The sequence below is a fragment of the Crocodylus siamensis genome, chromosome 11 (assembly GCF_052110815.1).
Source record: "Crocodylus siamensis isolate JL-2025a chromosome 11, ASM5211081v1, whole genome shotgun sequence".
Taxonomy (NCBI): Eukaryota; Metazoa; Chordata; order Crocodylia; family Crocodylidae; genus Crocodylus; species Crocodylus siamensis.
Genome location: NC_143405.1, coordinates 37,133,524 through 38,223,601, shown reverse-complemented (window position 1 = coordinate 38,223,601; position 1,090,078 = coordinate 37,133,524). Strand labels below are relative to the sequence as shown.

Below are 1,090,078 nucleotides of genomic sequence, written 5' to 3'. Positions count from 1 at the left end.
ACCGTGTTGTCCAGATACAACATTTATAGACCCAGTGTAGGCAGAGTATTTTGTCATTAAATTTTGTCCATCAAGTGTTAGAAGGCTGCCAGGGCTCTGTATAGACCAAAAGGTACAGAATCCTGAACTGATATAGTCCCCAGGGCATTGCAATGGCTATGATCTCATGGGTTGCTGAATCCAAAGGTACTTGCCAATACCCTCTGGTTAAGTCCAGGGTGGTTACATGCTTTGCATTGCCTATTCCCTCCACCATTTAATCTATTCTGGGCATAGGGTACATATAACTTCATAGATCGTTAGGGGCTGGAAGGGGCCTTGCAGATCATCAGATCCAGCCCCCCTGCTCTAGGCAGGAAGATGACTGTGATTAGGTGACCCCAGTGAGGTGACTGTCTAGTCTCCTCTTGAACATCTCCAGGATTAGGTGACTCCACCACCTCTGGAGGGAGTTTATTCTACAGTCTGGACACACTGACTGAAGGAGTTTTTCCTGTTGTTAAGCCTGAAGTGGCCTTCTGGGAGTTTGTACCCATTGGTCTGGGTCTTCCCCGGGGTGCCCAAACTTCTGATGCACTCTTCTGATGTAGCAGTAAGCCACTATCAGGTCCCCTCTCAACCTTCTCTTTAAGCCAAAGAGGCCCAGGTCCCTCAGACTTTCCTCGTATGGCTTGCCTTCCAAGTCCCTGACCGTATGGGTGGCCTACAGTAAAGTTTCTCTCACTTCACCCCTGCCCTCCCCCCCCCATAGCTTGACCTTGAGGGTTTCAAGCTGCTTATCTCTGGAGCCAATGTCAGCCTCCAGAGAGGTGTACTGGTCTCACATAGAGGGCTACCCCTCCACCTTTTCTCCCTACTCTGTCCCATCTCTGCAGGGTGTAGCCCTCTACAGTTACACTCCAGTCATGTGAGGAGTCCCGCCAGGTCTCTGTGATCTCTACCAGGTCATATTGCCCACTAGAGAGCAGGAGGGCTAGCTCCTCCTGCTTCTTCCCCATGCTCCTGGCATTAGTGTACAGGCAGCTGAGCCCCCCCACCCAGCTGACACCCTCGATTTCCTGAGATGCTGTGGGAGAATTGTTTGGTTAGCATTTTCAAAAACAGTTGTGCTAGTGTCCTCCACAAGGGAGCTTTCCTGTGTGCCAGTCGCCAGGCATGCTCCACTTGGAGTTTCCCCATCCCCCTCAAAGTCAGTTTAAAGCCCTGTGCAGTAGTTCAGGGCCTTACCTGTCCGAATGAGGTGAATGCTATCTCATCCTAGAAATCCTCTCTCTGAAGTGCATGCTGTTGTCAAAGAAATTGAACCCCTCATGGTAACACCACCATCTGGTAACCTCTTCCACGCAGCCTTCCCTCCTGTGTCCATGACCTGCAATAGGGAGCACAGAATACAAAACTACTTGAGCCCCTAGTCCCTTGAGCCCAGCCCCCAAAGCCCTATAGTCACTTATGACCTGGTCAGGGTTATTCCTGGCTGTGTCGTTCGTGCCCACATGGATGAGCATGGGGTAATAGTCGGAGGGATGGATGAGCCAGGGATCCTTTCCACAATGTCTTGGGTACGGGCCCCAGGGACACAGCAGACCTCTTGGGTTAAGGGGTCTGGATGGCAGATACCCCCTCTGTATCCCTCAGGAGAGAGCCCCCCAACACCAAATGGTGTCTCCTCCTAGGGGTGGGAATACTTACCTCCTCCTCCGATGTCTCTGTCAGAGTCTCCTCACGGCCTCACATGCACGCACACATGCATGCACACACGCACAGTCCTCAGGCCTCTACAAGCACCCCTGCACTCACCCACCTTCTCAGCCTGGCTCTTACCTCCAGGATCTTCACTGGGGGGGTCCGGTGAAACTCATGCTTTGAAACTGTGTTGACCTTGCAGAAGTCAATACAAAACCTGATGGTGTGATTGGGATTTAGTACCACTATAATGGGTCTGTTCTCACTGGCAGATTCATCTATTACCCCTAAGTCCAACATCTTAATCTTGTGTTTTACCATTTCCTTCAGCCATGCTGAAATTCTTGAGTATTCCTTCTGGATTGCACAGCCCAGCTGAGACTAATCCGATGTTCTATCAAGGTAGTCCTGCCTGGAGTCACTGTAAAATCACTTTAAATTCCTCCAGTCGGGTTTTTATTTCAGTCTGTTGAGTTGGGATCAAAGCCTCCCCTAACCAGCAATGCAACCAGGGGATTCTGAACCCCCAGGCCAGCTCTTGGCAAACATGTGGAGACCACGTAGGCCTCTTGGGGCCTCCAGGGTTTTACCAGATTTGATGTGGTATATCTGAGAAACCCACTGTTCCCCCACTAGGCAAACTTCATGGTCTACCTGATCTACCCTCTGCCAGACCTCAAAAAGGCCTTGCCACTTTGCCAGCAACTTGCTCTCAGAGGAAGGAAACAAGTGTAAGACCTGATCTCCTTACTGATAAAGCCAGAGCCTGGCATTCTTATTATATTGATGTTCCCGTAGCTCCTGAGCAGCCAGGACATTTTCCTTTGTGAGGGTCCTCATCAGGTCTTATCTTTCTTGTAACATCAGGAGGTAGTGGATGACATTCTGTGTTGCTGTTGCTTGGGCCTGTCAGGATTCTTGTAACAGGTCTAACACATCCCAGGGCTGCCTCCGATACAGTAATTGAAAGGGTAAAAAACCTGTGGCGCACTGTGGGACCTCTCAAGTGGATAACAACAAGTAGTGTAACAATTGGTCCCAATTTTAAGGCTTCTCCAAGACAAATCCTCAACTTCCTCTTGAGTGTCTAATTAAAACTTTCAACTCAATTCCCAATCTGTGGTATACATACAGCTAGTGGTATGCAGACAACCTGTCAGTGGTACGTGTTAACAAATTTATTATAATTACTTTATATGAAAAAAAATTGCTGGTGGTATTTAAGGTGGTATCATTTTAAACCGGTGGTGCACAATCTGTCAGAGTTTGGGAACCACTGAACTAGACAATCCATTGGTACAGTGAAATCTTTACACAACACATGAAAGGCATACCCTGGTCAGTTAAAACCCCTCTAGGAATGCTTACCCGGAACATTTAGTAGATTGGAGGCCACTATTTGTGCTGAAGCTAAACAGATCACCACAGCCTCAGGGTGGGTGGTATAGTCAATGATGATCAGGATGAACTTGGGCTCCAGTGCTCCCACCAAGTCTGCTCTGACCCACTCAAAAGGTTTGCCAACCACTGGAAACAGGTACCAGCAAGAGCTATGAGCATGCCAGAGAACGACCAGCTGGCACTCAAGGCAGGATGCATAATAGTCTGATTTCTCTATATACCTCTTGCCAGCACTCTATCCTGGGTCATTTCCACCCCTAGTGCTCCCTCCTCATGGTACATCATGAGACGCGTTCAAAACCTGGTTGCAATACAGCTTTGGGACCAATAGTTGTGACTGCCAGGCCCCTGTGGCCTTGTCTTTGGCCACCCTCATCTAATATTATAAAAGCCTTTGTCTGTCTGTCCATAATGCTTTATTCACACTCTTGACTGGCTGTCTCGTCAGCCAATCAGAGTGCTCAAAGAGTGTTCGGACTGCAGGTAGTGGCAGCGCCACAGCAGAGTGCTGCCATGACAGCAGGGACAAGGGGACTGGGTGGGGCAAAGTCAACACAGCTGACTTGTCCCTCCTCCCCCCACTCCATGGAGGAGGCAGAGGCAACGGCGTTAAGAGGGGTGGGGAACAGGTTGGGCCAGCAGTGGCGATGCAAGGGAAATGGGGAATGGGCCCGGCCATGCCGCAGCATGGGAGAAGAGCAGGCCTGGATGCTGCCATGAGGGCAGGGATGGGGTGAAGGAGCTGTGCTGGTCTTGAGCCCCCTCCCGCCCACCCTGCTCCCCGGAGGTGGTGGTGATGGAGCAGACATAACGGGGGGACAAAGCTGGCCTTACTCCCTGCCCCCTGCTCCCTGGATGTGGTGGCGGTGCTCTGCCTGCACCCCCTCCCCAATCATTTATGGGGAGGGAAGGCGAGGCGAGGCAGGCAGACACTAGCCAGGCAGCCAGGGGGGAAAGTGGTACCAGCCTCAAAACCATGGCAGACAGGGTGGAAGGGGCACACCAGGCCCAGCCTGGCTCCAAAATGGCAGTGGGTGGAGGTGCCAGGCCTGGCCCAGTTCCGCAACAGTGGCGGGGAGAGTAGGGGGGGCCCAGCTCTGAAATGGCAATGGGCTTGGCGGGGGGCATACTGGGCCCAGCCTGGCCCGAAAAGAGCAGGGGGGTGGGGCACTGTGGCAGAGGTGGGGGGAATGGGGAGTAGGCCTGACCCCAAAGGTGGGGAGAGGAGGGGGACCCAGATGCAGGCTCTGTCCCTGCCTGCATCACCCCCCGCCCCAGTGATTCTTGATGGGCACTTAGCTAGTATTCCAGAATTGTCCTTATTTTCCACAGCTATAATTTGGGTTTTCCAGCAAAATGTTATTTTCTTTCCAGTTAGAATGAGTCAAGGAGCCTTGATAGATATGTAGTTGCCATGTAATAAACACGTTAGAAATACTTCTAGATAGGTTTAATACCTCATTTAAAAAAAATCCATATGCATTCCCATCTACTCTGACACTTACTCCATTTCCTAGCCCCTCCCAACAGTTGTACGTAGTTGTACATAGTCTATATTGTACATAGTTAAGTGAATGGTTTTGAGAAATGAATGACTTGGATCAAGTCATTAGACACTATTTATTTGTAAATAAATATTTGTAAATAAATATTTCCTCATAGTGCTGGTAGTAGGGGACTAAAAAGGTGGGGTGGAAAATAAACCTCTTTAAAAGAGGCTTAGTTCTTAAAGTGACTTGCTGTAAGAGGAAAATATAGCTTTTACATTCAGAAGCTCTGCATAACTTATCAAACTTCAGGTAAAATAAAGGATTAGGAATAAATGTTCATCATTTAACTACTGCTGACACAAAGCTCAACCTTTTTTTAAAAGAACAATTGGATTCTTTATAAGGTTCTAATTTCATTTTTACTAAGACTCAGGCTTTTTGCAGTGTTACAGGGCACTAGGGTGCCCTGCTCCTTTAAAAGACTGAAATTGCCAGGGGAACAGCCCTAGCGGTGAGTTACCTGGACAGCCAGAACAGGCTAGCGGCCCACACCTGCCAGCAGTCAGCTGACCAGAAGGGGCAGGGCCTGACTCATACATATGTCCCAGGGCTGGGGCCAGGAAGGCAGTTCCTGCCAGCAGCTAATGGGGAAGGAGCTTTCCCAGAGCAAGCAAAGGGGAGAGGCCTGACTACATGAGCAGCTCCTGATACTGCTGTGGGACAGAGTATTCCCCAGTAGGGTTTGAATGACGTTATAGCCAGGTGGCTTGAATTTATGTTGCAGCTCAGGGACTAGTGTTTGGTTTATTGTTGTATAACATCGGTGGTTTGGGTGAAGCTATTAGGGGAAGGAGGAGGCTTCATAGGGGACCCATGGCAGTGTGGGGACCCCAGTGTCAGGGAGGGTGCAGCATTTAGGGTGCACCGACCCCAGCACCAGGGAGGGCACAACACTTTCCAGGGCTGCAGAGAGCCCAAGCGCCAGGGAGGCACAGAGCGAGATGGGGCTGCGGAGAGCCCAGGGAGGACAAGGGGGCCAAATTACAACTAGGCCCAGACCAAACAACGTTGCTACCATCTGCGAGGCTTGAGGTCTGGTAAAGGGGTGGTTGCAGCCATGCTTAGCCCATAAGGCTAGGGTGCTCCAAAACACCCATTGTGACATCCATCCTGGCATGGGACCCACCAGGGGTCCAGGGACCCACGGGGTCCTGACAATCAATCTCAGCTGTGTCCAAGAGGACTTAAAGACAGCCTCCCTATCATTCATACCATCAAAGACGTGGCGGGAGAGAATTGAGGGTGCCCATTGGACCAACTTGGCACGGTAAGGGGCCTTGGGAGATCACGGCCCTCCTTAAGGACTCCGTCCTGTGCCATGCATCTTATATTGAGGTTTTCTCACCTATTTATTGGAAATTAATGAAATTGCTGCTACTCTGAGTACTTTCCAGTCCAGGTACATGGAGAAATTGAACTTGTGCCTATAATATGACCAAATGTCAGTAGTGCACTTAGAGCTCATTTAGGTCCAACAAGAATCTTCCCATTGCTTTCAGTGGAATCAGAATTAGTGCTGGTTGCTTTTTTTTTCGAATTAACCAGCAAGTTTATTTCCAAAGTTGATTCTTGCAAAATAAAATCTTTGATAGACATAGACCTGAGTGAGTGAATACTAGAAAAAAGAAATCAGATCAATTTTTTTGGAACAAATTGCTTCAGCTCTGTTTTCAGCCTTGAGTCCAATTTCTCATATGTGTCTAACCAAATGAACTTACTGTAAATATGCTTCCTGGAGCAGTGAATGTAAACTTAATAGCATGAAATATGCTCATGAAGTAAAGTTCAGTCTGATAATTTTACTTATTTGTTCTATAAATCCAATTCTAAGGGTTCTATTCATGCAATTAGGAAACAGAAACAGAGGCCCAAAACACACATCCAGTCCAAGCAGCTCTCCCTGACAAGATCTAATCAACATTTAGAAGTTAAAGAATGGCAGTCATTCCTAAATATCTCCATGTGTGGACACACTTATTTTGGAATGCAAGTGCCTTGTTCTAATTTAGCTTATTTTTCAAAGAGAATGATGCACTGAGTTGGAGCAACAATTTGGGAATAATATGTTTATTTATTCCAGCATGAGGTTATGCAGAAGTATCTGTAGTACTACTCAGATATTTTTGAAGGGCTGTAGTGGAATAATTCTATATAAAGACAATTCCTTAAATTAGCCAACAAATAATTTATAATAAAAATCTCATTTTGTTTTCAAATACTTCACAACTCCCAAAAATGAGTTGTGAATATGTCCAATATGACAAGCTTTCTGTAGTAGTTAACAGCTGGAGTAGAGCAGGTATCTTTCTGTATATCTATTTGTTGTATATCACACATTTTCACACTACTTCTGTTATTAGGCCTCCTTGCACTCTTAAGGGTAACTCCCACATTAAATATATTCATAGGATCCCAAAATAAACCATTTCTCAATAAAATGTACATATGATAGCTTTTACAGGCCTTTTAGCCTTCTTAAAGAAAAGGTTGAGGTAACAACTAAAACTTCAGTCACTGAAGCCACTATTTTTTAAGCTCCTGATCCAAGTCACTTGCAAGATGAATGGCAGATTTTTCTAGCCTTAGTCTGAGGCCAGGTTTAGGCAGCTCCATCTGAAAAACCCACAATAAATTTATGACAATTGTGGGGATTCTCTCCCCCACCCTAATATATTTTATATGCTATTGTGTAAAAACAATCCTACCTATATATCAGTTTAAATGTCCTTGCAAATCTTAGTCATGAAGTTGAGTGAACAGCTCCTCTGTAAGACATACCTGTGTTCAGCACTTAGCAGAGATTAGAAAAAGTATTGGCAACCCTTGTCCTTAAGTTACCACAGAGTCCTCCTCAAGTTGTGGCATCTGCCAGTTGAAGGAGTTTTTCCTCAAGGGGAAGGAAATATTGTGCTAACAAAACAGATGATGTTTACTGAATTAGTGTTGGCAGCCTCATGAGCTCTTGGAAGAAGGGAACCATCAGTAAATGGTTGTCAAAGAAATAAAGTAGGGCTAACATAAGAGTAGAGTAGAAAAATTAAATTAACTTCCACTTATTAGAATGCATACAATGCTATTACACTTCTGAAATATTTTTGACTAGTTAAAGTTGGCTTTAGGTTTTCTGTGCCTCTCCCATATATGAAGACAGAACAAGTACATAGTCCTCTATTCTAATTCAGTGCAAAGGAGCTAAGAGCTTTCTTCAGAATTGCATAGCCAAACATAACTGGGAGACTACTTACTGAAGGCAGTAGTTGCAGACCTCATAAAATGTGGTCATCTGTACTTTCATGATGCATTATATATGTTTCCTTTTACAATATTTATGAAAGGGGAAAACATATCTGTGGTGTTATCAGAGAGCATGAATCAAGAAAGGGTTTAACTGAAGTAGTGTCTTTCAATTATGTGTGTGTAGTGCACAGAGGGCATATTAAACTGGTAATGCTATAAAGAGTCTTTTGTTCAAGTTCTGGATTAATGAATTATAACCAGACCATTCTCATTGCTATGGAGTGAAAGTTCTTGCCCACCAGTGGTTGTTTAATAGCCCATATGAAAAGAATGATTAATCCCTAGAGTGCCAACTTTCAGGCAGTCAACTTCTGGATATAATACCTCAACCCCCTACGTAGTGGTGGACATGCTTTTTGCAGTTTCATTTTCAAAGTATTGGATGAGCACTGAACAAACATCTCACAACAAGATGTGGTTCTTCTAGGTCAGGATTAGAAATTATGGTGTGAAAGCCTATACTATCAGCGTTGCTGCTGGTTTTCTTCTGATTAAAAAAAACTTAAGTCTCTTAGGCTTTCTTGAGCCCTACATTTACTTAAAGGTGAAGAAGCAGATCTTCTGTCTTGTTTGGCACCCATGAAATCACCATCTTCTAAATATCTCCTTAACAGAGAAAGTCACCATCAGGCCAGTACTGTCAGCCTGCAGTCTATGTTCACAGTCCATATTCTGTGTCCCCAGCAAAGAAGTGTAACTAGGGAGGATACTGGAACTAGCCATCTGCTGCCTTTCGCCTTTTCTCTGCTGACAGAGAGTCCTTTAGAAGACTATTGCAGCTAATCAAGTTACAGCTCTTAGGCTGTCCTAATCAGTAGTGGGTTAGAACCAGGAAGCTATAACCAGCTCCAGGATTGTCTCCTTGGTCTGCTGTGCTCAGCAAAGATGTAAGGTAGATAATAGACTGGGCCCTGAGAATCCTATGTAGAAAACATGGGAAAAATAATCCTTAGCAACAACAGCAGCACACCCTTGCTGTGTAGATGCATTGAGGAAGCTATAAAATAACCCAAGATGCTTCTTGCCTCCCCCATTAGTTATTCCACATGCTGGATACCATCCCTAGTCCTAACTGAGTTCTTACAGCCCGATTCTCAGGCCTGTCATACAAGCTGCACAGGTTTACTGGTCCTGCTGTGCTTTATTTTGACAGTGCTGTATTTTTACCCGGAATTTCTCTAGCTTCAGCTAGAGTAGGGTGTTTCATGGGCTTAAATTAGGGTTACTAATTTAGGGGTTAAATTGCTCTAATTCTTCTCTTCTATAGTTTCAAAATGAAAATGTTTCACATTGTTCATATGCATTGTCATTTCACTTGCCATTGTCAGCTGCTTGTTTCCTTTAACAAGCAAACAGCATTTTCCAGATTTTCTCCCATGCCATTTGGCCTTCGCATCTTTAAAGCTATTTTTATCGCAGGTACTGTGTTTACCACTGCAGGTGGCCTGCTCCAGAGCTTTTTATATTAATAAACTGTTTCCTGCAATTTATAATGTCTTAACAATTCACCACAGCATCTTGTTTTCCCTGTTCTGTGTGCTCCGTTGCTTGGCTTTCAAGGCTTCGGGGTCTTTTTGTTTTATAACAATTACAAAATAGTTTGCAGTATGCAGTTGCCCTTTTCTGTTAAGCAGATAGTATATTTTGGGGAATTCTCCCTCTTTAGCTGTTGTTTTATTTCTCCTGTTTCCTAAGGGTCTCTGAGGTTTCTCTGGCTCTTGCATCTTATTGATGTATTTAGCATAGGTAACTACATTTCCAGGCAGTAGTAGTTACCATTGTGTAAACAGTAGCATTATTTTTTATGCTTCCTGAATACTTTTACCTCATTACTTTTTCAAACAGGCAAGGCTCTTTCCTGAAGAAATAGCATGTGTTCAGTAACCTTGGATGTGTTGTGGTAATATGCTCTTTTATAGTCCTCCTCTGAGAAATGGGAGTTAAAACACATCACAACACTGACAAGTCTCAAACTCATGAGAATTCCCCCCCATCCCCCTTGAATTTAAGCTTATCTACATAATCATCAGACTCAGGCACCTAGAACTTAGTTAGTATCATAATTATCCTAGTAGCATGACTAATTCCTGCTCCTATTTTACCTCCAGTAGTAGTGGTATAAAGGTGGTATGTATTCAAATAGCTCTGCCTTTACTGAAAGGTACCTTAATACGAGAATAGCTGTGTCTACACTAGGATTTATACTTATGCCTTAACTGCTCTGGTAAAAGCACAGACCTGCTAATCCCACAGTCCCCAAACTGTGGATCGCAATCCCAAATGGTGTCACAACATCAGCAGACAGCGTCATAGGGGTGGAGGGTCATAGATTGGGAGTGAGGGGCCATGCTGAGGAAATGGGGTCATAAATGGAGTCATGCTGAGAAAAAGTTTGGGAAGCACTGTTCTAATCCGTATAGTTACCTACATACACATCTGTGTCAACCATGCCTTAATGACAAATCAATGAGACAGATCTGAGATCCTTCCACCTTTCCTCAGTCATTATTTCCAGCATGACTCTTAACTAACATCCAGGGCCCCTGCATATCCACAAGCATCTCTGAATCTTGTCCTAACATGTGTTAAACAAAGTCTTTGGGTGTTCAATGTATTTTTCTTTTGCAGTGTCCTTTACAATGGAGAAGAGACAAGACACAGGTATAGCAAATATAAAGGGTTTTTTTTCCTAAGGCTCCTGAGCTCACGCAGTCCCTGTAGCATCTATCTTGCTGACTTGGAAACACTCCGTGCTATACAGTGAAAACACGTAGGGCATATCTAAACTCCTGGCCTGGATTTTGCAAAGAAGGAATGGGTTGCTTATTATAATTTGAGCATTACTAGTGGTACTGTTTCTCTTCCCTAGAAAACACAGAGCATAAAAAGAATAAAGGGGAGTACAAGTTGAAGATAGATAATTGAAAAACAAAGAACACAAGGAATACAGTATGTAATTATAATAACTTCCATTGTTAAACCACAGCAATAACCTGAATTCTACGGAAGCAATGTCTGTTTAAATTACAGATGAATTTTGACCTGAAAGAGAAAGAAGAAAGAAGAAAATACATTAAAATCAACTGAAATGGACAGGACAGCAGTGAAAGGGAAATCAAAGCATAGGGAAGAACTGCAAAGAACAATGATGCTTAAGAAACAGCAGGTTTGATGGACTGGAATTAAAACAAAGAAGGATTTTAAGTGAAGCAAAAAGTGCTGTTCTGTTTGCACTGCAAGTGGCAGAGAATCTGAGAGCAGAAAGGGCCAGTGCAGACTCAAAAGCCAATGGACAAGTCTGAACTGCAGTGTTAAGAGGAAACAAGATGGAAGTTGAAAGTCCAATCTACAGTGAGGGTCAGCTTCAAGAACCTTCCACTTTCTTTTGTGAAGCCTCCAAATAGTGGTGTTCAGGGTCACTTAACAACCCCTCAGGAAAGAGTCACTCAGCAAAACTTCCTAGCATAGTTCCCCCTTCCTCAAAGGAAGCTCAGGGCTCTTAGACGGTTGTATCTCCCCAATTGCCTGCAAGACAGTGAAAGCTGCATAGGTTCCACTTTTCCGTTCTGTGACAGAAGAGTCAGAATCCTCCAGAAGCCAGAAACAAGCATCTAGATTTAAGGCTCTCCACTGTCATAGGGTCCATGTGCCCTATGATAAGTAAACCCTAGCTTGTCAGTATGGGGAGGTCCCCACAGATGATGTTCAAGCATTGGAGTCACCATCTAGAAGCATAGCTCCTTGTTCCAGGGGCACAACCACAGGGGAGATAGAGACCCTCCCCACAGGGGACCCCAGGACAGGGGATACACACCCCAGGAAAGACAACCCCCAAAACAAAAACCACTTACCGGCTCCAGGATGCCAGATGCAGGAAGAACAAAGAATGAAGCCCGCGCAGTTTATTAGCCACTTATATACAGCTGGTGCTGGTGGGTGATGTCAGGAGTGAGCACCAACTGGCAAAGAGAAAAAGGAATGCTGGCGGAGAAACGGGGAAAGCGGGAGAGGCAGCAGAGGCTGTGGAGGCTCTCCACACCGGTGGTGGGCAGCACCAGCAAGGAAATGGGGACCTCGATCAGGGAGAGGCAGCAGAGGCTACGAAGACTCCCCATACCAGCGGCAGACAGCCCCAGCGTGAGGAGGCAGATTCTGCTTGGGGAAAGGCATCCCAAGTGGCAGCGATTAAAATTCAACCCCACACTGGTCACAGGAAATACCAGCATCCAGGGGAAGACCTCACTCCTGAAGGAGCTGTAGGAGTCTCAGAGATGGCAGAGACTCCCTACTCTGAGTTCCCACAGGTACAAAGCTAAAGGGAAAAGCTAACCCAGAGGAGAACGGAAGATACCCTTGGCAAAAAGAGTGGATCCCCCTGGCTCAGGTTATAGGGCTGAGAGAGGGAGAGGGCAGCTGAGCCTGATCAATCCACCGCCCCTCCTTTTTCTTTAAGCCTGTTTTCTCTTTAGTTGCCGTTCGTCAGTATATAGTCTCTCTTGTTGTGTTTCTATGGCTTGTCTTCTTTGTTGGTTATTCAGTGGTTAGGTCTGCCTCAAAGGGATCTGACCAACACCCCTACACCAGGGGTGCTCATGAGGCTCGGCAAGCAGCCGGCAATAGCAGGAGAAATAGACAAGAGAGGCAAATCCAGCAGTCCTGTAGCCTGCCAAAAGAAACAAAGGTAACAATGAGTCCTGGAGAAGGCATGAAGACCGAAAATCATCTAGACCGGAGAGAAGGCCGCAATAAGATTAAGTGGCCCCCCATAGGTTGACATAAGGGAGGGGTGTAGGGGAGGTGGAGCCCCACGAATACCCACCAGGAGGAGCGAGCGACCCCAAGGGACCTTCAACAGACCGCTCCACTGAAAATACATTCAAAGTCATGGCAGGAGAGTTCAGGGGCCTTCTTTGGGGTGACTGAGGTCTCTCTCAGTGGTTGCATGAACCATCACCATGCCCACCACCAGGCACTTGCGTTAAGGCGGCTCATGAGGAGGTATTCAAAGCAAGGTGGTCACACTCCTTACTGGGGATGTAAGACAGACTGACGGGTCTTCTAGGCTACATCGACACTGCCAGCAGTGGTCAACCACATGGCCACCCTCCTCCTGCCCAAACCTGCTGAGCGGCTACACTGGAAAACTCTGACCTCAACCCTGGCTCACCTGACCCAGGAGACTCTGCAGAGCTTCCTTGTCTGAGCAGAAACCCTCACCCCAGCCTATCCTGAATCTCATAAGACTCTACCTGGCACTGTAGGCATTGAGCACAAGAAATCCTCCAACAACAACCCCACAACTCCCCATCTGACCACCAGCCCTTCTGCATTCCACATCTTGTCTCCATAGCCTGTTGTTTAAGCCATGTGCAGAAGGGGCAAAAGTGCTAGCTCAAGGGAAGCTCTGCCAAAGGGGGAGACACATTGTTTGAAGAAGGCTTCAGGGAAAACACCAATGCAGAGGGGCTGCTCACATGGCTACGGGTTGTCCTTACCCCTCAAGGCACTAAGTACACCCAGACCTGGTATGACAATTGTAGGGGAGTGAATCTTTAGCCACAGTATGTACCGCCTCCCCGTCTCAGGACCACCCACTGGAGGCGGAAGGAGTGACTCACCGCTGGGTGGGTGTTCATACGTGCCTGTCTCACCTGCCATGACTTCGATGATGACTCCGATAGGTTCAGTTGGTCCAGTGCGCACAGCCCAGAAATGAGACTCCTTCACTCTGGGGTCCCAGGTTGATGAGGGCTCCTCCACCCTACACCCTCACCCGATCCACTGGGTGCAACCATCCAACCGGATCGGTCATTCATTTGTGATGTTCCAAAAAAAGGAAAACAAGGTGCACCCAACGAAAAAAAAACCCCGGCCGAGGGCACATGGGGTGTGCCACCGGCTTCGATTCTTAACAGCCGACCCCGGTGCTTCCCCGTCTGCTGAAGGGTGGGGAACTCCCCCTTTTTACTCCGGGATGGGCTGCTCCGCCCGTATCACCCGAAGGGAAAAGAAGAAAAAACACATCTACCGGCGACTCCTGCGTCCCGGCGTCCACTCCGTTGCCGTCCCCTACGTCTCTGGCCCGTACAGGGTCCTGGCTGCTCCCCGCGGCCTTGAGTCTTCTTTGTCCTTGTTGGGCCCGAGGCCCTGGGTCTTGAGCCCCGCTGCAGTGCTCCGCTTACCCCAAAAAGTCTGGCCGCGCCTCCAAGCGGCTCAGATCCGCCGGAGAGCACTCCCGCCGGCGTCAACTCCTCCGCCTGCTCTTTCCGGATCCGCCACCTCCTGGGCCGGTTCTGGTGCCCCTTTTATCCTGCTCCGGGCCTCTCCAATGCTCCCTTCTGCTGTGCCCCTGCAAAGGGTAAGTTCCCACCACGATCTTTGAGCCCGGGTGCGTGGGGGATTCTCGGGGGCGTCTAGGTGGGTTTGCTCGGGGCCCGCCACCTTCTCTCCTCCCTTACAACAATGTGAGACAGTTTGGTGTGTTTGCCTCTCCCTGGGGGAAAACCAAAAGGGGAGATGACTGTTTTTTTTTCATTGGCAAATTGTTTCACGTAGAAATTGGATGCTAAGAGACTAAAGTACTGAGAAACTGCCCATAATAACAACCATTATAAACTGTCATGTTTTACTGAAAAGAAATAAGAGAGCTTGTTTTCTGAAGTGGAAGAGTCACTCATAATGGTTAGTGTGACTCACTGGTAAATGATGAGTCATTCAAAAAGAAGAGGTCTTAAGGAGCTGTTTTTTACAACCTAGCAGGGGGATAAGCTGCAGTTCATAAAATGTAGGTGGGAAGGAAGAAAGCTATCAGAGGGTCTAATAAGAAGTTAATTTGAAGTCCACCAGAGTGAGGCTCCAGGACTGTCCAGCACTCGCCTTTCAGTCTCTAGCCTATAAGAACTCTGGTAGGGTTATGTGAAGCTTCAGGTAGTGATTTGATTCAGAAGAGATTCGGCCTGATTTGGTGGCTGAATCTCTGAATCTGAATTGAATCAGGGGACCAATTAAAAGGTCCAAATTGATTCAAAGCTCTCCGAATCTTTGGAAAAGATTCGGAGAGCTTCAACCGTTCGGGCAGTCCCCGGCAGCTGCAGCAGGAAACTGAAGCTGGACTCAGAGCTGGTAAGTAGGGTGGGGGACGGGGGGACTAGAAGAGGGGAGATGGCACCATGGGGGAACCTCACCTGCTCCCCCAGCCTCCCCCCCATGGGTGCCCCACCAGCAACAGCTCCTGGTGCTTTAAAAAAAAAACCCAACTCACCGGGTGCTGCCTGGTGGGGAGGCAATCCCTGCTGCCCCCCACTGCCCCACACTGCATGGGGGAGCTCTGCACAAGCCCCCAAACCCTCCCCCATACTCCCCCAGCCGCCCCCCCCCCCCATGTCTGTCCTGCCTGCTGTGGCTCCAGCTCTTTACGAAAAAAAAAACCAAGAAAACCCCCAGGACTCCTGCAGCAGTCTTGGGGCTTTATGGGGCTTGTGGAAGAGCCCCCCCACATGGCATGGGGCTTCGAGAATTGCCCCCTGCCAGCAGGAGCAGGGGGATTACTCTCTCTTTTTTTCTCTTAAAGGGCCAGATCTGGGGTGGGCAGGGCAGCCATGGAGCAGAGCTGGGGGAGTGAGGGTGTTGTGGGGCTCATGGTAGATCCCCCCACACAGTATGGGGTAGTGGGGGCAGCAGAGATTGTCCCCCCACCTGGCAGCACCTGGTGAGTCGGGCTTATTTTTATCAAAGTGCTGGGAGCTGGGGTGGGCAGGGCAGCCATTGCTGGGCTGGGAGAGCAGGGGGGGATGGGCCTGGCCTGGGAGATTTGGAGATTCAGAGATTTGGCAACAGTCAAATCTCTGAATCAGATTCATCAGAATCAATTTGGGACAGTCATTCGAATCACAGAATCATAGTTTCATGGTTTCTAGGGTTGGAAGGGACCTGAGTAGATCATCGAGTCCAACCCCCTGCCATGGCAGGAAAAAGTACTGGGGTCAAATGACCCCAGCAAGGTGTACATCTAGCCTCCTCTTAAAGACCCTCAGGGTAGGAGCCAGCACCACTTCTCTTGGAAGTTGGTTCCAGACCCTAGCCACCCTGACAGTGAAGTAGCGCCTCCTGATATCTAGCCTAAATCTACCCTCTGCCAGCTTGTGACCGTTATTCCTGGTCACTCCTGGCAGTGCTGGGGGAACAGGGACTTCCCCAGTGCCTGCTGGTCCCCTCTGACTAGTTTGTAACAGGCCACTAGATCCCCCCTTCAGCCTTCTCTTCTGGAGGCTGAACAGGTTCAGGTCCCATAGTCTCTCCTCGTAGGGTCTGCCTTGCTGCCCCCGATCATGCGAGTGGCCCTCCTCTGGACCCTCTCCATGTTGTCCACATCTTCCTGAAGTGCGGGGCCCAGAACTGGATGCAGTACTCCAGCTGCAGCCTAACCAGTGCCGCATAGAGGGGTAGTATCACCTCCTTGGACCTGAGATGCATCTGTGGCCTTTGGCCGCATCCCTACACTTCTGGCCCATGTTCATCTTGGCATCAGTGATGACCTCAAGATCCTTTTCTGCCTCTGCACTGACAAGAAGGGAGTTCCCCAGCCTGTAGGTATGCTGCTGGTTCTTCCTCCCCAGGTGCAGTACCTTGCACTTGTCAGTGTTGAAACCCATCCTGTTCTCATCTGCCCACCCCTGTAACCTGTCTAGGTCCGATTGTAGCCTATTCCTCACTTCTAGTGTGCCCACATCCCCCCACATCTTAGTGTCATCAGCAAATTTGAACAGGGTGCTATTTACCCCCTAATCCAAGTCACTGATGAAGATGTTGAACAGTGCGGGCTCGAGGACCAAGCCCTGTGGAACCCCACTGCCCGCATCCCTCCAGGTCAAAAATGACCCATCCACCACCACACTCTGGGTGCGGCTCTCCAGCCAGTTGGCAACCCATTTGACTGTGTGGGTGTCAACACCACAGTCCCCCAGTGCCTTAATGAGAACGGGGTGAGAGACAGTGTCGAAGGCCTTCCGAAAGTTCAGGAAGACTATGTCCACTGCTATCCCTGCATCTAAGGATTTGGCGATCTGGTCACAGAAGGCCACCAGGTTGGTCTGACAGGACCCATCGGTAATGAACCCGTGTTGATTGCCCCTAAACATAATCTCCCTTGCTGGCCCCTCGTGGATGTGCACCAGAATAATTTTCTCAAAAAGCTTGCCCAGGATTGAGGTAAGACTAACTGGCCTATAGTTTCCCGGGTCCTTCTTTCTCCCGTTTTTGAAGATGGGAACCACATTGGCCCTCTTCCAGTCCTCTGGCACCACACCAGAGCACCACGAGTGCTTGTAAAGCCATGCCAGGGGTCCCACAATGACCTCAGCCAATTCCCTCAGTACTCTAGGGTGGAGATCGTCTGGACCAGCTGATTTGAATATATCCAGTCCTTCCAGAACTTCCCTAACTAGTTCCTCACTAACCCTTGGCCTAGGTGCACTTCCCCTGGGGCATAAGGGGAGTTCTGAGGGGGGTGACTGTTCCGATCCCTGCTCAGGAAAATGGAGGCAAAGAAATTGTTAAATATGTTGGCTTTGTCATCTGGTGTGACGACCAAATTTCCTAGCGTGCCCTGCAGGGGCCCCACATTACCCGGAATTTTCTTTTTGCCCCCTATGTATTTAAAAAAGGACTTCCTGTTGTCCTTGATCTGGGAAGCTAGTCCCAGTTCCATCTCCACCCTGGCCTTCCTGACTGCCCCCCTGCATCCCCGAGCAACCACAGTATAATCCTCCCTGGTGATGGCGTCTCCCTTTCATTGGGTGTATGCCTCCCTTTTAGCTAGGAGACGTTCCCGGATACCTTTGGTGAGCCACGGGGCCTTTTGCACCCTCCTGCCCCCTTTGAACTGAATTACTATCCCTCGAATTGGGTAAATCCGAATCCAAAGCAAATACTAGCCGCTTTGCACAAGCCTAAACTCTGGTAAGACTGACAATCATACAGACATAGGGCTAGAAGGGAATTTGGGAGGTCTTCTAGTCCAGCCTCATGCTTAAGTCAAAATCATCCCTTGCTAGACCATTCCAAGAAAACGTATGATTAGTCTGGTCTTAAAAACTTCCAAGGATGGAAATTTCATGTTCAAGTATATCATGTTTATATTTCTCTCTAATATTCAAGGTTTCTGATTATGGCTATTATCTCTCTTGAGTTCTCTTTCAAAAAACTGTGGAGATATTTATGTTTAAAATAAAAAACACAACATTGAAATATGAAGGTATTTATGTTTACCCTGCTCCATCAGCACTTATGTTGCTTCTTCTGAAGGGAATGACTGAGACATTTACTTTTGCAAGCAATTTTGCCATCCGCAAGTAATTGTATTACATGGAAATGAAAAACAATTGTAACTGAAGACAGGAAGAAGCAAAAGAAATGCAAAGAAAATAGGAAAAATAATGATAAAAGGAAGTGGGGGAAATGAATGTAAGGGGAAAAAATTAATTTCATAGTGTGACAATATACTTTAGGAGACAGACATTTCCTGTGTCCTAGAACTGGATTAGATACTATATCATAGAAATATTATGAAATTACAAATTACTAGCTGAATTGGAATTATTCTTGCAATGCATTTCTAAATAAACTGCAGTTCTTAATTGTGCAGAGTGAGTGATCTCTAAATTAATGGGAAAAATCTCTCGTTCATGAAAGACTGGTAAATGACATGGCAGGAATTGTTTTATGAGAATAGTGTAAGATGAGTGACAACACTGAAGTTTATCATGTGACACAGACATTTGTCTCTTAACAACGAAAAAGTAGTTTCTAATGTAACCAGTGTGGAGCATGATCCTACTTCCATTCTAGTCCATGGTCAGACTCTCATTGGCTTTAATAGAATCTGTACCGAACCCATACTTAGGAAAAAAGTAAGAATTCTTGACTTTCCAAACTACCATCTCACTCCCTCAGTCTCCTCATTTTACATTTTCCAAGGACAAAAATAATGTGAAAAATTCAGATATCTTCCTCACCTCACTGCCCTGAAGTGGAACCTTTATCTTGAGTGCCATTAGCTGAATGAGTAGAGCACCATAGATTTACAACTGTGTTTCTGGATTAAATCATTTTAATTAATTAATTCCACACTCTCTTGGAAGAGGTCCTTCAAAAGCCCTCCCTTTTAAAAACAAATGACAATGGCTTCCTTTTTCTTTCAGTTACACTGTGAATGCCTTCTTTAATTTTAGTTTGTGATAATGTGGTAGAAAAATTCCAGCATCTTAGAACATAAGCCTTTGGAAGACAATTAAGGGCTAAATCCCGTAAGGTGCTGAGTAGTATCTAGGCTTCTGTAAGCTTGAATACATCCTTAAGTTAAAGCATACAAATAGTCCTATTGAGAGTGCACAAAAAGAACAATTCAGTCCTCAGAACTTTCCTCTGTACTCACTAGCTGAAAAAGCTGCAATAATAGATGTAATTTAAAGGGGAAAATAACATTCCACAATCCAGTGCTTTCTGCAGCATTCATTTAACAGTAATCCCTATTTGTGCATCATAAAACACAAGACTGTACATTAACTCAGATGTTTTTACCAAGGATGTCCTTTAGTTCTGTTGCAGTAGCTAGCCATTACTCTTGGGAACAGTTCCACAACATAAGAACTAAGGTTCCTGTCCCTTTTTAAGTTTTCCAACATTTTTCATTGCCAGTTTTATTCATGTTAGGTGCAGTACTGGGAGTTCCATAGATTTAGGCTATATTCTGTATTCTGTTATTCTGTATCTGGCTCATTTACCAAAGGTCAGTGTAAGATGACAGCTTACTTTTTCTTCCTATCAATAACTTCTCAGTATTTAGCTTTAATGCTTTCTTTCCCTAAGAACAAAAAAGCGTTATTCTTCATGGTTGTGAACAGTTAGTCCTCATTATATTGTTTCCTGTGTAAGTACCAAAGGTTTCCAATAAAATGGACATTGTCACCAAGAGCAGTATAATTTAGATTCAGTGAAATTAAGTATAACTGATCTAATTTAAAATTAGATTTAGAATTTTTGTCAGGACAAATCAAATATAGTGACTGTAGATTCTGCCTTAGTCATGCAACCACTTACCTGTCATGGAGTTCATAGACATTACGGGCTGGAAGGTACCTTGTGAGATCAAGTCCAGCCCCGCTATCATAGGCAGGAAGTCACTGGGGTCAAATGATCCCAGTAAGATAAGCATCCAAACACTTTTTTAATGAGTCCAGAGTAGGTGCGTGGCAGGGACACCACCCAAACCAAGATCTACCTCTCAGCCAAGAGCGGAGAGAGACACGGAGACAGCAGGACATTACTGAAGATCAAAGGTGTGGTGGGAGAGAGGCTACCACAGGAAGACGAGCCATTTTGAGACCACAGGGAAGAGAGCAGAAGCGGCCACAGTGGGCTACAGGAGAGCCGGTGCATTCAGCCGCTCCAGCATAGGCACGCTTTATGGCTGCATGCCAATGCCGGTTGTCCCGGGACCCGAGGAAGCCGGGAAGACTTACCTGGAGAGCGGGACAAGAGGGACACCAAGATGGAGGGAGAGCTCACGCAGCTCGTTAGCCGCGTCTATGTACAGCTGTGGCCGGCAGCTGACAGTGACATCAGACGCCGGCCGGCGGAATTAAAAATGGTGGCCGCCGCTCCAGAGGCAGCGGAAGGGGGGGGGGGACAAACGGCTGTCAGAGCCGTCCCTGCCGTTAGCCCAGCGGGATGGACGCTGCAGAGCCGGAGTGCTGGAGAGTCCGGCGGCCCAGAGAAAAGGAGTGATGGCTGGCTCTCCTACGGGTAGAGCCCGAGGCACCAGATCGGGTGAGCAATGGAGAATTAAGACCACCCAGGAGGATTCAGAGCCCCATGAAGTAAGTGCCGAGGCAGTGGGTGCGGGAAGCGCCGAAGAGGGGTGTGAGGCTGAAGGATCACCTGGCGGGAGAGTAAGATTGGGGCAGGATCGCTGCCAAGAATAGAAGGCATCGATCAAAGAATAAGGGTACAGCGCTAAATATCCATCCAGGAGGCGTTACTCCTGGGCACTATCATAGGGTGCTGGTGGTAGGTCAGGGAGGTAGTCCATATAGAAGGATCATTTTGAGGAAGTACGCAGCTCATGGTGTGTAGGGTGATGGATCGGTGGTGGAAAATATCTATTGCAGTAGGGCTGGGACACCTATACAGGTGGGGTGGAAGGCCCTACGTCAGGGTAGGAGTGCCCCAAGGGTTTTGAGGAAAAACGAAGGCCATTATAAAAGTCTGCAGGAACATCACTGAGCAGGCGCAGGGAATTGGAGGCCACAGGTGGTGTGAGGCCAGGGTGTAGGGGTGGCAGGAGCCCCGTATGTAACTGGCAAGGCTGACCCGGGTCACCGAGGGACCTGTGAACTAGCCCCGCCCCACTGGGGTAACAACAAGTCGTGGCAGGCAAGAAGCGGGGTTGGCGAAGCGGGAATACAACCAAACCCAGTAACACCCATGCTCGGTGAAGAGGGAGGTCACCAAAACGGAGAGCCAGACTCCTAGTAGAGATCTGCGAAGTCCCATCAGGGACACTGGTTTTCCAGCCAGCCCTTGGAGGGAGGGATAAAAACCTCATTGGTCAGCATTTGGGTAGGACAGGAAGTGAGTCCTCCAGAAGACCCAAAGTGGCTGGGAGCAAACGACTGCCCCGACAAGGGCAAGTCATGGCAACCCCAGTATGGGGAATGTCCTGATGAAGCAGACTCAGCAGAGCATGAACCCTTACCTTTGACAAGACTGTGGATCCTGGATGCAGCTGGTGTAGACTGGGACAGTGGTGAACCTGGGAGGGGAGAAAGAGTCTGAAACTGTAAGCAGCCATTGGGAGGAAAAGGAGAGCTCCTGGAAGTAAGGCATCTTGGGCAAATAGGAAAGTGAGCAAGGCTGATGTGAGGCCTGAACCAGGACGGTACACTGTCCGAACAGAACTGTGACAAGATAAGGGCTAAGGCCCCTACCATGGTGGGCAGACTTTGTCTCAACCTTGGGCAAGGAGCAACATCTTTGGTTGACGTAAGGTGAGGTGTAGGGGAAGCGGAGCCCCGAAACAGAAGTCTGGGCAAGAGAGCCAAAGGAAGGAACCAGGAGAGGCAGTATTCAAAAACATCCTTCCAACAATAACCAGTAACAACAAGACGTGGCAGACAAGAATCCCTCAGGACCCTTCAAGGTATCTTACTGGAAGGCAAGCTGTTGACTCAAAAGGAGATAGCTGTTTCCAAACAGCCAGAAAGGGCAAAGCACTCAAGTGAATGTCACGAGCAGTTGCAAGGTGCTTGCACCACCTCTGGGGGGTCTGTTATGGACTCTGGACACTCGAATGGTAAAGAAGTTTTTCCTTATGTCCAGTCTAAATCAGCCTTCCAAAAGTTTCTGGCTGTCAGACCTTGTTATCCCTTGGGGAGCCCTGGTGAACAACTGTTCTCTCCTGGTGCACACCCTTTATATACTAATAGGGTCCCACCAAGTCCCCCTGAGCCTTCTCTTCTCCAGGCTAAACAGTCCCATGTCCCTCAGCTTCTCTTCATAAGGCTTGCTCTCTTGGCCTTTGATCATGCACGTGGCTCTCCTTTGGACTCTCTCAAGCTTACCCACAACCCTCCTGAAGTGGGGGGCCCAAAACTGGATGCAGTACTCCAGCTGCAGCCTCACTAAGGCCACATAAAGCGGGAGGATGACATCCCTAGTTTTGCTTGAGATGCATTGGTGAATGCATGCCAGAGTTTGGTTGGCTTTGCTAGCTACAGTATTGCATTGGTGGCTCAATCAAGACCCCCAAGTCTCTTTTGGTCATGTTGCTAGCAAGCGTAGCACTGCCAAGCCTACATGGATGATGCTGGTTTTTCCTCCAGGATCAAAGCAGGACATATAGAAGGGACAGAGGTACCGCAACTGCTGATACTTCAAGACTACAGGGAACCCCTCTTGAAACTCGCTTGTATGAATCCATTAGGAGGGCACATGGGAAGAACTAAAATGGAAACCAGGCTAACTAAGTAGTGTTTCTGGCCCAGACTGTATGAACAAGTTGAAGACTATTGCAGAGCCTGCTCAAGTTGCCAGAGGGTCAGCCTTCAAAAACCCCCGTGGGGTCCCTTACAATCCATGCCAGTGATAGGAGAGCCATTCTCCTGTATAGCCCTGGACATGGACTATTACCGAAAAGTGTGACAGGTTACCAATTTGTACTTGTTTTGATAGACTATGCCACTCGGTTTCCGGATGCCATCCCATTGAGAATAGTCACTGGGCCTCGAATAGCAGAGGAATTGCTTAAGTGGGTATCCTGCTTTGGTATTCCTAGGGAGATCATTACGGACCAAGGGATAAATTTTATGTCCCAGGTTATGCAGAATCTTTGCTAAGTATTAAAAATAAAACGCTTGCGAACCACAGTTTATCACCCCCAAATCAATGGGTTAGTGGAGAGATTAAATGGAACCCTTAAAAATATAATGCATAGATGTACACAAGAGGAGCCGTGGAAGTAAGACTTGGTCATACCCCCTCTGTTGTTAGTGGTACGGGAAGCCACACAATCATCCTTAGGGTTTTCCCCATTCGAGTTGGTTTATGGGCATTGACGCCAAAGCCTGATGGACATGGTCCGAGAGAGATGGGAAGAAAGAGGAACCCCAGGGATGAGGACATCTGAATATGTCAATGAATTGAGAGAACAGTTATGAAAGGCAGAAAATTTAGCCCAAGAACATCTCTGACAAGCCCAAGAGAAACAAAAAACTAGGTGTGACCAAAATACGAGTGAAAGAGACTTACAACTGGGACAAAAAGTGTTAGTCTTACTCTCAGATACTACGAGTAAATTTTTAACCTGTTGGCAAGGTCGATTAAAGATATCCAGGCGTGTTGGACCTGTATGAAATACCAGGTTCTTCGCCCTGGACAAAAAAAAGAAAAACAAATTTTTCACATTAATTTATTAAAACTGTGGAAAGAATGAGAAGGTTTAGAAGCTCCCTCTATGAGAGGACAAGCAGAAAATGAGGGTACAATGAATAGGGAACATCAAGACTGGCCAACAAGTCAAGAAGTCTGTCTAGGTACCCAGTTGACAGTACAACAAAGAGATCAATTAAAACCGCTTATACGAGAGTTTGGAGATGTGTTTAACAATAATCCCGGCTGTGCTATGAGGATTAGCCATAACATTGTTATACCAGAAGGAAGGGTAATAAGGGAAAGATGGCAAAGAATCCTGTATCATAGATACGAAGTAGTGAAGGCAGAGATAGACAGGATGTTAGAGTAAGGAATAATAACAGAATCCCGGAGCCCATGGCAAAACCCATTGGTAATTGTTCCAAAACAAGATAGGTCCCTCCGTTTATGCACTGACTTTCGTAAATTAAATGCAATTTCAAAATTCAACTCTATTCCCATGCCCCAAATCAGTGAATTACTGGAGAGAGTAGGACTAGCCAGATACAGATCTACATTAGATTTGACAAAGGGATATTGGCAGATACCTGTACGCAGAGAAGACCAAGCAAAAAATGCTTTCAGCACACCATGGGGTTTGTACGAATTCAAGTGAATACCGTTTGGCCTGCATGGGGTTGTAGCCACTTTCCAAAGATTCATTGATTGGGTCCTAGCACCACACCAACAATAAGCAGTAGCCTACATAGATGATAGTATAATTTATACAGATGAATGGGAACAACATTTAAAAGTGCTGTGTGCCGTTCTCCAAAAACTCAGCCAAACAGGCCTCATAGCCAACCCAGGGAAGTGTGCCCTAGGTAAGGCAAAAACTAGATATCTCGGTTTCCTAGTAGGACAAGGATGCATGCGCCCCTTGGTAGATAAGATCAAAATGCTACAGGATTATTTGTCTCCACAGACCAGAAAACAAATGCCAGCTATTACTGCAAATGGTTTAGCCAGCTATTACTGCAGGTTCATACCACATTTTGCCAAGATAACCACCCCCTTGACCAACTTATTAAAAGGACAAGGCAATGGGCCTATGAAATGGGAAGAAAAACATTTAGAAGCTTTTCGTAGGACTCAACAAGCTTTATGTAACAACGCAGTCCTTCATACACCCGATTTGACCTGTCCTTTCATTTTACAGACAGATGTATCAATTTATGCTGTGAGCGCTGTGTTGATGCAGGAAGTGGATGGGACAGAACACCCGACTGCCTATACTAGCTGGAAACTTAACCCACCAGAACAAAGGTATGCCACTATTGAATGTGAGTGCCTAGCAATAAAGTGGGGAGTAGAATATTTTTGGTATTATCTCCTGGGCTGTAAATTCACTTTGGTTACTGATCATGAAGTGGTTAAAGACAACCCAAACAGATAATAGATGAATCACCAGATGGGCACTCGCCTTACAACCGTTCTACTTTGATATTGAATACAGGCCGGGACATGCCAATGTGGTAACAGACTTCCTATCTTGATGTCATCCTGGTACCCAATCCCTAGAGGCCTCAAATACTCAGGAAGATCCGAACTCCCTCCGCATCAAGGATCAAGATAAACAACAAAAGGCGCCTAGCGGTGTCTTAAGGGGGAAGGTGTGTGAAAGAGTAAACAGCGACACGGCAAAAAGAGCCGGAGAGCGTTGCTTCTGGAGCTATTACCATATTAGGATAGAAGCTCTGGGAAAAGAAAAAAAAGGAGAGGGAAGTCTCAGAAAGGGAGAAAAAAAAAAGAGCTCTGAAGGAGAAAGTGAGGGAGAAAGAAGATCTCCAGATGATAAGACACTTACCTGAGGATTTTTCTTGTCGCTGGAGAGAGCAGAGCCCTGAGAAAGAGGGCCGGATCCCTAAAGAGGCACCGGAGATGTGGCTGGCAGCCGCGCTGAAAAGTAAACAAACAAACAAAAAAGAGAAGAGTGAATTGGCTCAATCCCACAAGCTTAGTGAAAACAACTGAGTGCTGACCACAAAGATTCAAGGCTTCAGGCACCCACCAGATGAAAAGTACACACTCAAGATAGCAAAAGTAAAGAGAGAGAAATAACAAGGCTTGAAGAGAAAAGCCTGCTCTAAAAAAAAGAAAAAAGGAAATAAACGGACAAACCAGAGTTAAAGGGACTTTGTTTACTAACACCAAGTTCAATCCAACCAAACTAGTAAAGGTTAAATAAGAACAGTATGTAGATAGATTTACAAAGTTGATATAATTGTTATAAAAAAAGAGGAAAAAAAGGACCACTCCTGTTTAAAGATTACAAAAGTTGGTATAGTTTTATAAAGATAAAGACTAGTGTTAATCTGCATCTGATTGTGAATATATATATCAGTGAGTGTGTGGGAATAACTGAGTGAAGTTTTCCTCTATAATACCCAGATTCCTAACAGAGATACCCAAAGAGCAAAATAAAACAACAAATGTATATATAACAACCCTCCCAACAAGTGACATCATAATGCAGAACATATTATAATAACTTCTAAGACGTGGCAGGAAGGAAAGTCTGATTATAAAAGGATACAGAGAGGCAAGGTCCACCATCACAGTGGAAGACCTACACAAAGTAATCATTTAGGAGACTGGCCTTTTCCTGAGCATCAGACGCCAGCTGCCCCATAGCAGGGGTTCAATGTTGCCTTTGTTCTTTCTCCAACTTCCCACATATCTGAAGGACTTTTTTTTGTTCTTGATTCCTGTGCTAGCCTGAGTTAGGTTTCTACCTTGGCTTTTCTGGTCCGCTCCCTACAGATGTGGGCTACGGCAGTGTAGTCCTCCTTGGCAATGACTCCCATTTTCCATCTGGTGTAGGCTTCTCTTTTTAGTTTCAGGAGGTCCGAAAGTTCCCTATTGAGCCAAGGGGGTACCCCAGCCCACTGACTGCATTTTCTGTGGGACAGAATAGACTTTCCTTGTGCTTTGAGGATTGTGCTCTTAAGGAACAACCATTCTTCATGGACTCCCCTTTCTAAGGGGCCAGTGCAAGAGTGGAAGGCCTAGTTTATTTTTAAAAGAAATAAAATGCCTTATGAGATAAAAGTATATTCTGACCGTGTCTGTGGAGCCTTGAAAATTCTCAATTTTCTCTACACCTAAATGTCTCACCAGCCATGTGGTTAGTTACTTGAAATTTCTAATGAATTGGGGGTTTTTTATGGTCCAAAATTTGACTTTTGTAGAAGAGAAAACCAAGACATTTTCATGAAAGAATTTTGCTAACATTCTCAGAGTTTTCCAACCAGCTCCTGAACTGTTACAAATTTTTGACATCAGAAATATTTTATTAAAATTCTGATGTATTTGAATCTTAAAAAGGCTAAAGTGGACCATTCAGCTTTCAGAAGCACATCAGTCACACTCTGTAGGGGCATAATTTAACCCATTACAATTACCTACAGCAAGTAGGATAATTCTGGCCAAAATGTTTGCACTTGCATCTGTAGCCAATTCAATTTAATTGAAAAATCAAGACCTTAATGATAAATCTCATCATACCATTTGCCACTTAGATTGAGACACCTGTGACAACTGTGCATACTACATTAATCTAAAGAGTTATCACAGGGATTCAGGTTCAGAGGCCTTTTCAGCTTTTAGTCCACCTGTTAGTTTAAAATAGCAGATAGTGTGGTTGAAGCCACCTATCACAGACTCTGATGTACTTTCCCAGTATTGAGGATGCTATACTTCTGCTGCCTTTCCTTGTTTAAATCCACAGGATTCATAGATTTCATAGACATTAGGGCTGGAAGGGACCTTGGGAGATCATCAAGTCCAGCCCCCTGCCCCAAGGGCAGGAAGTCAGCTGGGCTCAAAGGATCCCAGCAAGTTAAGCATCCAAATGCTTCTTAAAAGAGTCCAGAGTAGGCGCTTGCACCACCTCTGGAGGTAATCTATTCCAGGCCTTGGGGACTTGGACAGTAAATAAATTATCCCTTATGTCCAACCTAAAAAAGTCTTGGAGGAGTTTGTGATTGTTGGACCTTGTCATCCCTTGGGGTGCCCTGGTGAACAGGCATTTCCCCAGATCCTGATGCACACCCCAATGTATCTGCCACCAGGTCACTCCTGAGCCTGTGCTTTTCCAGGCTGAAGAGTCCTATGGCTCTCAGCCTCTTTTCATAAGGGCTATTCTTTTGTCCTCTGATTATGTGCGTGGATCTCCTCTGGACTCTCTCAAGCTTCTCCACATCCTTCTTGAATTGTGGAGCCCAGAATTGGATGCAGTACTCCAACTGCAGCCTCACCAAGGGCCGAGTACAACAGGAAGATGACTTCCTGAGATTTGCTTGAGAAGCATTTATGGATGCAAGCCAGAGTTTGGTTTTCTTTACCAGATACGACATCACATTGGTGGCTCATCTTCATCTTGTGGTCAGTCATGATCCCCAAGTCCCTTTCAGCCATGGTACTAACAAGTGTAGCACTGCCAAGCCTATAAGCGAGCTATGGGTATTTTCCCCCAAGGTGGAGTACCTTACATTTGTCAGTATTGAATGTCATCATGTTTGTATCTGCCCACTTTTTGAGCCGATCGAAATCAGCCTGGATCACCTGCCTATCCTCAGGTGTGGATGCTTTAGCCCAAAGTTTGGTATCATTGGCAAAGTTGGCTTAGTCCACTTATGACACCAGTATCCACATCATTGATAAAGATATTAAAGAGAACAGGTCCAAGGATAGAGCCTTGGGGGACACCACTGGGTATGGAGTGCCATGATGATTCACTTCCATTGACCACCACTCTCTGGGTCCGGCTTTGGAGCCAATTCCCGAGCCATTGGACTATGATGTAACTGAGGCCACAGTTGGCCGATTTTTCCAAGATGACGTCATGGGACACCAGATCAAAGGCTTTTTTAAAGTTCAGATATATGATGTTAATCTCTTCTCCCTTGTCCAGGTGATCTGTCACCTGGTCATGAAAGATGAGATTGGTCAGTCAAGACCTACCCACAACAAACCTGTGCTGGCTATCCCTCAGGATGTTGCCATCAGCAGCTGGTCAAGAATGGTCTCTTTGATAATTTTTTCCAGAATCTTTCCAGGGATTGACATCAAGCTGATTGGCCTGTAGTTGCCTGGATCTACTTGCCTTCCTTTCTTGAAGATGGGTACCACATTGGCCTTCTCCCAATCTTCAGGTACTTCACCTGAGCACCGGGAGTTTTCAAATATCTTTGCCAGTGGCTGGGCTATGACTCCTGCCAGCTCCTTAAGTACTCTGGGGTGCAATCTGTCAGGACCTGCTGACTTGAAGGTGTCCAGCCTCTCAAGGTGTTCCTTTACAAAGTTTACACCAATGCTTGGTATAAATTCACCCTCACTCTGGCCGTCCTGCATCATGCTAGACAGGGCAGTCCCTTTGGGCTGATGAAAAACCAATGCAAGGTATCCATTAAGCGGGTTGGCTTTTTCCTGGGTGTCGGTTGTCAGTTGTCCTATTTAGCAGGGGTCCAGTGTTACCCTTGCTTTCCTTCTGACTCCCTACATATCTGAAAAAGGACTTTTTATTGTCCTTGAGACGTGTTGCCAGGTGGAGTTCAGTTGCAGCCTTGGCTTTCCTGGTTCACTCCCTACAGGTACAGACCAGAGCAGAATACTCCTCCTTTGTGGTGATTCCTATCTTCTATCCTTTATAAGCCCCTCTTTTTTTGGTGTAGGAGGTCCACAAGTTCCCTATGAGCCAAGGGGGTTGCTGTGCCCTTTTGCTACCTTTCCTCCGAGATGGGATGGACATTCCTTGTGCTTTTAGGATTGCTCCCTTAAGGAGTGACCATTCCTCTTGGACTCCTCCCCCTGTTGAGTCATGGTCCCTTAGGGCCTCAACAACAAGCCTCCTGAGCTTATCAAAGTCAGCTTTCCTAAAGCTAAGGACCTCTGCATTGCTGACTGACTTGCCAGCTTTGCGATGGATAGTAAAAGTGATCAGTTTGTGGTCTCTGTCTCCCAGCTTTCCTTCAATTTTTAGGTTGCTGACTATATCATCCCCTTTAGCCAGCACCAGGTCCAGCAGTGCTTTACCTCTTGTTGGTCCATAGTCTTCTTGGGTCAGGTAGAGCTTGTCCACGCATGTGAGAAAGCTTTGTGACTGTTCAGATTTGGCCGAGTGCTCTTCCCATGAGATGTCCAGGTAGTTAAAGTCTACCAATGACAACCATGCACCAAGAGCATGTAGTCTCAGCCAGTTCCCTGGTGAATTCCTGATTGAGCTTTTGTTCCTGGTTAGGGGGTCTGTAGTAGACTCCTACCATTGTGTCCCCTGTGTACTCTACAAAATGTAGAATGGGGCACTTAACGAATGCATATTGCTCAGGGAAACAGATTATGGGACTACCGGTTAATGGTAAGAGAATAATTTAGGTTCCATGGCTCAGTTAGTGCTTGGCTGTTCAGTTGAGTGTTCCAGAAAATGATACTACTTATGTCAAATGTTAAATCCACAAGATGATTCATATATTACATGACTCAGTTTTGCAGAAAGTAATGTAGCACTTTAGCAGAACCAGCAGCCATAAATAGGCACATAAATGCCTACACAATGTAAAAGTTAGACACTCAGGAATGGCAGCTAGTACACCAAGTGACGAGCTGTCAAGCTAGCCAACAGGAATTGCCTGAGAAAGCAAACAGGAATGCATATGGCACTAGAGCTAAGTGGTTAGGGCACTCACCTGGGAGAGCTGAGACCTCTCCCTTTGCCAATGACAACAGAGTGGTATTCACTCTTTTCTTTCCCTCTTTATCCCAGTGAATTGTTAAATATTCCATGCCAAGAGGACACCACACAGGGTCATGGGTGCCCAGTTCTGGGAGTCACTCAGGATCTGGGGGGCGGGGGGGAGGGAGAACCAGGATAAAAAAGGAACACATAGAAGCTGAGTGTTGGGGAGCCAGAAGGTCAGTCTGAGGGGCTGAGTCAGAGAGGCAGAGAATCAGGCAGAGCACAGAGTCCAAAGGCAAGTCAGTCAGGTAGCCAGGAGATCAAGCCAGGAATGAGGCTGATTCCTAGGGGCTAGGTTAGGAAGTCGAAGAATCAAGCAGTGCACAGAGTGTGACAACAAGTTGGGTCAGGTACTTAAAGGATTAGACACTGAACCAGAAGAAATAGCAAGGCAAAGCAGCCCAAGCACAGAAATAACTCTTCCAGGTCAAGGATTTACTATATATTTGAAGAGTTGAAGGGTCAGCTGACCCAGGCCAATCACTCTGGTGGGAGGGAATGGGCAGGTGACTAGGCCCAGATGGAGGTTTCTGGCCACTTGTGACCAGCCTGTGTGTTCATCTGGGGACATGGCAGACTGGGATGCGTGGCTGGGCTAGGTAGGCTGAGGTGCCAGATTTGAGGCTGTGGCCTGATGGGAATAGCTTCCTCAGGAGTGGTAAAGAATATGGCCACCTCCAGAATACACTATAGCTTAATGGATGCTTCCCTGGGAGATGCAAGAGGTAGAGAAGAAAGTTGAAGCCAGATCTCCCATATCCTGGGAGAGATTAACCAGTGAGCTGGTAAATAGAAAGGCATCCCCTGTGGTTCAGTGGTAGAATCCTGGTATGCCATGCAGGAGACTTAGAGTTTGATTCCTGGTCGATGCTATGTACCTCTGATCAAAGGTTCAGATTTTTGCCCAATCAGCCATTTATGAAGCTGTCTGCAGCCATGCACTTGTGTTTAGTCACAGTTATGGACCACTTTCTGTGGCCACATGAGGCAAAAATTGTCACTTCTGTCTGTGCCCTGAAGCACTAAACATCTGGACTCAGTCTGGCCTTTGGGTTCTGTCTAAAGCGGGGACAGAAGGTCTGGGCAGCCTTTACTCCTACCTAGATATATGTATTAATGGTCTGGGTGATCATGATCCAGAAGGGTTGATGGTTGCCTACTATAAAAAGAGAGATTGGTAGTAGCATGACTTTCTCCAGGTGCTTTTGTTCAGGCCCCAATGAATAATTCTGGGTCCCTCAGATGATGTTGGAGGAACTACACCAACATTATGAAGTCTTTCAGGACTTAAAGCATGAGGTGAATGTGGGGCTGGCTAACAATGTCAAGACTGAGACAGGTCTGGTGATGCCCAGGCATAGAACCTTAGGTGTCTTGTGGTCTTTATGTTAAAACGTAGGCTACAGTGGAACTAAGTGCCTCCATTGTTGAGCAGCAGTTGAGGGAGAGTTGTTAAGCATTAACATTTTGAAATTAGGGTTTTGACTGAATTCTTCGGGGTATGCAGTGTACTGCTGGCTATGTGCCAACAAACGCACCAAGGACTGGAAACCCAGTGCTGCTGTAAGGCCAGCTACAATACACATTTTTCTAGATGCCGTGTAATCTGGGGCAGTGCCCATTTACATCTCAGTTCCCATCTGAAATATGTGTATAACAGAATTTCTCTGCCTGCCGTGGGGATGTTGTAATGAGTGTGAGATGCTCAGATGTGATGGTAATGGGGGTCAGATAATCTAGACCCACTAGCCATATCATAAAAGCCAGAAACAAAAGGTATTAATTTACATTGTTATTAACTTTGATCAAAACCAGGCTGATTCAAATTTTAACCTAATGATAGAAGGCGCTGTATATCCCTCTATTAGTCTCACACCATTTCATTGTGCCCTTCCTCAGCTGCTACTCTCCAGTTGTTTTTGAAATTTTTCTAAGCCCCTACTGTCTATTCCTAGGGAAGCCCAGTGAGTAACAGCGTTCTACATTATCTATATTAAAGGGCATTTATGATCTGAAAAATGACCAGAAAAATATCACCTACTTACCAAACTTATCTGCTCCTTGTGCATATCTGCTCAGTAAGGTACGAACAACATGTTTGCAGTTTAGGGTGGTTTTATCATGGCAAAACAGACATAGCTAAGACTGAGCGAGCTCCAGATTCTATTCCACCATGGGCATCACAAGCATTACTTACAAAGTTCCCTTCACTTACACCTGGCCAAGTAAGTGCATTAAAGGCAGTGCAAATTTTATAGATGTCACTAAGGCATATTTGGAAGACAATGGACATACATTACTATAACAGGGGACCTAAGATGGCTCACAAACCATTAATGGTGGTAGAAACACATTGACAAAAAGAACCCAATTTCACTCTAAGATGAGCTGCCAGGGTAAAAACCCCACCCTTTTCCTTGTCAGTTGAGCATATTGATTTCCCCATAGTCATCATGCATCTTGCACCCCATGAGCACACAGTCGCATTATGCCTTCCCCTGAGACAATCAAATGCAGCTGATCCTCATTAGGCCAGAACTGTTTTGGACGCTGGGAGAAAGAAACATGACTTGAAGCTAGAACATAGAGCTGCTTTGCTTTACAGTGTTTTCCTTGATGTTTCTTTTGGTGAGTTGTGCAAAAGAAGCATGGTAAGAGACCTTTATGGATACATAGAATTATTAAATTAATTAAAAGAGTAGGGAAAACAAAGTAGAGTAAGTCTGAAAGCCCGTGGGAGACTCCTGCTGAGCAACTCTTTACCTGTATGTCTCTAACTCAGCATATCTTTTGTCTGTTTCCTATTACTGATGATCCTGTCTTCCACAGGGCATTACAGAGTGCTTCTGAACACTACTCCTGTCAGCCTTTAGACTGACAAGAGTGGCAGAGTGAGGTCCCTGTGGAGTTTGGTTTTCCACATGCAAGTCCAATATGACTGACGGTATCTGTGGAGGAGCTGCTTCCACATCAGTGGAACAGTGGTGGGTGGATGAGATTTCATTTTCATACTACCACATAGAAACTTGATCCTTAATTACAGATCACTCACAACCTTAATGTTCCTTTAATTAGTTTTAGCATGTAAAGTTTATGTATCATGGAATGAAGACGTCTGTGATGTGTGAGATAACTAATGTACAGGCTCCACAAAATAGAAAGCTTTTGATTTTACAAGGCAGTGTGAGGCTGTATGTTTCCTAGTGATGAGACAGAGCAGACTCTATATCATTCAAAGATATTATGGATTAATTTGCCTACAGTCTGTGCACCCATAGCAGTTTAATCTTCAAGACCATATTAAAGAAAGAAGGGAAAATAAATTAAAATGGAATATTGCTCTGTAGGAGGCAATAAAAAAGTTTTCACTAAAACAGCAGCCCAGAAATGATACGGATCAAGAACCGAGCTTGACTATAAACATTTTAATAAAAGAAAGTCCTTGACCTGTATTGTTATCTTGCCAAATGTACAAGGTTATTTTCTTCTTCAAGAGGCCTAGGGCAGCACAAATACAGAGGAGGAGACCAGCACATAGCCAGAGAACCCAAAAGCTTATTTTTTTTATTTCTCCCTTTCTCCTGAAAGTGTTTGGGTGATGCCAGAGGGATGATTTACCTGGTTTGTGCAAACACTTTGAAATTTTGACTGCCAGAGCTTCTGTGAGATTTTCCACTTAATAAAGGAGCAGATGGCTCCATATTAGATTTAGTTTCTCCAAGTGTTCCTATGGACACATTCGTTATGAGGGCCTGTGCTACTGAAAAAATGCAACTGTGCACTGGTACAGCAGCACAGCCAGTGTCTTCAGCAAATGAAATAATCAGTAAAAGGAACACTGCTATTTTGGGGCAGAACTATGCACTTGTGCTTATATATGGGTGTAATGGGTCTGCCACTACTAAGCGGTAAGGGTCAACTTCAGTTTCTTTCTCCTCTATTTTGAAGTCTCTCCTCTCAGAGAGCCGCCCCTCCAGGGCTCTAGAGTTCTGCAGTCACTAGTTTTTGTCTTGAAAGAATCCTGTGATGCGTCATACAGCTTTCATAATGGAGGTGGACACATGATGAGTGAGGACAGGGCACACACCATAATTTAACTTCTAACTGTCTCTCTCTACAATTTCCTCAGTGTGAGTTACAACTCAGTTAAAAATAATTATCCTAGATAACTGGGTTGAGAATGGACCACTGGGTTCTGGGGGTTATGATTTGACCCCGTACATCAAACAGGGTAAGACCTTACAATAATCTTGTCAAAAATATCCTGTCACAAAATTCTCTAACCTAGTCTTAATTTTGAAGCAATTATTACTGTACAATCTCTGATTGATTCCAGTATGGGGGGCAGTGGAATGTCCACCTGTCGAGGTGTTGGATATAGCTCTGTTGGTCTATAGCAACATATCCTTTCTAAGCCTATGTAAGAAACACAACATTATTTCCAGAGGACTGAACATCTACAATCCTCTGACTACTACACACAACTCCAATTTTGTCCACACCTGTCACAGAGAAATGAATTCCTTGGTAATAAGATTAGGTGCCGCAGGACAGGTCACTTTCTGGAATTGCAGCCATTTATATTTAACCATCTTCAAATGTTTATACTTTGGTTATGGAAATTATTTTAAATATTCCTAATCACATAATTAACTCCTTTTTGTCTACTTCATTGTTCCAGTTACATAAAGATTACCCTAAACCACTTCTTACATGTGATAGCTATCTAGAGCAAAACGCTTGGTGTCCCATTTCTGCTAATGCCTAGACAAAGCTAAAATCATAATAAAATGATGTCTGTACAAATCAGTCACTGTCTCCCTTCAGACTAGTTAATTAATCCCCTCACATCTAAATTCAGTGCGCTAATGTGGCTTTTGTAGGTATTCCAGATCTCATCTTCTTAGTTCTGGGTAATGGTCATTGTTAATCACCACACAAAATGCTATACAGTCTTCAGTTCTCTCATGCTTTGACTTTAAAAACCCTAGGTTTTTACTATCTATCCTGAGCTAATACAACTCACCCACTGCCTGATTATTTGCTATCCCAAAAGGTTCCCAAGAAAACGAGCTTCTCCTGAAATCTTTTTAGTCTCTCTAGGTTACATTTCAAGGACAGTTCTCAATCTTTTTTGATTTAGTTCTGCACCATTGATCTATCAAACATCTGTACCAAGGGAGATGGAAGTATACAGACTCTGTCTTAAAGATGGCAGGGAATGGAGCTGTGGAACAGGGGGTAGGGGAGCAGATTTGTCTGCTCTGAAAGTGCAGAGATTTGTGAGGCAGTAAGGCTGAGCTTGTTACAGAAAATTAATTAATTTCTCAAAACATGCTTTGAAAGAGCTGTGTTATGATGAGACGCTGCTATTAATTTGACTGCATAAACTCTGGTGCTGAAGTTTATTGCTCCAAGGTGCCCTGTTTACATGTGCACACAGAACTGCAGCACACTGAGCTGAGTTGGCTGGCAAGAGGCCTGAGGGGTCAGCCTGCCAGCCTGGGGCTGCTCCAGCACAGCTCGGTGTTCTGCGGGGGGGAGCTGACTGGGGCACAAGGGTGCGTCAGTGGGACTAGCCAGCAGACAGCCCGCACACTGAAGCACCCTTGTTGCCCTGGCCAGCCCTGTCACGTGCGTTGCAGCAGAGTAAATAATGCCATTGCAGGATAGTACCTGCGTTGCCAAGAACTATCTGGCAGCATTTATTAGTTTACAAGTGTGGCCCTATTAGGCCGCAGTAGACACTGAGACTTTGCTGCAGAGATAATTAGGACCTCCGCAGTAAACAACTCATGTAGATGTGCCCACTGAATCCTGATCCCAGCAGTGAGTATCATAGAAGACAGACCTTTGAAAAGTGTCTGAACAAATTAGAACCAGTTATTTCTTCTAGCTTTTTATATACTAGCAAGGAAAATTTGTACTTTACTATGTCCTGGCTTTTGGGGTGTTGGCTTCATTTATAGCAAGATGTCATTTATAAGTCTGCTCTGGGACTTCAGCTACAGCAATTCTTGTGCTATTTATGTGTGTATTTAAAGAGTAGGATTTTTTTCTTATGTTACAATACATAATACCATCCCTGTAACTAAACTGCACTTAAAAGTGCAGCCAAATTCTATACTTGCCACAGTCATGGATAACTTGTTTCACTGAGTCAATCTCTTGATGTAGGTTAATGAGTGCGCTCTTCACTGCTCTTGTTGCAGGCATTTTTTTTTCTTCGAGTTAGCTAATGATGCAAACCTGCCTATTAATAGATATATCATATCTGACTCTCAGCCTTGACAACACACAACAGTTCTTTTTTATGGTTTTCTGGAAACAGTCCAGTTCAGGTAATCATTTAAAGATCCAAGTTCAGTGGCCTACATGCTACATCTACTCAAATGCTTTTTCAGTCATTTTTGACAACACTATCATTCAATAAACATGTTGGCTATTTAACATTTTGCTAAATGAAGCTTTTTATATTGATTCAAGTGTTGGTTCACCACTTATTTAATCTAGCACTAAAATGTGTATCCTCAGTATATAGCCTGGCCACATCAAAATAATTTCAATCTGTGCATAGTTTGATCAAATTTGTCAAATGGCACTTTAAACCTGTTAAATGTACCCTGCAACAAAGCAGTTGGAATTATAGTGCAACATAGCTTTTGCGAACAATAACTTAAGTATGTCAGAACTCATTCTAGCAACCGAATGCAGGTTTATCTTTGAATAGCATCTTGCTGTTCAATTAGTAATTGCTGTTGTCCATGAAAACTCAGCCTGGTTTGGAGGAAGCAGTTGTCAGATTTGTGCAGTGCCTACGAGGGTATATCAACAGTCAATGAGCTTCTAGAGCTAAATTTTAGACTAGAATGACAGGGACACCAGAGATATTGCCAGTAGTTAATAAGGATTTGGGGAATTTGAGGTGTCAAACTGGGTCGAAGGGACATGAGAAGTGATGCAAATCTACAGAAAGTGTTGCTAACATTACATTGCAGTAATGCATATGGATCCAGTCATAGAACAATAATTGTGTGTTTTTATAGCGTAAATTGTTCCAATTGTTTTATTAATTTATTTTTACCAAACAAGTCCAGTTCTTTGAACCTTTCCTTACAAGTCCTGTTTTCTGACCCTCTTAGCTTTCTTGTTTTAGTTTTCTGGAATTTCTCTAATTTGTCTACATTAGTCGTGAGGTGTACTGCACAAATGAGGATGCAACACTCCAGCAGAGGCCTTTCTTATTAGGATGGAGTAAGAACAATAATGTCATCCTGTATCTCACTGTCACAGAGCACTTGGGTGCTAGGAAGAACGGAAACTGCTAGGGAAAGAGCCCTAGCAGTGCGTGAGGAGCCCCAGCTGCTGGTTACCAGGGCAACCAGAGTGAGCTAGTGGCCCACACCTGCCAGTGGTCACCTGACCGGAAGGGGCAGGGCCTGGCTTACGTATAAACCCCAGGACTGAGGCCAGGATGGCAGTTCCTTGCCAGCAGCCAAGGGGGAAGGAGCTCTCCTGGAGCAAGCAAAGGGGAGAGGCCTGACTGCAGGTACAGCCTCTGATGCTGGTGAGGGACAGAGCACCCCAGATGTGGCTTGAATGATGTTATAGCTGGGCGGCTTGAATTTATGTTATAGCCCAGGGGCTTGTGTTTTGTTTGCTGTTTAAGACTGGTGGTTTGAGTGAGGCTATTAAGGCAAGGAGGAGGCCTCATAGGGGGCCCACAGCAGCGTGGGGACCCCAGTGCCAGAGAGGGCATGGCATTTGGGGGTGCACTGGCACCAGTGAAGGTGCAGCACGAGACAGGGCTGCGGAGAGCCCAAGGAGGACCAGGGGGCCAAACTGTAACAAGGCCCAGACCGAACAACGTCAGCTCCACACGAGGTTTGGGGCATGGTGGCTGGAGCCACACATAGCCCATAGGGCTAGAGTGCCCCGAAACACCCATTGCAGAACGAGACCCATCAGGCGTCCGGGAGTCCACAGGGTCAGAGTGTACAGCAAACTGTGTCCAAGAGGGTGTAAAGGCGGCCTCCCATATACATATATACACATATATATATTCCATCAAAGATGTAGTGGGCAAGAATTGAGGGTGCCCATTGGGCCAACTTGGCACGGTAAAGGGGCCTTGGGGAGGTCACGGCCATCCTGCAGGACCCCGCCATGACATTCACCTATGACACTTAACTGTTGGGGCTGTTTTACTTCTACTAGATGTAAGGGGTAAGTGTCACAGAAGTTGTAGTTCTTCTCTTAGTTCATCTTGGGGGATATTATACGTATGTGTTTAATGTTACAGATTGTTCCTAGAGTGCCGAATCTAAAATTTTGTGTTGCTTTATAAAATTCAATTCTGCTTCACTGACTGTAGTAGCTGCCCCCTAACTTTCTCTGTTTCTTCATGTAACTGGATTCCACTATGAGGCGTCATGGCCATCTAGGTGTGAATAGGGGAGATGCAGAACACATGTGTTGTTGTGTCGTGCGGCTTGTCAACACTTGTCAGTTGTTCTATTTCACATAAATAAATAAGTGTCTTCTGATGTGAAATGCAAAGTGGGTAACTGAGGAATAAAAAAAGACCACATAAAAACTGACACCACCACACAATGTAAAAGCAATTCTGTCTTGCCCTGAGATCTGATAATTTTTCTCTCACTGTTCTTCTGACACCCCTCTCTGCTGTAGTTGTGTGCGTCTCATGGCTCATGTGGCATATTTTAATATGTAGCATGCCTAGGATCCATTGTTCCAAAGAACACTGAGATCTTTATTAGGGGTGTGAGAAGTGGGCCCTATTCAGTTCAGATTCAGGCCAAATTGAGGACCATGATTTGATTTACTGATTCGGATCACTGTCCCTAATTTGATTCGGCCGAATCTGAATCTGAAGATTCAATGCTGATTCAAAGAATCAGCGATTTGGGATGCAGATGCAGCTTTTAAATATTTTTTCTACATACCTCGAGGTACCAGGTGAAGTTTGTGAATGCTGAGATGCTGGGGTGGATGGAGCATCTCACAGAAGTGAGTGGGTAGGGGGCCCTTCCACATGCTTGATGGTGAACCCGGAAGTGGACTGGAAGTACTTCCAGTTCACTTCTGGGTCTGCTGGGGAGCACCCCCCCGTGCACTCCCCTGCACCCCCCATGGCTCAGCAATTGGCTGGGGGGCCCCGAGTGCCCCCCAGATCCAGGAGGCACCAGTTGCCAAGCTGGGGGTGTGCATGGGGACCCCCCAGCGCGCTCCCCAGCTGACCCAGAAGTGGACCAGAAGTGATTTTGGTCCACTTCCAGGTCTGCTGCCAAGCGCACTGGGGAGCCCCCCACACTCCTTCTGTGGGATACTCCATGAGCCCCAGCATCGCAGCATTCACAAGCTGCCTGCTACCTTGAGGTATGTAAAAAAAACATTTAAAGCTGTGTCCATGTCCAAATCATTGAATCTTTCTAAATCTTTCCGAAATGACTCAGAGGGTTCTAATTCGATTTGGAGACATTAAAGGGCCCTCTGACTTAATTCAGGTTTGGAGATTTGGCCACTGAATCAGGCTAAATCTCTGCCAAATTGAATCAGGAACTGAAGCTTCGCACAGCCCTAATCTCTATTGTGTTTTCCCACACGTCATTGCAGGATTCCTGAACTGACTGCTTCTATGTTTTGGTAATGAAACAGAAAGAGCCCATAAATCATGTTATAGATTCAAAATGTATAATCTACTGTATATTAGATTAGTTTCTAGGGTCAGAAGGGACCTGAACAGATCATCAAGTCTGACCCCCCTGCCCTGGGCAGGAACAAGTGCTGGGGTCATAATGCCCCAATCAGATATCTATCCAACCTCCTCTTGAAGACCCTCAAGGTAGGGGAGAGCACCACCTCCCTTAGGGACCCATTTCAGAGCCTGGCAGCCCTAACCGTAAAGTAATGCCTCCTGATATCAAGCCTGAACCTGCTCTCAATCAATTTGTGGCTGTTATTCCTTGTTATCCCAGGTGGTGCCCGGGGAAACAGAGCCTCACCTAATTTCTGCTGGTCCCCCCCTCTCCCCAGTGAGTTTTTATATATTGCTTTTGATCACCACCTTTTCTCCAAGTGCTTAGAAATGGATTTCTTGAGGACCTGCAGGGTCTGATGTGAGGCTAACTGGTTTGTAGATCCCCAGACCCTCCTTCTTTGCTTTCTTAAAGATGGGCACTATATTTGCCTTTTTCCAATCATTTTGAACCTCCACCAATCACTGTAAGTTTACTCTGAGTGTGACTCTCTAACCCAAAGGAACTTCTCTGGCTAGAACATATCATCCTAACTGGGTCTAAACAGAAACCCCTAACTCTTATTGTGTGTCACTCAGTCCAGGCATTGACTAAGAACTTCTCTATAGCTTCCAGAGCCAGACTGACCACTCTGGCTCCAGCCCTGGATTTATATGGCTGGGAGCCATGCCCCTTTAGCTCATCTGACTCCCTGAGCTGCCATAAGTGATTCTGGATTTAGCTTTTCAGCTCAACCCCAGGGAAACTTACTGCTGCTGGCCTCTTCTGTAATAATGGCTAGTAGGTAAATCCCCAGGTACTTGTTCCCTGGCCATTCTAAATGGACTGCTCCTTCACCCTTAGGCTAAGTACAGACCATCAAAAAGCCCAAGGCTGAATTGAATCAGTCTTTGCATGTTAGCCTAAGCTGCAAAGATTGAACCAATAAGCAAATGAACAGACATTAACTTTTGATTCAGGAAATGCAGTCACATGCCTGCAGTGGCCCAAGCCAGAAGCCAGGGGGTGCTACAGCATGGCTCTCTGGCATGTAGCCAGCATGGGCTGTGTGTTTGCTTCCTCCTCTTGCTTCTCCCAAGGTCTCTGAGATTTGCAGGCACAATCACAGCAGCAGGTCTCTGCAGGGTTCTTATCACTTCCTCTTCCTTTTTCCAGGTGCCTCTGGGATTTGTAGTCCATAGTCACAGCCAGCTCTAAGTAAGCAGGGCAGGGCAGATCTGTACTTGGGGAAAGGGAAGTTTAACCCCTCTCCCTGTCCCCAGGCCCCAGCAGATGTTTGCTGGGGGCAGGGGGGGAGGGGCAGTGAGCTAGCCCTGACTGTTCCAGCTAAGGAGCAGAGGGACAAGGCCAGCCTTGTTCTCTGGAGCAGACAGCCCAGCCCAGGGCTGCAAAATGCTGGATGCTGGGAGACTCTGATTTACCTTGAGACAGGAAGGGGTCTAGGCCAGAAGTTTCATAAAGCGGTTTGACCTAAATCAGTTAAGTCTGATAGTACATTCAACCAGGTTTATCGTAAAAGTTTCAAAATGCCTGAAACTGGGTTTTGTTTTGTTTTTTTATACTGAGCTTCTGTTCTGTTACAGGTTTAAACTAGTTTCTGATGACTTAAACTGGTTTGTGCATAACTTCTGACCCTAGCCTTAAAGTAACAGGAGTCTCCAGCTCTCTGTTACACCCCATAACATGTATTCCTTTTGAAACCGAAATCATCCTTGCCTGGGAGGATAGGGCTGGAGTCACTCATCCACCAGATCACCTGGCAGACCTATCTGCATGGACATTATAGATATGAATTCCCTGTGACTTATTCAGCTTTTAAGATGGCTAGGTATTGTACCTGTAGGTGAGAACTTAACTTAATTACTACCACATTATTCAATCCTGACCACAGTATGAAATACATTATTTTAAAATACTGAAATTTATACAAACATCTAAATGATCAGTCTATATACATCTTATCTTTAGTTATCTGTAGAGACTACACACCATAACACAAATCTAGACCTAAACAGAGACACTTATATTAGTAAATGTGACTGATTAACTGATCTGTGTGTGATGTTCCATGAACCCCCAAAATATTGTGGGTCTATGACAGTATCTATCACTTCTAATACACGTATAGAAAGACCATGCAACTTACATATTTTCAGACCATGGACACCAAGCAGGGTTAAACCTAGATGAATTCATTAAGAATGTGGCAACACACTTGAATGATCATGTTGTGTTGGCATACATCAATTAACAGGATTATGAAGTCTATTGTAATCAATATGAAAATATTTCCTGTAGTCATATTTATGTCCTGTGTACCAAATAAAATGACCACCATGATAAAACAGAACTAAAATCCTAATGCTGAATATCAATATGGGTGCTTGTACATGTGGGGGGGGGGGTTAGTTCCCCTAAATTCAAATGGTGAGTTTTTAATTTTGTGGCTTTTTAATTGTGACCCACCATTTCAATTTAGGGATTTCCATCATGGTGATGGCCTGCCATCACCTTCCCCTCCCCTCTTCCCCCCTCCCCCCCCCCCCACTACAGGTAGGCTCCACCAGAAAAAAAACAAAAAGAGTGAGTGGCCCACTTTTTTTTTTTTTCCCTGACAGAGCCTGCCTGATTCTCCTGTGGCTGGGGAATGAGGTCCCAATGGGCTCTAAGCTGTGGGGGAACCCAGCCTTTCCCTCTGTGGTGGCAGCACTCCCCCCGCCAGGTGGTACCTGCCCACTATCAGCCCACCCAAGTGGTCCCAGGGGCCACTGCCACTAGGGAGGGAAGGACTGGTCCCACAACAGCTTAGGGCCTGCCAGCAGCTCATGCCCTGGCTGCAAGAGAGGTGAGCAGGCTCTGCCAGAAAAAAAGGGGGGGGGGCCTCATTGCCTTATTTCTCCCCTCTGCAGAGCCTGCCCATGCAAGCTGCTGCTAGATCATCCAGTCCCTGGGTGGTGCACGAGGCACTGGAAGCCCAGCAAGCCTGAGCTTCCATGAGCCTTCCCAGCTTCCAGCACCCCGTGCATCCTCCCCACTGCCTTCTCCAGCTGCCAGACGTGATGGACACATGCAAGATTTTTTTTATCCACAATGGGACAATTTTTCCCAACTAAAATAAAATGCAGCAGAGGTGATCTAAGTTGCCACGCACAAATACATTTTTACATGGGGAAAAAAAAAATCACACATATGTACATGGTGTTGCCATTATGCTAGACTAGTAGTCTCCAACCATTGTATGGTGAAGATCACTTTTTCAAACTAAAGGGCATCCCTGGATCTACTGTGCACCTGTCCCTCCCCATTTCCCCCCCACCCCATGCGCCCCTAGACCAAAACCCAGGACCCAAACCCACTTCTGTACCATGGCTGCATTGAGCTGTCCCTGCCTGGCAGTCAGAGAACTGTAGCATCGGGCCCCAGCTTGGCCAGGTCTGGAAGTCTCCGTGGTTCAGGGGTTCGATGGGGGCACTCCCACTGTAGGGCACAGCCTGGCAGAATCCCTAGGGCCCCCTGCCCCTGGGGACCTGTGCTACCCCACCTGTGCATCTAAATCTCCCTTTCTGCAAATTAAAGCACTTGCTAGGGGCATGCAAAATGAGCCCTATTCAATTCAGATTCAGCCCAAATCAAAGACAGTGATTCAATTCATTGATTCAGATCACTGTCCCTGATTCAATTAGGCCGAATCCAAATCTGAAGATTCAATGATGAATCAGAGAATCAGCAATTTGGCCATAGATACACCTTTAAATGTTTTTTCTACATACCTTGAGGTACTAGGTGCAGCTTGTGGAATGCTCTATCTGCCCCAGCATCACAGCATTCACAGGAGCATGGGGTGGGGGGGGTGCGTGCTCGACAGTGAACCCAAAAGCGGACTAGAAGTACATCTGGTCTATTTCTGGGTCTACCAGTGAGTGCACTGGGGGCTTCCCATGACCCCCTGGCTTGGTGATCAGCTGTGGGGGGACCGGGGTGCCCCCCCCAGACCCTGGAGGCACCAGTTACTGAGACAGAGGGCAGGGGTGGGCATGCGCACCCCAATGGACCCAGAAGTGCTTCAGGTCCACTCCTGGGTCTGCTCCCAAGCACACTGGGAAGCAGACCTAGGAGGCACCAGTTACCAAGCCAGGGGGCGTGGAAGGGCCTCCCTCATGCTCCACAGCAGACCTGGAAGTGGACTGGAAGTGCTTCTGGTCCACTTCTGGGTCTGCTGCTGAGTGCACTGTGGACCCTGCCACACTCCTGTGGGATGCTCCATCTGCCCCAGCATTGCAGCATTCATGAGCTGCCCGGTACCTTGAGGTATGTAGAAAAAACATTTAAAGCTGTGTCTATGTCTGAATCGCCAAATCTTTCCAAATCTCTCCAAATCAATTCAGAGGGTTCTGATTTGATTTGGAGAGATTAAAGGGTCTCCTGATTCGATTAGAGATTTAGCCACTGAATTGGGCCGAATCTGCTGAATCAAATCAAGGACTGAAGCTTCGCCCAGCCCTACTACAATGGACAGATTGTGGAAACTCTGGGTAGCTGCAGTGTAGATGTCCAGTATGGATCTATTAGACAGCATCTACCCCTCATTGCCATTAAGGGTTCCCGCAAAAGTCTTCTGGGGAGAAATTGGTTCTTAGCATTGGGAACCAGAATTCAAGGCATACACAGTCTCTGCACAGAAAGTCTGGAAAGGCTTGCAAGAAAGTTTCCCCAGGTATTCTCCAAGGAATTAGGAACTTACCCAGGTCTACCTGTGATGTTCCAAATGGATTCTGTGATAGCCCCTATGATTATGAAGGCTCGGAATGTACCTTTGACACTGCAGTCGAAAACTGATGCAGAATTAGATTGGCTTATTGTGCAAGGGGTCCTTGAGTCAATCATGCATACAAGCTGGGTCACACCAATTGTTCCCATTTTAAAGCCTAACAGCAGTGTTTGTATCTATGAGGATTACAAGTGCACTGTTAATAAAGCACTTAAACAGGACCTGCACCCAGTGCCTGTCATTAACCAATTACTATCTGTTCTTGCAGGAGAGAAGGTTTTTGCCAACTTGACCTCACTCAAGCCATCAGCAATTGATAGTGGATGACAAAGCAGCTGAGGCCCAAACAATAATTACACACTGGGGAGCGTTCCACGTCAAGCACCTCCAATTTGGAATTTCTGTGGCACCAGGAATTTCCCTGAGGCTTATGGAGAAAATGCTAGCAGGAATTCCTGGGGTTGTTCCATACTTTGATGTGTTGATCATGGGGCCATCCTGAAAGAAACTCACTGATAGACTCAGAGAAGTTTTACAGACATTCAATAAAGCAGGTATCAGAGTAAAAAGAGAGGAATCTTAACTGGGAGTTTCCAGTATCAACTTTCTTGGATATCAAATTGATGCTTCTGGCATTCACCCAGTTGAAGACAAGGTAAAAGCAGTGCATGATGCCCCTATACCAAAATGCAGACAGGATCTTCAAGCATTCTTAGGATTTCTCAATTTTTATCACTTCGTCTTGAAAGACAAAGCCACCATAGCAGAGCCCCTTCATCGCTTACTGAATAGAGGAGCTCAGTGAAAGTGGACTTGTCAGCACAACAAAGCCTTACAGGGTGTCATGAAGTTGTTGACATCAGACTCTGTCCTTGTTCACTATGATGAGCAGAAGCCACTGTCCATTACTTGTGATGTCTCGCCTTTTGGTGTTGGCACTGTCCTCATTGTGTGATGCTACAGATGCACCCATTGCTTTTTACTCGAGAACAATGACTTCAACCAAGACATACTATACACAGATTGATAAAGAAGCATTGGCAATCATTGCAGGAGTTAAAAAATATCACAATTACGTTTGTGCCCGCAAATTCAAAATCTGAACGGACCACAAAATTCTTCTTGGTATTTTTACTATGGACAGACCAACTCCTCCTATTTTGTTTCCCTGATGCAATGCTAGAGCATCATGGTAAATGCATATGGCTATAAACTCATGTAGAAACCTGGGAAAATGATTGCAAATGCTAATGCATTGAGCCGCCTACCACTACAAATACCTGATTGTGCTACTCCTTCACTAGTGGAAGTCCTCATGCTGGAATCCACACCAGAAGCTCCTCTTCAGGCTGATCAGATAGCAAGGATGACTGCAAAATACCCTATCCTTGCCCGTGTCCTCAACTGGGTGGCTTGAAGACAAATTGGCTGAGGAATTCAAGCCATTTTCATCACATCAACATGAGCTGTCTGCCCAGAAGGGTTGCCTCCTGTGGGAAAATTGTGTCATAATTCTGGAAGCAGGACACCAAATCATACTGACAACACTGCATGCAGCACACTCGGGCATTGTAAGCATGAAAATGCTGGCTAGGAGTTATGTATGGTGGCCAGGTATGGACATTGACACAGAAAGGGTTGTGAGGGTGTGCAGCATCTGACAAGCAACCCATCATAATCCACCGAAGCAACAGTATTCCCTTGGGAAATGACAAAGGAGCACTGCTCATGCATCCACAGATTTTGCCAGCCACAATCTCGTTCGGACTGTTGGAATTGCACCTTGCAGGCCACAGGCCAATGGGCAAGCTGAGTGAATGGTGCAGACTACAAAACATGCACTGAAAAGGATTGTTGTAGGAGACTGGCCTACAAAACTGGCCAGATTTCTCTTTGTTTAACATGTAATTCCTTGTCCTACAACAGGGCCCAGCCCATCAGAGCTTCTTATGGGCCATCGTCTCAAGACATGGCTTGACCATGTTAACCCAGGCTTTGTGAGAGACACGCAGTTTAGTAAAGAAAAGGAGTTGGACTCTGCATTAGCATCTGGTACCTTACGTCTTTTCATTCCACAAGAGACTGTTTGCTCAGAACTATGGTACAGACCCACAGTGGGTTCAATCTAAAATTGTAAGTGCCACAGGACCAATATCATATACAGTCCAGACTGATGATGGACAAGTTTGGAGATGTCATGTGGACCAGCTGCATGGGTGTTCTCCTACTGATAACCCTATGCCTGAGCAACCTCCAAGCACCAATCCACTACCAACAGATATGGATTCACTGGGGAAGTGCCTACCTGTTTCCACCAGCGCAAACCCTTTTCCATCACCTTCAGAAGGAAGTATTGCTGTTGAGTCTCCAGATAAGCTGACAGGGCCATCATCTGTTGAACCCCTCACTGAGTCAGGTTCTATGGGAAGACCACAGCAGAAGTAGAGTCCACCCAAATGGTTGACTGACTATTCAGCCTAGGGGGAAGACGTGTCGTGCCTTATTGTGTTTTCCTTGTACTGTCCCTTTAAGACCAAAGCCTTCATTTTCAGCACTGCAGGGTTCACTTTGCTTTGTGGCAGTTTTGCAGCACTGGGGACTCCCTTTTTCTGCCATGAGGACCCAAAGGCATTCTTGGTTCTTCTCACTCACCAGGACTGAGCTGGGTCAAGTCAGAGGCAGAGCAAGTATAAGTTCTGCATACATATACTGAGGGCAATTGTTAAAATCCACAGTGGATATGATTCCAGAGAATTATAATAATAAATAACTAGTTCAACACAGGAGTGTCCAGAGTGTTGTTGCTGACCTTACAACATATCACAGCCAGTATCAGGTGGTATCAGGGGTTGGTCCTGGGGCGAGTTTTGTTCAATGTTTCATCAATGACCTGGAAGATGGCATAGAGTGCACCCTCAGCAAAATAGCAGCTGACATGAAGCTGGAGGGAGAAGTAGATATGGTGGAAGGTAGGGCTAGGATTCAGAGTGACATAGACAAATTAGAGGATTGGGCCAAAAGGAATCTCATGAGGTTCAACAAGGACAAGTGCAAAGTCCCATGCACCAGTACAGGCTGTGGACAAATTGAACAATCCCATGCACCAGTACAGGCTGTGGACAAATTGGAGAGTCCAGCAGACAGCAACAAAAATGGTGAGAGGGCTGGGATACATGTCTTATGAGGAAAGACTGAGGGAATTGGGCTTATTTAGTCTACAGAAGAGAAAAAGTCTACAGAAGACTGAGAGGGAACTTAATAGCAGCCTTCAACTACCTCAACTGAAGTGGGGTTCAAAAGAGGATGGAGCAAACTGTTCTCAGTGGTGGCAGATGACAGTACAAGGAGCAAGTCTCAAGTTACAGCAAGGGAAGTTGAGGTTAGATATTAGGAAGAATTTTCTCACCAGAAGGGTAGTAAAACACTGGAACAGATTACCCAGAGAGGTGGGGGAAGCTACATCCTTGGGGGTTTTCAAAACCCAGCTAGACAAAGCTTTGGCTGGGATGATCTAGTTGGGGATGGTCATGCTTTGATCAAGAAGTTGAACTAGATGGCCTCTTGAGGTCCCTTCTAGTCTTAACTTTCTATTGATTCTATGAGTGTTTATTCTGGACATTTTTTTTCTTTATTCTGCCTTCCAGAAAGCAAGCTGTGAGTCTTATTTGGGGTATTATGGCATATAAGGACATATGGAAATGAAAGTCCTTCATTGCCAACCTGTCTTGTCCTTGTTGTTACAGGCCACTGCCATGGCTCTTAAATCACACTTCCTTTTTTATGTATGTTTCCAATACTTCACACACAACAACAGAGCTCCAAACTACCTTTCACTGAGTCCTAGAACTTGCACTAGATTAGTCTCCTGACTTGCCAGTTTCTTAAGTTCCCATTCTAAAACAGTTCCCATTCTAAACACAGCAAATCCACTTTTCTGTGGCACCTAATGTGATTCTCTGGAACAAGCAGATAACATAAATCCAATCAACTAACCAACAGTGGCATTTAGAACCCAGTTCAGGAAACTGTGTTCTGAGCCCAAGGAAGTCAAGGGACTTGCCATATGCTTTAAGTGAAGCATGCATTTTCCTGAACGGAAAAAGAGCTCAGTCTTTGTCCAAAAGAAATATCCAAAATCAGAAGCTGGAGAGTTTAGCCTGCATCTCTTGCCCCTTTATATATTCTCTCAATCCATTTATAATACTTTGCATTTGTTATCCACTAGCTTCGCTGTTTTACATGCCTATAATACACAACCAGCTGCTCAACATCCCTTTATGGCTCAACGGTCATACATTAAACATCCCCCACATTTCACCATCAAAAAATAATAGTGCTTCATTGAAGCTGCCTTGTTTTAGGAACACAGTGCACATTCAAGTTCAAAGTCTGATTAATAGCACTGAGAGAAAGAGTTTCCATGTGAAATATATTTAATTGTATTTGTGCAATTTTGTTTTGTAGGAGAAAGGATGTACAAATAATTCATAGTACATTTTTGCCTCTTTTTGAGTATAGTTCTAGGGAGAGCTTATTTTTTTTCTAATTATTTATGGAACTTTTTCATATAATTTCTCTTACTACTGCTTAGACAATAGGTTGCATACATCCTGTTGGCAATCATTATTTGCTGTTTAAAAATTCTTAATGTCAGGTTTCAAGTGTGGATATTTGAGTTTCTGGGCTCAAAATTTCCTCTTGCAGATTATTCTCCAGGGCAACCATAGCATATTACAGTTCCAGAAGAAGCAATACAAGCAGTTGAGAACTAAATTGTGGAAACTGCTTTGCCACATGTATCCATTAGACTTGCCTCTCCAACAAAAAGTGGATGTCTGTTAAGACTGAATCTTGCTCTTTTATAACACAAATTCTTACATTCAGATGTGCATGGAGCAAAGCATTAGTCAATACCAACGTGTCCTTTATTTATTGTGACTATGTGATGCTTCCACTTGGTGACTAAGGCTTATTATATGTCTTTTTGCATGTGCAAATCCAAGATTGTGTCTGACAGAAAGGTAGGTTTGATTGCTTGCAGCTGCCCAATTTGCATGTACATTGGCATTGAGTTGTGCCTGCCTGTGAAAATTCAGATCCATTTACTTAATGGTTGTAAAGTGCTTGTAATTTTTTGCAGACTTATGAGAGTATAAAATCATTAGAACTCATTTAACGAAGATGTCCTAAACTCAGCCCCCAGAGATAAAATAAAAAATACTTTAAACTTCCTACATAACTTGCTTGGTCTTTCAGGTTTGAAAAGTGGTGGTATTCCTTTCATTCAGTTTAACTGGTTTCCTAATAGAAAACCTCCAACTCTCTTAAAAAGGAAAAAAGAGAAAGATAATTAGTCAATCTAGTTAACAATTACTGGGGCTGTGCTGGGCTGTTCCTCTTGCTTGCGAATGTGTTGCATGTTACCCTTCATGCTTCTTAATTTCATGACTACTTCTTTCTAGTAGTTCTCCTCCCCTAATTTAAGTGCTTTGCATTTTTATGTCCTGTAAATTCAGTTGTATTTCCTTATGAAACATTTAATTCTATAAAACTAGTTTTAATTGAGGGTTGCGGGATCCTTTCCCTTTCTGAAGCCCACAGAAAAAGCAAGTTCATCTTGTCATGTCTATCAGTGACAGATCAAATGAACCTCGAATTCCCCAGGAAAGCCACTTGATTAAGCCCCAAAATATAAGTGTCTACTGCCAGGAAGTTCTTGTTCAAGCTCCAAAACAGGGGAATTAGTCTTATAGAATGGGGCTGAGAAGACAGAATGTATTTGGAACTGGTGGTGGGGACTCAGGAGAGAGTTAGGTGAATGGCATTTTTATTAGCCCTGTGCAAATAGGGAAGTATTCAATTTGGATTCAGATTTGGCTGATTTGGATGACAGTGATTTGATTCAGGTCACTGTCCTGAATCTATTTGGCCAAATCAGCTTCAGAAGATTTAGCACTGATTCAGAGAGATTCGGTGATTCAGATCAGCTGGGGAGAAGCAGGTGCAGGTTCTCCTGCAGATCCTCCAGCTGTGCCTGCCTCTCCCCCAGTGGGGGGAGCTGTGGGAGAAGCCCCATGGCTGACCTGGCTGCCCCCATCCGCCACTGGGAGGTAGGCTCAGAAGATCGGGGGCACAGGTGGTCTTTTCATCCATCCTACCGGTCAGCAGTCGAGGACAGCACCACAGCAATTGTGTTAGAGAGCTGGTGACAGTTGTGCCTCCCCGGGGCCGTCTATTTGTGGTCCCGCAACACCGATCAAGGCTCAACAGCCTGCCTTCTCGCCTGCCACACCATGTTGTTATTTGCTTGATTGGACGATCTTAATCAAACGGAAGGCTGCCTATTTTCTGTCTTGGAGTCTGAGGCACTATCTGCGGCTCCTTTCCTCCCCTTATACCACAGCCCAAGTCTCGCAGATGTATCTGGTGTTGTTCAGGTCTGTCCTAGTCTCTGCGCTGCGCAGACAATCTCTGGCTTATCCCTCAGCCTGCACCCTCACCGGCGCCCTCCAACTCGTCTCACAGCCCGCGGCCCTACCGGCGTCCTCTAGCCTGTCCGGAACTGCCCGTTTCAGGACTTCTTGCCCGTGCCACCTCTGGGCTCCTCACTGCCCCCTTTCAGTCGGGGCTGCCCATGCACCCCAAACAATGCTGTGCCCTCTCCAGCACCAGGAACCTCCACGCTACTGTGGAGTCCCTATGAGGCCTCCTCCAACCCCTAATAGCCTCACCCAGTCCTCCAGTCAAAACAATAAACACAAGAACACAAAGCCCCCAGGCTACAACATAAAAGGTAGACTGTTCTGGTCAAAAATAAGACTCTATCCCTACCAGAGAGAGAGAGAGAGAGAGAGAGCACATCAACCCCCAGCAGGAACCAGGGGATGTTCCCACCGTCAGAGTTCCCCCCTTTGTGCTGGCTGAGTTCCTCCTCCCTCAGCCGCCAGAGGGAAAATGCCCTCCTGGCCTTCTGCCTGGGCTTAAGAAGGGCTAAGCTGCGCCCCTTCCTGTCTCTAGGTTTCCCTGGTTGCTAGACCAACCAGCACCTGCGCAGTCCTGGTGACTGGCAGCTGAGCTTCCCCCTTCCAGCCTATAGGGGTCTCTCCGGAGCCGTTTCTGTTCTCAGTTGCAGGGCACCTGAGAGCTCTGTGACACACCTCCCCCCCTTCAACTCCAGACTCACCGACCCGATCTTCATCCTTGCAGGTGTTGTCTCCACCTGGGCTCCTCTCTGGGCCTGTCCTCTGGCACCCGACAACCCAGATACAGGAGGCGGAGGTTTTCAGGTGCCTCCTACTCGCCTTTTCCCCAAGGGCGCACCGTGTGGGATTTATTGGGAGCTACCCGCCCCAGGTAGTCCCCCCACATTAGCCAGCCTTGGTAGGGTGCACCTATGCCTGTAGGGCCCTAGCCTCGATGTGTTCTTCGGCCGGGACATTAGACGCTGTATTGTAGCTATGTGGGGGGTCTGTCTCTTTGAGGCCCCCTTCTTTTTTTATTCCTCTTCCCCTCCTTCACGAGGCGCTGACCTTTCTCCTCTTGTCTTCTGACAGGCCAGCCCTGCCTGGAAAGGCTGGTACTTAGAGGGATCATCCTGTCTCCCAGTAACAGGGTTAGATTTCCCTGCCACCCAAACCCTTTTCTTCTTTCTTGTCTGGGATCCTCCTGATTCCCCCAGGTCCCTCTTCCTCCTCATATTGCCTTGAGAAGAAGTCGGCATTTGTATTCAGGGTCCCCAGCTGATGTTTTATCTCAAAATGATATGGTTGTAGACTAAAGGCCCAACTCATCAGCCTAGCATTGTCCATTTTCATATTTTGTAGCCAGCGTAAGGGCACGTGATCAGTGATTAGTGTGAACCAACATCGTAATAGATAGTACCGGAACGTTTCAATAGCCCATTTAATCGCCAAACACTCCTTTTCTATTGTGGCGTAATTCCGTTCTGGTGGATGCAATTTCCTACTTATGTAGGCTATGGGGCGTTCTTCTTCTTCCTCTCTCTGCATCAACACTGCTCCAATAGCTACTTTTGAGGCATCGGTCTGTACTTGGAATGATTTATTAAAGTCCGGTGTATATAAAAGGGGTTGCAAGCACAGTGCATCCTCTACTGCTCAGAAAGCTTCTTCCACAGCCGGTGTCCATCTCACCTTGCTCGGAGCTTCCGCCTTTGTCATCTCGGTCAAAGGTTCCATCACCTCCACAAAATGAGGTACAAACCTCCTATAATAATTGGCTAACCCCAAAAAGGCTCTCACTTGCCTTTTAGTATGAGGAGCTTGATACCTCCGTAAGGCCTCCACCTTCTCAACAATGGTCTTAATCGTCCGCTTCCTACTAGGAATCCCAGATATTGGGTTTCCTCTTTCCCTATTGTGCATTTCTTCGGGTTGGCTGTCAACCCAGCCCTTCTCAAGTCCTGCACTACCGCTCTTAGTGCCGTGAGGTGTTCTGCCCAGCTTGCGGTGTAGATTACCATATCATCAATGTAAGCTGCCATGTAGCCCCCATGTGGAGCCAAGACTCTGTCCATTAGATGTTGAAATGTAGCTGCAGCTCCATGTAATTCAAACGGCATACATCGGAATTGGAAAAGACCCCAAGAAGTGGTGAACGCTGTCTTTTCTTGATCCTCAGGAGCTGCTGGGATCTGCCAGTACCCTTTTGTCAGGTCTAGGGTAGAGATATAGTGAGCTTGCCCAATGTTCTCTATCAGCTCAACTATTCTTGGCATTGGCTATGCATCGAACCTAACTACTGCATTCACCTTCCAGAAATCAATGCAGAGGCGAATTTTCCCATTGGGCTTAGGTACTGCCACAATAGGGCTCCACCAGTCGCTGTGTGATTTGCATATAATGCCTCTCTCCAGCATCGTTGTTATTTCCATTTTTATTTGGCTCTGCAGTCGTTGGGGAATCTGCCGCCAGTCCTCACGGACCACTTGGCCTGGAGGAGTTCTTATTCAATGCACCACACCCCAAGCTTCCCCAGGTGTTTCCCGGAATACATCTCCATACTCTTTGATTAGCTTGGTGGCCTGTCTTCTCTGAGCTTTTGATAATTGTGGGGCCAGTTCCATGTCCCCTAATCCACTCTCCTCAGTCAATGATGATTCCAATTCCTCGGGATGGAGGGATAGGTACATGCATTCCTGGTCCTCCCACTTCTTTAGCATGTTAATGTGATATACTTGCTTCTTCTTCTGTTTATCTATCTGGTACACCTCAGTCTACAGGCCCTACTTGGTGTACCACTTCGTAGGGTCCTTGCCACCATGCAAGCAGCTGACTTTCTCGGTCGGGCAATAGAACCAACACGCGATATCCCACCTCAAATTTTCTTGTCCATGTGCCTCGGTTATAATATCTCATCTGATGTTGCTGCGCCTCCTTGAGATTTCCTAGAACCACATTTCAGGCTGCTTCCAGATGTTCCCACAGATGTATTACATATTGAATTAAGTTCTGGTCCTTACTCTGCTGTTCCTCCCAGCTTTCCTTAATCAGATCCAAGATCCCTCTTGGTTGTCAGCCATATAATAATTCAAAGGGTGAAAACCCAGTTGAGGCTTGTGGTGCCTCCCTTACCGCAAACAACAATGCTGGTATCATTTTATCCCACTTCTGAGGTTTCTTGACCACGAACTTCTTTAACATCTGCTTCAGTGTCTGACTGAAATGTTCTACGAGCCTGTCTGTTTGGGGTGGTATACTGCCGTTCTCAGGTGTTTAATTCCTAAGGCTCTGCTCACTCCCTCAAACACCCGTGATATGAAATTTGTTCCCTGATCTGTCAGCAGTTCTTTAGGGAGTTTGACGTAGGAAAATATCTTCACCAGCTCATTTGCCACTTTTGGGGGCAGATATGGTCCACATCGGCACTGCTTCCGGATACTTTGTGGAATAACCTAGTAGCACCAATATATACTGGTTCCCAGTGCTACTTCGGGGGAGTGGCCCCATGATGTCCAGTGCCACCTGCTCAAAGGGAACCTCCACCAAAGGTATTGGAACTAAAGGAGCCTTTGGGGGTAGTCTTGGATTCACTTTTTGGCACACAGGACACAAAGCACAATACTTTGCCACTTCCCGCAACAGTCCTGGCCAAAAAATCTTGCCCGAATACGGGCTTCGGTCTTATCCCTGCCCAAATGTCCCCCCATAGGGAGCTCATGAGCCACCATCAACAAAGCTCGCCGATAGGCACCAGCAACTGTGCAACCTCCCCTCCTTCAGGCTTCCCCAACTCCGCTCGGTACAGGAGGTCATTTTTGATCTCGAACCTCCGTGTGGTGTTCATCAGCTCCAGCCGTACTATCTCTCCATTTTGTTGGGCCAGATGTTCTCGTAACACCAGCTGAAAATCTGGCTCCCAACTTTGCTCCAACTGGAAATGCTCATCTTCCCATAAGTGTGTGATGTCCACCTCTTGTTCACCCCTTTCTTCGGGAAGGCATGGTTCAGTTGTGCCTGCAAATACTTCTGCCATCTCCCCTAGCCTCACATTGACTATCTCCTCCAGCAATTCAGGCCAGTCGCAGCCCAACACCACTGGATAAGGCAAATGTTCAGCAACTCTGACCAGCATCTGACGGGTCTTCTTGCCTACTTGTAGGGTGGCCTTTACCCTGTTGATTTTGAGGGGGTCTCCACACCAACATTGCACTTTCACTCGATCGGCTACTCCCTTTTCTTTGGTTCGTACCATGTCCCCCCGCATCATAGTCTGTAATGAACCTGAATCTAACATAGCCTGTACCTTTTTCCCATTGACTATCATGTCCACTGTTAGTGCGGGAGGCTCATTTCTTGCCTCACTGTTGACTTGGGTCCCATAGCCACACATCCCTACCCAGATCGTTGGTCGCGGGTGGGCACCATCATTCATGTTGGCTAACAGTGCTTTTCGTCCTGTGGTATGATTCGGTAGGCTTAGTGTTGTTTGACAGAGCCGACCCTTGACTTGCCATTGTGGCTCTGGGTCTGGAGTTAGTATCTGCTCCCGTCACAGTCTCTTGATGGACCCAAGAGCTCATTTCCTCATACGGACAAACCAGCTTCTTAGGGTGTGAATGGCCGTATGAAAGCTTCCCAGCCAATGGACCATTGTGACAGTTGTGCCTCCCTGGGGCCGTCTATTTGTGGTCCCACAACACCGATCAAGGGCCAACTGCCCGCCTTCTCGCCTGCCACGCCTTGTTATTATTTGCTTGATTGGAAGATCCTAATCAAACAGGAGGCTGCCTATTTTCTGTTTCGGTGCCTGAGGCACTATCTGCAGCTCCTTTCCTCCCCTTATACCACAGCCCAAGCCTCACAGATGTATCTGGTGTTGTTCAGGTCTGTCCAACTTTCTGCACCATGCGGACGCTCTCTGACTTATTCCTCAGCCTGCACCCTCACCAGCGCCCTCCAGCTTGTCTCACAGCCCGCGCCCCTACCAGTGCCCTCTAGCCTGTCTGGCACTGCCCATTTCAGGACTTCTCACCCATGCCAACTCTGGGCTCCTCGTTGCCCCCTTCAGTTTGGGCTTCTCACTGCCCCCTTTCAGTTGAGGCTCCTCGCTGCCCCCTTCAGTTACGGCTGGGGCCCATGCACCCCAAACAATGCTGTGCCCTCTCCAGAGCCAGGAACCTCTACACTACTGTGGAGTCCCTATGAGGCCTCCTCCAACCCCTAAAAGCCTCACCCAGTCCTCCGGTCAAAACAATAAACACAAGAACACAAAGCCCCCAGGCTACAACATAAAAGGTAGACCGTTCTGGTCAAAAATAAGAATCCATCCCTACCAGAGAGAGAGAGAGTGCATCAACCCCCAGCAGGAACCAGGGGATGTTCCCACCGTCAGAGTTCTCCCCTTTGTGCTGGCTGAGTTCCTCCTCCCTCAGCCACCGAAGGAAAATTGCCCTCCTGGCCTTCTGCCTGGGCTTAAGAAGGGCTAAGCTGCGCCCCTTCCTGTCTCTAGGTTTCCCTGGTTGCTAGACCAACCAGCACCTGTGCAGTCCTGGTGACTGGCAGCTGAACTTCCCCCTTCCCCCCACTAGGGGTCTCTCCCAAGCCATTTCTGCTCTCAGTCGCAGGGCACCTGAGAGCTCTGTGACAGAGCTGCACCAGAGCAATTGTGTCAACTTGCAGCTTCGGAGCTGGTGCCATTGTGAGGGGTTTGGATTCCTTGACCACGACCTGCACTTCCAGGATAAGGCCTTGTTCAGATGAAATGGGCTACATCTCTCTCCAAGAGGCAAGAGTCTGTTCTCTTACAGGTTGGCCGATCTCCTACACTGGGCTTTAAACTAGGTTCATCAGGGGACGGGGATGTTGATGACAGGGAGAGACCAGGAACAACAAATCTCAAGCCAGGTGCTGGAACAGTCCAGGTAAGTACCAAGGGCCCCACTAAGCATCAGAATGGGGAAGTAGCACCTATTGGGTGACTTAAATGCCTCTATACTAATGCTAAGAGCATGGGGAACTTGCAGTCCTGCTTGCAAGTAAAGAATTCAACCTGGTTGGCCCAGCAGAAACTTGCTGGGATCCTATCCATAACTGGGCAGTGGACATTGAGTGCTAAAGGCTGTATAGACAGGACAGAGTGGGGAAAAAAGTAGGGGGAGGCATTGCTCTCTATGTTAAGGAGTAATATACATCTTCCATAATTAATTTGGGCCAGGAAGAAGGGCAAATTGAGGTACTATGGGTCAGGTTATAGGGGGGTTGGAGTGAAAGGGACTTAGTTGTGGGGGTCTACTGCAGACCCCCACACCAGGGGGACAAGGTAGGCCCAGGATTCTCAAGACAGCTCTCAGAGGTAGCACGCTCAAAGGACCTGGTCATCAAGGGTGACTTTAACTTCCCAGACAGACAACTGCTGAGAGAAACAGGCAGACAGGTCTTCCCATTCACAGAAGTTTCTAACCTCCTTATAGGACCTTCACCTATCACAGGAGGTATGTGTTCCCACTAAGGGAAATGCCTTACTAGACTTGGTACTGGCCACAGGGCATGATTTGGTGGGGGATCTGCAGGTGCAGGATAACCTAGAGGATAGCCACCTATTGATAGGTCTCACTATCTAGAGAAAAGTAGAGAACATAACTGGTAGGGCAGAAGTACTAGACTTCAACAAGCTCAGGAGATTAGTTAGGGAGGGACTGACTGGTAAAAGCCTTGGAGAGATGGGAGTCCAAGAAGGGTGGGCATTTCTCAAGCGATTAATCCTGCAGGCACAGAAAAGGACCATCCCAGTACACATAAAAGGGGGCAAAAAATCAAAGAAACCCTCTTTGTTGAGCAGGGAAATCCAGGAAAGCTTGAAGGGGAAAAAAAGAGGCCTACAGGCTGTGGAAGTAGGGGGCTGCAACCAAGGAGGAGTATACCTGCTTGGCTTGAGCTTGCAGGGAAACAGTGGGGAGAGCCAAAGTGGAAATGGAGCTTAGGCTTGCAGCAAAAGTTAAGGATAACAAAAAGTAGTCTTTAAGTACATAGAAAGGAAAAAGAAGGTTCAGAGTAACTTAGGGCACTTTCAGGATGAACTAGGGCAACTGGTAACGGATAGGACGGCCAAAGCAGAGCTTCAAAATGATTTCTTTGTATCCATGTTCCTGGACACTAATGCAAGTTTGTATCCCATGGGGACCTTTGGTATGCCCAGTATAGATACCAACCCACCAACTGTTTGTACTGACCAGGCCGCAGCTAGAGTACTGGGTCCAGTTTTGGGCACCACACTTCAGGAGGGATGTGGATGGCCTGGAGAGGGTTCAGAGGAAGGCCACTCATCTGGTTAAGGCCTACAGAAAAAAAACCAATGTGGACTAATTGGGAGACCTGCAAGAGGAGGCTGAGAGGTGATCTCATGGCCACCTACAAACTCATCAGTGGGGGGCCAGAAAGAAAAAGGGGATACAATGTTTTCCAGGGCACCTGTTGGGGTAACTAGAAATAATGGCCGCAAACTGGAAGGGAGAAAATTCAGATTGGGCATCAGGTAAAAATTCTTTACAGTGAGGGTTGCTGTGGAGAGACAGTGGGAATAAATAAAAGACTCCCAGCAGGAGAAGCATCCGGAAAAAAAAAAGGAGGAGCGGGACCAGGAGAAGAGTGGAGATTCCAGAGCAGCTGTTCTGTGATGCTTGGGCAAGCCACGGGAGAGAGGGGCAGGGCCGGCAAGAAGCAGAGGCAGCGAGAGAGAGGCGGATGTGAAGGGGAAAAAAAACAAAACTGGAGAGGGGAGAGGAAAAAGCCCCAAAAGGGGAGACCCAAAAAGAGGAAAGGTGGACACCCAGGACTAACTAAAGGGAGAAGCTCCAATGAAGGCAGATATAGAGGTAATCTATGAGAAGAAGAAAACAGACAGGGGAATCCTTTTCCCCTTTTGAGGATATTGAGACTGGGGTGGTTGTTATTGTTTATAGGGTGTCACTCTGCCGGTTAGGCAAGCTCGGAACATAAACAAAGGAAGAGAAAGGAAAAGGCGATTGAGGGAGAAGTCGCTACAATTCCCTGGGAAGAAGGATCATGCCCCGAAGGGAAACAAAGTAATAAAGAAATAGAACCCAGGGCAAAGAAGATAGGACCAATGCAAGAGCAATAGATAAGAAGTAACTCAGTTAAGTTGAATTGAGATCCAAGTGGGATTCTATTTAAGTTGAAATTCATAGTTAATTGATGTAAATAAGTAAGGATAGCCTTGCTCAGTGCAAGACGATAATGGATGTAAGTTTAAGTATTGATAAATAAAGGACATTGTAAACCCAAACTGAATGACATAAGGCTGTAATTTCAAATTAATGGTCGACAAGTTAGGCACCCTACAAAGAAGAGAAAAAGGGGAAGCAAAGGTACATCACAAAGGGATCCTCTTCCTCAATATAGACTGTGACCTATTATGACAGAAGATAATAATTGACACGTCCTGATTTATAACATCGTATATTAATCAAGACGTAGCAGGAGAGACCCAGTAAATACCATTATACTATCAAACGGTACAATCTAACATACAGGAAGAGGAGAGTGCACCAGGTTAGACTCTAACCCCGCACAGTTGCCAAAATATGGAATAAGCTTCCAAGGGAGGTGGTGCTGTCCCTTTCCCTCGAGGTATTTAAAAGGAGATTAGACAGACACCTGGCTGGGATAATTTGACCCCAGCACTCATTCCTGCCCAGGGCAGGGGGTGATGCCAGTCATGTAGGCGGAGGGAGCAGGTTTCATAGTTTCATAGTTTCTAGGATCAGAAGGGACCTGAGCAGATCATCGAGTCCGACCCCCTGCCACGGCAGGAAAGAGTACTGGGGTTAAACGACCCCAGCAAGGTGTACATCTAGCCTCCTCTTAAAGACCCTCAGGGTAGGAGCCAGCACCACTTCTCTTGGAAGTTGGTTCCAGACCCTAGCCGCCCTGACAGTGAAGTAGCGCCTCCTGATATCTAGCCTAAATCTACCCTCTGCCAGCTTGTGACCGCTATTCCTGGTCACTCCTGGCAGTGCTGGGGGGAACAGGGACTTCCCAAGTGCCTGCTGGTCCCCTCTGACTAGTTTGTAACAGGCCACTAGTTCCCCCCTCAGCCTTCTCTTGTGGAGGCTGAACAGGTTCAGGTCCCGTAGCCTCTCCTCATAAGGCCTGCACTGCTGTCCCCTGATCATAGAAGTGGCCCTCCTCTGGACCCTCTCCATGTTGTCCACATCACTCTTGAAGTGTGGCGCCCAGAACTGGATGCAGTACTCCAGCTGTGGCCTAACCAGTGCTTGGACCTGCTTGAGATGCATCTATGGATGCGTGACAAGCTACGGTTCACCCTCCTGACTGCATCCCCACACTGCCAGCCCATGTTCATCCTGGAATCAATGATGACTCCAAGATCCTTTTCTGCCTCCGTACTGATGAGAAGAGAGTTCCCCAACCTGTAGGTATGGTGCCAGTTGTTCCTCCCCAGGTGCATCACTTTGCACTTGTCTGTGTTGAATCCCATCCTATTCTTGTCCGCCCACCCTTGTAACCTGTCTAGGTCCGATTGTAGTCTGTTGCTTCCTTCTAGTGTGCCCACATCCCCCCACATCTTAGTGTTGTCAGCAAATTTGAACTGGGTGCTTTTTACCCCCTTGTCCACGTCACTGATGAAGATGTTGAACAGTGCGGGCCCAAGGACTGAGCCCTGGAAGACCCCACTGCCCACATCCCTCCAGGTCGAAAATGACCCATCCACCACCACTCTCTGGGTGCGGCCCTCCACCCAGTTGGTGACCCATTTGACTGTGTGGGTGTTGACACCACAGTCCCCCAGTTTCTTAATGAGAACAGGATGAGAGTCAGTGTCGACAGTCTTCCAAAAGTCCAGGAAGACTATGCTACCCCTGCATCTAAGGATTTGGTGATCTGGTCATAGAAGGCCACCAGGTTTCCCCCCTCCCTCAGGAATATAAACAACTCAGGGTTACCTAAATAGAAGGGATGTCTGCCCTCTGCAGGGACCACGTTAACCAAATTGTCACATAGCAGAGTTTTTGGAGAGAGACAGAGGTGACATTCTGCCACACCCCCCACACAGCCCCTGCTCCCCGATCTCCTCCTCTCCGCCCAGCCCCACCCCCAGTGGCTGTTGCACTGGGCCCCAGCATCCTGGCACTTTAAAAGAAGTGGGGGGAAGCCCCACAGTCATCGGCTCAGGCAGTGATTGGGGCCTCTGGAGGCTTCTGGCAGAGGCCCCCCCATGCAGTGCAGGGTAGTGGGGGGGCTGCAGGGATTGCTGCCCCTGCCTGGCACCCAAGTGGCAGCTGCCCCATGGCATGGGTGCAGTACAGCTCATCAGAGCACCACATGCTGTCTGGGAGCTGGGGCTGCTGGGGCTGAGTGCTGCCAGGCTTCAACTGACAGGTGGAGCCGCCCCAGCTCCCAGATAGTGCACAGCACCCTGCCGAGCCATGCTGCACCTGCACCATGGGACAGCTGCTGCATGGGTGCCAGGCAGGGGGGGCAATTCCCTCTGCCTCCCACTGCCCCATGCTGTGTGAGGGGGCTCTGCCACAAGCCTCCAGTCACCACTGCCAGATCCGGTGAGTGCAGGGCTTTTCTTTTTTTAAAGTACCAGGGGCTGGACTGGGTGAGGGGTGGGGGGTGGGGCTGGGCAGAGCAGCCATGAGGGCTTCTCCTGCAGATCCTTTGGCTGTGCCTGCTTCTGCTCCAGTGGGAGGGGAGCCATGGGGGTTCTGCCCTGCTGCCACTTGCCCAGGTAGTGCAGGGAGGGGTGTGATTCAGGTGTGGCTCCCCCGTTCCCCAGCCCCAACCAACTTACCAGCTAGAGGCAGCTGTCAGCTGCCTGTTTAGTCTATGGCCAAATCTCTGAATTGGCCAAATCTTTTCTGAAGCTTTTCCAAATTGATTTAGATGCTTCAAATTGATTTGGAGCTTGTACTTGGTCTCCCAGTTTGATTTTGATTCGAAGATTCGGTTCTCAAATTGGGCTGAATCTCCTCCAAATCAAATCAGCTACCAAAGCTTCTCACAGCCCTAATTTTTATTTTTGCCCTGAGGTGGTAAGGTCCTTACTCCTCAGCAGGGTTCCCTCTAAGGTGCGCTCGTGCGCTGCCGCACATGAATAAAAGTTTGGCTGTGCACAAACTTTTTCAGGCTGTACACCCTCTGGTATGGAGCTGGGCTATTGCGTGGGACACTTAGTAACTTAGTAAAGGAAAGCTCCTCCCATAGGCAGAGGTGGGGGCTGGTGCGGGCTCCGCCAGTTCTGGGGAACTGCTCTGTTCCCCTGCATCACTTAGGGGAGTGAGGATGCACATGGAGTCAGGGCTGGGGAGGGTAGCACTTCCCAGAGCTGGCAAAGCCTGCGGAGCAGTTCCCCAGAGCCAGAGGAGCCTCACTTGGGGCAGCCAGTGGCTCCTCCCTGAGGTGAGGCAAAGCAGGGATGGGGCTGGCATGGGCTCTGCTGGCCCCAGGGAACTGCTCTGCAGGCTCCGGGAAGTGCTCCACTCCCCAGCCCTGATGCCACATGCCTCCTTACTCCCCGAGGCAATGCAGGTGAGTGGAGCAGTTTCCCGGAGCCCGCACCAGCCCCCAGAGAAGCCTCCCTTGGAGCAGACAGGCTCCAGGCCCCACAGTTCAAGCCCTCTAGCCCCTGCCCCCCAGGCTCCAGCCCCCCAGGCTCCAGCATTGCATCAGATCAATCATTGTAAGTTGAAACTAGAATTGTAAAGTTGAAACAGGGTGTCAATTTATTAACATTGTAAGTGCAAAATGTTGTAACTTGAATTGTTGTAAGTCAGGGATTACCTGTATACTGTTTACCCTCCATTCAAAGCAACTTGTATATCACAATGTGGGACACAGGCAAATAAACTTGAGACATCTCAGGGATCAATCTCTGCTCTAGTGATGACCCCTGCCAAGAGCCCACAGCAACTACAAGTAGGGCATCCCCACCTAAACCAGTCCTATTAGGAAACTGCCTAGTTTCAGCTGGGATCACTTGCTGTGGAAAATTGTCCCAGGTAGGGGAAGATGGTTGCTATGATTAGGAGGATTGGGGCATAGGACAACTTACATGCGAAGAGACTGGAGTTGTTCAGGCTAACTAGAAGGAACTGGATAGGCAACAGGTATGTGCATTTGTGAGAGATGTAATAGTAAATAAAGGATATTACAAACAAAGTAGATCAGGAAGAATAGAAATTTGGTCCTTATAACACCAGAACAGGAAGATAGTCTGAAACATTTAAAGGTAACTTTCAGAATTGATTAAAATACTTTTTCACAAAATGGATAATTAGACTGTAGAACCCATTGCTAGAAAAAAGTCATGAGACTCACAAATCTAGCAGCATTAAAAAAGGGACTGGACAGTTAGATGACTAACAATATCTCACTCTGCTGACATGTCTCTTGAACTTGAACCTTTTGGTGTTGGCCACTGTCAGGGACCAGGATACTGGATTAAGATTCACCATGAATTTCATGTCCTGTTTTAGCCTACAAGAGCAAATTCTGAGATCCAGAAAACTCTGAGATGCTTTCTCCATCTATTAGTAGTATGTATTTTAACTTGATAATCATTTTGTATCCTGTTGTTGGAAGCTCCTTTTTGCAAAATTTGACTCTAAATCTGTGTATGTGCCAATTTTCCAACTTTAAAATGGGGACGGGACAATAATTGAAAAGATTTAGATACTGGCCTTATAGACATGATTGTAGTTATGAGGGCTGGACAAAACATTATTCCATACAAGCAGATGGTTGAATTTAAATATTTGTATAGCTTTTTGGAACTGTAAAGCATGCAGTTTAACAGCACATACAGTATACATTGCTTTTCATTTGTAGGTCTTCAAATGCTTTATGAATCAGTATCCTCATTTCGAAGGGAAGTTATTTGCTCAGGGTTATTCATCAGGCTGTAGTCTGGCAATTGCCAATCTGGTGTTTGATTCACTAGACCAGGGGCCAGCGATCTGCAACTTGTGGGGGACTCAGCCCACAGAGCCATTCTATCTGACCTGCAAAATTGGAACTTCTGCACTGGCCAGGTGGTAGGTGGCGTCCTTTGGATGGTGAGGAGAAGCAGGGATGGCTGGTTTGCAAGGACCAGTCCACTTCAGATTGAGCTGGCTAATTTTGGCCACTCATTCCTGAAATATTGCCAACCACTGCACTAGACCACAACACTGTGCAAAAATGCCACAATGGAAAGTGTTGCTACAAAGACAGTGATATAACCCAAGTGTCATGCAGTCCTTCCAAATTTCTGAGGTTACAACCTTTTAACTTTTTATATAAGAAGACTTGCTTACAATGCTAAAAGAATGAACCTATTAAATAAAGAAATCTGCTGTAGGTCAATGGCTGATATAAATAATGTTTTCCCAAACTCATTTTCAGTGAACACCACACTTGATAAAATAATCGGACTGACCCTGTTTTAGCACATTACTCAAAATTATATTGTGCTCTTCAGAATCAATCACATTTCCTCTCTTGATGATTAGTCATGCATGAGAAGGGTAACCTAAGGCTTTGAAATGGAGGAAATGTGCTGTTGGTTGATGACCTGCATTGGCAGGCAAACAAGCAGATCTCTGCTGAGAATCCTGCGGTTCAAGAATGTTTTGGCTGCAGTTCAGCCAAATTTACTTAAGAAGGTAATGCCTGTAAGATAAAGGCTTTGTATAATTGGAACTGATTTAACAGCCACAAATACCGTGTGGCTGTTAAAAGTAGAAGTCCAAAACTAGATATTTTCATTGACATGTGATTTGGAAATAACATGGTTTTCTATTAATAAAACTGAGCTGAGTTTTATATTTCAGGAATATGAGACTGATAGAACTGGGTACAACAGTTTCTTTATTACATCAGTGGTATTTTATCTTTTCAAGTGCAAATGTATTTCACCTCTGACCAGAGATTTGATAATCATGTTCAACTGTGCCCTGGTGCTTTTCTGTAATACGATCAAATAACTGCAAAGGACAAAGATGAGACTGCTAAACCAATATTCCTTGTAATCCATGTGAGGGGATAAAATACTAGTGCATTAATTTAACTACTCTTTCCTTCTTGAGATTTCTCAGCTCTTCAGTGTATAATAATTATACTGGGCCCTCACTTACAGAGCTACTTAAGTACATGCTAAAGTATGTGCTTAAAGCTATTCATTTACAAGTAATCTCACTTAAATTACACCTGGATTACCTGTAAACTCAAAACTACACAAGCACTTTGGTAATTGACCAGATCAGGGCCTTAAAAATGGAAAGAACAGAATCTTATGGACATGAATATAATTCCTAGTTGTAACACACACATCCTGTATTCTCAGCCTTCTAAAACTGGGACAGCATGACTTTCCTCAGGTTAACCTCTGCATGTGTCTATTGCCTTATTTTTACTACGAGTAGCAAGTAATTAGTAATATGGCATTGTAAATTACCTAAGGTGCTTGGCATGTTCCAGAGAAAGACAATATCATGGAAACAGTGTGCTTACTTAGAGGCCATTGGCTTCTACTTACATAGAAATGGAAATTTTAGTTTGAGCCTCAGCAGCAATGTCCCTCCATAAATAAAAATGTGCTTGCTCCATAATGTGTAAAGGAAGTGTGTGTGTGTGTGTGTGTGTGTGCACGTGCGCGCATGTGCGTGCACATGTATGTTAGAAATATCATTAAAAATGCATTATCAATAGCAGATTTAGGGAAAAAAAAAAAAACACAGCTGCTACCCCTCCTTGTCTCCTTAATGGGAGAGGGAAGGGGGGGGTTGGAAATTGATGGGAAAAACCACCAAAAGCCCTTTGTACTAAGGTATCACTCCCTCTCTGTCCTGCAAATTTACTATCTCTTTGTTACACTAAATCACACTTTCTTTCATGACCCCACATTCCTAGGCTAAGATAAGAGCAAATGCCATTTTTGCCTTCAGGTTGAACCTTGAGTAACCTTGGGTCCCATCTGCGCACGCGTGATAGCCTAATGCATATTAAGCCTACCCGCCCCGCATACTTAAGTAGTTAATTATAATGCACATGGGACGTATGAAGCGACATGTTTACATATATGTTTGTATGAACCGGAAATGAGTTGTAAAAATTCCTCCTTCTACACACGTGGTCAGGAGAGGGGGGATAAAAGCCTGCTAATGATTGTGCTCAGGGGCAGAGGGATTTGATCTTTTGTCTTCTCCCTCTGACCCTATTTGCAAATATATATCTTTTGTGTTGCTAATAAAGTGTGTCTGTAGCTGAAAGTTTTTTTCCACCTCCCGAGAAACGAACCACGATTTTTTAATTCAACATGTAGTTGCACATGTCATGACCTCCAGATGGAGATTTCTTCAGGCCACTATAGGGCCCAGAAAATCAAGAAGAATACTACAAGTTACATAATGTTTCTTTGACATAGCATTGTTTCATTGTTGCAGTGTTTTTTGTCTTTTTCATTTGACTTGATAGCAGTTACACCAAAGGATAACAACAGATCAGTGAAATTATTCCAGAAGTCAATAACAATACAGTGATTTAGATCAGCATTACATCTGCTGACTAGACTGGCTGATTAGAAAAACACATGAATTAAAGTGGACACAATTGATTAGCAGGCTTTTAAAATTCCATTATTAATCTGAAACATGTAATTGGAGTGTTTATCATCCCTTTTTGGTTATTAAAAATAGGTACAGGAAAACCATTAGTTTGCTCCATGCACTTACACATGAAGTAATACAGTTTGGAGGCTTACAGATAGAATTAAATGGCAACAGGGAGTTCTAAATAGTCCCTGATTGTTTATGGCCAAAAAGTGTGCATGTTGTTTACAGTGGATAGCTAATGCACATATGAAAGCTCATGGTGAAAAGGCATTGGAGCATGTGACAGGGAACCCTAGCCCTGTTACCAGAAGACAGGTTGGCCCCTTTAAGACCAGAACTTTCTGGGCACTGTGTGCTGGTAAGGTGGGGGTTAAAAGCTGAGCCTGGCCAGCTAGTCAGGTGACCAGAAGGGGGCAAGCCAGGACTATAAAAACCCTAGGCTGGGTGGCAGTAGAGGCAAGCAGCCAAAGGGGAAGGAGTGTGTCCCAGAGCTCCATGGAAAGGCTTGGTGAGCAGTCCAAAGGCTGGAGGAGGGGAAATATGAAGGACCCTGGAAAGACGGTAGCAGTCCCAGAAGAAGAACTGTAGCTGATGGTGGGCAGCAGAAGCACAAACCTCTGCATAAATGTAAGCTGGCATGCTGCCTTCTTTAATCACATTTTTCTTGGTGGTGGTTATTGCCCATGGACAAGACTGTTCATATTTTTTTGTTATTGAATAACACCGGTGGTTTGGGCAAAGCTATTCGAGAAGGAGGAGGACTCATTGGGACCCCACTGCAGTGCGGGGACCCAGTGCCGGTGTGAATGCAGGATTTGGGGTGCACTGACCCTGGCCCCAGAGAAGTCACACTAGTTGGGGTACATAGGCCCCAGCACCAGTGTGGGTACAGGATTTTAGGGTTTACAGACCCTGGCACCAGAGGGCACGATCCTAAAAGGCCAGGATGGTCTGGTGCAACTGAGGTGCAGTTTTTGGTTTTTTTGGACTGGGACAGTGTGAAATTTAGAGCCATTCCCCGGCCTTGAATTTGCAGCCCCCTGCCTGTGAGGCCGGTAGCTGGGCCTCTGGGCCAGGAAGGCTGAGCTCTAGATTGGAGCAGAAAGGAGGACCATGAGTCTCAAGACAAGAAAAAAGACTAGAACCTCAGCATTAAACCCTCTTTGGTGGGTTTAGACAGGGAGGCCTAGCTAGAGAGACAAGAGTTAAAGCCCATGGGGCAGAAGACCACAACATATGAAATTCAATAGGCAGTCTCCCACTGAAAAGAACATCAGTGTAATAATTTCCACCAAGACATGGCAGGAAAGTAGAGAGTGGGACACAAGAAACCTTAAAGGGGACTCCAATGGCACCCCACATAAGGCACAGATAACAAGGAAGATGGCGCTGGGGAGGACAACCTGTTACAGAGCATGGCTTTGTTTCTTTCATGTTTTGATATGATACCATCTGCTTCTCTCCTTTGCCAAGGTTGTATCTACCCAACTCTGTGTCTCCCTTCTCAAAGAGAAGTAAATCCACATTTGAAACATTTACCACTTGTCCTAGAAACTGGGTTTCAGATTTTCAGGGTGAAGTTTCATCATATGGAGATCACCCACAATCTCCAGAGCCCAAAATCAACCCTCAGCTTTTGCTCCAGCGTTGGCCAAAATGGTTTCTCTAGAGCAGAAGTTCCCAGACTTTTGCTTATTGCCTACCCCCTTCCAGTTTTACCACCTGTCCATGTACCCCTACCAAAGTGTTTTACATATAACCCCTTAAATGCCAGTTATTATTATACTTAAATCCACTGTTAAACAATTTCTCCCACGTACCCCCCAGATACCCTGGGGGTATGTGTACTACAGTTTAGGAACCCCTACATTTTCAAAAGTAGTTTGGAGGTATCTGAGACTACTCCATAAGCTGTTAAATGCTGCTCCAGAAGTGCATGAGGAAAGAAACCAACAGTTTGTAGGGTTGCTGTTTTAATATCTCTTACACCTTGAGTGGTCAAATCCAAATGGCCATACTATGGATAGTTTTGTTGATATGGTGGGCTGCTGCTTGGAGGCTAAGCATCTTCCTCTGACAGAAAACTATTTTCTCACTACCTAAATGTGCATAAACATGCACTCACCAGATGAAATCAATTTGAATCCATTGTAGTCGATAACAAAACTGCTGTTGAACTGCAATGGGGTCAGGATTTCACCAAAGGTTCTGATGGAATTTTGCTGAAGTAAAAAAGATCAAGAAAATATTAAACACCTAGTCTTATCAAGGGACAGTTAGTGGAATAGCATTGCAGAAGAGATGCTTCATCTTTGAGATACTAAAATAGCCCTATGTGCTTAATGCCCCATATTTTATCAGTCATTTGTAATATGAAAAAAGACCTGTGTGTTCTTAGGCCTAAGTCATTCCTATTGAATGAAGCAGCCACTAGGGCTGTGCAAAATTTTGATGGGTGTTTCATTTTGAAACTGTTTCAATGTGTTTTGAGCTCAAAACAGCAAAATTGACATGAAACAAAAGGCTTTGAAACAGCTTCAAAACGAAAGAAGGGCACTCAAAATGTTTCAAAAGTTTTGAAACATTTTGAGTTTCAAAGCTGGGCTTACTTGCAGCTAAACAGAAACTAAGGAGAGGGAGTGGGGAGAGGAGGGAACGACTGCTCTAATATTGACTATGTAGCTGGCCAGTGGCTGTGATCCTTCCCTGAGTCCCTTCCAATCCCAGCACTCTGGGGAAGGAACAGAAAAACAGCATAAAAAGCATTGTTTGACCTACAGCTTTCTCTGTGCCTTGGGGTCAGCTTACTGTGCTGTCTCTTCCAGCAGCTCAGCAGCATCAGAAAGGCTATCACTTCCTACTTGCTAGCCTGTTCCTAGCAAGTGGGATCCAGTATCTTTTCCTTTCCTAATAGCCTTTCTTATTATAATTATTCCTTTCAATTCATTCGTCCCCCAAAATCCTCTTTTTGTTTTTGTTAGTCTATTTTGACTTTTTTCCTCCAAAAAGGAATCTGTGCTTTCTCTCTCTGTGCATTCCATTCACTGTGCAGGGAAGCACAGCATATATTGCATATTATAATATATAATTTATACCCATATATACATTTATATATTTTATTACATACATACATACATACAATTATCTACATATATTACATTACAGAAAAACACACTGATTTTCCAGCACATCAAATACACTATGAAACATGCTATGAAGCATGCTGGAAAGGCCGCTGGCAAGCCTTCAGGGAGGGATGGAAGAGCAGGTAGAGGGAGAGCTGTAAGTTTCCCCCTCTCCCCAAACTGAGACACAGTGGCCTCTTTCCTACAACCAGCAGGCATGAGGCTTCTGGTTCTACTGGCAGCAAGGAGAGGGGAGCAGTGCCACTGCCTGAGTCTGCGTCTCCTCCAATAGCACCAGCCATAACTCTCTCACCACCGTGACAACAAGCAGCACCAGCATGACAGTCTTCTCCACCCCCATTTCACCTCCCAGCCTGAGCCTCTGGCCAGTGCCAGAGGAAGAGCTGGAGCTGGATCTGAGTACCATAGCGAAGGAAATTCTGGGGAAGGAGGGGTAATCATCTCAGTTTGTGCTCCACACTCCTCAAGTTTCCCCTAGAACCAGGTCTACTTCCCCAGAAGGCACTTTGGAGGAGGTTGAGGTAGAGGTTGTGGAGGCAAGTGGCCCAGCTGGGTCCACTCCTCCTGTTGCTGTGTCTCCATCTGCTGAGGAAAGGAGAAAAGGCAGCATCTGCACATGCACCCACACCCCAGAAGCAAGTGGATAGTGTGGTCTGGGATCATTTTGAGCTGGTAGATGATCCCACATATGCTATCTGCCTACACTGCTGAGCCAAAACCAGGCTGGGGAAAGGGAATGAAACACATGAGCACCATGGGGATGCTGATGCATCTCTCCAGGCACCATCCCCTTGCCCTTGCTCCTGCTCAGCCTGGCACCAGTGGTAGCATGCTGAAAAAAGAAATCCCCCTCTCACTCAAAAGTTCCCATCTCCTGAAGCACAGGTGAGCTGCCCTGGAACAGCAGGGGAAAGGCAGGCACACGGGGGTGCATTCCCAAGGTGAGCAATGTCACCCAGAGCATTGGGGAGATGCTTGCTCTGGATAGCCAGCCCTTCTTCTTTGAGTGGCCAGGGTTCAGGCAGATAATTGTACTCGTGGCACTGAGGATGTGGAGCCACTGCTGTGTAACCCTTTGGCCTACTGGGCAAGCCATAGCCAGATGTGGCTGGATCTGGCCATGGTTGCCCAGGAACACCTGTCCTGTCCACCAATCAGTGTTCCAAGCAAGAGGGTGTTGTTCAACATTGCTAGGGATGCTGTGACACCCTACCACACCTCCTTGGATCCTGGTTTGGTGGAGCAGCTGGTGTTCTTGAAGGTGAACCTGCCATTCCTGGGGTTCTCTGAGCTTCATGTGCAGATGGACTGAGTGCCAGCCTCTTCCCTCCTCACTCTGTCCCCACTTCCTTCTTTTTTTTTTTACCTTTGAATTTCACAACCGTTTAGTTTGCCACTCTCAGAGCTGGAGGGGGCACTTACTGTATAACCAGCCAGCAGGGGAAGAACATGTTCCTGCTGAGCTCCCATGCCAGAACTATCTTGGAGGCATGGACAGGGGCTATGGGGAAGGAGGAGGCCCTAGGTCCTGGGCATGACCACTAAAACTGCACCCTGCCAGGGTTTGGAGGCTTGGTGGGACTGCCAGTGGCATGGCAACCCCCAAGAAATGCCAGGACCTCCCTGGTGAAAGGTGGGTGGGAGGCATTTTATAACTTCCAGCCACCACATGCATACACATTCCTGACTGGGGAAAGCCCAGACCTGTCACATCTTTGACAGGCCTGAGGCTTGCTGGTTCCAGTGGAGTTGTGACACTCCAGGTGAGCTCAACTTAGCTGCCTGGGATGTCAGCTTTTGGATTGGAAAACCCTCTGTCAGGCAGAGGAAGCACCTACAGTTGGTGTATGTGCTGCTCCTGGATGGAAGAAATAGTAAAGACATGCAATGCAGGCAAAAAAGCCAGTTAGTAAAAATGGAAATGGAGGTGTCAGGGGATGAGGGACAGGCTGGGGTGGAGGCAAAGGTGGATGTAGCCCGTAAAAGTGGAGAGGTACCTGGGGAGTCAGATGTCCAGCAGGTTGTGGTGTGTCATAATTCCAATGTCTAGATTGAGTCCATGAGTTTCTGTACCTAGGAAGTTGATGAAATGCAGTTCATAAGCTCATCTGTGAAAAGTGGTTTGTAAATACCCTGTGAGAATCAGGCCTGAGAGATTGGGTAGTTGGGTGTTCTCATACTTGATAGATTTTCACTGTGCGCTCATTCTGGTGCACAGCTGTTGCTTGGTGTCTCCTATGTATTTTCCATCAGGGCATTTGGTGCCCTGATGGAGATGTGCATTGTGAAGATATTTCCATACTGGAGATAGTATTGGCAGGTTTTGCATGTCTTGTCATGGCATGGTCTGAATCCATTCAGTGGTTTGGGCTGTAGGAAGTTGGCTTCTGGTGATGAGGTTAGAGAGGTTCAGTGCTTGTTTAAATTTACAAACCACTTTTCACAGACAAGCCTATGAAACTGCACTTCATCAACCTCCTAGGTACAGAAACTCATGGACTCAATATAGACACTGGAATTATGACACACTACAACCTGTCGAACATCTGACTCCATAGGTAGCTCTTCACTTTTACCTGTCCCTTACCCCCTCATGCCTCAATTTACATTTTCACTGACTGGCTTTGTTACATGCATGCCAGCCTCTGACTTGTTTATTATTCCTTCCATCTAGGAAGAGCACACACACTAAATGCAGGTGCTTCCTCAGCCTGATAAAGGGTTTTCAACCCGAAAGCTTGCTAAGATATATTTCTCCAACTATTCAGTGGTCTACTAAAAGATATTTGACTGACCCAAAGAACTTTGTCTGACATGTCCTTAAACCAACACGCCTACAACCTACACCCCTAGCACCTATCCCCAGTCCCCTGACCTTAAGGAGGCAGGGCCCAGGGCCCTGGGCACCAGAAAGAGGCAGGGCTGGGGCTGGCAGAGAGAGTTCTCTGGCAGCTGGTGGAGAAGAAGCTCCTGCAGGAAAGGAAAGAAAGGCTCTATGACAGTTCAGCTGCCTGAGATGCTAGTGCTACTGTGCTGCTTACTTACCTGTTGTTATTTAAAGTGGTGGGCTGAGGCTGTAGGGGAGCAGGAGACCTTATTGGGGCATACTAACTTGTTGTGTAGAGGCCCCCAGTGCCAGTGAGGGTGCAACGACAGGGGCATAGAGAGCCCAATGACAATAGAAGGTAGAGTGAGCCCAAGCCCTCATTACAGGGATGATATGAATATACTATCTGTAAGGCATGGGGTGTGGTAAGGGGTGGTTGAAACCATGTATCTAGCCCATAAGTCTTAGGGTGTCCCTTTTTAGGCACCTACTTAGAGCGGGTCCCAGCAAGGGGTTCAAGAACCTATAGGGTTTAGTGGGGTCCATTAGGACCATGACTGAGCTGAAGCTTGAGGACTGCCTCCCTAGCTATTATCTTTTCCAATGCAATGTGATGGCAGATGAAAAGAGAAGGTGCCCACAGGGCGGAGCTGGCACAGTCACAGGGCCCAGGGTATCATGGCTATCTCTAGGGACCCCAGTCTGTGACAAAGTGAAGTTTCCCAGAAACCTCTGCACCTATCTCCTTGAAACTCGGCAGTCGTCATCGCCTCAGCAGGAGCTACCATGCCTGATGTTTTCATCCCACTCTGATTTTATCCCTTAAAACACAGAGAGTCACATGTCATGAGTTTTGCTTGTCAGCAGTTTGAGGTTCAGTTTCCCAGAAACCCCTATACCTATCTCCTTGAAAGTTGGCAGGCTTTGTGGCCTCAGCAGGGGATGCCATGCCTGCTGTTTTCACCCCCCTGTGCCTCCACACTTACAAGTGACATGAGTTTTGTTCTGAACAGTTTGAGGTGCAGTTTTTCAGAGACTCCTACATCTATCTCCTTGACATTTGATAGGCTTTGTGGCCTCAGCAGGGGCTACCATCCCTGCTGTTTTCGTTCAAATCAGGAAACAAATGACAAAGTTATAGGCATTTTTGTGATTTCCCATTATAGCCTATGGACGAAACATCAAAACAGCATTGCAACAGTTTCAACAAAACGGAATAGTGCTTCAAAACAGTGAAACAAAACATTGTTCCTTTGAAACAGTGAAACAGAAGTAGAAATTAAATGGTGCTGTTTCGCACAGCCCTAGCAGCCACTCTCAGATTAGTAAGAGAAAAATCTCTATCCCAAGTCCAGCACAGGTGGACTGCTCTGTGAAACTATTTTCTGTCTCAAACTATGCTATAAAGATCAGTGGAAGTTCTACTTCAGTCCTCTATACAGTGGTGCAGCTACTTCTCATTGGAAAGAAGGTTGTATTGGTGATTAACTTACTGTATTTGCAAGAGCCACTTGAATAATAGCAAGAGATGTATTTTCCTGACAGGGCTCAGGCTTTTGGCAACCTATGGAAAGATTTTTTTTTTTTTTCTCCCAGTCATTTAGGCTGGCAAGATAGCAAAGAAATTAATAGTTTGTAAATAATATTAGCTGCAGTGCTGTTGAACTACAATTTTACTTTCTGTTTTTTGCTATGCTGGCAAATATACAGGCCCTCTGGGGATAGTTTTTCTTAACTTTTTTTGGTAAGTTATATGTAAAGAGGTCATTTCCCTGTATGACACGTATGTAGATCATGACAATCAACAGTAGGAAGAAAGCATTCATTATTGCTATAATATGGGCCACACCAATAACATTTTTTGCTACTGTTAATCGGCCTCACATATCACCAAAGGAATATATTCCATCTCTTTTTCTGATTAGAGTTCAGGAATAAGGCATCCCAAGTACTTAAGGGGTGGAGACAGAGATTGATATTTGTTGTTTTTAGAATCTTAGAATTATTCTGATAGTCCGTGTCTGTATGCTTTACCATTGTAAGAGCCCAGTCTCCGTAGATATAGCCAGAATTCAAATATTTAACTTTCAGAGCACCAGCTGTGTTTAAGTGCATGGGTCTTACTGTAACAGTGAACAAGCCAATGTGACTGAACAATAGGTTTTGAGATGAAGAGCACTAAGGAAGAGCCAGGTGCTGTTTGCTACAGTTCAGACACAGAACAAGATTCAGGAGTATACTTTTTATACAATACATTTTTGCAATGCTTGAGGAAGGCTTTGGCCCTCTGCAGAATATTCAAAGCCAGGGTTCATATTCAGTGAGGCCCTGGTTCTCATGGAGGACTTCACTTACCCTGACATCTGCTGGGAGGGCAATACAGCAGTCCACAGGTAATCCAGGAAGGTCTTGGAGTGTATCGGGAAAACTTCCTGGTGCAAGTGTTGGAGAGTAGAACTGGGAGCCGTGCTCTTCTTGACCTGCTGCTCACAAACAGGGAAGCACTGGTGAGAAATTTAGAAGTGGATGGCAGCTTAGGCAGCAGCAACCACCGGATGACTGAGCTCAGGATCCTGAGGACAGAAAGGAAGAACAGCAGCAGAGTAAGGACCCCAGACTTCAGAAAAGCAATCTTTGATTCCCTCGGAGAAACTGATGGGCAGGATCCCATGGGAGGCCAGTCTGAGGGGGAAAGGAGAGCATTGACTGTATTTTAAAGAAACCTTATTGAGGACATAGGAGTGAACCATCATGATGATGTGCAGGAAGATTTAGCAAGTATGGCAGAAGACCAGCTTGGTTTATCAGGGAACTCTTCAGTGAACTAAAACACAAAAAGGAAGCTTACCAGTAGAACTTGGGCAAACAAATTGAGAGGATTATAAGAGTATTGCTTGGGCATGCAGGGATGAAATCAGGAAAGCTAAAGCATAATTGGATTTGCAGCTAGCAAGGGATGTGAAGCATAACAAGAAGGGTTTCTACAAGTATGTTGACAAGAAGGTGATGATCGGGGAAGTGTGGGTCTTCACTGAATGGGGGAGGCAACTTAGTGACAAATTATGGGAAAAAATGCTGAAGTATTCAATGCCTTTTTCACATCAGTCTTTACCTGCAAGGTCAGCTGTCAGTCTACTGCACCTGGCAGCACAGTTTGGGTGAGCAGCCAGCAGTGGCAAAAGAACAGGTTAGGGACTATTTTAAAAAATCTGGATATGTATAAATCCATGGGGCTGGACACGGTGCACCTGAAGATGCTGAGGGAGTTGATGGATGTGATTGCAGAGCCACTGGCCATTACCTTTGAAAACTTGTGGCAATTGGAAGAGGTCCCAGATGATTGGAAAAGGAAAAATATAGTGCCCATCTTTAAGAAAGGGAAGAAGGAGGATCCAGGCTGACTGGTCAACTTCACTTCATCCCTGAAAAATCATGGAGCAGGTCCTCAAGAAATCCAGTTCTAAGTACTTGGAGGAAAAGCAAGTGATCAGGAACAGTTGGCATGGATTCACCAAGGGCAAGTTATGCCTGACCAACATGATTGCCTTCTATTATGTGAGGACTGGCTCTGTGGAAGGAGTGAAGAGCAGTGGACATGATATAGCTTGACTTTAGCAAGGCTTTTGATATGGTCTCCCCCAACATTCTTGCAAGCAAGGTAAGGAAGTATGGGTTGGATGAATAGACTAAGATGGATAGAAAACTGACTAGATCATTGGGCTCAATGGGGAGCAATAATGGTTTGATGTCTAGTTGGCAGCTAGTATCAAGTGGAGTGCTCCAGGGGTTGGCCCTGTAGCCAATTTTGATCAATATTTTCAGCAACAACCTAGAAGATGGGGTGGAGTCACCCACAGCAAGTTTTGCAGATGACACTATGCTAGGGCTAGCATTCAGAGAAACCTAGACACATTGGGAGATTGTACCAAAAGAACTCTCATGAGGTTCAATAAGGTCAAGTGCAAAGTCCTGCCCTTAGGCTGAAGCAATCCCATGCACCACAGAAGCTGGGGATTGACTGGCTAAGCAGTAGCTCTGCAGAAAAGGACTTGCTGGTCACAGTGGACCATAAACTGTGGTCGTATAAGATATATAGTTACAGTGGACAATAAGCTGAATACAAGCCAACAGTGTGTCCTTGTTGCCAAGAAGGCTAACAGCATACTGGGCTGCAGATCAAGGGAAGTGATTATTCCCCTCTGTCCAGCACTGGTGAAGCCACATCTGGAGTACTGTGCCCACTTTTGGGCCCCCCACTACAGAAATAATGTGGATAAACTGGAGAGAGTCCAGCAGAGGGCAACAAAACTGTTTAGAGAGCTGGGGCACATGACTTATGAGGAGAGTTTGGGGGAGCTGGAGTTATTTAGTCTGGGGAAGAGAAGACCAAGTGGGGATTTAATAGCAGACTTCAACTATCTAAAGGGTGTTTCCAAAGAGGATGGAGCTACATTGTTCTCAGTGATGGCAGATGACAGAATAAGGAGCAATGGTTTCAAGTTGCAGCAAGGGAAGTTTTAGGTTCGATATCGGGACAAACTCTCTTGCTAGGAGGTTAGTAAAGCACTGGAACAGGTTACCCAGAGAGGTTGTGGAATCTCCATCCTTGGATGTTTTTAAGATGTGGCTAGACAAAGGCTTGGTGGGGATTGTTGGTGATGGTCCTGCTTTGAGCTGGGAGTTGGACTAGATGACCTGAGGTCCCTTCCAACCATAATTTTCTATGATTCTATATTCAGTCAGGAATCTCTGCTCCATGCTGCAGTACTACACCACAGTCTCACTTACAGCAAACTTCTCTCCCCACTACCATTATAGAACAAACTCCCTTCTGATTTATTCATCTGGATACTCCTTTTTCCATCCATTTCAGTGAGTCACAATTTTTGGTAAGGACTCCTGGAATCAAAGAAATTGGAGAGCTTAAAGGGGACTGAAGTGTTCATCTGAATCAACCCCATGCACAGAGGCATTATCAAATATATCTGGATGACTTCTAATAGATTGTCATTGGACCTGTTCATTAAAACCTCCAATGGAAAAGTTTCTATAACCTCTCAAGGTAGCCTGGGTCCAATTACTCGATCTCCTTTATAGTGGAAGGGATTTTTCCTAATATCAGATTTAAATCCTTTTTGCAACAAATAAAGCTGCTTTCTCCAGTGGAAGTGGAGAAACAATTGATCACCAGCCCCTTTATCACACATTCTTATATGTTGGAAGGTTGTTTTCATTTCTCTATTCTGGCTTGTCTAAACAAAATCCAGCTCCCTCAATCTTTCCTAATAGATCATGTTTTCTAAATCTCTTACTCTTGTTGCTGTCCTGGACTCTCTTCAAGTTGTGTACATCCTTCTTAAAGTGTCATACTTAAAACTGGATATAACACTTCAGCTAAGGTTTCCTATGTTATATATGACACCTTCCTAATATATCCTAGAATTAGATTTATTCCTCTTTAATGATGGTACTTAGCTGATGGAACAATGAACATACTAAATAGAACTGGGCTCAGGACAGATGTATCTTGCTCTCTATTCCTACCCCATCTTAAAAATTTGTTAAGCATCTGGTTACTATTGACGTTTTTGTGAGAATTAAAGCAAAGATGGCCTTGAATACTTCCCCTTCCTCTGATTCACCTATTATGCTCTTCTCTCTTGCTAGCTGTAACCCATTTTACACTTAGCTTCTCCCTATATGCTGATGCTCTTACATAATATACTCTTGATTCCACTTCTTGTACAATTCCATTTTTTTAATTTTCATTTCATGGTGGAGCTCATCATACTGACTATGATTTCTATCTTTCCTCTGTATCAGCTTGGCAGGCCATTGTGCTGGCTCAGGTCCCTTCTGACCCCCCCATAGTTGGTAGGGTCAGAAGGGACCTGAGCAGATCATCAAGTCTGACCCCCTGCCATGACAGGAAAGAGTACTGGGGTCAAACGACCCCAGCAAGGTGTACATCCAGCCTCCTCTTAAAGACCCCCCAGGATAGGAGCCAGCACCACTTTTCTTGGAAGTTGGTTCCAGATTCTAGCTGCCCTGACAGTGATGTAACGCCTCCTGATATCTAGCCTAAATCTACCCTCTGCCAGCTTGTGACCGTTATTCCTGGTCACTCCTGGTAGTCCACGAGGGAACAGCAACTTCCCCAGTGACTGCTGGTCCCCCCTGACTAGTTTGTAACAGGCCACTAGATCCCCCCTCAGCCTCCTCTTGTGGAGGATGAACAGGTTCAGGTCCCGTAGCCGCTCCTCATAAGGCCTGCCCTGCTGTCCCCTGATCATGCCAGTGGCCCTCCTCTGGGCCCTCTCCATGTTGTCCACATCCCTCCTGAAGTGCGGCACCCAGAACTGAATGTAGTACTCCAGCTGCGGCCTTACCAGTGCCACATAGAGGGGTAGTATCACTTCCTTGAACCTGCTTGAGATGCATCTGTGGATGCATGAGAAGGTGTGGTTGGCCTTCCTGACTGCATCCCCACACTGCCGGCCCATGTTCATCTTGGCATCAATGATGACTCCAAGATCCTTTTCTGCCTCTGCACTGACAAGAAGGGAGTTCCCCAGCCTGTAGGTATGGTGCCGGTTGTTCCTCCCCAGGTGCAGCACCTTGCACTTGTCAGTGTTGAAACCCATCCTGTTCTCATCCACCCACCCCTGTAACCTGTCTAGGTCCGATTGTAGCCTATTCCTCCTGTCTAGCATGCCCACTTCCCCCCACATATTAGTGTCATCAGCAAATTTGAACAGGATGCTATTTGTCAAAGATCAAAGTCTTTGATTTCAGATGCCAATGGCAAAAGGTCAGATGGCAAAAGATCAGAAGCCAACACAACAAACTCTGTAATTGTAGTCTCACACTATTATTCTTTAGTTTGTAACAGTGCTGCATGCACACACCCCTGTCTGTGCCTCATTTCAAATCACTTGATCTTCTCATATGAGAGAGAAACTAACCTTGACAGCACAGCACAAAAGAAAGTACCTATAGTAACGAGATTAACTAACTTTAATGAAACTGTAAGATCAGAATAATGTATCGTGCTTACCCTCTTGTGACCAAACAGGCTCAGTACCACCTAAACTAAAAGAAAGGCCCCCCCTTTCTTGAAAGATGGGCTGCCAGCATGAAACTTGAGCAAACAAAGAGAGCACAAGTGCCAACTCGTTAATTATTCATGCCTGGCGTGCAGTAATTGGCCACCCGACTAAGTATAATTTTGAAAGAACTGCCCAAAGTGGAGAACTCTCCATACACACACCCAGGAGACACAGCTTGTAAAGTGGCCTCTTACAAACATCTCCCCGCCTCCAATCTTTATCTTGGTGTAACTCTGTCCTTGCCGGCTCGATTATCTCCCTCGTTATCTTCCTTATCAAGAGCTCTCGGTAATCTGCAGACTGCAATGGCTTATATGAATCACTTGGAATCTGTAACAAGCAACTCTCTTACCCACCCTGTAAATGCTGGGTAACATGATATCTGCATGCTGTAACTGAATAAATCAATTCCTCTGCCTACACTGCATCACAGCAGTAGCTTAAGTAAAATAAATTTCTATGTAACCAATACGCTTTAAATCATCTGACTCCTGCTCGCCGTTGACACCCACCTGTCCAGTCATAAATCCCCCCTCGTGCCAAGCCAGTCATGCCGACCCAGGCTCGCAGGTCAAGGGTGCACCGGTCATCGGGGCGCAACACTATTTACCCCCTCGTCCAAGTCACTGATGAAGATGTTGAACAGTGCAGGCCTGAGGACCAAGCCCTGCAGAATCCCACTGCCCACATCCCTCCAGGGCAAAAATGACCCATCCACCACCACTGTCTGGGTGCAGCCCTCCAGCCAGTTGGCAACCCATTTGACTGTGTAGGTGTCAACACCACAGTCCCCCAGTTTCTTAATGAGAACAGGGTGAGAGACAGTGTCAAAGGCCTTCCAAAAGTCCAGGAACACTATGTCCACTGCTACCCCTGCATTTAAGGATTTGGCGATCTGGTCACAGAAGGCCACCAGGTTGGTCTGACAGGACCTGCTGCTAATGAACCCATGTTGATTGCCCCTAATCATAATCTCCCCTGCTGGGCCCTCGTGGATGTGTACCAGAATAATTTTCTCAAAAGCTTGCCCAGGATTGAGGTAAGGCTAACTGGCCTATAGTTTCCCGGGTCCTCCTTCTTCCCGTTTTTGAAGATGGGAACCACATTGGCCCTCTTCCAGTCCTCTGGCGCCACACCAGAGCACCACGAGTGCTCATAAAGCCGTGCCAGGGGTCCCGCAATGACCTCTAATTCCCTCAGTACTCTGGGGTGGAGATCATCAGGATCTGCTGATTTAAATATGTCCAGTCCCTCCAAAAGTTTCCTGACTAGATCCTTACTGACCCTTGGCCTGGGTGCGCCTCCTCGGGTCCTGAGGTGGGGGGGCTGATCCAGGCCCTGCTCAGGAAAATGGAGGCAATGAAGTCGTTAAATAGGTTAGCTTTGTCATCTGGTGTGACGACCAGATTTCCTAGCATGTCCTGAAGGGGCCCCACATTACCCGGTACCTTCCTTTTGCCCCCTATGTATTTAAAAAAGGACTTCTTGTTGTCCTTGATCTGGGTAGCTAGTTCCAGTTCCATCTCTGCCTTGGCCTTCCTGACCACCCTCCTGCAGCCCTGAGCAACCAAGGTATACTCCTCCCTGGTGATAGCCCCTCCCTTCCATTGGGTGTACACCTCCCTTTTAGCTAGGAGACATTCCCAGATGCTTTTGGTGAGCCATGGGGGCTTTTGCACCCTCTTGCCCCCTTTGATCCACATTGGGATTACCTTCCTTTGGACTCAGAGGATCGTCTCCTTAAGGAGCGACCACTCTTCTTGGACACCTGACACCCCTCCCCTCCGGGACCTCAGTGCCTCAATAGCTGCCAACTCTGTTGCACTCGATTTTCTTAGCCAATCTTCCCAGAGACCCAACCTATCAGTCCCCCAAGTTGAGGATGATGGGGAAGTAGGGCTGGAAGAGACCTCTTAATGTCATCTAGTAGTCACCTGTTCAAGGCAAGATTGTCACGAACTCCGCCAGGGATCAGCAACCCCTAGCACACATGCCAAAGCAGGGTACATAAAGCCATTTTGCTCAGCATGCCATAGCTGAGCCAGGTTCTTGGCATACCCCTGCCACCAACCACAGAGCCCAGGCTGCTCACAGAAGGTGGTGGGAAGGTTTCATACAGCTGTGCTGGGTTCCGTTGTGCCCCAGCCCAGCTTGTTGCTGGTGGCAGGTGCACTTGCACCTCAGGGTGAACATCAAGGAAGGGGCCAGGTCTGTGCTGCCACAACAAAGATCAGGCCCCTTCTTGCCCCCCCCCCCCCCCCCCCACAACCTCCACCCATGGCACACCAGCATCTTGCAAGTGGAGGTTGTGGGTTTTTTGGCACGCTAACCAAAATGTTACCAAGCCCTGGACTAAACCATCCCACTCAAGTGTCTGTCCAAATTGCTCTTGAAAATTTCCAAAAATGAAGATTCCACAACTTCTCTAGACAGCCTGTTTCAATGCTTGACCATCCTCCTGATCAGAAAGTTCCTCTGAATTTCCAAACTAAACTTCCCCTGCTGCAGCTTGAGGCCATGCTCCTGTCCCCTATCGCCACAGGGCATCTCCAGCCTCCTTATAATCAACTGTTATCAAATCCCACCTCAGTCTTCTCCTCTGAAAACTAAATAACCATGAACACCACATGCCCCCAGAAGCTGGGGCAGCACAGTGAGCTCCCTCAGACGGCAGCAGTGCTGGCAGCGGCAGTAAGTGGAGAGCTGCTGCAGGCAGCTCTGGCACCGTTGGCAGTAAGGGAGGGTGTGGCAAGAGTGGCGGTTGGTGATCACCTGTAAACACGGCCAGCAGTGGTGGCCAGAGGCGATCACAGACCACCCACTGGCGTCAACCACTGTTTAAACCTATCCACAGATCCTGCCACCATTTTATCATAAAAGGAAATCACATTGGTCAGGCACAATTTGCTCTTGGTAAATCCATACTGGCTGTTCTTGATAACCTTTTTATCCTCTAGTGCTTGACAACAGATTCCTTGAGGTCCTGCTGTATGATCTTTTGAGGTCAGGCGGACTGGGCTGTAACTCCCCGGATCCTCTTTTTTTTCCCCTTTCTTAAAAACTAGCACTTTTCCAATCATCTGGGACCTCACCTCACCTCCAGGAGTTCTCAAAGAGGATAACGAATGGCTCTGAAATTACCTCAGACAATTCCTGCAGTACCCTCTGGTGCATCCCATCCATCCCTGAAGACTTTGAAAGCATCTAGCTTTGCTAAGTAATCCCTAACCTGTTCTTCTACCACTCTAGACTATCTTGTTCCCTACCTTTGTACCAACTATAGTTTCTAGTTAATAGCTGCCCCTATTTGTGAAAACTGAAGTTAAATATCTATTAAATACTTCAGTCTTCTCTACATTATCTGTAACTAGATTGCCTTAAATTCTGTCATTTTGTGGTTACTATGACCCAAGTTATCCAGCAGCTTCACATTCTCAACAAATGCTTCCCTGTTTGCAAGCAGTAGGTAGAGAAGAACTTCTGCCCTAGTTGGCCTTTTTTTCACCTGTATGAAAAAATTACCCCCAGCACACTCCAAAAATTTGCTAGACTGTTTGTGCACTACTGTGCTTCTCTTCCAGCAAATGCCTCCTATGAGAATCAGGTCCCATAATTTGGAAGTTTCCGTCAGTTATTTTTAAAAAGGCCTCATCCCACATCTTACTTCTATGTCTTACTACACCTGAGACCATATGTGCATCACTTTTATGTACAGGGCAACACCTCCTCCTTTTTTCCCTGTCTATCCTTTCTGAACAAATTATCCCTTATGGTACACCAGTCATGTGGACTATCCCACCATGTCTCCATTATCCCAATTACATTATAATTCTATGATTGTACTAGGATCTCCATTTCTTCTTGTTTGTTTCCCATGCTTCTCACATTAGCAAATAAACATTTTGGATATCTATCTGATTATCCTGTCTTCTCCCTATGAACAGTCCTAAGGCTTGTGGTAGTGCTTCCCTTTACTAAGCTTGTAGAAGTCTTGTTTTGTGTGGGAGCGGGGGTTATCCTTATGGCCAACTTATCCTTATTCTGAATTCTCATTCTCAGTTTCTTCCTTTTCTTATAAGTCTGAACTTTGCTATTTCATCATCACTAGCATGCCATTTAGTTTTACCTCTAGGTGAATCATGCCTCCTTTTATCAGTTAAATAGAAAACTCTCTATTTTCTGAAATAGTTAAAAGGTCACAGCATCATCTGAGGTTGGATGTTTTGGAAGCTTGTAATGGCTTTTAGTACAAGGATGCTAAGGAGGAATAGTTTATTCCATTTATGCTTCCTTACTTATCCTAACAGCAAGTTACCTGCTTCCACTGCATCTTGCCCTAGTATTGTCAGTCTCTCAACAGCAGTGAAAGATGTGTGCTCCCTGCTTTAACATTTTTATAGCTCATTATTCAACTAGAAAAAACATAATGGTGCTGTGCAGTACACCTCCATGGGGCCCAGAAGCAGATGCAAGTGAGTGGTCCTGCTGTACATGAAAAGCTATTGTTTCAGTTCGTGGATAGACAGAGGGCAAGCAGTGCCATGGTGGTTTACTTTCTTACATCTGCAGCTGTAAGGGCTAATGTTACTTTCTAAAATATAAGTTTAGAATTTAGAAGGCAGTTCTAAAAGAATTTTAAAAAAACCTTTCCAATTAAGCAGAAGACGTCAGCGGAAGGACATTTCTTTAGTCACATAATTGTATTAAACATGAGACCCTAATTATAGGACACGGCAAATCTAAGAGCCAAACTTGACAGTTATTAATTGAAATGTAGCGTTCATGCTGTAATCCAGCATTTATTACCGCTACTACAGGAAGCTGATCTTACTTCCTAAAGTCTATAAAACTGTCCCTAGAATAGATCAGATTCCCTTCTAGGTTGGCTTCATGTATCTATCTTTTATGTAAGCCCACTTACACTGCCCTCTTACCACTTGGCCAAAATACATGAGCCTTTTGGCTATCCAAAAAAGGTTCACAGTCATGCTCTAAAGCGTTGGCAGAGCAAGGATTCTATTTCAGACAAGACATCACAAGTATGAGACAAGCCAAGTCAAAATAGGATGTCATTTTCCCAGTTTTGTTGTACTGGGCTGATTTATGGACCAATATAGTGGGACTCCACCATATTTCTCACATTGGTATAGGCTGAATGTCCATTCTGGGGGGAGGGGGGGGGTCTGCTAGTCAAACTATCACCTTTTAGCGTAACCTGTACTATTTTTCTGTAAATTTCATGTTTGTTACAGGGCCTAGACAGTGCATTGGGAGAGCATGGGGGACATGTGTCCCCCTCCCACCAAATTCCTTGCTGATGGTGGAATGTGGGGTGTGGAGCAGCCCAGCAACAGCGGGGGGCGGGTGGAGGGGGGCAGCGGCAATACAATTCCTGCACTGATGGCAGGGCACAGGACTGCAGCTTGGCTGGACCCAAGTACCCAGCAGCAGCAGGGGTGAAGGCAGGGGCAAGGGTGGCGGTGGCAGCAGCACAGAATTGTGCCCTACCATTGTTAACGCTTATGCATTGCCTATGCTATGTGTAATCTCCAAGTCATAGTTAAAAAAGAACTTGTTGTAAGAAAAAAGGAATCTAACATAACTCAATAAAAATATTTTGGAAAAAACGATAAAGATAAGTGTGACAGGGTGCTTGGAGCACCTGTCACTTTAAGAGAAGAGGCTACTTGAGATGCAGCCTGCAGGTGTGGCAGCCCTCCAGCCTGGGATCACAAACTCTGCCATAGGCACTGACTGTTTTTTTGCTGGTGGGTGTTTGCAAACGTAAAAAAAGCACCCAAAAAATGGTGCTTTACTTTTAACTCGGTACATTCCTGTGCCAAGCCCTGCACATGTACAGAAGAGGCAGTGCGTTACTTCAACCCGGCTCTACAGTACCTGTAAAGATCAAGCGCTTTAGTGGGACTTTTATTTAATAGCTGATTGAATCAGCTTTAGCTTAAAGTACCAAAAAGCCCTGCTGGAGTTCCCGATCTTTACAGCTGCTGCAGACAGTGACATTCCATGAGTTTCTGGTGCCTGGGGGCCAATGCTTGCATTCGCCTCCTCCCCTCCGCCCATCCTTCTCTTAGCAGTACTTAAAGTCATTTCATGTGATAAGAACTCTGAAGGCCCTGTCGGTGCACCCCCCACACAGGCCAGTGCCTGGGGGCCAGTGCCCCCCCCATCAGTCTGCTACTGGTTGCAGAGTTGGGTTGAAGTAACAGGCTGCTGCTTCTGGTAAAGCATGAGGGTGGGGGAGAGGTGCTAAGTACCCACTAATTTTTTTGGTGGGTGCTTGAGCCCCAAAGCACCCACAGAGTCAGCACCTCTGCACTCTGTCCCCTGTCTGGGCTCGTGGATCCTCTAGTCGAACTCTCAGCCCCTCTCTGGGCTCCTGGCCACTACCTGGGCCCCTAGGGATCTCCTCTTCCCCATAGTCCCTTCCCAAACATCCAGACTCTCTCTTCTGTGCTGGCACTCGGAAGCTGCAGCAATCCTATACGGAAGGTATTACTTCAACAGCCACGTGGAGGTTAGAGGTGTTACCACAATAGCCTCCAGGATCTTACTCAGGCTCAACTCAGGGTCTGGGCTTATATCTGATCTAAACCCAACTTTCCTCCAGGGTCATGGAAGAATAATGTAAAGTGACACTCTTGCTTTTTACTATAAAGAAAGTAACATAGTCATAAGATGCTACCTTTAGATTAGGTAGCCAAGAGGACACTTACCATGGTGGAGTTGCACTCTCATCTTGCTGTTCCTGTGAAAGTCCCCAGGATGAGCAAAGTGAGTGCAACTTACCCCTCATATCCTGGCTTTCTGCCTATGGAGTCAGGCAGGAAGAAACAGCATCCATTGCAAAGGCTCTTCAGCAGTCTTCTGAGGCTGGGGAGGAGCAGGTGACATCCTGGGTGTCTGATGCTGTAGATGCACAGAAGTCCTTTCTGGGTGATTGGAACCACTGGTGCCAATAGGACAGCCAAAGCCGTAGAGAGGGCAACTATTGCCATGGAAAATTCAGAAGCACCAAACACAGCCACAGTACCCCTGTGGCAAAAGAACTGGTTCACCTCCTGAGCAGTTTCTATTTGTGGGACTTCTGCAGAGCTTCATCCACAGTTTGGACATATTCCCTCACTTCCCTTCTACCAGTACTACAGGCAGAGGGTGTCAGCATGGGCACACACCACCAGTTATTGGAAAGAATGCATCCAAATCCCCATGATTCTTTCCAGTTGTCATGGCTCCCTTCTAGTCTGAAAGAAGGTGGCTGAGGGACATAGAGTATTGCACAAGAAGGACATGTGCCTCAGGTTACTTCAAGGAACATGGACTTAAAGAGGTGTCAGCTGGTGTGTACAGAGTGGAGCAAAGGGACACAACAGACATTAGTGTATATGACTTCATAATTATGCATGGACATTGTGCTATTTGGGTCTTTATCTCAGTTGGATGAAATGCAGTATGACTGCAAGGTACAATAAGGCTAGAGATTTCAGGCTGTGAAGTTAATTAAATGGCTAGAGGCTGTAAATAAACCCTGCTGTCAGGAAGAGACTTTCCTTTGTTTTATCCAAGTCTGAGCTAAAACGACCTGTTACTCTGACCAGTTGCACTGATCAACTTCTCACAGGCTAATTTTCCTCACTGTAGAGCTTTCCAAAGCAAGTAATGAGAGTCATATCTCCTTCAAGACTACTGTAATTCCTACAATGAGTGCATACCACAGGTAAGGTGGAATTGGCTGACTTCGACCCGGGAATGGGAGTTCTTGTTGCTTGCTAGCAGCCCATGCTCACCACAGTTTGACATCAGCAGTTTCACATAGTTCAACAGACCTACTTCTGATTTACCTCAGGGATAGGAGAGAATATTCAGTATTGGTCCTTTTATCTGTAAGTCAGTGAATTCATCTTAGCCCTTGTCTACATTTCAGATGATGCTAGCAAAACCCCTTGGAGTGGGTGCAGCTCTACTGGTTGGAGGAGGTTTCTGTCAGTAGAGCTTCTGCCCCTATGGCAGCAGAAAAACTCCTCCTGCTGTAGTTAAAGCAGCAGCAACCTTTTATATTTTAGATGGCCTGCTCTCTCTAATGAAAATGTGACCTTAAATAAAGAGTGCCTGGGCATGTAGTAAAAATCCACATGAGGGATTCCTACATACTTGTGGCCTCTCAGTGTCAGTTTCCCATATACAAGTACCAACGTTAGGAAGCTAAAAGTAGCACACCATCCAGCTTCTATATTCTGGCAAAGAAACCTTTCACCCAGCTCAAATTATTATTGTGTTACTTTATAAGACCACTAGCTGAACTAGCCCCTCTGTGGGCATGTCTACATAAAACATTTTGCCTAATTAGCTCCACAGTGAATGTCTCAGTGCCTACATATGTAGCCCTAGGTCACAGGAAACTAGTAAACTCCACAGCAGAGTTGTAAATACAAGGACTACTCTGCTGTAGAGTTTTTTTACTCTGCAGTAATGTATTTGAATATGCTGACGTGGCTGGCTGGGGCATGAGGGGGCTTCAGTGCAGGGGCCCTCCACAGCAGTCTGAGCCAGGCAGGAGCATCCCTGGGCTGGCAGGCTGATCCCCAGAGCTGCCTGCCAGCCAGGGCTGCTCCAGCCCAGCTCAGTGCACTGCAGTCCCCAGTACCCATTCAAACACTGTGCCCAGGAGCAATACATTCTGATATGGTATGTGCCAGAGTGTATTGCTACACCTTCATTGCATGTGTAGACATGCCCTGTAAGAGTCAATTTAAGCCTCCAACTTACATTTATATTTTTCTTCCTTTGATTTCCATTTCAGATGGGGCATTCAGTTATTTCAAGAGGGCAAGACTGGGTCCTTCCATAGCCAAAAAACCAAAAGGGTGTTCCATTTCCTGAGGACCTGCCAAGGGAATGAAAATGAACTTTGCAGTCTGGTTCTTCTTATGTCAGGTACCGATTGAGCTTCCTGGATCTCAAAATACCGTTTTCATGATCAAGGAGGCTGCTTACAATATGCCAGAAATAGCTTTATTTTAATCAAGAGACTTATACTCAGGAAAGATGCTTGTTTGGTGCTGATGCCCTACAGGCACAGATCTGTCATGCTGCAGATGGGGGCAATGTAAGCCCAAAAAAAAGGAGCCACAGGAAACAGAAGGTCAGTTTTGAATAACAAAATATGCCGGGTCAAATACATATCTGGCGTGGTGGCAGAGACAGTTGGTGGAATTACAGCAGGGCTGAACATAACCCTTTCTTTCGTTCTTATCTTTACCACATTAAACTTTATATTTTTTGAGTACAGCATGGTATAAAGATTAATGTGGTAAAGATAAGAACGAAAGAAGAGGTTATGTTCAGCCATTGCTACTTAAAATACCTAATTCTTTATATTTTTTTGAGTACAGCATGGTATAAAGAATTAGGTATTTTAAGTAGCAAGTTTTTCCACATCAAGATTGAAATTAATCTATTGGAAGCTTTCTTAGGATACTGGCTATGGGAGGCTACATGCTTATGGGAAAGAAGACTTCTATGGTGACATATAATCTGCTATACTTGTGCAAACTGTATGACAAGATAGAATACTTACATCACTACAATTCATTTCTTTAAAGCCTTTTGGTGGGGCCTTCTGGGATCTTTCTTTTTGGACTCAGGATTCCCTTAGCACTCAAGAAATCCTGTGGAGATTCCCAGCTGGGTGAGGTACCCATCAATGTTACTCTATGTATTGGCATGAAAACAGAAGTTACTCTTGAATGATGCTGAGGCTTCTTCCTTCTCAGTGCTCCTAGTTCCTGCCCAGTGGGCACATATACATGTTCATTAATGCACAGTAATTATAGCACATTAAATTAATACCTGTAATCAGTGCTACTGTGCATTAGTGCTTTTTGTGTGATGCTTAATGTGAATTGGACTAATCTACTGTGCATTAGCACAGTTTTTGCCAGTTGCGCTAATGCACAGTAGAATTAGTTCAATGGGCATTAAGTATTTTATGTAGATGCACCCAGTAAAACCAATGGACCCAAACTCAAATCTCTTATCTAACCAAACAGCAAGGTGTTACTAAAGTTCCAGGCTCTTCCTAGAGCGTTTCCCCACCTCCACCAAGAACAAATTATGTAGGATATTTTAGAAGGGGTAGTAGAAGAGAAGGGTAGAACACATGTTTATTCTAACAAAGTGTTTGCTCTCCTGGCTGGAGTAAATTCAGTGTCAGTTTGCTTGGTTCTCTCTTTAAGTGCTTAATAGGCTAAGGGTGATATGAAACATGTTGTGTTAGGCTGAGTGATATGTTAATAATAAGCTAAGTTTGTTGTGAAATGGTCTTGGGAAGGGTGGGTTTTCTCAGGGAAAGCCTTCTGAACAAGCCTGACTCGACTAATCCCTCAGTGCTGCATCACTCATTGCTGCATCATGATGTGCGGATTATAGTGCTGGACACCTGCTGGTCTATCTTGCTTGCCTGTTATGTTGGACTAATCCAGAGCCTGCTGATGTTGGTAGGAGCTTTAGCAAGCTTTGGACCAGACCTTAAGACAGTAAACTCTCTGGCTCCCAACTTGTTCTACATAGTACTAGGGAGGCAATCAGTGCTCATCAAATAAAAAATACAAGAGCTGGTGGTGTGAAAGAAGCAGATGGGTACAAAAACACATAGTGATTTCAGAAGCATGTAGCCAGTAAAAGCAACATCTCAGTAAAGGGCAAAGAGGAAAGTGCTCAGACTTGATAAATCCTTGATTTCTATCTAACCAGCAGTTTTGCTAGGTGTGGGAGGAGGGGTTCATTCAAAGATGATTAGCTGGCTACCCCTGAGAATTGTTTGTGTGCATCTGCCATTCCTAAAGGCACCCACGCACACTGGGCATAGGCCTTAGAGTTCAGTTTATTTCATTTCATTACTCTTTTCTTTTTCACAAAATTGGTTACTTAAATGGCAGCACATGCAGTAACCCAGAACAAATATCTGCTTTGATTAGAAAACAGACTGAAGGCTTTGTTTGAGAGTTGCTCCCAATCAGCTGCAGTTCTTGTTGCTATTGTGATGATGTGTCTTGATTACTTTAGAATGTCTCCTGCCCCCTTAGTGAAAAGAATAAAGCAAATATATTATTTTGCTGAGCTTTCATGTCATTCCCTATCTAACAATCTATTTTCCTTTCCTTTCTGTCTCCTTGTGCTTTCCCTCTCTTAGCATTTTAAACTGGCACAGAATGAAAACAAAGCTAATGAGTAGAAGCTGGAAAGGTTGCTCATAGTCATATTCTGCTGTTGCAGCAGCAGCCCATTTCACCACTGTGACCTGGAAGCCTGGGGTAATTTGCTATAACTCTGAAGTTACAGCTCTGAGAAACAAGATCTGAACCAAATCACTATTTTGTACTTGGTATTTGGAATATAGTTGAACACAAATTAAGGGAAAAGACTCCATGGCACAGAGAGAAAATCAATTTCTCGTGTAAGGAAAGAGATGGGGGAGGAAGGCAAAGTGAATTGGTGGGTGTCAGAGCTGCTGAATTAGTGCTATAGTTACCTCATTGTCCTTGGTTTTGTATTGCCTTATAACCTACTTGTGAACTGGGCTACAGCCCTGACCCCATCTCGTACTAGGAACATTGGCCTGGAAGACACCTCTTGCCAGTCAGTTGCTATCAGAAGTAACTACTTCATATACTGCATTTTGTAAGCTAAACTTCCCTTTTTGAGGCATATTGCTGAACAGGGTTTCCCTTGTTGTTCACTCTTAACAATTAGGACATTAGCACATTCATGAGAAAAATGTTGCTGCTTTACAGAAAATGTATATATTTCATATATGATGGGGGTGTCAAACTCACCTGGGCCCCCCCAAGACAGATGTGGACTGCAGGACTCTCTATAGGGTGAATGGTGGGGTAGGGGTTAACACAGCCATTATTCACCTTCTTCTCCCACTACCAACATGTATCCTCCATAGGACTCTGAGGCTGGGAATTCAGCAGTGGGCCCCGGCCTCTCTAGAAGCCCCATGGGTCAGGTGAAATGGCTCTGTGGGCCAGATCCTTGACTCCCCTAATTAATATATATAGATATGGATACCTACTACAAAGAGATTGTAACTCCTTTCAAATTTGAACTGTAAATATATATACCTCTTTGTAGTAGGCATCCATACCTTTTTCTTTTTAAAAGCAGTTTCACCATAGAGCTGTCCATTCACATCAGAGTAATTTTAGGAACACCAGTGTTTAAGACCCTTTAGCATCTTCTTTTTAATAATTAAATTATCTCCACAAACTAGTGTAGGGTTACAGCCAACACATTTTGTTTAAATTTAAAAATAACTACGGCAGAATGACATTATTGCTTTTCTGTTGCTACCATGCTTTGAAGAACCAAGTGAAGCAAAAGAGCCCAGTGACAGGAACCGATCAATTGGAGCTAGTGCCTCAGAGCCAGGTCCAACACAATGGGCCTCAGCTAGAAGGCCCAGCCAGATTAAAGGGGTGGAAGCCGAGTAGCTGAGGCCCCAACAGAGAAAATAACATTCATATAACACCCATGAGGCATGGGGTGTGGTAAAGGGGAGTTTTGGAGCCATGCAGTTAGCCCATAAGGCTTGAGGTGCCCCATGTAGCACAGTACTGAAGGGAGGTCCAACAAAAGGGTCAAGGACCAGTGAGTTCTGGTGAGGTTCACTGGACTAGGGTCATGTAAGCAAAAGCCCACAGGCAACCTCCCAATTTATTTTGCCAGAAAGACATGACAGGAGAGACGAAAGGGTACCCTCAGGACAGAGCTAGCACAGTCAGGGAGCCGCCAGGGGCATCACAGCCACCCCTGGGGATCCTGCCCCATGATACTCATGGATATTTAAATTCTTCCAGATCCCGAATGGAATGTGGAGTAAACTGTGTTATGAGCAGAGCAGGGAGAAGTCTGCTTCCTGAACTGCAGTTCTTAACTACTGAATGATTAACTGTTTCACAACTTCTCATTTGTTGGATTTTTATATCTTGTTCTCCTGTCATAGTTTTCCAGTTTCTACTGAAGTATTGTGCTTTTCTTCCTCTAACTTTTATCCTTTGGATAGTGTGCTGAAAAGTCCCTTCACATTATAATTTTATTGTAGTTAATAGCAACACATTGCTGACATTTTCTTAACAGCAAAGTCATGACTCGTCACATAGAAATGCAGTGGCTGCATTTGATGAAAATTCTGGATGCTGTGTTCTTTCAGGTACAATAAGCTTAATACTTGGTAATGCATAGACATCTCACATTAATTATTCAAGTGTGTTCATGTTTATCTTTCTGGTTAATTAAAATATATTGCTTAAAACGAGGAAAATTAAGTAACAGATTTGACACTTGGTATACTGATTATTAGTCAACTGTCCAATCTTTCTGAAATGCACATAAAATAGACCTATCTACTTTGTATCCAGCTCACATCTTCCCTCTCTCCCCCTTATGGATGTGATGAAGACTTGTTAAACACAGCTGCTTAACTAGCAGTTAAATGATGGGAAACTTTTTTTTTCTATGTTCTTTTTTTTAAAGGCTTCTGGAAGCTATATCAGCATCAGGAATATCCTAGGGAAATGAATGCTATTAAACATTAATATGAATGTCACATAAAGGAGAGAAGTTTAAACCTGCTCAAACAGTCTGAGAGGGAGAATGCTTCAGACTAAACTACAATAATCCTACATTAGGAAACCTCCTCAAGCTTTGATGTACAGTAGGTTAGCCCAACACCTTTAGGGCTTAGGCCTTATGATTTCCATAGCACAGTGCTAATAATTGAACTCTTCAAGTTACAGGTACCGTTCAACAAACTACAGTTTTAAAATTGAGTTGATGCTTAAGGAAAGTAGTGCTATTGAATAGTGGCTTAGTGTGTTGTGCCTCTTGCACAATTCTTTTAATGTCTGATATCTCTAGTTGGCCTCTGTTTTTAGCCTACTCTCCTTCACAAGCTACTGGTAGACCCAATCCAATTTCAGTGAATCTAAGTCCCTATGACTTCCCACTTCTAAACTGAACATAAAGAGTTTGTTGAATTGGGCACTCTTATTCCTCATAGACTTCATCAATGCAACTCTTAACAATACAGTTGTCTGGGCTCCTGGAACAAACTTCTCCAGTTTTGATTTTTGGATACAATCTGGTCTGTTTAGTTTCTGTTTTAGGCTTTGAGTCAGAATTGTACAAGGTTTCTCGATTCCCATCCAACTTGCCCTAGTGAGACCAACTTTATAAAAACTGTAATATAAATTAAGCACAAAGTAACATTTATAAAATCAGAATGGGACAGAAAAGAGGAGGATCGTGTCCATCTACAATTTTTATCCCAATATCCTTGTGATGGTTTCAATAAAACATTAGTCAGGCAAAATTATGGAATAATAGCCAGAAGAGTTAAGTAAAACTCTTAAATGCAGTAGAGACAAAAGGGAAAATAGTGACTGAGAGTATTTTGGCTGATAGCCAGATTATATTAAGTGTGCCCTAACACACTTGCTTTCCTGAGACGGTTAAGAGAGTGGGTATAAAAATCAGTTGGCTGGTTTTAACAAAATCAGCCTCACGCCAGCCTGAAAATAAAACAGTAAAATTTCACATGGCTTTTTATTTACCACCATTTATTTATGTCCATAACTCCAGCTTCCTTCAGGAGCAGAAGTAGGGAAATGCAGTAAATAGGGTTGTTTTCTGAGTGTTTCTGGCTGTTGAATCTCAACTGATCAACATCCATCTGGTGAAGAAAAATTTAAAAAGCTTTTGATAGAAACACTGCAAACACTTGGGTGCAAATTCTCAATTAGTGTAAACTGGCATTGTTTTACCAACTTCAGTGAAGCTACATGAATTTTATACTAAGAAACTGTCTCCTTAGATGTTTCCTTTCCCCTAAAGCAGCTTAACTCTTAACATCCTAACTGGCAAACTGAAATGGGGATCTACCAATGATATTTGTTTTGTAATCTTTCTAAAGCCAGCAAGCCTTAAAATGTAATCCTTATATGTACAGGAACATGGGGTAGAACATTTCAACAACAACTTAAGCTTTTAAGACACTGGCTCTTCCATCACTTAGAAAGTTTTAGCCATGAATGCTTTCCCCCCCCATATATAATTAGAGTAAAACAGAAGGCATCTGTGGCAAAATAAGGGGGATAACAGTGGGTATGAGGTAAGGTTATGCATCATGTTACAACCCATCATGTTAATATAGACACATTCAACATAACTGTTGAGAATGCTATTCCACGTCTCATTCACAACAGTACCCAACACAGTCAGCTCTTGAATGGCAGTCAGGCAGTGAACTGCCCCATCTGTAAAGTAGGAACATCATCAAGAACATTTCAACAGCTTTATTAATTCTTATCTTTGATTAGGCACTGGGGGAGGCTTAAGAGAGGAGCAAACTGAAGGGGAGGCTTTCTGCTGTGTAGGGGAATCCCTAGACAAGGCTATGTCAGAGGAAAGCTGGTGACAATGGGAAGAGGCCTACTAGAATGACCTTTTCTGTTGTCATTTATGAGTCAAGTTTTATATCCTCCTGTGAAATCTGAGTAAATATGATGTAGGCACAGGAGTATCAATTGGTAGTAACATCTGGTTTGATTTGCATCAAATAATTCTGATTTGTTTCCAGGGACATTTCCAAAGTGAAGCTGCTTGAAGACAATGTATTGATCAACTCATTTAGTTTTACACATTGGGTTTCTTTGGCAGTAGCTTCAGAAAGTAGGAAATAATGGCAGTCCGTCACTCCTGACTAAAAATACCCTGGCTGTATCCAGATGAGTGCGGCTGTGCAGAATTTGGTGCTGCAAACATGTATGCTGTGCCACATATAGCACTTTGGATGTTCTCCACACTGCAAGGGCATGCTGCCCATGCGTGCACTGCTCTGCTGCTGCTTCTTTCCCATAGGATTTTTATCCAGAGGTCAAAAAAACCCACAGAAAAGAAAAAGCAGAGCAGCGTATGCATGGGCAGTACTCGCCTCTCAAAAGTGGAGCTGGGCCACCTGGCACTGTACTGTGGCTGCTGGCCAGACTGCACAGCAGAACCACCACTGTTGCAGCCTCAGGAGGCCCCCAGGTCAGGCTGCTGGGACCAACCCAGTACTGGCCCCAGCCTTCCCTACCCAACCTGGGGTAACTTGCTGTGCACCAAAGCATGCATGGTGCAGGTGTTCCCTGGGGACAAGTAGCAGCCGTGCAAGGTGCACGGCTGTTACTTGCCCCTAGGGGAACCAAACATCCACGCTCATCTGGATACGCCCCTTGAATTTGGTGAGGGGGGAATTTAATTACAAAATTAGGACATGACTTTCAACAACCGTTGTCTCCAGGTTTTTGAATCATTCAGGGGTTGTTATACTTGGCTTGCAATATGAGGACTTTCTGGTGAAATAAGAAAGCCTGTCCCAACAAAGAGGAGTTCAGTGTTGTTCATATACTGTTATATGCTGAGAGAAACTGACGGCTGGCCCCACTACCTTCCTACTATAATGAGCCAAGATGTGAAAAGCTGATATTATGCCAGTTTCAGTTTTTCTTTCCATGCTCTTTCTTTGAAAGTAATATGCTAATCCCATTTTAAGCAGTCTTCTGTATCACATAGGATTGTTGAATCAAATCTTCAGTAGAATTGTTTTAGTTTCTGACTAAAATATGGCTGGTGTGTAATACATATCATTGGCAATCCCTCAATTTGAGGATTATCTTTACCATGCATCATTCATGGGTCTTGAGGTGATTTAAGAGTCCATTCATTGAGCCACAAATCCATTGGCAGAAGCTGCAGAGGAGAGTAAGCTGCAGGCCGGCATTCCTCTCCTTTTCTTTCCTTGGCGCTCTCTTCTCTGCTTTAAGGGTATAGCAGGCTGGGCTGGCAAAGGATTGCAGCAGACTGCACACCCCAGGCTGGAGGAGTCTGCAGGCTTACAGCCAACTGCAGGCAGTAAGGATATTTGTATGCATGTTTGCATTGCACCTCTGGGCTCTTTTAAAAGGGCCTGGTGCTGCGGTGCATAAAGTTGTATAGGTGTAAAAATGTGCATTAGCACTGAGAAAATGGTGGCAGCATGCTTTTAAACTAAAGGTGTTTTAGTTCAAAAGCACACCACCGCCATTTTCGTAGCACTGATGCGTGCAGTGGTGGTATTTGCGTGCAATGCAGTGCAGTGTATACCAGCTCAAGTGCAGAACAGACTAGATGGATTGAATCTGCTCTCATGTGCTGGATCTCTGGCACATCCCGGCACAAAAATGTATGTCCATAAATACCTGAAGGTAAATTTGTATGCCTTCTTGGAGGACTCAGCCAGCTGCAAAAGATAAGGGGCTGGCCAAAAGAAATTAAAAAGCCTCTAGGGAAAGGACTGAGTTAAAAGAGGGAGGGAGAGAGATTAGTTGAGACTGAAGAGAACTGGAAGTCAATAAGAGGGTTATTTGGCTATTGGCTGCAATACCAAGCCAGACACTCTTTGGGTCTGGGAAGAGACTCGGAGCTGCAAAGTTGGAGACAGCAGTACCACAGCAAGTTACTCACCCTGAGGAAGAAAAGGAGGACTGCAGTGCAGGAAGAAAGCAGTAGAGAGCTGGAGGGACCTTCTCCAGGTCTGTCAATTAACCCTTCAAGGACTGTGGGTGAACCCTGTATGAATTAAATTTAATCTTTGGGTACTGAGTGGGGTACATGCTGGTTCCTGAGAGACCAGTGTGGCCAGGAAGATAAAGAACTGGATAGTCAAAGCCAAGTGATTTCCCCCACAACCTGCTACAGAGGGTAAGACACTTTACTTCAAAATGGGCTGCCACTTGGTTGAGGTTGTGGCACCATTGGGCTAAGTACAGTCAAAAAGCCTGAGGCTGAATTGATTTCAATCTCTGCAAATAGTCTTAGCTGCATATACTGAACCAATAAGCAAGTGAACAGACATTCACTTTTGATTCCAGAAGTGTAGCCACATGACTGAAGTGGTCCAGGCCAGAAGCTGGGGAGGGGTGCTAGGGCATGCCTCCCTGCTCCACTGGAGCAGACCGCTTCGGCCAAGCCTAGGCTGTCCACCGTGGGAAATTTGCACAGCAGGTGCAAAACATCCTAGAATGCGGGGGGACTGAGTTAACTTGTATCTGGAGGGGATCTGGGACAGAAGTTCAATAAACTGATTTAACCTAAATCAGTTAAGTCTGATACTACATCCATCCACATCTATCTTAAACCAGTTTTGGCCATTTTGGAAGTGGTTTAAGTTCGTTGACCTTCTGTTGTGTTACAGATTTCAACCAGTTTCTGATCACTTATCCCAGTTGGTGCAATTTCTGTCCCTAGCCTTGGAGTCGGGTGACAGCCAGCTCCTCCGAACTCTTGATGTCTGCATCAGTTTCTTGAGGTGTCTTCAGTGTGTCTTTGTAGTGTTTTCTCTAGCCACCGTGAGATCTCAGGCTGTTACCAAGCTGGGAGTAGAGCATTTGTTTTGGGAGTCAAGAGTCGGGTATCCATACACAATGTCCAGTCCAGCAAAGTTGGTGCTTGAGGATCACCAACTTACTGCTCGTAGTGTTGGCTTCAGCAAGGATGCTGGCATTTGTGTGGTGATCTTCCCATTTGATGCAGAGGACTTTCTGGAACCATCCGTGATGCTTCTCCAGGCTCCTGAGAGTAATGATGATAGGTTACCTCCATTTCATATCCTTAGAGGAGGGTGGGGATGATGACTGCATTGTAGACCTGGATCTTGGTGTCTTTCTGGCGGTCACAATGAATAAAGCCACGCTGAAGCAATTTCCCAAAGGAGGCATTTGTTCACTGGACCTTGTGCTGGATCTCCTCATCAATGTTCACTCTGAGACACAAAGCTACCAAAGTAGAAAGTGTGCAACTTCCTGCTGATATTTTCCCCAATGGTAATTTGCGGTATGGGGGGAGGGGATAACATTCATGGGTAGGGGCAAGCTGATAGAGCCATGTAATTTCCTGATGTTGAGAGAAGTACAATGTGTAGTAGGCTTCTCCAAAAAGATGCAGCATAGTCTGGAAGGTTTCCTCAGTGTGTGCCAGGATGGTGCAGTCACCAGCATACTGAAGGGCAAAGATGGTTGTTTTGAGTACTTTGGTCTTTCAGTGAAAATGACCCAGATTGAAGAGCCCTCTACCTCTTCAGTATTCAGTGTCAATTCCAGAAGGAAGGTGGTCCTTAATGAGAACCAGAATGACTGACTATAAAATGAAAAAAAACAAAACAGAGTTGAGGCAATGATGCATTCTTGTCTGACCCCAGTTCATATGACAAATGGATCCATCTCTGATCTGCTACATAGAACAGTCAAAGTCATCTGGTTGTGGAGAAGCCTCAGGACCTTGGAGTACTTTTCAAGAAATCTAAATCTGGCCAGGACTTTCCAAAAGACTTCAAAACTGATGGAATCAAAGGCCTTTAATAAGGTCAGTGAAGGCCATATGCAGGTCCTAATCTTGTTCCCAACACTTTTCTTGCACCTGGTGGGCAACAAAGGTTATGTCAATCACACCCCATGGCATAGTCTGAAACCACAGTGAGATTCTGGCAGGACTTCCTCAGTGAGATAGAAGACAGTTCAGGAGGATGCATGCAGGATTTTTCCTGCTATGAAGAGGAAGGCAATACCTCGGTAGTTCCCACACTCATTTATTTATCATCTTTCTTGAAGATGATCATGATGTTGGCATTCCCCAGGGATCTCTTTTGTTGTTCCAAAGGCATAGAATAAATATGTGGCGTTTCAGTACAAGTTTCTCACCTTCAGCCTTGTAGATTTTGGGAGGTATGCCATCTGGTCCAGTAGCGTTGTTGTTGTTGTTTAATTTTCTTAATGGCATGCCAGACTTCTTCAGGAATAGGAGGGTTGACAAGGGATCCCCTTTCAGGGTGTTCAAGGATGGACTCGGTGGTGGTATTTGCCAAGCTAACTCATGGTTTAGGAGTGCTTCAAAGTGTTCTTTCCATCTAGCTTGGATAGATTCATTGTCTTTGAGGAGCATTGATACATCCTGTGATCACAGGAAAGTAGGACTGTGGGAAGTTGGACTACAGATGGCTTTTATTGCATGTCATGTTTATCAGCATAGAGCTCTCTTTGGCTTTAACTTGCCACCACTGACTTCTTTGATTTCCCAGATTGTCCTTTGAGCTTCAGCACTGGGGAGCTAATACATCTCCTTTATTGCCTTAATTTAGCTAAGGGGTGGGTTAAATGGAAATGAAATGACTGGTCAGACTATTCCAGTCTCAGATCCTAACTTACTGAACATGTAAGCAATACCAATATTCAAGCAAGGCTTTAAATGCAACACTTAACCCTTAAGCAAGCCCCAACGGTCAATACAGATATTCTTACGTAAGCCTTCTGATGGATATGGTGAATTCAGCTGGCCAGGCATTCGTCACTGCACTGTGGTTCAAGTGCCTATTGTTTTTTGTCCTGTGAATTGCTCTCCTCCATCCCCCAGCTATATGTTCTTTTATAGTTCTTATGTGGTGGTCCTGTTTACAACTCTAAGTAGTTCTGTATTCTCTGCGGTCTTTTGACTTCGGGTTGCAACTGCTCTGGTTACAATTTTGCTTCACCATTTACCTAATCAATCTTTACTGTTCATGCACTTTCATTGCACTTAATCGCATGTCTTTAAGCTGTTCTGTTTGAAGCACTTATGCTTAGCAAACTGTATTTCTTTTCATTGCTTATGCTACATGCCTTATGCAGAAGTATCCACCAATGATCTTTCAAATGACTGTTTATTTTCCTGTTGGGCCGCGGTCCACCACTGTCCTACCGTCTTGGACTATTAAACAACATCCTCTTAACTTTTTGCTGACATGGGTTACAAAATGGTATCAAGACACAGAATGACATTAGCAAAATGCTTAGCATAAGTAAAGCAGCTTTCAGGCCTACATCCTTCTGCTGAGATCAGTATCTTGCCTAGCAGAATGAATGCTTCTCTTCCAGTTGAGGAGAGCTTAGGTATTGGCATTGCTCTCGTAAAACTAGTTTTGGTGTTGACAGGTAGTATAGCCAGTGGATTCAGCACAGGCCATGTGGACAACAGTTTTAAAACCCTTCAAGAGTTGCTCTGTATTGCCTTCATTTGTGGCCAGGGCAGAGTTTTTCACAGAGATACTGTTAGACCCTTACAGACCTTCAGGTCTTGAAGCAATTTGGTGTTGAGCATCCTTAACGTTGCTTTTAGCTGCTTTTGGTGTTTTGGAGCAACTGTATGTTCATAGAGGATATGATAAGATGGTGATCTATCCAGTAGTCCTCAGTTCCTCACATAAGTTCCATGTTATGGACATGCATTCAATTATGGGCTCTAATAGTAACATAGTTGAGGAGGTACTGGTGCTTAGAGCAAGAGTATTTCCAGGTGGTCTTTGTATTCATCATTTTGTCTGAAGATAGTGTTCAAGCTGACAAGACTGCTACATGCATTTGCTCAGGAGAAGGAGGCTGATGGAGTTCACTTCCCTTACTCCTTCCTTCCTGTGTGAGCTCGATGCCGAATTATATAGGACTGAATTAAGCACAGGCTCAAACCTGTTCAATTTAAAACTTTTATTGTTTCACAAAGTCATAAACTAAAGGAGGTCTGTTGGTTCACGAGGTTCCCAAATCAAGCCCTTGCTCTCTAACCCGGAGGCTAGGTACAGCTGCCTGATTCAGTAGTCTCAGAACTGGTCAACAGCTCATTTAAAAGGAGTCCCTTATCTTTTTTTAGGCAAAAGATACAAAACTGTCCCCATGGTGGAAGTGAGGCATCTAACATAACTTTACTATTAGTTATATATGATAACACTTATACAGATGCATTTCTAATTCTTACTTCTATTGGTTATTTAGTTAACTTATCTATATTATAATATCAGGTGATACGCTTTGTATTATAATCATTACGCTTCTTATGTTAATTCTTAATGACCTTTATATTTCTTATGCTAATTTTCTATAACCTAAATACATTATTCATCTATATGTTTTGCTGGTTTTTGCAGGGTTAAAATGTCAAAACTGACATAATATGCGGTTGTTTTTTCGTCATTGCGGTTTAGCCATGCAGTTTCCTATTCTTAAACAATGTAAGCGGCATGTCTGCTATTTTTATCATTGTTTAAAGGTCAGAAGTTCAGTATTTTCATCTAAGGGTCAGAAAGTGATTACCAGAATGTCAATCGCTGACTCCTCAACCTCCTTGAAGCATTCTGGGAGTTTTAGTGCATTTTTTTTAATGCTAGGCCTTGCTTAGCATAAGCACTCTCTCACACTTCCCAATGGTGCCACTCCAGAATTCCAGGTCATGTCTGACTCTGGTGTTGAAGTCACCAAGCAGAACTGTCTTGTCCTCCTTGTGGGTGTTAGTCAGTACATGGTTGAGGTTAGAGTAGAATTGTTCTTTGACATCATCAGCATCAAGTGTCAGGGCATATGAATGGATGACAGCATGTTGTTTGCTAAACTTAAGACGGAGGGTCATAAAATGTTTGTTAATACCCACAAACTGCTCCATAAGTTTACTGAACTTATTCTTGATGACAAACTTATTCTTGAATCATCAACTTATTCTTGATGGCGAAGCTGACATTGAACACGTTTGTTCTGATCTGGTTTCTTCTTCCAGAAGACAGTACAGCCTCCACCTTCTTCCCTCAGCTGATGTCTCACTCTGAGAGGCATCATCATTGAAGCTCTTTAGTTCCCTGGAAATAATGGCAGATCATCTTTCCTTACATTCATTGTCTTGGTTGTTCATCAAAGTGTGAACTTTCCATGTTGTGAAAATCATTGTCTCTTTATGATGTTTCCAGTTGGAGAAAGAGTGATCAAATGTGTAATGCAGCTGATTTGTAGCAGTACACAGCAATGCTGCACTGTAGCTTAGAAGTGAGGGCCAACTTTTTTTGGCAGGCATGCCACAAATTAGCTTTATACTCTTCATGAGTGCCACTGTGATCTCCTTCTCCTTCCCCTCCTTTCTCTTTTGATGCCTGATCCTTCCCCAGTCTGCTGCATGCCACACAGAGGCTGCCAGTGCCACTTCGGTGACCTGTGTTGCAGGGTAGTCATCCCTGGTTTAAAACATGAAATGAGGTGTATGAAAACAATACAGGAGAACACACGGTGAGCAAAACGGACTATTCCTTCTATAACTTCCTTGAAAGGTACTGTTTGAGTTTGCATCAGTGCAGTGCTCCCAAAGTTCTTCATGCTGTGGCGTTGGTTCATATTTGGGGACACCGATGACACACTGGGTAGTAGTGGGCCCCTATGAAGAGGTTCTGTCAAGCAGGGCAGGCACTAAATGCTTGGGTTTTAAATCCTTACTGCAATTTTTCAGAGCTCTGACGCTTGCTAGGTGTCTGTACTGAGAAGTTTTAGAAGTGTTCTCACTTTTAAACTAGCACTTGCATAGCAGGTCCACCAGTGCTATTGATAGCAGAAAGGATAAAGCAGATTTTTTTGCCTTCTGTCATAACTTTTCAAATCTAGATTGTGCAGATGTTAGAAAATCTGTGCCTAGTCTAACAGGTGTCCAGGCTAATAGTGGTGATGTCATTTCCTGGGGAACTGCTAAACAGTTTTACAATGAAGAAAGGATATACAAAGGAACTTAAGCATTGTGATGCTGAGCACTGCAATGCCAAGATCTTAGGCATCTGGCCCTCAAAGGAGACTCAATAGCCCTGAGTTAGTGCCCAGACTCCCTATAATATACCTCAGGAGAATTAGGTGCTTCAGAATGGGGATTCACAGCAGCCAATGTGCTGATCAGAGGATTGCTATGCTAACCAGTAGGAAACGCCAAAAGCAGCCATTTCTCTAAACCTAGCTATGGATGTACTAATTTCCACTAGGGTGCAGAGCACTGCACTTCTGCTGGAGTAAGAATGCGAAGCCCCTTCTAGTCTTCTGAGGGATCGCTCATAACCACCAGGCCATAGGATATTCACCATCCCTCTTGTGAATCTGTGACTCTGCAGCAGAGAACTGGGCCAGGGAGAAAGTGTAGCTTGGTAATGACTCTCATCTAGGGAGGCCTAGGTTCAGGTCTTTCCTGCTAGGTTGCTCAGGCACAGGCCTAATTTTGTATCTGGGCAGGTCTTGGGGCAAAGAGCTGCTAAGCTGCTGAGCGGTATCAAGACTGATGCTTCTTGGTTAATGCAGAAGCTGAATTTTGGGTGCCCAGGGACCCTACTGGTGAGAATTAAGGAATGGCTTCCTCTGGGGCTAGGAAGGAGTTTTTGAGGATCATGCTCCTAGATCTAGGTGTCTAATTCTGCCTGACTCTGTTTGGGCACATCTGAAGCAACGCTCCTAAGCCCATGGTAGTTCAGAGGTCTCACTGCACAGGGGTCTGCTACGGATTGGGAGCAAGTAGGACTTGCACTAGAGGCCACAATGAAGAATTCCAGATACACAAAAGTTGACCTGTCTTCTAATGTTTTAAAGAGCCTGCAGGCTGCTAAGCTAAAGAGAATGTAGCTGGAGACTGCTGACTTGCATACAATCAGAAAGAGGAAAAAAGTAAATCTAAGACCTAGATGTCCTCCTACACCATAGGATTACATCCCTCCATAGACCTAATCCAAATTTTATTTTAACATAGACCCATAACAATGAAACCTATCTCTTGCTCTACAAACTATGTCACATTTCTTAAGAACAGAACTAGGAAATGGAACATTTCTGTAAACTTCCCATGCCCCTTCAGCTATTAATCAACATATCTACAGCAGCCTACAATAACCCAGAAGTGAAATACTTTTTACATTTTTAATAGAGCTTTAGAAGTCTATTGTCCCTGTGATTATATGAGCATATATTCTCTTATTTGCCATATAGGAAATGGAGCATATTAAATAACTTTAAAATTTAGTATGTAGCTAAATGCAGAAAATAAACTATTTAAAAGTGAGTGGAGAACTTTCCACTTTCTAACGTGGAAAAACAGAACTGTAAGGGAGATTTGCTTGTACACAGAATCACTCAGAAAATACTTTGTTGAGCTGGATTATGTTTAATTTTTTGTAGAAAGAAGGATCAAGAATGGTAAGAGAGAAATTAAGTTAACAGTATCCTGCTACCTGAGACTCTTAAATCCTAAAGTGAATAGTAGAAGAACTGAAGACCTTTCTCTTTTTATTTTAAATGTCCAATCTATTTTCCTGCCCTTCAGAGGGACACCATCATCCTGCCCAGGTCACTTTCATTTCTGTTTCTTGTCTTCCATTATATCAATGTGGGATAGTCCCCTTAAAAGCAATATAGTGTTTAGATGGATAAAGATTCAGGTTTGGGTTCTTAGTGATAACTGGCTGTTGATCTAATAATAGCATGTATGATTAGTAATAGTTACCATCATTACTACATATCAAAGCTTTAGGGAAAAAAAAAGAAAAAAAATAGAGGGTTCTGGACTTACTCTGACCATACTCTGGAAATACTGTGAGCATTTATTGTACTTTACTTTGTTAATGCATAGTAATAGTATAGTGATCCAACTTTGAGAGATTAGAATTTATTTCTACTGTTTTATGAAGACTTAACGTATTTCCTGATTTCAGTTCTGACCTGAGAAATCTTGCCACATCCTTTTGTACTTATGTGTAGTAATTATGAGGACTGTTTGTATAACACTGTGATCCACAAAATGTTCACTTCTTGCACTGTTACAGCCCTACTGTATATATCGAATTAGATTTCATGCCATGAACTGTTTCCTTTGACATTTTTTTTTGTTTGGTTTTTAAAAATGTAAGTATGTTTTAGGTGGCTACTGCATTGCTTTGCAGCAAATTTAACTAAAAGTAAATTCCTCCAAAATTATTGTATGAAGCTATGTGTAGTTTGCTTGCACCACAAACAGTCAGGAATCCGTATAACATAACAATACAACTGCTAGCAGCAGGTCATATATACAAGATTGTACAAACTTGTTGGTTATGGACATGATGAACTAACCTTGAGACTGAGAAGTTACTACTTGATCTTAAAAAGGATCCAGAGAAGTTAGTCTAGGAGTGAATAAAAGTACTCATCTGAACTTGCATATTGTATTAAATGAAAACTAGAGAAATTAAGCAATCCAAGAATAAAATAGACCCAGAACAACCTCCTCTTTCCCTTGTTTTATTGCAATTCATTGTTAAATATAAAGATCAAAATATGCTTGCCTTGTGTATAAAGTACACAGAACCTATAAACATTTAGTAATGGAAACCTAGGAGTACCTATTTCCTGCACAGTATTTTTCATCAGCAGCTCTCAAAACATTTATTAAAGAGGCTGGTATCATTGTCTCAGTTTTACAGACATGGAAACTGAGGCACAGAAGGGTAAAATATCTCAGAATTCTTTGTACTGAGAATATTTATAGATAAACTTTATAAATGCATAACAGACATTAAGAAGACATCACAGATGATTATAAGGAGGGGTCTACAGAAGTCAAGAAGGCAGCTGGCTGATTTCACAGATAGATCACATGGCCGGCCACCATATTTGCAGGCTGGGTGTGGTGCCTCTCCCCACACATGCGGAGCTCTGGCTGAGATGCCCCAACAGTCCCTCCTGTCCCCACAGATTGCCTCATGGCCCAAAACTAAGCCATTAATCCACATGTTTAGTGTGGATTAATGACTTCCACGGACTTCATCAGGGTAATTATGCCATGGTTTCAGGCCATCCCTGAGCTTCATGCTTTTGGTGGGCTTGCTGCAAAAAAAGACAAACTTACCAGCAAGGAGAAAAGCATGCAGGAAGCCCTACAGCTTTGGAGCATTGTGGGGGGGGAGGGAGGGAAGGAGGCATGAGGTGAAGACAGGGGGATGGGGGGGAGAAGCTGTTCCCTCCCCCCACTACCCACTTCATTCCATTCCCTGTCACTTTTTCCATAACTCTGCCTCACTTCTGTAGCCCAGATTCTTCATTTGCATAATCCCACCCTCCCACTCCTTTCTCTGCCTCTCATTCCATCCTTTGCATAACCCTGTCTGTGTTCTATCCCTCCCCACCCCCCTTTGGGAATTGCTTTGCTTCCCTCCCTCTTTATTCCATTATTTGCATAATTACCCAGTCAGAGGGGTTGCAAATTGGCTGGAGGGCTGCAGCCAGAGAGTGGTGCTGGATGGGTCACCTTCAGCCTGGAGGGATGTGGTCAGTGAGGTTCCCCAGGGCTCAGTCCTTGGGCCTGCACTGTTCAATATCTTCATCAGTGACTTGGACAAGGGGGTGAAAAGTACTTTGTTCAAGTTTGTAGATGACACCAAGATGGGTGGAGGAGTGAGCACACTAGAAGAGAGAGAGAGGCTACAACTAGATCTGGACTGGTTACAGAGATGGGCAGATGACAATAGGATAGGTTTCAGTATGGACAAGTGCAAAGTGTTGCACCTGGGGAGGAAGAACCAGCAGCATACATACAGGCTGGGGAACTCCCTTCTTGTCAGCACAGAGGCAGAAAACAATCTTGGAGTCATTATTGATGCCAAAATGAACATGGCCCACCAATGTGAGGATGCAGCTGGGAAGGCTAACTGCACCTTGTCATGCATCCATAGATGCATCATGAGCAGGTCCAGGGAAGTGATCCTCCCCCTCTATATGACATTGGTCAGGCTGCAGTTGGAGTACTGCACTTCAGGAGGGATGTGGATAGCATCAAGAGGGTCCAGAGGAGGGCCACTGACATGACCGGGGGCAGCAGGGTAGGCCCTATGAGGAAAGGGTATGGGACCTGAACCTGTTCAGCCTCCACAAGAGAAGGCTGAGGGGGGATCTGGTGGCCGCCTATAAACTTGCCAAGTGGGTTCAGCAGGCAATGGGAGAGTCCCTGTTCCCCCAAGCACTACCAGGAGTAACAAGGATCAACAGCCATAGGTTGACAGAGTAGATTCAGGCTAGACATCAGGAGGCACTACTTCACAGTCAGGGTGGGTAGGAGCTGGAACCAACTTCCAAGGGCAGTGGTGTTTGCGCCTACCCTGGGGATCTTCAAAAGGAGGCCAGACAACCACCTAGCCGGACTTGTTTGACCCCAGCATTCTTTCTTGCCCATCGCAGGAGGTTAGACTTGATGATCTGCTTAAGTCCCTTCCAACCCTACCAACTATGAAACTATAACCCCACTCTCTGTAGATGGCCCCTTCCCCTCCTCCTTCCTTCTCATGCTCCAAGACTGCGAGGCTTCCCATATGCTTTTCTCTTTGCTGGTGAGCTTATTTATTTACTTTTGCAGTGAGCCCACCAATAGCATGGAGCCTGCCCAAAAATTCAGTTTCTGTGAAAATCACAATTTTTGTGGGTGCCTAATTCTGAGCATGTTCCTAATAGTGTTTTGACCCATTGGGTTCAAACAATAAAAACACTCATTTAAACATCAGTTACTTAACTCTTTTTATAAATAATTCATAAAAAGCATGACTGAATTTTGACATGTCTGCTACTTTTCATATACACAATGAACTTCGTAAATACAAGAGTGAACTTTGCCAAGTAACATGCTGGATGGTCACAGATATTGTGGGCTGTTTTGAGGAGGGAATGCGTCTCCTGTTAATATTGTTTTAATTACCATATTTTTCGGACCATAAGACGCACTTTTTTCCCCCCAAAAGTGGGGGGAAAACGAGGGTGCGTCTTATGGTCCGAAGGTGTGTGTCCCGGGGAGACGGGGCGGAGCTTGCCCGCGGAGGCGGCGGAGCCCGAGCGGGACATCCGCCGCTTGTTTACACCGGAAGCCGGCGCCCGTGCCGGTGGCCGGGAGCCGGCAATAAAAATGGCCGGCCACCGGCACACATAGTCTCTCCTGCCATAAAAACTGGGTGCGTCTTATGGTCAGTTGCGTCTCATGGTCCGAAAAATACGGTAGTTTTGTTACATGTGGTGAATAGGGATTGAGAACACAAAGTGGGATTGTTAAGGTTTTTCTGCATATGAGATCGGCTGTCTATGTTTTCATATGCCTTTTTATATACAGAGCAGATAGTGGCAATTACAAAATACAGAAATATTAGGAACTGTGTCAAGATGATTGAAAAGGAATTGTAACAGTCTCCTCCTGACTGGAGCAGGGAACCCTTGGTGATTGTTGCTGTTTCATTCAGTAGGGATGAGCTGGGTATAATTACGACAATTTGCAGACTCTCTTAACCAATTGTTCTTCACTGAAGGTGGGGAAGCACTGGCTTTGATTTGAGATACTTTATCCAAGAGTTTGGGGAAAGCACTGTCATACTAGACTGCTCAGACAGTACCTTGCATAATGGGTGTGTGTCTAATGCCTAGGCTCTTTCTCTGTGACACAGAGCCCAGGCACTATAGCAATAGAAACAACAACTGGTTTTGTACTGAGTAAGGATGCATGCCATGGCTAGATTGCTGTCATTGCCCATACTACTTTGTTGTTTGTATCGAAGCAAAAGCACAACCTGTAACAACAGTTCCAGGTTGTGCTTGTACTTGGATATGAGCAGTGAAATGAGAGTCTAGTAAAGAGTTCTGCAGGACAAAACTCTTGGTAGATGGAATAGTTAGACAGGAAGGAGTATACCCAATTTTAATGTGAATCCATATCCTCTTGACAAAGTAAAGTATGTCATTTCATTGTAGATGGAGCCATGGAAAGTGAAAAAAAATGCACCACAAAATTCCTTTTGACTAATGGGTAATGTGAGAGATACTCACCCACTTTAGTAAATCCTCAGCATAATTTTTGCCATAAGTAGCAAATCTGCTCCCACATTCCTGCATATGCAGATGCCTTCCTAGGGTAAGCTTCCTCTGCTCTAGAGTAAATCCACCCCAAAGCACTTATACATGTAGATGAACCCCCTGTTGGTGAATGTAGCTTCATAAACAGGCAGGGAAGGAAGGAAAATGGAGTAAGGATGCATAACACTCACTAATATGTTCTCTACAGTAGATATGTCCTCCATAAGAGGTCTATATTGAGCAGATTCTTTTTGGTATTGGGTGGTGGAACCGGAGCGTGCTCCATCTACTCCATGCATTGACCTGGTATTGCAGTGCTTCCAGGACCGGTGCAAAAAAACAGAAAAAAAAAAAAAAAAGTACTCTGTCTCCTCAGGACTTTACACAAAGCCAACTTCCTTCAACTACAGCTAGAGATCTCCTGCATGATCAGCAAAAAGTCAATGAAAGGCAGCAGGCATGAACCCAGACAAGAATGAAAATTCAAGTGCATTGAATAAAAAAGATGAACATAAAACATTGTGCAAAATTGTCTTGAGGACCCCACAAAGGCAGGTTAAATGGACTGGGAACAAGGATTTACACACATGTTATGGGGTGGGTGGGGGTGCTTTAATTAAAGCAGCTCCAAGAGAGAGTCTTCATGGATGTCCTTAAGACAGGGGCAGGTAAAATACAGCCCATGGGCTGGATCCAGCCTTCCAGGCTGCTCTATCCAGCCCATGGGGCCCCTAAAAAAAATTTAGAAAATGTAAAATTAATATGCCCTGGCTGCCTGTCAAAGATAACAGGAGCAGTAGGACTCAGGGGAAGCCAAGGCAGGATCATGCAACAACAAGGCCCATCTGTCCCTGCCCAGCTGGAAGCCCCTGCCTAGCAGAGGCTTCTGGCCTGAGACTGTGGGGCTGTTTGTGCCTCCCTGTGCCAGAGTGGGAAATTGAGGTAAGAAGGGGAGGCAGGGGGACGCAGGGGAGTACTGCAGCCCTCATCCCAGTCCTCAGGGCCAGGTTGGCTGTTGCTGAATCCAGTGTCTGGCCACACAGCCAGAAACGATGTGGTGCAGAGCAGCTGGTGAATGGGCAGGAAAATAGGGATGAAGAGGTGTGTGGGGGAGAGTGGCAATAAGCGGGCACACAGGAGTATAGCAACAGCCAGGCAGAAGTGCAAGGCTGCACCCGTGTCCCAGGGCCAACACTAGTAGGGCCCAGAGCAGGGCGGCAGGAGTGGGAGGCATAGGCTGGCAGAGGTCTATGGAGCCAGGCCAGGCTGCACCAGCAGGGAGATGGGGGAGCTGGCCTGGCTCCATAGGGCCCTTCTGGTGCAGGCCTCACACTCCTGTCTAGCTGCTGCTGGCTCCCACACACCCACTTGCTCCCAGTCCCCACCACCCCCACTCTAGCCCCATGGTACAGGTGGAGATCAGAGAATGCAGCCCCAACTCTGCATGCTCCATGCTCTCCCATCTGGGTTAAGCAGTGGCAGTGCAGAGCAAACTGCTGCTTAGTGCGGGGGCAAAGTGGTTCCCCCCCCCCCCCCCGGCTGGTGCTTCCTGTTCCAGCTGCTAGGAACCCATGTGGGGCTGTCCTGTGTCTCCACCACATCACTGCTGCCTACAGGCTGTCCCATGGGGCAGCAGTAGCAGTGCAGAGCAGACATGGGGCAGCCTTGCAGGGGCTCGGAGCTGCTGCACCAGGAAGTGCTGGCAGTGAGACAGGGAGGGACTGCTTTTTACTTGCTCTGGGCAGTAGTTTGTCCCATGCTGCAGATAAGCCTGGGCCCTGTGCTAGCTTCAAGCTTGCCTGTCAGGGTTGAGCAGCAGCAGCAGCTGTGCAGAAACTGCTACTTGGCATGGAGAGGTGGAGGAGTCGCTTTCCTCCACTGGTGGGCAGATTTTGCAGAGACCGCCCAGAGCCTATGCTATGCTAGGCTGCAGTGCAGCTCCTTTGCCGCTTGTGAGCTGCCCTGAGGTGGCTCCACACCATCACTGCCACTGTGCTGGGAAGCCCATAGGTGGTGGTGAAGGAGCCACAAGGCATGCTGGTGTGGCATGGGCTCTGGGCTGTCAGAAAAAACTGCCTGGTGGTGGTGAGGGAGAGAAGCTGCTTTCCTCCATGCTGAGCACCAGTTTCTGCTCAGCTGCTGCTGCTCAACCCCAATGGCTGAGCCCAGAGCCAGTGCAGGGTATGCAGGGTCACAGCTCCATATGCTCATCCCACTGCTAATGCTGCATGCCCAGGGGTGGCAGGACACACCACAGCCAGGCGGTGCAGAGTGGACTTGGGGCATGCTGGGACTGTGTGCTGCTGGTGGTGTTGAGGAGGCGCCACAGGATGCTCGGACTCTGAGCTGTTGTGGGGTGGGGGCAGACTGGGTCGGGGGGGTGTGCATAGGAGGCTCCCATGCATACTCCACCATACCCACAAAACCTTCTTGCAAAGCCCACAGCCTCACACACCCCACAAATACTGTACCCAAACACACGCACACATCCCCACAAACTTTCCATACCCCTCACAACACAGCTGTATGATCAATTAAAGAAATTAGACATGTATAAATCAGCAGGACTGGATGAACTCCACCCAAGAGTGCTGCAAGAGTTGGCCACAATAATTGCAGAGCCCTTGGCAAGGGTCTTTCAAAAATCAATGGCCTCTGGAAAAATCCCAGAGGACTGGAAGAGGGCCAATGTTATGCCTATTTTCAAGAAGTGGAAGCATGAGGACCCGAGAAACTATAGGCCAATTAGCTTAACTTCTATTCCAGGGAAAATCCTGTAAATATTCATCAAAGATTCTATATGTGACAAACTTGCAGAAAGCATGATACTGAATGACAGCCAGCATAGCTTTGTGAGCAGGTCCTGTCTGACCAACCTCATTTCTTTCTATGATCAGGTGACTCATCACCTGGATGAGAGAAAAGTGGTTGACATCATATATCTGTACTTCCAGAAAGCCTTTAACCTGGTATCCCATGAGGTACTGATTAGAAAACCTGGAAAATATTGAGTTCAACTGTGAGACTGTCAAGTGGGTGCAAAACTGATTGGGGGTAGGATGCCGAGAGTCCAAATGAATGGATTGGTGTCATCCTGATGAGACGTGGGCAGCAGCATACCCCAGGGGTCAGTACTTGGCCCAGTGCTGTTCAACATCTTTATCAATGACCTGGATGAAGGGGTGAAAAGCCCATTGGCCAAGTTTGCAGATGACACCAAGATGTGGGGTTGCATGGACACACCTGCAAAAGGCTCCAGATACAAGGAGACATAGACAGGCTGGCATGTTGGGCAGAATGAAACCGAGTGAGGCTCAATGTAGAGAAATGCAAAGTGCTGCATCTGGGAAGGAAGAACACCCAGCACACTTACAGGCTGGGCATTGCTAACCTGACCAGCTCTACAAATGAAAGGGATCTGGGGGTAACAATAGACCCCAGCACAAATATGAGCGGGCAATGTGACACAGTAACCGCTAGGGCCAATAAAACTCTGGCATGCATCAATCAATGTATTTCCAGTAAAACCAAAAAGTGACTCTCTCCTGCTTTACTCAACATTGGTGCAGCCACAGCTGCTGCTGGATTGCTGTACTTCAGCAAAGACTTACTAAAGCTCGAGGGGGTCCAGAGAAGGGCCACCCATATGATCAGAGATTTGCATGCCAAGCCATACGAAGAGAGGCTGAAGGATCTTGGACTCTTCCGCCTAAAGAAGAGAGAGGCTGAGTGGGGACCTGATTGTGGCTTACTGCTATATCAGAGGTGTACATCAGGGGCTTCATGAACAACTGTTCACCAGGGCACCCTGGGGGAAAACTAGAAACAATGGCCACAACTTCCTGGAAGATAGTTTCAGCCTGAAACTTAGGAAACATTTCTTCACAACTAGGGTGTCCAGATTATGGAACAAGCTTCCCCCAGGGGTGGTGCAATCCTCTACCCTAGTGGTCTTCAACAAAAGACTGGACATTCACCTGGCTGGGGTCACCTGACCACAGATGTCTTTCCTGCTCATGCAGGCTCCCTGATGATCCTTCAAGGTCCCTTCCAGCCCTATGATTCTATGACACCCTTGCACACCCCACACACTATACAAGAGCAAGACTGCATGTTGAGCTATTATGCAGTCACTTCTACATATACAGCACAAACACAAGCATCAGGACAAATATACATTTTTAATTTAATTGAAATACACTAAAAATCAAACAGCCATAATAATATATGATTTGTTTGTTTGTCCATTCTAAGATGGCAAACCCTCTTCCCCAAAGGAGTACTTCCAGGGGCAAGGGGAGGGACTTCTGGTGGCAAAGGTCAGAGGTTAGTGGCAGGACTTCCAGCCCCAAGATGGTGACTGGGGGCAGGGCACCTGTGAAGGGGCAGGGCTCCCCATGTGGCCCTTGACAGCTTGCCAAAATTCAGTAAGCAGCCCTCCACCCAAAATAATTGCCTTTAAGATCTGCAAGCTTTGGGTCATCTCAGTGTAGTAGATAAGCTTTGTTTCCATCCCTTCATAAAGGAAAAATTTCTACAATCTAAAAAGAAAACTACCTTGAGCTCTGTCACCACTGAGCTGGACTATTAATAATTTAGCCACTTTTTGGCGTAATTTGTATTTGTAATATTTATTTTCATTGCCTTGGCTATACTTTTGCCCTCCTTTTTTCTTTCTTTCTTAATGCCTTAGACACAAAGCATTCCTTAGAAGACAGAATGTCGTTTTTATCTCTAGGCTTAAATTGTTTTCCTGTCTCTTGACTACAATGGAGAGTTATAATTTTAAACCAACAATGCAAGTCTGTCCTATCTTGAACCTCCCACTGCTCTATGCTAACAAAAGTGAAGTTGTTCTTGTCACAAAAAATCATTACGCAGTGCACCCAATAGTACACTATAGGCAATAAGCAGGCAATGGCTTCCTTTTAAGTGCTGTGCATAACAAGTCCATATTTTTCAGAGTTTGATTTTTATAAGGGAATTTTTTATATAAGGGATAGCTCTTAAATGGAATTTACTTGGAACAGAAAGGCATTTCCCTTTTGCTTGCTTTTCCAATTTTTTCATTGTGTTTGCTAACTTGTGAATATATTTGTCCTTAATAATACTTGTCCTGTATTTAGCATCTGTCATCAATCTTTCTTTTGTAAGAGTCCCAGCTTTTTGAGGGTAACATTTGAAAGGTGGGATAGGACATATTGACTCAAAGCACTTTATAGCCCTCAGCAAATGTTAATTAATCTTCATATCCACCATGGGTCTATCTATGGCTCAGAATTTTGGGACATAGAGATTCTGAGGTATATAAATACCTTGCAAGCCAGTAGCAGAGCTGGAAATAGGAGAGTCTGGACAGAAAATTGAGGAATATATTCTTCACAGTAAATGTCAATGAAAATGACATTTTCAGTGAGGAAAATAAATCAAATGCAAAAATATTTCAGTTCTGAAATGCTGCTGCAGAGCTTCATGGGAGTTATAGTCTAACTGCCTCATGCTTTCACTCTTCTCAGTAAGCCAGACTCCCTGGTCAAACTATGTCCTTTGGTGAGGGGAGACAATGCTTCACCTACCTTATTCCTTTGCTGGATATAATACCTTACTTAACCTCTTCAAATGAAGAGTTTGTTTCTATTTAATCTGGCTTCTCTCTTTAGTTTGAAGTCAAAATTGAGTGACATTGCTTCCATTTTCACATGAACCAGAGGTGATCTCATTTTCCCCAAATCATGATTATTTTATTATACATGTAGTGCTTTAATGAGAAAAAATACCTATTTTCTCAGATATAGTAAGTGTATGTGATTAACAAGAGGCCTTTTCTATGGCTTGCTTGAATATATTTAACTTTTTTAGCCTGATTGCATGTATTAAAATGAGCACAGTATTGCTGAGTCATAATTAGCCAGAGATCCATTTGTTTCTCTCATTGGGGGAATGCACAAGACACCTCTGGCATTGCTTTGACATTTGTGCCAAAAAATTAGATTGTTCTTTCACATTCTGGTACACGCATAAATGGGATAAATCCTGTCTACATAAAAGGAGAGATTGCCTGTAAGTTGTTTTAAGAATATTGCATTCAATTGGTATCATCTTAGCAGATGATAACCAGGAATAAGTTGTCCAGAGATATAACATGACATATCAGGGCTGTGTAGAACTCAGTAGCAAAACTCCAGCTGATTTCAGCAGGGCCACAATTTTTTTCCAAAGGAGAGGGTAAGATCATGCGGGGAGCAAACATGTCCAAGTACAAGATCAGTAGTGGAGAGAGAAGAGAATCCAAGTTCTCTTTAATTATTTTTTTTAATATAATCCTAAATTAAAGCCTGTTACTGAAATTATAGATGACATTTTTAGACTAATACCACTGGAATCATATGCCTCATACCTCAAGTAACCTCAGATATTGTAGTAATCATTTGTGCATGTAAATATTGTGCTAGCTTTAGGTACACTAATGCACCCCAAAATTTTTCAAGCAACTGCATCCATGTCTATCTGAAAATATGGGTTTCTGTGCTTTGGAATATATGTATATTTTCCATCCTAATCTTGACAAATGTGTATGCATCTAAGAAGATGGAAGATAGTAAATGTTTGCATGTGTGAGTGTAAATAACCCCACCAAAAATGTTCTATTATCCAAACAAAATGAATTTTGTGTTAGATTCTGAATATTTAGAAGTCTTACATATACAAGCTGCTAACCTTTGTAAGCTTAGATTAGGATATGTGGAACGCCCAAAAAATCCTAAATGGGCAGTAGACGCTACCCCTTTAACGGGAGCTGCAGTACATAAATCAGGCAGAAGTCATGTCGTTCACTTTTCCAAGAAATGCTTTCCTGTGGTCAAATTATTGCCTTAGCTACTGTGTGGCTCTATCAACCAAAGGCTGTACTAACAGACAGCATGTTTGTTGTTCATCAACGATGGAACACCTTATCTCTACCTCTGCAGAACATGGCCACCAAACCTTGCTCTGGTGAACATCTCTATTATGTTCCGAGCAAACAGAACCCTGCTGACTCGCCGTCACGTGGGTTACCCATTAATCCTTGGCCTTCATTCTGTTACCTTCCTCTGTTAGCAAAGCTGTGGGGGGATGGGGTAGGTCACCCGGTTGTGCGTCGCCCACAATCCCCGAATGGCCCCTGGAGAGGAGGGGGTACGCGTCGGGCCGCTTGTGCCCCGTCAATCTCGCCTGCCACGTCTTGATGAAAAAAAAGGGGTTCACCCAAAGTGGGGCGCTGACGGTCCAACGCAAGGGGGTACCCCGGCTCCAAAGTCCGGGGGTCCTGAGGGCTCCTCGCTCCCCTACACCCTCGCCCGAGCCTCCGATTCGGATTTTGTCCAACCCTCAAGGGCCGGTGTCCCTAGACCCGGGGGGGGCTACTAAGTCCGCCTCCCAGCCCACGGGTCTTCTTCCGTGGCCAGCTGGCCACCAGTCTTCGGAGAAAGTCCCCTCCGGTTGAGGCTCCCCTCCCGGGTTCTCCCGGTGGGACTGCCTCCGATCCCTTCGGTACCTGTGCCACGTCGGGAGGCCGCGCTGCTCCTGGTTCTACTGCAGGCAACTCAGCTCCGGCTGGCTTCCACCGCGTGGCTCCCGGCTCCGACGTGCTCGGCCCCGCTATCACTGGCCCTGTGGCTCTCGGCCTATCGCTTACCGGCTCTGCGCCTCCCGGTTGGGCCGCCGCCGGTGTCTGTGGCCCCGATCCCGGCACCGCCGTTACCGGTACTGCCGCTGCCGGAGATTCTGCCGCTGGCTCCCCACGCGCCGTTCCTGGCCCTGCCGCTTCCGGCGTTCGTTGCTTCGCGTCCGGCTCCGCTCGTTCCTGGTCCCACTTCGGCCGGAGCTTCCTCCCTTCACTAGCCAGGGTAGGGGTGCTGCTTTTATTACCCCGGGCCGGTCTCACCCCGGCCCGGTTCACGTTCCGGGACACTTTAACTCCCCGGCCAGACTTCCGGGTCTGATCCCGGAAGTTGGACGGCCCTCCGGGCTTTCTCGCTCGGGCCGGGTCCCCTGGGGTCCTGGCCCCCTCACAAAAGCCTTATACCCAAGGCACTACGTGCTCATTAAGTTTTACCTGCCTCTGTAGTGCTTGTCAGGTTAGTAAATTTTACATGGAATGAGGTGTTGTATCTTTAATGTACTACCTGTATGTGCATGCCTTTTGACTTTTGCTGTTATGGATCCTGTGGTCAAATTAACTTTGGAGTCAGTGCAGGAATTGCCCAATGATTTCTTTCCACCAGGTGAACATTTGTATAAGTTTGTAATTGATTCGATTGGCTCTTATATGGAAGATAGTAATGATCATGATGATATCATGTGTCTATGGCAAGGGAGATTTATGAAACTTTGTTATTTGCAGATTCTTGGCCGTTGTTCTTTTATTCAAATTATTGAGAAGTACAATTGATTTGGGATGGAATCCTATTAATAAATTATAAACAATCTGTTGAGAACCGAGTCAATTTGTCACTGCCTGATTTGCATTTTGAGTGGGGTGGAGACTCATTACAAACTCAATTGGAGAGACATATATCTAAGAGTACAGATATAACCCAAGAAAGAAACTGTAGGGAACAGGAGAATCAATTAGATTAGCAGGCCTTTCCTTAACGGCATACATTAGAGTGCAACAAAAGAAACTGTGGTGTCATACCAACTGCATAGTCTGGGGAGATACCACCATTTGGACTTATATTGCCAAATTACGATCTTGGTTTCTGATTCTGTCTCAATACCGGGGAGCAAATGCCTCCACTATTGAGCAGATTATTGAACCCATTAAGACAGCCCCAAACGTTCAACCAGGCAATACAACTGCTAGAAGAGTTGGCAGATCTACCTTCAGAAAAAGGGGAAAAAGAAAACTTATCGATACAGTCCGTAAGTTTTCCTCTCCTTCCCCAAAAGAAAGGTCATTTCCCAAGTGAGGGAGTACATCATCCGGGTTCCTTGAAGGGGCTTTATCAAAATGATACTTTGGAATTTAATCCAAAATGGAAACTGCCAGATTATCAAAGGAACTCATATTGATGAAAAAGTAATTTCCGACTATCCTTCGCAGACATGGAAATACATATTCCCTGCACGGTTTTGGCCTAAGCGGAGTATTTCCTTTAAGCCCAGAAGGTGCGGAATTACTAATAAGTACCCCATTAACCAGGAGGAACATATAAAATTGGTTGAGCGTTATTTATATAAACTATTTGAAGCTGGGATCCTGTACAAAAGAGAGTCAAGGCATGTACTCTCATTTAATGATACTCCTTATTTTTGGGAGTTACCTAATTTACTACCAGACAAACGTTCTGATTCAATCAGAGTCAGAGATGGAATGAAGGGGAGAAGGCCTGATGGAACTGAGCAATCAAATATTCAAGCCTATGCTAGAGACATTAAGGGGAAAAATCAAAACTCTTCCAAATCAACCTTCCCCAGAAGATGTCCAGGATTGGATACGAGAACCCCCATCGTTTTCATCAATGGTTGGCTTCATTACCGACGGAGAAGCAAATCCAAGTCATAAAGGAAAAATTGCAGAACGCCATGCTGGCAGGCTTTATGAGAGCCAACCCTGCACCAGAGATAAGAGTAGCAGAGCGACTATTTACTCTGGAAGAAGATCAACAGATAAGAAAGGACTTTCAATGTCATCAGCAAATTTCCCAGAGGCTCGCCAACAAAGGGGTTGGATCAACAGACATTTGTTGCTTAGCCCTCATGAGAAAACTGAACCTATCAGAAGGAGACGGGTTCGATCAATCAAATCCAACCCCTATATCAGCTCTTTCACTTCAAAAGCCTCTACCCACTATCAGCGGATTGCAAAGGAAGTTAAAGCTGAAGAAAAACCAAACCACAAGCCTGGGCGAGAGCGAGAGCCACAGTACCAAAGAAAAGATGGCTGTCAGTACCTTTATTCAAGTACTGTGGTGCCTTCTGGCATTTCTGGCAATGTTTTTCTTGTTAACAAGAATTCTACAGACACTGAGAGAGCTCGATTGGTGGTGGATTTCTCTCAGTTCTCCAGAGGGGAACACAAAATGCGTTTTCCCAAATATTACAGCCCTATTATAGATAGAGCTCATTAAAAGCACAAAAGAGAAGTTACAATAAAAAGTCTATGCAGCTGAATGCAATCTGTTCTCTTTCAACCACATAAAAAATATAATTCTCAGTACCCCATGCTTGCTTGCCTTCTTTGTGCTCAGAAAGGGGGCTGCAAGAAACTTAAATGTAATGACTTTGGCAGGCTCCAGTGTTATGCTGAGAACACTGTATTATATTGCAATTATGATAATATTTCTTTATTATTTTTTCACGCCAGGAGCAGGCTTTGGAAAATCCATCTATGACTTGGGTGTCCTACTTGACAAAGGAGCAAATCACATTTTTATTGAAAATAAATTATAGCCAGGGAGTGCAAATGTCACTGGTATGAAATTCAAGACTTGCTATATTCTGTCTTGGAATAAGCGTTTGTGTGAGTATCTTGCAAACTGGTGAAACTAGGAATGAATGCTATATACTGGGTCCACAGAAAACTGGAAAGTCTAATGGTATATAGCTTTCAACTTTTTTTAGTCTAAGTACCCCTGGCAGCCGGATGCTGGGTCTGAGGGGAAACGCATGGCTGGACATGGAGTGGGGATGGAGTGCCACCGCCTCTCGGGAGCAGGGACAGGGCAGGGAAGCTCACTGGGCTGGGGTGAAAGCAATGGTGCCCCACTGCAGGGCAGGGAAGCTCACCAGGCTGGTGTGTGGTGGTGGCAGCCACCATGTGTGAGCTTCCCTGCCACCCAGAGGGGTGCCACTACCCTCAGCCACCCCGGCCCTGCTCCCTAGAGACAGTGGCACTGTCCCACACGTACCCCCAGCATTGATGTATGTGTACTCCCTGAGTGTGGCAGTGCACCCCGTGCAAAAAGGCACTGCTGGCGGCACCTGTGGGCATGTGCCACTCGCCACCTCCCCCCTTGCCACTGACACCACCGGTGGCATCTATGGGTGGTCCACAATTGCTGCTGGCTGCTGCCAAAGCTTCCGGCAGTGCCTATGGGTAGTTGCCGACCACTGGTCAGCGCTCGCGGCCCCCTTCCCCCCCAACAGCACTGTGGCCACCTGTGGGAACTCACTGTGCCCTCCCAGCCTCCGGGGGCACACGGCGTTCATGCCCCCTAGGATCAGTCCAAGTATCCCCAGGGGTATGTGTACCCCTGGTTGACAACCCCTGGTGTATATAGCATTTAATTCACCAGGGCATGAGGAAAAAATCAAATCTCAAAATAATTCCGTTCTGATTACCATTGTTTTTCCTCCATTCCTCATTCTGATAATTTCTGACATTTATTTTAGTATAGGCTATAGCTTACCTGTATGTGACTTGACATTCTCCCCACCACGGTGAAATATGGAGATCCTGCTGCAGGCACAGAAAAATCAGGAAAAGTCCTCTGTCTAGGAATGAGTAGCTTTCCACCATCCTATTAGGACATTTTTCCTGATTTGCCTGTCCTACAGGAAGCAGATAATAGAGCAGGGAACTGAACAGAGGTCCCAGGAGTACTAGGCTAGTGCTTTAACCAATCAAGCCATCCTCCCATCACAAATAATTAAATATGTCCCTAAAGATACAGGGAGGAGATGCATGTTATCATCTCCATAAGAAAACACACACCATGGGTTTCACTGCATAGTATTTCTACAGTGAGTGCCTAATCCTGCTGAGTCTTATGTTATTTATTTTACTTTGCCTCCTCAAAAAGCTGACCTAAGAACATAGATAACAGATGAGTAAGTTGATTTTATGTTTTAACAAATAAGAGTACTTTCAATATTTCATGGGATGCTGATTAGTCTACAAAAGGAAAATATGTGCTTTGACAATCTGTATATAATTTATCTTAGTCTGGAACCTGACATGGGTTTCCAAAACACTTTTAGATTGTGATTACAGGATTTTTTAACTTCCTCCCATTGTTACAAAGAAAAAGGTCATCTGGCTAGAAGTTACACTACAGTAAAAGCTGTAAAAATGTATTTAGTTATGCATAGGTGGAAAAAATATTTTCCCAAATATTCAGGCCACATATTAACTGTGAATTAGTTTATTACCAAAATGTAGCCCTTTTTCACTATATGTGACATGATCTTGAGTGCTAGAAATGTATTACTTGTAAGAATTCCTTGGTTGTTGATTGCAATTTATGCAGTATGCACAAAATGATCACCTGAGCTATTCATAGTTTTATTTGCAAAGTTTGCTCACAAATTGTCCAGTTCTTTCTGCTGACTTCTTAAACAAAACAAAAAACCCCCCAAAACACAAACCCCCTTCCCCCCCAAAACCAAAAAATACTGAAGAATTAATGAGTTCTACTTGTAAGGGCATATTCATGTATTTTCAACAAGAAAACATTTGAATCTTCATCATTTTGGTTACCTTGGCAATGGTTATGATGACACAGAAGATCATGACTTCCAAGCATGAGTAAGATGTAGGTGTATTGTTAAGAAACAAACATCTAGTTTTTATGTTTCAATGAAGTGATAATTGCTTTTGAAATAAGAAAAAAGTTCCCTTAGAAAGCATTCTTCTTGTTTCTAACTAGAGTGGCTTGTTAGCCTTGCCTTGTGTGCAGCTGATTTTTAAAAGTTCTAGACAGTCCTATGTTGAAAAACTTTCCTCCACTTGCAACTATCCAAACTTTCCAGCTTTTTATATTTTATGACTGGTTGAAAACAAAACAATAAGGGAAAATAAAGTGGGCAAGCAGTCTGAAAGCCAGGCTTTATGGTAATAGATTAGGTATTCTTACTGACACTGATTACAAATATCAGTATGTGGCTGTGAGCAAAGAAAGGAAATTGGTCCTGGCAGCAACTATGTAAATAGGTGGAGTCTGATGATAGTCTACTCTTGAACAGGAAAAAACATACAGAATCAGTAAGTCCAATTGCACATTTCTGTTGCAAAGAAGATTTTAGCAATATTGCCATTCCAGCACTTGTAGTGAAATCACTGTAATAAGGAAACAAAAATCATGCTTAAGGTTAACAGATAAAAATAGCTGAGAAACTGTGGTATCTCTAACATGTAACTATGGGGGAGGGAAGAAATGTGCTGTTATTTAGTTCTTTCTCAGGCAAAATTCTCTTTGCAGCCATTGGCAGTAGTACTTGGTAATAATGCCAGGGCCAATACTGTTTGTTATATTATCTGCAGTATTAAATCCATGACAAATATTTAATGGAATTAAATCTGTCTTCTGCCCTAGATTTATATAGCACTGGTATGGCATAAACTTTATTAAATTTCTATGTAATAGATATCTGAATGCTGATTTAGAAAATTTCATTTTAAAACACATTAGTTTTATGTTCTCCATTTTCTTCTGATTTGAATTTGCCTTCAAAAGTACAGCCCTATCATTTTAATGTTTTCATTCTGTTCCTTTAGCTTCAGCTACTTTTACAGTAGTTCTTTCAGCAGCTCAGCACTTCTAGTCAGGTCACATACTTTTTACAGACTATTTGTATGACCTTGGTCCCAGTTTTGCAAGATGCTGAGCATCCTCAATATCCACTGAGATTATTCAGTACAGTAATTATCACAGAATGATTTGAATGAATTTGGGGAGGTGAGGGGGGGTAGGGCACGTGTGTGTTTGAGTAGGAGGTAACTCAAATTTTCATAAGCAGGGAAAACCTCTCTGTAATCCTTTAGCAAAATACTTGTCATGATGAAAGCTGAATGTATAAGTGCTTTGCCGAATCAGGACTGAAGTACTGATCCTTGCAGACAACAGCTATAATTTAAACAGGTTCTTTAATTCAAAAAGTAGTGGCAGGAATCTGAGGTAGGGTGCATGAAATGTTTGCCTTGTACCCTTGGCATTAATTCTCAAATATAGCTGGCATTAAGTAAGGTAAATTTAATATATTATTTATAGCTATGATTAATCACCTCCTACAAACTGTTAATAGTGGCAGAACTATTTTCACTTGTAACCCAAAAGTGGAGTTCTTTTTATTCAAAATTTTAAAAGTGTTAGGCAACTGTCACATAGCTCTTTGCCAAGTAGTCCCCTTCTTGATGTGATTTCACTGTGACATTTACATGTCTGTAATTTATTATTGGCATTCCTTTTAATAGCTGAAATATGCCTGCATCATAACAGTAAATATGAGCAAAGACCCTTGAGTAACAAAATAGAAATAATGATCCTACTGGGAAGGCAGCACAATATATCAGGACATCAGAGATGCATAACAGTGTTCTCTCTTCATATCTGTTCACATCAGGATTTGATATAGACATTTAAATACATCTCAGACGCTTGGGACTTGACCCTATGATGGGTCATCATGGAAAATAATTGGCATTTCCTAAACAAGAGAACCATATCACTGCCCAAAACAGAGAAGCTTTTATTTACAGAGTAGCTTAATAAGGTATAAGACAGTATTTATTTTGTAAAGAAAATGGTATAGTCAGTATACTTGGAAATTATGCACTATTTATAAAGTTTCCATTATAAGAAGAGATGCCAAATTGCATTAAAACAGCTAAGAACATGGAAGTACTTGGGTATCCACCAATACTAACATGTTCTCTTCTGCAACATATCGGATTTGAAAAGAGTTGATTTGCAAAAATGTAATCAATTGTTTAAAAATTAATACCCAACATTTGAAGTCTAGAAGAGCTGTTTTGGTGAAAAACACTTCTGTGGGGTTTTGGGTTTTTTTGGGGGGTGGCTTTTTGTGTGGTGTTTTTTAGTCAAACAAACCGTGTATAATGCAAACAATGCTGCTGCCGCACATTCCATTCAGGTGCATAAGTGGGCTGGATCCATTAGTCATAGAAAAAAGATTTTAATGAATTGCAGAAATCTTGCATTTTTTCCTATATAAAGCACATGAACTGCACTTTTTTTTCTCTCCATGACTCTTCCTGTTTGTTCTGTAGCAAACAAATCTTCTACCTTCTATAAAGTGTCCTGAAGTCACAAAATCGCTAATACTAATGATGTAAAGGTTAGAATTGAAGACTAATTTTAAAATACAGTCATTGCAGATGTTGCAGTGCACCCACGCAGCACAGACTGAGAAAAGTGGATCCAGGTCAGATTTTTAAATATTTTCAACTTTCCTAAGGAAATATACATTGGGCTACTAGAACAATCAGCCCTGTATGTTCTAAAGAGATAGTCAGGCAGGGGTGGCTATTAAGTACTTGATATCTGATTTGCTCAGTAGTTAAACTATTTCCAAGTTATCAGTTCAAACTAACACTGTAGCATCCCTCACACTGAAGAAGAGGTAAGTGGCACTGAATGCAAGGGATTTCTTTACTTAAGGTACTGGAAACGCACAGCTCCCATAACTCCTTCACAATGTAGTGTGCAGATTGAAGAACATATCCTATGTGGTAGTGTCACCATGCTACTGCAGAGAGACCTGGTGCAAAAGATTATGCAGTTTGCCATCTATTAATTTTTTTACTAGGTTTGAAAGTAGTTAGCTAACTTAATATTTAATTACTGGGTCTGCTGAGTCTGACTATATCCTGACCCATGTTCGACAGTCATGGAATGGATGCAAATGACTATACTTGGAAGAAATCTTCTGTGTACTCAGAATGACAAAGACCCCATAGGAATTATTGTTGATTTGCTGAATTGTTTAATGTATACAACCCAGGAAAGAGTTCTAGTTTCAGGATGTTTGGTGAGATACTAGGAACTTAAAAATGCAAGCTGAAACCAAGCTATTACCAAATGTTTAATCAACAAGGATCTTGCCTGTTCAGCAAATACTACAATTCTGTATACTTGCTGCATCACTTATTGCTAGTGAAACATAGTGGGTGTAGTTTCATAGCTTCATAGTAGCTAGGATCAGGAGGGACCTGAACAGATCATCTAGCCTGACCCCCTGCCACAGGCAGGAATGAATGCTGGGTTCACAAGACCCCAGACAGGTGATCATCCAACCTCCTCTTGAATTTGCCCAAGGTAGGGGCGAGGACCACTTCCCTGGGAAGTTGGTTCCAGATTCTGGCCACCCTAACTGTAAAATATTGCCTCCTGATCTCTAAGCTAAACCTATTCTCCATCAGCTTATTACCATTGTTCCTCGTTCTCTGGGGAGAATAGGGCTCTTCCTATTTGATGTTTGTCTTCCCTGATGAGTTTGTAGGCAGCCACCAGGTCCCCCCTCAGCCTCCTCTTGCTGAGGCTGAACAGGTTCAGGTCCCTCAGTCTCTCCTCATAGGGCCTGTCCTGCTGTCCTCTCACCAAATGGGTGGCCCTCCTCTGAACCCTCTCCAGGTTGGCCACATCCTTTTTAAAGTGCAGTGCCCAGTACTGGATGCTGTACTCCAAATGCGGCCATAACAAAGTCGCATAGAGAGGGAGCATCACCTCTCTGGACCGGCTTGAGATGCATCTTTGGATGCATGACAAGGTATGGCTGGCCTTGCTGGCTGCGGTCTGGCATTGGCAGCTCATGTTCATCTTGGAGTCCATAATGACTCCAAGATCCCTTTCCGCCTCTGTGCTTTCAAGAGGGGAACTCCCCAGCCTGTACGTATGCTGTGGGTTCCTTCTCCCAAGGTGCAGCACCCTGCATTTATCTACATTGAACCTCATCCTATTCTCATCTGCCCACTTTTGTAGTCTGTCTAAATCTAGTTGCAGCCTCTCTCTCCCTTCAAGTGTGTCCACCTCGCCCCACATCTTAGTGTGATCAGCAGACTTGGACAATGTGCTTTCAACCCCCTCATCCAAGTCGCTGATGAAGATGTTAAACAGTGCCGGCCTGAGGACTGAGCCCTGGGGGACCCCACTGCTCACATCTTGCCAAGTTGAGTACAACCCATCTACTACTACTCTCTGGGTGCGCCACATCAGCCAGTTTTTTACCCATCCAACTGTGTAGGCATCAATGGCACAGTCGTTTAATTTATTAATGAGAATGGGGTGAGAGAGAGTTAATGCATGTGCAGTTAATGCAACTGAATATATGAGTAAACTAATCCTAACATCACTATCTACATGTGTGTTTAAGCAAAGTAAAATTTATTGCGCTGCCAGATGCCACTTGTATCTGGGCCTATTCGGCAGCACAGTATATTAGCCTACTGCGCCCTAATTGCTGTGCATAGACAGTGATGCTTTGTTGCGCAGCAAATTAGTCTGCTGTGCAATAAAATGTCCTGTGTAGACACACTCAGTGGTTACTATTTGTCCTTAAGTATTACAAAATGCACTAACTAGTGGTATGAGTCTTGCCTCCTGCCCCACTGATCAGTAATTTAATATTTAATTAACTGCCTACTCTCAAACCCAGTAAAGAAATTTAACAGACTACAAACTGAATTGTCTTTTGCATCAGGCCTTTCATCAGAAACACCCTTAAAAATACCATTTTAAAGCAGCCACCTGTACAGAACACTGGAGTCATTCTGACTGAGAGCTGAAGTGAATGGAGGATCTCCAGAAATGCAAGGGGTAGACCCAAGGCCATGAACAGATGAGTCTAGCTTTAGCAAAGAGCTGGGTTTCTGGAGATGGAGACTGCTTCTTCCCCTGGGAATAAATCCCAAGTGGAAAAATTCAGAGGAAACTCGACAGGGATTACACTGAGAGCACGTTTCTTATCTCAGGCTTTCCTATGGATGGGGCAGTTTCTCCATCCTAACTACTATTTACCATTACCCTGAAATCAGAACAATACTTGGAATTAAAAAATAAAAATGTTTCTATCTACTGGCATTAGGATCACACATAATATTTTTCCAGTCCATTTGCACTGAAGCCCTGTGTCTTTCTGTGGCATAAAATATAGACCATCAGGGAAGACACTGCAATAGACATTGTAAGTGAGAGGGCAAGTTAGCAAATTATGGCCAGTAATCTACTTTTAAACTGAAAAACCAAAATTCTGGTAAAGGAGAAAGAAACAGATAAATGGATTTCCGTTCTAATTCTTTTTTGCTTTGTTAGTGTCTTATTCCCCATTTCTGGCTGGACTTTACAGTGTCTGGTAAATTTTACTGATGGTAGTTTGACATGTTTGATATTCTAAAGATTTTGCAATTATGCAATTAAAAGCTGTCTTTCTGTTTTCTGTTTCATAAGCCTAGTTTTCCCTTTGTAGACCAACATATATTGTTCTCTTAAGACCCTAAGTTGTAGAAAGATGTATGTCAGCTGCAATATGAGTTTAAAAAGCCTGTACACATTTCCTCATCCTACCAAATTAATTAATAGAACAGTGCTTTGCCACCTTTTTTAATGCTACCCATCACCTCTTCTCCCAGTCCCTACTGTGTAGCTCTTAAAGCATTTAATTCTGCAGCCCAGCAGGAAAAGCTCCATGCATCACTGGTGGCACACTGATCACATATTAAAAACCACTTCAGTAGACAGCTGGCTGGAGCTGTGTATGAGCCCCTTTTTAGTCTCCTCTTCCCTAAAACTCATACCACTGTGCAGCATTATACATGGCCAAGATGACTATTTGCTTGGCTACAGAGATTAAGGAAGGGCAATTTGAACTTATCCAGAGGGCTCTCACCATGGATGTGGCTTCTCATTTCAGCAAGCGTAAAGGTTAGAACGTTAAGGATCAGAAATGTACTTTCACCCTGACTAATCGGATCTAATCTTCACCAGTGTTACCATGGCCTCTTGCAGCCTGTTTTCTTGGCTCATTGCCTTCTGACAAATAATTTGGCCCATTTAACTAAATCAGAGGTGCCAAGTGACAATGAGGTGAAATGCGCAATCTGTCTAATTTTGCCAGTATCCTGTCTTGTAAGGGAAAACCCTCCTGGTGACAGCACTGCCATGTTGCCGCCACATGTCCTTTTTTGCTTTATAACACCTGTTGACACATATCTGCATGAATAATTTAACTAATTATGTTCTCTTGCCCTGTGTTTTTTCATTCTGCATTGCAGTTGGTCAGCTTGCATACGGAAATTACACAATGTTGTGATCCTTGTTCAAAAGGGTGATTCACGTAACTGCATAGAAGACAATTGTTGCTGGCATCTAGTGAAGAATGAGGCATGACTTCATCCCTCACTGCTGCTTAAGCAAGGGAGGAAAGCTTTATCTATGATTTCACCCCACATCAATTACTTAATTTTCTTCTCCTCTCTAATAAATGTCAAATAGGAAAATTACATGAAGGAATGTGCCTCTTCTTAAAATTGTTTTTAGGATGGAAGCAAAGATTCCTTCAATATCAGGCAGGTGAACACCTCTGCAACCTCATCTGTTGCTTTGATAGACCACATAGGCACCTCAAACACTGGAGGTCAGTCTCCTATTATTCTCTCAGGCTTCTTTAGACCAGATAAATCAGTGCATTGAAGTGTTGGCTATGCTCAATAGTCTAGAGGCTAAAAGTATTACCTAGGAACGAGGTCAGCCACACAGCTGAAAGAAACCAGTATACACCTGAACAGTTGCCTTAAGTAGGTAGCAACAAGAAAAAGTCAAATGATGCTGACAAATCTATGAGAGGGCATATGTTTCTTTCTAGTGGTGGGGGGGGAAAGGTGTGTGTTTGCACAGCTTTGGAAACACAGATGGTTGTAGAGGATGCCAGTGAAGACCAGCCAGTTGGCTTTCATCCATATTCCAGAGAGATAGAAATGATGCAAATAGATATATCTACGTGTGACCATCAGCAGCCAGTTCTCCTGTACAGAAAATCTGTGTTAATGTTGTATACTTCATCTAGCTGTATTTCAAACTAATCTTCATAGTTTTATCATGTTGTTTTGTTGTACATAGAACTATTTACAATCCAGTCTGGCAATAATCCATTTTAAATAGCAGGCACAGGCTAGTCTAGAAATAATTCCCAACTTCAGTGTGACATGATCAATTCTCTAATTTTTTTCTGCTCTATCAAATGATAGCAGATGCCCAGAACCTGACTGATTTCTTAGTGGAGGAAAAAAACAGTAACAAAGTTCAGATATATTTTAAGGGTTAATGTTTTAATTTGTGCACGCACATCATTCCTGGAAGAGAAGTAGACACAAGCATGCAGACAGTGCCTATATTCAAGAAATTAGAGCCAAACACAAACGCTTGAAACCTGGGGAGCAACTCTGCCTTGAACTGCCTCCCATCAGAAATCCAAACAGAAAGCAAACTCTTTTACTGCTCACATGGCTCTCTCCAAAGCAAGAAATGTTCATAACAAAACTAATGCTGTCACATAACATGTATCTTTCTAAAACTGAATCCATGCTAATGTGTTAATATACAGTAGGCCTAGTCTAATGGACATTAACATCACTAAAAAAAGCATTCATCTGTGCTAATGCGCAGTAGTGCCAATTACAGCACATTAAGTTAGTATCTGTCATTATAGGTACTAAAGGTAATGCGCCATAATTATAGTGCATTAATAAACATGCAGACACCCATTATCACATAAGATAATCCACAAGTATGTATTTATTATAAAGATAGTGGCATATCGCTGATGGCAATCTCCCATATAACAAGGAGTCTGTAACTAAATCTTATGAGGAGTCTGTAACTACATCTTCCCCATAAGAGATGTCTTGTATTTGTAAATACCATTGTGATAATGCTCAGACACAAGCAGACAGATTTCATTTTGCCTACTGGATATCTAAGAGGACTTGGATGCCTAAGTGCAGTTCTATTCCACCCTGCTCATGTCCCTGAAAAATAGGTAAAGATCTGTTTTTGTAATGCACCATCATCTTACCCTTAGGACTGAGTCATAAAAAAGCAAAAATGTAGCAAGTCTTCTTCCTGCTTGTTGCATTTAACTTTTTCAGGGATTCCAGCCAAAGCAGGCAGGAATAGTAGCACATGCAAGTGCACTTACACACCCAGCAGGTGGAACAGAATGTGGCCCAAAGTCTGTTCCAATTTTGACTTGAACACTAAAGCTAGTTTTGTTCTTAAAGTGAGTCACTTCTGTATGCCAAAAATAAGTGTGCATGAGTGTAAACGATGCTTGGCACTGAGGACTTAAATACCTTCTCTTTTCTAAGGCAGAGGAGATTTTTTCACCACTGCCCTTAGCAAGCAAGATTAATTCTTCATATTGAGGCTGTTTAATGCAGTCCAATAATGAAATCCATTAATGTGATCAATTGATGACTTGGATATACAGATAGTGAATGGAACAGGTTTCCTTTTTTCCTTGTAGGTAGAATTGGTCATTGCTACCCTGTGCGGATATAAAGACTACAGACCTAGGTTAAGGAGGGGAACTTGTCCAATTATTTTTAATTAGGTTGTGAAGCTAGTTGTGATAGTCTGGCAATACAAGATGTCTAAATCTTAGTTCTCTTGTACATGAGTTGGTGGTTATTTTCTGATTTCAACTGACCAGCTGCTAACAGGTTAATTTATTTTATGATATTTACTATCCGGGCACAACAGAGTGATTCAGGAACTGAGTATGCTTTACCTCTGAATAGTTTTGTATTTTTGGGAACTAATCGGACCCAGAGGGCTGCATGTTCCAGTGTGATACAGGCATGGGTAGATCTAAGATTTTGAAAAGAAGGGGGGCTATTGCACACTGCTCTTTGCTGACTGGAGGTGAGGCAACCTACTGAGGTGGGGAGGGGAGAGGGGGGACTGCTTACAACCAGGCCTGGGCCTCAGGCTAAGCTCCTGTGCTTCCCATAGGAGCGGGGTAATAGATGAAGGAATGGGGAGTAGCCCCATTCCCCACCTCATGTTGGGCTGCCAACACATGTGCCCTTCTCCCTCCCTTATTTCAGTGCCCACCTCCATGGTTGCAACACCTCCCCTTCTTCCTCTCCACCCCAATGAGAAACCAGGCCCATCCTACCTGTACCTGAAATAAGAATCAAGGGAGAAGTGTGACTGAACAACCCCAACCCCCCTGGATCTGCATATACAGAAAGATTTAGCTGCATAATTGATAATGGGAATCATAATTAAATTTCTCTGCACTGGGTGTGTCTACACACAATGCTTTACTGCACATTGGACTAGTCTACTATGCAGTAATTGTTGCACACTTATAGAAAGTGATGCTTTACTGCACACTAGATTAATCTAATGTGTCTTTTAGACACCCTACAGATACAGGTACTAGAAATCATCACATTTAAACTAATGTGCCAAAGCACATGTGTAGACACTGGCTAGGAGCAAATTGCTTCCAATTAGCCTAGACCACAGGAGGCAGGGAGAGCTGTCCTAGCTCAGCAGGCAGCTGCTAGGCCTGTGCGAGTAGGCAGTTATTTGATCCGGCTGCTTCGGATGCCAGGGATCTGATCTGCAGCTCCAGATCGGTTTGCCTCTTCAGTCCAGCTTCAGAGATCTGGCCATAGGGTATAATGGGGAATCAATCAAATATCTATAACGTTGTTTGTTTGTTTTTGTCTGACTTGGATGAAACTTGCAGAGGTGGTAGCCTCTGCTGAGAGCATGAAGCTTGCCAAGCTTCAAGAAGATCAGCGCAGAGGTTCAGGGGGAACTGCACCCCAAATTCTTGAAAGCAAAACTCATGTCATGTGTATGTGTTATGTCACAGGGGGGTCAAAACTGCAGGGGTGCTGGCCCCTGGTGAAGCCACAAAGCCTGCCACGTTTCAAGAAAATAGGTGCAAGGGGTTGGGAGGAACTGCACCTCAAGCTGCAGACAAGCAAAACTCGTGACATGGGTGACACTGTGTGTGTTAAGGCACAGCAGGGTGAAAGCTGCTGGCCTGCTAGCCCCTGCTGCAGCCACGAAGCCTGCCAGCTGTCAAGGAGATGGGTGCAGGGCTTCTGGATTCTGGATCCCTGCACCTCTAGCTGCTGACAGGCAAAACTCGTGACATGGGTGGGTGTGCAACTGACTGTTTCTGTCTTGGGGCAGTTGATTGTATTGATTCTTTCCTCTCCTTAGTCTGTGGTTTTGTAGGTGTTAATCGTTGCTAATTAACTCATTAACAGACAATCAACTTCCCCAAGACAGAGATCAGTTGCACAAGCACCTAAGTCACAAGTTTTGCCTGTCAGCAACTAGAGCTGCAGGGCCCCAGAACCCAGAAGCCCTGCACCCATCTCCTTGACAGCTGGCAGGCTTCGTGGCTGCAGCAAGTGCTAGCAGGCCAGCAGCTTTCACCCTGCTACGCCTTAACACACACAGTGTCACCCATGTCACGAGTTTTGCTTGTCTGCAGCTTGAGGTGCACTTCCTTCCAAACCCCTGCACCTATTGTCTTGAAACTTGGCAGGCTTTGTGGCCGCACCAGGGGCCACCACCCCTGTGCAGTTTTGACCTCCCGTGGTGTAACACATACATATGACATGAGTTTTGTTTTTAAGAATTGGGAGTGCAGTTCCCCCTGAACCCCTGTGCTGATCTTCTTGAGGCTTGGCAGGCTTCATGGTCTCAGCAGAGGCTACCACTCCTGCAAGTTTCATCCAATTCAGACAAAAAAATAACAAAGTTATAGATATTTGATTGATTGTCCATTATACCCTATGGCTGGATCTCCGAAGTGTTTGGAAGCTCCGAACCACTTTGGAAAGCCTAAAGAAGCCAGTGCTTCAATTTGGACATGGTGCTTTGGATGCTAAGGCATCCAAAGCTTCTCCAGATTTGAAGCACAGTCTGAAGCCTTGCACGGCCCTAGCAGCTGCCTCCCAGCCACGTGAGGCTGGGAGAGCTGTCATTGCTGTGAAGCTGCCTAGGCAACACAGGGCCACAGGAGAGGTGAGAGCTGTCCCGGCTTGGCGGGATGCTGCCTCCCAGCCATGCGGAGTTTGGGATCCATCTTGATCTCCACATGGCTGAGAGGCAGCTGCTTGGCAGCCAGGACAGCTCTCCCAGCTGCATGGAGATGAGGACCAGCCCCCATGCCACCTGCCAGCCCTGACGGGAATACATTCAGATGTGGGTGGGACTGCAGTTTTAATATGCCTCAACCTTGTGGGCAGACAATACAGGTGCATTAATTGCACATGTAGACACTCCCACTATGCTGGAAATTTATCTGATGTTACTTTTTAACATCCCTTTAATTTAATTTAATTCCACCACCAGGTGGCACTTGTAGTGGCTCTATGTTAAGAAATATAAGTACATTATCTGCAGCCCTCTTAAATCAATTAATTCAAATCAATTTAAAGGCAGAACATGTTTTACAAAGATGGATTTTATATCAGAAGGGACTGCTTTCCTTGCCACTCAGTTTTAGCAAGAACCAGGAGGTAGCCTGTTAATAACTAATGTCTTTCTGCATAGTAGCATATTGGCTTGTGGTCTTAGCCCGATTCACATTTTAGGCTGTAAACGGAAGTCATTGTAAACTTCCATTAAACAGAGCAAGGGAAGGGGAGCGAGTATCTGAGTCATAGTCTCGTTGACCTTGAGTCCACAGATGTGATGCTACAAGGGCTTGAAAGCACAATCCAGTTGATGATGACTTTTCTGGGACCAGCATCTTTCCTATACAAAATGAAAGTCCCTTGTCAGATTCCAGCTGTGGTTACAGCGTGCAGAAAAAGGACATTGTCTTCCCCGTGCAGTTAAAGCTGTAGACTATTAGTTACAGGAATAAATCTCTATTGCAGCAGGTATTCTCTGACACGAGAGAGAACAGCATGGCAAAGGCCTACACAAATCCATATGCTGCACTCCCTCTTGGGGTGGGAAACATTTTCTGTCCCTGGAATCCAACTTCAAGTGAGGAAAAAGAAGTGCAGAAGTGTGTGGGTTGTATGCTCAGCTTTCTAGAATGGATGTCAGAATATCTCAAAGTAATATTTAAGAAAAAGAGGTGACAAAGCAACTGTGTAATTGATAGTAGGACTAAGAGCACCCCAAATGATGCATATAGCACTGACATGAGACTAGACATGCACATTTTGTTGTTGAAGAACAAAGGATATTTAATAACTTAAGTTGTATTTGCACTGTGGGAAGTTGAGTGTTAAAAAGTGTCTCATGTGGGAGGAGGCAGAAAAGTGGAGATAAAAAAACACAAAGGGTAAGGACTCTCAAATCTTCACCAGGAAATAAGGAAAGCTACTCTTCTACTTTTAGCTTGAAACTGGGACATAGGCAGCAGCTTTACATGCTGTTTTTATGATGAATAAGGACACAGTAGGAAAACGCATTTTAGTGTATATATAAGGGATAGCTGGAATAAAAAGGAAATGAATGGAAGCAAAATTGAATATCCTTAGAAACTAAAATATATGGGTAACTTTTCTGCCCTGGTCACAGCAATTCAATCCTGATACCATTGACTAGACTTCAAGTGTGCTACTAAAAGTTAGAATTTATATCACTCTGTATTAAAAAAATTCCTTCAGGTTTATCTTAAACAGCAATTTCCTTCTAACATCAAAAGAGAAGTGACATGTCAGTGATCGTGACTTTAAAAAACCTGAGCTGGAATGCAAATTGGCTGGAAGAAGAGAGAGAGAGCCTGGAGGCCTCCCTAACAGGTCATACGTAAACAGAATTATATTACAAGAATCTTCAGGAGAGCTGAGGAATATGAATCCAGTTGAGCGAGAGCATTTATTTAAGCTGCATCAAGGATGGGAATGCAATTTTTTATGGATAAAGGTAGTCCCATGAAATTCACAATGTGTCTTTTCTGTACTCACCTGTAGGAAAGTGCACATTCCAAATTGCAGCATCTCTAATAAGCATCATAAGGACTTTTAAAATACACTGCTAATAATGCCAGATTTAACTTACTAGATTTTCCAAAGTACAGTTTGAGGAAAGCCGAATGAAATAGTTCTGGAGGTTGTATTGAAAACTGCTTCCTGTATACTTTCAAATTAAGTAACCCTTAAAAAGGGTAACCTGTTAAATCTGATGAACACCTTGTTGAAAAGTTCTCAGATGCTTCAAAACCTGCACTGCACTGACTGTGAAGGATGTGTTAAGTTTTAGAGAGTACATCAAAAGCAAAGGTGTGAGGGAGACTAGTTATGGTTTAACTTCTGCTGTACTTAAGGAATGCTCCACTGAAGTAGCAAATTCCTCTTCCTGGGTGTCTACACATGCTATTAATTCAAAGTAGGCTTACTGCACAGTATGCCTGCCAGGGGAGCAAGTCTAGATGAGCTCCATCCTGGGAGCAGATTTGCTCTCGCCCTGCTCTGTCCTCCTACAGCAGCCAGAGGGGAGCTCTTGGCTCCCCCTGAGTGCTAGCCCAGAGGCTGGCAGGGAGCCTTGGGAGAGGTCCTGATGTACACAGGGCAGGAAAGCTGCTGCTGCAGCGCTCTCCCACCCCATGCACATGGGAGGAAGCCACAAGCCAGAGGGATTTCCCTGCACAGCCCAAGGCTGGCTGTGACCTGTCCTGTTCTGGGACAGGCCCCAGCTAGCCCCAGGCTGGGCAGGGGACTCTCCTAATGCAGGGAGCTCCTGGCCGTGGCTCTGCACTTGGACTGGGAGACTGTCCAGCTGGGACAGGAAACAGTGTCCCCCTGCCCTGGCAGGAGGCAGCTCCCAGCCCAGCTGCTGGGATGGGCTCCAGGCTTGGATCCCAGGCCAGGACAATGTCTCCTTGTCTGAGCAGCTCCAATTGCAGAGCTGGGGCCAGGAGCTGCCTGCTGCCGGGGTAGGGGGATGGCCAAACTCTGAACTGAGAGCCTGCCCCAGCAGCAGGCAGTTTCTGGGGGCCAGGAGCAATCTCTCAGCCGCTGCACCAATCATGGAGCCAGGGATAAGAACTGCTTTTTGCCTGGTCAAAGGGACACTGTCCTGGGCTTTACACTCAGAACCTACCCTGGCAGCAGACAGCTCCTGGGGGAGGGGATTTTTATCATGCCCCCTGCTGTCTGGGCTGGTTGTCTACATGTGGGCTGGTGACTACGGATTTGCTGCCAGGCCATCATCTACATGTTGGCTATTGTGCAGTCACTACTATGTGGTAATCTGCTACTTGTAATTAGTTGACTAACTGACTGTACAGTAAGCATCTACATGTGTAGATGGTGATGCTTTACGATGCAGTCAGTTAGTCAACTGCACAGTAAAGCATCTCATGTAGACATGTCCACTACTTATAGAGTGTTTCACATAGATGTAAAAGAGAGCATTAGAGCATTTACAAGGCACTCAAGGGAGGCATTGAGAGTATAAGTCTTTGTAGTTCTATTGTTCTAGGAAACACCTGTCTCTATCAGGCTGCAGTCACCTAAATCAAGAATAGCTGAATCATTCGCTGCATATTTTTCTGTCCTGTCTGAGTTTTTGTTTCTGTGGTACACCCAGTCCTAGACTGGTAGTTCAGAAGTTTTACCCACTTACCTCCAAGAATCCCTAGCTGGAATACTAGATAGGACACGTTTTTGGTGTATGAGGGTGTATCTACACGTGCAATTAATGCAAAGCAGTAAACTCTGGTGTTTATTCCTCCTAGGTGCACCATCTGAACGTGCACCTGGGAATAAACTCTGTAGTTTATTGCCATTTGAATGTGTATCCAGAAACACAGCAAATTGGACTGGGTCAGATCAGCCCTGGCTGGCAGTAGGCCCAAGAGGATCATTCTGCCAGTCTTGGTCTGCTCCCCTGGCTCAACATGCTGCGGAGGGGCTGGCTAAAGGTGCTTCAGCATGGGGCTAGCCAGCAGGCATCCCCTGCACTGAAGTACTCATGTGCTCCAGCCAGCTGGGGCAGTGTCTACACATGCGCTGCTGTGGAGATTTTTACTCTGCAGCAAATAGTACTTGTAATACTTGTATTTACAAGTACTATCCTGCTGCACAGTAAATTTAATTTACTCCAGCCTAATAGTAGGCACTGAGATGCTTACTGTGCAAGTAATTAGTCAACAGTGGAGTAAATATCTCATGTAGATGCACCCAAATTTTTATCAATAAAAGAAATCCTGCAAGTAAAGCTGTGTTCAGTGTGATGTCAATGTGTATGCCTCTGAAAGTAAGGACAAGGCCATATCTTCACATTTTTTCTCAGTCACTGCTCATGCAAGGCTGGGTTTCCTTTGCAAGAGAAAGAAAAAAATTAAATAAGCACAACATATTTCTTTGCCGCCATGTGGCAATTATGATCTGGCAAACAAATATTTCTTTGCATTAGCTTTGACAGAAATAACTTTTATATCTTTAAACCTGCATAGAGTTCAATAGAGTTTAACTACATTGCTGTAGGGCTTCTCGATGCAGATGCAGCAGAAAAGTTCATAAAACAGAAAGAGGCTGACAAGTTACAAATACTAGTTTTAAGAACAAATGATGTAAAATACTTTTCAAGGCTCCTACATCCAAATGTTAAACAACATACAGTTGCTAAAATTATAATGAAAACCCATAGCAGACACCCTCTGTTCCTTCCTGTATGACTTTAACGATAAGAAGGGAGGGGGAAAAATGATTCTCTCTTATCTTACTATTTACTATTGCGGTTTTTTATTTTTTTTGTGAGCTGTCACCAAAGAAACCTACTTATATGTAGATTTGACCATTTATCTATATAGATTGAAACTGACTTATTTATATTGCTTTTTTTGTTTTGTTTTTTGGAGTGAGTATAACATTATACAACTTCTATATGTATTCTTAAATATCAGTAGTTGCTCCAAATCTTATTAATACAAAAAGAGCTTATCTTTTTCTCTTCTACAGAGAACATCCTCATTCAGTATAACACCCCAGTTAATTCCATGAACGCCATCAATCCAAGCACTGAATGAGACAGGGATAAAAAATTTCAGTCCAGCCTGTCAAAGCTTGGTAAAGTTGTAAACTACTGTATTCAGGGTCTGTATTGGAAAATACAGAAGAAATTTAGGTCTGGGCAGCATGTGTAGGGACACCAATAAGTTATAAATAAAATAAAATATTGGGTGTAACTTCAAGACAGTTAACAATTATTTTATATGAGAACAAATTATTTTGGATAGCTTTTTAAGAGAGGATTATTTTCAGAAATAGTATCTGTTCCGGTTTACTCCTTTTGAAATAAGTGCTTTTATGGTTCTCTGTATATTACACTTTAATTACTCTGTAATCTTGGCAATAAAATATGTCACCTTAGTCGTGCAATCATTTTAAGCTACAACAGTAAAAAGAAAAAAAAAGTAATACAAACATTAACATTTTTTTCCCTTTTTTGTTTGCTTTCAGTGATATTAAAAAAATTGCAATGTTAGGAGAGCTTTATTTAATCGTCCTTTTTGGCATCCTGATTGCTATAATTTTGATTTCTGCTTTTTCAAAGACTTTTCTATCTATCTTTATCTAACAAAGTATTATTTTCTGGCTCTTTACTCTGTTCTTAACATAAATTATTTGATAGGAAGACCTATATTTTTCCATCTCATTCATGATTTGTTCATATTCATGAATTAAAAGCTTGTATTTTAACAAAGGCATCCTTCTCAGTCCAATTCTGATTTGATTTGGAGACTAACCAAAGTCCCCCTACTAACAGACCTGTTTCTTCCCTAAAGCAACAGTAAAGTCAGAGAATACTCAACGCGCAGGTGAATGGCACGGGAGGTTACACCTACACTTGGTTTCAATCTAAAAGGCTAATTTTGGAAGGGAAAAAAATGAGTTAAATCTCCAATGCATTATGAAAGCATGAGAAAAGGAAACATTTCCTGCAAATATTCAGTCAGAATCTTTATGCTCCAATACCTTTTAAAAAATCGAATTTTAGTAACTTCAAATTTGCTTTATTTTATCATATCTCAGGAACTAGAATATTTTTCCATTGGATTTTTTTATGCAATTTTGGTATGCAACCCACATCTTATATCCATTGTGAGACTGTTTGGGATTTGAAATATTATATGTCTTAAGGACAGTAAGATTTTGGCAGTTCTAAAGTAACATTTATTTTTTGTAATCCAGAACAGCCAAAACACAGGAGACCGCCAAGTGTGACATCTAAAAACTCTTCCTAAAGTATGTATGCTAAATTTGAAATCAGATTTATAATTCAATCTAAGATATAATCACAGAAAATTTAGGATTGGAAGGCATGTCAGGAGCTCATCTAGTTCAACCCCCTGCTCAAAGCAGGACCATCACCAACTGTATCACCCCTAGCCCCAAATATATCTTCTCAGATGTTATCTGTCCCTATGAGATGCCACTCCAGGTGTTTCTAAGAAAGGCCGTACCTACACTTGTGAATATATTTCGTATAAATATGCCATTTGGTAATTTACTTATGGTGCTTAATACTGTATAAAACATGAAGGAAGACATGGTTTACCTAAGGAGTTTGTAGTTAGTGAATATGTGTTCAGGAAGCAGTTTCTCCTGAGAGTATAAGGTCATTTTTATGTACTCATATTCTAAGTAGGAGAATTAACAGAAATGGCCAATATATGAACGAATACAAAAATGTATAGTATCCACCACAGTGTTTAAAGATTTGGTAAATTATGCCTTGCCTCAGGAGGTGTCAAAATGATTAGCCTGACACCAAATTTTGCTCATGAAGCCAATAGAACGTCTGTACTACACAAGTTGGAAGAATGAAGATTTTTTTTTTAAGTTCACTTTACAAATAACTGCAATAAAATGAAAATTCTAGGCAGGCGCAGTAATCATTAAAAAGTTTGAGTATAGAAGCAACCAAAATCAAAAGGTACAAGATGAATACTCAATTCTGTACCTTTATGTATAACATTATATTTTAATATATATCTTCCTCTTTATCACATTTAGTTTCCCATGTCCTATCTAGCTTGTAAGCTCCTCAAGGTAGAACCACTCTCTAATTCTGCTACATGCTACAGCAAGTTGTAAAAATATTGTCCTATGCTACTGCTGTGTAATACAGAACAGGGATCTTAATCTATCAAATTTTAAAAATAAGGTGAACATTTTCCCTGGGGAATCCAAGAAACTTCAAGGGTGATTTTACAGCATTTTGTTAGTCTTCCCCTACAAGTGGGGGAAAGGAGGGCCATGAAGAAGGTGGCAGGTGAGCCTTGCTGGAAAACAACTCCCAGTCTTGCAGTGGAAACCTAAAGGCTGGAGCAGGAAAAGCAGAGAAGACCCAGCACATGTAAATGCTATATGAAACCAATTCATTTCTGATTGTGCTTTAAGGAAGAATTCCCCATGTTCAGGAAGGTACAAAACTGTCTGTTGTTCTTCCCTTCCAAAGCAAGGTGTGCCAAGGAGAGAAAACAATACCATTCAGCATGCCCTGTGCAACGTCCAAGACTCCCATATCTAAGAGTCTGCTGCTTGCACATGGGGGAGCTTCAATATTATTCACAAAATTGATTCTGTGCCTAAAAAAACATGTCTTGAGCAAAGACTAAATAATCTTGGTCTCTTTAGATTAAGATGGGATACTATACTGTTTTAAAACATACCTGGGAGAGGTAATCTTCAAAACTGAAATTAAGACAAATTCAGCCTGGAGGTAAGACACCATTTTTTATCAGTGGGAGTAAGTATTCATTGGAACAACTTACCCAGAAACAGAGTGGATTTTTCATTACCTGAAGTCTTTATGTCAAAATACCTTTCTAAAAGACATACATAGCTTAACAGACAGATCTTCAATAGAAGGTATAGGCCTGATGAAGAAATGATTGGTTAAGGTTTTTTTTAACTGCATTATAGGATCATAGGAAAGTATGACTTAAAGGGACCTCACAAAGTCCTGCTCAAATCAGAATCATGCCTGATTAAACCAACCAAGCCAAGTGTGTCTAACCTACTTTTGAAAGTTTGGAGATTCCACAACTTCTCTAGGTAGCCTGTTCCAATGCCTGACCATGCTCATAGGAAGTTCCTCTTAAGCTCCAGCCTAACCTTCCTGTGCTGAAGTTTGAGGCTGCTGCTCCTAGTCTTGTCCCTTACAGCCACAGAGAAAAGCTCATCTCCTGATGCTGTCATCTGCATGATGGTATTGAGATATTGTAGGTAAAGAAGAGCTTCCCCCTCTGCATCAGTTTCTCCATCATCTGAATCAGAAAGTTACCCCCAACACACTCCAGGAACTCGATTGCCTGTGCATTACTGTGTTTCCCTCCCAGCAGATGTTGTGATCATTAAAATCTCCCACAAGAACCAAACTCTGGGATTTGGAAGCTTTTGTCACTTATTTAAACCAAGTCTTGTCCACTTCCTCTTGGTTGGGAGGCCTGTAGCCTACAAACATCCCACCCCCCCACAGGAGGTCTGACAGATCAGTAGTCACCAACCAGTTGATCATGGAGCCTCTGATGGTTGATCTCAGTCTGAGGGGGCTGTGTGTGTGTGTGTGCGCACACATGCGCGTGCATGCATGCATGCACATATGCTTCCAAGTGCCCCCCCACCCCACCAGCAGGTCAGTCTGTGGGGTTGGGAAGAGGCAGGGGAGAGGCAGATCAAGGCCCCTGCAGTGAGGGAGGGAGTGGGGCATAGGCAGGGGCTGGGGTGAGTGAGGCCCCAGTCAGGCCAGGTTGTGGGACAATCAGAGCCCAGGTGGCTTGTCCAGGTGCATGGTGGGAGGGGGGGGCTCCCCGCACCCTGTGCACCCTGGTGGAGGCCCAGGGGGCACATACAGCCCCACCCCAATCTGTGCACAGGGTGGAGGCAGCTGCTTCTGCGCACTGGGCTTTGTGACCCAAGCCCCGCTGCAGCTGCCCTGGGAGCAGCAGAATACCACGTGCATCCTGCCCACTCGGTGGGATACACATGGTGTCACACTGCTCTCAGGGCACCTGCAGCGGGGCTCAGGGTGCAAAGCACAGTGTGCGGTGGCAGCCGCCTCTGCCTGCACACAGATTGGAAAGGCATGTGCCCCCTGGGCCTCCACTGGGGTGCATGCAGTGGTTGGAGCCCCCCTTTGCTCCTGGACAAGCCACCCAGGCTCCGATTGTCCCACCACATAGCCTAGCTGGGGCCCCACTCACCCCTGCCCCTGCCCCACTCCTTCCCTCACTGTGGGGGCCTTGATCACCCCACCTCTTCCCTCCCCCACAGACTGACCTGCTGGTTGGGAGAAGAGGGGGTGACAGGCACTTTAACTCAAAAAGTGACCTTTTGCTTAAAAGGTTGGAGACCACTGGACTAGATTATTAGAATCACAGAACAACAGGGTTGAAAGGGACCTCAAGAAGCCATCTAATCTAATCCCTTACTCAAGGCAGGATTACCCCTGTTCAAACCATTGCAATTAAGTGCTGGTCTAAGCTTCTCCTATAACCTTCTAAGGAAGAGGATTCCACAACCCCCTAACACAACACAATCTATTGCAGTGTTCAATACACTTAATTCTGAGAGAGCTCTTCCTCATATCCCACATAAATTTCCTCTATTGCAATTTAAGGCTATCATTTCTTGTCATCCTCTGCAGCTAAGGAAAATAGTCTATCACCAATCCTCTTTATAAACACTCTTCAGGTTATAAAATCTCCCCTCAGTCTTTTTCTCCAGACTAAACAATTCTAGTTCTTCCAACCTGTCCCTGTAAGCCATATTTTCTAGACCTTTAATAACTTTTTTGTTGTTCTCTGTTAGACTCTATTATTTGCCCACATCATTCCTGAAATCAGTGCCCAACACTGGATAAGATACTTCAGGTAAGCCCCATCAGTGGAGGAGGAATTCTCATCACACCGGGCAGGCGGAGTGGGTGGAAGGCAGCTGGGAGCTGGAGCTAGAACCCCACACACTGGGGCAGGAGCCACCTGGCTGCAGGTTTCCCCACCAACCTGGCTAGGTTTGTGATGCCCAGAACACATTCCCCGCACTACCTACTGCCTGGAACGGTGCATCGGGGGCACAAGGAGGAGCCACTGGAGGCAGGAGGAGTTGAGCAGTACCCAGGCAGCTGCAGCTGCACTGGGACCAGCCCTGTTAGGAAGCTGCACATGCTGGCTGGGACCAGGGTGGTGCTGTATGGTGGGTGCAGGTGGAAATGTGTGCAAGCTGCCCCAGGTAGGGCTTGAACCCATGCAGAACACTGCAGGGACTACCATGGGGTTGGGGGGATGGATTGCATCTGCACTGCACTGCACTGCATTGCCTGGGCAAGCTCTGCAGCATGTACCACCTGCCCTCCCTCTTCAGGCCAGCTCCCGGGACCTAGTGCACAGGCAGGTCCCCCTCCCCCCCCCAGTATACAACAGTAAAACTTTATTTTGAGCTATTATGCAATTGCCTCTATATACATACACACCTGAAGGGATAGGGAGGGACAAAGTGTGAGGAGACGAAGAGTTTGTTCCAGTAGGGACACCATTGCTCTGCGTGTGAGTGAAGCTGCTTTGGAGACAGCCCTCTCTGAAGTGGGAGGAGTGATGTAACCCTAGCAGGGGTTTTTAAATGAGAGGAAGGTTAGCAAAAGCCTGGGAAGAGTCATGGCTGGGGACTGGCTGAGAGGGCTTGTTTAAAAAAGGGGAGCAGTTTTTCCCAGGGAGAAGAACAACAAGGAAAGGGAGACAGGCTGGAGGCCAGGAAAAGGACCTCACCACTGTGAGGACACCGGCTGTCCCTCAGAGAGCCCCTGTCAGAGCCCTGCAGGGCCGGTGGGAGAAAGAAAAAAACAATGTACAGGCAGTTCTCCTACTTGACACCATTGATTCCTGAAAACTGTGCCTTAAATCAAAATGTAACTCGGAACCAATTTTCCCATAGGAAACAATGTTGTAAATGGGGGACTGGTTCCTGAACCCAGGCCTGATACCCTATTTTCACCAAAAATAACCCAGAATTTTGTATTTGATTAATTATAGATGAGTAACATAGCTACATTAATGTATTTATATTATAAATAGCAATCATATTGATTTGGAAGGACTTGTTTGAAGTGACTTTGCTGGACTTTTTGAAGGGTCATGCTAGAGTCTTCTCAGGACTCTTGGCTGGAGGTTTTTCTGGAGTCTCGTCCACTTTCTTAAAGAAAATGTCCAAGGAAGTTTGGACGGATGTTCTCCAGGGAGATGGGCAATGCAGCAAACTTGTTTGCTGGTGTGGCATCAGCTCAGGAGTTGTAAAGTCAAAACTGATGTCAGAAAGTTGAAACACGGTGTCAATTTATAAACATTGTAAGTGCAAAACGTTGTAACTCGAAATGGTGTAAGTTGAAGACTGCCTGTATCCTCTTCCTCTCTTCACCCTTGGAGCCCTACCAGGGCAGGCACCAAAGAGGACCTGCCTGTCAGGAAGCCCTGAGTCCGGGAAGACCCTGCTACAGGCCCCTGTGTGGCTGGATGAGGGATCGCCTAGGCAAGGGGTTGGACTCAATCTGTTGAGGTCTCTTCAGCCCCTAGCATCTGTGAATCTATGAGGGGGATGCAGGACGAGGGGGAGACTGCTTGAGACTGCCCTGGTTCTCTTCATGAGTGAGATGGCACTGGGGGCGGACAGGCTCGGGTGCCAGAGGGAGCACTGAGCTAGAGGGGACAAGGACTGCTTTAGCCCACCTTCTAGGGCAGGCAGGGCCCATGGAGGGGCTACATTTGCCAGGCGGTGTGAGGCCTGTGCTGGGCAGGGGGAACTGCTACAGCCTGCAGCCCAGACACCACTCCCTGCTGCGCCAGGGGATGTGGGTCTGAGCAGGAACAAGCTCTCTTGCAGGGATTTCAGGGGAGAAGCTACCACCTGCTGCACTGAGACCCCTGAAGATCGTGCGAGGGATGCCAGCAGCAGAGACCCACCCACGGCTCCTGGGCCAGGGACACACAGTCCTGCTCCCTGAGAAACCAAGCCAAGGGGCAGTGTACACAGGGTCCTCATAGCTACCCTGGAGCATACAAGGTAGAGACTGAGTGTGTGAATAAGTTTTTGATGGCTTATTAGTTGGTGTATTAATTTATTTATTGGTTCTTTATGTAGCATAGGTGATTCGTATGCCTTCCCCTGGTGTAAGGTGTATCCAAGAAGCATTAACCCTTAAGCCACCATTGCTGGGTTATGTTTTATTGTAGTAGTTAAATGTTATCTTGAAAATAATTAAATTCTGTAAATAGTTTTATAATGGTCTGCAAGCTTTTTCTGTCTGTAAGGGGAGGTTCTCCACTTGGGGACCCTGCAGCAGCTACCCAGGGAGCTGAGCAGGGCCACTGGCTATTGGGTACCACTGTTCTGGTGAGGGCACAGGTAGCATCGCACCCAGGGTTATATATACCACTGAAAAAAAACATTAACAAGAACAAAAATTATTTTTTGAAATAAAATTAAAATATGTTATAGTAGATGTTTGATTTTCAGTATGTGATTTGTTTGTTATCTATAATTTGTTAAAATGATATCGTCTGAAAGATTTTGTGTGCGGCCCTTGACAGCTCACCAAAACTCATTAAGTAGCCCTCCAGTTAAAATAACTGCCCACTCCTGATCTAGAGCCAACTTTCAAAACTGGTCAGGTAAAATGGATATGAACTTCTGTGTGTCACATGGAGGTGAGACTAAAACCTTGCATATGCCAGCCTTGATCCACAAAGGCAAATCAGAGTATTATTTGCATGTAACAATTTGGACATGTGCAAATTATAGAGCTGTTCAGAAATTTTCTGAAAGACCTTTTTTCCATTGGAAATGCTTGTTCATCAGAATTCAAAACATTTCAGGGGAACATGGTGATTTTGATTGAATTCTGACAGGATACTGGCAGTTTTCTGTTGGAACCCTGCCTAGTTCCCTGTCGCTCACCTGCCCAGCCCCTCCTCACCAGCCAGCCCAAGTTTTCAGGATTCTAGGCTCCCAGATGCAAGATAGCCTGGAACTACTGGCTAGCCAGCACTGCAAGTTTCCCAGAGAACTTGGAAAATTTTATTTTGAAAAAGTCAAAATGGCATTTCATTTTAAACTTTTCAAAGTGTTTTGGAAATTCCCTTCCTATGGGAAACTTCAAAATTTAATTTCTGTTTCATTTCAGGACAAATGATGTTATTTTAATGTCCCATGGAACAGTAATTCCAGGTATTAGGCAGCTTCAGCGAATTGCTATTATTATCAAAATGCAGGATTAGAGGAGGCCTCTTGGGCCAGTGAGTCCAGTCCTGCATGCTTGCAGGCGATCCAATCCAAAACATTCTCACAACTGCCGCATCAAGTCCACATCCAAAGAAATAAGGTATGATACCAGAAACACCAAGAACACCCTGCAACACCCATAGGTAAAAGCAGGAAAGACAAGGGCCCTGCCAGCACCCTGCCATTGTACATGGGAGAAGTAGCTGGTTAACATATTTTCAAAAACCCTTAGCACTCAGGATGACACTTAGAGGTATTTACTATTATCAGAAAACCATTGCGGTTGTTGGCACTCTCTGTTCCAAAGACCTACAGCCTATGTAGATAGCACCAGAGAAGAGAAATACTGCTTTTTATAGATAGGGGAACTGAGGCACAAATAATAATTGAAATAATTTGTTGAAGGTCCAGAATAGGGACTGGCAACCTATAGCCCACAGGCCAGATCCAGACCGTGAAGCCTCTTGATCTGGCCTGTGGACATGGGGCTCTAGCAGCAGTTACTTTCCCCATGCTGGCACAGGGAAAAGCAGAGGTGGCAGTGGCAGCTGGGTTCTAGTACCCACCTACCCAAGTGCCTCTGATCTGAACTGGATCTATCCAGCCCAGTTGCTGATCCCCTGTTCCTGACCATGAATTAAGTTTCATAGTTTCTAGGGTCAGAAGGGACCTGAGTAGATTATCTAGTCCAACCCCCTGCCATGGCAGGAAAGAGTACTGGGGTCAAATGAACTGAACTGAAATCACTTGGGCCCTGCCTATTGTCCAGTACACAATACCATCCTTGCTCCTATAATGCTAAACTGAGAACCAGATGTAGGAGAAATATGCAAGACAATAACATGATAAGTATCTTAACAGTGATATGCTCTTCCTGTCTTGACCCTCCTGTCATCCCTGGGCTTCAGTGAGAATTTGGCCTTGACAGAGAATGTCACTTGCCATTGGATAACCATAAGATGAATAATCACAAGAGGCCAGGATTTTGATATAGCTCTTAAAGAAATATAGTGAACTGTAATGGGATGCTTATTCATTACTGACTCAGCAGGAAGAGTCCACCTACTAATTGAATAATGTTTCTTAAGTTTTCCCTCCCACTTCCCAATCCAGACCCTGCTTAGCTTATGAGAACAAAGTAGACAGCCTGATGAAGGATGATTTCAGGTAACAGAATGCTGTTTCTGCATCTTTCATACTTAAACAGGTTAGGGTTGAATTCCCTTTATTCTTCCAATTGGGGAAATCTCTGTACAGTTGGATTTGTTTTTTTATGAGCAACTTGCATCTGGCTCATGTGCAGATAAAAGCTGAATGTGTCACTGATTCTATGAGTACGCTTATTTTCTGAGTTTACAAGTTTTGGTAATTTATTCCAGTGTGACAGGGCATGAAGACCCTTTGAGACTCACAGGAAGAATCCCATTATGATGAAACCACTCCGCCCAGTTTTCTAAACACTGCTGGAATAGAGACAGGACACCAGTTACTATCTAGGAAACCATTTGTTGCTCCTAGGGACTCGCTGGGGATTAGATGTACCCTCTAAAGCCAGTTTCTGGGGCTCTGGGAGTAGAATATCTAACATGTGCATGGGTTTAATTCTCCCTCCCCAGCATGGCTGAGGAAAAGCAGCTGGATTTCTGACTGACAAGCCATCTCATTAGCCTGTTAATGAACTCATGAGAGTCGATAAATTACTGGGATCTTCACAGAAACAGGAGAAAACCTGTAGGGACGCACAGCTGGGGCTTTTCACACTTAGATTCTCCTCCTGCTAGCATATCTTAATGGGGCAAAAGATAAGATGAAAGCAAGACATAACTATTTAATTTGAGAAATGAGAGCTTTTGTTTTTAATCTGTAAAAGGAGGGGAGGAAAAATCCTTTCAATCGAGTTTGGCTTCACTTATGCTGTTTCAGCAAAGCTCTCTCCATTCTGTGCACTCAGAAATTTCTACCTACCAAAGATGATCAGGATTGATAGTAAAGATGATATCTTTTATTAGACCAACACATTTTTGCAAAAAAAAATTCTTTAATTGCAAACTTTCAGTCACAAACACCCTTCATCAGGCATTGGAGAAAAGATTGTAAAAGTTCTCCTGGGTAGAAATGAAAGAACATATTTCATAGGATTTCACAGAGAAGTCAATAGACACAAAACTCCTCTGAGCAGTCAGTTCATAGCTGGTGTGAAGCCTCTCACCTCCTGTGAGGATCTGTGGTGATGCAAATTACCTTGAAACAAAGGCAGGAGCAGGATATCAGGTTTTGAGATGGCCACAGTTGCTTTCTGCTTGGGAAAATATGAAAATTTCATTTTAAAAAAATTGGCTAAAATTCAATATCTTCCATGTGTCAGGTATCCAGGTTGTAGCTGTATTGATCTAGAGGAAAAGGCAATCTGGACTCATAGTAGATATAATATCTATCGACTCCTCTGTGAAATCCTATGAAATATGAACTTTAATTTTTATCCAGGAGAATGTTTACAATCTTTTCTCCAATGCCTGATGAGGGGTGTTTGTGCTCAAAAGCTTGCAATTAAAGATTTTTTTTTTTGCAAAAATCTTGTTGGTCTAATAAAAGATATCATGTCTACTATGAGTCCTGATTGCCTTTTCTGCTAAACTAATAAAACTGCAACCGGGATACCTTAAAAGATGTCTTTTAAGGAGATATTAGTTGTACTAGTTGCTGCTGCTGTTCCACTTGAGTTTCATTATTGGGAAATGCTTAATAAGCCTTTAATGCATACTAACTAATGAGTTTGGGGTAATTTGCATTTTATTTTGCTTGTGGGTTTCTCCACATCCTTTGCTTCTAGATTTAAACCTCTGACCTGGCTATGTCAATTAATGACATGCAGGTTGCCCAACTAGGACATTGCAGTGAAGGGAGGATCTTGGTGTTTTACATCTTTTTTGCTATTAGTTAATTGCTCTCAGTTATAGACATGCTTATTTTCTTACTATGATAATGTTCTCCACCAATGTTTTTGTTTAAAGCAAAGCAAAACCAATTTGGAAAGATATTTTGACTTTCTACAGTTCTCCAACCAGGAAAGTTGATCAATTTGTGGAAGGGTTTACATTTAACCTTGTATCCTCACATACACATTAAATCTACATCCACAGTCTGTCCCAAACCTAGACAGATCTCAGGCTAGCTTGGTTAAGAAACATCAGTGCCTGTAGCCAGTAGCATTACACCTGTCCCCTTTGGCTCCCCAGTAGCCCAGCCCAACAGCAAGGTACCCACTTAGAGCTGGATCAACCAGCAGCAGCACTGACAAAAGTCTGGAGCTCGGCTCAAACACACACCTTGGGCTCTCTATGGAGATGCTTTAATTGGTCTGCCCCTGTGCCCTCATACATTAAATATGATACAACAGCAGTAACAGAGGTTAGGGAAGACTGTTCAGAGAGGAGTTTTTCTCCCTGTCTATTTCCAGCAATTCATTCACTTGTTCCAGGGTATGTTATTCTTCATGATTCGATTACTCCAGAAGGAGAAACAGTCCTTTACAGCAGGTAACTGCATCCATGGTGAAAAAATAGATCTGATGACAATTCACATACTTTCCCAGACAGAAGTTTAAGCATGCTCAAGGCAAACTGTCAGAGGAGCTGCATTTCCTTTCAAACTCTAAGCTTCCCTCCCCTTTTGTTTTCACCCTTCCCTGTTCGGCAGTTTACTAAAATTTGGCATCTGGGGGAAATCAATTTTTTGGAGTTGCCATCTCAGTTTTGGTATAATGTGTGGAAAGAGAAGTGATGTGCTTGTGAAAATGCCAGTGGCTTGTCCCTCAAAACATGGAGGGGTCAGATCCTGCTGTCTACAGAAGATCGCATCCTGCTGTCAATAGCCATAGCTGCCACTGGCCTTCTGATTCCCCATAGCTGCCACTGGCCTTCTGATTCCCCGCTATGCTGAATCAGCCGTGCTCCAGAAGCATGCATCCTGGCAAAAGCTCATGAGAGCTCCAGAAGAGCTGACTCTGCAGAAGAAGGGGCCAGTGAATTAGTGACAACAGGAACAACTGCAGCCGGAGAATCTGACTCGCTGAAAACTCGGAAAGTTTGGGAGTGAAGGGAGAGGAGGGACTGATCCTAGAAGAGAAAGGAGACAGAAATAATGGGGCAAAAGGAAGGAAGAAGCCAGGCGAGAGAGTTCCCTTCACGTCCCTCCTCCTGTCCTGCTGCAGCAGGATGTACTTTGTCCTGCTCCAGCACTGCTCCCAATCCCTCCGCGGGTCCCCCCGTTTTCCAGGCACCCCCGGCGTCCATCCCCTGCAACTCGGCCACGACGCCCGGGAACTTTCTCCAGCGCGGAGCAGTCCTGACAGGATGCGGCGCTTCCCCCCGCGCACACCTCGCGGCGTGGACGGGGCCGGGCCGGCCTCGGGCGCCCTGCAGGGGAGGCAGCGCGCCGGGGCTGTTCAAACACTACCCAGCCGTGCCTCAGCCCGGGCCGCAGGCAGCCGGAGTTTTCCAGCAGGTCTCACGGCAGGGCAGGGGCAGCTTGACCCGCCTTCCCGCGGGAGTGTCCGGCCTGGGCGACCTGGCCGGGGGGGCCGCGCGGGGCCGGTGGAGGCACGCGGCGGAGCCTCGGCAGTCACCGGCGGGGGGAGGCCTCGGCCGCCGCTGCGTGAGAGCCTGTCCCGCAGCCCGGCTCAGGCCAGCGGGGTCCGGGTCCGGGTCCGGGTCCGGGTCCGGGTCCCTGCCCCGCGCGCCCGGGCCCCCCCTCCCGCCTCGGGCACCCCCGCCCCCGGCCTCGCCCTGCGCAGGTGGCAGGGGCCGCCCCTCGCCCCCAGCCATGCCCCGCGCCGGGGAGTGAGCGCCCGGCCCAGCCCGGCAGCCAGGAGCTCCGCGGAGGCAGCTCCGGCTCCAGGGGCGCTGGGATGCGCGGCGCCCGCCTGGCCAGCCCCCGGCCACGTCCCTGCCCGCCGGCTCGGCGCGGGGATCCCGGGCACTTCGCAGCCAGCTCCCCGGCCCTCGGCGGCGGCGGCGGCAGCTGCTGCCACTTAGACAGGAGCAGAGCACATCCATGCGCGGCGGCGGCGACCGGGGGCACTGAGCCGCGGGCGGCCACCCGCCCTCCGGGCGCTGAGCAGCCGCCGCGCCTCGCTGCTGCCGCCGGCGGCTCCATGGGGGCGCGGGGGCCCGCGGGCTAGAGGCTCGCGGAGGAGGAGGAGGCGGAGGAGGCAGCGCCCGTGCGCCAGCGGCAGAGCGGCGGCCGGACTCCTCGCAGCAGCTGCAGCAGCTCCGGCAGCCGGCGCCGGCCCCTGGGCGGGAGGAAGCCGCGAGTACCAGCAATGGCGGCGCGGAGCCGGAGCGGGAGCCGCGGCCGGAGCAGCAGCCGCCGCGCGGGGCTGCCGCGCTCTGCCGGGCGCCCCTAGCCCTGGGGAGCGCGGCCCAGCCCGGCCCCGCGGCGGCGGCTTCCGGCCGCGGGCTGATTTCTCGGCGCCCCGCCCTGCCCCGGCGCCCTCGCCCTGTCCGGAGCCATGGAGAGCCCGGCGGAGAACCCGAGCAAGGCGGCCGAGTACCTCAAGGAGCTCAACAAGATCATCGAGACGCAGCAGGAGCTGCTGGAGAAGCAGAAGCGGCGCATCGACGAGCTGGAGCAGCAAGTGGCCAAGTTGTACCACGAGAACGCGCGGCTGCACGACGAGCACCGCCGGCACCTGGCCGCATGCCGCCTGCAGCCCGGCGCGCTCCCCGCGCCCCCGCCGGGGCCCGGCCCGGACGCCGCCCGGCACGACAGGTGAGCGCGGCGCGGCGCGGCCGTGCCCCCAGGGGTGCAGCCCCGGCCGCCGAGGCGCTCGCCCCGCCGGCGAAGGGGCGGCGCTCACGGCTCGGGGGAGCGGAGCCCGGGCCGGGCACGAACCTGTTGATCCGGGAGAGCGGCTTGGTCTCCCTGCGCCGCTTCCCTCGGCAGCGTCCGGCCCCCGGGGCGCCTCTGCCCGCGGCCGCTGGGCTGCTCCTGCCTCTGGCCGGGGCGCGGGGCCGCGTGTTGTCCGGGGCCGGGCTTGGCCTCTCCCCCAGACCGCTCCTGCGCTGCCCGCCGAGTGCCCGTGCCCGTGCCCTGCGGCGGGAGGTCAGCGCGGCGGCTGGGCGCGCCTCGGCGCTTCGTGCCGCTGCATCAGCGGGAGGCGGGTCGCGGCTCGGCCTGGGAGACGACCCGTGGCCTTTTGCCCCCTCTCTGCTTTGGATCTGCCAGGTGCAGGAGCAGGAGGTGTGAGAGCCCTGGCTGCCTTCGTTCTCAAGTAAATTGCTGCAGCTCGGGTGTAAAATCTCGCAGAGTTAACTGTTCCCCTCTCTTTAGTTTATCTACATTGCTGGAGAAAAAGTACTGGCCTAAATGGGGTGCGCACTCTTGCTATGCAGTAGGGTGGAGTGCTGCTTTGACTGTAGAGGCTTTTGCAACTAGCGGTCCTGCACAGGACCTGAGGGATTCAGCATACCCTGGGGTGATGGGAAGACATATTATAGACCTTTTTGGGTCCCTATCTCCTTTTAAGCCAGTGAGATGGCTGTGTGTACCTCCCTGTGCCTTATGGATGAGTTAACAGAGGGGCTTGAGGGTGTCAGTGGAACCTCCCCAAACCCGTACTGTGAGAGTTTCTTCTGTCTCCTTCTTGTTCTCTTGCATACTCATGTTAAAGTTTATCCTATTCTCCAGTAAGAGAAACTGACAGATGGAAGAATACAAACCTTAGGCTGAAGGCATTTACATGGAACCGAATAGCTTGGGCTTGCCTTCTGTCCCATAGTGTGGTGAGCGTGTCTGCGGGCATCTCTTGATGCTAAGTATTTAGGCTTAGGATGTGTACTCCGAACTTGTGAGGCTGCATTCGTGATTCACTCAGTGAGGGGTAAGGTCATGCAAGCTTTTCTGGAAAACATCCAGCTGCCTGGAGGGGCTAAATGAAATCCCATCTCATTCCATAAAGATCCCAGTCTTGGGTTTTGGGAGTAGTTACCAGGGATGTTTCTCCAGAACAGGAGCAGGCGAGCAGCAGCATCAATCCCTCCCTCACTTTCCCCAGCTCTTGCTTCACGGGCTGCTTCTGCATTGCTATCAGCTTGTTTTCTCTTGGTGCCACGCAGCAAAGTGGCATAGCCCTGCTGCCTGGATGCTGGAAGAAGAATGAGTACATCGTTGTTTTTAAAGTGATGCTGGGGTGACTCTTCCCAGGTTTTCTCCAAATAGAGAAGCCCTGGGGAAAGCTGAGAAAACAGCTCCTTCAATAAACAGCCTGGGGAGCATATGCTATTGCTGAGTGAGCAATGCATGTCTTAGGAGAGGGAAGGGCTCTGTTCAGGGAATTTAGAAGCAAGACCAGTCCTGTGACGTGAATCTGCCTCCAGGACTCGGGATGCCTCATGGCTTTGGCTCCCCCGCCCCTCCAGTGGTGGCAGCTGAATGAGATGACCAGGAACTCCCCACCCTCCTCACAAACCTTAGTAGAAATCACACAAATGCTTTGCCATGTTGGAGCAAACTGCTCTCTCTAGCCAGCCCGGGGCTCCTGGGTGCAGCCATCCATGGGCGGCAGCCTTGAGGACTCTCAGGCTTTTAAGTCACTTAAGTGGATTAGATGTTGGGTTCAGCAGTAATCGGGGATATTTATGGAATGGGCACAGGCACTTGGCGGAGGCCAGGCCATGCTGTGAGAGCTCGGAGTGGACAGGGTGCTGCTCCAGGCTGCCCTGGTGCAGCAGAGGAACGTGTATAAGGCGGGTGGGTAGGGGGGAAGCATGGGCAGCCTGCGTGGTGTCAGATTAGGGCTCCAGTCCTGCCAGTCACCCACTGTGACCATGTACATAAACAGGAGGGCACTACCCCTTCTGAGGGCTATGAATGCTCCTGTTTGCAGGGCCTCTCCCAGTTCTCGGTCTTAAAACAGACACTTCTGCCCCGTTTGTTTGTCGCTTCTGCAGTCTGGACACCTGATTTTCCCCCTGCCCCCCTTTACAAGTCAGGGAATTGAGACAGGATCCAGGTGGTGGTGGGAACAAGAGAGGGTAGCGCTAGGAGCTGTTGAGCATCTCAAAAGGGTGCACAATGCTTCAGGCTAGTGTACTAAGGCATATGTGCTGTGGAAAAGGTGGAGTGTGTCCTGTTGTGTTTTGGATTGACATAGAATAGCAAGCTGTCTCCTCTGCCCGGGCAGTAGAGCTACGACTACGGTACTGTCCAGAATTTTTGCCAGGTCAGTGTTGTTCCAGTGGGTTCTAGGCATGATGCAGCCCTTAAAGAACACTCTAAGCCTAAATACACCTCTGTGGAAGGATAGAAGCAGGTCTTGAAGGAGCTTGAGACCCTCCTGTTGGCAGTGTAGTGTAGTGTGATAGGTAGAGCTGTGGAGTGGAAGCCATTAACTTGCCCCTTGTTCTGTGGAGAATTATGTTCCCTCCCACCCTCTGTCTTATGTTTTGGATGGTATTATTGCCATGGCAGAGACTGGTTCTTATTCTGTGTATGAGTGATCCAGAGTGGGGACACAATCTTGGTTGTAACTGTTAGGATTCCCTGTAATACAAACAACAATTCTTTGGCAAAGCCAACAACAGAACAGCACAGTTTTCATTCTCAGTATTGCTGTCTCCATTCGCCTCCTGGTTTAAATACTCACTGGGGTGATTCCAGTAGTAAAACCAGACTAAAGCAATCCTGGTCCCTAAACACAAGCCAGCCTTGGTGCAACAGGGGCATATTTTAATGATGGGAAACTTGGGAGTACTGTAGTTCTGTGTCCAGTTGGGAGTGGCAGCAGACAGTGGTGTGCAATTCCTCTGGATTCCCTTCTCACTCCAGGTATCAAGGGCAGCTGTAAGGGTCAAGTTGTCTCTCACCCTAATGAACTTGTCTGCCTAGGAAATGCAATATTTATCTCACTGTTTAGTGTGCTTGCCTGCATAGAGTCTAGGTCTTGTGCTTTCTCTTCCCCTGTTAGAGCTTTAGTCCTCTTCTGGAACAGTATTTGAGCATGCCAGGCAGTGAGCTTTATCTGCCTGGCCCCATTTAGAATAATGGGGCAGGTCAGACCTAACAGAACTACTACTTCAAGTCTTCCTTTAATCTAGCTAGATATCACTAAGTTTACAGTTGGCTCATGTTTTCAAATTTCTCTTTAATATGCATCCTGGAAACTTAAATTTTCAAGGAAAGTTGAGATTTTTGTTATGATCAAATGACTTTTGGAATGGGGACATTGATACTGGCCTGTAGTAACTATGTCTTAATCCAGCTCCCTCCCTAATCCGGTCTAATCTAGCAGCTACAAGGAAGGAAGCTATAAAAAAAATTCTGAAGGAGATTTTAAAGTCTTGGCTAGACAAAGTATTGTAGAAGTATAGCTATGTTGGTTTAAGTTGGTGCTTGCATAGTTCTTCTCAGAAAACTGCCATAGCAAAAATCTGCAGCATACTGGTAATTCTGGTTCCTATTTCCCAAGAACAATTTTGCAGTTGGCCAGGTTTTCAGGAATGTTTTGAATCGAGCAATTCCAGTTCCCTCTAAGAAGCTAAATTTTCAAAAGAGTTTTAAGCTCAGGAATTTCTAATGTAGGTATAAATATACACATACTTTTATATTAAGTATATGATTTAAAGCAGGATGACACCTTGGAGACTAACTGGTTCAGAGTGGCATAAATTTTTCATAGACCTTTGCCTGCTTAGTCAGAAGACAGCTGTTGCCTATGAATGTTCATGTTAGTCTCCACTTGTAGACATGCTCAACATTTTCTAAACAGTGTTAACTGATTCACATCACATAGTTTGAATCAAATTTGGTTCAAGTTAAGGGTTAATATACGATCAAAGGGGTTTGCCCCCTTGTTCACAAACCAGTAGCCTGTGTGCCTGGGCAGGACTGGGGGTTTAGTCAGGATACTGATACTTAGTCTGAGTGAGGTGGTGTTGGGTCATTTGACTTTGTAAAAGTGTTACTTTGTGCCTGATAGCCAGGTTGTGAGTTCCCCTTGAAGAGACTGATATTTGCAGTGCTTATCTGCATTCCTAAGAACTGCTTATCTGGGTTCCTAAGGACTGCTTTTCCTAAAAGTCATACCATATATAAATGTTAATTAATACAGTTTAAATTGCCTAATTTGGACTGCCTTATCTTACATTAATTTTAATCCTCATTCAATGAAGATTAGTTCATTTAGACTGGAGCCAGTCTTAATTTGGACTACAGATGTTCACGTGTGTGTATATATATAGCGATGGCTGTAGTCTGGATTAAACCTAGAAAATCATAACATGCATAAACAGCTCAATGTGTTACCAGCCTTGCTTTTTTTCTGACTTCAGACTAACATAGCTTACCACCTCTCTATGTTTAATGTAGGTGTGCATACAACTTAAAACGCTTGAAAATTTGGCCTTTCGTGTAACAGTATGAAACATTCACTTCTTCAACATTGTGAACCATTACATAACATAGACTTTTAAATTGCACCTCCTCATTTTTGAGAGGGAATTCTGTTTGCTAATTATGTTAGTTGGAAATCTAAATCTCTACTAATCTTGCATCTAATCATACATATAGCTGGTTATTATGCTTCATAAGGAAAGATGTCCATGACATGCTCCTCTTCAAAACAAACACACTTTAAACTATTATACTCTTTACTAAGGCTAAGGGGCATATAGACAAAGTTTTAAAAAATATTGACATAGTTGTAGAAGCTGCTTATTTAGTTCACTTCCACTTTGTATCAATGATCCAAATGATAAATTCCTGGAAAATAGTTATACCTCATAAAAGATTAAAGCTATTGGAGCTCTGGTTCTTACGTGCATACAAAGACCAAATAGAATTTAACGGGTGCTAGTACTTTTAATTTTACTGGGATATTTTCTGACTCCCCCTGGGAAGACGATTTGCCAAACAACTTACTTCTGTTGCTGCTTCACTTAGTACAGAATCTGCAAATGACTATAAAATTAACCTTCGAATAAACAAGTAAGTTTACTAATAGACTAATTGATTGTAAGACTGTATATTGGGTGTAATGAAGCAGTATATTAACAATAACAGTGAGTACTCATCACGACAAGGAGCAGGAGTCTCATTTTTAGTTGATCCACTTCACTTAACATACAACTAGAAAACTGGAAAGGCTTCCAGAATTATAGCTCCAGCATAATTCTTCTTATGTAAAACATAACCTTGTGTAAGTGATCAGATTTAATATTGCCACCTTATTTATTGTGTGCATGTAGTAACAATCTCTTGGGGTCTTTTCAGGTGATTATATAAATCTAAATACAGAAACTAATTCAGCCTTCAGAACTAACGCTCAAATAACCATTTGGGGTGCAAAATTTACTCACCTGTTCTTTACTGAGTTGGATATTTAAGGTTCATGGGGAAAAGGAACTTGCATATATCCCCACTCCCCTTTCCTCATGTATCTGGGAGAGGAGTTGCTAGTTTGGGCAATTTTGGAAATTATATGTTATCATGGCACATCTTATCATGTTGCATTACATGGCTATCATCTGAAGGTTTTGTGCCTTATCTAAAATGGGTTTGCAGCTTCGTGCTAGTGTGGCCAGCAAGAGTACCACTTGAAAAACTTCAGTCTTAGCAGAGCAGTCCAAACCTGCGCTACAGTGAGGACTTTGATTTCTTTGCTTTTACAGATGGTCTTTACAAAGCAGGAATGCAGCAGGATATTGATGTCGGTTAGCATGTATTGCCACTGCCCATGTGTACTTCAAATGGATCTTTCTTTTTTAGCTGCATCAGTGTCTGCCACTATTGTATTTGTGGTATGGGGACAGAAGGAGGGTTCTTACTAAACTGGATTTTTCTCTGTCTGCTTTCCTGTAAACATAGGATTTAGGTCAGATTTACATTGGGGTGGCATGCTATGTCAGGTTAGATATGAAAAAGTCTGATCCTTGAGTGACAGGACTCTTTCACTGAAAGCCCTTAGTGAATTTACACGCACAGAATTGTGCCTTTACTGGTATGCATTTTGTTTGTGGGAGTGATTCTGACACTCCCAATACAAAGCACGGTTTACTGTTATAGCAGTATCCAAACTGACAATTGGCCTGTATAGTATACAAAATTCCTATGTTGGTATAGAGCTTTTAGCATGGCCATAGCCCCAGTAAGAATTAACCAGAATTATAAATTAACTATTTCAAATGACTGATTTAAAAGTGTGTTTTTGTTTGTTTGTTTTTGTTCACCTATGTATGTTGTATTTAATTAGAAAAGAGGTTGGAAAATGACTGCTGAGATGTGAAGATAGGAGCTTAACGCTCATGGGAATATTTTCCTTTTAATGTACAAAAAAAGTATTAATTTAATGCAGCTTACATGTGTGGCAAGAAAAGAGTGTTCTGACAGATGCTGTAGGTAACAGTGTAATATGAAGGTGTGAAAGTAAATAGAAATTTGTAAATGTAGAAGTTTAATTAAATTATTTTATTCCTTCTCAAAATAGTCTGGCAAACCTTTGCATTTATAGCTTATGTCTAATGCCAAGGAGAGCATATGTCATTTGACAAGCGCTTGATACCAGACATTGCTTCATAATACAACCACTATGGGTACGAACACAGCCCAAAAATGACAGGGCAGTGTCACAAATGGTCTTGGAAATCAATCGGAAAGACTGAATGTGCTCCAGGAAAGGAAGCTTAAAAAATGTGTGTCAAGGTCTAGGAAAATGAAGGTAGACAGCAAGCTACCAAATATTTCAGCATAATATTCAGAGTCTGAAACCAGTAACAAACCTGGAATAATTCAAAACCCCTAAGCTTAAGTCAAGTGTTTAAAGCACCCACAAATCCAGTTGACTTTGGGAGTGGGCGGTGCTTCATGGAGTGGGCTGTTAAAATCAGTATCTTTTTTTTTTTCTGAAAATTGTCATGTGGGCTGGGTTCATGATGCTGGAGGACACTTCTGGTTGGTATTGTAATACAACTGATAACTAAAAAAAACAATTATGAACATAAAAGAAGTACTCTGTATAGTAAGCGTCAAGAACAAGGAGAGGCAGGATAGAGCACAAGAACAAATGGAAACTAATGGTGTGTATACATGCAGATTTAACCAGTTTGTTTAAAGATGCAACTACTTCATTTGGCATGGGCAACTGGTGCCTGGCTCTGGGGGTGCACTAGGGGCTGATTGGTGACCGGGGGGGGGGGGGAGGTTCCCCTAGTGGCCGACTGGAAGTGGTGCCGGTAAAACCAGAAGTGCCACCAGCACTCTTCGGGGGCAGGGGACACCAGCCGGTGCTCCCCACTCCCTGGCCAGCAAGGGCCAATTTCAGGGATGGCACATGCCCGTTCCCTCCACATGTAGGTCTAGTTAAACTAATGTAAAAGGTTCTGTGGGCTCATCTGGTTTAAATGAAGCTTATATTTAGTCTTAATCAATTGGAGTAGTTTTTAAGTTTAAACTGAAATAGGGCCATAGGAGTTAACCTCATGCAAACTAAATCGGTATATCTTGTTCATCCACTACAAGATGTGTTCTGCTAGGAAGAAGCTACAGCTTGTCTTCTCAGAAACTTGAAGTGGGTGAGCAAAACACATTAGGGCTCTTTTAGATGTTGGGGGAGCCTGCTCCGATGCACTGGAAATCCAGGTGATTAATTGAATCTGCTGAAGCATGGAAATTGACATTCTCTGCAGCCTTCTGCATCATGTACACTGGTGTCCCCGTGCATCCCTGCACTGAAACAATGGTGGTGGGGCACTTTGAAATAAAACATGTTCAATGAGCTTTAGTTCAGAGCACCCCACTGCCATTTTTTTTCAGCATGGGGACATGTGATGCGTGGGCGCTTTTAATTAGTGCAGCTTGCTAATTAAAGCTCCCAGGACTGTCCCAGAGCAAATGTAAAGAAGGAATCTCTTCACTGGGAGAGCATTCCTTTAATGGCAGATGGTGGAAGCAATGTGGAGAGAGAGAGAGAGAATGAGGTATTTTTAAGAGTTTTCTGGCAGCAGACTGACAATGGAAGTAAATTATTAAATTTAAACATGATACGTTCTTGAATACTTTTTTTAAAAACCAACATCTCAAAGTTAGTTTTACTGGATGTGAAATGAAATTAGGAGGTCTTCATTTATGTAATGACAAGGAGACTTTAATGAATTGAATGGATTACCCTTAACTTAGGACAGAGATTCCCAATTTTTTTTCTTATTGTGTACCCCCTTCCAGATTTACCAGCTGCATGTGGATTCCTACCAGCATACATTTTATATTTTAACTCCTTAAATGCCAGTTATTATAATTAAAAATATATCTGCCATAACCCCTGCATACCCCCCCAGAGATGTCTTGCGTACCTCCGTGGGTACATGGGCCGCACTTTGGGAACCCCTGCTCTAAGATGTATGGTGTCCTTTGAGGCAGTTTGATTAAAACAGTGCAAGCTGCTCTCGCCCTCTGTAACTATACCATTGCTTGTCCTGGCCAGTGCCAGCCAGGCTCAATGGTTTCTGAGTATACTTCAATCTGAAATTTATAAATTTCTTCTAGAAATGGACCCCTCCCTCAGGGACCATTCCACAGGCTAGCAAATCTCCTAGAGTGTGTTCACACGAGCGCGCGCGTGCCTCTTGCCCCACCTCAAACCCCTTTGAGGGAGGGAGGGCAACAGGCACATGCGGAAACATCCAGGGGTCTTAAAAAAAGCAGGGCAGGCACCTGGAGGATGGGTCCTCCAAAGAGATGCTCTGGCAGCCGGAATGTCTCTTATGGTTGCCCCTCGCCCTGGTGCTGGTGACTAAGGGGTTGGAGGGCTGGAGGAGGGGGGAAGGGACTGTGGGGGGGGGACCCCCGATGGCCCCACCCACTCCCCCATCCCCCCTGACCCCTGCCGGTGACGGCCCTCCTCCCCCCCCCACCCCTCCCATACTTAAAAAACACAAAAAACCCCCAGGCACTTGCAGGCAGTTGAAGCTGCTCTGTCTGACTGGGGCCCCACCCACACAGTGCGGAGCAGGGTGACGGCCCCAGTCCAGGTCCTCCTGCCCCTCTGTTGTCCTGTACTGCCTTGGGGGCTCTGCCAGGAGGCCCCGGAGCCCCCCCACCCCTGCTTCTCAGGTAAGCAGAGGCTTTTTTTCCCATTTTTCTTTTTCTGTTCTTTTTCTGGGGGTTTTGTGATGGTGCCCAGGGTTGTGGGGGTAGCCTTGGGGGTCTGCGGGTGCAAGTTGGGGGGGGTGGGGCTGGGTGGGAAAGCCATTGGGGGTGTTGGGGCTGGGTGTGACGGCCGTTGTAGGGGCTGCAGCAGCTGGTGGGGGATGGGGCCAGGTAGGGCAGCAATCAGGGGGCTGGGATGGGGCATGTGGGCCTTGTGGGGGGGGGGTAGTGGCCCCTTCAGGGGCTATTTGGCCCATGTTGAGGGTCCGTACCCCTTGTGTGGGGGATGAACCCCCTGTTAGGGGGCTTTACCCCTTGTGAGAGTGCCAAACCCCCTGTGTGGGGGCTGGATCCCCCTGTTGGGAGGCTGTAGCCCTTGTGTGGGGGCCATTGCCCTGTGGGAGGGCAGCAAAATATGTATTCATGAATTCATGAAACCTGTATTTAGAGTTCCCTTTTATTATTATGATAAGAGACTTGCTTTAATACTGTAGATATATCAATAAAATGTTGAACAACTGATTGCTTTCTCTGTCTCTGTCTCTCTCTTTATAGTGGTCTTTTGTTTTACTTGTGGAGGAACCTGGATTTGGGGGTATTTTAGAGAGTGATTTTTGGGGATTTTTTTTTTTATCAGGGATTTTTCAGTTTTCCCATAGGGAACACCAGGATTCCTGCTAAGGAGGCCAGTGGCAGGACCCTGCCTGCTCAGAGCTGGCACCTTGGACCCATGTGGCTGTGGCTGACCTCCTGGCCAGATGGGGCCAGGAGGACATGCTTTGACAGTCCAAAGCAGGCCACCACACCTGGAACATCTTCTGGGTGATAGCTGCCCAGATGGCTGGGCAGGGGGCACACATGGCAGTAGTGCCACACAAAGGCCAACCCTGAAACCGCAGTCCACTGGCAGCTGGCCCAGAGGGGCGGATGCCTCTACTGGCTGTGCAGTCCCCATGCGAGTCTGGCAGGTGCACAGCAGGTCCTAGCCAGGCAACAACCCCCACTGCCAGACTGCTGCAGTGGGCAGAGGGTGCAGGGAACTCTCAGGGCTGCTTCAGCAGTTCAGCTGGCACAAGGGGTAGTGTCCCCAGGTACCAATTGACTGGGCCCCAGAAGTCCCCCAACAGGGGGTTCATCCCCCACACAAGGGATACGGACCCTCAACATGGGCCAAATAGCTCCTGAAGGGGCTACTACCCCCCCCCCCCGCAAGGCCCACATGCCCCATCCCAGCCCCCTGATTGCTGCCCTACCTGGCAGCCCTGAGCTACTTGCCAGGGCAGCTTTTGATACTGCTGGAGCCAGGACAGGGCACCTTTTTCTACTGCTTGGGACAGCACAGGTGCTGGCCCTGGGCTCTAGCTCCCCCTGGCTGAAGATCTGGGAGGAGCCAGGCAGGCTTATTTTGCCCCAACTGGCACAATTTGCTCCACAACAAAGTGCATGTCCGAGTACGTGCGCCGAGGCAAAAAGCTCTGGCTCAAATTTGCACCACTTCTATTTGAGCTGCTGCAAGCGCATATGCTTATATGTGTGGACGTGCCCCTAGGCAGGATATACATATCCAGAGCAAATTTTCACTGCCTCTGTTTGACTCTTTTCTCATTTAGGCCCTCTTTTATTATGCTAATTGATGACTCTGCTGTTTGCACTCTTCAGATTTTTGTAGACTGTTCATAATTACCACCATTTCAGCCTTTGACCTTTGCTTAGTTAAACTATAAATAATCAGGCAGCAAACTTTTATTCTTATTTGTACCTTTGCATCACTGTGCATGTCACTTCCTTTCTGAAGAGTTGATAAACTCAAACCAGCTGGATGATGCTCTTGTAAGATTATTCAACATGAGTTGAGATGTCAAATTAGTTGCAATCCGTGTAAATGTTTTTTTACATCTTAGCAGTTGTCAACATTGTGCATTGTTCCACAAGAGAGACCATGAGGGACTATTGTTTTCTATAATTTTGAAAGAAATAACAGTAAAACTTTCAGGTGGTGTACACAAGCATTATCATCATCATTAACGATAGAAGAGCTGTGACTGTCATTATACCCTTACTCATTTTATTCATCAGCAGGGATGAAGAATAGGTGTAGGAGTCAAAAGTTGCTTCTGCTCCTGGGTCTGTTGATGACTCTGTTTGACCCTAGTGACATGGGTGCCCAGTAATGATGACTGACATGTCCATCTATAAAATAGCAATGCTAATGTTTACAGTCACTTTTCTGATTAAATAGCTTAGGGAACTAAATTGAAGATGTTGTTATATAAGAGTTAAGTATTGTATACAAGTCTCTTTCTAGAGAGTACATTTTACTTTCAGTTTTAGGTCTTCTTCCTGGCTGCATTTTCTATTGATTTATTTTTAAATGGCTTTTCTATGCTTTTAGTGCGACTAAAATATACTTTATAATGTGTGGTTACAAAGAAGCAGTTATGAGTTGAAATGTTAAAAAGGTGGATGTTGTCTTACTTTAGTTTTTATTGTATTTGGATGAGGCAAGCCTTCATTTCTCCAAATATCTAGGGGCTTTTTCTTTAAACTGTCATTTAACTGGATTAAATTTTGGAAAAATCTATAGCAACTGCTATTAGTGAGTCATATAAAATAGTGACTTGTGCTCCCTCTGCTGGCTTATTAGCAATAATTCATTTTTCTTAAATAGTAGGATCTGTACCAATTTCATAGATTAAACCTTTTGATGATCTACCATTTTAAAATGGATTTTTAAAATTGTAATTAAGACTTTTTATATATCTTCCAGTTACTTTTTTCCCAATCTCTAAAATGGAACTGAATTAGTCAAGGATAAAATTCATGTATTGAGACTATTTCTAATTATATTAAAGTAGAAGAATTGGAGTAGTAGCATTACAATAATAAACCTGTCTTTTGCAGACCATCTAGGAAGAATGTAAGTACACACTTTGGAACACAAAGCTGTTTTAGCATGTGCCTTCTCTCTTAAAATAGTGATAATCAAACATATCGTGCTGTGACTTTTGTTGTGGCATTTTTGCTCATTCAGAAGATTCCCATTGACTTCAGTAATTATCACTTATCAGGAGATGTTATTTTCTTTCTTTACAGTATATAAGGGCTGAATCTAATGTCTGATATATCTACTGTCTCTTAAAACCTCTGCTCTAAATTGGGCTTTAGTTCGTGTAAATTCTTGTAACTAGTTTTACAGAAAGTTATTTAATTGGGACCTATTTTAAAGCATAAAAGATAGAAACTGTGAGTTGTGATTTTTTTTTTCTTTTTCTTGCAGATTTGGTTTATGTATTGGCTATATCCTAAAATTTAAACTCTGTTAGTTGCAAAAGTACTTTAGGCCAGATCATATTCTGAGATGTTTTTAACCAGGATTTCGTATTGGTTACTGGTATGATGTGTCTGAATCATTATCAGTTATCTTGTTGTGCTGAGTGTTGTTTCATTTAACTTCTCAGCTGTTGCTTAACTTTTTACCTCTGCGTTTAATAATTAAAAAAATGCCCTCTTTGCTTCCATACAGTATTGCCCCAGTAGAGACACACAGATGATGAGAAAGCTGTAGACATCTGTGTGGACTGAATGGGGTATTTTTCATAAATAATACAGCAATGAGTGTGTCTTCTATTACAGAGTAATTTTCTATAGCAGTTGATCAAAAATTGCTATTCATTATTTGCATTTCAATGGGGTTCTTGTAACCAAACTTTCGTGATGAACAGGAGTAAAGACAAACATTCATATTACACATCATGCAGGAAATCTGAGCTGCTATTGTTTGGTATTAAATATAAGAAAATATTTTCTCCTTTGGAATAATTGGGACAGATGCAGGGGGGAGGGAAGTAAGATTAATCTTACTTCATTTTATTTTTTTAATTGAAACATGGCAGGAAGTTATAATGTTTATCTTGGCTCCTGTGCTTTGAATGGATTTCTAGCAACTGGAAACATCTGCATATGCTGTAGAAACTTCACGAATGGGAGTTTGTATTTAATAACTCTATTTGTGGGATTGAGGCATGTTTATAAATCCAACTAGTTGGAAGTTATTTTATTAACAGGCTAGATTTGCCAAACTGTAAGCATTCTTTTGGATACTAGAAGTTGATGCCCACAGTTATCTACAGTCATGGGCAACAGCTCTGGTTCCCTTTTGAAAGGGTCTTAGCTGCTGAGGTGAATTGTCCCTGTTCAGTGGCGAATCCAGAAGGAGTGCAGTGACATGGACAATGACCCCCTTTCAGTTGACAGTGCTGGGGTACCAGCAGCTGGGGATTTATTTTTTTTTAAGTCCCTGAATCAGGAAGGGAGGCAGGGAATTACTACCCCTCTGTACCTCAGTAGCACCTTCCCTCTGTTGCCGTTTCTGGCTGCCTCAGCAGTGGGGGAGGCTCCAGAGCTGATTCTGCCTGCTCCAGCTGGGCTCTGCAGGGAGCTGGGTTTAGCAGTGGCAGGTGGTTTGCCCCTCCATGCCTGGTCCTCCCACACATTCCCTGCCAGGCATGGAATATAATCACTGCTGTCTCTGGCCAAGCCAGGCTCCACATACTCTCTCTCTCTAGAGCAGGACAAGAAAGTCTCTTGAGCCTCCCCCTGCCCCTGGCATAGCCAAAGACAGTGTCAGAGGTGGGTGGGGGAGAGGTGATTCTTACCTGACTGAGGGACTTAAATAAAGATCCCCTGTTGCTTCTGCAGTTTGGTCTGCCTTGTGCGGGGGGTTGGCAGGAGAGGCAGAGCTGGGAGCAGTGGTATAGCCATCCCTGCAGCATCAGTCACTACTGCTGCAGCCTTCTTTACAAAAATCCTGGATCCACCCCTGTGTCTGTAGGACTTGGTCTTGGATGTGACAACTTTTCCCATAGACCTATATCCCTGTCTCCCCTTGGGTATTTTCAAGGGGGGAAAGTTTTTATTTTACATTTTAAACTACAAATAGTGCTTGTGTGTTCCTCCACAATTTTCTTGAGAAACATTTAATCTATTTGTGGAGTCAATGCGATTTCCAGAGCTGTAACCTGACTTCTATGATCAGCCTGTGTCTAGCACTATAGTCTTGTCACTGACTGCCTACAAAGTGAAGGTGTAACTTTTTTTTTCTTTTTAAATGGGCATGACTTGTGTATGTACATGTGAGCTGTTAATATTATTGACCACAGCTACACTGGTGACTTACTCCCTGAACTTTCTGCTAAGGGCCTAGTAAATTCTCTTGTCTTTGGGAGATCTATGTTTAGAACTCATGTTATTTGGATGGGCCCTTGGACCCATTCCTGACGACTGTCTTGCACAGCTGTATACGGTGTTGGCCTGAGGATTTCTGAAAGAGTTACGTCTGCTGTGCATTTCTAGCTGACTTACATGTGAAAAATGGTATGTAAAAGCTCTTGCTTGTGCTCATATGCTGTTGCTGGAGCACAGCAGCTTGTTCCTTTTGACTTCAGTAATGAGATTACTTACTTCCATGTATACTTTACCTGAAAATGACTCCTCCCCTCCCCCCCGCAAAAAAAGTCAAAGTTCTCCTTTTATATTTCTAGTTACCCCAAATTGCTTAGTTTGCTTTTGCAAAGCTTAGGCCATCACTACCTAGTACATCAAACTTGAAACACACCTCCCTTAGGACTTGGCTGAACTCCCCTCCTGTTATTACTATTGTTTGTATTACAGTAATGCTTCGAGTCCTAAAAGAAGTCAAGATTCTTTGTACTAGGCAATATGCAAACTGGAAGAATGTCTTGCAATCCTTTCCCTGAAGAGATTACAATCTAAATAGATAAGAGGCAAAGGATGAAGGGGAACATCTGCATGGAGAGGTACAATGACTTGCCCAAGGTCACACAATAATTAAGCAGAAGAGCTAGAAAATGAGTCTGAGTCTCCTGACTCCCAATTTAGTTCCATTTCCTCTGGATTATTGCAACTCTCACTAAAATGGATGTAAGTTAGATCTGCTTCTGTCTCAGAGGCTTGAGGAAGGAAGGGTATAGTGATTTTTTTTTTTTTTTTGAAAGCTTGCCTATGTCTTGTCAGTGGTTCTCAACCTTGTTAGGGTCAGGGCACCCCACCAACTGCTTCTTGGAACGTGGTGGCATCCCTGCCTGAGAACCACTGTTGGTGCTGCCTTGGCTCGCCCGAGTGCTTCTCAGCCAGGTTCTACTTCCAGAAAGGCCTAGGAAACTGCCCCCACTGCACAGACAGCTGCAGAAGGGCTGTGCCACATGCACACACTTCTGCATTAGGGCTCTGATCAGCTAAAGCAGACAGCAGCTGCCTTGCACAGTGCAGCTCCTTCCTGTTTGGCATTCCCAGCACTCCTTCCAAAACTGAAACTGGATGGGACAGTTCCAACTGTGATGGTTTCTGGGAGGCTGGGGATAAACCAGAAAAAGCTGTAGGGCATGATGAAGCTTTGGTTTTAGGTTGATTGGCAGAGATCCTGGTTTTCTTTGATTTAAAAAAAAAATGTATATTCTCTGTTTGGTGTTGTTTGTTTGTTTTTTTTGTTTTTTGTTTTTGTTTTTTTTGAAACCTCCCATATCTGTGATTTAAAATGAAAGGCCACCCCACAGCCCCCTGGCCCTGCTCCTGCCCCTTGCATTCTTCCCACAGCCCCCTGGCTCAATTCCTGACCCTCATTCTCTCCTACAACCCCCCCACCCACAGCTCCTGCTCCTCCAGTCCTGCCATAGGGGGATCCCAGCTGCCAGGCCTATGGGCCAGGGACCAGAATCTGCTACCCCCTGCCCCTGGCAGAAGGTGGTGGCTGCTGCAGTGGAGTGGAGCTGCCCCTTGTGGGCTGGGGGTGGGGAAGGGGTTGCTCCCCGCCATGGCGTGCACTCCCTGAGGGAAGAGGAACCCAGGTCCCCTACATCTGTGCATAGGGAAGGGGATGCCCTGGTGGGCTTGGGCTCCCACCCTGCTGCTCTCCTTTAGATCCTCTGCAGCCTGGCATATGCAACCTGGCACTGCAGGGGGAACAGCGGAGCTGTGCAGGAAGCTGCCTATCGCTATGAGCTCGTGCAACTGTAGTGGGGCTGGCAGCGCTGAGTTGCGTGCAGGGGACACGGGCAGCACAGAGCTTGCAGTGTTGGGCAGCTTCCTGTGTGGCTCCCTACAATGCCAGGTTGCACGTGCTGGGCTGTGGAGGCCCTGGGCAGCAGGGCAGGAGCCCAGGCCTGAAGCAGGCACTGTGCAGCCCCCACCCTGTGCACAGATCTGGGGGGCACAGGTCTTCCCTGCCCCCTGGGAGTGCACACTGTGGTGGGGAATGATGAGCCACCCGTGATGGGGTGAGCCACCCGTGGCCCTGTCCTGCTCCCTGCTGAGTCCCTGTGCTGCACGTTGTAGCCCCAGCCCTAGCCCTGCTCAACTCACCCCCCAACTTATGTGTGGGAGCTGTTCTCCAGGCTGCCTAGGGCCATGTGCATGTACGAAATCTACGGGTATCTGGTAAAATGAGAAATCTGCATTTGCCTCTGGTAAGAGGAAAAATCCGTGGTTTACTTTATTTTTCCATGGGAAACGGAAAACCCAGATCCCTGCCGATTAGAGAGCTTTAATGCAGGTGGAGCTCACGTGGAATTTTTACCGGGATACTGCTGCTGTGGCACCCGTCAGGAGGCCCCCTTGGCATGTTAGGGTGCTGTGGCGCCCCAGTTGAGAACTGCTGGCTATGCCAGCCATATAGTTGGTCTAAGAAAAGATATTGCCTACAAGAATTCTTGTCTCTTGTGAATTAGATTGGGTACTTAAGTGGGGGAGGATTAGTCATCTTTTATTTACAGGTTTCTAAAAACTGTGGTTGTTCAGCTACAATTATCACCTCCTCATTTGATTACTTTTCCTATCCTTTTTTCTTTTCATTTGAAACTGTTAAGTAGAATGTTGTTCATTTTTTATGGGTTTCAAGAGGTGGCATTCATTATACTGCAAACTGTTAAACCCCTTCTGCTTCAGGAGAAGCAGACTGTTACTTCTCTTTTTGCCTTAACTTGCCATCGTTGAATTGTGGGTAGATGGATCTGAACCATTGCCTTGCACAGTATGTTGCTCAAACCATTCTGCAGCTTGACTGAAGGGAATGCCTACTAAAGAAGTGCCTTGTCTACATCTGTTTAAAAGGCACAACTTGAAGTGCTCTGTGCTGCTCAGTTTTCAGTAGAGAACTGTGGAGATCATTGTTGGGCCAAGATGTGCAGAAACTGCCTTGAAGCTCATTACAGATCATGTTTGGTTCTGTAATTGTTCAGTAGGTACAATGGTGAACTAGAGAGAACAGAACGGAGTTTATTGCTGCTGTTTAATGAGCTGGATGTTTGAATGACACAGGACGTCCCTTTCCCCAAGGGCTTTAGCTCTCCCCGCTCCTAAAAGGCCAGGGAATGAAGAGGGATATCTGTTACAGTAGATCATTGCTAATTCCTGGGGTCATTTGAACATATTCAATTTCCATCCCTATTGAAAACAACTGGGGAAAATTAAAAGAACTCACGCAACCTTCTTGAGTTTCAACAGCATAGATAAGACCTTAGCTGGTGAATCCAAAGAAATTGCAGGTTGGCTCTCCCTAAATTGCAAAGATGATGCTCAGAACATTTGGAACTTGGGTCTGTTCAGTGATGCTTTATTTATTTATTTTTAAACTGTCCCGGGGGGTAGTAGTATTCACAATGATCTGCCATGTTTAAATGATTCCATTTTAAATTAAGAGTTTGAATTATTTTTAAACAGTCACATCAGCACCTCAACTAAAAAACTCCACTAAAATCCCATTACTGTGTAATCTGTAACTAATAGGTATGCTCTTGAAAAGTGGGTCAGGGGAAAGTTGGCATACAAGGACGGATGAAGCAGAATTTCCAGTCTTTGTTAGATCCTGTTATAATTATACCATTTAACAGAACTTTGTTAAGGGTATAGGGTTCACATGCAGTCAATAGGAGCTGTACTACATAAAGTGTGACTTTAAGTCTGAGTATTGGGGCCAAATGCTGGTTTTGCAGAAGTCACTGGAAGTTTTGCCATAGCTTTAACACTTGAAGGTTTTGATGCACATAATGTGAAACTGATTGTTTGTTTGTTTGTCTGTCTATCTAATATTGTGTGTATATATACACATGTGTGTCCATGTTGCATTTTTCAAATGGAGGATATCTGGACAGGCAGAAGAGTAATACTATTTGGCAAAATCAAAACTTCATATTGGTCATGTACCATCCTTCCGTTTTCACTTGTCTGTTAACAATAGAATTAAATAAGCAGGGAGTCTCTATTGTTTGATGACAATAAAACAATTTTTATGTGAAACTTCTTTTTTTCTTTAAAAGATAATGAATTGTGACTTTGGAGAGTTGTTCCAGAGTTCATGTACTGAGATATCTAAAGGGAAAAGTCAGTGGTTCTCAACTGCTTTAGACTCGAGGCTCCACTCCATAATTTTGAATTTAGTTTCAAAAACTGATATTTCTTCACAGTGCATATCTTTTTGAACTGCACTAATTCATGGGATGAGCAGGGCATCACTGAGAGCACAGGCTGGGAGGGAGGTGCATGGTGTTTTGTGCTGGCAGGGATTGCTCAGTGGTGCAGATTGGGGAGCCTGGAGGAAGCAGCTGTTCCTGCAGGAGGATGAAGAAAAGAAAGTGTCTGCTGAAGGTGTAGAAGCTGGTGTCAGGTGAGAATAGTGGGGCCAGGATGCTACTGTGCTCTTTCTGCTGTCTGCCTTCTCCCTGCTCTTGGCCTGTATCAGGGGGGTGAGCACAACCCCTACTGCTATGGCTGTTCCTCTAGGGACTTGCATGCCGACTGCTAGAGCCACCTGCTCCCATGATCCCTTTGACAAGCTCCAGGAAGATGGAAAGAGCTGGGCTGAAGAACACTCTTCTGTGGCTCCGTGGCAGCGTGTACCACTTGCCTCACAGGGCAGTTGATGCAAAGCTACTGGGGTCTAGGGTGGTTGTGTGTGTGGTAGATTTTTTTTTTCTCCTTAATTGTTACCTGTCCTGTGCATGTCAATTTACACAGGTCAGGTTTATCTTACCCAGAAGTTTTAATTCATGTGATAAGTTGCTCTTCAGGTTAAGGGAGGCATTTAGTTCTAGTTTCTTTAAAGAACCTCTAGGTTTGCCTTTTCTTCACTTTGGTTTCTTTCTGACCTAACCAGTGTTTCATATTGATTTTGTGAAAAAAACTTCATAGTTGGTAGGGTGGGAAGGGACCTAAGCAGACCAAGTCCAACCCCCCTGCCATAAGCAGGAAATGATGCTGGGGTGAAGCAACCCCAGCTAGGTGATTGTCTAGCCTTCTTTTGAAGACCCTCAGGGTAGGGGCAAACACCACCTCCCTTGGAAGGTGGTTCCAGCTTCTAGCTGCCATGACAGTGAAGTAATGCCTCCTGATGTCCAGCCTGAATCCACTCTTTCAGCTTATGGCCGTTGTTCCTTGTTACTCCCAGTAGTGCTTGGGGGAGCAGGGACTCTCCCACTGCCTGCTGGTCCCCCTTGGCAAGTTTGTAGGTGGCCACCAGATCCCTTCTCGGCCTTCTCTTGTGGAGGCTGAACAGGTTCAGGTCCCGTAGCCTCTCCTCATAGGGTCTACCCTGTTGCCCCCTGATCATGTGAGTGGCCCTTCTCTGCACCCTTTTGATGCTATCCACATCCCTCCTGAAGTGCAGTGCCCAGACCAATGTTGCAGAGGGATCTATGGATGCGTGACAAGGTGTGGTTAGCCTTCCTGACCGTGTCCCCACATTGGCGGCCCGTGTCCATCTTGGAATCAGTAGCGACTCTGAGATCCTTTTCTGCCTCTGCACTGACCAGAAGGGAGTTCCCCAGCCTGTAGGTATGGTGCTGGTTCTTCCTCCCCAGGTGCAACACCTTGCACTTGTCCATATTGAAACCCATCCTATTATCATCCGCCTACCTCTGTAACCTGTCCATATCTAGTTGTAGCCTCTCTCTCTCTCTCTCTCTCTCTCTCTCTCTCTCCTAGCGTGCTCACTTCTCCCCACATCTTAACGTTATCTGCGAAGTTGACCAAGGTGCTTTTCACCCCCTCGTCCAAGTCGCCAGTGAAGATGCTGAACAGTACAGCGCCAAGGACCGAGCCCTGGGGGATCCCACTGTCCACGTCCCTCCAGGTTGAAAATGAGCCATCCAGCACCACTCTCTGGGTGCGGCCCTCCAGCCAATTAGCAACTCATCTGACTGTGTAGGCGTTGATACCACAATGGCCTAATTTTTTAAATGAGGATGGGGTGGGAGATGGTGTCAAAGGCCTTCCTAAAGTCTAGAAAGACTATGTCCACTGCGACGCCTGTGTCCAAGGCTTTCGTGACCTGGTCTTAGAAGGCCACTAGGTTGGTCTGACAGGACCTTCCTCTAATGAACCCATGTTGATTGCCCCTAAGCATTTAAAAAGCACAGCTTTGGTGCTGATAAGACATAAAAATAAAAGAGTATTTGACAATTGATATTAAAAGCACAGTACTTGAAAAATCCTTCATACTGTAAACACTCATTAAATATTCTTTTTAAAAATGAATTATTAAACCTAAACACTCTATTTTAATTTTGGAAAAAAAATAAAAAAGTAGGATTTCTAATGGCAGCCTTGCTCATGTGCCTGACCCCCAAACAGTCAAAATATACCTAATTACTTTATAAAAAGTTTAATAAGGTGGATATATTGGGACAAATCCTAAGGCTGATACTCCTTTTTTTATCTGAGGGAATTGAGCAGGAGGAAATGTCCATGAAGACACCCTCTTTGCTAATTGTAGGAAAAGTGATTGCGATAACTGCCGAACTTTGTGGACCTTCAGGAACTTTGTAGACCTGGCCCTTTTTTCTTTACCTCATTTTGACTCTTCGTTAGGGGCCAGGAACTACAGTGTGTGATTTTTTTTTTGTAAGTTGGGAGAGGGCCGCAGCAGCACAAAGGGCTCCTGTGCCTTATCAGTGAATGATCACCAGATTACCTTTCTTCTGCAATAAAACTTGTGGGAAGGGACAAAAGTGAGACTTTGGCTAAATTCACCATAACTATTCTCTCTGAATTGTTCCACTGAGGGACGCGATCTGCTCATTCTACCCTGTATTACAGGGCTGAACTTAAACCCAGAGGACCATACAGAATCTGTATGGATTCTGTGAGATCAGTAGGAGGCGTTATCATTTTGAAGGCATCTTGTGTCTTTACACTGTATCTTGATGATACAGCTTGATGAGTTATGTTTGTCTAAATATGTCATCCATAAAAATAATCAGGCTTGATTTGAAGACACTGTTTACTTTCAGAGTTTAGGGAGCCCCTAGCCATACTTGCATGGGATTTGCCTTGAAGAAAAGTCATCAGACATGGGCATCTGTGACCATGGGGGCCAGCATGAGATGAAGTGAATCTCCTCTTCTGCTCTATTTTGCTCAAGGCACAACTACCCAGTTATTTTCTGTGCAGTATGGTGAGTGGTTGCAGGGGGAAGGGGATGCTATGGAACATTTCCAACCTCTCTTCTCATTGGGCAGAAAGTAGGTCAGGGTAGCATCTTCAGCTAGGGATAGACTTTACACACAAAATTGGTTTAACTATTCTGTTACGGGTTTAAACCTGTAACAGAACAGAAGTTCAGTGCATATAAATGACTTCCAAAATGGCTGAAACTAGTTTAAGATAGAACTCAGTGGATGTAGTCGGGTCCCGTAGCCCCATCAGTGAAGCAAGGGGAGAAAAAGCCCTGGTGGAGGGGGGTTTTGCTCCCCTGGCAGCTCAGCAAGCCAGGCTGGGATAGGCTCAGGCCTATCCCCTCCCCAGCCCTCCACCTGATGGGGGAATGCACTCCCCCTCCCCCTTCCTCTTGTACCAGTCCCCTAGCCAGGGTCTGCCCAGCATGGATGTAAGCACCCACTGGGGAGAGGGGGGAGCTTTTCACTTCATCACAGCTAGAGCTGGGCTGGGATTATCCTAGCCCTGCCTCCTCCTCAGCCAGAGGTCTCTGATTGTAGGGGCAAGGGGTGGGAGCACCACAATGACCTGGCATCAGACCTCTACCTGTGGGGAAGTGTTGTAGAGGAATGCAGCACATTATAAAAGCAGATTCCCTTTTATGAAAACTTGGAAGTTGGTAAATGACTCTTACTATTCCAATTTATTATCATAAAACTAAAGTATTTTGGGGGAGGAAATTGTAATAGAATGTTAGACAGCTTAGATTTGATATCTTTATCTCTGAGCTGTGTTTTTGTTTTTGTTTTTAAATATCTAATGTGGTCTTGGCCCGCAAAACATTTAAGCATGTGACTATCTTTAGTTGTGTGATTTAGGGGTCTTTAGAATTGGGCTCTTGGTCAATGATATAGTTCTTCAGTCTGGTACGGGACCAGAGCCTCAAACTGGAGTTACTTGAGTAAAGGGCTCCTAATAAGTTCTCTCCAGATTCTCATTGTGTAGAGAATAAGTTGACTGGTGTAGTTAGAGGAGACCATCAGATTCAGGCTACTGGAAATATTACTCTGCAAGGCCCACTATCATGAAATCTTTATATTAGTCTCTCCAGGAAAAGAGACAAGATGTTGCTACTTCATCTAAGTAGTGTAAACTGTAAAGGATGGAAGAGAAGTGTGGTGATAGACGAAGCACAGGGGAGGAAAGGAATCAAGGTAAACTTTCAGGAATGGGAGCATTTGGCCTTCCCTGTCTGTCTTATATGTGTTAAATATTGCGAGTCCAAATCAGGTTACCTTTTTTTGTTTTTAGATGAATCCAAGCAATAATGGCTTGTAACTGGAATAGAGAAAGGAAAAAATGGTCATGCTGCTTTGATGTCTAGTGGAAAGAGCCAATAAAATTAGTATGGGCAGCCTTGATCAAAAAAAGTGGGTCCTGACATGGCTCCCTGGCTTCAGGTGAATCAGACTAATTGCTCCAAACTGCCAGGCACTTCTTGATGTTGAATTATGGGGAAAGCATTGCTAGGAAGGACAGGAAGGTATGAGAGAGAATGGTCAGCATATGTCCTAATTAAGATGGAACTGTGATACAACATAGGAACCCAGCTGAGATTCTCCAATCACAATTTTATCCTTTTGAAAACCAGTATGGAGTGGATCAGTTGCTAAAGCTTATTCATTTTTGCATCTGATTCAACATCACCTCACCATTATCTTATCAGTAAGAATCTTTCTATTGACATAACTAGAAAATGCATCCAATTATCTGAGATAATCCCATCCACAACCAGTTGTTTCATCTAAGAAATTTAAGCTCATAGAAATAGAGGAGAGCACAAGAAACCTTCAACAGCTTTAATGGAATCACATTAACACAATATAACACAAGTGCTTTTCACCAGGAAGTATAAAAATGTGATGGTAACGCATTTGGAAAAAGAGTCGATCGAAGGGGTAATTACTGAAACTAGTTTTCCTTCATGCTTTGAAAAATGACTGCAGTTCAAGTTGAAAGTTTATTTAGTTAGTGAAAGTCTATCACACTTTAAAGTTATTCTATTTGTCCTAGTTCTTAGTCTTTCAGAACTATATAAAAATAGGAAACGTTTGAGAAACTGTAGAACTGAGCCCATTTTTCCTTGAATATCACTTAGAATAATCCTTTTTACGTGTAATTCTTTCTCAGTAAGAAATGTAGTTTTAAGCTTTTTTTTTTTTTTAGTATAGCAATTACTTCTGAAAACATGCAAAAGGAAAACTTTTTTATAATAAGAAGATTTGAATAGCACATTACAGAAAACCATTAACTTAAACTAAAATTACTTTTTCCCTAAATTCAAATATTTTACAATTAACAAGATCAAAGGGTTTTTTTAAGTCTTTTATTTAAACATGTTTCTGAGAGCCTCCCCCTCCCCCCCCAAAAAAACAAACAAAAAAAACAACTGGCTCTTCTACAGTTTGGAAAGAAATGGGGAGGCCAGGTAGACTAGCTGTATTAAGCCCTATGACTTGCTTAAAAAATGCAAGAAAGAAAAAAACAAAATAAAAGGAGTTTATATTATAGTTCAAGGAAAATACAGTGGTTGGTTATAAAAAACTTAAATAGCAGCTCTGAATTTGGTACAACTTTCAAGTGAAATGTTTTTGGTTTTTTCTTGAACTTGCAATTTATGAGCTCATTTGCAAACTCTGTATTCCCACATTGAAAGACTGAGAAGGTCTGTGGAGTTGGTTTTGAAAATCAGAAAAAATCCTGAGGTTAGAAAGACCAGTGAGCTAAAATACTGACCTAACAGACAAAGCAGAAAGAAACCAAGTATTTTGCAAGTACTTGTATCTCAGTCCCTTCATACTTGAGGCATAATTTAAACTGAGGTAAATCAGTTACTATAATCTACAGGCTGTTTATTTCCTTGTCTCTTTTAAAATAAATAAATAAATAAGCTCGTGTTGGAACACGGGGCATAAAACAACTTGTTTGAACTAAGATTAAATGTTAATGGTTTCAAATGTGATACACTTTTCAGAGAAGGATCAAACATAATTGCTCAGTCCTGCGGTAGCCTTTTCAGCTCTTTTTCATATATATTACACACACTGTGACCTTTGTTATCACAATTACCTCTGAAGTCTGCAGTAATATGAGTATGGCTCAAATTTGTCAAGCTGTATAGAAAAAATGTGTTTTTACTGAGCTATTGAACAGCTTCATTTGGAATCCTAATACTAATGATGTCTTATTTGCAAATGGTGCTGGGTGAAATAGTCATTTCCAACCTTCTATTTTCTTGATGTGCTAGTTTCTTGACTTTGAGCTTGGAATAACTTTTTGCAACTTTCAGTTTTCACATAAAAAAAATTCCACTGTCTGCGTATTTTATGGAGAACATTTCAATACTTGTGAATGAAAGCAAAACTGCCAGGAATGAGAATATTATTGGCTACTTAGTACATAATACTCACTGGAACAGGTACCAGGCTTGGAGTCAGCAGGCCTGTTCTTCCCATGGCTTTATACATGAATGTCTAGGGACTCTAAACCTGTTAGAAGATAGTTAATGCCAAAATCTGCTTTTCAGTCTTATGCTTTTCAAGATCTTTATTCCTCCTGTCTTATGAATATTGTATTTATACATGTATGTATGTACATAAGATTGCATGAAGTACACAATGTAATGTTTCAGGCAAGTTCTATATTAGCTCAGAAGAGTGACATATGTACGTGAACTGTAAGATGGACTTTGTTAATAATGATGGGAAATATGGTCATGAGAATAAAATAATGTAGAAATGCTGCTTAAAGAAAAAAGTGACTTGATTTAGTAGAAATGCGTCTAGTTGCTGGAATTTTATGACATCTTGATACTGTCTGCATGACAGTGCTTCAACACAGCAATCAAAGTAAGATGTTTCTTAATCTGAAGAAATGTAGGAAGTTGTGCCAGAAGCAGACTTATGTAATGCTGCTTTGGGGAAGAAAGTGTTAGGGGGGAGGGAAGTGGCAAAATAGAAGATATGTGAAGTATGTATTGGCCAACTAAAGTTTTACCTCAAGCTATAATTTGTAGTGGGTGAGTTTTGAATGTTTCTGTGAATCTGTTTCTGGAGTATCTAGGGCTGATTTGCCATCTGTGACTTTTTTTTTTTCCTTATCTTTTGACTAGTTGATCCAGTCTAATAATTTAGCTGCCCTACTGCACAGCAGATGATATAATCCAGGCTGCAGTTTATGTCCAAATATCTCTCAGTTGTGTTTAGTCTTACTTCCCCCCTTGTTTATAAGAATAAAAAACTGGAAACACCGTCAGTTTTTTAAAATACCTTTCTCTAACTAAAGCTTTTATTACGAACAATGATCAATTACTTTAAAACCTATATACATTTCAATTCTGATTCTTCTTAGGTTTTATTTATACCTTTTGATATCAGGAATGGTAATGGCCAGTGCCTCACATTAGAAATGTTGGTGTATCCAAACAATGTTGAGCAGTTATAACCTAGATGGAAATCGTATGTTTGTTTTGGAATCCTTCTTAGAGCTCTTTTATAGCTCCTCATATTTTCTGTTAATCGTGGCACTGCTACCCCTTCCTGAAGATGACCTGTTTTTCCTGTCAATCAAATCCTGATTTCATGATGTTCTTTCAGTCACTGTATGAACTTTCTTTTGTACTCTTTGCCCCCACCAGTTCATGAGACCATGTAATTTCTTGGCTGTGGTAGTAATAATATTAGATTGTAGGGGTTGCAGTTAGTCACAACTGTCGAATGGAGCCGAAACTCTGACTCTTCTTACAATGTTTATTTGTAAATACACATCTCCTTGGACTTATAATTTCTACCTGCTTTCATTTTGCTACACAGTTGGGAAACTACTTTCCCTTCCAGTTTATGCTTTAAGAACTATATTCTGAAGCAGAGTTGAACCCACAGGCTGCATGCAGCTCTGGAGGGGTTAACATGCAGGCCCTGGCTCCCACCTGGCAACTGCTGTGCAAACCACTCTGATGGTTTAGGTGGCCAGAGAGAGTTTCCAGGCTCTCCTCCCTGCCCCAGCTTCTGCTTCCTGTCTCTGCTTCTGGAGGGAGGGCAGGTGGGGCTGGGCAGCAGGAAGGTGCTGTCCCTGTGGCAGGGGCATATCTGGATTGTGTGCACAGCCAAGATTGACTCTTAAGTGCTTGTGCCGTCTGCATGGTGGAGAGGAGCTGGGCTGTGCCTGTGCTGGAAGAAAGCTGGGTTGTGATGTTCAGAAGTTGGGTAGTCTTCCGCTAAAGTAGTAGTATCCTACTCATCTGGCTCTGTAGGTCTGGAAATTTGGCAGCCAGATAACTGGAAGCCACATTAGTACTGATGCTGCTTGTCCTTCCACCAAAGCCTTAGAATAATGAGGAGCCCCAGGGGCCAGATGACATGGCTCTGTGTACCAGAGCTGTGTCAATACAGTCTACCCTTCCTCACAAAAAATGGCATGTTGTGCTACTGAGAACTTCGTTAAACTACTTTCCCCGAGTCATCTTGACTGAACTGACACAAGTGCAAACCTTCTATGCTGGAGGAAGGCCATGATATTTAACTGAAATTATATTTTGATTGCAGTAATCTGTGCAATGACCAATGAAGCTCAAATACCTACATAAAGATAACTGATTTTTACCAAGGTTATTGGAACTTTTATAGTTTGTTTAGGTCTTTAATCTTGTCAGGCGCTGTGCATTTATGTAGTTGCTGTCTGTTTCTATATTGTGGATTAATGAATACAGTTATAGGAAACTAATAAATATCAGTCATTCTTACATACAGTAGTTCAAATATAAAAGCTGCAGGTATATCTACCTGCTTAATGCATTTTTGTACTAGGTGAAGTGAAACTAGTCTGTTTGAATAAGGAGATTGAAGAAGGAGCATCCAAGACTAGATATAGGCAGGGCACTTGTTTCCTGTCACAAATTTTAGAGTGAAATTAAGAAGAAAATAAATTAGTAAAGCATTGTGTTTCAACATTTGCAATTTTTAAGTAGATTTGCTTACTGAATAAAACCAGAATTTTAAAATGGGAAAACTAGAATTTTTTTATTTTTTAGGAAGCTTCAGAATTTTCAGGTTTTGAAAGTTTAAAAAGTTGAAGGAAAAAAATCACTCAATGTTTTGCAATAGACAGAAATACATTCCCAAAAATTCTCAACCAGCTGTATCCAGGACTACAGAAAAATGTGAATAAAGGTCAACCTCCTTTTAAAACCTAGTTGGAGCCAGCAACAGATAAAGCTCTTTGAAGAGAAATAAGCCATTATGAAAATTTATAAATTCAGATGTTATGTAACTCCATAAAATGAAGCACTTATTCAGTGTTTCAAATTTTATGTCAGCTGTTCAGCTGTTTCTTCCATGTATGTTCCTTTGAATACTTGTTGTTTCTATTGGTGGCAAGTGTGAAAGGTATTCTCCCAGTAATTAGACAAAGATTCTTATTCGGCAAGAACTGGTGACTAGTAGTGGTATCTTAACTATTATAGATCTGTTCCTTGTTCAGATAGTGGTTTCTGTGTCTCTTTGATATCCATCATATCCCATTATCTTCACCAATTAAAATTAAATATAATGCCCTACTACTTTCCCTTGCTAGAACAGAAACTAGATTAGTGTGTGTGCTACTTTAGGCTTTCCATCAGTTTATCAGCTAGCAATTTTAGCTAGATTTTGTTTGTCAGGAAGGATAAAAGTTTCATGACTTGAGCAGGTTGGTTCCATTTCAAAAGAATAATGAAAGTCTAGAGTATATATATGATGCCTAAACAGGCTGCAAAGCATACCCTTGTCTATGCTTCAGGGAGAGAGGAAAAGATGTTTGACTTGTAATCTTTGGAAGTCTTGTCTAGTCCATCTAAAATAAGAACAAGAAATAATGTCTGACACATTAATTTACATTGTAAGGGCTTGAGGATTTAGTAATTTGACTTCCAAAGCAGATGCTTTGCCCCCTTTTTTCTTTTTTCTTTTTTTTTTTTTTTGATTGACAAATGTAACTTAGAGGTGTAGGTCGTAGCCGTGTTGGTCTAAGGACATGGCAGACGAGGTTCTCTGGGTGAATCTGATATCTTTTATTAGATCAACTAAATAGTTGGAGAACAATTTTTAAGCAAGCTTTCAGGTTCAAAAACCCTTCGTCGGGCTAGGGAAGTCTCTGCAGTTGGTGTGTGCTCTTGCTGGACGGAATGAAAAGTACAGAAGCCAGAGGCTGGGCTGGTGTGCGTACAAGACAGGCAGTCAGTGAAAATGTAGATTGAGGAGTCAATGGGTGACAGACAGGCTGGGTCGGGGGAGAGAAGGGAGATGACTAGTGGAGAAGTACCTGGGAAGTCAGCTGTCAGGCAGGTTATAATGCGTCGTAAATCCAATGTCTATATTTAGTCCATGATTTTTAGTATCCAGGAGGTTGATGAAGTAGAGTTCATAGGCTTGTCTCCTGAGAAGTGTTTTGTAAGTTTTTCCTTTTGAGGATCAGGACTGAGAGATTGGAGAGAGAGTGGTTTTCTTGTGAGAAATGTGCCCCCACAGGTAATTGGGTATTCCCTGGGACTAGGTGCAGCAGTGGGGAACCAGTGGCTCCCCCCTGCTTCCTGGACAAGCCACCTGCAGCCCATCTCACTCCCTGCTCTGGTTGTGTGACTGCAATTTCTTGCCTCGGGCCCCAGCCTCACACACTGCCTCATCTGGGTGGCAGCCCCAGCCCTGCCCAGCTGCTTCCTTCCCTCCCTCCCCCATGGGGGCTTCAATCCCTCCCCCGCCCCACCAGACACTGCCTGTGGGAGCTGTTCTCCAGACTGCCTGGCAGCCATGTGCATGTGTACATGCACCCTCCCACTCCCTACAGCCCCTTGCAGGCTGGAACTGTGCCAGGCTGCAAGGCGAAACCCACAGTTTCATGTCTTTCTCCTCATAATGAGAATCGGGGCTCTACCACATTTTTCCATGGCGAACGGAAAACCCATATCCCTGAACATTAGTCCTCTCTAGTTTTACCTAATTCTCAAACCATACATGATGTGAGAAATGAAAAAGGTTTAGGTGGAACTGATAAAATGGAAGAAAGCGAAATAAGTAATACAATTCTCCTGGGCGATTTTAATTTACTTCAGTTAGAAAGTATTTCTTGTTTGTTTGTTTGTTTGTCCCAGTAGGGAGTGTCAAATGAGAAGCATTATCTGGGAGGTTTATTGCTCTGGTATGAAAACACAAATGAATAAATAGCTCTTGTTGACTTGTTTACACACACAAATTATATGGACTAATATCAGGCTTGCTTTAAATGCTTGTTTGTTCTTTTTCATGATGGTACTTCTGTACTAGCCAAGGGGAGCTAATCTACTGCTAAATAGAGACGTTACCTGAGAGGCTTCTGAAATTCCTGTTATGTTGCTTTGTAATTTCTTGAACTGGTCTAGCTTAGTTGCTTCCAGTGATGACTTGCTTAATTTGACTTCTTGTACCAGAAAAAGGGAAGTGCATCGAAAAAGAGAATACCATGAACCTAAATAAGTTTGTAGTTTAGGCCATCAGACATGCTCCTTCTGCTGTTACTAGTTTTTTGCTCCCAGTCAAATTCTTATGTTCACTCCTGCTTTCATGCTCATTCAGCTTTACCTCTACAGTAAGCAAACCTTTTTCTCATGTGCTAGTCTGCAGGCCTCAGAAGTTTGAACTGCACAATGCACTGTAGGTTTTTGTTTGGGTTTTTTTTTGCTCTTAGGCACGTGGTGTGGGAGTCTCCGCAGTAAGTAGATGTATGCCCATCTCTCTTCATAGAAAATTAGGGTGGGAAAGACCTCAGGAGGTCATCTCTAGTTCAACCCCCTCCTTAAAGTGGGACTGTCCCCAAATATATCATTCCACCTATCTCAACTGTATCTTCCCCATTCCTTATTTTTTCTGAAGTCCATGTCCTAGGCCATTTGCTGTATCTCAGGGCCGGGTAATTATTTTGGGTAGAGGGCTGCTTACTGAGTTCTGGCAAACTATTGAGGGCCACATGATGGGCAGCCAGGGGCAGATAAATATTAATTTTCTAAATCTTTTAGGGGCTCCATGAGCTGGATAAAATGGCCTGGAGGGCTGCATCCGGCCCACAGGCTGCATTTTGCCCACCCCTGCTGTATCTAGTTGGTTTTTGTGCTCTTTGCTGAGGCACTTTGGGTGCATCCACACACGATGCTACTGTGCTGTTGCATCTGTTGGTAAAAACCGTGACACTGCCACTACATTGCCTTAGCAATGCGCTCCCTCATTATAGCGTGTTGCTATAGTGATGTAGTGGCCACAAATAACTGTATGCGGCTGGCACAACACAGTACAGGACTGCTGTTGTGCTGTCTTTTAATGTTTACTGCGTGACGGCACAGTAACAAAGTTGCTGTATAGGCGTGTGTAAATGTGCCCTTTGTTTTGGGTAGCATTACTTTTTTTTTTTTTTTTTTTTTATCCACATTTCATGACAGTTTTTTCTTCTGTCAGTTTATGCTACTTTCTCACTCTTTTCCAGCTACAGTGCGAGTTGCTTCCTGTTTTGGGACATATCTGCACAGGAAATTACTGTGTTAAACTAGGGCGTGGATTTCAAGTGCATTAGTTACTACAGATTTATTGTATTCCTTGTGCACACTAGTCATATACACTAAACACTTTTCTGTACAGTGGCATTAGCAAGGTACTTCATTCCCATTTCACTTCTAGAGTATCTACATGCCCTAGCTATACAGATTGTAAAATGTAAAATACCCCAACTTAAAGTACATTAACACTCCAGTGTAGACCAGATTTTGGTTACAGATGGGCTGTAGAAAGAAGTGTTGATTAGCACTGTTTAGTTGGAAGGGGGAAGAACACACTGCATTTCCTTGGGTGTGAGGGTCTTACAAGTCAACTGGGTCTTCCATAAGGTTTAACATGCCTTCTGAATTGAATGCTTTTTGGAAGCTCTAGTATGTGTGTTGCCCTGTGGGGTCAGGCCAACTCTCAGGATCTCAATATTGTGCTGTTAGACAGGAGGGTGTAACACAATTACACATATACAAACACACAAATCAATCAGGTGCATACACATGCACACTACCAGCTCAGGCACATACACATCCAAACCAGACTAGGAACATGCATACCTATTACCAATTCAAGCACATACATTATATACCCCAGAAGTTAGACATCAATCACTAATTAATATATCATGCACACAATGCCATATATATAAAAGAGAGGGAGAGAGAAAGTCAGAAATGGTTGGGGAAGGAGAGTGAATGCAATAATAAAAAAAGAAAAACTCGGGGTTTTGCTACACATGTATCTTCTTCACTCTTGGCTTACTGAATGCTTTTGTCTAGAAATTTTGGATTGGTATGGCCTGTTTATGGGAAATTTTGGTAATTAAGGCAGTGGTGAGCCTTTGTTTTTTGGCTTTGGTAATGACTGCTTTTTGGGGGAGGGCTTATTTTTCTTGCGTTGCTTTGGTTTTGTTGGGTGTTTTTATTTCTGGATTTTTAGAAAAAGATGAGAGGTTTTAATATGTCAATTTGGGAATTGTAAATGAGCACTTAACTTCATGATGCTAAATAATCTGTGTTCTAAAAGTTAGGAACCTCCTCAAAAACATCTTTCTTGCTCTCATCTTAGTTTTTAGCTGAGCAGCCATTAAACTTTGTTTTCCTTTTTAGCTTAAAATCCTCTATATTCCTGTTGTTGGGTAGTAGCCCCATAATTCCTCTCCACTTCTCTTAATTTTGCTTCTGTTCTATTACTTGCAGCTCTGTATACCTGTCTGCTTCACTCATACCAAATTAGTTGCACAGATGCAAGTGGGAACAAAATGCAGTGAATTGTCTGTTTTCTAAGACATTTGTGTTTGGTGAAAACATCCTCTTATCTGCTGTTCCTCTAGTTTGTAATTCTATTAAACTTTAATTTGCTAACATTCAATTTTCTGATTCTGTGTGTACAGAACCATAGTAATTCTGTAGCTACGCTTACAACGGTGGGAAGGCATTTGCAAAAAAGCAAGTGAACTTCTCCACTAACACTGACCCTCTGTCATGCATACATGTAGTTCCTGGCATCTGTTTTGGTTTTTCTGTCTTGACAGAAGGAGTTGTTGTCACTACTGTTACTCAGGGGAACAAGCGGGGCATCAGCATTGAGTTCTAACATACAGGTACCAGAATGGATGGAGTCTACAGTGCTGGGCAGCATCAGCTGGGCACATGGACATCATGCTGCTGCTGCAGCAGCCAAGGACTGTTTGAGTTCCTAGAACATACAGTACTCCTGCCCCTTTTCCCATTCTCCCTCCTCACCTCCCCATTTTTCAGTTCCCCTTCCCCTCCAGCTCTCAGCAGCACCTGTGTCACCCTCCTCCTTCCCCCTGGTTCTCTCACAGGGTTTGCCTAGGATGCAAGCCCTGCTTGTTCTGCCTCTGGTTGTTGCACTCTCAAATCACAGCTTAGTATGTATTGAGGGACCTTTTGTAGCTGTAACCCATACTTCTGTGGTCAGGAGTATTGTTAACTTTCTTGTCATGTTCTGTGCGTGCACACATGATCATGAGGTAACATTTTACTCCAGATTGGTCTAGGGTAAGAAGGCAAAGTGTCAGATACATTTTCTCTCTTCCATACCTCCAGCATTCTGGCACAAAGAGTCAGAGTAATGTAGTAATTGTTTTGATATCCTGTCTGCTTTATCCCATGAAACATTTGAGGCTTTGGGCATTATCATATCAGCACCACAGCATACTAAAGCAAACTTGTGACATTTAGACCACTGTCTCTTAAAATCTTACCATAACCATTTTTCCCCCCTCTTCACAAAATTAAAAATTGCTGCTACTTTACGACTGTTTCTGCGTTTAGATTTTGCAAGCATACTATGTCATGACATTTTTCCTTTTATTCTTATTTGTCTGTGAATAAGCTTGTCCTGTAAACCATGTGTCAAAGATTATAGCCTATTTCCAGTAGGACCTAGAGAGGAGATTCTTACCTTCCAATGTGGTTGTAGCCTGAAGGCAGCTCTTCTGGAGCCATGGTACTGTGGGTCTGTGACTGACACCAGTCAAAGCCCTCCTGGATCTAATGCTTTGCACTTCCTTTATCCTCAGACTCTGTCTTGACCTTTTAAAGTTTTCAGTCAGTCTCTTCTCTTGGACTCCCAACATACTACATGTTTACCTCCCATCCAAATAGTAACCTGTTTTTTTGGGGGTTTTGTTTTTAAACTTGAAACCAGTCATCTGAAGTTTTCTGAATATTGTACTGTCCAGAAAGCTGTAGGTATATCCAGTAGAGCTTATTACAAAACCTAGTTCTTAACAAGTGCAACAATAGGAGCTGTTTTTTATTTTAATTTTTTCCTTATGATTCAGCAAACTGACTTAATCCTATTATAGAAAATTCTCATTCAATGAACTTTTTCTTCCATTCTCATGGGGGCTCATTTATAATTAAACTGGACTGTACTTTTATTTAGATATGTGCCATTAATCTACTGTCTGCTGTCAATACCTGGGGACTGGCATCTTAAAAACAAAGGAAAGGTGGCTACATAGCAGAAATGCAGTATCTGTAAATTTATATATTATTTTTGTGCTTTTGACTTTTAGCCACTGTTTGTAGGGTTCCGTCACAAAAGTTGCTATGAGATGTTCTCATGTAGTAGCTGCAGAATGAGGCCCTCTTATACTGTTAGTTTAGGAAAGGGAATTTAATATGATTATTGTGTTGCTACATTGCCGAGGTACACCTGAAGAACCCAGATTGGTCTGGATGCTACACAGGGTCAGAAAAATGACCCCTTATTTCTCCACATAATCAGAGGAACAGACTTTAAGACTATAAATGAGATTAAGGAGAATTATTTGTAAACTGCCCAGAGGTTTCCAGGATTCCAGTACCTATTATTTTTAAATATGTTTTGTGCTATACTGGTTACACAAATGTATCTCAACTTTCAAACAGTAAGTCAACCATTTTGAAGAAAATGGGTACTGATTTTTCTTTAGTAGTCTTCTTTTGGCTTTATCTGCTAAACTTCTGTACACATACATGAATAATTATTTGTTAATAGATATGAGAAAATTTAAGATGGCCAAGAGAACCTCATTTTCAGAAAGCATGGACTCTTTTAGAAGCTGTCAATCTGTAACAGATTCAGTGCACTTATCCTTAACAGAACGTAAATGATTCCAGTTTCTCAGCAAGAAACTCTTGTACATATGAAGGTTTGAAAAAGCAAACACTAATTCTGTGTTGTCGTGCTTTTTGCTGCCTTTTTGGAATGGGTTTAAAATGTATCCTTATTGTAATCCTTGTGTGACAGCTGGTAAATATATTTCCTCTTTTGTCTGTTTGCTTTTAAAATGTGGCTTGAGTTTTTGTCAGCAATTTTTGGCAGTAGCTAAATAAAACTGGGTTGAAGACTTGTGGCTTTTTTGTGTGTGGGGGGTGGGGTGCTTAGCAATATTTGTTCATTATTTAGGAACTTTAAAAGATCTTAGTGGTTTCTTTTATCTTAATGCAATGTCTACTTTGTAGACTATTTTAACTGTTTGTTATGCAAGTACTAGGTAATCTAATACTGTAATATTTTCTTCCTGGAGAAAAAGAAAGAAGGGGAAAACAAACAGGTATAGATCCTGGAGGAAGGACATTTCCAACTTGCTATGAGCGTTGTCTTCATTAAGATGAAAATGTCAATGTTTTCAATTAAACCTGGTTTTTACTTATGCTCTTAAAATGGGTACATAAAGCTGGCTTCCTAAACATAAGTTCTAAGCAACCCTTCTTGAAATCAAGTTCTTGAATACTTGGGTTTTCTTGTTTTGGGGTGGTTTGTTTTTTTTTTAACACTTCGCTCCAAGCCCTTAAAACATGGGTTTAGCCATCTAACTTTTAAGATGCCCGTTTAGAGGAAAATATCTTGGCCGGGACAATGAGTACAGAAATAAAAATCTTTTTCTCCCAAAGCAGGCAGGGGACCCATCTTCCATTTTGAATACTAACAGAACATGTATGACTAAATTTTCTGTCTGTCTTTGAAAATATCAAGATTTTATTGTTTTATTTTGTGTGTGTGGGGGGGGGGGGTTAAATTGCAAGTCTGAAGCTACATCATATTTGAATATTTGAATGGTGTTTAGCAGATACAAATATCAAGACCAGATGGTTCAATAATAGACCAGTATTGCTACTTACATATTTTTTCTTGACTTGAAGCAAACTCTTTCACCTCCTGTTTGTTTCAGTAAAAGCTGAGTGTGCCTATGGCTGCACAGAATTAGCCTAGTGACAGGAAGTGTGGGAAGCGAATATAGAGTTCTGAGTCTCGTGCTTGAAGCAGATAGAACATGCAAGTAAAATGAAGTGAAATTACACAAATGTATTTAATATTTTCAGAAATGCAACACATTGAGAGCAGCCTTCCTTTTTGTGTACCTAGAATTAAGGATGGCTATAGCTTGTTCATATCCTGGGCTTCTTCAAAAATAAGACTCCCAACTAATTTGAAAGGAATTTTGAGCAAGAACTATAGCACTGAGCCATCTGTAGTTTTACCTAAACAGCAATATGAGAATCAACAAATACCTTTTTAAAATTTTACTGTCATTATAAAAAATCAGCAATATAGAACATCATCTACCTGAGGTAGCAAGCATCCCAAAGAACTTTTGTTTGTTTTCCACTAAGGAAATCTTAAATCTAGCATACTGCATAACTGAAGAGGATAGAAATGAATACTTTATGACTTCAGTTGGAATGCATTTTAGTAGAAGCCATGAATTTAAAGACTGACTTTACATAAATGAGAGAATTTAAGGGGCCTTCTTCCAAATGAATAATAAGTAGTTAAAACAGTACCAGAAAAAATGCAGGTTAGAAAGGCCTTCCATCTTCATCTTGGAACTTAGTTATGCTATTCTTCCCCTTTCTCCCAATCTGGTTGATATTAATCAGGCTGGAATTGGGCAATGTAAGTGTTGCTTTATGTTGTGCTTGTTTTAGTTCTTGGTGGGCTTTCTCATGACAGGGTAAAATAAGCTTTATCCTGCACCCACCCTTAATTATATGGCATATATATAGCTGAAATAATTTGTTTAAAATAGGCGTTTAAAGCAGGGGTGTCAAACTCATCTACCTGGCCTTGGAGACCAGATGAATGGAGCAGGATCAGTCTATGGGCCAGATAAATGCTTGCTGCGTGTTGGTCCACTCCAGACCCAAGGGCTGTACCTGTGGCTCAATTTAATTGAGCTACACAGGCTAGATCTGGCTCACAGGCCATATTATTGAGACACCTGTTAAAAGTGTTTTTAAGATTTGAGTATCTTGATGAGAAACTTCTCAGCTGTCCATCATTACTGGTACTACTAGTCTACAGTATTATGCTAGGATCTGTGGAGGAGGAGAGGCTGTTTAAGTAAATGGCTGATATTTATCTAGTCAGTTGTTTTTCTCCAGTGTGTAGCTCTGCCTTTTCCTCCCTTCTATGCTGGCTCAGTGGAATTTGACTTCCCCTTCTATTGGGACTGGTAATATGATGGGGGCTAAAATCTATAGGATTTCTATTAACTTATGCCCTAGAACATACTTCAGGACTGCAAAAGGCAGCTTTGCCTGACAGTCTCTCCCTTCCTGTCCCTCCCTCATTTTTTTTTATCTGATGATTGAAAATGACTGTTTACAACAATCCTCTTCTGTGATTTTGATTTAATTTGTTCAGATACGCAAAGTTTTGCTAATAATTCTATGGAGGACAGGATAGGGAGTGGGGGGAAAGATGCATAAAGTATTATCATTACTGGGGGCTTGTTTTATTTGTTTGCTTTTGTTTGTTTTTTTCCCCCCTTCTTACCATGTCTTCTCAGACTTGTGGGTATCATCTTGTTATAAAAGAAATTTCTGAATGATACTGTATGTTATCAAACACTGAACTCGTCACAGATGCTTCTCTAATTCTGATTTGACTGGTAAGCTAAAAAAATCATCTGGAATTGCATTCTATTTATAGGAATCTTGGAGTTACTGGAGGAGTTTTCTCATAATTCTTCTCCTTCCTCCTATGTTGCAGCTTCTTTGTACAGTTCTTTTCATTTCTTTTCACAGATGTCTCCTTCATTAGTAAAGTTCATCTACAAGGCAGTTCCAAAGAGGATCATCTATTGCAATAGTGTATGCTGCCACTTCCTTCAGTATGAATCTCTTTAGGGTGCAGTGAAAACATCCTGATACTACTTATGCATTGTTTAAACGTAATGTAGAGGACGAATCAGCTAGGCTGCTTGTTTTCTTTTAACATTCTGTCTTTAAATTCTCTTTCAACAAAATAGTTGCAAGGCCTAGGGTAAAACAAATGATTTATTTATACACAATAGTGCTAAACTCTAGAATTTTTTTTATTTATTTTTTTTTTTAAACAAAGAAGAAGCAACTTGCGTAAGGAAAACCATTAGAATAGTCATGTCCTTGAAGCTGCAAAATGGTGAAAAAAATCTCAGTTATCACTCCTGTGGTTAAACAGCATTAAGTATGTTAAGCAGTTGCACAGATTAACTAAGTGTTACCATTTTAACAGATCTTGTATTAAGGCTTTTATTTCAGGAGAAGAGTTCTGCACTTTATTGGCTTGGAATAAATAGGACTGCCCTTTGTGCAGTCCCACCCCTTACTACTGGTTGGTGGTGAGGCCCCAGGGGGGAAGAGGGGAGAGGGGCAGCCACCATTTTGGTTGCTGGCTGCCCCCTGTGCTGTCCTGCCAGCCGGCACCTTGCCCCCCCAGGTGGGTGAAGGCAGCCAGGACCACTGGCTCCCACTGGGGAGCCAGCATTTTATTTTTAAAGTGATTTTGAGGACAGTTGCAGATTTCAGTTTCTGTGAAATTGCAAATTAAGTAGGATGGGTGTGGCCATACCGTCTTTGGCTGTATGCACCATTTGGTGGGTCAGTAGGGGGTGCTCCTACACCAAGTCACCTACCCCACTGTGTCCAACCACCTTCCAGGTTCAGAGTGCCTCCCTGGGGGGTGCCTCATGTCTGGGCCCCCCTCTTCAGGTCTCTAAAGCCTGTGTACCTCATGAGGCCCAGAGCTACTAACAGACCGAGACTCGTGAATGGTGGCAGCATTACCCAACCCCCTTCCTGGGGCACACCTGCAAGCCAGAGGATAACGATGCCACCACTCATGATTCTCAGTCTGTTAATGGCTCTGGGCCTCGTGAGGTATGCAGGTTTTTTAGACCTGAAGGATACTCGACCCACTGCAAGAACTTGGGGTGCTTCCCTTAGTTTGAAGCACAAATAGTGATCTCCCTTAGCCAGACCAAGGTGACCCCAAGGCATAATCTAGATCCTTTCCCAATAAGTCTTGCATGCTAGGTACAGAAGAGAATTTTTTTGATTACAGGGAGTAGATTTGGAATAGAGTAAAGGGTAGAGCAATATCAGAGAAATACCATGGAGCAAATGGTGGCATGGTAGCCTCTGATCGCACATCTGAGTTACTGCAGGCTATATATCTAGTTAGATCTCAAGTAGCTTACAAGTATCATCCAGAAACAGTTGGAGATTCTTTCTAGAGGCAAGCAGTTCATTGACCATGAGTTTCAAGAGACGGAGTGAGTTTCAGATGGCCAAGCTTCTCATGAGACTCCTCATTGTGGCTGCTGCCCCTCCTCCTGGGAAGTCTTTAACTTATAGACCCTATGACCTGATTTACCTTATCCAATGAAGGCCAGCAGTTGTTGGCTGCCAGCCAACCAATTTGAAATGCATCACTGGTTGCTAGGTAGACTGCCAGGGTTTCTGGTCCCCTCCCAGTCATTATGTCATTACTTAGAATGATAGGGAGTTTAAGCCCTGCCCACTCAGTTGTGTGAGGCCAGTCACATAGGCAGAGGGAGCAGGTTCTCCCACCCTCAGGAATGTATCCAACTCAGGTTACAACTTGGGGTTACCTGAAGCAGGTGGGTGTAGGGGTGTCTGCCCTCTGCAGTAACCATGGTAACCAAATTGTCAGATGGGTAATAAGCCTGATAGCAGAGTTGGGGAGACACTGAAATGGCATCTACCACACACCATACTGCTGAAGTGGGTGTGGCTGCACCCCACTCACTTCGATCCTGGATGTCAATGAGCTCTGAGCTCACCAGCATGTCAGTGTAATTTCTAGTGAAGGCACTGCATGTTCCACGGAGCTGATTAGCTGGTTGGTTTGGGCTCTCCTCAGTCTCTGCTTGCATACAGTTCTGGACCCCAGTGGGGAGCATTCCAGCTGCCCATTCTTCCCCTCCATCCTTTCCTCTAATACCCCCACAAATTCAGCAGCAGCAGGGAATAGGGGGAATGAGGGGTAACCCCAGGCTTCCAGAGCTTCACAAAAGCAGGGTCTGAGCACTGTCATTGGCCTCTCTTCTCTAATGAACTCGCGGAGCTGCAGCACATGTGGAGCTCCCAGTAGGAGCTGTGCTGGTGAGCTCAAAGCGCTCAATGCGCATGCAGTGAACAGCCAAAGGGGGTGGGAGGTGACCATGCTGCTGCAGCACTCTGCTTACAGCTTGCTTCATTTGATATTTAGTATAGTATTCTGTGTTGGATAACTGGCTCGATGTTAGTCAGTTACAGCAGACATTAAATAAGTTTTGATGAAAATACTTTTGTCATGTAGACTTCTTTTACTAAGTCATCTGTTCATGCTGTTTATGCCACTTCATAGTTTTAACTTAGTTGGTAGCTTTTTATCTCCCGCAACTTTTAGTGCCATACTGCCACACGAATCTTATAAACTCACAACTTCAGTATGCCTTGTGGGAAAGGTGGAACCAATGGTGATGGGCCACTAAGCTGAAAGAACTTGTATTATTAACACATTTTGAATACTCAAGGACTTCTTGCAAAATCTCTTATGGCTCCTTTTATGTTTAAAGATGCACTGAAATACCAATGCATTGCTGATATGGTAGGCTTTTCTATGTCAGAAGTCTCTTATTGTTCCCTACTGGTTTCAGATTGTTAATTCTGGTGACAGCAGCTTGCCACCATTTTTTTTTTTTTTTATTTAGCATTTTCAAAGTTTTTTTTCTCCTAAGCCTAATATTTAGATTTTAAAGTATTACCAGGTTACAGGCTTAAATTTCCTAGGCAGATCAACATGTTGAAAATAGCATAAAAATGGCAAATTAAGTTCATGAGCATAGTAAAAACAGTTCCAGTACTGCAGTGATGTGTGTTTTAGGCAATGAATTTTTTATTTCTATTTGCTTGGGGGTGGGGGGGGAGTTTATGAACAGTGTCTTGATTTACTGTAAAGAATAAAATATGCCTGCCATTTCTGCCAAGAATGGCAAATGAGGTATTAAAGAGAATTGTTTATTCAAAAATAAAAGCCTGCTGTGTGTTTAATATTTTAGCACACAGTTATCATGCTGCATTAGCACTATATTGTTCCTGAATTATACTTATGTAATACATTTGCTATAAAAGAATTTTCTTTGAGAATCAACATTCACTCATTGGAAAGTGGAAGTGAGTGTGCATGTGTGGGCACATATGTATGGAATTGCTGATTAAAATAATTCTCCAGAAAAGGCTCTTCACAGTGTTTTCTAGAAGTTGGAGATCCATCTGTTGTACTGTGGTCAACTTCAGTTAGGACAGGGTGGCCAACCTGGGGCACAAGTGGCATGGGGAGCCCGTTTGCGGGGTTCGCTCCCTGATCTGCTGGGTGCAGTTAGCACAGCAGCTTGCAGGGCAGAAAGGTGAGCAGCAAATTTGGGCAGAGGAAGGGTATAAGAGTGGCACTTGGGAAGAATATGGGACTAATTTGTGGCACACCTGCCAGAAGGTTTGGTCTCCACTGAGTTGAGAGGCAGCACATGAGTGGTTTATAGAGTTTACAATTGCTGACTTTGCAGAAAGCCTGGTCAACAGCCTACAAAGGTCAGTGTAGAGGCACTGACTTCACGTTTTCAGATTTGGATGCTGTGTGCTTCCACATTTTAATAAGCCTACCTGCGGTCAGCACATGTCCATTTTCTCAACCAAGTTCTCTTTAGTATCTGCTGAACTGGAAACTTCGTCCCACAGGGATGGGAACCCTAGGCAAATGTGTAGGTAACTTAGTTTATACCCTTATGAAAAGGCTCAGTGTTGTATGTGTCAACAGCATAAAAGTCACTTAAGATTTTTTTTCTGCATCCTTTAAGACCTTTTAAACCTCCCATTGATTCCAGTGAAACCAAGAAAGAATAAAAATTGTACAGTGAAATCTTAAGCATAGATTACTTTGTAGTGCTTCAGTGGCATGTTCTTTCAAACTAGTGATTCCTCTAGTCTTGCTGACTTCAGCTGGAGGGAGGGACACTCCAGATTCTGGTAAAACTGGGCTTAATCCTACAAAGCATGTGGGTGGTCTTGCTTGAAGTCACTGGGCCTTTTTATAGATGGGCATGTGCTGTAGGACTCTAATGGTTTATGGACACAGTTTATGCACGCTGGGATTATCAAATCAATATGATCTTTATAAAGATCATCTTTTGTACTTGAGACGATGTTTGCAGGCCTCTGTTGCAGTTTTTTTCTTCCAGGTACATGCATAGCATTCAGCATGCACAAAGCATACTGCTACTTATGAACTCTCTCACTCTGGGATTCAGAAATTGTAAAGAGGTTCAGATACCTCTCTTCAGTTGTACACAAATCTCTTTCCAGGCTCTGGCCAGAACTTTGTATGGAGAGGAACGAGAATGTGGCCTGGAGGGAAGCCGAAGCCAGCTGAAAAGAGTAGAGAGAACTGGCATTGTGGCAAGGTGTTTTAAATATTTGAATAGGAAACACTTGGTAGAACTTCCCATTGATATCACTAGCCATGCCTGTCATTTCTGAACATCCTTCTCTCAAACTAAAACATCTAGAGTAGAGTAGCATGTGTGTGAAGCCAGGGATTGTAACATTGTTAGTTTGTAAACAACTTAACCCCAGTCTTCATATCTTGCAGTGTGGTGGAAGGGAAGAAATGGCAGATGGTAAGTTTTTAATTCTGTGCTATCATCTGGAAGATGTAGTGTTGCCAGCTCTTGTGATAAGTTATGTTTTAAGTTCAAAGTGTCACCTACTGAAGTTGGGGGATTTGAGTCACTTTAAATAGGTTTTATTATGAAACTTGAAAAGATGACCTGGGTGTACCCTAAAAACTCAGACTAGAAAGTGCATTTAAACATACGTGTTTTTTTGTTTTTTATAGTTTTAAACTTGACCTGTGATTTTTAGAACATTTGAGGTTGGCAGTACAAGGGGATGTCAGAAGAATTACTTGGTAGGATGTTCTTAATTTTGAGAGGATATAAAAAAAATACACATTCAGAATATTTTACATTAGCTAGTTTATTTTTAAAAACTTACAAAGTTAACATGCAGGAATGGATATGTGTTTGTGTGTATGTAAAGGAAACACCCAGGTGTTTGGTAGTATTGATGTTTTGATGCACAAAGCATACATACAGGTCACCAAAAACACTCAAAATTAGTGGTTAAAGCACTAGCTTTCCTAAATAGAATGAATATTGATTGGTAACTTCTATAAACTGCATATTTCCAATGCCAGCTGATGGAGGTAGAATAGTCCTGCTGAATATTTCCAGGTCTTTCAGGGTAGACAGCTCTTCCAAGATGAGTGCAACCTTTAGTGCCATACTGCCACATGAATCCTATAAACACACAACTCCAACATGCCTTGTGGAAAAGGCAGAACCAATGGTGGTGGGTCACTGAGCTGAAGGAATTTGTATTATTAGCACATTTTTAATACTCAAGGATGTCTTGCATAATCTCTTATGGCTCCTTTTGTATGGACCTGGATTAAATTTTTTTTTGAGGTTAAACACAAAACTGAACTGATAACTGTATCCTGAATATGTGGATACAATGCATTGACAGTATAACCCATGTGTGTTGAGAAAAAACAGAATTGCAGCATGAGGTATTTCTTCTAATATGTACAGTTCTCAAGTTTTTTTCACAGTAGAAAAAGTAGTTCAAAAGTCACAGAGGCAACAGCATATAGCATTAGTACTGTTCTACTTATGGATCTTCTGTAGCTGAAGATGACTCACTCTTTACAAATACAGCCAGATAAACCTACAGTTTTCATGAAGTCTTTGCAACATTTGATGCTCAGCCCACTTGGAAGTTTAAAGAAAATTATCAGAAGCAAGGAAGCATTTTACTTTATCAACTTTTTTTTGTTATCTTCTTTTACATATTTGTTCCAAAAAAAATTAAAAATTTACAAATACAAAATATATATATTTACCTAAATAAATCACTGATGCATCATCAAGAGCTCATGCAAAAAGTTTCAATGCATTCTAGCTGCCAAGTTCAATGACATTCAGTTTCAAGCAAGTGTTTTGCTTTTACACCTCCTGATGCATCAGTTGGCCAGAAGTTCTTTAATTCAGTCATTCTTAGACAGCATCTAGGATTCTTTAGATAGCTTAGGCTTGTGTATAAATACTGGGTTGGACTGTGGCATATGCCATTGTCTTTGTTTTGTATAAAAGTCAGTGGGAGCTGTCTGTGTAAAGTGTTTAACTCCAATAACTTCCATAACACTTTAGATTTGGAGCCCAGATGGGCATCAGTGGATGAGTCTACTTGAGACATGTCATGTGCAGAAGACTAATTCTACTGCATGTTAACATGGCAGGAAAAACCCATGTTAATGCACTAATGTGCAGTAGATTTTAGTTTCACATTCCACTTGCATTTTGTTTGGAAGAATAAGGAGCTTGCAGTTAGCTACCCAGAAGGACCAACAGCCATTTAGCAGGGCTACTATAGCACTGTGCTAAAAAAAAAATGCTGAAGTTAATATTTGACAATGTATAGCTTAGAGCAGAGCCAGTATTCAATATTTCTTCTGTTTTATAATTTTAAGATTTATGGTAGGGGGGAGGATCTTTAAATCTTCAAATATAGTGTTATCCATCAGTCACTTCTTAAATTCAGCTTTGCATTATTTAATCAAAAATTTCTTAGACTATACTTTTGCTTATAATTTTGGAATATGGAATAATTTTATAATTGCATGCAAACATGTAAGTTTTTGCTTAAATTGTGTATTTATCATTCCAAAATCTGTGTCAAATCTTGTAGGAGGGAAGGGGCCACTTTTTTTTTTAAACTCTTCATTGATGCTAAAAAATGTTATATTCTTAACATAACCTTAGCCCAGCTAAGGGAGAAGTGGGAGAGAGAGACTCACACACACTGTGACTACATTCTTACTATATTTCACAATGTACAAGTCAAGGTTTGAAGCCAAATTATTGACCCTTGAATTTCCACCTTGACTTGCACACTGTGCTGGCATCTAGGGGCTTCCCTGGCCAGGCTCCTGCCTCCCTCTGCCCAAGACCTCAGAGCCAGGATGGGCACTTGCCAGGCAGGAAGTAAATGGGTGCAGAGCAGCAGCAGCAAGTGGCGCTTGCCGGGCAGGAAGCAAGCAGCAGCAGCAAGTGGGTGGGCACAGAGCAGCAGCAGTGAGTGGCACTTGCTGGCGCTTGCCACTCCCCATGCTGAGCTCTGCTGTTGCCTGCCTGGCAAGCACTGCTTGCTGTAGCTGCTCTGTCTGCCTACCTGCTTGCTGCTACCACTCTGCACCTGCCCACTCACTTCCTGCCTGGCAAGTGCTGCTCGCTGCTGCCATTCTGCGTCCACCCACTCACTTCTCACCCATCTGCCTGCCTCACTTATACACTGGATCTATGAAAAAAAATCTTACTTTTTAATGAAAAAAAAAAAAGGGGGGGGGTGACTTTATATACTGTGTCGACTTGTACGCTGTGAAATATGGTAATTCAGAAGAGAGTCGATATAGGTTGCAAAACTGAGTGATATATTTTCAGCATCCTGTAAAGTCGAGTAAATGGACTTGTACCCTATGTTATACAAGTAGGGCATGGTCTTCTAGTCTGTGGCCCATGGTACCCCACTTGGTTCTGTTGCTGGGGTGGGGCACTCTTATCTTGGGGCTAGGCAGCTTAACTTCTGCTCACTCTTACTCATAAGGCACACCTTCCAACTTGCCCACCACGCCTTGCTCTTTTAGGAGAAAAGGAAGATCTTTGGTTACTTATGTTTACTCTCATGAGTGTCTTGAGTTGCTGGTCCTTGGGGCTCCTCCTCTCCTTATACCCTGACCATGTGCCAACCAGATCTTACAGGATAGCCTGGCTGCTTGTTGCCTGGTGGAAGGATAATGCAGCTAGCAATTTGCTCAATTAGCTGTGTTTGTTCATGACTTGTAGTCTTGATTGGTTAAAGCAGTGGTTCTCAACCTTTCTTTTTTTTTTTTTGTACCAGGACCCATTTATAAATATCGATAGCCAGTCCCAACCCAGTGCCTCTCACTCCTCACCTACTGCCCACCCCACCTTGCCCTCTGTTAGCCTGCAAGGTAAAAACCGTGGTTTCCCAAGGTTTTTCTCCTTTAAAGTAGAATCCATTTTTTTAAGTTCATTGATCTATTTCAGTTCGCAACCCTTTCATATGCTCCTGTGACCCAGGGGCTGAGAAGTGCTGAGTTAGTTTCTTCCAGCTTTGGCTTAAGCCACCAACCAGGAGGCACATGGTTTTGTGCCAACCTTGGGTAACCACACTGCCAGTTGCCAGTTCCATTGACCTGCTGAGTGAGGCAATGTCTCTCTCTCAGGGGCTTTCCCATGTCGAGCTTCTCACTCTGTCCCCCGGGGGCTCAGACTCCTAGGCTCCTTTGAGCCTCCAGTTGGGTGATCAGGGTTCTGCTCTGCTCTGCTCACTTTACCCCTGCTGGGGCAGTTCTGCAACCTCTGCCATGGTCCCCGGACTTTCTCCCTCTGTGCCAGTATGGGGTGTGCTCCTATGATGTTTGCTGCAGCACACCAACCAATCTGCAGCCAGTACAAGCTTGTAAACCAAGGGCGGATGCAGCACCTAGGATTTTCCAGTCTGTGCCACTGCTGGCCCTGCAGGTAAGTAACAGGTCCCAGATGGCTTAATGGTGTCTGTACCCTGCCCCCCAGTCACTGGTGGGGTTGCCTCTAGGGGTCTCACCAGCCTGGTCTCACTTGTCAGGGTATTCCCTGCTGCAGCATGGTCAGTCTGACAGAAGTTGATTGATTTCTTTTCCCTTCCTGCCTCATTACTACAATGGACATTTTGAGAAACACTGAGGAATTAAAAATGTATTTCAGTGTGAGGTTAAAGAATATAAAAGTGCTGCAAAGTAGTTTACCTCTACCAGATGGTCTTCATTTAGGAGTCAGTTCCAGATGGACAGTGAAAAAATTGGAAGGTAGTGGTGTTTGTGTTGCTGGCAAGCGTGCAGTTGCTTAAAGCGACATTTTCCTAGCTTTTCTTGTAGCTTCAGTCAGACTGAGTAATCTGGGGGTGATCTTAGCAGAAGGCTTGAGGGGAATAGACAACTGTTCCTTCACTGTCTAACATGGGACAAATTTTAAAACCCGAAACAACGAAAGTTTTCCTAAAGCCTTTTTGTAATTCGGAGAAGAATAATTGGTGCACAAATCTTAAATATAATGGAGATCCATTACAACAAGTGCATTTGTTCTCTGTGGGTTCAGGGTAGTTGTCTGCTGTAGGAACGAGTGCTGTCTTAGGACAAGATAAGTGCTGAATCAGGAACTGATACAGATCCAGGATTCTGACAGTTAATAGGTGTCAAGGCTATTTTTATTAGCATCTTAATTAGCTTCCTCAGACACTTTCTTTTATCAATCCTGTAGAACTCCAGCTGAATCACTTATATGTTGCTCCTAGCCTTCTACAGGAACAGCAGCTCTGAGTTCTTGTCAACTTCTATTTCCAGCATAGAGATCTGCTTGCTTCCAACTGGAAGCACTTTCCTATCTCTTGTTAGCTTTAATTAAAATGCCAATCAGTTTTTTCCCCAAGTGCTGAAACATAGGGTATTTTTCACTGTTTTCTACTTTGATGCTCTGCTAGTTTAGGTTCTGATGCCACGGAATGAAATCCAACTCATAATTCAGAATAACCTTTTATTTTTCTTGCTTTAAAACTTTAATTCCTAGCTTTCTCTGCACTGCTAGGACAACTGTGTAACATAGATGTACTATATCTCTTCCTTACCTTTTTATTATCTTTAAAACCATGGGGATTAAGGCTCAACTAATTGCGTACAGAGGAAGGTGAACTTTCTAAGAGTATTGTCCAAAGGTTGATACCCTGCTGTGGTCAGTTGCTCCCAATAATGGAGAATAGTTGCAAAGCTTGATCAACATATTTTTATGCACTGCCTGAGTGGCTGGGGTGAAAATAATTTGCCTGTGCTTCACACAGCCGGGAAAAGGGAGGAGAAGCTGGGGGGACCAAGGATCAAGTGCATGTTTCCTTGTTTGAAAATGCTGTATGTGGGTATCTAACAGAGATGAGAATTGTCTTAAACTATTTGCCCTTTTTTGGAATTCCTTTTAACAGGAATTGGTGTCAATCTGCTCTAGTGCTAATTCACTTTGCAAAAGATCAGTGGCTATGTTTGAATTCTTCCATCTTGGTATTTTATTCTTCAAAAATTTGTCCCATCTGTGCAACATGTATAGCCTTTATGGTGTCACTAAAAATGGCCATAAATCCTGGTCTCCCCAGTGGGTGTCTTGTTAAAGGAGCCTAGTTTAGTATGTAAACTTCAGTGTTAAGTAGAAAGACTATGGAACTCCAGTGCAATATTCTTGTTACTGAAAATAAATTTCCTGCAAGAAAGGTGGCAATGGTAATATTGTGGATGCTGACTGATTGCACTGGCATCTATTTCCTAGGGAAAGCAATTTACTACTTGGCAAGTGGGCACCACACTCTATTAACACATGGCAGGGACTACAGGCAGTCAAGCAGTCATATTTGGTAAAGAAGTTTGAGTGTTATATAAATACCTAGATAATATTTAAAAAAAAATTATTATTTTTTTTTTTTGCAGCAGCAGGCTGACTAAAATGTCTGTGCCTAGGTTAAAGGGATATATTGTTGCTACAGCAGCTCTGAGCTGGATTAACTTGAAACGTCTAAAAATAGCTTGTACAGCCATGAAAAGCAGGAACATTTTTCCTCTGGTGAATCCAGCATTGAGGGGAGGGTATATGAGAATTAAGTCTTTACTGCCTCTCTTTCTCTGTGGAAAACTTGCACAGATATGGCTAAACAACAGGACATATATTTCTCCTGTACAGATTGAGAAAGTGAAAAACCAGCATCAGTGTTACAGACTACTATGTGACAATGATGTGTTTAAATTAATCGTCTTAAAATGAAATTTTTTATGATATTATCCTTCTCTGTTCCTGCTTTATTTTTCTTTCCCTCTAGGATGTTCACTCTTTGAATACTGGAATTTATAATCAGTTGTCTTGTCCCCATACATTTGTCACTTACTTACCTGAGTAATTCTTATTTAGCTATTTAATCATTCTAGCAGACTTTTTTTTTTATCATTTGTAATTATGGCAGTATAGCACTTATATTGATCATTTGTGTTGGTCGTTCAATTCCTTTCAGTTGCTTGATATCTTCTGGTAATGAACTTATTTCTGATAATACCTAAAAGAATATTTTACTTATAGCCTCACTATGAAGGTAGAAGGAAAGGACATTGCTTTCCCCTGCACAAAATAGCATGTAAAAAAGGCAGTGATTTTTTTTGTAGCCATATAAATGTGTCCAGTTTAACTTTTTTACTATTATCCCAAGTTAATTCAGCATTCTTTTCCCATCTGGTAATTTATCTGTAGAAAAACAAACTCAGCTTTCCAAAAACACAAGTTTGTACTTTTTCCCCAGATAAAATACAAAGGTACAAGACAAATTAGAAATGATCAATCTGAAATATTGTTGACATTTCTTCTCAGTGTAATGTAGCCAGCTAATTTTATGGCAGTTCATTTTTCCCATGTTAAGAATTAAACTGTTTTTGGTTGTGATGGTTCTTTTTTTGGTGAAAAACCACACAGGAAGATTTAGAGAAACTCACACTTTCCATTGTTAAATTAGTTCATGACTAGACTAAATAAAAGTTGAACTGAAGCTTCAGTGTCACTAAATTAATATTTTTATTCTAAGACTGAGGTAGTTGGTGAATGAGAGAAGAAAGGAGTAAAAGATGGGTGCCCTCTGTTAGGTGTCCACTTATGTCAGTTCAGCATTGCAGGGAGAGTTGAGCTGGTTTCTATCTTTAATGTATTGCAAAGTCTTGCTAGACCAAATCCTTTGGCCCCAATAAAAAAAAAAATTAGGGCACATGTTCTAAATTCAGTCTAATTGGAGGTGATAGAAACACTCGAGCATAGAAAGTAGATCTTTGTAGGCTGGTCACTTAACTTTGAAAGCTCCTTTTTTGGAGTAGTCCTGTGTGACTCTGCAATTTCTACTGAAGTCCATAGAAATGGCTCTTGTCTGTTTTTATTGGCAATTTTTGATCACATGACTATCTTCTAACTGGGGTCAGCAACCTATAGCCTGAAGATTCAGCCACACAGATTTTTATCTGGCTCATCAAGAACATTTGCATGAGAACATGTCGTCTAGCTGTCTGTCAACTGCTGCCTCTGTCAAGTGCCCTCTGTGGCCCAAGGAAGACAAAGCTATGTTAGTTTGGCCTGCTGTTAGTGGAAGGTTGACAACCCCTGATTTACATAAAAAGCAAGTTTTTTTTTTGCCATTAAAACCCCCCTTTGTTTCCTGACTTATAGAAATGCAGCATGCAGAAACCCAGCTTCAATACTTCGTAGTAGTGAATAACGATACGTTGGATCCTCACTTTATAGACTCAATAAAATAAACACACTGGTAAGTTATGAAGCTCTTGTTCTTGTTTCACTTAACTCCTGTAGTAGAGCAATTCTTGTTTCAGCGGTTATGGTATTCCTATTCTCTTATTCTTATTAAAAAATAAATTATTCCTCCCACATATACTTAGTGAGTTATGGCATCACTTCTGCCTCTTGGGACAGATGGGGCTAAATCTTGTTACACATCTTTGTGTTTCTCTGTAGCCATGTAGGTATGATTTGGCACTTATGCAGCTTTTTAGATTCTGTTTCTACTTGTGACACAACAGGATTGCTCAGGTAACTACTTGAAGTGAGTTGGCAGTGGAAGAAAGCATTCCCATTTTTAGCTCAAGAACCTAGTAGTTTGAACATTTACCTAGGGAGCAGAAGGCCCAGGTTTTAAGCCTTCCTCACACAGAAGGGGTTTGAATTTGAAATGGGGGTATCTTTCATTTCCCAGCAAAGTACTGTAATCTCCAGACCATGAGCTAGGCATTGCCCAGAACACTCTCTAGCTCTCTTCTTGAAGCTGGTCTACTGGGCAGCCAAGAGGGAAAGGCCAGGAGGAGAAGAGCAAGTCAGGAGAGAAGCTGTGCCTCAAATGGGACAAACTGTCCCACTGCTGTTTTATCCTTTTTATCTAGCAAATTAAATGCAAGATGCAGAAAAACCACTGGGGCCTAGAATTTCGATCCATTTCTCAAACCTACTCCTTGAGCAAGTGTACTTTCCCTTTATGCTCGCATTCCTGCTCTTTTGGGTGGCTCAGGAACCTGCTCATCCATCTCCACCAGCACTCCTCTTCCTCAGGAGCTCTATTTGCAGTTGTGTAGCTACCCTAGCCCTGTATTACCTTTCTGAGCATGCAATCCTGGTCCTTTCCAGAGCCCATGTGGCTATTGAGCAGACTTCTGAGCATGACTTGCAGGTAGCATTGACCCAGAGGTGAGGAAGACTGTTCGTTTGTAAAGCAGCTTGATTGTGTTTATAGTATAGTTAAACCTGATACCAGAAGATTTGTTGCGGCTGTAGGTTTGGAAGGAGGCCACAGAGGGGTGCCTTGTGGGGTGCACTGACAGGCCCCACCAAGGGCTGAAAATCCAGGGGGCTAAGAGCTGGTGCTGTGAGAGCATCCTGGTCTGGGATCAGGGACCAAGAGGGCTGAGGGCTGACCCAAGGTATGAGACTGGGTCAGGGGCCCAGAGCATGAGAGCCAAGGCCCAGGGCAGTAGACCTGGGCTGAGAGGCACAGCCACAATGAAAAGGCCAAGGTTGGGAAGGCTGAGGCCCAGACAAAGGTTCAAGGCCTGAGGGCCAAAAGTTGCACTGGGGCTAGGGGGCGCCCTCCAAATAGATATAAAGTAACATCTGCAATGCATGGGTTTGGCTACACAGGAGGACAGAGGTCACAAATATAGCCCATAAATAAGATGACCATATGTCCTGGTTTGCCTGGGATAGTTAAAATCCCAGAAGCATCCCAGAATTGCAGGGGCATGGGGTGCAGTCCACTGGGCATCATGGCACTGCTGACTTGGGGTGGAAGGGCAGTGTCCCAGAAGTCCTGTTTTTCCTTATAGTCTCTCTGCCCTAAGGCAACTGGTGCTCTGAGTTATTAATAGGGCAAGGAGGACCAGAACTTAATGCCTGAGGAGCAAGATGGGTCAGCTGTGTATGGGAAGTACCAGCTGGGTAAACTGATCTGGGGCTTGCTCTGGGAACCTGAGACAGACTCCTTGAACACCAGAAAGTTCCATTGAGGCACTGCAGGAGAGGTAAAAAGGGAGGGTACCCCAAGAAGCCAGAGTGGGGCAGGAGTTGCCTGGCTACCAGGGGATGTCATAGCTGTCCTGGGCCCTGGTTCTGCTACATGCATCTCCTTCAAGTTTTGGTCTGAAAATATGGAAATATCCCTAAAGCAACTGCTGGTGTTATGTCCAACTTGTTCATAATCGAAAAGGCGTAGGGGGAAGCCTTGTTACAGTCCTCACCATCCCCAACCAGACAAGGTTTAAGTAAGCGACATCTGTTTTTCTGTAACTACTCAAACTTGTGAAGTTTTCTTCAGTCCTAATTAAAATGCAGTGTGGAAGTTGGTTGACTTTATTTTTTGTTTTTTAAACAAATACTTTCTGAAGGGAAGTGACATATTTGGTGGTGCATTGCAGTGGCTGCAAAGAGATTTGTACTGTTTTTTGCCAACCTTTTTTCCCAGCGTCTTTACATTGCAGACCAATTGGCAGTCTTTGTGCTTAGTTCAGTATGATTTTTCAGACGAATGTTATGGAAGGGAACTTTATACATTATGGAGACTTAACTTATAATCATTGCTGGGATAACAAATTTATAGAGATGCTTATCTGAATATAGTATGTTGATAAAACTACCAGGCCTCCTGGTCTTCATTTAGGAAGATGATACTAGGACCATTGCAACTCTCTTGAATAGTAGACCTATTTCTGTAAGATGCTGATTGATTTGTGCTTACAGTTCCATTTTTCTTCAATCCTATAAAGCCTGTTTTATGTGCATTTTCAGTACTTGAGTTGTCATCAGCATGTCGTTATGCATATTTCCTTCCCTTTGTGCCATTTTATATATAAGTAAAAATTTGATTTTCTTTCTTTAAAACTCTTATCAAGTGTGTTTCAAAGCTGAAAGGAGGCTGGTTTGCAGGCAGATGCTGTGCTCCGTGTGGTCCTTATTTAAAATCAAAAGATGATGATGTAACTGTAGGCAGTGGTAAAATGTCAGGCAAGAGTTTGACTACATCTTCAGTTGATGGGGTGTATTCCTTTTATCTGTGCAAAGTGTGCAGTTTCTAAAGACAGATCACTTCAGTGTAGCAGACAAATCCTATACAAAAGTGGTATTTGTTCTGACATTTCAGTGTACTAGACTTTTTTTTAAAAGTAGCTATCTCTCTTGGTTAGAAGGAGAAGTGAGAAATTACTGAAAATGATTATAACTTTCAATGTATAGTTGATACATTTTAGGAAAGGGCATTTTAAACCTGCCACCTCTTTGAATTTTGATGTCTACAGTTGTGATTTCCAGACACCAGGCATTGTGTTCTTTGAGGAACAACATCTACGGAGCCTTTAATCCAGTGACCTCAAAGTGCTTCTGAGATTAAACCTTATCTGTCAGAAGAGATGCAGCATTATCCTTAGCCCAGAGATGGGTGCTAGAAGTACAAAAAAGTACAGAGAAATCCAGTGAATTGCCCAAGGTCCTACAGTAGAACACTTGGATCAGGAGCACAACTGGAATCCCATGCTGTCTTCTGTCCAAACACTATGCCCTTCCCACTTTGACACAGTGCTTTATATACGGACTCATTGATTCAATGTTTTTAAAGATTGCTTTTAATTCTTGTGAACTACTGCCTCTCCTTGTTACGCTACACAAGCCTTTAACCTGCTGCATGCGTTCTGCTGAGGCAGATTAATGACTCCCAGGAGAGCTGATGACAATGTTCAATTTGGGGGGGGTGGGAATCGATCTGCACAGCATGAAGCTTAGGTCAGAGATGAGTCATAGTTGTTAGGTTAGACCTGTCAGTATGATTAGTAGGACAACAACCATTTGGGGGGGGGGGAGGATGGTTTTGTGAGAAGGGCATATTTGCCTAGAATAAAATGCTTTTTAAAAGCTAGAATTGCTATATAATAAACCAGAAGGGAGAACATATTTTTTTGTTGTTTCACTGCTTAAGCAATGTGACTTGAAATGAGTATTTTAGTTGCATGTTATAGGTTGAGGTACCAGCAGCTAAAATTGTGTAGCCTTAATCTGTTTAAAAATAGTTTGGGGAAATTTTAAAAATTAAGAAAATACAGTTAAATACTGCCTTTTGTTTGGATGTATTTTTTTTGTTGTTTTCAAGCTCGTTTATGGAAAATCCTTAAGGCTGAGTTGGTGCATATTTAAACCAACAACAGTAGTTTTACTGTGTAATTTTTAATTAATACAACATAAGAATTTCTCCGGTGTGATTCTTGGGCTTTGTCCTTTGAAGGAAGAGAGTGGTGGCAGGGTGATAACGTGTGGGGAGTGACTGAACAATTAGCCATGTTTAATTTCTGAAATTCATATAAGCTTGACAAATTGCAGTTGCCCAAGTTAAATACTAACTTTGGGTAGCTCTAATGTATGTGGAGCATTGCTAAAGGATTACGCTTTTCTGTTTTATCAGTTTTGCATATTTCTTCAAACTTAGGCATTGAGTATGAACATCTTTTCTCCTGTATGGTATATAAATAAGTTTTTTGCTTTGAAATGGTTTTTCCTTGTAGATTGTAGTCTCCTGTCCTTGATTGCTTTTTAGATAGTGGAAAGAAAAAGAAAAAAAAAGATCTTTCTTCCTTTCCTATTCTGGTTGAAAGGGGGAAGGATGGAATTTATCCTTTCTCCTTTGCACTTTTTATTGGGTCATATTCTTCAAATAATTCATAATTCTCCATTTATAAAAAAGTGGACAGTTTTACCTTGCATGTCACTGGCATTAAAACAGATCTGTAACTTTGGAGAAGCACTATGCTCTGTAATTTCCTTTTTGCAAGTAATAGGTATCTGCACCTAGATAATAATATAATGTACGTCAGCACATAGGCATTTAAAATGAAGCTTCAAAATATGTGGCTCCAGGATGAATTAACTATTGCAGAAACTTTTGGTTCTCAACTGACTACTTACTCATATTTTTAAAGCCTATCATGTTGTCTGTAAACCAGAGTAGTCTATGTCAGGGAGACCTCATTTAGGCTGTGTGATTCATCAGCCTTAAATAGGGGAACTGCTGTATTTTCCAGAGTAAACATTCCGTTTGTGACTTCTAAAGAATAAAGAACCTGACACTAAGATGTCGACCAGGAATTTGCCAAGGAACTGGCTAAGGCTGCACGCTCCCAGTACATGGTTGTCATGGGAGACTTTAACTACCAAGCCATCTCATGGGAATAGCATTCAGCCAAATCCGAATGGTCGCAAAACTTCCTTGCATGCTTGGACGAGCTCTATCTGACCCAAGAAGTCTATGAACCAACAAGAGGCACAGTGCTGCTCAACCTGGTACTGGCAATGGGAAATGATCTAGTCAGTGACCTAATGATCAAAGGGAAGCTGGGAGATAGTGACCATGTGCTGATCACATTCACTATTCACCATAAAGCTGGCAAGTCAGTCAGCAATGCAGAAGTCCTCAACTTCAGGAAAGCCGACTTTGACAAGCTCAGGAGGCTTGCTGGTGACACCTTAAGGGACCACAACCCAAAGGGGAGGGAAGTTCAGGATGAGTGGTTGCACCTCAAGGGAGCAATCCTGAAAGCACAAGCAGTGTCTATCCCATCTTGGAGGAAAGGCAGTGAAAGGGCACAGCAGCCCCCTTGGGTCTGTAGGGAGCTAGCAGACCTCCAGCATCTAAAAAGAAAGACCTATTATAAAGAATGGAAGACTGGAATCGCCTCAAAGGGAATGAACAAGGAAAGCTAAGGCTGCAACTGAACTCCAACTTGCTACACATATCAAAAACAATAAAAAATCCTTTTTTACATGTGTAGGGAGCTGGAGGAAAAGCAAGAGTAACACTGGACTTTTGCTAAAGCAAATGGGACAACTGACAACCGATGCCCAGGAAAAAGCCAACCTGCTTAATGAGTATTTTGCGTTGGTTTTTCACTAGCCCAAGGGACAGTTCTGTTCAATATGGTACAGGGTGAAGGAGAATTGTATAAATGTAGAACACGTGAAGGAACACTTTGAGAGACTGGACACTTTCAAGTCAGCTGGCCCCAAGGTACTTAAGGAGCTGGCAAGCATCATAGCTCAGCATGGATCTTTGAGAACTCGTGGTGCTCAGGTGAAGTGCCCGAAGATTGGAAGAAGGCCAATGTGGTGCTTGCCTTCAAGAAAGGTAGGACAATAGATCCGGGGAACTATAGGCCTATCAGCGGCCCTCTATTCCAGGAAAGGTCTTGGAAAAAAATTATCAGAGAGACCATTCTTGACAAACTGGCTGATGGCAACTGAGGGATAGCCAGCATGGGTTTGTTGTGGGTAGGTCTTGCCTGACCAATCTCCTCTCCTTCTATGACTAGGTGACATCATGAGGACAAGGGAGAATAGATTGATGTCATATATCTTGATTTTTAAAAAAGCCTTCAATCTGGTGTCCAATGATCGCCTCATGGAAAAATTGGCCAACTGAGGCCTTGGCTATATCACAGTCTGATGGCTGAGGATTTGGCTCTGAGGTTGGACCCAGAGAGTGGTAATAGATGGAAGTAAATCATTGTGGTGCGCTGTGACCAGTGGGGTCCCCCAAGGTTCTGTCCTTGGGCCTATACTCTTTTTAACATCTTTATTAATGATGACATTGGTATCAGAAATGGACTGGCCAAACTTTGGGGGGTAGAGTGTCCACACCTGAGGATAGGATGGTGATCCATGCTGATGTAGACCTAGACAGGCTCAGAAAATGAGTGGATGAAAACCTGATGGTGTTCAACACCAAAAAATGCAAGGTACTCCACCTTGGGGGGGCGGCGAGGGGAGGGAACTGTGCAGCACGCTTATAGGCTTGGGAGCGCTACACTTGCTAGCACCACAGCTGAAAGGGACTTGGGAATCATGATTGACTACAGGATGAATGTGAGCCACCAATGTGATGTCGCAGCTGGTAAAGTGAGCAAAACTCTGGCTTGCATCCATAGATGCTTCTCAAGCAAATCCCAGGATGTCATCCTCCTGCTGTACTCAGCCTTGGTGAGGCCACAGCTAGCGTACTGCATCTAATTCTGGGCTCTACAACTTCAAAAGAATGTGGAAAAGCTTGAGAGAGCCCAGAGGAGAGCCACGTGCATGATCAGAGGGCAGGAGAACAAGTGCTATGATGAGAGGCTGAGCACCAGGGGATTCTTCAGCCTGGGAAAGTACAGGCTCGGGGGAGACCCGGTGGCTACCTATAAGTATATAAAGGGTGTGCATCAGGACCTGGGGGAGCGCCTGTTCACCAGAGCGCCCCAAGGGATGACAAGGTCAAACAGTCACAAACTCATCCGGGACCATTTCAGGCTGGACATAAGGAATAACTTCTTTACTGTCCGAGTCCCAGAGGCCTGCAACAGACTGCCTCCAGAGGTGGTGCAACTACTTTGAACACCTTCAAGAGAGATTTGGATGTTTCTTGCTGGGATCCTTTGACCCCAGCTGACTTCCTGGCCCTGGGGCAGGGGGCTGAACTCGATCTTCTGAGGTCCTTTCCGGCCCCAATGTCTATGAAATCTGTAGAAGATGCAGCCATAATATTTGATATGTAATTTGTATTGCGATTGTAAGACCAAATAAAAGGAGAAAGATTCAACATCTCATTGAAATCCATGATATGCACGGTTTTCTCAATGCCACCAAAGCTATCTAGAGTTTGAGCACTCAAGAACAACCCACTTCAGACCTAAGGATGGAGAAGACATGATCAAGGAAAGGGAAGCCATCAATGCCCACTGGAAAGAGCATTTTGAAGACCTTTTCAATTGAGGCTGTTGTTGACAAGAGTGTTCTCAACTGCATCCTGCAATACCCAGTCAGAGGTGATCTCAGGATTCTTCTAAGGTGAAGAAGGCCTTGATAAGGTGAGGAAAGCCATCGAGCGGATGAACAACAACATGGCTTATGGAGCTGATGGTATGTTGAAATATTAAAGTGGGGGAGAGAGGAGCTCACATCTTGGCTCCATGCCTTTATCTTAAGGATCTGGAATGAGGAAGAAATCCCAGATGACCTCAGGGATGCCATAACCATGACAATCTTTTAAGAAAGGAGATCAATCCTCCTTGCTTTCCAACACAGAAAGGATAATTGGAGAGCCCTTCTGAACAGTCTCCTTCCACTTCCTGAAGAGCTCCTCCCAGAATCTCAGTGTAGGTTTAGGGCATCAAGAGGTACAACTGACATGATCTTCATAGCTTGCCAGATGCAGGAAACATGTTGGGAATAAAATAAACCTCTCTACCTATACATATCTGCCTTTGACTGTCAACTGAGAAGCTCTGCGGAGGGTTCTTCTGAAGTATGATCGTTCTACCAAAATTTGTCACCATTCTTTGCCTGCTCCATGATGGTATGTGGGCAGCGATTCTCAGCAATAGAACTACGAGAGATCCCTTTGAGGTTAAGATGGGAATTAAGCAAAGCTTCCAGTTGGAGTGGAGGTAAACTACCACATGGATGGTAAACAGCTTACATGGATGGTAAACTGTTTAATTTCAGCTGACTCCAAGCCAAAACCAAGGCCATCCTGACCTCGATTGAGCTCCAACACACTGATGCTGTAGTGCCTGCTTATTCAGAAGCAAACCTTCAGGCAATTGTTAAAATCTTTACTGAGATATGCAAGAAAATGGGACTGACGCTTAATGTTCAGAAGACTAAGGTCCTCCATCAGTAAACTGTTTAATGAGTAGTCCCCAGCTCAAGTAATCTAGATTCGTGGTGAGACTCTGGAGAAAACTGAATACTTCCTGTACCTTGGAAGCAAGCTCTCTCACAGTTGTGCAATTGATGAAGAAATCCAACATGGCTTCACATGTGCAAGTGCAGCCTTCAGAAGCCTGAAGGAATGGGTGTTCAAAGATGGTGACATCAGGTTCATCAAGAAAACCAAGCTTGTGGTTTATTAAGCACTTGTGATCCACACCTTACTGTAGAGAGCTGAGACATGGACAGCATATAGAAAGTACCTCAAGTCACTGGAGAAGTAATATCAAAACTGCCTGCAGAAGATCCATCTGATCCAGTGGGAAGACAGGTGCACCAGCATTCTTAGCATCCTCTCACAAGCAAACGCCATAAGCATCAAAGCGATGATCATCCAACATTACCTGTGCTAGGCCAGCCATGTCAGCTGGATGCCCAACTCCAGACTCCCAAAGAAAGTTTTACTCTTCCCGCCATGGCCATCCCTAGGGGGTGGCGAATCAGGATGAAGGCCCCAGGCCCTGCACTTCAGGGGGGCCCTATGGAGCCAGCCGCAGGCCCTCCTGCAGAGCCCGCCTAGTGCTGGTGACACCACCACTGCTTCTCCTGCCACTGTCGGCTTCTTTGCATTTGAGACCCACACAAGCTGATTTGCCCCGGGCCCCACACGCTGCTAGGGTTGTGTCTGCTCCCAGCTCAGTTGAGGTGTGCTCAAGAGGAGGGCAGAGAAAGTGCTTCAAGGATATCCTCAAGGCTGACTTGAAAAAATGCAATGTCGACATCAACTCATGGGAGACTATTGCTCCAGATTGCCCCAAATGGAGGAAGAGTCTGCTGCAAGGATCTCAGTACTTTGAAACCTTATGATAACAGAAGATAGAAATGTGGGAGTGGCAGAAACAGTATGTTGCAAACCTGAATCAAGAATCTGGAGCCACTTACCCTGCAGGGAAACATGTGCCTGAGTTGCAACAGAGTCTGTTGGTTCTGGATTGGCTTCATCAGCCATTTTTGTATCCACAGATGAGGCAATAATAGAAGACATCATTCTAGACTGTGAGGGCTTGGCAGAGAAAATGATTTGGTCAGAACCCATATTAGGTTGTGATCTATTTTTCAAAAAAGAAGACTTTTTTTCTTTTTTCCAATATTTAAAAAGAGAGTTAATGTTGATAGGTACAATGTGTTGCAAAGGTTAAACACCAATGAAAATGTTTTGTGAAATAGAAATGAACAATTAAAGAAGGTCAGAAGTAAGCCAAATAGACACACCACCATATCCCAAAGGATAATCCTGCAAGCAATAATGACTACAGTGCAAAATGCAGAGAACTCCAAACCCTCCCTACCCTGCTTTTCCAGCCGTGTATGCTAGTTTCTTTGCAGTTTCTCTTAAACAGATGTGGTTTGGGAGGTTTGCGTAATGAAGCAGAGAGGCCTCACTCACACTTTATTGACTAGGGCTCTTTTTTACCATTTATGCAAGTCAAAGTAAGGACCAAGGAGGAAATAATTGAAGGAATGTCTGTCTGAACCATGTTACTTTCTAATATGTCAAGCAGCTTGTGAATACTGCATGTCAAGCAGCATGTGAATACTGTGGAGGGAATATACTTGTTGGGTTGGCAGCTTTTCCATCATTTGTGACAAGTGTAGGGTAGCCAGGTGAGGTAAGAAATGATGGCCTTTTTCTGCATATTTTTTCTCAGTCCAGTCTTGTGTTGGGGGATCCTTCCATTCTCCATCCTTGCATTCTCTTGTGCAGCAACTTGCAAACTGTCCAAGGGACAATAGCTGGTTGCCTTTTATTTGGTTTTGGCTAAAGCCCTTTTCAGAGGTGGTGTTTATAGCTGCTAGTAGTAATAGTATCTTGCATTCAGTATTCTTAGTTCTTTGTTAGTGCTGTATCCCTTGATGATGATAATTTGTTGGTGGAGAGGGAAATTGAAGTGTGAAATGGTTTTAACTTGCTGGTTAGATCATCATACCCAAGGAATAGTTATCAATGGTTCAATGTCTTGTTGGAAGGAGGTAGCAGGTAGGTTTTCCAAGGGATCTGTTTTGGATCTGATACTGTTTAAGATCTTCCTTTAAAGATTTGGATGATGGGATTGAGTATGCGCTCAGCAAATTTGTGGGTGACATCAAGTTGGGTGGAGTTGCAGGCACTCAGAAGAGTAGGCTAGATCCAGAATGACCTGAATGGACTGGAGCAATCTTGCATTTGGGATGGAATGTTTGCATGCCAAATACAGACTGGAAAATGACTGGCTGGGCTGTAGTACTGCAGGGAAGTACCTTGGCATTATTCTAGACCATAAGCTAAATTTGAACCAACTATGTGCTGTTTTTGCGCGCACAGAAAAAGAGCGAACAGCATACTGGATTGTATAAGAACTTTTTTTCTGTTCACTTTTTTGTTATTCAATTAATCCTTTTCAGTAGTAAATATTCAGGGGAGAAAAATCTCGAGCGGGACAAATATTGAACATGGACAAGGTTATTTTAACATGGATGTATCCAGGATATGCTGAATATACAAATTCATTGGAGGGTTAGGTAATATTTTTACCCAAGTTTTGTCAAAGAATGAGTAGAAAAAAACCTCTAAAATATTTTACTGTTTTGTTTTGTTTTGTTTTGTTTTTCCCCAAGAGCTATTCTTTGTTAGTGATGCATGATGTTTAGTTCTCTGGGCTTCGAGGAGGGTGAAGTATAAGCTGCTCTCTTTGATTTTTTGTGTTTAAAATGTCCAGATGGATAAATATGATGTATTTTATTGTTTCCTTTAATATTTGATGTTAAATCTGTTAACCTTGACAGAACAAATTGCAACAGTGTTAGAGAAATACTTTACATTAGGGGCAGACATGAGAGGCACTTGGAACTTGGTAGGTAGTCGGGTGCAGTGAGGTGGGTGGCTCAGCGTAGGAGTGCCCCCTACTGGTCCGCTACAGGTTGTTCACACTAAGGTGTAGCTTAGGATGGCTACACCTTACTGTAACATGCTGGGTAATGCACATCAGAGAGAACCCTGCCCTGAAATGGTGCAACTTTGAGCTGCATAACTAGTGCTAAAAATAGTTTGAGGCATTATTTTGTAGAACATCCAGGGGTTAAGAGCTGCAGGAGCTGCCCAAAATTACCCTGCAATAAGGCCCTTACTCTCCTTAGGTGCCTATACACAAGCTGGGAGACTGCTCCAATGCGCTGTAATTGCAGTGCTTCAGAGCACACTAGATAAATAAATTGATTCTGCTGGAACAAGGTAATTACTGTGCTCCAGCCAGCCTCCACATCTTGTATTTGCATCCCCACACTTTTTAAAATAGGGGTGGTGGTGTTTTAACTAATATAGCCACTCTGGGAGCATGTGTAAAAGCTCCCCTTGGAATGGCTAGGGAAGAAAGGTCTGTATTTTAATAAATCATCCATGGTTTTTAAATTGGGCTAATTCAGAGATTTTAATGTCAACATTGATATTTTCATACAAAATAGTATGATTGTGGAGGGAGGAAATTTACTTTCTGGGCATGCTAGGTCATATTCAGTTTATTTCCTCGTTGAAACTAGATTTTTCTCTATACTTGCACTCTTTCCCCCCCCCCCCCCCCCCATTACGGGATGGAGCTTCTGGCTTTTACTACTTAAACAGTCTGCTGGGAAACATATTTGGGGATTGTGGTGTTCAGACACCTGTCTGGCAATGTGAGGACTCTAATATAATTTAATAAACATATTCCATGCATCAGTAGCTCCTTATGCCCATGGTTCTCAAATTAACCTGTGTAAAACTCTGAGAGAGAGATTTTTGTTTATCTCAACTTTTTATAACAGAAATGGATATGGGAGTATGATAACTTGTCCAAGATGTCTTAAGCTGGTAGCTGATATGGGGTGGTACTCTGTTAAGCTGCCATCTTTCCCAACACTGCCCTGTCCAGTTTACCATGATATCCTTGAATTCCTAAAGACTACATGTGGAAAAATTTGATTCCTTTTTGGGTGGATAAGTACACGTGCTGGAAAAGACTTATGAATCTTTGTAAATTTTAATTCTATTAATTTTTCCATATCTATTTATACAACATTGACTCTCTTAACTACTCTTTCCTTCTGACCCTAGAGCAGACACACAAACCCTGTTGTATTTTAGAATTCTACTGTGCTATTACTTGAAATTATTTATCACCATTTAGGAATCATCGTGCTTCACAGGCGTAATCAAAGGGCTCTTAAATCATTTACAATCCAAACATGTTTCAAATTTTCGGATGGAAGTTGGGCATTCTTACTGATGACGTGCCACAATAAAATACCTACAAAATCATGTGTGCTCATTGATTTAACAAAGAGTTTGTCATACCTCTGAGTTTGGGCACATCTCTATGGTGGGGTTGTTTTGTGTGCGTGGCTAATTTCAGTCCTTAAAGCAGTTCTTCTAGTTGGTCATGTCATTTTGATATAGGTGGCAAACAGCATGGCTTTGGGAATAATTTTTATGTATTTTAGTATGTAGAATGTAGCAAATGAATTTGTGGCAAATGTAAATTTTTTTATTGAAAATGTTGCGGAAAAAATGCCATGCTTTTGCATTACTTGTATAGTACACTTTTATTCACATACGATCAGCCTAATCAATTGGATAAATTGCATTGCACTGATGAACTCTCTGCTTTATCTATGAAATAATATTCTGTGAAAGGCTTGTTTGTTTTTGTTTTGACAACATGGCATCAAGGCAAGTAACGATTTAAAATCAGTCATCTGGAAAAGCATTCTGGTTAGACTGATGTGTTTGTTAGTGTTACTTACGGAGATTTGGAACAATACAGATATTGTTCCATTTCATGGTTGTTAACTGCTGTGTACATCATGTTGGACTCTCTGCTAGCTTCAGTAGGCACAATAAAGTAAGTTGGGGCAGAGAGATTCTGGCTAGGATCTAGGCAATGGTGAAAGTAGATAATAGCATCTAGAATACCAGCACAACTGTACTGGATTAGACCAGTGGTCCATGTGTGCTAATATCATGCCGCCAAAAGTGGCCACTACTAGATGCTTTAGAAGGAAAGAGCAGTATAGCCATAATTCCAAAGACTGCCCAAAAAGAATGACTTCCCTACTGCCAGGTGGTACTTTAAACATCAAGCTGTTAACTATTAGGGGGAGACCTTTCTTGGCCTTCTCTGTTAGAGCTGTTCCAGATGAGTAAATAATCAGAAGCTCAGTAAAACAGAGACTTGAAGCACAATTTCCAGTATTAGAGGGGGAGGTATCATAATCATTAGACTACTGCGCCTGTCGTGTAATATTTAATTATTTATGCAAGCTGGAACACTTCTAGCAGCAGAGACTGAGGGGGGAAGAAACTGGTGCAATAGCCTGATGTGAAGCAGGTTTTTTTTTTTAATCTCTCACTTTTTTTCAGGAGGAAGAACAGGCATATCCTGCCCAGCTCTAGTTCTCTTTCCAAATAAAAAGGGTGTTATCTCTTTTTGTGTATCCTGATACTGAACATTTTTCCATGCCTCTGCCCACTTTCATCACTTCTTCTTTGAAGCCCTTCCCATTCAGCTGTATTTTTTTCAGGATTGTGACGAAAGCGAGAGCATAGAGGAAAATATGGATAACTTGTCAAACTGGGAGAAAACACTCAGCCCTAGTCATTCCAAGCATCTGCTTAGTGAATATGCAAAAAATGAAGCTAGTGGATATAAATTATGATGTCAAAGAAATGCATATAGCATTTTATATCTGCAGCTGAGATGGAAAGAAGGACAGAGGAAATATTTGCCATAAAATGAGGACGGAGGATACCTGGGGAGAGAAATATTATCCAAGCAACTCCTTCTTAGGTTCTAAAGTATTGCCTATTTGGTGATTGTTGTGTTCTTACTTTTTTTACCTGGGCTGCTAATGCACAGTCTGCAGATTCTGGGAATTGTACAGAAATTTGGGGCAGGCTAACAACAAATTGACTTGCACCTGGCTCCTAGGTTCCCCAAATGAGAGAGCTCTGATGGAATCAGCCAAAGTAGAGGCAGTCAAAAAATCCAAAGCTGAATCAATTCAGTCTTTGCAGGTTAGTTTAAACTGCACAGATTAAATTGAAACAAGTGAACAGACATTTACCTTTGATTCAGGAAATGCAGCCACATGCCTGCAGTGGCTCAGGCCAGAAGCTGGGGGGTGCCAGAGCACGGCACTCTGGCTGTGTGTTCACTTCCTCTTCCTGTTGCCCCTGAGGTCTGTGGAATTTGCAGTCCAGAATTATACCAACAGGACTCTGCAAGGTTGTTCATCACTTCCTGTTCTTTCTTCCAGGTGTCTGGGATTTGTAGTCCAGTCACAGCCAGCAGTAAGTTTGAGTGGGGCAAGGGGTCTTTAACCCCCCTCCCTAGTCCCAGACTCCAGCTGGGGTTTGCCTGGGTGGGGCAGTACCCCCCTGTAGCGTGTGGTGCATCCCCAGCCAGGCTTACCACCCCACTCAAAGAACTCAGAGAGCACAACTATGGGTTTCTATTTTAAATCTCCAGAGGTTTTTGTGAATCATGTTTTCAATCCTAACAATGCTAATATTATGTGGCACCCAACAGCACCTTTTTGAAATTTATCTCAAGGCACCCCTGGGTACCAGGTTGGCCTGCTTGAGATTTGTGCAACTGTATAAATAATCTCCCTAAACCTTATGATTATTGATTCCTGATGCACACACCACCCCCAATCTGAATCAACTGCTCAGTGAGCTACATAGTCTAGATACGGATTCTGAGCTGGAGCTGGTTTTTTTTGTTTGTTTGTTTTTCTGTTTAAAACTGGATTGCTGGAGTTCCCTGTGTATAGGACCATCTGACAAACAGACACCCTGCTTGGAGCTACTGCTGTTTAAGCAGGTACAGATACTAAATCCAGTATGGTTTGATTTAATATTGTCCTTTTTGTTCCAGCACTGCACTGGAGTGCTGTCATATTTCTTTGCTACTCTGACTGGCATGTCAAACCTCAAATGCAAAATCATCATTGTTTGGATGGACCACAAAGGATACAAACCCTGGAAAACCTTATGTCCTGTGACAATACTTTATGGTCTCTGCAGTAGAGCTCTATTTGGCCTTTTTGGTTTAAGCAACCCATTTCAGTTTTACACTGTATGTAGCTATCTTTGCTCCCATTAAATTTATTAAAGGTTTTATTGGTTTTGGTGTTTTTTGTTATGCACAATGTACTTGGATTCTCCACTGAGCAAATATTTATTCTTTCAGAAATACACGTGCAAATATATTTTTGTGGCAGGGGAGGTTGTGGGGTGTGGGTGGATTTGATTTGAGGGTTTTTTGGGGGGGGGGTTCTGGAGGGAGGAAGGATTGTTCTGGAATAACTAATGATTGAAGACTCCTCACACTGATGAATAACAGAGCTGGTAGGTACCATCTAGGACTTTTCTTGTCAGTAAACTGGGCATTTTTATGCTTCTAAACTTGATGTGAATCTGAGGGTTCCAATTCATTATGTCCAAATCAAATGATTATATTTTTAAAAAGCAGCACTTTAATTTTAGCTGTTTATAGTCTGATTTTAAACTTAATTAATGATCAGAACCAGCAGCAAGATGATCATTTTTTGGCAGTAGAAAACTTTAGGTATATGCCTCTTAGCTGGAGATATGCATAAAATGACTAAAACTTGCAGCAGGTGAAATAACATGAATGTTTTAGAACTCTGTGCTTGGGAATTGAGCTTACTTGTCTTCTACACTCAGTTTTCCTTAACAATGGGCAATATAAATTGAAATACAGTGATTTAAAATGTTCGCTAAAGAAAGCGGAAACTTATCAAATGGATATCTCAGAATTACCGAGAGGTATGATTGATCCATGTAATTCCATTTCATAGAGCATGTGCATAGAGTAGTGATGTAATAAACTGAATGACTTTGGAAACAGGAATAGAACTAATGAATGGAGTACAAAGAGTACAGTGTGGAGCATAAACATGGATATATGAGGGTGTTGCCTTGTAAAGTATGGCTGGGATTCTTAAAGGACTATCTGCGTGTCCCTCCCCCTCTCTTCCCCCCCCCCCCCCCAGCTACCACTGAAAATACCAGCCTAAATATAACTAAGAGCAGAGCAAAAGTGTAAGAGGTGGGCAACACTTTAGATATTAATCTGTGGCATAACTGTACTGCTTTTTTAGAACTGTTTCTATAAACATCGATTTGTTGAACCAAGATAGTACAACTGAATTTGTTTACATTAATAAGTTGTCTATCTGTACTTGTCTGTCTATATTTTAAACTGTGCAGTTTTCCATGGCAGGGGCTATGCAGCAGCCCTGTATATTTGTATAGCACCTACCTCAGTTGAATCTTGATCCTGATTCTGACTCTGACCTTAGTGCTGCTGTAATTCAAATAACAATTTGGTGGTGGCTGGTAGCAGTGGTTAGACTGTTGCCCTGTGGGGTCAGGCCAACTCTCAAGATCTCAATATTGCACTGTTAGACAGGAGGGTGTGACACAATTGCACATATACAAACACACAAATCAATTAGGTGCATACACATGCACACACTACCAACTCAGTCACATACACATTCAGACCAGCTGAGGTACATGCATACATATCATCAGTTCAAGCATATACACACTACACACCAAAAATTAGACAACAATCAGTTGTCAATACCCACATGCTCTGTACATATACATGGATCACTAATTTGTATGTCATGCACATGATGACATACATATTCACTAATTCACATACATAGCACCCACCTACACATACACACAGGTGAGGTCCTAACTTGGATGGTATGGTATGTATGTATGTGTGTGTTTGGGATACTTGGGATACCTGCGAGAAGGTTAAGGTGAGAGAGAAACTGTAAGGAGTGAAAGTTGCTGGAACCGGGATTAGAACTGGTAGACTAGAGAGAAGATGGGCTGAGGAACTGAGGTTTGGGGTTACTTAAGGTTAAGTGGCCCCAGGGTTACTCGAGGTCACTGGTGCAAGGGAAAAAGCCCAGTGGCAAGGAGGAGAGAGGCAGGAAAGAAACTGAGGCAGAAACCTGGGAGCTTTGAGCTTGAAACCTGAGGCTGAAAGCTGGGAGTTTGGGGGGGCAGATAAGTGGTGGCAAGGAGGAAAACCCAAATTGGGGTTTCAAAACAACAGGATTATTAAACAGACAACACACTACACAGCCCCATGAAGTTATTGGTACATACATATGCACTCGCAATGGCAGCAGGAGAAAGAGACTCGGTGGAAGGGTTGGAGTCCAGGTAGGGAAGAGAACAGAGTCCAAGTCCTTGGTTGAAGAGAGGGGGGTGGTGATAGCTACCTGTCCAGGCTGGGAAGGGGTCTTTGTCCATAGGGGGGGTCACTGACAGGGCCTCTGGGTGGATAGGTGGTGTGGCATGGTGCACGCCCAGATGGAGAGGGCGTCCCAAGGAGTCAGTCTTCAGTACCCCTTTTTATGGGGTAGACTATCTATGATCTCCTATGGGGAGGGCCTGTCCAGGCAATGTCAGTCCTGTTCCAGAGGGTTCCAGGTGTTCTTACTGAGTATGTGCAGCCTTGACACAATGGTGGGTTGCCTCATCTTTTGTTTCTTAAATGCCGAGGGTGGTTCCAATGGCTGGGTTGTTGGTTCTGGTATTGATATTGATGGTTTGGTCATTCAGAGGGAGCTATTTTTTAGACCTGCTGCCATTTGTCTCTCAAGCACCCTCATTCATCCCCATTCATTCAGGAACCAAGTTACATAGGTATGAGTCATATGTTACACAACAGGACATGGGGACAAGATAGAGACTTGACAAACAAAATGGAAACTTGACATGACTTATGCTAACTTGCATATGTAGGCCTAAATCATATAGTATCAGTAAAACAGTAATATAGAACAGTAAAAATCAATATAAACATAATAATTATACAATATAAAGAAGGAGAAAAAATAAACCAATTACAACTTGGTACCAAACTAAAATACTGAAGCTTATCCTATGCCTTAGCTTACTTATACTTATCTACAGGGAGTAAAGAGGGAGAGAAAAAGTCAAGAATGGTTGGGGAAGAGGGACTAAATTTTTACACACACACCCCCCCCCCCCCCAGGGGGTTTTGCTACAAGAGTTGAAACCTGGTCTAGTATCAGTTCTTTTTTGTGGACCATGTGGACTTGCCCCTTTGTCACATGCTGTGACAGTGTTCCAAGAGGTCACTACTAGCATTTTCATTTTAAAGGAGTGTCTAAAGCAGGAGCTACACAATCATTCCTTTTCATATTTTTTGTAGAAACTGATTATTTTTAGAATCAAACAAATTCCTTTTTGGTATAAAAATGTTAGTTCTGGCTGAGATGATTTTTTTTTTGATGAGCTGAAGAAGGCTGTTTGCATTTAAGTTCTGGAAATGTCTGCATAAATGCTCAGAAGATTTAGCTAGGGTGGGCCTGACTGATTTCAGCTCCCATTCAGGTTCTGTCTCTCCTCTACCTCCAAAGATTTATGTTAGCAGCTACAAAAGCAATAAGATAGAAGCTGCTTTTGCAGCACTGTGATTTATCAGTGGGAGGGCAGTGACTAAGGTGTAGGAAGTTGCTTACTATTTATAGCTATTTCTGTTTAACCCAGTATTTGCGCAGCACATGGCAGTGACTCTAGGTTTCCTACTTGTGTGTCGTGATTGATACTCCTCCTCATTAACTCTGCCATCTCATTCTCTGCTTCCTGAGAGAGCATGCCAGCTGTAGGTATCCATCTGGACTGGGCACCTGCTAATCTTTCTTTTTCTTTTTATTCTTGCTGTCTAAAATTTTAATTTAATGTCAGCGGCTTTGCAGCACATATAAGTTCTATACATTTAAATGCTGCAAAACTGTTAGATGGAAAAAATCACTGTAAGCAAAAGTGCTGACTGACTGGCAAAGTCTGCAGATCAAACTCTGTATCTGCAAAGTTGACATCCTTGCTTATGTTTCCAGGTTCATTAATCTGTTTTTCTTGGAAGCACCAGATGAAACCTCCTGATGGTACATCTTCTACGTTGTATTTATAATGGGGTCTGTGGACCATTTTTAGGCTTGTAGAGGGAGCACTTTGCAGTTAGAATCACTGTATCATAGGCTTATATATGTCTGTGTAAGAAGGAGGGGTGGCCAGTTGACTAAGGGCAGACATTCAAAAACCCTGAGCCTGAATGGATTCAATCTTTGTAGGTTAGTTTAACCTGGCTGTGCTAAATCAGTTTGTAACTGTGCAGACATCCCAGACATGCAGGCACATGCCTGCAGTGGCTCAGGCCTAAAGCTGGGAGGGTATTAGAGCAGTCTTCCTTTCCCTTTCACAGTAATGAGCTGAGGGGGGCATGGCCAGGCCTGGCAAGAAGCTCTGATTAGCCCAGCAGGGAATTGATAACAGTGTTTATCACCCTTAACTCAGTGTTTATCACCCCATTAAGAAAACAACAGAATGACATTACCAGACATTACCAGTTTGTTGGTCCTTTGTTCCATCTGCCACAGCATGGACCATAGCCAGCATGTGGTCTGCTAGCTAATACACAGATGCCTCTCAGCAAGGCAGAGGTGAGGGGGAAATTCCTGCTTAGCAAGGGGTGGTGAGGGCAAGGGGAAGAGCAGCCTGCAGTCTCTGCCAAGCTCCAGTTAGGCAGCAGATGGGAGGGGCCAGCCCTGCTGTGGAGCAGAGAGCCACCACCCTCCCCAGCCCAGAGAGCACACTGGGATGCTGGGGGTGTCCGGTTTTAAGTTGAACCAGCAAGGGGTATGGGACAGGCATTGCATAAACCAGGTTGACCCACAATAGGAAAGTCTGTATTTTAGAGATCTTATACAAAAAGACTCTGCAAGACTTAATGGAGATGTAGAGATCTATGGGTGCTAGTCTTGGCTTTCCACAGCAGAGCTTGAAGTAGCAATTGTAAACAAATAACACCTCTCCTGAATTGGGGAGAGCCCAAGGCCTGGGTGCATAAGCAAGCCAGCTTTCCTTACATTTTGTTTTCATAATAATTTTGTTGCATAATATCTTCAGACAGGTACTTGGGGAAAAAAACACCTTATACTGTGCTTAAATTTTGCTCTGTTTTGGGCAAGTTTAAACTAGAGGTAAAGAGGCAAGGGATTGGGGTGGGGGGTAGTTAATGTGTTCTTGATTTAGCCTTTTGCAGCCTGGCCTCTGACAGGAGATTGCTCACAGATGCTGGATTTTAAGATGTGATGATACAAGGTGCTGAAAATCCCAGCAGGAGACTGACAAATTGCATTAGACAATATCTTTTATTCTGAAGCTTCCCAAGAACTCCTAATTCTCTGTTGACCACCATCCTGCAATACTATTTCAATAAGCTGGATACTTACTGGGAACAAACAGCTATATCTGGCCAGTGCATATTTGGCAAGGAGTTTGCTTCGCTCCTTGACTACACTGATAAGAGCCATTTCTATTTAAATGGCAGCAGAGGTAGATTTCCCTGTGTCTCATCCTTCCTGTTGCATTCACACCACAACCCTGGTAAGGTAGATGTGGGTTAACAAGGCTGACTTTTGTTGGAGGCCCTTAGCTCATGTTAGTGTCATCATACCAGTATCATTGCTGTTGTCCTTTCTGATTCCTTAACGTCTCTAAGCCATGAAGCAAATGTCTAATACTGATGGGGAAGAAAAGCTGTTTTGCTTATTTCTTAGTCTAAGGCTTCTGTAGCGAAGTGGCCTAATGAATAGGTATGTCTGCTATATAACAAAAAAAAAAAAATCATCAGTATTGTTGGGGTGACAAGGGTTTGAAGCTGTTGGATATACTGTCAGTTGAATTGTGCCTTCTGTGTTTAGCATCCAGGCCATTTCAGTACCAAGTGTATAGCGCCTTCTTTCCCCCCTCGAGGATGTATTATGTAGTCTGCATGTTATTTTAGTGTTGTGTGTAGTATCTGTTTGCCATCTGTGCAAGTTAGCATTAATCTCAAGGTACTGTATAGTCGGTTCATCTCTCTAAGCTTTGTCTTTCACCCTGGGAATTAATTAAACAGATGGGCAACTAAAAGCTAAGTTTTAGCAGCTACTGTACATTTATACCAAGAGGTGCAGGTAGGGCATAATCTTTAGTGTTTTCATTAAGCATCTACAAACAGGAGCATTCAGTGATAACCCAATGGGACTGTGTAATTACAATGCAAATCAGAATAGTGTTGTGTAGAATTAAGCAGTAATCCTGTAAATAAAAGTTACCCTCTGTCTGCCGAATGTCTCTGTTGTATGAATTCTGCACAACAGAAAATAAATCTCATTTTTAAAGTAAACAGACTGATTAATAAATTGGTCACTTATCATGGGGAAGTGCTTGTCAAATCTCAGCTGTTGTAGAACAAAGCCATAATAAAATATGAGGAACTTGGGCAAGGCTCCTCCCCTTCCAACCCTCACTTGTGGTAGCTGTTTCCTGCGGTACCCAACACTGAACTGTGACGAAGGTATAAATCATGTTCATGTGGCTGGTACTAATGTATGGAGGCTTTGAATGTTTAATTGAGTAGAAGTGTTGATTACATTAATACTGTTGGGCAAATTGGTTAGATTTTAATTTTATGCATGTAACTTTTTTCAGTTTGGGTACTGTATAGGTATTTTTAGAAGTACATGTATTCTGATTCATGTATTCATGCCCACTTTAATAACTACGAAAATGCATGTATATATGTGCATAATATTAATGGTTCTTATGCCAGTGAGATCTAGTTTCCATTTTTTTTATCTGGTGCTGAAGTGTGCAGTGGGAAGAGGTAAAATGGTAAAATCATTTTAGCATTTCTTGGTTTTGGGCCTTCAGCCTGGTGGGGGTGGGGCGGAGGAGAGAATTAGAGCATGCCGAGGTGTCCTGTAAAATACCTTGCCCTGCATTGCCCCCCTACCCCCTCCCATCCCCTTGGGGCCTACTGCTAGATGAGTATAGCTGGAGCACAGCATGCTGTGGTCATGCTCCCTCTATCTCTACATAAGCATATACCATCAAGGAATCCCTTCACACTGGTATTCCCTAGTGAGGAAATCTGATTTACAGCTATTTTATGTGACTGGAACAGCATGAAGGACTGATTATGCAACCCAGATTCCAGCCAAAGATTTTTATCCCCCATGGACATTTAAAATTAAAATAATTTTTAAACTTTAATTTGAGCATACATTAAAGGTGGCATTTTATATGGAGATTTGTTGGAGACTTAGTGATAAATAATATTCATAAATGAGTTGGGTTTTTTTTATTGTGGCCATACTTGTGTTTATGATGTACAAATTTAAACTTATAAAGTCTGTCAAAAATCTGTCTTTTAAAACCTAAGCTAAGAACTTTAACATTCCCAGTTTTGTAAAATTTAAATGAGTAAATTTTATAGGTAAGACATAGGTTATGGGTGAAGACTTGTATACAAAGTTGCAGAAGCCATGGAAACGAATTGTGCACCCCATCCCCTAACTCAACAAGAAATTAGCCCCCAGGCACTCAGTATTTTTATTCTGCATCAAGCTACAGATAAGATTAGAAAGCAGAGCAGAAGGTGCAGTGCCTAGTTTTTGCCGATTTTGATTTTGATTTAGTTTCCACATGTGCTACAAAAGGATTTCTTTCGATTTCTCTTTGTGGGTGGGCAACAGGATTTAGAAGCTTGTCTTCTAATCTTTCCATAAGTAAAGTGGAAAGCTTCCTACTGAAATACGATTTGCTCCCCTGTTTCTACTTTTCTATTCCCTCTCTTTCCTTCTCCTGTTCTCATTGAATCAACATACAGGTCTGGGTGTGTCTGCCTCTATGGCAAGGGACAAAACTTGCATAAAAACTGGTTTAAGTGATCAGAAACTGGTTTAAACCTGTAACAAAATGTAAGTTCAGTGAATATAAACCAGTTTCAAAGTGGCTAAAACTGGTTCGAGATAAACCTGGTTGAATGTAGCATCAAATTTAACTGATTGAGCTCAAACCAGTTTATGCAACCCCCTCCTGGTTTAACTTTAAACCAGAGTCCCCCAACATCTTGGCTTGCTCTGCAGCCCTGGGCAGAGCTGTGCTCTGCTCCAGCGGAGCTGGGCTGGCCCCACCCCGCTGCTTCCTAGCTGGGGCAGGGGCATAGCCAGACACCAGCCCCCTCCCTCCCCACCAGCACAGACCCCAGCAAGGTCTAACAGGAAGGGGCACAGCAGCCCCTGCCAGGCATTTCTTCTCTTGCTGCTTCAGTGGTGGGGGCATGGCCAGCCCTGGCAGTAGCCTCAAGTTAGCTAGCTAGGGACAGGGTTTAATATCCCCCATCCCTGTCCCACTGGCACAAACCCGAGCCAGGGTCTGCCTGGCACTCCCCCCTCACTGCTGCAGCAGCTGCCAGCCCAGGGTCTACCAGTCCCAACCACCGCGTCTGCCACCCTGCCCCTCTGCTAGATGCCAGAAGGAGGGGGGAAATAACCCCCCTCCCTGCCCCCTCACTTAAGAGGGCCATGCTGGCTGGGCTCTGGCTATGCCCCTGCCACTGGAGCGGCAAGGGGCAGGGACTGATGGGGGCAGCGGCCCCCCTCGTAGCTTCCTGGGAAGTGCAGACCTCTTCCTGTTGGGGATCCTGTGCTGTGGGGCAGTCAGAGCTGCTGCAGATTGCATGGGGCAAGCAGCAGCATCCCTAGGGGAGGTTTGGGGGGTTGTGTTCACCCCTCTGAGGCCCAATACTGTTGCTTGCCCTGCACAGTCTGTAACAGCTCTGCCTGCCCTGCTTCGCTCCGCAGTGCATCCCCCCCTCCAGGAAAAGGATTGAGCTCCTGGGAAACGATGAGAGGGGCTGCGGCCCCATCAGGGTCACTCCCCATTTGCCACTCCAGGGGCAGCGGTGCAGCCAGAGGCCAGCCAGCATGGTCCCCTTAGGTGAGAGGGCAGGGTTATTTTAACCCCTCCTGGCATCTGGCAGAGGGGGCAGGGAAGGTGCTTATTCTTCCTGCATGGGGCAAGCAGTGCATGATTGGTGACAGCAGCAGTCAGGGCTGGCAGACTCTGGCTGCAGTTTCCTAGAGGTGGAGGGAGGGTTAGGGTTCCTCTGCCTCAACAGCTTATGCTGGTGAGCGTTTGGCTGCACTCCCCCACCCCTACCACTACAGCAGTGAGGGGGAAGCAACAGGTAGTCCCCAACTTGGGTCCATGCCGGTAGGACAGGGATGGGGAAATTAAATCCCTTGAGGGTACTACTGGGGCTGGCCACACCTCCCAAGCATAGTTTTCCTGAAGCTGAAGGCATGCTCCAGCACTCCCCCAGTTTCTGGCCTGAGCCACTGCAGGCATGTCCCTGCATTTCCTGAATGTCTTTTCACTCGCAAATTGGTTCAACCTAGCCAGGTTAGACTAACTTGCAAAGATTGAATCATTTTAGGTTCCAACTTTTTGAATGCCGTCATAACTTGCTAACTCTGTGCACTTTGATTACTAGAAAGTGGTGCAAGTTGCATCCTTTGTATCCATCCCTTCCTTTTGTCTAAGGATTTCTACCTCTGCAGTAATTTTAATTCCTGATGGTCAGTACAACTGAGTAAACAAAGCCCATGTTACATAACTGATTGTCTTATTTTTTTCAGCTCTTGTATTCTGTTACTTTTGTTTCTATAGTTTTCCCCCCGCTATGACTTAAATGTATGGTCTTTTATTTATTTTTAAAGTGCAGTTCCTTGGGCTAGTAGTCTAATACTGCATGAAATAGGGAAGTGAGTGCATTCACTTTAGTGGCAATGGAAACTGGATTAACCCTTTAACTGCTTACCAGTGTATTGGTCAAAAAAGCTATTTAGTTGGGTAGCATTAACTGATAAAAGAATTCTGCTGCCACAAAGGCAGAATAATTTCCTTAAGGTCAGAGTAATAGATCTCATCCATGATGCTTCTTTTAAAACAATAAATCATCTACTGGACCTGTACCAGGAGGCATGGTTTCTGATTAACTGGGACTGTCTTCTCTCACTGCAGAGGGTTTTCACATGCAAATGTGCCTGGATTCAATGCACTCACTCTGTAGCATCACTTAGAGGTTGTTTCAGGCATTTTCATAAGAGGACCTCCCTGATTCTCTTGGAGGCTGAGCAGGCCTCTCTCAGGGCAAGACCCTTGGCTGAAACTCAAGCCTGAGTCTCTTTATTTATTGAATAGCCAATTGACTGTCAAGCATGATGGGTGGGGAGGCTGGGGAGGCCTGTCTGCCCTCCCCACCTTTGGGGCTGGGCCTGCTTCCCCCACTGCTCCAGGTCCAGCCCGGCCCTCCTGTTCGCTCTGTCACGGGTGCCTGCAGGGCTGGGGGGGGCGTGGCCAGTGGTGCAAGCCTTGTCCCCCCACCCCATCTGCTCCATTTTTATGGTCTGCAGGGAGCAGGGGTGGAAGGGGCTGGTGCCCCCCCTTCCACCACCCTTCTGCCTGCCGGGGGGGGCTGGGCGGGGCACAGAGGCTCAGGGCCAGGTTCACTCCCCTCACCATAGCACCTGCCACTTTGGGACTGGGGCTGGAGCCACTCTCCCCCTGGGGGCGGTCCGGGGGACAGCCCAGCATCTGGTCCTGTGCTCCTCCTCTGCTTGCCTGATCCTGTTCCTCCCCTGGTGGTTTGGGTTCGGGCCCTGGGCTGTTCCCCTCACCCTGCTGCTGCCGCCTTCCCCCACTACTGTCAGGGCAGTGCCAATCAGAGTGTGAGTGGCATTGAGACAGCCAATCAGAGTGTGAATATAGTGTTACAGACAGACAGACTAAGGCTTTTATATACAGAGAATGTCTGAACATGCTGTGGCCAGGCGCTTGCTCAAATAATACTTTAAAGAAGAAAATAGGCTGACACTACGAATGCAAGCATGTTGCAGAAGCCTAAAGCTAAAGATATATTAGTTTTAAAAAGCTACAGCAATGTGGTGATTAAACAGAATCTCCAGAAAGATGATTGATATTGCCCAGTGCAGCATTTAGGTGCCAAGGTAATAAGCACCTTAGGAGCACACAGTTATTTAATGCTGAGTTGTAGAATCTAGAGGCGAGGTGAGACAGCTGTCTTCTCACCTGTCTCCTCTGAGGCAGAATGGCTCCCTACTGAACACTTTAGTGCTTGGCATATTTAAAACAAGGCTAAAAGGCTTTGATCACATTGGTCAGAGGAGAGAATTGCACATATGATGGTGAGTGTCTGACTTAATATTCTTTCATTGAGTTGAATTCCTTTACCCTTGGGATGTTGATTGGCTGTCTTGGCTGACACTAGGGACTGAACCTGAGATTTTCAGAGCTGAAAGCATAAATCTGTATGGCTTGGGCTAAAAAGTTGGGCTCTGAAATTGAGAGCTGTTGCAGATCATTAGCCTCTGGTGATTGGGTGCAGGTATCTTTAACATAGCATAATTGCATGCATTCACACTCTTCAAATATGGGAAGATTCACTCCATCTTTTCCAAAAATGGAGTCATCATTCAAGTTGTGTATTTGAGAAAGGGCTTTCAAGTGTGCTCAGTGTTGACTTAACTGAATGTTACTTGAATACAAATTTCTTGTTGACTTAATGGAAATAGTTTGACTGATTCTGAAAGCTATGGGGAAATTTCCCCCTCAAATTATTCAGCCTTCATGTATAAATCACTGCCAGTACCCTACAAATTGCTTGTTAGCTTGTCATTCGTGACATGTAATACTGATTTTTTTTTTTTTTTAATTAATTACTTTTTTTAAAACTAGACAAGCAAGATTTGCACTACAATCTGTGGACTGAGCAGTGCTGACTGGGTAACAATGGTAAATGCAGCTTGTTGTTTCTACCTGTAGAGCAATGCTTGACTAGCAAGTTTTAATCTCTGTTTTTGGCTAGTGTTGATGTGCATCCCAAGCATACAAAAAATCTGAAGCAACATCTCTAACAGGTGTTATTCATTTTAATGGTGTGTTGAATATGTAACCTAAAGAGGACATGTGTTCATTCTTCCGCTGCTGATCTCTTAATCAGGAACACAAAGTTAATATGCTTACCCTATAATCCCCAAATTACCTTTCAATCCTCTGTAGGTGTTATGCCTCAGTTAGTTATTCTGTACCCCACTACCAGAGTTCTTATAGCTTCACCCCTCCAGATTCCCCTACCACAGTTCTGAATTGCTAATACAAAATCACTTGGATATTTAAAATAGCAGTGTTTAGGGATAGCATAAAAGTGGAATTTATTACAAAAGAAAAAATATAGGGGCTTACTACAGTCGTTATTTGTCATCTGGATTTAACTAGAAACATTCCAACTGTATGGTTTGACTCAACCAGTCTTAAAAAGTCTTGTCCCTTGTACCAAAATTCTGTTGAATCTTAAAAAAAACAAACAAAAAACTTGTTGCTAAAATTATGTAGGGCCTTGATATTATTTCTAATATGTTCTATTCTATTTTGTTCATTAATACTGCAGCTTTCCTAACAAAGTCATCCTTGAGTTGAAGGAGGGCTGTTGGCTAGCATTTGTTTAAAAATCCACTCTTGCCTTGACAGGTGGATTGGGTTAATCTCCCTAATTCCAATATCAACACCATGGTGCTACACAGGCAGTCCAAAAGTTATGGCCCTTGCCAGCACAGGAGCTGTGTTCCAGGACAGCATCTACAAACAGTTATTTTGGGGTGGGTTTTGTGAAAAGCTTTGAAAGATCTGTTTTGTCTTTGTGTGCAATTAAACCAAATGCCTAGACTTCCTTTGTTCGCAAAATATGCCTTTATTGTTTTTATTTGTATTCATCAGCTCAAAAGAAAAGTAGGGGGGGCTATCCATACTATATAGTATACACCCACCTTTCCTAGGTACTCAAAATGACCACTTTGCTATTTAATATATTTTACCCCACTCTTCAGGACCACAGTTGGAACTCTTCTATCTAGTGTCACATTCAAAAATTAATAGTACTGCCCCCTTCCTTAGAGCTTTTCTGTACCCAGTTTTTGTACCAATGTAATTATACCAATTTAGAAATAGATGCAATGAAAGAGGAACAGAACTCTAGGGTGGATACATTTATACCAGTACAAATTTAGCATCATTGCCCATAGCAGTAGAAGTACCCTTATATCGTTCATGTTTGTTAGTATGTTCACTGATTCTTGGGTAACATTTTTAAACTAATCTAAATTAGTACCAAACTACATGTAGACCCTCCCTAGATGGTATTAAGTGTTTGGGTTTTTTTTAATTTGTAGGAGAGAAATGAAGGACGACTACATACAGTTGACTTAAGTGTCTGCGTTAGTCGATCACCCTTCAATAAAGCTATTGAATAGGATTTGGGTATATGCTTAAATCAGTTGGATTTAATTATGTGCCTAAATTCTTTGAATCAAGGTTTTTCTCTTTCTTCTCATGGCACACACAAACACTAGTCTATGGAGCTTATTGCAGTTCAAGTAGGAAAAAAAATTATGGGGACCGCTGCTAAAACATTGTAAAATATAGGTGCAGGGGGAAGATGGTGTCAAGTTTCTTGGCCAGCATGTTATGAAGCCCCACACCCCGATTTTAGAGTGCCATTCTGAGTCCTTTCCCTTGCCCGATCCATTGCTCTATATACTCTTTCCTCCCTGATTGTATTGTTTCATGATGTTTCCTGCCTTATGTGCACTGTTTGCCCTTCCATTTCTGCAGTGTGCCTTCTGGTGAGCATGTTTGACCACCTTTGTATTAGTGGTTGATCACTGCTTTTGGACTTTTCTAATCTCATCTGCTGAGATGATGACTACATAGTGAGCCTTTGTGGTCTCAGACGTTAGGCAAGGAAAAAAGATGCTCTAGTAAACGTGTAAATCTTTTCTTCTAGTTTCTCATTCCTGGCTGAAGTGCATTCTGTTTTCTTGAGTTTTCCAAAGGGAATATTACACATTTAGCATTCAATCAAACATCCTAATATGGATAGAGGTAACTTTGTGCTTATTGTTTAGGAAAGCATAAATTTCTTCTGGGGTGGACTGTCTAGGTTCTCCTGTTCCCTGATAAGCTTTTACTGGACACATTTTTGTGCACTGTAGTTCAGACTTGGACTTTCTGCTTTTTCTTTGATTTGCATCTGAACCAGCCATCTTGTTGACTCTTAGAGCTTCAAATACCCTTTTAAACTACACTCAGCTGGCAAACTCAATGAAGAGACAGTTGTGCTGTTCCTTCCCTGGGTCTACATATGCATAGCACTAGGAGCTGAAGCATTTTATGTTTTCTGAAAATTGTTCTAAACATCACATTATAGGAGAATATGTAACCATGAATGGGTCGTCTTAGCATTTCAAAAGATGCAGTATATCTAATTGTTGAATTTCTGAAGCAAGTTCTTGTTTTTCCCCTTAGGTAAGGTGTTTTTAAGGTCTTATAAGAAACCCAGAATTAATTGTATGGGTTGAATTAAAACAAAACAAAAAAACAACTTTTGGGCAAACTTCCGTGTGTGTGCATGTATGTGGACAATACCACGGAGAAAAAGCACTACATATGTGGGTTGCAGGTTGAAACAGGTTTTTTTCTTCAATAATATATTATTCCTGTTGTTTATATTTGAGATTTTCCGTAGATTTTAAAAGCTTTATTGAGAGTATTTTGTTCATGACTCTTGACCACCTCATACAGTGTGGCTTAATGAACAGAATACTGGGCTAAACAGGAAGCCTGTCTTCCATTCCTGCTTCAGTTAGTGGTCTGTGGCATGGACTTGTATACATCGTTTCACCTGGGCTTGTGTCCCAGTCTCTTGTGAAATGGAGATGATACTGATCGCTCCAAAATGCTTTGAGATTTACCAATGAAAAATATTAACAGCTCAGGCTAGGGATGCTCAAAAATGTTAATTATAAATGACTTCTAGAAATCAAACAGATTAAAAGATTACTGAAAAAAAAAAAACCTACCCTGGCTGTCTTTATATAAAATATTAAAACTTTCTAATCCCTTTAGTGAATAAGAATAATAGAAAATTAGGGTTGAAACGGACCTCAGAAGAGGTCATCTAGTCCAAACTGCCCTGCTCAAAGCAGGACCAACCCCAACTCTTATCCCAGCCAAGGCTTTGTGTACCCATCCATAGCTTCTGAGGATGGAGACTCCACAACTTCTCTGGGTAGTCTATTCCAGTGCTTTACTCTCTCTTCACAAGAGAGTGCTTTACTTCATGCAACGTAAACTCCCCTTGCTGCAACTTGACCCCATTGCTCCTTGTTCTGTCATCTGCCGCCACTGAGAACAGTTCAGCTCCCATCTTCTTTGGAACCGTCCTTCAGGTAGTTGAAGGCTGCTATTAAATCCCCTCTTCCCCCTATTAAACAAACCTAGGGTTACCATACATCTGGGCTTTCCCAGATATCCTCCTTTTTGGATCCCCCCCACCCTTTTTTTAATCCTTTTTGTTTTTTTAAATATGATCAAATGTCTGGGATTTTGAGCTCAGCTTTGAAGTTTTTACTGGATTGGCCTAGCAAGGAGCTGCTTGGGGCTGAGAGGAGCAGCCAGGCAGGATAGTAGCAGCTTGGGGCTGAGAGGGTGATTGGAGGCAGGGTGCATAGTCATCTGGCTGACATGCAGCCAGGCAGGGTAGTGGGAGCAGCCCTGGAAGCCGCATGCAGATAAGTCTGTGAGGGGTGGGGATTGGAGAGCCAGGGCTTGGGGACAGTCCTGTGGGGAGGGGGAGGGGGGAGGCAGGTGCCTGCTGGTACTGGGGGAAGTTGTCTGGGTTCCTGGGGCTGCAGCAGGTCAGGGGGAGGTAGGGAGGGTATGCCTGCCCCTCGAGAGGGGTGGGGGGACCCTTCAGGGGCAGCAGGGAGCTGTGTGGTTGAGCCAGTGGCACTGGGGCCAGTGCCCTCGCTTACAGGGGTGGGGCAGCTGGGAGGGGCTGGAGGGAGCAGGGAGCTGCAGGTTGTGAGTGAGGGGTGCCAGCATGGCTTGGGGACAGGGTACTGTGGATTGGGAGTGAGGGGCACTGGCAGGGCCAGCAGTCTGGGTCACGAGTGAGAAGCAGCAACAGGGTTGTGGGGGTGGGCCTGTGGCTTTGGTGTGAGGGGGAGCAGAATGGGTGGGGACAGGGCATTGGCATATCACTTCCCCCCACAATCCTATATCCTTCCCCCCCTCCCCCCGTGTGTGACAGGTGTCCTCTTTTGAAACTGTCCTTCAGTCTCTCCCTTATCATGTGCCCTAGTCCCCTAATCATTTTCTGTTGCCCTCCACTGGACTCTCTCCAATTTGTCCACATCCTTTCTGTAGTGGGGACCCAAACCCGGTCATGGTACTCCAGATGTGGCCTCAGTGGTGCCAAATAGAGGGGAATGATCCCTTCCCTTGAGCCGCTGGCAGTGCTCCTACTAATGCAGCCAAGTATGCTGTTAGCCACCTTCAGAACAGGGGCATGCTGTTGGCTTACATTAGTTCACAGAATTGATTCACTAACACCTATTGGTAGCCATTTTTCAAGTTTACAGTATTAGGGAGGGAGAAAAATATAATTTTTTTTCATGGCATGACTTGCCAAAGCTTGGGAAGCGAGAGAGAGAGAATTCCCACAAAATATTTTTAATGTAAGGATTGACTGTACATACAGTCTTTAGGACAGCTCTGGATAAATGACCCTCCAGATAGTGATCAAGTTCTCCTCCATCTTTCTTGTCTCTTCCACTTTCTGTGCAGTAAGTAGGCTGTGTTTGGAGCTCCCTGACTAAATGTAGCCAGCTATCATCTTTTTCCAATTCCACCCATCTCTTCCCCCTCCCCCCACGTACTCTTAGCCCTAGTCTCTTCCCCTTAAACTTCAGATCTCTAGTAAATAAAGTATATGTACAAGGTGCTTAAACACACCTCTAACAACAACACAATATTGCTGTAGTTCTCTTTCATCATTTTTATCTTCCTCACACTATTTACCAATCCTCAATATAGTGTGTCTATTTAAATTAGGTCTTCCCTCATCAAAAGCATGTATTTACCTGTTTGGGTCATAGGGCAGAAGCTGTTGTGGAGGAACACTTTTTTACTATATCTGTCATGTGACAATCACATTTTATGGTACTCCTACAAATGATAAGGATTTAGTTGTTTGAGCAACACAGTTCTTTTGATTAATCTGTTACCCCATTGATCACTTCAGAAACAGCTCTGCCAAATGATTAAAAGCTGTGGTCAAAGGCTCAAAGGTTGCAAAGACAAGTATTTGTATTACTTTTAAAAAGGACCTATTCATGTTAGGAGGCACTGTTGTCACTCACAGGTTCTCCTCCGTGTACATAAAGCTACCAGAATTGGCCCCTCAATGATTATTAAATTGCCATTCTTTTTTCCATGTCATTTCTTGTTCTCCATGCACCCATCTGCAGTTTATCCTGTGTAAAATGAATTCAGTTTCAAGTTGATGCAAAAAGACAGTTGTATACACAGAAAATGTTGTTGTGTAAATAGAAAAAAGCTTGGAAAGGGAAGCAGCAGCTGCAGCTGTTCATTAGCTGTTTTTAAACATAAATATATGCACTTATTGAAAACATCTTGTCTTCAATACTGCAAGACACCAGTACACGATGAAGAGTAATTATCTCTAAAAACACTTTTAAATAATATTTTGCATGGAATGTGGGACTAACACCCTGTAAACCACAAAAAACATGAGTTTAATGAATGTGTGCCCTTGGAAAATGTTAATAGGCCATAATAAATCCTGTTGAAATAGTCCATGCCTATAACTTAACTGTCTCGTGTGAGGAGACATCCTCAGTCCCTGCTTATGGATTGAGTCTCTTCTTTTAATTGGACTAAAGGCATCTTGGGACTGATATAACATGTGCCTAACTAAGCATCTGAGCAGTCTCAGTGAAGTCCTCTGAACTGTAGCCTTCATGTCCCTGTGGCTATGCTTCTGTTGAAACCAGAGAAACTGAAAGGTAAAGGACATTTCTTTATTGTCCTCACAAATAAATGCAAAATCACTGGGGGAAAAATGTTGGTATTACTGAGGTTAAATTAGCCTTGGAATTTGATTATTTTTCTTGATAATTCTTTGCTTTCCAGAGGCACAAAAGCTACAATTAAATACCATTGAAATAAATTATATAAATAGGTAGCAGTACAAGATGGAAAAAGTAGCATTGGCATAGTTTTAATTCATTGGAAGAACAGTCAAAATATTTCTTATACAACTATTTCATCAGGTTCTGTGGATCTGTCACTTAATCGCTGCTTAAATTTTTTTTTTTTTTTAAATATTGTAATCCTAAAATTTAACAAGCTATGCATTCTTTTGTATATCTAGATTCATGTGATTGATTGAAAGCATGCACATTAGAGAGAAATTAATCTCAAAGGGGAAATACAGTTTGTGAATAAAATCCTTACAAATTGTATTGTAAATAAATAGTTTGTAAAGGCTAAGGGTTCACTGATAGAGATTTTTTGGGCTGATACCAATGGCCAATTTTATTTTATTTTTTTTAAAGGAGCAATATCAGCTGATACAAGTCTGATTCCAATATGCAGCCAGGTTTGGAGACCAGCATTGGGCTAGTATGTCTGGTATGGGAAAGGGCGTGGGGGGGTGGTCAGATTGAGGCCTCCACGGTGAGGGAGAGAGTGGGGCAAGGGCATGTGCTACTCAGCTGGGTGGAGTGTGGGGCAGAGCTGGGAGTAGCTTGTCCAGGGTGTGTGGCAGGGGGAGGGGAGCGGCTCCTGCTCTGCACACACCCTGGGAGGGCATGGGGGGCATGTGCCCTTGGATCCATGCAGGGTGGGGTGAGATGCAACTGCAGGCTAGAGCTGTGCTGTGCTCTTCCTGGGGGTCTTGACAGTGGTGCTGGGAGTGGGGTCGGGGGGAGACTGCAGGCACCCCCAAAATTCACTATAGCCTGCCCAACGCCTCCTCCCAGCACCTCCATTGTGCACCCCAAGCACAGTATAGCCTGGCCCAGCCCCCACCGGGAAGAGCCTGGCACAGCCCCTGGCCTCAGCCTACAGTGGCATCCCACCCCTCCCCACATGCAGATCTGGGGCACATGCCCCCATGCCCTCTCGGGGTGTGCACAGTGCCAGGAGCCACATCCCCCAGATGAGCTGCTTGCACCCACGCTGGCCGAGCAGTGTTTGCCCTAGCCCCTTTTCCCTTACCCCATACCAGACTTAGCAGCCGGACGCTGGTCTCCAAGCTGCTGGGCTGTGCTCCTGGCTGCATGCATGCTGCAGCTGTGTGTATGCACAAGACGTTCATCAGCCACGTTATTGGCCACATCAGGCAAAAAAAGCTGACTTATTTATTTTTCCAATGCTATCAATGTTCCCTACAATTGGTGCAGATCCATTATCAAGCTGATTATATCGGCGCGCCTCTAGTAAAGGCATGTACGTTGTAGCTTTGCAAGTTGATATTCTGTGTAGGTATAACTTAGCAAGTATTATCAGTCACTTCGCTTCTTTTCTCGGATAGTTTTTAATATGTGAATTGCATGGTAATCAAAATTTGTCCTGACCAGTTCCTCTGAAATAATTGTGGTCATCTTCCTTTATTGTACATGGACTTTCATCTAGGATATTAAATACAGATCTTGTACAGTAAGGCTAAACATTTTTAAATGCTACTGAAGTACAGCATTATAAAGCACTTCCACTATTTGATGCAAAGTATTGTATTTTAGATGATATACGGTATTGCATTTATTTTCAGATGGGTTTTGTATACAAGCTGCAATTTGGGCATCAGTTGTCACAGCACTTATGGACCTGGATGACCTTAGTAATGTGGCATGGCTATTAATCTTATTGCCTTTTTAAGAGCAGTGTGTGTTTGCAAAATTGGGACTTTGGACTCTTTTGAGCAATTTAAATTTTTTCTTCTGTAGTGGGCCTTTTGCCTTGCTGAGATTAATCCATTTATTAAGGAAACATAAATTGGAGCATTCTCTGCTGATCAAGTGGAATCTTAAGGCTGCAGGATTGTATTAGGAAACCCAAAACAAAGGTGGTTCTTACTCTGTACTTCCAAAAGCAACATCCTTCAGTAAAACACTACTTTGGAATGTTTTGTATACCTTCAGGTGCGGACAGATGGTACTTACTTGTTTACATCCTTTCTATAGTGGGGGACCCAAAACTGGACATAGTACTCCAGATGTGGCCTCACCACTGTAGAATGCAAGAGAATCATTACTTCCCTCTGTCTGCTGGCAATGATCCTACCAATGCAGCCCAGTATGCTGTTAGTCTGCTTGGGAACAGGGGCACACTGCTGACTCATATATCCATGTTATTATCCACTGTAACCCCCAGGTCCTTTTCTGCAGAGCTACTGCTTAGCCAGTCAGTCTCAAGGCTGTAGTGGTGGATGTGATTTGTTCCATCCTAAGCTCAGGAGTTTGTACTTTTTTTCTTGTTGACCTCATGAGATTTCTTTTGTCCTAGTCCTACCATTTGTCAAGGCCTCTGAATCCTAGCACTACCCTCCAGTGCGTATCTACTACAGTCCCAACTTGGTGTCATTCTTGAACCAGCTGAGGGTGCAATCCATCCCATCTTCCAGATCATTAATGAAGACATTGAACAAAACCAGCCTCAGGACTGATGCCTTGGGCACTCTACTTGATACTGGCTTGGCTTGATTATTACCCATTGAGCCTGACAATCCAGCCAGCTTTCTCTGCGTACCTTACAGTCCATTCATCCAACCCATACTTCCTCAGCTGGCTTGTAAGAATGCTGTAGGAGATGGTATAAAAAATCTTGCCCATGTAAAAAGCCAAAGTATATTATGTCCACTGCTTTTGCTTCATCCACAGAGCCAGTTATCTCACAGAAGGCAATTTAGCTGGTCAGGCATGATTTGCCCTTTCTGAATCCATGCTTATTGTTCCTGGTCACCATCTTCTCCAAGTGTTTAGAAATGGATTCCTTGAAGATCTGCTCCATGATTTTTCCAGAGATGGAGGTGAGGTTGTAGCTCCTTGGATCCTTCTCTTTCTCTTCTTAAAGATGGGCACTATATTTGCCCTTTTTGAATTGTCCAGGACCTCCTCTGATTGCCATGAGTTTTCAAAGATAATGGCCAGGGGCTCTGCAATTATATCTGCCAGCTCCTGCAGCACACTCGGATGCATTGTGTTCAGCTCCATGAACTTGTACACATCCAGCTTTTATAAATATTCCCTAATCTGTTCTTTCACCACTGAGGGCTGCTTATCTTTTATGAAAATGGCGCTGCCTAGTGCAGTAGTCTGGGAGCTGAACTTGTCTGTGAAGATCAAGGTAAAAAAGACATTACTTCAGCTTTTTTCATAGTCTGTCAGTAGGTTGCCTCCCCTATTCAATAAGTGACCCATACTTTCCCTGAGCTTCTTCTTGTTGCTAATGTACTTATAGAAACCCTTCATGTCCCTTGCTAGCTACAACTCTAAGTGCACTTTGGCCTTCCTAACTTCATCCCCGATTAATCGAGTCTGCTCTACTGTGTTCTAATTGGAATGTGTCAGACGTGTAAAGGCGGAAGAATCCAGACATGGATAAGCATGCAGACATGCAGGCTATTTACGATGGGCTTAATCTTCCTGAAATGTTTCAAAAGCCCACCAAGAAAATCAAGTGCTATTTTGAGCTAGTCCTCCGTGAACTAGCTTAATGTTATACCGGGACACAGAGCATTCCATACCTAGTGTCTGGCCAGTCCTCTAGGCATCCCAAACTGTACCACTCCTCAGTCCTCCCCTCCTCCCAGACACTTGCAGGGCAAGCAGCTGCTCTGGAATACAGCTAGGACTCTGTTGTCCAAACCCTGCTTGGAGCTTCCCTTTGTCCTTAACTAGGGTGGGCAGAACATGGGAGCAGAACAGAAGACTTGTATTCCTCAAATCAAGTAAGAATTTTATGTGCCTATCAGCCCTTCTCCCTGTCTCCATCCTGTTTCTCCAGCCCTTCCTTTTCCCTGCATGCTCAGGAGCATATGACCTTCCCTTCTGCCCATCCTGCCATTGTCCCTGCTGTCCCCAGCTAATCCAGGGGTAGGGGTGTGCTCTAGAGCCACTGCAGACTTGCTCCAGCTGCAGTCCGTGGTAGCAGCAGTGACCAGCAGGTTCCTTGTCTCTTCCTGGTGTCTGGGATGTTCCGAGCCAGCCCAGGACAAAGTGTGGGAGGAGAAACCTACCTACTACGTCTGCTGACCCCGACTAGGCTCATCTGAAGCAGGCAGGAACAACTCTGGAGCCTCCCCCACCAAGGGGGTTGTGACAGTGCTCCCCGCTCTAGATCTGCCACTGCCAGGTGCTGGAGGGCTGTGTGGTCCGCTGCTTGTCGCTTCCATGGGGCTGCAAGCTCTGGTCCCCAAGGATCTCAACACCTGCCTTGAAAGGTAAGCTGTCCGTTTTACTTCTCTGCTAGAGACCTTGTGCTCTGGATTGCCAGGCTCATTTGAGGTGAAGGGAAGTAGTAGAGGAGAGGGGAAGCTTTGTAGTTTGTGCAATCCCTAAAATGTTAGGGTTCTACTTGGTACCCTTAGTGTACGTGTGGGCTGCTGTCCAGGGACAGTTGTGAACCAGTTCCCAATTGGTGATGCTCTTGGAACGATTCAAGTGTTATGTCTGTCCGCACCTTCCACTTGAATTTTTGGCTTTACAGCTTATCGCTGTCTTCCCACTAATCTCACAGAAATGGTTATCTGCAGTGGACTGGCAGAATTTGCAAAAGTTCAAGTATTTTTTGAAGGCTTTATGTCCAAGTCTTTTGTATACCAAATATTCCTTTGCTCTTCTCTATATCTCTCCCTCCTTTAAAGTAATAGAAGTGGAAGAATTTGCACTGGTCTCGTTTGGGAAGGTAAGTGTGTAACCTGTCTGATTATTGTCATCTTATTTATTTTATTTAATTTTAGTTTCCCTGGCTCTAGGTTCCTCTAGGATGAAGTTGTATGCTGCAAGTAGTAATCAATGCCAATGTGAAATGATGGGAACTGAGGAATTTAGCTAACAAACAAATATTTCAATAATCCTATTAGAAAAGTTGGCATGGGCAGAGTCTTTTTAAAGGGAACCTCAAAAACCTCTGTCTCTTTCTTTCCACTTACCACTACAAGTAGTCGGACAGTTAGTTCTATGCTGGCTTATTGCTTTACCCATAGTGGGCACCTGTGTTGTATTTCTATGGTTCTTCATTGCTGGTTGATAAGAATAAAGACTGGCTGCTCTATTGGGTGTTCAAGGGAAAGGGTACAAAGAGCTTCCATGTCTTCCTTTTCAGACTCCCACACAAGCTGGCCATAGTCAAGGTCCTTCTTAGAAGCAGCACTAGTTCCCTTTATTAGTCAAAGCTGTTTTTACTCGTGTGTTCCTGTATGCAAAACTGGCCAGCTACTGAAGGAGATCTGTATTGCAGAGCTGCCCTTGTGTCATCTGCCTCAGGAGGCAATGCCTTTCGCAGCTCATGCTGAAGCACTCTGGCTACCCATCACCCTGGCTGAAGCAATTTACATAGCATATATACTTAATTCTAATGGCAGTATAAATATTGTGGCACTATCTGGTGGAGCAGAGACAATGTACCTGTAGAATTAGCCATAATAATAGCATATCTAATGTGATATGGGAATAAAATCCTACGAGGCTTTCCTCTTAGTTACTCAGAAAAGACATCTGTAAACAGTAGACTGTATCCATGACAAGTTGCAACTAATTACTTGACTTTTCAGCATGTCCAAAGGTAATTACTTCTTACTTTGCCATTCTTATATGTTCATGGTTGGTTATAACAGTGCTGGGTTGGCCATTTTCTGCATGGTAATTACTGGCACATTATGACTATGGCTCAGGTCCTCAACTTTTCCAGCTGGTTATTTAATAGCCAGAAGGTCCTGGTTCATGAGGTCACTATTGCCTAATTAAAGTATTTAATTGTTCATAGATATTTGGTTTGGTAATATATTGATGGAAGGAAGTGCACAGCACTTTCTTTAATTTGATATTGCAACTAAAAATCCCATGCTTATTTGATCATCATTTGTAAATGTGTTTTATTTGCCTCAGAAAATAAGTCTTGCACAGAAAACCAAATTTTTATCATCTTGGTTACTGAAGCACCTTGGTCTATAGACTGGGCAGACCTACAGAGCGGTGCTAGCTGAAAAATGATACCTTGATTCAGCAGTTTCAGAGCCTTTGGACATATTTTCCCTGTATTGGTATCTGTTTCCAGGATTTGGAGGTTTATCATAAAGGAAGCAGATGTCCTTTTGCTCTTTCCCAAATGAGCAGTTGTAATGGGCAGATGTGATGAAAACAGTTCTGGCAGCTTGAGTGAAAAGGAAATTGAGGAGGAAAGCTGTGAAGACCTGGTGTCTGCACTTTGGGGGGAGGAAACAAAACAACAGGAACAAAGAAATGAGAAGTGATAAGCTTGTGTAATAGGAAGTTTCTGCAGTGCTTTTAATTTCTTTTGTCAGAAGGAATTTTAATGACCATTATTATATGACCATGATTGGCTAGTTTGGGGAAGCTGTTTACATGGATGTCTATCAGGAAAGCTTGCACTAGTATTCCTAACATGATGGACTCTTGGTTCTAGATTTGAATTTTATATAGTGCACATAAAATATTAACAGTATCAAAATGTTTTGTGTTGTACTTTGACCTTAATGCATTGTAAAGCACAAGTGGGAATTCTGAGACCTTGTGAAACAATGTGGGTAGCAAACTCTGTAATAACCCGCTTATGTGAAACAACAGCACTGACTTTCTATGTAAAGCCTTTTTATACAACCAGGCTCTCTTGTCTAGTGCTGTATAATCACTTGGTGCATCAGCCCTTTGTGACAAAACACGCTTCATGGTAGAATTTGCATCTAGCAAGTATTTTTGCTTATGAAGCTTTGGAAATGGGCAGTGCAAATTTACAATGTTTTGGCCCAGCCAGTGATTTAAGGCAACAGGTGTAGGTTCTTAATGTGACTTAAGCAAATTAGGGAGGGTCTAACCTCTTTCTAGTGGCGAAGGAGACTAGTCCTATTTCCAGGCAGAAGCCTTCTGATTTGTCAGCTTTTGTAAAATAATTTTATGTTGTAGTATTATTTATTGGTTAACCGCTGTCACACTCCTATTAGCCTTTAATAGACCCATATAGCACCTCTGCTTTCCTCTTTCACTCTCCACTCTAAGATGATAATGAGATGGCCAAAAGGGAGGTGGATGTTCCGCTAGTGGGTTGCACTATACAAGTTATCCAAGTACATTTCCAGGGCTCCTCCCCCACATCCTGGTCTTACATGCTTCCAATTTTGGTGTTTCTTTGGCCAACAGGATTAACCCCAAACTTTCTGCTTTACTTTTCTCTTGACATGTCGTTTTTGGGGGGTGCACCTGCCGGGCCTCGATTACTTGGTCCCTTGCCGCCTTGCCCAGGGGCCTGGTGGTAACCTTCCACTCCATCTCTTAAGGGAGTAGTCCTCGATCTTCCGCTTCAGGCAGTCTTCCCCTCCTTATCCCGCCTGCCACGACTTCGATGGTATTTCAGTGGTGGAGGGGTCTGGTTGCCTGACGCGGGCTATCTCCCAAGAGCTGAAGCACGATGTTCTTCGCGAGGCTCCACCCTCCCCTGCACCTCGCCGTAGACCCCGCCTCAGCAGTGTGCTATAGGGGTTGCCGCCGGCTGGCCCTCCGCTTGATGTAGGGTCCCTCTGGGTTCCAGCTAGGCTCACACCGGGGCCCAGGAAGCCCTGGTTCCTTCTCGGCCAGTCTAACCTTTAGAGACCTTGGCTCCCTCTAACTCAATAGACCTGAACAGTAATAATACAGAGAACAGTGCCAACAAAACAAGCCACACTAGTAGTGAAAAGAAAATGCTAAATTAACCTCAAGGCTGGAGGGACCACATCCCACAAAAAATAAGCTAAGCTCCCTATCGAGGGAATATTCTGCCAACGAATTTTGGTCAGGGTCCCGTATCCTAGACGTAGGGTCTCAGTCCCTCTTCCTGTAAGGATCCCGTCTTAACTCCTATGTCCGTCGTCCTCCACCTGCGTTGACGACGCCTTTAGCTTCGGCTCTCCTCGCGCCCCCAGGGTTACATACAGTCGAGACACCTGGGTCTTGTCAGGACCAACAGCAGCGTCTTCCCCTGGGCAGAATTCAGATTCCTCCTGTGAGATGGCAGCAACGTTCTCCAGCTCCTCCACCTTCCTGCTGCACTCTGGAGCTCTTCTCCCCATGCTCTCTTGCTGCCTCTCCTCCCCTTCTGCCCACTCACTCTCCCTTCTTATCTTCCCGCGCTGGTTCTCCTCCCCTGTTTCCCCAGCTGTTTCCCCTTTAAACAAACCACGCCTAATGAGCCGCGCGGGACCCGCCGCCGCTTTCCGCTCCGCCGTGATTCCTGCTGCTGCTTCCAGCCCCGCCGCGATTCCTGCCGCCGGTAAGTTGTTTTTGCTTATTCTTTCTTCCCCTTTCCTTTCCCTGTGGTGTGCTGCCCCCCAGGGTCCCCCTTGGACCCTTTGGGGTTCGTGCCTTCGCTGTGCCCCAGGACAGGGGGTCTTTCTCTTGTGTGGTAATTTTAGGCTTGAGCCAGTTGGGTTCCAGATTAGATTAATTTAAATTAATTGTCACCCGACTTGGTTATCCTACTTGAGTTTTCCCCCACCTTCACCCCCCGGAAGATATTGTCATCTAAGCATTCTGCTGGGTTTATCTTGGGTCCTTCTCAGTGCAATAGAATTCCCCTCATCAATCAGTTTTCTTATTTGATCAGTCCTTAATGCATTTCGACGCCTCGTATAACGCTGTCCAGGCACAAATCAATCAATTAACCTCCTTGATCATTCTTCAAGTGATTGCAACATCTTGCACAACACAATTCATATTATATTTAAACAGTTATTTTTCTTGATAAACCCTCAATTCCCTTACAATAACTCACATAACATAGTTCATTCTGTAGTTAGTAATTGATCTTTCTCAGTCAGTCCACAATTAATTTCAATGCCTCGCATAATATAGTCAGTGGTCTAATGAATCAGTTTCTTAATCAATCTTCAGTTAATTTCAACTCCTCACATAATATAATCTATTCTCCCCCTAATCAATCTGAGGCATGGCATATGGTCACCTACTGGGATTTCTTTTGTTCTTTGTTGGAAGAGGTTTTCTCACAATCCATTTGGGACATGTCCTTGAGATGGTGGCCTTGGCATCAGTCTCCTGCCGCCAGTTCTGTGGTCAATGTCCTTGTTCTCAGCTCTGTCTCATTCATGCTTCCCCGTGAACCATAAGGTATGTGTCTCCCTTCACTTTCCCCTTTTCAGGGTCTTCATAAGCTGCGCCGGTCCCTGTTTGAGGAGGACCAGAGCTCCCTCAATCCTATGGGAGGTAGTACCTGCTGTGCCTGCCTGTGGCATGGGTGGTTTACCCATTTGGTGTTGGGTCGAATTTTTTTTCCCTGGCTCCAGCTTCCTTGGCAGCCCTGTGTCCTGTCCAGGCTCTTCACAAGGAATGAGCATAGCAGGGTCCGGGCTCAGCCCCTGCTACAAGGAGCTATAAATATGTGCAACACTCCTTTCAAGATTAGGGTTTTGCTATTAAAGTTTCAGAATGTTTTGCGCAGTAGTGGCAGCTAACATTGATCTTTAATCCAATGGCTCTTGTGACACTTGGAAATCTGAAAGGTGAGTTTACAGAAATGTCAGTGGAATTATGATTATGTAACCAAGTCCATTTGCACAATCATTCTTAGCTTAGGTGAGTGTCCCATCTTGGCATATTTAAGAAACTATTGTGGAGGAATAGGCCTAATGGATTTTGAGAGAGCTAACACAAAGTAACATTTTTTTTTAATAAAGACCTGTACTACTTCAGATGCTGATTCCAAATGAACTTTGCAACACAAAATAAGTAAGGGAAGCATATATATTGGGATCACTCTTCCTTGGACTGTAAAGTAGTCTTTCTGCATTAACCATTAGCTTCTTTCCTAGAAGCCTGCCTTCCCTATATGTTGGGGGAAACTAAGTAAAGTTTTGTTCTGCTTTCTTATGGGCTTTTGAGCAAGTTCTTCCAGGTATTTTCTTTATGTTAAGGAAGTGGGGACATAAAGAAAGCATGACAATTGGGGTCCACTTTCCGAATCCTGATAGCTGTCCTATTCATTTTGCCCCCTCATTTTGTACTTTAATGCTTAGATTGTGGGGGAAGGTAGATATGTATTCTGCAGCATGTTCCTTTTTCTTGTCTGTTCAGTTTCCAATTCCTCATCTGTATTTTGCTGCCATGATTCCCACCCCCCCACTACCTTCACATGGTCATCTATGAATTATGATAGGCAGAGACAACTGCTTGTTTGGATGGGTATGTGAAGCACTACATTGTATACAAGGTTTCACTATAGCGCCTCACATTTTTTGTGAACCTATTGCTGTGGCATGCAGTATATGTTCCCTCTGGTAGATCAAGTACAAAACTGCCACTCTTGAAAATTTGGGAGCATATATTTAATGCCCTTTTCCCAGTCCTAATCTCTCTTCCCTGAAAGAACCAGAGGTCAAAGGTCCGAAATACAGGTTTGAAATTCTAGTACTTAAGCAGGTTGCTTCAGTACTACTCTAAATCCATTCTAATTACCTTAGCTGTAACAAGTCTCTATCCTATTTAAGCTGGCTCTCCCCCAAACATGATATTGAATGTATGTACTATACATTATTCATTAAGGTGTTAACCTCAGGATGACTAGCTGGGCAGTGATGAAAACAGTGAGACTCTTGGGCATTTGTACTACACCTTTATTTCCTTTACAAATCTATAGATACCTGAATGCATGGGGGGAAAATAGGGTTAAAAATAATCATCATGATCTACTGGTTATTTGGAGTGCTTGTTTCAATGTTTATTGCAAAATAGACCTGTTTCATTGAGTTTCTTATGGGAGTAGGGTTTTCCTTTTGTTTTTGATTGTTTTTTGTTTTTGTTTTGTTTTTTAATTCCTCATTCAGTTAAGTTAGAGTGAAAATTTTAAGTGTTTAGAGAGTCAGTCTGCCAGGACTCAGGCTTCTGCACCCAGTGTGTTGGTACTGGCACTATGCTGTAACACCAAACATCACTATAACAGTGGTTTACAGACATTCAAAGTAACATTTGGCTTTTATATGCATACTTTTTGGTCCTGCAGCGCGCTGGAGATTTGCTGCTTTAGAGCAGATGTGATTAATAGAGTCTGCTCTGCATGTGAGATGATGTGCACTGCGCTGTGTTGTGTGCAGTTCTGTAAGCAGTGAAATGTGTGTTAGTGCACAGAAAATGGCAGCAATGCACTTCTGAGCTAAACTGCCTTCTGTGTGTCTTAGTTCAAAAGGGCACTGTTAGTTCAAAAAGGCATTTTCTCAGTGCTTATGCACGTTTTGCTACTTATACAACTGCAAGTGTCACAGCACCGGGTGTTTCTGAAAGCACCCGGCACTTCGGCACTTGCATGTGTAAAAATGCCCGCTGTGACTAGTCGTATTTGCATCCTATGCAGCAGCAGCATGTTGAAAGTTCTGAGCATCAGTGATGATGCTGAGTGGATGCTATCAACATGCTCCTGCAAATCCTTTCAACATGCTCCTGCAAATGCCCCAAACCACTACCAAGTCTTCACCAAGTCACGTGTCCCAGCCCTCTAGCTAGTTTTGTTGCCCTCTGCTGCACTCTTTCCAATTTGTCCACATGGGGGCAGGGCAAAACTAGGCACACTGCTCTAGATGTGGCCTTACCAGTGCTGCCTAGAGGGCAAGAATCACTTCCCTTTATCTGCTGGCAACACTCCTACCAATACAGCCCAGTATGTTGTTAGCTCACATTCAGCTTATTGTCTACTATAACCCCTAGGTGCTTTTCTGCAGAGAGATTGCTTAGCCAGTCATCCCTCAACCTGTATTAGTGCTTGGGATTGGTCTCTCCTAAGTGTAAGACTTTAAACTTGTCCTTATTGAACATCATGAGATTTCTTTTGGTCCAATCTTCCAATTTGTCTAGGTTTCTCTGAATAGTAGGCCTGCCCTCCAGTGTATTTACTACTCCCCTCAGCTTGGCATCATCTGTGAACTTGCTGAGGGTATGCTCCAGGTCGCTGATGAAGGCATTGAACAAAACCAGTCCAAGGACTGACTGCTGCAACACTTCACTTGATACTAGCTGCCAGCTGGACATCAACCCATTGAACATTACCTTTTGAGCCCAGTGACCAAGCCATTTCTCTATACACCTTACAAATGATTCATCCAAGCCATACTTCCTTAGCTTGCTTGTGAGAATTTCCATACTCTTCTGATGAGATATTGAAGAATATATATGCAAAACCTTTTGAAATGTCTGTACTTTCTAATTGGGGCTGATTCTTAGAATGGGCTGATTCTTACAGATCAGTAGCAATGTCTAAAAAGTTTTATACTATCCTTATACCTTTTGTCTCTTTGGGTTTACAACTGCAACAACTACTTCCCTCAAATCTACTGTGGACTACAACTAAAAGAAAAGGGAACAAATATATTGGATGCAAGGGATATCCGTCTTCATTAAAGGTCTGATTTCTTCAGTGTATGTTAGAAATGAATGCCATCTTTCATTCCTTTTGTTCCTGCTACTACTGAAGCCTTGGAAAATTCTTTCCCACTATAGTTATATCACATTAGCACCCACAGCAATAGATTTGAACTAGATTCATCTTCTAGAAATTCACTAAACTTAAGTTAAAGTTACTATGATACATCTGAGGCAGCTTACCCAACTGTCTCCTTAGGTTTGTCATTACTCCTGGAAAGCAAATTATAATGATCGTTATCTGGAGCCTTTCTCTTAGTCTACTTCTTGTATTGGAGAGCAAGAAAAAGAGAAGCTATTTTAATTCCTGTCCTTAAACTATCCCATTGAACAAAAGAATATTTCTTTTCAACTTTGAACTTTCAGGAGCTTTTAAAAAAACTGTCAAGTATACTGCAAGGAGCTACTTGAAATATTAGGGTCAGAGTTGAAAGGCACCTCCAAAAGACATCTAATCAAACTCAGCACAGATGCTGGATTTGCTGTCCCTGAACCATCCCAGGCAGATGCTTATTCAGCCTTTTCTTGAAAGAGACTCCACAACTTCTCTAGACAGTGTTTGTTCCATTGTTGTATTGTTCTTATAGTTAAGAAATGCAAACCTGAGATATTATCTATTCTAAATCTACTTCGTTGTAGCTTTAAACCTGCATTGTATCCAGCCTTCTGTGGCAAGGGAGAGTAGTTTTTCTCTATCTTCTTCATGGCAACCTTTCAAAGTATGTAATAACTGCTATTGTATCCCTCCCCCCATATCGCTCAAAACGTCTTACCTTCAAACTGAACCCGCCTAGCTCCTTCAGCCTTTCATTTATATAGCTTGTATTTCAATCCCCTTATTTTCATCGCTTGCCTCTGGATCCTCTCCATTTTCTTTAACATCCTTCTTAAAATGTGTTACCGAAGACTGGACATCAATCCACACTAAGTAGAATGTCATTATCAGCTCATGTGCCTTGCATGCACAGCTTTTCTTCATGCAATATGCAATTAAAAGTTGCACTTGTTTTCTTGTTGTACTGTGACTCAAGTTGGATTTTTGATCCACCTTTAAACCAAGGTCCTTCTTGGTATTGTAACAACTAAGCCAGTTATTTTTCATTCTGTATTTGTGCTTTGGACTTTCTTTCCTATGTGTAAGAACTTATGTTTGTTTCTTGACTGTCATTATGTTGATGTAGCCCAATTCTCCAATTTTATCAAGAGCCTTCTGAATTTTAATCCTATCCAAAGTGTTTGTGACCCCTCATAGTTTTATCTGTATATTTGATTAGACACAGTCCCTATTTCTGCATCTCGGGTATTAATAAAAAGTTAAACAGAGGGCCCAGGTTGCACCTCTTTGGAGACTTGCTTGGAGCGGCCTGGCTCTGCTTTTCCGCAGCACCTCAAATTGCTTTAAGGCACCACAGACCAGACATGCGTGCTTGTTGGGACATGCCCATAGGATACAGATAAATGGTAGTATTTGTGTTGATGTAGCTGTGGTGGCTCAGGAAAGATGAGAGGTAAAGCCTTTCTGGGGTGGCATCATTTATTAGACCAACTGCATAGATTGAATAAAATTAGGAAAGCTTTTGAATGCAAGAAATTTTTCATCAGGTCTGAAGAGAGAAGCCAAGCACAGCAAACATTAAGAGGTGAAAGTATAGCTGGGGAATTGAAGGGGGAGTAACAATTATTGGAGGTCCTATCCAATTTCTAGGTCTGCTCTTGACATTCACTGCCTCTTTGCCATGAAGTTGTGGGGGAAGGTATTGGAGAACTATGGGATTCTGGAGCACCTCTGGGTCCTCTGTCTAGATGGAAGCATTAGAAAAACTGAAGCACTTCTGAAGAGTACTGCATTCCAAGAGGTACACTCTTTGGAGTGCTTCAGCCACATTTGGAAGACTTTTAAAAAGGCATGTACTTTTTCTACAGTTTGTCCTTTTGAAAGTGTTTTAAATGCCTTTGAAAAGTTCAGTCGTTACTTCTGTCTACACACTGAGCCATTTGTGAAAGAATGTCTGGTACATTTGCCCAACTATTCTAATGTAACTAGCCAATTGCCCATCAAGAATGACAGGGGCGAGGGGGCTGGGATTGTGTGGTAGCACTCTACGGCCCGTGCTGCTGCGCTTCTTCCTCTGTCAGGGAATGGGGTGGGGGAGCAGAGGCCAGCGCTGTCCAGTCCTTGGCATGGCTTTGGAATCATGGCAGTGCTCTCCCATGCTTTGAGCACTTGGTTTGGCTGTGTCCGTCAGCCAGACAGAGTGTGAATAAAGTGTTCCATACAGACAGACTTAGGCTTTTATAATATTAGAATAAAAGGCTTAGTGCTTCTGTCTGTGTGTCTGTCTGTCCATAATGCTGGGGCCAACTACGCATGTGCCCTGGAGAGGGCAGGCAGCAATTGGCTGCATGGGCCCCGCCCTCTCAGGCAGGGAGCCAGAGGCGAAGGAAGCCCTTAGGCTTTAAAACTGTATTGACTTGCCCCAGCTCCTGTCAAAGCTGATGGGAGTCAGGGACAATAGGACCCAAGAGGAGCCTCAGCAGGACTGAGCAGCCCAGCCCACCCCATCCCCCAGTAATTGCACTCCCTGCCTGTGGCACTGTCTATATCATGTGGCCTGACTGCATAGCCAGAATGGAGCTGCCAGTAGCGTGTGTGTGTGTGTGGGTGGGTGGGTGTCTGGTGTGGGTGTGTTGTTGGGGGGAGGCGGGGGGAAAGTTGTGTGTTCATCCAGGGTCCGAGTGGCTGGGGAGGCGTGTGTGTGGGGGAGGGGGGTGTGCAGCCAGGGGCAGAGTGCATGGGGGTCTGTATGTGCTCATAGAATGAGTTCCACATGCACACCCTACCATACACCCACACTCCCCTTGCACTGCCATAAATGCAGACCCCCACATCCATATCCCTTCACACAGCCCAGGAACCTTCCCCCCACACACAGGCCCCTACAAATCCCACACCTCGCATATCCACACCCCCCATGTGCTCCCTCACCCCACATACCCACACATCCACAGCCCCCGACAAACATATATGCACCCAGCCCCACAATATGCAGGAGTAAAACTGAATTTTAAGCTATTGTGCAATCATGTCTATGTATACTACAGAAACATGTAAGGATAATTTTAAAAAAAAAATCAAATTAATGAGGTTTCCTTTTTATAATATAATTTGGTATTTTTCTGGTTCCAAGATTGTAGCAATCCCTTGCTGAAAGGAGTACTTCTGGGGACAAGGGGATGGACTTCTGGTGACAAAGCTCAGGGGTTCAGGGGTGGCACTTCTGGTCACAAGATGGCAACAAGGGGATGGGGCCCCTACCAAGGGGCAGAGCTGTCCACATGGCCTTTGACAGCTTGCCAAAACTCGGTAAGTGGCCCTCTGCCCAAAATAATTGTCCGCCCCAGTTTACATGGCTGGCCCCCAAAGGGTGTGTGGTGGGGGGCATGCAAGTTCTCCCTGAAATGCTCTGTCATTCATGCTGGGCAATTGGCTAGTAAAAACAATAATTTTTGAGCAATCAGAGTAAGAAAAGCAAGAAATGTTATGCTGTGTTTGATGTGTGTGCGCATACACACTCATACACATATTTATATAAAATACATTGATATAATTCCTTGTTCAAGTTCAGGTTGATTCATAAATCTTATGCTTTAAACAAAGCTTCAGTTTTTTTTTTATTGCATACTAATATCAGAAAATGGATAGTTTAATGAATAAAGCTTGGCTTTTATTCTGATAATTTCATGGATTTCATAGACATTAGGGCTGGAAGGGACCTCAGAAGATCATCGAGTCCAGCCCCCTGCCCAAAGGCCAGGAAGTCAGCTGGGGCCAGGAAGTCAGCTGGGGTCAAGTGTCTATTCAATATATAGGACTTGTGTGTATGGAAAAACAAGATGCCTAAATATTTTCCTGTCTAGGGTAGCCAGTGTGGATTGAGGTGGTTACTGCACGTTATAGTCTAGAACAGTGGCTCTCAACCTTTGTCTTTGTTTTGTTTTTTGCCATGGCCCGGCAGGAGCAGGATGGGGCATGCGGAGCCAGCTGCCTCCCTCCCAGGGCTCCCCCACTGCCTGCCTTTAACCCTGGAAGCTCAGCTATGACCCACGAAGCTGCTTGCCTGGGTGGCCAGACAGGGCTCTGAGTGAGGGGCTTGAGCCAGGACCCTGTAACCAACCTGCCGTGGCCAAGTACCAGGCCACAGCCTGGTGGTTGGGAACCTCTGATCTAAAAGGTTCTTTTTCCCCTTTTCTTTAATGGGGTTTGTTAGACCCTGACTCCGTGTGGGTCCACGACTTCTAATGACTAAAAAGGTGACGGTCCAGTTGCCCATGGATCCTGTTGCTCATTAGCCAGAGCAGAGCAGGGCGCAAACGCCAGCGCACATTGCTTGCAACGGTGTTTTATTCAGAATGGAGACAGCTTTGGACTAGCTTCCACACTGATAGAATATGGGAAATCGCCACGAACAGTAGATTCTTCCTACACTTATACACTTTGGTTTATACTTACTAACATTCACTTCACCTCCGTCCCACCTTCTGTTCCAACCATTTCTCCTCCTATCCCAACCTCTGCCTCTGTTTACTGTTTTCATCATTAGCATGGAATCACCTATGCATTTCATTCATTTACATGTCTTTTTGCTATGAGCGCATGCCTAAGTCCATGAACTCAGGTACTCTTGGTCACTTGCTGGTTCTTTCTTGTTCTTTGCTGATTTCAGCACCATCTCCAAGGTATGACTTCTGTCTTAGCTCCTGATAATAGCTGGATAATAGCATCTTGTTCTTCTTACACAATGGGCTCTATCAGTACTTTGTTTAGAAAACTGCTTGCTGAAGCACTTGCAAAGTTAGTTACTTTTAATATATCATCCAGCCATGTGACCAGCAGCTTTTTGCTGAGACACAGGAAGAAGCCTTCATTTACCTGCACACTCAGCACCACCAGATTTCATATTGTTACTGTTGTTGGTAGGTGCTGTAAGGCCTTGGCCCCATTCTGGTCGGTGCCTTCTTCCCTAGCAACATCAGGGTGAGACCGCACCCTGAGGCCACCTAGATGGTTCCGAGCGCTGCCTCTACTCTCCTGCCACGACTTTGATATTGATTGATGGGGGAGGCAGTTTACTGTCGGTGGTCTCAGAGGGGTTGTGACCCTGGTCCTTCTTCATGGGGCTCCAAACCTCCCTTTTACCCCACCCTTACCACATCCACAGCCTGGGAGGACTCTGCTCCCTGTAATCTCCTCCAGGATGATATCTTCTCACCTGTGAGGCCCACCTCAACTGAGGTTGGGTCTATTTGGCCGTTAATCTCTCCCAAGTGGATCCCTTGTCTTCAGGCCAACCTTCAGGTAACTAAACATGCCCCAGCCTGGGGTGAACGGTAACTTAGAAGACACTTAACTCAAAGCGAAGATGTTCGGCGTCTGCCGATAGGGTACTGGGGGCTTAGACCTCTGGACCCCTCTGCCTCCCTGGGACGGGAGATGGACTTTTGTCTGTTTCTCCTGAATACTATTCCCAGGAACCAACAGATTAGGAGTCAGTTACTCCTGAACCCACCACCTGGTGGAACTTGCCCCTTTGCCACCAGGCTCTGGGCCAGTTGCTGCCTGTTCCTCCCTTTGCGCCAGGCTGCCTGCAGTGTTTTACTGTCACTTGTTGCTCTTCCTCGCCACAGGACCTGTACTCTCCGGAGCAGCTTGGTCTTCGCTCAGAACTGTGAGAATGATCTTCTCTCCACTGGGACCTTCCAGCGAACTTCGGCTCCCCGAGCCCAGACTTGTGGGCTTTCCAGCCAGACTTCTCTGGTCAGCACTGGGGCTTCTTACCCTGTGCCCTGCTTTGCCGTTCTTACCAGGCTCTGCTGCCCATGTCTCTCTGCCAGCGTTTCGCCTCTCACCGCTGGCATCCTGCTCCTTGTCACTCGGCTCCACCTTTTGCCTCCCTCTACCAGCATCCGGTCTCTCCCCACCAGCATTCTGTCTCCCTGGCCAGCTCTGCCATCAGCTGCTCCCTGTCGGTGTCCAGTCTTTCCTCTGCCGGGCAGCTGGGTCTGTGCCCAGCTGCCTTTTGATCAGCCTGTGCTGCCGCTGGGCCCTGCCCTTGGGGCTCGCCAATCCACAGGTTCAGGCAGCTGCGGAACTGCTGAGCCTGCATCAGCATTTCTCCGCAGCTGCCGCTCGTCCCAGCTCCTGCCGTGAGTACGGATGCTCATCAGGCAGGGTCCTGGGACATGTTGGGAGGGGGGCTTCTACATCCCCTCCCACAGTTACCCCAACATCTAAAATTCCTATCATTACCCTAACAGAGTTATCAGAACTAGGGCCACAATGTTGGTCCCAGAAAGGTAGAATAACCATTAAAATTGCATGGAGTAGATTCCAAAAATAATCAATGGTAACAGCTAGAATAATCGAGACAACTGTTGTTTCATTGACTGTAGATGAGAAGATATCTGCATTGTCCCCATGCTTGGAAAATTAGACCCATTAGTAGGAACAGAGGTTCATTTGACTCTTGTAGAAAATAAGATTATTTCAAGAGGCCATTTTAGTTCACTGGCACTTAACAAGCCAGTGATGATTATGGATTGAGAAGCAGAGCACATTTATGGATTAGAAGCTATTTACAAGACAGTATAGAAGTAAATGGATGACTTCAAAATAGCCAAGTAGGGCAGTTTTCTCACCAGATAAGCATACTGGACTTATGCTGCAGAATTTTATATATAAATATAGGACCTAAAAAGGGGTGAAAAGTGAAATGATAACACAAGTGATATAAAACCAGAGAAGATTTTTCATGATTTCAGAGGGCTCTAACCTACCTGAAAAGATATTTGATTGAGATTTAGTTGTTATACATACGGTGCTTCACATTCTTTTAAAAAAAAACCCAACTTAGCAACTTGGTTCAGTTTCAAAGTAACTGACTTGGGTATTGTTTTTATGCAAGTCAATGAAAATGAAAGCCCTAAAAATGCAATAGAAAATAGTGATGGTATTTAGATTTCATAGTTTCTAGGGTTGGAAGGGACCTGAGTAGATCATCTAGTCTGACCCCCTGCCATGGCAGGAAAGAATACTGGGGTCAAACAACCCCAGCAAGATGTTCATCCAACCTCCTCTTAAAACCCCCCAGGGTAGGAGCCATTATATAAAATAATGGGTACACCCTTACCTGTAATACAGCTCTGGTTACTTTGTCTGGAAATTAGATTTCTGATGTTGTTGAAGAATAGTAGTGTAAGAGTGGTGTCGTAGCTGCAATGGTGCCGAAATTGTAAGAGGCAAGGATTCTTAGGGTGATTATCTTTTATTGGACCAACTATGTAGTTGAGATGGTTAGATAAACTTTTGAATGCAAGGCATTCTTTGCGGATGAAAAAACATTAGTTTGAATTCTGCATGACCAGAAATCTTATGATGGAGGGAGGAAGTAGACCTGAAGGAGATGCAGTAACTAATTGTAAACAAAAGAGGAAATCCTATTTCCATTTTCATAATACAGGTTAAGGGAACATTGTCAAACTGAGAAGCAACAAATTGAAACAGATAAAAGGAAATTCTCTTACATAGTGCATCTCTGACCCATGGATTCCGTTGTCACAAATGGCACAGACAAAGAAATTAGCAGGTTTAAAATTTATTTTTATAGTAATGGGATCATCCCCAGTTAAATTAGGTAGATGAGATAAAGGGAGAGGATTTAAGAATATGCAGTGTTTCAAGAGCATAAGCCCTGACTGGGGTTGGAAAAACCTCTCGTGGCCAGGTTATTCCATTCAGGCACTGTACCTTATCTGAGATGCACTAGAAAACTAGGTAGAATACAAGTGTCCATTGTCACTACATTTTGTATATTTCTACAAGATTTCAGTAGCTTTATAGGTACATCTTACATCACCAAATAAGGTGCAAATTTTCCTCATTTTGAATGCATCTACAGAACTCTGATAGTAGCCATAATTTCTTCTCATAGACATAAATGCAGTCTGCAGATCAAGAACAATAAATGGAAGGATCATAGCCCGAGCAGTTAGCCCACTAATCACAGAGGAGTGACTATTCATGAAATCTGTACCCTGTCAAAGTTGTCCAAAATAGTTAAGTCTTATCTCCAGTACCAGTAGTAGTCATACTCAAATACAAGTAACAGTCGTTCAATGCCAAGATGCATTTTTTTTTTTGCAGCCATTTGAAGAAGCTGGAAATAATTTTGTCAAATGTCTCTCAAATGTTACCATCAACTTATGTACTTGTGCTGTAAAATTAATTGAAAATTAATTGCATTTATTTTCCAAGCACAGTAGATTGTAGGTGGACGTCGCATACCATGTCCAGTGAAAAGGTGTTCCAAATATTAATAGATATGCATTCATATCTCCTTCCTAAACCTTCTGGAGATGCAGGTACCAGTAGTCCTCAGGCTGGATCCTTAGCTTTTGGATTGACAGCTGTATCAAATTAAATGCAGTAGTGAAAATTTATAAGTTGCACCAAATTGAAGTTTTGACCTGTTGCTTGTGGATTGGTGTTCTCATTAGTGGAGGAAGCAAATTTGTCCATATTTGTAAATGGAGTTCTTGCTAATTAGATACACCAGGCTGGAGCCCTTCCATATGCTGTTTACCTTGATTAGTCATGGTTATGCAGTCTTTGGGCAATATCTGTAATTGTTAAGTAATTATCTGTTAGGGTTGTTTGTTTGTTTGTTTTTAATGGCTGTAGCAACTACAAAAAAGGTAGTTCACAGCAGAAAGTGTTGTCAAGCCTAAGTTAACAACTGGTCTCTCTGCCTTTTAAGTAACCTGAATGTGGGAACCTCTGCTATCTAGATTGACTCCTCCATATAGATAGAAAATGACTAGAGCTACATATGACTGGTCCTGGGATTCTCATATCAAGGTGCTTTCATTATGCGATACTAAACCTTGAACTATTCAAGGGCCTATAACTTGAGCTCTATTTCTATCCAATGGCTCGTTTCCCAAATTTATACCTTCTGTGTGCCCATTTTTTGTTATCAAGAGAAGCCCCATTACTGTACGGCCTTAGTTCATGTGAATTCCATTCACTCTGCAATATGCAGTTAAAACAGTTATACAGGTTTCCCTCGCTTTGTGCTGTACATGCATTCCTGGAAAAGGGCATGTTGTAGACGATGGATGAGGAGCACAGATCCACACGGAAAACTGTTTTAGTGAGTGTCACTCCTACAACACACCACACAAAGCAGCTGACTGGACTTCCACCACATCGATGGCATAGAAGTGAATTTCCCTCGCATATAATGAATTTTTGGTATAAAAAGGGTCGTTGCATCAGAGCAAATTGACAAAAACAGAACCTGCGTAAAGTGAAGGAAACCAGTACTAAACGGCTTCCAGGAACAACTGTAAAGCAGAAATCTGTTTTTAAAGCCACCTTTTTTGCATGATTTTGCTATAACTGCCGCTTAGCAGCCCCAGAGCTTGATTAATGCTAGTCTGGGGTGTATTTCCTAAGCTAGGGACAGGGATGAGGAAAACCACTTTGTCACAAAGAAATATCACTGTTGCATAAAGGTTGGGGAGGGGGAATGAATTTCATTTGTTGCATGATGTGAAAATCAGTGAATGGAGATAGAGGAAAGTTAACATCTCCGAAGACAAAACAAAGCCTGTATAACTTGAGGACTGACAACACGACACAGAGTCTTAATTTCTATTTCATTGATTCAAAGTTAATCTAATCCCATAGTGCTTGGATTCCTGAAAACAACAATTGTTTGTAAGGAAGCCAGAAGCAGTTTTGTGGCCTCTTGGGTCACATCCAGACAAGTGTGGTCCTGCTGTATATGACATCACAGACATGTCTGTAGAACCACACACTGCACATTCAGGTGTTTTCCATGCTGCAAGGGGGGGGAAGGGGTTGACCCCGGGAGATCCCATGGTTTAAAAAAAAAAGTGAGGGGGGAAAAAAACAAGTGGTGCAGGCAGGGGCAGCATGTGCTACCCAAAACCAGATCCTGGCTGACCAGAGCTACATTCCAGCTGCTGGCCAGGCTCCAAGTTGCTCCCGGCACCCCAAGTAAGTCTGCAGAGGCCAGCCCAGTGCTGGCCCCAGCCTCCCTTACCTCACCCAGAGTAACCTGCCGTGTGCCAGAGGGTGCATGGCACCGGCGTTCCACTGCTCAGGTGCTCCATGTCCACAAGGTGTGCCACTGCTTCTTGTCCCTATGGAACCAAACGTCCATGGTCGTGTGGACATGGCCTCAGTGGATAGTCTTTAGTCCGAGATACATATCACAACTAGCATCCTGCACTGTTTCAGCAGAGGAAATGAAATGCAATTTGTTGAGATGGTTGATCTCTAGAAGAAAACTGAAGGTGCGGTGTCAAACCACAGTGGGAAAGCTTGCCTGTGCTGTACCTGTTTTCTGGAGACACCCAAGATTAAGTTTGTTTATAAGTAGCAGTAGTTTAGACACTGTCTTGTAGATTAATTCTTTAACTCCTTCTATAGTGATCACCAAAGGTGTAAAATTAGATGCCAGTAATCCATATCAGTGAATGATAAGATGTGTTTAAATAATCCTAATAATTTTGCCAAAAAGTGGGCAAATACCAGGAAATAGAACAAAGCAAACACTTTCAAAAGGGAAATTGTTTGGAGATTCTGTCCTTACGATGCCTATCTCTGATGCCTTCTATTGATACCACTAGAAATTGAGGTTGCTCAGCACTTATGAGAGTGAGGCCCAAAGTAGGTCAAGGTGAATACCCTGAAATAGGTGATATCTAATAGATGTCTCCATTTGGAAAATGTTATCCTGACCCTCTTCTTGGTATTATTCAAAATACAACAGACCAAAATACATCATTATTTCAAACAAGGGCATAGTTTAGTTGCATGGGCCAGGGATAGACATTGCACACAAACTGATATAAGTGATCAGAAACCAGTTCAAATCTGTAATACAACAAAATGGCCCAAACTGGCTTAAGATAAACTTGGATGGATGTAGTATCAGACTTAACTGATTTAGGTTCAATCTGTTTATTGAACTTCTGTCCCAGATCCCCTCCAGATTCAAGTTAACTCAGTCTCCCAGCATCCCAGGATGCTTTGCGCCTCCCCTGCAAACCCCTCCTTGTAGTGTGGGTGGGCTAGCCTTGTCCCATGTCTGTTCCCGCTGAGCAGGAAGGCATACTTGAGTGTCCCCTGGCTTCTGGCCTGGGCTGCTGCAGGTATGTGGCTGCATTTCCGGTATCAAAAGTGAATGTCTGTTTACTTTCTTACCCGTTCAGTTTAAACTAGCCTGTGAAGACTGAATCAATTCAGCCTCAGGCTTTTTGACTTGTCTGTACTTAGCCTTTAAAAGTTACTTTACAACTTGTGCATCCGCTTGTACGCAAGCTGCTCCATCCTTATTAATTCCTTTAACTCCTAAATTGAACTTAATTGTTAAAAGTTAGTTCTGTAGTGATGACAAAAGCTGTAAAATTAGATACCAGTAATTCATATCAGTGAATAATAAGAGGCATGTTTAAGTATTCCTAAGAATTTTGCTAAAACAGTAGGCAAATACAGGTTAGCCAAATTGCCTTAACTTTGATTGTGAATGAAGCAGAGAAAAAATTAGTGACAGCAGGGGGCTCAGATGTGGACAACTTGTGGGCCAGATCCAATCCTCTTGAGGCATTCATGTCAGCTATCCCCTTCATGCTGCCCAATACAAAGTTGCCTACAGACCTGGTTGAACATAAACTCCTTTGCTTTCTTATGTAATGCCTCCTATTCCTTGTCTTTGGCATTCACTTCCCCTCTTGTTCAGTATAAAGTAAAACCTTTTTTGCAACTGTCTGTTGCCATTCTTATGGACTGGAAGCAAAGGAGCTGTAGTTACCATTGCATAATGGTATTATAGTAACACTGACTTTCTGGCTTACCTCGCCATTGACCAGTAAATGTTACACCAGATACTGAGCCATATGAGAAATAACCATTATATGATGAGGTAACACATTGTTTCTTTACTCCAATGAATTTGAGCATTTTGGGTGGTTGATAGAGATGATAGACCCAGAAAAGGGGGAACAGAAATATGTATTACAAGTTAACTTGACTAGTGGATGGGGGGCCTATCATTTTGTATGCTGTAAGGAAGCCAGAAGCAAACAGCTTTTCTCTGCAGTCTTTTGAACCATGCTACTCTTGTACCCTAATGTGCTCCCAGTAAATATTGATTTACAGTCAAAATAAGGCAAGTGACAAAATAAACCTATAATTTATGGATGGTTTTGTAGCAGGGAAGCTTTAAAGCAGAGTTATTAAAATGTCTGTAAACAAATCACCTCTACACAAAAATAGGAAGCCAGTAAATAAGGTGGTACAAACAATATCAGTGTGATTTTTAGGAGATTAAGTTTATGGGCAGATAAGTGGCTCAACTTTAATGAAGCAAAGTAGTGAATCTAAGGAACAAAAATAGTTGTAGCATGATTTTTCCTTTAGTATCTCAGAGGAGCATAGCTTTAAAATTTGAAAGCGTACCATGTGACAACATCAAAAACCCATCTACTACCGCTCCAGGGTAAATAATTGCATTGATAAAATATTTAGCAGTTCATTTAAGTACCAATTCACAAATACATCCATTGGGCAGCATTCATAAAACTTACGAAATAGATGGTATATTTGTCTTAATTAGAATGATTGATCAAAAGGGTATCTAGATTGTAAGAACAGAAGTCAGGGTACCAGTGAAAATGGATAGAGTAAATAAGAGAGAACCTGTTTTCCAGAGCAGTTAATTCAGTGCTTCAGTAAATAGGAAAAATTCGTATTGGAATGTCTAGAAATGGGGGAAAATGAGACTGCCTTCCAGATGTCTTTTGGACATTGTGATTTAGATCTTTACAATGGCATTTAAAATGCATATGCATAATTTGTTTGTGTATTCAATTTCTGCGCTTGTATGAAGTATCATAATGTATTATGTATGCCAGTAAACTCAACACACAATCAGAATGCATGTATACCTGATAAACTAAGTGCGTTGATCTGACCTTGTCTAAGAGTACTAGTCTTGTTTCCATTGAAGTTAACAGTATTTTTGCATTAAATTCAATGAACACAAAGACAGCATTTCATCCAATTAGAAAACATACCCATTCTGAAAGTACACAGAGCAGCAGTTGCATGTACCCATCCATGCATGTGTGCGTAAATGTGTGACATAAAGTAATGTGAAGATGATACCTATGCATTAAGCAGTAATGGTGTGTGAAATGGACCTATTCAATTCGAATTCAGCCAAAATCAGGGACAGTGATTGGATTTGTTGATTCAGATTACTGTCCCCAGTTTGATTTGGCCGAATCCAGATCTGAAGATTCGATGCCGATTTCAGAGAATCGGTGATTAGGCCATAGACACAGCTTTAAATGTCTTTTCTACATACCTTGAGGTAGCAAGTGCACAGGGAGGCTTCCCCCCCTCCTCCCCTGGCTCAGCAATTTGGCCATAGGGGGATCCTGGGTGCCCCAGGAGGCACCAGTTGCTGAGCTGGGCGGCAGTGGGGAGCCTGGGCTCTCCCCAGTGGACTTGGAAATGGACTGGAAGTGCTTCTGGTCCACTTTTGGGTCTCTTGCTGAGCATGCTGAGACCCCCCCACTGTGCTCCATTGGGATGTTCCATTCACTGCAGCATTCATAAGCTGCCTGGTACCTTGAGGTATGTAGAAAAACCATTTTAAAGCTGTGTCTACATTCAAGTCTCTGAATCTATTTGGAGGATTCCGGTTCGGTTCGATTCGGGGAGATTAAAAGGTCTCCTGATTCATATTCGGAGATCTGGCCACCGAATCAAGCCGAATCTCTGCCTAATAGAATCAGCGACCAAAGCGTTGCACAGCTTTACTAAGCAATGTGTCATTTTATATGCTGTGTAACTTGTTAACCAGTTCAGCAGTACTCTGTCCCCTAATCTGGCATCAAGATTTGTTCTAACTTCATAAATAATTTGCAGATTAAATTCACCACAATTTAAAAAGAAAGAAAAAAAAAATCCACCACAGAAATATTTCATCCTTTTCAGTCCCCATGCCATTTATCTGGGAAAATCTGCACTTCCCTGAGGCCCAGAATAGGCAGTAGCGACTCTCCTGGATATAAAAATGTCATGATTTTGAAGTCAGTCCTCTTGCATGCCTTGCGGAGCGACAAATGAGATTTATACCACTTTTTTAAAAGCTTGCTTACTTCTCAGCATGACACAGCAACTCCTTTTTAGTTCAGGAAAGATTGTGAGATAGCAAGCTTTAAAGTTGTAACATCTTTATGTGTAAAGAACTATTTTAGGCCACACTGAGAAGTTTTTATGTCTCCCTCTGAACACCGTAAGGTTGGAGTTGCACTGTGTGCACGTGAAATGCAGGGTTGTTAAAGTTAGTCAAATAAATGTTTCAAACTCCCTAAAATATTCCTTGAACACTTTTTCTCTAAGATGTGGCATATATAGAACAGTGCTGCAATGTTTAGAACATGGCATTTTAACCATTTATAGTAAATGTACCCCCAGCAGCCAGATGGGAGGTGGGGTGCGGCTGCATGTGGAGTGGTGGCAGCACAGGGTGGTGGGTGGCAGTGGACACAAGGAAGTTTCTTCCCTTCCACCCCGCATCTGGGTGGCACCTGTGTGGCCCACAGAAGGTGCCACTACCCACTGGCCCTGCTCCTAGGAGGTGGGGGCACAGGATGGTGGGTGGTGGCACTCCATCCCTGCCCTCCTGCGTGTACCCCCTAGGGCCTTTCCAAGTACCCCTGGGGGTGCAACAACCCCTGTTTTAGCATCATCTGTTGAACTCCAAGTGTAGCTTCATCACATGAGTAGGGCCGTGTGTATAAGTGTGTATGTGTGGAGCAGGAAATGAAGCAAAAAACATAAGAAAGTTTGTTTTCAGTCGAGGGTTCCTAACTTTCCAAACCACCTCCCTTTCCTCCCCCTAGAAGAACTGCAGAGGGTCAAAATACGTATCTATAATCCTGGCACTATTGTAGTCTGTGAAAAACTGACTTCTGTAGGAAGCTTCAAATCATTCTAATTCTCTCTATAATTTAGCTTTTCAGAAGTAGTTAAAAGTGGGATCGGAAAAGTTTTGTTAGAATGTGATATTCCGATTCCATTTATATTGTACACATATTTATGTATGCACATTGTATTGGAAATGTATCACCAAGTGGGTCATAGGTTTATCCAGCAGAAATCTGGGATGGCCAGATGATTACTAAGTGATAAAGTTGCATATCATCTCAAAGAAGTGCTTATAAAACTTATGTTTGCAACATTTTATACCATGTTACAGATATCATTCAGTAACTTTCACTTGAACAAGTGAATTTACAAACAAATAAGAATAAATTCCTGAATTTACTACCCTTTTTATTTATTCAAATAGCTTAATTTACAGAAACTGGTTATTTAAAAAAGTAGTATGGACTGTGTCCTCATTTCCTTGGTGCCGTGGTTTGTTAGTCATCATCTCTTTTTCAGGCCTTTTTCACCAAGCTTTTAGAATTCATTGCAGATTCCTCTCACCCTTTTATATGAAGCATGATGCCATTAATATTTTAGGAGATTGTTAGAAAAATTTAGAAGTTTTCAGATCTCTTTGGAGTTTTTAGCTGACATAAAGTGATGCTGTAGTATTTGGCATCTATTGATGACTTCTAGGGATATTTTATATCTTTTTTAATTTGAAATATTTGTTTGTAGTTCTCTTAAAATATGGTAGCTATTAACCACTGAAATTGAAATGTACCGGCAAATGACCAGTTGGATCCTTAACTACCGGTAATTAATATATAATATAATATAATATAATATAATATAATATAATTTGATGAGTAGTTGCATTCATGGTATAGTAAAATGTTTTGCATTTTTCTACCATATAGATATAGATATAATATGGTTTTACTATACCACGAATGCAGCTACTTATTTATGCATACATTTACCACAAGGCCTTACATAAACTAGGCTTGGATGTTCTTGTACAAGCACTATTAATAACTGATCCTTCACTTTAGAGATACTAATGTATAGAGGCAACCAATCATCAAAATTAATAGTACTTTAAATTTGAAATTGGTTCTACTGAGCCAATATGACAAATTATGACTAATGTAGGTCATTATTTCTTCTTGGTGTTCTCTGTATAGTTAGTTAAGCCCTAGAGTTAAGAAATGTTAGGGTTTAACAGCATTTTTAGTATATGTTGAAATTGTTATGCATATTTAATCAAGGCAGAAATGATCAGCAAGCATCAGAATTAATCAACTGTTTTAACCATATCAGGATTAACTAATGAAATTGTCTGTTGTTATTCACAGGCAAGTAAGTCAGTAAATATAAGATATATAGTCAATCATGTTTGTAAGGCTTTCCTGCAGTAGCATGCAGCCTCCATTTAATCTGTACCCCCTGCCAGTGGATGGGCTTCATTTTTTACATGAGTTAATTTTCTGGAAATGAAAATAAAAGGAGTTTTAGCGTTTTAAATGTCAGGGATAAAATAATCAAACTTAATAGTCCAGCAAGGATACAATATCACTGGAGTGTTTTTATGAAAGAGTACAAACAGTACAGATGAAACCATAACTTTAACTTTCAGTGGAAGAATGCCAAAAATATCCATCACTTTTTTTTTTTCTTTTGCTGTCCCTTTTTGCTTATGGGATCTATTACATATTCTCCACTGTAGTGTTTCTCTTTATGCTTGCAGCAGACATGAAACAAATCACTCAATAAGCTACAAAAATGTTACATTTTGACTTGCACAAGATTTCTATAAAGTCAACCTTTAAAAATGATAGAAAATAGGGGGAACATAGGAGAATAATGACTACACAGGCATTTAAAATGTATTGATTTTTAACAGGAGAAAATTAGGGAAACCTTAAAGCTAAGTATATTTTCATTAGACAAGCTGTTTTCATAATCACCCCACTTCAGAGTATTTTCATCTAGATTCTAGTGAATGCAGGGGGGAACCTGTTTTGCATTTGAGTAAACTAGAAAGTACTGATGGCCCTTCTCTGTCAGGAGAAGTCAGTTATGGGGTAGAAGATTTAAGTCTTACTCTCTTTCACTGCTTGATAGGCAGGCTATTTCCTACATTGTACTAATGAACAGTAAATTTATCTGACCGAGACTTCCCCACATTGTCCAATAATTGTTTTTAGTGCAGAAATGAAACTACGAAAGGAAAATAAATGCAGAGCTGTTAAGAGACTGTAGCTTTCAGCATGCAGTGCCCTAGGTTGGTCCTGATGGAATCTTCCATGTATTAAATACCTGGTGCCAAAGGAGTACGTTTGAACAGAATTTTCTGAAAACAGTTGGTGGAACCGTTCTGACTTCGTGCTGGCTTACAACCAGCTTGGAAAAGCCGACTTTGAATGTTCTCGGTGGTGTTGTTTGTTTTTATTTAGTTTGTTTTAACCTGAAAGTGTTGATTACTTTAATTTCCTTGAACAATTATTTAAGGTGATTATACATCTGATCAGAGATACATGTGACTTTTGCTTTATAGTTTCTTCCTGTAGGCACGTTTACGGTGCTGGATGTTGTTATTGCATTAGTGTGTTTGTTTTCAGTCTGGAGTGCTTGTTTCTGTCTCTGGGTTAAAGTTAATAGTCTGATACCTCTAATCGTGTGTATTGATCCATTGAATAACTGTTTTTATCTGTGTGATATTCATCAGCATTTTCTTCCTTTTACTTCTTAACTTGCCAGTAGAGACAGAATTAACATTTAGTATTTTTTGGTACAGCAAATCCTTATGTGACCCTTTAACCCAGCCCATGTACATTTCTCTTTACATCACCTCCCTGCTGAGCTAAAGTAATCTTTAATCACCTCTTGTCTGCTGTCAGAAGCATGTTTAATTGTCTTTTGAACCTGGATTATTGGTTTGTATGATCTCACTTGACATGTTACTCCATGTGTCCACTTGTTTTCTATAAGAAGTAGATTAAGCTAAATGACCTATTTCCACTATTTAGACTAATTTCTCTTTAAGATCTTTAAAAACTTGAACAGCTCCTATAGAACATTGACTAATACCTTCTGTGGCCACCATTGCCCTTCAGTCTTTTGAAAATGTGATTTAATCATTTCCTGTGTGATTGGGTATTGCTTTGTTTAGGCTATCCTACATCGTACAGGTACTAATTATACAATATACACCTCCAAATACTTTGGCTGACCTATAATAATGTAAATGTGAATTTCAAGGAACCTGAAGTAATGAAATATAAGAATCCCACTGAAATTAATTTGAACTTACTATTGAATTCATTCCTTTTATAGAGTGCTGTGTTAAACCTGTAAGTTCAGTAAATCCTTTTTGAAGCTGACAAAGTGTGTGCTTTGGGAAGTTGTTGCAAAGAAAACTCCTCCCCTTCTTTTCTGTATTAACACAATATGCCCTCAATCCCCAGTAAAACTCTCATGGGCTGAAAAGGAAAGCATTGTATGTAGTTCAGTACTGGGCATTTCTTAAGCCCCCAACCACGTTATACAAACCTATGGTGTATGACTGAGGAAGACTGTACAGTACAGTAGAATTGCAGTTGCGGTGTCATAGAAAAGTAGAATTTTAGGCTTGTGTTACTTTTTGAAACTGCTGTGACCTGATGCTGATGCTCTCCATTTCTGGAGGGTATAATTCTACTGACTAAAGATCTTGATAATATCTAGAGATTTTCTCAGAAAAAATGTGTAAAGTGAAAGCACATTTCTGCTTCCTAGCATGTTCTCCCTTTTTGTATCGTTCCAAATGCTAAGCCCACAGTGGACAATTAATTGGTCTCCATCTTCTTCATTAAGGATTATAGTGAACAAATTCATAAAAGTTCCTACCTTTTTTTTTTTAAGTTCTTGCCTATTAAGGAGCAAAGTGTTTCAGTAATTCCAGATTGGTATGGGGAATTTGGAAAACCACTGTAGAAGCAAGTAAAATTACTTTGGTGATTAACAAAAGACTTCTTCACAATAAAATATGCATGTATACAGCCAACAGCAGATATTGGGTTTTGTTCCATAAGTTACACTAAAAAAAAAAAAATGGCTAGAGTTCTATGCCATTATAACCTGCGCAAGTAACACAGAAACATAAGAAATGCAATACCAAGTCAGACCAAAGCAGGGAAGACAAGGGTCATCATTCTATAGCTTATGTGTGGTTAATACTACAGAATTAAGGTATTCCTTAAACACTTAGGGACATACCTTTAAAGGTATTTGGGTGCTTAACTATCATGTCTTTCACTGGGAAATTAGGCACCTATATATCTTTAAAAAATAAATAAATAATTTTGGGCCCTACCCCTAATTTTATAAAATTGGGGATAAAAGAGTTTACTTACTCCACCCCTTCCTTGCCCACAGCTGCCTTCTCTTTGGTTCTGACCACCTTCTGTTGTGTTGGCAGAGGCATAATATGGCCGTTAGTCATGGTTTTGATCGTGGATTCATGGTGATTTTTCCCTTCATGGATTTAACTGTTTCGTTTCCAGCACTGTAATATTAAACCAGAGCCAGTTCAATTTTAGATTATTTTGAATGCTAATGTGCTTTCTCTATCACTTACTGCTGTTTTTATTAGATGTTTTAATAACCAGCGATCTATATTGCTGCAAATAACTCCTTGACTTAGACTTTTTTTTTAGTATATTAAGTCTGAACAATTATTTGAAATGAAATAATTTCTTTTCAGTAGCAGAAGTCCATGGAAGGCAAAAACCTTTCACCTGGAACAGTTTATATATTAAATGACTATAATAAATTGAGCAACATACAGAGTAAAAATAATCCAGGTCAAGATTCACATCAGGAGTTTAATTACATCTATTCAAGTCTTAATTACATTTTCTAAGTTAAAATTTCATCACATTCTAATTCTGTGTGCTGCATCTAAGATTATGTCTACTATCTGGATTTTTTTTTTTGTGTATACAATAAAGCTTTAAGTGGTGACAAGAATTCAGTATTCAGCTTTTAATTTGGATGCTTATCAGAGCTCTTCAAGCTACTTATAAAATAAAGCTGAAAATTTCATGGAAGAAAGCATATTTCAGGAGAATACTTTAGTTGCCGATTCTGGTTAGGTGAAAACTACTTTGACAATGGCTTTTTTTTAATATTTAAAAAATCTTCTGTGTCCATTCTCAGTGTGGTGGCAGAGAAGTAAGTGTATAGAAGTAAGCACGAAAGCAAAATGCTGTGGATTGAAATATTAAAATAGGGTTCTACATTAGAAATTGATCTCCCCTTTTGAGACTACTTTTCTCCACAAGAAAATTTTTTATATAAAGTATTTGTTTTGAAACATTTAAAAGGCTTGTTTCAATAAGTCTCTTTGGCTGAGTACTGAGGTTCAAAATACCTGAGGCAAAATTGATTCAATCTTTGCAGTTTTTTTCTAACCTGCATAGACTGAATCAGTAACAAAATGAACCGATTAATTGGGGTTTGGGTGGCAAAGACAGCCAGAAACCTGCACTAGTGCAGGCTAGGAGTCTGGGGACACTCAAGTGCACCACCCCTCATAGTTAGGCTGCATAAGGCTGCTGAACCCAGCTCAGTATCAGCCCAGGACTGATTGGCAGCTGGGGTCTGCAGGATGCAGGAGGAAGTGTGAGAGGGGTGGAGAGGAGGAAATGCACCCACGTCTGCCCTGCTTTACGCCCTCTACCTTGCAGTTCGAGCCAGGCTGGGATCACCCCAGCCCTGCCCCTTTTTTAGTCCTTTCTTTCTGAGAGGGGTATGAGAGCGGGGGTAGGACACCTCCCACAGTGGCTCTCACCATCTGAGGGCTGCCTAGTGCAGAGGGGAAAGCATACACTGGGGGGGCTTTTCAAGCATGCACAGGGGGTAGGGCATTCCCACCCCCTGCTTCCCCCACCCCCCTTGGAAGTGACAGCTGGAGCAATCCCAGACAGGCTTGAGCTGTAGGGGGCTGGGTTCATCTTGGGCCTCCACCTGCCAGTGTCTCTGAGAGGGGTGGGGGGCACTGCTTCCTCCCCAGCTGGAGTCTGCCTGGCATGGGGGGAAAGCACCCCCTGTGGGTTATTAGTCTCTCCACAACTTGGAGCCAGGCTGGGATTGCCCCCAGTCTCAACCCCTCCTTGACCAGACTGCTGGGGAGGGGGCAGGGCTAGGACGATTTCAGCCCAGCTCCACACAGCAGGGAGACAAAAAGCCCCCAGGTGGGTGCTTTCCCCGCATGCCAGGCAGACCCTGGCTGGAGGGGTTGCATTTCCACCCCCCTCCCTTCCCCACCCCTCTCAGAGGTGACAGCTGAAGTGGGGGGGCCTAGGGTGATCCCAGCCTGATTACAGCTGCTGGGGAAGTGTGGGATAGCCCCGTTGTGGGTGCTTTCCCCTCCATGCTGGGCAGAACTCTGCTGGGGTGGGGGCTGGTGCGGGGCTAGTGGGGTACATTCCCACTCCCTTTCACTCTGCCTATCTTGAAGGCAACAGCTGGGGAAGAGGTAGAGCTGAGATATCCCAGCTGGGTTTGAGCTGAGGGGGCAAGGGGTGGGTGAAAAGCCCCTTGGAGGGTGCTTTTCCCTCTGTGCTGGGTAGACATTGGCTGGGAGGACTGCTGTGGTGGTGGTGGGGTTCTTCCCCACTACAGCCTCTCTCAGAGAGAGAGGGTTGGGGTGATCCCAGCCCAACTCAAGCTGCAGGGAGGGGTTACAAGAAGCCCCATGGTGAGTGCTTGTCCCCACAACACTGGGGAGACCTTGGCTAGGGTGGCATTCCCACCCTGCCCTCTACCCCCCCCCCCCCAAAGGTGGACAGCTAAGGAGGGGGCAGGTCTGAGCTGATCCCATCCTGGCTTGGAGCTGCAGGGGGACAGGCAAAAAGGTCTAGGGTGGGGGCTTCACCCCTCCCCCGGGAGACCCCAGGTCAGGAAGTGAGTGCCAGGTGGGATTGGGGAGGGGTATCTTCCTCCCTCTAGGAAGCAGAGGCTGGGGAGTGAGCAGAGCTGAGCTCACTGGGCTGCAAAGGGTGGGAAAGCAAAATGCTACCACCAGAGGGGCTTTTCCTATAACATGAGGCTGGGGGGGAGGGGTCTGGACGTCCATCCTTCTGCCCCCCATCCCACTAGGCTGACAGGTCCAGGCAGGAAGTAGGCTGCAGAGCTGAGGCTTTAGTGTCTCAGCTCTGTGACAGCTGTAGGTGGGGACAGCTTTGTTCCATTGGAGCAGACAGCACGGCTCAGGGCTGCAAAGTATTGTGGGATGCTGGGAAAACTAAGTTAACTTGATTTAGGAACAGATCTGGGACAGAAGTTCCATAAACCGGTTTAACCTAAATCATTTAAGTCTGATACTACATTCAGCAAGGTTTATTTTAAACCAATTTTAGCCATTTTGAAAGTGGCTTTGTGTGCTGAACTTCTGTTCCATTACAGGTTTTAAACGAGTTGCCAGTTGCTTCAAGTAGTTTGTGTAACTTTTGTCCCTAGCCTTGTTGAACTGTGTCCTGCAAACCTTATTCATGAAGTACAGTGCATTTCTATTTAACACCCTCCCCCCACCCTGTAAAAACCTGCTGACTGTGAATCCTACTGAAAGTACAATAACAAAGATTGCTAGCATAAGTGAATGCTGAATCTCAGAGCAAACTTGAAAATTCCACAAACTTGTTTGAAGACTATATTAACAAGTGCCTAGGTGCATTTAACTACTCAGCTTGCCCCTGTGAGTAATGGAGCCAAAAAGTAGAAGGCTGTTTTTATTTTTTTCATTGTCCACATCAAAAGCTATTTACCCTGCACCTAAAAAGAAATGAGACTTGGTGTCAAATGAACACAAAACATAGGTCATTGAAACCTATACAGAGCTTGGTGCAACAAAAAGTCCAACATAGTTGAAATTTCTTGTTTTTCCCAGCAGGATGACTTGATTGCAGTCTCACAGTGGCAACACAGCTCCCTCTACAAAGGAAAGGCTAGGTAGCAAGTGTTGCAGTGAAAATGCCTGTGTGGTTTTTACTTTGCCACACAGCATGCCTCAACTCTTGTTGAGGAAGAGGTTGTACAAAATCGGAGCCACCTTTCCAGTTTGAGGTATATCCACAGAAAATACTGGCTTGTAGCCTTGATACAATTGTCGCAACAAAGTCGATGTCAAATTCAACAAGCACTTGCTTTTTGAAAAAAAGGTTGTCACATGGATGTAAGATTGGGTGAGTGGGAAGCCACACCTGCAGGCAGACCCCAAACAAATGGGAAAGAAAAAAAGCTTACTTCTTGTGGGACTTCGAAGGAGCGAAGAAGCACACCAGGGAGAGTTGCCCACGTGGTTCATCAGCCGTGCTCATCTGCAGCTGAGCCCAGGTGACGTCAACAGGAGATGCTACCTGGTGAAGATAAAAGCTGCCCCAAGAGTGCATGAAGGGGCATGCCAGGAACAAAAAGTGCAGCGGGGAGCTGCAGCAGGGGAGCTGAAGACCTAGCGTGGGAAGGATCAGCTGCAGCAGCGGAGACTGCGAGCCCTCCCCACACCAGAGAGAGACCGCACCAGCCAGGAATAGAAGAGCCGGTGCAGACATGAGCAACCGTGGCAGCAGGAGCTGCAGCAATCACTGCCGGGAGTGACCAGCTCAGGAGCGAGCTGGAGGGACTGGCCGAGAGATCGGCAGCAGAGGCAGTTGGAGCCACCAAGCACAATGGTGACGGACAGCACAGAGACGCCAAGTTAAAGAGGGCTCCAGCAGGAGCTGAAGGAAACCCCGACTGGGGCGGGAGCTCAGGGGATGCGCCCACTTAAGGCACTGGGGAAGTGGAATTGGCAAGCCTATGGCTCTAGGGCTCCCCCCTGCTCCTCTTTCCATTCTGTCCCCTATTGTTTTTCCCTTCTTGGTCTTGTTTTCTCCTGGCTTAGGGGTCCTCACCACAGTGCTTGTTTTGTGTTGTTGGTGCAGTCTCTTTTGGTTTTCTTTTCTTCTTGTTCTGTGTTCTTTCCCTGCCCAGCGCAGGTTTACCCAGTGCTTTCCGCCAGGTTCTGGGAGACCAGAGACCCTGATGGAGGATCATGGCTGTGTTGTGAACATGGCAGTGATCAGCAGCATCCTCCTGGAATGTCTGGAGCAACAAGAGAAGGTCTCAGAAGATGGGACATCTCAAACCTCCCAGACCCAGGTGGAACCTCAGATGTTCTTCCGCAACAAAGGTACATAGATGCCGAGGCGATCATCGTCCAAGGGACAGCCGCAAAGAGATCCTGAGGCCCGTCTTGAAGGGTGGCACATGGCCGAGGTGTAGGGGAGGTTGGAGCCCCGCGGACATCTGCCAAGGGACATGACAATTTTGGAGGCACCCTCAAAGAAGACCCCCTTCACTGAAGATCCATCCAAAGTCGTGGCAGGTGAGTTTGGGGGCCACTCTGAAGGTGATCAAGAGACCCTCCAGGGCCTACACAAGACTACTTGGCACACAAGGCCAGCTGCTCTGTGCGAAGGTGGCGCAAGAACGGATCGTTGAGCGGAGACAGGCACAAGGGTGTTTGATCACACTCCCCGTTCCTCCTCCATATCCTATTTTCCTTAATAGTGTTTAAAGAAAATTTGCATCTGTTTAATAAAACTGCACCATGAAGACAGTGCATTTCTCTGTTGCTTCTTGGAAAGTTCAGATGTACCATGTGACATCCAAATATTCTGAAATACACTTTGTTCACCTTATTAGTTCTACAAAAATCAGTCACAGCTAACCAAACAGTTAGTAATCTTACAACAATCTGTTCAGGGCACATAATCTTCTAGAGACTGTCGCTTCTACTATGTCCATCTTCCTAATTGGTATTTCTATTCTAATTTTAATCTGTCTATTTTAGTAATAAGAGTAGTGACGATGCAACAGAAAATCCTGTCCAAATAAATATTCACTGTCCCTGGTGGATTTGTACTTTATTTAAACATGCATAAACAGTGTCTTTCAGACCAGTTATTTGTAATCAAGCTGGCTGAAATAAACTACTATAGAATGTCTACCCATGCTGTTGTAACCCTTCTGCTGAGCACCTGTCAGCAGCAACAAGGGAAACACTAAATTAATCACTAAGGTGTCCAGTAAAACCAACAAACCTTTCCTTGCAAGCAGTATAAACACAAAACCCACATTTATTACAAAAATAAACACTAACTATTATTTTAAAACGCTATGAACTCCATAACAAGGTCTATAGGTGGCACCTTCTTGGGGATGCGTTACCCATATCCAGGCAGTTTGGGACTTGGGGCTCCCCAACAGGTAGTTCTGGGGGCCTGAATCCCTATACTTGCCCTTTGATGTGGCCCTCCCTCTCCAGCCCATTGCTAGAGAGTCCTATGAGCTGCTCCATGGGTTCATGGTGCCACAGGGAACTGCTAGAAAGCGTAGGTCCTTCTGCATTGCAAGGGACCCCTCGTTGCTCCCTGTGAAACTGTAGTGCCAATCTCCACGTCCATGTAGTGGCTTTGAGGGCTTATCTGCAAGTTTCGTCAGCATATTGCACCCCAGCGTTTCTTCTTCTAATTCCAGCTCTGCTGGGGCAGGAGACTACAAGAGAACTTGTAGAAAAGTCAGCAAAACAGCCTGAACTGCAGCCGGTGCCAACCACACTGCCTGGTCAGGACAAAGAGCTACAAAAGCAACAACATGCACCAGGCCCAAACATGCAGCAAACTTACAGCAGGAATCAACAACACAGCTAGGCTGAGACAACAGCTGTAAAACCAATAAAAAGTGTGTGTGTGGGGGGGGGGGGGGGGGGGGGACTCGGGACTGTCCTGCACCAAGGCCTGAACATATAACAAACGAGTGCCAGGCCTATTTGACTGCAGGTGGGACATTTGGTTTCAGCTGCACTATTATGCTTAGACCTAAAAACTATGAAACAATGAAAAAGAGGCCAGGCCTATCTTGGCTTGGGCCTGAACTACAACTAATATCCAGCCAGACTGCTTGGGTGGGGTATAAACTGCAAAAGGGACAAAAGGAGGCCCAGGCCTATTTTGTTGGGCTGAGACCGGTTGGCAAAAAGCTGGCCAGGCCTATACTGCACTGAGGCCTGGATAAACAATAAGAAGTAACCAGGGCTTCATCCTGGCCCAAATCTGTCAGCCAAACATGTCTGGGGTTCAGCCTCACACAGGTGAGCTAAAATACAATAGCTGTGAAACAGCAAAAAGGCCCCAGGCTTACATCTGCAGCCTGGACATTCAGTCTCAGTTATACCACCATGCTGAATGTCCAACAGAGGGCGACAGTAACTACCCTGTTCCCGGTCAGTCTACAGTAGGGAATAATATGTTCATGCTATCGCCCCACTCAAGGCCTATCTGGCCACGCAGCTGGGGTTCAGCAACAGGGCTATGCTGAACTCAAAAGACAGTGCACACACCATTATCATCCCACTCAAAACCCAGGAAAAAAAAAAAAAAGGAAAGAAGAGCGAGAGAACTGGGGTTTCAAGCCCTAAGACAAACTTTCTCCCTGTACCCGAGGCTTTCCCATCACATAGCTTTTGCTTGCCTCTCCAGTGAAGAGGTGGGGAGCAGGTTTTCTGTCTCCCAATTCAGTGGTACAATTCTCAACAGCCCCAGGACAAAAGAGCCCCCAGCTCAGGTGGTCTGAATCTTAAATAACTATTTTGATATCATTACAGGGTCCCAATCAAGAAACAGCATAATTTGAACACTGCTAATGCAGACCTATCAATTCAAAGGTGGTCAGTGCTCTTGGCTTTGCTCCAGAGTCACTAAACTGGTCTAGATGCAATGAGGGTGGAGGGAAGGTGGTCCTTTCCAATCCCAAAAAGCCCCACAATACACAACAACCAAAAACTCGCACTTTACCACACATGGCCTCAAGTGTGTGTGGGTGTTGCATTGTCATCTCACCTTTCCCTGTTTTCAACTGTGGTCTCTGCATGGATGCAGAACCTAGATCCATTTCCTCCCCCATTGTTCTCCTCTCTTTATGTTTAAAAAAAGCAATTGCATCAGTACAAGCATGAGATGACAAGAGGTTTAACCTGCTGGTTACTTGATTAACAATTATAAAGCAGTTGAATACTTGGGAATATGCTAAAAGTATAGTATTTAAGCTCTGTTAGGTAAACTTTTAAAGTTGATATGGGATTTGACCTGCATGGACAAAATAAAATTTGTATGTTTGTAAGGCTGAAACCCTGAGCACTATGTATTTGGAAACTTTTTGGTGTTCCCAGCTATCTTTTAAATAAACATCCTTTCATTAACAGCATCTTGCCATATAAACACTTCCCTCTGTTTACCACAGACAAGTAATTATTCCATAGTGAATAGCAGCTTAATTACAAAGATCAACTTGCACAGGTTTTTAACCCAGCTAAAAGGTTGGTTTGGTGATTCTCTACCCCATGCTGTGAGAATGTTATGGGTAATTTACAATATTAGCACTGCTAGGTGTGCAAACACCCACACATGATTCACAAGATCAAACCCAGAGATTTCAAATGGGATTCTATAATGCCAAAAAGACTTGTTGTGGTCTGTCTTAGTTCTTTGCAACAGAAGAATTACTCTATCATTTTTATATAGTAAAAAAAAACACAATGAAAGTTGAGGCCTAGCATTTTTTCAAGGGGTGCCTTAAGTCTAAAATGTTGAGTTAGTTCACACCTTCCTGTGGAATCCTGCACACTGCACTGTATTTTCCAAGCCCTTTCATAAACTGAAGGTAATTTTGAAATGGGTTCAGTAAAGTTATGGTGAATGAAGGGAAGAGTTAGGTGCTTAAATACATTTTCAGGTATGTTTGTTTATAAAGAAAGCATTGAGGCAATAACATCTTTATAACGTAGAATACTGATCAAGTTGGCTCTCTAAGCTCTGTTATCTCTATATGAGAAGACTATAATTGCTTTGTAATATTTGAACACTCTGAAAATGGTACGTTATTGAATAAGTGCCTGAAAGAGAGCCCCATCTTTCAGCCTCCCTGTCCTGTACAGCTATTGCAAATACATTTTGTTAGGCAATGTATCTGATGGCATTATACATCTTGTAAATATATTTAGGTATGATCATCTAAAGGGCAAAGCTTGGCTAAGCAATCCATATATTGAGTGCAAAACAAATGCTATCATGGTTATTATCTTGAGACAGTGCCACTCATCGGGCACTGTTTTAAATTTTGATGTCAGTTCAAAGCATTGCTAAAAATAAAATGATCTGTTTATAGAGGCTTCTTGACAATAGCAAAATTAAAGCCATCTTATTTATTGGAAAAGAGGCACAAAGCCAAAAAAGTGCTGTAGTTGAGCTTGGCAGCTAGAATTTGCTGCAGTACCATTGGTGTATGCTCTGTTTTACACCTGTTTTGTTCTCCCCTTTCCTCCCTTCTCTCCATTCTCTCACCACAAGCTCTTTTTTATAGTAGTAATCTTTTACCTAAATACTTCATGTGTGCTTCCTGAGTAAGCAGGCAAGGGCTACATTTGGGTTGGCTGACACATGTTTCGGAAGAAACAATGTCCAAATTAAGCAGTGAGTGAATAGAGCGGTTGGAATGGCCTTCTGGGGTAAAACTAAGTGGACAATGTTGACCCCCAGGTAATATGCTGAGGATGAAAAAAGGTTTAAAGAGCTAGTCTTATCAAAATTAAACAGTCATAAACATAGGTTGGCGGATCTCCTCTGGCGGGCTTTAAACTAGGCTCATTGGGGGAAGGGGAAGACGAGGGCAGAGGAACCCTTGGACTGCCAAACAAAGCAACACCCACAAGTATAGCCCAGCCTAGACTGACGAGCAGAACATATACACAGGTAAGCAACAGGGGTCAGGGCAATGATGAGAGCAGGGGGCCAGTGCACACATCCTCATAGTATGGGGAACAAGCAAGAGGAACTTACCCTACTGCTAGCTGACACCAACTCAGACATAGTAGGGTCACTGAAACGTGGTGGGACCCAACAAGTGACTAGGCAGTGAATATCAAGGGCTATAGGCTGTACAGGAGGGACAGGGCAGGGAGGAAAGGTGGGGGTGTGGCGTTCTACAGTAAGGAGGAATACACATCCTCATCAATTAGCAAAGAGTCAGAGGAGGGGCACTCCGAAGTGCTCTGGGTTAGAATACAAGGCAATCAAGGGGAAAGAGACTTAACGGTGGGGGTCTACTACAGACCACCCAACCAAGGGGAAGAGATAAACCAGGAATTCCCAATTCACGGAGGTAGTTGGGTCAGAGGATGTGGTCATCATGGGTGACCTGAACTTTCCAGACATCTGGTGGGAAAAGCAGTCAACCAGGTCTGACTGCTCACGTAGGTTCCTAGCCCAAATGTAGGACCTCCATCTAACCCAGGAGGTGCACAGCCCCATCAGGGGAGACGCCTTGTTGGACCTGGTGCTGGCCACCGGTGACATCTGATGAGGGGGCTGCGGGTGCTTGACCACCTGGGTGACAGTGATCATCGCCTGCTGGAATTCACCATCCAGTGCAAGGTGGCAAAGGCCTGAAGCAAGGCAGCAGCCCTGGATTTCAGGAGGGTGGAAGCACTGAGGTCCCAAAGAAGGGGGGGGGGGGGGAGCCAGGTGTCCAAGAAGAGTGGTTGCTCCTTAAGGAGATGATCCTCCAAGCCCAAAGGGAGGTAATCCCAACACAGGTCAAAGGGGGCAAGAGGGCACAAAAGCCCCCATGGCTCACCAGAAGTATCCGGAATGTCTCCTAGCTAAAAGGGAGGTGCACACCCAAAGGAAGGGAGGGGCCATCACCAGGGAGGACTATACTGTGGTTGCTCGGGGTTGCATGGGGGCAGTCAGGAAGGCCAAGGTGGAGATGGAACTGGGACTAGCTTCCCAGATCAAGGACAACAAAAAGTCCTTTTTTAAATACATAGGGGGTAAAAAGAAGGTACCGGGTAACGTGGGGCTCCTACAAGACACGCTGGGAAATTTGGTCGTCACACCAGACAAGAAAGTAACCTATTTAACAACTTCTTTGCCTCCATTTTCCTGAGCAGGGACTGGTTTAGGCCCACCACTGCCCTGCCCCCCCCCCCCCCAGGCCCCAGTGGAGGCGCATCTAGGCCAAGGGTTAATGAGGAGCTAGTTAGGGAACTTCTGGAGGGACTGGATGTATTCAAATCAGCTGGTCTGGACAATCTCTACCCCAGAGTGCTAAGGGAATTAGCTGAAGTCATTGCGGGACCCCTGGCACAGCTTTACGAGCACTCATGGTGCTCTGGTATGGTGCCAGAGGACTGGAAGAGGGCCAATGTGGTTCCCATCTTCAAAAAGGGGAGGAAGGAGGATCCAGGAAACTATAGGCCAGTTAGTCTTACCTCAATCCTGGGCAAGCTTTTTGAGAGAATTATTCTGGCAAATGTCCACGAAGGGCCATCAGGGGAGATTATGCTTAGGGGCAACCAACACGGGTTCATTAGAGGCAGGTCCTGTCAGACCAACCTGGTGACCTTCTATGACCAGGTCACCAAATCCTTAGATGCAAGGGTAGTAGTGGACATGGTCTTTCTGGACTTTCAGAAGGCCTTTGACACTGTCTCTCACCCCGTTCTCATTAAAGAACTGGGGGACTGTGGTGTCAACACCTACAGAGTCAAATGGGTTGCCAACTGGCTGGAGGGCCACACCCAGAGAGTGGTGGTGGACGGGTCATTTTCGACCTGGAGGGATGTGGGCAGTGGGGTTCTGCAGGACTTGGTCTTCGAGCCTGCACTGTTCACCATCTTCATTGGTGACTTGGACGAGGGGGTAAAAAGTACCCTGTTCAAATTTGCTGATGACACTAAGATGTGGGGGGATGTGGGCACACTAGAAGGGAGGAATAGGCTACAATTGGACCTAGATGGTTACAGGGGTGGGTGGATGAGAATAGGATGGGATTCAACACTGACAAGTGCAAGGTGATGCACGTGGGGAGGAAGAACCAGCAGCATACCTACAGACTGGGGGAGTCCCTTCTCATCAGTGCAGAGGCAGAAAAGGATCTTGGAGTCATCGTTGATGCCAAGAGGAACATGGGTGGGCAATGTGGGGATGCAGTCAGGAAGGCCAAATGCACCTTGTCATGCATGCAACAGATGCGTCTCAAGCAGGTCCAAGGAGGTGATCCTCCCCCTCTATGTGGCACTGGTCAGGCCGCAGCTGGAGTACTGTGTCGAGTTCTGAGTGCCACACTTCAGGAGGGATGTGGACAACATGGAGAGGGTCCAGAGGAGGGCCACTCATATGATCAGGGGGCAGCAGGGCAGGCCAACCTGAACCTATTCAGCCTCCAGAAGAGAAGGCTGAGGGGGGATCTAGTGGCCTGTTACAAACTAGTCAGAGGGGACCAGCAGGCACTGGGGGAGTCCCTGTTCCCTTGTGCACTACCAGGAGTGACCAGGAATAACTGTCACAAGCTGGCAGAGGGCAGGTTTAGGCTAGATATCAGGAAGCGCTACTTCATGGTCAGGGCGACTAGGATCCTGGAACCAACTTCCAAGAGAAGTGGTGCTGACTCCTACCCTGAGGGTCTTTAAGAGGAGGCTAGATGTACACCTTGCTGGGGTCATTTGACCCCAGTACTCTTCCCTGCCATGGTAGGGGGTCGGACTTGATGGTAGGGGGTCCCTTCCGACCCTACCAAGTATGAAACTATAAAAGTAGATACATTTTAATAGCAAATCTAATAATGAAATATGGAAACATTATACATGACTAAATAGTACAGATAAGGCAAATCAGGCAAATGTTTAATCATTTATAAAGTGCATGTTCAAAGAAATAACCATCTTCTTAACATTTGAAAGAATTTGAAAATTAATTTGTCCAAGTGCTAAAGCCTTAAAGCCTCTCACAGGTGGCCAGCCTATTGGGGAAAAGGGCTTTTCACGTAAGTTTCAAATCAAGTTTTATAAAGGACCTCTTATCTTAGTTGATTTGCAGGTGAGCTAGTGAGCAAGAACTGTAGTTCAGTGTTGAAGAACAAAGATTCCAAGATGAACCCAGATTTTTCTACTTTGACTTGGCTAAAATATCAAAAAGTTTACTAAATAAGGTAAAAAAAGAAAAAGCATGGCTAACTGGTGTTACTCTAATTAATAATCATATGCCTATTCTTATCTCCATATATAAAGCTGTGTCTTGTCTAAAATTAGTCTAGTCTGTCCACTAAATGTACTTTAAGTAACCTTAGCGAGACCTCTTACCTGATTTGGGGGGAGGTCTGTCTGTCGATGCCATTTTTCTTGAATTTTCTGAAATGACTTTCACCTTGCCAGGTACTCTAGCCAGATCATTTCCTTTGCCTCTTCTTCTCTTAACCAGACTTTGGTTAAGGAAATGCAAGCAAATGCCATTGTGTTTTGTCCTTAAGCATCTTAAAGCATACTGTCATCGACAACAGAGGGCCTGGTTCACCTATTTTTATGTATAATTTGAACTGAGGCTGTGTCTGGTCTCTCTCTGCCTCTTCTCCCTTTTCCAAGCAGCAGAGCTCTAAAACTTGATTGAAGATGCCTGACTGATAACTTACATAGGCTTTAGAGAGAACTAACTTAACTAGATCTATTTCAGTTAAAGAAGCAGGGGCAAGAGAAGGAAAATTGGGGATGCTATAACTGCCTGTATTAGATTTTGCAGAGCAGAGTTCTAGTTTTCACTTCAAGGAACACAATTGCGGAGTTTATCATGCCTGTGTTTGGGGGGGCGGGGGGAGTGTTTTGTACCTTAGAATAGGGAATTTTTTATGTTTATATATGATATGTTTTATTTGTGAGTGTGTGTGCAAGAGAATCCTTACCTGCCTGTGCTACAGGTTTCCAACATGCTGTAGGAGACAGAGAGGTGGAAAAGTGGGGGGGAGGCAAAAATTATCCCAAAGTCTTGTAGCAAGCAACTAGTTTATCTAAACTATTAATAATGCTTACAGTGTAACCTGAATAAGGATTCGAATCCATATCCAATCTTGTTAAGAACTGTAGTCCAGATTTTCAGCAAGTATAAATTGCCTTACCCTCATCCTTGTTACACAACAACTTTTCAGAGAATACCTGATCCTCCATGATTTCCCTGGACTTCCAGAAGAAGTTTTATTGAACTATAGTTGCTGTACTGGGCAACAGATTTTAAGAATGATTTAAAGAGGGAGGAAAAAGAACTGTTGTTATAACTTGTCAGTAATAAAGATTAATGCCTGTTAGATGGGAGGTACTCTGCTTTTCAAGTGGCTGATTGCATGCCTTGTAGGGAAATATTCTCTGTGGGAAATGTTGCTGGTAAGCAGCTTTTTACTCTCATGAGCAGATCCAGGACTTTGTAAAAGGAGTGTGGGAGCAGTGACTAGCCCTTCAAGGGAAATACCACCCCACCTTCACATTGTCTCTGCCCAGCAGTACAGCTCCCCACCCCCCTTTCCCCCTGCAAGCCCATCACACAGGGGAGTCAACTCAGTCAAGGACAGTGGCAGGTGGGATTTCCCTTTCTGCAAGGTCTCCCTGCACATTTCTGGCCAGCCCACCAGAAGGGGCAGGGATGGAGAACCTAACTGCTGCTGCCGCTGTCCTCAGCTGAGCCTGGCTCCCTGCACTGCCTGGTTGTAGTGGCTTAGGGGACAGCACCAGCAGTGCATGGGGGAGAGGATGTCCTACTGAACCTGGAGGGTAAGGGAAAAAAGGAGGGAATTCTTACCTGCTTGAGGGACTTAAAAACATTTCTAGCTGATGCTCCCCTGGCATGGTCCAAAAGTGGGGTGTGACTGCAAAATTGCATCCCCTCTGAATCCACCCCTGTTGCTTTTTGTTAGCATTGCTCCAGGCAGGTGTCACCTATACCCTTGACAGTACTAGGCGCGCTTTCTAAATGGACAAAAGGGGACAAGTCCTGGCAAAAGGGTACAAAACATATAAAAGCTGTGCGAGTGGGTGCACACATAACTGTGTGCCTTAAAATGGAGTAAAAACCCATGTATCTTCATATACTTTGTTTATTAGTTGTCTATATTGTCACAGAAGGGGCTTTCTTTTAGGAGCCCTTGAGTGCAGTAAATGGAGTAGCTTTATAGGCTACCCCTGAAAAGATGTTTTATGCCAAGAGACTATCTTGAATTAGGACAAGTGACATGTGAGAAGCTGATGAATACAAAAATGTCAGTTATCACTAGAAAATCGGAGGGGGAGGCTCAAAATTTAAACAAGAATGGAGAACTAAATGGACTTTAAAAGCTGTGACCAGAAATTTAAATATTATGCATAATCAAGGGGATTGATTAATCTACAGAATGAAAAAATCTGAGTGGCAAAGAAAATAGGTAGATTATTATCAATGCTAAAGAGAGCAAAACAGTGATGGGGCCACTGAATACTGTGATCTGGTGGAGGGAAGAAATTTTCTGTGATAATCCATCCCAGGTACTGAGAGGGCTAAGTGTTTAGTCATGCTGCTTTGTAATACATTAAGTAGGAAGTTTGCCTTTTGGGCAACCAAAAAAGAAGGATAGTACAAGTCTTGGATCAGAAGGTAAGAATGCAGTGGTATAGCTACAAACTCTGCCAAAATCACTTCAGGAAATTGTGATTTCAAGATTAGGTGATAATTGGAATGGTCATTTGATTTCCTGATGGCTTATTCAATAACTACTGCTGTTTTTTAGGACAGATGGAACCAGACTAATAGCAAGAAAACCATTATCTTTAACTTTAGCTATTATCATTAGAATTGAAGCCTCCAGGCATCTAAAAAGAAGGCAGCATTCCTGACTAGGAGATGGTTTATGTTAGGGCAGAATATTTTATATGCAAAGCGCTAGTAGCTAAACCCTTAGAAACAGTTGCATCTCTCATCAATGAGTAGGTTATATTTTAATACAAATATGATATTAAAGCCTTAAACTCAGTGCGTTGACTGTATCTTCTGTTTTGTGATCTAGGGTATTTAAATAAGTACTTGTTTCTATGAAGACGCAATGTGGTTTTAAGCTAAAGTTTTGAATCAAGCCCAAATCAGAGCTATCATTTGTGTTTGACTACACCAAAATATTTAATGGTGTAATTCTACAATCATGCAACAGTAGGGCTGGAAGGAAGGACATCTAGTCCATGCCCCGGAATAAATGGTCCATAATCAATGAGATGATACAACAAGGTCAAGTGCAAAGCCCTTATGTTGGAATAGAATGACCAGATGCATAAATACAGACTGGAGAATGACTGTCTAGGCCGGGGGTGGGCAATTATTTTGGGCAGAGAGCTGCTTACTAAGTTTCAGAAAGCCATCAAGGGCTGCATGACAGGCAGCCCAGGGCAGATTAATATTAACTTTCTACACTTTTTAGGGGCCCCACAGGCTGGATAGAATGGCCTGGCGGGCCACATCCAGCCCCTGGGCTGCATTCTGCCCTGGTCTAGACAGTACTGCAGAGAAGGACCTGGAGGTGATGGTACACCATAAGCTGCATGAGTCAACAGTGTTCCCTTATTACAAGAAAGGCCACTGGCATCCTGAGTTGTATTAATAGGAGTGCCACTTACATATCTAGGGAGATGATTCTCCCTCTGTTAAGCCCTAGTGAGACCTTACCTGCAGTATCATGCCCAGTTTTGGGCTCCACCCTTCATGTGGACAGTTTAGAAAGAGTCTGGTGTAGGGCAACAAAAATAATTAGGGGACTTTGAAGCCTGGTTTATGAGGAAATGCTGAAAAAAGAGGGTTGTTTAGCCTGGACAAGGGAAGACTAAGAGGGTTTTGATAACAATCTTAAAATAACAGAAGGGCAATTCTAGAGGGGATGGAAATGAGCTTTTCTCTGTGGCTGTAGGGGACAGGAATATAAGCAATGGCCTCAAGTGGCAGCAGGGAAAATTCTGGTTGGAGATTAGAAGGAACTTTCTGACTAAAAATACGGTCAAACATTGGAACAGACTACCTAGAGAAGTTGTAGGATCTCTACTTAGGAAGTTTTCCAGAGTAGGCTGGACAGACACTTGAGTGGGATGGTTTAATCAAGGACTAAAAGACCTTCTTGGGGTCCTTTCCAGCACTACTTGCCTATGATCTAGTGCAGAAAGGGACCTAAACAAGGTGCACTGCCCTGCACCACATACAAGCACCTGCTCACTCTGTGTCTGGCCACCACTGCCCCTACCTGCCCCCCCCCCACCCCATCTGGCTGCCACCACCAGAAGGGTTACAACTTGTTTAAAAAAGGTTGAAAACCCCTGATCTAGTGCATCCCACTGCTCAAGCCAGGATCATCTTTTTTTTGAACGATGACACAGAAATATTTGCTAATCTTCACTTAAGCTTCCAGTTCCAGAGATTCTGCAATCTTATTAGGCCATTTATTCCAGTATTTAATCACTCTTATAGTTAGGAATTTCTTCTTAATATCCAGCCAAAATCTCCTCTTGTTGTAATGTAAGTCCATTATTTCTTGTCATTTGTGCATTCAAACATTAACTTCTCACACATTCTCCTTTTTTGTATTTGTAGACTGTTATGAAATCACCCCTCAGTAAGGCCCAGATGTTTAAAGATATGGGATATCTTACACATCTTTACCTATCTGGTCCTGTGAGGATGCAATATTTGTATGAACTTTTTTTGACCACACAGGGCTTGTCTGCCCTGCTTTCATGGCAAGTTGGAGACCACTGCCAAGAATTGGACACTGTCTATTTGCTCATACTCCACAGGCACAAAAGCTTGGGAATCAGGCAGTGCACCCAGTTCAACACAGCCCTGAGCACATTCCAAAAGGCATTCCAGAGACAGACATTCTTCTAGGCATATGATTAGGATAAATCGGCTATGCTATCTACTTTCTGGGCTTTTGTGTGTATGGGGAAGGAGCGTGCAAGTGCTATATACTTCACAGAGGTAATGCGGACATCGCACTGTCACATTGCAACCTGCCCAACAACTGATTTCACCTGGTACCTGCTTGAACTCACCATTAACCTTTCCCCCACCCTTTCTTTTTCTCCCCTCCTTTTCTCTGCTTTTTTCCAGCTATTTACTTTTTCACAGACTGCCTCTTTTCTACCTTGGATAACTCATTACTACAGCAGAATCTCTCTTGCTTACTTTTAGCATTCCTTCATCCATTTTCCCTCTCATTCTCTCCCTTCTCTACCCATTGTTTTCCTAATTTCTTCCAGTTTACATTTTCACTGGCCTCCTGTCACTTTCATTCCTTGGAGCTCTCAGAACAACAGCGGAATCACCCTGTGCCCTAAAGAAGGATGATTGTGCCTGAAAGCTTGCAAAGAACTTTTTTCTAACTACTCAGTTGGTCTAATAAAAGATATCACATCTACCCAAAGAACTTTTCCTGCCTATGTCCTTAGATCAACACGGCTATAACCAAAACCCTGGTATATATGAGGGCATTTGTCTGTCCTGAATAACTCGTGCAATCAGGGCGTGAGATTTGAGCCAAAAAATGGTGTGAAAAGCAAGTGTGTTATGAAGATTACGACAATCTTGCCAAAAAAACCCCCTGTATATAGATTTTTGGTTTTTTTACTTCATTGTACCAGACAGCAGATCTCTTCTGATGTTAGATACTACTGAGATGGGTTGAGTTTCCATGTCTTTGAGAGTCTCAACCTGAATCTTCCGTTTTTGATTTGAAATCAGTTCATCAGATGTCTTATCCTTTTGCCACTTTTGTTATTTCTTTAAAATTACCGTATTTTTCGGACCATAAGACGCACCTGACCATAAGACGCACCCAGTTTTTATGGCAGGAGAGACTATGTGTGCCGGTGGCCGGCCATTTTTATTGCCGGCGCCCGGCGTAAACAAGCGGCGGATGTCCCGCTCCGGCTCCGCCGCCTCCGCGGGCAAGCTCCGCCCCGTCTCCCCAGGACATCGCATAAACAAGCGGCGGGTGTCCCACTCGGGCTCCGCCGCCTCCGCGGGCAAGCTCCGCCCCGTCTCCCCGGGACACACACCTTAGGACCATAAGACGCACCCTCGTTTTCCCCCCACTTTTGGGGGGAAAAAAGTGCGTCTTATGGTCCGAAAAATACGGTACATTGATAAAATTCTCAAAATTTAGAGTATGGATCTTAAGAGTATAAGCCAAGAGTACAAGTTTTCAGTGAAGTTGATGTGAATTGCAAGTATGTGCTTAAATCAGTTTTGAAAATGGGACTTGGATTTTTTTGAAAACATTTCTCCATAAACTAGTGCATATTATTTAACTTTCTGTGGCAGCTTAAATTGTATTGGAAAGTTTTACAAGTGTATTTTGATTTCTTGCTGTTGGATCAATGATTTAAAATGAAACAAATTCCCAGGACAGTAGGTGAAATGAGCCTGACTCAGTAACTTCTAATGTTTGCTTCTCAATATAGAATAAGCTCTATTATGTTTTGTTTAAAATTGAACTTTATAGGTGCCCTGATACCTAGTGCTTCAGGATTAAAGCATACATACTTTGAAAACTCTTTGAATTGTGAAGTCTTTTTGACTGATTGCCTTTACTCTCAATCAATCCATTTGAATATTTTTTTGGACAATGACTAGAAATCTATATAGTTTTTATAATTTTTATTAAGCACACTATACAAATCATATACTTGAAATGGGTGAAAGATGAAGCTGGACTTCATCATTTTTAAAGTTTAAGGCTGCTGCTGCCATACCTATTCTGACGTTAAATTGATTTCAAACAGTGCTATGCTTCATACATCACTTAGCTACCATCAAAAGTATGGTAACCATGTTGAGAAGGAAGTATCTTAATTGATTCTAGTGCAATATTTAAGGAAGAATTTTCCCATTAAAAAAGAAAAGAAAAGTGATTCGGCATGTGTGTGTTCTTGTTAAGAAATTTTTGTAGATGAAAGTTAATTTTCTACCTGTATTACTCTAAATTAAATGGAATATCTATTCTGGGTCAGTTTAATGTCTGGACACTTTTCTGGTTTAGTTCAGATCACTTCCTTAATTTGCCCAGCAAAACTCCATTTTTCATTTTTCTTATGTTGGACTGAATACCTTAATCAGTGGATCCAGATGCAGCCTGCGGGTCACACTGAGTTTGAAACCCTGCGTTAAATACTGGTGGGCTTGAAAGCATGCTTAAGTAACTTGTGCCAGGGGCTGTCATAACTCTTTAAGGGGAAGTGAGGCCAGCTTACCTAGTGACTGATCAAATGATTTGAAAAGCTGATGAGGGTCTTAGAAACAGGGGAGGAAAAAAGGTCTCTGGTAGGGGTGTGCGAAGCAGGCAGCATTTGATTTTGGATTCGGCCTGATTCAGGGGACAGTGATTTGATTAGCTGATTCAGATTACTGTCCCAATTTGATTCGGCCCAATCTGAACCTGAAGATTCGATTCTGATTCAGAGAATTGGCAATTTGGCCATGGACACAGTTGTATATGCTGTTTCTACATACCTTGACATACCAGGTATGGCTCATGAACACTGAGATGGTGGGGCAGATGGAGCATCCCACAGGAGCTTGGGGGGGGGGGCGGGGGTCCCATGCACTCTGCGGTGGACCTAGAAGTGGACCAGAAGTAGTTCTAGTCTACTTCCAGGTCTGCCACCAAGAGTAGGGGGACTCCCCCGCCTTGCACTGCTCAGCTTGGTGATCGGCCATGGGGGCACTGGCACCCCAGACCCAGGAGGCACCAGTCACTGAGCCGGGGGCCCCCACTGCCTCTGTGGTAGACCTGGAAGTACTTCTGGTCCACTTTTGGGTCTACCACGGAGTATGCGGTGGACCCCCCTCCCGTGCTCCTGTGGAACGCTCCATCCACCCACCATCTTAATGTTCATGAACTATGCCGGGTACCTCGAGGTATGTAGAAAAAACATATAAAGCTGTGTCTATGGCCGAATCAATTTGGAGGCTTCCAATTCGGTTCAGAGAGATTTAATGGGTCTCCTGATCCGATTCAGGTTTGGAGATTCAGCTGTCAAATCTGGCAGAATCTCCTCTGAATCAAATCAGCAATTGAAGCTTCACACAGCCCTAGTCTCTGGGCCCTGAAGCTTGCCCTTAGTCAGGCAAAAATAGCATTATTTTGTGTATTTTTATGACTGAATAGGGCATATCTTGAGCATTACATTGGCATGATGATAGTTGTACCGGGCTTGGGAAGACAGGTCGGTGCCTACAGATTGTCAGCAGTGAAAAGTTTGAGTAATTTTTTGCAAAAGGAGGAAAAAAGAATTACATTAACCTTTTACCCATCAGAATCAGTTGCCATAACACAAGATGTGATTTTTATACTAAGAGCTAAAGCAGATGTACTTTCAATCTTCGTGATATCTGTGGGTATGTGAATAGAAATACTTGGGAGATTCAAATAATTGGATTTTAACCAATAAAAAATGTACCTTTTAATATTAGAATTTTTGGTGATTTTGCAGGTATTGTTAGTCAATAAGTTTACAGATATAATTCCATATTGATCTTAGGCTGAGAAGTGTTTGGGGGTGAGGAGGGGAATGCCAAACATCTATTTCTTCCCAATGCTTTTTGAGGTTCTCTCTCTTCTTTTCTTGTTTATTACTTTAAAGCCTTGTTTATGCATCTGATTTGTGCACAGACCTCACTGACTTCTTTTCAGGTCCTTTCCAGCTTGATAACAGTCAAGCTCTTTCTGCAAAGCATTAACTGGAATGACTTCAACCCTGGTTAGAGCCCTTTGTTATTTGTTAAATGAGGAATGCTAAACCTATCTAACTTTCCATAGATTTCACAGGTTTTTTGGGGCTGGAAGGGACCTTGCAGATTATCGGGTCCAGCCCTGCTGCTCTAGGCAGGAAGACAACTGGGGTTAGGTGACCCCAGTGTGGTGACTGTCCAGTCTCCTCTTGAAAACCACCAGGGTAGGTGACTGCCCCACCTCTGGAGGGAGTTTATTCTACACTCAGGACATCCTAACTGTAAAGGAGTTTTTCCTGGTATTAAGCCTGAAATGGCCTTCCAGGAGTTTGTATCCATTGGTCCTGGTCTTCCCCAGGGGTGCCCTAGTGAAGAGTTGTTCACCAAGCTCTTGATGCACTCCTCTGATATAGCGGTAAGCCACTATCAAGTCCCGTCTCAACCTTCTCTTCTTTAGGCTAAAGAGGCCCAGGTCCCTCAGCCTTTCCTTGAATGGCTTGCCTTGCAAGTCCCTGATCATATGGGTGGCTCTTTTCTGGACCCTCTCAAGTTCTTTCACATCCTTATTGAAGTGCGGCACCCAGAACTGGACGCGTTACTCCAACTGCGGTCTCACTGGTGCCGAGTACAGTGGTAGTATCACTTCCTTAGTTTTACATTAGATGCATTGGTTCATGAATGCCAGCGTGTTATTTGCCCTGCTGGCCGCCGCATTGCACTGATGGCTCATATTCATGCAGTGGTCAATCATTACCCCAGGTCCCTTTTGGTTGTGGTGCAAGTCACGCTGTTGCCACTGAGCCTGTATGTATGTTGAAAGGTTGTTTGCCTCCAGATGGTGCACCTTACACTTGGAAGTGTTAAACCTCCAACATAAATTCCAGTGTGCCCGACGCTCTAGCCTGTCCAGGTCCACCTGTATCCGCAGCCTATCTTCTGGTGTGATGACACTGCCCCGTAACTTGGTGTCATCCACAGATGTGGCCAGTGAGCTTTTCACTCCCCCATCCAAATCATTGATAAAGATGTTGAAAAGCACCGGTCCAAGCTTGGACTGCTGGGGGACAGCACTGGTCACTTTGTGCCAAGATGACACGGATTTGTTCATGAGAACTCTCTGGGTCCCAGCCAGTAGCCAGTTTCCCATCCACTGAACTGTTGAGCAGCTGAGCCCACAATCTTCCAGTTTTCCCACAAAGATATCATGGGATACTAGATCGAAAGCCTTTTGGAAGTCTAGTTTTGTCCTCTGTTGATGACTGTGTGTTGACACTGATAGCACCTCACTGCATTGCAGGTTCACTGGGTACCAACCTTTATATCAAGGATAAGATCTAGAGAGAATGTCTTCCTAGCTCTCCAGTCATTTACCATTGCATGCATTTTCCTGTGGCTGCTACAGCACATGGATGTATATAAATATAATATCTAGAACAGTGGTTCTCAACTAGGGTGCTGTGAAAGTGACACTAGATCCTCTCTGAAGGTTGCCATAAAGTGTGAGGAGATTAAGCAGTAAATGCAAACTCAGGTTTGTTCCTACTTGGCAGAACCCCCTTGCCTCTCCCCCTCCACTACTGGCCCCCTTTGCAAAGAGGCAAACACCGTAATATATAAACAAGCTTTTGAAATTGGGTGCCACTCAAGGCATGCCTTTATATAACTTGTGTGAATCAAGTAGAATGAGGGTGCCTCAAATTCATTGGGATTGAGAACCGCTGATCTAGAAAGGTGTAATCTAGAAAGGAGGTTTCTAAGACCTGGCTAGACAAAGCTTTAGCTGGGATGATATAGTTGGGGATGGTCCTGCTTTGAGCAGGGAGTTGGACTAGATGACCTCCTGATATCATTTAGTCCTCCTTCCAACCCTCATTTGCTATGATTCAGTGTTAGGCATTTTTTGTCTTGGCCCACCAGTAATCTACAGATAGGTAAGTATTGACTTAAAACAGTCATACCTATGTGGTACATTCTTGAATCGGTGATATTCTACTATCTGGACAGTTGTAGACTTCTACATAGAGAGCACAGCAGAGTTTCTCAGCTAATTCTAGAAGGGCCTCAAGATAAACACTACAGTACACCTTTTTCCTCCTGAGTGGCTCTTTGTTAAATATGCATATAATAGCATTTGTCACATCTTCAGGTGCTAAGGAGGCCATCCAGGTGGTGGGACGATGTAGCATCTGCCCAGTTATCGCTCTTCATTTGCATGCTGGGAAAAGAACTGTTTGTGCTCTTGCTGTGAGCAAGCAGATGGTATCTATAACCTTGATTTATATAAAGCACACAGCAGAAACTGAAGAGGGACTTGTGTATCATGGAAACACATGGGGCTCTGCAACTTCTCCACTGTTTCAAACCTGTTTCAGACACACCAGTGTCTGCTTTTGATTTTGTTTTTTCCCTTGGGGAAAAGGAAAATCTAGGTTACTAAAATGTGTCCTGGATGAACAAGGTGACTACAGAAAGCATAGGCTTGTACCAAAAAGCAGTTACCCTGAAGCCAGAGTAACAGATGCAATAGTGGGAGAGGGATAGTAGCAGGAATAATGAAACTGAACTGGGGTCTTTTCTGAACTTGTCATCAGTGATAAGAAAAATTCCTGGGAGTTGGAAATATGTAGCTCTAGTATAACAATAGTTTTTCAGTCTCCTGGAAACAAGAATGTGTAGCTCAGTGGTCAGGGACCATTTTGAATAGATTTGCTTCATTAACGCCAGTGGTTTCACTTATACACCACTTAGAATAGAGGCCTCTGGATGCTACTGCAATATATCTATTAATGGTGCTATACAACTTCTTCGGCGCTTGGAAGTATGTCTGCCTATGTCAAACTGCTAGAATACTAACAGGAACAAAGATGGTATTTAGTATATAAGCAAAGTACCTTTCAAGTTTTTAAACTGTTTATACTCTAATATGTACCTGAAACATGTATTCAGTAGAACAGAACCAATCAAAATTTGCCTCTACAGAGATCATTGATATCATGATACAGTATGTGTAAAGAAAAGAATTTGGGCAGCAGCAATGAGAAAATTAATGTATTAATTAAAGCTACAGTCAGGCTCTGGAAAGTCTGTTCTTTCATTAGGGACATATTTGTAATTAATGCCCATATCTATGAGTAGATGCCTTTGATTTGCATGCAAGGCACTTGGTTTTCCTAAAAAAAAAAAAAAAAGCAAAAAAAAAAAAAAAAGCATCTCTAAATAGTTGAGAGAGGTCCTAATTTTACTAGGATTTCAGAGTTTAAGCTAAATGCTTAATAAATGAACCAGATGCTTCAATTCTAATATAAATGGAGAAGTTATGCGTCAGCATTAGGAGAAGTTACTCTGTTTTTTCTTTATGAAATAATCATTAATTTTTTGGACTGACTTTATGGCCTAATCTGGGTACATATTTGCTAGCTTTCTTTAAAATGGTCAATGAAAGGGATCCATATTCAGTAAAAGCCTGCTCTCTTGCTTTGTTATAATACTTTGATAGACCAGTAGTCCTTTGCTATTGTGTTTCATAAGCACAATAACCCTTCTGCAAGTAAATTCACTCCTTTGCCATAGAGGAAGATGTTGAAAGACATGAATTGCAATTAGTCACTTCCATGCTATGATTTTCAATGGGAATTGGGTAACTGCTGTCACCTGTGCCTTTTGAAAATGGCCTCTTGAAGTGCTTTTGCATAAAAGTAACATTGTACCTTGCAATTGAAATGATTCATGTAGTATTTGTCACCTACAGTTATCAATTTTTTATGAGGCTGATGGGTGTGGGGAAGTGCAAATTTATGTAGTGTAAAATCTGTAACAAGCCTAAATATCAGTTCTTCTATAGGTCATATAGTTGTGATGTAGGTTCTTGTAGCTTCATAGTGAACAGCAGGCTTTAACAGAATTTTTTCTGACTGAAGTTGATGAAAAATCTACATACTCATCTTTCTTTCTCATTATAAAAAATTTTTTGGTGCATGATTAGGAAAAGAGTTGTTACTACCATGTTTTCTTGCTCGCAACATGCCCTGGATTCTAATACGCATCTTATTTTTTAAATGCAAAATGAAGATTTTTTTTCCAGAGTTATGGCTGCATAGGGCAGGGACAGAGCCTAATCTTCAGCTGACTCGCCCTCCCTTTCCTCCTTAATTAAAAGCTCAAACCCTAGCTGTTGATGAAGATTGGTTTCTGTCATGGATAGATCTATAATTATTGAAAAGAGCCAAAGAGTCTCCAGAGCTGTAAAATAGAAGGAGAAACCAGGAGTAGCTAGCAGCCAGCAAAACCGCCCTAAGAAAGATTAGCTTGATTAGTGGAACATGAAGACTATTAAAAAGGAGAAACCTGTTGTTAATATCTGTGAAATGAAAAACAATGAGCCATTAGACCCCCTGAGCTGCCTGAATGGTAATGCATGCAATAGCTGCTGCACTGTGGAGCAGGAATCAAATCAAGATGCTTTTGTCCTGGGCAGGAAATCATTTCTCCTGCTTAATATATGCCCCCTAATCTCAGGGGGCTGATTTGCAGGGGGAAGGGGCAAAGGAGTGTGTGGTATTTGTGAGAAAATATGGTGATTTTGTGTGGATATCTTTTTAGTTGTACCAAATGAGATTTTAATAAGAGGAGTTAGGCACAAAGGAAAAATGAGTTCTTACGTAAATTTGAATTAAGAGGGCTTCTGTATGGTCAATGGGTCTTAGAAATGCTTTTTGTAGATTTTTTTCATACATAAAGTGACCTTTTCTTAGCAGTTACATAAATGCAGCATATTTCAACTGTATAATTGAGGCACAGTAAACGTAGGTACAACATGTATACTCTATACTTATTTAATCAGGAAGCATAATGCAAATGTTGAAAAGGATATCATCCAATAAACTCAAAATGCAGCCAAACACAAAACCAGTATGAAGTTTAAAAAAGCACCCATGTCCTATGTTCAGAAGTGACTTAAGAACTTACATTTTATTTACTTTGACTTGGGTCTGATCCACACACATACTGCACTATATAACTACTTCACTGTGATTTTCACCCCTCCCCCCTCACTGTAAACAGTTTTAGCAAGGTATTACCTAGAGTGGATGCAGTTTCTTTATAGTGGTATTACAGTGCCTTAGACTATGTCTACTGTGTACCAGTTATACTAGCAAAACGCTTCTAGTGAGAAGCTGACAGTGAATCATGCATTGGTGTTTTGTATGCCTAATGGTGCCAATATTGCATCACATGCTTAAGAATCTTGTGCCATCCTGATTAAGAATTGTTGTCCTAGACTGGAGAGACTGTATCTCTGGTCTAACCAGGTTGTACCTGGTTATAGCCATGGGGGAAGGTGAGCAGAGATATTAGATTTCAGTCCTCCTTTATGTGCTTCTTTTCTTAGTCCTCAGGCTAACCGGGGGGCTGGTATAGTCTTCACAGCCATGGGTGGAACTAGGATTTTGAAAAGTGGGGTGCAGATGCTGTGGTGTGTAACGCAACACATTTTTCTCCAGTGGGGAAAAAAAGAAAATAGAAGCTTTACTAATATGTTAGGGTGGGGACAAAATACAGTCCGCCAACTGGCTGGTTCTGGTCTGTGGCTGCTCCGTCAATGCTCCATATGGGACTGAGTCTTACCTGCTCCCATTTGGGCAGCCTGTGCCTGTACTTTCACTCCTCCTCCCCTCTCCCCCCAGCCCAGCCCCTGGCTGCAGCCAGCGTGCAGCTTTTGCTGGGGCTATTCCCAGTGCAGCTGCAGCCAGCCAGATGTTCCTCCACTCCCTTCACCTCCAATGGGGGCAGCCAGGCTAAAGCTTCCCCCACCTCCCCTGCCCACCCACCCCTACTGGCACAGCAGGGGGCAAGACTGGGAGGAGGAGTAGCTGCTGGAGGTGAGGGGAGCATGGCAGTGCCTGGCTAGCTGCAGCTGCACCGGGAACAGCCCCACCAGAAGCTGTGCATTGGCTGGGGCCAGCAGGGCTTTTCTGCTCCCCTTGCCTCGAGCTGTGGCTCCTGCTCTTACTGTGCCAGTCTACATTGCTCTGGGCAGGGGGAAGCTTCAGCAGGAGGCTCCCATCCAGTACATAGAGATCCAGCTCCAGCTCCTGGCAACCTTCTACCTGCCCACAGGGGTTGATCATTGAGTTGAGCAGGGTACAGAGTGGGTAGTAGGTGGCCTGGAGCTGGATGTCTGTGCACTGGGCAGGACCCTCCCACTGAAGCTTCCCCCAGCCCACCTGCCTGCAATGGCACAGCGTGGCAGGAGCCATAGCTGGAGGCGAGGGGAGCAGAACAACTCTTCTGGCCCCAGCCAGGAAGTGGCTTCCAGTGGGACTGTTCCCAGTGCTGTTCAGGCAGCCAGTTGCTGCTGTGCTCCCCTTGCCTCCAGCAGCTGCTCCTTCCAATCCTGCCCCCTGCTGTGCCACTCTGAGTGGGCATGGGGGGCTGAAGCTTTAGCCTGGCTGTTCCTGCTGGAGGTGAGGGGAGCAGAAGAACATCTGGCCAGCTGTGGCTGCACTGGGAACAGCCCTGCCAGAAGCTGTGCGCTGGCTGGAACCAGAACTGCGGGGTGCAGGCTGCCCAGGTGGGAGCAGGTGAGGCTGAGCCCCATATGCATTGCAGGGGTAGCCGTGATCCAGCCAGTTTTTGCCCACTTCCTGTCCTAAAATATTAGTAAAGCTTCTATTTCCTTTTTTTTTTTTTTCCACTGGAGAAGAATGTGGTTTCTGGGGGGTTTTTTTTTTTTTTTTTTTTACACACCACAGCATCTGTATCTCCCCTTTTCAAAATCCTAGAACCACCCATGGGTATGAAGACTATACCAGCCCCCTGGTTAGCCTGAGAACTAAGGAAATGCGAGGTGGGGAAAGGAAGTAGAGCAAGTTCATTCTAGGGTTTCCCCAATCAGCCCTTCAGGAAGGGGTGGGTGAATTGGAGCTCCTCCACCTGGGGGGGGAGGGCTCCAATACACCTGCCCCACCCTCCAGTACTGGCTGAAAGACCCCAGACCAAACTCTCTCAGTTCGCTTTCCCTCCTTCTTCTGTTCTGAAAACAGCTTGAGGCTGGCAGGCAGCACAGACAGAAGTTACACAAGCTGCTCTGTTTTGAAATGTCTTCATCTGACATGAGGGGTCAGATTTTCACCTGATTGGCCATTTTTGAAGCTGTCTGTAGCTGTGAACTTGTTTGGTCATGGCTTATAAACTGCTTTCTGGGGCCAGATAGAGTGAATGTTGTCACTTCTGTCTGCGCCCTAAATGTATATCTCTTCAGGTACATAAAACAAAATCTAGCCTCTTGAGCATCTTGACAATGTATCCAGTACTTCACTGAAAGTTATTTCCAGACCTGAGTTAATGTTTACCCAAGTTAATGTTTCCACATCTGAATTAGTGTTTTTAGGTAGAGTGAAAAGCTGTCTGCAGGGCTGTGAAATAGGAGCTGTGACCAGGAACAGCTTAACAGAGCAAAATTGCAGAAGAAAGGGTAGCTTGAACATCAAGAAATTGAGAGGGTTATTAACACCTGTGGAATGAAGGGTTTAGAGAGACTCTGGTAGGTTACAATGAGCCATGAAGTCTATTGACTTTCTCACTGCTGCCTGAATAGAAATGCTGCTGTCATTGCCAGGTAGTTGAATTTAAACTTTGGGTGGGCCAGGAATGAAGGAGGAGAGGCATTTGCATCCCTCCATGGATCCGCCTCTGTCTTGTCTATAATACAGAGATCTGAGGTTGTTCTGACTTCTGTCTAGTTGTCAGCAGCTTCACAGTCACGGGTCTCTTGGGCTATACTGTTCTCCTATGCAAGTCCATTATGTTGAAAGACAGAAGATGCAGATATGAAGTTATTTGTATTTTTTTTTCTACCAAGGGGATTCCCTTTTACATGAAGAAATTATAACTAGCTCACTCAACAGCCAGCTGAGTTATCATTTCTGGCACCATGTGCCACTTGTGCAGAGCCACAGGTGCTGGGGAATCTGACTCTAGGTCTAGGCTGTTTTTTGTCACTAGCAGACCCTACTGTGTTTCCTACATTCACTATTTTATGTTAAAATATTAAAACTAATACTATCTGTTGAATTAACGTTTATGTGCACGTCATGATGGCCATAAATGTAAGAGTGCTGAGAGTGCATAAAGCACTGGTCATTTTATGGTCCTTGAGTTCTGTCCTATCCCCAAGGGAAAGCTGCCTGTGCAGTTTTCAGTTAGACTAGGATCCTCACCATTTTTCCATGCTGTCTTGAGCAGTGAGTTAACTTTAGTTTGGGTGCCTGTGCAGAATTTTCATAACTAATGTTTTCCTGGCCAAAACTTTGAGTTCATAGCCCTGGTGTGCAATTAAGTGATTCTGTGTTCTCTTTCTGACTTGAAAGGTGGAATTTTGAAGGACTTCTGAAGGTTCTCTATCTCATCTTTTATGAAATCTCTGCATGTGCACATATGCACACTACCCAAAATTGATGCTAAGTATTTGTGTTGAAAAGAGCTAAAACTAAGGAAGGTTCCTTAAGCTCAAAGCACTAAAAGGATTCTAATATTAAAGATTAAACACTGCAATACATGCCTTCATTCTTCACAGAAATGCCACAAAACATTCATTTTTGTGCCAGTTGTCTGATAGATGTGGTATAGTATTTTTTTTAGGATCTATTTGTTTTACTCTGTAGAAATGTTAGCCTTTAGAGTCCAGTCCAATAGGAGCCCCATTGAAGTATCACACAAGGCAGCTGCAAGACTGACCTTCAATTTGTATGTTGCTGGAAAGAACAGAGGGAAATGCTTTGGGCATTTTAAATATTCTGTTTTCATGTAGTAGAGTGGAAACAACTTTTCTTACTGTAAGAGAAACACCATTTAAATACAGAAATAGAAATCTGTGTTGGTAATAATTCATTGTATGATTTTATCCGTCCTTCATTCTTCTTGATAGTACTATTGCTGTGACACCTAAAAGCATGTTTTTATAGTGAAGGCTGTCCCTGTTTGCATTTCATACCATAACTCTTTTCAATAACGGGATATTGTTATATTTAGCATTGGGTTGTAACTTACATATTCTCAGCTAATAATAATTTATTTCTAATGATGCTGTAACATTTAAAAATGCACATCTTTCCTTAAATAAACTGAACAAAAAATGCTGTTGTAAAATCTACCCAGTGGGTAGAATTTATTAGGTACTTAAAGTACAGAAAAAGTGGAAGTCAATTTTACTCTCAATAGATGGGATATTTCTGTGCCTAACTTCAGATAGCTTGAATTGGTATTATGGCATTTGGCATAAATTGTATTGTGCTGATGCTAAATTAAACTAGGTATCCAAATATGTGTGTTGCAGTGGCACATACTTACTTTCATTGAGATCAATGAGATTTCTCAGTTTTACCATTTTTGAAGTCTCCTGTGCCTCCTAAAAAAACAAGTGGTCTTGCTTGTTGAGAGTCATTTAATAGATGCCAGAAGTGGCTAAGTTTTAAAGCACGTAACGGTTCTCTCAACTTAGGAATTTGTTTGTGTTGCTACTTAAAGGCAAATAATATGATTTCTTTTAATGTACTTTAGGATTTTGTTCTGAGTTATGTTTCTGACTGTTTTGCTGAAGGTTTATAAAGTCTTAGGTAAACTACTCATAAGGACTGAAGAAATTGTGAATGTTCTGCACAGGAGGTCTTCTGGCCACAGCAGAGAACTGCTTTTGTGCCATTAGTGTTCTAAATTTACTCATGCTTGCTAAACTGAATAGTGTTGAGCCTTTATTCATCTAATCAGTAGGATGTCTCTAAAGCCTATTTGAAAGAGAGAAAAATTGGTAGGATGGCTGCTTTTTATGTTTCCTCAAAAGCAGGAAAGAACAGTATGGAAAAATAAACACAAAACCTGTTGAGACTAGGCAAAATGGCTGGCCAATAAGATGTTTGTTATATTTTCGAAGACCTTGGTTGAAATTCTAGCCTTATTGATGTCAATAGGACTTTTTTCTGTTTGACTTCATAGGAGATAGGATGTTGTCATAGAGATGTAAACCTTGGTTAGTTGACATTCTGGCTATGTAAAATTCCCCTTACGCATTCAGAAGGAAATAATATTAAAGCATAATACTGTAGAATCAGCCAATGGGGTCTGCAGTTCTTATTATATTGTTAAAAGGTCCTTTTTCATTTTGAAGGCTCTTGAAAACAACCCATTTGTTGTTGTTCTGTGGTTTGGTATATTTTCAAGTGGTAGGAAATGCTGTGGAATTTCTGTTTTGCGTTTGGGTGATAATAGAAGATCTAAAATAGGCTTTCTTGGGTCTTGATTTTGTTCAGATTCTTGCATGCTATTTTAACTGTTATCATTCTGGTGAGGGTAAATCACATCTTGGATGATATGAAAGGTTGAAAAGAAAAAAAGATCTTCAAATCTGTTTGCCACATTGGGGAGAAAATCCCTCTCTGATTGTTTAATTTGGCTTAGTGAAGTTTACATTCTACTTTCTCCAGGTCTTTCTCCTTTCTCTTCGCTTTCCTGCAAGTAATGGAAGGGTTCAGTACATTCTGGACATATAACCAAAATGACCATATTTTAGCAAGTAGGTTCTTATATCATGTATTTGATATTACTGAAATTTTGCACTATAACTGCACTAGAAGACTTGCTAAAAAAAGTACAATAAAATAAATTGCTAAGTTTAAAGTTAATATAGTGGCATTTGCATATATAGCCATCAATATATAATTTATTCTAAGAGTTGTATAAGTTTTTTTCAAAATAAGGGTCATATTTTAAAGCTTGCCCTAACACTGATTTGTGGCATTAAAAGAAATTATATATAACACTGAATTTTCCAGCAAACTTATTTTTGATAGAAGATTCCAGTTTGTCAAAAATGATATTTTTATGGGTCCATATTAGTTTATAGTTTTAGTTAAAGTTAAGAGAAAAGAGACCCATCCACTAACGAAAAGCTAGGTTTGTAGAGGTTTTAATCAGAATCAGAGCAGAGCAGGGATCTCAACCCAGGTGAATGACTTAAATGCTGGAGTCCTGGTTGTCCCTGCATATCTCTTGAGCAAATTCTAAAGGTTCATCATGATAGAGAAATGTTTTCAATACATGAAAATTTTCATGGGATAGGAAACCTGTTTGCCACCCCAGTAACATAACGTGGGGTAGGCAAGCTGGGTTGTGCCCTGGGTGTCACATAAAGGAATGGACACCAGAAAGATTAGCAGGGGGTGCCTCAGCCTCTCTGCTCTGTTTGCACTTCCCAACAGTATATTGCAATGGCACAGGCAATGTGTATCATAGTGCAAAGTGGTTAGAACTACAGTTTTGCAGACTGAAGTTTGCTGTTGCTACTGAGGGGTAATTGACCCCTTTGTTGCTACTGAAATCTGCATGGATTTTTGGGGGTGTTTTGGTGGTGTTCTTTTTTTGCCCCCTTGACATGGACTTTGGCATTTAAAAAAAATACAGTGTGGTGAAAATCTTTCCCCTAACGTAAGCAGTGAACTCCACTGCCTCTCTAGAGACTAGTTTGCAAAATTACTTGAACTTGATGATGCAGGTGGCCTGTTCCTGTTGCTTGCTGCAGCTCCTATTCTTGTGTCATGGGTGAGGAGGGTGAGAGCTCTTTCCCAGGCACCTTTGTTTTCACGTGATCTCTGTCGTAACCAGTTCCAAGTGTTTAGATTGGTTTTTATTAATGTAGATTAGGGGGTTTTTTTGCTTATCACCATTACTTTTTCCAGGGCTGTGAATTCCAAGGATTTTAATTTTAAGATCTCTGATTTGCTAACTTACATGTAAACTATAGGCTCAAAGCAAAAAAGTAATGTGGATTTGTGACTGTGGTTTACATTACATTTCTTAATGTAAAAGGGAATCCCTTGGTTATGGTTTACATGTAAACTGTAGGCTCAAACTGGCTCACTCACATTTTCAGTGTTGACTTTTAATTTTGGTTACTTGCTTCCTATAACAGACTTTTAAGCATTGATATTTTGTTTGTTTGTTTGTTTCAAGGCTGTCACAGCTGGCCATGTTTGTTCTTCCTGGTCTGTACTTGAAGTGGCCTGATATTAAATCCTGCTAGAAGAAAAATGATAGTTTTGTCTCTGCTGGCTATTCTAATCTTAAAAGGATGTTTTAGATGCATTTCCTAAACAGAGAACAGTGGTCTGAAATAGGGAAAAAAACACAAAAGAGGGAAAAAACCCTTCATAATCACTTCAGTTATATATAAATACAAATCCAGTTCTGTTCATGAAGATGGAGAAGAAACTTTAGATTTCTGTGACTTAAACTTTTAAATCAATAAGACATACTTTAAATTTGCTAATATCCGCTTATCAGAGCAAATCAGTGTAAATTCATAAAGGGAGGAAACCGAAATTTCTTCACAAGTTAAATTGATTGTTGTGGAACCCAAATAAACATTCTTTAAATGTCTTATGAAATAGTCTAAAGAATTTTTAAATAAATAACTGATGTACTTATGCCTGTGATTCTCAACCTAAATTCAGTGAGATCCTTTTAAGGGTGCAAAGCAATATCAGGTGTACCCATGATTCACAAAATGAACCCAGAGGCCACGTCTAGATGAGCACAGACATTTGGTTCCCTGAGGACAACTAGCAGTGGCACACCTTGTGTTGCTGCTGGTTGTGCCCTGGGAACGCCCGTGACATGCACCCTCTTGTGCATGACGGGTTACTTCGGGTGGGGTAGGGGAGGGTGGGGCCAGCAACTGTGCTGGCCCAAGCATCCTCACCTGGGGGCTGGGGAAGCTGTAACCATGGTGCTCCTGTAGCTCGGAGCCTGGCTGGCAGCCAGAGCATGATTGCAACCAGCCAGCCTCCGCGTTTTGGCGGCCCATGCTGACTCCATGTGTGCTGCCCTACTCTTTTTCTGTGCAAATTTTTTGGACCCCATCTCTCAGGGTCAATACTCCCCTCCTCCACACTGCAAGGTGGCAGCGCAGGAAATGTCTGAACATACAGTGTGTGGCACTGTAGACGAGTCTGCAGAGCCACATACTGCACAGCCACGCTCATCTGGGCACTGCCAGAGATTTCAAATAGTATTTCATAGTGTCAAAAATATTCTGACCTGTTGTGGTTTTTCTGAGTTGTTTGCAGCAGTATTCTTTTTCTATAGTCAAGAAATGAGTGGAAGCTTAGAGGTGGCATTTTTCTAAGGGGTGCCTTGAGTCTAAGAAATACATGTTGGCTTAGTGTTTGCCAGGCTGTGGAAGCCCTTAAGGTCAAAAACTGTGGGATAGTGAGTTGAAATGTAGTGGAATTGTATATACTAATCCTTCAGAAGATTTGCATGATTTCAGAGATTTACATTTCTTGGTATTGTCCTATATTTTACTATTTAGACACCAAAATGTCTGGCACATTTCTGGGGGCATATACATCTTGTAACAAGTTAACTGGTAAAAATGCTGGTCAAAATTTGTTCAGTCAGAAAAAAAATCCTTTGAAAAAATGGTCTGTCAAAACAATTTTTCACAGAAGAATGTAATTTTGCTACACTGCCAACTCCTGAAGTCAGCTACAGATTAGCATCAAAACACCAAAAGTACTGTATTACATGTGTTTTCTGCTTCCTTAGTATCTTGCTTTAAATCAGCTGCTTATTAGCATTGATTCTAAAATTCTGCTCTTAACCAACAACAACAAAGCTTATTATATGCAATTACAGGCAAGTCTCCTAGGGGTGTGCATGCACACTGCATAGCTAGGTTGCTCTGCAATGGCTGGTAACTATACCCAGCATATGTAATCATAGCATCTACGTGTACTTTTAGTCTTTGCTATGTTTACTTTGCTGCCACATACTAGACTTTCTGAATATTAGAAACAAAAGTGCTCTGCCCAATGGAATTCTAATGAACAACAGATGCTAGCAAAGGGTGCTGACAGAAGTGATGCTGAAAGCATTATACAGCTGTCCTCTGACAGAAGTGCTTGGCTGCAGTGCACTTTAAAAGTGCTTGATCTCACGACAGGTAAACTGTCATCATAAAGGTTCAGATGAAGGCGCTCCAAAGCAGAGTGCCTTCATTAACTTCTGTCAGTGCATGCCAGGATCAACCTGCCCCCTCCCAGCTCCAGTGCTGTCTTCAGGATAGGAGATTGGAGGGAGAGGGGGAGGGTATGGAGCTCTGTCTGGGGTTTGTCCAGCCTGTGCTGGGGTGGGTGGGGGGGCAATATATTGGAGCTCGCCTGAAGTGTGGGGAGGTCTCCAATCCACCATCCAGCCCCAGTGCAGGCTAAGCAGACCCCAGACCAAGCTCCCTCCCAGCTCTGGTGCGATCTTCGGGATAGAAAGGTGGGGGGATGTGCTAGGAGGGTGAAGTGAGGGGAAGGAGGTGCTGAAGATGCACAGCCAGCGCCATAGTGCAGCTTGATCCCTTACTCCCCTAGACACAACTGAGAATGTTTTTTGGGTTGGGGGGATCTTTGTAACTTGTGGCACTTCCTGTGAAACATCATGAGTTACACCGAGGAGCTGCATATCTGTCAGCACATTTAGTTGACAAAAGCAACTGCAAAATGAAATTGAATTGATCTGTTTAATGTTTCAAATTGGCATTGCAAAGATGGAAATGTTTTTGAAAGGTACAGATGTGGACTGAGGAAAAAAGGAGGTATTAGACTAGGAATAGTATGGAAAGAGAGAAGTGGAAAGAGGGATAAAGCAAAATAAGCAAACTTCTGGACTTCAAAAACTGAAACAAAATTTTAATTTGAAACCTATGGAGAAGTTTTAATCTAACTAAAGTTTTTCTTTAAAGATAATTATAGTAAAAATGGAATGAGATGAGTGAATGGATAAGATGATGAGTAAGAAATTCTGTTAGATGAAATAGTCTTCTAAAAGTTACATAGGGTAAGAATGATGTAGCCATGATGGTCCAGAAATTGAGAGGGGATAGGATTTCATTGGGTGATATCTTTTATTGAACCAGCTATGTAGCTGCGAATAGAGTTTGAGAAGTATTCAAATGCAAGACATTCTTCATCAGGACGCTTGTCTTTGAATTAAAAACGTCTTGCATTAGAAAGCTTCTCTAACTATTCCCAACTACATAATTGGTTCCATAAAAGATATCACCATATGAAATCCTTGCAAGTTCTGTAAGAGGTCTATGCATTCATTCTGACACTCACCATCAGCATATTTAAGATGCATCAGGGGATGGCAATTTTTATTACTAGGTGATTAAAGAGGTGTAATAGAAAGTAAATTTCATATATTGATTTTTTTTTTTTTTAATTTTTTATTTATTTATTTTATTTTTAAGTCCAGGTGGACTTTTTCAGTGTCCGGTCTTTGACACTGATTCACTTTCACTTGTTTCAGCAATGACTGTGTTTTAGCGGTTTAACTGAATGGGTTGAAGGGTGTTTTCTTAACACAATTAAGTGCGTGATTCCATTTTGTTCCATAGCCATTTTCACATTGGCATAAAAAGCAGTTTCAGTATTGCCTTCAAAAGAATGTTTTATTAAGAGTCTGGAATGAGGAATGAACATCACTTGAGATATTTAGCTTAAGGCAAAACTTATTTTGTTGCTTCATTTGTAAACTAGTTGTCTTCTTTCTAAGCTATTTTACTTGTGCCTGGGATTTTACTTGTACCACCAACCCAGGCCAGTCTGGTGGCTCCCCCGTTGCCCCTAAGGGTTCCCAGGATCATCCTGCTACCCCCCCAGCACCATAGATCCCCACCCCACTTCTCATCCACCCAGCCTGATTGTGGATACTGGTGCTGTCCTGGGGAAATAGGCAGGGAAGGGGGATCCTGCTGGCCCAGCTGCTACCAGGCTGCCACTATTCTTGAGCCCAGCTGAGAGAGCGGGAGCGGTGGCCAGGCAAATGAGTTCCCCTTATGTGCTCCCCTGGGACAGCACTGCCAGCCATTAACCATGTGACATGGGGGGTGGTGAGCTGGGGTGCTGAATGGGCATGGGGGCAGCAGGCTTATCAGGGCTGGTGGAGGATTGTGGTGGAGGCCCACCACTGTGCCCTACCAGCCCAGTTAAGGCCACTACCCCTCATGCCCACCCAGGCTTTTGGTCATCAGGAGATGGCAGCCTGATCGGGGTGGAGGCAGTGAGCCCCATCTGGGCCAGCAGTGTGTGTTTGTGTGTGTGTAGAGGGTGGAGGGGTTACTTTAATGTGCAGTCTAGAGTAGCCACATGTTAGTGTAACATGAGCTGGGTAACACAGATCATGGATAAGCCCTGGATTGTCCAGCCACTATGGCTTTACAGAGGAGTTGTGAAATGTTGCTGCTTGCATTAATACATCAACATTCAAATCTGCTCAACTCATGTTGGATATACTGGATTTATTTCGGTGAGCTTCAAGAGGGTTATTTAGAGCTGAGTTGTATTTCCCCCATGAAGTATTTGCAATAGATAATTAATTTAAGGTACAGTAGTTGTTTTTTCTAAAGCAATTTGTTTACATACAAGTAATGCATTTTTATGAATATATTTTTTGCAATTTTTGTATAAGCCCTATAGATATGAATTTTGGGTTATAACTTGTTTTATTTTTCAATTTCTCATTGATGGCATAAGATACTAGGTCATCTGATTAGGGAAAAGAAATACGCGTACAGAATACTCATGTGACCCAGGCTTTCTTTGAATACTTGACACGTTTTCTCACCATAAATTTATTGATGAATGTGTGTAATTAATGTAGTAGGACTTGAGAAGAAAGCTTCTCAAATTGCCCCTGAGAGATTTCTCTAGAGCAAATTTTTGTGTTAATATGAACAGTTTTGCTTTCCATTAATAAAAATCTCATTCATATGATTATTTGTTTTCAAAAGAATGAATTTGTGATCATGAATATTTTTTAAAAATCAATTGGCAGAAGTTTTTTTGAAAACCTTTTCAGTGGTTGCTCACTGCTATAGTTGCATTCCTAGCAAGGTTTAATTGGAAATTAGGAAAACCCTGGTATGAAGATAGAAGAGTGCTTTTATTTTCCAAGATGATCAGTGGGTTTTTGGTATTCAGCTTGAAACATGTCAAAGGTGTTGTCAGGGAGTTGATGGGTAAAAACCATCTGACCAGGACTCAGAAGAATGTCATGATGATTTTAGAGATGGAGGGATGGGGGAGAGCTCAGCATCACAAACATTACGAAGTAGGGCCTGAGCTTCTTAGGAACAAAATTGATGACATTTGACTTGAGCAGATTTGGTAGACAGAGAATAGTAGATACCAGCCTGTGTATGAGGGGTATGACCATGCTACTTGTCAGCTTATCCAGTGTCAATAAATGCCAAGAGGGCCAGTGTCTAATAGTAAATGAGACATAGGATTTTGCTGATGCACCATGTGCATGTAAGAGAAACTTGAAGCCTTTTGAAGGGAGGTCCCCAACTTGATAACCATAACCCCCATTCACAAGGGTAGGCAAGATTCTGAAGTGGCCTGAGACCAACAGATTGGCCAAAGAAGGTCTCTTTTTTCAGACATGATCAGGGGTTCTGTTAGGATGTATAAAGGATTTGTCAGAGTAAGGGTCACTCTTTTGAGATGCACGTCACTGGGGTGTGTTTCCAAGTTGGGAGATAATGAAGTTTTAATGCAACCACGCACTATGTATTCTTTTAACTTAAATTCAAAAAACTGTATTTTCCCTCCACTTGCAAGTAAAAACCTGCTAAGATGCTGCCATTGTTAATGGGAACCAGTATGTGGTGTGACGCACTAAGGTATGCTTATGAAGGGTGACCAGATATCCAGGTTTGGCTGGGGCAGTCCTAGATTTCATAGGCTGTCCCAGTGTCCTGGCTGGTTGATGAAAATGGAAATAAAAATCCCAGATTGGTGCCACACTGCCTGCATTGACCAGCCTGGGTCCTCTTGAGCAGCTACGGGGGATGGGGTGAGCTGGGCACCTGCTCCTCCAGCCTGGGATGGGGATTTGCTGGGAGGGGTGGGGAGAGGTAAGCAGGGGCAGTGTTCCAGATTGCCTTTAAAATAAGATGGTCACCCTACAGTTTTATGCCTTCAGGGATGTCCTTCAGTCCCAAACCTCTGTCTCAACCCAACCGTCTGCTGCTTGGCCACTGAGAACAAGCTGAGATGTTCCGGACCAGGTCCTTGGCCCAGGGCACCACAGCTTGCGCCGTCTCACCAGCCTTGCCACCTCTTAGAGGAAACTTTTGTAATCTTAATGAATCGCACCTTTTATCCAGTTTCTGCTAGAAATTACAGATTCTCCTCTTCCTCTGCAGAAGAGGCCCACCTGTATAGTCAAACGCTCTGAAATCACTTGCCATAGACAGCAAGTTATAAGAAATAGCAGAGAGGTTTATTACATAAACAAGAGAAATAAAAAAAAAAAACCAGAGAGCATATGTTGAGATGGGCAAACAAACAATAAGAACTCTATTTTGATTTACCCCTTCATCTTATCGCTCAAAATTTAAGTTTCTCCTTTTGATCCTATGCTTGACGACAAGCCAGCCTGTCAGCCTGTAGTTCCCAGGTTTCCCAGCTGGGGAAATAAAGAAGTTAAGTCATCCAATGCTTCATGATTTCTTAGAACAAAAGCCTCTTGGTCTCCAGGTTGGGGGCTAAAAATGTACTATCATGGCAACCCATCCTTTCCCACTCATTCTCAGGGGGCATATACATACAACTTCCTCTTCCAGATGTATAGCCATTTGGCAGGTCAGGGTTCTTCTCTGTTCCAGTTATATTTTTAAGGACTTTGTTTCATGTTACACGTAGGACAAGTAAACTGCACTTCAAGTGCTAACATCACAAGAGCTCATGTGTGCTTTGTGGTACCTCAAGGGATTTGGAAGTGTCACAAAATGCACACAGCAAAAGGTTATCAGTGCTATATAGTTGCAGCACAGAACCAAAATTTAGATACCAGGGAATCCCGGTATCTTTAAAAAAACAAAACAAAAAAACAAACAAACCCTAAAAATTCAGGAGGCACCTTGTGGTGGCAGCATGCACCACCTGAAGCCAGAACCACATTCTAGTGGCTGGCCAGACTCTGTATGCCCAGATCGCTGCCACTGCAGTGCCAGGAGGCCCCCAGGACCCAGGTAAGGCTTCTGGGGTCAGCCCAGGTACTGGCCCCAGGTTCCCCTACCCCACCCTGGGGCAATTTGCCATGTGCCACAGCACACATGCAGGGGTATTCACCAGGGACAATAACAGTGGCACATCTGTGTGCTGTTGCTGTTTGTCCCTGGGGAAACGCATGTGAGCACTCGTCTGGACCTGCCCCCAGTGTTCAAGCAATAAAATGCATGTTACCTGTCATAATAGCAAAGCAAAATTAGGAACTTTTCTGGCAAAGGAGGATTACTGGCCAGATTGTATTATCAAACACAAGAAGAGCTAATGTCCCAATGCTCCACAGAGGTAATATGATCAGGAGACTCCAGTGCATTGTGGGGCCTGGGACCAACAAACAGCTGTATGTTGCTCCCAGCCCCCACAGCATAGTGTAGGGCACCAGAGTCTTCAAGACCTCTGATGCTTTGGCCCCCTCTACAGTTATTGTGCAGTTAACAGATACCAGCTGCATATGCAAAGCACTGATGCTGTTACAACTGCAACCAGCTATAAAGTTAGTACACATTTTTGAGGTCTTAACATTATAGCTGGTTGCTATCCAGCTTTAATTTGCACATGCAGCAAGGAATATGTTGTGTGATACCAATTTTCTGGTCCTTCAGCATCCCAGGATGCATTGCTCCATCTCCAGTGTAAACTTTTGGGGGAAAAAAGCAAGAAAGAAACTCCTGCCCTAGCATAGTTGTGAGCCCTAGGTTCATTCCCCCTTCCCAACAGCACCCAGGAGGAGAAATCCTCCCCCCCCCCCAATGCAGACACAGACCAGATGAACAGGGACACCCATGCCATGCTGGAGCATTCCAGGCAGCAGCAAGCATGGGGGGGGCTGGGGGTATCCCTCCACACTTCCTCCTACATGCACAGGGAGCCAGGGGGTTGCACTGTGGCCAAGCAGAGGCTCCCTGGCTTCCTGCATTTCTGTGGAGGAAAGAAAGTGGGAGGGAGGGCATTCCCCCCCCCACCCCACTTCCTGTTGTTTGGGTAACTCAAGCTCTACTTCAGCCAGGCAGGTTGTCCCCTGGCTTCTTGCATGCATGGGAGGAAATTCCAGGGCAGGGGATTCTTCCCCTGCCTCCCACAGCGTGTTGCTGCTGGGGAGACTTGGCTCCAGTCTGGCTCTATGCATGGGTGGGGTAACTGGTGGAGGATTTCTCTCCCCCTTCCTTCCCCACAGCTTGTTTTCCAGGGAAACCATGGGGGTACTGGGGGATGACTTTTTAGTCATCTAATTCTTTTAGTGGTGCTGCTGACCAATGAGCGCTCCCCCAGCTGGTCAGCAGCAGCATTGCAAGTTGTTATTGCTTTTTCCCCTGTTCTTGACATGTGATAGGATGTCTTCATGATGCAAGGAAAGCGCTACAATGACTCGAATAATGTCTAGAGCCACCACCCCGAGAGTGTGTTTAGTTTAGATCATAGCAAGGTTTGTAGTGTAACTGCTCAAAACACTTTTTTTGGACTAGGTAATGTTTACTATGATCTAGATAAAGCACGTCCAAAGTGTAACATGTAACAAACCTAGACACTTCAGATATGAATTTCCAGTACTTACCTTTCTCAGTCAGATATGCTTTGACTCCTTTTGGTGTGAACCTTATTGTTTCTAAGGTACTATTTAACTCGATCGTTACCATATTACCCAATCATATAAAAATATGAAATATACATTGCCCTCAAATACTGTCATCCATACAAATATAACAATGAGAAGCTTAAACACAGCTAAATGCAAAGCTTAACATTAGTTACAAACAGACTGTGTGCTATATAAGTAGCTTAATTCAAGAAACCATCTATGTATGATATTCCACGAATGCCCCCAAATACTCCTTACTTCTGGGGTTAGTTTGTGACATGTGGCATGAACTATTTTGATATTCACTTAATTGGCTACCATTAATGTGTAGATGCATAGGATAATGTCACTTTCCTTTCCTATCTATGAAAAAATTAACTTATCATGGTACATAGAAGAATTGATTTAGCACAAATCAAGCTGCATAAGAATATCGCTAACACTTAAAGCTGAGAATTTACACAGGTCGTCATTGTTCTTTACTGTCTTCTTACAGATGTTACATCAAATTTGACAGTAAACTGTGCTTTGTAATAGAAGAACCTTAAATGTAGCCTAGTTTCTAAATGGAAAATTATGATTAACAGAGGCATCTTCAGCATTCATTAAAATAGAGAGGTGATTGTAATGAAAAATTTCAAAACGTTTCAGAAGGGGGATTAAACCTGCTGATGCAAGTTTTGTGTTAATATTTTCATCTCTGAAGTGTTACATTACATATTGTATTAAATTTTTCCTTCTGGTGAAAGCATTGCTGATTTTGCTCAAAGTAGTAAGTGTTCTTCAGTGCACTTCTATTGTATTGAAATGGTCTCTCAGCTATTCCCTGACAATATCCTCAACCATTTGGGGATTTTTTTTTTTTTTAATGTCCTGATAGCTGGAAGTTTTGACCTCAAGTACAATCAGTGCACTACATACAGAATGCTCTTGTATCTTTATAATACAGGCTGTGGCAAATTATCTTCCATGATAAAGGACTACATAAAGACAGTGACATTTTCTTTTAAGTCCTAGCCTACTGTCCCTTTAAGCTAGGGGCAGAAAGTACATATAAAATGGTATAAGGGTTTGAAAACCCATTCAAATCTGTAACAAATCTGTTTGGTGCACAGAAAGTGCTTTCAAAATGGCCAGAAACAGTTTAAGATAAACCTGGTTTGATATAGTATCATACTTAACTGATTTAGGTTAAATTGGTTTTTGAACCTCTGTTCCAGATCCCTTCCATATTCAAGTTAACTTGCAGTCCCCTAGCTTCCCAGGATGCTTTGCACCTCCCCCCAACCCTTGCAGGGTGGTCTGGCTAGCCTTGGCCCAAAGTGTTTGCACCAGCTGAGCAGGGAGGCACCTCCAACTTCTGGCCTGGGCCACTTCAGGGCTGCATTTCCAGAATCAAAAGTAAATGAATGTCTGTTCACTGTTCTATGCGGTTTAGACTTAACCTGCAAAGATTGAATCGATTCACCCTCGGGCTTTTTAACTATCTGTATTTAGCCCTTAAAGAGAGCACTTGCATCCAGTTCAGTTTAGATAAAAATTGAAATAATGGGAAGGTAACAATAGACAAAAAAAGAAACAAAAACATCTCCACCACATGATGGTCCTGATAAAGATTCTGAAAATTAGGTGCTAATATTCACAGAATTTTGAATTCTACTTTCTTTCTAAATGTATAACAAATTTACTGGCTTTTTTATCAGCCAGTACTTTTGTGAAGCCTCAAACACAACATTAGATATCATCTCTGGAGAAATGAAGGCAGATTTTAGTTATTGCCATTTCTTCTTCGATCAAAAAGCTAGAAGGTATGAAATCTTTACTGTCATAATATATATTGGATTTTGATAAAGTTGCGCCAAAGTGTCTTTAAATAAACTAAGAAAATCTTTCTTCTGAATTCAGACTGACATCCAGCTTCTGTCATAAATTGGGATCAAACCATTCAATCCATGGACACAGACTGCTACCATTTCAACAAATGGAGTAACTAGTAGTACTTGGAGCTTGTTTTGCTGCTTTTTGAAGAGTAGGTGGTAGGGAAGATGAGATGCTCCCTTTGTTAGTGGCTCCCACAGCTATTTGCTAACAAGAAGTATATAGAAATGCAGAATTCCAGGGTTTTATACTAGAGGTGCACCAATATGTTAGTCCATATCAGATTGACACCAGTAAAAGGAAAATGAACATTATTGGCAGTTGGCTTTTTTTGGCCAGTGTAGCTGATAATGTCACAGATGAATGCCATGTGCTTATGTGAAGCTGCATCATGCATGTGGCCAAGAATGCAGCCCAGCAGTGTTGAGAATAGCGTCTGGCCAGTAAGGCTTGGAGGGAAGGGGCATGGGAGGGGCAAATCGAGGCCCACATGGTGAGGGAGGGAGTGGGTCAGGGATAGGCGCTGCCCAGCCAGGGTGGTGGCTGCAACTCCAGGAGTGGGGCAAAGCCACGGGTGGCTCATTCAGGGGGTATAAGAGGTATGGAGAAGGGTGCAGCTTCCCACCTCTGTGTGTACCCTGGGGGAGGCATGTGCCCCCTGGATTTGTGTGTGGGGTGAGGGCAGGCTGCCTGCTGTGGGCTTGGGGCCATGGGTTGTGCCAGCCTCTTCCTGATGGGGCGGGGCCAGTGCTGCGCTTGGGGCAGGTGGGAACAGTGGTGGTGCTGGGATGGAGAGGCTACAACCACCCCAGAATTCCCGAAAGCCCCACCCCCAAAGCCGCTTATTCCCTCCTCACTCCCACCCACCCTGAATGCAGCCCTGCCCAGCCCCTCACTGGAAAGAGGCTAGCGCAGCTGCTGGTCCTGAGCCCACAGCAGGCAGCCTGCCCTCCCCTCGCGTACAAATCTGGGCAGCACATGCCCTCCATGCCTCCCCCGCGGGTGCATGTAGTAGTGGGGAGGCGCCACCACTCACCACCCCCTGGCGCTCCTGGGGTTGCGTTCACCACCCTGGCTGGGCAGCACCTGCCCCAGCCTGTGCCCTACTCCCTCCCTCACTGTGGGGGCCTCGATCTAACCCTCTCCTCATGCCCCTTCTCCCCACAGACTTACTGGCAGCACATCGCTCTCCAAGCTGGTGGGCTGCATATTGGCTATCGGTTCGGTATTAGCTGATATGGTTGGTTAATTATTGGCCGTTGGTATCAGCCAAAAAATCCTTGTTGGTGCACCCCTATTTTGTACTAAATTCTAGTGGTCAGTCTAATTTAGTTATAGAACCTTTCACCTCTGCCTGCAGCATGACCCACATAATCTCTTCTCTATAGTCCTTCACCTCCTCACTTCTCCAGTGTTTACTCCTTTCCCTTTGTGTGCTTGCCAACCTTCCTGTAAACACCATTTCCTGCCTCCCTTGCTGCCTGCCCGCCCACACACCCTACAGCCCCAGGCTGGAGGATGCTCTCTGCAAATAGTTTGAGTTGCCACATTCCACAAGCCCCATAATTAGCTGCATCTGGAAACAGATGTCATAAGGTCTGTCCCTGACACTCTTGGATGATCCCATGGCAGAATTTCAAGCTCTGGCTCCAAAATATGGAAGCACTACAACTTCAGTTGTTACAAAAAATTTTTTGTTAAAAAAAAAAAAAAAAAAAAAAAGCTCTTAAATAGGCCAATGTTGTATGTATGTATGTATTTATTTATTTCCTCCTAATTATTTACAGAAACTATTGAATTGTTTTAGCTGAATCTTTCCCAAATAATTAATTCTGAGGAAGGTGCAGACTATAAAAAAACTTCAGACTTAACAGTGCCAAGTTTGGCAAAATTGTAACAAGCAATCAAAAATATACTTTTTTGTAGCAGGAGGAATCAGACCTAGCTATAAGCAGTGCTGTTACCTGCTTTTATAATCCTTTTGATTAGAATATATATGTAATTTGAATAGTTCTTACTTCATTTTTCTCAGTTCTTACTTCATGTGGGTTTAGGATCTACAGTTCAGATGATTTTATTATTCAGAGAGAGTTGTTTGCAATAATTTAAAATCCTTTCCATGTTTTCCAGTTAATTTTCTCATTTTAATGCTAAACAAAAATAGTATTATCTTATGCAAAACAGTTAATATGCATAGAGAAAAATGAAGTAGTGACAGAAGATTTCTGCAATCAATGACAGCTGTAGCTGTAAGCAAATACAAATTCAAATCACATTATATCCACCGTCTTAAGTTTGTAGAGGTTGATGGTTGCTGACATGTTTTTCCTTTTCATATATTTTATTTTGGCTCTGACAGAGGGTGTGGCATGCAATTGCATTTTATTAACCTTTTAGAAATAGAGGAAAAGAATTAGAGGTACATAAATCAAAGAAGTTTGTCATCTTTTACTTCCTGAGTCTATGTAAGCAGCTATTTTAGGACATCTACAGCAGAGATACTGGATTTATTTTTTGACACAATCAGGTGGTGATTTTATGTATTCTGCTCTGGATTTTGCTCTCATTCATGAAATATTAAAGCTATATCATGGTTCTGTTTTTCTTTATGGAAGGGAAGTTTGTCAGTTTGAATGATACTGTATTCAATTTTCAGATTTAAAAATAGAAAACAGAGAAAATTAGACTTTACCTCATTGTAGATTCACAACTTCAGTTCTTTTGGTAGGAAAAAAATCTTATATTAGCAGTTTAAATACATGAACAACAGTGTATTTTTCTTTCACGTCTCATAATTTGAAAATCATGCAAATCTGTTTTTGAATACAGTCTTCTTTTAAGTTAATTGTATTTGTAATCTGTAGTTCCTTGGGAACAGAACACTATTCAAAAAGTCTGGGGATTAGATTTCCAAGTGTATTTCCCTGCAACCTTTTACTGAAGATTGAAGAAAGGCTAAAGAATGTAAAAGCTAATCTGCTGTTTGTATGTTTTGTCAAAAGCTGACATTTTCAGTTTACAAATGTAGAACATAAATCTTTAATACTAAATGTTTACAAAAGGTCTTTATGAAAGTTCAAAAGTGTAACAGCATACATTTATGTTTCTTCACTGTTGACTATTAACCATCTCCTTTATTTTTTTGTTTCTCCTAACTAATTTCTTGTTACTTTAAGTAAAACATTTTTCCATTAATTGATGAAGAAGGTTTAAAAAGCACTAGAAATACCAAATGTCATATGTAGAACATAAATGGGGTCTGGTTTATGAATGTGAAATGTAAAAGTGGTAGCTTTCTAAATGCTTATTTTCTGTTGTTTTGCAGGTCTGAAGGCGAAAGTTCAAGAAGCATCAGGTATGTGTTCATATTGGCCTGTCTTCCTTCTGTCACATGGTCCCTGTGGAACTTAAGTTTTAATGAAACAATGTGCTTTGATTTATGGCTAATTAGAGCAAAATCACTGAAGCAAAACTTTGTATTTTTATTAAAAAGTCTTGACTTAAGCATGTTGCAGAAGAGAAAGTATAATTTTTTTACTTTGTTTTTGACTTAATTCATTCTATGCAAAAATATAAAAGAATGCCAAAGTGACTGTGCTTCAGCATGACCACCTGTAGACAAGTGCAATACTTGCAAATGTTATTTTCTAACTGCAATATATTACAAGTTTATTTCAAATTTTTTTCTTGAGGGTAATCTTTGGCTCAACCAAACCAAAACTGTGGGACAGCTGGAGAACATATTTTAATGTAGTTTCTAGTGTTCTTTCTACTATGCAGCATCTGGGCCATACTCTTAGCAAAGGAATGAGCCCACTTTTGATTGTGGGGTGTGAGAGAGAGGATGCACGGCTATTAAATGGCATGTCCTTACACAATGTGTATCTGCATTCTTGTTCAGTTTTCATAGTATGATCCAATTTCTCCTAAGTAAAAGAAGGAAAAGAACTTTAGATTTTCTGTAATGTATTTTGCTTACAGGAAGATCCTGATGCTATAGAGCTCCTACAATTCTGCAGTTTTTCAGGATTTTTATTTGTCTGGCTTTGTAAATTATTCATGCCAACAATGACACCACAAACGGCAACAAAAAGCAAAACAAAACAAAAACCCCCAAATCAAGCAACAACAAAGCAGTAAACTACCAGTATTCAAGGTATCTACAAAAATCACCTAACACTAAATTAATTGGTTCCATAATTGTATATCAGCCACTAATAGCTTCCTTCAGAAATAAGCAAAAGATACTCTCACAATCATATACTAGGCTCCTGTGCTTTTCAGCTAATTGTTCAATTAGGATACTTGTTAGGATAACTGTCACATCAATGTAGAATCACCCTGCATGTGGAGAGGGGTGCAAGAGAAGGTGAAAGCGTGCTTTGTACATATATTAGAAAAATTAGGCAGACTAATTGGTGTATACTGCGGACTATCATGAAGGAGAGATATCAGCAAAGGCAGAGGCAAAACTCACTTAAATTCAGAAGTGGCATAGCTTCCAATTTATTCTCAGCTTTATGTGTTCAGACAGTGTAAAAGTTATAGTCATGAAAATGATTTACTGTTTGTAAAGCATTTGAGAATGCAGCATTTTATTGGGAAAAATCCTGAGTTACTTTGTTTGAAATATGAACTAAAAATTGAAGAGAATTTTAGGACCCACTATTGGCCCATTATTATATATATTCATTTAAAATGCTGGGGGTGGGGGCTAGCAGCAAATAATAGCTTTTAAATCATGATCTTCCCTGGAGTTGATTTTAAATTCCCTTAATTGTCAGATTTTAGGCTGTATACACTGCCATATGTGTTGGGAAGACAGATTCTTAATGAACTGAGTTGGGTAACATTCATTGGTGTTCGACTGTTTTTGTGTTTGCCTGTTGCCCCTTATTATTTGCACTTGTTATCTATTTTAAATGGATGTTAAAACCCAACCCAACAGTAGTTAAAATAATGTTGACTATTATTTCTATCTCTCTTCACTGGTGATAGTGGAAGCATTTTTAATTGAAGGTGATGGTTACTCCACTTTTACAACTGTGTGAATGAGATCAAGTTCTGGCCAATTGTGTTTTCTCCTTTGACTGAAATCCTGGCAGGCATGTTGCATGTGATGACTGGGAAAGAATTGTACACTGCCTCATGTTACCACTGCTGGAGGCCGCCTCATCCTTCAAACAGGCATTTTTTAAAGGTGAAACTTTCTTCTTAGAGGTTTTCTGATTCCAAAGGACAATGTGCAGGGTGCAGCATTGTGGAGAGTCTTCTGTATTCGAAAGTTGGGTTTAGTGGGTTCAATCAAATATTTATCTACAAAATCATTTATCCATTCAGGGCCTTCCAAGCATCTGGTCCATAAACAAGAATTACAGTGGAAAGGAAAGAGCTATAAAGAAATCGCATATCCCAACTGACAGATAAATAAGTACCTACCAGCAATTTAAAATTAGGGTAATAAAAACCAACCCCTCACCCCTCAGCTCATGCTTTACAGCAAGTTTTGGAATACTAACAAATCCTTATTTTGGTAGACTTGGATAAGGAGCTGATTTTCAAAATTGAGGACTCAACATTGGGAATTCCCCGCTATTGGTACCCTGTATCTTGTAGCAAAGGTTTGTTCAAGTTGAACACCTCCAGACAGAATCCATTAACACAGCATAGGGACAGAGGCACTATCTCAGATAACCAGGTCTTTTGTGCTTTCTTTGTGAACATCAACACCTTGAACTCTCTCTGGAAACCTATTGGCAGTCAGCACAGGTCCCAGATCACTGATATATAATGTTTTTTCAGCCTGAAATTCTGCTCAATAAGTGGGCTGTGGAATTTGGCACTAGCATCAGCTGTAAAGTGGTCTCAAAATATAGCTTGAAATAGCACGTCTTCCATCAGTCTGGAAATAGGCAAGAGAAGGGGGTATATTTAGGAGTTAGGCCCCAGTTGATGGGAATTCAGTGACTAGGATACCTAGCACACATGGTAACAAAGGTGAATCATCTGCTATTTCAGTTCAGTTCCCTATTCCCTATTATACATGCTTTTTGCTGGTGGAGGTGCACAGATTTTAACCCAAATACACTTCTGTTCTCTTGGCCTCAAAAACATGTCCATGCTTTTGTATTCCTTCTGGTCTAGCTTGTAGTCTTTTGCTTTTTGCACATTCTTACTTATCTTTCTAGGTAATTTTTTGACCTTGTGGTTAAGTTGTTTTATATTGTTTTGCTTTCTTGTTACTTCTGCCACACTGCAAAGATAGGGTGACTATGTGGGACAGTGTGAAATCTGGGACACTGCCCTCCTACCCGCAGGCAGAGGTGGAGGAAGGGCAGCATGGTGCAGGTCTGGTATTACTATTCAGGCAGCTAAGGGAATTAATAACCTGTTAACAACCCATTGTTTCTTCACAGGTGTTATTCCCTTTTTATTGGTCATTCCACTAATCAAGCTAACCTATTTTAGTGCGGTTTTGCTGTCTGCTAGGCTTCCTATTTCAGAGCTCATGCCGCTCTGCCTTTCTTCTGGACTGTGCCCGACCCCTCCCCCCCCCCCCCGGCCCAGCTTCCCCCCGCCCATGATGCTCTTTTCCCCCCGCCCATGATGCTCTTTTTAATTTTCACTAGCCAACTGAGACCAGCCTCTGAAATCTGAGATTGTCCCAACCAAACTGGGACATATGGGCACCCAGTGCGTCGATGAAAATGTCATTTATTCATCTCAAATGAAGAGTTGAAGACAGAACTGGGATGCTTAATATGCTGACTGTAATATGTCAGTGTCTTCTGCCAAATTGTTCTCAGTAGAAGCTATGAAGTAGACTAATATGGCAAGAATCTGCTGTCTGGTCAAACCAGAAATAGAACGCATAGTCTCTGCATTGGTTAGAGCAGTGGTTACCAACCGGTAGATCTTGGAGCACCATGGAGTTGATCTGAGGCTGGGGTGGGGGACTGAGCGAGCACACATGCATGCACGCATGTGCCCCACCCCCATCCCAGGAGGTCAGTCTGTGGGGGAGGGAAGGAGCAGAGGCCAGATTGAGCCCCCCAGGGTCCGGGACAGTGCCACAGAGGAGGTGGGGAGTGTGTAGGTATTGCTGGGGTGTGGGCAAGTTGGGTGTGCATGTGGGGGAGCTTCCCCCCTGCCTGGTCTTCGACATGGCTGAGCCTAGCCCCTCTGCAGGTGCGGGGGAGGGGGATCAGCGCTGCCTGCCTGGCTTGCAGCACACTGCAAAGGGAAGGACAGCAGCTGCCACTGGCAGGCAGCAAGAAAAGCCCCTGGTGGTGGGGAGGGGGGGTGCGGCAGGGAACCAAGCCTGGTGCTGCTGGCTCTTTTGGCCTGTCCCACATCTGCCCAGTGGTGCTGCAGCTCAGCCTACACTGGCTCCTGTTACTGCTGCTGCTCCCATCCCATGGGTTTGCTGGGCATGACGGCACCAAGTGCACACTGGCTTCTGTTGCTGCTCTCGTCCCACTTGCTTGTCCCATGCCTGCCTGGCTGGGCTTTGTGAGCAGCTAAGCTCCTTCATGCCCCCACTCCATCCACACACTCCTCTGCCCAGCCGTGCATGAGGAGGACCAAAGTGAGCTGCAAGCAGAGCCCATCCCACTCCCCTCAGTGCTACAGCTTCCTCTCCTACCTGCTGCCTGGAGCACTGCAGCCGGGACAGGAGGAGGAGTTGCTGGAAGCTGGGGCAGCCCCGCAGTTTCCTGCGCAGCGGCAGCAGCAGCCCTGCCCAGAAGCTGTGTCTGCTGGCTGGGGCTGGTGCCCTCCAGCGGGGGAGGCTGGATGCACAGCAGGAGTTGCCCCAGGTGGGAGTGGGTGGGACTCAGCTCCATGCAGAGTGCAGCAAGGGCAGTCACCAGCGGGGCTGGATACAATTAATTGTTGGGTGCCTGCCTGTGGGCTGGATCCAGTCAGCTGGTGGGCTGTGTTTTGCCCACCCCGCCTGCAAATCAACATTTGTACAGCTTACAGCTTAAAGTGTAACAAGGCCCTAAGATTCTGAAAAGTGCTCTTTGAAAATTGGCCATGAATAGATACTTTGTACTGGCGTGCTGGTCTCACTTCACATTTTCACACATGCATGTGTTGCAGCGTCGGGCATTTTGAAAAGCCCTCGGTGCTGTGACGCATGCAGCTGTATAAGTGGCAAAATGTGCATCAGCACTGAGAAAATGGCAGCGGCACGCTTTTGAACTAAAACACCTCAGAGGCACCGCCGGCATTTTCTGTGCGCTGACATGCATTTCGCCACTTACAGAACTGCACCTGGAGCAGCGTAGTTTGCCTCATCTTGTGTGCAGAGCAGACTCAATTAATCAAGCCTGCTCCGAAGCAGCGAATCTATGGCTCGTCACTGAAAAAAAAAGTACGTGTATTAATGCCCATCTTTCCCATGCAGAAAGGAACATCATTTCAGATTTATATGTAGCTAGGGCTCTCTTGTTGAGTCACAAAAGGTGGTACCGTCTTAGATTAGTAGTTTGAAGGTCCTTATAGCCAACATAAAAGGATTTCTAGAAAGATGTCATGTGCTATTCCCTGAAGATCAGTAAGTCTTGGATCAGACAAGACACCAGATAGACCCAATTGCAAATCCACAGTCAGTTTGAATACCTGTTCCTCCAGGCCCCACACAATGACTGCATATCAGTGTGCCCCGTATTACCAAATAATTAAACGCAAGGAGAAGTCTGGCTCGCAGCCAATAAAAGTCTTTGAGTCATCAGGTCCCAGCCAATAAAAGTCTTTGTGTTCCATTGGTGTAATTTTAGTTTGTTCGTATGTTAAAATTGTTCAAAAGAATAAATAGGTCAGTGAGCATCTGCATTTTTTTTTAAAGCACTTATTTTATTCTAGTAAATAAAATAGTCCCTTGACATTGGTGGTTTCACTGCTTGCCTACATGTATTTTCATTTTGGAAAAAAGATTTCAGGAATTTTACCATTCCTTAGTAGAACAGTTCTGGAGCCTGAGTTTATTTAAAATACTTTCTTGTTATGCTGCACTGTAACTTTATTGTAGTAATCTGTTTCAGGTTGCTTGGATGCAACAGACTTTCCAACACTTTGTAAAAAGTCATTACATTACACTTGGCCTAGGTATTTAAACTAAAGCCATTAAAATAGATAAATTAGACTGAGCATTTACTTTCCCCAAATATAATAAACATGTTCATGGGGATCCATTAAAATGTGTCAGTTTGACAGTCCTTTTAATTAGGTAAAGCTTGTTCCTATGTTTTAAGCAGAAAATGCAATTTATTTTATGTGCATATTTAATACTTGATAGCACAATATGACTGTTAACGCTTAGCCTGTTTACTCTGGAAGTAGTGTGGTATAATTGTCACTTCAAAGTGTATAAGAATAGCATGTAGCAGCACCTCAGAATTAAAAAAAAAAAAAAAAAGTCTTTGTTACCTCTGGACTAGATATCTGAAACTTTGTTGTTTATTGACCTCATTAGAAATACCCCCCACCCCTCCCGACTCTGCACATGGCGTGGAATGAGGATCAAAAAAAGAGACTTCATACTTGTCATCTTAAATCGGTGTGAATCTTTCTGTCTAGCAAACTGGTGAAAGGGTCCGAAACAATACAATTTTCAGCACTGTTATCTAATGACATAAGATGTGTTCTTTTTGTGTGGCTACAGTGTCACAGAGGGTGTAAGACTTGATGAACCATCTCCAAGAAATTTTTCATCAGAGGCGGGCCACCTTTTGGGTAAAGTATTGCTCCATGCTAGCTCCTGATAATGAGACATCATCTAGAGAAGGGGACCCACCAAGAGCTTGTTAGGAATTCTAGATGAATTATTTTCCTTTGAAAATCCTGATTTGAATAAGAATGAAATCCTCTCGTATCCAGGATGGAATTTCTGGTCAAAATATGGTACAAAACAGTCTACACAGATGTTGGTCTGAAGTTAGTCAGAAGGCAGGGTAGAATGACATCTTCAGGCTGCCTATACATGTGCTCGGAGTGGGTGTGGGAGAGCATGTTTTAATTGGAGTACTTTCCAGAGAGGCTAACCCTTCCAGAGGCATGAGGTTTCATAGGCTACAACCTACTTTTGTAGGTGACAGTTTTTGTAGGCCATAGCCTGCAAAAGCCCATACCTGTAGCAGTGCTCCACCTCTGACCTATTGCCCAGATCCAGCCTGTGGAGCTACGTCATCCAGCTTGTGGGTCTCCCTAAGTTTTCAGAAATTTGGCACTCACGTCTGCCAAATTTTCAGATCCATCAGGAGCCCCACAAGCCAAATGATGTGGCTATACATGCTAGATGATGCTAGCATGCAGCCAGGTCCAAGAGATTTGGGTCACCCTGGCTGGATCCAACGTGAAGAATTACCCAGCTCCACTCAACCCCTAGGGCCAGTTACGTAGAGCATTGCTGGTCTATAAGGTGTCTTCCAGCCCTGTCTTGTAAATCAGAGTAAGGATTTGAATCTGAGTCTTAGTTACCTCAGGTGAGTGTTCTGTCCTTTAGCTTTTGTCTTCTCTACATATATCACTTCAGCATATGTGTTTATGCGCAAGAAATCTAGTTTTCTCTCTGACAGAGCATGGAAAACGTGAGTGCCTGAAGTTTCATCAAAACAGATTTCTTGTTTTCTGGCAAGCCCTAGACCTGAGCAGTGCTCTACTCCTACCTCCAAGTGCCAGAGTAGTTAGAGTCTTTGACCTTTCTGAGGCCCCAGGTTTAAATGTTATCCTCAGGATCCATTTAGATAGAAAGGAAGAGGAGATGATCTACACTCTCTTTCTCAGGAGGTTTATTTTGGTTGAGAGGGGATTTCTGTGATTTTTGTGTGAATGCTTCTAAACTTGAGAATAATAATAAAAAAAAGATAGAATAGCTGGCCAGGCTGAAATATATTAGAAAAGGATCTGGGGGTTATAGTGAGTCACTAATGGAAGATAATTCAACTGCATGAGGTGATGCAAACACATCTGAACTTCATATTGGAAGGTCATGTGTTTTAAATTTACTATTCAGCTCTGTTCAACGGTGATGAAGCCTCAGCTGGAGAACTGTAACCTGTTCGAGGTGGTAGTAGTACGCAACTAATGATGCTCTGGATCATGATGTACATGTAAGAGGTCTCATCAGATGCTTGATAAATCAGTTTGTCACTGACGAGCACAATTCAAGAGCGACACAGCTTGTTAAAAGTTTCACAGATCTATGTTGTCCGAGTTGGGGTCCAAGTTTACAGCATGCTTCTTTCTTCCTTCTGCTTTGCTTCTATCATCTGGATCAAACCAACTTCATGTTGAGCTGCACCCAAGGCCAAAAGTTCCCTCTAGATTGGACAGGATTTTTCATACTCCTCCCAGCTTTCTACATTGATGTTCAATGACTTCGTATCATTTTTGCACATGCAGTGGTACTACCATAGAGAGTGATCCTGCCATCGTTAATCTCTCTATACAAAATATTCTTGGGGATACAGTCTCCTCCCGTTCTGACATGACCAATCCATCACCTCTCCTTCTTGATAGTGGTTTCTAGGTGTGCCAGTCTTGTGTTCCAGCTTCACTACCTCTGTGTTTGGTATTCTGTCTTCCTACTCTATTTTCAGGATCTTATGCAGACATTGCATGTGGAAGCTGTTCAGTCTCTTGATGTGTGCCTAGCACGTGCAGGCCACATCTGATCCATAAAGCAGGGATGACAGCACACAAGTTTTGTAGATTCACATCTTCACCTTAGCTGATAGTTTGCTGTTATTCCATGCATATTTCTATAAAAGCCTGAAATTCTTAGCTGCTTTTCTGATTCTGTTAGTCAGTTCAGTCTGAAGGTCAAGATTCCTGCTGATCATTGAACCTAAGTAGTAAAAATGGTCAATGGCACCAAGAGATTTATCCTCTTGTGTGGTGTCGGGTATTGGTTCTTCCACCCTTTTGGTATGGGATCAGTCACCTTGATACTAATTGCCAGCCCAAAGATCTTGCATGACTCCGAAAATCTTCCCAAGAGATTTTGTAAGGAAGATTCACCGTGGGCAATAAGGCCATGTCATCTTCAAACAGGAAGTCTTTCAGTACCGGGTTTTTGCTCTAAAACTTTCTTTGTTGAATAGCCTCTATCTAGTCCTGTTAGAAGATAATGGCAGTCATTGCTGTCCTTGAACGCATGAAGAACCAGGAATTTAAAAGTAGATACCCCTGTCTCACTTATCATTGATGTCAGAGGTGTTTGAGTCTGTTTTCGTACATTACAATTGCCTTCATGCCTCAATGTAATGAGTAAATGATGTTCAACCATTTCGGGGGGACAACCCAGTTTCTTCAGAAGAGTTTAAAAAAAAAAGCTTATCTGTTGCCTGTATTCAAGGCTTTTGTCAGATCAGAGAAGGCTATGTACAGTGGTATTCCTTGTTCTCTATACTTTTCTTGCAGTCGCTTGATCAAAAATATCATATCAATGGTGGAGCAACATGAGTGAAAACCACATTGACTTTCAGATAGATTCTTTCACCTACAGACTGCAATTTGGGGAGCATGATGCGAGTGACCATTTTTCCGACAATGTTCAATAGGGAGATATCTCTATAGTTGTCAGAGTCACTTTTGTCCCCTTTGTTTTTGTATAATTGTACAAACTGAATGTCTTTGAAATCTTGCAGTACTACTTTCTCTTTCCAGCAGAGCAGCATAAGTTCTTGTAGCTTTCAGAGTAAATCATTGTTGGCACGTTTTTAGATTTCAGCAGGCAAACAGTCGTTGCCTACTGCCTTGTTCCCAGGAATTGATTTAACGGCTTTCTGTAAATCTTCTAATGTAGGTTTATTGTCCAAATCCATCATAATGTCAAACTGTGGTAGTCCTTTGTGTTTTGTGTTTGATTTCAATCTCACTGGAGTTTAGGCTTAGGCAAGTGCTGTGGCTCTGGCCCCACCCTGGGTTTGGGGCTACAGCTGGAGACTCAGATGCCACCTGCCCACCTCTACTGCCTCAGCAAGCCCTGCTATGCTTCCCTTGCAACCCCCAGTTTCCCTTCCCCATGCCACTTCTCCATCATTCTCCCCCTCCTGCACTCCTCATCTTTGCTCTATGCTGGCGGTCTCTGTCCCTGCTGCAGCTTGGGTCATGGAGCATGGCTGCAGTCCAGCCCTGTAGCAGCAGTGGCAGGGAGTCTGCTGCTGCTGCAGGGCCAGAATGGAACAGCAGTGTCATCTCAGCACCACTGCTGTGGGGCCAGACTTGAGCCCCATGCTGTGCAGGGGTGGAGCCTAATGGTCTGGTACAGATAGAACCTACTGGTACAAAGCAAAGGTAAGGGGGGCTGCAGGGGCAGCTGGGTGGGCATAAACTTTTGCAGGGTGAGAAGACTAGAGGAAGAGGGGTTCAGGGACATGAGGCTGCAAGTGGCAGAAGTGGCCTGGAGGGGGGAACAGGGGAAGGGGCATTCAAGGCAGCCTGATGCTGTTGGGGGAGTGGGGGACAGACATAATGGAGGAGTAAATGAGGGGGACAGGTAGCAGGGGGCAAACTGTTTGCCTCTTCCACTGCCTGGCCCTGAGCACCTGCCACCACCACCTGCCCCATTACTGCCTTTCTTACTACTTCTCTTCCCACCACCTGCAGCAGTAGAGAGGGATGAATTTCAAAATGATTCTCCAATAAATAGAGTCCATAAATGGAAAATTATAATGCAGGTATAAATGTTTTGTATGTAGAATCCAATTATTAGTGGGCTGCCTTACATTTGGGGTCATCTTGTATTTGGGTAAATAAGGTAATATTAAGTAAAACTGAGCTAAGTGGATAATTTCCATGCCTGAAAGATCAGGTTAGACAAACTTTTGTGAGGGATTGCCTAGGCATATTTGATTCTGCTTCAGAGCAAGGGGATAGAGCAGATGAACTCTTGAGATCCTCTGCAACTCTGTGTTACATTGAAAATGGGGCTGTTTTCTACGGGAACCTGGGCATGTACAGAAGTGCTCTGTGCATGTTTTACAGTGCTGTAATTTAGAACACTTTTTATAGCACTGTAAAGTTACGGATCTTTTAAACATGACAGAAGTGCAGTGTTTGGGAGGGTGCTGGGGGTGGAGTGGAGGGTCTCTGAGCCTCCCTGCACTTTCCAGGCTAGGAGGCAAGGGGTGTTCCACAACCTCCAGAGACTTCTCCACTGGTCGGAAATTTGAGTAGTGTGCAGAAATAATTTAAAGTGCTGTAGGTTGCTAAAGTGCTATAAAATACAGCACTTCAAATTCAATCTCATTTAAGAAGGGTTAATTTAAACTGCTGTACCCATTTTTAAAGGGCTGTAAAATTATGCACTTCTGTTAAGCCCCGGAATAAAATGCTTTAAATGGTGAACCCCCTTCCCCCCCACACACGCACACAACTTCTGTACATACCCCTGTTTCTGAATCTTTATTTTCTATTGTCTGTGTCCTAATTCAGAGGACTGAAGTCAATAGGCATGCACTTTACCCAAGTAAACTTGAAGGGCCAAAGAAACAAGTTGGAAGGAGTGTGGGACCTGCTAAATCAGCCAGAATTCCTCAGGGTTGCAGTACCTACCAGATAGGCTTTGCAGCAAGCCAAAGAGGTCCTGGCTGTGTGGAGAATGAGAATGGGAAGGAAAGCCCCATTTTATCTTATTCCTCTTGCTCCTTTTAAGGTATCTGATGCCCTTATGCATCTAGGAAGCAGCAGGGAATCTTCCAAAACTCGTGGTGTCCAGAGAGATCCCTGAGGATTGGAAGAGGGCCAATGCTGTGCCTGTCTTCAAGAAGGGGAGGAGAGAGGACCCGGGCAACTATAGGTCAATTATAGTCTAACTTCGATCCCAGGGAAAATCCTGGAAAAATTCATTAACGAGTCTATATGCGATAGACTTGCAGAAAGTTGGATTCTGAATGACAGCCAGCATGGTTTCGTTGCAGGCAGGTCTGGTCTTACCAACCTCATCTCCTTTTATGATCAGGTAACTCACTCACTTTGTATACCATGACTTCCAAAAATCTTTTTATCTGGTATCCCATGATATTCTGGTGACAAAATTGGAGGATTGTGGGCTCAACTGCGAGACAGGTGAGTACGAAACTGACTGTGGTTAGGACCCAGAGGGTCCTAATGAATGGATCTGTGTCGTCTTGGTGAGAAGAGGCCAGTGTTGTCCTTCAGGGGTCAGTGCTTGGTCTAGTGCTATTCAACATCATCTTCATCAGTGATTTGGATGTGGGGGTAAAGAGCTCAATGGCCAAGTTTGCAGACAACACCAAGTTATGGGGAAGCGTGATTATGCTTGAAGATAGGCTGCAGATACAGGTGGACCTAGACAGGCCGACAAGTTGGGCGGTTTGGAATCAGAAATTCAACATCAAGAAATGTAAAGTGCTCCACCTGGGGACGAACAATGCCCTACACACCTACAGGCTTGGCAATGCCAATCTGACCAGCACTATGAATGAAAGGGAGCTGGGGGATAATAATGGACCATAGTATGAACATGAGCTGGCAGTGCGACATTGTAGCCAACTGGGCAAATAATACTCTGGCATGTATCAATCAATGCATGTCTACCAGCACCAAGGAAGTGATTCTTCCACTTTCCTCATCTTTGGTGAGACTGCAGGGGGAGTACTGCGTCCAATTCTGGGTGCCACACTTTAACAAGGATGTGGTAAAGCTTGAGAGAGTTCAGAGAAGTGCCACCCAAATGATCAGAGACTTGCATGGCAAGCCATACGAGGGAAGGCTGAGGAACCTGGGACTCTTCAGCCTGAAAAAGAGAAGGCTGAGAAGAGACTTGGTAGCAGCTTACTGCTACATCATGGGTGTACATCAATGGCCTCCCTTCACAACTGTTCACCAGAGCACTCTTGGGGAAAACAGGAGTAATGGTCACAAACTCCTAGAAGACTGTTTCAGGCTCAACAGTAGGAAAAACTTCTTCACAACTAGGGTATCTCCAGACTGTTGAATAAGCTCCCTCTAGAGGTGGTGCAATCACCTACCCTGGAAATCTTCAAGAGGAGGCTGGACAGTCACCTTGCTGGGGTTACCTGACTCCAGCTGTCATTCCTGCTTGGTGGGGGGGACTGTACTCAATCTTCCAAGGTCCTTCCAACCTTACAATCTAGCGATCAATCTGTGAAAATAATTCCCATCAGAATCTGAGCCTGGTCTTGTGAAGAGGCTTATCTTAGTTTGATAGCTGTGTGAATTTTTAGAATCATAAAACTGAGGTCAAAGTCTAGACTCCTATAAATAAAAGGTGCAAACAAAAGTAACAATTTTGCCTGATCTGGCCGCAGAAAGCAGCTTATAGCTGTGACGAAACAGAAATTCACAGCTGCTGACAGCTTAAAAAATGGCTGATTCAGTGAAAATCTGACCCCTCATTGCATGAAGTGTCAAATAAAGACATTTCAAAATGTAGCATTTTTTGTAATTTGTGTCTGCTGAGCTCTAGGGCTGTGCCAAGCTTCAGTCACTGATTCAATTTGGTGAAGATTCGGCCTGATTCGGCAGCCGAATCTCCGAATCTGAATCAAAATCAGGAAATCCTTTAATCTCTCCAAGTTGATTTGGATCCCTCCAAATTGATTCAGAGAGATTTGATGATTCAGACATAGACACAGCTTTAAATGTTTTTTTCTGTATATCTCAAGGTACCAGGTACGGCTTGTGAACACTGAGATGCTGGGGCAGGTGGAGTATCCCACAGGAGCATGGGGGGGGCCCAGTATGCTTGGTGGTAGACCTGGAAGCAGACCAGAAGCACTTCTGGTCCACTTGTGGAGTGCATGGGGTATCCTCCCCCGCCCCCTGGCTCAGCAGCTGGTGCCTCCTGGGTTTGGGGGGGGCACCCAGGGTCCCCCCCCGCCCCGCAGTCAATTGGTGAGCCAGGAGGTGTGCTGGTGGGTGGTACTTCCAGGGGAGTACTTCTCGATCTGCTGACAAGCATGAGGAGAGCCCCTCTGTGCTCCTGTAGGACACTCCATCTGCCCCACCATTGCAACATTCACAAGCTGCCTGGTACCTCGAGGTATGTAGAAAAAACATTTAAAGCTGTGTCAGTGGCTGAATTGCTGATTCTCTGAATTGGTGTCAAATCTTCAGATTTGAATTTGGCTGAATCAAATTGGGACAGTGATCCAAATCAACAAAACAAATCACTGTCCCCCAAGTCCGGCCGAATCCGAATCCAGTACGCTTCATACGCTCTTGCTGAGCTCAACCTGTTGCTGTTTTCAGAATGGGAGGAGAGAAAGGGAGCAGAGGGAGTTCAGTCCTGGGATTTTTCAGTGCCCCCCGCCTTGGAGGGTGGATGGGGTGTACTGCCTCTCAGCTTTTAATAAAACTTTTTACCTTTGTAAAGGAGATCATATGTGTGTCTGTAATCACATATTTTGAGTTTGATAATGTTTAGATATAATGGCGTGTGCCTGTTTTTGGCTTTAAGTATGTGTAATTAGATCTACAAGTACTGAAGAATGAAGATGCAAACATTATTAGCTAGTAAGCATTCTTAAAAAGTGAATAAGCGTCTTTCTGTGAATCTCTTGATTAGGCCTCTGGCACACATTCAGGTAAAGGTGCCATGGGATCTGATATCTGATTCCAACAACTCTGCTTCCTGCCATGCCACATGTGAATGGCAGGAGGCATGATCGTGGGATCAGTGATCAGATCCAAATCATACCCTTTCTATGTGGCAGTACACTGGAACTGGGGCAGATGATCAACTGAATGGCTTTACCTCATGAAAGACCCTGATTCTCTAAGTCCGACCAGAGCTGGCACACGGGTTGGAGACTGCCGCTGTCCAGAGTTAATTCCAACAAGAAGCTGATTATAGGGCATCGGTCCCAGAGATGCCCTTATCTGCCCTGACTACTAAAACAGTGTCCATAATCTAAAGTCAAATTTAGTGTCATGTGAATTGTTTTATGCTGTTGCAGATAGAATTTATACTTTTTTCAGATATTCTATTAATGGTACATTTACAAATAATTTATGAAGGTTTCATAAATGATTAACAGAAGTTTTAATACCCAGGTTAGAGAAACCCAAGAAGTCAATGGATTCATTGTAGTTCTGTGTAATACCCTCTATAATACCTTATAGAAGTGTGATGTCAGTAACCTCTAACACATCACTTATGCTTACAACATTTCAACATTTTTAGTTCTTTTTGACTATAACTTTTCCCTTCATAACATGTGGTGCTTTTATCTTTGTTGGCAGATGCAAGCTTACCAAAGAATAATCTTGTACAAGTCCCTGTTTCATCTCCTCTAAAAAATATCAGCTAGTGAAATCATCCACAGAATCATTGTTAGGAAAAAAATATTTATCATAATCTTCTAAAATGTTCTGTTTGAACAAGAAAGGAATTGTGCACTCATACACTGTGCACACTTCTCTTTAAAGCTGTTTGTAAAGAAATATTTTAAAAATATATTTAGTACATGATGTGAAGAACAGGGTAACTCAGTATGAGACATGAGTCCCTCTACAACTCAGTTAAAAAGAAGATATCTCATGTTAAAGGCTGAGCCCTGCAAATCACAGGTGACTGCCAACTTCCCTCAGCCTTCTGACAAAGCCAAAGGTATTGCCTTTAGAGACTCCTGATAGATATAAGATCTAAAAAGTGCCTGGGAAATAGCTGAGTCTTGAGTTAGGACCAAGAAAAGGTAATCTAATATCTGGTTGTATCAAATCTACTAGTTAAAAACTGTTTAACTAGTGTTAAACTAGTATAACAAAAAGCACAGATTGACCCACAGGCCATTATTTATTATTCCACTTGGTGTTCTTAATTACCCATGGACACGCTCCACACTTATGCCAGCACTACAGAGAGTAGAACTATCCACTTGTGCATGCTGGGACATGGAAGTCAGGATTGGAGCTTTGTAAATTTGATATGTTCTACACTCTTTATCCTGTTCATGGGAGTTTATTTCCTTTATTGTAATCTCAGCTTTTAAAAAAAGAAAGTTCCTCAAAACTTCAAGCAGACAAGGTTCTTTGGGTAAATCCAATATCTTTCATTAGACCAAATGATATAGTTGGAAAATTTTTCTTCGCAAGCTTTTGGGTACTAAAACCCTTAGTCAGGCTGAGGAAGTGTCTGCAGTTGGTCTGTGCAATTTTCTGTAGTGTAGGTGGGCTCAAAATAACATTCCTTTGCAGTGCTTAAAACCAAAACACAGAAGTAGTAGTAGTGTGGTACTGTGCTTAAGAAGCAGAAAGGAAAATTAATTAAACAGACACAAGATTTTCAAGAATAACTTGTCATGTTGAGTTCCTTCCTTTTTGGGTGTCTAGCTAGAGACATTTGAAGGAGCCTGGTGGTCAGAAAGTATTGAGTACCCATCTTCTGGTAATCCAAGACTATTCCAAAACTCTCTTGTTGCATCTCCAAAACTTACATCAAGCCAAAAAACCTGATCTATTTTAAAAGTGCTTGTTTACTGTAACCATTCAACCTGGGTGAAGTTTAACAGTACATAGGGCAAGAAGTTTAAAAAGTTTTCATATTGACATACAGTTAATAATAGAGGGGAGGAGGAGGAGCTTAGAGTTTATTTTTAAATTAAGCTTGTTCCATTTGTTTTATATAATTCTGAAGTAGGGAAATTAAGAAACAAAATATGTTATTGGGTTAAATCATCTAAACACAATACTGAGAGAACAGATGCTGTTGAGAAACAAGCCTGTAGGCCTGATTCTGCATTAGCTGACTCATGCTACAGGCTTCAGTATCATAGCTCATGGCTGCATTGTAATGTTGGCTAGAAGAAAAGAGAGATAAGGAAAATCACTTCTTAATTCTGCTCCTAAACTCCAAAGTCAGTACATGACCCTGAACAGTGTTATGTACTTTCCAGTACGGCTTTCCACATACTGAAGTATTGTTCTGGATATTAAAATGTTTCATAATTGGAATAAAATCTGCAGGTGGTGTCAATGAACCTAAAATAACTACAGCTATATCATCAATTATGTTTTGGTGACAAATCTCCTCTTGCATGAAGTAAGCTAACTCTTCTCTTATTTTCCCCATCTTAATGCTTCATTAGGCTCAATTTGTCAAAGAAATACCACAACAGCAAGGGGTTGAAGCTTACACCTAGCAAAAATGTATTTCAAATTGAAAGTGTTTTTTATCATCTGGTAGTAGCTATACAAACAGCTAGAAGCGCACTGATATTTTAATGAAAATGTTGCCTCAAGTAATGCACATTATAATAATATTGTAATGTACAAAATATTTGCACTGAAAAATAGAATTAAGTCTTGCTAATAGCAAGCAACATCCAGGTGGATAAATTGGCATAAGTAAGCACTTTGTCTGGAATTCTCTTTCCACTGAAATACAGGCAGCTATAATTTATGGAAGCCTCTGAATGCTGATTGTGCTCAATGAATTCTCCTGACAAACCAATAGTTGTCCAATTTGCAGTCCTACAGAAAAGACAAAGCTTGATAAGTAGCCTCATATGACTCCATTGCAAATAACTTTATGCTCTGTTCTTATTCAGGAGTAGTCCCATTGGCTGCAATGTTGGATGAGACCCTTTTACTAAAGAACACGTGCATAAATTAATTAAATCAAGCATACTGTAATACCATAGAATTTATTTTCTTTGTAGATCAAGTAACTGAATTTTTTTTCACATGATTTCATTATTCCAAGGTGACTGACTGGCATTCATGCTTCTTACTCTGAAATTCATGAGAGGCATTTGGCTAAAACTGAAGAGATGGAATGTAAATATAGATGTAGAAGAAAGTTTTAAGAGGGTTAGTTTGTATACACCTTTTCTGCACACTTCCTAATGGCTCCTGGGGCCTTTAGTTGAAGTATGTTTACAGCATCTGTAGAAGTGGTAATAATTACTTGAGACAAAATGCTGGGGTGATGAAGGAGAGAGAGGATGTGCCTTGGCAGAACCATATACTGTGGACTGTATCATATTAAAGATGTTTCTTAGGGAATTTTGAGCATTAGCTTGTAAAGTAAGCAATTAGATGCACAAAGCAATTAGCTATTTGCATATGCAGTAATGGACACTGGGCATCCTTTGCACACGGCCAGTAGAAAAGTGAACAAGCTTCTTCAATAGAACTCTACAGTGCATCTCTTACTTGTGCCATCCTACGCTTCATAGTTTTATTCTTGTCATCATGAGAAGTTTTTTCTAACCTCGTCAGAATAATATCTTAATGGACCATGTTCCAGGTGTATGAATTTCTTTATGGTCTTTGTTTTATTTGAATTTGTATTCCAGGCATTTCTGTGGCCAACGGTTGACTTTTCAAGAATGATCCTGGGATGAATACTTTAAATATGATTTAGATACTTGGTTCATTTTCTGAGCTGTTCTAATGATGTTTTTGGAAGGACTCCAATAAAAGTGCAATAGGAAGCAAATTAAGGGTGTATTTGGTAAACTGGCATCTGGGATTGCTGTGAATAACATAACATTTTAATAAGTGTTTTCCCTTGCTGTTTAGGTTTGGATTTTGAAAGCATAAAACTTTTATACCTATTAATAGGTATTTTAATGTACTCCTTAAATTATGCATCAGTGTACCTATGATTCTCTGTACTAACTTATGTTGCTGATAGCAGTATCATCTCTTTTTACAGTAGGTCTTGTCTAAAGCATTTGGAGTGCCTGCCAATAAATGATTTAGCCACTTCTTAATCTCAGTCCATGAAATGCAAGTCATTTTTTCTCTTTTCACAGAGGCTTGGGATGTATGTAGCAGCACAAGAGCTATAGTGCTTCTGCCTGGGGAACTGGCAAGTGAGGAAAGGGTGTGGTATCTCAGTGTGTGCCTTGTGCCCTATAATTATGTGTCCTTCTGGAGAGAATTTTAGTGGCTTTATCTACATCTCACGTTTTGCCCACATAGCTAAATTAATCTGAAGTGTGTGTAGGAAGTGAGGGACATATCAAAACCCTTCTCATTTGATTCTGACAGCTGTTTTATGAATTATTCTTGTGGGTATGAGGTGCATGTCCACTACAGGAGGTTCATGTTAGATCTATCTTGGCAAATGCCTTTAAGTGCTGACAAGCCCTGGATGGTCCTGTGAGTTTGCATTCTATCTGTAAGAACAAGGAACCAAGTAGCTAAGATGCCCTTAGTGGGAAACCTGTTCTCTTCCCCTTATCTCCTTATGGTGGATAGATCTTGGACCTGGTTTCTTTCCCCCATAGTCTAACTGAAAGAAGAAAATCAGTAGTTGGGACCTGTTTTGGATGGTGGTTGTTCATGGAGGGGGGTAGAGGGGAAAATGCAGGCTGTTCTAACAGCTTCTAGCTACAAGTAGTCACAGTTCATGTTGTGGAAATCTCTCTCCCACACTGTTGGCCTGTTTTTGAATTATTTATAGAGCATCCTTACAATAATTTGACTCAAAAATACTTCATGGTAAATAGGACACACGTGCATGTAAATCATGTGGTATGACTGGAATGTTGTAGCTGTGATGGTCCTGGAAATATCCAAAAGGCAATCATTTTCTGTGATATCTTTTATTGGACCAATTGTATAGTTAGGAGAGCTGTTGGATAAGATTTTCGGCATCAAGTACCCCTTCCTCAGAGAGGCAGGCACAGGTTTGGCTAAATATTAGAGAAAAGACTCCATGTAAATGCAAACAGTCCGCTTGGAGGAATGGAGGAGGATTGCGAACTATGAGTGAAGAGGTGTTTATTGGGAGCCCTTCTAAGATGAAAGCTACAGGAGAATAGTTTCGTAGTTTCATAGTTTCTAGGGTCAGAAGGGACCTGAACAGATCATTAAGTCCAACCCCCTGCCATGGCAGGAAGGAGTACTGGGGTCAAACAACCCCAGCAAGGTGTTCGTCTAGCCTCCTCTTAAAGACCCCCAGGGTAGGAGCCAGCACCACTTCTCTTGGAAGTTGGTTCCAGATCCTAGCCGCCCTGACAGTAAAGTAGCGCCTCCTGATGTCTAGCCTGAATCTACCCTCTGCCAGCTTCTGACCGTTATTCCTGGTCACTCCTGGCAGTGCTCAGGGGAACAGGGACTTCCCCAGTGCCTGCTGGTCCCCTCTGACTAGTTTGTAACAAGCCACTAGATCCCCCCCTCGGCCTTCTCTTTTGGAGGCTGAACAGGTTCAGGTCCCGTAGCCTCTCCGCGTAGGGCCTGCCCTGCTGCCCCCTGACCATACGAGTGGCCCTCCTCTGGACCTTCTCCATGTTGTCCACATCCCTCCTGAAGTGCGGCGCCCAGAACTGGACGCAGTACTCCAACTGCGGCCTGACCAGCGTCACATAGAGGGGGAGGATCACTTCCTTGGACCTGCTTGAGATGCATCTGTGGATGCTTGACAAGGTGCAGTTGGCCTTCCTGACTGCCTCCCCACACTGCCGGCCCATGTTCATCTTGGCATCGATGATGACTCCAAAATCCTTTTCTGCCTCTGTACTGATGAGAAGGGAGTTACCCAACCTGTAAGTATGGTGCCGGTTGTTCCTCCCCAGACTGCATAAGCAGTCTAGTTTGTGGCAAGACGAGACCATTCAAGGAAGTGGCAGCTATTCCAAGGTGCAGGGAGATTAGTGGCTTGTAAGACTGTAACAAGCCAAAAAGCCACTGTCTGTATTAAGTCCAGATTTTTTACTGTCTGGTAGAGTTATCAATTTCTGATCCCAGGCTTGTCTTTTGAAGGTGTTTTTGTAAATTTCCTTTGAGTACAACACTTTTGAGGATGGAGAGGGAGAAATTCTGTGAAAAACATACTCCCAGCAATGTTCATGTATCTCTCTTTCCTGTGAGTTCATTCTAATGCAGGGGTGGGCAATTATGTCTGGCAGCTTACTGAGTTGTGGCAAGCTGTTGCCATGTTGTGATCAGCAGTCCTGCCCCCCTAACCTTTGCTACTCGAAGTCCCTTCCCTTGTCCCCCAGAAGTACTCCTTTCAGCAAGGGGCTTTGCCATCTGGGAACCAGAAAAATACCAAATTATATTCTAAGAAGCAAACTTGTACAACATTCATTAATTTGATTTTAAAAAATATTTTTGTCCTGATTTACATGTATTTGTGTAGTGTACATAGAGGTGATTGCACAATAGCTTAAAATGAAGTCTTACTTGTGTATTGTGGGGGGTGCATATAGGTTTGGGGGAGGGGTTGTGGGGTGTGGGTAGGTATGGGGTTTGTGGAGAGTATATGTGGGGGGAGGGTGGCTGGCGTGTGTGAGGGGGGTGTAGGGGTTTGCGTGGGTGCATGTATATGGTGGGGTGTGCATGTGGGACTCACTCTATAAACACACACTCTGTCTGTTTCTGTCTGCCCTGCCTACATACACACATACTGGCATGGCCCCTTGCGCTGCCCTCCAGCAATTCAGCCACGCACCACTTGGTGCTGGAGAAGGGTGAGAGCAGGAAGAGAGTGAACTGGCTGGGAGTGGGGTGGGGCTGGTCTGCTCAGTTCCACTGAGGGCTCCCCCTGGCTCCTACTCTCCCTGGCTCCTGTCAGCTTTGACAGGCAGGCAGGAGCAAATAAATTTTAATTTACTACTTTTTAGGGGTCCTGCAGGCTAGATAGACTGGCCTGGTGGGCTGGATCCAGCTTGCAGGCTATATTTGGCCCGCCCCTGTTCTAATGTTTAGTTCCCGTCTGGTTTCACCCACATAGTTTTCATGAGAGGGCATATGGTACACTGGATGAGATGCACCATGTTCTGTGATGTACATGGGTAGTATCCATGGATTGTGATGGTTTTATCGTGAGGGGTGTTTGCTGCTGTAACATTGGAGATGTGTTGACAGGCTTTGCATTTATTTTTGAGACGGGATTGGAGTCTGATCAGAGTGGGGTTTGCTTCTGATGATGAGCAAAAGCGGACTTGGGTCTGGCCCATTTTTCCTTTACAGCAGATGTCAGAGCAAACTATTGGGCAATACAGCAAGCATGTGTTCATTATATATAGCTATCAGTGCCTTTTATATGGAGGGATCCATTGGCCTGTAGCCATCCTTGTGTGAAATAGAAAACTGGAAGTATTTTTTCCCCCAATAATTTAAAGCCAGCAAATCTGATACTGAGAAGAGCTTGTTCCTTTGTTGTTCCACATCGGTTATATTCATTCACATAATCACTGCATATGGCTTCTTGCTAAAACCAACAATGCTAATACTTTATGAGGAAGTACCTTACCTTAGCATGATGGCTGGAATGGTTGTAGGAAGTCTTATCAGAGTGTTTTAATTACTTCTAGTGCCTATTTTATGTGATGAATGCATCCAGACTATAATTTCAACATGCCTAGTATTATAATTCCCCCTAAAAATAGTTTTAAGGATGGTCTTTAAGAAATCCAAGATTTATTGGGCCCTATTTGTACAAAGTCTAGGAAATTATTATGGCAGTTTGGGAAAGGTGGAAAAGGTGACTGTAAGAATGACGGTGACAACGACAACAAAAAGATTGGACAGCACATTGACAAGAAATTATACTTTTCTATGGAGGCAGCTATGATGTCAATCGGGAAGCATAGTTGTTGGGTGCTTTTCTGGTAAGGGGATGAGGCAGTGTTTTAGGGGAATGGAGAAAACACGCACAGAAAACAAGAGTTCTTTTTGCAAAGAAACTTTTTAAAAGAATCTGTATTTCAAAAGGAACTGCAGTTTTAAAAATACTCCAACAACATTATTATGTATCCACTGAATGTCCAAATAAACCTTGCACGTTTTCAGCTGAGCAGCTTTTTGTTTAGTACATTCACCACCACACAAATAGCACAAAGTAGTTTGCATCCTGCTACACTGAGACTGCTTGACATACTTTGGTGACTCAATTTCTCTTAGCCTTGGCATGGGAGTCTGCCTAGAGAGTAAACACAACCTTCTGGTTTTCCTTCCAATAATTTTGCAGCTTTCTGCAGATTTTCATTATTTTTATTTTATGTTTCATCAGCTGTGAGAGAAGAAAATCAGAACCCCACCATTACAGATAATTTCTGATAGCAACCTCACAAGCATGAGCTTAGGGTAAGCATCGGGGCAGCCTGTGATCTTATGGCTGATCAGATACTGCAGGCATGATCATCTCGGGGAGTGAGGAGCTGAGTACCTGCAAAAGAGGTAAAAATGAATGGCCTTCCAGCTGTAGGAGCCATGTGCAGCCAGGACTGAGAGGCCCCACAACTGATGGGGTTCTTAGCCCTGGCATGTGTGAGACGGGGGCAAGATCCTTGCATGAACTGAGGGTCTCAGGCACCTCTGAGACTTGGGGATCATGGCAGCCATGATCCCCAGGGCTTGGGAGTTTCCCTCTGGATACGGTGTACCTCTGCTACTAGGAGCCCTGTGAAATGATGGAGGTCCCAGTCAAAAGGGACAGCCTGCTACACATGCAAATTATAGCTTGATAGCAACCAGCTTTACAGTTAGTACACATTTTTTGAGGTCTAACTTTAGACAGTTGAATGGTGGTTTGGGGTTTTTTTTAATGGCTTTGTGTCGTATTTAAATGATCTGAGTTTGTTTTTTCCCCTTTCTCCCCTTGCATATGTTTGAAGTCAAGATCACAAGAAATGAGTTTCTTTTTAAGCAGGTTAACTGGATTATAAATAGCACTGTTAGAACAGTGGGAGCTTAGAAATAAGATGTAAAATTATCTTAACATTTAAAGCATCTCATTTTGTCCTTTTTCTCTTGAATTAAATGTGTGTCTGTGTGTGTGTGGGGGGGGGGGGTTGGGTTTTTTTTGTTTTGGTTTCTTTGTAGTTTTTTGACCGTTTCTGAACTTCAAGCTGCTTTATTTGTTGCACACTAATTCTGTGTGTAAGGTTGTATGCTACGAAAAGGCTCTCCCATTCCTGAATTTTGTTTTCCTTGTGTCTCTAAATGACTTGAAGATCATAACACACACCTGGTACTTTACAATATTTTATGTGATATTAGTTCTAAATTGGCAAAGGGGCTTTGTTTGTCATCACTTTTTCTTCCTAACTTTTGGCCTTCAGAAAACTTTTCCTAGGAGGTTTCAAGGTTATTTCATCAGACCTTTGGAATAAATCATTTAACTTATTTCAGTTTTAGTTTTATACTGTCAGTAATTTGTTCATTCCTTATAATAGAAATAATGTGTACCAGTGGTGCTGGATGTGCAAATCTAACTGAATCAGAAATATAATGTATTTGATGTCCTGAAAGGAGTGTTTATAAGCTATTTTTTTTTAAGTCTCACATAACCCAAAAACTAGTTCATATGAAGATCTAATTAACATAATGAGTCAGCTTGAATACTTCTAAGCATTCTGGCCATCTTTCTTTAGACAACCTATGCCACTTGAATGGAAAAACAACTTAAAGATTGTGGGTGATGCTTATGGGGAGATAACAGAGATGCCATGTTTGCTTACAATTTATTTTGATGAATACAGGTTTTAGAGTGAAGTTATGAAATCTGATTGTGTTTCAGCAGTATTTCTCTTACTCATTGAGCTATTGCCAGCCCAAAGGTATAATAAAAAGAAATGAGCACAAATGCTGAGGTCATCTGAAAAATATCCCAATTACTGTATATACATTTCACTGTAAAGGGCAAAAAGGGCAAAATGTTTCCAGACTAAAGTAAAGCAATATATATATGCAACTCTTGTCTTGTCACATAACAAAAATTAAAGACCATAGTTATTTTAAAAATACTATTTGCCATTTAATTCAGGCTGCACTGAACAGCTTATATGCATCAGTAGAAATTAAATTAATGTAACTTTACTATCATAACTCCATACTGCATATGAAAATATATCTCATTATCTTCAAATAATTAACCTTTTTGGAGGGGAAAAGGAATGGCCAAATGGGGCAAAGGGATTTTAATATAGAGGCTGTCAGGACCAGTCCTGCCTAACTTTTACTTGATTGCTGTTACAAGTAGCTGGGTTGGCCAGGACCCAACCCCATGCAGTTCATCTTTGTCCGTGGTTTATTGTGAGTGTACTTATGGAGCTTAAAGGCTGAAGGGCCAATCATTTGGCTGATTTAGATTGGATGTCAGAAGGGAATTGTGTAGGGGGTTACATGTCTAATGTGTGATAGAACAGTTGCATCTTTTATACCTTTGTTATACATTGAATAATTACAGAAACCAATCAGATTTTAATGATTGCATAAGAAAACCAGCCCCCAGTTACCATATAGATACCCATGCAGCTGTATTTTATTTCACTACTTCAGTATGTGCATCAGTTGCCTTACTATTGAATCTTCCTTCAAGTCTCCTTGTCTTCCTGTAGGATGTCACCTAATGAGCAGAGCCTGCCTCCCCCCCTGCTGCCTGCCTGCTGCAGGCTCAGGTGGGGCTGGGGCTGGCTCCTGCTGCACTCTGGGGTGGGGGGGAGAGGAAACCTGTGCCCCACAGAACTATGTGCAGGGGGGGGATGGCGTGGGCTGCTCACTGGGGGAGGGCAGCAGGGTGCGCTTCCACAGCCAGGCGAGTGTGACTTGGCATGGCAGGGAACAGTAGAGCCATGCAGAAAGCTGCTTGTTGCTGTAAGCTCTGTGCTGACCTGGTGATGTCCCCTACATGAGCGACACCAGTAAGGGGCACAACCCTATGCCACCACCCCCACTGCTGCTGCATATAGGGGACATATCACCAAGGCAGTGTGGAGCTCACAGCAGCAAGCAGCTTTTCTGTGTGGCTCAGTGGTTCCCAGTTACACTGGGTCACACCTGCCAGGTTGCAGTGGCCAGCAGGGTAGGGAGCCCGAGCCCACAGCAGGCAGCCTGCCCCCACCCCCGGCCCACGCACAGATCTGGGGGGCATGGGTCTACTCCCCCGCCCCACGGACAAGCTGCCCATGACCCCATCCCACTCCCCACCGGGGCCCTGCAGCCATGCATTGTAGCCCTGAGTCCCAAGCCCCAGGTACTGCCAGGCTGGCCCCAGCCCTGCCCAACTCCCTCCCTATGAGGGCCTCAATTCTTCCCCCACCACCACTTACCTGTGGGAGCTGCTCTCCAGACTACCTGGGCCCACGTGCATATGCATGCACGTGGCACCTGCTGCCTGAGCCCTCCTCCCACTCCCTCACAGCCTCCAGAGAAATCTTTGCAAAAGTGCAAAATCAGTGGGTTTCTCTGCTAAAATGAGAAATCTACATTTTGCTCCGTGTTTTTCTCTGTTTTCCTGTGGGAAATGGAAAACCCAGATTCTTGCTAATGAGCCACAACCTTGTTACACTAAGGAGAAAGGGGAAGTTAAGGGGTAGAGAGGCCTGCTGGAAGCTGAGGACTTATTGAGCCAAGGTGGTTTTGACAAAGCCTTAAAAAGAGAGCATCGGGGCACCTGGCCTATGGCCTATTCACCAATTGTAATTGTGATAAGTGTCAAGATCAGACTGAAAACTGATCAGTCAAGAGCTGGTTTGCAAATAGAGGGACAATTTGGGGTCCTTTAAATTGAGGTACAGATAGACTTGAGACCTTAGGTCTCTATTTTTCCTTCGCAGTAATTGGGGATTTTTTTTAAGTTGATAGGTATTATTTCTATCTGGTGGGTAGGATCCATTCCTGAGAACTGTACCCAGGTAGAGACATCCTCCAGGGTCATACCTCAGCATGAATATTGGAGTGGAATGTTCCTTGTGACTGATACAATAATGCTATTTTAATATACCTTTAATATAGTTTTTACCTATTTCTTTTATTTATGTAGTTGAAGATTTTACTTTCCTTTTTTACATTGGGTGGAGGAAATGGAGGAGCTAAGGAACCTTTCATGTATGCATTTGAAATTTAGATTTTCTAGGTTTCTGTGATTTCCCTTAGTAAAATGATTTGCTATAAGTTTTAACCTTTTGTACTTGGTTTGCTTCGGTCTGTTGTTAACTATCCTCTGGGTTTAAACAAGGAAGTAGATGACTTTGACAACTCCATAATGAATGCCCTCATTTGCTGAAATCAAGTATTGATTTGTGCAATCTTATCTTCTTCTGAATATATCATCTGTAAATAACTGTCAGCTAGACTTGACTAATTCCTGCCATCAATTTGACATCATTAACTTCTGGTTGATTAAATCAAATACATTACTTAGGGTACTTCTGTAATTAATTTATAACAGTTAACAACTTTATCAGGGGAATAATCTTCTTCAAGAATGCTTCTTGCTAAAAGAGGCAAAAACTATGTGAATTTCTGCCAGGGGGGATGGGAGCCAATTTTAGCTGGTCTACACCAAATGTTGTGTAGGTCTACTACAGCACATGTGCAGAATACTTGCATTTATATTGTTTAACTTTCTTTAGTTTTCATCCATTTCAGTGCTTGTCTCTAAACATGGAATTTGACTCACCATTTCACATCATACTAAAGAATTTACAAAACAAATGTTTTTGGATAGATTTCATTTTTGAGGAGCTTCTCTGTTTTGTTTCTTCAACAATATATTAACTGTATAGTATTCTCAAAGTGGGGATGACTATACCCGATACCTCATTCAAATGAACCTTAGACTTATTCAAATTATTTTCCTTTTAGGAAGTAATTTGTCTGGCTAAGCATGAATGTAACTTATTTAAGGGGAAAATAGAGTACAAATATTTAGTTTTGAGGAGAAATATCTGCCTTGCATTCACTTAAATCCAAAATCTGCAGCAAATTTTGATTGACAAATTGGCCTTCCACCCAAATCCTCTCAACATGTCTAAATCTGGGGGTATTTTTGCTCTTTTAAAATAAAGTTTGTATATCAGATTGAGCTGTGCTTCCATTTGATGCTTAAAGCGGTTCGTTTCTCTGGAGGCCACCAAAATCACAGACGCACAATCATTAGATGGCACAAAAGGTGTATTTGCAAATAGGGTCAGAGCAGAGTCAAAAACTCAGATTACTCTGAACCCCCCAAGGAATTTTGCAGGCTGTATTTATCTTTTCCCTCCTGGGGACGTGTGCGGAAACAGGAACTCTTACAGCTCACTTCCATTTCATACAAGCATACATGTGGTTACATCACTACATACATCGCATGTATAGTATAATTAACTACTTAAGTATGCAGGGTGGAGAGGTAAATATGCATCAGCTAATTAAGCATGCTCAGAGACTACTATAGGTCACCAAGAGTTCAACCCCCCCCCCCTTCAAGGACACAGTCAGTTGAATTCCAGCTTCTGTAATCTGTATGAGAAAGGCTAGGGAGAAGCTGGGGGAGAGTCTCTGCAATTTAGTATAAGAAAAGCTGTGGCAAGGCTAGGAAAAGAACAAAGTCCTTGGCAGTGTTTCTTTCTTATCGGGTGGAAGATGCAAGCTGTGCATTTCTAGCAATACTCCATTTCTAACAATATTCCCCCCTCAAGATGCTTTCTGCTCCCCATTTTCATTTAGGCAGATCAAGATAATTACGAGGAATTTTTCTGAGTACCATGACTTTTGCTACAGTCTGTGCTTTGAGGGGGACTGCTGCAACTTGCATCCCTTCAACTGTGGTGGTTATCAATCTAGTGAGACAGTACTCTCCTAATGCCACTTGGGAAAGATCCCAGCTGCGGTTCTCATCCCATTCTTGACCAGTACTCTTAACATCTGCCTTATCACTTACCAACCATTTTGGGGCCAAAGGAAAAGCCCTCCAAGGCCACTGTTCTCCGGCCTCTCGGAGTCCCCCACAGGCCCAGCAGTTGGTGAGATTGAAGGTACCTGCAATTCTTTCCATCATGTCAACATACAAATTTGTCCCTGGGGGAGCAATTGGGGGAAGCGGGGATATAGGCTGGCGGCTAGGGCTGCTCAATCCTGCTTCTCTTACTACATAGATAACAACAAGGCATATTAAGATTCCCACCATATTCTCCCTTTCTTGAGATCAAATACAGCCTAAACTTTTTCTTTTTACTTTCTTGTCTAATTTTCTGAACTTTGATTAAGCCGTCTCAGGCGCACTTGGAGATCACCAGTAGGTTCACAGCTCTACTTGCTGGCTTCTTGTTCTGAGGACGACTCAGCTTCCGGAGTGAGTTCGTCCTGGGAGTTGGTGTCCTCTGACACTCGTGGATGTCGTTTCACACGGGTATGGTGTATCCAACGGTCATGGCCAGGAATCTTTACAGCGGTGTGGGTTGTTAGAAGTACCTGGAAAGGGCCACTCCACCTCTCAGTCAAAGGTTCCTTTTTCCACCGCTGCACCAAGACCCAGTCTCCCAGGCAGAAGTCATGTACCGGTACGTCTAAAGGCAGACGCTGAAAGGAGGCTGCATACCTGTGAAGAGAAGACAAGACAGACTGCAAAGCAATAACATACATATGAAGCTCGCTATTACTTCATTCAAAAGTTACATTTTCTCGCATCCCAGGGGGTAAGACTCGAGGGGGCTTGCCAAACACAATTTCATATGGGGTTAATTTAATGCCCCGTCGGGGAGTGTTTCGAATGCAAGTAAGAGCTAGCAGCAATGCTTGAGGCCACTTAAGGCGTGCTTCAATACAGATTTTGGTGAGTAGAGTCTTTAAGGTCCTATTCATGCGTTCCACTTGTCCTGAACTCTAGTGTAGTTTCTAAGTGATCTTGAGAGCTTGTGCGACTTCTTGAACTACCTTTCCCACAAAGTGTTGTCCTCGATCCGACTCGATGGATTCAGGCAGAGAATACCGGGGAATGATCTCCTGCAACAAATACTTCACTACTGTAGCCGCAGTGGCAGCCCTGGTGGGCCATGCATCGACCCAACCAGAGAGCTGGTCTACCATGACAAGTAAAAACCCATGATGTCCGGACCGTGGGAGCTCGGCAAAATCAATCTGCCATGCTTGTCCAGGGTACGCTGCCCGGGGTCTACCTCCCATTGGCACAGGGTGTTTCCTTCGAGGGTTTACTTTCTCACATGTGATGCACCTGGTAGCAATACGCTGAGCTTCTACATATAGCCCTGGGGCTACTGCTTGGCGGATCACTAGATCACCCATAGCCAAGCCTCCTATATGGGTTCTTGCATGAAGCTGATGCAGCACTTCCCGAAGCAATGGCCTGAGTATCATGACCTTTCCTCCTGGTACTATCCACCACCCCTGGGAGTTCTTTTCTGCACAACCCTTCTGTGCAAATTTATCTTCTTCAGGGGAATACTGCGGGACTAAATCCCGGACGTATGGCCATATGGCATGGGACAAGGCCTGCCTGGATACTTCCTCCGCTTCTCCACCAATAAATGAGGCTTCCTTTGTTGCCGCATCAGCCTTTGCGTTTCCAAGCTTCTGCTTTTCCTCAGCAGCCTTCCCATGGGCCTGCACATGAATGACTGCTACCTCTTTAGGCTGGTGGAGTGCCTCTAGTAGCTTGATAATCTGAGGGCCGTTAGCAATTTTATTCCCAGAAGCCGTAATGAAACCCCTTTTCTTTCCACAATAGTCCATGCGCATGGACTATGAAAGCATAGCGAGAATCAGTGTATACATTAACCTGCTGGCCTGTCCCCAGCTGTAATGCTCGGGTGAGTGCAGTGAGTTCCGCGGCCTGTGCCGACCATGAGCTCGGCAATGACTCCCTCCATACTACCTCATCCAAGGTTACCACTGCACATCCTGTTTGTCTTTTTCCATCGATGACAGAGCTGGAGCCATCTACGAAGTATTCAGCATCTGGGTCTTCAATTGCGTCCTCAGCAAGATCAGGCTGCACCTGTGTGGTTTGATTCAGGACTTCAAGGCAGTCATGCGTCGGCTTCCCTGGCTCCGGCAGCAAGGTTGCAGGGTTCAAGGCTGTAGTATGTTTGAAAGTAAGTCCTAGATTAGAGAGCAAAAATATTTCATACTGTGATTGTCTGGAGGGGTTGAGAAACTTTCCTCCCTCAGTCCCTAGAATCTGGGGAACTCCATGTGGGGTGTGTATTTCCATATCTGCACCCATGACTATCTTCTGGGCTTCTTCAACAACCACTGCTGTGGCTGCCACAGCCCGAAGACAGGCTGGCCACCCGAGTGCAACCGGATCTAGAACCTTTGAGTAATTATCCCACGGGTCTCCAGGTTGGGCCTGATGGCTGTGTCAGCACCCCTGATGCGACCCCTCGAGTCTCATGAACATACAGTCGATATGGCTTTTTACTATTTGGGATGGCCAGGGCAGGGGGCTGGGTTAATGCTGCCTTAAGCAGATCAAAGGCATGCTGCATTTCTTTATTCCATTTCCATTCAGTGAGACCCTCCTTAGTCAGTGAATCATACAGTGGTCTAGCCTTCCCACCATAATCTGGTATCCATAGTCGACAGAACCCAGTTAGCCCTAGGAATGCCCGCAGCTCCTTGGGTGACTTAAGTGAGGTTAGACCTTGGATTGCCTGTATGCGATCTGCACTCAGGGCTCTGACTCCTTTTGAGAGCTTATATCCCAAAAATGTAACTTGAGGCTGACATATTTGGGCTTTCTCTCTAGAGACTTTATATCCTTTTTCCCCTAGAGTGTTTAGCAGTGACCTGGTGGCTTCCTCGCAGAGTTGCAAGTTTGGGCTTGCAACTAGCAGGTCATCCACATACTGGAGGAGAGTCACTGCAGGGTGTGATCCCTTCCACTCCTCCAAGTCCTTCTGAAGGGCAAGTCTGAAAATATGGGGGGCTGCTATGAATCCTTGTGGAAGAACTGTCCACATGAGCTGGGCTTTATGGAAAGTATCTGGATCCTCCCATTCAAAAGCAAACAATTTTTGACTCTCTCAGTGAAGGGGAATGGAGAAGAAAGTATCTTTCAAATCTAGCACTGAAAATATTTCAGCTTCCCCCGGTACTTGTGTCAAAATCGTGTGTGGGTTCGGGACTACAGGATGGTCTGAAAGGACCTTCTTATTTACTGCTCGCAGGTCTTGGACCAGTCTGTATGAGACCCCATCTGCCTTCGGCACTCCAAGAATGGGGGTATTATATGGTGAGGACCCTTCCACTAGCCATCCGCACTTCTTGTATTTCTCTATTAATGGCTTGAGTCCAGCTCTGGCCGCTCGGCTGAGTGCATACTACTTTACCCAAACGGGCCCTTCCCCATCCTTGAGTATGATCTTTACCGGGGAGACCGACTTAGCTCGCGCAGGGGTCCCATCAACCCATACCGAAGGGTCTACTCCAGTCATGTGATCTTCCGAACTTACTACAGGGCGTCGGTCCTCCAGGAGAGCCATCTGATAGTTCAAGCTCTGCTTGACAGGTAGCTGGACCACCATCTGGTCGTCTCTGAAAAATATCTCAGCTTGCAATTTTGTGAGTAGGTCCCGCCCAAGTAGTGCAACTGGGCAACTTGGAGAATATACAAAGGAGTGCTCAAGCAAATGGTCCCCCACTTTGGTGAGAAGTGGCTTACAAACAGGGAGTCGGGATTTCGTTCCCTCAATCCCTTCCACTAGAACATGCTGTTCACTAGTTCCTGCGCAGGGGGTTTTTTCTGGAATCATTGAAAATGTAGCCCCAGTATCCACCAAGGCTTCAAAGTTTTTGCCACCAACCCTAATGGTTACCATGGGATCTTCTCAGGCTCCAACCCAAAGGGTAGTGGTCTTAGATCCCTGTCCCCTTCATTTTGTGTCCTCACCCTTTTCCTCTGCCCGCATGAGGTGACCTCTTGGTTCACCCTCTCTCTTCTCCTTTCCCTTTCTGCATCCCAGCCTTTCCAGGGTTACCTCCAGTTATAGCAGCTGCCAGCGCTGCCATCTGTCGCTGAGCCTTTTTATCCTCCTTGTGCTCCTGCATATGCTCACGATTCCCTTATACCTTATATGCAATTTCCACCAGCTCTGAAATCGGTTTCCTAGCACCTCCTTCAGTTTTCTGTAACTTCTTACGAATATCAGCAGCGGATTGACCAATAAATATAAGATTTACCATGCGTTGATTATCTGGGGCTTCTGGGTCTAGGTCCGAAAACCTGCGGAACGCCTCATACAGCCTCCCGAGGAAAGCTGAGGGATCCTCTTCTCTTCCCTGTCTCGCTTCATACAATTTAGACAGATTAGTAACCCGAGGCACTGCCTTCCCCATTGCTTCCACTATAATCCCCAGATACCGTGCACTCAGCTCTCTTCCTTCTGCAGTATGATTATCCCATCTTGGTTCCTCAACAGGGCAGGTATCACGCAAGGTACAACCAGCAGCTCCCTCCGCTTCTACCCTGGCTGCTGCAATGCGCTCTGCCATCTCCAACACTAATCTTTTCTCCTCCAGGGTCAGGAGGGTTTGGAGCATTATCTGGACATCAGCCCAAGTGGGTCGATGGGTTTGTCCAATAGATTGAAACAGGTCCCTCATCTTTTCAGGGTCTTCACGAAAAGAGGGGCTCTGATTCTTTCAGTTAAATAAATCTGAAGTACTAAATGGGGTGTAGACAAAAGTTGCATTGCCCCCCTCTCCGATAACCTCTCGCATCGGGCAGTTCAGCACCGGCTGTGATTCTACAGTCTTGTGCAAATAATAGCCCTTATTCCCTGATTCAGATGGGGCACTTGGCTGAGGCTCACGCTCTGAATCATTAGGTATGCTTTGATATGCTGGTGGTGGTTTCCCTGAGGGAGGGAGTGGTGGTGCAGAGGGACTGGATCCCGAGGAGGTGTCTGATTCATCCTCGCTACCTGACAGAGTGACCAGAGAGCGGGTCCGATACTCAGCCAATTCAGAATTTCCCCCCCTCATTAGACTCAGGGAGTACAGGCGGTCCTCCTCGAGTCTTTCCTTTAACAACCATCACATGAGACTTTACTAAGCATTTCTTAATCCAAGGTGGCTGATTTTGAACCACCCACAACCAACAATCGATATAAGGAAATTGATTCTAATATCCGTTCTGCATAACTATTTCATGGATAGCTATCACTTCTTTTACTACAAAGGATCCTTTCGGGGTCCAGTGGACCCCAAATGTTGGCCACTCGAGTTGACAAAACTTAATTAAATCACCCTTTTTCATCTTCACTCCATAATCTGCCTGCTTTGCAAATTTACTGAAGTTTTATATTATATAACTTAAAGGCATATCTGAGTTTTCTACACGGGAGCGACCCGCACCCATATGCCCACAAAAGTGCATCCAACGCACACCAAATACCAAAAGATCCTAGTTACAGACAGTTCGCATATACCAGGGCGAAAATTTCCCAGTATTAAACCAAATCGAACGCGTCTTTGTTCCCGGATCCAGACCAAATTGGGCAAGGGAATTCATATACTCACTCAGATACCCCAGAGATCTCGATCAGAATGCTGGAATGTGTGTCTGGCGTCCTCAGAAACCAAAAATTTTGCACAGGAGCCTTTAATCTCTCGGGTACCCCGACTCACGTCTCAAACCCCCTGGGCAAGCCCAAAAAGGTGGCTCGGTGCGCACTCCCCGTGGTGGCAGAGACGATCTTGTCACTGAGCCCCGAGGTGATCCAGAGACGTCCCATCTGGGGTGCCAGATTGATGCTTAAAGTGGTTCGTTTCTCTGGAGGCCACCAAAATCACAGATACACACTCATTAGATGGCACAAAAGGTGTATTTGCAAATAGGGTCAGAGGGTCAAAAACTCAGATTACTCTGAACCCCCCAAGGAATTTTGCAGGCTGTATTTATCTTTTCCCTCCTGGGGACGTGTGCAGAAACAGGAACTCTTACAGCTCACTTCCGTTTCATACAAGCATACATGTGGTTACATCACTACATACATCGCATCTATAGTATAATTAACTACTTAAGTATGCAGGGCGGAGAGGTAAATATGCATCAGCTAATTAAGCATGCTCAGAGACTACTATAGGTCACCAAGAGTTCAACCCTCCCCCCCCTTTCAAGGACACAGTCAGTTGAATTCCAGCTTCTGTAATCTGTATGAGAGGCTAGGGAGAAGCTGGGGGAGAGTCTCTGCAATTTAGTATAAGAAAAGCTGTGGCAAGGCTAGGAAAAGAACAAAGTCCTTGGCAGCGTTTCTTTCTTATCGGGTGCAAGGTGCAAGCTGTGCATTTCTAACAATATTCCATTTCTAACACATTTATGTGCTCAGATAAGCTACCACTTTTTCTAATGATACATACCCCAAGCTACCACTTTTTCTAATGATGCATACGCCACTCCTTAATTTTAATCTCGGTTCTCTCTACCTTTCTTTGTTGATTGGAATGATCAGGTGCCAGCCTGTCTGAGTACAGGCTGACTACACATCACCTCATTAGCCATGAAATCCATCTGACAACACTCCTTTCAAATGTGTAACTATTATTGGAGGATTAAAAATAGCAAGATTAGTACTTGTTATCACAATGTTGAATGTGTGGGTCAAAACAATAGCTGGTATAAATTTAACTTTGCTTCAGTGATTTTCCCCTCTCCCCCTTCCCTCCCTGCCCCCCAGTAGGATCCACTCCTGAGATCTGCCCCCAGGTAGGTAATATTCCTAATCTGAATTTAATACAGGCGGGATTTTTGGCTTGTTACAACCTTGCAAATACTGCCACTAATCTGTCCTGCATTAATTGGATAGTACTGCCACCTAAAATCTGGTCCTGTATTAATTATTTTATTTCTGTATTCAGTCTGGCAGTACCCAAAATTTGCTACTCTGTGTGGAAATTGGCATTACTGCCCTATATACAAAGACCAAAAAAATATACATCCAGGCAGAATGCTTTGGCACAGCAACCTCAGCGAATGGTTGTGCAGGAATTTTAAGCAGTCTGATAGGAACACACCGAGAAATCCATCATTAACTGACTTATACCTTGATTCTGCACAGCATTTGAATCCATGTTAAAGTTCATGTAGGTTAACTGTCCTGTTGAAGTGAATGGGGTGAAATTTATTCTTGTATCTGAAGTTACCAGTGTGGCCCCACATGTGCACGCAGGGGGGCTTTTGCTTTTCTAATATGGTACCTAGTAACAAGCACTAGAGCATTGCATTGAAATACAAAGCAATTGATTTCATTGTCTGTAGACTGGAGGAGTCAATAAATTACCATAATTGATAGTAATCGCATCTTTGCCAGGACAATGCATTACTATTTTGCACTGACTGACTAGAAGTTTCTGAAAGGAAAAAAATTGATATTCATGAGAACTTACTTCCATTCCCTACAGTTCCATCCATCGGTCTTTTACCTTGTACCATTTTACTTTAATTTAGTAGCCATTCACGCAAGAAAAGTCTGTATAGAATGTGGAAAGTTGAAACTTGCTGCCTTGATGCCACTTGATTCTTGGATGCCAAGATGTGACTGGGACTGGTAACAAAATTGACAGGAGGATGTGCATAGCATAGTGTGGACTGTCAGAAATTTCAGAGTTTTAGAGAAAGCAAAGCTGAATCTGCCATCATAATTCAGAGTACATGTTGTTAGGGGAGATTTAGGCTCCACGGAATTTCTCTTACAGCAGACTTCCTGTAACCATTTTTTTCCCCCCGGGATAATTCAGCTCATCTTATGAAGTGCACTCTATGATCAAAGTAAGTGTAAACTATAAGGTCTCAGTCCAAGAGGATATTACTATATCCAGTTGGAGACCAGTTCATTTAGATATCATGTAGGTGATGAAATGAAGGAATCAGAAATAACTACTGTGACTTTGAAATGGCCTTTTGCAGTCCTGTTTGTGAAAAAATGGCATGAAATTTTGAAGATCATTACTTCGCCATACCAGTGGATGAATTTGGGTTTGAGCAAAAAATGCATTCACAATGGCCATTCAGGCACTAGCTTAGCAGTCTTGTAGCAGCAGGTCACTGTACCATACAGATGGATGCGAACTGGCTTGACTCCCTTGGAGTCGGCAGGGGATAGAAGTGTTACAGGAGCTGACGAGAAAAGAAACAACATGGATATCCAAGTAATTTTTTGCTCACCTGTACAACTTAGATTGCAGAGGTTTTTTTTCAGTGACACTGCGCTCTCCTTTGCTCACTTGTTAATCAGTGAATTAAAGCCTCAATCTTGCCAATACTTTATAGCATGTGCTTCATTGGAAGCATAATGGTTTCACTGGGGTCTTTTTGAACAGTCTTATGTGTTAGATGTTGGAACTGTTTGTTGCAATGGACTTCCCCCCCACAATGGCGGAAAAAAAAAAAAGTGCCTCACAGGTAGCAGACATGTAAAACTGAAATGTTATCAGCTTTGTCTTACCATTCTCCTGGGACTGGTTGCATACTTAGTGTTTTCAGGATCAGACTTAAGTCCCTTAGCCCTTTTTATTTATAAAAAGATTCTAAATCCCTACAGTATTTATCTAATTGTTTAGAAGTCTAGGAGGCAATACAGCCTGTCAACACAAATATTACAAATTCTGGGATCAAGGTGCTTATTAAAGATCCTGATATATGTACTAACTTGCATAATGATCCAGTAGGACTTGTAATGAACAGTCATAAACAGTGAAATGAAAACACTTAGGTAGTCAAATATCTATTTAATATGGCCCTCTAGAATCTTTGCTGAAAGGGGTGTCAGTACATTCTGTAAAACTAAACTCCAGTTGAGTCGTTTTAGTCTATTGTGCCAATAAAATGCATGCTGAAATATCTTTACAAATGTTTATAGAAGTCTTCAAGGACAAATTACATCATAAGTCTTAATGACTCTGAAACAAGTGATATGTTAGTCTCCTGTGTCAAATACTCCAGGATCAGTATGTTGTTTTACTGTAGCGGCATAGGCTAAAACATAATACAATAGTTAGTTTATTAGATTTTTGTCTTTTTTTTTCCCCTTTCACCCCTCACAAAATCAACTTTGTTGTGCTTATATTGCACAGAGAAGCTGCCAGAGGCAGTTTTGTGTATTCTACAATACAGATGTGCCCTGAAATGTAGGGTACAGTTGGTGCAACCTTATTTTCTGAACTGTCTTTCTTTTGGGCTTCAGTCAGAGCCTTTAATGTAAACAGTTTTTATTTTTTGTGGTTTATCTTTAAGCGTTAATATGCTTTGAATATTACAGTCTCAAACTACACTAAATAATTGTTTGACTTCTCTTGCTGCAAGTGATTCCAGTTGCACAATAGCTTAGATAAATTAAAGCATAGCATTAAAGATGAGAGATTATGTAAAGTTATAAATGGAAACATATGAATTTATGTGGTTTTGAAATGCAAATTTTTTTCCATTTCTATCTATCATACTGAGACTAATAGCCATTGGCTTTCGCTTTTCCATCAGATAGTTAATGCATCTTTCACTCATTGTTTGTCTCACCAAAGGGATTTCCAGCCTGAGATTTTTACCAAGGGCATTTAATAAATGTTTAGTTCAGTAATGAGCAACTTAATTATCACTTCAAGGGCAAAGATCCTGCTGTTGTTCCTGTGCCAAGACAGGACAATACAAGAGGCTTGATTACCAAAGAATGATGTAGACTGTTTTACTGGGTGCTTGGCTTGTGGCTAAATTGATATGAATTCTGCTAAAGGAAGCAGAAAACTAATGGGCCTCAACCAATGAAGAACTCAGAATAGGAGAGTGATAAAAAGTGCAATAAGATGTTGATATGAACAAGAGAATCAATAGATTTTTTTTTTTTTATTTAGAAAGGAGGATGTGGGATTCACAACTCCAATGTGCATTTTCTCTGCGGCTGCCACGGGTGAAAAACGTTAGCTAATAAAAATGATCCCAAGTGAAATAAACTATGAGAGCCCTTAAAAACACCTCTGCTGCAGACTTGGTTAACTTTTAGCTGTGATATCCATGGGCAAAACCCAGGCTACAGCACTATTCTCTGTTCTTTATTCTAGCAGTGCAAGTGTTTATAAGAAACCATATAAGTAGGAAACATCCCTGCTGTGTTAGGAGTAAAATGAGTAAGTTACTCATTATAACACAGGATCAGGATTTCAAAATTTGCTTATGGTCCTATTCACAAGCATGTCTGATGCCCAAAATCTGATGTGCTTGCACAATTTAAGCACCAGTGTGTGCACAACGGCTTCTTAGGCACTACTTTGACCATAGTAGCTACAGGAATTTGGAGGGCTTCAAGGTCCTAAATTCCTCATGCTACAATTCCATGACAAACTCCACAGCCTCTCTCAAATGCAAAAGAAAAGTGATAGCCCGTACCAAAGACTGGTCTCGGAGTCGCTCAGTCTTGGTGGGGAGGGGAAAAATCATCCATCCTGATGGAGTCCCTTCTGCCTCAGACTCCAGAGGGTGATAAGTGAACATTACCTGAAGAAAATAGGGTGATTTGGCACTCAAAGCACCCCTTCGTATTTCAGTCTTTGCTTCCTTGTACTTAAGCATTTTGAAAAAATGTGGAAGCTCAAAAGCACCTACCAAGAAAGGAGCTAGATTATATTCTCTTAAAGAACAAATTTGTGCATATCCTCCTGCCTGATATTCAGTGAAACTCTTCATATGGATGATGATGATATGATTCACATGGCTAAGACTGTGGATGGGTGACTTAAGATTATTCAGGTAGTCTGGATGTTGGGGTATCATTTCAGGGAGATCTCCCCTTTTGGAGTTGGTTTGGACCACGTGTTGAGAGACATGGCTAATCTCAGGATGCCATTTCTTTTAAACAAGCTCAAAAAACCAGGGACCTCCATAAAATAAACCTGTAGAGACAGGCTGTATTTTCTTGCATCCCTATTTTAATATTTTCCTAGGTTCCAGATGCCCAAATACAGCGAGGGGAAACCCAACAGGTTTGTATAATTCATTCACTTTTGTGCAGTGGTATAGACTTTCCTCTCTTCCCACAGATTCCTCTAGTGCAGTGGTGCTCTATCCTTTGGCCCTGCAGGCCAGATGAATGTGTGGGACTGGTCCATGGGCCAGATTGCTCACTAATCTCCAGGATTGGACCCCAAACCTCCTCTGCCTGCCCTTGCACTGCAGGATCAGATTCTGCACCTCCTGCAGCATGCAGGGCCGCATTATCTAGCCTTCAGGGCTCCCTATGGGCCCAAAAATTTGGCGACGGGAGTGGAAGTTGCTGCCACCTCTCCTCACCACCAAATTTTTGGACCCACAGGGAACCCTGCAGGCCAGACAATATAGCTCTGCAAGCCAGAGGTTCAACACCTCTGCTCTAGTGCTTTAGATCTTTGTACCACTAGGTAGGAGGAGAAAATAGATCTTTTCTTATGTGATTTCTACCATTTAATCATCATCTTCCAACTCCTTCTCTACTTTCTTCCTCATGAAAAAGAGGAATGCCAGTATACCCCTGGTGTTGGTTTGGCATCTCCCTGCTTGTCCAATTCTCCAAAAAGAAGGTCTATTCTCTCTCCCTCTAGTCATCAAAGGTCAGGAGCAAATTTTCCTACTTTTTTCTTCTAATGTGATTACATTTTTTTTTCAAGGCATTCTTTTTTATCCACTGTTGTTGTTGCTGCTGAGCTGAGCAAATGTCTCATGTTGGTAGAGCTACAAATGATCTATAATCACACATTTAAAATAGAAGTCCAGTGATGGTGTTTTCTTGTTATATATTCTATCTTGCCTTGTAAGCAAAGATTTTCACAAAAACCTTAGCAGTGATCAAAAAAATAAATAAAAAAGAAAAACAAAATCCAGATGATTGTGTACTTGGGCAGCTCACTGGTCATAAATGTTATCTTTTTCCTTTTTGGACCTTGATATTTTCCTCTGCCAGGCCAGAAATCAGGAAGGTTCACAGAAATTGGTTGTTGTACTACTTAGATTGTTTAATAATAGTCTATAGTTTCATTACAGAAATATGTTTTATAGAGAAGGATAATCTCCTTGTAGTGTGGCATTTTTGAACACCACTAGCACTTATTCAGGTATTTGTTTAATTGTTTTGTCAGTGCTAGTCTAGTAAGGACTAATTGATAGGGGTTGCACATGTAAAACATCTCTTAGGAAGTCATGTAAAAATCAAGAAGCTGTAAATATTCCTTAAGCTAAAATGTAGGCCTGTCATTTGTTCATTCTTAGAATTTTAAAATGTATGCAACAGATGGAGCTTTTGCTGGTGCACACTGATGTCCTTGTCTAAAACTCAGTATATGCTTAATTAATCCTAAATGTGATGTTTTGAAACCCATAATGTAATGTGAATTCACTTTCTGGAACACCTGGTAATAGCAACAAGCATATTTTGGGTTAAAACTTTTTTCTAATGAGACAGATGTTAGGTTTATAAGCTTTCCCACAAGTAGAGTATTTCAGATTCCTTGTTATATAACACTTAATTTCCTAACCTTCAATGCATGCATGTCTGTCACTGTGGCCTTTTTCTTGGTCTAACCACATTTTGTGGATTTCCCTTTTCATCTAATTATGGCTGCCTTGTATGCACATGATGAAGAAATCTGAGTGCATTTATTTGGAGGGAGGCTCCAAGCACTAAAGCTGCTTCAGATTCTGCACTTAAAATTCCAAATTCATTCATAAAATTCATAAAGCAGGATTCTGGGTTAAACATCACACTCGATCATAAAGAATAAACAGAATATTTGGAATGCTTTCATATTGACATTTGATCCTGGGAGAGAACAGGTCCACAGATTGCTGCACTGCATTCTTTGTTTAAAAACCATTACCATGGTCCCAAAGGCACTTGGCGTAAGTGGTGATCCATGTCGCTTTTAATTCCAAACTCATAAAGCATTTTAACAAGAAACTATACATATATTGCTTTAAAAGGTATTTGTGCACATTGGTTTATTAGAATTGTTCTGACTTAAAGCCCTGTGCCATTCATTGGGTCTTGCTGAATTGGGGCCCTAGCACAAAATTCCCTCATGCTGAAAAGCTGAGAGTACTAGGTTCATTTTGTCTTGTGTATGCACAACTTAAAATTTGAACATACAACTGAATTATTGTGTCTAGTACCCCATTGTGTAAAATAATAGCTTCTTGTGTGTTAAAATAGAGAACAGAAAAGAAGTAGCATGCAAAATAATGCAAGCTCTTCTTAGTGACAAGTTAGAGCATCTACATGGGATCAATATGATAGAAAACGATAACTATAGCACTAACAGATTAAGATCTTGGTTGACAAAATTGTATTAGATATGCTGCACACAAGCGTACTGATTGCTGTGAATGTATAAAATATTTATCTGAAAGGCTCTTCTAAAAGTCTTATAGATTATCAGCCTGGGGGAAGCGTAAGCCCAGGGTGGGCCCAGTATGGCCCATGGGCTGGATTCGGCCCACCAAGGGATTTTGTCCAGCCTGCAGTGGGTCTCAGTCCCACCCAGCCCAGACGTAAGGGGATGGGTAGGTGGGATGGGGCTGTGGGCTGGTGAGGAGCATTGTCCAGGAGAGACAGGTGGGTGGGGCTGAGGAGACTGGGATGTTGAGGCAGGGACAACGCAGGGCCGGGGCCAGGGCCATGATCTGCTGCTTGCACACTTCTGCCCACAGAACTGGTGCCCACTGCAGGGCCGTGCAGGCAGTGGATCATGACTCTGCCTTGGGCCCCAACCCTGTGTTGTCACCACCCTGTGACCCTGCCCTGTGATCCTTGCATCCCACTTCTGAACATTGCTCTCCACCTGCCTGCAGCCCAATCCCATCTAGGAAGTCTTGGTGAGGTGTCGGGGAGAGGGTTGCTGACCCAGCCCATGACAAGCTCAGCAAAAAGCCCTATGTAGCCCACAGGCCCAAATAATTGCCCACCCCTGGATTAGCTGCTTCTCCCTTCACGGACTAAGGACATCCCTCCATGGGAACACTTGAGAAAGATTGTCTGAATTAATTATGCGCATCAGTTTAAAGTGGATAGTTAACATTGGGTTAAACCCCTGTACAGATTCTCCTAAACTGAGGTCCTTGTTGCACATTAATTTTAGGCAGCTCCTGGAGCTCTTCTCACCCTTGGGTGAAACTCCATGCAAACACCCTGCAGAGTACATGTCAACTAGCCAGGTCACAGGGCACAGATGGGTCCAGGTTTGAGGTCAAGGAAAGTAGTCGTTGGGGCGGGGGAGACAGACAAGGTAGAGCCCTGGATCGGATCCTTGTAAGCTGGGGCTTCCTTCTTGGGGCAGTAGGTCCCCCACAAGAGCCTATCGTTACCCCTTCTACCCCAGGAAGCATGACTAGATCACCCCACACCCCAATCCCAAATCCCAGTTCATTAAAACATGGGACCTTCTTTAAAAAGAAACCAGGAGGAAGTAAATTAACTTCTTTTTTTCCCCACACCTTTTTATTTGATCCATCAGTGGCTGACTTCCTTCCATAAGCAATGTTATCCCCCCTGGAGGCTGGCGGGGCATGGCAACTGCCTGCGGGCAGCGGCGGTGTTGGCAGTGGGGGCATGGTGCTGGTGACTGGGGAGCTCCTGCAGTTGGCCGCAGCGGTGTCCATGGTGGTGAGTGTTGTCCGGTGGTCGGCGGCCAGCCATGGATGCTGCCAGCAGCAGCAGCCAGCAGTGATTGGTGACCGCCCACAGATGCTGCCAGTGATGTTGGCGGCAGTGGAGGAGGGTAGTGAGAGGCGGCCACCTGCAAGCACCACCGGCAGGAGTCAATCATAGGGGGTGCTCCACCAATCTCAGGGAGTGTATGTGCACCCACATGCACCCCCTATGTGTTGCCAATGCTTCCTTCATTTCACCACCCTTCCCCCACCTCCTGTCCACCTCTGATTTTCATTACCCCCTCCCATTCCATTAACTCTTCACCTCTAAAATGCATGTTCCCACCCCTCCCAGCCCATCTGTCACACCCATCCACCTGGAGCTGGGATAGAAGCCTGTCCTGGCTCACCAGCCCTGTAGTAGTAACTCACAGCTGTAGCTTCTAGTCAGACCCCTGCTTGCCAGCCCTCTAGTCACAGCAGTATAGGTTGGGGACAGTCGGAAGGTTTTTAGTCTTAAGGTGTGACTGCTCCAAACTCAAGCTAGCACTAAGGTGGGTCAGCATTTGAGCATCTCAAAGTATAATGTGTAACAAGGCCCTGAATTAAGGCCACCTTAATTCTGATTCAGAATGTTTACAGAGAAGCTTAATATGATTTAATTCTTTTAAAATTCACATTTATCACTTTATTTAGAAAGCTCTTTGTGAAGACAAACCTAAAGAGCATCAAATAATTTTCAGTGCTTGTCTCTTGTTTTCAATATCTTTTTCACTGTTGTGATTCAGTTTTGGTAACACTTTTCTATAATTTAGAAATTCCTTTTATGCTACAGGTGTAAGTAAACCTGGAAGCGTCCTATTCAATAACCAATTTAGCTGTTAGCCAGTTTAGCTCAGGCTGTCATGTTGAAGGAACTCATCCCTGTTTGTTTTTGTTTGTTTGTTTTTTCTTCCTGGTTCATCAACACCAGCTATGTTTTAATGGATGCCCTGAAAAAAATATGTATTTAGGTACTCAGTATTTGTAATGGACTTTGAACTCTGCCAGAGAGCTGAGGGAATTCATAAAGTTAGTGCTAGATCCCTGATGTAAATCATAAACTTTTTTTGGAAGAGGTGGTCAGAGATGGACTTGTGTCCAACACATGCAGTCTACAGAGCAGAGCATGTTATGGCATCTTCCAAGTGCTGGTGGTTCACTTAATTAGTTCAGACCTTGAGCATATCTTTCTGACTCTAACTCAGTTTTGTATTTTACACTGAAGTATAGTCCTGTGCAGATTATATGTAGGACAAAGATTTCTTAATTATATGTACACACTAATATGTATTACTGAATTTTTGAGCAGATAAACATGATGAAGCACACATTTTAAGGTTAAATATTTGCCAAAAGTATACTTCAAATTGTATTTTCATTTAAAAGGAATTTCCTTCCATGTACATTAGTTATGCAGACTATCACAGCAAGAAACAAAAACAGTGTGATATGATTTCAATATCCAAATATTGAGAAAACCATGTTTACAAGTTTATGTATATAATGGGAGACAAAATCCAATAGCCAGGTACCTTAAAATACATTATGATCTAATTGTAACTGTTGGTGAATCGAGGCAAACTTGATGATTCTCTATTCAACTCAGTTCTTAAGAACTTTTTCCCCCCAGTAAGATGACTGATAATAAGATGGGTGGATACTTTTCATTAAACATCCCTTCTATCTCTGATGTTAATCTGTGTCCTCAGAGGAAACCTACACAATAACTTCAGAAGATGGGCCAGGGAAAAGTAGTTCATGATTTACTGGACACCAAAAACAATAGATTTAGTGAAGACATTGGCTTATGGTTCATTTATAACTTAACTCTTACTCCTCTCTCTCTCAGTTTTTCTTTACTACACAGGTAATAACTGCCCATTTCCTTTGAAGTGGTTCAATTCATTAATATAATTAAGTTAAACTTATGCTCTAATTTGTGCTTAATTTAGACTACAATTGTTTCTTCCTCAGATGAAAGGTAGTTGAAGTTCAAAGGCTTGTATCTTAGCTTCCAAATGTACTAGCTGGTCCAATAAAAGATATTACTTCTCCTCATAAACATCACCATAGCTAAAAGTAGTGTTAAGTGGCTCCATAAATAATCTGAAAGAATATTTTTTTTAGCTGTCCTAAATACTGTATTTCATTTTATTTCAATTTGTAAATAGGTAGCTAGTTGTCTGTGATTTGACAGGGCCATAGAAGTACCTAAAATACACACCTTTAACTACAGTATTCTAATAATGTTGTTTTAGAAATGTCTAATCTTATATAGATTCTAAATTAAGGTACAAGTAATATCTTAAACTCAGTTCCTGCGTCCCTGTCTCTGCTGAACTCACAATCCCAGAAATTTCTCCATGTTACTTTAAGGACCTTCTTAAAGTGGAACTTAGACCTTCACATCTCCTGTGTTGTTCCCCTCCTCACTCCTGCTCAGGATTATACTGGCACTACCTTCATTGAAATTCTTGTCTTGTTGATGATTACATGAGATGACAAATTGGCACAGGTACTATATTATGATAAAGTTCATCTATAGTTTGTGTCTCCACACCCCCACTCGGAGTGTGCGGTAAGCTGTCACCCAGTTCACGTCTCTGTGGTCCCTGTGGAAGATCTGCTCCCAGATGGCCTGGCAGTTGTCATAGGGGAGCAGCTCTATGGTCTGTACCTGGCTCTGACTGCCTTTGTATGGTTGAATATAGTCACCGGACTTTCATTTTGTAGCCTGTACTTGCTCCAGAACTCATTCAGGACCTTGTAGAACCAGGGAAGTTCCATGATCTACGGTCTCCCGTTAGTTGGTTCGTATACTGTCTCAGGAGGTGAACTGCAAAATACCTGACAGAACAGGCTGTTTTGGTCTCTGCGCCAGTTGCCAACTTGCAGATCTGGCTCGTGTACCTTGCCACAGAAACAGAAGGATGTCTGGCATCCCATGGCTCCCAGTCCATTTCTTCTTGTACAGGGTCTTCCTTGCCACTTTCTCCCCTTTGGATCCCTAGAAGAAGACACGCATGGCTTTCTGAATTCTGTGGGTGACATGCTTTGGAGGGGGGCAGACCAGTGCAGTATACAGAAGCACTGGTGGCAACACCACCTTCATAAGTGCCACATGCCCCCCTGTAGAGAGGTGGTGCGCATGCCACCAACCCAACTTCTGCTTCATCTTGGCCTCCTTCTCCCAGGCCATCCTTCTGCTCAGCTCGGGGTCAAATTCCACCACAAGGATCTTGATCCCTTGTGGGGAAATGAGATCCCGCCCCCCGGACTCCAGATCCTTGAGTTTGCCCAAGGCCAGGCAGGTGGTCTTGCTCACATTGAGCTTAGCCGTCACTGCTGCTGCTTAGACCTGTGTGCCACAGGGCTCTTTCTGCTGAACAATTATTCTGGCACAGGATGTTCAGGCCCTCCATCTAGGTGAGGACCCTGGTATTTTTCTGCTTCTGTGGATCTGGACTTGGCACATTACAGGGTCTTGCCTGATGTCCTGGGCCAGTCTTAGAAGGAATGGTGGTGTACACGAAAGAGATACAAGATGTGGGTTTTAGCGACCATTGAGTGCTATGGGTAGAGATGGGAATGGGGAGATGGAACAGGAAGGGGAAAGGCCTCTGGAAATCAAACACTGCTTCATGATGAAGAAGTGCATAAGGAGTTTATGGAAGAGTATGTGGAAAGGAAAACCTTAAAGAAGTGTTCTAAAAACAGTGGTATATATTTAAGAGAAGAACAAGCACATTTTTCATGAACGCTGGGAACAAAAGGGTGATGGACAAGATGAGGGAGCTAAAAGAGGCAGGAGAAGGTGCAGTACATGATTGTAGAAGCAGAAAGGGGAAAGATGAAGGATAAACTGGAAAAGGCATAGTTGAAGGTGGAGGAATGGTTTAAAGAAAAAGCCTCTGAAAAGAAATTTCTAGCAAAAGCACCTTGGGTGGTAGAAAAGGAAGAATGGAACTCATGCTGTGCCACAAGAGTAAGGAAAGCAAAGGGAGAGGTGGAAAGAGTGAAAAAGGAGAGTGGAGACTGTGTGGAAGGCCAGGAGAAGGTACTGAACACTGGCAAATTTCTATGATGATTTGTACAGAAAGTGGAAAATTGATAGCAAGAGGAAGATGTGGGTTTTGGCAGACATCAAGGAGAAGGTGCAGAATGAAAGGAAGGAAGAGATAAGGGGGGGGAAAAGGATAACAGAGGTAGAAAAATGTTTGAGAGCTTTTAAAGGAAACAAGTTGCCAGGAAAGGATGGACTCCCAGCCAAATTTTACTTGAAATTCTGGCCGTGGGTGGGAAGAGATTTGGTGGAAGTCTTCAGAGAGATGATAGAAGAAAGATAGATTGGGGAGGGTTTTGCAGATGGAGCAGTGGTGCTACCATATAAGAAGGGAGATTGAGAGTGCCTCAAAAACTGGAGACTTGATCACATTATTGAATACTGATCATAAAAATCCTGGTAAAAGTTATAGCTATATGAATGGAATGTCTTCTGGATCAGGTCATACAAGAGGACCAAATGTTTGCAGTGGAAAGGAGAAGAATTCCACAAGTATGCTGGGTGTTGAGATGCATGCTGGCATATGTGAAGGATAGAAAATGGAATATGGTGCTAGCAAATTTTTATCTCAAGAAAGCATATGACAGGGTATGAGTTTGTATTGAGGTGCTGTTGAAAATAGGATTCCTGGAAAAGCTGGTGAAATTGTTGTACAGCACACAGAGTCAGGTCCTGGTAAAGGGACACTTGAGTTGGGCCTTTCAGATCCAAACAGGGGTAAGGCAAGGGTGCCCCTCATCACCCAGGATCTTTATATGCACCATGGAACCTCTGCACAGAGGATAAGGGGGGCACAAAATAATCAATGGAGTTAATATTCGGGGGGGGGAACTGAAATACTCACTGTATATGGACAACACTAACATGATGGTGTGAGATATAGCTTCATTGGAGAGAATCCTGAAACATATGGAAGATTATGGGAAAACTTCAAGGACAAAAGTAAACAAGGCTAAGAGCAAGGTGTTGGGGGTTGGCAATTGGGGAGATCTAGGGACGTTTGGTATGAGGGTGGCTAATAATTGGATAAAAATCTTCTTGATATAGAAGGGAAAGGCACAAACCCATGGGAAGAGATACGGTCACAGGTTAAGAAAATTTTAGGGTTTTGAAGCCCAAGGGGCTTATCATATGTAGGAAAGGAGAAGCTGGTGAAACAGGTTTCACCCCTTGTGTTGCTACCCATTGTGTTGTTTGTGGATATAGTATATCCTGGGCTGGGTCAGGGCCGTGCTTGGGCGGGTGGAGTCAGGGCAGGGTGGGCAGTGGCGGCTATGGGTAGCAGAGGAGCAGTTAGGGGGTAGGCAACAGCTACACCCAGAATTCACCATAGCCCCCCTTCCAGTGCTGCTGCCACCTGCTTGCCCCCTCCTGCCCCAAGTGTGAAAAACAAGAGAACCACTCTCTTCAATCTCTCAGTTTTAATCCTCAAAGGGAATTTATAAAACACCTTTCACTGACGAGCCTCTGAACTTCACTTCATCAACCTCCTTCATACAAAAAATCATGGACTAAATATAGACGTCGGATTTATAACACATTACAACCTGCCTAACATCTAACTCCCTAGGTACCTCTCCACTATTTACCAGATACATTCATCCCCCTGCTGCCCCTAACCTCTCTCTCTCCCACTGACTCCTCAATTTATATCTTCACTGACTGGCTTTCTTGCATGCATACCAGCCTCTGGCTTCTTTACTATTCATTCCATCCAGGAAGTGCACATGCCAATTACAGATGCTTCCTCGGCATGACAAAGGGTATTTATACCCGAAAGCTGTCAAAGAATAATTTTTCCAACTATTTGAGCTGGTTTAATAAAAGATATCAAATTTACCCAAATAACCTTGTCTGCCTGTGTCCTTAGACTATCAGGGCTACAACCTATATCCCTGTACCTGCCCATGCTGAGAGTCCCTGCAGTTTATTGATTTGTTATAAATTATATCACTCCAGAAAAAAAACAAAACATTGAATTTCATGACTATTTATACAAGTTAGGGAAAGGAAGAAGGGAAAGTTGGAACAGGAAAAGATGCAAGTACAGGCAATACTTGACTTGGGACTTTTCAAGTTACGGTGGGTTTTGACTTTACAATGCTTGATACAGCTGCATCCAGCTGGTAAATCTGTTGTAGTGGAAGGGGAGGGATGTGAGGGGTGCAGGTCAACACCCCTCTGGTGAGGGAGGGAGTAAGGCTGGGACAGGGGCTGGGGTAAGCACTGCCCACCCAGGGTGAGTGTGGGACAGAGCCACAGTTCATCTCAGGGTGCTGCAGCCAGCCAAAAAATCACTGTAGCCCCCCTATAAACCCCACCACCCACCTGGAGCACAGCTGGTGCAGCCCTGCCCCACTCTGTGCAGATTCAGGGGAACATGCCTTCCCAGGCGAGCAGTGGGAGCAGCCAGATGAGCCACTAGACTAGTAGCTCCCAGACCAGTGGTGCACAGTGGTGGGAGCTGCCCCACTCCTTCCCCTCACCCCCTGGACAAGCCACTGCATCCTGTTCCCACCCTGCCTGGGATGGGCAGTGCTTGCCCCAGCCCTTGTCCTAGCCCCAGCCTCACTCCCTCCTTCACTGCAGGGGTGTTGATCTGCTCCCCACGTGCCCCTTCCCTCCCCTCTCCCCTTCCACCACAACAGATTACCAGCTGGATGCAGCTGTATTGAACATCATAAAGGAACCAGTCCCCCATTTATAACATAGTTTTTATGGGACAACTGGTTCTGAGTTATGGCATTTTGACTTAATGCTCAGTTTTCAAGAACCAATTGTGTCGTAAGTCTGAGGACTACCTGTAGAAAAAAGATTGAGATTACAAGGGAGATGAACAATGTAAAAATAAACCTTACCCAAGTTGGGAGAGAACCAGAAGACTATAGTGACAGTGGTTTTAAGGAGAAGGAAAAAATAAGCCATTCAGGGGAGACTGGTTTGAGAGAACCAGATATATAAAAGATATAGCTACCTATAAGGAAAAAATCTTTCTCTCTTCCTAGAAGCTTTGAAATGGAGAGACAGTGTGTATGCATACAGTGAGGGTTGGTAGGAAGCAGTATTGCAAATTGTTCTAGCCCCCTGCTTCACAGAAGGAATGACTGAATGGCACTCATTTCTCTATATACAAATGAAAAGAATGCATTTTAACTTATTTATATAAAAGTTATGAAATGCTAATGGAAAATCATAGTCTGAGGAGCTAAATAGTATCATATAACTTTGGGGTATCTTTATGCAAGTGTTCTTTACAAAGTGAAAAACACCCACATCATGCTATGCTACCTTTGAAAATGTTCTTGAAGAGAGGCCATTCAAACTGTAGAAAGGAAACCTGATTCTCATGTCACTTCTATTGATGTGGGAGCATCTTTATTTCAGGGTCTTGGCACACATTCACCTGAAACAGTTGCAAATCATTAAAATGTTCTGACTATTGAAGTTATTCTGTTACGGTGATGTCACACTTTCATTTGCAACAGTTGCAAATGATTGGGCTGTAGTAACTTATTAAAGTTAGTACCAGTTAGAATTGTAGAATCATAGAAAATTCGGATTTGAAGGGATCTCAGGAGGTCATCTAGTCCAACCCTTGCCTCAAAGCAGGACCATCCCCAAGTAGATTATCCCAGGCAAGGCTGTCTAGCTGGGTCTTAAAAACTTCCAAGGATGGAGATTGCACAACCTCTCTAGGTAACCTGTTTCGGTGCTTTACTACCCTGCGCATGAGAGAGCATTCCCTAATATCCAACTTAAACTTCCCTTCAGGTTGCAACTTGAGCCCATTGCTCCTTGTTCACCACTGAGAACAGTCTAGCTCTATCCTCCTTGGAACCACCCTTTAGGAAGTTGAAGGTTGCTATTAATTCCCTCCCCTCTCACCATCTTCTCCTCTCTAGACTAAATAAGTCCAGTTCCCTCAGCCTCTCTTCATGAGTCATGTGCCTCAGCCCCCGCACCATTTTTGTCCTCTTCTCCGGACTGTCTCCAGTTTGTTCACATCCTGCACTTCCCTCAATCTGCTGGCAACGCTCCTACTAATCCAGCCCAGTATGTTGTTAGCCTTCTTGGCAACAAGCATGGGTGACTGGTGCCTCCTGAGTCAGGGGGGGCACTTGTTCCCCCAGCAGGCAGTCAGTGACTGGGGGGTCCCTCCCATGGCCAATCCTGTTGTGGAGCACGCCGCTGGCACTTCCAGGTGAGCATGATCGGCCATGGGAGGACTGCTTCTGGCACCCCCACTCCCTGGCCAGCACTCTTGGGGGAGCACCAGCACTGTCATCTGCCTGGGAACGCTGGCTTAGGGGGTGCAGCAGTGCTCTCGGTGCATGCAAGTGCACCCCTGTGTACCCCCTATGCATTGTCACTGGCATCAAGGGCACACTGGCTCATATTCAGCTTATGGTCCACTGTAACCCCCAGGTCCTTTTCCGCAGAGCTGCTGTTTATCAAGTTGGACCTCAGCCTGTACCAGTGCATGGGATTGTTCCATCTTAAGTGCAGGATTTTGCACTTATCCTTATTGGACCTCATGAGATTTCTTTTGGTCCAGTCCTCCAATTTCTCTAGGGCTCTAGAACTGTAGCCCTTCCCTTCAGCATATCTAGTACTCACCCCATTTTGGTGTCATCTGCAAACTTGCTGAGGGTGCAGGCTGTGCCATCTTCCAGGTCATTAATAAAGATATTGAATAAAACCAGCCCCAGGATGGACCCCTGGGGTATTCCAATTGATACTGGCTGCCAGCTAGACATCAAGCCATCAATTACTACCTTTTGAGCTTGACAATCCAGCCAGTTTTCTATCTACCTTACAGTCCCATTCATCCAACCTGTACTTCCTTAGCTTGCTTTCAAGAATGTTGTGGTGGACTGTATTAAAAGCCTCACTTAAGTCAAGGTATATCACATCCACTGGTCTCCCTGAATCTCATCATAGAAGGCAATCAAGTTGATAAGGCATGACTTTCCATTGGTGAATCCATACTAACTGTTCCTAGTCACCTTCTCCTCCAAGTGCTTAGAAATGGATTCCTTGGGGACCAATTGGGAGATAACTCTCTCCTGAAAGGAAACAAGTTTGCAATGCCAAAAGGGCATTAACCCTTAAGCATTAACATGCTTAAACACGCATTTGGTTTTCTTTTACCTGAACTTAGTAAGTGTTAAGTTGAATGTATGCCACCAGCCTCAGTGGAATTGATCATAATTTATGCTGATCATAAAGGAGAAGTGATATCATGGGAGCTGTATCAGTGAAATGAGATAAATTAGAAATACTTGGGGGGCGGGGAACAACCCCCCCCACTATATTATGATAAATTCTTCTATATAAGTTGTTTACTATTTAAAACCCCAAGTGAGCACTGCAGTTCAAAGTTGTTCCTTTCATGTCATCTTGCAGAAGGAAATGATTTAACTAGGGAAAATCAATCATTTTTGCCAGTGCAGGGAACTTGTGTAGAGAGCTGGACCAAAATACCATTAATTTCATTGTGAAAAGAGAAGTGGAGTGGAACCAGTATGCTTCATTAAATGCATTTTATGATTTGAAGTGAAGTGTGAGAGACAAGCTGCTGAATCAGCAAGTAGGTAACTGTAGGAAAAACATAAGGGCTTCAAATAAAGCTAGTTTTGTAAGGAAATACAGTCACTTACTATTAGCTTACCATCTTAGACCTATTGGGCACTTTTACACATGCTCTAAGGGTAGGGACGCTTTAATTAGAGCAGCTCTGAGAGCTTCTGAAATTTAAGTGCCACAACATCTCATGTAGCTACGTCCGTGTACTTAAGAATGGTCATGGGGGTGCTTGAACTAAAGCTCAGTCAATTAATCTTGTCTGTTAAAACACACTGTAATTACAGCATGTTGGAGCAGACCCTGTGCTTGTGTACAGGCACCTGTTGTTGAGATTCAAGGACAGAGCACGTGAGATGTGAACTGCACTCAAGAACATCTGCAAGCACACCTAAGGAAGAAGTGTGTACAAAAACAGTTTATGAGCCCTTCCCCGTCCTTTTAATCCACCAATTCTGAGACTAGTCCACCTCTGCTGGACTCCTTAGAACTGAGGAAAGAAGACTGATCACTTGCGTTTATGCATTGCCAACAGCTCTCAAAGGCAGTTCAAGCAGCAAGGGATTGCCGGTATTTAGGGGCTTCGTTCTTACCACAGAATTCTCCCCAACTGGTGGACCAGTTGGGGTAGTAAATGCTTTGCACTTCTGTAATACAAGTCCAAGAACCAAGGCCAGCAACATGAAAAAGGACCCATCAATTTACAAAGAGATGACAGTGATTTTAAATAGCTTTCTAAATTTAATTTCACCTATAAAACAGTACGCCTGTGCGAGTCGGCAGCAATCTGATCTGGCTTTGGATCTAGTGGCTTCAGATGGCCGTGATCTGATTTGGAGCTTTGGAGCCACCTCAGAGATCCGGCCATAGGGTATAATAGGGAATCAATGAAATATCTATACCTTGTTTCTTTTTGTCCAATTTGGATTAAACTTGCCGAGATGGTAGCCATTGCTGAGAGCATTAAGCCTGCCAAGCTTCAAGAAGATCGGTGCAGAGGTTTGAAGGGAACTGCGCCCCAAATCCTTGAAAGCCAAACTCACGTCACAGCTATGTGTTACAACACGGGGGTCAAAACTGCAGGGGTAGCTCTTACTGAGGCCACAAAGCCTGCCAGGTTTCAAGGAGGTAGGCCCAGGGGTTTGGGGGGAACTGCAGTTCAAGCTGTGGACAAGCAAAACTCATGCCATGGGTGACACTGAACATGTTAAGGTGTGTTAAGGTGCAGCGCGGTGACAGCTGCAGGGATGGTAGCCCCTGCTGTGATGCCTCCCAGCTGTTGAGGAGATCGGTGCAGTGGGGTTCTGGGGCCCTTCACCCCTATATGTTGACAGGCAAAACTCCTGCCAAGACTGTCCATCTTGAGGCAGTTGATTGTCTGTATTGATTCTTTCCTCTCCTTAGCCTGGTTTTGTAGGTGCTAATTGATGCTCATTAAGTCATTATATGGTAGCTAGGTCCTGTGTACTGAGCTGGTCCCTGAGTCCCTGGTCCCTGAGTGAATCATGATTGATTGGTAACTGGTAACACAGCAGCCAGGCCTGCAGTAGTGTCTCCCCTCCCCACACCAGTCAGTCAGTCCCACAAGCACCCATGGCACCAGTTTTGCTTGTCTGCAGCTTAGGGGGCAATTGTCCTCAAGACCCTGCACCGATCTTCTTGAAACTTGGCAGGCTTTGTGGCCTCAGTAAGAGCTACCACTGCTGCCGCTTTCACCCTGCTATGTCGTAACACTTAGACGTGACATGAGTTTTGCTTTCAAGAATTTGGGGTGCTGTTCCCCCCAAACCCCTGCCCTGATCATCTTAAAACTTGGCAGGCTTCATTCTCTCTGCAGAGTCTACCATCCCTGAAAATTTCATCCAAATCGGACAAAAAACAACTAAGTTATAGATATCTTATAGTTGCCCCATTGTACCCTATGGCCGGATCTCCCAGGCGTCTCTGAAGCGCTTTGGGAAGCCGAATGAGGCAGTGTTTCGACCTGGACGTGCTGCTTCAGACCTCAAAGCGTCCGAAGCTTCTCCGGATCCAGAGCTCTGTCTGACGCCTCGCACAGCCCTACAAAACAGCATGTCAAAGACCTGGAAATAAGGGAGGGTTTAGAGCATTTTAATATCTTTATAATGAATAATCTTCTTTGATGTTGACACAAGCTGATGTGATGTGGAAGCTGAAAATATGTTGCTGCTATTAGTAGCCGTTTTCTTGAAAAGACCCCCTCCCCCTCCCAAGTCTAGACCAAACACCGTCTGCTTGGAGAATAATAGACTATGTCATGAATTTATGCAGTTGGGTGTTTAGCATCCAGCAATCTGGCTACATAATAAAAACAAGTTTGTCTCCAAATGTTTACTAAATTTAAATCTCCTCACTTGTTTTCACATATCTAGCATTCTACTGCCTTGTACTTCATCAAATACTAAAATATAACATTTAATGAGAAACTCTTTATATAAGATTATATAAATGAAATAATATATTTAATATTGGCAAAACTCTGTTTCTGTTGACACTTTAGCCTTTGATGATACTAAATGTGTATTTTGATATGACAATTGAAGAGCACAGTATGCTTTGCCCACGTCTTTTCTGTTTCACAGGAGCTATACTATAACTTTGACAATGTGCTTAATTATTTATATGCAGGACAGAGTCCTATTGCTTGCAAGCATTCTGTTTACTGTGACTTATTCTTAACATATAGAACAGATTACACATAAAATACACAAAATATGGCAGACATGGCTCAATCTGGTTGTATGGTGATATGTTGAGAAAAAAATCAGCTTGTTTGTTTTTATGATATAGATTTCAGAATCAGATTCAGGCCTTCTCATGCACTTTCTCCCATTCCTATGCTATGCTAGATGCTTCAGGTATAGTTAGCTCCTAATACCCTCTGGTGCTGCTACTGCTGTCAACACTACTGAAGTAGAAGAGGTATAGGGGAAGGAATGAGAATGTCTGTTAAGGACCCTGGAACACCTGTAGACTCTGCATGAAACTCTATTTCTGGAAACTGTCTGCTCATCACCATCACTATAATTTGTTATCCAAGCTGAAGGAGACTCAACACAAATGTACAGAGGTAGATCAGATGTCTAAAATTGCAGTTGTATCATTTCAAAACTACATAGTCTGTCTTATGCTACTTACTATATGTCATGGAGGTGCAATATGAATCCAACGTAATTCTTTCTTGTTTTTTTTTTCCCCCCAACTTATCTACCTACCTATTCCTGTTCTCATGACTGATTGCAAGTTATTATCTAGGTATGCTGAATACTGCTCAGTAACGAATATTATCTGGTCAGCAAGAATGCTACTGTGAACAAGTTTACCTTTTCTCTTTATTTTTCTGAATTCTTTGGTTGTAGCACTTTTGAGTAAATCTAGTAAGAGTGTTGCTTTGTTTTGTTTTGGTTTTTTGCATGTGAGATCACTTTCAATGAGCTGCTTTTTGCTATTTCCTTAGCTGCTTCTTAACCTCCACCATATTTTTAAATAATTCTTTAATATGGTTCTCAGTAAACATTCACAGTTACAGTTTGTTTGGGATTTGTTTTGTAATCTTACTCATTTTAGGAAGTAATATTTATGAGGTATGATGGTTAAAAATTTGAATTAAAAAAAAGGTAGTGTGGGCAGGTTTCCCCTAATGTTAATGCTTTTTGTTTGAGCTCATTGCTTTTCAACATGGGTATCTTGTACAGTAACTCAGTACTTAGCAATATTAACTAAGTGATGGTTAAATCATAAGTCTGCTAGAATACATTAGGAGGCTTATCCCTGAATACGGTAGAGATGTCATGTTAACAAAAAAAAACCTTTGGGGACATGTATTTATTAAAGCTGACATTGACCAGAAGAGAACATATACCTATAAAGAGGTTTAATTCTGATAAGTACTCTCTCGGTATTGTTTGTCAGATAGGAAACAGTGTAGGAGCAGACCTTGTATTTGGCCTGGGACAAGTTGTGCCTGAGTTTGTCCCAGAACAGAAATGTTCCAGGCTTCGTGTGTGCATATCTCACTCACTCTTCCAGCCAAGATTTAATTTAGTGAGTGGCTGAATGAATTATTGTTTTTTTTGCCATTGATTGAATGATGCAATCCTGAGATGACCATTCAGATGTACTTTGTGATATTCCAGGACAAAATAGTACTTAGCCTTTGACCTTTGCATGATATTGGTCTGAAGTGAAAAGGCTTGTGATTAGTTCATTGGGCTGGCCCACAGAGCCAACAGCATTTCAAACCATGGTGACCCCACTGATCTAGCACTACACAGTATGTATTTTTCCATTCTCTTAACATAGGAATATTTCCCATCAGAATTCATAAGGTTGCCGCATTAACTTAAAAAATGCTACTTTAAAACCTACATTTGTCATTATGCCTACCAAACACACTCATCTGGCATGGAATAAGCAAATAGAAAGTGGTACTTCTCCTTTTTTTCTCTTTAGCTTTCTATCTTGACCTCCCCCATATACTTATCTTATCTGTCTTGTCCATGTTTTGGAGGATGGATGAAGGTGGAGAAGAGGGGACAAAAGGTAGGAAAGAGATGTGGTAGGGTCAGCAGTTTTGGAGGAGACTTTATTGAAAAAAGCAGTGAGGGAAAAGTCTGTTTAGCAGGAAGAATCGAAGGAGAGGAACTCAGGAGGGAGAAATGAGGAATGAAACAGTGATTTGAAGGGGAGGTAACTAGTGGGAGCAACAAGCCAGACCCACAAAGAGAAAAGAGGCAGGAAGTAAGAGACAGTGGTAGGTAATCTGTGTTTGAGAATAAGAATAGTAGTAACAGGGGAAGGAGAATAGAGAAGTCAGACGATGAATAGATGCGAATTTATAGAAAAAATATTGTTTCAGGTTTTGAAGCTTTGGATGTTAAAGTGGAACATTTGAATAGCCTTGTTGTCTTTCCTAACCAGGACTCTTGGAAAATTTCATACTGGAGCTGAGAAGGTTATGAGGATTTTTGGAAGACGTTATGTGGTAGTACATGAAAGAGAAGACCTGAAGGGGATAACTTTTATTGTGGGGGAAAAAAGAGAAGAGAAAGGACAATCAGTATTCAAATGGATATGCTTGAGATGGGGGAAATAGAAAAATGCTTGGAGAATTATGTACAAAAAGTTTTGTATGTTGAGAAGTTACACAATAAATATGGTATATGACCAGGATTGTAGAGAGCTCAAGTGGTAATGAGAGCAGATGAGAGGAGTCGTGCTGGGATAATGCACTTATGGTCAGTAATCCAAGTAGGGCCACACTAAGGGTTTACAATGGATTTCAGACAGCCAAGTCTCTGTGGCAAGTGTGGGCAGGAAGGACACCTGGTCACATATTGCTGGTTTACAGTATGTTGCAGATGTGAAGGGAAGGGGCACCTTGTGATGAAGTGCCAAGAAGAACTGATGTGTGTTGTTTGTGGGCAAGAGGGACACTTACAGTGGCAATGCCTGTGATCCTTTTCTGATAATGCTAGAGATGCAGAGGAGCAGGAGAGACAGGAAGAGAAAAGTAGGGAAGATCATATTGAGTCAGAGTGCATGACAGTGGAAGAGCCAACACAAGAAGGAAGAGTCAGGGAGGAAGAGAGTTAAATTTTAGTAGTCGAAGCTGCAAAGCTGGCAACAGAGAAAGGAAAAGAAGGAAAGGTAAGTGGAACAAGTGACTCAGAGACGGGACAGAGAAGGGAAAGAGGAGAAAACAATACAGGAAGGAGGAGGAATGAGGGGAGAGCAGGAGAAAAAAGAGGAGAACCAAACTGGGAAAAGAAAGAAATCACACAGCAAGAAGGTTAGAAAGAAGAAGGCAGACAGAGAGGGTGATGGAGATGGGATGATGAAAAGCTTATCAGAACTAATATAGGGAAAGGTGGGGAAGTGGAAAGGTGGGTGAGGGGGGAAAAGGGAGCCTTACTTGAATAAAACAACTAGCAAAGAATACAGGGATGCAAAAATGGGGACAATCAGAGCTGACTGCATCAAGCAGCAGCACAAAAGACATGTGAAGTGGTTGAGATATCTAATTTAAATGGACAAGCATGACTTTGTGTATTTCAGCTATACATGTCAGAAGTATGTTACAGGGGAAGAGGTGAGATAAGATTGTGTTTTGTAAAGAGATGGGGATGGGGACCATTGTGGTGGGTGAAGTTGTATGTAAACAAAGCAGCTCGAGCTGTGATTTTGCTCAGGAGTGAGGAAGTGGAAGAGTGAGGAAATGGAAGTATAACACATGCAGTCTCTCTTCCACAGTCACTTGCCACAGATGGTGGAGGAGTTTGAAAAGGAAGTGTTAGGTTTTTTTAATATATACCTACCGACTGAAGGAGAAAGAAAGTTCACCTGTTTATGAAATTAGAGGTGAGCGTAGCTGGAGGTAGGCAGCAAATTCTGGTGGGAGAGTTCAGTTGCTAGGGCTGTGTGAAGCTTCGGTAGCTGATTCAATTCAGAGGAGATTTGGCCCGACTTTGGGGACCAAATCTCCAAATCCAACTTGAATCAGGTGACCAATTAAAAACTCTGAATCAATTTGAAGCATCTGAATCAATTCAGAAAAGCTTTGGAAAAGATTTGTCCACTTTGGAGTTTCAGCCATGGACTAAACAGGCAGCTGACACAGCTACCTTCAGCTGGTAAGTCTGTTGGGGAGGGAGGGATTGGGGCTGGAAGAAGCTGCCCAGTCCAGGGTGGGGCAGGTGCGGGACTTGAGGTGAGGGGCTTGGGGTATGGGACATGGGCGTGGCAGCACTAGGAGCAAAGGTGTTGGATGCAGCAGCAGAGTTTTATAAAGAGCTGTATAGAAGAAGAGGAGTAGATGGAAGAAAAAATAAGTGTTCCTTGAGGGGATAAAAGAAGAAATAAAGGATGGAAAGAAACATTGGAGGAGAAGTTAAGTATGAGAGAAGTGAAGGACTACTTAAAAGCTTGCAAGGCAGGGAATGGTGGAATTCTGTGAAAAATTTTGGTGATGGCTGGGGCCGGATGTAATAGAGACATACAAGGAAACAATGGAGTGTGTGGAAATAGCAAAAGTATTTGCCAAAAGAATGCATGGGGCTATTTAGCAGATGCGATACAAGAAGAATAAATGTGTGCCATTCCTGAGAGAAGGATATCCCAGACCCTATGATTAATGAGAGATCTTATATTGGATTGTGCAAGAGAGGAAAAGAAATATAGTAATAATGAATCTATGATAGGGTTGAATACTTATGATAGGATTGAATATTATTTCATGTGTGAAGTATTGCACAGGATGTGGTTTCCAGCAAAGATGATTGGATAGGTCTAAGTGCTATACAGTAAAGCAGGAAGTCGAGTACTGGTAAATGGTTACTTGAACAAAGTGTTCCCCCCACAAACAGGTATAAGACAGGGATGCCCACATCCCCCCTATCTTTTTGTGTGTGCAGTGGAGTCATTGGCACAGAGATTTCGTGATAAGTTGATAAATGAGTAAAGATACCAGGAGGAGGAGAAATTAAATGTACTTTATATATGGATGATGTAAATATACTGGCTCAGGACAACATATCAATTGAGAGAGTATTGAAGCATACTGAAGACTACAGTGAAACGTCATGGAAAGAATTAAACGAGTTGAAATGTATGGTGATGGGTGTGGGGAATTGGGAAAATTTACAGAGGTTCAGACTGCAGGTTGTAGAGAACGTAACCAGGATCTTGGGAATCCCAGTGGACGCTGAAGGGAAAGGAACAAAGGTGTGGGAGAAGTTAGAGGTAAGAGTGGGGCAGATCGTGGAGTGCTAGAATGTTATCTTCCAGGGGTCAAGTGGCTATGGTGAACAGTACTCTTGCTGATCATCTTTTATATGGGAGTGATGCATCTACTGTCATGGCAATAAATAAGGAGGGTACAAAAGCAGACTGTTATTTTTGCAGGGGAAACAAAACAGAGGATAGCCAGAATGGAGCTGTACAAAGATGGGGAATTGGGAAACTGGGGAATGCCAGATTTGGAAAACTTTGTTTATATTCACTGTCATAAATATGTAAAGAGACCAAAGAGGGGGTAGGGAATGCTTTTTGCAAGGTTCTGCTGTTATTTGGCAGAAAGAACATTAAGAAGATAGGGCATGTTTGGGGGAGATTGGAAAAAGCCACTGGTGTGGCAGCCACTGGCCTGCTCTGTAAAGATGGAGAGCTTCTCCAGTGTAGATAAATGTGAGGAAGTGGAGATTAGACTGCTTGAAAGACCATAAGGTTATTTATATGATAAAAAAGAAAGATAAGATAGCAATAGGTAGAGAGGTCTGATGGAAAGACAGATGGCAAATGTGTGGAAAGGTGTGATAGGTAATAGATTAAAATGAGAACATACAGATGTCATATGGATAAAGATATAGAATATTCCTCCTGTGAGAGGCATTTAGCATTAGTGGGGTTTGGTAATATCAGCAGCATGCCTGAGAGAGGGGTGTGGAATTGAAACATTTGTACTGTATTTATTTTGGGACTGCCCTTTTGTGCAAGAAATATGGGAGGGGGCATGTTGATTTTTTTTAAGGCAATAGATATGAACTATGACTTAACATATAAAATGGTGCTCTATGCATTAATGCCCAAAGGGCTGGAGACAGAAACTGAGGACCATACTACTTTGTGCAATAGCAGTGATATGGGAGGTGAGAAACCTACTGTTGTCCATGGACTGGCTTTCACCAGAAGAGGGAATGTTTGGAGTTGGCAGTATACGAACTGAAATAGTACATGGGTCGAGATGTGGACAGGATGGGGAAGGAGAAGGCAGAGAAGAGATGGAGGAAGCATGACATCACTTCTTTCAAAAACACAAAGGGACTGAATGAAAGATATTACCCTTGCTTGGTTGGGGAGCTTCAGGAGAGGTTAGTGTGTTAATGGTGAAAAGGGGGTGTAATAAGAACAAAGTATTTTTGTAGGTGGAATTTGGTAAGTTTTGTGTTAATGTAGTTTTAGTAGTTTTGTTAGTAGTAATGATTAAAAGGGTCCCATCAGTGTGCTTGCATAATGTGCCATGTGTTCTGGTCATGCTTAGTGTTGCCTGCATTTAATCAGCTTTTTAATTGATTTCCATTACTAAGCACATGGTATTTTCAGCAGCAGTTTAATGACAGTAACACACTAACTTCTCCTGAAGCTCCCCAACCAAGGAAGGGTAATCTCTTTCATTCAGTCCCTTTGTGTTTTTGAGGGAAGCAATGCCATGCTTCCTCCATCTCTTCTCTGCCTTCTCCTTCCCCATCCTGTCCACATCTTGACCCATGTACTATTTCAGTTCATATGAGGTTTCCTTTTGGGTGAATGTAGACAAGGGTTTGTGTTTTTTCCCCAATACTGAATTGGAGGTGGGGGGGATGGGACGGGACAGGATTGCATAGGATGGGACTTTGTCTTATATTCACATAAATGCAGTACTTGACACAAATATCTCTTTCCCTACTTCCGGCTAACAGGTTCTGCAGTCTGAAAGATTTTGAGCATTATGTTAATTATGGACATGTTTATGATGCGGGATGATAGAGTTGTGGCTTGCACTGAAATTGGTAGATGCAAAATAGAAAAATGAAATCAAGCTCTGAATAAATAGAACTGGAAATATTTTTGAAACATATGTTGCTGAAAAACCCTGATCCGAAAGCATAAAATATGGGCTGTCAACACCTGACAAAAGACTGTCCATAGCACGAAGAGAACAAGAAGCACTGGCTTTTATTCTACCACTTGAATCAGTGTTGTTTTTGTATAAATGTTTTATTTTGTACAATAACTACTAATGAATGTAACTGTAAATGGTTGAGCTTACCATCATAGGGTTTCTGGGAACTGGAGCATTTGTTAACCATTTAAGGTCAAAATGTGCGTTATTCATTAATAAGCTATTTTCAGAAATACAGAGCTGCATTTATAATGTTTAAAATGATTCTACCTGGAAGAAACAGCTCCAGATCTTGGAAACGATTACAGTACATTTTAAAACTTGATAAATAGCAGAAAGACCCTTATATAGAAGTACAAGTTAATGGATAGCATGTGGTATAATCCAACATAAAGGTAATTTCTTTTTGAAGAAAGCTCACTTACTAGCTAGCTATGGACTAGGTTGTGATCAGTTCTGCAAATTTTCTCTCCATCTCAAAACCTGAAGAATTCTGGATATTGTTGGCAAGAGAAAGTTTTATAGTCTGTATCCTTTCATGCAATTGGTATGAGGCAGGGGGGGCAATTATATCTTTCTCTAGGTATTTTATAGTGCATCATGAAACATGGTGTGTGTGAAAGCCATTGCCAGAGAAAATACCTAGATAGGATGCAGTCTTGTAAAAATGTATTTGAGAACTGTCAAAACAGATTCCCTCATGCCATAAAGTGCTCAGTAGATTGATTTATTTTCAGCCTGAATCTCTTAGCAAAATGGTGGAAAGTACTGGTACTCAAATAGAAATTTATTAGATAGGTTCTTGAGGTGTCATGTTGTGTTAATGTGCAGTAAAGGCTGTTACCTATAACATTATGTGTGTTCCATTTTCTGAAAACTAAAATGAATTGCCCCTGTAGTGAAGAGAGAAAAGCTACATAAACCGAAGGCACACGATAATAGGGTGTCAGTACAAGTGATACAGAGGTGACTACATTTAGAAATAAACATATAGCTTCCTTTATCTTCCAGAAGAATGAGGAAGACCTAGTGACTTGAGTGCTTGAAGCAAAAATTAAACTATTAGTGGAATAAACAGCGGAGTAGCCAAGTAAGAGATGATTTTAAGTTCCCAATGAAAGAGAAAAAACATAGAAGGCAAAAATATAAATTACTTCTATCCATTTCATAAAAGATGAAAATGAAGGGCACATTAATTACCTTATTGGTTATAGTCTACTTTCAGTTAACTTAATTGAAATGTGATACACAAAAGTGTCATGCTTTGTTGTAAAGCTAAATTACCAGTAACTTTAAATCTAGATTAAACAACATATAATTCAGCTTAAATGATAGCTGTTTGAAATTTACAGAAATGCTATTAATGGCCTTTTTTCCAATTGTTTTCATATTAGTACCTTTCACACAGTTAAGAACCGTCTTGTTTACTTTTTGAAGATTACAAAAGAGAACTCTAACAAATGCTCCCAGTGATACCCTCCAGCACTATACGTACTGTGCATTTCAAGTTATGTACAGTGTCACAATAAGTAAGGGCTTCTAAACCTTAGACAGCCATCTGTCATTCCTAGGTGTTACCACAGAATCTGAATTGTATTCTGTCCAATTCTGACCATACCTTACGTGTATACCATAGCGAATTCAGCAAACACAAAGCAGTGGCTTTGTCTTCGGTTTTACTTGTATTTGCAGATTTGTTTATAAATAGATTTTGTTATATCTAGCTGGAAATGGTTGCATTCCAGCAGAGGCATCAGAGGCACCTATACATGTGATGGAACTCTGCTCCGTGTGCTAATTAGCATGTTGAAGCAGACTTGATTAATTGAGCCTGCTGCAAATCTGCATCCTCTGCATCATGTGTATTCAGCATCCACACATTTCAAAATGGCAAACGAGCTTTAGTTAAAGTGTCCCTGCTGTCATTTTGAAGCATGGTATGCGGAATACACATGATGCTGTGGGTGCTTTACTTAGAGCGGCTCCCAGAGTCACTCTAATTAAAGTGCCTCCTCCACCCCACAACATGTATAGTGCCCTTAGTGCCTGGGCCAGGTTGGGGCTGCTGCTGGCAGTGCCTTCAGCTCCCCAAGGGCTGCTCCTGGTGCCCTCTTCACCCCTATTCCTCCCCCCAAGTGCAGGGCTGTGCCTGCTGTGAAAAAGCCTTCCACGGGGAGGGCGAGCTTATTGTTCCGCCCTCCTCCCACCACAGATACATTACCGGGCCTGAGATTGTGCCTGCTTGGCTCTGACAGGCAGGCAGTGCAGGTCTGCCCCTGCCATGTCAAATCTGCCTGCAAGGAGGAAGACATACTGTTGCACTCTATGGGAACTTTTACATGTGCTTGAAGGGAGTGGGGACAGCATTTTAATTTGAGTGCCTCTGAGAGAATGGATCTCAGCCACTTGAATTAAAGCACCACGGTATCTCATATATCAGTGTCCCTGTGCTTAAAAATGGCAGTGGGAGCTCTTGAACTAAAGCTCACCGAATGTTGAACTAAAGCTCATCCCCAGTTTTAAGTGTGGGGATGCTGATACACAAGACAAAGGAGACTGTTGGAGCACAGTAATTGCCACGCTCGAGCAGATTCAATTAATTGAGTTGGCTCTGGCACTGCAATTACAGCGCATTGGAGCAGCCTCCCTGCTTATGTACAGGCACCGTAAGTTGGCACCTGGGGCAGGTTCCCTGATTGCCCACCTCTGGTTATGCTAGTGTATTCCATACTTGGATCAGGTGACTATGCTAATTGACTGAGAGCAGAGCAGGCAGTGAACAGCTTGATGGAAGCTGCAGGCACAGCCAATAGGCCAGTTCCTGAGGCTGCAGTGTTGGTGGTTTATCTGGAAATCTGTTCACAAAGTGATGAAACAGATGTAAAATATGAATGATGAACAGCTGCTCAGGTGATGGGTAAGAGGAGAGTCTGAGTCTGAGTTTCCTTGGTAGTCCTTTGTTTAAGGAGCACATACATTTCCCTCCATACACGTTTCTGGACTGAAAATAATTCCTAGAAAATCGCAGTACTGGAATGGCAGTGATCCAGACGTTTTTCTATGACAGGCATCTAACAAACACCGATAAAATTTATACAGATATTGTATCATTATTTTAAAATATTGCTTACAGAAAGAGATTGATCAGTGACGCCTATATAGGCCTGTGCAAAGCTGCCAGTGTTCGATTTGGATTCGGCTAATTTGGGAGACGACGATTTGATTCGGTGATTCAGATCACTGTCCCAAGTCATTTGGCCTGCCTGTTTGGCTTTGATTATGTAGTCTCAAAGAACTGGCAAGAAAGTTTTAAGTGTGTTATGATCCTAGTAATTATGAAAGAACCCTAAGTCACTACTCTAATTTGATTGGGTATGGGAACATAGATAATAAATGTGAAATTTCTATTCGTAAGTAAACATTGACTGTCTAATTTGCAATTCAGCACAGCCATCTGGAATGTCCCACAGTTAATTTTCCTTCTACTACAGAATGGGTAAGTTAGTTTTTACATATTATTTTAAACTAGATGTACACCTTGGCTAGATGTACACCTTGCTGGGGTCGTTTGACCCCAGTATTCTTTCCTGCCATGGCAGGGGGTCGGACTCGATGATCTGCTCAGGTCCCTTCCGACCCTAGAAACTATGAAACTTTTTGTGGACTTTTTTCATTAATCAAACTTAAAACAATCAAAGGCCTCAAAGTTTGAAAGAGAGCTTGTTGGTTGCCCCCACAAAGGAGCAAATAGGGAGAAGAAACATTTGGAAGTGTCAACTGCTTCAGACATCAGAGAGATACAAGCAATGTCTAAAAATCTTCTTTGGTGCTGATAAGGTCACCTGGTACAGTGGGGTGTGAAAACTGGAACCTGTCAGTTCAGAAATGTTCTGAAGATGTAGAAATAAGTTTGCCTGTCTGTACTCCCAACCTTTTGATTGTACTAATTAAAATGTGATTTTTTTTCACCAGTGCATTTAATATGAATTTGCTTTTAAAAATATCAGACAAACAGTAGTCGTGGTTAATACATTATAAAGTAGCATTTTATGCATAGTCTTGTACTTAAATAGAGAAAGAGATGCTTCTGTATATAGCAAAACGACTTGTAGACAGATACTCCATTCAGTTGCAGTCTGGCGAACAGGCAGAAGTGAGGATTTCTTAAATTTCATTACTGGCAATGAATATAGTTAATAGATTGCATAGAATGAGACCTCAGTGCCTGCATGTCATAAACACTGATCAAGCTTTTTAATTGCTATGAGGCAAAGAGCAGTATAGTGCTACTAATTCGGGGCACAGCAATGTATAAAGCAGTATATGCTCTTGAATCTATAAAGGTAATTAAGAAAATATAAACCTTAATTTGGGAAATATCACATCTTACAGTGACATTTGTTATAGCACTACTGAGTGTTTACACAATAAGAAATGATCGTGTAGCGAAATGCAGAAACATTTTAAACTGAGAACGAAATATAGGGCATAACTTTGCAAAAACTGAAATTAGGCCAGGCATCTCTTGCTAGTACTGTATGTTAGAGGACATCTGTTAGATCAGTTATCTGGTAAAGAAGAAGCAAAACCAAAACGTTAAATCATAATTGATTGTTTTTCAGGGGGTTTTTTAATTTTGCTAATTTGAAAAATAAATTGAAAGTCAGAGAATTAATGGGTAGATTGGGCTCTGACCCATCGTGTTTTCGTACAGGGACTACTCCACGTGCAGAATAGAGGTTGCCAGTGCTTGATAATAGTAGATCCCTTCTTGGAAATATGTTTAAATAGGAAAGTACCTGAAAGATTCTCTAGAGTCTAGAACAAAATAGCAGTGACTCATTGTCTAAGAATAAAAACTTACAGAAATGGTTTGTTTTCCTCCTGTGATTGTCAGAAAGATGTTATCTTTAGAAATAATCATCAAAACTGACACCTTTGAGGGAAGACCAGTCAACTGGAGAAGCATCTTTAAATCTGTTCTCAAAAAAAAGCTGAGATATAAAAATGAGCAATTCTAGAATAGCAAATGAAAAATCAGAAAATTAAGAAAAAATCAAAAATACATCTATTGCAGACTATAGCATCTGAAAAAAAAAATCCTTAACCTTGTTTAATTTATACAACTTTTTTTGCTAAACAAATTTCTAGGTGCTGTCACCCCTTCTCCCCACTCCCAGCCACATGCACATTCTCATGTATCCAAGTATATATTTAAAGGGTCCCAATGTGTAAATTTAAATTTGCAGTAGAGGAACCATTTTTGCAATGCTTTCAGGTGCAAGGCGTTTCTGGTATATGCAAGATTAGGATTTCTACACTATGCTAGTCTGACTGGAAAGTTGTTTGTAACTTAGTGGATGACAAACTGAAGGACTTTCAAGGTAGCTAGCCTGACTGGGGGGGCAAAGCGGTTTTTCTTCTGTTCAGAAAAGTTCACTGACACTTGACAGAGGTGATCAGGTTTTTATCTACTTCCCTGTGCTTGTGGCTGCATTGGGTGCGCAGCTGCTTTAAAGGATTATTCAGACCTAATGTGCTGGCAGATGGGGGCACCCAGTTACTTCTAAAGGATATGTGACATTTCTTGCAAAAAGGAAGAACTCTTCCGCGTAAGCGCACATAAATGTTTCTCTGCTTTTCTCCCAAGTCATAAATGCAGAACTTGGTATAAGCCACAGAATCATGACTTCTGCTTTGTCATGTTTGATTCACTTCCACCTTTCAAATAATAAAAAAGACTAAATAGAAGGATTTGTTGAACTCCTTGAAACATGAGTGGTATTGACAAAGTTGTGGTAACTTTTATGGGAAACTTCATATGCTTTGAGCCACAACTATTAATGGTACATTAGTAAATATACTGTTTTGTTTTATACAGCATCTGGCTTAAAATTTTAAAAGGCATTGCTCATGCCTTTTGAAATGTCAAGGAAAAATGTTTGAAATCCACATCTAAGATGTACTTCTAGGAACCAAAGTGAGTAGGCCAAAGTTGAAATTAAGCTACATTATGATCTCTTGAAAATTTATATGCAAACCCCATTTTGATTTTTGTCCTGTCATGAAGTAGAAAATTAATACATGCACACAGGGTTGCTTGGGGGAAGGGGAGATGGAGAGAGAGACAGATAGAAAAAGAGACGGAGAGAATATTTTGACATTTTTTCAGCCATCGTTTACGTTCTTTGTTTGCACCAAAGACTAGACCTATCCAATTCTGACTGGGAGAGAGGCAAACCTACCCATCAGTAGCCTGCAGTATGACCAACAGTTTTAAGTCCCTTTTCCCAACCAGGTTTTCTATGTCCCACAAAAGTACTTTATCACTGGGTGCTAATGAATGTGAATAATGGCTATTTCTTGGCTTTGTAGCCAATTCAAAAGGAAAAAATGGTTTTTTGGTTGCTTTCTTGTTCCCTCACCTCCCATACCCCCAGCAAAACTTAAACAAAAAATGACATGCTAAATCAATCCAAAATGTTCCATTACGCCAGAATGAAAGCTTTTTTATTTCCTTTTTGGTTAGTTGAATCATTTTCAACACTTTTCTTGCCTTTTTTTTTTTTTTTTTTAAATGATAGGCCATTTTCAAAATGAAAATGTCCTTTGAAACCAAAGCAAAATACTCCATTTCCGTTTTTTTCTAATTTTTCTCCCCATTTTTTATGAGCAAATATGCACCCAGTTCTACCTGGATTTGTGGACAATATCTGTCCTCCAAAACCTGCTTTTTTTGATTGATATTGTTTTCTTTAATGGAAAAAATGTATTCTTTAATTGAAAAACTGTATTGCCCAGTTCTAATTCTGTAGTGCATCTTGAGCATTCCCTGACAATCCTCCCTCCCCCCAAAATGCACTTTTCTTTAAAAAAACAAAACAAAAAACCAAAAAACCCTCCTGAAAATTAGAGTATGCCTTATGTGAGAAAATATGGTAACTATTTTTTCTGCCTAAACTTCAGCCTAGTGAAAATATTGTGTACCTGCTCAGCTCCCTAGCTGCTGCCACTGAATTAATTACTTTTTTACAAGGAAAGGGTTTTTTTCTTTGTTTGCTGTTCAAAAACAAGCTTTATATCTTATTCTGGGGTGTGTTGTATGCAGGGAAATATAGTAATTATAGATGTAGTGCTAATCATGGTGTTACAGATATGTAGATTTACTTGTGTTAAAGGTTTTTTATTTTTATTTCTATTAATAGCATGTAGCTTTAATCTTACTACTCCTTTCTCATTGTCTCAAGTTCATACTGTTTAGAGGGCAAGCATAAGATCTATGAACAAGTTTTTTAGTTACACACTTAATCATTTCCATTTGCACTGTAGTGAGGACTGAATAGAAGCTAGATCAGATACTTAAATTGTGCAGAGCACATTTTCACCTCATGCAGAATGTTTGCTTAGAAATGGGTAAGCACATTTGGACTATATTTTTGCAATACATGTAGTCTGAGACCCAGATTGTTCTTCCTTCTTTTATGTGGTTTCTTTAATATATTAAAATTCAGTATGCAAAAAATGTACTGATTTATCAATTTGCAAAGACAAAGTTAAATTGGTATGAACCAGTCAGTGCCATAGCTGCAATAGTGATGCTTTCTGATACAATCTTAATAAATATATATGTAGAAGAAAAAAGTATGGTCCTGTTTTTTCTATTGTTTAGTGATTAGAAGTAGGATAGGCAACAATATTTCTACATGAATTAATGAGAAAAATGGACCAAGCAAAAATAAAAGATGCATCAAACAATATAACAATAACTGCTATTATAATTCTATTGAATTTACCAACTTGGTTCAGAATCATGTGGAGTTGCTTTTTATCTAGAAGAGCTGTATGATTGCTCAAAGGTACAGTGTGAAACGGGAGACAGGCCTGGTAAAAATCTTTGGATTAGGGTCAGAGGAGATGGCAACAAGGGTGATGTCTATGACCCAGCAGACAAAGAGAATGATGTGGATGAGGTTTTTTCCAAAGTTAGCAAAAGTTTCCAGATCACAGGCCCTAGTTCTCACTGGGGATTTCAAATCACCTTGTCATCTGCTAGGAGGACAATACAGCAGTGCACAGACAATCCAGGCAGTTTTTGGAGAGTGTTAGGGACTGCCTTCTGGTGCAAATGTTGGAGAGGCCAACTAGGGGCTCTTCTCTGCTTGATCTGCTGCTCACAAACAGGGAAGAACTGGTGGGGGATGTAGAAGTGTGTAGAAATATGGTCAGCAGCGACCACAAGATGATTGAATTCAGGATCCTGAGGATAGGAGAGCAGCAAAGTAAGGACCCTGGACTTCAGAGGAGCAGACTTTGACTCCCTTGGGGAACTGATGAGCAGGATCCTCTGGGTGGCCAGTCTGAGGAGGAAAGGAGCCCAGGAGAGCTGGTTGTACTTCAAAGAAACCTTACTGAGTCTGCAGGAGCGAACCATCCTAATACACATGTAAACTACCAAGTATGGCAGAAAAGCACTTGGCTTAGTAGGGAACTCCTTCAGTAAGCTAAAACACAAAACAGCAGTTTACAAGAAGCGGAAATGTGGATAAACAACTCTGGAGAGTATGAGAGTATTGCTCAGACAAGCAGGGATGAAATCAAAGGGCCAAAGTGCAATTGGAGTTGCAGCTAACAAGGGACGTGAAGGGTTACAAGAAGGGTTTCTACAAGTATGTCAGGGACAAGGGGAAGATCAGGGAAAGTGTAGATCCTTTACTAAATGTGGGAGGCAACCTAATCACAGAGTATGCAGAAAAGGCTGAAGTACTTGATGCCTTCTTCACCTCAGCCTTCACAGCCAGGTCAGCTCCCAGACTAGAGCACCTGGTAGCACAGTTTGGGGAGGAGGTGAGCAAAAGAATAGATCTGGGCCTATTTAAGAAAGCTGGATGTGTACAAGTCCATGGAGCTGGATATGCTACACCCAAGGGTGCTGAGGGAGTTGGCTGATGTGATTGCACAGCCATTGGTCACTATCTTCGAAAACTCAGGGTGATTAGGAGAGGTCTCAGACAATTGGAAAAGGGCAAAAATAGTGCCCATCTTTAAGAAAGGGGAGAAAGAAGATCTAGAGAACTACAGACCAGTCAGCCTCACCTCAGTCCATGGAAAATCATGGAGAAGATGCTTAAGGTATCCATTGGTAAGCACTTGCAGGAGAAGATGGTGATTGGGAGCAGTCAGCGTAGATTCACCAAGGGAAGTCATGTCTAACCAACCTGATTGCCCTCTATGATAAGTTGACTGACTCAGTGGATACAGGGAGACCAATGAATATGATATACCTTGATTTTAGCCAGGCTTTTGATACAGTCTCCCACAACATTCTTGCCAGCAAGATAAGGAAGTATGGGTTGGATGAATGGATTGCAAGATGGATAGAAAACTGGCTGGATTGTTGGGCTCAAAGGGCCCAATGCCTCAATGTTTGGTTGGCAGTTGGTATCAAGTGAAGTGCCCCAGGGTTCAGCCCTGGGGCCAGTTTTGTTGAATGTCTTCATCAGTGACCTGGAAGATGGCACAGACTGCACCTTAAGCGAGTTTGCAGATGATGCCAAGATGAGGGGAGTTGTAGATAATGCTGTAAGGTAGGGCTAAGATTCAGAGAGACCTAGACAAATTGGAGGCTGGACCAGAAGAAATCTCATGATGTTCAATAAGGACAAGTGCAGTCCTGCACTTAGGATGGAACAACTCCATGCACCACTACAAGCATGGGATTCTTGTTCAGCAGCAGGTCTGCAGAAATGGAGCTGGGGGTTATAGTGGACAATAAGCTGAATAAGAACCAGCAGCGTGCCCTTGTTGCCAAAAAGCCATATTGGGCTCCACCAATAGGAGTGGTGCCAGCAGATCAAGGGAAGTGACTGTTCCCTTCTCTTCAGCAGGCCCCCTACTACAGAAAGGATGCAAACAAATTGGAGAGAGTCCAATGGAAAGCAATGACAATGGTTAGAGGGCTGGGACACATGATTTCTGAAGAGAAGCTGGGGGAACTGGGCTTCTTTAGCCTGGAGAAGAGATGGCTGAGTGGGGATTTAATAGCAACCTTCAACTGTTTAGAAAGAGGTTGGAGCTACACTGTTCTCAGTGGTGGCAGATGACAGAACAAGGAGCAATGGTCTCAAGGTGCAACAGGGGAAGCTTAAGTTAAATATTAGGAGAAACATTATCAAAAGGAGGGTAGTAAAGCACTGAAACAGGTTACACAGATAGATTGTGGAACATCTATTCTTGGAGGTTTTTAAGGCCTGGGTATTCAAAGCCTGGGCTAGGATGCTATAGTTGGGGATGGTCTTGCTTTGAGCAGGGCGTTGAACTAGACCTTCTGAGGTCCCTTCCAACCTTAATTTTCTATGATTCTGTGAACTTTCTGTGATGTTTTCCATTGATTGTGACCAAGCCTTTTGTCAGACTTTTTTGACCAACACTATATTTATACTGCAAGGGTTATGATTCTTTAAATATGGTAGCAGTACTACAGCACCAGGGCCCCCTAATGTGGGCTAACCCCTGCTGGCAGAAGGGAATGAATATCTGCTTCAATTGTTACACCCATTCTCCCAAATGATAGGAGCTTTGTTTACAGCAGTGATTCTCATCAGAGTGCCACAGCACCCTAGGGTGCCTTGAGATCCTTTCAAGGGTACCATGGGTTGTCATGTCATTTTAGCACTGTTCAGCATGCAAACATGATTCACAAGCTAAACCCATAGATTTTGATTTGTAATATAAAGTGTTAAATGGATTACGGAGTTCTTTGCACAAAGCCAAAAAAGAGTGAAAACTAAGAGCTGGCATTTTCCAAGGGGTACCCTGAGTTTAATGAGGGCTATTTTGGGTCCATCAAGGAGTGCCTTGAGTCTAGAAAGGTTGAGAATCTTTCTGTGGTCTATAGGAGCTGCCTTGTGGTGTCATAGCTGCAGGTTGGTAGTTTTGTGTATCAGCTAGGACAGTGGGGGCCAAGCTTTTTGGGAGATGTGGCACTAATTAGCTTTGCACCCTACCCAAGTGCTATTTCAGTCCCCTTCCCCTACCAAATATGCTGCTTTGCATTCTGTTCTCTGCCTGACCTGCTGCTCTGCTTTTTGATTTCTTCCCTGTGCTCCCTGCCCATTCTGCTACTTTGCTCTCTGATCCCTGCTCTGTGATCTCTACTGCCAGCCACATACCCACATTGTCTGTGCCACTTGCAGAACTGTGGCGTGCATACGCCAACGCTGAGCTAGAGGTTGTGACTTTCATTCACCATAGTGAATATTGGTGATGCCAGCTTCATGAGCCCAGAAATAATGAATCAGACCTCATAAAATCATGAGATTTGTCCCTCCAAAACATGCAACTGTGGGAGATGAGTTGTGGGCAACAAGGATAGTGGTCTGCAGACCTTAGTAATGAGGGTAGGAAATGGAAGAGATTAAGTAAAAACTTCATAACTTGAGGAAAAGGAGGAAACAATATTACTAACTGGTAATTGTGGTTGCCAGTCTCTTAATTCCCCCCCCCCCCCCATTTTTCTCTCAGTGTTCGCGTAAGGTTGAAAAATCAGCCTTTAATGCATGCCTCTCTCTGGCTGCTCAAAAGGGAATAGAGGACGTGGTTTCCTGTAAAAGCAGGGGAATGAACTAGATAACCCAGGAGACTGCTTCCAGTGTAAAACTGTGGCTCCATTTACTCTTTGTTCTCCCAAGAAGAGGTGAACTGCTGTACATTTCCTGTTATTGTCCTCTAATCCTACTTCCCTGCTGGTTCCTGTGCCACATCTATAAAATGCAGCTATGTATCAAGTTTCCCAATTAGTTTTCATTAAAGATTTATGTGAGCTGCAAAGTTCTTTATTGTAAGAATGTCTTTACAGCAGCAATCACCTGGCAAACTGCTGAAAGAACTCTAACTCAGGCATAGCTTTCTATAAATTACTGCAGCAATTAATTTTAGAGGCCTTAAATGTTGTTTAAATAATCCGCTGTCAAATGTTCAAACCATTTTAAAAATAATTTAAACTCATTCTTTTTTCTTTATTTATTATCCATAAACTACAGAAATATACACATTATTTAATAGTTACAATAAATGTATCTTTTAAGAAACATAATTACAATTTATTGTTTAAATAGCAAAAATAATTATTTTTATTATCTTTCCTCTTGCTGCCCTGGTACTTGTGGAACTCAGTAGCACTTCCGCTCTTATTTCCTGCCGTCCTAAAACCTTTCTCCTTTCCACAGATACAAGGCAGAAGGGAAGTCCTAGTACACTTGGCAGCTGGGATATTTTGCTACTTGGAGAAGGACAGAGCTCTCTGAGACCCGTGCTGTATGCCAAGCACTAGAAGTTGTAGGATGTTACGAATTACTCTCTTAAAGCCATGTGCAGTTCGCTCTAGGCTGGGGCAATGATCACGCAGAGCAGGTATCCAAAGTCAGATGCAGAATCTTTATTCGCTCGAGCGAGGTGCCTCTGCAGAGGGACCTCGCCTACCAGAAATAATACTATTTTATACTTTGTTAGTACATCAGCGTTAGTTCATGATTAGCTCATGCTCGTAAAAATACCCAATCATCCATTAACTAAATCACTATCCTATCCAATCAAGTGGCACTGTGAGCGTGAACACCGAAGTATAACTCTCATGACTACATGCCCCATACTTTTTTTGCCCAGATGTATCTTATCTTATAAAAACAATCCTTGTAGCCACCTTCAAGGTTTCTCCGTTGATGAGACTCCTCTGTTGACTGGATTCAGCTAGTTTCATATCTTATCAGTAACCCTTACGCAGTACCCCTCTTCTCTCCCAGCTGTCTTGTAAGTGCTGTGTCCACTTTTATGAAATGGAGGCAAAAGGACAAAGAAATGGCCTCACTTTTAGCATTACAAAGCCTTGCTTTAACCCTACAAGATTCATATACAAAAAGGAATAGAGAAATTTTGTGACGTTACTGTGAAAGCTGCTTCTCTTAGCAAAACCCTGTGACTCATCCGAGAGTCAGAAATACTCCCTTACCGTTATCGCCCTTTCCTCAAGTTATGAAGCTTTCACTTAATCTCTCACATTTTCTACTCTCATCACTAACCTCTGCAGACCTCTATCCCTGTGTCCCACAGCCTTGGGCTCCCTGGGTGCCCTTCTCTCCTCATACCTTCTTTAACAGCTACTCCTTCTGATACTCCTTTTAGGACATGTGCTAATTATTACACACAGTACAGGATAGTGCACAGAGCCCTTGCTGTCCTGGGAAATAGTATACTGTCTAGCCTCTTGCTAACAAATTAACCTTGGTGTAGGTTGTATTTCAACCTAACCCTGGTCCAGTTGTATTTCAGTATGAGAGGCTACTTAATAGGGGTGTAAGAAGCAGGACATATTTGATTTGGATTCAGCCCAATTTGGGGAACAGTGATTCAATTAGTTGATTCAGATCACTGTCCTGATTTGATTCGACCAAATCTGAATCTGAAGGCTTGATGCTGATTCAGAGAATCAGCGATTTGGCCATAGATACAACTTTAAATGTTTTTTTTACATACCTTGAGGTACCAGGCATGGCTTGTGAATGCTGCTGTGATGGTGGGGCAGATGAAGCGTCCCACAGGTGTGCGGGGCAAGGGGGGCACCCCGCATGCTTGGCAGTGGACCAGAAGCACTTCCACTCCACTTCCAGGTCTGCTGCCGTGCAAGCTGGGGACCACCCTGTGCTCCTGTGGGACACTCAACCTGCCCCAGCATCTCAGCGTTCACCAGTTGCCTAGTACCTTGAAGTACGCATCAGCAGATGCATGACAAATAGATCCAAGGAGGTGATACTTCCCCTCTAAGCAGCATTGGTCAGACCGCAGTTGGGGTTCTGCGTCCAGTTTTGGGCGCTGTACTTCAAGAAGGATGTTGATACATTTGAAAGGGTCCAGAGGAGGGCCACTTGTATAGTTAGGGACTTACAAGACAAGCCCTATGAGGAGAGACTGAGGGACCTGGAACTCTTCAGCCTCCGCAAGATGAGGCTGAGAGGTGATCTTGTGGCTACCTACAAATTCATTAAAGGGATGCAGCAAGGGATTGGAGATGCTCATTCACCAGGGCGCCTCTTGGGGTAACAAGGAACAATGGTCACAAACTGACAGAGAGCAGATTCTGGCCAAATATCAAGAAAAACTTCTTCACAGTAAGGCCAAAATTTGGAATGGGCTTCCAAGGAAGGTGGTGCTCTCCCCTATCTTGGAGGTCTTTAAGAGAAGGCTGGATAAGCATCTGGTTGGGGTCATCTGACCCCAGCACTGTTCCCTGCCTAGGCAGGGTGTCGGACTCTATGATCTGTTGAGGCCCCTTCCAACCCTAACATCTATGAATCTATGATGTGGTTTAAATGTTATAGTCAAATTCAAAACTTTACGTGGAAAGAAATTATTTTTATTGGAATACTTATAAAAATGCAGACAATACACAATACCATGTACTTCCCTTACATTGTTTGTTTAAATTTAAGGAAAAAAATGAAGGTACTTAAAACTGTTGACACTAGTTTTAGCACAAAGAGCTGTGCACGATATGCTGTGGTTGTCCAGTCATCTACTTCAACAGAGTCTAACTCTTTTCCGCTGAGGTTGCTGCGGCACCTCCAGTTTCATGGTCACTAGCTGCAGAATCGCTTGCGCTACTTATTAGTTCCATTTCAGAATCTGATTGAGGAAAAACTGATTCAAAACTACTTGAACCACATTCTTTCATTGAAGGATGGTTTTACCAATGAGTCTATGGGCAAAGGCAACTTATCATCACACTGCATCTTGATCATTAATTGTGCTTCTGACTGATTCTCCAGAACCAAAACATTTTAAGAAATAGAAACAAGCTTAGCAGTGCATTTATTTGTTAGTGTATTCCTCTTTTTTGTCTTGATTGATCTGAAAGCCTTCCAGTTCTGTTCACAAGAAGCTGCTGTTGGTGGAACGTTTAAGATCCTTAGAGCAATCTTAGACAACAGTCGGGTGTTACCGTATCCCATTCACCATGTGGGAGGAGACGCATTCTCTGCTGCCTGGCAAATGTTGTCTTTGCTCCAAAGTATCCTTTGCCAGAAGATTCAACCCATGAGCAAGACGGCTAAATACTATTAAATGAGGATACTTTGCCTTTAATATTTGCCATGTAGCTTTCATGTTACTTGCATTATCAGTTACAAGGGCTTGTACCCTGGAGGGACCTGCACTTTCAATCTCCTCACTCAGTAATTTGGCTATGTATTCACCTGTATGACAAGAAGATTTGGTAGCAGTTGCTTTCAGGAATATTGGTTCAGGTGTTTCTAATATAATGTTCAATAAAGGATTTCTGTCTTTGCTCTGAAGTTTTTCTTTTGCATGGTAGTCGGCAATGTCTGTCATCACGGCTATTTCATTGATGTTGGGGACATTCTTAGGAACTTCCATAATTGTATTGAGAGCAGTAGATAATTCATTTTCTGATATATGTTGTTGTCTGTCTTGAGGATCCAAAAGGTTTGCTGCCAGATGAACTGGATGAGAGCAAAACTCAGATCTCTTAGTAAACATTTTACTACATGTTTGGATAGAGGTGAAGAAGGCAAAAGCTCAATTAGATTTTCATTGAGTTGTCTGAATATCTCTGGAATATTTGAAGGCTTGATTAATCTCCTTCAAGTTTCTTGATAGCCACTGAAACTGGTAGTAGCAAATTGAATGCTCCTTTAATTGAAACCCAGAACACATCATTGTTGAGAATCTGCTTCTGAATGTTCACAGGAATAATTTGGGATACTGTCATCTATTGAAGCACACTACAAACAGTTCTTTGTGCGCAGCAAACTATGTGAACATTTTGTAGCCAAGCCCCATCTAGTTTCTCCTGGCAATAAAAGTGGACTTCTTTTCCCCTGCTTCTTTTTTTGTAATTTCTTCAAAGTCTGATTAGCAACAATAATGATTGTTGAATACCTTCACAATTGCTTTGCAGTTTTCCAATATTGTCTCCATTGTATTCACACTTAGTATAACTTATATGATGGGCGAATTAGTTTGTATTGTTCCTTCCAGTATTGATTTTCAGTTATGGAAAAAGGTGTACCACGTGCAAATACAGCTCGAGCTAATGTCTCATTTGCTTTTTCTTCATTTTCTTTTGACATTTTGTCCACAAAGCTTGATAAAAAGCTTGACTGTCTTGAACAGCTACTCATAGTGGACCATATATCTGGTGACAGTGATCTTGAAAAAGAGGATCCTGCTTCCCCCTAGACCTGGCAGCTCAACATTTTCGTTTTCCATTTTTTGCAAATCTGCTATTTCACTTCAGCTACAAAGTCCCTGCCAGAAAAGGGGGAAAAGAGGTTTATTTTAGCCTTTTCTAGTCTGGCCTCATCCATCAGAAGGAGAAGGAAAAGAGGCAGGGAACTTGCTTCCCCCTCACTGCCAGAAAGAACATTCTGTTGCTGAACTTGCTGCTCAGTTGCCCTGGGACTACAAAGCTAAAGGGAAATATAGTCTGGCCTCTGCCATCGGCCAAAGGACTAAGCTCACTCTGCTGGCTTGAAATAGTTAACTATTTATAGTTTCATAGTTGGTAGGGTCAGAAGGGACTTGAGCAGATCATCAAGTCCAACCCCCGCCATGGGCAGGAAAGACTGCTGGGGTCAAATGACCCTAGCTAGGTGATTGTCTAGCCTCCTTTTGAAGACCCTCAGGGTAGGAGCCAGCACCACTTCCCTTGGAAGTTGGTTCCAGATCTTAACCTCCCTGACTGTGAAGTAGTGCCTCCTGATGTCCAGCCTGAATCTACTCAGTCAGTTTATGGCTGTTATTCCTTGTTACTCCCGGTAGTGCTCAGGGGAACAGGGACTCTTCCATAGCCTGCTGGTCCCACTTGGCAAGTTTGTAGGTGGCCACCAGATCCCCTCTCAGCCTTCTCTTGTGGAGGCTAAACAGGTTCAGATCCCATAGCTTCTCCTCATAGGGCCTGCCTTGCTGCCCCCGATCATGCATGTGGCCCTCCTCTGGACCCTCTCCATGTTGCCCACATCCCTCCTGAAGTACAGCACCCAGAACTGGATGCAGTATTCCAACTGTGGCCTGACCAGTGCCGCATAGAGGGGGAGGATCACCTCCTTGGACCTGCTTAAGATGCATCTGTGGATGCATGACAAGGTACGGTTGGCCTTCCTGATCATGTCCTCAAATTGGCGGCCCATGTTCATGTTGGAATCAATAATGACTCCAAGATCCTTTTCTGCCTCTGCACTGATGAGAAGGGAGTTCCGCAGCCTGTAGGTATGCTGCTGGTTCTTCCTCCCCAGGTGCAATGCCCTGCACTTGTCAGTATCGAAACCCATCCTGTTCTCATCTGCCCACCCCTGTAACCTGACCACATCTAGTTGTAGCCTGTCCCTCCCTTCTAGCATGCCCACTTCTCTCCACATCTTGGTGTCATTCGCGAATTTGAACAAGGTGCTTTTCACCCCCTTGTCCAAGTCGCCGATGAAGATGTTGAACAGTGCGGGCCCGAGGACCGACCCCTGGGGTACCCCACTGCCCACATCCCTCCAGGTCAAAAATGACCTGTCCACCACCACTCTGGATGTGGCCCTCCAGCCCATTTGCCACCCATCTGTACGCATCGACACCACAGTCACCTAATTTTTTAATGAGAATGGTGTGAGAGACAGTGTCAAAGGCCTTCCTAAAGTCCAGAAAGACTGCGTCCACCACGACACCTGTGTCCAAGGATTTTGTGACCTGGTCATAGAAGGCAACCAGGTTAGTCTGACAAGACCTGCCTCTAATGAACCGATGATGATTGACCCTAAGCATAATTTCCCATGCTGGTCCCTCGCAGATGTGCTCCTACATAATTTTCTCAAAAAGCTTTGGACTAACAGGCCTATAGTTTCCTGGGTCCTTCTTCTTCCTCCCTTTTTTGAAAAAGGGGACCACATTGGCCCTTCTCCAGTCCTCTGGCACCTCGCCAGAGCACCACGAGTGCCCGTAAAGCTGAGCCAGGGGTAGCACATATAATAAAATTATATAAGGGAATTAGGGTGGCATATATAATAAAATTATATAAGGGAATTGTATATATTGTAAAGCCAAAGTCACTTTGTGCTTTGTGCAAGCAGAAAAGCAGGAAACAAATATTTTAAATAAATAAATAATAGTCTAGAGCATCATTAACAACAATAATGTTTTAAAACAATTATAATGATAGTCTGTACTGTAAGTAGGTCCTCTACTGTGTATTGTTTAACATATTAATTTGTTAATTACATAGGAATCCTGAGGTAGACTTTTCTCACAAGATGTTGTTCCACGACTTCCTGTACATGGGTTGTACTTTTTCAGGACAGGTTCTACATGTTATTAAATGTTTCTTCATTATTCTTCCATTGTTTGCATACTCCTGCCCGCAATATTTACATCTACCAACTTTCTTTCTTCCTTCAGTGGCCTGAACTTCACTATAATGATGCCACACCACTAGTTTTTTTTCTGATTAGGCATTATTATGACTACTTGAAACCAAAAGCACTAAAAAACTACCAATCTTATGCAAACACTTCTAACTTCCCCAGCTCAGAAAAAGAAATGAGACACTGCTCTGTGTGTTTGCTGAACTGAAAGTGAAACAAAAATTAATCACAGTTTTGGCTTTGCTATCACTTGCAGCCTGAGATGAAATAAGAACAAATAAGCTTTGGTTTTGATTTGACCTGCACAGCCAATTAGGAGAATTCATAACTTGATTTTTGGTTTGGATTATTATGCGAGTATATTTACCCTCCTGTTTACAAATCAATAAAACATATATGTACTGTCTGTCGCACTTCCTAGGAATAATCACCTGAAAAACATTAATTGCAACTTTGAAACTGCCAAGCTTGCCTAATATTGTATTGGCATCCATTCATTGTTACTAATGAATTTTATGAAACAATTAATTCTTAGAAGTGGAAAATTTTCCATGGATTAATAAAGCACTGGAAAATTTTCCACCACACATCTCTGATCTGGCAGCACAGTTTGGGGAAGAAGTGAGCAGCCAAAAGTGGCGAAAGAGCGGGTTAGGGACTATTTGGAAAGCTGAATGTGCTTTGATGAGCTTTAGACATGCTAGCACCGCCACTGCCATTTTGAAGCACAAGGATGCCAAATAGACATGACACAGAGGCTTCTGGAACATGTTAATTAACATGTTCCAGCAGACTTGATTAATCCCACATCAGTCTTTGAGTCCGCTCTGATGTGTGGTAATTAGTACAAGTAGATGTCCGGCATGTGTATAGGTGCCCCCTGAGTCCAGTGGAGGGCAATGAAAATGGTTAGAGGGCTGAGGCACATGATTTCTGAAGAGAGGCTGAGGAAACTGGGCTTATTTTGTCTGGAGAAGAGAAAACTAAAGGGGGATTTTAATAGCAGCCTTCAACTACCTGAAAGGGAGGTGGGGAGGGGTCCAAAGAGGATGGAGCTAGACCATTCTCAGTGGTGGCAGATGACAGAACAAGGAGCAATGGTCCCAAGTTGCAGCAAGGGAAGTTTAGGTTCCATAATAGGAAATTTTTTCACCAGGAGGATACTAAAGCATTGGAACAGGTTACCTAGCAAGGTTGTGGAATCTCCTTCCTTAGAGGTTTTTAAGACCTGGCTAGACAAAGCCTTAGCTGGGGTGATCTGGTTGGATGGTCCTGCTTTGAGCAGGGGGTTGGACTTGCTAGATGATTTCTGACGTCCCTTCCAATCCAAATTTTCTATGATTCTAAGACGAGACATTGTCTTAGGGGTGTTTTTTTGTTCTTGACTTATTCTATTAATGACTAAAAATAAAAGTATGATTTAAGTTCTAAGTGGGAAAGTTAGCAATAGCACTGCATGACAAAACTAGTCTGATTTTACATATTCTAAAGAAATGTGGGTCTAGGATGTAGAAAAATGTTGGAGTACCACAGAGGCTGAACAGTTTTAAAATCTTTAGGAAACTGTACTGCAAAGACTTACTTTCTTTGAGTTGGCTTGAATAATGTGCCATTTTTGTGACAGTTGTGCATATTGCCCATTATATGTTACATGATAGTTGCTAAGTTATATAAGTAGCTATAAATTCTTTTCTTGGGGAATATACTATTCACTGACTCGCTCCTTGGTTGAGCTACCTTTTGTAGTGAAGTGGCTCTTTCTTGAACAAGTCTACTGTAGTCGTTCAAATTAAGTCTGTAATGAAGATGTACCATCAGTCTGTTCTCAAATGGTTCTCAAACAGTAAGATTAATCATATTCCGTTGAGTGCAGTTATCCAAACTAAATGTAACGGAAGCTGCATTCATAAGGTCAAATTGTTTAGTTAATGAAGCATATTAAATGAATGTACTTGAATGCCATGCTCTAAGGCAGGTTTGGTAACAGATTCACCTTCAGCTTGCTAACTATTTCAGGTACTTTTCAAATATTAAAATACATCTTTCTGTGAGTTTCCATTGCTCTTGCTTTTAGTGTATGGTATGTATATTCTATGTTCAGATAACTGGACGGTTTAGAGAAATGGTGTTCAGATAATTGTATCCAGTTAGTTCCAGATAAATGTATCCAGTTAGTTCCAGTGCAAAGACATGAAATAGCCAGATTGCATGAGGTTATCTGCTTTGTTTAAATTACACTATTAGTAATTTGATGTGTGAGGGAAGCACTTCAAAGTTACAACAAAAGAACTCTTGAACCATCTGCCATATTTAGGTACTGTAGCAGTGCATGGAGACTAACTAATAATTAGGATTTTACCAGTTTCTTAATCGTCTATGCATGCTAACTACCTCTGTGCTGAACTTTTTTTGCAAGGAGAACTTGTCATATTAATGCATGTAGTTGTATAAAATTAGAAAATATTTCTTCAGTGAGTTGGATGTGTTGGTAGAGACATTTGTGACTTTGCAGACTGACTGAAGTGAACTTCCGAGCATGTCAGTTTAACTTAGATTCATAAAATTTGTATGTATATAAATATAAAATAAGTCTGGTCAAATAAGACTTGTTTTTTCAAAGTAATGAGTAATGCATGATGTTTTTACATGTACGTGGTCATTATATTTCTGCTTCTCATCTTTCAGAGTGAGTGTTTTGTATTGCAAAGATCTTTGAGGATATAGTATGCTAACTGTTTTATAGTGAGGAAAGTAAATTTAAATAATAATATTTTCAGAAAATCTGTTCTTGATTAAAATTCTTGTAGCATTTGCTTACACCTCGGTATTTTTTGCACTGAAATCTGAACTTTATCTCTGGTATAAGAACATTTTTAGAAACTTTAATTCTAAATCTGACAGCTGCAAAGAGCATTAAAGTTGTCTTGTCTGGGTTTGTAGCTTCATTCTGCTTTCCCCAGGGTTTTGAATTAAAGAGACACTACTTTAGCAAGTCTAAAAAAGAGTAATTTATGCTGGTCTATGCAGGGGCTTTCAGAATGGAAAATCTTTTGAATGCAGTTCTTGAGAGAGAGAGAGAACCCCTTTAAATAATGATGTTACAGCAGCAGTACTCAACCTTCCAGCCCCAAAGGCTGAATGACTGTCACAGGGTCAGATCCGACAAGCGGAAGCAGTCCACTGGCCTGATTCAGCATGGGGTTGGCACACCAGATCTAGTTACTGCCCAATCTGGCACGCTGGATCCAGCCTGGGGCTCCCCACAGGTCTCGAAATTTGGTGGCGGGAGAACAGTGGCAGCGTTAATTGCTTCCAGAGGTGCATCAGTTCACACTGATGCTGCTTCCTTGCTGCCAAATTTGCAGACCTGTGGGGAGCCTCATGGGCCAGATAAAGTTGAGCACTTCTGTATTAAAGTAGTGATTCTCAAGCAGGGTGACATGAAATCCTTTTAAAGGTGCCACACAGTATTCCCACTGTTATGTGTGAACACCTGCACATAATTCACATTAAACCCAGAGATGTCAAATAGGAATCCATAGCATCAAAAGCATCTGATCTGTTGCAGTCTTTCTGAGTTCTTTGCAACAGAAGAATTGCTTTTATTTGTCCATAGCCCAAAAATGAGTGGACGGTTAAGAGCTGACATTTTCTGATGGGTGACTTCAGTTTAACAAGGTGTGCTTTGAGTTTAAAAAGGTCAAGAAACGTGTGTTGGAGGATTTGGGGATTTTTTACATGCCTGCTCCCCTGCTTTGCTTTTGGTAAAAATTCTAAATTGTCTTTACATTTTGGTGTCTTTACATGGTGCTTGTCCATGGGGCTGACATAAAAGCCAGATTGGGCCTGATACCGGGATCAGACCCCATCCAGCCTGGCCTGTCTGCCATGATTGGGCCTGGTTCTACTATTACTCAGCACCATGAACTGGGATTGGGCCCCGTACCACCCTTCACACCTGATCCAGTGTGCAGGGTCACGCTATACGGCCTGCAGGGCTCCCCACGTCTGGAAATTTGATGGTAGGAGAGCAGTGGCACCACTCCCCAGATTTTTATAAGTGTGGGAAGCCCAACAAAGCTCCAGGTCTGGATCTGGCCCACAGGCCTGAGGTTTAATACACACATTGTATGCTAGTGCAGTCCTTTTTTTTAGTCTCTTTATTTTATAAAATACAAAACTGTACCCATAATTTAAATTTCTTCTGTATTTTTATAATAGACCTTCATTTGTACTATATATGCTCAAGTTTATTCTCTAGTTGTATTTCTTTTTTTCTCTTTCTAAAAAGAATGAGAACTTTTGTGAAAGAGACAATCATTTGAGGATGTCTGTGAAAATGGTGCAGTTAAAATGCCGAGTTCTAATACGAGCTCCGTTTCAGCCAATCACTTGACTTCTGTGTCAGTTTCCTTCCTATAAATGGGTAATGTGTAGCTACCTGCCTCTCTCTTAGAGCTGCTGTGAAGATTAATTTATTTATGTTTTTAAAACGTTTTGAAGATAAAAGCTGTCTTAAGGGCTAAGTATTACTGTTTAATTATCTAAATCAAACACTGATATGCACACTCAGTATGCTTTAGTTAAAAAGGTATGATTAAGATTATTTTATGCATATAGATAAATTCCCATGTTGCTTGTCAAACAAAAATATATCTGCTTACTCAAGTTTAATTATTTCACAAGTCCTGTGTGGTTGCACGGTCCTGAAAACCTCTCTGATACCTAATTCTCTGTTGCTTTTCTCCCTTCAGCCTTCTTTGTTCTGGTTTATATACAGTGTGACTGAAAAGGTTTGTTAAAAAAAAAAAACAGTTAAATTATCAGACCATAAAATTCCCTCCTGGAAAACTCCCATCTCTGGTGAGATCTCAAATCCTACCATATATAGGAGGCCAGGGAAAATCAGCCTTTAAGTTTGTGCCATATTCTGGATCTTCTAGCATGTTCTTCTTGTGTGTTTAGATTGTAATTCCGTTAAAGCAGGCCCTAAGGCTTCTCTTGTGTTCTCAATGAGCCTAGCATTGGCCCTTAACAAATTACAACTGTTGTATTCAACAATTCAGTTTTCTTCCCCTCATAGGGAACGGTTGTGCTATATTATTTCCATTTTCTGTTTCATACCTGCCAGAGAAGCAGAGCCAGAGGTGAAAAAAATGAAAAGTTAGTGATATAGCAGTCTGTTTTAATAGATCATTTAAAAACATTCTGAGAAATAGCTGAAGAGCTCCTGGAATTCCGTGTTTACAATAAGATATAGTATAATGGTAACAGAGATCACTCTTCATTAATTTCTAGCCTTCACCATGAAAGGAACAAGATGTAGGAAAGTCATTAGGCTATAAACATGTATCCATGAGATATTTAATGGACTGACAAAACACAGAAAGAATGGAGTTCTTGAAAACAAAAAGGGCCTAGAAGAAGCTTAACTCTTCTCTGTGGTTTTGTCTAGGACAGTCACTGTCTACCTAATTACCAGGGGTGTCAGTCATTCTCTTCCAATCAACCCTGTAGCTAGTCCCAAGAGACTCTGTTTTACTGCAGGTATAGTATCTTTCTCATGTGTCATACTTTTAGCATGATTTCAGTGCTCAAGGTAAATAGACGTTTTATTGAATTTTGCTTTAATCATGTGCTGTTAGCAGTTCTTTCTTGTATGGCAAATGTATGTGTTCGTTCATCTATTTTATGTGTATAAAACGCCACAAAAGGGTCTGTTAGCTTGCAAGTCAGTTTAAGAGCACCAGACTATGCTTCTCACTATTACTAGATTCTACTGTCATCATTATCATCAATCATCGTCAATATTTAGACAGTTAATTATCTAGTTGCTGCCAGTTTGGCATTAAATTGCACTATAAAGGTAGTCTTGCAGCGAAAGGGTAGGACTGGCTATGAAGAGCCCCGAGTTCTATTCTCACTTCTGCCATAGATGTCCTGCATATCCAAAATGCTTAACCTTTTTGTGTTTTGTTTTTACCGTATATAAAATATGGAGGCTCATACTAGCAACAATTCTGTTAAGATTCCAGGAAGATTCCGGTTTGTCCTTTATAATGTGTGACAGGCCTCATTTATTTGCTTACCTGGGAATTTCTTTGAAATGTGTTCTGTGAATTGGACATTTTGCAGGTATGGTCAGTAGCCAAGGAATCGTTCTGTGGTGTGATCTGAGGAGTGGCATGTAAGCCATATCAGAAGTAGGGCACAGGGACAAACAGACTCTTAAAAGCTTAGAAACCAGAACTTCAGCTCATGTAACTCATGGATTGCTGTTGGCTTCATAAGCATTATGCTGATTTCCACACAGGGAGTGAGGTACAGTGGTGCATTTGCACCCGTTTCTTTGATTTCTGCCCCATCCAGAATTTAAACCTGACAGCCTGGGGAGGGCAGTGGCTTTTCTATTCAGGCAGTGATGAGAGAGTCTATTGACTTCATGGCTTGTTAGCTCCCTGATTCCTGCTAATCTCTCTCCACACCACAGGTGCTAATGGCCTTCTGTCCTTTTCAGTCGTCTTGATAGCCTACTATTCGAATTGTCTTTTTTTCTGTAAAGTTCCTGTCTGTTGACCATTCCTAGTAATGTCTCTTCTGTCTCACAGCCCTGCAGACTGTTTATAATTCTAGTTCAAAAACTTAAGTCAGATGTGGTAATATTAACTTAGGTATAGAAATGACTGACAGTGAAGGGACTCTCAGGATGCTCAAGAAGGCTAGATTCTGTTTTATGAATCTGAATAAGAGACATCCATCTAACTATAACGACTATAGGACTAATGAAACAATATGTTTTGAGTATTTTGACTATTGTTTGCCTAGTTTATGTTTTGAAAAAAAATTATATATAATATAGAGAACTGGAGGAAAGTGTGGTGTGTATTATGTGATGATATGTGACCATCTGTAGCCCCCATTCTAAAGCCCAAATCACCCATGTTTTCACATCTTAGGAACTATAGTTTCATACTTTCATAGTTGATCGGGTCAGAAGGGACCTGAGCAGATCATGAGTCCGACTCCCTGCCATGGCAGGAAAGAGTACTGGGGTCAAACGACCCCAGCAAGGTGTTCATCCAGCCTCCTTTTAAAGACCCCCAGGGTAGGAGCCAGCACCACTTCTCTTGGAAGTTGGTTCCAGATCCTAGCCGCCCTGACAGTGAAGTAGCGCCTCCTGATGTCTAGCCTAAATCTACACTCTGCCAGTTTGTGACCATTATTTCTTGTCACTCCTGGTAGCGCTCAGGGGAACAGGGACTTCCCCAATGCCTGGTCCCCCCAACTAGTTTGTAAATGGCCACTAGATCCCCCCTCCGTCTTCTCTTGTGGAGGCTGAACAGGTTCTGGTCCCTTAGCCTCTCCTCGTAGGGCCTGCCCTGCTGCCCCCGATCATGCGAGTGGCCTCCTCTGGACCCTCTCCATGCTGTCCACATCCTTCCTGAAATGTAGCACCTAGAACTGGATGCCGTACTCCAACTGCGGTCTGACCAGTGTTGCATAGAGGGGGAGGATCACCTCCTTGGACCTGCTTGAGATGCATCTGTGGATGCATGATGAAGTGCGGTTGGCCTTCCTGACCACGTCCCCACACTATTGGCCAATGTTCATTTTGACATCAACGATGACTTCAGGATCCTTTTCTGCCTCTGCACTGACGAGAAGGGAGTTCCCCAGCCTGTAGGTATGCTGCTGGTTCTTCCTTCCCAGGTGCAGCACCTTGCACTTGTCAGTGTTGAAACCCATCCTGTTCTCATCCGCCCACCCCTGTAACCTGTCCAATTGCAGCCTATTCCTCCCTTCTAGCGTGCCCAGTTCCCCCCACATCTTAGTGTCGTCTGTGAATTTAAACAGACCCCCTTGTCCAAGTCGCTGATGAAGATGTTGAACATTGCAGGCCCGAGGACCGAGCCCTGTGGAACCCCACTGCCCACATCCCTCCAGGTCGAAAATGACCTGTCCACCACCACTCTCTAGGTGCAGCCCCCCAGCCAGTTAGTGACCCACTTGACTGTGTAGGTGTCGATGCCACAGTCCCCCAGTTTTTTAATGAGAATGGGGTGAGAAATGGTGTTGAAGGGCTTCCTAAAGTCCTGAAAGACTACATCCACTGCTACCCCTGCATCTAAGGACTATATACCTAATTCTTTTTTGTCATTTTGTATCTTAATGTTGGTATGGCCTAAAAACTTCCAATGTGTTAATTTCAAAGCCCTTGATGTGATTAGTGTACAAGTTGATTTTTGAACAGTTGGCTTGTCTATTTTTACTTACTTGCCTTGGAAAGAAGAATATATGAATGATCAGTCAAATCCTGACACTGTTCAAGGATTCTTCAGCAGTGAATGCATTGCCAGCAACACAAAATAAGGGGTACCTACAGCCATTATATTTAGATTGACCTAACTAGGTTGATCTGAATGTCCATTTGTACAGGCATTCAGAGGGGTTAAATCAGGCAAAAAATGGCAATCCCAACCTAAATTGGTTCACCTGAGGTGGTTAACAAACTTAGAATGGTAACAGGTTAACTTGATCCATCAAATGCCTGTACAATTATGAAGTGCAGTCCAGGGCCTGCTTCCCACAGTCCTGGGTAACATGTTCTTCCTACCATCCTCATCCTCCACCTGCAGCCCTGACTAGGCTATTTTTAGATCCCTGTCTCTCCCATTGAGTTGCATGCAGTAGGTTGGTTCCTGGCACCAGCTAACTGCTGTACATGCTACTCAGTCTACATAAACCAGGTGAAATGAAACTTGTTGCGACAAATGGCCGTACTCACCCAAGAAGAACTTCCTTAACTTTCTGCCACTATGTTGATGCCCTTCCACTAGTGTTCCATCAGTAATAACTTTCACCATCACTGCTTTTGCTTTTCTACCTAGTTGTATGTGTTTATATGTGTAATATTACCCCTTTGCGAGGTGATGGAGTTTTGAGGGGCTTGAAAATGGATCATTTCACAGTTGGAAAGAGCCTTATATATTTATAATGTGTTCACAGGTCCTGCTCAAACACAGATGGTCAAAGTAGTGACAAAAATTCAGGGCAATTCAATTTGTAGCTAGAACAGCTTATTTTCATCCAAGTACTCTGTTCTCCAAACCCAGTATTTGTCCCCATGTCCTGTTTGTGTCCAAATGATATGGCCATTATTTGTTTTTTGATCTAAGCATTGGTTAATTCAATAGAGCACAGGGCATTATATTTCCTCTGTATGCCTATTCTGTTACAAAAAACAGTTTCGTAGGTAGGTTAAACTAAAATCGGTTTTACCTGATCCAGTATTTTTTTGTTTTTTTAATCCCCATCCACATTCAATTTATTGCTTATGTCAACAGAGAAGCTGATGAAGTCTACCTTCCCTTCTGCAATAGAAGAAGCAAAGCCATACTCCACACAGGCTTTTTAAACCATAAATCTTTCAAAACCCAGGTCACCTCCATGCAGTTCAGAACACAGCATCTCACACTAAGAAATTGTACTGGCCTATCACAGAGAAGGTCACCTTTATTCAGTATTACCTTAGAGTAGTGATTCTACATCGGGGTCTGCATCACCTTGGGGTGCCTTTGAGATCCTTTCAAGGGTGCTGTACAATGCTACTAATGTTAGGTGTACAAATATGATTCACATGATATATTGAACTCATTCAAATGTAAGTAAGTGTTGCACTACCTCCAGGGAGCTGGGTTTTGTCTGTGCCTCTATTCCTGGTTTGTACTTCCCTGTTTCACAGGAGTGTTAAATGATTAAATCTAGTAAAGATCTAGTAAAGGAAAGCACCGAGATTCTGCCAGCATGAAGGACTGTAGAAGTAGCTAAGATAATGCTTCTGTATGACTTTATATCTTAATGCGGAAGATTTTAAAGATGCTGATCAGGAAATCCGGCTCAAGTACTGTGGCAGTTTTACTTTTTATGCAAACAATGGACTGTTCAGAATTAGCCTTGTGTCTTTTGAAAATGGATTCGCCTGCATTCTTAGGGCTTACTATATTTACAAATGAAATTTTCCATTGGATTTATGGGAACTGCAGTCTCAGTTCTCTAAAGAATATCAAATTAATTAAAAATGTAAAATGAAGACCTGTGCAATGCTACAAGCACCAGAACAGCGTTTAAAGAGATTACATATTCCCTAATTAAAACTTCTGTTAAATTACAGATGTTTCATTTCTGATTATACTTTTGGTATAGAAACATTCCTGCTGAACTTTGTGTTTTGGAACAGTGTCTGAAAGAAATAACATACTTTGAATAATATTTTCCTTGTGCTGAAAAAGTGTGTGTGTGTGTGTGTATATCTCTATGTGTTTGTATGCATGTAGAGGCTAGGGACAGTAATTGCACATAAACCAGGATAAGTGATTGGTAACCATTCAAATCTATGACACAACAGAATCTCAGTGCATATAGACCACTTTCAAAATGGCTGAAACTGGTTTAAATTTAGAGGTGCACCAATATACTGTTTGCATATTGGATCGGCACCAATAAAAGGAAAATTATTGGCTGGTGTAGTCAATAATGTAACCGATAAATAAAATATGCCTTCCGGCTGGGGCCCCTAGATGTCACGTGCATGCACACAGGAACGTAGAAAGGCAGTGTGGAGAGCAGTGCCCTGCAGGTAAGTTGGTGGAGGGACAGGAGCATAGGGGAGGGAAAGGGCATGGAGGGGTAGATCAAGGCCCTGATGGTGGGCCTGGGGCTGTTTCCTGGCCAGGGCAGTGAACTGAGAGCCAGGGCAGGGAGCAGGACATCTCATCCAGGGAGAGTGGGCGGGGACGGGGGAAAGGGAGGGATGTGGGTTGTTCCGCACCACTGTGCCCCCCCCCCCACAGAGAAGCTATGGAGTGGCCTGTGCCCCCCCAGATTTGTGTGCAAGGCAGATGCAGGCTGTGGGCTTAGGGCTCTCCCACCCAGGAGCAGTGGGCGTGGCAACTTGTGTTTCCCACTGCCAGGTGGGCAGGGCGCATGCAGCCAGCATGGGGCTTCTGAAGGAAAGGCAACAGAGCCAAGAGCCCTGAGCCCACAGCAGGCAGCATACATCTGTCCTTGCCACATTTGGCTCCACTCCAGTTAAGTGTCCCTGTGTTTGAAAATGATGGTGGCAGGACTTGAACTAAAGCTCATTTGTTGAGCTTTAGCTCGAGCACTGCCACCACCATTTTTAAGTACCAGGATGCTGGTCTCCTGGATGAGCCCCCCCATGGCTCTGTCCCACATGCAGCCACAGCCCCCATTTAATGCCCTCACTGAGCAGCACCCCCAGCCCCTGCCCTACATCCTCCCTCACTGTGGGGACGTTGATCTACCACACCCACACTCCTCCCCTCCCCTGTGTCCCTTCCACTCAACAGACTTACGTGCAGGGACCTGTTCTCCACACTGCCTGGTTTCATTCCTGTAAATCAGTTATCAAATCAGTATTGGCCGATATGGCTGGCTTATAATCAGCTATTGGTATTAGCCAAGAAAATCTTCATCAGTGCACCCCTATTTAAAATAAACCTGGATGGATGTAGGTTTAGGTTACATAGGTTTATTGAACTTGTGTCCCAGAACCCCTCCAGATTCAAGTTAACCCAGTCTCCCAGCATCCTAGGATGATTTGCACCTCCCCTGCAAACCCCCTTCTCACAGGGTGGGCAGGCAAGCCTTAGCCTAAGCTGTCTGCTCCAGTGCAGCAGGTAGGTGTGCTTTAGCCCCGCCTGGCTTTCAGCCTGGGCCACTGCAGACATATGGCTGCAGTTCCAGAATCAAAAGTGAATGTCTGTTCACTTGTTTATCAGTTCAATCTATGCAGCTTAGACTAACCTGCAAAGATTGAATCGATTCAGCTTGGCCTTTTTGATTGTCTGTACTTGGCCAGAAATATTACGTATCCTGCTCCATACCAAGTGGTTGGCTGAGATTTTTGTCCTGTCTTAATATTAAAAATCAAACTTTAAAGGGGAAACAGACAGGGAGAGGAGATTGGTTATGGTAGCTTTTTCTGTTTTGGGAAACAGCAGTGTGGATATAACTTAATATAGGAAGCAGTGGGAAGAAATGCAAACAAATGTCATTTAATGTTTCAACAGAAAGTAACAAGTGAATCTGCATCCCTGCTTATACTTTTTTAACCTTTTTATAGACTTTATTAATCATCAAAATAGTCTTTTTCTATATTCTGTAGCAGTCCTGTTATTCAAAAATCAGCCCTAGAATATTCTTTTCAACTAGAGAAGTAATTATTTGTGCTGAGAGACTATTATTTGGCATGTGATTATTATCTTGAAGAAACTTAATTTTCTCCATCTGTGATATGGTGCACTGCATCAGACCTCAGCTTGCTTTTGATGCCCCTGCATCAGATATTTGTACAGTGGCAACTTGGAATTCAACTCACACCTTCACTAAGCAGAACACTATTTTGGAGCACTTCCTCCCTCAGATGATACTACTGCTTTTGGTAGGGCAATTCTTCAATCTGTCCTTGCTTGAGGAAACTCCAGGTCTCATCTCCTAGTGGTGTTGGCACTGCTTTGGCACTGCCCATATGTGAAAGAATGTGGGGGGCAACTACTTTGAAGAAAAAAAGAAAGTTACTGTCTATGGACAGCACATCTCATAAGAACATGGGAAATGCCAATTACTGGGTCAGTGCAATGGTTCATCTAGCCCAGTGGCAGGAGCAGAGTCTTTAGAGCAAGGGTACCAAACTTGTCAGGCCCCATAGACTGGAAGAGTAGTGTGGGGGTAGTTTGTAGGCTGGATTAGCTCTACAGACAGGCCCTGCATGCTGCACTGCATTCAGTGCATGGTCTGGACTGGACCTCCCACAGCATGCACTGTAGGTTCTATGCAAAATTTTAGCAGCTGTTTTGTTTTGGAGGTGTTTTGGCTCATTTCAGTGCCTGAAATACTAAATCTAAAGTGAAACAGAAGGCTCTGAAACATCTCCGAAATGAAACGAAACCATCCAAAACTTTTTTGAAATGTTTCAGAGCCGGGCTTGCAGGGAAACAGGAGCTAAGGAGAGAAAGGGGGAAGAGAGGTGGAAAGACTGCTCTGATATTGATGTCTGTAGCTGGCCAGTGTCTGCAAGCTGTTCCTGAGGTCCTTTCCAATTCCAGTTCTCTGGGGGAGGGACAGCAGCCTGCTGTCATCCTGTGCACAGATCCGGGAGTCTGCACCCCCTGGGAGGAGTCTGGAACAGCTCTGCAGCCCTCCTGGAGGGCATGGGCCCCCAGATCTGTGTGAGATGACAACATGCTGCCGCTGCCAGGTGGGGCTAGTGCCAGCAGCTGAGTCTGCTCAGCGCAGCCCATGTTGAACACAGCTGAGAGACCCACAGGAGAAGCTCCCATGGCTGCCCTGCCTGGCCCCATCCCCTGCCCAGCCCAGCCTCCTGGCACCTAAAAACAAAAACAAAAAAGCCCTGCACTCACCAGTTGCAGGAGTGGCAATCTGGGGACTCTGAGCACTCATGGCCAATTCCTCTCCCCGCCCATCCCATGCAGCACAGGGCCCCTGCGTGGGACCTGAGTGGCAACTGTCACATTCCATGGGTACAGCATGGCTCAGCTGAGCGCCACGCGGTTTCTGGGAGCTCAGGTGGTTCCAGCAGTCACCCAGAGCCTGGTAGCACTCAGCCCAAGGGGTCCCAGCTCCCAGACAGCATGTTGCACCCTACTGAGCTACTCTGCACCTGTGCCATGAGGCAGCTGCTGCTCGGGTGATGGGGGGGTGATCCCCACTGCACAGGGGTGGTTCTGCCACGAGCCCTCAGAGGCCCTGATTGCTGCTCTTGCAGCTGGTAAGTGCAAGACTTTTTTTTTTTTTTTTTTAAGTGCTGGGAGGCTGGTGTTGGGCAGGGCAGCCATGGGAGCTTCTCCCGTGGCTCCTCCCACCTGGGGAGAGGCAGGCACAGCTGGAGGAGCTGCGGAAGAACCTGCAGCCGTCCAGCTGTGTCTGCCTCTCCCTGGCTGATCTGAATCTCCGAAACAGCATCGAAACTCCACAACAGATTTGGCCAAGTCGAAATGGAGCAGTGACCTGAAACACTGAAGTTAATCCCTGTCCTCTGTAAAGGCTGAATCTGAAATTGAAACAAGACAGTCGTTTTGCACAGCCCTAATGCACTGGCCCCATGGATCACATGCAGTGTGCAGTTGGCCCTGGCCTCACACACTGTATTTAGTACATGTACCGAACTAAAGTCCTGGCATTTTTAATCTCTTGTTGTATGGCAGTTGCTTAATAGCCCTGATCATCTTGGTTGTTCTTCTATGAACCTTTTGAAATTTGACTACATTCTTTCTGAGATGCAGAGATCAGAATGGTATGCAGTATTTGATATGCAGCTGCACCATGGATTTGTATAGTGACATGAGGATATTTTCAGTTTTGTTTCCTATTTCCTTGTTAATGATGCCCAAAATGTATTGGCTTGTTCGGCTACTAATGCACATTAAACTGACGATTTTTAGAAAACTCTACAGTTACACCAAAATCCCTCTTCTGAGTAGTAATATCTAGTTCAGAACACAGCATTGTGTACTTATAGCAGTTTATTTTTCCCCGCACGCATCAGCCTTGTATGTATTAACAGTAAAGTTTATTTGCCATTTTTCTTGCCTACTCTTGCTTTTCTTGGTGAGATCTTTCTGCATCTCCTATCCGATAGTCTGGGATTTAGCTACCCAGAATAATTTAATATCCTCTGCAAACTTACAGATTTCATTCTGAACTCCCCACCATTTTCAGGTCATTCAAATGTTGACCAAAGCCAGGCCTATTTAAGGTCCCTAAGGGACCCTACTTTTGACTTTCCTCCTTCCTGAAAAGTGACCACTTAGTTCTACCCTTTGCTTTCTGTTTTTTAACCTGCTCTCAGTCCACAGTGAAACCTTGCCTCTAATTCCACGGCAACTCAGTTTCAATAAAAGCCTTTAGTACGGAATTTTTTTTTAAAGAAATCTTTTTTTTACCTTGAATGGACTCCTTAACTCTGCTATCAAACCATGCAGGGATTTAACTGATCTGTTTGGTACCTTTTATTTGCGATGTATGCTTTTTCTGAGCATCTAATATGGTATTTGTAAGCATTTTCCATGCTGCTCTGGGGCCTATTATGTTTTTGACTGCTTCTTGTTTCTAACTTCCTCTTTTATGTGTAATTTAATTTCCTAAAGTTATTTCATAGTTTCATAGTTGTTAGGGACTGGAAGGGTTCTTATAGATCATCAGGTCCAGCCCCCCTGTATTTGGGCAAGAAAGAAGGCTGGGATCAGACAACCCCAGCAAGATGGGTGTCAAGACAACTCTTGAAGATTGCCCGGGTGGGTGACTGTATATTGGCATGGTGGATTTTTTGTGCCTTACTCTCTCCCACTAGGATGTTGGTTGTGGTTATGATCACTATTATAGAATGGCTCATCTATACAACTGGAATTAGGTCCTTTATGTTACTCGAGATTAGTCCAGAATTACTTTTCTTCTAGTGGGTTCTAAAACAAGTCATTATAGAAAGCAGTTGTTTATTACATCCAGAATTTTTATCTCTCACATCTTTTCATGAGGAGGAAAATTAGGCAGCAAAAACTTTCACTCTACTAGGAAGGAAATACTCCCTGACTCCTGCTACAGTAGAGTTACCTGTTGTCCAACTTGAATAGCTTAGCAGAAAAATTGTAGTGAGTTGTAACTTGTTTCTTTAACACCTGGGATCTGAAACAGAATAAGAGAATAAGGACAATTAAGAATATTTTCTATTTTTGAAAAACATTAAATCCTGCCTCTGCACTAAATCTTTCCCAGTAATCTTATGGTAGTTAGGTGACCAACTGGCAAATATGAAATTGCAATGTATGCATCTTAGAACCTTACACTGGAAAAATTGCTATTTTTCTTACTGTAGGACTTAGAAAGTCAAGTCATGGTCCAGAACCTCACTGTGCCAGTCCCATGACTTCCAGTAAAAAACAAAAAGTCAGTCTCCGTACTAAAAATATTCTAAGGTAAGTACTGGAGAAGAGACAAAACATGACTATAGACAAGATAGATGGTAGATTACAAGGAGAAAAATTAGGTAATTTAAGTGGTCATGATAAGGAACTGAGCACATGTGGCCTAAAAATTAGAAGGTTTTTGTACCTATCAAAACAGATAAATAGACAAAAACAACCCAGTTTTAAGGCAAGATATTAGAGAAGATAATGAGAGAGTTTTGCAGATATGTATACAAAGCTCCTTGCAACGATGAGGTACAGCATGTGAAGAAAGTACAACATTGAAAATACTAATACGTGAATAATGGTACCTGATATCATCTCAATAAGAAGGACATGAGAAATAATAGGCTATGAAGGACCTCATGTGGGTGAAAAGCTGTACCTTGGAAATAACTTATGCAGGGAAGATTTAGACACAGATTGGCTATGAGGTCATGAGAGAAGTAGGAATTGAAGATAACGTCCAGATTATAGGCTTGTAGAACAGGTAGGATAGTGTTGTCTGAAGTAATTGAGAAAGGGAAGTGAAGGAAAAGGTCTTGAAGAAAGAAAGATTAGAGTTCTGTCTTAGTTATGTTGAGTTTGAGTTGTGACAGCTGGACACCTGTGAAGAGATGGCTCAAAATCTGAATTTGATCAGGAGACAGCTGTAGAGAAAAGTGGAGTCATCCAGATAAAGATATGATTTGTATTTGTATTTACACATGAGGATATCCAGAAATAAGTGATACACGGATAGAGCATTGGACACTCCTCAGAGAAAGTTGAGAGAGGATTAGTATTCTTTGAAAGATAACCTAAAGCAATAATTAGAGAAGCAGGAATTGAGTTGAGAAGTCTGTCAGAAGCCAAGGGAGAACATGATTTCAAGAGCAGCATGGTTGACTTTCAAAGCCAGGAGCAAATCAGAGGGAGTCTCCCAAATCAAAGAAAATTGACTCAGAGTTAACTAAGAAGAGGTAGTTGGAGACTCCAGCCAAATCCAGGGCTGTTCCAGGGTGGGGAGGATGAATTGGGGTAACCACCCTGAGCCCTGTGCTTTGGGGACCCTGTGGAGTTGGATGGAGCAGCTGTGACAACTCTGCATCACTGCCCCTTGCTTCGAGTCCAGCCGCTCACTGCTCCCCTCCCCACCCGCTGCTGCCACTGCAGATAGGTGCAGCAGCTTCTTTGGGTCCAGGCCGCGGGATCAGAGTGGAGGCAGGGCCCTGCATGGGCTGATTTTTCCCCTGGGCCCCACACCCTCCTCAGGTTGGCTGTGGTCAGAGCAGTGTCAATATAGTGCAAGGGATGAAAGATGGGTTCAGGGATGGTCTAGGATGGAACTGGAGGAGAGGAGTAGCAAATCGGAATTCTAAGTGGGTGTTCAGTGATCTTAGAGTTTGAAATGAGATGGGATAGTAGTTAGAGATGAGCAAGGTCAAGAATGGTCAAAAATGGTCAGTTTTGCAGCTGTTGTTCAGTGGCAACAGCTGAAAAAAACCATGGCAATCTGAGGTACTTTCCCCAGCTTCTAGGGTTTGTGCTTCTAAGGGACCTCTGGACTTGTAGGTTCATAGGCCAAGTGACTCCTTCCCTGTCCTCCAGACTGTTGGCTCTTTAACTGGCCTAGACATTTGGACATTTTTTCGGATTTCATAGACATTAGGGGTGGAAGGGACCTCAGGAGATCATTGGGTCCAGCCCTCTGCCCAAGGGGCAGGAAGTCAGCTGGGGTTAGATCACCCCAGCAACGTAGGCATCTAGGTGTTTCTTAAAGGTATCCAGAGTAGGTGCTTGCACCACTTCTGGGAGTAGTCTATTCCAGAGGCTAGAGACGCTAACAGTATAGAAGTTTTTCCTTATGTCCAGTCTAAAACAGTCTTTCAGCAGTTTGTGACCATTGGAGCGTGTCTTCTCTTGGGGTGCTCTGGTGAACAGATGTTCTCCCGGTTCCTGATCCACACCTCTTATATCCTTGTAAGTTGCCACCAGATCCCCCCCGAACCTCTGCTTTTCTAGGCTGAAGCGCCTCGCAGCCTCTCCTCAAAAGGCCTGTTCTCTAGTGAGTGTAGCACTGCTGAGCCTATAAGTATGATATGGATTTTCTCCTGAGGTAGAGCACCTCGCATTTCTCAGTGTTGAATGTCATCAGGTTTTTATCCACTCACCTTGCGAGCCTGTCTGGGTCAGCCTGAATTGCCAGCCTGTCCTCTAGCGTGACCACACTTCCCTCTAATTTGGTGTCATCTGTGATCTTAGTCCACTTCTGACACCCCCATCCAGATCATTTATGAATATATTAAAGAGTAGTGGTCCTAGTATTGTGCTGTGGGAGATGCCACTGGTCACCATGCACCATCTTGACTTGGTTCCATTGACTGTCACTCTCTGGGTCCAACCATGGAGTCAGTTTCCCAGCCATTGGACTGTAAGGGTGTCAAGGCTTCAGTTCCCCAATTTTACCATAAGGACATCATGGGAGACCAAGTCAAAGGCTTTTTTGAAACCTAAACATATGACATCAACCTCTTCTCCTTTCTCCGGTTGTGCATCACGTGGTCATAGAAGGAAATGAGGTTGGTAAGGCAAGACCTACCCGCAATAAAGCCATGTTGGATATCTCTCAGAACATTGCCTTCCATGAGTTCGTTGTTGATGGGGTTTTTTTGATTTTCTCTCCAAGATCTTTCCCAGGATTGAGGTCAAACTGATTTATCTGTAGTTCCCTGGATCTTCCTTCTTTCCTTTCTTGAAGACAGGCACCACATTGGCCCTCTTCCAGTCTTCAGGAACCTCTCCCAAGCACCATGAGTTCTCAAATATCTTCGCCATTGGCCATGCTATGATGTCAGCCAACTCTTTTAGCACTCTTGGGTGCATTCCATGTGGGCCAGCTGACTTGTGGATGTTCAGCCTTTCAAGCTCTTTGCCAATTATAGGCATATCAGGCAGGGTGATCCCCCTGGGTGTGTGGAAAGCTGATGCAAAGTTGTTCCTTTTTCCCATGGCAGCTCATGTGGTGGGGCTGTCTTAAAGCTGTGGATGTTGGAAGCTTTGAGATCCCATGAGAAATCTGTCTGTAGTTTGTTTGAAAGTTCAGGAAACTCGATATGCTTTCACACAGCACTTCATGCTTGGTGAATAGGCATTTTCTACAGGTAAGTTTCATGTTCACATATTAAAACTGCAAAATAAAACTGATCGTTTGTAGTTAACCAGTTAGTAACTTATATTGAATCATTGCATGGAAATCTTTTAATTAAATTGGTGCAGTGGAGGGGTGGGAGGAAAAACGCAAATACTTCTGAATAATTAATAAATATGAGAAAAGTTATAAATCTATTCATGAACCCTTCACTGGAAAGAGGCCCATTATCTACTTAGCTCTGCTCTTTTTACAGAAGCAAAAGTCCAACATTTTCCCCTCATCTCATCTTTAATGTTAAATGAGAAATAGAAGTAAAGGACTGATCCTTTTATTAGTCAGCTTTTATTTTACCTCTTTCTTGCATGGCTTACATTTCCTCTTCCCAGGCTCTGTGGCAGAGGTTCATTGTGATTTTTAGGTAAACATTCCTACAAGTTTTCTCATACACTACCAGAGAGATTACATTTTCTGGCAGCTTATGGTCATTTGACATGCATGATGAGAAAAGTTCAACTCATCACCTTAAAAAGAAGAATCCCTTTACAGCTTCTCATATTTCGGGCATGATTGGCTACCCAAAGAACTTTGAATCAAGTATTTGCCATCAGCCAACAGGGTGTCGTCATAATGAACATTTATTATGGAAGATGTTCAATTATAGCTGGTTTTGTCATTTAACATTGAAACAATGTTGGTGATTCAGTCACGGTGGACCGTTATACCTAGGTACATCATAGGTGTTTTATCCAAGCCACAAAAAAGACATATGGGAGGACTGGAGGGCAAATAATGTAGCACTCAGTGACATGGGCAGATACAGAGGCTAATGTCAGCACTAAAAAATAGTTTGTTTCCAAATTGAAAGTGGTGCTTCTCATTCAGCAACATTTTAGCTTTCTTACTGTAATTTATTCCAGTTCAGAACAATCACACTTGTCAAAATATCAGAATTTTCTGTGGGACACAAATTACAGTGCTACTTCTGGGATGGTTCTAAATTGAAAGGCTTCTTGTCTGATGTTAAAAAATAAATGCAAGAAAATTTTGGAAATATCGTCCCTAAATTCTCCTTTTGATGATGAAGAAATACTCTAATGTAGCTAAAATTGAGGCAAATAAATATGCAATTCAAGATCAAATGCGTGCTGTGGAAATAGTATTGACAAAAGAAAATCAGAAAAATGGAATGTTTGCTGTTGCTGCTGGTTTAGATTAACAATGGAGCTATTGGCAAAAACATGGATGAAGTAAAAAAACCTGATTACAAACTAAATCACTGGTATTGCAATACACTGAGTGGAACAGGAGAAAGAAGGCTGCATTTTGTATAACTTTTTAATCATGGCATTTATACTGATTGCTACTTATCAATTCTATTCCCATCTTCCCATTTTTGTGAGGTCTTTTTGTTGCTGTTTTTTTACTACCTGGGTGAAAATAATTGTCAGGTTTTTTTCTGTGAGCTTGATTTTCATTTACACACTGGCCTGTACACTGCTGTGGTTATTTTAGTATAAAGGAGTAATCTTATAAATAAGAATTGGGCTCTTTATTTTTCATATCAAAGGGAAAAACTCACATTCATTTCAGTGAAGTTTGAGTTTTACCCAAACTATCTGAAAGTGCCCTTGAAAGTACAAAACATATGGACAGATATCTGAATAAAAGCATGTTAGAAAATATTATGGAATTTGATTCACATAAAGTGTATTTGTGCCAGAGTAAAGTTGTCTCTCTTCCCTAGCTTTGTATACTGTGCATGACCATCCTCCTTTGACCCAGTAAATAACCAAAGGACAAAGATGTATATTTCAAGTTTCTTTTTTCCTCACAGCTTAGTCCTTGACAATTTCCAAGGAATTTTTGGAATCGTTATCTTTTCTCACTTGATTAGCTTGCTGTGAAGCTTTCTAGAGTGCCTATTCCTCTGCTTCTCAAATCCATTTGAAAAGCAACTTCTTACTGTACACTTTGTAGGATCTTAATGAATGCCAGAATGAATGGAATGGAGTAACTGATTATAGGTTGATAAAGTCTAGCAGATACAGTTTAAAATATGGTGTGCAGAGGTGAACTTTAAAGGAACAGTGGGGAATAGCCTTACCTCAGTATACATGAAAACAGATTACTGTATTTCATAGTGTATAGGTTGACATGGTATATAAGTTGACCCCATTTTTCTGATCCAGAAAGTTAGAAATATTGTAGATCCAGTGTGTGAGTTGACCTAACTTTTTGTCTCAGAAATATGGGGTTGACTGATACTGGCCCCTGCGCCAGGGGGTGGTGTGTGCATGTGCTGCAGCACCACTTGCAGGGGACAGGGCTTGGCACTTGGCTGGCAATGCCCCATCCTCTGCAAGCGGCACTGCCTGGGCCATACCAGCTGACCACCAAAACCAGTCCCATATGCTGTGAGCAGTGCTGCCAAGCACTGAGCCTGGCCATGTCAACCAAGTGCTGAGCCTGGCACTGCTCACAGCAGATGGGGCCAGGATTGGTGTTCAGCTGGCACAGGTCAGGCAGCACCATTCACAGGGGATGCGAGTCCAGCCCCATCCTCTGTGAATGGCACTGATCTCTGTGCTCAGTTGGCATGGCTGGGCTTGGCACTCAGCAGTACCACTCGCAGCAGACAGGGTTGGGCGTGACGTAACTGGTGCAGCCCAGGCAGTGCGTCGCAGGGGATGGGGCCATGCCAGCTGAGCACTGAGCCCATCCCCCTCCCCTTCCCCTGCAAGCAGTGCCAGGCTCGGAGCTCACCTGGTGTGCCGCCATCCCCTACGAGCAGTGCTGCTTGGGCTACGCAAGCTGAGCACCAAGCCTGGCGCTGCTCACAGGGGATGGGACAGAGCTCAGTGCTTGGCTGGTGCAGCCCCATTCTCTGCAAGTAGCAGTGCCTTGGCAGCACTGTTCTCAGGGGATGGTGATATGGTGTATAAGTGGAGGTTGAATTTTAAGAGTTAAAAGTTGGGCTTCAAAACTTGTCTTGTACACCGTGAAATATGGTACTTACAGGAAGAGCTGGTAGCAATTTCTGTATTTAGATTATAGTACACGTCATTACAAAAGATTCCTGTTGGGTTGTTTCATTGAGAAGTTATTCTACTTATATTTTTTTGAAGTTCAGGAAAGGAAACAGCTTCTCTTGTTCATGTTTCACAAGAAAATGTTGGTAGCCTGCCAAAATAATAAAAGAACAGGTGAACATTTTAACAGTTGCTTCATGGCACCAATGCACCTTGCTGAAGAGACAAACTAGGCTTCCTTCTAAGTACCCCATCTTGGACCCAATGCTTAGTCCTAGCAACCTTTTCCCTTCTTCAGCTTTCCTGCTGACAGAGCCTGAGGCTGGAATCTCTTTGCCCTGGAAAGGAGAGAAAAGGAGAAAGAGAAAATAAGGGGAAAAAGAGGAGAGGGAGAGAGAGCATCGAGCCAGGGTGATTTAACAGCGTTCTAAAAGCGTACCCGTATTCTGCACCACACACTCAAATCACCTTCTGTCTCATATTCAGTAAGAAAACTACTTTGGAAATATTTTAGAGAGTTGTATGGCTGTTGGGATGAATAGTTTTATGTTTCTGTTTGTAAAGTATGTGTCTTGGCAGATTTCAAAAGAAAAAAAATGTCAAGCTAATAGATTTTTAGAAAGCATGTAAAGCAGCTTTGAACACCAATGCCTTGGTGGGGAGATTGCTGAGGCCATGGCTGTTGCTGGCAGCCTGTAAGCTAGACATACTGGGGCTGGCTCTTTGAGACAACACAGTTTGTTCAGCCCAGCACTGGTAGATGTTATGTGTTGTGAGTAACAGCTTGAAGAATAAGTGGTAATGTATGTGTTGTGCCTCCCTACAAGAAGCCGGCCCTTCTAGGAGGCATTGTCTCTTAAGAAAATAACTGATTAAGTTTTCCTTAGATAGGGAAGTGTTCCTGCTCAATTTACACATGATATGTTTAGCCATTAAAATGTGAATTCTGACCCTGCTTTGCTTCTCTTTTAATAAACCAACTTTTCCATGCCTTTATCCTTTTGTCTTGCGTTTCAGTACATTGTTGATTCTTTATTTCCCTAGGCTCTTGCTGTATTCATTTGATGTATTTTCTTGAAAGGAAAATATTGTGGATGTTACCTCTTTTTCCCTCAGTTCAGATATGATCATTTGTCTCCTGCTGCTGGATAGACTTTGTTTCTTTTGTAACCTGCAGTTCTGTTTATATTTATGATTCTGTTGTGTACTCATGTTGGTGTGATCAGTGAATGTTATGGAACAAATTATCTGGATGGGAAAATTCAGTATGGCTAAATGGGTAACAGGCACAGGGTCTGTTTATATAATGATTTACATGGGGCAGAGTATTGTTAATTCCCCAATAGAGTTAGATAAAACTGGAACGCAGAAATGCTGCTATTGTCCTTTTGGTCCATTTTCAGACAACAGAACCCTTCAAATCCTGACCCCAGTTTTACATAGTCTTTTTTGCTGCTAGAAAGTACTTGCATTAAAATTCATAGTCTCTTAGTAAATCTGGATAAAAGCAATAAATGCACGGAACAACTATTGGCATAGTAGGATTCAATGGGACAGATGCAGTTTAAAAAAGCCAACCTGTAACTTATGAATTAAATAAGACCTATCATAACTTATCTGCTTGCACTTCCCATTTACAAATGTGCACATCATTATTTAGGTAATAGAATGTTTAGGCAAAAGTAGCAGCACCCTGTGAATCAGCATCCTTCTACTTGCATCACTTCAATTGCTTTAACAAGGGCCTCAGTAGATCTAAGCAATTGCATTTCTATAATTAAAAAATAGGCTTCAGTCTGAAAAAAAATAAAAAACAAAAAACCACACACACAGTTCAGCAAAGTAATTTTTCAAAGACAGATGTCCTACCAGCATGTCTAAATCCAACATTTGGATAGCCAGGTTCACAGTTAAACATTTAAATTCCCATCTCTGTAATAAAGAAGAGCCAATTCTGGCAACTGGATGAAGCACGTAATGAAGATTTTCCTAATTTAAGTGATTTCAATAAAATGCCACGTTTTCTTCAAGAATTCATAGATTCATAGATGCTAGGGTCAGAAGGGACCTCAATAGATCATCGAGTCCGACCCCCTGCATAAGTAGGAAAGAGTGCTGGGCCTACATTACCCCAGCTAGATACACATCTAGCCTTCGCTTGAAGACCCCCAGGGTAGGGGAGAGCACCACCTCCCTTGGGAGCCCGTTCCAGATCTTGGCCACTCGAACTGTGAAGAAGTTCCTCCTAATATCCAATCTAAATCTGCTCTCTTCTAGCTTGTGGCCATTATTTCTTGTAACCCCCGGGGGGGCCTTGGTGAATAAATACTCACCAATTCCCTTCTGTGCCCCCCTGATGAACTTATAGACAGCCACCAGGTCGCCTCTCAACCTTCTCTTGCGGAGGCTGAAAAGGTCCAGTTTCTCTAGTCTCTCCTCGTAGGGCTTGGCCTGCAGGCCCTTAACCATACGAGTGGCCCTTCTCTGGACCCTCTCCAGATTATCCGCATCCTTCGTGAAGTGCGGCGCCCAGAATTGCACGCAGTACTCCAGCTGCGGTCTGACCAGCGCCCAATAGAGGGGAAGTATCACCTCCTTGGACCTATTTGTCATGCATCTGCTGATGCACGATAAAGTGCCATTGGCTTTTCTGATGGTTTTGTCACACTGCCGACTCATGTTCATCTTGGAGTCCACTAGGACTCCAAGATCCCTTTCCACTTCCGTGCCACCCAGCAGGTCATTTCCTAGGCTGTAGGTGTGCTGGACATTTTTCCTCCCTAGATGCAGCACTTTGCATTTCTCCTTGTTGAACTGCATTCTGTTGTTTTCTGCCCACTTGTCTAACCTGTCCAGGTCTGCTTGCAGCTGCTCCCTGCCCTCCGGCGTGTCCACTTCGCCCCATAGCTTAGTGTCATCTGCAAACTTGGACAGAGTACATTTCACCCCCTCATCCAAGTCGCTGATGAAGACATTAAAGAGTATCGGTCCAAGGACCGAGCCCTGCGGGACCCCACTGCCCACACCCTTCCAGGTCGAAACCGACCCATCCACCATGACTCTCTGGGTGCGACCCTCCAGCCAATTCTCCACCCACCGGACTGTGCAGTCATCCAAGTCACAGCCCCTTAACTTGTTCACCAGTATGGGGTGGGATACCGTGTCAAAGGCCTTCCTGAAGTCCAAGTATACGACATCCACCCTTCCTCCTGCGTCGAGGCGTTTTGTAACCTGGTCATAAAAAGAGACTAGATTGGTCAGGCATGATCTGCCTGCCACGAACCCATGCTGGTTTCCCCTCAGCATAACTTGCCCTGCCAGGCTCTCACAAATGTGAGCCTTGATAATTTTTTCAAAGACTTTGCCAAGGATGGAGGTGAGACTAACTGGCCTATAGTTGCCCGGGTCCTCCTTCCTCCCCTTCTTGAAAATGGGAACCACATTGGCCCTTTTCCAGTCCTCCGGGACTTGACCCGTGCGCCACGAGCGTTCAAATATTCCCGCCAGTGGCTCTGCAATGATGTCGGCCAGTGCCTTCAGTACCCTCGGATGGAGCTCATCCGGGCCTGCCGACTTAAAGGCATCCAGTTCTTCCAAGTGACCCTGCACCACCTCAGGGTCCACGCATGGAAGTCTGGTGCCTTGCTGCTGCCTCCCTACACTCCCAGTGAGAGACTTGTCATGCCTCTCGCTTAGGAACACTGAGGCGAAGAACTCGTTGAGGAGTTCAGCCTTGTCCCCTCTGTCCATCACCAATTGTTTCTGCCCATTTAGCAGGGGTCCTATTCCTCCCTGGGCCTTCCTTTTACTTCCTATATATCTAAAAAACAATTTCTTATTGTCTTTTACTTGGGTTGCCATCCTCAGCTCCATGGTAGCTTTGGCCTGTCTAACTGCCTCCCTACAAGCACGAGCAGAAGAGGTATATTCCTCTTTGGTGATCTCTCCCTGTTTCCACTTTTTATGTGCTCCCCTTTTGGCCCTTAGTCTGCCCTGGATTTCTCTGGTCAGCCAGGGAAGCCTCCTGGCCCCTTTCCCTTTTTTACCTCTCACGGGGATCGTCTTGCTTTGTGCTCGAAGGATAGTTTCCTTAAGGCACAGCCACCCTTCTTGGGCTCCCATCATTTCAAAACTACTACTCAGGTGATTAGTGAAGGACGCACTACAGAGTTCACTGAAATCAGCTTTCCTAAAGTCCAGCACGTTCACCCTACTAGTTACCTTACCCACTCGACGCCTTATGTTGAATTGTATTTTTAGGTGATCACTGTCCCCCAGATGGCTACCGATCTGTAGGTCCCCTACTATGTCATCCCCCGTTGCCAATACCAGATCCAGTAAGGCATTCCCCCTAGTGGGACCATGTACCTCCTGCGTCAGGTGGAGGTCCTGTACACAGGTTAGAAACCTGCGTGAGCGGTGGGACTTTGCTGTCTGTGTCTCCCAACAGATGTCCGGGTAGTTTAGGTCCCCCATGACCACCACCTCTTTAGCTTTTATGGTCTCTGAGAGTTGCCTCAGGAGCCCCAAATCTATTTCTTCCCCTTGATGTGGGGGTCTGTAGCAGACCCCTCCACCAAATCCTTTTCTCCTTGGCCCCCATTTAGCCTAACCCACAGTCCTTCTACTTCCTCATCCTTTGATTCTGTCTGGATGAGGGTTGATGTATATTGCTCCTTAACATAGAGCGCAACCCCTCCCCCCTTTTTCCCCACCCTGTCCTTTCTGTACAATCTATAGCCCTCAATATGTACCGCCCAGTCATGGGATGAATCCCACCAGGTTTCCGTCAGCCCCACTAAGTCATAGGCGTTTAGTGCAACCAGGAGTGCTAGTTCATCCTGCTTGTTCCCCATGCTCCTAGCATTAGTATATAGGCACTTGAGCCCTGCGACTGGTGCCTTTGCTGCCCCCCCGCTCCAAGTCCCAAAGGGCTCTTTGTCTCTTACCTTCTCGTTCCTTACCTGTGCCGTATTGCTGTCCACCCCCTGTCTTTCATGTTCTCAAAGCTCTCTTTCTTCAGGCTGGGCTGTCCTTGTTGGTGCCACCTGGTTTGGTGGTCCACAGCTTCCCCCGCCCTCATCTTCCCCTCCCCCCGACGAGCCTAGTTTAAAGCCCGCCGGAGGAGATCCGCCAACCTGTAGGAAAACACACGCTTACCTTCGGGGGACAGGTGAAGCCCATCCCAGCTGAGCATGTCCCTCGTTGTAATGTGTGGGTCATTGTCCAGGAAGCCGAAGCCTGCCTCGAGACACCACTGCCGAAGCCGCCAGTTGGTCTCTCGGATGCAGTTCTCATGCCGTCTGCCGCGTCCGTTCACTGGTAGGATGGAAGAGAATACCACCTGTGCACCGAATTCCCTCAGCACGCCGCCCAGAGCCTGGTAGTCCGCCATCAGGTGATCGGGGGTTCTCCTGGCCGCATCATTAGTACCCACATGGACAAGGACCATGGGGTAGTAATCGGTGGGCTTGATCCTGGCCTGGATTACCTCCGTCACATCCCAAATCTTAGCTCCAGGCAGGCAGTAGACCTCTCGTGCTGAAGGGTCCTGGCGACAAATGGGCCCTTCCGCACCTCTCAGGATGGAATCGCCTATGACGAGCAGGCGTCTCCTCCTCTTCTGGGTCCTCTCGGATCTCTTGATCTGTTTGGATCAATATAATAATAATAATAATAATAATATAATAACTGCTGAATTGTTATTCAGCAGTAAATTTGTCTCATCATGCTTTATTTGAAGCTCCTGAGCTGGCATTAAATGCAGAATTAATAAGTTTCTGGAGACTTCACTTGACCGTAAAGCATTCTAGGTAATGTTCCTAATGTGGAGGTTGTCATGAAAGAGGGGAGAACTTCACTGAGACTTATTGGTGATGGTAGGACATCTGATTTTGCTACACTGAAAAAGGAAGCCTTCTCTCCCTCCACTACTTCACGTGCAGAGTAGGTTAAGCACACTAGTGGTCACAAAGCAGTTAAAAATCAAAGGTAATTAACAAGGACAGTGTTCAGTACAGAACTGAAAGAAAAATCTTTGTGATCAGTCAGGGGAAAGTACAGATGATGTAAATTAGACAGACACTAGGCCTGTGCAAACAGGGAAGTATTCGATTTGGATTCAGCCAGTTTGGAGGACAGTGATTCAATTCAAAGATTCGGATCATTGTCCCAAATTGTTTCAGCCAAATTGGCTTCAGAAGATTTGGCACTGATTTGGAGAGATTCAGAGATTTGGCCATAGACTATAATGGGGAATCACTGAGATACCTATAACTTTGTCATTCATTGCGTGATTTGGGTGCAAACTGCGGGCATGCTAGCCCCTGCTGAGGGCATGAAGCTTGCCAGGTTTCAAGGAGATAAGTGCAAGGGTTTCTGGGAAACTGCACATCAGGCCTCTGACAAGCAAAACTCATGACGTGACTGTGTCTGTAAGGTGTGCCCTCACTGGCACTGGGGCGTCTACGTCACATGGTAGTGTGCCCAATGAGGTCGTCTTCTCCACTACAGCTTCAGTCTGGTCCACCAATTTAAATAACAACTGGTAAGTAAGTAGCATGGTAGCCCTAGCATCTCAGGCAGCTGAACTGTCACAGTCTTTCTTTCCTTTCCTGTAGGAGCTTCTTCTCCAGCAGCTGCTGGAAGACTCTCCCTGACAGCCCCAGCCTTGGGGCTTAGATGTACCCAGAGCTCTGCTTCCTTCCGGTCAGCTGACCGGGGGCAGGTGCTAGAGGTGTTGGTCTAAGAACACAGCACTGGCAGACAAGGTTCTATGGGTCAGTCTGGTATCTTTTAGTAGACCAACTTCATCAGGCTGAGGAAACACCTGCAGTTGGTGTGTTTGTGATTCTGTTCCTGGGTGGAAGAAATAGTAAGGAAGCCAGAGGCTGGCATGCAATGCAGGCAAGAAAGCCACTCAGTGAAAATGGAAATGGAGGCGTCATGGGGTGAGGGACAGGCTGGGGTGGGAGGGACGGGGATGTAGCAGGTAAAAGTGGAGAGGTACCTGGGGAGTCAGATGTCTGGATGTCACTATATCCCCAGCAATGCTGAACACCCTCTTGCTTGCAACACTGGTCAGAGGACAGGTGTTGCAGGCAAGACCCCAACATTGAAGCCATGCCCTTGGCCCACATTGGCAGCAGCTGTCATGGAGGGGATTGCGTGGTGCTGGGAGTGCTGGCTTGGGAAAGTGGATCCCCCTCTTCCACATCCCCTTGCCTCTGCCATTCTGCCTCCCTGAGTCTGTTCACCAGCACCTCCATCCAATGATCGAGGGTTTTGGTGCTGCCAGTGTACATGCTCCCCTTCACCTTTGGGATGCACATGCCCACCAACATGTGGACTGTACTGGACCACAACTGATCCAGCCGTTTGCTGATGCCTTCCTTCAGCTGCCTCACCAGTGCCCGCACATCTGGTGATAGCAGCTTGTCCTGGCCAGGAACATTGATCCCCTGGACCTTTTCCATTTGGTTCTGAAGTTCCCTCACTGCAGGGATCACCTAGCTAAGGAGGGCATCACTAGTGCTGAGGCTCTTAGTGGCCTCTAGGAATGGCTTGAGGACCACCAAGATCTGGGAGATGGTATCCCACTCCACTTTAAGGAGGCCGCTGATCCCAATCTCTCTGAGCATCTCACTCTCTGTTGCTCTACCAGCCTTACATATCTGATGCTCGAAGAGTTCCACTGAGTATCCACATCCTGCATGATTTTATGCTGTGGGATGCTGAGCTCTGCTTGTTTCTCCCACAACATGTTGCCCTCGATGCTGTGGAGGAAGTAGCCTGCCACTTTCCTGCATTTTGAAATCAGCTGGGTGGTAGTGACGGTGCTCTCACCAGCAGCCCTGTCCCCCTCCGAGACATCCCTTTCTAGAGGTACAGCTTGTGTGCCACACAGTGGATGCCAACAAATTGGCATCATTGACCACCTTGACCATATTGGCCTCACTGTTGGTGACCATGAACCTGTGGGTGAGCTTGCCCTGCCCAACAAGCCACCCCTGCACCAGGCAGTTCCTGGGCACTGTGATCTCCCTTGCCATGTGGGACTCAGTCATCACCTTGACTTGAAGGAGAGCCCACCAACAGCCTGATTGATTGCACCAGTGCCCTGTGAGGGAGAGGTAGTATCTATCTCCACCCCAGCTGCTCCAGATGCCCAAGTTGAAGTGCAAGGCCACCTGCAGCCCTGCCTTGTGCAGTTCCTCCCTCAAGCACTCCCTGCATGACTCATACAGGGAGGGCACCACCATCCTGCTAATGGTGGTGTGTGCAGGCACTTGGTAGGATGAGACCATGAGCAACCCAAAGCCTGGACACTCAACTAAGGAGAAGGGCTGGCCATCCAGAACAAGCATCTCCCCAGTGCTCTGGGTGAACTCGCTCACATTTGGAATGCCCCCCCCCTTTGTCTGTGGCTTTCCCCCACCATTCCCAGGGTGGCTTTCCTCTGTTTTATGGGGTTGGGGGCTTTGGAGTGAGGGGGGGGACTTCCCTTTGGGCACACTCCTACTGGTGCCAGGCTGAGGAGGAGCAAGGGTAAGGAGTGCTGACTCCTGAGATGCAGCAGCATCACCATGGTAGCTAAGTGTTTCATGTCCTTGTCCTGGTTGATCTTCCTTCAGAAGTGCTGGCAGATGGCATACTTGCCAGCTCAAAATGATCCCATACTACACTACATCCTCACTTCTGGGTTGAGGGTAGGGATCCTGCCTTTATCCCCCTCCTCAGCAGGCAGAGGCACAACAACAGGGCAAGCTAAGCCATCTGGCTCCACAGCTGCCTCTGAGAAGCCTTCCCAAGAAGGAGACCTGGGTCTAGGGGAACTTTTGAGGGGTGTGAAGCACAAGCTCAGATTCCCCCTTGGTCCCCAGAATTTCTTTAGCTATGGTGCTCTGGTCCCCTGGTTCCAGTTCCAGCACCTCCTCTGGCACTGGGAAGCTCATGCTGGGAGATGAAATTGGGGTGGAGGAGACTGTCATTCTGCTGCTGGTGGCTATTTCTGGTGTTAAGGGAGGTGGTGTAGGGACAGGTACTGCTCCCACCTCCTTGCTCCCACCGGCAGCAGAAGACTCATGGCTTCCAGGAAAGGGATGCATCTATGTTTGTGGGGGGGACAGGACTTGCAGCTGTAGCTCTCCCTCTACCCACTCTCTCCCTCCCCTGCCAGAAGACCTGGCACCTGCCTTTCCAGCACACTTCATATTAATCTTTCCTGTGCTGGAATATGTGTTTGTGTGTGTGTGTGCAGCTGTAATATCTCTTCTTCTCTGATGTATGACTCTCTGAGTTCTTCTGTGTTATGTTTAATAATCTAATATAAAAGCCTAAATCTGTCTGTCCGTAATGCTTTATTCACGCCCTGATTGGCTGACAGACAGCCAACCAGAGTGTGAAGAAGTGTTCTGACAGAAGACAACCCACTGTCATGATGGTGGGGAGACAGGGGATGGAACGGGGGGGTGGGGGTAAGGCCAGCACAGCTTTGCCCCTCCCACCCTGCTCCCTGGAAGTGGCAGCAACAGAGTGGACAGAAGTGGGGAGTCAAGGCCTGCAGGTAACTTGATGGGGAGGGAAGCAGGCCCACGCCCGGTGTGGGAGGTGCAGGCCTGAGCAGGGGAAAAGCTGGCCCGCCACAGCAGGGGAGGGAGGGAACAGTGGGCCTGGCCCAACGTGGCCATGGCTGCAGCTGGGGGAGGGAAGGAGCAGGCTTCCTCTTCTCCTCAGGCCCAGGCTCACTCCTCCCCAATCCCCCTCCCCTGTGTCAGCCCTGAGCCTGCTCCTCCTGTCCCTGAGCAGGCCTGATGCGGTGGGGGGGGTGGAGTGGGCATGCCATGGCATCAGTGGTGATGGAGAGGCCAGGGGAGGACTAGGTCTAAGCCAGACATGGGGAGGGGGGAGTGAACCCAAGCCAGGGGCCTGCCACAGCAGTCCTCCCCTGCATCAGGCCTGCGCTGGTCCTCCCTTCCTCCCTCTTCTGTGGCAGGGGTGGGAGAGCAGGCCTGGACCCAAAGCAGCAGGAGGGAAGAGGGAGTGGACCCAGACAGTGTCCCCGCCTGCTCCCCTCTCCTTTTTTTCTTGACGAGCAATTGGCTAATAACTATATATAATCTCCTCTTCTTCTGTGATGTCTGACTACTTCTGTGTTGTGTGTAATAATATCTGACTTCTATGATGTGTGTGTGATGTATGTGATCACAATCCCAGGGAAAACACAGCTCTCTTCTTAAACTGTGTGTGTGTGTGCGTGCGCGCGTGCGTGTGTGTGTGGCAGGGGGAGGTATTAAGAACAAATCAGAGGTTTTGGAGGGAAGAATAAGTTGAATGAAATGGATTGGATAGGGTTATGTAGAGGGATTCTAGTTAGCAATGTTTCTTTAAATTCCAATTGCCAAATCAAGAGTGAGACCTTAGAAAGGGGAATAAAGCAAAATGCCACATTTATTGATTACGTGAATTAGACACAGGTTCAGACGTACCACCCGTATAGATGCACACAAACACAATACAACAGACACAAACACAAAACAACCATTCCATTAGGACATTGTAAGTACCAGCAGCAGTTGTTCAATAATGCAACTGGGTGGGTGGCACCTGGCCTTATTGAGAGAGAAAAAGATTCTGTAGATAGCAGCTTTGGAGCGGGGTGAAACAGATGCGTCTGTGCTGCAGCAAAACAGCAGTTGAGAGAGACACTTATCCAGCTTGCCATTTTTGAAGTCATCTTTTATAGGGATTGGTATCCTTTGTTTCAGCACTTCGGGGGTTTTCCATACCCAGCTTCTGTTTTTGCGGTTCTTCATGTCTTCAGCTCATCTCAGCCCGAGGTCAGTTTGGTTGTCAAAGTTTGTATCTCAGCCTTGGAGTGTTCTTGCTGCCCATTTGGCAGGATGCGTACATTCTTCCTCCCTGTTATCTCTTTTGTGCTTGGCCTCAAAGGGATTCTTCAGCCATTCGTTAATTAGTTTACTGACTGGTAACTTACATTTGGTGCCTTGTTGCTTACATAAACACTTAAATCTTCTCTCATCTTTATGCCATTCTCTTATGATTCACCCTTTTACATACACTCATATATAAAGGCTATGTAGAGTTCATTCATGTATGTCAAGCAGGATACAAAATGGAGTTTTCAGGTTGCTTATAGGACAAGACTAACATGGTTACATTTCACTATTATTACACTCTATGTTAACATCAGCTACATTAGTTCAGTTCCTGCTACAGTAAGCTGTATCCAATCCTTTCCAAGAACAGAAGCTACCTAGGTAGGAAGCCAAGCCAGTCCAGTACCTTTCAGATGATGTTGCTCAGGCAGAAACAGGTCACAAAAGGCACAGTAAGCCTGCAGACAGAGGCTTATATGCTTTTTCTATGTCCTTCCCTCAGAGCACTGCAATTGGAAGGGGCTTCAGGGAAAGATCACAGTCACTGGCCAGCTAGAGATGTCAGTCATCCCCCCCTGTTCTCCCTCCCTCTTAGTTTCTGTTCCCCTGAAAGATTGCCTTCTGAATCTTTTTCCGAATCGATTTGGAGTCTCCAAATTGATTGGGGGGGGGCGGTCTCCTGATTCAATTCAGATTTGGTGATTCGGTCTCCAAACTGGGCCAAATCTTCTCCAGATCAAATCATCAACAGAAGCTTAGCACACCCCTAATGAATACTTTTTTAGACCATAAAGCAAGTCAGCGGTGAAAATGTCACTTTTAAAACAATTTACAATTGCCAAGTGACACATTAATTATTTTTCATATCACAAAATGGAAAAGTTAAAAGCAAGGAATGGAATAATTAAGGAACCAGTAAACGGTTCCTCTGCCCACATGATAAACAGTGAGAACTGTTGATACTCAATATCTCTGGAAAATCAGGTCATTTTTATTTAGAAACTTAAAACTGGATTTTGGAGCTTGACTATATAATCTATTTCTAGAACCATGGCCTTTATTTTTTCTTTCCTAGTAGCACATATCCTGATGGAAGCAAGTTTCCATTCTACCTCTAGTGTTACCTCAGCTCTAGTCATTTTATGCTTTATCCTGATTATGGGCCTGTGATTTTTTAAATAATAAGACAAGAGGATCCCTCTATTCTGTGTGTTCCAGCACCACTTCAAAGTACTCTTCTCCAAAAGAGAAACAAATAGGGTTAAGAACTCACTGAATAGTCTCTCCCCTGGCTTTCAATCTCAGGAGTTTCCTTCCTTGCAACAGAAAGAGCAATTTGACAAGGACCAGGAGGAAATACCTGTATTAACAAGGGCCTTAATAGATTTAGGCAATTTAATTTCTATAATTAAAAGTTAAGCTTCAGTCTTGAAAAAACAATAGAAGTTCAGCAAAATGATTTTACAAAGAAAAATGTCCTACCAGCATGTCTAAATCCAATATTTGAATAGCCAAGTTCACAGTTGAACAAGTAAATTCCCATTTCTGTAACAAAAAAAAACTTGACACAGAATTCCTTTCAAATTCCGAAATTCTTTGCATTTCATGTTCCTAATGTGAAAATTATCTTTTAAGAAGTGTCAATATGCTGTTCTCACTATATACCATAATCTATACCATGGAATTTTGCCTGTGAAGAACATTACTATATGTTGACATTTATAATAGTTGCTCTTTAGCATACAGTGCAGTTTTTATTAGGATGGCTCTAAAAAGTTCATATTCATTAATTTTTTCCCTTATGTACAAATGTAAGTATTAACATCTGAAAACTCATTTTTGCCTTGAGCTCTAGATGATCCGGCATTTTCAGTTTACTCTTGGGGTATGGAAAAAAGATTGCACTCTATACAAATAACAGAAATCGTAATAAGATTCCCATTTGTACTGCAAAGAATCACAACCAAGCTAATGAAACTAAATCAATAGCTATAATACAAAAGGCTGTAGAGCCAAGTATCAGTTTTGTTCTTTGATATTCACTTTCTTGTTATTTGTACATTTTGACTGTTCATGCTATAATTTTTAATTATATTTTCAGTCTTTCTGACCTTGAAAATTGAACTTACAACTAAAATTTATAAGTGAGCAAGTTAGCTGTTTTGATTAGTGCATTAAAAGAAATTAATAAAATATCTCAGTTAAATAGACATTGGCTTAAGCCACAGGTTCTGGAGAGTCGGTGGCTTTTAGCTGTAGAGTTTTGGTTACAGAAAATGCAGAACTATATGTAGGTTCTGGATTTGAACAATTTATTTTCCAAATTCAGAGCTTTAAGTGAAGCCTTCTCAAATATAAATAAAATACCAGTTAATCTCTGATGATGAAATACTAAGTCAAATTTTGTTCTTTTGCAACTGAGCAAGCCCTTGGTACTATTTCACATTAGGAAATTACCAGTGGCATTTTAAAGGTTAAAGTCATTGTTTTATTTGTTTATTTTTTTATACCCTACATTCTTTTCCAAGACTTGACTTTCTCAGGCCAGCATTAGTGCTGGGAGATCATATCCAGAGTGGTCACTGTTATTCCCCCCAAGATATCAGTCTTCTAACCCCAACCGGCCAGAGACTGAAGTTATAACTAAGTTCTCCTGTTTTCCTTTACTCCTGAATATCTACCAAGCCATCAGACTGGCTAAGATGAGCAACAGATAGTGTTGGTGGTGAGAATGGGATGGGAAGCACCAGGTCTTCAGATGAGAAGAGGGAGATAGGTGATAGGCTATTAAAACAAGTCCTATGCTATCAGGAGAATTGAGACCCAAAAGTTATGTAATGTGTCAGTCTTCACATGGTCATACTGCATAACTCATTTTGATGTGAATGAAAGTTCTATTCATGTAATGCAGGGAAGAAAATCTTACTGTACAACTTGACTGATAGCTTCCTAGTCATCAGCAAGGCAAAAATGATGATGATTTTCTTCTGCATGTTGCTTGCATATTGATATAGGTACAAAATCCATGCACCTATGTCACTAATTATTTGAATTACGGGAGGCAGGTTTAATGAGGACATCAGAATACTACATTCCAAAATAGTAACATAGACCACATCAGATCAGTACCAACTAGGGGCAGTAGAAGCCAGGCTCAGTTTGGAAGGCACATTTCGGAGTCCTCTGGCCTAGGGACAGAAATTACACGCAAACCAGTATAAATGATCAGAAACAAGGTCAAGTCTGTAACACAGCAGAAGCTCAGTATACATAAACTGCTTTCAAAATGGCTGAAACCAGTTTAAGACAAACCTGGAAGGATGGTAGTTAACTGATTTAGTTTAAATGGGTTTATTGAACTCCTATCCCAGATCCCCTCCAGATTCAAGTTAGCTCACAGCCCCTCAGCATGCTGAGATGCTTTGTACCTCCCCGCACCCCTTCCCCTCTCCTTGCAGAGTGGGCTGGCTAACCTTGGCCCAAGCTGTCTGCTCCAGCCAAGCAATGGGGCATATTCTAGTAGGCCACTGCAAGCATGTGGCTACATTTCCAGAACCAAAAGTGAATGTCTGTTCACTTGCTAATCAGTTCAATCTAAGCAGTTTAAGTTAACCTGAAAAGATTGAATCAATGCAGCCTCAAGCTTTTTGGCTGTCTGTACTTATTTCTCATGTATGCAGGAGGAGCAAATTTAATTCTTAAAGAAGTAAGCTATAAAGATTAGCTACTGCCAAAGATTTCTCTTTGAATATTTCAGAGAGAAATATCCAAACACTCTGGAATTATACATGAGCAACAGAACATCTTCATATGTGAGACGACTGTTTATTTTATGGTATATCTGTGGGGACTAAGTGTGGGTAATTGGTGCCATCTTTTGGTGGACACGATACAAATAAGGCATTTTTAAAACTTGGTTAAAAACAGAATATGGATTTCAAAATGCAGTAATGAAGGCATGAATGCCTGGTGAGTATATGTCATTGACAGTAAGTAATAGCATTACTCTTAATGTCATCATTGTAGTGTGTGTATATATAGTTATAATAGTAATGCTGGACATTTCAAAATACTCATCCTATAAACAGTGCATATAGGTAGGGTTTACCAATTTCAACAGGTAAGTGAGACAGTGGCCACAGAAAGAGCCCCATAATCATCATAGATCTATAATTCATTTATATTTTGAAACAAACACCCCTAGAAAAAAATGTATTCAATAATGTGAAAAATAAAAATCTGATAGAATGATGGACAACAGAGCATTTTATTTTAACTTCTAACTGTTCAAACAAAACTTCTTGGCCAGGGAGAAAATATTTATCGATTTTTATTTTTTTTTTTTTCCCTCCTTTCTTTAAGGCTGCTGTCATCAGTAATTTTGTTTTGAGGTGTAGCTTATGTCCAAGAAAAGTGCAGTAAGGTAGAAATGTTCAGTGTTAGAAATTCAGTGTTAGAAATGTCTGAAGTCTTGCAATGTCTGTTGTTGTGCATAACCTGACAGAAAACAAACTTAGAAATGTTACAAACCAAAATGACTAGCTGAATTATGGTTGTTATTGTTGTTATTACTACTACTAATAATATTCTATAACCACATGCCAGTCTATTAGACTGTTTGCAGTCTTGCTTAGTGCTATGGTGATTGTGCAGTTATTAGAGTAGGTTGGCTTCCTGCAGCTGAGTATGAGCAAAGCAAAATGCTGATCATAAAGCAAGTACCTTGTACATAGTATAAAGTTGGGAACAATTTGGGAGTAATTGCATTTAGCCATCACCCACTTGAAAAAAATATTTGCATAAGGAAGATGTTTCTGACTACTGTAGTTTATTCTCCACTTGAGCAGCAGAAATACAGCTTAAACCCCTCCTTCCTCAGTAAGTAGCATGAAATCTATACCAGTAGGTATGGCTGTGTGAAATGCCTGCATTTCATTTCGGTTTCAGATTTACTATTTTGGAGGGACAGTAATTCATTTCAGTGTTTCGAATCACTGTCTCATTTCCTTTTGGCCTAAACTGTTTTGGAATTTCAATGGTGTCTGTGTTTTGTCCATACGCTATAATGGGGAATGACAAAATTGCCTGTAACTTTGTCATTTCTTGCCTGGTTCAGATGAAACTTGCAGGGATGCTAGCCCCTTCTGAGGCCATGAAGCTAGCCAAGTTGCAGGAAGATGGGTGTAGGGGTTTCTGGGAAACTGCACCTCAAACTGTTCAAAACAAAACTAGTATCACTTGCCAGCAGCGGCAGCATGCTGTCATCCCGTACACAGAACTGGAGGTTTGCTTCACCCAGGAGGAGTCAGGCACAGCCCTGCAGCCCTCCCAGGGGGAGGTGCGGGCCCCTGGATCTGTGTGCAGGATGACATCAGGCCAGCTGGGGCCAGCACCAGCACTGGGTTCTTCCTGGCACATGGCACAGGCTGCACCGGGCAGACTGGGGTGCTGATGCTGGCCCAAGCCAGCAGCAGCAGCCTGCTGTCATCCTCATGGTCTGCAGTCAGTGAGTGCAGAGCTTTAAAAAAAAAAAAAAAAAAAAAAAAAAAAGCCCTGCACTCATTGGGTCTGACAGCAGTGACTGGGGCCTCTGAGGGCTTGTGGCAGAGCCCCCACAGTGCAGCATGGGGTAGTGGGGATTGCCCCTCCCGCCTGGCACCTGCACCATGGCACAGATGCAGTGTAGCTTGGCAGGGCACCACACACTGCCTGGGAGCTGGGGCAGATCCACCTGTCAGCCAGAGCTCCTGGTCCAATTTCCCAGCTCTCTGATCATTCCCCCAGCTCTTCCCAGAGACACAATCTGCGCACGGGATTTCAGCAGGATGCTGCTGCTGGCTGGGGAAATAGCTCAGAGCCACCACCATCACCAGCTGGCAGTGACAGCCTGCTGTCATCTCGCATCATCCCAGGGCCCACGCCCCCCCAGTTAGAGCTGGGGGAAGCAATCAGAGACCTGGGGGAAAGATCAGGGAGCTGCAGAATTGAACTGGGAACTGGGGGAATGCTCAGGGACCTGAACATTCCCCCAGCTTTCGGTTTGATTCCCAACCCCGGGATTGGAAGGAACCTCAGGGACAGATTGTTGTCACTGGCCATCAGCTACAGATGTCAATATCAGAGCAGTTCTTCCCCATCCCTCCTCCCCCTCCCTCTTTCTCTGCAAAAGCTGTTTCGGAGCCCTGAATTTCATTTAGTATTCAGTATTTCGACTGTTGAAACATCTGAATTCAAAACAAAATGAAACAGCCATCAAAATTTCTGAAAACCCTACCAGCTACCACCAGCCTGTTGCCTACTGGGGAGGGAACATCCCCATAAGATTATATTTGAATGTTCCAAGGTGGCTGCTTAATCTTGTAGCAGGCATTCTACAGAAAGATTTAGCTTCCTTTAAAAAATATCAAGTGCTTCCCTAGATAAAGTGATTTTTCTACCTTTTTAACTGGTTTTAATTTAAATATATTTTGTCTTGAGTCATGGTTTCACTACTAAAAATGGTAAATGCTTGGGCCTTGTTACATGCAATTTTAGGTGGCTCCTGGAGTTCTTAGCTCCTGAATTTTCCACACATTAACATCTGAAACCAATTTTAAGCAAACTTTAGGTGGCTTAGTTGCACCACTCCAAGGCAGGTTTATCTTTTATCTGTGTTACCCAGCTTGTGCTGCATTAATGCATGGTCACTCCCCACAGATGAGAGGCCCAAATTGCAGTCCTCCAGCATCCAAGAATGTAGTGTTCCCTCCCTGACTTTCCTGTTCTTTCCACCCCCTGAACTCTACTGCCCAGGGAGTAGTTTTGGTCCCAAGCCAGCTACCCCTTCTTACGCTGGGGGTGTGACCTTTCCACCCCTATGCATGCAAAGCTCGTAATTAAAGAATTTTTTTTGCAAAAATCTAGTTGGTCTAATAAAATATCACCGCTACAATGAGTTCAGGTATGTGCTTGAACACTTCTGATCTGCCTTCAGTCTGGCCTGTTGTTTTATGCCAGGCACGAGCAGGGCCAAGGGGGTGTGGGTTGGGACAAGCCATCAATCTTTGCAAATGGGTCCCAGTACAAAAAAGGTTGAGAACCACGGTTCTATGAGATTTGATTTCTCTTTGCCATCTACAGGGCTCCCTATACAGGTATCTTGATGGTACTTCCTTGTTCCCATTCTTTTTCTTTCCCACCAAGTACTCTATTGGCTTTTTTTCCTCTTGTGCTTCTCTTCTCTGTGTTTCTGTCTTCATACTCCATCTATTTTCTCTACTTGCAAAGTTTTGTGAGAAAGAAGCCTGACCTCTGCTCCCCTCTATATTATCATCCTGTCCCATTTGTGTACTGGGTTCTGCCTTATATTACCTCTTTACCTTCACTGCGGTTGCACAAGATGCTAAAGAAGACTTCAGCTCTCCTAGTTAGTTGTGGTTTTATGATGCATGTAGATTAACTGCTCAGCTCAGCAAATAAGTAATGCCACATGAGGTCGTCATTAATTTATGTGCTTCTGCCTTCCACATTTCCCAAGAGGAGTGAACTTTAAGTTGCACTCCTTTTTGCACTTTTCTACTCCAGGTGATAGTTGTGAGCACTCAGTTGCATGTTTCAAAACTTCCTTAGTATTTTTGTATATGGATGAAGGTGATAGAATTTTGCATACAAACCACCCAACCGAGCCCGCCGGGTTGAATCCTCTGGGCAGACTGCGCGGACCCCACCTGTTTACCTCTTAACAGTTTCACACCCTCTTGAACTCTCTCTTCAAAGTTCTTTTCAACTTTCCCTTACCCTGTACCCCTGGAGCACACCCCTCCTTTCAAACAATGGGCAGGCTGTGCATGCCCATAATACCATTGCTCACTGGCCCTGCCATGAGTTTTGGGGCTCTCCTCTTCCCCCTCTACCGCTGCTGGCAGGCAGTACCTGTTTTCACCACTGCCACTTCTCAGAGCCAGCAACCCTCTTTCATTCCAGCACCCCAACTTTTCTTGCATGCCCTGCTTTGCTGCCCCCCAAAGGGGTGGTTGACCCCACACCACTGGAGTGCACCCCTGTTTTCACACCATGGCCGGCCAGGCATGCCCATAGTATTTCTTCCGCTCACTTAGAGCAAGCACACAAATCTTGTATTGTACAGAGCAAAACATTTTAATAAAATAATTTAACTTAAGAACTGTAAATGAAGACTTCAAGCAATGAAAATGACAAAAAGACAAACGGACAGAGAGGCATGGACAACCACGCTTATCCGCCAGTAAAGAGCAGTGCCCCCTGGAATTGGACAACGATCTCATTTTAACTCCTGTCAAAAGACAAATTTGAAATCTTTACAATGTGTCGTCAGTATTATTCTTTGGGTAGTAAATGTGACCGAGAGAGAGAATCCAAGTACTTGGGCTTTCTTCTCACCTGACATAATTTCATAACTTCTATTTTTAGAAGTCTTTTGTTTCCATACATACCTAATTAATCAATCAGTATCCTCATTGATACCATTGCTTCTCTGCCTGGGTCACGGCATCCCTTGTGTCAGGGTGAGGAACAGCTGTCAGCGGAGATGACAAAGATTTTTAGTTGAATTTTTGAATGGGTTAACTGCTCAATGTCTTTTTCCAAAATACTCCACTATAGGAAAACTTACCACTGTCCTGCACTCTCCTTGTTGCTGTTGGTCCCCGAAGCACAGGTGGTGTCTGCAGCATTCCGAGTGGTGCCGTGCTGGCAAGGCGGTGATGCAGGACTGTATACGCAGTCGGGTGTATCAGAAGGATGGGGGGCTGGGCTTATCCATAGCACCTGTGGAGTGGGTACAGTAGGAACATGAGTGGGTGCCCATGTGTGATGAGGTGGCAAACATACTCTATTCCCAGTAGGGTTTCCATAGCACTGTGGGCAGTTGAAAGGCATCTTGCAGATTTCTAGGTTCCTGCTGTGTCAGTTTGCTTATCTTGTCCAAATTATGCTACATTATATAGGATGTTTTCTAATGCCTTTGTAAATGGGTAATGGCTGGTCATCATTAGGTGATAAGTGCCCTCAGCCACAAGACACTAGCCTTGGTCATGCAGGCCCAAGCTGGCTGTCACCAGCCTTGTGATTCATATTATGGGGTGCCTCCCTGAATCATGCCACCCAGCCTCACAACATACTTTTACCAAGGCTCTTTCCTCCTCCCTTGGTCTTCAGTGGCTCTCTTGGTCTTCAGTAAAGTTACTTCAGCTTATTGAAGTCAGGGTAGTCAAAACAGCTTAGTGAAAACAGTTTATTGTAACAAGTTGTTCATTGCACCCAAGCCAGATTGTGCACCCCATGGTATGAAAATTATTTCATACCATGGCCAACCCTGTCATGGTGCAGCCCTTGTGCTGCCTACTCATGTCATCCGAGATTTGGGGAATTGTTGGGGTTATCTGGGTGGCCAGGGTGGGAGAGCACAGGAATTTCTGGTGTTAGAGAATGGAGATTGGATTGCTACTGCAGTTTTGGTATTCTTTGGAGTCCAAGACGCTTTCCAAAGTCCTTTGGGGAACTTTATTTCTCTCTCTGTTTAAAAAAAAAAAAAAAAAGCAGTTAACCAAAAAAACAGATAGAGAGTGAACCCCTAATCTGGTTCACACCCCCTTCACCCCCGCCTTTTAATGTTAAAGAGAAATGCTAGATAGAAGTACAATCATCTATGAGAAAATTGGGGTGACAGCAGATGAGGGAGCATTGCCTAAGAAGCACACTGCCACAGAGGGTAATAGAGTATCCTATCACCCCTCTTGTGACATAAAAGTCTACCCAACTGAAATCAGGGAAAAATATACATGAATTCAGGTAGAGTTTGATCACTGAGGACTGTCTGTTGACTGGGAATTCTGTTAGGACATCACTCATCTTTGTGTACACTCATGCTTTAGTCACGGGAACCTCCTGCCCCACAAGAGCCACCCCGGGACTGCTCAGTATCCTCCTGCCCTTCATCCCTGAACTGTCTTGGGGCTCTCCTCTTGCAGGTAGAGGAGATGTGGCTCTCTTTTGGAGGAGAATGAACAGTTGGTTGGGGTGTCCTATATTGTCAGTGGTGCTCTCAGTGCTGTTTCAATTGTGAAACTCTGTTAGAAACTCCTGTCTAAAACTTTGTTCTGACCACAAACTACGATCAGCCTTCTTATTGAATTCCTTAAAACACACTAACATTTCATCAGTCCTGCTTTCGATAAGATTGAAATTGGCTTCCTCTCTCCTCATTAGCCTATTGAAGATATCCTGAATTTTGGATGTCATTCTGTCAGTGGCCATAGATATGCTTTGGGACACTTCTGCCAGTAGCTGAAGAATATTTTCCTTAGTTGCTCTTTTATTTGTTCTATAATTGTGTTGACGTTGAGCATTAACAGCTGCTCTTGATGATCTAGAAACCGCAGCTGTGGTAGTAGGGGTTGCTGTGTACAAGAGAAAAAGAAAGCTCTCATGAGGTGTTCGGCTACTTTTAAACATTTTTTTTTTAAGAACAGTCAGTCATTATTTAAATATTTTAACACAATAATTACCAATAAAAGCCCACTAGCACCCAACCCTGTTATTAAGTCTGCATCCCAAAAATATTCTGACCAGTCTCAAGGAATCCAGTCCCTCATCTGCCTGTACCTGGTGCCCCTCTGCTTGGAAAAACACGTGCTATCATCCACCCAGCAAGCAGTAGGTTAGATTTGTTTAAGGGGACTAGTCTCCCCAACCCCAGAAGACTAAGGATGCACCCTGCAGTAATATTTTAGGCCCATGGCTAATACCACTGCTATAACTGACAAGTCACTGTTCGTGAGGCTTGTGGGGTTTCCGGCACAGGACTTGCTTCAGAATCTGAAGACTCCTGTGATATAATATTGGTTGAGTCATCATCCTCATCATGAATAGAAGAGTTTTTCTGGTCCCCTGCTGCTGATCATCCTGGGTGTCTGCTACCGAAATGCATGGGTTAACCAGAGTAGAGAGCAAGCTCATTTCAAGCTGCGTGCTGTAGAGGTCTCTTCAGCAGTCCCAGCTGAGGTGGTTCATCTGTGACTGAGTCTGTGATTGAAGAGGATGATTGTGTGGAGCTTATGAAGTGGCTGCCAATGTACTGTGGCGCCAGGCAGTTTCTGGTTCCTCATTCACCAAACCTATTGTCCCAAACTAATTCACACAAGCCTCTGAAGCATCTCTTTTAAGGATTGCTGACAGCTTGCCATAGAATGGACTCATTCTATGTGAGGTACCCAAGGGACTTGATCTTACCGCAACACTGTTCCCAGTCCTGAAAGATGCCATGTTCTTCTAATGGTTGCACAATAGCCACGTACACGGGTTTATTTCTTCCATTTTCCAGTTGTCAACACCTTCCTTTCGCCCCAAATATCAATCAGTGCCTCAACTTCTGCACAAGTCCAGTTTGGTCCCTGGCCTTGCAAAGTATCCGCAATGTCTTTCAAATTTTGCCTCTTCTTGCTTCCCTCCATTGCCAACAAAATGTATAGCAGAGTAGATGTGACTGTGATGTTTGCAGTACAGCCTGCTAGGACCTGTTCTGGTGAACTTTTTATGAAGAGAGGCATAACACAAGTGTGATTTGTGCAATCTCCAGACATCAAATGTGAAATGCAGGAAGCTAAGGAAGGATTGGGGATTTAGGAGGAAGTCTGCTAACAATGAAAGCTCTTTTCAACCGGAACTGGAAAGATGCAGAGAGGATTTGGAAGAGCACATGGTTTGTGTAGTTATTGACGTGTAAAAGGCGCGAGTAGTTTCATGCTAACATAAGACTGACTGTTGCAGGCTTTGAGCAACAGGGAACACAGGCAGAAATCAATGCGTGACCTGCTTGCTTGCTACAGAAAATGGCTTCCTCAAATCCTGATGGACTAAGCAGAATGTACAGGTTAATCTCGAAGGTCATTGAACATTCACGTTGCAGAAGTATGGTTCTAAAAGAGGATGTTATGAACTTGATGCACCTGTGCTGGTAAAACTCCTGAATAGACAACTTTGGATGTCTGCCTTGAAAAAAGGTTCTGCAATGAACTGTATGAGCTTTTCTCACATTGCAACAATCATAAAGCATGGGTTCATAAGACTACTGTAGCTTGCTGGCCATGCATTAAAGGCAAGCTTCATCAGATATGAGCATATGAAAGCATCTTGGACTGGTGGGAAAGAATCATCATGTCCACATGAAATGATGACCAGTGACTGGAAACATTAAGAATGAGCAAAAAGACATTCTTCCATATTGTTAGCTTGCTTGCTTGCACTGCACATCCAGCACGAGACAACTGTCATGCAGAAGCCCATCAGCCCAAAAAAGCATATTGCCATGGCCATGATGAAACTGGCCACTCCAACAAGGCTGCTCCACATTGCAAATCAATTCGGTGTGGCTTCCTGCACTTCTGGGATGGTGATCAGTGAGGTATGCCACTTGCTGCAGGAGCTGGCAGCAAACATTCATATGCCTAAGTAAGGTGGTGGAAGGAAGGGCAATGGGCTTCCCGAACTGCATGGGAGCACTTGACAGCATGCACAAACCATCCCAGGACAACTGTTCATTCATAAACAGAAAGGGTTTTCCTTTTGTCATTCTCCAAGCGGTGGTGGATCACCGAGGAAGATTTAGAAACATGGTTGAGTTACATTTTTAGAAACCCAAGCATTCAAAGTGGCAGGCAGCCCACCCTGCAGGAGATTCAGCAGACAGAGAAACCCAACACCATTTGGACAACAGCAGTACCCCATAGTTTGGGGAAAGCACTCCCGCAGGGCAAATAACACAACTTAACACAAACAGAAGACTGATGATCTGGTGTGGGGGGAGGAGGGTTTCTTCCCCCTCCCATTGTCCTGCAAATCTTTCTAATGATTATGAGCCATTGACAATGAGCAGGCATGGGACCCCATGAACTTTGTTGTAGTGTCATTTCCATAATTTAATGGCATATAGTGAATAACAGAACATGGTGTATAGTGTTTATAGTGTAAAAAATACTAATACTAAATACAGATTAGAGTCAGTGTCATTGGATTGCTAAATATGAATTTAAATCAATCAATGAATTTTAATGAATCTGAAAAATTCTCTTCAGAATGTATGAAGAGCAAGGGGGAGGGGAGGGCCTTTGCCCAAGTACCACATAGTGTGCTAAAATCAGCAGCCAGGGCATAAGAGGGAGGGAGGGCCTTTGCCCGAGCACCTTCCGGTGTGCTAAAAGCAGCAGCCTGGGGAGAAGAGGGAGGGAGGGCCTTTGTCTGAGCACCACCACGGGTGCTAAGACTGACCCGTCAGCACCATCAGTGGGGAAGATTTTGAGAGAGGCAGTCCAGGCTGCAATGACAGCCTAAAAGTTGCAGCAGCATATGGATCTGCATTTAAAGTGAGCATATCTTACAGTGTGGTGGGCTTGTTCATTTGCTGAGACATGACCAGTACACAGGAAGGAGGGCCTTTGCCCACCACCCTGAGCACTAAGACAGACCAGGGAACAGGGAAGGCCTTGGGGGCTAAGATCTGAGAGGGGGAAGAGTGAGTGTGTATGAATGGATTATGTATGAGGGATTAGAGTGAGTGTATGAATGTATGTGTGTGCACTCAATACTAAAATGACACAGTGGCTAGAGTATTGTTAGTATCATTTATGATTGTTAGTAGTATAATTATTAATTTAATCATTATCTTAGACAATTACTTGGGATCGTTATCCTCACAGGGTACAAAAGAGTACAATCATTAGGAAATAGGCACCTGGTCCAGTCTGGGGTCCAGAACTTTGGATCCTTGGAGATGCATCAGAGGAAGGCAGACAGCAAGGGAGGTAGGCTGACAAAGGCAGACACATAAGGCATTATTATTATTATCGTTAAGAAAATACAGTACCCTAATACCAAAACTTCATTAGAAATCTTTGGCTTTCCCGGTTGGACAGAGTGAACCGACTGCCCAAAAGTCAGCCATTTCTCGCCCAGCACCAATAAATGACTGTGGTCCTTTGTATCGGGAGAGTAAACCGAACCCAAGTAGCAAAATACATTGAAGTAAAAATGTTTGGGTATATAAACACACACAAAAAAGGAACACTGCATCCATCATCTTTAAAAAGAGTTAATGAAGCGTATTTCAGTAAGTAGCTGCTTGGACTACCTGAACATTTGTAATTTTTCAGCATTTTTAAATCTTGCACGTTAGGCCGTTCAGCTGAGCTGCAGGCAAGCCTGGAAGTAAGGCACACAAACACAGCATAGACTGTTCTTACCCTGAGCAGCGACAAAAAAAATTGTAATCATTGGTAAATACCGGCATGTTCATATATTAAACTGAAATGTTTATTTTTCAATTTTAGAATAATTATATCAAGTGCATGTTTAGTTCCTGCTGTTTCACACAATATGATCCCTTTGTCTCTGTTTAGAAACTGTGTATATCGTGGTGGAGAGAGGCATTTTTATACATGCGCTGCTAATGGTGAAGTAATTAACATGCTCATTCTCAATTGCTTTTTCAGTATTATGAATCTGAAGATACTATGAGTAGCAAATAGGCACCTGGCAGTGACATTGCCAGCATTGCCACTTGAGACTGTGTAGAAGGAAGTGGCATTAGGCATCTGTAGCAGGGCACTAAGACGTGCCTGTTCCTTAAGGCTGAAGAAGCCTGGCCAGGGAGCTCAGCAGGCTAAGTAGAGCTGCCCAGCTGCAGGCTGCCAGGGTAACAGCCTAAGGGAGTGATGGGCCACACCTGCAGACATCACTGGACTGGCAGGAGGCAGGGTTCTGGGATATATCAGCCCAGGCTGTAGCTAGCAGAAGCATGCTCTCTCCCTGGCAACTAATAGGGAAGGAGCTCCTGCCTGCTGAAGCTGCTGGAGACCTGGTGCTGCCTGCCTAGCTGTCCCAGTACTTCATGCTCTGCTGTCTAGGTGCTGCATGCCTACAGGCACCTAGATAGGGGCATGTTACTCTGAGTGGAAGTTTGTTCCCTTTATAGCCTAGGGGCTTGTGTTTGTGTTCATATTTACCCCCTGTCACAGCGTCCCTCTCAGGCTTCATAAGCATGTTCTTCTCTTGTGTCCATTGTGACCAGTGTGAGCAACATGAATCACAGCAATCAGAAGCTGAAAATAGGAGGGAGGGAAGGAATGCTGGGTCCTTCATCTAGGTAAGAAGAACCCTCACCATATCTATACAATGGGTGGTGGTCCACTGCGTGGCTCTGCATCCGAAAGGGACCTGAAGGTGTCAGTTGACCAGAGGAGGAATATGAGCCACCAGTGTGGTGAAGTTGCCAACAGAGTAAATAGGACTTTGGCTTGCATCAGCAGGTGTGTCACCAACTGATCCAGAGAAGTGCTTCTCCTCTCTATTCAGCATTGGTGAGGCCACAGCTGGAGTACTGTGTCCAATTCTGGGCACCACACTTCAAGAAGGATGTGGACATGCTCGAAAGAGTGCAGAGAAGGGCCACCCACATGATCAAGGGCCTAGGCTACAGGTCATATGAGGAGAAACTTTGGGATCTGGGTATGTTCAGCCTGAGCAAAAGAAGGCTGAGAGGTGACTTGAGAGCTGCCTACAAATATGTAAAGGGAGAACACTAGGTTCTAAGACAACAACTTTTCAGAAAAGCCCCCCCCCCCTTCCAGGAAGACACGGGCCAATGGACACAAGCTAGCTGAGGAATAGTTTCAGTCTTTTCTCTGTAGGTAACTAGAATCTGGAACACATTTCCAGCACATGTGGTGCAGTCACCATCTCTAGTGATCTTTAAGAGGAGGCAGACCAAGTACCTTACTGAGTTTGTTTGAGCCCAATTATCTCCTGCCCATGGCAGGGGACCAGACTTGATGATCGTACAGGTCCCTTCTGGTCCTTCTTTCTATGATTCAATAAATGCGGAGGTGGGGGTGGAGTTTAAGAGCATAAAAATTTGTATTGGAAAACCACCATGCGGTGCCTCCTGCCCTCCTGCATGGGGAGGGGAGGGGAGGGAGCACAGGAAGGTGAAAAAAGGTGACCGGTGGCTGAGGAAGTGGGGGGCAGGGCATTTCCCCACCTCCCCAAAACTTGCACTGTGACTGTAGGGCTTCACGCTGTGCAATACCTTGCACCTTCCTTCACCACAGTTAAATTCACCACCCACCTTATTTATATCAAAGTAGAAGTAAACAGTGCACCCCCCCTCAGGGCAAAGCCAAGTGTCAGGTGTTACTTACCAATGCATAAATCAGTGTAGTCTTTCAAGTACCACCTCACAAAGCAGTTTTCATTCTGCACTCAAATGTTGCACTGCACTCGACTTCGAGCACTGTATTAGCATTCCTGTGCCACCCACGGGCAACTCTCCCCACTGGGCTGAGTCACTCTGCCTCTGCTGTGCTGCTGTCCTTCATCCACCTCAAAACTCTCTCATCGATACGGCATACGCGGACCCCGGCCACTGCTCCCACAATTTACAGGCCTTCAGCAGGGCAGGAACCATCCCCCCCACCCCACCCCCAAAAGGACTGAAGAGAATAAACCAACCAAAAAATGAAATACTATCTTAAAATGCCCCCTGATGGAAATCAGTACTGGGGAGGTCGAAGGTAAAATTGTTTTGAGATGCCCCCTAGCAATTTTTACTAGTAACAGCATATTAAGCCGTAACGTGCTAAATAATGTACATGTTAGGTCATTAGTCATGGTACATTACGACAGTGAAAAAAACCCCAGGCACATCTTTAGCCAGAAAAAGCTGATGCTGTGGACAACTACCCATGATCACCTTAAACATGCAAGTGAAGATTGTGGGAACTAGTGCTTTATTTTTCCCCAAAAGCATTTAAAAGGTTGTTGAGAGATCAGTTTATGGAAACAAAAAAATTGCAAACTAGTGGAAGCTATTGATCTCCTTAATGGGAAGCCAATAGTGCCAGTGAAAGCAGACAGCTTGGGCATTATTGTGGAGGCAGGTAATAAATGTAGACGTTCTTCACTAGGATGAATGGAAAAAGATTTATGTTTAGAAAAAGCATTTTGCTATAACACTGAAGGACAGTTCATTAAATTTAGGATAGATACAAAGTTGATTGAATAACCTCCATTCTTGGTCACAACAAAAATCCTTATTGCGTTTTGATTTATGTAAAGCAGAGAATTGGCTACTGAGATGGTTATTCATCTTGTAAAGTGGAGAATTGGCTACTGAGATGGTAAGGCTCTGGTGGAGTCCACTTAATGGAATTTGTCTAATTTACTATTTGTTTTTAAAATATATAATAACATTTTCTAAAGTTGTTACATTGTAAATAAATTAGTCTGATTAATTTATGTGTAAAGGTGGGGCTAGACTGCATAATTTGGAGGCAGTCGCAGCATCATTTAAGTTTGACTGTGGTTGTAACAGTTTGTAGTTGTTTGCATCAAACTTATTCTTAATTCATGCTCTTAAACTACTCCATATTATTGAGTGACTGAAATATATCGTCATGTTTAGAGGAATTTATCATGCTGTATTGTCTGTTTTGTTTCTTGTCACTGGGAGGTGAGCACCTCTCCTTATTCCTTACCCATGTCTCAGACCAGGGCCCCCAGTCTGGGAGGGGATGGGAGGACTGCCTAACTTGGTGGATGCGCTAGGGGCTTTGCTTCACTGCTCCCTCTGTTCCACTCTACTAGAAATTAATGCCTGTTTGTGGCCATAATCTTGCTTTAATGTGAGAGTGCTAGATTATACAGAATTCTGGAACTTAAAGACCATCCATTTCATTAGCCTGCACATTTCCTCACCTTTTATTTCTTCTCTCACCAACTGACAGTTCCTTTTACTACTTACAGTGGAGTGCCATTAACTGTTTGTCACATGCTGTTGTCTTGCCCTTTTCCCTAAAATGCCATCTTGCCCAATCTGTACTTAGATATGTACACAAATTCTAGTTCTAGCCCTTACAGTTCTTTAGGCTCAGTTTATATACAGTATAACCTCATAAATCCAGATATCAAAAATCCAGAATTCTCAAAAATCCAGCACTTTTTAAGCTTCGCCTTCTGCTGCCCCCGGCACGCCATCTATCACCCCGTGCTGCCACCCTGTGTACTGCTGCTCCAGGACTGGCTACTGCTCCTTGCCCCCACCCGTTCCCCCCCCATATGCAGAGGGGAGAAGTTTACACACAGCGGGTGCCACTGCCATCCACCACCTCGCTCCACATGCAGCTGCTGCTCCGAGACTGGCCACCATTATCCTCCCTCCCCCTTCCTCCCCACTCTGCAACCGGCCAACACTCCAGTTTAAAGAAACCGGAATTTTCAAATTTCTGGCACTTGCTCAGTCCTGGGCAGGCTGGATTTATGAGGTTATACTGTAGTATTTTAGTACAGCTACTTCAAAGCACGTATGTGCTACTTACACTTTCATGTTTCAGAGGTGTAGGTTGTAACCTTGTTGGTCTAAGGACATAGGCAGACAAGGTTCTTTGGGTAAATCTAATCTTTTATTAGACCAACTCAAATAGTTGGAAACATTCTTCTTAGCAAGCTTTCATGGTAACCACTTGATCCAGGAAGAACATAGACCATCTGCAGTTGCTTCCTCAGCCTGATGAAGGGTTTTTGTGCCCAAAAGATTGCTAAGAAGAATTTTTCCAACTATTTGAGTTGGTTTAATAAAAGATATTGGATTTACCCAAAGACCTTGTCTACTTACACTTTCCAGACTTTTACTTTGGCCCATTAAGTCATTCAGACAGTCTCTGGCATTGGAACAAGGCTAAACATTAAAACCATTTTGAAGAACTCATGTTTGTGTGCTACAGAAGTACATACAAATTTGACACTTGCACAAATGCCAAGAAAAAATATTTGGGAGGGGAAGAGGGGTGACTAGTATTGAAAACACTGTTTTAAGGGCTAACATTTTTTTTATTAGTCATGTGTAATACTGCTGGAATCGGTGTTAGACAATTTGTAAACACAGCTGTCATTCTTTTACATTACTAGCAACATTTTAGGTTTTGTTAAATGGTTTTTATCTACATGATACAATTTTTTGCATCTGTGTAGTAACATGTCCTATATTTTTACACTAGCATATTTTCACAGAATAATTTTGAAACTATATAATCATTAAGTCCACAAACCTTATCTTTTTTCTTTACACGACAGTACACTTTTTCCATTCTGTGCTTTGGTTTGAAGTCTAATTTTGTTGTGATGGACAATGACAGTAAGCTAACACAGCTTTCATTAATTTAAAAAAAATAATTTTAAGTTGGAAGCTTTTGGGCACAAACACCCTTCATCAGGCATCAGAGAAAAGATTGGAGAAAAAATCTTTATTCCAATGCCTGATGAAGGGTGTTTGTGCCCAAAAGCTTCCAATTAAATAATTTTTTTTGCAAAAATCTTGTTGGTCTAATAAAAGTTATCACCTCTACCACGAGCCCTGATTGCTTTTTCCTCTAGACCAATATGGCTACTACAACCTAGATACTTGATGCATAGATATTAGGACTCTGTGAAGCTTAGGGTGCCAATTCAATTCAGTGGAAATTTGGCCCGATTCAGCAGCTGAATCTCCAAATCCAGATCGAATCAGGAGACCCATGAAAAGGTCCAAATTGATTCAAAGTTCTCCAAATTGATTCGTAGAGGTTTGGTGATTCTGGCAGTCCCTGCTTGCTGCCTAGGGAGCTGGACCCAGACTCTGTGCTGGTAACTAGGGAGTGGGAGGGGCCCCTGCCAGGCCCCATCCCCTGCCTGCTGCCTCAGCCCCACTGAGTGCTCTCCCAGCTCCCCACCATGGCTGCCCAACCTGGCCCCAGCTCCTTAAAAAAAAAAGAAAGAAAAAAAAAAAAAGCTCCCACTCACTGGCTGCTGCCAGGCCGGGGGGGGGGGCACTCCTCACTTCCCTGTGCTGCATGGAGGGCTCTGCCACAAGCTCCCCAACCCCTGACTGCTCTCCCAGCCATCGGCAGCTGGTGCTACCTTAGTTAGGGTGGGCATATGCCTTCCCCAGCAGCCAGTCAGCAACTGGGTGGGGGGGGGTTCCAATCTTGCCAGAAGTGGCTGAAGTGGCCACAGTGCTTCATTCAGGCATTCCCACTCTTTGGCCAGCGCTCACAGGTGGGATACTGGCACTCCCACCTGCCCTATCGCTTAAGTGGGGAGCACAACTTTTCAGTGGGAGTACCAGCACTCTCAGGGGGTGCATGTGCACTCCCTACACATCGCCACTGCTCCCAGCACCCCCCATGGCTGCCATGCCCAGCCCCAATGCAAAAAAACAAAACAAAACAAAAAAAATGGACTCAGCAGCTGGCAGGAGCTGGTGAGCACAGGGGCTCTTTTTTTTTCCAAAGAGCAGGAAGCTGGGGCTGGCCAGGGCAGGGCAGCCATTGACAGAACTGGGAGAGCAGGTGGGGCCTGTCTGATTTGGAGGTTTGGCCAATTCGGCAGCGGCTGAATCTCTGAATCAGGTTCAGATTAATCAATTTGGGACAGTGATTTGAATCGCCAGAGCAAATCACTGTCCCCTGAATTGGCTGAATCTGAATCCGAATCCAAAGCAAATAGTAGCCGCTTCACACTAATAGGCCTAATAGATATGCTAGGGAAACTCTATAAGGGAGAAGTGGGTACTATAAACTATTTAAGAAATGATGATTTCAGAGTGCTGGATATTGATGAAGGAAATGTACCTGAAAACAAGTAAGTTGTTACCCATAGGTAAGACTCAAATCTCCACGTTTATATACACTGAGCTTCTGTTGTTACAGGTTTAAACCAGTTTCTGATTACTTAAACTGGTTTGTGTATAACTTCTGTCCCTAGCCCAAATGCATTTTACATCTCCTTTAGATTATACGTTTTACAAAATACCATTTAACATCCAACACTTCAGAAATGAAACTTAACTGCTCTTTGCAAATGGTTTGCACCTTTTTGTTGACTTCTCCTACTGCTGTGTTTTCTTTTTCTGAAGCATAGTTGTTCAATTTAAATACCTTTTCAGGGTATTTTAGCCATATTGGTATACTACTTCCCTTCTGACTTCCTTTACTTGGGGTCATCTCATCTTTAATTAGCCTCCATGTCATATTGAAGCTTTTAGTTTCTTTTGTCACATAGACATGTCTGACTAGCTGCTTCATGTTGATTTTTAATCACTTCAAGTTTAGGGTTAGTCTGTTAGTTTTGAGGAGCTTTCCTTTTTTTGACAATGCTAAAATCCATTTATTTGGGGGCAGAAATGTATAGTGGTTTATCTTGAAGCAGTTCCTGCATATTGAAAAGGTGAGGGCACAAAACTTGAAATAACAGATAACAAGCAGCTCAAAGTGGAATTCACAGGAGAGCTCATAAAGTTAGACATGGAAAAGGAGGAATGTCTTTAGCAGCTGTCTTCTGTACGGGTTGGAGAGGATGATATATTTATCATGGAGGGTAGAAAGGAGAAGCTTGAAGTAATCTGTACAGATGATAAGGGCCTTAACAATGATTTACTATTGTGGACAGAAAGTAAAGCCTGAACTTTTAAAATATTTTGGAGGTAGGTCTGAGAAGACATGAATATAATCTGGAGATGTGGGGTAAATGAAATGTGGAATAAATGAAGAGGGACATGTCAGAGATGTCTCCAAGGGGATGGATCTGACTTAGAGGGAGAGTGGTAGTGATGCTAACAACTTCATTTGAAGAGGTATCTCCTTTCCCAGTGACCATTGTGAAGTTTTCTCCCGTGAAAGCCTGTCTGTCCCTTTCAGCTTTGCAAACATGCACTAGGTGCATGACCCATCACGCCAGCGAAGGGAAGGGCACATGGGAGCTTTATTTACATTGGTGACTGAAAACACAGGCCCAGGGTGCTACAGTCACAGCCTGCAGCAGTAGCACAGTGTCCATGCACTCGGTTGCTGCCATAAGAACAATACTGTGGGGCTGCTTCTCTTGCCAGGGCATAGACTTTGCAAGGGTGGGAGTGATTCTGGTGGCCCTGCTGAGTTCATGTCTGGGGCTGGTGCCCTACTCTCACGTACCCCAAGTTTTGCTGCTACAGCCCAGTTACAATGTAAACCATCTAGGGTTGGAGGAGCAGGTGCAAGGAGGAGTATGGTAGAGGAGCAGGTGGAGGAGTATGTGCTTGGTATCCAGGTTGTAGTTGTATTTGTCTAGAGGCAAAAGGAATCAGAACTTGTTGTAGGGGTGGAAGAAGGGTGCTTGTGCCCAAAAGCGTACAATTAAAGAATTTTGTTTGCAGAAATCTACTTGGTTTAATAAAAGAATATCACCTCTCCCACGAGTTCAGGTATGTGTTTGAACGCTTCTGATCTGCCTTCTGGCATAAAACAGTTTGGCCTGTTTTATGCCAGAAAAAAAAGTGCAACTGGATCTTAGGGTCAGAGACATGACAGCTCTACCCTGCCTTTGCCTATGGTATAGATATTAAATTGAAAGATCATGGTGAGACCCTGCGTATATAACATAAAGAGGTAGATCTTTCCATTGTCTCGTATGATAAAATCCATGATTCTTTCTCAGTTGAAGAAATTGTGGTATTTACATTGAACTACTAAAGGCCACATGCAGGTGGTTAATTTCTGTGGGGAGAATGATTGGCTCTCCCAGTAGACATTACAAGTGTACAAGCCTTCACTCAATTTCTCCTGGGGAAAAAATGACCTTTCTGGTAGAGAATATTCCTGGTTTCAACCTGGAAGATCTGCCTTGAGAGAAACACTTTTGAGTGAACGCTTGCACACTGCTTGCCACGGACCCCTGCCTCTTTCTCAAACCAGATTCTCCCTGCTTTGCCCCCCTGTTCCCTTTGTGCTGCTCCTGGAGGCTGCAGGTGCAGGTTTTGAAGGTGCTGCTTAGGGGGACCACCCTGCCTTGCCGTCTCCGGTGTGGCATCTTCAAAGCCTGCACTTGCAGTACCTTGCCAGGGTCTCTGTCCTAAGGAGCAGGGAGGTTTTGCCCCACTACTCCAGTCCTCTGGGACGAGAGGGAATGGAGCAGCCGCTGCTCTCCACACCTCCAGACCAGGCACTAGTCTGAGGAGGACGTGGAGAGCAGAGGAGAAGTGGGCTACAGGCTGAATGCCTATGCTGCTCTCTCCCAAAATTATTTCTAGTGCTGGAAATTTTTAAAAAATGTCTGCCACTGAAAAATAGATGCCTGTTCAAAGCCAAAGTCATTGTTAATCCTTATAAAATACTCATTGTAAAAATTGAGAAGGGAAAATGTGCAGATTATAGTGAATTATATCAATTGGAAAGAGCAGCAGCATTATATTTCTTCTGTATTTTCTGAAAATGTGTCTTTTTAAATGGCAGTAGCACAGCTGGAACAGATGTGCTGAAAAATCTGTAATTCCCAAGCGATGAAACAGAATGCATGCTTTTAGGATTATAACAATAAATTAGGATAATTCCCAAAATAATGTGAAATATACTTATGTGCCTCTCCATCTCGGTGCACAGTGGTGTGTTGGGAAGGAAGGTTTTACAGCTGGAAAGCTTTTTGGAGACAGAAAATGTGATTTCAGTTAAGTGGCTGCCCTGCCAAATGTCAGAGCCTTGATTCTCTTAGAAGCTGTGTATCCCTACCTTCTGGTTTCAGTGGGAGTTGAGGATGATATGCAACACCTTGCAGGCTACTAGCATTGATAGTCAGTCTCTCTCTATCTCCATCTCTCTTTTCTTTCTCTTTCAGTGGAGCTTTGTTCATATGGTAAAATAATCCTGAAATACACTAACTACATACAATTAATTGTCCATTCACATTTTGTATGGTCACACCCCAAATATATTTTTATGAAGTAAAATCAGATGTGGTTCTGAAACTGATTTAGAGTAGTAATAGTGTTCTCTTTTATTTATAGTGCCCTTAAAGATTTTTGCAATATCTGAATGCATCAGCTGAGTATATTAACATAAAAGTGTTTCAGAATTGCTACATTTTGCAAATAAAATTACTTTATAGGTCTAAAAATCCATCATATTTATTCTATAAAGTAAATGAAAGTACAGTTGTGTCCTGTATACATTCATATGCTTATAGCATATAGCCTGTGGTCTTGTGCTGTGCAAATCCAGGCAACCTTCTCTATAAATTTCCAGCCTGTAATTTTTTGAAGTCAGTTCTTTTAAGCAAATCAAATTTTCTCCTAATATTAAAATGAAATAAAATCTCAGGTTTTAGAACAGTGAACTAAATCCTTCCCTTGGTCTACTCCACAGGGACAGCTTCTCAAAGATATCAGAATGTTTTATCCTTTTTCCAGGGTGATGGTATATTTCATCTGCTGCTTATACATCATATCAAAATGTAATTTTGGTGCAAGGTCGATGCATCTCATCATCTGAATTTGGCATTAGTCAACAACAAGCACTGTTTTTCACTTCTCTTTCCCTGTTATAAACCCCTTGTATGCTGTGCCTCTTAATCCAAGTAGCTCAGAAAAGGAAATATAGTTAGTTTACAACTTTAATGAAATGCAGGGTAGGGGGTAAGAGAGAGAGCAGTTTAATAGAACTTATAATTTAAATACCAATGTGAATTGGTAAGCAGACTCATTGTACCCTGTTCCCAGCATTAGGACTCTTATCTTTTTCTGCATCAGTACTGCTTTCTGATTTGATTTTTCTCATAATCTCCAGATTAATCTAGGATAATGCCCTTGCCTTCACACTCTCTAACTCCAGACTTCTGTGTCTTGACACTTTAAAGCTCTGGGTGAGAGTTTTCATGAGGTTTAGAAGTGAGAGCCCTCCTGTGGAATTGTATTAACACCTTCTTTGCTCTCTCACCTAAATCTGTTGGGCCTTGATTTCCAACCCCCTTTTTTAGAGATGTGGAGAGTATGATCTAGCACTCAGATTTTTACCTGTCACCAAACATTTATGGCAAATATGTGAGCTAAACCTTTCTGACATATTCCCCTTAGATCTGCATTTTATCAGAGGCCCATAAATGTTCATCTGTATATAAGAGAAGGAAAAGGCAAAATTGAAGTTGACATTATAGATATTTTCATTGCTGCTTTAGTAAGCCAAATATCGTTTAGTGAAACTACCTTACAAAGCTCTGCAGAAGGGAGTAAGAACATTCTGCAGTTAGAATTTCTGAACATTTGTGAGAAGCTGGAGGAAAATGTTATCTCTGTTGGGGAAAATAAAATGTCTCTTAAAGTTTCATATATATGCTGAACAATAAGAAATCAGAATTTGTCTAAATATCTCACTTCACACTTTCTAAAAGAAACATCCTGTTTTGATTTGAAAATACTTTTTTGTTTTCAGAATTAATTTATGTACTTTTTAAAATTAAAAAGTCAATCCAGACAGTGTCCTGAAATTACCGGAAGGAAAGGTTTTGATTACCACAGATCATATGCTTTTTCTCCTGAGCATCAGTTTGCTGAATATTCTGAAATTTTACTTTGTCCCAATTCATGACAGGAAATTTTATTGAAATCTCAAATTCTTCCTCTAATTGAGAAAATAGTTTCCAAGAGAGCCCAGAAACTGGGTAAGTAGAAAGATGGCTAAGAGCCATTGCCTCTTGCCCACCTTAAAGAGAAATGAACACAACAAATTACAAAGTTCAAGACTTAAGTTCTACATCTTATTCTTAGAACGCCTGTTTTAACTGTAGACTACTTTCTATCATGTAATATCATACTGAGTCATTGATTCAGTATTGACTCATGAAGAGCTCCTGCTATTGAATCATAAGCACCACAGCCTGTCATTTTTTTAAGACATTGAAAGCTTGACCATGCCTGACTCTCAGCTCTTAGTTAACTATTTGGGACTGTATGAGAGAGAGAGGAAGGAGTCATATTAATAAGAAATGTTATCCTAGGACATGTTTCAGCATTACAATGAGTTTGGCCAACTTCACAACACAATAGGACATGTTTCCACATGCTTTTGTGTCCATTTAAGTATTGTTGGCTTATAAACAACAGACACTGATATAAGCAGGTTGATATCACTGTAGCTAAATTTATAATGCAGTCTGCACCAAGTTAACCATATTGGCAGAGGTGTATCTGGACAAGACTGTGCCTGGGGCAGCAGTGTGATGCCCAGGATGGTGCCAGCTGCTGTGGTGCCAATTGTAATGGCATAAACAGATACCACTGTGGTTGTGGCTATTGTTATGACCCCTCCTCAAAGACAGTGCTTGGGACTGCTGCCCCGGTTGCCCTCTTTGCCCCGCTTCCCTACCCTCCATAGTTTCGTTACAGATATTTGGTTCCTAGACCAAATACAGCAATACCCAGTGCAACAAAATTGATGCCATTATTGTGCATAGACCATCCCTAACTCTCCCACCATTAGCTATGTTGAAAATCATCACTTGTAGCATTATTGCTGGAAACCTATGCCTCTAATCGCATATCTGTGAAGAAAAAGATGGTGGTTGTGTCAATCAGTCAATTTGCTTAGATGGCTGAATTTTTGGATTTATTTGGTACAACCACTGACCTTTTCATGTGAAATTCTTTAATTGACAGTATCTGATAAGAGCTTCATTTATTTTTTTTTCCTATTTCATTACAGTAAATATTGGCTTAGTTCCAATAGATTTTATTTAAAATGTTATCTGCAGAGAACTGTGATAGAAGAGTAAAGCATAGAAATGAGGACTTTGATTTGAGTTTGTGAGTTTTGTAACTAATAAAATGGGCTTGGGTGTTGCTAAATAGAATTAGTTTTGTGTGCCCTGTTTAAAATATCAGGTGCTGAAAATTTGAATTATGGAATGACTGGCTTGACAGAAAAAAATGTTCTATGCAAAAGCTGTAGTGTAGAGAGATTATGCAGCATAATAAGAGACAAGGTATGGCTTGTCTACAATTATAAAGAATTAAAATGAAAGGAGTGTCAATTTTATAGTTGAAGTCTAAATGCCAAATCCAGGAGTTTTTTATTTAGGAAGAAAATGGGAATATTGCTTTAGAATTGACTGAAGATGGTCTTGGATGCTTCTCTGTTGGAGAGGTGATAGCAAACTGTCCCAGTTATAGAAGATTAGCACCAGACAAGATCAAAACCTTAAGCTCATTTTAAAAATTGAGCCTACAGATGATAAATACAAATGGAATTTGTTTATAATTTATAATGTTATAACTTTTGTGAAGCAAATGTACATCCTTGATATTATCCTTAGAGAGATGAAGGTCATTAATCACATTGTATAATATAAGACGTTCTTTCTGAACAAAAATGGACAGTGCTTGAAACATTAACTCATTAATAATACCAATTTTAACTTATTTTATTTCTGCAGTGTAAACAATTTATTGTGTGGTTAGTCAATTAAAATCATTCAACAGTAGAATTGTTCCTGTCCATAGCAATGGAATTTTTTTCAAATTATACTCTGGAAACCAAAGCCTCTATTGCTCTTGCAAATGGATTTGGACAAAGGTATTTGCCCAGATAATGCTGTTTTTGTAGCACAGGAATCTGACACCTCAAGCTTAGTGGCCACTAAGACTATTGAAAATTAGGTAGAAAAGAAAGCCTAAGAATAACCAATCTACTCCATATAGAGGGTATAAGTGTTTGGTGCTGTGGCTCTGGGAAGGCCTGGTCTCCTCCCTCGCTGTTCCTTGCAGCAGTTCCAGCTGCAGCACAAGGTGCTGGAGAAGTAAATAGCTTTTCTGCTCCTGGGGAAGATGTGCTGAGTAACCAAAAAGCAGCTGGTTTTCAGCAGCAGAAAAGGTGGTGTGTCCCTAAGGGGCAGAAAACTTCTGTTTGGAACTGCATTTCCCAGGATGCCCTTCTTCACTGAAGCCACACACACAAACGCATCCCTGCTGCTGTTTTGCCTGTGGGAGGAACAGAAGGGTACAGTACCTCCCTGTTCCCCCCTTCCGGTGCCCTTTCCCTCCATGCCGTCTTCCCCTTTGAGGCAGCATTTGGGGTTTGTGCCCCACTCACTCTCATCCATCTTTATGCTACTGATGCCATACCCAACCATGTCTGCCAAAAGGCTGCTCCCATCTCTCACACTCTAGAGCAGAATTAAAAGTCTTAAAAATTCCCCTAATGCTTAGGAAGGTCCTGATAAATAAATGGGGTATTTCAGGCCAATGCTCTCAGCCTGTTAGAAATCTGCCTCCGGATAATTGAGTTGTAACAGATTTTTGTCACAATGTAGCATATCCCTGTGTCACTTGAGACCAGACAAGACATGAAAAGAAGTAGCAGAAACAGGCTGTTGCTGAAGTAGAATAAGAATAATAGGCACTTGCACCTTTACGTTTATATAGCAGGAAACTATAATATGATAAAGCTGTGTGTATAATATAGGTTACCTAGAGGAAAGCCACATAAGAAATGAATTGAAAGCAAGATGCTGCTGTTAAAGCATATGCTTAACTTTACTCATGGATGTAGCCTCAGTGACTTCAAATGGAGTGCACAGATCAATAAGTGCATGAAAATGGTTGTAGAAATAGGGACAAAGAATGAATTTGAAAAGAAGGGTTACTTCCTCTCCTAAATATTATCCAGACCATTGTGATCCTGATAGAAATGAGTACATTTTTTTGTATAAATAGTATGACAAAAGTATGACAAAAGATGGATGAGGAGGCTTTGTCCTTGAGGAGAAACCATCTCTAGAAAGTGTATAGTATGTTCAGGGTAAAGAAGCTTGACAATGGAAATGGACATATGCTGCCATGGTAGTGTCAAAAATGGTTGCTTTGACTGCAGAATGTTAAAGCTAGGTTCCAGGGGCAGGGCAGAAGCAATCCTGCCCCTGGAGCAAAAGCCCAAAGGAAGGAGGGGCTATAGCAGAGGTCTGGTCATAAACAACTGGTACCTCCTGAGACTGGAGGGGCACCATTTACAGGGGCGGGGGGTGGCGAGTGGCAGGCGGGGACTGCCTGCAGAACCAGCAGTGGCCAATCTCAGGGTGGGGCACATCCCCCCCCCCACATGTTGCCTTTGCTATAAATCCCAGCAGTAAGAAGATGCTTAGTTTGAGGAAGGAACAAGGGAAGCATTTCAGTATTTTCAACTTTCCCTCAAAAAAAAAAAAAAAAAAAAAGACTTTTATAAATTGATAAATAAATCTGTTTTTCTTTTCCCTTTGTGTATGCACATGCAGTCTTTTAAGACTCCATGGGCCTAGTGCATCATACCTTTGCATTTGTATGAAGGCAGTGCAAAGATATCTACCATTTGGATTTGTGGCAAGTATAAGCATTACTCCAGTTCTATATAAGTAGGTTTGGCATTATCTGATTTTTATTTTTAATAATTTCAACAGCTAAAATTGATGCTTAGTTTTAAGCATCTACTTAAATTTTTATTTATTTAAATTTTCAGGATGAAATTAGGAATGTGGAAGCGCGCACACAGATGGTAGGCCTGTGTGAATAGGGAAGTATTTGATTTAATTCAGAGATTCAGATCACTGTCCTGGATTGATTTTGGTTGAACTGGCTTTGGAAGATTTGCCACTGATTGAGAGAAATTCAGTGATTCAGATTGGCCGGGCTCCACATGTCAGCTGGAACCTGACACCACTCGGCCCCAGCTCCCAGACAGAGCACATGACACCCTGCTGAGCCACACTGCACCTGTGCCATGGGGCAGGTGCTGCACAAGTGCCAAGTGGGGGGGCAATCCCTACTGCCCCACGTTGCGTGGGGGGCTCTCTGCCACAAGCCCTGGGAGGCCCCAATTGTAGCTGCCAGAGCCGGTGAGTGCAGGGCTTTTTTGAAGTGCTGGGAGGGGGATGGAGCTGGGCAGGGCAGCCATGGGGGGCTTCTCCTGCTGAGCCTGCCTCTACCCTGGCAGGGGCTATGCCCTGCTGCCACTTGCCCAGCTGGTGCTGGGGGGCAGTGGGGGAGGGGTGCAATGCAGGCATGGCTTGCTCTGGGAGGCAGCAGGGCAGAGCCCTCACTCCCAACACTGCCACGCCTACATCAGTGCTGGGAGTGGAGGCTCTGCCCTGCTGCCACTCACCAGCTGGCATTCAGATGTGACAGTGCTGGAAGCGGGGGCTATGCCCTGCTGCCACTTGTCTCTTTCCTACTGGAGTGAGCCATGCCTGCATCCTGCCCTCCCTCCCCGCTCTCCGTATTGGCTGGGCAAACAGCAACAGGGCAAGAGCCCCCATTCCCAGAGCTCCCGCACCCGCATCCCGCAACCTCCCCTCCCCGAGTAACGCACCCCCCCAGCCCCAATCCCTCCTACCCCCACACCCCTTCTCTTCCCCTCCCTCAACCCCAACAGACTTACCAGCTGGACTGCGTCAGCTGGTTGTTTAGTCTATGGCCAAATCTCTGAAGTGGCCAAATCTTTTCCAAAGCTTTTCCAAATTGATTCGGATGCTTTGAATCAATTCAGCGCTTTTAATTGGTCTCCTGATTTGATTTGGATTCAGAGATTCGGTCCCCAAATCAGGCCAGATTCCCTCAGAATTGAATCAGCTACTGAAGCTTCATGCAGCCCTAACAGGCACACGCAGGCACACGCTGACCAGCTTCCTCCTCCAGCCCAGCACACAGCAGGTGTGGGGGAAGTTGCCATGCTGCTAGGCTGTCAGCCTGCCTCCCCCTTCCCCCCCCCCTGAACCCTACACACAGTGCTGCCAAGCTCAGCATCCACTTTTCTTTGTCCCACAGTGGTCACTGTCCCCTGGCTCCCCAGCGAGAAACCTCCAGCTGCTGCAGCAGCACCTGTCCCCTGCATGCAACCGGAGGCTTCCTGTGCCTATTGGCTCCTGCCCACGTTTGCAAGGCTGACTGGCACCCTGCAGGCATTGAGCTGGTGAGGCAGGGGCAGGGACAGATGCACATAGACAGACACACAGTGCAAAATCTGTCCCCACCTCCAGCCACTGTTCAGCAGGAGCCCCCCCAGCAGCAGCCTATTCATACATCCCCTTTCTATGCATTTTACTTGATAGTTATAGCATTATTTTTCTTCTGTCTGAGTATGAGGTGAAATCACTGTTTAGTGATCTTGACCAATAAAAATGGAATCCTGCCAAGCCAATAAATAATTGAGTATGCGTTCAATGTAAATTGAAATATTTTGAAAGAGGAAGGAGCTATGGAAGGAGCTGGTTTGTCAAACAGCTCCCTGTGTTGCCCATGGGAATGCATCTTCAGGCTTTTTGATTGTGTGTCTAGAAATTACTATAAGGCCCTTGGACTGAATGACTAATAATGCCTTTGGCTTTAATGGTGTGGATGTACCAGTACCACAGCGATTGGTGACTGTATAAAGCCCTAAGATGAAACAAACCTATATGGGTGCATATAGTCATTTATTTAAACCACGTGAAAGTAGACCAAGAACAGCACATTAACCATTCACTGCTCCCAGGAGCTGCTTGGGGAAACCAGTGCAAGTAGCTCAAGCTGAGGAGAGGGGCGAGAGGGATTGGAGTGGGCAAAATATGGCCTGTGAGCTGAATCTGGCCCACCAACTGACTGGATCCAGCCCCTGGCTGCCCCTGCGGTCCTCCGCATGGGGCTGAGGCCCACACGCTCCCATCAGGGCAATCTGTGCCTGCTGGTCCAGGCCCCAACCAGTGTGCACAGCCTCCAGTGGGGCAGTTCTCCTCACCTCCAGTGGGAGTCACCCAGCTGAAGCTTCTCCCTGCCCAGAGCAGCATAGCAGGGGCAGGAGTGGGAGGAGGAGCCACCACCGGAGGCAGGGAGAGCAGAGCAGCACCTGACGGGCTGCAGCCACACTGAGAACAGCCCCGCCAGAAGCTGTATGGCTGGTTGCGACCCACGCCAGTGGGGCTGTTCTGCGCCCCTCAGCACCAGCAGCAGCTCCTCCTCCTGCTCCCGCCCCTGCTGCACCACTCCGAGCAGAGAGGGCACTTCAACCAGGCAGCTCCTCAAGGCTCTGGCTCTAGCTCCAGCTCTTGGCTGCCTTCCACCTGCTCTACCTGCCCAGTGTGATGAGCAGCCACCTGTAGGTGGGCAGAGCTGGTGGAAGGGCCCTTGTACAGAGGAAATTGCCCCTTTTAACTACTCAATTGCATAAAAATTTCCCTCCATGGCAACGGCACCCCCCAAGGCAGCACCTAGCCATTGACATCCCACCTGGGCAGTCCCAGGGGGTGCTGCTGCGGAGGAGGAAAGCATTGGGGTCCCTTGCAGCTCAGGGGCTGCAGATCTGCTGGCAGCTCTCTCCCTGGCTGTGGGAGTACACAGGCAGACACCAGGAGAAAAAAATCAGGTCCCAAGACACCTTTTTTCTTTATTTTTCTCAGCAGAGCCTGCCCGCATGAGCTTCCACCAGTCATGCAGCCCCTGAGCTGTGTGGGGGCCCAGTGCTTCCCTCCATGACGGCAGTATGGGACTGCCTGGGTAGGGTGCCAGCAGGTGGGTGCCACCACCACAGAGAGAAGTACCAAGGCCCCTCAGCTCAGGGCCTGCTGGCAGCTCACCCCCTGGCTGTGGCAGAGGCAGGCGGGCTCGGGGCAGGGGGGTGGATGGATCAGGCTCCTCGCCACTTCTTTGTTTTCCCCCTTTGGCAGAGCCTGTCCACTCTGTGATGGAGGGGGTGGGAGGTGTGAGCTGACAGGGCCATCACTCCTGTCACAGTGATGAAAGTCCCTAAATTGAAAAGGTGGGTTTTAATCAACACAGTTAAAAACCCACTGTTTTAATTTTGGGAGACCTAAACCCCCTACATTTTGCGATTCTGGCAGATGACAAGAATGAGCAACAGCCTCAAGTTCCAGCAAGGAGAGTTTAGGTTAGATATTGGGAGGGTAGGAGGGTAGTAAAACACTGGAACCAGGTTACCCAGAGAGGCTGTGGAATTTCCATCCTTGCAAGTTTTTAACACCTGGTTTGACAAAGCTTTGACTGGGATGATCTACTTGGGGATGTTCCTGCTTTGAGCAGGGGGGTGAACTTGATGACCTCCTGAGGTCCTTTCCAACCCTAATTTTCTATGATTCTATGATTTTGAAAAGCAGGGGGTGCAAGGTGCTGCATCATTGGATATATCACAACATACATTTTTCACCAGTTAAAAATAAGTTAGAAGCTTTACTTAATACACTTGGGGCCTAGGACCATATTAATCAGTCGAAGATTGAAGAAAATACAAATACATCTCTATTGAAATGTGCATTATTTTGCTATATCATATGTCATGTATAAAAACACAGCAAACTAAGGAAAAGCATCAAAACTTGTTGTTGCATTAGTCATTACAATTAAATATTTGTCTCCTTTCCAATTCATAAAACAAAATTAACATTTTTGAGCATCTTGACAGTGCATCCAACACTTCACTGAAAGCAATTTCCACACCTGAGTTAACATTCACTTGAGCTAACATTTCCATATCTGAGTTAATGTTTTTAGCTAGAGTTTCACAGCCCTACAGACAGTTTTTAATAGGAGCCACATTACTGGGAGCACCTAACAGACAGCAGAATTGCAAAAGAAAGGGTAGCTAAGAGTAGTTTAAAAATATCAAAAAGGAGAGAAGGCAATTAAAACCTGCCAAATAAAGGATTTAGAGCATGTCTGGGAAAAAATACAGCCTGTAGGCCAGATTCAGGCCGCCAGGTGACTGGATCCAGCCTGCGGCTACCCTGCAGCACTCCACATGGGGCCATGCCCTGCCTGCTCACCCTGGAGTAACCTGTGCCTGTCTCCCACCAACCTGGCCCCAGCCAACATGCACTTTCTGGTGGGGGGCTGTTCCTGGTGTGGCTGCAGCTGGGTGCTGCTCTGTCGTCCCCTCCCCACCCCATGTCCAGTAATGGTTTCTGCTTCTTCTCTTGCCCCTGCACGGTGCACCATGCCACTCCACGCAAGCAGTTTCAGCTATGTGGCTCCTACCCCAGTGGATGGTACTGCTGCTTCAGCTCCCAGCCACCTTCCAGTGAAGCCAGAGTAGTGCAGCACAATGTGGGAGGAGGAGCTCCTGCTGCTGGAGGCACGGGTGCGCAGGGGAGGGAACATGGAGCAACACCTGGCCGACTGCAGCTGCTCTGGGAACAGCCCACTGGAAGCTGCCCCGGCCCCTTCTGTGTTGCGCTGCACCACGCCACGCATTCCAGGTGGGCAGGCGAGCAGCTTCAGCCATGCAGCTCCTGCCCTGGCACTGGGGCTCTGGCATCAGCTCCCAGCAGCCTTCCCTGGAGCTGGAGCCAGAGCCCTGTGAACTCAGGCAGAAGCCCAGCTAAAGGTGCTCTCCTGGAATAGTGCAGCATGACACAGCACTGCAGGGGCAAGAGCAGGCGCAGAAGCTGCCACTGGAGGCAGGGGACACAGAGCAGCACCCGGCTGGGCCACAGACACCAGTGAAAGCATGGCATGGACTGCTCCAGTATGAGCAGGTGGGGCTCGGTCCCATGTGGAGCACTGCGGAGCAGCATGAACCACACCACGCAGGCTAGCTCTGCTGCATGTGCCCCCGCCCCCTCTTCCCTTCCCTCATCCACAGCAGGTTCCCGGGATCTGGCACCCAGGCAGCACCCCCTCCAAAGTTACACATGCACACACTTCTCCCCACACATACCCCACACTGCAGTGGGTAGGGGCCTATGATCCAGCCTCTCCTGCCCCTCTGACTCCTCACCATTGCTCCCCACCTGCCCACCCATAGCCCCATTGGGAGTTTTGGTGATTTTTGGCAGTGGAGGGAGAGTGGGAGGAGAGTGCTAAGTCAGACCATGACAGCCCATCAAAATTCTTGATGTGGTCCTTTGATCCAAATAATTGCCTGCCCCTGGTTTAGAGGAATGAAGTATATTATAATGATCTATGAAGTCAGTTGACTCCTTCACTGCTGCCTGAATAGAAAGGCTGCTGTCACTGCCAGGTAGTTGGTTTTAAACTTTGGGTGGCCCAGGAATCAAAGTGAGGTGTGACTGCACCTCCCTGGACCTTTCCCTGTGATTGTTAGTTTGCTAGCTGAATGCATGTTGCAAGTGACTTAACTTCAGTAACATAAGCACATCAGTATTTTTAAAGAGAATGTAGTTTTGAGCAAATAATGTAGACCTTAGTGAAGTCACTGTGGGGAAGCTACAAATATTTTGAAGACTTCCCTTTCCTTATGAGTTGGGTTGCAGCTGGGTGTAACGTAAGAGGCAGGAGAATGGGAATTGAAGCTGCTATTTTGGAAGAGAAGGTGCATGTGGCCAATTTTAAAGAGAAACTGGAATTGTTCTGCCCTGGCTCTGATTATACTCTTTTAAGTTGTTTAGCTTTTATGACTGGTTTCCTCATTCCTTCAGACTACACAATCGTACTACCAATATGTATTTTTTTTATGCATGAAGTGTCTCAACTTTGGTATGAATTCAAAACCTGTAGTTAAGCACAGTCTCACTGCCTTCCATAATAGCATGCTGGAGTGTATTGTGGCCATATGAATTGGATTACGGGAAGCAGCTCTTTAAAGTGTGAAATGATGTTGGGTAAAAATATTTTTTTGTCAGCTTATGATTTTATGGTTTGGTTTTCCAATGCTTCTGGGCTTTGCTGGGTGCCACATGGGGCCAAGAAGGAACCTTTTCTCTTCTTACAGCTACTGGTTCCCCCCTTACAGCTACTGAAACCCACGGTTTATTTTTATCTTCTTCAGAAGCTTTGGGAATTGGCTGCAGCCAAGACAAAGAAATTTGACTTGGATATGCTGATGTTCCTGCTGGGACCTTAACCCAGATGGTCCTAGCTAGAGGGTCTTGCCTCTTCACTCATCAGGCCGATTGCCACACTGGGGATCAGGAAGGAATTTTTGCCCACAGTCAGATTGGTATGGACTGTGGGGGGAGAGGCAGGAGTTGCCTTCCTCTGTAGCAGGAAGAGTAGTCCTCTTTGGATCTCATGTATTTTGAAAAGCCACTTCCTGTTTTTGCAGTGACCGGACATTGACTGTACCCTTGCTATACCTCTGCCAGTTAGGGTGATCTTGATATTTGTGAGCACTGGATCTCAGAGTTGCGTGCGAGGTTTGTTTGTGCGATTTTGTTTGAAATTATCTGAGTGTGATGTTCTGAGAATTTGGAGGATGGCAAAATCGAGACACAGGTTCTTTCACATTTAATCTGTGAACACTACATACTAGTTAGGAAACGCTTTGAATTTTTCTCTCATCATCACTTTACATACACATTTTGAAAAAACATTGCTTGCCTAGATCAAAGGTTGGGCATATTTGGGTACTAAAAGTTATGGAGTCTAATTTTCCCATGCCTTGTGTTGTCATTCACACTAGACCAAATTTGTAAGCAGCTATTCTTCTGTTCTGGTAATTTTTTTCACCTAACTTGCACTGATGTAAATACCTGGACAAAGTTGCAGCCAACAGATTTGGGCTCATTTAACTATTAATACAGAGTAAATTGTGAAACAGTGTTTTCAGTGGAGTTATCACCCAAAACCAAGAGACTAAATAAAGTGCCTATAATTCTCCAGAATAACAGACCGTAAAATGTCTGCAAATCAAGCCATGGAATCTACTTGCTTTCTTCACTGCCCTATGGTCCTTCATTTTTAGTGCCTCTTTGTCTAAATAGAACCCTCTTCATTTATGCAAAATATTAATATATAATACATTTCTAGGACATTGTTTTTTACTGATCAGTTGCCATGATCTAATAGAATTATTTATAGTTAATTTTCTGTGATCAACAAATAATGGGTGGTTAACTTTTAGGATAGACTTTCTACCCTGAGCTTAGACCCTAACACACATCATTAATTTCAATCCTCAGTCCCATTGACTTAGCTGAGAGTACTCGCATAAGTAAAGGTACATGTGTGTGTTTGTGTTTCTAGGATAGGAGCCTAGAAATATAGTCCCAGCAGGCAATAAAGGAGTTTAGCAAAAGCAAGACAAGGAAGTAGAGTACTGTTGAGTGGCATAAAACTCGTGAGAGTAGTAGAAAGTGATACTTATTGCTTAAACAAAATCGGAACTTACATTCATATAATCAGAACACCACTCACATACACTACATACTTTTCCCCAAAAGACCAGTTCCCCAAAATTGGGGTGGATATATTAAATAGGAAAGATTATCTTATTCCCAAAATAGAAGCACCCCACTTTAATCACTGCTCCACAGAGCAGCAGCTGTTTGCATTGCTATTTCAGTAGCTAAGGGAGTTAATTAAGGTAAGGACTCATTGTTCTTTGTTCCAGAGGTGTTAAAGATTCTCTCCTTTTTCAATTGCCTTGATGTTCTATTAATCAAGCTAATCTTTCTTAGCAGTTTTGCTGTCTGCTGCTTCTGGTCTCTCTTCTCCTAATCCACAGCCTTGCAGACTGTTTTTAGCTCTTTTCAAATTCATAGCTTCACCCATGGAGACTAGATTTCAGCAGCAGCTAAGGTTTGAACTTTAGTTAATCAGGAAAGGGAGGGTGAGTGAGCTGAATATTAGGTTCCATCCCTGTTCTATGCAGCCATAACTCTGGACAAATCTTTGTTTTTTCTCGGTTTTTTTCTGCCTTCCAAAAACAAATTGTGAATTATATTTTGACGCATGTTATATATGAGAGAAGTGTTGTAATCTTACAAAAAGCTAAACATTATTTTGAGCATTTATCAACTCTTCTTTGCTTAGAATGATGGAGGGATATCCTATGAGGAGTAGCTTCATTTCCTTTCTTGCCTTGCATGTATATTAAAAATGAAGAGACTATCAGTTTGGGTTCTATGAACAACTTTATGCACTATACTGTTGAGATTTGTTATGCTAGCAGTGTTATATATCCTATCTATACCATCTGAAAAAGAATTAAAGCAGATCTGTTTTATATTTAATTAAATGTGGAATACAGCATGTATGTGCAGTTAGAAGGTGAGCTGTGCAGGCACTCAAACCTTTTCAGTGATCTTATTTACATTTCTGCAGTGATTTTCAACCCTTAATTGGGTCTGAAAACTTGCAAACTGCTTTCATACTGCCATTTATGGTTTTATTTTGACCAGGAAGAAGAGAATAAATGGAACAGGCTGTCTTTTAAAATTCAATAAACAGTGCTTCAGAAAAAGTGCCAGGAACCTGCCATGTAGTACATTTTTTCTTCACACTGATAAAATGTGCTATTAAAGCCTTTTTAAAATAGTGATTTTTTTTTTAAATCATTTTTAGAAGACCTAATTTCTTATTTCTCTCCTGTACACATCCATCTCTCCCTCCCCTCCCATCTTTTCTTTTTTGATGTATTTTTTCAGTTTTGCTTGTTCAACATTTTCAGTTTTAAACCTAAATGGCTCTCCCTTGGTTTTTTTGGGAGTTTTTCTAAAGCTTTTCTTTATGCATCTTTAGACATTGTGATGTGGCAAACATAGCAGCTGATTGCACATTTTTCCATGTAATCAACTGTTTATTGTACTTCCACTTCTGTAATTTTTATGCAAAATGCCTCTGTAAAAAGATGCAATCTAGACTTCTAGACATAAAAGTTACAGATACAAAACCAGGCTGATTCCTAGAAGGCATGTCATTTCTTAACTATTATAGTTTCTACTGTGAACACATTCCTGAAGTTGCAAATGTAGCACATGTAGAGTAAAATGTAAATAATAAGTTAATGTAAAGTATTAGTGTGGTTTATTTTACTTCTAGATAGTGTGCACTTGTTACGTATTTCAATGCGAAAATAAAATTCCTAACTACCGTTTGGTTACTAGAAAATGTTTGGTCTGCCATTATATGTAATATGGAGGTAGTGGACTCATAGTCTCAAGGAACTGGCTAGAGATGAAACAGAATAAAATATCTTCTCTTCTATATTTTAATTTTTTAAGGGAGTCTTCAAATGTACAGACTGTAATTTGACAAAGCATGAAAAAATAAAAATTTGTAATGTGGTCCACTTTCTTTTCAAACTGCCTCACATTGTCTGATGCAGTAATAATATGAAGCTAAACAGATAGCTCTGGAATCATTTGGAAACTTGTAAAGCTAAGTCTTATCTTTACAGATATATTTAATAATGTTCATTTTTACTGAAAACTTCATATGCTCTTTCAAGGCTTTATTAGAAATTGAGCACTTCAGTTTGCCTAAACACTCTAGAATTCCCTGAATCAACCTGAAGGGCTAAGTTCAGGCCTACTGTGAGTGAGTGCAAACCTGTAGTTACTAAACTAAAGAGTTGTCAGTGGTCTGGAAAGCAAATTATTCTCTCCTGTAGTGTAGAATGTGTGTGGCACTGATTATTTTAAAAATAAAATTTAGTCCATCTCCTTCATTCTGGGTGCCTATACGCACTTTACTGCTGAGTAGACTGATTTACTGTGCAGTAAAATGTTGCTGTCTACACACACAGTGGTATTAGGCTTCAGTAAACTAATTAACTCCACTGTAAGATAGTACTGTCAGGGACAGTACAGTCTTACGGTGGAGTACATAACTGTGCTAAGTGCTTATATAGATAGTGACTATGAGCATAAATTGCACCTTGCCAACCCAGGCGTCTGCCTGCGTGGCTTTGCATTTGAGGTACCTTCATCCCCAGCCAGCCACTCCACCTTCCAATGCTGCCACCTGGAGCCTAGGGCTGACCCCTCGTTCCCTCTGTCAGCCCAGACCTGCTCTGCCTCGGTTCAAATTGCTGCTGTCCAAGGCACACATGTAGACTCTGCACCTGGCAGCAGTTTACTCCAGCTGTAACTGCTTTGCAGTTTATTGCTTTGTATATCATATTGCAACCCCTTTCATCATCAAGGATCTTAATTAAAATGGCATTTGAATTAAGTCAGGTATTCCATTATCCTTTGATGAATGTATTCCACTATTATGGAAGAAAAACCCCCCCATATAGTTATATCCATTGGAATTTCTTGCTGTTGTAAATGCTGATTTCAAGGTATTCATTAAAGGCATTTGCATTTGCTCATATACCAAAAGTGTTTGTTATCTCAATACTTAATTTACTGATTTTTTTTTTTCCCCCTTTCTTTGCCTTAATGTTCTGGCTCCCAATTGTAAAAGTATGGTTATTGCACTAATGGTATTCAGATTGAAGGCAGGGCCTGATGGCACTACAAATTAACTTATTCAGAAGAGCATGAGCTTGCTTGGGTTACAGCCCATTTGGTCAGATGCTAAGCATGAGCTTGCAGGGGGGAAGGGTACCGAATGGAAAGAAATACAGTAGTTTAAATACAAAGGAGCGGGAAAGGTGGAGGCAAAGAGGTGGTGCTGCTGAGAGAGGTGGTGAGCTGAAGAGATCAAACGGGATAAACAAAGCTTTTAATCTATTGAGGGGAGACAAAGATTATAAAAGCTATGACGTTTGTTTTTCTGAAGTCTGTAAATAAATTGCAATCTGTTATCTTCTAGTAACAGGAAAATATGTATAGCTTCTGTAGTCTCATAAAAATGGGGTTCAAAAGGAAGTACTTTTGGAAGTAGTATTATGTGAGAAACATCTGAAGAACTTTAAACATACTGCATAGCAAAATTTTGTAGTCTTCATGATGTAAATCTCCCTAAATCCTGTTTATTCCTATTGACATCATCTATTTCCAGTAACCTAGAAATGAAGAGCGACAGCCCATACCTTTTTTCTGGAATTAATGATCTTGACTTCAAAGCTTGCATGATAGTACAAGACTCCTGCATTTGCAGGACATTTTGTGGTAGCCTGAGCAGCTCACCCCAGATGAAATTCAACAATTGACAAAGGCTCAGCACAAGGCCTATTAACCTGTTACATCCCCATATGAATCCTTTGAGAAGTTAATGGTCTATAAATGGTACATCACCTGTGTACAACCCCTTTGCAGTGAGGTTGATTTCATGTTGCCTGGTTACATCTGCCCCATGAGAATCAAATGAAGAGCATAGAATAAGAGATGGAAAGGATACACAAGGGCACATCTTTTTCATCCAGTAGCACTTGGCAGCATAATAGTTCTATCAAGTTTCAATTCTATTATTGGTTGGGCCCTGAAAATCCCAAGGCTGACACTGGTACTTCATTTGAGTTTGACATTTTAATCTTGTGCATTGCACTTATTTCACACTGCTAAAAATTGAAACCTGTAGATGTGTTTACTATCATGTTCTGTTCAAGGGCATTAATTAAATGAGAGAGAACATTAAGAAATCTTAAATTTTAAATTGTATCACAACTCTTGTCTTCAAGTTCCAAGTTTCTAATATTCTTAACTTTCTCACATTATTGTGTGGAGATGGAGTAGTCATCAGAATGCAATGCTGATTGCTTATGAGGTTTTGAATGGAAAATAATTTTATAAATAACTTGTTTAAAAAATGTCACTGTTTTTCCTGTTTTCCTAATCTAATACTAATTATATGTTAAAAAAAAATGGTTTTCAACCTGTGGTCTGTGGACCCCTGGGAGTCCACGGTCTATCTTGAGGGTCTGTGAAAGATGACTATGATCAACAAAAAGTATGTGAATACCCACACTTACAGTTTAGAGGGGTCTGTACCTCTGGTTAAAATTTCCAAAGGGGCCCACACCTCCACTTGAAATGTTTTAGGGGGTCTAAAAATGATAAAAAAGTTGAAAACCACTAAATTAAAACATCCAGATTTGATACATACACAGAACACAATGAAGAATGTCCATTTTTCAAGACTACAAAAAAATATTGAAAAATCTGAAAATGAAAGTAGCATTTTGCAGATATGTAATAATTCTGTATTCCTTTCCATGGCACTATAGATAGTAGATAACTGAAAGTCTAAGTGAAATTCTAAACTCTCCATTAAAAAAAAAAAAACCCTTCTGGTCTCGGCAAATATGTCGACACAAATTCAGACCAGAGAAACTTTAAATATGAACACTGTCTGTATTAATCACATTCGTATGTGTATTTATTTGATTTACTATGGATGTCTTTGTGTGAAAATATACATCAAACATTTGATTGTGTCCACAAGCATATTAGCATGTATTTTTTTAGAAAGGACATTAAATAAGAAGTAATTACATTGGTGCCACATTGTAATCTGGGTTTTAAACAGATTCAGGAATTCAGTGTTATGATTTCTTTAATTTTCCTTAGCTACTGTGTTTTAGTTGTACTTTTAAGTCTTTAATTTAACAAAACACTTAAGCATGCATGTTAAGTTCCACCATAGTTGATTGAAAATATATGCTATTTATTTTTAATATAAAAACTGCTTTTGTGCAATATTAGGGTTGCAGAGCTAAGCTTGCTAAAAGTCAGCAAAAGCAAAATTTCAGGCACAGTATGTTTTATACAAAGCTTCATATTTAGTTAGAAAAATAGTACTAAAAATAACTGTGCTTGCATTAAACATAAGAGTATTATAATGCAGCTGTTGGAACTTTTACCTTTTGATGCTGGATTTTCTATGACTTCAACTGAGCTACTGTAATGACCTATTACTGAAGAGTTTTTCCATTTGATGCCCTTGTCTTTCATCCCCTTCCCAGACTTCCCAAAATAAACACTGTAAAAATCATGATAATATTAGCACTAATTTTAATTTGGATTGAATTTACATCTCAGTCAAGGCACATGAGGGCTGAATTTCCATCTTTGTAACAGCTAATGGTAGATTTGGATTGATTTTTCTCTAAAGTAAGCCTGATACGGCTATCCATTTAAATTATGATGGCTAGCTCCTGATAATTGAAAAGTGAATACCATATTTACTTGAATCCAAGATCAGTTCCCACCCCCATCATGTGACATGGGGAGGAAAAAAGCCCCTTATCTTGAATTTGAGTACAAGGAGATGGGGGTTGGATGGGAGGGGGAGGGGAGATAGACAGGCAGTTGCTATGCCTGAGGCTACGTGGCTTGGGCCCTGACCCAGGGCGTGGGCCAGAGCCACAGCTGCTGCCTGCCTCGAGCAGCCTCTGCCATCCCATCTCTCCCCCACCCCCTAACCTTGGCACCAGCTGTTGGAGTGGTGGCAGCTCTGGCTGGGATCCAGAGCCTTGAACGGAGCTGCCTGTATCACCACTGCTACCAAGCAGGGATGGGGCTGGAGCAACAGCATGCGCTGTGCCCTGTGCTAGAGGCAGAGCAAGAATTGGAGGGTGAGTGATGTGGGGGAGGGGAGCAGCTGAGGCACCGGGGGGGCAGACACTCAGGAGAGGGCAGGTGCCAAGGGTGCAGCTATGGGGGGGAGGGGCAGGGGCAGGCATAGTAGAAAGACAGGAAGAAGGGGGCAAGCTGTGGGAGAGACAAGGGGCAGGGACTTGACACTCTCTACTGCCTGCCCTTCTCTGGGGCCCCAGTTGCCTGCCCTACCACCTGCCCCTGCCTTGCCTCCCTCACTGCCCCTTCCCCTTCTGCCACTACTTTTCCACAGTAGCAGTGGTGGAGAGAAATTTAAGATGACCACCAAATAATTTGATTCTGTTCATTGAACATTACAAGAAATTTAAAATGTATTAATAAATGTATATAATCTAATTATTGCAAATGTATATAATCTAATTATTGCAAGGTCATCTTAATTTCAAAGTTGTCTTGGATAAGGGTAACTATGGTAAGTGGTGAGCAGAATCTGAAGAATATTTTGAGATGCAATAAGAATACCTGTTTTGTAAGCTGTACTATTTTGGTCGCTTGTCCATTTTCTACTTTTCTTGACTGGTAATGGTAGGGAGGAGTTTATTCTGCTCTGTACCCGTTCTTACACCTGTCTTAATCACCTTCCAGTAGTTCATTGACAGGATTACTCTGTCATGTGTTGTTTGAGTTTGTCATCCTCTTTCCAGCAAGGTCTCCAAAGGGGCTTGTTTTTCAAATGAAGGCCCTGGCAAGTGGGGTTTTCCAGGGGACCAGCTACTACTTTCCTTAAATTTTAAATTTTACACATACCCTTATCCTCTATTTTATTTGTCCTTATCATTTCTCTTCCCCTCCCCCATAGTTATTGCTTCTTTTCTTTTCTCCCATTTATTTTATTTTCTGAATAGTTTTGAGTATTGAAGTCTGTATGTTTCATAGAAAGGAAAGACTCCTCCCAACAGCTGAAATGAAAGCCCCATATACAGGAAGAGATTGTGAATTTTGTAAAATAAAATATGGATTCAGATTTTGTGGCTTGGGTCCATTACAGCTAAGAACGAAAATCCACTACCTTCACCACGTTTATGCTCTATGACCTGACCCCCAGAGGCACCTGAGTGGGTGGTCACCAGATGGAAGTGAAATTAATTCAGTTCCTATTAAGACTGATCTACCAGACATCACAGTGATATAACTTGTTAGAAGTAGTGACTTTACTGGACATCAGACTGGGACCTATGAGAACTAGGAAAGAATAGAATGCTGCTTATGTTCAAGGTGAGGCTACCTAAATCAAAGCACAATGTTGATCTTAAAAGTTTTGCTAGTCCTTGGAATACAAGCAGGCAATAGATTACAAAAGAAGTTCAAATCCAAAGTATGACTATATGAACTTTAATGAACACTTTGCTAACCTTAAGCACCTATTATAGCAGCATCTTAGAAAGGCTTTCTTGACATGCAGTTTTATTATGGTCAGGTCCAGTTCTGGCCCTTCAGTAAGACGCAGTATATATTACCCAGTTTCAGATAGGCATTCTTCAGCAATGCTTTTCAATCAAATTCAGCATCTGCTTTCAGTTTTTCCACTTGCATTTAATTATCTAATTTAATACCTAACAAAATTCAAATGGGGATTTTTGGGGACTTTAATATTGATTTGTCTTATGTAGAGGGAGAATCACAGGAGAAATTAGGTTTCTTACTTTCAGTGAAGTATTAGATATGATTCTGCTTGGCAAATAAAAAGGTTGAATTAATGTAGAAAAATTACTCTGCCATCTCATTGTGATTTTTGTATTTGCCTTCTTATATATGCAGGATTTTTGAACAGCCGAAGATAAAATCAGATTTAGTACTGTTTGAACAGGAGTATAATTTGTAATGGATATTACACTTGGGGATGATTTTAGCAGCCTAATGGTGTTGCTAGATATGTATTTGCAGAATATTGTGATCCAGCAAATGAATTAATAGAAAGGCAGTATTTCTTAGTAGTTAAAGCTTGGGACAGAGTTGAGAAATCTGATCACTAATTATGGTTCTGCCACAGATCTGTTTTGAAGTAACCTGTTCAAATTCACTCTCACTTTTTGCTTCTGCTTCTTTCTCTGAAAAGAGAAATGCTAATACTTGCCTATCTCACAGGGATAAAGTGTTGTAACTGTGATAGTCCAGGAAATACTCAGGGAGGAAGAGTTTTGGGGGGCTAATTATCTTTTAATGGACCAACTGTATAGTTGGGAGAGATGTTAGAAAAGCTTTTGGGCACAAAGTACCCTTTCTCAGGGATCTTGTAGGGACATAGAGAAATTGAATACATTAAATGGTTGTATATAGCTTATAGATCTCTGAATGGAAGGAGCTGCAAAAGAACAAGTAGCAGGTTCTTAAATGTTTGGAAAAAAATATGTGTGTTGTTTCTGATTCTTCAATACAAAGTAACTATCTCTGGCTAACATTTTTCTGATAACTGTCCTGAGAATAATTGAAGGAAACAATGAAAATACTTTGACTAGTGCTGATTTCTAGAAAAAAGTAAAAATGATGAAGGTAATTCTCAAAAAGTAGAGGAGTCTGACATAATGGAGATTTTTCTTAATAATGAATCTCTATATTGTAATATTTATTTCAGATAATGCAGTATTAATTGTGGAAGGTTTCTTACTAGCTATAGGTACATCAAATCTCATTTTCTGTGGTTAGTAGGTACAAATCCACCCATTGAAGAACGTATTTTAAAATGTTATTTAACTCTGGGAGAGCTTTTTTTCAAGCTAAATTTCTCATAGAAAAACATTTTTGGACATGTGATTATTTTCTTTCAGTTGGGAAGGAGGCAATTTAAGAATGAATGGTTTATGGTATTTTGTAATGGAGTACAAAAACTTTTAACCTTTCAGCCACCAATTCTGGATTGCAAAACATATCCAGAGTGAATGACCTCTTGCTGAATTTAGCATGTTTCTAATGTTGCATAAGGGCATCTTCATCAATTTCTGTACAGAAATCCAAATAAAAAAGTAACACTGCACCATAAAAGCAAAAAACTGGATGCAATGCATTTACTCAGAAAAACGGGAAGTTAACACAGATAACAGTTTTGAAGCAGCTGAAGGAATATCGAATGCAGATACCCCTTGAGAAAAAATTAACTGGACATATATGAAACAAACTAGTTGACAAATTCTAGTTTTAGAGGGTTAATTTCTCTCAGCCCTGCCTTTTACACCGTCTTTCACTGAAGTCCTGTTGCTGTGGCCTTCTGTGGCTGTGCCAGAATGTTTTACTGAGGAAAACTGCAGAATTAATACCTTTCCCATTTATATAAAAGTCCCTACCTCACTGCATGTTTAGATGGCATGAAATTGAACCCTTGCTGCATCCGTAGGTGTCATCTGATGCAACTCAACACTGGAGACTGTCAGCTATCACTCTGCAACACAGCATTTCTTCAAGGAGGTTGAATCATGTTAGTAGGGCACAGTGGAGAAGCTTGTATTGTTGCCTGGGATTTGACAGCCCTGTGGGTATTGGAAATAGGTCTCTGCAGCTGTCAATATGATACTTTTCATTGGCACTTAATTTACATCAAAATATTTTGGAAGTGTGTATAAACGAACATGCAAATGAACCAACCCTAAATAAAATGAGCAAGGGAAAGTAGTCAAATCTCTTCTAAGCTTTATAATTTCAGCACAACCACAGTATAGATTTCTAACATTTTGTTTCTTAAGTTATATAAATTTTGCACAAAAACAAAAGCCTCATCCAAGTTGTGGTTCTCAGTAAGCGTCAGATCTGCCATTCTCTACATCTTTTCAATTAATTTACATATTGGTAGACTGGTCACATTTTTTGTGCATGTGATGGGGAACTGTGGTGCCTGCCAGCTTGCCTGGGTAGTACATTTATCTTGCAGCTTTGTATTTTGAAGCCTGAACAGAGAAGCTGTACACACTTCACTGAAGCCAAAATCTCTGAGATATGATCAGATTTCCCTAGAGCTCAAAATCACTTGCAGTCAGTGGAGCAATTACAAGAAGGTTTTTATGGAAGAGAAGCTAACAATGTGAGGATGTCACAAACAGGTTAGCAGAGGGTGTAGTAATGGAAAAGCCAGCATTGATCTATAGGAAACCACGAGTCACTAACATGCAGGATAGGATAGTAAAAGCATGTTTCCTTGGAGATGTGCATGCATTATGACATACTTGATGGAAATTTCCTTAAAAATACCCCATGCTGAACTTATGAAAATTGAATTTCATATAAAATATTTCTGAGTAAAAGTGTACCAGAAAGCCTGAGGGAACTCCTAAGCTTAAGTGATGGATGAATTTAAATAGGGGTAATGGAGTAAATATTTTTATCTACATAATTTGTTTAGTCCTGAACTGCAGGAGACTGAAGTTATCCTAATTTAGATTAACCTTTAGACAGTCTGGATTTGATACAGGCTTAAGAGTTGTTTTCTGGTGAAATAAAGGAGGTAGCACCTTACCTAAAGATCAGATACTGTGTCTCAACTGAATGAACACAGGAACATAGGGTACAGACCTGAAAGGGGCTTCCTTGGGTTACTGATTCAGTTCCTTGTTATTGTAAGGAACCATGTTGTGTAACTCCTGTCATAAACACCCCTAACTCCATTTTGAAACCAGTTTGGTTTCTTGCCCCACTACACCTAATGAAAAGCTATTTCAGAAATTTACCTCCTATGGTTCGAAACCTTTTAATTTCCTTCATAACGTTTTCCATGGCTAGCTCATCAAGTCTTGTGACATTATCTTTCAGATTAAATTTCTGAAAGATATCCTTGGTGCTTATTTCCCTTGACGCATTTTATAGAAAGCAATTATGTCCATTTTCTGCCTTCATTTTCAAGTTTTTTCTGAGCAAATAAGCTTCATTTAAGAACAATGCGTTATGAATCCCTTTAGATGGCACTACTTCAGCTTTGGAACAAGATGGAATCACTATGTGCTCTGTTTATTAAAGCATGATGAATAGTATCCTGTCCATATTGTGGAGTAAGAAGAACCAAACTGGCACAAGGTTTCCAACACACTAACTATATCTGTCATGGCTAATATGAGGCAAATGCTGAACTGACCAAATAAAAAAGAACTGGATTTCTTAAACTGAGAAATCTTCACACTTCCAGTATTTTGTTACAGAACTCGATTCAAAACACACTCAGTTCAGTGAAAGTTATCCCGTCATCTTGAATCTGGTCCAAAGAGTTCAGTCCCATTGATCTCTCTCTGTCAAAATTGCATTTGTGTCAGTTATTCTGCCAAAGTAAAGTCTTTCTCAACTGTATCCTGTAAAGGATGTTTCTTTAATAGAGATCAGATTTCCACCCTTTGTCTTACTGGGAGAAGTTTTGCAACAATATCAAAAGCTGATAATTTTCAAGATTGTATTCACATTTTTCTATGAAGAAATTGGAAGAAAACCTTGCACAAAATGCCAAATATCTTAATTCTTAAAATAAAGGAAACTGTTTTTATTGAAATACTTTCCTATAATAATCCAGGTTGAAGTTTTTAAAAGGTGCTAGGAGCCTGACTGTTAATTATGGGCACCTAACTCCCTTAGGCTTGCTTGAAGATCCCAACCAAGTTGAATATTTTGTGTCTTCCAGCTGTTAAATGATGTTTAAAACAAACACAGTCAATGACTTTATATACATGTCATAGAGGCCACTCAGTGGGCTATGGCCTGAGTAGGGAGAGGAGGATTGAGGTAGTAAACCAAAGACTGCAGTGCTGGTGTCATCAGGAAGGCTTTGGCTTCCATAACCACAGTCTGCTCTTTGGAGAAAGAGGCAGCGAGCTGCTGGGAAGAGATGGCTTCCACCTCTCTCCACTGGGGAGGAGGCTTTTCTCAGCCAGACTGGCTGACGTGCTCTACCAGGCTTTAAACTAAACCCGCCAGGGGACAGGGGGACTACCACCACTGCTGGCCCGCTGAGCAACCCTTGCAAAGCCAGCAGGTCAAGGCACTTAAGGGAGCCCACCCCTGTCCCAGCCCTGGAATGAGCTGGGGGCAAGGCAAGGACCATTAAAGGGACACTTGCCTGTCTGTACACAAATACCAGGAGCTTGGGGAATAAACAGGAGGAACTTATCCTCCTGCTTAACACAAATAACTAAGAAGTGATAGGGATAATGGAGACCTGGTGGGACTCCACCCATGACTGGACCACAGGCATAGATGGCTATACCCTATACAGGAGAGAATGAGTGGACAAAATGGGCAGGGGTGTAGCTCTCTATGTCAGGGAAAGCTATGCATCTCTGCAAGCCGACATTGCTGCCCAGGGTGGATGATTGGAGACCCTCTGGGTTAAAATCCACGGGGAACATGGCACAGGGGACACAATGGGGGGAGTCTACTACAGACCCCCTACCCAGGATCAAGAGCTTGACCAGGAGTTCACCAGGGAATTGGCTGAGGCCACATGCTCTCAGTGCATGGTTGTCATGGGAGACTTCAACTACCCTGACATCTGTGGGAAGAGTGCTTGACCAAATCTGAGCAGTCGCAAAGCTTTCTCTCATGCGTGGATGAGCTCTACCTGATGCAAAAAGTCAATGGGCCAATGAGAGGTAAAGCACTGCTTGACCTGGTACTGGCTATGGGGGATGACCTAATTGGCGACCTAACGATTGAAGGGAAGCTGGGTGACAGTGACCGTGAGCTGATCACCTTCACCATCCACCATAAAGCTGGCAAGTCGGTCAGCAATACAGAAGTCCTCGACTTCTGGAAAGCTGACTTTGACAAGCTTAGGAGGCTTGTCAGTGAGGGGACCATGACCAAATGGGAAGGGAGTTCAGGAAGAGTGGTTGCTCCTCAAGGGAGCGATCCTGGATGCACAAGCTAAGTCTGTTCTGTCTCGGAGGAAAGGCAGCAAAAGGGCACAGCAGCCCCCTTGGCTCTGAAGGGATCTAGCAGACCTCTTGCGTCTCAAAAGAAAGACCTACAAGGGATGGAGGACTGGATCCGTTGCTCCAAGAAGAAATACTCTGCACTGGTCCGGACCTGAAGGGAGTGAACCAGGAAAGCCAAGGCTGCAACTGAACTCCAACTAGCTACAAGTATCAAGGACAATAAAAAGTCCTTTTTTAGATATGTGGGGAGCCACAGGAAAAGCAAGGGCAACATCAGACCCCTGCTAAACCACATGGAACAACTGACAACTGATACCCAGGAAAAAGCCAACTTGCTAAATGGATACTTTGCATCAGTTTTTCACCAGTCCCATGGGGCGCCCCTGCCCATTACAAGACAGGAAAACCTCGGTGAGGGAAATTCCTTACCCTCCATCAATGCTGACTTTGTGAAGGAACACCTTGAGAGGCTGGATGCCTTCAAGTCAGCTGGCCCTGACAGTTTATACCCCACGGTACACGTCATAACCCAGCCCCTGGCATGGATCTTTGAGAATTCTTGGCGCTCTGGTGAAGTGCCCAAAGATTGGAAGAAGGCCTATCTTCAAGAAAGGGAGGAAAGTGAATCTGGCAAACTACAGGCCCATCAGCCTGACCTCTAATCTGGAGAAGGTCTTAGAAAAGATTATCAATGAGGCCATTCTTAACAGACTGGTCCATGGCAGCTTCCTGAGGGATAGGCAGCACTGGTTTGTCATGGGTAGGTCCTGCTTGATCAATCTTATTTCCTTTTATGACCAAGCTAGCTACAGATATCAGGGACAATAAAAAGTCCTTTTTTAAATAGGTGGGGAGTTGGAGGAAAAGCAGAGCCAACATTGGAATCCATTTCTACCATACCAGGACCTTTTAAGAATGTTGGGCGTTGATTGATACTTGATTTCTCCATCTTCAAGATGGAACATGCTGATATTCAAATGACTTATGCTGTGAAGATTTTCCCTGCCTGCCCCATCCAACTGAAAAGACCTTCAGTAGGATTTGAATATTAGCGTTACCTCATTTATATATCTAGGGTTAGTAGGGGGATGGAAGTTCCCCGTATCTCTTCTTCCTAGCCATCAGTGAGAAAAAACAGTGGACCTACAGGCACCTTGAAGGACATGATGGTATCAGGTGGAGTTTTGCCCTTGCATGTTCTGGAGCAGTGTCTGGGATCTGTGCTGCATGGATAAGCTAATATTTGAAGGTCAGAATATCTCGTAATTAGCAGAACCTCTGAGTACAGTGTAATCAGACTATGAACACTAGTACATGTGCATCCTTACTTGAATATATTCTTTTCTTAAATTATATTCTTTATATTAGTAGGGAGAAAAAGCAGTTATTCTGGCTATCTATAGTGCTGATTGGAAACCAACAAAATACAATGGAACTGAAGCATGCTCTGCTCACTTCCTCTCATTCAGAACACTTGCTGTGTAATTTTGCTAACAGCAGTGCTATTTATGCTTGCTTGCATCCCACTTTTTTCTGTATATAAGGAAAGTAGATTCACCCTTCAGTGTTTTCCACAGCAAGACATTGCCCTCTCCTGGGCACTGTGTACAGTGCATCTGAAAGAAATAAAGCCTGAAATGAACACATTGTTTCTGTATATAAAGGAAATCACTCCTCTTTTGAAATCTAATTCTAATTTAATGAGCTGAAATGACGTTATCATTTTGGATATTTTACCTTTTATGAAGATGTAGTGGAGCAGATATGGCAGGGGAATACTGTTTCAGGTTACTTCAAAACTTTCTTCCCAAAGTATTTGACTTACCAAAACCTTTTCAAATGTAATGCATAAGCTGATTGTTGTTTCAGGAAAAGTGTTAGTTAGAATGTGATTGTGCCTTATTTAACAGACATTCATCTGCATTCATTTGACAGGTGGAGATTTAGAACTAGAAAAATACTCAGGGTTTAAAAGTTTGAGAGGTTCTTTTATTTTAATCTTTTGAAAAAGGTAATGTACATATTTATAACAGTCAGATTATTCAGTTAAATGAATTTCTGCTTACTTGAAAAAAAGTTTCTGATGACTGTCGTGTTTTCTTTGTTGCTAATGGAATCTAATTTTTGAAGTTACAGCAATGGTGAAGAGAAGCATTATTTTTGTAGTGAATCATAAATGCTTTGCTAACAAGAATAGTTTTAAGGGTAAAGGGAATGTTGTTCTTGAAGTGTCTATATAGTTATTGAAGGAATTATGCTTTGACTTAAACCAAGCAATTTAACTCCTGAAGTACACTGACATGAATGTAAATCTGAGTAGCTCTCAATATACTGTTGAAGTTACTAAATTCCTTTATACGATCAATCTGCAGTATCTCTTTGTTATTGTCAGAGAAGCAAAGGCAATAAAGACCTTCCGTATTTGCCACTGCTCTCAGAATTTCTTGACAAAGCTACATCTGAATGCGTCGTCTTTAGTACCAATTCCAGAAGTCTCTCAGTCTTTTTCTCTGCTATTGAGTATTGTTATTTATTTCCCATAATCTGTAGTGACTTCTGAAAGAACAGGTCCATCAGCTCCTATAAAACTAAGTAATAGTAACAATAGGAATAAAATAAATAAAATGTTTCCAAACTTATAAAGGGAGCCTACACTTGAGGGAGAAAGAAAAAACAAGAAGAAATGAAAAAGAGAGGAAACAAAATGTAGGAATGATTTTTTTTACCATTTAAAAAAATTTTTTGCTCATCTTTGAGCTTAGTGGTTCTAGTCAGGATCGGAACTGGAAGTACTAAAATACCACAGAGTAGTTTCTCTTCTGGTCCAGTCCTGCTACTGGACATAAAGAACACTATAAAAATGTTGAAGAGGCAAGGCCTTTTCCTTAAGACCTGTTCATGTAGTTTTGCAAAACTGTGAGGATTCAGTTGAGCCTCCAGACTTCCAGATGCTTGTTCTCATGGTAACATGTTCAGATTTTCCAAGCTGAATGTGGTCAGTATATGAACAGGGGAGGTTGTCAGAAGTGACACATAGCAATCCAGTAGGTAACTCTTTCCTATATGAATCTGTGAGTGGAAGAGACTGAAGATATTTATGCAGACAAAACATGCCAGCACAAACCAAAACCTGCATGACTTTGTTTTCCCTTTAAGTAACTACTCTTGTACAAGTTTTCACAATCCCTTTCTCTCAGAAATAGTACCTACAGAGGCTGTCCTCTATAAAAGGTGCTCCTGGTAATGATGTAGGCTAGGGACAGACATTCCATATAAACCAGTTCAAGTGATCAGAAACCGGTTTAAACCCGTAACAGCAGATGTTCAATGCACATAAACCAATCTGAAAATGTCTGAAACCTGTTTGAGATAAACCTGGTTGAATGCAGCATCAGGCTTAACTGATTGGGATAAAACTGGTTTATGCAATGTCTGTCCAAGACCGCTTCCTGGTTTAAATTAAATCAGAGCTCCCCAGCATCCCAGATGCCTTGCAGCCCTGGGTGGGGCGCTCTCTTCCACAGCAGGGCTGGCCCCTCCCCTCTGTTCCCTAGCTGGAGCTCTATAGTGAGGTGTGCCTGGCTTTCTCCTGCCCCCCCCCCCCACACACACTCCCTCCTCAAGCAGGGATTACCCCTCACCCACTGCACATAGCCAGCATGTGGTCTGTTAGCTAATGTTGAGAGGTGTCTGTGTAATGCCAACAGGACAGTATCTGTTTAGGGCTTTTTGGAGCTAATCAACAGGTAGTAAGTAATATCTCCCCCCTGCTTCCTTCCTTGGAAAAATCTGTTTAAGAAGAGCTTGAACTAATGACAGAGGTGTTTGTTTTGTTTTGATGGGGTGCTAAATGTTGTGTTACTCCCAGTGTAACTCCCAGCTGTGTAAATAAATGCTCTGCAACTCCCTTCTGGCTCCATCTCTGGTGAGGAGCAGTTGGGGGTGGGGTAGAAACCCCTCTCTAGTCAGAGCATCCTGCTGGGGCCTGGCCACTCCCCCTCTCAGCTCAGCATGATGGAAGGGAAGGGAGGGCTGCTGTAGCACCCCTTGGCTTCTAGCCTGGGCCACTGTAGGCATGTGCCTGCATTTCTTCAGTTCAGAGGAGATGTCTGTATGGTTATCAGTTCAGCCTGGCCAGGTTGAACTAACCTGCAAAGACTGAATCAATTCAGGCTTTTTGAATGTCTTCCCCTAACCCAAAAAGTTAACTCATGTTCCTTACTAAGCACGGTGTATTAAAACAACCCCTATAAATCTAAAATTATATTCATTTATATTCACACCCCTCCCCCCATGGATCCCATGAGTCCCCCTGATCCTGCCAGGCCCTCCTGGACTCCTGCCTGCACACCCACTCCCCTGTGGATGCTGCCTGCCCCCCTGATATCACCCCCATCCTACCCTTATCCCTTCTGGACCCCCCAGCCTGCTTGCCCTTGCATCCTTCCAACCCTCCCCTGCTAGCATCCCCATCCCAACCTACCTTGGATTGTGTGGCCATTTTGAACCTGATCTAACTTTCCCCTAACTCCCCTGAATGTCTGCCTTTAGCTCAGCTTCCATAGCTGCCATGACTGCACCAGCCCATGTGTGATGAGCTTGCTGTGAACAGCAGCAGCTCATGCCACTGTCACAATTGCAGCTGCCTGTTGTGTGAGGAGGTAAGTGCTTGCCTTCCTTCCCGCATGCCACCCAAGGTACCAACATTTCAAGTTATGCCTCTGAATCATCACCATCACATGCCCTGAATATCCTTACTTTTTTCCCCTTCTTTTTAAATTAACTTCAGGAAAATGTGTCTGCGACATTACCATGTTATTCACCACCTAAGAGCTATTTTACTCTGAAAAGTTACTGCGTAAATAGTATAATGATACCATATTTGTTGTCATTTAAGGAATTTTTTCTGAGTGGAAAAGTTTTTTGTTTTGTTTTTGTCCTGTCACTCTTATATCCAGGAATCTGAAGGTCACACTTTGCTTTTCTGGCTAGACCATCATTACCCATAAGAAACCAAAACAAAAGAAATACCCCATTTTCATGTACTCCTGTAGAAAATTAATTGTATTCTGTTTAATTCAGTGAAAGCTTAAGCATTGGCTTTTATATAATTTAGAGAATAAAGTTCTAATTCTTTAGTATTATAATTGCTTTTTAGCTCTTTCAACTTTGTCACATTCAGGCAGCAGCTAAATGGAAACCCTAGAGGTTCTCTTAATTACTGATCTATAAATTATCTGCAATAAAAAAAATCACATTAGGTTTTTTTCCTACAAGTTCGACAGCTTATGTGATTCTGAATACCCACCAGCAGAGGCTCTGGTTGAGTAAGAAGATGCCATGCTTGTAAAGCTGCTGTTCAAAATGTCATTTAGAACTACATTTTAAAAAGTAAAAATAAAAAGTTCTGAATGACAAGCAGCATCATAATTATGTGTGTATGTATTTAGTCAGGCTCTTCAAAGTGTCCTTGTTTGGGGGGAAAATGCATTCAGCTCAGGGTAGAATGATTTGTGCACTGACTTTTCGGCTAATTTTTCATTTCAGAAAAGCAGCGTTGTTAGTTAGTGATTCAGACCTCTATAAATATGTCCTAAATAAAAGCAGACTGGTGCCATTTTATATCTGTGTCTGAATAAAGACACCAAGTGAGAATTATTGAGTCATCTTAATGACTCAACTCATATTAATAAAAAAACAAAACAAAACAAATCTACTTACTGTCTACCTTGTACAGAATCAAAGATGATCAGGAATCTACCTATAATTATTACCTAGAAGACATGATGTACATGCTGCACTAATCAGGGAGACTGAAGACATTTGATTTCATACAGTGAAGATCTGTTTCAAAGTTCACTATTTCTTTAACAGGTGAATAGCCTACACAGCCATCTGGCCTTCCTCAGGGCAAACAACTTAGAGCCTTCATTTGCTAAGTAAAAAATAACTTTAAAATTGATCTTCACAACATTGGGAATTGGAGCGCTTTACTTGCTCCAACTACCATAACATACATAATGCCACAGTGTGCCTGATAGAATGCTATACACCCAGAACCTATTTATTTAAAGGGCCACTAGCAGTAGTCATCCTCACCTAGGAAGTTTGTTATGCTTTAATGACAAATTGCCTCGATAATTGATGTTATAAGAATCTAGGCCAGGGGCGGGCAATAATTTCAGCTGAAGGGCCACTTCATGAGTTTTGGTGACCTGTTGAGGGCTGCAAGGATAGCCCCACCCCTTGACAGGTGCCTCACCCCATGGTCACCATCTTGGGACCAGATGTCCTGCCTCTAACCACTGACCTTTGCCACAAGAAGTCCCTCCCTTTGCTCTGGAAGTACTCATTTTGGGAGGCAAGTGTGGTGCCATTTCGAAACTGGAAAAAAAACCCAAATCATATACTGAAAAATAACACATCTACTAGAACTTATTTTTGTCTTGATTTATATGTGTTTGCATTGCGTATCTAGAAGAAATTGCTTAATAGCTCAAAATACAGTCCTACCCTTATATACTGTGTGTGAGAGGTGTGGTTAGGGAGTGTGTGTGTGTGTGGTGAGGTGAGGTGAGGTAGGGTGTGGGTATGGTGAGTGGGGTGTGCTGGGGAGTATTGGAGGCAGATAATTAATTTTCTAAGAGCTCCATGGGCTAGATAGAATAGCCTGGAGGGCCGGATTTTGCCTGCCCCGATCTAGACTGTTTCTGTTTTATGAAATGTTGGGTTCTTTTGCAGTTCTGTGTCAACATACTTATTCAACATCACGTATAGATTCATAGACCCTAGGGCTGGAAGGGACCTTGGAAGATCATTGAGTCCAGCCCCCTGCCCCTGGGGCAGGAAGTCAGCAGGGGTCATAGGATCCCAGCAAGATAAACATCCACATTTCTCTTGAAGGTGTTCAAAGTAGGTGATTGAACTACCTCCGGGGGCAGTCTGTTCCAGACCTTGGGGACTTGGACTGTAAAGAAGTTCCTGCTTATGTCCAGCCTGAAACAGTCATGGAGGAGTTTGTGAACATTCAACTTTGTCATCCCTTTGGGCACTCTGGTGAACAAATGTTCCCTTGGATTCTGGTGAGCACTCCTGATAAACTTATAGGTAGCCACCAGATCACCCCTGAGCCTGCTCTTTTCCAGGCTGAAGAGCCCCATGGCTCTCAGCCTCTCATCATAAGGTCTGTTTTCCTGACCTCTGATCATGCATGTGGCTCTTCTCTACACTCTCTCAAGCTTCTCCACATTCTTATTGAATATTGTGGAGCCCAAAACTGGATGCAGTACTCCAGCTGCGGCCTTACCAAGGCTGAGTACATTGGGAAAATGACATCCTGGGATATGCTTGAGAAGAATCTGTGGATGCAGGCCAGCGTTTTGCATCGCTTTACTAGCCACAGCATCACATTGAAGGCTTATGTTCATCTTGTGATCAATCATGACCCCCAAGTCCCTTTCATCCATAGTGCTAGCCAGCATAGCACCGCCGAACCTAAAAGCATGCTGCAGGTTTTTCCTTCCAAGGTGGAGAACCTTGCATTTTTTGGTGTTAAACACCATCGGGATCTCATCCACCCATTTTCTGAGCCTGTCAAGGTCAGCCTGGATCACCCTCCTATCCTCAGGTGTGGATGCTTTACCCCAGAGTTTGGTGTCATTGGCAAACTTGGCCAGTCCATTTCTGATACCATTGTCTATGTCATTATTGAAGATCTTAAATAGTATAGGTCCTAGGACAGAGCCTTGAGGGACCCCACTTGTCACAAGGTGCCATGATGATTGATTTCCATCAACCACCACTGTCTCGGTCCTACCACAAAGCCAATCCCCAGCCAGTGGATCATGGTGAGGCCGCAGTTAGCCAGTTGTGCCAAGAGCTGATCGTGGGATACCAGATCAAAGGCTTTTTTAACATCAAAATATATGATATCAATCTCTTCTCACTTGTCCAGGTGAAAGGAAATGAGATTGGTCAAGCAAGACCTACCCACAACAAACCTGTGCTGGCTATCCCTCAGGATGTTGCCGTCAGCCAGTCTTTTAAGGATGGCCTCTTTGGTCATCTTTTCCAAGTCCTTCCCTGGGATAGAGGTTAGGCTGATGGGCCTGTAGTTTATTGTATCCACTTTCCTCCCTTTCTTGAAGGTAGGCACCACATTGGCCTTCTTCCACTCTTCGGGCAATTCACCATAGCACCAGAATTCTCGAAGATTCATGCCAGGGGCTGGACTATGATGCTAGCCAGCTCCTCGAGTACCCTGGGGTGTAGACTATGAAGGCCAGCTGACTTGAAGGTATCCAGCCTCTCAAGATGTTCCTTCATGAGGTCAGCATTGATGGAGCGTAAGGAATCTCCCTTACCTGGGCCTCCCTGTCCCACAGTGGGCAGGGACGCCCCTTAGGGCTGGTGAAAAACTGATGCAAAGTACCCATTTAGCAAGTTGGCTTTTTCCTGGGCATCAGTTGTCTCATCTGGTTCAGCAGGGGTCCAATGTTGGCCCTGCTTTTTCTCCAGCTCCCCACCTATCTAAAAAAGGACTTTTTATTGTCCCTGATATTTGTAGTTAGCTGGAGTTCTGTCACATGCTTGATGTTCCTGGTTTGCTCCCTGCAGGTCTGGACCAGTGCAGAGTATTTCTCCTTGGAGATGGATCCAGTCCTCCATCCTTTGTAGGTCTTTGTTTTGAGATGTAGGAGATCCACTAGTTCCCTGGAGAGCCAATGGGGCTGCTGTGCCCTTTTGCTGCCTTTCCTCCGAGACAGAATAGACTTAGCTTGTGCATCCAGGAGCAACCACTCATCCTGATCTCCCCTCCGCTTTGGGTTGCGGCCCTCTAGGTCTTCACTGACAAGTCTCCTTGGCTTGTCGAAGTCAACTTTCCTAAAGTCAAGGACTTCTGTATTGCTGACTGACTTGCCAGCTTTACAGTGGATGGTGAAGGTGATCAGCTCACGGTCACTGTCACCCATTTTCCCTTCAATCGTTAGGTCACTGATTAGGGTGTCCCCAGTTGCCAGTACCAGGTCAAGCAGTGCTTTACCTCTCATTGGCCCATAGACTTCCTGCGTCAGATAGAGCTCATCCACGCATGAGAGAAAGCTTTGCAACTGCTCAGATTTGGTCAAGCACTCTTCCCACATATGTCAGGGTAGTGAAAGTCTCCCATGACAGCCATGCACCAGGAGCATGCGGCCTCAGCTAATTTCCTGGTGAACTCCTGGTCAAGCTCTTGATCCTGGGTAGGGGGTCCGTAGTAGGCTCCCCCCATAGTTTCCCCTGTGCCATGTTCCCCATGGATTTGAACCCAGAGTGTCTCTAGTCATCCACCCTGGGCGCCAATGTCAGTTTGCAGGAACACATAGCTTTCCTTGACATGGAGAGCTACATCCCCACCCCTTTTGTCTACTTGATCTCTCCTGTACAGGTTATAGCCATCTATACCCATGGTCCAGTCATGGGTGGAGTTGCACCAGGTCTCCGTTATCCCGATGACATCGTAATTTTTGTGTTAAGCAGGAGGATAAGTTCCTCCTGTTTATTCCCCAAGTTCCTGGCATTTGTGTATAGGCATGCGAGAGTCCCTTTGGGACCCCTTCCTTCCTTACAGTTCATTCTAGGGCTGGGGCAGGGGTTGGCTCCCTTAAGTGCCTTAACCTGCTGGCTTTGCAAGGGTTGCTCAGTGGGACAGCAGTGGCAGTAGTCCCTGCACATCCCCCTGCAGGCTTAGTTTAAAGCCCAGTGGAGCAGGTCAGCCAGTCTGGCTGAGAAGAGCCTCCTCCCCAGGGGAGAGAGGTGGAGGCCATCTCTTCTCAGCAGCTCACTGTCTCTCTCACCAAAGAGTGGACTGTGGTCATGGAAGTCGAAGTCTTCCCAATGACACCAGTGCCACAGTCTTTGGTTTACTACTCTGGTTCTCCTCTCCCTCCTCAGCCCATAGCCCGAGACTGGGAGGATCATTGAGAACACCACCTGCGCCCCCAGCTCCTTAAGCCCCACTCCCAAATCCCTGTAGCACTTCATGACCTGGCTGGGAGCACTCCAAGCCATGTCATTTGTGCCCACGTGGATAAGGAGCATGTATTTTGAACCTATTTTGTATATATTAAAACATGCTAGTTAGGGAAAGAGATGGCCCAGAATGAGAACACCTGTGTTTTGTTTTTTTCACTTTTGTTTTCGTATATTGTTGCAGAAAATTAATAACACTTTAGTGAATTTCATGGTATTTCACATAAGTGTGGGTATTGGCATCATTTAAAGAATAAATTCCAATCAGTACCTATAATAATTTCTCATGTTTTTTTCTTTCTAGTGCTTTTAAAAAGCCTTCTGTTATATTCCTTGACTAGCTAATTACAAGCCCTAGAAATTCTTTATTACAGAACTTTCTGATTATCTGCCATGTATTCAGAAAATTGAAATTGTTTCAAATCTTTGACAGCTATTGATATGTTTGTATGTATATACATTTCTTGTTCTGCTAGAAGTCATTTTTACCATTTAATTTTTGTTATAAAACATTCTTTTCTTGACTGAATTATGTGAAACATTTTCTTAGCTGAATGAAATGTATCCATTTTGTTTGGCATATTCTAATGGGTTTTTGATCCCAGATGAATCTAATTAATAAAGAATAATATTTTCATCCTAAAAACAAACCTATAGAGCACGGGCACAGTCAAAAAATAATAAAGTAAAAATACTTAGGCTTTGAGGAACTACATTTTAAAAGCCTAGTGTAAAATGTTTCCAATCTGAAAAGTTTCATACAATAACTGGTCTTTTATTAAAAAAATGATGTGTTTATGTGTATTCAGAGTTATAACTGCAACCTTATATCTAAAAGAGGATTTTTTTTTAAATTTTATTTCATTATTTTTTCAATAGACTTGCTAGGAAAGGGTTAGATATGCCTTTGCTGGAGGCCTCAGAAAAGGTCAGAGTATAGTGGGCTTGCCAAAAGGGCGTTAAAAAGAACATATTGTGACTGCACCTCATTGAAATTTGGAAATGTTTTTCCTCACTTTGTGCCTGAAAGCTTGTCAAACATCCCTCAACTATGCAGCTCATCCAGTAAAAGCACTTGTGTCTCGTACATTTCTTGGACTATCACAACTATGACAATGCTCTGATCTCTCTTACTTTGTCTTAAATGTATAGTTTCACCGCTTATATCATCCATAAAGACTGCTAGCTTTTAGCTGAACTTCTTAAAGTACCATAGGAGGGGATAGATCCTGAATGTTGGGAGTAGTTAAGGTTGGCATCAGACCTAAACTGAGAATTTAAGGATATTTGAGAACGTTTTTTTTTAACAGTAGTGTTTCCACTGCCATTTTTGAGATTTGGGATTTATAGAGAAACATGTGCCCTAAGTTTTCAGTGTAAGCTTTTGACTTAAACATTTTTTCAAATAAACCTTTGTTAAATAGAATCATGGAGTCATAAAGAAGTAGGGCTGTGAGGGACTTCCAGAGGTCATCTAGTCCAACGCTCTACCTGAGGCAGGATCATCCCTATCCAAACCATCCCATACAACCACAGCGTAAACCAGGGGTGGGCAACATGCAGCCTGCAGGCTGGATGCATCCTGCCAGGCTATTCTATCCAGCCTGTGGGGTCCCTAAAAAATTTAGGAAATTAATATTTATCTGCCCCTGGCTGCCTGTTAGGCGGCCTTCTATGACTTGCCAAAACTCAGTAAGTGGCCCTCCGCCTGAAATAATTGCCCGCCCCTGACCTAACACCCTAACCTGCCACAGGTAAAGCAGGGGAACCACAGCAGCCAATGTCCTGCTTCTATAAAATGTTGTCAATATATGCTCAAGAGGTCCCATGTAGAGGGAAGTAGTGGAACAGACTGCCTAAGGGAGTTGTGAACTGTATCACTGGAGTTGTTCAAGGAGAGGTTGGACAGCCACTGGTCAGGGATAATGTAGGTGTAACTATGCCTATTTTCTACCATGGGCATTTGTCATGCTTCTGGCCTCTGCTGATTCCTGTGTCGCCCCCACACCACATAGTCCTCATGTAGAGGACCATGCCCCCCACTACAGAGGAAAGTAAAACCTCCCACAGTCTGTAATCCAATCTGACCATGGGATAAAACTCCTTCCTGACCCCAAATATGGCAGTCAGTCTCACTGAGTGGAGGGGCAAGACCCTATAGCTAGGAACCTCTGGCTTTTCTTCTGGCAGGAGAATCAGCACACCCCAGTTGAAGTCCCCAGCTTTAGCTGTAGCCAATACCTAATGCCTCTGGGGAGGATTAAAAAACAACCTGACAGAGCAGAAAAAGTGTTTGTGGTGTGGGGGCGACACAGGAATCAGCAGAGGCCAGAACCATGACAAATGCCCATGGTAGAAAATAGGCATAGCTACACCTACATTATCCCTGACCAGTGGCTGTCCAACCTCTCCTTGAACAACTCCAGTGATACAGTTCACAACTCCCTTAGGCAGTCTGTTCCACTACTTCCCTCTTCTCACAGTGAAGTTTTTTCAGATATCCAATCTAAATTTACTTCCCTGTAGCTTCAAGCCTTTGATCTGCATTGTCCGCTCTTTAGCAAGAGAGAAAAACTGCTTTCTCTCTTCTTTGCCTTCAAGTATTTTAAGACTGCTATCGTGTCTCCCCTTAAGCACCTTTTCCTCAAGCTTAACATACCTAGTTCCTTCAGCCTCTCCTCATAGGACTAGCCTTCCAAGCCATGGATCATCTTTGTTGCCTACTTTTGGACCCTATCTAATTTCATCTCCTTTTTAAAAATATGGAGCCTAGAACTGCACACAGTACTCCAGATGAGGTCTGACCAGTGCTGAGTAGAGAGGTATTATCACCTCCTGTGTCTTACACTTACTGCTTCTGTTGATGCAGCTCAAAACTGCATTTTCCTTTTGAGCAGCTGGATCACACTGCAGACTCGTATTGAGTCTGTGGTCTACCAAGACTCCCAAATTCTTTTCCATAGAGTTGCCATCCAGCCAGGTGTCCCCCATTTTGTATTTTGGTTTTTAATTATTCTTCCTACGGTGTAGCATCTTGCATTTGTCAGCATTGAACTTCATCCTGTGGGACTCCACTTGAAACCTCTTGTTATTCTGACATGGACCCGTTAATAATTACCCCTTGCTTGTAGCTATTGAGCCAGTTATCTATCCACCTTGTAGTAGTTTTATCCAGTCCACATTTCTCTAATTTGTTTGAGACGGTTATGTTGGACCTTGTCAAAAGCCTTGCTGAAGTCCAGATGCACTGTATCCCCAGCATTCCTTTCATTCACTTTGTCAACAAAAGATCGAGTTTGTTTGACATGATTTTGTTTTTCTTAAGTCCATGCTGGCTGCTTGCAATCAGCCTTTCCTTCTACAGATGCTTGCAAATGGCCTTCCTAAAAATATGCTCCAGTAACTTCCCAGGTATTGAGGTGAGGCTAACTATTCTGTAGTTTCCTAGATCCTCCTTCCGGCCGTCTTTAAAGAGGGGACTACCTTGGCCCTTTTCCAGTCTCCTGGTACTTAACACATCTCCCATGACCTCATGAAGATCATTACCAAGGGCTCCAAGATCTCCTCTGCCAGTTTCTTCAGGACTCTAGGATGAAGCTCATCTGGTCCTACTGCCTTGAATTCAGTCAGACACAAAAAAGTTCTTGGTCTCGTATTTTCTCCCTCAGCTGGCAGCTTAATTTTTTGGTGAAGACTGAAGCAAAGTAGCTGTTGAGTAGCTCCACCTTCTTTGCATCTTTGGTGAGCAAAGTTGAGTTGGTTCCCTCTGGCTTCTTAACAGAGGACCCACAGCCTCCTTGGTCCTTCTTTTCTAGACAACATATACTTATAGAACCGCTTGTTCTTAACCTCCTTTGAAAGGTGCAACTCCTTCTGTATCTTTGCCTTTCTAATTTTTGTCCCCGTAGGTACTTGCTATTTCCTGGTATGCGTCCTTGGTGACCTGCCCAGTTTTCTATTGGTTGTATGCTTTCCTTTTGTATTTGCAGATTTTTAGAAGTTTCTCGTGCAGCCACATTGGTCTCTTGCCATTCATCTTGTGTTTCCATCATGTTGGGACAGTTTCTTGTTGGGCTTCCAGTTCACCTATTTTAATGAAAGTATCATGAATTCCTAGGCCACTGACAGGCATTTGTTTGAAGGCACAATGGGTTCTAATCCATGATCCTAACCATCATGCCTCTTGTCATGTCACAGTTGCATGGCAGGAGGTGTGATTTTAGGATTAGGCATCAGATCCCAGTTGCACTATACTTAACAGTGTAGGGGGAGCCTGGATTATTCTCAGGCTCCTCTTGTTGGCTTCAGGGACTGGTTCTAGCTGATGATCAGCTAATGACTAGCCAGTCAGGAGCAGTCCAGGGCATGAGCTGCAGAGCACTTCTGATCTCTTCCTCATCAGCTGATAGTTGGCAGATAGGGAGCTGTCTGTGTCTCAAGCACCATGGCTAGCCAGTATTGTCCTGATAATGTGGAGTTAATTGTCCATTGATGGGAACTTCACCACCCACAGTTTACTTTAAGGTGCTAAGGCAGCTAGTCACAAAGTTGTTGCACACACATTTTGTGTGATAACTTTGTGGCTCATTTCCTGCTTTTTTGCACCATTAATTGCTAAATTTGTGGCTGGTATACACTATAAATCACAATGACCTGGTTATGTACATCTTGAATGTAATGTCTGCAATGGGCCCTACTCAACACCACTCAAATAATTAAGTAAACTTTTGTATAATGGTACATGTAGAATTGGGTAGGGGGAATCCTCTCACAGGATTTTGAAAGAAGATGAAACATTCTGCTTGAGGGCATAAACTAGCTTGTAATTCAACAGCTTGAAGAGGAAAGTGGGGGAAACCTATGCAGGTTAGTCCTGATTTGGGCAAATCAGAGTTACTGTACTTTCCACAGAACCATCTGGTATGGATAACTGTTGCAATTAGTATGATGGACAAAGGGGCTGCTGGTCTCTTCCTCTTCCTCCTTTTTTCTTCAGATAGTTGGCAAACGGGGGTCTTGTGATGACTAAATACAATTATAAAGAGGTTTTAAATACAATTATAAAGAGGTTTTAAATACAATTATAAAGAGGTTTTATATAGTAATGTATACAATCAATATTTTTTTCTATAAGAAATTGAATTGTCTGGGCTTTAATGTAAAAATTAGGTTTTCATTTCATTCCAAAAAAATGGCTCAATTTATTCTAAAAATCAATCCAAGCATTTCTTTGATGTCAACAGAGAGAAAATATTTTCGGGTTGCCAAGTATGTTGTCTTTCATAATACCTGTTAGCAATTGAGATTTGTAAATATTTTTCTATGCCTGAGCTAGGAAAAATCAATAATAGGACATTAGACATGTATGTGCACATGCACACACAGACACAACACCTATTTATTAAACCAAGTAGATACAAGCCCTAGAAATTTTTGACTGTTTTAGTTTAGTGGATTGGGTGGGGCACATACAGAGAACAAAATATCTCTGAGTTACATTAACAATGATGGAAACGGTTTTTCCATTGACATTAGTTACAATATTTTTTTTCTGAAGACATGGCCTGTCAAAGGTCAGTTCTTGTTCTTTTTTCCTTGCTTCATCATATTCTGCAGAGAAGCTTATTAGCAGCTATTTGTTGTTTTGTACAACTTTAATTACCTTTTAACAGAAAAACAAATGGCTCTGGATAATGCACACAAAATATTGTTTACCCCATCTCCCATGTATGTAAATCTGATTAATTTTTCAGCATGCTTTTATGATCATGAATGTTTATTTCCATCACTGGCATACAAGTTAATTCAGACAACACTCACTCTTGAGAAAAACACTTCACTATGCATTTATATCCATTAAAGTGTATGCTTAAGTGTTCTGCTTCTTGGCCTTAATCTCTAATTTTGTTTATATAATTGATATTGTATTTTGGTCATCAATTTGAAACAGACTGTAAACCAAGATATTTCTTTCTGTGGCTCATTATTAAGCACTCTCCCTAGCAGAAATTATACTCAGCTTCCTGACTATAGAGAGTCCCAAAACTCTCCTAAACTAGATGCAGCAGTTATCAGTGAGATATTGGTCTACAAACTTTTATTTTATTCTATATATGTTTCTAAGTTGAGTCCAAAAATCTCATGTTGTCTATGCCATTCTCTAGCTACTTTTTACCACTCTGCAAATATAGAGGGGATCTAAATCTAGCATAGCTTATCTTTGGAGTATGGCTTCTGTGTATAGGAACCCTCACATTACACGGAGTGGGAACAATGGCTCCAGAGCCAACTCTTTTGTACTGTCTAATGGGTGGCCTTTAGATTCGGCTGCTGTCAGCATGCACATGCTGTAGTAACCTGAAGAGAAAGTGAAATGGGCACCTTTAAAATTGTCATCCTCAACCAATTGTTACTTGGCTGCTGCTGCTGTTCTGGATTTGCCCCATTTTCTTTAAAACACTTAGATTTAAACACTTATTCTCTAACCAATATTCAATTCTGGCCTTAAAATTTTTGATGGATTTGAGAAGTGAGAAGGTTATGACTGGGGTGTTATTGGTAAATTAATTTTAGTCTTGACTCTGAAGAGCCCAGTACTTCTTCAGAGATCTTCACATATATTGTATTATGCATAAAGCTTTAATAAAATTCTGGTATAGGACCTGGTAGTGTTGAAGTAGATGTTATAGCTATGATGGTCTATGAAATGTGAAAGAGAAGAATTCTAGCTTAGGAACTGAGATGTGATCTATTGGGCTACAGATAAACAGCCCAAAAGGTTTCCTTTATTTATATGCAGGAAAATATTGGCTTAATTTAAAGATTCATTGAGATTCAGCATTTTGTAGAAAACTCTACCTCTGGCCATCGTGATCTTAGAAACTACAAACTGTAAGCTGTGTTGACAGGGTTATAATAAGATATAGAGGCATTTGCATGAAATGCCTTTCCAGTACAAACAACAGAAGCCTTGTGGGAGAATTTTATCATATTCCTCTGCCCCGCACCTCTTGAGGAGCGAGATCAGGGAAGGCTGATTCCTCTTATGTGTGAGAGGTATATTTATGGGTCTACCGAACTCGAGGTGGCTGCCAGCCAATTTCGCATACAGATCACACAGCCATCAGCCATTTTTGTGGACTGAGCATGGCAGGCTGCCCCACACCTCTGGCCAAGGGGTGCAGTGACCATGTCCCTTACCTCTGACTGGCTGTGAAAGCTGTCTATCATGCAGCCCCACCCTCACCGCTGGTTGGTGGAGATGGTGCCGGGCCATATGTCAGACAGCCTTCACAGCCAATCAGTGCTGGGGGGTGGGGAAACAGCCATCTTGCCAGAGCAGCAGCAGCTCCCCTCTCCTTGTTCCCCCCAGGTGTGCAGCTGTAGCAATCAAGGTGAACTCCCGCCTTCCCCCTCCCAGGGAACCCGTCAAAAGTGGGCTGCTTGCACTTTTTTTGTGGAGCCTGCCCAAAATCACTATTTCCCCCAAAATTGCAAAATTGTGATTTTTGGTAGGTCCCTAGTTATGTTTATTACAGGCTCCCGTATAAGCCGAAGAACTAGATAACCCATTTACGTGTAGATGTTAATGAAGTCTCAAATTCTTTGCTTTTTGTTCAAAAGGCTGAGGCTTTTGTTCCACTTACCCTGTGGCCTGAACACACAAAATTCAAACCTATCAAACAGATTTTTAAGCCCATCTGCTTGTTCTGTTCATGGAATCCTTTTTCAACTGTATTAGCAAGCACTGGTTTGCATATGATCTTTATATCTTTTTTAAGAACCAATAGTTTAAAGTCTATGCATAAGCCATTTTAGACTCTTTGTTCAAGCTCCTATAGACTGAAATATGGCCATCCACTGTTTCTATCTTCAGGTATGCAACAAAATAAGCTTCCATAAAAAAAAAGTATTTGTGACATAAGGTTCCACATTCCTTTTAAGTGTAGCCACTGCTTATCAGGAACCCTCTAACATGTTAAATGAATGTTTAAGCAGCCCCAACTCATGTATAAAAACTATCTGCCAAATGTGTAGGTATGCAGAACTGCGTAATTTGGAATCGTAATGAATTTCCCTCTTGCAAGCAATTATTGCTAAGTTTTAAACAACTTCCCCTGAGAATCAGAGATGTAAAAAATACTTGAAGATTTATTTCTTGCTTCCATCAGGAATTTTCAACTTCTGTTGGTGTCACCAGAGCCACAGTAAGGGGAGAGAGATGTATCCTTATGAAACATACCTAGAGGCAAGGAATAATTAAAATACGTTTGGATTGCCAAGCTTCTCTTTTCTTATATTCCACTACAGTAATAATTTAAAATAACTTCAAATTCCTGTTCTGTTCTTTACTGTTTTGGAAATTACTGCAAGTGTTGTTTCCAGATCATGAACTATGAACTGGAACCTCTTTTAACCCCAATAATCATCAGTAGGGATGGTCAAACAAGTGAATATAAAGAGGAACAATCTGAACCATCATTAAACTTGAATCATAGACTCAATGAGTTGGAAGGGACCTAGACAGATCATCTAGTCCAACCCCCTGCCATGGGCAGGAAGGAGCACTGGGGGTGGCAGGGGTCATAAGACCCCAGCCAGGTGCCTATCCAGTCTCCTCTTGAAGATTTCCAGGGAAGATGAGAGCACCACCTCTCTGGGAAGTCTATTTCAGGCTCTGGCCACCCTTACCGTGAAGTAGTTCTTCCTAATATCTAACCTAAACCTATCCTCCCTCAGCTTGTGGCCATTGTTCCTGGTGACTCCAAGGAGGACCCTGAGGAACAGACTTTCCCTGAGTCCCTGCTGCTGGCCCCTGATAAAGTTGTAGGCAGCCACAAGATCCCCCCTCAGTCTTCTCTTGCGGAGACTGAAGAGATTCAGGTTCCTCAACCTCTCCTCATAGGGCTGGCCAGAGAGGCCCCCAACCATATGAGTGGCCTCCTCTGGACCCTCTCTAGGTTCTCCACGTCCCTCTTTAAGTGCGGCGCCCAGAACTAGACACAGGACTCCAGCTGCGGCCTGACCAGCACCGCATAGAGGGGGAGCAAGACCTGTCTGGACCTGTTAGTGATGCCCCTGTTGATGTATGACAGGGTGCGGTTGGCTCTGCCTATTGCTTCATCGCATTGGCGACTCATTCATCCTGGAGTCAATCCTGACTCCAAGATCCCTGTCTGCCTTTGTGCTGCTGAGAGGGTCAGTCCCTAACCTATAACCATAATGCTGGTTCCCTCTCCCCAGGTGCAGCACCCTGCACTTGTCCTTGTTGAACCGCATCCTGTTCAGATCCGCCCACTTCTCCAACCTATCCAGGTCTGCCTGGATGCGGTCCCTGCTGCCGGTGTATTCACTTTACCCCACAGCTTGGTGTCATCAGTGAACTTGAACAGGGTGCTCTCCATACCCTCATCCAGGTCGCTGATGAAGATGTTGAACAGCACCGGCCCTAGGACTGATCCCTGGGGGATTCCGCTGCCTACACCCTCCCAGGTCGACATCGACCCATCCATCACCACCCTCTGGGTTCGCCCTTGGAGCCAGTTTGCCACTCATGTGACCGTGCATTCATCAGTACTGCAACCCCTTAGCTTGCCCACCAGAATTGGGTGGGACACTGTGTCGAAGCCTTCTGGAAGTCCAAGATGACGTTGACTTCCTCCTTCCCATCTAAGCTCTTTGTTACCTGGTCATAGAAAGAGACCAGGTTAGTCAGGCAGGATCGGCCTGGCATGAACCCCCGTGCTGGTTACCCCTCAACGTCACTTCCCCTGCAGGGCTCTCACTAATGTGGCCCTTGATAATTTTTTCAAAGACTTTCCCCAGGATAGAAGTGAGGCTGACTGGCCTGTAGTTGCCAGGCTCTTCCTTCCTCCCCTCCTTGAAAATAGGGACCACATTGGCCCTTTTCCAGTCCTCAGGGACTTGGCCCGAGCACCAGGAGTCCTTGAACAGCCATGCCAATGGCTCCACAATGACACCAGCCAATTCCCTCAGCACCCGCGGATGAAGGTCATCCGGGCCCCCTGACTTGGACACATCTAAGCCCTGCAGGTAATCCTTAACTAGGTCTGAACTAACAGTCAGGGGACTCGCACTCTTCCCGGGCCTCTCTACGCTGTCACCCGAGATCACCCCATTGTCAGCAGACAGGAACACGGAGGCAAAGAACTTGTTGAAGAGTTCTGCCTTCTCTTGCGCATCCGTCACCAACTGCCCTGCCTTGCCTTGTAGGGGTCCAATGTTACCCCGAGACTTCTTCTTGCTACCTATATACTTGAAAAAGGACTTTTTGTTATCCTTAATCCCAGAAGCTAATCTAAGCTCCAGTGCTGTTTTAGCCTTCCTCACCAAATCCCTACAAGCTCGGGTCAGGGAGGTGTACTCCTCCTTTGTCCCTGCCCCCTGTTTCCCCCGCCAGTACACTTTTTTCTTTGCCCTCAGGCCAGCCTGGATATCTACGCTCAGCCATGAAGTTTTCTTGGACCCTTTTCCCGCCTTCCTGCGCAGAGGAATTGCAACTTGCTGCGCCCCCAGGATAGCCTCCTTGCGGAGGAACCACCTTTCCTGGACCCCCGTACTAGCTACCCCCTGGGCTCCGAGTGCCTCCCTGCCTACTGCCCTGAGCACATCGAGGTTGGCTTTCCTAAAGTCAAGCATTTGCACTGTGAAATGAGAAAATAAATTAGTAAATGTTGATATAGCTCCCCCGCTCCCTTTGTTGGGTTTTTCATTTCTTTGTATTCATATTCTCATCCCAAGGGGATGCTTGGGAAAGTACTTCAATACCACAGTAAATCAAATCCCAACTGCATTTGAAGCTACCCAGTAATATTAGAAATGTTACTAGAAAAGGAAAAAAGGAAAAATGTGTGGGGGGAAGGGGAGGAAGAGGGGAAAAGAGACCCTGTTTTTATGAATTATCCAGTCAAACTTTGCAGACCCATGGCGTTTGTGCAAGCAAGGGGTTGTGCAAGCAAGTTAGGTTAATTTAAGTTCTAATTTTAACTTGGGTTAATTACTACCTTGAAATTATATTAACTTGAAACAAAGGTTTAATGCAGTGCTCAGAATAGCATTTGCAAGGTATTAGTTAACTAACTTCAGGAAGTTTAAAACTTAACTTGGCTCTGAGGAAAAGCAAGTAAGCTAGTTGTAACCAAAAGGTCCTGAGGATTCAAAACATCATTTCAACATCTTATGCTATTGCAGTGGCAAGGTTACTTCAAGATCCCTTTGGGGTGATGCAGAACAGGCAGTTTCACTTGGTGGTACCTGTTTCTCAGGCAGCTGTGCCACTACCTCCAGGTGGAACTCCCCCATTTGTCTTTTTCTGGGAGAAGGCTGCAGAAAAAGGGCAGAAAGTTTTGTGGCAAGAGTGCCCACTCCTGGCTGCATCAAGTTTATCAGATAACTCTAATGTGAGCAGGGGCCCTTTTTCTTGCTGCAGCTTTCCCTGGTCTGGCTCTTGAAGAGGTGCATGAGGCAGTTCTACTGGGTGTGGCAACACCGGCAACACCCTGATTCCACAGCACTCTTCTCTTTCTGCCACTCTCCTTCCAATCTTTTTTACCAGAATGGAGTTCTGAACAAGATAAACGTTATTATTATTTTATGCATGTGAAAGCATTGTGGATATCACAACTGTAAGTTGTAAGAAGATATCACGTTTCTCCTGGGAGAAAGCTCTCTGTTCTGGGACTCTACCAGCATACCAGTCTACTGCCCCTCTTTAAGTACCTGTGAAGTATGAGGGAGAAAATGTGCTAACACCTTTTATCTTTGGACAGTGCTGTGTATAGCATCTCATTTAAACTAATTGCCAGTCATTCCAGGGACAAGCCAGTCGGGCTTTGTGCTCTTCCAGGCCACTGAGCAGCAATGCAGTTTGGAAATGCAGCTACATTTGCAAAGCAGCTACATTTGTAAAGGGCTGTGGTGCTTGTCTCTTATCCCAGGATTTGACTCAATTAATCAGGACCCCTTCAGATAAGATGTGCATTTATTAAAATGCCCAGGCAGCAGGATTGTTTCCAGTGTAGAGTTTTACCTGAGCAGCAATGGCCCCGGTTCTATAAATGTGAAGATGGCCTTAAGAGTAATGCTCCCCCTGTGGCAGAGCTGAGAGAAGAACACAGAACTCCTGGCTTCTAGCTAAAGCCGAATGAGCTGAACGTAAAAGGAGATTAATCTTTCAAATATGTTCTTTTTTTTCTATCTTACTCCAGTGAATGAGACTACAAGAAGGAATTTTGCAGAAACATTGTCAATATTCAAAAAAAGTATATTCAGTAAAAGTTCATATTGAAAGTCCAGTTGTAGGGATTTGTGTGGTAAACCTAATAGTGAAAATGGTTCATGTCAGAATCGGGGTGGGGAAGGGGGGGAAGCAAGGTGAAACAAATTGTTGATGGACTTTTAAATGTATACTATGGGCCAAACCCATAAAACTAGAGCATAGCCCAGTTCCAGGAACACTTAGCACTGACATCATAACTTGTATGTATCCCTAGCTACTACCATGTATGAGTGGCACTATTCTTCCTCCAGCATAGGATTTGGGAACTGGAGATTTCAGCTGTGTGAGCACACATCAGCTGTGTTTAATGAGCTGGCTGCCCCTCCTATATAGAGCCACCACAGAGACCTCATCACAGTGGTAAAGGTTGTGCTATGAACTAACTGCCTGTCATTGCAGAGTTTACTCCCTGAGGAGTTTCTCATCTCAGGTAGGCAGGGTGGATAAAAATGAACGATTTAAAAAAATTAATTGTTTTTTTTTTTTGCATCAGATTTTGTATTTATTTGGGGTTTCTTGGTTAAGATGCTTTTAAAAAATAAACCTATATAAAGATGGTTTTAATTTAAGATGTTAAAGCTCAAAGATATCGTAATGGAATAGAGATTATAACTTCTAATTATACATTACTTGAGACAGTACCTTCATGTAACCTTTTTAGAAAAGTTTTATAAATAGGTTGCAACATGCCGTGGCCTATATTAGGGGCCCAGTCTTATGGGGTTCCCAGAGGGCCCCTCTGTAGATTAGTAAAGATTAAAGAAAACCACTCTACCCAATGGGACCCCATACCCAGTCTGGAACAGGGGTCAGCAATCCCCAGCACATGTGCCGAGCATGACACGCAAGGCCATTTTGCTTGACACACCACACCAGCCTGGGCTCTAAGCAGCTATTGCCAGCCACAGAGCCCAGGCTGCTTCCAGCAGGTGGCTGGGAGGCTGCAAGCCCTGCTGCAAGCAGATTGGACTCCGTGGGCCGGCTGCAACTGGGAGGCAGCAAACAGCTGCTCTAGGCTCCGGCGTGTTGGCACTCTGGCACCTTCCAAGGTAGACATTGTGGTTTTTTCGGCACTCCAGCCAAAAAAACATTGCCTACCCCTGGTCTAGAAGATCCCATTAAGCTTCTCTGTGATGCTTAGTTTCAGTTCTCAGACTGTGGATTTGTATCTCTGGAGGTAACTTCCTGATTAGCAGCAGTATATGGAGATGAGAGAGAACAGAGCTGATTACATATCCATCACCCCTATTGTGTCTCTGCAAGTATTTTACGTTTCTCCTGTTGACCTGGCCAAAATATTCCATTTAATTTTTGTTAAAAACACATTTCACATTTATAACTAAAATAGTTAAAAATTCAAAAATAAATATATTTGTTTTGTTAAAATAATTATACACGTTTGTTTTTGAAGAAAAATATTCAAAAAATGTGATTGTTTTAGTTAAATAAAACAATGTAAATGTTTTGGTGATGATTGTGGTTGTTCTCCTAATACAACATGGCAAAATATCCCGCAAATATCCGCGATTAATCTAGTGAATTGGAAATAGCTCACCTTCTAATGACTTTACAAGTATCTGTTTCAATTAGCTTTGGTAAGTAAAATAACCAAATCATAATGCAGTTTTCTGATGTAGGTGCAAAATTAAAATGAAAAAATCTCAAAATAAATCACTACTTTAAAATGTATAGTGTGTACCTTCTAAAAATGAAACCTACATCTGTCTCTGAATTGTGAATAATATGAATTAAGGTTAGATCAAGCAAAAATGCACTTTAATTTTTGTAAAAAAAACAAAAAACTGAGGTTTGCTGACCAGTGACTTAAAATACACCCTGCAAGTATGTGAAAAATCAATTACAAGTTCAGCCCAGCATTACTCGTTATCAGTTGTATGGCGGAGGAGGTTTTTTTCCATTTAAGAATTTATATTCAAGAGTGGACTACTGGTGCTCCTGTAATGTATATATTTAAATCAGTATTAGTCATATTACTATTTTCTCACTTAACTATCTTAATTCACTTCCTATATCACTGTAGATATTGGATATATGAAGGGTGCAGAGGCCTGAATTGGGCCACATCCAATTTTTAAAAGTCTCTTTTTTCATAATGCAAAAGACCTCCCTTCTCTGTTGCAACCTGTAAGTTTCAGTGGAAAGCAAAAACCCGATTTCTTTTTTAGTTTCTGTTTTGCTTTAATCCGGTCAGATAACTAATGAGCATGCTTGTAATGAATAAGAAAACTAGTTGTTTGGATGTATAACAATTTGTTGTTAAGAGACTGAAGATATAGTGCTCTATTTTCAGAGGCGGGGTTTCTGGAAAGTCAATCTAATGGAGTTGGGGAAACAAGTTTTATATTAAAGAAGGTTAAAATGAGGCAAAATTATTTGTAATTATTTGTAATCTGCATACCTGCAGATATATTTTTTTCTAATGCTATGGAAGAGTTTGTTGCATATGAGAATCTGTTCTGAAGTGTGTTAATCTTTAGCATGCTGATAAGTGGAACAAATAACTCTACACAAACTTAAATTTTCCAAAATGCTACATAATAATTCAGTGCACGTTAACTGATCAGATTTGTTCTTTGTTCAGATATGGAAGTTAGGAAAATAAGGGGCAGTTATATTGTTAGTTGCACCCCAAGAAGCTGAGCATGGCCGCTGGCCCAGCTATGCGAGTACTCATGCCCAACAGTTAGGCAGCAGAGAAGCCAAGTACAGACAGTCAAAAAACCTGAGGCAGAATCAGTTCAATTTAGGCAGCTTCCTCTAAGCTGTGAAGATTGAACTGATAACCAATTGAACTGTTCAGTTTTCAGTTGGGAAAGGCAGGGGAAGGCCTGCACTTACCCAGGCCAGTAGGAAGCAGGTGCTAGAGTGTGTCTCCCAGCCTGCTGGCCATTGCCAGCCCAGCCAAGTATCCCTGATTGTCTCCCTAGTACATGCTCCCAGCCCCCTGCTGTCCCCACCCCACAGGGGGGTGAGGAGTCCTCTGTCCAGTTCCTGGCCTGCCTCAAGGGAGCCTCCTCCTCAAGAAGTTTCCCCCAGCCTGGGTTCCCCAGCCCTGGGGAGCTGAGAGGAATTCCTCCTCTCTCCCTTCCCAGATGCTGATTGCTTCAGCCACTGCCCCAGGAGGGAGGGAGATGGAGTCCTCCAAGCTGGGTGCCTGCCCATACAGCCCAGCATGGGGGCACTTCCTCCCACCCCAGCCCAGCCCAGGATTCCCCAGGGAGTTGAGGGGAATTCTTCCCCTTTTGAACCCCAGAGCTGCTTGCCTTAGCTGCTGCGAGTCTCAGAGACAGCCCGGGGCAACCCCAGGAAGAGGAGGGAAATTATTCCACTCCATTGCAAAAAGTTGTGCCTCAGACTCGCAGCAACTCGGGCATAACCAACTGCGGAGGAACAGGAGAATTTCCCTCCGCTCCCTAAGGCTGCCCTGGGCTATCCCTAAGAGACTTGCAGCGGCTAAGGCAAGCAGCTCTGGGGTTCGGGAGGGCAAGAATTTCCCCTCAGCTCCCCGGGGGACCCTGGGCTGAGGTTGGGGGAAGCCCCTTAAGGTAGGGGCTCCCTGGTGCCCCCATGCTGGACTTCATGGGCAGGCACCCATCCCAGAAGACTCCTTCTCCTTCCCTTCTGTGGTAGCAACTGAAGCAATCGGCAACTGGGAATGGGGGAGGGCAGCTGAGGGCAGAAAAGCCCCCACCACAGGGGCTTTCCCTCCCTCCACGTGCTGTATAGACCCTCACTAGGAAGTCTGGGGGTCTGCTTCCCTGCCCCCCACAATCCCTGATGGGCAAAGGCAGTCCCCGCTCCACTGGAGCAGATAGCATAGCCCAGGGCTGCAGAGCATTCTGGGATGTTGGGAGACTGAGTTAGCTTGAACCAGGAAGGGATCTGGGACAGAAGTTTCATGAACTGGTTTGATCTAAATCAGTTAAGTCTGATACTACATCCAGCCAGGTTTATCTTTAACTGGTTTTGGCCATTTTGAAAGTGGATTATGTACACTGAACTTCTGTTCTGGTATGGGTTTAAGCCAGTTTGATCACTTAAACCAGTTTGTGTAACTTTTGTCCCTAGCCAGAGAATTTAGAGGGATCATGAGCTCTTCCAGGCCAGAGCCTGAAAGTAGCAAACCTAGGACCCTTGGTTAGCTGGTTGCTTGGATTGGGCATGTGGAACAAGTAAATGGGGCTTGGTCTCTTGATGGTGGTTCTAGGCTTAGCAAGGAGGCACTAATCGATATGGCCTGAGTGATTTAATGTATCTTTTGTACGGGCAGATTCAGAAATAAATTAACATAGACATTTTACATCATAAATGTCATCCACTAATACTTACTTCCAGATCAGTAATTGTCACTTTTCAGAAAAGTGCAGTGAAAATTCAGCTGTATTGAAGGAGGGTATATCCATTGACTTAAGTATCATCTGTTTATGTACTAGGGTTGATTTTTGGCCTGAGTTTAGCCAAATGCTTGGTAATATAACATTGATGGTTGCTGGTAAGTTGTCTTAGGCAAATACCATTTAGGATTATAGATGGATTTGTATTAATGATTTACCCTGTTTTCCTTGTTATTTAGAGTCGAGTTCATTTTAGTAGCATTTCTTGGTGGACGGCATAGATTAAGCTGTCTCTGGCACAGGACAACCTTGGGGAAAATGTCAAAGGTACACATCCACAGGCCTAACTCTCTTCAGAATGTTTTATTAAAGAACAGAAATTGCAAAGCTGTTGCAAAGTAGGGCTGTGTCAAATGGCAGCGTTCCACTTCAACCAGTGTTTCGATGGAACAGCATTTCATTTTGAATTTTGTTTCGGTTTGAAACAGCTGTTCTGTTCTGTTCTGTTCCGTCCAAACAGGGTTGAAGCGGTGAAACTGTTTTGACGTTTCACCCATAGGCTATAATGGGGAAGGACAAAACAGCCTATACCTTTATCATTTCTGGCTTGATTTGGATGAAACATGCGGAATGGTAGTCCCTTCTGAGAGCATGAAGTCTGCCAAGTATCAAGAAGATAGGCGCAGGGTGTTCAGGGAAACTGCATCCCAAAATTGTGAGAGCAAAACTCCTGTCATGTGTATGTATTAAGCCACAGCAAGGTCAAAACTGCAGGTATGCTAGCCCATGTTGTAGGCCACAACGCCTGCCAAGTTCAAGGAGATAGGTGCAGGAGTTTGGGGGAAACTACCTCAAGCTGCAGACAAGCCAAACTCATGACATAGGTGACACTGTGTGTGTTAAGGGGCAGCAGGGTGAAAGCTGCAGACCTGCCAGCCCCTGCTGAGGCCACGAAGCCTGCTAGCTTTCAAGAAGATGGGTGCAGGGCTTCTGGGTTCTGGAGCCCTGCACCTCTAGCTGCTGACAGGCAAAATTCATGTCATGGGTGCTTGTGCAACTGTGTCTGACTTAGAGCATGGCGGAGGGGGAACTACTGCACCTTGCTGCTAGGCCCTGCTGTAGCCACAAAGCCTGCCATCTGGGGCCCTGCATCCCTAGCTGCTGACAGGCAAAACTCGTGACATGGGTGCTTGTGCTAGCTAGCTACTGTGTTATGCAATCAGTCATGATTCACTCAGGGACCAGCTCAATACACAGTAGCTAGGGAGGATAATGAGTTAATGAGCAAGGATTAACACCTACAAAACCAGGAGAAGAATCAGTATAGAGCCAGGAACTGCTTCTGCCCCAAGACAGAAACAGTCAGTTGCACAAGCACCCATGTCACGAGTTTTGCCTGTCAGCAGCTAGAGGTGCAGGGCCCCAGAACCCCCCATCCACCCATCTCCTTAACAGCTAGCAGGCCACAGCAGGGCCTGCCCACCAAGCTTGCAGTAGTCATGTCTCCTGCACTGTGCCCCAAGATGGACACAGTTGCACAAGCACCCATGACGTGAGTTTTGCCTGTCAGCTGCTAGAGGTGCTAGAGCTAGAGCATCTCTTTGAAAGCTGTCAGGCTTTGTGGCCTCAGCAGGGGCTAGCAAGCCTGCAGCTTTCACCCTGCTACACCTTAACATGCACAGTGTCACCCATGTCATGAGTTTTGCTCATCCGCAGCTTGAGATGCAGTTCCTCCAAACCCCTGTACATATCTCCTTGAAACTTGGCAGGCTTTGTGGCCTCCAGAAGGCGCTACCATTCCTGCAAGTTTCATCCAAATCAGGCCAGAAATGACAGTTATAGGCTGTTTTGTCCTTCCCCATTATAGCCTATGGGTGAAACGTTTTGACTTGCCTCATTCTGTTTCGAGGCTGTTTCAACTATATCTGTTCCGTTTTGATTCTGCTGTTTTGAAGTGGGTGCCTTGAAACAGGACAAAACAGTGTGAAACAAAACTGGCAGCGAAATTTCACACAGCCCTATTGCAAAGTCTGTAACGGTGATTTACACAGACCCATATAGTGGAGCATTCCTACTGCTCTTCCAAGTGAATCCTGACAAGGTTAGTTTCTCTCTGTTAAACATACAAAAATGTCTTTGGAAACGCATGCATTGTTTGAGTGACATGGTACATTTCCCATCTGGTCAGTAAAGATAAAGACCTCTTCTTTAGGAAGGCAAATAATTTCATGTACTTGTTTTGCACATTTTCTTGCTTTGATCAAAACTCCCTTTTGTTGGTGAATTTGTATAGTCACAGAAAATAATACTTTTATGAATAAAAACATTTTGTTTCTTTACACAATAACAACCACAGTACTATTTCATACTATTTTAGATAAATCTATTCTATGGAACTACTTTAGTCATTTCCAAGCTTATCTATACCAGCGTTTCCCAACTCTGACAGATTGCTCACCATCAATTTAAAATGATACAACCTTAAGTACCACTAGCAAATTTTTGTCATATAAAGTAATTATAATAAATCTGTTAACACCTACCACTGACAGGTTGTCTGTGTACCACTGGTGTACCACAGATTGGGAACTGCTGATCTATACAAACTGCTTTACCCAAAATGACTTTTTGGCCTCTGGCAAGCTTTCAGTTAGTTACAATAAGATCACAATCCCAGGCTCCCCGTGCAATGGTGAGCAGGTGTCTAGTGCCTCCAGGGCTCCTACCTGTGGATGTGCCTGGAGCCCTTGAAGCTGGCCATGCATTCAGTTTATAATGTAATGGCATCCAGTCACAAAGTTATTACCTTTTTTGTGTAATAACTTTGTGACTTACTCCCTGTTTTATGGTGCCATTAATTGAATGAGTATATGGATGGGTTACTACTTTAAGCTGTGATTAACTGGTTAATCACATCTTAAGTGTAATGCTTGCTAGGGACCTTTGGACCTTGCTAGGGACACATTTTTAAAGTGGTACAGGGGGCATGCTCCCATCATTATTGATGGAAATTACTTGACCATCCACTTAACTTTAGTCCTCAGTGTGAGAATTTCTGAGCTAAAAAATCCAGCCTGGATGTTTGAAATGAGATCCTTAATTCTTCATCATAAACATAGAAACATGCAGAGTATTTGGTATTTTAAATGAAGCCATGGCCAAAAGTTTTGAAATGTCATGAAAGGACAAAAATTACAGAGCAGCTGTTCAGTATTTTCCCCCCACATTCCATGTTTAGCTTATGTCTCATATGCTGCACTATCTAACTTCTTTACCATATTTACTTGAATAGGGTTGACCCTGAATATAAGATGACCCCCCCTATAATTAGATTCTGTATGTGAAAATTTATAAATTTGTTATAGTTTTCCAGGTATAGAATCCAATTATTGGAGGTTTGTCTTGAATTTGTCCCCTTCCCACTGCTACAGCATGGAAAATAGATCTGGTGGGGTCCACTAGCTCTCTTGCCCTCCGGACTCACAATTTCTCCCCCCCTGCAGCCCCTTCCCCTCCTCCTTACTGTCAGACCCTGCTCTCCCTGAGCACATGAAAGTAGGATCAAATTTGAAAACACTGACCTTGAAATAAACATACCTGTAGCAATTTGCATATAGTACCCGTTGACTTAGTTCATCCAGAATTGCAGCAGTTTCAGAAAAAGTAAAATGCATCAGGTTTTAGTACAAAACATCCATAACCACACTTTTTTAAGCAGCACTTTTGTATGTACCTACTTATATATTGTACAATTTTTTTTTAAAGGAAAATGTTTTGCATCCCAAGTCAAATCAGCCAGATCTATTCCAAATCCATGTGAGTCATTCAAGAATCATATGTGGTCATGCTACCAGCAAGCATTGTTCACTGCCTCCTGGGCCTTCAGATACTTCCAAATTCTTTGTTGGGCCTTTGAGAGGCTAACTATGCGTTACCTTGTATCCCCTGACACGTTTGTGGTTTTCCTCTGCTAGTAGGAAAACCACTTTGCTGGTCATGGTATTTCCCCACTTACGTATTGTACAATTTTTTTTTTTGCAAAAGTGTGTGTGTGTGTGTGTGTGTGTACACACACACACACACACACACACAATGTATGTATATGTCTGTATATAACTCCACCTCCAACACTCTGCCAAGTGGCCCTTGTGCTTCACTTGGCAGCTCAAAGCACACTAAAAAAACTGTTACACAGTTCTCACCATGCAACTGCACACCTATCCCTATACCTGTACCCCCACCCACTGCCCTCCTCAGAGGGGCTAATCCTGAAAAATCCTATGCCAGACCCCCTCCACCAGATAAGGACTGCCATTTCTTTCCCATTTTCCTCTTCTGTCTTTCTGTAGTACCAGTACTTAGTCCCAATATGGGCCATGTGTTCTGTAATCATGCTGAGTGTTGGCTGCCTTTAGTCAGCTTCGTAGTTGATTTCCATTACTGAGCACATGGTACTTATTATAGAAGTTTAATGATAGATCAGGGGTTAGCAACATTTGTGGGTAGAGGGCCCAAAACACCCACAACCTCAACTTATAAGATGTTGGCATGTCATGGGTGAACAGCAGAGGAGCCACAAGGGACTCAATTCTTGTTGGGTCAGTGCAGCCCGAGCCCCTTCTCGGCCATCTACCTGGGCACATGTGCACCCACCACTGGCAACAACCTGGGTCAGGGCTCCACAGACCCTGGTGCAGCCACTTGCAGCCTCCTAGCTGCCTGCCTCTGCCACCCACCATGGAAACCAGGCTGCTCACAGCAGATGGCAGAGAGGCTGCAAGCAGGTGCATTGAGTTGGTGACAGGTGAACATGCAACTTGAGGCAAATGCTGGTGAAGGAGCCATGGCTGCACTACTGCAACAAGGATTGGGGCCCTCACAGCTCTCCCAAGGCACACATGCTAAGTAAAATGGCTTTGTGCACTATGCTCTGGCATGTGTGCCAGGGGTTGCTAACCCCTGTGATTGTCTTTAATGAGGTTTCTTTGTATGCAAATGTAAGATGAGGGGCTTCTATGCCCATGCTGACTGGGAGAAAAAAAATTTGCAGACACCTAAAAAAAAGTTTTGAATGGAGGTGGAGACCCCTGTGGAAATTTCAAATAGAGGTGCAGATCCCTTTGAATTGTAAATGTAAATTCACATAATTTTGATTGAGGATAGTCATCTTTCACAGACTCCCTAAACATATCTTGCAGACCCCCAGAGGTCCAATATGCTATATTTCATCCAGAAACATATGCCAAAGTTATAATCATATTAAAAATGATCCATTTGTGTTGTTTTAACTATAGACATTGGTAAGGACTCTCCCTACCATTCATTTGTATAGATTGTGTGAAATAGGTCACTAATTCCCTAAATATTTGTTTTTGATGTTGTGAAAAGTAGCATTAGTGTAGGGGGGAAAGCTGATAAAGAGGTTAAGGACTATTTGACAAATTAAGTACATAGAGATTTTATGTAAGATTCTTAAATATAATTTTATTTACCTTTTTCATTTTCTTTTTGTAACAAAGCTAGATTTTGGGATTAGTTTTCAAAGGTCCCAAAGATCTGATGCTGACGCTGTCTACCAGGCAGCTTTGATAGTGGCTAGCTGCCCAAAGTCTCTCAGAAGAGGCTCTAGCCAGCTTCTGCAGCCTACACTGCTCTGGAAAGCAGCTGTCTTACCAGCCTGATGTCTTGCTGCATGAAGCAGTGCTGGCAAATTCTGCTGTTTCTCTTGCCAGAATGAAAAGCTGGGAAATGGTCCTCTTGAGAAGTGTTTTTGTGTGTGCAACAGCACACATTTTAAGCAATGTTGATAAAATGACTTGACTGCCTGCATTTTTCCACCCAGAAATCTTTATTTTCTGAAGTCTCTATGTATAGAAAAGCTTTTTAAAGCTTTTGTAAAAGTGTTTTCTGGACTGGAGACTTAAATTATTTTCTTTTTAAATTCCCAAAGTATAATGAAGCAAAGTGACTGTCTCTAGAGCAAAACAAAGCCTAAAACTATGGAAGAGTTCCTTAGAGTGTTGTTGTATGGCTATGCTGTTCATTTTTATCTAGTTGGGGTTCATACTCTTCTAGGTCCTAGGTTTTCACTGGCAAATCTTGACTCTGAACCATCATATATTGAGGCTTCTTGATTCTGAACTATCGTATTTTAAGGCTTCTCCAGTATGTCAGTTTGAAAGTCTTTGGTCAAAGTAAGTATCGCAAGGTGCTGACAAAAGTGATGTTTTGTCTCACGATCAGTCAGTGGAAGTGATTTACAGGCATACACTGACAGAAGTGCATGGCTACAGAGTGCTTTAAAAAGTGCCCAACTGTTTGACAAATAAACCCTCATTGCGTGAGGGTTTAGATAAGGGCACTTCAAAGTGGAGCACCTTCATTGACTTCTGTCAGCACATGCTGGGAGCAGGGCTGGGCTGAAGTAGCCCATCCCATCCCTGGTTCTGTCTTCAGGATGGCTTGTAGGGGTAAGAGAGGGGAAGGAACTCAATCTGGGTTTTGCCAAGCCTGTGCTGGAGGCTGGGGTGGGTATATTGGAACCCCTCTCCCCCACCTCAGGGGGGCTGCAATCCACCCCTCTTTCCCCACTCTAGCAGAGGTTGGGCAAACCCCAGAATGGACCTCCCTCCCTTGTCTTTGCCTCCTCCCATCCTGAGACACCACCAGAGCTGGGAGGGGGGGAGGGGCAGGGCTAGGGAAAGAGGCTATAGATATATGGCCTGTCTTGGTGGATCAGCTCTGAATTGGAGCTCAGTCCTCCACCCTCCTGACCCAACAGCAGATGTCTGTTTGGTTTGGAAGGTTAGTTTAACTCAGCTGTGTTCAGGGGCTGGGGCGGCTTCAAAGCACATTCTTTTCATAGATTTCTTCTTCTATTAGCTTTCTGTTTAAAGCATACTTTAGGTCTTCCAAAGTAGTGTGTGTGGTCAAAGTGATATTTTGGTGTCATTTTACAAGCTGAGGGGTAAAGATTTCTACTTTGCAAATGATTAATGCTAACTAATGGCATTTCAGTTGGTTCAATCGGTAGGATATTTTTTCAGCTTTGTTGATAAGAAAAAGAAGAATACTTAAAGTAAATAACATGCATCATAATCTACATTCTCAAAACAAAGCTTTGGGGTCCACAATAGGCCAAGAAAAAAGGCATGAGACCTATCTTCCTAGAACCTTACCTCTAAAAGAATCTATAGTAGTAGTGGGATAGAAGAGTATGAACATAAAACCTATTTTGGATGTATCCTACCTGTTTTTGGTAGGACTCAATCTGAAGCAGCTGTTACCAACAAAGTAGCTGTCACCCGCAAATTATGAAGAATTCAGGTACTGGCTCTTGTTTTCAGTCTCTTTAGTCTTTGGAAGGTGATTTGTTGAACTTTTCATGTCCAAGAAACCCCAGAAAAATCCTAAATGACATACCTATGGGAAGACTTCATAGGACATATAAGACATGGTAGGATGAATAGGAAAGAGACTTGTAGTGATAGGTGGTTGAATATGAGTCTTCAGAGCTGCATTTCCAGGAAGTTTTTACTACCCACAAGTTTCCACCTGTGACTTCAGTGCCAAAAAAACTGAACATTCAGGGTGTTCTTTTGAAAGTCAGGCAATTTATATTGCCCCTTTTGCCCATTTGGACATCCAAGGGCAAAGGACTAGTCTTCCAAACCTCCCAAACAACTTGCTTGGAAAAATTCTAGTAAGTGGGAACTGAAACCATTTTATCTAGTAGCTAAAATATGTTTTTATAAAAATACTATTCCTCTATGGCCTTCATCTTTAAAACCATGCAGAACTCTTGTAACTCCTACTGACCTCACTGGGAGATGCAGTGTTCAGCCTAATTCAGGATCAGCTTTCAAGTAATAATATAAAGTACAGTACCATAGATTTCTGTGAATTATTTTTTTAATTTAGTGAATTTCATTGCAAAGTGAAATAGTTTGGTCAAACAAGGCTGCTTGAAATGCATAAATACCGGTGGGTATGGTTACATAGGTTTGTGGTGATGGGGAGGGAAGGAAGGGACTGTAGGGATGATTAGAGAATCTCATGAAAGTTCCGGTCAAGTATTCCTTTATTTCATTGAATTTCTGAACAATTAAAGTTACCAGTAGAGAAATCTCTATAATGAAGCAAAATAGTAATATAGCCTCAATAAATTGACCACAGATGGCTTGGAACAGCCCAAGTCTCGAGAAATCCACTTTATACCAAATTTATATAGGAAATAAATATTTTTATGTATGGTGGCAGAAATAACAGCAAGAACTGCCTTTGAACACAACATGTGTAGCACCATACCCTTCATCAGTACAAAATAGCTTTCTCTAAAGATGCATTAAATTGGAATATGGAAACCAACTTTCTAATTGTCAAATGATGGTGATGAATTACAGTGATATAGTACAGTAGTATTTCTGCTGATTTAACTAATGAATCTTTTTTGGAGCAAGGTGTGATTTTTAAAAGTACAATTTCTTTTGAAATAAGCACAGCCCTGTAGTTATAACAACATCATAGTAGTATGTGACAAGCAGACAGATGCAGGACAGATGCTGTTACCCACAGGACTCCTGAAATACTTCACAGTTTTCCTAGCAGAATAACTGTTTTCAAATTCCAGCCCTTCTCTTGCTCCCTGACAGATACTATTCTAGATCACAAAAGACCTTGAGCCAGAAGTATGTACCACCTTGTAAATTCCCACATGAAAAAAATCTGAGCTTACTTGATTTGTAAAAATCCTGTCTTTGTCAAGCTGGGAAAGGGAAATAGGTATGCTACTTATACTGCAGGACAGAGTTCCTCATAGCAGGCCCTTTTGGGATAAAAAATGAAGTTCTTATTCAGCTAAAGCAGGTGTTTTTAACACATACAACTCAAGGAGAGGGTGGCTGGGGGATGGGTAGATAATCCCCAAATTGTGAAAACTGGCACATGAAATTCCAAAGGTGTTTAAAGAGTCAAGGCAGACATATATGGTGGAATATGACTGGAGAATAGCAAAAGTAGGACATATTTTTAAGGTGAAGAAAGGACTGGATGGCTATGAACTCCATGGTCTAACTTCAGCTTATACTAAAGGACACTCACTCCAAGAAAAATGGTGAACTGGGGTTGGAAATTAGAAGAAGGTTTCAAGTTATCATTGGAGTGAAGTTCTGGAATAGCTTTCTAATAGGAATGGTGGGAACAAAAAGCTTAACTGGTTTCAAAATGAAGCTGTGTAAGTTTCTGAAAGGGTTTCTTTCTTTGACTCTGGTCTGTAATAGCAGAGGTCTGGGCTTGCTGGCCCAGGACTGGTCTCTTTCAGTTTTATTTCCTAGTGCTCCAGTTGCCCCTTTCTACAAGTCTCAGGAATCCAGCATTGAAGCAAGTTAATGTTTTCTGGAGGAGCTACTTTTATTCCGAGGAAGACAGAAAATTAGTTTTAATTTTTTGGTATTGTATCCCTGACTTTGTACTAAAGCCACATAATATCTGCATTATAGCCATGGGGTTTTTTTAGTTACTTTGAGAGGAGAGTAGATATAGGAGAGTTTTATATGTTGGCCTAAGCATCTCATTGTATTTTGCCTATAATTAAAATCTTGATTTTTTTTTTTTTTTTTTTTTTGGTGATAAATTTCTGGTGGTATAAAGCGTATGATTTTCAGGCAGCACTGTGACTATCTAGCCTTTTTAAAGTATTCATGCTGGACAATTAAAATTGCTAACCATTTTTTGAATGCTAGGCTTTTTGAGTGTGCTTCTGTGCATGACATAATTGAAGAAAATGCTGTGTCATTTCAGTGCTATAGAATATGCTGTACACATGTCCTGTACAAAGCTACTTAAGTAATCCTCCTAAGAGTTATGCAAAGGCAATAATAAAAAATACTGCTTCCCTTTTTTAAATTCATAGCTTTGAGCCTGAAAGAGTTAGCTGCTTTTATTTCTTCTAGGATGATATAGAAACAGGTGCTTAAAACCTTTATAAGTCACTTTAATAATAGTAAAATGGAAGGAGTGTAGTAGGAAATGGGTTTAATAAAAATAAAAAAAACATAAAAACAGGTTTAATAAAAATAATTATTTAGGGGATTGCACTGTCAGTCTGTAAACAATCAGTCAGTAACGCTGTTAATAATTTTCAAGTATGTAATGGTTCATAGTGTTTGTCCTAATGGGTAATAGCATGCAAGTAAAGTGATCAGTTACTTGCATTGCACTAGTAATGACATTCTGTGAATCGGAGAGAATAGAATAATTTGTTAAACTGACAAATTGTGGTTTTGAGTCTTCTCTCAGCTGGGGTGTTTCAACCCTCTATTTTATTATTTATAAGGATATTGACATTTACAAAATATGTTTAGACAGAACAAGAACACAGGACTTTGTCTTGAACAAATTATGCTTGTAGTCCATAATTATTTCTCTGGTGATGTAGTAGAAATATTTATCTCCAGAGTATATTATTTGAAGAACTTGCTTGATGTGCAAAATTATTAATTGGCACTTGAAATTGTAAACAAATATTTTGGGCAGTGAAAAATGAGGTCAAGTAGTAAATTATATCCCAGGCTGTTTCATCCTTTGAAAGGTAAATTTTCAAAAAGAGAATTAAAAATAGGGAAATTATGGAACTACAATTCAGAGTACTAAAATCTGTCCTAGCATGGTGTTCTGTTAGGTATCACAGTACTGCAGGTAAGTTTTACTGAAATACTTAAAATTATTCCTACTTGACTGCAGTGCAAATCGGATGAAAATCTGTCCTGAAGATCTTACTCTTTGGATTTGTAGCTGCTCAGTAATGTGCAGTTAGATTTCTGTAGGATTACCTCTGGCATGATATGTGGCTCTCTTAAAGTCATGGAAAGTTTTTCAATTCATTTCAGAATTTCACTCATATTTGTTGTCTTTAAATTTCAAGTTCATTGAGAACGGCACTGACATCAACTAGGAAAGGTCATCGTTTATACCTAGACTTGTTCCAACACATTTTAGGAAATGCTGCCATGTAGATAATGGCAATGCTGAGCAAAACTTGAAAGCTATAAGGAAATCCTCCAGATTCCTTCCTACAACCCATTTGGCACATGGAAAAGAGAAGCTATTTGGACTAACTGTATTGATAATGACATCCTTTTGGGTATGTCTTTATGGAGAATTTATTTTAAAATATTTTAATTAATTGAGGTTAAAAATAGATGAAGACAGAGAGGCAGTTTAAGCAATCCAGACTTTTACTCTGGTTTGAAATGGAATGATCTTTTTCCAGTATTTGGGTGTATGTATAAGTTATCACTCCTTGGCTGCTGCATTGCAAATAAGTGTCTTACAACTGGTGACTGCAAACATTGGTAACTAGAATCTTATACAAATTTATATTCCAAATCCGAGTGGTATCAGAGTAAGGATGGGTGGATGGAGTGCTACTTCACATGTAGAGACCTTGTTGAAGATGGACTTAGTGTTACTTTAACTACTTGGCATGCTTTGGATTAGAATTCTTCAAGCAAGCTGCAAGAAAGTGGAGTTGACAAGTAATGAATACCAGAATGATCCAATGTGCTTATGGAGTTTCAGACCCAGGATTTAGGGTCCTGGTCCTGTTTAACAAGTTGTTCAACCTCATAGATTTCATGTATAATCATATTCTTTAATGGCTAACCCTATTCTTTGTTGCATAAAATGGCATCAGTTCCAGGGGCACCTTTACACATGTAACTGTCCTAAAAGAGACTTAAATTAAGTATTTATGAATTTATATACAGATGCAACAATGTTATCAATATCACAACACGTTATTATAAGTTGTTATGATTAACATGTTGCCTCTTCATGATTCTGTAGGAGTGTGTTGCAAAACTGCTTCCGTGTTAACTCCACTTCATTCACGATTAAAATGTAGGGTGATTTATACCTGAAGAAGAGTGTTTTATGCCCAAAAGCTTGCCAAGAACAGTTTTTCGAACTATTTAGTTTGTCTAATAAAAGATGATTACATTTACACAGAGAACCTTGTCTGCCTAGACTGTTTACCACACTTGTATCACTATGGAATCATGGTTATATAACAAGTTGCAACAGTGGCTGCATGCTCCCAAGAGGTAGCTGCCCATTCCTTTTGGTTAAAAGGTATGCTTGTCCATACTCTTACTGTAGCATATAAACACACGACAAAGTTTACAAATAACTTTTGGAAGTCTTTGTTGCTTTCACAGCAATAGAAGATAGCCGTGAGGTACACGAAACAAAAAAAATGTGTCCTTTAAGCAAGACTGTAACCTGAATGTTCAGCTCTAAGAGAAACTTACTGGAGCACTGAAAATAACTTCATGCAACTCCTCAGCTTTTATATATATATTTTATATCTATATCTATATATCTGAATTACAACGATAACCCCTCTCCTACAATCTGTGGCACTTGGATTTCTGCTCATCACAAACTGACTTGAACAGTTTCTTTTGAAAGAAATTCATGCTTCAACAATTTTTCCTGTCCAAAAAACTGTGACATACCAGCAGCCATAAACCCTCAAGCATCTCCTTCGCCTGGAAACTCAACAGGTAATGTAATATAGTGATAAAGCAACATTTGGCTGATCACTTGCTCCCCCTTTTATCCTGTAATACTTCCAAGTTATAGAACAGTCTTGAATTGATCACTTGATAACATCACATGAGCAGGCCTCATGAAATGGGTCTGGTATAATATTTAACTTAATAATGTGAACAGATGGTCATTATAGTGATTCATGAAGAGAGAGAGCAAGATTAGCTGTCTTTATTATTTGACAAATGAGTGTCTAGCTATAATATTTGGAGCGGGATTGTCATCTGGAGATACCACAGACAGGGAGAAAATCAGGGTGACTAATCAAGACTCTAGATCAAGGCCATTGCTTTGGGGAACAGGCAGTATCAGTTTTGTATGTACAGTGCATTTACAGCATCACATCTGTTTACTATCTGCATGGGTAGAGGTGTGACAGAAAAATATGGGAGTGATGGTATTTTGCTCACTTTCTGGGCTACCAGTATTAGTGACAGCAAGTGCTGGGAGGGGATGCAGGGTGGGAGGCTTCAGAGAAAGTCATATTTAAATCAGTCCTCTGCAACATCTGCATAAAAGAGTTTTGTTTAACTGTCATATATCCCTTAAGAACATTATAATGGCTTGCAGTAGGTAACTGAAAAGTAACCAAGCTTCCTAACTACAAAAACCAAAATACGTGCCTTTAATGAGCATTGATGGTTGAAGTTCATGTATTTCCAAATAATGTTTGATAAAAGGAACAATTTGAGTATTATTTCTTCATTCTGAAGAAATATTCTTTTTTCAACCAAAATTTAAAGCTCTACTTGTATTTATGTTTCTGGTTCCCCTAGTTATTAATCAGCATTCCTCTTATCATTTCATATCATAATATATGACTATAAATTCGCGTTGTAGAGAAGACAGAATACAATTTGCCTGTACAGATGCTGCTGTTACCATGGAGATAAAAGGACCAATGGCCTTTTTTTCTGGTTTGGACTGTACTACAGTGTTCATAGAGATGGTGAATTCTCAATCTCTATCATTTGCACCTTAAAGATCCAGATGAATATCAAACCAGGAAACATTTTTGGTTTATTTTAGTGCTGTAGAGTAATAATAAAAGGTTTTCTTTGGAAGCCGAAAGCAAACCAAACAAGAATATTAAAACAGCACTACTGGTTTAAACATTTGCTAATCCTGCTCTGTGGGAAAACCTTTCGGCTTTGTAAAATATAACCCCTCAGAGCTTTGGTTCATCTGATGCAGTGTTTGATGCTGGTTACATCACAAGCTTACTTATCAGTGGTGTTTTTATGCCTGAGCTTGAATGAGCATGCAAAGGCTGTGAATGTGATTTTTTTTTTTTTTGTGTGTGCTGTTTATACACATCCTGTTCTACCTCAGATTGCTTGAAACGGGGGGGAACCACATCATATTCAAGAATGGCTTGCAGAAGGTGTTATTTGTGAGTACCTTTTTCTTCTACATCTATCATCAGGTCTCTGATATCTGTGTTGAAGAATTCAGCACTGTTTGAGATAGAAATAAGAATAGACATCAATTTATTGTTTGGTAGGTGTCTCTCTTTGAACCATTTTGGGGTGTTACCTTTTCAGCAGATTAATATGTATTTTAGAATTGTAGAGGCAATTGTTGTTGCTTTTAGAGTCGTCAAATTTAAAATGATTTACCATGTTTAAAAACAAAATAAACCTGTAGAAATGGAAGAAAAATAAAGATTCAGTGGGAATGAAATCTGAATAGAAACAGTCCACAATTCTAAGAATAGATGCGTCAGGAATTTAACTATATCTTCCATTTTGTTTTATTGCTTTGTTCCATTAAAACATACTGTCATTTAAAAGCATTTCTCATTCTAAGAAATGGTGTACAGTCAGACCATATGTACTTTGAGGTATAAAATTATCTGTTTGTGCTTCATGATTTTTGTGTACACATTTTCTCAAATTCTAAAGATACATGAAATGCTTGAGAAACAGTTCACATACATTATATAAGTATTACAGTCAACACAACAGGAATGTAATATTTCATTCATTTTAATGCAGTGCAGCAGCTCTTCTTATGAGTTGTCACATTTGGTTGAAGAGCTAAGGGCTTGTATGCTTGTAGCCAGAGGTAAAAGAATGCTGAAGTTTGCATAGGGTTTGCGACATCATGAAATCAAAGTATATATGGAAACCATATTGGGCAATTTTATTCAACTGAATTCTGAAGATTCAAATAGACTTTGACTCTTGAGCTTGCTACAACTACATCATAGCACCAACCTATCATTCTACTGCAGCCAAAAAGCAAAACAAAAAAGAGGCAAGTGTGTGATGCCCATTCTCCATTTTTATGTGCTGTAAATACCTGCAGGTACCATTTGTGCCCCACAATAATTAGTAATGACTGTACCTACTACTTGCATTCTCATATCCATTTATAGATCCTCTGAGATTTAATTTTTATTAAAGCATTCTGCATTATGTGAATGGGAATGCCAGAATAACCATTTTTGTCAGTAAGCAGTGTCAGTAACAGCCTGTAAAGGTTCATTCGAATGCTGATGCCTTTACTCGAGCTCAATAGCATGTTTCATAAGTTGTCCTAATAAAATCAACAACTTCTGAATCAGATGCTACTTCCATGAGTAAGAGCATCTCAGCCTGACCCACAATTTAGTTCATTTGTGTGTGGCAGGAAGGGCATGGGACTAGATGAGTCTATTTAAACTTTGTAAAATTAGGATGAAATTAAATATGATGTATTTAATTAAATGCAAGAAAGTACAGGTAAGAACCTGAGAATACAATGTAGTTTTCAGCACGTAAGTGGATTAGTTTGGAAATGTTGCTGTGCGTAATGGATAAAAGGGGAGAGGCGATCTGTACGCTGGATTCTATTTGTGTATTCATTCTGAGGTTTCTGTTTTACATTACTCTCAACAGACTATGTTGTAGTGTGCAGCTTATGTAGACCAGAATGCATACTCAGGGATAGCTCCTGTATGCACATTTTGGCAATGTAGTACAGTTCTATTTTAAATTCATGCTGTGGTTTAAGATGATTTAGTACTCAGCTTCTCGGTATTTTTTTATGAATATATAGTAATTATGTAGATTTAGCAATTTTTATTCCTAATCTTGTCATGATTACTAGCACAACAGATTTGCAGTAGATTTCTCTCGTGCTATAAAGATTTTTGTAAAGAATGTTTAGTAAGATAGTACTCAGGAATTAATTCTAGATGTCAGTGGCATTGCTTTCTTATTTTTAGAAAAAAAATACTGATGTATCTCTCTCCATTGCTGCTTGCAAGTCTGGCATCTTTTTGCAGCACATAGCGTAGGAAGCAAGGTTTTACCTGTCACTTCTGTAATTCTACCTTTAACTTGGTTAAAAGATTAGATGCTAAGAGATGTATAAAAAGTAAAATTGTAAGCCTAGCTATTTATAATATTTTTCTGAAATGTTGTATATTGAAAGCTGTGTGTGTCATCATTTAACCGATGAGCTGTTTCTTGTGGTAGGTACCTAATGCATCTAATATAAGGATAAGTTAAATCTTACTTACGTGAAAAAGTGTTGGTTTAACTACATTATATTTCAGCCTTCTTTGAAACCTTAAAAAATATGTTCAAATTCTAATGAGGGGCACAGAGCCATTCATAAATACTGCAATGTCCCTTCTGAATTTTGTTTGTAAATATCAAATTGCTTAAGCTCCCTCTTTTTGGATCAGAGGAAAAAGCAGAACATACGGTCTAGTTAGCAGGAGTGATATATTATTATTTTTTTTTTTTTTATTGGTACTGCACTGAAAGGAGCATGTGTCATTCTACAATGGTATAGGGTAGTAAGCTTTACCTAGGCTGTAAATTTATTCTCTTCAAACTCTCACTCTTTCTACATTGCTGTTTTTCCTTCCTTGATATCTTAGACTTAAACCTCATTAGTTTTATTGCTGCACACAGTTTCCATATTTTCACTATATATTGTATGTACAATGTAAAATGCCAATTGTGTTATAAACAATTGTGCATAACAAAAGTTTTAGTATCTTAAAAAATTCGAGTATATTAGGTCACTGAAGTCAGAAAAATAGAAAAGACTATTCTTCCTTTTCTCCATCAGTTTTCTGATCTTACCAAATAACATTTTGTCTCTTTTTCCAAAACTGTTTAATTTGTATCTTTTTGTTCTTGAGAGTTTTATTTTAGCTTGGAAATCCATTATTTAACTCTCTACAAATAGCAGCAGGATACAGTTCTGTGTATAAAAAATATACATAATGTGTACATCGTTTGTAATAAAAATGACTTCAATAGCCAGAACTTTCACTAGATCTTCTTAATCAACATGTTAAGGTAATTAAATGCTCCAAAGTTCAGGTAGGTATGTGTTACTAATTTTAATTAAAATCATCCTAATTAATATGCAGACAGTACTGGCTACTACATATAACCCATATTATGGCTTTATGTATTCATACATAACATCTTGTGGTATATAAAAATCTTGTGATTATATAAAGCAGTGTTTTGTTTATTTATTGTAAATGAAGGAAAAGTGGTTTGGAAGAACAGCTCTTCAAAACTGTAATAAATAAATAATGTAAGTTAATATTATGCATGCTAGGATGGGGGAAAGCAAAATTCAAATTTTCTGTTGTTTACTGTGCTAGAAGAGGTTTAAATACGATGTAAAAGCAGTGGCCTGTTCTAGAAAGATTATTTTATCAAGATTATTTATGAAAGACTATTTTATAGCCCCATTTTTTGGAGTAGAGCAGCAGTAGAAGATTCCTTATTTATTCTGAATGAGTCTCCATTTGCAGATACTTGGATAGAAAATACCCTGTCCATCTGTTTTTCTGTTAGTAAATAGTCCATTATCTTGCATATATATATTTAAATGCACACAAAATTTTGGGGTTCAATCATGCCAAGAATAGCACTTAGTTCTAGGTTAGGTATTTTGGGCAAGATTGCCATAAAGCTCAAGAAGAGGGCAGCAGGCAAAGGCAGTATAAAGATTGTAGGATTTACCGCACATTCATGATATTAGCTTTCTACCTTTCATCTTTATTTAAATACTTACTAACTCTATATGCTTTTAATTCTACTTATTGTTATGTGCCCAAGTACCATACCAAAACATAAGGCAGTGCTTCTATGTGATGCTTTAATTTTTTTAAAATAAAAAATGCCATGTTCCAGGAGTTGGAGAACCTCGATCTGTGTCATTAATGTGAAACTGGAGATGGTCAGTTCATGATTCATTGCTCACAGTAAACAGGGAGCAATGTATGGATAGTTACTCTTGTTGACACCTTGCCACCAGATATTTTATTGTCTTTCTGTTAGTATATGCCTTGAGAGATGTGTACGGAAAGTTATCTTGTTATAATGAGAAAATGAGAGGAATGTAATACTCCTAAGATGCGTGTTTATCGTTTCATTGGATATCTATTAAATGCACATTAATTTGGAGTGTTTACACATAGGGGTAATTTTCTTTAGAAGTAGCCTAATTTTTCCCAAAGTATTAGTGACATGTGATATAAGGCCAGTTTAAAAATATTGCAAGAAGACACAAAAACATCATAAAATATACATTGATGCATACATAAAGGTAAGAGGGATGAACAGAAATATTTATTTTCTGAGCTAACTGATAACTAGCTCTTCAATTATTTCCTGACATATTAACTTTAAATGGAAAAATATCATCTTCTGATGGCTTCCATTTTTCAGCAATATTTCATGAAAACTTAATTTGCTGCTTTTAAGCTCTCTGTGATAATGTGATACCACAGGTGTGAACTTCTGCCAATAGCAAATGAGTTCTAGGACGTTCCCCTATATGAAACTGAAGAGGCATAACCATTCTTTGCCTTTATATAGTTGTTATTATCCAATTACACTTTTTAATTAGACTGATTGCATTATAAATAATAGAAACTAACTAGCCAAGTATATTCTGTATGCTTCAGTAGCACATGTCTGGCACATTTGGCCCCTGATTGCTGGACATAACATAGATCAAGTAACAAAAAGCTGAATTAATAAGAGGTTTCCAGTGTATATGTAACATCAAAAGCTGAATCAGACTGTCAAATATATTTTAGAAAAAGAGCCAACATAGTGGAAGGGAGAAAGCCTTGCTGCCAAAACAGTAGCAGTGAAAAGTAGAATTTTCATTTAGTTAAATAAAGTGATCTTGCATCAAGAGTAAATTGTGAGAAACAGAATAATTCATTGGATTAGCACATAGATGCTAGGTTACAGCAGTCCACCAGATTATCATGTAAACGTGATATATACCATTTACTGTTTTTGCCTATAGCAAGTTAGTTTACAATTAGATTAGCCTTTTGTCTCAATGCAGGTTGTCAATACCTTCAAGGCTGAAGCCAAATATATGAGGTTGTATGACATCACGTGAGGAAATTTTAACGTAAGTCTTAGTTAGTATCACACCTCATATTATAGTATGTGCAATGTCGCATAGTACTGGGAGAATGGATAGGTAGATACAAAGAGGCTAATAAGTGAATGGTAGTTGTTGTATGAAAAAAAGCGATCTAAAGCAATTTAGGAAAAAATACATCTAGAAATATCACCATCTACTTGGCCAAGCCCACCTGAACAACCCAAATTCAGCAAAATGAACCTTCTTGTAGAGTCCTCTGAACAACTGCAAACTTCATTTGCAATAAAGAACAACTTTATCACCCAGACTTGGATCCTAACAAGTGCTAAAGTTGTTGTAGGCAAGATTTTGAGGTAATAACTAGGGGTGTGCCATATTTGATTCGGAATCAGTCTGATTCAGGGGACAGTGATTCGATCCATTGATTCGGATCACTGTCCCTGATTCGATTTGGCCAAATCCAAATCTGAATATTCGATGCTGATTCAGAGAATCAGCGATTCAGCCATAAACACAGCTTTAAATGTTTTCTCTACATACCTTAAGGTACCAGGCATGCCTTGTGACTGCTGAGATGGTGGTGCACATGGAGTATCCCACAGGAGCATAGGGGAGGCCCCCTGCATGCTTAGTGGTGGACTTTTCCAGGTCCACCACTGAGTGCGCGGGGGACCCCCCTTGCACCACCTGCCTTGGCGATTGGCTGTGGGGGGAGCCCCCGAGTATGCTGGGGACCTCACTGCGCTTCCATGGGATGTTCCATCCATCTCAAAATCTCAGTGTTCACAAGCCACCTGGTACCTCAAGGTATGTAGAAAAACCATTTAAAGCTATGTCTATGTCCAAATCATTGAATCTCTCCGAACTGATTCAGAGGGTTCCGATTTGATTAGGAGAGATTAAAGGGTCTCCTGATTCGATTCAGATTTGGAGATTTGGCCACCAAATCTGTGCCGAATCACACTGGTGACTGAAGCTTCACACAGCCCTAGTAATAACCTGGATTTGCCCCTAATTTGTTTTGAAGGCAGGACTTGAGGTTTGTTGACTAAATGTAGGAGGTTTTGAGTAAAGATTTGGAGTAGCTGCAGAAAAAAGCCTAAGGTCATTGAAAATCTTAACTTTTTGTGTTATATAAGCAAGATTTTTACACTGGAATAAAAAGTAATGGTAAGAATAGGTAAATCTGGTTAATGTCACAACAAGTATTCCATTGTCTGGAATGATCTAGTTGGGAATGGTCCTTTTTTGAGCAGGGAGTTGAGCTAGATGACCTCTTGAGGTCCCTTCGAACCCTAACTTTCTATGGTTCTATGAAACTGTTCTAAAGCTGTGTTCCTCTACAATCACCATATTGGGAATTAATGCAGATGAGCTGAACCAAAATGCCCATTTTAAATCTCTTCAAAATGTAGCTAAATTGGATCTTTATCCAATTTTTTACCATAACAGAGATTGGTTTCTTGGAAGTGGTAATACTCTCAGGGGCAATGTATTTCATGTTTGGGAGGTTTGTTAATGGCAAAGTTCTGTAAAAGCATACATGTTTTAGGTGACAAATGAAGCTCACCTGTTTGTATGCATGCAAGGCTGGGTAGATGTCTACATCTATCTTGCATTCTGAGTGAAATCAACTAACTACCTCTCATATCACAGCCAACTACCTCTCTTATGTATCTTGATCAGAATAAAATTCATGCTTGAAAAAAAGTTGCACTGCTGGCTGCCACTTTTGTCAGAAATTGAAATTGTCAGAATGTGTCCATCAATCTTGAGGTGTTATCTTGAGTCAGTGCTGACATCCATGTTTTACTTAGCTCTCCAATCATATCCCTAATTAGTGCTTCAAGGACCATACATTGGAGTTTAATAAGGCAAACTATTAAGTTTTATAAGCATTATAGCCACTGCAGACAAGATGGGGAAGGTGGTTACAAGTTAAAATTATTGAGGTGTGTTCCTCCTTGATGTTATTTTAGGCATTACTTAGAAACTGTATCACAGAATTGAGTTCAAATACAAATATATTCTAAAATCTTTAAAAATGGTTGAACTCAGAGTTGATATCCACACATCCTGACACCTTGGGAGAGATGAAATCTAAATATGAATATGAACAATGAAGCTTGTTAATATTTTTAATTAGGATTTAGCGATGCCATGAAGTGTTTGATTTGCAACTCAGCAGTTTGTTGTGATTTTATGCCTGTATAGTTATTGGGTGCTTTCATAATATCACCTCCCATTCAGGGGTTAAGTAACTACTGCCTCTGGTTTTACATAATGCCATTATTACACGACAAACAGGAAGAATAAATAACTTATTATCTAAATAACATTTCTGTGCATTTATGTGGTTACTTTCATAAGAAAATCTCAAAGCGTTAAAATACTTATCCCTGCAAGTGCTAAAATATTTATCCCCAGCTATCTTTATGAATAGGTAAGTATTATTATAAATCCTACTTGCAGATGGGGAGACTGGAAAGGAAAGGAAAATGGTCTGTACAGCTGGGAAAAACGGAGCTGAGACAGCCCAAGAAGTATGTTGCTTCTTAGTAGAAGTCCCAGGAGAAGCTATTTGAGGCACAGATCAGAGTAAGCACCATGCTAAATCCACTGAGCTGAGAAGAGCCAAGTCCAAGCAAAGTCCCTTACGTGCCTATCCCTTACTCTCAAAAGTAAAAATATTGGTTGGGCTGAGAATGGATGAGTCTGAAAAGACATGGAGTTAAACAACTGCCTCATGCTAAGGTTTCACCTTTACTTCTAGATGGTAAGAATTTGGTGATTTCCTCAACACAGGATCGGTCCTCCAACTTCATTGTTATCTTTTCACTTGCAGCCAGTTAGCCCACCTCAGTAATGTGAAGAAGCATGGAAAATGTTTCCGATAGTAACCCTGTTTATTTTACTTGTTGAAGTCTAAAGTATTTTTTCCTTTCTTTTTGCTATGTTTAATACTTTTCCTGGGAGTAGTCTCCATCCTCTTAGTCCTTCCTTCTATCAGTTGTTTGAAGGTTCAGATTAACATTTCAGTTGCCATTGTGAAGCATCCTCCAGCAATTTTTCGTTATTCTTCAGTTGCATGCACATTGTGGTTGTTTTGATTGATGTGTCTCTCGGTTGCCCAAGGGGTCGAGTACTTTTAAGAGTGACCATCAATTGTTGCCTTTAAATGGAAAAACTCACTCATCTTGGCCTTCCAATTGCTGATACGACTATTGGCAACAGGAATCAGAGCAAGCTGACCTTCATTTTTAACGGATTAGTACCTGACTCCTATCTGAAGAAAGACTGGCATTTTTTGTGTTTAACTGCTGCTTTTGATCTTATAAGAGGATGACCTCATAGGACTCTCTTTAAACACAGGGAGCTTTAAAAAAATCCTTTTGAAATGCTTGGAAGAACACTGTGAGCAAAATAAATTAAGACCAGAATGATCTATATTTTAACTAGCCATGGATAATTTTTATGTTTAAGTAAACTGGTGAAGAATATGATTTTAGTAGGCACATCTCAATGTAGATGCGGCAAGAGTTATGAAAGACTGGCTTGGCTTTTCATTATTTTTTTTTGGTAGTTTTAAACTGTTTAATGCTATCTTGATATAAAAAAAAATATAGCAATGCTCTGCCTTGCATCATTATAAATTGTTTCTTTGGCTGTAGCATCTTGTGTTGTCCTCCATCTCTCTTTTTGTTGGTATTTTATGTGGTATTAGTTATGGATAGTCTGAGCAGTAAAAACATCTGAAATGCAGCATCCATTTTCTGTTGAATTGTAAAAAAAATTTCTACCTTTTTTCTTTTAGTTTCTACCCTAAATAAAGTCAGGTGTCACCTATGTGCAGTAAATTACAAGACTTTTAGACTTACCAAAGCAGAATGATAGCTTGTTTATAATGGCTGGGCCTAGAGATAGAGAGGTTATTTGCACATACATCCCATTTTCCTCCTCTTGCTTGTAAGCACTATATGTAGTGCAATTAGCAAGAGAAACAACATGACTGGTGCAGAGTAACTTGCAAAATTTTCACTTTATTCTGCAGGAATTTAAACCCTTAACTTTTATTAACTTTGCTTCTATTGTACCATGTGACAAGGCAAAGACAAAGTCAGAAATTGGCATCTTTATTTTATTTAATTTTTTGCAACTAAATTTTTTATCTTCATTGGAGTAGTTCATCAGCCTCATTCTTGATTTGTATCTCTAAAGCATGGGACTATTCCCCTTGATTTTCTGGGAATCAGAGTTGATAGTTGTACTATTACAAATTTATTTCAAACTTATGACAAGTTTCACATATACTTAGTAATCTCTATCTTTCCCTAAAAAGCCCCTTTCTAAACACTTGGTGTTTTGACTTTGTGTTTTTCCTTGTGTCGTAGGTCTATAAATACTCTGCACCAGTTTTGCTGTCCAGCTCCATTGTACCATACCCAGCTAACTGTCCCTGCCACACACTCAGAGTACAGGTAAGAGTAGATATGGTCCACCCACTTCTTATTTTTTAAAGATAGGCCTTGTTTTATAAATTAATATAACAAAATGCTAATCAGTTAATGTAAAAATAAAAGTCGCACAACATTAGAAGAAAATTATATTTAAGAAACTTTACATCCAGTAGGATGGGTTTGTCTCTTTGTTCTCTCTTAGGGAGCAAGTCTCCTTAGAATCCTTGAAAGAAGGAAGAACAAACAATGCTGGATATTGTTCACAGAGTAAACGTTAAGGCATTTCATTCTGTTCATATGATATAGGGTAGTGCTATTCAGAGAGGCATTAACCTCCCTATCTCTGAATGCTGTGTTGTTTAATGTAAAATAATCCACAAATACATGGCTGTTCAGAGTTTAAGAGCCTGGATTGCATAATACACTGTACAGTTAGTATAAATGAATTTATTGAATGCTTTGCAATTTTGTTTAATGAAATATGGACAGTATATAATATACACCCCAAGTAGGAAATTGTACAAGCAGTGAGTTATTATAATGGCCTTTTATAAAAATAAATAAATAAATAAATAAAAATACTACAAATCACCTAAATAATTAGGCACAGGAATTATTAAGAAACGGTGCATGCCTTGGGCAGTATGTCTTTATTTTATTTCACTTTTACTTTCAAAATAGTTTCAGTGACAATTGCCAGCTCATGAATAACATATTTGCCAAAATATTGTAAGTGTGGTGCTGTAAAGTCCTCAACTTGCCTTATATGGTGTTAAGGAAAGAAGAACACCAGCAATGAATCCTAAATCTGTAAATGCACAAACATATTCTTCTTCTTGCTGTATTTCATGCTCATGTTGTCCCTGACCATGCATATGTTGGACTCTTCATCTTTTCAGCATCCATCCATCTTTTCCTTGTGTTGGCTTCTTTACATCAGGATTCTTGAGCAAACTGTTTGGCAGTGGTGACTTTAATCCAGCTGTAAATGTCCATTAGTGGACTCACCCAGTGCTGAGTAGGGCTTGAGTAGAGCATTTCTGCTTAAGTTTTAATTATCATTTGCTCTAAATTGATTTCCTCCAGAGAGGAAGCCCTTCTAAAAGGGAGGAGATAGGTAAACCACATATACTTTAGTTCTGGCTTGCTTGAATGTCTTGAACCAAGGTCAAATTATTAGTAGAATTAATACTATTGATGATTTTACCTTGGCTTTTCTATTCTGATAAATAGGTATCGAAATGTCATGTTTTTTTTCAATCCCTTAGATATTTTGCTTAACCTAATTTAAAGTTTTTGTATAATAAAGCATATAGTATAACAGACTTTATCATGTATTTTTCTACTACTTTTTGATCCTGCATACTAAAGACTAAAGGTCACTGAGAAGATTTCAATGAACTGTTTTCAATTTCAGTCACTGTAAATGAGCAGCAAGAAAAACATATAAAATCAAATTTAATGTATTAATAGGATGATACTTAACATGTAAAATTGATAGAGCTCAAAACAGTCTTTTAAAAGATACTGTGGTGCATACAAAAGTACTTAGCATTGGCTTGATCCCACTTCCATTTAAGCTTTTGTAGGAACAGATCCTCAATTTTATAATTTGTTATCACTTAATTGGAGTCAGTGGAGCTAGAGGGTTTACACCAGTTGCTGATTTAGGCCAAGGAATTTATTCCCACTGTGTGAATGGGACTAGAGTTAGGCCAGCTCTGAGTGTCTTTGATTGCTCTTACTGTGCTTGTCTACTTTTTTTTGAAGTTTCCTGTATAGTGGGTTACAGTTCTAAGCCTGGCAGGAGTACAAGTACATGCTTTGCAGCACAGCAGTGCCTTTCCTGTATTCGTATCTCACTGTTTGGAAATAGGGAAAGGCTGGACATTAGTTAGAGCCTTGTCCCATCCCCCAGCATACGAGCCAGCTAAACTGAATGGGTGAGGATCGTGTTGTCTCTCAAAAGGTGGTAGCAAGCTGGAGGCCAAGGGGTTGTCTGAGAGCCAATGCCTTTCCATGGCTCCTCAGTGGGAAATAGAATCCATGCTTAGTTGTACCAGAACACCTCACTCTATTCCAGAGTTGGATTAAGGACTAGAATCTGATCCCTTGACACACATCAATGAGTACAGCTATGTGAGTGGTCCCATATTGATCCTCATAAATTGGGATATTATAGTCTAACCTTAAGTAATTAATTGCTGTAGATGTTGCTTCTGAGCATACTAAATTATAAGGCCATACACACATATAAACAACCAGTTTATTCAGTAAATAGAGTGCAAACTACAGGCCTGATCATTAAAGTGCTCTGCATGTGAAACCCTCCCTGAAGGTCTTGTTATACATTACCCTGTGAGCAGTGCACAGTTTCACAGTTCAGGGCTGGAAGGGACCCTACGAGTTCATCAGATCTAGCCCCCCTGCTCTGCGCAGCAAAGACTGCTGGGGTCAAATAACCCCAGCAAGGTGTGCGTCCAGTCTTCTTTTGAAGATCTCCAAGATAGGTGCCTGCACCACCCATGCTGGGAGTCAATTCCAAGTCTAGTCACATGAACTGTGAAAAAGTTTTTCCTTATATTCAGTCTGAAACCTCCTTTTAGGAGTTTATGACCTTTGCTCCTCATTTTCCCCTGGGGTGCTTTGGTGAATAGTTGTTTGCCTAGCACCTGATGCTCTCCAACAAGTGTTGATAAGTGTTAGTGCTAGCTTTGGAGCAGTTGCATGTTCAAGCCAGCAGCAGCCTGGAGGACTGAGAAGTAAGAATCCCCAGCTTTCCATTCTGGGCTCCCCACCCCTACCCCAGGCTGCTCCTTGTTGCTGTTTGGCTGCTGCTTTTCTCCAGGGTGAGCCTGGTCCAGAGAGCAGCAGCAGTGGGGGCTGGGCAGGCAGGTTAACACTCCCTGCCTGCTCCTCTGAGACGGACAGTATGGGCAGCCACAAGTAAGTGGCAGAAGGGATGGAGGAGCTGCGAATGGGAAATTGGACTGCTGGGTGTCATTGACCCTGAGATCCAGGCCAGTGGGGAGGGAAGGGGCAGGTGAGGTGTTCACAGTAAGGTGTAGCATAGAGTGGAGATGCACTGCACCTTCGGGTAAGTTGTGGTGGGTTGGCAATGTGTACTGGGTGCATGTGCACACCCTGAGATCAGCCGTACACCCCCTGGAAGCGTCAGGCACAAAACCGGAAGTGCCAGCAGAAGTGCACTTCCAGTTTTGCTGCTGGTTTCCCCTAGTTGGTGATCAGCTGCTCCCCCGGTTGGTAGTCAGCAGCTGGAGGACTCCCCCCACCCCTGTTGGCAATCTGGCACCTCCCCCCCGACTCAGGAGGCACCAGTTGCCCATGGCTTGGTAACAAGCATCAGAGAGAACGCTACTTCGGAGTGGTGTGACTTTGAGCCACATAATGAGTACTTAAAACTAGTTCCAGGTGCTAGTGGGTGGACAGTCTAGATGTTAAGTGCTCCAGGAGCCACCCAAAATTACAACATGACAAGACCCTGACATTAATGGAAGTTCAGTTTCTGGAGCATTTACAACAGGGCCCCGGCACACACACAGCACCCAACAGCCAGCTCAGGCTCTGGGCAGCCATGAAGCCTGAGCTGCTCACAGCTCAAGAGCCCTGACTGGGCTCCATGGTAGTGGCAGTGGCATGCATGCCACAGGGCACACAGCTGGAAAGGGGCCCAGGGCAGCGCAACTGTAGTGCCTTGCACACTGTGCACCCTGTGGCACTCATGCAGTCCTGCCAGTGCTGGGATTCTGGACTGCAGTGCAGCTATTTGCAGCCTGCCCCCCACCTGCTGCAGCTGCCTAGAGCCCAAGTTAGCTGTAGCTGGCAGCCAGGATGCTGTAAACAGCTGCACCAGGTTTCAGCGGGACTCCATGGTAGCAGTGGCTGGACACATGCCTTGGTGTGGATGGCAGGGGAAAGGCCAGGGTTGCGTTGCCCCAGGCCCCTTCCCAGCCATGCACCCTGAGGCATGCATGCAGCCACCGCTACTATGGAACCTGGCACAGCCATCTCCAGTCTCCCGGCAGGCTGCCACAACTGGCTCAGGCTCTGGGCAGCTGCAGCGAGCGGCAGGCAGGCTGCAAACAACTACACCAAGTCTGGAGCTCCAGCATTGGCTCTGTGGTGGAAGTGGCTGTACCTGCACAGTGGGCAAGGCGCTGAGGCAGTGCAACCCTGGCCACCCCTTGCCATCTGCACAGAGGCATGTGTGCACCACCACCAGCAATGAGGATCGGGCCCTTCACAGCTCCCCTCTATGTGCCTCGGGTGCACTAAATTGAGGCCTGGGTTGAGGCTGAGTTGTTTTTAGCACTCCAGCCCAAATATTACTGACCTCTAATTTATAACATTGAGCCGACCATTTGTAATTTAATATAGCTGTAAATCTTTCCATTTGTTTGTTATTAATGGAAATGATTGGAAATGGAAGAGTCTCAGAATGGTTGCTTAATTCTAATTTTAGGTTTTCAGCTTTATTTAGAAAATATGCAAAGGAATTAATTTTGTAGCCCAGAATATAAAGTGAAATTTGCTTTGAAAGAGAAACAATTAATGAGTGTACTACAGTGAAAACTGGAGCATTTCTGATCTGCTTTTAGCTAATTGCTCACTCCAGCAGTTTTATTTCTAGCAGAGATGATCCTTGGCATCTGTTTTGAATTGTTAATAAGGAAATAATGCATTTTTAATAACTGGAGCTATTGCAGTAATTTCTTGCTTGCTCATTTTACACTGTTCAGCAGACATTGTGATAATACAAGATGCTATTCTTAATTTTTTTAATATATAAAAGAGAAATTATAGTAAACTGATACATCATGTCAGCTCCACCTAGCTGCTTGTCTCTCATGTTTAGTTTATATTCCTCAGGCCCTTGTTCTTTCTAAGAAATAGATTTAAGTATTAGGTGTAACAATTCACTGCACAGCAACTGCGCCAATATTTCAGTTTTCCAGAAATGGCACAAAGGAAGGCCCTGCCCCACTTTCATCAGTGATAATCCGAGTGCAAATTGTATGTCATATGGAAGTGGCTGGGTATAACAAGTGGTGGTATTTGAAGTTATCATCAGCTGAGTGGGCAAAAAGAGTGCAGTGTTCACACTAAGAAGGTAAAAGGGAAGAATGTCAATAAAATTAAATAAAGTGAAATTTGCTTTGAAAGAGAAACAATTAATGAGTGTACTACAGTGAAAACTGGAGCAATGTCAATAAAATTAAATAAAAAGGATCCAAGCTAACATAGTCTATCCCTTGCTTTAGGGAAAGCATGCTGTTCCCAAAATTTCCAGTGTCAAATTTAGCCCCACTGTAAGCAGGTTAAACTGGCTTAACTTGGGAGTTCAGTCTGCTATTACCAGAGCTAAACACCTAATAGTTATAATTTATACTCACTTTAACTATTAGCTAGCAGCTAAATTGGAGCATATAGCTATGCCTCTCAGTTTACATGACTTTCTGCCATTGCTGAACTTGATCCTGAAATGTGCAGCCTAACAAGTTGAGGACAAATTAACCAATCTGTCCTGGTAAAAGGAAGGATTCTCTAGTCTGTAGGATGTAATTATTTAATTTTCATATCACAGCTGTCAGTGCTTGTGCTTCTGTACATGTAATCAATATTTCAACTGCAGTGGCTGGTAGTGAATAGAGAGGAAGTGTGGGAAAAAGTGTGGGGGAAATATTCATGGATATACACATCTACATTGTCTGCATAATATGAGTGTGTGTGTGTGTGTGTGTGTATGTGTATGCATGTACAGTATATATGTATATGTGTTTATATAAGTGTGTGTATATGTCTGTCTGTATGTATATGTGTATATATAGAAAAATATATCATGTAGCCATCACTAAAACTAGGGGAGAGATTTGGTTATTGATCATATTTGAAGACTTTTAAAAAGTAACTATTTGCAAGACTAAATTCCATTTTGCTCTAGTGTTTCTTCATATGTGTGTGACTGACTTGTTTTATTGTACATGAAATGACAGTTCCCACCCACACTGCTCCTTTCCACCTACCCATCCACCCATGTCAGCTTTCATCACTGACATTTTCAAATCAGATGCCCTTGTCATGTCCAAAGATCATTTCTAAAATCTTGAAACTGGAGATTTTTCTTTTTTCTTTTTTTTCCCAGTGATGCCTGTGAAAACAAAAAGATATTGCAAAGGATGTTATAGTACCAAAGAAACCCCATCATTTTCTTGCAGTCTACTTGCATAATGTTTAAGCAACACCTCTATGAGGTAAAAATATTATTCTGAAAATACTGTATTTATTTTGAAATTTAATGCAGAAACTTTACTTTTTAACAACCAATGTTGACTAGTGGCTTTAAAAACACTGTATAAAAGACAGTGTAGTACTATATCAAAAATAGCAGGATTGATTCTGTTTATCCTGTTTCCCTGTGTCAGTGGTAACCGATTTAGCCAAGTATCTGGTTAATGTGCAGATTCACCATTTAACAGTAAATCAAATAGCAATCCATTTGCTCTGTCTGTGTAGACAGAAGGTTTCTCTCTACCCATGAGTTTTACCAAGAGCCTTATGAAAGTTGGCACAATCAAGGAAAATCTGTGTTTCTTAGGGTTTTAAAGGTGAAGAATGCTCATTTTTGCAGGTGAAAATGACTTTTCCAGCCCTAGGGTCATTTACTTTATTCTACAGAAAAGTGGTGTGTCCTAGGCTTGGTTAACATTCAAAAAATTCTTCTTATACATTTCATAAAAACATTTTTTGGTCCTAGTGTCCTGTCTTTTGGAGACCACCCTCTACCCCCTCCCAACTCTGTGGCATACTAGTGAAAGACCCTTTGGTGGTTTTCTAGCCAAAGGTACAGCTGTAATCAGATGACTTAAGTGTCTGAGAGTTTGTTGAATGATTATGATCGTTTACTGACATTTCACAGAACAGCAGCAGTTGTTGGGAGGTATTTGAAGTCCAGGTAAACAGGAACTGACTTGTTAGCTCTCATTTTTAAATGTTCATTTTAAATACCTCACCATATTTTTCCAAAATGAACATTATGACAAAAAATGATGTGGCTCTCATGAACTAGAATAGATTTTCATGTTTTTCATGGCTTCCAAGATGAATATGGCAGTTTCAGACAGAACCAAAGAGTCAGCCAAACTGCATACTGTCATAAGAGTTTTCAAAGGCAGTAGATTTTCATAAGTACCATGATACAGTCTCAATTCATGTTAACTCACAGAGGAAGTTAAAATAACATGATACTTACAGTTTCTCTTCTCGACATCTACAGGATCCTAGAGGTGGAAAAACTGTAATGTAACCTTTTACAAGCAAAATGATAGAATATCACGAGAGCTACTATTTGTCTTAGATTCTGTTGTTTTTCCTTCCTTCATTTTATTCCTTTCCATCCTTCTTCTTTAGCGTGCTATTTAGTTAAAGGAAATGGCCACTGGTGTTACTGGTAACGAAGTGACATCGTGCAAGCTTCCTGCTAAGCCGGCATCCCTTCCTCTACTTCCTCCCACCATAGAGTACAATATAGCATTACAGATGTAGGTATTCCAAATTGCTTTTTAATATAATAATTATATATATATCCTCTGGTCTGCAGGACTATTCATGATGCTGGCAACTCTGGAGACAGAGTTCAATCTAGCTTTAAAGAAAAGACAGTGCAGCTGTATCTGTAAGCAATATTACTGCATGTAAGTCACTGTCAAGATCATGCATCTAGTCCTTTTATTGTTAGGGAAATGTATAATGGAAGCCCTCATGGTCTTTGATTTATTTAACCTGAGGACTGTATGAATAAAGTATGTTTGGTTTGAACTGAGCAATGGTTTGAATCATAAACTCTTAAGATCTGAAGTATTTTTTCCTAAGAGAGAAGATGTAATCAAAGGCAAGACTTCCCAGGTTAATGCTTATAGTTACAGAATTTTCTCATGGTTAAAAGTAGACATTTTCCTTCTAAAAAGTACCTAGATATGACTTTTCATCTCAGATATAGTAACCCTGAACCTTAACATGGGTCAGTCTTTGATTGCATTATCTTCTTTATTTGCATTGTATAACATTTCTTGAAATGAGGCCCAGCACTTGCAACCATGTACTTAGTTTCAGAGATTTTGTGGGTGGAAGGGGTAGGGGAGGGTGAACAGAGGTATCAACAGTTGCTTACAAATGGGCTACACTATTGTTAAATACTGTCACTTAATTCTCCTAATATTGTTCCCTGTGATTCTGTTCCTCTATCTTTCTCTCTTTCCCCTCCTTTTTTGCCCTTCTTGGCAGGGAAGATAATGTTCTCCACCAGTTCTGTTGTCCACCTTCTGGGTCTAGTAGTCCATCTTCAAGATAACAGAGAAGCTCTGGGTCGCTAAGTGTGCAGAGTGCTACACCTGTATTTTTCATCTTTCTCCTCCTCTTTCTCTCACTGGTGTGTATGAGACTTACACGGTTATGGAAACACCTGAGATTCTGGTTTACATAAAGTTTAAAAATAATCAGGATGGCACAGCCATAATTTTTTTGCTAGGAATGTCTGGTTATTTTCCTTCTGCTCTTTCTCCTCCAAGTTTTCATTTCTCCTAGCGGTGTGTCCAGCATTTAAATTTCATAGGAAGTGTAAACAATATGTAAAATGCATAATATATTTTGAATTAAAATAAACAGTGCCATAAACCTTGCAGTGTGCTGTACTTTTTCTTGTTATGGGCAATGATCAGGATTTCGTATAGACTGTGCTAACTAATGTGAATTGTGTTTTTCCTATAATGGTACCAATGTAGCCTTCTAAAAGTGTTGGTGAATGCATATCTTGGAGTTGAACTCTTGGTGCAAAGTTAAGATCTGGCTCTGAACATCATTGGTGTTTGGAAATGTAGGGCTCTGCCTAAGGCTTTGTATCTTCTGACTCTGCTGATGATGCATATTTACATAATTTGCTGCACAACAATATTTGATTTGTTTTGAGCAGCTGTATTTTTCAACATTCATAATGTCTGTAAACCCACTAATTTTATATGCAACTCTGTGAAATAGTCATATTCTGTATTAGGCACTGACAAACATACAGAACAGTTTAAAGGAACAATAATTTCTTTACTATTGGCACTTAATTGGATATGGTACATTTTTTTGCAAGCTATGTTCAGCATCATGTCAAGATTCAGATTTGTCCTTGGATGGTTACATAATTCCACTGAAGTAAATATGAACTGCCCACATGCATCTAAAGATAGATTCCCAACATGGATTTGGTAGCTAGAAATAGAACTGATGCAACCAGCCATTATCTGTCCCAAAACAATGGTATGGGGGCTGTAGAGTTCTGGTTCTAGCATACTTGAAGGCAAGCCCCAGAAAAGCATGCTGGGAAATAAGGTTCTTATGAAAGGGCAGTTCACAGAGCAGAGTTAGAAGTGGGACAGACAGTGGCTGAACAAAGGTCCCTAGAGAAATGTCTGCTATGGTGTTGGCCCTGGCACTGCTGTATCTGATACTAAAATGTTATTGTAAGGCTTACAAGCATCTACCTTGATAAATGGATTTAGAAGGAGTGGGGGGCAGATGCAAGTCTTGCCAAAAGTTAACATATGTTAATTAAATGTGGCTGCGAGAGCAGGGGTGGAAAATACGGGATTAATAGGAAAAGGGAAGGAAAAATGATGAGGCAAAGCAGAATAAGATTCAGGTTTTCCTGTCATACTGCATATGTTGAGTTACAGTCCTCAGTGAGTTCATTTGGCATCTGAATCTGTCTTCCATAAACAGACTATTAGTAATTTGCTCTTTAGGGATATTTCATCTGCTTCTGTCTCAGCTGTCTTCCTTGTTAACCCATAAAATGCCTCTACTTTATAACCAGGGATCCTAGAAATCAATTTGCCGTGAAAAACGTGGTATTTGCATTCTTACAGAGACTCTTCAGAATGGCCAGGGGAAAAAAACTTACTGAAAATGAAATGCTGGCTCCCCAGTGGGAGAGCCACCTTCAGTGCTTCCTTCAGCCACTGCAGTAGCCCACTAGGGGGAGAAGCTGTCGGCATGCAAGAAAGCCCACTCCTCCCTTCGCTGCTGATTGGCTGAGAGGGCTGCCTGTCATGTGGCCCCACATCTCTCTGCTGATTCATGCCAAGGGGCAAGGGCACCTAAAGGACAGTCCTCTTGGCCAATAGGTGGTGAGGTGCAGGGGCAGCCGCCAGGACCCCTCAGACGATCAGCATTGAGGGGGGAGCTTGCTATGGAAAAACACAGATTTTTGTTTTGGGGTTTTTTTAATCACAGAAGACTAGGATCCTTGCTTATAACAAGGCATCATCTGTGTCCCATACCTAGGGAAGAATTTGGTCTTAATGTTAATCCTGCTGTTTTTGTGCTTTTGTAACTGGTCAAGTACTGCCGTTTAATCTCAGTATGCAGACTAAATATAGCGCATGGCCTGTGTCTATATTTCAAGATCAAATGCATCTCGATTTTGTGCATGTCCTAAGCTTGCAGTATGGCAATAGATTTAATGGAGATTCTTTCTCTGTGCAGCATGTTGCAGATGCTACATGCATTTGTGTTGCAGATCGTTGCATTTTTAGAGGAGTTCTTGCTTTTGATGCCATTGTATGAGTGTTCTCATGTTTACCTTATTAGGCAAAGTAGAGTATTAAAATGTCTGGATGTTGCCGACATCTTCTTAGCCTTTTCTCTTTTCCATTAATTGGATAAGAATTTCTTGTTGAGTTGCTACACACAGATAGAAACAGTGGGGATTTGTGTTATTTTGACTTGCTTATCTACATCACAAATATAAACAATAATTACCTCTCTCTATTCTGCGTATTGAACTGAAGCACTGTAATTATTCTCTTCCGCAGGCTGGGATTTGTGGAATCTTTTAATCTGTATTTTATTTTAAATGTATTTATTTGTGTAAAGAAAACTAAAGAAGGAAAGACCGGTGTTATTCATGAATATCGTAAATGTCAAAGGCATCTATTCTGGGTGCCAGGCCTTTTGCAGTGAAGAGAAAGCAGTTGACTATCCTGACTATGGTCAGAGTTAATATCTTTCATGAGAAAATACAGTCACAAGCAGATCTCTCTTATTGACCTGGTTTTCTGGGTTTTGGTTTTTGGTTTTTTTATAATCCTTCTACAGTAGCTTCCCAATTAAAGGAAACATTTGTGTCCTTGTAAATTATGGCATATGAGGGTCTTTCAGTTGAATACTATAGTATCTTCAAATCATGGTATTGTTCTGCACTGGAAAAGCCTGACCTTCACTGACTCAGTGAAAGTCAGATATGCAGAAGTTCCTGTTTTCCTTTTTAAATAAACTGTGGGTGGCTAAATAAAATATACTGTATATTTCAGGATTTGGCACTGGAACCTGTTATAATTCTTTTAATTTAACTCATCTGTGTTTTAAAGCCAACAACTTAATCACTGCACTTTGTCATAAAATGGGAGGGAAGGACTGCACTGAAAAGAACCCTCTTGCTTTTCTCCTGGTTTATGGACATTACCAGTAAATATTTTTACTTGGAAAAGTGAATGTTTTGACTTCTGGTTGCACAAGAATGGATCATTGAGAAATTGATTTTTGATATGGAAACCTGATTTACCTCATGTTTTCACATTCTGTTCACGTTAAGATCTGGCTCCTTTTTACTTTTCTACTCTCAATGCAGTCTGTTTTTGTGATCATATTAAATTTCTGGTCATGTCTCTTTGTCACATAGTTGCAAAAGTTGTGATATTTTTATGTTCTGCAGATGTATATAGTTTATTTCCAGGAGTTTGGACTGCAAGAGGTTACAAAATAGCTAAGAATAATTTGTATTTACTCTTTGGTATGGACTGCTAGATGGAACAGAGAGCAATTCAAAGTATGACCGGTTAAAGTCCTTCTGCTCTCAAAGTAAACTGCATCTAAAACTCATTTTCATTAGGGCTGGAGAAGTCCAAATGTTTTATCATTTAAGAATAGAGTCGTTTACTCTACAAACAGTTAATTGCCAGTCTTAACAGAAATTTAAATCAAGGTTTAAAAATTTCCTTATGAAATTATAAGCAAATTGGCCAAAATATTAATTAATACAATTTTCACAAACTGTATGGGTTTCAGTTTCATTATAACTGAAAAAAAGCAGAGGCCTTAAAGTGATTTGTAATTAGAATGCAGCGTGCCAATTTAAATGTAAATGCAGTTAGCAATTATAGTGTTGAGGCTGTTCCTAGAAGCACGAATGAGAGAAAGGGGTTTGTTTGTTTTTTCTTAATTTAGTACACACATTCCAGGAAGGAGGAGGAGGGGAAAAAATCCTTTGAAATATGTGGAAACATAGTTGAAAGCTGTGGAGTAAACTGAAAGCATGTGATGGTGGCAGACTGATCCCAGGATGGACAGAATTTAAACAGATATCTGTTTGGTTCAGTTGTTCATTGGTTTGAAAATTGCTATGAGATATCTCAAATTCACTTTGCATTAAAATCCTCTCTTTGATGAGTCATTATTTAACCTTTAATCATGCTGTTAACCTTTTTATTACAAAATGCTTTAAACTGTTCAGAAAATTCAAGTCTGAAAAATGTGAAAACATGAGAATATGAACATTTCTGTGAATCATTGGACACAGTTTTAATCAATGTGTACACCTTATTGTCATTGGGTTTGTTAACAGTATAAGAAGTCGTCTAATAGATGAGATTTTACATTGCACAAAAATTACTCAAAATGATCTCTAGAGGGAGCGCTGATGCAATATATTTCAAAGCTTTCCAGTATGTTTTCATGAAGACCAAGAGTTTCTGGTGAACATGAACTTCAGATAAAAATGAAAAAGGAAGTAACTTGCATTGGCTTGCACTTTTAAGCACTCTGCTATGTATTACTTATGCAGGAGACAGCAATTTGACCGCATCAAATGACAAAGCATGCTTGTGTGTCTGTGTGCTCTCCTGTGAGCACTGTTCTCCCTAAACTTTTCTTTCTAACATTTTTACAGTGTAAGAATATTACTATTTTTGGGGAGCTATGATGTAATTGGATGTCTGCTGAGTTGATGTTGCCTCCCTCTTCCTCCCCCCATTAAACAAATATTGATTTATCCTTAGAAAAGTGACTGATTGGCAGTAATGTAACTAAGGGTGGTGGGTAAGAGGCACATCCACCCCAGGTGCCAAGTTAGGAGGGGTGCCAAATTCCCCTCCACCTCTACAGAATCTACACCTCAGCAGCATACCCATGCTGGGAAGTCAAAGCAGCCCACTGCGGTGGCTCCTGCTGCTGCTTTAAGAATAACAGCTGGGTAAGGCAGAGCATGCAACTGCAGTAGCAGCAGTACAGCCTGGGGCTGTTTATGAGTTCTTGGCATGGGTAAGACTACTGTGCTCCCTGGTCCCTGTTCTTGGAACCTGTGCACCCCTGTGCCACTTGCCCTCAGAATTGGCCACCCTCCCTCTCCCACTCGGAATGGCATCCCTTTCCTGCTCCCACAGGATTTGACTAGGGTGCCAATTCTGTTTGTTGTACCACCTTTGTTTGGGCATGACTTCGATAAAAATGCAATATACATGTGTGTAATCTTGTCTTAAAATTATACTGGAGAGATGTTTCTAGGATGGGATCTGGATATGGGTTTACCACCTTAATTCCATTTCAACCACCAAAGGTATTTTTCATGCATATTAGAATTAATAGAAGGAAAACCAGGCCATTCTTTACAGGTGATATGTCCATGTTAACTTTTTGTCTTACAGGCAGTTCTAAGAAAATCTAGCAGCTATATGTGGTTTCCACATGCTCCTAAATTTACAAAATATGCATAACAATCAGTAAATATTACTGGTAGGGTGAGGAGTCCATAAGTAGACACAGCTGTAAAGAAAGTTTGTATGATCCAACTAGTATAAGCTAGTAAATAAAATTTATAAAACTAGTATAAGCTAGTCGCATTAAAATTTTGCCATTGTTGGTGGCTGGAAGGATATATATACTGCCTCCTTTCTGCAATAAAGCTGTAGTGAGGTATGCATTGTCAGGAAAGTTCCTGAGACCTTTTCTCTGTAATAGTTGATTCAAATCTATACTAGGCAAATATCAGAGGAGGCAGCATGTCCTGAAGAGTAGAGTAGAGTAGCATTGTAGACCAGAGTGGACTACAAGGCATAATAATAATGTTGTGCTCAGACATAAGTAAGTCCAGCTGCTAATGAAGTTGATAGTTGTGCCTCCTTGTTCGCGATGAATTTAGTCCTCCCATTCTGATATCAGGTAGCTCTAGGTAAATCACTTAATTGTTCTACTATACAGTTTTCTTCTCTGTAATATAGAGACCTATAATATTTATTAGTCTTGGACAGAGATTTGTAATTCTTGCATGAAAAGCTCTATAGGTGCGTGTCCACACATGCAAGCACGTGCGCTTGCAGCAGCTCAAATAGAAGTGGTGCAAATTTGAGCCAGGGCTTTTTGCCTCAGTGCACTTAGTTGAGGAGCAAATTGTGCCACTTGGGGCAAAATAACCCTGCCTGGCTCCTCCCAGAACTGCAGCCAGGGGGAGCTAGAGCCTAGGGCTAGCATCTGTGCTGTCCTCAGCAGTACAAAAAGCTGCCCTGGCAAGTAGCTCTGGCCTACTGGCTCTCAGGAGCTTCTGAGGCCCAGCCAGTTGGTACCTGGGGACACAACCCCTTGTGCCAGCTGGACTGCTGAAGCAGCCCTGAGAGTTCCCTGCACCCTCTGCCCACTGCAGCAGTCTGGCAGTGGGAGCTGCTCCCTGGCTGTGACCTGCTGTGCACCTGCCAGGCGTGGATGGGGACTGCACAGCCAGTAGAGGCATCTGCCCCTCTGGGCCAGCTGCCAGTGGGCTGGGTCTGCAGCGCTGGCCTCTGTGTGGCACTGTTGCCATGTGTGCCCCTGCCGGACTGTCTGGGCAGCTATTGCCCAGCAGATGTTGCGAGTGTAGTGGCCTGGTTTGAACTGTCAAAGCATGTCCTCCTGGCCCCATTTGGCCAGAAGGTCAGCCACAGCCAGCTGAGAGCTGAGTCCAAGGTGCCAGCTCTGAGCAGGCAGGGTCCTTCCACTGGCCTCCCTAGCAGGAAGTCTGGTGTTCACTATTGGAAAACTGAAAAATCCCTGATTTGAAGAAAAAAAAAAAAAATCCCACAGTCAGTCTGTAAAATACTCCCAAATCTATGTTCCTCCACAAGTAAAACAAAAGACCACTATAAAGAGAGAGAGTGAGACAGAGATGGTGATCAGTTGTGCAATGTTTTATTGCTATATCTGCAGTATTAAAGCAATGTGGAAGCCTACCAGTGTCTTTATCATAATAATAAAGTGAACTCTAAATGCATGTTTTATGAATTCATGAAACATGAATATATATTTTGCTGCCCTCCCACAGGGGTTATGGCCCCCACACAGGGACTACTGCCAGCACAGGGGCTACCCCCCCCCCCGCAAGGCCCACATGCCCCACCCCAGCACCCTGATTGCTGCCTCACCTGGCCCCATCCCCCACCAGCTGCTTTAGCCCTCCCAATGGCTGCCCCACCCCCGACTCCCCCAGACCCCCCCCAATGGTTGCCCTGCCAGGCCCCATCCTCCACTTTCACCCCCAGGCCCCATGGCTGCCGCTCCAACCCCAAGCACCGGCACTTCGAAAACAAACAAACACAAAAACCTCAGAAAGAAAGCCTCTACTTACCCTAGAAGCAGGGGCTGGGGGGACTCTGGGGCTTCCTGGCAGAGCGCCCCCCCCCCCAGCAGCATAGGGCAGGGGCGGGCAGGAGGGCCCAGGCTGGGGCCACTGGGGCTGTCCCTCTGCCCTGTGCTGTGTGGGCAGGGCTCCAATGATAGAGACAGCAGCTACAACTGCCGGTAAGTGCCAGGGGGGTTGGGTTTTTTTGGTATGGGGATGCAGAGATGGGGGAGCTTGTGGGGCAGGCAGGGGGTGGGGCTGGGCAGAGAAGTGATCGGGGGGACTTGGGGGACTGGGGAGGGTTGGGACTGAGCAGAGCAGGAGGGAAGTGATTGGGGGGGCTGGGCAGAGCAGGGGCTGGGGGCCTCGGGGGGGCGGGGCTGGGGGAGCAGGCGGGGCTGGTAGGAGTCCCCCCATAGTCTCCTTCTCCAGCCCCCCGACCCCTTATTTACAGCACTGGAGCCTTGGTGCTGCACTGCCTGACAGGCCGCGTGTTCAGTACCAGGGCAAGGGGCCAACCATAGAGATGCCCTGGCAGCCAGAGTGTCTCTGTGGAGGACCAAGACTCCAGTTGACTCAGAGCACAGTCTGGGACCATGCCCTGTCTTGCTTTTTTAAACTTCAGCTTTTTTAGACCCCTAGATATTCAGGGGTCTAATTTTCTCCCCGTGCCGCAATCTTGCACTCTCTTCTGGACATACCCTAGGAGTCCACATGGGATGATCTAGCTGGGGGATGGTCCTGCTTTGATCAGGGGGTAGGTCTGGATGACCTCCTGAAGTCTCTTTCAACTCTAACTTTCTATGATTATTATATGTTAATGCCTGAAACAGTAGGGAGGTATAGTGGTTAGAGGAAAATAATCAATGTATGATTACATCTTTGCCTGCACCTTTTCCATGCAAGTCAAAGAGGGAAATTAATAAATAGATGTACCTTAATGTCTCTATTAAACAAAAGCATTAATAATTATACAAAAAAATTTAAAGAGCTGATCTAATGCTCAGTACAGTATCCCTGTCATTTATCTTTGGTACGTACATGGCTCTTGTTACCATAGCATCTGAACACCACAAATCTTTTTCCTTACAACTTCTTTATGAGATAGGCAAATGTTATTTTTCTCAGTTTGCAGATGAGGATTTAGGGCACACAGAGCTTAAGGGTACAATTATATGAGAGAATTACTATGAGTTAAGGGATTGGGTGAGTTGCATCTCATACACGACAGGGTTGGAATGTGCAGGGTTTGAAGTCACAGTGGTGTCACTGGTGCATTGTAAGCTCACATGCTAATTTTCCTTATGGTAACTTGTTCATATACTTGTATGATAAGTGACTTAAGCAATCTCACAGAAGAAATCAGTAGCAGAGACGATTGAACCTAGGTCTTTCATATGTCAAGCTAGCATCCTAACCAGTAGGCCATCACTTCTGTTTAGGAGGTCCAATAGGAATCTTTCTGTAGACCTTAATGAGCATTAATCAGGATGCTAAATGATGTTGCGGAATATTTGAGAATGTGTCCTTATCCACATTACTGATGATTTTGTATATACAGTTATGTTCATTTGTCTTAAAAATCTTGGATGCATCTGCAACACCAGGTGATGCTATTGGTCATCTTTGTTACAAAGTTTAAATTAGAGAAAACAAAGTAATAAAATCTGATAACTGAAAGGTGGAGGAGAAAAAACAAACACAATATAGAAATACAGTAATAGAGCATCTTATTTGCTTTTATGACCTCATGCTAGAATGCTTAAAACCAAATTGTCAGCATTTGTAAATTGTTCTATTGTAACTGTCTTCACAATCACTTGTGCTTACAAAAATTAAAGATCAGGTGTGTAAACAGTTTGGCATCCACATACCCAACATACATTTGCAGACACCATTTTTTCCCATCAGTGTTTTGTTTTTTCATTATTTTAGGTTAAAACAATTTGTGCACATAATAATGACAGGTTGGACAATGAAGAATGTTGTCCATATTTTACTTCTAATATTATTATTATATTTGATTTATAATATTCATAACCACATTTGAGAGGTTTCCATACCCATTATGGTCTTTTATTTTTAGTTCTGTCACTGTATTTTCCATATTCATTTTGTGACTTTCAAAATGTTTTTTTTCAGTGGGGCCAACCTTTTTAGCAGATGGTGCCACAAATCAGTTCCTCACGCTCACTGAGTGGCACATAGATCCCCTTCTCTTCTTTATCTCCTGCTTTGCTTTCTATTCCTTGCTCTGTGCTCCCTGCCTGATCTACTTCTGTTTTTGCTTGTTGCTGTATCAGCTGCTGCACTGCCTGTTCCCTCCCTGATCTCTGATGTGCCACACAGACACGTGTACTGCAAGTTGGCTACCCATTTTAGGTGATGTGTGTGGAACAGAACGAATACAAATTAACACAATCACTGAAGCTTTGTATAGAGCTCAGAATTTTCAATGAAATTAGTTATTCATCCCTATCCCCCTGTCCAGGTTAATCCCCAAGAAGTTACTTGGTAGCCCTTCCCTTGAACATCTGCACACATGAAAACTAAATTGGAATTGCTACCTTTGTTTTTGTCACCAATGAAGTGTCTCTTTAAATGTAGTTTGACAATACCCAGTAACTTTCCCTTCATAAGATCCTGGCAGGTGATGCTATAGCACAGGAAGTTACTCTTGTGCTAGAAAGGTCGCTTTTAAATTTATTCATATTATCCTACAACCTCTTCTTTTTAATCGGGTGCCATGCATTTGAGAGAATGGCTAACTAGCCCTACTGTATATTCTCTTAGATGTAGCAGATGTTTCTGACAAACAAGTTTTCTTGCTTGCCAGCTATGATGTGTGTCTGATTAAAGCAATTTCCCTCAGCTTTGTTCTTTGTTAATCTGTGAGCTGTCAGCTGAGACCTGTCGATATCAGCTGGCCGTGAAATTGACAAGATTGCTACTCTGGCCTCCAGAACTCTCCATTAAAACAACATGCTCCGCAAATGTCTATAATTCAAGGAAGGCACGTCTTGCTTTTAATCAGACCGCCCTCAAAAAATAATAAAAAGTCCACCTTTGGTAACATTTCAGTGCAGAAGATCAATAAAACAATGAATAATCTAGTGTTGCAAATAAACGTCATGTTTCAAATAAAAATTGAACAGCATAGTGGATCGCAGTCATGCCTTTTTCTTTCCTTTTAATTGGTGCATTACATTTGTATCAGTTTAATGTTTTGGGGCATAAAATAGCTTATGTTTTAAAAATAATAAAAGAATCACGTAATGTGCTTTGGTCAATTCATTTAACATTTTCATCACAAAATCAAGAAAAAAAAAAAGAAAAGAAAAGAAAGAAAAACGCAAGCGAAGGGGTAGAGATCCTGATACTGTAAATAAAACCAGTCTCCCTGAATTCCGTGCTTTAGTTTCAGATTCCATTAGTCATTTTTCTTTCAGAACCCCTAAAATTATTTCATCATCTAAAAGTGCTGCATTAACGTCTTGGTTGGGCTAATGGCAAGACAGATGCTTTTATTTTAAATAGTCTACATTTAAACAAAATACCTTATCTATAAGCTTTTGAACTGGAAATCATATCCTTACAAACAGTTTGGAGTAGCTGTGACTAGAAGTGAAGATGAAAGTTGTGGCTGCTCTAACCAAATGCTGTCTTGCGAGTTTAAAATTGCTGATCTGTCTCATCTATATTATGGTAGTTCACTTTCAAAAGCCAAAGAATTAGAGCCTGGATAAGAAATGTGAAATTAAAGGGAGGGATACATGTATCTAAATCTGTCTGGGGTGAGAGGCTTTAGGCTTTTTTGTCCACTTACTTTTTCTTCCCAAACACAAAGAAACAGTTTTTCCAAACAGTTTCACAGCTTAACTGAAATGATCTTTTCTTATTGTTTTGATCTAAAAACAGCAGAAGAGTATGTGTTTTTAATATGCATGTGTCCAGACTCTGTTTGGCTTCCTTTATTTGGCAGCAGGGAGCCATTGGCCCTCTGTGCTAGACAATAGTGTCACGTGTGCTTCTAGCTTCCTTTGTCTACAAATTCACTGTAAAGGTTTTAGTTTCTGTCGATAAGATAGATACCTTCTACAGATACTTTAAAAATGTCTTTAGGAATGCCTGACATTTTAACAGGTTTTTGTGACTTCTGCTGACTCCGTTACTATGGAACCTTAGTTGTAGCTGTAGTTATTGCTACCATGTACACTTCTTGAAGGGCCAATATTTGCAGAGGTGCCTAGGGGATTTGAACACCCAGTTACAGTTAAGAGGGAGTGGATACCCAAATGTATTAAGCAGCTTTGAAAATCTGTTTTGCAGTATAAAATCATTCACAACCATGGGTAGATTCAGGATTAAGTAAAGGGGAATGCCCCTACCACTCCTCAGACTGGAGTGGAGAATGGGGGTGAGGCACTGATGATGGAGCCTCTGGGCTGGGAAGAAGGGCGGAGCCAAACAGGGAGCAGGGGACAGCGAAGAGGAACCTGCCCACTGTCATCAACACTGTCCCCTCCAGATCCCAGCACCTGAGCAGCTACTCCCTGCACCCCCAGGGAGCAGGGTAGGAGCAGCCTGGAGGTTCCCTATGTAGCCAGGCCTCTTTCCTGCTTCTCTTCCCTGCCCAATTCCATTGGGTGTTCCTCACTGGCCCAGGAGCTCCAGTTGTGAGGAGCAGTTGCTCAGACTGCTAGGCTCAGCAGGGACAACAGTAGTGGTGGGCAACTGCAGTTCCTATGCCTGCTCCCTGCCCCAATCTGTGCACCACAGTCACTGCTACTCCCAGCTTTCTGTACAGCTTTTTCCTGCATCCTGTGGCCTGAGCAGGGTAGGAACAGATCTGGGGCTTCTGCACACTTGGGTCAGCCAGGGATAGTGAGCAAGAGCAAGGTATGCACCCTCGGCAAACCCTGAGGTGCAAAGCCAAAGGGCCTACCCTGATGACTCCCTGATGGCTCCATGCCTTGGTTCTGCACCCCCCACCCCCATTCCCCTTCTCAGAGTCTGCCATAGTTCCTGCCTGGACTCTTCAGGGGATCCAGGTATCCAGGGTGATGGAGCCAACCAGCACGCCTTCCAGAGAGGTGGCTCCAGCACCCAGTGCAAGCAAAGTGTCTGCACCATAACACCCTGCCTCCCCCACCTCCCCTTTGGACCCACCCCTGCTTATGACCCCAACATAATATAAAGAGCAAACATGGGGCTTTTTCAGACAGCTGGCCTTATATAAGTTCTTTATTTCCCTGGCTGAAGGATGACCCGTTGGCAACAATGTCACATTTCATCTTCTCTGCTTTCAGCATGAACTGTACTAACCCCTCTCTTTATTATTTTACAGCAGACATGCTGATGTAGGTCCAGTTGTGTCTGTTTTCAGATTCTGTAACAATTTGCTGCTTGCATGTTGTTTGATTTACCATTTGTAATCCTCTTCTCCCAGAAAACAATACTGCTTTTGGAACTCTAACCCTGTTGTCCATCCAGCAGGTTTCTAGCCAAGCAGAGAAAGGGAGTTATCAAAACATTCATGCTATGTGGGGTGTTCACAAATTTCTGAATCCACTGTTTAAGAAAATGTTAATTTTATGACTGATAAAGCAGCACAGAGGTTCATTCAACAACTTTGACTAGATTGTTTCCTGCTCCATAGGTCTCTTTATTGACTCTCTTGAGTAAATATAATGGATGAAATCTTATTTACTGCAATAAGAAATAGTCTATCGATCATAGTATGGAGTATATCATTTTTAAACCTGCGTAATTTATATATGTGTAAGTGTCTTCCTGGGAAATGAAAGGCTTGCACAGATTAATCTAGGGTATATTTGCTTTCAGTAGCCTGCTTCTTAATGGCAAATATTCATTAAATTAGATTTTTTTTAAATTGTTGTACAACCATATAGCAGTTTACTTGACTGCTACCGCTGAATCTAGTGAAAGAGATTTGTAATCTCTGAATAGGTGGCTTGGGTTACTGTTGTTCCTGTGGGTCCAAGAAACAGTGGTAATGTGGTAGATGAAATATACTAAGGTTCAGTCTGTGGTTTATGCTGCTAGTTTACATGTTTGTACTGGACAGGAACATGAAGTAGAAAAAGATCTCATTTCCCCAAGCCTCCATGAAATATCTCTTGAAGTTAAGTTCAGGAATATATGGGGAAGTGGGTGTGAATTGTTAACTACGCTTCATGTCCTGTCTCAGGCAAGAACGCAGTGAAGGGAGGTGTGTGGGAAGTAGGCAGAACTTCAGTTTCTCGCTGCTGTAACAAACAGGCCAGTGTTGCAGAGCTGAAGAACAGGTAGTAATCCTCTTAAGTACGTGCTAGTAGCAGATTACTATGCACCACTCCATATCAAAGTTACTTTTTTCTTTTCTGTTATCTATAGTCATAATGTTTGCTAAGAAAGATCCATAGGTTTTTTGGCAGAGTTCTGCACATTTTAAAAGATACGTTTTTAAAGGAGAGATTCAGATGGCAGCTGTACCCTCTTTTCATGATATAACGTACTGGAACCTCAGCTGTTCTCTCAGAGTTCTTTCTCATCTTCAGTTTATAGTTTTGTTTCTGTTACCTTGTTCATTGTGAAGTGTGTTCTGCTACTTGTATACAGAAGCAATAATGGCATGATTTGCACTGGGAAATGCTACTAAGAAACTTTCAACATGTTTTGTTTAGAGCCACAAATCCACTTCAGCATCAGTAATTATTTTATTAGTCGCATAAGCCCAGGATCAGCAAAGTATGGCCCACATGTCGGACCAATCCATAAAAAGGTCTGATTTGGCCTGTGAAGTTCCAATGCAGCATGGGAGATCAGTGGTCAGGAGTTGTGCCTCTCTGCCCATCTCCTCCCCAGTGCTCACCTCTGCTGCAGAACCTGCCGCTCCACTGCATCTCTGTTTACTCTCGCTGCATAGGGGACAAGGATCAACAGCAAGGGTAAGTACAGGTAGCTGGATGCTTTGGGTGCCCGGGGGGTGGGGGTGGAGTTCTGGAGACTTGTGGCCTTAAGCAGGGGACTGCATGGGAAATGGTGGCCTGCACTGGCAAAAGGTTGCCAACCCCTGACCTATGTGATTTTGTGTGTGTGTGTTTGGGCACATGCACACAGTAGTGTAACAAAGAGGAGACAACTGAGGCAGCAGCCCTAGGTGCCAACTTGGGAAAGGGGGTGGGCACAAAAGTAAGAGCTACCACCAGTGCACCATGTACTGATGGTGCCCTGGGCACAGAGCTGCCCTGTTATACTGATGCATGCATTCAAGAATATTTGAAGAAAACAGAAGTTTTCTGTTAATATGTATGTAGATATTTGTCTGCAAGGTGATCATATGGCTATCTTAAAATCTCTGATTTTTTTTCTCTGCTGTTAAATGGAAGCAAATACCATATAATTTAGATGATCAGTCAGACAGCAAAAATAGGGCCTAGTAAAAATCATGTTCCTTTCAAGTGTATACAGTTCATCCAAAGACTCAGAGAGATGGCCTTTATATACTGTCAAATAATGAACAAATTTATAGGCATGAGTTTGTACAGGTAACTCATAAATAGAAAAAAAAATTGTTCAAACTCAATATTCCCTGAACAGTTTTTCCAGTTCTGATTGTACTGAATGACCATAAGAATTTTTAAGGAAAGGGAGACAATTTCAGACTTGGTACAAAAAACAAGAGCCAGCCATTAATTTCTTTCTAGTTAAAAAACAAACAAACAAAAAAACACATTATTTCACGTTTCTTTTCCTATGACACCCTATTCACATTTAAATTTGCTCTTCTAAAATATTGTCACATTCTTAGCATGGTCTAATGGTTACAACAGTAATGCTTTATATGTGGTTGCTAAAGCTTAGTCCAATCATAGCTAACATAAAAGCTCTGAGTAAATCAAGCACTTTTTACATTCTGATGGCATATGTTCATAGTATCATAGTTGGTAGGGTTGGAAGAGACCCAAACAGATCATCAAGTCCAGCCCCTTGCCTTGGGCAGGAATGGATGTTGGGGTCATATGACCCAAGTCAGGTGTCTATCCAGCCTCCTCTTAAAGACCCCCAAAGTAGGAGTGAGCGCTACTTCCTTTGGAAGTTGGTTCCAGGTCCTAGTTGCCCTAACCGTAAAGTAATGCCTCCTGATGTGTAGCTTGAACCTGCCCTCTATCAATTTGTGGCCATTATTCCTAGTTTCCCCATGTGGTGCCTGGGAGAACAGGGCATCTCCTATGCCCTGCTGATCCCCCCACTGGTGAATTTGTAGATGGCAACCAGATCCCCCCCTCAGCCTTCTTTTGTGGAGGCTGAATAGGTTCAGGCCCTTTAGTTTCTCCTCGTACAGCCTGCCCTGCTGCCTCCTGATCACATGAATGGCCCTCCTCTGGACCGTCTCAATGCTAGCCACATCTTTTTTGAAGTGCGGCGCCGAAAACTGGACACAGTACTTCAACTGCGGCCTGACCAATGCTGCATAGAGGGGGAGGATTGCCTTGCTGGACCTGCTTGTGATGCATTTGTGGATGCATCACAAGATGCAGTTAGCCTTATTTGTTAATTCTTTTTATTTTTAATCATGCAGCTATGTAACTATCTTAGAATGCCTATTGCAAGCATACAGTTCAGATAATAGTGAAATTTAATTCAGAATGAAAATCTGCTCCCTTGCATCATACATCTTGCAAATAGCCAACCCACAGCAGCACTAAGAAATATCCAGCCATATTGTTAAACAAGACATTTTCAAACATTTCAATTCTCAGATTACATTAGTGTCCTCAACAGTTGCCTCATGAAAGATAAACACAGATCTGGAAATTTTTAATGTCTGTAAATTACATTATATACAATTGGATGCTGTATATCAGCAATGAATTTTTTCTTCCTTCTTTGGAAACAAGATTCCCTTGGTGCAATATGTGTGTAGGTTGTGCTTTATGGTTCCTAATTTGAGAAATCAGGAGAGCTACAACTAGCAAAAGGAGTTGGCAACAAGTAGCTGATCTGTATGTAGTTCTGGGGTAATAGAAATGCTTTTTAAGGAGAGAGTTTTACTGTGATAGTATTGTAATATGAACAGGCTTGTTCCTGTGGCAGATTACCATCGTGAACGGGACGCATGTAGTTAGTTATTGAATAAAGACTGGATTTTCAGAAGATTTTGCCAATTTTAGATGCTTCCATTTTTGGTGTTTCTTTCAATATATATTTGAGAGAGAGTGAGAGTGTGTGTGTGTGTGTGTGTGTGTGTGTATGTATATGTGTGTGTGTGTGTGTGTGTGTGTGTATGTATGTATGTATATATATATATATATATATATATATATATATATATATATATATATATGTGTGTGTATATAGATACAGGTATAGATTTGTTTGATTCTCAGTGGTACAAAGGACCAGAAGCCCATTTCTGAAAATTAGGTGCAAGGTGTCTCGCATTAGGTACCCAAATAATGAGGCACATAAGAATGGTGAAAATGTTTGCTAGCCCTTTATGGAGGTGAAAAGTCTTGGTTGGCAAAGTTATTAATGTTTGGAAACTGTGTGTCAGGGAGTGGTCACTTAAGAACAAATCCTTTTATTTTCCATTAGCTTTTCTAGCAGAATCCTTTGCAGGCTATCTTTCCCTTGTTATCCCAGGATTAATAAAAAGCTGACTTCAGGACAAAGGTCACTGCCTTATTTGTAATTAATACAGTTCAATCAAAGTTATGTAATATTGCCCATTACATGCATGCTACATACAAACAATTAAAAAGCTCGAAGCTGAATTGGTTCAGTCTTCACAGGTTAGTCTAAGATGCGTAGATTGAACCGGTAAGTAAGTGAATAGACATTCACTTTTGATTCAGGAAATGTAGCCATATGCCTCCAGTGGCCCCGGACAGAAGCCAGGGGGCATGCCTCCCTGCTCAGCTGGAGAAGACAGCTTGGACCAAGCCTAGGTTGCCCACCCTGCAAAGAGGGGTTTGTGGGGAGGTACTAAGTGTCCTGGGATGCTGGGGGACTATGAGTTAACTTGCATCTGGAGGGAATCTCGGACAGAAGTTCAATTTAGGATTTAACCTGAGTCAGTTAAGTCTGATACTATATCCATCCAGGTTTATCTTCAATTGGTTTCAGCCATTTTTAAATGGTTTATGTGTACTGAACTTCTGTTGTGTTACAGATTTGAACCAGTTTCTTTACACACGAACCCAGATAAGTGATATTTCTGTCCCTAGCCCTAGAAACTCACAAATTTATCAATGCGAACTGTTTAATCGTGAAGAAAAAAACAATCTGCCTGCTTTACTGGGTGTTTGAGTACAATAGTATTTCTTAATCCAAGTCTTTCTTAACTCTTCCAGTCTCACCAGAATTATTTGGTTTCTCACCTTATTGCTTTTTCCTATAAATCTGAAATGTAAGCCAGGTACCATGATTGTAAGTTTCAGTCTAGAGGGTATAACAGAAGGAAGTATGTTGGAGTACACTTGTATAATCATGTCACATCTTGGCCAGTTCAGCACTGTCAGAAAACCTTGTGATATGCAAAGCTAAGTCCTGAAGAGGAAGAAAAGAAAGGAAAGGCTAGATTAAAGCTTGTATGCAGCCCAACATAAATTACGTAAGTTTCCGGCGTGTGAAATAAGTGCGTTTCAAGTGTTTCTAGATCTTTGTTTTCCTTTGATTTGTTCCTTCCTCTCTGAGACAAATCTTCCTCAGGTCACTTGGTCATTTGTTACATGGAAGAGATCCAAGAAAATCTTCTTGCAAATCAGTTTTTTCCTTACAATCAGCCGAGGTACTGAGGCTTTGACCAATCTGTATGCTTGAAAAAGTGAATCAGGATTTAAGGGCTGCAGTTCATGATGTGGTTTCCCACTGGAAGCTCTGAAAAACCTGGCTTACACTCTCCCCCATATGCAGAGAATCAGAAGAATTCATGTTTGTGTATTAAGCCCCAGTTCAGGAAAGCTGTCCCATTCAAGATAGCAGTTAAGCATGCACTTAAGTTCCCTCCTGAAATGCAACATGCATCTCTAAAATATATTATTCTGGACTGTGTGAGAGAGAAAGGAGAGATCATTTTTAATGGGAAGTATTTACATTCAGTAATACTGTCTTGTCTTGCATATAACACACCACCAAATATATTATATACCTTATTTTTGAAATGTAAGATGAAGAAAAAAGTGGGGTTTTGGGTGGGGGGTTGGTTTTTGTTTTTGTTTTAAGAGTTTTAGCTGCATAGAGTAGGAGTAGAACCCAATCTTCAGCTTGCTCATCCTCCCTTTCATCCATAACTAAAGTTGACTCCCTAGCTGCTGGTGAAGACTGGTCTCCTTCAGTAATTTTTGAAAAGAGCTAAACAGGTTGTGAAATAGACTAGGAGCATCTAGTAGGCAGCACAATTGCCCTAAGAAGGTTAGCTTGATTGATGGAACATCAAGGTTATCAAAAGGATTACTTAGTTAAAGTTAGCCTTTAACTACCTGAAGGATGGTTCCAAAGAGGATGGAGCCGGACTGTTCTCAGTGGTGACAGATGACAGAACAAGGAGCAATGGTCTCAAGTTACAGCAAGGGAGGTTTAGATTGGATAATAGGAAAAAAATTCTCTGTAGGAGAGTGGTGAAGCACTGGAACAGGCTGCCAAGAGAAGTGGTGGACTCTCCATCTTTGGAGGTTCTTAAGGCCTGGCTTGACAAAGCCCTGGCTTAAATGATCCAGTTGTGGGTGGTCCTGCTTTGAGAAGGGAGTTGGACTAGATAACCTCCTGAGCTCCCTTCCAACCCTCATTTTCTATGATTCTATGAACAAGGAGCAACTGTTGTTAACCCCTGTAGAGTGAAGAACAATGAGCCATCAAGTCAGTTGACTCCCTCAGCTGCCTGAACAGTAATAACACAACTGCTGCACTGTGGAGCAGGAATGTAATCGGGGTGCTTCTAATCCTGGGCAGAAAATCAGCTTCCACACTTAATATAGGCATCTCAATTTTGCAGAGCTAACTTTTGGGGGAAAGGTGCATGTCCCATGTGAGAAAATACGGTATTTGTATCTCGTGACCTTTTCATTCTACCTGGTAGATAACACCATTGTAGCAAAAAGCAATTCCATTTACATAAATGTAGGGTTACATTCTTAGCTGGTGTATATTGATAAAGTTCTAATGACTTCTGCAGTTTGCACAACTCCATATTATTAGGTCCACGTGTTTTTGTTTTAATTTGCTTGTTCTTTCCTATTTACATTTCTCTCCAATTACTGTTGATGCAGTCAAGGTTGCTGTTTTGGTTATAATGTTCTCTTCTTGGTGATGGGTAATGATCACATACAATGATTGTTCTTAAAGGTCTACCTTCAGTACAGCTGTTGGTGAGAGTTTGACATGTCTGTGATTTTTTAATGCAGGTTGTTGTAGTTGAGGAGCCTTGTTGTTTTGCTTCTGAGAAATCCTGGAGTGTAGTATGTAATTCATACTCTGCCATAAGGACTCGTATAAGTTGGTGCCACAGTTATCCCCTGCTCTGATTTCTTGAAAGGTTTAGTGAGAAGCTATAAGATCTGATGCTCTCCCCCTTCTGCCCTCACCCCCACTCTTTCCCCCCCCCCACCCCCCCACCCCGTGCTGCCTTTGGGTGTGTAGGCTGGCAGCTGGTGTAAGCTGCAGATGGTGCTGGGACATGTCTGCTTGGCATAACAGAACAGCTGAAGCTACTGGCACCCCATGGGCCAGATCCTATGACTGTGGCTGCTGACCCACAGGCCAGATACAATCAGTTGGTGGGCTGTATTTTGCCCATCCCTGCTCTAAATGTTTTAGCTACCTCGTAGACTATTTTAATCTCTATGTTATGCTACTGCAGGTATTATCTCTGAATAAACCTCAGCACACCAGTTCTCTGGTTTAAAATAAAACTGGCTCAAAGCAGTTAATTTTGGACAGGCACTTGACCTGGGGACCTGTTGACTCAGTTGGTTTGGCAAAACTGCAGGGAAAATTAAGGTCCCCTAATAATCCTAAGCATTGGACGGTGGGATGTGGAAGATTTATATTTTGGAACTTGGAGGCTGATTGTGTGTGCAAGTGTTACCTGTTTTTTATTCTTAGTTTTGAATATTTTAAGGAATTGTACAAGTCCTTTCAGGATACAGGCTTCAGTAAATATTTGAAGAAATAAATAAATAGAAATATATAGAAGACAGAACACAGCCCATTATATCTTTGTTTTAAAGAAAAGTCAGAGTATTTTAATACTGTGTTTTTCTTCCCCTCTGTGGTTAGGAAGTTGCTTAAAAAATACACAGTTCATCTCATTCAGTGGGTGGCAAGCCAGACATTTTGGCTGGCTATTAATGCTTACAATAGTTGCCCAGGGGAAGACCCTAAAAAGTCTGTGAAATGCTTTTCAAAATACTGCAGTGCAACTTATTACGGCCCTAGCCTTGTGACCTCTAGTAATGCTAGTAAGTTTTACTCATCTGTGTATTCCTATAGACTTCATTAGGGCAATTAGGATGGACAAGGCAAGTTGCAATAGCTAAGCCACATAACATAACATTTATTCAATATTTATTCAAAATAAGAACAAGCATGGAAAGGCTGATTCCATATTTGAGCCACATTGTATGAGTCAAGATACCCAGCTTCTGTTCCAAGTTTTGCTCTGCCACTACTTTTTTGAACTCCAGCTAGTTTGGTGCCTGTATATCCACTCCACCTTCTGATCATGACCCTACACCAGATGTGGGCAAAATATGGCCCACCACCTGATTGGATCCAGCCAGTGGCTGCCCTCATGGCACTCTGCATAGAGCCGAGCCCCAGCCAAGGCATCCAGCACTGCACTCCTGCCCATGCCTGCTGGCTCTGGCCAGCATGCACAGCTCTCAGCGGGGTTTCTCCTAACACAACCTCAGCTACCCAGGTGCTACCTGCCTCCTCACCTCCAGTGGTGGCTCCTCCTCCTGCTCCTGTTCCTGCTGTGTTGCTCCAGGCTGGGAGGAAGCTGCAGCCATGTGCTTCCTGCCCCAGCACATGGGGCTCTGGCTCCAGTTCCCAGTCACCTTCCACCCACTCCATTTGCCCAAAGCAATAAGGAGCCCCCTGCAAGCAGCCAAGCAGGTGGAAGGCAGCCAGGACCTGGATCCCTGTGCACTGGAGTATGAGCCACCCAACTGAAGCTTCCTCCCTGCCAGGAGTGACACAACAGGGGCAGGCCCAGGAGAAGGGGGAGCCACTGGAGGCAGGGGAACCTGAGCAGCACCTGGGATGCTGCAGCTGCACCTGGAACAGCCCTGCTGATAACCCAAAGCCAGACCAGTGGATGCAGACAGGAGCACAGTGCAGGCTGCCCAAGGCAGGAGCAGGTACGGCTTGACCCCATGAGAAGCACCACAGGGGCAGCTGTGAACTGCACTGCCCAGGTGAGCTCTGCTGCATGCACTCTCTGGCTCCCCTTTCCTCACCCCCAGCCAGCTCCTGAGACCTAGCCCCCAGGCAGCCCCCTCCCCCGCAAATTCACATTTATACACCTCCCTGTCCCTGTCCCCCCACCCCCTCCACACACAGCCTGCCTCACAGGCAGGGAGCAGACTGTGGTTCTGCCCTGAGTCCTGGCCCTGCAAGTCCCAGCCTGCAGAACTGGCTCTCTGGGCTCTCTGCCCTGGCCCTGCCTCTAGCCCTTTCTGTCACCATCCTGCAATCCCAGGATCTCCATGGACACTGACTGGGAGCCACATGAGCAGGGAGCAGCATCCAGGGCCAAAGCTGGGATCTTGGGGCAGTGACAGCATGAGGTTATGGCCTGGGGCAGAACTTCAGTCTGCTCCCTGCACCCCCCTGCACACCATTGCAGGGGTGTGTGGGCAGCAGATCACAGTTTTGTCCTGGAGCCCGACCCCATGTTGTCACTGCTCTGTGATTCTGGTCTCGCCTGCCCATCCCACTCCTGAACACCACTCCCCACCTGTCCCAGCCCTATCCCACATAAGGAGTTGTGATGAGTTGCACTTGGGGAGGATGGAGGGGGGTGCTGATGCGGCCCACAACAGCTCATCAAAACTCCCTATGTGGCCTGTGGACCCAAATAATTGCGCACCCCTGCCCTATGCCCACTACAAACTTTCCGGAGTTTTACAGGATTAGGCCTTCTGTTCCTTAGATATGGGGATAACAATACCTGGCTGCTAAGGTTAAATTCCTCTGTTCTGGTGAATGCTTGGAGATCCTTATCAGAAAGTTGCTATCAAAGGGTGAATGTTACAATTGTGACTTTAAAATAAAATTGAATAATCTGGGACACTTTGTTATACCTTAAAATCCACTCTGTGTAATACCTCAGTGTGATGGATCACTGTGAGCAAGCTCTATTTTTTTTTTTTTTTACATTATGTGCTCTTTATTCATATCTGCACTGAAGAGATCATGTAGCAACAAACATAACTGTTCATTAGGCAAGATCTTGTATAATGTTCTAAATATTTAATGTTAGGTGTGTTAGACTGTGACATCTAGAGTTCTGGCAGCTGATGCTGAGACTGCTCCCCCACCACAAAATTTTGGGACCTGCAGGCTGGATGATGTGGTCCCATGGGCCAAATTGAGCCTACAGGCCAGAGATTGAACACCACTGCTCTACCCTATAGGCTACAGTGAAGCTTAAACAAGCTGTTACTTAATAGTAGTTGTTAAAGTCACTGTCCCAAATCACGAAGAGTAATAAATAACTCAAGTAACTGTTAAATAGAATAAAAAGGAAGACCTCAGTTTAAATGATGGCAGCTAGTTTTTTTCAACCCTACCTAACATAGTCACATGAGGTCATCTCAAAAGGGAACCTAGTATGCTTGCTTACAGGTGAAGTTAGCCACGTGTCAGAGATCTGCACAAGACTCTGAACTCCACAGGAGGTCTGCATGGGTGACAACCACAAAGGTCTGACCCCAACAGAGTGCTCCCTGTATTATGAGGAGCACATGGGCCAGGAGCAGCTATTAAGGGGCTGAGAAATTCCCTTTTCTGTCAGGAATACTGAGCTCCACACACTAAAGCTCGTTAACCTGTGCTAAGTGGCTTCTGAACATCTCAAAGTTACTTCAGACAAGGGTTAAGTCCAGGCTGCCTAACTCATGGTAGGATAACTTCAGTCTGCTCCATGGAAATCAAACATGCAATTTGTAGTCCTCCAGCATCCTAGCATGCACTACTCCCAGACCCCCACCCCTAGAACAGGGATAGCGCTCGGGTGTCGTGGCTTCTAGCCACACCCTGGCTCATCAGCCCTCTAGTGGCAAGTCAGAATTGCGGGCGAGAAACGGTGTTTACACAGCATGCAAGTGCTCACAGCGCATTCCAGCTTTAACACCACTTAATATTCCACATATTTAGTATGGTCTAAGTGTAACATAAGTTCACTCTAACCTGCTATCTTAAGGCATCTTTAAGTTCTTTTTTCACTGCTTGACCATTACAAAGATTACTTATGAGGGGCTAAGGATCCAGCCAGATATCTAGAAACTATGGTTAATGCACTTAAAAATGTCTACCTCTCTAGCCAAAGTAGGGTTTTGATAAGGCATGATGACCTATATTTTAGCAGTTGAGGCAGATGATCTTAACATTTCTGCAGTATGTGCTGCTCATGTTCTTAGCATGCATATACATAACTTTTGTCATCGCTGTCTCAGGCAAAACGGACCATTGGGGTGGTTGGGTGAGGGGGCAATGATGGATATGGACTTCCTTCCCATCTCCGCTATTCTGTTGGGCATTAAGAGGGATTTAGGGTGCTGATTGGTAGGCTTGTGCGAATAGGGAAGTATTCAATTTGGAGTCAGCCAATTCAGAGGACAGTGATTCAATTTCGATTGCTGTCCTGACTCAATTAGGCCAAATCGGCTTTGGAGGATTTGGCACTGATTTGGAGAGATTCAGTGATTTGGATCGGCCAGGGAGAGGTAGGCACAGCTGGGTGGCTGCACCTTCTCCTGTGGCTCTTTCGGCTGTGCCTGCCTCTCCTTGGGTGGGAGGGCCATGGGAGAAGCCCCCATGGCTGCCCTGCCCAGCCCCATCATCCACCTGGCCCCAGCCTAGTCTCAGCACTTTAAAAAACAAACAAACAAACAAAACAAACGAACAAACAAAAAAAACAAAGCAAAGAAAAGCCGTGCACTCACCGGCTGCAGCAGCAGTGATTGAGGCCTCTGGGTGCTAGTGGTAGAGCCCTCCCATGCAGCACAAGGCAGCGGGGGACAGTGGGGATTGCCTCCCTTGGCACCCACGCAGCAGCTGTCACATGGCAGGTGCAGCATGGCTTAGCAAGGCACTGCACGCTGTCTGGGAGCTAGGGCTGCTGGGACTCAGCGGAGCTGGGCTCCGCCTGACAGGTGGTGCCACTCCAGTTTCTAGACAGTGTGTGGCATCCTGCTGGATCTTGCTGCACCTGTGCCATGGGGCAGCTGCCAGGTGGGAGGGTGATCCCCACTGCCCTCTACTGCAACACATTGCCACGAGCTCACAGAGGCCCTGATCACTGCTGCCAAAGCTGATGAGTGCAAGGCTTTAAAAAAAAAAAAAAAGTGCTGAGATGCTGAGCCAGGTGGGGGATGGGGCCAGGCAGGGCAGCCATGGGGTCTTCTCCCGTGGCTCCTCTGGCTGTGCCTGTCTCCGCCCCAGCAAGGGGAGCCACAGGAACTCTGTCCTGTTGCCACTTGCCCAGCAGGTGCGGGGCAGGGTGTGATGTAGGCACAGCTCCCTCCAGGCAGCATTAAGGCAGAGCCCTTGCTCCCAGTGCAGCCGCATGCACATCAGTGCTGAGAGCGGGGGCACTGCCCTGCCACCACTTGCCAGCTGACATGCAGGTGTGGTAGTGCTAGGAGTAGGGCCTCTGCCCTGCTGCCACTTCCACTTGGAGCGAGCTGCGCCCACATTCTGCCCCCCACCCGCCCTGGCTGAGCAAGAGGCAGCAGGGCAGAACTCTGCCACGCCTGCATCCCGCACCCTCCCCCCCCCCCCCCAGCTAGACAGCTTGCCCCTGGCTGACCCCAATTACCCCCTCCTCTCCACCCCTTCCCTCCCTTCTGCCCCAACCCCAACAATCTTACCAGCTGGAGGCAGCTGTCAGCTGCCTGTTTAGTCTATGGCCGAATCTTTTCCAAAGCTTTTCTGAATTGATACAAATACTTTGAATCCATTTGGAGCTTTTAATTGGTCTTCTGACTCAATTTGGATTTGGAGATTCAGTCCCCAAACTGGGCTGAGTCTCTTATGACTCTTATCAGCTAATGAAGCTTTGCACAGCCCTACTGATTGGCTCCATGGCATTGTGAGGTATGTGAGCCCATAGTCTTCCCATGCTTTGGAGATCTAAGTTCAGCACCCAAAATTTTGGTTCCACCATTCCTTCCTTTGGCCCACCCTTAGATCGGGGGTTGGCAACCTACAGCAGGACTGAATCCAGCCTGTGAAGAGACTGGTTCTGGCCCATGACAGCTCAGTTATCAGCAGTACAGCAGCCACGGGCATCCCCAGGGTCCTATCACCGGCTGTGTTTAGTTTAGTTTAGTTTCTCTGCTGCAGAAGAGGTGGCATCCCCAGGATCCTAGTGCCTGCCTTTTCCCATCTATTCACTTTGCAACATCTGCTGATCTCTGGGGAGGTGTGGGGATGTGGCCTATGACAGAGGTAGGGTGACAAGGAGAAGCCTGCAGTGGCTAAAGCTTGTGAACCTCTCATTAGACAGATCTATGGGATCTTGTAGATTCAGGGTGCTGTTAGTTGTCCTTCTTGAGACCTGTTTTTCTATACACCACTCTCAGAGGGTTCTTCACCTGTTATCCAGGTGGTCTGCTTTGGGGACAGCCACTGTTGTTGTCACTTGTTTGGGTTGCCAGAATATATTTCAGGTTACTGTATGTCAGTTGTGATCCCTTGTTCTTAAAGGAACTGCAAAATTCTGTCTTTTAGGGAAGGGAGGAGGCACTCCCTCATCTTGTTCTCGTAATCCCTCTTCTCATTTGGATCTGGTCTCCTTAGCTGATGGGCAACAGTGGTAAATGGGAACAGCTTTCCTCCTCTTTTAATTCCGTTAATATTACTGACTTTTACCATCACATTTAAATCTATGTGAAAATGATCATGGTAAGCAGAGGCTGAATGCTATCATCCCAAATTTAAAGAACAATTAAATAAAAGTGAGGCCTTGGTATTTTCATAGTTTCATAGTTTGTAGGGTCGGAAGGGACCTGAGCAGATCATCTAGTCCGACCCCCTGCCATGGCAGGAAAGAGTACTGGGGTCAAATGACCCCAGCAAGATGTTCATCTAACCTCCTCTTAAAGACCCCCAGGGTAGGAGCCTGCACCACTTCTCTTGGAAGCTGGTTCCAGACCCTAGCCGCCCTGACTGTGAAGTAGCGCCTCCTGATATCTAACCTAAACCTACCCTCTGCCAGTTTGTGACTGTTATTCCTGGTCACTCCTGGCAGTGCTCGGGGAAACAGTGACTTCCCCAATGCCTGCTGATCCCCCCTGACTAGTTTATAACAGGCCACAAGATCCCCCCTCAGCCTTCTCTTGTGGAGGCTGAACAGGTTCTGGTCCCACAGCCTGTCCTCATAGGGCCTGCCCTGCTGTCCCCTGATCATACGAATGGCCCTCCTCTGGACCCTCTCCATGCTGACCACATCCCTCTTGAAGTGTGGCGCCCAGAACTGGACGCAATACTCCAACTGCGGCCTGACTAGTGCTGCATAGAGGGGGAGGATCACCTCCTTGGACCTGCTCAAGATGCATCTGTGGATGCATGCCAAGGTGCGGTAGGCCTTCCTGACTGCCTCCCCACACTGCCAGCCCATGTTCATCTTGGTGTCAGTGATGACCCCCAGATCCCTTTCCGCCTCCATGCTGATAAGAGGGGAGTTCCCTAACCTGTAGGTATGGTGCCGGTTGTTCCTCCCGAGGTGCATCACCTTGCACTTGTCTGTGTTGAAACCCATCCTATTCTCGTCCGCCCACCCTTGTAACCTGTTGAGGTCTGATTGTAGCCTGTTGCATCCTTCCAATGTACCCACGTCCCCCCACATCTTAGTGTCATCAGCAAATTTGAACAGGGTGCTTTTTAACCCCTCATCCAAATCACTGATGAAGATGTTGAACAGTGCGGGCCTGAGGACCGAGCCCTGCGGAACCCCACTGCCCACGTCCTTTTAACTGTCTGTTCACTGACAGATCACTAATGATGTTTAGAGTATCCCTTGTATGTCACTGAAGATAAAGACCAATATAGATTGAAAACTCTCTAGCATTTGTGCTTGTACTAGGTCCAATTTGATCTGGGACCTTTGAATGCTGCTTTAATGTAAATGATTTAATACTGGTAATAAAATTTAAGCCATTGTTTAATTTTGCTAGAAAGCTAGTTTTCTGGCCAGGATTATTTGTCATCTGAAAATTTCCATAGACCATAATTCAAATGTATATTTTTTTTATTTAACAAAACCTTTGGAAATGTATATTTTAAACTATATTTATTGAATGTCAGAAACTCAGCTACATATTCAGATATGTTTATTACATAACTGTTTAAGTAATGTATATACTGTTTAGTAGCAGGTGTTACAGTGTGGCCACACACTATGCTTTGGGGCAGAATCCTCAAGCTGGCATTTTATTTACCTGCTGAGTCTTTGAAACTGGATAACACACAGGATAAAGGCAGCACCAGTATCTGAGTGTCTTGTCTGAATATTAGACAGACTGACTGGTGCAGTATCCGGTTTGATAATAGGACTGAGTACCATTTCTGCCTGTACAAGGAAATGATATAATGGAGGCTTATTAGAATATTTTCACTTTGCTCTTGTAAAAGTGCAAAGTTTTATACTGTAATTAAGGGTTATCTAAATGAATCTTTTTATGATTCTTTTAGCCTCAGAAATGGCTCCGTAACTACTTGTTGCACCTACCACTCAGCTCCTTATTGAACAGGTTAGGTCAGAAAAACCAAATTGGACACACTCCTTTGTGCCAGCCTTAAAACTGCAGTCCATACAGTGATCCAGTTTGAATCTGCACATACAACATAACATCTTCCAGTGACTCAATTTTAAAACCAGTTTAGACTTCTCTGACTCCTGACTTAAAAGGCCCTTGCATCCTGGACAGAAATATAGAAACTGGAGAAAGCCTAACAGGTCTTTTTCTATCTTGTTCTTTTCCTGAAAAGTGCAGGAATATCTTAAAATATGTTTTCTACTGTTCAATGCAATTTCAGGGCTTAATAGAGCAGCGTTATCACACTGGTACCACACTCGGGAGCTTATTGTACAGCCTAATAATAGCTTTCATGGTGAGAAATGTATTTAGTTTTTCCGTATGCAAGAAATATTTCCCACTATTCTTTAGCCTATCTAACACCTTTATTGTAATGGCTTTTATCCTGGGAAATGCATGAACTTGTCTTCTTTCTGATCTACAGATATACTGGACCAAATGCATTACTCTGGAATTGGCAAATAGTATTATTAAGTTCTTTTAGCTGGTTCCTCTTCATTAGAGTTGTGGAAATGTTTTTCCAGTGTTCATTTGGACATAACTTGAAATGGTCTGTCGTCCTCCCCACCCAGATGAAACCCATCCACCAAAACAATTTTTTTCCAGATGTTTTGTTTGACTCAATGCAAAATATGCTTCAAGTTCAGCATAAAGTGACAAATAATAAGCTTTAAACCAATAAAATATTTAACCAGAATTTTTCGCCCCACTCTGCCTTGTTTTCTGTCTGCTCTTGCTACTCTTTCGGCTAGTCTAGTTGCCATATCATTCAGTTTGCTTATTGCTCCTTAGTAATACACCTATTTGTGATTCTCAGATATCTGTGGGCTTAGTTTCTGATATAGCCTTCTCTTTTTGTTGTCTCCATTTTGATTTCTTCTACTTAATCCAGTGATTTTATAATTACTGCTGAAGTCTCTGTAGCCTTTTTTGCAAGTTGGTCCTGCTGGTCTTTTTATATAGCAAAAGAAATAATGCCCAACTTCCCCACAGGATTTCATTCTGTAGCCATTCACTATATTGCTGCAAGGATATTTCTTTAGAGAAGTTTCTTCTTGTGTCGGGACTTACCATCCAGCACTCCACCCTCTCCCACCTCAAGTTTTTTTGTTTGATTCCCCCTCTCCCCCCCCCCCCCCGAAGTTGCACTGTTTGGTGCTGACTGTTTGGTGTCAGGGGAGTCACAGGGGAGTTTACCAGTTTTGACTCTGTCCTGTCATTATTTTCAATGTCTGTCTGTATAAGCCTCTAGCGGCTTATCCAGCTCCACCAAAACCTGCTAAAAGCAAAATTTTCTAAATATTTTTCACTGCTACTAACACACTTTCAACACTTCTGGCATTGGCAGTGCCAGCAGCCTCTTTATATCTTGGCTGCCAGCTACTGCAGCTGTCTTAGCTACCAAATTGATTAGATCTTCTTTGAGAAGCCTTGGATAACTTGGTGTCCAAAGCAGTTACCAAGTCCTTCCAACATTGTTACTACTGGTGGAGCTGAAGTGATGTTAGCAGCTATGTTTCTAGAAAATTAAACCCAGTACAAAAAGATCCTTTCAACCAACTTGCCATACAGTAGAAAGAGTTTATAAATCTTTGATAATGCTGTGCCTTAAGTGCATCTTCCTCCTGAGTCTCAGGTTCTTAATTATGTGGAGAGCCTACCTTTTCTGTGGCTACATTTATGAAAAAAAGTGCTATTTTTAATGAATCTGTACTCTTGTTGTTTGTGATTGCATACTGAGCCCCCGAGGTCACAACGTGCTCAATGTCATTCTGTACAATCAAGGTTCTACTGGGGCCGCAGGCTAATCAGTGTGGCTTGGTGTCTCATTACCATCTCTTTATTCACAACATATTGTCACTGCACAAAGAGGCCGAGAGTCTGTTAAATATTGATTTATAGTAAGTAGGGCCCAAACTGTTAATACAAATTCTAAAATATTCTGATAAAAATAAGACCATCATATTGACAGAGCAGGCTAATGCTTCTACATGAAGACTGTGTTAAGTAGTAAACTTAATTACAAGTAAATTCAGTTCACCCTTTTAATTGTCAAACTAACAAAGAACCACCAGGCAGACATATGTAAGCCACCTCCTCAAAATTCATTACTGTTCACAATCCTGGACTGTGCTGAAAGCAAACAAATTATGGGGTGGAAAAAGCTCTTAAAAAGCCATTTTAATACCATGTATGTTATGTAGTTAAAAGCCACTTGGACAATATGGTTTGCTCCTCGCAGAGCTGAATTTCATATTCATTCTGCTGCTATGTTTTTCCTTCCTTTCCCCAAAAAGTCCTTATTGTTACTATTAACATATTAACAGACTCAGGTTTGAAATTGAGAAAGGGCAATCGCTTTATAGCAAACCCGTGTAAATACGATGTAATTAATGCAATTTGAATTATGCTTTTATAAATCTTACTTGTACAACCAAAAGTTTATCTTGGGCAGCTTGACTGTTTATAAATTACTGGCATATAAATGGATAAGAATAAATTAAACAAGTTAAACACAATTTTAAAATACATGAAGCAGTTGTTATGATTGTTGGGATAATGTTTTATAACAACCTGTAAAGATTTGCATCCTGTTTTCTCTGCCCACCATCACCAAATTACGTTTTAAAATGAACTAAATGCAATCTCCTTGCTCATCAGGAGTGCACACAAATAATTAATACTTCAGCGTTATCCATAAAATGTGCTAACTGAAATTTGGATAATTAGCTAAGATTACCTTCGTACTTGCAGTAACCTACCTCTAAACCTTACACCTTACTTATAGGGAAGAGCTAGAAGACTATCAACGCTGAGGTAAAGCTATTTGGTTACCTAAGGCAATTGGCAAGTGTTGACTGTTCCAATAAACATAATAACAAAAGTTTGATGCAAAGTTTGAAAAGCCAGCAAATACATAATTAGGGCGGCCTTTGGGGCAAAATGCCCTCCTTTTATCTGTAGTAGCAATCCGCAGAGGAAAGCAGAATGTCTGAGTGGAATGTAGTAAAAAAGATTTAGCATGTGCTCTTGTTTTCTGTAGCTGTGATATCTTTGCACAGTGGACATGTTGAGAATGAAAGGAGCTATTCCCCTGTCAGCACACACAAGCAAACAGTATGACCCAGTTCTACTTCTTTATTAATATAATTAGTTAATTCACATTGTGACCCCTTCTTTATCTGCTCTTTTCTAAGTTCCCTCATGTACCACTGGGACTTCCGCACACAGGCAATTCTAAAACTGAGAGAATAGGAATAAAATCTGTGCATAGACTAAAACAGACTTAATTTTGCTGTTTGCTGGTAGGATGTTTTAAGTTCAGTAAAAACTTTTACACCCAAACATTTAATTTAACAGGGTAATTCGGATATGTAGTACAGAGAATGTTGTGACCTTGGAGAAGAACATATGTTTTGATTCATCTTTATGCAGTTTTTGAAGCTGACAAAGGTTTAACCACTTAGGCTAAATTAGAAATGATGTTGTATATGTGTCCATTAGTGTCTTCTCTTCTAAGTATCTAAGCTATTATTACTGGTGCATGTATGAGCTCTAACTTTCACTGCTAATAGCTCAGCAATAGTCCAAAAAGTAGAGGGTAGTCTTTTGAAATGCTTGTTCTAGTAAAAATTTATGGATAGCTGGAGGGCATAAAACAATAGTATGCTATGTATTAAAGACAATTGGGTAATAAAGGTTCCTCCGTCTCTAACATAGTTGGCAGAAAAAGTAGAGCTGATTGAAATGTTCATCAAAAATAATTTTAATGAAAATATTTTTCACTGAAATCAGTAGTTGCAAAAAATTTAGTTTACCTCACCCTATTTTTAATGAAAACCTAGAGACCAAGTTTTGTTGTTGCTTAACATTTTGATGTATGGTTAAAAATGTTCTTAGTTTTCAGAAATGAAAATACTTTGAAAACTTTTTTGCAAATACCAAAGCACTGTTTTGGTTTCCATGTCAATATCTCCTCTAAAAACTTGTTTTTTTGTGGGAAATGTTGACAAAAACAAAAGTTTTAAAAGGTTGCTTCCAACCAGTGTATTTTCAGCCAGTTGTAGTGAAATGGAAATTTATGTGCATATATGAATTTCAAGTGCTTATACTGTATATTTCACAAGCCTTCTAGCTGTGCTTTTATGTTACTGAAATATCAATACAATAAACTAGTATAACAATATAATAAAAAATTCTACCTATCTTTATACGTTTCTTCAGTGTATGCCATTGTATGTCAGAATTAGCTCTTAATTATTTTCCTATATAAATCCATAATTTCTTTTTTTAAGTATATAGTTATAAATGCCACAAAAATATCAACCAAAGCCAAAGGAAAAAACCAAGAGTTTTCAAACATTTTCTAATTTATGTTTTTTAACATTTTGTCAAATCATAGTTTTAATATTTTGTAACTTTATTCTTTTGCTACTATCTCAGGACTTCGTTGGAAACAAGAAGCAGCATCTCTACTGATCCACTCAGGTACTGTAACATACTATATATATTAACCAGTCCTCAGTTGTATTCAAAATTCAAACTATGCATAATATTACCTTATTATACATTACAAGGAAGAGCTTAATTTAAGGATTTGTCACATAGTATCAAAGAGAGGACGACTTTCCCCTTCTCAAAATGCAAGTTGTTTGATAGTCTCTAGTATTAAACACATTGCATTCATGTTCTTTCTGTTTCACACTCCCACATGTGCGTGTCGATTTGTACATATAGATGTGTCCAGATACATATGTGAAAATACTAATTCCTGTGAAGTCCCAACCTATTTCAAAAGGATATTTGTCCTTTCATGCTGGTTATGAACTGCTTTTTAATGAATGGTGGTGGTGATTGCAGCTAAGTTCCTGCGGTTTTCCCCTGGCTCAGCATTCTAACAGGAGCACATGCATAAATATCAAAAGGTGCTTTTGTGTAATCTTTGCAGCACTAGAAATTTTACTTTGATCACTCTGTTTAGTTTGGAAAAGTACATTAAGATTAGATATTAAAGGAACACCCTTTATGTTCTCCCATCATTAAAGAATGCATCAAAGACGCATTTTTTCATTGATTTAAGCTGGGAAAAAATCACTTCCTCTTAAAGGAGGAAAAAAAAAAAGGTGATGTTTTGTTTTGGAAAGAGCCTGCCTTTTTTGGAGGTCTGTTTTGAGACCTCCAAAATATTGTTTCCTGCTGGTACTATGATTACCCTCGCTTGAAGAAGAAACTAATCAAAAGCTGTCCCTTTTGTTAGCAAAGTGATGTGAATGACTACAGTTTCATAAAATGCAAAATCCCAATAAAATTACCCTATCCCCTCTCTGTCCTTTAGCATGGCATAATAGCACTTGGGTAATGGTCGGTCCCGACTAGTTCCATTCACATCATGATGGGTAGATTGGCGCACAGTTTTCCAGACTGAATTATCACTTATAGGTACAGTCTCTGACTGTCTTTTCCCTACTTTTCTGCAATCTTGCTTTAGCACAGCCAATCCCTGTGGTTGCTTGAAATGTGTCTTTCTCTAGGAGGGAATTACCAGAAAGTCATTGCAGCAAACTTTACTCCAAAATATGTACATCTTTGGAAGTGTGGCAGATTTAATGTAAGATTTAGTTCTTCTTGTGCCAGAAAAAGGAACAGAGAATCCTCTTATGAAGAGAGTCAGTCCCACTTATAATAGATCTCTCTCTTTTGACATTTGCCATAATAAATTAATGATTAGACAATGTGGCACTGGGAGTATCAGAAGTGCCATGAGCAGAAAGACATATGGTCATATTTTCTTACCATTTTTTAATAAACAAATTCCCCAATTCTTTAAAATTAGACCAGTTTATTCATTTATGTCCATTGACTTTTAAAGTCACAATACACATGCCAAATAACAGATGGGGTTGGCATTGTTCTGTTGTATTGTTTTACAAGATTTATGTTTAATTTCAGGTTTGTTTGTTGAACCTCCCCACAGAAAGATGCTGTCAGCTAGAGATTCCCTGATGTACCTCCTTGAATTTCAAATAATAGTCATACAATTATCTGACAGTGTTACAGCATCTTCATCACCAGATGCTTCAATGCAGGGGACTGGACTCAATGGCCCAGGAGGTCCCTTCCAACCCTCTGTTGCTAGAAATCTATAGTTATTTTTGGAGACATTAGGGCTTGTCCCTCTTCTGGCCACTACAGTTTACCCAAACTCTATGTCCAGGCATTCACATTGTTCAAGGGTAAATGCTGTATTTCAACAAAGCTGTCACTGGTGCAAGTTAAGATTTGTAAAGAACATGGGGAATCATACTGAGCTTCAGAGATCAGGGTAAAATGGTATCTGGACTGAGACCCTGCTAAGGTTTTAGTTTTGCAGATGTAACCTTGCCACTAAAGTTTTTTCAATCCCATTCCTCCTTCTATGATTCCTGAACAAAGTGCAGCATGGAACAGGGAGAATAAAAGATGCATTCTATTTCTTTAACCAATAAAGGTTAATTTTGTAGTTTACTATGTGTTTAAACATAGGAATACAGTATTGGATTTTGTCTGTTTTTCCAAAGCTAGCTAAGACAAAGTATACCTCATTTTTCAAGATTGTACTGTTCTTTTTCTTTTTTTTTAAACCTAATGCAAAACAAAAACAAGCTGTTCTGAAATATTAACTAACTACATTTTGTTCTTTTTTCAGAATTCCATGTGTATTAATTAATCAAAAATGTGTTAGAAAAATGACAATATGAGAGACAAAGCTAGTAGTAAGATAGTAAATCTTTGTTTCAGGTTTAAATGATATTGGAGATATAACTAGCAAAAACTAGTGTATTTTAGTAAGAGACATAAACCTGACTTGGGAGCCTTGAAGCCAGTTCTCTAAGCTTTAGTTTTCAAAATTTGAGTACCAGCAACATAAATATTTTTATTATTAAATATAAAACGAGCATAAGCTTGCCCAAGTAAATATGCCAGTGGCTGACCAATCAAATAAGGCACTTTATTTCTTTAAGACAACTAATTGCCCCATCAGACAAACTTTTGGGAGAGCTGTACTCTCTTCATTTCCATTCAGGGACTACACCTCCTCTGGTATCATATTCTTGCTGTACAACCAGGAAAAAACAGATCTGTCCTTCAAGAAGATATGAACAGCTCTGAATACGTGCCACTGTGCATCTGTAAGATCATGACTCGTGTGTATGTGTATGTATGTATGTATGAACACAGGCGGCCAGATGCTTATCTTAATTGCATTTAAGGACTGTAGGCCCAGATTATTACTTCGATTCAATTTTAGCTATAAACATATTCCATGGCAAAGATTCCCTGTAGCTACATTGGATTAATTACGTTGACTTCATAAAAGCTTCTCTCGTGTTACCTGATTATACCTAAAATCAGAATTGAGTCCATTATCGCTGAAGATTCACTACTACCTTTAAAATTTTTTTCATGTTCCTTGTGAAGGCCCCTTGGTATATATTACGATAGGATCATGGGAAAGTAGGACTGGAAGGGACCTCATCAGGTCATCTAGTCCAGCCCCCTGCTCAAGGCAGGTTCATCCCTGACTAAACCAGCTCAGCCAGGGGTCTGTCCAATGTGCTCTTGCAAATTTCCAGAGGTATAGATTCTACAGTTTCTTGAGGTGGCTTGTTCCAATGCACAACAACCCTCATAGTTAACCAGAATTAGTCCTGCTGCAACTTGAAGCTATTGCTCATAGTCCTATCCCATGTGGTCCCAGAGAAAAGCCAATTTCCATCCTTTCTTTCTAGAATTGCCCTTCACATATTTGGAGACTTTTATCAAATCCCCCCTCAGTCTTCTCTTCTCCAGACTAAACAACCCTAGTTTACAGAAGATTCACAGAAGTTTAGGGCTGGAAGGGACCTTGTGAGATCATCAGGTTCAGCCACCATGCTCTGGGCAGGAAAGACTGTTGGGGTCAAATAACCCCAGAAAGGTGTATGTTCAGTCTCCTTTTGAAGATCTCCAGGGTAGGTGTCTGCACCATCCCAGCTGGAAGTCTATTTCAGAGTCTGGTCACACAAACCATGAAGTTTTTCCTTATATCCAATAGGAAAAACTTCTTCTAGGTGTTTATGACCATTGCTCCTGGTTTTCCCCCTGGGGCACTCTGGTGAACAATTGTTCACCAAGCTCCTGATGCTCTCCCTCGATATATTTGTAATCTGCCACCAAATCCCCTTGAAGTCTTCTCTTTTGTAGGCTGAACAGTCCCATATCCATCAGCCTTTCCTTGTATGGCTTGCTCTTCAGGCCTCTAATCATACAATTGACACTTCTCTGGGCTTTCTCAAGCCTCTCTCAGTCTTTCCTCAAAGTCTTGTTTCTCAGGCCCATAATCATTTTCATTGTTCTGTGCAAACTGTCAACATCCCTCCTGAAGCCTAGGGCCCAAAACTGGACACAATACTCGAGGTGAGACTTCACCAGCAGTGTTCCCTCTAAGCTGTATGGCATGTGCAGCTGTGCTCATGCCATGCTGCCAGACATGCCTGCACGGCTGCGGATGCCACACAGTTTAAAGGAAACATTGCTCACCACTACCGATAAGAATGGAAGATTCACTTCCCTTGACTTGCAAGTGATACTTCTGTTAATACAACTCGGTATGTGGTTAGCTTTTTTAACAAGAGCACACTGTTGGCTCATATTCAGTTTGTGCCTTACTGTAATTCCCAAGTTACAGGGCCCGCCAATCTGGATTAATGCAATTATTCTGTCCCAAATGCAGGTCTTTGCACTTTTCCATGTTGAATCTCATTTGACGGATTGTGGGCCATTTCTTCAATCTATACAGGTCATTCTGGATCTTAACCAAACGCCCTCTGGAGTGTCTAAAACTCCATTCAACTTTGCTAGGTGTGTACTTAGTCCTAATTAATAAATTAAATGATACTAGTCCTGGGGACAGACCCCCTTGTCTATCAGTATTATATTTTAGGGTATTTTAGGGGTTATGTGTGTGTGTGTGTGTGTGTGTGTGTGTATGTTTTTTAGGGTATATACATGCTGTCAGTATTATTTTGCATACATTATCCTCTATTATATGCTTCAGAATAACTTACCTAAACCTCCAGGCATCTTGCAATCATTATGTGATAGACTGTGTTTTCCTAATATTGTGTCTTAGGTCTGCACATCTGAACCCTGGGGCTAGGGACAGGCATTCAAAACACCTGAGCCTGAATTGATTCAATCTTTGTAGGCTAGTCTAACCTGGCTAGGCTAAACTGGTTTGTAACTGTACAGACATCCCCTCTGGACTGAAGAAATGCTGGGACATGCCTGCTGTAGCTCAGGCTAGAAGCTGGGGAACACTAGCACAGCCCTCTTTTCTATTCGACAGAGCTGAGCAGAGCGGGGGCATGGCCAGGCCCCAGCATGATGCCCTCCTCCTCTTGATAACAGAGCATTGAGTTGCACAGGGCGTTGTTAGCATTTATCACCCCATCAGCAAAACAACAGCCTCTCTCATTGGCTCAAGCTCTTCCTAAACAACTTTTTCCAAGGAAGGATGGGAGGGGCACATGTAAATTTAGCCATGAGCTTTCATGCAGGTTCTGGCCGGAGCTCCTGCTCTCATGCAGCTCCAAAGCCCAGATAGTGAGTGCTGCCACTTCCACTTTTCCCCTCCTGTCCCCTACTGCTGAATTCAGTGAGAAAGGGGAGAGCAAACAGCAGCAGCGTTAACCTCCTTGGGCTCTGGAGCTGTGCATGGCCAGAGCCATTGCCCCAATCAGCTGGTGAACTCTCTGGTAAGAGCAGTGCCACTAGGCAGTTAGCTCAGAGCTCATGGCACATGTGCAGCGCAGCACAGTCAAAGTGTATGAGGTGCATCCTCCTTGCCCCATTCCTGGATCCACTACAGAGAGAAGATCTGTGCAAAACACAATCATTACAATGAATTTCCTACTGTTTTACCTCACACAGTTTTGGTGGTTTACTAAATAGGGATGAAAGATAGTATCAAGCTAAATTTACATGTGCATGAGATAAAATAAAACCCATACTGGAAATGTTTGGAAAAAAATATATATGCATTTTGAGATGCAGTGTTTCCTATTAAATGCTAAATTAAAAAGGCAAACTTGATGTTTCTTCCTTAATTAACATACTTGTCTATAATGTTCATCACCAGACCCCTTGCCACCCCACAAGCCTTGTGATATCCCTATGAGGTAGGAAAGCATTATTTATTTTAGAACAGGAATAGAAATATTTTAACAGGAAAAACACCTTTCCTTCTATGCTTTCTACAAGCTACTTCAAAAATCTTCCTGTAGACTGCCCGAAGAAACGGCCTGAATTCTGAGAGGGTACTCTTTTCCATATATAGTAAGTGTAAATTATTTATGACTGCTGTGTAATGGCGCTGGGCACATGTGACCCCATCACAGGATATGTTCAGCTACCCGGGGCTTTGCCCTTCCAGCAGCCTACATATATAGGCTCGGCCTGCCATCCAGAGTGCTATCCTCACTTTCCCATGTTCAGCCTCACTCAGAGTTGATAAATACAGTCTGTGACACTAAGTGACCCCCAAGAAACATTTTCCTTCTTCAGCTTTAAAACAAGACTACTAGCACTATTCTTGCAGCTGTTGAGAGTAAATATTTGTTTTTGGAAAGCAAGGATTTAGGTAAAATAGAGATCTCTTTTTGAAGGTTTGCAAAACTATACCCTGTCACTTAACCTGGCAGGGGCATTTACTTTTGTTGGGTTAGAAAATATCACTGGATTTTAGGCACAACCGTTTCTTTAATAGAAACAAAATAATTTGTCATGTATTTTCTTTCTGTCAAGTGCTACACAGATTTGGTAGCTGGGCTTGTTAATTTTCATGAGTCTTTCAAGACTGAGATATCAGTATGCTAGCAAGTACAGCTGGCTCTAAGCTTATGCTGTATTTATTCTACACTGCGATCTCTGATTGGCAGTATGTTTTAGTACAGCTTCACTGCTCTGTGGATTGTCAAGACAACTGTCCCTAAAGGAGGATTTTGTACTGTGCATTTTCACTTTGCCATTTTTAATGGCTGCCCTAGAACAGCCTGTTGAAGTACTCAGCACTTGCTTCCTGAGCTGCCTCTGTTCAGTGAAACCATAAGTAAATACAAAGATCCTTGAAGTATACTGCACTTAGCGTTACAATGCTGAAGCTTCACTACGTCCCCAAATTACTTTGTGGTTAGGCCTAAGACAAAGAAGGTAGCAGTAAAATCTCTTTCAAAGAACCAGTTTTATGGTCAGGATGAGCGTGAGTTGAAGCTTAATGTTTTTAGTTGCTTCTTTCCCGGGGGTTAGGGGGAAGAAAAGGAAAGATGAAGAGCACATTGAGAACATAGCGGTTTTCATTTACAACGTCCTAATTAGCATTTTCTTTGCATACATTACAATATAATCAGCATTAGTTGCTGTCAGGAAATTCACAAACAGAAATTCTAACAGAAATTACTCTCAGAAATTCCAGGATTTAAAAATAAATAATCAAGGTGATAAATATAGTAATTTCTTCTCAAAGTTATTGCTATGTGAGCAAAAAAAATGGAAATATATTCTGAAAGCCCTGTCATTTCAGGAGGTGGTCTCCTGCCAGCTCAGAAGTCTCTGTGGCATTCCCTCCCCTCCACCCCCCACCTTCCTTTTTTTTTTTTTGGTCAGGCAAGGTTGTTTTGTATAGTGCTGTCAAGCTTTACCAAAAAAAAAGTTAAAATTCTGATGAGCACCAAAGATAAATGTTAATGATTTTTTTTTTTGGTGGGAGGGGGAGGTAAGGGGAGGAGTGGGAGGGTTGTTTGTTTGATTTTGCAAATTTGTTTTAGTTGAATAACATTTACAATCATTTCCTTCAGTGCTTTCGTTCTTATAGCAATATAAGGCCAAATGCTGTTCCTTTTACATCACCACTCCTTGCTGTGTTCCAGTTCAACTGAAGTCTGTGAACTAACAGCTGGGAATAGTTTGGCTACTGCAATAAGGAGCTCAAATATTGTTGTAGTTTAGCTGTGTCCTTCCTCAGGCAAAATTCCCATGCAACATGAGAGCCAATTTTGCTAACTGAATTTTGAAAATCTGGTATAGAAAAGTTCCCTATAGAAAGTTAAGCCTTAATTTTCTCTAACGTTGACTACCTAACAATCTGCTTTGGAGAAAGTTGAATAAACTGAGCTGGAACTTGATTTCAGTAAGAATCCCAGGATTTGGTTTCTCTAATATTGCTAGAGAGTCTGCTTTCAAATCTAACCATGCTGTTTCAAAAGTAATTTCAGAGGTACCATGCATATTGTTGCCGTCAAACAAACTCTAATGAATAAACACTGGGAGGGAGGGAAATTCTAGGATTCCTTTAAAAGAAACTTAACTGGAACGCGCATCCTGTTCATACCGTCCTCTGAAATCTGTGCTCTGCTGTCTTCTGTTTATGCTTCCCGTGCCTGCTTCCTGGTTGCACATCTCTCGTGAAGAGTTGCCGGCTGTAAATGACAACACAAACCTGCTCATAGAAGCTTTCATTAAAACAATTTTTTTATTATTTGTGCTTTTCATTGTTAATTAAACAGCATATTATTACTCATTTATACACAGTGACTTTCAAAATAAACTTACACAAACTGTTTTCCAGACAATGTTGTGTTACTAATTTAGCCCCATAGAAATGAAGAACATGAATAAAATCAGAAACCAAAACCGAATCTTTAAATATACTTGATTATCCAGGCGTGTGGTCAGTTGGATGTACTTCATGGAGGCATGACTTAATTTTAGAGCTCCAAACCTTTTTTGAACCATGTTAAATAAAAGGTCACGGGAAATATTTTCTGTACCTCCAAAGATCCATTTTCAAAAAAGATTTAGTAAAAGTTTAATTCACTTTTATTACATTAAAAATATTATAAACCTACATCGCTGATGACTTTCAAACAGCTTTACAAAGCAAGAAGTCTACAACATGCCTGTTTCTCCTAACAACAAAACCAAAGTTATTAGAAGAATAAATAACAGCAGTCTGGATGTAAGAAGTAAGGTCACATTCAGGGTCTTTTCAACAAAACATTTGTTTTCCTTAGTAATGAATGTCATGACCGAGGTTTCTGCAAGGCCCCCCCGCTTCCTGCTCTCACCCCCAAGAACTATGTGCCCCATTTGTGCCATCATCATTCCTGCTGAAATGTCTTTCTTAATGGAAATCAGTGTAACTGTTTGTGAGTACACTAGTACTCAGTGTGAAAAAGGGTAACAGAATATTGGGCCCTATATTGACTCTTAAAAGATAAGAGTTCAAATTACTTGATGTTTCAAAAAGGCAGAAAATGTAAGCTGCTTTTATCATGTCTGTTCAAGCCAGAGGATTTAAATAGAAAATGCCACTAATATTTAGATTTCTTTTCTTTAAGCAGCTCTCAGCTAATTGCTTCTGTGCTCTATTCAGAATGAAAATGGTTTGGGATTTACACGGTGACTAAAAGACGATGAGTAGCTGTTATTTTGTACTGTTGTTCATTAGTCTGGCCCCAAATTCACTCTCAGCTGATGAAGTTGCTATGAGTGCCTGTGCAATGCTTGTTACAGAGACATTATTTCCCTGCAAGCCAATGAAAAACTGTCATCAAGGTTCCATTTTAGATTTTATCAATGTGTTCCTGTTGCCCTAGCAACTAGAATCAGCCTATCTCAGCGAGGCTTTATCTTGTGGCTTTTATAGCTGAGAGCTTGCTCCACTGTGCACCATGTGGTTCAGATGATTAGTTTTTCTTCACACAGACCTAACTGGCAAAGTGTGTTGGGAATAAGATAAGCATAATTTATTTTGTGAGTGGGGAGGGTCCACACTTTTGCTTGTCATTTTTTTTCTTGTCATAAGGAAGCCCACATTTTTCATAGGTGCTGGCAGACAATGGAGCAGATGTGATTCACACCAGAGGAGCTAACTAAAAGAGTTATTCGCTGCTTGCTTAGGAGACGGAGGAGTTGCCATGTGATGAGATCTTAGTAGTACTGTGATTATAGGGTGGTTATACTCTGATCTGACTGAGATAATTGCTTGCAGTTTCCTAAAGGTTGTGAGTTTCAAGGATGGTTTCCAAGGGCCATTCACAAATTCTAACTGGAATACGTGTTAGTTGTTTGTACAGAGGGCTTTCAGAATGGCCTAAAATAGAAAAGAGAAGTGGGATTTCTGTGTAATAACAGCTATCTTGTTATTTTAGAGACTTTTGGAAAGATAAGCTGAAAACAGGATCAAAGAGCAGTGTCGACGAATTTCTACACTTTGTGCCGCTGGCTCTTTGTATTGAAGTAGTGTACTGTAACTGTGCAGGTGCAGTATCATGTGGATGGGTAGCTGCATATAGAGGTAGCAATCAGAAGCACTTATGCTGCAGCAATAAGGAGAGGAACATATTGGGCTGGATTTGAGTTGGTCAAATCGCAATAAAAAGAAGTACAGTATTGCACTGCAGACTACAGTTGCTGCAGCAGAACAGTTTGAAAATGCTGAAATTAAAGGCTTTCTGCTTGGATTATTGGCAGTTTTTATGTCTTCAGCCTCTTCACGGTTTTTACAAAAGGTAAGAAAACATTTATTCTGCATCCCAGAACTGAATGATTGCACATCGTGTCACCAGTGCATTTACTTGCTATTTTGTTCAGTTGTTGGAAGGTAAGAATGTGGTCAGGAGAGAAAGGGAGCATTAGGAAAATGAATGCAAACTTGTGTTGAATGTTATAAAGCTCCTTTGTATGACATAGCAATCAGCCACTTTTGTCTTGTGTCTGCAAATGTGGAAAGTGGTGGTGGTGTTTGTTGTTAACATTTGTGTTAAGTCAAATCAACTCAGAAGTAATAAATGAGTTTCCGTTATCTATATTATTTTTCTCCTCAAGCATAAAAGCTGCTGCTGTTTGGATTATAGAGCATAAATAGTGTTAGGAGAGTAATTGGAATGTCATGGAAATGTATTTAATGCAGATAAGACTTTTTCTTGCAGCAATATTCAATAATACCACAGTTCATCTTTCTTTTGTGATCCAGAATAAAGTACACATCACAGTCATTCAAAGCAGTGGCACTTCACCGAGGCAGGTCTGACAGAGAGCTTAAGTGATTGATGGTGGGTTGTGATCATAAAGAATAGCACTGGGTGTCAGATGCATTGAGCTTGTCTGTTAATGGAACAGCAAAATAAGCAATTCCATTTAACATGTACCCTGAACTTATCCTCATGCTTTTCATCTAAACTTCAGTTTTCTCACTGTACAGAATAAGTTACTAACTGGAAAAAATAAAAACATGAAATATATGCAGCTGAATTTTCTTCTTGGGTATCATCCAAAGTAAAAAAAATTAGAATGCTCCTTATTTGATTCTTTAAAAAAATGGTATAATTAAAAAAAAAATAGCATTCTGTCCTTATTCTGTACACTGTATTGTGTCTATTGTCAGCCCACAAAGTGCTTTGTAGTAAATGCTAATTGCAGCTGAATTTTTCACACAGTGATTAAAGGCTGGGGAAGGAAACTATTCTGATCTTTTCCAACGAATTAGGGTCCCTCCGTCCCCCATTTAACATTCTGTGAGATGGGATCAAATTCAGGATTGGCATCCTGCAAATATTTGGGAAGATAGCTTTATATTCCCCTTTTGTTGGTTTTGTTGTTGTTCTGGTTTCTTTTTGTTTTTGCTTTTTTACAAGTTTTGTATCTAAGCAGAAAGCTTCCAAAATTAGTCATATGCTTCAGGAGATTTTGTCATGCACAAATGAAATAGGACTTATTATATCTCTATCCTCTTGCATCTGCCAACTAAACCTGGTACTGTTTTCCCAGCCTATTGTGATGTCTTCCTTTTGTGCTAGGAAACAATGATGTGTTAGAAATGCAGCCTGACAGTAAGGTAGACAGTAATATATATCTAAATATAACTTTGTCTTGGGTGGGTTCTTGGCTAATTTTCAGTTTTCAAGCAAGCTACCCTAGAGTTGCCTTGTGTCCCTTGGTAGCTGAGAGTCCTGGATTCACTTCTATACAGGTCATATATTTGTGCATTTAGGCTCCAAACCTAGAAGGTTCACCAAGACAGGCTCAGTTGCAGGACAGGGTCCATAGGCATTCAAAATAGAGAAAAAAAAAATTAAGGAAACTCTCAGCTTTCTCACATTTTTGTCAGAAAATAGAAGAGCTTAATGAGGAATTAAGCTTTGCTTTTTAAACCAGGGTGAAAAAAGTGTGTGAAAAGCAAGTTGCCCAGAATGAATAATGAAGGTAAACGCATGCCTCATTTTCTTGAGACTTTTAATTATTCTTCATTAGTGATTTAAAATATATGTAAAATGTTCTTGGACTGCAGCCAAAGACTGGGGAATTGGGTGGGGAGGGGGAGGCATAGGTCTTTAATTTAAATTAAGTTACCCAAAATGGAATTTTGATTAACATTTCCATTATATGGTGCTCAACACAAAGATATTTGGCAGAAACATTATGGGTGCCACTAGGTAGCATATGTAAAAGAGGAGGATTCAGGCCTACACATAATGCTCCCTTGAGATTTAGGTGTGGGGCCTGGCTAGCAAGCCCAGTGATGATCGACTTAGGGAAGCAAGGTGAAATCCTCATCCCCCCCTCTCCATGTGGAAGTAGTACTATCAGTAGCATATTTAGACTCTTGGTGGCCCTGGGTGAACTTTTAGTATTGGGCCCCACTTCGCCAGAGATAATGATAATAATAATAATCCAACAATTGGGGGGGGGGGCATTTTTGAGCTCCCTTTCTGTCTGGACCCTAGGCAGCCTCCCAGTTTGGCATTGCCTGTGTCCAGCTCTGAGTGCTATTAGCATCAGATCTTGTTTAAAACAGGAGTTACAAACATTGCAGAACATATTGTTCTTTTCCTCATGTTAGCCATGCTGTCCTATTTTGGCAGAAGGCTCTAAGACATGCTATTCAGCCACGAGTACTCTGCTTGGTGCGCACACACCCTTGTGCACCTGACTCTCAGGAGTACAGCTGAGCAAGCAGTGTGGTACAGGCTACATTACTAACCTCTTTCCACTGTGGAACATTTGGCCATAGTATAATGCGATTTTCAGATTTGTATTACTCAGCAGTATTACGCTATGTTTTTTGTCAGGTTAATAACACACTGGCTTGCTGTTTCAAATTCAGTAATCAAGTTGTGCAGCTTAGTGGCTGTTAGTCAGTCAAAATTTACATGGTCACAGTACTGCATAAGAATTCACTAACACACACCTTTTGTCAACATGGAAGCTTGGGGCCTTCTTACACATTACACTTAGCACATGTTACATTTAGGCCATAGTAAGCATTAATAGAGCTGAGAAGGTTCTGAGCAGTTGCACATTAATGCTTACTACAATTTAATTATAGATTGTAGAACTGCACAGGAGTCTTGACTTGAAGTTCAGCTGGTCTCAGCCCTAAGACTGTACAGGAACCAATTCAAATTCTGATGCAGCAAGCGCCTGGGAGTGACACTGGCACAGCATGGGAGTTGGTTCTAGCCTTCGCACTGCATGGAAGTCTTGAACTGGTTCCCGTGCCATTTGGAGACTGGATACCAGTGTTGCTTTTAGCCCCCGCACTGCACTGGAGCCTTGAAGCTACAAGGCTCTGAGCCATTGGGGTTGGGGGGGAGAGGGGCTGGGAGCCCAACAGTTGTTTATCAAGCTCTTAGCCTCCATACTGTAGCAGAGCCTTGAACGACACCCCTCTGCTATGGAGCTTTGCCCCGGAATTTCACTGGAGTCTATTCAAGACTCCAGTACCATCCCAGGGGGGGTAATCAGGCTCGCCGCTTTTCTTGGGCAGAGCCTCCCTTCCCAGGCTGCTGCAGGGCTTCCTGCAGAGCCCCTGAGCTGCACAGAAACCAGTGCTTTGCTCCGTGGCTATAGGGGCAGCAAACTAAAACTCCTTCTTGGAGTTTTAGTTTTGCTGTGCTCAAGTCATTTAAGGAGCATTATGCTGCCGAATTAATGCGCTATATGCTGCCAAGGTGTGCAAATACTGACACCATTAAAGTGGTGCAAAAGCATTTAGCCCACTTTAAAGTATCATGCACACATGCCCCTCATTTCATCTATACACGACCCAAGACTCCAGTGCCAGCCTGGGGCTGTGACCAAAAAACAGCTGATTTTTAGTCTCAGCCTGGGAACCTACCACAGCTGGTTGGAGACTCCTGTGCAGTCCTGGGGTAGGACCCCCAATCAGTGGATTGTGGTTCCCAGCCCCAGGACCACAATTGATTTTTATTATCTCTCTGGAGTAGTCACAACTGAATGTAACAAGTTTTAATATAATAGGAAGATTATCTTTGTTTCAAAAGATGTAACTGTATAATATGAGAGCATTTAGCACAGGGGTCAGCAGCCCCCACTGCAAGTGTCAAAGTGGTACGTGAAAGCTTTTTGCTTGGCATACATGCCTCGGGGCAGATGGCATGGAAGGGGCCAGGCATAGGCAGACGGAGAAAAAAAAACTGGGGATGCTGAGTGTGCACGTGTCGCCCCAGCAGGTAAGTCTGCAGAGGAAGGGCTGTGGGGTGGGGAGGAGTGGGGCTGGGGCTGGGGCAGGTGCTGCCCAGCTGGGGTGGGCATGGGATGGAGCCATGGCTTGTCTGGGGAGCAGGGGTGGTGGCTCCCGTTGCTGCATGTGCCCTGGGAGGTCATGGGAGAATGTGCTTCTGGATCTGCATGGGCCAGAGCAGGCTGCCACTGTGGGATGGGGCTAGGGCTGTCCTGGGCTCATCCGGGGGGGGTTGGGCCCATGTCCTCAGGGTGGGTGGCAGTGGTGCTGGGAGTGGGGGGAGATTGGGGGACTATGGTGAATTTTGGGGTGGCTGCTGCCCCTCCCCAGAGTTCCTCTCCCAGCGCCACTGTTAACCACCCTGAGTGCAGCTCAGCCCAGAATCTCCCCCTCCTGAGAAGAGCCCGGCACAGTCCTGGCCCCAGCCTACAGTGAAAGTCTGCCCTGCCCCGCCCTGCACAGGCCACCCTCCCCGCCTTGCAGTCTTGCACCCCACCCTGGCTGTGCAGCTCTGGTCCATCCCCCAGCCCCACTCCCCTTTTCACCACTGCACATGTGCCTCTCTCTACCACTGCTGCAGCCACTGGAAGCCTGCAGGTGGGCTACCTTGTGGCCCTACCACTGCTCTTGGTATGACAGTTTAAGCACTCGTGGTGCTCAGGTGAGGTCCCAGAGGACTGGAAAAGGGCCAGTATGGTCCCTATTTTCAAGAAGGGGAGGAAGGAGGATCCGGGTAACTATAAATCAGTTAGTTTCACCTCTATCCTTGGGAAAACCCTTGAAAAAATTATCAAGAATCACATTTTTAGGAGTCCAGCAGGTAATATAATGCTGCAGGGCATCCAGCATGGGTTCATAGCAGGTAGATTTCTGCCTGAGTAACCTTGTTTCTTTCTATGACCAGGTCACTAAATGCTTAGATGCAGAAGTCGAGGTAGATGCCATCTACTTGGACTTTAAGGAGTCCTTTGACGTGGTATCCCATTTTATTCTTATAAACAAATTGAACGGCTGTGCCATAGAAGATTACACAGTCGTGTGTGGCAAATTGGCTTAAGGGTCATACCTGAGAGTGGTGGTGGATGGGTGGGTGTTGACCTTGAAAGATGTGGGCAGTGGGGTCCCCTAAGGCTCAGTCCTTGGGCTGGTACTGTTCAATATCTTCATCAGTGACTTGGATGAGGGCATGGAAAGCACTCGGGCTTCCAAGGGAGGTGGTGCTGTCCCCTACCTTGGGGGTCTTCAAGAGGAGACTGGACAAGCACCTGGCTGGGGTCACATGATCCCAGCACTTTTTCCTGCCACTGGCAGGGGTAGTGACAATGTGTAGAGGGTGCATGTGTAACCCCTGGGAATGCCAGTACACCTCCTGATGGCTGTGGTCATTTAGGTGATGGGCAGGGGGGCAGGCAGGAACCCCGGTGCCCTCCCTGCAAGCACCAGCCAATTGTTGCACTCGCTGCAGCCGCTTTTGAGAGTGGCTTGCTCCCAGAAGCAGCAGCAGCCACTCCTGGAAGCGGCTGCAGTGAGTGTAGTGATTGGCAGCAATGATCAGCTGTCGTGGGATCCCCTGGGGGGACACCCCCACACACACACCACAAGATTTCCTGCAGGGGACCCTCCCAGTTAGCAGGATTGCCTGTGGGGGACCCCCCCACCCCAGTCGGTGGGACAGGTTGCAAGGGGGGTATGTGCCCTCCCTGAGTAAGGCTGCACCAGTCGCCCATGGGCAGGGGGTCAGACTTGAAGATCCATTGAGGTCTCTTCCAACCCTAGCATCTATGAATATTATGTTCTGAGTCTGCACTGTAAGCTTGCCCAATAGCTTTTGGATTGATAGAAACATTTTTTTACACCTGCCCAAAAATAATGTGTAAAATCCTGGTTAGAAATGTTATTCCATGGGCTCTGTGTCTTTACATACAAATTTTTTGTTCTCTTGTTTCAAGGATATAAAAAATAAGCCCTTGTTTTTGAGTAATGACATTAATCCCAAAATAACTGTCTGTACATAGGCATTTTTTTCAGAAAATGGAAGGATTTAGTGAAGAATTAAGCAAGGAATTTTGGAAAAATGAACAACTCACCCCTGATTTTCATGGGTATTTGAGGATGAATGTGTCATGTTTAATCAGAGGATTATGATGATGAATTGTAGAACCATATGACTTCAGATTTAGAATGTGAAAATAAAGGTTCTCTTTACTTTTAGCCAATTCAGTGGTACATCCTAAGGTGCTTCTACCAGCTGATATGTGATAGTTCTAGTGTGAAATGTTACCATTAGCGCTGTATTAAAGATACAGCATAAGATGATAAAATCTGTCGTTGGTGGTGACAAGGGTTAGCTCCCCAACTTTTTTCAGGTTGTTCTTGGTAGCAGATTCTTATATAATATACGTAATACCAGCTAGAGAAACTTCAGAGCACTACAACTTAATCCGGTTGCTTGACCAAAACTTAGATTTATATTTTTCAGTTCATGTTTAATTTTTAAGTAGCAATAGACCGACAAAACGTCTGGCCACTAAATCTAAACAAGCAGAAATCCCCATTTTAGAACGCTCAGAGTCCTTTTAAACAATGTTTGTTTTTAGCTTTGACAGGAGGTGGGATGGGTGAGACTCAAGTTTTACTCCTCATAAAATTCCGGAAAGCAGGCATTAATTAAAATTATATTTCTGACCATCTCCAGCTAGGACTGGTAATTCTGACTTTCTTTTAGGTCCTGATTCAGAATAGACCAAAGCATAAGCTTAAATCCAGTCCCAATTCAAGACATTTTGAAGAGCATGCCTGTATTTCAGGATTTTTCTTATTTTCAAATATTTTCCTAAATTGGTGCGTTAAGTATAGGTGGCATATAACTAACTAAACAAATGTTTAGCAACGTAAGTCACTGAAAGAGTAGCCACTAAAAATAGCTACCCTTAATATCTTACAGAACTCGGCACCTTTAGCTCTTTGCTGTTTTCCTACTCAGGCTCTGCTAACACTAAATTTATAGGACATGAAGCCATTAAAGGAGTAATTAGCTTTAATTTAGATGCAGTTTGAAAGGAAGGCACAGATGCTCTAGATGATTCTAGATGGTGGTTGTTCTCTGGATTTTTTCTTTGTTTAAAAACATGCTTCGTTGGCTATTATGGAGCTACAGTCCTTATTGGCGGTACCTAAACAGTGGTACTAATAGTTTAAGACAATGTTATGTAGGCTCATACATGCATGACAACTTGGCTATTATATAAAGAAATAAGACTGTGTAAGCAAACAGCAGCATGAAAACATGGATAATGACCCCACCATTGCCTGCTATTCTACAACACTGCAAAAGGAATGCAGCATTTGCATTCTATTTCCATTATAAAAGAAAGTGGTATGGTCAAGAAAAAATACCTAGATAAGTTATGTGCTATATGATAATGCACACCCATGAAACAATAACCATGAACTAACCTAAAAGACAAATCACAGTCACAATGAGTCTCCAAAGGAAAAGATTACTCAGTCTGCATATTTTATTTACACTATATGTAGTCCAGAAGACTAGAGAACGTCCTTTGCTTTTAGAGATTAATGTCATTCATATTATTATCTTTCTGCTTACTTTAAATAATGAGTTCCTTTTACTATCTGTTTTGAACACAGCAATGGAAACTAGATGGAAAAGTAACTAAAGTTTTGTCTTGAAATTGTGTCTACAATTTACCATATATGTTGCTAGGAACAAATAGTATGCTTTCACTTGACAGTGACTTCATCCAGAACAAGGCTGTGAGTCATAACGTCTGCAGCAAAGCTCCCTTGGGAGGTTAATATTTGGCAAAGTTGATGTAACTGAAGAACAGCTGAGAGGATAAAAACTCTCCCCCACCCTCCACACCTTTTACCATCTCTCAATATGTATCAATACTTACAGTACATTTTGAAGAATTCTCCTTATTTTGGCAGGGAAAATGATGTGATGATACCCACAAATAAAATATCTTAAGGACCAAAATATTATAAAACAGCAAAAATACTTTTAAAGTGAGCAAATTCTTCTTTACACTCCAGAAATTTAAGGTGAATCAATGGCAAGTATGAAGGCAATTCACTTGACATAAGTCATGTTAAATACCTGTGTGGACATGGGTGTCCTCTTGTAAATGAGGCTAACAATGCTACTAGCCTTCTAGATGCATTTTTTTGTTGCTCTTGTCCTTTGTGGCTTAGTATTGGAACTTAAAGTGTGAAGGTGAGAGAGAGATTATTTCCCTCTTTTTAGTAATAAAATAGACTATAATGTACAGGTAATGACGAGGAGTAGGTGAACTTAAATCTTGGATATTTTGTAAAAGTAGAACGAAAACTAGGGGTGCACTGATAAAGATTTTCTTGGCAGATACCGATAGCCAGTTATTAACCAACTATATTGGCTGAGCCGATAACCAATTTATTTTAAAATGCAAAGCATTTGAAGTACTGACATTAAATAAACCTTTTCTTTTATGTGCTCCAGCAGCCTCCTGCATCACATGTATCAGCACCTTGGTGCTTAAAAACGATGGTGGAGGTGCTTGAACTAAAGCTCATTAAATGAGATTTAGTTTAAGTGCTGCTGCCACCATTTTTAAGCACAGGGATACTTTTAAGCAGAGGGTGGATGCAGGCTGCTCACTGTGGGCTCAGGACTCTCCACAACGTGTGCCCCACAACTTGCTGCCCCCCCACTGCTGCCAGGTGGGCAGAGGGTATGCAGCCAGTGTGGGACTCCCAAGGGAAAGGCAGCAGAGTGGAGAGCCCTGAGCCCACAGCGAGCCGCCTGCATCTGTCCTGCGCACAAATTTAGGCATGCTTCCCCGGGGGGGTGTGCAGTGGTGGGGAGCTGGCCCCCCACAGCCCTTGGACGAGCCGCCCATGACTGCATCCCACCGCAGGTCCCATGCACTATCCTGGCTGGGCAGTGCCCCCCAGCCCCTACCCCGCTGCCTACCTTACCATAGGGGCCTTGATTTACACCCCACATACACCTTCCCTTCCATAGACTTACCTGCAGGGAGCTGCTTTCCATGCTGCCTAGCTGTGTTCCTGGCAACATGTGTGCTGTGCACATACACACAGCGCCCTTTGTCTCACTCCCAGCGGCTCCAAGCAGGACCCCTTGCAGGCTGAAATGCTGTCCACATGCAAGGGGAAATATGCCATTTTCCAAGGGAGCTCAGGCATCCAGGGGACTAGCCCTGTGGGGGAGAGGGAACTCAGGTGTCCAGAGCCCCAGCCAGAAGGTATAATTATGGGTAAACATTATCAGCTACAACAGCCAAAAAAGGCCACTAGCCAATAATGTCATTTGCCCTTTTATCAGTGCCAATCTGAGGCAACAGATATATTGGTACATCTCTAAAGAAAACTATATAACTGTTTTTGTTGTCGTGGTCCCTTCTGTGCACCTTTTAAGTTGCATATTTTGAAGGAGGAAACAAGTAATGACTGTTGGCAATGCATCTTCACAGCAAGGTTACCCTGGGTGATCTATCCTTTAGACAGGGTTGTTCAACTGGTGGCCTGCGGAGCTATGCTGTCCAGCCTTCAGAGCTTCCCACAGGTCCAAAACTTTGGTGGCAGGGGAGCAGTGGCAGCTCACTGCTACTTCCTGCTGTCGTATTTCCAGACTCTGTGGGAGGGCAGGGTGAGTCCCACTGGCCAGATAGTATGACCCTGTGTGCTAGATTTAACACACTGGGCCAATCAGGAGAGCGAGGGGTCGTGCCAAGTTGACCAGAGCTGATCAGAGCAGCATGGGACAGTGCAGGGCCAGCTACTGTGAGTCAGGGAGGGGCAGTGCAGGGCTGAGCAAGGTGACACAGAGCAGCACAAGTGGGACAGGCAGAGGCAGCACTGAGTCCAATCCCGATATGCAGAGCCCAATCTAGCCTGCAGAGTGGACCCATATCACTTTGGCATGTAGGACCAAAAGACTGAGCCCCACTGCTTCAGATACCTACTTCACTGGGTTACTCAGACTCCAGAATAAGACTCGAATTGCTTCACTGCCCTGTGTCTACCTTGGCATACTGCCACTTGCTGTGTGGCAGAAAGATTTCAGTATTTCTTAATTGTAGCCAAGCCTGTACATTATTCTCTTACTTTGGAGAGGCTGAGGGACCTTGCTATGCTTTAGTCTTGTCATCCTTGGCAAAATGATTAAACATCCCCCACAAAAATCTGGGAGGTTTTATATTTGTGAAGCAGTTTGGTAATTTTTCACAAATGATGCTGAATAAATGTAAGGCACTATTGATAACTACAAGGCAGTTGATTCTCCTTATCCTAAAGAGAAGTGATGGCAAGTCTAGTTTCAGATGAGCAACCAAAGCTCTGAGTTTATTTTTGTATTTTTCTTCTCCAAATATTCAGTGCTGTTCCATCACTCTCACTTTCACTATAGTATCTAAAAAGCCAGCCAGACTGTTCTGTTTCCAAAGTATTTTCTTCCCCTGCTGTCTCAAAATAGAAGATGGATCCCATCATCAATACAACTTCTGTCTTCCATTCTCCCAGCCTGCACTCCACTTTTATTTTTTTTCCAAAGCAAAAGACTTTATCCCAGGATTCATTGAAGATGTCTATGCTGAGACTCACGGATTTGGAATTTAAGCTACCTGCCCTTTAGCTATCCCCAGAGCATGTCACTTGTAAGGTGGTTCTTTCACTATCATGGTGCCTACTGCACTCATAAATGCAACCAATAGGCTTTTAAATTTTAATTGTATATTTGGCTGTGAACCCAACAGAGGAATTGATGGCTTTCTGGTTTTCCTCTGATAACTTTCCAAGGTAAAGTGAGTGGTGGAGTGGAAAGAGTCAAGTAAAAGACTCATGAGAGAGACTGTCAGAAGTTGCAAGTGCTATAGAGGGTCTATTGGAAGTAGCACAATTTGCCTAGTTTAGATTGTTAAAGGGTGAGGAGAGATGCCCCTTACCCAGACTTCAAAAACAGTCTGGTTTTCATAATAGAAATGGGGTTTGGATGAGTTGTTACAGCTTAACCATCCATTAGACACCACAGACCAAATGTTCTAGTAAATCATTGAAAAAATGAAAGAAGAAAGTGTGAAAATGCTCTGCAAACGCCTTGTTTTCTAGAAAGTTAATAAAAGGCTAAAGTCAGAGACTGAAGGTAATATAACAAAAATTCAATTTTAATTGTACAGTTTTTAAAAATTCTTCAAATTGGAAGAATTACACAATAAAAAGTACAAAGGAACAAGTTTAAATAAAATGTGCTAAATGTGACCACTCATTACAAATAACAGTTTTAAAGATACTGTAGACCTCCATCTAACCCAGGAGGTGCACAGCCCCACCAGGGGAGATGCCTTGTTGGACCTGGTGCTGGCCACGAGTGATGACCTGGTGAGGGGACTGCGGGTGTTTGACCACCTGGGCAACAGTGATCGTCGCCTGCTGGAATTCACCATCCAGCACAAGGTGGCAAAGGCCTACAGCAAGACAGCAGCCCTAGATTTCAGGAGGGCAAACTTCAATGAGATGAGGAGAATAGTTGGGGAAGCACTGAGGTCCCAGAGGGGAAGGAAGCCAGATGTCCAAGAAGAGTGGTCGCTTCTTAAGGAGACGATCCTCCAAGCCCAAAAGGAGGTAATCTCAACATGGATCAAATGATGGAGGGCGCAAAAGCCCCCATGGCTTACCAAAAGTATCCAGGAATGTCTTCTAGCTAAAAGGGAGGCACACACCCAATGGAAGGGAGGGGCCATCACCAGGGAGGATTATACTGCGGTTGCTGGGGGTTGCACGGGGGGCAGTCAGGAAAGCCAAGGTGGAGATGGAACTGGGACTAGCTTCCCAGATCAAGGACAACAAGAAGTCCTTTTTTAAATACCTAGGGGGCAAAAAGAAGGTACCGGCTAACGTGGGGCCTCTGCAAGACACACTGGGAAATTTGGTCATCACACCAGACGAGAAAGCTAACCTATTTAGTGACTTCTTTGCTTCCATTTTCCTGAGCAGGGACTGGATCAGCCCCCCCCACTGGGTGCCCCTAGGGGCTGGGGGAGGCGCACCTAGGCCAAGGGTCAGTGAGGATCTAGTCAGAGAACTTCTGGAGGGACTGGATGTATTTAAATCAGCTGGTCCGGATGATCTCCACCCCAGAGTGCTGAGGGAATTAGCTGAGGTCACTGTGGGACCCTTGGCACGGCTTTATGAGCGCTCATGGTGTTCTGGTGTGGTGCCAGAGGACTGGAAGAGGGCCAATGTGGTTCCCATCTTCAAAAAAGGGAGGAAGGAGGACCCAGGAAACTGTAGGCCAGTTAGTCTTATCTCAATCCTGGGTAAGATTTTTGAGAGAATTATTCTGGCGCATGTCCACGAGGGGCCAGCAGGAGAGATTATGCTTAGAGGCAACCAACACGGGTTCATTAGAGGCAGGTCCTGTCAGACCAGCCTGGTGGCCTTCTACAACCAGGTCACCAAATCCTTAGATGCAGGGGTAGCAGTGGACATAGTCTTCCTGGAGTTTCAGAAGGCCTTCAACACCATCTCTCACCCTATTCTCATTAAAAATCTGGGGAACTGTGGTGTCAACACCTGCACAATCAAATGAGTTGCCAACTGGCTGGCGGGCCGCACCCAGAGTGTGGTGGCGGATGGGTCATTTTCGACCTGGAGAGATGTAGGCAGTGGAGTCCTGCAGGGCTCAGTCCTTGGGCCTGCACTGTTCAACAACTTCATCAGTGACTTGGACAAGGGGGTAAAAAGCACCCTGTTCAAATTTGCTGATGGCACTAAGATGTGGGGGGAAGTGGGCACTCCAGAAGGAAGGAATAGGCTGCAATCAGACCTAGACAGGTTACAGGGGTGGGTGGACGAGAATAGGATGGGATTCAAAACTGACAAGTGCAAGGTGATGCATGTGGGGAGGAAGAACCAGCAGCATACCTACAGGCTGGGGAAGTCCCTTCTCATCAGTGCAGAGGCAGAAAAGGATCTTGGAGTCATCATTGATGCTAAGATGAACATGGGCCGGCAGTGTGGGGATGCAGTCAGGAAGGCCAACCGTACCTTGTCATGCATCCACAGATGCACCTCAGGCAGGTCCAAGGAGGTGATCCTCCCCCTCTGTGTGGCACTGGTCAGGCCACAGCTGAAGTACTGCATCCAGTTCTGGGCGCCGCACTTCAAGAGGGATGTGGACAACATGGAGAGGGTCCAGAGGAGGTCCACTCACATGACCAGGGGTCAGCAGGGCAGGCCCTACGAGGAGAGGCTATGGGACCTGAACCTGTTCAGCCTCCACAAGAGAAGGCTGAGGGGGGATCTAGTGGTCAATTACAAACTAGTCAGAGGGGACCAGCACACATTGGGGGAGACCCTGTTCCCTCGTGCACTACCAGGAGTGACCAGGAATAATGGTCACAAGCTGGCAGAGGGTAGATTCAGGCTAGACATCAGGAGGCGCTACTTCACGGTCAGGGCGCCTAGGATCTGGAACCAACTTCCAAGAGTAGTGGTGCTGGCTCCTACCCTGGAGGTCTTTAAGATAAGGCTAGACAATCGCCCTGCTGGGGTCATTTGACCCCAGTACTCTTTCCTGCCATGGCAGGGGCTCAGACTCGATGATCTGTTTAGGTCCCATCTTACCCTACTAATGATGAAACTATGTAAATTGCTTAAATAGCCAGATTGGCTTTTAATCTAAAATTTTAAAACAATCTATTTGCTAGTTGCCTTTCCATCCTTAATTGGTAATAACATTCCCTTTATACAGCCACTTGCCTAGCTAAAAATAGGTCTAGAACTGTCCTGACAGCCAGAAGTGTGTTTGATTAGCTTCTGTCTTCAACACTCACTCACCCCTCTCAACTAACTGCCCTACAAATAACATCTATCAACTTCACTTCATAATAAAATGGCATTGAAATCATGATGCTTGATTGTATGTTGCTAAGAGAAACAATTGAAAAGTAAACTTAATTGTGGTCTGCCGGATGTCTGTATCTTTTTTTTCATGTAATTGTACATTTAGAGAAATACAGTATAATTGCAGAGATGCAGTGCAGGTTAAGCAGCAATATTACCTTAGTTTAGAATGTGTACTGTGTAAAGTGATGCATGTGTCCAGAACATGACTTTATCAGAAAAGCAAATCAAATAGGATGTCCTGAATGCTTCAGTGTCACCCTGGAAACACTTCATAGTGACTTCCATAACAGAGCTTGACAGTGTCAGTCTTTCTCCTTTAGTGCACCAACAGAACACTCTGCTTATCAAGTTAGCTTTAGGTAAAATATGAATGATTCTCAGGAGGGCCTGGGATAATACAACTTGATCCTCTGACTTGTGTTACATTTCTGTTAATATCACATAAAAGTAGCGACCTGCTGACAGTGTCTGAAAGAATCACAACTCCAGAATTTTAAAACACAGAGAAATGATTAATGTCCCCTATAACATTTTTTGAGAGATACAGCCTCAGATTCCAATGTAAGAAACAGGAGATAACATAAAATACGATGTGGTGGCCTTTCTTCGTCCACCCAAAGCTACCAAATACCAGCTTTCTTTAAAAATGTATGCAGTCTCTTGCCTGAGAATATTTTTTTAAGGGGCCTTCCCTGTTGCATCACAGCTTTATAAACAACCTTGGACTTTCCATGTCAGGACAGCATCTAAGATCTAGAGTTGCTAGGACCAAGCCCATCATCTCTAGGGCAGATGAGTGTCTGTTGTAAACCCACAGAAATAAATGTTCCCAGACAACAACTTTAGAAAGCTGCTCTCATAATCAGCATACTTGGACTGTGTGATGCTTCAGTCCCTGATTCAGTTTGGTGGAGATTTGGCCCAGTTCGGTGGATGAGTCTCCAAATCTGAATCGAATCAGTGGACCCTTTAATCTCTCCGAGTCGAATCAGATCCCTCCAAATTTTGTTCAGAGAGATTTGGAAAGATTTGGCAATTCAGACATAGACACAGCTTTAAATGTTTTTTCTACATACCTCTAGGTATCGGGGGCTTGTGAACGCTGCGATGCTGGAGCACATGGAGCGTGGGGGGCTCCCCAGTGTGCTCAGTAGCAGACCCGGAAGTGGACCAGAAGCATTTCCAGTCCACTTCTGGGTTTGCCGGGGAGTGGGCAGGGGGGCCCTCCTGCATCCCCCCAGCTTGGCGAGTGGTGCCTCCTGGATCGGGGGGGGCACCTGGGGTCCCCCCGCAGCTGACTGCTGAGCCTGGGGCTTGGGGAGCTCCAGCATAGTTCCTGGCAGACCTGGAAGTGGACCAGAAGTACTTCTGATCCACTTCTGGGTTCACTGGGGACCCCCTGCGCTCTTGTGGGACGCTCCATCCACTCCAGCATTGCAGAGATCACGAGCTGTGTCTATTTCTGAATCGCTGATTCTCTGAATCAGCATTGAATCTTCAGATTCGGATTTGGCCAAATCAAATCGGGGACAGTGATCTGAATCAATTAATCGAATCACTGTCCCTGATTTGGGCCAATTCTGAATTGAATAGGGCTCACTTTGCACACCTGTAGTACTTACCGTTGCTGCTGTTGGCCAGAATTGCTTGGCTTTAATGTGTGAGCATGGGAGAAGATTGTCATTTATTGCAGTTGTTACAACAGATTACGATTGGCAAATCCATTCTAAGATAAATGTGGTGCCAAAAGGAACCATCCGTAGAGCTGTGGCTACCGCTGACTGATGTCACACAGAATAAGCCTTCAAACAAGTTAAATTACATGACATGCTAATCAGCATCTTGTTTCTATCATGTTTAATGTCCTTGAAAGCAAAGGTAAGAGACTGTACATAATGAAGACAAAAAGCAATCAACTACTACTGCCAAAACTTTCTCGTATTTTCCTAAATCTAATTATGGTTAAAAATAACCCCCAAAAACAAAATTAAAAAAGGATTCAGTTAATTCAAAGTAAAATGCCGTATTTGGGTGATTGGTCAGTGGTCCCTTTGATGTCCGTTCTGTCTTTTGTCCCCATAATTCCATTTCCAGAGAAGAAACTGCAGAACAAGGCAGACAGGTGGTTTGACCACATAGTGTGTTAATTACCAGTTTGCGAGAAGAGTCCCCTATATGGACAGCAATCACCTGGGCATTGGTAACCTGACTGCACTGATTGGCTAGCTGGGACTGTCGGGACAGTGATTTAAACTGTCAGCACACTTGCACCCATTCAATGAAGTCTTACCTAGCAGTTGTTAGTGCGTAGTAACATAACCATGGGTGGTGAGTAGGACATGAGTCCTGGATGCTACCTAAGGAGGGGTGGCACTGGAATGGAGCCAGGGGTTGCAGCATCCTCTCATCTTGCCCCACTGTTTGCACCTGCATCTTCTCTGCAGCAGTTCTGACAGCAGGGAGGGCAGAGCATAGGAACTGTAGCATGGAAACTGCAGCCAGTGAATCACTGCTGCTGGGGGAGATGTTTACCTAATTTTTTTATGCCAAAAGCCAGTATTTAAATGACTGCTCTATACACATCAGCAACAAAAAAGGAGGTACTATCTCACCCAGAAGCAGTGAGCTGCCAGTCGCTGCTCCTGCCCAGATATAACCAGTCAGTATAACCATACCCCTGTTAAGTAAGCTTAAGTATGCATTTCAAGCATCCTTATTTCAAAAGACATTCAAAGTAATCCATCTTCTGCACAGATCTGTTCTCCTCCCCTACACACCCCACATTTAAATGTTGAATTGTATTTGCATCAGAAATTAACATAAATACATCATAAGACTGAGGTAGGAAAAAAATTATTAGGCCCAGAGGAATGAATTCCTCAGCATTTTAAGTTTCCTGCATGTGTAAAGTTTTCGTTTCCCTTTCTTTATTTGTTACAGTGACTTCCACATTACTCCAGGGTTAGGGACAGAAGTTGCACATAAACCAGTTTCAGTGATCAGAAACTGGTTTAAAACTGTAACGGAATAGAAGTTCAGTGCACGTAAAGCAATTTCAAAATGACTGAAACCGATTTAAAATAAACCTGGTTGAATGTCGTGTCAGACTTATAGATTCATAGATGTTAGGGTCAGAAGGGACCTCTGTAGATCATGGAGTCTGACCCCCTGCATAGGCAGGAAAGAGTGCTGGGTTCAGATGACCCCAGCCACATGCCCATCCATTTTCTTCTTGAAGACCCCCAGGGTAGGGGAGAACACCACCTCCCTTGGGAGCCCATCCAGATTTTGGCCACTCTAACTGTGAAGAAGTTCCTCCTAATGTCCAGTCTAAATCTGCTCTCTGCTAGCTTATGGCCATTGTTTCTTGTGGCCCCCCACAGGGTCACCTTGGTGAGTAGGGCCTCACCAATTCCCTTCTGTGCCCCCATGATGGATTTATAGGCAGCCACAAGGTCACCTCTCAACCTTCTCTTGCGGAGGCTGAAGAGGTCCAGGTGCCCTAGTCTCTCCTCGTAGGGCTTGGCCTGTAAGTCCTTAACCATATGAGTGGCCCTTCTCTGGACCCTCTCCAGGTTATCCACATCCCTCTTGAAGTGCGGTGCCCAAAACTGCATGCAGTATTCCAACTGCAGTCTGACCAGCATCTAATAGAGGGGAAGTATCACCTCCTTGGTTCTGTTTGTCATGCATCTGCTGATGCATAATAAAGTGCAGTTAGCTTTTCTGATGACTTCATCACACTGACAACTCATGTTCATCTTGGAGTCCCCTAGGACTCCAAGATCCCTTTCCATTTCCGTGCTACCGAGCAGGTCATTTCCTAGGCAGTAAATGTGCTGGACATTTCTCCTCCCTAGGTGCAGCACTTTGCATTTCTCCTTGTTAAATTGTATTCTATTGTTTTCTGCCCATTTGTCCAGCCTGTCCAGGTCTGCCTGTAGTTGTTCCCTGCCCTCCAGTGTGTCCACTTCTCCCCGGAGTTTTGTATCATCCGCAAACTTGGACAGAGTACATTTCACTCTGTTATCATCCAAGTCACAGCCTCTTAACTTGTTCACCTTTATGGGGTGGGATACCGTACTGAAGGCCTTCCTGAAGTCTAAGTAAACTATGTCAACCCCTACTCCTGTGTCCAGGTGTTTTGTAATCTGGTCATAAAAAGAGACAAGATTAGTCAGGCATGATCTACCTACTACGAACCCATGCTGGTTTTCCCTCAGTGTAATTTTTCCTGCTGGGGTCTCACATAAATGAGCCTTAATCTTTTCAAAGACTTTGCCAAGGATGGAGGTGAGACTGACTGGCCTGTAGTTGCCTGGATCCTCCTTCCTCCCCTTCTTGAAAATAGGGACCATGTTGGCCCTTTTCCAGTCCTCCAGGACCTGGCCTGTGCGCCACGAGTGCTCAAATATTCTTGCCAGTGGCTGTGCCAGTGTCTTCAGTACCCTTGGATGGAGCTTATCCGGGCCTGCTGACTTAAACACATCCATTTCTTCCAAGTGACTTTGCAACATCTCAGGGGCAATGCTTGGTAGTCTGGCACCCAGCTGCTGCCTCTCTACAATCTCATTGTGACGCTTGTCTTGCCCCTCATTTAGGAACACTGAGGCAAAGAAGTCATTGAGGAGTTCAGCCTCGTCTTCTAGCCTGGAACCTCCAGATTTTCAGTCCCAGTAGGAGTATCAGCATACATCATTCAAAAGTCCCAGTAGGAATATGGGCATACATCATTCACAATTCCCAGTCTTAACTGATTTAGGTCAAACTGTTTTATGAAACTTCTAGCCCAGAACCTCTCCTGGTTCAAGTTAAAATAGTCCCCCAGCATCCCAACATTTTGCTGGGCTGGGCTGGGCTGGGCTGGGCTGGGCTGGGCTGTCTGTTCCAGGGAGCAGGGTTGGCCTAGATGGGACAGTGAGGGCTGGCTTACTGGCTAGCTCACCGGTCCTCCCAGGCAAACCCTTGCTGGGGTCTGGGGCCAGGGAGAGGGATTAAATTTCCCTTCCTCCCTCCTGCCTGTCCCCCCAAGTACAGAGGTGGCTGTGACTGTGGGCTACAAATCCCAGAAGTACCTGGAAGCAGAAAGAGGAAGTGATGAGCGACCCTGTACAGTCCTGCTTCTGTGATTGTAGACTGCAAATCCCAGAGACATTGGAAGCAACAGGAAGAGAAAGCAAACATACAGCCCATGCTGGCTATGTACCAGAGCGCCATGCTCTAGCACCCTCTAGTTTCTGGACTGAGCCACTGCAGGCATGTGGCTGCATTTCCTAAATCAAAAGTGAGTGTCTGTTCATTTGCTTATTGGTTCAACTTTTGCAGCTTAGTTTAACCTGCAAAGACTGAATCATTCCAGCCTTGAGCTTTTTTGAACGTCTGGACTTATCTCAGAAGTGGTTTTAGGTAGGTTGAGCGAGATGAGAATTCCACTTCCTGCAAAATGCGTATTACCTGGGCAGTCAATTCCTTTCATTTACCCAAAGTTTTATTGTGATTAATGACAGGCATGAGAATGGAACGAAGGTGTCCTAATACCAATCCCTAAGGCCACAGTCACCTGTGATGTACATTATTGTATCAAAGAGTAGTAAAGGCAAGAATTGGAATCTAAAATTTATGTATGAGAATATTACTTGCTGTACTGCTAATATACAGTGTATATTTCCCTGGTATAGCTGTGGTGAGCCACAACATTGCATACATTTCACCCAGAATCCCTCTGTTGCACCCTCTCTCAGCCTAGTGCGTCTGATTAGTGTGACCCCACAATTAAGCATTGCTCAATATGTATGTATACTCCAGATACCCATCCTGCATGGATCCAGGTGCTAATTAACCCCTACCCATGACGACCCAGGCATTTTTGTCACAAGTCCTGGAATGCTCCAAAAATGTATGTGCAGATGAGACGCAAGGCAGTGTGGTCCAGCTTCCCTTCATAGAGGGCAGGGCCACACCAATCATATGTGCCAGGCTAAGAGAGGGAGCTACAGAGGGATTCTAGGTATGCAGTGTCATGGCTCACCATGACTTGAAAAAGACTTGGCAGCAAGGGGGACTTAATGGGCACTACCATATGTCTAACTCAGGTGGGTTGCACCAACCAATCCTTGTGGTAGGTTCCCTTCAGCATATCTGCCCAATGTAGGCCATGTGTTTTATAGTCACGCTTTAGTGTTGGCTGCATTTAATCAGCTTCATAGCTGGTTTCTGTTACTGAGTGTGTGATGCTTTTGGCAGCAATGTAATGATAGTGTATTGAGTGAGGTTTTCTGGTATATGATTATTACATAAGAGACTAGTTTGAGCTTTTTATTGTTTTATGAGCTATGAATGTCTTGGTTCCAGGGACACTGAAACAGGATATTGTTCAGGATACTAGTTGCTACTTGATGCGACTACCAAGAATTATTAGGCAGATTGGTTTGATTGTGCATCTGTTGTGCCTTATGTAATAAAAAAATTGCACCCTAAAATATATATTACTCTAAGAAATAGAGGAAGAACTAAATTAAGGCTAAGTTTATAATGATGCAGACCTACACACATGCCAACACCTGTTCTGACACATGCTAATTAGCACATGTTGGAGCAGACTTGATTAATCAGGACTTGATTAATCAAGTCTGCTGGAACATGCTAACTAGCACACTCCACCAGCCTCAGCATCATGTGTATTCAGTGTCCCCGCATTTCACAATGGTGGTGGGGCACTTTTTAACTAAAGCTCATTGAATGAGCTTTGAAGCACCCCTGTCACTGCTTTGAAATGCGAGATGCTGAATACACATGATACTGCAGGCGCTTTAATTAGAGTGGTTCCTGAGCCCTTGTTTAGTGTCTTTAATACAGAAGAATCTCAAAGCACTTTGCTCTTGAACACTCTGCATAGAGATGATGTGGCCTAGTGGCTGAATATGAAGCTTGGAAACAGGAAAATTTTTGCTTTAGCCCCACTTCTAACAGTGACTTGGGTGGCCTGTGGAGGAAACAGGAACAATATGGGACTTGCCCATCAGTGAAAGAAAAATAATACTTACCTACAATACCTTCCTCAAAGGATGTGGTAAAAGTTTAATTTCTACAAAACTCTCCACATTTTTTGTGGTGCTAAAAACAACAGTAGAACACAGCAAGGAAAACCCTTAAACTTGTTGTTAAAATGCATCAATAATACTATTTAATTCTGCTGCTAAAACCTCCGAGTAGTCAGAAATTGTTAGCCCTTGAATTAGGCCTGCTGTGTTTAGATTTGCAGCTATGCAAAATAAAACCAAATTGGCCTTTCCCAGTTCAAGAGTTTATAGCAGTGTAAGAGAATTCTGTGCACACAGAGAGTTTTTTTTTTTCCTTTTTGACAGACATTACTGTTCCATTTTTGTAAATATAACTTGCAGTATAGCCTCATGTTTTCTCTGTGTGTTCACATACAGCTTTGGAAAATGACTCACTACTTCTTTTGGCACTAAAAAGTTTATTACAGTAGACAAGTAAGGAATTTTGCAGACAGCTGGGAGTTTATTCAGTCTCAACCATATGATTTAGGGTGTATTTGGTAAGAACTAGTAAGCGATATTCTGGGGCCCTGCAGTCAGACTGTTTTTAAAGTGGAATAAACTAGGCTGATTTTTCCTAGGTACTATGTAGGTAGGTTTTCCTTCCTTCCTTAACGTTCTGTGATGATGGCAAGCTAATCTCTAAACAGCCTTTAGTAATCTTCTCTGATTTGCGAATACTATAAACAACAATTCTTGTAAATCATGAAAAAAAAAGTAACTTGAGACCTCAGATGAAAAGGCTGGCTTCTCTTTGCAAATTACAGTTTGTTTAGTGAGTGGAGGTTGGAGGATTCGTTTAGCCATCATGAATCAGTGCCTGGTTGCTGCGTGAACCTTGGACTATATTTTGTTGTATGCCTGCTAAACTTATTTATACTTTGAGTTACTCGGAATCTCTCTGATTTCACAAACGCTTCAGAGAGGGTCATGAAGGGAGATGGCAGTGCAATGTGGAATCTGATGTGGAAATACTGTATTTCTGTCAGGACAATCAGGTATAGTAAAAACTTTTTATTAAGTTATTTTGTGATCAGTCTTTTAAGGTTGCATGTGTCGTACAAATAGGTCTCTCTCAACAGCTGTGCTACTTTACACTGTACAGTTAACTTTGAGCTAAGCAAGATTATTATTAGTTTTGACTCCTACCTGCGTTTTTAACCAAAGCTTTGAATTAGTATAACAGTAACAATATAAGGTTACAATAACAAAGCTGCAAGGAAAAGTGGCATTGTCCTGTTTTGGTGCCTTGGGAATCTCTCTCTCTCTCTAGCGATTTATTTTACATGCTGTTCAGGGTTGGAACACAGACGAAAATTTGTTTTTGTGAACATTTGCCCCTTTTCTTGGAGCTTACTTAAATCCTGCATGCATGTTTGGCATACCACAAGGATCAATTTGCTTAAGAAAAAGAAATAGGGCTGCAGAATAAAAAGCTGAAATGATAAACATGCCACCCTAATACAAAACTCAAATCTTACCTGTGTGCTATGTGAAAAGGCAGCTTGTTTAAATATGACGACAGGCTGCGGCTGCTGTGTATCAATGCTCACATTCTTTGGGTGGTTCATATTTGACATACTGCGTTTTCCTTGCCAAGCTCAGTTGCTGTAGATTCCAGCGGAGTTCATTCCCGGAATGGAGCAATTAAGACACTCGGTGATTGTGTCTCCTCTTAGTGATTTAAAAAAAACGTACATTTAAAAAGAGCTAGTTGCTTACTACTTTCATGCTGTAATTTCTTTGTGCAGTAGGGCTGTATATTTTGAATGCTGTGTTTTGTGGTGCAAGTTTCCACAAGGAATCACATAATCTAAATAATTACTGCATTTCACACTATAATTATTCATAGTGCCAAAGAAACAGTTCAGAGCCTAGATTCCTACATGAACTTTCATAACAACTGAAAAAGCAACTTGAAAATTTTTTTTCCTTGGGGATACTGATTGCCAGCAAATCCCCTAGGTCCACAAAATATGGTCTACATTTTAAGGAAATTGGGATTGATCCTCAACAGAGGTTTCAAAGGAGATAAAATCATTTGTAAAGAGCCTCTGAGTCAGGACTGAAGGCAGTGAAGAAGTGACTGCCTGAAATTAATCTGATTAGTGTTTAAGTGTAGAGCCGTAGTTTTCATAGTACAACATTCACCCTGACCTCAGTAATACTGAAGGGAAAGTGCTTTTCAACATTTCAACATGAAAAATCATAAGCACATGCTCTTATAATAAAGAAACTGAAAAATAAGAACCTTTGGGCATGGTGAGTATGGTTGTTGGTCCTTTATTCTTTACTTAAAATGCAGCTTTCAAGTCATGCTCATCACTATATAGCCAGGTTTGTTTTGTTTTGCTTTGCTTCACCACATTTATTATTATTTAGAATATTTCAGTTGAACATTAGGTTAATTGCTTACAGCAGTCTTTATTTATATAGCAGCTCACTGTGGCTGCCACAGCTAGTGCAGTGCAAAATAAAGTTCCTCTTTGCATAGTCCTAGGAGCATTACTTATGAAGTTGTTAGTTGTTTTAGTAGCTAGTTAGAACATCTTTTCCATGTATGTAGCACTGGTGACCCCCTGAGAGGGTAAGGAAAAGGGAATATTCCGTTTGAAAAATCTCATAGGCTTTTATTTTTTTTCAAAGGGGGGAAAAGTGGTGCATTCATAATTTACTGTTTTGCTGTTCTTAAGCAGTCCTCCTGCCCTGGTCCCATTTTTAGAACGTTAAAAAGCTAAAATACCCTGTTTGTCTCATGTTTATCTCCATCAAGTAGCAGCATCTCTTTCCTTCTGTCCAGAGACTAGCTGCTTAAGGAAATGAGGCATGTTCACATATAAGAAATATAAGGTATCACCTCAGATGTTTAATCCAGTTTTGTGATAGATTTTTCTGATATATATATATTTAAAGCAACATAGCTAAATGATTGCAACACCTATTGTGGCTGTAGTTAATCAGCATAAAAATGTCTGTCTTCAATATAACAGATATTTCTTCTGGAATAGGAATTAAACTTTAATGGTATAAACACCTTTCTACTCCTGTAACTGTGTCCACACTAAGGAAGGTTATAATGCTTTAAGTCTACTGAAAAGCTATCAAGCAATATAATTTTTATGTATAGACAAGGTTAATGTCTTTCTCTGTAAAGGAAAATGACTGTTTTTCAAATTAACGAATTAGGGCCAAATCCAGTTAAAGACATTCAAAAAGCCTGAGCCTGAATTGATTCAATCTTTGCAGGTTAGTCTAACCTGGCTAAGCTAAATCAGTTTTGTAACCAGACAGGCATCCCTGAAATGCAGGCACCTACCTGTAATGGCTTAGGCTAGAAGCTGGGGGGGCGCTAGTACAGCCCTCCCTTCCCTTGCACAGAGCTGAGCTGAGGGGGGCATGGCCAGGCCCCAGCAGGACATTGTGATTAGGAAGGGGGTCCCCTCCCTCCGCCTCCTTGATAACAGATCATTTATCAGCTCTGTTATCAGCATTGAATGCCCCATCAGAAAATAAAGCCTCACTCATTACAAGCTCTTAAACAGCTTTTTCCAAAGGAAAATGCATATCAGCCTCTGGCTTCTTTACTATTTATTCTATCCAAGAAGAGCACACACCAATTGCAGATGTCTCCTCAACCTGGTGAAGGGATTTTAAACTCAAAAGCTTGCTAAGAAAATTTTTTTCAACTATTTAGTAGGTCTAATAAAAGATATCAGATTTACCCAAGGAACCTTGTTTGCCTTTTCCAAAGGAAGGAATGCAGGGACATTACCATCTGAGCTGTTGATTACCTCCAAAAAGCCCAAAGTGGACACTATCCTATCTGCCTTACACAGTGTTAGCTAACATACCACATGCTGGCTACAGTCTGTGCTGTGGGAGAGAGGAGGAAGGAATCCCTGCTTAAGCAGCAAGCAGTGAAAGGAGGAGAGGGGGCACAGGGAAGCCAGCAGACCCTGCTGTGCCTACAGGTCTGTGCTGGAGCTCCAGCCAAGGAGCAGAGGAGAATGGCCAGCCCTGCTGTGGAGCAGAGAGCCCCACCTAGCCCAGAAAGCATGCCAGGATGCTGGGTGTGTCTGGTTTAGCTTAAACCAGCAAAGGGTCTGGGATGGACATTGCATCAAATGGTTTAACCCAAATCAGTTAAGTCTGATACTACATTTAACCAGGATCATCTCGAACTGGCTTCAGCCATTTTCCAACTGGTTTATGTGCAGTGAACATCTGCTCTGTTACAGGTTTAAACCAGTTTCTGATCACTTAAACCAGTTTGTGTAATGTCTGTCCCTAGCACCATTAACTTTAATGCAAGTTAGTTAGGGTTATTATACACCAACCTTTGAATTATTATCACTTCTTGGAAGACATCATGCTGACCTATATTTTAACTTTGCTGCCTGGAGTAGTCCCATTGAAATAAATGGGACCTCTGAGAGTAGCAGAATTAAGGGCCTGTCATAAGCATCATTAGGACTAGGCTTAAGCACAATGGCATAGCATAATGGATGCCCAGTCCTGCTTGGTAACTTTGGGTCATACTATAGTTAGAAAATAACAAAACCTGTCATACTGCTTGTTTAAAATATACTGTACCATGAAACTTACATATTCTTCTCAGTTACAGTGAAACGAACTCTCTAGCAATATCAATTCAAGTGAAAATCTACCAATAGCAAAGTGAAAGGAAAGTCCTAAATTACTGAAATCTCTAAACACTCTGCTTAACATGAAACTTAAAAAAAAAATGGAATTCAGGGAATACCCATAACACTCAACTATTTCATGATCCCATTAACAAACAGAAGGAAATGAGCATAGACAAAATCCATCTTCAGAATACCTTATCCAGTCAATTCTAAGATGAGGCTTTTCCTCCCCATTTTAACATGGTTGTGAGGGAGCAGGCAGCAGCTGTAACTTGAGGTCTGGTTGAGGTTGTGCAGGGGTAGCACCAGCTCTTCCCAGTGCGGGGCCTGAGGTGGACTAGACAGAAAATTGTGGGGGTGGGCTGTGCTATACATCCTCTGGCCAAACATACTTATTCTTTTTTTTAACAATACCCACTTAAGGACTTAAGGCATTGCACTTCTGTGGGTGGGAGCGGGGTGAATTCAGCTATGTGGGGTGGGTGGCAGCAGGCTGGGGAGGAGGCAGGGAGCTTGGACAGGGGTAGCACTGGGAGGAGTGTCTATGGGGAGGTTAAGCTGAATTCTGGTGTGGCTATAGCCTTCCCCCCCCAAGTCCGCCCCTAGCACTGCCCCTGAGGTTGGGGGGCTGGGGCTGGAAACACAGCTGCCTCTTTCCCCCACCCCCACCGCCTCTCCTAGTGTCTGCTTCCCTACTGCTTGTCCCCCACTGCTGCCTTCCATCTTGTTGATAATGCAAGATCCACTTTCCCTTCCAAGCCCCAATGTTTCTGTCATGCCACCTGTGACTATGCCATTGTGGAGCCATGAATAGGTAAAATTTCCCTCTGTGTAATGCCACACCATTAAACTGTGGCTCTAATGTATAAATCCCTAAGAATAGCTCCAGAAATCATCTGTGAAGTAGGTGTTAAATGCATCAACCTCAAAAGATACATTTCCTCTTTTCCTTTGCTGTTCCTGAGAAAAGAATTCTATTTACCACTGTGCTGTTGAGTAAAAAGCAAGGAGAAATTTTTGGCTGTGTTATTGTAAAGAGTGACACTGAGAAGTAGAAATACTGGAAGAAGAACTGGTTCTTTCTCACTCCTCAATGAAAATACTGCCATCCTCTGCACAGGGAGCCTCTCCCACCACTTCTGATTAAATAGGAAGTGATTAGACAAATAAGACAGCTTTTTCCCTGAGGGGCTGCATCAACACTGCTGGTTGGATGAATCTTAGGGCAACCCTCAAGCCCAAACTTGCGTGGCCAGTGGTACTGAAAACTGCTCAGATTGGCCCCTGTCCAACCTTACCTCAGAGACTCTGTTGAACTTCCTGATCTGAATGAGAGCTGCTGTCATGCCCTGCCCTGCCCTGTCCCATCCCATCCCATCCCATCCCACAGCATGTGTGGAACTCACCAGAGCTATAGGCACCTTCTTCACCAATCCCATAACTCCCTGTTCCTGACCTCTGGCCTTTCTGCATCCCACTTCCTGTCTACGGCCTTATACTTACAGCACAGAAGAGCACTCTACAGACTGATTCCAAGTAAGTCTCGGTGTAACAGAGTAGGAATACCATGTGCAGTGGCCTTTGTCATTGGCCTTAAGATAAAATACACAAAGGTTGAGTGGCTCATAAAATAGGAGATTGCTAAATGTTGGTATAGATGTTCACCATGAATTTCTAGCAGCAGTTGTGTTTCCTGCCAGTTACGTTTCCTTTCCTATAGGAAGAGGATTCAATTGTACACTTTCACCCCCCAGAATATTAAACTGACCTTTCAAGTTAAGGTACAGTGTTCATAAAATCCAGTACTACCTATTACATCGGTACCTATAGGTTGGGTGCCCAAAATAGGCAAATAGAAAATAATCCATTAAAATATTTGTGTCAATTGTTGTATTTTCAGACTCATGCCAGTATTAAAACACAGCAGTATGCGCTATAGCAAGACTGGAATAAAATCAATTACCTTTTGAATTACTAGTTTTCTCAGTAATGTGCCACATGCTCACCCACTCTTAAGGATGGGGTTAGTGGTTAGGAGAGCAGACTGGAGCCATCTGAATCAGCAGATCCACAGCCCACAGAGAATAAATTGAAGGGTGTATAATAAAGTAACGCATAGTTTTCAGCTTGCATCTTAAAGTTCCATTTGCAAGTAATAGAGGAAAATAGTGAATAGTTTGTTCTTTGGGCTGTACACATCTGGAAAAAGTAAAACTGTGTTCTTCAGTATGTGAGTTGTCATGGTGCTGCTGCTTTTTTTTCTCTCATAAACATTTCCATCTCGATTCAGTCATCTTTATTTTTAACTATTCTTTATTGGTCAAAATAGTGACAGGCAAAAGGGTTTTTTCCCCCCTTTAACGTCTTTGTAATCAAGAAAGAACAGTTTTCAAAGACAACAATTAAACGGTTTTTACTTGCCTTTACTTGCATTTCTGATATTTGTGGGTTCTGGTAACTTTATGTCTAGAAGAAAAATGATTTTCAAGGAGGTGTTCAAGAAGAGATTGGATAGGCAGCTGGCTGGGGTTACTTAACCCCAGCGCTCTTTCCTCCCTGGACCAGGGGTCAGACCTGATGATCTGCCCCGTGTGCCACGGGGGGGGTGGCACACACAGTCTTGCAAGGCCTTAAATGCCTATATACCAATGCCTATATACCAATGCTCGCAGTATGGGGAATAAACAGGAGGAACTCACCCTCAGAATAGCTAGTTCAAACCCAGATGTCATAGGGCTAACAGAAACGTGGTGGGATTCATCCCATGACTGGGCAGTTAGCATTAGGGGCTATAGGCTTTACAGGTGGGATAGAGAAGGAAGGAAAGGTGGGGGTGTGGCGCTCTATGTCAAGGAGCACTACGCATCCTCTGCCAGCAGAATGGGGTCAGACGAAGGGCAGGCTGAAGTGCTCTGGGTCAAGATTCAAGGGGGCCGTGGGCAGAGCGATTTGACAGTGGGCGTCTACTACAGACCCCCCGACCAAGGGGAGGAGCTGGACCGGGATTTTTCGGGCCAGCTTGCAGAGGCTCTTAAGGCAAGGGATGTAGTTGTCATGGGTGATTTTAATTACCTGGACATCTGCTGGGAGGAACAGTCAGCCAGGACAGACCGTTCCAGGAGGTTCCTGGCTGAGATACAGGAGCTCCACTTAATTCAGGAGGTGCACGGTCAAGTTAATGCCTTGAGGAAATGCCCTGTTGGACCTGGTCCTGGCCACAGGTGCACGGTCAAGTTAATGCCAAGAGGAAATGCCCTGTTGGACCTGGTCCTGGCCACAGGTGATGACCTGGTAAGGGGCCTCCAGGTTCTCGACCACCTGGGCAATAGCGACCATCGCTTGCTGGAATTCACCATCCAGCACAGGGTGTTAAGGGCCTGCAGCAAGATGGTAGCCCTAGACTTTAGGAGGGCCAACTTCAACAAGTTGAGGAGACTAGTGGGTGAGATGTTGGGGTCCTTGAGGGCAGGGGATCTCAGTGTCCAGGACAATGAATGAAGAAGGCACCAGATAATGTGGGGCCCCTGCAAAGTACACTGGGCAATCTGGTGGTTGCGCCAAAGGAGAAAGTGGAACTCTTTAACTAATTCTTCACCTCCATTTTCTTGTGCAGGGACCGGGACTCCCCCGCTGTGATGTCAGACGGACTCGAGGGGAACGCCTCCAGACCTCAGGTTGGGGAGGATTGGGTTAGAGAGCTTCTGGAGGGGCTGGACGTGCTCAGGTCAGCGGGTCCAGATGCTCTCCACCCCAGGTGTCGAGGGAGCTAGCTGGGGTTATTGCAGGGCCCTTGGCACGGCTTTACGAGCGCTCGTGGTGCTCGGGCCAGCTGCCAGATGACTGGAAGATAGCTAACGTAGTCCCCATCTTCAAAAAAGGGAAGAGAGAGGACCCGGGCAACTATAGGCCTGTCAGTCTTACCTCAATCCTAGGGAAACTCTTTGAGAAGATCCTCAAGGAGCACATCTGTGATGGGCCAGCTTCAGGGATGATGCTCAACAGCAACCAGCACAGTTTTATTAGGGGCAGGTCTTGTCAGACCAACCTGATTGCCTTTTATGATCAGGTCACAAAGGCAATGGATGCAGGTGTTGCCGTGGATGTCGTCTTTCTAGACTTCAGCAAGGCCTTTGACACCGTCTCCCACCCCATCCTCATTAAAAAAACTAGGCGACTGTGGCATTGATGCCTACACAGTCAGATGGATTGCAGATTGGCTAAAGGGTCGTACTCAGAGGGTGGTGGTGGACGGGTCATATTCAACCTAGGGGGAAGTGGGCAGCGGAGTCCCCCCAGGGCTCGGTCCTGGGGCCTGCGCTGTTCAATTTCTTCATCAGCGATTTGGACGATGGGGTGAAATGCAACCTGTTTAAATTCGCAGATGATACCAAAATTTGGGGTGAGGTGAGCACACTAGTAGGGAGGGAAAGATTGCAGCAAGATCTGGATAGGTTATAGGAGTGGGCTAACAAAAACAGGATGTGTTTCAATACTGACAAGTGCAGGGTGCTGCACTTAGGCAGTAGAAACCAGCAGCACACTTACAGAATGGGAAACTCCCTTCTTGAGAGCATGGAGGCAGAAAGGGATCTTGGAGTCATTATTGATCCAAGATGAACATGAGCCGACAATGCGAGGTCACGGTTGGCAGGGCTAACCGGACCTTGTCATGCATCCACAGGTGCATCTCAAGTAGAGCCAGGGAGGTGATCCTCCCCCTCTATGTGACGCTGGTCAGGTCACAGCTGGAGTACTGCGTCCAGTTCTGTGCACCCCATTTCAGGAGGGATGTGGACAACATTGAGAGGGTCTAGAGGAGGGCCACCTGCGTGATCCGGGGACAACAGGGCAGACCCTACATTGAAAGACTGCGGGACCTAAACCTGTTCCGCCTTCAAAAGACAAGGCTGAGGGGGGACCTGGTGACTGTCTATAAACTCACTAGGGGGGGACCAGAAGGGTTTGGGGGAGACACTGTTTCCCCTAGCACTCCCTGGCATGACAAGGAATAATGGACACAAATTATTGGAGAGTAGGTTTAGATTAGACATCCGCAAGAACTGCTTCACAGTTAGGGCGGCTAGGAGCTGGAACCAACTTGGTAGGGAAGTGGTGCTGGCTCCTACCCTGGGGATCTTTATGAAGAGGCTTGATGCCTACCTGGCTGGACTCATTTGAATCCAGTTTTCCTCCTGTCCAGGCAGGGAGTCGGACTTGAAGATCTACAAGGTCCTTTCTGACCCTACTTCTATGATTCTATGATCTGCCAGGTCCCTTTCCAACCCTAGAAATCTATGAAATCTATGATGGCCTAGATGGGAGGGAAGCATATCTTTTTCTTGTAACTGTATCTTGTACAAAGTAAGAATCTATTTCTGAAGGATTATACTAAGGCTTCACAGTGTCCTATAAAGTAAAAAGTATTTTGCAGGGTGCAACCAAAAACAATTGCAAAGAATATTAGGAAATCAAATGTTTTAGCATGGGGCAGAAATACACAGGCTTTGAAAAGTATTGTCTAATTTTGGAAGCGAGAGCAAAGAACTTGAGTTATAACTCGGACTCAGACGGTGGTTCCCCTTTGTGGATTTGGGTAACTAATTCGGAGTCTAATATTGTAATTTCTTTTCAGCTCCTCCACGTAGTCAGTGGGCAAGGATTACATAATCAGAGCTGTAATTTATGAGTCAGTTTCCTTTGCTGCAAATTGTTACAAAAATACCAACCTCACATGGCTGTTAGGAGGAATGATACTTTTTTTATGAAGTGTTTTGAAGATAGAGTAATATATATTTTCTGAATACACCTTTGGCAGTACCAAGGTTAAGACCGCCTGGTATTATGTTAGAGATTTGCCTTTAGTTACTCTTTGGATAACGGTTTTAAATACCAGTAGATATTCTAGAAATTTATATGGATTGGTACAGACAATATAATTCATTCAAGCAAGTCTTTCCTTTCATCATATTTTAAATATCCACAGTGTATTTATGGTACTTGCTACTTCATTAACTTGCATGTAGTTCTTAAAATTATAACCCTTGTCTGTAGTGTGTTTAAATTTAGAAAGTTTGTTAGGCAAAAATCAATGAATCATTCATAGTATTCTGAATACTTCTATCTTTTTGTTACTTTACCTGTGTGCGTGGCTCACCTTATAGGCATTCTTCTTGTGTTTTAATGGAGTACAGACTTATTAATTATATTACTACAAACTAACTTAGGGCTAAATTATCTCTTTCTAAAGACAGCGCCGATAACTATGCACTTAGTGAATCTTTGAAAAGCCTCTGAATAACACAAAAATGATATTGGAAAGTTAGCCTGAAGTAAATGATGGCATTTAAAATGCCATTCTATGTTAGGCATGATCAGCAAATGTGAGACCTGTATTTAAAAAAAAATGTGTAAAATGAACTGTTTTTGATATTATCTCTATTCTGTGTATTGGATTCTAGAAAGAAAATTGCAGTGTGTTGGCTAGTCTGTGCTCTCAATTGGTCCCTCTGTTACAGGTTGCTCAGAAGTACAAATCATAGCTGTCCTTATTTTAACTCTTTTTAATTTCTTTGACCTCAGCTAGGAAACTGTCCCATCAGAACTTGATAATCTGAATTCTCTTCTTCTTTGAAAAACTTAATTTGTGGGTGACATATGGTGAGCTTTACAAGGAAAGCCATGAAGGGCTGAGTGGTTACAAATCTGTTAAAGCATTTAATGGTTAGAATAGGGAAGTGAGAGGTAGAACTGCTTGGTTCAGGGGTGTCAAGCATTGGCCTGCAGAGCCATTTCCTCTGGCCTGTGGGGCTTCCTGTGGGCCTGGGGATTCAAGGGCGGGGTGAGCAGAAGGCAGGGTCTGGTGCAGAATTAGAACTATGAGGTCCTGTTGTTAACAGCCTTTGGTAGTAAGGAAACGAGCAATGGTTGGGCCAACGCTGCACTGCTCATGCCACTGCTGCTTGCCCTCCCATGATATGCTGCCACCACTCATCCTACCACTAGGAGCCCAGCAGTCTTTATCTAGGCTAGGAGGACAGGATGAATTTGACACCCCTGCCTTTCTTTAATTTTAAGGTTTGCTCTGAATGCATTACTTGACACCTGGTGACATTTACCTAATGTTTTCCCTGCCTTATTTTATCCGTGTATAAGATGGATATATCTAGCAAAGAGAAGTGAGAGTCAGTTCATGTTTTCAAAGTGCTTTGAAAATAATCATTATTATTTATACCCTAATGCACTTGATTTACTGTTAGTATCAGGAAAAGTTAAAGATCTATACCAAGGTGGTCTTCAACTAATCCTATTGGATTTTCACATGTAGCAAAACCACCACTTGACTTATTTCTAAACAATTAGCAGCTTTCATTCAAGACTAAAGATTTGCAGATGAATACAGAGTTCCTTGGAAGAGGTGTGTAAAAACATATAGAGAGAGCTTTTGTACAGTGACTTTAGTCAGTGATACTCATTGTTTTTTACACCATAAAAGTAGTTTCTGCCATCACATGCATTTCAAATTTGAACTAGTTTAATTCCAAAACACCAATTGAGTTTTGTATCAGCTAGCAAGAAAATGCAAATTGGTTAAAGCTCAGTAAAGGATTTAGTATCAGGCTTATCCACAAATCTGCATGCATTTTAGTATAACAGAATCTATAATAGATTCCAAATTATTCCAAAAATGATTTAGATTATTAGTCTGGAATATAAAGAGCTTAAGTCTTTGAGCTGGGCACATAAAAAGTGGTTTTTGCTCATTCAGGTTTTTAGCATCTCATTCTCTGTTGCAACACATTTAGCTGAAAATTGACATTGGTTTTAATTTATACCTTGCATTGTTTTGATGAAAGTTTGTGCATAAACCAGCCATAAGTCTTAAATGATGCCAAAGTTCTGTCCTTTCACGAAACAGAGCACTAATGATAGTCAGTGAAACCCTAGAAGTCAGAAATCCGACCCAAGCAGCCTAGAGAAGTTAACAAGAACAATTTGATTATTTATTTACTTTAAGCCTTTCCTAGGAGCTTGTTGATGTGGAACCAGTAGTGTACAAGACTGGTAAAACTGTTTACTTAGACATGGGGGAATTAAATTGTGTTTAGGGTACTTTGTATTTTAATGCTTGCTTAAGCTGGTGTGTGCAGCAAAAAGATCTATTTCCTGTTTCCTGAAACAAGTCTGGGGCACCCTGCAAGTGGCAGTACTGAGAACAGAAGTGAAGTCTGGTGCTTAACATACTGTTGTTATTGCTGATTTCATTGCTTGACAGCTCACCAAACTATCTAGACATTATCTTTTAGAATTGCTATTAACTATATTTCATTGCTACCTGTCTTAACTAGTTTATCTTTACTTTACCTTTAACTTGCACAATTGTTTCCTTCATGAGGTTTTCATTTATAATGTTTTATGAAATGTTATGGATAAATATTTCTTCTTCTATTTTTTGTAAATTTAATTAGTTTTAGCATATAATATGTAAGACCCTTTCCTGCACTAAATGCCAAAAGAGACTGTAAGACAATGACACTTAAATCTTTAGTAGTTTAATTAGAATTATTTTCCCAACTAAACCAAACTGTAGGGGGGAGGTTTTTTGTTGTTTTTTAGCTTTTATAGTTTTAGCAGAATTGTATATTCTCCCTGAAGGAACCAGATGGATTTTTAGAATTGGTGAGTACTGATAATTTACTAATTGAATGAGGATATTGGTACAAAAAGATATTGGTACAATATCTGATCCTACTTTATGAAATGCGTTTGAAAAACCTTTCATAAGCAGATGTTAATAAATTTTCAAAAATAGCTAGTGTTTGGGAAAAGTTTGGTTAATTCTTTTCTTTTTTTTTTCTAAGAGAGGTTTATGTTCCAGAGTGTAGTCTGTTTTGTTCTTCATATCTGAGTTTTTGCATGCTATATGTAAGGAGCTTTTTTGCTATTCTGTCCAAAAAGTGTCTGCATATCAATAATTTCCCTTGACAACTAATATAAAGACAACAAGACTTTGTGCGGTAAGCAAGGAGTCTTGCTATCTGTCTTCAGTTAAGAATGAATTCATTGTCTCTTGCTATAATTAACTGCCTGACAGTTACAGAATGATTGAAATGTTTGAAATGTGGATCTTTATCACTAGATGACTAAGAATAAAAAAGTAATTGAGATGTTTATTTGACTTGTTCAATGGGCAGACGGTCTAATGATGATAATGTTCCACAAAGATTATTTTAAATCTCATTTGGTCATTCACTTCATTACTTTAAACCCTTAAATTTCCTTACTTAAAAAAATTTGTGCAGACCTTGGAACAGCCAGCTCTATGATTGCTGGACTTGGCACAGTCATATGGAATGTTTCCATGATAAAGGCGTACTGAAGTCTGAACATTCATGCCACAAAGTGATCAATTAAAATTTAAATATGTTCTCAAGTTTGTCACACCTGTGAATATATTTTCTGTCTATATGGCATGCATGGTATTTTGCCTTTAATGGTTTCCATTATATTGTTATAGCATGGTAATGAATAGTATTCTTTCATACCATCAGGGGGCCACTTTCATGATCTAATGAGGCCCATTTTGCATTGGGAGTTGTAACAGGTCGGTAAATTATGCAGGAGGAATTGTTTCCTTGACATGATGCAGCCTGGCTCAGCTTTCATGAAGCCCAGCATTCACAGGGACTTTGTTTTTATAATATTGATGCGTCTGTTGATTATGGTATTTGCCATATCATGGGAGGGGCAGATGAATTCACAATCAGAGCTGTGTCATTCATTTGCTTTCCTGAGTGTCATAAAATCCTATCCCTTCATGTTAATTGTGAATTAGGATATGTTCTTTTAATGGAAATCACCATTGGTTGGGAAGAAAAAGTCTGAAGTTGATGTTTGTTAATTCAAATGAAATGAGCCATGGTGAGCATATGTAGTACTGTGCTGAGTGCTCTGTATTGGTACCAGTTAGTTGGTAGTGATCAACTACAAAAACTGGTGTGAGGACCAGTTACTTGAAAAACTGTCGTTCCCCCCGTTAGAATCAGTTAGGTACTTCTTCTCTCAGCTCCTTGGAAGCGTCTAGGAATGGCCATTTGCATCTTATAAGAGTAGAGTAAAATAATTCTGTCAAATGGGGATGAGATGTTTATCTTTAATGAAAAACAGTAAAAAAAAATCTTCCCTCATTCCCCAAATGTCTTGTATATGACCATCTCTAACCCTTGACCCTTGTTATGACCATTTGGAGTTTTTAGTGCATCTTGTAATGCCTGTAAATAAACCAGATTAAGTTCTATTTGCACATGGAAAGCTTTGCTATGGAAGTGATGAGCTGTGCTGTGACTGGGACTGCTGCAGAGAAGCTCACCCTGATCACTTTATCCTACCATTGTGCACCGTAACCTGACTTTGCTTCATGCTAAGTAAGAGCAGCTGGGCAGAACACACTTCTCAGTTGTGCTCCAGGGCTTGGTATGGAGTCCAGGTCCACAGATCTTAAATATGAGTGATCTAACTAACCAGCTATGTGCCTCTGCCTCCACAAGCCCTGGCTGCATCCCTTTTTTGGCCTGCTTTCTGTAGGAGCCTCCTCTACCTTTCTAATACCTGCTTGGAGGGGGAGGGGAGAGCTTTTGGTCACCTTGGTCCACATCGGTAAACCATTTTCTCATCATCTGCCTTTTGTGGAGCAGATGGAGAGTAAGGTCAGGAGACATACTAGTCTGATAGCCACCAGTCATGAACCCTTGCATGGCATTAAGGCCACTTCAGGGAAACTGTATGGGGTTGAGTGCTGAAGACTTTATCAGCATCAGGAGTGGCTCTTGTATTTCCTGTAGTAGGTGAAAAGGGCTGCCTCCAAGGTGGGTTAGCTGAGCTTAGTGTTTACACATGTGCATCCCTCCAAGGAGTTGAAGAGAAGATCAGGGCCACTGAAATTCTTCAAACCAGCAGAGGGGTGTTTTAGTAAGCCAAAAGTAGAGGAAGGCCTAGGTAATAGAAAATAATTGGTAGTGCCAATATTTTCAGCTTGAATCGACACATTTAAAATTCAAATAGGCCAGTATTTCTTACATTCTGGATTTTTCCTTCCTCAAGCTTGTATGCTTTTACTAAAGCACATGTCCCAGATGTGGTAGTACACAAAATATTAGTGTTAATTTCTACTAATGAAAGCCAGTGGACTAAATAATAGGGGTCATTTGATATTATAGTGGTCATAAAATAAATTAGTCTGTCCTGTGTAAAGTGCCATTCATTTAAATTACGTAGTTTTAACTAATTAGGTATCCAGCTTATAGGTGATCAAGAATGTTCAAGTAGGGTGCAACAGGCTCATGTGCTGCTAACCCTATATTTTGCACAGGCAGACATGGATTGCTATTGGCAACACATTTGTACTGAATTGCTTTAAAAAGATTCCTTCTCAGCTTCACGTGAAAGGTGAGTTATGCCACTGGGAGATAGGAAACTTGAGATTTTTCAAAAGATCTCTGGGTAAGTAATTTTTCTGATGACTAACAATGAATGAAGACTGCACAGCTTAATAAGTGCACTTCTTTTTTTAATCAGTTATTTTGGAACAGCTTCATCTGAAGTGCTGTAGGCATGTGGATTTAAATATGTTTCCATGAATGAAAGATTCTCAGAAAGCAGTACTTGAATTTTGCCCTCCAGTGTGCTCAGTTATGTAACTTTCCAGACTTGTATAGAGAGCTGAAGATAGAATTTCTCCCCATGGGAAATCTCCCCTATGTTTTCAAGTTAATTCAACAAAGAGTTGCAAATTGCAGAAAGTTAGCAAAGACAGGGACAAACACTTGGATTGCTGCCAAGTAGTCCTGATACATTTTTTTAAAACTTGCAGTTTTAACACAGAATAGTTCTGTGGCAACTGTCTCGAGTCAGCAACTTTCCATCCAAATCCAGCACCTGAAATCCCAGCATTCTGCATGGTAACCCACCTGTTAAACCTCAGCATTTGCTTAGGTCTGTATTATTCCAGTACCTATGACTTCTTTCAGGTTAGTGAGGGCATGGACAGATGTCACATTTGAAGCATTTTGATTGCCTTTAAAGACTTCAAAGGGTGAGTTGTACAGATGCAGAATACGGCTGTGTGAAACTTCAGGTGTGGATTCGATTTTGGAGGAGATTCAGCTGAATCTCCAAATCTGAAGTGAATCAGGGGACCAATAAAAAGGCCTGAATCGATTCGAAGCTCTCTGAATCTTCAGAAAAGATTTGGAGAGCTTTGATGAGCTTTGATGGCAGTCCCCACCAGGTGCAACAGGGAGCTGCAGCCGGACTCGGAGCTGGTAAGTAGGGAGCAGGGGGGCCGTGGGGGTCCCCGCCAGGCCCAATCCCCTACCTGCTCCCCCAGCCCCCCCAGGTCTGCCACACCCGCTTCAGCTCCTGGTGGTTTAAAAAAAAGCCCCACTCACCATGTGCTGCTGGGCAGGGGGGGTGATTCCTACTGCTCCCCACTGCCCCACACTGCATGAGGGGGCTCTGCAGAAGCCCCCTGACCCACTCCCCCAGGGCTGCCCACCCACCCCAGCTCTGGCCCTTTAAGAAAAGAAAAACAACCCCCCCGAGACTCGCCAGCTCCTGCAGCGGCCACGGGGCTTCAGAGGGCTCATGTAGAGCCCTCCACATGGCATGGGACAGTGGAGGGCAGTAGGGATTGCCCCCTGCTGGATAGGAACCAGGAAGCCCGGGGTTTGGGGGGTTTGGGGTTTTTTTTTAAAGAGCTGGAGCTGGAGTGGGGAGGGCAGGGGGCTCATACAGAGCTCCCCCATGCACCGTGGGATGGTGGGGGGCACTGGGGTTTGCTCCCCCTGCCTGGCAGCACCTGGTGAGTTCGGGCTATTTTTTTTTTTCAAAGTGCCAGGAGCTGGGGCAAGTGGGGCAGCCATTGCCAGGGCTGGGAGAGTGGGTGGGGCCTGGATGATTCGGAGATTTAGCAGCAGCCAAATCTCTGAATTGGATTCTGCTGAATCAATTCGGGACAGTGATTCGAATCACTGAATCGAATCACTGTCCCCTGAATCACTGAAGATGGGGGATGGGGACGTCGAAGTCAGGATGATACCAGGAAAGACAGACCACAAACCACATGCTGGAATTGACCAGGTAAGTACTAAGGGGCCCACTAAGAATCAGGATAGGGGAGTACTAAGGCCACCTGTTGGTGTTGCACCCAATTTTTACAAGCAAACCGAGTAGCTGTGATGTGGATTTTTTCACAGTAAAGTAGGTGCAAAACTGACTTATAGGATGCACCCAGTGAGGGGTGGTCAATGTGGCAGTTTCTCCCTGGAGAGATGTGGGCAGTGGTGTCCCCCAGGTCTCTGTCCTTGGACCAGTGCTGTTCAATATCTTCATCAGTGATTTGGATGAGGGGGTTGAAAGCACTCTGTCCAAATTTGCAGATGACATCAAACTATGGGGTACAGTTAACACACTGGAGGGCAGGGAGCAAATCCAGGGAGATTTGAACAGACTGGGGAAGTGGGCGGATCAGAATAGCAGGTTTAAACTAAACCATGCACTTATCCTTGTCAATTTAACAAGGATAAGTGCAAGGTGCTGCACTGGGGGGAGAGAATTTCCAATACACCTATAGAGTGGGAAGTACCATTCTGAGTACCACAGCAGTGGAAAGGGATGTCAGAGTCTTAGGTGACACAGAAATGAACATGAGTTGCCAATGTGATAAGGTAATAAGTAAGGCTAACCACACTCTTTCTTGCATTAGTAGGTGCATCACAAGCAGGTCTAGGGAGGTAATACTTCCCCTTTATGCGGCATTGGTGAGGCTGCATTTGAAGTATTGCATCTAGTTTTGGGCACTGCACTTCAAGAGGGATGTGGATAACCTTGAGAGGGTTCAGAGAAGGGCTACTTATATGGTTGAGGGCCTGTGGATAAGATCCTATGAAGACAGACTGAGGGACCTGAATCTCTTGTGGAGGCTGAAGAGAAGGCCAAGAGGTGATCTTGTGGCTGTCTACAAATTCATTGGGGGTGGTTAGCAGGGATTAGGGGATACTCTGTTTACCAGGGCACCCCTTGGGGTTACTGGAAATAATGGCCACAAACTAAAGGAGAGTAGATTTAGATTGGATATCAGAAAGAAAGTCTTTACAGTGAGAGTTGCCGAAATATGGAATGGGCTCCAATGGAGGTGGTTCTTTCTTCTGCCTTGGAGGTGTTCAAGAAGAGATTAGGCAGGCACCTAGCTGGGATTATTAACTTGTTAACTTGTTAACTAGCTTGTTAACCCTGGTGCTCTTTCCTGCCTAGAGCAGGGCGTTGGACTCGATGATCTACAAGGTCCCTTCTGACCCTAGAAATCTATGAAGTGAATACTAGCTGCTTCACACTGGCCTCATGCACATGCCCTTTAAAGTGGCTGAAGAACCCCAAAATGTACCTGTTTGAATAAGGTCCTGTTTATTGGCTAGAGGGAACAACACTGCATGGAACTGTAGCAATTTTCAAGCTGTCCAGCTGGGGGTGGGGAGGGGGGTATGACAGGGGCTATCTAAATGTCTGGTGATTAAAACGCTACTTTTTTTAAATATTTCCAAACCCATTGTAGTTGGAAACATTTCAAATGTTATACTTCTTCCAGCCCTGAGAGTCCCATGACAGTTCAGACCTATATCTGAATCTATCCCTTTTCTACAATGATGTTGCACTCATGCCTAATTTACAGGGAGGATCCTATTCTCTGTGGAAATATGCAAGTTGTTCTGAAGAGAGTTTAGCTCATTGACAGTAATCTTGTGAAACAGCAGGTTTTAACTAAACCATGCTAGGTTGCATTTTTTTCTCTTGTATCCAACAGTTCCTTTCAGAGACATGTCTGTCATTTGCAAGTCCTGCAAAATAAAGATGGCCTGTTTTGCAGATAATTCAGACAGAGTGACAGAACCTTATGGTAATGATGATGAAACCAGCTCTGTTAGATAGGATACCATGAACATGCATCACCAGCGGGGCACATGGCTGGCCAGTATGACTGTTGGAGTTAGCATCACTGCCTCCTTAGAAGGTATGAAATAAGCTGAGCAAAAGAGAGGGTGTCAGTAGGAGGCCTCCAGATATATGAAGTTAGCATACAAATTATTTTTTTAAAGACTATAATTTTCTATCTTTAGCTTAAGTCTATGTTCTAAACATCTGCTACCTTGGTTTCCGTAGAGCTCCGAGTCTCAGTATCAGATCAGTTTTGCTTTTAAATGAGTATAATGTGCCTACAGCTCATGATAAGCACATTTAAAAAGCTAATTATTACTCTCTTTATGCAGCGACCTGCAGATGATGAAAATACTGGATTTATATTTTATATGTAGATAAGGATTCGAAAGGTCATCTATTTGGTTTCTAAATAAAGAATATGCCAGGCTTTGTCATTCTGTTTTGTTGAAGATCACATTGCGAAGATCTTGAGATGTCCATTAGGAACTCTAATCTTGAAGTCTTAGAATTTCGAAGCTGTATGGAAATTTTGTATTCACTTGCTTGTGATTGTAAACAGCCCGAAGACAATCAGGTCCTTCCCTTCTTGTATGGTATGGTATCTATGGTGCCACACAATCCTCCTAATTCTCCAGTTGTTTATAGAATAACTTAAGAAGGAAAAAAATGACAAATAAATGTCAAATAAATAAAATATATAAAATAAACAAAATATAGAAAGAGAGAGCCTTTCAGGTATTCTTTATACAGTATAAAGAATGAAGAAAGGTCATGAACACATTTTTTGTCTTTGAAGATAATCATTGAAGTGACATTTCCTATGAAATGGTGCCCTCCCGTATTTCAGTACCTTTTAAAAAATATTAGCAGGCTGGACATTTTTTTTCTTTCATTTTAAATGCAACTGGGTCAGTCTTGAGGCCTTTACCTTGTCTATGACAATCAGTAATGAACCTAATAAAAAGAACTGGGTACCTAATCACCAAATAAATTGAAAAATATATGCCTGGGTGTCCTTAGGGTCCTCCTATACTATACTATACATGTCTAAGACAAATTAGATGGTGGTAAAAAACAAGAGACCCGTGACAGCAGTCTAAGCTATTTCCATAGTTATTCCTAATATTTCTTGTCCCTCAGAGGAGAAAAGATGGACTTCACTGTGCCTAAATCTGCTGAGGGGGGAGGGAAAGAAGCTTTCTGTCAAACAGCTAGAGTTCAATAAAAAAAGATTGTAACTTCTGTGTGCTTAAAAAAACATCCATAATCTGAGATGTCTGCTTTTCATTTTTCCTTTCTGGTTTTTTGTTTAAAAAAAGAAAAGAAAAGCCTACTAAGTTAAGAAAAATGTAAAAAATTTAAGGTTGTCAAATGTTTTGCATAACTTGGAATGTGTGTTGTGGCTGTAATGATTTTAGGTTCGTAGACTCAAATGTCTAAAAATTAATGATTGTGCTATCATGTCCATCTAGACATTTAAAACCTGTTTCTTTAGGGGAAGCCTGTGGACCACATTGACAGTGTGTCTGAATGCATTAATGAAAAATGCATTACATGTTTAAAGATAACACCTTTTCAGGAGTGAACATGTTATTGTCTCATAAAATGGCATACCAGTTTTACATCATGGGGACTAGTGATTCCTAGATCTCAGCTATGCTGATGATTTTCCTAATCAAGTTACACATTACCTAGAATTCTTTCCTTGGCATTAAAATACTCAGACATTTGACAAAGTGATTGAGGGAGTTGGGGGAATCTGGCAGCGAGGATTTTTTGAACCTGTGTCACAAGATAGTTGCTCAGAAGGTTAACTATCAATCCAAAAAAAAAAGAAGCACATGGCTGTTAAAAAAAAAAAAAAAAAAAAAAAAAGATTCAAGCTAGGTTATACAGGTTTTTTGGCACATGTTTACAAGTTTCTCCCCCTCTTCCAAACATGGATCTTTATAATTAAATGACTAAAACAACAAACACCACCCATCTTATAGGTCAGGTAGAAAGTTCAAATCCCAGATGGCCAGTATCTATGTGTTGACCCATCTACCAGATGGGTCCCCATCATGTTCTGCTAATTTTTCTTTTTCAGTGTTAAGGCAATTTGTTATTGTCCTAATCAAATATTTATATACCTAATGACTTTTGCTAGGAAGAATCCAGCTAGTCCTTGGTTGAAAGGTTTGCTGATGGGAAGGAAATACTGGAGGTAAAGTAGTTCACAGAAAAGAGTGGGATCTTATTAATGAAATAGTGAAAGAGATGCTGAAAGTATAAAACTAAAAGGATTGGGTTCGGTTTAATTGCATCTGTGGAAACAGAGAAGGATTGGCTAATGTTTGTGTGTCTGTTACTGTACTGTCCATCAGCATAAGAATATTTGACATTTTTAATAATCCTCACCAATAAAGCCAGGGTTAGATGTGAAAGCCTGCTGACAAGGATAGCTAAAGAAAGAAAAGATGCTTTGTATTATGATTGTTAATATTACTACGGAGTAATATCCATAATAATATCCATTAAACATGGCACAGTAGCTGAAATGACTGTGTTGATTTAAATACAAGTTTTTAAACTAGGTTTTAAGTAATATAGACCCATTTTCTCTTGAATTTGAAAGATTCCATCTTAGACTTCTTGTGTTTCTAGATTGTGTTTGTTTTGCTCTGTTGTACAGTACTTGCAGAATTACAGGTTTTTTCAGTCTAACTTCAAACAGACTGGATACTTTGTTTCCCTAAAGCAGTTCTAAATTGTTTGAGTAAAACTGAGCCAAGTCCTGCTAGTCCAGCTCCCACCAGTAGTAGTGTTGAAGTCAATTTAATAAAACAAGGAGTGCCTAACAAGTTTTTTACCTAGGTTTAATTTATCTTTGGTTATGTTTAACTAGATTGTTAGATACAAATTATTCATTTCCCTAGAATGGGCAGTAATTTCAAACTATGATATGATTTCAACGATTCCACAAAACTGAACAATCTGATAGATTAGGACAAACTGTTCCAGAGTATGTTCCTGTTTTGGAGCCAGTTAATTTTTAAGTGTGTGTTGTTCCTATTTATTGTGTAGTACTGTGCAATTTCTTAATTATTAAATCTTTAGGGCCAGATTTTCAAGATGCTTTTTATAAATCTAAGAGCTGATCATGAGATTGTGCTTAATCAGTATATTTGCACAAAAAAGGTGAATTAAAACTTTATCAGCACCTTCTGGCTCCACTGAGTTGTTGGAAAAACTCTCATCATTCAGTAGGGTCAAGACTTCACTTTTACCATGTAATTATCATGAACATTATTAAAAGTGTAGTTAGTATTTATACAGGGTTCAAGGCCTGCCACTAGCAAATGAAAATATAGATTAAGATGTAGGTAATGAAACTTTCATAAGCATTCTTCATCTGTTGGTATCCCTTCCAAAATTCCCCTCACTTCACCTAACCATCCTCTATGATACCTGATAGCCTGTATTCAACTCTTTTTTAATGTTACGGTTTTAATGGACAAGCCATAATTTAGAACTGTTGCTAAAACATAAATGCATATTTAAGAAATACAAGCACAGCCTTATGTTCTAGTTCAAACTACACAAGTCAAGTGAAGCAATAAGAAAGAAAAAGGCACTTAAACTCCAAGAAAGACTGGATTTGTGGGTATGACACACAGAAGTTGCCAGAGCCCAGATTCTCATTTCTTCTCTCGAGTGAGCTATTTGTATTTGCAACTGGCCGTATTCTTTTTCTCTTATTGCCAATCTGACTATGCCTAGTTTAGACTGGTTGTCTTAGGAAAGGCTCTACATAAACGCTTGTAGAAAATGGTGCAGCATTTCAACTCAGTTTATGTAATATCCTCAACTCGGTTTATGTAGTATCCTCATCACTATCCCAAAAGAGCTCACCTTCAGAAATCAATAACATTTACAAGGGAAGAAAAATGACAGCTGCTGCCCCATCTGGTCTTCAGCTGAAGCCCATGCAAACAAATCTTGCTGACTCTATTGCTCAAAGATTGTAATATAGTCATTGCAACAAACATGATCTCAAGCAAAACTACTCATGCCTCAACATAAATATCAGCACATCACATTAAAGGTTTCCTGAATTCTACAACAAAACACTGAAGTGGAAGAGTTTAGTGTATACACAACCCTCACATCTGTCAATATTGCTTGGTTACTCTTAAACAGATATAGGAACTCAAAATAGATCGCATTACTAAAGGTAGTTAGAATATCAGCCACTAAAACTATGCTATTAACATAGCCCCGCAGACTATACTATAAGCATATGACTTAAAGGTGCATCTTAACGTACCAGAAAGTGAGTGGATTTATAAGGCGTAATAATGTATACTTGAAGTAATAAAGGCATTATGCAGGCAAAACCAATACAAGAGTACATTCTGTTAAGTCCAACCAAACACTATCTAGAGGTTTATTCAGTAAATAGGTATGTTTGCCACAGTGGTATCTGAACATGGTAAATAGTCTGTGGATATAAACACTATTCTCTAGAAAAGCATAAATATTCTGAGTTTCATTCTCCACATTATAGTAGAGGCATAATGCGGAGAATAAGACCCTCTGCATGTTTCTGAACACTGGTATTCAAATTTGATAGTTGTGTGACTTTTTTTATATACAGATGATATGCCTATACAATAAATATGTTAATTCACCTGCATCTTTTCTAAACTAACTATTGCCATGACTAATTACATTGTTACAGGAATTAAACACAGATTCTTAAAAGCTATTTTAATTATATTTAACACATTTAATTTAAAAATTAATGAGAGAGCTGATTGGCAGTTCCAAAGAGATTTCCGAACTCTCATTGAAGTTCTTCTTCAGTTGTGCAGCCTTTAGCTTACTAGCTCTCATCCACAAATAGGTTGAGGATGAGGAGAGTGTTAGGAAGGAGGGGAGAAAAGAAACTGCTGATCCACCACGGTATTTGATTTTTATTCCCCTCTTATTGGATGAACTTTTGTTGTCTTAAAACAACAAAAAATCTAAAAATAAAGCCAAACAGCTCTGTTTTGAACATTGCCATGACTTAATTAGTTGCTTTTACATTGATCAATCCTGTTAGTAGGTGAAGTGATTATCAGCTTGTTTGCTCAGTTAATATCATTTCTAAATTAGTATCATACTAGATTTGATCAGCTGGCTGTTTTACAGATGATGCCTCTTGTGTTTTTTACCTTGGCTGTAAAAACAGAAACCCAGCCATGCATGTGTTTAACTTTCTGATTGCTCACTGTAGTACCAGAGGGGACTGTCAAGCTGGCTGGGCAGCTGGCAGACCCATTTCTTGATTTTAATATAGGCTAAATCCTGCTCCCAGTCAGTGGTCCCCACACAGCAATCTGTCTTCCAGGACTAAATTAAAAGCAGTTTTAGCATGTGATTAGCTGCATAATAAGACAGCACAAGGGGTGTGGAGAACAAAGAGTGTAGGAAGGCAAAGGGATATGAATCCTATCATTTTGTGTTCCATGATTCAGAGAGGAACAATTGCTTTTTCCAAAAAATTTGCTGCATATATTAGAGGCATATTGTAAACTGAGACAGTAATTTCTGAGGAGCAACAAAAGATACTAAAAAATGTTTTTTGATTTTTAGGACACTGATTAAATTTTTCACAATGTAGTTATTCTGTCCAGTTCTGTATGTGTCTGTACTAATTGTATTTTTATAAATATTAAGGTTGCATATACAGCCTTAGGAAGCATATTATCTGCACCTAATTCCTAGTGCATTGTGTTACAGTTCTGTCACACAAGTTTTTTTGAGTGTTGTAATGGAGGAAAAACCCATACTTCTGTGTGTGGACAGCTGAATGTGTGAAACCATGGAAATGTTGGAAGAACATAAGAGCCTACACTTTAACTTCTGATTTTCAGCTATAGACATCCAATAGAGCCAGTTTAAACCATAAACACAATAGGACTCAGCACTTGGAGTCATGTGATTATATCTTCTGTAAATTTCCTTTCTTTTTAAAAATTAAATGAAGTGTTTAGTCATGAAGGTTTCCAAAGAAAGCTAGAAATTTGCAACCTGAATATGTTAGATGGAGAAATGTCTGAGTGTAAAGCATAGCTCTAAGAGGGATGACCTTCCCCTTGATCTCAGTCAAATTTCAACTTCCTCCAGCTCTGAGAGTTGACACTGTTTATCAGAGGCAGTGGCGTAACAAGCAGAGTTGCCACCCAGGGCAGATCTGGGGGGGGTGGGAAGGAAGGAAGGGGACGGGGGGAAAGGGTGGCTTATGGGTTTTCAGGGGAGGAGAGGGAGGAACAGGAACAGGAGGGAAGGGGCTGCACACAGGTTCCGAGTGGGGGACAGCACTCTTACCCACACCGGGGGCTTCACAATCCTGGCTGAGCTGCTGCTGCCAGCATGCATGCTCTGTCTGCCCCAGCTGCTGTTCTTAAAGTGGTGGTGTTGGCAGTAACGGCTGCAGCCAGGACGTATTTTGAAGTTCCTGGCATGGCAGTGCTGCTGGGGCATGGACTGGGCAGTTTTGGGGAACTTCTAGCACTCTCTTAACTTAGCACTTGTGGTGCCACCTCTATTTATGTACTGATAGTTAGACTCTAGGCACAGGAGAAAAGTGAAGTGGTTCCAGCCCACCTTGTAAGCAGGTGTTTTCCGCCAGTAGTTGTAAGTGTGGTGGACCTCTTGCCCCAAGTGGAAGAACGCCACTACTGCTACAGCCGGCATGGATGTGAACCAGTATATAGAGCCATACAGGTAAAAAGTTCTTTTTCTTAATTCGTGTTTACACTTCAAGAATTAATTTGATCAAACAACTTGGAATAATGTTGGTATAATCCAAACACTTCTGATATATACAGGAGAGGTTCTTTATTTTTTTTTTAAGGTAGTGCTGAAATTAAAGTAGCTATGAAGAAACTGAATATTGAATGCTATATATAAACCTTTGAAGTTTTACCTGTATATCAAAGGTAGATATGTGGTTTCTCTCCTCTTAGTATTTTGACATCATATTTGTTTGTCATGAGCTCTTCAAAAGTGAAGAAAAGAACTTCATTTCAAATCAAATTAACAAAATATATTTAGAAAGGGTGATTATAGAATCTCTTGTGAAGTTAACGTGTAGAACTCATAAATTTGCAATTTTTTGTGCAAGTTTGGTGTGTGATTATGAATAAGTCCATTTATATGGGTCAGTCTTGCCATCTGTAAAAAATGGTTAATATTTAATATGTAATAAGATTTAAAATAATTCTTTGTGAACTCCTTTGAACCTGTATTTAAATATTAGGCATTATAATTATATAATATAGAATCTGTAAATTAATAATTTTTGTTTAATGTGCCTGAAATTATCTATTACGTTTTCACTTTTACTCCTGATTAATACAAATTATGTATGCCAGAGCCTTCATCTGATAGACAGGATTGTGAAACTGTGTTTTTAGCATATCTAATGAGTAGCATGCAAATAAGTCTAGCTAACTAGGGGAGCAGTTTGGGGGGTTATAATTTCCCTGGGGGCAAATTTAGGGCTGGGTTACCTTGTGCTGAGTTATAATTGTCTTGCACGGGCCAATACATCAACAGCCATCACAAGAGTACAGCATCTTCCTTCTACCAATATACCCCCAAGGGGAATCCTTAGCTCTCCCTTACCAAAAATGTTTAAGTCTTTGAACAGTCTGAGCAAGACAGAGAGAACAGGATTTGAACAAATTATTCTTCAAAAAAGGAAGGTACTAATTAGAGATGGGTCTGAACCAAAACCACAGTCTAAACATCATATTTTGGAAAAGATAGGAGTCCATGTTGTGACTTGTGCCAGCATTCTTTCCAGTGTTATTCATTCCTGAAAGTTGAGGACTACAGACGTAACAAGAAGAAACAGTAGTCTTTGGGAGCGTTGACACAAGCTCAAAACAGGACTCTAGCCAACAGGTGAAAAGAGCAAGAGAAAAAGCATCTTCAAAGAATGCTTGAAAAATCTTAGTTGGTAGAAGGAATAGAAGAAATGAACCATCATAGTCTCTTCCAGCGTCCACTTCCCAAAACCTTAGCTGCTGTAATTGAAAATGCTCTTGCATCCAGACCTGTCTTCTCTCAGGAACTAATCATTTCAGTATACTATACTGCACTGCACTTGGATTCAAGCAGGCGTGATCAACTCGATATTCCAGATTTGCCAAATTTTCCTTTTGGTGAGCTGAAATTAAAATACTCAGGATTGAAATGCTAAAACTATTGCATAATAAACAATAGAAGCCAAAAAGATTTAAAATATTTTATTCAGGAGAAGTTAAAGTTAATTATAGACATTTAATCAGTTATATATTTGGTCTAGTAGAATTCATTGCAAAAATGCAAAGAAGCGTGAAGGCCTGAAAGATGTTTATAGAGTCATATAGAACTTATAATGCCACAACTTGTCTGTCCTAATTCAAGGAGAACAAAATGTATACAAAAATCTGTTTTCAAATAAAGCTTTGCAATTTCAGTGTGAGATAAATATTGTGTTTAAATGAACCTGATCATATAAAGGGTTAATGAAATGCAAAGCCTTGGTGTTATGCCAGCATACACATGGGTGATTATCTGATAATATCCTCTTGGATGGCAAAGGCTTAAATCCTTCACACATAAAGTAGGATCTTTTTAAAAATGAGCCCAACTCACACAGTTGGCACTTGGATGTGAGCTTTTGCAAGCTTTGGAACAGCAGCAGCAGTGTAGGAACGCAGCTGAGCATCCAAGGCATGGGGCAGCAGCAACTTCCGACTGCCACCCTGATCATGATTGTGATCATGCAGCTGCTGGCAGCAGCTGCTTTTTCTCACTCTAATCTTCCCCCTCAAGTTGATACCTGGAATGGTTCCATTGTTCACTCTGCCCTACATAAGCCGCTGCTTTGGAGGCTATGGTCTTGGTCCAGGCTCATCTTAAATGTCAATATCATAAAAATGGAGGGGCCTGGGGTGACACGAGTGCTAAGGCACATGGTTGACAGCTCAGAGCATGGGCAACTGGTGCTGCCTTAGTCAGGGAGGGCACGTGCCCCCCCTGCAACCAGTCCTGCCAACCCAGGGGGAGGGGTCCCCCTGCAGCCAATCCTGCTGACCGGGGGGACGGGGGTCCCCCACAGCCAATCTCACTGCCTGGGTCGGACCCCCGCAGCTGATCCCACAACAGCTGATTGCTGCGGCTGATCACAGCAGTCGCTTCCAGGAGTGGCTGCAGCTGCTTGTGGGAGCAGCTGCAGCAATTGGCCGACGCTTACAGGAGGGGCACCAGTATTCCTGCCTGCCCCCCCTGCCCATCACCTAAGTGGCAAGCATGGCTGGTCAGGGGGTCCACCTGTGCTCTCAGGGGGTGCACGTCCACCCCCTACACGTCTCCAGTGGCCCAGAGCTTGCAAGTTCAAGGCCATAGGAGAAGTGTTTATAAAGGGGCCATGTCAGATTCCAACAAATCTGCAAATTCTGTTAAATACCTTATCACAAGGACCTGAGATGGAAGGAAGGATGTAAATGAAGAATCTTGAGAGTTCCTTTAGGAAGATGCTGAAGAGCAAAAGGTTAAAATCTCCTGTTCAGCAAAACACTTAACCATGTGAGCATCACCTACTGTAAATGGGACCTCTCCTTTTTTAAAAAAAAATAATTTGCATTAAACTACCTTGCTGGAGTGATGCTAAAATCCTAATGTGCTTCCTCAGTTCCATTACTTTTGCCTACATGAGAAATTCCCAACTTATACCAGTAGGACAATGTTTGACTTCTAAAATAATACACATTTCAGTTAACAAAAATATGGATTTAAGTTAAAATAGAAATTAAAACCATTATCTAAATCTCAAGAGTAACCTCAGGTGTTTATTACATAGAAATAAAGTTTAAATAATATATGTAGCCTGGATATTTGTGGTTATCTTATAATTTTTGTGCATGTAAGAATATTAAAATACATATATCTTTAATTATCTTAATGATGCAGTAATGTTCCTACAGTTTCTTGATAGGTATCTTTAATTTTACATAAAATAATTATATTATAATAAAATAAATTACACTGTGGGCAAAACAGCTCTGTCTAGTAAAGATTGTATTAGATTAGAACAGTTTCTATAGCTCTGAAGAATCTCCCTTGCATAGTAGTCCAAAGGCTTGTTGGAAAACTGAAGGTGGAGCTCTTTATCCAATAACATCTGAACTTCCTAGCTTAGCAAGAGGCATTTGATTATTCAGTCAATTAATTTTTAACTGGTGACATTTTTGTGGAACAGGGGTGTGCATACATGACAATAAACATAATCAACTATTTAGCATTTGTATTAGGAAAACCATCTTTACAGGGGTCTCTTTTCAACATTGGGTTAAGATGGATAGGCAGGCCCAAAAGGCCGTGTTTCACTTAACCTCAATAAGTGGCCAGATTTTTAGAGGTGATAAGTAAGGATCTAGAGCTTCATGTGAAATCAATAAGAAGAGTGTTCAGCACTTTTGGAAACCTAATTTGTCACTTATTCAGGAAGTGCATAGGCACATACATGTTTAAGTTCACATGCTCAGTTAAGATATTAAACTAAAAACTAAGAATGATAATTGGATACTTATTTTACTGTATGATTAAAAAGTTATAATCAAGAAAAGGTCATACTAGATGTTTTTTCACAAAAAATAAAGCAAAAACAGGGAGGGAAGTAGTTTAAAAAAACATATATAGCAAATGGAAAAAGAGGAAATTTATGATGATGTAAATTAGAAGCCAAGGACCATAGAAGTTGACAGGGGAAGCAAAAGAATATAAGTGAAATCTGTGGCCAGTAGGGTTAAGAACAATAACCAATAATTTAAGTATGTTAGAAACAAAAATGTCTATTACCAAATGCAAATGTTGTCAATAAGGCAAAAAAAAAGCAGAAGAGTTCAAGATATCTGTAATCATTTTGAGAAAAAGTTAGACCATGTATTTATATCGATATGATCAGCCAATACAGAAAATGTGTACCCAGAAGTTTTTTAGAAGCCAGAGAACACTCTTCACCTTTAATGTTGGTAATCATTAAGTCTTGGAAGATTGAGGAAGTTGCAGATGACTGGAAGAAAGCTAATCTTGTATCAATATTTAAGAGGCAACTGGGACGATGGGGTAATTATAGACTTGTTAGTCTGACATTGATCCTGGACAAAATAATGGAACATCTGATAGGGGCTTGATTATATTACTTTCCTTACTATTTAACTTGATATGCTTTTTGGTGAGAGAGCAAGCCTGGGTGATAAAGGTTCTATTGTTTTCATAATCCCCTTTATCTCCTTTGGTATCCGCAAAATATCTAACTTGGCAGTGCGTAAAATTTGGATTATGAAACTAAACTGATAAAAAAAATCAGTACTGTACACCTTCAGTAGTTTAAGGACTGACATAAGTCTCAGGATGAAATTGTGAATGGGAAATTGCCAGTGAGCTGTTGAGGTCCTGGTGGAGTCCAACAGGGATTGGTTCTAAACATTTATACTATTTAATATTTTTATCAAAGACCTGAAAGAAATAATACCGAAGTTTGTAGATGACACAAAGGTGGGTAAACAGTAAATAATGAAGTGAACAGGTTACTGAATCTGGGACATGTGGTGATTTGGGCAAGCGATGTGAATTTAAGGACAACCAATTCTAAAAACCTGTGTCCAAGAATGAGGATTGTGGGTCCATGCTTACAGGATGGAGGACTTTATCCTGGCAAATGATGGCTCTGAAAATTACTTGGTTTTTGGTGGATTGTCAAGTGAATGCAAACTCCCAGTGTGACACTATGACCAAAAGAGCCTATATGATGCTTGCATGTATAAACAGAGTATGTGTAAAGTTTTATAACTTCTGTATTTGGCAGTATTGTGACCACTTCTGAAATACTTACTTCAGTTTTGGAAATTATCCCGAGAAGAGTCATGAGAATTATTTAAGTGTTGGTAAATGTGTATTGCAGTGAAAGACTCTAAGGCTGTGTCCACACAAGTGCGCAACTAGCAGCGAGACGCCGTGTACTGCAGCTAGTTGTCTCCAGGGAATGCCTGTGCCATGCACACTCTGGCATGCAGCAGGTTACCTCAGGTGGGGTAAGGGAGGCTGGGGCCAGTACTGGGCTGGCCCCAGCAGTCTTACCTAGGGTCCTGGGGGCCCCCTGGGGCTGCAGCAGTGGTGATGCTGCTGCTCAGAACCTGCCTGGAAGTTGGGGTGTGGCTCCAATTTGGAGCGGTGCATGCTGCCCCCAACATGTGCTGCTCCACTTTTTATTTCCCCGTTTTTTGACCCCTAAATATCCAGGGTAAAAAAAAATAACCCACGTTGCTCCCTTGCACTGTGGAGAACAGCTGAATGTGTGGTACATGGTGCTGCAGATGCGTCTGCACTCATCTGGATGTGGCCACACTCATCTGGGCATGGCATAAGAGTTCAGTCTCTTAGTTTAAAAGAAATGACTAAGGAGCAATGTTACCACAGTGTGTAAGTAACTCCATGGAGGAAATAAATTTAATAATGGAAGGAGGTTTGGTCTCGACGACAAAATATAACAGGATTTATTAGCTAGAAGTTAAAACCGAATAGGTGTGGAGAAGAAATACAGCCCGTTTTTTTGATGAATACATTACAAACAGTTGTGGTAGAGTCTACATTACTTGCAATTTTTAAATCAACTTTGGATATGCTCTTGTTCTGGCTTGGTTTGTTTGTTTTATATATACTCTAGTTCAAGAAGGAACTAATCCGGGGAAGTCCATGACCTATGTTATACTGGCTGTCCCACTTAGATAATCATAATCTCAGTCTGGACTTTGTAATACAGAGAAATATTTTGCTTAACCAGAGCCCGGTATTCCGTATTCAAATATTTTGCCTGCTTCAAACCTTCAGTGTGAAATTCTTGATCCCTATGAGTGGAAGGGCCACAGGTTTGTATTCATAATTCCTTAACATAATTATTTGTAAAATACTGCACTTATTTTGCCTTATTATTTGATAACTAATAGCTATGTTTATAGAAAAAGTTTGCCAAAGTTATGTGTAGTCTTCATTGCCTATTGTTAGGGACCTACTTAAATTGTGGCGAGACTAAACAATTATCATGGGTTGGTTGCAGCATAAAGAGCAGATTTCCCAGATAGTTCTTATATTTGCTCTGCCGGCCCTGCCCTTCAGTGCTGATTCATGGAGAGACCCCAGCAGATGAGGAGGGACAAGTTGCCACCTTTCTGCTGGCTTCCTTCCATGCAGCCCAGCCCCTTGGTGCTGATCCATGGAGAGGCTCCAGTGGGGTGAGGTGGACAAGGGGGTGGATGCCATTTTGTCTGCTACCCCTCATGCAGCCCACCAGCTAGCGCCTTCACCACCAGCACAGGCAGGCTGCAGGTCATGCTGTGTTAGTGAGGACCACTGGGGACCCAACTTTTTTTTTATAAAGTTTTTTATGTTGTTTTTTATGTTTATTTTTATGTTGTTTTTATAATAAGCCTGGATTTCCCAGTTTCTGCAAACTTGCATATTGAGTAGACCCCCTACCTATTGTTAATGAAGTAGCAGGAAGCTTTACCTATAGATTCTTCCTCCTTCACCATATTTCTGTACCAATGAAATGCTGTTCACCGTGCTGAAATGTTCAAGAGTCAATGTGGAACTGAAACAGAATACAAACTCAGAAGAGAAAATGTATTCTGATATGCAGTCTGATCCTTAAGAGAGAAACGCATATCTATAGATTTTTTGCATTTGTCATGCTATATATGTTACTTCTCTGAAGTTTCAAAGTTAATGTTGTTGTTACATACATGACAGATAAATTTGCCTTGCTACAGGGACTACCACTTTTCTTGCTTTATGGATCTAATTGTGAATCCAGGTATTACCATCTAGGTAAGGTATCTGTTACTGAATTTAATGCACTTCTACTAGATGCTATTTTTTTTTCTTTATTTTGTTACCCAATATTAATGATTTACTTCAAGGTGAAATGTCTTTGCTTGATCTCAAAAAAAAGTAACACTGCCTATTACAATAGTCTAAAAAAGAGACCATTTTATACATTTATCTACCTCTGAGAAGTGCAAAGAAAAGTAAAAGTACTGAAAATATGAGTGTACAGAATATAGTAAATTAGCAGATTCATTTTACAGGTGTTTAATTCTGTTATTACATTTGTATTTTTTCTTTTTTTTAAATGTAAAATAGAGAAATAGGTTGTGGAACACATACAGAATAGTTTCGTCACTGCAGTTTTAATACCTTCTTTAGCCACTACATAGGAGCTGCAATACTTGCTAAGTGTTTGAGTACACGTGACTCAATGTGGTAAGATGGCTTTGAAGGATCTGTTACACTGCAGCAGACCAAGAATCTGCAGACTTAAAATTCTCCAGAAACTATAGTTCTTGACCTCTCACTGAGCCATGAACTAATCATATAGTTAATATCTCACAGCAGCATCTTTTACACTGTATTATGCAAAGGATCTTTATTTTAACATCTCCTCAATTGTGCAGTCATTCTTATATGCATATGATGCATTTTAAGATGTTTATTTTTATGCTGTTTTTATAGTAAGCCTGGATTTCTCAGTTTCTGCAAACTTGCATATTGAGTAGACCCCCTACCTATTGTTAATGAAGTAGCAGGAAGCTTTACCTATAGATTCTTCCTCCTTCACCATATCACAAAAGATTTATGTACCAAACAGCTTTTAAATGTTTTGTAACTAATGAAAAAGGCTTCTGTGTTAGAACTCTTTCTTTAAAAAAAAATACTGGTATTGAAATATATTTGTTATCTGGCGTACATCGTTTAAATGAAATCTCTCTCTGTTATTTGAACAAAACCTACTGCTCATCATTACCCCTGTTCCACTAGGTAGATGGGGTTCTGTTATAATGACAGAAATATAAAATATTCAGGTCTAGGATTTGGGGCCTGCTTCAGTTCTTGCCCTGGGGGGAGGAAGATGACTCCTTTGAATTCAATGGAGCAGCATGAAAATCAATCAATTAAAATGAGGAAGTCAAGCCTCATCTTCTAAAATACTGGAGAAAACTCAAAGAGATTTAACGATGAGATCATTCAGCCTTATTCTACTGGATTATGTACACAAGAAAAAGAGAACTAGTTTAAAAATCTGTCAGGTGCTTTTGTGCCACCTTTTCAACACCGTGATTGTTCCTGAGGGTACCTAGATGCCAATTCTGATTCAATTTAGCAAGAGTTTTGTGTTGTCTTGTAGCTCCTTTAACTTTTGCTAGTTAAAATGGCCATGGATTTCCAGGTGGCTGTGGGCACGTCTACACATTCATTAATGCACCGTAATTATGGCGCATTAAGTTGACTACTTGTAATGACAGGTACTAAATGTGCCGCACTGTACACTGCTGTACATTAGCACAGGTGACTAGCTTTTTTTGTGATGCTATTGCACATTAGCGCATTAGTACGGGCTTTGCTTGCCACACTAATGCACAGTAGAATTAGTCTGCTGTACATTAGGCGTCTCATGTAGACACACCCAGTAGGTACTCCCATAATACCCTATGACCTTGTGTTTGCATTAGTAATGTTTGAATGTTCTTGTTTACATAGAACAATGTATTTTACTTATTCTTTTCTTTTTAACAATTATAGTATCTTTAGAAACACAAGTAAATTAAAATGATGCCAGGCACATGATTTTTAACATCTTTTTTCCTGAAGCTGGCCTTTCTAAACTTGGTTAAAGATGATGCTGTTCTTTTCCGAGTGGTTTTGCACTCTGATTTTATGAGGTGAAAAGTGAGGGAGACATTCTGAACTGATTTGCTCTGATTATTTGTGCTGTCTGAATGGCTGGAATAATTCCGATAACAGAGGTCCAAGATAAATGTTAGGCAGCACATGTTTGCCAACATCAGGAATAAAACTGTCTGTAACTTTCCTTTTTGTTTGTATCTGGATGGTTTTATTAATAATTTCCTGCAAGTATGGTGAAATCTTCCAGAGGAAACTACCGATATGACAAAATGCATGAGGTTCTTAGAGTGCCGTATCATCAATCACTTCTTTAAACAAATGACAGCATTGCCTGGTGGTTCTCTCAGAAATGAAACATATATAACAATAAACACAGATTAAGGGTTTGGAACTGATTTTTTTTTTTTAATATATCTTCTCAATGGCACAAGCTTAGGCAAAAGCATGATTCCTGCTAAAGATCAGGTTTTTCTAACTTATAAATGTAATAATTTTGTCTTGATAATGAGAATAAATGCAGCATTTAGAACTTTAATGATGATATGTGTGAACCTCCAGTATTCTGAGTTAATCATTTAACCATTGTGGGCTATGCTGTGTCATATTAGTGCTGTTTTCACTAGGGGGCAGTGAAAATCCACTCCCTAATATTCTCTTGGAATTAACATATCTCCATTTTCTGGCTTGAGCCCATCACTGCATAGGATTTACCTACTGGAACATAATTTATCTACGTTAGAAGGACGTTGTGCTGACTAGACTCTGCTGGAATTTGATTTCAGAGCATCCAGGTGAGAGGTTAATTCATCCTCCATGCCCAGTAAGCTCTAGGCCAGTGACTAAAGCAAACTGCCATTTGTTTTACAGGTATCTGTCTTCTAGAAATTCATTGCTTTTACTTTGCCTTTTGTCTTCTATATCTTTTGTTGTTTGTCTATTCAAAGCAGATAAGAGAATTTGTAGTGTATCTGCTTTGCAGAGAAGTCTATCCTCTGCTAGAAAAAGAGGATGGTCCACTTGGTGTAGATACCAGGACTCTGGAAACCTGGTGTTTACTTCCATACTCCACTGCCAACTTGCTTGGAAAAGTTATTTGATTAAATTAATGCCCAACTTGGTTGTAAAGAAAGAAGAAAATTCAGGAAACCCAGGAGAAATCTGTGCAGTACCTAGAATTAGATCATGAAATCAAGATGCATTGCTCCTAAATTAGAAAACAGTTAATGAGGCATAAGGCAAGCCACATGAGCCTATGTCCTTAACTATCAGTAGTGACACGGCTACCAAGAAAAAGTTGATATAATGTATGCACTGTAAGGGCTGGAGGACCGTGCACCACTGCCATAAAAGTGTAACACATGCATAAGAGATGCTGAATATTTCACTGAAGCAAGGATATTTCCAGGTGTACTACAGGTTTCAAGAGCCCAACAAGGAGACACTGACAACATCTACACAAAAGGCAGATTGAGCAGTTTTAACTGTGCAGTAATTTAGTTCTTGCATAATCAAGAACTAAATGACTGCAGTAACCAGCATTACTATCCCTGCAAACATTTTTTCAGATGCACCTGCACAGTAGCTTGTTAATATTGTGCAGTAGCAGCACATCACTGTTATTGCCTGCCAATGCTACTGCACAGTAGCAACGAGCTGCTGCATAGTATCATCTTGTGTAGACACGCCCACTGAAAACAGGCATAAAGGCATTGAAATAAAACCTCTGTGCAGTTCAGTAATGTGTTGTACTAAGCTTGGGAAGCCCTCCAGAACTGCATTTTTTTTATACAGGGAAGTCTCTTAAGTCAGGTTTTTTCAAACTTTGTTGCCTGCAATTTGGCAGCTCAGGAACTCTGAAAGTCATTCCACTTTTATTTAGGGCTGGAACTTTCAAAGGAGCTTAAAGGAATTAGGACAATCAATAGGAAAGTTATGTTTAGCTTTCTTAGGTACCTTTGAACATCACTTAAACTGACAAGTTTAGTTTTGGCACCCAGTTTTGAAAATGTTGGCCCTTTACCTTTGTTTGCCTGTCATCATAAGCAAGCAATACTGTCCACCTCTGAGGGCTATTGATAAAAAGCTACATGTTCTTAATATTAGTTTTAGCAACCCTCTGTTTCACATACCACAACTGTTTCTGCTGTACTGTGCAGTGTTACTTCTGTCTTCGGCTGCTAAAAATGGGTGGGGGGTGCTAAAAGGGGGCCTAAACTTTGTTCGTTATCTGTAATAAATTTCTTTTATAAAATAGTGAACACTTGAGCAATGAAGATATTGGCAACATTTCTGGCTTTGATTGATAAAGCAGGGAAAAGGCACTCCTGAATTCAGCTATCTAAACTGCGTGAAGGGAAGGTTATTGCTGTGCTCGCTGCAGATACAGGAAACGCTGTCGTTCTTTGCACTATTTTAAATAATTTCTGTTGACTTGCTATTTTGTTTCTTTTTTAGGAATCTTGTTTGTCAGATATCATTCTGCACGCTGCCCATTCACACTTTTGATACCTTGTACAGCAGTCTTGTACAAATGCACATGCTAGAGGGTTAACCAAGGGTTCTGAAAAGTCTGGCACTATTTTCCGTTTCAATCTTAAGGCCTGTTTTCTCTTCTTAATGTCATTTAACTCATCTCCCTATGAGGGCTTTGGTTGGCTGTTTCTCACCCTTTGTATTAAACATAGTTGTAGCCATGTGTAATGACCTCACTTGAAGAGGTAACATCTAATCAATGGCTTTTTTCATTAACCTATTTTCATTTTATGAAGCCTATACAAATATAACTGTAATTTTAGTTCAGCCTTGACTTGGGAGAAGAGCTCGTTTAACACTATTTATAAACAGTGTATTTAGGCCTGAACTGACATCCACTGAAAACAAAGGAAAGTTTCCCTATGGACTTCAATGAACAATGGGTCTCCGGTACTGATGCCCCAATTTAGCAAGTTTTCCTTTCTACAGCAAAACACTTAACCTTGCTTTTAATGGAGCTTAAATGCCTTTAATGGAGCTAAGTTGTTTTTTAAATGAGAAAGGAATTAAGTGTTTGTAGCTTCAGTAGCTTACTAAATCTGAGTCTTAAAAGTTTACCACAGAGACCACCTACAGGCTTTATGTTTCTACCAGGAGATTCGCTGCTCTCACAGTGGAAATTGCTAGTCTACAGACCTCCATTCGTTTTTCTCCTGGAGGAAACATGCCCTCAGGAGAGAGATTTTCCCAGTTGACCCATGTATTATGAGTACTTGTACAGTTCTGCTAGACTTCTCCATAATTGGGAGGAGTCGAGTAGCAGCTTCCCTTCTGCCTTCTCCAAACTGGGGACGTTTCCCTGGAGCTCCCAATCATGGAGGAGTTGAGCTGCTTCTGCTGTCCCCACAGCCTTCTCAAAACCAGGGTGACTCCAGTCTGTAGGACAGGTAGGAGGGGTGCATTGCTCTGCAGCTTCTTCCAGGAATGAAGCAAAGGAGCAGCTGCCCACTCTCCCCCCCCCCCGGGTTACCCAAACCAGAGTGTCCTTGGTCTGGGGAACAGGCTTAGGGGGGAGGGAGGGCACTGGCCCTCTGGTCTTCTCCCAGAGATCAGAAAGGGAGGAAGAAGCAGTGCAGTGCTCCTCACACTTTCCCAGACTGAGGTGACTCTTCTTTTCACTCTATTTTCCCCAGGGACCACAAAGAGTCAAACAGCTGTGGCTCCCATGCCTTCCCCAGACTGAGATCACTCCAGCCTGGGGAAGGCACAGGGAACAGGGGAGAATAAGCAGCTGTTGGCTGAGTACTTGTACTGCTCCCTTTCCCAGGAAGATTTCTGGCAGTGCAAATTTATTAGAAATTTTTACTGCTGGAATGAGCATCTGTTCATACCTAAAATCTGCAAACAACCATTCCAGAAGCAAAACCTCAAAATGATAACGCACTTGTTTAATACGACAATAATAGTCCTCTTAATAGTCTGCCATCTAAATTGATTAATATACCATTAGCTCTGTACCTACATATGAGTATATGTGTGAGGTTGAAGAATGCCCATCTAGCCGGAAACGAAAGACCTGATGCTCTACTCCCTCCTCCAGCTTTCATATATATTTAATAAGATCCCTCAAGACAGGCAAATGTGATGTTCTAAAACTGCATTTGTTTTGTTAGTTATTATTAGCATCTTGTTATGTTTTTAATTGTCTCGAAGTCCAGATGGGGTGCCTAGCTCCACTTATTTTATAATAATCACATACTATTATGTAGTTTTCTCTGTGGAAGACAGCTCCCTCTGTGGAATGTCTTCATAAATCTTCTTAAATCAGCTTCATAAATAAAAGGGTCTGTTTTCATTTAGTCAGTTTGAAACAGCTTAAGCTGGAACATTCAACATGCTTTTGGTAAAACTACTTCTGAATCTAAGAGGTGCAAAAATACTGGTACAGTATTGTAACAATACCCCGTCATTTCCTCTCTTCATGGGTGCATTTTGGAAGCATGGCCAAAGTGCAGCCCTGGCTGTCACAGTGAGGATGTTCAGAATGGCTTTCTATAAAGAACTGTGCATCTTACGTGCCATAATGACTCCTGACTGTCAAAGCACCTAAGGGTAGGAATTCATACTGCTACTCTGAAAAGAATCAGCAAACATATATGCCAGTCCATTCCATTGATCACGCCACCTACAAGTTGTGGTGTGTGATCTGGTATATCACTACATGCATTTTTGGGTGCTTTAGAGAAGAATTTTCCCCAAATTCTCTCTGGGATTTGAACAGGCATTGAGCTTTTGAAGTAACCTTTTAGTTTTTGCTCACTATGCTTAATGATTGTCTTGCTGTTCTTCTGCAAGACTTATGGACCAAGGATTCCCAAATTTTATGGATTAATCCAGCACTGTCAAATCCCAAAATCTCATGGACTGTCATGCAACAACGTGCAAATTGTTTTTCAAAAACATGTAAATTGAAAACCCTATCAAGGGTTTAATCCAGTTACTCTAAAGACCACTTACCATGGACTTCACAGACCACAGTTTTGAAATCATTAGTTTGGACAGTGCTAATTTGTCAGCCAGGCAACCAGTAAGTACAGTCATTTATCTAGTGGTAAAAGGCAGAAGACTAAGGAAGCCAATGTAAAGTTAGCTGACAGTAAATAATGCCTGCTATTAGTAATTCCAGAGAGTTTAGATACTGAATGCCCTCAAATGAGTAGTTATTGTCATTAACATGGGAGCACTTTTAAAGTAACATAAAATTGTGCATTATAAAATTAAATATTTCTACAGCTGAACCAAGAATAAGCAGGGCATTCCAACTTGAACATTAGATACCTTCCAGAAGACTTCAGAGACCAGAATTTTCTAGGAACCAGGAGTTCCTAAATTCTGATATCAGCTCCGGCACAAACTTTTCTTTGTGTTCTTGGTTAAACTGTTTACACTTTGGTAGGTACCCAGTTGGTGAAAAGTGCTGTAGTTTCATTAATGTCAATGGAGCTATGACAACTAATAGCAAGGGTGAAGAATGAAGTAAGAAATCATAAATTTCACAATTTCCTAAAAATCTTAAGTGTATACTGTTTTGGGAAAATAATTTATGATGAAGCTTTCTCAATACTCCAGATGTAGGGAAGGGTGTGTGAGAGAGCTCCATAACCCTAAGTAAAGGTCCAAAACTGTAAGAAGAACCTTACTTCAGTGTCTGACCTACCTCTAAATATTGATGGAATGGGAGTAATGCCTCACTGAGATGCAAGGCATGCCTTTGGTTCGGAATGCAGGAGAATGCATGAAGTCAGAGTTAAGTTTTAAGAAATAATCGGTAACCAAAAATGCCACTTATATCTTAATAACTAAATATCTGCAGGAAGCAGTCCTAGGAACATGAGACAGGAAGGAACTCCCCGAGTCAAGTCCAATCCCCTGCTATCACAGGCAACCATATCGTATAATCCCTTTCATATATTGATCAAGCTTCAGAGCCTCAGTACTCTGATTTAGAAGCCTCCTTTTAATTTCCAGCTTTAGTTTATTCATTGCAAGGTTATACTCGTTTGTTCTTGTGCCAACAATGTCTTTTAGCTAAGAGATTCCATCCTCCTTCATCCCATGTTTATCTTTTTGATATATTCATAGAGTTTACTCACTCCCCATCCCTTAATTTTGCTGGGCTAAAGAAAATCAAGTTCTTTAAGGGTATGTACAGGTGTTACATTTAGGTCCACCTAACCAGGCACGAAGAGGGCTTAAATTGCGGGGGTGGAGGGTGGTAAATGGGCCATATACAATTCAGACTTGTTCTGAATTGGGGACAGTGATCCAGACCAACAAAGTAAATCACTGTCCCAGATTCAATTTGGCTGAACCTGAAGATTCAATGCTGATTTGGAGAATCAGTGATTCATCCATAGACAGAGTTTTAAATATTTTTTCTACATGCCTCGAGGTACCAGGTGCAGCTCATGAATACTGTGATGCTGGGGTGGATGGAGTGTCCCACAGGAGTGCGCAGGGGGCTCGCGTGCTTGCTGGTGAAACTGGAAGTACTTCCAGTCCACTTCTGGGTCCACCAGTAAGTGTGCAGCAGCCCTCTGCATTCCCCCTGGCTCAGTGATTGGCCTCAGGGGGACCCCAGATGCCCCGCTCAAACCCAGGAGGCACCAGTCACTGAGCCAGGAGGGGTGTATGGGAGGGGGCCCTGTGTACTCCCTGGTGGACCCAGAAGTGGGACAGAAATGCTTCTGGTCCATTTCTGGGTCTGCTGCCAAGTGCGCTGGGGAGCCCCCCAAGTTCCTGTGGGATGCTCCATCTGCCACACCCTTGCAGTATTCATGAGCCACCTGGTACCTTAAGGTATGTAGAAAAAACATTTAAAGCAATGTCCATAGCTGAATCACCAAACCTTTCTGAATCAATTTGGAGATATTAAAGGGTCCTCTGGTTTGATTCGGAGATATTAAAGGGTCCTCTGGTTTGATTCAGAGATTTGGCCACCGAATCAAGCCAAATCTCTGCTGAATTGAATCAGGGACCAAAGCTCTGTGAAGTCCTAGCTTAAATCTCCCCCGAAATGGTGCAGCCAATCTAAGTTAAGTGCTCTTACTCGGCTGAACAACTTAGATTGAGACTGGATTGAGCTGATCCGTGAGAAGGTTAACCCAATCTCATGAATGCCTGTTTGTGATTGCAGCGCAGCCCCAGGGCTGGGAAAGCCCAGCCACTTGCACCGGCCCTGGGGCTGTGCTATTCCCCACCCCACCCTGCCAAACCTGACTGAGCTATTTCTGCTGCCCCCCCTCCCCCACACACACACACAGGCTGCCAACCCCTCCCTCCCCCTATACCTCCAACTGAGGCTAACCTGATTCTCTTTTGCCAGATTGTCTACTGAGAGGCTGGAGCAAATCTTTAAAATCCTTTAATTTCTGATCATCTAAAAAATTTTCCTACGTGCCTAGTCTATAGTTTGCATTTCTAGATTGAAAAAATTAATTGGCTTTTGGTGCATAATATTTATAACTGCATAACTGTTACCACTGCAAAGTACTATAGCAAAGTCATAGAACTTAAATCTTTACAGCAAGATTATTTTGCCATCTTTGTTCTCCTTTTTTAGAGTTATGGGATATCGGCTTGAGAAGTACCATAAAATGTAAGAGCAGGGGAAATGTAGGCAATTTATTAATCAAGAAGCTTTGTGTTTTCTCCATTGCTTCCCCAGTGTGGTATAATTATCTATAACACATTCGTCTTCCAAAGAGAATGGAAATTTCAAGTTTTGGCTGCAATATTGCTTTCTCCAAGGATGATTTATGATGGTTTCTGTATTACCAGCATAAAAACCTATACAACCTTCTCACATTGCATTATTTACAAGCGAAAACTGGAACAAACCTATGCAGGAAATGTGCACACATGCCACAAGCTAAATCTATTAAAAAAGGACCTTGAAAATTAATGGGAAACTTGGCATCATAGATAATAAGCCATACTCAGAAATGCAAGACATGCAAGACAAGACATGGTCTTGTGCAACCGGGGTGGGTAACAAATGTATTTCTGGGTGGTGTGTGGATTCAAATAGTAGCCCATTATTTTTGGACATCTTGTTCATGTACCCCTTCCCCATGTATATGTGAGTAATCTCTGCTTAGCTGGAAGTAGATTTTTGCATCACAAAATTATTCATTTAGCCACAGACCACCCAGGTCATGTAGTTTCCTGGTAAGAATTGAGATGATTAAAATATTTATGCATTTTATCTTTAGATTTGTAATGTACTGATCACACTTTCTCAGGTTTAACTATCAGAATGGAAGTGCAAGTTGAGAAATATCCTGTCTCCCAGAATGCAAGTGATAGTTTAATTTGCCAACCAACCAAGCCAAAGTAGGCTTCTTGATCAGATGAAGTATAACCTGGTTATTTGCTGCTACAAAACACAATTTAATTTATTTCATGTGAAGATGGTTTCTTTCTGAATTGCTGAATTGTTCTGCAGTTACAAGCTTTACATCATGCTAAAGCCAGACAGCTGAATTTGCAAACCAGCCCTTTAGTTTATACATTTATAATGGTAAAAAACTTGGTTAATTTTATATATAATAATATATTTGTAATTCAAAATTAAAACAAACTATTATTTTATGTTTTTGGAGTTAAAAAAAAAATCTTGAGCCCTATAAATATAAAGTAATATTGGTATAAAGAGGCATCATCTTTGGAGCATGGTCAGCTAGGATGTTTCCTGGCAGAGATGATCTTCTTCATTGGCATTTACAGGCATTGCCTATGGTTATCCTGGGGGGTTAGGACCCTGACACACCTGGGGCCCAGTCCTGTGAAACAGGTGCCCTGGGTACTGCACCCCGACCTGGAGCATGGCAGAGAGATGCAGGTGCCATGAGAAGCCCTTGGAGAGTATTCATGCACACACATGTGCAAGCAAGGGAACTCCCGTAGGAAGTTCCCCCACTTTCAAACAGTGTCCCCTGTGCAGCCTCATGTGTGTGCCCTGGGAATCCCCTGCAGGGGAGTTCCCAGGATATGCACTAAACAAGCAGATGTCTGCCCCTGTAAGGCATCACAAACTGTGACTATCTTTGGTCATAGAAACATTTCGGGACGCTTGGAGCATAACAAGGGCTAGGATGTCTGTTTGCTCACAAGCTGTGCTGCCATAAAAATGTTTATGGTGGTACAAGGGTGACATCTGTTTGCACCATATGTGGCACAGAAGACTACTAGTAAATATACAAGATTACATATAAATTCCAGTGTCTGATATTAATTGAAAGCCAAATGTACATCCATTTCATTTAAAAAATGTGAGTTGCTTCTAGTTTGCAGAAAGTGTGAGAAGTTTTCTAAGTAAAGGTCTAACAGGAGGACTGGCTTTATAATTTATTCCCTATAAGTATGCAATTGCTTTAATGTTCATATGAAGTGTGTAGAAGGAGAAAATGTCACGTTGTCTACAAGAATCTTTGATTAGATTAAATTACTCCATAATATGCAAGGCAAGGGGATTTAGGAGTTTTTCATCTTATTTTTGTTTTTGTTTTTCCTGCTTTCATAATTGCTAAACTTTTTTTTCTGATTTTGAAATACTCTACAATTCATGAGCCTAAATTGGCTTCAGTCTTGGATCAAACAAGTTTCACTCCTAGAGTAAAAACTTTATAGGACATTGACAAAATTCATTAGGAAATTGTCTACAAAATTCATACACAAAGCTGAGTTTAATGTTTTGATTGCTGGGGAAGTCAGTTCAAATGAGAATTGGTTACTCTGATTTTTTGATGGCACAGAAATGTAAGTGAGTATTTCAAGTTTAGGAAAGATACTCGTGCTGGTAAAGTGCACAACTAGAACAGCCAGTCTTGAGTTGGTGATTTTTGCTCAGTGAAGAATTTTTCTGTCTTAAAAAGTTTGAATGCTAGTTGGAATGCATATTAGTATTTTGACAGACAAGGTTCTTTGGGTGAATCTGATCTCTTTTATTAGATCAGCTTAAATAGTTGGAAAAAAAATTAAGCAAGCTTTCAGGTTCAAAAACCCTTCATCAGGCTAGGGAAGTCTCTGCAGTTGGTGTGTGCTCTTCCTGGATGGAATGAATAGTAAAGAAGCCAGAGGCTGGGCTGGTATGCGTACAAGACAGGCAGTCAGTGAAGGTGTAAACTGAAAGTTTCCTTTGAGGATCAGAACTGAGAGATTGGACAGAGTGGTTTTCTTGTGAGAAATGTGCCCCCACAGGTAATTGGGTATTCCTGTCTTTGATAGATTTCCGGTGTGTGTTCATTCTGGTGTGCAGGTGTTGTTTGGTCTCTCCTACAGACGTTCTGACAAGAAAACCACTCTCTCTCCAGTCTCTCAGTCCTGATCCTCGGACGAGCTTATGAACTCCACTTCATCAACCTCCTGGATACTAGAAATCATGGACTAAATATAGATTTATGACACATTATAACCTGCCTGACATCTGACTCCCTGGGTACCTCTCCACTATTCATCCCCCTTCTCTCCTCCCAACCCAGCCTGTCTCTCACACACTGATTCCTCAGTTTACAGCTTCACTGACTGCCTATCTTGTATGCATACCAGCCCAGCTTCTGGCTTCTTTACTCTTCAGTCCATCCAGGAAGAGCACACACCAACTGCAGAAAATTCCTCAACCTGACAAAGGGTTTTTGAACCGGAAAACTTCCTTACAATGTTTTTCCAGCTATTTACATTGGTGTAATAAAAGATATCAGATTCACCCAAAGAACCTTGTGTGCCCATGTCCTTAGACCAACACTGCTACAACCTACACCTCTTTATACTTTATCATTTGAGTCACAGAAACACAACTTCAGGTTCTTGCTTGTGCTTTGAAGATTAAGTCTGCTATTTTTCAGGCACTAACTGTATATACTAACCAAAGCACTGTAAGATATGATCAGAATTAATCACCTGGCCATCACTGCTTTGCCACTCTTTGTCAGGGTACATCATCCACTTTTAAGAAAAAGCAAGACAGAATCTTTTAAGAGTTGTCTTTAATAGATTTAATCATCTTTTTCACTGAGTTTTTTTCAAGGAGTAAAACTCTTGTTTTTTGAGGCTTGGTGAAAGTTAGGATCATGCTAGAACTCCCAGAATTGTAAGCCAATCCTGATCTTACATCCCAAAATTGTGCATAAAAATGGTAAATTTGAAGGACTAAACATTTCTGGGTCCTTGAAGTCAAAGCTGAAGACTCTTCAGAACTATGTGTTAGAACAAGGGTGGGCAAAATATGGCACGTGGCCTGGATCTGGCCCACGAACTGATTGTATCTGGTCTGTGGGCAGGCTTCTGCGAACTAATGAGATCTGGCCCAGTGGGTCCAGCTCCAGCTGCTGTGTGGTGCTGGGTGGGCAGGGTTATTTTCACTGTAGTGGGCAGGGAGGACTGCTTCCACCCAGTGCTGACTCAGCAGCATCAGCTGTAGACCCACATGGAGGTCTGTAGACCACCTGGCTGAGGGGGGACCTGGGGACAGTCTATAAACTCACTAAGGGGGACCAGAAGGGTTTGGGAGAGACCTTGTTTCCCCGAGCGCCCCCTGGCATAACAAGGAATAATGGCCACAAATTGTTGGAGAGTAGGTTTAGATTATACATCTGTAAGAACTACTTCACAGTCAGGGCAGCTAGGATCTGGAACCAACTTCCAAGGGAAATGGTGCTGGCTCCTACCCTGGGGGTCTTTAAGAGGAGGCTTGATGCCTACCTAGCTGGGATCATTTGAGCCCAGTTTTTTCTCCTGCCCTGGCAGGGGGTTGGACTTGAAGATCTATAAGGTCCCTTCTGACCCTACTTCTATGATTCTATGATGGATGCCCCAGTCACCACCCAGAACCTGCTAGCTGCACCTGTAGCTGATGCTGGCGCTTGCCCAGGTCTGTTTCTGCCACGCCAGGTGGGTGCTGGCATAAGCTGCAGATGTGACGGGCAGGTTCTGGGCAGGGTGGGGATGGGGGGTAGGGAGTGGGAGAAAGAGAGAGAAATGTGGCCCTCGAGAGGACCCAAAACTCATTAAGTGGCCAAAATAATTGCCCCCCCCCGCACTGTGTTAGAGACTGCCACTGAATAGATAGTGTCATCATCCTGCAGTAAACATCACTGACACAATTGTAACAATCTAATGATGGAAAGAACCTATTATGGTGTCTGGCTAACCAATTTACACAGTGAGAAGAAAAAGGAAATTGTTTTATAGAAACAGCTGATTTTATAGTTGTACTTAAAAATAACAAGATTGTGCAAATAGAGACAGTTCAGGGCTTCTAGCTACCTGGCTATTTACCTTAAAAGATATTTTGCCTCTGGTGGAAACACTATCTCTCTTTATTAGTACAATGCACCAGTAGAATACATGTTTCCTAGAATTTCTGATGTGTTCTTGGCCATTTGACATTATATTCCTGAAATGAGGGAGTAACCTGTAATATACAGAGTGGTTTTAACACAGGATCAGGAAACAAGGATCCAAATTCAAATTCCAGCTCTGAGGTTGACTATCTTGTGGTTTTTGAGCAATTGTCTTTCTTGGGTTCCATATCATCAGGCATCTGAAGACACTGAGGGAATAATACTGATTTGTTTTTAATAAAACACTTATTTACCTCTAGAACTAATGGGCATTTATACACATACCTTTTCATCTGTAATGTTCCAGAGATCCAGTGAGTCAGAGCAGACTTGATTAATTGAGCCTGCTCGTGAGCCAATGTGCACTACATTGTGTTGCGTGCAGTTGTATAAGCAGTGAAATGTGTATCAGCACACACAAAATAATGACGGGGCACTTTTGAACTAAAACACCTTCGAGGTGCTTTAGTTGAAAAGTGCACCGCTGCCATTTTCTCAGCGCTGACACACATATGGCCACTTACACAACTGTATGCGCTGCAGTTGTATAAAATCTCCCGGTGCTGTGGCACAAGCATGTGTACAAATGCCCAATGTTAAGCTGTTACAAACTGTAACCACCGCCCCCCCCCCCCAAAAAAAACCCCCCAAAAACCAAAAAAACCCTAGTCTAAACTAAGCCAGATAGGATTATTGAGTGATGGGTGCACAATTGAATCACATGTGTTAACCCACAGATGGAATAATTTTATGTCTTCATCACTTTACTTGGTAGCAAAGGAATTAATTTAAAAGAAATTTGTAATACAACAAAACTTCCTTATTTTAAAATGAGTATATTAGCTTAAGTTACAAGACAATGCAGTAGGCCAGTGTTACATAGCAAATTCTTCCGGTGTGCTTACTAGGCCTATTTCTTTCTAATTCTACATAAATAATTTTGTTGAAGTGTCTTTATTCCCTGCCTGTCTTCTGTGTTCTTGTTTACCCCTTTCATTATATAATTTTAATTAGCCAATAAAAAGTTTTTGTTACCATCAGACAGCTATCTCCAGGAAGTATTAACAGCTGTCCTCTCCTACAAATTAACGCTGGCATTTGTTTTAAAAAAAAAATCAAATTTCTCTGCGACTGCTGAATTTTTTGTTTAAAGATGGTTTTAAAGTGGGTAGTATTTTTGAGCCTTCCTTGATCAATGTGGTATACCTCTTAATCCAGTTAATTTAAAAAGCAGGAGGGTGGGGAGGATCTTATATGATTAAATATAGGAAACTTCTTTAAAAAAATCATGATTTTCTCTGAGTAAAAGCAGTGAGTTATCTTTTCACAAAGTGGGTCTTATACAGTAAGCCTTGTTATGGGCCTCATTCATTATAATGTGTTTATCTTGTACAGTCACAGTTGAGTATTCACATTTTAAATCAACCATGACTTCATATGCTTTAAGTCACTTGATATCAGTTCTGCAGATTTGCTTTGCATTGGCTTTTAGACTGGTCTTAGAGAGATAAAAATGAACAGCGTAAGCTAGAAATCTTTTTGACAGAGTGGTTGCACAGCAAGGGTATTGAAAATATATCTAGTTTTTTCTGTTGTGGGACGTGAGGTACAAAAAAATTAACAGAGTGAGGTCAGTGGAAACTACAAATAGGGACCAAATCCTGTTCACTTAAATGAATAGCCTCATTGATTGTTCCTTTGAGAAAAGCAGATAGAATATCTTTGGCTGAAAAACTCAAGGAGTAGAAAGATAACCAAGGTCAGAAATATATGGCAAATTGTTCCTCTTTTTCTTCACTTATGTCTAAACCAAACATACATAACTATAATAGCTAAGTACAAACAGTCAAAAAGCCCAAGGGTTAATCAATACAATCTTTTCAGGTTAGTTTAAGATGCCTGGATTGAATCAATAAGAAAGTAAACAGATATTCACTTTTGATTCTGGAAATGCAGCCATATGCCTGCAGTGGCCCAGGCTAGAAGCTGGGGGACCCTAGAGCACACCTGTCTGTTTGGCTGGAGCAGACAGTCTGGGCCAACCTGCAGGGGTGGCTTTGCAGGGGGAGATGTAAAACAAGTACACTGGTGACCTGAGGGCCAAACCCGACCAGGGCAAGGTCTTCGACGTCACCTCGAAGTGGGATGCTAACAACCACTTCATGCCCAGCGGGATCTTCACGCGCTTCATGGACTGGCGCTTCCTCCACCGCGCCCGCCTCAACTGCCTGCCTCTGAACGGGGCCGTGCGCTTCGGCCACCGGGACAAGAGGTGCCGACAGTGCGGCTACACGGCAGAGACCCTTCCCCACGTGCTGTGCAGCTGCACACCAGAGCCTGGCAGCTCTGCCACAGCGCTGTCCAGGACCGCCTGGTGAGGGCCATCCCGGCTGCGGCGGGAGAGATCTCCGTGAACCGCACTGTCCCAGGCTGCAAGAGCCAGATGCGACCCGATATGGTCATCACCAACGAAGAGGCCAAGAAGGTTGTGATCATGGATGTCACCATCCCCTTTGAGAACCAGCACCAAGCCTTCACCAATGCCCAGGCCAGCAAGTGGGAGAAGTATGCCCCTCTGGCAGACACCCTGAGGGGCCGAGGCTACGACGTGATGGTTGACGCGCTCATCGTGGGAACACTTAGAGCCTGGAACCCCAGCAATGAGAGCGTCCTGTGTGCCTGCTGCGTCTCCTGCGGCTACACCAAGCTGATGCACTGCCTCATGGTGTCTGACACCATCCATTGGTCCCACGACATCTACGTGGAACATATCACGGGTCACTGCCAGTACTCCGACCCCACCAGACGAACCACCACTGGACCAGACCCAGAGGGGACCACCTGAACCACCCCCTCTCTGCACCAGATGGACCTTCACTTTTGAGAGGATTCTTCAACAACGGATGACCCCGCTCCACCTGAAGAGGACCTCCGCGATAAGACTCTATATGGACTGAGACACTTCCTTCGAACCACTTCCTTCACCATTGCGGACCATTGTAATAGGTTTGTGTGCATCTATCTCCTTTCTCCCTCAGCGTCACGAACCCCCTCCCTCCCCTTCCCCCCATGCCCCACCCCTGGGCTTAGATGGCTAACATTGTATCTCCTATAACCTAGTTACATTCCCCTCCTCATCCCCATCTCTCTATTGTTAGTCCCTCGCTCGGGTGATCTGTATTTCCCTACCAGCTTTGTCATCTTTTTTGGATTCCCAATCCTAAGCATTTACTAATAAAAGTCAATCTGTTGCTAGCCAATAAGGTGGCCAGTCCAAGTAAAAGAAATAATCAACAATAAAATGGCTCAAACAAAAATTTCTTAATTTTGCTTACGTTTCATAAAAAATTCTTATTTCCTTAATTTAGACTTCCTTAATCTTTTGGCGCTACTTAAAGAAATACCATAGCTGTTAGAAACTGTAATGAGAACAACCCATAAGTGAATGAAATGTGACAAGGAGGCATTTTCTGAACAGAAGGGACTGGCAAGAATTGAAAAGGCAAGAGCACAAAGTGACAGTAAGATGTCTCCTGGGATTGTTGTGTAAATGAGATCTGTGCCAGAATAAGTTAAATGATTCAATAATGTGTGTATATGATCAGCAAATGCTAAGAGAAGAATTCCAGCGTATAATACAGCTGATGTTTTAGTAGTATGGAAGAACGGGATTCTAGCACACCTTCCAAGGGAGCTTGTGAACTATATGGAATGGAAGAGATCTAGCTGATTATAATGTATTGGTCATTATTCTGCTTGCAACAAGAAAAAGAAAATAACTAAATAGAGGAATAGATGAATGAGATGAAGAGAAAGAAGCAGCACTGGGCTAAACATGCAAAAAAATGGAAAAAATTAGTTTTCTTGTGTGTTTGGAGTAAAGTTTTAGCAGCTGGGAAAACAGGATGGTTTTGGAAAAGCAGAGCAAACAATGCTACAAGCTTTGATTAGGAGGAGGTTAAACAAGGAATGAAGGACCTGACCCTAATGAGTTAGACTTGTCGTTTTTAAACTTGTAAAATGATGAACCCTGTAACCCTAACCCAGCAAAGCACATGAAGCATGAGAAAGCTTGCTGAAATGGCAGGGACTAAACACAACATTTTGGATAAGTATGTGCTATGCTGAAGTAAGGGCAGACCACTCAGCATATTCCAGTAACAAGGCTTTGTAGAGACCCACTGAAGACAGAATTGGACCTTAACTGAATATCGAGAACTTTTTTTTGTCAATGAGCTCCAATAAACTTTGGAATAATCTTCCACTGCAGTGGTGGTGATATGATTTGAGTCGTGTAAAACAAGAACAGGCAAAGTACAGTCTGGCAAGTCTTGTATTGCTGGAAAAAATAGACTAGATTACCTGATTAAATTATTTTGTCTCTAATTTCTGGTTCTATAACCTCTGATGTCATCACTTGCTAGATCCATGGTATGCTGGAGCAACACAACATTAAAAAACATACATATTTAATAAATGATAACTGACAGCCACTTATATATAACAAAATTGTTATGTTAGCCTCTGATCTAATGCCAATCAGTAAATTAATTAACAATCACTTTCATGTTTTTCCCCATGAAAGCAGGTGCCCTTTTTTTGGTTTCATTTAAAAGCTACTGGCACAATTAATCATTTTGTGGTTAACCCATTGTAGAAACCTCCCAACAAAGGCAACTATGCCTCAAAAATGCATATTTTCATAGGATGTACTGTTGTTTGAATCAGTTTTCTACAAAGCTGTAGCACACTTAATAACAAAGAGTTAAACCTTTTTCTTTGTAAACAGGACATATGGAAATTGATTTTACATATTTTAACTTAAATATGTAAATTTATATGACATATACCACCAGACAACCACTTCTGAAGTATGCTTCCCTGGTGAGATCCATTGAAAATAGATTAATTCATCATGAATGCTGTGTGTTTCATTTTTTATGTTTCAATCTGGCTAGACAGTGAAAATAGACTAGTCAGTTATGCATTGGTTTATAATCATTTTGTTGCCATTTCTCCTGTCTGGTACACCTGCATTATCACAGTATTTTAGTTTCAGGCACATCAAAGATGTTTATAGTTAGAAAACAAGTAAAATATCAGAAGTAATCAAGTGATTTAGGAGCCCTGGTACATTTTTCAAATTAGTACCTAATTAAGGTTTTAGTAACTTAAAACATCCTGGGATGCTGCGGGACTGTTGATCTGGAGGAGATCTGGGACAGAAGTTAAATAAACCAATTCAACCTAAGTCAGTTAAGCCTGATGCTACATCCATCCAGGTTTATCTTAAACCTGTTTTGACCATTTTGAAAGCAGTTGATAAGTATTGAACTTTTGGTGTGTTACAGATTTGAACCAGTTTGTGTGCAACTGTATCTGCAACTGCCTACCCAATTTGGGTGTTGTAGCAAGCAATTGGATAATGTTTATATAGTGCTTTTGACTATGTCAATTGTTATATAATTAAAGTTACTGTAATACTGTAATGGTCCTCCTATATATACAGCCCGGGAAATTAGGCAACTATCCACCTGCATAATTTTGCACATAAAACGAATAACCACACATAATTGCATAATATTGCATAACTTAACCTGGGCGGGCTCTGTGCTTCCACTTACATGGGACTCCCAGCTGGGAGCACCATGTGGAGGGACCGAGTGTGGTGGTGTGCGACTGGACATATGGTGAGTAGGGAAGGGAGTCCTGCCTGCAGAAGCAGGGAATGGGTGTGGGGTTCATGGGTGGACATGAGGGGATGTGTGACTGGGGGTGGGGTTTATAGGTGGGAGTAGAGTCCCCCGCCAAAGACCCCCTCCCATGATGAACAGCCCCTGCTGGCAAGGGCAGCAGCACCGCAGTAGGCAGCAGACCCTTGGGGCATTCATGGCCACAGCAGGCAAAGCCACATAGCAGGGTGTGCCTCCAGCTGAGTCCCAGGGGCTGCATGTGGCGGCACAGAGCTGGTTCAACCCTCTGGTGTAAGCCTTCAAAACACATTGGGCTGGCTCCGTGGCAGCACATGGGGCTCCAGCACTGCAGACAGAGCCATGTGCCATTGGGCCAGACTGGCCCAGCTCTGTGGAGCTTCTAGCGCTCCAGCAGGGAGCTGCACATGGAGGCATGGAGCATGCCTGACCCAATTATGCCTGGACCAGGAGCCACGCCTGGAGCCAGCTCTTGCCTGTAGTGCTGCAAGCCCCATGTGCTGGCATGGAGCCAGCTTAGTCTGGCCCAAAAGGTGCACACCAGCAGGCCAGGCCAAGCCAGCTCTGTACCACCACATGCAGCTCCAGGACTCAGCCAGAGCCGCATGCTTCTGGGGGATCTACATGCCATGGCCATGAGCATCTTGAGGGCCCACTGCTGTTTCTGCTGCCAGTGGCAGGGGCTACACTTGGAGGTGGGAGGGGGCCCACACCCACCCACAAACACCACGCACTCCCATTAGGGCTGTGCGAAGCTTTGGGTAGTGATTCGATTTGGAGGAGATTCAGCCCAATTCGGTGGCCAAATCTCTGAATCCAAATTGAATCAAGGGACCAATTAAAAGGTCTGAATTGATTTGAAGCTCACCAAATCTGGGGGAGGGGACCATGAGGGGACCCCTGCCTGCTCCCCCAGCCCCCCCTCACCCACTCCCCTAGCCTCCCCATGGCTGCCCTGCCCGCCCCAGCTTCTGGCACATTTAAAAAAAAGCCCCACTCACCAGGTGATGCTGGGCGGGGGGGCGGGGGGTGATCCCCACGCTGCATGGGAGGGGCTCTGCATGAGTCCTCTGACCTCCCCCTCTCAAGTTTAAAAATCACACCTGCTGGGTCACATTTTAATTTTGTTGTTCATAGAATGGTAAAGTACTAAAGATTCTGTGATAAAATGTATTATATATTTGTATAAATACAAAGTACCTCCATATATTTCTAAAGAAGGTTCAAATAATGTTATATTTAGTTTAATTTGTTTTTAAAAAAGTAATGACTTTTGCATAGCCTCTTCTCTTTCTTCCTATTTCACAGCCCTGGAGACTGTTTAGGTCTTTTCAAAACATAAGTCCACCCATGGAGGCCAGTCTGCAGACACAGCCAGGGTTTGAGCTCCAGTTAAGTGGGAAAGGGAGTGTGAGTTGAATATTAGGATCTGTCCCTGTTCTGTGTAGCTATAACTATGAAATAATCTTTTTATTTCATCCTGCTTTTCAAAAACAAAGCGAGTATTATTCACTTACATATTAAAGCATATATATTAGAGTTTCTGTCCTCTAATTGTTATAATTAGTTCTGGTTATTACATATAATAGATTTTAAATTGCACATAGTGAAAAAAGTGCACTGACTAGTATGTTTCAAATGCTGGGTATTTAGAATAAGCCGCAAGCACACAGGTCCTCTCAGAGGTTCAGAGAGGCCCGGGCTACTTCCATTTTTTGAGGCTCCCGGTATATTAAAAAAATATTAGTTCATAGTGCACTACAGGTGGTGTGGCCCAGTAGTGGCACACAAGTTTAAAGTTGTATGATGAACATCTTCTTCTTTCAATCCTGTCAGTGTATCTCTGTGTCTGTATGTACAACCTCATTTGGAGATAACGTCAAAAGTCTAAATTCGAGGCCCTCCGTGAATGAGAGGCCTGGGTCAAAATGCCCCCCCCGATAGGCCCTGCAAGCACAGCAATTGAGGTAATTGTGAACTGGAGAGGCACTAAAGGTTATTAGTAAGTACATTAAACTGAATAGTTTGTCTTCGTATTCTTGAATTTGCTTTTGCATAGGTCTGTTTTCATTAAAAATACTTTTGTATACAGTTGTTTCTTGGCAGTCTGGTGGTGTCTGAGCTAAGAAATCAGTCAAAGTTTTGGCTATCATCATGTCAGGTGTGATGTCCAAGTCTTCCCATGAGGACTGAGGGTACTTTTTCAGTCATATTTAATGTCAGCCATTTAAGGTGCACCACTTACAGAAAACTGCACAACAGTCTGAGCCAAATGAGCTTTCCCTCTTGGCCAGTATCTTTCTTTGTTGCTGTTTCTCAAGTGGGATCCTTCTAGGAATTAGTCTGCTAACTACTAGGTTTTTTCCTACTGTATTTGACCTGGACTGTACTTGGTAGTAGAGACAGGAAATGGAATACACAAGGGCTGGAAGAAAGGACGTTATGCAACTGCTCTGGGCGTTCCCTGTGTTGGTGGTATACATCTCCTGGGAATATGTCTAAGGGCTGAGCAGCCACAGCTTGATCTCAGGCCTTGAGGCCTTGGATGCAGTTTCTAGGCTCATCTTGGTCTGCTGCTGAGGGTCAGGCTTAGGGTTTTCAATATAGCTGGTTAGTGGGTGTTGGCTTGAAGGAGGTTTTATCCTAACTAGTAGTGTAGTCATAGTCAAAGTTAGGGGTGTGAAACATGTGGCCCACAGAGCCCTATTATCCAGCCTGTGGTACTGCCTGTGGGCCTCAGACCAACCCTGCATGCCATGTGCAACACATGCCAACCCCAGCCCTGCATACTACATGTGGTACATGGAGCTGGTCTGGCATGAAACACTTCACTGGGTGCATGCTGTGTGGGGGGGCTGGTCCAGGGTGCCAGGCAGTCTGGGACATATGCTGAATGTGGCACCCATGCCCAACCAACTCTGCATGCTGTATCCATGGCCAGTCTAGATCAAGACTACTGACCAGCCCCATGCACTGGATCCAGCACGCAGGGCCAGAGTACACCCCAGATTGGCCCCGGGTGACTCATGCATCACATGCCCCAGACTGGCTCTGTGACCCATATGCAGCACATGAGGCTGGGGCTGGCATGTGTACTGCACACAGCATGCAGGGCCAGTCTGGGGCACATGCTGGCTCCAACATAGGGCTAGTCTGTAGTCCCTATCCAGCCCACAGACTGGCCCTTTGTCCCTTATTCAGCCAGCAGGGTGGGATGAGTTTGATACCCCTAGCCTAAGTAAACTAGGGTGGACTCTAGGAATTGTAATTCCACCCCCTCTGCCATTGTGATGCACCAGTAGGGCCACTTTTAAAATACATTATCTGCAACAGGCTTCATACTGCTACATCTCCACCCCTTTTCACTAGGGATTTTAAAACCTGGGGCACAACTATTTCTAGCTGTGTTTTATTATGTATATCTTTACTTCATGACTGCTTAGTCATGTTAATTACCACACATTAAAACAATTAAGCCGCGTGTGTATATGTGTTTATGCTTGCATGAAATCCTGGGACAATTCAGAAAAGGTCTGTATGTGATCTTTGTTCAGTAGCTCAACAGTATTCAGATTCTGTGACTGTCCATCTGGTGCCTTTCACAAACTGTGAAGTGAGATGCTTACAAAATGTAAACCAGACAAAATTAAGCATACAAGTCAAAAGGAAAGATGGGCCAACTTATTAACACTTATGGGTAAAAAGTTCTCTGACCTGTAAATTGCAAACTCTACCCAACCTAGGCAAAACTTGATCTAGCTGCAGGAACTCTGTACTGGAGTTGGGAGAGTGAGAGCTTGTTCTTGCTTATATCTATTACACCAAGCTACATGAAAGTAAAATCAAGGCCATATTACCTAGTGTTTTTTCTTGTTTACATTCTAATGATTTACATGGGAGACTATTACATAGTTAATTAATCCAAGGTAGGTTAACAGTAAAAAGAAATGAAAGCAAAAGGAAAAACCTCACAGCACTGCTCATACAATTTTAATCAAGGTTGTCTCAGTATTTCCATTAAAACTCCTTTTCCAAGATCATTAAGTCATTGGCTTCCTTATGTCTACACTGATTTTCTCATGCATGTGTATGTGCTTAATCTTCAGTGTCTGTGTGCCACAGTATGACAAGTAGTCAAATTCTTTTACCTGGTTAAAATCCTTTTTGTGACATCACAAGCAATTGAATTAAACTTCAGGTGAGAAGAAAGCAGCAGAAGCAATGAACTCTTATGAAATAAAGATGCTATTAGTGCACAAATAACTAGTAATAAATGAAAGAGGAAAAGAATCTAGGAAATCTTTAATATGTAAACAGCTGTTTCCAGAATGTAGATTTAGTGATATTGTAACAGAGCTGTAATCTAGCCTGATTATCCTGCTTGAGAAAGTGGTCACTGATGAATGTTTCAAGGGCAAGCAAGCCTCTATACCATCTAATGCATATACCCCTGAGCTGTTCAGACAATGTTCTCTCCCATAGAAAAGTTGCTTCCCAACTTGAGCTCGTGATCAGCTTATGTCCAGAATCAGGAGGACTGATAGCCCTCCTAACTTTTATAGTTAGCTCAAGGGGAGTTGTTGTCCACACAAATGTCTATCATAAGAATACTTTGCACTTGTTTTTTATTTGAGAATCTCAGAAATGCTTGATTAAATGTACAAACATGTAGATGTTTATTCTTTTAGCTATATATATAGATATAGATATAGTAAGGCTGTGCAAAGCTTTGGTCGCTGATTCGACCCAGCGGAGATTTAGCCCGATTCAGCAGCCGAATATGAATGAAATTGGGAGACCCTTTAATCTTTCCAAATAGAATTTGAACCCTTTGAATCAATTTGAAGAGATTCGGAAAGATTTGACAATTTGGACATAGAAAAAACATTTAAAGCTGTGTCTACCTAAAGGTACCAGGAGGCTTATGAATGCTGAGATGCTGGGGTGGATGGAGCATCCCACAGGAGTTTGTGGGGGGGTGGGGTCCCCAGCATGCTCAGCAGCAGCCTTGGAAGTGGACAAGAAGCACTTCTGGTCCACTTTCAGGTCTACTGGTGAATGTGTGGGGGACCTCCCCTCTCCTGCCCCCCTGCTAAGCAGCTGGTGCCTCCTGAATCTGGGGGGAGCACCCAGGGTCCCCCATGGCTGATCACTGAGCTGGGGGACAGTGTGGGGGTGTCCCCCATGCACTCCCTGGTGGACCCGGAAGTGAACCACAAGTACTTCCGGTCCACTTTTGTGTTTGCTGCCGAGCATGTAGAGGACCCCCCCCGCTCCTGTGGGATGCTCTATCCACCCCAGCATCGCAGCATTTATGAGCCACACCTGGTACCTTGAGGTATATAGAAAAAACATTTAAAGCTGTGTCTATGGCTGAATCACTGATTCTCTGGATCAGCATCGACTCTTCAGATTTGGATTCAGCTGAATCAAATTGGGACAGTGACCTGAATCAATTAATCAAATCACTGTCCCCGATTTGGGCCAAATCTGAATTGAATACAGCCTATTTCACACACCCCTGTTATATATATAAAATCATTTAAAGAATGACCAAAGGAAGTTTCAAGCATGTAGGTCTGGTGAGTTAACTCAAACCTGGGGAATGTCCACCTAAATCTGTGTGCTGTCCATTTTCAAATGCCTTGCCTGTGAATGACAGGCAGAAAAGGAGAAATTGGAATATCTACCTTTCTTTTCATGTACTGTTCTTCCTCATGTTATATTTCTTCTTGGATATATTTTCCAAAGGTAGTAATTCTTTAAAATATTTCTCATAAGCACCCATACTCTAATTTTTCCCTTTCTCCATTAACATTTGCTAATTTATATCTAACTAGAATGTCTTTCACATTTGTAAATCAGATACCACTAACTCAGTAAACTGAAGAAATTAAGGAAACAATATAATTTTATGATACTATATCATCAGTGGTAATTAAACGGAGATGTGGGACTTTGTAGACCTGGATTCTATTTCTTGATCTACTGTTGATGTCTTCCATGACCTCTGGCAAGTGATTTAATTTTTAAAGGTATTTAAGCTTTTAGCATATTGAAATCACTGAGCCTCAGTTCCATCACTGTAAAATGGGGATAAGAGTACTTTTATACTTTATAAGGATAAATACATTAAAGACTGTGGAATCTCCATTCTTGAAACTTTAAAGAGAGGATTAGACAGATACTTGGCTGGGATGGTTTAGTCAGGGATGATCGTGCCTTGAGCAGGAGGCTGGACTAGATGAATTTGTGAGGTCTCTTCCAGCCCTACTTTTCTATGCTCCTGTGACTGTAAGGTGCTCAGGTACAATGGTAGAATGGGCTGTGTAAGTACCTGAGAGGGGAAAATGAGACAGGATATGGAATACAATGTTATACAGTCACAGAAAAGAGGGTTGGAAGGGAACTCAGGAGGTCATCTAGTCTAACCCCTTGCTCAAAGAAGTCCCACCCCCAATTAGATCATCCCAGCCAAGGCTTTGTTTAGCCAAATCTTAAAAACCTCCAAGGATGGAGATTCAACAACCATTCGCTAACCTGTTCCAGTGCTTCACTACCCTACTAGTCGGAACATTTTTCCTAATATCTAACCTAAATAACCTTTGGTGTAACTTGAGACCATTGCTCCTAGTTCTGTAATCTGCTACCACTGAGACCAGTCTAGATCCATCCTCTTTGGAACCACCCTTCACTTCAGGCAGTTGAAGACTGCTATTAAATCCCCTCTTGGTCTTCTCTTCTCCAGCCTAAATAAGCCCAGTTAGGGGTCATTTGCCCCAGACCCCTAACCATTTTTGTTGCCTTTTGGTGGACTCTCTCCAATTTGTCCGCATTCTTTCCATAGTGGAGGACACAAAACTGGACACAGTACTCCAGATATGGCCACGCCAGTGAATAATTACTTCCCCAGTCTGCTGGCAATGCTCCTATTAATGAGGCCAGAATGTTGTTAGGTTTCTTTGCAACAAGGGCTTACTGTCAGCTCATATTCAGCTTATTGAAAGTTCTAACCCCTGGGTCCTTTTCTGCAGAGCTGCTGTTTAGCCAGTCAGTCCCCAGCCTGTACCAGTGCATGGGATTCTTTCATCATAAGTGGAAGACTTTGTACTTGTCCTTATTGAACCTCATGAGATTTGTTTTGGTTCAATCCTCCAATTTCTCTAGGTCTTTCTGAATCATAGTCCTGCCTTCCAGTGAATCTACTACACTCCCTAGCTTTGTCATCTGGAAACTTGCTGAGGATGCATTCCATCTCATCTACCAGGTTATTGATGAAGATATTGAACAAAACCACACCCAGAACTGACCCCTGGAGCACTCCATTTGATACCAGCTGCCAGCTAGACACTGAGCCATTGATTGCTACCATTTGAGGTTGACAATCCAGCCAATTTCGAATTCACCTTATAGTCCATTCATGCAACCCGTACTTCTTTAGCTTGTTTGCAAGAATGTTGTGGGAGACCACATCAAAAGCCTTGCTAATGTCAAGGCCTACTTGTCTCTTCACATCCACAGTGCCAATCATCTCTTCATAGAAGGCAACAGGTTGATCAGGCATGACTGACCCTTGGTGAATCCTTGCTGACTGTTCCTAATGTATCTTCTCCTCAAAGTGCTTAGAAGTGAATTCCTTAAGGACCTACTCCGTGATTTTTCCAGGGACTGAAGTGGATTTTCCTCCTTCTCTTTCTTAAAGATAAGCACTATGTTTGCCCTTTTTCAATTCTCCAGGACCTATCCTAATTGCCACTAATTTTCAAAGATAATGGCTAGCAGCTCTGTGGTCACATCTACCAACTCCTTCAGCACCCTTGGGTGCATCATAACATCTGGCTCCATGGACTTGTATACATCCAGCTTTTCTGAACAGTCTCTAACCTGTTCTTTTGCCACTGTTGGCTGCTCACCTCCTCCCCAAACTGTGCTGCCTGGTGCAGTATTCTGGGAGCTGACCTTGCCTGTGAAGACTGAGGTGAAAAAGGCATTGAGTACTTCAGCCTCTCCTCCTAATCTGCCACTAGGTTGCTTCCCCCCATTCAGTAAGGGATGCACACTGTCCCTGATCATCTTCTTGTTGCTGTCATACTTGTAGAAACCCTTGTTACCCTTCACATCCCTTGCTAGCTGCAATACCAATTGTGCTTTGGGCATCCACAGATGAAATCTGGGAGGCTAAGTAATTCTCTTACATTCCTCCCCAGTAGTTTGTCTGAGTTTCCACTTCTTGTAAGCTTTTTTTTGTGGGGGGGTTTTTTGTGTGTGTTTTAGCTCACTAACCCAAGGTGTCCTTATGCCATACTTGCTAGTCCTTATGCCATACTTGCTAGTCTTTCTATGCATCATGATGGTTCGTTCCTGCACCCTCGTTCAATTACAACCAACTCTCCTGGGCTCCTTTCCCCCTCAGGCAGACATCCCAGGGGATCCTGCACATTCATTTCCTGAGTGAATTGAAATCTGCTCTTCTGATTCAAGGGTTCTTACTCTGCTGATCTTCTTCCTTTCTTTCCTCAAGATCCTGAACTCAATCATCTTGTAGGTGCTGCTGCCCAAGCTTTGATCCACTTCTACATTCCCCACCAATTCCTCACTGGGTATGAACAGCAGGTCAAGAAGAGCATGGTTCCTAGTTGGTCACTGTAACAGAGACCCCTAGCCCTGTTACTAGGAGTCAGGGTGGCCCCTTTAAAACCAGAGTCTTTAGGAACACCAAGTACAAGGAGGGCAGGGTTTAAAAGCCCAACCACACAAGACAGTCCGCTGACTGGAAGAAGATGGGATTCTGGGCACATATAAGCCCCAGGGCCAAGGCTGGCAGGAGCTAGTTCTCTGGCAAGCTGCCAGGGGAAGGAGCTCCCGCAGGGAAGAACTACCCAGGAACACTGTGGATACCAGATAGACTGTTTACATGGCTAATGAGGCTCCAGGAGTCTACACAGTACCCAGGGCTGGGAGGCACTCAGTACTCAAGGAACAGATTGGGGTTTTAAAGAGGCGGAGCTGGACTCATATTTATGTTGTTGTTTTAATGGGTGGACCAGACTAAGGCTATTGGGGAGCCCTAGTGCTAGAGAGGGTGTGGAGACAGGGCTGTGGAGAGCCCAGCACCAGAGAGGGTGTGGAGACAGGGCTGCGGTGAGCCCAAGGCTGCTCAAGGCCAAATCAGAATTAAAAGTGCTAGTCATTACATACAATCTGCGAGGCATGGACCACCATGTAGGGGAAGTTTGAACCAGTGGATAGAGACCCCTGGTGTCGGGGCAGTAAATGGGCAGCCTCCTGCTTGAGTAACATCGTAATTATTGTTCCATCAAAGTGTGGCAAATGAGAAAGGTGAGTGGTTAGCCCAGAAACAGAGAGTCGAGCCAACATTGGACAGGCCCAGGGATGATTCCCTGTCACAGTCACTCTAGCACTTACACCACCCATTGCTTCTTGGTGGCAGTGGTCTTTAACCTTCCAGCCTTGGAGATGCCTGGTTTTTCTTCTTTTACCAAGGGAACATGCTTCTACTTCTCTGTTGCTATGGCTCCAGACCCCTAACCATTTATAATATAAATGTATTTCTATATAATAGAATATAATCTGTTCTCTAGGCAATCCACTGCAGGTGGAGATGAAGTCTTCTGCTTGCTGCCAGAGTTCAGAAACTTATAGCTTCCACACTCCTGGGAGTCCACATCCTCTTTCTTCTCTGGTGCTACCTCTGGCAGTCCTTCATTTGCAGTCCCAGAGGTCTCCTTCAGCATCAAATCAATGAAGTCCTTGCGGCAAATGATGCTTTGGAGCCCTACCGCCTCCTCCTTTAGCTCTCTTGCCTGCTTCCTGAAGGACACCACCAGGAGGCGCTGCTCACATTGCGGGCATTCCTCACTTGGTTGTCACTGGAAGGAACCTGCAAGCTGCAGTCTCCACAGCATGAAACCAGGACTTGGCTGGAAGTGGGTTGCAAGGGTAGCCATACCCATTGACAGGTGCCCCACCCCTTGATTGCCATCTTGAGACCACAAGTCCCAGTCTTAACTGCTGACCTTTGCCAACAGAAATCCCTCCCCTTCCCCCAAGAAGTACTTCTTTTTCGGGGGGGGGAGGAGGGGGAGAGGTTGCCATTTTGGAGCTGGAAAAACAAAAACAAATCATATGCTAAAAATCAAACATCTACAATAGCATAATTTTATTTCATAAAATATTTTGTCCTGATTTACATGTGTTTGCATAGTGAATATGGAGCCTCAAAAATAAAGTCTTACTCTTGTATAGTGTGTGCGGGGTATATGTAGGGGAGTGGGTGTGTAAGTGGTGGATATGGGGTATGTGCATGTTGGGGTGGAGGGTTTGGGGAGGTTTGTGGAGGGTTGTGGCTGTGTGGTGGGGGGTGTGGGCATGTTGTGGGGCATGATTCAGTTGTAGGTGTGTGGGGTGGTGTGAGAGAGGGTGTAGGCAAGGGAGGGTGTGCCTCCCTGTGGCGCATAGTCCCCAGCAGCAGCAGCAGCCAATGGCAGACCCTCAGGGCACTTGTGGCCTGTGCAGATGGAGCCCCCTGGGGGTGCACAGCTGTATCTACTTCCCAGAGCTGCACGTGGTGGCGAGGAGTGGGAATAGGCCACCCTGTTTCCATTGTGCGGGGCTCCCTACATCTTACATGCAGCCCCCAGGACCAGCCAGAGCCACATGCCATGAAGGGGAGCCCTGTACAATGGAGCCAGTGGCCTTGCCCTGCTCCCTGCTGCCACATGCAGCTCCTGGGACTCTGGTGGGAAGCAGATAGTGGGGCCAAGCCAGTCTGGTTCCATTACATGGGGCTCCCTGCCACTTCTGTCCAGAATCCTAGGAGCTGTAAATGGTGGCAGGGAGCAGGAAAGGCTGCTGGCTGTATCACGTGGGGCTTTCCCCCAGTGGTGTGCAAGTCCTGGGAGCTGCATGTGAGCTTTGAGGAGCCCTGCATGATGGAACCAGGTTAATCCAGGCTCTGCACTTCCACTACCCCTTGGAGCTTTCCTACATGCTGCCTGAAACAGTAGCTGGGTGGGAGCACAGAGCCCAGGTAGGCTTGGTTCCATCATTTGAGGCTCCCCATGGCTCACATGCCACTCATGGGACTTGCGTGTCACCAGGGAGAAGCCCCATGCAATAGAGCCAGCAGCTTTTGCTGCTCCCTGCCACCACTTGCAGCTCCAAGGACTCCACCAGAAGTGGTGAGGAGGAGCAGGAGAAACCAAGCAGTTACTCTGGCAGCAGCAACCCTGCTCAGTAAGCTCTGGGGCTCTCCACACCACGAGAATGGGAGTGCAGTGCACTTCCCTGAAGGGAGTGGGTGGGGCTCAGGCCTCATGAGAGAGCTGCAAGGGCAGCTTCCAGCTGGGGAGGGGAGATACAATTAATTGGAGGGTGCCTTCCCATGAGCCCGCAGGCTATTTTTTGACCCTCCCTGTTTTATACTCTTCTGGCTTGAACTGGCTCCTCCCCCTTGTTAAGGTTTTTGTCAGATACAGGCAACAAACACCCAGCAATGACTTAGGTAACAACACGCTTAGCTGCTCAAATGCACAGCCCAGCACACAAACACTCAGCAAGCCCAACATGCAGGCAGCCCAGACTTGTTCACCTTTCCCGGAGCAGAATCTGGTGCCTGTCTCCTCTTCCTCTTCCACTTCCTCCTCTTGCTCCCAGCAAACTTCCCTGTTTGCTGTCCCTAGTCACTCACGTATATTATTTATTTATATGTTATTCCTGTTGTTTATCAATATTACATTTTGTACTTTAACACTGTATTATGTGTTCAAATGTATAGATAATTTGTCAGACTTTTGGCTGAGAAAGTATGGCTTTTCAAAAGTTATCAAAGCCTCTCTCTGTCCTACAGAGCAATTTTAGTAGACATAAAATTAATATATCTGATTAGTCTTCTTTATTGTCCTTCTGCAATTTGAAGCTGTATGAAACTTGGACTTGGCTTGGCAGTACCTGTACCCCTGAGACTTGTTCAGAGGTTAAATCAAGCTTAGCCCTAACCTTAGTGTTTCTCCTAACTTTGGGAGAGGCAGTACATGCCTGCTTGTATTTGGCATGATTTCATTTAAAAACACTAAATTCAAGTTGCTTGAAGCCAAGCCTAAAATATCAATGAATCTAGTCTACATTTTTGTTTCAAATCTTATGAGAATGCTGTAGTAATACCAGATGCAGAACATGTATACTAACCTTAAAAAGGAATGTTTGCCTTAGAGGAGAAGATGAGATGACTTCTCTTTACCTAAAATTTGAGCAAGCCTGAAGGAATAAGATTTTGACTATGACAGTTGTTGAACATCCGCAAGTCCTAGTCAAGTCAGAGACAGCACCAGGTATTTGGCATCTCCCAATTGCATAGAAAAGTTTGATTGTGGAGATGGGTACTGTTCAGGGAATTACTTTGATGCTCTGACGGGTTACGTATCTGTCCAACCTGATGAGATGGTATTAGACAAAGTAGTCCAGAAAAATACAGAGCAGATATTTATTCACAATTATTTAACCAGCTGTTTTCTTGTGTTCAGCCACTGAGTTTTACATTAAAGTCTGGAGTAATATTGAGATGTAAAGCATGAGTCACACACATTAATTGTTGGGCTGAAAACCATAAAAAATAAATCTTGCCTGTGAATTATTACTAAACTAGGATATGGTTTAATTCTAGGAGCACACGTGTACAATCTTTTTTTTTCTTCATATAGTTCAGCATCTGCCACTTAAGCTCTCTGCTTTGTCTAGTAAGGCTGAAAGGGCCACTGACCTTGCAATGAGATTGCTTAAGAGCCAGAATCGCCATAGAGATTTGGTATTACTCGGGTTACTCCAGCTATGAAAGCTGCTGAACAGAAGCTATGAGGTCCGGCCCATCACACAACGTTAGGTAAATTTGCTGATCAGTACAGTATATCAGTCAGCTAAGAACCCTGCACTCTGTGCTCCATAACGAGGCACTGACCCAGCTTTATCCTCCTGTAGGACCAGCTAGCATTTTTTTTGTATTATTACTGCACATCCACTGCAAAGGGAAACTGTGACAGCACTACCTGGATGGTTGATTTTATTTATTCATGGCCTGTGGAACAATGAAGTCAGAGGTAGGTGAATGATGCAGTGCAGGAAGTTACTGCAGCACTAGCTTCTGCTGGTGAGATGATGATTTAATGTACCAGTCTAACGGCAGAGGAAAATGTTAATAAAATGTGTTTGTTGTGCATGCATTGAACAGGAGTAAGATAGTGATTCCAAGGCAGAGCTTTCTAGGTGCAGTACTGTATGTACATTTTCTCATTATGCTGCTTTCTGTTATGTTTAAAGTAGTGCCATAGAGAAAAGGTTTTAATTTCCTTAAAATTGTGAACGAGTGGTATTTTCAAGGGAACTGGTTAGAATTAATAGCATATTACAGTTTGTTTTTGTGAACTAAAATGAGCTCCTAGCAAGAAATAAACATGCCTATTATCGCATCTGATGCACTGTGTTATGTAGATTGTTAGCATTGATTCTAGACTATAGGTTCAGGCTTCTTATTTGCACTTAGTCAATTAAAGGTATGCCCACCCTGAATTACTTCTGGTGAGTTTCTATTGATTTATTGTATTGCTTGAGGTTTGTTTATTTTTTCAGCTTATCAGTTTTAAAAGAAACCATCGGCATAAAACAACAGCTCTTCTGTATGTCAGCAGAGGCAGCAGCAAATTAAAGCAAGGAAGCAAAATAATTGTATTTTATAAAACCACACAAAATCTGGCCAATTGCTAAAATGAACTGTATAATCTAGACTGTGAACATGTTGTTATGAGGGCATTCTCTTCATCCATGCACATTAGTCATGTGGGTTCAGCAGATGAAACTGTAAATAGATGGTTAACATAGTTTGTAAACCACATTTCAGATACTGGGTTATGTCTATAGGTACTTTGTTATATAATAACAAGAATATGTACTTAAAGTGAGTGTAAGTTAGATATTGTATTAAACTAATGTAGTTTTTTAAACCTTGATCATAGTCATTCATGTTTGTTTTTTATTGTGCTTATTGAAGGATTGCCCCGTTCAATTGTTACCCATGTCATTGGGTTTGGTAGGTTTTTAAAAAAGTGCCAAATGTATTTATTTATGTATTTATTTATTTTTACGTACAGCTGTTACTTTAAATGGTTTTGAACTTGGTTTGACTGCGCTGTCAGAATTGATATATGCTTGGAACAAATGAACTAGAAATCTGACACACCACTGTCAGCTGGCATGAGGAAAAACACAATATTTGATGCAGCAACTTGCTAGACAAAAGGGGAAAAAAATGAGGGGTGCACCAGCAAAGATTTTTTAGCTGATACTGGTGGCCAATTTATTAACCAGCCATATTGGTTGATATTGCTCCAATAGCTGATATGCAGCTTGAAGAGCATCACCCAGACAGTGAGTCTATGGAGGGGAAGGAGTGTGAAGTGGGGAGATCAGGGCCTCCACAGTATGGGAAGGAATGGGGCTAGGGCAGGTGCTACCCAGCCAGGATGGGGTGGGGAATGGGATTGAGCCACGGGTGGCTCATCCACAGGGCAAGGAGGGGGGCAGATCCCCACTGCTGCACACACCCCCAGGGCAGGCATGGGGGGTATGTACCTGCCTCCTCCCAGATTTGTGTACAGGGTGGGGGCAGGCTGACTACCTCAGGCTTGGGGCCAAGAGCTGTGCCAGCCTCTTCCTGGCAAGAAGTAGTGTAGGCTACGGGCTGGGCTGGGACTGCACTTGGAGAAGAACAGGCAGTGGTGCTGAGAGGGGGTGCTATAGGTGCAGCTATTGTGAATTTTGGGATGGCTGTAGCCCACCCTGTAGCTCCCAGTACTGCTGCTTGCTCCAAGCACAGCCCTGGCCCCAAGCCCAAAGCAGGCAGCCCACCCCCACCCCACAGACAAATCCGGGGGGCACATGCCCCCATGTCTCCTCCAGGAGTGCATGCAGTGGCAGGAGCCCACCCCCTTTACATTCCCTGGACAAGCTGCCCACAGCTCTATCCCACAGCCCAGCCTGCCACAGCTGGGCAGTGCCTGCCCCAGCCCTACTCCCTCCCTCACCATGGGTGCCTCAATCTACCCCCCACATGCCCCTTCCCCTCCACAGACTTATTGGCCAGACGCTGCTCTACATGCTGCTGGGCTGCATTCCTGGCCAAGTTCATGCTGCCACTGTGTGCATACACACAGCATTTATCACTGAAATTATTGGCTATACTGTCCAAAAACAGCTGATTACCAAAAATATCAATTTTCCTTTTATTGGTGCCAATATGATACAAACCAATATATTGGTACACCTCTAAAAATAATAATAATAAAATCATAAATAAAATTTGTCAAGAAGATAGTATTCAGGTACAGACATTACACTTTTATCGATATGAGTAATTGGAAACGGGTCTGTACCCATAACAGAAGTTCAGCACACAGACTGGTTTAAAACTGGTAGAACCCAGTCTAAGCTTTGCACCCCCTCATCCCCCTTCAAAGGTCTGTTCTGTTCACTACTGATCTAAACTATACTGCTTACAGAAAACTGCATAACTTAAATCAATTCCGCCTTGGGCTGTTTGAATGTTTGTACCTAGCCCGTGTACTTAATAGATACTGGGTTGATATTTACCTTGTGTTTTATAGGTGCTTTAATGTGTACAACTATAATGGCTTTGTTACATCAAAGTCCTGACACAGATTTAGTTGCAAATCATAGGCAGATTAATGTTTTATGAGAAATGAGTAAACAGAATAGAAATACACTGAATTTTCACATGCTTACTACTATAAATGTAAAAAATGTTTATGCATTATAGAATTGAGAGATGAAGTCAAGCCAAACCATTTTAGTCCAGGTTTTGAACAGTTTTACAATTCAGTTGTACTGAGATTTCATGTTGTGTGTTCATCTCTGAATATGGAATTTCTTAAGTAGAGAAATGCCAGTACTGTTACATCACCTGATTAAAGGGTATTTGGGGTGAAAGGACATGTAATTATGAGATGGTCACACACCCAGAAGCTCAGTTCAGTTTCCTTGATAAATAAAACAGCTGTCTCTTCTCCTGCTTTATCATTTTGTGGCCTACAGTGCAGTGCAGCATGAAGATAAATGTTTGCTTGCATTTCTTTTCACCATTTAGATCAGAAAAATGGGAAGTGGCTGTTTTGGGAAGTGGCTGTCAATGTCCCAGTTGAGATTGTGAATAATTTAATGGTGATCTTACAGCAAGTTCATGTTTGACATCCATAGACCCAGAAAACAAATTTAGCAACTCTGTTAAAGTGTATTATGGAACATAAACTATAAGAAAGTAATTACTAGGAATTACATTTTTTCTTTCACCAAATTATCAATATGAATTAAACTCAGATATTGGACATATATATATATATATATTAGCAGAATCTGTACTGGTAGCAATTTTATGTGACTAATTTGGGATTTCTTTGGAAATGTTACTGTAGAGTATATCCATTCCCATTGTTGGGGTAACCTTTTTCCTGTAGTTTAAAAATTGATTTAGACCTTACTCCTGCAGAAATGCATATTGACATTAAAAGGACAGCTAAGTTCTAAAGATGTACATGCTTACATCTGAAGAACTAAAGCCTTTGACAATGTACATATGTATTGTAGTATAGATCTATAGAAAATGAAATTATAACTTTATTGCATCTTTGCAGGAGAGCTCAGAGTGAACCTGAAAGTTTCTCTTCTTTAATAGTCAAATCAAGAAGAGCTAAACATTATCAGTTCTGCATGATAAAAGCATTATTTTAGATGGGATAGAGGGATAAGATGTTCCTTATATTATTACTATTCAAGTCACATTCTTTATGCAAAGGAACTCCAGTAAAAAATGAATGTCTCCCATGCTGAAAAGCAGCTAACTAATAAAAACCTTAATTTCCATATGCACAGTTCTGTGTTTGGGACTATATTGGTGAAGGACAAATATACTACATCAGCAATCTGAGTGAAATTCAGGTGCCAAGCAAAAAATTAGAATTTGTAGGCGTACTCGCTACTTATGCCAGTGGTTCGCAACATTTTTAGGTTCAAGGCACCCCTTGTTAGACTTGAGGCACCCCTCAGAAAATGCCAGCTCTTAGTTTTCACTCATTTTTTAACTACAGAAAACTAATAGAGAAAATCTTCTTTTGCAAAGAACTTGGAAATACCACAACAGTTCAGAATGTTTTTAACACCATGGATTTCTATTTGAAATCACTGGGTTTATCTTGTGAAATATGTTTGCACATTTAAGTGCAATCATTGTGTGACACTGATAGCCTTGAAAGGATCTCAAGGTACCCCAATGTGCTGCAACACCCTGATTGAGAATCACTGGCTTTATTTATTGTCAGTCCAGGGATACTACAGTTAATGATCACATCCCTGATTTGTAAGCTAAAGAAGCTAATCTCATTTTGCTGTTTGGGACTCTTTTAACTCAGCTTTATTGAGAAAGAAGTTCTTCTTTATGTCCAGCCTGAATTGGTTGCAGTGGAGTTTGTGACCATTCAATCTTGTCATCCCTTGGGGCGCTCTGGTGAACAATCGTTCCCCCAGATCCTGGTGGTCACCCCTGATAAACTTACAGGTGGCCATCAGATCATCCCTGAGCCTGCGCTTTTCCAAGCTGAAGAGTCCAAGCTCAGCCTGTCATCATAAGGTCTGTTTTCCTGATCTCTGATCATGCGCGTTGCTCTCCTCTGGACTCTCTCAAGCTTCTCCACATCCTTTTTGAATTGTGGAGCCCAAAACTGGATGCACTACTCCATCTTCACCAAGGCCGAACTTCTTTACTGCCCAAGCCCCCAAGGTTTGGAATAGACTACCACCAGAGGTGGTTCAAGCACCCACTTTGAACACCTTCAAGACATGTTTGGATGCTTATCTTGCTGGGATCCTATGATCTCTGCTGCCTTCCTGCCCCTGGGGCAGGGGGCTGGACTGGATGATCCTCTGGGGTCCCTTCCAGCCTGAATGAATGTCTATGTCTATTTCTCCAAACAGCTTCTGTACAACCAGTGAAGAAGGCAGTAGTGTCATGGTTGCACCCATAATATAGTTCTGGTAATCACATTTATGGTATCTATAGTGTAGCCCTGGCTCAAGGGTGTTTTCCATCATGCCAGTCAGTCCCCAGTGGTGAATTACAAGTGTAAAGTTAGGGTGGATAAACTTTAAACACTTCTCTTAATGTCACTACTTGCAAACATGAAAATTCTCAAATAACCACCTGAAGTAAACTCCTTCAATTCATTCAAGGCAAAGAGAAACTGAGGGAATGGGGGAGCCTAGCATATTAAATAAATAAGCTATGCAACAGTGAGGTTGCATGCTTCTGTCTTCCAATTTGATGTCATCAGCAACACAAGCACTTCCAGACTGGTGTATTATTTATTTACTTTTTTGATTTATGTGCTACCCTTCCTCCCCTTCCCCCCCCAAAAAATGCTCACTGTGGCATACAATAAAGGGCAAAAACATTATAGAAACAAAATCATATAAAGTTTGAAGATTATTCTTTTCAATAACCATCAGCCAATTAATTTCAATCATTTTCTATAGCTTTACATCACATACAGATATTTATATATAGTGTTTTATGTATTTGTAATACAAGGGTGTTTCAGAAATTAATGGCAAGTTTGAAATAAAACTGATTTGTATACAGTTATCATATAGTGGGTCACATTACTTCTCTGTGTCGTAAATGATAGGTGTGTTCAACACTGCTGCTATTGTGTTCCCCGCTGCTATGTATTTTTCCCACTTCGTTGCAGTTATACATTGCAGGCAGCCATATTGCCAGTTTTTTCTGAAATACCACTGTATATTAGAAATATGTAAAGACATGCATTTTTAAGCCTTGCTGTGTAAAATAAAATGAAAAATAAATGACACCATGTAAATACAATAGCAAACAGTGCGATTCTCTAGAGCAGTGGTCTCCAAACTTTTTGATTGCTCACCCCTATCAGTAAAAAAATGTTTGAGCATGCACCCCCAATATATTTATTTATTTAGAAATTATATACATGTACTACTGTACTAATATATTATGTACATTATAAAACATACACAAAAAGTAGAAATTAAAAAAGGATGAGATAAAAAATTAATATAAATAGAAGTTCTAATATTTTTTCCCACACCCCAGTAGATCGTCTTGTACACCCCCTGGGGTGCGCACACTCCACTTTGGAGACCACTGCTCTAAAGCATTTACAGCTGTCAGAAATTGATCTGTATGTATCCCAGGTGAAAACTATTAAAAATACAAGTAATGTACGCGCCTTCAGTTCAGATGTAGAATTTGGAGAAAGCATGATGCTCCCATCAGTGGAGAAGTTTCTGGTCCGTCCAGATGAGAATGTTCTGGGTTCATTACTCATTTATAAACTGGAGTGTGACAGCATGGGGACAATTTGCAAGCTAGCCAAGGAGAAACCATGGTGATGTCAGCCACTTTCTTAGTGTACGGGATAGAAACAAGGTGCAGGAATCCATTAAAGTATGAAGAAGGAGATGAAAACAACAGTAGCAAGCCCATCTTTTAACACCCATCTTCAAATGTAACAGAATAATAAATATATAATACTAGCAGCTAACAGTAAAAAAAAAAAAAATACAGTAATAGTCTTTCAAAACAGGTTTCTGGCCAAACCAAAAGATATCTGTAAATATCAAAGGTACCTAAGGTCCCCAAATCCCATTGAAATTCAAATGGATTTCAGCTCCTGATGCCCACGTATTACATGCAGAGAATGAATGGCATGCATTTTAGGAAAACTTGTAAGCTGATTGCTGATAAAATGGCATGTATTTTAGGAAAATATGTAAAGGCTAATTTTAGGGTTTTTTTTAAAGCAGAACATTTCTAGTGATCTACAACGCATGATGTTAGCAATTGTTTTGTAAGGGGACAATTTTAAACCTAGCCCATAATAATGTTCCAGTAACAGTTGCTACAAATTTTGGATTTTATAACATTTATGTGATAGGGTTAATATTGGTATTTATCAAGTCCCTGCAGTGCCAGCTCTGGTCCTGTGAGTACTTCCCCAATCTCTGAGTCGTGCTTCCCACACTCATCTGCCATTTCTTGATGGAAATTTACTTCAAGGAGAATTTCAGTGGTGTTGTCACAAGCTCGGTGATGGTAGTACTCACGTTACCGGCATGGCTGATCCTGGGGCCTCCCCTACACCCCAATCCACTTGCCAACCATACAGGTCAGGGTACTGCAGCCCACAGCTGCTGCCTCAGGCCTCCTGACAAGCTTCCTCGTCAGGGCCCAATACAGTGGGAGGCTCAGACTTAAGGCTCCAGTCTGCCTCCCTCAGTTGTAGCTGCCTCAGCTTCAGTCCTCCAAAGAGCAAGAAGTGACCATGCAAAAAGAAGGAAGCAAGAAAAGAAAGAAGGTGGCAAAAAAATCCCACAAAACCAACAAAGCTTTGGCTTGGGGTTGCTCCTGCCGTGGGGCTCTCTTGGCTTCTTTGCGCCACCCCACTTCGACTTCCATGGGCTCAGCACACTGGGGTACATCCTGCAGCCAGGGCATTCCAAGGCTACCCTGAGCTTGGTCCCCAGTCGCCCTCCCCCTTGCCCTGCATTAGCCTGGGTTTTTAAACGTCCCGTCATCAACCAGGCACTGCCAATCTTGACTGACCATGGTTCAAAAGCCAGTGCAGCATTGGCATGCGCCACTCCTTCTGTGGCTTCTGACTACACCCCAATCTGCCCTGGGGTCCTGTGCCCATATTCGGGAGTGCTGGCTCTTGTGAGCGCCTCCAGCCGCCACAGTAGTTCACTCAGGCTTTGATGGGGATTGAAATGTTAGTTTTATTTTATTATCCTCCCATCATCTGATGGATATTTATTTGTGTCAAGGTGAGAAGAACATGGCATATTTATGACATGGACACACAAAGTCTGATCCAAAGCCACTGAAGTTTAATTAAATGGGCTTTGAGTCAGGACCCTAAGAAAGTTTTTTTTATATGAAAATGTAAATATAAACAAATATGTAAAATTATAGAACTCTTTGTCCTCAAAAGATTCTTTAGGCATTTGCTGATTTATGTTCTCAACATATCCTTCTGAGAGAAGAAAACAAGTATTTTTCAGTTTTACAGAGTGAGAGACTGAAGCAAAAGAGTGACTTGTGTAGATTAAAAAAAAAAAAAATCAGTTAATATCTATGCAATGCACTTGTATAATAATAATAGTAATAGTAATAATACCCTCTACCCCTAGTAATTTTTCTTAGCAATGTGTTATAGATGGTGAAACATTCAAGCTCATAGTTGAAAGTATAATACTGATGATGCGGATTCTAACTGTATTCTGCTAAGATTTAAGCCCTGAAAAGAATCAATTGATACAGTCCTCAAGGCAGCAATCAACAGAAAAAAAACGCAAGGATCAAAGAGTATGGTTTGAGAAGGAGGCCATCATGCCACTGTGTATTTCTGATGTTATTTGGAGTATGTAATAGAAGGAGTTTCTTCGGCTGCATGCCCCATCCACTTAGTTTCATCCAAAGAATATTACTGGGTGTTGTTACAAAAGGGAAAAATAACACTCTTTTTCAGACACTAGTCTCTCTTTTTGCCTGTTCGATAGCTGCTGCCAAATTGTGCTGGCTTCAGAGGTGTTTTTTTTCCAGTACAGGACACTGAAAACATTTCCTGTTAGCAAGACTATACTGGTTGGATACTATCAATTATGGTCTGGGGAGGTATTAATGTAATTGGGATAGATTGCAAGACAGTTCTATATTTCCTGTTTAGGATAATGAAGAAGCTAATGGAAAAAATGAAATTCCACTTTTTTATCAGCCAGAACTGATGTAATGGAGAAAAAATCTACCTGTACTAAACCATTCAGAACTCATTTGATACCACAGGTTATCCATGTCTTTACATTTTTAAATCAGTGAGTTTCAAAAACATTGCTTAAGGTTGGAATCACAGAGCATGTCTACACATTCAATTAATGTGACTGAATATACTCTGGCTCAACTTGAGCTGGGGTAAACTAATCCTGACATCACTATTTACATGTGCATTTATGCTCAGTAATTTATTGTGCTGCTGTATACCACCTGTATTTGACAGGCCTATCCGGCGTCATAGTGAATTAATTTACTGAGCCCTATGTGCCATGCACATGTAGACAGTGATAGTTTACTGTGCAACAAATTAGTCTGCTGAGCAGTAAAGCATCTTGTGTAGATGTGCCTACACACACAAATTCATATATGCACACACAAACAAAGGCACATACTCAGAAAGCATAAAAGGTTGAGTTCAAGGAAACAGGCCAATGAAAATAATTACATGGCTGAATTTTCACTCGGCTACCCTTGCTTCCTTCCCTCCCTGTTTATGTGTTTGTTTGAGCTCTGTTGTTATGGGACTAATCTGTAATACCATTTGTTTTGTCATTTCATCCCACCCCAGGCCCCGCTCAGCTGAACTTTATAGCTTTCCAATACTGCTTGCTTGGCTGCTTCGTTAATCTCTCCACACCATACCATGCTTCAGAAACTCCTATTCTTTTCACTAGGCAAAAACATACAGCTACAACTCGATATGCAAGTCCTACTATCCAAATAATGAGATTGTTTGTTTTCATTCAGTCCCCAGTAACTCCCTCACTCAAACCTTAGCAGCAACTGTCAGCTTTGTTGATAACCTTAGCAGAAGGTGCCGGGACTGAATATGTAATGCATGTTGGAGACTGAGCTACCCTTCGAACCCAGAAACGAGGGTAAGGAACACTTATGTAGTAGACTGAGGAATTTCTGAGTCTAACTACAGTAACAGAATATATAGATACTTGAGGTCACTTTTAAACAACCTAGCTTCCACAGCAGTAGCAGAAAGCTCAGCAAGGAATACTTTAGCCTGCTGCTTGGTGTGACTGTGCTATACTTGCTCTGTCAATCCATCAACTCTTTTGAGTACAGAATTTTAATCTATAGCATTTAAGGTAGAAAGAAGGGAGTGCATACAGAGGATCACTTTCCTCAGCAAGGTTTGATTAGAGAGAGAGTTAGACATGTTGGTCTGAAGTCAAGCAGAAAACAGGATAGATGTATACCACAGTCTTTAAGGTGCCCATCTACCCTGCCAAGATGTTGATTCTTATGTTTGCCAAAATAAATGACCTCCAAAAGGCAGTGCTTTTCAGGAAGGATTTTTCTGCACATTTTCTTCCAGCTGAAAGTATACTTTCGAAGGCCTGGTGCAGTGACTACTTACCTTTTCCTGGTAGAAGAGCACTTAACAGGAGTACCTTTAGAGCTTATCTGTACTGCCCATTAATTGAATAGGGCAGTTGCTGTTGACCAGTGGAGTTCCTTGTTCATAGAAGCTGCCTGTGATACCTCTACAACAGAGGTGGCCAACTTACAGCTGTGGAGTGGCTCTTCAGAAGTTAATATGCATCTCCTTGAATCTTTGCACAAGCACACCATTGGGAAGATGGTCACTGTGTGCTTGTTAACTTCTGAAGCGCTGCATGTGGCTCTGGAGCCACAGGTTGGCCACCCCTGCTCTACAACACTCCCAGCCTCTCAGGGTCAAGACTAAGGGACTCAAACCTTTATCTCCCACCATCAGAAACTGTACTAATTTCTTCTGCTGGTCCTAAATTAAGGATTTCAGTTTGCTCATCTTCATTAAACAAGGTTGGTAGTGTTAGGCTTTCTAAAGGGTCCTTTCAGCCTTCTTGCTAGAAGTGAACCCAATCCTGCTTCTAGTAACTGCTAGGGGACTTTGAGTGTGGTGTGCCAATGTTCCTGTTGGGATTTAAACCTGGAAGATCCTAGCTAGCGGATCTTGCCTCTTCGCTCAGGGTCAGGCCACATATGGTATGGGGTCAGGAAGGACTTTTACCCCATTGTCAGATTGGTATGGACTCTGAGGGGTTTTGCCGCCTCCTGTAGCAGGGTGCATGGCCCTCTTCCTGGGATCTCTTGAGCATATTTTAACAACTTTTGCAGCAGTAGGATGGTCACCAGCTGTACCTATGGCTGATTAGGGTGTTATGTTTTGTGTTGCATCTGGGTGGACTGTGTAGTTTTGCTAGGAGGTTGGATAATAGATTTACATAGGATGGTTTGGATAGGGATGATCCTGCCTCTGTGAGATGGTTGGACTGGATAATCTGTGAAGATCCCTTTCCAGCTCTGCTTCTTTATGATTCTCTGGCCGCCTCTACATTTGCAGGTAAAGGCGCAAGGTGATCTAATGCATAATTCACACAATTGTGCCTTGTGCCATGCCACATGTGCATGGCAGGAGCCATGATTGTGGGATCACACATTAGATCCCGTTTTGGCTTATTGCCAGTGCCTGGAGAGCCTGGGATCAGGTTCCCCCCTGCACCAAGAAGAAGCAAGCTCTTATGTCTAGGAGCCCCCACAGCTGAGGGGTTCTCAGCCACAAGGGCACCCCACATACTGCTACAGTGATCTCCCTGCCCCTGGCTTTCATGACCCCCTGGAGGGGAGATTGTAGCCACACCCTGCAGCTGTTGGGATACAGCTGTTGCATGTGAAAATTAAAGTTCAAGAACGACCAGCTATAAAGTTAGCACACATTTTCGAGGTCTGCCTTTTTCACTGGTTGGAGCTTTTTATTGTATGATAAGTACTTTGCACGTGTAGCTGGTCTCAAGGTAATTGTGCGATACCTGTAACATGTAAAGAAACCTCTGATGCTTTGTCTGCAGTAAGCTGCACCAAAAACCCAGAAACAAAATGTTCCTTAATTTTTAATTTGGGCCCCATTCTACCTCTAGTTTTATCCACCCCTTTTTAAAGGATAGTGACCAATTGCGTAGAATAGACCTGAGCACAGCTACAATATCTTTTGTTTCATTCCCAGAGCTCAGAAGCCAGCAGTCATTATGAAATAGCTGTCAGCTGCAAAATGATGCTGGATATTAGTATGCAAGAAAGCATGGAGCAAGCAGCCCACTTTGCAAGTGAGGTTCCTGCATCCAGGACAAGCTGTTTGTTGGGATAGTGTCAGATCTAGGAGGGTCTGAGGCAAATAAGCTGCCTGGTATGCATTTTTGCATATCAATGCTAGAATGGTTTTCTAGCTCACAGCTGCCTGATAACAGGACTGGTTCATGAGCTTTGTAAACATGTTACATTTTTGGATGCATGTGAATATGCTGGGAGTTTCATGGTTGCTCTGTTAGCTGTATTGCAGAAAGCTTTCCCCATTTCAGCTCCCATTCACTAGTTTGTAGTCATACCTTATGCAAAACTTCACACTACCAAGTCAGGTTGCTGCACTGTCCCAGTGGATCTTCACAAGAGGATACAGATCTACTCTGAAGTAGCTAGTGCAGATGACTTGTTTGTTGCAAAAGCTTTCCTTTTTTTGGATTTTTTTGGGGGGAGTGGGGGAGGAGGGGGTATCATGATCCTGCAAAGGTTTGCATATGGGCTTGATTTTAAACATGTGAGTAGTTCCCTTCAATTGAAAAAGTAGATTTACAAATGCCTAATTGAGGGACTGAATGACTCAGTAGATGGCATGTTTCATCTTTGTATTATTTTGTCAAAGCCATTTCTTAAAACCTGAGTGTAGCTACTCTGATATATTTTATTCAATGGTATATATGCAAAAAAGTAGTGATCTCAGTTTGTACTGCACTACAGTTCATATTTCAGAAACCATTAGGACTGAATTAATTGCCGGTGTGGCTGGTTGTATGAAAACAGTGTGCAAAAAGTATAAACCACCACTCCAATCCAGGAAGGAAAATCTGAAAGTACAGCCAAAGTATATTGGTAGGCAAACTGTGTGAAATGCTGACAGCTAAGTTGTATTCTTTCTTGTGAAGACCGAGCAGAGAGACAAAAGACAAGGGTTATTTAGAATGAGATTGAAAAAATGTTGAAATATGAAAACCTACTGTAAGCTTTTGAAAGATTTGAACTTAATATTTGTTAAGTGCAAAACAAATCAAGATGAACAGGGTTGAGAACATCATGCATTCACTTAACCGGTATAGGAAAGCAATGCCACTATTGGTTTAAGTGCTTTATTTATAGCTGGATTTCCTGGTTATTTATGTCTGCAGCTCAAGAAAGGAATTTTCCAAACCATTTAGAAACTTTAGCTAACACAGATCTCGGTGAATAAGGTGAGATGTTGCATTCTTTGACCTAGAATTGGGCTGAATAGTGTGTTAGCTAAATAATATAAATCATAGATGGTTCCATTTTGATCAAATAACCTATCATGCTATATTTACTTGAATACAAGACTATCTGAATTTAAAACCACCCCCAGTAATTAGATTTCATACACAGAAAGCATATACGTTTATTATAATTTTCCATTATGGAATCTAATTATTGGAGGAGGATCATCTTAAATTCATCCCCCCCATCAGGTGCAGGGGAGAAGAGATGAGGTGGGGAGTAGTAATGGGGCAGGCAGTGGGGGAACAGACAGTAGGGGAGGCAATATGGGGGGCAGGTGGTGGGAGGGTGGGAGACAGCAGTAGGGGGCACATCGTAGAGCAGATGATTTGGAGCTGTAAGGAGGCTGGTGGTAGTTAAGCAAGTGGTGGGGCCAGGAAGTGTGCAGATAGTAGGGCAGGCAGCTTGCCCCCAACTGCCTGTCTCCCCCACTCCCCCCCATTGTATCTGTCCACCTTCCAGCCTGAGGCTGCTCCAGTCCCCCTTCTCCTGCCCTTCTTTCTCCTTCTACACCACTTCTGCCCACCATGGGCTCAGGTCCCCTCCCACCCCTTCTTTCAATCTCCCCCCAACTTGTCCCTCCACATCCCCCACCCCCCACGCTTTGCTCCATGTTGGCAGGCTCTGCCTTTGCTACAGCCTAGGGCACAGAGCATGGCTTCAGTCATACTTTAAAAGTATTTGAATGTCTCTAAATCTGAATTATTCTACGATGGCATTCCATATTCTTTTAATGATTTCCAGATCCCAAATATTTTTGTGTACAATAAAGTATTTCCTGAGATTACAGGCATACCTTGGAGATATTGCGGGTTCGGTTCCAGACCACTGCAATAAAGCGAATATCACAATAAAGCGAGTCACACGAATTTTTTGGTTTCCCAGTGCATGTAAAAGTTATGTTTACACTATACTGTAGTCTATTAAGTGTGCAATAGCATTATGTCTAAAAAAGCAATGTACATACCTTAATTAAAAAATACTTTATTGCTAAAAAATGCAAAGCGAGCAAATGCTGTTGGAAAAATGGCACTGATAGACTTGCTTGACGCAGGGTTGCCACAAACCTTGAATTTGTAAAAAAAAACACAATATCTGCGAAGCGCAATGAAGCGAAACGCAATAAAACGAGGTATGCCTATAATCTTAATTTATGTGCCTGAAAAATTCATATGTAAATCCTCATTAAATTTCTGACGTATTCTGCTTGCAAAGTATACCCTTCTACATAACATAACTTAGTTGCTTGAGGTACTTAGCAAGTAGCAAAGAAATAAAATACTAAGTGAAATATGGGAAATCTATCTGACAATGCTATCTTAAATCATTGCGGAATTAATTAAGTATATGCCCACAACTAATTTCACTCTAAGTGTAATTTTCCATTTATTATTTAATATGTAGTAAGCTCTTAGAGGGGAGAAAGAGAGACAGGGGTTGTTTTCCTTCATTAAATAGACTTTGTTATAAGGATAAAAAAAAATATTTGGCATACCAAAAAAAAAAAAAAAGAGAGAGAATTTGTGACACAATATCCCAAAGCAAAAATATCTCAATTCAAAAATTGTGTATAAGTTCATTCAATAAAACTAACTGGTAGGTAGATGTGTCTGAGTTACTGAGTCAGCTGTGCATCTCACCTGCTTAAGAGACTCATTGTCAGGGCCAGACCTCTACTTGGGATTTTGTCCTCAGAAAGGTGATCATCATCTTTCTGTTCTAGGTTGCAGACTCCTGAAACACACTGCAGTCATCTCAGCAGGTGCATCCTGAGTTCAGCACCTGTGATTCTGTGCCCCCAGGGACAAGGCTTTACCAGTGACCAACCACTTTTCATAAACTTTAGTACCATTTGTTCAGAATGAAAGCATTTTAGATCATGCATCTGAGAAACAATAATGAAACAACAATAAATACACAAATTTAGCTTACTAGATAGATTCCTCTGTCACACATGGAGAACCTGGTAGATGGGTCATAGTCCCACCCTGTCAAGACTTGGTTTGGAAATTATTTTCTTTCTCCTTTTTCTCTCCTCAGGTCTGAGCTGTCAGTCTATATTAACTTCAAGTGCTTTTTCATCTTGGCCTTTTTGATTACTCATACTATTTTGTTTTCTCATGAAGAGGGATCTGAGGCCCTGGCCCTGTAGCCCTGGCAGCTCAGGACGCCCTTCAGCAGGTCTGGGTAGGGCAGGGGACTGCCGGTCATGAGTGAGAGGTGCCAGTAGGACTGGGGGTTGGGGGGCTGTGGGTCAAGAGTGACAGGCACCAGCAGGGCCAGGGGCTGTGGGTGGGGAGCGAGGGGCACTGGCAAGGTCAGAGGGTAGGAAGTGAGGGACTCTGTCAGGGCTCAGGGGGCTATGGGTGGGGAGTGAGGGGCACCGGCATATCAGGGCTGCTCAATGTCACAAAGTGAAGCGGGGGGGCAGCTGCAGTTGGACCCAGATTCTGATGAGCAAAGGGGGCAAGGGGAGCTCTGATTTTCTGTGGTAAAAACCTCAAAATCAAACCTCAAAGTATACAGGTATTTAGAATGTATTTTATTGTAATTATTGAAGCACTGGTAGACATCCAAATCGCTTTAAGATTGTAAATATATCAATAAAACACTGTGTTTACCTCTCTCTCTTGTGTGTGGGGAGAGAGAGAGAGGCATTTCATTTAATCCTATTAACTCACCACCTCCTTGCTTCATGTTCCTGCTCTCACAGCCCTGTAGTGGCAAGTCATAACTGTGCAGGGAACAGTCAGAGCCTTAAGGTGCAAACGCTCCAAACCTGAGCTAGCACTGACACTGATCAATATATAAGTGCAAGGTGTAACAAGGGCCTTACAGAAGTGTCAATGTTTGGGATTTCAAAAAGCACTTAACTTGTGCCTTACTGTGTCCCGACTGAAATTAGTAGGAGTGTAACCAGTGACTATAGTAGGAGCAGTTAGAGAACCCTTCTGAAAATCTTAACCAAGGTCACACTGAGTTTTCTCAGATTTATAAGAGCTTATTCACAAGAACCCAGCTTAACTCAGAATTACAGTTCTGAAGTAAACCACCTTCTTCACTAGGTAGAGACCGCATCAGTTCCTGGTTTTGTTATTGAAGTAGCAGCAAGCTACCACACTTGGTATGAGCATCATGATATTACTACTCCACTACCAATCCTCTGAAAGTTCAGAAGTCACTCTTCCTAAGAGAGCCATGTCTCACCCCAGCTCTTAGCACTGAAGAAGAAAACCTATCCTCCAAGAGAGCAGCTACCCCTGCTGCTTCATCCCCACTCCAGCCTTGTGTGCTGATAAGTTTTCTCCTACTTGTTTAGTACACCAGAGCTATTTCTTAAGCAGGATGGGCAGTAAGAGTGGAGGAGGGAGAGAAGAGAGCAGATAAAGATTCCAGCTACAATATCTGAGTCGTCTTCCAAAAAAATTCTTAAAAAATACAGACTGGCCTGAAATGGAGCATACATTGCTGTAACAAATATGCGTGCACTGAGCAAATCACATCTGTTAGTATTAGTCATGTCCCTCCTGCTGAGTTAACAAAAGGATAGGCATAAAAAGAGAGTCAGATGTTTATGCAGAAGACCCTGCTACCTCTGTTGCTGAGTACAAATATCACTAGGTTCTATGCATCTGGGGCCTGAGGCAGCACCCACTGAGATCAGTGGAAATCTCCATTGGCTGCTTTGTAGTTTGGATTGGACTTAGTCAGTTGTCATTTTTTTTTGCCTCTGTTGCAAGCTGGATTTGAAATGACACCAAAGGTGACGCTGGTACCTGCACCATCTCCGCAGTTACAGATACCAAACACATAAACAGAGTATAAATCATCCAAGATTAGCAATATTGGGAATGCTTATGAAAGTGCATGAAGATACAATTGGATTTCCTTTTATAATTTTTGTTAAACAGGCAGCCTAAGACCCTGACTTGGCACATTGTACAAAGAGTTGATCAGTACAGTCTAACAATGTTGACTTTCACTGAATTTCTCTACGTTACAAGGACATTACTGTACACCAGATAAACTTGTCGAGAGTACAATGCGTTTCTCTATTTATCAGTTGAATGGGGGCACGTATACCATATTTCCAGCATCATAATGGCAGAGGCATTAAAAGAACAAAAACATATAAGAAATCCTAACAATATAAGCTGTCCTGTACATGCTGAAAAACTGATGTGTACGGGTTGTCAGGAAAGAGAAAACTTAAGGTTTTTACAGCATGGCAAACACAGATATGCTGTACATCATCCAGGTATGTTTATGGTGTATATTTTATACCCAGGAGTTTTCAACCTTTTTTAGTCTAAGTACTCCCAACGCCCTGATGCCAAGCAGGGACAGGGAGGGTAGTGCACAGCCAGATACAGAACAGGGAGGCAGGGGCAGAGTGCCGCCACCTCCCAGGATCAGAGGCAGGGCAGGGAAGCTCACTGGGCTGGATGAAGGCAGCAGCTACCCTCTGCAGGGAGGAGAAACTCACCAGACTGGTGTGTGTGGCAGCGGTGACCACCGTGCAAGCTTACCTGCCCTGCAGAGGGGTGCCTCTGCCCTTGCCTCACCCCAGCTCTACTCCTGGGAGGCGGTGGCAGTCTGTCTTTGCCCACCCACATGTACCCCCAGGAGTACACATACTCCCAGTTGACAATCCCTGACATAACCATGAACAGTTATATTAAGCGTTATATTTATCCAGAAATAAACACATGAGAAATGCTGTTGAGTTAATGTGGTTGGAAATCTGCTGTTACATTTTCTGTAAAAGTGCTTTTAACTGTGCTGTGCTGACTTAATATGATTAACTATTAAGATTTATGCATCTCAGTTAATTTTTATATTTGTTTTGTCCTAGCATTTAAAATGACCCAATTAGATTTGGAAGTTTATTACGAGTCATATCACCTCGCTCATACTGTTTGTCCAAGCCCTGTTTAGTTAGCAGTGGACAAAGTGAGCAGCTAAATTGTGACCTTTGTGTTTTGACACTGTAGAAAGGAAGACCTATTATTACTGGTAACTGAGTCTCTCCTTCTCTTCCCTCCCCACACCTCCTTCCCACAAATATAAGTTTATACTGATATTGCACATATAACAGTTTTAATAAAGAAAAAGGAAGAAAGGACAATATTCCAGCTGTTCTCAAGGACTGTATTGCCTTTGGCTTGGTATAGATTGGGATGGGCAACTGTTTGGGCCCGTGGGCCATGTAGGCCATTCTGGGGAGCTGTCACGGGCTAGTGAGCACCTCCCCAACCCCCAGCGCACCTCATGGCTCCTCCTCTCCACGACCAACAGCACACGGCCCTAGCCCCAGTCCCAGCCCTGGCCCACCTCATGCCTGCTTCAGACTTGCCATGGCTGGAGCAGACCAGCTGGAACTCACTCGCACAGCCCTGACCCCAGCCCGCCTTGTGCCTGCTCCAGACTGCTTCTGCATACTAAGCAGTGGTGGTGGTCAGGCAGAAGCTGCTTCTCTATGTGGGAGAAAAGCAGCTCCTCCCCCACACTGCTGCCAGGCCCTAATTGCTGCAGCCACCTGGAGCCCACGCCTGGGCTGCCCTGTGGCTCCTCTGCCACTGTCACTGCTGCTTCTGAGCTGCCCATCAGGCCACTGGTGGCAGTGCAGAAGAGGTACAGGGCAGCCAGGACATGGGCTCTGGGTGGCTGCAGCAAGAAGAGCCCAGCAGTACCAAAGAGGAGGGGCTGCTTTTCCCCTGAGCCAAGCAACAGCTTCTGCCTGGTGGCTGCTGCTGCTACTGCTGTTCAGTGTGGGCAGATGATTCTGGAGCAGGTGCATGGCAGGCTGGGCTTGGGGCTGTGGGTGCAAGTTCTGGCTGGTCCAGAAATGCTCCACTCTACCAGGCTGAGTCCAGAGTGGGCACAGGGCAGGCCATGATAGGGGCTGTTCACATAGGTCTCCTCCAGTACCACAGGGCTGGGGCCAGTGTAAGTGGCAGCTGGAAAGAGCCGCAACTACCTGGGCTACCTAGAAAAGCAGTCCAGTTGTGGAGCTGTCCTAGACCCACTTGCATGCATAGGGGGTGGCAGGATGCGCAGTGCCTGGGCCAGGTGGGACTGAGGGACCCACTTTGGGCTGGACAAAGTCCCTTCAGAAGCTGTCTTCTGCCCACCCCTGGCATTTTTGATCTGCAAGTATTTCAGAGACTAGATCTAATAGTAATGAAATATCTCTGAAGTCTGCTGCACTGTAGATTTATTAAGGAGAAAAAATTAGCTTTTGCAAAAGGTCCTGTCCCCCCAAACAGCTATAGACAAAGGAATAATGGAACAGATCTTGGGAAACTTCTGATGCATATAAATGATGTCTTTGTGTTGTCTGTTTTGAATGGTTGTCTTGTGTCTACTGAGGTCTTACAATCCTATGGTTTAATAACTGGTGCGCAACTTTGAAAGAATATGCTGCTTAGTAGGGCTATGCCAAGCTTCAGGTGCTGGTTCCATTTGGAGGAGATTTGGCCCAATTCAGTGGGCGAATCTCCAGATCTGAATCGAATCAGGGGACCAATAAAAAGGTCCAAATCAATTTGAAGCTCTCCAGAAGATTCGGAGAGCTTTCATAATTTGGGCAGTCCCTGCCCACTGCAGCAGGGAGCTGGAGCTGGGTTCCTTGCCAGTAAGTGGGGGGGGGGAGGGCTGAAGGAGGAAGTGGGAATCATGGGGGGGGACCCCTCCCAGGCCCCATCCCCTGCCTGCTCCCCCAGCTCCCCTGAGAGCCCCCTGACCCCCACCCACTCCCGCAGCCCCCCCCCCAGCTCCAGGTGCTTTAAAAAAAAAGCCTCCACTAACCAGGTGCTGCCAGGCAGGGGGCAATCCCTGCTGCCCCCCACTGTCCCATGCTGCATGGGGGGGCTCTTTCATGAGCCCCCCAACCTGCTTCCCCCAACGGCTGCCCCACCTGCTGCAGCTCTGGCCCTTTAATAAAAAAAAAAAACCTCCAAAAACCCCTGGACTCACCAGCTCCTGCAGTGGCCTCGAGGCTTCAGGGAGCTCATGCAGAGCACCCCATGTGGTGGGGGGCAGCGGGGATTGCCCCCTGCCAGGCAGGAACCAGTGAGTTCAGGGTTTTGTTTTGTTTAGTTTTTCCTTCAAGGGCCAGAGCTGGGGAGGGTGGGGCAGCCTTGGGGAGGGCTGGGACAGCGGGGGTCTCCCGAATCATCAGTGTCCCCCAAATCATCCGAATCCAAAGTGAATACTAGCCACTTTGCACAGGCCTACTGCTTAGGAGCTGAGTAATATTAGAAAAAAATGTTCCTCTGTTGATGGAGGACCTTTCTGATCCAGAAATACTGAAAGGAGAGGTACGTTTTTACCTAAATATCAGAATGGGACAGGGCAAACTGCATGCAAGCAACTTTTAAATAAGGATCCATCTCCATGGTTGTATAAGCAGAAGACCAGGCAGAGTCTTCATGGATTAGTGACTGCCTTCTGTCAAAGAGGGGCTTTAATTGTACTAATATGCAATGTCTTTCAAAATTAAATACTTCAGTGCTCTTTTATAAAGCACAGTTGTTATCGCACTAAACCAGGCTAATACTCATGGAGGGAAACAGAATGAGTAGTGGGAGTTCAACAAACTGAAGTGGGGACTACAAGGAAAAAGGAACTGCTAATATTCAGATAGCAAGGAATGATATATTGTTTTACATGAGTGCAAGCTGTCAATATGATTTCATCTCAGAGCTGGCTCAATGCTCAGCAATTCATCTTAAACAAAGGTTGCCCGAAAAAAGAAAATGAGATAGTAATGCTGCCCACTCTGGAAGGGTGGAACACTTGACTTTTCCGTAAAATGTAAATTTTCAGCTGTTGGCCTCTCGTTTGTTAGGCACCCTTGCTTTCCTCATTTCAGCAAAGTCCCTGACCCAGGAAAGCAGTTAAAATATTACAAAATTTAAGAATGACGTCGTAAAAATTAAAGAATGAACAGATCATGCCATCTAGCTGTCTGGGCACTGAATATTACTTCTGAATAGATTCTCCCATTCTTAGAGGGAACTTTTTAATAAAAGACTTATTTGTGGTCATTTTCTCATTGGGGTCTCCTGCAGAATGCCTTCAGAGAGGCAGATTTGGACCCCCATAGGCAGTACCCAAGCTTTGCAAGTCCTCAAAGGGATCTGGTACATGTTGTTCTCATTCTTTATTTCCTGTTTTTATGTTTGTAGAAAGGAGGGGAAAACAGCAAACAGCAAGAAATGTAAATTGTCAAGATCTGTAATATGCTTCGATTAAACTGAATACTCAGAGCCATGCTTGCCAGAACAGGGTGGAGGGAGTCTTATACTATAGCTTAGATCATTGTCACCTACACCTCTAATGGTGACCCCTTGACATGAGGTGTTATCCAATGGTATGATCTCATGTCCATTTTTTTTCAGTCCATAAATATCAGACACAAGCCTCAAAATAATGTTTCTCCACAGTGCCTACCAGTCAGTTTTCCCTGATTAAAAGTGTATGAAAGCATCCACAGTTCATAAATTTTTATTTCCATCAGGTCTTCAAGACTTTGTGACTAGCTGGATTTCTAGACTTCTGAACTTTTTTCCAAGTGCATTGTAATCATTCCTGTGATTAATACAAATTACTTCATGTACTTAGTTAACTTTTTCTTTGCAGTATTGCATAGAAACAAAAAAGGACTACATTTTAAAGGGACTGTGATCATTCTCTGATCTTAGGGTTTATATATGGAGCATGTTCAAGTATTTTAAATCTGACATATGATCCTTCACATCTTGAGATGTTTTTTCAAGTTCCATGACAATTGAACACAAAATGTTTTGCTTGATGCACTTACCCTTAACAGAACAGAGGAGCTGACGATTTCCAGCCTCTGAGGAAATGAGGTGGTCAGAAAGTTTATGTATTTGGTTGACTTTTGGCAGCAGATTTTTCTTGTCAGCAAATCTGAGGAATGCCTTTAGCACACACTTTCTTGGCAAGATTTAAGCACAAAATGTCCAACAAAACAAGACTAATCTTCAAGACCAAACTGAATGAACTATTTGTAGCCCTGTTGCATAACTAGTTCATAGAAGACTGGCTGGCTCTAAGGATTCCTTTCAAATTACTTTCCAAAAGTTGCTCTTCTAATAGATTGCTTAGGCTATTGGCCTGTCTTTTTAGTAAGGTTATATAAAATGACTCAAGAAAGACGTGTGTTCAGTTTGAAGGTGCTGCAGTGGATTTAACATGTTTGGTTTTGCTTTAGAAACAACGCCAGGTGTTCTCAATTGCTACTGATTCGTATTAGCCTAACTATTTAGATCATTATTCCTTCAATGCAGCGTGAATTCAACTTTCTGTTCCTAATTCTTAAAATTATTGCAAGCTCTGTGGAACAGAAATAAGCTTCTCTGGCTACTCTTATTGCAGACGAGCTACAAGCTATACAGGTCCGACACAGCACTTAAATATTACAAGGGGGGAGTATTTCCTCCTGAATGGTAGGCTGGTAATGCTGATTTAGAAATTATGAATCTGCCCATATCTACTTCTCAAAGGAGATATTCCAGATCAGTGGTTCTCAACCTTTTTAGACTCAAGGTCCCCCTCAGAAAATGCCATCTTTCAGCTTTCACTCATTTTTGACTACAGAAAAATAACAGCAATCTTTTTGTTGTGAGGATCTTGGGAAGATCACAACAGGTCATAATGTTTTTTTATGCTGTGGATTCCTATTTGAAATCTCTGGATTTATCTAGTGAATAATGTGCAAGTGTTTGCACACCTAACAGTGCTAATACTGCACCCTTATAAGGATCTCACAGTACCCCAGGGTCACTGCTGTAGATACTCTGGTTCACGACAGAAAGCTGGAAGCTTTCCTATTCTTCTCATGGTGTAGACAAAAAGCAAGAACCACAAAACTGACCTGTTGAGGACAATGGTGTGAGTAATTGGGGAGATAGAATTGGTGTAGTTGAACACCAACATGCTCTGATTATAGGAAGGGTAATAAATGTGCTGTGTATATGTACACAGGTATAGTAGAACAGACTATGATCACCTAGGTGCCTGGTAAGAATACCCCATAGACCTTCCTCGAGTGTGACTTGAAGGGGAAGGCATGTAGAATAAATTAGAATTCGTGGCAGGTAGTTATTTTTAGAATTATTTGCATCTATCCCATGTTTTTTCTTATTATAACAGTTTTCACACTGTAAATGAGCCATGTACTTGCTCTGGAGTTTTGGGCATGTACTGAAATGAAAATTCAAGAGTAAATAAGATTTTTCCTTTGGAATTTATTAAACAAAAGTTTTTCAGTTTTTATAAGCTATATCAGATTTTAATATGCCACTTAATGACTGTAATATGACTATCACAGATCAATGGAACCACGATGTACTGATTTACAGATGATGAACAGCACTTACAAACAAATACCACACCATGGGGTTCTGCAGGGCTCGGTCCTCAGGCCTGCACTATTCAACATCTTCATCAGTGATTTGGAGGCAGGGGTAAAAAGCACCCTGTTCAAATTTGCTGATGACACTAAGATGTGGGGGGATGTGGGCACACTGGAAGGAAGCACCAGGCTATAATCAGACCTAGACAGGTTACCAGGGTGGGCAGATGTGAATAGGATGGGATTCAACACAGACAAGTGCAAGGTGATGCACCTCGGGAGGAACAACCGGCACCATACCTACAGGTTGGGGAACTCCCCTCTTGTCAGCATGGAGGCGGAAAAGAATCTTGGAGTCATAATTGACTCCAAGATGAACATGGGCCAGCAGTGTGGGGAGGCAGTCAGGAAGGCCAACTGCACCTTGTCATGCATCCACAGATGCATCTCGAGCAGGTCCAAAGAGGTGATCCTCCCGCTCTATGCGGCACTGGTCAGGCCGCAGTTGGAGTACTGCGTCCAGTTCTGGGCGCCACACTTCAAGAGGGATGTGGACAGCATGGAGAGGGTCCAGAGGAGGGCCACTCGCATGATCAGGGGACAGCAGGGCAGGCCCTTTGAGGAGAGGCTATGGGACCTGAACCTGTTCAGCCTCCAAAAGAGAAGGCTGAGGGGGGATCTAGTGGCCTGTTATAAACTAGTCAGGGGGGGCCAGCAGGCATTGGGGGAGTCCCTGTTCCCCTAAGCACTGCCAGGAGTGACCAGGAATGACGGTCACAAGCTGGCAGAGGGTAGATTTAGGCTGGATATCAGGAGGTGCTACTTCACGGTCAGGGCAGCTAGGATCTGGAACCAACTTCCAAGAGAGGTGGTGCAGGGCCCTACCCTGGGGGTGTTTAAGAGGAGGCTAGATGTACACCTTGCTGGGGTCGTTTGACCCCAGTACTCTTTCCTGCCATGGCAGGGGGTCACACTAGATGATCTACTCAGGTCCCTTCCGACCCTAGAAACTATGAAACTATAAAGGGTCCCAAGTACACTTTATTTTAACATAGTCAAAACAGGAGTCCCTGCTCTGCTTGAGGGTGCAAGCATGGTGGGATATGGCTTTGTCAACAAGAAAACTTTAACCTCAGCTACAATATATCCCTCAGTCATAGAACTTTCATGCAAGGAGATTTTTTTTTTCTTATAGTTCCTGGTCTCCACTGCCTCAGCAGTATTCAAATCCTTTCATATTTTGGACTGAAAATAATGGAGCTCACATAATCCAGCCTCAGAACAAGTCACCAAAAATAACTGAATTCAGAGCTCCAGAGTTGTAACTTAATTTTGGCACCTTCCATGACAGAAAAGGCAGGGCAGGGAACAAGCATTTACCTCTTTGTGCAGAGGCTGCTGCTGCAGTTTTGCCAGCAGCACAGGCTCCCTGCAGTTGCCATTCTGGTGTCACCTCAGAATTGGGGCCGAGGCCTGGTGCTCTGCTCAGCCCCCAGGTGATGCTATTAACTGAATCTCTGTACAGGGTTCAGGGTCTGACATCAAATAGGTTCATTGCAAGGTCTCTTAATTCCTGTGCAGCATCCTGCAAATTGCAGTAATGCTTTTTAATAAGGTGACAATTTTTGGGGCTGTACATTCATAATTTCAGTAAAAGTCAACAGGAGCTTTAAATACACCTTATGCTTGTTCCTGTGTAGAACTGCCCCTTTAAGAGCTTCTGGTATGAACCAATTGGAGCTGGTTGTTAAATTATACAGAGACATATTTATGTAATATGGATTAATTAGATCAGAAACAGTGAAGGTCAATCTCGATCAGATTCTCATCCTTATTTAGTACTCTTAAATTACAAAACTGAACCATCAAACCTGGGTTTTCACCTGCTGATATTATTTCAAAAGGAAACTGAAAATAAGAATGCTTGCAGGAGTAGAAATTGACGTCAGTCATTTGCAGATATTTGTGGGTTTTTTCTATCAGTTTCTTAATAAAACTGAATATGATTTGGATGCCGGAAACTGTTGCTGTTTCATGAAAAATGGTGCTGAGCATATTTACAATGGGAAACAATGCTCACAAACAGCTGAGTCAGTGATGTCACAGGAGGTTGTCCCACAGTGTTGAGGTAATGATTTCAATTGGACACAGACTACATACTTAGAGGGGTCACCTTCAAATCCCAAAAGAAAAGAAAATATGGGATGTGGAATCAGCCATTTGACTAAGGAGGTATCAGACAGTCAACAACCACAATAGGCTGAGACAGCCAATCATGAAAGCATGGCATAATCAGAATCGATGCCCATGCTGCTACCTGACCAGGGGGATTTATAGATTAAAATTAAGTATTTGAAGTTCCATGTGTTAATATTTGTTGTTAATGGTCACTATTTTTGGCTGAGAAGGGAGGATGTGGGGAACACTCTTTTTGAGCAGTTGGCATGCACTTATCAGAAGATGTTATATTATGCAGAGGCAACATTAGCAAGTTAAAATTCAGTCTCTGAATCAGAAAGATCTGTCAGGTGTCTCGGCTCTGAAACTGTAAATAGACATCTCATTTGTGGTGAGCCTGATTGTCCCAGGGTCTGACCCAGATCAAAACAGATGTAACTCAGTCATTTATATATGTGACACTTGCAACTTGCATTGCTCCTCTGTCAGTAGGCAATGACAGAGTACACAGTTTGGCCCTGGCCCAAAAATAGGCTTCAGTATTCATACAGATGCCCTGGAAAACACAGCACATTTTATACCACATAGTTCAGAGGGCCCTAAAGTGGGACAATGGACTTGTACATCTATAGGATTCCAGGACAGAAGGCTTTCTCCCAGTCCACATGCAACATTTGTTTACTGCCTGACTAGTTGCTAAACAACACAGGCCCATGCAAAGTGGATTGTTAGGTTCTTATTATGTTGTAGCCAGCTAGGATTCAGCTGGTCCAGGAGGGGAGAAAAAGGTTGGAGGAAATGGAAAAACCCAAGTACAAATTGTGTCTGATTCTAAGAACAGTCTAAGGCAAGGGTAGGCAACCCTATTCCCTGTGGGCCAGATCCAGTCTGTGGAGCCACTGCATCCAGCCCACGGAGCTGGGGTACTTTGACAACATCTGACATCAGGGGCTTTGTCCACAGCCCACCACTCCATGCCTGGGAGCTGGGAACTTTACCCATGCAGTGCCATGGCAGGGCAGTAGGGAGAAGTAGTAGCATTCAGGCCCTAGTGCAGGCCTGCGTCAAATCTGAGCTGGGTCATTTTAGCCACCATGAGAAAACATCTCTGACTGCTAGTCTAAGGGCACATGCACAAAACTAGTTACCATAAGGTAAAAGTGATTAAGAATTTATACTGCATCTGCTATGCCACATTAGCTGTTTGTGTGTACCCTCTTATCTTGTGGCAGGCAAAATCTAACCTTTAATAGCTTAGACCTGAATGAGAGACAAAACAGGATTGTATCAAAGAAATAACTTTTTTCCCAGGTAGACACAATCTGTAGGACCCCAAATTTTGATGAACTGCTTGACTCGGAACTAACAGGATTATGGATGAAACACAGGCTCTAGGGAACTTCTCCTTGGCTTCACTGTCACCAGGAGTACCTATACATGTGCTCAAAGCCCGCTCCAATGCATGCTAATTAGTTAACTAATTAGCTAACTCAGTTAATTGAGTCTTATGGAGTATTCAGCATCCCCATGCTTCAAAATGGCAGTGGGGGTGCTTTAACTAAAGCTTGTCAAACAAGTACGTGTAAAGAAGCCCCAGGACTTTACTTTGTGTGCATGTAAAGTTGTATATATTTATAAGCGTGGGTATTATAACGTGTGCATTTATATGCACACACCTACACATCTTATGTCAACATACTCCTTAATGTAGTAACAAAAATATTAGGACTGTTCAACTGATAAAGGGTTACCTAGTGTATGAAACTTTCAGCTTAATGCCACTGGCAATTCAGGTCAGTAAGACTCAGCATGACACTCGGGCATCCACAGTTTTGCATTGTGTTGCAGACCCCAGGGTGAACACTGGTATTTTGTGTTATAACAAAATGGCTAAATGCAAAGCACTCAGTTGGATTATGAAGGATGAATAATACATTGTCTACTATATATAGTCTTAAACTGCATATTGTAAAAATATCTGTCCTGTCCATATAAGCCATGTTCATTTCATTTCTCCTATTTATTAAAATAAATAAATAAAACAGAAGAAATGCTAACATGCCCTTTTTAAAATGAGTGGGACCTGTAAGGCAACATTTATATTATTGTGTTATTTTGGTGGCACATTAACCTTAAGTGAGAAGCAGAAGGGACAGGGACTCGTCTCTAGAGTTTTTGGCTTGCAGTAAACATAATACTGACATTTCAGTTGAGGTTCCCTTGCTAAACTAGTTTCTTCAGGTTCCTGTTCATGTCAGGAAGCTAGTGTCCAGCTGGATTCCAGTTTGAGGGAAGAAAAATATTGTATTTACTCAAATATAAGATGACCCCCAAATAATTAGATTCTATAAATGGAAAAATTATGAATTTGTTATAATTCTCCAGATATTGGGGGTTTACCCTGAATTCATCCCCCTTCCCACTGTTACATCAAGGAAAATAAATCTGGGGGTTTGCCCCTTGCCCTCTGCCTCCCCCTCTTTTTTCCCCCTGAATCCTTTTCCCCTTTTCCATACTGTCAGATCCTGCTCTCCCTGAGCATGTGGAAGCAAGGGGCAACTTTGAAAATGCTGTCCTTGAAATAACATATAGGGAAATTGATATGGGTACCCATAGACTTAGTTCATCCAGAATTAATGCATTTTACCCTTTTTGAAACTGCTACAACTTTTAGCACAGGTACTTCATAAACAATAAAACTTGCAAATATGACAAAGGGCTTTTCAACCCCATGCTGATTGGGGGAAGGGCGGGGGACACCTCATCTTAGTATTTGAGTAAATATGGTAGGCTTTTAGAGTAAAGGCTGTGTTAACTGGCATGAATGGGGAACACAGCGTGCCAGTTATATAAAAATCCCGGTTACCTGAGGAAGGGGTTTTCAGCCGGATGCGGAGCTGGGGAGAGTGGGAAGGGAGGGTGTGCCGGCAGCGGCTGGTGCATGCAAGTTGTTTCCCAATCATGGCCGGCCAGACGGCTGGCTGGAAATTCCAGTTAATAGAAATGCCGGTTACTAAAATGCTGGTTAACACAGTTTTTACTGTATTTAGGATCTAAACCAGGATAGTTCTAAATAATTTGGGGACTGTAATGGATATCAAGAACCAGTTTAGAAGAAGTGAGGAGGTCTTTACATAAGAATAAGGATGCCGTTTTCTCCTGGTTAATATAGTTTCAGTGGTTTTTGTAGATATGAAAATTACTGTACAGCCCCACTGAATTAATAACATATAGCTCTCAATAGTTTTTTTTATGCTGTAAAGTTTCCTTTCTTTCTCTCTTAATTGTGTTTGTGACATTCTTACAGTGGTCAATTGTATACAGTGGTCAATTGAATTTGTATAGGTAACATTACATATTTTATCTATGCTGATTATTTAATGTCCTTGAATAAATATGATTCTTATAATGAATATAAAAACCTAAATTAATGGTGGTGCATCACATTTTACTACACATATTAAAAGAACTAAAATAATATAAAATCAACATGTGGTTTGTTTGCTAGCCTATGTAAATTAACTGATTTCAATTACTCATTTTGATTAGCTCAGTAGAAATGAGTAAATAATATAATAATATAGTCCTTCTTTATTGCATGTACTCAATCATCTCAAAATATAAAGGGTCAGATTCTCAGTTGGTATTAATCAGCACAACCTTTTTGGCTTTGATTGAATTATTGAATATACCAATGTATGCCAAAATTCTGTTTTGAACCAAAATAGCTGAAAATATTTAATTCTTCTATATACCAGTGTTTCTCTCCTTTCTGTCTTTCTCAAACTTCACATATCCGCTTCAGTCAGTGAGTGGCCTGATCATTTTTCATTATTTGAATGTAAATTGGGATTTATATTAGTGTAAAAAATACCCAAATAATTTCCATAATGTTTAGATATTCAAAGACCTGCTATTCTTATACCAAATATTAATACTGTTTACTCTGTTTATCTGCCCAGAAGATTTTGCATTAGAACCTACAGTTCAAGGGATATTATTAGCTAAAGAGCTACAGCAATATTTCAGCAAGCCAATTTTAATAAATTTTCCCTAAAAAGTTGCTTTACTGTTTATAGGTTTGACACGTTTTTAATTTTGGCCTTTGTAAAATGTCATTAAGCAACCATTAAGCACCATTGCGAGGACCTTAGCACTGTGATTGGCATTACTAAGATTATCAGTACATGAAAGAGAAAGAAAAACTTCTTCTAGAACTAAATTTTGCCTGTTGAAGATTTACGTATACTTCATTTTAATGTTGCATCTCATATGAGCTTAAATACTCTCACATGTGAAAAATGACATATTAATCAAAGGACAAGCAGAAAAATAAATAATTAAAGACAAAATGCTAACACAAGGAAGGCTCTGACTTTTGATGCAAACTGACTTATATGCTCAGTAACAGTGTCAGATAAATCAAATAGGCTGGATATGATTTTAAGGATTTTGATCTTTAAATAAAATGTCAGTTTTATGTGAAGAGGAAGAAGCAAAGATACATATTGTGCAGGCAAATTTACTTTTGATTTCATTAAACAAAGCTTGTTTAACAGTGGCATTATCACTGGTGGAATACTTTGATAAGAGCTGTATATAAATACTTAGCTATCTCAATAGAGATTTTTTAGTACCCATCTCTTTTTCTCAAAGGTTATTCTGCTCTTAGCATTATTATTATGACATTAGCAATACACATCCAGATAATTGTTTGGTTTTTATTTTTTCTGTTAATATGACAGGCCAAATGCTGGGCAAGGGGGGGTGGTACCAATTATGACTATGCCTGCAAGATCCAAGTGTGTTTCTTAGTGTATTCATTATTAAATGTGTATATGATACAGAGATGATGCTATTTTTGTGCTTGTTTTGAAGTTAAATCTAAAATATACCTACCAATGTTTTAGATATTTGAAGATCTAGAGGCATCTCTCAGATATAAGTTATTGAATCTATCTAAGCATAATTTATTAAAAAATTGTTTATGGGTGATTTATTAAGTGTGTAAATACAGCTTGGTCAATAACCAGAAGGAACATCCCCTAATGCTATTAGATAGTTTCCTAGATAACCTATACTTTTTAAAAGCTGTAAACGTAAAGCTATAAGAAATCAGCAAGATTTCTTCATGGATTCAAGTGTGACAGCAGCCTGTGTAGACACACCTGGACAAGGGACAGAAGTTACACATAAACTGGTTTAAGTGATGCAAAACTAGTTTAAGCCTGTAACAGAACAGAAATTCAGTGCAAAGTGCACATAAATCCGTAAGTGACACATAGGGGGTAGCGGGGGGGGGCACATCCCCCCCCAAGATTGCCTGCTACTGATGCTACTGCCGGCATCTGCAGGTGGTCACTGCTTGCCACCCCCTCGCTGCTGACACTGCTGCAGCCACCCGTGGGCAGTCCCTGCTCAGCCCATCCTTGCCACCGATGTCACAGGCCGCCTGTGGGTGGTCCCCACTTGGCCCGCTCTCGCCACCCACGTCACTGCGGCTGCCTGTGGGTGGTCCCTGCTCACCGCCATCATGCCCCCACTGCTGCTGCCTGCAAGTGCTTGCCGTGCCCCCCCCCAGCCTCAGGAGGCATGAGTAGTTCATGCAATTGCTTTCAAAATGGCCAAAATTGGTTTAAAATAAACCTGGAGATTGTGTGGTATCAGACTTAACGGATTTAGGTTAAACCAGTTTATGGAACTTTTGTCCCACTTTCCTTCCCAATTCAAATTAATTTGCAGCCCCCCAGCATCCCAGAATGCTGTGCTGTTTGCTCCAGCGCACAGGGCTGGCTTCTCCCCCCAGCTGTCACAGATCTGAGGCACTAAAGCCTCTGCTCCCTGCCAGCACCTGTCAGCCTACTGGGATGGATGGGGAGGGAAGGGAACAGACCCTCTAGCCCTCATCTTTACAGGAGAAGGAGAAAGAAAGCCCCAGCAGTGGGGACTTTTTGCTCCTGAGTCCCTCCTCCCCCCAGCTTGTAAGGGGGTCGGGGGTGGAATGGAGGGAATGCACAGGCTTGGCCCTGATGCCTCCCCAGCCAGGGTCTGCCCAGCACAGAGAGGCCCCACCAGGAGCTTTTTGATCCCCCCACAGCCCAGTGAGACGGGCTGGGATTGGTTCAGATCTGCCCCCTCCCCAGCCCCCCTCCTGTGTGAGAGGAGGGTAAGAGAAGTGGGGAGGCACATAGGCCCAGCCTGGTACCAGGTTCCCACAGCCAGTATCTGCCAGGCATAGTGGGGAGAGGGGAATCACACCTGGGGCTTTTAGCTCCCCTGAAGCCTGGCTCACTAAGTTGGGATCAGCTCAGCCCCACCCCCTCCCAGCACCCCATTTCCAAGAGGGGTGAACACACCAGTTGGGCACTGCCCCCCCCAGCCAGAGTATGCCTGGTGCAGGGGTGGAGAAAGGCCCCACTGGGGGCTTTTCACTCCCCTGCAGCCTGGCTTGCTAGGCTGGGATCTGCTCAGTCTTGGCCCCTCTCCAGGAGGGAACTGAACTGATCCCCACCTGGCTTACCAGGCTGTGGGGTTACAGAAAACTCCCAGTGGGAGCTTTTACTGCCCTGTGCTAGGTAGTCCCTGGTTGGGGGAGAGTAGTGTTTTCTCCTCCCCAGCCCTCCACCTCTCACAGGTAGGGTGCTGGAGATGGGTGGGGCTGAACCCATGCCAGTCAGGCGAATTGGGCTGTAGGGCAACAAAAAGCCTCCAATGGGGACTTTCCCACCCCTGCAACACCATGCAGACACCAGCCTGCCAGTGTCTGGCTGGGTCGGGGCATTGCTGCCCCAGCTCTCCAGCTCTCCAAGATTGGGGCTGGGGAGAGGATGGGGCTGACCTGATCCCAGCCTGGCAAGTTGGGCTGCAGGAGAGTGAAAAACCTCCAGTGGGGTCTTTCCCCAACTCCAGGCAAACCCTTGCAGGGGGCGGGGGGCAGTGTTGGGCCAGTTGTGTGTGTTCCCCCCTCCCCACAGGTGTGGGGCTGGGGGGAGGGGGCAGGGCTGAGCCAATTGGAGCCCTGCTGGTCATGCTGCAGAAATGGGGTAAAAAGCTCCAGGCAGACCCTAGCTGGGGGGCCAGGGCCAAGTGGTACATTCCCCCTCTCCACCCCCCATCAGAGGTGGCAGCTCTTCCAGCTGACACTGGTAGGGGGAAGGGGGTGACCTGTGGCCAGCAGCCAAACAGGCTAGGGCTGCCACTGAGCTGGCCATGAGCGGTGGTGCGCATGAGTTGCCCCAGGTTCCTGGCCTGGGCCACTGCAGGCTTCTGCCTGTCTTGGCCACCCAAACACTGAACATCAGTTTATTTTATTATTGGTTCAAGCTACAAAGCTTAGACTAATCTGCAGAGATTGAACTGATTCTGCCTCTGGCTTTTTGAGCCTCTGTACTTAAACCTAGGTCAGTTAGCAGTAGTAGTCTAGTCATGGCAACATGGAGCAAAATATTCCAGTACTTATTTTCTAGGGAGGTTTTTGCAGTCTATACTTAACCTTATACTACTGTGGTTATGTTGTTACTAGCATGCAAACTAACTAGTTCAAAGCTAGCTGCAGTATGTTTACATGAGATACAGTTATTACAGTGTAGGCATACTTTTTCTCTGTAATCCAGAAATACTGCTAGACACTGATATTACCACCACTATACACAAGTGGTTCTAAGAGCCTCAGTGATATTAGTGATGTGACTACAGTTTGGACTCTTGAAATTTCAGTATTATTCCTAAACTAAATCAGGAGCATGGAGATCTGTTTACAGCTCAGGTGAATTTAACCTGTTTTTCTAACATGAAGAAAATGAAATCATTGGATTCCTCAACAGCAAGCCTTGGGTTATTTGAGTAGTTGCACAGAAGTGGGGCTGAGATGGGAGCAAGAGAACCATGCAGTGAGCCCAGAAGCAGTTGGATCATAGCTGCACAAGTGAGATCTTACTAATAATAATAATATCATATGTATTAAAGCTTTTGGAAGCATATCACATGTTGCCATACAGGGAAGAAGCAGCGAAAGCATGAACTTCTGTGTCACACTCAGAATATGTGCAGACATTATACTTAGATCAACATAACTAAGATTAAGTCAATCTACATGCCGAACTGTGCATACATTCAGGGAGTTAAGTTTGGGCACAAAAAATGGCCAGCTTAACGTAACTTAATTGACTTAAGGAAGTGCACAACATAGACTAACTATGGTATTTTTAGCCCTGTGATGCTCCCCCACCCCCTGATAGACAACTCTCCCATCATAGTTTCATAGTTGGTAGGGTCAGAAGGGATCTGCACAGATCATCAAGTCCGACCACATGCCATGGCAGGAAAGAGTACTGGAGTCAAACGACCCCAGCAAGGTGTACATCTAGCCTCCTCTTAAAGACCCCCAGGGTAGGAGCCAGCACCACTTCTCTTGGAAGTTGGTTCCAGATCTTAGCCACCCTGACAGTGAAGTACCACCTCCTGATGTCTAGTCTGAATTTACCCTCTGCCAGCTTGTAACCATTATTTCTAGTCATTCCTGGTAGCACTCAAGGGAACAGGGACTCCCCCAGTGCCTGCTGGTCCCCCCTGAGTAGTTTGTAAATGGCCTCTAGATTCCCCCCCCTCAGCCTTCTCTTGTGGAGGCGGAACAGGTTCAGGTCCCGTAGCCTGTCCTCATAGGGCCTGTGCTGCTGCCCCTGATCATGCGAGGGGCCCTCCTCTGGACCCTCTCCATGTTGTCCACATCCCTCTTGAAGTGCGGCACCCAGAACTGGATGCAGTACTCCAACTGCAGCCTGACCAGTGTCGCATAGAGAGGGAGGATCACCTCCTTGGACCTGCTCAAGATGCATCTGTGGATGCATGACAAGGTGCGGTTGGCCTTCCTGACCGCGTCCCCACAGTATTGGACCATGTTCATTTTGGCATCAATAATGACTCCAAGATCCTTTTCTGCCTCTGCACTGACAAGAAGGGAGTTCCCCAGCCTGTAGGTATGCTGCTGGTTCTTCCTCCCCAGGTGCATCACCTTGCACTTGTTGGTGTTGAATCCTGTCCTGTTCTCATCTGCCCACCCCTGTAACCTGTCTAGGTCCGATTCTAGCCTATTCCTCCCTTCTAGCATGCACACATCCCCCCACATCTTAGTGTCATCTGCGAATTTGAACAGGGTGCTTTTCACCCCCTCGTCCAAGTCACTGATGAAGAAGTTGAACAGCGCGGGCCCAAGGACTGAGCCCTGCGGGACGCCACTGCCCACATCCCTCCAGGTCAAATAAGACCCATCCACCACCACTTTCCTGGTGCGGTCCTCCAGCCAGTTAGCGACCCATTTGACTGTGTAGGTGTCAACACCACAGTCCCCCAGTTTTTTAATGAGAATGGGGTGAGAGACAGTGTTGAAGGCCTTCCCAAAGTCCAGAAAGACTACGTCCGCTGCTACCCCTGCGTCTAAGGATTTGGTGACCTGGTCATAGAAGGCCACCAGGTTGGTCTGACAGGACCTGCCTCTAATGAACCCCTTAAACATAATTTCCCCTGCTGCTCCCTCACACACGTGTGCCAGGATAATTCTCTCAAAAAGCTTACTCAGGATCGAGGCAAGACTAACTGGCCTATAGCTTCCTAGGTCCTCCTTCCTCCCTTTTTTTGAAAATGAGAACCACATTGGCCCTTTTCCAGTCCTCTGGCACCACACCAGAACACCATGAGCGCTCATAAAGCCGTGCCAGGCATCCCACAATGATCTCTGCTAATTCTCTCAGCCATCTGGGGTGGAGATCGTCAGGACCAGCTGATTTAAATGTGTCCAGTCCCTCCAGAAGTTCCCTGATTCCACTAAACCCCCCCTGGACTCACCAACCCCCTGCCTTCCCCTTGGACCTAGTAGCCCCCCCCCCCCCAAATCCTACCATGTCCCCCTACACTGACTTACTTAGATTGCATTCCCAAAACATCTCTCAGCACCAGATAATATGTGCACAAGAGAGGACCCAGTCTATGATGACACAACTTAAAACAAGCTATGTGATCATAGATTGGATACTGCGGACATGCATGTGTCCTTGGCCTTTGTTTAGATCCTTATTAAAGTGCAAGCTGGCTCACTATTTATAGAAGGTAGTCAGGATTAGATGCTTTTGTACCTTTTCCCCTCCCTTCTGGGAACGTTGTGCTACTTCAGTGAGTTGATTAATCCCTGATTTTGGATGATACAGTCTTTGAACAATCAGTTCAAAGACTGATGTTTCTTACAGTAGAAGCTAAACTGATTCAGGTGCTGGCCTCCATCTTGGGATTTAGCTAAACTCCCTCATTATGGCAGCACTATATGAGACAGTATCTATGATTGTTTCATCCTTCTGCACATATGGTTTTACTAGGCATCCAGAAAGCCTTACAGACTGGACTCTGTCTGGATACCTACACATCTTGCTTTCTCAGGATAAAAAAGTGTAAACCTTATTTTTTGTTTTATGTGGCACATGCGTAACTTTATAACAGTGTAATATAGAAATACTTCTCCATAGGTAACAGTGCATATATGCACCTGTCTATTTTCGCTACATTTCAGAATGCATAAATAGAGATATTTGGTCAACAATATTGGTCAACATTGTTTTAAGAAGTATAGATTCCCAAATTTCATATTGATCATTTTGCCACGTATTGTCTAGTTTTTCTCTCTTTCTCCCAACACCCACAATACTGAGCTGTGTGTTCTAAGAAAAAAAAGTAGACTATGAGTATAAAAATTCAGACTTAAAATTAGAATTTGCATGACCAAGTGATGCAGTTTTTATGCAGTAATTTACTGCATAAAATCCTTACAGAACTAGATGATACAATGAAAGCCATTGTGCCAAAATACCTTTTGAAACGTGGCTCCTGTAATATTTCTGACAAGCCCAGAGACAAGTGGCAATTGCGTTCAATACTGGTTTCCATAGGGTTGCAGTGGGGATCAATGACCGTACAACAGTATACCAGTGTTGTTAAATGACATGCAGGTCTGAGCTATGCCGGATGCAAATGACACAGAGACAGGCTTATTTGTATTTTATACATTACACGTTTGTGTGTGTATGTGAGAAGAACAGCACCTCTAGACTGGAAGCAAGGCCCAAGACTGGAATCAGGCCATATTACTTGATGAGGTTTCTGCAGATTTATTGTTGGACTTTGGGCAAGTTCTAGCATGTTGGCTGGCCAGTGAGGGGAAGCTTGTGGTACCATTGTGTGTTCTGTTGCTAAATAAGTTCTTTTGTTTCTGTTTGCTATTAGCTCTGCTCTTTTTCATTAGCATTTGATGAATTAAACATCTGATATAAATAGTATGTACAGTTAACAATAACTTGCTTTGATATGACACCATTTAAACGGTTTATCTGTTTCATCTTCCTTCTTGAATGCAGATTAATATGTGAGGCAAAAACCAGGAGCTTTTACCAAACCTGGCAGTGCAGGAGAAAACCCATAACCATAAGGGCTGCAAGGGACGCCCAACACAGGAAGCAGTAGAATTTCATCCATCTCTGTCAATGAGTTTACAATAGTCTATTGCTGCAGTATGTGAATGCCTGCGTAGAAATAGCTTTCCTCAGCCACTCTGCATGCTTCATAAGATTCCTAGAGGCTAGTATTCATCTGGGTGATGTTCATATTGGAAGGGTAAATTCAGGACTTGGATGGATCCAGAAGGAAGGCCTGGAGTGGGCAATTGCACTCCCTTCAGCTGTGCATGCATGTGCAGTGAGCTTTCCAAACACAACATCTTGTCTGTGTGGCTCTGGAACTCAGAGGATGCTTGCTGCTGCCCCTCACCCCCTATCCTCTGGCCTGCCACTGAATTTGGCAGCTGGTGAAAACAGGTGGCAGTGATTTCTAACTGTTCACCCTGTGGGTTCTGGAGCCTGCCGGTGCAGCAGTTCCAGTAGGCAAATGGCAGGCCTGTGAACTCAGAGAGCTCACTGGGCATGCACTGCACAGCTGAAGGGGAGAGGGTGCAGCTGCATCCCCCTGTCCCCTCCTGGACTGTCCCCTGGTTGTAGATGGTCCCCCTGTAACCTCCATGTTGACAAGGCAAGTTCAAACTCCAAAACTTAAAGGCTAAGTGTAGACAGTCAAAAATCCTGAGGCTGAATCAATTCAAATTAGGCAGCTTCCTCTAAGCTGTGGAGGTTAAACCAAAAACCAACTGAACTGACATTTGGTTTTTAATTGGAAAGGCAGGGGGAGGTCTGCAGTGACCCAGGTTCAGGAGCCCCCTGTCTGGGTGCTGGCCCAACTTGGGAGAGCCTCCTTCTCAGTAGGTTCTCAGTAGTCCCCCCTCCACCCCTTCACAACTGCTGATTGCTTCAGCTGCTGTTGCAGGAGTCAGGGAGAAGGAGTCCTTCTGGCCAGGTGCCTGCCCTGCAGCCCAGTATGGGGGCACCAGGGAGTTCCCCCACCCCAGACCAGGATCCCCCAGCTCTGGGTATCCCCAGGAACTGAAAGAAATTCTTCTTAACCCAGACATTTGCCTTGGGTGCTAGAGTCTCAGAGAGCCCAGGGAGCAGAGGGAAATTCCTCTGCTCCCCTGCATTAGTTTCGCCTCAGTCTCGCAGCAGCTAAGGCAAAATGGGCTGTGGAGGAGCAAGCGAATTTCCCTCTGCTCCCTCAAGCTGCCTGAGACTCACAAGGACTGAGGCAAAGTTCTTAGGAGAGGAAGATTCCCCTCAGTGCCTGGGGCTGCAGGACCCTGGACTAGGGTGGGGAGAAGCCTCCCAAGGCAGGGAGGGGTTCCCTGCTACCCCCATGCTCCGCTGCAGGGGCAGGCATCCAGCTGGGAGGACTTCTCCTCCCTCCATCCTGTAGTAGCAGCTGAAGCAATCAGCGGCTGGGAAGAGGGAGGAGGGAGGACTGCCAGGGTCTGAAAAGCCCCTACCACAGGGGTTTCCCTCCCCCCATGTGCTGTGTAGACCCTGGCTGGGGGAGTGGGGGGTCTGTTCCCCTGCCCCTCCCCTCCATCCCTCTGGGCTGACAGATGCAGGCAGGAAGCAGGCTAAGGAGCAGAGGGGAGCAGGCAGCATAGCCCAGGGCTGCAAAGAATCCTGGGATGCTGGGGGGCTGAGTTAACATGAACCAGGAAGGGATCTGGGACAGAAGTTCCATAAACCACTTTGACTCAAATTTGTTAAGTCTGATACTACATCCAGCCAAGTTTATCTTAAACTGATTTGGTCATTTTGAAAGTGGTTTATGTGCACTGAACTTCTGTTCTGTTACAGATTTAAACCAGTTTCCAATCACTTAAACCAGTCTATGTGTAACATCTGTCCCTAGCCATAGGGACCAAAAGAGGCAGTGAGATGCTCACTTTCAATGGGAGCTATGATTTGGGCACCTGGTTCAACAGCAGTGGTTGAATCATACAATGATAGATTTGAAAGGGACCTAAAGGGTCATCTGGTCCAGCCACTTGCATAAATGCAGGAATGATACAATAATATCTATAGTACATTCTGGGTGCTAAAAATATTCCCTGGCACTTGAGAGCTACTATTTCTGAATACAGCCTTATTTTAATAATGCTTTTCATATGTAAAGCAGCCTATAAAAAAACGTTGTAACTGAATTTCAGGGAGTCAAGGGCTCTGTTGTCTCCATAAATCAGGTTGCTATAAGTTTTTAGTTAAAGATCTGGAATATATTGTGAGAGAAGAATTGTTGTGTAATGGATAACAAAAGACATGGACTACTGTATGTATGACATAAGAAAATTATTGATAGTGTTGTGCAAGAAAAAGTGGTGAATTCTAAGTAGATTACAGAAAATATTTTGCTGGGATTTATTTGTATGTATTATAGGGACATTGAAAGATTTTGCTGGCAACAGTGAGATTATACCTCCTATGGAGGAGTCAGTATAGAGAGTTGCAAAATAGTTATCAATAATTTTATCTCTGATACATGAGCAAAAAGAAAAAGTAAATCTGATAAGGACAGTTGATGCAGTAAAATCTGGGAAAAGCTGCTGTATTAATTCTTTCTAAACTGTTGCTGAATTATCCTTGATTGTTAATTACTTGCAATTCAAAATTTAAACGAGAGGTGGCATAATAGTCACACTGGTGACCCAACAAAATAAACTAGAAGAGTTCTAAATATTGTTTTGGAGGTTAGTTGTAGCTATCTTCTCTATTCCTCTCTCTTGTTTGGGTAACCATTTTTTTTGCCTGTTTTGTCACCCTTTAATGGAGGTCCAAGCTGATCTTCAATTTTAGATGTAGGCATATGTTTCATTATGGATCAAGAATGTCTCTGCTTTTGTCTCCCGAAGGATACAGAAAAAATTATAACACTGGCTCTATAGAATATTTATATGGTACTCAGCTTGCAAGCAGTCATCTACTTATGGTTCCAAAAGACAGGCTAGCTTTATAGTAATACATTTTTATAAATATGTAAGTTTCACAGAAAACTCTGCAGTGCATCATGGACAGGGAAGGGAGCTAAAGCATCAATGGGCAGTGAGATTCGCTCGTCCATTGATCACAGCAGACCAAATTCCTCTCTTAAATTCAATAATACCTTTGGAAATACCTGGGATATATTAATTAACTTTAGCAGATTTCATCTTGGACTTTGAGAATATAGTTTGGCCTGCTATGTTTGTAAAAGAGGAGAAAAATGTGCTGATGAACATTGACATTATTTTTGTCACTAAATGTATGAGATAAGTTGTGCCGCAACAATTTTCCTTTCAGTAGAAACTGCCTTGACAATCAGCTATGATATGTCAGATATCTGCTTGATTTGTATTGTGAGTATGTGCGGTGGTACTGTGGCTTAACTATATCTTCCTAAATATAATAGTAGGTAGTAGCAGATCATCTGGGTTTTCAAGTTCCCAGACACATACCATGTTCATCAGATAGAAGCACTATGTCCAGCCACTTTGATGTGCAAATTGGGATTTTCCCCAAGTTCACTGAAGATATTGTTATTTGTAACCTCAGCATTACACTTCTGATATGTATCAACAACAAGTGGTACCATGTTACAGTTAATTGGCCATATTCTGCCCTCAGTTACTACTGTGCAACCCAGCTGATTAAATAAAAGGCCCTTGCAGAAGAATTAATGTAGTTTTCTAGGTTATAGACGAATGGAGCATCCTGAGATAAATTCAGCCCTAGAGGATGAGGAAGGATCTCTATTGTGTTAACTGTTGAAGGATACAAATCAGTAAAATTGCCAGGGTTCTTTACATTGTTTTAAAACAAGAATTTGCACACCCCCATTAGGTCCATAATATCTATCTCCCATTTTAATGAAGGTAGATTATGCCAATATAACCAGTTTACCTGAAGTTATTAAGAGTGCCAAATCTATTATTACTTGTTGGATTACCAGGGTTTGTATCCAGACTTCAAGTGGATTAGAGAACCAAGAAAAGGAAAACATGTTGTTCTCCTTGTAGTAAACTGAGTGGTGTGACATGTTTGCTTGGAATGGTTGCAAATCGTTGAAATGGAGCAACCTAATAAAGTAAGTATGTTTTAGCAGAAAACTCTCGCCTGAAAGGAAACAAGTTTGTCAAGAAGGCATGTAACATGCTAAACTGTTTGAATATGCATATGCTTGTGTTTTAACTGCACTTCGTAATTTTTAAGTTAAATATGTGATACCACCCTAACAAATTTAATTTACTTTGCTGGTTACTTCATATTTCAATCTCCAAGTCACTGATGAGCATTTTGTCACTGAACCTGGAAGTTTTTATCAAATAAGCTAACTTCCTGCATTTAAAAGGCACCTACTATTAAGTATACCAAGTAGCTAATTAGCATAATAGGTTTCCATTTTATTTTTATCTCAGGTTTCCACAGGTTGTGATTCAATGACTATATTCAGAGATAGAACAAGAAGTTAATTGAATGCTAAAAGTTTCTCCCACACAGATTGTGTGTCAAAGTGGTCCTTTCCTTCTGCGAGCCAAAAGTTATTTATATTACCTTGTTTCCAAGCTGAAAACAGTGCACGTTTGTGCATATTGTAGTTCCCTCTCTTTTCCTGTATACATGTGAACGAAATGGAGCTGTCCCAAAGAAGGACCTCTGTTGTGTGGGCAAAAGTGTAATCAAAGGAAAGATTTATTACACGCAAACTCTTCAATTACAGACTAAGCAATAATGCTCACTGGTTGGAGTTCGTTCATTTATTTTTTACAGAGGAAAATCCAGTAATTTTAACAGTTTGATCAGTTATTAACACCAGAAACCATTTATTATTTCTTTATTCTGATCAGTGTAGTGCTGCACCCAAATATAATCCATGTACAGTAAATTAAATAGTTAGTCCTGGCCTCTAAAAAGAAGTGAGCAAATAAAATATATTTAATTATTTAATTAATTATGTAATTACTAAAGAGGCACACTCTTGTGTGATACATATATGAAATATCTGTGATTAAACAGATATTTCATAGATTAAAATATATGCATCATTCCACCATCCTTTTTCAAGTACTTCTGAATCTTTTATTACTGTATTTACTTGAATGAAAGATAAATATTTCTCCCATTCAACCTGCGGAGAAAAGCCTCTTGTCTTGGATTTTTGTACTGGGGGGACAGGCAGTTGCTGTGACCCTGGCCCTTGCCCGAGTTGTAGTCACAGGCACTGCCCTGTCTGCCCCCTGTCACCCCTGAGCCTTGGCCCTGCACTGCCTCTGCCCCGCACCATCTCTGTTCCCTCACCTGCCCTCACTTTTTCTACCTCCCTGCTGCCTGTGTCCTGCACTGCCCTGTCACTCCACCTACCCTGCACCATATCTGCCCCATATTGCTTATGCCCCTGCCACCTGCTTCCCTTTCCCTCTCCCCTCACCCCTTGCTGCTGCTTACTCTGAGTCTTGTGACTCCAGGTCTAGCCCTGCTCCTGCCCCAAACCCCACGCAGACCTGTGGTTGTGGTGGTGGCAGTGGCAGCTCTGGCCTCATCTCCGGCTCCAACTGAGTATATACAATGTATAAAATGTGTAGAGTCTAATTATTATGGGGTTGTCTTAAATTTGAAGTCATCTTTGATTTTGGTAAAAATAGTCTAGTGTAGGCCTATTTAAAGGCCGTGTTCTATTCTGTATGCAGATGTAGAGCAGGGCTCCTGCTTTTAGTGTATCTGATTGAATGGAAAGGATGCAGACATGTACCCTGGCCTTCCAAAAGAATAATGGCAAATATAGTTGTTTAGCTATGTGCAGTTTGGGAGCAGGATATTCACTTCATAGCAGTTTGTATTCAAGAGCTGGAGAGATATTGTGTTGGTCACCTTTGCACCTGCAAGACATGGTGTCATTCAGAACTAGAACTACTTTTAAGGTTTTATTTTCTGGTGGCATTATTTTACTACATAGCCTACTACTAGGTGAGTAAATACAGTTCAGTGATGACATTGGAGTGCAATGGCCATTAATTAGCTTAATGCATTTTTATCCTTTTATCATTTTTATTACAGTAACTCATTCTGATACAAGCATTGTATTCTGTGCCATTGTTCTCAGATTGATGGGCAGATGTGAGTATTACAGGGTGTTTGTAAACAGATATGATGTAACGCAGTATTAAAATCTCTTTATGTGTTAGTTAATTGTTATTCATTAGTTCTGTATACCCCAGTTGCTACATCCCAATGCATTGGAGAAAAGCTTCATATAATTTCATTTGATATCTCCTTGTTATCTTGCTTTTTCATTGGTTTAATAATGTTTAACATATGATTGGATATTTTCCCACACTCTTGCATATTTTCTCCTATGAAATAGCATGTTTGGAGTCCTATTTGTAAGGTAACTAGCCCTTTAAGAGACTTGTATGAATGTAATTGTGTGGGTTGTATTGAATTGGCCAAGAGCAGTTGGTTAGAAGTAAGGACTCTTAGCAGTGGTATGTTAGAGTTGCCTCTTGGTAATATCCCTCCCCTTTAGCTTATTTATAAATAAATTTCACCTGTTCCTGAAAGTTGACCGGAGCTCCACTGCTAAACCCACAAACAAAACACTGTTCCCTCGTTATGGCTGTGCAAAACAGCTATGTTTCATTTCCGTTTCGGTTTCAGCCATTTTGGAGGACAGTGATTCATTTCAGTGTTTTGGCTCACTGTTCCGTTTTGATTTGGCCGAATCTGTTTTGGAGTTTCGACGCTGTTTCGGTGATTCAGCCATTTGCTATAATGGGGAATCACTGAAATGCCTGTCATTTTGTCATTTCTTGCCTAATTTGGATGCAGATTGTAGGGGTGGTAGCCCCTTCCGAGGGCATGAAGTCTGTCAAGTTTCAAGGAGATAGGTGTAGGGCTTTCTGTGAAACTGTACCTCAAACTATTGAAAGCAAAACTTGTGATGTGTGACTTCTTGTGTGTGTGTTAAGGCACAGAGGGATGAAACCAGCAGGGATGGTAGCCTGTAACAGGGGGCCTTCCTGGTGCTGGTTAGATATCCTCCCACCCACCTGTTCCTGAGCCAACCACCTGCCCCTCTTTTTCCTGCTGCGCCTTGATGGAAAATTGATTCAGATGTTTCCCAGGTGGGAGGCTGCCCATTTAGGTGTCTTTGGGTGACATCTGTTCCGCAGCTCCGTATCTCCTCTAACACTGTGACCCATGCCTTGCACATTGCATCTTTCACCCCCTCCAGCTGTGGTCCCCTCTCTGGGACCTTTGGCTCCCCCTTAGGCCCTGGCCCCAACTTCAGGCCAGTTGGAATCCTGAGCCTCTTGCTCTGGGCATTTATTGCGGTGGGCCCCTGGCCCTCTGACCCCATTTGGGTCCTGGCCCCAGCACAGACCAGTCGAAAGTACTTCTGACATCTTTTATTAGACCAACTGAATAGTTGGAGAAATATATCTTAGCAAGCTTTTGGGTTTAAATACCCTTTGTCAGGTTGAGGAAGCATCTAGTTGGTGCGTGTGTGTGCTCTTTCTGGATGGAATGAATAGCGATGAAGGCAAAGACTGGCATGCAATGCAGGCAAGAAAGCCAGGCAGTCAAAATGTAAATTGAGGTGTCGGAGGTTAGGGACAGGCTGGGAAAGCGGGGGAAGGGGGGCGTGGAATGCAGGAGGTAAAAGTGGAGAGGTACCTGGAGAGTCAGATATCAGGCAGGTTATAGTGTGTCATAAATCCAATGTCTATATTGAGTCCATGAGTTCTTGTATCCAGGTGGTTGATGAAGTGAAGTTCATAGGCTCATCTGTGAAAAGTGGTTTGTAAATTCAAACAAGCACTGAACCTCGCTAACCTAATCACCAGAGGCAAACTTCCTACGGCCCCAAATGTACTGAATGGATCCAGACCATGCCATGACAAGAAATGCAAAACCTGCCAACATACTAATCCAGTCTATTACAGACAAGAATACCCAGCTACCTGTGGGGGCACATTTCTCACAAGAAAGCCATTCTGTCTCCAGTCTCTCCTGATCCTCAAAGGGAATATACAAACCACTTCTCACAGACAAGCCTATGAATGTCTCTTCATCACCCTCCTAGATTCAGAAACTCATGGACTCAATATAGACATTGGATTTATGACTGCCTGACATCTGACTCCTCAGGTACCTCTCCACTTCTAACTTGCTACATTGCCCTTCCCTCCCCCCCCAGCCTGTCCCTCACCCCCTTACACCTCAATATCCATTTTCACTGACTGGCTTTCTTGCCTGCATTGCATGCCAGCCTCTAGTTTCTTCACTATTCATTCCATCCAGGAAGAGCAGGGGGCCTTCCCAGTGTGGGTAAGATCTTGGCCTGCCCACCTGTTTCTGAGCCAACTGCCCACTCCTCTTTCTCTTGCCATGCCTTGATGGAAAACTAATTCAGATGTTTCCCAGGTGGGAGGCTGCCTATTTAGACTCCTGATGTCCAGGGGTGACATCCACGCCGTAGCTCCATACCTTCCCTAACACTGTGGCCCATGCCTTGCTAATAACATCCCAGGCAGCTAAGGCTCACAACTCCACTGTAACCAGAAAGCCTCAGGCCTCCTAAAGATCTTACAGGTCTGGACTTTCCCCAGCCAGAACTGTGTATGCATGTGGTGGCTGGTCATAAGGTGCCTCCTACCTACCTTTCACCAGGGAGGTTTGCGGTCCTGGTGTTTCTTGGGGGCTGCCACAACACTGGCAGTCCCACCAAGCTTCCTGACCTGGCAGGTGCAGTTTTAGGTCATACCCAGGACCTGGGGCCTCCTCCTTCCCCATAGCCCCAGCCTATACCTCCAAGTTTGTCCTGGCATGGGAGCTCAGCGAGGAAGATGTTCTTCCCCTGCTGGCTGGTGATATAGTGAGTACTGCCTCCAGCTCTGAGAGTGGGGCATTAAATGGTTTTAAAAAAAATAAATAAAAAGGAAATAGGTGTGGATGGAGTGAGGAGGGCACTCACGCCATCTGCATGTGGAGCTTGGGGGACCCCAGCAGTGGGAGGTTCACCTTGAGGAACACCAGCTGCTCCACCAAACCAGGATCCAAAGAGGTGTGGTGTGTGTCAACATCCCCAGCAATGCTGAACACCTGCTCACTCAGAACACTGGTTGATGGACAGGACAACTGTTCCCAGGCAACCATGGCCAGATCCTTCCACATCTGGCTATGGCTTGCCCAGTAGGACAGGGGGTTGCACAGCAGTGGCTTCACCTCCTTGATGAGATAAGTAGGCACCAAGACTTCGGCACTACCTGCCCAATGCTGGGGTCTGGTGCCTCTGGACCCCACCATGGAAGCCATGGCCCACACTGGCAGCACCTGTGGTGGAGGAGGAGACTGCCTAGTGGATGGCATGCTGGCATGGGACAGTGGATCCCCTTCTTCCATGTCCTCCCGCCTCTGCCCTTCTGCCTCCCTGACCCTGTCCACCAGCATCTCCAATCAGTGATGCAGGGTTTTGCTGGCAAACATGCTCCCCTTCACCCTTGGGTTGCACATGCCCGCCAGCACATGGGCCGTACTGGACCACAATTGATCCAGCCATTTCTTGATGCCCTCCTTCAGCTGCTTCACCAGTGACTGCACCTCTGGTGACAGCAGCTTGTCCTAGCCAGGAACATTGATCCCCTGGAACTTCTCCATTTGGTTCTGAAGCTCTGTCACTATGGAGATCACCTGGCTAAAGAGGGCATTGCCAGTGCTGAGGCTCTTGGTGGCCTTGAGGAATGGCTTGAGGACCACCAAGGTCTGGGAGATAGTATCCCACTCTGTTTTGGTAAGAGGGCCCTGTTTTGTTAAGAGGGCCGCTGATCCCAGTCTCCTCGACCAAGACCATCTCATGTATGGCCTTCTGTTGCTCAGTCAGCCTTTCAAGTATCAGTTATATAGAGTTCAACCCAGTCTCCACGTGATTTTTTGCTGCGGTATGCTTAGCTCTGTCTTTTTGTCCCACAACATCTTGCTCCCCTTTATGCTCCGGTGGAAGTATCTCGCCACCTTCCTGCATTTTGAAATGAGCTGGCTGGTTGTGACGGTGCCCTCACCAGCAGCCTTGTGCCCCTCCAAGGTGTCTCTGACTATGAGGTGGAACTTGTGTGCCACACACTGGATGCCAACAAAGTTGACTTCATGGATCACCTTGGCCATATTGGCCCCATTGTCAGTGACCATGAACCTGTGGGTGAGCTTGCCCTGCCCTACCTTACCCTGCCCATCTCTGTACCATGCGGTTCATTGCCCCCGTGATCCCTGTTTCCATGTGGGACTCATCCATCACCTCCTCTTGAAGGAGAACCCACCGATGGCCTGACTGATCACATCAGTGCTCTGTGAGGGAGAGGTAGGCATGATCTTCACCCCGGCTGCTCCCGTTGTCTGAGATGAAGTTTAAGGCCACCTGCAGACCTGCCTTGTGTATCTCCCCCACCAAGTACTCCTGGCATGCTTCATACAGGGAGGGCACCACTGTCCTGCTGAAGGTGCTGCATGTGGGCACGCAGTATAATGGAGCCACAAGCACCATGAGCAACCTGAACCCTGGCTGCTCAACTAAGGAGAAGAGCTGGCCATCCAGAGCAAGCATCTCCTCAGTGCTCTGGGTGATCTTGCTTGCCTTGCCCTGCTTTGCTTTGTGTCTGCCTTTCCCCTACTGGTCCAGGGTGGCCTGCCTCTGCTTCTGGGGGTGGGGGCTTTGGAGTGAGAGGGGGACTTCCCTTTGGGCACAGTCCCACTGGTGCCAGGCTGAGGAGAAGCAAGGGCAAGGGGTGGTGACTCCTAATATGCATCAGCATCCCTGTGGTGCTGAGATGTTTCTCATCCTTGACCCAGCTAGTCTTGTATCAGCAGTGCAGGCAGATAGCATACTTGGGATCATCTGCCACCTCAAAATGATCCCACACTACACTACCCCATCGCTTCTGGGGTGTGGAGCCTGCCTTATCCTCCTCCTCAGCAGCCAGAGGCACAACAGCCCCTTAGCCACCTGCCCCTACAACCTCCTTCACAGTGCCTTCTGGAGAAGGAAACTTGGCTCTAAGGGAACTTTGAGTGCTGTGGAGCAGAAATGCATATTCCCCCTCCTTTCCCAGAATTTCCCTGGCTATGGCACTGAGTTCCCCTGGTTCCAGACCCAGCTTCTCCTCTGGCACTGGGAACTGAAATTGGGGTGCTGGAGACTGCCATGTTGGTGCTTGTCATGTTGGTGGTGCTGGGGGTTATGATTACTGCTGGTGTTAGTGGAGGTAGGACAGGTGCAGACACTGCTCCTACCTCCTTGCTGCCACTAGCAGCAGAAGCCTCATGCCTGCCTGGGAGGAGGGTGCATCTAAATCTGGCGGGGGGAGGAGGAACTTACAGTTCTCCCTCTGCCCCCTCTCCCTCCCATAACTCTTAGGCACAGCAGACAAGATGGGAAGCAAGACATTCTTATCCTAGCCTAGATTATACTTTTTTCTTTGGTTACCTAGGGTCACCATGTATCTGGGTTAACTCCCTCCCTGCCAGAAGACCTGGCACCTGCCTTTCCAGCATGCTTCATAATGTTTTCTGTACTGGAGTGTGTGTGTGTGTGTGTGTGTGTGTGTGTAATATATCTTGTATGTTTTTAATGGGTGTGTGTAATATATCTTCTATCTGTAATATACTGGAAAGCAGTATATCCAATCCTTTCCAAAAAGAGAGACTAGCAAGAAACTGACTAGGAAGCCAGTCACTGCAGCCAGCCAGTATCTTTCACATGCTGTTGCTTCCAGACAGACAGCTCAGAAAAGGGACAGAAAGGTTTCACACAGGGCCTTATATGCTGTTTCTCAATCCGTCCCCCAGAGCACTGAGACTGGAAGGGATCTCAGGGACAGATCACAGACACTGGCCAGCTACAGATGTCAGTATCAGAGCAGCCCTCCCCTGCTTCCCGTCCCTCTTCTGAGTTTCTGTTTCCCCACAAGCCTGCCTCCAAAACATTCCAAAACATCTGAAATGTTTCAGCTCGTTCCGTTTAGTTTTGGAGCTGTTTCAGAGCTTTCTGTTTCATTTCAGATTTGGTGTTTCGGGCGCCAGCATGGGCCAAAACACCTCAGAAATGAAACAGCTGCCAAAATTTCTCACGACTCTAGTTAGCATCACACCAAACTACTTAGAGTAAGCACTAAGTGCTGCTTAAGCATGCTCCACCGTTTCAGGGTGAGTCCATAACATAACAGTTGCTAGAAATTACCTAATAAAAATACACCTTTTTTCCAGCTGTTTAAGGCAGAAGACAGGCCAGGGTGCACCTTAAAGGACTAACTCATTTAGAAAGGCATAAGCTTTCATAGGCTATTGCCCACCTTGTCAGGTGTTATGGATGGACTTGCCAATGGCCAGGGTACTAAATAGAGTGAAGTGAAGTAAGGTGTCCTCCTGCCCTGTATTCCACCTGGCTTCAGTCAAACTATGCTAACCACTTCTCTCTCTCCTAGTCAGACCTACTCTGTGGTTGTGTGGGACAGTTCTATTCTGAGCTGTGTATTTAATCTTGTGTATCTGCTTTTTTTTTTTTACATGCGTTTGAAAAGAAAATAACTTTGAAAATATCTAGCTAGATGTAGAAATGACCTAGGGTTACTATATTTTCAGTTCCAAAAACCAGGACACCTGTTGGGGGAGACACCTCACTCCCAACCCATAGCCCCCCATCTCTGCTGGTGCCCCTCACTCCTGAGACGCAGATCCCTATCCCTGATGGTGCCCCTCACTCCTGACCCACAGTCACCCACCTCCCCAAGCCATTCTGGTGCACCCTCAGCACCCTGTCCCTGCTGATGCCCCTCACTCCTGACCCACATCCCCTTGCTCCCCCCAGCCCTGCTGGAGGGGGCCCACAGCTGCCCCTGTCCTGACTGGGCTGGAGTAAGGTAGCTCTGTTTCATATGGGTGGTGGCGAAGCAAGTCCAACCACAGTGCAGGTGGGGAAGAAGAGGAGGGGAGGCCTGTGGGATCCCCTGCCTTGGGCTGGGGCTCCTGTGCTGCACTAGGTGGTCTGGCTACAGCTCCCCTTCCCTGGGCAGCATCTCTTGGCCGCCCTGCCCATGAGAATGGGCACTGGCCCCAGTGCCTCCAGCCTGGCTCCTACCACCCCCAAAGGGCCCCCCTTTCCTCACTGGAGGGGCGGGCACTGCCTCTCTGCTCCTCCTGCCCTGCTGCAGCCCCAGAGCCACCCCCAGTTCCCAGGCAGCTTCCACCAGTGCCACCAGGCATTGCCCCCCCACACACACACCCTGCTCCACACACACCGGACAGTTCCAAAGCCCTGGCCCTGCAACCCTGCTCCCCGTAGTCTTACCTGCATCCAAGGCTGTTTCCACCCCTCTAGCTGCATGCCAGCCATCTGCGTGTGCATGAGGTGCCCCCTGCCTCCAATTGCCTTCAGCTTGCTCCTACCAGCAGAGCAGAATCCTGGACATTGGTTCAGATTTCAAAACACCACCCCAGATGAAGACTGGAGGATACAAAAAGGGGACATATGTGGGAAAACCCAGATATATGGTAACCCTAAGTAACCAAGGAAAAAAGTGTAATCCAGGCTAGGATAAGAATGTCTTGCTTCTCATCTTGTCTGCTGTGCCTAAGAGTTTTATGAATTACTGAATGCAACTAAAGGACTTTATCAATTAGTAGAGGCTTATCCTTTGCTGCCATATTCTACCTCAGCTGTTTGCCAGGCTTAAATGTGGAAAAATACAAATACAGTCACTCAGATTCTGCTGTGTGGTCACTGCTACAACTGTTACACTTTTACATGGCTGGTATTAGTCACAATTGGTGTAAAACAAGTCAAACGCCTGCAATCTTCTCTGCTTGTGTGAAATTTTTGGTCTATACAGTGTAGCTTGCACCCTCAGGACCCTGCTAAAAACTATACCGTCTTCCTCCAAATGCATGTATTGTGTGTGTGTGGAGGGTTATGTATATGTATAATACATATATTATATGAATTCCATCAAATTAGTGAGTCTTTAATACAGTATTTCTCCATATTGATGCATTCAGCAAGTGCATCAGGCTTTAGATTGTTATTTTCTTCATTAATGAATGCAGAAACTATTCAAATATGTTAGTTTAAAAAAATTCTAAGTATCATTTCATTGTGACAATAACCTTAAGAAATTATTAACATTTTATTGCGTTAACGTGAACAAAAAAGTGAGCTTTGATTCGTTTACATTACTACTATAACTTTAAAAAAAGTTTTATTTATATAGGCATTTCAGTGATGCTCATCATTTTAGTATTATGATTAGTACAGTGATTACTGTCAAAATAAAAACTGCACTGCAACATAAGCTTTTAATAGAAGAATTACAGTATTCAGAATGTATACTGCAGTGAGGTGTGTTATAGAAAATATTTATGTGTCAAATGCATACTATTCACATGACTCCTCATAATACCACATTATATATAGTCCAAGATGGATCACAGAAAAGCTAATATAAGGGATGTTTCCATAAGTCTCATGCTATGTGGAAGTTATTTTAAAATCCATCAGTAATTCATTTTAAAAGCTGCCAGGAACAGCCCTATTAGGATTTCTGTTTTGTGATTGAGAAAATTATGTAAAAGAATGCAGTTACAAATTTTGCAAAGTATGAAGAAAGTAATAAAGCCATGTTGCTAAAAGCATTCATATATTCATGCACGGTATGTCTGGAGGCCACATGCAACATAAACAATGAACATATATGCACGTGTATTTAATTCCCAATAATTTGGACTATATTAAACTGAGGGGGAAAAAATTAAAGTGTAAAATAAGCCAATAGCAACTGAGATACAGGACTTCTCTCGGGATATATAACTACTTAGGTGCAGTTGGTGACATGAAGTAAAGCAACGGACCATTAATTTAACCTGACCATTAACCCCAAGCAAATCATTTGCATTGAAAGGCCATTATTACTGCCATAAGATGAAAATGGAAAAAAAAAAGCAATAGGTGTATAATTTTTTTATGGGTGATGAAGTGCAATTCATATATACATCTCAAAAAATTAATACCCTGAACAGTAGTCAATCAGAATGTATGAATCATCCCAACATCCTATTCCTCTTCCATCCCAATTAAGATATATTTAGTAAAAGTACTGCTTATTTTTTAACAAATTGTAGTATAGAAGAACCCTTATTTCTCCCTTTCTGTGGATTAATTGTGGCTGTTCAGTGTTTGTCCGTAGTAATTCTGGAAGTCAAGAATAATAATATAAAACTCTTATTATCTGTTAAACTCTTGGTTCTGGAGGTACTACCTCAAAGCAGAAAATCTGTTTGAAATGTTTTTCTTGTATGCCATGAGTACATATACTATATGTCTTATCAACAGTAGTTGGTATTAAAAGTTTAACTTGGACATAAATATCTAATTTCACGATACTATTATGGCAGTGTGTCCTTCCAAATTGAACTCCAACCTGTTTTGACTGGCTCTAAACACCAAAATCTTTTCTCTTCTAGTACTCCAGTGGCTGGATATTAATTGGTCTCTGATTCTTGCTCTGGATTTCTCAGGCACCTTTCCTCTTGCAAACCCTGATGTCTGCCATCCTTCTTGGACACTGAGGCTCTGTAATCCAGCCGCAGTGACTTCAGAACCACCCATGTCAAGGCCCTCCAGATTTTGGATACGTTTTCCTGGGCATTCACCTGTCCATGGAAGTTCTGAATTTTTCAGAGAAACATGGCCAAGAAATGAGAAAGAACAGGAATTTTAGATGTACATACTGTACTTTTAAAAATCACAAGAGTATTGTTCTTTTTAGGTCTACAGCTAACTTCTAAACATAATCCTATCCCTCAGCAATCTTAGCAGCCTTACTGGGGGTCCACAGGGCCTCTGGGGGCTGCAGCCATGGCAGTTCAGCAGCAGGGAGCCTGGGCGGCAATTGGAGTGTGTTTCCATGAGGTGTGTGCATGCTGCCATCACATGTGCCTCCCTGTTTTTTTTTAAGGCATGGGGTTTTTTGAGACCAGGATCTCCCCATGTCAAGAAAAACAAACAAACAAACCCTGTGCTGCAAATTAGCCGCATGGGGAATGCCTGTTTGTGGGGCATGTGTGGCATGTGGCACTGCAGATGGATCTGCAGCACCTCCTACTGCATGTCCATGCTCATCTGGATGCACCCCTAAGTTTCTCCTTGCATGCCCATGCAATACTCTTATATCCTTCCCTAACACTATGACCAAGTTTCCACTTTTTATTGGATTCCCTTTTGAGTTTCTTCTCCTTGAATAAATTGCTGTCTAGCCAGACTGATCTTCTGTTGCACTTCCCAGTCTTCTATGTCATCAGGATAGCTTGCTCCTTTGGCCTTAAAAGGACCTCCTTAAAGTACAGACATCTCTCCTGGACTCCTTTTTGCCTCAGACTTGACTTCCAAGTGATCCTGCCCACAAGGTCCCCTGAGTTGGTTAAAATCTACTTTTCTGAAGTCTGTCCTTACTCTGCTGCTGTCCTTCCTTCCTCCCCTTTAGATCTTGAATTCTATTATTTCATGGTCATAGCCACCCAAGTTACCTTCCACCTTTATGTTATCAACAAGCTCCTCCCAGTTTGTGAGCTGTAAGTCTGGAAGAGCTTTACCCCACTCCCAGTTGGCTTCTTTACCAGCTGTGTCACTCCAGGAGTTTTCTGGGCTACTTCTGCATTACTGTATTTTCCTTGCAGCAGATGTCCCAATAATTAAAATCCCCTATGAGAACCAAGTCCTGTAATTTGGATGTTTCTGTCTGTTGTTTTAAGATCTTATCCTTCTCCTGGTCTGGAGGCCTATAGCAATCATTCACCACAATATCCCCCATGCTGCTGTCTCTTCTGACCTTTACCCAGAGGCCTTCTACCTCGTACTGCACCTCTGAACATGTGCACATTGCTTTTATATATAGGGAATGGTATTCTTAACCTGACATAGATATATTTCCTTTTTTTTTTTTTTTTTTTTTTGCAGTTGCATTCTAGGAGAAAATCTTTTCTGCCTTACTAGTATTATTGCAGCTTTGTCTTAGTATTATTGCAATGAGATACAGCTTTCCTTTCTAATTATAAACAATTACAGTGGAACTTCAAATGTGTTTTAGCTGGAATTTGCACCATCAGCTACCCTTAAAAAGATGAGCCATGGTGAGAGAGGAGGCAAAGTTAAAATCATAAACAGCATGACAGTTTTAGTTATTTGAAACTTCAGTGAGAAGATCATAGGACAATAGTTCTTGGAGTGAAAGCTGTCCTTACTTTTACTGCAAACTCTTATTAATGAGCAGAATTTTCAATCACTGAAGTACCCCCAAAAATGTCAATCAGAAAAGTTCCCCAGGTAAGAGTTCCAAATGCAAGCAAAGGTTTGTAGGGTCAGTTGTTTACTCTGGAAGGAAAAAAATTGGATAGAGAATTTCTGAATGGAGACTCCTACATTTTATTTCTGGCTTTGCTACTGTCTTAAGGAATAACTGAGAACAACTTATTTAACCTCTCTGTGCCACCTTCTCCTTCTGTCAAGCTGCTTGCTTATCTCATGGCAGTTTTTGCAACCCTTTTTCACTTCCTATGGCTATTGTCTGGTTTACATGCTTCTAGCTTGGGGGAATGAAATCCAGGACAACCAGTAGATATCTTAAACATTTCTGAGCATCTTCACACACTCACCTCATGCCTGAGAAAACTTTCACTTTACTTCAAAATAAGATTCACTTATCTCCAAATCTCTTCCTGGTGGAAAGGCTAGAGGGGAGGGGAAGGAGGGTTCTTTGCTTCTGCTCTCAAAAGGATGACAGATTCCTATTCAAGGTTACAGGCCGATCATTTTTTCTCCTCTGTCTCTCCCCAAATAAATTAATGTCCTGTTTTATAGGAGGCAGTGTGGTTCTGGTAATGAGGAAGCTTAGGTTCTAAGCCTGGTTCTGACACTGATCTCCAGAAATGTTCACTTCAGACACCCTCTCTTTGGGTGGGATTAGTGCTACTTTCCTTCTGCCATAAAGTACTATGACATATGGAGATGAAAAGTGCTGTAGGACCCTGTTCCATTGATATCAGTACTTTTGGATCAGCCCTTTCAAGAGCAGAGTGTATACAATGTCTACAGGGATCCAGTGTTATGTAGACCCACATAGCAACAGGCCTGTCTTTAATACATAACTAAAGGAATTTAGGCTTTTATTCAAGCCTCTGATATTTTTGCTGGATCTGTTGGCTGCGTCCAGACCATAATTTCAGTTGTTCTCTGTGGTGCAAAGGAACACTGCAGAGCTATCCAGGGGTCAAAAAAACCCATGGAAAAAAAAGTGGAGCAGTGCACACAGAGACAGTGTGTGTCAACCAGAGCCAGAGCCAGGCTCCTGCATGGCAGGATCACTGCTGTTGCAGTCAGTGGAGGCTCCCAGGATCCCAGGTAAGGCTGCTGGGACCAGCCCAGTGCTCCCCAACCCCACCCAGGGTAACTTGCTGCGCACCAGAGTGGCACAGGAGTTCCCCGGGGATAACTAGTGGCGGCAGAAGGTACACCGCTGCTAGTTGTCCCCAGGGAACCAAACTTCCACACATGTCTGGACATGGCCATTGAGTGCATTCTAACAATCCATGTAGCAGCAGGACACTAACAGCTTTTGTCCCTCTGTTTTACCTGTGGCAGGTTAGGGTGCTGTTATATCTTTGGGCAACATGCATTGTAGTTGTGTGACAGTGTTGATTGTGTTGGTTTAGGAACAGGTTAGAAAAAGACTTGTATGGGATTGCTTGAATAGGGATTATCCAACCTTGAATAGGAGGTTGGACTAGTAGGTCATCACCTTTGAGGTCATTCTCTTTTTGGGAAGACAAAAGTACAGTAGACATTGTAAACATTAATTCATAAGGAACAGCCTTGGTTTGGATTTGAAAATCTATATTGAGCATTTAATCCTATATGAAAGCTTATTGTTGCATGTTGCGTTCTCTTACAGGTAAAGAATCAAGCAATGTTTGTTGATAATCTGTCTTACCAAATTACAGTCTTCAAGAGATGCTATCCCATGTGTAATTCATAGCGAAAGGGCCAGAGTTAGTTTCCTATTCCCTAGTAATAAATATAAATTGATGTGGAGTATTCTTTATCTTCATTACAGTCTCCCTTTTTTGAGTATGCCTGACCCAAATACAAGTCATTGCAGGTATAATGAATAATCTGTACTTCTTGGTGGCACTTGTTCAATAACATTCAATACTCTATTTCACTTAATTTTTCATCTGAGCATGACCAAAATATAGCTATGACAAGAAACACATAACCAATACTCCATCTCTGTTACTACACCATGTCTGACACTATATTGACAGCAAGTGTCATGATTAGACTATTCAGTCTTTCTGACTAATGCTAAAATGGACCCAATTTTGTTCCTACTATGGAAGTATAATTAAACCTTCATTTAAAGCACACACACTGAAATTTTGGTTTATCCAGCAATTTGCATAAATTACTGTAATTTAATGCGTTAATAGCTAAGATAGCAAGGTTTATAAACCCCCAGAGTGCCACAAATGTAATTTGTAATTACAAACACTCAGCAATTTGTATAACTTGTCACCTAAATCTACTGTAATTACTACCCTGGTTAAGAGTAATTCCAAACTTAATTACACTTAATACAGTATTATTCCTAGAGACCTAAAAGTCAGAAATGAGTAGGATTTTTCAAAATGGACTTTGAGTGAGATTTGTGCTCCTAAGTCACTTCAGCAATTTTACAAATTCCACTGTACTGTCAGTAGCTTTGAAGCCCATGTTTCCTATGTTCTTCATGCACCTGTCAGCAATAGTGGTAGAATGTCTACCAGTGTTACCTGGGGATATATGACTACTTTTCTTCCCATACTGTGGACTGTGCTTCAGCCAAACCCAGCTGTCTCTATCTGAGAGGTGAAGCATGTATTCCCTCCAATGATTAAAATACAACATGAGTTTTGAATATGGTTAGGTAGTACTCAAGGGTAGTGGTAGTATTCGTAGTAAAAAACAGTATTAGGTTCTCTTGGCTTACATGCTATATAGCCATCTACACAGTGCAATCAAAATTTGTTTTTTAATATTTAATTTCCCCCTAAGACATGTAACACATGAGAGAAATCATATCATAAATACCTGGAGGATTTTGATATTTGATCTCTGTTTTGGATTTCAATGGAAGGAATTACATTTTAAAACCTTTTAAAAGTGATTTACTGGTACTCGTAGAAGAATGGGGTATAATGCTGAATTGAGATTTTGGGGTGCTTTAAATTGTGGGGATAGGGAAAAGTAGCTGAGGCAATTGTTCAGATTATTTCTGTTTCAACAAAATCCTCACTTGTGTATTCTTCAATTTTTTTATGTAAGTGAATGAGTTTTTCACATTTGTGCCTCAAATATATCTACTTAAAAAATTCAAGAAAACATCCTACTTTAGGAAGCATCGAGGTATGTGCTTATTTCCTAGCAAAGTCTAGTTAAGCACATGATTAAATGCTTAAACGCTTTCCTGAATCAGTACCTTACTCTTTTGCCTCAGTGTAAATTGCTCAGTCTGTAGGACTGTAAGCCCCATCTTCCTGGGATCTTGCAAGTCTGTGGCATGAGGGGTAGATTCAGGAGCACCACGGTTCCTACCTCAGATAGTCTTCCCTCACCTGGAACTCAAATTTTCAATGAGAGCTGGAGTTGGTGGCTTGGCAACAATCTTGAAAAAACCCATCAGGAAGTTTTCTTATGGGGATCCTCTGCTCCTTAATACCCCACCCTCACCCTACCACATCCAACAAGCTGGTACAGATTCCTGGCTTTTTAGGCCCACACTGCCATCTTCTTTTCTCATTTGGGTATTTTAGGATGTTGCTGAAATGGTTACACCAAAGACGGTTGCTATATTGACAAAGTCTCTACGCCACTGTCAGGCATCAGTTTTTCTGCACAGAGTTCAGTCGCTAATGCATATGGCCACACTTTTGGGTCATTGTCTATAATTAACTCAATTCTATGCTAAAGGATTCAGCTGGGACTCTTCCTTGAAATCCACCAACAATTTCCCAGCTCCTTGCAGCTCTGGAGCAAAATAGAGAGTCTGAGCCAGGTTTTCTGGCTCTCTGTGCCACTGGCCCCTTTAAAGCTATGCAAGTCTACTCTGGGCCAGGGCACAACTCGAGTCCATGTAAAGGTAGCATTACGATCCCAGAGCAGAAAATCAAAAGAAAAAATCACTGCCTCTTTCTCCTGGTGTCTCTGGACTCACCCATCCCTGTGCCACACCACTCCTCAGTCTGTCCAGGTCAGGTTAGTTCCTTGATGGTCAGGTCTTGCTTCTTCTTGGTTGCCCAGAGAGCCTTCAGGTCCAAAACAAGGCTGCTTCTTCTCTCTGGAATGGTGGCCCTCACTCTGCGGGGCTCTTCCCCTCCTGCTGACTGGAGGACATGTCCTTCCAGCTTCCACAAAGCCCAGAAGTAGTTTTTGCACTCTGCCCACTGAACTGCCCCTTTCCAAGGCTTGAGGTAGCCAAGCCTGAGCTGCTCCCTCCAATCTGGAGGGAGAGCTGGCTTTTAAAATACCGCACTTATATGAAGAACGGCTTGTAATTCCCTGGACCATGGTGTAAGTGGCTGCTGTCTCATGGTTTCCTGCCCATCCTGCCAACTCCCCTTGGCTCCTTCACACTCAACTAAATAATCGCCCATATAAAAGAAAACTATTATCTAATACAGTTCTATATTCCAATAATGGTCTGGTAGCAGTTTCTGGTAGATTTTGAAAATAAATTGGGTCAAAACTCTTAATTAGTGCTGGTCAGAAACTCTCATTTTTGTTTCTTGAAATTTCTACTTGTTTCCATAATGTTGAAGAGTTTCATTTTAATAATGTCAAAACAATGTACAATATGAAATATATTGTTATAAATGCAAAAGTATAAATAATGCATTAAAATGAATAGTCAAGGAGTAAAGAACTTAAATGTATGAAGTAAACTGGAACATTTTAACTTTATTGAAACAAAACCCTTCACTAGCTAGATGAAATTAATGATTTACTTTCATTATATTGTTTTGACTTTTTCCTATTGAAAAATTCCTTAAAATCAATATGTTCCTGAAGAGGGTTTTGATTTTGATGAAACTGCATTTTTCAATAGAAAACTTTGGACATTTTTAAAACCACTGTACTCTGTGTCACATTCTCAGTTGTGAATTTTTCCCCACCAAAATTCCATGTAAACATGTATTATTTTCAAGCATCTAGAGAGTATACGGTTAAAAGCTGCTTTGACTTTTTACTAGTAGGAAAGATCATATCAGCTCTAGCTATATTTATCATTATATGTATAAGGAATGTTGTAGCTGCTCAAACCAGTCATGCCATATCCATTTGTAAAAATGAAAAAGAAATGCATTTTATGGGTGAAACAGTATATATGACATTTTACATTTGTTTTATTTGAATGACAATTTCAGTCTGTGACTAAATCTCTGAGTTTATCAAAGCCACACTCATCAACCAGTATTTTTTCCATGTTTATGTATTCATTCTCAAAAAGAAGGAAAAATAAAATCACTCAGCTTCTCATTAATGTAGTCCAAATGACTTGTGAATAAGGCATTTTGTAATAAGCTTTAAAAAAATCAAGAATGTTTCCTACATTTCTAAAAGTAGCATCCAGTTCTTCAGAACTGGCAACTTATCGTAAATGAGGAATGGCTATGCTTAAGCAATTCTATTACAGAGACTTGATGCTTATTCTGAGGAAATTATTGTTATTTGGAGAGGAAACTATTGACACTCCTTTGGAATATTTTCATAGGCAGCTTATAAAATCACCATTTTCTGGTATTATTACAGAACTTTAATTATCTTGTGATTTTTTTTTTTTTTAATTCAATGCACCATGACTTGATTGTACCTGTAGGCTGTTCCAGTTGTCAGGTGGTTTTATGGTGGAGCTTATGGTGGAGAGTTTTTTTCTTCTTTTTTTCCCAACCCATAGGCCAGGTACAGACATTACATATAAACAAGTATAAGTGATCAGAAACTGGGCTAAACCTGTAACAGAACAGAAGTTCAGTGCACATAGACTAGTTTAAAAGTGATGGAATGCCATCTAAGATAGACTTGGATGGATATAGTATCAGACTTAATTCATTTAGGTTAGACCAGTCCATTGAACTTCTGTACATATCCTTCCAAGTCAAGGTAGGTTGCAGTCCATTGGTATCCCAGGATGCTTTGCAGAGCTCCCTGCTCCCCACCCTCGCATGGAGGTTTGCTGGAACTTGGCTGCTCCTAGATGTCAACCTTGGGGGGGCAGGAGGAAGCGTCTGTAGCTCTGTATTTTTCTCTCTTTTCGCAGTATCCCTAGGCAGGGGTGGGGCTCTGCAGAAAGATGGATTGGGCCCCTTGGAGCTCCAGCCAACAGCAGGCACCTGGTGTCAGGGCAAGGAAGGCGGAATGAGTAAGCGGTGGTTGTGCCTTGTGTGCACGGGGCCATGGCATGGCAGAGTGGGGAGTGGACTGCAGCTGCTGGCCGTTACTGCTGCTGGTGCTCAGTGGGGGGCGGGGGGGGGGTTGTGCGCACGCGCGCGCTATGGAGCAGGGTTTCCTGGCAGGGTGTGGTGATCGCTGCTAGTGCTGCTCTGCGGGGAGAGTAATGTGCCGGACTCCTTCCCTGACTGCTGGCATTACAGACTCTGCAGAGTGCAGGTCACCCCGGAAAAGGGCTGGTGTTGAAGCCCATCACTTGTCTCATTGCCCTGGGGAACCATGGTGCCTCCGTTTTGGGGCCAGCAAGGTGGGAAGGAGCAGGTTAGGGAGGGTGGAGCAGCAGCTTTGTCCCCTTCTGCATCTGATCCCAGATCCCAGGTGGTGGATCCCAGGCCCTGGCTTCCCTCTGCATTTAAGGCTTAGTGCAGCCTTTGTGGAACAGCAGCAGGAGGGCTACCCTGCTCCCAGCTGGGGCTCCCAGCTGCCTTCCCTTCGGGAGCCCCAGGGGTTTGAGCCAGAGCTAAGGGCAGTCTCATGTAGAGTTTAGAGCAGCAGTTCCCAAACTCTGAGGTGCAACCCCAAGTGGAGTTGCAACATCAGCAGATGGGGTTGTGGGGGTGGGGGCTGTGGGTTGGGAGTGAAGGGCCGTGCTGAGAAAATGGGGCCGTAAGTTGGGTTATGCTGAGAAAAAGGTTGGGAGGCACTGGTTTAGAGTCTGAGTTTGTATGGGATGGTTTGGATAGGGCTGAACCTGCCTCAATGACTCAGTGTCCTCTGGAGGTCCCCTCCAGCCGTGCTTCTCTGTGATTCCTGTCAGAGCAGGGGAGGGGAGTGGAGGAGGGGGAAGTCTGTCCATTCGGCTGTGCTTACTGGCAGCCCAGGGAGCCAGTGGGGCACACCAGGAGGCATGTAAGAGTATACCTGACCTGATGGACTCAGCCAACGCAGGCAGCCTCCCTGCCCTCCCAAAGGGCAAATGTGTGTTCTGTTCCCTCCCGAACTAACCTAGGGTGCTTGAAGTACAAAACTCTTGCTTCTGCCTCAGGCTTTTTGAATGTCTGAATCTAGCCATGATATTACAGATATTTTGGGACTAGTCCCTCTGTCCAAGAGGAAGCCTTTCTCTTCAAGTAATAAATAATACTACGTATGATTTTGATCAGTAAAAGACCACATGCGCTGTTTAAATAGGAATGGGTGCCTGACAGGATGATCACCCATTAGTCATCAACTCTGTAATGGTGGAAATCGGGGCTTAGCTCATACAGTTCTGTGTTATAGTTGAGGAAGTAGGTCACCTGATGACCCATGTGTGAAGTTATGCGCCCACTTTGACATGATCCTCCTCAACCCCCACCTTCCCTAAGACGGCGAGTGCAGAGAAGTGCTGTGAGCAGAGCTCTGCACTGCCGTGGGCAGAAGCCCTTTAAGAGACCCTGGGAGGGCAGAGCTCAGTGAGTGTGAGGCACGTGTCTGAAGCATGAGGGTGTGACTGGAGCGGTTTTGAGGGAAAGAGAGAAACTGAGAGAGGTTGTGCATGTCTGTGAGAGACTGGGGGACAGAGTAAACTGGACTGAAGTGTCTGAGGACAGAATGCCTAGAGAGCGCGAAAGGGGAGAGAAGACAACTCAGGAGTGACTGGGGCCAGAGCGTGAAGTGCAGGACGCCTGTGGCCTGAGGGACACCCGGCCAGGGAACAGATTGCCCCAAAACTCTCCTGGCCTCAACTTGGAACAGGCAGGAGTCCCTCAGGTGTGCTGCAGCACTTTTGCAGCAGCTCCCCTGTTTCTTTGTAAGTATTCCCTCTAACCAAAAGCAGGGTGTTGTGGGATACTTACCTATTGCCTCCACAGAAGAGATCTGTGAAAGATCATCTCTGGACGAGTCAAATAAAGCTCTCCTCTCTTATTAATACTGTTTCTCCTTAGACCTTTTTGGGATTTTAGGACTGTTTAGGATTTTTATGTGGTCATTGTGGGTGTTCATGGCTTGTTTGGTGTTGTTTCATTAAGTATTTAATTATTCCACTTGTTATTAATAATTAGAGTGTTTTAAGTGTTTAGTGTGCACTTCATAAACTAGTTGTTTGTCTGAGGACAGTTCTTAGTTACTTATTTAATACGTGCAGTAATTAGATATGCTTTGGGCAAAAAAGCACCCCACCTTTTGGAGGGTTAATCAACAAAGAGCTGCAGTATGGGTGGGCTTGAATAATTAGAGAGTAAATTGATAATTAACCCCCAACAACTCTACAATTGGTCCTTCAGATATTTGATTTATTAACCCTGCAGATATGTTGTAGAATTTATCTCTTATGAATAGCTGGGAAAGAAATCTTAGAAAAAACACAGCTGAAGCATGATATGTAGTTGTTATATAATAGGATCATGATTATTATAAAAGGTAAAATGTATTATGAGTGGACATTATTGCTTTGTTTTAATGTCTGTCTTTTTGAAGATGTGTATACTTACTAAAAAAATGTGTACTTGAAATAATGCAATTAATGAATGAACTTCCTGCAAAGCTGAGAGATGTGGTTTCTTTTATGGGTTACAGCACGCTTTCTTTGATTCAGATGTGTTGTTATATATTTAATTTATTATACTATAAATTTGGTTCCAGATACTTTGTAAGAATCTTGTACTACAAAGGTATCTGATGAAGTTAGGTGTACAGAGTGGGGCTGGATAAATGGAGGTTCACATTCTTTATATGCTGTAGAAAGGTTGTTGCATGTTCTTCAATTGGTTGTTGCATGAAAGGTTGCTGCATGTTCTTCAGTGCTTCATTGACTGATCAGCATCAGATGGAGAAATTGGATTGTGAGCTTCCACTTCTGAGGCTAGCGCCTAGATGCTTTCCAGCTCTGAGAACATTTTTAATGGCCCATTATTATTACTGTTTTCTGTAATGGAAATACTTGGCCTCGTAACTGAACCACAGTTTAAGGGGTTTCATACCAGTTTCGTTCCATTGTAAAAATATGCTTGTAGGCTGAAAAGTTTTGATATTCTTATAGAAAAAGGGTATAGTTATTTTTAAATAGAGGGCCCAGGACTATTTTTAATCAAAAGTGACTGATGTGGAGAGCGTGAATGGAATGTAGACTAGTCAGTGCAGGGACTTGGAGTGAGTCGCCATCAGGAATCTATTCCCAGCTCTGCAAGTGATTGCTGATGTTACTTGGAAGACTCAATTAATCTCCTTCTGATTCAATTTATTAATCTGTGAAACTGGGATAATATTTATTATTTCCATCATCAGCATTAGCTTTATCAAAATATCCAATGGGTTTTGAAGTGATGGGGGAGTGCTGTTTTCTTCCTTTTCCTAACCACAAATGCTGAAACCTGTGGAGGGGCTTTTACACGGCATGCTGTGAGGCTGTTAAGTAACATTATAGAATATATGCTCCTTCCTGGCCTGGATTCAGTAGTGGAAAAAGGAGAATGTATCCCTAAAACAGTATTTGTGATCATTAGTAGCTTAAACTACAGCTTTCTATTAGTAAATCAGCAACTGAGGGGGATCTGTGGTGTTGCATTCCTTCTTATGTATTGCAATATGCAGATCATCACTCTACCAGGAATGCATCCTCCTTCCTTTTCCCTCATTGCCTTTTTTATACTAAAAAAGAAAATTTGAAGATTTGTGCAAAATGAAATAATTGCATATTAGTAGGAGATGCATTATATATAGAAAATAATCAATGTTTGAATCAGTGTTCCTGTAATTATATATTGCAGTAATGTTCAGAACCAAAAAAGGGAAATTAGACTTAATTTTGAATGGCCACAAGATTACTCATAATTCCCTAGTCACTTATCTGGAATAAGTGGAATTTTTGTGTCACCAGTCCTTTATACTATGGCTGTCACTATTTTATGTTGTAAGAAAGCAGCTGATTTTTTTCCCTGTTCTTATTCTAGTGCATTTAAAATATTTTTAGCCTTGCTATTTCAAGTCATTCTGTACTGGGACCATTTCATGGAAGTGTATATGTAGCTGGTTGGAAACTCCCAAAACATCCAACCCCACCCTTTATCTTGATCAGAAGAAGCCTGTTCTCGTCTTAAAAGCTGCATTTGTTTAAGTGCTTTTTTAAAAGAGAGATTCAAAAGAGTTTAAAAGATAATTGAAGATGCTTTTTTTAAAGTAAGTGTATGGGGAGCAGGGCATGGAAGTCTAGGGGACTATCTTGAGGGCTGGGGCAAGGGGTCAGGTGGGTGTGTGCATGCACACTGGGGATGGTGGCCAGAGGTGGCACTGGAGCAGGGCAGGAGTAGTGCGGGGAGAAGGTGCCTGGTTCTCGAGCAGGGGAAGGAGGTGTGGGAGGTTCTTTGTAGTGGGGAAATGTTTGCCTGTGCCATTGGTCCTGGACTGGTGCCCATACATGCAGGGACCTGCCCTTGCTGCTTGGGGGATGGGATGGGGCAGCATTTGCTGCTTGGGCCCAAGTAGGACGGAGTGGCTGGGGGCCCTCTCTGGCAGGGCTGCGGGCTGTGGCTTGGGTTGAAGGGCACCAGAAGGGCGGGGGGTGGAAGGGGAGAGGGTGCAGAGGACTGTGGGTCAGGCACTGGCAGGACCAGGGGGATGTGGGTCTGGGCAAGCCATCTGTCTTAGTAAATGGGTCATACAAAAAAGGTTGGGAACCACTGATTCTAGTTCAACCCTCTGGTCAAAGCAGGACCATTCCCAATTAGATCATCTCATCCGTGGCTTTGTCTAGATGGGTCTTAAAAACCTCCAAGGATGGAGAGTCCACCACCTCTCTGAATAACCTGTTCTGGTGCTTTATTCCCCTCCTAGTGAGAGAGTTTTTCCTGGTATCCAGTTTAAACTTCCCTTGCTGCAGCTTGACCCCATTGTTCCTTGTTCTGTCCTCTGCCGCCACTGAGAACAGTCAAGCTCCAGCTCCAGCTCCTTTTGAACCAGCCCTCAGGTAGTTAAAGGCTGCTATTAAATCCCCTCTTGTCTTCTCTTCTCCAGACTAAAGCAGCCAGCCAGCTGCCTCAGCCTTTCCTCATCAGAGGCCTGGGGACCTCACTCACATTTTCATTGCCCTCCGCTGGACTCCCTCTGGTCCAGGTCTCTGGCTTGGGTCTCATGCGAGCCTCTTTTTTAGGATTCATTTAAGCTAAAAGCCTATTGTCATTTGACCCAGGTGGAGTTTTTGAGGCGCAGGTGAGGGAGCGCCCACCTTCGCATAATGTTCCTGCTGTAATGACACGTGGAAACGTTTCCGCGCGGGGCGAGGCGCGCGGCGGGGGGTGACCGAGGCTCCGGGCAGCCCCGAGCGCCGCGGGAGAGCATGGGGCGGCCTTTCCCGGCCGCCACGCAGCTATGAATAGAGCTTCCAGAGCCTCTGCTCCTGCATCCCGGGAGGCTGGAGACGGGGAGGAGGCACCGAGCAGGCTGCTGCTGCCGCCGCTTCCTCCCCCTCCCCCCCCGTCACTGCTGCGTGCCCGGGGCTCGCCCGGCTCCGGCTCCGGCTCCGGCTCCGGTTCCGGCTCTTTCTGTGGCGGCGGCTGCCTCTTCCCCTGCCCTCCCCGCGAGCCCGGCTGCTTTGTCGTCCGCACGCGCCGGGCGCTGCGGGCCGGGAGGCGCGGAGCTCCCCGCCGGCGGGGTGGTGCCCCCGCCCCTGCGCGGGCCTGGGCGAGCCCGGGGCAGGCTATGCTAGCGGCGCGGACGGCCCCCTCGTCCGCCACTTCGCCCCGGCCATGTGGTGCCTGCACTGCAACTCGGAGAGGACTCAGTCCCTGCTGGAGCTGGAGCTTGACAGCTGGTAAGACATGGGGCGCCGCCCGGGGCTCGGGGCAGAGGCGGGCTCCGGAGCATCCCTGCCCGGGGCTGTGCTCCCCGAGCCGCCTAGTCCCGCGCCTCGCGGGCTTTTGTCTCCGTAACTCCCCGCCTCTTTCCAAGGAGCTTTCCCTGCGGCAAACAAAAGGCGTGTTCTGCTGCCGTTGCCGGCGGGCGCGGCTGTGGATGTTACCAGAGGCCCCCTCCCCTGTAAAGACAAACTTCCGATCTCGAGCATTGCTGGAGCCTGCCGGGCAGGGAGGCTTGCCCTGCTCCAGCGCACGCGTGTACAGTAGTCACCTCTGCTCGCAGCCAGAGCCGGGGCAGGTCGCGGCTGAGCGCTTCTCAAGTTTGAACCGACTGCCAGCGCCTGACACTTGCTACCAACTGTAGCTTTGTTTGTAGTCGCCCCAGCATTGCTCGGATCCTTCCCTGGGGCTTGGACTTGGTTCTAGGAGAAGCAAAAATAAACCCCTATAATTGCAATGCAGTCTGTCTCTTCACAGACGCACGCCCAAATGAATAGCACAGCCCTTAAATGTGGGATCCAAAGTTGTTGGCTTTCAACTGCAGTGTTGTTTGCTAGTGACAAATGAGGCATAAAACCACCAGAAGCCCCTTGTAAGGGGTGCTGAAAGCAGGATACCATTTGTCCCAGGTTTGTGCATTGTTACAGCAGTTTTACACACACGTGTACACATGCTTTCTCACGCTCACACACGCACCCCTCCCACCCCCGTGTTCTAGTCAGTTTACTGTATGCTCCAAGAGGCATGTGACTTGTATCCAGTGAACCACGAGCTCTACTTCAAAGCCATTTTTATGTACTGTTCTTTGTGTTTGTGTCAAGAAACCCTCCAGGGGAACCAACCCAAGTTAATGTTGTTATTGTCAATACATTTAATGTAAATGTGCTGAAGTTAATGATGTTTCCTAGAAAAAATTGTGATCCATGACTTGCAACCTTAGGAAAAAAAAATCAGTCGCTGTTCAAAGGCTTTGATATTACATACACTGTCAAGCAACTAATTTAGGAGAAACAATACTGCCAAAATTTGTCATTTTAATATATACATAGAAATCTTTGCCTTACTGATAACCATATCATGTTTAATAGTTTAAACATTAATTGAGGTTGCCACTTGTGGAGTGCAGATATCTGTAAGTGTTAACCACTGACTGTAATGGTAGTCAGTTGTACAAACTATTATACCAAGCAGTCATTTTGCTCTTAGGTATGGTTGAGAGACAAGACAATAGGTGCTTTCTCATCTGTAGAAGGCACGGTTCAAAATACATCCACTGTAAAAGTTGTAATCGGAATGCTTTTTGAATTAATTTGAAATAGTGATTGATGTTTTAAAAGCTTAATTATGCCAAAACATGCAATATATGAAAATGGCACATTAAAAATACAAGAGGGTCTATGTATGGTTACAATATGTAGATGTTTTCAGTAAAAGAGAAATGGCTTCCTGAGTGAAGGGGAAGGGTTTTAAATATAAATTACTACAGTACTTAAGCACAAATATTATGAACCTGAAGCCTGTTGTCCCTCCTCAGAAATTAATTTGAGTTGGAAAGGTTCTTACATGACCATTTGAAAAAATGTTCACGTTGCTTTGAAAATTATGGACTTTATGGATGGAAATGTGGCACTTTGCCACAATTGTACACAGTAATAAATGATATTACAATTACATAATGCATAATGTGTTGCATTAATGGTAGACTGCTTACGTTTTGCCACTGGGTCATTGTTGCAGTCCTGTTGTCCATGTGCACATTGTCATGCTCTACCTTTCAGGAAAGCTTGATTACTGCCTGATATAAGTAGTAGTGCAAAGCAGTTAGTTTACAACAGATGCGTTTAATTGTATATACCTATGCTTATAGGGTAATACCACTTGTAACAACTTATTGTATATTGCTCATTAGAAAAATTGGCTGTTTGACTTTTCACTTCCCAAGCCTGTTTTTGTGGCTGCTGTCTCCCTTTCTAATCCTTGAAATTGCTGATGTTCATGATACTGTCATACAGTCGCCAGCAGTTTTCATTCTCTTTATTAAATAGGTGGCTTAATCAGCCCTGAAATTGTGCCTGTGAAGTAGGCTACAGTCCATTTTTTGATCATCTTTGTGCCATTGTTTATAAGGTTAAAGCATTTTATTTTTCACCAGATACCCAAAGCCTGAATTCTAGTAAGGCAATAATACTAACTGATGAAATGCTGAGGTTGTATTTACCTGCAGCGATGACTTTCTGTTTTCCGAGTCTGTCTCAGAATGCTGATTTAGTTAATAAATAAAACTAAGAGCTGGGCAATTTTATGAAATCATCTGCACATTTCAGGTGGGGAACCTGAAACAATAAGTGCAGTTCTTGCCCAAGAACTGCAAGTATCCAGCAAACTCTTGTGTTCTCTGTTAGCAAATGTAGCTGTGTAGATTTGAAATTGTTGGTTAATGAGTTGCACTGGGTAGGCATCTCCATCAGTCCTTTTTTGCTGGAAAATATTCACATTCAATTAAACTTGGCAGTTTGTTCTGCAACCTGCTTTGCAAATTCCAAGGGTGCGGGACAGCTGTACCTTACTTGATTTCTTAAGCCTCTATGACAGATGCAGCTTCTACAAAGTGAAAACTTTACTTGAAAAGAAATTAAATCCTATCCATTGTAGGTTCAGAAGAAAACAAGTGCCTATAACCTCAAAGGTATTTAAATGCCTAAGATTCAACTGACTTAGGCAGGCTGAAACAACAACTTAAAAATGTGGGCTCCTTCATTCATCTTGGTGGTGTCAGTTCTGAAGTATAACGATGACACTTCAAAGATCAGATTTTCAAATGAGAGAGACTGCATGGTTTATAGCTATTTTTTTCTCATAATTATTGTGGTTAGGCTTGCAGATTCTCTAGATATATGTGACCAGGAGACAAAATATAGAAATAGTTTTGATTCTAAAAGTAGACCTAGAAGTAGCCACTCAGACTTGCACAGAGTGCCAAGAGTAACTAGAAGCTTAGACCAACATTTTATTGGCCTCAGATTTAAATTGCCTCAGATACCCCAGCTGAAGGTAACTTGGACATCACAAAGTGCTTACCCCCTGAAGTTCTCATTGACTTCATTTAAAGTTATTGGTGTTCAGCACCTCTGAAACCGAGGCTCAAGATATCTTAAACTGAGCATCTGGGAACAGAAGTGCTAATTGTCAGAGAACGCTTGAAATATATGGCCTCATTTATGACATTTCTGTTAATTAAAAATGTAATTTAGCCCTTGCCTCAGGGCTGTTGGTGATGGTCCTAAAGCTATACGGTCAAGCCTGTGCCAGGTCTGCACAGAGCCACTTTAAAACTACTGGAAGTCCCAGTTTCCTTGCTTCATTAACTCACATCTACCAGTTTTCCCTAATTGCCCTTACTTTTCCAAACCATCTCCTCTATATGTTCCTGACTGGTTCAGAGGAATAGGTCCCCACCTTACTTGCCATGTGCACCACTCTTCCCAGTGCATGCAGGAGAGCAAGGGAACCCACCTTGAGGAAAATAATATTCTCACTAAGAAGTGTTATGCAGAATGTGAGAACCCAGAATATTTTCCAGCAAAGGAAGACTGATCTGATTATGGAGATGCCTGCCCAGCGCAACTCGTTAGCCAACTGTTTCAAATCTACACAGCCACATTTGGCTAGAAGGCTCTGCCTTCTAGAAAAAGAATTCAAATCCACATTTGGCTGGAAAGCTCTGTTTGTCTAGAAAAAGAATTCATCCCCACTTATAAGAAAACTTAGCCCAGAATAATGAATTCGCTGCACAATAAAGACAGCCATTAGGGATAGTTTTCAGTCTTGCAACTTTGGTCCAACTCTGCTCCCATTCAAATCAATGAGAGTTTTACCATTGATTTCAGTTAGAACAAACATAACATAAGCCTTAGTGATAAATGGTACCATTTTTTAAAGTTTCTACACACACATTTTTGTTACTTTAATTCAACATTTAGATGGCTGTTGATCTCAAAAGCTGTAATTAAGATGTGGCCCCAATTGTCCTCTTTATGCTAAATGTATCTATTCCCCTCCCCCAAAAAGCATAGTTTCCATAGAATGGTAAAATCACAGACAAAGTAATCATATAAAAAAAGAGGGGGATGGAATTCAACTCTGTTATTATGACAAAACTCTGTTTTTCAATGTTCTTACCATATTAAAATAGATCATGGGCAAAGGGCCAAGTTGCATTCTCAGCAGAATACATGCTTTTGTGTTGCTTGAGGCGGTTGTATGATCTGTAGTGTCCCACATTTTTGGTTTTTATTTTCAAAAAAAATTTTTGGGAATTTATCTTCCAAACATAAAAACCAAGTTGAAATCGGGATAAAAGGAAGAAAAGAAAAAAATGATTTAAATCAGGGAAAATAATACATTTTGGGGGTGGGTGGTGAGTGCGCGCGCACACTCCAGGGTGGGAAAGTCTGCAGGAGGGAGGGGTTGGGGGGCAACCCGCCGGCTCACAGCCCAGCACTGACCCCAGCCCCACACTGCCCAGGGGGCCTGGAGTGGAGGGGCCAGGGCAGGGCCAGCCTCCGTTGCGCCACTGAGCCAGAAGGGATGGAGCCCCTGGTACCCCTGCGCCCAGCCGGGGCAGAGCAGGGTGCAGGACAGAGCTGCAGTTCGTCCAGGGAGTGGCTCCTGCCACAACACAGGTCCCAGCAGGCATAGGGGGGCACGTAAAAAATGGGTGTAAATCAGTAAAAGCTGAATAACTTCAATTTAAAAAATCAGGTAATTTGTCATTGAAATTTGGTAAAAACCAAAAATGCAGAACACTAGTGGTGTAAGAGCAGATTCTGGTCCAGAATTTGAACATTCATTTTCAACACCCTGGATATGGTCATCTCATGTCAAAACTTATTTAAATAGAGATTTTTGTGTTTAATGTATACACCCTTGCTTACACTCTCAAGCTTTTAGTGACATTTATTAATAGAAAATATTTTAATAATGTACCTGTAACATTATTTATGTCTTGCCAGATTATATAATAATTTTGTGAAATGGACAGTTGTAATTAAGGTTTAGATAGAGACTACAAATGTGTTTTGCTATGATGTGATTTGATTTCAGATGAAGGGACTTGCAGAAAGCAGTGTTTCTCTTCTATTTAGAATCCCTGCTTTCTGCAAGTCTGTTCAGTACCATATGATGAAGTAGGTTGTTGTCTATGAAAACTTATTACCTCTCTGAACTAGTTAGAAACTAAGGTGCTATTCTACCCTGCTAAGCAGATCTTTACTTCTAGTTGTTTGACATGGTGGTGGTGCTGTAGGTGTGATGGTCCAGGCATATGAGAGAAGTAAGATTTGTGAAGTGAGGTAATGTTTTTATAGGAACCAAGTTATATAGTTGGGGGAGACGAGAGCCAAGTTTTCTATCTGGAAAGATTTTGGGTTCAATTAGTATTAATAAAAGCTGATTTAAAAAAAAAACAAATACCAAGCCACTGTTGTCATGCACTATACATTGTTACTTGGGCAATGCAGTGACTGTATTAAATAGTACTGTTCTGATGTGGCATCATTGTACAATCATTTTGCCTGTGTATATATGTCTGAGCAATAAGAAAAACATTTTGGCTACCCCCCTTTCTATCTAGATACTTGGGTTTAATTTTCTTGGTATTCTCATATTAGAATACAGTTAATCCATTAGTCCATATAATCTTTCAGGAGAAACAACATAGACAAGCCACTTATGTAATATGGTGGGAGAAGAAAAAAGAAAATAGAAACCACAGACCTCCCCCTAAAACCTTTCAAACTATAAACCTAGTACATTGTCTTTTCCTAGGTACACTTCAAAGTAATGAAGTGCTTATACCAAGCCCACAGGTCTAAAAACCCTCAACTGTGGGAAAGTTCAAATTTGGATCCAGAGCCAAATTGCACACTTGGGTCCCAGTTACGTAATTAGCCAACCCCCCCCCCCCGTCTAAACCAATCTAATGCTTAGGAATCAAAATACACACTGCTTGGGCTCATCTGTTGGTTTGTGTATACTTTACTTGGTATAATACAATGCTTCTCAACTGGAGTGCTGTAATACCTCTTAGGGGTGCTGCTGCCATGGTAGTACCAAGGTGAAAATACTATGTGCACTGGGAAGGGCTGAGGTTGCATGCACTTTTTTGCCTCATTACTTACTCTTTCTTAAGCCTTAAAGTATGCAAGAGGGCAGATTTGTGTTGCAGTCTCTCCTAGCCTTCCCCACCCCCATGCTTCTACCAAAAATAGAGGCTCACAGTTTGACCTGCCCCACATGCCTCTGTTTCTGGGATACACTGTACAGGGTCAGACCGGGAAGAGCTGCAGCATGAACCGCCTCTCCTGCCTGCTTTAGGCTTATCAGAGAACCATAATGAGGCAGGAAAGCACATGTGCCGCAGTCCTTTCTGCTTTGGCTGTGCAGCAGGTGTGCAGGACACTCGCACCTGTTAATGCCCCATTCAGAATGGGTGAGGTAATTTGAGGCAGCACCAACAGTGGTTGTCAACTGGGGGTGCCAAATTCAAATATGTGGGGGGGCAGGGGGGTGACCCGATATAAAAGGTTGTGAACCATTGTTCTAGCATCTACTTTAAAGCATAGCCTGCAGCCATAATGAGTAGCTTAGTGATCCTGCTGGTACTTACCTGCTAAGCAGGGTCAGGTTCAGTGGAGACTTGCTAGGATAACTCCAGGAGAAATGACTGCAGGAAGCATAGAAAATGGGTCAGTAGCACTTAATTTCTTTGAGTTATTATGAAATCACTGACCCAGCATCATATCTGAGGTTGTTGCCATGGTGAAGAGATGCACAAATAAGATGCTTGGCAGAGTTTCTAATCGGATCCAGTAGATCTTTCTTTAAGATGTGTTCTGTTCTGCTCTGGCTTTCAGGTGACATTGAATTACTTTTCTGCGCGCCTAAATTTCCTCTGCACTTTACTTTTGTTTCTTATGCTTTTGTGTGGTATTGCAGTGTGCTGTTAACCAGCTGCTGTATTCCGCTGCATTGATCATAGATCTCTCACTTCTAACACAGTTTTTCAGAAGGGCATCGCTAGTTTTGAGGACTGGTTTTTATTTCCGTATTCCCCTTTCTTTTGAGGGTGCCAGAATATTTACAAATTACTGTTATTTATATACCCTTGCTACACTGAATTTCTTTACAGGAGACATTGCTCTTTACTGGATTGGTAAAGTTGCTAGTTTCATGTTAACTGAAGACTATTTGTGGTAAAACCAAAGTTTTTGGACAGTGCACCTGATTTTTTTTAAAAACGTTTGTGGGAAAGGTTCTCTCTTCTAGCTGTTGAGGTCTCACTGCGGCCTCAGATCTTGTCCTTACTATTAGACTCTGATAAGAAAATATTTGAGAAGAGCAATCACAGTGAAATGTATTTCAGCCTTTTCCACCATGTTGGTACATGTGATATAACAGGCTAGGCTGATCTTGACCAGTATTTTCAGTGATAAGTCTTCATCTTACATTTGGGTTCAGTTTTGGTCTTTCAGCTCTTCATAAGTATTTCTGAGCATATCAAAAAGTGTGCTTTGGTATGATATTCTAAACATTACTTTTTTTGAGCTGATATACTTTTGTGACACCAGCTAATCTGGGCCAGATTCTCTGCTCTGCTAAATTAGCGTAAGAAGCATGTAACAGACTGCAAACCATCCAGATATTACTGCTAGAGAATTTGTCTTGTATAAAACAATGTTGGTGAGTGTAAAAATGGCAAAATGGCAAAAAATTTCCTGTGCCAGCTGCCCTCAGTGTATGGAGAGTACCTGAACACTCTGCAAAGTGGGCAGCATAGTGCTGTTTATACTTAACCAGTCTCCTTTTTGTTGCAAGATCCATCACTGGAGTTAAGGCAGGCCTGTACTGTATTCTAACTTTAGTTGAGGCTGAGTGGCCAGGATTCTGGCTCTCAATGGCTGTCACTCTTCACTGTCTGACATAACTTGAACATGCTGGAGAAGCAGGATCTTCACATTTTAATCCGGACATTAGAATTTAACTACAGCAGGTGAGTGAGGATCCTTAGAAAGCTCTTGGCAGAGAGCACACTGTATTGCATCCCACCGCAGACCACATCTATCTTGGCTGCAGTTGCTTATTCTATCTTTTAATGTAACCAGTGAGAGGCAAGGCTAGGAGGAAAGTCTCTGTCTCCATCACAATGAGGCCTGCATTTAGTCTGCTCCAATAGAGATTAGACTAGTAAAATGGTGATTAGAATTCTGATGGATATACAAATCCCGTTTGGAAGAAACAAGCTGGAAAAAGGGAGGTGAGGCAGGAAAGGCTGAGACTGATGATAAAGCTGTTGCCAGTTCCTGCACTGACCCGAACCCCTATGGCTAGGGACAGAAATTACACATAAACTGGTGTAAGTGATCATAAAGCAATTCAAATCTATAATGCAACAGAAGTTCAGTGAACATAAACTACTTTCAAAATGTCCAAAATGGGTTTAAGGGGGATGGATGTAGTATCAGACTTAACTGATTTAGGTTAAGTCAGTTTATTGAGCTTCTGTCTCAGATCCCCTCTAGATTCAAGTTAAATAACAGACCCCATCTATCCCAGAATACTTTGCACCTCCCCTGAAAAACCCCTCTCCCCCTTGCAGGGTAGGCAGGCTAGACTTGGCCCAAGCTGTCTGCTCCAGCCAAGCAGGGAGGCATACTCTAGTATCACCCGGCTTCTGACCTGAACCACTGCAGGCATGTGGCTGGATTTCCTGAATCAAAAGTGAATGTCTGTTCACTTGCTTATTAGTTCATTCTACGCGGTTTAGACTAACCTGCGAATATTGAATCCATTCAGCCTCAGGCTTTTTGACGGTCTGTACTTAGCCTATGTGGTCTGCTGATATCTTGTTCCAGGAGGTAAGTCTATACACAACAGTAAGACTGTGTAGATATAGCTTGTCGGAGCCTTCAGGTGCCGCCTTTGTTTGGTTAACTTTTTGTATGGTGTATGAATGCATTGCCCTGAAGACAGGCAGTGTCTGATATCTTCTCTTTTTTCCACCAGATTCCCCAAATTAAAGACTCCTTCACCCTTTCTAAATTGTTTTGCTAAAAATTCTGCATAGAGCACTTCTGTAAAAAGCCAGGGTATGTTGCAGAGGATAAATATTCGCTTTTATGAGGATGTCTGTGATTAAAGGCCATTCAGCCTTGACTTCATTCCAGTGAATTACAGCATAAAGATCTCATTCAGAACATGTACCGCACTCTGGGCCAATTCCTCAGCTCACTGTAGTCACTGGCAAACCTCCCATTGACTTCACTGGAAGTAAGAGCAGGCTCTGTATAGTAACTGGAATACGTCTATTATCCTGTTTCTTTACTCTGTCTTATCTGATCTCTGATGTATTACTGTGTGCACTAATACATCCTGAAATTATATTTTTGATGTAAAATATTGTCAATTTGATGCCAAATCCTTTCCAAGCTTAAGCAGCGTTAAGGAGTTGCACTGGCATACATATGTAACTCTAACAGAAAATAAGCAAGGTTAAACTTACTTCTGTGTGCTGACACTTGCAGTTTATCTTACTTTTGAAGCTGGCTTTCTACTTTTCCTAAGTCTCTGGCTTGTGTAACATCACAGTTATTGATTAGTTTTGGTGGAAAATAAACAGTCCCTTTCCTTCTGATTTAAATTCAGACCTTTTCTTGGATCCAAGCAGAAGGAGTGAAGCATTCAGAGGTTCTGGCTAATTCTATAACCTTCTGTATTCATCAGTCAGATTGGCCTGGAGTTATGCCTGCTTTAGTAGTTAATTTAGGATTGTGAGGAGAAAACGAAACTAAATCCTGTTTATTGTTTAAAATTGTTCGTGTCATTGATCACTCCCTAGAACATTTTCTTACTACCCAAGTGAAAACTTGAGTTTTTAAAAATCAGGTTGTGAAGCGTTATGGGACTTTATGCAAAATAAAACAGAACAGCAGTTGTTTTTGTTGTCCTTGTTGCATGAGGCCCTCTGTATGTTCTTCAGTTCCTGATTAGTTCCTTAACTTCCTCCTGCCCACAAACACTGAGGTACTTGAAGGGGAAGGCTGGCCTGCTCAAAAATTGTTCCCAGCTGTGTATACTGTACCTTATTAGTAGTCATTTCAAATAGCAAAGGAGAAAAACCCTGAAACTGGTCAAGTGGTAGAATTCATCAAGGGTATTTGACTGAGGATTGCCTGCATGGAATCTCAGTGCATGAAGTATTTTTCTGACTTGGTGAATGACATTTTGTTAAGTGTGTTTAAATTAACTTTTGTCTGTTTAAAATATAATAAATATAGTGGCTAGGGGAGGAAAAAAAAATATTGTCTGTAAGGACCTGAAAGGAAGCAGGAAGCTAATGCTTAATTTCCCACAGAACCTAAATGCCAGTAAACTGAATTTTCTGGGCAACAATGTCATTCAATGTCACCTCTCTCTCTGATTGGGTTGACACAACAGCTGAAGCCACAACAGAAGTGGAAAGAAAGGATGGCTGGTATGAGCACAAGGATTACTGTACTGTAGCAAATGCCGCTTCAGCTGTGCACATAGATCAGTTCTTCTCCAGCTGCAGAAACTAAATCTATCCTTCTTTTAAACTTAGAGTTTTGTAAAATGCAACACATCATGATAGCATGGTATTTATACATTTTCTGTAGCTACCTTAACTTCCTGAGATGAGATTGTGCATCTAAGTAGAAATCTTCATTTGAAATAAATAAATAAATATAGAGTGTTATGTCTAATTCTACCCTTAGTACTTGCATTGAAAAGCTTCACAGACTTTGGTGGAATTACTTAATGAAGGTTCTACATAGCTTGAATAGGCAAAGCACAATCAGGGCCTATAATAATAGAACTAATAGATCAAAAGGATTCAAAGGCTTAAGTTAAAAATATATATATTGCTAGCACATAATTGTTGGAAATCACTAGTCAGAAAAATGCCTTGTTCTGTAAAATGATATAATATTTGGATTTACTTTTATATGAGGTCTAATTATCCTCAATGCACATGCAGCTCTAATATAATAAAGGGCTTAGTCTGTCTGTCTGTGTCTGTCTGTCCGTAATGCTTTTGGCTGACTGTGCCTGCACCACCGCTTTTGGCTGTGTGTGCTTTAGCTATGTGGGCCCAAATTTGAGTCACTGCCAGGGAAGCTTGTGGCGGTGGCAAACATGCCCTGCCGAGCAGAGGGGCTTCCCTCACGCCTCCCTGCCTGAGCATGAAAAGCGGGGACATGGAGGCGGCACCCCCCCAGCTGCCCAACACCCCCCAGAACAGCTGTCGGGGAGGGGGAGGTGGCAGGCAGGGAGGGAGGCAGGGGAGTGGGGTGGGGGGAGGCAAAAAATTGGTCACAGTGGCAGCTGTTGTCGGGGCCAGGCAACACAGAGGGAGGGAGGGAGGGAGGGGAGCAGGAAGGGGGCCCTGACAGCAGCTGGCAGGGAGAGGGAGGTGGCATGGAGGAAGTGAGGGAAGCTGCGTAGGCCAGCATGGGGTGGGGAGAGATGAAGCGGGGGTCATGGTGGCAGCTGTTGTTGGGGCCAGGCAGCAGGGAAGGAAGGAAGGGAGAGGAGAGAGTGGTCATGGTGGTGACGCCCCCCCCATGCCGCTTGGTCCCAACAACAGCCGGCAGGGAGGGAGGGAAGGGAACGGGTAAGGGAGGGGAGGCGGGGGGGAGCCCTGGTGGAAGGCGGAGGCAGGTTGGGGGAGGGGCCTCACGCACTGGAGGCTGGAGGAGGAGGTGGTGGCGGAGAGAGTCTTTACATGGTTGGCCCTGAAGGATGAGTTGGGAGGGGTGAAGGTGGGGGCCATGTAAACACTCCCTGAAAATCCATCATTCTTGATGGGCAGTTAGCTAGTATGTGTTATAATTAATATGTTTTTACCCATGTGTTCATATACAGAAAAGAAGCAGGCCTTAGTCATATGACATTAGTGTTGCTACAGAAATAGAGGCTATAAATTCAAGAACTCCTTTCTCAGCTACTAATATAAACATATAGATTCTTTTTAATAATGCATTTTTTTTAAGTGAATGAAAGAATTACTTGGTAGTCAAACTTTATAGAGAGTGTTGAATAAAATAACTGACAGTTAAATTACACCTTGTCTGATTTTTGCCATGGGTAAAAAGTACTTGTTAAGGTGTGCAAGTTCTTTTGGTGATAGCATCACAACTATTTTGAAATATGTTTATGAAATAACTGCTAAAATACCAGGTATGCTATCAGCAACAGTATGGTTGATCAGTTTTGCAAATCAGTAAATAACCATTCTTGGGTATTCTTGTAGTTGTTTTGAGGTACTCTGAGTTGTCAGAGTGTTTTGTCCCTTTGAACCAGACAAAGATGCAGTATAGATTATTTAACTATTACCATTTAACTCAGAAGCAGAGCATAATTTCAATGAAATTTGTTTCAAATGGGTAGTCTGAATTCTAAAATCCCATGTGTTGTTTTGTTTTCTGTCTGTCTTATGTTCACGTCTTCACAAAAAAGTAATTATGGGTTTTATATTTTTTACTATATCCTGGATTGGAAACACAAGATATTTTGTGCCATTAAAAGGAGTGAAGAAATGTGTCCTGTTGCCTTGTATGGGGACATTTACTTATTCAGTGAGAGCTGAATAAGTAAATATCCCAATATTGAAAAAGTTGGGGGTGTTCAACTCTGGCTTGAGTCCAAATTTTGGTCATAAGAGCAAAATGTTTCTGTGCATTCAGCATATTAACATTTAGGTACAGTGTCTTGTTTCACTGCCCTGGAATATCCATATTGTGACCTGCCATAGACCCTATTGGCAAATTTTCCCCTAAAACATCATTCACCGTATGTTTTCCATTATTTTTCATTTCTGAGAAACACACAACTTTGTCCTCAAATTTTTCCTGTAGTAATATTTGTTTAATAAAATGAACTAATCAATTACAATTGCTTTCCTGTGGTCTTGAAGACTCTGTATTTGGTAGAAACAGGTTAATTTATGAAAGAGCCTAATAACTATAATAAAAAAAAAACCCAACTATGGCCACTATTTTTCCCCTGATCGAAACCTTTGTCGGTGCCCAGAAAGGATGTTGTCAGGATGTTAAACTTTGTGGCTTCACAAATGTAAAGGTAGACTAGCAAAGCAGTTGGTTCATATTATTGCTGCTTTTGAAGTTGAAAAATAAATGGATATAACCCATTTTTAATACAACTGCCTGTGTCATTTATGAGCAGACTATGAAACAGAAATGGGATTGAGAACTAGATTCTGGTCTAGTAAATGGTACTAATAACATATTTCAGCTCAGACATTCTCTCTCCATTTGACAATATTGTAATATGCAAAGAAGTAGGTATTAAAGTAGTTGCCAACATGAAATGCTAACACACAGAGGTTTACATTACGTTTCTTTTAAAATTGATCATATAAAATAATTTGAGATTTATCCAACCTGAGCATCACAGCACTAATTAAATAGACCTCCTCTTTCTCAGTAGAAAGCACCACATGTATGGAAATGGGGAGCATGCTTGCATCAAATGAATACTTACATTCAGATTAAGTTATGCAAACTGTGACACTTGGTTAACTTTCAACCTCTTGTGAGTGTGTGCTTACATGCTTAAGCATTTGGTATAATTGTGGCTTGTGATTTCTGATTCAAATAATGAGTGAGCACTGATTTTCTTCGGAGTTATTTCCTGTGTGGAATGTCTAAACTTTGACCTAAATGTTTTTTGCCACTTCAGTCCTACTTAGTCAGTTCAACTGATGGCTACTGTATTCATGTTCCTTTTCTGAACTGCCTGAAAGAATCTGAATCCATTTTGAGCTAACATCTGTAACTCATAGGAGTTACAGAGGGAGTTGATGTAATGTTTGGAAAGACCCAGAGCATGAAGAGAGGAATTTGATTCAATACTGATAGGTAGATATGCTTTCCTTCCTTGGTAATATTTATTTTTGAGAATTAGAACAAAAATCTTGCTGTGGATTGTTCTTGTGAAGCTGTATTCTCATCCAAAAGCTTTATTGTTCTGTTTGCATTGGCAAATTCCTCAAGTGTCTAGATACTCCAGATCTAGATACTTGGGTAAAGCTTATAGCTATTAGCATAGTTGTGAAGGAACAATGAAAGTAAGCTGGCAAAAAAGATTTTTCCTTCTGCATGGCTTTTAAAACGGTATGTTTGTGCACATTTTTCCTAGAGACAGGTGATTAACATCAATTTGGGGGGGAATAGGAAAGATGAGGGCCAAAGGAGGGGCTAATTTGAATTAATAATTTTATGGAAGTGATCTGGCCTCAGTGGAAATAGTTTGAAGTATGTAGGGACATAGCAGGGTGATAGTTTGTCATCCCTAAGTATTTATAGAATCACAGTGCACTTAATAGTCAGTGGACTGAAGGCAATTTATCTACTGGCCATAGCAAGAATCATTAATTCTGTTTCTAGCTCTGGCACTGACTTGCTTTATAACATTGATGAAGTCACATAACTTTACTTATCAGAGATTTATACTTTGAGATCTTTGTAAGAAACGCACATGTGAGAATAATGAATTATTGTTACTGCAGTACAGAATACAGGGAAACCTGTACCATTAGGTTAATGGTCTGAATTCAGCCCAAGTAGCAATTCAAATCATAATATGATGGCTGAACAGTGAAATATCTGAAAGGAGTATAGTCTCCATCCAGTTTTCAGTGGGTTACAATCCAAATGAAAAAACAAAACAAAACAAAATGGTTCAGATTGGAGAATTTAGTAGACAGAATAAGAACAGAATAGTCATGGGTGATGAACTACTTCTCTTGTTTCTGGAAATGGTCCTTCCAAACCAGAATTGAAGCTTAGAGAAGTTCCTTACATCCCCATTGCTCTTGCTATATTGCTCTGACTCTAGGGATTGTAACCAAGCAGTAAAATCATATACTATAAAAGGTGTTTCTTGAGCAACACCTGTATTCTAATTGCTGAAGCATAGTTCAGAAGGAGATTTTTTTTACTAACAGAAACTGTCTTGTGTATTCTTTTGCACTGAATCCTGGGAAAAATAAAATCAGTCTACCTCAGTTTGGCATGGGGGTTGAACATTGAGGATCCTGAATTAATTCTCAGCTCTGGAAAGATGTAGGATGAATATGCATCCAGCAACTGAAGGAAAAATAGAGGCATTGCTAACTGATTGTCTTTTCTATCAAGTCACCAGTCAGCAGACACAACAGGGAGATTGTAATTCCTCACAGAATATTTTCTCAAGCTAGAATTAGTGATCATTTCCTTACAAAAGTTTTTATCTAGTGTAAATTGGCTAATGGTCTGATCACATTTAACTCATGTAATTGGTTTATGATCACAGCAGAAAGGAGCATCATTTAAAAAAAGTGAGAATGCACACATAAATATTTCTTTTCTTTTTTTTTTTTTTGGTAATTCAGATTGTGCAGGCTGCTTGGAGTCTTGACTGCCATTTCTGGCAAATGATATTTAATCACAGCCATGCTTTAGAAATTGTCTGCTTCCTATGGAGCAGAAGGAGAGTACTGTCATGGACAAGTTGACTGATGGTTTTACTATCTTATGTCAACTGGGCAGGTAAGAAATTGGCTGTTTTTCACTCTCTAGTCATAATACTTTTTGTTCGTGCCTTTCACAGCATGGAAATGAAAGAATTTCCTGTACATTCTTAGAATTCTTGTTTTCTTTTTCTTCCCAGTTATAAACCACTGTGGCAAAATATCTAAGGCCAAAAATCTTACAAGTGAATGGGCCAGACATGCTCTGAAGAGGAAGCTCAAGCTGTTGTATGCCCATATTTTTTTCTATTCCAAACAGATCTTTTCAACATGAATATAAATAAATGCTGAAAACACTGATGCATATTGTACCATGGAAGTTTTAGTGCCTGTTTCCGTTTTCATCTCTTTGTACTACATAGTCATAAACCCATTTTAAATAAATCCCTCCAGTGGAAAAATACAGTGAATTCAAAGAGTGTAAATAAAACAACAACTAACAAATAATAAAATCCCCTCTCCCAAATTCATACTGCATTTTTATCAAAAAGACAACCTTTCTTTTATGTTTTCTATTCATATCTTGCATGTGGTCTAGATCTGCTTTTGCACTGTTCAGAAGCATGTTGGATCTTTCTACTACTTAATTCAGAAAAAAATTTACAACATGCTGGATTTTGACAGTTAGGCGGTTACTATAGCATATAGTATATACAAATGCATATAGGCATTCCATTTATTTGGGAATATTTTATAATTTTATGCATACACTTAAATGCTTTACCACCTGAATAGCTTCTGGTTTTCAGAGCATTTCAAATGCTGAAAGCTTTTCTTGCATCTGAGTTGTTTTTTAAACATATTTTGTCTTTTTATAAAGTTTTTGCAAGGGAGATTATTATTATTATTATTATTGATAAACCAGTGAGGCCTTCATTAAATATTATTTTCTATACAGATTTATGTTGCACACATTTCTCATACTTTGGCTGGTTATAAATAAATAATTAAACATACCTGCTTGTATTATTTTATAGTTTATTTTTTGTGTTATATAGTATAAAGCTAAATGTAGGTAAGATTTGGAAGGAAAGGAAAGTCTGTGGATATTAGCGAGGCCAGTATGAACAATATTAAATACGTAGAACCTTTATTAAGATTCTGATTTATTTTTAAACATCCATTAATTAAAATCATATAACTCCTTTGTGATTACATCCATTAATTAAAATCATATAACTCCTTTGTGATTATATTCCTTACCTGATATAATCCCCAGCCCTCAGAGGCCAGAGCCAGTTTGATTCCCCAGCCCCCGGTTCGATTCACTTGGGAGCTGAGGCGGCTCTACATGTCACCCAGGGCCCAGCAGCCACACTGGCCCCAGCTCCCAGACAGCACGTGGCACCTGAGCTGCACTGCACCTGCGCCATGGGGCAGCTGCCATGTGGGTGCCAGGCAGGGGGTGATCCCTGCTGCCCCGCGCTCAGAGGCCCCAGTTGCTGCTGCACGAGCCAGTGAGTGCAGGGATTTTTTGTTTTTTTGTTTGTTTTTTTAAGTGCCAGGAGGCTTGGGCCAGGCAGGGCAGCCACGTGGGCTTCTCCTGCAGCTCTTCCCAGCCCATCCGAATCACCAAATCTCTCCAAATCAGTGCCAAATTTTCCAAAGCTGGTTCAGCCGAGTCAATTCAGGATAGCGATCCGAATCTCTGAATCGAAGCACTGTCCTCCATATCGGCCAAATCCAAATGGAAAACCTCCCTGTTTGCACAGGCCTACTTTATATGGAGCTACAGTTTTGGGGGCTTATTTTATTTAATAAATAATCCCAGTGATTCTCCTGTCATTAAAATGGTAGGAGATGATTTTATAGACAGAATAATGTTCTGCCTAGTTTATAATCTCCATTTTACTCATTGTCAGTTTGGATGCATTGTACATTGTATATGACTTTAGTCCAAAGGATACAGTAGTTCAGCTTTGACATCTAGACGAATTAGTTAGAAAATCAGCTTTTGGCAGCTGCTGTCTACACGTTGGTGTCATTCTTTGATTCAAACAGAGCAGTCAGCTTTGATTCTGTAGCTGTTAGAACTCACTGTGCATCATGGGTAATACAGTGTTAGCTGCACTGCAGGCACAACCCTTATCTTACTGCCCTGGTGATGATAAACAGATCCTGCACATGCCCATATATAATTTCAACTGATGTATTTTAATTTAAAAAAAAAGAATCATTATATACATTGTTAGATGCTTAGAAGCTATTTCAAGAAACCCAGGTTTGCACATGTTTGGGAGGGAGGAAACCTCTGAACCCATGTGTATTTGATCTTTCCACACTAGCTTTTATTCTTCAGAGAAAGGCAGGTTGTTATGAAGTATTGATTTTAATCTGAAATATCTTTGAGGAAGGTTTTGAAAAACAATTGTAAAATATACCATCTAATGTGTTTCCAGATCCCTTCAGGCCTTTCCCTCCTCATCTTCCACTCCCTTTTTCTCCCACTTCTTTTGCATTGGTGCTAGTAACATTTACTAGAGTTAGTGAGGTCTCTGTGGGCTACTTTGTAACAGAACCTTGCCAGTGTCAACTATTGATGAAATACTGAAGCACCAAAGACTTTTTCCTTTCTGCACTTTAAAATGGTTCAGAGGTGCAAATAGATCCTTACAAAGGATTTCTCAGCTTTAGTGAAAAGACTTGTTCATAATAAATAATGTTAACATCATGAATTATTCCAAAGACTTACTTTCCATTCTCTAAATTTATCCACCCCATTCACTCTTCTGAGCAGTGCTGGCAGCAACCTTTCACTCCTCCTGACTTGGCTTAAATCTACAATCCATCCTTTTGAAGCAGGAATGAAATAGAGTTAAAAACGTATAGTCTTTCTCTAGTTACTTTACTCTCCTACTGTTTTATGATTACAATGCTGAACGTATTGCAGTTTTATTCCTTCCAACTGAATATTTGTGAGAGAAACCAATCCATTAAATTCAGCCTCTGCAAAAGAGAATGGTTCTTAGAAGTGTATCTCATAAATTGGGGGTATGGGCAAGTATCAGTAATAACACTTATCCAGTTCAGTTGGACAGAGCTAGGAGATGGTGTAAGTCCCAAACTGGTTACATTCCATAGCCCAACTAGAGACACCCCATCAGAGTTCAGATGGGATGAGGTATGACTTGGGGCCTGATGTGCTTGGTTTTTATTATGCAGTTATCTGCAAAACTTGCTATGGTTTAAAAGCACTAATATAATTAATCTCACACATTCTACAAGGCCCTCTACCTTCTTTTTAGAAAATGGGAATCTGAGATATAGCATTAGGCCTAAATTTCCAAAAGGGACCACTCCTTTGGGGACCTCAGTTCATGGATAATCTCCTTGAACTGAGATTCTGATTTTCAGAGATGTTGAACTCCTGTAGTTTTGATTCACTTTAATTGGACTTCTTGGGGGCTCTGTGGTTCTGAAAATAAAGGTCCGGAGTATCTTGTGTTGGACAACCAATTAAAGTTCAAAATTAAGCCTAAATCATTTGAAGGCTTCTTAGTGACAGAGCCAGAAATAGAAGCAAGGGCGTCTGACTTCCATTCATCAACCTTTATCACATGTCCAGTCTTTTTCCCTTCCAATTCTGGCTTGCATCATTTTGCCATATCTCACAGCAATGGAGAATAAAGCATCATTGGAAAGCTCAAACCGTAGAACGTGGCAAACTATTACAAGGCAATATATGGAGGAGAAGAGAAAACAGAGGAACAAATTTGTGGACCTAGTTTGTGTGTGTACTCAACTCCTAGCTGGAGGCTTCAGAAGGAAGCTCTGGAGACAATAAGTTAGCACTGCAGTGAAAGAACCATCTGAGAAGTGGCTGTTTTACTACCCCAGACAGAAGGTGATTTCCATCATTGTAACTGTTACACAAGGATGGAGCAGGATCTTCAGAGATGATGATTCATCTGTGTGATTCATCAGTAGTGGGTGGGGGAAAAGCTGGTGAGGGTTTCCTCCCTGTTAATACTGCAAGACAAACACCTTACATCAGTTTGCAAGGGAATGAACACTCTTAGCATAAATCTTGTCAGGTATAATAGTAGAGGTGCACCAATATATCGGTTGCCTATTTGCTCAGCACAAAAAAAAAATGGGAAACTTGTATTATCAGCTACCAACTTTTTGGGGGCATTGTGGCTGATAATGTTCTCCAATAATTAATTGTGCCTTCTGGCCAAGGCCTCCCGCAAGCTGGGGTGACCCTGGATACAACACCATCCCCTCACTGGTGGCTGGGCTGGAGTGGAACAGCTGCTGTAGTGTCCTGGGTGCTGGCATGGTGCAGACTGTGGGATGGGGCCAGAGCAGGTGCTGTAAAAGGTGCCAAATGCTGCAGACTTGACTGTGGCAGGAAGGGTAGAGTGGGGCGTGGCCTGGCCCAGCCCAGCCCAGCATGATTCAACCCACAATGCCTGGGGGTCTCTGCCCTAGGGGCTGGGGTACAGCCTGGCAGGGTCTGGGCAGACACTCTCTCTGCTGTGTTGCAGGACCCTTTCCCCTTGGGCAGCCTCAAGCTCAGGCAGCTGCCCTCAGGTTGGGTTTGAAGGGCAAGGGCTGCATCTGGAATGGGGCACTTTTACATGTGCTCCGAGATTGGGGGGGCAGCACTTCAATTACAACAGCTCTGACAGCTGCTGTAATTAAAGTGCCACCTTGTCTCCTGTATCAGTATTCCCACACTTAGAAATGGTGGTGGGGTTGCTTGGACTAAAGCTTGTTCAGTGAGCTTTATTGCTAAATATCAGTCTCAGTCAATATGGCTGGTTAATAATTGGCTATCAGTATCATCCAAGAAAACCTTTGTTGGTGCACCCCTATTTGACAGGGGTGGGGGGAGAGGGGTTGCCATTTTTATCGGTCCATTGCTGTTGCAAAAAACCCCAGCTATTCACCAAAGTGCCCCAGGGGAAAACCAGAAGCAATAGTCATAAACTCCTGGAAAAGAGGTTTCAGATTGGATACAAGGAAAAACTTCTTCATGGTTCATGTGACCAGACTCTAGAATAGACTCCTGCGGGGATGATGCAGGCACCTATGCTAGAGTTGTTCAAACAGAGACTGGATGCACACCTTACTGGGGTTATTTTACCCCACAGCCTGTCCTGAGCAGAGCAGAGGGGCTGGATCTGATGGTCTCACAAGGTCCTTTCCAGCATTAAACTGTGAATCTATGTAAAGACCTATTCTCCTAACTTGCAGAGTAGTACTAAATTCACAGTATGATAGAGCAACATATGCAGCCCAATAACAGTTTGGAGGAAATTACTTTTACTTTTCTTAATAGTCTATGCAAATCATTTATTAAAACATTAATATTTGTGTTAAAATGACACAAATGTGTCAGTTAAAATGTAAAGTACTAATAAGGAGGACACTTTTTTGTCAACTGGGTTTTACTTTTATTAATCTAATCACAAAAAATCTCACCCTTTAAATTAATGGACTAGCAAGGAGGTGTGGGGAAGAAGGCTTTCAAATATGCAATGCAAAATGTACTTGCTGGCTTTATGGGTTTGTCCTGCCTTGTGCAGGAGGCTGCATGTTGTAAAAGATAATTATTTTCCTGCTTCAAAGGTCAGACGTGATAGTAGGGAGCAGGTTTACAAGTAAAATGAAATCAGTTATTCAGGGGTTGTAGGCATTACTGGAAAAAAAATAAAGTAAAATAAAAGGAGGGAAACAGCATGCCTTTCATAAAATCAATATATTCAGCAGAACCCCTCACCAAATGTTTATGACCAGTGGTGCAACTTTTGTTAATGGCATTGAAGTCATTAAGAATCCATGAACTGCAGGTATCATTATTAAAATGTCAGTGTGTTAATCTTTACAGTAAAAGGACTATTAAATAATTTACAATTTAAGAGGGAGGAAGGCAGAAAATATGTCACCAGACCCAAGACATGAAATATTAAAACCTTGTTCTATTCTGGCATCACTTGTCACAACTGTGCTTATGGACAAATTTTTAATTGGGAACCTGCAAGGTACAAAATAATACAGCCTAACAACTCATCAGTCCCATGGGACGCCCATGCCTGCTATGGGACAGGGAGATCCGGGTGATGGGGATCCCCTACCCTCCATAAATGCTGACCTCGTGAAGGAACACCTTGAGAAGCTGGATACCTTCAAGTCAGCCGGCCCTGACAATCTGCACCCCAGGGTACTCAAGGAGATGGCGAGCGTCATAGCCCAGCCCCTGGCACAGATCTTTGAAAACTCCTGGCGCTCTGGTGTAGTGCCCGAAGACTGGAAGAAGGCCAATGTAGTGCCTATCTTCAGGAAAGGGAGGAGAGTGGATCCGGCTAACTACAGGCTAACTACAGGCCCATTAGCCTGACTTCTATCCTGGGAAAGATCCTAGAAAAGTTTATTAAAGAGGCCATCCTTGATGGACTGGCCCAGGCTAACATTCTAAGGGACAGCCAGCACGGGTTTGTTGCGGGTAGGTCTTGTTTGACCAATCTCATTTCCTTCTATGACCAGGTGACCTATCACCTGGACAAGGGAGAAGAGATTGATGTCATATATCTTGACTTCAAAAAAGCCTTTGATCTGGTATCCCACGATCACCTCTTGGCCAAACTGGCCAGTTGTGGCCTTGGCTCCACCACGATCCGCTGGCTGGGAAACTGGCTCCGTGGTCAGACCCAGAGGGTTGTAATTGATGGCAGTCACTCATCGTGGTGCCCTGTGACCAGTGGGGTCCCTCAAGGCTCTGTCCTGGGACCCATACTGTTCAACATCTTCATTAATGATGTGGACATTGGAGTCAGGAGTGGACTGGCCAAGTTTGCCGATGACACCAAACTTTGGGGCAAAGCATCCATGCCAGAAGATAGGCGGGTGATCCAGGCTGACCTGGACAAGCTCAGCAAATGGGCAGACGAGAACCTGATGGTGTTTAAAACTGAAAAATTCAAGGTTCTCCACCTTGGGAGGAAAAACCTGCAGCATCCTTATAGGCTCAGCAGTGCTACGTTGGTTAGCACTACAGAAGAAAGAGACTTGGGGGTCATCATTGACCACAAGATGAACATGAGCCACCAATGCAATGCTGCGGCTAGTAAAGCGACCAAAACGCTGGCTTGCATCCATAGATGCTTCTCAAGCAAATCCCGGGACGTCATTCTCCCCTTGTACTTGGCCTTGGTGAGGCCGCAGCTGGAGTACTGCATCCAGTTTTGGGCTCCACAATTCAAAAAGGATGTGGAGAAGCTTGAGAGAGTCCAGAGGAGAGCCACGCGCATGATCAGAGGTCAGGAAAACAGATCTTACGATGACAGGCTGAGAGCCATGGGACTCTTTAGTCTGGAAAAGCGTAGGCTCAGGGGTGATCTGATGGCCACCTATAAGTTTATCAAGGGTGACCACCAGGATCTGGGGGAACGTTTGTTCACCAGAGCGCCCCAAGGGATGATGAGGTCGAACAGTCACAAACTCCTGCAAGACCGTTTCATGCTGGACATAAGGAAGAATTTCTTTACTGTCTGAGCCCCCAAGGTCTGGAACAGTCTGCCAGCGGAGGTGGTTCAAGCACCTACATTGAACACCTTCAAGAGTAAATTGGATGCTCATCTTGCTGGGATCCTATGACCCCAGCTGACTTCCTGCCCTTTGGGCAGGGGGCTGGACTCGATGATCTCCCGAGGTCCCTTCCAGCCCTAATGTCTATGAAATCTATTAAATCATTTACAAAGCCAGAAACACTTTTTTAAAATATGAAACAATTGAATTAAATGGAATTTTTAGGCTAGATTTTTTTTTAATGTACATATTTTCAGTGTTATTTGCAAAAGTTTGGCAGATTAATTAATCACTAAGTTGAAACCCAGCTGTATCTTTAAGGGAAATGATTTAGTTTCCTGTCAGCTTCCGTTCTGGAAAATGTGATTTGTGTATAAACTGAAATCTTTCCAGTTTGGGTAAAACGTGTTTGAAAACACCTTTTTTGGGAGAGTTATATTTTGATGGGCAAGAAAAGAGAGTAGTTTTCAGTTTTAAATATTTACAGAAATATTTTGAGAAATCCAAAAGCTTTTTTTTCACTTAGACGAGTACACACTGTTCAGACAAGAGAGTTTTGACAGTGTTAACCTTGATCTGTTCTGGCACTGCAATCCGCTGGAGAATGTTCTTTCAGAAATCACTGTACTTTGAACTGCTGATGGGACTGCTGCGGTGTATGTCTAAACAGGGACCATGGCATTTTGTTTCTAAGAGACGACAATAGGGTTTTTTATGTTTCTGTATATGTGAGCTGTATGAAAGCTATATACAAAATGTAAGCCAGAGTTGAGGACACACAAAATTGTATTCCTTGAGGTTCCTGATGTCCTTTTTAAAAAAAACAAAAGGTAGGCAATGTGTGTGTATAAGGCTTTGTATCTGTGCCTGGGTGTTGTGGGAACGGGAGTTTGCTGATTCTTTTGAATGACAGCGTAAATAAGAATTTATTTCTTATCAGTGTTCTGTGTAAGCAGGATACATGGAATGTTTGAATTTAACTTTATGGAAAAGAAGCATAGCAGCTTGCATTGTTAGAGTTTTCTTACATAAATGAAAAAATGCAAATTATTATTAAAAGAATAAATGATACACCAGGGTCAACTTCTTAAACAAATTCCATTTATAAACAATTATCATCATGTTCCACTACTTCATTTTTATTTTTCTTCTTTAGCATTGGTAACATTTATATGAAAATTGAAAATTTGTTTATTAGAGGTCCCAAGTTTCTCATATGTATTACTTGGGAAGTTATGTTCCTTTCATTAGCTAGAAACCCCACCTCTTGGGATATTTTAAAACCAGATTGGACAAAGCATTACAGAAATATCCTGTGGAAACAATCCTGCACTGGCAAAGTAATAGATTAGATTACCACAGTAGGTTTTTTCCTCTATCTTTAATTCACTGAATTTAATTTCACAGAATCTTTAATCTCACTGAATCCATTGTTGCACCCAGAACCACTTAAATCCCACATTTCTGTGGAAAAGAAGTAATTTGCTAATGTTGAATTACAACCTAAGTTATAACATCAAGACTTGTAATTTGTTCTATAATACAAAAAGCTACAAATACGCGTACATCTGTTTTTTGTATTAGTTTCAGTAGTCAATGCATGTGAATATCTTGATTTCTATTTCCTTTTATAGAAAGAGTCAAGTGAGTTATTCATGATATTATTAAAAGTTTTACATAAACTTAAATAATGGTGGAAATTTCATTTCTTCTGCTGACTCATACTCTAAAGACCTCTGCCACAAAATAGAAATCTGCTTAAGTAATTCCTAAATGTATGGTATTTAGCAAGACATCTATATGACCCTACAACATAAATAACTTCATTTGGATTTTATAAAATAATGAATTACATTGGGATAATCTGAAATTAGAGTCCTTAGTAAACTGCTGAGATCTTTGGTGTGTAATGCCTAATGGAGACTTTTTTCCCTTTCTTTGTCTAGTGTTGAGGGTGAAGCTCCAAGTAGTGAAACTGGCACATCTTTGGATAGCCCATCTACCTACCATCAAGGACCTATAACACACAGTTCAGCTATAAGCCCAGACCATTACGACCACTCTACTTACGGGCTGTATTCTGTCTCCCCTGGGCAACAAAGATCCCGGAGACCTAAGCTTCAGCATTCAACATCCATACTGCGAAAACAAGCAGAGGAAGAAGCTATTAAAAGATCAAGATCGCTTTCTGAAAGCTATGAACTATCTTCAGACCTACAGGATAAGCAGGTATTTCATCTATTGTGCTGTTTATGAATATGACATAAGCATTTATTTATATGGAAGCAAAAAATGCATTAGATGAGCTCAGGTGTGCTGCTGAAGTGACAGATTTTTATTTTCTGAGTCCAAGTTAGTTCATAACTGGCATAGTTAAACGTTATTGAAGTTCCAGTTTCCTCCACTCCGCTTTTCCTTGGCTCACTGAACTACAGTTGAAAGTCATGGTAATAAATAAGGAATTTTCTTCAAAGAAAGAACTTAATTCTCTAGGAGAAGTGATTTCATGCATTTGGCATATATTGTTTACAGAATAAAACAATGTAAGCTGTTTTTCAAGGAAATTAATCATTTTAAACTGTTGTTTTTGAAAGAAAAACAATTGCCACTGTGCTTTCACACTAAATTTTTAAAGGCCAAACTAGAAGTCTTGACTTAGTGTTTATTTAGTTGTGCAAAAATCTCATTAGGTTCACTAAGAAGTGACTATAACTCATAAAGACGTGAGGATGCATCCCTGCAAAGGCTTTCTCAGAATTATGAAACTTCAGATGCATGTTTTTAAACTCTACCTTGAGAAGAGTCTTATTTCGAAATTAACTTCTACATTATTTTTGTGTGTATCAGTGCTTTCACCATTTAGAGCAGGGCTGTCCAATGCACTGCCCCAGAAGGTTTAACTGCTGGCCATTGGGCCCCTGGTTAGGGCACTGCTCCTCCCTTGTACTGCTGCTGCTGCCAGCTGACCAGCTGGTTGTCCCGCTCACCATCCATCCTCCAGCTTCTGTTTCCTGTTCCCGCCACAGAGAGACAGGGTGGTGCACCTCACGGGATGGACGCAGTTTGTGGCCAGGGGGTTGAGGGGACATGGGGGGACCCATGCAGCATGTGACTGGGGGGCGTGTGGCCCACTCGTAAGTTGGACTGCCCTAGTTTAGAGTAACAGTATTTTTAACTGGCAAGTGAACAATAAGCTTTCATTCCAGAGACCCTACTTGGATACACTGTCTTATTTACTGTGGACTATGACACATGTCATTTTGTTTTTGCTTTAATTTTTGCTGTGATAATTATGGTCAACTGGGAAAGCAAAATGCATGGACAGTATCCGAAAGGTAATGGATTCTAGATGGTACTAGTATTAAGCCTTCTGCCTATTGTTACTTATAACAAGTCTTGCAAAACAGATGCAGTTCAAAAATGTACTTCTACATGGTATATAAGTTAGTGCAATAGAGATCGGTATTTCATTAATACTAGGAACTAAAACACTTTTAAAATTTAATGATGGTAAAGAAAAAATGATGGTAATGATGATAACAAGCTCATTTATAACATTGTAGTAGGCATGTAAGGGAATAGTTTCAAAACATTGGCATATTCTATAACTACAAAATTGTTTGGACAGTGAAACAGTAATTCATTGAGCTGTTTATCCAAGAGTGTAAGGTCCTGCAGGGAGGGATTGAGCTGTTCCAAGTGTTTCCCTACATACTGATAGTAGGCCACAAAAATGAAAAGTCTCTTTCATTTTGAATGTATTTAAATATCCTGTAAAGGATTTTAGTTGCTATACAGTGCTATTACACTGAGGTGTGGAAGACCAGATTCTGAGCTTTGTTGAGGCGATGCAGCCCAAGGATGGCAAAGGTAATTTTAAGGTATCATTTTTATTTCTCAACATACGTACTTTCCTGAGGGTATGTCATTCTGCTTAGACACCAGGGCACCTCCTGGTCCTTGGAGCAAACCTTAATAAAGCCAGTTTTATCAAGTCTCTTTGCCAACCCTGAATAACAAACCCTTCCCTCTGCGGCATCTACCCTAGAACCTGAACCAAGGCGCTGTCACAAAGCTCTTGGTTAGCTTGATGATACACTGCAGATTCCCTACAGAATTCCATCCACCGCTTTTCTGTTATCTTAAGAGAGAATCAGGGCTGCAGGTGTGAGTTTGAAATGCATGTTTGGATTGATGGACGTACGTACCAAAAGGTGGTTAAAAAAAAAAAAAGGATGATCACTGCTCTCGAAAACAGTAGTAGAAATCACAAAAAATCAATTAAAAGGTATTAGAGAAATATATATAAGGCTTTCAGAGATGGCAAGATAATATTAGAAAGGTATTAAAATATAGCCACAGGACCCAGTGAATGATTTTAAGTGACTTTCCGTCAAAGTGCTGCCACTCACCCACCCCCCCAAAAAATATATGTTGATAATCTTCTGGATATTGCTTAAGATCAAGAACGTTTAGATCAACCGCCTTCAAAAATTTTATGGAAAAAAAACCCAATTATCTCTGGGGGGAAAATATTTTATGGAAAAATCAGCTTTTATTTTCCTGTTCCTTACCAATTCTTCTGTTCCTTTTGAACTAATTTAACCTTTTTGAAGTATAAGTGAAAATCACACACTGTTTGGGATTGATGCAACTCAGTGGTTCTCAACCTTTTGATAGTCAAGATACCTCTCAGCAAATGCCACCTCTTAGTTTCATTTGTTTTTTTGACTAGGGAAAAATAGTAGAACAATTTTTTGCTACAGAGAACTCAGAAAAGCATCTATAGGTCAGAATGTTTTTGACATTGTGGAGTCCATTTTAAATTTCGCAGCGCTAATATTGTGTTGCACCCTTAAAAATTGTGTGGCACCTCATGACATCCTGGGGCACTGCAGCACTCTGAGAATTACTGATTATAATCAGAAGACATGAATTCCATCCATGTTAATTAGTCAGTTGGTCTAATAGTAAGTACATTTGGATGGGAAGTAACAATACTTAGTAAAGTACTAATTATTAATAATCTTTAGAACATCTTAGAAATATTGTATAACATTCTGGTGAAGGAGACAACATCAAGTATTATCACCAAATTGCAGTAGAGAATCTAAAGCCATGGACAGACATGCAGCTGAAGTGCTCTGAATCCCAGATCACTTCAAAGTCATTGAAGCACTTCAGAATGGTGGCAGAAGCATGCAGTGGCACACTTCTCCAGCCAAGGGACTAGAGAGCATGATTCCCTGCATGCTTCAGTCTGTTATCAGAGAGTTCCCGAAGACGACCAAGTGAACAGGAGAGCATTCATTGATTGTCCATCTGCCTCCCCTTCTCGCATGGGGTGGGCAGCAGGGCACTGTGGAATGCTGAAGGATTGCTTGAGCACAAAATAGCCCAGTGTGGGGAGGGTGTAAAAAGGACAGCCCCAGGGCTGGGGCCAGTGGCTGAGCACAGCCCCAGCATTGCATAGGGAAAGTCTACAGAAGTTCAATGTACCAGTTTGACCAAAATCAAATAAGTTTCATACTGCATAGATCCAGGTTTATCTTAAACTGGGTTTTGCAGTTTTTTGACTGGTTTGTGTACATGGAACTTCTGTACAGTTACAGGTTTAGACTGATTACCAATCACTGAGACTGGGTCTGTAAATATAAGGTTGACACCAGGATGGGCTAAGTTTAAATCGGGTAGCCATTTTGAACCTGATTTAACTTTCCCAAATGTCTGTAATTAGCTCATGCAAGATTGTTCCCTATAGTATATGGTTTCCAGTGCTTTGCCTACTGTAGTTTAAATAGGCATACTAATACTGTATGTTTCACTTCTCTGGAATGATCATTTCATAGTCTAAAACATTAATAATAATTGACATTTTGTTTTAAAAATTAGTCATTTTTCTTTGAAAGTTTTATGAGGAATAAGTCTGAAAAAGGCTAGGAATAGGACTCCAAAAGCATGGTATGTCATTTGTCACTAAGTTAAATTGATTACATCTGTTACATTTGTAATTGGAAACACTGGCAAGCAGTTGTCTCGTGTGACTCTGCAACAGTAAAAATAAAGGGTGTAATAAGTTTAAAATTATGTTTATGAATGCTGAACGGTCTTTATGATTGAAGTAAATCAATCTTGTAGGTAGATAATGTAAGATAAGATAAGAGCTATCTCTCTCAAACTACATGGGTTTGGATGTTCAGATCTTTGCAAGGCCAGACAGTATACCTGGTAAAACTTTGCAGCCTTGATTTTCCTTAAGTGGAAAGATTCTTGTAGTAGCGCACAATCAGAATGATTGCATTAAGTTTATAAAGAATTGCATCTTTGCAACAACCATCTCTAAAAGAGAGACGGGGAAAATTTTTTTTTTTTTTTTTTAAGAGACAAATGCAAATTTATCAAAATTCAGATGGAAAATTTAAAACTTTTTGTCAGCTAATTATTTCTATATGACAGATATATATACATGTTAGAGGTTTTTTAAAGGAAATTTCAAATCCTTAGCTATGCAGTTCTGTATAGATAGTGAAGCCTTTTGAGCTGTTTTTTTTATTTATTAAATATTTTATTGTTTTCATAAGTTTAGATGTAATATACTGAAAATAAATAATTTTATCGATATTTTTAAGACGTTTATCACTGTGGTGTCTAGGCATAAGTGGCACCTAATAATTTTAGAGTTTGTGCTTGATGAAGTATTTATATTTCTTTCCCTTGTAGGTGGAAATGCTAGAACGGAAATATGGGGGCCGTCTCATAACTAGACATGCTGCTCGTACTATACAAACAGCTTTTCGCCAGTATCAAATGAATAAAAACTTTGAGCGACTTAGAAGTTCTATGTCTGAAAATCGTATGTCAAGGCGCATTGTACTGTCCAATATGAGAATGCAGTTTTCCTTTGAAGGACCTGAGAAAGTCCATAGCTCCTACTTTGAAGGGAAGCAAGTTTCTGTTACAAATGATGGGTCAAAATTAGGAGCCCTTGTCCAAGCTGAATGTGGTGACCTTGGGGAATCAGCTACAATGAAATCTCCAGCAGCTTCCACTGACTTTGCTGATGCTATAACAGAACTGGAGGATGCTTTTTCAAGACAGGTCAAATCTCTTGCAGAATCGATTGATGATGCACTAAACTGCCGAAGCCTACATTCTGATGAAGTCCAGACACCTGATCAAGTCAGAAGTCGTGAAATAGAGAGAGAGAGTTGTACTCAAGCTAAGCCAGCAATCCATAATGTGGATCATAGGAAACTTGATGAGATGACTGCATCATATAGTGATGTCACATTATATATTGATGAGGAAGAGCTCTCTCCACCCCTACCTCTTTCCCAGTCAGTGGACAGACCGTCTAGCACAGAATCTGACTTGAGGCTTCGGTCTGTGAATTCTTCTCAGGAGTACTGGTCCATGACCCACAAGGATGATAAGATAGACACTGATACAAGCTGCAGAAGCACCCCTTCATTGGAATGCCAGGAGCAAAGGATACGAATGGATCATCTTCCATTGCTAACAATAGAACCACCTAGTGACAGCTCAGTGGACTTAAGTGATCGGTCAGAGAGAGGCTCATTAAAGAGGCAAAATGCATATGACCGAGGAGTCTCTAGTCAACAAGGAAGCCCAAAACATATCCCACATGTTATTGCTACCAAGATTATAACTAGAGAAGAACAGGAGGCTAGACACAGGCCAAGGCCTATTGATAGTCATTTAGCTATCAATGGCACAGCAAACAGGCAGAGCAAATCGGAGTCTGATTATTCTGATGGAGACAATGACAGCATCAATAGCACTTCCAATTCCAATGATACAATAAATTGCAGCTCAGAGTCTTCTTCTAGAGACAGCCTAAGGGAACAGACCTTGAGCAAACAGACCTACCACAAGGAAACACGAAACAGTTGGGATTCACCTGCCTTCAGTAATGATGTTATCAGGAAACGCCATTATAGGATTGGACTGAATCTTTTTAATAAGTAAGTACAATGCTGTTCTGTTTTCCTTCCATAATTATTATTTCTCTACCGGTCCCTTGAATGAAGAAATATATAACTCAAATCATGAAAAAAGATTTGGTAATGTAATGCTGGTTTTGCCATCAAAAATAACCACCTTACTCTCATTAGAGGAGTGTATATAAAAAGCAAAAAACGCAGTGTGTGTTTTATAGGAATCAGAGTAGCTAGACATGGAAATGAACTGATCATACAGTTGTTCTTTGTATAAATGCGTAATTGTTCTGTGTGGCAAGTTACAGGTCATCATGAATAAAACTGGCATCTTTGTAGTTAGCAGTCAGTTTCAGAAGAAAAAAAATTGCACTGTTGCTAAAGATTGCAGACAACATGGCAAAATGAACCAGTTGCCTCTGGAAATATGTCTGTTCCACCCTGTCCAGGTTTTGGCAGTTGTAGGTATAAGAGAATCAGCTTTTCTGCCCATTTATTCAAAAGTGGATGTTTTAAAGTTGGTTGCTAAGGCACTGTTAATGTCTGTGGGAGTTTTGCCTTTGTTAGGATTTCATTCAGTCAACTTTTCAAAACGGGCATGAATTTCATTGAGAAATATTTGGCAAAAACAGTATTCAGAGTTTGTTTATTGTAAGTGCAATAACCGTATTCATATTATGCCCATTTGTTTTCCTACCTAACAATTTCTAAGAAATGTCATGAAAATAATCATTGGCCTCTCAAAACTATTGATGCTTTATTAAAATAACAATACATTCTTATTTAAGAATATTGTATGGCTATTAAAGCTATACATATGGTGCATGGTAGCAAATACTACTGTTTAAAAATTCTATGTATTCCAGTTGCTAGAGTTATGTAGTCAGATCCAATTACAGATAACATTATCTGGTGGTTAGAGCAGAAATGGAGTAGTAACATTCCTGAATTCTTTTGCTGTGATTGACTTGTTGAATGTTAAGTCATTTTACTTGTATGCCTCAATTTCCCCATCTGTAAAATGCATATACAATATGAATTTACAAACATTCAGGGTTTACATCATTTTTATAACGTTCCTCAAAATATTTAGATGGAAGGGGCTTTCTAAGGACCAAGATTTTGCTTTTAAAACTATAGGCAGTCTATAATGCTTTTTCTAAGAGTGTTTGAATCTGTCTGCAGGGTTTTGCAGGATCTCTTTGTTTGGATTTTGAAGCTTCTAGTGAGCTACCTAGACATTTCATAGTGTGCTTTGTAACAATTTCATACGAGTCAAATCTGTTTACTCCTTCTTTTTGCTGAGAGTGCTGTAATTTTTTCATTTGAAGTAATTAGTCAGCAGTTCAACTGCTGTTAACTCTAATGTAGCAAATCATTTTATTCTTTAGATGCTTTCATAGGAGGCTATGTAATGCAGTGCTAAATATGGGATCAGCCAAGTCTGACTGAAAAAACCCCATGGGATAACGTATGCAAGAGAAGTTAATTAGTGTCTTGTCAGTGGGTTAAAGGTTCCTGTAATCTTGTGAAGCAAAGGTTTTTTGCATGCTTTTCCTTCTTAGCAAGTGAACTGAGGGAGAAAGATATTTACATTTTCTACACTTAGAATGTAGTAAATCATTCACATTTCTTGAAGAAGGAAAGAGTTCTTAAACTGTATGGATGACTTTTAAGGGGCCTACTCTTGTTCAGTAATTGCATAGTCATTGGTCCCAAGCTTTCCTTGGTTATTGACCTGTGGACCTAAGAGATAGTATTTTTGGTGGGTTAGAGAGACCAGACTTAAGAAAAGGGGGAAAATACTCTTGTGCAGATAAGCAATACTATCGGGGCTGAAAGATGCTTCTTAATTCACATGCTTCCATGCCACTATGAGGCTGACAGTGAAAAACAAACCTCAGACACTGAGTGCCAAAAATACTGTTCCTCAAAGAACATTGCAGCATTTGCTATATTGCTGGTTTGGATGGCTTGGAGAAGATAAAGGATGCTACTGAATTTGCCACTGAGTTGGTAAGATGATTTCTGTAGCATTTCAGTAGCAAGCTCTCAGACAAACAGCATTATGCAGCAATCCAGGTTATGTCCTTGAGTTTATTGGGATTTTTTGTTCTGCACATTTATTTGATGTTCATATTTCAGCTCCTGGATTGTTACGTATATGTCAGCTCTTACAGACTTGTACCATCACCCAGTTTGCATAGGTGGGACCTTCGCTAGACAGTGTCCAATTCATGTGCACCTTGCTTATCTGTAAACCCAGAAGAAACCCTGTTTCTTCTGCTTTCAAATACAGCACAATCTAATACAGCATAAATCTTTTAACAATTAAACTAAGATAGTAAGGAAAAAGACTAGTGAAATTCATTATTCAAAGTTATAGTAAGATAGAAAGAGATTAGCTGAGGGACAGAAATTGCTTTGGAATACCACTGGGGTCCTCTTAGTGGTTTTCAAGTGACGTCCCTTCACTGTAAAGAACCCTCCCCCGCTTTTAGTTATATTACCAGGATGTACTATATAGAGTGTCAGCTTAAATTAACTTCCAATTTATCTTCAAATAACGTCTTGAGTCTGTTGTCAGCATGTAAAGTACAGCATCATATACATGTCCAACGGTAACTTAAAAAAATGGCTGCATCCTCTCTGTATTTGTTTTACTGGATACATTTTACACCTGAGTATATCTGGAGAGGTTTAGAGAATTCCAAGGACTATACATTACATTAAAACCAACTAATTAAGGAAGCTAAGATTACCCCAGATCTGTATGTTGCAGAAGGACCTGCAAGCATATTGTTTATAGCTACTGTCATTTGATCTCATCTTGCAACTGTTCTCAGAATTAGAAAACTAAAATATACGAATAAACATCGCAGTCTTCTCGTATTTTGAGTTGGGGGAAGGTATTTTTTTCTTCCAGAAATGTAGTAAGGGGAAAATCTCTTCCTTTAATAGGAGGGGGTATACCTTTTGTTTCCTAATTCAGTCTGTGATTTTAGTTTTGAAAAAGCAGGACTTTAAAAAAAAAAAAGAAAGAAAGAAAAAAAAAGAGGAAAAATGCTGTCTATTACAACAATGGAAATTCCAGCACATCATTTATAAATATGGTTCTGCTTGCTTCCGCATCTAGGCAATTGTTTTCCAAAGCCAAGTGCAGTTTTTTTATCCTAAAGATCATTTTTCTAGGGAGCCAGCTTTTTCACTAGATTGACACTTTTAAACTAGAGTAACATAGAAGAACTGTAGAATGGCTCCAGGTTGCTCAGGTCAGACAACGTCCAAAAAAAGAAGTGTTGGGCAGTAAAAAGTCACAGATGCAATGGACTGCCTTTTTAAATTTGCGTTCTAAGCTGGCATCAGAATAGGAGCATTTGTTTTTCTGTTGTAAAAACTTGTACATTTTAAAAGAAGTGTTGTAGCATCTGTTACTTTTGAAACTGTTAACCATAAATTACATTATTTTTGCAAAATGGATTCTAAGTTCTGAACATACAAGTTTCGAATTGTAGCAGCAAATACATCCTGTCAGTGTGTTGATAAAAAGATGTTACCGCTTGCTCCCTGTGTAGAGGAAAGACCACAGCTGTTGCCTTATGTGTGTGACTGTTAGAGAATCCCAGGGAGCCGTGTTATGTCTTTATTTAATATGCAAGTTCTGCCCTGATACGGTGGGTAATGCATGTTGCTAGAGGCCCACAGATAAAAGAAGGGGTCGTTTTAAAATGTGCTATGACCGAGTCTGTGGTCATGTCAAATAGGTTGTTTGGGTAGGTTAGTTGGAGTTAGTCTTAGGAACTGCTTCACATTGTCTAGTGCGGGGTAGGCAACTCCCAGCATGCATGCCAGAGAGTGGCACGCAAAGGCTTTTTGCTTGGAACGTGCACCTCAGGGCGGACAGCAGGAAAACAGCCAGAGCCGAGCTGCCACAACAAGGATCAGGCCTCCTGTAGCTTCTCCGCTGTCTGCCCTGGTACAGCAATATCTTACAAAATGAGGTTTGCAGGTGCTTTAGTGTTCTGTCTAAAAACGTTGCTGAACCCTGGTCTACCGGCTCCTTTGAGACACTGGGGAATCTGAGGCTGTTGCTGATGTCTTCTCATCTCTGCCTGGGTTTTGAATATATTACTTGTTTAGGACTCCAGCTTCTTTCTGTCTCAACCAGTTTTATTGTTTACTGCTACTGTAAATCATGAACATTATCAATAGAGGACTGAGGAATTGGGTTCTGAGTTTCACATTACCTCCAGCTTTCTCATTTCTGTTCTGCATCCTTGCCTTGTCTGTGTTTCTCACCTTTTTTGGTTATCTATTTTAAAGGCCAGTGTTGCATAGGTGTCTTGGATAGATGTCAGTTTATGAGTGCTATATCTCACTAGGACAGAGGTTAGAACCTGTAAATGTTTGACAATTGTCCTGGGGATACAAGCATGGGGGAGCAAGGAACCCCGCCCACCAGGGAACACGGGACAAGGGGAGCCCAATCCCAAAAGAGAAACTCAGAAAAGAGAAAAACTTAACCCTTCTAGGATGCTGACAATCTGAGAGAACAAAAAAAAACCCCATGCAGTTCATTAGCCACACTTATTTGCAGCTGGAGCCAGGTGATGTCAGCGGGAGACACCGCCTGGTGGATTCAAAAGGCAGTTCTGAGAGGGAGCGAGCAGAAACGCTGGGAGCAGGAGAAGCTGCAGGGATCCCCCACGCTGGGTGCATCCAGCACGGGCAGAAGCAAGATCTGATGCGGAGGCTGGCATCAGCGCCGACAGAGTTTGAAGGAATGTCCCGCACCAGCCATGGACGGCACGGGAGCACAGGACCAGGGGCGGCTCAGTGAAGAGCCAAGGAAGACCCCAGCTGGGGCAAGGACATAGATCCGAGTCAAGGAGATGCACTGGGTTAAGGCTAGGGCTTGGTGGAGGAAAGAGGGCTGGCCAGCCTGATATCCCTCTTCTTTTAGTTTTCAGTTTTTCTTTATTTGACTTCATCTATAGTTGGTTAGGGTAGTTCCTTTCCTGTTTTTTTTTTGGTTCGTTGGTGTTCTTTTCTTCCTCTTTTACTTCAATGCAGACTCTTGCTGATTACATTGTTGTAGATAGGTCTTAAGGCAACAGTAATGGAATTCTGGTGAAGGAAAAGAGCAGCAGTATCATACAGCTCCAGATGGAACCATGAGGCTATTGAGACACATCTCTGCGGGCAGTACATCTAGAGGCCTCTGGGTCAAGATGAAACAAAGGTTGGACCAACAAAAGCGCAGGGAGCATGAAGATCCAGAGTTGACATCACCGGAAGGGCAAGCCACACTAAGATCTTGAAGCTTATCTTGAGGGTTGGCATATGGATGGGGTGTAGGGGAGGTGGAGCCTCACGTACACCCACCAGGGGGTGCAACAACTCCGGAGGTCCCCTCAACAGGAGTCCCCATCATTGAAGATCTATCCAAAGTCGTGGTAGGTGAGCTTTGGGGTTCTCCCCAAAGTGACTGAGGGTCTCTTCCAGAATTGTACAAAGTCCCATCACGTCCAAAACTAGGCACACGTGCTAAAGCTGCACAGGAGGGGATAATCGAACTGAGACGGGCACAACAATAAAATGACACACTTAAATTTTCCAGATCTCTCTCTCTCTTTCTCTCTCTCTCTTTTTTATGTTTGCTCTCATTTTTTAGGAAGTGAAGACAAATCTGGAAAGCTACTATTGCTATGTCTGAAATCATCTGTGTTCTTTCCCATTTTAAAAACACTTGCCAATATATGTTAGTATTCCTGCTTGTTGCAAATTCTCCAGTGCATTTCTCAGTGTTGCCAGGAAATGTGAAAACAATTTTCATATTTATACAGTGTTGAGTCTCTCTCTGATCCAAGGGTTACAAAAGCCCTATCTGCTCCATTCATAATTTCATTAAATTTAAAGCCTTCATCAATTCAACACATCAAGGGATATATTCTTGAACATCCCTATGACTATGATTAAAGGTATTTTTCATTACACACGTGCTCCAAAAATTATTTAATACATCTTCATAGACCCTGAATGGGTCCAGAAGCAAAATAAAAAAATTAATACTTTTCTTTAACTGTTCCACTTATGAAGGTGGAACTGTTCTATGTCAAATGAAGGGATTGTTCCTTTAGGAGAATTTTGTAAAATGATATTCGTCTTTCATAGGACATTTACTAAGTTTGCTACAGGCTTTTGAAATAAAATTCTTGAAATTTATAGATCAGTAGGGGGTTTTAGGGTGGTTTGTCACAAATTTTCCCCAAGTGTCACTCCAGTCCACTTTCCCTGCCCAATCTGCTGCTCTTCTTTCTCCTTTCAACCCTGTGTTCCCTGCCTAATCTCCTGCTCTGTTTTCTGCTTCCTTCCTTGTGCTCCCGGACCAATTTGCTGCTTTTCTTTCTGCTTCCTGTTGAATCTGGCACCAAGTGGAGGATGTCAGGGCTGGCTCTGACCCTGCTGGTGCTGGCCTAGTATTGCAGTACCTCCAGGCCTGGTGCCAGTTCCCTGCAGAGGGAACACCTGCCTGCTTGCTTGTTTTTTTAAAGGGCCACACACAAAAAAGATTCCCATCAGCATATTTGCCTAATGTGGACCATATATTTTATAGTCATGCTCCGTTTTGGCTGCATTTAGCTTCATAGTTGATTTCTATTACTGAGCACATGCTGCTTTTGGCATCAGTTTAATGATAGACCACATATTTAGTGAGATTTCTTTGTCTGCGATTATAAGACGAAGGGCTTTTTTCCCCATGCCAATTGGGGGGAAGAGGGAAACTCATCTTAGACTCAAGTAAATATGGTAGTATCTTCTGGGGAGAAGTTTAGATTATATCTAATTTCTAGAAAAAGAAGGATAAGAGCTGGTCTTACTCTTTTTGCTTCACTTTGGGTGCGTCTACATGTTCATTAATGCACCGTGGTTACTGCGCATTAAGTTTAGTACTTGGATAACCAAGTACTAAATCAATGCGCAGTAACTTGTTCCACTACACAGTAGCACCAGCACATGGGTCTTTTCAGACATTAACTGTGTGATAGCCTTATACTGCTGCTCAGTAGTGTATTAGTACTGGTTTTGCCTGGCATGCTATTGCTCAGCGTTATTATGTGCTACTGTGCAGTTAGCATCTCATGTAGATGCGCCCTTTATGAAGTAAGGGGAGCTCACTGAGTGGAGGTCTCTTTGAAGAAGCCTCAAGTACTTTGATAAGAAAAAATATTTTTGAGGGGGTAGAGGGAGCTTCTTTTGCTAGTGCCTGTTGCTGTCTCAGTTGCATACTGAGTGCCACAATTATGATGTATGATTTTGTTTTGTCAAACCTAGACTGCCTGATTTCCTTTCAAAATGGGCCTATGTAATGGTATTTTATTAACTCTGGGGACCGTAATATTGAGAATTAGAACTCTTTTAATACCTTATGTAGGGACTTGTGTTGCAAATCTTTGAAATAAAAATTTAACCTCAAGGGAAGAAATATTTTCTTCTGTAGTTCTAATAATTCAGATTATTAAGTTGTTCTTTTCTGTTAAATCTTGTCTCTTCTATAGAATTTTCATCCAATTTTTTTAAGTTTGATTTTTTTACACTCCTGCAAACCTTCTCACAATTCTTTGGTAAGCAATGAATTGGAAATCTTTAAAAATTGTTGTCAAGATTTATAAATTGATATCTGCACCTGTCTGCCTCACCCACATCCTGTGCCTTCCAGTGCTGTGAAGCTGTTAGAACTTTAATAATCTTTTCAGGTTATACTGATGGCTAATTTTTCAAATTTCAGTCTGATGCTGAAAATAATTCCCCTGTCGTTTTGTCATTTACTGTTATGCATCAGTGCAGTGTTGTAATGTCTGAGCTGAAATTTTTTTTGTTTTGTTTCACGACTGCCTCTGTCTCCATAAAAACTTTAAAACCTTAGTAGAAACCTGGAAATACTTCTGCTACTCTTTGGCTTTATTACATGTATTTTCAGGAGGGAGGGTTTCTTTACCCTTCTTCATATTTTATTTAGCTTTGTGGCTGTTAGTCCTTAATATCTTGGTAAATTGTATTTGTTCTTCAAAGTGTATTTGGTTCTGCAGAAATGAGAGAATTAGTGGAGGACTGGGGAGAGGAATGGTTGCTCAAGACTTCACATCACAGAGGAATTTGTCAACTTACAATATATATGGAGAGCCTAAAAGAGATTTTAGTGTTGTTGCTGCAACATCTGGATTGCAGGCTATTCAGTAACAAACTGTTCCAGAAAATATGAAAATAAAAGCATTGTATGCATTTTGTCCTTTAACATGCAGAGTAAATGTGTAAGAAAGAAAACGTTCAGAATCTGACTTTCATTAGCTCTGAAAAGATTTACCCCATAGGTTAGAATACCCAGGGAAGAAGCCTGTGTTTTCAATCTGGGTTTTTGTATTATGCATACTAGTATTCTCCCTGTCCCTCCCCCTCAGCCCAAGGATTTTTTTTCCAAAAATGTAGGCAACTCAGTTCCTGAATGTAATGTTCTACCCAAAGCACATCTGAATTGCAGAGCCATATGACTTCAGCCCATGGTGTATTTACATGCTGGTTTCAAATAAAGGAATGGGGATTTCCCTTATTGCCATTAAAAGGGAATTTAAACCTGACCAAATGTTGAAAATGAGATCTAGCCTTTGAAAGACTGCAGTGTACCCAGCATTAACTGTGTGTAAATGGCCTCAGAAACTGTGAGAAAAGCATTACCTCACCTTCAGCCAATCAGATCAGTCTGCTTTGAAACATTCTAAGCACACGTTTCCCTGTCACTGCTACGTGCTAGGAATAGGTAAGTGCTCTGTTTTAACAAAGCCTGGATGGGCATTCAGGATATAATCTCTAATTAGAAAATGACCATTATAAAAGGAAGAATTTGGTTGACTGCCCACAGTTGCACTCAAGTATTTGAAATCATTATGCAGATCAAGATTTATTATCCAGTTTTATTTTTTCTTCACATTTCAGATGATTAGATTCATAAAATAAAAAGTGGGGACAACTGCTTTTGCAAGCTTACAGGTTAGGAAAAGAATTTACACAAAGATCAGTATAACTGATTAGAAGCCAGTGAAAATTTGTAACACAGCAGAAGTGCAGTGCACATAAACCACTTTCAAAAGGGCTGAAACCAGTTTAAGATAAACCTGGGTGGATGTAGTATCAAACTTAACTGATTTAGGTTAAATCAGTTTATAGTACTTCTGTCCCAGATCCCTTCCAGATTCAAGTTAACTCACAGTCCCCCAGAATACCAGAAAGCTTTACACCTCCCCCACAAATCCCCTATTGCAGGGTAGGCAGGGAAGCCTTGGCCCAAACTGCTGCAATTGAGCAGGAAGGTGTGCTCTAGTGCACCCTGGCTTCTGGCCTGAGCCACTGCAGGCATGTGGCTGCATTTCTAGAATCAAAAATGAATGTCTGTTCACCTGCTTATCAGTTCAATCAGTACAGACTGTCTGTACATAGCCACATTGGTCAGCCTCTATGTGGAAGGTTTACACAGGAAAATAGTCATAAAAAACAGTAATTCTCTAACCTCTTTAACAATCTATAAATAACAGCTTGCCCTGATGCAAAGCTTGAATGTTGCATTTGAGACCCACTTATCTAAACTGGAGCACTTCAAGGATACTTCCCTTTCTCTTTCCCCACCAACCTGTGTATGTGACTGCATGTGGGAGAAAGAAGGCCATTGTAAGGACTCATTCAGGGTTTGGGGGCAGGTATGTCTTAAGGTGGTCTTTGCTGTCTTTGTGGGATTGTCCTTTTTCCTCCCACTACATTTTTTTTTTAAGTTCCCCATTTATTCTGTGTTACAATAATGTAGACCGGGGTAGGCAAAATGGTAGATCCAGCCAATGGCTGGACTCCATTTCCCAGTAGCCCCTGTCCATGTGGCTGGGGCCATTTTCCATGGAGACCCCAGCAGCTGCCATACTCTGATAATGTGAGGCTGGGGTTTCAGTGGAGACTGACCCCAGCAGCACTGCCAGGGCACAGAGCTGGTCCAGCTGGCATCTTGTGGCTGTGACAGCGTGGTCCAGAGCTAAGGCAAAGCCGCAATCTGCGGCCTGCATGCCCCGGGCAGGGACTCTGCCTTGGCTCTGGATCACAGTTCTGGCCTGGGTTCTGGCAGCAGTGACAGTGTGGTTTTGAGCTGAGGCAGACCCACAGTCTGGTGCCTGCACCTCCCCCTACCCAGAGCGTGCAGGCTGCAGATCATGGCTCTGCCTTGGTTCTGAACCATGTTGTTACCACTGCAAGATCCCAGCCAGGCTCTGGAGCACCTGCGCACCCTGCCATGCACCCTGCCAGCAGGGGTGGCAATAAGGGGAGCTTGGTGGGGTTATAGCCACCCCAAAATTCCCTATAGATACCCTTCCCAGCAGTGCTGCCACTGCCCACCCTGCACAGGCAGAGGCAGTTAAGCCTGCTCCACTTCCGCCTGCAGCACGGCTCCTCCTCAGCCCCTCACCAGGAAGCGGCTGAACCACTGCTGCCTGCCAGAGCTTCTGGGGCCAGTTTCTATGGAAACTCTAGCCCTGTGCTATCACAGCACAGCTGATGCTGGGGTCCCCATGGAAACCAGCCCCAGCCACGTGGGCAAGGGCTGCTGGGAAATGGAGTCCACTGCCAGCAGGATCTGGCCCACAAGCTGAACTTTGCCCACCCCTGATGTAGACTTTAGAAGCCAAAAGAATCCTAAAGCCAGTTCCTGTTCATTTAAACTGAAGTTAGTAGGAGAACTTGTATGAATGAGGTGAACAGGATTTGGCTCCTAACATCATGTTTTTGTTTGCCAAACAGCATTTACAAGCTTAGCCTGGCAACACAGTGAAAAATCACTCAGAGGTCTAGCAGTTTGATTGCAGACTGCTATTAGTTTCAATCAAGTAGGATAGCCAAGAGGTGGAGAAGAGGAGGAGGAATGAACTCTGTTTCAGGTGATAATTTTCAGACCAGCCAGAATCTTATGCAGTAGCTGTCATAATGTGGAATATGTAATTTCCCAGCACATTGGCACCTGTGGATAACATAAAGGAACAGCTTTATCTCATAGAAAATGATGTTGGCGTTGTTTGTCTAAGTTCTTTATCCAGTGCTCTAAAAAAAAGAGACATTTGTAGAGTTCTTGGTTTTTTTCCCCACCACTGAACCAAATAAAACAGGATGCAGAGATCACTTCTTTATTGCTACATTTTACTTTTAGTTACACTTGTTCAAGTAAAAAGTAACTCTGTTGCCTGGAATGTCATCAATCTGGATTAACATGGGTATCACTGGGGCTGCAGACAGATGTTAGGGCCCTTCTCTAAATCATGGCACTTTCCATAAAGCACCATGAGTTAAAGCCCCCCTCCCAATCAAACGTATACTCACCTTTTGGGTTGAGGAGGCAGCTGGAGGCAGAACTGTTCCCTTTCCCTGCCTTCCCCTCCCCCTAGCTCCAGGGCTGTCAGCAAGAGAGAGAGTGAGGGGGAAGGGGAGGGAGCTCCCAGCTACTGATTGTCCAGAGCTGAGGGGGAAGTGTGGGGGGGGATGGAGCCCCCTCACCTCATGGGCCCAACTGAGCTCCCCCATACCTGAGCTGGAGTAGCCGGTGTGGGGCCCACAAGACACAGGAGCTCTTCCCCTTCACCTTTGGATATTCAGCAGCTAGGAGCTCCCTCCTCTTCCCTCTCTTTCCTCCTTGACAGCCCAGGGGTCAGGGTTAGCCCCTCCCCCATCCCACCCCTAAAAATTTACTCTAGAGGCAACACAGGTTCCCTAAGGTATTCTGCTTTAGAGCTCCTTCATGTAATACCTTATTTGACCAGGGTTAATTTTTCACACAATTGACCATTTTAAAAGCATTTTGCAGCTGTGAATAAGTGTTATGACCAGGGATCCAGGTTTTCCGTTTCGCATGGAAAAATGGAGCAAAATGAAGATTTTCATCTTTACTGAAGGAAAACGCTGATTTCTCATTTTACTGGAGAAACCTGTGGATTTTGCAGTTTTGTAAAGTTCCAGCCTGCAAGGGGTTGGAAGGGAGTGGGAGGAGGGTGGTCAGACAGGGGGGCACCATGTGCATGTGCATGTATATGCACATGGCTGCCAGGAAGCCTGGAGAGCATAAATTGCAGGTAAGTAGTGGGGGAGCAGGGGGATTGAGGTCCCCATAGGGAGGGAGTTGTGCAGGACTGGGGCTGCCGCCCAGGTGGGGGTTGCATTGAGCTTGGGGCCCAGGGCCACAATGTGCAGCTGCAGGGCACCCATGAAGAGTGGGACAGGCCCACAGGCAGCTCATCCAGGGGGCTGGGGGTGGGGCCAGGTCCCCACCACTGTGCACACTGCTGGGAGGGAAGGGAGGATCCATGCTCCCAGGTCTGTGCGCAGGGCAGGGGTTGGGGTGGGCTGCCTGCTGCAAGCTCAGGCTTTCACTCTGGTCTCCCCCCTCCAGGGCCTCTGGTCTCCCCCCTGCAGTGCCAGGTCACACCTGCTGGGTTGCAGAGGCCCTGGGGGAGGGCAGCAGGGCAGGAGTCTGAGCCTGCAGAGGAAAGGCAACCCCCACCCCATGCACAGATCTGGGGGGCACAGTTCTCCCATGTCCCCTGGAAGTGCACAAAGCAGCTTGAAGCTGTCCTCACTCCCACCAGAGCCCTCAGCAGGCAGGCAGCAGGTGGAGGGGAACCAGGCTCCATGCTGTGCTGCACTGCAGCAGCTGCTGCCTCCTGCCTGGGGCAGGGGTCTGTGGACCATAGCCCTGGTAGCTGGTGGCCTCCTCTGGCAGGGTTGGGGGGGGGCAGGTGGCTGTGGGTGGGTGGTGAGGGACACCAGCAGGGCTGGGGTGGGCTTTGTGGGGGGGGAGTGAGGGGCTGAAGCAGGACCAGGGGGCTGTGGGAGGCAGTGAGGGGCCTTTTGTTTTAATCACAGATTTGGGGGTTTTATCAGAGAATATGCAATTTCTTCATCAGGGAAAACCAAGATCCCTGGTTATGGCCAAGCTGTAGAGTGCTTTCAGAGCGCTTGAAAATGTCACCTCTTTCTGTGCTCTAAGAGAAGAAGCTGGTCTGAGCACCTGCACAAGACACTGAGTAAATTTGTATGAGACTGGGTGAAGGACTGTTTTCCCCTACAACTACAGGTGATACGTTGGGAGGGCACAGGGGGCATGTGCCCCCCCCGAGATTGGCTGTCCACTGACACTGTTGGTGGTGTCTGTGGGTACTCGCTACTCACCACCACCCCTTCCCCCCGCCGGCTGTTGACACCGCTGTGGCTGTCTACAGGTGGTCCCTGCTCAGCCTGCCCTCACTGCTGGCATCACCATGGCCACCTGCGGGTGGCCACCATGCCTCCCCAGCTTCAGGAGGCACAGGTCATTCATGCCCACAACCATAGATCTCGTGGTGGTGATCGGAGATTCTTAAGACCTTTACTTTACCCCCATCACAAGAGGAAGAATGGAACCAACAGTAGAGCAATGGATGCTGTGCCTTCCTCCTCCTGCTCATGGCTGCAAAGGAAGGGACTTATATTTCCTCCTTAGTCTCCATAAGCGATATCAAGCTGTTACAGTGCATTTTGATCCATAGATCACACAACACTTTAAAGAAGGGGACAGTACTGTATTTACTTGATTCCAAGAAGAGTTTCCCCCCACCCCCTATTTAACATAAGGGGGAAATTCCCTCATCTTGAAATCAAGTATGGAGGGGAGGAGGAGAGAAAACTGCTTCCTTCCCCCTCCTACCTTTGCCCCTTTAGCCTTGGGTCCCCTGCCCCAGCAGTGATTAAGCTAGGCTGAGGCCATGCTCTGTGGCCCAGGCTAAAGCAGGGACAGAGCCTGCTAATGCAGGACCAAGATTAAGTTGGGGGGTGGGGGCAGAGATGGCAGGAAGAGGCAACAGAGAGGACTTCATATTTAAGGGGGGGAGCAAGAACAAGGAGGGTAAGCAGCAGAGGGGGCAAGTGATGAGAGAGACAGGCAACAGAAGACAAGGTGTGGCGGGGCAAGAGGTAGGGGTTAAATTGGTTCACCCCCTACCATTTGCCCCCCCCCACTCTCCCACTGCCTGTCCCCTGCAGCCTGCCCCTCTATTGCCTCCCCACTATCTGCCCTTTGCCATTGCTTTCCCTACTGCAGCTGTGGGGAGGGGCACAATTTTAAGACAATCCTCCTATAATTAGATTCTTTAATTCATGGTCATTCTGGTTGTGGGTTTTTACAGTATGCTCATCCCCAATAACAGATGGGGAAACTGAGGCCCAAGGAGATATGTGGTTTGTGCAAGGTCACCCAACAGGAAATGTTGGACTTGGTAGTTGACCCCATTTCCTGAGTGCTCTTTTGTTCTAGACAACTGTCTCCTCCACATTTACTATAAAGTAGGGGTGCACTAATAGAGATTTTTGCAGCTGATACAGATAGCCAGTTTTTAAGGAGGAATATTGGCCAATACCAATCTGATTTCTGATAGCAGTCTGGCAGCTTGGAGAGCTGCCTCCAGCTGGTAAATCTGGTGAAGGCAGAGAGGGAAGGGAAGGGGCACGTGGTGGTAGATCAAGGCCCCCGCAGGGAGGGAGAAGCGGGGCTGGAACTGTGGCAGGGGATGGGACAGGGACAAGCGCTGCCCAGCTGGGCTGAAGCAAGCTCGTGATAGAACCGCGGCTTGTCCAGAGGATGCAGGGAGAAGGGGTTTGGCTCCTGTTGCCACGCACCACTCAGCTGGGAGCTGATGGCTCCCACCTCAGCTCCCACTGCTCGTCCCAGAGCTGGCTGGGCTGGGCTGGGCTGGGCTGGGCTGGGCTGGGGCTGTGCCAAGCTGTTCCTGGCAGGGCGGGATTGCACTGGGCCAGGCAGCTGCAGTGCTGGGAGTAAGGCTATGGCAAATTTGTGGCTGCAGTACCCCCCTGTAGCCCCTTCCCAGCGCAGCCCTGCCCCACCAGGAAGAGCTTGGTGGAGTCCTGGCCCCAGCCCACCCTGCCGCACACAGATCTGGGGGTAAACAGCCCCCTCCCAACCAAGCAGCACACAGCAGTGAGAGCCAACTCCATCTCCCTGCACCTCCTGGATGAGCCACAGCTCCATCCCGCGCTTGCCCCTGCCCCAGCTCCAGCCCCCCTCCTCCCTCCCCACATTGGCATTGATCTGCCCCCACATGTCCCTTCCCTTCCCCGTCCCACCTCCCCCCAATATCAGACTTACTGGCTGGTGGCAGCTCTCCATGCTGCTGGGCTGTGCTCCTCTTACCAGTGCTACGCTGTGGCTGCATGCATACACAGGCCATTTATCAGCCAACTTGATACGGCCTGATATGGCCCATTTCCAATATATTAAATTTTCTTTATATTGGTGCTGATTCAATATTCGACCGATATATCGGTACACCTCTACTACAAATTGGTACCTTTTTAGACTTTGAGTCTTAAACCCCATGCTCCTTGATTCCAGGAAGAAGCATAGAAACTGGAACAATTTTATGAAAGCTGTAAAGTTTATTGAAGGTGCCAGGGAAAATAATTCATAACAGATTAAAAGAAAGGTGTGTCACTGGGTTAAACCACATCTAAGAGGGGATGCATTCCCTCACAAAAGTTTAAAGAGTGCAAATATCAATGTAAGAAATGAATCAATCAATGGGTAATTAGGATGGTGAGTGTAAGGAACAATAAAACAATGAAGTAAAGCAAGAATATTTGGTTTAAGAGGAATTAAAATTTGCTGACAGGGTGATATCCTGTGGAATAGTCTCTGAAGGGTGAAGTGTTGTTGGCTTAAGAACCTGAGTAACTGTTTTTCATCTCTTGAATTCTCTGGCAGTTATTTTCTGTGAGTCCCACTGTTTTACTAAACATAAACACATTTGTTCATTCCTTTACTTCTGTCCGTGTGATCTTGCATAACATCTCACTTGTACGACTGCTAATGGACACTTCTTATGACTGATCAGTTTTTCTTCTGCTTTTCATATGAAGGGGTCCAGAGGCTAGCACAAATAGAGCTGGGCGAGTTAGGCAAAAGCACGTACAGTCCATTGTGGTCTACTCTTCTTCTGCTTCAAAGTTTGTCTGTGGTCTCCTAAGGGTGTATAAATTGACAAGTCAGGAAAATTTGTGTTGGGATCATTGCTCTCCAAGGCATCATTACCTCTCCTTCCAAAGCTGCAGGTACTTTTCAACATAAGGTCCTAGTGAGTCTGCATCATTTTATATTTTCCCCTCTTTCATGTACTGGAGAGCATTTGGGACAGGTTTATTATGGAGGTTGTTGCAGCTGAATTCTTGGAAGCCGATGGGAGAAAGGAAAGGATTCAGGGGAATTACTTAGATACTGGGGACTTCTTTATGTATCCCAAAGTTTGCAAGATTTCCTTAGGATTCTCAGAGCCTGTGGACTCAAAGAGTTGCACCCCTTACCCGTTCCACTAGAGACTAACCCTGCATCCCTCACTCCCCAGTCTCTAACCCCAAACATGCACAGCAAATGGCATAAGCTTGAGGGAAATAGCAAGTTTCAGCTTTGTGGGATTTTCTTGATCCAGGGTTCATCTCTTTTAATTACCAGAAGAAAAGAGTTTACATGGAATTCTTCTTTCTGTCCCTAGACTGGAAGGTCCCTTAGCATCAGGAAGATGCACAACAGAAACTGCAGTCCTTGTGTCTACTTTTATTTCTTTCATTCTCTCGGTTGTTTTGCCATATTGTTGAAAGAACTTCTGATGGTGGTGCCTGGGCTCTGGTTTTTGTAACATCATATGGCTAGTTTTTTCCCTTTCTTTCCCAGCGGCTTAAAATAAGTTTAGCGATTTCTTTTAAGTAGTTGCATTTTGCAGCGGTAAGAAACTCGATGCAAAAGAAGAAAAATAAAACTGAAAGTAAAATTTAGCTGCCTGCTAGGAGCATGTCTAACCAGCCTAAACAGTTGCCAGCTATTTAAAAAGCATTTTTATGTCTGAACCCAGACTGAGAGAGGTATTGGGTTCCTTGCATTAAAAATTAGTCTTCCTTGGAATGTAGTTGGTGCTTTTCCTATTATAGTTCTGTGTGCTCTGTCTGTAACTATTCTCATATTGAGATCTCTTATAGCGGGGTCAGGCATATACAGCCTGCTTCCTGGATTCAGCCTGCAGTGCCACTTCAGCCTCCTGGGCTACTGGTTACCCCTGGAATTTGGGGTTGTGACCTGCCACTGAATCTGAGTCCCTTGGGCCCCTATGGATATGGGCGTCAGCAGCAGGAAGGTGAACAAGGGCTGATACAGGCCCAGTCACCTTCTGATTACTTCCCCTGTCACCACGGTCACAGAACCATTCCTTAATGGTATGGTATGGAGCTTGTGTCAGGAGCTGGAAATGCACCGTATGCCAGAGCTAGAGCTGCCACTGCATGTATGGAGGCAGAGCTGCAGCCACCACATGTCCTGAGTTGGATCCAACCTGCAAGAAACCCCACAATTTGGATCTGGCCTGGGCCACAAGGTGAGTTTGACACTTTGACACCCATGTTTCATGACAAAGCCTACAAAGACTTGCTTGAGGGCTGGTGCTGTGGGTGGGTTGATTCCACACCCCTTTCCCTGCCAGGAAATAGTTCCTCAGCTTCAGGATATTATGATTCCTGTAACAGAGCCTTTAAACTGTTTCACATTTATTGCCCTGATTTGCATAATAAACTGACCCAGTTCAAAGCTTATTTACTATAGTGTGCATGCCTGGATGTAGGGGAGAAACTGAAAGACTTGGATTCTGGCACACTCACAAGCCAGAATGCTGGAGGGATTTTTTTTTGTTTAATCAAGGTGTGCCTGCTTTCAGTTCCATTAACCAAGATAGCTATTAGGTCTGTGCAGAGTGGCCAGTATTCGAGTCAGATTCGGCCAATTTGGGGGACAGTGATTCGATTTGGTGATTCGGATCACTGTCCTGAATTGATTTGGCCAAATCGGATTTGAAAGATTTGGTGCTAATTTGGTGTGATTCGGTGATTTGACCATGGACTATAATGGGGAATCATTAAAATATCTATAACTTTGTCATTTTTTTGCAGAATTGGCTGAAAACAGCAGGAATGGTAGCCCCTTCTGAGGGCATGAAGCCTGCCAAGTTTCAAGGAGATAGGTGCAGGGGTTTCTGTAAAATGGCACCTCAAACTGTTGAAAGCAAAACTTGTGTCACTTGTGTATGTGTGGCAAAGCAGGATGAAGACAGCAGGGATGGTAGCCTGTAACGGGGCCTTCCTGGTGCCAGTTAGATTTTGGCCCACCGACCTGTTTCTGGGCCAACTGTCTGCCCCTCTTTACCTGCCATGCCTTGATGGAAAACTGATTCAGATGTTACCCAGGAAGTAGGCTGCCCATTTAGGCCCCTGACATCTAGGGGTGACATCCATCCTGAAGCTCCGTACCTTCCCTAGACTGAAGCCCATGCCTTGCAGATGGCATCCCAGGCAGGGACAGGTACTACTCCCACTTCCTTGCTGCCACTGGCAAAAGAAGACTCATCGCTGCCAGGAAAGAGGGTGCATCTATGTTTTGGGGGAGGGGACTTGCAGCTCTCCCCCTATCTTCTCTAGCCCATCTCCTTCCCCTGCCAGAAGACCTGGCACATGCCTTCCCAGCATGCTTCAAAATGTTTGCTGTCCTGGAAAGTGTGTGTGTGTGTGTATGTATGTAATATATCTTCTATCTGTTTAACATATATGTATGTGTCTGTAATATATGTGCTTTCCTGTACAGTGATGGATGACACACTGTCAGGGAAAACAGAAGTTTCTTTTTAAAAAGTGTGGCATGGAAAATACAAACTAATAAGAGGATTTTGGGGGAAGAATAAGTTGAATGGATTGGATAGAGATAACTAGAGGGATTCTAGGCAAGAGTAATTAGTAAGGTGCATCCAATTCCCTTCCAAGAAGAAAGACGAGCAAGAGACTGACCAGGAAGCCAGTACCTTTGACACACTGTTGCTTCCAGACAGACAGCTCACAAAAGGAAGAGAGAGATTTCACACAGAGCCTTATATGCTGTTTCTACGTCCCTCCCCCAGAGCACAGTGATTGGAAGAGAACTCAGGGAAAGATCACAGTCACTGGCCAGCTAGAGATATCAATATTAGAGCAGTCTTTTTCCCCCTCCCTCTTCTCAGTTTCTGTTTCCCCACAAGACCGCCTTCCAAATTGCCAAATCTTTTCCAAATCTTTCCCAATTGATTCAGATGCTTCAAATCAATTTGGAGCTTTTAACGGGTCTCCTGATTCAATTTGAAGTTGATGATTCAGCCATCAAACCAGGCCAAATCTTCTCCAAATCAAATCAGTGACCAAAGCTTCCCACATGCCTAGTAGCTGCCCTATGCTTTAAGCCAGGAGCATCAAACTTGTTGCCCAGGGAACTATTTGGTCCAGCTCATCAGGCTACTGATGGGCCACTGGTAGTTGGGGATGTGGCTAGGGGCATGGGCAGCTGCAGAATCCGTTGGGTCTTGGAGCACATGGCAATTGGCAGCCCTACTTGCTCTCCAGCCACTTTGCCCACCACCATTGCTGCAGCCCCATTGCCATGCCATGCTGGAGCTGCTACCACCATGTGCCCTGTGCTAGAGCTAGAACTAGAGCTGCTGCCAGACCATGGGGTGCACAATAGCAGCAGAAACTTCAGCTTTGTCATGGGGTGCACATCAAAAGTTGGTGCTGCACTGTATGCCCTGTGCCAGAGCTGGAGCTACTGGAACCACTGCTCTAACTTAAAAGCTATTCTTGGCATTAATGTCAACAGGAAGTCTAGAGAAAAATGAGCTTGTGGATATATTAATTTATTATTTCTTTTCTACCTGTTTTGTTGCTGTTGTATAATCCCTGAGAACAAACAAAAAAGTTGGCTGTGGTTTAAGATGCTTTGATTTTGCACATTTTATAAATCAGAACTTTTGTAAGAGTTTTATCCATGTTTAGGTTCAGTATTTTTATTGGTATGTTTATCCTGCATCAAGAACAGTTAACGAAAGGTACCAACAGATGAGTCAGTAACAGTAAGCCATTGATTTAAGTGAAGCTTTGCACAGATGTAAGACCTGGCCTGTATGAGGTAGCTTTGCAGGACTGACTTTTAAGTGTCTGAACTCAGAAACAGGAGATCCTTAAGAATATGTTTATCAGCAACATCAAGCTGAAAATAATTTCTTAGGCCAGGTACAGACATTACACTTTTACTGGCATAAATGATTGGAAACCAGTCTGTATCCATAACAGAACAGGTATTCAGCACATGTGAACTAATTTAAAAAAGGTGGAACCCCATTTAAGATTTTTGCCTCCCCTCCTCCACCAAAGGGTGAATGTGTGTTCTGTTTGCTACTGATCTAAACTACACGGTTTACAGAAAACCACGTCATTTAGATCCATTCCAGCTTGGGCTTTTTGAATGTCTGTAACCAGGTGCAGGGTGCTAGGAGGGAGAATCACAGCATTATTATTTTTGGTTTAATATATTTACTGTAATATTTAACATCATACCAAACTAATAAAGAAGTGGAAAGAATAATGTAATCAGATTGACTATGTCCACACTTTTGCATCAGATCTTTCTTAAAACCATCTTGTTTTACAAACTCTTTCAAGTCCATCTTAATATTAGCATCCACTATTCAAAAACTCTGGATTTGAAAATAGCCAGTCTACAGTTTGAAAAATGAGATTTCAGGCGTTCAGATAGTGTACAGCATCTGTTGTAACTATGACAGTTCTTAAGAGAGCAGTTACTAAAATCAGGACAGAATTCAGGTACAAGGAAAGGCAAAGATAGTAACTGGATTTATGAAAGTTTTAAAATCCAATATTTCATAGAGTTAAATGGAAAAATCCTGTTAATCTTTGGCAGGACAATATTTTCAGCTACTCTCTGATTATCAACACTGGTGATTATTTTTTGTTTATGAGATGTTGGCCCAATTCCCATCTGGTGTAAATCAGTACAATTCCATGTACCTTAAAATTGTTATCAGTCTTTCATGCAAGGGAAAAGCATAAACAATTTGAGCTAGATCAGGTTACTTGTGGCAGTACAGATATTCTGGGCCACTGGCTGTTGGTCACACTCTTCTCAATTAAATAATTGAGAAGATAATAAAAATAATTTGAAAAATATCTGCTATATAGGGATAATACATGACATTTACAAGACATTTTACACTCAGTACAGCAAATAAATGAATGTCTTTTTTCCTTTTATGTTTGCATGAGTTAGGGAATGACTTCTCTTAAGGATGCTCAAGAGTAAACAAAACATAAAGTGCATCGTCCTCCATAGGGGCAAAGTACATTTGTTCTAAACACAAGGATTTCAGCTTTGGAAGAGGCGAGTATATAAAATTACATTGGCTCCCTAAACCTTTCTGATGTTTTTCAAGATTTTCTTTGTCTAACTGTTAAAGCAGTAGTTCTGATAGGTAATGAATTTTGCTTCACATGCTGTAAATGCCGTCTCTGATCAACAGAATTCTTCTATTCAGGGGAACTACACAAATGTCAACATGTTACATGAACTTCTTCTGAATTTACTGTTTCAAAGAAATCTTCTTGGGTAAACAGCTTTCATCTGACATTTTAAAAATACAGCTAAAGAACTTCTGAGTTTGCTGAGTGTACTGGTTGGAAAGCAAACAACTTTCAGGGCCAAAAGTAACAGTAATAGTATGCATGGCTTTGCTGTCTTATTTTTAAGTGAACTCTGATTTAATTATTTTCTTCAGCAAAATTCCAGTTATTTTATACATTAACTCTTGGTGTGTGTTTCGCTTGAAGGTTCTGGTTTCCTTACATTCTTTGAGGATATATTGAGAGGGCTACATACACATCCTTTTATTGGATGTGATTTTTATACTCTGATGATGAAGTGTGCTCCTTTCACTATCCATTTTTACCAGTTCTTTTGAAGATTTTTGAAGATTGAACAATTAAAAAAAATGTTTAGTTTCAGTCCTGCATTTTCCTGAACAATTTTGGGGAACTTAATAAGCCTAATCAAGCAAATTAAAAAAAAGTAAAAAACAGCTATTGTCTTCAGCAGTAGAGTCCTCCCATGCTTGTAACAGGTGATCACACCTATCCTTTAGGAGCCCTCACAAACATTTCTGCATTTCACTGAGGAAAAGGGCAAGGGCCTTTCAATGATGTTTTTGGTATGAATCATTATAGGGCTTGGTACTAAGTGCCACTGTTTCCAACAAACCATTTCCTCATATTTTCCTAACATGTAAAATCTATAAACTGCAGTATTTGGAGGTGACTTTAAAATCATATGAAACAAAATGGAAATATTAAAATGTTGGCAATCTAGAGAGAAGGAAAATAGTTTTATCATTAAAAGAGAGGTTGGACATCTTTAGGTGTAAATTGATTGTTAACTTTACTTTGAAAGTAAAGGAAGATCATGGGAAAATGTGTAACCCTCTAGGATGCCCTTGTATCATAGGACTCTGTGTAACTGACTTTCAGTCAAACAGGGTAACATTTTCTTTATATACGTCTGGTGGGGTGGGGGGACAAGGGAGGGGGGGAGGGAACAGACCAAAGCTTTCTTTTTTCCAGCTTAACACCTGATGAGAAGAAATGTTAGTCATCTTCATCCTCCAAGGAGCCTTTTTAAGAAATATTAGTTCACATTAAATCAAGTACTTGATCAAAAGTTAATGAAACCAGGTAAAAAAGAATAAATCTTCTCAGACACAATAGAAAGAGGCTGGAACTATTCAATTCTACTGATATAATAGAGAATTAAAAAAGCTAAAAAGATATATTCTGGATAGGTATTTAGGATTTAAATTGTGATTAGAGCCCTGGAAAATATGACTTATGGGGGAAGGCTAAAAGAATTGGGACTGTTTAGTCGGGAAAGAAGAAAACTTGAGGATCAAGGTAGACATATTTCTGTGGCTGTAGGCATGGGACTAGAAGCAAATGCCCTCAACCTGCAAGCAGGAGAAATTTAAGTTGGCGATTAGCAAGAACTTTCTGCCAGTGAGGCTGGTCGGGTATCTCTAATACTAGAACGTACATGCACATGCTCTACAGATGCTGCAAGTGTTTTAAAACATGCCTTCTACCACTTACTCTCCTACAGAAATGTCTTTTATTTCCAGTATACTGCCCTGTGAATTTTCTATACACAGTTATGAGATTTAAATAATATACCTCCCACCCACTCAAGAGACTCATCAATTTAGTTTGTGGAATCAACCAACCAGTTAGACACAACTTAAACTCTCTGAAGTATATATCTAAATGGATAGAATTTAAGTGTTCTACTTAAGTGAAAACTAAACATAAAGCTAAAAAGAAACCCAATTTGACCTAAAACTTTCTTGGGGGTCCTAAATGTTCCCTTTGATGTCTGTAATTAAGAAATCCTTGGTTTATGGCAAATCATACAGTTTTTGAAATGTTTGAAAAAGTATTGCCAAAAGACTTGTAATTTTTTTTTTGTTTCTTTCAATGAGGTCAGGTGGAAGGAAGAGTTCTCCAAGCTTTTGGAAAGGATTTATTTTTAAGAAACAAGTTTTTAGAAAAAGAAACTTGCATAAAAAGTCAACAATTTCTACTGAACATACAACAGAGAACATACAAAATCTGTTATCTGTGAACAAAACTCTAACTTTCTTCAGGCAGTGTTTTTAGATGTGTATTTTATCTCAAACTTCTGATTGTACCCAGATCAAAAAATCTGCTAAAAGTTCAGTGCATCTCACAGCTTCCTTGTCTAATCTCAGCAGCTTTTTATCCAATGATATCTCTTGTAACCAAGATGTCTACAAATAAAATCTTTTTCTTGAAAATATCAGTGTTATCCTGTAGGAATTTTGTTGATTTCAAGGGAGCAGTGCTGAAATTGAGGACACTAGAAGTAAAGGCTATATTTAGAATGGCTTCTTGCTCGTAGAATGAGAATTCAGATTCTTTACTGAGTGGTAATCTGATCTTTCATGGAAGGGTCTTATGGACATAATTTTCATGGGAATGTAGGAGCTTGTAAGGACCAACAGCAAGATTATTCATAAAGAGGAAAATGACAGTTTATTGTAGAGGGGCCAGCTTGCTTTGGGTATTTTGCTAAGGCATTAGGAAATATTTGGAAGAAAGTCCTTTGATCTCTAATAACTAAATAGATGTTTAGGTAATTTCTTGGAAGTTTTTAATGCAATCTCTCATAAGGATAATTTCACAAAGGTACTTATATGTTCTTGGACCAAATTGACAACTGCTTCTGTGAAGGATCAGATACTCCATAAGTAGACATTACTGTAATATCCAGTAGGGCTGTGCGAAGCTTCAGTCCCTGATTCGATTCAGCAGAGATTCAGCCTGATTTGGTGGCTGAATCTCCAAATCTGAACTGAATCAGAGGACCCTTTAATCTCTCTGAATCAAATCAGAACCCTCTGAATCAATTTGTAGAGATTCTGAAATATTCAGAGATTCGGACATAGATGCAGCTTTAAATATTTTTTCTGCATATCTACATAGGTAGCAGGGGCTCATGAGTGCTGTGATACTGGGGTGCATAGTGTGTCCCACAGAAGCATGGGGGGCTCCCCAGTGCACTCAGCAGCAGACGTAGAAATGGACCAGAAGCACTTCCAGGTCCACCAGGGAGCTTGCAGGGTTCCCCTGCAGCTTGGTGACTGGTGCCTCCTGGGTCTGGGGGGGCACCTGGGGTCCCCCTGTGGCTGATTTATCAAGCTGGGGAGGCACGGGGGGGGGCCCAGCGCGCTATTGGGCAGACCCAGAAGTGAACTGGAAGTACTTCTAGTCCGTTTCCAGGTTTGCTGCTGAGCATGTGGAGGACCCCCCTCCACAATCCTGTGGGATGCTCCATGCACTGCAGCATTGCAGAGATCACAAGCCACGCTAGTACCTCGAGGTATGTAAAAAAACATGTTTAAAATTGTGTCTGTGTCCGAATCACTGATTCTCTGAATCACCATCAAATCTTCAGATTTGGATTCGGCCGAATCGAATCAGGGACAGTGATCTAAATCAGCTAATCTAATCACTATCCCTAATTTGGGCCAGATGTGAATTGAATAGGGCCTGCTTTGTACACCCCTAATATCCAGCCCAAAATATGTAAGGCAATCCGATAAACTTAGCATCTGTGGATTTTATTTTGTAGCTCTGTAATTTTAAAAATACCTTTCCTCTAAATTATTTTTTCTTTAATTTATATTATTGGTGATTAATTCTACCTATCTGCTATGAGCCTGTGCCATACAGCATGCATTTTTCTTACTTGTAAACTGTGATTTGACAGGTTTAGTAATATGTATTGATTCCCCTAGCGTCCTTTTAATAACCTTATATACTGCTGTAGGCTTTTGGTGGAGGTAGAGTGTTATATTGTGATTTTTGCCTAAGTAAAAAGTGGTCCAGTGTTTTCTAGATCTGCAGCAAAAAAGGTCATTGGACAGGAAGTCCTACTTTTTGATTGGTTCTGAATTCTTCTTCCTACCCGTAACTGAAAATGGGTCATGTAACTCAAAATACTGCACAGAAACCCAGTTTACTAGTAGGAAATATTTGCTGTTGATTTTTCCATTCATGTCATGAAACTGAAAGCTCAGGAAGATTGTGAATTTTGAAGTATGATGTAAAAATATAGCTTTTAGACTGTTTCATAAGATGAAAAATACTTGTTTTGGTGTTAGGATTAGATTATTTTACAGGTTTGCCCGCAGAGAGTATCTGCACAAGCTAGGGGCTTTTTTATTTATTTTTGTTTTTGTGGGTTTTTAACCTTTAAATGGAAAGAGCAAGCCAGCTTGAATTAAAACATAGTGAGATGGAGTTATCTGAAAAACTGCTATTTTGATTAAATATGTGTATTCCTCTGATCTATCTAATACTTAATCAGGCCTTTAATGTATAAAAGTACAATGTAGCTGAGTATGAGAAACGAATATTGCTTATTTGGGAATGTTATTTTTAATAAAACCTAGAGGAAATTTTATGGTTATATGATCATCCATATATAAAAGTAGCAAGGTCACCTTGTTCTTGGCAATTGATTCCACTTGCATTAAGAAAGGCAATATCCTTCAGCTCATTCTGAAAGCTGCAAACCATTTCGTTTTACAGGTGGACATTGTGTCGTAATTCCTTGGAAAATAAAGACAGCTAAAGCAAGAAGGAACAACTACAGCCATGAAACTAGTACAGTACAAATTGTAGACATCTGCTGGATCACAGTATTAGTAAACAAAGTGTGCTATATGTGCTGTAGGCAGGATTTTTCTTTAATATTAAAAACACACACAATATCACTATACACACAAAATATTTATAGCAGGGGATTTCAGCATGCTTACTAGGCAAACTGGCCATGTGCCTTTTATCTTTGTACAGTCTGAAAATGAATAGAGACATTCATTACTGATATGGAAAGGAGTATAAATTACACATTCATAAGTGACCTAGAAGATTTGAACATAATTGACTCAAAGCCTATATACCTTACAAACTGAGAATCGGGGAAAAGTTGTAAATTAAAGTAGAGGCCTTAACTTATATTTTCTCACACCTTTCTATTGGTTATTTTTTCTATTGCTTTCCTGTCTTCTGATTCTTTTGCTTGTGACCTAACATCTTAAACGCCTCTGACTTTGTTCTATAAATTATCTGAAATAAACATTTGGAAGTGAGAGACTGTACCTGATTTGATTTTGTTTTGTTTTTTAACTTTGTGCTTTCAGAGGGCATTGCACTCTTGATATTGCAGAGTCTAGCTTATAGTAGGTTAGCTTCCATGTCTGAAGCTGTTAAAGTGTTTTGATTGGGAAGCCTTGCTCTTGGAAGGATCAGAAAGAATAGTTAATCTAGTTAAGAGGAATGCTGTAGAAACACAGTTGAGGAGATCTAAACCCTTTTCACCATGAAAATCTTTTCATGCCAGGACATCATTAAAAATAAATAACCTCACATGTTCTACAATATCACTACTTTATCTTAAAACTCTAGTGATCCAGCTTGTAACTCAGCCAATCTATTGTGACTTGTGAATATATGAAATGTTGGAGAAAAGCACCTCTGCATTTTATGGAAATAATTTAAGGAAATAAGTGCTTTGCATTTATATTTCTTCCAGGAAACCTGAAAAAGGAGTACAGTACCTAATTGAGCGAGGGTTTGTACCGGACACTCCAGTTGGTGTTGCGCATTTTCTCTTGCAAAGGAAAGGACTCAGCAGACAGATGATTGGAGAGTTTCTGGGCAATCGACAGAAGCAATTCAACCGAGACGTATTAGAGTGAGTACTGTATGACAGGATGGTGTGGTTCATATTTATATTCATATTTAGTAAATGAATTGATATCCAAGTGGGCTGTATAGGATACTTCTAGGAGCTGATGTTCAGCTAATAGTTTGGGCATAAAATAAAGGCCCTGTCAATGTAGAAATAAAGCACTGTACTATGAGGATTAACAAAAGAAAATCATGCACAAACAAATCCTTTCCATTATTTTCCAAAATGCTACCATTTCTCAACGAAATTGAAGCAATAGGATGCTTATAAAGATTTATATACTCTATAGGAGTCCACATTTACTCTAACTTTATGGCATAATTTCATTGGCAACAATACTGTCATTTAATTTTGGACTTTTTTCCTTCCACAAGCTCTAAAATAATTTACAGCACAAAATAAAATAACATCATGTGCTACATAAGACTTCATAAGTAATGGAACATGAAAATAACTATCACTGTTTCAGAACAAAGTAACTCACTTAGCAGAGGTACAAGGATTTTAATGTGAGCTGATGTGGGCACTTTTCTCAATGTGGATCTGTGGGAATCTCCAATCAGACTTTTTTTTACCCCCAAAAGGAAGACAAAAGTAAAATGGTTAGATCAAGTCACTGACACTTTGGAAAAGACATTCAAATACTCTATGTTAAGGGAAGAGGGAGGTTGTTTTCATTTACTTGAAATGATTTGATGTTTCATTTAGTGGAGATTCTTTTTAACAGGCCATGTGAGCACACTAGATGCATAAAGATATGTTCCCACTGTAAAAAACAAACAATTCTAACTGCACATTTTTTACCCAAATTTCTGAGACTTGATATTTAGCCCATACTTTTATTGGGTTTGGGGTGGATGGGAGATTTATAAACCTAAAAGTTATTACAAATCATTTTTTGAGCAAAGCTCAGAACCATCCCCTTTGAAATCAAGGGAAGATCTCCCACTGACTTTGAGGGAGGTGGATCAAACCCCAAGAGCCCCCAGTAAGTCTTACTAACTCCCGTAACTTTTTCACAAGTCTTGTTGTAGCAGGGCACAAGGGTGCCTGCTACTGAATGGTAGTGAATGGGCTAAGCTGACACTCAGCAGGGCAGCAGGTGAGAGTTACCATGGTAACAGAGTGGGTCAGCTGACCACCGGGGGCAGGGCCTGGCCTTTATAAACAGAGAAGGCCAAGGCCAGAGCCAGTTCCCCTCTGGCAGCCGCAGGAGCAGGAGCTCTGCAGGAGAGCTGAGCAGGCCGGGCGGAGGGTTGCTGCCTGACCACGCAGACCAGCTGCAATGATGCAGGGGGGAGAACGCTAGAAGAGGCCATGACTAAAGAGCCTAGTGAGTGCAAGCTTCGGGTTATAAGCCGGTAGGCTTCTTGTTTATGTTGCAGCTGCTTGGCTCATGGTTTTTGTTATGGTTAAACCGGAGGACTGGGTGAGGCTGTAGGGGTGTGAGGAGGTCTCACAGGAGTTCCCCAATAATCCGGGGGTTCCTGGTGCCCATTAGGGGCACAGCAGGCGGTGTCAGGGTGGCACAGCATTTTGTGCCACAGTGGGCATGGTGAGAGAGTGCTGGAGAAGTGCTCGGCAGGTGGGGTTGGGACCCCAGCCCGCAAGGGTGGTTGCCCAGTGGGGCGCATGACCCGGAGGAAGGGTCAGAGGGCCAGGCATGGCTACGGGCCACCTGAGCCCGAGTGCGGGAGGCGCAGCGCAGCGCGGGAAGCGCGGCATAGGCCACGAGAGGGCAAGGGAGTGCGAGAGGCGTGGTATAGGCCCGAGAGGGCGAGAAGCGCGGCATAGGCCCCGAGAGGGCGAGGGAACGTGGGAAGTGTGGCACAAGCGCGGAAAGCACGACACAGGCCTCAGAGGGGGCGAGAATTGTGGGAAGCGCGGTACAGGCCCAGAGAGGGCAGGAAGCCCAGAGAGGGCGAGAGGCCCCAGAGGGGACAAAGAGCCTCGGAGCCAGGGGGCAGTGAGAAGCCCCGGAGTTAGGGGGCTAGTGAGGAGCTCAGGGTGAAGAGGGGCGATGAGGAGTCCCGAGAGAGAGAAGAGGTGGCAAAGGGCCCCGAAGGCAGACAACGGGCCGTGGCATAATAACAGGGCCCAGGGCCGATTACACCAGCACCATTGGCGAGGCTTGGGCTGCGGTGCAGGGGAGGAAAAGGAGCCGCAGACAGCGCCCCCGTCATTGGGGCGCACACGAGTGGGCAGCCTCCCGCTAATTCCAATTATCCATCGTTTATAAATAAGATCAAGGCGTAGCAGGCGAGAGTAGGTGGGCGGTCAGCCCATTACAGGGGGGCGGAGCCACGTGTCCGGAGAGGCTCCGAAAGTGGCACCCCTGTCACACTTGTGCTTCATATTTCTTTTAATGCACACACGGCCTATCACAAGCGAGGCCAGGAGGGCCATTTGGCCCGGGCCTCATTCACGGAGGGCCTCAAATTTAGACTTTTGACGTTATCTCCAAATGAGGTTATACATATAGACACAGAGATACACTGACAGGATTGAAAGAAGAAGACTTTCATCATGCAACTTTAAACTTGTGTCCCATTACTGGGCCACACCACTTGTAGTGTACTATGAATTAATATTTTTTTAACATACTGGGAGCCTCAAAAATGGAAGTGGCCCGGGCCCCTCTCAACTTCTGAGAGGGCCTGAACGCACAGGCCCCACAGCCATGTAACCACGTGAAAAGAAGATTGGGGGGTGGGTGGGGTGGGGAGGGGAGAGGAGATGTGTAAATATTTAGGTCTTATGCATGTGCAATGGAAGATTGAAAATGTGAATACAAGGGCTCAGAACCCAGAAGTTATGTTATGTCTGATGTATTTTTTTATAATATGATTATCTTCAAACACATTTTGGGTTTTATGGGGTTTTTTGATGGCCGTAAGGCCACCTTGACATTTGTAGAGATTTGGGTTGGCAGTTCAGCCTCTTTGATAAGATTGTTCGCTTAAACATCTGGGGCCATCACACAAAAACTTGCACCCGGATCTGTAGTACCTAATGGTTATCCTATCTTAGATTCCTCCTTACCACTAGCCTAAATGAATCATGAATTCCAAAGACTAATGAGGATCATTTAAATGATCATGTCATTCTCTGACAGTTTCTTCTTTCTCCCGAGGTCCCTTCCAGCCCTAATGTCTATGAAATCTATACTGTGGAAATTCAGTGCACCATGACAATGCACAATTGAAAGGACCAGAATGAAGGCAAAAGTAAAATCTTGTGCCAGCTTTTCATTAGATGATGTTGCCTACCTGTAGCATTGTTTTCTTTTTAAATATGCAGATTCAAATGTTACCATGTATAGCTTATGTACAAGAAATAATGTTAGAATCGTTCCTGATGGAAGTTTTGTTTCTTGACTATACCAGTTGAACAGTGTATTGATGTCATTATTTGCATTTATACACATGGCAGAGATCTTTGTTTAGACTGGTCTTCTATTTGTAAACTGTCTTGTCTAGAATACAGACAACTAAAGAATTAAGTGAACAGACTCCACACAAATGCGTGCAATAAATTTAGGGACAGACTCTAACAAATCTTGTATACATCTCAGTGGGACTTATGTGCCAAAGTCACAAAGAACACTTCTAATTGACCCCACATACTGGCCACAAAATCATTTTGGTAGCTAGATTCATTAGGTCTCTTCATTTTGGCCTGATAAAATCCCTAGGCACCTACATACATGCTCAGATATGGACCAAATCAGACATCTAAATGCCTTACTTCCACCTAGTCTTTGTTGTGATCCAGATCAGTTCTGGAAGCTTCTTTGGACACCACCTATGTTATTGTCCTTAGGCAGAAACAGATGATGGTAAGCCCCTTTTGTAGCTGGGAGCATGCATGCAGTTCAGTACAAAACACAGGCAGAGGAGGGAATCCTTGTGGTGCCCACCCTTTGCCTGGTGGCAGATGGCAAGAGCAGTTCATCAAGGAATGTAATATCTGAGTTGCAGGCCCTCCTCTTTCTGAGAGAATTTAAACGCATCTCCCACTTCCCAGGAGAACACCCTAACCACTGGGGATATAGGCTAGGCCAGGTCCATGAATTCTTCATCCCTCCCTTTCAATCTGTGTCACTCACAAAATTCATTGGAGTAGGGAGTGAGGACATACAAGAGGCCCTGCTGCAATAGCCAAGGAGCTTAGGTTTCTATGTAAGAGAGGAATCCCTGCATCCCATTCAAGGGTATTTTCCAGTGCTTTTTTTTCCCCAGCCAGTGACTATTTAATGTAAAATGCATATTCAATCCACCCAATAGCCTGGTAGTTGGGGTATCTTCCCAAGAGTTGGAAAATGTGGCTTCAAATCTCTCAGGTTAGGAGGTTAAGGGGAATGTTAGGTACCCAACTTCCTGAGTAGACTGAAATGTACAACCTGTCAGGAGCATACACTTACCACTATGTTATAGGGTAGGCCAAGCTGGGAGTATTCGTCATCCTTGAAGGTAAGTATTAAATAGTGTCTCCTCTCTCTCCTTCACATGAAGAAGTGCCTTCTCTGAGGAGGAGCTGGAGCTGAGATATACCTCTGCATCTAGCATTTCCTAATAGCTAGCTATAGACACATTCCTACTGAGTGACTAGCTTCTGGTTTGCATTAGGAGACACAAGAGTCTCCTTATTTCTGATCACCCTGACAAGTAGGGTGCACAGCATCTAGATTTTCATGTTGCATTGTCAAGGTGCCTCAGAGATTAAGGCTGTGCCCTTAGTTCATTTCCAGAGTGAGGTTCCAGTAGTCTACCCTCCTACAGCAAGCCACAGAAGGGGCAGAATTTAATTTAAAGGTATGCATATAAAGTTTGGCTAGTTACCTCAATGGTTTGCCACAGCTGACAGTTAAGGGTGAAGATTTTCCAAGGCATGTATAGTAGCTAGCTAATGATTAAAACAAAGTAGTGAGCCAGGGAGGGTGAAGTTTTAATAGGGCTGTCAATTAATTGCAGTTAATGTGTACAATTAACATGTTAATTGGTTCTTACATTAATTTTTTTAACATGTTAATTGTGCATGTGATTTTGGAGCCTGTGCCCAGGTTCCACTCCGCAGCCTACAGGCCGCCCGGTGGGGTAGGAGTGGCAGCGCACAGGATTGCAGGGGAACCCGGGCATGGGCTCTGGGCAGCTGCAGCAGGATGAGGGGGGGGCAGGGGTGCACACAGGCACACACGAGGAGCCATAGCCTGCAGGTAGCCAGGAATGCAGCCTGGCTGTGTGTAGAGCAGTGCTGTACTGGTAATTCTGTGGAGGGAGAGGAGTAAGAGGAGAGGGAAGGGGTGGGGTGGGGGGGCAGATTAGGGCCCCCATGGTGAGGGAGAGAGTGGGGCAGGTGCTGGGGTGAATAGGCCCCTGGGGCCAGGACAGGTTGTGAGACAGAGCTGCAGGTGGCTTGTCCAGGGGCGCCTGTGGGGGCTTGGCTCCCTGCCACTACACATACCCCTGGAGAGGCATGGGGGGGCACATGCCCCCCAGATTTGTGCATGGGGCAGAGGCAGGCTATGGGCTGGGGCTCAGTGCCCTGCTACATTTGCCCCAGGAGCCATGTGATGCCATGCTGTGCCTTCCGCTGCTGGGTGGGCAGGGGACATGCAGCCAGAGCACGGCTCCCAGGGCAAAGGCAGGAGGGCACAGAGCCCCAGCCCACAGCAGGCAGCCCACGTCTGTCCTGCACACAAATTGGGGGGAGGGGCACATGCTCCCCATGCCTTCTCTGGGGGTGCACAACCCACCCTGGCCTTTAGCCTCCATTCACCCCAGCCCTGCCCTACTGCCTCCCTCATTGTTGAGGCCTCAATTTCCCACCCCCCACCCATTCCCTCTCCCTCCTCCTCTTCCCCTCAACAGACTTACCTGTTGGGTGCTGTCTGTGTGCGTGTTCCCCTCACTCCCAAGCCACAGCCCCCCCCCCCGCCTTACTCCTGACCCACAGTTCCTTACATCCTGCCAGGGTGTGTGGGGACCCCTCCCCTCCCTTGGCTCCGAACCCTACACACACACCCACAGCTACCCACACCTTCATAAATTTCCCTCCACACACACCCCCCATCCATACAAAGTACCTGCATAATTTTGCATATTTTTGAGATTTTCTGTGCACCTTTTTAGTTTTTGGCTGTGCAAATAAAATCACAATTAATTGTGACTAACTTTTTTAATCGTGCAGCTAATCATGATCAATTTTTAAATTGCTTTACAGGGTTAAGAAGCAGAATCTCATTGATAGCTATATGCTGTATCTGTAATAAGATTTCCTGGGTGAATAAATTGTCAAAAACAAGGCCATGCACTTGACTGTGTCCTCTGAACACTATTTTTCCTGTAGTTAATCTGTTTTAACAGTAACCTAATACCAGTCACATTAAAACAATTGGAATATACTAAGTAAGTTCTAGGTAACAGATTCACTACCATATATAGTTCACGCATAGCTCAGTGAATTTTGGCTGAAAATGCACACATTTTCAACAAAACTAAGAGTTACAAATGTCCTCATGCATTTGCTTGCATTGCAACAAAACGGTGCCTCTTCCAGACACTAAAAAAATAAATACTTCTTCTTAGATGTCATACTTAAACACAGATATAATTCCCATAATAATGTAATTGAGTACAGGTAGTTAAAATGTATATATGTTTTCTTTTGTTGTAGTTTGGACTATACTTCATTTCTGGTTGGGCATGTTTTCTGGTTCTCATGCATGCAGCCTAAATTTGCAGTATTGCATGGAAATTTTTTATGGTTTAAAAATGACTTTCCAGTGGAATATTTTAAAGCATTAAAAAAAACCAACCTGAATTCCAGGCTGTATCTTTGTGCCCTCTGTCCCCATCTCCCCCGCTGCCACCCTCAACTGCTTTGCTCTGCTCCAGGATTGTCGTCTTGGGGATTCTCCCAGTGTAAGGGGTTGTCCCAGCCTGGATGATGTAGGGTTGGATTAGTGGTTTATGTTTTACCCTTGGCGAGCAAATGAAGAGTATGTAGGATATAGTTGAAACACTGCTGTACTCCAGTGATGCTAGGTCAGCTGCTGAAGTCACCAAGCCAACTTTCTCTTCCAACCCCCACAGTGTGCTTTGTGCCGTACTAGGACAGCTGAAGATCTGGCTTGTTACTTAATCATTTTGATTTAGCACATGAAATCATTGTGTAGTTATATGTTTAAAAATGCATACGACTATATCTGAAGAAATAACTAGACAAAACCTCTATAAAGTCAAACATCAGTGATGTGGAAAGTGTGACATTGTTTCTAACCCCCTGACACTTCAATTAATTACAGAATTATTTAAAACCATTGCATGCTTCCTATAGTACAGTAGGGAGGTAAAACTCAGAGGCAGTTGTAGGTAGGTTGCTGACAGATGAAGTACCCAAATGGAATGTTCCTCTGCAATTTTACCCACTTTTTCCTACCTTGCTTAAGGTCTTCAAGGAAATGGGAAGGAAAGAATAAGAACTGGCAAGAAGGTGCTCTACATGTTTATCTACGCAACCAATGAAGGTGCAGTTGTAGAATGGTGCAGTTATGAAGGTCCAATTGTACCCTTCCTTCCAGCTTTAATCTAGCCAGCAGAGGTATAAAGAGCACAGTAAAGATATGCATTACAGACTTCAGCAATAGTCTTGTGGCCACACTAAGTTCTGTACCATCAGGTCTTTACTATTCTTCTTACCCATGCTATTTAGGTTAAAGCTGGTGTTCATAAATTCACACCTTCATTTGTTGTGTAGACATATCTCAGGCCCATATGCTCCCTTCTCTTTCCCTACCACACACATCATAAGAACTTGTGATGACCTGTAGTAAAAATCCCAGAAAGCTAATGCTTCTCCTTATGGCATGGGCCATTGGCCACAGACTCATTGCCCTTATATAGATAAGGGGTCGGAAGGAATTATCAAGTTTCCTGTTGTGCTGCTAGTCTGGGATATTTGGAGACTAGATACTAGGCCTGTGCAAATAGGGAACTATTCAATTCTGATTTGGATTCGGAGCTGATTCAGAGCCAATTCACTGATTTGGCCATAGAGTATAATGGGGAATCAATGAAATATCTATAACTTTGCTGTCTTTTGGATGGTAGCCTCTGCTGAGAGCATGACATGTGCAAGGTTTCAAGGTGATAGGTTCAGAGGTTTCTGGGAAACTGCACCTCAAAGTCCTGAAAGCAAATCTCATGTCACCTGTGTGTGTTAAGCCACATTGGGGTGAAAACTGCAGGGATGGTAGCTTTTACCAAGCCTGCCAAGTTTCAAGGAGATAGGCGCAAGGGATTCTGGGAAACTGCACCTCAGGCTGCACCTATCACCTTGAAACTTGACACTTGTCATGCTCTCAGCAGAGGCTACCCAGCATGTTTCATCCAAATCAGCCAAAAAACAACAAAGTTACAGATATTTCATTGATTCCCCATTATACCCTATGGCCAAATCTTTTCCAAATCTACTTGGAAGCTCCGGATCGATTCAGAAAGCCTAAAGCTTCCAGTGATTCAATTCAGTTCAGATTCATATATTCGGCCTCCAAATCATCTCTGAATCCGAATTGTGATCCGGAGCTTTGCACAGCCATACTAGATACCCTTTATTTCTTCGGTTTCCATTTTAACTCCAGCTGGTCCAAACACTGGCCATAGAGCATAATGGTCCAAACCACTCAAGTTATAATTGAGTTACTGTTATGTGTGTGAAGATTGCTCTGGAATTGACTTCACTTTACGGTATGGACAAAGAGTAACAGTTCATTTATTTCCCTACTTCCATATTTGGACAAAAAAGAAAATATACGAGTTGAAGTAAAAAAATGCTCTGCAATGAATTAATGGTAGCACAATTTTATTGCAAGAGAAATGTACAAGCTAGTCTAGTTTATCACTGTACTCCAATCCATTTAATAAAAAACCTTTTCAATTGGATCATACTTTCTTACTATAGCATCTACATTACTTCCTTGGAAGTTGCAATGATTCACATTTAGTCATTAAAACCTAAAAGCCAAATGTGAGAAAAAGGAGCCCACAATCTTTTGATTTAAATGTTTATATCATGTGTTAGAACAACATGATTCCTGTCAGTGATATTCTTACATGTTCAATCATTCTTTGTATTATTTATTCCAAACAAGAAAATAACTTTTTCCCAGCAAACATTAATTAGAGAATTCGGTGTATATTGGGGAAGTGAAGTTTATTGCAAAAGTAGTAAAATCCCATAACAAGTTCAGAAAAGAAATACACACAAGAATTTCTGAACTCACAGCTGCATGGTACAGGAACCCTCTACTGCAGGTTGTTTTGCAAATCAGAATTTTCATCAGTATAGAATCACTATTTTGTTTTATTATAGATATTGACTGGTCATAATTGACTGGCTTGAGAACATAAAACTTACAATTATTTGTGGCAATAAGGTGTCTCTTACATTGATCAGCATTTGTCATGCCGGCAGCCGTGCAATAAAGAAAAGTTATGGTCTGCTTACATCTACTTCATTTTTGCCCCTAAATGATATATTCCTTCCAATTTGCTTTTTATGTTTTCAGCTATGATTATTGCAATTGGCTGAACATTTTGAGAGGTATTTTTCCTTTGTATGTTCCTGTACGTGGAGAATTCAAGAGATTTGGCTGGGATTTTTTCTAAATATCTTACATTTAACAATGTATTGTGTTTTGTCCTAGCTGCGTTGTGGATGAGATGGACTTCTCAGCAATGGAACTGGATGAAGCTCTCAGGAAGTTCCAGGCTCATATTCGTGTTCAAGGAGAAGCTCAAAAAGTAGAACGACTTATTGAAGCTTTTAGGTATGGTATTGAAATAAGTTATTTAATGAACACCTGATGCCATCCAGCTGTGAAATGTCAGTGATAGGGCAGCTGGATAGAAATAGGCTATTCCTTTCTTATTTTCACAGCCTTTATGAAGACTGGAGTTCTTATGCAGTTTTGTGATGAGACATTTCAACACTTTATATGTTAACATTAAAAATAAGTTTTATTTACTGCTGTTATTTGTATAATTTTTATTTTGATTATTTTATTATTAATTTGCTTCCAAATTGAAAGTTCCCTCCAGTGTCAGTTTGATTGGTAAGATTTTGTAAGTAACTTTTAAAATGTTTGTCACCAAAAATTCGCTGTTGGAATTAAGGTATTTGGTTTGTTTCCTTGAGGCACGGGATAGTACATCACAGTTACCTCTAGGTACTCCACTGACCTTTTATTGCAGATCGGCAGAATGGAACAGAAAACGTTAACTTATTAAAGCTATCACAGATGTTCTTTTATCCCTGAGGAGAAATAATATAAATCATCTTGTGACAGCAATCTAAAAATGAGGGACACTTCTTTATATGGTGTAACCTCATTGAAGCCAATGGAATATTGAAGGGGGTAAAGTTATAGTAGGTAGGAATCTGTGCCAACAAATGAGTTTCTTGGGTGAAAAATGGAAAAGACAAGCCTTCACATTCCAGAATATTGCCTCTGAAGCTGTGAGGGAACAAATCATTGGTATGTTAAACTAAATATATGTAAAGCCAGCCTCTTCAATGTAATAGTTTGTTGGTTTGATTTTAGGTATATGGGTATCCTTAGCTCTGACAGACTTCCTTTCTTTTCTTCTTATAGCCAGCGATATTGTATCTGCAATCCAGGTGTTGTGAGACAGTTTCGAAATCCTGACACCATCTTCATCCTAGCTTTTGCAATCATATTGCTAAATACAGACATGTACAGCCCAAATGTGAAACCAGAACGCAAAATGAAGCTTGAAGATTTTGTCAAGAATCTAAGGGGTGAGCAAATTTGAATTGTGATTTTAAGTAGAACTACTTCAGACACCATCCAGGACAAAAACAAAATATATAGAGCCTGATGATGATTTCACTTACCATGCTTTTATGTTAGTATAAAAACAGTTGGGTTTGATAATTTTATCTCTGGCATAATGTGAAAACTGAATGTAGCCTCCAATCCTTTGTCGCCTATATCCTATCCCCATTATAAAGCTCTTTTGTCTGGTCCTTTTGTTCCCATTTCCCCAGATACGTTCTAAATATTCTCTACGTTGTATTCACATCTCTGCAATGTGCCAATTTCCTGGATATAATTGAAACTTGGCAGGCCAATATGCTTTGTGGAGGTTTGATGACAACTTATAACTTCCATAATTTGACATACATGAATGAGAATGAAAAAAATCTTGTTACTGTAAAGCCTGCCTGGTAAAAGAAGGTACAGAAGACCAGTTATGTCACTGGGTATTGCAACCAGTGTTTGTGAAAGGGGAATATGGTGTATTCTGCTATGTTGCTCAGCCACTTCCAGCATGGTCTGCCTCTTGGGAAACAGACTCATGACAATGGCCTCTTGTAGGTTCAGATCAAGTCTAGTCAGTTGACTGTATGACATAGTGTAAGTGCAGTAAAAATGTGAAGCATAGGCTTACAACTTAATAAATTATTTGAATCCAAGGCCAAGTTATCTCTTGAAAAATGTATAATGGCTGTGTGGGAAAGTTTCTCTGTAGAATGTGTTGCGCCTTGTCCCTTAGTCTAGTCAGTTTCACACTTGGGTAGCTGCTTGGTCAGTGCAGCCCTTGGCTCCCTTGCCCCCCAGTGGCTAGGTGATGTGCTAGCGTTTACTGCCGGTAGCCAGTTTGCAAGAACTGGTTGTGTATTCACTCATCAGGATAGAGGAAATTCACTGTGAATTAAAATGGAGATGCATCATTCTATAGTAGTCATATGATGTGTCCACAGCCTTTGTTTGCTGTCAGAGATGAGCAATGTTAAATAGAAATGCATTTTAATTCCAGCCCAGCTCCTGTGCTGTCCTACAGTGGTTCTCTTCCACAGAGAGTAGAGAACCAGACTGTACCTGGAAAGGGGTGGTGAGAAGCTTCACAATCTCTCGTAGTGTTCCCCAGGATGAAGGGGGAGTGAACATACTGGAACTGCTTTCAAGTTGTGCAACATACAGCTTTCACCATAGGACACAGACCGAAGTGCACCTCCCTAGTTCAACTCATGGAGCTTCACACAATATGCCATAAATTAGACTGATTCTCCCAACCCAAGAGAAGTTAGCTGTTGAATAGGGAGGCTGTGGATCAGGCTCCAATTTGGAGCTGATCCAGGGAGAGAGGTTGTGTCCTTGCAGTCTGTGTATGCTGATCCACTCCATTTCCCATCCAGTTATAGTCCATACCTGAAAGGTAGCACTGGGTGTAGCAACATGTGAGATCAATTCAGTGCAGAATGGACTGTCAGATGCTCTCAGGGGCAACACAGCAGTAAGCACCAGATTATTTTAGTGATTTCTTTTTTGGTGGCACAGAAAAGTGAGCTGCGTGGCAGGAAGAGGAAGGTGGAGTAGATTAGAAGGCAGACATGTCTACATCATTCAGACGCATTAGTCTTCCCATTTATATGTACAGACACAGTAGATTTATCTTGATGCCAGTAAAAACACAGATACTGAGATAGTCCTGGACTTTTGGATCTTGAAAATTAAAGCATCATTTATCTATTCATTCTCTAAAAGTTACTGTGGCTCTCTGCACTTGACAGACATTAAGCCCTGGGTCAAAGTTTAAATTATACACATATTTAAATTAGCTTTGTAATTTAATTTGTAAAATCCACATAAGAACTAGGTTGAACATGGCCTGATATTTATTCTTTTTACAGTAGTTAGACATAGATCTTTGTAATTATTATATCAGAACTGATGTGACTGTATAGGCTGTGTCTTATTGAATTCCTTCTTCTTTTTACCTTATTTTCATCGTAGCTGTTACATGAAATCAATGGGAGTCAAATTGTGCTCTTTGGAACATTTGCATGTTGTTTATGTGCAATTAAAAGAGAAGATGATCTTTGTCATCATAAATGGGAAAAAGATTTGAATACCCAGATGTAGACAGCTTATGGTAGAAAGCCCAAAAATCCCTGTTTGTCATGCAGATTTGACATGCTAAAGGTACAGTTGATGGTAGCTAAGTATTCAGGACCAGATTTCCAAGATTTTATAGCACTCATTGAATGCTTGCTTTCATGCTTATAATAATTATTGAGCCCAAAACAGTAACACAGCATGATGACAAGATTATTATTTGAAATAGCATAAAGTATTTTTCTATGGTAAATTCAGTTTTCTTGAAATGAATATAAAAACAGGAAATAATTGTTTTGAGTAATCTGTGCACTGTTATTATAAATATTTAATGTCATTATATACTGTATGAATTAATAATTATGGCAGAAGATGCAGCAAATTACTTTGATGAGCAAGAAAGAACAGTATTTAGTGTTAGTTTATTTTGGGTAGGCTGTATGGATATAACTTAGATAAAGATGTGTTAAAATTGTCAGAGAAAAAAATATAGCCAGGGACATGGGATTCACATCTTTGAGATAACTAGTTCAGTATCCACTTGAGGTCATTAGTGACCAAAAGTCACTAGCATTCAAACTGTTATCTGGAGTAGGTGAAATGAGTTACGCGTTAAATTCATGAGACTGCACATTGAAACAGTCACCTTCTGGTGGATTGAATATCCATGTCACAAAAATTACCATAATTGCCATTGGCGGCACCCTGGTTTATATCCTTGAGAGACCAAGGTCTGAGTGAATGCAGAAACTAAACTACCAGCTTGCCTATAGATATGATTCCTGCAGGTCAGGGCTGAGAAATTTCGGTGCAGCAGATTGGAAAAAGAGCACTGGTTCTGTCTGATATTGTATTGGGAAATATTAGTATCTAATAAGGCTGTGCGTAGACGAAACAAGGGACGTGTGTGCATGACACTTTAAAGCAGGCTAAATGCTTTTGCAGCGCTTTAATGGTGTCAGTGTTTGCACACCTTGGTGGCGTATTGCTCATTAATTCCAGCTGCACTAGGAAATTCTGTGGCGTAATGCACCTTAAATGACTTGGGGTACAGCAAACTAAAACTCCTCTGAGGAGTTAGTTTCCTGTGCCTACAGCTGTGGAATGAAGCACCGGGCTCTGTGCAGTTCAGGGGCTCTGCAAGAAGCCCTGCAGGCCACCTGGCAGCAGTCTGGGAAGACAGGCTCCGCCCAAGAAAATCAGCGAGCCTGATTTCCCCCCCTGAACCTGCCTGAGCTGCACTGGGACCCGGTGCTTTGTTCCGTGGCTGCGGTGCCCCCCAGGACTGCCTGACCCGGGTGCCTGCAGGTGTGTGCTGCCTGGGTGAAGGCTGCTGCTGCTATGGAGGGGAGCACCAGTCCCCCCTCTCTTGCCCCGCAGCCAAGGGACAGCTTCACTTGCCAGCAGCTCGCCCTCCCCTCCCCACTGTTGGAAAGGCAAGTAAGTCAGTGGAGTGTGTTCATGGCACGGGGATTTAATCAGCCCTAAATTGAAGCTGTGTTTTTAAAAACCCACTGCTTAAATTTAGGGCCCCCATTTCATCTACACCTGCCCTGTAAGTTTTGCCAGTATTCAATACATTAAATTCACTTCAGTTTTGAGAGTTTGATTGTTTGATTTTGCTCTTGTTTACCTTGAACAAGTGTATGGGAAATTACCCTTGTTATGGGTCAATTCATGTATGATAATTAAAAAAAACACAAAACAAAAAAGCAAAACCATAGTTCATACTTTGACTATTTTATCAGTGGACAGTGCTTATTGTGTGAGAAATAACACCTTTTTTAATATAACATAATCCTTTCTTTTTTGTAAGATTAGAAAAATGATGAAATCAGAGAAGGGCTTATCTTTATTTCTTGTTAGCAGGATAAGTCATTCATGTAATATTACAACTCAGATTAACATGTATGTCAGTGATCCATATAAACTAGACAACTTCTGCTTCACTACTAATGTTGTAAGCAAAGTATCTGTGCCCTTATGCTTCACCTTGCTGAGAGATCCACATTATTGAGCTGTAATTGCAAGAGGTCTCAATGTTTGCTAGGCAGGTCACTGTAAGCCAGAGTGGTAATGAAAGTTGTCGGTTTCTACAGGTGTAGATGATGGTGAAGATATCCCACGAGAGATGCTGATTGGGATTTATGAACGAATTCGCAAACGGGAACTGAAGACAAATGAGGATCATGTATCTCAGGTCCAAAAGGTTGAGAAACTCATAGTAGGAAAGAAACCAGTGAGTTAATCTTGCACTGAAATTTGTGCTTATAATGCTAAATGACTGAATATTGTTGCTCAAGTTATGCTACCAAAGATGGCTTCTTATATCTGTAAGTTGGGCTAGACGGATAAAAAAGGAAGGTACATCAAAGTAATACATTCCTGATGAGATGGCCATTTTATATGATTTTCATTAGGCATATGAATATGACTTTGCACTCTAGCACAAATGGTAGCTTATAACCATTGGTGGTAGGATTATGAATGCTAAAATTATCTTTTAAATAAAAGTGGTAAAAATTTGGAAACATATTTTCCCTCTCACTGTCTCAGTCTTAAATTTAGGCTCTAAAACTGCTTACAGCTTTAATTATTAAATTTCAAAATTATTAAAGTATGCTCCTGTAAAGTGTGATGTTGGCTGAGCAAATGCCATCAGTGAAGACTCTAAAGTTACCGTAGTAATGAGGTTTGTACTAGCGTCAGTGTTTCTTCCTCCTTACAGCTGGGTTTATGAGCCAATGTAGATAGGAGCAGGAAATGATATTACTGAGAAAATTGCTGTGTAAAAACAAATTTGGGAATCAACTCTTTACATTCTAATGATTAGTACTAAGTATTATTTAATACACTTGAGATGATGCCATTTAATTTAAAGTGGGGCAGGCAATTATATCAGCTGGAGGGCCACTTAAGTTTTGGTGAGCTGTTGAGGGCCACAAGGGTAGCCCTGCCCCCTGGTCACCTTGGATCTCGAAATCCCACCCCCTAACCCCTCACCTTTACCACCAGAAGTACTCCTTTTTGGAAGGGGGTTTGCCATCTTGGAACCAGAAAAAAGCAAATTATATGCTAAAAATCAAACATTGAAAATAACATTTTAATTTTAGTTTGAAAAATAGTTTTGTCTTGATTTGTGTGTTTGCATGGTGTATATAGAGAATACTCTTATGTATTTTGGGAAGGTGTGGAGGGTATGGGTGGGTGAGTATGGAGTTTTTGCGGGTGTGTGGGGGGTGTGGATGTGTGTGTATGTGGGGTGTGGGTGTATATGTGGGTGGGTGAATATGAGGGGTTTCTGGGGGCATGTGTTTGTGGAGATGTGTGGTTGTGTATGGGTACGGGGTTTGTGGGGGGTACCGTGGAAGGGGAGGGTGGCTGGGAGGGTGTGTGGACAGGTGTGTGTGGTGGGATCTGGGTGCATGAGTGTGGTGGGGCATAGCAGTGAGCAAGTCTCCCTGCAGAGGCATGTGGGGAGGTGTGGGGGAGGGTGCAGTGGTTGGGCGTGGTGTTTGTGGGGTGTGTGATTGTTGGATTTATGGGGGAGGGTTTGTGGGTATGGTGGGGTGTTCATGGGAGACCCCTGTGCTCACACCCCTGAGCTGGTCAGCCCCTGCCCCACAACAGCCCAGAGTCTGCATGACATGCAGAGCCTCCCTGCCACCACCAACAGCACGCAGCCCCAGCCTCGCACTTTGTTCATTCTAGACTCACCCCACCAGAGCAGATGAGCTAGAATCCATGCGCACAGCTCTGACCCCAGCTTGCCCCATGCCTACTCTGCACCGCGCACCTGTGGCACATTCTGTCAGCCCCTGGGGCAGCAAGGCTGGGCCTGGGATGCAGCAGGGCTGGGGCAGCTCTGCAGCTGGATTGCCTTTCTAGGCAGCCCAGTCAGCGGTGGCTCCTTCCAGGTGCTGCCGCTGCTGGCCAATGGGGACCCACACCGCACAGCCCCAACTAGGCCCACACTGTGCCTGCTCTGGACTCACCTGCCCAGGCTCAGCAGCAGCAGTAGGCTGCCGGACAACAACCGTTGCTCAGCGCAGAGGAAAAGCAGCCCTTCCCCTTCACAATTGCCAGGCCCTTCCTGCTGCAGGCACCTGGAGCCTGTACTGGGCTGCCTTGCATCTCTGCTGCCCTTACCACCACCTCCACACTGCCCAGTGGGGCAGCGTTGGCAGTGCAGAGCACCTACAGGACAGCCCACCGTGGGTTCTGGGCAACTGCAGCAGGAAGGGCCCCACAACAGCAAGGGGGAGGGGCCGCTTTTCTCCTATGCTGAGCAGCAGTTTCTGCCAAGCTCCTACCACTGCTGACCCTGGGTGGGCAAGCCTGGAGCAGGCTTGGGGTGGGCTGGGGTGGGGAGGTGTGAACAGGTTCCCACCAGTACCACGGGGCTGGGGCCATCGGTGGTACTGGTGGCAGCCAGAAGGAGCCGCCACCACCTGGGCTGCCTAGAAAGGCAGTCGAGCCATGAAGCCTCCCCAGCCCTGCTGCGTGCCCAGAAGGTGGCAGGATGCACCATGGCTGGACTGTGCCTGGGCCAGGTGGTACTGAAGGACCTGCTGTGGGCTGGACAAAGGCCCTCCGTGGGCTGGATCTGGCCCACAGGCCATATTTTGCCTGCCCCTGTTTTAAAGTGTTCCACGGTGAGGAAAAATCTTCTGAATTGTCACAAATGGAAGGAATCTGGACATGAGGGAGGACTTAGGACCTACAAAAAGAAGTGGAAAGGATGGTGGGAGAAAAACTGTATCATCTCTAAGTTATGAGAAAGCTGTAGCTTCCTTCAGTAGCAAACATTATTTCAATGCATTTCAGGAGGAAGAAAAATCTCAACCTTTCAGAAGCAGGCCTTTTAGTTTACTGTGATTCTGCAGTAGCTGTATTTTTTTTCTGGCTTCTGTCTTATTCAGGCAAATAATATCCCAAATTTAGGGCTTGATCCCTCATTGTCCTTACCCCATTAAATGAATGAAAATAAGAACACTGAACAGCTTTCCTGGAGGCCCAGGCAGAGGCCTTAATTAGGGTTTGGAGATTATTTTGTAAAACAAAGTATCAGAAATAGCCAATTGTCTTTATTCCTAGAGATGTTTGTTTTTACTTTATAGGGGTTTGGTCAAGTGGACACCTATACACATGCTCCTGGGTGTGGGGGAATACATTTTAATTAAAGCAGCTCTCAGGAGTCACTCTAAAACACACAGTGTCTCATGTATTCAGTGTCCCACAGTTCAAAATGGCAGCTGGGGTGCTTTAACTAAAGCTTACTTGATGAGTTTTAGTTAAAGTGCCCTTGCTGCCATTTTGAAATGCAGGGATGCTGATACATGAGATGCTCCAGCAGACTTGATTCATCAGAACATGTCGGAGCAATTGTAAAAGTGTCCAGGAAGACCTTGAAGTATTTACTTGCTATGATACAGCACTGTTTCTCTGAAGTTTAACAAACTTGTATGTGTCTTTCTACTGTAGATTGGATCTTTACATCATGGACTTGGTTGTGTAGGTATTTCTTTTCATATTGATTCATGATTTGTAATCCACATTAATCAGAAATAACAATAGTTTAATACGCAGGATTATTGCTAAACGACAGTAACATTTTCTATTGAACTTCAGCTTTTTTTCAAAATGTGGTCATTTTGAAGTAGTTAATTTCAAGAAAACTTTTGCTGTCCTTAACAAAGCAGAAACACATAAACTCCAGTTCAGGTTCTTGGGTACAAAGCCCTACTAAAAATGTATAATTTGTTGCCTGGAATATTTTAGATTAATTGTTTTATTAATTTTCTTCTTATTTATACATTTCTAAACAGAATTGCATATTGTAACCAGCTGTTATGGAAGACTAGGAGATTTAAAATAAGAAATACAAATGTAGTAGTAAATACATATTCTCTGCTGTACATTTAAAGAGTTTAAAGTGTCCCTTTCTAGGATGATTGCCAGGATAATTTCATTTGCATTTGAAAGACACACAACTTCAGTATGTTGAGAAATAACTGTTTTCTGTATACGAGTTAGGCAGAGATATTTCAAATAAGAAAAAGGAAAGTAATTCTCAGATTTCTAATCTGCATGAAAGAGAACTCGGACTGAGAATGCATTTATTTATTTTCTCATGTCAAATTTTCATTGATTTCATGAATGCACAAATTGAATTTTCAACTCTGATGAGAAAAAGAGAAACCAAAAAGCTAAAATAATTTTGCAGTCCTTGTTTAGCATCAGACCTACTATAAAAGTGTGCAGTCAAGCAAACATGTTTTGCTTTGTGATCATACTTTTTAGTTTGTCCTTTACTGTTTTACTGAAGGCCTGATCCTGACCACTGATCCATTTGCTTCACTGTGCAGGCTACACAAATCCCTATAAAATATTTGCCATCGTGATTTCATTATGTTTCATATCACTGAGAGACTGTAGTAAATAGACCTGTGTTGTTAGGTTGCTCATCCTTTGATGTAAAAAACAGTCTACCATTGGTCTTAAGGTCTTAAGGACATTAGAAGTATTGGAATGAAAACTAGGCAAAAAAGGCACTCATGCCATACCACTGAAGACTAGGCAAAGACTCTTTATTAACTGAGATAAGCACTGGACTTTTCTATCTATCATAGGTTCTCTCTCTACCCCACCGGAGACTTGTTTGCTACTGTAGGCTCTTTGAAGTTCCAGACCCAAATAAACCTCAGAAGCTTGGATTGCACCAGCGAGAAATATTTTTGTTTAATGACCTTCTTGTGGTATGTATTTACAGATTAATTCTATTTTTGTTTCAAAAAGCTTTTACTAATATAGGGATTCTGATAAGTACAGCCATTTCTGTTTAACCTTTTTTTTTTTTAGTATGAATAAAACTGTTTTCATTACTCAGTTTCTACGGCCATTCATGTGTTTATCTTTGCGTGGCGAGAGAGAGTAACCTTTGCCCTCGTATTCTTATCAGCATGTTTTGGCATCATAGCTAAAGTATTGTGCTAGAGAGCTTTTTTAACACCGTTAACCAAATTGTTTGTGACATGCTGTTGCTGTTTTCCTTTCACTGTTAGGTCAGCTATCGGAAAGGAAACTCTCTGTGCAGATTTTGTTGAAGGCTTGGGGACAAGCTTTCAAAAATATTGAGGTGAATAAAGATGTTAGAATAATCACTAGGCTTGTGCAAAGTGGCTAGGATTCACTCTGGATTTGGATTCAGCCAGTTTGGGGGACGACGATTCCATTCAGTGTTTTGAATCACTGTCCCAAATCAATTTGGCTGATTCTGATTTGGAGATTTGGCTGCTGCCAAATCTCCAAATAATGCACGCCCATCCCCTGCCCGCTCTCTCAGCCCCAGCAATGGCTGCCCCACCCACCCCAGCTCCTGGCCCTTTAAGGAAAAAAAAAATGAAAAAACCCCAGGATGCCCGGTTCCTGTCCAGTGGGGAGCGATCCCTGCTGCTCCATGTCATGTCCCCAAGGCCACTGCAGGAGCTGGTGAGGCAGGGGTTTTTTTGGGGTTTTTTTTCTTAAAGTGCTGGAGCTGGGATGGGCAGAACAGCCATGGGGGGGCTGAAGGAGTGGGAGGGGGGTAAGGGGGCTCGTGACAAAACCCCCCCATGCAGCATGGGGCAGTGGGGATCGCCCCCCCCACCTGGCAGCACTTGATGGGGGGGGTTAAAGCACCAGGAGCTGGGCTGGGGGAGTGGGGGGGTCAGGGGTGCTGGGAGAGCAGACAGGGGATGTGGCCTGGCAGGGGCCCCCCATGGTTCCCTCCCCCGTCCTCCTGCTCCCCCTCCCCTGCCCCCTACTTACCAGCTCCACATCCGGCTCCAGCTCCCTGCTATAGTGGGTGGGAACTGCTTGAATCATTAAAGCTCTCCGAATCTTTTCCGAAGATTCAGAGAGCTTCGAATCAATTTGGGCCTTTTTATGGGTCCCCTGACTGGATTTGGTTTTGGAGATTTGGCCACTGAATCGGGCCAAATCTCCTCCAAATCAAATCAGCACCTGAAGCTTCGCACAGCCCTAGTAATTGTGTAGTGGGGATTTTCAGAAGTGCCTAGACACCTGATTTCCTGAAATCAATAGGCATTAGTTATCTAGAAAAGCTTGAAGATGCCACAAGTGCAGGTATAGATGTACCTTTAAAAATCTGATTCTTAGTTCTTTCAGGTGTTTAATCCTAACAAAAAAGAAGTTTTGGACCTTCATTACCATTGGTTGCCTGGAAACTGGGATACTGAAAAGCTCAGGAATAGGACCTATTTGCCAAAAGGGACACTTACAAACCTGGATTTGTGATTTGCAATAGAAGTCCCTCCTTTTACATATGAACATGCTTCTCTTGGCAGAAGTGGGAAGTTTAATTTACTTGTGAAAGCTGTAGTATATTCATGAAAATAAGCTGAATTTTAGAAGTCCTGATATGAATTGGTCCTTGTAATAACTTAAATCAGGTATAGCAAATCAATGGAAAATACATTTTACATATTTTATTTGTACAATCTAATTAGTATTGCATTACATCAAAGCCACTGTTTTCCCTAATTTTTTGGTAAGGAATGTGAATGGACACTTGAGTTTATTTTTTTTAACTGTTCCTAGCTGATTGAGTAGGTCAAGGAAGCTTGAGCTTACCTTTATGTTGCATTTTATTCAATTCGAAGGACAAATGCCCAGAACATGAGAACATTTGTAAAAACCAAATTCAAATGCATTTTAAAAATAAAAGTCATGGATATAAGTGGAGACACTTTTTGAGACCTGGTTATCTTCTGTTTGCATAAACATATAACCCTGAGCCTCAAATAATTGAGGAAAAGTTCACATCTGATTTTAATAATTATTGATAACTCATAAGTGTAAATAAATAATTTTATTTGAACCCTAAAGATATTTTGCTACTAATTGTGACTGATTGTAAGGAAGTGCTCTGCTACTGTAGCATTTTATTACAGGCAGTGTTTGTAATAGTGCTAAAGGAATGGCCCATCCAACGGGTGATGAATTTGAATTTGATTTACTTACTTGAGATACAGTAAAACAGGAAAGAGATTATTACACCTGGCTATTGATCTGTTTTCAGAAGATATTTTATTAACCCAATGTATTTATTAACTTGACTATAGATTGAACGTGTTGAAATACATTTTACAGTTGGCCTCTTTTCCCAATATGATTTTAGCTTCTTTATTCTCAAAAATAAAATCCAATAAGAGTTACAGTTTGGAAGTATTTGTAGTGCTTAATAATCCGAATGTATAATTTTTTTTTAACCTGGATAATATAGAAACTAGTTGAATAGTACATCTCATACACTGCTGTGAGTAGCAATAAAAAGATACAACTTGCAGTTGGCTCACAATTGCTTGCAACCCCACTCCTGGTCTGTATCCATCTATTATATTGATTTATGTATGCCTGCACTCCTAAGCACTGCAACCCTTGTTTAGGAGCTGCTGTTTTAGTGCATTGTGAATGGAAGTAAATTAGTAGATAAAAATAAGGGAGAGGCTGTGAGGGTGACACAGAATGACAAAGTTGATAGACTGAGTAGATTAAAAAGAGAAATGGAGTACTTGAAGATTTGGGGCAAAGATGTGGGTGAGAGAGAAGATACAGAAAGGGAGGTAGAAATTAGTGTTGGGAAAGAAGGGGAAGCAGAAGATTACAGGGGAGGGGGAAAGAAAGAAAAGAAAACAATCTTAAAATAACTTAAAGAAGATCTGTTATCTAAAGAAAAGTAACTGCAAACAAGCAGAGATGCAGCAAGCTTCTGTTTTATACTTGTTTTTTTTCACATACCTTACACCTCCAAATAAGGGAAAGCAGGATGAAAAAAAGATTTTTTTTTCTAGTCTTTCCTACCACACCGCATGAGTTTACTAGGGCAAAAGGCTCCAAGGAACATGCAGCTCCAAAGCTCAAGGATTGCAGCTGCAAAGCTCAAGGATTAACCCTGTCACAGCCACTGCTGAATTGGCAGCAGCTTTTGGCTGATCTTTGGAGCTGAAAGTAAAGAGTGAGCGATGCTGAGAACTGGACTCTGCCTCCTCTGCAAGTCTGTGGGAGCACAGCCTGTTACAGCCACTCCCCATGTCTCCATCCCAGCAGAGAAATTGGTTTCCTTGTTTAAAGCGCATACTTTGGTTTTGAATGGCTAATTTCTGAGAAAAGGGTCATGTGGCATAATGCGTAAGTTAATTGACAATATATACAATATACAACAAATGATGTGCAACTGCTTTGTTTTATAAATTTTAGCATCCATGCAGAAAATGGTACTATATACAGTTATATTCACCTAGATAAAAGTTTGAACCTTCTGACTAGCAGAGGGCCAAATAAATGTTTTGTTTAAGTTTATGTTAGAAAGTAATAGAAGCACACTTAACTTGACCCACTGAAGTGCAAAAGAAGATTCAGTGAAACTAATAAGTAGATATTGTATGACAGACTGACAGCTCTTTGACAAACTATTTTTGGTAAGCCAGAGACCAGGAGTCATTAAAGGGAATATAAATGAGACATTAATATTATGCATTTATATTAATTTATTAATAAACACAATTCTCTATTTTGTCTTGTTTTAAAATTGATATTTTCAGGTCACCAAGATCTTTCAAAAGAAGAAGAACTCAGTCACGTACAGTTTTCGACAGTCGTTTTCTCTTTATGGAATGCAAGTTCTTCTTTTTGAGAATCAGTGTAAGTATTTTTTTTCTCTGTTTTTAGGTGACCATATAGTTTCTGATGTGGCAATGAAGAGTTGCACATTAGTTTTCTAGATTTGAGAATGAAGTTAGTGTATGCTGCAATTGGCCCTAGAGTTAACTACATCGCACTCTCTGAACATAGGAGGCAGAAGAAGGACTGTTGGAAGATTTCTGGCCTAAGGCTAGGAGTCTCATCTAACTCGGTGTGATTTTTCTGAAAATAATGGGAACAAATTTGGCATTACCTATTTCTGGTCACAAGGTGTAATGGAATGAGCTATATTTATCTATCATAACATATAATGACTATGAGTGAAGTTTGTGGAAATGCAGATCACTATTCAATTTATTTACTGATTTATAATTAATCTCTGTGACTAGGGCCCATGTTACACATTACCTATATTAGGCAATTAACTGGTTAATCATGCAATAAATTTAAACCAGCCACATGTACAAAGTAATTATCACATGATAAAAATGACTATCCAGCTATTAAAAGAGCCAACCAACTTATAACGTTAGTGCTTGAAAATGTGTAACAACTCTATACCTGGTTTCTGTCTAGCTTTAATTTGCCTGTGTTGCAGGGCCCTAGGTAACTTATTGTTATTAATACAAACTCAAAATATAGTTAGATAACGTTTTTTACTTATCTTGTGGCCAGATATTCTAGAAGCAATTTAAAGGCTGTACCAGTCCAGAGTGCCTTCAAGGTACTATCAGACTTGTCAAATTCAGTCTCCAGGAAACAGCAAAAAATAAGAGGTTCTTGCAAGTAGTGTTCTTCCATGTGAATATCTTGCCCTTGTTCTTGTAGATTTTAACTCCAGACATCAATAACAGCAAGACAGCAAAACATAATTCTCTTTGGAGCATAGTGGGAAGGTGGTGTCTCTGACTGTAAACAAACATCACATTTCTTCCTGGAGAAAGCCTTTTGTCCTGGGATCCTACAGTCATAAAAATCTGTTGTTCTGCTTTAAGTACCTGTGCAATAGGCAAGAGAAAATGTGCTAATACTGTACTTCGGGATACAGCTGTGTGCGTCTGTAAGTTAATTGCTGGTGGTTCAAGTTGAGTCATTCCAGGGACAAGGATTCAGTCTGCATCTTGCTGGCCACCTACTGGCAGAAGACCATTAATGCAGCATGGAAGGGCTACATGTGTAAATGGCTGTCCCCTGCCTGCTTTGATATGGGTGAAAACCCCAGATAATTAGGGCTCCTTTGGCGAGACATCAGTTTACAGTCTCTGACTATAAGTGTCCACATCACATATGACTCTCTCTAGGGCCTAGTCAAAATATTAACCTGTATAACAACCCCAGTACAGTTCACAGTATTGCATGTGATAGTTTGTTTTTCTCTGAAGAGGACAGCACTTAAAGTTCCCAGTGAACTCTAAAAACAGCAATATGTTGTAATGGTTCATGTAAAGAAAAGAGTTGCCATATTTAACATGAATTGAAGCATCTCAGTGATTCTATTGCATAGCCCCATTTGGAATGAGTACCTGCAATCTAGCCACAAGGTTACAAATAGTTCATATTGAAGAGGTATACCTACAGTCTGCTGTTCCTCAGACATTAAAACAGGAGTAGAGAGAGGTAGTTAGCCGTATTAGTCTGCCAGCAGAAGGCAAGGTGATATGACATCTTAAAGACTACCTCCATCAGAAAGCATAAGCTTTTGCAGTGAGAACCTGTTTCATCAGGTGCTGTGAAAAAGTAGGTTGTCCCCTACAAAAACTTATGCCTTTTTGATTGAGTTAGTCTCTAAGGTACCACTCTCCCCTGCCTTTTAAATGAAAACATGTCTACTATCATGTAGATATCTAGAAGCAGTGATGGATCTGATGTGGCAAAGATCAGACATGCACCTTTCCCAGGGCACACTGACTTGATCCTGTTTGTATAAAAGGCAATCCATGGAACTATTGATTCAGCTGAAATGAGATGTCTCTGAGTGCTTCCTGAGTACTGATGAAACTGTGGGCCACCCTATATCCCTTGTTTCTTGAAGAAGGCCAAACATATTGAAAAGGAGGGGCGATAGAGTGTACCCTAGAGGGTTCTTATGTGAGATATGTTAGGGAGTAGAAGAGCAAAGTCACTGAAGCTTCTGTTCCAAAGAAATTACAGTTTCTCCAGGTGGCCTCTGTGTGTGCTGTTATTTGGGAACGAATTGTAAACCGCACAGTAGCTGGGGAAAGAGAGTCTCTTCCCAGTATTACATATGAAATACATATTCTCCAAGCCTTCTTTCACCCGTGGTGCTGTTCCTCAAAATCCTTCAAGGCTAATATGTTGGCTAGAGAAAGCAAGAAACAAATGTTGCCATTTCATCCAGAAAATGTCATAGCTGTCAGAATCAATTTGAGGATGGAATTTGTGAATGTTCAGAAAACAGTGTCAAAGGTTCCTGGCAAACATTACACTTAAGACACAATTTACTTGTTAATTGTGCCATAAATAGTAACCCAGCCACACATTTTGGCAGTTAATGGAACAACAACATGGGAACATGGCAATAAAATATTCTGCAAAATATGTATAATATTTTTGTGGCTGGTTTCCACTGCATCTAAAATTGAAAGTGTGGCAGTGTAGCCCTGTCACACAGCCTAATGCCAGCTACATGACAAAACTTGGTTAACTACTGCCCTTGTTGGCAGGCTGATAGGTGGGGTGTTGAGCTGGGGCTGCACTAGGCAGCTGGTGGCAGCAGCCCTGGAAGCGGAGCAGCAGCAAAATTTGGGGTGGATGCAGCATCTTCACAGTGCCACTGGTGCCTACTCCAAGCCCAGCCCCTATCAAGAAGAGCCCTGCGGAGCCCTGGCTGCAACCTGCCCTGCCCCACCCCATGCAGATCTGGGGGCTACATGCTCCCCCATGCCTCCCGGGGTGCAAGCAGTAGCGGGAGCTGCCTCCCTCCCCACGCAAGCTGCGGCTCCACCCCCATTACCCTGCCTGGTCAGCACCTGCCCCTACCCCCTCCCTTACTGTGGAGGGCATTGATCTGTCCCCACCACACCCCTTCCCTCCCCTCTCCCCTTCTACCACACTGGACTTACCAGCTGGAGGCAGCTGTATTGGAATCAGATCAGTATTGGCCAGTATGCCTCCTTAAATTTTGGCTATCGGTATCAACCCCAAAAATCTCTAACGGTGCACCCCTATTTTTAGACTTTCTTTCTGATATGTCTGCAGTAATTATTTGCCTAAGGTATTGACCTGGAAGAATGTGGGTAGTGGGGTCCCGAAGGGTTTGGTCCTTGGATTCTTCATTCTCTTCATCAGTGACTTGGATGTGGGTGTGAAGTGTACTCTGTCCAAGTTTGTGGATGATACTAAATTGTGGGGTGAAGTACACACTCCGGAGGTTAGGGAATGATCACAGACAGACCTGGACAGGTTAGAAAAATGGGCAGTACACAATAGGATGCAGTACAACAAGGACAAATGTGGAGTGCTGCACTTAGGGTGCAAAAATATCCAGCACGTCTACTGACTGGGAAGTGACCCTCTCAGCAGCACAGAAGCAGAAAGGGATCTCAGAGTCATAGTGGACTCCAAGATGAACATGAGTCGTCAGTGTGATAAAATCATCAGTAAAGCTAACCACACTTTATCATGCATCAGCAGATGCATGACGAATAGAACCAAGGAGGTGATACTTCCCCTCTATGCGGCATTGGTCAGACTGCAGTTGGAGTACTGCATCCAGCCTTGCGTGCTGTACTTCAAGAAGGATGTTGATAGACTCGAAAGGGTCCAGAGGAGGGCCACTCGTATGGTTAGGGGCTTATAGGACAAGCCCTGTGAGGAGATACTGAGGGACTGGACCTCTTCAGCCTCCGCAAGAGAAGGCTGAAAGGTGATCTTGTGGCCGCCTACAAATTCATTAGGGGGACGCAGCAAGGGATCAGGGTTGCTTTGTTCAGCAGGGTGCCTCTTGGGGTAACAAGGAACAATGGTCACAAACTAACAGAGCAGATTTAGGCTAGATATCAAAAACTTTGTCACAGTACGGGGTGGCCAAAATTTAAAATGGGCTTCCAAGAGACTTGGTGCACTCCCCAGCCTTGGGGGTCTTTAAGAGAAGGCTGGATAGGCACCTGGCTGGGATCATCTGACCCCAGCACTCTTTTCTGTCTAGGCAGAGGGTTGGACTCGATGATCTGTTGAGGTCTCTTCCGACCCTAGCATCTATGAATCCTTGAAGAAAAGCACTTTTTGCCCAGAATCTTGTCTAACATCTCTCCTAATTATGTAATTATTCTAATAGGAGACATCTCTTACTCTTAAAACAAAACAGAATAAAACAAAAATGTTTGTTCCTCTAGAAAACACATTTGTGTTCTTGGGCAGATAAAATGCTTTCTTTAGTCTTGGAATTTTGTAATCGTAAATTTTATTTCTTGACTTCTGTTCTGTATTTGAAATTTATTAACACAGTGAATTGAGAGAAAAATAAATAATAATGGAAGAGAACACAATTGAAGCTAATTAAAATAATGTTGCCCTTTCTCCTCCCCCTCTGTCTCTTAGATTATCCAAATGGCATACGGCTCACATCAGCTGTTCCAGGAGCAGATATCAAAGTACTAATAAATTTCAATGCACCCAATCCTCAGGACAGAAAGAAATTTACAGATGATTTGAGGGAGTCTGTTGCAGAGGTCCAAGAAATGGAAAAGCACAGAATAGAGTGTAAGTACAAAGGTACATATAACAGGGCATTTTCAAACTAATCAAAATTGATAAACATGTTTAATATATGTATGCAATCTGTTCTTATTTTTAAAGATGTTATAATTCTCCATCTGTGCCTTTTATATTATTGTAGAGATAAAACAGTAATTTTAAAACTTTGGCAAGGGTGGGAACCTTAACCACCAGCAAAACTGATTAATAAGGAGAGGTAATTAATTGTGTAAATTACAACTGTAAAGTTTGGATATATTTGAAGTGACCCTCTAAAACAGGCCTTGCCTCTAAAATGTAAGTTTTACTGTATTTTTCTTAATACCAAGCTCCACTCTTTTGAAAAGCATCATATTTTCTGCTGATCAGATAACTGTTGTCCAAGTAAACATATTTTATTGATACCTGCATGTCTGTTTAAATACAGGATTTCAGACTGAACTTTTCCTTTCATCCATCCTTCATAATATTATATAAGGCCACTGAGGCAGAGGCTAAGTGCATCTATATGTGCAGTTAATGCAGCATGATAAGCTCTGGAGCACATTGAGCTGGAGTGAACTGCTCCTGGGCATAGTGTCTACATGTGCACCCAGGACAGCAGCAATTTGAGCCGGGGCAGAGCAGGCTGAGCTGACCAGGTCAATTTATGCCCCTAGTCACTGTCTACATGTGCGTTTTAGTACTATCCTATGGCTGAGTTCATTAGTTTACTATGCCCTAATACTGGCGCACATGTAGATGATGACGCTTTACTGTAGCACTAATTAGTCAGCTCCTCAGTAAAGCACACATGTGGATGCACCCTATGTGTTGTACAGTTACAAAACAAACTTCCATCAGAACTGAAGCTGTAATACTGTTACAGCAAAAGCTGTGTTAACCGGCACCTTGCAAGCCGGCATGCTCTGTTAACCGGGAAAAGTGAAACCGGAAGTGCCGACCGTGGTACTTCTGGTTTTGCAGACCCCCCATGACCTAGGGGAAAGCAGACTGCGCTGCCAAGCCCCCACGGCCTGGGGGCATAGCAGGCTGCGCAGGTCCCCCCCCTTCCTGTCCCTCAGGGAGGGGCAGCAACGTGCTGGGAGGGGTGGCAACGCGGTAGGAGGGGCAGCAACACCCCAGATGTGGCAGCACAGGCAGTGGCCCAAACAGGCAAAGACGCCTGTTTGGGTCGCTCAGTTATCCAGCATATTTTGTTATCTGGCACCCTCCATTCCCCGTGGGTGCTGGATGACAAAGCTTTTACTGTATTTAGTTTGCCATATGGTTGGCTCTGTCCTATTCTAATCAGTGACTATGAATCGTACAATTATTCTGTTTGTTTCAGCTGAGCTAGAAAAACAGAAGGGTGTGGTGCGTCCAAGCATGTCGCAGTGCTCCAGCCTGAAAAAAGAATCTGGCAATGGGACACTGAACAGAGCCTGTCTGGATGACAGCTATGCCACTGGAGAGGGACTGAAAAGGAGTGCACTCAGCAGCTCCCTTAGAGACCTCTCTGAAGCAGGTAAGCACCAGATTTATTCCTTGCTCTACTGATCAACATATGGAAGGACGGGTGATGGATACATGTTAAAATCAGCCCAGTTGTAACTTGTGAAGAGGAGTAACATGGAAAGTTTAGACATGTTCTCTTTATAAGTTCTTTGTTTTATTGTTTTTCACTTTGATTTATTTTTCCTCCTCCTGTACCAAACAAACTCTATTTGAAAGTACCAAACTGTTGTAGCCTGCTATGTATACTTTTAAAGGAGAATGAAGACAAAGGAAAAATTGTAAGTGTATTATAGAAAAAAATGGTTGACTTGTGCTAGGAGTAAGCCACTTAGTTTTCCTTTCTTTTTCTGTTTTGTCCCTCCTTCATAATGTAGACATAGAAAGAGAAGACTGAGGTCCCTGCTTCCAGTGTATCTTGTGCTTAAGTGTTCTTTTGTACTAAATTGATGAATGAAATTGAGTGAAGCCCTACTAAATTCTGTCTAAAGCAATATAATTCAGTTATACTGTGTGACTGATGCTATCTTATTATTCTTTTACTCACAATACAGGTCCAAACCCTGGTTAAAGCTGTTTTATAAGGTAGCATTGTCCGAGTAATGCCAAAAGCCTTGTTGAGCTGAGCAGTCATGACCCCAGGATCTATTGACTGCCATGGTTGTGACTTAAATCTGACCTGACCAGTAAAGTGGGAAGGTCTAATAAATATGTCTGTAAAAATAGGGATGGAAAATATGGGTTGTGCCTCTCTATTTTTTTTTGTTTAATTGCTAACAGTTGTAAACTATTAGCAATTAGTCCACCCATGTACTTTAGATTTCTGAGGGTTTCTTTTCACTCGTGTGTTTAGAATTTTCCATACACAGTTCACCATGCAGTCCTTGTAAGAGTAGTAGCAGAGGGATTTTAAAAAATTACAAAAAATGTCTGCCTGTTCTACCTAATTGGATTTGTTTTTTTTAACTGCTGTATGATTTATAGGGCACCCATACTTTTTAATACTGTATATATTTTAATAGTTGGCCACAGTTGTCTGTTTCTTTTGAAACCAAAGAGAAGGTTTTTATCTGTGCTAGAATAATAAAATTCTTATAAACTGAAAATATAGGGTGTGTGTTCTGTATGTATGTAGATGCATACAAATGTATATGTATACACACACCACTATTTTATGAATAGTATTTACTTTTTGTTAAGGTTATGGTACTCGTACACCCATGTGCCTCATTTAAAAGGCTTAGGGCCTGATCCAAAGTCTGCTTGAACTCCATGAAAGTTGGTTGATTTCAGTGGGTTTTAACTCAAGCCTGTAGTTTTCATCATTAATAAGCCTTCATCATCTTTTGTTTTTGTTTTCTTTCATTATGTTCATCTAGAAGCAAAACAGCCAAATTATTTTATTTGGGAGTTTCATTAATATACAGACCAATATATGTGATTTAGCTTTTTCATCCCATAGGAATATTCCATCCTACACTTTAAAACATTGCCATGTTCTTAAATTCATTTAGAAAGTTATGCACAACAAATGAGATGAATTCCTTTTGGTCATGAAAACATTTCATATTTCAAGAATACATGCCTTCTGTTGGCATGCTCATTACTGAAAGTAGTTTATTTCCATAGAAGAAAGAAGAAATCATTTACAGACTGGGGGGTTTATCAATTAATTTGTTAAACCCAACTAAACTTAATTTTAATATTTATCAGCTGAGAATTATGGAGAGTTTCTGTTTGGTTTTGTGCAGTGCAATTAACTTGAAATGATTTAGGTTAGTTAGTTACTATTTTCAGTCAATAGTTACAAACTAGTATAGTTACAAACTAGTATCTGTGTGATGCTTCAAGAATCGCTGTAAGTAGGGTTCCTAGTACCTTTCAAAAGGTTAGCTGGGTTGGGAGTTCACCCTGTTTCAATATGGTACAGATGATCCTCAGAAATTAAAAAGAAAAAGCTACCACTTCAGAACAGTACTATGGTCCAACAATTGTATCACATCAGCATACTTGCAAATAATTGCTGAAAGAGGAGTGCTTAATTTACTCATCCTTAATCTTCATCATTGCATTATCATTGCATATGATATAGGAAAATTAAAAGATGGGTGCATATATCCTGAGAGAGAGAGAGATTTGTACGTAGAAAACTGGAGTTGTGGAATGAATTTTTAAAGGGTTTCCTTAATTGCTTCTATGAAAATCAATTTTACAGGAATAAGCTGCCTACTTGCACAACTTGGGGGCAAAATTTCTTAATCTGCCATTGTAGGGGTATTTTTGAAAGTCCTTTGAAAATGTGGTTCAGTGAAAGAAAAATCCGATTGTCACAAGTATCTATAGAAATTATACTTTGGAAAATATTAGATGATTTCCCCTTGCCAAAAGTCATTTTATGTATCACAAAAAAATGTAGTAAAGGAATATTTCCTTAAAAAATATTTCCTGCTTGAAAAGGGTAACAAATGAATTGGATTCTCCAACCTAAAGAAATAAAGATTTTTTGAGTCCCAAAAGCCATTAAGTGGCTTGAAAAGCAACACTTCTCTACCCATCAGGCAAGCTATGTCTAATGACCAGGTAACTTCTGCTGGCTGCTAACTACTTTTCCATTCATTTTTTTCCATGAAAACATATTTCCAAAATGGAGTAAAGAAAAGTTTGTTGTTTTTGTTGGGTTTTGGATGTGTGTGTGTGCATGTGTGTTTTGTTTTAAAGTTCATATTATATGATTCTTATCTTGTTCTCTCTGATCTGACATCTGTTTCCATGGACTGAAAAGCGGAAATGAGAACTGGCAGCTAGCTGCATTCAAAAACGTGAATGAGTTTAATGCTTTGTCCTTTCTTGAGAATGAAATACATGACCATTTTTGTTGCATGTTTACCCTAGAATTTAGAATTCCAAATTCATGTGTGAACAAGTTAGACAGAAACTAAAATACCAGTAGAAAAATACAGATATTTCAAACTCCATGAAAATTTTGGATAATTTCATTGCTTTCTTCCTTGATAATAGATGTACACCTGCGATATAAAAGATGGAAACTACCACCATGATAGTTGATACTAAGGGAAAGAATAGTTTTGTGGTTAAATCCCAAAAGTAGACATTAGGATTCTTGGGGTTTCTAATTCAGTATTTGCCACTGATTTCCTGGCTGACTTTAGGGGAAAGGCAGGGTACTTACACACTTTAGACTAACTAAGGAAGATATATATGGAGCATAAGTTTTCATGAACTTGAGATCATGTCATCAGATGCTGTGGAAGGACAACAAAAAGCAGTGTATATACTGACCAATGCATATGCTGTCCTTTTCACAGCATCTGATGAAGTAAGCTTGAGTTCATGAAAATTTATGCTCTGTATTTAGTTAGTTTATAAGGTGTACATCTACCCTGCCGTCTATCTGACTTGAGACTAACATGGCTTAACTACCTCTGTGATTTTAGGCAAGTCATTGAACGTCTTAGTGACGGTTGGCATGCCTTACTTCCTTGGATGTCATCATATGCCCCATTTTTAACTATGTGAATTCAGATGAAAAGAAACCCAATATATATTGAAGTAAATACTCTAAACATTGTACAAGAATTACTCACTCACATATGGCCATTTCTGTACCAGCCACATTCCCCCTGTTAAACAGAAAAGTAAAATTATTAACTTTTCCAGTGCAAGGGGAATTCAGGAAGGAGGATATAATTAGCAACTCTCAAATTTAACCAATATATTGAAGATAATGCTTCCATTTTGGAGAGTGCCAGGGGATTTTTAATAATCATGACTTGGTCAAGACTTTAAGTGCTGGCCTCATCCAGAGGCAGTGTTAAAAAGCATGTGTTCTGACCACCCTTCTTAATCCCTAGACATAGTCAGTGACTTCAGATTAGGATTAAGGCACAGTAATGAGGTAGTGTTTGACAGTATAGAGTGCCTGTATCTGTACAGTTCCTGGTCTCTGGATAACTGGGTGGCTACAGGTTCTGCTACCATGAGATGTTTATACCCATGCTCTAGGAGTGGTGGCGGGGAGGGGGGAAGGGAGAGGCTGCACTTTAATGAAGCACCTAGAGCATCATGTGTATCAGCATCCTCACACTGAAAAATGTCAGTGGGGGCGCTTTAACTAAAGCGGGCTTGTCCAACATACGGCCTGCAGACTGCCATGTGGCCAGCCAAGCCGTTTTCTGTGGCCCATGATGCTGCGACAGGAAATGAAAGTAAACACTGTTTCTTTTGGTCCCACCCTTTGCCCCTCCCCCAGCCGCGTGGTGCTCCAGATGGGATGGACCCACCCGGGTCAGCACCGGCCGGGAAAAGCAGCATGCAGCTGAAGCCAGCTTCCCACATTGGTGTCAAAGGTCACATGACATCACTTCCTGATGTGATACCACTTCCTGTGAGGTCTTTGAATATGGCTTGCTGGCCCACTGGGTGATAAAAAGTTCATGATCCAGCCCCACATTCAAAAAGGTTGGACACCCCTGAACTAAAGTCTGTCAAACAAGCTTGAGTTAAAATGGCGTGTCACCATTTTTCAGCATGGGGATGCTGATGCATGTGATTCTGGAGTCTGCTGGAGCATGATAATTGCCACAATCCAGCAGATTTGATTAATTACAATGCATCAGAGCAGCCTTGCTGCATGTGTGTAGGCACCTAACTTGCACAACCTATTGAAGCCAGTACAGTGACTCATTGTTTATTTGAAGGCTGATAAATTAGCTTCACTAAGAAAATATTTTGGATCTTTTTCTGGATTAATTTAGCCAAGAATCACAAACTGAATTTCAAGAAGTTTCTTAGGTCTTGGTGTGCCTTTCATTGGTATACAGCAGATAGGTCCAAGAAGTACAGTACAGTAAAGCCAAAATACACAAAATGTCTTGTAACATGCTGATCACAACTGATGCTACTTAACAGCCTTCAAAAATATTTAAAATAAAGAATATGCTGAGTAAAATTAGTCCTTACATTTGATAAAAACCACCAGGTTTTATAACACCTCCATTAATAATCATTCTACTGTTAAGTTTATGGATAACAGCTGAATAAGACCCTTCTTGCCTGGAATCATAATTTCCCTAAAATGCCTTTGAAGACTGCAGCTTGAAGAAATCATTTTAAGGTGGATGGAGTAGTTGTAATAACAAATTTTACACTTGCAGGGGGAAGACCTTAAAGGATTGTTTGTTTCCATTTCTAATCCATAGCTGTCTATGGCACATAGAGAACTTGCTTCACTTTGCTTTTAAGAAAGTAAACCTTTTCCCTTGGAAGAATTTACCAGTAGGCTCTTTATTCTAAAGTAGTAATTAGTGATATATAAGGATAATTATGTAGGTTACAAACATGATTTTACCATTTTCTTCTGCTAGTGGTCCTTCCCCCACAATTTTCTAGGTTATGCATCTGTCCATCTTTCTCTGTCCATACATGCTGCATTCTTCCCTATTCTGATTACTTTCACTCCTGCCTTACATTAAATGGGAGATATTAGGTATTCCTATCCTTCTTCAGGTGTCTGATTTTATTCTTATAGGTTCTTATTTGCCTATACCAGCCATCCACCTCCCTGCCAAATATTCACAATTAGGTAGAGATATATTTATCTTCCACTAAAATTGGCAAATCCAAGTGATTTGGCTGTTGGAAGAACCATTATTGATATCAATAAAACGAGAGCAAAATTCATAAGATAATCAAAACCAGTTTTCCCTGGTGATATGCAATGCAGTGCAGTTATATTTTCAGTTGAGCTAAAAAGCCATAAAGCAAGTGCTACAAGAATTTTGGCAAACACCATTTCCAAGGGAATTTCTCATTCTTAGAAACATAATCTCCGTGTAAAGGATTTATATTGAGAATTGCCAGTTGTTGCAAAAAGTGGGAATTCAGGCAGAATGAGGGAGAAAAGGAGCATGTCATATTCATCCCTATCCAGTGCCCTCTGGAGCAGTAATGATGGATTCTCAAGCCCTGCATAGGAGAGAGTTTTATTATAACATTCAGCCTTCTGAGGAAAGCTGCTGTATAACAAGGGAGAAACATAGGGAATGTATGTGATTTAAAGAGAAGTTTGGAGAATCTGGCTGCCTTTCAAGGACATCATCTTTATGTGAGCATCCCCCAACCGAACAGTCTAATGTTTCCTAGCATATTGTTCAGTGGGCTAAATTTTAAAAGATCCATACATCCATTCTTTCTCTGTGGCTTTGATAGAAAATGGGAAGCCTACTTATTCAATCCGGGTGCTTAATCCTGTATTTAGGCATCCAGTACTTGGGCACCAGTATGTAGGTTCTAAAGACTGATGAAGTCAAACTCGGGTGCTACGTGTAAGATTAGTTTTGGTAATTAGTTCTGGGAATTTGGGAAAATCAGGCTCAATTAGCAAAGCTGGAACTTCTTTATATCAGCCTTCATGCTTACAGGTAATGCACTGCACAGCTAAACAAACCATATATAGCCATAATGTCAAGGAACATTTAAGTTTGATTGATTAAAAATTAAGTTTAGTTTTGTTTTTAATCATCATGAAAGAAGATTATATGAAATCCACTGGGGTTCAAAATAAAACATTCAAACAGTAAAACAGATGCTCCTTCCCTTTCCCCTCCCAGTTGAAATACAAGAACATACCATTTTTTAACATTTGCTGTTTGCAGAAAGCTGTTCTACGAACGTTTTTGAGAATTTGTCTCTGTGAAATTGAGCAACTGGAAATCCTAGCCAGCAGCAAAGATTGCAGCCCCATTACTAAAAATACAGGTTAAAATATACATATTTTGAGAATTTTTTTTAAACATTAGTGGCAATTTGACCAGATCTTTTACGTAGGGTACTTTCAGGTACAGAAACTTAATTTAACTAATGACGTTCAACTTTAAGTTTCTGCCCTAATCACTATTGTACCAGTCCAATGTACTTCTTAAAACTACTCCCCTGAGGCCCTTCTAGTTGCATTTAGAGACTCCTATAGTAATTTAGGGAAATCAGTTATTTCTCACCCAGGTCTTGTCTCAGTCTCTAATCTATGGTATTGCATGTCCTGGGCAGGCAAGCGTGGGCGTCGCAGCAGTGCAGGATCGCTAGACAGCAATATGGAAGTAAGTAGGAAGCTCCTGATGTCTAGCTGGATGTGATGATGTGCATTTCAAATCTTTCTTTTATATACATATTTTTTTGCTCTTTTTCTTCTAACATATAACCTGCCTGCCTCAGATAAAATGCATGCCTAGGCTACTCACTTTGTATTATTCCAGCTTAAAAAACACCTATGGCTTGTTTTAGAGCAAACACCATTTTTGGTTTCAGCTAACTTTGTTCCCCCTGTTTCTGCGAGCATGGTTAAAAATGAATATTCTGTGTCCTTTTGCCACCATTTCAGTCTGGACCCAGCTTAAAGGCCCACTTTCTCTTTGTTACACAATACACTGTCCTTGCTGTTTGATATTTGGCTCAAACTTTTGACTTTCATGCTCAGCCATTCACATTGCTTATTTTCTAGTTAAATTGCTAAATGTATGCAGTCATGACACCATGGAATTGCACAGCAGGGCATGGGAGGAGAAAATGAATAAGACAGATGAATTCAATGTGGATTTCATGAGATTTCATTCATCTTCAAACCATTTATATATACTGTTCATGTCTTTGAATTCAGCTTGCAGATTTCTTTCTTTTTATGTTTGCATTAGGTAGATTGCAGTTTAAATCTAGCATACTTTGTACAAGTACTGCTGTGTCCCAAATCTATCTTTTAAAAAGAAACCCCAAACATCTAAGAAGTAAAAAAAAAAAAGTCTAAATAGTAGGAAATATTGAGCCCTAAGACAGAAGAACACCATCAAATAGGACTCATAGTGCTATGTTGTGTGACTGTTCTTTCAATCTATCATAAAGTGATGGAGTTAGGTGTATGATGCAGTACAACCCTTCTCCATTGTGGTTTTCAGTAGCAGTAAATTACTTTTAATTACCATTCAGCTCTCATAATTTTTTAAAAATGTAAATCTAACATCTGTTATTGTGTGTTTAATTATTTCAGTTTAATTTTGTGTAGATTTTTTTGTTTTTTGTTGGTGGTTTTTCAGTTAGGAAAATGTGACTGGTATTTTAAAATACAGTTTTTCCCTTAAAAACATTCCCATGTGTTATGCCATCTGTCATATTTTTCTTATTTAAAGTGACAAATTTCACAATAAAAGTATTAAGCAAAAAAACAGACAGTGGTTATTAATGTTTACAAACATTCCAAGAAGGGCTAGAATGCATTGACTGTAGCTTAAAGACAGAAAACGGCATAGAGAGATTCACTTAAATCTTAATTTAGCCAACCCGAGTGACCACTTAAGGAAGATTTGATGAGTCAGTGTAAACTTTTTTCTTTTTAAACATATTTTAAGACTTTTTTTTTAATTTTTATTTCTATTAATTTCTTTTTAGGGGTCCATCATTAGCAGTCCTCACATGCGCCGAAGAGCTACATCAACCCGAGAGTGTCCATCTCGCCCTCACCAGACTATGCCTAACTCTTCCTCACTCCTAGGTTCCTTATTTGGTAGTAAAAGGGGAAAACCACCTTCCCAAGGCCATCCACCATCTGGCTCATCACAGCAGCCTCAGCACCCTCCAGTAATCCCCCATCAGCAACACTCACAGCATCCTTCTGCTATGCATCACACAGGGCCGTCTGAGGGGCAGACGCAGGCACAAGTGCATACTCACCATTCACAGTACTGTCACATGCAGCAGAATCCTCCCCCTTATCATCACCATCACCACTATCACCCTCCACAGCATGTCCAGCACCCGCACCAGTACCACCATGTGCCACATTCTCAGCATTCTTCTTACATGCAGCACCCACACTCTCAACATTCCCATCCTGTGCACCCCCCATTGCCCCCCCCTCACCCAGGGCACCCTTCTCATGCCCCACATGCTCAGCATCACCATGGACAGCCAGCTCCTTCCTCCACTTCAACCAGCACTAAGCCCAAACACAGTGGCATCAGCACAATAGTCTAGAACAAACACATTGACCCTTTTAATAACTGTAGTTTAAAAACACAGTTATAAAGGCACTTACAGGAAGCAGCAAATAAACTGTCAATTTTTACCCAGCCAAACAGTTTAATTAACTTCTGTGAGCTTAAAGGCTTGCTCTTACTAAATAAAACCCTTCAAATTAGTGTGACTGACATTGGTTTGACTTATCTACTTGGTAGAGGCTGGCCTTCTGGCCCATCTTTATCTTCAGTTGCCTTGAAAACATGCTGCTTGCTGTACACTAGTAAAGCTACTTTTTCCACTGAATCCTTGACAATTTTACTTGCATAATAAAAACTTAACCTATAAAAAAAATACAGGAAATTTTGATTCAGAACCAAGTGTTGCATTCTTGCTCTTTTATTGTCACTGGGCAAAAAAATAAGTAGACCTGATATGGTTGATGAAAGTACGTAAGTAAACTTTATATAATATAAATATATACATATAAATATATATATATATACACACACACACACACACACACACACACACAGATGCTGTATAGTTAACATTTGTGCTTGGAAAGATTTTTTTTCAGTCCACAAAACTAGCAATATAGACTTTACAAGGAACTCCACTTACTTGATAGGACAGTACAATAGGTGAATAGTATATGAAAGAGTAGACCAAAAACTTAAAATGCTAGAAACAAAATTCAAACATTTCAGTATTTTCATTGAAAAGTCTTCTGGACTTACTAAGATCTCTAAGCAATCATTACTAAATGTGCCAAGTAACATAGCATTTAACTGTTGTAGTCAAATATTGCTTTGTACAAATCCTTATTTTACTAACATGATAATATCATATGTAATCAGTATTATAACTGCTCTGCTGTTTCAGGTAAGCAAACTAATTAAGATGCAGTAACTATACAGTAGCAGCATGGGATAATCATTCATCAGTGGTTATCTCAAAACATTGGTTACACAAGTTCTTAGACACTTTAAAGGCTGTGATAACTGTGAATTTACATGATCCACACTTCTTTTTTTAATGCATATGATTTAATGGACACATATGAAGAATTGTATGAAAGGTGCATGCATACACTGCAAAAACATTCATCTCAAACATAAAAACTACAGACATCCATCCTTCAGCCTCTTCATTTCCTGTTTACCATAATATCTCATTTTTCCCAGTTAAAATTAATTCTAGTTTAAGTGTTTCTAGATAGAGCTGCTTTGAAACTTGAAAGTTTATTTAGTATAGTTTTATTATTGTAATTCCATGTAGCCATGTGCTAGCAAAGAAGTGGTTTCACCATTTTTATTCATCACATCTGTTAGTTTACAAGTACACAGCACTCAGCAGGCTGAGTTTATGCTCAAACCTTTACTGTCATAGTCCAGATAGTTGCAAGACATCACATGAAATCCAGCTGTGCTGTTGCTGCTTACGTGTTGTAATCAAACCATTTGCAAATTTGAGATTTTTGTATCCCCAAATCCTGTACAAAATTATACATGGCGCGTACTTTGTAGTTTCAGCATTTTGAGCCACTGCAAGGACTTTGCACCTAAACGATAGAAACAAAGGAACCATAACTGCAAAGCTGTACCATCCAAAATGCAAACCTTGAAGAGGACAAAAAAAAGTTCCAACATGAGATGGGTTTTAAAAAAAAAGAAGAATCAAAACTATCTGTCTTGTTTAAACAATAATAATTTACTGGAGCATTGTGTGAGGGAGGAATGCTGGGACAATGAGAACAAAAAGGGTAAACTTACCATGTTGGATTACTCTTTTGTCTTTTAACTTTTGGTTTTTTATTCCCCACTCCTTTTCATACCATTGATATCATAATACCAGCAAAACTGCAACCTGAGCACTTTGTTAATCTCCATAGAGAGCAAATACAGCAATCTAGAGTTTAGCCTGTTGTTTAATTCTGTCCTTGTTTATTTCCCACATGTGCAATATCTTTTTTCCACCTGCTCCTTCTCCTATAAATTAATCTTATTATGAAAGAAACACAAGTTGTTTTTTATCATCATTCATGCTATCCTAAATTCTGCGGCTTACCTTAAAATGGCTCATCTAGGCCCCCTGAGGCTCTGTTCTTTGCAGTTTAAAAATACCGTTCTTATAAGGGAAAGTAGAACTGTCTGCATGTCATCTAATGTTTAATAGTGTGAGGCTACACTCTACATATTGTATATTTGCAAAATATATCAGTGTTACTGTTGATATTTAGTTGAAGTAAAGTGATAACATATTTAAATATGTAGGCTTTTCTTCATACCTTTGTACCAATAGTAGAGTCTACATGTAATTTATAGGTTGTTCCAGAAAAGATCCCATTTGGGTACAAAAGTTTTCTTTCTGAAACTGTATCTTATTATTAAATGTGGTGAAAACATTCCTCTCAGTTGCATGTTATATATTCTGTACATGTTCTAGATGCAGACATACTGGCAGTAGTGGAAATCCTGCATACTGAACAAGTGCAGAATATGGAACAGATCTGTTATGCCATAGAAAGTACAGTTTAGCCCCAAGACCCAGATATTTCAGATGTGTTTTTGTTTTGTTTTGTGTTTCCAAGTAAGACTTTGGCATAATATAGTTTTACTTTGTACGCCACATGTTAAGCCATGTCCACGTTTTTTTTCCCTGTATAATTGACTGAATGTGCAAAAATTGTCACAAATCTTGTGCATGTAACAAGCCATCCACACGTTTTCATACACACACAGAAAAAGGGTGCTGCCTTCTCAGAGGTGCACTAGGTTGCACATGCAAAGTCAGAAAGTGTCTTAAAACTAGCTAAAAAATCTAGTCCTTTGAAAACACAATCTTTAGAAACTTTGTCATTGTTAAGTCAATTATCGGAGATACAGTGGACTCACTATTCCTTGTTTGGAAGTAATTATTTCTAAGAAACAAATATGTGTTGGTGTTAGCGTAAATCTTTGCTGCTTGTTTAGGGGAGCAGTCTAACCTGTCAGAATACACCATAGATTAACATTTGCTTAGAATACTGTATATCACTCCTAGAGGAGGGAGGTGCCAATATGTTGATCTTGTTTCCTATTGGAGAAAATGAATTTTTCTAGCCTGCAGGCAGGGGTAGAATGGAAGGATTTTTGTCATATTTCCTTATTGATTAAAAATCAGCACAAAACACTGTAGAGGGACCATGTTTCTCTGCTCCAATAAATAATGTGGCTAAGTAATGACAAAGTGAAAGAATGAAAAGGAAAACTAAAGAATGCAGATTGCAAAAAAATCTTTTCTGGGACAACAGTCAAATATGTATTTTTTTTTAATTTTTTAAGTTAAAAATAAAATGTACAACAATGTAAAAAAAGCTCATTCTAATATAATGTACATGTCTTGTATTGCTAAAAGAAGTCTTCAAACATACAGTGTAGAATGATTTTCCCATCATGTACTACTGCATGCAGCAGAAGCCTCTTGTTTCTTGATAAAATGAGCTGAAAGACGGTCAGCAGATATTTAAACAATGAATCTCTAGATGTTGACTTGCTGTTTCATATGAAGCTGTGTGTTTTCTGCAGTTAAGCATGCATTTTGCTGTTTCCGTTGTAAAATATCATCACATTTCTTGCCTGCAAAATGAGTTATTGTGTATATATTTAAAACAAACATGGAACCAATAACAAGATTAAACTGGGGGGAGGGGGAAGGGTGGTGGGAATGGGACCAAGTAGGGGGAATAGATAATTCTCTAAATTGTATATAGTGTGTAAATTAGTATTACTTATAAGTCTGCAGTCACTTTGAGGTTACCTACAGCACCTGTCTCCTGCTAGGAACTTTAATTCAGCTTTGAGTTGTATTAAACTGTTAGCATTAGGTCTTGAATGCAGACTGTTAAAGACTTCAAGAAACACCATGCTCACGAGAAACTTCTGTTGTGGGGAGGCTCAAGACCCATTTTGTAACTCTGGGGAAGAGAGGAGTGCTTTCATTTTAATATGCATTCTGTTTGTAAGTAGTAACAGACCTTATTGATGTAAAACTCTAACTGTGATCATGTGGAGAAATTAAATAAATCATTTAAAACTCTCTGTGTTTCCCACTTTTGTGCAGTGCAAGAACTTTGGTTTTGTAGACTGGAAATAGAATCACTTAACATGAAATTTTGGCCATAAAGTCAGTGGGAGTTTTGCTACTTACTTGGAAAGAGTTGGTGTTTGATCTCCATTTTTTAATGGAAGCTAAATTGAGGAGAGCTGCAATTTTGTAATAATGATTCTGGACACACCATTAAAGATTTATTTTTGGTGTTACTGTAAGTGAATACAGTCCAGTAAGGAAGTTAAGGGGAGGTATGACCGACTTGAGCTTGACAGAGTGAGGCAGGACAAATTGAGGAAGTTTTTTTGCATGACACACCCAAAACCTTTCAAACCTGTTCTATAGGAACCCAGTCCTGAAAGTTCATCTTAACGTGACAAAAAGTGTGGTGCCTTTGGGATGTGGTCAGTTGGGCGCTATATTTAGGTCAGCTGTGTGGCAATTTCTTTATTGCCAACATTGTTCATTATGTTTATCACTTCTAAAATTTTACCTCTTGTGACTCCTGCTTCACTTATGGTCTGACTGACAACTCACCGAAGTTAATGGGAATCTTTTTTTTCTTTAACTTATATTTTTTCATAGTTTTTAAGTCCTGAAAAGGACCTCTGTGATCATCTAGTCTGACTCCCTGAATAATATGAGCCTTAGGACTTTCCTGAATTCATTTATTTCAACTTCATTAGCTATAGTTAGACAGAACCTGGGACAGGGAGACAGCTAAGAAACTAACTGGTTCAGAGAGGCACGAGCTTTTGTAGGCAACAATCTATTTTGTCAAATACTGCTGTCTGAAACAGTCTCTAATGGTTGGTGCCTATGGATGTGCTCCAACACATTCGAATGAGAACGTGTCGGAGCAGACTCGGTTAATTGAGTCTGCCGGCGTGTTCTAACTCCAGCGTGCCTCACCATCACATGAATTAAGCGTTTCAAAATGGACACGGGTGCTTTTAAAACTCATTGACTGAGCTTTAGTTAAAGTGCCCCTGCAGCCATCGTGAAATGTGGGACACTTAATACATGTGACACTGCAGAGTTCAACTAGAGTGGCTGTCTGGGAGGCCATCTAATTAAACATCCCACTGCCTACCCTAGAGCACGTGTATAGACACTCTTTGATGCCACCCTGTACTACTTTCTGCCTACCATAAGACAAACAACTAACTGCCTCAATAGCTATGGCAAAAATAGAACATATCTTTTTTTTTTTTTTTAAAATCCAGTCCTGATTTAAAATTTTCCTGTGGAGAATGTACCATAATTCTTAGTAAGTTGTTCCCATGGTGATGTATCCTGTTAAAATATCTTTTTTCTAACCTGAATTTGTTAGCTTCAACTTCCAGCCATTGTAGCTGGCTTTGCCCCAGCTGGATAGAAGAGCTCTTTGATACCAAATTTCTGTTCTCTATGTAGATACTTATACACTAGGATCAGGTCACTCCTTTGCTTTCTCTTTGATACATTCTTTGGTTTTTCACTGTTCACTGTTTCAGTTCATTCATTTAATCATTCTTGTGGCTGCTCTCTGAATTGGCTCCAGTTGCTGAAGTATGGACACAAGACTTGGAATCAGTGCACCAGGAGTAGTCATACAAGTAGGGTGACCATGCATCTGGGTTTGGCTGGGACAGTCCTGGATTTCATGGGCCTGTCCCAGCTGGTTGGTGAAGGTTAAAAGGAGCATCCCAGAATCACAGGGCCATGGGGCACAGTCTAGTGGGGAAGTGAGCAACATGGTGCAGCAGGAAGATGGACAGGCAGGCACCACTGCTGCCCACGTGCCTGGTACACCATGCTGCTCTGCCTCTGCCTGCAGTAGCACTGCTGACTTGTTGGATGGGGGGAAATAATGTTCCAGATTTCCTGTTGTCCCATATGGTCAACCTACATACGAGGATCATCTTCTTTCTGTCCCATTGGTAATATAACTCTTATTCAGTATTTCTGCTTATGCATCCAAACTCTGCGCTAGGCTTTTTGGCCACATCATCACACAGGTAGCTTATGTTTAACTGATCATCTGCCATGACCCTCAAGTCCTGTTCAGAGTTGCTGTGTCCAGCAGAACCTGTGTGTATAACTCAACATTAAAATCAGGCTTGGAGAGCAGATGCAGCCTGCTCTGAGTAGCCATTGGTTAACCAGGGATTCTGCACTTCTATAGCATCTAAATAAACTTCTGTTGTCACCTGTACCTACATCTATTTGTACAGGATCACCAGATCTTATTTTAACATATGATGCAGATAAGATTTGTGTAGGCTTGGGACTGTTCCTTTGTTTCAGTTTTTTCAATTCTTGTTCCTTGGTTTCAAGGACATTATAGTTGGACTATAAAATCTCAATTACGACTCAAATGGGGCTATGAATTCAAGCTCAACTTTTTGTGTTTACTTGTTTGTTTATTTTTCTACAAATTTACAGGAGAATCGGGTTGGTTGAGAGAATAGTCAGTTATGATGTAGTGCTGTGTAACTAATTTCAGGAAGTGCACCCTGAGCAATGATTCAGTGATATTCATCACAGGGTATCCCCAAATATGTCCCCCAGAGCACCTCATTGCAGTCCATTAGAAGATACCTTGCGCAGCTACTCTGCCATATGAATTTCTGATTTCACAGCTCAAATCTGGTGACTCAGTTTCATCTTAGAGACGAAGTCTATCTCAAGCCACCATGGAACTTACATCTCAGCTCGAACTTCTGGGCACTACTGTGAAAAAAATAATGTGGAAGTGATGTTGTAGTGATAATAGTCCAAGAGATACGTTGCTGTGATATATATTCCTACCTTATATCCAACTCCCTGCCTCCAAACACATCACATGATAAATATTCCTTGACAAAGATTTCTGTGGGTGATATCTTTTATTGGACCAATGCCACAATTAGGAGAGATTCAAACAACCTGTCTGGTACGTGACATATCCTTTCTCAGGTGTGAGAAAAAAGCTGGCACAGCTTCAGTGAAGCTGGAGCAATGGTCTGTATAAAACTAAACATGTAAATAAAATCACTCTTCTGTTTTATGATTTATAAAATAATATTTTTAATCTATAGTATTATTTAAAAATAATTGTTTCTTAATTTACCTTAAAGTATATTATAAAAGCTAAAAATAACCACTCTCTCCTAATTGCTTGCTTTAACTCAGTTGAAGCATAGAATTTAATTATTTCAAACCTTGCATAACTAATGATAAAGAAAATTATAACATTCACAGAAACTATAACATCTACCTACTAATATAATGGTAGGTGGAGCTGCAGTGGTGATAGGAGCAAAGAGTAACTGAAAGAGAAAACTCAAAGTAGGAGAATATCTCAAGATGAACATCTCCCTTCATACCTGGTATCATGGTCTATTCTTAAATTCAGTAAAGCATTCCAAGTTTCCTGTCATATCTTTACACTGAGCATTATCTATTTTACAACAGAAAGCTCAAGTGTTGAAAATTGTCTTCAAATGTGTTACCATTTTTGTGCATTTTATATGGTGAGAATATATATAACAACATACTAACTTTCCACTGATGTCAAACTGTTCTACATGGTTTTTTTTCAGCAGTTTTTAAAAGGTCTGGATTATAACCTTATCAGTATTGTTTTGGACAAAACAGGCAATCAGAAAATGACTAAAGCCTTAGAAACAATCCTGAAATGACAGAGTGAGGTGCTTGATGTCCTAATAAGTATTCACTATTGTTTACCTTATGTATCAAATTTATATTGCCATTTGTTTCTTTGTTTACTTGGTAATGAGCAACTAATTATATTCACAGGAATTCTCTGTATTCAATATTTGTTCTCCAGTCTACTATAATATTTGATTTCTTTCAGAAGTCTTACATCTAACAGTTTTTTATATTGAACATTTTGAAGTACATGAATATTATTCATCTATTTGGAAAAACAACATATAGTGGTTGCAGGAGCCTATACTCATTTCTTAATATTCATAATTTACATTTTAATAATATTGGGTTCCCCAGGTTCTTAAAGATGTATCATTTTTCAGTATTGTAGTTAGTGATAATTACAGGGCCCAGAATATTGTTGACCATTAACTTTGATAGAACCTGGTACATTGTAACCAAAGACACTGTCTTCTACAGTTTTTTCTACTTTTTTACAGTTACTCAAATGGGTGCTAACCACAGTGTAATTCTGACATTCTGTGACATAATATAAATTATACTCCAACAAATATAATTTACTGACAATCTGACTTCCATAAATTAATTGATGTACAATAGGAACATATCACCATAAATGGGTATGATAGTTACTTTTGTATAGAATATAAGAAAGTTCTCTCATGGGGATACATCCCTTGCACTAAACTTGCTAACTAGCAATTTAGTTATGATTTACTAATTAATATCAGATGTAATTAATATCAGATGCAAGCAGTATATTTAACTTACGACTATTTAAGAAATAACTTGGGGAAAATCTTACACATTTTTAAAGTAATATGTGCCGTGTGTGCATTCTTTTTGAAAAATCCTTCGTTTTTGAGTGCCTTAACAACTTTAATTTTTTCCATATTGGATGAAAATAGTTCTTGGTATAAGCAGCTAAAACCAAGATAGTGGCTCTAAAAAGTACTTTTAAGCTTTGTAAGTCAGCCACCTTAGGCATATGCTTTCAGCTAAAAGAGATGTGTAAGAAGTTTTAAGCATAATTATAGAATCACAGAAAATTAGAATTGGAAGAGACCTGAAGAGGTCATCTAGTCCACCCCCCTGCTCAAAGCAGGACCAGCCCCAAATAGATCATTGCAGCCGGGGCTTGGTCAAGCTGAGCCTTAAAAACCTCCAAGGATGGAAATTCCACCATCTCTCTAGATAACCCATTCCAGTGCTTCACCACCCTCCTACTGAGAGTTTTTCCTAATATCCAATCTAAACTTCTTTTGCTGCAGTTTGAGGCCATTGTTCCTTGTTTGTCGTACGCAACCACTGAGAATAGTTTAGCTCCATCTTCTTTGGAACCACCCCTGTAGTTAAAGGCTACTATCAAATCTTCCCTCACTCTTCTCTTCTGCAAACTAAATAAGCCCAGTTCCCTCAGCCTCTTCTTAGAAGTCATGTGCCCCAGCCCCCTCACCATTTTCATTGCCTTCTGCTGGACTCTCTCCAACTTGTCTACATCCTTTCTGTAGTGTGGGGCCCAAAACTGGACACAGTACCCTAGATGTGGCCTCACCAGTGCAGAATAGAGGGGAACAAATTACTTCCCTCAATCTACTGGCAACAATCCTACTAACGCACAATCCTACTAATGGGTGTGTCTACACATGCATGAGATCTGGGAGCAGTTTACTTGTGAATAAATGCTCTTGAGCAGGCTTTCACATGTGCAGGGAAGCAGGAGCAGGTTTGCTGCTAGTGGCAATGAACTGTCCTGCTTCCTGGGGCCCTGCAGTGGGCCCCTGTTGTCAACAGGGGGGCTCTGGGCCCTAGGGGCTGGCAGGGAGCACTGGGCCAGGAGCCAAGATTTACCCACCCCTGCAGCTCTTCCCAAGCCTTGTGCCTTGTTCACCTGATTGGGACATGGGACTGGGACCTGCCCCTAACTGGGACAGTTCCCAGTCCCTACTCCATGATTGCAGTGGGGCTGTTCCTTGCTCAGCTCCATGATTGCAGACCTGGGCAGGGAACAGGCTCCCCAGCCCCCGCCAGCAGGAAGCTCCCGGCACTGGTCCCACGACAGCCTTATCTCCCAGTGCCAGCTCCACACTCTTGGGGATGGTGCTGGGAGATAAGGATCTCCCAGACCTCGCTCTGTGATCTCAGAGCTGGGGGCTTGGACCTCCCTGCTGCCAGGGCAAGGAGACACAGTCCCCCCCCCCCTCCCCCCCCAGATCTGGTGGTGGAGCCTACCCCAGCAGCAGGTAACTCCTGGGAGCAGGGAGCAATTTCTTGCCCGCTGGTGGCTGGCTGACGAGGAGCAGACTTGCTCCCAGTCAGGCATAAACATGAGATTTACTGTGCAGATGCACACCCTTACTGCATAGATGCTGTTAGTCTTCTTGGCAGCAAGGACACACTGTTGGCTCATATTTGGCTTATTGTCCATTGTAACCCTCAGGTCTTTTTCTGTTGAGCTGCTGCTTAGCCAGTTGGTCCTAAGCCTATAGTGTATTGGATTCTTCCATCCTAACTGCAGGACTTTGTGCTTGTCCTTGTTGAACCTCATGAGATTTCTTTTGGCCAGTCTTCCAATTTGTCTAGGTCATTCTGAATCCTAGTCCCACCCTCCAGCGTATCTACTCCTCCCCAGAACTTGGTGTCATCTGAGAACTTGTGGAAGGTGCACTCCATCCCATCTTTAAAATCATTAATGAAGATACTGAACAAAACCAGCTCCAGGACCAATCCCTGGGGCACTGCACTTGATACCAGCTGACAAGTAGACAGCTGATCACTACCCATTGAGCCCAACCATTCAGTCAGCTTTCTATCCACCTTAAAATCGATTCACCCACCTGTACTTCCTTAGCTTGCTTGCAAGTATGCTGTGGGAGACTGTATCAAACTCCTTGCTTAAGTCAAGGTACATCATGTCCACTGCTTTCGCCACATCCACAGAACCAGTCATTTCATCATAGATTCATAGATTCATAGATGCTAGGGTCGGAAGGGACCTCAATAGATCATCGAGTCCGACCCCCTGCATAAGCAGGAAAGAGTGCTGGGCCTACATTACCCCAGCTAGATACACATCCAACCTTCTCTTGAATACCCCCAGGGTAGGGGAGAGCACCACCTCCCTTGGGAGCCCGTTCCAGACCTTGGCCACTCGAACTGTGAAGAAGTTCCTCCTAATATCCAATCTAAATCTGCTCTCTTCTAGCTTGTGACCATTATTTCTTGTAACCCCCGGGGGCGCCTTGGTGAATAAATACTCACCAATTCCCTTCTGTGCCCCCCTGACGAACTTATAGGCAGCCACCAGGTCGCCTCTCAACCTTCTCTTGCGGAGGCTGAAAAGGTCCAGTTTCTCTAATCTCTCCTCGTAGGGCTTGGCCTGCAGGCCCTTAACCATACGAGTGGCCCTTCTCTGGACCCTCTCCAGGTTATCCGCATCCTTCTTGAAGTGCGGCGCCCAGAATTGCACGCAGTACTCCAGCTGCGGTCTGACCAGCGCCCGATAGAGGGGAAGTATCACCTCCTTGGGCCTATTTGTCATGCATCTGCTGATGCACGATAAAGTGCCATTGGCTTTTCTGATGGTTTCGTCACACTGCCGACTCATGTTCATCTTGGAGTCCACTAGGACTCCAAGATCCCTTTCCACTTCCGTGCCACCCAGCAGGTCATTTCCTAGGCTGTAGGTGTGCTGGACATTTTTCCTCCCTAGATGCAGCACTTTGCATTTCTCCTTGTTGAACTGCATTCTGTTGTTTTCTGCCCACTTGTCTAACCTGTCCAGGTCTGTTTGCAGCTGCTCCCTGCCCTCCGGCGTGTCCACTTCACCCCATAGCTTAGTGTCATCTGCAAACTTGGACAGAGTACATTTCACCCCCTCGTCCAAGTCGCTGATGAAGACATTAAAGAGTATCGGTCCAAGCACCGAGCCCTGCGGGACCCCACTGCCCACACTCTTCCAGGTCGAAACCGACCCATCCACCACGACTCTCTGGGTGCGACCCTCCAGCCAATTCTCCACCCACCGGACTGTGCAGTCATCCAAGTCACAGCCCCTTAACTTGTTCACCAGTATGGGGTGGGATACCGTATCAAAGGCCTTCCTGAAGTCCAAGTATACGACATCCACCCCTCCTCCTGCATCGAGGCGTTTTGTGACCTGGTCATAAAAAGAGACTAGATTGGTCAGGCACGATCTACCTGCCACGAACCCGTGCTGGTTTCCCCTCAGCATAATTTGTCCTGCCGGGCTCTCACAAATGTGAGCCTTGATGATTTTCTCAAAGATTTTGCCAAGGATGGAGGTGAGACTGACTGGCCTATAGTTACCCGGGTCCTCCTTCCTCCCCTTCTTGAAAATGGGAACCAGATTGGCCCTTTTCCAGTCCTCCGGGACTTGACCCGTGCGCCACGAGCGTTCAAATATTCCCACCAGTGGCTCTGCAATGATGTCGGCCAGTGCCTTCAGTACCCTCGGATGGAGCTCATCCGGGCCTGCCGACTTAAAGGCATCCAGTTCTTCTAAGTGACCCTGCACCACCTCAGGGTCCACGCATGGAAGTCTGGTGCCTTGCTGCTGCCTCCCTACACTCCCAGTGAGAGACTTGTCATGCCTCTCGCTTAGGAACACTGAGGCGAAGAACTCGTTGAGGAGTTCAGCCTTGTCCCCTCTGTCCGTCACCAATTGTTTCTGCCCATTTAGCAGGGGTCCTATTCCTCCCTGGGCCTTCCTTTTACTCCCTATATATCTAAAAAACAATTTCTTATTGTCTTTTACTTGGGTTGCCATCCTCAGCTCCATGGTAGCTTTGGCCTGTCTAACTGCCTCCCTACAAGCACGAGCAGAAGAGGTATATTCCTCTTTGGTGATCTCTCCCTGTTTCCACTTTTTATGTGCTCCCCTTTTGGCCCTTAGTCTGCCCTGGATTTCTCTGGTCAGCCAGGGAAGCCTCCTGGCCCCTTTCCCTCTTTTACCTCGCACGGGGATCGTCTCGCTTTGTGCTCGAAGGATAGCTTCCTTAAGGCACAGCCACCCTTCTTGGGCTCCCATCATTTCAAAACTACTACTCTGCAGTGCATCCTTCACTAATCGCCTGAGTTCGCTGAAATCAGCTTTCCTAAAGTCCAGCACGTTTACCCTACTGGTTACCTTACCCACTCGACGCCTTATGTTGAACTGTACTTTTAGGTGATCACTGTCCCCCAGATGGCTACCGATCTGTAGGTCCCCTACTATGTCATCCCCCGTTGCCAATACCAGATCCAGTAAGGCATTCCCCCTAGTGGGACCATGTACCTCCTGCGTCAGGTGGAGGTCCTGTACACAGGTTAGAAACCTGCGTGAGCGGTGGGACTTTGCTGTCTGTGTCTCCCAGCAGATGTCCGGGTAGTTTAGGTCCCCCATGACCACCGCCTCTTTAGCTTTTATGGTCTCCGAGAGTTGCCTCAGGAGCCCCAAATCTATTTCTTCCCCTTGATGTGGGGGTCTGTAGCAGACCCCTACCACCAAATCCTTTTCTCCTTGCCCCCCATGTAGCCTAACCCACAGTCCTTCTACTTCCTCATCCTTTGATTCTGTCTTGATGAGGGTTGATGTATATTGCTCCTTAACATAGAGCGCAACCCCTCCCCCTCATAGAAGGCAATCAGGTTGGTCAGGCATGACTTGCTCTTGGTGAAGCTATGCTGACTTTCAGATCACTTGCTTCTCCTCCAAGTGCTTAGAAATGGATTGCTTGAGGACCTGCTCCATGATTTTTCTGGGGACGGAGCTGAAGCTGACTAGCCTGTAGATCCCTGGATGTTCCTTCTTCTCTTTCTTAAAGATGGGCACTACATTTGCTCTTTTCCAGTCATCCAGGACCTTCCCCAATTGCCGCAAGTTTTCAAAGATAATGGCCAGTGGGTCTGCAGTCACATCAGCCAACACTCTCAGCACTAGGGCTATATGAAGCTTCGGTCCCTGATTTGACATGGCAGAGATTTGGCTCGATTCGTTGGCCAAATCTCTGAATTGAATTAGAGGACTCTTTAATCTCTCCAAATTGAATCGTAACACTCGAAATCTATTCAAAGAGATTCGGAAAGATCTGGCAATTCAGACGGAGACAGCTTTAAATGTTTTTTTTTTCATACCTCTAGGAAGCAGGGGCTCATGAATACTGTGATGCTGAGGCACATGGAGTGTCCCACAGAAGCGTGAGGGGCTCCCCAGTGCGCTCGGCAGCAGACCCAGAAGTGGCCCAGAAGCACTCCTGGTCCACTTCTCTGTCTGCTGGAGAGTGCACCAGGGGCCCCTCCACACCCCTAGATTTGTGACTGGTGCCTCCTGGGTCTGCGGGGGCACCTGGGGTCCCCCTGAAGCCAATTGCTGAGGCAGGGGGGCACAGGGCCCCCCCAGTGCATTACCTGGGAGACCTGGAAGTGAACTGGAAGTGCTTCTGGTCCACTTCTGGGTTTGTCAACAAGCATGCGGGGGGGCCCCCCATACTCCTGTGGGATGCTTCATGCACCCCAGCATTGCAGCGATCGCAAGCCATGCCTGCTACTTCAAGGTATGTAGAAAAAACTTTTAAAGCTGTGTCTATGTTCGAATCACTGATTCTCCAAATCAGCATTGAATCTTCAGATTTGGATTCATCTGCACTGAATCAGGGACAGTGATCCAAATCAACGAATCGAATCACTGTCCCTGATTTGGGCTGGATCCAAATCAAATAGGGCCTGTTTCGCACACCCTTACTCAGCACCATTCGATGAATTGCATCCAGCCCTGTGGACTTGTATACATCCAGCTTTTCTAAATAGTCCCTAACCTGTTCTTTCACCATTGAGAGCTTCTCACCTTCTCCCCAAACTGTGCTGCCCAGTGTAGTAGTCTGGGAGCTGACATTGCCTGTGAAGACCTGTTAAATCCTGGTTGGCTGATAATGTGGTCAGATAATGTGACCATTATCTGGTCAGAGATAATGTGATGATTGGTTGGTGCTTGTGCTGACCATTCTTCATGCCACTAAGTAAGGAAAAGCCGGAGGGTTCTGAAAGGGCAGATCATATTGGAAATCTTGAGGGGAGCAGAGCTATTGAAGGGTGGAATATGTTCCAATGCACTGGCAGCATAGATTTCATAGACATCAGGGCTGGAAGAGACCTCAGGAGATCATCGAGTCCAGCCCCTGCCCAAAGGGCAGGAAGTCAGCTGGGGTCATAGGGTCCCAGCAAGATAACCATCCAATTTACTCTTGAAGGTGTTCAATGTAGGTGCTTGAACCACCTCTGCTGGCAGACTGTTCCAGACCTTGGGGGCTCGGACAGTAAAGAAATTCTTCCTTATGTCCAGCCAGAAACGGTCTTGCAGGAGTTTGTGACCGTTCGACCTCGTCATCTCTTGGGGCGCTCTGGTGAACAAACGTTCCCCTAGATCCTGGTGGTCACCCTTGATAAACTTATAGGTGGCCATCAGATCACCCCTGAGCCTGCGCTTTCTAGGCTAAAGAGTCCCATGGCTTTCAGCCTGTCATCGTAAGATCTGTTTTCCTGACCTCTGATTATGCGCGTGGCTCTCCTCTGGACTCTCTCAAGCTTCTCCACATCCTTTTTGAATTGTGGAGCCCAAAACTGGATGCAGTACTCCAGATGCGGCCTCACCAAGGCCGAGTACAAGGGGAGAATGACATCCTGGGATTTGCTCGAGAAGCAACTATGTATGCAAGCCAGCGTTTTGGTCGCTTTACTAGCCGCAGCATCGCATTGGAGGCTCATGTTCATCTTGTGGTCAATGATGACCCCCAAGTCTCTTTCTTCTGTAGTGCTATCCAACGTAGCACTGCTGAGCCTATAAGGAAGCTGCAGGTTTTTCCTCCCAAGGTGGAGAACCTTGCATTTTTCGGTGTTAAACACCATCAGGTTCTCGTCCGCCCATTTGCTGAGCTTGTCCAGGTCAGCCTGGATCACCCGCCTATCTTCTGGCGTGGATGCTTTGCCCCAAAGTTTGGTGTCATCGGCAAACTTGGCCAGTCCACTCCTGACTCCAGTGTCCACATCATTAATGAAGATGTTGAACATTATGGGTCCCAGGACAGAGCCTTGAGGGACCCCACTGGTCACAGGGCACCACGATGAGTGACTGCCATCAATTACAACCCTCTGGGTCCGACCACGGAGCCAGTTTCCCAGCCAGCGGATCGTGGTGGAGCCAAGGCCACAACTGACCAGTTTGGCCAAGAGGTGATCGTGGGATACCAGATCAAAGGCTTTTTTGAAGTCAAGATATATGACATCAATCTCTTCTCCCTTGTCCAGGTGATAGGTCACCTGGTCATAGAAGGAAATGAGATTGGTCAAACGAGACCTACCCGCAACAAACCCATGCTGGCTATCCCTCAGGATGTTGGCGTTGGCCAGTCCATCAAGGAAGGCCTCCTTAATAAACTTTTCTAAGATCTTCCCCAGGATAGAAGTCAGGCTAATGGGCCTGGAGTTAGCCGGATCCACTCTCCTCCCTTTCTTGAAGATCGGCACCACATTGGCCTTCTTCCAGTCTTCAGGCACTACACCAGAGCGCCAGGAGTTTTCAAAGATCTGTGCCAGGGGCTGGGCTATGATGCTCGCCAGCTCCTTGAGTACCCTGGGGTGCAGATTGTCAGGGCCAGCTGACTTGAAGGTATCCAGCTTCTCAAGGTGTTCCTTCACGAGGTCAGCATTTATGGAGGGTAGGGGATCCCCATCACCCGGATCTCCCTGTCCCATAGCAGGCATGGGCGTCCCATGGGACTGATGAAAGACTGACGCAAAGTACCTATTTAATAGGTTGGCTTTTTCCTGGGCGTCAGTTGTCAGTTACCCCATCTGGTTTAGCACAGGTCCAACATTGCCCTTGCTTTTCCTCCGGCTATCCACATATCTGAAAAAGGACTTTTTGTTGTCCTTGATGCTTGAAGCTAGTTGGAGTTCAGCTGTAGCCTTGGCTTTCCTGGTTTGCTCCCTGCATGACTGGACCAGTGCAGAATAATTCTCCTTCGAGGTGAATCCCGTCCTTCATCCTTTCCTAAAAAGGAAAGCCGCAGGAGGTCCGCTTGGTCCCTAGAGAGCCAGGAGGGCTGCTGTGCCTTCTTGCTGCCTTTCCTCCGCCTTGGAATAGATTTAGCTTGTGCATTGAGGATCGCTTCCTTGAGAAGCAACCACTCTTCTTGAACTCCCATCTCCCTGGGGTCACGGTCCCTGAGGGCCTGACCGACAAGCCTCTTGAGCTTGTCAAAGTCAGCTTTTCTGAAGTCAAGGACTTCTGTGTTGCTGACTGACTTGCCAGTTTTACGGCAGATGGTGAAGGTGATCAGCTCGTGGTCGCTGTCACCCAGCTTCCCATCGATCACTAGGTCACCGATTAGGTCGTCTCCTGTAGCCAGTACCAGGTCGAGCAGCGCTTTGCCTCTCATTGGCCCATAGATTTCTTGAGTCAGGTAGAGGTCATCCACGCACAAGAGAAAGCTTTGCGACCACTCGGATTTTGCTGAGTGATCTTCCCAGGAGATGTCCGGGTAATTGAAGTCACCCATGACAACCAAGGTCCTGGAGCAAGCGGCCTCAGTCAGTTCCCGGGTGAACTCCTAGTCAAGCTCAGGACTTTGAGTGGGAGGTCTGTAGTAGACTCCCACCGTTGTGTCCCCTGTGCCGTTTTTCCCACGAATTTTTACCCAGAGGGTCTCTAGCTGTCCATGCCGGTCGCCAACATCAGCTTGCAGGGATGCGTAGCTTTCCTTCACATAGAGAGCTTACACCCCCGCCCCTTTTGTCAACACGATCTCTCCTGTACAGGGTATAGCCCTCTATACCCGTGGTCCAGTCATGGGTGGAGTCCCACCAGGTCTCCGTTATCCCAATGACGTCATAATTCTTTGCACTGAGCAGGAGGACAAGCTCCTCCTGCTTGTTACCCAGGCTCCTGGCATTAGTTTACAGGCAGGCAAGTGTGCCCTTAGGGGCTCTTGTCTTGCCCACAGATTGTGCCAGGGCTGGGGCAGGGGTGGGCTCCCTTAAGTGCCTTGACCTGTTGGCTTTGCAAGGGTCGCTCAGTGGGCCAGCAGTGGCAGTAGTCCCCCTATCCCCCAGCGGGCTTAGTTTAAAGCCCGGTGGAGCAGGTCAGCCAGCCTGGCTGAGAAGAGCCTCCTCCTCAGGAGAGAGAGGTGGAGGCCATCTCTTCCCAGCAGCTCGCTGCTTCTCTCGCCAAAGAGCGGGCTGTGGTCATGGAAGCCAAAGTCTGGATAACGGGATTATCATGGAGTCTGGCTAGTATGTTTGCTATGGCATTTGTGCAGCAGAAATGAGGAGAAGCAATGTTACTGAGGACTGGTAACCATGGAACTGGAGTGAGGTGCATTGTTCCTGACACAAGATGCATGTCTCCATCAAGTGCGAGTTCCACATTTGATAAGTCAAGATCTTGGGTAGCAAAGGTACTGTCATCAGCATAAACAATTTTTCATGAGCCAGTTGCAGGCAGGTCATTAATGTACAGGTTCAAAAATAGAGGTCCAGTACTGATTCCTAAGGGAAGCCATTGGTTTGATGTCTCCAAGAGCTAGTTTTGTTGGCCCAATGGACTTTAAAGCATCGACCATGTGGTAATAATTCAACAAGGCAAGTGACCCAATGTGGTAGAATTCCTGATATTTTTTCCAGACATTGTCATACGCTGCTGTTAAAATCAAGGATGACAATACCAGTCTTCAGGTTTTTCTGAAAGCCATTTTCAAGGAACATAGTTAAGGCTAGAACTTGATTACAAGTGCTCCAACCATGGTGGAATCCAGCTTGGTCTGGGCTTACGGCAGAATCAGTTATGGGAGAAATACATTGCAGAACTAGTCTCTCAAGCATCTTGTGGCAGACACTCAGGAGGGAGATTGGTCGGTAGCTTGCTCCTGATTGTAGGTCTTTGCCGGGCTTGGGTAGGCCAATGATTTTTGCTTGGCACCATGCAGATGGAATTTGTCCTGTATGCATAATATGGTTGAAGAAGAGTAGAAGCCAGTTACAAGGTTGAGGACCAAGATATTCAGAAACTCTGGGTGCACACTGTCATAGCCAGTTGCAGTGTGAGATTTTAATTTGCACAGCACAGAATCAAGTTCTGATAATGAAAAGGTTTGTGGATGATCTTGGTTTTGAATATTTCAAGGAAATTATGCCATTCTTCACATATTCTCCACTCAAAATCCTTGTTGTTATGGGGGGACTCTTGCAACTTTCAGAAGGTTGCTGGCAATGACGCTGGCCATCACAGATGGTTGAGTTTGGGCTGGGAGACATTGAGCTGCTCTCAGGTGGTGAATGAGACCCCAGCTCCTCCAACTGGAGTGACAGAAATTAAGTCATGAAGTTGAGTCCTCCCAGCGGTCCTGACAAGCAACATCAAATGATTCAAACAGGTGACCTGTGATAGCTGGATCATCAGATTTTTCATACTCATCTAATAGAGCAGTACACTCACCATCCAAGCAAGGAGTGTACAGAGGGTGAAATTTGGGCGTCACAGGGGATTGTGCTGATTCATAGAGAGCACCACAGAAATGCTTATAGGCTTCATGAACTAGAATATTTTGCCACAGAATGATAAGAATGAATTGTTCAACAGTCTCCATGAGTAGGGACCAAATGGCTTTCCTGAAAGTCCTTCTGGGATTTCTTATACATTTAATGACTGCAAGTTGCAAGCCAATGTGGATGAGTGATGGAAGGTGTTGTCTGTGTGGAAAGTCATTGAGCACAATGCAAGATGCTGGCTGTGTGGCTGTTGATTGATGTCACCCAACTTGGTCAGCAGAGTAGTCTTGATCCCATCTTGCTGAGTGGAAGGTGCCACACTGCTTAGTGGATCAGGGCAAGGTCACTGCTGAATGCCCAATTTTGTAACGGATAACAATCTTCATTTGAATGTGAGTAACTTCAGTCTGTGTGGTGGCTATTAAAGTCACCAACATATACAGCTCGGTGGAGGAAAGATGGAAAAGGACACGTCCCCTAGGATATGCTTGCTGGTTTTTAGACATTTGCAATACTGAAGCTTCCAACCTTTATGACATCACAATGATTAGTGTAGTGATCCCAACCTTTTTTTTACCGCAGCCCAGCAGGAGCAAGATGGAGTGCATGAAGCCAGCTGCCTCCCTCCTGGGGCTCCCCCGTCACCTGGCTTTAACCCTGGAAGCTCAGATGTGAAGCCACTCAGCTGGGCGGACGGACAGGGCTCCAAACGTGGAGCTCATGCCATGACCCCACAGCCAACCTCTGGATTAGTGGGTAGGGTCTGGTTTGCCTTAGAAATGTTGCTACAGCTGTGGGTCACTCTCCTGTATTTTGCATGCAGGGTGTAGCATATCAGATCAAAGCCACTGATAGCAAAATGACTGGCTTCATCCTTTACAATGTGTCTCCTCAAGAGAGATTGTCAGTATTGTAGCAAATTACAATAGAACTGATTATGGAATGTTCTTCTGCTGAAGGACCCTCGACATGGAGTTGGAGGATTCAAAGCACTAGGCCAGTAGCCTGAAGAGCCATCTGGTTGGCTAGGAGAAACATTATTGACATTTATAACTGACTAGCCAATTGTCTGTCAAGAATTATGGGGCGGGGGGGGTGTGGGAAAAGACAGAGCCCTGTTCCCCCCACCCCCATCCGGGCCTGCTCCCTCCTTTCTTCCTGCTGCTTGGGGTCCAGGCCTCCTCCCCACCTCCCTGCTGCAGTGGCGGGAGGAGGGGAGCTGTAGGCCTGGGCCCAATGCAGAGGATGTGGGGGAGGACCAGACCCAAGGGTAGGGAGAAGCTGGCCGGCTGTGGCAGTGGGGGGGAAGCAGTGGACCCGGGCCAACACAGCAGCAGTGGAGGAATGGAAGGAGTGGGCTTGGGGCTGAAGCAGGGTAGGAAGAGGTGGGGGAGAAGCGGGCCCAGGCCCAAGGCAGGGGAGGAGGCTGGCTCCTCCCCTTCCCCCACCACTGCCACATTGGGTTGGGTTGGGTTGGGCCAGGCCTGCTGCTCCCTCTCCCCCTCCCCCCAACTGCCATGGCAGGCCTTCTCCCCCCACTCAAGCCCGCTCCTCCCCACTCCTCTCTCCCATCATCACCGCGTGGGCCCTGCAGGTGGCAATGACAGAAAGGGGGAGGGGCAGGCCAAGGCCAGAGCTGGTGGCCTCACCCTCCCACCCCGCAGCGTCCCAACCCTGCTCCCCTCCTCACACTGTCTCTGCCACCTCCAATGAGCAAGAGGGAGAGGGGTGAGGCGAGCTGCAGTGGCCTCACCCTCCCCCCCCGCTCCATCATCACCACCTGCAGGGAGCAGGGTAGAGGTTAGGGGTAGGGTTCTGTCCCATGTCCCCACTATCATGATGGGGCTCTGACATGCACCACCTCCTGTCCCAATACTGTATTCACACTGACGCTTTCATTCAGCCAGTCAGAGCATGCATAAAGAGTTGCGGGCAGACAGACAGACAAAGGCTTTTATAATATTAGATTGACCGGGTTCTGACAGTTACCTACTTTGGTCTGCTGGTAGCATCATTAGTTTCATCAATGGTTCAACTACTTGCAGGAGGCACGATGAGGAGGCTGATGCTTTCCTTCCACCTCATTCAGTAAGGAACCCACACTTTCCCTGACCTACCTTTTGTTGCTAACATGCTTGTAGAAATCTTTGTTAACCCTTCACATCCCTTACTAGCTGCAACGTCAGTTGAGCTTTCCTGATTTCATCTCTGTATGCCCAAGCAATATTTTTATACTTCTCCCTAGTCAACTGTCCAAGCCTCCGCTTCTTGTAAGCTTCCTTTTCGTGTTTAAGCTCACAGAAGAGTTTTCTGCTAAGTCAAGTTGGTCACCTTCCATGTTTGCTATTCTTCCTGGATATTGGGATGGTTTGTTCCTGTTCCCTCAGCAAGGTTTCTTTAAAATACATCCAGCTCTCCTGGACTCCTTTGCCCCTTAGACTGGCGTCCCAGGGGATCCTGCCCATCAGTTCCCTGAGGGAGTCGAAGTCCAGGGTCCATATTCTGCTGCTTTCCTTGCTTCCTTTCCTCAGGATCCTGAACTCAATAATCTTGTCACTACTGCCAAAGTTGCCATTCACTACTATATTCCCCACCAATTCTTCCCTGTTTGTGAGCAGTGGGTCAAGAGCATGGCCTCTAGTTGGTCTCTCTGACACTTGCACCAGGAAATAGTTTTCAATGTTCTCCAAAACTTCCTGGATTGCCTGTGCACTGCTGTGTTGCCCTCCCAGCAGATGTCAGGGTGACTGAATAAGTACCAGGACCTGGAAACTTCTGCTAGATATCTGAAGAAAGCCTCCTCTACCTCAGTTATAGTTATATTATAGCTATATTATGGATCAGATGATGGCTGGCTGCTACAAGAGCATAGTGGGAATGGTATAACTTTGCTTTCACTCTGTCCTGGACAGTGTCAGGGACAGTCCCTGATACTGCCTGCTGGGATGGTTAGTATTTACTGCCTATATGGGTTTGCTTCTGTCATTGATTTGTTGGCAGAACTGTGGCATCAGAAAATGTTATGATGGCAAAAGGGAATTTTCTGCTGGCTTGACCGTACCACCTCTCCTAACAACAGGAGCATAGCTGTGTGCAGATAGTGGGGTTTAGTCCGTGTTTGTGTGTCATTTTCAGGCTCCTAGCCAACTCTGCTATGCTGGCCAGATTTTAGTGTAGACTAGTGGTGCTCAACCTTTTGGCCCTGCAGGCCAGAGAATGGCACCGGACCCATCTTCAGGCTGGATGAGTCCCGTGGCCTAGCACTGCCCCCACCTGCCCCTTGTGTGCTGGGATTGGGTCCTGGGGACCCAGTACCACCACCCCTTCCTGCTGGGTTGGGTCCTGGTGCCCTGGTGCTGATGGCTAGATAATGGTATTTAGAGGTTTGCTTTTGGGAATTGGCATATAGTTAATATATATACAGTAAAAGCTCTCCCAGGAATGGGGCATCCCCTGAGAATGGGGGATGCCGCATAACAAAATATGCCAGTTAATTGAGTGGCCCAAATAGGCATCCTTGCCTGTTCGGGCCGCTGCTTCTCCCGTTGCATCCAGGGCATCACCGCCCCTCCTGCAGCACTGCTGCCCTACGGAAGAGGAAGGTGGGCCCCATGCAACCTGTTATGCCCCGAGGCCGCTGGGGCTCGGAGAAACCAGAAGTGCTACAGGGGGCACGTCTGGTTTTACTTTACCTTACAAGCCGGCATGCCAGTTAATAGAGCATGCCAGCTTGTAAGGTGCCAGTTAACAGAGCTTTTACTGTATATGCATTAGAATAATAGTCCATGGCATCAGCAAGGGTTAATTGATTTCTAAAGGCCTAGTCACACAGCCACACAGTTCTCACAGCTTTAAGGCAGAAAGGGTGATTAACACAGCAAGGCCAATGGATATACACATAGCCTGGGAAATTATGGGCATATACTACACTGTTCCATAATATGAGATAAGGTGGCACAAGCTCAAAAGGCCCAAGAGAGTGGGGGCCTGAGGTTCCGGTTTTGGGAAAGGAGACCAAATTAAGAGAAGGTCCAGAAAGTCCAAATTAGGATGTGTCCATGTGATGGGCGTATGAAACAAAGGAATACGCTGACAGGGCAGAACATGGACAGTATGATCACCACAGAAAGACCAATCAGTGATAGCCATGGATGAAGAGTCATCAGGAGGGAAAAAGAATACAAAAGCAGAGACTTTAGAGCAACAAAAGATCCCCATCCCTGAGAGGGGTGCCTGAGGCCAACATGGAGAAAGCACACACCACCAGCCTGTCTCATCCACCTCACTAGGAAGAGGAGAAGGGGCCTCAGCCTCTGACCTCCAAGCTGCTGACATCTCACATTCAAGAAGGAACATCAGAATGAAGCTTGCATCCTGGCCAGATGCATCTTGACTCTGATGACAGTCCTAGGATTGGTAATTATAGAATTGCTTGTATTATTCTTTTCTGTTATCACTGTATATCAATAAATTTGCATATTATCAAATAGAAAGGTAGTGGTCAGTATGAGCCAAGTATGAAACAAGGCATCTGGATCCTAAATCCAGTGCCAACAGATGCCACCCCCTATCAGCCCCCGCATATGGGGATCAGGTCCTGGGGCACAGTGCCACCCAGTCGCAGCTTTGCAAGCTGGGATTGGGTGGTGCCTGATCTAGTGCATGAGGCAAATTTCCAGACCATAGGGTTCCCCATAGGTCTGTAAATTTGGCAGCAGGGAAGTGAATGACACGGTACCACTGGCCAGATGTGGCCCATGTGGCCGGAGGTTGAGCACCGCTGGTTATACACCGGGGTAGGCAAAGTCCAGCCCATGGGCTGGATCAGGTGTGCAGTGGACTCCGTTTCCTAGCAGCCTGTGGTGGCAACTCCTGGCTGACCCTGCCAGCCTCAGCCCCACTCCCCAGATACTCAGACCCATCTGCCCAATGGGACCCATGCAAGCAGGGCACATAGCTGGGACGGGGCTGCAGCCAGGAACAAGATGGTCAGGTGGGGCCAGGGAGACCCTGGGATCTTGGGGTGGTGACAGAGCAGGGCCAGGGCTGGGGTCAGGGAAGAGCCACAATCCACTGCCCACACGTTTGTGACAGGCACTGGTACTGTGGACAGAGGCATGCAGGGAGCAGATCTCAGTTCTGACCCAACCTGGCCCCATGCTGTCATCACCACAAATTCCACTCCTGGCCCTGGAGCAGCTCTCTGCCCAGCCATGAGTCCTGCCCACACGGCTCCCAGCTGGTCTCCATGGAGACCCCAGGAATGCACAGCCGTGACAGCACAGGGCTGGGGCAGAGCCCCAGTTCTGCAGCCCTGTGCTCCCAGGGTCTTCCTGGAGACCAGCTGGGAGCCACATGGGTAGGGGCTGCTGGGAAATGGAGTCCAGCCACTGGCTGGATCCACCATTTTGCCCAACTGTTATAAACTAAACCACAAGTATTGCAGAAAGTACACACATCATAGTTTGGAAGGCGCTGTCCATCTAATCCAGGAGGGATAGAGAAAGAACATTCAGAAGACCAAGGTGCTCCATAAACAAGCTCTTAATGAGCAGTCCCCAGCTCCAGGAATGCAGATTCATGGTGAGACTCTGGAGAACATTGAGCATTTCCCATACTTTGGAAACCATCTCTTGCAGAAGGCCGACATTGACAAAAAATCCATCATCATCTCAAATGTGCAAGCGCAGCCTTTGGACATCTGAGGACCCGGCTGTTCAAAGATCACATCAGACCTGAAACCAAGCTCATAGTTTATTAAGCAGTTGTGATCCCCACCTTAATGTACAGGAGACACCTCAAGTCACTGGAGAAGTACCATTAACACTGTCTGCGAAAGATCCTTGCGGAAAATCCAATGGGAAGACGGACTCTCGCAAGCAAACACCATGAGCATTGAGGTGACGATCATCCAACATCAACTTCACTGGGCAAGCCACATCATCCGAGTGTCCCACTGCGGACTCCCTAAGCAAATTTTATTTTCCCAGCTCAGTTGAAGCATACGCTCAAGAGGAGGGCAGAGAAAGGGCTTCAATGATGTCCTCCAGGCCAACTTAAAAAAAAAATGCAACACTGATATCAAGTCATCCCTGGACCATCCCAAATAGAGAAATCTGCTGCAAGGATCTCAATACTTTGAAATCTTATGACAACAACAGGAGATAAAAAAGTAGGAGGAGCAGAAACTTTGTTGTGGGCTGAATCAAGAATCCGGAGCCACACACCCCACATAGAAACCTGCCCACCTTGCAACAGAGTCAGTTGATCTGGAATCAACCTTGGCAGCCATCTTCAGACCCACAGGTAAGACAACCATGGAAAACAACCATCCTCAACTGCATGGGATGGCTGAAGGAGAGGAGAGATGGAACTCCATCTTATGACTCCTGAAATTCACTCTGGGGTACAATCTGGAATGCAGACTGAGCAAGGACGTCAGGATACAGCCTACTGCCTGTCTGGATTGTAGAAAGTTTAATGAGGGGGTATGCTATTAAAATGTGTAGCTGTCCAAAGACCAACACTTTAGCTTTGACTTTGGAATTCATATGTTAATATTGCTTGATAAAGCATGTACCCTACTTGCCATGCATTTTGCAAGAAGCAGTAAGATTTTTAATCACTATTTGCCTATTTCTGCAGCCATAAAAACTGCAAGCCAGTCAACAGCTGGAGAAATAGTGGAGACATAGCATATATTTTTCTGAGTTGCTTCAGTGCGTGCGTAACAGGCCTGTTGAGCACATTTCAGCAATGCTAGGATTGACTTCTTGTTAATGATATATGGGCCAATATGTTATGCAACATGTTCACAATGAAATTATTACTGTGCAAAATGACATCTTCATCTTTAGCCACTTCTGACAGGACATTGGCATCTGGCGTAGTACATTAGATAACGTTTAGGGCCAGGTCCTGTGCTGCCTGTCAGGACAACTCAGTGCGATTCTATTACACTCTACTCAAGTCCCTGCAAAACCATTAATAAGAAATGTGGCTGGGTGCTCTTCCATGCCACTTTCTTGCAACACAATCATAAGAATGAAATGGTGGTGCATTACAAAAGTTAGATGCATTTAATGGACTTTCAGGACTTCAGCAGGGTGGAACAGAATTGCACTCAGGCATCTCAGTGGACTTAGGTGTCCAATAGATGGAATAGAACCTGGCCTTTGGATCTAAAATTGGAAGAGGACCCCAATAACACTGAAGAAAGTGTTTAATCAGTATGGAAAGCCTGATTCTCCTTTCTCACCAATATAATTCAAGAGCACCTCCCCTAAAACAATTAGAATTTTACCACTCTAATTAACTACTGCAGCCTGTGAGCTTCTCTTGAGATCCTGCGATTCTCAAACAATGAGTGGATTATATTTGATTCATAAAAGAAGTGTTTTCTTCTACTACTAACATAATGCTTCTGACATAATACTGACCTTGTATTTTTCATGGTACCTAATTGTAAGTACACCAGATCTGAAAGGATTATGTATGAATGAGAGAAATGATAGCAAAATTTGCTTATAAGTACAAGCCATTTCACACTTTTTAAACATTGTAGGATAAAATAATACTTTACATATATATTAGTGCCTTTCATCCCAAAATACTTTACAAACTAAACAAAGGGATCACTTCAGCTTCTCCACAGTTAAACTACTGTGAGCTTAAATACCTCAGCTGGTCTTAACTGTTAGATTACTGAGTAAAGAGAAACAGTTCCCAGTGCACCCAAGATTTTTAACTTATTTAGTGAGTTACAGGGCACAAGCAACACCTTGACATTCCCCATGAAATCACCATATTTTATTGCATCTGATGCCCCCATATAAGACGTGTGCCTGGTATCTGGGAAGATGGAATGCTTTGTTTCATAGTTATGGCTGCAAGGAACAAGCGCAGAGCCTAATCTTCAGATCATACAACCTCCCTTTCCTACTTAATCAAAAGGTGAAATCCTAGTTGCTGCTGAAGACTGGTCTCCGTGGGTGGATCCATTAACACAACTATAGTGGGTGTCAACAGGGATGGGAAGCAAAATAGTAGCTTTTGTCACAGCTGTGTGGTTGCAATTGCAGCAGCAACAGCCACTGGAAGCTGCTGTTGCCCCTGTGTGAGGCAGCTGCCCCAGGTGCCCTGCCATGTTGTTACGCTGCTGGGTGGATCATAACTTCGAAAAGAGCTAAAAACAGACTGCAAGGCTGTGAAATAGGAGAGGAGAGACTAGGAATAACCAGCAGCAGATGGCAAAACTCCTGGAAGAAAGGTTAACTTGATTAGTGGAACCTAAAGGCTTTTAAAAAGAAGAGACAACTGTTAACACCTATAAAGAACAGAGCCATTAAATGACTTCTTCAGCTATCTGAATAGAAATGCCACTGGTGCTGCTGGGTGGAGCAGGAATCAAAGGGTGCATCCCCACAAATGTGCACATGTGGTTTGCGATGCTGCAAACCCATCTGCAGCACTGCAAACCACACGCACCATGTGCATGCGTTCACCGTGCTGCTAATTAGTAGTGCAGCAAAATTTTTTTACACTAGGAAAAAGAAAACCACACCAAAAATAGTGGGGTGTGTGTGGCTGCAGCATGCACTGCCTGCAAATGAAGCCTAACTACACTCTGGCTGTCAGCCAGCTTCCACATGCGTGGACTTCTGCTACAGGAGGCCCTCAGGACCCCAGGTAAGGCTGCTGGGACCGGCCCAGGTGCTGGCCCAAGCCTCCCCTATCGCACCCAGGGCAATTTGCTGCACACCAGAGTGCACGTGCAGGGGCATTTCCAGGGACAACCAACAGAAGCACAAATGTGTACCACTGCTATTTGCCCTGGGGAAATGCACGTTCCCGCTCACGGGGACACACCCAAAATAGAGTGTTTCTACTCCGAGCAGAAAATCAACTTCCCCACTTAAGACACATACCCCAATTATGGCAGCTGACTTTTGGGAAAAGATATATGCAGTACGTGAGTAAACGTGGCAATTGTAAAGCCATGCAATGGCACAGATCAGAGATGTTGTACATACAAAATGCTGTGCTAATAATCAGATATCCTGGTTTTCGCTAATAAAAAAAAATGCAAATTCTGATACCCCCCCCCCAAATATGTTATAAAAATTTAAAGCCCCCTGCAGCCCTCCCCAGCCCAGCTGGTGCCCCTCACTCTTTCCCAATGCCTCCCCCAGCCCTGCTGGTGTCCCTCACTGCCCCACAACAGCTTCCCCACCCACAGACCCTGCCCCCCAGCCCTGCCAGAGGGGTCCCATTTTCTAGGACTATGGGGCCAGGGACCCAAGTCTGCAGATCCCTGCCCCCAACAGCAGGCAGCTACAGCAGAAGCAGCATGGAGCTGGCTCTCCCACTGCTGCTGTCTGCTTGAGCAGAGCTGGCTCCTGGCTCCCCCCGGCCCTGCCAGTGCCCCCAGCCATGATCCACAACCCCCCAGCCCTCTCAAGCCCCACTTACCTCAGGCTCCAGGAGCGAAGAGTGAAGCTGAACTGAGCGGAGCTGTGGCTTGCTGACAGCCTGAGGCCTTGCGCTTCCCCCTCCCCCTTCAGGCAGGGCTGGGGGTTTCCCGCCCTGTTTGCAAACAGCTCTTCCAGACTAGAGCTAAACCAGCCTGCAGAGCTCTTTGCAAAAGCAGGGAATCTGTAGGTTTTTCTGCTAAAAGGAGAAATACACATTTTTGCCAATAAAAAGGGGAAATCCATGGTTTTCTCTGGTTTTCCAATGGGATCACTGCTAATAAGTAAATGTGTAGCCACATTCAGCATTATGGGGTAATATTGAAATGTCACAACCAGTCAAAAACAACATAGACATCCCCAGCCAAAGCTGACAAAAGGCCCAAAGTAAGGTCTGAAAGAAAAGATCACATCTTTCCAGTCATTCAGTGAGCTGAAGGTACCTTTCTCAGGGACTGGAGAAGACTCAAGATGATGAGTGTGCCCTGCATGGGCTATTTTAAGTTGTGTTATTGAGAACTAAATTATGGTTACCAGTTTCCTGTGGGGCAAGTGTGCCTAGGAAATAAAGAACTCCCCCCTGGCTCCCTGGTGGCCTTAACAGGGCCTTTTCAAAGTCTTCTACAAGCTTGGGCTTCCTATTCCCAGCAGCCCACTGATAAGGACTGGAATCCCACCCCCATGTAGGGATCCATTCCTGTTTACTCCTCCCCAGGACCATTTCCCTTCCTCAGTACCCAGTACAACACACACAACTTTTTCTGCATCTCCCCACATTAGCCCCCTTTCCTGGTTTTCCCCTGTCAGGGAGAATCCCCAAGTATTCCCTGTGGGCCCCATAACTTCCACTGTAGTTCCACCACCCTCAGGCAGACCATTCTGTGGTTGTCCAGTTTTGGTTCAGTGCTGCAGTCCTGTCCATTTTTGCCCATGTGGGTCTACCACACAACAACTCTCCTTTCAAACTCGTTACTGCCCAAGCAGCATCTCAGGGTTGTTCAAATATCACTGTCCCCATACTCCAGCTCTCTCCAGTGTTATTCCACTAGATGATTGCATGCCTCACTGCCCCAACTGTCTGGAATACCTACCTGCCTCAGTTTCTTCCAGTGGACCCCAAAGTTGAGGTTCTTTACAAATATGGTGGCTTTGAGGCCGCTGGCCTCCTCTACTGTGGCAGGTGGTCTTTGCTATCTTTTCATCCAGTCTCGGCCCCATCTTGGTTGACTCCAGGGACCTCAGCATTCTTGCTGCTCACTCACTGTTGCTGGAAAGGGTATGATTGGCTGTCTCCGGCCTCGACTCTTAGCTCCAGAGTTTTCTGTTGTGAGCTGAAGGGCCTCTTCACCAGACTGCACCAGTTGCACTGCCGTGCATGCCCTGTGGGGTTGATTTCCCACTTTGGGAACCATCTGTCTTTTTCTAGGGCCCTCTCATAAGTTACGGGCTGCCAGTGTTGACACCACTGCCTCTCTCTGAGAGTGGAGGTGGGACTCGGGCTTTGTCAGCTCCCACAGCTCTTGCCTCTGTTCTTTGAGTCCTGGTTCTTTGGCGCACAGGTCTTGGACTCTGTGACTTATTTCCCCTTCCCTCATCTGTACCACTCCTGTGGAGGTTTGCTGGTGTCTCCTGATCTTCTCCTTTTCTATTGCTTCTAATGCCAGATTTCTCTTGGTAAGTCTTTGCGTGCTCTTTCTTCAAGGTAACCCACTTCCTCTGGTCTAAATAATAGAGATACTAATGGCATCAGCTCCTCCAGGACAGCCTGTGCACAAGCCAGGTCCTCCTGTAGCACAGATAAGAGCTACTCACTTTTGATGTACTTTTCTTGCCACTCCCCTTCTTTGACTTTTGAAATAGCAGCAATTACTTTCTCCTTTAGTGCCTGCAGCACCTCTTCCCACTTTTGGCCCCTTTCCAGCTCTGCTGTGATTAGCCACCTTATTTCATAGTTTCATAGTTTCTAGGGTCGGAAGGGACCTGAGTAGATCATCTAGTCTGACCCCCTGCCATGGCAGGAAACAATACTGGGGTCAAACAACCCCAGCAAAATGTTCATTTAACCTCCTCTTACAAACCCCCAGGGTAGGAGCCAGGACCACCTCTCTTGGAAGCTGGTTCCAGATCCTAGCCGCCCTGACCGTGAAGTCACGCTTCCTGATATCTAGCCTAAACCTTCCCTCTGCCAGCTTGTGACCGTTATTCCTGGTCACTCCTGGCGGTGCTCGGGGGAACAGTGACTTCCTCAATGCCTGCTGATCCCCCTGACTAGTTTATAACAGGCCACTAGATCCCCCCTCAGCCTTCTCTTTTGGAGGCTGAACAAGTTCAGGTCCTGTAGCCTCTCCTCATAGGGCCTGCCCTGCTGCCCCCTGATCATGCAAGTGGCCCTCCTCTGGACCCTCTCCATGCTGACCACATCCCTCTTGAAGTGCGGCGCCCAGAACTGGACGCAGTACTCCAGTTGTGGCCTGACCAGTGCCGCATAGAGGGGGAGGATCACCTCCTTGGACCTGCTCGAGATACATCTGTGGATGCATGACAAGGTGCGGTTGGCCTTCCTGACTGCCTCCCCACACTGCCGGCCCATGTTCATCTTGGAGTCAGTTATGACTCCAAGATCCTTTTCCGCCTCCATGCTGACAAGAGGGGAGTTCCCTAACCTGTAGGTATGGTGCCGGTTGTTCCTCCCCAGGTGCATCACCTTGCACTTGTCTGTGCTGAATCTCATCCTATTCACATCCGCCCACCCTTGTAGCCTGTCTAGGTCTGATTGAAGCCTGATGCTACCTTCCAGTGTGCCCACATCCCCCCACATCTGTGGATGCATGACAAGTTGCTATTGGCCTTACTGACTACGTCCTCACATTGGCCGCCCATGTTCATTTTGGAATTGATAATGACTCCAAGATCTCTTTCTGCCACTGTGCTTTCCCCAGCCTATAGATATGCTGCTGGTTCTTTCTGTCCAAGTGCAGAACTCTGCACTTGTCAGTATTGAATCCCATCCTGTTCTCATTTGCACACCTGTAACCTGGCCAGGTCCAGCTGTATCCTGTCCCTCCCTTCTAGTGTGCCCACCTTGCCCCAGATCATGGTGTCATCAGCGAATTTGAACAGGGTGCTTTTTAGCCCCTCGTCCAAATCGCTGATGAAGATGTTGAACAGTGCGGGCCCGAGGACCGAGCCCTGCGGAACCCCACTGCCCACGTCTTTCCAGGTTGAGAAGGACCCATCCACCACCACCCGCTGGGTGCGGCCCACCAGCCAGTTGGCGACCCAATTGACTGTGTGGGTGTCGACACCACAGTCCCCCAGTTTCTTAATGAGAACGGGGTGAGAGACAGTGTTGAATGCCTTCCGGAAGTCCAAGAAGACTATGTCCACTGCTACCCCTGCATCTAATGATCTGGTAACCTGATCATAGAAGTCCACCAGGTTGGTCTGACAGGACCTGCCACTGATGAACCTGTGTTGGTTGCCCCTAAGCATGCAGTTCCCAGCTGGTCCCTCATGGATGTGTGCCAGCATAATTTTCTCAAACAGCTTGCCTAGGATCGAGGTAAGACTGACTGTTCTATAGTTTCCTGGGTCCTCCTTCCTCCCCTTTTTGAAGATGGGAACCACGTTGGCCCTCTTCCAGTCCTCTGGCACCACACCAGAGCACCACGAGTGCTCATAGAGCCATGCCAGGGGTCCTGCAATGACCTCGGCCAGTTCCTTAAGGACTCTAGGGTGGAGAGCGTCCGGGCCGGCTGACTTAAACACGTCCAGCCCCTCCAGAAGCTCCCTAACTAGTTCCACGCTAACCTTTGGCCCAGGTGTGTCTCCCCTGGGGCCCGAGGGGGGCCCAGCAGGGAGGTGGCTATTTTGGTCCCTACTTAGGAAGACAGAGGCAAAGAAATCGTTAAACATGTTAGCCTTGTCGTCTGGTGTGACGACCAAATTCCCCAACACATCCTGCAAGGTCCCCACGTTACCCGGGACCTTCTTTTTGCCCCCTATGTATTTAAAAAAGGACTTCTTATTGTCCTTAATCTGAGAAGCTAGTCCTAATTCCATCTTTGCCTTGGCCTTCCTAACTGCCCCCCTACATCACCGAGCACCTGCAGAATAGTCATCCCTGGTGATGACCCCTTCCTTCTATTGGGTATATGCCTCCGTTTTAGCAAGGAGACATTCTCGGATGCTTTTGGTGAGCCATGGAGGCTTGTGTGCTCTCCTGCTACCTTTGATCCTCATTGGGATTACCATCCTTTGTGCTTGGAGGATCGCCCCCTTAAGAAGCAACCACTCTCCTTGGACATCTGGCTCCCCTCCCCTCTGGGACCTCAGCACATCCCCGACTATCCTCCTTAGCTCACTGAAGTTTGCCCTTCTAAAGTCTAGGGCTGCTGCCTTGCTGCATGCCCTTGCCACCTTGCGCTGGATGGTAAATTCCAGCAGGCGATGATCGCTGTCGCCCAGGTGGTCGAGCACCCGCAGCCCCTCACCAGGTCATCACCCGTGGCCAGCACTAGGTCCAACAAGGCGTCCCCCCTGGTGGGGCTGTGCACCTCCTGGGTTAGATGGAGGTCCTGCACTCTGTCTAAGAACCTACGTGAACGATCTGACCTGGCTGACTGCTCTTCCCAGCAGATATCTGGGAAGTTCAGGTTCCCCATGACTACCACATCTTTAACCTCCACCACCTCTGTGAGCTGACCTAAGAATTCCTGGTCAAGCTCTTCTCCCTGGTTGGGAGGTCTGTAGTAGACCCCCACCATTAAATCTCTCACCCCTCGACTGCCTTGTACTCTAACCCAAAGTAACTCAGAGTGCCCCTCCTCTGGTTTCTTTGGTACTTTCTGCCTCTGTGGTGAGCAGGCATTTCAATTTCTTGCTCTTACTTCCTGTCTGCATCTGCTGTTTCAGAGATGCCCCTTCGACCTCTGCTTACTCACAGCTTCTGCATTCCACCTCCAGTTCCCATTGTAGGCTATTGGCACACTGCTTTGCCTCCTCCACAAGAAGCTGCACAGCAAAGAGTTCACTCTTACGTTTCTCAGAGCAATTGGCCACCACAATGGTTGTACTTCTGGTTCTTGGTGATTCCAACCCCTGTGTGAGCAGGCACTCTCAGCCTTGCTCTGCTTGCTGTCCTTCAGTAATCTGCAGGAACATCTGCACAATCTCTTCAGTTAGGTCTGGCTGGCAGCAACCTGGACTTTGTGCTGTTGAAGGTGCAAATTCATCATCTCATATACCCTTGTCTCCCGTTTCTGGGCTTGTTCACTAACCACCATCTGCTGCTGGGTTAAGAACTGTATTAACTGTTCTGTATCCATAGCTCTCCGTGACTTTAACAGCTGCACTGCTTTCCTCTTGGAATCTCCTCAACTGAAGTCCCTTTAAATCACTCAGGTTCTCCTTTATGCCATAGTGGGGTCCATCTCCAATGGTACAGTCCCTTTAACTCCTGCAGTTCACTTTATTTGCTGCAGGCACTTGACTCACTGCTACAGTTCACTCCAACCAGTGCAGTGGCCCTTAACTGATGTAGTCCACTTAAATTGCTGTAGTTCCCTTTGGCTGCTGCAGTCTCCCTATTCCAGCTGCAGGCCATTTTAATTGCCTCAGGGTCCTTTAATTGCCTGCATTCTCTACCAGCTGTTGCTGGTTTTGGGTATTGCCCAACTCAGTTTCAAAACTTGACAGTTCTATTTCTTGGGCACACTTGCCCCACAGGAAACTTCTAACCATAAGAGAGTCCTCAATAACACAACTTAAAATAGCCTACACAGGGCACACTCATGGTCTGGAGTCTTTTCCGGCCACTGCAAAAGGTGACTTCAGCTCTATGTGTCGTCTTCCTCTTCTAGCTGCCTGTGACTTAGTGCTGGTTTGGTGCTGCTGCTTTCAGTTTTGCAGCCCTGAGTCTTCTCCCAGATACTTCCCAATCTCCATCTCACCCAGGGATCCTCCCCAGCTTCCCCTCACTTTTAGCTTCCTATGTGCTCACTACTTATCCTCTGCAGCTGGCCTAGACCTCCTAAGCAGCCTGCAATCACTGCCTACTGCCTCCAGCTGGGTGTAGGCCCTGCCAGCCTCATGAATGCTACAAGCTGAGGTGTGCAGTCTACTGCAATCCTGTGCCAGCCAGACTGCTACAGGGTGTATATATATTTCAAATATTTTTATACATCTGATCTCATAGAAATTAGCTCTTTGAGGACTGTCTTTTGGCTCTGTTCTTTTAGAGAATATAGTGCAGTGGGATTCAGGCCCATGTTTACTGTCTTGATCTTTATTTCTGTGGGATCAGTAAGCAGAGCATGATTGTAAATCATGAAGAAAGTTTTTTACAATATTTTGAAGTGTTGTGAATAAAAAGGTATTGGTGATTTTCAATCCCATCCAAATGTATAATTGAAGTTAATTTCCCTCCTAAAATAAAACACACAAGGGCACAGCCTGTGCCATGCATTTTGGTAAAAATCCCCTTTCACTACAATTAAAAGCCTGCAGAATTCATTTAATAAAGCATAAAGGCCTTTTCTTCAAAGGCATCTGTGCCCGTTTGGCCTCGAACATCCGGTCACATGCTGCTCAGTCCCGGATGTTCAGTGGTGTTCGTCTGTCCGTCCCCGATGTTCCGCCAAGTGGGTGTCTCCCTCCAGTGTAGTCTTTCCCTGATCTCGCCTGCCACGACTTTGAATCTTGTTCCAGTGGTGGGAGTCCAAACACCGGGGTTCTCTCGACTATGGGACGGCTGTCTGGTGATCTTCTGCGAGGCTCCACCTCCCCTCTACCTCGCCCTTTATACCCAGCCTTGACGGGTCACTGCTGTCCTCCTGGCCAGGTTCCTGACCATTGAGTCCCTGATTCCTTTTGCAGCCAGGATGGTCCTCCCTGCTTACAGCGTGAGCAGCCTGCAGTAATCTACCCAATCTACAAGGCCACCACTTTTCCCAAAAGTTAGCAACCCACCCAGAGGCTTCAATAACTATCATGCTCCCCGAGCTCTAACCCTCAGCCCCTCCTGAAGTGGAAAACACAAAATCCAAACAAAGAAAAGCTACAGATACCCAACTGTCCCCTTTTTCAGGCTCCCTTGGCCTGGCAGCTAACAACCCGCCCTTGACACTATGGGCCTGTGTCAGGCCCTGTATGTGGTCGGTGTATCCTGTGGACTCTGCCACCAGTACTCTCCCTCACTGCCCTGCCTTGGGCTTCTTCAGGACAACTGCAGACCTCCAATGGGCATCTGTCCTCCCATCACCCTCAGTAGTGATGCCACGTCACCAAGGGCTGTACTTCACAGCCTCTCACGCTGTCCTTGCCTCCCATCTCCCGCCTGGTGTGCCTCTTCAGCTTCCCCAGTGCCCTCAATCGTCCCCTGGTTTGACACTGTAGATTGCGTTGGGATCTCTCCATGCCCCTCTGTGCTTTTCCCTGGGTTCCCAGTCCTGAGGAGCCGCTTCCAGCTCTTGGCTCTTCTCACTGCAGCCAGCAGTCTCTGGCTTGCAGCATGCTCTGACAAGTTCTTCCCTGCTGGGGGAAGCAGCTGCCAGCTTCTTTCACTCCTGCAGGAGCTGCAGAGTGACACCTCCTGCCGGTGCTCCTGCCAGCGTCAACTCCCCCTCCCCCCGTTGCTGGCGGCTCCTTTTATCCCCACCTGCTGGCTCATGCGGCTGACATCATCAGCCGGCCACTACTGTATAAAGACACAGCTAACGAGCCGTGCGGGTCCCGCCTCCAGCTCCAGCTTTGCCGCGGATCCTGCTGCAGGTAAGAAGTTTTCATTTTCTTTTCTTTTACTTTTGTTTTCTTCTGAGTATTCCTGACCCCAGGGTTCCCCTCTGGCTCTTTGGGGTCTTCCCCTCTGTTCCTCCCCCTGACAGAGTCCAATCTAAATCCCATTGGTATATGGGACTCTTGTGGTACAGATGGCTATGTACAGAAAAACTCAAGAATGTTTGCGCTGTGGAGTGAAATCATAAGCCCTAGTCAAAACACATAGATGTAATTATTTTTACCTGTATTTTTACCTATTATTTTAAAATACATGGCCCTTGGATTCTTGAGCATTTAGAAGTAGCATGCTTTTTACTTAGCATTTTCGCAATAACTGAGATGTGAAATTAGCACCATGCTTCACAAAACCTATCAGCCAGCTGAAGTAAATCAATTTGTCAAACTGGGGTAACAAAGAAATAGAGCTTATTAGTTCTGCTGTAAGATCACATATTCAACTAATTCAGCTTTCATGCATTTCCTCCCTTTCACAGGTAGTGATTGTAACTGATGTAGGTAATAGGCAAAGATGGAATTCATCCTTTCTCAATAAAATGTAGTAAATTATTTCTAATGTTAATGAAGTTTTATGGGTTTGAAACAGTGGAAAACACATCTTATCTACAACTAATTCTTTCAGCTACAAAATAAGACTTTTAGCGATTGTTTGGCAAAGAAGTGTGAAGCTCTCTTCAGCTAAAGATACACAACGAATAAAGAATGTGTAGTTGCATCAGTTCCATAGACGAATGGTGTTCCACCTATGGCTTGTGGGCTGGATCTAGCTGAAGAAGCATCTGTGTTCTTCTTGGATGGAATGAATAATAAAGAAGCCAGAGGCTGGTATGCATGCAAGAAAGCCAGTCAGTGAAGATGTAAATTGAGGAGTCAGTGGGTTTTTTTACTATTCATTTCATCCAGGAAGAGCACACACCAAGTGCAGAGGCTTCCTTAGCCTGATGAAGGGTATTTATACCTGAACGCTTGCAAAGAATTTTTCCAACTACTTGAGTTGGTCTAATAAAAGATATCAGATTTACCCAAAAAATCTCATCTCACTATGGAGTATTTTTTAAAACAAATTTTTTTAGTTTTATGATTTTCTGTTCTTTTTCCCCATTCTGCTTCTTCCTCTCCATTGCTTGTCATCTACCACATTTACTCTTCCCCCTTTGGGCACCTAATCTTCCCCATGTTTTTCTCTCTTCTCAGTCTTACTCTCTCCTTTCTGTTAACATGTTCCCACTTCCGGCACAGCCTCACCCTGTGCATCAGAACCCTCTGAAAAACTTCTGTCCTTGAAGAATGGCATCATGTGCCACAGATTCACCCCTTATGCTTAGGTCTATCTGGGGCAGCCCAAACCTTGGATATTTAAACTTTAAAAAAGAGTGACATTTTCCCTAGCCCAGTGGAAAATGTACTAAGTATTTTATGCTTCCAGCATTAAGATCCATTGAAACACCTAATTAGTTTTATTTAACTTTTAGAAACAAGTGCTAATTACTTTTCTTTAGCAGTCTGTAAATGCTCAATGTGTACATTTTACACCTGAAGAAATAAATTGATTTCCATCATGCTGTCTTGGAAACATTTATAAAACAGATTCCTCAGCAATAATTCGGCTGCCAATTTGGACTGTACTTAATTACATTTCATCAGGATGTATCCCATCCCAGTGGATGCTTTTCAGTATTGTTGCCTGGATATTTGCCCATGTCTCCTTTGAAATACAGGGAGACCGAGTCCCAGTATCAATGCCGAATTTCCATTATTGACTTTCCCTATTCACTTCCCCAGTTCATTTCCTTTAAAGTAGTCTTGCGATTGATGTCTCCCAGGCTGAGTCTCAGAGCAAAGATGACTTGTTTTTTTGTGATGACATTTTTGTTATCTTGTGTATCATTTTTTGTGAGAGCGAGGATAAGCTGTATGCATGGTCTGCACTGGATAATATGGGGTAATCTGTGCTACTGACCTAAGTTTACAAGCCAAGCTGTGTAACCTGACAATTTCTTCTTTCCTGACTCTAATTATTTCCTAGAATTAGTTTCCTATAATTATTTTCATTTCCAATATACATTTACCTTTCCATGGGCATTCCTGTAACAAGTAGATTTGAATTGTCTGTGTGTGTGTGTGTGTGGGGGGGTGTAAATTTGCAAATATTTATTTGCAAGCAAGACATTTACTTTCTTATTTATTGAACAGGTATCTCTGGAATGCATAATACAGTGCTGCATATGGTGCTAAATATAGTTGAATAGCCAATCAGAGTCATTATGTGAGAAACACTATACCAAAAGATTGCACTTTAATTGCAGTCATACAAACAAATGTAAAAGAATCACAGGCAGACAGAAAGCTAGGAGCACAGAAGAGAATGTTCTTAGAGGAGACTCACTTTTGCATGTCTGTCTAATTTTGTGTCTTTAGCTCTTTATTTATAATAGCTGTTTGATAAATATACCATTCCAATTCCCCTACAAATTGAAACAGCAATATTTATTTCTTCCTTGGCCTTTTAAATGAAAGCAGCAGACACTTGTGCTAGAGAGAGAGAGACAGAGAGACTATCCATAGGAGGACAACCAATTCTTCTAAGAGAGATTTTGAAAAAGCAAAGCCTCTGAGGATTACACATTTAAAAAAAAACACAACATTTTGAGTGCTGCATATTAGCATTGATCCATGGAAGGTCAAGTTCTGACAACTATAATCTTGTACTAACTTGAAGTAAAAGTAAAGTGGTTGGTTTTCTGGGTCTATCTGTCCTGCCAGAGCCGAGAGTGAAAGATGACTCATCTGGATCAAACTATTAGAATAAAAGGCTCATTTGGTAAGGATTCTTAGGATGATGATGCTGTGTTTTGCTCTTGGGCAAGGAAGAAAAAAATACCAGAATTTGATTTTAAGGGGAAAACACACGCGCAATTTGTTGAAGTTGTCATGATAAATGTGTGCTTTACTGGCTGCCCACCTTTTTATGGCCACCCTGTCCTTCCCTTTCCTCTTTACCTTCCTTTTTGTGTCATGTCATGCTTAGGCCCCTGTCTTGAACACTGCTTTTCCTCAATGCCCAGGTGGAGCCCTGCTGCAGTAGGTGAAGGATTGAGGCTTTGTAGTGTCTTATTTTTGTGACCTGGTGGCCTATTTTTTGACTCTTAAAAAATAACTAAACTGGACTGAGAAAGAACTGCAGTATCACTCAATTGATTTTTGCCACAGATAGCCCAGGGAGGCTTCCAGCATGAGGAAAATGCCCCCCTTCCCCCAATCCTGCCAGTCAGCTGATAGAAGGCCACTTTCCTGTGATGGGAAACCATGTTCCCGCCGGAAAATAGCCCCTGCTCCATGCACTCCTCCAGGCCAACCCAGAGGGCAGGGGAAATCGATGGGGCATCCTACCATGACAGCAAGACTCAGAGAGCCTTGCCATCACAGCACAGCAGTCTGCCTTGGATTTAGCCTGAAGCGGTGCAGGGCAAGGCAGGGGCAATTCTTGTTGCACATGCTGGTTTAAAGAGGCACCAGGCATGTACAGCAGGGGATGAGAGCTCCCTCATCCCCAGCTGTATGTGCTGGCATGGTCATATACAGTGAGAGATAAGAGAAACTCCCCCATCCCCAACTGCTTGCACCCATTTAACAAGGGTTCCCCGCTCTCTTTAAACCCAGACACCCCACTCTGGGGAACAGGCATGGAGCAGCAGGCAGATGTTCTTCTCTTCCTTTCCTAGTCATCAGGAGGGGAAGGAGCAGTGGGGACATGTGCCCTGTGAGTTCCCCAGACTGGGTGTCCTGAAGGAAGCTCTCTTGTTGGCAAGATCTTCCCAGTTGAATGAGGAACATCTTTCTCCCACATCAGGCTTGTTTCCTGTAGGAAAAATTTAATGAATACTGGTTTGTTCTTAGTTTCTATTTGGAGAGTGTGAGATTGTCCCAGTAGAAACCAAATGCCTATATCCCAGGAAAGCAACTTCTGCCTGCTCAGGTCTTCACCCCCTATGGAGTCAGATGCTGCAGGGAAGTCAGAAGCCTCTCTAGGTCTCTATGCTGTGGAGATAATCCTGCTCCCTACAGAGCTCTCTGCGCTCTGTCTTACACCACTTGGCAGTTTCTCCCTCTCTCCCTGGCTCTGCTTCCTCTTTCAGTTTTAAGCTGCTGGAGCAGTGCAGCTCTATGCCATCATCACCAGTGTGCCCCGGGAGCCGCATGGAGCATGTGCTAATAAAATGGCGTGGCAATGCCACACACTGCTCTTGCTCCACCTCCTCTTTGCCTGCAGGTAAGGTGTATCTATTTTTAGCCAATGCTAGGCACAGCCTGTTACTCCGCATCTGAATGGTGGGGTATGCCCTTCTCCAAGGGTCCTGTTGCTGTGTATCTACACCTTTATGTTGCCTCCTGGCAATTCATTTGGGGTTCCCTTCTCATTACCTGTGTTAGGTCCCTTTGTCTTGGCTTGCTCCAATCCGGTTCCTTTCTCATAGTCTCTGCAACATCTAGAGGGGAAGTCGGCAACAATGTTGTCTCTTTCAGGTTTGTGCCTTACTGAGAACTTATTTTTTTGGCTTGGCTAAGCCATCACAACAGGGTATGATTGGTAATCAACTGAAATTCATGTCCTAACAGATAATAATGAAAATACTTGATTGCCCAGAGTATGGCCAGACACTCCATCTTGATAATCACATACATGGTTTCTGCGGGACTAAGCTTGTGACTGGTGTAAGCAACTGGCTGCTCTGCTCCATCCCTCTGTTGTGTCAGTACAGCTCCTATCACAGTGATAGATGTGTTCACCTGTAAGATAAAAAGCTCTGAAAGTCAGGGATATGTATCAGGACATCATGACACAGGGCCAACTTAATCTGTTTGAAACTCTTTGTCATGCTTGTAGTCCACATGGTGGTCCTGATGGGTCAGCCCTTTAAGGTGTCCATCAGGGCTCTGCTAGTTCAGTGAAATGAGGTATGAGACACCTATAATAATTTACTAGTCCCAGAAATAAATACAACCGCTTCCTGTTGCATGGTACCACAAATTCTTGCATGGCCCTCACTTTGTTGGCCAACAGTTTGATGACCGCCAAGCCTACTAAGAAGCCCAAATACTTTGTCTTTTTTTCGGCCAAAGCACATTTCTGAGGGTTGGCTGTCATCCCAATCACTCTTAACTCCTTCAGAATGGCTGCATTACTGCTTTCAGATGTTGAGACCACATCTTCGTAAAAATGATTATGTCGTCTATATAAGCCGCAGCATAGGCTATGTGAGGTACCAAAATAGTATCCATTAATTGCTGGAGTGTGGCTGCTACTTCATGAAGTCCAAAGGGCATCCACAGGAACTCATAAAAGCTCCACGGTGTTCCAAATGGTCTCTTAGCAAAATCCTTTGGGGCCATTGCGATCTGCCAATACTTTTGATAAGTCAAGAGTCATAATGAATTTCACTTCCCCAATCTGCTCTATTAGCTCTGTGATGTGGGGCATAGGGAAGGCATCAAATGTCACTATGGCATTCAGTTTTTGAACATTGATACAAAGCAGTAGTGACCCATCTGGTTTTGCCACTGGCACCACTGGGCTCCTCCACATACTCTGTGAGGGCTTGCTTATTCCCTGTTCAAGCATCTTCTTGAGTGCGATGCATCACCTTGTATAAGTACCAGGGCAATGGACGCCATTGTTCTTAAACTATTGCTCCCTTTGGCATATGAATCTCATGTGAAACCTCCTCGGCCCAGCCTGGTTCCTCCTGGAAGACATCCTGAAAGGACTGAACCAACGTCACTATCTCTTTGTGCTGATCTGGAGTCAGTTCCATCCCAATCTGGATGCGTTCTTCTAGCTCTGCCTCAACTTCCTCCCTTGGAACTGTCAGTCCTAAGTCGTCCTCCTCCTCTTCGAGTGTACCCTTCTGGTTCTTTCCGCGTCTCTCTTTTCCATGTCCCAGTCGGTGAACCTCAAAATCCACTGGTCCTACAGAGTGGATAATTTCAAAGGGTCCGTGCCATTGTGTGAGCTGTTTACTGGTTGATGTGGGTAGCAGCACCAGGACTCACTGTCCTCGCAGTCTCACTTCTGTATCATGTCCTGACTTCTGTCTTTGTTGTGCTTCCCTCAGATTTTCGTTCGCTCTTTGCTGCAGCGTATGGAGTCAAGTTCAGAGTTCACAGCAATAGGCTTTGGCTCCACCTATGGGTGCTTTTTCTCTCTCCCATTCTTCCTTTAGCATCTGGAGTATTCTTTGGGGTGCATGCCCATATACCAGTTCAAAAGGAGAAAACTGGGTTAATTCTTGCAGGACATCACAAATTGTAACAAGGAGTGGTGCCAGTAACAAACCCCATTTCCAGGGCTCGCTCTGGATGCAGCACCTGATCACCCCATTCATTCTCTCTACCAATCTGGTAGTTTGAAGGAGGTATATTGATGTATGGACGTGTCAGATCCCCAGAGTCTGGCTGTAACAGGCTGGCTTTGTAGGGCTGGGTCTCAGTGCCAGCTGCCTGCCTCTTCAGGGATAAACCCCTGCCTTGCTTTCCTGCCATGCCTTGATGAAAATAAATATGAATTATGTTACCAAGACAGGAGGCTGCCCATTGCTCATCCCCTTGATGACAAGGGCCTTAGTACATGCTCTGACCTCCCCTTATGTGTCCCATGCTTTGCAGATGGAATCTAAGTTTCATCCAGTATTTCTATATTCACACATCCAGTAATTTACATTGCTGCAGCCAGGAATTCTGTATTCCCTCATTCAGTCTTCTACATTCTCTCATTTAGGTAATTCTATGTCGCAACCAGTAATTCTATACTCTCACCTTCTGTATTTCTGTAGTATCTTTTTAGGTAATTCTACTCCCTCACCAGGTCCTCTCATTTCTATAGCCCCTCAACTGGGCCACTTCACATGCTGGGCACCTCACTAGGCCGTTCTACACTCTGGCCCCTCACTGGGCTGCTTCACTCATTTGGGGTCTTGCATTCTGTAGGACTCAGATGGTTAATGCTGTGCCTGGTCCCCACTACACAGGGTTCTCTCACCTGATGGGGCTCAGGTAGTTAACGCCGTGCCTGCCCCCTGCTACACCGGACTCAGGTGTCCCTCACTGGGCTTGCCTGGCCCTGCTCCCTTTTGGTGTTGTAATCCTCCTGCAGGCAGGGGCTGGGGTTTTCAGGCACCCCTCCTTGCCTTTCACCATGGACTTAACTGGCCTGGTATTTCTTGGGCCCTCCCCCGCCACAGAGAGTCCCACCAGGCCACCCTTCCCCAGCAGGGCGCAGTTTTAGGTCATACCCAGGACTAGGAGCCTCCAGCCAACCCCATAGCTCCTGCCCGTACCTCCAAGGTGTTTTTGAGCAGCTGCTCAGCCGGTGTTGTTGCTCTGGTCTCCCCCAGCAGACTGCTGCTTTCCCCTCTGAGAGGCTGAACTAAAATGGAGGCTACTCTACCCCCTCAATCCCAGGGCCCTCCTTGGGTCATGTGCTAGCTTTGCTGAGGCTAGCACCCACCTGCCGGCTGCTCCACTGCCAAATTCAAACCTTAATGTGGGAGGCACCAGCAGTGCTCTGCCACACTGACACATTGCTCTCATTACTCATTACATAAAGTTTGTGATCTGATCAGTCAGGATTTCTTTGGGGATCCTCACCTTTGCAAGCCATTTTAATAATTCTTTGGCTATCCGAGGCACTGCTACCAATCTAAGGGGTACCACATCAGGGTAGTGCATAGCCTAATCAATGTGCACCAGTATTTATTGGTGCTCAACGCTACTCCACAGTAATGGGTCTACTACATCTAAGGCAATGTGAGAGAATGAGATTTCTATTGCTGACATTACTTGCAATGGGGCTTTAGGTGGCCTAGTCTCTCATGTGCGCTGGCACTCCTGGCACACTGCACACCTTTGAGCAACTTCCTCATGCTTCCATGGCCAAAAAAAAAAAACTCCTGGAGATTCTAGCTAGAGCTTTTCTGTGCCCTAACTGGCCCCCTAGAGGAGTGGCAGAGATTCATAGATGTAGGGCTGGAAGGGACCTAAGTAGATCATCAAGTCCGACCCCCTGTCCTGGGCAGGAGAGAATACGGGGCTTATATGACCCCAGCTAGGTAATTGTCAAGCCTCTTCTTAAAGACCCCCAAGGTAAAAGCCAGCACCACTTCCCTTGAAAGTTGGTTCCAGATCCTAGCTGACCTGACTGCCCTAATGTCCAACCTGAACCTTGTTGCTCCGGGAGGTGCATAGGTGAACATGGCCGGTCTCTCCCATTCCCCGCTGGTCCCCCCTGGTAAGTTTGTAGACGGCCACCAAGTCCCCTCTCAGCCTTCTCTTGTGAAGGTTGAACAGGTTCAGGTCCCATAGCCTCTCCTCATAGGGTCTGCCCTGCTGTCCCCGGTCCCTGTGAGTGGCCCTCCTCTGGACCTTCTCAATGCTGGCCACATCTCTCCTAAAGGGCAGCCCCCAGAACTGGAAGCAGTACTCCAACTGTGGCTTGACCAGTGTTGCATAGAGAGAGAGGATCACCTCCTTGGTCCTGCTTGTGATGCATCTGTGGATGCATGACAAGATGCAGTTGGCCTTACTGACTGCATCCTCACATTGGCAGCCCATGTTCATTTTGGAATTGATAATGACTCCAAGATCTCTTTCTGCCACTGTGCTTTCCCCAGCCTATGGGTATGCTGCTGGTTCTTACCGTCCAAGTGCAGTACTCTGCACTTGTCAGTATTGAATCCCATCCTGTTCTCATTTGCCCACCCCTGTAACCTGGCCAGGTCCAGCTGTATCCTGTCCCTCCTTTCTAGTGTGCCCACCTTGCCCCAGATCTTGGTGTCATCAGTGAATTTGAACAGGGTGCTTTTCACCCCCTCGTCCAAGTCGCTAATAAAGAGATTAAACAGTGTGGGCCCAAGGTCTGAGCCCTGGTGAACCCCACTGCCTATATCTCTCCAGGTCGAATATGACCCATCCACCACCACTCTCTGGGTGTGGTCCCTCAGACAATTTGCGATCCACCTCACTGTGTAGGCATCAATGCCATGGTCGCCTAGCTTTTTAATGAGAATGGGGTGGGAGACAGTGTCAAAGGCCTTCCTGAAGTCCGGAAAGACTACATCCACCGCGACACCTGCGTCCAATGAATTTGTAACCTGATCGTAGAAGCATGAGCTAATAGCCACAAGGTTTTATGAAATGTGGTCAGGACTACCACCTGTGCTACCTCCTCTCCTTCCCTGTCTCTTCCCTTAACCTAGTAAAGAAGTTCATTCCTTACCTCATAACATGCAAACAGTATGAGTCCTGGCCTGGTCATGACATGGTTATGCATGCATAGGATGGCTAGAGGTCGGAAGTCGCTGGAACATCTAAACTTCTGACCTTGAAGATGCTATGACCTACTTAGAAGGTTTGAGCATGTGTAGTTTGAACCAATTTATGTAACTGGAGAGCGAGAACTTTATTAGTAAGTTGTGAGGTGATAATGAATGTGAGTGGTCCATGAATGTTGGTTGACATTGATTGACTGAGATGGACAAACAGTGATTGGACTGTGGAATGATGGCTGGTGGCATAATGCATCCACTATAAAAGCCAATGTGGGACACATCTTGGTGTGTGATTGGTCTGGACACGTGCATAGGTGTATGTGCTTGACTGAGTTTGCATTGAGACTGGGTGGGAGTCTGAGTTTGTGTCTGACTAGGGACTGTGTGTGTAGTGTGGAATCTGCTAGAGTACGTTGAGAGTGAGGTATAGTAGTGTGAGAGTCTGAGAAGAGTGAGAATTGCTCAAGTGTGGTGTGTGTGGGGACCAACTTGCTGGAATTCAATCTACCTGTAGACTTACACTTGTGGACTTAACAATACTTACCTGTCTCATCCTGGAGGGTAATGTATCACCCACCCTCTTGAGGTGCTGAGTACTCCCTACATGGGAGGAAATGATAGAAATCATCTGGATGTTAGGGGTTCTACAGCTGGCCTTCTGTCTATCAGCCTCAAAGTGCTCTTGGCTGCCACCTATGGTGACAAGCCTGTGTTCTTTCTTGCATATACTGTATATATAGTGCTTATTGACTCTTTATTGACTGGTTCATGGTTGTTGTTGTGGATTTACTGTCATTGTATTTTGGTATGGATTTTTACAATATATTCTTGTTATTTTTAACCTTGGTGTTAAGTTCTATTGGTATTGGTGCACCTCTGAATGGGTCCAGGCTGCAGGTCAATATTCAGAGGAAATTGACCCTTTAGGTGCCCCAAATCATTTATAGACCCCGGGTAGGCATAGAGAGGCCTAACAAACCTCTGGTAACCTAATAAGGTATTCCCTGCCAGGCATGTCTTCAAATGAGGGTTGTGTTCTGGGTACTCATTGTGTAATTTGGTCTCAAGGATCCTCGGGAAGTCAGGAGCCTCTCTCAGGGCCTGACAGAACTAGGAACCACTTGCCACCCTTTCTATGTCAATCCCCTCCACTTATTCTTCTGTAGCAGAGACCTCAGGCTTTCCCATCCACCCATCAACATTCTTCAGACTTTGGCGTTCTGCTTCTGAGGTCCTAACCCACTCCAAAACATCATATATAAGAGGCAAGTCTCTCCTGATAACCATGTCACAGGCCAGCCTTGGAGCCAAGTCAAACTTTAACTCTCCATGGTGCTCCATCACACATCTTTCATATCATGTCATGACTGTGTAAATACAAGTCATTGTAAGTGGGTCTGCTGTCTGTAACCCCACTTCTGTGTCTCTAGTGGGTTATGGTATACAGAAAGATCCCACACAATTTACTGATTCGTTTGATGCACCTGGCTGGGGGAGTATTTGGTTGATTGCATGATTTCACAATGATTGCACACTTAATTCATACAACACAATTTTATTTTAAAATTCCTTACTGCACATATAACACTGCTTAGCTTTAAGAAATCTTTCAAATATAATGCTACATGAATTAGTATTACAAAAACAAGTACAATTACAAGAAAAGGTTATTTCTCATGGTATACTTACAATCCTAGAATTCCTAGAAACCAAATCCCCAGATATACTTTCATTCTTTAGTTATAGTTCTAGGGTTGGTCTCAGCAGTGATAGGAACAAGTCCCCTTCCTTCGGTCCCACTCAGGTGCTCTGTGGCTTCAGTGTGAACGGGAGCTCTTGTTCATGGAGAGGGTGGTTCAGGTGATCAGTCTGATCCAGCCTACACTTGCGATTCTTCCTTTGGTGTTCTACGAGTGATGTTACTTCCAAATCGGGACTGTAGGTTACAGTTTTTATTGGGTGAGTTGTTGTCTTGGGCCCCTTCTACTCAAACCTGTTACTACTCCCAAATTTGGGCTCAGATCTTTTAACAGATTTCTTCTGGGTGGTCAGTTTGTATTCTTGCTTTTTGGAGATTTTTCACAACACTGCAGTGACTTATCTTTCCCAATCCCCTTCCAAAAGCCTCTAGGTTTCGATCTCTCGGAATGTTTGCTTAGGGGTCATTTTTAGGTTAACTTTGTTAAAGGCCTCTAGAGATAAAATTCAAAAACAAAGACATTCAGCACGTTCGCTGCAAGGCCTCTAAAGATAAAATTTAGAATCAAGACATTCACCACGTAGGCAGAAACAAGCAATGACCCCAGATAAAAAGATGAACCTTGCCTTTTTTCTAAACTGGCCAATGAGTATTTATTACAAGCATTCAAACTATTACATTCAATATGACATTTTGGTACCAGGCCTGACCATATGAGGACTGGGAGCACCCTGTATCCAATGTGGCCTTCACCGGTTGTCCTCTAATCCAGGCCATAACCACTGGACGATTCCATCCGCCTGTCCCTGTAGCCATCCCATAACTACAGTCCATAGCTTCCACTATCTCCTCTTCTCTTGCCTTCTCCCTGAAGGGGCGTGTTGGTCCAGTCAGTCTCCCTGGGTCATTGTTGGTGTAACAACATTCTTTGGCCTCATGTCCTAGTTTCCTGCACCTGTAGCATATAACCCCTCAGGGTGCTGATCGCTGGGTGTCTCATCGCTTCTCCTCTTCAGGTTGTGATGGGGAGGCCTATTTCACTCATGGTTGTCTTCTGTTTCTGAAAAGCCTTCTGCCAGCCTCAGAGCCTCTTCACAATTATGTGGAAGATGTCAGCACACTCAGCACTGTGTATCCTCCTCTACATCCCATAAAAATTGTTTGAGAAGTATTAGGTTGGCTACTCCTTCTCGATCATATCTGGAAGAAGCCGCTTATTCATTAGGTCCTTTAAGAGCTGCATGAGGGCAGAGGATTATCTGTTCTCCCAAGCCTTATGAGCTTGAAAATACTGCCTATAATGGTCCAGGGTGATCTCTAACAAAATGGCTGCTTTAACTTTTTCATATTCACATGCCTCATCCTGGAGCAAGGCTCTATAGGCTGCCTATACCTTATCAGTCATCAATGATCCCAACTGGTGGGCCCACTGAAACCAGTCCAGCCCCACTTGAACAGCTGTGTGCTTGAAGGCCTTGATGAATGCTTTGGGGTCATCATCTTTTGTCATATGTGACGTCATAAAAAAAGATAAATTCCTTTCAGCCACTCCTGCTGGCAGGTTGCCTATTGCTGTTGCATCTCCAGCATTTGTTCAATTGCCTGCACGGACTGCCCCAGCAATTCTGGGTGTGACACCATGGTGGGCTGCATCTCTGCTCTGTCACCAGGTTGCCTGAGTTAACCAGTGGTTCCTGGCCAATACACCACGGTCACAGTGGGGATTCTGCAGGAGACCACTCTCGACTTTCCTTCCACACCTTTGGTCTTATAGAGAACATAAGGGAGGGTTCATTAATATTACTAAGGGTCCCCCACAGGTGTACTCACGCGATGACAAGTGGCTGACTTGGGGCTCCATTTCCCCTACGCCTCATCCATATGCCAACCATTGGTTCTTGCCAGAATGTAGAGTCCATTACCCTACAAATGCCGATGAGCTGTTTGAAGGTGCTGGACTGAAGAGATGTCAATTGCATCTTGACCCTCACATCCCAGTGGGTTGTGGAAAGAACTTCAGCCACCACCAGGACTTCCCTGCTTCAGAAAGCAGCAGAGAAAGGAAAAAAAAGAAAAGAAATCCGTATACCAGGGCTAATGCAGAACATCCCAGGAGTCGTGGGTTTGTCCCTTTTTCAGAATAACACAGGTAAATTAGTCTCTAGTCCTCATGGGTCAATATCCTTCTCCTTGACTGGGGTTACCTTACTTGCTCTGGCACTTCCCTGTGCCTCCGTATTAAGAAAGAAATGTAAGTGGCCTGGTAGGTTGGGCAATTCCAACAGCAAAATGGATCCAAAAAAAAAAAAGAAATCAAAAAGGAAAATGCCCATCACTGTCCTAGGGCAGAACCTGGGTCCCTACTCAGGTTCTATTAATCAGATCTTCAGAGTTCTCCCTCCTGGGAAAGCAACTTTCTCGCCCTCGGGTCTTCACTGCCTGTGGGGTCAGGTGCTGCAGGGAAGTTGAAGGCCCCTTTGGGTCTCCACTCTGTGAAGATAATCCTGCTCCCTACGGAGCCCTCTGCTGTCTGTCTTATGCCACTCGGGGTCTTCTCCCTCTCTCCCTGGCTCTGCTTCCACTTTCAGTTCTAAGCTGCTGTGGCACTATGGATCTATGCCTTCATCACTGTTGCACCGCCAGAGCCAAGTGGAGTGTGTGCTAATAAAATGGTATGACAGCACTGCACACCATTCTTGTTCTGCCTTCTCCTTGCCTGCAAGTAAGGCAAGTCTATTTTTAACCTGCGCTAGACCACAGCTTGTCACTCCGTATCTGAACAGCAGGGTATGTTCTTCTCCAAGGGTCCTGCCGCTACAGAGAGAAACATCTCGGGACTCGAACCTTGGTTGTATACTGAGCACGTTATCAGAGGAAGCATCGCACACATAGAACAAAATAAGTTAGTTCTAGATTAGAATGCAAATTTGGGAGTTGTGCATAGGAGTGAAAAGCAGCATTAACATTATTCCAATTAGTTTTTATCTACATTGGCTGTTCGCTAATCTGGACTACAGGATAAAAGGATTTATTTAAAAAAATTTAATAAGTACTACGAAGGTCTTGCTTAGCAATGTAAACGCAATGCAAGTGTTTTAAAGTTTAGTAGGATTATATTTACCTGAATATAGATTATTCTTTTGTTTAACTGTTCAGTACTGCTTTGGCAACTGAGTATTTTAAAGCCTGTCTACAAAACAAAGCACAAGGGTAGCTGAATAAAAACAGTAAATGAAAAATTGAATCTTAAAAAGGAGAGAGAAATAGGTGTAACAAAAAAAAAAAAAAAGAAAGAGCAGAAGAAAGTATTTAAAAGGTTAATGGAAATTTGAAAGAAACATTTGAAACAAAAGGAAGGTTATTTTGTACATAAATTTTAGGATTCATAGAGTATAAGTGTGTCAGTTAAAGATTCTGTATTTATTCAGACAATAAAGTGATTGACCATTGTGTCCTCTGCCCCCACTCCTCTTGCCCTCTCCCTTTCTCTTGGAAACTTGGGGCATTGCTTCGTTCCTACCCAAATTCCAACTTTTAGGTAATTACTTTATCTATTTATTCCTTGTGAGTTTAAAAACAAGGAAACCCTCTTCAGAAGCTGCTTGAAAAGCAGACTGAGCAGAACTGAGTTAGATATAAGACGGTGGGGAAAGGTATCTGAATCTTTCTTGCACTGAATCTTGTGCAGTAATTTACACCAGGGACTGGGAAACTTAGGGCAACACCTGATGGTGCTCAGTTTGGGCCCAGCTCTGGTGAGAAACATGAGGGGAAGCCTGTTGTACCTCTGTGAGCCTGGGACCTCTGTGGGACATGTGGAGGACCCCAACCCTGAGCTCCAGCATAGCTGGGAAGCAGGTGGGGCCTGCAGTGGCTGGGAGCTAATCAACTGTGGGAGCAGCTGAGAGGAGCTGAGGAGGGTCACGCTCCCCCCCTCCCCCGGCTCCTACTTGGCCCAGCCCCGGAGGGAGTCACGCGACTGGTGCCACCCGGCGCATGAGACAGGGGAAGGAGGGGGCACTCACCTGTTCCCTTCTCTGGTGGGGTGAGGACCCCCAACCCGAGAGGGGCGTGGCACCAGTGGCAGGTCATACTGTGCATGTGCATAGTCTAAAAGGGCCCGCTAATGGCAGAAGCCACAGTTCGGGCCTGGCTCCAGTGAGAGGTGCACAGGCAAAAAGCCCATTGCACCCCCATAAGTCTGGGACCCCCTAGAATCCACAGCAGGATGTGCAGCAGACCCCAAACCTGACCCCCAGTGTAGCTGGGAGGTAGGTGGGGCCCACAGTGGGTGGAAGATAGTCAGCTGCGGGAGACAGCTGAGAGGAGCCAAGGAGGGTCACGCCTCCTCCCTCCCCCTAGCTCCTACTTGGCCCAGTCCTCCAGGGAGCCATGTGAACAGAGTACACAAACAGGCACACTCTGGGCCCGGCGTGTAAGTTAGCATGGGAGTTCCTGCAGAAGGGTGTACAGAAGGGACCTGAGGCTTTAAGCGGCAAGCCTGAAATGAATGGTTGGCACAGCAGTAGCACAGACTGCTCCCTGAACCATGGTGGGGATGCACTGCACCCTGAAGATCCCCTCTGTGACTGGCTGCTCCCCACCCACCCCAGTACCTCTGAGGTCTCCACCCAGATGGAACCTATGGTTCTGGCCTCCTCTCAGATAGGGTCCGTGGCTCTTGGCTGTGGAGGCTGCCTGGCATGCCAGCAACCACATGGGATCAAAAAAAAGACATCTCCCCTTGTGAGGTTTCTTCCTTACTGGAATCTCTGGAGTGCTGGGACAGCTCCAGAGCGTGGTGCAGAGGCTACATGCTATCAGGAATGGTGAAGAGGAGACTGACTCCTACTGCCAGACTCTTCACCAGAAGGAAAAAGAATGAAGAGCAAGGTTGGCTGGCAGGACAAGAGTGGACAGGAGGAGCTCCCATAATGTCCAGCCAGGGGTCAGTTGGATGAAGGTTGTTTCTGGTAACACTGCACCAGGGTCACTACCCCCTTGAACCTTCACAACAGGTACAAAATCCTCACAGCACCAGAAGAGCCAGCAGAGCTCCTAGCTCAAACACATGAGGAAGAAAGGCAACCTGTAACCACCCCAAGAAGGAACACAGAGTGGTCATTGTGGGAGATTCCATCTTGAGGGGGACTGAGGGAGCTATCTGCCGCCCTGATCCCTTAGTCCATGGAATATGCTGCCTCCCAAGGGGTCTGTATCCGCAATGTAGCCGAGGGGATCCTGAAACTTATCTGGCCCTCTGACCACTACCCCATGCTCTTCATCCATGTAGGTGCAAATGACATGGCTTGGCGCAATCCCAGTCGGGTCATGAATGACTATAGGATTCTTGGAGCAGGGCTCAGAGGGTTGGGGGTGCAGGTGGTTTTCTCCTTGATCCTTCCAGTTACAGGCCATGGGCATAGAAGGGAGAGAAGAATTGAAGAAGTAAACAGAAGACTATGGCTTCTATGACCACAGTCTGCACTTCAAAGAGAGAGGCAGTGAGTTACTGAGAAGGGACAGCTTCTACCTCACTTGCATGGGGGAAAGCTCTTCTTGGTCAGAATGGCTGACATGCTTGACTGGGCTTTAAACTAAGTTCACAAAGGGATGGGCACATAACCGCTGGTGCAAGCCCACCAAGCGTTGACTATAACATCAGCAGGTCAGATCAAAGGAGCTCACTCCTACCCCAGCCCAGGGACAGGGCTCTTCTAGGAGTGCAGGGAAGCCTAGGACCTCCAATGGTCCTTGCCTGGACACAAACGCCAGGAGCCTAGGAAACAAACAGGAGGAACTGGCCCTTCTGCTAAACAGAAATTACTACATTCTGATAGGGATAACAGAGACCTGGTGGGACTCCACCTATGACTGGACCACAGGTATAGATGGCTATATCTTGTACAAGAGAGATCATGTTGCAAGAAAGGGCGGGGTGTAGTTCTCCTTGTGAAGAAGCAATACACTTCCCTACAGTCAGAGATTAGTAACCAAGGAGGGCAACTTGAGACCTTCTAGGTAAATTTACAGGGGGAACGTGGTGAAGGGGATATAACAGTAGAGGTTTACTACAGAGCTCAGGAGCAAGAACTTGACCACAAATTCACCAGGAAACAGGCTGAAGCTGCAAGGTCCTGCTGCATGATTGTCATAGGTGACGTCAACTACCCTGACATCTCATGGGAAGAGCACTCAGCCAAATCCAATCAGTCACAATGCTTCCTCACATGCATTGATGAGCTCTGTCTCAAGAAATCTACGGGCTGACAAGAGACAAGGTGCTGCTGGACCTGGTACTGCCGAAAGGGGATGATCTAGTGAGTGACCTGAGAATCAAAGGGAAGCTGGGTGACAGTAACCACGAGTTGATAATTGACAAAGCAGAAGAGGTGGACATCATATTTCTGGACTTCAAGAAAGCCTTTGACCTGGTATCATATGATGTCCTCATGGAAAAATTGAAGAACTGCAGTCTTGACAATCTCACAGTCCAATGGCTGGGGAACTGGCTCCATGAACGGACGCAGAGAGTGATGGTTGATAGAACCAAATCAACATGGCACATGGTGACTGGTGGCATCCCCCAGGGCTCCATTCTTGGACCTGTACTCTTCAATGTATTTATAAATTATTTGGACTGTGGTGTCAGAAGTGGACTGGCTAAGTTTGCTGACAACACCAAACTATGGGGAAGTGTGGCACCTTAGAGGGTAGGCTGGCAATCCAGGCAGACTTTGACGGGCTTACAAGGTAAGCGGATCAAAGCCTCATGGCATTCAACACTGAGAAATGCAAGGTGCTTCACCTTGGGGGGGAAAAAACCCACACCACACTTATAGACTCGGCAGTGCTATGCTCACTAGCAACATGACTGAATGAGACTTGGGAGTCATGATCAGGGATCTGAGTTTTCCATTTGCCACAGAAAAACAGAGAAAAACTATGGATTTCCCTGTTTCATTAGAGAAAAAACAGATTTTACCTTTTAGCAGAAAAACCTGCAGATTTCCCAGTTTTGCAAAGAGCTGTGCAGGCTGGCAGAGTTCCAGCCTGCAAAAGCTGACTGCAAAAAGGGTGGGAAACTCCCAACCCTGCCTGGAGGGGGAGGGAGGGGGGAAGAGTGGGGCCTGAGGCTCTCAGTTACCTAAGGCTCAGCTCAGGCTCACTGTTCTTCCTGGAGCCTATAAGGTAAGTGGGGCTTGCATGGGGTTGGAGGCCCCCTCTGGCAGGGCTGGGTGGTTGTGGGTTATGACTGTGGGACATCAGCAGGGCTGGGGAGGGCCAGGTACTGGCCCTGTCCTCACCCTTGCCTGCAGCAGTGGGAGAGCTGGCTCTGTGCTCCTTCTGATGCAGCAGCCACTGACTTCTGTTGGGGGCAGGAAGCTGTGGACCTGGGTCCTCAGCCCCATAGCCATGGCAGCTGGGGGCCAGGGGCTGTGGATGAGGGCAAGGGTCACAAGCAGGGATGGGCAGTTGTGGGGGCGGAGTGAGAGGCACAAGCAGGGTGGGAGGTTGGGGAGGGAGTGACGGGCACCAACAGGCCTGGGGGTTCTCCCTCCACCCCTTCTTGACGATAGGCAAAAACACTGTCCCTCTTCCAGTCCTCAAGGACTTCTCTAAAGTACCACGAGTTTTGGAAGGGCTTTGCCAGGGGTTGTACTATGACTTTGACCAGCTCCTTCAGCACCCTCAGATGAAGTTCATTTAGGCCTGATGATTTATATACATCTACATTTTTTAATTGGTCACACTAGTTCTTTGGCAATAGTAGGAAGGTGGTCATTCCTAGGCTGCTCGTTCCGTACCCTATCTGGTATGTTTTTCCCCTTGGCCCTGTGAAAGACAGAGGCAAAGTAGTCCTTCAGGAGTTCAATTTTCTCCTGAGCACCAGTAACCAGTTGTTCTGAGTTGTTGAGCAGTGGCCCCACACTCCCATTTGTTGTCTTCCTGTTCCCTACGTACCTAAAAAAGGATTTCTTATTGTCCTTGATCCCCTTTGCTACTTTGAGTTCAGTTGCCACCTAGCCCTTCTAATCTGTTCCCTATAAGTGCAGGCCATTGTTGTATAGTGCTCCTTGGGACATGCCCCAAGTTTCCATTATTTGTACGCCTCTTTCTTCAGAGGACCATGATTTCCCTTTTTGGCCAAGAGGGCTTCTCTTTTGCTACCTTTCCTCCACGTGGGAATGGACTTCCTTTGTGCTTTAAGGATTGTGTCCTTGTGGGAGGACCAATCTTCATGTATTCTTTTTGCCTTTGGTCCCTGGTCCTGCAGCACTTCCCTTACTAGTGAACTGTGCTTGTAGAAATTTGCATTTTTGAAATCAAAAACTTCAATCCTGTTATCTGGTTTGTCTAGAATAGCATTACCTCTGATTGGCCCTCGCACCTCCTGAGTCAAAAAAAGCTCTTTGATGCAGATCAGAAAGGAATGCGACTGATCCAACTTGGCCAAGGAGCTGGTCAAAGTCATAGTACAACCCCTGGCAAAGCCCTTCCAAAACTCGTGGTACTTTAGAGAAGTCCTTGAGGACTGGAAGAGGGACAGTGTTATAACCTTCTGTTATAAGAGGTTTCCTATGGGCTCCTGCTTCATTTGGGCACTTTCCTGCCATACCTTGATAGAAGAATAAACAAAGATTAGCTAATACAAAGTGTCACTGAGGTTTTTATCTTAACTCATCTTTTTGATAACACTGTGATTACATTGAAGCCCCGGATAGACACGGTCTCTATACGTTAGGTGATTAGCCTCTATGGAGACTCCCTCAAAAGATCTCTCTCTTTCTCTTCTAGGAAGGATCAGTCACAACCCCCTGCTCCACAGAGACACCGTGGTCCCTTCCGGTAAGTATTTAGGTAAGCACCACCTCTCTGACAGTGTCTTTGCTCACTGGGGCAAGGCACTCCCCATCCTATGCCTCCGCACAGGGAGATTTCCCAAACTTCTTTCTCTGCCTCTCACGTCCCCTTCCAGGGGCTGATCTTTTGCAGCTGTTTCCTTTTCTCTCTGCTCCCTTGTTTCAGAGCACTTGTCTTTATTGATTACAGGTCAGTCTCTTCTCCCAACCACAGTCTCACCAGATGATGTTACATGCTCGTCTTCACTCTTAGGCCCCCCACCGTTCTCTCTCTGCTCTTAGCAACAGGGTTTGTTAGCTCCCTGTTACACCTCCCAAGAGATGTCTGGGTAATCAAAATCGCCCATGACGACCATGTTCCATGCACGCGTGGCCTCAGTCAGTTTATGGGCGACGCTAGATCAAGTTCCTCCCTTTGATTTGGTGGTCTGTAGTACACACCTACAGTCAGTTCTCTCTTGCCACTCCCCCCACCCCGTTTGACCCAGAGTGTTTCAAGTTGTTCTTCTCTGGAGCCGATGTTGGCCTCTAAGGAGGTGCACTACTCCCTCACATAGAGAGCTACACCAAAGACCAACAGCCAAAGGCCAATGTGGAGCCAAGAGAGTGATTCTGAGGAGGCAGTCTGTGAGTGAAATACTGTATGGTGAGAGTGTGTCTGGGGCCGTGTCTGCAAATGTACCAGAGTCTGCGCCAAACCCCACAGTGGTTTGTTGTGGGAGTGAATGGTTGAGGGCTGGGGTGACCAACATCCCCTCTGTGTATGAGTAGTGCAGCTGACAGGCTGTCGTTGCTGTTCAATACAGTTTTAGTTGTTACTTCTCCTCGCTGTTGTTGTGTCCTTGATTAACTAATCAATTACTTCAAAGATGGGGTAGCACCAGACTGTAGTTGAACACCCTGCTGAGAGTGGCCCACTACCATTAAATATACTTCTATCTCTATGGGGATTGGTTTAATTGCTTAATTAGTTACGTACCCAATCCGAGCTTTAACACACCCAACCAAAACAGTAGCATTTTACTTTCTCTAATGTGAATGACTGTACACGATGCAGGAAACACAGTCATACCCCACTCTCTCTTCCATTCCTTCCCATTTGGCTCATCCTTGAGAAGCCCTGGGCAGAAAAGGGCAGAAGTTAATGATGGTTTTCCATGAAGTTTTTCCCCAACTATTGGGCTACTGAATATTACCCAATTTCTACAGCCACCAATACCAAAGTTCAAGAGCAGCCATCAATAGGCTGTCCCTGGGAGCACAGCTCACAAGAGCACAGTACTTCAGTTCTTGTAACCAGTGTCTGGGGTGGGATGTGATCAGAGGGCAAGAAACTGAATGAGCTCTTTCAAATCATGGTTTTAAATTCCAGAGGAAACTCACTTTTTAACAGTCTAAATAATGCAATATATTAAAATACTAACATTATTCTTAGTTAACCTTATGTCCTAAGTTCTAAAATATAGTGGAATAAGGCATTTTTAATTTTAATCATTCTTCATGTGTTGATGATTCATAAATGTTAAATCGTTAATATTTTGCTAGGGAAAGATAGAAATATTTAAGATATGTATTATGAACATATTATGAACCCAAAACATCAGACACAGATAGATGGAGGACAAGAGACTGGCCAAAAGAATCCCTCTGCTAAACAGTACTCAGAGGCTAGGGACAGACATTCAAAAAGCCCAAGCCTGAATTGATTCAATCTTTGCAGGTTAGTCTAACCTGGCTAGGTTGAACTGGTTTGTAACTGTACGGACATCCCTTCTGGACTGAGGAAATGCCGGCACATGCCTTCAGTGGTTCAGGCTAGAATTTCAGGGGGCACTAGAACAGTCCTCCCTTCCCTTCAGTGGTGCTGAGCTGAAGTGTGTGTGTGTGTGTTGGGGGGGCATATCTAGACCCTGGCAAGACGAGCCCCACCCTTGCTGCTCCTCTGACTAGCAATGGAGCCAGCAGGGAGTTACACAGCATTTACTTACACAGCAGGGAGTTACACAGCATTTATCAGCCCATCAGCAAAACAAGTCTCGTTAGTTTAAGCTCTTCTTAAACAACTTTTTCCAAGAAAGGAATGGAGGGACATTACCAGCTACCTATTGATTAGCTCCAAAAAGCTGTACGCAGACACTGTCCTGTCTGCCTTACAGATACCTCTCAGCATTAGCTTGCAGATCACATGCTGGCTATGGTCTGTGCTATGGGAGAGGGGAGGGAGGGATCCCTGCTTGAGCCAGGGGTGGGAGGTGGGGCTGGGCATAGGCAACTGGTGCTGCCTGAGTCAGAGGTGGCATGTCCCACCCTCCCCCTCCCAGCAACCAGTCAGCAACCGGGGGGTGTCCCCCCGCAACCGATCCCACCAACTGGTTCCGCTGCAGCTGATTGCTGAAGTCACTTTCAGAAGTGGCTCCAGCTGCTCCTGGGAATGCCACAGCGCTCCCACTCCCCAGGGGGGCCTAAGCAGTAATCAGTCAGGGGGTGCACTGGTGCTCTCAGGGGGTGCATGTGCACACCCATGCACCCCTTATGCATTGCCACAGGGGCAGGGAGAAGCCAGGTAGACCCTGCTGTGCCTGCAAGTCTCTGCTGGAGCTCCAGCCAGGGAGTGAGGGGGGCAGCTCTGCTGTGGAACTGAGAGTGCTGCCCAGGGTTGCAATGTAGGATGCTGGGGGACTCTGGTTTAAGTTAAAGCAGGAAGGGGTCTGGGACAGGCACTGCATAAACTGGTTTGACCCAAATCAGTTAAGTTTGATGCTACATTCAACTAGGTTTATCTTAAACTGGTTTCAGCCATTTTCAAACTGGTTTATGTGCACTGAACTTATGTTCTGTTACAAGTTTAAACCAGTTTCTGATTACTTAAACTGGTTTGTGTGTAATGTCTGTCCCTAGCCAGCGGGAAAGCTTACCAAACTTAACCCAGAGTACATGTAAAGAGGGCTCCAGGATAGACAGGGATGGCAAAGCTTGCTTCATAACTGATGTGACACCTGAAGGCAAAGAAAAGACTCAGATATTTTGGTACTCATGTGAACATCTCTTCTTACCAAGGTTGTCACAAAATGGACCTGGTGATAATCAGTCAGCGATTTTACTGACATTTTTTGCACTTTCACAAAGGCTCCCTATGTGAACGGAAAAGGTATGATCATGCGAAACTGTCCCAAGTAAATGTTTGAATTGTGTTTGAGGAAACTGGCAGCAGAGGGGCCATTTTGCTTACAGCATTGAGAATGCAGATGAGCTGCACTACTGAGAGTAACGGAAAGAATGTGGACGTAAAGATTTCCAGCTGCTAGCTGTGCAACCCTGATGCAAGGCAGCAAAAAGCCTGTTTGAAGAAACTGCTCTGCAGTTGTAAATTATTATGTAACAGAACAGTCAAAGAACCCCCAAAGAATGGCAGTAAAGCCAAGCATTGATGCCAGAGGGCTAGTGATACTAGTAATATCCACACGAATGACTTAAGTCATTCTTATTTAAGAAGGGGCATAACCCCCAAGGTTTATGAAGAAAGCAGGGTTCCCCTAACCTTCCCCTTCCGGACAGTCAGCGCAGGTGGATGCTGACAAACCTGCCTGTGGCCTGGGGGCGCTTAAGACAAGTCGAGGTCATGCGCCCAAGGCCGGACACGCTGGGCAAGGCGCCGCCCCGCAGGCGAGTCGCCAGGCCGCAAGCCCCGACCCGCTCGTGCGTCACGGGCCGCCAGCCAGGCTTTTACTGCCAACCACGCTTGCTGCTGACACGTTTTTCATAGATTCATAGATACTAGGGTCGGAAGGGACCTCAATAGATCATCGAGTCCGACCCTAAGCGCCAGCGCTCGGCCAGGCCCCGCAAGGTAGCAGCAGGGGCGGTTAATACCGACTTCCGCCTCCCCGGTGAAGCGGCCGTTGGCCTCAGCCAGCGATTTTCAGCCTTGCAGCAGCTTGCGACGCGCCGCCCCTACCCCACGCGGCGCAGTCATCACATGTCTCGGCGCGGATCGATAGCGTCATCAGCCCGCGTCAACCGGCTGCCACGCTCTGTCACAGCATGAACCTACACTTGCTGCGGGCGGCGCGCGCTGCGCTCCCCGCTGGGGCCAGGCAGCTGCGCACCGCGGCCCCCCGCCGCCGCGGCGCCCGGGACTTCTTCCTGGGGGCGCCGTTGAAGGTGAGGCCGCGCAGGGATCCTCGGGCGAGTCCTGTGGCTAAAGGGAAGGGCCACGGACCCGAGAAAGCCGGGAAGTCCGTGCGACCCGTGGGCAGCGGATACACTTGCCTGGCGCCGGCGAGGGGAGCTTCAACCCGCGAAAGCTGCGGCTTCCCCGTGTCCTGTGTCTGCCTATGTAGGAGCTGCCCCGGCCGGGTTCCTTCATAGCACAGGCGGCCTTGCCCAGTGTTCTGCCCCACTCGCTGTCCGCCGGGCCTGCCGTCTCCTGCCTCTGGCCTGGCTGCTCATCCGCTGGCCCCAAAGGCGGCTCTGGCCAGGCCAGAGGAGCCAGGCGGGTGGGGGCTGCCTTCCTGGCACTCCTCCACTCACACCTCTGGGCAGTTTCCCTGGGAAGTGTCCACTGGCTCCTTGGGTGTGTTTGAGGGCCGTGGGTGCTGTCTGATGCACTCTGGGCCCCCCCCCTTTGGTGCAAACTTGCTGAGGGTGCACTCCATCCTATCTTCTAGGTCACTGAGGAAGATATTGAACAAAACTGCCCCAGAACCGACCTCTGGGGCACTTCACTTGATCCCGGCTGCACACTGGGCATCAAGCCATTAATTAGTAGTTTTTGAGCATGATGTTCCAGCTAGTTTTCTATCCACCTTACAGTCCATTCATCCAGGACATACTTCTTTAGCTTGCTTGTGAAAATGTTGTGGGACACCATACCAAAAGCCTTGTTAAAGCCAAGGGTATATCACATCCTCTTCTTCCTATATCCCTAGAGCCAATCATCTAAACATAGAAGGTAATCATGTTGGTTAGGCATCACTTGCCCTTGGTAAATCCATGTTGGCTGTTCCTAATCACCAGAGAGCCTTGTATTCTCTGTTTAAAAACTCACAAATTCTCTGATTTAAAAGCCCCAAATTCATGATTAAAATGAAAAACCACTAATAATATAAGAACACAATGTTTTATTTATATATTTACAATTTTAAAGCAATTTGTCAGCCTACCTGTGCCTCAATCACGAATACAATAAATTCTAAGTACCTTTATATTTTGGTATTTGATTTTCAGTTTTTTATCATGGAAAATCAGTTTCCCCCCACCCCTGTAGCTCATGAGGACACAGGTCTAGTCCCATCACTCCCCATCCACAGCCCCTGGGGCTCTCCCAGTGCCCCTTACTCCCTAACCAAAGCATTGTGGCCCTGCTGGTGCCTCTCGCTCCCTACCTACAGCTCCCACCGGCCCTGGCAGAAGGGCCCCAGCTGCTACAGCTGTGGGGCCAGGGACCCAGGTCTGCAGCCTACTGCCCACCCCCACAGCAGGGCCCAAACCCTGGTTGCTGCCTGTGGGAGGTGGCAGCTGTTGTGACAGAGTACAGTGGAGCCCAGCTCTCCCTCCCCCTCCTCCTCAGGCAGCACAGCTGAAGTAGAGCCAATGAGGGTTGGGGGGGCGGATGCAGGCTAGCTATTAATGCCCTCCCCTGGGGCCTCTGGGGCCTAGCAGGCAAGACCCAACATGGCATGGCAGAGTGGGGTGGGATGGGGAAGCTCCTTGCCACTTCAAGCCCCATGCCTGGCAGCAGTGAAGGGATCAGCTACGCGCCACTACCGGCACTGCTGCTGGGCAGGCAGGGGGCACTTTGCCATGGCAGTGCAGGGCTTGCAGTGGCAAGGAGCTTCCCTGCCTGGCCCTGCTCTGCCCTGCTGCACCAGCACCACCCACTGGGCCACAGAGGCTCTGGGGAGAGGCAGCAGGGCAGGGAGCGAGAGCCTGAGCCCACAACAGGCATCCTGATGCATCAGTCAGGGGCATGGACCAAGGTGGTCAAGGGCCCTAAGGTCCATGCCCCAGCCCTGGTACAATCTGTGGGCAAGGCAAGAGCCCCCAAGGGAACACTTGCCTGCCTGTACACAAATGCCAGGAGCTTGGGGAACAAGCAGGAGGAGCTCATCCTCCTGCTCAGTGCAAATAATTATGATGTCATAGGGATAACGGAGACCTGGTGGGACTCCACCTCAGGTATAGATGGTTATACACTCTACAGGAGGGATTGTATAGATAAAAGGAGCAGGGGTGTAGCTCTCTATGTTAAGGAAAGCTACATGTCCCTGCAAGCTGATCTTGGCAACGAGGGTGGATGACTGGAGACCGTCTGGGTTAAAATCCATGGGGAACATGGCACAGGGGACACAACGGTGGGAGTCTACTACAGACTTCCCACCCAAAGTCCAGAGCTTGACCAGGAGTTCGCCCAGGAACTGGCTGAGGCCACATGCTCCAGGACCATGGTTGTCATGGGTGACTTCAATTACCCGGACATCTCGTCGGAGGATCACTCAGCAAAATCCAGGCAGTCACAAAGCTTCCTCTCATGCGTGGATGACCTCTACCTGACTCAAGAAGTCTGTGGGCCAATGAGAGGTATAGCGCTGCTTGACCTGGTACTGGCTAGTGGGGATGACCTAATCGGCGACCTAGTGATCAATGGGAAGCTGGGTGACAGAGACCATGAGCTGATCACCTTCACCATCCGCCGTAAAGCTGGCAAGTCAGTCAGCAACACGGTAGTCCTTGACTTCAGGAAAGGCGACTTTCACTGACCAGCCTCCTAAGCTTGTCAGGCTCTAAGGGACCATGACCCCAGGGAGAGGGGAGTTCAAGAAGAGTGGTTGCTCCTCAAGGGAGCGATCCTCAATGCACAAGCTAAGTCTATTCCATCTTGGAGAAAAGGCAGCAAGAGGGCACAGCAGCCCCCCGGCTCTCCAGGGATCTAGCGGACCTCCTGAGGCTAAAAAGAAAGGCCTACAAAGGATGGAGGATGGGATTCACCTCCAAGGAGGATTATTCCACACTGGTCCGGTCTTGCAGGGAGCAAACCAGGAAAGCCAAGGCTGCAACTTAACTCCAACTAGCTTCGAGCATCAAGGACAATAAAAAAGTCCTTTTTCAGATATGTGGGGTGCTGGAGAAAAAGCAGGGGCAACATTGGACCCCTGCTAAACCAGATGGGGCAACTGACACACAGGAAAAAGCCAAACTATTAAATGGGTATTTGCATTGGTTTTTCATCAGTCCCATGGGATGCCCATGCCCACCACGGGACAGGGAGGTCTGGGTGAGGGAGATCCCCTGCCCTCTATTAATGCTGACCTTGTGAAGGAACATCTTGAGAAGCTGGATACCTTCAAGTCAGCCAGCCCTGACAATCTACACCCTAGGGTACTCAAGGAGCTGGCGAGCATCATAGCTCAGCCTCTGGCACGGATCTTTGAAAACTCCTTCCAGTCTTCGGGCACTACACCAGAGTGCCAGAAGGCCAATGTGGTGCCTGTCTTCAAGAAAGAGAGGAAAGTGGATCCGGCTAACTATAGACCCATCAGCCTGACTTCTATCCTGGGGAAGATCTTAGAAAAGTTTATTAAAGAGGCCATCCTTAATGGACTGGCCGATGCCAACATCCTGGACCCATATTGTTCAACATCTTCATTAATGATGTGGACATTAGAGTCAGAAGCAGACTGGCCAAGTTCACTGATGACTCCAAACTTTGGAGCAAAGCATCCAGGCCAGAAGACAGGCGGGTGATCCAGGCTGACCTGGACAGGCTCAGCAAATGGGCGGATGAGAACCTGATGATGTTCAACACTGAAAAATGCAAGGTTCTTCACCTTGTGAAGAAAAACCTGCAGCATCCTTATAGGCTCAGCAGTGCTACGCTGTCTAGCACTACGGAAGAGACTTGGGGGTCATCACTGACCACAAGATGAACATGAGCCTGCAATGCGATGCGTCTAGTAAAGCAAGCAAAATGCTGGCTTGCATCCATAGATGCTTCTCAAGCAAATCCCGGGATGTCATTCTCCCCTTGTACTTGGCCTTGGTGAGGCCGCAGCTGGAGTACTGCATCCAGTTTTGGGCTCCACAATTCGAAAAGGATGTGGAGAAGCTTGAGAGAGTCCAGAGAAGAGCCACACGCATGATCAGAGGTCAGGAAAACAGACCTTACGATGACAGGCTGAGAGCCATGGGGCTCTTTAGCCTGGAAAAGTGCAGGCTGAGGGGTGATCTGATGGCCACCTATAAGTTTATCGGGGTGACCACCCGTATCTGGGGGAACGTTTGAGCACCCCAAGGGATGATGAGGTTGAACAGTCATAAACTACTGCAAGACTTTTTCAGGGTGGACATAAGGGAGAATTTCTTTACTGTCCAAGCCCCCAAGGTCTGGAACAGCCTGCCATCGGAGGTGGTTCAAGCACCTACATTGAACACCTTCAAGAGTAAATTGGATGTTTATCTTGCTGGGATCCTATGACCCCAGCTGACTTCCTGCCCTTCGGGTGGAGGGCTGGACTCAATGATCCTCTGAGGTCCCTTCCAGCCCTAATGTCTATGAAATCTTGCTTCTGCCAGACTTACCCATGAGAGTTGCTCTCCAGGCTGCCTGGCAGCCATGTGTACATGTGAGCGTGTACATGCACACGATGTATCCTGACTGACCTCCCTCCTTCCACTCCACACAGCCTCTTGTAGACTGGAACTCTTTGCAAAAGTAGAAAATCACGTGTTTCTTTGTTAAAATGAAAAATCCATGTTTTTCCCTGTGTTTTTCCCAATTTTCCAAGGGAAATGGGAAATCCATATCCCTGCTAATCACCTCCTTCTCTTCCAAGTTCTTAGAAATGGATTCCTTGAGGACCTGCTCCATGATTTTTCCAGGGACTGCACTGAGGCTGACTAGTCTGTAGTTCCCTGGATCCTCCTCCTTCCCTTCCTTAAATATGGGCACTAATTTGCTCTTTTTCCAATCATCCAGGATCTCCTAATTACCACAGATTTTCAAAGATAATGGCCAGCGTCTCTGCAGTCACATCGGCCAACTACCTTAGTATCGTTGGGTGCCTTGCATCTGGGCCTGTAGATGTGTACACATCCAGCTTTTCTGAATAGTCCCTACTCTGTTTTTTCACAACTGCTGGCTGCTCACCTTTTCCTCAAACTTTGCTTCCAAGTGCAGTATTCTGGCAGCTGACCTTGTCGGTGAAAAAGGCATTGAGTACTTCAGACTTTTCCACATCATCTGCCTCCCTCATTGAGTAAGGGATTCATAGTTTCCCTCATCTTTCTTTTGTTGGTAACGTACTTGTAGAAAAACCCTACTTGTTACCCTTTACAGCCCTTGCTAGCTGCAATTCTGGTTGTGCTTTGACCTTCCTGATTTGATCCCTGCATGTCTGAGCAATATTCTTATACTTATCCCTAGTCATCTGTCCAAGTTTCCACTTGTAAGCTTCTGATTTGTGTTACCTCATTGAAGAGTTCCCTGCTAAGCCAAGGTGGTCTTCTGCCATATGTGCTAGCCTTCCTGTGTCTCAAGGTGGTTTGTTCCTGTGCCTCGAGTAAGGTTTCTTTACTGTACAACCAGCTCTCCTGGACTCCCTACCCAGGGGATCCTGCCCCTTGGTTCCTGAGTGAGTCCAAGTCTGCTTTCCTGAAGTTCAGGGTGTGTACTCTGCTGCTCTCCTTCTTTCCTTTCCTCAAGATCCTGATCTCAGTCATCTTGTGGTTGCTGCCGCCTGTGCTGGCACCCACTTCTACATTCCCCACTAATTCTTCCCTGTTTGTGAGCAGCAGGTCAAGAAGAGCATAGCCCCTAGCTTGCTTCTCCAATGCTTGCATCAGGAAGTTGTCCCCAGCACCCTCCAAAACTTCCTTGATTGTTTGTTCACTGCCGTAGTGCCCTCCCCTGGGTGTCAGGGTGATTTGAAGTCCTCCATGAGAACAAGGGCCTGTGATCAGAAAACTTCTGTTAGCTGTTTGAAGAAAGCCTCACCCATCTCATCTTCCTGGCTTGGTGGTCTATAACAGACAACCACCGCATTACCCTTTGTTGCTGTTCACTCTGACCCTAAACCAGTGACTTTGAACAGGGCTGTTTCTTGTTTTATACTGAAACTCTGAACTGTCATACAGCTATTTTACATAAAGAGCAACCCCTCCTCCTTTTATCCACTGCCCCTTATACCCCACCACTATTCCTGCAACTCCAGCTCCTGCTGGCACTTTGCTTGGGTTGCGGCCAGGGAACATGGAGAACATGCTGCCTCCAGCCACAGGGTGGCTGCACCTGTTGCCATTATAGCTTCTGTGTGGCTGGGCTGGGTAGGGGCTGGAGGCAGTGCATATTCTGTATTCCCTGCTCTGGGCCTCAGCAAAGCCCCAGCAGGAGCCAAAGCAGCAAGGGAAAGGGAGAGCAAGGGTGGAAAAGGGCAGGAACGTGGTGGGTGGGGCAGGTCCCTGGGGGTGCAGGCACCGCGTGAGGGGCATGTGGTAGGTAGGATGGGGTCAAGCAGGAGGGCAGGTAGAAGGGGTACAAAGGGGGAGGGGGTAGGTGAAAGGCACCATGGGCCCAGGTGTGGGGTGTGGAGGCATTGGGGTGCAGGGGGGAGAGAACAGATGGCAGGGGGCAGACCACTTGACTTCCCTGCCACCTGCTCCTCTGCTGCTGCCTGCCCCACTGTGGAGGTGCAGAGGAATGAATTTAAAATGACCCTCCAAAAATTAGATGGTAGCATAGACAATTATAAGATTTTAAATTTTCCATTTCTAGAATCTAGTTATTGGGGCGCTGTCTTGAATTGGGTAGAGATGGTAGTAGTAAATAACCAACTGAATTCTGTACAACTGGATTTTTTTTGCTGTTATCTTTAGTATGTCCGTTAAAGTTTTAAACGGGAGACTAATAATCTTCAGTGGCCTCAAACAAGCCTTTCAGTCAAATTATCAGGATGAACAAATTCCAAATAAGAGATGGTTTCTCAGAGCATAAATGTATTTGAATTATGAGCAAAATAAATTTTAAAAAGATATATCAAGCAAATCTACTGGTACAGATCCCAGTATGGTTCATGGCAGCACTGTATAGACAGGTATTTTTCAGTTGCTGAAAGACGCAGTATATGGTCATTCTAGTAAGTTATCCACAATTTCCATTTTTTGAAGAAAGCTATTAGCAGATGTGTGTTTTTTTTCGAATCTACTTTAATTTTAAATTAACCATAATCTTGTTTAAAATCCTGTTATTTTAGGAGGGAGCCTTCCCTTATCCAGAGATTACCAATGAAGAATTGAAAGAAATCAACCAGTTTGTAGGACCTGTAGAAAAATTCTTCCTTGAAGAAGGTAAAGCTTTTCTTTTTTCATGCAAATAGATAATCTCTGTAATTATATTAATACTACTACAAATATAATACAGAGTGTTATAATTTCTCTTTCTGTGTTTGTTGACAGCTATCATTGTTTTCCCTTCACTAGCCAGAGATCCCTGTTTATCTCTCTCACTTGTGCATCAGTGACAGAAAGTATTTTTGAAAATATTAGAATGGTTGTATAGCAGGGGTGAGCAATTTTGGGGGCCTGTGGGTCACACAGGGAGTTTTGGTGAACTGTTCCATCTACAGCAGCTCGAAGCGGCTCCATCCCATCTGCCTGGTCAGGTGCCCTGCCTGCGCTGGTCCTGGATGGTCTCCATGGAGACCCCAGGATTGCAGGAAGAGCCCAGCAGCGACAGGCTGCATTCGTGGAGCTGCTGCTCCCAGTTGCCCCTACTGTGCAGCATCTCCAACACAGCTCCCATTGTGCAGCTTCCTGCCTGGCACTTGCCACCAGATGTATCCCATGCAGCCCTGCCCAGCCTGCACTCTCCCTTCCCGTGACCCAGGCCATACACTGCTCCCATCCTTGGTGGCAGCTCCACTGCTGTTTCCCACTTCCACTCAGCCCTTTGTTGCCATCCCTGGCTCCTTCCAGCTGTGCGTGGGTCTGCACATGTTACTCACTTAGGTCTCTCTCTTGATGCCATTCAGGCTGGGATGCCATTCAAGCAGTTTCAAATCATACATCTGGCTCCAAATTTTCCATTCACTTTTTATGACTTTACAGCAGGGGTGGGCAAAATAAGCTGTCTTTTAAAATAAATAAATAAAACCCCTCTTTAGTGAGTACAAAAGCTCATATATCATGGGGGAATGAAAAAAGTCAGGTTGCATGGTCTAGCTCAGTGGGAGTTGTTTAGTTTTGTTTGTGGGCTCTGTGATTTCTGATCAGATATTCAGGAATAGTATTTACGCAGGAAAAGCAAATCTGGTGAGTTTCCAAAATACTGGAAAACTTGATAGGGGTTGGCAGAGCAGTGTGATGAAGCTGAGTAGAATTTCTCTGGAGCTTGGCAGTTCTCATGCACCAGGCTGATGTGTTTGCATCACCCTAATAAGCAAGGAAACAAACAGTTTTCCAAATCAGGCAACCATATACTTACAGGTATGCTCTTGATATGATGTGCCTTGTAGCCAAAAAGAATGTTATATAGGGGAGTAAGAATTACCTTGTTAACTTTTTTCTCACTTAGTGTTATCCTTCAAACCAAACATCGGAGCGGATAGTTGCCCCCTTCTGTCCCATGGAGAGCTTGTAAAATTAATTCATTTGTGAAAAATTGAATTATTTTTTTAGGCAAGTGTCATCTGCATCTGTAGAGCTAGTCTTCTTCTAAAGAAAGTTTTTCAGAAACGTGGTTTTGATCCCTCTGCTTCAGGTTATAGCTTTCCTGAGCCACAGGATAAAGAAAATTGATCCAATTTGTGTTGTGTTTTTTTGTTTGTTGGGGGGGAAGTTGCTGCTGCTGCTTTTCAGTACACCATAGGGATCTGTGCATGGTAGAAACTAGATCAGTTTTACTCCAGCTACCCAGTTAAAGTTTCCTGAAATAAAATGCTTGGAGCAGTTCAGGAATAAATTCTTAGAAAATGTTGCCTTACCCCATAGTGAAATTGAGAGAGAATTTCATCATGCAGAATAATGTTCCATGGTAGCATGCATCTAAATGATCAGTTGGCACAGAAATAATAATAGTGATGGCCATGATGATGATATAATAGAAAAATATAAAGGTTGGTTCCTCCTTCACATGTTTTTCATGTGTCACAGTTTAGAAGGTAGTTAGTGACCTTGGAACCTTCCAGTCAGTTCCTTCTTCCTCACTTTCTTTTTAGCACCTTCACTTTTCAGGCAGGATAGCGCCATACTTTCACTTTTCAGGCAGGATAGTGCCAGAGATAGTGGTTCCCCTGGGTCAGGTTTTCTCACAGTATTGCTACTTTAAGAAGCAGAACATAAAACATATCTGACTTGCATTATGGACTACAGTGCTCTGGTTTGACTCTCTTTAGTAATATCTTCAAAGAAGCAGAAGTAATCTCAGTTCTTCTGACATGTGTCTGAGGACTTACTTCTATGTTGTCTGTAGCAGTAACCTTAGTACACAGAGCATCAGAGTCTTCCACCTTGCAGCTAAGATTGATGGTATAAATTTGTATGGTAGTGACCATTAATCTTATGGGGTCATATTTAAGGATTGCTGAGACTTCTTCACCTGCAAGAGAGGTGACCAAGGTTTCAACAGCCATTAAGGATGGGGCAAAAGCTGGTAGAAACTAGAAAGGTAAAACACATCTGCTTCTCCTGAAGCCTGAATTAATGGCCAGTCGGCTGGAACATATATTTATTCTCGGGGTGCACTGATAAAGATTTTTTCGGATGATATTGATGGCCGCTTATTAACCAGCCATCTTGGCTGATACTGATCTGATGGTCCATATGCAGCTGGGCAGTGTGGAGAATAGTGGTAAGTGGTAAGTCTGTGGGAGAGGGGGTGTATGGGGAGCAGGGAGTTGCAGATTGAGGCCTCTGGTGAGAGAGAGTGGGCCTGGCACAGGAATAGGAGTAAGCACTGCCCAGCCAGGGTAGGGCAGGGCATGGGATGGAGCTGTGGGTGGCTTGTCCAGGGTGCCAGGTCCCCACTGCTGCACAGACCCCCAGGGGAAGCACAGGAGGCATGTGCTCCCCCATATTTGTGTGCAGGGTGAGGGCGGACTGCGGGCTGGGGGCTGTGCCAGCCTCTTCCTGGAAGGGGGGCTGAGCTGGGGCTGCACTTGGGGAGGTGGGGTAGGCAGTGGCAGAACTGGGAGAGGGGCTACAGGGTGACTTATAGCCACCCCAAAATTTGCTGTAGCCCTCCACCACCTGCCCTCGACCTAGTCCCTCCACTGGGAAGAGGCTGGCCAAGCCCTGCCCCAAGCCCACAGCAGGCAGCCCGCCCTCACCCCATGCATAAATCTGGGTAGGGCACATGCCCCCCATGCCCTTTCCCTCCACAGACTTACCAGCAAGATGTTATTCTCCAAGCTTCCAGACTGCTTTCCTGACTGCATGCATGCTGTGGCTGTGAACATGAACATAGCATTTATTGGTGACATTATTGGTTGCAGCAGACAAAAAAAGCCATTTGCTGATGATGTCAGTTTTCCTTTTATTGGTGCCGATCCAATATGGACTGATATATGGGTGCATCTCTAATTTATTCTGGTTCTCTGCTGTGTATACTTTAACACAATATGGAAAAATATTTTTTGTGGGGGAAGCAGGGTGTGACCTTCATGCTTTTTTTTTTTTTTTTAATTAGTTTAAGCTTTGTTCTCTCATAATTGGGAAAGAGGTCATGCTGCTGCTGTTCCTGACTCCACAGTGCTGGCTGAGGCATGAGAATGCTGCAGTCAGCATGCTTCCTACTGATTCATGCACATCTGCACGGAGGAATGCTGTCTGTAGCCAGTCATACATTAAATTATAAAACTGCATCTATTTTCAGTGGACTCTAAGAGAATTGATCAAGAGGCTAAAATCCCACCAGAAACGCTAAGGGGACTGAAGAACCTGGGGCTTTTTGGCACGCAGATTCCAGAGGAATATGGTAAGTAAAAAGATAATAAAAATAGAACCTAACAATCCCATAGTCCGGAATTCTAGTACGGTATGCATCTTTGAGCGTAATTTATCACTTCCCCTGGATGCCAGTCTTTTGGTTCAGGTCCTTGGGAGAAAGCTTAAAATGAGGCAACTCTGTGGTCCATCTACTCCCCCATTATCAGTTGGTAATTTCCCCCCAAAAGCATTTGTGTGGGCCAATATGGCCAACTGTGCATACATATAGATAATTACCAACCACTGGTAGATGGGGATCTTGTATCTCTTTTTTCAGAGATCTTATACTAGCTTTTCTCTTTACTTTTCTGCCTATGGTATCTTCTGAAATATTTTAGTAGACAACTTAGGTTCTTCAGAAGAAAACATTAAACTCATGCATATTGTGAAAGAGTAGGAGGAGGGAAACGAAGTGTAATGTTAGAATTATCTTCATGTAAGGACAAAAATTTTTAGCATAAGGAATTTTGCAACCAGGTCCCATTGACTAGATCCTGATTATTTCATGAGAGTAAATTAGAGCATATCAGGATAGTATGGAAAGATTTCTAAAGGGCTGTGACAGATCCTCAGGAGTCATTCCCAGAATCCCAGTATTAGGTTAGTCTCATAATTTTTTTTTTATGTTGTCAGAAGTTCCAGGTAGTTCATCTCCAAAAAGTCATCATCAACTATATTGACTACAGTCCAATGTATCAATAAAAGATTTCATAGATTTTTTTTTCATAGACATTAGGGCTGGAAGGGACCTCGGGAGATCGAGTCCAGCCCCCTGCCCAAAGGGCAGGAAGTCAGCTGGGGTCATAGGATCCCAGCAAGATAAGCATCCAATTTACTCTTGAAGGTGTTCAATGTAGGTGCTTGAACCACCTCCGCTGGCAGACTGTTCCAGACCTCGGGGGCTCGGACAGTAAAGAAATTCTTCCTTATGTCCAGCCTGAAACGGTCTTGCAGGAGTTTGTGACCGTTCGACCTCGTCATCCCTTGGGGCGCTCTGGTGAACAGATGTTCCCCCAGATCCTGGTGGTCACCCCTGATAAACTTATAGGCGGCCATCAGATCACCCCTGAGCCTGCGCTTTTCCAGGCTAAAGAGTCCCATGGCTCTCAGCTTGTCATCGTAAGATCTGTTTTCCTGACCTCTGATAATGCGCGTGGCTCTCCTCTGGACTCTCTCAAGCTTCTCCACATCCTTTTTGAATTGTGGAGCCCAAAACTGGACGCAGTACTCCAACTGCGGCCTCACCAAGGGGAGAAAGACGTCCCGGGATTTGCTCGAGAAGCATCTATGGATGCAAGCCAGCGTTTTGGTCACTTTACTAGCTGCAGCATCGCATTGCAGGCTTATGTTCATCTTGTGGTCAATGATGACCCCCAAGTCTCTTTCTTCTGTAGTGCTAACCAGCGTAGCACTGCCGAGCCTATAAGGGTGCTGCACGTTTTTCCTCCCAAGGTGGAGAACCTTGCATTTTTCGGTGTTAAACACCATGAGGTTCTCGTCTGCCCATTTGCTGAGCTTGTCCAGGTCAGCCTGGATCACCCACCTGTCCTCTGGCGTGGATGCTTTGCCCCAAAGTTTGGTGTCATCGGCGAACTTGGCCAGTCCACTCCTGACTCCAATGTCCACATTGTTAATGAAGATGTTGAACAGTATGGGTCCCAGGACAGAGCCTTGAGGGACCCCACTGGTCACAGGGCACCACAATGAGTGACTGCCATCAATCACAACCCTCTGGGTCCTACCACGGAGCCAATTTCCCAGCCAGCGGATCGTGGTGGAGCCAAGGCCACAACTGGCCAGTTTGGCCAAGAGATGATCATGGGATACCAGATCAAAAGCTTTTTTGAAGTCCAATGTATCAATAAAAGATCTTCTGCCTTGAGTCAGGGACATAAATCCAAAGATGCTGCCTTGAGGCTGATAAATGTGATGCATCATTAACATATGTAATGATGAGACTACTTCCTATCCCCTGAGCACATCCTAAAGAGAGAGAAATCTGCTTCTGGGCTGTGGCTTAGCATTCATCATACCCAGGATTTGCAGGCTGATGGCATGGGAAACAGCTTTTGTATTTATATCACTTTTATGTAATGTGGATATAACTTAAGTCATGTCTTACTGTCAGTACGTTGATATTTTATTTGGATATGGATTGTAACAGTGTAAAACCTTTTTTACACGTGAATTATAAAATTACTCTTTAGTCTGAAATTCTAACAGTTGGATTTAGTATAATAAAGTGAATACTAGAGTATTATCAGTATAACATTTAACCTGACACTAAGTTGGAAAGAATCTCTTGCCTCAACCAAAAAATTCTGAAGGGACATTGCATTTTTCCATAAACACAATTATTAATAGTCTGGACATTTCAAGTCAAATCTCAATGTTACCTATGAGTGTAGGACTGAAAGGCAGCTCCTGTATCATCAAGTCTGGTCCTTTGCTGTTGTAGGAAATCAAGACATACAATTCGTTTCCTAAGCTAATCAGGATCCATCTTTTAAACTAGTTTTTGTTTGTTGCCCTGTGCCAGACTCTTTTCAAACTGTCCACATCTTTTTTTAAAGTGTGGGACCCAAGACTGGACATAGTACTCCAGGTGAGGCCTTATTGATGCTGAGTAGGGTCACTTCCCTTGATTTGCAAATGACACTGTTAATGCAACCAGGATATGTTGGGTTTTTTTGCAACAAAAGCACACTGTTTGGTCATACTCAGCTTGTGATTTGCCATAACCCCCCCAGATATTCCACACACAGCATTGGTTGCATACCATGTTGGTGGCACGCTGTAGTGTCACTTTCTGGTGCCCCTGCTATGCGAGCCCTACCCTGCCATCAGTGCAAGCCCCTTTTTACTGTTCCCCACTCCCCAGCCCTGCTGCCACCACCATGTGGTTGAGTCTTCTCCCTCCCCACAACAGCTGGTGTGAGCATCCCCACTAGAGCTGTTTCATAGGCAGGAAGCTCACTGGACTTCCCATTGTGATGCCTACCCCGGAGACCTTGGCCACTGCTACAGGCGTAATGGGGATGGTTTCAGTAACTGGGTAGGAGCCTGCATTAACTTCTTATGGGCTGCCAGTTGAACAGCTCTGGTATTATACAAACTATAGTAAATGGCAGTTTTATCATGTTCATTCATTTTTGCAGCAGGTCACCCCTGAACACATCTGCAGTGCTGTCGACTCTTGAGTTTTCACAAGTGTTGTGATTTTATAGTATAAAACTTTTCCCCTCCTGAGAGATTCCTGTTAGCTCTAGATTTCTGCCTGCAGTAGAGCTGATCCTGTGGCTACCAGAGGCTGTAGGTAGGCGGCACAGTTATTGGCTTTGGACTGCAGTTCCAGCTGTTACAGTAGAGGCTGCTACTCCAAAAGAGTTTCCAAAAGGTACATTGGATAGGCAGAGAAGTAAGCTTTCACTGTTTCTTTCTCTCTGTTGAGTATTAAGTGGTGGTGAGAAACAAATATGAAGCTGGGTAGGGGATAAGAAAGGAGCCCTGAAGCACAATTAAAACTAGGAAGAGTTGATATCTAGGGATAGAATGGGATAAGGAAGAGAGCTCTGCCATAGTCTGGGACACTGTCCTAGAAAGAGGGCATGTAGGCAAGGGTAGGAGGGTTCTAAGCTGGGTTTTAATTACCCAAGGCAAAGAGAGGTGTCTTGAGCAGAAGACTGAACTTGAACTGGCACCTGGAGGGCGGCACATCTACAGAAGGTGCTGAATGTCCTTTGGGACTAATTCGTCTGCTCATTAGCATGGCTGGCAAAAACTGTGCTAATGTACTAACGCACAGTAGATTAGTTCAATGGGCATTAAGTGTCACCTAAAAAGAGTTCATCTACAGTAATGCACAGTAGCGCTGATTTACAGTGCATTTAGTACCTGTTATTAGAGGGCATTTTTACGAGGTGTTTTAGTTCAAAAGCGCACTGCTGCCCTTTTCTCCACACTGATGCACATTTCACCACTTACACAACTGCAAGCGATACAGCATCAGGCGCTTTTCAACGCGCCCTGTGCTGCAACACTTGCACGTGTAAAAATGCCTTCTAATGTGTAAAAATGCCCTTTAAAAATGCTTGCATGTGTAAAAATGCCCTCTAAAAAACCACAAGTGCATTCTGGTGTGTCCAGGCATGACATGTATGTGCACAAATGTCCACAGGTACAAAACTTAATGTGCCATAATTATAGCACATTAATAAACGTGTAGATGCACCCAGAAAGAAGCTGGACCCACTGGAGGTAGTTCAGGAGAGGAAGCTATTGTCCACCAGAGGTAAATCAGGAGAGGGAGCTATTGTCTGTTGGAGGAAGAAAGTTGCCTGAAACAGGTGCAGAGGAGCAAATTGAGAATGGGGCCTAAGGAAACAATGGGATGGCAGGTGTTCCACTGATCAAGCAGGTGTCCCCATTAGGTTTTTATTCATTTCAGGGTGAATTTGCTGAAATGTCCTCATGGTGGCAGTTCCTGAGTTTGAAAAGCAGTGGGTTTTATTGAAATCTCATATTTTTTTTCTGTTCATGTGTGATTTTCATTTATGAAGCAAGTTTGATTGCCAGCATGTTGTATGAGATGGATCATTCAGCTCCTGCAAGTTAGTATGCGAACAAAAGTCACTGCATACAGGAGAGATGACAGAACAAGCAGCAATGGTCTCAAGGTGTAGCAAGGGAGGTTTAGGTTGGATATTAGGAAAAACTTTCTCACTAGGATGGTGGTGAAGGATTGGAATGGATTACCTAGAGAGGTGGTGGAATTTCCACCTTGGAGGTTTTTGAGGCCTGGCTCGATAAAGCCCAAGCCCTAGCCCTAGCCTAATGAAAGTTAACTTTTTACATAGGAAAAAATTACCAGTAATACAATATCCAAGAAATAGAGATTAATCTGACAGCATCCATCCTACTAGTCTTACTCGATAGCAATTTTATGCTTCTGTGTTCATGTGATTAAACAGCTTTAAAGTATCAGTTGTGTTAGCAGGGAAGAGAATATCAGAAGACAGGAAGAGACTGACTTTGAGTGAGCTACTTTTTTCACTATACCATAGCTCATGAACTTCATTAAAAACGTTCTTTGCTGTGTTTTCCATCAATTAAGACAGTTAGAATTGGTTTTGAAAGCTCTGAAAGAGTATGCATTTCAGTGCATCATCCTCTCCATATGTTATTTTGTTATGGTTTGTAATGATGGCATGTTAGAATACAGTGTGTTAACATGGAAAAGGGAACAAAAAATGAGATTTTACGGGTTTATTGAAAAGAAAAATCTATTCAACTAGCAAGATGGAATATTTTGAGAGGCCATTTTGTAGTAATGATAAAAATACTTAGAATCTGCCATGAATGAGCAGCATCTCTCTGACACTTATTTTTCATGTTTTAAATTAAAAACGAGAATATTGAAATGAAATTTTCCTACTGGCATAATTCTGGTGTTGGAGCAGCAGATAATTTAGCTAACAAAAAGTGCAGAAACTGGGACACTACTTTCCTTTTACTTCTTTCCTTTACTTCCTTTTACACTACTCCTTTTATACTTCCCAGAAAGTTCATCATGGCCTGGTCACAGTAGAGTATTGTAAGAATTCCTCCCCAGTGTCTTACATGAAGTAGTATAGGCACCAATTGAACCCTTAGGCTTATTCCCATTAATTGCATGAATGTGTGTCCGAGTTCCTACTTTAGACATGATTAATCACATCCTAAACTTAACTTCTGCCACAGTCCTTATTGTAGACCAGATATCTAGGACTGGATCAGTTTGTATAACTCAAATTTGCTGGAGTTTTATGGTGGATCCAGCTATGACAGCTTGAGGTTTGATGGGCATCCAGCTACAAGAGCTTGAGGTTTGATGGGCATTAACACTGTTTCGAGCAAGTCACTGTTAGTGTCAGCAGAAATTCTAGTATAAAACTCTGGCTCAGACTAGGCCTTGAACAGCGTGATAGACCTGTTACTGCATATTGCTCTTGCTTCACCCTGGCCCACAGATGCTGCCAAGTCAGAGGGCTTTTGGAACTAACTACCAAGCAAGGCATCAGAATAAACTCAAGGGGGCACTCATCTTTGGGAACTAGTCAGGTAGGGTGGGTTTAACTTTGCTTGTACTGTTTCCAAGGGAGGAAGAAACAAGTTCTGCTGCCAGACCACAGAGTTCCTGGGAAGCATAAAGGCTTCTTTTATTTGATTCATATATTTTGACTTGTCTTTTGGAGTCTACCCATTGAAAAGCTTTACTGAAGAAATGCAGCTAGAAAACTCTAATAGTTTTTATTCTCTAAACCTAAACTCCTGAAATAAAGCAGATCTAGCAAGTTGTTGGGTGGTAAACAAGAGCCTTCTTTACATGCTCTGGGCCTTCCCATACCACACTTGAGAGACTAGAATGCTGTTCTCACACTTTAAGTGATGTTTATTTTTAAATATCTTATTAAATGTTGGATACTAAAATATCTCGTTAGTGTGCATGTTTTACTCTAATGTAAATATCTAGCATTGTTGTTTGAGAATTTTTTATTGAAGGAACATTGTTACTAGCAGAAGCTCTAGATATGCCAAGTGTGGTTAAAATATTAATATTTGCAGATCACAAAGGTTCAGATAAACAGTTTCCCAATTCTGATCTGTATAAGATTGATACAGTATTCCAGCTTCTGGAATTCCAGCTTCTGTTACCATTGTAACAGTCAGTGACAGCTTATGTTAAGAAATGGCTGCCAAAAAATACCCAGTTTTGTGTTAGAAGGGAAATGTTTCCATTTTTAGTTCCTGGGTTCACATGAGCCGAAGTTAGTACCTGATAAGTAGGTGTTTGCTGAAATTGCAGATTTTGCAGAAACTGGGAAATCTGGGATTGTCCACAAAATTGGTAAGTTTAACTATGATTTAAGTAAACCCCTACCAATAAGTCAGTTTTATCTGAAAACTTGTTAGTACCTTTGGCTGCTTGCAGACATGGGTGGGGGGGGAATAACAGCACTTTAAACTTGGGATGCTCCTGTGCTGAGCTGAGCACATGCCCAGATGAGGCAGATTATTAGTTGTGACCGGCTTTCCCAGCATCTGTGTAGACTGGGCACTTTAGTGGGGATTTCTGGTGCTGTTACCTAATAGCTGATTGAATCCCCCACTAAAGAACCTGAGGTATGTCTCCTATATAAAAAGGATGCTGACAGACATGGAAAAAAACAAAAAATGTGTTGTTTTTTTTTAATTGAATCGACTATTAGATAAAAGCACCAAAGAAGTCTCACTGAAGCTCCCAATCTGTACAGACACTGTAGACCCTGGTCGAACTAAGTTGCTGCTCCTTCTGGAAAAACATGTTTTTTGGTTTTTTTCCCAGTCTCTCAGCACCCTTAGGAGATGGGGGACATATTTCAGGTTCTCTATTGTCATGAAGAGTAGAATACTTTGTATAAATCCATTTGTGATGCAACAGTTAGTCAACCGCTCTCCTCAACAGCTGGCAAGGAACAATTTACTGAAGTCTGTTGTCATGTGTTAACTTTGTCAGCTCAGCACATTCCTTGGTTAAATATATGTGTAGACATGTAAAGCAACCATAAATCCATTGGATGCCCCACTCTCAGTTGTGACCCAAGTGCTCATGTTGTAAGGCAACCAAGGGAGAGAGGTTCTGGAAAGTCTGAGATTTATAGAAATGTGCAAGGCTGGAGAAGAGAAATAGCCGTTAAATTTACAGTAGCAGACATGACAACAAATTTGGATTATGTGATGCATGATTGCAACCCTATCCCTAGGTGCAGAGTAGTATTCCTACAGCAAGAGAGCTACCAGAGAATAGTGAGATCCTATTACTTTCCAGACTTGGGAAGGTCGTTGTTGTCCCAGAAGTTCTTCTTGAGGAAGCAGAACACCGATGTTGGCAGCACAGGCATTGCATGTGACACTAGGATTCTGAGGAAGTGAAACACTTGAATAAGCTAGTGTTTTCCAGGTAATATGATTACCCATGGAGTGTTGATACCTACCAATATATTATGGGACCATACCTATTCCCTCCTCTTATGGCTTATGGAACAATAACCAAGCAACAGGGGACACCAAAGGAATTGTTACTTTTTTATTTGTAAAGTGGTGCTGTGTGTACTTGGTAGATGGCATAGTTGACATCTACCTAGGGAACATGACATAATTTGAAGGACAATGTAGTGCTTGTTGCATGTATGCTAATAATTTGCTATGTCCTGCTCAATGGCTGTGGAGCTAGAGGTAGGTGTTTTCAGGTGGAATGGGATCTGAATGTTGATGGCCTTTAGCAGATTCTCATTAGGGCCCATAAGCAATATAGACCTCGAGTCAAAGGACTCTAGGGAAATTGGGATGCCATATGTGCTCACATTTGTGCTTTGTGTAGCAATTCTAAACAGCTGTAGTGTACAAACTCATTTGGTACTCCATGAGTTGAGAAATCTATTGTCCTGACTCGTTAGAGGACTTAGCATTGCCTGTTGTAATTATTTTGTAAAACTCCAGGGAAGGGGAAATCCATTTTCATGAGGCATTTTGTCTCTGAATTTTATGGATTGCAATTTGGTAAGTGTTGATATCTATGCTGATTCAAGTGTCAATTTAAATGCAACTTTCTTTGCTCTTGTTTTATGGTCTTGGGGGTGCTGACTCACTGGACTGTATAAATAGGTTACTTTGGCACAGCCATAGTTTCCTGTTACTTTACAGTGGGGTAGCACATTGATCAATAAATTCAGTACTTTATTAGTACGAACAATGGAAATGTTAATAGACATGCAGTCAGACCTGTAGATCACAGGGTTTGAATAAGCAGTTTTAAAACCTGTACAGCAATATGCCAAATTAAAACCAAGACTGAAGTGCATCTTTTGAAATTCCTCTTTCTCCACCCACCCCCTCTTCCCACTCCTGTGCCCCCTGGCCACTTGTCCCCTCACTTCGGCTTGCCCCCCAGTCACTTAGCTTCCCTTGCTACTGCTTATCTTATATGGAAGATCTGGATCTGCCTTCGGCCTAGGATGTAGAGCCCGTGATGACTCCTGCCCTGGCCAGGTGGTGTCAGCAGCAGGAGCCTCCAGCCTGCACCCCAGGTCAGGCCTGGAGCCAGAGCTGCAGCAGCTCCCCTGTCACTGCGTGGTCTTCTCTGCTTTCCCTTTCCCCATTGTGCAGTCTACCCTGCACTCCCAATGCTGTATAAATTACCCTGGCTCAAGCCTCAGCTCCAGCCTGGAGTAACTGTTTTTTACTTGAAGACCAGAGTACAGGTAACCCTTGCCATTCGCAGGGGATACATTCCCGTGATCCCTGCAAATGGTGAAATCCGCTAATAGGGCACTGGGTTCATGAATGCAGTGCCCCTGGTGGCTCTGGGGGGCACGGCTCCAGCAGCAAGAGTGCAGTGGTGGGAGTGTGGTAGCAGCAAGCGTGGAGCTCCCAAGGAGCTCTGGTAAGGGCTTAAAGTGTATTTAAAATGAGGGTTCAGCTTTCGCGAATATTTGAAACCACAAATAACGAGGGTTTCCCATACTCAGAATAATAATTCTTGACCTTCAGTATACTGACAACTGTGCCATTCTTGCACCCACTGAGGAAAACTTCAAGACTTCACTGAATCTCTTTGGAGAAGCTCACTAAATGTGGGCCTCTCTTTCAGCATGGAGGGGCCTGAAGTGCTGTATCAGCCTGTCTGAGTCCATGAATGTGACCCCCCCTTATCCCTCTCCCCAAATTATCATCAAGAGAAAGAACCTGAAAGTAGTTGAGCACTTCCCCTACCTCACTAGTCACCTGTTTCAGAGTGGGCACTGATGAGGAGATCCAGCACAGGATCCAATGCACAAGTGCCTCATATGGGAAATTTGCTTTGGTGTGTCTTTATTCATCATGATCTTTGGAAAGACATCAAGACTACAATGCAGTCATTGCCCGACTCCCCTCTACGGATGTGAAACATGGGTGACTTACTATTATCATCTCAAGAGCCTGGACAGGTATCACCAATGAAGCCTCTGGAAAATCCTCCATGTCAAATGGGAAGATAGCCTTACAAACACAAATATCCATGTTGAGGTCAAAGTTACGAGCACTGAGCTAGTGATTCTCAACCACCAACTTCACTGGACTGGACTTTGTGTATGGATGCCTGACTCTCAAGTCCCAGAACAACTACTGTATTCCCAGCTTGGTAACCGCCTGAGATCTTCTGACCAGAGAAAATGCTCCTAGGACACATTGAAGGCATACCTCAGGAAAATGGTTGTAAGCATCAAGAGTTGGGAGGAGCTGGCTACTAACTGACTCCAGTGGCTCTGTAACCTCATCCAAGAGGCAGCCTTTTTTGAGATAAAGTGTCTTGCCCTTGAAACAGAGAAGAGAGTGGAGGAAGTAAAAGGAGAGGAATCCCAACTTGCAGTTTACTCTCCCCTGCAGGAAGACCCAAAACTTCAGCAGATGAAGGATCTGTGTGTGTTTCAAGGATTGGACTCTTAAGGCACCTCAAGACCTGTCAGTGAGCTATGGTAGAGATTGTACTCAAATCAAGGGATTGCTGATGACTCTGGGGTAGGCAGCAGCTTCAGATATGGCTTCAGGCCCAGACCAGAGCTGCTGTTTGCCTTGGGCTGGTACTTGAATCCAAAACTAGTCTCTTTCCCACATGTTGAATGGAGGAAGAAAATCTCATCTTGGATTCAAGTAAATAGAGTTCATAGCATGGTTTTACCATGCATTGTCAGCTATGCGACTTTGCTAGACTCTTTTGTCTTGGTGTAACAATACATGGCACTGTAAAGTATTACTATATACAGAAATACAGAACATATAGAAAAATATTTTATGATCATGCAATTGGACGGGGCTCCTTAGAAATAAACAGGGAGATCAGAGAATAGAGATTAAGTCCATACTGGCATTACATTAGTTTCTTGGGCATTACATTAGTTTCTTGATGGATTTGTTTAATATTAAATTCAATATTAACTCCTCCCCATTAATACACTTTTAAAAAACATGAATCTAAAATGTCTTCTATCACTTTTGCTGGCATCTTGCTTTTCCTCTCCCTTCTCTGTTGGATAAAGTGGAGCCCTCATTGCTTGTGCTTTCCGGTCATGTCCTTGTTTTTCTGTCAGTTACCATAAGAATGGCACGCTATCCTACAGCTCGTAGGCTATGTGCCCTCTGCTGACTGGCTCTACATTTGCAGAACCAGAATTCTGTAACACTACAAGAACAGTGGGTGGCTTTTATCTGTTTATGAAAGAGCATCCTCACACTTTTACTGCCTTCAGTGAATTGTATCAGGGTGATCCTTGGTGTGCATGTATATCAGTAGTTTGGATAAGACTTAAATATCTGATGCCAGTACCTGTGGTAACCATACATAATTTCAAAAGCCATCAACATTAGCTTTTTGCTTAAGGCATTTCTCTTTCTACTACTAAAATATAAAGTTCACTTTGTGAATATACCACATGCTTCAAAAGGAAATATATTGGATATGGAGGGAAATGGGAAATGGGGGAAGTGTATCATAAGTATAAGTATACAAGGGGTATACATCAGGACTGGGGGAATGCCTGTTCACCAGAGTGCCCCATGGGATGACAAGGTCAAATGGTCACAAATTTCTCCAAGACAGTTTCAGGCTGGACATAAGGAAGAACTTCTTTATAGTTGGAGCCCCCAAGACCTGGAACAGACTGCCGTCAGAGGTGGTGCAAGCACCTACTCTGGATTCCTTTGGAGTCAATTGGATGTTTATCTTGCTGGGATCCTGTGACCCCAGCTGACTTCCTGCCCCTGGGGCAGGGGGCTGGACTCAAAGATCTTCCAAGGTCCCTTCCAGCCCTAATGTCTATGAAATCTATGAAACTGTAAAGTCTTGCCCAGTTAATTGTTGTTTCTGTGCTTCAATTATTTCTTTCTATAGGAATATTTCTAAAGTTTTGCTGTGTATTTACGCAAGTTAACTTTTTTCTAGGTGGTCTTGGTTTTTCAAATACTATGTATGCATTCTTAGGAGAAATATTTTCTCTGGATGCATCTATTGCAGTTACTTTGGCAGCTCATCAAGCTATTGGGCTTAAGGTAAGGTTATTTTATTACCTTACATATTGTATTTTGTTTGTAGAGGCCAGATGAGATGTATATATTCAAAGGTCAGGTACTTGTGGATGAAACCTGAAATAGGCTAATAAAAACAAGGAAGCCTTATTTACCCATGCATGAGTAATAATGCATCTTAAATTTGTATTTGCTGTAGGCTGTTCAGGGGCTTTCCTACTTTTCTCCTGCCAGGAGCTCAGTGCAGGGTTCAAACTTAGGATGAAGATCTAATGTGAAGTGTATAATGCAGGAAATAGTAAGAGATGGGTTTTTATTGAATTTTTTCCCTCTAAACTCAGTTTTATGAATTTAGCAACTAATTCAAGAGATTTTTTTTAAGTGAGAATATTGAATTTGTATGCATTACCTAAATGGGCAACTAAAATGAGGACATTTGATAGGAAGAAGGCAATGATGTATAGGTAGGTTGGCAGAGGCAGCAGACTGAGGAAGTTTAGAGGACTGGGAATTAGTATGCTGTATTGCAGAATAAAAGTCTACTATGCTACAGTTACAGGTTTCTAACTTTTTAGTGTCTTTTCCTGAGATAAGTAGCAATATTCTGAAACCTGGAAATAGTGAATTCTTCTTGATGATAGGAGCTACTTTCTATAACTAAACATGTGGTGTGCTCTTTAAGTATTTACTATCTAACTTACAGTTTTGTTTCCTGTAAAATGGGAATAGTAATGCTAACCTCCTTTATTAAAGCACTTTGCAGTAGACTGATGTCAAGCGTTGTCCAAAATATAGGTGTTGTTTTGTTGTTGAGGCCATTCTTAGACTCTTTGGGCTAAGAGCAAAAAAATTCATTGGAACTCAGCGTTCTGGACTGGTACCAAAGGAAACTAGCTGTTTGTGTGAAAACTTACACTTTGTGTTTTGTCTTGCTTTTTGATGAGAAGACCTGTCTATAAACATATAAAGTGCTGTGCAACCAAGTAGGTAAAAATGAACTGAAATGTTATTGCATGCATTTATGTAAAATAGTTTGAGGTAGGTCATATACCTGTTCTTTGTTTGACTGTGAGCTTTGGAAATGAATGCCTTTTTATTTACAGTGCATGTGCAGTAAGACCAGTAAATTTAATGCATGCTGTATTGGAGTGGTAAAGAGGCTAATTCAGTCCCCATGCTTGTGCAGATGGTAGGGGAGTTTCTTCCTGAAGAAACTAGAGTCTTCTGACAATTTTTTATAAAACACCATATTTAATACTGTGGATACCATTAAATATCATACATACCATTACTGTACACCAGCCTTCTCTATGAGAACAGAGAACAAGCCATAAGGAATGTCTTTCACAGTGATGTTTTGCTTCTGTTTGCTTGGAGAATGACTACCATCTCAAGTTAGCCTTGGATGAGCCTCTGTCCCTCCACTATCTGTCTCACATGCCTGGCTGTCCCCCATTTCACTCCTCTGGCTCTGTCTGTGCCTTAGAGCACAAGCTGCCTTGGGGCAATAATCATGGCCTCTGTCTTCCCCTGCAGCCATACCTAAGACTCAGATGTTACTCTTGATCCATGCACAAGCTTGCACAGGCTTCAGCCCTCTTAGCTTTGGCCCACTGGTTGCTCTAGCTGTGAACTTCTAAGTCTAGGTCAACTTGCACTGGCCTGGTTTCTCAGTCCCAGCCTCCCTCCAGTCCACCCCTACAGCCACAATCTGGTTCTCTGTTATGAAGCTTAACTGTAAGACAAACATAAGCACCCACTTCCAAACTAAGTCTCCCTTGCTCTGGGTCAGTGTCACCCTGCAAGCCCTACTTTCCTTCAAGATCTTACCTCCCAGTACTCATGAGTGGCTTGGGTGCCTGCCAGGATGTTTCCTGCCAGGCCCCTCTCTCACAGGAGATCTGCTCCGTGCAGCATCTGCAGGGCCAGACTGTCTGTCTTGCTTTAGATGCTGAGCTTAAGCCCTGAAGCTCTGTTGCTTCTGGTCAGGTGACTTCTTAGTCATATGCAGGGGTTTCCCCATTTTTCTAATGGCCAACTTGCCTTTCCCTGCTGTGTCTTAATCCAGCTGCTTACAACCTTTACCGTCAGGCTGCCTGGAAATCTGCCCCACACTGCAAGTTTATTGCAGTGCAGCTAGCTTTAGCTCAGCTGCCTGTCTACACAACAAGATTAGCCTGCTGCACTTTCCTGTTAAAGTAACAGGAGCCTCAGACTCCCTGTTACAGTCATCTAGTCCAGCCCCCTACTTAAGTTGCCATCCCTAACTAAACCATCCCAGCCAAGTGTCTTCAACCTCTTCTTGAAAATTTCCAGGGATGTGGATTTTGCAGCTTTTCTAGATAACTAATCCAATATTTGACCTTCCTCAGAATCAGAAAGTTCTCTCCAGAATCCAGCCTAAATTTTTTCTGCAGTTTGAGCCATTGCACTGCCCTATAGCCAGACGAAAGTCTGTCTCCATCCTTTCTGTAATCATCTGTCAGGTATTTGAAAATTGTTATGAAATTCCCTCACACACTATTCTTCTCCAGACTAAATAACTCTAGTTCTTTCAGCCTGTCCTTATACATCTTGCTTCCCAGACATCTAATTTTTTGTGGCTCTCTGTTGGACTCTTTCCAAACTGTCCACATACTGCTTGAAGTGTGGGGCCTAAGACTGGACACAGTACCCAAGGTGAGGTGTCACCAGTACTGAATAGTAGAGATGTACCAGTATGTCGGTCCATATCATATTGGCACCAATAAAAGGAAAATTGAAATTGTTGGCAATTGGCCTTTTTTGGCAAATATAGCCGATAATATCACTGATAAATGTTGCATGCATGCACACAGCTGCAGCATGCACGTAGCCCACCAGCTTGGAAAGCAGCGTCTGGCTGATAAGTCTGTTGTGGAGGAAGGGGGCGCAGATCCAGGCCCCCGCAGTGAGGGAAGTAATAGGGCTGGGGCAGGGCGCAGGACAGAGCCGTGGCTCGTCTGGGGGCGGAGGGGGAGCATGGGAGTCATGGGGAACATTTGCCCTCTGGATCTGTGTGGGCAGGTGGTGGTGGTGGTGCTGAGAGGGGGGGGCCACAGGGTGGGCTACAGCCTCCCCAGAATTTGTTGTAGCCCCCCTCCCAGCATTGCTGCTGCCTGCCCAGCCCAAGCGCAGCCACCAGGAAGAGGCTGGAGCAGCCCTGGCCTCAGTGCCTGTGGCAGCCCGCCCTTGTCCCATGCAAAGATCCAGAGGGGCACGTGCCCCACATGCCTCCCCTGGGGGTGCACACAGCGGCGGGAGCTGCCCCCCCCCCACACTCCTCGGGCAAACGGTGGCTCTGTCCCACTCCCCACCCTGCCTCAGCTGGGCAGTGCTTGCCCCCCACCCCGCTCCCTCCCTCACCATGGGAGCACTGAACCACTTCCCTCATGCCATTTCCCTCCCCCACACTCCTTCCCCCCACTGACTTACCAGCTCGGCTGCATATCAGCAATTGGATCGGTATTACCGGGTAAGGCTAGTTAAAAATCGGCCATTGGTATCGGCCCGAAAAATCTATGCAGCAGGGAATTGTTCCCCAGGTGTTTAATATGTAGAAGACATGGCACCGCATCATATTTTTAAGAAGACTTAAACTATGAGACAGACAAAGACACAATGAAAACAACAAGAAATGTATTTAAAAAAACAAAACAACACCTCCTCCTACCCCCTCCAGGTATAAACAACGTGAGTTTTTGGGAAGAACTCCACATCTGATTTCCCACCCCACTCCCCCCTCAAAACTGGCACATAGGGCATTTATACACATATGTTTTTGTCTTTCAACACACTGGAGATCCACCGCTTCAGAGTAGACTCAATTAATCAGTATGAGCTGATGCACACCATACTGTGCTGCATGCAGTGGTATAAGCGGCAATATCTACATCAGCATGCAGAAAATGGCAGCAGTACACTTTTGAACTAAAGCACCTTCTGTGTGTTAGTTCAAAAGTGTGCCACTGCCATTTTCTCAGCGTTGACATGCATTTTGCTGCTTATACAACTGCAAGCGATGCAGCGCTGTTCAAAGCACCAAGCATTATGGTGCTTTCATGTGTGAAAATGCCCATATGTACTGGCTTTAAAAATAAGATTTGTTCATAGCTGTCTTGTATCTGTCTTGCATATAATAGTAGATGAACACAATATACGCAAGAATGACCGAAGACTTTTTTTTAATTATGTGGACTTTCTCCACAAATGTAATGTCTCCTTGGGCCCTAAGGTGCCACTTTGTCCTACCTTCTGCTGTACACAGCTAACCACCTCTGTCCATGTTTGTTGTCATTGGGCAGTTTGAGACTAACAGGTAGAAAAAATTTCACTCATGAAATAGGAAGTTTAAATAACAAATCAAGGTATGCAAGCAGTTGATGAGTCTTGGTTAATCAGTCCAGAACAAGCTTAATGTGTATTAAAATATAATGATAATGTATTTGTAATGTATTAATTAAGTCTCTTTATACTGTGACCTAAACTGTGCGTGCTAAGTGGTACTGCTCACATATCAGGATGTTAAGTCTTTTTATTAATTTATTTGTTTAGGGAATTCTGATTGCTGGCACTGATGAACAGAAAGCAAAGTACCTGCCTAAATTGGCATCTGGGGAGCATATTGCGGCTTTTTGCCTTACAGAAACCGGAAGGTACTATTTTTATTTGCTTTGAAAGGTTTAAATAGGAAAATATTTTGTTTTCTTGCTTACAAACACCAATTAGCTTGTTTGTTACAATGGCTATTCACATATTTAGAATTGCATCTATTGTGTGTGACTGTAATATACAGTCAATGTTTTTAACATGATATTTCAGACTACATAATCCATCTCCTCCCATGAAGCTGCACATTATAGTTTCCATTAAATTACTAAGCATTATTTGATTTAAGTTGCATTAATTCTTCCAGCCCTTCCTAGGCCAGAGACACCCGTTCATTCAGTGTGTTGACAGAAATAAAGAGCAAATGAAGGGTTAGTTGCTGTGGTAGAAATGTTCTGAAACTCAGACAATTTAAATAGCTTCATAGAAACTCAAAAAACTATTTAATTACAATTATAAGTAGAGGGAGGTAGTTAGCCGTGTTGGACTGAAATCAGGCAGGAGGTAGGACACAGTGGCACTTTAAACACTAACTTGTTTTTTAAATGGCAAATACCAGGTAGTTTGCTTTACCTTGTCTATTTACCTACTTAGAATCACCTCTATGGTGTGTGACTACAGTATAAAATCGGTGCATCTAACTAATGATATTTTAAACTACATAATCCACTTTCTTCCATGGAGAATTAGGTCAAAGGGATTGTTTTTAATTCTTCTAGCAAGTGATGCACAAAGGAATATAGGCACTTCTAACCAAATTTTAAAATTCTTATGATATATTTGCTTAGCTTAATTTTATTTCCAGAAGTGCTTGCCTTAGAAACTTTAAGTTAATTTTGAAATTGAGTCAAATTTAGTCCATATGAACAATTTAAGGCAGGAGAAGGTACATTTATTTAGGATGTTATTTAGTGCTGTATCAGTAACATCAGAATATTTCATGTTCTAACGAACACAGAAAGGGTATACTTTAAATACAACATTTATTACGGATGGTTTCCCAGTTTTCATTTTGAAAGGATTGAGGGGCAATAAGCCTCATAACTGTTAGCTGCAGCTTCAAATTTTTACAGTTTATAAGTTTTAAAGTTTTCAAATTTGCCCTGAAGTCACTGAGACACAGTATATTGTAACCTACGGTGCATTTTATTAGAGTCCTTTTTAACAGTTGAATGCCTTTAAAATATCGAGGGGAAACTGGTTTTGTAAAAACTCTTCACCTTTTTTCAGTCCATGCAACAAATAACATTATGGCTCAGCCTCAAGTGACATTTTTCAAATTTGAATTTTGGGAGTCAATTTACCCAAAAAAAAAAAAAAAAAAAAAGGGAAGATTACGTTCCTGTTAGAACTATATCTATAGATGGTGATTGCGGAGAAAGTTTCCAAATTAAGAAGAATGAGAGCATTCAAACATTTTCGTTACTCTCCTGAAAGTTGAAGTTCATCAGTACACTGCAGCAGTTCATGTACACTAGTGCTGATTCTCTGAGCATTTTTTTTTTGTTTTAGTTTTGGTGTTGCTTGCTTTAGGGAAGTGCAGTCACAAGAGAATGAATTTTGAGGAGGCTGCCTATATGCTTCAAACCAACTCTTCTTTTAGGAGATTGGATTTTAATCATGCATTCATATACTTCTAAGTGTGGCAGGATTGAGTTGCTTTTGTAGTGTTCTAGATTATGTTTGTGCCATGTTTCTAAAATCAACAATATGAAACAATTTGGCATAAAGCATGTTTAAATCTAGAACTCACACCACCTCAGTTAAAGGCATGTTTCTTTTGTGGCCATTGCTTGTAGTAGGTTTGATTTTTATTTAGAAACAGAACTTCAGACATTGGAACAACATTGGTGTATTTGTTGTTTTGTGATTGTGTGTTCATTTAATAACAAACCTTAACAAATAATTTGCATTATAGTGGAAATGATGCTGCATCCATCCAGACAAGAGCCAAGTTGAGTGAAGATGGGAAATACTTCTTACTAAATGGTTCAAAGGTATTAATCCATTGAATGGAGAGGTTAAATACATATTTCTGCTATTGTTTTGGGGGGGGGGGGGTTGGGGTTTTTTTTTAATAAGCGTTCTTGCCTCATAAAGCATTGCCAAATTAGACGTGGGCTGGCTTAGCTGAATCAAACTTGGGTATCCCAAGCTAGCAAAGAATGATTACATAATAAAGCCAGTTTGCTTTGAATCAGGGCAGAAAGAAATTGTAAAGTGCATTGCTCAGGGAGTAAACTCTAGTAACCTTTGATAAAGATGGGGAACGTCTCAGTTTGTAAATGTTCTTTGGGGCTTTTTGCATCTCCGACCCCCTACTTTGTGCTTTTCCTGACTCCCTGTTTCTAACTTCTCCAGAGAGCTTGAGATTCAGCCTTCTCTCTGAATGTGGAAACATGGAAGAACTCCACAACTTTTCTTTCTGTTCCCTTCCTTCCTTTAGAAGGGATGTTGCAGGCTCTTTTAAAGGAAAAAATGACACTTCTGGAAGTAAAATTGGAACTGCATTGTATGGCACTTTTTTGCATGTATGTCTGTGAAATGTTCTATTTTGGTTTTATTCCAAAATACAATAAAGCTAGATTTCAAGACTTCAGAAGTCCTCGTAAAACAAAATTGTTATCCTCTGGTTAGTTTTACTTGGAAGTAGTGATTGTCTGAGGGCCATTGAACCCCAGTGTCTGCCAGGAGACTAGAACTTGGGGTGGTGAATAGGGGTGTTTCCCAGGCTGGTTTTGTGCTTAGACAGTGTGGTATGAAATACAGAAATATTTTTGTCAAAGCAAGAGAAAATATATTCTTCTTTATTTTTCCTCCCCTTCTTACCTCCCCACCCCCAGGTCTGGATATCAAATGGAGGCTTAGCTGACATTTTTACTGTTTTTGCAAGGACTGAGATTGTTGATGAAGATGGCATAGTAAAAGACAAAATTACTGCCTTCATTGTAGAAAGAGCCTTTGGTGGAATCACGAATGGGAAGCCTGAGGATAAATTGGGCATTCGAGGATCCGATAGTAGGGAGCACTTTAATTTTTTCTTAGAAAATTCTTTTTCAGGTTTTCTTCATTTATCTGAATCTGTATTTCTAAGATGAGCTTGCACTAGATTGCTGAATCAGGTTCATGTTTCCCACCTAAATTTCTTCTGCAGAGCAGTGCCCAAAGTGTATTTTCACAAATGTAAAGATCCTATTAAGTAATCCATTTTCAAGTATCTACATCCCATTAAGTAATCCATTCTCAAGCATATAAAGCCCATATTTTGCTTTGACAGTTTGCTACTGCATGCTGCACTGAGATAATTTAGTAATAATGATGTGATATACCTGTACTAGAATTAGGTTTCTCTTAACTGCTTCTTCTATTTAATGCTAACTCTGGGACTTAGTCATTTTGGAATGTCATCCAGATTCTCAGTTTAAACTGACAGGACTATTTCTCTTTTGCTTACACTGTGTGCAAGTCAGCAGTATTAATATTTTTGCTTTTTATAAGTTAAAATGTCAATTCCGAATTTGTCCTGATTCTTAACTATTTTGGCAAAATCTATTTAATTGTATTAGATCAGGGGTGTCCAACCTTTTTTGAATGTGGGGCTGGATCATGAACTTTTTATCACCCAGTGGGCCGGCGAGTCACATTCAAAGACCTCACAGGAAGCAGTATCACATCCCCCCCACCCCGAAACGAAAGTACAGTGTTTACTTTCGTTTCCCGTTGCTGCACCTCTGGCCTCAGAAAACAGCTTGGAGGGCTGCATGGTGGCCCACGGGCCGTATGTTGGACAAGCCTGTATCAGATGATATATTGGGAAAAGTCTAGTATCTGTTACAAAAATAGTAAATTATAGTCCTGAATGTTTTATCTGTTGACATATATATATATATATACACGCTTTAAAATAATTCAACAACATTTTTGTTTCAGCCTGTGAAGTACATTTTGAAAACACAAAAGTCCCTGTAGAGAATGTTATTGGAGAAGTAGGAGGAGGGTTTGAGGTGAGTTTTTTGAAGAATTACTCATTCTTAAAACTAGCAAAAGATTTCTTCAAGAGACAGAATATTTTATTTATGTTCTATATCTAGTATCACCTTAAAAAGCTCTTAAATTAAGTCATGTTGTTTAAAATCGTTTTACTATTCATTTTTCACATTAAATTGGTAAAACCAAAAAAAGGTGAGTTTATCTTCTGTGCACTGTATGAGTTCAGTTTAATATCTTCTTTCACTTGTATTATAAATGAATGCCATGTTATGCTCTTGGAACTCAATTACATTCCTTTTCTCAGGAACTTCAGCACTAGATGTAACAGCTCAGGTTAGTGGAGTTTCATTGATGATGCTATGAACACAATTTTTAATGAACCTCTGAACTTTCAAAAATAATTTTAAACTATTAGAAACATATTTTCTTGAATCTGGAGAAGGTGGGGAGTTGGGAGATGAAGCTGGGATGATATACACTTTTTCTGAACACCTGCAAAAAGAGATTAGGGTAATGATTAGGGTTTTCTTTACCAAAACCCCATAATTGACCCATGAAAAGGGACTTACTTTGGTTAAATAATTTCCATCTAAAATGACTGTTTGATAAGAACAAGTTAATGAGCTTCAACTCTTTTGTGGCCTGGGGATACATTATACTGTGGAACAGATTACCGATGACAATGATTATCCCTTGATTTGAGGATGATTTCTGCCATGGCTCATTGATGGGTCTTGAGTTGATTTAAGAGTCTAAACCTTGAGCCATAGATCCATCCACAGAAGTTGCAAGTCTTTCCACAGGGGAGAGTAGGCCATACGCTAGAATCTCTCTGATTTTCCTTCTCCTGCTCTCTCTCCTCTGTGTCAAGAGATGGATTAATAGTGAGGACGAAGAAAGTTGAATGATTGTGGATTGCTCCCTTCATGCAAATGAATTTTTTATGGGTGAAGTTCCAGATATTTCATTGAAATTCACCCATCCTTCAGCTCTGCTTTTCTAGCTAACCTCAAACCAGCCTGCCAACCACTGGCAGAGCCTTCCTATGCAGCCCACAGGCCCAGACTTATAGTTGCCATATTTATTCAAATATATGACAAGGTTTTCTTCCCCATCAGTATTGTGGGGAGGGAAGCCTCATTTTAGATTTAGACACTGGGCTGGGGCAGAGCACATGGCAGTGACCCAGCTCTGGCTTTGCCTTGGTCCCAGGGCCAAAGAGGGCACCTGGGAGAGGCTGCATAGCAGGGTTGGGGGAGAGAATGCAGGGGAGACCATGTGGTGCAGGCAAAGGGGTGTGAGATCCATAAGGTAGAGTTTGTGAAGAACATGGGGGAGACCCCAAGGGTGGGCCACTGTCTGACTGCCTGCCTGCCACCTAGCAGTACCACAGGCAGACAAGAGGCAGCACCAGGATGAGCAGCAGCACATGGCTGAGGGTTAGGGAAGGAGCCACAAATTTAAGAACCTCTTTTGTGTACAGGCATACCTCAGAGATATTGCGGGTTCGGTTCCAGACCACCGCAATAAAGTGAATATCACAATAAAGCAAGTCACACAAATTTTTTGGTTTCCCAGTGCATATAAAAGTTATGTTTACACTATACTGTAGTCTATTAAGTGTGCAATAGCATTATGTCTAAAAAAACAATGTACATACCTTAATTAAAAAATACTTTATTGCTAAAAAATGCTAACCATCATCTGAGCCTTCAGCGAGTCGTAATCTTTTTGCTGGTGGAGGGTCTTGCCTCGATGTTGATGGCTGCTGACTGATCAAGGTGGTGGTTGCTGAAGGTTGGGGTGGCTGTGGCAATTTCTTAAAATAAGACAACAATGAAGTTTGCCGCATCGATTGACTCTTCCTTTCACGAAAGATTTCTCTGTAGCATGCGATGCTGTTTGATAGCATTTTACCCACAGTAGAACTTCTTTCAAATTGGAGTCAATCCTCTCAAACCCTGCCGCTACTTCATCAACTAAGTTTATGTAATATTCTAAATCCTTTGTTGTCATTTCAACAATGTTCACAGCATCTTCACCAGGAGTAGATTCCATTTCAAGAAACCACTTTCTTTGCTCATCCATAAGAAGCAACTCCTCATCCGTTAAAGTTTTATCATGAGATTGGAGCAATTCAGTCACATCTTCAGGCTCCACTTCTAATTCTAGTTCTCTTGCTATTTCCACCACATCTGCAGTTACTTCCTCCACTGAAGTCTTGAACCCCTCAAAGTCATCCAAGAGGGTTGGAATCAACTTCTTCCAAACTCCTGTTAATGTTGATATTTTGACCTCCTCCCATGAATCACAAATGTTCTTAATGGCATCTAGAATGATGAATCCTTTCCAGAAGGTTTTCAATTTACTTTGCCCAGATCCATCAGAGGAATCACTATCTATGGCAGCTATAGCCTTATGAAATGTATTTCTTAAATAATAAGACTTGAAAGTCGAAATTACTCCTTGATCCATGGGCTGCAGAATGGATGTTGTGTTAGCAGGCATGAAAACAACATTAATCTCGTTGTACATCTCCATCAGAGCTCTTGGGTGACCAGGTGCATTGTCAATGAGCAATAATATTTTGAAAGGAATCTTTTTTTCTGAGCAATAGGTCTCAACAGTGGGCTTAAAATATTCAGTAAACCATGTTGTAAACATATGTGCTGTCATCCAGGCTTTGTTGTTCCATTTATAGAGCACAGACAGAGTAGATTTAGCATAATTCTTAAGGGCCCTAGGATTTTCGGAATGGTAAATGAGCATTGGCTTCAACTTAAAGTCACCAGCTGCATTAGCCCCTAACAAGAGAGTCAGCCTGTCCTTTGAAGCCAGGCATTGACTTCTCCTCTCTAGCTGTGAAAGTCCTAGATGGCATCTTCTTCCAATATAAGGCTGTTTCGTCTATATTGAAAATCTGTTGTTTAGTGTAGCCACCTTCATCAATTATCTTAGCTCGATCTTCTGGATAACTTGCTGCAGCTTCTACAACAGCACTTGCTGCTTCACCTTGCACTTTTATGTTATGGAGACGGCTTCTTTCCTTAAACCTCATGAACCAACCTCTGCTAGCTTCAGACTTTTCTTCTGCAGTTTCCTCACTTCTCTCAGCCTTCATAGAATTGAAGAGAGTTAGGGCCTTGCTCTGGATTAGGCTTTGGCTTAAGGGAATGTTGTGCTGGTTTGATCTTCTATCCAGACCACTAAAACTTTCTCCATATCAGCAATAAGGCTGTTTCGCTTTCTTATCATTCGTGTGTTCACTGGAGTAGCACTTTTAATTTCCTTCAAGAACTTTTCCTTTGCATTCACAACTTGGCTAACTGTTTGGCTCAAGAGGCCTAGCTTTCGGCCTATCTCGGCTTTCAACATGCCTTCCTCACTAAGCTTAATCATTTCTAGCTTTTGATTTAAAGTGAAAGACATGCGACTCTTCCTTTCACTTGAACACTTAGAGGCCATTGTAGGGTTATTAATTGGCCTAATTTCAATATTGTTGTGTCTCAGGGAATAGGGAGGCCCGAGGAGAGGGAGAGAGAAGGGGAAACGGCCGGTCGGTGGAGCAGTCAGAACACACACAACATTTATCGATTAAGTTTGCCGTCCTATATGGGCGCGGTTCGTGGCGCCCCAAAACAATTACAATAGTAACATCAAAGATCACAGATCACCATAACAAATATAATAATAATGAAAAAGTTTGAAATATTGTGAGAATTACGAAAATGTGACACAGAGACATGAAGTGAGCAAATGCTGTTGGAAAAATGGCACTGATGGAAAAATGGCACTGATAGACTTGCTCGATGCAGGGTTGCCACAAACCTTCAATTTGTAAAAAACACAATATCTGCGAAGCGCAATAAAGCAAAGCGCAATAAAACGAGGTATGCCTGTACTGCACTTCTGCTTGGACACCAGGTGGCCCTGCTGTGCTCTGTCTATATTTCAGCACTGCATCTAGCTTCTTATCTAACCACAGAATTTCAGTGAGCTCTTTTTTTTTTTTTACTCAGATGGTTTTTTACTCAGAGATGTTTTTGCTTTGTGTTTTTATGGATAGCAGTTTTCTTTACAGAATTTACAGATGGACATTTTTAGTTTGGTTATTTATGAAGTTTCTGTAAATTTGTGGACTGTTGGCAACCTTGCTTGGGACCCATCCCATTTAATATTTTCATTTGGACAAAGGTCACTAGAGCCAGATGCTTGTTTATGAAATTTGTGGATGATACAAAGTTGGGAAATACTGTCAATACAGAGAAAAATCAGATTATCATACAAGAATTAGATGACCTTGTGGACTGGAGTAATAGAAATGATTTCATAGATTTCATAGACATTAGGGCTGGAAGGGACCTCGGGAGATCATCGAGTCCAGCCCCCTGCCCAAAGGGCAGGAAGTCAGCTGGGGTCATAGGATCCCAGCAAGATAAGCATCCAATTTACTATTGAAGATGTTCAGTGTAGGCGCTTGAACCACCTCCGCTGGCAGACTGTTCCAGACCTTGGGGGCTCAGACAGTAAAGAAATTCTTCCTTATGTCCAGCCTGAAACGGTCTTGCAGGAGTTTGTGACCGTTCGACCTCGTCATCCCTTGGGGGGCTCTGGTGAACAAACGTTCCCCCAGATCCTGGTGGTCACCCCTGATAAACTTATAGGTGGCCATCAGATCACCCCTGAGCCTGCGCTTTTCCAGGCTAAAGAGTCCCATGGCTCTCAGCCTGTCATCGTAAGATCTGTTTTCCTGACCTCTGATCATGCGCGTGGCTCTCTTCTGGACTCTCTCAAGCTTCTCCACATCCTTTTTGAATTGTGGAGCCCAAAACTGGACGCAGTACTCCAGCTGTGGCCTCACCAAGGCCGAGTACAAGGGGAGAATGACGTCCCGGGATTTGCTCGAGAAGCATCTATGGATGCACGCCAGCATTTTGGTCGCTTTACTAGCCGCAGCATCGCATTGGAGGCTCATGTTCATCTTGTGGTCAATGATGACCCCCAAGTCTTTTTCTTCTGTAGTGCTAACCAACGTAGCACTGCCGAGCCTATAAGGTGCTGCAGGTTTTTCTTCCCAAGGTGGAGAACCTTGCATTTTTCGGTGTTAAACGGTGTGAATCCCGTCCTCCATCCTTTGTAGGCTTTCCTTTTTAGCCACAGTAGGTCCGCTAGGTCTCTGGAGAGCCAGGGGGGCTGCTGTGCCTTCTTGCTGCCTTTCCTCTGTGTTGGAATAGATTTAGCTTGTGCACTGAGGATCGCTTCCTTGAGAAGCAACCATTCTTCTTGAACTCCCATCTCCCTGGGGTCATGGTCCCTGAGGGCCTGACTGACTAGCCTCTTGAGCTTGTCAAAGTCAGCTTTTCTGAAGTCAAGGACTTCTGTGTTGCTGACTGACTTGCCAGCTTTACGGCGGATGGTGAAGGTGATCAGCTCGTGGTCGCTGTCACCCAGCTTCCCATCGATCACTAGGTCGTCGATTAGGTCGTCCCCCGTAGCCAGTACCAGGTCAAGCAGCGCTTTGCCTCTCGTTGGCCCATAGACTTCTTGGGTCAGGTAGAGGTCATCCACGCACGAGAGAAAGCTTTGCGCCCGCTGAGATTTAGCTGAGTGATCTTCCCACGAGATGTCCGGGTAATTGAAGTCACCCATGACAACCAAAGTCCTGGAGCAAGCGGCCTCAGTCAGTTCCCGGGCGAACTCCTGGTCAAGCTCAGGACTTTGAGCGGGAGGTCTGTAGTAGACTCCCACCGTTGTGTCCCCTGTGCCGAATTCCCCACGTATTTTTACCCAGAGGGTCTCTAGCTGTCCATGCCGGTCGCCAACATCAGCTTGCAGGGACATGTAGCTTTCCTTCACATAGAGAGCTACACCCCCGCCACTTTTGTCAACACGATCCCTCCTCTATAGGGTATAGCCCTCTATACCCGTGGTCCAGTCATGGGTGGAGTCCCACCAGGTCTCCGTTATCCCAATGACATCATATTTCTTTGCACTGAGCAGGAGGACGAGCTCGTCCTGCTTGTTGCCCAGGCTCCTGGCATTAGTGTACAGGCAGGCAAGTGTGCCCTTGGGGGCTCTTGCCTTGCCCACAGATTGTGCCAGGGCTGGGGCAGGGGTGAGCTCCCTTAAGTGCCCCCTTAAGTGCCTTGGTCCGCTGGCTTTGCAAGGGCCGTTCAGCGGGCCAGCAGGGGCAGTAGTCCCCCCATCCCCCAGCGGGCTTAGTTTAAAGACGGTGGAGCAGGTCAGCCAGCCTGGCTGAGAAGAGCCTCCTCCCCAGGGGAGAGAGGTGGAGGCCATCCCTTCCCAGCAGCTTGCTGCCTCTCTCGCCAAAGAGCGGGCTGTGGTCATGGAAGCCAAAGCCTTCCCGATGACACCAGCACCGCAGTCTTTGGTTCACTGCGTGGATCCTCCTCTCCCTCCTCAGCCCATAGTCCGAGAGTGGAAGGATCAACGAAAACACCACCTGAGCTCCCAGACCCCTAAGCCCCGCTCCCAAATCCCTGTAGCGCCTCATGACCTGGCTGGGGGTGCTCCGAGCCGTGTCATTGGTGCCCACGTGAATAAGGAGCATGGGGTAGTGGTCTGTGGGCCGGAGGAGCTGCGGGATCCTCTCCGCAATGTCTCGGATGCGGGCCCCCAGGAAGCAGCAGACTTCCCGGGCTAAGGGGTCGGGGTGGCAGATTGCCCCCTCAGTGCCCCACAGGATGGAGTCTCCCACAACAAGCACCTTTCGCTTTGTCTTGGGGAGAGCGGGGGCAGTAGCTGTGGTTGAGCCTGGGTTGCCTGCAGGAGCTGGCAACTGAGCAGGCTCTGCTGGGGCTGCAAGAGGTGAGGGAGGGGCCTTGGTGTGGCGGGCCTTCGGGCCCTTGACCACCTTGGTCCATGCCCCTGACTGGGCAGAGTGGGAGGTCCCAGAGTCCTCCTTAGTCGTGGAGGGAGACGGTGCTCTACCCTGCAGCTCCCGGGGGAGAAGGGCCTGGCAGTAGGAGTCTATCTCCTGCTCGCAGTCCCTGATGGCACGCAGTCTCTGGACTGTGGCCTGGAGCTCCTCCAGCTGGCGCGCCAGAGACCCCAGTAGGGAGCAGACCCCGCAAGGGGAGGTGGCCATGCTCCCGGGCCCCAGAGCCTGAAAAAGGGACAGGCAGCCCCCGCAGCCAAGAGCCAGGGGCTCCGTCTGCGTGGATCCCGGAACCATGGGCTCCATCTGGGTGGATGATAACTGCACACAAGTGCAAACTAATGCATTTAAGGTCTAATACCAAGAAGTTTATGGCCATCTGTGTCCTCCTAACTTACAAGAGGAGAGGGACATGAGTGTATCAGATGGATGTAGGACATGGGGGCAATTATTTGAGCTGGAGGGCCACATAAGGAGTTTTGCTGAGCTGTCGCGGACTGGGTCAACAATTTGCCAAAACTCCCTACGTGGTATGGGGCTGTGGGTGGGGCGCCTTGTTTGAGAGTGGGGCAGGCAAACCTTGTGACTCTGTCCTTCTCACTTTCATTTCTGATGTGAAAGATGGGCAAACTGAGTCCTGATACCACAGTCCATAAGTTTCCAGGGAGTTAACTGGCCCTAAGATAAGCAAAGGCTGACTAGTTTGCATAGCTGGCTTCTGTTAGCCATGTGAAATCTAAATGTATAGAAAATGCCTACTGGACCTGGTTCCCTGGCTCTACAGGCAGGGAAAGTCAGGGCTTCCCACTTGCAGATCCACAGTCCCTGCAATCTCTAGGAACCCCAATATCTGGGGTGCACCCTTGGAAATGAGGAACATGTGGCCATTCTCCTGCAGGATCAATGAATGGGACAAGGGGCAATGTGTTTGTTGCCCAGTGAAGCAGATCAGCTGTGCCTTCATGTATCCTGGCACAATTGATCTGCTTCATTTAGCAACATCTGTTTCAAGCCTTGGAGCCCAGTCTTTGAAACCTTACTATTTGGTTGGTGTTTGGTACATATTCCTTCACACTAAGAAAATTCTTTGGAATGTACTGTGTCTGATACAGCTGTAGATAACAAGTCGACTCTCAGTAAATTGGGTATCCTTTCTTAGATGCACACAATTAAGTCTGAAGGGAAGTTCGTTTCACCTGCATTAGATTTGCATTTTATAAAATACAGTATGCTTTACTGAAAGTGTTAACTCTTGACTAATGACCTGTGTTTCTTTGCAGGTAGCTATGAATATCCTGAGTAATTCAAGGATGAGCATGGGGAGTGCATCTGTAGGAATTATTAAGAAATTGATAGGTAAAAGTTGTTTGTTTGTTTTGCCATACAAAAGAGAAGCTTGCAGTTTCTACCTTTTCCAACCCACTTGGAACTGCAGCATTGTTATCAGCTAGAAAGTCTATCTGTAATTCTTAAAACAACATACAGCCCGTAAAATGTTATGTTTTTTCAGCTGATACAAAATAGAAGTATTCTGTTCTGATAATCCGTTCTGATGTAAAGATCCTAATAGAGTAGGTTTTAAAAGTTGTATTTGCTTATTTTTAAAAGCAGCCAAATATGGAAAATAGTATGTATGCCATTCAGTCTCAAAGAAACATTGTGAAGTAATTTGAGATTACATTTTATATATACTGTATTTATTCAGAAGATGAGGTCCCCCCCCATTTAACACGAGGAGTGGAGAAAGCCCCTTGCTTTTACAATCAAGCACAAGGCGGTGGGGGGTGGGAGGGGAGGGGCAAGGGCAGGCAGCTGCTGCTGCTGCAGTTGGAACCACAAATGCCACCTGCCAACCCCCTGCACCCCCTGCCATTCCTCCCCTGCAGACCCCACCACGCCAAGGCTGCTTCCTCCTCTCCTTCCCTCTCTGCTGTGCTTCTCCTTACCTTTGCTCCTCACCGGCAGGCTCCATCCCTGCTGCAGCCTGAGACACGGAGCATGGCTCCAACCTGGCCCTGTAGCAGGAACCTACCCCATCATCTCCATGCTGCTTGTCCCTACTACCTGCACCCCATTGCCTGCCCCATTACCGCCCCCCTGCCTGCCCTGCCACAGCACTGTGTCCCCTACATCACCTCTCTCCCCCACCCCCTGTAGTAGTGGGAGGGGGGGAATCCAAGATGATCATCCAATAATTAGATTCCATACATGGAAAATTTATAATAAATTTTCCATGTGTAAAATCTAATTATGGGGGGGGGGGGGCATCTTGCATTCAGGGTCATCTTGTAGTCAAGTAAATGTGGTAACTGAACCTATTAAAATCAGCTTTTGCCAGTGCATATCAAAAGTGGTTAAAAGAAAGATCTCAGAGGTTTTCTTTGTTTTTAGGGTATTTGGTATTTTATCATAAAAACTGTTGATATATATTTTTCTTTTTTTTTGTCTGGGGACATAGTTGAACATCTTCCTATTCTTTTAGCTTGGAACTCCTTTAAAACAGTCACCCCGACCCTGCTTGTACTATCATTTCAAACCTGTTTTTAAATACTTATTTGCCTTATGGTTCTACTTAAGAAGATGCCAGCAAGTAGTATATTGGAGGAATTGTAATACTGGCACTACACTGGAAGATTGGTATGGAATAGGGTGGTTTGCAAATAGGCCATTCTGTGATATCAATATATTTGCTGTCATAATGCAAATGACCATTAGAACTGCCCTGGAAATGAATTTATATCCTACTCACCCTCACCCCTAATGTTTTGGTCTTTATAAAAGTTGTTTCTAATTGGAACAAAGACTCAATCTCCAGTTTTCACATTGGTTGCAAAAACTCAGAAATATTCCTACTGCAGTAACAGTTTTTGGTGTTTCTGAAATACGCTTTTTAAGTTCACTGGCTTCATTGGTAGCCTGCCAGCACAGGCTGCCAGGAAACTAGGCTGATCAGCTGGCCAGCTTCCCTGTTTGGTTCCTCTTGAAAGTTCCCATGGTATCAGCATGCTCCTACAGACTGTTTTACTTCTGTTAAATCAGCATTTTCCAATAGAAAACCATCCCATTGGAAAATTTTTGACCAACTATGCTCTGGTTTTGGTTAAAGATCTTCTTTTAGCTAAAGATACTCTTTGTATATCGACATGTACATTTCTTTATGAGTTTTGTTAAATTCTAAAATGAATTTCACTCATATCACTGGTGAATTCGCACAGTAATAGGATGTCACTACTTACTATGAAGCTCTTTCACAAAAAATAAATGGTAGATGCATGTTATTTTTAAATAGTTGAGATTACATGAACAAATAAGTTTTGTTTTCAAAAATATCTTAAGATTGCTTTAAAATAGCACTTAATTATAAGATTTTTTCCCTCTCTTAAGAAATGGCAGCAGAGTATGCTTGTACAAGAAAACAGTTCAATAAGAAACTGAGTGACTTTGGATTAATTCAGGTAATCAGAAACCAAAACATGTTAAAAATGTGGTTGCCATCATTTATATGCTGAGTTAAGGGCTAGTTGATAGATTTTTTTGGTTGTTTTCCAGGCTTTTCGGTGGCTGGTACAAGTTATTGCCAGATTACTACGTGCCAGGTGTTCAATCTGCATAAGTTTAGTCAAAACAGGCTTCTCCACTGATGTTTAGAAATGTCTTGCAGTATTTATTAGTCAAATATAGAGCTTTTCAAGTTTCTGTGAAAATTATAATTTGCATCTGGTACTCTGAGTTGTATTTCTTAATATATATATGAGTTCCATTTAGTTGTGAAGTAAATTTTATTATGACATCTGACTTGACTGACAGTTCTGTGTCTACGTGAATGCCTGATGAATGTTTCTCTGTCCTTGGTTACTGTTTGACAGGAAAAGTTTGCTCTTATGACTGTGAAGGCATATGTAATTGAGAGCATGGCTTATCTCACTGCCAGAATGATGGACGGTCCAGGACTGCCAGATTGTTCTTTGGAAGCAGCCATGGTCAAGGTAGCAAATGTTACTTAGAAAGGCTGACCTAATGCTTGTAGAATATCATTTGGATTAAAGCCTCTAGTTTTAGCTGCAAATTGATATTGTGTCCTCATGTATGAGACACTTCATCATCCTGTAACCTGAATTAAAATGGGCATGCTTGTTTTTCCTAACTTCTTGCTGTGGTAAGCCTGAAGAAGATTAGTTTAGGGTGCCATCTTTATATGAAACTTCTTCATACCAACACATACATTTAAAAAAAAGTAGTAGTACTAGAACAGCTGCACTAACAAAGCCATATTAAGACTCTAGGCATGTAGGGAAGAGCAAAAGTTTCTGAAACCCAGCCCATACCCAAACTGCTCTTATAAAGGAGACACTAAATGTTACATCAGATTTGAGGGGTACAAGAAATGGACACTCCACCAAGCGGGCTAGAACTGTTTTTCCACTGTCAACAGTCTGGCATTGACTGAAGTTATGGTGGTGAACAAAGGAGACTTGTGAGGATCTTTCTGCTTTGTGCAGGTCTATCACTGAGGGATTAGGGATTCAAGTAGGAAGATAGCGGGGGTCACCCTGGATTTCTTTCTGTCGTGGCCAGTGGTCAAGAATAATAGCAGCCAGATACTTATCCAGGTACCGACTCTGCTACAAGACAGGGTCAGTACTTGGAGAAATACAAGGAACTGTTACGCCTGTTTTCATTGACATTAACTCAGAGACTAGGACAGTTGCAGAATGCAGCTCTCCTCTTCCATGTACGAATGAGTCGGGCCTGCTCTCTGTCTTCACGGGCAGTAGCTAGAAGGATACATTTAGTGCTGCAGTCCTGATATATGAAACATTCATAATCTAGTCCTCTAAATGCTGTTGGTTGCAAAAGCTTCTTTGAGCATTTCTGCACCTCACTAGGGAGTACCACAGCAAAGCATGGTATGTGTGCACTGCACAGTGAAAGAGAGTAATGTAGCTGTCTTAGAACAGCACTGGACGTGTACCAATACATTTTTCTGAAACTGAGCTTATTGGCATATGCCGAGCATCACTCAAAGGTAACTACATTACATCTATGGGGGGATTACACTTGGAGCAGACATGCCTTGTTTCACTGTGACATACTTCCTAGCCCGGTCAGGGGGCAGTATATGGATGCCTTTTGAGGACTGAAAGGTTTCTACAGCATTAAGAGCATACCTACTTATTGCTTCAGACAGAACACCTGTTAAGATATGCATTGTTTGCCTTACAAACTGTCAAAAGGAGTCAGCTATATTTTCTTTGTCTGTGCATCTGAATTCACAGGGAGGTCTTCAAGAAGTTGCTCATGGGACCATTTAACAAGGCATCATTCTATCTCTAGCCTATTAAATGCTTTCCCCACCCACTACCAAGAATAAAGATTTAAAAATGAAAACTAGCAAAGGGCATGACAAAGAACCATGACAAATTGCCTAGTATTTTTATACTCAAGACACTTTGAGATTTTTGGACAGTAAGAGCTATGAAGTGTCTCTTTGTCCATCTGGCTTCCTATTCTGTGACTAGAAGTGGCTACTTTTATTGAGACAGTTTTAAGTCCTCTATCAAGGGATCATTTCTAAAGCATGCTGGCAGTTATTCTGTTGGCACATTTTCTTCCATTTAGTAAAAAATAGTATGCTGCGTTGGTGATAAGGAGTTTGGAATGACTGTTCAGTTTGAGCATTGAGTTTTATGGACTAATATGTTTCCTGTATACAATCCTGTCTATAATCCATAGCACTGGTAGAAAGATTTAAACAGGGATAAAAGGTACTGCAACATATTGAAAAACACAGTTCATCTAAATTCATTATTGCAGTTTTATCCCTACTTTTAATACAGGATATAAGAATAAAGGAATTAAGTTTTGTATTTAAGTTGGCAGGTGCTGTAAGGGTAATTAAAGCATTATATCCATGGCAGGTGTTTAGTTCTGAAGCTTGTTGGATGTGTGTAAGTGAAGCGTTACAGATTTTTGGAGCTCTTGGCTATATGAAGGATTACCCCTATGAACGTTATCTCCGGGACAGCAGGATTCTGCTGATCTTTGAGGCAAGTATGAATATGCTTCTTTATTCTTGTAAATTGGAACTAATTCACCTTCTATTATTGGCATAAATTTGGACTGAAGTAAAACAGACGCTGTACTATTTGCCTTTGGAGTGGACTCTAAAGCACATTAATGTCTTTCATGTAGAGCTAGCAAATTTTTTACTATGGTAAGTTGAATAATGCCCTTGGAAATTACCAGTCTTGCTTTAGAGAAAGGAATGCTCCCAAAGTAAAGGCTGTAGGATGTGAAGAGTCTAAGGAAGAAACTGAAGAAATGTCTCCTTTTGGGGCACATTGGAACTGCCATATCTGTGCCTGAAGAAAGGGATTGATGTGGAACAATGATATTTTTGTAATTAACACCTCTTAAAATATTTTTAAAAGTCTGACTATATTGACCAAAATGCTAGTAGCTGTTCCAGGTTTGACATTGAGAGTAACCAAGGGATTCAGATTTAAGGAAGTTATAAATGCATAATTTAAACTTTTTAGCTAAAACTTGATGTGAATTAGCTCACATGATGCAAATTGTCTTTCACTGCATATTCTGAGTGCTGATAAAACAAGCATGTTTAAGGAGACTAATAAGAATAAACTTTTAGTAATATAGCAAAGATATTATGTTACTTCTTTTCCTCTGTATTTATTCTTTGTCATGTGAGGTATTGCTTTTAATACAAGGGTAAGAAATTTGTTAAGAAATCTAGAAAAAATGCTAGAGGTTTCACAAAAGATGGTTATTTCTAGTGTTTGAGATCAGTGTCTATTTTAAAAGGGTAACAAAAGTTCTGAACCACAAATTAAAACATCCTAGAATTGAATCTCCCAGGCCTGTTGTTTTGGGAGGGAAGGGGGGGAGGGATTGATTCATTAAGTTAACTGTAGTGAATTCCACTATCAATTGCAAAATGGGAACTAATACAGTGACCAACTAATAAAGCCCCAAGCAAAAGGATAAAATTGGCAGTTGATCCTCTTCGATAGTAAAGAGAAGGAAAGGAAACTTTCTGGTCCAACTAAATACAGGATAACTTCAACATTGGCTTGGAGGTGGTGTTAGTCTTTTCTTTAAACTTTTCAGTGGTACCCTCCAAACTGAATGGATTTTCTCTTCAGTCTTGTCTGCAAATCCTAATAATTAGGTCAGAAGTTTCTCCACTACCAACATATGGAAACAGATGCATACGGTTTTTGCAGTCAAACCTGTTTATAGAGGGCTTGCCAGGTCATGGGGGATCAGTTATTTCTCTCTCCATCACAGTATCTTGCCAGACAATAACAGAAGAATGAAAAGAAATTGTCTAGTTCCAATTTTTGAACTGTTATTCCTAGTCACTCATGGCAGTACTCGGGGGAACAGGGACTCCCCCAGTGCCTGCTGGTCCCCCCTGACTAGTTTGTAAATGGCCACTAGATCCCCCCTCAGCCTTTTCTTGTGGGGGCTGAACAGATTCAGGCCCCGTAGTGGTAGTACTTGGATTGTAAAATTTATTGTCTGTACATAGATTGAGGTTTCAGTTTCTTAGAATTTTCATAGAATCATAGAAAATTAAGATTGGAAGGGACCTCAGGAGGTCATCTAGTACAACCCCCTACTCAAAGCAGGGCCATCCGTAACTAGATCATCCCAAATGGGGCTTTCTCGAGCTGAGCCTTAAAAACCTCCAAGGATGGAGATTCCACCACCTCTCTGGGTAACCTGTTCCAGTGCTTCACCACCCTCCTCGTAAAAGAGTTTTTCCTAATATCTAACCTAAACCTCCCTTGCTGCAACTTGAGACCATTGCTCCTTGTTCTGTCATGTGTCACCACTGAGAACAGTGTAGCTCCATCCTTTTTGGTACCCCCTTTCAGGTAGTTAAAGGCTGCTATCAAATCCCCTCTCAGTCTTCTCCTCCCCAAACTAAATAAACCCAGGTCCCTCAGCCTTTCTTCATAAGTCATGTGCCCCAGCCCCTAAACTGTTTTCATTGCTCTCCGCTGGACTCTCTCCAACTTTCTGTAGTGGGTGCCCAAAACTGGACACAGCACTCCAGATGGGGTTATTGAACCCTCAGGTCCTTTTCTGCAGAGCTGCTGTTTGGCCAGTCAGTCCACAGGCTGTAGAGGTGCATGGGATTCTTCCCATGGTAACCTGCTGTGTACCAGAGGGTATGTGGCACAGGTAACCTGTTCCAGCGCTTCACCACCCTCCTTGTAAAAGAGTAGAAGTAGAAGGTGCTCTGCTGCTAGTTGTCCCTGGGGAACCAAACAGCCACACACATGTGGATGCAGTCCATGAGATTTCTTTTGGCCCAGTCCTCCAATTTGTCTAGGTCACTCTGAATCCTAGCCCTACCCTCCAGCATATCTACCATTGCCCCCGGCTTGGTGCCATCTGCAGACTTGCTGAGGGTGTGCTCCATCCCATCTTGCAGGTAGTTAATGAAGATATTGAACAAAAACAACCTGAGGACCGACCCCTGGGGCACTCCACTTGATACTACTTGATATTTTGTTCATATTCAGTGTATAGTGCTAGTAAAAGGTTGGCAGAAATGTACGGAATACTCTGAATATTGTGATTTGCTGGGACAGGAGTCAAGCAGCATCTAATAACATGATCAACTTCATGGGTTTCTGCCAACTGAATGAAGCATACTTCATCATATTGATGTTTGCTTTTAGAAATTCAAAAAGACAATTATTTTGCTCTCAAAGTTTGGAAATAATGGTAATTTACTGCAACTAGTTAGGGATTGAGAGAATAACAGCCTTACACAGTTCCCTTTCTGTGTACAAAGTAAAAATGTCTCCACTTTGAAAAACCCAAGCCAATAGTCATTCTGTTAGCCCGCAGTACATGTGGTTTGTGTTAGGTAAAGTGTGAAGAAACTTTCTTGTAATGGATGGTGTATAGTTGTCCTGCAAGGCTAAAACGATGTTCATAGGATATATTTTAGGGGCTCTGGCTTTCAACATCTCTTTCTCCTGCAGTTTGTTTTTCTCTGATTGAAATCTCATTTTCTGTTCTCTAAATGCTGTTTTAACATGACAAAAGGTGTGTGTTTACACCGCTTGTCATGCTAAAGCAGCATATATGGCAGATCTATGACAAAAATGTTGCTATTTTAGACAGCAGCTTTTGTCATGTGAAAATGTTTCTGCACCAAATTTTAACATGTATACAAGGCGTGTACTTGGTAGCCATGTTGGTCTGAGACAAGAAGACGTACAAAAAACTAGAATTCTTGGTTCCAGAATGATACCTTTTAATTGGACCAACTGGGAAATCGCAAGAAAACTGTCCTTTTCTGAAAGCTTTCAGGATCAAAGTCCCTTCATCAGGATCTGGAAAAAGTATAGATGGTACAAGATGGTAAAAGTCCCCGTAGGTAGGAAATAAACTTAATTTTTGCACAGAGGGAGCTGAAGATAGAAGGCTGTCTCCCTTTGGGGCCATGAGGGTGTCTTACATATATACAATGTACTTGGACCCCCAGTGCCCCACTGTACTCTTTTCCCTCCACTTTGCTTCCAATCCTCCAAGGAGGAGGGAGGGAGAGAGCACAGATTGCTCCATTACAGCCTGCCCAGCTAGTGAGTCATCAGGGAGTCCTGCAAGGAACCCTGCCATCATCGCTGTGACTGCCACAGCAATGTCTTTTGCAGCAGCCAGAACTGCAGAGCTCTGGCAGGGTTGGCCATGCATCCAGTTTCCCTTGCCAGCCAGAGCCTCCTGGAAGACCTTGTGGGCAATGGCTTATAGGGCTGCAATGGCTTCAGCTGATCTGGCAAGCCTATCAGTGGGGCCTGTCTTGCTCACTGAAGTGCTGCCTAGGGGTGGAGAGTGAGTTGCCTTTGCAGTGACTTTGTTGTGCTCCCTCCAGGGGGTTGTGCATGTCTACATGCTCCACAGTGATCTATTTGTATGTCAAGGGCCTCATTCAACAAGTTCAAAAAATGTTTTCCTTTATATCTGGAGAGAAAAAAAAAGTTTGAGCAACAAATGCATCTCACTTGGTGTGGTCTTGCCCTTGCAAGACATTATCAAACACAGCAGCCCATCCTGCAGGAACAGACAGAGTGCTTACATTTACTACAGCATTTTTATTCACTTCTGTCTTCCTTCAAGGAAAATTCCAAGTATATTAGCATAGCCTTATGAAGCTCTCCAAATCAGTGGTAGCAGTCATAAGCTTTGAGGCCTGGTTGTGGAAAGCATAACAATCCAATTTGAATGTAAAAGCCAATACATTTAGTGCAGGATAAGATTATGTATTCCAGCTTGAAATCATTTTCTGAAATGCAACCATGGAAGAGGAAAGTGGATTTTGATTAAAATAGACTTTCAGAGCAGTATAATAAAGAAACTAAATCTGTGGCACAAAGGCGTGTTGGTTTTACAGTGCTTTAACAGTTATCTTGTAGATCAAACACCTGTTGTAGTTGGTGACACTTTAATTGCTTTGTTTACCTTATTTATTGGAATGCAAGATGAGCTCCATTTCTCCCCCCCCCCCGCCTCCCCGTCAGGCTGGGGATAAAAGCCTCTTGTCTTACATTTGCATAGACCTCATTAAATACATTGTTTCTCATTGATCTGCTGCCAAAAGCACCATGTGCCTAGCAATAGAAACCAACCATGAAGTTGATTAAATGTAGTCAACACTGAGCATAACTTTAAAACACAAGGCCCACATTGAGTAAACATGCTGATAGGACTCTACCACAAGGATAAGTTAGTGCAGCTCATCTGAATAAGATATATGGTAGTGCCCATTGAGTGTGGTCCCCCTCAGTGCTGACTCTTTTTCAAGTCATAGTGAACTACTCCATTGTATACATTTTGACTTCCTCTTCACTCCCACAGCTGAGCTGTACCTTTTACCTTTCCTTCCCACTTCCAGTGATTGTTTCTTTACCAGTCTTAAATTTCTGGGAAACATCACCAAGTGGGGCCCCAAACAGTTCACTCAGAACCTCTGTCATCACCTCTTTGAGCTTGGTATGTATGCTTAGTGTGGCCCCACCATCCCTGAGGTGGGCGGACCAGGTTGCCCTGCGCCTCATCGGTATGTACATTTTTGGAAGATTCCAGGACTTGACAAGAACACCCAGTTCCAGTTATGAGTGTGTGTGGGGAGGTGGTAATTAGCACATGGATGCTCGGGGGGCGGGGGGGACGCAGCAATCTGGAATATACACACGTTGAGCAGTGCAGATCACCATAGCTTGAAACGTTGTTGACTGCTGGGGCCCAGCCCAATGAACTGTGTGGTAAACTATGAGCCTTTTGGCTTTGGACTAATGTCGTGTATAGTCCCTAGCTTACTTCTGTGGCTGTACCGTTAAGGCCAAGCAAAACTCAGGGGCATCCAAGCCTCCAGTCTTGGGTCTGCATGTAGGATGCCTGCTAAAGGATTTGGAAGTATCTGGAGCTCCAAGCTGGGGTGGAAGATACTTGCCAGTAGCAGGGCCACATATAGTTCTTGAATGATTCAGACTGATTCAGATTTCATCTGACCTTGAAACATGAAAAAGTTTCCCAAAAAAATGGTTTGTACTAGGTCTCAGTAAGTGCAAAAATGCTGTGCTAAAAATTGCAGTAATTTAAAAAAAAAGGTAAAATGCATCAATTCTGGATGACCTTGGTCTATGGGTACCATGTGCAAATTACTGCAGCTATGTTTATTTTCATGGTCAGTGTTTTCAAATTTGCTCCTCACTTCCATGTGCTCAGGGAAAGCAGAGTCAGATATTAAGCAGGGGTGGGAAGGGGCTGCAGGGGGAAGAAGCTGGGAGGGAGGGTGCAGAGGAAAGGAGGCGACTTGCCCCCCCAGATTTATTTTCCCTGTTGTAGCAATAAGAGGGGGACAAATTAAAGGGAAACCTTCTATAATTAGATTCTATACCTAGAAAAATAGAACAAATTTATAAATTTTCCATATATAAAATCTAATTATTGGGGGGTTATCTTATTTTTCAGTATTTAAAAAAAGTGAAACTTGTATGGCATGTCTGCAATGTGGAGGACTGAAAAATTTCATTGAACACTAGAGATGTTTGGTTTCAAACCAAAAATAGCTCAGTGGCTTCAAGGAAAAGGGACTCTTCCATTAATTCTTATTATTAAAAGATAAGCATATGCAGCTCATTCATCTCTCCTTGAAAACAGAATAGTATCCATCAGATCTAGCAATGATGTACTGTGGATTAATTATGGCTACTCTAAACTGGAACTGCATAAAATATGTGTAACTTAGAAGATGTGTGAACAATTTAAGTGTGTTATGTAGAGAATTTATGATCAGAGGCAGGCCTTCACAGTTTGGGCAATGGAACACACCAGACATATAAAAATTGCAAATTAGTTTTAGGCAAGGTTATTTAAAAAAATGCACCTGGTATGTCTAGATTTTTAGTTCTAAAATGTTTGGGACATGGTGATGACTGTTTGTACCATCTCTTACAGGGAACAAATGAAGTTCTACGACCATATATTGCTCTGACGGGTATGCAGTATGCAGGCAAAATCTTAACTAAAAGAATAAAGTAGGTTTTTTTTTTCTTGCTTATATCCTTAATTTGCCTCTAACTACAACTGATAATCAGTAAACTGTTCAGTTAGCAGTAGGTGAAAGCAGAGATTTTTGTAATCGGAAACTGGATAAAGAGTTTTGTTCAATCAACCTCAATGTTGTGTAGAAGGCAGTTCAGCAGTACTTGATGCTTTTTGTTAATAAGCAACATATGTACATTTTAGAATGTTAACCAGTATTTTAGAAACTTAAAAAACCCACATATTACAAGGCTCAAGTTTATGTGGATGGACTAAGATGCAAGTCTTTCCTGTAATACTTGTAATTAGTAAATCATATTTACTAATATTCTTAACATCTAACCTTGTTGAAAGATAGCTGTAGCATCCAAAAGTCAGTCATAAGAGAACTCTGGTATCTACTATCTAGATTCCATAGGAAAAGTGGCTATACCTCCTATCTATGGACTATACTAACCTCTCTGAAATATAATGCTCATATCTTTGGCAGGATAGCTTAGCATTCTGTCTCCTAGCATATTGTATACCTGCTAACCAAATTGCACAGTATAAGGCAGCATTTCTCAACCAGGTTGCTGTGTGAGACCTTTGCAGGGATGTCACAGTGCTGGTGCCATTGCTGCAGCAGCCAGGCTGAGCAGCTTTGCATGCCTTGTAAACAACCAAATGAGGAGGTAGGGGCACCTGGTTCTACCACAGCCCTTCCAAATCTGGCCTCCTACACTCCTCTCAGAACCAGGTGCATGGGGCAGGTGGAACCGCTAGCAAGAGGGGGCTCTCCTGCCTGCGTTAGGCTCACCTGACTGCGCATGAGGTACAGTTGTAGCAGCAGTGCCCTGGGTTCAGCTGAAGCAGCACAGTAGTTGTTCTCAGCTGGGGTGCTGCCAATTTTTAAAGATGTTATAGAGGGTACCCTGAGTCTAGAAAAGTTGAGAAATGCTGGTGGTGTTTGATGGTTTTGTGAAGCATTCGGTGTGCTTGTCGCTGCTTGAACCTAGTACAACACACAGTTTGTTTTATGCTGAGCCGGTACAAATGTGACAGCTGGTACAGCTTTGCAGCTACATTGGCAGTCAAAAGCAAGACCAGTCTGCTCCAAAGAGCTTGCAGTAGCTCAAAGCCGAACACCAGTGTCATCACCATTCAGCAGAAATGGAGCAACGAGGAGTTGTTTCAGGGAAAGAAACTTGTCCAGTTTGTCAGAGATGGGACTTGCACAAACCAGTTAAAAATGTTCAGGTCCCTGCTTCATACTAGCTCTTTGTTTAGCATGCAACTTCTTGTGTATATGTTGTTTTTTATTTTCTCTCCCCTGTCACCTAGTTCTTTTCCTATGCATGTGATGGGGGCTGAGGGGCAAATGTAGTCTTCACTGCATTGTTTTTGCAAATTCTTCAGGGAAAGCAGGCAACGGAAGGCTACATTCATGACAGTATTTCTAGGACAATTCCGGGACTCAGTAGGCAAAAAAGTTGATTTAGGACTGGTTGGTGATAAGGGTGTGATGCATCCCAGCCTAGAGGTAAGTAACAACCCCCCTCCTCCCCACCCCCCCAAAAAACAAACAAACAAACCCCAAACAAAACAAAACCCAGAAACCCAAACACCTAATGGCCGGTGTTACCAGATTGCAGTTTATTTATCTTGAGACAAGTGGTACCCGAAGATAATCTGGCTTTCCACATCTTTACTGGGGGAATGGAGCGGGGGAGGTCCTTCCATTGCTTGTTATGGAATTACATCCCAGTGTAGCTTGCTTTAAGCATACGAGTAGGCCAGTTAAACTGAATGGGACCTACTCAAGTTTCTGAAGTTACAGGCATATAAGTCACTGCAGGACTGAGGACTTTATGCACATGTGATGTATGTTGTTTAGGTGAAAGGGTTATAAAAATGTTAAGATGTGTTCTAAAACAAGTATTTACCTGATAAATTGAGTATTCGCCTTCTTTTTTTTAAATTTTGCCCAATTGCCTGCTAGAGCTGAACTGCTGCTGCCCTGTGCAGTTCTGTGTTTGGCAACTGCTGTATCTCCAAATTTTGTGCGTCAGAAATGCGTACAGTGATCCTATTTTTACCAGATATTGCTCCTACAAAAAATACTCCTGTTGCAGTCTCAAATGGTTCTCAGTGAAATCCTGTATCTATTGCTATGTTCTTGTCTCCTCCCTGATCTGTTATGTGCCCCACACAGAGGCTGCTGTGCCACTTGTGGTTTGCATGCTTCAGGTTGACCACTCTTGTTGTAGTGTACAAACTAGGCATTTACAGGAAAATGACATTTGGGGTGTACTAACTCTGTATCAATCACAGCAGAAGCATTTTCTTGTTCATCTTTTGTACACCCACAATGCCAGTTTGCTCACTGCACCTGCCCTTTCTTTAATTGCTCTCCTGTTTAATAATACTTTGGTCCTAGATAAGGATTTCTATTTTATGTATGGTCAGAAGGACTGCCTTATACTGTAAATAGCTACCTTGGTACAGTGGCACAAATTTGACCTGGTTACAGCAGCAAAGTAGAATACAGTTTTGGTGGCCCATCATAAGAAAATGCAGCAAGCTGTTTTTTATCATATGTGAAATACTTTAGTCCTCCAGGTAATACTTTTTAGATCCGGATAGCACTTGGATATAAGGGCTTGCTAACATTCAGCTTATGTAGGGGAGCTTAATAATGCAAGATTACCCCTAGGTAGGTACATCCTGATCTCCACTGTCACAGGCATGAGCAGATGTTACTTGTACTTTTTACTGCAACAGACTGTTTTCACTGTGGGTGGTATATTACCATATTTGCCGGAATACAAGACACTTCCACCCAATTGGTATGAGGGAAAAAGCCCTTATAATTACATACAAGGAAATCTCACTAAATCCATTGCTTGTTATTAAACGTTGCCAAAAACAGCATGTGCTCAGCAATGGAAACAAACCATGAAGTAGATTAAATGCAGTCAACACTAAGCATAACTATAAAACACATGGCCCACATTTGACAAACATGCTGATGGGAACCCCCCAATAATAGTTTTGTGTAGTGTATCAGAATAAAGTATATGGTCATGCCTAATAAGCACAGTCTTCTTCACCACTGACTCTTTTTCAAGTCGTGGTGAGCCATGACATTGCATACGTTTCACCCAGAATCCATCTGTTGCCCCTGCAGCCTGGCACATATATAATTAGTGTGGCCCCTCCCTCCATGAGGTAGAGCCAGATCAGGTTGCCCTGTGCCTCATCTGCATATAACACTTGGTTCCAGTCATGAGTCGGGGGCTAAATAGCACATGGATCTTTTGTCGAGGATATCTGAGCAATACAGAGCAATGCTGAGCTGTAGGGTCTCTGTGGCTTGAAATCCTGTTGACTGCTGCTTAAAGCAGCCCAATGAACTGTGGTAAATCACAAGGTTTTGGCTTTAGACTGTCATTCATAGTTTGTACTGAAGACTGTTGGAGACGAAGTTATATTTTTATTTATTTATATTTAAATATATAAAAATAAATATTTTGTATTTATTTATAAATAACGCACAGCTCAGTGCAGGGGGCTCCGCAGCCCCCCAGAGCTGAGCCTGGAGGCAGTGGAGTGCTCTCCGAGTGGCTCTGGATTTCCACGGCTTGTTGCCAGGCTCAGCTCTGGGGGGTTGCGGAGCCCACCGTGCCAGGCTGTGCTCGCCAGGGCTGTGCTCAGAGCCAGGGCCGCACTCCAAGCAGCTCCGCCAGCCCCATTGAACTCAGTCCCGCAGTGGGAGGCTCCACAGCCCCACGGAGCTGAGCCTGGCAGCAGGAGGCGGCAGAGAGCCACTGACGAGGGCTCCACTCGGAGTGGCTCCACCACTGGCTCCTCCGCCACCTCCCGCCACCAGGCTCAGCTCTGTGGGGCTGGTGGAGCCACTCAGAGTGCAGCCCTGGCTCTCCCCTGCCTCCTGCCACTGGCCTGCTTCAAAACTCGAAACATTTAGAAATTTCAAAACATTTCAAGTGCCCTCATTTTGTTTTGAAGCTGTTCCAAAGCATTTTGTTTCATTTCAATTTCACTGTTTCAAGCTCGAAACACATTAAAACAGCTTAAAAATGAAACACCTGTTGAAATATTGCACAGCCCTAATTACTGCAAGTCAAACTTTCTATGTTCAGAGTTTTTCTGCTGGGTGCCAGGGATTGAGAGAAAAAGATCTAGCACCGGAAAATCATGATTCTCAGGATCTTCAAAGCATATGGCATTTGATCACAGACACTAGTCTTACTGAAGATAACTAATGTTAGCTAAGGATGCTGGTCCTTTTCCCTAGCATAAGAAATTATAAAAAGTCCTGCGAATACTAAAATGTTAAATGAGGCAATAAAAATATCATGTTTTTCCACATGTGTGTCTGTGCATTTCATGGAAGAGCAGTTGAAATAAAATAAGTGCCTGCAAAATGACTCCCAAGAACAAAGTGGCACTTGTTAAATCAACTGTTTTATTTAAAAATAAAGAAGCCCCAAATTCGCCACGGTTTTTTGTTTTTTTGGCATAGTTGGTCATGTGCTGTGTGTGGGCCTATACCTAATGTTATCAGTAGAATTGGTGGGGATCAGGCCAGCATTTCCTTTCCTTTTATGTAACTGTCTGTCTTCTCTTTTTTCTTTCCCATTTGTACAGCAGCAGTTAAGGTGCTTTAAATGGACTGAGCTTCACATTCCCCTTGGTCTTTCATAAATTTAAAAAACATTTAAAAGTAGCTAGTGCAGTTCATGACAGTTGCTGCTGCCTTCTAGTACATCCGCAAGGGATAGCTAGTCCCATGACTGTGTAGTTGTTTAAGAAGCGCGTCTGTCATTTCTTAGAGTACTTGTATAAGGTGGATCTAAGATTCATTAATTATTTCTACTACATGTTCTGGTTTTTCTTATAGGAAAGTGGCAAGCTACTTGAAGAAAATATATATTTTTTTGGAGTGACAGTGGAAGCTTTGCTGAGGAGGTTTGGAAAGGTAATCTGGTTTCTTTGCATTTTTACAACTTGGCAAAACTTATCAGAATGCTCAGGGGAATATAAAAAGGTTTTGCTTCCTCGAAAGACCCATGTTCCTGCCTGACATTTTGCAGAATGATACACCATTGCTTCAGTTGGTGGTGGGCAGCCTATACAAAAATAGCAGTTTTTTCTTAAATCAGCTGCCAAAAGGTAGGCAAGGAGTCTCTGCAGCCCTAAGAGCTACTTAATTTAAAATACTTACACATTCACTGGAATAAAGACTGAAACCCACATTTTTCTCCTTCCCAAGAGAGTGTCCTATTCTGCAGAATACAGGAGTTGGACTGGAAGGGTCTTCAGGAGGTCTAGTCCAACCCCCTGCAGAAGGCAGACATATCCCTGTCTAAACCATGCTACGCACATTTAACCTGTTCTAAAAACTGCATGAACACCCCCATGAGCAACTACCATGCATGTTGCCCCCCCAAAAACTCCCTAACATGCCAAAGGCAAAATGGGCACCAAGGTACTGTCAACAACCTGCCACTGCAAGGACAGGAAGTGAGTGTTAAAATATTCTTGAAATCCAAGGAAGGCGGACAAGTCATTTATCCCTCCCCTCCCCCACTACGGAGGAGAAGAGAAACCTCCACAGTCCATGCTGATCTGAGTGAAATTGCTTCCTGATCCCAAATATGGCAATTAGTCAGACCCTGAGTAAAGGAGCAGACCCTGCATGAAGCACTGGCACATCCCAGTCAAAATCTCCAGTCTGTCTACAGCCAACATCCAATGTTTCTGAGGAAGAACAGAGCTCCTGATGCACATAGCAACAGGAGGGGGAAAAAATTCCTTCTCGGCCCCGTGTGGCAACCACCAAAGCCCAAAAGCTGAAGAAACCAAACACCCTCCACCCTCCAGCCTGAGGACTGCAAAACCACAGCTTATTATATCACCCCTTTAACTGAAGAGCCACACGTTCCCTTTGTCATCCTATCCCTTCCTTAAGCTCATCCTAGTTCCTTTAGTCATCTTGTACAACTAAGTCAGCTGTGGAGCTTTGTTCTCTTGCTGAGTACAGTCCTAGTTTCATAGTTTCTAGGGTCGGAAGGGACCTGAGTAGATCATCTAGTCTGACCCCCTGCCATGGCAGGAAAGAATACTGGGGTCAAACGACCCCAGCAAGGTGTTCATCTAACCTCCTCTTAAAAACCCCCAGGGTAGGGGCCTGCACCACTTCTCTTGGAGGTTGGTTCCAGATCCTAGCCGCCTTGACCGTGAAGTAGCGCCTCCTGATATCTAGCCTAAACCTTCCCTTTGCCAGCTTGTGACCGTTATTCCTGGTCACTCCTGGCAGTGCACGGGGGAACAGTGACTTCCCCAATGCCTGCTGATCCCCCCTGACTAGTTTATAACAGGCCACTAGATCCCCCCTCAGCCTTCTCTTCTGGAGGCTGAACAGGTTCAGGTCCCGTAGCCTCTCCTCGTAGGGCCTGCCCTGCTGCCCCCTGATCATGCAAGTGGCCCTCCTCTGGACCCTCTCCATGCTGTCCACATCCCTCTTGAAGCGTGCCGCCCAGAACTGGTCGCAGTATTCCAACTGCGGCCTAACCAGTGCCGCATAGAGGGGGAGGATCACCTCTTTGGACCTGCTCGAGATGCATCTGTGGATGCATGACAAGGTGCGGTTGGCCTTCCTGACTGCCTCCCCACACTGCCGGCCCATGTTCATCTTGGAGTCAATGATGACTCCAAGATCCTTTTCTGCCTCCGTGCTGACAAGATGGGAGTTCCCCAACCTGTAGGTATGGTGCCGGTTGTTCCTCCCCAGGTGCATCACCTTGCACTTGTCTGTGTTGAATCCCATCCTATTCACATCCACCCACCCTTGTAACCTGTCTAGGTCTGATTGTAGCCTGATGCTTCCTTCTAATGTACCCACGTCCCCCCACATCCTAGTGTCATCAGCAAATTTGAACAGGGTGCTTTTTACCCCCTTGTCCAAATCAGTGATGAAGATGTTGAACAGTGCGGGCCCGAGGACCAAGCCCTGCGGAATCCCACTGCTCACGTCCTTCCAGGTTGAGAAGGACCCATCCACTACCACTCTCTGGGCGCGGCCCTCCAGCCAGTTGGCGACCCAATTGACTGTGTGGGCGTCGACACCACAGTCCCCCCATTTCTTAATGAGAACGGGGTGAGAGACAGTGTCGAAGGCCTTCCGGAAGTCCAGGAAGACCATGTCCACTGCTACCCCTGCATCTAATGATCTGGTAATCTGATCGTAGAAGGCCACCAAGTTGGTCTGACAGGACCTGCCACTGATGAACCCGTGTTGGTTGCCCCTAAGCATGCAGTTCCCAGCTGGCTCCTCATGGATATGTGCCAGCATAATTTTCTCAAACAGCTTGCCTAGGATCGAGGTAAGACTGACTAGCCTATAGTTTCCTGGGTCCTCCTTCCTCCCCTTTTTGAAGATGGGAACCACGTTGGCCCTCTTCCAGTCCTCTGGCACCACATCAGAGCACCACGAGCGCTCATAAAATCGTGCCAGGGGTCCTGCAATGATCTCGGCCAATTCCTTTAGGACTCTAGGGTGGAGAGCGTCCGGGCTGGCTGACTTGAATACGTCCAGCCCCTCCAGAAGCTCCCTAACTAGTTCCTTGCTAACCTTTGGCCCAGGTCCTCTCTGGTTTCGATTTATTGTGAGCTGCAGAACTCTTCTTGTGATCTCCAAGCAATGCCTGAAGCAGGCTATAAACAGCAGCTTGTTCTCAGTGGCCCAGCAGCAGACAACAGAGAGGAGGTTGAATCTGAAGGTGTGAGTTCGCCCTGGCAAGTCTCTCATGTGCCACTTTGGGCCCTGCATAAGGAATAGGCATTTTCATCTTCGGATATTAATTGGGTTGAAGTGTGAGTGGCCCCTAGCTGGGCAAATAACTTAGAGCCTGTGGAGAAGCAAACACAGGGGCTAACTGCAGACTTTTGCAGTTCTAAATTTTTGGCTTCAGCATTTAAGTCTTTCTGAAGATCCAGGCCAGTGGTTGTCAACTGGGGGTATGTGTACCCCTAGGGGTACTTAAAAGGGTTGTAGGGGGTATGCAGAACTCTGAGTGCAGCAGGTGGCCATGTAGAGAGCAGCCAAGTCTAGCTGGTAAGCTTATTGTGGGGGGAGGGGGGCTGAGGAAGGGGCTGCCCTGCTAGGGTGGGGCACAGGACTGAGTTGCATGGGGTGGGCAGCTCCTGCTGCTGCGTGCACCCTGGAAGGGCATGGGGGGGGGCATGTGCCCCTGCATCTGCACACAGGGCATGGCAGGCTGGGGCCACACTGGGCTCTTCCTGGCAGGGGTCTGGGCCAGGCTGCACTCAGGGCGGGTGGCAGTGGTGCTGGGAGTGGAGCTATGGAGGGGGACTGCAGGCACCTAAAAATCTGCCGTTGCCTCCCAAACCTCCCTCCCAGTGCCACCTTTCCCAAGCACAGTGTGGCCGAACTGCTGGGAGGAGCCCGGTGCAGCCTTCCCCTCCCCCTGCCCCTTCCCCCTCCAAGGGCATGGGGGCTGTGTGCCCAGAATCTGCATGGGGGAGATGGCAGGCTGGTGCTGTGGGCTGGGAGGCAGTGCCAGGCTCTTCCGAGCAGGGGGGTTGGTCTGTGCTACACTCAGGGCAGGTGGCGGCAGTGCTGGAAGAGGGTGCAGCAGCAGGAGCCACCATCCCCTGTGCCTCCTAGATGAGCCGTTTGTGGCTCCATACTGTGTTCCGTTCCAGCTGGGCAGTGTCTGCCCCTGCTCCAGCCCCACTCCCTCCTTCACCATGGGGACCTGTGGGGGAGGGCTGCAGCCAGTCCAGAATTTGCCGTAGCCCCCCCCTTCAACCCTCCTCCCAGTACTGCCGCCACCCAGCCTGCGGCGGAAGCCCACCCATGCCCCATGCGGAGATCTGGGTGCACGTGCCCCCATGCCCTCCTGGAGCGCGTGTAGCAGCAAGAGCCTTCTCCCACAACCCGCCCCACCCACCCCATGCAGTTCAGTCCTGTGCCCTGCCCCAGCTGGGCAGCCCCTGACCCTGTCCCGGCCCCACTCCCTCCCCACCATTAGGGCCTCAGTCTACCCCCCTGCCCTGCAGTAGCAGCCCACCCTCACCCTGCATACAAATCTGAGGGCACATGCCCCCATGCCCTGCTGGGGTGTGCATAGCATCGGGAACCGCTCACCTCCCCATGCCCCCTGGACAAGCCGCTTGGCGTTCCGTTCCAGCCCTGCCCCAGCTGAGCAGCACCTGCCCTGCTCCCTCACCGCGGGGCCTCAATCTGCACCCCCCCCCCCTTACAGACAAGAAAAAATATAAAGTACATAAGCCAAAACTTTGAGATCAAAGGGGTACACTTGTTAAAAAAGGTTCAAAACCCCTGATGTAGCTCATAGCCCTGTCTGACACCTATTCCTAAGCAATAAAAATAATAAATGTGAAGAAACTGGGAAAACAAGCATAAATTTTGAAAGAGCTTGACTGGCTGTACTAAAAAAGGAAACCAGTCACAAAAGCATGAATTCCTTAATGAAGCCCACAACCGTATTGTTAGGTGGCTATCACAGTGTAACTAGTTTTGAAATCATATACAAGCTGTTAAATTAATTTTGGATCATTCCTGTCTTAGACTATAGTGGATGAGCAGCTGGTTCTGAAGAAAGTGGCAGATGTTGTCATTCATTTGTATGCGATGACTGCAACTATTTCCAGGGCTAGTCGGTCAATCAGTATTGGTCTACGCAATCATGACCATGAAGTAAGTGTACTCGTATTTTATGTCACTGACGGTGTGCTAGACTACTAGAAGGATATCATCTTAAGGAGTTTTTACAAACCAAAGTTCTTCTTGGAAAAATCTCTCTCCCAGCCCCCACCTTAATTTCAGAAGCCCATTGTAAAAGGATCAAGGTAACCAATGCATGTGTGTCGAGCCCCGGTCCCTGTGCAGAATGTTGTTTCAGAAATGCTGACACCAGGGATCCTGCCCCACCAGAACGATGGTGCTGAGCGATTGGCATGACAGGAAAGTGCTTGTAAACTGTTCCAGCCTGCATGTATTTTTATTCCTTTTCAAGTTGACCATAAACCACCACAAGCCAATTGTTAACTTCAACTCAAGAATGTGCTCATTTCATGCAATGGACCTGAATTTTCCATTCATAAGAAGGCATTTTTAAATGGGCAGATGGTATATATCTGTCTCAGCCTTCACAGGCGCATGGTCTCCTTGCTTTTCATCTGGGTCTTACTGACATAAAAATAGTCTCAACATGAAATACATTGAAAACAATTATTTAGTAAACCTGAAAATACAGTTAGAGGTTATTAAGAGACAAACAAGGAAGAAAAATGAGGAGAATGAGGTAAATTCTTCCTTCAGTTTCTGTGGACATTAAGTCATGACTGCTGTGTCCCCGTGCTGATTTTTTTTTTTTAATCAATTATTAAAGCAACTGCCTAAGTGTGTGTGTTCATAATTGTTTGGCTAGTGCCATGCTTAATTGGCAGCATAAACATACAACCTTACTCAAACTGTCATTAGAAAATACAGCCTTGGCAGGCACATCAGGGTGTCTAATTGATTTAATCATTTCTGGAAAAAAAATTTTGTTGAATGGAGAAAAAATAGCGACTTAATTGAGCAGTAGACCTAGAGTAAATAACCTTTCTTTAATGACCTTGAAACTCGACACTTCTTTGGAAATCACTTCTGGACTTGTAACTGAGGACCATCTTCTAGTTAGTCTTCAAACATAGGTCATTCAATTTATAGGAAGCAGTTGCTGTAGAAAAATGAAAACCATTAAAACTTGCACAGTAGGTTTAACTAACAGGGGAAGCAACAATATGACCAGTTGGACATTGAGTTGGTAGCATATTCTGTTGGGGAAACTTTTATATTTTGATACTAACAAACCTTTCTCTCTGGATCTTGTTTTGTCAGGTGCTTCTTACAAACCTATTCTGCAAAGAGGCATATTTCAAAAATAATTATGCCCTAGCTGAGTTAGAAACATGTAAGTTCTGTGGCTCCAAACCTTTAAGTAAACCATTGGCAAGGAAATGATATATTAGGAGGCTCAAGGTATATATGAAACTCTAATAGTGCCGTGTGGTAATTCTTGCTGTAACAAGAAGCATTCAAATAGCTTGAGTTCTCAGTGTGTTGGCACTGCTGTGGTTTTAAAGCAACGTGAAAATTTTGCTCTGCCTTATCTGCTACTTGCAGAATTAATTGTTGAGAGAGAGCTGCCCTTTTGGGCCTGGGCCTTAAAGTTTTGACTGAGCTTCTAGAAAGTCTGAAGGCATCAGTTGTAGGCAGACTAGCTGTTCTGCTATACCAACGTTCACCTAGACTGAACAGTTTGCTTAAAATTTTGAACTCTCAAGTCTCATTTTTACTGCAGCTGATATCCATCACTTGGCAAAGGGCCATAACAAAAGTGCACACCTAGGCATAGTTCTCCTTCACTGGCAGTAATAAATTAACATATAATAAGTAGTATCCCTTAAAGAGAATTAGATACCCAGGACTGACCAAGCATTTGAGTGTCTGTCTTGGGGGCCAGTTAAAATAAATCTATTACCTCTTCAACAGTAATGGCATCTTAGAAAGCCAAAACTAATCCATCAGATTGCTTACTTCAGTGGAACTGCAGTTCTATCTAGACTGCTGAAACAGTGTTCAGACAGATGCTGCTCTAGTGTACCATCTCATAAATGCAGCCTAGGGGAGTCCATACCCTTCCAGTCTCTGGAGCATGCTAATTGCAGTTGAATTAAAGTTGAGACTTCCTGGCTTCCCCATTGTCTAGCAGAAATGATGATGGGGCAGGCATTGGTACAGGCAGTTGTATTTGGATGTTTGAGGGGCTCTTTTGGAAAGAATGGTAGCAGTATCTGCCCATTGTGTTTTAAGAACAGAAGAATTATGCTAACTTCTTTCTATCTTTTCCGTAGATTCTGATGAAAATACGGACAACAGCATTAAAAAAGTTGCAAGGTGCGTGTTGGAAAAAAGAGCATATACTTGTTCCTATCCATTTGACAGGACTTTCTAATCACAAACATAACAGACAAACCTGTGATTGAAAAAGGCTGGGATATTACTCCTCTCTGGTTCAGGTTCTCAGCCATGTGTCTGACTGTTTTAAGCAAAAGGCTTTCTTAATGGAAAATGTGTTACCATCTGAACAAATTTGTAAAAATAAAAATAAAATGTTACTGCCTCGTGTGTAAACAGACCACATTAAAAACCAAAATCAAGCAGCATCTATGGGTGATTCTTTTTTTTTTTCCGAATTATGGTAACATCTGATCTGAATGAACATAGCAATACTTGACTTTCATGTCCTGGCAAAGGAAATGTAATATAAAGGCACTGCTTGATTTACCTTCCCCCCCACTCCAATCTGAGACCAAAGTGATTCTCTTACCTTTGAAGATTTGTTGGTAAACTCTGTGAATACTGATGCATCTTTAAACCGTATCAGGTAAATGCTTTGTCTTATTTACTGAGGAAACATATTACAGCAAGGAAAGACCTGTCACCTAACAAACCACATGCAAGGTATTGAAGCACTATTTTAACTTTATAATAAACATTTTCTGAGCCTAGTGAATTTCTGCAAATGATTTAAGGCAGAGGTGAGCAAAATATGGCCTGCGGGCCCGGTCCGGGCACAGGAGGCAGCCTGGACTGTGGCATGTGTAGCTTGTCTGGCTTCCCCCCAGGCATGCAGCAGGGCTGGGGTGGTGTGGCAACTGGACTCCATTTCCCAGCAACCCCAGTGGTAGCAGCTTCTTTCGGAAGCTGCTGCTGGACCCAGCCAGGCTGCCTAGGCACCCTGACCCATTTGTCCTGCACCCACTGCTGGGGGACAGGACCATATGGGCCTGAGTGCTCTGCTGGGTGGCTGGGATGGGGCAGAGCCACGATCTGCTCCCTGCACACCCTTGCCCATGGAACCAGTGCCCATTGCGGGGGCATGTAGGCAATGAATCATAGCTCTGCCCTGGCCCTGTCCAGTGCTGTCACTGCCCTATGATACCACCCTTGCCAGCCCATCCTACTCCTGACTCCCATTCCTTACCCACCCATGGCCCCATACAACATAAGGAGTTTTGGTGAGCTGTTGGGGAGGGATGGTGGGGGGGAGAAATAATTGCCCAAATAGTTACCCACCCCTTGTTTAAGAGCTTTACAGTTGTCATGCTAAATAGTCTACGTAAAATTTACATCTATCCTGTGGTTCTCAACCTGTATATATGTGAGACACCCCTAGTAAAATGATAGCTCTTAGCTTTCTCTTGTTTCTTGACTACAAAAAATAAAGAGTTCTTCTATTGTAAAGAACTGAAAGAGCACAGCAAATATGGATTCGCTTTGAAATCTCTGGGTTCATCTTGTAAATCATGTTTGTACACTGAAGAGTCCTAACTGTGTGGCACCCATAGCACCATTAAACTAATCTCAAGGCACCCCAGGGTGCTGCAGCACTCTGAGAATCATTGGCCTGTATATACTAGATCATTGTCTTGTACAGAAATAGTACTATATTTAGGAAAATCATAATATATCCAGTGTTAGCACTGGGAAAGCTTGCATTACTAGACTGCTGTCTCAAATGGGTGGGAGAGTCAGGCATGGAAAAAGGTCTAGCTCAATGCCTCTCAACCTTCTTAAGCTTAAGGTTCAGAAAATGCTAAGTCTTAGCTATCACTTGTTTCCTGACTACAGAAAAATAGCAGAACAATTATTCTATTACAGATAACTCCAAAAGACCACAACAAGCCAGAATGTTTTTGACACTCTGGATTCCTATTTGAAATTTCTGTGGTTACTGGCTGAATCAGGTGTAGGTGTTTGCACATCTAACCATGCACAGTGGATGCCTCTACACATGCAGTTAATCATTAAACTACTCCTGGGTACAGCATCTACACATGTGCCCAGGACAGCAGCAATTTGAGTCTTGGCAGAGCAGACCCAAGCTGGCAGGGGTACCAGGGGTCAGCCCTAGGTAGCGGTGTTGGGCCTAGGTGGGACATGAGGGTGCTGAAAGTGTGGAGCTGTGTAGCCCTAGGCAGCAGGCAGGAGTCTGGCCCTGGCTGGCTGGGCTGATGGGGCACAATTTATGCCCACGGTCGGTGTCTAAACATGCATTTAATTGCAGTAAATTACCCTGGTATTAAACCTGTGGCATTAATTAGTTTAGCACAGCCTAATACTATTGCATGTGTTGATAGTGACGCTTTATTCTGCAGCTAATTGGTCTACTCCGCAGTTAAGCACATGTAGAAATGAAACCAGTGAGTGAGCATCACTAGTCTAAGCCAAGTATTGCCATGTTCACCCATCCCTAAGTGGGCTCCTCAGAAAAAATGTTCCTGTTGTACCTGTCAATCACATAGTGTCTGGCTAGGGTCCAGGAGTTTATCTCCATCCCATAAATGATTCTCCTGAATGGTGCCCTTTGTAAAACTGATTTGAAGTGCACTGTATTGTGTTGAATGTTCAATATGTCACTCAGGCTTAACAGACAGGGGCTGCAGGGTTTTTTAGTAAAAGTCTTCCAATTTTACTAAACCTCTGTCTGAACTGTTGGATTGCTGGGAGTACAGAGCTATGTCCAGCTGCCGTGGTCAACACCGGTGCAGAGGAAAGGAGGTTTTGATGGCAGAAAAATATTAGACCAAACAAATTCTTGTGTTGCAAAGCATGCAGAAAGTCCACAAATCAGAATGTTTTTCACACTATGGAATCATGTCTGTTCACCTAACAGTGCACAACACCCTATATAGTACTCTTGAATGGATTTCAAAGTACCCCAGGATACTATAGCACCGTAGTTGAGAATCACTGGTATATAAACTGCATTTCCTCCCCTTCCTTCTGCATGACTTTGGGCAAACAAGGCTAACTAACGACCTCTCCCTGTATTAACAAATACAGAACCAGTCATAGCCACTCTAACCACAAAGCCATCAGATGCCACAGATCCAACACATGTCTAGCCCAGATGTGATAGATCTCATCCAGTGGCCAAATGCCCTCGTGGAAAGTGGGTGGGTAAAAGCAGACAAAAACTGGTCCAGAATGAATGAACACAGCAAAAAAGACAAAGCGGAGACACACAAACACAGATAGGAGATTACTTTTCACTAAACAGCCACTCACTTTTTACTCTCTCAGACTTGTACTGGAGAAATTTACAAAAACACCTTCAAGCCTGGCCTAGGAACAAAAATTCAGCACTAGATACCAAAAAGCAGGGACTAAACAGAGACAGTGACTTTGTGGTTCATTATAATCTAACTGCTTAAGCACTCTGCACTCCATGATTCTTCCTCTTAAAGGGTGTAGCTCCATCTGCTTACCAGCATATCCTTCTTACTGCATTTATCTAGTAAGGCTGTGTAAAGCTTCAGTTGCTGATTCAATTTGGCAGAGATTCGGCCCGATTAGGTGGCCAAGTCTCTAAATCCAAATCAAAGCAGGAGACCCTTTAATCTCTCCAAATCGTATCAGAACCCTCCCAATTGATTCGGAGAGATTTGGAAAGATTTGATGATTTGGACATAGACCCAGCTTTAAATGGTTTTTCTACATACGTCAAGGTACCAGGCAGCTTGTGAATGCTGCGACGGTGGAGCAGATAGAGTCCCACAGGAATGTGGGGGGGTCCCCAGCATGCTTGGCAGCAGACCCAGAAGTGGATCAAAAGCACTTCTGGGTCCACCGGGGACCATGCTGGGGGGCCTCCCCCCATACCTCCGCCTCTGCAACTGGTGCTGCTTGGGTCTGGGGACACAATCGCCAAGCCGAGGCGCGGGTTCCAGGGGGTCCCTCGGTGCACTTCGCAGACCCAGAAGTGGTCTGGAAGTAGTTCCAGTCCACTTTTGGGTTTGCCACCAAGCTCGGGGGGGGGGAACAGTGCCCATGCTCCTGTGGGACGCTCCATCTCTGCTCTTTTTACAGCCCTGCTCCACTCCTTTAATCTATAAGGTGCAAATCTACTCTGCCTCCCTTCCTTTTGACAGGCTGTTTTCATTTACATATAGAGTTTCAGAAACTACTGTTCCATTCACTACTTAGCTGAGACTGCATCTGCAGCTTGATGCAGTCAATCCCCTTTTGTCCACTGTATTTGAGTCTCCTAAGTTACCTGAATCCTGTGTATTCACTGGAGCTGTGGCCTCGTCCTTGGAGGTGTCTTGATGTAGCACAAGGTTAGTTCTGTCCCTTCCTTCCTTCACTAGTCTTTTGTAGAGAAACGAATGTGCATAACAGTGCAACCTGAAGAAAAACACTTGTTTAGTGTAATCAAACCTGTGTATGTGTATGTAATAAAAAGGGATTTGTTAATTTTAATGTAAATAGTAGTGCATTCAAATGCATAGGTCTTGTTGCCTATCCTAGGCCATGAGAACTGATACAATAGTTCTTTTTAATTATACAGTTGCTCTCAGTTATACAACAAATCGTATGAACTGGTGGTGCTGAACCTTTTCCTTTGGCAGGCCAGAGGGGCAGGGCAGTGCCTGGTCTAACTGTGGGTCCCACTGTAATTCAGATCCAGCAACTGGGGCTGGCATGGTGACCACCATCTGGTCATCAGGAGGGGGGTAGAGGGTATCGCAGCTTGAGCCTGGCCCCACAGTGAGGAAGAAGGTGGCTTTACTTGGATCTGGTAAGGGGATGGGGCCTGGGGAGAAGGAGGTACATGACCTGGCCAGGGTCATAGAGACATGGCTCAGCCTCAGTGAGGGGAGGGGAGGTAAGAGGCATGTCTTGGCCACAGCCTCGCCCAAGGGGGTGGTGGGAAGGAAAGGGGGCTTGACCCCATGGAGGGCAGCAGGCCTGGTCTGGCCCCATGGGAAAAAAGGGGGTATGGCCCAGTCCCAAACCAGCCCCATGGGGAAAAGGGTGGGGCATGGCCCAGCCTGACAGGGAGAAGCAGGGGCACAGCCTGGCTATGACTAGGTATGCAGGGCATAGGGTTTGGGAATTTGGCAGGGGGAGGGTAGGCGTATTAATGGCTACTGCTCTCTTGCCACCAAATTGCTCAACCTGTGGGGAGCACCGCAGGCCAGATCCAATGGCTCCGCAGGCCACATTTGGTCTGTACGCCTGGAGGTTGAGACCCACAACTCTCCCAGGTATAACAATGTAGTTTTCGGCAAGCAAGCTACACAGTAGAGTCTTGCACTCTGAAGGTTTTATAGCAGTAATTGTAGCTAATACTGAAAACTAGGTGCAAGCAACTGAAGTTGCACACAGTGCTAAAACCTTAAATTTATAATGAGATTTGATCACATAGATTCAATGAATGAAAGTAACAGGTATTATTCAAGCTGTTTTTCTGTTCATTTTTTAGCTTTGTATTCTAAGCTGCATAGATATTTACCTTCAGCAGCTATTGCTTCCTGTTCCAATGCAGGTTGGAAGAAATATGCGCTTAAACAAAACAAAACACAAAAAACCTGGCACTGCAGAATATACTTCAGTGTGTCCCACAGCTTCTGGTTTATTTGTAAAAATATCATGAAGGACTGGTGATTTACTCCTATCTTTCTACTGAATAATCAGGATTGGGCAAAATACAGCCCACAGGCCGGATCCACCCCGCCAGGCCAGCCTCTCTGGTCCACAAGGCCCCTCCGGAAACAATTATTGTTGTTGCCTGAAGCTGCCTCTTTGAAAACAAGTGGGAGGTAGGCTTTCAGCGGTTGCATGCCATTGAACTGGCGGGCTCTGTGCTTCCACCTCTTGGGCTCCCGGCACTCCATCTGGGAGCCCTGTGCAGAGGCACCAAGTGTGATGCCACATAACTGGGTAGCTGGTGGGGGAGGTGAGGATGGGGTTTGTGGGTGGGTGTGGCCCCCCCACCACAACACACACACACCCTGGCACCAGCAGTAACAGCAGGTCAGGCTTGAAGACATGCACCAGCTCACTGGGTCAGGTCAGCTCTGTGCTACCATGTGCAGCTCCCAGGATTTGACCAGAGTGGTGCATCACCAGGGAGCTGGCCCAGGAGCACCCTGAGGGCCTGCCGCCTTCTGCTGCTGCTACTGGCAGCAGGGGCTGTGCACTATGGGGGGGGCGTGTGGTGTGGGGCCCACAGTGACCCATGCAACCCCCCCACCTGCCCTCCCACAAACCCCATGCCCACTCTACCACAGACTACCCCATAAATCTCATACCCCCAAACCCCCACACCCCTTCACAAGATGCACCAAACCCCACACAGACACCCCTGCACCCCTTCACAAACCCCACCTACACAGTATACAAGAATAAAACTTTATATTGAGCTATTATGCAATCACCTCTATATACACTGTGCAAACACATGTAAATGAGGAAAAACATTTTTTAAAATAAAATAAAAATATGTTATAGTAGATGTTTGATTTTTAGTATATGATTTGGGTTTTTTTTTTCTGGTTCCAAGATGGCACCCCCCCCCCCCCAAAAAAAAAAAAAAAAGAATACATCTGGGGGCAAAGCAGGTGGAGGGTGAAGTGACTTCTGGTGGCAAATGGAAGGGGTTAGGGGTGGGACTTCTGGTCCCAAGATTGCAATCAGGGGGTGTGGCACCTGTCAAGGGGCAGGGCTACCCTTGCAGCTCTCTACAGCTCACCAAAAATCATTAAGTGGCCCTCCAGGGAAAATAACTGCCCAGCCCTGGAATAAATGTACTCAAAGGGCTGAGGTCACACAGGAACTAAGTAAAGATAAAGTTGGAATAGAACACTGATTTCTTGCACATATAATCATTAGGGCTGTGCAAAATGGCAATGTTTTGTTTGATTTTAGATTTACCGATGAAAACAGCAGAGATTGTAGCCCTTCTGAGGCCATGAAATCTGTCATGTTTCAAAGAGATAGGTGTAGGGGTTTCTGGGAAACAGTACCTCAGAGTGTTCAAAGCAAAACTCATGATGTGTGAGTGTGAAGGCACAGGGGGATGAAAACAGCAGGCATGGTAGTAGCCCCTGCTGAGGCCATTAAGCCTGCTACCTTTCAAGGTGATAGGTGCAGGGGTTTCTGGGAAACTGCACCTCAAACTGTTCAGAGCAAAACTCATGACATTTGTGACTTTGTGTGTGTATTAACGGAGAGTGGGATTAAAACAGCAGGGATGCTAACCCCTTCTGAGGCCATGAAGCCTGCCAGCTTTCAAGGAGATAAAGTGCAATTTCCCTGAAACCCCTTCACCTGTTACAGAGTAGCTTCCCTAGAATGGTTGTGATACCCTTAGGGCCCTGTGACTGTGCCAGCTCTGCCCTGTGGGCATCTTCCCTTTTCACCTGCCACCATGTCTTATCGAAAAAGATAATAGATAGGGAGGCTGCCCTCGAGCTTCAGCTTAGTCATGGTCCTAATGGACCCCACTAAACCCTGTATGTTCTTGCACCCCTTTCTGGGACCCGCTCTAAGTAGGTGCCTCAAGGGGACACCCTAAGCCTTATGGGCTAGTTGCGTGTCTCCAACCATCCCTTACCATGCCCCATGCCTTGCAAATAGTATATTGCTATCATCCCTGTAATGAGGTCTCAGTCTCGCTTTACCTTCTATTGTTGCTGGGCTCTCTATGCCCCTGTCACTGCACCCTCACTGGTTCTGGAAACTCTACATAACACCCCAATGAGGGCTCCTCCTCCCCTACAGCCTCAGTCTGGTCCACCACTTTAAATAACAACAGGTAAGCAGCACAGTAGCACTAGCATCTCAGGCAGCCAAACTGTCACAGTTTCTTTCATTTCCTGCAGGAGCTGCTTCTCCAGCAGTTTCCAGAGAACTCTCCCTGCCAGCCCCAGCCCTGGGGCTTAGATATGCCCAGGCTCCTGCCTCCTTCCAGTCAGCTGACCAGGGACAGGTGCTAGGGATGTAGCTTGTAGCCATATTGATCTAAGGACATGGCAGACGAGGTTCTTTGGGTCAATCTCATATCTTGTCATAGGGCAACTGAATAGTTGGAGAAATATATCTTACTAAGTTTTCAGATTGAAAACCCTTCCTCAGACTGAGGAAGCACCTGTAGTTGGTGTGTGTGCTCTTTCTGGATGGAAAGAATAATAAAGAAGCCAGAGGCTGGCATGCAATGCAAGGAAGAAAGCCAGTCAGTGAAAATGGAAATAGAGGTATCGGGGTGTGAGAGAGGCTGGGGTAGGGGGGAAGGGGGATGTAGCAGGTAAAAGTGGAGAGGTACCTGGGGAGTTAGATGTTCGGCAGGTTGTAGCGTGTCATAATTCTAATGTCTATATTGAGTCCTTGAGTTTCTGTACCTAGGAGGTTGATGAAGTGCAGTTCATAGGCTTGTCTTTGAAAAGTGGCATGTAAATTCAAACAAGCACTGAACCTCGCTAACCTCATCACCAGAACCCAACTTCCTACAGCCCAAAACACACTGAATGGATCCAGACCATGCCATGACAAGACATGCAAAACCTGCCAACAATATTTCCAGTAGGGAGATATCATCACAATACAATACATGTCTCCATCAGGGCACCAAATGCCCTAAAGGAAAATACATAGGAGACACCAAGTAATAACTGTGTACCAGAATGAGAGCACACTGAAAATCTATCAGAGACACAAACATCCAACTACCTGTCTCTAATCTCTGAGCTCTGATACTCGAAGGGAATTTACAAACCACTTTTCACAGATGAGCCTATGAACTTCACTTCAACCTCCTGTATACAGAAACTCATGGACTCAATATAGACATTGGAATTATGACACGCCACAACCTGCCAGACATCTGACTCCCCAGGTACCTTTCCAATTCTACCTGCTACATCCCCCTTCCCCCCACAGCAGTTCACCCTGCCCAGTGAGCCACCCCTGCACCATGTGGTTCATGGCCCCCATGATCTCTGTTGCCATGTGGGACTCATCCATCACCTTGGCTTGAAGAAGAGCCCACCGATGGCCTGACTGGTCACACCAGTGCCCTATAAGGGAGAGGTAGGTGTGATCTCCACCCTGGCTGCTCCAGATGTCTGAGGTGAAGTGGGAGGCTACCTGCAGAGCTGCCTTGTGCAACTCCTCCCGCAAGTACTCCCTGCATGCCTCATACAGGGAGGGCACCACCGTCCTGCTGAAGGTGGTGCATGTGGGCACTTAGTATGATGGAGCCACAAGAGCCATGAGCCGCCTGAACCCTGGCCACTCAACTAAGGAGAAGGGCTGACCGTCCAGAGCAAGCATCTCCCCAGTGCTCTGAGTGGCCCTGCTTGCCGTAGTAACACGCACTACCCCTCTGTGCCTGCCTTTCCCCCACAGCTCCAGGGTTGCCTGCCTCTGCTCTAGGCAAATGGGGGCTTTCGAGCGAGAGGGGGACTTCTTTTTGGGCATGTTGCCAGTGGTGCCAGGCTGAGGAGGAACAAGGGCAAGGGGGTGGTGCCTGCGGAGATGCATCAGCATCCCCGTGGTGCTCATGCACTTTGCTCCCTTTTGCAGCTGGTTTTAGCTCAGCAGTGCAGGCAGGTAGCATATGTAGGATCATTTGCCAGCTCAAAATGATCCCAGATCACACTACCCACTCATTTCTGGGGTGCGGGTGTGTGCGCGAATGCTGCCTTTCCCCCCTCCTCAGCAGGCAGAGGCACAGCAACAGGAGGAGCAGACTCAGGTGAGCCACTTGCCTCCACAACCTCTACCTCAACCTCCTCTGAAGTGCCTTCTGGGGAAGGAGACCTGTCTCTAGAGGAAACTTGAGGGTGTGGGGCACAAACTCAGATGATTCGCCCTTCTTCCCCAGAATTTCCCTTGCTATGGCACTCAGATCCAGATCCAGCTCTTCCTCTGGCACTGGAGTGCTCAACCTGGGAATTGAAATTGGGGTGGAGAAGACTGTAATGCTGGTGCTGCTTGTTGTTGTCATGGTGGGGGTGCTTGGGGTTGTTGTTATTATGGCAAGTGTTACTGGAGGGGATGCAGACACTTCTCCCATCTCCTGGGTGCCTGTAGCTGGAGAAGCAACATGGCTGTTAGTTGTTGGAAAGAGGTTGCATCTAAGTTTTGGTGGGGGTGGGGCCTTAGAGCTCTCCCTCTGCCCCCTTGTCTGCCGTGGCCAGAAGAGTGGCCACCTGCCTTTCCAGCATGCTTCATGTTTGGTGTGCTGGAAAATCTGTGCGTATTTCTGTAACGTAATGTATGTATTTATGTAATATATAAATATATGTTCTGTAATATATGTTGTGCTTTCCTACCCAGTCAATGCAGACTGTCAGGGAAAACACAGATTTCTTTTATGTGGAGAAAGAATGACAGAGAATAACAAAAACAAAAAGAGGGTTTTGAGAGAGGAATAAATTGAAAGGAATGGATTAGGAAAGGGTATTAGGGTGTTTGGATCCCAGTTGCTAGGAACCGACTAGCAAGTAGGATGTGAGAGCCTTCCTGATGCTGCTGGAGGACACAGCTCAGCAAGCTGACAAAGGCACAGCGAACAGCTCATTTCAAACAATGCTGTTATGCTCCTTCTCCACCCCTCCCCCAGGGCACAGGAATTGGAAGGGACCTCAGGGAAGGATCACAGTCACTGGCCAGCTACACAGTCAATATCAGAGCAGTCCTTTCCCACTCTCCTCCTCCCACTCCTTAGTTTGTATTTCCCTGCAAGCCTGGCTTCAAAACTCGAAACTCTTCAAAATTCTTGAAACATTTTGAGTGCTCTCATTTTGTTTCAAAGCTGTTTCAAAGCCTTGTGCTTCATTTCGGTTTTGGTATTTTGAGCTCAAAACACATTGAAACACCTTTGAAACGAAACATCCGTCGAAATTTTGCACAGCCCTTACAGTCATAAATTATAGGAGTCCATTAACTTCTATTAATTATTAAAAACCTCTGTTAAATTTTGGTAAACCAAAATATATTAGCTAATCAGCTTAAATTTAATTTCTGCCATGTTCATTTTAGCAAATTTCAAAAGAGCTTCCATCAATATTAATACTTTCTCAGGCTTTCCATCTGCTAAATTAAGCTGAGTACTTGGCACTGAACCTACGTACCCTTGATAAAAGTGAACATTTTCATATCAGGTGAGCTTCATGACACATTTTCCTAACACCACCAACAGTTCAGTGTACTTTGGGCCTGCTGAATTTCCAGTTTTCCCAGCAAAATAAATATTACAGAATGGTTTGTGTTGCTGTGCACTATAAAAGTTACTGTGCTGTGTGTCAGTAGCTGGATATTATACTACTTGCATAGGAAGTACTAAAGAGCAAAGTGACTTTGGATCATTTAGGATAACTATAAGGTATTATGCCAATTCTATGCCTGCTAACTAATTAAGTGCCTTACTTGAAGTCTGCTCCTTTGAGCTTTTCAAACTTCTTATGTTCCATGTTGTGGCAGGGGATCATATTTCCATTCCACTTCAAACTATGCTGCTCTTCAATCCCTGGCACAAATCCACTGCTAGTGCTCCTTGTTCTGTTCACTGGGCTTGCAGAACTGATATCACGTGGTGCATTCTGCAACACTGACAGGGCAGGGATAGGCTAGAAATATGAATGTATAAAAACAAAGTAACAACAATTAGTTTCATAGAATGATTTATGTTTGAGAAGCAGAACAGGGCTGCAACCTATGCAGTACTGATAGTTATCTTAAAAGAGTACATAAATAATTGCACTGGATGGTTCTAAAGGGCAAACTCTCAAAGAGTTTTGTGGGTACCCTGCTGTTGGTGCCAGTGGCCCCTAGCCACTGATAAGACCCAGGTCATCCCATGTCTGTGCAAGGGGGAGCATCCCCTCAGGCTGGATCAGTCTCAGAGGGGTCCAGCCCTGGGGGAAAAAAACCATGATCCCACCAGGGAGTGGCAGCATTCTCCCATAGCTGGAAATGGGCCTCTGGGAAGGCTCAAGTCCAGGCCCATCTGCCTCCTGCCCCCTGCATAGAGCTGGGCACTGGTCTGTGCAAGGAGTTGGGCAGCTTTCCTTTGCATCTGGACCTGTCCATCTGCCAGGAGCTCATAAGAGTGAAGTTTGCTTTCACCTCCTTCACAGACAGGGCAGAACCTGGCTAGGTATACAGATGAATAGATCTAATGCCACTGAATATGGGCCAAGCATGCAGTGTGAAGGAAGTTCTCAGTGCTTACAAAGTGGCTGTAGCTACAGCCCACTGATTTAGGTCCTGCTTTATAATGCAGGGTGGGAAAGCCTGATATTCTCCACTGCGGATTCTGATTCCTGGTAATTCATGACAATTAAGTTAGAGATGTCCATTTCTAAAATGAGTTATTTCTGCTGAAGTCCTAAACTTTTCCTATATGGCTGTGTCCATCAGGCTGACTGGCATAAGTACAATAGCACCAACTTCAAGTATGTAATCTAATAGGACTGTGGTAATGTTGGAGTGACGTTGTACTCATGATAGGTCAGGAAATACGCAAGAGGTAAGGATTTTTCTGGGTGATATCTTTTATTGGATGTCTCATCCCAGCCATGCAGGTGGCCCAATAAAAATCCTTGCTTCTCTATCAGGCTTATATGGTTTATATACAGTTAAATAAAGGATTAGGCACTAAATTGTAGAAAACAAGTCCAGCCTAGCCATCAGTTTAAGCACAGCTGAAGACAGAGAAGACAAGCAAAGTACTAGTGAGCCCAAATTGTAATAGCATGAACTGGAGGAAAGAAGAGCGTTTGATCATGTGCTGCTACATGTCCACCTAATACAAACACTGGCTTCCCTGGTTTAATTCTGCTTTACAATAAACAATCTTGAAGTTCCTGTGTGTGTTTTTTGTAAGCATTTGTAGCTAAAATGGAGCTTTCATTTTCGTTGAATAAATCAGTTTTAAAATTGCTCCCTTGTTCGAATCATTGATTTGTATGCAGGCACTGGTCATATGATCAATCCAACAAAAGAATAGTTATGTGCAGGCCATACGTCTTTTTATATTTATAAGTACAAATCCCTTAATCCTGCAGGGTGAGATTGGGGAGGGAGGTCTGTGGTGTTTCAGTAGCAGCTTGCACCACAATCCTCAGAAAGCCAATCAGTAAGACTTTATGATGTGATATTGGCTATTAGTCAACAGAACTGGTGTGAGGCCTGGCTTTTATTGGAGAATATTACAATTTATCTTCATGGTGTTAACCCAGGTTGCAAAAAACCTCTTCCCCCTTCCACTGGCTGCTTGATGACAAGCAAAATAACCAGCACTTTTTTTTCATTATCGTTGACCATCACACAAGGAACAAGCCTGCTCAGGCCATGTGTTGGCAGGAAAATTTTTCTAGGAGTTTCATAAAGCTGTTAAAGTGTCATGTACAGCAATGTTAATTAACAACATTGAAAATGTTGTCTACTTCAACACAATATCCTGCAAGGCTAAATAAGCAAATACTTTTAAAGCACTTTAGATTTATCTATTAGCACAGCAGATGCTCCTTACATGCAAATGCCAAGTAGTATCCATAGTGGCTCAGAGAAGTGTATAATAAATACCTCCAAAATCAATCCTGGTTGCTTAAGTGAGTATTTTGCTGGCACGTCTTTCAGAAGTCCCTGGAGTTTGTCCAGTTGAGAGCTAGCTTTTGGTCCATGTGCAGTTAGCTCAGCTGCTGTGGAGCACCTGTAAACTTTCAGCTTGGTGTCATCAAATGCCGGTGTCACTGAATCTTCATGTGGTGAAGTGTTGATTGAAAAAGAAAAAAAGTGCACAAAGCAACAGTTACAGGAAACAGCTTGTTTAAGCAAGGAAGGACTGCTACTCTGAAGATGCAAAAATAAACAAACAACTTCCTAACATGGGTTCATCTGGACCGCAGCACGGTTAAAGTACGAATAATAGCCAATCCTCACACAGGGAGGATCTAAATGCAAAACCATCCAAGTCAGAGATGAACCCATCACACAATCAGAAATACCAGCTTCCCCTATGGGGGAGCTCAGATTTGAAATAACAAGTGTACTGCTAGTCCAGGGTATACTTTAATAGTAAAAAGGTGTAATTCAACAGACTCCAGCAGGTGTAATCGTTCCCCCACCTTTTAGCCTTAAAAGTTCTAATCTTTTTTCATAAGGTTCTCCATTCCTTTTAACCATCTTAGTAGCTATTCTCTAAACCCATTCCAGTTTAAGTTAATTTTTTTTGAACGGGGTGCTAATCAGCAATGCACAGTATTCTAACCGGGTTTTACCAATGGCTGGTATTAGCGTCTCTTTGTTGCTGCTGAATATTCTTGACATAATACACCTTAGGATTGCACTAGCCTTTTTCATAGCTGTAGTAAGCTGGAAGCTCAAGTTCAGCCTATGATCAACCGATATACCTGGGTCCCTCTCTCTTTCTCAGTTGTCTTCAGTTGCAAACCCCAAATCTTATAGGCATTTTATAGTCCTAGTGCATGACTTTACACTCTATATAATTAAACTTAAGTCTATCCACAAACCTCCTATATATTCACCAAGTCATGTTCTGTATTGGTATTAACATTCTTATCTTAGTGTTATCCACAACTTCCATGAGGATATATCACTTTCCAATACAGAGGATGCTGATAAAATGTTAAACAGAATAGGTCGAAAACCAGTCTCTGAGAAACAACACTCATATCCACTCTTCAGTCAGATAACTCATCTTTCATCACAACCAACTGTAATCTCCTTTTGAGACAACGCCTTACCCCCTACACAGTTACAACATTAATCCCAATTCTCTCTAGGTTAGCTGGTATTTCCCACAAGGCGTGGTATTAAAACTTCTGCTTATTTCTAGATAAATTAAACCTATAACATCACACTTTTCCAAATCTGCTGCCACATGACAGAAGGATATTAAATTAGTGTAATGTGATCTTCTCTGGATAAATCCAAATCTGGTTTCCATTTACTTCCATGGCTTTCAGTGTTCTTTCCTTCAGTATCTGTTTTAAGACTTTACCTACTATTGAAGTCAAGTTAATATGTCCCTCTTTCTCCATTTTTTTAATAAATAGACACAATTTCCTATTTTTCAGTCATGAGATACTACCCCTGACTTGATGTATTTTAGTTTAGTGAAGAACAATGAATAAGAAGTGCTAGTTTGTATGCAGATTTCTTCATTACTCTAGGAAGGCGATTATCTAGATTCCACAGTTCTGTGACAGTAACCAATCTAAGTTTTGCTTCCATTTCAGATGTGATAATGAACTTTTCAAAGAGTGTACATAAGACTGGAAGTCCTGATGCTCAGGATGGAGAATGGCAACAGGCACTGTGCAGATGCCCCTGCTGTACAGCTGGTGGACATGGAATGCTGTGCGTGTACAAATCCTGCCCCTCCCAGAGCCCCTGTGACCTGAGGTGCAAAGAATCACTGCAGCTACAAGTTCAATCCAATGGGTAGTGCTTGGTCAGGATCTCAGACTCCCACAGCTTCCCTACACAGGAGGCCTGGACTTATCTTTTTGTGACCAAAGAATTTTTCAAGATTTCCTCTATTTAACCACAGCTTTCCAAAGTGTTAAACTGAATGTATCTTAATAGGAAGCTGCAGAAACATGTGCCTTTATATAGCTGCAGATGAGTAATTTCAGGATCATGCAATTATAAACAATCCTCAGGTTAAAAAAAAAAGGACAATTGAATAGCTAGTTACCTGTCTGACTGTCTGCTGGGGCTGATACTGTGAAGTAATCGGGTGGTTTCTTGTATAGGTCAAAATCTAGGTGTCGTTTGTCCGAACTCCATGCGTCTCGATTCAGCACTGGTTCCAAAAAGTTAGCAAACAACATGTTCTCCTGCCATTTGTAAATGAAAGTTGCATTTCTTTAAGAAATTGTTTTGCTGCTAACAGAAAGTGGTCATAAAAATCACATCAGGACCTGAAGGGAAGGAAGGATCAAAGCCTCCTTAGCAAGGTACTAGTTTAAGTACCATATTACTTTACTTGGACAGGACTCTTTTTCTGACTCCCCTCTTTCTGGGTTGCCTTTCAAACTATTATTGTTGATTCACAGTAAGACTAGCCTTGATAGACTATAATATAATATGTACCAATACAGAGTGCTGACATCTCCTAAATGAGCTACAAAGGCCATGTTTTATAACTAGCTAGCAAGGAATTGTTTAATTACATATGAGCTTTTTCTATAACATTAAGAAAAGGACTTTGTTATGTGTCTTGATACAGCTATTGAGCTGGCTTTAGGGCATGATCAATCTGTCTGAACAAAGGACTCTTTTGGTGACTTACAGCAAGTGAACTGATATCTCTGGCACAATTTCCTCATCTGCAGGACTCTCATTGAATAGACCAGTCCAGAACTTAGGTTATTGTCTTACAGAGAAAAACAATTGTAACTTCTTAGTATAAGAGCTGGACCAGAAAGTAAAGGGTTAAACAGTAGTTCAAGAACATACTGCTTCAGGGTTTAGCTTTTCTTACAGGGTGATAGATTGCACTTGGTGACCTAAAAAAGAGGCAGGGCACTCTGCTTTAATTCTTCTGCTTCATGGTACTGCAAATTTCAGAATCTTTTCCTACTTGACTAGCCTGTCAGAGAGGTAGTAACACCTAATTATGGGTGTTCCTGTGGATTAAGAAAGTTTAATTGTTCTCTGGAAAGGAAATGGGAACTCTGAAAATGAAGTGAACCCCCTCTTACACTTTACCTCCTGAGAACAGCCACAGAAATCCAGCCAGCCATGAAAAGAGAGGGAGGATTTGATTTGTTAAAATGCATATCTTGGCTTAGTGGCTGGAAAGCACTTTTAGTAATTAAGGAAGCAAAATAAAAATAGACCTCCTTAATGGTGTGCCAGGAGGACCAGTAAAACACTGTGGGACAGAGGAACTTATTCCATAAAATGGCATTTTCACAAGTGAAAGGAAAAAAGGAGGCTTACGCAGAGAGCAGACAGGTTGAGTTTATAGCGTGAAGGGGAGCTTTCAGAGTCCCCAGCTCTTCGGAGAGACGTGCCTTTTATGTCTGGCAAGTGGTGGATGTTCTGAAAGCTGAGGTGTTTGAGACTGTCAGCATTTCAGTGACAAAGAGCTCATTTGTTATGGTCTGATACCTGCCACAGAAAGTCTCAAGTTTAGCAGCAAATATTCTTCATCTCCATAGGGGGAGAGAAATCATTTTGATGGTAGCTAACTTGATGCATGGAGCTGAAAGCAGATGTGGGTGTTAGAAGACTTGGATTCCACACCCCCAGCCCTTTGATTTTAAACGCCCCCCAAAACATCACCAAAACATCCTGATTTCTAGAGAAACAAAATCCTGCAGGAAGTTAGTGTTTAATATTTTTAACGTCAAGATAAGTGTAGGTCAGTAACACTGTTTAATAATACAGAGCAACTTCAATGGCTTTACATACTTGACTGTCATTTATTTTTGTAAAGCATTTTAAAGCAGGAAAATGTAAGGACTAAGCAAGAATATATCACACAAAACCACCACACAATTAAGACCAACAAACCTATCGGTCAGTGTCTCACGGAGGCAAAATTACTGCACCAGCTGTCGATAATATGGTGAAGAGATGTCACTAAACAACATTTCCAAAAGTTCTGTAGGCCTAATGAAGAGTCCTAGATTAGGGCTGAAAGACAGAAAGCAACAGACTGCTCTGCCAATGGAATATGAAACTTGCTGGACAATACTCAGTCCAGCACACTGGGGTAGAAGCAGCCTCATTTGATACAGAAAATTAACACTTATATGTGACGCACACAATGCCTTCCTGCTGGTGTACAAAAGACAGATCTCAAGAGGAGATGTGAGGACTGAGTGCCTCTGAAAACCTGGACACTGCAGTTAGCTACATAAATTGAGAACTAAGCTTTTTCATAAACTGCCTCCAATTGTAAATGTGGACTACTTATCCAATCCTGACCTGAAGAGCCCACCTGTGCTAACTGATGTTGATCATGCCAGCTGATCATGTGTGGGCATATTTATTATCATACCTCTCTAGAAATTCAGTTCAACTTGTGGTGGATAAATCCACTACCTATAAGCACCAAGAGCTAATTTAGGTGGACTTCTTAGAAAGAGCTACCTTTTTCTCAGATAAGGAAACAATTACTTTCCATTCATCTTCTCCCTCAGTAATGTTATATCTTCATCAGTCCTCATACAACCTGATAATATGCAACTGAGTACAAACTCAATAAAATCTTTAAGGAAGCTGTATGGACTCTAAGAACTTTAGCTCCCCAGAGGATGCAATTTCAAGATGCCTGGTTCAATTCTGCTTTCAACAAGATGAAAAAAAAAAGGAACAAACAAAAGTTGCAAGTGTATGAAGTATCAAAACCGGGTTGCTTCAATCAATTTTATGTTTTTGCTCCACTATGTAGGAGACAGGAATAGCAAATTCAGCAAGCCACTATCAATTGTCATTGCTTAATTCAGAAATTTGGGCTATAGCTTACTGTTCGAGTATTGTGAATTTGCATCCTAATTTCTTTTTAGTTGGCTGGCACTGGCTTAGACCTTGCTTTAGTGTCACTTATACTGGGACTGTGAGCTGTCTTTTCCTTTTTTACCGTGTCAGTAAGTGCCAGCAATCAGTACAATGTACCAGTCGATTCTTGTTCCCATGCTGAGCATTGTGTTTTTCCTTTTTCTTCAGTTGTTCCATGGTTCTTGTGCCAATCAAATGCTACTCCTTCTCATTTCTTTCAGTCTGTCAGTTTTTATCTGTGGATGTTCAAATGCTTTGCCATTTATTTCATCGTCTCGGTGGGAGGTGCTGACAATTATACTGTATGTCCTGGCTGCTGCTGGTCCTGATCAGTTTCTCTTCCTTGCTGTGTTGGAAGATGCATTCTACTACAGCACATATCAGCAGAAAACATTGTGGTCATGTAAGCTTTTTTATTTTAGTAGCACTGTGATATAGATGGAAACTTACAATGGGCATTTGTTTTTGACTATGCTGTGTTCAAAAAAATTCTTAAAACCAACTGATCCCCTATGAAAATCTTCCTATTCCCTTTCTCCTCATCTCACCACCTCAAATAATCCTTGTGTATTTTATTTGACAGAATATTGTCTATTTGTTTTAGTTTGTAGGTTGGATAAGTCTGTTTGTCCCAGGGATGACTAAATTGGTCCTGCTGACAGTCGAATAAAATGACAGCATAAAAAATAGCAAGAAAAACAGAAAGAGGAACCTAAAGGATAGAAAAGAACAGGCAGGAAGCAGGAAGAAAGGAAAACAGAGTAGAAGACTGCAAAGAGAAACAGGCTACAAGAGAAGTGTGGTGTTGAAGCAAAATGACAGAGGAGTGGGCACACCTACACATTGCCCTATGTTGCTGTAGGCATAGGGCGTGCTACAGCAATGTACCAAGCATGGGAGTCTACATGTGATCGGCAGCTACATCACTGTACTGGCATGCTCCCCCGTTTTAGCATGCTGCTATGACGACATAGCGGTGAAATCTAACTACAAAAGGAAGTACTAAAGCACAGTGCTGTAGCAATATCACCATATGGTGATGTGTAGATGTGCCCAGCGCATAAGAAAAATACAGAAGTAGAAGGCACAGAAAAGGAGTTTAATAGGAGTAAAATAGGGTTCTGGCCCACAACTAAGGTTCCTAGATGCTGTGGTAATATGAAATAATTATCAGAAATAGGAAACAAATTAGACAAAGAAAAAACAAAAGCTGCAAGAAGCTGTACAGTAGGAAACATTCCTGTGACATTTTAGGCTTGGGGAGAAATTAACGTTATCACAGGATTGGGTAAAAGAAATGTTATGCCCAGCCCCAAAAATCATGTGTTCCACCCATGCCCCATGCCAGAAGCACATGAAAGAACATGTTTTCTGGGATCAGGGGTAAAAGTCCTCTGATCTCAACTGCACACCTTCTAGTGAAGGGAGTCCAACATTGGGACCTGCTGCTGCTGGCAACCTGAAAACGAAGCTGTGCAGCCAGGCACAGAGAAGACTTTATGGCAGGCTGCATGCCCACTTTTTAAAGGTCTGGAGGTGCTGTGAGCTTGACACCGGGAAGCTTCTCTCTAATCTCGGGGTTATGCACCCCAGGACCTTAAACCTGGGATCCAGCTGCACACCCTGGCATTCCAGGAGTTTGACATTGGGAAGGCCCTTCTTCATCTTGGGCTAATGGCACCCTAGGACTTTTAAAAAGGTTTGTGTAGCCCAGCTACACCACTGCCTTCTGAACATGGCAGTTCCTCCCAGGCTGGCATGTTCAAGGGTAAGCATGTAACTGGACTGCACGCACTGCTCCCAGATGCCTACATACCACAAAAATGAAGCATGATACAAGCAAGTCACAAAGACTTTCCACATTACATACAATAAATGTGATGTCCATCAGGGGTCTTTGTTTTGAAGAAACATCTGTAGCTTGTACTGTTCTTAAATGTGACGATAGTTTCATGTCATGCAGTGGCTGACAGAAGTTTTAATTTAAGTTGACTAAACTTTTAAAATAAGAGTGTGGACTACTGATGCTTTATCTAACTATTGGCAAACACATTACTATCCTGATAGCCTTCTGAAGAAATACGTAAGTCCATATTCACAACCATGTATATTGGGGGTGTGCGAAACTGGTCTTATCCAATTCTGATTTGGATTCAGCCTGAATTGGGGACAGTGATTTGATTTGTTGATTCAGATCACTGTCCCCAATTCGATTCAGCCGAATCTGAATCTGAAGATTTGATACTGATTCAAAGAATCAGCAATTCAGCCATAGACACAGCTTTAAATGTTTTTTATACATACCTCAAGGTACCAGGTGCAGCTTGTGAAAGCTGCGATCCTAGGGTGGATGGAGCATCCCACGAGAGTGCAGGGGGTGGAGGAGGGCACTGCATGCACAGTGGTGAACCTGAAAGTGGACCGGAAGTATTTCTAGTCCACTTCTGGGTCCACTGGGGAGCACTCAGGGGGCCTGCGGCCCCCTGGCTAGCTGATCAGCCACAGGGGACCCCAGGTGCCCCCCCCAGACCCAGGAGGCACCAGTTGTTGAGCCGGGAGAGGCGTGGGGGCGTCCCCCAGTGTGCTCACCAGCAGACCTGGAAATGAGCCGGAAGTGCTTCTGGTCCACTTCTGGGTCTGTTGCCAAGCATGCTGGGGACCCCCCTGCATTCCTGTGGGATTCTCCATCTGTCCCAGCATTGCAGCATTGATGAGCTGCCTGGTACCTTGGGGTATGTAGAAAAAACATTTAAAGCTGTGTCTACATCCAAATCTCTGAATCTTTCTGAATCCCTCCAAATCAATTCAGAGGGTTCCGATTCAATTTGGAGAGATTAAACGATCTCCTGATTTGATTCGGATTCAGAGACTCAGCCACTGAATCAGGCTGAATCTCCACTGAATCGAATCAGGGACCGAAGCTTTGCACAGCCCTAAAATATATCCTCCAGTTGACAATATATACTTTACTGTTCATCCATCTATATGTATGTATTATTTCTAATCAAACAGCTTCTGTAATTTGGACTCAGGTTAATTAGAGGCTAGGTAAATAGTAGATATGAGGTTATTTAAACATCATTTCAAAGATATGGTCTTAAAGAAAAGCCAGGACATAAACTCAGACATTTTGATCAATGATAATAACCATACTACTGTTGTGTAGCTGAACCCAGTTCCTGCTCTTCTGTTTCCTCTTAAGTGTGAAGTCTAGTATCATAGACTCCACAAAAGAGGAGGGTGGGATATGGGATGTGCCTTTAAACAACACATCTCAAAGAATTCCAGTTACTGATAAGTAAAGTTTCTTTCATAGGATCATAGAAAATGAGGGTTGGAAGGGACCTCAGGAAGTCATTTAGTTCTACCCCCTGCTAAAAGAAGGATCAGCCCTAACTGCATCATCCCAGCCAAGGCTTCGTCTAGCCAGATCTTAAAAACCTCCAAAGATGGAGATTCCACAGTCTCCCTGGGTAACCCGTTCCAGTGCTTAACTACCCTTCTCATTAAGGAGTTTTTCCGTATATCTAACCTAGACTTCCCTTGCTGCAACCTAGGACCATTGCTCCTTGTTCTGTTATCTGCCACCACTGAGGACAGTCCAGCTCCATCCTCTTTGGAACCACCCTTTAGGTATTTGAAGAGTGCTATTAAATCCCTCAGTTTTCTCTTCTCCAGACTAAATAAGCCCAGTTTACTCAGCCTCTCCTCGGAAGTCATGTGCCCAAGCCCCGAACCATTTTTGCTGTCCTCTGCTGGACTCTCTCTAATTTGTCCACATCCTTTCTGTACTGGAGGGGTGGGGCTCAAAACTGGACACAGTACTTCAGATGTGACCTCACCAGGCATGTCCAGATGAGCATGTACATGCGCTCTGTGGCACTGCAAAGGCTTTTGAGGTGCCACAAAACACACACAGTGCACATGAAAGGGTTCTCTGCACTGCATATTTATTTGCAGCATGGAGGCAAAATTAGATACTGGGAACTCCCAGTATCTAAAAAAAAAATGCAGCAAAAAAAGCAGGGTTGTGCACATGACTGCAGCATGTGCTGTCCAAAACCAAGCTCTGGCTGGCACCCAGGCTCCACAAGCCTGGATTACTGCTGCTGTAGGCCCTCAGGACTCCAGGTAAGGCTGCTGGGGCGAGCCCAGATGCTGGCCCCAGCCTCCCCTACCCTACCCAGGACAATCTGCCACACTCCAGAGCACATGTGCAGGGGCATTCCCTGGGGACAAGTAGCTATTTGCCTCTGGGGAAATGCATGTGTGTGCTCATCTGGACATGCCCACCAGGGCCAAATAGAGGGGAATAATCTTTTCCCTTGATCTGCTGGCAACACTTCTACTAATTTAGCCCAGTATGCCATCAGTTTTTTTGCAACAAGGGTACATTATAACCTCCAGGCTCCTTAGCCAGTCAATCTCCCGCCTGTACCAGTGCAGTACTTATCCATAAGTACATCTTTACTGTGGGTGATTCCAAAGCAGTACCCACATTACAGGAGATAATAAAGAGCTACTGTACGACTGCAACAGCTGCTTTCGAGTTAGGCAGCTTAACACAGCTTAACACAGTCCAACATCAAAGTGGGCCTCTGGACTGAGGTCACTGGGCCCTTGACTCTCTTGGCTAACAGATAAACAGCCTTGGAGACCTTCTGGAAATCTTGGTTCTAAATAGGGAAAAGTACCAATGTGGCAACACCCCAACTTTCAAAAAGGTTTTGGCCCCACCAATGACATGAGTGCTAAGTTCAGGTCTTCAGTGAGGAACAGGTATGTTAAGTAGAGGGAATTTTTCAGTGAAGTCCTTGAGAATCCTAAGTACTCCTGACATGAGAGATGGCTGTTCTTTGGAAGATCCTAAGCTAAGGGCAGTCAAGTACCCTTTGCCTAAACTAATGGATAATTAAATATGTTTTAGCCCTTGCAATTAAATATATTTTAGCCCTTGCAGATAATCCATTATCATTATAGTTCAGATGGAAATCTTACGCAGAGAAATAAACAACTGTGTAACACTAGCTTCAGATTCTGGTCCCCTTGGCTGGGTAAGTACATCTAAATCAAATCTGGATGTCTGGATTGTATACCCTCCTTCCATCCTAAGGAAACAGGTTCAGAAACAGGTACATAGCACAGGGATGCTCAGGGACACTGATACATGTGACAAGCAACTGGTTTTAATTAGCACAGCTTGCTAATTAAAGCACCTGCTGCTGTGTCCCAGAGCATGTTTAAAAATGCCCTAGATTCAAGAGAGAAAATTCCAAAGGCTCTTCAAATGGTCCATAAAATGTGTAAGAGCTTAAAGGGGAGAGGTTCAGATGGCCGTGTCTTGAAATACTCTGTGGCTTGGTGGTTAGAGAAGTCTTGGGAAAAGAGAAACGTGGGTTATGCATCCCCTCAGATAGAAAAAGGAACTAAATACGGATTTCCAATATCACGTGAAACTACTCGTATGCTTTAACAAAAGGTGATCTTCCGTGTCCCTCCTAGGCCCAAGAAATTGTTAATTACATCATGCCAAGTATGCCAACTTTAAGGAAAGGGCTTGAGAGGATTCAGTTGCAAAATACCCTATAGCTTTGTGGCAAGATCACTCCCTAGGCAGGTGGGAGAGATGACTCTTCTTAAGATGATGAGGCTGTTCAGTTCAGGTCTCTTATTTTCTGTGTGAGCACCCTGAGGGAATTTTAAACCCATGTTTCCCAACTCTCTGAAGTGCTCCCTAACCACCACAGTGTAACTTAGGCCAACCATCTACTTTCTATACCTCCTCTCCAAGTTGTATCTTTGTGCACCCCAAAGTCCTGGGCTACAGAGTATGGTGCCCTTGGGTTCTTTCTTCCTAATCCCATGAATCCTGCCTTCTAGTCTACAGCTTCAAGAAGACATATGAAGAGCAGCCATCAGAATGAATCCATAGCCTGAAGTAACTGCCTGGGTTTCCCATTAGCCAGATAGTTTCCACATTCTCCTGGGAATTGAAAGATGGTAGGTCTGAATTCCACAGAGGCTGTAGCCCAGGAAAAAAAATGGACTGTTCATCTACACTGTGAGACTGCCTCTTATGATTTCCCTCCTCCTTACACCACGAATTCTGCATGCCCATCTGCCAAACAGCTCATTAATCATGTTGCCCTAAAAAGCATAGGCTAAGAAAGAACACTAAAAGTGGGGACCAGAACATTGAACTTTCCACCAAGCCAGTGTGTTACGAACTCAAGGAATGCCAGATGGTTTCTCTTGTAGGGGGTGTGTCTACACGTGCAATTATGCCAGGTTAAATTTACTGTGAATTGACTGCAGTAAATTACTGAGCAGTAAGCGGGAATAGGTTAGCATCTACACGTAGATATCAGAGCAGCCTGCCATGTACCCCTGTGGCCACCAGGGGGAGCTCCAGCCTCCGGCCACATGGCTGCCAGCACTTGGGACTAACTTTAGTCCCAGGATGAAGCCAGAAGAGACCGCCAGCCAGGAGCCCTGGGGCTGGGCTCAGGCCGGCTCCCTAGTGGCTGGGCAGACCCAACAGGGAGGCTGCCTGTGTTACGCCGCAGTAACACATTACAAGTGCATTACTGTGCAGTAACTAATCGGGCATACATTTGACACCTGTATTATGCAGGTATTATATTGATGCTCAAGTCATTGTAAGTTGCCATATTTTCTGCACAGTATGGGTGAGCATGTGTAGCTGTGCACCCATACTGTGAAGTAATTTTGGTTACTGCACAGTAAATGTGTACATGAATCTTGCATAACTGTTTGCAAGATTCAGAGGAAAGCTTCAATAAGAGGGATAAAGACTGCTTCACACAGTACAACTAGGAATATGGTGGTTGGCAGGCATTCACCTTGTCATATTACACTTCAGAAATGTTTTATTTAGATCATAATAAAAATTACTACAAGTTAGAAAGTGTTCCAACCAGTCACACAGCAATGCTTGTTATGATCTAAATCAGTGGTGCTCAACCTTTTTGGTTGATAGGCTGGATGGGCAGTGCCCCGGCCATTTGTGGCCTGGGTCTGGCTCATGGTCCCAAACTGGCATGGGGCAGTTGCAGTAGAGTCCCATCTGGCCATGCAGAGGGTGGGAGTGGGTGTCCCAGCTCCAGCCTAGCCCTGTGAGGGACAGGTGGGGGAAAGGGAAAGGGCATGACCCAGCCCCAACCTGGCCCCATGGGGGGGAAGGTACACGGCCAGGATGGAGCCTCTCGATCCTATTACCCCTATGGAGCAGTCAAACATTAGCTCAACACATTATGTAATACAAGCTGGAGAAAGTTAGAGAAGTCCTAGCTTTCCTACACTATGGGTATTTGTGTACAAAATGAAAATTGGCCACTTTTGTGGTTTAATTATGTCACTCTGTACACCTGCTAGAGGTTTTACGATTTAAATGAATTTGCTACATAGCTGTCACGGAGTCACAGAAGTGCCCCGTGATTGTGAGGCTGATTGGCAGAGCTGCCAATCACCCAGGGAGCTCAGGTGCCTGGTTGCCAGGACAACCAGGTGGTCACATGGCCGGAAGAGGGCAGGGCCTGGCCTTTATAACTAGCTGAGGCCAGAGCTGGAAACACAGTTCCCTTCTGGCTGTCGCAGGAGCAGGAGCTCTGCGGCTCGAGCTGAGTGGCCTGAGTGAGTGCTTGCTGCTTTACCCCACTAACAGGCCGCGATGATGCAGGGAACAAGATCGCCCTGACTGGAGGTAGGATGGAAAGCCCTGGTGGGGCTTGGAGTTGTTAGGCGTGTGGAGCCTCTGTATTTATGTTATAGCCAGATGGCTGGAGTATTATGTTACAGTTTACACCGGAGGACCGGGTGAGGCTGTAGGGGAGCGAGGAGGCCTCAGGGGAGCTCCCCAACAGCTTGGGGGTTCCCAGTGCCCAGTTGAGGCACAGTGCCAGGGGCACTAGTGTCGGTGCTGCTGGGCATTATATTGCGCCAGGGAGGCGCGGTGTGCGGGGTTACAGACCCCGGCCCATAAGGGCAGTGTTTAGCCCCGGAGCGGGGCAGGGACAGAGCGCAAGAGGCGCGGAGTCAGCCCCGAGAGGGCAAAGCCCCGGAGCGGGGCAGCGACAGAGCGCAAGAGGCGCGGAGTCAGCCCTAGAGAGGGCAAGGCCCCGGAGCGGGGCAAAGACAGGGCGCGTGGCGTGTTGGCCCCAGAGTGGGAAGCCCACAGGGGCGAAGCGCAGGGAGCGTGGTAGAGGCCCCTGGGGGGGGGGGGCGAGGCCCCAGAGAGGGGCCGAATAGCCAGGCCTAGCTAGCCACCCAAGGGCGCCGAGACTAGGGCGGTGATAGCGCCGGCCCAAGGGCGCCGAGACTAGGGTGGCGATAGAGCTAAGGCTGGCGCAGTGAGAGCAGCCGAGCTAGCCACCCGAGGGCGCCGAGACTAGGACGGCGATAGAGCCGGCCCGAGGGCATCGAGACTAAGGCGGTGATAGAGCTCAGGCTAGAACCCGGCCTGAGGGCGCCGAGACGAGGGCGGCGGGAGTGAGCCGGCCCGAGGGCGCCGAGACGAGGGCGGCGGGAGTGAGCCGGCCCGAGGGCGCCGAGACGAGGGCGGTGATAGAGCCGAGATCCGGGCAGAGGGAGCGTGCCGGCCCAAGGGCGCCGAGGCTAGGGCGGCGAGAGCGTGCCGGCCCAAGGGCGCCGAGGCTAGGGCGGCGAGAGCGCTCCAGACTTAAGACAGAGCCGGCGATTAGCCAGGCGCCGGCTAGGACCCGGCCCAGGGGGTGCCGGTAGTGAGCGGCGCTGGCGAGCCGACCCAGGAGGTGCCAGCAAGTAGCTGGGCGCCAGCGTGACAGGCCCAGGGCACGGGGAACGGGCGAGAGATTGGGGCCCGACCCAAGGAGGCGCCAGGTGGGCGAAGAGCCCCGGTGCCCGGGAGTGAGAACAAGGGCACCCGAGGGGCGAGGGACCATACAAGCGTCCCCCGGAACAGCTGCGAGGCTTGGGGCGTGCTGAGGGGGAGGCTTGGAGGCACGCGTTGCCCTTAAGGCAGGAAGCGCATAGATACCCCGTCTGGAATAGGGACGAACAACTAGACCGTCCATTAGGGAAACTGGCAGCCTCCACATTATATATTTTACCATCAAAGTCGTGGCGGGCGAGGTTCTGAGGGTGCTACGTCACCCTAACGTGACGGTAGGCGGCGCTAGGGAGCTCACGGCTGCCCCTAGCCGCCACTCCCTCACAACAGCAAACTAAACAACATCCAGGTTTGCAAAGTAGCTATTTGTTAGGTCTGTGTGAAGAGGCCAGTATTTGATTTGGATTTGGGGGACAGTGATTTGAATCACTGTTCCAAATCGATTTGGCCAAATTGGATTCAAAAGATTTGGCACTGATTCAGTGTGATTCAGTGATTCAAAGATAGACTATAATGGGGAATCACTAAAATACCTATAATTTTGTCATTGTTTTGCAGAATTGTATGAAAACAGTGGGGATGGTAGCCTCTTCTGAGGGCATGAAGCCTGCCAAGTTTTAAAGAGAGAGGTGCAGGGGTAACTGCATCTCAAACTGTTGAAAGCAAAACTTGTGTCACTTGTGTGTGTTAACTGGGTTTCTAGTTGTAGCCTTGTTGGTCTAAGGAACAGGCAGGCAAGATTCTTTGAATAGATGTGATACTGTTTACTAGACCAACTAAATAGTGGGAGAAATATATCTTGGCAAGCTTTCAGATTTAAAAACCCTTCGTCAGGCTGAGGAAGTATCTTCAATTGGTGTGTGTGCGCTCTTCCTGGATGGAATGAATAATAAAGAAGCCAGAGGCCAGAAGCCAGTCAGTGAAAATTTAAATTGAGGCATCAGGGGGCATCAGGGGCTGGTAGCGGGGAAGGAGGATGTAGCAGGTAAAAGTGGAGAGGTACCTGGAGAGTCAGATATCAGGCAGGTTATAGTGTGTCATAAATCCAATGTCTATATTGAGCCCATGAATTTTTGTATCGAGCAGGTTGATGAAGTGATGTTCACAGGCTCGTCTGTGAAAAGTATTTTGTAAATTCAAACAAGCACTGAACCTGGATAACCTCATTACCAGAAGCAAACTGCCTACAGCCCAAAACCTACTGAATGGATCCAGACCATGCCATGACAAGAAACACAAAACCTGCCAACATATTTCCAGTACCCCCACGATTACTACACCCCACAACAGAACCATCACCATTCCTGGATCTTACAGCTGCACCTCCAGAAAAATTATATCTCTCATCTAGTGCACCAAATGCCCTGATGGAAAATACGCAGGAGAGACCAAACAACAACTGCACACCAGAATGAATGCACACCAGATATCTATTAAAGACAAGAACAACCAATTACCAGTGGGGCACATTTCTCACAGGAAAACCACTCTGTCTCCAATCTCTCAGTCCTGATCCTCAAAGGGAATTTACAAAACACCTTCTATATACAAGCCTATGAACTTCACTTCATAAATCTACTGGATATAAAAAATCATGGACTCAGTATAGACATTAGATTTATAACACACTATAACCTGCCTGACATCTGACTCCCCAGGTATCTCTCCACTTTTACCTGCTACATTCCTCCCACCCCCTCTCCCAGGCTGTCTCTCACCCCCTGACAGCTCAATTTACATTTTCTGGCTTCTTTACTATTCATTCCATCCAGGAATAGCACACACACACCAATTGCAAATGCTTCCTTAGCTTGACAAAGGGTTTTTAAACCTGAAAGCTTGCCAAGATATATTTCTCCAACTATTCAGTTGGTCTAATAAAAGATACCATATTGACCCAAAGAACCTTGTCTGCCTTGTGTGTATTAAGGCAGAGTGGGATTAATGCAGCAGGAATGGTAGCCTGTAACAGGGAGCCTTCCTGGTACTGGTTAGCTCTCAGCCTGCCCACCTGTCTGGGGTCCTGTGAACCCAGCATTCATTCCTGCCTGTGGCAGGCTAGATGATCTGTTCAGGTCTCTCCTGAACCTAGCTACTATGAAACCTGTTTCTGGGCCAACTTCCCGCCCCCACCCCCTTTTCCTGCCATGCCTTGATGGAAAACTGATTCAGATGTTACCCAGGTGAGAGGCTGCCCATTTAGGCCCCTGATATCTAGGGGTGACATCTATTCCACAGCTCTGTACCTTCCCTACACTGTGGCCCATGCCTTGCAGATGTCTTTCCCCAGCCAGAACTGTGCATGCATGTGGTGGCTGGAGGTTATCAGGCGCCCCCTACCCACCTTTCACCAGGGAGGTTAGCGGTCCTGGAATTTCCTGGGCTGCCATGCCACTGGCAGTCCCATCAGGCCTCTCTACCCTGGCAGGGTGCAGTTTTTAGGTCATGCCCAGGACCTGGGGGTCTCCTCTTTCCCCATAGCCCCAGCCCATATCTCCAAGTTGTCCTGGCATAGGTGCTCAGTGGGGAGATGTTCTTCCTCTGCTGGCTGGCAAAAAAACTAAACTGCCACCTCCAGCTCTGAGAGTGGGAAATGGTTGTGAAAGGATATAGGTGTGGAATGAGGAGGGCAGCACTTACTCCATCTGCAGGTGGAGCTTGGGCAACCCTAGCAGTGGGAGATTCACCTTCAGGACCACCAGCTGCTCCAGCAAACCACGATTCAAGAGGGGGGAGTATGTGTGTGGGGCGGTGTCACAAGATCCCCAGCAATGTTGAACACCCTCTCATTTGGAACACTGGTCAGTAGACAGGACAGGTGTTCCCGGGCAAACATGGCCAGATCCAATCACATCTGGCTGCAGGTTGCCCAATAGGACAAGGGGTCACATTGCAGTGGCTCCACATCCTCAGTGAGATAGGGAGCCACCAAGGCCTCCATGCTACCTGCTGGATGGTGGGGTCTGGTGCCTCTGGACCCCAACATGGAAGCCATGCCCTTCGCCCACATTGGCAGTGGCTGTGGTGGAGATTGACTGGTGCTTGGAGTGCTGCCACGGGACAGTGGATCCCCGTCTTCCACATCACCCCGCTTCTGCCCTTCTGCCTCCCTGACCCTGTTCACCAGCACCTCTGTCCAATGATCAAGGGTTTTGCTGCTGCAGATGCTCCCCTTCACCCTTGGGTCACACATGCCTGCCAGCACATGGACCATACTGGACTGCAACAGATCCAGATGTTTTTTGATGCCATCCTTCAGCCACTTCATCAGTGCCTGTACCTTTGGTGAAAGTGGCTTGCCCCAGCCAGGAACATCGGCCTGAACCCTGGCCACTCAACTAAGGAGGAGGGCTGGTCATCCAGAGCAAGCATCTCCCATATGCTCTGGGTGGCCTCACTTGCCCTGGCAACACACCCCCTTTGTCTGTGGCTTTCCTTTACTGGTCCAGGGAGGTCTGCCTCTGCTTCATGGGGACAGCGGCTTTGGAGCGAGAGGGGGACTTCTTCTGGGGCACTCTCCCACTGGTGACAGCCTAAGGAGGAATAAGGGCAAGGGGGTGCTGCCTTCTGAGATCTGGCAGCATCACCATGGTAGCGAAGGGTTTCACCTCCTTGCCTCAGCTGATGTGCCTTCAGCAGTGCTGGCAGGTAGCATACCTGGGATCATCTGCCAATTCAAAATGATCCCACACTACACTACCCCCGCCCCACACTTCTGGGTTGAGGGTGGGGATCCAGCCTTATCCCCTTCCTCAGCAGCCAGAGGCACAACAGGGGAAGCTGAGCTACCTGTCCCCAGAACCTCCTTTGAGGTGCCTTCCAAAGAAGGAGACCTGCCTCTAGGGGAACTTTGAGAGGTGTGGAGCACAAACTCAGATTCCCCTTCCTTCCCCAGAATTTTCCTGGCTATGGCACTCAGTTTCCCTGCTGGAAGATGAAACTAGAGTGGAGGAGACAGTCATGCTGGTGCTGGTGAATATGTCTGGTGTTAGTGGAGGTGGTGCAGGTGCAGGGACAGGTACTGCTCCCACCTCCTTGCTCCCACTGGCAGCAGAAGACTCATTGCTGTCAGGAAAGAGGGTGTGCTATGTTTGGGGGGCAGGGGGAACTTGCAGCTCTCCCCCTACCTCCTCTAGCCCCTCTCCCTCCCCTGCCAGAAGACCTGGCACCTGCCTTTTCATCATGCTTCATAATGTTTGCTGTGCTGGAAAGTGTGTGTGTGTGTGTGTGTGTGTGTGTGTGTGTAATATATGTGCTTTCCTGCATAGTCATGGATGACACACTGCCAAGGAAACTACAGTTTTCTTTTTTAAAAAGTGAAGGGAAAAAAATAATGAACAAATAAGAGGATTTTGGGGGAAGAATAATTTGAAAGGAATGGATTGGGTCAGGATAAGTAGAGAGACTAGCAAGAACAATCCTTTCCAAGAGAGACTAGCAAGAGACTGTCTAGGAAGCCAGCCAGTACCTTTCACACGCTGTTGCTTCCAGACAGGCAACTAACAAAAAGAAGAGAAAGGTTTCACCCAGAGCCTTATATGCTGTTATGTCCCTCCCTCAGAACACTGTCAGGGAAAGATCACAGTCACTGGCCAGCTACAGATGTCAATATCAGAGCAGTCTTCCCGCCTCCCCCCACCTTTTCAGTTTCTGTTTCTGTGCAAGACTGCCTTCCAAATTGCCAAATCTTTTCTGAATTGATTTGGATGCTTTGAATTGATTTGGAGCTTTTAATGGGTCTCCCGATTTGATTCAGATTCAATGATTCAGCTGCTGAATTGGGCCAAATCTTCTCTGAATTGAACTGGTGACCGAAGCTTCGCACGCCCCTACTATTTGTAACATTGCAGCCTTTGCCAGCTCACCTTCCTGCCACAGGAGAGGCAGGCTGAAGGCAGAAGCACTGAGAGGCCCAATCCTTTTTTATTTTTACGGAGCCTGCCCACATCTCCTGTGGCTGGGGGGTGAGCTGCTGATGGGCTGAGCAGCCCCTGAGCTGCAAGAGGTCTTGGTCCTTCTGTCTGTGGCGTTGGCACCACCTGGGGCTGCCCAGGTGGGGTCCTAGCTGCATGGGTGCTGCCCCAGCTTGCAGGCAGCACCTGCTGGATCCAACTCTTCCCAGAGCCCATGCACTGGAAGCCTGCTGGCCGCCGCTCCCTGTGTGGGCTTGCAGAAGAGTTGGATCCGGCAGGAGCTGCCTGTGAGCTGGGTAAAGCTAGCACCCTGCCCAAGCGGCCTTGAGGGGCATCATTGCTGCAGAGGGAAGGACCAGGCCCACCCAAAGCTCAGGGACTGTGCAGGCAGACTCCACTGAGGAAAAAAAAACCAGCAAGGGTCCTGATTCTTTTGGGGGTTTTTCTGTGGAGCCTGCCCTCTTCTTCTGCAGCTGGGGGGTGAGATGCTGGCAGACCCTGAGCTGCAGGGGGCCCTGGTTCTTCCCTCCCTGGCAGAAGTGGCCCCCAGGGCAGCACCTACCACTAGTAGCTCACCCATGCAGCCCTGGGGGGGCACCGCTGTTGTGGAGGGAAGGACTGGGTCCCCCCGCAGCTCAGCAGCTGCTCATCCCAGTGGTAGCTTGCCTCCCAGCTCTGGGAGACGCAGGCAGGCTCCACAGGGTAAAAAAAAAGAAAGAACCAGGCCCCTCACCATAACAGTGATGGAAGCCCCTAAATTGAAATGGTTGTTTTTAATCATTGCAATTAAAAACCCACAGTTTCAATTTAGGGAACTAAACACCCATCATGTGTACAAGTAGCCTATGACAGCACTTAGCATGTGTTAACAGATGGTAGCATTTATAGTGCAGTTAACGCATTCTGGGTGCAATAAGACCCCGAGAGTCCTAGGTCCCTGCTCATAAGATTTTTTCTACATTAAAAAGTCATTGGCTAAACAACTAAAAGACTCATGGCTTCAGAGATTGCTTTCAGGTGGGTTGCAAAATTACTGGACTACCAAGTCAGGCCTCCCCTTGTACCCTTTTTGGTCACATGAATCTTCCTGTTGGGTCTGTAGTGGCATATCTTTCAGAGGACGCTGGAAAAATACATCCCTAAAGCACTATGTATCTTCACTCAAGACAGTTGTGGGAGAGGGGCAGAGGCTTAGGCTCTCTGGATTCTGGTCTGCATTTTGCTAATGTCCAATGCCTTTCACCTTTAAAAAATTATTGGCTAAATCACTGAAATAATTCTGTAATCACTGTTCAGAGGTTGAGACTCCCCATTCTGGGTTGACTCTCTAAATCACTGGGCTACAGACCAAATTTACCTGGCCTTCTTTGAAGCCTTGCCATCTCTTCTGCTCTCTCTTCCTCCTGCAAATAATCTCGCATTCTGATTCCTGTGTCTGAGAACTAACTACTTAATCACTTTACTCCTTAAACACACACAGGTTAAAAAACTAAGATTATCCTAGGAACAGAAATTGAATTCTGGACTTTGAGGGGAAATCCTAAACTACTGGACTACAGAGGCAGCCAACATTAGACATCTTTTTCTCTGTCTAATGAATCACGTTGGCACTGTTTTGAGAGGAGGGGAACAAGATGATATGGCTTTGTGCAGCTTGCACATAGTGCTTGAGGCACTCATTAATTTAGATTAGCAACCTGGGTTCTGACCCCTGCTCCCAGTCACTTGAACATTAGCCAGTCATTGTCAAAGAACCTGGGAAAAGAAACAAGTTTGGAACAGGATCAAAACCGACTGTTCCACCTCTTACCCTGAACCCATGTACCCTACACTCCTGTTAGCACAAGGGCATTTCTTCAAGTGGTGGGATGGAGAAGACTTGCAGCCAAGGAGCTGGGGCACTAACTAGTGAGACCCAAGTCCTGGGCCCTGACCCCTTACTTCAAGGCTTCCTTAAGTGTTGTTCACTACATAGTCATTTAAAAGAACATACCAAAAAATGGCAAAAATGACCAGAACCAACAGTGGGATGGGACTCCAAGGCAAAAAACCCTTCCCACATGGCTACCTCTGCTGCTTTCTCTTTCTGTTCCCACGAATCCTGTATTCCCATCAGCACAGTGCCCTGGCTTCAAGTGGAGGAGTATACAGACACTTCTCAGGCGGCTCTTGTAGCTAGCAGGATTAGGTCACTCACCTCAGTGATGAGTGGGGCCTGAGTTCTGGTCCTGCACATTTTATTGTACAGTCACTGGCCAAAGAAAAAAAGGGAGCTTTACCATGGCATTCAGCACAGCCTATAACTTGATAGCTGAAAAACTCTCATGGGAGACAAGTGCCTTGGTTTCTGTTTCCTGCTCTCAGGATCTGTTTTTTGTGTAATGTTACTGTCTTTGGCTAAACATCTGAAATTTTCCTCAGTGTAATGTTTAGGACATGGAAATCTCCACTCTCCACTGTAATGTGAAATGCCAAAAAAATACTATGAGGAACAAAAGCCGCTTAAGAAAAAAAATAAAAATCAAAGTGTGTCAACAAGGCAAGGAAAGAAGGCTTGAAGGATCTATACGTTAGAACACGTCAAAACAACATGAAAGGAACTAAGGAAAGAGAAGCATGATCTGCCCTTTATGACCTCAGCATAAAGCATCAGGAGAGAGGTAACTTTGTAGTTACTGATACAACTACTCCTGGCTTAACATCGTAGTTACATTCTTGAAAAATGTGGCTTTAAACAAAACAATGTTAAGCAAATCCAATTACATCACAGCAATTACCTACTAGCAGGTGGTAGCCAAACCACTTTATAACCAAACGCTGCATGACTTTAAACGAGTATGTTCTCTAATAGATCAGTGCCATAATAATGAAACAATATTAACTGGGATGAGGTTAAGTGAGGAATATCTGTACAACAAATGCTCTCAGCTTGAGGCACATGTGCTCCCATAGTAATGATGTGTATATGGACAAGTATTCTAGGAGAATTCAGCTTTCTGGGGTTTATTGCTTCAAGTAGCATGCATTAAAAGTCAACACACTGCCTTCTTTTTAAAAGGCAAAAAGGAGGAATTACAGACCAGTTAACCTTATCTCAGTATCCAGGAAGTTATTGGAGCATAAAGAACTTCATAAAGATGTTCTTGCAAATGGACATCATAAAGAAATACATTTGCAAGCATCTGGAGAAGGAAAGGCTGATCATGTGCAGACAGCATAGATTTAGTAAGACAAAAACACAATTCAAAAGGATTCTTGACAGATTGGAAAGCTGGGCTAGAGCTAACAGGATGAAGTTCAGTGCTGACAAATGTGAGGTGCTACACGTTAGGAAGAATAATCTAAAACACAAATATAAAATGGTAACACATGGCTGGATGGCAGAATTATGGAGAAACATCTAGGATTCTTGGTGGATCACAAACTCAGTATGAGTTTGCAACGTGATGTTGTTGCACAAAAGGTGAATGTGGTTTTGTGACGCATTAAGCACCAGGTGTAAGACATGAAGAATGATAGTGCCTTTTTACTTAGCACTGATTAAGCCTCTTCTATAGTACTGTGTACAGATTTGGGCTCCACATTTTGAAAAGGACATGAGGAAGTTTGAGAAGGTCCAGAGCTGGGCAACAAAAATGATAAAGGGCTTGGAAGGCAAGTCATATGAAGACAGTTTGAAAGAAATAAATGTGTTGAGCTTGCAGAAAAGTTGTTTAATAGGAGACATGATAGCAGTCTTCAAATAGTGGAAGGAGTGAGAAAAGTGGGAAAACACCTTTCCTTTTTCACTACAGAGAGAAGGACATGAACTAATGACTTGGAACTGCAGAAAGTAAGTTTAGATTGGATATTCTTCACTGTTAGAACAATGAGGCACTGGAATAGACTGCCAAGGGAAGTTATTGAATTTCCATCATTGGAGGAGTTTAAGAAGAGGTTGGGCAAGCACCTGTCAGGGATGATCTAGGAGTAGTGATGTTGTATTATGGGTATTTTCCACACTTTTGGGCTCAGCTGGTTGCCACAGGGGGCCAAGAAGGAATATTTTCCCCTCCTGTTACTACAAAGGTCAGAGGTTCTTTTTTGCCTTAATTCAAAGCATTGGGTATTAGCTGCAGCAAAGGCTAGGGAGTTTGATCGGGTGTGCCAACGATCCTGCTGGGGCTTAAACCCAGAGATTCCTGGTCAGAAAGGCCTGTCTTCTGCTCTGAGTCAAACCAATCCCCACATTTGAGACCAGGAAAGAATTTAAACTTTTGAGCAAATTGTGGATGTTTTTGCTTTCCTCTGTAGCAGGAGGCATGGCCCTCTTCCTTGGATCTCTTGACAGCATTATAACAAACCTTGCAGTAGCAGGACACTGACAGAGCTCATCCTGTCACTTTCCTTCACCTATGGAAGGTTAGGGTGCTTTTGGTGTTTTGGGGCAATACGTCATGTGATGGAATTGATTGTGCAGTTTTAGGAAAAGGTTAAACACAGACTTGAATGGGAGGGTTTGAATAGGGATGATTCTACTTTTAGCAAGGGGTTGGGCTAGATGACCTCTGGAGGTTCATTCAATCCTGCTTTTCTATCATTGTATGATTCTATGTGCTTGCATTACTTTCCTTACTTCCTTCAGATGTACCTCATCAGATGACTGAGAAAGTAGGTTAGATTTAATAGTGCTCTTAAATCCAGGAATTATAAATCCGTTTGGTGACAATGAGCGATTCTTGGATTCTTCAACAGATTCTTTCCAGACAGTGTCCAAATCTACAGGATCAAACATGGCTGACAGGTATTCATGACAGTAAGCAAACCTTCTCTCTGGTTTCTGAGAAAACAAAATGTTTATGTTAACATGTGCTCCTCTCCTCCTAGTTCATACACAGCCTTCATAAAGTATAATTTAACCTCACTGACTACAATAACTTTTAAATATGCAAATAATTAAAGGCCAACACAATCAGACAAGACGAATGAACATGATTAAGTACTTGAGGAAATATTTTTGAATGTTATGAATTCTATCCCGCTGTAGCTTTGAAGTTGATACATGCAGTTGGAGTTATGTAAACAGTCATGGTCTTGTTAGAAATATTTACAATATTGTTTCCATTTGCTTACAAACACAGATATTCACCTCCTTTAAATTGGTATATCTTCATTGGTTTCCATATAACTACTCTGATTTACATCAGTTGAGGATGTGGCCCAAAACACAACAGAGCTGTTAGTCTTGCCATAATTAAAATTAAAGTTAGCTTTCCAGCGTAAACACACTTTTGACTCACCCCTTTTATTTTTTTCAAAATACCAGCAATCCACATGGCAAGATCTCATGCCAGGGAAGAATTTTCAGGAAAGAATGAAGTAAATCAGGGCTGAAATTTGGACGATAGTACTGCATGTTCATTTAAGATATGATTTGCCTGTCACTGAAATGATTAAGTCTTCCAGTGACTTAAATGGAAACTTAATCAAGCCCTTCATTTATTGGTCATGATGAAGTCTGTTGCCTTGGAGCTATCTTGGAGGATCTTGCAGTACTTATAGATTTACAAAAATGTATTGTACAAATTAATAAACCTCAGACACCAGAACTATGATGGCTTGATTTTTATCGTGCTCAGGAACTCCGTATCAGTTGAACTCCATTATCAGCTGCTCAAATTTATCCAAATATCTGGAAGCAGAATAAGCTGTTTCCATGCTTTAGGCAGTAACGGTAGTAGCTGGGCCAGCTGGGCCAGCCACCCTCACCATTCCTGCTCCCCTTAAAATCTGCCCCTGAGGTCACCCACTCCCAATTAGGCTACCGTAAGAACCCTTGTGCTCTGGTAGCTCAGCATAGTGCAACCTCTTTTGTGCAGAATTTAACAACCCAAGTTAAAAGCAGCAGGAATGCATAATGTTCAGAAGCATTCAGCATTGGCTTAACCTTATTTCTTCTGAACCCAAAGGTAAAACTCCAAATGAAGTCAATGGGAGATGAATTAAGCCATCAGTAGGTGCATCTACATGTGCTATTAATTTGAACTAGGATTGCTGCACAGTAAAAATACTCTGCAGTAAGCCTACTAGGGAGCACCTACATGTGCTCCCTCTTGCTTCTGCCCTGCTCTACCAATGTTCCCTCTAAGAATCAGCAATCCCTTAGCGTGCGGCCTTGGTCTGGTGTGGGACACTTACTGAAGGGGGCAGGGGGCCAGGGGCTGGGGCCAGGGGCCAGAGGCTGGAGCTGGGGGCTGCGGCCAGATGCTGGGGACTGGAACTGGAAGCCAGGAGCTGGGACCAGGGGCCAGGGGCTGAAGCCAGAGGCCAGGGGCTGGAGCTTGGAGCAGGGAGATGGGGCCGGGGGCTGGTGCTGGGGGCCAGAGGCTGGAGCCAGGAGCCAGGGGCCGGAGGCCAGGGGTTGGAGCTGGGAGCCGGGAGCCGGGGGCCAGGGGCTGAAGCCGGGGGCCGGTGGCTGGAGGCTGGGAGCCGGGGGCCAGGGCCGGGGGCTGGAGGCTGGGGGCCGGAGGCTGGGGGCCAAGGGCTGGAGCCAGAGCCTGGTGCAGGCTCCTCTGGCTCCGGGGAAGTGCTCCACTCTCCTGCATCAAGGCCAGGAAGTGGAGCACTTCCCTGGAGCCAGCAGAGCCCACGCCAGCCTCCATCCCTGCCTTGCCTCACCTCAGGGAGGAGCCGTTGCCTGCCCCAAGTGAGGCTCCACTGGATCCAGGACACTGCTCCACTCCCCCACATCGCCTTGGGGAGCGAGGAGGCACACGGTGTCAGCCACTCCATTCAGGGTTCAGGGCCCAGGGCTCCCCTTAGGTCCAGAAATTTGGCAATGAGGAAACAGTGCCACTGTTCCCGCACTGCCAAATTTACGGACCTGTGGGGAGTCCTTTGGGCCATATGACACAAGGCCATGGGCTGGATATGACCCATGGGGTAGGGTTTGAGCACCCTTGCTATATACCCATGTTTTACAAGTAATTGACTTTAGTGGAACATCTTTCCAAAGCACCACGTGGCAAACATTTCTGGCAGGTCAAGTTCTCTTCTCAGTTACAAGCCTTCGGTACTTACTTACCAAGGAACAGGGAACTGGAAGGGACTCCTGGGTCAGACTCCAGTCTCCACAATGGGGAAAGTGAGACAGGGAAGTGAAGTGAACTGTTCAATGTTTCCCACTATCCAGCATTCTATTCAATTGGATATACTGCCACACCACTTTATTCATTTCAGTGGTATAAGAGCAGTATTTTGCATAAATTAGTATTACATGGTGAGAATCTGGTAAGATTCCACACTCAAATCTCACATTTTCACTATGTCAGGCACTAATGTAAACCATTTCAACCGTCCCTCTGTATTTGCCAGCTCAAGAGTCCCTATCTAGGTATACACAATACGGCATTTAATTGTATATGCATCTCAATTTTACCTTTGCCATCTCCTGACGAAGCAGCTTCTTTGCAAATTCTGCAGAATTCAGTCTCTGAGAACTGTAGTTGTAGACAGACTTACCATCATCAGGAAAGCTTCTAGCAGTTTTTAAGATTGGCCTTTTCACCTTTTTATTGAGTAAATATACAGCATCAATGTTGGCCTAGAGAAGGATTATAGATCAGTTAGTCTGATTTGGAGTCTAAGTTACATGACAAAACAACTAGTAACCATTATACTAGTGTCCTCATAAATAGCAGGGCTCTTTATATTGGCCACTGGCCAAGAAAGACTCAGTCAATAAGCTTTAGATGCCATCAATTTCTCTATAAGTTAGAAAATACAGTGTTAGAAATTTAGTTCACCCTTGCAGAGGACATTTTGCAAGGTCAGGAAAAATATCTGAGAGGGAGGGGGGCACAAAAGAAGGGTTTTTTTAAAGTAGTGATTTAAGTGGTGATCAGTGGGGCAAGGTTTACTGGGCCTTTTATGTCAAAATGAGGCCAAAGGAAATAAAAACATTAATTTCGACAGAGCTTAAATAAGATGTATATGTATTATAATCTGCTACACATAGTGCATCATACACTTTTCATTTATTTGAGATGGATCTGAAGTGATGATTCTCCTCAATAGGGGGCTCATCTACACATGAGCTTTAACGCACTGCAGATTATTTTACTGGTAACTAAAACTTCATGTAAAAAACTGTGACATTATGGTAATGCACAGTAAAATAGTCTACTGAATATTAAGCATCACTAAAAAAGCATGCAAATGTACTACTGCACACTAGTGCAGCCTAATGCACATTAATTTAGTACCTCACATTGGAGGGACTAAATTTAATGCGCATTAGAAAAGGTGCATTAATGTACATGCAGACGTGCCCAGGAAGTTTTTGCAAATGACTTAATCTGATTTCTCTTAAGTAATACACATATGTGAGACTGCCTCCCATTCAGATAACACAAGCCAGGAGGTGTGCAATTCTTCTGCACAGATTTGATGAACAGCAGTTCACTGTTTGTGCCTTTCAGTTATTCCCAGACAGTAATCAATATAATCTCAACTCTCAGCTGAAAACAGCTGGTTGGCAAAAGGCATCTGGGTTTTTTGTATCTACTGTGGGGCAAAACAAGCACAATTTCTCATCTTAAGTGCATGGTTTGTGTGACTACTATAAGGCCCTCAGGACAAGCCAAAATGAGAAGTATGGCCAGAGGAGAAAGGGACAAAGAAAAAAAAAGAATTAGTTCCAGATAAAATAAAGTGGCCTGTTACAAACTAGTCAGAGGAGACCAGCAGGCACTGGGGGCGTCCCTGTTCCCCCGAGCACTACCAGGAGTGACAAGAAATAATGGTCACAAGCTGGCAGAGGTTAGATTCAGGCTGGACATCAGGAGGCACTACTTCACTGTCAGGGCGGCTAGGATCTGGAACCAGCTTCTAAGAGAAGTGGTGCAGGCTCCTACCCTGGGGGTGTTTAAGAGGAGACTAGACAAACACCTTGCTGGGGTCGTTTGACCCTAGTACTCTTCCCTGCCATGGCAGGGGGTCAGACTTGATGATCTGCTCAGGTCCCTTCCGACCCTACAAATTATGAAACTATGAAAGGATACTATTGAATAATTAAATGGTCTCCCCCCTATGGATCATGTTTGCTGGCTTCACCAGTGACCACTAGGTTCTTTCTTTCTTTTTTCTTATCCCTGTGACCCCCAACTAGCAATAGCTTAAAATTTGTTTTAGCAGAATCATATATTGATGGTTTTGACAAAGTTTTTTTGCTGATCATTGGTGGCTCTGTAAAATGTGTGCAAGTATAAGACACTATTGCTCATTAGATTGAGTTATTTATGTGACTATTAGGACTGTTTCAAGACTAGTGGTTTTACACTGCACAATACTCACCTTGATGTGATCCTTATCATATTTCATTTTATCTTCCATTTCTTTTTTCCACAGCATGTATTTTTTGTTGTAGTTATCCAATAAAGAATGTATTCCTCGTTTTTTTCTGACAATCTCAGTTTGTTTTGGAAAACCAAATGAGGGGAGTGAAAGCAGGGAAGGTTTTTGAACAAACAAATCCTCATTAGTCAGGGGAATTCCAAATTCTTGACTCAAGACTGTAATCATTTCTGCAGAGGGCAACAGATTTCCATGAATGACATCCCTTAACTTCTTACAGTGACAGATGTAATCAAGCCTACAAATATAACCAGACAAATATACATACACATATTATCAGAAAATACACTGAAGTTGTGTTTTAATAGATAATAAGTATTACACTCCTATTGTGAAAAAATGTTAAATTTTATTTTAACATCTATTAGCTAAATGAGAGGGGAACCTCAGGTCACTTACACAGGCATTCAGCACAGACAAAGACATTCTAAGCACTTACTAAAACTATCAAAGTTTTGCTTGGAGAAGTTGTGAGAAGCAGATTCAGCTGTGGTTTAAATGACTAATGCTGACTTCAACAAACTCAGGGAACTAGTGGGCAGAATACCCTGGAAGACAAATCTGAGGGGAAAGGAGTCCAGGAGAGTTGGCTGTATTTCAAGGAGGCCCTCTCTTCAATGAGCTGAAACTCAAAAAGGAACCCTACAAAAAGGGGAAACTTGGTCATAGAACTAGAGAAGAGTATGCAATACTGCACAGGTATGCAGGGAGAAAATTAGGAAAGCCAAGACACAATTTGACATGCAGCTGGCAAGGGACATAAACGGCACAACAAAGGCACCTACAAGTATGTAGACCAAAGTAACCATAGCTCCCTTACAGAATGCAGAAGACAATCTAGTTACAGATGATATAAAGAAGGTTGAAGTATGAAATGCCTTTTTTACTTCAGTCTTTACAACTTTGGGCAGCTACCAGATGATCAGCACAGTTGTAGCAAAGATAGGGAAGGAGACAAAAATCCTAAAGTAGTAGAACAGGCTGGGGATAGAGAAGCTAGATGCTTTCATGTCAGCAGGGCTGGATGGGATGCACCCTAGAGTAATGAAGGAATTGGCTGAGGTAACTTCAGAGCCTCTTTGACAAGTCATAGAAATTGGACAAGGTCCTGGATGACTGGAGAAGGGCAAATATAGTGCCCAACTTTAGGAAAAGGAAGAAGGAGGATCCTTGGAACTACAGACCAATCAGCCTGACCTCAACAAGAGCAGGTCTTCAAAGAACCTATTGTGAAATACCTAGAGGAGAACAAAGTAATCAGAAGCAGCCCACATGGATGCACCAAGAGCAAGTCATGCCTGGCCAACCTGATTTCCCTTCTTTGACAAAGTGACAGGCTTTGTGGATTGGGGAAAGCACATGACATTAGCAAGGCTTCTGACACTCTCTCCCATGGCATCCTCATTAACAAGCTAAGGAAATACAGACCAGATCAGAAGCAGGCAATTATTTTGGGCAGAAGGTCACTTATTGAGTTTTGGCAAGCCATTAAGGGTGGCATGATAGGCAGCCAGGGGCAGATAAATATTAATTTTCTAAATTTTTTAGGGGCCTTGTGGGCCAGATACAATAGCCTGGTAGGCCACATCTGGCCCCCAGGCCACATTTTGCCCACCTCTGAACTAGATGAAAGTACTGTAAGGTAGATACATAACTGGTTTTGTATGTCTAGTTGAAGAGAGGTATCAAGCGGGGTCCCCCAGGGGTCTGTCCTGGGTGTGATATCTTTCAGCATTTTCTTTAATGATTTGCACATTGGGATTAAGTGCACACTTAGCATATTTGCCTATATCACTAAATTAGGTGAAATGACAGAACTTCTGGAGCATAGGGCTAGGATCCAGAATGACCTAGATAGGTTGAAAAAATGGTCCTCAATCAATCAGATGAAATTCAACAGGGACAAATGCAAAGTCCTGCAAAACCTGTGCTTGGGACAGAATAACTGAATGCACAAATATAGGCAGGGGAATAACTGGTTAGGCCGCAGTACTGACCGTAAGCTGAGTATGAGCCAACAGCATGCTTCTGTTGCAAATAAAGGCCAACAGCAACTGGTTGCAGTGCTGGCCCAAGATTCACCTTAGCCCCACTCCCACAGCCACTCCTCCCAGCACCATCCCTGTTTAAGACTCCCCCCTGCTCCTTCCAAGGCTACCCCATGCAGCCGAGCCTGCCCTGCTTACACTCGCAGCCCACAGAGGCACAGTGCTCCTGGCACGGCCTGGCCTGTGGGGCCCATGTCCCGCCTTTGTCTGCACAGCCCCCCCAGTTTTCTGTCTACCCTGCCTCTGACTCCCCCACTGGGAAGAGTCTGGCATCACCCCTGACTGGTTGTATTAATAGGAGTGACACTGGCAAATCAAGGTGATTTGCAAGGTGATTGGTTAAAATAATTCTGCTCTGTTCTGGTCTATTCAGCAATGGTGAGACCTCACCTGGAGTACTGTGTCCAGTTCTGGGCCACACAGTTCAAGAAGGACATGCAGGGATTGGGAGGAGTCCAGCAACAATAATGAATACAGGCCTCAGAGGCACGACTCATGAGTAAAGGCTAAAAGAATGAGGGTTAATTAGTCTAGAATAGAGAAGACTGAGGGGGGATTTGATTAAAAATCTGCAAATATCTTAAGGTGATTATAGAGAGGATGAAAATGTCCTTTTCTCTGTTGCTGTAGGGGACAGGACTAGGAGCAATGGTCTTAAGCTTCAGCAGGGGAAATTCAGGGTGGAGATTAGGACAACTTTCTAACTATGAGGGTGGTCAAGAATTGGAACAGACTACCTAGAGAAGTTGTAGAATTTCCATTTCCAGAAATTTTCAAAGCAGGTTAGACAGAAACTTGGATGGGATGGTTTAGTCAGAGATAATCCTAACTTAAGCAGTGGGATGCTCTAGATAACCTTGTGAAGTCCCATCCAGCCCTACTCTCCTACGATCCCATGATCCTATTAGATGCTAGGTGCCATTTTGCTAGAAAAATAGGTGTATGGCATAAAATGGTATTACTTGAAAAAACCTGGTAATCTGTGTAAGCAGGCTGTAGACAACAGCAGAAAACTAGTAAGCAGCACACACAAGTAACTCTAATGCCTCATACAAATCCATACATTACATAGATGCTGGACCAGATACTCAGTCCCTCAAATTGCACACTGTGGCATTAAATTTACCTTAAGGCAGTAGGTGAGGCTTGCCATAACTAGCTCCACATTGACACAACTCTTTCCCTTCCTGTCCCAAACAGGAAGTTTTTCAGTAGTGGTTAGGGGCACAGACTGGAGGGAATGACAAAACATAATTCACTGATAATCTTGTCTGGTGGAAAAGGCCCTCGGAAACAAGATGACTTTGTTTTCGGCTTGCAACTGTTCCAAAAAACTGTTCCTAGGTCTTATATAAAACCAAGCCACACTAGTTTAGTTAAAATGGATTTCAAAACTGATTTAATTTAAATTGGCGTGAATACGCTCAAAGCAATTTAATCCTGGCTTATATATAACTTTAAACAAATCTTTACCCAATTTAACAAAATAAATATAAGCCAGGCTCAACTAAATGTGAGCATTTGCACACAGGTGTTTGAACTGGCTTTAACTGTATTGGTTTAGTTAAACTAGTGCAATTGTATGTGTAGACATGATTTGTGACAGGAGGAGGGGGGGTCAATCCCTTGCAAAATGCATAACTTCGGGGACATTGAAAACTTCCTTACTCGATCCCCCAGGAGCACTGCATATCGTGGGCTTGTCCACATGAGCACTCACGTGCCTCTTGCCCCACCTCAAACCCCTTTGAGGTGGGGCAACAGGCACATGCGGGAACAAAAATATGTTCCCCATGCTGTAAACTGCAGCGCAGAGAGAAAAATTTGACCCCTGGATATCCAAGGGTCTGAAAAAAAGTGAAGTATAAAGGGTGGCACCAGGATTTCTATTCAGGCACCAGTGAGGAATTTGATTTACTTCATGGGCAATTATAATCTACCTGACTCCTCCTAATCTTTTCGTTCCACGGGTGTTAATGACCCTCTCTTCGTTTTAGTAGTCTTTATGTTCCAGTAGTCAAGCTACCCTATCTTCTGTAGTTCTGTTATCTGTTGCTAAAAATATGAACTCAGGTGTGGAAACATTAAACCAGGTGAATATTAATTCACGTACAGAAATAACTTCCAGTGAAGCATTGGATGTACTGTCAAGAAGTTGAAGGCTAGATTTTGTTTTGTGCATCTGAAAAAGATATACATGCAATTCTAATGACACAGAACTAATGTAACAATATATTTCGATTTTTTTGCCTAGCTTTTTGTGTTTTTATACATAATATATGATACAGCAAATTAATGCACATCCCAATAAAGTTATATTTGTTTTTGCCTTGATCTTAAACTGAATGATATAGCTCTAGGTCCCTAGCATTTTAGTAAAGCTTGTCTCTTTTAAACTGGGAAAAATATGTATTGAGTTGTAAGTGATGATACACCATACCATCTGCACCCCTCCTTTTCAGAATCCTAGATCCACCTATAAGTGTATGTACTAACCTTGGCTGATGCATCAAAAATGTGCTGTGAAGCACATTTCGTTTGTCAAGCTTTGTCTTAGTTTGAAAACAGGCAATAAAAAACTTAACATACTTGCCAATGATACAAGTCAGGTGACATTTAGTATCAGCATCTTTCACTCATAGCGACCACAACCATATAAAATTACTCACAAAGTCTTTCTTCTCCTCTGACTGGAAATAACAGCTTTGCTATGTAATTTGAATGTTTACTTGGCAAGATTCCACCATAAGCAATGTAGGTGAGTAATGTGGGAGTTATTCAATTTAAAACTAAATCCTATAAAAGAAACTATAAATGCTGGGCACTCTTTCAGTGTCAGAAGTAAAATCCCCATTTATTTCAGAAAACATTGCATGGGCTTTAGTTTAGAAAGTAATCTAAATAAGGGAGTTCAGTGACATCTGAGAACATGAACCCAGTCTTTCTGCAACTTTCTGAACACCTTATTTGTTATTTCACAGAATGATGAAGCCCAATTGTTACTTCTCAAACACTGGCATGATTTTTACGGAACAGACCATTTTTTCTTCAAATCTTACAAAACAGGCAAAATTTTAGATTTTCAGATTTTGTACATGATATACCCATTCACATCTGATACTTTACAGAATGCTAAAACTACAAGTAACATGGGAGATATACTATAAGCCAAATAGTAGTAAATGCACCAGGGTAACGGGCACCGGATCTCACAGTCTGTTTTTACAGACACAGAACAAACTTGGCCTCTTCAGCCACTGCATGTAGATATCTGCTTTTTCTATGCTCCCTCTCACTTCTGACTGAGTGTCCTTCCAAAGTGCCCTTGCCTTGTCAGAGCCACAATCACCTGCTTCTTTTCCTCCACGATAAGTGTCTAGAACAGCAGAACAGGAATTAAGCCACTTTCAGCTGGCATTCCCTTAAGACAGATTTCCCCTTCTCTTGTTCCTTCTTCTCCCTTTGCCTAGTTACCCAACATAATTTTATTCTTAGACAAACTGGTAGGGGCAGGTCACTACTGGCACAACTACTGCTATTTTAAATATTTAACTGAAAGTCAAAGGCATACAGAGGGCCCTGAAACTGCTGCCGTCTTCCTAGCACTTCTCTGCAGCATGCTCCTCTGCCTTTTTATCATGCCTGACCTCAAACTTATAAGACACATTGACCTTTTTTCTTTTGGAAAGAAAAACAAAAGCATTAATTATTGTATGAAATATTCATGCTACTTTGGTAATGGTTCAACTGTCAGTTATGAGACTATTAATATAGGAATGGTCTAACCTGGACAAGGCTTGGAAACATGCCTGAGGAACCATCTCTCTGATATAAAGAAGAGACTGCTTTGTTATAGAAGAGAGGGGTTTGCAGAGGTGGATATGATATAGAATGGCTTCCAGGTCTGTATACAGGCGCTGATGGAAAGACAGCTGAGAGTTATATAATACTTCCAATCTTCCATCTTCAGTGCTGTGAGGCCTGCAACAGAGAACACATCAGTAATGTTACAAAATCAGTATATGTCTCTTGTTTCAGATAGTGCTGTAGCACGATCCCTAATGAAACCATCTTGTCTTTGTTCTTTTCAAAGGAATTTATGTTAATCTATGTCTCTTAATACAAAGGATTTTTAAAATAATAATTCTGAATGAATTACCAAAAAAGCCCACAAAGACTCTGTTCATGACTTATTTGAAAACTCATTTTTAATTGCAGCAGGTATTGTTCTGCAAGAAATTTTATCCAAGTTCAGTGTTCGATGCTACTGGAGCCTTACTATACCTACAAAAAACATTATATGACTATTTCCACTAGAAATATTAATTGCCAGAGGTAAAAAAGGAGTCCATACTACAGCTTTGCTTTATACAGTCACACTCAGAAAGGACATTTTAACTTAAATAATTTCAGACATTTGAAAAGATCAGGCATGCAAAAAATTAGGAAAGCATTAAAAATGTTTCTGTGCCCTGGTAATAATTAAAAAAAATTAACTCTTATTTTTAATCAGATATCAGAGAGAAAGACACATTGTCTCCTTGCCTTATATGTAGTCGTTACATAAATTAAAGGAGGGCCTATTAGAGAAGATTATAAACAGTGCATTTGCACTGTCTCTCAGAAGTGAATATCCCCATTCATTTCAGTAAAATTTGCATTTTCATTCAGAAAGTAATCTTAATCTCCTAATCTGATTGTAGCAGGTAACAAAGAATCCAAACTTTACCTCCAAACTACAGACGCCCCTAATTTGGAGGGTACCAGATACTTACTGTACCACTCTCCAATTTGCCTCTATGGCTAGGGACAGATATTCAAAAAGCCTGAGCCTGAATTGATTCAATCTTTGCAGGTTAGTCTAACCTGTCTAGGCTGAACTGGGTTATGAGTATATAGACATTCCCTGTGGACTGAGAACATGCAGGCACACGCCTGCAGTGGCTCAGGCTGGAAGTCAGGGGGCACTACAGCAGCCCTCCCTTCCTTCCCTTCAACGGTGCTGAGGCAAAAGGGGTGTGGCCAGGGCCCAGCAAAGTGCTCTGATTACGGAGGGGTTCCCTGCCTCCCTCGGTGCTCAGAAGCAGGGCATGGGTGACTGGTGCTTCTTGAGTCAGGGCAGACGCGTGCCCCCACAACACCAGTCAGCAACCTGGAGGCCAATCCTACTGACCGGGGTGTAGGGGGCAACCCCTGGCGGCTAACCCCACTGACCAGGGAGTTCCCCACACCTTATCTCACTCACCAAAAAGTGACCATGCCGCTTCTAGAAGTCCCACAGCTTGCAGGGGGGGCACTAATGCTCCCACCTGCCCCCCTGCCCACTGCCTAAATGAGGAGTGCAGCTTGACAGGGGGTGCACCGGTGCTCTAAGGGGGTGCAAGTGCACAGCCATGCAACCCTTACATGTCACCACTGCAGCAGAGAGTTGATAAAACAGTGTTTAGCACCCCATCAAGGAAACAAAAGCCTCTCTCATTAGTTCAAGCTCTTCTTAAACAACTTTTTCCAAGGAAGGAACAGGAGGGACATTACCAGCTGACCTGCTGATTAGCTCCAAAAGGCCCTAAACAGACACTGACCTATCTGCCTTTGTCCTGTCTGTCTTACACAGACACCTCTCAGCATTAGCTAGCAACCACATGCTGGCTACAGTCCAAGCTGTGGGACAGGGGAGAGGGGAAATCCCTGCTTGAGCAAGGAGTGGTGGGGTGGGGAAGGGTAAGCCAGGCAGATACTGCTGTGCCTGCCATCTCTGCAGGAGCTCCAGCGAGGGAGCAGAAGGGTGGAGTCAGCCTGCTGTGGAGCAGACAGCCCAGCCCAGGGTTGCAAAGCATCTGGGATGCTGGGGAACTCTGGTTTAAGTTAGACCAGGAAGGGGTCTGGGACAGACATTGCATAAACTGGTTTGACCCAAATCAGTTAAGTCTGATACTACATGAAACCAGGTTTATCTCAAATTGGCTTCAGCCATTTTTCAAACTAGTTTATGTGCACTGAATGTCTGTTCTGTTACAGGTTTAAACCAGTTTCTGATCACTTAAACCAGTTTATGTGTAATGTCTGTCCTTAGTCTTGTGGCAGAACACCTATGGTGTCTGCCACTTCAAGAGCTGGAATAAGCAGCTGGCAGGTGTGGCCCTAGCTCTGGTAAGCAGCCATTTTAAGATTCAGGTCAGCAGGGCTGGAGGAAGCAGTTTACTGCCTGATGCTGTGGAAAGAACAGCTTCTGGTGGAGCGGTTGCTCCTGTAACTACTCTGTGAGACTATGGGGAAGAAGGAGGCCTCTTGGTCCTGGGCAGGACTTGAAACTGCACCCTGCCAGGGAAGAGCAGCCTGGTGGGGCTTGTAGTGGCACAGCTGAGACTGTGTGGTGCAAGACTGCAGAAAGTGAGAGTTGTGGGCCAGGCATGCCCAGAGTGGCACCTGACCCCATAAAAGAGACAGTCACCATCCAGGGTTCTTTATATTATTTTAGATTTATTTTCTTATAATTCTCACCTTTCACTAAACTCAAAAAATCCTAAAATTAATATTCTTCATTACTATACTGGTATCTAATCTTGGCTCCACACTGCAAATATGCTGTGCAGAGAATCTTTGAACCTATGCCGTGTGCATTTGGCAGTGCCTCAAAAGGTGCTGCAAAGTTCACATTACTGCTTATGGGCCTGCAAAAACTGCTACTCTGTTCTGAATTCAGGTACAAAATGCAATAAATTCAAAGGTAAACTTTAAAAGGCTCCTAAGGAAGTTTCAAAACTTTAGCAGAATGAAAAATATCAGTCTAGAATTATTGGCTTAGAATCACGTATTATAAAATATTCTGGATAACGTGAGATTTTGAAGATCTAACTTCTGAAAGTAGGGAAACAGAAAGTAACACACAGTTTAACTCTAAGACCATTACTTTAATGCACAAAAATCATACTCCAATTTCATAAGAAATACTCTCAACATGATGTCCTACATTATAAAGCCATTCATTTGATTGAGATTCCCTACAGAAAGCGTGAAAAATCTATATTTTAGAGGGAGAAAGTTTGACTTAACAGGTATTCTGTTCTCTGTGTAAATTCAAATGAAAAAATTTGCTAAACTTTTTTAAAAGTGTTATTTTTTAAAAATGCTGTTGTCAATACTGATTTGTTTGAAAGCAATTTAGCTGAAAACAATGAAGCAAAAAACTTTAACAAGTCAGTAAGTAGTGATGTGTTCGTTAAAACTGTCACCATTTCACCTGAAATTAGGGTAGAAGACAGGACACGATGGTACCTTCAAGGCTAATTCATTCAGAAAGGTATAAGCTTGTGTAGGCCACAGCCTGACTTCAGACTAACATGGCTAACTACCTTTCTCTCCTTAAAATTAAATTAAGGATTTCAGTGTTCAGAATATAGTATTTCAGGGCTGGAATCTCTCTTTTTGCCTTGTAAAATGTAAAGGGCAGAAAAACAAGATACAGGCATACCTCGGAGACATTGCGGGTTCAGTTCCAGACCACCACAATAAAGCGAATATTGCAATAAAGCGAGTCACACGTATTTTTTGGTTTCCCAGTGCACATAAAAGTTATGTTTACACTATACTGTAGTCTATTAAGTGTGCAATAGCATTATGTCTAAAAAAAACAATGTACATACTATCAAAGATCAAAGTCTTTGATTTCAGATGCCGATGGCAAAAGGTCAGATGGCAAAAGGTCAGAAGCTAACACAACAAACTCTGTAATTGTAATTTATCCCTCTGTATTAACAGTGCTGCATATACACACCCCTGTCTGTGCCTCTTTTCAAATTACTTGAACTCCCATACAAGAGAAAGAAACTGACCTTGACAACTCAGCACGAGAGATATCGGTACCCATGGTGACCAGATAAAAATGAAACTACTTTAGTGAAGTTGTAAAATTAAATAATATATTATGCACGCCATCCTGTGACCAAACAGGACCGGTACCACCCAAGTAAAAATAACCCCGCTTTTTTCTGAAACCTGAGCAAACAAAGAAAGCACAAGTGCCAACTCATTAATTATTTATGTCTAGCATATAGTAATTGGTCACCTTTGGCAAATATAACTTTGAAAGAACTTCCGCCAAAGGCAGAGAACTGTGTATACACTCAAGAGGAACAGATCGTGCACGAATGTTATCTCTCCACCTACATATCTTTCTGGCGTATCCCTGTTTATCTCCCTATCTCTGTCGTAATCTTTCTTATCAAGAGCTCTTGGTAATCTGCAGACTGCAATGGCTTATGTGAATCGCTTGGGATCTGTAACAAGCAACTCTCTTACCCACCCTGTAAATGCTGGGCAACATGATATCTGCATGCTGTAACTGAATAAATCAACTCCTCTGCCTACGCTGCAGCACATCAGTAGCGTAAGTAAAATAAACCTTTTGTATAACCATACGCTGTGTTTAAACCCTCTGATTCCTGCTCATCGTTATCTGTCCGGTTATAAATCCCCCTCTTCGCGCCAAGCCAGTCATGCCGACCCAGGCTTGCAGGTCAAGGGTACACCGGCATTAGGGGCGCAACACATACCTTAATTAAAAAATACTTTATGGTTAAAAAATGCTAACCATCATCTGAGCCTTCAGCGAGTTGTAATCTTTTTGCTGGTGGAGGGTCTTGCCTCGATGTTGATGGCTGCTGACTGATTAGGGTTGCGGTTGCTGAAGGTTGGGGTGGCTGGGGCAATTTCTTAAAATAAGAGAACAGTAAGTTTGCCGCATCGATTGACTCTTCCTTTCACGAAAGATTTCTCTGTAGCATACGATGCTGTTTGATAGCATTTTACCCACAGTAGAACTTCTTTCAATAGTAACATCAAAGATCACTGATCACAGATCACCATAACAAATATAATAATAATGAAAAAGTTTGAAATATTGTGAGAATTACCAAAATGTGACACAGAGACACGAAGTGAGCAAATGCTGTTGGAAAAATGGCGCCAATAGACTTGCTCGACACAGGGTTGCCACAAACCTTCAATTTGTAAAAAACACAATATCTGCGAAGCGCAATAAAGCGAAGCGCAATAAAACGAGGTATGCCTGTATTTGAAACAAGGTGCTGGAAAATGTAGTATTTTCTTTCTGGTATGGAATGGTCTTCTGCAAATACATATAGCAACCTGACAAGCCTTTGGGAAAGAATAAAACACAGTATTTTCACATGCAAGACTTCCACTGAAAATATTTTTTGTTCTTCATAACTGTTTATAGGAATTTAAAAAGGCTTAAATGGTAAAGGTATCCAGGTTGTAGCTATATTGGTCTAGAGGAAAAAGCAATTAGGGCTTGTGGACAGAGGTGATATCCTTTATAAGACCAAGATTTTTGCAAAATATTTCTTTTAATTGTAAGATTTCGCACACAATCACCCTTCATCAGGCATCAGAGAAAAACTGTAAAAGTACTCCTGAGTAGAAATGAAAGTTCGTATTTCATAGGATTTCACAGAGGAGCCAATAGATGGAAAAACCCTCTGGGCAGCAGTTCTTAGCTGGTATGGAGTCTCAGCTCTTCTGTGAGGCTGTGATGATGCAAACAACCTTAGACGTGAACCTAAAACTAGTTTTCAAAGGTGATTCAGCACTTTTGGTACCTAATGGCATTTCTCTGCTGCCAACTGCAGTGTGACAGCACAAAATACTGTCACAGTAGAAGCCAGAGTAAGCCAGCCTGTGCAGAACTTTGTTTAAAGCATTTGCGGATCTCCGCAACTACCATGTAACATAGAACCTGAATCCTAGTGATTTTTCAAATTGGACATGGTTTCCAAACACATACAGACCTTTGAATATTTTCACCTCTTGTCAAAAGGACTTTGCAGAACACATCAGCTCCAGATGAGTTGTTCAAGAAAAAAAACTTTCAACTGTTTGAAATCGGATACAATACTTCTTTTTGCCTACACTTCCAGTTAAAACAATTATGTCATAAAAACAATGACCTAAAAGAGACAGTCATCATCCAGGGTTCTTTATATCATTTTAGATATCTTTTCTTATAATTCTTACCTTTCACTAAACTCAGGGAAGCCTAAAATTAATATTCTTCATTGCTATATATCTTGTCTTTCCTCTGTTACGTTTGTACAATGACTTGCTAATATAGATTTAATTAGGGGAAAATGATGATTGTTAATTCATTTAATGTGTCTACAAACATCATGAATGAAACAGAAACCTAACAACATGGTTGAGATGTGGAAAATGTAGCCTCATGCCCTAATGAGGTGATGTCCCAATCAATCTTCGTATGTAAAACCTATAACCTGACCCTTGAAGCTCAGGTGGAGTCTACAAGAAGGAAAGTGCAAAGACTGGAAAAATGTAAAGTTTAGGAAACTCTGATTATTATTAGAATGATTTTACTGAATAAAATAGCATGTTCTGTCCACAATATATAGTAACTTAACAAATACATTTATAACATTCTTGCCATTGTCCCCTACTAAAAATTGAGGATTATCAGATATCAGTCTTTAGTGCTTAAACCACTTGTGTAAATCCACTGAAAGTAACAAGGGAGAATTATCAAACTGTATTTGCAGAAAAAAAATCAGCATGATTTCATTTAAAAAATCATACATGTATAGAGATAAATTGCTACTGAAAAGCACTGAACTATCTTACCTGTTTAACTGCTGATCCCAGAGACTCTTGATTGCTTTGTCCTTTAACCCTTCCAAGACTAAAAGGTGAATTTTTCCATCCAAGATATGAAAACCAGTTATGATATCCAGCTCAGAAATTTCCTTCAGTTTGGTTTTTAGTCTGAATGTAGCAAGAGCTTTTTGAGCTATTTGTAGTGGAAAACAATCCAGCTGGAGAGCTTTAGCATTGATTCCTGTAATCTCTTGCAGCAAATCATGTAAGAAAGATGCATTTTTGTAGTCAAAAATGTAGATTATACAACCATATGGGCAATCTGCAACCTTAGAATCTACAGTTCCTGCCTGAGGACCTAGCGGCACAGCTATTTCAACTCTTACTTTCAGGAGTGAGTCAAATTCCAAGTAATGTCCCACCGGCAATGGAGAAGCCTGAAGGCCATTCACTGGTTGTGATACTCCTGCCATTTTCTCATTCTTGTTATCCTTCTGGTAAATAGTGGGATCTGGAATTGAGCAGCTATGAATAGGCACACTGATATTCAAATACTTTTCACCTAACAGTAGGTCATTTAAACTGACTTTAGCTACTCCGTAGGAATCCCACAACTTGTTCTTGTCTGTAAACGGATTCTGGACTGAGTGTTTGTAAGTGAGGAATCCTATATTACTCAGCCTTGTATCATCTTGCTCTTCTCCAAATAAGGAGGATTTTTTAGGATCTTCCACAGTTTTTTGGTCCCGGTCATGAACTTCAATCTCCATAGGAGGCCCTCTAAGATACTCATACAGTTTTGCAGGTTTGATTGTCCCTGTCAGAACCACATTAACATCTTTAAAATAGACATGGGTTCCGTGCATCTGTCCCTGAGTTTGATGAGGAGGAAGGTCATGAAATCTGTATCTGCAGTATGTAGGAACACATGACTCCTATAAACAAATCAAGTAAGGAAAAAGGTGCTATATCAGTCCTGCTAACATTTTTCTTAGCCTCACTCTGTCATAAGCCTTCCAAAAGAATGGGACTGAAACCAATCCCTTTACAAGCTATCAAGGAACCGCTTTTTCCAGAGGCAGTTACACAAGCAGGAATGAGAGGAAATGATGTTACAACACGCACTCACTACCAAAAGCCAAATACTGGGAATGGACAAATGTACATATGTAGCAATTTCAAGGGCACAGACACAAGTGCATCTCCTTGCTGTAACTAATAACGCTTTGCAGGAAGTATTCTAAGCTACAATGTTCCCCCAGACCAAACAGAAGTTAACTGTTGGGTCCAGGGAGGAGGGAATCTATCTGCTGGTTGGGAGCCTGTAGCCAGTTTTCATTAGCAATGGCCCCTTCTCCCTCTCAGCTGGTCTCTGTTTTCAGAATGGGAGGGAGGAAAGGGAGCAGAGTGAGCTCATTTTAGAGGTTCCCCAGCTGGCACTGGAGGAAGGGGTGGGTGAATTGAACCCTGCCCCTGACCTTGGAGGGGAGGCTCCAATACACTTGCCTCACCCTTCAGCAGGGGCTGAAAAAACTCCAGGACGAAGTCCCTCCATTCCCTTTCCCCCCCTCCCATTCTGAAACCGCAGCAGGCTGGCAGGCAGTGCAGGCAGAAGTTACAGAAAACTCTCTGTTTTGAAACATTTTTATTTGAACCCTCATGCAATGAGGGTTCAGGTTTTCACACAATCAGCCATTTTTTAAGCAGTCTGCAGCTGTACACTTATGTTTGGTCATGGCTAGAGACCACTTTATGTGGCCAGATTGGGCAAAATTGTCACTTCTGTCTGTGCCCCAGAAGAGGAGGGAGAACTGCTGCTCAGGAGTAAGCCGCAACTGTTCTGCTGTAATTGTTATATCTGTATATACCTGAAAGGAAACAAGCAAGCTGCATACCCTCCCCAAACTTTGATACTGGATGAAGCAGGTTTGAAGTTTTGCAACACTTGTATCACAACAGGTTCATGCAGGTGAAACAAGTACAGTGTTGCACACTCCACTGTTGCACACTCCAGAGCAGCAGCCCCCTGTACTCTTTTGAAGCCCACAAGTGCATGTTTGTTCATAACATCTTTACTAACAGGAAAACCTAGGGAAGTTTACTTCTCTAGTTCCTTTATGAGGCAAACAAACCACGGAACAAGGTGTGTCAGCAGGAAGTGGCTTGCAGAAAGAACCATGAAAGATCCAGAATTGCAACAAGTGAGCCCAAAATGAATACCGGAGCAGGTAGGGTATCTGACAATTCCATGGCTCCAGAAAGAAATCTGAAGTCTGAAGTACAACCTAACCTCATCAGCTGTGAATCATGTTCCATAGCAGTATGCTTTCCTAGTGCAAAAGAAGCCCAGACTTGCACTTTGTATAGCATTTTTGTACAGCTTTGTGTGTGTTCAACTACACTATCAAAGGGCATCTGAAACCCAGGATGGATACCTACAGATGCAAATTAGAAAAAAAAATTCTCCATAGGACCAGGAAAGGCAAGGAATTCTGCAAACTTTTCCACATCACCTTTTCAATGGATCTCATAGCTGTTCTGAGAACAGCATTCTTTTGCTGTTCTACTGGCACTTTTCACCATTATTGATTTACACACAGTGGTGGTTTGTGCAAAATAAAACTTGTTGGCAGAGGACAAACTGATCCCACCATACCTATGCTCGAGCCATTTTGTCACCTTTTACTCCATACACATGTTGTATGGGAGAAAAAGAGGAAGACAGGATGGAAAACACTGTGCTACCTAGAACCTATTAGAAGCCATTTTACATATTTTACTTCCATTTTGCTTATGTTGCACAGTTCCTACTACTATTTTTTCCTGTTGTTTTCCAAAAATCCTTAGCTAATTTGTCCAAATTGATGAATGAATGAATGGTATTTTGAAATTCTACTGCAGAGTTACACTTTTCTTCATAAAGTCTTCTGATGTAATATTGACATTCTCAGACTAATGGTTTCAAAAATGGGTACTGATTTGGGGTCCCAAATTTACACAGCTAGGACCTGATCATCCTTCTGGAAGAAGTGCTTGAGCCCTCAGCATTCCAAATGAAGTCAATGGCAGCTGTGGTGCTGATCATTTCTGAAACATCAGACTTAGAAGGCTCAAGAAGGGCACCCAGAATTAGAGACCACTGTTAAAATTGTGCTTGTTTATATCTCAAGTAAACTGAGCGCATACTTTTTATTTTATTTTTATTGGTGAGGCTAAAGTCTCACCTTACAGACAGACTTTGGATATTTATTTTTCTTAGCCCTGTTAAGATGTAACACCCAGAGTTTCTTTCATTAAATAATATTTTCAACACAGGAAATGTCAACGAATTTCATAAATTATTTTTAACATAGTTAAATTAAAATAAAAATCAAAAAGCAAATCTGTAAACTGTTTTAAACTACCTGGTACTATGAATTCAGCAGTTCATATAAAGAATTATATGGGAAAAACCACATTTAGGAATCAAAGCTCAATTACTGAAGATACAGCCTATAACTCCTGGCCCAGGTAAGGTACATTGTTTTGTTGCTAGAGGGCACACAATGCAGTGAAAAGCAATAATCTGGCCAGACCTTCTTTTCAGAAAGACTAACACTTTATGCACACATTTTGAAATGTAATTGAAGCAGGCCCTAGCAAATAAGGAATAATTATTGCTCTAAACTGTTGTTTTAAAATAAAATCACTGAGGGTTATTTGTGAAGTGGAATCCTACAGAAAGAGTAACGGTGTGCATTACCTGCAGCTGTTCAATTGGCACAGGAGTTGTTGGGAGGTATGTAGCAGAAAGAATCCTTATAATCAGTGGATTCAGTTCACATCTCTGTCTCTCTGACATGAGAGGCGTTTCCACTGTGAAAGTCAAATAAGCATCTAAAACTTTAGGGGATTTTTCTTTCAGGCGACTGGTCACTGACTTTTCTCCTATGGGAAAAAAATTAAGTATTACATGCTATAAAAGTAGTTGCATCAAAGAAACACTATGCTTAATACCTTGGCTTCAGTTAGTGAAAGACAGACACTGAAACAAATTTTAAAATGAAATTTTAAAAGTCACTCTTGGGGGTCATGTGATGTCACTAGGGAAGAAGGCAGGTTTAAAGTCAGAACTCCAGCAGGGAATCTGGCAGAATTCAAAGGCATCACCTCTCCCTAACACATTTCAAACTCCAGAAACATTTTCCTCTAAATGTTAGAGGACAGCCACACAGAAAGAAGCAGGCTAATATGAGAAGCTATCTTCTCCAAAGAAATTTGCAAGAAGAAGAAACTGTGAAGTAGCACATAAACCCTGAAGAATAAAACATGGCCCCAGGCGGCCAGGGGTGCCTCACCTTAGCAGTCATGGCAATGTCGCTGATGCAGGGCTCCTAGTGGCAGTGGCAGCACCAAGTCAGTCTGGCAAATCTGCCAGCCCTGTGCCCTGCAGTAATCGGGGGGAGGGCGGGAGACATGTGCCCCACCATTGCCCCCTGGTGCATTGGGAATATGGGATATCCCCAGCTCACTGCCTCCTCCCTTACCCTGTCAGAGCTGAGGCAGGGCTCTGCCCTGGGGTGCCGTGATGCCCCCATCTTGGTGCCCTGGACAGTTGCTCTCACTGCCCACCCCCCAGTTGGGCTGGTAATGGCAGGGCAGGGGGGGCGGGGTCACCCTGGCAGGCCTGGGGGGAACGGTGACTTGGGAGTGAGGGACATACCAGGGATGCTCAGTACCACAAACCAGGGGGCAGACAGACACAGCTGGAGCCATGTCCTGGTTAGCAAAGGGGACAGGGGAAGCTCTGATTTAACATGATAAAACGTAAATCAAATTCCAAAATATATGGGTATGTATAATTTATTTTATTGTAATGACTGAAACACCAGTAGGCTATCAAATTGCTTTGAAATTGTGAATAAAATTGTAAATAATCAGACTTTTTTTTATTTTTTAAGAGAGAAAACCAGAATCCAGGTTATTCAGGCAATGGAGGGAATCAGTTAGCTTAATGACTCATTGTTCTTCACCCCAGAGATGTTAATAATCATCTCCTTTTTAATGATCCTGATATTCCAAGCTAAATTTTCTTAGGTTAATTCTGCTGCCTGCTAGCTACTTCTGGTCCCTTTTCTCTTATTTCAGAGCCCTGGAGACTCTTTAGCTCTTTCCAAAGTCATAGGTCCACCTATAGAGGCCAGTCTGCACCAGCAGCTAGGGAGGATGAGTCAGCTAAAGATTAGTCTGTCCTTGCTTTATATAACCATAACTCTGGAAACACCTTTTCTTCTTCATTCTGCCTTTCAATAACAAGTTGTGTATTACATTCCAGGGACTGTTGTATGTAAGAGAATGTGGTAATGCATTACTTCAACAAAAACAACAGATTATGAAAAGACGTCTGCTCTTAAATTAGGTGGATCCAAACTACAGATTTTCCAAGCTGTTTTGTACTCCACTCAAAAGAAAAGACAAAAACTGAACGAGATTACAATCTGTCTCAGAGACATAAAAATAGAATTCCGATGGAGCTACCCTTTTAAGCTTCTGTTTACCCAGGAAGGACAACAGCACACCATAAAAGATAAGAAAGAAGGAGTTAGAGGATTCAGCAGATTAAAACTTATAAAAGGCCACTGTGAAAAAATAAGCAGTTCCTGACACAGAGGCTGAATCACAAAGCAGAAACATGGAACGGCAAATTGTGAACAAAAAAGAAAGGATGCCTTGAAGAATAAAGACAAGAAATCTGAAACACAGAATTTTATATCTAATGATTTACAAGAGGACCTATATGAAAACTAATAATTGTAATGGACTTTCTAAATACAAGTAAATCTTGCAGACATTTGAAACATTATCTGAAGTAATTTGGGTAGAGAAACATATCTGAGTTTGAAATGTCAGAGGGAGAGAACCTAATTAGAAATAGACAAAAGTTAAAAATAGATTTAAAATGCTTTCATAAAGAATAGTGTTCCTGATTTCCAAATCATTATTTAATAATACTTTATCAGCAAACAAGGTGGAACTGTCTGGTCAGACCACAGACTGCAGGACTGACCACAGTCTGAGCACAGTTATTAGCAGGGATCAGGGTTTTCGGTTTGCCTCGGAAAAAAACCTGGAAAAACATGGATTTTCTCATTTTAAGGAGAAAAATGCAGATTTTCTCCTTTAAAGAATAAAAATGTAGGAAATGACAGGTTTCCCCTTGCAGGCTGGCAGAGTTACAGCCTGCGAAGGACTGGGGGAAGTGGGAGGAAGATGATCAGGCAGGGGACGCCACATCTATGTGCAAGTGCACACATGCACATGGCAACCAGACAGTGTGGAGAGTAGCTCCCACAGGTAAGTTGGGACGGTGGGGGGTTGAGGCCCCATAGGGAGGGAGAAATGGAGGGAGTAGAGCAGGGCTGGGGGTGCTGCCCAGTCGGGGTGGTATGTGGGGCCTGGGGCTTGGAGCCTAGGACTGGGGTGGGAATGTGTGCTTGAAGGGCCTGAGCAGGGAACAAGATGGAGTCATGGGTAGCTTGTCTGGGCGGATAGTGGGGAAGGCTGACTTTCTGCTACTGTGCACACTCCTGGGGAGACAAGGGGGTGCATGTGCCCCCAACATTTGTGCATTTGGTGGGGGAAGATGCGGGCTGCCATCTGCAGGATTGGGGCTCCCCACCCTGCTGTCTTCTGTCTGGGAGCTCTGTGGCCCAGAGGGCGAGACCCAGTGTGACAGGTCAGAGTTGGGCAGGGAGGTTTGGTGTCACTGTGGGGAGCCCCCCTGCCTGCCCAGCAGCAGCAGGTGTAGTGGCACAGAGTTGTCCCCACTATTGCTGCTGGGTGGGCAGGAAGCACCTTGCCATGGCAGCATGGGGCTTCCAGTAGCAGCCCTGAACCTCCCCACCCTGCTGTGCCCTGCTGCACCAGGTCCCGTCTGCTGGGCCATGGAGGCCCCCGGGGGGGGGGCGGGGGGGGGCAGCAGAGCAGGGAGACGCAAGCCTACAGCTGCTAGTCTTCATCCACTTAACTTGGTTGAGAATGTGGAAGTGAAAAGAAAATTGAGTGACGGTGACCATGAACTAATACAGTTCAAGATCCTAGGGACAGGAAGGAAAGAGAGAAGCAAAATAAGGACACTGCACCTTAGAAAAGCAGACTTCAACTAACTCAGGGAACTGGTGGACAGGATACCTTGAGAGGCAAGTCTGAAGGGAAATGAAGACCAGGAGAGCTGGCTGTATTTCAAGGAGATCATCTTAAGGGCACGGGAGTAAGCTATCTTAATGCAATGGAAGATTGGGGAGTGCAACTGGAGGCTAGGCTGTCTAGACAACAATCTCTTCAATGAGCTGAAACTCCAAAAGTTGTCCTTCAAAAAGTGGAAACTTGGTCATAGAACTAGGGAAGAGTATAAGAATATTGTGCACACATGCAGGGAGAAAGTTAGGAAGGTCAAAGCACAGTTTGAGATGCAAGTGGTAAGGGACATAAAAGGCAAGTATGTCAAGAGGTGGAAGACAAAAGAAACCATAGATCCTTATGGAATATGGGAGGCAATCTAGTTATGAATAATACAACAAGGCTGAAGTACTTAGTACCTTTCTTACTTCAATCTTCACAGATCAGGGCAGCTACCAAATGACGAGAGCAGTGGGCTTAAAAAGTAGGGAAGGATCTTAGAGTAGCAGAGGAATAGGTTGGGATTACTTCAAGAAGCCAGCTGCTTTCAAGTCATCAGGGTTGGATGGGATGCACCCTGAGGGAATTGGTATACATAATTTCAGATCCATTGGCTATCCTCTTTGAGAAGTCACAGAGGTCCAGGTGACATCCCAGATTATTGGAGAAGGGACTTTTTAAGAAAAGGAGGAAGGAGGACCCAAACATTTACAGCCCAGTCAGCTTGACCAGAATAACTGCATGCATAAATATACACTAGGAGATGACTGGGTAGGCTGCAGTACTGCGGAGTAGGACCCGGGGGTTACAGTAGACCCTAAATATGAATAAACAGTGTGCTCTCATTGCAAAATAAGCCAACAATACAGGGTTGTACTAACAGCAGTGTCACTTGAAAATCAAGGAAAGTACTTCTTTCACTCTATTCAGCACTAATGGAGCCTCATTTGGAGTACTGTCTCCAGTTTTGGGCCACATACTTCAAAAAGAATGTGGCCAATTGGGAAAGACGCCAGCACAGGGTAACAAAAATGATCAGGGCCCTCAGAGGCAAGATTTAAGAGGAAAGACTGAAAGAACTAGAGTTATTTATGTTGCACCTTGTAACCGGTGTACCCTTGACCTGCGAGCCTGGGTCAGCACGACCGGCTTGGCGCAGAAGGGATAGATGACCGGACAGGTGGGGAGTAGCGGCAAATAGGAGTCAGGCGGCTTGAAGTGTTTTGGTTGTATGAAAGATTTATTGTACTTACGCTACCGATGGTCGCAACGTAGGCAGGATAGCTGACTTGTTCAGTTACAGTGCATAAAACAGAACGGTCTAAAGGGGTCTGTTGGTTCACGGGGTTCCTGAGCCGAGCCCTTGCTTTCTAACCCAGAGGCTAGGTGTGGCTGCCTCCCAGTCCCAGAACTGGTCAACAGCTCATGCACAGGGAAAAACTATAATGCACTTTCGATCAGTAAACTTCCGAGAGCTCTTTGACGAGAAGGACAGATGAACCGGTGAGAAACGAATATGCCAAAATGAAGGTCGGTGGCGGGGAGATGTCTACAGGTGGCCAGTCTGCTGCCTGTGTCTCCTTGGTGTGCTTGGAGTTCTCCGCTTAATGGCGGGAATCTGCTCTTAGTTATAGTCAGCAGTGACCAATCACTTCATGCCAATTGTGAATATTTACTGACCGCCAATTACGTTCTTACACATTGACCTAGATACATTATTCATCTAGCTGCCCTCAGCGGGTTCAAAAGGTCAACCTTATGATTGGCACCTGCAATACTTATCATTGCAGACAACAAGCTCCTTAAGTGTGGAGAACAAACTTTTAACAAACTCCAACTGCAATGCTTCTTTTAGCAAAGAAATAAAGGCCATTAATACTGAGGGATCTTTATGGTCTGCAATCCTACCAGATTATAATGGTCTTTTGGTTTGCTGGCATCAGCACTCTAACCGACAGGTAAAACTCAGACATGGCAGCAATTCCTAGGCAGCAAATACCTAGGCAGCAATTCACAGGACAGGACTAGGAACCCTAACATAGTTCCTGCAGCCAGGAAAATTCATGTTAGAGATTAGGAAGAATTTCCTAACTATGAGGGTGTCAGACTGTCATGTTGAACCTAGGACTTCAATTTCATAGTTTCATAGTTAGTAGGGTCGGAAGGGACATGAGCAGATCATCAAGTCCAACCCCCTGCCATGGCAGGAAAGAGTACTGGGGTCAAACGACCCCAGCAAGGTGTTTGTCTAGCCTCCTCTTAAAGACCCTCAGGGTAGGAGCCAGCACCACTTCTCTTAGAAGTTGGTTCCAGATCCTAGCCACCCTGACCGTGAAGTAGTGCCTCCTGATGTCTAGTCTGAATTTACCCTCTGCCAGCTTGTGACCGTTATTCCTGGCCACTCCTGGCGGTGCTCAGGGGAACAGGGACTCCCCCAGTGCTTGCTGGTCCCCTCTGACTAGTTTGTAACAGGCCACCAGATCCCCCCTCAGCCTTCTCTTAGGAGGCTGAACAGGTTCAGGTCCCGTAGCCTCTCCTTGTAGGGCCTGCCCTGCTGCCCCCGATCATGTGAGTAAATTTGGCTGGCACAATCACTCATCCACAATCACCCATTACTACCATGAAGTAAAGCATTGGGGTGAACACAGATGGCCAGAAACCATCAGCTGGGCCTAGCTTCATGCCCACTCCCTACTACTGGAATGGCCAGCCAGACTGAGCTGACCCCTTCCCCCTTCCAATATAAACCCCTGACTCGGAAAAGGAAGCATCTGAGTAACAAGGTTCAACTCTGTGCTCAAACTGTTGCACCCTTGGCTTATGCTGCTACTAGTTTCCTGACACTCTCCAGATACCTGACCTGGCTAGCCTCCTGACCCTGTGCTCTGCCTGACCCTCTAGATCTTTGACTTGGTTCCCTGGACAGAATTTCTGGCTTCTGGATTCCCTACACTCTGACTCAGCATGCTCCCCATGGACCTCAGTTGCTTCTCCTGGGCCTGAGGTATCCCCCATACATAGAGGTAACCCCCATGACCTGGCATAACAGAGGGTGGTCAAATATTGGAACAGGTTACTTACAGGAGTTGTAGAATCTCTATCCTTGGAAGTTTTCAAGAGCAGATCAGACAGACATCTGGATGGGGTGCTTTGTCAGGAATGATTCTGCCTCGAGCAGGGGGCTGGACCAGATGTCTTTGGAAGATCCCTTCCAGCCCTACTTTTCTATGGTCCTGTATTTGCCTCATGATATGTACCCTCAGATATACACACCCCATAACAAGAAAAAAGATACAGAGATATATACACAGATGTCTTCCAAGAGTAAAGATTAAGTCCCTAAAAGAGCTTTGGATGGTTTCTGTGTAAGGGCCACTCCTGCGAAGATTTAACTCTTATGCACTGTGTAGTCTCATTGAAGTCAAAGTATATGCTCCTGTGTATAGAATATTACAGGTGAGTTGGTAGTATTTTTAGGCTGCTATCAACATTCACTTCATTCTTTCCTCTATTCCCATCTCTACCTCTTTCTTCCCATCAGGCTTTCCCTTGAGCTTAGTATGGTGCCTGGATAGTATAAAGCAAAGACTATTTATTTACAGCTGTCCTACAAAACAATGAAGGGAAATTAGAGCAGCATACCTAATGGCCAGGGTAACAACAACAGTTCATGCTAATTTGGGACTTTAACCTTAATCCTAGCTAGTATTTCCAGGGTACTGTAGAGCAGACATCCAGCAAACTGAAGGTATCCTTGTTTGAGTACTTGTAGCAATTGAACTGTGCCGGCATGGAGCTCAGTGCAAGCTAAATCATGTTACTGTTGCTAGATTACTATCTCAAACTATCTTACAACTAGCTTTGCTAGCTTGACTACACTGTGCTGAACTGTGAATATATACTTTTCAGAAGTTAACCAGTTTTCCTCTGACAAATACTCCACTCCAAGAACATACCAAAAAAAAGAAGATACACTGAAGTCTATCTTCACACTATCAAATTTACAGGAGTCATGTAAATGTCTAATGTCCCTCAAAGCATGCAGAGCTATGTGCAAGTCTTCTTTGGTTCAAGTCTAAACCTCAGATAAACCTTTTAACCATTTTACTTCTCACCTGCTGGAACACAACACTCCTTGAGTATCAATTAAAAGTAACTTCCATGATCACTTCTAGCATGTGTTTGGGAGACAACCACGTACCTTTGTCCATTGGCAATGAACAATACCTGAGAGGAGAGGCATGAGATCCAGCTGCAAAGTTGCAATACCATTCTTCTTTGCCAGTGCTGCCACCAGGGTCTCAGCATTGGACAGTCTAGGATGGCTCTGCTTTTTCTCTTTGTTGGAACCATAAGGTCGTCTAGGAGTAGAACTTCTACCTGTTAGGAAGGGCACGGAAACTCCTTTAACCCTAAGCATTGGAACAAGTTGAAAACTTGCTGCCTTACATAGCATGTCAGTTTTCTTGGCCCTCTCCAAGCAGTCTCCCTGGAAGCAAAAGTAACTGTCAGGCTTTGACAAGAACGAATAGCTTACGACTGCATACGAGGGCTACTCGCATGATCAGGGGGCAGCAGGGCAGGCTCTACAAGGAGGGGCTACGGGACCTGAACCTGTTTAGCCTCCACAAGAGAAGGCTGAGGCTTGTAGCCTGTTACAAACTAGTCAGGGGGGATCAGCAGGCACTGAGGAAGTCCCTGTTCCCCTGAGCACTACCAGGAGTGACTAGGAATAAAGGTCACAAGCTGGCAGAGGGTAGATTTAGGCTAGGCATCAGGAGGCGCTACTTCACGGTCAGGGAGGTTAGGATCTGGAACCAACCTCCAAGAGAAGTGGTGCAGGCTCCTACCCTGAGGGTCTTTAAGAGGAGGTTAGATGAACATCTTGCTGGGGTCATTTGACGCCAGTAATCTTTCCTGCCATGGCAGGGGGTCGGATTAGATGATCTACTCAGGTCCCTTCCGACCCTAGAAACTATGAAATTATGAAACTGTGACTGTGAAGTACTGGGGAGCTGAGAAGATGGTGAAGCAGGTCTCATTAAAAATCTCTGCGATTTGCACCTCCTTACATATTGCCAGTGGCTATGTCTTTTCACTCAATGAGTCTCAGCACTGCTCCCAGTCACTCAGTTTCGCCCCTTGCCCAGCCTTTAGTTACAGTTTCACCGGGCCCCTTGTCTTACACTTCTCCTCTCTCCCGGCTCTGATTCTTATTTCATCCAAATTTCAGTTAGAAAGCCCTTTCCACCTGCTGCCTGTGCACTAGTAGAGGGATCACTGAAACCATGGACAGCTGTTTCTGCCAGAAAAAAAATTCCTTTTTTCCTGCCAAAAAGGGCCTGAAAACCCACCCTTCCACAAAAAAATGCTAGCACATCCCACTTGCAACTTCTTTGGAGAGAGTTTTTTTCTAGTCTCTAGGATTCCCCCTATCACACAGTCCTGTGCTCTTCCTCCTCCCCACCAAGGAGGCAGGAGGGAGGGACAGCACTGTCTCCCATCAAGCTGGCAGGAAGCCCCACAGGGACCCTTCTGCCAGCTGCTTGGACAGCATTCAGACTCTTCAAACCCCAGCATGACTCCCACCCTTTGAACAGCACTGAGGCTGTGTACCCAGTTCCCTGATACTGAAAGGGCAGAATAGCTTCTCAATGCTGATTGAACAATGCTGGAGCTGCTCAAGATGGTTCAAGTCATAAAAGAATGCCTCCATCCCTTGCACAGTCTTGGGTCTTCCTAGGACCATGCCATGGTGGGAGGGGAGGGACATGGACACGACACCTCCCACAGCTTGAACTGTCCCAGAGAGCCCCAAGACAGTCCAAGCAATGGCATCACTTCCCTGGGCCACCTGCAGTGCAAGGGGTCAGAGGCATTTTCCCACAGTTTGAGTTGTTCTGGGTAGCCCCAGAACAGTTTGAATGTCACTGCTTCCCACCACTTGCAGGGTGTTAGGCTCCCTAAGACTGTGCAAGGGGTGAGGGAATGCCCAAGCATGGAGCTGAAACATGATCAGTTCTCCTTACAATAGCATTACTAGGAAGGGGTGAATGGGGCACCACCCTTAGGCACCATCTTAGAAGGGGCTCTGATCCATCCCCCGCATCCTAGGAATTTTTGCTGTAGAAGGAATAGCCTCATACCACCTGGTCAGAGGAGCTGGGCAGGTGCAGCCCCTCACCCAGTAGCAAATCCGAGGGGGGGGGGAGGGCAGCGCCAGGGGGTTGAGTAGAATGGCACCGCCCACTTCCTAGAGTCTCTGCCACAGCAAGTGCAGCTCTGTGCCCTATACCTAGGGACCTAGTTAAATTGCAGTGAGACAAAGGGTTATTTGTGGCTTGCTCCTGGTACCCAGAACCGATTTCATGGGCACTTAGCAGTGGGCCCCCCACCCTCGGTTGGCAGAGAGGCTCTGGCAGAGGGAGAAGGGACAAGGGGATAGCTGCCATCTTGTCTGCTGCCTTTCACGCTGCCCCACCAGCCGGTGTTTTGCCCTCCCAGTAGTGAGGACTCACTGGGGAGCCAGCAATTTTTGTTTTTGTTGATTTTGTGGATTTCACAGACAATCCAGTATTTCATGGTTTCTACGAACACTGCAAAGCTGCAAATTAAGACGGTTCTTACCCACAGCATATTCGGGTGGGAGAGGAGAGTGAATGGAGCACCAGGAGCTCCTGGGGAGTCTGTGCCACAGGCCTGCTGCTGCTGGTGCTCAGTAAGCATATTTTCCAGTGGCAGTAGCACGAGTCCACATCACTCAGTAGCAGCTACAGCAGTAGCAGCTTCCATTTGAGTGCAGCAGGGAGACAGGTAAGACTCCATCCTCAATGGCATAATCCCCTCCCCGTAACACATGCCTTGGGCACCAAAGAAGCTTGCTATGCCTCTATCTCTTCACCCTGAAGGACAGGGGGAAAGTGTCATTGGTAGCTGCTGCTTTTCAGCAGCCACCAGCTGCTCATTGGCAGCCTGCCCAATTCCCCAGCAGGAGAGTGGGCAGGCTGTCAATGATCAGTTTCCTCTAAGGTAGGGGGGAACAAAGGAGAAGACTTCTATTGCCCTCTGACTGGAGGGCTCATGACTGCAGAGGCTATATGGCCCCCTTTTCACCACATGTTCACGGTGCTGGCAATTTTTAGCACTCAGTTTGAATGCCTGTTAATATCCTATGATCAAAAGAAAAGTGAGACAGGCTCCATGTCTGCAGTTCTGGTGTCTGGGCTCACTGCACTCAAGTGCAGCAAGTGTAGGGAAAGCCTGGCTTTGCCCCTGCAGCCCTAGGCTGCAGCATGCTGAGTCTCATGGTAAGAAAAGCCCATATGAAGTGAGAATCCAGCTAGCAACTCCTGGGGTTTGTCAATGCACAGTCTAGTCAGCCCTAGGTGCAATCGGGATACCCTCTCCCCACCAAATCTCAACCACCTGCTATGCAGCACAGGGACACTATTACTGAGTTAGAAAAGAAGGCCAGAATGGTTGTAAATGACAAAACTGGATGTTTTTCCTTAATCTCATTCTAAGAACTGGCTGAAACTAGCAGAAAACTACAGCCCAAACAGTTAGTTTGGTTAAGTGACAAACAACTGAACAGAGGGTCTTACAATGGGTAGCAAAGGGTAACCTCAGCAAGTCTGTGCTGCCAGCTCTGCCAACAATAAAAGGAAGAGTAGAGTAACCCTGAGGTCACAGCTTCTTCTGGCAAAGGCTAAAGCCAGAAGAACTATATTCTACTGCAAATACTTGCTGTAGCCCAGTCATTTGAGCAGTTTCTCCAAACAGTACTGTGGAAACATTCATATTTGCCTTCTTTAGAAAAGTGCTATGGGGATAAACTAATTCAATGAGATTTTTTAATATGAAGGAGATATGGGAATACAAATATTACTACTGTAATTAGAAGTGAGAGCCCCAAGTATAATAATTAATATTTTCAGTACCAAAAATTACACTGGAGGAGAAAAAATCCAGCCAAGTCTCAACATAAGCAAATTATATCTAACAAAGAGAACTGCTCAGAAGGACTGTAGCTGTTTGTCAAAAGCCTGTAGAAGAAAAGGCTCCAACAGTCTTAATTATGAAGACAATAACTGCTGGAAAGCTAAGATGTAATGTGTGGAACTGATCACATAAGTCACGGGTCTCCAGAGTCATGGGAAAGGGAGATTTAAACAGAGCTGCAAAATAAACAAGGCAGATGTGGTCTAGGATTAAGCTCTTCAGCTAGATCCATTCCTGGTCATGCAACCTGCACGGTGTATTACCATTTGCATGCTAAAAAGCAGGCTCTTGAACGCCTTCCCAGTAATCCTCATGCTGTGCTCTGCATTACACTTGTTATTTAACACTTCTCAAAGGCTCTGCCCATAACAGTAGGCGCTCCAAACTATGCTGTACTGGAGAGCATTAGAGAGTAGTTGTCAGGAATGCTTCTGGTTATAATATCGCTGAGCTGTCCATACTCTAACTGCAGAACTGTATTATAACTGCATTTTACCATTTATTCTCAATGATCATTAGACTGATGTCTGCATATCTGGCAGGTAGATTGTGCATGATATGTATTTCAATACAAGATATCAGATTATCAGTTGGATCGGTGTGGTATGCCTCCACATATATTGAAGCATGCTTGTAGTTGTTCGTTTGTCATTCGCTGGCACCTTGCCAATTACTGTACACATGTACCAACAATTGGCTCAGAAAATATCTACAGTATAGACCAGTGTAGGAAGTGTAATGGACTGAAGACTAAGGATTCAAACCCGACCTCTGGTGGCCAAAGAGAGGGAAATGACAACCACCATCTATCTGCCTCATTTCAGAATCAGTATGGTCACTCCAACTCTGATGCTTTTTTATAATCCATACCCATAGCTGCATCACCTTTCGGGCAAGTAAATCACAAACATCAATTAAGCAATCCTCAGAATACTTCACAGGGGAGTTAAGTATCATCCTGATCCTCCCAATTTCCAGGTCCCAGCTCTGGAAACTGACGGACAAAGAAGCTGACTTTCCAAAGATCAAAAAGGAAGTTTGTGGCGCAGCTGCCCACCAGGACCTACACCCCATAACTCCTAGTCCTGCGCTCTAGCCAGAAGTGCAGCCATGTAAAAATGTTACACAATCTCTGTCCCCTGTTATTTTATGAAATCCCATCTCAAGTATCATTATGAACTTACCGATTCTCACATCCAGTGGGTCTACTCGATCTAGCTTTGCAAAGCTCAATTTTTTTTTTTCTGTTTTTGAGCCAAAGAAATTCAGATAACCAGCAATGGATTTCTGCTTCAAAAGATGGCCCTCACACAGGGCTTTGTCTCTTGCAAAAGATATGCTCCCTGGAACACTAAAGTGACTTGTGGGTATATAAAAAAAAAGAGAAAAAGAAAGAATATGAAAAAATACAGTAATAGCTGGAAAGGGTTATATAATTTATACATCAATTTTAAAAATATTTTACACTGAGAGTGGATCCAGCTTGCAAAACATGAGCTTGTTACCAACAGGAACCCTCAAGTCTTGCACAGGATCTTCCTTGCCACTTGAATGGAATGATTTTTGTGCTTATACTGGTATCAGCATATGAACCTCATGCAAATTTCACTAAATGGAGCAGAGTACAGGTGTCCCCATCTGTTTTGTATGGTGTGGGTTTCAGAGGCTGCAGGTCTTATGAGCCAATACTACTTTTTCAACTGAACAAGACAAAATCTCCATCTGCCTCATTTAAGATGGAGGACCGTTCACTGGAATCACTTGTCTCTTCAGGTCACAGCTCAATATTAAACATCATTGGTTGCAAACTGATTACAAGACCTGATGGCCTGTGTTGTCACCACTGCTGCTGCAAAAGAATTACGCTTAGTCTATATTTTATAGAAGTCTTTTCTAACAAAGTGTCAGATTGTTTGTCTGCATCCATCTGTTATCTCATGTTTTATACTTACATTATAAGTATATAAGAAGTGACTGACTTTCTGTTGTGGTCCCAGTCCTAGCATTAAGACTTCTGCATGCTACTGTCACAAAAATAATTATAAGCACTGTGGAGACAAGTATATGCTATCTTTAACAAAAATAATTATTCATAATTATGATCTGATTCTGCAGCCAGTAGTTCCACTGAATTCCACAGGACTTTTCTTGTAAAGCACTTTTGAGATCTACTGAAGAAAAGCACTATAAGAGGTAGGTACTATTACAAGGGATGAAAACCAAGGATACTTATTTAAAAATTCATCATACAGTGCAGTGAGGAACAAGATGCAACTTACATCATGTTTCTAAATGCAATATTATGTTAAGAAAAGATCTGAGGTACAGATATGAATCTCCATCCTTTAGCAGCTGGTACTAATGCAAACACCTGGTCCTTTGGTTGAGTCAAATTACTCAGTATGGAAAGGCTATGTAGCCCAGCATGCCTGTCAAATAAAACCCCCAGCTTTAAAGAGCTCAATCAGCAGAAGATGAATAAAAAGGAGATCAAAGAAGACAGGTCACCATAGGTTACTGCAGTGATAAGGACCCTATAAAATGCCTTGACAGACATGCTGATAAACTTCCTCCTAATATCTGCTTCAACACCTGGTTTACTTCCCCCTCAGTCATGAAATCCTCAAATGAAAGACCTATTAGAAATTCAAAGTAAAAATAACAATAACATTCTTGTCATACTACAACACAATTTAAAAACACTGCAATGTAATTAAAGATACCAAGCAACTATTTTTTCCTGATTTCTAACTTACTAGGTAAATAATGAGGATGAAACTAGAAATGTTTAGATTTATCTCTAAACAGCTATGAGTTCTTTAACCAACATCCTTTATTTATAAGAGTCATTGTTAGAAGGCAAACTGTCATCTAAAGCAAGGCCACTTGGTTCCAGAGCAACACCAGCAGAAAACAGCAGGCTAATTACCTACAGAGCGAGGTGGGCTGAGTATATACCATATTTTCCTGAAAGCAAGATGACCATGAATTTAAGATGATCCTCCAATAATTAGATCCTATGCATGGAAAATAAGTTTATTATTTTCCATATATAGAATCTAATTATTGGAGGGCTATTTTAAATTTGCCCCCTGCCAACTGCTGCAGCAGGGAAAGCAATGGTAGAAGGGGCAGGTGGTAGGGATCAGGCAGTGGTGGGAAAGTGAAGGAGGCAGTAGGGAAGGGGCTGGCTGCTTGCTCTTTGCCTCTTGTCTCCACATCCCACCTTACTTGTGCCTGCCTCCCACAGCTTCATGATCTCATCTCCCCCTTTCCCCATATCCCCCTAAAACTCCCTCCTCCATCTCTCCCCCTGCCCCTGCAGACACCTACCTGTTCTTAATTTCAAGAGATATTATTTATTTTATGTGAAAATTAACTTACAGTCCACAGTTTGACATATCTCCACTTTTCTTTTGAAAATTACTTCAGAAAAGGGGATACTTATCCTCTTCCTTGACAAATAACTAGTTGGATGGATGAAGGGAATGCTGTGGATACAGTATATTTAGATTTCAGCAAGGCTTTTGGCAAAGTCCAATATGACTTTTGCATGAACAAAGTGCAGCAATATGTGCCAAACAAATTTACTATAAGGTGCACAGACAACAGGCTCAATGGCTACAAGCAGAGGATAATTATAAAGGAAGCCATGTCAGAATGGCAAAAGGTTTTAAGTGAAGCCCAAAAGGTGTCTGTCCTGGGCAGTGTCATTCAATATGTTTATTAAATTATTTTGATGCTCAAATAGGCAGTTTCTTGAGCAAATTTGCAGAAGATACAAACTGGGAAGGACTTTGAACATACTGGAGGAACTGAGCATAATTCAGAAGGTTTTTGACAGACTGGGAAATGGGCTAGAGCCAAGAGGCTGAAGTTCAATGCTCGCAAATACATGGTGCCATATCTTAGGAAGAGTAATAAAAACATCTCTTTACTTGGCTTCATTTAGACCTAATATAGAATAACGGGTACAGTTCTGGACTATGTGTTTTTAAAAGGACACAGAGAAGCTAGAGAGGGTTCATAGGCAAGTGACAAAAATGACAGAAGGCTTGGAAGGCAAGCCATATGAGAAAACGTTGAAAGAAATAAACGCTTGTGGAAAAGGCAATTCTTAATGGACATAATGGCAATTTTCAGACAGCTGAAGGGCTGCCATAAAGGAAAGCATAGCAATGACTTGAAAAAACATCAACGTAGGTTTAGAATGAATACCGTGACAAATTTCTTCCCTTTTAGAACAGGAAGGCCATGGAACAGATAGCCCAGGGAAGCTGTGGAATCTCCTTCGTTGGAGGTTTTCAAAAAGAGGTGTATGAGCACTGCCTAGGATGATCTAGGAGTAGCAGGGTGGAGTGTGCTATATGCTCATTTATAAAGTGCGACATAAGTGTGGTCCAAAAGAGCCATATTTGGAAACCCAGAAGCCCACCTTAGATTGTTGGGTGCTATCCAGAGCAGGTAGATATTGGAGAGGAAAATACTCAGCAGCAGAAAAATGAAGCAGAGCTCCACAGCTTATTTAATGAGGAAAAAAGATTAAAGGTGATGGAATGATTTTTATGGAGGGGAAAGGATGTCAAAGGGAAGTTTTGGCTCTCCAGTTGGGGGATGGAGGATGATGTAAGGATTTTCACTGGGTATGCCAATGCTCCCCCTGGAACTAAAGCTCAGAGGTTCCTAGTTAGAGGGTCTTGCAATCAGGTTCAGACCATTTACCACATTTGGCAGGAAGAAATCTTACCTCATGGTCAGATCAGCATGGACTGTGGGGGGTTTTGCTTTCCTCTGTCACAGGAGGCATGGTCTTCTTTGGATTCCTCAAGGGTATTTTAGCAACCCCTGCAGCAGCAGAACATTGACAGAGCCCTTGTCCTGTAGCAGGTTAGGCGGTTCCTGTTGTTTCTAGGCAATGTGACTGGAGTGTCTGTATGGTTTCAGGAATAGGTTAGAGTGACAAACACTTGTACAGGGTAGCTTGGATTGGGATGACCCTGTCTTCAGCAAGGGAGTTGGACTAGATAACTTAACCTCCTGAGGTCCCTTCCAGTCCTACTTTTTTATGATGTTATGACTCATAGCATCAACATTCTTCCTGCCATGGCAGGGGGTCGGACTTGATCATTTGCTCAGGTCCCTTCCGACCCTACCTACCTACCAACTATAAATATGACAAATTCGGTGAGCTTTTACACATAGACTAAATACAACTGAACTTTTGTATTCTAGTCATTACTGTATTTACTTGAATCTAAGGTGAGGTTCTCACCTTTCCTCCCTGATCTGCATGGGGGGAAATGCCCCTCATCTTAGATTCACATACAAAGTGGAGAAGGGGATGGAGGGGGGCAGTGGCTGCTGTGGCTTGGACTCTGGCCCCAAATGAGGCTCAGGGCTAGTGGCAGACCCACGGCAGCCTCCTGCCCCTGCTCCATTTGTCCTCTGCAGCTTCTACTCCACCCCTGCCTCCTCCCCACCCCCATTTCTGTCAGGCACAGCTTGGCTCTAGCTCACACTGGATTCACTCTCAGGTACAGACTGCATGGAAACTCCATCCCCTGCCTGGCCCATTAGTAGTGCTGCCACTACTGCATGGTGTGGACGGGGCCATGTTTCTACATGGTGTGCTCCATGATCCAGCAGAGAACAGAGCCCAAGCAGCATCTGACAGTAAGAGCAGGGAGGAAAGAGGTAGAGACTGTGGGGAGTGGAGATGAGGGGTAGAGACTGTGGAGAAGGGAAAAAAGCAGATATTGTGGGGAGGGCAGGAGGAGATGCAGAGAGTGTGGGGAGCTGGGGATGGAGGGTGAAGGTAGCAGGGGAGCAGGAAAGCTCCAAGGAGTAGTGGGGGGTGGGGGGAGACAGAAGGTAAGGAGGGCATCTGACCCATTCCCCTAGCGACTGCTTTTCCTGCTGTAGCAGTGGGGTGGGGGCGGGTGGACACACATGAATTTAAGACAATCCTACAATAGTTAGATTATATACCTGGAAAATTATAACAAATTTATAATTTTTTCCATGTATAGTACATCATTATTATGGGGAGCATCCTAAATTCAGGGTCATCTTAGATTCGAATACATATGGTATTTAATTTATAAGGAATATATTTAAAGTTCTTTAGCTAATAAAAATGAGGAAAGGTGACTGCTAGGATAGGTATCAATGAACCCATTCTGAAACATGACAAACTGTTCTTTGAAAATTCATAGTTTCATAGTAGGCAGGGTCGGAAGGGACCTGGGCAGATCATCAAGTCCAGCCCCCTGCCATGGGCAGGAAAGAGTACTGGGGTCAAACAACCCTGGTAAGGTGTCTGTCTAGCCTCCTTTTAAAGACCCCCAGGGTAGGAGAGAGCACCACTTCCCTTGGAAGTTGGTTTCAGATCCTAGCCACCCTGACTGTGAAGTAGCGCCTCCTGATATCTAGCCTGAATCTACTCTCTGTCAACTTATGGCTGTTATTCCTTGTTACTCCCAGTAGTGCTCGGGGGAACAGGGACTCTCCCATTGCCTGCTTGTCTCCCTTGGCCAGTTTATAGATGGCCACCAGATCCCCTCTCAGCCTTCTCTTGCAGAGGCTGAACAGGTTCAGGTCTCATAGCCTTTCCTCACAGGGCCTGCCCTGCTGCCCCCTGATCATGCAAGTGGCCTCCTCTGGACCCTCTCCATGTTGTCCACATCCCTCCTGAAGCGCGGGGCCCAGAACTGGGCACAGTACTTCAACTGTGGCCTGACCAATGTCATATAGAGGGGGAGGATCACCTCCTAGGACCTGCTTATGAGGCATCTGTGGATGTGTGACAAGGTGCGGCCGGCCTTCCTGACTGCATCCCCACATTGGCGGCCCATGTTCATCTTGGAGTCGATGCCTCCAAGATCCTTTTCTGCCTCTGCACTGATGAGAAGGGAGTTCCCCAGCCTGTCGGTATGCTGCTGGTTCTTTCTCCCTAGGTGCAGTACCCTGCACTTGTCAGTATTGAATCCCATCCTATTCTCATCCGCCCACCCTTGTAACCTGTCCAATTGCAGCCTGTCCCTCCCTTCTAGCATGCCCACATCCCCCCATATCTTAGTGTCACCTTAGAATTTGAACAAGATGCTTTTCCCTCCCTTGTCCAAGTCACTGATGAAGATGTTGAACAGTGCGGGCCCAAGGACCGAGCCCTGCGGAACCCCACTGCCCACATCTCTCCAAGCTGAGAATGACCACCACCACCACCACTCTCTGGGTACAGCCCTCCAGCCAATTGGTGACCCATCTGACTACGTAGGCATCAACACCACAATCTCCTAATTTTTTTAACGAGAATAGGGTGAGAGACAGTGTTGAAGGCCTTCCTAAAGTCCAGAAAGACTACATCCACCGCGACACCTTCATCCAAGGATTTTGTGACCTGGTCATAGAAGGTCACCAGGTTGGTGAAAATGTTCATGGAATAAGGACAGTCATATTCACATGCTAGATTTCCAAATATTTCTCATTATAAAGGAGATGTATGTCTCTCCTAACTGCAGCTTCAACTATCTGTGATATTGTTCTTAAATAAACTGACTTTCTGAACCAAGACAACAATTCAAAAATCAGCTTTGCAATGTAAGCAGCTTTGTAAACTTACTAAAGGTTTATGTTGCTACTTCTAAGAAGACCTAACATGACAATTTGAGATGGAAGAAACACACACCTCTAATGAGAAATACTGTAGACGTACATTTCCTCAAATGTTCAAGAATAAATGTACTGTCACTGGACAGTCATTATGGCCATTCTCCATATGGGAATAAAATTTCAAAATTATATATATATAAAATGGGTTTAGTCTGTCTATCTCTGTGTCTATCTGTCTGTCTATAACGCTCTTGGGGGGCATGGCTCCTGGTGGGGTGTGGCACCAGCCAGTGCTGCATCAAGAATGATGGGGAGGGTGCGGCCTCCAGAAGAGCAGGCCAGGCAGAGCAGGCCAGACAGACGTGGAGGGGTGGGGGTGGGGGGTGGCATGGGGCCAGATGCAGAGTAGGGGAAGGGGATGGCACAGGGCCAGAAAGGGAATGGGAAAGGGAGGGTGGTGCAGGGCTGGACACGGAGAGGCTGGAGGGGTGGAGGGGCACAGGGCCAGATGCAGGGGGAGGGGAGGGTGGCGCACAGCTGAACACGGAATGACGGCAGCACGGGGCAGTGTGTGGCAGTGCTCTGTTTCCCCCCCTCCATCACTCCTGATGGGCAATTTACTAGTGCTGGATATAAAACATGAATATATAATATTGGAGAGAAACCATGAATATATGACAGTCTCCTTGAGATACAATGGGGATCCAAAAAAGTGTCCCAAGTTCCATGCCTATGAATGCAACAGAGATTTACTATGGTGTACAAGGGGAAAAACTTCCATCTTTGTTCATAACAATCTTTAGGGGGTAACTTGTTACAAGAACAAGAAGTCTGAACTTTCTGATTGGCATGATTAAGCAAAGCAAAAAGATTGTGCATCCAGAGATACACAGTTTATACTTAGCTCCACAATAGGCTTTTGGCAAGTCTAGCTAGATCTACTTTGCCTCCTATTGAATCACACTTTCACCATCAGTAAAAAGGAGGCTAGTATCTGTCTGAAGTAGGGGTATCCAACCTCTATGTAGCCTGCATCCTCATGCCACAGAACACACCAGCATAGGTCTTGGGCCCCCTAGAAAGCAAACCAGAGGGACACCCCCCTCTGCACTGTACCACTTTGGTGCCCAGCCACCCCCCAACCTCAGCTCCCCAGCCACGGGCTGTCATGCACAGGCACACCATGCAGGTATTTCAGGCCACAGGCTCCCCCAGCCCCCTGGACTATGCTGACTTTCCTCTTCCTGGCCCATAGTGCAGAGATAGGAAGCAGAAGCTGGAAGAAGGAAGGGGAGCCTGGAGACCCTAGCAGCTGCTGTAGCCAAAGTGATGGGGGTAGCAGTAGCTAGATGGGAGCCTGGGGAATGCAAATTAATGGGCCAGGCTGCAAGCTGGATGATAAGGGCTTCATGGGTTTAAATGCAGAAGTGATCAAAAAGTACTTTGAAATATTTGAACAAGAAAAAAAATGATTTTTTATTTGCAAAAATATCAGTTAGCCTTATACTAACACTGAGATGTTTTTAATACTTCTTCACATTAACTTACTGTAGAGCTAAAAATTTGGGCTAAGGAAGGAAGTAGGAAAAGAGGATTTTTTTGGAGGAAGGTAAGGAAAGCATAACTAATTCTAAGGAATCCAGCAGCTATAACGTATCTGATTTATTATGTCTCCTGGGAAGATTCCCTTTCATCATACTGTTTATTTCAAATTCAGAATGATCAATTATACTTTAACTATATGATTTATACATCCAAAACAATATCAAGTTACTTGTTTAATGAGACAAAAACAAAGCTGGGAATCCTTTTGAGAACATGGAACAAGTATAAATTCCTATAACTTATTGCATCAATAGTGACCAAAATAGTTGATGGTCACTGAAAGCAGACTATGAACCTAAGTGCTTGAAAAGAAAAAAGTTCCCCTTTTCTTATATTTTGCTTCAGACAAGGTTCAGCTTGCTGCTTTTCTGGGAGCCCAGAGAGGGACCCCAAAGCATCAAATTATTTGGAATATGAAGAACCTTTATTTTTTTCCCCCATTAAAATTTCCCACCATTTTCTTCTTCCCTCAGGGATTCATATGTTAGTGGCCTCAATTCTATCACTTCAAGAGCACTATTTCAAACTGAAGAAATATCCAAACATCCATGGTCAATGAGTCATGACCATAACTGTGAACGTAGCACATCTGTATATTTTCTGGAATAAAAGTAAAAGTCTAGAGCAGGGAAAGGGAAATTCACCTGCCCCTTCTTCCATGGGGCAGGGACCCACCTGCCCCTAGAGTAGCGCGGCCCCATCGGCGAGCCCTTCTGCGCATGTGCGCAGTTTAAAAAGGGCCTGCCGACAGCTTAGCCACAGTTTAGTCCCCAGCTCCAGTGAGAGATGCACAGGCAGAAAGCCCAGTGGGACCCCGACCTGGACCTCCAGCACAGCCAGAGGTATGTGGGGCCCGCGGCAGGGAGGGAGGGACCCCAACCCCAGATGGCTGCAGGGCAGCTGAGTCCAAGCCGGGGAGGGACATGCCCCCCCCCAGCTCCTACTTTGCCCAGCCCCCAGGGATTCGCATGACCAGAGCCTCATGAATAGGCCACACAAACAGGCCACGCATGTCTGCCCGGCACGTGAGTTAGCACAAAGTTTGCACAGGAGGGTGAGCAGGAGGGCCCCAGGCCCTGCCAGAGCACCCCACTAGGGAAGCCAGTCCCAGCTGCAGCTGGCCCACCAGCAGTATGACACGGATAGGCATGCACCGCAACCCAAGGGTTCCCGAGGGGTCAGCAGTACCACCCCCCCCGGCGCCTCAGAAGCCTCCACCCAGACAGACCCCATGGTTCAGGGCTCCACAGAGGCAGGACCTCTGGCTCTTGCTGCGGGGGCTGCCTGTCACTTTTTCAGGCTCTGAGGTCTGGGAGCATGGCCACCTCCTCTTATGAGGTCTGTTCCCTTTTGGGAGCACCAGCTGGAGGAGGGACTGTGAGCAGAAGACTGACTCCTACTGCCAGGCCCTTCTCCCCTGGGAGGTGGAGGGTCGACCATGGTTGCCTTCCAGGACAGGGGAAGACTCAAGGACCTCTCATGCTGTCCAGCCCAAGCGTTGGACCAAGGTGGTCAAGGGCCCCAAGGCCTGCTGCACCAAGGTCCCCACCCCACTGGAGCTCTGCAACAGGTACGAACCTCTTGCAGCCCCACTAGAGCCTCTTAAGCTGCCAGCTCCGGCAGACAGCACAGGCTCAGCCATAGCTACCAGCCCCACTCTCCCCAAGACAAAACGCAAAGTGTTTGTCATGGGAGACTCCATCCTGAGGGGGACTGAGGTGGCAATCTGCCTTAGCTTGGGAAATCTGTTGCTTCCCGGGAGCCTGAATCTGAGACATTGCGGAGAAGTTCCCTGGACTCCTCCAGCCCACTGACCACTACCTTATGCTCCTTATCCACATGGGCACAAATGACACAGCTCGGAGCACTCCCAGCCAGGTCATGAAGCACTACAGGGATTTAGGACTGGAGCTTAAATGTCTGGGGACGCAGGTGGAGTTTTCTTTGATCCTCCCAGTCTTGGGTGGAGGAGGGAGAGGAGGCTAGAGGTAGTGAACCAAAGACTGAGGTGCTGGTGTCATCGTGAAGGCTTTGGCTTTCATGACCACAGTCCACTCTTTGGTGAGAGAGGCAGCAAGCTGCTGGGAAGAGACAGCCTCCATTTCTCTCCACTGGGGAGGAGGCTCGTCTCAGCCAGACTGGCTAACCTGCTCCACCAGGCTTTAAACTGATCCCACTGGGGGATGGGGGGACTACTGCCACTGCTTGCCCACTGAGCAACCTTTGCAAAGGTCAAGGCACTTAAGGGAACCCACCCCTGCCCCAGCCCTGGAATGAATGGGACACTTGCCTGCCTGTACACAAATGCTACAAGCTTGGGGGATAAACAGGAGGAACTTGTCCTCCTACTTAACACAAATAATTACAATGTCATAGGGATAATGGAGACCTGGTAGGACTCCACCTATGACTGGGCCACATGTATGGATGGCTATACCCTGTACAGGAGAGATCAAGTGGACAAAAGGGGTGGGGGTGTAGCTCTCTATGTTAAGGAAAGCTACGCATCCCTGCAAGCTGATATTGGCACCCAGGGCGGACGACTGGAGATCCTCTGGGTCAAAATCAGTGGGGAACACAGTACAGGGGACACAATAGTGGGAGTCTACTACAGACCTCCTACCCAGGATCAAGAGCTTGACCAGGAGTTTGCCCGGGAATTGGCCGAGGCCACATGCTCCCGGTCCATGGTTGTCAATTGCCCAGACATTTCATAGGAAGAACGCTCAGCCAAATCGGAGTGGTTGCAAAGCTTCCTCTCGTGTGTGGATGAGCTCTAAATGACTCAAGAAGTCTATGGGCCAATGAGAGGTAAAGTGCTGCTCAACCTGGTACTGGCAACCCAATCAGTGACCTAACGATCGAAGAGAAGCTGGGTGACAGCGACCACGAGCTGATCACCTTCACCATCTGCTGAAAAGCTGGCAAGTCAGTCAGAGAGACTGATGTCATATATCTTGACTTTAAAAAAGCCTTTGATCTGGTATCCCATGATCACCTCTTGGCAAAACTGGCTAACTGTGGCCTTGGCTCCACCACGATCCACTGGCTGGGGAACTGGCTCCATGGTTGGACCCAGAGGGTGGTCGTTGACGGAAGTCAATTGTCATGGTGCCCTGTGACCAGCGGGGTCCCTCAAGGCTCTGTCCTTGGACCTATATTGTTCAACATCTTTATTAACAATATAGACATTGGTATCAGAAGCGGACTGGCCAAGTTCACAAATGATACCAAACTTTGGGGTAAAGCTTCCATACCTCAGGACAGGAGAGTGATCCAAGCTAACCTTGACAGGCTCAGAAAATGGGTGGACGAGAACCTGATGGTGTTCAACACTGAAAAATGCAAGTTTCTCCACCTTGGGAGGAAAAACCTGCAGCATCCTTATAGGCTTGGCAGCTAGCTATACCGGCTAGCACTACAGATGAAAGGGACTTGGGAGTCATGATTGACCACAAGATGAATATGAGCCTTCAATGTGATGTGCCTGCTAGTGAAGTGAGCAAAACACTGGCTTGCATCCATAGATGCTTCTCAAGTAAATCCCAGGACGTCATTCTCCCATTGTACTTGACCTTGGTGAGAACACAGCTGAAGTACTGCAACAAGTTTTGGGCTCCACAATTCAAGAAAGATGTGGAGAAACTTGAGAGAGTCCAGAGGAGAGCCATGCTCATCATCAGAGGTCAGGAAAACAGACCTTATGACGAGAGGCTGAAAAAGCGTAGGCTCCAGAGTGATCTGATGGCCACCTATAAGTTTATAAGGTGTGTTCAGCAGGATCTGGGAGAACGTCTGTTTACCTGAGCACCCCAAGGGATGACAAGGTCTAACGGTTATAAACTCCTCCTAGACTGTTTCAAGCCGGACATAAGGAAGAACTTTACTGTACGAGCCCCCAAGTTCTGGAATAGCCTGCCTTTGGAGGTGGTTCAAGCACCTACTTTGAATGCCTTCAAGAGAAATCTGGATGTTTATCTTGCTGGGATCCAATGACCACAGCTGACTTCTTCCTGCCCCTCGGGCAGAGGGCTGGACCCCTGAGGTCTTCTGAGGTCCCTTCCAGCCCTAATGTTTATAGAATCTATGATTTATTATACAGTAAATCCTCCTCTGAGAAAAGTTCACCCATCCATCCCTGCTAGGGATATAAAGGTAGGATATTTTTTTCCTTTAAGATATTCCTCACTACCACTATTTTTTCTGATTTTTAATTTGTTCGATATACAAAACAAAAGGTGTATGAATAGAAAACACTATTTAAGATGTTTTAAAAGACAGCTGTGCAGCAATGAAAATAAATATCCAACATAAAAATATAAAATATACCCCAGCAGCGACCCCAGGACCCCTGACAAGCCCCGGCCTTCCAGCAGGTAAGCAAGGGCACATGGAGGGAGGTACCTAGCCAGCTGAGAGTGGGCTAAGTGGACCGAGGAGGGTCACGCCCCCCCCCCCCCGGCTCCTACTTCGCCCAGTCGCCCAGGGAGCCGCGAGACCAGAGACTCGCAAACAGGCTGTGCAAACAGGCACACTCCTGAGCACAGTGCACGAGATGGCACAGGAGTTCGCGCAGGAGGGCAAGTGGGAGGGCCCAAGGTCCTGCCTGTGAGTCCCCCAGAGCAGACAGTCCCAGCCGTAGCCAGCCCACCAGCGGCATAACATGGATGGGCATGCACCGCACCCCGAGGGTCCCTTTGGAGTCTGTGGCCCCCCTCCGGCCACCCAGATGGAGTCCATGGTTCCAGGCTTCATTCAGACAGAGCCTTTGGCTTTTGGCTGCAGGGGCTGCCTGTCCCTTTTTCAGGCTCTGGGGCCCGGGAGCATGGCCACCTCCCCTTGTGGGGTCTGCTCCCTACTGGGGTCTCTGGCATACCAGCTGGAGGAGCTCCAAGCCACAGTCCAGAGACTGCGTGCCATCAGGGACTGTGAGAAGGAGATAGACTCCTACTGCCAGGCCCTTCTCCCCTGGGAGGTGGAGGGTAGACCACAGTATCCCTCCAGGACAAGGAAGGACCTGAGGACCTCCCCTTCTGTTCAGCCATGGGGTTGGACCAAGGTGGTCAAGGGCCCCAGGGCCCATTGCACCAAGGTCCCTGCCCTGCTGGAGCTTTGCAACAGGTATGAGCCTCTTGCAGCCCCAGCAGAGCCTGCTGATTTGCCAGCTCCTGCAGGCAACACAGAGGACACTGTAGCTACCGTCCCCATTCTCCCCAACACCAAACACAAAGTGTTAGTTGTGGGAGACTCCATCCTGAGGGGAACTGAGGAGGCAATCCACCACCCTGACCCCTTAGCTCAGGAAGTGTGCTGCTTCCCAGGGACCCACATCTGTGACATTGTGGAGAAAATCCCTAAACTCCTCCAGCCCACAGACCGCTATCCCATGCTCCTCCATGCTCCTCATTCATGTGGGCACCAATGATGTGGCTCGGAGTGCTCCTAGCCAGGACATGATGCACTTCAGGAATGTGGGTGTGGGGCTAAAGGGTCTTGGGGGCACAAGTGGTGTTTTCTTTGATCCTCCCAGTCTTGGGCTATGGGCTGAGGAGGGAGAGGATTAGCGAGCTGATGCGTGTTATGGAGCGTTAACTTACCTTTGGAGAAAAGTGCCGTTTGCTTCCACTTCAGGCCAGGTGAAGTGAACCAGACCCCCTGGCAGTGAACACCTTTGGACATGTTTTAGTTGAAAGCATTTGAAATATGAAATAAACTACCAGTACACCAATACAAGTTCTTTTAATGGCCTGGCCCCATATCGTGGTGCAGGCATGAGACTTGGAGAAACCTGAATATTTGTGACCCAAAAACATGCTATGTACTTTACAGAACCAGTTATATAAAGGGTGGTTGCTCCCACTTTCTTTCTGGGTTGAAGAGGAGATTTAGGCACTGATGCAGCAAAGCTGTTGGATTAGTAGTTGCTATCAATGAATATTGCTTTTAGGACTTTATAGCATGTGGCTGTGCTGGGTATGGGGGTGGGATTTATTTCCAGGTGCAAAATAAGAGGCTGAACTTCAGGCCTTCTGGAAAGGAGAGCACAGACTGGCAGTTCTTTGCTTTGGGGTAGGAGAATTTTGGGGAGGACTCCAGGCTTTTGGGGTTGTCTTTTTGCAGGAATGCTAGGGTGCTAACTTTTCAAAAGTAACTTTCCATGAAGACAAAGGCTCTGTAATGCAGGTGAAAAAGAAAATCCTGCAGCATCATTATAGGCTTGGCAGTGCTACACTGGCTAGCACTACGGACAAAAGGGACTTGGGGGTCACAATTGGCCACAAGATGAACATGAGCCTTCAATGAAATGCTGCGACTAGTAAAGCGACCAAAACACCAGCTTGCAATCATAGATGCTTCTCAAGCAAATCCCAGGATGTCGTTCTCCCCTTGTACTTGGCCTTGGTGAGGCCGCAGCTGGAGTACTGCGTCCAGTTTTGGGCTCCGCTATTCAAAAAGGATGTGGAGAAGCTTGAGAGGGTGCAGAGATGAGCCACATGCATGATCAGAGGTCAGGAAAACAGACCTTATAATGAGAGGCTGAGAGCAATGGGGCTATTCAGCCTGGAAAAGTGCAGGCTCAGGGGTGATCTGGTGGCCACCTATAAGTTTATTTGGGGTGCTCATCAGGATCTGGGGGAACAACTGTTCACCAGAGCCCCGCAAGGGATGACAAGATCAGATGGTCACAAACTCCACTGTGACCAGTTCAGGCTGGACATAAGAAAGAACTTCTTCACTGTCCGAGCCCCCAAGGTTTGGAACAGACTGCCACCTGAGGCAGTTCAAGCACTCACTTTGAACGCCTTCAAAACACATTTGGATGTTTATCTTGCTGGGATCCTATGATCCCTGCTGACTTCCTGCCCCTGGGGCGGGAGGCTGGACTCGATGATCCTCCGGGGTCCCTTCCAGCCCAAATGTCTATGAAATCTATGAAATCTATAAAGCTATTGGACATCCTCTAACAGAAGTCATCATAACATGCGGCTCCTAAGTATTGGAAGACAGGTTATTAGAATAATTGCCCTGCCCTACTAAATCTCAAATGATAAAGCTCCAAGGCAAGTTTAAAAGTAATTTAGTACACTGGAAGTGAATCAGAACTGGTAAAACTGAAAGTTCTAAGTTGGTTTCACTTCCATCACTGAAAGAAAACTAACTGCCTTGCCAAGAGCCTGAATCCCTGAAGACCACCACTAAAAATAAGAACTTCCAGGTGTTGGAAATAAAGAAAAGAACTAATGGCATGGAATCCATGGATGCAACTCAAGATCTATGGATCAATTTTTTGGAAACAAAAACTAACCTCCCTACTTCATGTAAAAAGGCATATAAGGAAGTGAGCCTATCTGTGGGTGTTCACAGCACCACTAGAATTTCACTGGAACAAATTTAAAAAAAGAAATGTAACATACAGTTTGTGACTTATCCTCTCAGTACAGAACCTATGTATAAAATGAGGTAAAAAGAAGGAAGTTTCCTTTCTGGAAAAAGGTTCTTTTCCAAATCTGATGAATCAGGAAGACACTGGTAATGGCAAAAAACAAGGTCATTACATTTCATTTGCTCCCCTAGAATAAACAAAGGATGTTGTCATGTAACCAGCTAGTCAGCACCTAAAGAAAAATGATTTTACAATTAAATTTATTTTAATGCCAACATTTTTTTTACATGTGAAGTTAGGAAAAACTCAGGAATGGAGAAGAACAAATGAAGGATTATGTTTCAGAATATAAATTTGTTAAAAAGTTTCTACAGTGGTAATTTGCAATATAAATGCCAGTTTAAGACAAAAAACCTCCCTTTGCCAAGTTCTAGAATCTAGCATCTAATATTTTGTAGTTAGCAAAAAGTATCTGCTTTTCATTAGACTGATTAGACAGCCTTTGTAGTAGTTTGGAAGATAAGGAATTTAATTAAAAAGATACCTGCTGAGAGAGTAACACAGCAGTGCACAGGCAGTCCAGCAAATTCTCAAATGGTTTTTCATTCAGTTTTTTAAAACAGATAGTGAAGAAACTACATGAGGGGAAAACTTTTCTTTGTTTGCTGTTTATTCATAGGAAAAAACTTGCTGAGACTCTTCAAGTAGGAGGTATTTTGGGTGACTGTGATCATGAAATACAAATACAGTATAGATGAAATCACTAGGTAGAAAATTGTGCTCATAGTTATTAGCGGTTTGACATAAAACCATGAGTATTTATCAAGTGGAGTTGCCAAGGTTTTCTCCTAGGCTAGAACTGTTTACTTCATTAAGTTAGTGAGGATTTAGTTAGGGAGCTTCTGGAGGGGTTGGACGTATTCAAGTTAGCCGGCCCGGATGATCTCCACCCTAGAGTTCTAAAGGAACTGGCCGAGGTCATTGCAAGTCCCCTGGCACGGCTTTACGAGCACTCGTGGTGCTCTGGTGAGATACCGGAGGACTGGAAGTGGGCCAACGTGGTTCCCATCTTCAAAAAAGGCAGGAAGGAGGACCCAGGAAACTATAGGCCAGTTAGTCTTACCTCGATCCTAGGCAAGCTGTTCGAGAAAATTATGCCGGCACACATCCAGGAGGGGCCAGCAGCGGACTGCATGCTTAGGGGCAACCAACACAGGTTCATCAGTGGCAGGTCCTGTCAGACCAACCTGGTGGCCTTTTACGATCAGATCACCAGATCATTAGATGCAGGGGTAGCAGTGGATATAGTCTTCCTGGACTTCCGGAAGGTTTTTGACACTCTCTCACCCCGTTCTCATTAAGAAACTGGGGGGCTGTGGTGTAGACACCCACACAGTCAAATGGGTCACCAACTGGCCGGAGGGCCGCACCCAGAGGGTGGTAGTGTATGAGTCCTTCTCAACCTGGAAGGATGTGGGCAGTGGGGTCCTCAGGGCTCGGTCCTCAGGCCCGCACTGTTCAACATCTTCATCAGTGATTTGGACGAGGGGGTAAAAAGCACCCTGCTCAAATTTGCTGATGACACTAAGATGTGGGGGGACATGGGCACACTGGAAGGATGCAACAGGCTACAATCAGACCTAGACAGGTTACAAGGGTGGGCGGATGAGAATAGGATGGGTTTCAACACAGACAAGTGCAAGGTGATGCACCTCGGAAGGAACAACCGGCACCATACCTACAGGTTAGGGAACTCCCCTCTTGTCAGCACAGAGGCGGAAAAGGATCTGGGGGTCATCATTGACTCCAAGATGAACATGGGCCGGCAGTGTGGGGAGGCAGTTAGGAAGGCCAACTGCACCTTGTCATGCATCCACAGATGCATCTCGAGCAGGTCCAAAGAGGTGATCCTCCCCTTCCATGCAGCACTGGTCAGGCCGCAGCTGGAGTACTGCATCCAGTTCTGGGCACCACTCTTCAAGAGGGATGTCGACAGCATGGAGAGGGTCCAGAGGAGGGCCACTCGTATGATCAGGGGACAACAGGGCAGGCCCTATGAGGAGAGGCTACGGGACCTGAACCTGTTTAGCCTCCAAAAGAGAAGGCTGAAGGGGGATCTTGTGGCCTGTTATAAATTAGTCAGGGGGGATCAGCAGGCACTGGGGGAGTCACTATTCCCCCAAGCACCGCCAGGAGTGACCAGGAATAACGGTCACAAGCTGGCAGAGGGTAGGTTTAGGTTAGATATCAGGAGGCGCTACTTCACGGTCAAGGCGGCTAGGGTCTGCAACCAACTTCCAAGAGAAGTGGTGCAGGCTTCTACCCTGGGGGTGTTTAAGAGGAGGTTAGATGCACACCTTGCTGGGGTCGTTTGACCCCAGTATTCTTTCCTGCCGTGGCAGGGGGTCGGACTAGATGATCTGTTCAGGTCCCTTCCGACCCTAGAAACTATGAAACTATGAATTAATAACTTGGACAATGACAATGAGTGAACACATAGTAATTGTGTAGATAACCCCAATCTGGGTAGGATAGCAGACATCAGGATTCAATATAAACCTGATAAACTGGAGGATGAAACTCGACATGGACAAAGGAACATATGCCAAGTACTGCACTTGAGAAGAAATAACCAAGTGTACAAATACAAAATAAAGAATTATTGGCTGGGCTGTAGTACTGCCAAAAAGGACCTGGGAGAACACAGCTAGCTGAATATGAGCCAATAGTATAATACTGTTGCCAAAAAACAACAGCATCTTGTAATGTATCAAGAGAAATATATGCATAGTCATGTATACCTAAGTGGTGCATAGAATACCACTTTCAGCATTCTGTAATTTGGCATGGGAACATGGCCAGCCAACAGACAGTAGGGGCTGATTGTGCACTTAGCCTACTGGCTCTTCTCAACACCTCACTCTTGGTTTACCTATCCTTTCATCAAATAAGAAGTGTTATAAGAAGTATAATTGTTACAGAATTAAGCTTCTATATATGGCATTTACAAAGGGTAAAAGTTTGGGTACGAAATAAGGGCACTAAGCACAATTACATGACAGTACTTTGGATTTGGCATTAATATTTTGATGCCCAGTTGACACCAAATTTTGATCTGTAGGCATGTAAAAGTGGTGACAAGCAGATTGAACACTGATATGAATTTAAAAAGGAGCTAAAGTGAAGTATACTAAAATATATTATTCATTCACTTGTATTCTGGTTGGGTTTTCGTAGTTCAGGCATCAAATTAATGGAGAAATAATAACTGATTTTTTTGGTAAGCAGTCTCACATGGCTCTAGAGAATCACTGGAGTGCATTACCCCTAGACTTCTTTCTATTAATGAATTTTTTTAAAGCCCTCAGAACTCTTGAGAGACACTCTGGGAACTCACAGATACTGTCAATGGTGCCATTTAATTTGTACCCTTCTAGAACAAATGTGGAAACATCAAGATCTTCTGTGAAGTCTGATCTTGAAAAACTGCATGTTTGTACTTAACAATTAGGAAAATAATTTAACCCCCCATAAAAATGACTGCTGTTCACATCAATCTGTACTACAAGCTGAATCTGCTTGACATCTAAACTAAATTACACTCCCAATTTTTCGTAAGTTCTAAGTAGAGATGTAAATGCCGGGAAAAAAACCCAGAAATTTTTTTGGGGGAAAAACAGGTATTTTTCCCCCTGAGAACTTTTTATGTTTTTTTCCTAAAAATTGGGAAAATTGAAAATTTTTTTAAAAATTAAAAACCCTCTTGTGAAATATTTTCTTTTAGAATGATGAATAAAATGTTTACAACAAGGCATCCATATATTGCTACCCTTTACTCCCCCGAAATGTTTTCTAATAACCACGTAATAGGAAGACTTTTCTGTAAGACTATCTACAGTATCAGATCATTACAATTCCTGTACACTGAAGACAAGCAGTACAGTAAAACACTTCAAATGGAAGAGCAGGATGCATTTCTGCCCCCAGGGGGCACTGCCATTTTTCACAAGAGAAGCGAGAAGGATTCAATGCCTTCTTCGCTTGTGGACTTCCTCTGTTGTTGACTTTTGATCTAGAGGTTGGTGGATCTGCTCCTGTCCTCCTGACTAGGTCTCAAAGCATAGGCAATGCATAGGGGGAGTACAGGGGGTCACGTGCCCCCCCCGAGATTGGCAACTGCTAAAGCCACTGCTGCCTTCTGCGGGTGCTTGCCACCCCCCACCTTGCTACCAATGTGGCTGCCAGCAGCTGCAGACAGTCCCCGCTCGCTGCTCATCACCCTCCCCCCGCCACCACTGACATTGCTGCTGCTGCTGCTGCTGCTGCTGTGGGTGATCACTGTGCCCCGCCAGCCTCTGGGGCCACGCATCGTTCATGCCTTAAAGGACTGGGAGTGGACAATGGTAGCAGCATCCTTTCATTCCTGTACAGATTAGAAACAAAGAGCTTATTGTCCTGCTTGCTCAAAAGCCTCAGGAGAGGAGACAGAGCAAGTCTAAAGGTTTGGGAGCTGGAAGGAACCTGCCTCCTCCTGGCCCTGTGACCCTGAGATGCACAGAAGTACAGAAGCAAAACAAAGGAGCTAAAAGAAAGTTTACTTCTTTATTGAAAGGTAAGAGCTTAAATTTCTCTGAATTCAGTATATTAAACTATATTTTAGCTGCATTAGTATATTTTCATAACCTGTGTAATTCATAATTGAATTCCTACTGATCTGATGTTTTGTGACAAATCACCCAACCTTAGCAGTGAGGTAAGGCCTGCAAGGCAGGGAAGTTTTGACAGTTAACTCTGAGAAGACCTCTCCTCCATCCATTACTAAATTTGTATATGTTGTAGCTTAGTGTTTATATATGCAAACTAGCCAGTAAATTACATTTTTCTTTTTTCTCCCTCAGCAAAACGGTGCAACCAACTTCTAGCATATGGAAGCATTTCATTGGATTTCATATGGCTCATGTTCATTGAAGGCTCATGTTCACTGCAAATTATTCTGAGAAAAAAATGTGATTTGCAAATACTGTCAAATGAAAAATGCATTTCAAAATGCTACTAGGATGACTAAACACATCTTTGTATGTACGAAGTGTCCTGCAGACATTAAAAAATTCTTTATGGGTGTAAGTGAGGAGGCAGTAGATCATAATGATGAAAGTGCAACTAACTCTTTCCAACATTCTCAGTCCAGAAGTCCTTTTGCTGCTGCTGTTGCTTCTATAACATCAGCATCACAGAGGGTTGCCCAATCAACAACCTCAAGTAACCAAATATTGCAACCAACTGTATACAAAAGACTCTCAATAGCTTCATTTGTAGACAAGATGATACCTGAAGATAAGGAAAAAATTGACCAAACTCTTGCAAGACCAGTATATTCTTCTGGGATGCCATTGTCAGTAACTGAAAATGCATACTGGAAGGAAGCTTTTAAATTACTAAGACCATCATACCATTTGCCCAACAGACATTCTTAGAGCAAGCCGCTTTTAGAGTTGGAATATAAATGTGTAATACAATCTGTGCCAGGAAAAATCAATGAAGCACTGTGTCTTGCAGTACTTACAGATGGATGAAGAAATGTGCAGGGAGAAGGAATCATAAACTTTGTGATAACAGCACCTCAATCGGTTTTTTTTACAGAAGCATTGAAACAGGAGAGAACAGGCATACTACAGAGTATATCAGTAGTAAAATATGTGAAGTCCTACAGAAGATTGGGCATGGTAAAGTGTTTGCTTTGCTGACTGACAATGCAAGTAACATGAAAGCAACATGGGAGAACATAATGGATAAATATCCACAGATTACTGTAATAGGATGTGCATTACATGGGCTAAACTTGCTTCTTAATGACATCATGAAGTTGGACATTCTGAAAAAGATCTTTAGAAGAGCAAAGGAAGTTCTAAAACATGTAAAAGCTACTCATATTGTAGCTGTAGTCTTTAAGAAGAAGCAGGAAGAAAAGAATACAAAGAATAAAATAATGTCACTCAAACTCTACAGATGGGGTAGAGTGGTGATCTCATTAGAAAGTTTACTAAAAAACAAAGAAGCTCTTCAAGAAATAGTAATAAATGAGGATCTTAAAGTACCCGGAAGTGTAAGGAACACTATACTTGAAGAGGATGTCTTCTCAGTTCAGCTGCAGAACTCCCTGAAGATTTGAAAGTCAATTTCTTCATCAATCACTGCATCTGAATTAGACAGTGCACTTTTGTCAGACATTCCTTACCAAATGGCCCAGATAAAATCAACTGTTTTGGAGAATCTAAGTGTATTTCCGCTTACAAGTACAGAAGAAAAGTGAAAGACTTTATTAACAAGCGGTAAGAATTTTGTTGCCAATCAATTTATGCTGCTGCAAACTCTTGGATCCAAGATTCAAAGGCAGAAATGTTAGTGATGATAGCACTGCTACTGCATTTGACTGGATTTCAATAGCACAGACTGAAAAAACACTGAAGCAGTAAGAGCGGCAAGCTCCAAGGCCCACCTCCACTTCCCATCTCCACTTCCCCCACCCCTCCAAGAAAGGGAAGTTTTGAAAAAAGGGGAACAAGTAGCTATGAAAGATAATAAAGATAAAGGGGGAAAGCAAACTGAGTAAATATGGATCAGTAGGCTAAGGCTGACATGAAAGGCTGCAATGCAAGCTGCCATGTGAGGTAGGCAGCTGAGAGAATGTGTTCCACCTGCACCCATGGAGCGTACACTATGAGTAGATCATAAATCATACAGAAGTAAGGCTGGAAGGTACAGCTAGGCATAAGAAGTCTCTGGTCAAAGACTGGAGCTGAGCAGACCCACATGTGAAAATGTCTGTGCATAATTACTCATAAGCTGTAGCAGATCCTGGACAACAGACCAGCAATTAAGGGGCGGTGCAATTGCATCGCCAAACCCTGCTGAATCTGCCCCTGCTCATCAGGAAACAACCTTTTATGAAGGTGTGAAGCTCTTGAGTTTTTATGTTATCCTCATTTTATGATGTTCTTTATTTTCACATTAAAAGAGAAAAGAGAGACTGACACGGCTCAATTGGCTGTATATGGTCAGGAAATGTCTGTTTAGTCTAAGAAGAAATGTTAAAGACAACAGAGACGTCAAATTTAGAAACACTAGAGAAATTCCAACAAGAGATCAATAGCTCCTCAAAACCTACTGTGAAACCATTCATGTTTGCATAACAAGCATTCAGTTTCCAACAGCTCAAAGCAGTATACTCTTCCTATTGGTATAATCAAAGCAAGGTGGTATTTACCATCAGATCCATTAACGATTGGTTTTCCACTTGCTAAAAAACATTTAAGATAGAATCAGTATGTTCTATTTGTAGGAACAATTCAGCCTTCTTTTTGAAGTTCTTCATCTCTGTAGATATTTGTGGTCTTTTTTATACTGCACATAAATATGGAACTTGAGGTAGTGGCTAGACAATTTTGTGGATAGATCCCAGGGCTGGCTGCCATTTTCATAGGCTGAACATGGCAGGGCCCCCCCACACCTCTGATTGGCCAAGGGGCCCCAGCAGTCCCACTCCTTGCAGATTGCCAGATGACCCAAAACCGTGGCTTAATCACCCTGATGCTTAATAATATGTGGATTAAGGGATTACCTGGGCTTAATCAAGGTAATTAAGCTATGGTTTTGGGCCATCTCCAAGCAGGGACGCTGGTACATGCATGTAACAAGCCAAGCCAAGGCTCCACGGACCCTGGTGCAGCCTCCCATCTGCCTGCCACAGTTGGCCCAGGACCAGGGCACAGCTGCCTAAAGCCTCCCCGCCTACAAGCAGCCCCCCACTAACAGCTCCGCATCACTGACCTACATACTCCTCCAGAATGGCCCTACATGCAGTGCCCGCTCAGGTCAGCGTCCTGGACCAAACCAGGGGGGTGCCATATGTATTCGTTCAGGCATGTGGAGAAGGGAGGGTTGAGAGGGGTAGTCTCTTAGCCTGATCGAGCCCATGGACCAGCCTCATGAAGGGCTAGATGAGTTTGACACCCCTGCTTTAAAGGGGATCTTAATGCTTTTGGTTCCTTTTTAAAAGTTATTAAAGCCAACAAACATGAACGTAAATGGACAGAGTTGGCAGTCCCTATAATCAGAGTATAATCATGAAACTCCTTGAAAAAAAACTACTTTCAGTTCTAACACAGGTGAACATATCCCAATACACATCCACTTTTACCCCTTGAGCTACCTCATTTGGCAAGCCATAGTAGTAAGTCTATTATCTTGTATAAGAATACACTTATCCAGCAACAATATCCAGGGCTAAACAGAGGACATTCTTACCTTACTGAAGGTGAGACACTTGTTCTTGATCGACAAGGTAAATTCTGCAAATCAGACACTCTCTCATATAGTTCAGCTTCATCTGTTAAAAGACCTAAACAAAATGCATGAAGGTTAGTCATATTTCCTTTTTCATTTCATCCTGTAAGACCAGTCAAAAATATTGCCATAAATGTTTACGAAAATCAAAGGTAATGTACTTTTCAACATGTGAGATTTGTCTTTAAACAATACAATTCCTTTTGTGTGGTCTAAGACACATGGAAATTAATCTAAATAAGCACAAAATACCAAGAACAAAATAAATTGATAGTGGGCTATAATGCAGGGATGGCATTCAGAGTATGTGAGCCAGAAATAAAGCATTACAAAGGCACAAGTACATCTTTCAAGGTCTTGTATAAACTAAGAACTATCAGCAGTCAATATATACTACCACCACTAAGAAATAATCAACAGAAACTGAAGATAACCAAGTGGTATTTTGTTAACAAGCCCAGCCTAACTTGTTTTCTTGGTAGTTACTGACTTCACTGTACAGAAGACTGTAGCTAGTAAGGCAGTGGTTTTCAGCTGGAGGTGTCATTGGTGGGCCTCAATGGCAGCGTTGGGATGGGAGTACAGACAGCCAATTCCCTCCTCCAATGTTTATGGCATCAAAAATTCTCCACATGTGCTGGCTGCCTCCAGCACAGAAAGCAGCAGCTGAATCGGGGTTAATCAGCTCTGCCAGCACTGGAGTTTTTCAAAGCCAACAGGAGCACCTGCAAAGAGGCTCTCTAGGAATGCTTTCCTCCTTGGCATAGCAAGGGGCAAAATTTATCCTGTAGAAGAATGTAAGATAAGAAATACATCTGGGTACAGTAGAAACTTGTTTGCATCAACACTACCAGCAGCAACTCCCCAACATTTTCCCTGGGAACACATCTATTTAGATGACACCTCCTATGACACCAAAAAAAACATTCTGGAGCAACACATTACTAGGGCACCCTCACACTGCTACTGGCACTGAATATATAATATGATAAATGACTAATGTAATCTAATAATATACCCGTAGCACCAAACAAAAACACAAAAACTGTTCACTACACTATGCTTAAGGAAGTAACTATTCTTAACAAAGGCTCCAGGAAATCATTAATGTGCTATCAAACAGAAAAAAAAAATGTACATTAGCTTAGAACTAGAGAATCTCCCTACTTAAAACAAAAGCCAATGTCTTAGCAATAGAAACGTGTTTCTTAGGGACATAACATTGTCTGCTGTTGTTGGATCAAGTATTTACAGCAACACTATACAGTAGTTTAGGACACAAAGAGAAGAAAACTCTACTCCATTGACACTGGAAGGGAGCCAGAAGGAGCAACTATTTAGGTGGAAATTTGACAAAACACAAGCAATAGCCATACGTTCCAAATAGAGGTGCATCAATACATTGGTTTGATATCAGATTGGCACCAATATAAAGAAAACTGACTGAATCGGAAATTGGCTTTTTTTTGCTTGATGTGGCCAATACATGACCCATGCACGCATGCAGCCGCAGTGCAGCATGTAGGTGGCAAGGAGCACAGCTCGGCAGCATGAAGAGCAGTGTCCAGCTGGTAAGTATGTTGTGGTGGAAGGGGAGGGGGGAGGGAAGGAGTGGGGTGGCAGATCAAGGCCCCTGCAGTGAGGGAGGGAGTAGGGCTGGGGCTGGGGCTGGGGCTGAGGCAGGGGCTGAGACAGAGGCTACACAGCTGGGGAATGGGGCACCCCAGGAAGGCATGGGGGACATGGGCCCCAGATTTGTGCAAGGTGGGGCAGGCTTCCACTGTGGGCTGGGACTGGCGCTGTGCTAGGCTCTTTGCGGCAGGGACTGGGCCAGGATGAACTCAGGGTGGGCAGTGATGCTGGGAGAGGAGGTTGGGGGGCCTATGGTGAATTTTGAGATGGTTGCAGCCCCCCCCTGCCAGTATCCTCCCTCCTAGTGCCACTGCCGCCCACCCCGATTACAGCCTGGCCCAGCTCCCACTGGGAAGAGCCCGGTGCCACCCTGGCCTCAACCAAAGTGGCAGCCTGCCTTGCCCCATACAGATCCGGGGGCACACCCCCCCATGCCCTCCCAGGGTGCATCCAGCTGTGGGAGCCGCCCTCCCTCCCCCACCCCCAGCAACCTCCAGATGAGCTGTGGCTCTGCCCTGTGCCCAATTCCGCCCTGGCTCGGTAGCCCCTGCCCCAGCCCCAGCCCCTGCCTCAGCCCCAGTCCCACTCCCTCCCTCACCGCAGGGGCCTCGATCTACCCCCACCCCCCACGCCCCTTCACTTTCCCCTCCCCTCCCACCACAACAAATGTACCAGCCGGACACTGCTCTTCAAGTTGCCAGGCTGTGTATTGGAAATCGGATCAGTATCAGCTAATATACCTCCTTAAAAATTGGCTATCGGTATTGGCCCCAAAAACGTCTATCGGTGCTGCACCTTTAGTTACAAACAATAACCTAGATAATTTATACATCCACACAGATACAAAATCAGAATCCTTGCACTTCAGTTTCTAAAATGCAGACTTTTACTACTTGAGCTACCTTCTTTAGTAATCCATAGTAGTATGTTGATTACCTTCTCTATAAAAATGTATTTATATTTATAACTGTGACAAATGAGCATTATTCCCCTTTTACGGATACAGAACTGAGGTACAGAGAAGTTTCATATCTAATATTGGATATGCAGTTTGAAAACAGAGGGCCTGATTTTTCAGAGTACTTTACTTAGTATACTGTAATATTCTGTATCAGGGGTGTTCAACCTCTGGCTCACAAGCCATATGTGGCCTGTGGGGCTCCCCACACATCAGAGAATTTGGCAGTAAGGTAGTGGTGGCCCTTAATACTGACACCCTTCCCCTGCCAAATTCCCAGACCCCAAGACCTGCGCATGTGGTCAGAGCCAGGCTGTGTCCCTTGCCCCCGCAGGGCTCATGCCCCCTTCCTCTTGTGGACCATGGCCTCTTCCTCATGTGGGGCCGGGCCATGCCTCCTTTTCTTTGAGGAGAAGACTGGGGTTGAGGGGCCAGGTCATGTCTCCTTTTCCCCGGCAGGGGGTGGCTTGGGGCCACATCTCCTTCCAACCCCCATAGGGCCAGGTTGGAGCCAGGTCACACCCTCTTCACCTCCACAGGGCTGAGTTAAGCTCATCCCCTCCTCCCCTCCCCACAGCGATAGGTCACATCTCTCCCCCTACTGCAGGGACAGGCTACATACAGGTTCCTCATCTCTGCATGTCCCCCACAACCAGGGCCCCAGTTTCAGTCCCTTATTCTGGGCTCTTTATCTTAGTTTTTGCCCAGTGAGTCTCAGTCTCTGATCATACTACTGTACCTGCCACAGGACTGGTTGCAAGTTCATCCAGCACACTGGATTTCTTCACACTTTTACTTTTAGTGCAGCTGGGTGCTGGCTGATTGTCTTCAAAGAGTTTTCTTTGATATAGCACTGTAAATTTCACCCCACCTGGTGGGACAAAAAAACCCAAGAGATTCTCAGACTTAATTTTCCCTTATTTTGGCTGTACTTTACCTGAATGCTGCCCCCACCCTTGGGTCATAGCAGGTAAAGCATCTCCCCCCTGTTATACTATCAGCCTTTCTATGATCTAAGGGAAATCAATCCATGAGTTCCCTGATGTCTATGGGTTTGGAGGTGAAGACGGAAGGCAAGGTAGATCTGTACTTCATAGACTAATTAAATCAGAAAAGTATAGTATCTTAGGTTCATTCACTGGCTCCTCTGTCAATGTCACATAATGTCACATATGCCACTACCTGCTTACAGTGCCTCTCTGCTTTCTACATTGGACAGACAGAGTGATCCTTACGTGAAAGAATGAATGGACACAAAACTGACATGAATTCCAAAAAGACACAATCCTGTGGCAGAACACTTTAACCTCTGTAGACATTCCATCAATGACCTCAAAGTGGCTGTTCTTAGACAATAACACTTTTAAAAATATAGAAAGAATAATAGAAAATTAACTTGAATGGGAAATTGTGAAACAACAAATCATCTAGGGTGTCTATACATGTACTCCGCAATGGTGGTGGTGGAGGGTGCTTTAATTAGAGAGGCTCTGAGAGCTGCTTTAATGAAAGTGCCTGCAGTGTCATGTGTATTCCGTGTCCCATGCTTCAAAATGGCAGTGGAGGTGTTTGAACTGAAGGTCATTCAACAACTTTAGTTCAAGTGCCCCTGCCATTTTGAAGCGTGAGGACATTTAACAGATGTGACACGGAGGCTGCTAGAGCACATTAACACACTCCAGCAGACTCCATTAATCAAATCTGCTCCAATGCATGCACATTAGCTTGTGTCAGAGCAAACATTTGGTACATATATAGATGCCTCTGGAGACCAGATTGTGTTAAATTTGGTCTAAGCTGGGGGTGGGCAAAATGCTGGATCAGGCTGACAGTCAGACTCCATTTCCCAGCAAACCCTGCCCATATTGCTGCAGCTAGTTCCCATGGAGACCCCAAAAGAGGTGGGGCCATGACAGCATGGCACCAGGATTTCCATGGAGACATGAAAGTTTATGCTATACATGTCTGATTTGCTTAGGCTACAACAGGGGTGGGCAATTAATTCGACTGGAGGGCCACTTCACAAATTTTTGTGATCTGCTAAGGCTGTATGGCCCCACCCCTTGACAGTTGCCCTGCCCCCTGGTCACCATTTTCTGGCTGGAAGTCCCACCCCCTAACCCCTATCCTTTGCCCCCGGAAGTACTCCTTTTGGAAGGGGGTAGCATGGCCTTGCAACTGGAAGTTACACTCTGTCACATGGTCTTTGTCAGGGGTAGGCAATGTTTTTTGGCCAGAGTGCTGAAAAACACCACAATGTTTAAGTTGTAACTGTGCTGGAGTGCCGGCATGCCAAATACCAAAACTGGGGCATGGGGTATATGGCAGGATGCACTACATATTAATATAGTTAATAATCATAAATGTTTCTTTTTAATGGTAAATACCAGGTTTTCTAAAAATTCTAAACCTGGTGACAACAAATAAAACTTCATAGAGGCAAGAGAGGAGAGGAAGAGGCAGGGAGGGAAGAGGCAGGGAAGAGGGAAGAGAGAGGCAAGAGGGAGGGAAGAAAGAAGAGAGAGGGAAGAGGGAGGGAAGGGGAGGAGAGAGAGAGAGAGGAAGAGGAGACAGGGAACAGAAAATAGGGGGAAGAGAGAGAGAGAAGAGAGAAGGGAGAAAGAAGAGAGAGGGAAGAGCGAGGGAAGGAAGGAGGGAGAGGGAAAGAGAGAGAGAGAGAGAGGAAGAGAAGCACGGGGAGAAGCAGGCACAGGGGGAGGCACCACAGGTAGGCTGGCCTGCCCAGGCCCTTGGGAAGGTGGTAGCTGGAGGGGGAGTGGGGCTGGGAGAGGAGTGGGGACTACTTCAGAGTTCTACAGACTTGGGCCACAGCTAGGCCCCATGCGGCACCCAAAGTGGAACCCAGCCTTGCCCTCACAGCTCCATGGGATGGGATGCAATCGCCCTGCCCACAAGAGGATTCTGCTTGGCAGAGGCAGGACACTGGGCTTGGGGAGCTCCCAGCTCTGCCTCTGTGCATACTGGTCACAGCACAAATGGGGCAGAGTCCTCCGGGCCATGGTGGCAGGAGCCCCTGGGGCTCTGGGAACAGAAGCACAAAGCTGTACACTTACCTCTGCTGGCCTGGCCTATCCGGTCCCAAGCAGCATGTCTCAGTTGCCACTTCTCCTTGCCAGTGCTGACTTGGCTGGGCCTGTTGCATTCCGAGCAGCACGCAGAGAAGCAGCGGCTGGGCTGGCTTTGCTGAGTGCTTCTCAAGATGGGATGGGCCTGGCTGGATCAGCACCAGTGAGGAGAAGCAGTGGCTGACCCAGTTGAGCCGTGTGCCACTGCCTTGCATGCTGCTCGGCACAGGCTCAACCATGGTTTTGCCTCTCTGGTGCCAGTCCATCCCGAGTGGTGCGGGGAAGTGGCATGCAGCTCACCCGCCACTTCTCCTTGCCAGTGCTGAACCAGCTTGGCCCGGCCCGTCCTGAACGGCATGCAGCAAAGTTGGCCCAGCCGCTGCTTCCATGCGTGCCACCAGGGATGCAATAGGCCTGGCCAAATTGGCACCAGTGAGGAGAAATGGTGGCTAAGCCGCATGCTGCTTGGGACTGGCAGGGACAGGCCAGCAGGGGTAAATAGAAGCTGCAGCTTTGCTGTGTGCCTCTCAGGCCTGGCCAGGCTGCCACCAGGGAGAGGAAACCACAGCTAAGCTGGTCCTGAGTGGCACGTGGCTCAGTCGCTGCTTCTTCTCACTGATGTCAATCCGGCTGGGCCCGTCCTGTCCCGTCCCGTCCCGTCCCGTCCGGAGCAGCACGCAACAAAGCCGGCCCAGCCACTGCTTTGCTGTGTGCTGCTCAGGATGAGATGGGCCCGGCCAGGTCAGCACCAGCGAAGAGAAGCAGCTGACTGGAGCATGGGGCCCCCATTCCTTCTCACAGCCCCTGCCCCTCCCCAAGCTGCTCCCTGCCCCTGCTGGGTGCAGGATGGGGCCGGGCTCACCTTGCTGCTCAGCCATAGGCTCCTGCTGGGTTCTGCTGCTGCTGCTGCCTGCCTGTCATCTTTGACAGGCAGGCAGTGAGGGGCAGATAAAAATTAATTTTCTAAAATTTGTGGAGGCCCTGTGGGCTGGATAGAATGAGCTGATGGGCCATATCCAGCCAGCAGGCCATATTTTACCCACCCCTGGGCTACAAAGTACAAATCTACTCTGCCATCTGCCTGACTTCAGACAAACACAGCTAACTACCTCTCTTTGGAGATGAAGGTCAGAAGAGGTTAGAAGACTGCCCCCAAAACCTGCAGGGGGAACCTATGGATTCCTGGGGCTTATGGGGTCCCCTAACATATAACTCCTGCAAACGAAGCAATTAGCCACAGGAATAATTGGGGTAAGTAGCAATGGCCCTCCTTGCAGTGACTCCTATGGTATGTGATCTGGAAGGTAGAACTTTTACCATGTCATCCCTTTCTGCATTCATCACCCTGCATAAACATAGCCAGTCTCCCCCCTACAGACTCTAAAGGATTCATCAGAAAACACTCTGAGGGCATGCACAGAGTTTCCACTCACCCACAATGGTAATATCCCAGTAGTAGAGGATCAGGCATTCACACCCCTTTGAAAGATAGAGACCTAATGCTCCATTAAAAATCTCATCAGCTCCTATACTCTGACAGAATTCTGAGCATTTGAGACAATGCTGTATTTTCTTGCATACCACTTACCCCAGAATATAATACAAATCTTGCTTTTGAAAGGCAGAATAAAGGGGGGGAAAGATTTTTCCAGAGTCAGGGCTGCATAGAGCAAGGACAGAGTCTAATCTTCGAATGACTCACCCTTTCTTTCCTGCTTAACTTAAACTAGCTGCTGCTGAAACTGGTCTTCATGAGTAGATGTTTGATTTTAGGCAGAAATAGGAGGAGAGAGATCAGGAACAGCTAGCAGACAGAAGAACTGTGCAAAGAAAGGTTACCTAGATCACTAACAAAAATAAATAATTGTTAACACCTATGGAGTGAAGAACAATGAGCCATTAAGTTAACTGACTCCTTCAGTTGCCTCAATGGTAATGCAACAGCTGCTGCACTGTGAAGCAGGAAGCAAAGCAGAGTACTTCTATCCCATTCAGAAAATCAGCTTCCCACTTAATATACACATCCCTATTTTGGGGAACTGATTTTAGTGGGGAAAGTGCGTGCTGTATTCCAGAAAATACAGCATTTGACTTGATAACAATCTATATGTGCACCCCAATGCACAATTGGTACTTACTTTAGCAAGTACTAAATGACTGTGCAACATGCTACTGTGCAGTAATTTGTTGCTACCATGCAGTAGTGGCGGTGTCACAGTTAGTACCTGCTGATGCTATGTCACTGTAGTGACAAGCTGTGTTGCTGTACCTCACTGCTATGGTGACATAGCATCATCCAGTCTACACAGTCAACATGTTAGCACTCTGCCTCTGAGTCCGTTGAGGACATTCCAGAACCATTTATTACAATATGAAAATACAGCAATATTCTTAATGAGTATTATATTACATGAATCTGAAATTATAATCTTACCATTGATTAAACAGCAGGCACATACAAGGTAGTTGAGTAAAAGAGAAAACGCACACGTATGAAATATTGTGCATCTGTGCTAAAACTAAAAGGAAAATCTGTTTTCTTGTTTTTCTTAGGATACATTTTATAGGGAGTTTGCTTCTTTACTTTAATACTTACCAATCGCATCTACATCCTCTGCTTGTGAATATGAAATCCTTGGTTTACTAAATTTAGCTTTTGCACAAACTTTGTCCCTGGTATCCCACAGCTTTAACGTTATTTTGTGTTCTCTCAGTTTTGTTAAAAATTCATTGGTAACATTAATATCAATTCTGTGATTCCAAGAGACCCATATCTGGTCATTTTCAAACCATGGCTTCACAACCTTGTTAAAAAAAAAGAGAGAGATGAAAACCATTAGAGAGAACATGAGAACCACTGAACAGTTAACATTCACACACAGTCTGAAGCTATTTATATAAAAAAGGATCCACACAGAGAAAAGAGTCCACATTTTATTCCAAGAGATTTAGGATTACAAAACACCATACAAGTGTTAAAGTAGGCCTGGCATTCACATAACTAGGGAGACAGAGGAGTAAAGTAACATATGATACCTAGGACAGGAGATTGATCCAGGCTGATCTTGACAAGCTCATGAAATGCGCAGATGAGAACCTGATCATGTTCAACGCTGAAAAATGCAAGGTTCTCCACCTTGGAAGGCAAAACCTGCACCATGCTTATAGGCTCAGTAGAGCTATGCTGGTTAGCACTACAGATGAAAGGGACTTGGGGGTCATAGATTTATAGATTTCATAGACATTAGGGCTGGAAGGGACCTCGGGAGATCATCGAGTCCAGCCTCCTGCCCAAAGGGCAGGAAGTCAGCAGGGATCATAGGATCCCAGCAAGATAAGCATCCAATTTACTCTTGAAGGTGTTCAATGTAGGTGCTTGAACCACCTCCGCTGGCAGACTGTTCCAGACCTTGGGGGCTCGGACAGTAAAGAAATTCTTCCTTATGTCCAGCCTGAAACGGTCTTGCAGGAGTTTGTGACCGTTCGACCTCGTCATCCCTTGGGGCGCTCTGGTGAACAGATGTTCCCCCAGATCCTGGTGGTCACCCCTGATAAACTTATAGGTGGCCATCAGATCACCCCTGAGCCTGCGCTTTTCCAGGCTAAAGAGTCCCATGGCTCTCAGCTTGTCATCGTAAGATCTGTTTTCCTGACCTCTGATCATGCGCGTGGCTCTCCTCTGGACTCTCTCAAGCTTCTCCACATCCTTTTTGAATTGTGGAGCCCAAAACTGGACGCAGTACTCCAGCTGCGGCCTCACCAAGGCTGAGTACAAGGGGAGAATGATGTCCCAGGATTTGCTCGAGAAGCATCTATGGATGCACGCCAGCATTTTGGTCGCTTTACTAGCCGCAGCATCGCATTGGAGGCTCATGTTCATCTTGTGGTTAATGATGACCCCCAAGTCTCTTTCTTCTGTAGTGCTAACCAACGTAGCACTGCCGAGCCTATAAGGATGCTGCAGGTTTTTCCTCCCAAGGTGGAGAACCTTGCATTTTTCGGTGTTAAACACCATGAGGTTCTCGTCTGCCCATTTGCTGAGCTTGTCCAGGTCAGCCTGGATCACCCACCTATCTTCTGGCGTGGATGCTTTGCCCCAAAGTTTGGTGTCATCGGCGAACTTGGCCAGTCCACTCCTAACTCCAATGTCCACATCGTTAATGAAGATGTTGAACAGTATGGGTCCCAGGACAGAGCCTTGAGGGACCGCACTGGTCACAGGGCACCACGATGAGTGACTGGCATCAATCACAACCCTCTGGGTCCGACCACGAAGCCAATTTCCCAGCCAGCGGATCGTGGTGGAGCCAAAGCCTCATCTGGGCAGTTTGGCCAAGAGGTGATCATGGGATACCAGATCAAAAGCTTTTTTGAAGTCAAGATATATGACATCAATCTCTTCTCCCTTGTCCAGGTGATAGGTCACCTGGTCATAGAAGGAAATGAGATTGGTCAAACAAGACCTACCCGCAACAAACCCGTGCTGGCTATCCCTTAGAATGTTAGCCTGGGCCAGTCCATCAAGGAAGGCCTCCTTAATAAACTTTTCTAAGATCTTCCCCAGGATAGAAGTCAGGCTAATGGGCCTGGAGTTAGCCGGATCCACTCTCCTCCCTTTCTTAAAGATCGGCACCACATTGGCCTTCTTCCAGTCTTCGGGCACTACACCAGAGCGCCAGGAGTTTTCAAAGATCTGTGCCAGGGGCTGGGCTATGACGCTCGCCAGCTCCTTGAGTACCCTGGGGTGCAGGTTGTCAGGGCTGGCTGACTTGAAGGTATCCAGCTTCTCAAGGTGTTCCTTCACGAGGTCAGCATTGATGGAGGGTAGGGGATCCCCCTCACCCAGATTTCCCTGTCCCATAGCAGGCATGGGCATCCTGTGTGACTGATGAAAGACTGACGCAAAGTACCTATTTAATAGATTGGCTTTTTCCTGGGCGTCAGTTGTCAGTTGCCCCATCTGGTTTAGCAGGGGTCCAACATTGCCCTTGCTTTTCCTCCGGCTCCCCACATATCTGAAAAAGGACTTTTTGTTGTCCTTGATGCCTGAAGCTAGTTGGAGTTCAGTTGCAGCCTTGGCTTTCCTGGTTTGCTCCCTGCAGGACCGGACCAGCGTGGAGTAATCCTCCTTGGAGGTGAATCCCGTCCTCCATCCTTTGTAGGCTTTCCTTTTTAGCCACAGTAGGTCCGCTAGGTCTCTGGAGAGCCAGGGGGGCTGCTGTGCCTTCTTGCTGCCTTTCCTCCATGTTGGAATAGATTTAGCTTGTGCACTGAGGATCGCTTCCTTGAGAAGCAACCACTCTTCTTGAACTCCCAACTCCCTGGGGTCATGGTCCCTGAGGGCCTGACTGACTAGCCTCTTGAGCTTGTCAAAGTCAGCTTTTCTGAAGTCAAGGACTTCTGTGTTGCTGACTGACTTGCCAGCTTTACGGCGGATGGTGAAGGTGATCAGCTCGTGGTCACTGTCACCCAACTTCCCATCGATCACTAGGTCGCCGATTAGGTCGTCCCCCGTAGCCAGTACCAGGTCAAGCAGCGCTTTGCCTCTCGTTGGCCCATAGACTTCTTGGGTCAGGTAGAGGTCATCCACGCACGAGAGAAAGCTTTGCGCCCGCTGAGATTTAGCTGAGTGATCTTCCCACGAGATGTCCGGGTAATTGAAGTCACCCATGACAACCAAGGTCCTGGAGCAAGCGGGCTCAGTCAGTTCCCGGGCGAACTCCTGCTCAAGCTCGAGACTTTGAGTGGGAGGTCTGTAGTAGACTCCCACCGTTGTGTCCCCTGTGCTGAATTCCCCACGAATTTTTACCCAGAGGGTCTCTAGCTGTCCATGCTGGTCGCCAACAGCTTGCAGGGACATGTAGCTTTCCTTCACATAGAGAGCTACACCCCCGCCCCTTTTGTCAACACGATCCCTCCTGTACAGGGTATAGCCCTCTATACCCGTGGTCCAGTCATGGATGGAGTCCCACCAGGTCTCCGTTATCCCAATGACATCATATTTCTTTGCACTGAGCAGGAGGACGAGCTCATCCTGCTTGTTGCCCAGGCTCCTGGCATTAGTGTACAGGCAGGTTGACCACAACATGAACATGAGCCTTCAGTGTGATGCTGCAGCTAGCAAAGCAAGCAAAACGCTGGCTTGCATCCACAGATGCTTCTCAAACAAATCCCAGGATGTCATTCTCCCATTGTATTCGGCCTTGGTGAGGCCACAGCTGGAGTACTGCATCCAGTTTTGGGCTCCACAATTCAATAAGGATGTGGAGAAGCTTGAGAGGGTGCAGAGGAGAGCCACGCACATGATCAGAGGTCAGGAAAACAGACCTTATGATGAGAGGCTGAGAGCCATAGGACTCTTCAGCCTGGAAAAGCACCGGCTCAGGGGTGACCTGGTGGCCACCTACAAATTTATCAGGGGTGCTCATCAGGATCTGAGGGAAAGTCTGTTCACTAGAGCACCCCAAGGGATGACAAGATAGAATGGTCACAAACTCCGCCGCAACTTATTCAGGCTGGACTTAAGAACTTCTTCACTGTCCGAGCCCCCAAGGTCTAGAATAGACTGTTGCTGGAGGTGGTTTAAGTACCCACTTTGAAGTCCTTCAAGACACATTTGGATGCTTATCTTGCTGGGATCTTATGATCCCTGCTGACTTCCTGCCCCAGGGGCAGGGGGCTGGACTCAATGATCCTCTGGCATCCCTTCCAGCCCAGATGTCTATGAAGTCTATGAAGGAAGTACAGCTCTCCCTTAATAACTCACCACAAATTAGAAGAAAGGTAAAAGACTACACTATGAACAGTTGTCTTGAAAGAAAATATATTTGAAGTGGGAATAAGAATTAGGTCATGCTGGACCTTATCAGAAATTTTTACAGAAAACTTGTACTTAATAATTGTTAATCTAAATTAAAGCTGGCTGTGATACAGCAGCACATTTGGTTGGCCTAACCAAAATTATCTTATTCAACTAAGATCTTATTCAGATTTTATAAAGATGAGGGATCAAAACAAACAAACACAAATTAAACTGCCAGCATGAGAGAGCATATAGAGGTTTAATAAAATACTATGCTTTTTTACATGTTGAATCAATGCACACCAAAGTAAACCACACATAGTAAAACCAACTGTAAATTCTAAAGTAGCGGTTCCCAAAGTGTGGCTTGTGCAACATGGGACCTATGAGATCCCATAACATGGCCCATAACATGGCCCACAAGCCCCTGCCACTCAAAAGTGCCCCTTTGAAATGGCCCTTCCAGGTCAAAACTTTAGGAACCCCTAAAGCCTATGAGGTTATGTGAGTGAAGGACTCTGCTTTTCAGGATTGTCAGTACATCTTTCTCCATGATGCAACTGACTTTTTTATTTGTTAGTAGGCAAAATATAGAGAATCTGAATCTTAAAAAAAGCATGAAAGAAATTAGTCTACCTAAAGCACTGGGAATACAAAAGGAAATGACAGAGGCAAGGCACCAATTAGTCATTTTCAACCTACTCTATGAATAGGATAGGTAATTGAGGGTAAATGAAAGGAATGGTATAAGGTAAAGGAAAATATATGACTTGCCTTTGTAATTCGTACTTAAGGCAATGATCAATGGAACAGTCTGCCAGCGGAGGTGGTTCAAGCACCTACATTGAACACCTTCAAGAGTAAATTGGATGCTTATCTTGCTGGGATCCTATGACCCCAGCTGACTTCCTGCCCTTTGGGCAGGGGGCTGGACTCGATCTCCCGAGGTCCCTTCCAGCCCTAATGTCTATGAAATCTATGAAACTACTCAGATGAGAAAGGTAACCATTGTTTGGTCTCATATTTATTCCCAAGAAAGGCATTTGAAGTCTTTCATGCCTTCATGTTTCAAAACAGACCAAGATCAATTTTTAGTTGTTGGGGTTTCTTAATTCTAGCATACTTAATCATATACTAAAAATGCATTATAAACTAAATATGGTCTGACCTACTACACAGTGGCCATGGCTACATGTGCGCTTAACTGAGGAGTAGACTAATTAATTGCAGAGTAAGGCATCATTGGGTGCGTCTACACGAGACACTAACTGCACAGTAGCCTCATACTACTGCGCAGTAGTGGCGGGCAAAACCTGTGCTAATATGCTACTGTGCAGTAATATTAGGTTACTGCATAGTTAGTGTCTGTAAAAACCTGTACAGCAGCACTACTATGCAGTACTGCCAGTTGCTGCTCATTGATTTAGTACTTGGTTATGTAAGTACTAAACTTAATGCGCAGTAACTATGGCACATTAATGAATGTGTAGACACACCCAGTGTCTACATGTGCAATGCTATCAAACCGCAGTAAACTAATTTATGCTATCATAAGTTAGTATTGTTGGGGGTAGTACTATCTTACAGTGGGGTAATTAATTGCAATTAAATTCACATGTAGATCCTGACCACAGGCATAAATTGTGCCCAGTCAGCAAGAAGACAGACTCCTGCCTGCTACCTAGCCACGTGGCTCTTGCACTTTCAGTACCCTCATGCTCAAGCCAACCACTCCGCTGCCCCAATGCTGCCACCCAGAGCCTGGGGCTGACACTTCTCCCCCTGCCCTTCCCTTCTCCCCCCACCACTTCGTGCCTCTTGCCAGCCTAGGTCTGCCCCCCAGACACTGGAACACACTGCTGCTGCCAACTGCAGGCCCACACTGCCACCCGCTGCCTGGGCCTGCCCCTCCGAACTTGCTGCCAACCACCACCACCTGCTAACACCCACTGAAGCCTGACTGCTGTGGAGGGCCAGAGCAGAGAAGTAACAACCTGGCTTAAACTGCTCTGTCCCTGCTCAACTTGCTGCTGTAGAAGTAGTTTATTCTGGCTCAAAATGCTCTGGAGTTTATTGTTTCGAATTAATTGTACATGGAGATGCACCCACTATATATAGGTCAAGCACTTCTCTTTAACAGGAGCATTTCCAGTTTCTAATAACTTCCTCAAAGTTTTGTATTTTGCCTAATGTTTAGTATACTTATCTCAATCAGGAAGCAAATGTATTTTCCTTAAAAATTATGCTTTAAAAAGTTTAGCTATTTTCAAACATAGAACAAATGAAAAATTTTTCATCCTAAAGCAGCTTGAATCCTATTAAAGCAATTGAAATGGAGCTTCTCTTTGGAAGCTGATAAACACCTTGATAACTGGTGTCCATGAAATGATAAAATTAACAATTATTGGGTGTCCATATATAGACAGGCAGAAATGGGATACCATGTTTCACTGAAAAAAAAATATAATAGCATATCAGAACCCCTGTTGTCATCAACATGCACACTGAATGTTGAATGAGGCTGAGGTCTGCTTTAGTCAGTGCAGGATTTATATTGTATGTACATTATGAGGGATCAAGTGACACATTAAACAACTACAGTTTTTTAATGTCTGGGTATTAATCACTACCTGTCTCTAGAACTATTCTATGGTTTTGTATTCACTCACTGATGAAATTACTGCCATTGAATATTTCTGTTTGTGTTGCTCTGGCTGAACCTGTGGAGTTGCTGGCTGACAGTGAAAGGGCAACAAAAAAAAAAAGAAAAAGAAAAAGCATAGAACGGGATAAAAAGGGAAGATAAATGGGAAAGTCAAATGATGAAGAGAAAGCATTTTAACTGTACCACTATGTTTAAAAAATCAATACTAGACAATAAACCTGAGTGATTTTTTTTTAAAGACAAGGGTGTCAAAGATATAGCCTTTGTAGTCATTTTACCTGGGCCACATGTCTCATAGAGGCACCAGGATGAGGGGCAGGGCCCACCGTTAAGAGCCCTGTTGGGGATGTGTCAATGGGAGGCACAGAGTGGGGAAGTAGGAGTTATAAAAACCAAAGCTACATTAACCCCCTGCTTGTCCCACTGCCACCACAGCTTCTAGCCTGGGGGCCCAGGTGAGTTTCATACCCCTTGTCTAAGTAATGCATAAGTTTATATACAATTACTTTGATGACAGGCAATTGCAAATTAATGAGGACTATGGGCAAGATTTTGCCTTTATATGCAACAGACTCTTCTCGTTGTCTTTGGAGCAGCCAAGGGCAGGGTTGCCCCACATCAGAAAAGCAATACCAAAACTAAATGGGTTATGAAACAGAAGGATAAACTTTGGTCACTATTATTCAGTGATGTGGCAGGAGGAAAGGGAAAAATGTCAAATTAAATGGCAACGCTTTTTCAGCAACAGACTTCTATCCAGATTCTTTAATTATGCTCTTTACCTAGAGGCAAATTCCAATTTAATTTTTCCTAGATGGTCCTTATTATGTTATGTCCTTGAAGTGATTGGAAGATGAGTGAACTATGCAAAAATGGAAGTTGCTTGTTTTTGCTTCCCATCCTCCTATAAATCCTGAAACATATCTGTGATTGTTACATCAGAATTGCAACACAAAATGAATTAATGAAATAGCTGATGTCAAACTGTTAACTCTGAGAAAGTTTTACTGTAGTGGCAAGTGTTCCACTTAGTAAAGTATCATGACTAGAAACTGCATACTTTTGTATTAGGGAGGAATTTGAAAAGCACATGTGCAAAGTAAATACACTAGTACTTTAGTACTTTAATAGACAAGGGGAGGGAGGGGGTTCGCGATGCTGAGAGAGAAAGAAGATAGATGCACACAAACCCGTTACAATGGTCCGCAATCGTGGAGGAAGTGGCTCAAAGAAAGTGTCTCAGTCCATACAGAGTCTCATCACGGGGATCCTCTTCGGGTGGAGCGGGGTTGTCCGTTGCTGAAGAATTCTCTCAAAAGTGAAGGTCCATCTGGTGCAGGGGGGAAGGTTCAGGCGGTCCCCTCTGTGTCCGGTCCGGCGGCAGGTCGTCTGGTGGGGTCGGAGTACTGGCGGCGGCCTGTGATGTGTTCCACGTAGATGTTGCGGGACCAACAGATGGTGTCGGTCACTATGAGGCAGCGCATCAGCTTGGAGTAGCAGCGGGAGAGGTGGCAGGCATGCAGGATGCTCTCGTTGCTGGGGTCCCAGGCTCCGAGCATTCGCACGATGAGTGCGTCGACCGTCATGTCATAGCTGCGGCCTGTGGCAGAAAGCCACCTTGGTTTCTCCCCAAAATCTCTGCCCTGTGACAACGTGATTAGATGGGCCAGCACAGAGGATTCACACCTCAGCCTGTCTCTTTAGGTAACCTGAGCTGGCTGCATTCCTGAGGGAGGGGGGAAACCTGCTCCCTCTGCCTACGTGACTGGCATCAGCCACCTGGGTGAGGGGCTTCTACCTGGGGAGCTAGAATCTGCCCGGTAACAGGTGATGTATTTCAAATTGGTTGGCTGACAGCCAACTGGGGCTAACCTCCACTGGACCAGGTGAATGAGGTCATAGGGGCTATATAGGTTGGTGGGGGAAAGGAGGCTCTCTCTCTCTTCGGCCATGAGGTGAAGCAGCAGCAAAGCAGGGGAGACAGAGAAGCCTTACCATCTGATCCTAGCTCTCTCTCTCACCCCAAGACTCCAGAGGGGAAACTCAACCAGCCTCTGGAAGATGCTTGTGAGTAAGCTACTCAATCTGATTAGATATTTAGCTGGCAGTAACACAGATGCGTGATCAAAAGGCTGCCTCAGCCACACTGTTTGCTCTTTAGGATTTCTAAGATATTGCTCAATCCTGTACCCTAGTTTACCCTACCCCTTGTAATCAATAAAGTTCTCCTTTTTGACTGGTGTGGGAGACTTATTGAGGGGTGGGTCTAAAGGAGACTTTACTTTTTGCCCCCTGACTTGGGGAAGTGCCCCAAGTGCCTGTACTGGGTTGAGTACCCATCAGACTATTAGGCCTGTGTTTCCCCGAGGACACAGGGTCGAGGCAGTCCCTTCTCGGGGTGGTGGCAGAAACGTTACCCCCAGGCTAGCAAGTGTGCTCCAGAAAGGGGGTTGGCCGGACCTAAGGCGCCCCTAGGGAGGCATTCGGAGCCTGGAAGGTGGTCGGGCGCAGGGAGGTGGGCGGCTCAATGCAGGAGCACCCCCTACTGGCCCGCCACACAGCCCCTCAGGATGTCGGCCAGCGGGGCATACTTCTCCTGCTTGTGAGCCCAGGTATCAGTGAAGACTTGGCACCAGTTCTCAAAGGGGTGGTTATGTCCACGATCACAACCATCTCAAAGGGGATGGTTATGTACACATGCCTGTTCTGCATGCCTAAATTCAGGCATCACATTTGTTGTGGGCCAGATTACATGACCCAAATCAAAGGAGTCATGGCAGAGTTCTGTACATGTCAACCCTTCAAAGGGTCACTGTTGCATTGCTGCTCCTCTGCTAGCATGAGGCTGGCAAAAATACACATTGCAGCATGCTTCATGGTGGTATAGTGTCTAGAGGTTTCCAAGGATTCCCCAGTGAAGTGGAAGCTGGGTAACATTAACTGGGGGCGACCAGATAGGACTACCCATCAGTTCTGCTACTCCACTATCCTCTACTACCTCCTGTTATTACCATTGCTAGCATGCTGCTACCATCTCAATGTTAACTGTACCTTGTGCTGCAGGCCAGAGTCACCTAGTGTTGACAGTTTGCATTCATGGTTTTTTTCACAAAGGTCTCAGTGGTACCTCAAGCTGACTTGACTTTGGCTGTCCATGAAATGACTGACGATAGACATTTCATCAGGCACTTGACCATGCCACTGCTAGATGCCAGAGGAAAAGCTATGTCCAATTCTCCCTCACCACCAACATCATCTATCCCAAAGAGGTGTTAGTTGCAATGCAATACAATACATCTCGGCTGCCTTGAAAGCATCTCCAAACTGTTGAATAGCATTTCTAAGCCAAAGAGATAAGCAGCAACTGTGGGAGCAGATTATTCCAACCACCTGGGACAATGAACAGCAGCTGATGAATTTCTGCAGGTCCCAACCTATCTTCCTAGAGATCTGCACCACGCTGTTGCCCTGGTTGGAGTGGCAAATTACCAGGATAAGGGCAACCCTGACCACAGAGAAGCAAGTCATGACTGCAATATGGAAGCTTACTACCTCCAATGATCTCCAGTCCATTGCCAACCAATCAGGTGTTGGCACATCCCCACAGCAGATGATGCAATGCAGAAGGTATGACTGGCAGTCCAGTAGCAGTTGGCAACCTGGATCATAAACATGGTGGACCTGCAGTTGGTCATGATTTTGTCACCCTGGGGTTCCCAAACTGCATTGCTATTTACAGTGTGTGTCACCATCCTCTTTTTGGTGGTGATGCAGATACTAGTGGATCACTAAAGCTGTTTCACCCATATCAGTGCTGACCTGTTGGGCCAGATGCATAAACACTAGTGTGTTCAGGAATTCCCATATCCCCAAAGTGATGAAGCAGTTTGCCCCTGGCATGTCCAACATCAAGATGAAGGGAGTAGGGACTCTGTGTTCCCCTTACAGCCCTGGTTGGCAGGAGGCTTTGGAGCAGGCTGCATGCTATGATCACTGCTGGGGGGGCTGTGTCCCTGTGGACAAGTTTGGGGGGGCCTCTTCCAGAGCACATTGGCAGCTTCCATTTACTAACCACCCACAAATGGCCCTGTGACTCTGGGAATTGAGGGGCATGGGTTGAAGGCCATCCATCCCCTGCCCAGCCACATTACTGCTAACCCTAGAGGCTAACACCAGAAGAAAGTGTGGAACTTCACCCTTATCCCAAATGCCAGGGTCTTCTCCTGTCCCAGGGATCCCAGCACTCCAGCCAATGTGAGGTGGATAAAGCCAACTCTGCAGTGGAAGCAAGAGCTGCTCATTGTCACAAAAGGAAGCCAGTTAATCTTTGCTGCCCTCTTACTGGAGAATATGGTGGTCCAACGTAAGTTTGACTTGTAGAAGGGTCCATCCAACTATGATGGCTCTCTATAGAGGAAAGCTCTGACTTAGAATGTTAGATCATGGCTCACAAGATACTTGACTTCCCAGTATCAGTATCTCTTGGCAACAGACTAGGTTGCAGTCAAGGCCACCACAGATCTGGCTCTTGCCTGATGTGCAGCTAAATGCTGGCAAAAGCAGCTGAATACTCATCATCAGCTAGCACAGCCAGCAGTGAGTACCACTTCTCCTCTCCACCGGCAGTAGCACTACCAGCACCCCCATGCTAGAATAGCCACCCTGGGTTCAAGAGCAGCCAAGGTCAGAGTGGGAGTGGTACATTGTGGCATTGCTGGAGGACTGCCTGGCCAGTTTATCCCAGGATGCTGACCTATAATAACCAAACAGACACACTCAACAATGTCCTGGGAAAAATCAATAGTACATTTTATCCCATATACATTGAAGTTTACATGGGACAAAATGCCTTCCCCCCACCCTCCACCAGAAAAGTAGTATCTGTTTATGGCTTTAGTTACAAAAAGATAGCTGACAAAAACCCATGGCTAGAGGATGCTCAGATGCTGGGGGGTAGGGGAGGATCAGGACCCTCCCATGTTTTAGTCTCAATAAATTGGCATTTGTCCAGGGAACAGAAGACATGGGCTCCAGGTCCCATTCAAATGAAGGGGGCCTGAACCTGTGTTTTTCTGACTTCCTAATACTCTAACCACCAGACTACTGGTTGGGCATTATTTAGTGCTCTCCCCAGTGCTCCTCTGGAAGCTGGACCATTGGATAGCCAAGAGAGGAATATATGTAGGGCAACGAAGAAAAGATGAATAAGTTGGAGGGCACTTGGCCAATTTTGGTCCTCCTTTGCACCCAGGTTGCATCCCTGTAGTTAGAGGAGCGACAAATGGAAGAATTTGGTCCATAGTTCTCATAATCAAAAATATAAGCATGTTTAGATAAAATCAGGATTAGTGTTCTATACAAAAGATAGTTCAGATAGCTAATCACTTTACAAAGAAGAGGAAACATAAACATAGTCTTGAGATTTCTCTTTGCTATAAGGCATGTCCTTTTCACAAGTAGTTTCTTCAATAGATTGTAATAAAAATATTATCCATCCTGAATACTCCCTGGTTGGCTTAGAAAAATCTCAATATTAATGATTTATTTTGCATAGGCTAAAAGGTCAAACAACAAAAGGTTAATTACATTTTTAAATGTTACAATCCAAATATTTTATCAAGTTTTCCCCTTATTGCTCAACCAGTCATTCAGTTTAAAAGGTACTCAACAATTTGTATGACGGAGCCAATAGTTTATAAAGTGTTTTTTGATCCTTGGAATTAAACTAGTACTATAAATATCTCCTCATTAAAACATCACCCAAATTACTTCCACATGCACTGTAATTTGTGCATACATCTTTACTCAATTTGCGTCTAACAATATTGTGTTCTATTAGTATAGACGGAACATATAAAAACAAACAATGTTATTAGGACATTTCTTAGGAAGCTACTAGAACTCTAAGTCAGCTTCTCCAAATTCTAATGTACTATTCTGTAAGAGAATCACTAATAATTTTTTCTCAAGCCACCAAAGCCACCCATTCAGCTCATGTCAGACCAGAGCCGGCCTGTTCCAGCTTGCAGCTTATTAAAAATTGCTGAGCAGCAGAATAAACTATTCCAGTTTAAGCAGCTTTACAGAGATATGCTAGAGTTTAAACAGATGTATCATTTCTCTTAGGAGAAAGCCTTCTGTCCTCAGATCCCAGTCCATTATCCCGCTTAAGTACCTGTGAAGTACGCAAGAAAAAATGTACTAAACAAGTTTCTCTCCACCCCCAGAAAATATGATGTATGTTTAAGTCAATCACAGGTCATTCAAGTTATTTGCCAGTCATTCCAGAGTCAAATCTGTCAGGCTGTTTGCTCTCCCTGGTTACCTACTGACAGAGCAGCACTAGTACAGCTTGGCATGGCTACATAGGTAAAGACCTCCTGCTTTGTCTCAAGTTTTGACTCAGATCAATCAGGACTACCTCAAATGAGACACAGGTTTACAGACCTGGTGTCCATATTGGTAGACTTTAAGTGGTACAGCCTATATCTAGAAAAGGCCTATGTAGTGGCTAACAGGAGTATTAGCATGGCTCACCCACATGTGATTTGAAAGCATCCTCCTAGCTTCAGCACATAATACACCGGCTCTTCAGATGTAAGGTGCTGTGACAGGCATCTTGCATAACTATTTTAGAAATATATTTTATGCTCAACAAATAAAGCTAGCTATTTCCAGAATGATAAAGTACATGTTTTTTTTTACCTTGGATTCAGATTCTAAAAAAAACTTGGCCACCATACCAAACAGCACCAAATCAAGTTTTCTAGGTTCAATGTCATCTGGTAGGAGAAAGTACTCCATGTGATAGTAACGCCGTATTTTTGGAATGCCTGCATCTTTGCCAATATCAGACCTTCTTCTTTGCATTTCAGATGAAATGGATGGTTTATGTCTCTGACCTAGGAAAAAAATATTTAAGAATATGACTTTTGAAAGTTTGACATATTATCAAGAAACATTCTCTGGCATATATAGGCACTGCGATGGCCAGAGTTACATCATGACTCCAGAATAATTCAACTGCTGCATGGGTACATGTGGTATGTTTCAATAACCTGTGTTACTGCTGTGTACAATAATTCTCTCATGACTAAGTCAGTACTCAACTGTGCAATTCTTAATCAGGCAAAACTGGGCCTTCTTCGCCAGCATAGCAACATATCCTTCAGCCTCTCAGCTTCCCAGTCTACACATGTCTGGCCTGTTGCTACACAGGTAACTTGCATGGTGCTGGACTCCACATGACAGGTGTTTCTTGCCCATGCTTACTTATACACCCAAAAACCTCTGTCATAGCAGACTCAAGCCAGTTCTGTTGCAAAGGTACTTTCCATGCCAACTGAAAAAAAGACTGGATTTCTCACAGATAAGACAATTTCCAGACTGATAACTGTGTACCTTATAAACACAGATAAAAATATTGTCAGTTTAAACGATGAGTCCAGAAAAAACAGATAAGATTTGTAAGCCAAATGTACAGGCGACCAGTGGAGGGGCATGGGGAGCACGTGTGGCCCCCGACTCAGCACTGCTCATGACAAGGCAGTGTTTTTGTCACATGGGCCAGCAGCGTGTTGTGGGGGGGACACTTAGCCGCAACACAGAAGTATAGGAGTGGATATGGGAATTTTGGCCCACCCCCCGGGCCCACCCATGAATTGTGCCCCACCCCCAGGCTCAGAAGGCACCAGTCACCACGGTCAAATGTACATGTGAAAGCTCTGCTAGAGCAAGGCCCAATGCCACTTGGTTCCCAAAGGCAAGACCCAAAAACTCCCACTGAACACAGTAACGGAAATTATAGTAAAAAGAGAGAGTGTTTAAAAGCATCCTATTCATTTCATGGGATATTGCTAAGATCTATCCTGTAGGTCTATTCTGTATAGATATATCAGTCCATATTACATTGGCACGAATAAAAGGAAAATTGACATTACTGGCAGTCGGCTTTTTTTGGCTGATGTGCCCCCCTCCCAGTGCTGATGATGCCTGCCCGTCCTTCCCACGGCTGGGAAGAAGCTGGTGCAACCCCTGACCCCCGCCCCCAGTGGCAGCCTGCCCTCACCCTGTACACAGATCCAGGGGCTATGTGCCCCCCTACCTCCCCACCAGGGTGTGCACAACAGTAGCAGCCACCTCTCCCTTCCTTCCTCACCACACCCCCTGGACGAGCCACCCATGGCTCTGTCCCATGCCCCACCCTGCCCTAGCTGGACAGCACCTGCCCGTGCCCCAGCCCCACTCCTTCCCTCACCATGGGGGCCTCAATCTGGCCCTCCCACTCCCCTTCCCACCAAAAGATTTACCAGCCAGATGCTGCTCTCCAAGCTGCCAGCCTGCATATCAAATCAGTATTAGCTGATATGGCAGGTCAATTGGCCATCAATATCAGCCCAAAAAATCTTTATTGGTGCACTCCTAGTACTCTGATGCCTCCCACTTTCAGGTTCCTTCCATTATTTTTGACAAGTGATGAGTTTTTTATTCTCATAACTTTCTCTTTGCCCTCTCAGTTTATAAACTTGGATTTCCCTCTTTCAGCTCCTTCCAAATAAGTCCTCTATTGTTTTAAGATTACAAGAACAGGTTTGGTGTAAATCAGTAGGGGTGCACTGATATGGTATTTGGGGGCCGATACCAATAGCCGATTTTTAAGGAAGCATATCAGCTGATACTGATCTGACTTCTGATTTGTGCCCCCCATACCTCTTCCTTCTCCCCTCCTCTTTCACCACAACAGACTTACCAGCTGCATGCTGCTGGGCGCTGCTCCCCACTGCCTGTGCGCTGCACTGCAGTTGTATTCATGTAGGGCATTTATCAGCCAAATTATCAGCCACTTCAGGTCGATTTCCGATACAGCCAATTTTCTTTATATCAGTACTGATCTGATATTGGACCGATACATCAGCATTGCCTCACTGATCTCAACAAAGCTGCACTGAGCCATTACAAGCTAAAGGTATGGCTTAGATCACAGCAACAGAAGCAGAGGTGACATTCTATTTCCATTTGGTCATCTAAGTGGCCACCAGGTCTAATGGCCTGGACCACAGGTGCTTGGTCTTTGGCACTGTCATACGGCCCACTGAGCTTTTCACAGGTCCATGGGGAGCCCCAAGGATCATGGCTCAGTGCACTAGATACAGCATGCAAGGGGCCCTGCTCCAGGTACACGGTGGCTAATGGAAGTGGTGCAACGTCCCCATCCTGGCACAAAGAACCAGGCAGAGGTGCGATGAGGAATAGAAAAGTACTGAAAGAAGTGTATACGTGTCGGGTCAGGATGGAGGGGGAAGATCTGGGTGAAGGCCAAGCAGGAATAACACAGCAGCCTTCAGGATAAGCTTAAGTTTATTAAGGAGGCCATCCTTGAGGGACTGGCCCAGGCTAACATTCTAAGGGACAGCCAGCACGGGTTTGTTGCGGGTAGGTCTTGTTTGACCAATCTCATTTCCTTCTATGACCAGGTGACCTATCACCTGGACAAGGGAGAAGAGATTGATGTCATATATCTTGACTTCAAAAAAGCTTTTGATCTGGTATCCCATGATCACCTCTTGGCAAAACTGTCCAGTTGTGGCCTTGGCTCCACCACGATCCGCTGGCTGGGAAATTGGCTTCGTGGTCGGACCCAGAGGGTTGTGATTGATGCCAGTCACTCATCATGGTGCCCTGCAACCAGTGGGGTCCCTCAAGGCTCTCCTGGGACCCATACTGTTCAACATCTTCATTAATGATGTGGACATTGGAGTTAGGAGTGGACTGGCCAAGTTCGCCGATGACACCAAACTTTGGGGCAAAGCATCCACGCCAGAAGATAGGCGGGTGATCCAGGCTGACCTGGACAAGCTCAGCAAATGGGCAGACGAGAACCTCATGGTGTTTAACACCGAAAAATGCAAGGTTCTCCACCTTGGGAGGAAAAACCTGCAGCACCCTTATAGGCTCGGCAGTGCTACGTTGGTTAGCACTACAGAAGAAAAAGACTTGGGGGTCATCATTGACCACAAGATGAACATGAGCCTGCAATGCGATGCTGCAGCTAGTAAAGCGACCAAAATGCTGGCTTGCATCCATAGATGCTTCTCGAGCAAATCCCGGGACGTCATTCTCCCCTTGTACTCGGCCTTGGTGAGGCCGCAGCTGGAGTACTGCATCCAGTTTTGGGCTCCACAATTCAAAAAGGATGTGGAGAAGCTTGAGAGAGTCCAGAGGAGAGCCACGCGCATGATCAGAGGTCAGGAAAACAGATCTTACGATGACAGGCTGAGAGCCATGGGACTCTTTAGCCTGGAAAAGCGCAGGCTCAGGGGTGATCTGATGGCCACCTATAAGTTTATCAGGGGTGACCACCAGGATCTGGGGGAACATCTGTTCACCAGAGCGCCCCAAGGGATGACGAGGTTGAACGGTCACAAACTCCTGCAAGACCATTTCAGGCTGGACATAAGGAAGAATTTCTTTACTGTCCGAGCCCCCAAGGTCTGGAACAGTCTGCCAGCGGAGGTGGTTCAAGCACCTACATTGAACACCTTCAAGAGTAAATTGGATGCTTATCTTGCTGGGATCCTATGACCCCAGCTGACTTCCTGCCCTTTGGGCAGGGGGCTGGACTCGATGATTTCCCGAGGTCCCTTCCAGCCCTAATGTCTATGTCTATGAAATCTTATCAGAAAGCAGCTTGAGAAAATTCACTCGGCTCAGCCAGACATCGAGATGAGTTGCTGTCAGACTGCCAAGAGCCTGTTGTGAGGTGGGTTGACCTGTATGTGATTTATCAGTATATAAAGCAGCCTTTTTTTTACTCTCATTGAGCATCAGCTGCCTCTTGCTGTTCTCCCGTGGGCCTGCAAAATAAAGCACTCCTGTTAGCTAAATTCAGATCCTGTCTGAATTTCTACATCAACTTGGGGACTCGGCTGGGGCATGTCATTATGCAGACCACTCTGAGTAGGACCCTCGTCTTGGTTCTTCGGCTCCGTCACTCCGAGAAGGCTCTCCTCAACTTGGTTCTTCGGCTCTGCGGCTTCGACACTCCAGTCTCTGATTTACCATCCATCTGTTTGGCTCTGGAAAAATCCCTGGCCAGGGTGAGTACCTGCCTGTTTCGGTGTCAGTAAGTCCTAGGCGTGACAGTAGGTAGCGGGATCTCTAAGGTCCCGCCGCGGGATCCCACCCAGTTTATGTTTCTAAAATATGGGCCCCGGTCAATGCAGTACTTAATTAAATGGAACCAGTATACCGATGGTGACGCCAAATTGCGCTGGCCCTTAGATGGGTCGTGGGTTCATCATATCCTCAGACACAGACAATTTGGAAAGTAAGCACCCTGTTCAAATGGAAGCCTGGTACCTATGAGAAGATGAGTCCAAAAAGTGCCATAAGTGTTCCCTTGTGGCTTCCTATAAGGATAATGAAGAAAAATTTAAGAAGCAAATTGATCACCTTCAAAATCAAGTTAAAGATCTCCAGTGTCAGGGGCCGACCCCGTCTGCCCCTTGTTCACCATGTTTGGCTAGGTTTTACCCAGCCTTGCCTCCGCCACCAGACGATCCACCCCAAGACGATTTGTTGGATCACTGGGTCCCGTTTCCACCACTGCCCGCCAGTCCCGCGGCCTCAGGTGCTGTTGCATCCACCACATCGGCTTCTCTGGCAACTCCACCAGCCCTTACCCCTGGTCCTTCGTCTCCCATTACCACCATCACTTTTGATTCTCCCACGGGGGACTGGTTCGAAATTGACGTCCCCCTGGACCCGCATGATAGATGGACCATACATTCAGCTTCCCTAGATCAGCAGAACACCCCAAGCAAATTGACCCTCTGGAACCGAAATAATGCTACCACCGAGGTAGACTGTCAAAGGACCCCTGTAAGGAAGACTCACAGGGGTGGTAAGGTTGCACAGTATCCCCTCCGAGAATACCCTGTGCCAGGGGGACAACCTGTGGTGGTTCATGTCCCCTTCTCACCATCAGAAATTGTCTCTTGGTCAACCACCTTCCCTGAACTCCATGATGACCCTACCGGGTTTGCTCAAAAACTCCAAACCCTCTTTGAGGTTTATAAGCCGACCCACGGTGATATTCAGATGTTCCTCAGTGATCTTTTTCCTGGAGACCAGAAAGACACCCACCTTAAAGCGGCCAACTGGCCTCCTCAAGACCCTGGCAAGGACCATCTGCCAAATCTCTATAAACAGGTCCTTGAGGCCGTCCCCAGGGTCTCCCCACAAAAAACAGACTGGTCCAAAATTTCCACCTGCAAGCAAAAGCCAGAAGAACATCCTGCTGACTACTATTCTTGCCTGATCCAAGTCATGACCCAGAAACCAGCCTCGCTGCCATGATTATTCAGACCTTTGTTTTAGGGCTGTTACCTAGGATCTCTGAGTCACTGCAAAATGCCATGATCGGGTGGGAAACTAAATCTTTTACCGAAGTTTTGGCTGCTGTCACTCACTTCTATACTAAAGCCCAACAGCAAAAATCAAAGGCTCAGGACGAACTGATGGCTTTGCAAATCAGAGATCTCCAGGGTGGTGCCATACCATGGTGCCCTGTGGGACCATTTCGCTTGGCCTGACCACCCAGTCTCTCTGACATTCCCAATGATGTCTGCCGCTACTGTAAGCAAAGAGGCCATTGGAAGAATGAGTGCCCGAACAAACCCCAGGGGCCCCTGCTCTCAACTAGTGCCCCTCCATTTCAGCCAGGCACCCACTGAGCTCCACCACCTGGACCAGCTCCTCTCCAGTCCTTCGAAGGTGAAAATCAGTATTAGGACACCCAAGAAAACCCAGAGACTCTAGCCCCTTTACTTTCTACCTTTTCCAATGCTACAATACCTGTTACTGTGGGAGGACAAGCTGTTCCATTTCTTGACAACACCGGTGCTTCCTTGTCTATGCTTAGCTCTGGTTTTCTTTCTAAGGTTCCCGTTTCTGATAAAGTAATCACTGCTGTAGGTATTGGGGATCAACCCATTGATCACACTGTTACACAGCCACTCTCGTTTACCTTGGGTCCCCTTACTGAGCAACATGCCTTTTTGCTGAGTCCTTGCGCCTCTGTAAATCTGTTGGGGCGAGACCTCCTTTGCAAATTACAGGCAACAGTTCACTGTTATCCAGATGGGGTTTCCTCACATTACCCCAGACTCAAATTCTTGCCTTGATGATGACACTAATGGAACATAAACCCGAGTCCAATTCTTCCTCGTTGCAACAGGAACTATTGGCTCACCTTCCTGAGTCCTTTTGGTCCCACTCCACAACTGATGTGGGACTTCTCAAGGGTGCCATCCCAGTTTCTATCAAAGTTAAATCAGGAGCGTCTCCCCCATCGATCCCGCAATACACACTATCAGTTGCTGCCTCCAGTGGCATTGCTTCTGTAATACAAAGTCTCCTAGAACAGGGTGTCCTTGCACCTGCCCGCTCCTGTTGTAATAACCTGATCCTTCCAGTCCAAAAGAAGAAGTGTACACCTGAGGGGTTGCCTGTTTATCATTTTGTTCAAGATTTGCGTGCTATTGACAATTTTGTGATTCCCTTGACAGCTGTGGTACCCAACCCCACCACTGTACTTTCTCAAATACCTGCTTCTACTCTTTATTTTTCTGTGGTGGATCTCTGTAATGCTTTCTTTTCTATACCAGTTCACCCTGACTCTCAATATTTGTTTGCTTTTACTTACCAGGGCCGGAAACACACGTTCACCCGTCTGCCTCAAGGATTCTGTGACTCACCCACCATACATAGCCAGCTTCTCAAGTCTGACCTCGATACAGTCCAGCTGCCTCATGATTCTGTGCTGGTTCAATATGTAGATGATTTGCTTCTCTGTTCTGATACTCTCCCTCATTACCAAGCTGATTCTGTCGCTCTTTTAGAACAACTTGCAGCACAGGGCCACAAAGCCTCCCACTCTAAGCTCCAATTCTGTCAGACTTCTGTTACCTATCTGGGGTACGCTATTTCTCACGGTACCCGTCACCTGTCTCCTGATTGTCTTTCTGTTCTCTCTCTCCCTCGCCCACACACTAAACGCCAGCTCCGTGGGTTTCTAGGTGCTGCCAACTACTGCCGACAGTGGATTCCTAATTATTCTGGACTTTCCAAACCTCTCACCCTTCTCACCTGTGATTCTTCCCCTGACCTGCTCCCCTGGGAAGATGTCCATGAATCTGCCTTCTGCCAGCTCAAGCAAGCCCTTTTTTCTTCTCCTGCTCTTGGTCTGCCTGACTATTCTAAGCCTTTCACTCTCTTCTGCCATGAACACCAAGGCACTGCTTCTGGTGTCTTGACTCAGCCTTTCAGACCCTCCCCACACCGTCCTATTGCTTATTACAGTGCCTTGACCCAGTCGCTTCTGGGTTTCCTCCCTGCCTCTGTGCCATTGCTGCCACTGCTCTGCTGGTTTCTAAAACCGATAACCTTGTCCTTGGGCACCCCCTTAGTGTTGCTGTCCCATACGCTGTCCTTGCCCTTCTCCAACGTGGCAGAACTCAGCACTTGTCCCCTGCCCATCTAACCCGCTACGAGGTGATTCTCCTAGCTGCGGACCATGTGACCCTTGTCTGCTGTGACCCCCTCAATCCTGCCTCTCTTCTTCCTTCACCCTCAGACAGTCAACCCCATGACTGCACTCAGCTTGTGGATTTTGTTTCCCTTCCCTGTCCTGATCTTTCCAATACCCCTCTGACTAACCCTGATCTCATTTTCTACGTTGATGGCTCCTTTTTTTGAGATAATCATGGCATTCTCCGAGCTGGCTATGCTGTTTGTTCTGATCATACTGTTGTTGAATCGGCTTCTCTTTCGGTTACTAATGCTCAAGCTGCTGAACTCATTGCTCTCACTCGTGCCTGTCACCTTGCCACTGAGCAATCCACTAATATCCATACAGACTCTCACTAGGCCTTTGGTGTCTGCCATTCCTTTGGCCAGATCTGGAAACAGTGAGGGCTTCTTACTTCTGCTGGGACTCCCATCTCTCACCACTGCATTACTGCTCTCCTGGATGCTATTCTCCTTCTCTCCACCCTTGCTGTTCTATGGTGCAAAGCGCACACTGCTACTGCTGATCCTGTGTCTCTGGGAAACGATAGGGCGGATGCCACGGCCAAGACCGCCGCCCTGTTAGAACTCTCGGCTCCGGTCCTTCAGGCCGCTTTCTACCTCCCTTTTCCTGTCTCCCCTGACCTCCCCTTCCTCAGGATGCTGCCCCAGACACCAAAAAGGATGCCTGGATCTCCGCAGGCTCCTCTCTCCACTCCAACTTCTTGTGGCGGCACCCATCTGGTCACCTTGTGGCCCCCAGGGCCCTGCTGTCCATCTTGGCTCAAATGGCCCACTCAGTGGCCCATTCGGCCAAAGGGGGGATGGTAGCCAAAGTTGATCGCCATTGGTATGCCCCCAGTTTTTCCGCCATGGCTGCCTATTTTTGTCACCAGTGTCCGCAGTGTCAGCAACACAATCCTGGCCAGCCACCCCGCCAGCCACATGCATTCCACAGGCCTTTAGGTCTTTACCCCTTTTCCCATCTCCAGATGGACTTTATCGAGTTACTTCCAGGGTCCTGACCTGGGCATGTGTTGGTCATTGTCTGCCTTTTTAGTGGCTGGCCTGAGGCATGCCCTTGCCGATGGGCTGATGCCCTCACTGTGGCTAAAAAGCTTCTTTTTGACCTGCTGCCCTGCTTCAGTCTACCCCTGTCCCTGGACTCGGACAGTGGCTCCCATTTTGTTGGCCAGGTGGTCCAACACATTTGCAAGGTCCTTTCCATCCGATACCAGCTCCACACCCCAAATCATCCTCAGAGTGGGGGTAACGTGGAACAGAAAAACTTTGATATTAAGCTTCACTTGGCAAAGACTTGTGAACAAACTCGTCTAAAGTGGCCCGAGGCCCTCCCATTGGTACTTTTCCAAATCTGAAATTCTGTTCAGAGGTGACCTCAGGTCTGACTCCTTTTGAGATTGTTATGGGTCAACCCATGAGGGGACTTGCTACACCTCCATCCCAACATCTGACTCATCTACATGATTCTCTATTAACCTACTGCCAAGGGCTCACCAAGGCCCTCAAGGTTATCTCATTGCAGGTTAAAGCCACAGTGCAACCTCAGTCCCTAGATGATGGCTTGGTTGGCAACTCGGTTCAACCGGGAGACTGGGTCCCGATTAAGGTCCACCAGAGGAAGGACTGCCTGCAGCCTTGGTGGAAGGGGCCTTTTCAGGTCCTGCTAACCACCCCAATTGATGTGAAGGTTGCCAAGGGTTCTGCTTGGGTCCATACCTCCCACTGCAAGAAGGTAACTGCCCTGACAGAGTGGAAGGCTTCTCTCACCAGTGATACCTCCACGAAGAGGAGGGTTCCTGTGAATGAAGATCAGACAACGAAGTCTCGAAGAGGTTCCTTGTGAGTGAAGGTCAGACAACGAAGTCTCGAAAAATAGCCTGCATGGCTAGCCAAGTTTTACTTGAGGCTACGAACTTTTGTTCTATGTGTTGAATTACATTTAGTATTGTCTTTAGTAACTTAGTATGAATCACACTAACCCTTGGGAAGTCACAGATAATTACATAGATTTAGAAACTCCCCAGGGGGTAACACTGTTCTGTATTCTTGTGGTCACTATTTTATTGGTAGTAGTGTCCTGGACGCCAAAATTTTAGTCAAGGGTAGTCCCTCGAAGTTCCAAGGGATAGCAGCACTTGGGATACTGCTCGAGTAGGCCCCAAGATGTTGCCTTCTCTTTTACTCTGCTTCATGCCAGGAGTTTTGGTTGGGGCATGGGAGGAGAACAGTATTATGTTCCTGGGGCAGAGCATTGCTAGTGCAGGCAACCTAACAAACTGCTGGGTGTGGATACATGGGCCTACACACCCAGCCAGAGGAATCCCAGTGCTTGGGGTACTGATTCCCCTTGAGGATTGGGTAAACAGTACCAATACCAACTTCGTCAGATTTTCCACCCACTCTAGTAGAACACAGCAGTCGATCCCTGAATGGTGGAAAAAGACTCAAGATAACTAGAAACTGTCTTTTAGACTTGAAGCAGACCTCTGTTATAGGTCCAATGGGAGTGGTAGGATCGGCGAAGCTGGTTACTCAGTGGGGCACTACCACAAATGTCGAGTAACCTTTGATTATCATTCCCATAATATGTCTGGGATTCTGCTGGGAAACACGTCCTTTCAGTGTACTAACGGGACTCTCACTATTCATAGAACCCTGGAGGACACCCATAGCCTGGTAACGAACGGGTCCAAATTCTACATGTTGTTAGGTTCTACTTCTTGTAATCAATCAATATCTCAGCCCAGGTTGGTGGGGAGCCAACGTGCCCCTTCCTATACCTTACAGGTCAATCAGAAGTAACGAATTGGGAGCACAACCTGTAGGAACCTCAGCACTATAGCTGCTCCAGTGTTGTTTTGGCTATGCGGGAATGATGCCCACAAGATTTTGCCATGGCATTGGGTCAGCACCTGTACTCTGGGGAGAATCGTTCCAGAGTTTAATTTACACCCAAGCTTTTCTCAGCACGAGGTGTCTAATCTCCCACCTGGCTTGCCCAGACATAGGCAAGCAGTTGAAAACCCACTGGTCCGCCAACCCACTGGGTTCCATCAATTTAGTAGGGCACTTCTCCCTTGGTTGGGGGTAGCTGAATTAGAAAGAACTATTGTAAACATTTCAGGAGTTATGGAGAATTTTTTTAAAGCCAGCACTGATGCTCTAGGAGCTCTTAATAATGAAGTCACCCAGATAGGTCAGGTGGCTACCGAAAACTGTATGGCTTTGGATTATCTCTTAGCTGCCCAGGGTGGGGTCTGTGCTGTTATTAATCACCCTTGCTGTACCTGGATCAATCAGCACCAACGAGTGGAAAAAGACCTCCGCACCATAAGAAGGCAGTTGCAGGTGATCCATGCAGTTGCAGAGGAGAAACCCTTCAATTGGCTACCAGATGTAGGGGGATGGTTGAAATCCCTGCTAAAATGGTGTATTCTGAGTTTATTATGCATTTTTGCCATTTTCATTATTATCCAAATGATTCTGCGTTGCTTACACTATTGTCTATCAAAAACTGCTCTGAGTGTTTCTAGGCTCTCTAGGACTGAGTTACAGATGATGGTGCTCAAGGAGGTGGCCTATGAGTGCGAACGACAAGAAAATGTCAAAGGCCTTATGTATATAGAGGTGTAAGCACAAGTGCTTACAAGGGGGGAATGATGAGAAATGGAAAAGTACTGAAAGAAGTGTATACATGTCGGGTCAGCATGTAGGGGGAAGATCTGGGTGAAGGCCAAGTGGGAATAACACAGCGGCCTTCAGGATAAGTTTATCAGAAAGCAGCTTGAGAAAACTCACTCGGCTCAGCCAGACACCAAGATGAGTTGCTGTCAGACTGCCAAGAGCCTGTTGCAAGGTGGGTTGACCTGTATGTGATTTATCAGCATATAAAGCTGCCTTTTTTTAACTCTCATTGAGCATCAGCCACCCCTTGCTATTCTCCCGTGGCCATGCAAAATAAAGCACTTCTGTTAGCCAAATTCAGATCCTGTCTGAATTTCTACATCAGGTGGCACAGAGCCCAATCCTGGCACATCAGAACAGTGTGTAGCTTGATCCCAGTGTGCAGGGTATCAGCCCAAACCGTACAAGCCAGATTTGCACATGCGGGCCTGATCCTGGCATGGAGGGATTGGCCCCATGTTATTCATCTGACCTAGAGGGCTGAAAGGTTGGAGCACCAGTGGTCTAGACCATCAAAGGAAGGCAGAATCTAGACCCCCAAATTATAACAGAATGTCACCTTGGGTACTCAGATTCACTTTAAAGTATCTGTAAAATCATCTGGGATTTTGGTACAATAAATAAACTATAAAAAAAAAATTATTAGCCTATAGTTTTAGGGGTGCACTGATAAAGATTTTTTTGGCCAATACTAATGGCGGATTATTAACCAGCTGTATCAGCCAATGCTGATCCAATAGCCAACATGCAGCCCGGCAGCTTGGAGAGCCGCTCCCTGCCAGTAAGTCAGGAGGCAGGGAGGCAAATAGAAGCCTCCACAGTGAGACAGGGAGTGGGACAGTGGCACACGCTGCCCAGCCAGAGTGGTGAATGTGACCCTGGGAGTGGGACAAAGCCACAGGTGGCTTTTTGGGGGTGCAAGGAGGTGGGGGGCAGCTCCCTACCACTGCGTACACCCCCTCTGAAAGCACATGCCCCCTGGATTTGTGTGCAGCGCAAAAGTGGGCTGCCTGCTGTGGGATTGCAACCAGGGACTATGCCGGCCTTTTCCCAAAGGGGGGCCTGGCTGGGCTGGGGCTGTGCTCGGGGGAGGCAGGGACAGGTGGTACTGGGAGGGGTATCTATGGGGTGGGCTACAGCCACCCCAAAATTCGCTGTAGCCACCCCTCCCAGCATGCTGCATTTAGCTGGTGACATTATCGGCTACACTGGCCCAAAAAAGCTGATTGCTGATAATGTTCATTTTCCTTTTACTGGTATCGATCCAATATGCAACCAATATATAGTTTTATCACCAAGGTTACAGGCTCTTTGCATTCAGGAGTGTCCAAGAGACATCTTCTCTTAATGCTGTCGAAAAGAGATCCCTGTATAGCTTGAGGGTCAGGCTCTTACTCTGGTAAGGATAAGGCCTGTCATTAAAAAGATTAGCATTAACTGTATACACATACTTATTTTCTTCTTGCAGGAAGTAGGGATTCCTCAAAACAAATACATTTATATAAGAGTGCAGCACTGTAGCAGCTGCACAAACTACTCTTTTCTACTGCGCTTTAATCCTGATGTGGGGTTAACCAACTTTTTGTCATCTCCATTTCCATACTGGCCTCTCTTTCCAAAGTTTCCATAAGGAACTCAATTAGGATGACCTACTAATGACTGATTAGCTAATAACCAACTAGAAATAAACAAGGTAACATCATTAGTGTGACCATCCTGGATTAGGGAAGAGCTGTCATATGACTTTCAGTCACCAATCATCTCAAAACAGACCTTAAAAATAAGGCTGTTGTCAGCCCCTATAAATCTGCCATCTTCCAGAGGGCTATACCCACAACACACTGGCGGGAGACTCCCCCAGTGGGAATATAAGTGAGTTTCTGCGCAAGCCGCAGGGCCTGGGGCACAGATCTAAGGAACTAGGCGCTGGCACCTACTTGTGGCCACTGGCACCGCCAGGGAGATGGTGAAGGTGCAGGTGGCCACGTGTGGGCCATGGAGCTCCTCTGGACCGCCCGGGTCTGTGGGGCTGAGGCGCCCAGCACCCACGGCGGCTCCCAAGCTGCTTTCGGAGCAGCTGCCTTCCAGCTCCGCTTCCACCGCTTCGTCCTCCTCCTCCAACTCCTCCTCCTCCCGCCCGGCAGCGGAGGTGAAGGCGACCGCCTTCTGCTGCTCCTTTACCATGGCCAGGGGCAGGCCCCGGCGGCTCCCCAGAGGCCTGCAGAGGACACAAGGAAAACGCCGGCGAGGAAGGTGCTTGGGGAGCCCGCGAAGCTGCTGCCCGCGCCCGACGCAGGACCCGAGCTTGCAGCCGCGCGTCTCCAGGCAGCCGGAGCTTGTCCCGGCCCGGCAACGGCCGCGCAGCCAGGCGCCGGGGGGCGGCCCCGCCCCGCCCCGCCCGCGCTCCGGCCTGCGGCTCCCTCCCCGCCTCCCCGGGCTGCGGCAGCCGGGCGGGCAGGCTCGGGCCTTGCGGCGGCTGCGTTTGCCTGGGGCCAGCGCGGGGCGGCGGTGCCGCCTTCCCCGTGGAGACACCCAGAAGCTTGGCTACGTCTCGCCGACTGCGCGGCGGAGCCAAGAAAAGACCTGGCCCAACCACTCCTGTGCTGCCGCAAATCAGGCCGAGGGCCGCTCCTTTCCGCGACCGCTGCTCTTTCTGCTCCTGCCCCGCACCCTGTGCGGCTCCTGCAGCCCGCGTGCTGCCGTGGCCACCCCCGTCCTGGGCCATCGCGGCCGCGACATCCCTTCAGCCTCCGCCAGTCCTGACAGGTCCGAGCGGGGCGGCACAGTGCGGCGTCCACGGTGCTTCCGCTTCTTCAGGTCCCAGGGGTTTATCAGCGTTGCGTGAACTTGTTGGGGACTGAAGTTACATTGATTTCCCTGCGAGCAAGAAAATATTATTACTGCACATGCAAAAGAGGCTGCCGCTCTCAAAACTGATCTATCACTTCAACAAACTCTGGTTCCAGGTGCTTTGCCAGAGATTTCTCCTGGTTCAGTACTTAAAAAAAATGTTGGCACCCAGCACATGCTTTTTAAGAGTCTTTTTATTCCTTTTAAATTACTGTACTGAGCTTAGACCCTTACAGACTATCATAATTTTAAATGTAGATTAAACTAGTTGGTTTTTAAAAAGAAAAATAATAATTTAATGTAATATTGCATTTTATTTTTAAAAACAAACAGTTTGTATCTCCCCAGGTTAGACTCTGATGCGACTAATGAATAGGGTTAAGGAGAATTTAAACTAAACTGCTACTAGAATGTATGCATTTGTATTTCTAGTATGCCTCTTCCTCTGAAAATGACAGAAGCTCAAGGGTGGCACGTAAATCTAATAAATAAAATTAGTTATTTAATACATAAATACAACTATAGATCTTTTACAGAAGGTGCAGTGAGGTCAGAGAAATAGATTTGGAAAGTGAGGATCTCTGATCATGCCCTTTGGCCAGTCAGGCCCCCAAATTTAAGACTTTCCAATAGTATTGATTTTACCTGGCTTTTGTAGGGAAGGAAAAAGATACTTTTGCTTTAGCTTAACTCCACTTCATTTCATGGATGTAGGAGCCTGTTAGTGGAATTATTGCTGTTTTAATTCCCTGTGTAGTAAAATTCAGAAAAGCCTTTTCTGTAAGTTAGGAATTGATGATCTCTTTTAAAAGTAACCTGTGGGCACTCTGCACTGGCCAACACAGCCATGTAAGGGCTTGTACAAACCTTCCTGTCTGATCTTCACAGCTTCAGGTTTTGGGGTTTGATGCACAGAATTAACCTGAAACTTAATTACTCGATTTCATTTGAAAATAGCAGATGGTGGTGTGAAATTACAAAATGCTCTATGTTACATTAGCTTTCCCATACAATCTGAAGAGAAAACACAAAACATTGGCTGGAAAGGTTTGTAAATTTCAGCAAATTTAATGGATCTTGTCTGAATTTTGTGGCTTTGTTATCAAGCTAGAAGACAGGTGATTTTTTTGCTGTTCAGGGTTTTGCAATGATCATTTCACGAATTGTTTAGCAAATGGTCTACCAATACCTTATTCCTTTTTGTTTTCATAAACTAGGTAAGCCTCATGTGTAGGTAAGACTATAGTGACTGCTATATAGTACTTGTCTAAATTAAAGTTTGTTACAATGCATACTCCACATACAAATTAGACATGGATTCAAACTGAAGGTAGTTGCTGAGTTCAGACTTTAATATAAAACTCTCCCAAATTTAATCTGATAAAATTAAAATACACAGTTTGAGGACCAGACACACCAGGTGATAAGTATTCTGGTTGCTTCTTCATGATGTTAAAGGACACTCTAGTGTCAGAGGTGACAGATCATTAAAAATCTACAGCATTTTTTCCCCAGTGTAGAAGTCCTGTGTACCAGCCAGTTCTATCTGATTCAATAAATTCTTCCTGAATTCTCATAGTAGTTTCAGGTATATGCAACAGTATAATCTCTCCTAATTAAGCTGCTATATAGCATTGTGCTCTTGAACAGTTATTACATTTTACCCAGGAGATGATGAAGTCATTAGGGCTGTGTGAAATTTCACTGGCTGTTTCGACTCATTTCAAGCTCAAAACAGCAAAATCGAAACAAAATGAAAGGCTTTGAAACAGCCTCGAAATGAAATGAGGGCAGTCGAAACGTTTCGAAAGTGTTGAAATGTTTTGAGTTTTGAAGCTGGGCTTGCTGGCACGGAAACAGAAAGTAAGGAGAGGAAGGAAGAAGAGGGGGGAAGGACTGCTCTGATATTGAATGTGTAGCTGGCCAGTGACTGATCCTTCCCTGAGGTCCCTTTCAATCCCAGTGCTCTGGGGGAGGGATGGAAAAACAGCATAAAAAGCATTGTTTGAACTAAGCTGCTTCCTGCCTTGGGGTCAGTTACTGAGCTGTCTGCCAGCAGCTAAGCAGTGTCATACAAAGGCTATCATTCATTTCCTACTTGCTAACCTGTTCCTAGCACGTGGGATTCAATACCTTTTGTTTCCTATAACCTTTTATTTTATTATTATATTCATTCTTTTATTTCAGTGTATTCCTCCCCAAATATCCTCTTTTTGGTTTTGGTAGTCTATTTTGATTCTTTCCCCCTAGAAAAGAAATCTGTGCTTTTTTTCACACTGTGCATTCTATTCACTGTGCAGGGAAGTATAGCATATATTGCATACAGAATTTATTCAGGAATGCATACTACATATATAGATGTATTTTATTTATTACATAAATACATATATACATTACATAAATACACATACATACAATTATCTTATCTACATATATTACATAAATCAGATTACATTACAGAAAAACACAGATATTCCAGCACATCAAGGTAAACACACTATGGAACTAACTGCAGGTGTTTCCTCAGCCCAACAAAGGGTTTTTCACCCTGAATGCTGGCATCCCAGGCAGCTATGTTGAGCTCACCTGGACCCTCACAACTGCACTGCAACCAGCAAGCCTCAGGTCTGTCAAAGACATAATGGGTCTGGGCTTTCCCCAGCCAGGACTGTGTGCACGCATGTGGTGTTTAGAGGTTATGGCATCTCCTACCTGCCTTTCACCAGGAAAATCCTTGGTCATGGCATTTCCTGGGGCTGCCATACTGCCCACAGTCCCACCAGGCCCTCCAACCCAGGCAGAGAGCAGTTTTAGTGGTCATGCCCAGGACCTGGGGCCTTCCCCTTCCCCATAGCCCCAGCCCATATCTCCAAGTTCATCCTGGCATGGGAGCTCAGCAAGGACATGTTTTTCCCCTGCTGGCTGGTGATGCAGAGAGTACCACCTCCAGCTCTGAGAGCGGGACATTAAATGTTTTTTAAAAAAGGAAAAAAGTAAATAGGTACGGACAGAGTGAGGAGGATGGCACACCTACTCTGGACCTGGAGCTTGGGAAACCTCAGCAGTGGCAGTTTCACCTTGAGGAACATCAGCTGCTCCACCAAACCAGGATCCAAGGAGGTACAGTGGGGTGTCACTACATCCCCAGCAATGCTGAACACCCTTTCACTTGGAACAC

The 1,090,078-nt window shown here is 43.6% G+C and overlaps 3 protein-coding genes, 1 long non-coding RNA gene and 2 pseudogenes across 15 annotated transcripts; 4 read left to right on the top strand and 2 right to left on the bottom strand.

Annotated features, from left to right (window-relative positions):
- Positions 1–110,316: 110,316 nt before the first annotated feature.
- Positions 110,317–110,463, top strand: LOC149855750 (U2 spliceosomal RNA; annotated as a pseudogene).
- Positions 110,464–152,490: 42,027 nt separating this feature from the next.
- IQSEC1 (IQ motif and Sec7 domain ArfGEF 1) lies at positions 152,491–836,713 on the top strand. Of its 11 annotated transcripts, none has more exons than XM_090022967.1 (17): positions 152,492–152,883; positions 316,187–316,216; positions 529,904–529,990; positions 571,169–571,213; positions 760,464–760,746; positions 765,238–766,502; positions 793,618–793,779; positions 803,483–803,605; positions 804,431–804,597; positions 808,798–808,937; positions 812,183–812,212; positions 813,331–813,456; positions 817,303–817,402; positions 821,963–822,136; positions 823,449–823,625; positions 830,678–830,727; positions 832,067–836,713. In XM_090022967.1, the coding sequence occupies exons 1-17, from the start codon at positions 152,624–152,626 to the stop codon at positions 832,649–832,651; spliced, it is 3,804 nt and encodes a 1,267-aa protein (XP_089879093.1). In that variant the 5' UTR covers positions 152,492–152,623; the 3' UTR covers positions 832,652–836,713. The 11 variants fall into 11 exon arrangements, with proteins under 11 accessions (XP_089879104.1, XP_089879093.1, XP_089879095.1 ...); XM_090022968.1 differs by having other exon boundaries at positions 152,493–152,883; positions 821,963–822,124; XM_090022978.1 differs by lacking the exon at positions 830,678–830,727 and having other exon boundaries at positions 152,491–152,883; positions 832,067–832,216.
- On the bottom strand, positions 533,853–604,074 carry LOC149855749 (uncharacterized). Its single transcript, XR_016438590.1, has 3 exons — positions 603,754–604,074; positions 579,109–579,219; positions 533,853–536,138 (listed from the first exon to the last, which is right to left on the bottom strand). It is a non-coding gene; the product is annotated as an uncharacterized LOC149855749 (long non-coding RNA).
- Positions 836,714–893,058: 56,345 nt separating the features above from the next.
- ACAD9 (acyl-CoA dehydrogenase family member 9) lies at positions 893,059–956,493 on the top strand. 2 transcript variants are annotated; one of them, XM_090022236.1, is made up of 18 exons: positions 893,060–893,234; positions 900,320–900,413; positions 903,937–904,038; positions 916,045–916,151; positions 920,700–920,800; positions 922,672–922,750; positions 923,597–923,771; positions 924,684–924,757; positions 932,922–932,997; positions 935,026–935,096; positions 935,508–935,627; positions 937,560–937,688; positions 944,143–944,222; positions 945,628–945,751; positions 949,133–949,210; positions 953,849–953,977; positions 955,166–955,238; positions 956,182–956,493. In XM_090022236.1, the coding sequence occupies exons 1-18, from the start codon at positions 893,115–893,117 to the stop codon at positions 956,280–956,282; spliced, it is 1,833 nt and encodes a 610-aa protein (XP_089878362.1). In that variant the 5' UTR covers positions 893,060–893,114; the 3' UTR covers positions 956,283–956,493. The 2 variants fall into 2 exon arrangements, with proteins under 2 accessions (XP_089878364.1, XP_089878362.1); XM_090022238.1 differs by lacking the exon at positions 955,166–955,238 and having other exon boundaries at positions 893,059–893,234.
- On the bottom strand, positions 953,985–1,086,577 carry CFAP92 (cilia and flagella associated protein 92 (putative)). Its single transcript, XM_090022235.1, has 18 exons — positions 1,085,988–1,086,577; positions 1,072,480–1,072,676; positions 1,058,904–1,059,111; positions 1,053,961–1,054,092; positions 1,050,593–1,050,686; positions 1,026,873–1,027,048; positions 1,021,915–1,022,067; positions 1,014,272–1,014,456; positions 1,010,557–1,011,464; positions 1,003,690–1,003,884; positions 997,796–998,093; positions 995,880–996,044; positions 993,093–993,281; positions 971,847–971,988; positions 969,710–969,882; positions 967,550–967,749; positions 960,390–960,520; positions 953,985–955,004 (listed from the first exon to the last, which is right to left on the bottom strand). The coding sequence occupies exons 1-18, from the start codon at positions 1,086,232–1,086,234 to the stop codon at positions 954,958–954,960; spliced, it is 3,840 nt and encodes a 1,279-aa protein (XP_089878361.1). The 5' UTR covers positions 1,086,235–1,086,577; the 3' UTR covers positions 953,985–954,957.
- On the top strand, positions 1,082,416–1,085,935 carry LOC149855746 (syncytin-2-like; annotated as a pseudogene).
- Positions 1,086,578–1,090,078: the final 3,501 nt, after the last annotated feature.

What these genes read in the sequence shown, in the direction of transcription:
- IQSEC1 (XM_090022967.1), top strand. Translation starts at nt 152,624, where the DNA reads ATGGAGAGCCCGGCGGAGAACCCGAGCAAGGCGGCCGAGTACCTCAAG. An exon ending in ATCTCTACTGATCCACTCAG is followed by an intron (nt 571,214 to 760,463) that starts GTACTGTAACAT and finishes TTCTTTGTCTAG; the next exon opens with TGTTGAGGGTGAAGCTCCAA. An exon ending in TCATAGTAGGAAAGAAACCA is followed by an intron (nt 808,938 to 812,182) that starts GTGAGTTAATCT and finishes TTTCTACTGTAG; the next exon opens with ATTGGATCTTTACATCATGG.
- ACAD9 (XM_090022236.1), top strand. Translation starts at nt 893,115, where the DNA reads ATGAACCTACACTTGCTGCGGGCGGCGCGCGCTGCGCTCCCCGCTGGG. An exon ending in GGATTCTGCTGATCTTTGAG is followed by an intron (nt 937,689 to 944,142) that starts GCAAGTATGAAT and finishes CATCTCTTACAG; the next exon opens with GGAACAAATGAAGTTCTACG. An exon ending in TGCTGAGGAGGTTTGGAAAG is followed by an intron (nt 949,211 to 953,848) that starts GTAATCTGGTTT and finishes TTCCTGTCTTAG; the next exon opens with ACTATAGTGGATGAGCAGCT.
- CFAP92 (XM_090022235.1), bottom strand. Translation starts at nt 1,086,234, where the DNA reads ATGGTAAAGGAGCAGCAGAAGGCGGTCGCCTTCACCTCCGCTGCCGGG. An exon ending in CCCACTGGATGTGAGAATCG is followed by an intron (nt 1,022,068 to 1,026,872) that starts GTAAGTTCATAA and finishes CCTTCCTAACAG; the next exon opens with GTAGAAGTTCTACTCCTAGA. An exon ending in CTCAAAGGAGCAGACTTCAA is followed by an intron (nt 960,521 to 967,549) that starts GTAAGGCACTTA and finishes GTTTTTCTTCAG; the next exon opens with GTTGCACTGTTATGCACATT.